The 1,153,433-nt window shown below is 41.2% G+C and overlaps 2 protein-coding genes across 2 annotated transcripts; both read left to right on the top strand.

Annotated features, from left to right (window-relative positions):
* The first annotated feature begins 436,232 nt into the window (after positions 1–436,232).
* On the top strand, positions 436,233–927,888 carry LOC124594011 (guanylate cyclase 32E-like). The gene is made up of 22 exons (XM_047132363.1): positions 436,233–436,265; positions 436,326–436,508; positions 490,499–490,628; positions 505,609–505,758; positions 515,778–515,895; positions 525,582–525,666; positions 530,282–530,434; positions 531,980–532,135; positions 568,351–568,529; positions 602,531–602,642; positions 655,387–655,569; positions 688,220–688,396; positions 695,497–695,617; positions 698,624–698,815; positions 708,747–708,924; positions 720,288–720,428; positions 720,512–720,635; positions 749,911–750,154; positions 784,922–785,112; positions 830,020–830,131; positions 873,122–873,315; positions 926,768–927,888. The coding sequence occupies exons 1-22, from the start codon at positions 436,233–436,235 to the stop codon at positions 926,906–926,908; spliced, it is 3,297 nt and encodes a 1,098-aa protein (XP_046988319.1). The 3' UTR covers positions 926,909–927,888.
* Positions 927,889–934,877: 6,989 nt separating this feature from the next.
* On the top strand, positions 934,878–1,059,964 carry LOC124594010. The gene is made up of 5 exons (XM_047132362.1): positions 934,878–935,014; positions 962,992–963,049; positions 1,021,064–1,021,123; positions 1,021,684–1,021,833; positions 1,059,770–1,059,964. Exons 1-5 carry the CDS (start codon positions 934,878–934,880, stop codon positions 1,059,962–1,059,964), a joined length of 600 nt encoding a protein of 199 aa, XP_046988318.1.
* The last annotated feature ends 93,469 nt before the right edge of the window (positions 1,059,965–1,153,433 follow it).

Here is a 1,153,433-nt window from a genome sequence, read left to right as displayed (position 1 = left end):
TGTTCAGTTTCGATTTGAAAGCGCGTGGATTACTGTTCAGATTTTTGAATACGAGTGGTAGCTTGTTGAAAACGGATGCAGCAGGTTGCTGCACACCTTTCTGCACAAGAAGTAAGTAAGTCCGATCCAAATGTAGGCTTGATTTCTGCCGAGTATTAACTGAGTGAAAGCTGCTTATTCGTCGGAATAAACTAATACTGTTAACAAGAAATGACAGTAAGGAATATATATATATTGAGAGGCCAATGTCAAAATACCCAGACTCGTGAATAGAGGTCCACAAGAGTTTCGGGAACTTACACCACTTATTTGCCGAACCGCCCGTTTCTGAACCAAAAATATCTTTTTAGAATGGGAAGAGTTACCCCAAAACCCCAAAATATAATGCCATACGACATAAGCGAATGGAAATAAGCAAAATAGGCTAATTTTTGTGTCGAACAATCATTTATTTCAGATACCGTTCGAATAGTAAAAATGGCAACATTAAGTCTTTGAACAAGATCCTGTACGTGGGCTTTCCAAGACAGCTTACTATCAATCTGAACACCTAGAAATTTGAACTGTTCAGTTTCACTAATCATATGCCCATTCTGTGAAATTAAAACGTCAGGGTTTGTTGATTTGTGCGTTACAAACAGCAAAAATTGAGTCTTACTGTGATTTAGCGTTAGTTTATTTTCTAGAAGCCATGAACTTAGGTCATGAACTGCACTATTTGAAACCGAGCCAATGTTGCACTCAACATCCTTTACTACCAAGCTAGTGTCATCAGCAAACAGAAATACTTTAGAGTTACTCGTAATGCTAGAGGGCACATCATAAGGAACAGGAGCGGCCCCAACACTGATTACTGGGGCACGTCCTCCCCCCCCCCCCCTCACCACCTCCACTTGACTGTATCCCACTCAGACCCCACATCACAGCCATTCTCAACATTGTGAATAATAACCTTTTGATGTCTGTTGCTAAGGAAAGAGGTGAACAAATTGTGAGCTACTCCCCGTATTCCGTAATGGTCCAACTTCTGGAACAATATTTTGTGATCAAAATATATCTAAATGTTAGAAGGAAGATTTGACCTATCTTTTCCAGTATGTGGCTGTGTGCATCTTGGAGCAATTTCAATTACAACAACAATTAGAAATTTAGTTTCACTAAATTCAACTGCCCCTGCACGAGATTCAAATATCTGTTCAGTCCAGTGTCGTGATACGTCTACGAACTCAAATGGAATACTGTTTTTTACATACATAGCCACTCCCCCGACCCCCAAGGAACTCCTTGAAAAACAGGCAGCTAATCCGAATCCTGGTAAAGGAAGCCTCTGAATTGCCAAATTATTTAAGTGGTGCTCCGACGTACTAGTAATTTCAGAGTCAACATCTATTAGCAGTTCACTAATTTTGTGTCTAATACCTCTTATAGTTTGATGAAATATACTAACTCCTTCTCTACTTGGAAACGTGACGTCCTCTGAAGCTGAGCCCTTAGTCAGAGGGACTTCCTTTAAACAGGTATACTTATCAGCTGACTTCAGTCTAAAAAAGGTGTAGCTCTAGCACCAACTACTACAGGAATTTTTCCATGAGTGATCCCACCACCATGCACTACACTGTCACCTATAAGCTTCGCCAGCCTCCCCTTCCCATACCTATTGGGGTGCAGACGCAACTGGCACCACTGAACCATGTCCTCTGCGACCAGCGCCCTCCCCAGCCCCATGTTAACGCGCCTAACAGCAGCATTAAGATCATGACCGCGGCCAAATGCCTTAGTTAAATCAAAGAAGACGCCTATTGCTCGTAACCTTTTGTTTAATCCGTCCAGTGCCTCAAAGAGAAAAGAGCATATAGCATTTTGAGTTATTAAATCAGTTCCATAACCTAACTGTGCATTTGACAGAAAATTACGTGAACTGAAATGAACATTTACTCTTATACAGTTTGCCTCGAAAGGTACGCTACAAATTTAATGTGTTATAGTATCCAAACTAATTACGATATTCACACCATATGTAGCTTATATGACACACTATGTCACAACGTTTTTATGCCATTCAATCACACATGTGTGACTTGAAGTCACTCATCAAAACCTATAGAGTACTTCGCTTTGATCTAGGATCATGTTAACTGGTAAGAAGCGCATTTCGCTGTACAAATAAATGAGAAAGTCCGAAAATTGTTAATCTGCAGTTATATTACACGAAACAAAATATTTCTTTCGCCATTTGTTATCCTTCTGTCTATCTGCCCGTGGGTCTGTTAAGACTCCTGCGTCTCAGGAACCGGTGTAGGTATCACTCTGAAATTTATGTCAGGTACTTAAGTGCAACGTTCTTTGGCGGTGTAAAAAATTTAAACTTCTGAGTCAATGCAATTAAACGATATGACCATTTACATCACATATTTTGATAATATCAAATTCGCTCATCGAAAACTGTAGAATACTTCCCGTTGACCTAGAATCATGGAATTTGGGAAGATGCAACGTTTCACAGAACAAGTAAAGGAAAATAATCCGAAATTTGTTAATCTGTTCTTGTATCAAGATAAAAATTATTTTTTACTCATTTTTTGTTATCCAGCTGTCAGCCTGTCCGTCTGTTAAATCACTTTTCCTCAGTAACTACAAGAGCAACTGCGAAATTACCCAAAAATTCAAACTTAAAATTAAAACATTCTAGAAAGTCTTGGAATTACTGGGACCGATATCTTGCCAGTATCGATATTGGTGACAGACAAAAATCGTCAACGTTCTCGGTTGCCGGGTTGGATGAACTACGTGTATACACAATTAAATTTGTGTGCAACGTTTAGAGCGCAAGTCCAGCTCGCACTTAGCCATCTTTTTTTTATAAAGTGTTTCACTATTGGTTGCTTTAATCATTCACGAAACTGACCATTCCTGAGCACCGAACTACAGCTTCTACAGCTACGAGGAAAATCGAAAAGTGCCAGTACGTAAGTAAGATCCGTACATAAAGACTGGAAAATTGCTCAAGTCACACCAATACCAAAAAAGAGAAGTAGGAGTAATCCGCTGACAGGCCTATATCACTAACGTCGATTTGCAGTAGGGTTTTGGAATATATACTGTATTCGAACATTATGAAGTACCTCGAAGAAAACGATTCATTGTCACATAGCACGGATTCAGAAAATATCGTTCTTGTGAAACACAGCTAGCTCTTTATGGTCATGAAGTAATAAGTGCTATCTACAAGGGATGTCAAATTGATCCCATATTTTTAGACTTCCAGAAGGTTTTTGACACCGTTCCTTCTTCTAATCAAACTGCGTGCCTACGGAGTATCGCCTCAGTTGTGCGACTGGATTCGTGTTTTCCTGTCAGAAAGGTCACAGTTCGTAGTAATAGTCGGAAAGTCATCGAGTAAAACAGAAGTAATATCCGGCGTTCCCCATGGAAGTGGTATAAGCTTTGTATTGTTCCTGATCTATATTAACGACATAGGAGACAATCTAAGCAGCCTTCTTACATTGTTTGCAGATGATACTGTCATTTACCGTCTTGTAAAGTCATCAAATGATCAAAACGACTTGCAGAATGATTTAGATAAGATATCTGTGTTGTGCGAAAAGTGGCAATTGACTCTGAGTAAGGAAACGTGTGAAGTTATTCACATGAGTACTAAAAGAAATCAGCTAAATTTCGATTACGCAATAAGTCACACAAATCTGCAGGCTGTAAATTCAACTAAATACTTAGGGATTACAATTGCAAATAATCTAAATTGGAACGATCACATAGATAATATTGTGGTTAGAGCAAACCAAAGACTGCGATTCATTGGCAGAACACTTAGAAGGTGCAAGGGGTCTACTAAAGAGACTGCTTACACCACGCTTGTGCGCCCTATTCTGGAGTATTGCAGTGTGGTGTGGGATCCGCATCAGGTGGGACTGACGGATGGCATCGAAAAAGTACAAAGAAGGGCAGCTCGTTTTGTATTATCGCGAAATAGGGGAGATAGTGTCACAGACATGATAGGTAGATTGCAGTTGCAATCATTAAAACAAAGGCGTTTTTCCTTGCGACGGGATCTTCTCATGAAATTTCAATCACCAGTTTTCTCCTCCGATTAGGAGAGTGGAACGGTTGAGAGACAGCTTGAAGGTGGTTCATTGAATCCTCTGCGGGGCACTTTATTGTGAATAGCAGAGTAATCACGTAGATGTAGATGTAAGTTCTCCTGGTCGATGTAGTTAAGGATGGTTGGTTGATTTGGGGGAGGGGACCAAACTGCGAGGTCATTGGTCCCATCGGATCAGGAAAGGATGGGGAAGAAAGTCGCATCCCGGCATTTGCCTGAAGTGATTTAGGGAAATCACGGAAAACCTAAGTATTGGGATGGCCGGAAGCGGATCTGAGCCGTCGACCTCCCGAATGTGAGTCCAGTATGCTAACCACTGCGCCATCTCGCTCGATGTAGCTGAGGTAGAGTGTAAATCGAGGAGAAGCTGTCGCCTATTCCCACCAGCGACTCGGTTGTCCGCGAGGTGGGCTGCCGTGTGACGGTGCGCGTGGTGTCCAGCAGGGGGCGGCCGCGGGCGGCGAGGCGCTGCTGGTGTCCTCGGCGTCGCTGCCGGAGGAGTGCCCGCCGCTGAACGAGTCGTCGCCGCTGCCGCCGGCGCACCTGTTCGGCGGGCCGACGCTGGGCGTGGGCTACAGCCGGCTGTACGACTACCCGCCGCAGCGGCCGCCGCCGCCGCCGCCGCCCGCCGCCGCCGCCGCCGTCACGCTGGGCTTCCTGGGCGCCTACGGGCACACGCCGGTCGACCTGGGCGCGCTGCCGCTCGCCGTCGAGCACGTCAACCGCGACCCGCTGCTGCTGCCCGGCCGCGCGCTCACCTACCTCGCCGCCGACATCGGCACCACCTTCAGCCGACAGCGCTCCAAGGTAACCACTCCCACACCACTCTCCAAAGTCACCTGCTAGTTATTAGGTAAATAAAAGTAAATAATATTTATCGAGCTTTTTAATGTTTGTAGCTGTTTAGTTAACCAGGGCATACTCAGTCACCTGGTTCCGTTCGTTCCAGACACTTTATTTTCATTATTTTCTGTTTGCTTGCGTCTACAGTCCTGCAGTATTTAAAAATGACCACATTTTAACTGTGGAAAGTTATTGAATGAAGAGTGGGAACGTCAACGCTCTGTGTGAGTTTTTTTAACGAAACGCATTTTCAGAACTACTGTCTTCTCAGTACTCTGTTGCATGTCCCTATGCTGGTTCCAAATCAAGAAGAAAAGGGTACAAACATTCATTACTAGATGGTGCATGGTCTTTGTGCCCTCTATTTCTATTTTTATCGCTTGAGCCTTTTCCCGCAGTTACACAGGGTCAGCCATCGTTAATCGTATTAGGCATGTTAATGGTTAAGGGGTGGCTGGATGCCCTTCCTGCCGCCACCCCTTACCCCCGGGACGGAATTAGTGTACCCCAACTGTCTGCGTTGAGTGTAATCCATGGAATAGTGCGAATGCGTTTAGGTGTCTGCGCGCCGTGAAACTGAGACGGAACATGCGGACCAGCCCAGTATTCACCTAGCGTGATGTTGAAAACCGCCTAAAAACCACATCCAGGCTGGCCGGCACATCAGTCCTCGTCATGAATCCACCGGGCGGATTCGATCCGTGGCCGGCACGCTTACCCGAGGCCAGGAAGCAGCGCGTTAGCGCCCTCAGCTTCCCTGGCGGGTGTTCTTTGTGCCATCTCTGGAGTGCTAAGTGCCATGCATCATTGTCTCTTCCATCTATGTGGTGCACAGTTTATATGGTAAGCAGAGTGCTTCTAAGCTTTTGTTTGTATCAGTAAAACATGTTATGGAAGGAGATTATTTTGGTTTCAAAAACAGTAAAAAAGTTAGAGAAGTTAACAGACAAAACAACGAGTGTCTGGAAATTCTAATGAAAAGAGAAAGACAAGAGGCAGACAACCTGATAAACGGGCACCAAACAATGATGTTACTAAGCCAGCTGAAACAAATGCAGACCTGTAAGACATCCAGGTGCAGTATGATCAAAGTGAAGAGTGCAGTTGCATTTAGTGGAGTGAGTTGTGGTGGTGACAGGCCAGAGGCTCCAGTGGAAACGCTGCTGACATAAAAATAATGCTTTATTCACCTTTGTCACATGCTTTGTTGTGACTGACAAAGGCAAAAGACGCCTCACACTGTTGAACATGGCTGGCACTGACTTACAGACAGCGGCTTTCACCCTGGTGAGGCGATGCTGCGTAGGCATGCCCTTGGACGGCACGCTACTTCTCCATCAGTGATGGCACCTGGAGCGACCCCTGGCCTCAGCACGTGTTCAGTATGGTGACCTGTGGAGACTGCTGTGCACGGGATTGGGCCCACTGCCCTCTGTTCGGAGTCAGACGGAATGTGGCGTTGTGGCAATAAGTCTCGTTGGAAACTCAGTTGGTACATTCCAGTCTCGAACTCATGGCTGCTGCTGGAGACGGCCAGTAGTCTCGCTGTCTGGCATAACCCTGGCAAAGTGGTAGAGTTGCTGGATTCCGACGAAAGGAAGCGTCTCTGTTTCAAAATTCAGACATATTTAGTTCCAAGCCACTCCGGCCGGCGTCACCCGTTTCAAGAGACTTTGCCCTGGTGTGGTGATATCGATACGCCTACTACAGTTATTACTGCTGCACACAGCAGTTTTCCGCTGAATACGCCTATCCTCGTTTCGCAATCCTCTTACGTACATGTCATTCTGACGCACATGTCGCCATATTTCCGCCGTAGACCGCTGCTGCTAATGCAATACTTTGCGGCGGTTTTCTCACAGCTTCTAATTGCCTTTGCTAAAGGACACTACGTTGCTAAAAGACTGGGTAGCGACACTACGAAACTGTCTAAACCTCATCCATCTCAAATAACTATTAAAATTCTTACTCTGAAACAGAAGAATGGAGAAAGTCTATATATTCAAAACAGGAAAGACTATGGTTGATGTATGACATGCCGTTGTTCATCTGAAAGACTACCCATGTTTATCAGCTGGCAGAAAAACCTTTTGACGATGTTGTTATTTCTTTCTCAACAACGCATGGGATTTTGCAGTAAACTTTGCAACACCTGATCCCAGGGAATGAGTCGTGTAAGAAACAGATGTCAGTACTGAGATTCTTTTCATGAATTTAATTTCGTTATTCTCTTGAAAAGATGTAAAAGAAATTAGAAATGGTTTTCTTGATTACCGTTCTACAAGTCAAAATTTCTTTCTTTCGTTCTTTGGACCTTGTCCCGCTTCAACGCAGGGTCGCCCTTGTTATTAAGTAATATACCCCAGCTGTCTGCTTCCAGAGTAAGCCATGAAAGAGTACGGGTTCAAATGACTCTGAACACTATGGGACTTAACATCTTAGGTCACGTCACCCAAATGGCTCTGAGCACTATGGGACTTAACTTCTGAGGGCATCAATCCCGTAGAGCTTAGAACTACTTAAAGCTAACTAACCTAAGGACATCACACACATCCATGCCCGAGGCAGGATTCGAACCTGCGACCTTAGCGGTCGCGCGGTTCCAGACTGAAGCGCCTAGAACCGCTCGGCCACACCGGCGGGCGAAAGAGTGCGAACGTGTTCAAATGTCTGTGAGTCGTGTAACTGAGGGGGAACGTGGGGACAGCCCGGAATTAACCTATCGGGATGTGGAAAACCGCCTAAAAACCACATCCAGGTTGGCCAGCATAGCGGCCCTCGCCGGTAATCCGCCAGGCGGATTCGATACGGGGCCGGCGCTCCTACTCGAATCCAGGAAGGGGCGCCTTAGCGCTCTCGGCTACCCTGGCGGGTTTTCTACAAGTCAAAATATTTCTACTGTATTTCCGTACTCTTTTCACAGATAAAGTGTAGCACCTATGTATTAATGTGACTTGGAACAAAAATTTTCTTATTGGTATCTAGAACCAGTCAGTTTCCTACTACGGTATTTAGAAAGCTCTTAATAAGTTGCATAGTTTAATTGCTGTCTTTTGCAACTTTATTAAAGGTCTTACTAAGCCCAGAAGAGTTTCATTTTGTTCTAAAGCATCTTCAGTGTTCAGTTTTTTTCCTGCATTCTTCTTCGCCTTCCACGTGTGTGTGTTGCGTTTTTGCACACATTAACTTCACTGCAGTTAATAAATACACATTTCTGTGTTGGGAAATATCACTGTTCTCTCGCCATTTCGTGTGTTTTATTTTGCTATGAAAATGTAGGGCTTCTCCAGCACTGAATTGTAAATTCCATGGATTTCTCCTTATAACAAAAACTTTTTCGTCTTGCGTCCTCATGGTTAGAATACATTTTATTTTATATGATAATAATAATGATAAACAACATATGTGCGTGTTTACAAGAGTTTGAAACTGTTGCAAAAATTTTAAAACAGTTGACAATAACTGTAGGTTTTCCGAACTCACAACAGTTGCGAGTTTGCCATGCAGTTGTCTGTTTTCGTTTGTTGGAGTTGATTTTCAGAGTGGAGGTACCTTTAACATGTAATTGATGTCAATTGTGCGATGAGTATTGGGCGCGTTTCCACGAGCTCTGATCATAAGCCGTACATGTGTTTTAAGAATTTTAACGTGAACAACTAAGGGTGTAGTGACTGCGGCTAGCAGATTTTCCATTTCGAGCGGAGTTTGCAAATTGGTTCCTACAGCAGCTGCAAAAGATCCTACTTTTTTTGGTTTCATGTTGTTTACATCCGATACCATGTTCACAAGAAGTGTTTTGTGTTGTACGTTTTAGTGATTACCTACGACAGACTTTTCAATGCTGTGATAGCATTTCCACAGAACAAAGGTAATTGAAGTAATAATCAAAATAAATCATAACTGCATTTCTACTTAGTAGCAAACAAGCGGGGATAACGGTTCCATTATACCAAAATATTGAGAAAATATCCCTGAATAACTCCGGAAATTTTGTCTATGGAATTCGAATTCATCGCTGTATTGGGCATATTCGGAAAGTAAGATCTGATCGGGCGCGAAATGAAAACTGCAGTGAAAATCCTATGAAATTTTGCACAGATGTATTGGGCAATGTCTCTAGTATCGCGGCACGTCGCTCTTTTCAGTTATGAGGGCACAGTGAGTACGTAAAGATGCCTGGAATTATAATGTCTCCCTTCAAGTATGAGGGAGTGGAGAGAGATTTGGGCTGATTTCACGCAGTCCCACATAACGTAACTGTCATGAGTTTCCTTCTTCACGACAATTACCGAGCGAGGTGGCGCGGTGGTTAGCACACTGGACTCGCATTCGGGAGGACGACGGTTCAATCCCGTCTCCGGCCATCCTGATTTAGGTTTTCCGTGATTTCCCTAAATCGTTTCAGGCAAATGCCGGGATGCTTCCTTTGACATGGCACGGCCGATTTCCTTCCCAATCCTTCCCTAACCCGAGCTTGCGCTCCGTCTCTAATGACCTCGTTGTCGACGGGACGTTAAACACTAACCACCACCACCACCACCACGACAATTCTCGGCCGCACACTGCAGGTTCGTTCAAATGGCTCTGAACACTATGGGACTTAACATATGAGGTCATCAGTCCCCTAGAACTTAGAACTATTTAAACCTAACTAACCTAAGGACATCACACACATCCATGCCTGAGGCAGGATTCGAACCTGCGACCATAGCGGTCGCGCGGTTCCAAACTGAATCGCCTAGAACCGCTCGGCCACACTGCAAGGGCAATGAGAATGTTACTTTAGTGTTTCCGATGGGAAGTGTTTGATCACCGACCATACAGCCCGTAACTGCCCCCCCCCCCCCCCCCTGAGTTTCATCTCTGCTCACATGAACCGCTGGCTATGTAGAGAACATTTTGACACAGACAACGAGCAGCAGACCAGCGAAGAGAAATGGCGGAAAGCACACGCGGCTGACTTCTACGAGGGTATTGGAAAGTTGGTACAACGCTACAACAAATGTCTCAGTGGGAGCGGCGACTACGTAGAGAAGCAGCCGGAAGGTGTAGCTAACCGTTGCAAATAAAACATTTTTGATTTTCACAGTGGTTTCCATTTAACGACCGACCGGACCTTACTTTTCGAACAGCCCTTGTATAAGGTTCATATTGGTCACAGGTTTACTTCACGGTGTTGCAGTTTCACAATTGTTGGTGCGGAAGACTGTAGAACGGCAGGATATTTGGTGTGATCTGGTCAAAACTGCGCGTAATTTGGAAAGAGGATGGCGAGAGCTAGACGAGGAAGCTGGTGCACTGAGCACAACAGCAGGTGCAACCTGATTCGCGGTCTTCCTGCGGCACGAATCACGCTTTCACTGCAGTCGAAGCACGCCGGATAAAGAGAGGGCTATAGCGTCTCTACCGATGTTTTTAGCTGTTAGATCATGAATGGACTTTTAGTTCACCTTTAAATATCAGTACTAAATCGCGAAAGCGCTATAAGTAGGAAACGGAAAATTGTTCTTCCCTTTTGACGCGGTTTCTCTGAATTTAATTTAATTACCTTCCCTCATTAATTTTGGGCAACGAGTATCTTGATGAGCGAAAATTTCTATCGTGGATTTTTCTTTCGTTAATTCAGTAAAGGCCAAAGACTGATGCGAATATGAGCATTTATAAGGAGAAAAAATCACCTCAAATTGCTTTACAAATTTTCAGAAATATAATGGAAATTGGAATTACTGCTATTCTTTCACAGGAAGTGAGCCCTTGTTTTTATATGTAAGGAAATTTGAACTGGTCGCGCAGTTGCGGCGTATCGTTGCTCTGAATGCACGACACCAGCGATGCTAGTATTAGCAGCTGCTAGTATGCCGAATATCTGGAAGACTTACATATTTGACATGGAGGAGGCTGCTAATATCACATAAATGAATACAAGGTGAGCATTTAACACATATATTCGAAGTATTTTGTAAATTTCAGATATTGACACGGCAGTTCATATACACTGCCACTAGCTTCGATCACAGATAGGACAAGAAACTAGAATAAGCTCTGTACATTCTTATGGGAAAGAAGACAATAGATCATACATTAAAACTATTCCTCCACAGGGGCCAACTTAAAAAGTGTCTGACGGAATTGTTACATCTACATCTACATCTACTTGGATACTCTGCAAATCACATTTAAATGCCTGGCAGAGAGTTCATCGAACCACCTTCACAATTCTCTAGTATTCCAGTCTCGTATAGCGCGCGAAAAGAACGAACACCTGTATCTTTCCGTACGAGCTCTGATTTCCCTTATTTTATCGTGGTGATCATTTCCCCCAATGTAGGTCGTGTCAACAAAATATTTTCGCATTCGGAGTAGAAAGATGGTGATTAGAATTTTGTGAAAAGTTTCCGTCGCAACAAAAAACGCCTTTCTTGTAATGATGTCCAGCCCAAACCCTGCATCATTTCAGTGACACTGTCTCCCATATTTCACAGTAATACAAAACGTGCTGCCCTTCCTTGAACTTTTACGATGTACTCCGCCAGTCATATCTGGTAAGGATCCCACACTGGGCAGCAGTATTCTAAAAGAGGACGGGCAAGCGTAGTGTAGGCAGTCTCCTTAATAGATCTGTTACATTTTCTAAGTGTCCAGCCAATAAAACGCACTCTTTGGTTAGCCTTCCCCACAATATTTTCTATGTGTTCCTTCCAATTTAAGTTGTTCCTAATTGTAATTCCTAGGCATTTAATTGAATTTACGGCCTTTAGATTAGACTGATTTATCGTGTAAGCAAAGTTTGACGAATTCTTTTTAGCACTCATGTGGGTGACCTCACACTTTTCGTTATTTAGGATCAACTGCCAGTTTTCGCACCATTCAGATATAATTTCTACATCGTTTTGCAGCTTGCTTTGATCTTCTGATGACTTTATTAGTCGATAAACGACAATGCCATCTGCAAACAACCTAAGACGGCCGCTCAGATTGTCTCCCAGATCGTTTATATAGACAAGAAAAAGCAAAGGGCCTATAACACTAACTTGGGGAACGCCAGAAATCACTTCTGTTTTACTCGATGATTTTCCGTCAATTACCACGAACTGTGACCTCTCTGACAGGAAATCACATATCCAGTCACATAACTGAGACGTTATTCCATAAGCACGCAACTTCACTACAAGCCGCTTGTATGGTACAGTGTCAAAAGCCTTCCGGCAATCCAGAAATACGGAATCGATCTGAAATCCATTGTCAATATCACTCAACACTTCATGCGATCCGTTACTGCTGCTACAATGTCAGGTTATCAAGATTTAAGTGAGTTTGAACGTGGTGCTATAGTCAGTGCACGGGCGATGGGACACAGCGTCTCCTAGGCAGCGATGAAGTGGGGATTTTTCCGTATGACCATTTCACGAGTGTACCATGAATATCAGGTATCCGATAAAACGTCAAATCTCCGACACCGGTGTGGCGGGAAAAAGATATCCTGCAAAACGGGACCAACGACAACTGAAGAGAATCGTTGAGACCGACAGAAATGCAACGCTACCGCAAATTGCTGCAGATTTCAATGCTGGGAAACCAACAAGAGTGAGCGTCCCAACCATTCAACGAAACATCAACGATCAGGGCTTTCGGATCCGGAGGCAAATTCGTGTACCCTTGATGGCTGCACGACACAAAGCTTTATGCCTCGCCTGTGCCCGTCAACATCGACAATGGACTGTTGATGATTGCTAACATATTGCCTGGTCGGACGAGTCTCGTTTCAAACTGTACCGAGCGGATGGACGCGCGCGGGTATGAGGACAATCTCAGTAATCCATGGATCCTGCATGTCAGCAGGGGACTGTTCAAGCTGTTGAAGGCTCTGTAATTGTGCGGGGCGTGTGCAGTTGGAGTGATATGGGACTCCTGATACGTCTAGATACGATTTTGACAGGTTACACATACGTAAGCATCCTGTCTACTCACCTGCATCCATTCACGTCCATTGTGCATTCCAACGGACTTGGGCAATTCTGGCAGGACAATGCGACACCCCACACGTCTAGAATTGGTACAGAGTGGTCCCAAGAACATTCTTCTAAGTTTAAACACTTCCGCTGGTCACCAAACTCCTCAGACATGAACATTATTCAGCATATCTGGGATGCCTTGCAATGTGCTATTCAGGAGAGATCTCCAGCCCGTCGTACTCTTACGGATTCGTGGGCAGCGCTGCAGGATTCTTGGTGTCAATTCCCTCCAGCACTACTTCAGACATTAGTCGAGTCCACGTCGCGTCGTGCTGTGGCACTTCTGCGAGCTCGTGGGGTCCCTACAGGATATTATGCAAGTGTACCAGTTTCTTTGACTCTTTAGCGTATTTTAGCTCTCCAGACGGAACAGAAATGTGCGACAACAGCGTACTGCCGTCATTGATTATTCCCTACTGGTTCTGATGGTACATAAAATATTGTGTCATTCAGTAGTCAGTCGGTCCCCTATCTATCTCATTCCATTTGTACTTAATATATACACAAAGTTTGCATTAGGCCACAGTTAACTAAATTACAAGAGCAGTTATTAAAACTTCCTTTTACCGTAAACAGGGAAACATCTTTCAGTACTTGAAGTGAAGATGTTTATTCTTGTCGTAATATTCAAGTATACGGGGACAGAAGTCTTCTCTACTTTAAATACCTTTATTCATGTTTCAGATATAGGTACTCTTTTCATCTAAATCCGTGATAGTAAGAGGCACCAGAAAAATGATCAAATTCTATTCGTAGCTTCATTAACACAAGGACAGCAAATTGTATGAGCAAATCACTTCTACCAGCCATATTGGTGACTGGATAGCAGGCTACTGGTGGCAACACATGAACGATCAAATTTGCTAGGCTAAGATCAGGTTATGTGTGTGACAGCTGGCTAACAGGGACTGGTGCACATTTAAAGAAACAAATGCATTATTAATTTGTATTTTATGTTCAGCAACAAGCGTACACCTGTGATCAGAATATCCCAGATCTCTAGGCCAATGTGTGAAATTAATGGTACCCAAATTCGTTGTTCCAATGTAATAAAATTGTAAACACTTCCATGATGTACCGCAACTAATAATTATGTATTCACAAACAAGTTTTCGGCTTCTTAGGCAGTCATCAAGTGACAAAAGATTGGAACTCTTTAATTGACGTGTGGGTTCACACCAGACTGGAAGCACCCCAAGTTTCTTCTTTGGTTTTCCTTTGCAGCAGGCCCCGACAATGGATATGCAGTCTTTGTAAAGCAGATGAGGTGCGCAATTCTTCTTTTACTCGCTCACATGCAAGCAAATATAGTTATTGTAAGCACGACAGAAATTGCTGCACCTGAGGAAAATACTGTAGTCGGTGTAGCGTTTGCAGGCACGAGACCTAAGCGAACAAAAGAAAGACGGAATGTTTAACCTTGTAGTTTTTTAAAAACTAGCGACCCAGGCAATGCTTGGCAATTGCTAAATGTGTATCGTCTTGGGAATTGTGGTAGGACGTAAATTTCGGTTTCTCGCTGTAGCTGCGCCCATGGTATGGAAATCGAAATTATTGTAAATCATACAGAATATGAATAAAAATCTCCATCAGTATCTTTTTTGTTTTTATTGTTTTTAAGGTTTCTCTTTTTAATTTTTTGTGCACAATACAACTGCAAAACATCAGGTTATAGAATATTCTTGGTTTCTTTGGTTACTATGTGGTAAGAGCGAACTGGTTTTCCGAACTACCAGTTTGTGAAACGGCAACATACAACTGACCATACTAAAAGTTTTCACCAAATAAAAATTGCCAGACAGCCCGGTGCTTTCGGAAGTTATGTTATTTAGACGACGAGTTTTGGCATCTCATTAATGCCATCTTCAGGTCCCTATGCACTCCATATGTAGATACTCAGATACATCGATACTTGCATAATTGGAACCATGAGAGACTGCGGTCTACTATACGTCGTACCACGCAGCCTCAGTTACAGTATGCATGGTTTTCTCCTTGAGGGTGGTACTGTTTCTCGTACTTCATTCCCTAGCGCCCTCTCTTGCCAAAGTAATTGGTAATGTTTTGTCCGATTCACTTCTCTTGTTGACTCACCTTATCGTAGATGTGATACAGCATTGCACAGATGGTTCGGTATTCGAATCGAGAGCTTGCCGACATGGTGTTTACTTACGGAAAGGCAAACGGCAACGGGTGGCGGGCAGTGAGATTGTGTCGGGAGACCTATACCCGCAGACAACCACCACAGCATCCAAAGTTTGCAACAGTGTTTCGCGGTTCATCTGAGACAGGGTCGTTTTAGGAAGCAGGAAATCATGAAGGACGTACCCGAAATGTTCGGGCACCAGATCTGGAGGAAAATACGATTAACACTGTGGAAGGCGACCGCCATTCAGCATCAGGCAATTGGTCTGCCGCTACAGGATAACCCAAACGATCGTGTGGAACATTCTCCATGACAATTTGCAACGGGGCGGGTTGCTCTCTCATAATCTTTAAACAATCTTTCTACCGGCCTTGATAGGCTCCTGGTTGTCTGTCGCTACACTCTGCGATGGTAGATACTGGTTTCGACAGTCTGTTAGAAGTTCTCCTAGAATAAATCTCAGACTTTTCCACTCGTCGCTTATAGGGTGCCTAAAAGATGCTGCGCTCTCTGAATGCTATACAACAATACAAACATATAACATTAGTAGTTTTATTTCCATAAAGCAATTGATGATATTTAACTTTGAAGATACATCGGGGTCGCAAATAACATGCAAACAGTAATAATCATTGCTATAGGTTGAGCCGTGCGTGGCTCGTGTTCCCGCCATAATGTATTTTACATCCTGTTTTCAACTTACTTCCACCTCACTACGTTAATTTAAATTACTACTACCACTGAGTTGCTGCTTTGCCTGAATGTGAGCGCGTATCGATACATCCCCTTTCGTTGTATCTTTGCTCGACTGCAATTATTTCCCGGTCGTTGTCTGTCGTAAGCAGGTCGGGTCGCGAGTTCGGGCTGCGAGTCGGTTGGAACGCGTCTGGAGCGCAGTCCGGACCTGCCAGTCAGGGAGTTGCGATGCAGCACTAGCGCAGTCGGGTTGGAGCAGTGAGGTCTGCGTCGACATGGCTCGCCCGACCATTGCCGCCACGCATCACTTGAGCCGGGCCACGGTCTTGGTGGATCGTCGGTCGGTCGTCCTACCGGACGACGCGTTTTGTCTCGCCGATCGTTCATGAGTCGGCTGTGTGTGTGTGTGCATCGACTCCCGATTTGTCTTTGTGCGTGCTTAGTTACTGTTTGGCATCGTTCAGGTCTTCATGCAAGTGTTTGTCAGGTTGTGTGTGTAGTTCGCGTTATTTCCACTGACGACTATTTTAGATGTTGTAGGCATTCTGAGGGGAGTCGGTCGGTTGCTGCGGACCAGGGAAGTTATCTCGGCTGGGTCTACTGGAGGTCCCTGCACTGTGTCGGAGCGTGTGTGGAGCTGTCCGATCGCTACGAGCTTCGTGGTTCACCGACCCAGGACGTCAAAGTTGAATAGTGGTTTCAACTACCCAAGACACGTCCATTCATGTTGTGTGGTTTGTTTCGGTGGTTCGCTGTTTGGGAGATTTTCCTGTGAGCAACACTGAGTGTTTCTATTGCTGAAATTTAGCCGCCATGCGGTGCAATTAACTGTATTGGTTGACTACAATTGGAGTGCATCAGCGGAATTTTCTACCTTGTGGCCGTTAGTGTTCTGGTTACCCGCCCTGGCCACTGACGTAAATCCAGGCAGTGTTCCTTTTGCGTGAAGTTAACTGTATTGCTGTGTTTCAAATTCAAGAGTACCAGCGGAATTTTCTGCCCTGTGGCCGTTAGTGTTCATTTTACCTGTCCAGGGACACTAACGTAATCTCAGGCAGCGTCCTTTCCTCACCTGTTGTCGCTGTCCAGCTTGGTGTGTAGTTTTGACAGCTAATACATACTTCATTGTGGATTATCACGTTCGTAACTTTTTTTGTTTGAGTTCTCATGTCCTGGTTGGTGGCAAGCAAGTCGTTGCGTCGGTCGGTCTGTGGCTGTCCCCTGGTTGGGTTCCGATGGATCAAGTGTATTGGGGCTCACAACCTGTCGCACCTAAGTGAACGAGGGCAGACTGACCTCTCTGGAGGCTCCTGAGTACCGTTTTCTTTATTGTCCTGCTCACCAGTGTTTAATTTTCTGTTTATAATCTATCATAGCCAATCATTTAAAAATTCTTGTTTTTACTGAACTTTATGCATTTTTGAATTTTGGTAAATCAATTGTGGGCCTTAAGCAGCTTCAAACGTTATTCCTGAAGTTACCCTTTAAACAAAAATATTGTGGTTTTCTGCCTTAAAAGATTATGGTAATATATTTTAAAATTTAATTGTGGCCCTCAGCCGCTTATGTTGCACCTTGCATATGTTTGTTCTATCTACTTTGCCTTGATGCTTTCCAGCCTAGCTGTGATGCCATGCAGATTTTAATTTAATTTTTTTTTTTTTTTTGTTGTTGAATTTTGAGAGTTGTTGTTTGGAGGCCCTCAGCTGTGAAATAATTGCCTTTTGAAACTCGTAGTTCTAAAGGTTCGGCTATGTGCCGTTTTGGTTTAAAGGTGTTAATAAATTACAATAAATTACAATTTGGAGTGAACCTGACCGACACCTTATTTGGCCCTGTCCACAATCGTAATCACCTGTTCTGCCCTGCGGGTTCAGCGGGCGTTTCATAGGGAAAGTTCAGACAAGTTCAAAATGGTTCGAATGGCTCTAAGCAATATGGGACTTAACATCTGAAGTCATAATTCCCCTAGACTTAGAGCTACTTAAACCAAAGTAACCTAAGTACATCACACACATCCATACCTGAGGCAGGATTCGAACCTGCGACCGTAGCAGCAGCGTGGTTCCAGACTGAAGCGCCTAGGACCGCTCCAGACAAGTAACTGATAAGGATCACAACTAGTTGTTCTTATAGCACGCTCCGCAAATACGCTCCACTACTGTCAGTACACTGAGGCGATTTGAGCGCCCGAGGCTAGCAGGAGCGGCGCTTATGTTCACTTCTTCCAGCCGTTGATCTTGGCGCGGTCCCATTCCGCGCACCATTGGCCGACGTTCCCTTACCGCCTTCTCTGGTCCTGCTTCCGCATCTTCGTTCCGGAGCTTGAGGTTACGCCAGAACTTTACTCAATACTGTAGCCGCTTTTCATTAACTACACGAGAACCAATCAAACGTGCGGATTTGTTCATTTTGGTACAAATTTGATCAGCGCGATTTGACATAGGTGTTCACTCGAAGACGACTCCCGAGCGACTATCTCGTCTCATGGATGTTAGGCACAAAGCCCTACTCGAACACTCAGTAGATGGTGAATTACTGTTGGCTCTTATGTTAAACAGCCAATCAGATCATCTCGAGCACTTCCATATTTGCGGTATTTCTAATGTCAACGAATCAGATTACCACACACAATATTTGGACTAGAAATCTTGTAATTCCAAAACTAGATAAATATAATGAAAACTAAATACGATTCCTTTCCACAAAATAAATTACTAATAAATTTAATACTCAGTGCCCTTTCTGGCTGCGTTTACAAAATCAAGCTCACTCGGACAAACGTCACAAATTCTCCTATTACACAACTTTCTCAGGTTTACATTTACATAGTTTTAATAAGATGTCACATTCTCACTCTACGTATGTCCTCCATTCACTCTCTGTCTCTGCAAAATACACAAACAAAACACAATGAAACAATAATTTTCCAATGTACTGTTAATTACGTCAGAAATCTGTGGCAATGAAACTATCGAAAATTTCAAAAAATTAGGCTATGTGAACCTGCCTTCCTTTTTGTAGGCGGCGCGGTATAGTCTCGCGGTCTCAGGAGTCTTGTCACGGTACGCGAAGCTCTCCCCGTCGGAGGTTCGAGTCCTCCCTCGGGCATGGGTGTGTGTGTGTTGTCCTTAGCGTAAGTTCGTTTAAGTTAGATTAAGTAGCGTGTAAGCTTAGAAACCGATGACCTCAGCAGTTTGGTCCCGTAAGCCATTACCACAAATTTCCAAATTTCTAGTTTGTAGCTTCAGTTGATACTATGGATGAATACATTACAGTCCCTAACTCGGTTTCGCAATGCCAGCACAGTTATTATGTGTTTTAAGTAAAAATTTAGATCTCCGAAAATATTGAAGTTATTGATTTGAAATTTTAGCAGTATTGTTCTGTTATTCATAGTATTTGGTATACGCAGTATGAAAAAGATCGATTAATATTTAATAGTACTTCTTTAGATTCATAGAGAGTATGTTTAACTTACTGCACACAGTGTTAGGCCAGCACACGGCTCGCCCGGCCAACGTCGTCTGTGCAAGCGTGAGGACCAACATCCTCCTCTCCTCCCGGCTCCACGGCAAGCTACGTTTTCAGTGCAAGGTGACAACTCGTAATACGTTACACACCCCATATGAACCGAAAATTACTTTCAAATGCATTTGACTTTCATATAACAGAAAAATTATTGCTAGACGTAATTTTAACAAAACAAACGAAAACTAATTACTCACGGATTCTTTACATAATTTTTGAATCTACATCTACATCATCTACATGGTCACTCTGCAATTCACACTGAAGTGCCTGGCAGAGGGTTCATCGAACCATTCTCATACTACTTCCTTACCATTCCAGTCTCGAATGACGCGTGGGAAAGAGGAACACTAAATCTTTCCGTTCGAGCTCTGATTTCTCTTATTTTATTACGATGATCATCTCTCCCTACGTAAGTGGATGTCAAAAAAATATTTTCGCATTCGGAAGAGAAAGTTGGTGATTAAAATTTCGTAAATAGATCTCGCCGTAAAGAAAACCGCCTTTGTTTCAGTGACTGCCACTCCAACTAGCGTATCATATCAGTGACACTCTCACCCCTACTGCGCGATAACACGAAACGGACTGCCCTTCTTTGCACTTTTTCAATGTCCTCCGTCAATCCTACCTGGCAAGGATCCCACACCGCGCAGCAATACTTCAGCAGAGTACGGACAAGTGTAATGTAGGCTGTCTCTTTAATGGGATTGTAGCATCTTCTAAGTGTTCTCCCAACAAAGCATAGTCTTTGTTTCGCCTTCTCTACAATATTCTTTATGTGGTCTTCCCAATTTGAGTTGCTCGTAATTGTAATTCCTAGGTATTTATTCGAATTGACAGCCCTTAGATTTGTGCGATTTATCGTATACCCAAAATTTATCGGATTTCTTTTAGTACCCATGCGGATGACCTCGCACTTTTCTTTGTTTAGTGCCAAATGCCACTTTGCACGCCATACAGAAAGTCTCTCTAGATCACTTTGTAATTGGAATTGATCGTCTGATGATTTTACTAGACGGTAAATTACATTATCATCTGCAAACAATCTAAGGGGGCTGCTCAGATTATCACCTAGATCATTTATGTAAATCAGGAACAGCAGAGGGTCTATGACACTGCCTTGCGGAACGGCAGATATCACTTCTGTTCTACTCCATGATTTACCGTCTGTCACTACGAACTGTGACCTCTCTGAGAGGAAATCACGAATCCAGTCACACAACTGAGACCATATTCCATATGCACGCAATTTGATTAATAATCGCTTGTGAGGAACGGTATCAAAAGCCTTCTGGAAATCTAGAAATATGGAACCGATCTGAGATCCCTTGTCGACAGCACTCATTACTTCATGGGTATAAAGAGCTTGTTGTGTTGCACAAGACTGATATTTTCTGAATCCGTGTTGGTTATGTATCAATAAGTCATTTTCTTCAAGGTGATTCATAATGTTAGAGTACAGTATACGCTCCTAAATCCTACTGCAAATTGAGGTCAGTGATATGGGTCTGTAATTCAATGGGTTACTCCTATTTCCTTTCTTGAATATTGGTGTGACCTGTGCTACTTTCCAGTCATTATGAACAGACCTTTCGTTAAGTGAGCGTTTTTATATGATTGCTAAGAAAGGCGCTATTGTGTCTGCAGACTCTGAAAGGAACCCGATTGATATACCATCTGGACCGGAAGACTTACCTTTCTTCAGTGATTTGACTTGTTTCGCAACACCTAAAATATCTACTTTTATGTAACTTATGCTAACAGTTGTTCTGGTTTCGAATTCTGGAATATTTACTTCGTCTTCTTTCGTGAAGGAATTACGGAAAACAGTATTTAGTAACTCCGCTTTAGTGGCACCATCATCGGTAACATTTCCATCGCTATCGCGCAGTGACGGTATTGACTGTTTTTTGCCACTGGTGTACTTTACATACGACCAGAATCTCTTTGGGTTTTCTACCATATTTTGAGACAATGTTTCATTGTGGAAACTATTAGAAGCATCTCGCATTGAGGTCCGCACTAAATTCCGAACTTCCGTGAAACTTAGCCAGTCTTGGGGTTTTTGTGTTCTTCTGAATTTGGCATGCTTTTTTCGTTGCTTCTGCAACAGTGTTCTGACCTGTTTTGTGTGCCGTTGTGGATCAGTCCCGACTCTTAACTTACGCGGTCTTGTCTTGTGACAGCCAGAGCGAGAGCACCAGCAGCAGCGAGTACTGTTTGTATAAAGCGTTTATTTTGCATTTTGTTTACGACCTTCCACTAAGGAAGGGATTCTATTTGTGTTTATCTGCTCTGCATAGTAACTAACAGTTCTTGATAAAACTTTACGTAGTTTTCGTGTTAGATTTCTTAGTGTTTTCTTGATCGTTTAGAACAGAAAGCGCCCTAAAACCGTCTTTTGTTTGTTTCGCGGCCGTTAGCCACTAGTCACTTGAATCAGCAGTTGTCTTGTGACAGCCAGAGCGAGAGCACCACCAGCAGCGAGTACTGTTTGTATAAAGCGTTTTTGTACTTATTTGCTGCGCTTAGCTTTTAAATAGTTTTTCTGGGAAAACCTAGCGTAGTTTTCGCGTCTCGTATTTCAGTGAGTGTTTCTTGATTATCAGAGTAGCTCAACAGAAGATTATCTTGGGAATTTGTCACCGTATAGAGTAGGGTAAACATAGTCATGTGTAGGGACTGTGGTTGTTGTGAGCGGACGCAAGGAGAATTGGCCACTCTTCGGGGGCAGGTGGAGGCTTTGCCTGTTAGGCTCATCGAGCTCGAGGCGCAGGTGTCGGCTCGTAGTGGCGTTGGGGCAACTGTGGTGAGACCTATGCCTACTTCGGTGGCCTTGGAATCACATGGAACCCCTGATGTCGCTGCGTCTTCCGGCAGTGAGCATCTTACCGGTCAGCCATCACTCCAGGGTGAATGGCGGACAGTGGTGGGCTCGCGCGTGCCTGGCCGAAAGGCGAAGGTGGGATCTGGCCGCGTGGCAGCTGCCTTACCCCTTTCCAACAGGTACGGGGTGCTTCCTAGTGGTGATGACATCGTTTCCGAGCCACCACAGGATGCCTCGCCTGTTGGGCCAGTGGCCGATTCTCCGGCAAGGTCCCGACAGTCACAGAGGGCGGGCCTATTAGTTATAGGGAGCTCCAACGTTAGGCGGGTTATGGAGCCCCTTAGGAAAATAGCGGGTAGGTCGGGGAAGAATGCCAGTGTGCACTCGGTGTGCTTGCCGGGGGGTCTCGTCCGTAATGTGGAGGAGGCCCTTCCGGCAGCTATAGAACGCACTGGGTGTGACCGGCTGCAGATAGTAGCACATGTCGGAACGAATGACGCCTGCCGCTTGGGTTCTGAGGCCATCCTTGGTTCCTTCCGGCGGCTGGCTGATTTGGTGAAGACAACCAGCATCGCATGCGGAGTGCAAGCTGAGCTTAATATCTGCAGCATAGTGCCCAGAGTCGATCGCGGTCCTCTGGTTTGGAGCCGTGTGGAGGGTCTAAACCAGAGGCTCAGACGACTCTGCGACTATAATGGTTGCAAATTCATCGACCTCCGTTATTGGGTGGAGAACTGTAGGGCCACCCTAGACAGGTCAGGCGTGCACTACACACCGGAAGCAGCTACTAGGGTAGCAGAGTACGTGTGCCGTGCACACGGGGGTTTTTTAGGTTAGAGGGACCCCCCCTTGGGCGAAACGATAAAATACCTGACGGCTTACCAGAGAGGACATTATCATCGTTGATAAAGAACGTCCGTCCTCAGAGACCAAAAACAGGAAAAGTTAACGTAATATTGGTAAACTGCAGGAGTATCCAGGGCAAGGTTCCTGAATTAGTATCTCTTATTGAAGGAAATAGTGCGCATATAGTATTAGGAACGGAAAGTTGGTTAAAACCGGAAGTGAACAGTAACGAAATCCTAGACACAGAATGGAATATATACCGCAAGGATAGGATAAACGCCAATGGTGGAGGAGTATTTATAGCAGTAAAGAATTCACTAATATCCAGTGAAGTTATTAGCGAATGCGAATGTGAAATAATCTGGGTTAAGTTAAGTATCAAAGGTGGGTCAGATATGATAGTCGGATGCTTCTATAGACCACCTGCATCAGCAACCGTAGTAGTTGAGCGCCTCAGAGAGAACCTGCAGAACGTCGTGAAGAAGTTTCGTGATCATACTATTGTAATAGGGGGAGACTTCAATCTACCAGGTATAGCATGGGATAGTCACACAATCAAAACTGGAGCCAGGGACAGAGACTCTTGTGACATTATCCTGACTGCCTTGTCCGAGAATTACTTCGAGCAGATAGTTAGAGAACCAACTCGTGAAGCTAACGTTTTAGACCTCATAGCAACAAATAGACCGGAACTTTTCGACTCCGTGAATGTAGAAGAGGGTATCAGTGATCATAAGTCAGTGGTTGCATCAATGACTACAAGTGTAATAAGAAATGCCAAGAAAGGAAGGAAAATATATTTGCTTAACAAGAGTGATAGGGCACAAATCGCAGAATATCTGAGTGACCACCATCAAACGTTCATTTCTGAGGAAGAGGATGTGGAACAAAAATGGAAAAAATTCAGGAACATCGTCCAGTACGCCTTAGATAAGTTCGTACCGACTAAGGTCCAAAGCGAGGGGAAAGATCCACCGTGGTATAACAATCATGTACGAAAGGTACTACGGAAACAAAGAAAGCTTCATCATAGGTTTAAGAGTAGTCGAATCATAGCTGATAAGGAAAAGCTGAACGAAGCGAAAAAGAGCGTAAAGAGAGCAATGAGAGAAGCATTCAACGAATTCGAACATAAAACATTGGCAAACAATCTAAACAAGAACCCTAAAAAGTTTTGGTCATATGTAAAATCGGTAAGCGGATCTAAATCCCCTATTCAGTCACTCGTTGACCACGATGGCACCGAAACAGAGGACGACCGAAGAAAGGCAGAAATACTGAATTCAGTGTTCCGAAACTGTTTCACTGCGGAAAATCGTAACACGGTCCCTGACTTCAGCCGTCGCACGGACGCCAAAATGGAAAATATTGAAATAAACGATATCGGAATTGAAAAACAACTGCTATCACTTAGTAGCGGAAAAGCATCCGGACCAGACGAGATACCCTTAAGATTCTACAGTGATTGTGCTAAAGAACTTGCCCCCTTTCTATCAGCAATTTATCGTAGATCGCTGGAAGAACGTAAAGTACCTAGCGACTGGAAGAAAGCGCAGGTCGTTCCCATTTTCAAGAAGGGTCATAAATCAGATGCGAATAATTATAGGCCTATTTCGCTTACGTCAATCTGTTGTAGAATAATGGAACATGTTTTGTGTTCTCGTATTATGACGTTCTTAGATAATACAAATCTCCTTCGTCATAACCAACATGGATTCCGCAAACAGAGATCATGTGAAACTCAGCTCGCCCTATTTGCCCAAGAAATTCACAGTGCCGTAGACACTGGCGAGCAGATTGATGCCGTATTCCTGGACTTCAGGAAGGCATTTGATACGGTTCCGCACTTACGTTTAGTGAAAAAAATACGAGCTTACGGAATATCGGACCAGGTTTGTGATTGGATTCAGGATTTCCTAGAAGAAAGAACACAACATGTCATTCTTAACGGTTCAAAATCTGCAGATGTAGAGGTAATTTCGGGAGTACCGCAGGGAAGCGTGATAGGACCTTTATTGTTTACAATATACATAAATGACTTAGTTGACAACATCGGTAGCTCCGTGAGGCTATTTGCAGATGACACGGTTGTCTACAAGAAAGTAGCAACATCAGAAGACTCGTACGTACTCCAGGAGGACCTGCAGAGGATTAATACATGGTGCGACAGCTGGCAGCTTTCCCTAAACGTAGATAAATGTAATATAATGCGCATACATAGGGGCAGAAATCCATTCCAGTACGATTATGCCATAGGTGGTAAATCATTGGAAGCGGTAACGACCGTAAAATACTTAGGAGTTGGCGAAGAGTTCTCGGGCTTCCAGCCGGGTGGCGGTGTCTTCAAACAGCCAGAAGATGATGAGTATGTCACTCGTCGAAACGTCGCTGTTTGAAGACACCGCCACCCGGCTGGAAGCCCGAGAACTCTTCGCCAGCTGTATACGCCGGGAAAGCATACATTCACATTTACTTAGGAGTTACTATCCGGAGCGATCTGAAGTGGAATGATCACATAAAACAAATAGTGGGAAAAGCAGGCGCCAGGTTGAGATTCATAGGAAGAATTCTAAGAAAATGTGACTCATCGACGAAAGAAGTAGCTTACAAAACGCTTGTTCGTCCGATTCTTGAGTATTGCTCATCAGTATGGGACCCTTACCAGGTTGGATTAATAGAAGAGATAGACATGATCCAGCGAAAAGCAGCGCGATTCGTCATGGGGACATTTAGTCAGCGCGAGAGCGTTACGGAGATGCTGAACAAGCTCCAGTGGCGGACACTTCAAGAAAGGCGTTACACAATACGGAGAGGTTTATTATCGAAATTACGAGAGAGCACATTCCGGGAAGAGATGGGCAACATATTACTACCGCCCACATATATCTCGCGTAATGATCACAACGAAAAGATCCGAGAAATTAGAGCAAATACGGAGACTTACAAGCAGTCGTTCTTCCCACGCACAATTCGTGAATGGAACAGGGAAGGGGGGATCAGATAGTGGTACAATAAGTACCCTCCGCCACACACCGTAAGGTGGCTCGCGGAGTATAGATGTAGATGTAGATGTAGATGTATGAATCTATTGCTGTCGATACTGTATCTTTGAATTTGAGCCATATCTGGTCTACACTTACACAATTAGTTTGTAAGGAATGGAGACTCTCTCTTAGGAAAGCGTCAAATGAATTTTTATCTGCTGTTTTAAATAGTTATACACTACTGACCATTAAAATTGCTACGCCAAGAAGAAATGCAGATGATAAACGAGTATTCATTGGACAAATATATTATACTAGAACAGACAAGTGATTACATTTTCACGCAATTTGGGTGCATAGATCCTGAGAAATCAGTACACATAACAACCACCTCTGACGTAATTACGGCCTTGATATGCCTGGGCATTGAGTGAAACAGAGCTTGGATGGCGTGTACAGGTACAGTTACCCATGCAGCTTCAACACGATACCACAGTTCATCAAGAGTAGTGACTGGCGTATTGTGACGAGCCAGTTGCTCGGCCATCATTGACCAGACGTTTTCAATTGGTGAAAGATCTGGAGAATGTGCTGGCCAAGGCAGCAGTCGAACATTTTCTGTATCCAGAAATGCCCGTACAGGACCTGCAACATGCGGTCGTGCATTATCCTTCTGAAATGTAGGGTTTCGCAGGAGTCGAATGAAGGGTAGAGCTACGGGTCGTAACACTTCTGAAATGAAACGTCCACTATTCAAAGTGCCCTCAATGCGAACAAGAGGTCACCGAGACGTGTAACACAATGGCACCCCATACTATCACGCCGGGTGATACGCCAGTACGGCGATGACGAATACACGCTTCCAATGTGCGTTCACCGCGATGTCGCCAAACACGGATGCGACCATCATGATGCTGTAAACAGAACCTGGATTCATCCGAAAAAATGACGTTCTGCCATTCGTGCACCCAGGTTCGTCGTTGAGTACACCATCTCAGGCGCTCCTGTCTGTGATGCAGCGTCAAGGATAACCGCAGCCATGGTCTCCGAGCTGATAGTCCATGCTGCTGCAAACGTCGTCGAACTGTTCGTGCAGATGGTTGTTGTCTTGCAAACGTCCCCATCTATTGACTCAGGGATCGAGACGTGGCTGCAGGATGCGTTACAGCCATGCAGATAAGATGCCTGTCATCTCTACTGCTAGTGATACGAGACCGTTGGGATCCAGCACGGCGTTCCGTATTACCCTCCTGAACCCACCGATTCCATATTCTGCTAACAGTCATTGGATCTCGACCAACGCCAGGAGCAATGTTGCGATACGATAAACCGCAATCGTGATAGGCTACAATCTGACCTTTATCAAAGACGGAAACCTGATGGTGCGCATTTCTCCTCCTTACACGAGGCATCACAACAACGTTTCACCAGGCAACGCCGGTCAACTGCTGTTTGTGTGTGAGAAATCGGTTGGAAACTTTCCTCATGTCAGCACGTTGTAGGAGTCGTCACCGGCGCCAACCTTGTGTGAATGCTCTGAAAAGGTAATCATTTGCATATCACAGCATCATCTTCCTGTCGGTTAAATTTCCTGTCTGTAGCACTTCATCTTTGTGGTGTAGCAATTTTAATGGCCAGTAGTGTATTTTGCGTTTAGTTTTAGTGGTTGTGGTTGATATTGGTTTGAGCCTCGCAACAATGACCTTGTGTTCACTAATTCCTGTATTCGTCATGACACTCTCTATTAGATCAGGAATATTTGTGGCTAAGAGGTCAAGTGTGTTTTCGCAACCATTTACAATTCGTGTGGGCTCATGAACTAATTGTTCAAAGTAATTTTCAGAGAAAGCATTTAGTACAATTTCTGAAGATTTCTGTCTGCCACCGGCTTTGAACATGTATTTTCGCCAACAAATCGGGGGTAGATTGATGTCTCCACCAATTATAACTGTATGAGTGGGGTACTTATTTGTAATGAGATTAAAGTTTTCTTTGAACCGTTCGGCTATTATATCATCTGGGTTGGGGGGGTTTGTAGAAGGAGCCAATTATTATTTTGGTACGGCTGTTGAGTATAACCTCCACCCATAGTAATTCGCAGGATCTATCTTTATCAACATCACTACAAGGTAAACTACTACCAACAGACACAAACTCACTACCTACACACCTACTTTATTTAATCTATTCTTTCTGAACACGGTTTGCGCCTCTGTAAAAATGTCGGCAGAAGTTACCTCCTGCTTTAGCCAGCTTTCTGTTCCTATAACGATTTCAGCTTCAGTGCTTTCTATCAGCGCTTTAAGCTCAGGTACTTTTCCAACACAGCTACGACAGTTTACTACTACAATACCGACTGTTGCTTGGTCGAATCTTGTTGTTTCTTTGCACTGTACCCTTTGAGACTGGAGCCCTTTTTGATCTTTCCCGAGACTGTCTAACCTAAAAAACCGCCCAGTCCACGCCACACAGCCCCTGCTACCCGTCTCCTGTGCGTTGTGGACACCTGACCTACTTAGCGGAACCCGAAACCCGTCCACCCTAAGGCGCAGGTCTAGAAATCTGCAGCCTACACGGTCGCAGAACCGTCTGAGCCTCTGATTCAGACCCTCCACTCGGCTCTGTACCAGAGGTCCGCAATCGGTCCTGTCGACGATGCTGAAGATGGTGAGCTCTGCCTACATCTCGCTAGCAAGATTGGCAGTCTTCACCAACTCAGATATCCGCCGGAAACCAGAGATAATCTCTTCCGATCCATAGCGAAACACGTCATTGGTGCCGACATGAGCCACCACCTGCAGTTGGCTGCACCCTTTACCCTTCATGGACCCTTTCCACATCTTCGATGATTCTCACCGGTATGCACACGGAATGCACATTGGGTTTCTTCCCGTAAATGCCAAAAAGCTTATTGGAAAATGAAAATTTATTAAACATTTGACTCTATTACAATAATACATTACATTTTGATGTCTTGGATTTGATAGCAATACATTAAAATTAATTACAAAAATTGCCACAAAAATGTTTCCTACGAAATTCAGATTTTGAATTCTTTTCAACAAAACAAATGTCCATTTGACTAAAATTACTGCAATCGATTTTTTTTCAGTCTCCCTTTGCATTAAGACTTTACTTTCCCATTTTCTATTGTAAAAAGAAATTTTCGTAGTGAAAAAACCTACTAAATTACTTTACTGTAACCAACAGAAAACTTTTAGAACATTACGTAATCTACACTATGTGGAGGTGCTATGGGGGGCGTCTCTCTTTTAATTAAGTACACTTTTTCACAAACTTCTCACAAAAAGCGCTGTTGTTTGCGTCGTTGTCCTGCTTGACAGTAGTATGAAGGGGGAATCATTTCCTGTTCTTCACAATTTTTTTCCACTAAGGTGAACGTCTGTAAAGGATTATATATTTTCAGCACCTACTTTTCGAAGAAACAGCATGGGAACTTTTTTTAGTATGTATTCTTACCTGGATGCTTTATAAACATCAACGTCCACTCATCTGTCAGATATAAGTGAGTTTCATACCAGGTTTCCACACCGGACGTACCTGCAAAACACAGTAAGTCTAAGCCAAACAGTTTTTCCTCTGCTTCCTACAAAGAAGAATGTTATGCATGTTTATTCCAGTTATGTACACTATTTGTTTCTTGTCATTTACAAACACAATTTTCTGCATTTCCTTGAATTTACATATCGAGTAATAACATTACGCCATTACCACACTGCAGTTCCTTCTCTAAATCCTCACACAAACGAAAAAATGGCTGACATCGAAATAAGTGTCCAAGGAATAGAAAAGCAACTGAAATCACTCAACAGAGGAAAGTCCACTGGATCTGACGGATTACCAATTCGATTCTACACAGAGTACGCGAAAGAACTTGCCCCCCTTCTAACAGCCGTGTACCGCAAGTCTATAGAGGAACGGAAGGTTCCAAATGATTGGAAAAGAGCGCAGGTAGTCCCAGTCTTCAAGAAGGGTCGACAAGCAGATGTGCAAAACTATAGACCTATATCTCTGACGTCGATCTGTTGTAGAATTTTAGAACATGTTTTTTGCTCGCGTATCATGTCGTTTCTGGAAACCCAGAATCTACTCTGTAGGAATCAGCATGGATTCCGGAAACAGCGATCGCGTGAGAACCAACTCGCATTATTTGTTCATGAGACCCAGAAAATATTAGATACAGGCTCCCAGGTAGATGCCATTTTCCTTGACCTCCGGAAGGCCTTCGATACAGTTCCGCACTGTCGCCTGATAAACAAAGTAAGAGCCTACGGAATATCAGACCAGCTGTGTGGCTGGATTGAAGAGTTTTTAGCAAACAGAACACAGCATGTTGATCTTAATGGAGAGACGTCTACAGACGTTAACGTAATATCTGGCGTGCCACAGGGGAGTGTTATGGGACCATTGCTTTTCACAATATATAGAAATGACCTAGTAGATAGTGTCGGAAATTCCATGCGGTTTTTCGCGGATGATGCTATAGTATACAGAGAAGTTGCAGCATTAGAAAGTTGCAGCGAAATGCAGGAAGATCTGCAGCGAATAGGCACTTGGTGCAGGGAGTGGCAACTGACCCTTAACATAGACAAATGTAATGTATTGCGAATACATAGAAAGAAGGATCCTTTATTGTATGATTATATGATAGCGGAACAAACACTGGTAGCAGTTACTTCTGTAAAATATCTGGGAGTGTGCGTGCGGAACGATATGAAGTGGAATGATCATATAAAATTAATTGTTGGTAAGGTGGGTACCAGGTTGAGATTCATTGGGAGAGTCCTTAGAAAATGTAGTCCATCAACAAAGGAGGTGGCTTACAAAACACTCGTTCGACCTGTACTTGAGTATTGCTCATCAGTATGGGATCCGTACCAGGTCGGGTTGACGGAGGAGATAGAGAAGATCCAAAGAAGAGCGGCGCGTTTCGTCACAGGGTTATTTGGTAAGCGTGATAGCGTTACGGAGATGTTTAGCAAACTGAAGTGGCAGACTCTGCAAGAGAGGAGCTCTGCATTGCGGCGTAGCTTGCTGTCCAGTTTTCGAGTGGGTGCGTTTCTGGATGAGGTATCAAATATATTGCTTCCCCCTACTTATACCTCTCGAGGAGATCACGAATGTAAAATTAGAGAGATTCGAGCGCGCACGGAGGCATTCCAGCAGTCGTTCTTCCCGCGAACCATACGCGACTGGAACAGGAAAGGGAGGTAATGACAGTGGCACGTAAAGTGCCCTCCGCCACACACCGTTGGGTGGCTTGCGGAGTATAAATGTAGACGTAGCTGTAGTATTGTTCTGCATAACTTCTTCAGAAAAAAATTTTTTCAGTAAAAAGTGAACTAACCTTTATGAACCAGAAGTAAGTGGTACTCTAACTGTCCATACCCTTACCCACCTCAAATTCCAAAATAGCAATTTTTAAAAGGCACATCAGACTCAAATTCAATCAAGCAAGTAATTGCTGAGAAACATTCTCTCTTTACAATGCGAATTCTTAGCTTCTGAAAATAAATTTTTCAGACCTTACTCTCAAATACTACTAAACACATTTCACAACTTTTAGGAAATCCATTACATATAAACGCTAACACCTACTGTTTCGTAAGTTTTTACATAATGTATTCAAATACACAATGAATGAAAAAATACTGAATATTTACAATAACTGCTTCAGTTCGCAGTTGTCATGAAATACACAACCTGTTCACCATCATCTTTGTATGAAATATCTTGGCTTCTTATTTCCTACAGAACACTATGTACACTATATACACAAGATAGTGGAGAAAGAACAGATGATAGCAAAAGTTCCGAATGAATGAGTAACTTGACAATACGAAAAGGAAATAATATTGCCAACAACTTGGGATGCCTGGTGTTCGTCAAACACATGACATCACGAATAATGTGCGTCCCCTGAGGCCAATTAGTTACTACTGTCCCCGTAATTTTTTGTATGTACGTTTCCTTCCTTTCTCCATATTCATTGTACTTTCCTGCAGCAAGGTATAGGTACATCACATTGCTCACCTGCTGGATATCACTTTCTTCCTGCAAACAACATTGTCAGGCACTATTCATCTATGTTAATGACAGCTTCATTATTACAAAAATCGACCTACCCTTTGTATTTTTGCAAAAGATCTTGCAGAAAAAATTTTTTGCAAAACATTTCCACACTGCACCTGAAAATCATCAGGAAATTCTGTTAAAGCTGCTTGCCCTGAATCTTTACGGGTAACATGACCTCGTGAGTCATTGCTTTCTTTCTTTTACCTGTGGCTACTACAATGTTTATTTCTTTCCGATTGGGAATAGCATCTGCAAAATTTCTTGACACTGCACATACGTCTGAACCATTATCAAGTAAGTAATGAACTTTTTTACCAAAAACTATAAGCTCTATTATCGGTTGTCCTGATGATACTTCAACAGTTTCAGGATCTGGTTCTTCCAATAAATCGAGCACTATCTCCCATCTGTCGGATCCTATACCTTCTGCAGAAATAACACACATATTTATAGGGCTTTTCACTCTTTAATTGTAACAGCTTTAATTATTCTGTCTATTAGCGACAAGTCAAAACACTTTTCAAAAAATTCAGCTTCTCTAATCCTCTCAGACTCTGCAACGCTTCCTTCTATGTCGTCAGAATTTTCAAAATAACTTCCAGCTTCATTTACTTCTGTAGCTGCATCACTATCCAATGAGCTTTCTTCCACGCTACTTACACCTTCTATGACATTTGAACTGGTCCATCATTGTCAGACAGAACCTCCTACTTTACATAAAACACCCTCTTCCGGTATATTTTCCTCGTCTGATACATTTCCCCCCCATATACAGCACTTTCTTCAACTTCCCCTGTGGGATCCTCCTTGGTATTGCAGTGCTGAGTTGGACTAAGATCCTGCTCCACAATCTCATCAGATAACTCCTGTTCCTTGCTAAGCTGTTTTCTAAATTGGCGATTTTCATCTAATCGCTCGCAAAATTCTGCCACATTTCCCTCTAAAGTCAATATTTTCACTTCCTCTCTTTCTCTGGTGGATTTATAGTACCTGTAGCACTGATGTGTTATTGTGTTGGTTGCTGGCTAGCTTACAAAGGGCTCTGCTAGCGGATTTAACCCACGTTTTGACAGTCTGAAAACTCTAGCACTTTTACAGACTGCTACTAGTTTTCCTCATCGCCTATTATGCCATTAGCCGTAGCATTCCGTTCCTTCGGCTGTCTGGAATGCTGTTCTGCTCTCCCAGCTGATTGCTGATTTTGATAACTGTCATTCCTGTTCCTGTTGTATTTTCTATATCCAGTAAAGCCCCCTGGACTTCCTTCTGTGATAGTTTTGAGGACACTTAACCCGTTTACTTGCACTTCGTTTTGCCTAGTAGGAGCCCTATAATCTCTATCATTATTTTCCTGTTCTTTCAAAAGATGCTCTACCCGTTCCAAGTAAACAATGAAGTTGTTTATTTCTATGGGTGTAGAAATTATTTTGTTTTGTCAGTACAAAGGCAACTTGTTTTCTAATCCCATTATAATTTGTTCTGTTTCTACCTTGGTAGTCATGTAAAACAAAATACACTCCTGGAAATGGAAAAAAGAACACATTGACATCGGTGTGTCAGACCCACCATACTTGCTCCGGACACTGCGAGAGGGTTGTACAAGCAATGATCACACGCACGGCACAGCGGACACACCAGGAACCGCGGTGTTGGCCGTCGAATGGCGCTAGCTGCGCAGCATTTGTGCACCGCCGCCGTCAGTGTCAGCCAGTTTGCCGTGGCATACGGAGCTCCATCGCAGTCTTTAACACTGGTAGCATGCCGCGACAGCGTGGACGTGAACCGTATGTGCAGTTGACGGACTTTGCGCGAGGGCGTATAGTAGGCATGCGGGAGGCCGGGTGGACGTACCGCCGAATTGCTCAACACGTGGGGCGTGAGGTCTCCACAGTACATCGATGTTGTCGCCAGTGGTCGGCGGAAGGTGCACGTGCCCGTCGACCTGGGACCGGACCGCAGCGACGCACGGATGCACGCCAAGACCGTAGGATCCTACGCAGTGCCGTAGGGGACCGCACCGCCACTTCCCAGCAAATTAGGGACACTGTTGCTCCTGGGGTATCGGCGAGGACCATTCGCAACCGTCTCCATGAAGCTGGGCTACGGTCCCGCACACCGTTAGGCCGTCTTCCGCTCACGCCCCAACATCGTGCAGCCCGCCTCCAGTGGTGTCGCGACAGGCGTGAATGGAGGGACGAATGGAGACGTGTCGTCTTCAGCGATGAGAGTCGCTTCTGCCTTGGTGCCAATGATGGTCGTATGCGTGTTTGACGCCGTGCAGGTGAGCGCCACAATCAGGACTGCATACGACCGAGGCACACAGGGCCAACACCCGGCATCATGGTGTGGGGAGCGATCTCCTACACTGGCCGTACACCACTGGTGATCGTCGAGGGGACACTGAATAGTGCACGGTACATCCAAACCGTCATCGAACCCATCGTTCTACCATTCCTAGACCGGCAAGGGAACTTGCTGTTCCAACAGGACAATGCACGTCCGCATGTATCCCGTGCCACCCAACGTGCTCTAGAAGGTGTAAGTCAACTACCCTGGCCAGCAAGCTCTCCGGATCTGTCCCCCATTGAGCATGTTTGGGACTGGATGAAGCGTCGTCTCACGCGGTCTGCACGTCCAGCACGAACGCTGGTCCAACTGAGGCGCCAGGTGGAAATGGCATGGCAAGCCGTTCCACAGGACTACATCCAGCATCTCTACGATCGTCTCCATGGGAGAATAGCAGCCTGCATTGCTGCGAAAGGTGGATATACACTGTACTAGTGCCGACATTGTGCATGCTCTGTTGCCTGTGTCTATGTGCCTGTGGTTCTGTCAGTGTGATCATGTGATGTATCTGACCCCAGGAATGTGTCAATAAAGTTTCCCCTTCCTGGGACAATGAATTCACGGTGTTCTTATTTCAATTTCCAGGAGTGTATTTGTTATTACATGACCACTACTGTTAATAATTCTCTGTTCTACATTTCTTATTTTCATGTCATGCTCTTGTAAGTGTACCATTCCCTGCTGTACTAAATTCTAACAAGTAAGTTTCTAAATCAGTCATTCTTGCTCTCCAAACAGTTTACATTTGTCACTTTCCTCCTTATTTTATTAGCCAGAATTTTATGATCCTCACTACACTGTTTTTCAACACGATCTACTTGGGCCTGTACTTAAATCAACACATAACTGTTTACTTAGCCGCTTACTACCATCAGCAACTTGCTTTATGGTCAAATATGTGTGAAATATTATGGGACTTAACTTCTAAGGTCATCAGTCCCTAAGCTTACACACTACGTAACCTAAATTATCCTAAGGACAAACACACACACACCCATCCCCGAGGGAGGACTCGAACCTCCGCTGGGACTAGCCGCACAGCCCATGACCAACTTGCTTTGTATGCGTAGTTAGTTCACATTTTACTGATTCAATATCATTGTTGCATTCTTGTATCTCATGGCAAATTTGCCCTTTCCCGCTTTGGTTAAGCTGACATCACATTTTTTACAGAATCAGTTAAGCCTGAAATTCTGTGATCCATTTCCTTCTGAATTTTCTCTTTAAAATATTTCAATTTATTACCAAACTGTTCTGAGTGTTTTATAAACCCCTGATTAATCTTCTCAAATTGGGAATAGGAATAAACAAAACAAATAAAAGAAAAGGAAGAAGGAAAAAAAAGAGAACCCTAAAGGAGCTATGACCATCTTAGTATGTCGCGAAGTTACGAAACAGATCCTTACCCGCACTCGTCAGAATCAAGAGAGAAATAACGCATCAGCATTGTAGGCGTGCCTCGTCGTACAGGTCTAAGAAATAAATTTTTAAATTTTTTCCCCAGTAGAGCTTGGACAAAAGAATAATTTTATAACGTAATATGTATCTGTGAATTTAGCAGTCCACAAAGATAGTGACTACAAGAAAAGCCGTTTTTAGAGACTCTCCTTCGCATATCAGTACTGACACGCCATCGAAGCCGTTAACAAAAGCTCGCTGTAGCTGTAATTTATGTTGACCTTATGTGTGTGGTGATGTCTCCAAAATAAAGTATCGTGAGAGGTCTAACAAGATGTGGTCGCGTTGGTATAGATTCCTCAGTCAACGCTAAATGAAGTAAACCATACCAAAGTGTGTGTGTGTGTGTGTGTGTGTGTGTGTGTGTGTGTGTGTGTTCGTGTGCGTATGAGTGAGCGCGCGACATACAACAGAAGATGGAGAGAGAGTGAGAGGGACAGAGAGAGTTAGCGCGAGCAGAGAGGAAGTGAAGTAATTAGGGATCTAGACACCACAAAGCGGTAGACTCCTGACCCAGCGTGCCCGGTGCCGTTCTGTCCTCGTAGTGTGGTCGCGCCCCGCCGTGTTGAGCTGCTGGCTGCTCGGTCGTGCGTCCTCTGCGCACATGTGGGCGCGCTGAAGCGTGCCAGGGACCTGCAGCGCGGCGTGTGACGAAATTGCTGATTACGCGACCGTATCGCAATCGCTAGGCCCAGGGGCAGGCGTGATACCGAAGAGGCAGGCTGCAATCACGAACGAATTTGTCGTCGGTCCACTGCTTTGTTTCCACTGTCTCTTCTGGATCGATGTTCGCAGTGTGTCTAGGTAAATCTTTTTTATAAATGTTTTTATTCTCATTGTTGTTAAGCTGTCGAGAAAAAGTATTCATTAAAGTACATGACACAAAACAGTGGAAGAAGGACTGGCACAGAGCTAGCCGTACAATTTGTATATAACACTGTGTGCCACTGCCATACAGTCAGTCGTTTATCACACTACCCAACAAACGCAACAGACCAGAGCAGCCCGCTAGACACGCGTCCACGCAGAGACCCTCTCTCAAGCATGCTACTGTACTATACATGCAGCACGGTGGCGCGTGCCAATAAAGAAACAGAAACAAAGAACAATGCACTCATATATTCTCACAACAATATATAACACGGAGAACTGATCGAAAACCCGAACACACAAGTATGTAAACTTCCTGGCAGATTAAACTGTGTACCGGTCCGAGACTCGAACACGGGACCTTTGCCTTTCGTGGGCAAGTGCAGAAATAAAGCTGTGAGGACGGGGCGTGAGTCGTGCTTGGGTAGCTCAGTTGGTAGAGCACTTGCCCGCGAAAGGCAAAGGTCCCGAGTTCGAGTCTCGGTCTGGCACACAGTTTTAATCTGCCAGGAAGTTTCATATCAACGCACACTCCGCTGCAGAGTGAAAATCTCATTCTGGACACAAGTATGTAAGTCAATAAATCAGATTAGATTAGTTTTTCGTTCCATAGATCCGTGCTGAGGAGATCCTTCTTAATGTGGAACATGTCTTTCATACTAATAGTATGAATATATACAAAACATCATTTGTTTGTATTAAAAAATTCGTCAATGGAGTAGGAGTTGGCCACTAGTAAGTCTTTCAGGCTCCTTTTAAACTGATCTTTATTTGTAACTAAATTTTCATGTTTGCTGGCAAACTGATAGAAAACTGGAAAACCTGAGGAACACAAATACAGGGTGGTCAGAACAGCCTGGAAAGCTTGTAAGGACGTTACAGGGTGGACTGTACTGAGCAAGTTCTGTAAACTTATCGTTTCCCCCACAGCTACGGTACTTAATTTAGTAGCCAACTTTGTACTGCTGTAGAGAAGAACCATCATTTAGTGACTGCACCAATACGAACCCTGCTGTATTTGCATAGTATTACGAACCCTGCTGTATTTGCATAGGATTATTAGTGGCGAGAGTAGCTTCAGATCTTTAAAAGCACAAAAATATTTTGTATTTCTACTTCACTGTAACATATACACTCAATCACTAAAGCAAAAAATTATTATGACAATGAAATAAAAAGTACCTTTACAATAATTGAGTTACACAGGAATAAGAATCTCAGCACGACCGCTCTACCAGCTACAATATATTTTGTTTCCGTACGTCACTTCAAATGTACTGTGTTACTCTAATATAACTGTTTAGAAGGAATTGCGAAATGATAGAATGAGATTCCTATTGCACAGTTTATGAACTTGTTCCAATGCACAAAGTATTTATTTACTTAAACCATTGTTTTCGCTTGACGCTAACTTTTCTTGTAAACAAACTATTCAAGGTCTCTGCTGCCGAACAAACCCGAGCAGAATGAGAGCACACCCGTGTAACGGGAGTTGATATAGCCCGTAGGCGATGGCGGGGAAAGCAACATCGTGCAGGAAAGTTAAATGGCGTCTAATTTTCGTAACGCACGCTTCGGTTGACACGACAGTGTGCAGATAGTGATCTCACAAGTAAATTGACTTAACGCGAGTGGTGATGGCGAAATGCAAGTGTAAGTAACTCATGCCTGTGGAAACCTGTCTTTAGCCAACGCTTGACTGAAACAGGGGAAAGAAATTCAATATAAGACGAATGTGTATGTTGAACTAATACCGGCCGGTGTGGCAGTGCGGTTCTATGCGCTTCAGTCTGGAACCGCGTGACCGCTACGGTCGCAGGTTCGAATCCTGCCTCGGGCATGGATGTGTGTGATGTCCTTAGGTTGGTTACGTTTAAGTAGTTCTAAGTTCTAGGGGACTGATCACCACAGATGTTAAGTCCCATACTGCTCAGAGCCATTTGAACCATTTTTTGATGAACTAATGGAGACCGCGCACGATCAAGAAAACAAAAAAAGGACCAATAGAAATCCTTGAATGTCGCGTGAGATATTAATTTTAATTGACGAAAGGAGAAAACAAAAATATGTACCAAATGAATAGGCCAGAAGGGAATACAGTTGTCTAAAAAATGAGACTGCTACGATGTGCAACAAGGCAAAGAGATAACGACTAGAGGAGAAATGCGAAGCTGTATAAGCGTGATGTCAAAAAACGAAACACAGATGTTCTCCACAGAAAAATTGAAGAGTATTTCGGAGAAAAAGAAGATGATGTGTGAATATTTGGAAATTTGTGGTAAGGCCTTATGGGTTCAAATGGTTCAAATGGCTCTGAGCACTATGGGACTCAACTGCTGAGGTCATTAGTCCCCTAGAACTTAGAACTAGTTAAACCTAACTAACCTAAGGACATCACAAACATCCATGCCCGAGGCAGGATTCGAACCTGCGACCGTAGAGGTCTTGCGGTTCCAGACTGAAGCGCCTTTAACCGCACGGCCACTTGGGCCGGCTAAGGCCTTATGGGACCAAACTTATGAGGTCATCGGTCGCTAAGCCTATGCACTACTTAATCTAATTTAAATTATCTTGCGCTGAGGACAACACACACACACCCATGTCTGAGGGAGGCCTCGAACCTACGACAAGGCGCCTGAGACCACGCGGTTACCCCGAGCGGCGATTTATGAATATCAAACGCTCAGACAGAAAAGACAGTAAAGAAGCAAAGTGGGGAAAGGAATATATAGAAGGGCTATACAATGAAATTAAACTTCAAAATAATATGACAGAAACAGAAAGGGAGAGAGAGATGGGATACATGATACTGCGAGAAGACTTTTACAGATCACTGAAAGTCCAAGGTTAAAATAAAGTCTCTACAATAGATGTCATTCCCTCAGTTTTATTGGGACATTCGGAAGAGGCAGCCATGATAAAGTTATTCCACCTAGTACGCAAGACTTACAGGGCGAGTTACGTAAGATGTAACACTTCTTCCATTTCTTGAAATGTTACACATATCGAAGCGCGGTTTTCGGCAAATGTTAGAGCGTCTAGGGACACGTATTATTTTGTTTGGGTAATGTTTTTATCGCTAGTATCATAGGACATAATGAAGCAAGCAATTTTATAACTGCATTCGATATTTCTTGAGAAGACAATTACAGCGACATAGCGGTTGTTAATGCTGATGTTGAAACTTGCCGTAAAAAAATCTAGAAATGTCCTAGAATTTGGGAGCACGATGGCTGGAATCGGCATTAGTGGTGCACACACCGCCAAGCAGAGCTCACACGCTTCGCTGCGTCACAATGTTAACGCATCTGCCTGTTTACTTGTCTGCCACTGCAGGCCGCTCATTTCTGCTTCAACATTTGTTGCGTGCACACATGTGCACCAATGAGGGCAAGTTGGATGTACTGCTCTTATATGGTGAATGTAAGAGACATGCCGCAAAAACAGCGCAGCAGTGTAGGGATATCTATGCGGACCGCGATGGCCGCAATTGCTCGAATTATCTATGTCGGCGATTGCTGCGCAAACAAGTTCTCCACGTACGCTTACACCGCCTTTACTCTAACATGCAAACATAGGGGTCGTCTGGGGTGAGATATTCCCTGGGAGGGGGGGGGGGGGGGATCCTCCGGGGGTCGAACCGCACAGTAACCCTGAAAGAGTGGTTCTCGCTGTGGGGCAGCGCGGAGGGGTGAAGTGGACTACGATAGTCGTCGTCGTGGGGTTGTGGACCGCTGCAGCTGCGGCGGGGACGGAGCCTCTCCGTCGTTTCTAGGCCCCCGGTTAACATACAATACTGCTGCATCCATTTTCAATAAGCTACCACTCGAATTCAAAAGTCTCAGCAGTAATCCACGCGCTTTCAAATCGAAACTAAAGAGTCTCCTCATGGGTTACTCCTTCTACTCTGTCGATTAGTTACTTGAAAGGTTAAGCTAATTCCTATGTTATATTGTTGACTGCGTTTTACTTAAACTTATGACTTGACTTTTTTGGGTTCATAAACATTTTATTTTTATCTCTTATTACTATGACCTTGGAGATTTGCTCCTCAATTTTGTCCTACGGAACTAGACGTGTAAATAAATACAAAAATAAAAAATTATGACGCTTGTGCGGACAAGCTGCTTGAGCATTAAAAAGAGGACGGTTCCTCTCTACGTCAATCATCATCAGCTATTTTGCTGCCCGCCGGCCGGGGTGGCCGAGCGGTTCTAGGCGCTACGGTCGCAGGTTCGAATCCTGCCTCGGGCATATATGTGTGTGATGTCCTTAGGTTATTTAGGTTTAAGTAGTCCTAAGTTCTAGGGGACTGATGACCTCAGAAGTTAAGTCCCGTAGTGCTCAGAGCCATTTGAACCATTTTTATTTTGCTGCCCAAATAGCAAAACTCATCTACTACTTTAAATATCTCGTTTTCTAATCTAATTTCCTCAGTATCACCTTATTTAATTATATTCCATTATCCTTGTCTTGCTATTGTTGAGGTTCATCTTATGTCCTCTTTTCAAGACACTGTCCATTCTGTTTAACAGCTCTTCCAAGTCCTTTGCTGCCTCTGTCAGGATTACAATGTCATCAACAAAGCTCAAAGTTTTTATTTCTTCTCCCTCAACTTTAATTCTTATTTCAAAATTTTCTTTGGTTTCCTTTACTGCTTGCGCAATGTACTGATTGAATAACATCGGGGATAGGCGACAACCCTGTCTCGTTTCCTTGTCAACCACTGCTTTTCATCTTTCAAGGCCTTCTACCGTTATAATTGCTATTTCGTTCCTGTACAGATTGCAAATAGCCTTTCGCTCTAATTCTACAAATGTTGTAAATGTTTTGTTTGCCTTTCCTTGACCTATCTTCTGTGAGAAGTCGTAGGGCCAGCATTGATTCGCGTGTTCCTACATTTCTCCGAAAGCCGAACTGATCCTCCCCGAGGTCGGTTTCTACCAGTTTTCCATTCTTCTCTAAAGATGTAAGGAGTGTGTCAAACTCTCAATTGCATTGATTAAATATTACATTGAGTATCGAAAACAATATAGCTAACTTAAGACTATTCTTGGCATTGTGTAAAATTCTGCGATCCTCTATGGGAATAAATAAGCACTCTTATATCGATAGTAACAATCTGAGGGCGAAACATGGGAGCGCGATTCTAATCATTGTTGTGAGTCGAGGTCTGTCTGCGAGACTAAAACTTCAATAGTGTTGGTCGAGAGCTCGGAGACAAAAGACGTGTCACGCTGCCCTCACGTCGGTGATGACAGGCCTTACCCCACTCAAGGCCTGATTTCATTTATATGGCCAAGAGACATTTAGATGGCTAAACTCCTCTTGAAGATGGAATTAAAGGTAAAGTTCGCAAGTATAGCGTAAAGCGCAATTGCAGGTTTAGGCTCGTGATTGTTAGTCCCAGTTTGCAATAATCCCATGTTTTGGTTGTCACCTGAAGAAGCCTCTTTATCCTCCAAATAATAATTAATCTCCACATCTAATTCATAAATTTGCTTGGTTATTAAATGTTAATGTAACTTTGAGAGCCGGCCGAAGTGGCCGTGCGGTTAAAGGCGCTGCAGTCTGGAACCGCAAGACCGCTACGGTCGCAGGTTCGAATCCTGCCTCGGGCATGGATGTTTGTGATGTCCTTAGGTTAGTTAGGTTTAACTAGTGCTAAGTTCTAGGGGACTAATGACCTCAGCAGTTGAGTCCCATAGTGCTCAGAGCCATTTTAACTTTGAGACTGAAATAATCTGGCACTCAGTCATTAATGATCCTTATAAATTCATTGTCACGCATTTTGCCATTATTAATACTTGTCAAACTATTATTGGTCATGATGATTTCTGAAGTTTTTAAATAGACTTAAATTATGAAATCCCTTCTTACAATTTATTTAGTCGTTAACAGGACCAAAGCAAACTCCTTTTTATTACATTCATTCTTATTAACAATAAGCTTTAGCTGCTACTGCTGCATGATGCTGCGAATTGCTGTAAACCATTTGGAAAATGGCTAAAGAGGTGAGTGCAAGACTTAAGGCCAAAACAGAGGCACTGACACATCACAACGTGTGATGTACTCTAATCCAGTACATTCCGTTGCTCAAGCCAGATTCTGTATCACTTGTAAATTCTTATTCAATTACACAGTCAGATAGCTTGGTTGGTTGGTTGGTTTGGGGAAGGAGACCAGACAGCGTGGTCATCGGTCTCATCGGATTAGGGAAGGATTGGGAAGGAAGTCGGCCGTGCCCTTTCAGAGGAACCATCCCGGCATTTGCCTGGAGTGATTTAGGGAAATCACGGAAAACCTAAATCAGGATGGCCGGACGCGGGATTGAACCGTCGTCCTCCCGAATGCGAGTCCAGTGTCTAACCACTGCGCCACCCCGCTCGGTTCAGATAGCTTATCCAAATGTTAGTTTTAAGTTTTTCATGTATCGATCTGCTGAGGGCTTAAATGATAGTGAAGTTGACACTCATACGACACAAACACAGTGCTATGCAGGCAAGACTCCGATTACTGATAGCTCAGAATGCTTATCGAGTCCATTTTCACAGACGAACATAGACTTTGTTTGTTGTAGGTACGCTACAAAGAGTCCTTGTTGGTATTTTGCAACTGTGCCTTATTCAACTAATAGTTCGGTAATTTTCACACCTGTCTACACTTGCGTTCTTTAGAATTTCAATTATTACATTCGTGTTAAAGTCTCGGGGCGTTTCCCCCGTCTGATACGCATTGCACTTGTCATGGCTGGCTGTCCCAAGGTCATCAGTAGTTCTGACAGAATGTCAAGTACTTCCGGAGCCTTGTTTCTACTTAGGTATTTCAGTTCCTCTCAAATTCTTCTCGCGGTATCATATCTTTGTTCTTATCCTCATCTACGTGCTCTTCCCTTTATATACAATATTGGCCATTAAAATTGCTATACCACAAAGATGAAGTGCTACAGACACGAAATTTAACCGACAGGAAGATGATGCTGTGATATGCAAATGATTAGCTTTTCAGAGCATTCACACAAGGTTGGCGCCGGTGACGACTCCTACAACGTGCTGACATGAGGAAAGTTTCCAACCGATTTCTCACACACAAACAGCAGTTGACCGGCGTTGTCTGGTGAAACGCTGTTGTGATGCCTCGTGTAAGGAGGAGAAATGCGCACCATCACGTTTCCGTCTTTGATAAAGGTCAGATTGTAGCCTATCACGATTGCGGTTTATCGTATCGCAACATTGCTCCTAGCGTTGGTCGAGATCCAATGACTGTTAGCAGAATATGGAATCGATGGGTTCAGGAAGGTAATACGGAACGCCGTGCTGGATCCCAACGGCCTCGTATCACTAGCAGTAGAGATGACAGGCATCTTATCTGCATGGCTGTAACGGATCCTGCAGCCACGTCTCGATCCCTGAGTCAACAGATGGGGACGTTTGCAAGACAACAACCATCTGCACCAACAGTTCGACGACTTTTGCAGCAGCATGGACTATCAGCTTGGAGACCATGGCTGCGGTTACCCTTGACGCTGCATCTCAGACAGGAGCGCCTGCCATGGTGTACTCAACGACGAACCTGGATGCACGAATGGCAAAACGTAATTTTTTCGGATGAATCCAGGTTCTGTTTACAGCATCATGATGGTCGCATCCGTGTTTGGCGACATCGCGGTGAACGCACATTGGAAGCGTGTATTCGTCATCGCCGTATTGGCGTATCACCCGGCGTGATGGTATGAGGAGCCATTGGTTACCCGTCTCGGTCATCTCTTGTTCGCATTGAGGGCACTATGAACAGTGGACGTTACATTTCAGATGTGTTAAGACCCGTGGCTCCACCCTTCATTCGATCCCTGCGAAACCCTACATTTCAGCAGGATAATGCACGACCTCATGTTGCAGATCCTGTACGGGCCTTTCTGGATACAGGAAATGTTTGACTGCTGCCCTGGCCAGCACATTCTCCAGATCTCTCACCAATTGAAAACGTCTGGTCAATGGTGGCCGAGCATCTGCCTCGTCACAATACACCACTCTTTATGAACTATGGTATCGTGTTGAAGCTGCATGGGCAAATGCACTTGTACACGCCATCCAAGCTCTGTTTGACTCAAAACTCAGGCGTATCAAGGCCATTATTACGGCCAGAGGTGTTTGTTCTGGGTACTGGTTTCTCAGGATCTATGCACCCAAATTGCGTGAAAATGTAATCACATGTCAGTTCTAGTATAATATATTTGTCCAATGAATACCCGTTTATCATCTGGATTTCTTCTTGGTATAGCAATTTTAATGGGCAGTAGTGTAATATTGCCTTCAAGTTGGACCCCCTTGTATAGACCCTCTCTATACTCCAACCTTTCAGCCTTCCCTTCTTAAGTTAGGAATTTTTTTCTTCTGTGCTCTTAATATTCACGCAATTGCTTCTCTTTCCTCCAAAGGCCTCTTTAATTTTCCTGTAGGCGGTACCTATCTTTCTGCTAGTGTAACAAGCTTTAGCCAGTCCTTCATAGCCATTTTGAACTTTCTGTTAGTCTCATTTTTTAGACGCTTTTATTCCCTTCCACGTACTTCTTCTGCTGTATTGTTAAATCTTCTTCTTTAATCAATTGAATTCGATATCTCTTTTGGTATCCAAGGATTTCTATTAGTGCTTGTCTTTTTACCTATTTGATCATCTGCTGCCGTCACTATTTCATCTCTTAAAGCTACCCATTCCTCTTTTACTGTGTACCTTTCCCCTGTTCTAGCTATCCGTTGCCTAATGCTCTCTATGAAACTTTCAACAACCTCTCGTTCTTTCAAATTATACAGGTTCCATATCCTTAATTTCCTATATTTTTGCAATTTCCTCAGCTTTAATCTACAGTTCATAAGCAATAAATTGTGGTCAGAGTCCACATCTGCCCCTGGAAATGTTTTACAATTTAAAATCTGGTTCCGAAATCTCTATCTTACTATTGTATAATCTTAGAGCTTCCTGTGATTCTAGGCCTATTCCAAGTATACAGCCTTCTTTCCTGATTCTTAAACCAAGTGTCTGCGATGGTTAAATTGTACTTTGTGCAAAATTCTACCAGACGGCTCCTTCTTTCTTTCATTCCTTTCCCCCAGTCAATAGTCGCCTAGTATTTTTCCTTCTCGTCCTTTGCCTATTATCGAATTCCAGTTGCCCATTACGTGTAAATTTTCGTCTCTTTTAACTAACTGAATAATTTTTTGTATCTCCTCTACGGTTATTCAATCTCTTCATAATTTGCACAGCTAGTTGGCATATAAACTTGTTACTGTGGTGTGTGTGGGCTTCGTGTCTATCTTGGCTACAAAAATGGGTTCGCTATGCTGTTCATAGTAGCTTAACCGCACTCCTGTTGCCTTATTCATTATTAAACCTACTCCCATATCACCCCTGCATAGTTTTGTATTTATAATCCTGTACTAACCTCATCAAAAGTCTATTACCTCCTGCCACCGAACTTCACTAATTCCCCTATACCTACTTCAACTTATCCATTTCCCGTTTTGAATTTTCTAAAGTATCTGTGCAATTAAGGGATTTAACATTCCTTGCTTCGATCCGTAAAATGCTGGTATTGTTTCTCTTGATGACACCCTCCTGGGTAGTCCCCGCCTGAAGATCCGAATGGGGACTATTTCACGTCCAGAGTATTTTACCCAAGAGGATACCATCATCATTTATCCATACAGTAGAGCTGTAGGCCCTTAGAAAAATTTCGGCTGTAGGTTCCTCTGCTTTCAAACACTTGCAGTACTAGCAAAGCAAGGCCGTTTTGGTTGATGATACAAGACCAGATCAGTGAATTATCCAGATTGATGCCCCTGCAACTACTGGAAAGAGTGTCACCTTTCTTCAAGAACCTCACGTTTGTCTGGTCTCTGAACAGATACCTCTCCATTTTGGTTGGACTTACGGTACGGCTATCTGTTTCGCTGAGGCACACAAGCCACCCCACCGATGGTAAGATCAATGGTTGATTGGGGAGGAAGTAAAACCTACGTTTGTACATTTTCTAGATATAGACAAATCTTTTGACAACGTTGACTGAAATAGAACCTGTGAAAATCATGAGTTTGGAGGGATAAAATACAGGGAGCAGAAAGTTATCTAGAACTTGTACACAAACGACACTGAATTTATAAGAGTCGAAGGACATGACAGGGTATGGAGGGAGTCAAGCTAAGTCGTAGCCTATACTCGATGTTATTCGGTCTGCGCTTTGAGTAAGGAGTGAACGAAATGAAGGAGACATTTAGAAATGGAATTAAAGTTCAGGGAGAAGAAATAAAAAATTTAGAGTTTTGCGATGGCATTATAAATTCTCTCAGAAGCAGCAAGAGAGTTGGAAGATCAACTCACAGGGAAAGACAATACCGAAAAGCATTCATAAGATTGCAGAATGTGTGTCTGGAGCAGAGCGTCCGCTGTTTTAAAACTTTCTGATAGAAAGTGTTAATTCTGAAAATTCATTCTGAACACTATTCCCCTGGCTGTGGCTAACACATGTCTCAGTAATATCTGTTGCGGGAGTGCTAGACCCGCAAGGTCGAAGGAAAAATTCTATAAGCACGGAATGTAGGAGATGAGGTAAAGTCGAAAGTACTGCTGCGAGGGCGAGTCGTGAGTCGTTATTGGGTAGTTCAGACGGCAGAGCATTTTCCTGCAAAATGCTAAGGTCCCGGGTACAAGTCCCGGTCCGACCCAGAGTTTTAATCCTCCACGTCGCTTCTGGTTACATCACCCATAGCACGATAAGTGTAATGCAGTGTAGTAAAATGAAGATAGGAGATGCCGACAGTATTAGATTACGAAATGAGACAGTAAAATTACTACAGGAATTTTGCTATTTGTGCTGCAAGGTAACTGAAAATGGCCGAAGTAGAGAGGGTATAAATGTGGACTGGTAATAGCAAGGAAAAAGTTTTTGAAAAAGACAAATACTTTATCTAAGACAAATTTAAATGTTAGGAAATATTTCTGTGGAGCATAGCTACTGGATGATAAGCAAACAGACCGAAAGAGAACAGAAGTATTTAAAAGTTTGATAGTTACACAAGAATTCTGAAGAGTAGGAGCGTGGTTCGAGTATTGAGGAAGAGTTGTTGAATCGAACTGTGTAGAAAAGTGTGTGTGAGTTATGTGTCAAATGACAAAGAATGGATCGGTTGATAGGACACATCCAGAGACATCTAGGATACATTAGTTTTGTTGTGGAAGGAAGTGTGAGGAATAAAAAGGGGGGGGGGGGGACCGAAGTTGGACTACAGTCAGCAGGCACAGTTGACTGTAGTCTGCAAATATGAAATGTTTCGGACTGGATAGACTAGCACAACCACTGTTCATAATGAACACCATAACAACAAAAACAAACATAACACAGAAATGGACCTTAGACGAGGAGCACAATGCAACTAGAACTGTTTTGGTCGGCCATATATTAACTCTGGTCAGTCACAAAGCAGTGACTTTGCAACACCAATTGAACTCTGTTACAAATTAAAGATGTGAAATAAATCCGCCTCAGCCTTAATTCATTGCTACCTAACCATAATGAGGCTCATCATTGGAAGAGTGGTTCGGTCACATACCTTTGCTTCAAACACTTATAAGTAGTTGGACAGGGTGAGTATGAGCTCAGATAATGATCTTATTTAAGGCCACTGATAAGATACGACTTTTGGGGTACCATGTCACATCTGAAGCAATTGGGCTTGTTATCTCCAAGGTCACCTCGCACCCTCATTACCTTACCTCCAACTATCCCCTTATTACTAGAGCAACAGTGTGGGCTACATAATTCTTTTTCTGTTCTCTGTAGTGATAGGACTACCAGCAGTAGCAGCACAGTCGCCATACTTAAAAAAGGATCATACTTAAAAATGGGGACAAATATTACCACAATTTATGAGGTAAGACCCCTTCACATTACCATGCATGGCTGGATCGCTATAATTTCATGTCATGGAATATTCTGCAACATGGTGGAAAAATTTTGAAACACTTGTCCAGTAATGTGAAAGACTCCAACATATTCATTATAAATCATGACATTGTTTCTTGTGAGCTATGAAATATGTCTACATTTCAATTCTACAAAATGGTATAAAGTGTGCATGGGGGCTTAATTAAATATATATAATTGAAAATGATTTTAATAGCTGTATGTCCGATTACGCAGTGTCTCGTAAACGGTTGGCCCTGACTAGTATTATTACGCTATCTGACTGCAAAGAACAATGTACGAAAATTTTCGTAAACACAGTTAATTAATTAAGACCCCAGCAACTATAAAAATCTACGAAGCCAACAAGCACAAGAGTAACTGTTCTGTATGTGGGAGTGTGACTCAACGTCCACATCTGGCACGGTTCTTTTCCAACAAGACAAGAATTTTCTTTTTAAATACCAACTATGTTGACGTGACAAATGAAAATTTAGAAAAACTATAATTACGCAAGAAAACCAGAATTCCACTCTAATCCAAGAACACAAGCCAGATGCTTTGTTGACTGAACCTGTAGTGACACATTATTTCAGATAGACAATTAATAAAAAAACATTATAAATTTTACCTTCATATATATTGACGAAATGCACTCATTACAATAACATCTGCTATCTCTCCCATCAAATAACTGCATAGGACATGGAACTACACTCTTTACTACAACATCTTGCTCCAACTTCACAACAACCACGAGCTCTGCCCACGCACACACTGTCTCTATGAGTTCTTAACACACACTGTCCTCTCCGATCTCTTAACAACCACTGACTGCCACGAACTCTAAACACGCACTGTGGAGGCGGCTTAATAGTACTCTTTGGCGCACTCTCTGGCGCAGTGGCACAGTGTAGCCACCTTTCATATGCCCCTCCTCCACAGGCCAGAATTTGATGGTATTTTTGCCAGCATTGGTGGTGAAAATACCACCAAATTCGTCCAGAAAAATACAGACAAAAATAAAAGATAATATTATTACCTAAACATCACATAATTAATTAAAAATTTTGGCTTTGCACTGACATTTCACTAACCTAACATATGAAATACAGTAAGCAATACAACTTCTTTTCATACATGTGGCTTGACATAATAGTTTACACAATATACAAAAAATCTGTTTATACAAATGTTCACATAAAATGCTTTCAATGATTGGTTTATACAAAAAAAAGACACTAACAGGTTACATGTTTTCCGTAGAAGCAGTCCATCAGTGGCACCCAGTAAAGTTCAGCAGGTACACCCAGCAACAAGTCACATTAATTCAGTAGAAGCAGTTCATCAGATGCACCCAGTAAAGTTTAGCAGGTACACCCAGCAACAAGTCACATTAATTCAGTAGAAGCAGTTCCATCTGTGGCACCAGTAAAGTTCAAGAGGTACACACAGCAACAAGTCACATTAGTTCAGTAGAAGCAGTCCATCAGAGGCACCCAGCAATGTTGAGAGCATGTGCAGACACCAACAAGTGACTTCATTTCAGTAGAAGCAGTCCTATCTGTGGCACCCAGTAAAGTTCAGGTGCACACAGCAACAGGGGACATTTTTTCAGTAGAAGCAGTCCATTAGTGGCACCCAGCAATGTTGAGAGCAGGTGCAGACAGCAACAAGTGACTTCATTTCAGTAAAAACAGTTCATCAGTTGCACCCAGTAATGTTGAGTAGGTGCAGACAGCAAGAAGTAACATCATTTCAGTAGAAACAGTTCTAACAGTGGCACCCAGCAATGTTGAGTAGGTGCAGACAGCAACAAGTGACTTCATTTCAGTAAAAACAGTTCATCAGTTGCACCCAGCAATGTTGATCAGGTGCACACAGCAACAGGGGACATCTTTTCAGTAGAAACAGTTCATTAGTTGCACCCAGCAATGTTGAGTGCAGGTGCAGACACCAACAAGTGACACCATTTCAGCAGAAGCAGTCCATCAGTTGCACCCAGCAATGTTAAGTAGGTGCAGACAGCAACAGGGGACATCTTTTCAGTAGAAGCAGTCCATCAGTGGCACCCAGCAATATTGAGTAGGTGCCGACAGCAAAAAATCACATCTCTCAGCAGAAGCAGTTCGATAAAATTCACTAGCACTAATCACACAGTTCATCAGCAGAAATTAAACACGACCAAATATCACACATCATATTGAAAAGTGCAGGTAACAGTTCAGAATATTTATCTTCACTAATCAGACAGTTCAGGCATGAACAATAGTTTGAATACACATACAAATGCTTTTACACTAAACATACAAATCATAACAAACACATAAATGATATCAGATAATTATCCTATTAACTATTACAATACACAAATACCAGTAAACCTATAATATTCATGGGTGTCAGTGCAAGCCACTACAAACAAATAAAATAATATTCAGGAGATAGGTGGTTAGGATTAGTAAAGGAAAACACACAAAACACACTCACTCATCCTTCATCCACATTAAGTACTACTGTGTAATTGAATAGTGTTAACTGTGTAAATGTAATTCTGTCAAAATCTGATGTTCATCATGTGTATCAAGTAGTACTGGCAGCAATGTATAACAGTCACTAATAGTTAAGTCAACGTCATAGTCATCATGTCAAGACCAATGTTTGCCAAGCCAGATCAAAATGTACTGTTGTTGAACAACTGTCAGTGAGCCAAGATATGCAATTACTTCCTCTCTCCAAAAAAAAAGTATATACTGCTTAGTGATTTAACAAAGTGTGTGTATAGACTGTCTTCTTTCTACTTTAGTGTTTTAGTCTGCTCTCTTCATCCTCTTTGTTCCATAAGACCAACAAAAAAAATATGCTCCTCACTTACTTTACCTCTTATACACCAAAACTCCAATAATCATACCTCAATAATACGTCGATAAATATAAACCTCAGCACCAATATCATTTCACTTCCATAACAACTCAACTTCATATAATCTCTATACCTCAATAATACGTCGATAAATATAAACCTCAGCACCAATATCATCTCACTTCCATCACAACTCTTTCCTCTAGTCAGTCTCCTCGAACAAGTACAGATAAAATCCTAATGCAACTTCAAGTCAGCATCCCATACAATCCGAAGACACATTGTCAACACACAACCTCTGTGTAATCCATCTGACCCAAATTTTCTACTCATTATAAATTATAAGATACATTTTGGTTCCTTGTCCATCATTAAATAAAAGAAATGCATACCTGACCTCTAACAGACTTAGTTCGAATAACTCTCAGTAATTAAGTACGATTACGGAGTGTGAATGATCATAATATTTCACAGTGTGTACACCACTTCAAGAATTATGGCAGACAGAAGCAAACATGTGGAGTATTTTTGTGTCAAGTGTCACTTCCTATTTCTATTGCTCACAAAAAATGCAGTCCAATAATTGTTAATGGTCTAAACCTAGTTTTGGTCTGTCATGTCGTTAGCTTCCTTCCTATTAGCATAAATTTATACAGCTTCCATAAAACTTTAGCTCATGTGACTTCAATGACTTTCTTGTACTAATGTCGTTCGTCGAATTATAGCAGTTAATTTTCTTATCTTAAAAATATAAGGCACTGAGCGTAAGCAAAACATGCAATAGCGAGTAAATATACCAGTAGAGAACAGAATGTCAACAAGTGGATGCAGCACAATCCTTACAACGAGGCTCTGCCAAGCGAACAATCTATAATTAATACCATAGTGTGACCTAAACTCTATGTTTGTACACCTTATATCAGCATTTCTATGTACCAAATTAAAGAGCAGTTATGGCAACAAAACAGAAATGTGTAAATATGTAATCCATACAAAAAGCAGCAAACATATATCTTACGTAATAAACAGGTCATTATCATCATATCAGCATACGCAAATAAATATTCATATGTAATCTTAATAAGTAAACATGAAGGCGCAAGCAGATAAATCACAAAGTATAACCTACATACATAAACACATCAGCACAATAAATCAGGTTACAATTATAATTTAAATAAATAAGCACAGCAGGCACATAATTAAAAAATATGACATCAGTGAAAAAGCAGCGCAGCCAAGCGATGCATAATATACACAAGTTACAACCCAGTTCATTAATAATCATTGTCAAAATCAGTTAACGTACGCAAGCACGTCGCTTCACAAGTAAATTCATAGAACCTGAAATTAGCACAAAGTATGAATCACGTAATCGCGAGCAGCAAATTACGTCTAAAGTACGTACCTAAGTGGAAACATGTTACCTGAAAAATAAACTCAATTAATAGTTACCCTTTTTAGTTTATTAGTTTCTTCTTCAAAATTACATTCTTCCTGAAAATTTCTCGATAGCAGGTCGTCTTAACGTCGGACACGCACAGAATTTACCTGAAGTTCTTAAATACTTTATACAACCGTATCCTGCAAAACACTGAATGTTAATAACACAATTCAACAAGTCCTTATAGCTTTATACAGAATTTAGTCGGAGAAATTAGACTGTGTGTTTGTTTACGGCTGTCAGTGCATTCGCACTGAGCGCTCGATCAGCTGTAGGCGCGTGACGTCGGAAGCTATTGTTCGCGGTCAACGACTGGCTTGTGCGGCGCGCAGACTTGACTGTTGCTTTGAGTATGTGCCGCCGCCAAAACACAGCGCGGTACTCTTGCATTCTCCGTGTTTACATGTGGCTGTTAGTTCTCCAAAGTATGTCATTCCACAAAAATTTTTACGTTTGATATATGATGTATTCCTTTAGAGCGTCGAGATTTAAGAGTTTCTACTTCAACAGTGTTATCATGTATAATTTTGCGAATTCTGTATGGACCGTTATAAAGCAGAAAAAATTTGCGACATAAGCCTTTTCCTTTATGAGACAAATGGTGGGACTTAATTAATACCTTTTGACCAACTGACAAGATTTTTAAACGACCAGGACGCTTAGATGATTTCTCTCTTTTAGCAGCCGCAGATACAATATTTCGTAGAGCCAGGTTGACAACTTCAGAATGCCGCAGTTTCCGTGAAGGTGGAAAAGGAACGATTTCAGAAATGCGATTTGTTGGCACTTTATTTTTTAATGTCAATATAGGCGGTAAAGAAGTTGAGTCATTAGGAAGTTCATTCAGAATGTTTTGAAAAATATGAAGATACTGATCCCAAGTTCTGTGATTCTGATGACAATAAAGACGGCACAATTTATTGATTTCCTTCATCCATCTCTCTGAAGCGTTAGATTGAGGGTGAAAAAGTGAAATGAAGATTGGTTTAATTTTACGACGGTGTAGAGTACGAAGCCAAATTTTAGAACGAAACTGTGATCCATTATCTGATATAACCTTATCAACATGACCAACTTCTTTAAGAAAATGTTTGATAAAAGCGTTAGATACTGAACGAGCTGTTGCTTTGCGTAAAGGTGTAAAACACACATATTTTGATGTCAGTTCCACTGCTACGAAAATGTACGCAAAACCATTAGTAGATCGAACCACTGGACCAAACAAATCGACTGCAGCCATCTCCTTTAATTTCGCTGGAATGACGGGAAACAACGGTGCTCTGTGAGAAATCGTTGGAGGCTTAGCCATTTGACATAATTTACATTTGGCAAGAACAGATCGAATACGTTTTTCCATATTACTGAAGTAACAATTTTCTCGTAATTTATGAAAGCATTTTCTGGAACCAAAGTGTGCATAACTGAAATGCGTATACCAAATCAGCTTATTAACCCACTCATCAGGAATACAAACTAACCAAACGAAGCTGTCGACCGATTTCCGTTTAAAAAGAATGTCATTGCGAACTAGATAATGCTGTCTAATCGCCACGCTTTCCTTTCTCCTCCACTTCTCCTTAATGTCCTTCCAGATTGGATCCTTATTTTGCTCCTTAGCGATGTCCTGGAGCGAAGACGAAATAAAGTTCTCAAACGCAACACCTTGAATATACATCAAACAAAAATTGTTTTCCTTGGATTCCTCTTCAGCACTTTGTTTCAAACCCATAGGTGCACGTGATAAAGCATCGGCAACAATATTAGAAGAACCCTGTATGTAAACAATACTAAAGTCAAATTCCTGTAGGTACAACGCCCATCGTGACAATCTGCCATGAGTTAATTTTGTTGACATAAGAAATTCCAGAGCTCGATGATCGGTATAAACCTTAGTATGTCTGCCAAACAAAAATGTGCGAAATTTTGTGAAAGCCCAAACAACAGCCAAAGCTTCAAGTTCCGTAATCGAATAATTCTTTTCTGATTTAGAAAGAACACGACTTCCAAATGCAATAGTCTTCTGTACTACAACGCCGTTTTCTTCTATTTCTTGAAATAAATGTGCACCTAGGCCCTTGTATGATGAGTCCGTTGCCAAACAAAATTCTTTAGATAAATCCGGATGTGAAAGAAGTGGAGCAGCAACTATAGCATCACGAAGCTGTTCAAATTCTGACTGAGCTTCTTCATCCCAACACCAATTAGATTTCTTTCCGGATAGTTCACATAAACGAGGTGTGGCCAAATCGTCCAATTTAACAAAGCGTCTAAGAAAATTACAGACACCAAGGAAACTACGAACATCACGTTTTGTAGTAGGAACAGCATAATTACGAATAGCATCTAATTTTTCTGGATCAGGAAGAATACCTTCTGTAGAAATAATGTGACCGAGAAATTTCACCTGAGAACGACCAAATTCTGATTTTTCCAAGTTTACTGTAATGCCAACTTTTGCAAAGACACGTAACAATGAATCCAAAATTTTGTTGTGCTCACTCCAAGAACGTTTAGCAATAAGAATGTCGTCAACATATGAAGTAATATTGTTACGAAGATAAACAGGTAAAATTTCATTTAAGCTACGAATGAATGCTGCTGAAGATACAGTAAGTCCAAACGGTAATTTCCGAAATTGGTAACAGTTACCAAAAGCTAAAAAAGCAGTGTATTTTCTACAATCAGGGTGGAGTTCTATTTGCCAAAAACTTGCGCGCATATCAATCGTGGATAAAACTTTAATTCCATGGAAATGTTGAAGAAGTTCATCTAAATTTTGTGGACGGTCAGTTTCAGGAATAATGATATTATTTATCTGTCTGGAATCCAGAACCAAACGAATTGATCCATCCTTTTTAAGAACAACGTGTAATGGGCTAGTATAAGGACTGACTGCAGGCTCAACAATGCCCTGATCTAACATGTACTGAAGTTCATTCTTAACCTTGTCTCTGTAAGCCAAAGGAATAGCGTACGTTTTCCCGCGAAATGGTGTGTGTTCTTTTACTTTAAATAGATATTGTAAGCCTTGTATAGTTCCTGTGTGATGACTAAACACTGTAGCATGTGAAGTCAAAATGTGGTGCAGCTCTTCTCTTGCAACGTCATCTGGCACTTCAGCTTTCTTAACCTTTTCGTTAATTAATTCTTCGCTATTAATTATATCATCCATCGCGTCTCTGTATCTGTTGTCATTATCATGAATAAACACATTGTCGTCATAATGCTCAACGAAAACATCAGAAGTAAGAAACCTTAAACATTTTGTATCTGACTCAGATCTTGTTAAACACTCGAAAAATTTTAAACATTTCGGCATTCCAGCAACAGTCAAATTTACACTTCCTTCTTTAAAGTTCAAAATGGCCTTATGTGCATTAAGAAACTCCATACCTAATATAACTTGTGTACTGAGTGATGGAACAATAATAAAATTAGCAGAAAATTCGTATCCTTGACAAATGAAATTTAAATTGGTCTGTTGTTTGACCTCCACACTTTTTCCAGAAATAGCACCTTGAATTGTAGTTTTAGAAATAGGTAACACAGGACAGGCAATAGTTCTTTCACATATACGAAAAACTGATTCACTAATGACATTCAATGGGCTCCCAGAATCTAAAACTGCAGTGAACTTATTCTTACCCACACATACTTCAATAACAGGATGTAAAAATGCGTCTACATTATTTTCCTTTTCATCTAACAAAATGTCTCTCATGTCTTCCAGGCGTACGTAGTGTAAAGTCGTAGTGTCATTACTTTCTGAACCGTCTATATTGCTGCCAGAAGCCGAAGCTGCAAGTCATTGTCGATTGTTTGCGTCACGTCTTTGAGTATTCACGTCATTTCGCGGATCAATTTCTACTATTTGCACTTGTCTTTCTGAATTTCTGTCACGTGGAGGATGCCAATTAGGTCCCTCCTGTCTGTTAGATGCAAATTCTTGGTTGTGTCTGTTATTAAAATTTCTGTTTTCCGGTCTGTCTGCATAACTACTTCTTGTATAATTTCGACTGTCACTTCTGAAATTATTGTTGTATCTACTACCCTGATTATTTCTGTAGTAAGAATTTCTATTACTGTATGAATAATTTCTGTCCTGATGATACCGATGACTGTTTCCGTATGATTGATCATTCCGGTACGAATTACCGCTATTGTCTGTGTAATTTCTGTTAGAACGTCTGTTATTATCATAAGGCTGGTATCTGTTGTCCTGTCTGTTACGTCTGTCATTCTCAAAATTACCGCTATAACGTCCGTTCCGACCACTATCACTTTTCTCTGAAAATCTATTGTAATTACTGTTACTGAAAAAGTTACTAGAGGTCCCGTCGTCGTTGTCATACTCAAGTTCTTGCAACAAAGTCTTAAAAGTCTCAATGTCGTCTTTACATCTTCCGGCCAAAGCAATTTGTCTTATGGATTGTGGCAGCTTAGTTAAACAAATGCGAATTAATTCAGTCGGGCTATAAGGGTTGGACAGGAACTGATTTTTTCGAATCATGTCTTCAAAGTACTCTGCCGGCGTGCGGAACTCAGACTGTTTGAAATTACGCTGCATAATAAGACTGTGTTTGACTCTGTCTTGCGTGTTTTCGGACCAATATGCCGATAGAAATGCATGATAAAAATCATTTAGATTATTACAATCTCTAATGAGTGCACGCATCCGCGTCGCCGGTTCGTTTTCTAAATATCCACACATAAATTCCAGTTTGTGACTTAGTGGCCAATTTGGTGGAAGTGCGTACATAAATTGATCTAACCATGCACATGGATGTATGTCATTCTTAGAATTGCGGAAGATCTTAAATTTCCGGACAGTCAAAAAGTGTTTATAGTCAAAGTTTTCGCCTCGTGGCGACAAAGACCTACCGCGTCTGTCCCAGTCCGAATGTCGATTATTGTAAAGTTCGCGCGCCTGGCGCTCTCTTGTTGCATCCCGTAAATGAAACAAATTATTTTCTTCAAACCCCTCTGCTACCTGTGATTCTAAATTTTTTCTGCTATCTTTTCCTACAATTTCGCCTTCGATCTGCTTGACTTGCTTTCGTAATGCCTCAAATTCCCTTTTCACGCGTTCATTAAATTTTCCCTGATTTTCAACATGCTTATTAATGTTCTGGTATTCTTCGGTTTCTGCAAATGGCAATGGTGCTGTATCATCCGAATCTCTGTCCCCATGTAAACTAAGATTTGTCAGTTTATCTGAAATTTCCTCAACTCTTTCCGATAAGTCACCTAATTGTTCTTTCTGTTTATTTATGTCTTCCATAAGTGTCGCGACTCGGGTTTCAGTATTGTCACATTTGGTAGCTAGCTGTTCATATTGTTGTGTTAGGTTATTTAATCTGTCATTTGGTACGGATCTTTCGATTCTCTCAAATATTTCTTCCTTATCCTTTGCACGTTGTAAATTTAACTCTGAAAAATTCTGTACTATCACGCGATCTCTTTCTTCCTGTTCTCTATCCTGTTCCCTTTGTCTGATTTCTACTGCAATTAATCTATTATTGTGAGAATTCAGAATCGGTTGTACTTCCTCTCTGATTTCCTTCTTTAATTCATCTTTCATATTTTTGAAACATGTCCCTATTCTTGAATCTAACCGTGTTTCCAAAGTTCCCATCTCTGTTTTAATTGTTCCAATCTCTGTTTTTAATTCAGATCCAAACCGTGTTTCCATTGTTCCCATATCAGTTTTTAATTCAGATCGTAAAGTTCCTATCTCTGTTTTTAATTCCGATCTAAACCGTGTTTCCATTGTTCCCATCTGTGTTTTTAATTCAGATCCCAAATTTAATATTACACCCATCAACTGCTCCATATCAGCCGGTTCGAAATTCTTTTCGCCCCTAACATTTCCCGCAAAACCATTTTCCTTCGTCATAGCTGTAAAGCTATCAGTGTTCGATACTATTCCAGAATCTTCTATCGTTAATCTCGGATTATGTGGATTTTCTGATTGAGAAAAATTTTGAAATGGTTCCGGACTATTTTCCCGACTCATTACATTGTTTTCAACTCCATTATTCATCGCACTGTTTTCCTGTGTTGGCGAGTTCGCCATGTCAACAATTTCGTCATTCTCACTATCCATCATTTTTGCCTTTTTCATAGATCGCGTAATCATTTGCAAAACATACAAAGAATTCGTCACTGTACGAAAATTACACACGGTGACTCTTTATCTCAATAATACCATTCAAATGCAATGACTCCCTCAAACACGATCAATCGAACAATTGAAATAATTGCACAAAATTGTCAAACGCGTATACAAGGCAATAAAAATTAAATTTTGAAAAATACCATTAGAAGAATGCCAATTACCAAATCTACACATGCAAAATAGACTCCAATTACTAAACTACAAATTACTACAACAATACTACTGTCAACTACTTTTACAGTCAGAACAATTCCAAGGGACGATCCGAAGCAGCGGTCGCCACGTGCATGGGGGCTTAATTAAATATATATAATTGAAAATGATTTTAATAGCTGTATGTCCGATTACGCAGTGTCTCGTAAACGGTTGGCCCTGACTAGTATTATTACGCTATCTGACTGCAAAGAACAATGTACGAAAATTTTCGTAAACACAGTTAATTAATTAAGACCCCAGCAACTATAAAAATCTACGAAGCCAACAAGCACAAGAGTAACTGTTCTGTATGTGGGAGTGTGACTCAACGTCCACATCTGGCACGGTTCTTTTCCAACAAGACAAGAATTTTCTTTTTAAATACCAACTATGTTGACGTGACAAATGAAAATTTAGAAAAACTATAATTACGCAAGAAAACCAGAATTCCACTCTAATCCAAGAACACAAGCCAGATGCTTTGTTGACTGAACCTGTAGTGACACATTATTTCAGATAGACAATTAATAAAAAAACATTATAAATTTTACCTTCATATATATTGACGAAATGCACTCATTACAATAACATCTGCTATCTCTCCCATCAAATAACTGCATAGGACATGGAACTACACTCTTTACTACAACATCTTGCTCCAACTTCACAACAACCACGAGCTCTGCCCACGCACACACTGTCTCTATGAGTTCTTAACACACACTGTCCTCTCCGATCTCTTAACAACCACTGACTGCCACGAACTCTAAACACGCACTGTGGAGGCGGCTTAATAGTACTCTTTGGCGCACTCTCTGGCGCAGTGGCACAGTGTAGCCACCTTTCAAGTGTTAACTTTCCACTCTTCCAGGCGAACTGTGTGTGACCCTGTGTTATCCTACTTGAAAATGGTAAGCAATATTAATACAATTAAATATGCAAAATGGCAGCCTTCCACTTCCATATCTTAATTTACAGAATTAGCAGCATATTAGTGCCCATTTTCTGTAAAAACTCCATCCACTACAGACATTTACAGTCTTAGTAGATTTTTCCATAAATATGAGACTAAGCAATCATCACAATGCCACAAATAAACCTTCCCTACAAGGAAACATGTCCCTTGAATTCTTTGGGGCAGCTTCATACCACCTCCATCCATCCTTCTGTGTCCATCATCTTGCTAAGCTTAGTCTGGGGGGAAATACCCAGCTGTTTCCTTCAAACATGGCAGAAGTGGTGGAATATAAGCAGTACACTTGAAACAATGTTTTCCAGGGACAGATGTAGGACCAGCTACCATTCACATTGTGCCTTCAACACAGACATGCAATATTAGTCTGCGACTACCAAGAGCTGTGGTGCTACGTTGCAGAGCCATGGAGAACCTTCTTCTGCTTTTTGCAAGCATAGTGACAAATGATCAAGTCCATTCATTAGTATTTATGCAGACCCACAACACATAGCCAAATCTGCACTGTTAGAAATTTCCTCACTGGAATAGGATAGGAATAGAGTAGCTGAGCATTTGACTAAAAAAGAAAAGAAAATTGCAATGTGTGTGCAATTTTTTCTGGCGAGATGTATCTGGTAAGTGACTGAGAGAAATTGCTGCAAGCTCAAACAGTCCTCTGGGTGCCTCCCACCCGCACAGGACTCTGGCCGTGGTGAAACGCAAAAGACGCCACACAGGCATGGCCAAAGCTCCAAAAATGAGATTGGTAGCAGTCAGGCATCTGCCTCCTCCAGATAACATTCTTATCATTTCTTAAGACACCTTCCTGCCAGGAACACCTATGCAAATCAGATTAGGCTTGTGTGTATGTATCAGAAGCAGACAGCAAATATAAAAGGCAGGTGGCCTTAAAGAGATGTAAAAAAAATTTTAAAACATCATGAAGTATCATATCTTACTGATATTGTCAGAGCCGGCACCTGGATGAAGATTCCCCACGAGCAGTGCTTTGAACACAGCCACCAAATGGATGCCCTGACCAATGAAGAACCTCCAGGCCGCATACCAATGAAGATTGCGACGACGGTGTTATAAGTTGCGGACACCTGGGCCCCTTCCTCTAGCTCGAGATTAGTTCCATGTTGCTAGTTGATACTGAATGTTACACTGAGCTGTTGATAGCTGGCTCTGCTGGCAAAAATTCAGCCTGCTATAACACACTGCTTAGGAATTGATGGCTGATTTTATCGAAGGGTTTATTTTAACTTCACCTCTTATTTCCTTCACAACTCTAATGTTAAAACAGTCCACAATTACCTTCATGTACGTTGTGTCATGATAGCAGTCTGATCCCCATGTTGGGATCATTAAATAAGCGTTTTCTTTATGCATTCAGTGGTAAACTACGATCGTTGTGTCACATATTATTCTCCAGGATGTGTTCAAATGTTGATTCCTACAATGTATTGTCCAATTATGTTACCTATGAAGGAAAATGAAGACCAAAATAAGTAATAAAATGTTATGGCCACCCCATTAGAACAAAATGAATGTAGGAGTAGTTTTATATAGCCATTCGGTACAGTGTTCCCAGAACTAGTGTAGTTCGATATTCATTTAATAAATATATATCAACATGTATCTTAAAAGAACACAAACAACCAACACCCCCAGCATAGCAAACTGCTAGTATACATAAAAGTAAGCTTCCCAGTTCGACCCTCCTTATACAGCCCCCCCACCCTTACTTATACATATTTCCTCATTTATAACCATAACATTATTTTTCTTAATGTAAAATCTTACAATGCACCATCTTAGTATCTAGACACATACCACTTGATATTAATATTAGATTGTATTCCAGTCGAAATATCAACTGTACTTAAAAAACAGAAAAAAATCGTTAGTCACAAGGATGGGACGTGTGAAGGGTTAGTGAGCGTTTGTCTGTTTGTTAGCTAGTCACGTAGCTCCATTTTGTTAAAAATCTCAATAATATATTGCATTACAAAGCTAATCAGCTCTACTTTACATGACTTAGCCATAGGTTTTTCATATTACTTGTAAATGATTTCCAACATTTCCCTACTAATTTTTTTTTCTATATGCCTATTGCTGATGCCTCTGTGTAGGGTGATACACCAGTTTCATCTAGACATCATGTTTCTAGAATGTCCCGTCTTTCTGCTAATAAAGTATATATATGATGTAGTGTCATCCTTCTCATATATGAAGTGTTCGCATTAGAGGCATCTAGCTTGCACTACAGTAACTGTTATGGGTAGTGAATAACATTAATGATTCCGTGCTAGCCTTCCTCTGGCACACACAGAAGCCGTGGTTTGATATTAGTAGGTGACACATTTCCATTCTGTTGAAAAACCCTGCTAAATCTTGCGTTGTATACCCATGAAGCTCCAGCCAATAGATCCTTTAGAACATAAATTTTATCTTTGGCCTCTGACAGGCATACTTGTCCCCGCTACATGATACAAATATACTTTTTAGGAACTTGAAAAGCATTTTAAATACAACAGCTTTCTTAAGCGATCCCAGTGTCTGTACCGAGTAACAAGATCTGTAACACACAAACACCATCTTGCATTACGTGGTGCAGAGTATATTTGAGATTTGATCCGCAGTCATGCTTCATTCACACGGCAAGGATGATTGTCAGTAAAGGGAACACCATGTATTAACTCTAATTTGTCATTATGGTCATTTCGTGAGGTGCATATACGAGGAGATAATATGTAACCTGCAGCATACTCCCTCAAATTTTTGCAGCAGTCAGCTTCCTTGTGAGACACAACTCCTCTAATGTAACGGCCATTAGTAGGAAAGTTAGATGCATTAAAGTGACACTTTATCGTATCTTGACATATTTATTAAATCCTAGCGCAGGAGAGACATGCTGCAAAACGTAAATGTGTCTGTACATTTTTCAACGAGTGTGATACTACACACAAGAACTACTGACTCACTGGTGAAGTTTCCCCATGCCAGCCACGTAATCCAGGCTCTGCCAAAAGTAGCTCCAGCTAGTTTTATCAGTAAACCCATACGTTACCACTAATTTCCCGGATTTGACAATTGTGAGATATATACATACCCTTTCCTTCTGGCTACAGTCCATACTTTGGCTATTTATCACAGCTACATTAGCAACTAACAAATTCTTACTCTATAAACACCAAAATTATCCACACTAACAGGGTATCAATGTCTGTATCCTGTACATCCACGAATAAAACATCGTCATGCATTGTTATCCACCAGTGACTCTGTATTATAATGTGAGTCAGGCCTTAGTGATTTTTTTCTAGAGAGTAATGATGAACGATCCTTGAATGTATAATTGATAGCATTATGGAGCAGAATGTCTTGGATTGAGAAAAATATGTTTCTTCAGCTCGTATCGCTGTCTGTAGTAGTGCCTCTAGACACGAACAAATGTTCCATTAGAAAAACTGCAGACCCCAGACATCAAAAAATGTTCCATTAGAAAAACTGCAGTCTTCTGTTCAGATGGCTCTGAGCACTATGGGACTTAACATCTGAGGTCATCAGTCCCCTAGAACTTAGATCCACTTAAACCTAGGACATTACACACATCCATGCCCGAGGCAGGATTCGAACATGCGACCATAGCAGTCGCGCGGTTCCGGACTGAAGCACCTAGAACCGCTCGGTCACAGCGGCCGGCTGCAGTCTTCTGTGTCATATTCCATACTAAATTTGAAACGTAATTTGCTTACGGTGAATAGACAGTCACCCAGCAGAGCAATAGCATCTGATGTTTGTAACATAGATTTTCCACATCGATTGCAGTAGGGTCTGTCAGCACCATTAAAACTAGTCTTCTGTGGTATAAAGACAACTCTTCTGGTTTTGAGAAGTAATTTGGTTAAGAAGAATAACCTGTCATCTAGCAGAACAATTGAATATGATATGTGTAACATAGATTTTCCAGATAGTTTACAATACGACGGTCAGTCGCATATATTTTATGTACAGTACTGCTATGTGTGGTATTCCTAACTATCATTCACAGACATTCCTTTAAAAAACAAGTGTGTCCTATGGTATATTTGTTACGGCGTAAAGTCAGCGCCGGTATGCCAGTCGGGAACGACAGAAAAGAGAAAGCTGTGAAAGAGATCAGCCAATCGCACGCTGACCAATCTCCCTCCAAGACGACAACGCGACAGCAGTGGTCCCTAGGTGAAGACGACACAAGCGCCGCGCCCGACTGGTGACACCCACTTTGATAGCAGCTTCAACGTTGGCAGCTTCGTTAGCCGACACATCGTAGCCTCTTCATTAGCAATCTCTACGTAGCACAGTTAGAGATCAGCAGTCACTGCAGTTCAGTTGACAGACTTTTGTTAGTAGCGGTCGCTAGGACCAGTAGTATTACTTGTGTTTGTCTAGAAGAAGACTGATTATTTTGTGTCGCCCTTTGCATGTGACACATCTGTGCGATTGCTCTTGTGAATGATCATGCATAAAGGACTCCAAGAATTCTCAGATCAAAGTTAAGTATTTGTACTTGTTTTGTAAATAAAATCACCTTTTGCTGCTGCCACTTAATTTATTTATTCCATACGCGTTTCACATTTTTCTTGTTCCAAGGCATCATCAGTGTGATCTATAACAACACAGGTTTGTTAGTATTAGGTTATTAAACAGTTCACGTCGCGATTTATTATGTAGGACAGTAATTACTTACGAATTGATGATCTGCGTTTCCTCTCATCTGGTCTGGAGGTCGCACTACCATGTTTCTCCATCTTTTTTGCGTGTACTATTGTTCTTTTGACACTCGAAATAACTATTTCGTCGGACAATGTTTTTACAACGTAAAAATTGCAAATCCATTACATGTTTCCTCCTCTTTGGCATGTTTACCTACTTGCTGCCAATCTAACAAAGTATACGTTCAAGACAAACTTCTATTCATGATGTTCAAATCGTGTGTGTGTATGAGAGAGAGAGAGAGAGAGAGAGAGAGAGAGAGAGAGAGAGAGAGCGCTAAAGAGTTTTTTTTTTTGGGGGGGGGGGGGAGGTTTGTGGTTTGAATTGTATGGCGTTGTACTAGTTATTACCGAGTCGTTGAAATCACATCGTTGTCACCTCTAAATGACAATACCTCGTCTGTGAAGCTGATAGTCAAAAGTTAATAAACATTTTGTGATCACCGTATCAACGAAAACAACGTGGTGTGAACTGCATAAAGAAATAATAAAAACTGAGCTGCTACTCCCAAAATTTTAAAGTACACTGAAATGTTTGAGTTCTATGATTACCCGAAGATTGCAGTGCAAATTTAAAGTAATTTGGAGCATCCTGTTTTCGCTGAACTCACGATTTTTTGCAACCACGAAGAAAGCAAGCACTGAGGATTCTTATAACGGGATCTTCCTTTATCTCTTTACGTTGTTTTTATTGGCCTTTTGTTACACCCATACAAGCAGCGCAAAGATAAAGCATTTTAGAAATCAAAACAAATTTGAATAACATGGGGAGTAACACTGAAACAAATACATTCGTCTCCTAGGCTAACAACATATTGGTATCTTAAGTGAACTGTCAATTTTCTAACAAGTCGAAATAAATACCTATACGAAGTTAGAAACTCAATGTCTATTCTTAAAACGAATGCCACAAGTAATTTATAAATACCTATTTTCTTTGTAAAAAAAGAGGATTAACACGAGAGAACGAAGTGCTTGAAGCATGCGGACCAGCTCCATAATCGGCCAATCTGATCTATATGACCGCCTTCCGTACCAAGGGCAACCAAAGTAGATGTGAGTGATGCCCGGGAACCAAAGTAGATGTGAGTGATGCCCTGGATCTTCCCACAGTCGCAATATGGCGATGGTGTTGTCGAAAGCAGCCGCGGTTGAATTTCATCCTGGCAATGAGCCTCACAAACTGTCTCTCGTTCCCTGCACCACTTGAGGGGCAGTTCAGAACCCAGTTTCCAACACACCGTTGGGCTTTCGGTGAAAGCGGGAGGATTTGTTTGTATCAGGTGCCCTTGTGCAGATCTTCGGTTTCCTACGCCTTCTTCCATTCGCCTTTGGGCATATCTCTAGCCACTCCTTTTACTTCGGGACACATCCTGGTCATTGCTTATCAATACAACTTTGGGTCATCGTTACATATTAGGACTCTCGGCCAAAGCCAATATGAAATATCTCTAAGTTTGAAACAGAATACTAAAATTTTTTTAGCTTCGCAGTGAAACTGTAAATGAATTGCGTTCACAAGATAAGAATAATTATATGTTAAAAATGTTCGGTGGAATGTTTTACATCTTTCTAATGTCGTATTCGGCATGTGGTGCAAATACTGAAGTTCACATGGAATCTCCTTTTAACCGAAGAATGACGATAATCAATAGTTGTAGCTCGCGATGAAATTATTTTACATTTTCGTCACAGAGAATTCCTCATGCATCACCAGCTTTCAAGAGGTTCGTGTAAGCAGTTACCTAGCAAAAGGCTCCCCGGTTTCGCCATTGTGCGATGGAGCTTTCCACTGTGCGAAATTGCAGTGTTGCTGCTCACCAGTTCAGGCGGCCATTTAGAGCGCACGTGAGAGCAATACGCGTGTCCTGTGTGCCGAGTCGACAAAGAGCGTCGTAATTTGGCCAGCTCTCAGTGTGAGAGGCGCGGTGGCGACGCAACAGGGCAGCAGCGGGTCATCGGTCGCGAGTGCCGGGCTTTTAGGTCCACTTGTGCGCGCGCTCTCGGTGTGTTCGCAACACTTCTTTTCTTTTCCCGTCACCTGTTGTATTTCAAACGCGTTTCCAGGCTGCAGAGTAGAAGAATACCAGAGCGCAATTCTGAATTGCCAAATACGAGGGTCGTTCAATAAGTAATACCCGACATTTAAAAAAAAAAATAGACATTAATATACATACACAAACGTTATTGTTGGGGCTTCACATTTGATGTTTGTTCTGTGCGCCAGTGAAGTTTCGAACCGTTCTGGCAGATGGCAGAGCCGTAGAACACAGTCAACATGGCGTCTACATATGACTTTCGTTACAAGCAGCGTGCTGTTATTGAAAATTCTTGTGTGCGAAAGAGAAACCGTGGTGAACATCTATAAACGTTTGTGTGCAGTGTATGGCGATGCTGCAGTTTGATAGGAGAACATTTGGGCGATGGGTGAAGAAAGTTACAGCCTCAGCAAATGCAGAAACAGAGCTCCATGATCAGCCACGCTCGAGAGATCCTGTCACAACCGCTGCTCCTGACAAGGTGAATGGTGCGGATCTCATTATTCGTGCCGACCGGCGCATTACAACTCGACAATTGGCTCTACAGTTGTCGGTCAGCATGGAAGTGCGTCTGCAATGATTGACAATCTCGGATATTCAATGAGGTGCACACGATGGGTTCAACGATTGCTCACAGCGGATCACGAGATTCAAACGCAGGCCATTTCATCTGAATTGCTGGAGCGTTTTGAGCCCGACGGAGAGGCCTTTCTGTCACGGAGCAGGGTGAACACACTTCGAAGATGACGAGAGTGTCATCCATGCAGTGAAAACATGGGTACGCCTACAGGACAAGAGCTTTTACCTGCAGGGAATACGTGCTCTTCCACAACGTTGTCGTACGGCCATAGAACTTGATGGGGACTACGTAGAAAAACAGGACATGAACAAGACTCGTCGACGTATATTGTCACCAAATTTTGACGCTTAATAATAAATATGTTCTGAGAAAAAAATGTGGGGCATCACTTATTGAACGACTCCCGTATATACAGCCTATGTTACCTGGCACGTTAACTTGAGTAAAAATTACAAAGTAATGAATCAGTTCATTAAAGGTTGTGAATAATACGAACGATGGCAGCACAAATATTTGCGGTGCAAAAGGTCTTGCCTAGTTCCGTTCTGATTAATAGATAAGCGAATGAGATAAACGTTAAGACGATTTCTAGGGAGGTCAGTAAAACTAAACAGGGGATAAAACACTCATATTGATAAACAATTCACGTCAATCCTTGGTGATTTTTGTTACATTGGCGTTACGCTGTGATCTAAGTTAAGTTTCTGTTTCTGACGTTTCATCTCCTAACGCTGGAGACGCAATCAGAGGCTATAAAGACACAGTGTTTTTAATGCGTTAATGGCTTTTGAACATCATATTTGGGACATCATCTTTTGGAAGTCACTCATACAGCCAGCCATAGAAAGATTTCTTAACACTTAAATGCGTAACAATCTGAAACCGTTACAAAGACAGTAACTATCAATTACATTAACCAGCAATTAAGTCCATGATTTAAGAAAATTAAAATGTATTCATTAACATGAAAGGAGGGTTGACAACAAAGTCCAATTTATTTATTTACTGTATTATAATATAAAAAAGAAAGAAATTGCTTCTCCTATATTCTTTTTTCAACTCCTGCTACTAAACCGTATAGGTGTTCATATACTGTTACGTCTTCTGTTGGTAACAGAGCTTTACAATTCGCCGGTAATACATTGCCAGAAGACATCAGACGCCGCATTGGTATCGTGGTTTATTGATATTTTCTGAAAAAGCCAAAGCAAATCTGGTTAAGATTTTCCTCACTGCCTCATATGAAGAAGACAATATTTTGTTGAGACGATAGAGATGATGTGGGAATCTGCCGTGCTTAAATCGAAATCGAGCCATTGGCACTATAAAGGTTTTGCTGTAACTGCAATTTTGGTAGCAAGGACGTGAGGAGAGGTTTGGGACTACTGCGGCGTAGTGTCTCTTTTTAATTTTCCGAGACCGGTGCACGTTTTGGTTTTATCTGGCTCTGTTTGCTATTTTCTAGTTCAAAGAAGCTCAGCAACCAGAAATGTTTACACATAACCCCGCAACAGTAGGATCGTGACGTCATCAGAGCGCAGCCTATGATCCCGGAGTCGCCTTGACGTATTTTATGCCAATGTGTACTGCAGAAGAGTTGGCGCTGTTTGCTTTATATAACACCAAGTCCCATCACTTGTCCAATTTCTACCCTTCTTGTTTTAAGTTAAAGCGGATTTTGTTATTATGAGAGGTTGCGTATGGTCAATTTAGTTTGCTGAGCTTGTGTAAATCTGCGAATACCACGTCCGTTTGTGCTCCACCTCCGCAGCTGAATAGTCAGCATAGGTGGCTGCCATATATTAAAAGTTGTGATTGAAGTTTCTTTTGACAGTGACATAGTTTTTTTTAATACCTTCGGGTCTCCACTAACAAGAAAGAAATGAAAGTGGTCCCTGGTCAGAAATGTTTGGGAACCACTGGTATAATCAATGCATGTTAAATCATGCACAGAGTGCAAGAGGGGTCCCTACAGCAGATCTCGGTTCCTGCTAGTTTATTCTTGGCGCCCCTCTACTCCCACCCTCACGATGGTTGGTCATTGTTAAGCTTCAGTTGACGGTGGTCTGTAATGCCATCAGGACCCTCGAATGTGAAGCGTGTTAATACACTGACGGAAAAAGAGTTTCAACACCAAAAAATAATTAATGTAGAGTAATAAAATTTCGGGAAAACATTTGTCTAGGTACTATATTTAAGTCATTAACATTGCAAGATCGTAAGTTAATGTAAGCTCGAGATAAGCAGCTGTGAAATGTTGGTACGTTAATGACCGGTGTAAGGGCCAGAATATAGAACGCAAGCAAGCAAACGCGCGTGCATTGTGCTGTACAGGTGCCTGTTGTCAGTTTGTGAGATGGCGTTCCATGCCTGTTGCACTTGACCGGCCAATACAGGGACGGTTAATAATGTCTCTAGATGACGCTGGAGTTACCGCCCGATGATGTACTATATGTGCTCGTTTGGAGACAGCTCTGGTGATCGAGCAGCCCAAGGCAACATGTCGACACTCTGCAGAGCATGTTGGTTTGCAACAGCGGTATGTGGGCGAGCGTTATACAGTTGGAAAACAGACCCTGTAATGCTGTTCATGAATTGCAGGACAACAGGCCGAATCACCAGATATATGTACAAATTTACAATTATGATGCATTGAATAACCACGAGGATGCTCCCGCTGTCATAAGAGGTAGCACCCCAGACCATAACTCCAGATGCAGGTCCAGTGTGTCTAGCACTTGCCGACACGGTAACTCAGCTGCCCTCTGTAACAAAAAAACTGAGTTAATCGATCAACAATGAACTTATAAGGGTGTCTTACGACGTCCGCCCCGAGCAGATGCGACGAACAAAAGCGAACAAAATGAGATTAAAATAAAAAAATAAAAAAGCGGAGAGGATGGTTGCGGGCCCTCAACTGGCCTCCTTCTTATCAACAAACGGCAATCACTGGCACAAAGACAGTACCAGCTTTCAACAGAAAACGCAATAGATCGCCAACCTGCACTCCAAGGAGTTCTATGACGGTGGTTTGGGTTGAATGAAATGCACGCTACAGGGCGTATGGCTCGCAGCTGTCCTTGAAATAACCGATATGTAGCAGTTCGTTGTGTCACTGTGGTGCCAACTGCTGCTCAGATTGCTGCTGCAGATGCTCTACGATGCGCCAAAGCCACACGCCGAACTCGATGGCCTTCCCTCTCGGTAGTGCCAGTCGCCGGCTGGAGTCCTGCCTTCTTGGGGCGTAGATTCTCGTGACCACTGGTGCCACCAATCATGTACAGTGGCTACATTCCTGCCAAGTCTTTCTACAGTATCGCGGAAGGAACATCCTGTTTCTCACAGCCATATTACACGACCTTGTTGATAATAGCGTCATTGCTACTAGAGTCTCTCTTATGCTACTAGTGCGGGATTTGAATGTACATCTTCCTTCAGATGTAGAAACATGCCTACCTACTTTCGTTTACGTCGAGCAACTACATTCACGCGGCAGGGCACTAAAGGATGTTTTGAGATTCTGAAAAGAAAGCTGGAAGTCTCGCTCAGCTGGAAACATTTCATAAAGTGTGTGCCATTTCAGATTTTACAGCACTCAACTGACACCCCCAGCGACCGAGGCGGTGAAGTAGTTGAGATACTGGTTTCGCGTTCTGTGGGAGACACACAGATGCGTTTTATCCATGTGGCACACGATAAGGGCACCGCACTATTAGGGACCCCGCAATTTTAGCAGATTTGAATTGTAAACAACAACGCTCTATAGGAATCTGTGCGCATGATCGCGTATATGGATTGGACAACATCATTTATGAGCCATAGCATAGAGTACCTTAGAGACAACGGTCATCCATTGCTTGTTGTTCCTTCTTAATCAAATGGCTCTGAGCACTATAGGACTTATCTTCTGAGATCACCAATCCCCTGCCAACCTAAGGACATCACACACATCCATGCCCGAGGCAGGATTCGAACCTGCAACCGTAGTGGTCACGCGGTTCCAGACTGTAGCGCCTAGAACCGTTCGGCCACCCCGGCCGGCCCTTCTTAATCCTTTAGAGTTCTATTTTATAGGAAACTATGAGAGTATGAAACATCTTATATTATAATTATTAGCTATTGTTATTTTTGATTTCATCTACATGTCACATTTGTTAACTAGTTTTGACGCTGTATCCATGTAGTTTATTACGTCTGCTTCGCCACATTCATTTCCAGATAAGTCTGAATTACATAGAAGCGTCTTAACTACATTTCCTGTCTGCTCGCTAATAAGAACATGAACCTACGCAGCATATTGTAAACAAAGACATGCCCAACCAAAGCACCAAGGTCAGATCAATTTAAGTTTCTCTCAGCTGTGATGGGGGAAAGAACAATTTCGAAGCATACGCGCATCAAAACTGCTGATTTCTCTAAGTCAGCAGCGGTTTTGATGTCTCCGACCTTGACGAACACGAAAACGTTTTTCAGAATCAGTTATTCCGTAGGTTCCTATAGATGTGTCCTTTACCTCAGGCTCCAGGAATTCAAAAACCGTTCTGAAGCGATAGGAGGCAGCAGAGTCAGCATTCGCCTACTCGAGGACGTCGCTGAAATAATATGAATAATGAGATGGCATGTTTTTAGAGGAAAGTGTCCGATACTGGCCCCCATTTTGTTACGTAGAAAAACTGTTAATAGCACAAAATTGTGTTTTCATAGCATGTAATACTCATTTTTAACAGTACGCGTCATTTACATTTTTCTTTTAGAAAATTAATTAGAAACTAATATAAAATATTATTTCCTATAACCTTACGACTGATGAGTTTTAAAAGTAGTTGCCGTGTAAAAATACTCAAATAACACTAAACAAAATTTCAAAATTATGTTAAATCAGAGAAAGAATAATCTTGTTTCGAAGTATAAGTAGGCTACAATACATCAGTTACCGCTTTCAGTTTTTTTTTCCGAAGATACAGAGTGTATTCAAAAATATACAGAAAATGTGTAGCATAATTAATTCATTTAACGACAAAAATCCTAGATGTATACGCCCTTCTCGGCTCCAGCACAACACACATGGGCCCACAGCAAGCATATAACGGACATGACCAAAGTTCGCTTTTATAATTCTACGAAAATTTACTGTCGCAAAACATACACATATCTTTTTCTCAAAACTTTGTGGTCTTTCGCTTTTCTTGAAGGCTCTACTGTTGAACCACGTCCCCGACCACGATTGCTTTTGCATTCTTGCATTGTCGAACATAACTCTGTGCCTAGTGTTCCAATTCCTTGGCTTCTTTAGCTTTTATACCTCCACCAGTTTGCATTTATAACATAAATGTGATGACCGTAGAACTGTAGGCGTTTCGTCCATTATTCGAGATCCACCTTTTGATTTTTGTGACAGGAATGATGTCAACTCAGCTTGTCTTAGAAACCCAGAGGATGGCCAGGTATAGCAGGTGACAGAGTAATACTCAAACCCGCGGAAGAGGCTGATTAAATATCGTCAAATTTTACACATCACATTGTCTGGAGATCTCTGATTTTCAACTGTTTGTTTAACGGAGATCTGTGGAAAGAGAAATCAAGTTTTTTGTTTGCCTCTTTAGCAACTGAGAACACACTGTTACTTGGGTGTTCGCCAGTTATACGGCCATTCTTCGCAAGTCATTAGGAATAAGACCAAAAAATAAGTTTCCATTGCAAACAATAATAGCTCCAAATTAACTCTTCTTCAAGATATTTAACCAAAATTGTAGGTCAGTCTCTCTTGGTCTTTGCTGTTTCCTCAGGTGTACCGTACCTCATGTTACATAACATCTTAAGTATCCTTTTCGGAAAATTAAACTTTTTACAGGTCCTCTTTCAGTCCCTCTTCTTTTTCAGAACAACGTCAATAGCTTCAGTCACCTTAGACAGACTCCACTTTCTTCGATTGGTTTTCTCCATTATGCTCTTGGTATCTGCAACGGAATTCGAAGAGAATAAGAGTATGTATAGACAGACTTTAAACATGAAAATCATGAAAAAGTAAGGGATCCGGTTTAGGCAACTGAAGGTGGTTTGATTTACGCAGCTATACATTGCATTTTCTTAACTGGATAAATTGTAAACAACTAATCTAAAAGAAAAACTTTAAAATCAACATTAACCTTAAACCTCACAGTTAAGAATATATGTAGGTCGAGAAGCTTGCCTTCCAGTATGTAAGAGAAATATCGAAAACTCAGATACAGTGAGAAACATTTTCCCACTCTTGGAAAATGTATTGGTGGACTGAATGCAACAAGTGAATCGGGTTCGAATTTTGATGGGTTTGGGGAAGGGGTGAGCGAGGGAGCCAGTTTAATGCACTTTATTTAGCGAAATACACTGTATATGATGCGATGAACGATTTTTACAAATTACAACCGAGTGCTGGACCGGCTCTCGAACCCGCATGACGCCCTTCATGAGTAGTGCGTTACTATTTGCGCGATCCGACTACACATCAGTTCTAGTTCTGAAACGGTAGAAGTTGGAAATACACAGACGAATGCTGTGGTGGATTAGGCCATTTCTGATTCTCATGCGCGTCCATGGGAACACCCCAATGGGCTCAGTATTGACAGGGTCTTCAAAATCTGACCATGTTCATATTGACTTTTTTTCGTTTTGCTTCTCATAAATTTCTGCAAAACTTTCGTATTACCAATATCATTGCTTTTACTGTTTTGCTTTGTCGTCGCCAGTGTAACCTGACACTGCTTTATCACCGCCATTATAATTGCTATTATTATTACCTGTGCTGCGACTGTTTTCTGTTATCCTTTGTGTGTACGACTAAAACTGCAGTCACGACATTTTATAACATAGTGGTAACAGAGCGATGAAATAAAAGAATGTACATGCCGTTGTCGGTCGTTGTCCTCTGTATCGCTGCGCAAAAGCGGCGATGCTTTGCGTGTCTCTGTGAAACCGATATTGTTAACGGCCACATTAAGGCCTGCACGAACTTAAGAAGAGATCTTTAACAAGGAATGCTGATAAGGTGCCAATCTCTCGCCTGCTTAGATCAAATAGGCGTTGTTATTCGAAGTGCCCCTCTTTCATGTCAATGCCTTATGTTCAACAACTTCAAAAGGCAGATTCTGTACCTCAAGCCCAATAGTGAAATTCTGCACAATGGTCAGCTACGGAAGCCACTAACGGTTCGTTTGGCTCAAAACTTCCAGCACACTCATATCTCTTTAGAGGTGTGAATTAGGTGAAAGTCTGAGAGTTCCAAATGTTGTGAATACGACGGACGTTCCAACAAGGTGCAGTTCTTTCTCACGTAAGTATTAACCCAGGAACTTTGCCTAGTAATCGACAATCACTGTTTCATCACAAGTAATGTAACCGATGAGAAGAATCCCTTTCGCTTCGCAGAAAATACTGCCTGTAAATTTTGTGCCATAAATCGTTTCTCGGCACTTCGTGCAGAGCCTCCGACGTTAGCCGCCACTTTGATTGTTGCTGTCTCATCAAGAGGAACAAAAAAAAGTGTCTGAAGACCCTGACGTTACTGACCGACCACCGTGTCATCCTGAGTCTATAGGCATTACTTGATGTGGATATGGCGGCGCATGTGGTCAGCACGCCACTCTCCCGGCCAATGTCAGTTTCGAGACCGGAGCCGCTACTTCTCAGTCAAGTAGCTCCTAAATTTGCCCCACAGGAGCTGACTGCACCCCGCTTGGCAACAGCGCTCTGCAGGCCGGACGGTCAGCCATCCAAGTGCTAGCCAAGCCCCACAGCGCTTAACTTCGGTGATCTGACGGGAATTGGTGTTACCACTGCGGCAAGGCCGTTGACAGAGGAACAAATGGTTGCACAAAATCAGTTGAATTCTAATCAAGACCACTCACTCATTAGCATATGATCGAAATTCAACAAGGGGCAGCATATACATTGCTCAGTGTTTAAGTTTTACATGAAAAATTACCTACTATTATAATTAAAGTAATATTTTCTTACGTGCCAACAGCCTTGGCTATTTTATACACATTTAGTCACTAATACCGCGATGTGTATTTTCTGAATGTTTATATTTGCAATTGCATTTGGAAACTTGCACCACGTGGATCACATTGAAGAGCTGAAATCTACGACTGTTGAAAATGACTTCTTATAAATATTCACAAATTTTCGATGAATATCTCTTGGTAATAAACCATTTCAAAATCATTATAACAGCATCAGATTGCTTTTATTCATTCCAACAAAAGACGCACGAGACGACTACACAGTGGAGTAGTAGACCCGCAACCCTGGCCAAAATACGAAAACTTGATATTTTCCCTACAATTCGAACAACTATATTTTTTGTTAGCTGAGTAAATGATGGGCTAAAAACCACATTTTCAGGGGCCTAAAACGTTTCTGGAAGGTCCTAGCTTCAGTTGTAGTAGAGTTTTTTCTGGCGGGTGTCGATGTTTATCCATTACGTTATTAGCTTGAATCTAATTTTTTGGTGACCATGCTAAACGATTTATTGAAACTGAAATATTGCTAAATGTTAAATAATTGTATTTAAAATATAGGTTACTCCAGTAACTTAAATTTATTTTCTAATGTCAACAATTAAAGTTTTACTAAACTATTTTTTACTTTGTCTGTTATTTTCTATAGCAATTTTGGACGTGTGCCCACCACTGCACAGGCAATTCTGAAGTGTAGTTGTGATTGGTACAATCTTGAGAGACAGATGCAAAAATAAAAAATTCCCCAAATTTCCCTTCGAATTTATATGATTTTTTTTAGATGATACACTGTTTATGATTCTCGAGAAATTCAAGATATTTATATGTTTTACGAAATGAAACGCCATTACAACTAAATATGTAACTTTAATGGCTCAGTTTAGCCTGCAAAACATCAATGATATGCATTTAATAAACCTTTTAATTGCTAATTATCAGTTATTTAAGGTAATAAATAGAAAATGAAGTTCCACACAACCATAAAACAATCAACGTGAAAGAAATTACGAAAACTCAAAGATATAATAAAACTTCTGGTGTACAAAATTGAAGTCCCCATAGTTATAGTCCTCAGTGCTGCCATCTGGAGGACGCAAGCCGAAACGTTTCATTCTCAGCAGCCATTACGTGACTATCGTCTGCGCTGTTGAAACTGTTACAGACTGGCAGTTTTGTTGTGAATGTTTTATCTGTTATTTATGAGTGTGAACTTCGGTAAGTTGTTGTTTCATTATTGTTATTATCACATTTATGTTTTATCACGTTGTTTCTATTCTTTTCGTACTGTGGAACGACAGTTATGTTTTATTTCCGATAATATGGCTTCGGGTTTCGCTTCACAGCTGCTTATTTTAGTTATGGGATACAATAGGATAAAAATGTGTTTCAAGACTGTTCTCTAACAGGAAAACCTAATAGTAACTCCCTTCGTTTTGATATTTACAGTGCTGTTATTCAAATGTGTTAAGTTTTAGACACTACATACGTTAGATAAGATATGTAAATTTACTGCCTAACTGCAGGTCACTTTCATTTTAAATTTCAGCCACATATAAAAAAAATTCCTAGAGGACCTTTCTATGAAATGATTAAGGTATCGTCTGCCAGATCAATCGATGAGAAGTTGAAGAAAATGGAAGATACAGTCGTTGAAGTAACAAGATGCCAAATTCTGAGAGAAGCCCGTTAAAACGTTCGCTGAGTCATTTCAAATCTGAATTTAAACGAAGATGATCTTAGCAAAGAGCGAAGAGAACAGGTTCTTATAAAAATCACGATTGGTTAGCAGTGAGCGTGAAGGCATGGACATATTTTTTTCACATCCTCAGGAAGCCCACAAAAAGATTTCAGCAAGTCGAGTGAAAGGAGCAAGTGGAGGAAAATTGAGGATCTAAGGCAATTGCCTTGTCATGAAGAGTTGACATTTGCTGCCACTAAGAGTCAGAGAGCTGCTGGAAACCCTGACGTGGCTCACATGATTAAAAAAATTACAGAGACTCCAAAAAGAGAGACAAAACTTAAGAAAAAGATTTCAATGTGTGAAGAAAAGAAGATAACCAAACTTACCCCAGAAGAAGCACTTGCCATTTTTATTAATGCAGAACTACCCAGGAAGCATTATGAAATAATACAGAGTGCAAACAAAGCTACATACGCTTGCCACTCGTTGGTCAAAAACGCGAAAAGGCGATGTTATCCAACAGAAGACTCAGTTAACGTCACTGAAGCTTTAGCTGAAATGAAATTGCAAGGGTTATTAGGTCATCATGTATTAAGGTTGTTGAAGAATTTAGAAGAAGTCGTACAAGGCTTAGATTTAGAAGCAAATGGCAGCTTCGAATTACTGTCGAAATGGGGTTGCGATGGCTCTCAGCAGCACAATTTAAGCAAAAATTTCAGAACATCAGTGACTGTGATGCAAAGATTTTTCAGAGTTCATGTGTAGCTTTCAAACTAGTTGCTATCATTAATGAAACTAAGAGAACCATATGGCAAAACTCAACCACATCCTCCACAAGATTCTGTCGGCAAACACACATCCGTTTCATACATGAAACATCTGACGCTGCAAAGGAGGAGATTCAGTACATTAAGGAGCAAATCGACCTGTTGAACGAGACAGAAGTGCCAACTGCTGGAGAAGTTTTAACAATTAAACACACAATGTTGATGATAATGGTTGATGGAAAAATGTGCAATGTTACTACAAGCACAGCATCAACAATAAGATGTTATATCGGTGGTCTTTCATCAGAAGATTTCAATAAATTAAAATAGTAGCATTCCTAAAAACCTTGACACACTGAGGTTTGGTCTATCAGTTATGCACACACGTATTCGTATCTTTGTGTCAGTACTACACCTATCATCAAAATCCCAATCGGAGATGACAGGCAAGGGGTGAAAAAGAGAAACGAATTGTAATTGACACAAAGAAAAAAATTCAAAGAATGTTCAGGGAAGAAATAGGACTACTTGTTGACTTTCAAAAGCCGGGATTTGGAAATACGAATGATGGGAACAAGGCCAGACGCATTTTCTGATACTGAAACTGCTTCAGAAATAACTGGAGTTGATACAAGATTCATTAAACGGTTGAAAGTTGTATAGAAAGCAGTTAGCAGTGGGCATCATATTGATGTAGAAAAGTTTCAAGCATATACTTATGAAACATCAGGACTGAATGTGGAACTTTACGGTTAGCACCCCACGACTACAATAATGCACAAAGTTTTGATACAAGGGAAGGCTGTAATTAAATGAGCTATTGTACCAATTGATCAATTGTCAAAAGAAGCAGCTGAGACCAGAAACAAAACTATATCGCAGAAATCTCTCCGGAAAGGCCAACAGAGAGATTTGCAACAGCAATCTCTTGAGCAGGCTTCTTCTTAGCAGCGACCCTTATATCAGCAGTTCAAGGAACAGAAAAATGAAAAGCAGTAAGCCTCATAGCAGTTATGCACTGGAACTTCTTATTCCAGAGATGTCAGATATTGGTTCTTTTGAAAAAATGCAAGAAGAAAGTAGCCAGGAATGTGAATTTTAAGATTTGTGCGACGATCTGATTCGTGAAGAATCAGACTGAAACTAATGACATGAAATCTAAATGCACTGAAACGTTTACTGATTTCCACAATTGAATAAAGTATTATCTATTTATATGGTTTTTTAAAATTTTTAAGCCTTTTGAAAGAAACAACCAATATTTTCTTTCTGCATTTGAAACAGTAACTAGTAAAATAGTTTTGTACTTTTAAATTTTTTATAGGAAATTAGTTCATAAAAAAATCCAAGAAGAAAGTAGCCAGGAATGTGAATTTTAAGATTAGTGCGACGATCTGATTCGTGAAGAATCAGACTGAAACTAATGACATGAAATCTAAATGCACTGAAACGTTTACTGATTTCCACAATTGAATAAAGTTTTATCTATTTATATGGTTTTTTAAAATTTTTAAGCCTTTTGAAAGAAACAACCAATATTTTCTTTCTGCATTTGAAACAGTAACTAGTAAAATAATTTTGTACTTTTAAATTTTTTATAGGAAATTAGTTCATAATATCCTTCTCATACTTACTAATCTACAAACCAGGAGCCACAAGCAAAGTACCTTATGGGTACTATGCAGTTACTTAGATACCTAGAAGTAATCTTTATACGCTCTCTTCTACAATATCACGACCTTATTTCTAAACAGGATCAGGAACAGATCTAGAAACAACTTTGCCAGATGCCCATACACGCACTAATATATTATGCTCAATAAATGTTTGCGCAGAAACCAAATAAATTACCCTTATAGACAATATTATTAGTTTGAAAGAATTTTTTAAAATTTACTCCGAGAAACTATGGCGAATCAACAACTTATAGAATATTCATGAACATAACGTGGCATTGTGCTGCTCTAATTGTTATATTCGTGTCGTCGTATCGACGCCTAAAGCTGCACAGTAAATTAACGGTATCTCATAAGCCTAGGTTGAAATTATTTCACTAGAAGAACAGTAATTGTGGATTTTAGCGCGCTCACAAATGTACACCGAGTTTTCCCAGGAGCCTCAATGAGGTTGGAAATGAAGTAATTTAGGGTTATTTGTTGTTATAATTAGCTTAAAAATGAATGTGAGTGATTTAAACGATTAAAACTGTGAAACATAATTTTGGCCAGGATTTCAGCACAAATACTCCACTGTGCGACTGTTGTAAAAGACGGTATCAACGAAAACTTTTCGCAGATTAAGACTTATGCTATTTTGCAACTTACCAACGGAAGAAAAACAAAATCGGCATAGATATGACAGGCTCAGAAAATTACATACTTGGCCTAGTAACTCAGTTCATTAACCACAAGGTGAATAGGTGAGTGTGAGTACAAGTCAATCTCATGCAAAATATTTTTGGTTCATCGTACCGAGGTGGGGGAGCGCACCCACCCAGGCCGAGAAACACCACACTGTGGTAACAAAAATTATGGGATACCTCCTAAAATCGTGTCGGATCTCCTTTTGCCTGGCGTAGTGCACCATCTCAAGCTGGCATGGACTCAACAAGTCGTTGAAAGTTCCCTGCGGAAATACTGAGCCATATTGCCTCTATAGCCGTACATATTTGCGAAAGTATTTCCGGCACAGGGTTTTGTGTGCTAACCGCCCTCTCGGTTGTGCCCCATAGATGTTCTATGGGTGGCCAAACATTTGCTCCAGAATGTACTTCAAATTAATCACGAACAATTGTGGCCTGGTAACATGGCGTATTGTCATCCATAAAAATTCTATCGTTGTTTGGGAACAAATGGCTGCAAATGGTCTCCAAGTAACCAGTCATTGGTCGCTTCAGTTGGACCAGAGACCCAGTCCATTCCATACAAACACAGGTCATACCGTTACGGAGGCACTAACAGCTTGCAGAGTCCCTTGTTGACAACTTGGGCCCATTGCTTCGTGAGGCCTGCACTACACTCGAACCCTGTCATCAGCTCTTACCATCTGAAACCGGGTCTCATCTGACCAAGCCATGGATTTTCAGTCATCAAGGGTCCAACCGATGTGGTCCCGAGCCCAGGAGAGGTGCTACAATAGATATCGTGATGTTAGCAAAGGCACCCGCGTTGGCCCTCTGCTGCCATAGCCCATTAACTCCCAAGTTTAGCCCCACTGCCCCAACTGGAAAATTAGTCTTACGTCTCAGATTGATTTCCGCGGTTATTTCACCCAGTGCTGTTTGTCTGTTAGCACTGACAACTCTAAGCAAACGCTCTAGGTCGTTAAGTGAAAGCCGTCGGCCACCGCGTTGTGTGTGGTGAGAGATAATGCCTGAACTGTGGTATTCTCGGCACACTCTTGACACTGTGGATATGGGAGTACTGAATTCCCCAACGATTTCTGGAATGGAATGTCTCGTGCGTCTAGCTCCAACAACCATTCCATGTTCAGAGTCTGTTAACCCACGTCGTACTGCCATAATCACGTAGGAAACCTTTTCACATGAATTACTTGAGTACAGAAGACAGCTCCGCCAATGCCCTGTCGTGTTATACCTCGTATACGTGATACTACCATTATCAGTATATGTGCACATAGTGTATTCCAGCATCTGTCTGAGGGTAGCCACAACATGTAAAGGGGGTTGACTAGTAGCAAGTCTACCCGGCGATAACTAATTGGACAAAAAGACTCCATAACAAAATATGAGTTACCACTTCCTTGCTCAGATCTTGGGTACGCTGTTGTCTAACACTACGTGGTATTTATGCTGAATAAATAAGAATCTTAGGCTTATAAAAAGAAATATATTAGCCACCCCCTTAAAAGAGCATATAATCGCATTGTAAGACATTAGTTGGTGTAGATCTGATACCAGGCGGTCATCTGAACATCCGTCGTTGACGTACGGTGATGCAGTGCGAATGTGCTAGTACATTGTATGGAGTCAGAGGTGGTCGACGTGAGAGTGTAACAGATCGTGTCTTAAGGCGAACAAGACCACGCTGTGAATGAAGTTGCCCGATTTTTTGGTGTATAAGGTCTGAAAGGAATGAAGTCAGAGCAGTGGTCGTAAAAAGATACTAACTGACGAGGACCGGGAGCGAGTGCCACTTCTTGTCAGCGACTGTCGCTTGTAAACCTGAAGAGAATTTATGTTATTATTGAATTACGATGCATTTCAATTGCGTACCCAGTAAGCATTATGAAGAGAACTTGATGCAGTGGACTTTTGGAGCCGATTACGTCAGGAAAGGCCATACACAGCGTAAAACATAACTCTCCACTTGTTCAGTGGGCCAAACGAAACAGAAACTAGACAGTAGCTGACTGGAAGTTTGTAGTGTGGTCTGAAAAGTAGCTATTTTGCGTCTTTTCGAATGATGTGTGGTGTCGAGTGTACCGAAGGTTCAAATAGGCGTTTAGCCTACAATATACAGAGGAAGGAGATCAGGCCACAGGTCGTTCTGAGAAGTTCTGAGATATTTTTTGGCTGGGGGGTGGGGGGTGGAGGTGTGGGGGAGGGTCAATGGGGGGGAGAAGGGTCGGTATCATCCTTTGGTCCAATTAATCAGGTTTCCGTGAACATGAACGTGGTTCTTTATGGCAACCATATCGGTAACCTAGTGTTCCCCAAACTTCTACATTACAATGAAAAATTTGTGGTGAACATTCCTTTGTTCCTAAGTGACTACAAACGCGTTCACAGGCCACCACACATGCGCTCCTGATTTGAACTCTCGGTCCCCTTGTCGCACCTCGATTTACCTGCTGAATCACCCAGTATTAGTGTCCGCAACAACTGGTGAAAGGTAGCACTCAACATCCTCTGACTCTGTTAGCTCTAAGGCATCTAATCACCAATGAGTGGCTTCATTTGAATATTGAATACCGGAAGAAGCTTGTGGACTCTCTTCCTCGCCGAATTGCGGCTTTTAGAAAGACTAGAGAAAGTGACAATTTTGTTTTGACTGGTGTGCTTATTAACCAGTTTAATTCATTGTTGGTGTGATTTGTATTGTAATCAGCGTTTAAATCGACTCGTTAGAAATCCCTGAAGGTCCTCCGTCATGATAATATTCGTTATTGTTGTTGTTGTCTTCAATCCAGAGACTGGTTTGATGCAGCTCTCCAAGCTACTCTATCGTGTGCAAGCTTCTTCAACTCCAAGTACCTACTGCAACCGACATCCTTCTGAATCTGCTTAGTGTATTCATCTTTTGGTCTCCCGCTACGATTTTTACCCTCCACGCTGACCTCCAACACTAAATTGGTGATCCCTTGATGTCTCAGAACATGTCCTATCAACCGATCCCTTCTTCTAGTCAAGTTGTGCCACAAATTCCTCTTCTCCCCAATTCTATTCAGTACCTCCTTATTAGTTACGTGATCCACCCATCTAATATTCAACACTGTTTTGCACCACCACATTTCCAAAGCTTCTATTCTCTTCTTGTCTAAACTATTTATCGTCCATGTTTCATTTCCATACATGGCTACACTCCATACAAATACTTTCAGAAAAGACTTCCTGACACATAAATCTATACTCGATGTTAACAAATTTCTCTTCTTCAGAAACGCTTTCCTTGCCATTGCCAGTCTACATTTTATATCCTTTCTACTTCGACCATCATCAGTTATTTTGCTCTCCAGATAGCAAAACTCATCTACTACATTAAATGTCTCATTTCCTAATCTACTTAAATCAGCATCACCTGATTTAAATCAACTACATTCGATTATCCTCGTTTTGCTTTTGTTGATGTTCATCTTATATCCTCCTTTCAAGACGCTGTCCATTCCGTTCAACTGCTCTTCCAGGTCCTTTACTGTCTCTGACATAATTACAATGTTATCAGCGAACCTCAAAGTTTTAATTTCTTCTCCATGGATTTTAATTCCTACTTCAAATTTTTTCTTTTGTTTCCTTTACTTCTTGCTCAATATATAGATTGAATAACATCGGGGAGAGGCTACAACCCTGTCTCACTCGATTCCCAACCACTGTTTCCGTTTCATGCCCCTCGACTCTTATAACCGCCATCTGGTTTCTGTACAAATTATAAATAGCCTTTCGCTCCTTGTATTTGACCCCTGCCACCTTCAGAATTTGAAAGAGAGTATTCCAGTCAACATTGTCAGAAGCTTTCTCTAAGTCTACGAATGCCAGAAATGTAGGTTTGCCTTTCCTTAATCTAAGATACGTCGTAGGGTCAGTATTGCCTCATGTGTTTTTACATTTCTAAAGAATCCGAACTGATCTTCCCCAAGGTCGACTTCTACCAGTTTTCCATTCGTTTGTAAGGAATTCGCGTTAGCATTTTGCAACTGTGACTTATTAAACTGATAGTTCCGTTATTTTCAGATCTGTTAACACCAGATTTTTTTCGGATTGGAAAAATTTAATTCTTCTTGAAGTCTGAGGGTATTTCGCCTGTCTCATATATCTTGCTCACCAGATGGTAGAGTTATGTCATGGCTGGCTCTTCCAAGGCTATCAGTAGCTCAAATGGCATGTTGTCTTCCCCTGGGGCCTTGTTTCGACTTAGGTCTTGCAGTGCTCTGTCAAACTCTCCACGCAGATAATCTTTATAGACCACGATAAATAAATGTGTGCCGCTGCAGAACGTTGTTTCAAATGCTTCATATCTTTGTCTTTATTATGTATTTCCTGATCCATATTGACTACAATTATTTTTGGAAGAGTCTAGAAATACTGAACAAGTACGCAGTACTGATACTCTATCTGACCACAAGTAGATGGACGTCCTGTGTAATGCGAAGCTGACCACTACATGCGACTAGAGACAGACGCGCCAGCGTAGAAGGAGGTGGGGAGCATTGTGTCGTTAGTAGAGAAGCAGTAACAGTAGGATACATCAGCTAGGAGAGCTGTCACTTCGAACGACGGCTAGACACTTGACGTTGAAAGTATCTTAGCTAAAATTGTATCCATTTTTAGTTGTGAAAGTATCAATGATAATATCGTTCCAAATTAATTATTCAGCAAACCTGCATCTGACTGCGTCTGTGAACTTGTTTCTTGCACTCCTCGATTTTGCCAGAAATGCAACATGTCTTTGTCTCAGCAATGAAGTTTAAGAGGATAATGCCCTTTGTGCAATGGCATTAAGATGGTACTGAAAAATTAACTTTTGGCCCTGATTACTTAATGAAATTATATCTTGACTTGAATAATGCCAGTTGTGCAATGGCATAAAATTAGTTATTTGAAATAACATTTTCTATACGTTCTCTCATTGATATGTAACTTTACTACTCATTTTCATATTCAGTACAAGCAAAGGATGTCGTTTATGATTCAGGCAGTTAGATTTAAACACTATGTTGATCTCAATATATACATTGTTAAAATTTTAAGTCATACACAAAACCTACCATTTCCAACAATTTTGTAGCACGAATAACTCTCAAAAAATTTTACAAAATGCTTACCGTGTCGAACCTTGGACATACAAATCCTAACTCTGAACATTATCTAACAATAATCAATTTGAAATCATTATATATGTTCTCTCATTTACATGCTAAAGTTTGGTCAGGGGCAGTGAGCGCGGCTTACCTTAAAGCTGCCACCACGCGTCTCCTTCCTCTGGGCATCTAGCTGTGACTCCTACCTTAAAGCTGTCTGCACACGTCTGCTTCCTCCGGGCACCTACCTGCGACTCGCCGGTTTTTTACTGCGTGCGCCCGGCTCTCTTAACCATCAAAGATCCTCCTGCTCAAAGACATTATACTCGTTTCACCTTGCGGTTGGTAACTGCCGACTTTATTTTCTGGATCTACCCTGATCAGATCTTACCACATACCTTTCAACGTCACGTGAGTAACAGACACATGAGGGACATTTCAACCCTTGTAAAGCGTCCAAATCGACTATCGCTGATGTGATCGTGAACCGGAGACGTGAAAGAATAACCACAGCTAAACCGAGACCAGGCAGAACTCCTGTGCTGGCGGACAGGGACAGGGACTTACGAGCATTGCGGATGGTGGTTGTAAAAAATCGCATTAAATTAGCGGAAGGAATCATTCGTTAATTCCAAAGTGCTACCAACAGTCCAGCTAGCACAGTGACTGTGTGTAGGGAGTTAAGAAGAATGTTGTACAATGGTTGATCCTTATAAGCTACGCAGTTCTGTATTCAATGCTAAGCTACGCTTGAGCTGATGTAAACAGTGATGTCAGTGGACAGTGGATAAATGGAAACGAATGATTTGGTATGATGAATCCCGTATAACCTGCGGCTACCCGATGGAAGGGTTTGGATTTAGCGAATGTCTGGAGAACGCCATCTGCCGTCATGTGTAGTGGCAACAGTGAAGTAGCAGAAGGTGCTACGATATTACGATATGGGGGTGTTTTTCCTGGTTAGGGTATGGTATCCTTATTGCGGCTACGAAAATACTAAATACGGAAGGATATGAACTTATTTTACAACGCTGTATTACAATAGAGGAACAGTTCGGAAAGGATGGTTGTTTGTATCAGCATGACAATGTGAGGTAATTGTTTGTGTACGTTCCAGAAATGGATTGGACTGTCAGAGTGCCTACTTGAACCCAATGGATCAGCTTTTGGGTGAGTTAGAACGTCGACGTCGTTCCAGAACCCAACTCCCAACATCACTGCCTTCTCTGGTTTAGGATCTTGTGAAAGAATGGTCTGGAGTTCACCGACATTCGGGCACGTAATCGGCAGTGTCTCCCAGCAGAGTCACTAACAGGTGTCTGGACACTTTTGATCGGATGCATATACGTTTCTTTCATTATCCAAAATGGTAGATATCGAAATAGATGACAGAGGTATAGAAAAAAAATTAAAATCGCTCAAAAGAGTAAATGCCGCTGGACCTGATGGGATACCAGTTCGATTTTACACAGAGTACGCGAAGGAACTTGCCCCCTTTCCTGCGGCGATGTGCCGTACGTCTCTAGAAGAGCGTAGAGTTACAAAAGATTGGAAAAGGGCACAGGTCATCCCCGTTTTCAAGAAGGGACGAATTGACGCATGGTGCAGGGAATGGCAATTGAATCTCAATGTAGACAAGTGTAATGTGCTGCGAATACATAGAAAGAAAGATCCTTTATCATTTAGCTACAATATAGCAGGTCAGCAACTGGAAGCAGTTAATTCCATAAATTATCGAGTAGGCATTAGAAGTGATCTAAAATGGAATGACCATATAAAATTATTCGTCGGTAAAGCAGATGCCACACTGAGATTCATTGGGAGAATCCTAAGGAAATGCAGCCCGAAAACAAAGGAAATAGGTTGCAGTACACTTGTTCGCCCACTGCTTGAATACTGCTCACCGGTGTGGGATATGTACCAGATAGGGTTGATAGAAGAGATAGAGAAGATCCAATGGAGAGCAGCGCGCTTCGTTACAGGATCATTTAGTAATCGCGAAAGCGTTACAGAGATGATAGATAGACTCCAGTGGAAGACTGTGCAAGAGAGACGCTCAGTAGCTCGGTGCGAGCGTTTGTTGAAGTTTCGAGAACATACCTTCACCGAGAAGTCAAGCAGTATATTGCTCCCTCCTACGTATATCTCGCGAAGAGACCATGAGAATAAAATCAGAGAGATTAGAGGCCACACAGAGGCATACCGACAATCTTTCTTTCCACGAACAATTTTTTTTTTTTTTTTTGTCATCAGTCTACTGACTGGTTTGATGCGGCCCGCCTCGAATTCCTTTCCTGTGCTAACCTCTTCATCTCAGAGTAGCACTTGCAACCTACGTCCTCAATTATTTGCTTGACGTATTCCAATCTCTGTCTTCCTCTACAGTTTTTGCCCTCTACAGCTCCCTCTAGTACCATGGAAGTCATTCCCTCATGTCTTAGCAGATGTCCTATCATCCTGTCCCTTCTCCTTATCAGTGTTTTCCACATATTCCTTTCCTCTCCGATTCTGCGTAGAACCTCCTCATTCCTTACCTTATCAGTCCACCTAATTTTCAACATTCGTCTATAGCACCACATCTCAAATGCATCGATTCTCTTCTGTTCCGGTTTTCCCACAGTCCATGTTTCACTACCACACAATGCTGTACTCCAGACGTACATCCTCAGAAATTTCTTCCTCAAATTAAGGCCGGTATTTGATATTAGTAGACTTCTCTTGGCCAGAAATGCCTATTTGCCATAGCGAGACTGCTTTTGATGTCCTCCTTGCTCCATCCGTCATTGGTTATTTTACTGCCTAGGTAGCAGAATTCCTTAACTTCATTGACTTCGTGACCATCAATCCTGATGTTAAGTTTCTCGCTGTTCTCATTTCTACTACTTCTCATTACCTTTCTTCTATCTCCGATTTACTCTCAAACCATACTGTGTACTCATTAGATTGTTCATTCCGTTCAGCAGATCATTTAATTCTTCTTCACTTTCACTCAGGACAGCAATGTCATCAGCGAATCGTATCATTGATATCCTTTCACCTTGTACTTTAATCCCACTCCTGAACCTTTCTTTTATTTCCATCATTGCTTCCTCGATGTACAGATTGAAGAGTAGAGGCGAAAGGCTACAGCCTTCTCTTACACCCTTCTTAATACGAGCACTTCGTTGTTGATCGTCCACTCTTATTATTCCCTCTTGGTTGTTGTACATATTGTATATGACCCGTCTCTCCCTATAGCTTACCCCTACTTTTTTCAGAATCTCGAACAGCTTGCACCATTTTATATTGTCGAACGCTTTTTCCAGGTCGACAAATCCTATGAAAGTGTCTTGATTTTTCTTTAGCCTTGCTTCCATTATTAGCCGTAACGTCAGAATTGCCTCTCTCGTCCCTTTACTTTCCCTAAAGCACACTGATGGTCACCTAGCGCATTCTCAATTTTCTTTTCCATTCTTCTGTATATTATCCTTGTAAGCAGCTTCGGTGCATGAGCTGTTAAGCTGATTGTGCGATAATTCTCGCACTTGTCAGCTCTTGCCGTCTTCGGAATTGTGTGGATGATGCTTTTCCGAAAATCAGATGGTATGTCGCCAGACTCATATATTCTACACACCAACGTGAATAGTCGTTTTGTTGCCACTTCCCCCAATGATTTTAGAAATTCTGATGGGATGTTATCTATCCCTTCTGCCTTATTTGACCGTAAGTCCTCCAAAGCTCTTTTAAATTCCGATTCTAATACTGGATCCCCTTTCTCTTCTAAATCGACTCCTGTTTCTTCTTCTATCACATCAGACAAATCTTCACCCTCATAGAGGCTTTCAATGTATTCTTTCCACCTATCTGCTCTCTCCTCTGCATTTAACAGTGGAATTCCCGTTGCACTCTCAATGTTACCACCGTTGCTTTTAATGTCACCAAAGGTTGTTTAGACTTTCCTGCATGCTGAGTCTGTCCTTCCGACAATCATATCTTTTTGGATGTCTTCACATTTTTCCTGCAGCCATTTCGTCTTAGCTTCCCCGCACTTCCTATTTATTTCATTCCCCAGCGACTTGTATTTCTGTATTCCTGATTTTCCCGGAACATGTTTGTACTTCCTCCTTTCATCAATGAACTGAAGTATTTCTTCTGTTACCCATGGTTTCTTCGCAGCTACCTTCTTTGTACCTATGTTTTCTTTCCCAACTTCTGTGATGGCCCTTTTTAGAGACGTCCATTCCCCTTCAACTGTACTGCCTACTGCGCTGTTCCTTATTGCTGTATCTATAGCGTTAGAGAACTTCAAACGTATCTCGTCATTCCTTAGTACTTCCGTATCCCACTTCTTTGCGTATTGATTCTTCCTGACTAATGTCTTGAACTTCAGCCTACTCTTCATCACTACTACACTCCTGGAAATGGAAAAAAGAACACATTGACACCGGTGTGTCAGACCCACCATACTTGCTCCGGACACTGCGAGAGGGCTGTACAAGCAATGATCACACGCACGGCACAGCGGACACACCAGGAACCGCGGTGTTAGCCGTCGAATGGCGCTAGCTGCGCAGCATTTGTGCACCGCCGCCGTCAGTGTCAGCCAGTTTGCCGTGGCATACGGAGCTCCATCGCAGTCTTTAACTGCGTATGTGCCGTTGAACCGTATGTGCAGTTGACGGACTTTGAGCGAGGGCGTATAGTGGGCATGCGGGAGGCCGGGTGGACGTACCGCCGAATTGCTCAACACGTGGGGCGTGAGGTCTCCACAGTACATCGATGTTGTCGCCAGTGGTCGGCGGAAGGTGCGCGTGCCCGTCGACCTGGGACCGGACCGCAGCGACGCACGGATGCACGCCAAGACCGTAGGATCCTACGCAGTGCCGTAGGGGACCGCACCGCCACTTCCCAGCAAATTAGGGACACTGTTGCTCCTGGGGTATCGGCGAGGACCATTCGCAACCGTCTCCATGAAGCTGGGCTACGGTCCCGCACACCGTTAGGCCGTCTTCCGCTCACGCCCCAACATCGTGCAGCCCGCCTCCAGTGGTGTCGCGACAGGCGTGAATGGAGGGACGAATGGAGACGTGTCGTCTTCAGCGATGAGAGTCGCTTCTGCCTTGGTGCCAATGATGTTCGTATGCGTGTTTGGCGCCGTGCAGGTGAGCGCCACAATCAGGACTGCATACGACCGAGGCACACAGGGCCAACACCCGGCATCATGGTGTGGGGAGCGATCTCCTACACTGGCCGTACACCACTGGTGATCGTCGAGGGGACACTGAATAGTGCACGGTACATCCAAACCGTCATCGAACCCATCGTTCTACCATTCCTAGATCGGCAAGGGAACTTGCTGTTCCAACAGGACAATGCACGTCCGCAAGTATCCCGTGCCACCCGACGTGCTCTAGAAGGTGTAAGTCAACTACCCTGGCCAGCAAGATCTCCGGATCTGTCCCCCATTGAGCATGTTTGGGACTGGATGAAGCGTCGTCTCACGTGGTCTGCACGTCCAGCACGAACGCTGGTCCAACTGAGGCGCCAGGTGGAAATGGCATGGCAAGCCGTTCCACAGGACTACATCCAGCATCTCTACGATCGTCTCCATGGGAGAATAGGAGCCTGCATTGCTGCGAAAGGTGGATATACACTGTACTAGTGCCGACATTGTGCATGCTCTGTTGCCTGTGTCTATGTGCCTGTGGTTCTGTCAGTGTGATCATGTGATGTATCTGACCCCAGGAATATGTCAATAAAGTTTCCTCTTCCTGGGACAATGAATTCACGGTGTTCTTATTTCAATTTCCAGGAGTGTATATTGTGATGTGAGTCTATATCGTCTCCTGGGTACGCCTTACAATCCAGTATCTGATTTCGGAATCTCTGTCTGACCATGATGTAATCTAATTGAAATCTTCCCGTATCTCCCGGTCTTTTCCAAGTATACCTCCTCCTCTTGTGATTCTTGAACAGGGTATTCGCTATTACCAGCTGAAACTTGTTACAGAACTCAATTAGTCTTTCTCCTCTTTCATTCCTTGTCCCAAGCTCATATTCTCCTGTAACCTTTTCTTCTACTCCTTCCCCTACAACTGCATTCCAGTCGCCCATCACTCTTAGATTTTCGTCCCCCTTTACATACTGCATTACCCTTTCAATATCCTCATACACTTTCTCTATCTGTTCATCTTCAGCTTGCGACGTCGGCATGTATACCTGAACTATCGTTGTCGGTGTTGGTCTGCTGTCGATTCTGATTAGAACAACCCGGTCACTGAACTGTTCACAGTAACACACCCTCTGCCCTACCTTCTTATTCATAACGAATCCTACACCTGTTATACCATTTTCTGCTGCTGTTGATATTACCCGATACTCATCTGACCAGAAATCCTTGTCTTCCTTCCACTTCACTTCACTGACCCCTACTATATCTAGATTGAGCCTTTGAATTTCCCTTTTCAGATTTTCTAGTTTCCCTACCACGTTCAATCTTCTGACATTCCACGCCCCGACTCGTAGAACGTTATCCTTTCGTTGATTATTCAATCTTTTTCTCATGGTAACCTCCCCCTTGGCAGTCCCCTCCCGGAAATCCGAATGGGGGACTATTCCGGAATCTTTTGCCAATGGAGAGATCATCATGATACTTCTTCAATTACAGGCCACATGTCCTGTGGATACACGTTACATGTCTTTAATGCAGTGGTTTCCATTGCCTTCTGCATCCTCATGTCGTTGATCATTGCTGATTCTTCCGCCTTTAGGGGCAATTTCCCACCCCTAGGACAAGAGAGTGCCCTGAACCTCTATCCGCTCCTCCGCTCTCTTTGACAAGGCCGTTGGCAGAATGAGGCTGACTTCTTACGCCGGAAATCTTCGGCCGCCACGAACAATACGAGACTGGAATAGAAGGGATAAGCAATGGAGGTACTCAAAGTACCCTCCGCCACACACCGTCAGGTGGCTTGCGGAGTATAGATGTAGATGTAGATTCAACTTACTGAAGTATATTTTGCATATGAGAAAACGAAATGGTATATTCTCTTACTCAACTTTAAAAATAGTTTTTCACAATATATGCGAGCCGGCCGGAGTGGCCGAGCGGTTCTAGGCGCTTCAGTTTAGAACCTCGCGACCGATGCGGTCGCAGGTTCGAATCCTGCCTCGGGCATAGATGAGTGTGATGTCCTTAGGTTAGTTAGGTTTAAATAGTTCTAAGTTCTAGGGGACTGATGACCTCAGAAGTTAGGTCCCATAGTGCTGAGAGCCATAATATACGAGGTGTATTCGGAAAGTAAGGCCCTATTAGTCGCGAAATGGAAACCACCATGAAAATCTGATGTAACGTTGCACAGACGTGTTGGGCAGGGTCTTTAGTGGGCCTGTCAATCGCTTCACGTCACTCTTTTCAGTTCAGAGCGCATGTGATCAAGTAGAAATGCCTAAGACAATAGTGTCTCCAGCCAAGTATGTGGATCTGGTGAGAGATTTCGTCTGAAGCTATGCAGTCCACATAATATAAATGTGACGCGTTTGTTTCTTGAAGACAATTTTCAGCCGCATTCTGCCCGGGCAGTGAAAACGCTCCTGCAGGGTTTCCGATGGGAAGCTCCCTCCGTTACTCATCTGTGCTGGCATGAACCGCTGGCTATGAAGACAACATTTTGGCACAAACAACGCAAGGCAGATCAGTGTAGAGAATTGGCGGAAAGCACAGACAGCTGCTTTCTGTGACGAGAGTGCTGGAAAGTTTGTACAACGCCATGACAAATGTTTAAGTCAAAGCAGCGACTATTTAGAGAGGTAGCTAGAAGGTGCAGCTAGCTGTGTGAATAAAAAATTTTTGGTTTCCACTGTGGTTTTCATTTCGTGACCGGTCTGACTTTCCTTCCTGAACGGACCTCGTACATGCATACAGCTGTTGCAGTGTTGTGGCTTAGCTGGCGGCTAAATGAGGCAACTAGACGCCTGTAGCACAGAGCCGGCGAGATGCAACAAGCATTGGGGTGGCGGCTGGCGTGTTGCAGGTGGGCGCGCTGGCGATCCGCGTGATGACGGAGATGCGCGACCGCGGCACCGTCGCCTTCATAGGGCCGGACGACACGTGCGCCGCCGAGGCGCTGGTGGCCGCCGCCTGGAACCTGCCCATGATCTCCTATGTGAGTAGCCTGCAGCCTGCCCACCATCACATGTGTGAGTAGCCTGCGACCTGCCCAGCGGCCGGCGCGCCCAGCTGTGTGGTCTCAGCAGGAAATTCCCGAGCAGTGACAGCAGTCTTTCTTATTGTTTGTAAAACTAAGGACCTATTGATGGTTTGTCGATTTTATTCATTTATCGATTTCTAAAAGAAACCACTCGGTTCCTCTAATTTTAAAAATGGAAATCCTGAAAAAAAAAGTTCCTGTCCTCGTTTTCTATCAGTTACGAAAAAAAATCGTTTATAGTAACTAACGAGTCACAGACCAAGCCAGCTGTTTTTCATCTGGCCATTGCCCTGGAGGTCATACAGCTATTGTCTTATCTTAAGAACATTCAGACATTCGCCTCAGGTGTTTTCGTGACAGATGGATGATATAAAACAGCATGTGCATTTGAAGATATGGATCTCCTCCCTTCTGAATACCGATAAAGTATAGTATCCACTGTAACTTCCCATTTGGAGTCGCTTCGTAAGTGTACAGATGACACATATTAGATATCCTCCATATTTTCTTTTCGTCATATTTAGGAATTTTCATAACGAACAAGAAGGAGAAATTACAAGTGGCTTGAAACAAGAATATATTATTTCTCCTCGTATATTCAATGCTTGCGTTTCTCAGTGTTTTTTACAAAATAAGGTTACATTTACTTAAAAATTTCGTAATTATTTTTAACTTTAATATATTATTTTGATGAAGAAGTGCTTCTGTGAAAGGCATTCATTTTGACACGTCTGAGCAGAGTGGCGCTAAGTTGCTTAAGGGGAGCTGGAACGATGAAAATGGCAAAATTAACGTTTTTTGGGCTTTTTCATTATAAAATTATTTGGAGTTTACTAATTAAAACAAATCAAGTTTCACTCTTGTAAGTGAATTCTAAGTGTGTCTTTTATCATTTCAAAGTTGATGTGCCGCGCCGCGTAAATGGCCGTAGCGGGTTGGTGTGTTATCTCTGACGGCTCCGCTCGCTGTCTCTATGCAGCGTTTCCTGGCGGAATTCGCCAGTGTTTTGCTTTCCAACGTTGCAGGCCTTCTTCTCTGTGACAAGTGAATGTTCATATCCGCAAACATAAACGCCACACCGTGTTTGTCGACTTGTGAAGTTTGCTATGTGTTTGGCTCAGCAACATTGATGTGAATATATTAACTTCATTACTCTTCTGGAATAAATCTTCGATTGAACACTAAATGAAATAACTTTAGTGCTACTTTTGTTACTGTCCTGCTGTCTATGGATTTTATTGAACTAGTCCTACACCTTATTTACATTCACTTACATAAATGAAAATATATTCAGGTATATCACACAGATGTACATTATGTTGTTTTCGGTAATGTGACGGTACTGTAAGCCAACACTTTTCGCGTCCATTCTACGTTTTCTGAATGCTGCCCTTGTTAGTGTATCAAGCAACAGAAATTAAATATTCTTGTAAATGTTTCCCATTTCTCCCGTACCGGTCACTAACTTCTATTTTCATCGAATGCAGAGTGGAATAAAAGCTGTCTTTTCTCACTCTAGGTGCACAGACAAACATACAGAAACTAAATAGAAACTTGCAGCGTAGCGCTTTCCCGTTCCCTCCTAGCCGCCTGCTTCACGCGGCAGCGAGCGCACTCTGAGCGGCGCCATGTTTCCCCACTCGAGGAGAGGAGGACAAAGCATCGCTGCGACATCGGTCCGGGCAATTTCCTGCAGTTATGAGAAGCCGTGAAACTATTAATCGTAGACATTACAGAGAACTGGATTCAAAATTTAAGTCCGCCCTGCTCTACCTAGGTTGCAGCTTCTTAGCAGTGGATGAGGTTTACAATGAAACATCCTATTAACGTCGAAGTAATTAGATACAAACGTAAACCTCATTTGGCGAGGAATAGTATGGGAATAGGCAGTTGTCTTATCTTAAGAACATTCTGACATTCGCCTCAGGTGTTTTCGTGACAGATGGATGATATAAAACAGGGTGTTCATTTGAAGATATGGATCTCCTCCCTTCTGAATACCGATAACGTATAGTACCCACTGTAACTTCCCATTTGGAGTCGCTTCGTAAGTGTACAGACGACACATATCAGATCTCCTCCATATTTTCCTTTCGGCATATTTAGGAATTTTCATAAGGAGCAAGAAGGAGCAATTACAAGTGGATTGAAACAAGAATATATTATTTCTCCTCATATATTCAATGCTTGCATCCAGCAAGCCACTGAATAAGTTCGCAAAACAACTGAAGTGTGACTCAAAATTAATGGACAGAAGATAGATGTGATGTCATCTTCCAGTATTTCCTAGTCTTTTCCAAGTACATCTCCTTTTCTTGTGATTCTTGTACATAATATTCGCTATTACTAGTTAAAATTTATTGCAAAACTCAGTCTTTTCCTCCCTCATTCTACTAAGCCCATATTCTCTCGTAACTCTTTCTTTTACTGCTTCCTCTGCATCAGCATTCCAATCCCCATGACTATTGTTCATTTCCCTTTACGTACAGTATTACCCTTTCGACATCCCCGTATACTTTCTCTATCTCTTCATCATCTGCTTGCGACGTCGGCATGTATACCTAAACTATTTTTGTCGGTGTTGGTTTACTGTCGGTTCTGACCAGAAGAACCCTCTCACTGAACTGTTCACAGTAACTGACTCTCTGCCGTACCTTCGTATTCGCAATGCACCCTACCCCCATTATATCATTTTCTGCTGCTGTTGATATTACTCTATACTCATCTGACCAGAAATTCTTATCTTCTTTCTAATTCACTTCATTGAAGTCTACTATATACAGGGTGTTACAAAAAGGTACGGCCAAACTTTCAGGAAACATTCCTCACACACAAATAAAGAGAAGATGTATGTGGACATGTGTCTGGAAACGCTTAATTTCCATGTTAGAGCTCATTTTAGTTTCGTTAGTATGTACTGTACTTCCTCGATTCACCGCCAGTTGGCCCAATTGAAGGAAGGTAATGTTGTCATCGGTGCTTGTGTTGACATGCGACTCATTGCTCTACAGTACTAGCATCAAGCACATCAGTTCGTAGCATCAACAGGTTAGTGTTCATCACGAACGTGGTTTTGCAGTCAGTGCAATGTTTGCAAATGCGGAGTTGGCAGATGCCCATTTGATGTATGGATTAGCACGTGGCAATAGCCGTGGCGCGGTACGCTTGTATCGAGACAGATTTCCGGAACGAAGGTGTCCCGACAGGAAGACGTTCGAAGCAATTGATCGGCGTCTTGGGGAGCACGGAACATTCCAGCCTGTGACTCGGTACTGGGAAAGACCTAGAACGACGAGGACACTTGCAATGGACGAGGCAATTCTTTGTGCAGTTGACGATAACCCTAATGTCAGCGTCAGAGAAGTTGCTGCTGTACAAGGTAACGTTGACCACGTCGTTGTATGGAGAGTGCTACGGGAGAACCAGTTGTTTCCGTACCATGTACAGCGTGTGCAGGCACTATCAGCAGCTGATTGGCCTCCACGGGTACACTTCTGCGAATGGTTCATCCAACAATGTGTCAATCCTCATTTCAGTGCAAATGTTCTCTTTACGGATGAGACTACATTCCAACGTGATCAAATTGTAAATTTTCACAATCAACGTGTGTGGGCTGACGAGAATCCGCACGCAATTGTGCAATCACGTCATCAACACAGATTTTCTGTGAACGTTTGGGCAGGCATTGTTGGTGATGTCTTGATTGGGCCCCATGTTCTTCCACCTACGCTCAATGGAGCACGTTATCATGATTTCATACGGGATACTCTACCTGTGCTGCTAGAACATGTGCCTTTACAAGTACGACACAACATGTGGTTCATGCACGATGAAGCTCCTGCACATTTCAGTCGAAGTGTTCGTACGCTTCTCAACAACAGATTCGGTGACCGATGGATTGGTAGAGGCGGACCAATTCCATGGCCTCCACGCTCTCCTGACTTCAACCCTCTTGACTTTCATTTATGGTGGCATTTGAAATCTCTTGTCTACGCAACCCCGGTACCAAATGTAGAGAATCTTCGTGCTCGTATTGTGGACGGCTGTGATACAATACGCCATTCTCAGGGCTGCATCAGCACATCAGGGATTCCATGCGACGGAGGGTGGATGCATGTATTCTCGCTAACGGAGGACATTTTGAACATTTCCTGTAACAAAGTGTTTGAAGTCACGCTGGTACGTTCTGTTGCTGTATGTTTCCTTTCCATGATTTATGTGATTTGAAGAGAAGTAATGAAATGAGCTCTAACATGGAAAGTAAGCATTTCCGGACACATATCCACATAACATATTTTCTTTCTTTGTGTGTGAGGAATGTTTCCTGAAAGTTTGGCCGTAGCTTTTTGTAACACCCTGTTATAGATTGAGCCTTAGCATTTTCCTTTTCAGATTTTCTAGCCTCTCTTCTAAGGTCAAGCTTCTGAAATTGTACGTCACGTCCCGTAGAATGTTACCCTTTCGTTGGTTATTCAATCGCTTTCTCATGGTCACCTCCCCCTTGGTAGTCTCCTCCTGGAAATCCGACTATGGGACTAGTCCGGAATCATTAGCCAGAGTTCGTCATGGCACTTTTTCAATTACAGGGTGTATATCCTATGGATACACGTTATGTAACTCTACTGCAGTAGTTTCCACTGCCTTCTGCATCCTCAAGCTTTTGATCATTGCCGATTCTTCCACCTTTTAGGGACAGCTTCTCCACTCCAAGGACAAGAGAGTGCCCTGAAACTTTGTCCGCTCCTCCGACCTCTTTGACGAGGGCGTTGGATAACTTCTTATGTCAGAAGTCTTCGGCCGCCATTGCCGATTATTTTTATTCAAATTTTAAGCAGTGATGAGGTACGAACCAGAGATCGAAGACGTTTTGATTACTAGACCACGGGTATGTTTTCGCCATATCCCTACTAAAAATTCCCATTTATTACATGTTAGCGGTTTACCACAAGCTGTATTGCGTGTTGGACGCTTGGCTTAAATTTTTACTTAATATCGAACAATGAAATAAAAATTAATACCATTTTTTATGTCGAATGTAGTTTCTTACGCTGTATTAGTTCGGCTGAAACTATGTCTTGATACTAACTCTAATGTTGGAGCACAAAGCACGAGCAGAATAATAAGAGCAAGACTTACTGAGGATGTCGCGTTAGGAGGTAAACCAACATGTGCTAAAAATGTATACAGGGTTATCCCTAAGTAACTGCAGGGTTTCAGAAGTTGACTGCGCGAAAAACTAAAGTCAGGAAAATACACTATGTGATCAAAAGTATCCGGACACCCCCAAAAACATTCGTTTTCATGTGGATTGTGCTGACACCTACTGCCAGGTGCTCCATATCACCGACCTCAGCAGTCATCAGACATCGTGAGAGAGCAGAATGGGGCGCTCCGCGGAACTCACGGACTTCGAACGTGGTCAGGTGATTGGTTGTCACTTGTGTTATACGTCTGAGTGCGAGATTTACACATTCCTTAACATCCCTAGGTCCACTTTTTCCGATGCGATAGTGAAGTGGAAACGCGAAGGAACACGTTCAGCACAAAAGCGTACAGGCCGACCTCGTCTGTTGACTGAAAGAGACCGCCGACAGTTGAATAGAGTCGTAATGTGTAATAGGCAAACATCTATCCAGACCATCACTCAGGAATTGCAAACTGCATCAGGATCCACTGAAAGTACTATGTCAGTTGGGCGGGCGGTGAGAAAAATTGGATTTCATGGTCGAGCGGCTGCTCATAAGCCACACATCACGCCAATGCCAAACGACGCCTCGCTTGGTGTAAGGAGTGCCTACATTGGGCGATTGAACAGTGGAAAAAGTTGTGTTGAGTGACGAATCACGGTACACAGTGTTGCGATCCGATAGCAGGGTGTGGGTATGGTGAATGCCCGGTGAACGTCATCTGACAGCGTGTGTTGTGCCAACAGTAAATTTCGGAGGCGGTGGTGTATGGTGTGGTCGTGGTTTTCATGGATGGGCCTGCACCACTTGTTGTTTAGCGTGGCACTATCACAGCACAGACCTACATTGATGTTTTAAGCACCTTCCTGCCTTCGCTGTTGAAGAGCAATTCGGGTATGGCGATTGCATCTTTCAACACGATCGAGCACCTGCTCATAATGCACGGCCTGTGGCGGAGTGGTTACACGACAATAACAGCTCTGTAATGGACTGGCCTGTACAGTCCTATAGAACATCGTTGGGATGTTTTGGAACGCCGACTTCGTGCCAGGCCTCACCGACCGATATCGATACCTCTCCTGAGTGCAGCACTCCGTGAAGAATGGGCTGCCATTCCCCAAGAAATCTTACAGCACCTGATTGAACGTATGCCTGCGAGAGTGGAAGCTGTCATCAAGGCTAAGGGTGGGCGAACACCATATTGAATTCCAGCATTACCGGTGGAGGGCGCCACGAACTTGAAAGTCATTTTTTGCCAGGTGTCCGGATACTTTTGATCGCGTAGTGTACACATCTGTGGATACAACTTTTCTACAAGTTTTTATCTCGCATCACAGGTGTTAATGTGGGCACCGTTCGTGACGTGGCAAATGTCAATGCATGTGTGTGCTTGTTTGAAATTACTGACACGAATTGCCTAGGAAGTGCGACAGGATTTCCATTTGGAAATGTGTTCATTTGGTTGCCTGTCTTCAGGCGTAAGCTAATTCGACGCGACAATACGGAGCACGTGATTTGTCCACATGTTCTGACGCATCTGCCCCGTAGTGGAGCTACATTAGGGCACGCACTGGGAATTTAAAGTTGAAGAGATGCTCGGTCCACTGATGTGTGTCATTTTCTGTGACGATTTTAGCGCCACCCTTCATCCAGTCACTAAACGACGCACGTAACTTGAGGATTCTTGCGCAAAGTCGTTCTTACTACATTCCGCAAGAATCAACAGGCTACACATTCCAGAACAAATTTTGCTCTCTTCAGCGGAATATGCACTCTTTTGAAGCTTACTGACAGATTAAAACTGTGTGCTGTATCGGAACTCAAATTCCCTAGGCTGTGGTTAACACATTTCTTAGCGATATCCTATGTTTCGTGAGTACTAGTCTTGCAAGCTATGCACGGTATGCCTGTGAAAATCAAGATTCAAAGTTCTAGTACTGGTCTGGCATACAGTTTTAAGGTTCAAAGTTCGAGTACTGGTCTGGCACACCGTTTTAATCTATGAGGAACTTTCATGCTACACGTTTTTGGGCTATATCAAAGGCGATGGGGCTATCTTTTTTTTTCATAAGGAGACAACGTATAGTTTCTGTGCTCAATGTTGTTCTTCTGAGAAACAATGTCAATCATAAACCCAAGAATTTCTTAGTGAATGTTAAATTAATAACTTCGCCCACAACATCGAGTATCATTAATAGACAAATATTTTCTAACAAAGCACAGATATAGTCATGTTCCAGATGTTTTACTAGAGAACAACATTTCAGATCCGTCCAGTAAATGAGGCACACCAATTTCCTTTAATCGAGACTAGTAAATCTGCTCCTGCGCTTGCCTATCAGTAGTTTTGTCATCTTGAATGATAGTAAGTAAGCTATTGTACGTGCAGCCTTCACCTGTCTGTCTTGTTCGGGGAAGCATAGCTCGTGAAGTGCTTCTTGCTCCGCCCCCCCCCCCCCACACACACACACACGCACCCTCCAAACTGTCCCAACGTATGGTGTGTCGGCATGCGCAGTGTTACTGCCGAGCAGTGTGTACGGAGGGGCATGTCCAGGAGTTCGTATCTCAGGATAGTGTTATTGGAGTACCTGTACATAATACAACGCGTTCATTATGCAACAAATAGTGTGGAAGCGTGGATTAAACTTATTCAAGTTTATATAAGCAATGTATTCATTACTTTGAATCGAATCGCATATCACATAATAAAAACATTTACACGAATATGATAAAGATCAAAAAGTTAGAGAGTGAACTGATTTATCAAAGAGCTAATATTTCCCTTAACTCCAGTAATATTCTTCACATCAGTTCAGTATTGTACTACACATTTTCCAAGGTAGCCTATGTTCTTCCTCGGTGTTCAAACTATTCTCATACCAATTTCATCGGAATCGGGTTAGCGGGTTAGTCCTGAAGACGTAACAGACTTAATTTCGCATGTATAGTATTAGAACGTATAAAAATTTCAATGACAATATTTGGTCTGTGATCCGATTTTGATGAAATAAAGCCTACACGGTACCTACGAAAACCGCATAAAAGAGATTAGCGTGTTCAAATAGAAAAAACAGACAAATATGAAAACTTTAAATCACGATATTCTGATACTATTTTGATGAAATAAAGCCAATATGGTGCCCGTGCACCGTTAAGTTCAAGTTACCTGCGAAAATTCCATGAAAATTCATCTAGTAGTTCTGAAGATTTGAATGTTCGGAGAATGTATTGCGAATACATAGAAAGAAGGATCCTTTATTGTATGATAGCGGAACAAACACTGGCAGCAGTTACTTCTGTAAAATATCTGGGAGTATTCGTGCGGAACAATTTGAAGTGGAATGATCATATAAAATTAATTGTTGGTAAGGCGGGTACCAGGTTGAAATTCATTGGGAGAATCCTTAGAAAATGTAGTCCATCAACAAAGGAGGTGGCTTACAAAACACTCGTTCGACCTGTACTTGAGTATAGCTCATCAGTGTGGTATCCGTACCAGGTCAGGTTCACGGAGGAGATAGAGAAGATCCAAAGAAGAGCGGCGCGTTTCGTCACAGGGTTATTTGGTAAGCGTGATAGCGTTACGGAGATGTTTAGCAAACTCAAGTGGCGACTCTACAAGAGAGGCGCTCTGCATCGCGGTTTAACTTGCTGTCCAGGTTTCGAGAGGGTGCGTTTCTGAATGAGGTATCGAATATATTGCTTCCCCCTACTTATACCTCCCGAGGAGACCACGAATGTAAAATTAGAGAGATTCGAGTGCGCACGGAGGCTTTCCGGCAGTCGTTCTTCCCGCGAACCATACGCGACTGGAACAGGAAAGGAGGTAATGACAGTGGCACGTAAAGTGCCCTCCGCCACACGCCGTTGGGTGGCTTGCGGAGTGTAAATGTAGATGTAGATGTAGAAACAGACCGTTACTATGGTTTTATATACAACTTTAAATCCGATGCCTTTTTTACTATCCGATTCTAATGAAATAAAGACTGTATGGTGCTCCAAACTATATTCAAGTACCAAACACACTCTACAGCAACCTCGATCTGAACCACTATTTAGAAGCACATTGTTACTGTTGCACTTCCCTCCGTAACTGAATGTTCTATGAACTCTCGGCCTGCAGCCGCTCATCTGGACTTTTGAACTACTACAGTTTCAGCCACCAAGAAGATGAGGTGGTGACAGACAGATGTATTCTCTTTGTCTTCAGTTACTCCGCGAAAGCAAGGCTGATAATGCACGCTTCATGGACGGTTCAACAGGCGTTTTACGTGTAGCCCTTTACTGCTGCAGCCGTCTTGTTAAGCGGCTTGCTCAGATTCCGGGGTGCTAAACTGAATGCTGCTGGGATGCAAACAGAGATAGTTACTTGGCTCGCTCCGTATTTTGCGCAGTGCGTAAATTTCTTCTCGTTTTTTACCTGATTTTTGTATTGGCGCCCGGAAATTCAAAATTATGTATAATTCTCGTATTTTTATTTTATTGTTTCCTTCTGTAGTCCTTCTTACAGATTTCAGCTATAAGGTTATAAAAAAAGAATGAGACATGTCCATGAAGTTATATTTTATTCAGAGAAAGTTGTAAGCCATTCTAAGGACATCGCACGTGTTCTAACAATGTACACTTTTTATTTACTTGTTTGCAAATATTGAACATGGCTACCATTATGAGATGAGAATTTTCCCCGAAGACACGACAGCATATTACAATTCACTGCGTTAATTATTGTTGTTATTCAGTTTCTAAGGCCTTCGTGGTGAACGATGTCACAAGAAATAATCCGCACGTTGCTCAGAGCCTACTTGTGGATAATTCATGGGTTCCACTAAATTGTCTATTTATTTGTTCGGTCGTTTGCCATGCAAACTGAAACTCGTCTAGCACTTTTACTTTATAATGACCCTGTGCGAACCGACGTCGAATCTTTTCGCGAAAGGACATGCACACTTTGTAAAAGCTTTTGCGAAGAGCACGCTACTAAAGGTGTCGGTTTTCGTGAACATCTTTCTCTTAAGCTTCACCATCATTTTTCGTGTATTAAATTTCATGGTAGATTGCTACTCATAATAGCGATTTCCGTGTCTTGCTTTCTTAACAGAGTTTAAGGGTAGTTCCTATTTCGTTTACGATGCCCACTTACGTATTGGCTTTCAGATACCAAGAAAGTTTCAGTAATCACATAAGGAAACTTTTTGAGACGCATTTAAACGAGATTAATTGCAGGAAACCCCCGGATAACAAGCTCATCCTTGGCACCAGTGATACGTGTTAACATGCTCATAGCGCCCTGTCAACGGCGAGCAAAGGAAGACGAGTAGGTGCCCTATGACAGGACTACAGCGCCCTACAGAAGGTGCGACGCCACGTGTCAACACATCACGTCTATAGTGACGGGGGGGGGGGGGGGGCGGTAACGATGCATGTTTCAACATAGCACCGCTGCGACGGGAAGTTAGTTACTTGGGGAAGGGTTCTAGGAGTCAAGCAGTTTGCCAATCCAACTGGGGGCAGGTGTCGTTTTACTAAATGACGAAATTCGAAGTGATAACACAAATAACTGGATTCTGAAGTACTTTTGGCGTTAAGTGGTCAAGGTAAAATGGAAATGAGATCAGCGGATGACATGGGTAATAAGGTCTCAGCTCGTGCCCCATCAAAAACCTACGATTGAAAACAACTGACAGTCGGAAGTAGATCTTGATTCCTTTTTTATTTATTTATGCATTTGTTTCATTTGCCAAGATTAGGACATTCATCCTCATTCCTACATCTAACGAGACATCCTTAGAGAAGCAAGGAAGCGATATTTGGGCCTAACGTCCCGTCGACCGTGAGGTCATTAGAGACGGGCTACATGCTAGAAGCGGGTAGGAAAAAGAAGCACGGCTCTGGATGGTCGGACAGGAAGCTTAAATGCTGTCCTCCTGAATGCGGGGCCGGTGTCTAACCACTGCGCTAGAGAGACAATCTGGAGGCAGTGTGGAAAAATAATACCTGTATAACTTTTAACATGGCTTCCACATATTACTCAAATACGACAGTTTGAAAAGAGTTTTCTTGCGGCATAGGTTAATCTTCCTTTACCATTTAATATTTTTCCATCACTGAGGTTTTGTCCTTCCATTGCTATTTCCAGCTCTCTTCGTCTAGTTCCAATGCGCTCTACACATCCTAACTTCTACATGTGAACATAATCTCCGTGTGGTTTACTTTCTAAAAACTGTTTGAAAATGTTTGAATTATCAGCCCGTAAAACACATAAATAAAGTTAATTATGTCACTGAGGTGAGTAATTAAGTTTTTTCTTTATTCCAGCAACCATCTTACTACAACTGCTACCAGAGTAATTATTTGCTGTGCACGTGTCATTATGTTCATTGCTTAATGTAGTTTATTAACACAGTGACATTGTTTAACGTGACAGTGATATCAATCACCTACCTTCTCAGTTACTCTGATCACATAAACTATTATTGTGAAAGTAGATTGTCATGCATTTAGTTCATCCCATCAACATATTGTCAACATGTCACACAGACTGTAATTCAATCATAAAACTGTTCACATACAAGTGTTACGATCACAGTGATCCTTGCTGTAGTGTAAGAAATGATTCAAGAAAGGGTTCATGGAAGCTTTGTAGCGCTGTAAATAGCTATACACTGTATTGACTGAAATGATAGTATTCTATAAATTACGACAAACGAACTTTATAATCAATCAAAGGCTGCTATTAAGAGTACAGTGCTTTACTAGCCATTGTCGTATTGAATGCAGTATGCCCTTACCAACCGCCGACCTTTCAATTGACTTCCCTGCCTATTGTGGCAGAAACTAGATTTTCATCCTGATTCCAAAATAATAAGCGATAACGGGCACAAAAAAATCCTAAGACTGCCCGAGGTTCGAGCTCTGAACTTCCTAATTAGACTCAAACCGATTTCTGGCAACATTTCTTTAGATGAGAGTATAAGTGGAAGACAGAGAGCGTAAAATCCGATGATTAGAGTGGGTATTCGAACAGCTCATATTTTAAATTTCACAGACTTTCGTTGCCAGAGAGTCATTGTTAGTCCTGATTAACGATGGTTTCTTCTGTCGCTATCCATGACTCTTTATATGTATTTTTTATTGAGTTGTTTCATTTTTAATATCCGCAGGCAGTTTATTGTCTTATCCTTTACAAGGTAATCAGTAAGGAGACTCACGTTTGCTTCACAGAACCCACAGTGCAACTAAACCAGCGGACGAAATCAACCGCTCTATTTTTAGTGCAAGCCCCCCCACCCCAACCCAATCCCCAGTCCCGCCACTATTCTCACCATCACCCGACACTGTTCTACTTGCTGTTCCATTTCTGGAGTTAAGAACTGGGCACACGTGTCATTCACAATAATAAACTGGTGAATTATATCAGAAGGATCTTTTTCAGAACTGTCCAAACATAGCCAACATTTTCATTTTCGCGATTGTTTCTAGGCAGTATTCAAGAAGTGTGCACTCATGTGGAGGAAAGTTCAAATGGCTCAAATGGCTCTGAGCACTATGGGACTTAACATATGAGATCATCAGTCCCCTAGAACTTAGAACTACTTAAACCAAACTAACCTAAGAACATCACACACATCCATGCCCGAGGCAGGATTCGAACCTGCGACCGTAGTAGTCGCGAGGATCCGGACTGAAGCGCCTAGAACCGCTCTTCCACCGCGGCCGGCGGCGGAAAGTTTTCTTATAATTAATTCTGAGTTTAAAACTTACGGTGCTCCCTCTGATAAGCGTACTTCGGCAACTATTTTACACCCTTTCAACGGCCGATCTTCTAATAGCACATCGCTCCTTCTTCCGATGTATTCACCTATGACTGCAGCATCGGAAAGACCCTCACATTGATGAAATTCAAGAGAAGGGCAAACAAGTTTGAATTCATGTACCCATAAAGAATTTTATGATGGCACGGGCTACAGATTTTTTGAATACCATCAAAACGCAGGCAACAAAAGTGCCTTGAAAAAAAGTTGCATTAATAAACGTACATTCTAGAATTAACTGAAATTGGACCTACGTTACTGCGCAACAAAGTTTGTCCAGCTGAGTAACCGAAGGACATCAACTTTTATGTTTTTCTTTGACACAATTTCGATGCTATCATGAAACCCATAAATAGAATGAACTATGTAAATTTATAAGTGAGGTTTCTAATAGACTTCTGCATAAGTAAAGAAAGAGTTATAAAAGTAAATACATGAAACTAACACGAACTACAAACGTAAGCTGAAGTAGCTCTAAATCATTGCGAATAAGAAAAATTCCCAGACCTAGACTTCTCAACCACAGACAAGAGTAGTTACTTTCCGGGCATATTACCCAACAAGGAGTTTTTGAGATTACAGTCTTCAATGGCCACCTACAATGGACTCAGAAAAAAACACGTATCTGCACTGTATAAAGTAGGTCATCTGCTCTCCGCTTGTTGTCGACGTGTTTTCGTCACTACAACTTCTTCGCCTGGCAATAAAACTTTAAAGTCACGCTCTTCCTACTTAAAGTATCAGATCGTCGGAACAACTTCATTTCTTCCACTAGGGCCAAGCACACAATCTTCTCACAATAACCCGAGCTTTGCCCCCTCACTTTAATTACCCTACCGTTGATTGGGAAAATTACAACTTCATTAGTGGCTTACGAAAGAAAAATTCGTGTGTGACAGTTATTAAAGCTTTTTCTATTATCTAGAACAGGTGGTTCGAAATCCTAACCATAATGGAAGTACATTACATTTATCGGCAATTCATGAACTCGATCTCTTGGAGGATGTCCATACATAGCGACAGGGGTCAGAGATCACGATGCAACTGTAATGGGCACCAAGATACAAAGACATAGAAAAGTAAGCCGATAAGAGTAAATGTTTAATAATAAAAGGGTTATCTCATTTCTCAGACAGGAGTTAGAATCATATTATTCATTCAGTGGATCAGTGGACATTGGTGCAACTGAGCGCGTCAGGTTATAAGGACGTTAATATATATATATATATATATATATATATATATATATATATATATATATATATACTTTGTCTACTGCACAATACGTATAAACGAAAACATAATTCCGCTGGTAGTCAGAAGAAGCTCGATTACAAGAAGGTCAATGTGTAAAGGTTTTAACAAAGGTTTTAACAAATACATAGTAATATATTATCATAGGATTTATTTCAAAACCTCAAGAACTATTGGTCTTATGTTAAGGTTCTCCATGGCACAAAAAACAGATACCTGACGAGACAGGAACTGTAATAGGGAGCAGCAAGACATAAGTCGAAATGTTGAAAGCTGTATTTGATCATACAATAGTTGTACCACTGTTACAATGAATGAAAGCTGTCAATTCTAGTTGCGTTGGAAAGCACTTGAATTCGTTGAAACACAAAAAGACATACATAATTTGCGAATGAGTCAGTTCCAGTCTTTACCATAAATTACCGTAAATCTCATGTGCAGAGATCCGTTTTCGGCAACTGGAAAAGAGCACATGTCTCACCCATCTACAAAAAAGTCATACAACTGATCAACAGCCGGCCGGAGTGGCCGAGCGGTTCTAGGCGCTACAGTCAGGAACCGCGCGACCGCTACGGTCGCAGGTTAGAATCCTGCCTCGGGCATGGATGTGTGTGATGTCCTTAGGTTAGTTAGGTTTAAGTAGTTTGAAGTTCTAGGGGACTGATGACCTCAGATGTTAAGTCCCATAGTGCTTAAAGCCATTTGAACCATTTTTGATCAACATATCGACAGCCTTATACTAGGGTCAATCATAAAGTTTTAATTGTCTACATGAGTAGCAGACAAGCCAGTTAATGGTGTGTGGCAGGGGAATTCTTTTGATATCACTAACATATCCACCCTCCCCTGTTCGTGAATGGCGCGTAGGTTGAACGATTTTCGGTAAACGTTCTGGAATTTTCTTCTCGTAGCTATTCCGCGAGACGTATGTGGTAGGAAATAATATATTGTCCGACTCTTCCCTCGGAATTTCAAAAGCAAATTCCTCCGCGATGCACGATGTCTCTTTTCTAGCGTCTACGACTGGAGTTCGTTGAGCATATCTGTAACGCTCTCGCGCTGACTAAACAGTCCCGTGACGAAACGACCGCTCTTAGTTTGATCATTTCTATCTTTTCTATCAATCCAACCTCGTAAGGGTCACAGGCTCACGAGGAGTAATCAAGAATCAGTCGAACAAGCGCCTTGTAATCCACTTCTCTCGTGGATGAGTTACATATACTTAACTTTCTTTTTAAGAATCCCAGCGTGCCATCCGCTTTTCGCATAACTGTGTTAGTGTGGTCATTCCATTTAAAGTCTCTCCGGACACATATTTCTGGATATCTTACGGAGGTTACTGTTTCCAGCATTTTCTCATCAATAGTGTATTTCTACAGTAGTGGACTCATCCTACACATGTGCAATATGTCACACTTATTTACGTCCAGGGGCAACTGCCAGTCTCTGCACCATTCATTAATCCTATGCAGGTCCTTCTGTAAATCGCTACAGTCTTCTGGCGTTGTTACTTTCTTCTAATAAAAATAAAAAAATTAAAAATATTGAGAGTCATGTAATAATTTGTCTAATGCAATATCTTGTATAGACACCTTTTATTAACCTGACACGTTCCACATCATTACGAAGTGTCGTATTCATGATTTATGGAACAAGTACTAATCTAATCTAGACAACCACATCATCTGCGAACATCCTTAAAGAGCTTCTGGCGTTTTCTACTAGACCATTTATCATATTGTAAACAGAAACGGTCCTATCACACCTCCCTGAGATACCCTTGAAATTACCTTTACATCTGACGAATTTGTTCCACTAAGGGCGACGTGTTTAGTTATGTATTGATGGAACTCTCGAATCCAGTCACAAATCTCATCTCACACTCAGTAAACCAGCATTTCTTTTTAGCTAAATGCCAGTGTGGGACTGTGTCAGATGCCTTTCTGAAGTCCAGGAACACGCATCAACATGAGCTTCAATGCTTACAGTGCTGGGGATCTCATGGAGGAACACAGCGAGTTGCGTTTCCAGAGATCTGTTTTTGCGGAATCGATGTTGATTTTTATAGAGGAGATATTCGTCCACCAAAAACGTAATAATAGGTGAGCATAAAACATGTTCCATAATCCTATAATAGATTTACGTCATCGATATAGGCTTACAATTATGTGCGTCTGTCCTCCGACCCTTCTTCAAAAAGGGGGATGACATTCACTTCTCTTCAGTCGGTAGGTACACTTCGTTTCTCCAGCGACTTACGACAAACTGCTCCTAGAATGAGAGAAAGTTTCTTTCTCACAGTCTCTGTTGAATTTTACAGATATCTCATCTGGTTGAGAGGCGTTTCCACTACAATGTGATTGTTCTTGTTTTTCTATTTCGCGATAACTTATCTCAATAACTGCCACTTGATTGCACGGAGGGAGCATATTAGGAAGTTCTACGGTGAAACAACTACGGAAGATCGAAATCAGTCTTTCAGCCTTGTCTGTAATTTTTTATTTCGCTGCCAGTAAGGTCACTGAGTGAATAGATTATTTCGAACCGCTTACTGATTTTATGTAACACAAAACCTGTTAGGGTGTTTAGTCACATCAGTTGTCAAAGTTGTACTTTCAAAGTCATTCAGCGCTTCTCACACTGATCTCCTTACACTCATTTTCGCTTCGTTCATCTTTTGTTTGTCAGCCACCGTTTAAATTCCCTTAAATCAGTGATTAATTTCTCGTTGTTTACATAGCAATTTTGTAACAAGTCTTCCCCACCCCTTAAAACCTTGCTCGGAACATACTTTTGTAAGGCATATTGAACGATGCTTTTGAATGTTTTTCATTTGTGCTCCAGGTCTTCGACCTGAACACTGAGTATTTGATGTTGATTACTCAGATACTCAGAAATTTGTATCCTGTCAGTCTTGCTACAAATATATTTTCCTGCCTTCCTGAACAGTACATATAACATAAGGTATATAACAGGCATTGATATAGTCACAACTTTACCATCACTGACACCCTCTTTTGCGTTACCTGATTCGACAAATTCAGGTCTGTTTGTTGCCAGGATGTCTAAGACGTTACCTTCGCGACTTGGTTCTCTAAATCTCTCCTCGCAGTAATTTTCTGACAAGGCAATGAGCGTAATGTCACTTGAATCGCTGTCCCTGGGACCGTTTTTGATCATATGTCTCTCCCATTCTGTACCTAGCAACTTGAAGACTTCCCCTCTTACAACAGTATGATTAGGAAACTTCGTCATTAAATTCTGCAACCAAAATTTGATAGCCCAAGAGAGCAGTATGTGTGTCTGTGTGTAGTGCAGAAAGAGCTAGAGCGTTACTGTGGAGCAAAAACATCACCTTGTATAGCTCCCTACGACGTTTCGTAATGACAGTTTCCGTAACCTTATCAGACTTCTGACATATGCCCATGTCACAGTGTACCTCTTACGAGCGTAATATGTTAGCGGTACGACCTTTAAGTCCCACAACACACTCAGAACCACCTGGCCAGGTGGCCCTTTTCGGCGGTGGTGAATCCTCATGTCTGCACTGCTTGATTTGCTTCTTTGCCTTGGGTTCCTCGCGGTACACTCAGTTGTCGTCCATGATTATTTGATCGGTAGCGAAGTCGTAATTACTGGTCTGACACATGAACATCTTGCTAAAAAGATCACTTACGTACCTCGAAATTGATGTTCCTGCCACACGTTCTAAGAGAGAAAGGAAGGAGTTGCAAGCGATACTTGACAACTGGAGCTTATCCTTATCAAATCGGTGATCTCCATATTGTCCTGTAGTCCAGAAACTGTCATCACCAGCAATTGACATAGAAACTTTGAGCTTTATTCTCAACGACTACCTCTGGTTTTCATTGAAATGTCTCATAATTAGAGATAAGAAGGAGAGATCTGTAACTACCGCGAAGAAAATTTGACAGAAAGAATCGCAATCAGTACTATTTATTCCTGAAGACCGGTTTCAACACATAAGATATTCGTCTTCGATCTGTAAAGTGATGCACTTACATCGAGTTCATGTACAATCATTATTTATTCTTTCCAATAGAGAGTGCTGAATGCAATCTTGGCTATTAAGCGTTCTTTAAACCTTTGTTTTTTCTTGGGTAGAGAGATCTGAAATATGATCTACCAAGACTCATCACGCCGGTTGAGAATCTGTGTGAATAAAAAAGCAGCCAAACTTCATCGTAAGCAGCACAAGAGATGAGAAATACAAGGCTTGCGATAGACTGCGAGCCCCATGGCATTTATTGACTTGGTGGTAATTCTAAGAAGGGCAGGCGCCTGATTTGTAGGCTGCCCTGCGAAGCGCGCTGCGGCCGGCCTGTAACGCAGCAAGTTACCACGAAATAACATTCGATGCAGTAAGGCACGCAGCCGTGTAGCACTGTGGCTACAGGATAGCTACGTTGTTTCTTCACTCTGACTCACAGCGCAGCTGTCGCTACCAACCATGAGAACGGTCTCGAGTAACATTCAGGCAGTACACAAATCCATACCCCGCCCCCCCCCCCTCCCCACCTACGAATCTAAATAAACCATAGTAATTATCTTCCGAGCCGGCCGAAGTGGCCGTGCGGTTCTAGGCGCTGCAGTCTGGAACCGCGAGACCGCTACGGTCGCAGGCTCGAATCCTGCCTCGGGCATGGATGTATGTGATGTCCTTAGGTCAGTTAGGTTTAAGTAGTTCTACGTTCTAGGGGACTAATGACCTCAGAAGTTGAGTCCCATAGTGCTCAGAGCCATTTGAACCATTTTTTCTTCCGATTTTGTTCAAATTTGGTACGCAGTCTTTTGTTATTAAGGAAGAGATCCTGTTAAAATTTCAGATTTTTATCTATTATAGTTACGGAGATTGAGAAAATTACTTAAATGTCCTAAAACCGACGCTTATGTTTCAAAACTCAGTTAAGAACAATAACCAAAGGTCTTTTATTATCATGTGAAGTCATAAAAAAGCTCACAGTATATAAAATCACTTATTTGGAATTTGCTCTTAAAAACTTTTATTGCTCTACATTACGTAGTCTAAAATCATTCAGAATTATTATTTGCTTATTATTTTGTTGTGTGAATATATGGGAATGAATGAGACAGTATATGTGGGACATACATAAAAACTTAATTTCATTTTGTGTAAAACCTTATAAAATTGGACAGTGGGCAAATTGTGTTGCAACCACGATGCTGATGTATGTCGATGTCTACTTGCTTTTGTAAGAGAGCAGCTAGAATAAAAGTAGGAAGCGGAATAAGTTCCTATATTAATTTAAAGAATATTTAGCATTTCATTCTATTTTATTAAACAATATATTAGAAATTGAAATGGTAATGACATAAATGACTATCTGATTAGTGGTTGGCTAAGGCAAGTTTTGCCGTGAGAATGATCTGGAAAGATCATTCTGATTGGTCATTCAGATCAATAGCCAATCAGAATTAAGCGGTTCCCGCGTGTAGATAGATAGGCAGAGGGGAGAGGAGCATCGAGAGAGTCGCTTGCTAACCTGTTTCCGGGTAACACCATGGTAGATGACTGTGTGAAAATAGTATATAAAATGAAGTACTAGAGAGTTCATTGTGTTTAGAATGTATCGTGACTAAAACGGCTCAAGTTACGAGCATTTTGATGAAAGTGTGATATTTCTGAATTAATTAATTGAAGTTTTATGAGCGTGTGAAATTTTCGATCGTAGTGACAATTCCGCGTAGCATATTCCGTGTTCTTTATGGAATACTTTGGCGAGCACTTCTGACATAGAAGACCACTGAAATGACCGAATGTTCAACTCGCTGATAGTGGTGGTTTAGTGACTGTTAGATCGCAAAATTAATCGGGACGGACTTGAAGAAATTCTGGCTGCTTTTACGTGTGAAAAATGTTGGATAGACAGTGAAATTTGAATGCTAGAGTATTACCATAGTCAATACGGACTTGATAGCCATTTCATGTGCTTCATTATGGATAAAAAGACGTTAACAAAATTTTCAAATGCTTACTGCAGTTAAACTGCATTCTCCTACCGCCAGAAATTTGTGAAAATGAACTTACAGGAACTGATTTGCAGCTTGAGTTACGCGGCCTTTGTGAGGTAGGTATTAGGTAGGGGTTTCATCATCGCTGCTTTACACTGCCTAGCGTGTATCTACTACTGCAGAGTAAAGGGACATCGGAAAGAAGAAATATAGAGATAGGTGAACGGAACGACCCGGCCCCGCCGCAGGCCTACACTCCGAAAATGATTTCCTGTAATGGGCGAGAGACTGGGTGCTGACGACTGTGACTTACAAAGATTGCAAGAAAAACATATGAAGCACAAACGCCTTCGTACCACAAAAAATATGTGTAAATGCCTCTAGGACGAAAATCTCAGTTTCTCTGAAGTATCCCTCTTCGTGTTGTTATGTCTTTCTACACAAAAGAGACCAGTAGGTAACCCAAGTAATTGTTTGTTGTTCGGAATTCACCGTACAGGTCATTGTTAAGAGGGCCGATGTTAAAAGAGAAATTCGTTACTACTCGTTCCCTTTTCACATGACATACACTTGCTGGTCCACTTACGCTGAGTCATGGGATACCTCTTTATATCGTGTTTTGCCTCCTTTTACCCAACGTAGTGCAGCAGTCGACGTCGCATGAACTCAACAAGTCTCCTGTAGAAATAATTAGCCACGCTTTTTATATAGCCATCCATAATTGCCAAGGTGTTGCTGACGCAGGATTTTGTGCACAAACTGACATTTCGAATATATCCTGTAAATGTTCGATGGGATTTATGTCGGGCGATCTGGGTGGTTAAATCATTCGCTTTAATTGGTCAGAATGTTCTTCAAACCAATCGCGAACGATTGTGGCCTGGTGACATAGCGCATTGGCATCCATAAAAATTCCATCGGTGTTTGGGAACATGAAGTCCATGTATGGCTGCAAGTAGTGTCCAAGTAGCCGAACACAACCATATTCAGTCAAGGATAGGCTCCGTTGGACCAGAGGACCCTGTCCATTCCATGCAAACACAGCCATTATGGAGCCATCATCATCTCGCACAGTGACTTGTTGACCACTTGGGTCCATGGCTTCGTGGGGTCTGCGCCGTATTCAAACCCTACCATCAGCTCTTACCAATTGAAATCGGGATTTATCGAGAAGGGTCCAACCTATGTGGTTACGAGCCCAGAACAGGCGCTTCAGGCGATGTTGTGCTGTTAGCAAAGGCAATCGCGTTGGTTTCTGCTGCCATAGCTCATTAATGCCCAACTTCGCCGCAATGTCCTAATGGATACGTTTGTCGTACATTCCAAAATGATTTCTGCTGTTATTTCACGTAGTGTTGCTTGTCTGTTAGCACTAAGAACCCCATGCTAACGCCGTTCCGTTGCCGTCGGCGACTGCGTTGTCCATGGTGAGAAGTAATCCCAGAAATCTGGTATTCTCGGCACACTCCTGACAGCCGTATATCTCGGAATATTGTATTCACCAACGATTTCCAAAATGGAATGTCCCACGTGTCTAGCACCAACTACCATTCCATGTTCAAAGTCTCTTAATTCATATCATGCGATCACGTCGGAAGTCCTTTCACATGGTTCATCTGAGTAAAAATGACAGCTCCGCCAGTGCTAGCCATTACTTTTTGTATACGATACTACCGTCATCTCTGTATGTCCGTACTGCTATTCCATGGCTTTTGTCACCTCAGTGTGTGATTTCATTAAAATTTCAAGAAGATACATGGGATTAGATACACTACTGGCCATTAAAATTGCTACACCACGAAGATGACGTGCTACAGACGCGAAATTTAACCGACAGGAAGAAGATGCTGTCATATGGAAATGATTAGCTTCTCAGAGCATTCTCACAAGGTTGGCGCCGGTGGCGACACCTACAACGTGCTGACATGAGGAAGGTTTCCAATCGCTTTCTCATACACAAACAGCAACTGACCGGCGTTGCCTGGTGAAACGTTGTTGTGATGCCTCGTGTAAGGAGGTGAAATGCGTACCATCACATTTCCGACTTTGATAAAGGTCGGATTGTAGCCTATCGCGATTGCGGTTTATCGTACCGCGACATTGCTGCTCGCGTTGGTCGAGATCCAATGACTGTTAGCAGAATGCGGAATCGGTGAGTTCAGGACGGCAATACGGAACGCCGTGCTGGATCCCAACGGCCTCGTATCACTAGCAGTCGAGATGACAGGCATCTTATCCGCATGGCTGTAACGGAACGTGCAGCCACGTCTCGATGCCTGAGTTAACAGATGGGGAAGTTTGCAAGACAACAACCATCTGCACGAACAGTTCGACGAAGTTTGCAGCAGTATGGACTATCAGCTCGGAGACCGTGGCTGCGGTTACCCTTGACGCTGCATCACAGACAGGAGCACCTGCGATGGTGAACTCAACGACGAACCTGGGTGCACGAATGGCAAAATGTCTTTTTTTCGGATGAATCCAGGTTCTGTTTACAGCATTATGATGGTCGCATCCGTGTTTAGCGACATCGCGGTGAACGCACATTGGAAGCGTGTATTCGTCATCGCCATACTGGCGTATCACCCAGCGTGATGGTATGGGGTGCCATTGGATACACGTCTCGGTCACCTCTTGTTCGCATTGACGGCACTTTGAACAGTGGACGTTACATTTCAGATGTGTTACGACCCGTGGCCCTACCCTTCATTCGATCCCTGCGAAAAGCTGCATTTCAGCAGGATAATGCACGACCTCATGTTGCAGGTCCTTTAGGGCCTTTCTGGATACAGAAAATGCTCGGCTGCTGCCCTGGCAGCACGTTCTCCAGATCTCTCACCAATTGAAAACGTCGGGTCAATGGTGGCCGAGCAATTGGCTCGTCACAATACGCCAGTCACTACTCTTGATGAACTGTGATGTCGTGTTGAAGCTGCATGGGCAGCTGTACCAGTACACGCCATCCAAGCTCTGTTTGACTCAATGCCCAGGCGTATCAAGGCCGTTATTACGGCCAGAGGTGGTTGTTCTGGGTACTGATTTCTCAGGATCTATGCACCCAAATTGCATGAAATAGTAATCACATGTCAGTTCCAGTATAATATATTTGTCCAATGAATACCAGTTTATCATCAGCATTTCTTCTTGGTATAGCAATTTTAATGGCCAGTAATGTAGCAGAGAGTGAAACACATCTTCCTTGCTTGTCAGATGAAAATAATGTTATTTACTTAAAATCCAGATCAAGATAAGATGTTGTTGTACTCGTTTCAAAGATAGAATTGTTGCAGCTGATCCAATAATCTATTTTGTCCAAGGCTTCAAATCTGCTTCACAGACGAACACGCACCCTGCCCCATCACACAGACAATATTATGAAGGGAAGTTCCTGCCACGACAGAGAACTGCGTCAACGGAGATAACACAATAAGCTGTTCCACGTGTAAAGTTACATGTGGAGGGCTACGACGGATGAACTATAAGAGTAAATCTTAAGGGGCTTACCTCGTTTCGTTTCTTCTATACATACTCTGGTGTCCCAGTGGTTACCTTCTACATAGGTAGCAGATCGTTAGTTTACAAATGAACATGGAAATCTGGGATATTAATAAGGACCGCTAATGTTTTCTTGAATGATGAACCCCAATTCTTTTGTTTTGAAGAAGGGATGCCATCTCAGTTTTATTCTTGTAATGAGAAAACATTTTGCACACTTCAAGAAACTGGCAATCGAGAACCTATAAAGTCAAGAACGTGACGTCTGTTCACAGCTTCAAGCACCGTTGCTATTTTTCTCGTATCAAATCTTTCTGTACCACTACAATCAATGTCGGAGACAGTTTTAACGCTAAAATGTATACTGCACTGAACAAATTACAGGCAATATACACTACTGCCGGCCGTCTGTGACTTTTGGATATCACAGACTTCTCTTGACCTATTGACTTAAGACGACCGCAGACTCCTTCAGACTGGAGTCTATAGCAAAACCCTTTGCACGCCGTAACTATAGCTCGTCAGCCCTCAGATATTATCGCCGATGTTCAACATATTTCTATTATTTGTCTACACCTACATCTACATCTATATGATTACTCAGCAATGCACAATTAAGTGGTTGGCGGAAGGTTCATCGAATCACCTTAGAAGCTATTTCTCCACCTTTCCACTCTGCGACGGCGTGCGGGAAAAACGAGCAATTAAATCTTTTCGAGCGAGTTCTGATTTCTTTTATTTCATTATGATGATCATTCCTTCCTATGTAGATGGGTGCCAACAATATATTTTCACCCTCTGATGAGACAGTTGTTGATTGAAATTTCATGATAATATCCTGCCGCAACGAAAAATGCCTTTTTTTAAAATGATTGCGACCCCAACTCGCGTATCACATCCGTGGCGCTCTCTTCCCAGTTTCGCGACTGTACAAAACAAGCTGCCCTTTTCCGATGTTCTCCTTCAGTCCAATCTGATGTGGATCCCACACTGCACAGCAATACTCCAAAACAGGGTGGATAAGCATGGTGTAGGTAGACTCTTTTGTGGACCTGTTGTATTTTCTAAGTGCTCCGCAAATAAATCGCAGTCTTTGGTTTGCTTTCCCCCAAAACATTATCAATGAGATCTCTCCAGTTTATGTTATTCGTGAGTGTAATCCTTAATTATTTATTTGAATTTACAGCCTTTAAACTTGTGTGATTTATCGTTTAACAGTAATTTTGCGGGTTTCTTTTAGTACTCGTGTACATGACTTCATACGTTTCGTCATTTAGAGTCAATTTACCACTTTTCGTGCTATACAGATATCTGATGACTTTAAAAGACGGTGAATGACAGCATCATCTGCAAACAAGCTAAAAGCGCAAGTCAGGCTGTCTTCTATGTCGTTTATATAGACCAGGAGCACAGAGGGACTATAACACATCCGTTTTACTCGATGACAGTCCGTCAGTTACTACGAACTGTGGCCTTTCTGATAGAAAATCACGAATCCAGTCGCAAAACTGAGGCGATACTCCATAGGCAAGCAATTTTATTATCGATAACTACGTTCTTAATATGATTATTTTATCAAAATTATTAGAAATATGAAATGCTGGTATGACTATACCTTCCGGCAACGTGTTATACAGGGTGTCCCAGCTATCTTGTCCACCCAAAATATCTCTGGAACAATAACAGCTATTGGAAAACGACTTTCACCGGTATCAATGTAGGGCTGGGGCCCATGAATGTACATATTTGGAAACATTCTAAAACGAAAGCATATGTGTTTTTTAACACAAACTTATGTTTTTTTTAAATGGACCTCCTATATTTTTTCTTCAGCAATCCATAGCATGACAAAGCACATACACAATGGCGTTGATTGCATCGCAATATTCCCATTACATCCCGAGGTATTAAGACGCGAAGTTGACGCTTGAAACACCCGACATGCGCTGCTAGCGCACGTCCTGAGACTCAGGCGTGAACCCCATGCTGCCCGTAATCGCGATGTGATTGACATGCGTAATCACACTTCCATACTTATCAAGAGGTCCGAAACGAATAATACGATCTGCTGCCATCCTGCATTAACGGCGTACATTCCAGCAGGTATTTATCCCATAGGCTAGGGGTGATGCGCTTCTGTAACATATCTGTGTACCGCATTGTTAGTCACAAACTTAACTTCGCTTATCGTTAATCCGTTACTAAAAAGGTAATGCCGTTCAACGTTAAAACTTTACTTTACTGTAGATCTAGCGCAAGTGGCAGTTAATCATTCACTCGTAATAGTAAAATTCATGTTGATCGTTTTAGTGAAACGAGCAAGTGGACTAAAAGTTAATAAAACAGAACAAGGAAGTGGTATTAATTCTGATCCTAACACGCCATTTCTTGGATTTTTTCGTATTCATTCAATTGCTTCCGGTATTCTGGCATAACTCTATGCAGGCGATTTCACCGGAATTCAGAAACATTTGCAAACAAAATTAAAAATCCAGGTTAGTTAAGTAACTGAAAATGACAAAGATTTATAGTTAAAATTGAACAAATTTTATATCATTAAACAAAATTAAATTCACTTGCAAGTGGCGGTCTCAGAATAAAGGAAATTAAAAAAAAAGTCTTGACACGTACAATTCGTCAGCTTGTAGTAAAGAACACAACGAACTTCTGTATGTGTGCGCTCAATTTCGAAATCGTAAAGCGCCTTAACTTCATAAAAATCGGGAATTAAAGCTCATTAAATGATTCTATAGTCGTTGAAAAGCAGCAATAATCCTGTCTAATAATGTCTACCTAGTTTCTCATTAGTGCTACTAGTTCGCGAGTAATTAAATTAAACAAGCTTCAGTCAGTCCAGTACATCTCGTCACAGTACTAAATGTAACGTTTCATCTCGCTTCATTGTCTTACACCAGTTCTCGCTGTCTGCGAATATCTGTGTTACGCGAATGATGAATTAAAAGAGAATTCAACACGTCACGTAAAATCTAAAGTCTTTCACACTCGGCGCGGCCGATATAATGCACAAAAATCTCACTTCACTGCTGCCAATTGGCGAATTCAACTCCGAGAAGGCGGTCGCGACTGAGACACAAAAGGTCTAGGGGCAGTGGCGCGTCTCGCTTATGAGAAGTCACTGACCTCATACTGCCCTGTTTATTACAATGACAATTAATTTTATAACTACCATTCAAATTTTGCAAATAATACAATAAAACTATACATCCATATAGATAGCCCTCCTTCTTGCCATTATTTGGCACCTATAAATTATAGTTTAAGTCTATCGGTCCCCTTGTTACTGAGAACACAGATATTGAAAACTTTTTGCCACACTGGTTTACAGAAAGATGTTTATATATTAAGAGGCTAGTTATTCCGAATACGTGCACCATACTCATATGGCAAACGCCTTTATTAATGTCCAATGTAAATAAATTTAACATTACTATTAAAACACTGAATACTATAAAATCAGTACGACAGGAAACAGATAGTGGACGTTCCTACACTACGCTGACTTTATAATACATTTTACTGAGAACTGTTGAGTAGTCCAGCTTAATTCGTTCAACTGCAAAATTGTTTGTTGCTTTAAAAGTTAAAACTTTTAAGCGTATTACTGCACGGTGCTGCGAATATTTCACATGTCACCTCATTTGAGTTCATAGCACCTCAGGTTCTCACACAATTAATTGTTAAGGAAATTAGCGTAATGAGCAGTTATTAATAGTGCTGTAACTTTCGCAGTTTTTTGGCGTATAAAACATTCTAAGCAGCGGTGAACTTGTCTCATCTACGTGCTGAGTTTGGTAGCTTTGGCATTAATATTCGCAGTACCAAGGGAGGCGGGGTACTTTAAGCCCCCATTTTGAAACGATTATAGTTTTGTCAGTTATTTTATATTTTAAAATTAAAAAAAAATGTTTATAGTTTTTCATGACTTCATCTATCAGATTCCATAAATGTTTGAAATTTTTCAGTTAAACGTAACCCAAAAATTTAAGTCTTAGTAGTGGTGTCACTTTCCACAATGAATGTCATATTCGGTATTTTCAGGTTCATGACCTTACTTACTCACCAAAATCTCTTTAATTAGTATGTTGTAAGCAAAAGACAACAACAATTAACGAAACTTGCGCTTTTAAATTTTTTTGCAGCGGCCATGAAGTACACTTAGCTTGGTGGTATACGTTATTGAAAGTGCGACAATTTTCTAAAAAGTGTTCTAAGAGAGATTTTGAGGTATTGGACCCTACTTGCACATCAGTACCTCTTTAAAAATTATGTGGTTAATGTAAGCAAACAACAATTGTTGTTGTTGTTGTGGTCTTCAGTCCTGAGACTGGTTTGATGCAGCTCTTCATGCTACTCAATCCTGTGCAAGCTTCTTCATCTCCCAGTACTTACTGCAACCTACATCCTTCTGAATCTGCTTAATGTATTAATCTCTTGGTCTCCCTATACGATTTTTACCCTCCACGCTGCCCTCCAATGCTAAATTTGTGATCCCTTGATGGCTCAGAACATGCCCTACGAACCGGTCCCTTCTTCTTGTCAAGTTGTACCACAAACTCCTCTTCTCCCCAATTCTATTCAATACCTCCTCATTAGTTACGTGATCTACCCATCTAATCTTCAGCATTCTTCTGTAGCACCACATTTCGAAAGCTTCTATTCTCTTCCTGTCCAAACTATTTATCGTCCAACAATTAACGAATCGTTTTTTAGAAGTTTTTTTGGGTTGGCTTAATGCACTTCCTCCCCCACTCTTTGTAATGTACGATGTGGCGAATATGTTGGTATTGCTAGGGTTAACGTAGCATTACTAGGTCGTGTTTCAATAAGTATCTTAGAGTTTTACGTAGGCATATTTTATTTCAGTGACGGTTCTCATCATGAAACGTCTTTCATTCTAAGGGAGCGGATGGGACTTGTCTTGGGGACATGTAAATCCATCGCGTTTTCAGTGTCTAAGGCACTTTGTCGTTTAGCTTGTACCGAGGAGCCGTGTTTATGCTCCACTACTTAGGCTGGCCTATCACCAGCCATTCTGACAGGCTCACGAGTTTAAAATGAGCGCTCCTGTATGTGTAAATAATTAGCGTCCGTTACGTCACACGTGCATTCTGTCGACATTTACATCTACATCTACATCGAGGCTCTGCAAGCCACCGTAAGGTGTGTGGCAGAGGGTACCCTGTACCAGTCCTTGTCACTTCCCCTCCTGTTCCACTAGCAAATAGAGAGAGGGAAAAATAAGTGACTGTATACCTCCGTATGAGCCCTAATTTCTCGTATCTTATCTTCGTGGTCCTTAAGCACAATGTATGATGGAGGCCCTCCCCCCATGAACCATGGACCTAGCCGTTGGTGGGGAGGCTTGCGTGCCTCGGCGATACAGATAGCCGTACCGTAGGTGCAACCATAACGGAGGGGTATCTGTTGAGAGGCCAGACAAACGTGTGGTTCCTGAAGGGGGGCAGCAGCCTTTTCAGTAGTTGCAGGGGCAACAGTCTGGATGATTGACTGATCTGGCCTTGTAACTATAACCAAAACGGCCTTGCTGTGCTGGTACTGCGAACGGCTGAAAGCAAGGGGAAACTACGGCCGTAATTTTTCCCTAGGGCATGCAGCTTTACTGTATGATTAAATGATGATGGCGTCCTCTTGGGTAAAATATTCCGGAGGTAAAATAGTCCCCCATTCGGATCTCCGGGCGGGGACTACTCAAGAGAACGTCGTTATCAGGAGAAAGAAAACTGGCGTTCTACGGATCGGAGCGTGGAATGTCAGATCCCTTAACCGGTCAGGTAGGTTAGAAAATTTAAAAAAGGAAATGGATACGTTAAAGTTAGATTAGTGGAAACTAGTGAAGTTCGGTGGAAGGAGGAACAAGACTTTGGGTCAGGTGAATACAGCGTTATAAACACAAAATCAAAACGGGGGAATGCAGGAGTAGGTTTAATAATGAATAGGAAAATAGGAATGCGGGTAAGCTACTACAAACAGCACAGTGAACGCATTATTGTGGCCAAGATAGATACGAAGCCCACACCTACTACAGTAGTACAAGTTTATATGCCAACTAGCTCTGCAGATGACGAAGAAATTGAAGAAATGTATGATGAAATAAAAGAAATTATTCAGATAGTGAGGGGTGACGAAAATTTAATAGTCATGGGTGACTGGAATTCGAGAGTAGGAAAAGGGAGAGAAGGAAACGTAGTGGGTGAATATGGATTGGGGGAGAGAAATGAAAGAGGAAGCCGTCTGGTAGAATTTTGCACAGAGCATAACTTAATCATAGCTAGCACTTCATGAAAGAAGGTTGTATACATGGAAGAACCCTGGAGATACTAAAAGGTATCAGATAGATTATATAATGGTAAGACAAAGATTTAGGAACCAGGTTTTAAATTGTAAGACATTTCCAGGGGCAGATGTGGACTCTGACCACAATCTATTGGTTATGACCTGTAGATTAAAACTGAAGAAACTGCAAAAAGGTGGGAGCTTAAGGAGATGGGACCTGGATAAACTGAAAGAACCAGAGGTTGTACAGAGTTTCAGGGAGAGCATAAGGGAACAATTGACAGGAATGGGGGAAAGAAATACAGTAGAAGAAGAGTGGGTAGCTTTTAGGGATGAAGTAGTGAAGGCAGCAGAGGATCAAGTAGATAAAAAGACGAGGGCTAGTAGAAATCCTTGGGTAACAGAAGAAATATTGAATTTAATTGATGAAAGGAGAAAATATAAAAATGCAGTAAATGAAGCAGGCAAAAAGGAATACAAACGTCTCAAAAATGAGATCGACAGGAAGTGCAAAATGGCTAAGAAGGGATGGCTAGAGGACAAATGTAAGGATGTAGAGGCTTATCTCACTAGGGGTAAGATAGATACTGACTACATAAAAATTAAAGAGACCTTTGGAGATAAAAGAACCACTTGTATGAACATCAAGAGCTCAGATGGAAACCCAGTTCTAAGCAAAGAAGGGAAAGCAGAAAGGTGGAAGGGGTATATAGAGGGTTTATACAAGGGCGATGTACTTGAGAACAATATTATGGAAATGGAAGACGATGTAGATGAAGATGAAATGGGAGATATGATACTGCGTGAAGAGTTTGACAGAGCACTGAGAGACCTGAGTCGAAACAAGGCCCCGGGAGTAGACAACATTCCATTAGAACTACTGACGGCCGTGGGAGAGCCAGTCCTGACAAAACTCTACCATCTGATGAGCAAGATATATGAAACAGGCGAAATACCCTCAGACTTCAAGAAGAATATAATAATTCCAATCCCTAAGAAAGCAGGTGGTGAAATATGTGAAAATTACCGAACAGTCAGTTTAATAAGCCACAGCTGCAAAATACTTACACGAATTCTTTACAGACGAATGGAAAAACTAGTAGAAGCCGACCTCGGGGAAGATCAGTTTGGATTCCATAGAAATACTGGAACACGTGAGGCAATACTGACATTACGACTTATCTTAGAAGAAAGATTGAGGAAAGGCAAACCTACGTTTCTAGCATTTGTAGACTTAGAGAAAGCTTTTGACAATGTTGACTGGAATACTCTCTTTCAAATTCTGAAGGTGTCAGAGGTAAAATACAGGGAGCGAAAGGCTATTTACAATTTGCACAGAAACCAGATGGCAGTTATAAGAGTCGAGGGACATGAAAGGGAAGCAGTTGTTGGGAAGGGAGTAAGACAGGGTTGTAGCCTCTCGCCGATGTTATTCAATCTGTATATTGAGCAAGCAGTAAAGGAAACAAAAGAAAAATTCGGAGTAGATATTAAAATCCACGGAGAAGAAATAAAAACTTTGAGGTTCGCCGACGACATTGTAATTCTCTCAGAGACAGCAAAGGACTTGGAAGAGCAGTTGAACGGAATGGATAGTATCTTGAAAGGAGGATATAAGATGAACATCAACAAAAGCAAAACGAGGATAATGGAATGTAGTCGAATTAAGTCGGGTGATGCTGAGGGAATTAGATTAGAAAATGAGACACTTAAAGTAGTAAAGGAGTTTTGCTATTAGGGGAGCAAAATAACTGTTGATGGTCGAAGTAGAGAGGATATAAAATGTAGACTGGCAATGGGAAGGAAAGCGTTTCTGAAGAAAAGAAATTTGTTAACATCGAGTATAGGTTTAAGTGGCAGGAAGTCATTTCTGAAAGTATTTGTATGGAGTGTAGCCATGTATGGAAGTGAAACATGGACGATAAATAGTTTGGACAAGAAGAGAATAGAAGCTTTCGAAATGTGGTGCTACAGAAGAATGCTGAAGATTAGATGGGTAGATCACATAACTAATGAGGAGGTATTGAATAGGATTGGGGAGAAGAGAAGTTTGTGGCACAACTTGACCAGAAGAAGGGATCGGTTGGTAGAACATGTTCTGAGACATCAAGGGATCAGCAGTTTAGTATTGGAGGGCAGCGTGGAGGGTAAAAATCGTAGAGGGAGACCAAGAGATGAATACACTAAGCAGATTCAGAAGGATGTAGGTTGCAGCAGGTACTGGGAGATGAAGAAGCTTGCACAGGATAGAGTAGCATGGAGAGCTGCATCAAACCAGTCTCAGGACTGAAGACCACAACAACAACAGTTTTGTAGTAGTTACGAATAATTCTAGTAGTTGCGTTTTTCTTGCAGAATTAATTTTTTTAACAATGTCTCGTACCTTTAAATGACAACGCTTTTATAAGTCGTAAGCTCTTTCAGGTTTTATCACAAAGTACTTCTGTGGACAGATAAAAGCTTTCCAAGCTTCTTTGCCACAAAGTATAGTTGTAAGCTTCTGCTTTCTTGTTAAAGGCTTCCTTTGCTTTTTGCTCGTCAAACGCTGCCTACATTCGGAGGCTTTCCTTTGGAGTTCCAGTTTGCGCTGGAGGCTGGAAGATCATTGCCTTCTCGCAGAGGCACGTGCAGACCCCGAGGCTTCGATCTCACACTGCAAGAGCGGGCGACGAGGAGCTGCCGTGTATTTCTGTGACTTGGTGCAATATAAACTCCTGCTCCGAGTAAAAGCCAGACAAACAAGAGTCGGGAAACAAGGCCGTCCGTAGGCGGGCGCGCCCGCTTGTTTATCAGCTGGCCGACTCGTCCCCAGGGGTTCCAGTACCGGGGAAGCCAAGTCGGCGACACGTGGGGAGGCGGGCGAGCTGCTGCGGAAGGCGCGGAATTATTCCGCATTCGCGACGCTACGAGCAGAAGCCTCCAGATTTCCGGGCAGGCACGGCGCTCCTTATTGGCAGCAATCCCTTCCATTAAGGGCTGCTGCTGCCGAGCCGACAGACGCCCGGTGGAAAAGAAGTCTGCGCAGATCGTCTGCTTTGTGGCGAGCTGGCTGCTGCACGGACGCGATACAATGTTTCGTGACGTGAGCGCTGTGCCAATTACTCGCCGATAATCAAATATTTGCGCTTGGTTCCAAGCAAAGTGAGCTGTCACCTGATAAACAAAGTAATATCAGACCACCTGTGTGTCTGGATTGAAGAGTTTTTAGCAAACAAAAACAGGATGTTGTTCTCAATGGAGAGACGTCTACAGACGTTAAAGTAGCCTCTGGCGTGCCACAGGGGAGTGTTATGGGACCATTGCTTTTCACAATATATATAAATGACCTAGTAGATAGTGTCGGAAGTTCCATGCAGCTTTTCACAGATGATACTGTAGTACACAGAAAAGTTTCAGCATTAGAAAATTGCAGCGAAATGCAAGAAGATCTGCAGTGGATAGGCACTTGGTGCAGGGACATAGACAAATGTAATGTATTGCGAATACATGGAAAACAGGATCCGTTATTGTATGATTATATGATAGCGGAACAAACACTGGTAGCAGTTACTTCTGTAAAATATCTGGGAGTATGCGTACGGAACGATTTGAAGTGGAATGATCATGTAAAATTAATTGTTGGTAAGGCGGGTGCCAGGTTGAGGTTCATTGGGAGAGTCCTTAGAAAATGTAGTCCATCAACAAAGGAGGTGGCTTATAAAACACTCGTTCGACCTATACTTGAGTATTGCTCATCAGTGTGGGATCCGTACCAGGTCGGGTTGACAGAGGAGATAGAGAAGTCCAAAGAAGAGCGGCGCGTTTCGTCACAGAGTTATTTGGTAAGCGTGATAGCGTTATGGAGATGTTTAGCAAACTCGAGTGGCAGACTCTGCAAGAGAGGGGCTCTGCATCGCGGTGTAGCTTGCTATCCACGTTTCGAGAGGATGCGTTTCTGGATGAGGTATCGAATAAATTGCTTCCCCCTACTTATACCTCCCGAGGAGATCACGCATGTAAAATTAGGGAGATTCGAGCGCGCGCGGAGGCTTTCCGGCAGTCGTTCTTCCCGCGAACCATACGCGACTGGAACAGGAAATGATAGTGACACTTAAAGTGCCCTCCATCACACACCGTTGGTTGGCTTGCGGAGTATAAATGTAGATGTAGACGTGGAATAGCTAATGAAGTATTACACTAAGTCACTGGGTCACATAATAATCTGTTAAAGTAATAACTACAGTAATTACTCACAGCCGCGCGGGATTAGCCGAGCGGTCTTGGGCGCTGTAGTCATGGATTGTGCGGCTGATCCCGGCAGAGGTTCGAGTCCTCCCTTGGGCATGGGTGTGTGTGTTTGTCCTTAGGATAATTTAGGTTAAGTAGTGTGTAAGCTTAGGGACTGATGGCCTTAGCAGTTAAGTCCTATAAGATTTCACACAATTACTCATAGCATCATGCGCGCAGTTTAAAACTTTATTCGTGAACTAATCCACATAAATACTCGTACAGATAACATAGTGCACTTACTAAACTGAATAATATACTGTAATGGCGGAAAGAGTACGTGCATAACAAAAATTTTAATGGTACAGTAATTTGTAATGAAGGGTTCTGAATGTATTTAATAAATGAACTCATTTGTTTACACTGTATTTAATTCTTTAGTTTCAGTATGTGTGCGCAGACTGGTAGTGAGAAACTGAAATTTACAAATACTTTCGCTGGACTGTTGTTGTGACGTCGCTGTTAAGTTACACAGCCTTCCTCGTTCCTTGTACTGTCACATTACGTTAATTATTACATAATGGCAAATCTGTTCTTGTAGTATGTTAGGATCACGCTATAAATAATCCTACACACGTATTTCATCGATCGTCATAGATTGTTTACAGTTACACACAGAGGACGCCCCACTCCCACCCGAAACGATTTCCACAAACTGCTACACTCAATGTTGTTACGATGAAGAAAGGCTGCCTAATTACTGCAGTTTCTCGTGCCAGAAAAGTTACTTATAACACATATTCTGATTTCCAGTTAGTTTAACTTTTGAAATAATTGATTACGCAAATAGTAAAGTGTTCACAATCAGACAGAAATGATGATATTTATGCAAACAGTTCCTCAAGCTAATAACTGACGGCGTTACTGGTTACGCTTACAGAACAGTGGCGCATAGTTTGGAATGTCCCAGATCAGCTTATGAACTAAAATTCATAAACTCACAAATACAAATTATTCTGTGCTTTTATATTTCGCTAGTGGGTGACTTTGAGCCTGTGTTACTATGTTCACATAACTGTGTCGATACAACGTGCCCATAACTTCATCGTAAATGAAGTTTCCCAGTTCACTGGCGTATCAGCGTGGCTTCTCCAACGTGTGTACTGGGCAGCTGTGTATCTAGGCGTAACAGCAGTGGTCATAAACAGGTCATAAGCGTCAGTGACAGGAGACGAGCGTCACGCCTTTTCAATGACATTCGATTTCATCCCGACAGGAATGCTGCTGCCCATCAATATAGGTACATCTCGACAGTTTCCAGGTGAACAGTAAGAGTGGAAGCGTATGCAATGTACATTTGGAATCGTGTAACTCGCAGAAAGACATTGTTGAAAGCAGCATTTAAGCACGCCTTCTGTGGACCAAGGAACTGAAACTGGAAAATAGCTGGCTGGAGGCGTATAGAGTGGTTCTACGAGTCGCGATTTTCAAATGATGCAAGGCGTCGAGTGCTAAAATGAGGTGTTTAACCCGCAGTCTGTGGGGGCTGCAGTTCAGGTGAGAGGTGGCACTATGTTTTGGAGAAATTTTTCGTACCATTAGTTTGGCGCATCCATCCAGCTTACCGTGATCATGAAGAAAGACGTTTATTTCAACATTCTGTGTGACCAAAGGTTGCCTTTCCTTCCCCATCCCCTTGAAGAACATGCTGCAGATTCTTCCATCATCCTAGATGACAGCACCAATATACGTATGTTCCTTGTTTGACGAACACACAGGCACCAGATGTCGCCTCGATCGGCCCACTAAACCACCTGCCCTAACCCCATGTAAATGTTTATGGTAATCTGAAATAGCGGGAGAAACGTAACAATCAGCATATTCGCAGTTCGATAGCTCCACGGAATCTAATCACCAATAAGTAGTTAAATCTGGAGACGGCGTACGTGAAACCTATGGATTCTCTTCCTTACCGAACTGAGGTCATTATCGAAACTGCAAGTGGAGGTACAAAGTATAAGCGTTATGGTTCCTTCGACGACTAATTTTTTGACAGTTTTTTTGTATCAGCATACCGAGAAAATTGTCTGTGCTAACAATGTAAGGAGTAACTTCACTAAAATTTTAGCTGCACTACGTTTTAATACGCACTACCTAGTCACATTAGTGCGACCACCTGCCAGAAGTCTGAATAAACAGCTTTTGCAGCGTAGACCGCTGCGAGATGTGCAGTCAGACAGTCAGTGAGGTTCTGGAAGATACCGACAGGAATGTGGATCCATGCCGGCTCCAGTGCCGTGGCCAGCTGCTCCAGGTTTCTCGGTTCAGTATCCATCGTGCGAAGATCCCGATCGAGGTGGTCCTACAGATTCTCGATTGGGTTTAAATTCAGAGAGTTTGGTGGACGTGGAAGTACGGTAAACTCATCCTGGTGCCCCACACGTACACTGCGAACTGTGTGAAATGTTGGATTGCCCCGCTGGTACATGCCATCTGTGCCGAGGAAAAACAAACAGCATGTAGGGGTTGACTTTGGTCCCCAAGGACAGATGTTTATTTGGGTTGATCCATTTTGTTTTTCAGAATGACAAGATCCCCAAGGGTACGCCACATAAATATTCCCCAGACCATAACGCTTTCTCCTCTCGCCTGAACCCTGCTGGCGATTATTGCATTGTGTTTTGCTCTCAAACGCTTCACGTGAATGGAGCATAGAACGAAGGTCACCTGTTGCCTATTGTGGACGTCCAACTGCGGTATTGGCATGAAAATTCCACCTTTCCAGGCCGACGTCATGGATGCATCAGCCAGACGCCTACTGCGGAGCACCGTATGCAGCAACGTTCGCTAAACGTTCGCTGAGGAGACACTTGATAGCCCCTGGTTCATCTGGGCGATCACTTGCTCAACAACTGCATGTCTATTCACCTGTGTACATTTCAGCAGCCGTCGTTCACCCCTGGCATCCATAACAACATTTGCCACATTAGCCACATTACCCACATTTGCCTCGGCGCCAGTTTTTGATAGCGCTATTAGAGATTAGATCATATTAGATTCCGTTTTCGTTCCACAGGCCAAACATGAGATGATGTTCGTGGGTGCGGTAACACGTCAGGAAGTATAACAAAAAAACCATAGTACATTTGAATATAATACTCACTTCCCTCATCGTCCGCCCCCGGTAGCTGAGTGGTCAGCGCGACAGAATGTCAATCCTAAGGGCCCGGGTTCGATTCCCGGCTGGGTCGGAGATTTTCTCCGCTCAGGGACTGGGTGTTATGTTGTCTCCTCATCATCATTTCATCCTCATCGACGCGCAAGTCGCCGAAGTGGCGTCAAATTGAAAGACTTGCACCAGGCGAACGATCTGCCCAAAATTTCAGTAAGGAACAAATACCTGTATACTGAGAAGCAGTGGTTAGTATACCCAGTACATGATTTTTTGAATTTATAGCACAATTGACCCCTATTACACGCTTTTGCAGTCTAAAAATTTGTGTCGGTTTGACGACTTAGCCCAAAATACAATCCCATATGACATAATAGAATGAAGCTAAGCAAACTATGCATGTTTTTTTAATATTTATAAACCCTGCATCGGACATCATTCGCATTGCAAATACAGACTCGTTTAGGCACTTCAGCAATTCTGTGCTATACCCTTCCCATCCGAATTTATTACCGAGTTGTAATTCCAGAAATTTAACACTGCCAACCCCTGTTATCTGCATGTCTTCATATACTATACACATGCTGGAAGGAAATCTCTTAAGGTTGTGAACTGCATGTAGAAAGTCTTTTCAGAGTTTAATGACAGTGAGTTAGTTTTAAACCATTTATTAATGTCAATGAAAATTTGATTACACGCCATTTCTAAATCTGTATTTGACTTGCTGTTTACTGCAATGTTTGTATCATCTGCAAACAGAACAAACGTAGCATCTTGCAGTATAGCAAACAAAAGGTCATTAATGGTTCAAAATGGTTCAAATGGCTCTGAGCACTATGGGACTTAACTTCTGAGGTCATCAGTCCCCTAGAACTTAGAACTACTTAAACCTAACTAACCTAAGGACATCACACACATCCATGCCCGAGGCAGGATTCGAACCTGCGACCGTAGCGGTCGCGCGGTTCCAGACTGAAGCGGCTAGAACCGCTAGGCCAATCCGGCCGGCAATCATTAATGTACACAAGAAAAAGCACCGGACCCCAGATGGAACCTTGAGGAACACGACATGTAATTAATTCCCAATTCTATGAAGATTGATTGCTTACTCCACAAATATTTCGCAACGACACCCTTTACTTCCTGTTATTTAGATAAACCCAAACTATTTTGCAGCATTCCCAGTGACACCATAATATTCTAACGCACTTAAGAGAACGATGTGATTCACTCAGTCAAAGGCTTTTGAGAGTTCACAGAAAATGCCAGTAGCGTCTAACTCGTGAAATTTAAAATTTTACCGACGAATTAAATGTTCAAAGGGATTTCGGGAATGTAACAGTCGTCGTAAACTTCACGCCACGATATTTCAACTGGACACCTGCAACACAAACGCCTTTACGGACAGGAGATGGTCTCACATTTAAGAAGTTTCGACAAGCTACTTGGTAAGAGAACAAAACTTTTAAGTTCCTTAAGTTTTTTTAATGTGATGTCGGGACCGTAGCATAATACCAAAATTTGCAGAAGTGACACATTTTATTAAGACTGCCACTCCAATGAAAATAACGGAGAAGGCCAGTCATGCTATTCTTAAGGAGAGAATTTTTTATGCGAGACGAAGGTTGATGCCTTTTCAGAAGAACTGTTCCATCAACATCTGAAGATTGCAGCCCTTCCTCCTCCTGTATCAAGGGACTGGATTGGAGTGACTTGAGCCAAATTTGATTGGATATACAAGGATGTAACTTCTCAGCAGATGTCAAAATATGATCATTTGATGCCACAACAGCCGTCGCCAAAGGGAATAACTGCGTGACGTGACGTAATTATCTTCACCGAGAAAAATTTGAAAGATACAACGCTGTCTGTTTTGGATAAAGGACTTAATTTTGCACCTATATCAGGTGAACTACCTCTGACAAGTTTTGTAAGTGATTTTGAAGAAGCTGTGCGACGCCTTTTTATGGATGCTGCCGAAAAAATAAAAATGGAAACTTGCCGTGCTCTTTTGAAAGCTCCTCCTCAACGAAGTAATATAACCACCAAATAAAGGGCTGCAATAAGAAACATGCAAGAGGATCCGGACGTAGTGGTGCTGGAGGCTGATGAAAGTAACTCAAGTGTTTTGTTATCTCGTGGTTTGTATCTGGAGAAGTTATATGGCGTGCTTAGTGATACTATGCACAGGAAGACTGATCACGAACCTACAGCTTGTGTGCAACGCAAGACGTGTACATTCCTGAGTTCTTTTTCGTTACCTCCAGAGACCATCAAGCAGTGAAGACCACATGGCGGCGTACCACCGAGACTGTATGGCCTTCCTAAAGTGCAGATAGAAGATCTTCCTTTACGGCCTATAGTGAGTAATATTGACGCCCCTGCAAATGATTTATCCAAACATCTTGCTTTCTTGCTGAGACCATTGGTTGGCAAATGTTCGCATCATATACAGAACTCAGCCGATTTTATCAACAGACTGGGTACTTTCCACCTAAGTAGTTCGGATCTTTTAATGAGTTTTGATGTAGAATCTCTTTTTACAAGGATACTTCTTGCCAATTCCTTGGTACTGATTGGTAAACAGTTTCAGTCGGGCATCACTGCTTTGTTTCGGCACGCATTTCCTCAACCTGTGATACGTTTAACAAAGAAATTTTGAACGGACTGACGGCGTTGCCATGGGCAGTCCCTCGTCTCCCCTGGTGGCTAACCTTTTTATGGATGGTTTTGAGTAAAGAGCACTTGAATCAACTGTGCATGGACCAACTGTTTTTGGATATACGTGGATGAGACTTTCGTAGTGCGGCTCCACAGAGAAAATATGTCAATGAAGTTTTTACATCTGAACTCCATTCATGAGAACATTCGATTAACTATGGAATTAGAGAAAGATGATTGTCTTCCTTTCCTGGATGTTTTGGTTAGATGGAAGAGTAACGCCTCTCTGAGACGTTCTGTTTATCGCAGCCCACTCGCACTGATTTGTACTTGCTCCCTTCAAGTTGCCATCACCCATTCCAAATCATGAGCGTACTTAAAACCCTTGTACACAGGGTCGATACAGTGTCGGATGCAGATTTACCTTAAGAGCTTGCGCATTTCAGAGACACTGGATAATCGACCCGGCAAATTAACAGGGCATTCTCAACTAAAACCAAGAACAGGGAAGTGGATAAAGAGGAGAACGCGCCAGCAAAGTCCCTAGGTTTGCTTTCCTGCGTTAGAAATATTTCCTTCAAAGCAGCAAGGATTCTTAGTAATTTTCAGGTGAAAATGATTTTCCGGCCACTATCTAAGGTTACGGACCTTACGGGATCGGTGAAGGATGACTTGTTATTGCGGAAGGCGGAAATTTAAAAAATAACTTACAAGTGTGGTATGGCCCATGTAGGACAAACAACAAGCGCAGTGGAAGAATGTTGCACAGAACATAAACTTTGCACTCGCCTTCTGAAACACAGAAAGTGTGCAGTTGCGGAACATTGTATCTCCAGCGGACATTCAGTGGAGTGTGACAAAACATTCATTTTGGCCACAGCTACATCTTTTTGTGACTCCACTATAAAAGAAGCCGCTGAAATACGCATCGCGGAAAATCTGATGAATCGTGACAGCGGCTACCAAGTGGATAGTGCGTGGAATCCCATCAACTCGAAGACGCCAGAATACTGCGATTACTGCGGCGGGTGGCTACGGCGAAGACAGCTGATCCTTGTGGTTCCCCCAGTGAGGGCGCTGCCCCCGAGTGGTGTATCCATCTGTCGCCATGACTCTGTCGCATGCGCGGCTATACTATAAGGCGGAGTGGAGAACGTCTTCGTTAGTCTTCGATGGCTCACCTGAAGATGACTGACAGGTGTCCATTTTAAATATCATAGAGTGAAGTTTACGAAGACCGACTGCTATCCAGAGTTTGTGAAGTTAACGTTATCATGGATGTTGTTGATGTGTTGGGACAGCATAATAAAAGAAGCGATCGAAATAAAACTTGTGACAACACGCTCAATAAAGACGGCGGTCTGCAGTTCAGCACAGCGTGGGACCCGGCCATCGGAAGGTTGAAGCGGGCGCGGCGGCCGCACAACGCAAACATTACCATATATGGTGTCGGAGCGGGTACCAGTGACGTCACGAAAGGCAGTGCGGCTATATAAGGACGCAGCAGCAACCAGAAGACAGTCACCACTTGACAATGGCCGAGGAGTATTCGGCCGAAAGCTCGTGGGTTTAAAACCACTTGACGCGGCTGGAAGCCCGAGACACATTTATTAGTACAACTTGCGCAGTGTTTAGGTTTACACATAAACCTGTAAGCCCTATCCGTAAACTCCTAAGTGAGCCACATCTTGAGTCGTAAAAGAGCGACAGCACACCACCTCGACTAGTAGTTGGGCAGTGACAGCTTTATTTATTCGTTTTATACACTGAAGCACCAAAGAAACTGGTACAGGCATGCGTATTCAAATACAGAGATATATGAACAGGCAGTACACGGCGTTGCGATCGGCAACGCCCATATGAGACAACAAGCAGATGGCGCAGTTGTTAGATCGGTTCCTGCTGCTAAAATGCCAGGTTGTCAAGATTTAAGTGTGTTTGAACGTGGTACCTTAGTCCGCGCACGACCGATGGGACACAACGTCTCCGAGGAAGCGATGAAGTGGGGATGCCTCCGTACGACTATTTCAAGAGTGCACCGTGAATATCAGGAATCCGGTAAAACATCAAATGTCCGACATCGCTGCGTCCGGAAAAAGATCTTGCAAGAAAGGGACCAACGACGACTGAAGAGAATTGTTAAACGTCACAGAAGTGCAACCCTTCCGCAAATTGCTGCAGATTTCAATGCTGGGCCATCAACAGGTGTCAGCGTGCGAACCATTCAACGGAACATCGTCGATATGGGCTTTCGTACTCGAAGGCCCGCTCATGTACTCTTGATGACTGCACGACACAAAGCTTTACCCCTTGCCTGGGACCGTCAACACCGATATTGGGCTGTTGATGACTGGAAACGTATTGCCTGGTGGGACGAGTCTCGTTTCAAATTTTATCTAGGGGATGGACGTGTACGGATATGGAGACAACCTCATGAATTTATGGACGCAACATGTCAGCAGGGGACTGTTCAAGCTGGTGGAGGTTCTGTAATATAATGGTGTGGGGCGTGTGCAGTTAGAGTGATATGGGACCACTGATACATCTAGGTGCGACACGTACTTAAGCATCCTGTCTAATCACCTGCATCCATTCATGTCCATTGTGAATTCCGACGGACTTGGGCAATTCCAGAAGGACAATGCGACACCCCACATGTCCAGAAATGCTGCAGAGTGGCTCCAGGAACACTCTTCTGAGTTTAAACACTTCCGCTGGCCACCAAACTCTCCGGACATGTACATTATTGAGCATATCTGGGATGCCTTGCAACATGCTGTTCAGAAGAGACCCCCACTCCCTCTTACTCTTACGGACTTATGGACAGCCCTGTAGGATTCATGGTATCAATCCCCTCCAGCACTATTTCAGACATTAGTCGAGTCCATGACACGTCGTGCTGCGGCACTTCTGCATGCTCGGTCGGCGGGGGTGGGAGAAGGCCCTACACGACATGAGACAGGTGTACCAGTTTATTTGGCTCTTCAGTGTTTTTGAAACCTTTGTGTTCATAGTAGGAAATTTGAACGCAAGGACAACAAATAACAAACAATTTTAAATAAAGCTAATGCATTTTACGACTTTTTGTACATGAGTACCATAAAATAAGTTTTCATATGCTAAATATCTACCAGTAAACTGTTAAACATTTATATGGTAATAACATCAGTGACTCTCATGATCCGTACCTGAAATTTACTATGGTGGCAGCAGAATGGCAGCACACTCTTCTTCGAACAGGGTACCTCCCAAATCACTCAATAAAGCTTCACGGGAACTCCCTCAAAGCCCTTCATACTATTCCTGTTTAAGTTCCCTGAGTATTTGTGCTACACTTCTGTATAAGCCATACAGGCCTGCTACGGTTCTAGCAACATCCTTCTAAATGCTTTCGATGTCTGTTGTCAAGGTTTCATTATAAAGACTGCATTATCGTTGCGTCCTCTCAATACATCTGAGTCTTCCATTAGTCTTCCCTTACTCTGATCTTACGTGTTCATCCTACTTCATATTGCTCCTTAGTATTACCTCTATATATTATAACTATGCGATGCCTCACAGATGTTTGCCATTAGTTTTGTAAACAGACACTGTCGTGTTCTTTTCTCTTTGTTGTAGGACTTGTATAGTAGTTACCCACATTTCCAGAAAACTTTCATTCATTAAAAGAAGTGGAATGGTAAGTATTGCAGAGAAAGAGTGCAATGAGCCACAAATAGTTTCAAGAAGCTTTATTTTACTGACATGGCTGATTACGGACCATTATCTCCATCTTCAGATAGCTAAACATGTTCTAGTAGACAATGAGAACTATCAGTTGGACAAAAACATGGAAACACCACAAACACAACACGATACCATGCCTAATACGGTATAGGAAAGCCGTTGGCATTCAAAACAGTTTCCAGTCGTCTCAGAGTGTCTAAACACAGGTCCTGTTGGTTTTCAAGACAATTTTGACCCTTCTTCCTGCAAAATTGTTCCAAGTTCAGACGACGATAATGTTGGTGGACAGCGCTCACGTACTTTTGCCTCCAAAGTAGGCCACAAAGTCTCAATAACAGTGAAATATGGTGACTGTGGTGGCTAGTGGAGATGCGACAATTCATCTTCATGCTCACAAAACCAATGCTGAACGATGTGAGATGTGTTAACAGGGCACTGTTATCTTGGACCGCGGCATCACTATTGGAGAACAAGTATTGTACCATTGGATGGACCTGATTAGCCAAAATGGTCACATAATTCTTTGCAGAAATGGGACCTTGCAGAGTAACTATGTGGCCCATCGAATACCACGATATGGCTGTCCAAATCACGACTGACTCCCCGCCACGTTTCATTTTTGGGACGTAAACTCGGCCAGAAGTTGGAAACACTGTGAAACAACTCATCCAATCAAATGACTTTCTTCCATTCGTCCATTGTCCAGGTTTTATGGCTTCGGAACTACTGTCTTCTGTTACGGGCATTTGCGTAACTGATGAATGATTTTGGAATTCCAGCTCTCCCAGTAATTCCCTGCATGTGGAGCTTCCTTCGTGTTGTTTTGCTGCTGACAAGATTCCCGAGTGCGACATTCAGTGCTGCAGTGTGCTTAGCAGCTATGGACCTCTTATTTTTCGTCACAGTCCTTTTTAATGACCGTCTGTCACGATCACTCAACACGTACTTTCGTCCGCGTTGTGACTTAGCAGATGATGTTTTTCCGCTCTCCCTCTATGAGATATAAATCTTCGATATAGCGTCACTTGCAACACCAGACTCTTTGATTATCTTGGTTACGGGAGTGCCCAACACACAATCACGAACAATTGTTCAAGTTTGCTTAGCTCCGACACGATGCATTCACAACTGCACAGAACTCTGTTCTGACCACGTCTGACATTTGCAGTGCACTGAGAACATCACACAGGAGCTGTTCGCGCTCAAATACCACAGTGCAGTCTGCTGACTTTGATAGCACCTGCACTTATGTTCAAGCACGCATTTCTCGCGCTGTTTTCATGTTTTTGGCCACCCCCTGTATTTCCGGTACATAGTAGCTTCATCAACGAATTTGATGGTACTGCTGACCTTATCTGATAAATCATTCATGTGCGCTAAGAACATTCTCTGATCCTATTATGTCCTTTTACGATCAGTTGGGGCACGCGCAATATTACTATCGTATCTCTTGATCATTCACCGTCCAGTATAACGAACTCGAAGCCATAAGTAAAAAAATTCAACAGACTAATCATATACCTGCTTAGATATTCCACATGGTTATCTTGTAATTAGTTGACCATGGGGTATAATATGGAAATGTTTTCGGAAAATGAGAAAGAGGGGACCTGTATGTTTACTTATATCTGCAGTTTGCAAGATATGTACAAATTAAACAAAAAATTTTAACACCGGCGCTGATAACTGTGTTCCTTGATGTGGGGCGGCGCGCGTATTCCTGCTTCACGTTTACACTAAATTAATCACAAATTACGTGATATCTCATTTGTTTAGAAAGCTCTCTCGCTAAAGTTGACGAAAAACTGCATTCACAACTGTTCGTTGCCCATGGGTGATAGCGTGTATTGGTGGTAGCATAATTGGGATAGTGAAGCGTGAGCCACTTGTGGTACGTGCCGTCCGAAGGGGTAGTCGTGCATGAACCACCGATAGTCCGAGCTGCCCGATGCAATAGTCGAGTGTGTATAACTGGTGGTAGTCGCTGGCATGAACGTGTTAATGGGAGACTGCGCTATATGCTCCTGAAGTAGACGAACTTCATTGGTACCTAATTCTGGGCATTTGTTCGTTTCCCCTTTTTGCAAGAGCGGTTGCACAATATATAACGTGATAGTATAAAAAATGTCACCCGTTTTCCTATCAGGACGTTCGGACTACTTATATATGTAAAAGACAGTCCAGTCCTGTGCAATTGGAAAGTTTAGTTTAGAAAGCGCAAGCATTGCCTGCGTGGGGAGCGACTGCTAAAACCAAGCTTCTGGAAAGAGCCACAAGTCGCACTCTGTATTTTTTATTTACCGGTTTCGCTCTTCAACTGAACAACAGTATCATCGGAATACGCAGTTAAAAGTTGGCTGACAGCACTGAATATTGCGTTTTAAGTTGGTTAACAAATCTAAAGATTAAATTGGCTGTACTGTAGTACTTAAAGTTACGTTTTAAACGCAGTCTTCAATTCTGTCAGTCAACTTTAAATTGTATTCTCTGATTATGCTCCCGTTCATTTGAAGAGCGAAACCGGTAAATAAAAAATACAAAGTGTGACTTGTTGCTGTTTTCAAAAACTGGCGAAGTGTACTGTATCCTATGCGGATGTGTCAACATCTATATTGTCGAGACGGTACTTACAATTACAGCACGCAGCAACGGACATAAACGGCACACAGAATTCTGCCAACCCACTAACTCCACCGTTGAGAGCAAAGCTTAGACTATAGTCACCTGATGAATTACAAAGATGCGATAGTACTATTACAATCTTCACCATCTTGGTACTCTGTACGTAAGGAAGCAGCTGAAATCCGGCTTTACAGGAACTTATTAACCACAGTCAGAAGATTTAATTTCAGCATCCACACGACGTACTGATCACGCAGTGTGAACGGGATGTGAACCCAGTGTCTGAGTGGCTATAGCACTACCACTACTAATGGGTTACATTAAAAATATAAAATAAAAATAGCACTAGTAGAGACATACGACAGCGACTGCGTAGAACTTGTATGACGGACTGCAGCAGTGCTACTTACAAATCGTTTGATTTCGGGTTCAGAAGACTGAGTGCTGTGCATATTGTTTTTTGTATTGTAGCATAGTAGGGGAAAATCCGCCATAATGGGACAAATTAATTTTTATTAAGACGATAGTTACAAAATTCCCTATCGTCGAGTAGTAGCACGGATATTACAATTAGTTCTTTGGGTTGTTGGAAAACCTTATAGCCAGCATATCTGGAGATCAAAGATCTGTCCTGCCTCCAACACTTAAGAATGCATGCACTGTTTGAAAAACAGGCAATTTATATTCGGTAACGTATTGATTCCAGTTCCTGTTAAAACTTACCTCTCTCAAAATACTTGGTTTATTTAGGTCTCCCTTATGAAACATATTCGCATACTCTTTCTCCCTTTCCTAGAGTTTTTCCCTTTGCAGGGGGTCCGCTGTTCTCACGAACTGGCACTTACTTATTGTATTTTAATTTTCTGACCTCAAGTCTTCCTGTTACCACGGTCGTCATGTAAAGTAAGAGAGGAAAGTTACGTGCCTCTGTCAATCGTGTAAACTTGATTTGCTTGTTATCGTTTATTAAATGTTTTGCCTATCGTATTTTCTGAGACTGAGGTTTGGGATCAACCCAGTATTTGAATAAACAAGCACGGAAAAGTGCAAAGAAACCAGAGTAAGGCTGGCCGATGTACCACAACAACGGCCGCTAAAGGATTCGATAGGGTCTGAATCACCTCGCTGTTTCGTTTATAAAGTCCTCTACATCGGCTAATATATAATGTTAAATCCAGCTTGAATGATATTTCCATTCCGCAGCGGAGTGTGAGCTGATATGAAACTTCCTGGCAGATTAAAACTGTGTGCCACAGCGAGACTCGAACTTGGGACATTTGCTTTTCGTGGGTAAGTGCTCTACAACCTGAGCTACCCAAGCACGACTCACGTCCAGTCCACAAAGCTTTACTTCTGCCAGTACCTCGTCTCCTACCTTCCAAACTTCAGAGAAGCTCTCCTGCGAACCTTGCAGAACTAGCACCTGAATGAAAGGATATTGTGGAGACGTACATTAGCCACACCCTGGGGGATGTTTCCAGAATGAGATATTCACTCTGCAGCGGAGTGTGCGCTGATATGAAACTTCCTGGCAGATTCCATGTCTCCGCAATATCCTTTCTTTGAGGAGTGCTAGTTCTGCAACGTTCGCAGGAGAGCTTCTGTAAAGTTTGGTAGGTAGGAGCCGAGGTACTGGCAGAACTAAAACTGTGAGGACGGGGCTTGAGTCGTGCTTGGGTACCTCAGTTGGTAAAACAAAACAAAAAAAGAAAACAAAGTTGGTAGAGCACTTAAAGGCAAAGGTCCCGAGTTCGAGTCTCGGTCCGGCACTCAGTTTTAATCTGCCAGGAAGTTTCATATCAGCGCACACTCCGCTGCAGAGTGAAAATCTCATTCTGGAAACATCCCCCAGGCTGTGGCTAAGCCATGTCTCCGCAATATCCTTTCTTTCAGGAGTGCTAGTTCTGCAGGGTTCGCAGGAGAGCTTCTGTGAAGTTTGGAAGGTAGGAGACGAGGTACTGGTGGAATTAAAGCTGTGAGGACGGGGCGTGAGTCGCGCTTAGGTAGCTCAGTTGGTAGAGCACTTGCCCGCGAAAGCCAAAGGTCCCGAGTTCGAGTCTCGGTTCGGCACACAGTTTTAATCTGCCAGGAAGTTTCAAATCCAGCCTATTCGTGAAATATGGGGTGTCTAGGAAACCTGCTTTCTCGTATCGCTAGACAACATTCAAGCAAATTTTCTTAATGTGTTTTATTACAAATGTTAAAGATTACAATACTTAACATTGTTCATTACACAAATGTGTCACAAGCAAAGGGCGACCTGCGAAATAAACAAGCTTCTTCAGTATACACGATTCCTAAGTCGCTAATATACAAGTCACTAGTCTTGTTGCTGCTGTATAACTGACGTGGCCAGTCGGGTCCTCTTCACCTAGGGGCCGCTGCTGTTGCGTTGTCGTCCTGGAGAGGGGGTCAGTCAGCGTGCGATTGGCGGACCTCTTCCCACAGCCATCTCTTCTCTATCGTTCCCGACTGGCGTGCAGACGCTTGAGTTTACGCCGTAACATGCACTATTTGATCAAAAGTATCCTGACACTTTTTAGTGGACGTAAATATGGGGCATGCCCACCCTTCGCCTTTATGAGGCCTTGAACTGTGCCGGGAACACTTCCGATGAGGTATCCAAACGTTGTGGAGTAATGGCAGCCTATGCTTCCTCAGCAGCCGAAACCAGAGAAAGTTGTGATGTTGGATGCTGGGGTATGAAGTAGAGTCGACATCCTAAGCCATCCTAAAGTTTCTCTGTTGGGTTCTGGACTCTAGGTTGGCCAGTCCATTCAGGAATGTTGTTACCCACAAATCCTTGCCTCGTAGATGTTGCATTAGGACAGAGTTAATTATCATGCTAACACAAACAGTCGTCGTCTCTGACTCTCCCACCACTGTCCACAGAATACAAGAGTTCAGCTTCTTCTTAAGGGCAATGAGGAGACGATACGTTAACCACGAGAAACACCCTCTGTACTTCTCTGCTCCCACTGTAGATGAAAGTAGGTAACGTTCCCCAGGCATTCGCCAAACTCAAACCCTTCCGTCAGGTTTACACAGGGCATAGCGTGATTGATCACTCTAAATCACTCGTTTACAGTCATCTACTGTCCAATGGCGTCGATCTTTACACCACCTCAATCATCGCTTAGGACTGACAGCAAAAATCTGGCTGATGACCAACTGCTCAACCATTGTACCTCATTTGGTGTAACTCCCTATGCACAGTAGTTGTGCTGCCTGTACTGCTTGTAGCGCGACGCAACTAACAATTGGACCCTTCCACGGATTTCACTCGACTTTTTACATCCGTCCTTCGCAATGCTCGACGGTCCTTGTCCATCAGTACATGAGTTTTGTCTGGCTTTGGTTTAGCTGCGGTCGTTCCTTCGTGTTTCCACTTCACAATTACGTCACCAACAGTCGACTTGGATAGATTTAGCCGGGTTTAAATGTCTCTAATGGATTTGTTACTCAGCTGACATACAATGGTTATTTCGAATTCGAAGTTACTTAGCTTTAGTGTCAGACACAGTCTGCTGTTACGCCTTCTCTACTGACAACTGAACCGCCCTCTCATCCTTCTATGCTCACGGGTCTGCCTCTTTTTACGTCTAGTGCTCAATTCAGTTGCATGTAGTGGTCAGTTCCGCACTACAAGGGCGTCAGAATACTTCAGATACTGTATCAGTATTCTGTACTCATTCAGTATTTGTAGACCGTTCCAAAAATAATTGTACTCAATATGGGTCAGGAAATACATAATAAGAGCAAAGATATGAAGCATTTAAAACTATTAATAAACATTCTGCAGGGCATATTCATTTATTTGTCGTGGTCTATAAACACTATCATTGTGGAGGACCTTTAGACATTTGTAATGAGTCCATGTAAACACTGATTACGATATAAATCTCACCAACAATGAATTGCATTGGTAAATAAGCACTCCAGACAAAAAAAAAAAAGAATTCACCAGCTCTAGTCTGTGTAAAAGCGGCAGTTGTGGCGAGGAAGAGTGCCCACAAGCTTCTCCAGGTATTCGAAATTCAGACGAAGCCACTCATTGGTCATTGGACGCCTTAGAGCAACAGACTGGGGGGAAGTTGAGTGCTACCTTTCCAGATAGTCCCAGACCGTTTCTGTGGGATTACTACCGGGTGATTCAACAAGTAAATCAATGTGTGATAAGGGGCTTGAGACTTACAAGGGGAGGCCACGACGTTTGGAACGCAGATTTACTGTAAACTTCGTACACTTGTAGTACTCCATGAGGACAACAAAATGTGTAAGCAGTAGAGCGTACTTCTCAAGCGTTACTGAGAAAATCGCAAGATAATTTCGGTCGTCGAATATATATCTGTGCGTGGCCATTTTAACCATGAAGCGACTGTAGCCGAGTGGCGACGGCACGGTAGCTCAGCGTGTTCGGTCAGAGGGTAACGTGCCCTCTGTAATAAAAATACTGAGCTAATCGATCATCAACGAACTTAAACGGATGTCTTACGACGTCCGCCCCGAGCAGACGCAACGAACAAAAGCGAACAAAATGAGATTTAAAAAAAAAAGCGTGTTCGGTCAGAGCGTTAGCTTCCCTTTCTAATAAAAAAACTGTGCGAACAGATGAACTAACAAACCGAACCGGTGTCATCGGAAGTCCGCCCTGAACAAATTCAGCGAACAATGTAAAACAAAGTGTTTTTTTAAGACGCTATTAAAATAAACTCGATACTGCATAACCAATTATCAGCTCCGATTTTTAAGGAAATACTGCGTTACGCATGGTTTGCTTCCAAACTATCGTCTGAAAGAGAGGTTTTTGAAAATGTTAACAAGGTTTATTTTTCCACAGAAAACGTCAAAAGACCTTGCGTATGCGGAAACAGCATTTATTCAACGCAGCTGGTGCCGTTTAACTTTATGTTTTCCATGTTTTTACGAAAAATACCATCCTGCAACTTGTACTCGTAATGTCGAAAGCGACGATTAATTGTATATCTTTCGAAAGCCGTTTGTGCCGATCAAAATTTGGAGGTAACAAGTCGTTTCTGGGTCCTTCCAGGTATAAGGGATTTCTCAAATCACGGAGAAGCATACATTTTTAGTATGACTTTATGCATTTGGTCGTTTACTAGTCGATAGTTATGAATATTACATTATTTGTGATAATAAAAATTAGTAGACTGCCAAATATAATATTTAATAAAATTTCATCCGATTACACGTACTTTCCCCATTACATCAGTAGCTGTTGTTGTTGTGGTCTTCAGTCCTGAGACTGGTTAGATGCAGCTCTCCATGCGACCCTATCCTGTGCAAGCTGCTTCATCTCCCAGTAACTACTGCAACCTAAATCCTTCTGAATCTGCTTAGTGTATTCATCTCTTGGTCTCCGATTTTTACCCTCCACGCTGCCCTCCAATACTAAATTGGTGGTCCCTTGATGCCTCAGAACATGTCCTACCAACCGATCCCTTCTACTAGTCAAGTTGTGCCACAAATTTCTCTTCTCCCCAATCCTATTCAATACCTCCTCATTAGTTATGTGATCTACCCATCTAATCTTCAGCATTCTTCTGTAGCACCACATTTCAAAAGTTTCTATTCTCTTCTTGACCAAACTATTTATAGTCCATGTTTCACTTCCATACATGGCTGCACTCCATACAAATACTTTCAGAAATGACTTCCTGCCACTTAAATCTATACTCGATGTTAACAAACTTCTCTTCTTCAGAAACGCTTTCCTTGCCATTGCCAGTCTACATTTTATATCCTCTCTACTTCGATCATCATCAGTTATTTTGCTCCCCAAATAGCAAAACTCCTTTACTACTTTAAGTGTCTCATTTCCTAATCTAATTCCCTCAGCATCACCCGAATTAATTCGACTACATTCCATTACCCTCATTTTACTTTTGCTGACGTTCATCTTATATCCTCCTTTCAAGACACTGTCCATTCCGTTCAACTGCTGTTCCAAGTCCTTTGCTGTCTCTGACAGAATTACAATGTCATCGGCGAACCTCAAAGTTTTTATTTCTTCTCCATGGATTTTAATACCTACTCCGAATTTTTCTTTTGTTTGCTTCACTGCTTGCTCAATATACAGATTGAATAACATCGGGGAAAGGCTACAACCTTGTCTCACTTCCTTCCCAGTCACTGCTTCCCTTTCATGTCCCTCGACTCTTATAACTGCCATCTGGTTTCTGTACAAGTTGTAAATAGCCTTTCGCTCCCTGTATTTTACCCCTGCCACTTTCAGAATTTGAAAGAGAGTATTCCAATCAACATTGTCACAAGCTTTCTCTAAGTCCACAAATGCTAGAAACGTAGGTTTGCCTTTCCTTAATGTAGCTTCTAAGATAAGTGGTAGGGTCAATATTGCCTCACGTGTTCCTATATTTCTACGGAACCCAAACTGAACTTCCCCGAGGTCGGCTTCTACTAGTTTTTCCGTTAGTCTGTAAAGAATTCGTGTTAGTATTTTGCAGCCGTGACTTATTAAACTGATAGTTCGGTAATTTTCACATCTGTCAACACCTGCTTTCTTTGGGATTGGAATTATTATATTCTTCTTGAAGTCTGAGGGTATTCCGCCTTTCTCATATATCTTGCTCAGCAGATGGTAGAGTTTTGTCAGGACTGGCTCTCCCAAGGCTGTCAGTAGTTCTAATGGAATGTTGTCTACTCCCGGGGCCTTGTTTCGACTCAGGTCTCTCAGTGCTCTGTCAAACTCTTCACGCAGTATCATATCTCCCATTTCATCTTCATCTACATCCTCTTCCATTTCCATAATATTGTCCTCAAGTACATCGCCCTTGTATAGACCCTCCATATACTCCTTCCACCTTTCCGCTTTCCCTTCTTTGCTTAGAACTGGGTTTCCATCTGAGCTCTTGATATTCATACAAGTGGTTCTCTTTTCTCCAAAGGTCTCTTTAATTTTCCTGTAGGCAGTATCATCTTACCCCTGGTGAGACAAGCCTCTACATCCTTACATTTGTCCTCTAGCCATCCCTGCTTAGCCATTTTGCACTTCCTGTCGATCTCGTTTTTGAGACGTTTGTATTCCTATGTGCCTGCTTCATTTACTGCATTTTTATATTTTCTCCTTTCATCAATTAAGTTCAATATTTCTTCTGTTACCTAAGGATTTCTACTAACCCTCGCCTTTTTACCTACTTGATCCTCTGCTGCCTTCACTACTTCATCCCTCAAAGCTACCCATTCTTCTTCTACTGTATTCTGTATTTCTTTCCCCCATTCCTGTCAATTGTTCCCTTATGCTCTCCTTGAAACTCTGTACAACCTCTGGTTGTTTCATTTTATCCAGGTCCCATCTCCTTAAATTCCCACCTTTTTGCAGTTTCTTCAGTTTTAATCTACTGTTCATAACCAATAGATTGTGGTCAGAGTCCACATCTGCCCCTGGAAACGTCTTACAATTTAAAACCTGGTTCCTAAATATGTGTCTTATCATTATATAATATATCTGAAACCTGTCAGTATCTCCAGGCTTCTTCTATGTATACAACCTTCTTTTATGATTCTTGAACCAAGTGTTAGCTATCATTAAGTTGTGCTCTGTGCAAAATTCTACCAGACGGCTTCCTCTTTCATTTCTTCCCCCCAATCCATATTCACCTACTACGTTTCCTTCTCTTCCTTTTCCTACTACCGAATTCCAGTCACCCATGATTATTAAATTTTCGTCTCCCTTCACTATCTGAATAATTTCTTTTATTTCATCATACATTTCTTCAATTTTTTCGTCATCTGCAGAGCTAGTTGGCATATAAACTTGTACTACTGTGGTAGGCGTGGGCTTCGTGTCTATCTTGGCCACAATAATGCGTTCACTATGTTGTTTGTAGTAGCTTACCCGCACTCCTATTTTTTTATTCATTATTATACCTACTCCTGCTTTCCCCCTATTTGATTTTGTGTTTATAACCCTGTATTCGCCTAACCAAAAGTCTTGTTCCTCCTGCCACCGAACTTCACTAATTCCCACTATATCTAACTTTAACCTATCCATTTCCCTTTTTAAATTTTCTAACCTACCTGCCCGATTAAGGGATCTGACATTCCACGCTCCAATCCGTAGAACGCCAGTTTTCTTTCTCCTGATAACGACGTCCTCCTGAGTAGTCCCCGCCCGGAGATCCGAATGGGGGACTATTTTACCTCCGGAATATTTTACCCAAGAGGACGCCATCATCATTTAACCATACAGCAAAGCTGCATGCCCTCGGGAAAAATTACGGCTGTAGTTTCCCCTTGCTTTCTGCCGTTCGCAGTACCAGCACAGCAAGGCCGTTTTGGTTAGTGTTACAAGGCCAGATCAGTCAATCATCCAGACTGTTACCCCTGCAACTACTGAAAAGGCTGCTGCCCCTCTTCAGGAACCACACATTTGTCTGGCCTCTCAACAGATACCCCTCCGTTGTGGTTGCACCTACGGTACGGCTATCTGTATCGCTGAGGTACGCAAGCCTCCCCACCAACGACACAGTCCATGGTTGATGGGGGGGGGGGGGGGGATATCAGTAGTAATATAAATAATAAAGAAAATGACTGTGTTGAAAATAAAAAAAAACTGACGAACGCAACTCTATCCAGCTATCCCGTGGCTTGAACGCCAAACACTTTTTTTTTTTTTAAAAAAAAAAGACGTTTTGTTCTATATTGTTCGTTGAATTTGTTCAGGGCGGACATCCAATGACACCCATTCACTTTGTCATTGATCGGTTCGCTCGTTTTTTTTTATTATTAAGCGTAGCTAACGCTCTGATCGAGCCATCGTGCCGGCACCACTGGGCTGTAGCCGCTTCTTGGTTAAAATGGCCACTCACAAATATATATTCTACGACCGAAATTATCTTGCGATTTTCTCATTAACGCTTGAGAAGTACGCGCTACTGCTTACACATTTTGTTGTCCTCATGGAGTATTACGATTGTACGAAGTTTGCAGTAAATCCGCGTTCCAAACCTCGTGGCTTCCACTTGTTCGTCAAATGAGGAGCGTATGCATGCCGCTCTGTGAACACGGTTGTAGTCATTTAGGAAGTCGGAGATGTTCACCACAAAATGTTTATTTGTAATGTGGAAGAGTGAGGAACATAAGGTGACCGAGATTGTTGAAATAAACAACCACGTTTATGTTCACGGAAATCTGATTGGACTCAAGTCATGATACGAATGACTTATGACCTGCTGCACCTAAGAAATAAAAAAGGTCACAGATCTACCTGCAGCCTGACCTACCGGGTGTTTATAACTACAGTCGTTACTGTGGAACCGATTTACGCTGGGAAAAAATTAGTTCCAATTTTGGCCACCAGGTGCAAAACTGGCTCTGTACACTGTCTGTATGACGGAATGACACCCATACTGTCATTTGACAAGTCATAACGCGTGTGAACAGTATGGCTATCGAGAAAAGAGGCCGTGTGCTGTTAGTGAAACTGTAATATGCGAACGGCAGCAGTTACAATATTTCATTGAGAGAGAACCACCGACTGAAAGATCTGAGAGGATACTGAATGTCATTAACTGGTTTAAAGAAGATGATGATGCAATTCGGAAACACTGGTGGGATCGGTGTAGCACCTGCTAGAGGAAGGCGTTCTGTCCTGGTGGAAGTTCATGACGAGGTCTCTGTCACTGTAACTGACCATGCAGCGCGTGTCCCGGGTAATACCTGCCCGTGCAGTGTCTGTCCCACGGTCAGCAGTATGGGAAGTTTTATTGGTCTATATTACACTGCTACTCGTACAAGATCCCGACGGTGCAGCAACTGAAACTTCATGGTCCGCAGCAACGTTCTGAACGCACTTCGGTTTCTGGTGGGGGTCGAAGTTGATGACATGTGGCCTGGCAATATTCTGTGGAGTGACGAGGCACATTTTATATTGCAGGGTGCAGTTAAAACACAAAATCCTTAATTTGGGTTACTGTTTAACCGTGGGCTGGGCACGAAAAGCCATTGCACTCGCCGTACGTGACTGTGTGGTGCAGATTCACAAGCACCTTCTTTGAAGAAAATAGCCAATGAGGTCTGTCATGTATAGCACGACGTCTGCACGGTATCAAAACCTCCTTGTACAGCATGTGTTTCCGGCTTCGGAAGAACAGAACTGTGTGGAAACCGCTGTCTTCATGCAAGATGGTACAACATCTCATGTCACTCGCCCAGTGATAGAGCTGCTCAGTACAACCTTCCATGAACGTGTTATCTTCAGAGGCGTTCCAGATGCATGATCTACGAGATCACCCGCTCTGAATCCATGTGACTTTTGGCTCTGGGGATATCTATAATGCGTTTACCAGGGACACATTCGGTCTTTTCCACGATCTGAAGGCCAGTACACAACAATACGTTACTGTGTTTCCACGGGAACTGCTGAGAGCAACTGCTGATCACATCGTTTTACGGATGCAGTGTCCCGTCGACGTCTCTGGTGCTCATATTGAACAAACTGAGTAAGCGGTGGTTAATAATAAAACCAAAATTGCGCCTTTCTCACTTGTTTGGACTTTTCTGTCCACATCTCGTTCCTAGCCCACTATGTATGGAAACATAAGTCTTTTCTGCATTCACATCACCAGATTTGCACCTGATGGCCAAAATTGTAATTAATTTTCTTACATCATAAATCGGCTCCGCACTAACTCATTAGTATATGTACCAAGATTCGCTACCGGACGGTAATTACAGCCGACAGTGGACCTCCGTGAGTGGATGTACTTTAATTATAACCACCTGGTACTTGCTCCATACGCTGTGGACAAAATGCCTCTTAGAAGGTCCACACCTTGCATCGTCCGAAAAGACGCAATATCTCTGTTCTTCTGCCCACGCTACGTACTTCCAGTCAGGTAATGTCCAGTTTCTGTGCCGTCTGGCCCATCGAAGAAGTGCAGAGCTATGTATTCTCATGTCAAGACCGCCCAAGCACTTACATTTGATCGTAATCGAACAAGGCTCAATGAATCTATTATAGTTAATTTTTCAGGTGAAATTTAATCTACGTTTCTTCTAACATACCAGTGGCGTTAGCTATTTCGTTCACCTTTAGCTCTTCCATCGAATGCCTACAGAGTACAGCATGACGCATCATTCCAAATCACTCGTTTCCTGGCATCCACTTGGCTACTCGAGTATTGCGCCCCATTCTTCTTGGTTCCTATGGCTGATTTTATATGATTTTGTACAACTACTCTCCGTAATGCTCGATGGTCCCTATCCGGCAGCACATGAGATCTGTCTGGTTTTGGTTTAACTCTGGTTCTTCTTTTGTGTTTCCACTACACAATCATATCCCCAGCTGTTCACTCGAGAAACTTTATAAGGGTTTAAGTGTCCCTGGTCGATGTGTTACTCGGGTGACATCCAATGATTAGTTCACGTCCGAAGGCATCGAGCTTTCCTGAGCGACCCATCCTGGTGTTACTGAGTCTCTACTCGCAACACAGATCTCCCACTCATTTTATACGCGTGGGTCCGCGATTCGTGACATTAAGTGGTCAGTTCCGCATTACATCGGAGTGTCCGGGTACTTTTGACCAGATAGTGTATTTCTTCGTTTACAACGCCATATCGTCTAATGTTATATTCGAACCGAAACTTTGGACTTGTAAAACAACGTTCAGTGTCAGTTTCAATAAAACCTTCACTGATGAGCCAAAACAGCGTGACCATTGCCTACCGCAAGAGTGTATGACGCTTGATACCGTTGCAGTCACATGAGGCTGTAAGAAAAGTAAACAGGGTTATCAGAAACAATCTGAAACGCTCATAATGGTGTTGAAGGGTATGTTGTGCTGAGAAATAGTTGTTAAGAAAAAAATCGATATGTTGCGCCATCCCCGAGTTAGTTAGCATTGAAGTTAGTCAATCAGATCGTTGTGCCCGCAGATTCACGCTGCCCGACAGATGCAGTTAGTGTCAGTTATTCTCAAAGCATAGATGACAGCAAACGAGACTGCTCGGCCTTTGGCTCGGGTTCGACCCTGGTACCGTGCCATGTCCTTAGGAAACTAACGAAGGACACGTTGGCGACACCTTCTACAGCGGGCCGCTTACGCAGCAAAGGCCTGATCAGCTAACTTCAATGCTAGTAACTCGGAAACGGCGCAACCCGTAATTTTTTTTCGGAACCGTTATTTCCCACCACAGCCTACTCTGCAACACCCTTACGAGCTTTTCAGATTGTTTCTGACCACCCTGCCTAAACGGAGTAGAGACGAATGGAGAATTATTCCACTGATATAAGTTTCTTCGACAAAGGTCAGGTTATTAATGTCCGGCGCCTGGAAACGACGGTGATCCTGGTCGGTTGCGGTGCTACTGTCGTGAACGTTTATGGAAAGTGGTTTGAATGGCGGTGAAAATACGAGTAAGCGACAAAGTATTTGACATCCGCGCCTCAGCACAGTACGTGGAGGTCGGAAGCCCGTCCGCTCTGTAAAGCAGTGTAGGTAGCAGTCTGACAGATCTAACATCAGAGTACAATGGTGGCACTTCGTTCTGCTAGTGTTTCGAAGCACACCATGGCCGCACATTGCTGGACATGGAGCTCTGCAGCAGTAGATCCCTGCATGTCATCATACTGACTCAAAATCATCATCAAGCACTATCTAAATGAGATGATCGAGATTGGATCTTGGATCAGTGTAAACGCGACCTCTTGTCGGATGAATCACGTTTCTTGTTGCACCAGGTGGACGATCGTGTCCGAATGCGCGTATAGGTACTCGAGACACTCACCGCGGCACAGATGTAGGCCATGGGGGATGCGGGGGAGAGAGGGTGGGTGATGTGTGGGAGACATTCAGCTGAACTTCCAAGGGACTTATAGTAGTAATCGAAGCCATTATGCCAGCTGTACGCCACATGAACATTATTGCAGATCTCCTCATAGATGAAGTCGATGTGACAGTGATGGCACCTTCCAGCAGGACAACTGGCCTTGTCATAAGTCCATAACTGTGATAGTGAACTAAGAATGATGTCTTGGCAACCAAATTCTCCAGATATGAACCCAGTGGAAGAATATCGGACGCTACTGGGGCCATGTCGGAGTCAAGAAACGTACTATCCCTAAGTCATTGGATTTTCATGACCTGGTAGACATCTCGTGCTACATACCTATGGTAACATACCAAGGACTTTCTGCCTCTGTGTGACGCAGAACCGCTGCTGTATTACGTTCCATAAGCAGGTGGTCATAATGTTTTCTCTCATCAATGTGAACCCTGCTTAAGTATAAGTATTACTGAAACAGACACTGCCCGTTGTTATAAGTTTTGATCTGATGATGGCACTAGCTGAAACAACATTATAAATAAAGAAATGTTTTAAGCGATCTAGGCAACTTTATTCACAAAACGTATACCGGGTGCCTATAATTAATCTGACCGTGTTCTGCGTATTGCAGTGCGGTCTGTGTACATTACAGGACGCTGAATCGTCATAGATACGTTCGACAGTTGGTGAGCTCGCCCGAGTATGCTGAAAAAAATAGAAGTTCTACTTTCTGCAGCCAGCTAAAAACATGGCGCTGTAAGCAGTCAGAAGGTGATGTGGGTGCAGGCAAAGGGAAGGAAGATCAAACACATGATAACGTTTTTCTGGCACGTTTATTAGGATACGATAACAGGTTACAACATGTGATCAATAAGGTCTTCGGTGAAATTAGAGCGATATGTTGTTGTACGCTATACTTTAGATCAAGAAGAGTCTGGATATATACCTGATAGACAAGGTCTTTCAGATACCCCACAATCAGACTTCACATGGATTTAGGTCGGCAGATCTGGAAAACCTCACATCTTGAAATTGCCTGCAAATGATTCGGTCGTTAATCTATCACCTGGAAAGCGATATATAGTGGAGCCCCATCTTGCATGAAAATAGTGGGGTGGACACAGTTGCGTTCTTACAAAGTTGGAATCACGTGTTGCACAATGAGGTCCTTATAACGTGCAAATGTACTGTCCACCTAAAACGCCCGCGACGTGTCATCTCCTCGAAGAAAAACGGACCGAGAATGATGCAGCTTGTGAAACCACACCACACAGTCACATGAGCTGAGTGCAGTGGATGTTCTTGCACGACATGTGGCGGAGTAGAGCCCCATAAGCCACAGTCCTGTGCATTCCAGGCAACGTGCAGAGTAAAATGTGCCTCGAGTGTCCAAAGAATATTACCCGGCCACATCTTCTCCATTAACATGAGAGCAAAAAAACGAAGAGCAAAGTCACGGCGTTGTAGTCTATCTTGGGGCTTGATCTGGTGCACATATTGAATCATGTATGGATACTATCGTAAAATGAGCCACAAAATCTTTTGAACTGTGGACCAGAGAAGAGGCAGTTCCCGTGACGCACTCTGAACGTTGGCTGAAGAATTTGGGGCGTGTGCTGGATGATCGGCTGTAGCTACAACAACTTCGTAAACAGCTTTCACAAGCTGCGACATTCTCGCGAATAAAATAGTACGCGTATATACAAAAGTTTCCTTTAATTTACGTCTATGGTCACAAACTTTTTGTTAACAGATTACTGGTTTCGGTCTATAATGACCATTATCAGATCTGTTTTGTAAAAACAAAGTTCTATGGCTGCAGTACATTAGGACTTTGTTTTTATAAAACAGATCTGATGATGGTCATAATAGATCGAAACCGGTTATTTATTAACAAAAAGTTCGTGATCACAGACGTAAATTAAAGGAAACTTCCGTAAACAGCTGCTTTGGGAACGGAACACCTCCCTCTCCCTGCTGCACCACCAATTTTTCCTGTTTTTTCAAATTTCTTGATGATATTCGTTAGCCCATTTACTGACATGGATCCTCTTCACAGCTGTTCCTGTCGGCGATGTCTCCGCAATGCATCGCTGCTACTGCTGCCGTTCTGATAAAACAACGTCACCAGCAGTGCACGGTCTTTCGTCTCAGTACCCATTGTGTTTCGTATGAAAAATGTCAACCTTCTTAAACATTTACATCAATAATCACTTTACAAGAAATCAACACGTGTCGCCGACCGACAAACAGCATACTGACGTCAAAAAAGGAAACATTTCACATTCTGATTGCTTACAGTGCCTTGTTTTCAGCTGGCGGCAGAAAGTGGAACTATTGTTTTTTCACCATACTCCATGAGCACGCTGATTAATGAACATACCTACGATCTTCCAACGTCCTGCGATTCATACAGTCCACACTGCAGGACTTCGGAACACTGTCAGTTTGATTACGGCCACTTGGTGTCGGCAATGATCGCAGACTCCGTCAGGAAACTGATTTACTCAGTAATCATCTCCACGCCTCAAAAGGTACCTGGCTAAGTAATGAGCTCTACGAGCAGATCCATTTCTATTCGAAAATAGAAAATCGTATATTCTGAGAAGCTACCCATGTAGTTTTTCTCCCTGAGGCAAACAGAGAATTCACAAGAAGTTATTTGCTTAGAGTCCCACCACGCAGAGGCTTTGAAATCCGGTTTTATGATCTCTGTGACTGTATTGTCTTTTGCTAGCGAATTTGTGCGAAGCTACCATTGTAAACACTGAGAACTACTGCTGAGTCCGCAGTTGAAAGCTACGGAATTAACATACGGCAAACGATTGAACTCCGAATTCCACGAAGCTCCCCTCAATTAGAGCCATTGTTTTGCTAGCGCTTGATAGCTTTCCAAGTATCAGCACACGGCGGTTGCAGCCTGCAACGGCGCCTAGTCGGCTTGCAACCTGCTGCGCGAGTCTGGCCGCCCACACTAACAGCAGACACTGAGGCTGAACTTAACATCGCGGCCGCAGTGTTGTCCCAGCGTCTGGCTCGCTGATTAATTAGCCCCGCCTGTGCACAGAGGGACGCTGAAAATGTCCACATACCTGCACCCTCGCTGCAAAGTTCGTTGTTTATAGGGTGCAGGTATGAAGCCCTTTGTCCTCCTGTCTTAATACAACAAACCGTGGTATGTGCTTTCACAAGCGTTACTGCACAAAATCCTTTAGTGAACAATTTAGTCGGAAAAACGTTGCAGTACCCTGAATAGTGTCCTTTTTCGTACCAGTCTGGAATCCTTAACATTAGACTTCCGATACCTGTGTGTGTGTGTGTGTGTGTGTGTGTGTGTGTGCAGCTCGTTCAGCTGCATGGTTATCACCCCACTAGCAAAAATGATTAGAGACGACCGATGTTAAAAATATAAAGTCGAAAATCTGAAACAAAAAAAGAAAAATTGAATCTCAGTCAAACATCAGTGTCTTTCACTCTCACTCATGTCCATCTATACATTCACAGTATCGCCCAAACTGTAAACGCTGCCACATCAGTCATTATTATAAAAGGGGTTGAAAAATGGATAAAATAAGAATAAAGCTAAAGTAAGGACATATTATTGTACTCCTAGCTGGTCACTGACCACAGAAATAACATAGCAAAAACTCCTCTCTAATATTGTAGGCAGTTATAGACAATTCACAGTATCTCAAAATCTGTACCACATTCCTCTTACTGTCAGATGAAGTAAAGGGCAGATGTACAGGTAAATCAACCTCTGGCCTCTTGTGTGAATATAAAATACGGCGAATAAAAATGGGGTGCTTTGTTACCTATACACAAACATTCGAGTGTCCTTTCGCTGAGGCAAGAAGCTTTGGGTCATAACACTGTGTCCTACGTACAGACGAATGAGAAATACCTCAACTACACTGTGTGACTGGAGTTGTTGACTTTACTAGTCACAGGTTTTATCCGTCGCTTCCATCCATCTTTCTTTCCATCCATGCAAGACTTTATACCTCAACAGCGAGGTGAAAGCGTACAGGGAGAGAATAGTGATTATCGCCACACGGCTTCTTCGCCGCCCCAACTCCTGATTCGTTAGTCTGGATTCTCATTTTTCCTTGTATCCCACGAGGACGAAATCTGCTTTCCCAAGTAGAGAAGTGTGTCCTAAATACCCTAGACTACTTATCTACGGGTAAAAGTGTTATGGGGATTCAGGGACACTCGGGGAATCAGAAGAGGTAAGGAATTTTCCGTCCTAAATACCTCTCACATTTCCCTGTACCATCAAGACTGGGAGTGATACTATACGAGGTGCATTCAAGTTCTAAGGCCTCCGATTTTTTTTCTAATTAACTACTCACCCGAAATCGATGAAACTGGCGTTACTTCTCGACGTAATCGCCCTGCAGACGTACACATTTTTCACAACGCTGACGCCAAGATTCCATGGCAGCGGCGAAGGCTTCTTTAGGAGTCTGTTTTGACCACTGGAAAATCGCGGAGGCAATAGCAGCACGGCTGGTGAATGTGCGGCCACGGAGAGTGTCTTTCATTGTTGGAAAAAGCCAAAAGTCACTAGGAGCCAGGTCAGGTGAGTAGGGAGCATGAGGAATCACTTCAAAGTTGTTATCACGAAGAAACTGTTGCGTAACGTTAGCTCGATGTGCGGGTGCGTTGTCTTGGTGAAACAGCACACGCGCAGCCCTTCACGGACGTTTTTGTTGCAGTGCAGGAAGGAATTTGTTCTTCAAAACATTTTCGTAGGATGCACCTGTTACCGTAGTGCCCTTTGGAACGCAATGGGTAAGGATTACGCCCTCGCTGTCTCAGAACATGGACACCATCATTTTTTCAGCACTGGCGGTTACCCGAAATTTTTTTGGTGGCGGTGAATCTGTGTGCTTCCATTGAGCTGACTGGCGCTTCGTTTCTGGATTGAAAAATGCCATCCACATCTCATCCATTGTCACAACCGACGAAAAGAAAGTCCCATTCATGCTGTCGTTGCGCGCCAACATTGCTTGGCAACATGCCACACGGGCAGCCATGTGGTCGTCCGTCAGCATTCGTGGCACCCACCTGGATGACACTTTTCGCATTTTCAGGTCGTCATGCAGGATTGTGTGCACAGAACCCACAGAAATGCCAACTCTGGAGGCGATCTGTTCAACAGTCATTCGGCGATCCCCCAAAACAATTCTCTCCACTTTCTCGATCATGTCGTCAGACCGGCTTGTGCGAGCCTGAGGTTGTATCGGTTTGTTGTCACATGATGTTCCGCCTTCATTAAACTGTTGCACGCACGAACGCACTTTCAACACATCCATAACTCCATCACCACATATCTCCTTCAACTGTCGATGAATTTCAATTGGTTTCACACCACGCAAATTCAGAAAACGAATGATTGCACGCTGTTCAAGTAAGGAAAATGTCGCTATTTTAAGTATTTAAAACAGTTCTCATTCTCCCCGCTGGCGGTAAAATGCCATCTGCCGTACGGTGCTGCCATCTCTGGGACGTATTGACAATGAACGCGGCCTCAATTTAAAGCAACGCGCATGTTTCTATCTCTTTCCAGTCCAGAGAAAAAAAATCAGAGGCCTTAGAACTTGAATGCACCTCGTATAACATACAATACATTACTTTGGTAAACGGTTATTGGGGACACTCTACGAGGAAATCTTCGATCTGCCTAGACAGTTCTCCTGCTTCGACCCATCTGTGAATACAACCATATAGTTGCAGTGCTCATTAATAGACTGATGTTTATTGATACTGCGACAGCAAGAAGGTCGTATACAACAACCGTCAAATTTTCAGGAAGTATAAGACATACCTCCATGAGCAAATCATTAGCATTTCAGCGCTACCACACAAAGTAGGTATGAATAATGCCATCTACATTCTCTCGTAAATTTAAACGTTTGTGAGAAGATTGTGTTAAACCAGCGACAGAATTGCGAATCATCGAAACTGCAGTTCATCATTCTGCCATATTGGACTCGCAACTGTCGTGACCCAATGACTGTTCAGCGGATATGGAATCGCAGGACCTCAGTAGTCCAACTTCTCTAGCACCTGAGACAACAGATTTATTGTTCACCTAGCCGTGCGAGAACGTACAGCGATAGGATGTGAGTACTATGGGCCCTAACTTCTGAGTCATCAATCCCCTAGAACTTAGAAGTACTTAAACCTAACTAACATAAGGACATCACACACACCCATGCCCGAGGCAGGATTCGAACCTGCGACCGTAGCGGTCACGTGGTTCCAGACTGAAGCGCCTAGAACCGCTCGGCCACCTCGGCCGGCTACGTTACCGTAATGAGTATCTTCTCAGCAGGAGAAATAGCAGATCGAAAATGTGTGTTCTGCTTTGTCTAAGTAGCTGATACTAGTTGTTCCAAAAAGTGGGAACTGTCTGGACTCATTCTGTAGAACTCGCGGAATTTTTCGTGCTGAGAGACCCTACGAGAAATCAAACTGTATTTGATATTTATAGCATTGTATGCGTGTACCCTCTACTTCCAGTACTTTTTCAGCCACAATAACTTCCTCTTCAGAAGAGCTCATCACTACAACTGAAACCGAAACAGAAGCGCGATTCGTGCTTTCTCGTTTCTAGCCGTATGACGAGTCGCATCTGGCATCGTATCGCACATCGCACCATCTCAATGGGAACACGAGTGTCGCGCCGATAAAGCGTCACGCCGCGCAAACTTTCATTGCAACTTATCGTATAGCATATCGTATCGTGCCAGTGTGAACAGCAACTAATGTACTGAACTGTCGGACAGAGGTCCAATTCACCCCGCTCCACGACCAAACGACTATGGTGTGATGCCATATCCACGCAAGCAATGGCGGTGGTCTTGAAAAATGCATCGCGAGTGTCTCGGCGACGTATCCACGTGTTACTCTCGGGCTTTCCTGGCGGATTTGTTCGACATATGACTCCTGCGCCTGCCGCAAGGTCACGTTCAGTAATTCCCACATTGTTTCTTCGAGACTACTGCTCGATATGGTCAGGTGATGTCTTCCGGTTACTGCTGGCAAGTTAAATTTGTGAAACACGATCCATCGGCAGACCTGAGAGCCATATACTATTTAGGTGTTGTTTGCAGACATGTCTCCGTAGGTACAGCTACTGTAGGGGGGAGGGGGGGGGGACTGCTTTTCCGGAAATCCTTCTGTAGGCTTCTTGTATTTGTGTTGAGCCAGCGGAACGATTGGTTTGGTCCAGGACCTCTTTTTGCTACTCTTAATAGTCCATCAAATCTTTGTTGTTGCGACCTGAAAAGCTGCCTAATTATCGTCACTTGAACCTTTTTCGTCCAGCACGCGTACTGCTGATAGCTGAACAGCACTCCTCGAAGACTGTGCATTTGCTGCTTCAGCAGCGTGGTGAATCATATCATAATGTGATCCACCCACTCCTGGCTGTTGTAGAGGCTTTCAAATACAGGCTATACAACGTCTAATTTGACTTACTGATAACAAATTTTTTCAACTTTATTTCGTGCTCTGTTCGACTACCTAAGTGTATTCAGATCAGAAAGGGTTACATGAGTGCAAGTTGTTGACGACTGAGTTTTGTAAGCTGTGGGTGGAAAGCTGAGAAATCTACGGGGGAAAATGACCTGGGGAACAAAATTTAAATCAATTGATGTCCACGTCTTTTACAAAACGCTGACCATTTTCAGAATGGTGTCAAATGTTTGGTTCATTAACACTTGCTTCACGTCAATCTTTCTCAAATAGTCGCCATGTAGAGCCGTCGTTGTTCCGACCTTCGACTCCTCTTTGAAAAGCTCGGGTACACACCCATGACAAGCAGTGAGGTTCGTTGAACATTTACTAAACAGATCCTCCTCGATGAATTCGCTTCAACAACAGTGAATCGTCAAGATAGGATCTGCTATGCTGATGGTAGCAATGAATTATTCCATATTTCTGGATGTTAACCTCTTTATTCACATACATTTCGTGAATTCATGGCACAGTCGATTCCTGCAAGAAATTATCGCACGTTCGGGAAGAAGGCAAAACTAGAGCCGACGCTGCCATTGAAGTGGAGGTTATTAGCGACTGAGATACAATGTTGCCAAAGAGAAGCTCGGCTGTCGTGCACGATATCGTATTCTCAATTAATGTTTCGTAGTAATATGCGGGTTCTGAAGCATTTACTAGAAGCGGTTTGTGGAGTAAGTGTGCCATTTCACTTAAATGGGGCCTCATAGTTCGAGAAAATTTTATAGCGTAACACAGGGAATCAAGTATGTTCTTCTGTCTATTATTGACAGAATTCAGCTTTACGTTCTGGATTACCTTCAATGACGGCACGCTTGAAACTTTTCCAATGGAAAATTCTTATCTCAAGATCGGCTTGCCGTATACATTTTTCGAGAACATCAAGAGGTCAGTTAAAAAAGTTTCGAGACTGTATCAATAAAAAAAAGAAGAGAAAAGTTAAGATGGTGGCCTTAATGCTTCAAGTGCTCCACATAGAATGATGAAAACCAAACACGATTTCCCGTTTTCACGATAGCATGAAGGAGTGGATCCAAATACTGATACGAGAAACACCCCGAAAACATCAAAGCTCCCTCCACTCGCTACAACTTAAACGCATGTTTGGGCCACCGTGCACTCGACACTTTGCATCATTTGAAAATGGACAGACCAGCGAGTCTCTGGACCACACTTCACGCCTCCATTCAGATACTTTTCAGTTGGCCCGTTGAAGACGTACAGCTTTATGTGGCGCTGCGAGCAACGGCCGTTTGCGAGGTATCCGACTCGAAACACCGACTGTATGCAGTTCCCTTCGCAATGTTCACTCGAAAACATGTCGCTGTGGACCTTCATACAAAGACAGCAACAACTGTTGTAGAGTTTGAAACCAGACGTCATTGACAAGGTATTACAATCTTCTACGTCTCTCACTTAGCCTTGTTAACGGACTTCCAGTAACGGCGAAATTGTGTGTAGTTTAAGTACTAATAGTTATCCCACAAAAAACTTATCAGAAATGTTGCAACACTTTGATGACTGTCATTACGGTTAGAGTTCCTCAGTTGTTTCCATTAAGTATGCAGCATTATCTTGCTGGACAGTTAGACGAGTCACTGGGGTTGCGGACGTCAGAGGATACGTTAGCGCCATTCGGTGACTGATGTATGACGGGACGTCGCCTTTGGTTCCTGGCAGTATGGATATTTATACTATCACAGTTCTCTCGCCATCTTTGAGGGCTGCGAGTGGTACACCATTCCTTGAAGGCGTGTTGGGCAGTTCACTTTGATACACCAAAAAATGGGGGATCTCCACGCACGGTGTGCTCACGCACGCTTACAAACACAACAGCTGTCGCCTCTCCATGTCGACCCATCTTTCTTGGTTGATTTCATAGAACCGACTAGCACAGGCACGCCACCACTGCAATATTTTACGTCATAGATGGAGGGTCACATGACCGCTTGGGACCAGTTCTGCACCATCTACATCGGTCCAAAGCCATCAGTAAGTCCATTAAGTGGAGTGATTTATATTTTGTTAGGTGATCGTATACAAACAACACAAGACTTAGTGAGGTAAGAACAATAAGGGAGACAGTGCGTATTCTTTCTGTGGAAAAGAATTACGCTTTTATTTTTATTTCAGTACCACTATGAGTTTCGATGGTCATTCCATCTCATCAAGAGGTGGCTTAAGGAACTTCCGACACACACATAAATTGTCTATTTGGCATACAGAGATGTGGTAGGGAGATTATGTGTCATCTAACGTTATAGAAGAAGCGTATGGGTTATTTACGAGAGAAGATCGGAAAGTAAGGAACAATAACTTTGTTACCAAAAAGTTTAATGGCTAACAAAAGAAAACAAATAGTCACAAATGAACTTACACCTTTTCGCTGCATTTCTACATAATCATCAACGTTATCAACACATTTCTCCCATCGCGGTACCAGTTTCAATATGTCCTGCTCGTAGAAGTCCGTTTGGTCAGTGTAGCCATCTTCGGACTGCTGATTTCACTTCCGCATCCGTCGCAAAGCGTTAGCCGGTAGGAATTTCCTCATGGAACCAAACAGATGAAAGTCGATGGTACAAGGTCTTGACTGTATGATGGATGCTAAAGCACCTCCCACTCAAATTAGGTGTAATTTCTCACGAACAGCAGCAGAAACACGGGGGCGAGCATTCTCATGAAGAACTTTGATACCGTCAGCATTAATTTTGTGGCGTTTGTCACGAAGGACGCGACGCAACTTAGCCAAAGTTTTAATGTAGTCTCCAGCAGTCACTGTGGTCTCGTGTTTAGCAGTCTACCAATAATATACCACGCATATCCCAGACCACTGTCACAAGCACTTTCCTACCTGAGTGAGTCTCAATGAATTATTTGCGTACTGGGGAATCAGCATGTTTGCACTCCATAGACGCCTGCTTTGTTTCGGGCGTGTAGTGGTTCGCCAACGACTCATCACCAGTGACGATTCCTTTCAGAAAGTCATGCCCTTCTGCTGCTTAACGCGTTAAGTGTTGGAAGCTTTTCATCATTCGCTGTCGCTTGTGATTGTCAGTCAGGTTCCTTGGCACCCAGCGAGCACTAATTCCACGAAATTTCAACGTGTCATGAACAATACCGTACGCCATAACACACGAAATGTTAAACTGCTGCGATAAGGTTCGCAGATTCACACGCCGGCTGTTCAAAATTGCTGCCTCAGTGGCTCCGAGATTCTGCCGTTACCGGGCGCCAGGAACGTGGCGAATTACTAAGGTTCACACGGCCCTCTTGGAAGAATGCACACCAACTAGAGACATTGCTACAGTCCATAAACTCGATCCCATACCCGCCACGCACAATTCTGTGAATTTCACTCGGTTTATGGCCTCTGGCTCACAAATACACTTCGCTGATCTTCACAAGCTGACGAAAGGAACATGCGCGCCATGTTTGTTTCGTAGTTCAGGCTTCTCTCGCTAGAGCCGCACTTGGAAGCAACATACCCTGCATAGCCCAAACTTCAAACTGTGTCGTCGTATAATTTCAGGATTCCAGCAGCAATACCAAGGGAGAAAAGAGTTATTATGTGTCACTTTCCAATACACCCTCGTACGTCACTGAAAAGATTTACACACTTTCTACACGTTTGTAGGAGTTATACTTACTTCATATCTGGATGAGACAGACAACACACATGTATGTCACAAAGAAATTCAACAATGTAAACGTACCTCAACCGACCTAGTGATGATGACTATGACATGAGAATCAAAACGCGCAATAAAAATAAAAGTGACTGAAGCAGTGTGACAGTGATCGTTTGCGTCTAATCAGTCGTTGTCCTTAACAAGCAGTCCATTATCGAAGACGCATTTGAGTGTAGGCTCTGTATTGGATTTAGGTCGAAAGCCTTTAATATGTCTCACTGTGGATGCATCTCTTCAAGTTATGTAGATGTTGCCTGGTAACAAAGAATGTTATTAAGGAAGTGACTTTCGTATTAGGTGTCACTACAATATAATATATCTCAATGAAACTTGCACCATACGTAGAAAGAACTGCTACACTATAATACAGTATAGTATGGTACAGTATAGTATAATATAGTATAGAAGGTAGCTGAAAGAAATACACAATCAGATGAACAGAAATGACTTTTTTATTCAAAGACAATAATTACACTGAAGTCATCATGTTTCAATACGGTCTCCTGAACATTACAAAAGAAGGAACATAGTTCTTAATACTTTGTGTGATCATCACAGACAGCATTACATGCTCTCCAACGTGCTCCCATGCTAGCCACAATGTTGTTAAGGATTTCTTGTGGTAGGGCGTTTCGTTCCTCCACCAGAGAGGCTGACAACTGTTGGATGGGCGTTGAGGCATGTGGAAGTGCAGAAATACTTCTCCTTAACGCATCCGACACATGCTCAATGGGATTTAACTCGGGGATACGGACGAGCCAGTCCATTCGCGGAATATCATCTCGTTCCAAGAGTTCCTCCACCTTCGCAGTTCGATGGAGCCGTACATTTTCATCCATAAAAACGAAGTCAGGGCCGAACGTGTCCCTGGAAAGGCACACACAAAAACTTGTACAGTGTTACAATAGCATTAACCGCTAAGTGTACCGTGTTCCAAGTTTTAGAGATCTGTACGCCCATGCAGCATTATGCCTCCCCACACTATTACAGATGAACCACCAAAACGATTACGTTCGACAACACTGGATGTGCCCTCGTACAACGGGAGGTGAGAAAACGTAATGCACGCAGGAACAGTGTCGAACTTTATCGTTTTGGTGATCTGTGTGTAATGGTGTGACGAGACATAATGTTGCATGGGCGTACTGGGCTCCAAGTCTTTGAATACGTTACACTCACCAGTCAATATTATTGTAACAGTGTACTCCTTTCCCAAGGCGTTTTTTTGGGGGTGCTCTCGGCGCTGACGAATGGCAATGTGCGACCGCTTCCTACAGCACAGATGGAGAAGCTTTTGGAACGAGAGGATATTCGGTGAATGGAATGGTCTGCCCGATCTGCAGCCTTAAATCCCATCGATCACGTGTGGGATGCGTTGCAGAGACGTATTGCAGCACGCCCACATACACCAGAGACCACCCAGCAGGTGTTAACCGCGCTGGTGGAGCAATGGAACGGCCTGCCACCAGAACTCCTTACCAACTCTGTGGCCAGAATGCGAGCACACTGCACAGCATGCACTGACGTCCACAGTGATCAAATACCTCACTAATAACCACGCCTGGCGTTTTTAATGTTCAGTGGACCATCATGGTTCAAAAATGGTTCAAATGGCTCTAATCACTATAGGACTTAAACATCTGAGGTCATCAGTCCCCTAAGAACTAATTAAACCTAACCAACCTAAGGACACCACACACATCCATGCCCGAGGCAGGATTCGAACCTGCGACCTTAGCAGCAGCGCGGTTCCGGACTGAAGCGCCTAGAACCGCATGGCCACACCGGCCGGCGGACCATCATGAATAACGATGACTTCAGTGTAATTAATGTCTTTGAATAAAAGTGCCATTTCTACCGTCTCATTTCGGATTCATTTCAGTTGTCTTCTGACTATTCTGTAGCAGTTATTTGTATGTACGGTCCACGTATGATCGAGCAATGTTACTTATCAGTGAGAGATCATGCGAATGTTACTTTCGTACATTAAATACAATTTTCCTGTGTTTCTCTTTGTCTATAATATTTGCACGTTAGCTATCTGGCAGTACCGAATTAGCTTTGTGAGGGGTTTTCGAAACAATATTTCAAACACGTAGCTAACTAGAAGACACTACAAACAACAAACTGCTGTTTCACGATACTTCAAAAACCGCGAATTTTCCATTAAAATTAGGAAGAGGTGTCAGTGAAGTGTATTCGTCTAATTTATTCGATTGCTAATGTTTCTTTAATAACGATTTTACTATTTATTCATTGATGAAAAATGGTTTTCATCTTTAATAAAGATAACTGAATCGCTATTAAGTAAATATATTGCATCTTTATTCGCCGAGTGTTAAACGTCTATACATCCAAAGACTGCAACACTTGGCTAAATTTGCGGATTTCTGTTAACTATTAAATATTTCATAGCGAGAAAAATCATATACTGCCATTGTCCCTAAAACTACAGTTCTAAATCATAAAATAAAATATCGGAACGCAGATTTCCGCATCAGAATATCTATATTTACTTTCCCTGAGATAATTCAGACAGCAGTTTCTCCCATCACTGTTAATATTTTCACGCTTGCCTTAGCTCACAGTCTGGGCAGTTCAGTTAAATTCAGTATAATTTTCTATTTACCAATATTGTTTCTCCATGAGCAAACCTTATAGTGCATAACTGAGTTAACAACTTTCTCGGTAGCGTCCCTTCGAGTTATTTAAGAGGAGTGTACTGGTTAGCACAAGATAAAAGCTATGTCTCAGATACCGAAATGTGATGGGTGGGCCTACTTCAGGCCTGCACTGTGGCCTACTGAATGAAATACGAGCGTGCAGGATATCAGATCAGCTTTGTGATTGTACTGATTAGTTCCCAGCAAATAGAACACAGTATACTGACGTGAGAAAAGAAGTTGCATAGCGAAATTTACATACACAGATGGCGGTAGTATCGCGTACACAAAGTATAAAATAGCAGTTCATTGGCGGACCTGTCACTTGTACTCAGGTGATTCACGTGAAGAGGTGTCCGACGTGATTATCGCTGCACGACGGACTTTGAAGGCGGAATGGTAGTTGGAGCTAGACGTATGGGGCATTCCATTTTGGAAATCGTTACGGAATTCAGTATTCCGAGATCCACAGCGTCAAGAGTGTGCCGAGAACATCACATTTCAGGCATTACCTTTCACCATGGATAACGCAGGGGCCGACTTCACTTACCGACCGAGAGCAGCAGTACTAACAGGCAAGCAACTCTAGTGAAATAACCTCAGATATCTATGTGAGATGTATGACAAGTGTTCGAGTTAGGAGAGTGTGGCTAAACTTGGAATTAATGGGCTACGGCAGCAGACGACCAACGCGAGTGCCTTTGCTAACAGCACGAAATAGCCTGCAGAGCCTCTTCTGGGCTCATGACCGTATTGGTTTGACCCTAGGCGGCTGCAAATCTTTGGTCTGATCAAATGAATCTGGATTTCAGTTGGTAATAGCTGAGTGTGGCGAAGGCCACACGAAGCCATAGACCCAAGTTGTCAGCAAGGCACTGTGTAAGATGGTGGTGGCTTCGTAATGGTATGGGCTGTGTTTACGTGGAATGAACTGGGTCCTCTGGTTCAACTGAACCGATCATTGACCGGAAATGGTTGTGTTCGGCAACTTGGAGACAATTTGTAGCTATTTGTAACGCCGGAAATGCATATCCCCCTATTTCCATCTATTGTACTATTTTTTTTTTTCCTTGTTTTGTTACCTCGAGATATGACATTTCTGTCTCTTCGTATATTGTAATTGTTTTACTATTTGTATATATATATATATATATATTTATGCATTTATGTCGATGTATAATTGGTTTGCTGTGTAAAGATTATTTGTATTTTTACGCTGGGTCTTGCCTAGGGAAAACTGCTATCGAACGATTACATCGATGGGTCGTGTGAAGAATCAAAGTGTGTAGGATCTTTGGTAGTGTGAACTCTGCCGCGTGGAGCGCGGGCAGAGAGGGAGTCTGGCTGGGGTGGTGCAGTGGAGCAGGTGTGTGGTGTGAAGCTCCCGCGAGTTGCCGCGCTTTCGGGGTTTGGCAGCATGTAACTGCGCTCGACTTGCGATGATAGTTTCTGACATGGTGTCGCGGACGGGAAGCATTAGCTGGCGCACGTCAAGAGCCCGTTTCGTCTGGTGACCGTGTCGAGAAGAAGGCGCGCCAACATCCAGCTTCTGCAACAGCGACGGCCGACAATGAGTGACTGTCGCCACATCCTCGATCGACGGCTTCAAACCTTTAATCAACCAACAAGGAAGACTGGAAGCACGTAAAGTTTTAGAACTGTATGGCAGACCTCAGCTTTTCAAACTTTTAAAACTGTTCAAATCACAAAATTACAGCAACGTAGCATGAACCTTTGTTGCTCATTGTCCCAATTGCATTGCCAAGCAGGGTCCCTTTCTTTTCCGAAATGAACCCGAGTGTCGTTGAAATTCAAACGCCAGCATAATTCCATTTCACTGCTTTAATTTCAAAGTTCACTTTAAGTATTCATAGCTGGCTACAATACTTAGATTACACAAGCACAAATTAAGAGTGCTAGTTTTGTTACCATATTTTAGCTTACCTGTGACTGCAGCTCAGCTTGGTACGTACTAAATTTTACTATTGTTAATTGTTCAGAATCATTTAATTCAAGTTCAAAGTTAAATCTCTTATTTCTAAATTGCGTAGATTCAAGTAGCTTTTTAAATGATTGTTGAGGTAGTCCAAGACTAACCGTATTTTACTGAATTTCGATGTGCTTCAGAAAGAAAGCTCACTATTAACTTCAGTCACTAAATTAAATTTCGATTTTCCGGTTTTGTTAATTCTTTTGCTAAATTAAGTCAGAGTGTAGCGAAATTTATTACTTCTGACAAACTTTCAGTTTTCACACTACACGTGTCAACCTCCAGTTGCCACGCTTCTAGTGCTAATTATATGTGTAATAACCTTTCTTTTTCAGTTACTATAGTAACTGTCCTTAGGACTGGCGACCGTAATTTCCCCCAAATCTCAAATATCTAATTACCGCTAGTTAATTGTTAACGTAATGGCCGCACATTTAATTTCTTTATTAACTTTACCCCTTTTCAAAATTAATTTCCACCAATTTCATTTGCTTTTTTCCTTTCATTTAGATGTAACCCTTTCCTCCCTCTTTACCGACAGATTAACTTCAGTGACGATTGCTTTTCCCAAATTTCCATTAGGTACACGCGGTTTAATTTTTCACTGTCATTGAGGTCGATAAGTGAGGGGGAGGTTACACGTGGCGACCTGGTGACAGGACAATCTTCAGTTTTGAGGTTGTTCTGGACACGAATTTTGTATGGTGCAAATCTCGTAACAAAGTACTGGTTACGTACGGGCCGTTACATCAGCGAGAATAAGTAGTGGGAGCAATCCTAATTATATTTGAGATTTGGCATTTATATTGAAAATTATTAAAATGAGCGAAGGCAACAATTGCCAAAATTTGGTAGACTTGGATACGGAACAATCGGTCGAACAGTGGGAAACGCGCACCGCGGTACCCATTGTTCAGGGGCAGGCGGCTAGCATGAAAGACGCGACCGCCGAAAAGCAACAAAGAGCAGAAATGGAATTCCAAACTTTAGAAAATGTTTCGGAATCGGAAGTGAAAATCAAATCTGAATCCCTTGATGACGAATACGGGGGGACAATTAAAGAGGAAGCCGCTACGGAAGTAAAACCGGTAGTTTCCGGGAATTTAACTGATTTATTGAATGTTTTGATTAACGAAAACAAGAGTCAATCAGCCAAGCAAGAAGATCAGGCTGCCAAGCAAGAAGCTCAGGCTGCCAAACAAGAAGCTCAGGCTGCCAAGCAAGAAGCTTGGGCTGCCAAGCAAGAAGCTCAGTCTGAAAAATTTGAACGGATGCTAGACAATCAGAACAAAGCTATTAACGTTGTTATCAACAATGTGGGAGTTGTTAACACAAAAGTTGATAAAATCAAAGAAGATATTGTTGTAATTAATACCGAAATCGGTAATCTTAAACAGGAAATGATAGGCGTTCAGGCGGAAATTGCGAGCATAAATACTCGTTTTAATTCCGAAATTAGCAGAATCGAGAAAAGTGTAGGAGAATCAGTTGCTCCGATCATCGAGAATAAGGTGACGGAACAAATTCAATTAGTGAAAAAAGAGGATCAAAAGAAGGTGGAAACTTTAAAGGCTTTAGTATCCGAAGTAGATACCAAAGTGACGAAGCAGGCTAATACCTGCGAAGAGAAAAAAAGGGAAGTGGAAACGCTTGCGACAACCACTTGCCAAGTAATTACGAGAGTGTCGGAATTAGAAAAGAAACTTGACGAAAAACAGAGCTATGTGCCAATCTATGCACATACTTCGGAATTGTTGACGAAAGAGGAGCGGTTCGACCCCTTGAAAAAAGGCGGTATACACGCGACGGATTTCATTAAGAATTGTGAAAGAGTTTTACCCAGATCATGGACTGATGAGAGAAAAATTAATGCGATTATTGATGTGTTGGCTGGTGATGCCAAGCGTTGGGGCTTAAACCTCAACATTACGAACCTAACTTTTGACGAATTTAAAAATTTGTTTCTGGCTAAATACTGGTCAGAGCAAAAACAGCAAAGTGTCTGGCGCGAATTTGTCGTATCGAGGCCTTTCGATGCGAATTCGCGCGGCTCGATGATGGAGTCATGTGAGGGCTGGATCCGCAAGTTGGAATATTTGCGTGATCGCCGCTCGGAATCCGAAATAGTCTGGGAACTCTACAAGAAGCTTCCAGATGATACAAAACGATACGTAGGAAGCAATTACAGGACAATCAATGATTTCCTGGAAAGAGTGGAGGACGAGGACAATTGGCGCAATAATCGCGACAGTGGCAGAGGCCGTGGTAACAACAACGGGTACCACAGCAACCACAACAACGATAACCATGGGAATAATGCATACCGCAACCATGGCAGCAATACCAATAATGGTTCGGACAGTAATAACAATCGGTACAATGCAAATAATAACAGGAATGACGGAAACCAGTATCATACTAACGTGATACGGGCTTCACAGAATAGTAATAACGCCAGAGGGTGTGATCAGCCGCCTCAGCAGCATCCGAGGAGCGTATCTGCTGGGACGAGACAGGGAAACCATTAGCCGCGCCGGTGAGGGGCCGACCGGGCGTGGAGAAATTTTGGCGGCCCAATAACAGGAGAAAACCCAGGTGTCGTCGTTATGAAAATTCCGTGTGGAATAATCAACGGCGGGAGAGCGTGCCAGTGTTAGGAGAAAGGAGTGCGCCCTCAAGTAGTAGATCAGCTGGATACACGGCAGTAGAAAATACATTCACTGTCAGTGAGAACAATTTAAGTAGTGTTCCGGAAATCGATTATAAAGTGGCAGCTGTAATACCCACAGCGGAACTGGAGATTGAGTTTAAGAATGATTCGCAAGTGTTGAGAGAAGATCAGATGTCGGATAAAACGTCCGTCATCGAGCGAGGGGATGCAGAGAGGGATGAGGTCTGGTTAAGGCAGTTCGGTCGCTTATACGACGAACTAAGAGATTATAGGGGCCTCTATGGGAGAAGTGTTTATGGGGAGCGCGTGCAGGATTTTCCGCGTCTTGTCCCGCAGGAAGATAGCGTTTGTGAAATGATAGAAAGCTCTGGCCCTAACCGGCAGACTTTACTAGAAATAGTTGATGTTAATGGGGAGCACGAGCAAGATTCGCCGTGTCTCGTCCCGCAAGAGTTGGATGTTGAAGTAGTACGGAAAGTTCTGGCCCTAACCGGCAGACTTTACCGAAAGTTATAGTGGTAGAAGTAGCCGACCCATCCGACGCAAACCTCCAGTTTAAACATTGCGAGAGTATTAAGGAGAAAGATTACGAAAATTTTAGTGATAGCCGGACACAATTGGTAGAAAAGCACATAGATTACAGCGTGTATGAGGTTAGAGCTGACATTATACGGTCAGACGATAGCAATGTGGGTTGCGCAGATCTAGAGGAAGTAATTGCAGATACTACTGGGCATATTTCTCCAGGTAGATTGGCAGATGAGATCAATCTGACTAAAGAGGAATCAACGAAGGTGACAATTAGCGAATTGATAGCAAAGCAACACTCACTAGTTGACGAGTTACAGGAAAAGGTTTCGGTATTGGAGGCGAAGCTACAGACTAAGCCTCAGGACAGACGTGTTGAAATTAAAACTGTATGTGAACAGAGGCTGAAAAAGCCGCCAGATAAACCGGATTTAGGATCAAAGCCGGATGGTTTTTTCTGGAATGACCTGGATATAGACGAGGATTTACTGTGGGAAAATAAAGAAACAGTCGAGGACAAGTGTAGACAAATAGTAGTGTCTGTTAATATGCACGGCCTACAACTAAACGTGTTGATTGACACTGGCGCAGAATTGAGTGCTGTATCTGGGAAAATATTTGAGTTACTGAAAGACAGACCTGGCATCGTAGTTATGCCAGTAACAGGTGTGAAAATTATCGGTGCTACTGGGAAGGCCAGTAAACGGGTCACAAAACAGATTTTTGTCAACTTCGAGATATGTGGGGCACGATTTGAACAAGAGTTTGTCGTCGTGCCAGACTTAACTACGGAAGTAATTATCGGGTTAGATTGGCTATTAAAGTACCGTGCAGTGATTAATTGCGAAAGCAAAACTTTGACATGTACGTCACAAGATAAAGCAATAGTAGTTAGTTTTAACGAGGCAGGAGACGGTGTGCATAGGCAATACCAGCCTATACACATTGTTAACTGACCGGATGACATTGACGTAGGAATGAATTTGAACTGCCGTAACGTGAGGAATCTCGGCATTGGCAAAAGTGTAGAAAGTGAATTGGAAGAGATAATCAAATTCCCTCCACGGATTAACATTAGTATTGGTGTGAAAAAATATCGTTTGCGAGAAGTAATGAAGCTAAAAGCCGATGCTCGGATACGTCGTCATGACGCTAAAGCGCGTTTTGCTAAGTTTGCAATCGGAGACTTAGTACTTGTAAAAGCTCATGAGAAATCGAGCGAGATAGACCATGAAATCTCTAAATTTAAGTTTGTTTATAATGGACCATATAAAGTCATTGGTATACCTCACACAAATGCTTATTGCTTAGAGTATCCAAGCTCTGCAAAGCTATTAGGTATACGGAACATTGTAGACCTGAAATTGTACCAACCAAGGATTGATTAATACCACAGAAAGGGTAATTTGTACAGTATGTAAATATAGAGTGTAAGATTTAAGGATGTGCCATGTTGCGATGCTTTTGCCTGACCTAGAGGTCATTAAAGAAGTTGTAATTAATAAGTAATTAATGTTGATTAAATGATTTAAGAGTTACTGAATATTAATCAATTTTAAAACCAAGCTGCTAGTTTAAGTTTTCAGCTGAGTCACAGTAGATTAAGGAATGTAAATATGATTTTGTAACTTGTTGTAAGATTTAATGAATGTGTGTTTTATTAGTCATTGCCGATGTACTTAGACGCTGTTTTAAGTTTCAGGCTAGTACATGCGTGTGATGATGGACAGGGTTGAGTTATCCACTGTGATAGTATTAAGGGACTCCTTGAGATTACTCGGGAGTGAGTTTTTCCTAAAGAATTCAGTGAAACGGACGTTCTGGAAATGCCGTTACACAGGCGAGTGAGATCAAGCGTGCCGCACAGGCGGGCGCAACAATACTTGCGAGGCGAAGCCGCTGTCGGCTCTTGTGCCGCTGTCGGCTCTTGTGCCGCTGTCGGCATTCTTTGTACTTGCGAGTACGGAAGGTGGAGTTGCTTTTTTTTTTTCGGACAGCTGATGTGAAAGAATTCTGCTGTTAATATTTATGTTTTTGTCGATCTGCTGTACATTATTTTTTTGTTTAGCGTTAAATAGATTCTCGTGACGAGAATATTAATTATGAAAAGGTTATACAAAATGTGTAGTCTATTTAATTATTTATTTGCGTATTTTGATCTACCTGTTTTTATGACCATGTACTCTGATTAATTTTGTAAATAGTATTCCATTTCTTGATAGTGTTACGGATTTTGACGATTTTGGAATAGCTAAACCATTTTCTATATCTTCTATGAATTTTAATATGTTGTCAACCTGTTTTATTTTGTGCAAGATGACAGAGTGGAATAAGATTAGGAGTGTCTCCACTCAATTATTATTGTCTAAAAATTGGTTTATGGTTGATTAGACGAATGCTAAATTTTGTTGATGTTTTGAGCATATGCATTTCCGCTGTTTCTTTTTTGGGACATTTTCTGAGTCTGTTTATGTTACACGAACATCCTCAGACAATGTGGGGCACGTGTAACGCCGGAAATGCATATCCTCCTATTTCCATCTATTGTACTATTATTTTTTTTCCTTGTTTTGTTACCTCGAGATATGACATTTCTGTGTCTTCGTATATTGTAATTGTTTTACTATTTGTATATATATATATATATTTATGCATTTATGTCGATGTATAATTGGTTTGTTGTGTAAAGATTATTTGTATTTTTACGCTGGGTCTTGCCTAGGGAAAACTGCTATCGAACGATTACATCGATGGGTCGTGTGAAGAATCAAAGTGTGTAGGATCTTTGGTAGTGTGAACTCTGCCGCGTGGAGCGCGGGCAGAGAGGGAGTCTGGCTGGGGTGGTGCAGTGGAGCAGGTGTGTGGTGTGAAGCTCCAGCGAGTTGCCGCGCTTTCGGGGTTTGGCAGCATGTAACTGCGCTCGACTTGCGATGATAGTTTCTGACATGGTGTCGCGGACGGGAAGCATTAGCTGGCGCACGTCAAGAGCCCGTTTCGTCTGGTGACCGTGTCGAGAAGAAGGCGCGCCAACATCCAGCTTCTGCAACAGCGACGGCCGACAATGAGTGACTGTCGCCACATCCTCGATCGACGGCTTCAAACCTTTAATCAACCAACAAGGAAGACTGGAAGCACGTAAAGTTTTAGAACTGTATGGCAGACCTCAGCTTTTCAAACTTTTAAAACTGTTCAAATCACAAAATTACAGCAACGTAGCATGAACCTTTGTTGCTCATTGTCCCAATTGCATTGCCAAGCAGGGTCCCTTTCTTTTCCGAAATGAACCCGAGTGTCGTTGAAATTCAAACGCCAGCATAATTCCATTTCACTGCTTTAATTTCAAAGTTCACTTTAAGTATTCATAGCTGGCTACAATACTTAGATTACACAAGCACAAATTAAGAGTGCTAGTTTTGTTACCATATTTTAGCTTACCTGTGACTGCAGCTCAGCTTGGTACGTACTAAATTTTACTATTGTTAATTGTTCAGAATCATTTAATTCAAGTTCAAAGTTAAATCTCTTATTTCTAAATTGCGTAGATTCAAGTAGCTTTTTAAATGATTGTTGAGGTAGTCCAAGACTAACCGTATTTTACTGAATTTCGATGTGCTTCAGAAAGAAAGCTCACTATTAACTTCAGTCACTAAATTAAATTTCGATTTTCCGGTTTTGTTAATTCTTTTGCTAAATTAAGTCAGAGTGTAGCGAAATTTATTACTTCTGACAAACTTTCAGTTTTCACACTACACGTGTCAACCTCCAGTTGCCACGATTCTAGTGCTAATTATATGTGTAATAACCTTTCTTTTTCAGTTACTATAGTAATTGTCCTTAGGACTGGCGACCGTAATTTCCCCCAAATCTCAAATATCTAATTACTGCTAGTTAATTGTTAACGTAACGGCCGCACATTTACTTTCTTTATTAACTTTACCCCTTTTCAAAATTAATTTCCACCAATTTCATTTGCTTTTTTCCTTTCATTTAGATGTAACCCTTTCCTCCCTCTTTACCGACAGATTAACTTCGGTGACGATTGCTTTTCCCAAATTTCCATTAGGTACACGCGGTTTAATTTTTCACTGCCATTAAGGTCGATAAGTGAGGGGGAGGTTACACATTCACGGACTTCATGTCCCCAGAGAACGAGGAATCTTTATGAATGACAATGCGCTATGTCACCGGAACGCAACTGTTTGAAGAAAATTTTGAACCGTTCGATCGAATGATTTGGCATCCAGATCGCCCGACGTGAATCCCATCAAACAGGGATGTAATCGCGAGGTCAGTTCGTACAGAAAATCCTGCACCAGCAACGCTTTTGCAATTATGGACGGTTATGCAGGCAGTGTGACTCAATATTTCTGTAGGGTACACCAACGACTTGTTGAGCCCATGCCGCGTCGGATTGCTGCACTACAACGGGCAAAAGGAGGCCCGACACGACATTGTGCGGGGGGGGGGGGGGGGGGGGGCGGCGATGGGGGCGACGTATTTGACGATTTTGGCACTTCATAGTATGTCATTCTTAACACAGAGAAATCTAGAAATCTTTAAACGCAAAATTAGCTTCGGGTGTACACCAACGATGTGTTATAGGACGTACGCATAAAACTACATCCGAAATTGTCCTAAACGCATTCTCTGAAAATTGTTTTGAGGAGTAAGTTCAGGAGCCCACGCGAATAGTAAACGGTTGTGAAAACACACTTGACTTCTTAGCAACAAATAATACTAAGTTAATAACGAGCATCAAATCGGGTACAGGGTTGTCGTAGCGAGACTGAATATTGTAACCCCCAAATACTCCAAAAATAAACGAGAAATATACCAGTTAAAAAACAGATAAAAATTCACTTGACGCCTTCTGAGAGACAATCTCCACTCCTCTCAAATTAACAATATAAGTGTAGCTCAGGTGTGGCTTCAATTCAAAGAAACAGTATCTGCACAAATTGAGAGATTTATGCCAATAAATTAACAAATGACGGAATTGATCCTCCTTGGTACACAAAACAGGTCAGAACACTATTGCAGTAACAACGAAACAAACATGCCGATTTTAAACAGACGCAAAATCCCCAAGATTGGCCGCCATCTTTTACAGAAGCTCGAAATTAAGCGCGTACTTCAGAGCGAGACGCTTATAACAATTTCCACAACATAACTTTGTCACGAAACCTGGCAGAAAGACCAGAGAGATTCTGGTCGTATGAAAAGTTTACTAGCGGCAAGACACAATCAATGTCTTCTCTGCGCGAAGGCAACTGTCATAAACATAATGCATCACCTCGGTTCCGAGATTTCCGGAACCTGTACAGAAAATTGGAATAGAGATCAACATAAACATCATTTCTGCCCTTTTTATTGCTCATGAAAATCGCACATTGCGTGTTGTACCACCATACAGCGAGACCTTTATAGGTGGTGGTCCAGATTTCTGTACACAACGGTACCTCTAAAACCCAGTAGTACGTCCTCTTAAATTCACGCATGCCTGTATTCGTCGTGGCATACTATCCACAAGTTCATCAAGGCACTCTTGGTCCAGATTGTCTCACTCCTCAACGGCGATTCGGTGGAGATCTCTCAGAGTGGTTGGTGGGTCACGTCGTCCGTCAACAGCCCTTTCCAGTCTATCCCAGGCATGTTCGACAGGGTTCATGCTCCGGAGAACATGCTGGCCACACTAGTCGAGCGATGTTGTTATCCTAAAGGAAGTCATTCACAAGATGTACACGATGGGGGCGCGAATTGTCGTCTATGAAGACGAATGCCTCGCCAATATCCTGCCGATATGGTTGCACTATAAGTCGGAGAATGGCATTCAAGTATCGTACAGCCGTTACGGTGCCTTCCATGACCACCAGCGGCGTACATCGGCCCCACACAATGTCACCCCAAAACATCAGAGAACCTCCACCTTGCTGCAATCGCTGGACAGTGTGAATAAGGTGTTCAGCCTGATCGGGTTGCCCCCAAACACCTCTCCGACGATTGTCTGGTTGAAGGCATATGCGACACTCATGGGTGAAGAGAACGTGATGCCAATCCTGAGCGGTTCATTCGGCGTGTTATTGGGCCCATCTATACCGCGCTGCATGGTGTCGTGGTCGCAAAAATGGACCCCGCCAACGACGTCGGGAGTGAAGTTGCGCATCATGCATCCTATTACGCACAGTTTAAGTTGTAACACGACGTCCTGTGGCTGCACGGGAAGCATTATTCAACATGATGCCGTTGCTGTAAGGGTTCCTCCGAGCCATAATCCGTAGGTACAGTCATCCACTACAGTAGTAGTCCTTGGGTGGCCTTTGCGAGGCATGTCATTGACAGTTCCTGTCTCTCTGTATCTCCTCTATGTCCGAAGAACGTCGCTTTGGTTCACTCCGAGACACCTGGACACTTCCCTTGTTGAGCGCCTATCCTGGCACAAAGTAATAATCAGGTCGCGATCGAACCACGGTATTAACCGTCTAGGCATGACTGAACTACAGACAACATGAGCCGTGTTCCTGCTTCCTGGTGGAATGACCCCCTCCATCTAATAGGCGCTGCTCATGCATGGTTGGTTACATCTTTGGGCGGATTTAGTGACATCTCTGAATAGTCAAAGGGACTGTGTCTGTGATACAATATCCACAGTCAACGTCTATCTTCAGGTGTCCTGGGAACCAGGGTGATGCAAAGCTTTTTTGTTGTGTGTACTATCAAAGACAATGCCGTCAAAGCAGAGTTACTAAACAGAGCCTTCCGAAATGCCTTCACAAAAGAAGACGAAGTAAATATAGTAGTGAAGCAAGTTAAGCCGGCCGGTGTGGCCGAGCGGTTCTAGGCTCTTCAGTTTAGAAGCGCGCGACCGCTACGATCGCAGGTTCGAATCCTGCCTTGGGCATGAATGTGTGTGATGTCCTTAGGTTAGTTAGGTTTAAGTAGTTCTAAGTTCTAGGGGACTGATGACCTCAGATGTTAAGTCCCATAGTGCTCAGAGCCATTTGAACCATTTGAAGCAAGTTAAATCGCTAAATAAAAGGAAGTCTTCTGGTCCGGACCGTATACCAATTACCAATTAGGTTCCTTTCAGAATATGCTGATGCAATAGCACCATACTTAACAATCATATACAACCGTTCGCTCGACGACAGTTCCGTACCCAAAGACTGGAAATTTGTACAGGTCATACCAATATTCAAGAAAGTTAGTAGGAGTACCCCACTAAATTGCAGGTCCATATCATTAACGTCGATATGAGGCCGCATTTCGGAACATATATTGTGTTCCAACATTATGAATTACCTCGAAGAAAACGGTCTATTAACACACAGTCAACGTGGGTTTATAAAACATCCTACTTGTGAAACACAACTAGCTCTTAATTCGCATGAAGTGTTGAGTGCTATTGAGAAGGGGTTTCAGATGGATTCCGTATTCCTAGATTTCCGGAAGGGTTTTGGCACTGTACCACACAAGCGGCTTGTAGTGAAATTGCGTGCCTATGGAATATCGTCTGGACTCATGATTTCCTGTCAGACAGGTCACAGTTCGTGGTAATTGACGGGAAGTAATCGAGTAAAACAGAAGTGATTTCTGATGTTCCCCAAGGTAGTGTCATAGGCCCTTTGCAGTTCCTTATCTGTATAAACGATTTGGGAGACAATCTTAGCAACCGCCTTAGGTTGCTTGCAGATGACGCTGTAGTTTATCGACTAATAAGGTCATCAGAAGATCAAAACAAATTGCAAAAGATATCTGTATGATGTGAAAATTGCCATTGACTCTAAATAACGAAAAATGTGAGGCCATTCACGTGCGTGCTAAAAGGAATCCGTTAACCTTCGGTTACACGGTAAATCAGTCAATTGTAAAGGCCGTAAATTCAACTAAATACCTAGGAATTACAATAACGAACAACTTATATTGAAAGGAACACAAAGAAAATGTTGAGGGGAAGGCTAAACAAGGACAGCGTTTTATTGGCGGGACACTTAGAAAAGTAACAGATCTACAAAGGAGACTGCTTACACTACGCTTGTCCGTCCTCTTTTAGTATACTGCTGTGCGGTGCGGGATCCTCACCAGATAGAAGTCACGGAGTACATCGAAAAAGTTCAAAGTAGGCCAACACGTTTTGTATTATCGCGAAATAGGGGAGAGCGTGTCACTGAAATGATACAGGATTTGAGGTGAACATCGTTAAAACAAACGCGTGTTTAGTTGCGGCGGTATGGTTCAAATGGCTCTGAGCACTATGGGACTCAACTGCTGAGGTCATTAGTCCCCTAGAACTTAGAACTAGTTAAACCTAACTAACCTAAGGACATCACAAACATCCATGCCCGAGGTAGGATTCGAACCTGCGACCGTAGGGGTCTTGCGGTTCCAGACTGCAGCGCCTTTAACCGCACGGCCACTTCGGCCGGCTGCGGCGGTATCTTCCCGCGAAATTCCAATCGGTATCTTTCTTCTGCGAATGCGAAAATATTTTGTTGACAGTGACCTACATAGGGAGAAACGATCACCTTGATAAAATAGAGGGAAATCAGAGCTCTTACGGAAAGATAGAGGTGTTCTTGCGATTGCAGTCTTTTTCGGCGTATTCCACTGATGAATTCTTCTCGGGTTATTAGTCGAGTGGTGGCGTCGTCTTGTCGCAACGTTTCAATGAGTTTCGTACCCACCATCTTCTGGCGATATCTATCTCTATGGACGAACGGCCACTTCAAAAAAATGGCTCTGAGCACTATGGGACTTAACATCTGAGGTCATCAGTCCCCTAGAACTTAGAACTACTTAAACCTAACTAACCTAAGGACATCACACACGTCCATGCCCGAGGCAGGATTCGAACTTGCGAACGTAGCAGTCGCGCGGTTCCGGACTGAAGCGCCTAGAACCGCTCGGCCATCATGGCCGGCGAACGGCCAGTATATCTGCCTGCCACAACTAGGATTCTTCGGGACCGATGAGAAATTTTTTGTCATCTTTGCGACAAGATGACGCTACCATTCGGCTGATAACCCGAGAAGAATTCATTATAAGTGTTCTTCTTTCCGCGCGCTACACGAGATTGGAATAATAGACAATTGTGAACTTGGTTCGATGAACCCTCTGCCAGGCACTTAAATGTGATTTGCAGAGTGCCCATGTAGATGTAGATGTAGATGTTGATGTAGATCACTGCTGTTAACAATACATGTAAGTGTCCTGGGGGAGAACGTTAAGAGGCTCCACGAAGATGTTCGAAGGCAATACTGTCGTGTGTAGTGAAATCCCAATGCTAGACAATTGTAGCGTAGTGTAGGAAGATCTGGATCTGACTGACTAGTATTTGACGCAAAACGTAAACAAATGTAGCGTATTGGACACAAATAAGTGGATATATTCGTTAAAGTTTGATTACACGTTATTCGAATAATCATTAGAAAGTGTCACACTCATTAAATATATGGAAGTGATTTAAATGATACTACAACATTAAACTTATAATACGAATGGTAAATGCCAGACTGAAGTTCATTGAAAAGTCCCTCAGGAAGTGTAGTCCACCCGCCAAGATGGTAGCTTACAAAGTCTCGTCCGACTGATACTTTACCATGGCTCCCCAATCTGGGACTTTTGCCAGATAGAAATGATGGATGAAACTGGGAAGTTAGAAAGGAGGACAGCGTTCTTCTCCATGACTTTGTGTGATAAGTGCGAAAACGTCAGACATGGTGAGCCCACTCCAGTGTCAGATGCTACAAAAGAGACATTGAATGTTACGGAGTGGTTTACTGTTAAAATTTCGAGCGTATAGTTTGCAGAGTCGGGTAATGTATAACTTCCTTCAAAATAACTCTCGCGAATGACGACGACGAGGAACTAAGAGAAATTGGAACACATACGAAGATTACCAACAGTCGTTATTCGTACTGAGCATTCGCCAATTGAACAGTATATAGGGGAAATGCTGGCTGTACAAGAAGTACCCACAGCCACACAACATAATATGTAAACGCAGATGCCTAAATTAAGCGTGTTGAATATTGTCATTTTTATTACACTTCAGTGTTACAGAAGTACTAGTGTACGAGAATAAAACTGGTACTCGCCGTTCTATGATATATCCCACAGGTAATTATTAAGACATAAAATTTGTATGTGAAATCGTTCCGATTACCAAAATATGCAGCGAGGAGAGTAAGAGCTTTTGACAAGAGAAAGAACCATCGGTTGTGACGGAATGGCCGAGCCATAATGTTTATTACAACAACTACATGAGAAACCTGTCTACATGGACGAACGGCCAGTATATCTGCCTGCCACAAGTGGGTTTCTTTGGGACCGATGAGAAGTTTTTTGTCATGGGAGGACTGGAACGGGGCTCGCAGGGTCTCGTGAGGCCTGGAGACGCGCTTCCCTTAATCTGGAGAGGACATTCATTGAGTTACCGGAAGAAGCAGCGGCTCCGTTTACGAAGTTCGACAGTAATGGCTGGCGCAGCGAGATGCCACCCATGAGGCCCTCCAGTATTGGTGTATAGTGACACTTAGGCACAGGACGCAGCACTCGCCGGGCGGCAGAACGACATCCTACAGGACAGTAACACCATCGAGTTTGAATGATCAGTAACCTTCAAGTGTACCGGAAATAGTATTTAAACTTTTACTGCCATCTGTAAAATATCAAACTGCCCCCATGGAACATGGTGATCGTTGCTCCTTGTCTAGGTCTGTATCCGTCCACGTTTTTGCCTAGAGATGGATGACTTGCTGGAGACCTTGATTGTGGAATTCTACGTTTTGGGTGTTCAAGAAATGTTGCACCTCGTCGTCGTTCCGAAAACGACTGCAATACAATGTTTTCTTCATCTTACGTAGAAAGAAGAAGCCACTGGTGCCAGATCAGAAGAATGAGGGGTGAAGAAAAATCGGTTAGCCCAAACCATCAGTATGTGTGTGTGTGTGTGTGTGTGTGTGTGTGTGTGTGTGTATCTTAAGCATACTTAGTTGGAGCTTGCTACGTCTTCCTGCGACATTTCGTCTTGACAGTCCCCGTTGCCTCGTCGCAAGCTTTCGGTAGTTTGCTCTGTGACGGTTTTCTCCTTACAAGCAAACCCTATTAGTACCACCTCAATGCAGTCGCAAAAAGCAGTCAATATCACCAGAGACAAAATACAGTCACGGAGGTCCCAGGGCAAGTACAAAACGCAAGGCTCCTTCTCTCTCCTACAGACCAGCCCTCCCCTCCCCTCTCCCCCCCCCCCCCCACCCTTCATCTGAAAACAGCGTCGCCCTCACATCGTTTTTCACAGCAAGCCCAACGTCTCCCATCACATACACACTACATCACATCATTCCTTCGCTATTATTCTCCCATTTGAGTTAAATAGTGAAATAAGCGACATAAGCTTAAAGATCAGCCTATTTTATTTTAAATACTTTATTAAAGCGAAATGTAATATTATAACTTCTCCATGATCTAACCATACATAAAACAGCTATTCGTCCCTCCACCATTGCAAGTAACAAATTGTGCATGTTGCATAAGATATATTTTAATTGCACGTAGAAACAAATTATTTCTTTTGAGAAACAGTTATTTAACTAGTGAGACAATATTTTGACATTCAGAATAAAAAAATATTTCAAATGATTTAATTGCGACACTGAATAAAATCACAAAGTGAAATAGTATCGTATACTGTACCGATACGCAAAAATGGAACGAATGGATAATCTCAGAGAAGTACGTAAGTTTGTACATCCAAGTAAAAATGTGAGCTGTATATGCTCTGGTATCTCATATTCTTGTCTTACTTAAATGTTCATAAAGTGCAGACTTCCACTGCCGGTAAGTGTGTAGTTGGTAACTTTAGTTTTATGGGCATTAGAATGTGCTCCAGAAATTGTTTATATGCATAACCTTTCTCTTTATTAATACTGGAGATGCCATCAGAGGCTACAGAGACTTAGCAGCAGTTTCAAACTTAAATAAACTCCCCAAGTTAAACTATTTATACGTTCTGGTGAAGTTGGCAACCGATTTTCGAGAAATATACATATTTTTCAGAGTTATTTTAGATATGCTATAGTTGTAGCGTTCTCTCTACAAAATTTGAATAGTTATGCAGAATTTCTCGAAAAGAAATTATGATCACAGTCTTGAATAGCTGAATATCTGTGGGGATGCCACTTGAATTTCGAGAAATACACATTTTTTTCACAGCTTTTGACGCATATTCTGTAGTTCTAAAATTCTCTGTACTGAATTTGAATAGTTCTGCAGAATTTGGAAAAAATACAGAAAATCCACATAATAGTTTGGGATAGTTGCAATAATGAGGGACTCATTTTCACAGCGTAAAAAGCAAGTTTGTACAACAGTTCTGATCACAGTTCTACATAACACCCCAAAAGTTCTACGGAAGTGGTTAGTTAAGCCCTTACTCGAGGTCGATAAACTTTGTCCTCAGGTAGCATGGAGGTCCAGCCTCCAACTGGTTAGTCATCTGCGCAGGGTTACGTATTGTTTCTTTGTGTAACTTAAGTTAGCTATTTACAGTAAAATTGTGGGAGAGGTAGATTTGGCAGCATTTTTAATGTTCGTGGTAACGTACGTTTAATTTGCGATGCGAAGCGTTCTACAATCTGAAGCACTATGCAGGTGCTATGGTAAGAACTCGCGCTGCTCTTTTAATTTATTTGCTGGAAGCAGCAGCTACTTATTTTCAAGCTTGGAACACGATGATTTCCACACACCATCTCGAGAATATTTATTACACTGGAGACTATCATGTAATTCTGTTAATGGTAAGATGAAGATTTGAATGACATTTCTTTGAAGCTTATTCGTAAACAAGTAACGTTTTGCTGATAACTTTATTACTTTCTACTTCTGGAGATACTAAAAGGTATCAGATAGATTATATAATGGTAAGACAGAGATTTGGAAACCAGGTTTTAAATTGTAAGACATTTCCAGGGGCAGATGTGGACTCTGACCACAATCCATTGGTTATGAACTGTAGATTAAAACTGAAGAAACTGCAAAAAGGTGGGAATTTAAGGAGATGGGACCTTGATAAACTGACTAAACCAGAAGTTGCACAGAGTTTCAGGGAGAGCATAAGGGAACAATTGACAGGAATGGGGGGAAAGAAATACAGTAGAAGAAGAATGGGTAGCTCTGAGGGACGAAGTAGTGAAGGCAGCAGACAATCAAGTAGGTAAAAAGACGAGGGCTGATAGAAATCCTTGGGAAACAGAAGAAATATTGAATTTAATTGATGAAAGGAGAAAATATTAAAATGTAGTAAGTGAAGCAGGCAAAAAGGAAATCAAACGTCTCAAAAATAAGATCGACAGGAAGTGCAAAATGGCTAAGCATGGATGGCTAGAGGACAAATGTAAGGATGTAGAGGCTTATATCTCTAGGGGTAAGATAGATACTGCCCACAGGAAAATTAAAGAGATCTTTGGAGAAAAGAGAACCACTTGTATGAATATCAAGAGCCCAGATGAAATCCCAGTTCTAAGCAAAGAAGGGAAAGCAGAAAGGTGGAAGGAGTATATAGAGGGTCTATATAAGGGCGATGTTCTTGAGGATAATATTATGGAAATGGAAGAGGATGTAGATGAAGATGAAACGGGAGATATGATACTGCGTGAAGAGTTTGACAGAGAACTGAAAGACCTGAGTCGAAACAAGGCCCCGGGAGTAGACAACATTCCATTAGAACTACTGACGGCCTTGGGAGAGCCAGTCATGACAGAACTCTACCATCTGCTGAGCAAGATGTATGAGACAGGCGAAATACCCTTAGACTTCAAGAACAACATAATAATTCCAATCCCAAAGAAAGCAGGTGTTGACAGATGTGAAAAGTACCGAACTATCAGTTTAATAAGTCACAACTGCAAAATACTAACGCGAATTCTTTACAGACGAATGGAAAAACTGGTAGAAGTCGACCTCGGGGAAGATCAGTTTGGATTCCGTAGAAATGTTGGAACACGTGAGGCAATACTGACCTTACGCCTTATCTTAGAAGAAAGATTAAGGAAAGGCGAACCTACGTTTCTAGCATTTGTAGACTTAGAGAAAGCTTTTGACAACGTTGACTGGAATTCCCTCTTTCAAATTCTGAAGGTGGCAGGGGTAAAATACAGGGAGTGAAAGGCTATTTACAATTTGTGCAGAAACCAGATGGCAGTTATAAGAGTCGAGTGGCATGAAAGGGAAGCAGTGGTTGGGAAGGGAGTGAGACAGGGTTGTAGCCTCTCCCCGATGTTATTCAATCTGTATATTGAGGAAGCAGTAAAGGAAACAAAAGAAAAATTCGGAGTAGGTATTAAAATCCACGGAGAAGAAATAAAAACTTTGAGGTTCGCCGAAGACATTGTAATTCTGTCAGAGACAGCAAAGGACTTGGAAGAGCAGTTGAACGGAATGGACAGTGTCTGGAAAGGAGGATATAAGATGAACATCAGTAAAAGCAAAACGAGGATAATGGAATGTAGTCGAATTAAGTCGGGTGATGCTGAGGGAATCAGATTAGGAAATGAGACACTTAAAGTAGTAAAGCAGTTTTGCTATTTGGGGAGCAAAATAACTGATGATGATCGAAGTAGAGAGGATATAAAATGTAGACTGGCAATGGCAAGGAAAGCGTTTCTGAAGAAGAGGAATTTTTTTAACATCGAGTATAGATTTAAGTGTCAGGAAGTCGCTTTTGAAAGTATGTGTATGGAGTGTAGCCATGTATGGAAATGAAACATGGACGATAAATAGTTTGGACAAGAAGAGAATAAAAGCTTTCGAAATGTGGTGCTACAGAAGAATTCTGAAGATTAGATGGGTAGATCACGTAACTAATGAGGAGGTATTGAATAGAATAGGGGAGAAGAGGAGTTTGTGGCACAACTTGACAAGAATAAGGGACCGATTGGTACAGCATGTTCTGAGGCATCAAGGGATCACAAATTTAGCATTGGAGGGTAGCGCGGAGGGTAAAAATCGTAGAGGGAGACCAAGCGATGAATACACTAAGCAGATTCAGAAGGATGTAGGCTGCAGTAGGTACTGGGAGATAAAGAAGCTTGCACAGCATAGAGTAGCTCGGAGAGCTGCATCAAACGAGTCTCACGACTGAAGACCACAACAACAATAACAACAAGAACAACAACAACAACTTAATTATTAATACTGTATTTCTGCGTTAACTTTAATAATACATCCTATGAAGTTACTGTTTACTAAGACAAATATGACCAGAAAATCACATTTTCTTTTAAACACACTTTTTTTGTCCTGGAATCTACAGGCAACTCAGACGCAATCTGTTCCCTTTTTTTGTAAGTTGTTTATTACAGAGGTACATGAACTTGACACTTGTCTCGGATAATTTACAACGTTTAGTTTAGTAATTATGTATAGAGCGTTGGGATCTTCATTTACAGGCCACTGTGAAGAATCTGTCGTAAAGAACTTGTCACTCAGTTCAAATTGGTTGAATATACTATCATTTTATTAGAAACGAGCAATTCATCGAATTAGTCTTAATTTTTGGTATTTTATCGATTCCTAGTTGAATCCTTACGTATTTCCGTGTGTTGCTTCTGCTTAACGATCCAGAAGAATAAGGCGACTGAACAGGGGATTCGAACCATAAACGATATTTCAGTTTTTCAAAAGTCTCACACGGGGTATCACCATCGACAATATGGTACATACATATTAAGTTTTGAAAGAATTCTGAAATCCAGATACAGAACTTTGGCCTCCGAAATGGTACAGGATCATACAAAGGAATATACGGACAGCGCAAATTAGGCTGTTCTTAGGGGCGTGATTCAGCTTCGTCAAGGAACATAAACCTTTTCAAAACACAAATAGTTTTCGACATTCACGTTCCATGATGTATTCCTTTGCAGCACGGAAAGATACACCACGAGAAATTTCTTCGAGGAAAAAATTCGCAGTTAATTCGAAAACTATTAATACAATCGTATCATATGTCTTACGCCTGTAAGGTAAATACAAGAGACCTTTGTCCAAAATGTTTCTGTCAAACACGCTGACCTCTAAGAGTGTTCACATTTTACGCCTTTGTGACAGAAACCAATGATTTAACCGAAAACCATTCAGCGTCAGTTTCATGGACAAATTTTTCTCCCCCTTTTCCGTATTAAATTGAAGGACCGAAATATTAACTCATCAGCATTGACCTATTTGGATTTATCTTTTGTTTTATTTTTCAACACATTTTTGAGTAAAATTTATCTTTTGGGTACGTTAATACACAATTTACTGATTTGTTGATTTTCATATTCGTTTCACTCTCGTTCGTTAATAGCTGCCTGTGCCCGCTTATAAGTTATCTTTCTCAAATGACTGATTATTGATTTCATGCGTGTTACTTCGAGCGCTTTTCAGTTGCTGGCTGATCAAAAGCTGGTTATAATCTTCTTTTGTAAAGATCTTCAAAGCAATGATGCGTGCTATGTCGTCATTGTTTTGAAAAAAGAAATCTTCCTTTCAGTTGTTGAGTTTCGACAATGTGCCAGCATATTTATGTAGTTTTTGCCGTTGCTGATACAAACCTTGTAATGCTAGTATGCTGTTCGGTTCTTGAGTCGGAAGTCGCTAATTTTCCAAATAAATTTTCAGTTCTCACACAGCATGACACTTTGATGCATAATTAATTTATACCCATAGATAGTAAAAATAAACTATTAATGTTGGAATGACAGATGAAAGTTTACTTCCAGTTATTTCACGATAGTAATGCCCACAGTAATTTATATAATTTTCTGTAAACAAATTGCAAACCAAGACCTTGTACTTTCTTCGATTAGAGCTTCCCTCGAAAGTGAATGACAACTTAGGATGTCCACTCTTGATCGTGAACAGTTTCCGTGTTCCTTACTTCCGTTCAGATTGGTCTGGGCTTTCTCTGCCTCGCTTTCGGTTACTGGACTATCACATCAACCCCAGCTAATGTGACGCTTTCTGAGGACACATGAAGCCAAGGAAATCGAGGAATCAACGTATGTTAGGTAATCAGGCATGGATAATATTTGTCCGCACTTCATATTTTTTTCTGGAGATTTATCTAAAATCTATATGGCCCACACCTAGTTAAAAACAAATTAATGAGTAAAAATGAACAGTTCTAAAATAGGAACGATCATCAGTGAAATAGTTCCCTTAGATTAATGAGTTTGCCCACCTCTATTCCGGTTTTCAGAATTGTGATCGTATTTTTTTTTAATTCTATAGAACTACTCAAATTTTCTTCATAGAATTCTACAACTATAGCACATTTACCAAGAAATCTCAAAAAGTGTATACTTCTCCAAAGTCGGATGGCAAGTTCACAAGTAGTGAAAGTGAGTTCCTCATTATTGCAATTATCTCATAAGCTATTACTGGCAGACAAAAACGTCATTAGGGTTTTCTGTAGAAGTCCTGAGGAGATATTCAGTGCGGTGACCATTACTTTTTTCGCAAGTTTTGTAATTTTTTTTACAAGAACAAAATTTTCTCAAGTACAATTTTTTTCCGCAGAATTCAGAAGAACTAATCAATTTTGTACAGTGAACTCTAGAGCTATAGCATATGTAACAAAAACTCTGAAAGAATTCATATTTCTCGAAAGTCGGGCGCTGCTTCATGTGACATGTTTATACCAGGCCTGGTGAAAAAGCACTCCGGCCGCGCCTCCGCCTAGCGCTGGGAGCGCAGCGGCGAGTGCGGCCGCCGGTGAGCGGTGAGGAGGAAAGACTGCAGCCGAGCACTCGCGCTGTGGCACACCAAGCAATTTGACAGCAACACTACCTCTGTTAAATTAGCTTAGCAATACTATGGCGTCTACGCACTTGTACAGAAAAAGAAATAGTGGAGAGGCAACATCAGTCAATGCGAAACGGAAATTGCTTTACTTTTTGAACTGTTACGAACCGCAGAAACACTCACTGGAATGCCATTACAAAACCAGCAACCAAGACGATATGGTGCATATTTTCTGACGTGGGGGAGTGAATACGAGCTGATAAATTTGAATTAAGAGTAAACAAAGTAGTAAAAAACTCTTTTATTCTTGTCATAATCAATTATTTGAATTCATTGAGTCTGTTAATGCAAGGAGAGAATCGTTTATAATACATATAATTTAAAAAGCTGAAGCCCTCAAACAAAAACTTATGCAATGGAAAAATTATCTTCACGTTCATGTCATGGAACATTTCTCGGGCGCAGTCATTTGAGGACTAGATATGACTGACTACGTTTCAGTATTTGAAACATTTCACTGTGACCAGAATGAGATTTTCACTCTGCAGCGGAGTGTGCGCACTTGAGAAAGGTTCGCAGGAGAGCTTCTGTAAAGTTTGGAAGGTAGGAGACGAGGTACTGGCAGAAGTAAAGCTGTGGGGACGGGGCGTGAGTCATGCTTGGGTAACTCAGATGGTGGAGCACTTTCCCGCGCAAGGCAAAGGTCCCGAGTTCGAGTCTCGGTCCTCCACACAGTTTTAATCTGCCAGTAAGTTTCATTTCACTGTGAGTTCTCAAACAGATTCCTATACTTTACACAACTGGAGACCGATTTCGATCTAACTGTCAGTTAGTTCTCGCTTTTGGCTGCTGATGTTCCTCATTAGTTCCAACTTGAGTTGCAACATGTTCAGTGTAGTGCCCGGCACAGCGACCTGTTAATCGAATCCAGGAATTTACAAGACAGTTATAAGACGTTGGCCAACGACCTTGCCACTTTGGTGACACCGGTTCCCGCCAGATCACCGAAGATTAGCGCTGTCGGCCTTGGTTAGCACGTGGATGGGTCACCGTCCGGGTTTTCCGAGCGCTGTTGGCAAGCCGGGTGCACTCAGCCCTTGTGAAGTCAATTAAGGAGCCACTTGATTTAGAAATAGCGGCCCTTGTCATGAAAATTGACAGCGGCCCGCAGAGCGGTGTCCTGACTACTTGCGCCTCCATATCCGCATATAGTGACGCCTATCGGCTGAGGATGACACGGCAGCCGGTCGATATTGTTGAGCCCTCCGAGGCCTGTTCGGACGGAACTTTCATAAAATGTTACCCCAAGAGCAATATCTTCGGTTACAGATATAAGTCGCTGAAGTTAATTCAATGCTTGGTACAACATATATTTTTTTTGGTCAGTTGTGAAACTGACGAAGTTCCTCCAATGTTCGGGTCTAACGATTTTAATCTCCATAGCTCCATGTGTTTCACAGTATCACAAATCATAGTTCTGTATATATTTCATATTTTAAAATTAAAATGTGTATAAATTTACACACAAGTCGGTCTAATGTTAAATGACAGCACAGAAAGTGTTTTGCAGCTCTGCTCATCATATTAGCGCTATTTAATATACGTACATACTTAAGTTCGTAATTGATAGAGTCATTGCTTTGGAAGAAAAATAGAAAGTTGAAAATAAACACTATCCGAAAATCCTGCCTAAGGACATTGCTGCAATACTCGTGTGTTAGAAGTAGTCCCACTGTGTTGTAAACGCGTCTTCCTTATTTGACCACGTATACAGCCTTCCCCACAGAGCCGCTTCATTCATAGCTCTGGTCGTAACAGCGCAGTGACGGGGGAGTCCGGTGCGGTGGGCAGACTTAGGTGCACTCGCGGAGCGTGAGTCTTTGTGATATCATCCTTTGATATTACCTATTTCTGACAGCAACCAAATGATGTGTCGCAGAGATAAGACATATTACTCATATGTGGAATGATGTCGATTCAAATCCCCATATGCCCATCCAAACTGAGGTTTTCAGTATTTCCCTTGAAGTAAATGCCAAGTTGTTACCGTTGAAAGGGATTCAGCCGATCTCGTTACCCGTCCTTCCCATGCCAGAATTTTTTACATCTTTATTTCTGACAGTGTCGTTCTTGAGTCATATGGCGCTACAACGTCGACAGTCTCAGTACGCAAGACCTTAGGTGACGTACTAATTAATTCTAGTGGTTTATACTGAATCTGAAAAGGATAATTACGATAATTATGTTTGTCACAGGCTTAAGAAAGTCCTTTTAAGTATACTGACAGTTTCTTATCTCCCGGCCCAACGCGTTGCTTTTGGTGGCATCAGCGTTACCTTGGAAGTATTAACGTGACAAGTTTTTAAGTCATGCCACCGCTGCATGCTTTGATCAAAAATTCATAGATGCACTCAGCTGTTTCGAAATATAGGGTTGTTTCTTGATTAGATTCTTAGTCTCTGAAACGACTTTAGGGAGTAAATTTACACGATTGCTTGATTCTTTTATGCACACCATTGTATTCACCACTAATGACGGATGCTCTGCCGTAGTGTAGATCGAAAAATCGGCTTCTATACATTCATTTAAATGATGCTTAAAGCATAATGCAGATCAATCTTTGACTTGGTGAATGATGTACATGATTCGCATATCTTAATATCAGAATGACTTTCAAAATAATGTCTCGTTATTTTGACGTAGTGTAATTTTTCCAGTTTTCCTTCCCATTTTAATTTTTGCTCATTTTTTTCCCTTTTTATTCTTTCCAGAGGTATCTTATGTTCGCAGGCATTGCCCTTATAGTGGCAGTTTAATTCTGACCTTGCTGTTATCGGTAGTCTCTTTCCTTAATTATGCGGTGATACTTTTCCGAGCCTCCTCTTAAGAGTGAACAACATGTCGTGAAGCGCCGCAGTCTTCAACAATAAAAGGAGTCACTGCAAACGCCCAGGCCGTTGCTTATCAACAGTTTCATACGAGACGACTGGCGAGCAACATGAATGTTTCACCTCCATAAAGCAAAACCTTAAGAAACTCTTTGAAATGTAGTACAAGCGCGGAGCAACGATAGCAGACACAAGGTACGCCATCAACAAATATCGAACTTTGCCAATCTGTGCCACCCAAAACACAGTGCACCTTTCTTCGGACGCGTGACATAGATTCTCACAGGTACGTATGTTTAATGCACATGGAGGTTTTCGACGGTGGAACTATATTCACAGTTATTTGATATTGCAAACCAGTGATCCAGATTGTTTACCAGAGTTTATCTGAGGCAGTTTGAGTCAAGTGGTCTCGGAATTCCTTCCCCCGTTTTCTGTGCGCATATCACTAGAAATAATACATTTTCATAAGACTTTCTAGTGCATTGTGGATGAATTTCAAGAATTCGGCTGTGTGTTCGTCAGAAAATTATTTAGTGTTTTACTTTATATACTAATCTGACACAACAAGAATCCATCGTTTAAGCACATTGTCGAAGCAATAAGTCGGAAGGCGGTCCATGATTTCGGACTGATATTCACTTGTTTCCGTCGCTACCAACTATAGCTATCAATGTTGTATGCAAAGAGTCTTTTCATTGAATGTACCAATAAACTTAAGTCATTTTGTATTCAATTTCATATAACAGTGCTGTGAGCCTTAACTCCACGTCTTACGTCTGAGTTCGTTTACGAGTACAAAGACACAATGAACGTAGCATTGTAGGCTACCTAAAGTAGACTAAACGATTATAATTTCTTTCCTTCAGAATGATTTTCAATACCAACCTTGATTTCAATTAAAACCTTCACTTAACTGATGGATTTAACTATGTTCTCCAGTGTCGACCTGCCGAATTCATGTGTCTGCATTGCTTGTTTCGCTCCTTGTCTCAGGTCATAGTGATTCAGCACTCGTCCATTGTAATCAGGCTTAGCCTGGCAAGCTGACACGTTTCCGATGCTGCCTCTGTGCAGAGAGTTTTTGAACGGACGGGAGCAGTCGCCGAAAGCAGCGGGCAGCGAATTTTGCCATGTTTAAAACGTCGTGCGAGATGGTGAAAACCGCTCCACAACTAATTTTTATTTTTCCCAACATCACCTCGGTTGGGATAAAATGATAATTAAATCAAGACCCTAAACTGTCGACAGGCGTTGGTATACATCAACGGGGACAGTTGAAAATGTGTGCCCCGACCGGGACTCGAACCCGTGATCTTTTTTTCCCGGTATTGTTCGTTGCATTTGGTCTGGGCGGACGAGAGGGCGAGCAGCCCTCTGACCGAACACACTGAGCTACCGTGCCGGCATCTGAGCCACCTAGGGCACAGAGTATAGTACGATTGCCGGCCGGTGTAGCCGAGCGGTTCTAGGCGCTTCCGTTTGGAACCGCTCGACCGCTACGGTCGCAGGTTCGAATCCTGCCTCGGGCATGGATGTGTGTGATGTCCTTAGGTTAGTTAGGTTTAAGTAGTTCTAAGTTCTAGGGGACTGATGACCTCAGATGTTAAGTCCCATAGTGCTCAGAGCCATTTGAACCATTTTTTGATAGTGCAACTGCAGGGATTTATCCCTTGCACGCTCCTCGTGTGACCCACATTCCCAACTTAATGTCCACACACTACATTCGCAGTGCCCCTGCCTATTACACTCATTACTCGCGGCAGACAATCTTACCGAGTCCCGTAAGAGTTCGGGGAATGCGTGTGCATCCAGGATAGAAGAAGAAGGTCAATGGCCGGTTAGCCTTAACTATATGAAGATCGGACATGTCCGAAAGAACAGATACCATTTTCATATTAGGTTGGGATAAGTCGGTCTTCGAGCACTAGGCTCTCCTCCTCTCTTGCCCTTCCCCGTTCTTTACAGAAGGATGGTCTGCCATATCTTTCTTCGTCATTCAGACTTTTTTATCCATATTGGAAGCGTCTGAGCTAGGTAAACATATTGTCATACGATTGTGCGTCGTTGCCGTACACTTGACCAACTCAGCGTGAGTTGCTAAATCAGTGTTCCCTCTGCAAATGCAAAAACCGATTACTTCATTTTATCTATGGGCTGAGGCATTTTATTTTGGCTGATCCAGAGGCATGCTACGGTACTGTGGCACAGGGATTTAAGTGCGGAACTGAACTGCAGACGTCTTCTTATAACAAATAATAATCACAAGATCACTTTTTTGAGATGATAATTAAAACTTTATGACTATCCTTCGTAAATGGAGGTGCTTGAGTAAAAGGAATGGCTTGTTGCAGAACAAACGATTTGGTAGCAGCGCTAAAACTACGTTAATGCTAGAATCAGTGTTAAAATTCATTTAAATATTTCAAATTTAATCACTGTACATGATTAGAGAAGGGTTTTCACCAACTATATGCAGTCGAATAGGTTGGAAGTTAGTTTACTACAAGCTGATGACCAACATCAGTAGTGGACGGACTGCGAAAACCTTGTGGAGAGGCAAGATGCCGTCCGCCAGAGCAGGACTCGTGGGTGAGAGTTCCTGAGGCAGCCTGTCGCTCGCAGCCAGCTCTCGATTGCGGCTCTGTTGTTGTCCCGAGTGCCTGCGGAGAGGAGTTAGCGACTCCCGGCCGGTCTGGAGTGGCTACTGCCGCGCTGAACTGGCAGCATTCTGCGTAGAACAGGCGCCTGCCGTGAGGAGGCGTGCTCACGAAGCCTTGATGACGAATGAGAAAGAGCAGGGTCACGTGGGTGAAAGAGACTGAACACGTTGTACACTTTCTTGTCAAGTCCCCGACGTGTGGCGTAGCTGTTCACTATGACAATTGGTGTCCATTAACACAGTGGTGCTATGAGGACAATGAAAGTATGCTGGCAGAAATTCCACTTACTAGGAAGCGGTTTATCCAAGATGCAAAAACTTTCGATTGCCTAATGTCTGCCTAATAGCGGCAGTGTTTGAAACCGTGGATGTCGTTCCTGTGAGAGAGTTCTCTGGTGGTACTAAGGTGAATGAACGCCACAGAAACTTCAGAGCTCCTCGTGGCATTGAAATGTGAGGTGGACGTCGACTGTGTACGCCTATTCAAGTGAGTCACTATCGGCACAGCGAGACAGCTCAATGTCAAAATAAAGCCAGCGGGAAACTGTTCTTCACTGCTCGACAGTAAATCTGCACACCCGGAAGGCGGGATGCTACATGCCGCGCGAACCGTGGCAAGGCGCCCTAGACACGGCGGGATGTTCGATTGATGGCCTGGTTTGCACGTTTTCCCTATCTCATACCTATTGAAAACATCATGAATTGGGGATTGGTGAGAGACTAGGAAGTTAGGATCTGCCAGCCATTACGACTTATGTTTCTGGAACAGAGCAGAAACAAAAGAGTCTGTCATCCAAGCTCTGTTTAAAATATGTTCAGCATGATAAAGCTACTTCTGCTGCAAAGGTGTCAGCTCTGTGTAGTAAATTTCGCACTCAAATAACCTACAAATTTATTCTTATATACTTCCTGCTACATTGTACACCCACAATAATTTCTTACCCCACCTGGTGTTTCGCCTTTAGTGCCCAGCGGTGTTCTTTGACATGTGATCATTTCTCCTTATTAACAAAGCCTAAAACCGCATTTTCTTGCTGCAATGTATTTTATTTCTAGCAGACGCCTTTCGCCTTTCACGTTAAGGAATCTTCAGTGAAATCTAGAAGAATACATGTAGATTAAAAACGGACGTGAACTGTCTTATAATCTACAAATCTCGCATATCATTCTAGACACCATTGAAGATGGCTTAAAGTAAAAGGCAAAACGCGTTTCGAAGAAATGAAATTCATTGCAGAAAGAAAATACGGTTTTTATTTACAAGACGTATATTTCTGTGCTTGCTGCGGATAATGGCTACGCAAGCAAACAATGGCTACTGTTCGAGAATGCATAGGATAGGAGGGGGGAAAGCCCCGCGTGGGTCAAATACTCGCATAGGGTTCTTCAATTGACTGCCATAGATTCAGATGACCACCATTTGGCAGGTTTGACTTATTGTAACTTATTGCGCCATGAAAGCTCGTCCCGGCAGGTCGTTCCAGACGTGGCAAAATGAGATTAACCCTTTTTGTCCTACTTACGTGTAACTTTTCTAATGTTTTACTTGAACGTAATTTAATGTAAGGTTTGAAAAGAAGAACAAACATATTACTCGTTGACATTACTGCATTTAAGCTTCACTGTCGCGTCGAAATAGTTGTTCTAGTTGCTTTCCAAAACCAACAGTGGCGCATTTGTTTGGCGAAATGGAGCAAATCCTCGCAGATCAATGTGAAGGCAATTCTTCAATAATAACGACGACAAAAGATGACATTCAACACACACTGTCCCTGAGATTTTCTCACATGAAGATATAATTCCGCGGTCAAAATTAAAATTTAGGAAAAGTTTCTGCTAAAATATCAAAATCTGTGCTTCTAACGTCCACACCTAATAAAGAATGAATGAAAGAAGCATAACTGGGAAAAGAAGAACTTGCTACTGAGGAAGAAGGACGTCTCTAAGACTGAAATGAGCGTGCTATAGAAACCAAACGCTATAAGCTAGATTTCATTATATCAATAAAAAAAGAAAGAAAAAACGTTAAATAGCCAGTTGATTATTCTTCAGAGTCAGATTGAGACTTCTCACAATGTGACAGTAGCTTAGATATAGGTATGGACTTCGTATATGGCGTAAAAGTAATCGAAGAAGGAGAAGAAGAAAGATAAACGTGGAACTTCAAAGAAGAATCAGAGGACCTAATGGAGTACACTGTTTGCTAGGTACATAGACAGCTTACACTGAGTTCTCCCAGGTTACCATACGAACCCTTCTTTCGTGAAGAAGAAAGTATTATTTTTGAACAAGTGTTTTTAAGCATTATGTTCAAATGTACGAAACATTTCAGTTGAATGTTGTTTTAGGTAACTTGGCTACAATACAACAACACTACAAAGAGTTACTTCAAATGTTTTTATCATTCAGTTACAAATTTTTATCCATGTTTATCTCAAATCGGGCAAAGACACGCACTGCGCGCCTTTACCCCACTTCGTGGGGCAAAACACCGCAATTTTTAACTCAATTGTAAATTTCTATGTAATTAATAATCAGACAGTGCTGGAATTTGGATGGATTATAGGTAACAATCCAAGCTGTGGCTTCAATTTGAAATCGTCATAAAACCTACCCCTCACCTACCACAACATTACAATAACTGAAAATTGCGGGGCTTTCAAAAATGGTTCAAATGGCTCTGAGCACTATGGGACTTAACATCTGTGGTCATCAGTCCCACAGAACTTAGAACTACTTAAACCTAACTAACCTATGGACATCACACACATCCGAGGTAGGATTCGAACCTGCGACCGTAGCGGTCACGCGGTTCCAGACTAAAGCGCCTAGAACCGCACGGCCACACCGGCCGGCTGCGGGGCTTTACTCCACCTACCGTAGTAGTGTTGTCTCCATGGGTTGCACGTTTACACTTGTTACTCTTAACTGATATTTATTTTATTTATTATTTTTTATTCATTTGATGCCATTTACAAATGACCTGCCACCTTCTTACTAAGACAGATCGTACTTTCACAACAAGAAACTGTACGTGTACAGAATGTGAAATTTATTTGTAACTTCTTATTTTTAATAAGGATTGGTAATATTGCAGCTTTAAATACTTACAGACCTAAAAGTAATTAAGAAATGAAAATCTTAAAAATTAACGATCAAAGAACATAAGATACAAATTAGGAAGACAGAGAAGAGCTTATTACATGTCATAACTTTAAGAAATAAAATAAATTCCGAAAAATTTTCAAAAATGAACAAGATTCTTGCATTTAAGCAGGAAAAATAAAAGTTAATAATCATTGGTGAAATTAACAAAATTTCGGAAAATCAAATATGAATCATAACTATATTTTTAGGAAAAATAAAAACAGAAGTTAGGGCAGATGACAGTGGAAGAATGTCGCTTCACCAACAGTGTATGACGATGAGTGTCTTGGAATTCTCCACCAAGCCGCCGACCGCCAATAACAGCTCTTCATCTACATGTAACATCCACTCTAGATTTACTAACAACAAAAACTTAACCTCTATGTTGTCAGTATGCTGTTTTTTCTGCTTTTTTTTAGCTATTGTGTTGTCTGTTTAGGATATTTCTTCATTTCCATTTACGGTCGTGTCGGGATCAGTATGATCACCTGAATCCATGTCTGAATTAATGCTGTTTTTCACCCTGTGGATTCTACATCTTCATCTACATCCATACTCCGCAAGCCACCTGACGGTGTGTGGCGGAGGGTACCTTGAGTACCCTTATCGGTTCTCCCTGCTATTCCAGTCTCGTATTGTTCGTGGAAAGAAAGATTATCGGAATGCCTCTGTGTGGGCTCTAATCTCTCCGATTTTATCCTCATGATCTCTTCGCGAGATATACGTAGGAGGGAGTAATATACTGCTTGACTCCTCGGTGAAGGTACGTTCTCGAAACTTCAACAAAAGCCCGTACCGAGCTACTGAGCGTCGCTCCTGCAGAGTCTTCCACTGGAGTTTACCTATCATCTCCGTAACGCTTTCGCGATTACTAAACGATCCTGTAACGAAGTGAGCTGCTCTCCGTTGGGTCTTCTCTATGTCTTCTATCAACCGTATCTGGTACGGATCCCACACTGGTGAGCAATATTCAAGTAGTGGGAAAACAAGTGTGCTGTAACCTATTTCCTTTGTTTTCGGAGTGCATCTCCTTAGGATTCTTCCAATGAATCTGTCTGGCATCTGCTTTACCGACGATCAACTCTATATGATCATTCCATTTTAAATCACTCCTAATGCGTACTCCCAGATAATTTATGGAATCAACTGCTTCCAGTTGCTGACCTGCTATATTGTAGCTTAATGATGAAGGATCTTTCTTTCTATGTATTCGTAGCACATTACACTTGTCTACATTGCGATTCAATTGCCATTCCCTGCACAATGCGTCAACTCGTTGCAGATCCTCCTGCATGTCAGTCAATGTTCCACTGTTAGAACCTCTCGATATACTACAGCATCATCCGCAAAAAGTCTCAGTGAACTTCCGATGTTATCCACGACGTCATTTATATATATTGTGAATAGCAACGGTGCTACGATGCTCCCCTGCGGCACACCTGATATCACTCTTACTTCGGAAGACTTCTCTCCATTGAGAATGACATGCTGCGTTCTGTTATCTAGGAACTCTTCAATCCAATCACACAATTGGTCTGATAATCCATATGCTCTTACTTTGTTCATGAAACGACTGTGGGGAACTGTATCGAACGCCATGCGGACGTCAAAAAACACGGCATCTACATGGGGTGTCTATGGCCCTCCGAGTCTCGTGGACGAATAGCGTGAGCTGGGTTTCACACGATCGTCTTTTTCGAAACCCTTGCTGAATCCTACAGAGTAGATTTCTAGTCTCCAGAAAAGTCATTATATTCGAACAAAATACGTGTTCCAAAATTCTACAACTGATCGACGTTAAAGATATAGATCTATAGTTCTGCACATCTGTTCGGCGTCCCTTCTTGAAAACGGGGATGATCTGTGCCCTTTTCCAATCCTTTGGAACGCTACGCTCCTCTAGAGACCTACCGACATCGCTGCAAGAAGGGGGGCAAGTTCCTTTGCGTACTCTGTGTAAAATGGAACTGGTATCCCATCAGGTCCAGCGGCCTTCCCTCTTTTGAGCGATTTTAATTGTTTTTCTATCCCTCTGTCATCTATTTCGATATCTACCATTTTGTCATCTGTGCGACAATCTAGAGAAGGAACTACAGTGCAGTCTTCCTCTGTGAAACAGCTTTGGAAAAAGACATTAATATTTCGGCCTTTAGTCTGTCATCCTCTGTTTCAGTACCATTTTGGTCACAGAGTGTCTGGACATTTTGTTTTGATCCACCTACCGCTTTGTCATAAGACCAAAATTTCTTAGGATTTTCTGCCAAGTCAGTACATAGAACTTTACTTTGGAATTCATTGAAAGCCTCTCGCATAGCCCTCCTCACACTACATTTCGCTTCGCGTAATTTTTGTTTGTCTGCAAGGCTTTGGCTAAGTTTATGTTTATTGTGAAGTTCCCTTTGCTTCCGCAGCAGTTTTCTAACTCGGTTGTTGTACCACGGTTGTTTCCATCTTATCTTTGCATATAGGCTCGTTGTCTGACTCGGACATACTCTCTATAGGTCACTTTGGATATTTCGTCTGTGAGTATTATTAACATGGTCCACTGGTGTTCGCCCCTGAGAACTGTGTGTTTGGTAACTTGAATATTTTTGTGGTTTAAGTGTAATGTGCGGCTAATGTTGGTATAATGTCAGCACAAAAAGATGATGGGTTATGGAGAGCCTTTTTTCCCCAGGTGCATGCTTGTATCTGCCTCAGACTCACGGGGTGTGCGTGGGATAAGGGCAGTGTTCTGCTAAGAAGTGGACCATACTGCTTCTGGGCTCAAAGTGTTTGAGTTTTAGTCTCTCCCATACATTGGGAAAGAACTTTCGTAGTCTGCAGCCTTTATCACTTGTCTCCCATTCGCCTTCCCAGGCATCTACCCTTCAATCTTTTAATTGGCCTCTCGTGTCAATTGGTACTACAGTGATCTTTCGGACCTGGTCGTGCCTTCCCTCTTTAAGCCAGTATACAGGCGCTCTACATCTTATTGTAATGTCTACTGGGTAGATTCCGAGCACCACACATAGTGATTCCACTGACGTGTGCCGAAAGCTCGCGATAGTCTAATAAGCCGCTTCTGTGTCTTCGTCTGACGAAGGTCCGGTTTGTTGATAGGTTCAACCCGTGAGCCCATGTGATGGCGGCGAAGTTACGTATCGACTCGAAGAGAGTAGAAAGATAACTGACAACCGCGTTAAAATTGTTCTGAATTTAGTCTTGCCAGTTGTGTAGCATTTTTTCTGCTTTGTTTTTGACAATGCGCATGTCTTCACGGAAATTTTGTTTTCGCCTATGTGTACCACAAGACAGCGTGTGGTGACTGACCGTTTAATGTTTGCGTCCCCTGTTTCAACACTGGGATTTCTCTGGAGAGACCATTTCCGGAAAATTCATATTGTTTTGCTATCGGCTATCTTGAGCTTGTTGTTGTGACACCATGGTGTTATTGTTTTGAGTGTTCCATTTGCTCTTTCTTCTAGCTGGGACCTATTGTTAGCAGACACTACGAGTAAAAGGTCGTCTGCGTATGCGGCAACCCCATCTCTCGTTATTTTTCCCTGCAATAATTGCAGGAGGGTTTCAGTAGTGATGTTGCAGATGATGGGGCCACAGATCGACAATTGGTGGCAGCCTTTCGTAATCAGTTTGATTATTTTTTGGCCGTCCATCTGTCATTCAACCACACTATTCTTACAGTAGTCTGGTTGACTGTTGTATATTGTTTCGGGTACCTCCAGTTGTCTGAGTCTCTTGAACACTGCGGGACACCAGAGAATATCGAAGAAACCCGCAATGTCGATCATTTTCCCTTGTATTGTTGGAAAATTGTAACTCATGGTTGATGGCATAATCAATCGACTTTTCCTCTTTGAAGCCGAACTGGTTATTGTCTTAGGCTATGGAGAGCTCTGTGCGCCTGTAAACGCACTCAAGAATTTTTCCTGGACCTTGGGAAGTGTGTGTATAAGAGTTATAGGCCTATATGACTTGGAATATGATGGAACCCACGTCAGCTGCCTTCTTTATTACGACTGCCTTGGAGACCTTCTAAACTGTTGGCACTAGATACAGTCGTAGAGCGTCGTTTAACAGACTTGTAAGGAATGGGGTGCGATGGACACCTCTTCGTGAGCGAAAGGACAGGTGACTGTGGAAGGACAGGTGACTGCGGCAGTGTTGTGCGGTGCGTTCAGTTCATCTCGCAGTGTTGCTGGTTACTGTATCTCAGTGTTGACTATGCCAGTAGATAGGAGTTTGTGCAGCAGGAATTGTGCTGTTTATCTCCATCCCTTTGTCATCGCGCCGTCATTCTGTCTTAGCGTTCCAAGAACCAGTGGGTTCTTTATTTTTTCAATAGTTATTTTGTATGATTCCCCCCATATGTTTGTCTGTATTTGAGGTGCCACATGTTTGCCACAGTGTTGCTTACGTGTTTTGAACAATTCGTTTTTGTGTTGGTCTTTCAGGAGCCTATATGCTTCCAGTCTTCTTTGTCTATCTTTGTCTGCTATAGACTGTTAGTATAGTCGTCTCGCTCTTCGGATTTCTTATTTTAGTCTAGTCAGTTTATTTTTCCATGGTATTTGTGTGCGTTTTGTGTTCTCCGTTTTTGGTATGGATGTATTCTATGCTTTTGTGATGAGATCGGCAATCATGTGTGCCTTGAAGTCAATGCTTTCGTCGATGGTTTCAAGGATTCGATCTTGTATTATTCCTCTTAGTCTCTCCCTATCAGCTTTGTGAAATAGTAAGTGTCGGGTGTGTACTGTGTTGGTTGTGTCGTTTTGTCTTGTTAGTCTGAAAGTGATCGCGTTGTGTTCACTGACAGTAGTGTGGTTGTGTACTTTCCAGTCCGTTATGCGTTCTCTGGCAGCGTTATTTATGAGCGTGGTGTCCACATTACTTTTCGATACGTCATGTCCGCTGTGCGTCGGGATGTTCCCTTCTACGTCATCGACGTGTAGTGGCATTTCCTGTCTGACGTCGTTTATTATTACTCTGTCGTCTGTTGTGTTGGAATTTCGCAGGGTGGACCTGGCGTTTATGTCCAAACGTATGAGTACCTTCTTACCTTGTGCGTATTCGACTAATAGCTTTATATAATTTGTGTAGGCGATATGGAATGACTGTATTCGGTATACAGAGAAGCAGTTATTCATGAATCTCCTAGTTATGAAAGTTTAGTTGTTACCATGTTCATTAGATAAGTCAGTTACTGCTGCCATGCTGTCCTGAGCACCTGTTATGGTCATCACATTGGCAGAAAGCATGTCAGTTGACCTTGGTTGGTGTACGGCTCTTGTAAACACAGTATATCTACGTTTAGGTATTTAACTGTTTTGGGCAGTTGAGGATCAACTTGCTTGCTCCTCGTTGAATGTTCATAAGTGATTCTATGGGTGTGTAACGTGAACGTAGTATTGGTTGCCAGTTTGAGCACGGTCGAAGTACGGCCGTCCGTGTGTCCTGACGTGGTCGGCGTAAATCTTATCCATGTCAAATGGTTCTACTCTTCGTATGCATACATGCATCATTAAGTCCAACAACTGGTCAATGTCGGTTGGTATGGTTTCCGTCTTAAGGATGATTCTGTCTGTTGGCTCCGTAGCTGGAAAACAGACGGAGTCACCCTTTGGATGCAGGTGTCCAAGCAGCACTCTTCGAGCTGTCTGTAAAATTTCCTTACTTTCTAATCTACTTAACTTAATGTTAAGTTCTAAGTCACTATAATTAAAGACATTTTTCGCAGTGATGGGAATTGCTTTTGTGGTACAAAATTCCATCGGGCTGGTGCCGGGTGAAGGCATCTCTGGACAGAGATGGTTGTTTTTGCAATGGCGCCGCTGGTGGCTGGTGCGTTGGATCTCGTGGAGGCACCCTGGGACGTAGGTGTGGCATCGGGTGATGTGCTGAGGTTGGCGTTTTGTGGCGTGTGATTTCCGTCTTGGTTTTACTGGTGTTACGGTACCAGTTCTTACACTGGGAGTAGGTTTCTTCTGATTCGGTTTGTTGTAGTACGATTGTTTTTTTTTTTTCCTTTATCTTATGGGACTAAACTGCGTAGGTCATCGGTCCCTGGGCTTACACACTACTTAATCTAACTTAAACTAACTTACGCTAAGGACGACACACTCACCCATGCCCGAGGGAGGACTTGAACCTCCTACGGGGGAAGCCACGCATACTGTGACAAGGCGCCCGAGACCGCGCGGCTACCCCGCGCGGCATTGTACGGTTAAGAACTGAATGTTAGTGAGGGTTTATTGCTTTCCTCTTTGCTGGCATTGGCGGATTGTGTAGTGGCTGATTGTCCTGCGGGGGAGTACCGATTATTGTTGCGATGTTTCCACCTGTTGGTGTGTTTTGTTTATGTATGTTACATTGTGTCTATTAGACACCTGTAATCATCATTTTCGTTTTCATCGACACTTCGTTGTCATAATGTATTATCTTTTTTATGCTCGTAGTCTCTGTTTGTGATTTTGGTAACGGTAGCGTTTCATGCCTGTGTGTTTTTATGTCTATGTCTCCCTTGTCTACCGTCCCTTGCTCGCCAGTTTTGTTGTTGTTGCATTCTATAACAAGTCGTTTGGTCAAAATGCTTCGTATTGTTATCCCCAGGTTCAATAGTACGCCTGATACAAAGGCACAGGCTTGATGTAGCGCTCACACTTGATTGTATCGTATTTACTTCCCTTGTCAAAAATGGATCTGAGCACTAAGGGACTTAACATCAGAGGTCATCAGTCCGCTAGAACTTAGAACTACTTAAACCTAACTAACCTAAGGGCATCACACATATCCATGCCCGAGGCAGGATTCGATACTGCGACCGTAGCGGTCGCGCGGTACCAGACTGAAGCGTCCAGAACCGCTCGGCCTCACCGGCCGGCTTACTTCCCTTGTCACTAGATGTTTCTAGTTGTGTGTCGTTTTCGATACTTGTGTATTCTGTGCTTTGTCTTGTGATGGGTCTAGTGTTTGGATTGTCTATTCTCGAGGTTGTTGTTGATACGGTGATATAGTTTTCGCCGGTATTTGAGTGTTCTGGGTCATTTATTAACTCGTCCTCGAATTCCTCTCTTCTTGGGATTAACGAGGTCTGAAAGTTAATCCAGTAGAACATATGTTCTTTATTGGTTTTGCTGCCTCGTTATGTACCGATCCATTTAAGATCATATTGTCATATACTCTACTGTATTTTGGAAATTGGAAATTTGTGGTAAGATCTTACGGTACCTAACTGCTGAGGTCATGGGTCCCTAAGCTTAACCACTACTTAATCTAACTTAAACTAACTTACGCTAAGGACAACACACACACCCATGCCCGAGGGAGGACTCAAACCTCCGACGGGGTAAGCCACGCGAACCGTGACAAGACGCCCTAAACCGCACGTCCATTGTATTCGGGTAACTGTGCGCTAGTGTAATAGTGCGGGGATATCATCATAAATGTATGTCCTGTCCAGTAGTAGGTCCAGCTAACGGTGCCATGAGATGGCAAGCTGGAAGTTTCTGCTTATGGTTCTGGTGGAGGGATGTTTGTGCTTTCTTGTAGTAGTGTCGGGTACATTATTATTCGTAATGTTGTTTACTCTGTACTGATTAATTACCATAACCAGTAATGTCTATGATCCTGTGTCGTAACCGTCTGTATGTCTGGCACTCTCCTCCTTTTGACTTATTACACTGTCTTTTCCTGTTTCTACATGTCCTGCACTAGGACTTTTTATTGTCGGCTCGGCTACATTTAGCGCATAGAGCCTCTTGGTTTCTACATGTTTTGGCCGAATGACCACAGCCGCAACACTTATAACATCGACTCACAACGGTGAAGTCTTTGACATTAAGTGACTCGAAGTCAAGTTATACCACTTATTTTTAGGCGAGGTATCAATAATGTTTTGGTGTCACGCCTCAAGAACCTGATGGTTCAGATATAGGGTTTAAATATATACATGAAAATAAATTATAGAAATGGAGGCATGGAAATCAAATATTTAGAAGACAAAGGGGAATCTGTACCACGAACTGACCCTGTCTCTTTCCTCTGACAATATCATTGGGGGTGTTGCTAAATTGGCTATGGAGTTTATTGCTTAATCAACGAGTATTGTGATACTTCAAGGGAAACGTAAAAAGAAACGTGTGCCTGTTTGCTTTCCGGGTAAAGCCTGCGTTCTACACTCCTGGAATTGAAATAAGAACACCGTGAATTCATTGTCCCAGGAAGGGGAAACTTTATTGACACATTCCTGGGGTCAGATACATCACATGATCACACTGACAGAACCACAGGCACATAGACACAGGCAACAGAGCATGCACAATGTCGGCGCTAGTACAGTGTATATCCACCTTTCGCAGCAATGCAGGCTGCTATTCTCCCATGGAGACGATCGTAAAGATGCTGGATGTAGTCCTGTGGAACGGCTTGCCATGCCATTTCCACCTGGCGCCTCAGTTGGACCAGCGTTCGTGCTGGACGTGCAGACCGCGTGAGACGACGCTTCATCCAGTCCCAAACATGCTCAATGGGGGGACAGATCCGGAGATCTTGCTGGCCAGGGTAGTTGACTTACACCTTCTAGAGCACGTTGGGTGGCACGGGATACATGCGGACGTGCATTGTCCTGATGGAACAGCAAGTTCCCCTGCCGGTCTAGGAATGGTAGAACGATGGGTTCGATGACGGTTTGGATGTACCGTGCACTATTCAGTGTCCCCTCGACGATCACCAGTGGTGTACGGCCAGTGTAGGAGATCGCTCCCCACACCATGATGCCGGGTGTTGGCCCTGTGTGCCTCGGTCGTATGCAGTCCTGATTGTGGTGCTCACCTGCACGGCGCCAAACACACATACGACCATCATTGGCACCAAGGCAGAAGCGACTCTCATCGCTGAAGACGACACGTCTCCATTCGTCCCTCCATTCACGCCTGTCGCGACACCACTGGAGGCGGGCTGCACGATGTTGGGGCGTGAGCGGAAGACGGCCTAACGGTGTGCGGGACCGTAGCCCAGCTTCATGGAGACGGTTGCGAATGGTCCTCGCCGATACCCCAGGAGCAACAGTGTCCCTAATTTGCTGGGAAGTGGCGGTGCGGTCCCCTACGGCACTGCGTAGGATCCTACGGTCTTGGCGTGCATCCGTGCGTCGCTGCGGTCCGGTCCCAGGTCGACGGGCACGTGCACCTTCCGCCGACCACTGGCGACAACATCGATGTACTGTGGAGACCTCACGCCCCACGTGTTGAGCAATTCGGCGGTACGTCCACCCGGCCTCCCGCATGCCCACTATACGCCCTCGCTCAAAGTCCGTCAACTGCACATACGGTTCACGTCCACGCTGTCGCGGCATGCTACCAGTGTTAAAGACTGCGATGGAGCTCCGTATGCCACGGCAAACTGGGTGACACTGACGGCGGCGGTGCACAAATGCTGCGCAGCTAGCGCCATTCGACGGCCAACACCGCGGTTCCTGGTGTGTCCGCTGTGCCGTGTGTGTGATCATTGCTTGTACAGCCCTCTCGCAGTGTCAGGAGCAAGTATGGTGGGTCTGACACACCGGTGTCAATGTGTTCTTTTTTCCATTTCCAGGAGTGTATTTGGTGACTGATGCCGGTACCTTCCACCGACGCCCACTATAACCGCACAGCAGCTTCCCTTTTTGTGGCGAGCTTTGGAGAATTCTTTTCTCAGATATAGCATTTACGCAGGTTGCGCTGGAGGGAAGACCTACTACATTTCTGTGAATGCGGGTATTTCTTTCTACGTTTAATTTGAGCATTTCTTTCTGTTTCCGCGTACCCTATAACAATAGCTGGTTTACTTTCCAAGATCTCCGTTTCAAATCATGCAGATATTTTTGTCACACCTCAGACATAGCAGTCGTGAATTTTTGTGCTGTTGTCTTACGTTTACTTATTGGTCTGTAGCAGCGACATGTGAATATGAACTCTGGCAACTGGTGCTGTTATTGTTTCCAAACTTTTTAAATACTTACGAAGTGCGTATTAGAAACTCACAAAATAATAATTGTCCTCTTCGGGGCAATAATACTCTCATTGCAAAAAAGTTTTTTTTTTAAAAAAACAGAAAATTGCACCTGCCAAGTTAGGATTCTAGATCCTAACTGAGTTGGCTATCTATACATAGCTTCCAACGTTTCTGGAGGTCTTGCAAACAAGCAGGGACATTTGTCACAGCCCGTTGGATGTCTGCGGTATCTTGCTGAAGCTTTCCTTTCAGCCGCCTTTTCACTCGCGGAAAAAAGAAAAAATTGCAAGACGAGAGGTCGAGTGAATACGTAGGATGGCAATAACAGAATGTCTGGCTAGATACCCGGTAACAGATAATGCAGTATGGGGTCTTGCATTGTCACGCACTAAGAAGCACTCCTGAGAATGGCACAAATCAGGGTAATGACGTCGAATTGGTTGTCGCAAATGTTTCAAGACTTCGATGTAAAGAGTTTAGTTCACTGATTGACCTGAGAACAAACTCGTGTGAACTAATGCTTTACTATAAGAGAATGTAATCAACGATATCTTTGCTTTCGAAGGTAGACGTTTGACTTTTTTTGAGGCTGGTGATGCGGCACGCCGGACGGGGTGGCCGAGCGGTTCTAGGCGCTACAGTCTGGAACCGCGTGACCGCTACGGTCGCAGGATCGAATCCTGCCTCGGGAATGGATGTGTGTGCTGTCCTTAGGTTAGTTAGGTTTAAGTAGTTCTAAGTCCTAGGGGACTGATGACCTCAGACGTTAAGTCCCAAAGTGCTCAGAGCCATCTGATCCATTTTTTGATGTGGCACTCCGCCACTCAGAACTTTGAGCTTCGTGTGAGGGTCATACTGTCATACTGGTAGCACCAGTTTTCATCCTCAGCAATAATCTTATTAGAAATGTGAGACTGCGTCTGGTTCCATGCACTAGTTCAGCAAAAATTCTTCTTTCTTCCACTTTCTTTTCACCTGTTAGTGTGTGAGGGGCGAGTTTTGGATTAAGATTCCGTTTCCCTATGTCTTCGCGTAAAATATTATGACGCACATCACGATTTAAATTAAGATTTTGTGATACGTCATGCACAGTTAAATGATGATCTTCTTGCAATAACTGCTTTACACTCTTCACGTTTGCATCGGTATGTAGACTGGGACCAACTCTTGAATCGTCTTGTACTGAATCTCTGTCTTCACGAAACCTTTTGTGCCACTCGAAAACACAGATCACTGGAAGCGCCTCACCTGCATATCCTCGTCCGCATTTCACTATGGGTTTCCTCAGCTTAAGGCAGAACTTAATGCTCAGTCTTTGCCCACAATCAGCGTCCATCGTTTCACTGTAACTAATGCGCCCTGAATCCAAACAGTATGTTGCTAAGCAAAGCACTGCCATGAGTTTGTGCAGAAACATGGTCAACATCATTTCAAGGACTCATACATACTAGGTAACATAAAAACAACATTTTTTATTTTTAATATTACAAACTCAGAAATTAAAAAAAACTTTTCCTGGAACTTTTCTGACAAAGGGAGTATATCACAAAATTAGAACACTGCCTGACAAGAAAGATGAAGCTCCCAGAAGACACAGTCGGAGGTCAATAAACAAATATGTAAATGATTACAGCTGTAATTCTCTGTAACCAGCAGAACGGCCACCAGAATGCATTAATGCCTTTTCTGTTTAGTGTTGTTACCAGGCCTGGTAAGGTATATAAGAGTGTGAATAGTGTCAGATGTTGAGGATCGCTATGAAGGACAAGGAGGTGTCTCGTACTCGTGTGAGACAGTGTCATGAGCACCTGACAGCCTTTGAAAGGGGCGTCATTATGGATATCCATCTGGCCAGCTGATCAAATCGTGCATTATTCATATTTGTGGTACATTCAGATGTGACAGCAGTTCGATGATGTACAGATGAGAATGTGGGGGCAGGTTTACTCATCGTCAAGGTTCCGGTTGACCATGTTTGACCACCACAAGGGAGGTTCACCGTATTGTGCACCGAGCACAATGTAAACCCTCCACATCCGTACCTCTATCCGAGAACAAGTAATGGACTTGCTACAACATTTTGTGTCATCTATTGGTCGGAGACTAGCTTCAACTGGATAGCGGTTTGCCGTCCCATGAATGGGCTGATGTTAGCACCGCAACGTAAACGGTTGCGTCTGAAGTGTTGCCGTGACCAGGAAGTATGGACTGCTAATGAATGGCGTCACACTGTGTTCAACGATGAATCACGGTTCAGCACTACGCCGGGTCGCCATTGACAGTGTGTGTGGCGGCGACGTAGGTAGAGGTCACCTTATTTCAATGCTTTGGAAAGGCACTGCGCTGTTACTCCCAGCTTAATAGTATGAAGGGCCGTTGGGTATGGCTTGACGTCACGACGGTGCACCACTTCTGTTTTTACTGGCTGTGTATATTTAACATTGTTACAGTCAATGATCACCAATAAGATAATATTTGAGTAAACTCTGCAGTTATATTTGAAGTATAAAATTGAGGGGATTATGACGGCACAGTGGTTCTTCACGGACATCCTGCATTCTCATGTATTACATTCTACGCGGTGATATCGTGGTATGATTATTCAACAGTACAGTGGTCATCCAGAGATCACACGTATCTCCAAGAACTGTCTCGTGATGGTGAGGTACTTCCGTGGCCAGCAAGTCCACAGATCTGCCTCCAACAGGACATGTGTGGACCAGCTTGGACGTTAGCTCCTTCCCAGTGACAGTATCCATGATATCAAGAAGCAGTAATAACATCTATGGCTTCCCAACCGAATCGGTGCATGCATCCAGGCCAGAGGGGGTGGAACGTCACACTGATATGTGGGCACGCACTGTCAAGTTCTGTGTAAATGTAATTCGATTTTGTAATCACTGGAATGACATCACATAGCCTCTCAACTTGTGAGGTTTCATTTTATTTTCCCTTCCCCTTCTCTTCTCGGTGCACCACTTCTGTTTTTACTGGATGTGTATATTTAACATTGTTATAGTCAATGATCACCAATAAGATAATATTTGAGTAAACTCTGCAGTTATATTTGAAGTATAAAATGCTATGAGACAGTTATAAGGTGGCAGTATTTTGCCAATACACTTTAATGTTTGTAATTTTTTTAGATTTATATTTATATTAGATCACTGTTTACGATGAACAATCGGATTATTAGTCATTTCATTGGCTGATATTGGCTAGCATCACATACTAACAATTTCTGTAGTACTGCATGTCTGCCAGTTGATTAGAGTTGAGCATTGACAGAAAGGGAGACGTTGACTAGCGGTTGAAGAGGGATTGGGAAGAGAGCTAGCCGGCCGCTGTGGCCGAGTGGTTCTAGGCGCTTCAGTCCATAACCGCGTCGCTGCTACGGTCGCAGGTTCGAATCCTGCCTCGGGCACGGATGTGTGTGATGGTTCAAATTAATGGTTCAAATGGCTCTAAGCACTATGCGACTTAACTTCTGAGGTCATCAGTCGCCTAGAACTTAGAACTAATTAAACCTAACTAACCTAAGGACAGCATACACATCCATGCCCGAGGCAGGATTCGAACCTGCGACCGTAGCAGTCCCGCGGTTCCGGACTGAGCGCCTAGAACCGCTAGACCACCGCGGCCGGCTGATGTGTGTGATGTCCTTAGGTTAGTAAGGTTTAAGTAGTTCTAAGTCTAGGGGACTGATGACCTCAGATGTTAAGCCCCATAGTGGTCAGAGCCATTTGAACCATTTTTGGAAGAGAGCTGTTGTATTCTGGAGTGATGGGCATTTACTGCCCAGAGAGAGAGCAAAGCGAGGAGGCGGCAGTTTACAACACTGGAGGACCCAGAACACACATAGCGTAGACAGTGTGGGCGGTATATTGCTCTCTGGTGAGACGAAAAGAAATATTTCAGAATAGCGTACTTGGGAAAAGAGGGTCGGTGGCAGAACAAGGAGAAAAGACATCCTTCAAGTGTGAAGCAATTCGCGGGCTGTCAAACGACGGTCGCCAGCTGATGACTGTGGAATCTTCTCACGAGAAGTGCCAGAGTACCCTTTCTACCGAAAGGTAGAGACATATATTTGATTGGTGGAGTGCTAAGGATGTAGGAAGAGAAACAGAAAATTCCAGGAAATCTTCTGAAAAGGAGTGTGAGCTTCAAGTGATTGGCTGGCAGATTCATGACCCATATAGTGAGAGGTAAAGTATTTATAGTGGCCACTGGGATTAGTCACCTAGTGTCAGAAGTTCCATGCGGCTTTTCGCGGATGATGCTGTAGTATACAGAGAAGTTGAAGCATTAGAAAATTGTAGCGAAATGCAGGAAGATCTGCAGCGGATAGGCACTTGGTGCAGGGAGTGGCAACTGACCCTTAACATAGACAAATGTAATGTATTGCGAATACATAGAAAGAAGGATCCTTTATTGTATGATTATATGATAGCGGAACAAACACTGGTAGCAGTTACTTCTGTAAAATATCTGGGTTTATGTGTACGGAACGATCTGAAGTGGAATCATCATATAAAATTAATTGTTGGTAATGCGGGTGCCAGGTTAAGATTCATCTGGAGAGTCCTTAGAAAATGTAGTCCATCAACAAAGGAGGTGGCTTACAAAACACTTGTTCTACCTATACTTGAGTATTGATCATCAGTGTGGGATCCGTACCAGGTCGGAGTGACGGAGGAGATAGAGAAGATCGAAAGAGGAACGCCGCGTTTGGTCACAGGGTTATTTGGTAAGCGTGATAGCGTTATAGAGATGTTTAGCAAACTCAAGTGGCAGACTCTACAAGAGAGGCGCTCTGCATAGCGGTGTAGCTTGCTGTCCAGGTTTCGAGAGGGTGCGTTTCTGGATGAGGTATCGAATATATTGCTTCCCCCTACTCATACCTCCCGAGGAGATCACGAATGTAAAATTAGAGAGATTCGAGCGCACACGGAGGCTTTCCGGCAGTCGTTCTTCCCGCGAACCATACGCGACTGGAACAGGAAAGGGAGGTAATGACAGTGGCACGTAAAGTGCCCTCCGCCACACACCGTTGGGTGGCTTGCGGAGTATAAATGTAGATGTAGATGTAGATGAAGCGCAAACGTAGACGCCAAGTGTCCAGGAGGGAGCGGGCATATGACCTGGAGAAGCACTTCCCTGTGGAGATCGAATGAATATTCTTCCATTTGTGGATCCACGTAGAACATTCGGTGGCCAGAGCCACACTGGAGAGTGTGGCGGTCAGATTTTGAGAAGTATAACTTTGGCCATAAGGAGAACACTTGGATCAGATTTCTGTTCCTGCCTAGGGATCAAACAGAAATCTTGACTCGTGTTCTGTCGTGTACTGAGGTAATTTCAGCCATACGCGAAAGCGACGGCATACTGCGTCCATTCGTAGGCAGAGAATTGTAGGTACGCCACGTACATCATTTGCACAGCAGCCAACGTCCCAATGAGCAGCAGTGCCAGTGCTGTGCGTACTTCAGAAGGTGACATACGCACTCCGGTTCGGCATACAGGGAAACACAGTAAATGTGTTGAGTTCCATTTGCTTGTGAACAGACATTTTTCTGAAAGTGCCAGTCATGAAGTAAGTCTTCAGTTTCTCACTGCCAATCAGCATCAGTCAACTTTGTGTCCGCATAATAAAGGGAGGTGCCATCTAAAGAAAATCAAAGATATGTTCTGCCCGTCTCGAAATTACATTTAGTGTAGAATCCGACAGTATGTATTTCTACAGTTTTTCTGGACTTTACATGTTTTTTGAGAATAAATTATTTACGATATCCAAATTGTGATTCATTCTAGCAACAGTCCGATATGAATAAGTGGTTTGATCCGCTAAACTGAAGCGAAGAAAAACCACGACACGATACTTTGTTTTATGAAAATCCCTGGCTGTGGTTGTCAACGACAGGATCGTTTTAACCATTTGTAGGCGTGAGAGTTGCAGTGTGAAGACAACATTAGGAAACCATACATACACATGCTATAAATTACGATCACCATGGGGCTTACACAGTTGATAGAATTAAGTGTAGAGTTCATAAATCTACAAATTGTTGGTATAAGTTCAGCTAATTGGGAATAGTGAAAAACAGCGTCACACTAAATTTATTTAATTTTTTTTTTAAATTTGTTGTCCCCATTTCGTCTGACTTGAGAAGATATGGAGACGTATGCAAGCACAATATTTTAGTAAAACTAATTTACATGACACTTTAGTGAATCAATTTTTGGCACAGAAAGAAGTCATATACTCGTGTGCGGTGTGAATAGGAAGTCCAGAAATGGTTTATGGATACACTCTTGATTATAAGAGACCGACGGTGTCTGGCGGCTCATTACAGAGTAATGTTTTATTCGGTCGTATCAGCAGGATTGTCACACATCGCGTGTAACAGAGTCTCGTCTATATCGGGCGCTCTAGCATATCTCGCATAGCCGCTATCTTCCATTCTTACTCGGAAGGATCCAGTTTCTCGTAGGCTCTTATGTACAGAGTGAAGAGCACTGTGATGCGGTTGCCGTCGGTACAGCAACAGCTCAGAACAGCGTCGTTGGACCGCTCTTCCAACGCATTCAGTGACGTGCATATCGGCCAACACTTCATCAGTAAACCTATCCATAGTACTGCTGCGTATCACTGTTAACGCACTAAGACTACCGGAGAAACAACCCTAGACAGAACCGTACAGTACATACTGTAAACTTGAGGGTAAGGAGATACGGAGGGCAGTACTGTTATCAACAGCACGTACCGTGAGCGAATGGAAACAAGACACAAATCGCATACTATCGACATTTGAACGGTTGTACAATATTTTTAGTACAATACAGAAACAAAGCTAATGGGGACAGGAAAGCAAACGAAATGCAGTAGCTCTGTAACAAGCCGCCGGATACTGTGGGGCCCTTATAGCAAAGTAATGAGGGTATCCCTGAATAACCTCTGAAAGTTCGTCGGTGAAGTTCTGGTTAAACCTATACAAAACTTCTGAAATTTTTTGGTTATCTATATGATAAAGCATGACTGAAGTAGCAACTGAGGAAAAATGGCTACAGTTATTAACAATATCTTAGAAAACTGAAAATATTTCCGGTAAAATGAAGGGACTAATTGAGAGCTTTCAAATGCAGATCAGAGCTCTCGCTCCTTGTCATCTCTTTCCACACGATAGAGGGGTTCGTGAATAAAACTAAGCCGTGAATTACAAACCTGTACATACTCTGCCAGAAGCCAGAAAATAAATATTTTTAGCAGAAAATGTATCCCGGTTTTCAATTAAAGCTTCCGAAACATCATGTTAGTCCTCAATATCATACACATAAAACGTACTGTGTGGATGGAACCTTGCATAGCATTTGTTGAATTTGCCTTCCTTTCTAAAACGTATTTTCTTATATTTAATAACAAATATTAAATCTGTTCCTAGTAGAGACGATCATTCAGTGCCCAAGAAATACTTCGATTTCCAGGACGATCATCTGGCTATAAAAACAAATCTTACCTCTATGATGTGACAGAGACTAGCCTTGTCCTACGCATGATGTGTGTTGGAAGAGATATTATGCAGTATCAAGACACAATGAGATGACTGACATTATCCCACTATCAGCTAATGTCAGTCATCTCTTTTTGTCTTATTCCATAATGGTTGCAGGATCAAAATGTGTGTTCTTTCGGGTATGTCCGAAAGAACAAAAATGGTTCAAATGTCTCTGAGCACTATGGGCTTAACATCTGAGGTCATCAGTCCCCTAGACTTAGAACTATTTAAACCTAACTAACCTAAGGACATCACATATACCCATGCTCGAGGCAGAATTCGAACCTGCGATCGTAGCAGCAGCGCGGTTCCGGACTGAAGCGCCTAGAACCGTTCGGCCACTAGGGGCCGGCACGAAAGAACAGACACCACATATTATACAGTATCTTTCATTCTAGTTTGTATCCCTCCTCCTGGATAGACCTGCGTTCGAGAGAACGACTGTTTAAATACTCATTCGGCCATCAAGATTTATATTTTCCTTTGCCGGCCGCGGTGGCCAAGCGGTTCTAGGCGCTTCAGTCCGGAACAGCGCGACTGCTACGGTCGCAGGCTCGAATCCTGCCTCGCCATGGATGTGTGTGATGTCCTTAGGTTAGTTAGGTTTAAGTAGTTCTAAGTTATAGGAGATTGATGACCTCAGATGTTGAGTCCCATAGTGCTCAGAGCCATTTGTACCATTTGAACCCATCCTTTCGTAACCAGAGCTTGTACTGCATCTCTAATGACCTCGCTGTCGACGGGACGTCAAACTCAGATTTTCGTTTTCCCTCCTCATGGGGACTGAAGGAAAAGTTTCCAGGAAGTTAAACTTGCTTTCTAATCGCCGACTTGGCCCTTTGGCGATTCAAATGCCCTGCTATAATGTACAGCAGAAGGTGGTCAGTAAACACACACACGGACAGCGTCCACCTTTGCGTGCTAGAAAAGTTCTCTTGCGGTGGACGCCAACTAAAATTTACATTAAGTCTCATATTTTAATAATCTGTATACCCGTTCCAAGTATTAAATGTTTATTCTGTACGCACCTACCAAACATGCTGCATGCAAAACGTCGCGCATAAAAACTGAGTTTTTCCAGGGTTCATACCCCAGGTTCTATTGGTGATAGAAAGGTAGAATCAATTGTTTTGAATATCCCTTGAGCTATGGATCATTTGTATACCAAACAGAGGGATCGTCTTACAGTAACTACCTGGTTCCTTTTGCATTGTATGCGGTAGTGCACCTTAAGGGGATTATGGATGCACCATTTAGTTTATGGGCGGTTCCTGAGGAAACGCGAGAAATACGGGTTTTGGGTATCAAAACCGAGCCGCGGTTCCAAGATGGCTGTGCACAACAAATGTCTGAATTTCTTACGATACAGCTGCATTCGTAAGATCCCGATCTCGAATAACCTTGAGAATTTTCTTGATATCTTTCTCCGTTTCCGGAATATAGAGGTTCAATTTTCTCTTACTTATTCACATAATATACGCAAGTAAAATCCGACGTGAGCCAAAAACTCAGTAATAAACAACCGCAGCAAATAGCTCAAATTTTAACAGTATATTCCCTAGGCATTTATTTAGAATCGACATCTTCCAGTATTCAAAAAATTTTATTGGTTATCGAGAATTATCCCAAAAGCATGGTTTTTGGGTACCTAAGCCGTGCCGCAGATTCCAAGACGGCTACGCACAGAAAATACCTGTAATTTTTAAGATATATTCCTAAGATCCAGATTTGGAATAAACTTTAAAATTTTCATGATATCTTTATCCGTTTCTGAGATTCATAGGTTCAAAGTTATACTATTTTTAGGCGTAAAATATGCTCATAATATCCGCAGTGAGGTGAAAACGAATTATACGAAGTGAGGTAGCAGAGAAAAATATGCCTTAAATTGCCCCCGTTATGGTCAGGAGGGTTGTGGGAACCTCATGTTGTAGTACCGAGGCACATGCAAAAATTTTTTGCGTGTAAACTCTGGTTTTGCGTAAGTAAACTATCAAAATTTTATTGCCCCATAAACTTCTTCTTGTATGAGTGACATGCCCTGCTGTAGCAGGGAAAAGAAGAGAGAGAATCAAAAAAATGCTTCTACCTGAGCACAAACAAGGGTAATATGCTCGTGTTTTAAACAACTCTGACTGAAAAGTGAGGTACCAACTGCCTCATTACGCCTTCCTCAGTGTCTTTGATAATGTTCCCAACAATTTTGTCATCCGAACATACCTACGTTTTCTATGATGAGAGAAAAGAAGACGGCGGCAGTGGGGAAGAGACGGAGTAGTAATAAATACTGGAAGATAGTAGACAGTGGAGCGAAGGAGACAATGGTAGTGTCAGAGAAAGAGAGGAAAATAATGGCAGTGGAACATGGTTTACAGTGAGAGGACACTGCTAGGAAGAGTGAAGGAGACAGTGTCAATGGGAGAAGAATAGAGAAGGAGAGGGCAGAATTGTGATCATGAGAGACAGAGTCCATGGCAATAACAACGAGGAAAAGAGATTGTAGCAGTGAGAAGAGGCAGCAGCAATTGAAAGGAATGAATGAGATTGTAGCAGTAAGGGAGAGTAAGAGGGAGACAGTGACAGCGAGAGAGTTGTAGCAGGACAGAACGAAGGAGACTGGCTGTGAGACGGGACACAGTGAAGGTTAGAGAGACACAAAGAGATGGCACTGAGTTTGCCTGAATGAGTGAGCGAGAATGGGCAAGCGGAGTGGATGGGTGTGAATGAGTTATATAGGTGGCCTAGGATGTGAACGAGTTACAGTTTGGGGTGCTTGTGGGAATGAGATGTGAGTTTCCATGTTAAAAACAGCGCACATGTACAACTTTTTGAGAAATTTTTTATAAAAGTCGAAGAAGGCATAATGAGGCACCTGACACCTCACTTTTAAGTCAGGGTCTTTTAAAATAAAAATAAACATATTAACCTTTTTTGTGTTCCAGTTAGAGCAGTTTTCCGCTGGCTGAACATGTGACTGTTAAATTACAGATTAATGTGAAAAGGCATATAGCTTTAACAGACTTTGTACTGAGGGAGGCAGCAGCCCAGGTATGAGCTCTTGGAGTACACAACCTCCTCATCCTCATGGCTGCAAGCACATTTAGCTCCAAGCTTTGTGGGCTTGCGAGTCATCCATCACTGTAGAATACCTTCTGTTCACGCAGAAAATTTAAGTGGATGGAGTGGTGAATATTCCAGAAGGAAATAGAAATGGACATTTGGAGTTCAAAATGGTTCAAATGGCTCTGAGCACTATGGGACTCAACTGCTGAGGTCATTAGTCCCCTAGAACTTAGAACTAGTTAAACCTAACTAACCTAAGGACATCACAAACATCCATGCCCGAGGCAGGATTCGAACCTGCGACCGTAGCGGTCTTGCGGTTCCAGACTGCAGCGCCTTTAACCGCACGGCCACTTCGGCCGGCGACATTTGGAGTAACATCGTCCGTATAGACATATGCCCTATTCTGAATAGTTTCCGTGGCAGAACAAATTTCATGTACAATGATTTGTTTGTTTGATAGTTTCGTGGCAGAACAAATTTCATTGGTTTATTCGTTAGAGACATCCAGTTTTGCGTCTTTGCTATGAACTCTAAATTTTTACTCTCATCAAACTGCACCGCAGAAGTCGAAGTTGACTGTTATATGTTGCGAGTGACTTCGAATTCATCACTAGCACCTGTGCATGGAAGACTGATAAAAACTCCATACGTTTTATCTAAATCGAGATGAAAAGAAATAGAAACAGTCACCGACAAACGAATCTCTTGTCTCTCTTGCTGGTGTGCTGGCTGTATCACTCCCATAAGCGGGAAGGAAGAAATTCATCATTCGTGACATCGATTTGACTGTGCCCTCTATCGAGATGTGTTATGGCGGTTACGAGGTTATCCGCACAGTTACCTGGTTTATCACAAAGGGGCCTCACGATGGTGCGTTGTAGCGCCGAAATCGATAGAAAATAAAACAAGATCTTTAAATGCACGCTAAGAAATCATTCGTACTCACAAAAAGGAAAAACATAGCAGCAGCCGGCGCCGCCCTGCCCATCTAAAGATCGCCATACGAAGATCGCGTTATCATGTTAGTATAATTTGGTACACTCGGGCCTGGTGTGCGTGGTCTAGTAGTAAAGTGCGAAACCGAGAGATCGCGGTGTGGAATCTCGTTCCGACCACGGAAATTTTCAGTATGCATTTAATCCAGCCTTCACCCCTCAACGGTGTGAGATGTCTCCAGGAACGACATGTGCTTCGGATTCCACGTCACATTGTAGGTCCCTTTTCCCCGGTTTGATAACTGGGGTTGATTAAGTATACGCATATCGCCGAAGTGGTTCCAGTTCAACGATTTGTTCGTGGCCATTGAGCCACAAGGATTTGGTATATACTATATTATTTTGAACAGCAACCCATTGAAAGCTGAAGATTGAAACCATGGTTCCGCCAGTGTTTTAAACGCATTGTTAGAACTGAAATGTTATTCACAACCTCTACAGGCCTGGTTCCGCTTTTAAGCCTTTGTCAAATGATGCATAAAACATCAGAAGCAGACGTCGAATGTATTCATGTGCAAAATTACATGTAAATTGAAACGCCATAACCATCAATTACGTTTTATATTCGAATACACTCGATGTTTTTGTACCAACTGACGAAGGCGTAAAACCCGAAGCAGGTGTTATACCAATAAACTCCTCTCATGTCTAACAGTTGATTTAATGTAATGGATTTTTTAACATTTGCAACAATCAAATAATCACAAAATGATATTTGCCATTAGTTTCACTACGTCCTTTGAGTCTGAGCAGCAGGCAGATTAAACTCGTGGTAGGTCTAATGACTGACCATGGGTACTTCAGGAAACATCTGCAGACGGTGCGTATAGAGGAAGAAGCCTCTCTAAGTGGAAACTATGTGGTTCTGGGGACGAAACTTCACCAAATTTAATCTTCTAATGTGAAACACTGGAGGCCGAAAGACAAAGAACATTGGGATCATTAAGTCTTGAATAAATTGTGGATAGCGAAAATCTAGTAAAGGAACTCACAATGCTCTTTAAGGCTACTGGTTAGCAGTTCAGAACAACAGGGAAAGATACTGTGAAATTAATTTAATTTCGGTATGGGCAACAACGGTGTAGATCACTGTTTTTTTCTCTCCCTGGTTAAATCAAATTAAACAAAAATCAAAATGTCTTCCAAAACTCCTGTGATTCAAACACGAATATTCGATATAACGTGATTTAACAGAGAGTTTTATCATGACATTTGATTGCGTAGTCTATTCCATTGTCAAAAATTCACAGATATTATACTGAGTTATTAAACATGTTCTTTACATTAGATCCCACACCTGCCAAGAATTTGTTTCACCGGTGCTTTAAACGTGTTCTCAAAATGAAAATTCATTACCTTTGTACAGAAGTATGTAATTAAAAATCAATTAATATTTCTTATATCGTTCATTCGACGACGTGGAAAACTATTCAGGTAAAATGAACAGAACGGAAATTATTTTGTGGTTAATATCTTGTAAGTAACAGCCATAAAGTGAACAATTCGCGTTAACTATTGGGAGCAGACTTCGCCACCCCGTCTTAACGTTTCCGGTCAGGCAATACATACACACACACACACACACACACACACACACACACACACACACACACACACATAGAGTGAGAGAGCGAGGGAGAGAGAGAGAGCGTGAGCGAGAGAGAGGAGAAAGAGAGAGCCCCTCAGTACTCATTCGCAGGGGGCAATTAGGTCTGCTGCGACACTCACAGGACACTCTCTAATCTTAAGCACGCACGGTCTTCGTCGGAGGCCTTTTTTCCACTGAAGCTGCTTCTTCTCGACTTGGAATTCTGAAATTCTGGAGGGACCCTCGGCTTAACGAACTCATTATTTCGCTTTTGAAAAAAGCTGGGGATTTAATTCCACGGTCACTCTCAACAACACTTCTTCCGTGGTTTTCCCGCGTAGTGTGCCGGATGTTCTCTTGTTTTCAAGACGGGCATTTACTTTACGTTAATCATTCCTTCTTACAAAGAGACCTTCATCATTTACAGCATTGGACAGACAGAATAACCACAGCTTCAGTCGGTATAGTATTAAGAAAACATAAAAATTTTCTTTGTGGTCCTTGAATCAAATAAAATTTATACAGTGACGGAACTTCACATTGTTGCCTGAGTAATAGCATCAGGAAAACGTTTTTATAAGCTTTCACTGAAGACGATGAGTAAGAAACGTAAATGTTTCACCACGGTGAACATGGTATTTCGCTCATACGTGGAGACAGTTTTGTTATTAGGCTACACGCACACGAACTACAACTCGTAGCATGTCCGGGAAGTTACAGAGGTTTGGATTATTGGTAATAGGGAGCTCCAACGTTAGGTGCGTTATAGTTGCTAATGACCGGAAGAAAGCCAGTGTGCACTCATCTGCATACCGGGTGGAGTCATTCCAGACGTGGAACGGGTCCTTCCACATATAATGAAGAGAATAGGATACAGCCAGCTGCAGGTAGTGGCTCACGTCGGTACCAGTGATGGGTGCTGCTTTGGATAGGAAGTGATTCTCTCTGGCTTCGAGTGGCTATGAGAAGTGGTAAAGGCTGCCAGTCTTCCTTGTGAGGTGAAAGCAGAGCTCATCATTTGCAGCATAGTCGCCAGGACCGATTCGGATCTTTGGTACAGAGCAGAGTGGAGGGTCTAAATCAGTGAGCCGGCCGCCGTGGCCGTGCTGTTCTAGGCGCTTCAGTCCGGAACCGCGCTTGTGCTACGGTCGCAGGCTCGAAACCCGCCTCGGACATTGATGTGTGTGATGTCCTTAGGCTAGTTAGATTTAAATAGTTCTAAGTCTAATGGACTGATGACCTCAGATGTTAAGTCCCATAGTGCTTAGAGCCATTTGAACTATTTTTGAAATCAGTGACTCAGACAATTCTGTCACCGTGCAGGCTGCACAATCCTCGACTTGCGCCATAGGATGGTGGAGTTTCGGGTTCCGCTAAATATATCAGGAGTCCACTACACCTAGGAGTCGGCTACACGGGTAGCAGGGGCTGTGTGGTGTGGCCTGGACGATTTTTTAGGTTAGAGGGTGTCGGAGAAACACAAAAAAGGATTGAGTCACAAAGGGTGCAGGTTGAACACAAGAAGGACATAGATCCAGAAACCACCCGCGTGACAGTTGTAAATTGTCGTAGCTATGTTGGGAAAGTACCATAGCTCCAAGCGCTAGTAGAAAGCACTGGCGCTCAAATCGTTATAGGTACCGAAAGCTGCTACAACCGGAAATAAGTTCAGCCGAAATTTTCGCGAAGGACCTGACGCCTTTCTGAAAGGATAGGCTAAATACGGTTGAGGTGGCGTGTTTTTTGCTGTTAGAAGTAGTTTACCTTGTAGCGAGCCTGAAGGTAGGTAGTCCCTGTGAGTTAGTGTGGGTAGAGGTCATTCTTGGCAACCAGAATAAAAAAATAATTGGATCCTTTTACCGACCTCCCAAATCAAATGATAGAATTGCTGAAAGGTTGAAAGAAAACTTGAGTCTAATATCAAACAAGGACCCGACTCTTACAACTACAGTTGGTAGTGACTTCAATTTACCCTTGATACGTTGGCGAAAATACATGTTTAAATCCGGACATACACATAAAACATCATCTGAAATTCTGCTGAACGCAGTCTCTGAATATTAGCGCGAGCAATTATTTCATAAGCTTAAGCGAATAGCAAACGGTTGTGAAAACACGCTTGACCTCTTAGCGGCAAATAATCCTGAGCTAATAACGAACGTCGAACCGGATACAGTGCTTATTGAACACAGTGTTGTAGTTGCGAGACTGAATACCATAACACCCAAATCATCCAAAAATAAACGAAAAATATATCTATTCAAAGAAGCAGATAAAAAATCCCTTGGCGCCTTCCTAAGAGACAATCTCCACTCCTTCCACATGAACGATGTAAGTGTAGACCACATATCGCTTGAATTCAAAAGAATAGCATCGACAGCATTTGAGAGATTTATAGTAAATAAATTAATTAATTGGTACACAAAATAAGTCAGAACACTGTTGCAGTAACAACGAAAGAAGCATGCTAATTTAAGCAAAAGCAAAATCTCGAAGATTGGTGATCTTTTACAGAGGCTAGAAATTTAGCGCGGATTTCAATGCGAAATGTTTATAACAGTTTCCACAACGAAACCTTGTCTCGAAACCTAGCAGAAAATTCAGAGAGATTCAGTTCGTACGTAAAGCATGCCAACGCCGAGACACAATCAATGCCTGTTCTGCGCGGTAACAACATAAGTACTGTCGATGACAGTACTGTTAAAGCAGAATTACTAAACACAGCCTTCCGAAATTCCTTCACCCAAGAAGACGAAGTAAATATTCCACAATTCGAATCACGAACAGCTGCCAACATGACTGACTTAGAAGTAGATATCCTCGGAGTAGTGTAACAACTTAAATCACTAAATAAAAGCAAGTCTTCCGGTCCAGACACTGTACCAACTGGGTTCCTTTCAGAGTATGCTGACACAATAGCTCTATACTTAACAGTTATAAACTGTCGCTTGATCGAAAAAAGACCTGTACCCATACACTGAAAAGCTGCACAGGTCACGCCAATATTCAAAAAGGCAGTAGTAGTAACCCACTAAATTACAGGCCCATTCATCAACGTCATATGCAGCAGGATTTTGGAGCGTATATTGCGTTCGAATATTATGATTTATCTCGAAGAGAACATCTATTGACACACAATCAACACAGATTCGGATTACATGTTCTTATGAAACACGAGAAATGTCGAGTGCATCGACAAGAGGTTTCAAATTTATTCCGTATTTTTAGATTTCCAGAAGACTTTCGACACTGTAGCTCACAATCGGCTTGTCATCAGATTACGTCCTTATGGAATATCGTCTCAGTTATTTGACTGGACACGTGATTTCTTCTCAGAGAGATTACAGTTCGTTGTAACTGACGCGAAGTCATCAAGTAAACAGAAATGATTTCGGTCGTTCTACAAGATAGTGTTATAGGCCCTCTGCTGTTCCTTATCTATATAAACGATTTAGGAGACAGTCTGTGCAGCAGTGTTAGGTTGTTTGCAATTGACGCTGTCGTTTACGATCTAGAAGATCAAAACAAATTGCACAAAGATACAGAAAAGATATCTGTGTGGCATGAAAATTGGCAGTTGACACCAAATAATAAAAATGTGAGGTAATCCACACGGGTGCTAAAGAAATATGGTAAATTTCGGTTACACAATAAATCAATTAAATCTGAAGGCCATAAACTCGTCTAAATACTTAGGAATTACAATTATGGACAATTTAAATTGGAAAGGACACACAAAAAATGTTGTGGGGAAGTCGAACCAAAGAGTGCGTTTTATTAATAAAACACTTAGAAGACGCAGATCTACTAAAGAGACTGCCTACACTACGCTTGTCCATCCTATTTTGAAGTACTGCTGCGCGGTGTGGGATCTTTGGCAGATGGGATTAACGCAGAACATCGAGAACGTTCAAAGAGGGGCAGTACGAGAAATAGAGGAGAGAGTGTCACGGATATTATACAGGATTCGTGATGGACATCATTAAAACAATGGCGTTTTTCGTTACTGCAAGATCTTCTCACGCAATTTCAATCACCAACTTCGTACTCAAGAGTGTGAAGACATTTTGATGGCGCGCACCTACATATGGAGGAATGGTTTTCATAATAAAATAAGATAAAGCAGAGCTCGCAGAGAGATATTTAAGTGGTCTTTTTTTCACCGAGCTTTTAGAGAGTGGAACGGCAGAGAAACAGCTTGAAGGTGGTTCAATGAACGCTCTGCCAGTCACTTAAGTGTGATTTACATAGTATCTTTGAAGCTAACAAACAAACAGATCTCTGACTTTTTAAATAAGGACTGCAGCAAAAACAAATAGACTGGAATATTATCTGGAGAAATTTGAAAACCAACGTTCTGTCAATCAGTATTAAACCCATATGGTAGTCGATCATCAACGAAGAATAGAAACCAACGAAAAATTATACAACATTGACCTCAGCACAGCTTTCACATGGGAAACATGCGGTCGCGTTGATATGTTGACTTGTAGGTTCACCTACGGTACTGTATCAGAGATCTGGTGTTACATCCGAAGAAAACTTGCGATCATAGACCAGACAGTCCCAAGAACTTAACAGGATTATAAAGCCGCAAAAACTATGATACACACAATCCTAAGGTATCGCAGTAATATGGATGATCGGACACACGGTTACTCACGTAATTCACAATCGATCTGCCATTTTCAAAGACCTTTTCTTACAGATTCCGTTAGAACATCAACCAATAAGATTCCACTATTACTTCATTATTACTTGGCAATTGGCAAAACACGGTGAAGAAACCACACAACTAAGAAGAAGACGACGATTAGGAAGAATGGCACAAAAGGAAGGAGAAGAAAAAAAAACAATGGTCATTTAAGACTGACATGTTTCCACGTGTCGAGTTTTCATTCACATGATGGCAGAAACCTCAAATGCATCTCAAAGTAAAATTTGTATTATATTTCTAGGTGTTAATTTTTTGTTGCAGTATCAGCATGCATAATAATTAGTAAAGTTATTAATAAATTCCGTTACAAAAGGCTTATACATTTAGGAGTACATTGACTGAGCTGTATTATAGTAAATTTCACCTGATGGGGATTAGTTCCCACAAAACTTAGAAAACTAGTAAGATAGTGGTGTATGTTCAAAAAATCATACTGCCATTAATCCTTGCTTTGAGATGTGAATGTGACTGAAACTATTAAAACCAACAGGTGTATTTGCTAAATTTCTCGTATCCCACAGAACCCTTATTAAATTCTTTATGCTGGCGTCTTGATTTGACTTACAGTTCCTAGCCGCAAAAACATAATGTCGACCTTCAATAGGGCTACAGGTTATGCCGCTTGTACTTCTGGAAGTCTCATTTGTTAGGGAATACTTTTGTTTACGCCCAAGTCCCAGGTAACAATCCAGTAATACCTGCCTTCCTTTACAAAAAGAAAATATTCTACTTACACAGTAGCGGCTATTTTCACCATTGGATACACAAAATATCTGTTTGGAAAGCAACGAAGGACAGTATCGAAAAATTTTAAAAGTACCCGCAGGTGGATATAGTGCAGTGACTTTGTCTCATTAGACAAAAAGTGTGTTGGTATTAGAGGTATTAAAGTATATGGTCATTTCAATAATTTCAAACTAAGGCTGTGTTGGTTTGTACAGCGCAGTGTTTAATTAAGCGTGGTCCGGTTGGAAGTGAAACATCTTTGAAATGACTTATGCAGGCAGTTTTAGATCGACTGACGGATTCGCTTGCTCTCCGATACAATATGCAACTTTCTATTTTTCACATACACAAATAGTTTTCTGAAGTGAAAGAAGCGCCAATTGAAGGAAAAAATTCTAGAACCGAATGAGGATTGAACCACAACCCTTTACGTTTTCAGTTTCGCTCTTACCAAAAATTCAGCCATCAAGCCACGCATCATTTAGATAGATACATTAAGTAAACTACTTGTATATCATCAGCTGCTCTATCAAGCAAGGATACCACAAAGATACTCTAATGTTTTCACACCATCTTGATGGTCTCCTTTTCGTGCTAATATTTTCTGAGGTTTCTGAACTGTTGAAACAGTAGTTTCATCCACGTTGAGTATTCAACTAGCATTCAGTTTGGTTTCGTCAATAATGGTTTGTATTATGTTAAAAAAAGCCTTCAGCTTTCTCCTTACAGATTCTGTCTCTGGCCATAGAGGTTGCCTCAGGCTGCCGTACTTATATTTCAGGGTGACAAGGGAGTAAGTCGTAGCAGTATTTGAAGCCAGCCAAGAAAAATGTAATTGTACTGAGTGCAGTCTCATGGGTAACAGAGGTGAATGCTTAAAGCTTTAGAAAGGAAAAATAGAGACAGTCAGAGGCAAATGATACAAGCTGTCTGTCTGTAAGCAGAGACAATTTACAAGAGAGACAGAGGCAGACAGCCAAAGCTGTGATGACTGTAGTAGTAGATGCTAAACGCAAGAGGCCGAATTTCACAGTGTCTGCCTGCAGACACAGGAGGCAGTCCCATGGCCGCTCTCCCACGCCTCCTGATTATTTAGTGGAAGAATACGAGACTCGGCTATGTCTTAGAACGGTCTCTGTACTGCCCTCGGACTTTGGTCCAACGATTCAGCACTCACATTGCAGCACGTGTACCTGAATAGTGCAATATGGTATGGAAAGTAAAATCTTAAAGAGAAACTAAAAGACAATACAAATTATTAATTTGTAGGGGTCACCATCCAGACTGACAACTGGGTCTTGTATGTGTGCACTGTATACATCACTTTCACTAAGGCTTTTGCCAGCCGCTGTGGCCGAGCGGTCCTAGGAGCTTCAGTCTGGAACCGCGCGACCGCTACGGTCGCAGGTTCGAATCCTGCCTCGGGCAAGGATGTGTGTGATATCCTTGGTTAGGTTTAAGTAGTTCTAAGTTCTAGGGGACTGATGACCTCAGATTTTAAGTCCCATAGTGCTCAGAGCCATTTGAACTAAGCCTTTTCCATCATCTGATCCTTCCTGCTACTGTATCTATCACATTTGAGCTACAGAAACAAGAAAGGTAATAATTATTTAGGCTTCATTGCGTACGGAATGTAATCTGTAATTTCAATACTAAGGGGAACAATTAGTTCAAATTTTGTACAGAATCGTGCCAAGTTTAATTATTTCCATAAACTGGGCCACTTCAAATAAAATATCCATTGTATGCAAATGCACCTTTTTTATTTTTACTAAGGACGCACCGATAATAAAGATTATACTGAAACTACTAAATACCCTGTTGTTTTCACTTTTGAATACTGTTTACTAATGTAACTAGTACAGCTTGAAGAATACTCCATCTCTTGACTTACATTTGAAGACCACAAATAATAGACTGTAACTACATAAAATAAAACGACACGTAACACCTCAGAACACGCTCGTAGCGTTGATAAGCTTCCTCTCCGTAGCGAAAAGACTGCGAGCTTCGTTTCAAAATCGCTGAAGTGCTGCACAATACTTCCTTCCCAATTTTTCCCGCTTGTTTCAATTTAGATAGTGATTCAATAAAAGTGGTGTTATCCTACATTGAATCGTAGATCTAAATGACGGCTCAGAAGCCTTCCCCTTGCGAAATATTTTGAAAAATGGTTACAAAGAATAAGGTACGTAAAAGAGTAGGACGTGGTTCAGTAAACTACAGCTGTCTGGTTACTAGAACCTTTCAGCGTAGCCAAGGTGAAGAGATGTCCACACGGAAGCAACTGCCTCCCACTCTGCAACAGCTGCTTTGTGCCTTCCAACTCTGAACTTAACGAGGTAAGCAGCTTAGAAGAGTCGATGGCCGCAGTCTGCTTCCGTGTCAATGCATTTCGATGTGTAAACTACAAATAAAGAGAATCACGGCTACATAAAACATACTGTTTTGACACATTCAGAATCTGTCACAATTCATACTCGTAGATATTCTTCGTCTTGTGATTTTACTACTGCTATATTCTGTACGTCATTGACGGTCACCTTTCTATCAAAATTCGAAGGGCCAATATGCCAATTAGAAATCGAAGTGTTACTATTGTAAGAAACCGGAAATTGCACACCTTTTGTGCCTCTTCAGTTCTTCAACCATAAACGAATTTCCCCCATTCTCTCATCCCTAATTTGAAATAGTACCACCTTTAGTTTCCAAGGGGTCTGTGTGTGTTGTTAAACAAAAAAATAAGTAAAATAAAGTATATACATACACAGATAAGAAACATTTAAAAGGACAATACAACTGCGTTATTAGAAATGTTCTGTGTTTGTACGAATTTTTAGGCTTACGGACTTCTTCTCTTACATTTCAATTGCAGATGCAGGCAGCGGACTTCAAGTACATCAGTGCGTGTCGTAAATAAGAAAATCCTCCTTACTTGGTATCACTTCACTTGAATAAAAAATACTGGTATCAATTTTTTTTCTTGTGATTCTTCAGTTTCTCCCGGCGTATTTGTTACTCGAACAGTACACGGGTATACTGTCGGTTCATAGTGTCTAACGGGCATAATATTTCGGCAATCAGACATGTCGCCATCGTCAGGTGCGCTGACGAACTGAGCTACTGACGGCGGGCGGCCGCGTTATAAGGGAGGCTATCGAAATTCGCACTAGGAAAGATCTTATCAACCGAGATTGCGGCTACAATTTCAGCAAGGCTTGGGACCCGGCATTGAATGTAATTAAGAAGACTGTCTGCAAGAAGTACGAACTGGCGACCAGGGCGGACGTAGCAAGCACATCGACGCTACGCCAGATTCCGACGCCCACGTCTTCGCGACCGCCGGCGCGCGGACGCGGACGGCGAAGAGAGCGGCCTGCGGGGGGAGGGGAGTTAAATCGGCCGCCCGCCCTCAGGAGCTCAGTTCAACGCACGCACGGAACAGTCGTTGAGATGTGCAGCCGCGAGAAGGACGCACCTGCGCTTGCTAGCGACGCGAAGGGTGTGGCAGATCGCCGTTCGGCCGCGCTTGCGCCATCGGCGGCCCCATCTGGCCCCCCACTTACGACGACCAGTGCTATGGCTATGGATTTGATGGACACAGCTACGGAAACCTTGAAGACAGCGCTGTCTGCTCCGCTCCCCGAGTCTGAAGATGTGAGCTCCACCGCGCCTCAGCCACGCGGACGAAGCGGGAAAAATAAGAGGAGCGCAAAAGCCACGACGTCCGCTGTTCGCAGCTCGCCGATCGAGAAGAGGGCCAAGCAAGATTTCGCCCCTGACGCCGACGGTTTTGTCCCGGCCCGGCGGACTGCCAGGCGCATGCAGTCATCGACGACGCTTCCAACTGCCGTCGCCGACTCATTCGACGCGCTCGCTGACGGACCGGAACAGCTGCCGCGCGATCCTGTACCGAAGAAAGACTCCCATCTTCCGCCGGTGGTCCTCCAGTTTCGGCCACCATATGGGGAACTGCAGAAGTTGTTGCGCAGCTGGACAACGGCCGTGTACACCGTGAAGCCTGCCGGGCGTGACCTGTACTGGGTCACACTCCGCACTGCTGACGATTATCGCCGGGTCACTCAGGAGGCGTCTGAGCGTGGTATTCCGTTCTATACCCACTCTTCCGCACCTGACAAGATCTTGAAGACTGTAATACGCGACCTCCCGTTCAACATGGAAGTCGATCACCTGCATCGTGAACTCACTGACCTGGGCTTCTACATTCGGGCAGTCGTGAAGGTGAAGTCGCCTAAATCTCGCGATGATATGCCGCTCTTCCTGGTCGTCTGCTCCGACACCGTGGATAACCACAAGCTCTACCAATTGACGCGGGTCGCCGACGTCCCGGTTCCGACCGAAGATCTTCGCTCCAGGAGAGGCCCAGTGCAGTGCTTTCGCTGCCAGGGGATAAATCACGTCGCGCGCCACTGCTCTATGCCGGACAGATGTGTTAAATGCGCCGGCGCCCACGCAGGACGTGTGTGCCCTCGTCCGCCCGCTGAGAAGCCGACATGTGCACTTTGTGGCGGTGCACACGTGGCCAGTTATCGTGGGTGTGAGGTGTGGAAGCGTGCCATCGCTCGCCACCGTGGCCAAACACCCGCGCCACGTCCGAAGAAGCCAGCAACGAGACGGCCCGGCGTCTCTTTCGCAGCTGCGGCATCGGGGGCGCCCTCCACCGTCCCGACTGCGTCGGCCGCTCCTGCTCCCGCCGCATCCGAGGCCGTGCCGACACCTGAGGCTCCTGCGCGTCCACCACAGCTGCTAGTGGCGGAACTGGGAGCTGCCTCTCCCGAGACGTCGGCCGGACCGCGCCCCGCCAACCACCGGCGTGGGGGTCGACGACCCGTGGGTACCCAGTGCTCAGCAACGTCAGTCGAGCAGCCCCAGGTGGACTCTCGCAGCGCAGCAGCCGCCCCTCCCCCTTCCAGCGACGGGGCCGCGCTTGCTGCCTCCACCGCTGACCTGACCAACCTCGTCGCACAACTCACTGCCCTAGTGACCAGTGCCACGAAGTTGATCGAAGTCCTGTCGCAGCAACTCACTGCTGCAGTGCTGATGGCCGCTCCGGCCCCGCCCGCTGTCAACACCCACCAGCTGCACCGTGGGCAGCGTTAGAGGGCTCACGGTCGTCGCGTGGAATGCCAACGGCGTGCGCAGTCTAGCCGGCGAACTTCGCCAATTTCTTCGAGACGAAGCCGTCGACGTCTGTCTTATCAATGAAACCCACCTGAAGCCTGGGGTCGACGTCAGGGCGGCGAACTACTCCAGCTATCGCACCGATAGACTGACGGCGGGTGGTGGGACAGCCGTTTACGTCCGCAATGGTATTCGTCATCACGTGATACAACTTCCACCACTGGCAACGCTGGAGGCCACTGGTGTCGTCGTTCATACCTCGGCGCGCGCCATCACGTTCGTCGCTGCCTATAGACAGCCGTCCCGTCCACTTGACCCTGCTGACATCGATGCTCTGTTCTCCTTGCGGGGTCAGGTGTTCGTCGCCGGGGACTTTAATAGCAAACATGCCACTGGAACTCCAGGATCACTAATGCCGCTGGACGCTGCCTGCTCAGGGTCGCAGAACGTCACCACGCGCTTGTGGTGGGGCCGTACGAGCCGACTATCTTCCCTGCCCGTGGCCGCCCGGTTATAATCGACATCGTGGTCGTCAAGGGCATCCCTCATCAGATAACTGCCACGACGAGGAAGGCACTGTCTTCGGATCATGTCCCAGTGGTTTTTGATATCGACCTGGACACCCTACAACAGCCCAGGAGAAACATCTCGCTTGCTGGCATCGACTGGGACCGGTTTCAAGCAGCCGTGACGGACTCCCTCGCCGCCGCGCCGCCCCCTGTGGACGCTGGATCGGACGCAGCACTTCTGCACTTTGCGGCAACCACGAGCGACGCCGCCAAAACAGCAACGCCGCCCTGACCACGCACCGCCTGACTACTCCCGACAGCTGCCGCCGGACATCCTTGCGGCCATCACTGAGAAGAACCGGGTCTACCGGGAGTGGCAGAGAACAAGAAATGCCGACACCAAGCGCCTCCTCAACAGGATGCGTCGGGACATCCGGGCCGCCATTGACAACCTGGCGGACGACGAAGAGTTTCCTACGCCGCACGAAACGTATCCCCCCGCTGCTGCTCTACGGTCAGGCTGTCTGCGAACCAGCTGCGAATGCTGATGCCCTCGCAGACGTCTTTAAGGCTGCGTTTAAGCCGACAGAAGACCCGACCGACGCTGTCCACGACGACCTGGTCGCTGACCGGCTCCCGCGCTACTTGGAGGCACGCGACGACGATGACGTCATTGAAGAGACTACGGCGGAAGAGGTGTCGGCCATCCTGTGTGCCCTGAATCCCCGGAAAGCTGCGGGCCCTGACGAAGTTTCCACCGCCCTTCGCAAGAAGTTACCGCCGGTGGCTGTTACTCATCTCGCCCACGTCTTTAATAAATCCTCCGGTCCTGCAGTTTTCCTCAGTCCTGGAAGCATGCAGAGATCGTGGCGATTCCGAAGATGGGGAAGGATCTGCGCCAGCCCGCGAACTACAGGCCTATTAGTTTACTGCCGGCCATCTCCGAGGTCTTTGAAAGGGTGTACATCAGGCGACTGCAGCGCCACGTTGACGAGGAAGGCCTCCTGCCCGAAGAGCAGTTCGGCTTTCGCAGGGGCCACTCGGCAGTTCACCAACTCCTTCGGCTAGTGGGAGATGCGTTCGTCGCCCTCGAGCAGCGCGAGTTCTTCGGCTCGGTGTTCCTGGACGTGTCGCGTGCTTTCGACAGTGTGTGGCACCGCAGCCTCTTATTCAAACTTTTTGAACTTGGGGTACCGGCGTCGCACGTCCGTCTCATCCGTTCCTATAAAGAGGATCGGACTTTCCATGTGCGGGCCGCGCATGGCTTGTCCTCCGTCCGCCGCATCAACGCCGGTGTGCCACAGGGCTCGGTATTGGGGCCACTCCTGTACTCGCTGTACACTTCTGATGCGCCGAAGATCGACCGTGTGCAGCTTGCCCTGTACGAGGATGACACGGCTTTATATACGAGGAGCCTCAATGCCGCCGTCATGCGCCGCCGTCTGCAGCTCGCCGTTGACACCCTGGCAGCCTGGGCAGTCAAGTGGCGTCTACAATTCAATGGGGCCAAGACGCAGTTCCTGATCGTCACCAGGCGACTCGTTCCTCCAGGTCTGCAACCGCTCACCGTCGGTGGAAGCCCTGTCCCGTGGCGTCCAACGGCGCATTACCTCGGCGTCACCATCGACCGCCGACTCACGTGGGGTCCGCACATACGCGAAGTGAAGAACAAAGCGCGGAACAGGCTCCGCATCCTGTACCCGGTGCTGAACCCCGGCTCCCAACTACCACCGCGGCTGGGCATCACCCTGTACAAGGCGCTGCTCCGCCCTGTAATCCAATACGCCGCCGTCGTCTGGGGGAACGCCGCCGACACGAACCTGAAGAAGCTGGAGACACTGTAGAATCGCATCCTTCGGCTGGCCTTACACCTGCCTCACGATTTCCCCACTGATCATCTTCACGACGTCCCTCTGTTCCGTGACCACTTCCAGACGACCGCCCGCACCTTTTACGAACGTGCTGGCCGGTCACACAACGCACAAATCCGGACGCTGGGCCGCAAACTGCCGCGCAGCGTCACCACCCGATGACCACACCTGCTCGCTGCCTCACTAGCACTGCAGAACTGTGCTGAGGAGACACCCCCGAATGACAATCTACAAGTGAGGACGCATTACATCGGCATGCATAGGAGGCAAAGCAATAACTGCTGCGAACTACATCACACATTGGAGGACAAATTATCTCCGTGAAGATCCACGTGAGGAGCTCAGTTCGTCAGCGCACTTGCCGATGGCGACATGTCTGATCGCCGAAATATTGTGCCCGTTGGACACTATGAACCGGCAGTATACCCGTGGACTGTTCGAGAAATGTTTTTCTTATTTCGAAACACATAGATACAAAACACTCGTAGCCCTCATCCTCCGAACGGCACTTCTTAACAGAACTTCTACAAACAAGAGAGTGAATAACAAAATAATGTACAAAAAAGTGAATGATGATTTTTCATTTGTCTGCGCCTTACCGCGCATTCATAATGAACGTCTTCGCCATCACTTATGGTCGATCGGTGTTTCATTTTTTGTTTTTTAAAAAATTTAACTTTACGATATCCTGGGGACCTTTCATCATGTACCTACACATGTGTCGAATCTACATATCTCAACAATTGTATATCCCAACGAAGATCACGTGACTGTTAAATCCTTTCCAAAAGAAATGTACTTCGTTTTCAAAAAAAAAAATAAATGAAGAGGTGTTAATGTTCCATTTCTAACACCTGTTTTTACATTCTGAATCTTTCTTTTTTTTTCTTGTATGGCTGCTATTAGCCGGTAAAGACGAAAATATGCAGTAACATATAAAAAAAGTTGAAATGGTAGTTACAGCAACGTAGTTGTGAAATTAATTTCTACGTCTAACAGCAAGAACTTTTGAGAATGAAGCAGTAACAAATACTGTAACATATAATACACATATCACTTAAGACACGGTGCGATGGAAAACTCATACAATTTTTGGTTGCTAAGACGCCCAGTTACAGTTAACGAGTATTAAATTTGTCAGAAATCTTTTTCCCGCAGTCTTCATAATGAAACGTAATACGCAAATTCTGTTTGCTGAGAGCCACTTTGTTCTATGACTAAATTCGTCCACGTGTGTACTTGTACTTATCTCCTCTCTTCTCCTTAGTGCCCTTTACTTATTCTAAGGTTAACAATTTTGATGTCATCCTTTGTTCTTGTCTTTCGCCGCACTGAACGGGAAAATTTTTGCAGGAACATTTTAGTTATAACTCAAAGAAAGATAATCATACAAGAAATAAGCGAATGTACAGCAATTCTGAGTAAGAAAAGAGTTAAGGCTAACGTAGCACTAATACTGATACTTCTGATTTAGAAAAAAAACGAATGGTAAATCCTGGACCTATGAACAATGTTAAGGAACTCATGATGATGTGCCCATAATTTCGTTAATCGTCAGAGTTACTGTGATATTTACATGAAGTAAGACACTGCGAGAATTTCGAAAAAGTTTGCAGTGGAAAACGAGGTCACTATGATTTTGCTTTTGGTGCATATCACATAACATGTTAGTGCGTATGAAATTTGGCTAAGATACTGTATTTTTCATTAGACTTGGGTGGAAGCCCAGTATCTGTCACCATTGTGAGAAAATTGATCTATCTACATCTACATCTACATCCATACTCCGCAAGCCACCTGCGGTGTGTGGCGGAGGGTACCCTGAGTACCTCTATCGGTTCTCCCTTCTATTCCAGTCTCGTATTGTTCGTGGAAACAAGGATTGTCGGTATGCTTCTGTGTTGGCTCTAATCTCTCTGATTTTATCCTCATGGTCTCTTCGCGAGATATACGTAGGAGGGAGCAATATACTGCTTCACTCTTCGGTGAAGGTATGTTCTCGAAACTTTAACAAAAGCCCGTACCGAGCTACTTAGCGTCCCTCCTGCAGAGTCTTCCACTGGAGTTTACCTATCATCTCCGTAACGCTTTCGCGATTACTAAACGATCCTGTAACGAAGCGCGCTGCTCTCCGTTGGATCTTCTCTATGTCTTCTATCAACCGTATCTGGTACGGATCCCACACTGGTGAGCAATATTCAAGTAGTGGGAAAACAAGTGTGCTGTAACCTATTTCCTTTGTTTTCGGAGTGCATCTCCTTAGGATTCTTCCAATGAATCTGTCTGGCATCTGCTTTACCGACGATCAACTCTATATGATCATTCCATTTTAAATCACTCCTAATGCGTACTCCCAGATAATTTTTGGAATCAACTGCTTCCAGTTGCTGACCTGCTATATTGTAGCTAAATGATGAAGGATCTTTCTTTCTATGTATTCGTAGCACATTACACTTGTCTACATTGCGATTCAATTGCCATTCCCTGCACAATGCGTCAATTCGTTGCAGATCCTCCTGCATGTCAGTCAATGTTCCATTGTTAGAACCTCTCGATATACTACAGCATCATCCGCAAAAAGTCTCAGTGAACTTCCGATGTTATCCACGACGTCATTTATATATATTGTGAATAGCAACGGTGCTACGATGCTCCCCTGCGGCACACCTGATATCACTCTTACTTCGGAAGACTTCTCTCCATTGAGAATGACATGCTGCGTTCTGTTATCTAGGAACTCTTCAATCCAATCACACAATTGGTCTGATAGTCCATATGCTCTTACTTTGTTCATTAAACGACTGTGGGGAACTGTATCGTACGCCTTGTGGAAGTCAAGAAACACGGCATCTACCTGTGAACCCGTGTCTATGGCCCTCTGAGTCTCGTGGACGAATAGCGCGAGCTAGGTTTCACACGACCGTCTTTTTCGAAACCCATGCTGATTCCTACAGAGTAGATTTCGAGTCTCCAGACAAGTCATTATACTCGAACATAATACGCGTTTCAAAATTCTACAACTGATCGACGTTAGAGATATAGGTCTATAGTTCTGCACATCTATTCGACGTCCCTTCTTGAAAACGGGGATGACCTGTGCCCTTTTCCAATCCTTTGGAACGCTACGCTCCTCTAGAGACCTATGGTACACCACTGCAAGAGGGGGGGGGGGGGCAAGTTCCTTCGTGTACTCTGTGTAAAATCGAACTGGTATCCCATCAGGTCCAGCGGCCTTTCCCCTTTTGAGCGATTTTAATTGTTTCTCTCTCCCTTTGTCGTCTATTTCGATATCTACCATTTTGTCATCTGTGCGACAATCTAGAGAGGGAACTACAGTGCAGTCTTCCTCTGTGAAACAGCTTTGGAAAAAGACATTTAGTATTTCGGCCTTTAGTCTGTCATCCTCTGTTTCAGTACCATTTTGGTCACAGAGTGTCTGGACATTTTGTTTTGATCCACCTACCGCTTTGACATACGACCAAAATTTCTTAGGATTTTCTTCCAAGTCAGTACATAGAACTTTACTTTCGAATTCATTGAACGCCTCTCGCATAGCCCTCCTCACACTACATTTCGCTTCGCGTAATTTTTGTTTGTCTGCAAGGCTTTGGCTACGTTAATGTTTGCTGTGAAATTCCCTTTGCTTCCGCAGCAGTTTTCTAACTCGGTTGTTGTACCACGGTGGCTCTTTTCCATCTCTTACGATCTTGTTTGGCACGTACTCATTTAACCCGTATTGTACGATGGTTTTGAACTTTGTCCACTGATCCTCAACACTATCTGTACTTAAGACAAAACTTTTGTGTTGAGCCGTCAGGTACTCTGTACTCTCATGCAGCACACTCATTTGCAGTCGCGCGTTGCTAGTGATAAAGTCAGAGCGAAATATCTGACGCATTCCTCGTATTTCATAAACGATATGAGATATCGAAATGAGATTTTGGCAAATGATAGCACTTAAAGAGTAGAGTATTTTGTCATATGGTTTTTATGCAAAACGTCGTTATCTACTGTGTTATTACACTAACTACAGACCTTGTCGATGAAAGAATATAACTTTTAGGTGCCATATACAGTTGGTGAAACGAGGAATGCTATGGGTTCTGGAAAAACACGAGTGAAGATTTTACACGTTTATTTCGTATAGAGGATGTGCATCTTCATATGCGGCTAATCATGCTTTTCCTTAATTCCTCACTTAATCAACTTAATAAACCATTTTTTCGGAATTCTCTAGCAACTGCATCTGCACAACATGTTAGTGAGATGACACTGTGTAAACTCTGCTGCGTTTTAGCAAAAGAAGCAAATCTTAACATGGCAACAAGAGAAATGTGTAGGCTTTACTCAAAATTCGCCACCCGTGGCGCTTCTCTGAAAGTTACAAATGATTAACAAGCAAGTGAAAATAAACCATTGCATTTTCAGCGCAATTCTTTCTAGATACTAACCGAAGCAGCGGTGACAGTAGATCTTTCTGAGTTGTCACCATACAAGTGTGGGCGTTGAGAGGCTCCAATTAGTATTTACAAAAATTGTGAGCGTAGGCTCCAGTTTAACGTGACACTTCCCCTACAGTGTCTGCCTAGAACCCCCTCCACTGCTACTGTCCCCGGGATTAGCGGAGCGGTCTAAGGCGATGCAGTCATGGACTGTGCAGTTGGTCCCGGCGGAGGTTCGAGTCCTCCCTCGGGCATGGGTGTGTGTGTTTGTCCTTAGGATAATTTAGATTAAGTACTGTGTAAGCTTAGGGACTGATGACCTTAGCAGTTAAGTCCCATAAGATTTCACACAGACTTGAACATTTTTGAACTACTGTCCCCCCCACGTACCCCCGAGGACTGTGCATCTACCGGCTACGGTATTCTGCACGAACTCTATAAAAGGACAGTGTATTGGTGGAGCTGTCATTTGTACTCAGGTGATTCATGTGAAAAGGTTTCCGACGTGATTACGGCTGGACGACGGGAATTAGCAGACTTTGATTGCAGAATGATAGTTGAAGCTAGGTATATGGGAGACTCCATTTCGGAAACCGTCAGGGAACTCAGTATTCTCCTATTCATAGGGTCCAAAGTGTGCTGAGGATCCCGTATTTCAGGCATTATCACTCACCACCGACAATGTGGTGGCCAACGGCCTTCACTTAACGACCAAGAGCAGCGACGTTTGCCTAGCGTTGTCAGTGCTAACAGACAAGGAACACTGCGTGAAATAACCGCAGGAAGCGATATGGGAGTGCGACGAACGTATTCGTTAGGACAGTGCGGCGAAATTTGGTGTTAATCGGCTATGGCAGCAGAGGACCGACGCAAATGCGTTTGCTAACTGTAATTTTTCCTCTCCTATCTTTTCTACGTAATTCTGTAGCTCTCAACTCGTTCGAGCAATCAATCATTCATGATAGGAAAAACAGTCATAGCTCACTCAAATGATTCTGAAATTTTACTTGTTAGAATGAAATCAGGCGATGATTCTTCTTCTCAGTAGGCTCGTGCTTTGCGGCAGTCTGCTAATCTGTACAAATAAAATGCCTCGTAATTTTGGGAGCGTTGTATAATCAGTCGGGAAACTTCAAATCAAGCGGATTTTTGGCTTTGATGAAGTTTAACCTTCCGAAGAAGTAATGGAGCTCTTGGATTATTAAATGCAGGTTCGTATCCAGTCTTTCGGAAGTTCCCTTCTGATTAACAACTACGCAATATATCGATAAATATCATTAATTCTCAAATTTCCAATACACACCTTTTATTTGAAGGAGCAATCTATATATATTTCCTTTTTAATCGTACAGTTTCGTCTCAGTTATCTTCTGTCATAAATCTCAATAATCAGATTACAGTTCTTCCAAACCAAGCTCAGGCTAATCGGCACGAAGACAATCTCCGAAGCTCCATTTCTTTTTTTTTTGAACAGTCCCCAGAGAGAGTACTACATAGAATACTTATGCGCTCATGGCATAGCTATTGTATGAACTACTTTTCGCATGGATTCTGCGAGTATGAAGATAGAAAATTAGTAAACGTCATTCAAGGGTAGAATTGTATCTGAATAATTCATCGAATATAAAGAGATATTACAATTGCCCCTCGCAGCGAGCAAAGTTAATGATGATACACTTTGCGAGCTAACAGAAAAAATTTGTTGGGTTGTTTATTCAAAAGAGGAATATTTTGAATTAGTAGAATTTTACTATAGAGAGTATGGGTAACATGTTATGACAATAAGTTACGAGAATACCTAAGCTGTAGCTTTTACATGTACCGGGGTATACCCGCATCCCGAGTACATAACCAGGGAAGATGTAGATTGGTGTAATTACGAAAAAGGTCTACCCATTTGGGAACTGGCCTTCACAGGGAAACCCTGGAAAACCTGGAAGAATAGACCCCAGCTCAGGTATTAAAGGAGATAGGAAAGCCTAAATCCAGTAATTTTGAAATATATAGAAGCTCTATAGATTAGATCGAAGGAAAAGTGCCTCATAGCCAAAAAAAAATTTTACAATATTGCTCAAAAAAAAATTTTTCAAAATTCTTCTTTCGACGATGTAGCCGGCGATCTCGTTGTGAAGTTGATGGAACAGGAACACTGGGTACGGACACCGGGTAGGCGACGTACAGCGTTTGGTGGACGCGGCACGGAGGACAGGCGATGGCTTATGGTACAGGATAGAAGCTCGTAACGTGCCGTAGAAACAGGAAGATGATCTCAGGAACAGATGGTCAGGGACGTGAACATGAAACAGGTTTAAAGTGGAATAAGAAAAGGTTCTGACTGAATAAATCCCTGGAAGAGAGTGGATTAAGGTAACGAAGTCCATATTTCATCGATGAACTCAAAATCGGAGTGGATTCTTATATTCTTCCATCTGTACTAGACTGGAATATCCATCAGTCCTGACAATCACGAATTTTTTTGTAGTCCTCAATACCAAAGTTGTTTTGCATTACAACTGCTGATTGTCCAAAACATTGCCAAATAGACTGTGGGCAATTAAATTTTGTTGTAGCTCATATCGAATGTATTCCTCTCAAAAAAAAATTTTAATCTAATCTTCGTTTTGTTATAGTGCAGGTGGAAGTAGAGCATTGAATCTGTCCGAGGTTTACTTTCAATTACGAAATTATGGATAAAATTTAAGTTTACACCTGATGAAAAATTTTAAACATAGGCATATGACACTGACTCCACAAAAGGAATAATTTGAAAAATTTTCATTATTCTTATAATTAATTGATTTATAGATCCACTTGCAAATAAATATCATTAATGATGACGTACGTTCATTTAACAAATCATCCACTCGCAGAATCTTCTTCATCCTCTCATGAACATTTATGGAAATATATTTCAACAATTATGTCCATAATATGAAACACACAAACTGCTGTTCTTAAAATGTTAATTAAAATTCTTAAATTAATTCTACTGGTAAAGAAGGCATAATGAAAATCTAAAAATTATAATAATTTTCTCTCGCGCAACCAGAGAGTTTCTTCAATTGTTTGCAACAGTGTTGCTTCATTTCACAGTTCATTTGTTTTCTTGCGCGAACAGCGCACATCATACACACAGCGTATTTACCTATATATCCCACACTGTTCAAGTTTCACACGCAATTCTCACGTAAGTGCCGTGTCTTGAGAAAATGTAGATGCACTTTCATTGTATATCACTGTGGCTTCTGCTCACAGTCCACACTTACAAACGCTAGTAATCAACAAATTCTTCTACCTATCTTAAAATTTTTGTGCTAAACTATCACAGGAGTAATCTCACTGTCTCTTAACCTATCACAAGAGTAATCTCACTGTCTCTTAACCTATCACAGGAGTAATCTCACTGTCTCTTAACCTATCACAGGAGTAATCTCACTGTCTCTTAACCTATCACAGGAGCAATCTCACTGTCTCTTAACCTATCACAAGAGCAATCTCACTGTCTCTTAACCTATCACAGGAGCAATCTCACTGTCTCTTAACTTATCACAGGAGCAATCTCACTGTCTCTTAACCTATCACAGGAGTAATCTCACTGTCTCTTAACCTCTAGACAACATAAACTTCTTGATATTTATATACACATTCGACTCATAGTCAAATTCCACACTAAATTCTTCTCCATATTTGGTATCACAGATCTACGATCCTTCACTAAATTTCTTAATATCATTATGCGGGAATAATCTCTTTATCCTTTTCGATTCGGGATATGCCAACAAGTATGATCCAGGATTTGGTATATTTACAATAACATAGGGTCCGGTATAAATAAGATTGCATTTCTTTATGTTCTTCATCAGTTTCGAGGAATGGATGTGTCGCCTCAATAAAACCTTTTCTCCAAGATGAAACGTCTGAATCCGGTGAATCCGTTTATCATATGTCAATTTCCGTTGTATTGCCTTTTTAGTTAAATTGACAAGTGCGAGTCGAATCTTTTCCTCCAATTTTAAATTCTGGTCTTCATATTACAGGTACTATTATTTTATTAATCTCTCTCGCATCCAGAACTAATCTTACGTTGCCTCCAGGTTTTGGAACGACTAAGAGCAGAGAACAATATGGACTAGTTGATGGCTCAATCAAGTGCCATTCTAACATTCTATTTATCTCCCTTTGAACAGATTGTTTTAAACGCCAGGGGATCGGATAGTGCGTGTAACAGTAAGTCTGATGTGGCTTCACTTGTAGGTGACAAATATACCCTTTAATAATTCCTGGTTTCTCATCAAATCTCTTCATATGCCTCTAACAAATAATGAAGCTGCTGCCTTTGTTCTCTGGTAAGCTGATTTGATTCACTAGCTTTTATCATTGTTGTTTGGTTAAAGTCCTCCTGTTGTATCAAATCTTTGAAAGCTCCTTCCAACGACCGTTTGTAGTGTCAATTAATTGAATTATGGCACCGCGACAATATTTCTCATGCACCGTTTCCTTTCTATTTAAATCCAGTGCTATCTCTTCTCCATTTAATCTAAATTTAACTATTCCTTCCAAAAAATCTATCTGACAATCGTACTCCTGCATACTCCCAATACCAAGAATACAGTCCACTAATAACTTCTCCACTACAAGGAACGTGCATTTTATTGCTACATTTCCCATTTTCATCTCTAATTGTGTTTGTATTTTGACATTGGGAGAGCGTGCTCCAACTGCTCCGATGATTTTGCAGTTCTGTACTGGCAAAATTGGTACCTTCTTCTTCCTAATAATTCTCCGAAAAAGAGCGCCTGAGATGACATTGGCGGAAGCGGCGGCGTCCAATATCACATTCGTTGGAACTTCCTCTATTTCAACACATACTTCCGATACCGGAACACTCGATCTGTCATTATGACACGTTATTAAATCCTTTGTTAACTCTTCAGTCAACAGCTCACCATCATTATATCTTGACAATTGTAATTTTACTTTTTCGCCCCTAACAGATCCCCTGACCGCTCCTCTGGGGCACGATGCGGTCATGTTTAGTTCGACTGATTATTGGTCCGATTGGTATTTATCTCTTCAGCTATTTCAGTGATTATCGGTTGTCGTGGTGAATTCGGTCTATATTGTCTTGCTTGATTTGTGTAATTATTGTTGTTGTTCTGCTGGTGTTGGTAGAACTGTCCTGTGTTGCCATACATTGGATCATATCGATTAAAATTCCTACTGTTCCTAAAATAGCCCCTCGCTGCACCATTACTAAAGTTTCCATTATGGTAATAATTATTGTTTGCATTTTGTCCATTTCTAAGTCTCCTCGGAGAGTGTAGTTGGTTATGATTATTGTTACTGCTACCATTACTGCCATTCCCATTCGAGTTGCAGCTCGGATTCGCTTCTGTTGCTCTTCTTTGACATGACATTTCTCTTGCCCTTTTATTGTCCTCCTCAATTATATCAATACGATCAAGCGTAGTCATAAATGAGTCTATATCCTTATCATTTATATATAACAGCTGCTTCCTTATACTGGTGGGTAGTCTGGACTTGAGTAGTCTAAGTATATCCGGCAAAGGAATCGGTACATCCCAATACAAAGATTTATTAATGTATTTCTCAAAATATCTCTTTAGAGATCCTCTAGAAAATGAGAAAGGCTCAGGATATAATACTTCCTGCCTAAGTCTTTCTTGTACTCCAGCAGACCAATATTTTGCTAGAAAAGCCTGCTCAAATTCTTTGCAACATTTACAAGAAGATGTTTGTTCGGATGCCCACAATGCTCCTGTTCCTTGTATATATCCAGATACAAAACTAATCTTTTGCCATTCTGTCCAAGATCGTGGAAATAGACCTCTGAAACTTCGAATAAAGACTACAGGATGAACATTCTTTTTGTCAGGGTTAAAGATTTGAAATTGTCTCTGTTTAATCATCTTCTCCTCAACGCTACTACGATTCCAAAAATCATCCTGTTCGTACTTTTCCCTGTGGCTATCCGTTATATCGAATCTAACTTGTGACGTTCCAGTTCTGTCTACATCGGATCTTGACGTGGACGGAATGTCACGCGCAGATTGAGGATGTTGTTTCCTACTTCTCGCTGTTTCTAAATCCTCCTGCGAGAGATTTAGTGATCTTTCGATATTTTCTTTCCAACGCGAGAATTCTTCGCCAAGTTGTTCTCGAACTTCCTTTAACCCTTTGTTGAAAAAATTCTCCTCGGAACTCTCTGAAATTGACTGTAAAGCTACTTTCACAGTTTCTTCTATGGTTTCCGAAGGAAAATTTTGCCGCTCTAATGTCATTTCTGAAAATTTTCCCGCAAGTACATTCATTCTATGTTCCACTGTCTCCTGTTCTTCCTTCACGTCGTCAAATTGCTTCTTTAGATTATCTTGGGATTCTATAATTTCTGGTATCATAGATACGGAACACTGTATGTCCTCTTGAGCTTGTATTACTTGAGGAAACAGTTCTACTTGTTTTTGTATCGTTTCAATTTTGACGGATACATATTCGGTTAGTTCCGCTTTTAATTTACTATTGTTTTCTTGGCATTGTTGGCGGACCTGCTCAATTCCAGCAATAAGATTCTGTTCGGTCCTTTCTGCCTGTTCCTTTATTTCCTGTGTCTGGGTATTTAATCTTTGATCTAATTCGGTAAAGGTTGCTCTTAACTGATTTTGTAATTCTGTTTGATTTTCGGCTAATTGATTTTGGAGTTCATTTTGTATAACGGATAAGTCTCGTTTTACCTCCGCTTGGCCTTCGGCTAATAGAGACAACTGTTGCATAATAACAACTAATGTGTCAACAACCCTCCGATCAGCTGTTGTATGAATGTTTTCTGAACCAGCGGGATTATTTATATTGCTACCGCTAGCCACAACAGTCTCAGAATTGCTATCCGTGGCCTCTGCTCCTGCGCAAACAGATGAAGGCTGTCTCGTTGCTGATTCAATGACATTTTAAATGCCGCTCTAGTCAATACCATTAAATAACTGTCAATATCAGGTTCAAATCACTAAATACAGTTTCAAATTTACTGTCGTAGACACACTTAACTTTCAAATTACTTCACAGATGGTGTGAAGTTCGATGTCCAGATACGAAAATCACACAATATACAGTTCTACAATCTAACTACTATCTGGAAAAAAGTTATTTCTAAATTGATTTCAAACTATTTTAACTACAGGACAAAAAACTTAGATTTCTCTGGCCTTGTTCTGTAGTCTCGGTGTTGTCCAATAGTTGAAATCGTTTCTTGGTATCAGCAATCTTTTACTATGGGCACCGAATCTCTCTTCAGATTAGTTACTTCTCGTTCTCGTTGGTTTTCATGAAACAAAAAAATACATATATAACAATCCAAGAGAGTCCTGTCACACTGGCGCCACTGTAATTTTTCCTCTCCTATCTTTTCTACGTAATTCTGTAGCTCTCAACTCGTTCGAGCAATCAATCATTCATGATAGGAAAAACAGTCATAGCTCACTCAAAATGATTCTGAAATTTTACTTGTTAGAATGAAATCAGGCGATGATTCTTCTTCTCAGTAGGCTCGTGCTTTGCGGCAGTCTGCTAATCTGTACAAATAAAATGCCTCGTAATTTTGGGAGCGTTGTATAATCAGTCGGGAAACTTCAAATCAAGCGGATTTTTGGCTTTGATGAAGTTTAACCTTCCGAAGAAGTAATGGAGCTCTTGGATTATTAAATGCAGGTTCGTATCCAGTCTTTCGGAAGTTCCCTTCTGATTAACAACTACGCAATATATCGATAAATATCATTAATTCTCAAATTTCCAATACACACCTTTTATTTGAAGGAGCAATCTATATATATTTCCTTTTTAATCGTACAGTTTCGTCTCAGTTATCTTCTGTCATAAATCTCAATAATCAGATTACAGTTCTTCCAAACCAAGCTCAGGCTAATCGGCACGAAGACAATCTCCGAAGCTCCATTTCTTTTTTTTTTGAACAGTCCCCAGAGAGAGTACTACATAGAATACTTATGCGCTCATGGCATAGCTATTGTATGAACTACTTTTCGCATGGATTCTGCGAGTATGAAGATAGAAAATTAGTAAACGTCATTCAAGGGTAGAATTGTATCTGAATAATTCATCGAATATAAAGAGATATTACAATTGCCCCTCGCAGCGAGCAAAGTTAATGATGATACACTTTGCGAGCTAACAGAAAAAATTTGTTGGGTTGTTTATTCAAAAGAGGAATATTTTGAATTAGTAGAATTTTACTATAGAGAGTATGGGTAACATGTTATGACAATAAGTTACGAGAATACCTAAGCTGTAGCTTTTACATGTACCGGGGTATACCCGCATCCCGAGTACATAACCAGGGAAGATGTAGATTGGTGTAATTACGAAAAAGGTCTACCCATTTGGGAACTGGCCTTCACAGGGAAACCCTGGAAAACCTGGAAGAATAGACCCCAGCTCAGGTATTAAAGGAGATAGGAAAGCCTAAATCCAGTAATTTTGAAATATATAGAAGCTCTATAGATTAGATCGAAGGAAAAGTGCCTCATAGCCAAAAAAAAATTTTACAATATTGCTCAAAAAAAAATTTTTCAAAATTCTTCTTTCGACGATGTAGCCGGCGATCTCGTTGTGAAGTTGATGGAACAGGAACACTGGGTACGGACACCGGGTAGGCGACGTACAGCGTTTGGTGGACGCGGCACGGAGGACAGGCGATGGCTTATGGTACAGGATAGAAGCTCGTAACGTGCCGTAGAAACAGGAAGATGATCTCAGGAACAGATGGTCAGGGACGTGAACATGAAACAGGTTTAAAGTGGAATAAGAAAAGGTTCTGACTGAATAAATCCCTGGAAGAGAGTGGATTAAGGTAACGAAGTCCATATTTCATCGATGAACTCAAAATCGGAGTGGATTCTTATATTCTTCCATCTGTACTAGACTGGAATATCCATCAGTCCTGACAATCACGAATTTTTTTGTAGTCCTCAATACCAAAGTTGTTTTGCATTACAACTGCTGATTGTCCAAAACATTGCCAAATAGACTGTGGGCAATTAAATTTTGTTGTAGCTCATATCGAATGTATTCCTCTCAAAAAAAAATTTTAATCTAATCTTCGTTTTGTTATAGTGCAGGTGGAAGTAGAGCATTGAATCTGTCCGAGGTTTACTTTCAATTACGAAATTATGGATAAAATTTAAGTTTACACCTGATGAAAAATTTTAAACATAGGCATATGACACTGACTCCACAAAAGGAATAATTTGAAAAATTTTCATTATTCTTATAATTAATTGATTTATAGATCCACTTGCAAATAAATATCATTAATGATGACGTACGTTCATTTAACAAATCATCCACTCGCAGAATCTTCTTCATCCTCTCATGAACATTTATGGAAATATATTTCAACAATTATGTCCATAATATGAAACACACAAACTGCTGTTCTTAAAATGTTAATTAAAATTCTTAAATTAATTCTACTGGTAAAGAAGGCATAATGAAAATCTAAAAATTATAATAATTTTCTCTCGCGCAACCAGAGAGTTTCTTCAATTGTTTGCAACAGTGTTGCTTCATTTCACAGTTCATTTGTTTTCTTGCGCGAACAGCGCACATCATACACACAGCGTATTTACCTATATATCCCACACTGTTCAAGTTTCACACGCAATTCTCACGTAAGTGCCGTGTCTTGAGAAAATGTAGATGCACTTTCATTGTATATCACTGTGGCTTCTGCTCACAGTCCACACTTACAAACGCTAGTAATCAACAAATTCTTCTACCTATCTTAAAATTTTTGTGCTAAACTATCACAGGAGTAATCTCACTGTCTCTTAACCTATCACAAGAGTAATCTCACTGTCTCTTAACCTATCACAGGAGTAATCTCACTGTCTCTTAACCTATCACAGGAGTAATCTCACTGTCTCTTAACCTATCACAGGAGCAATCTCACTGTCTCTTAACCTATCACAAGAGCAATCTCACTGTCTCTTAACCTATCACAGGAGCAATCTCACTGTCTCTTAACTTATCACAGGAGCAATCTCACTGTCTCTTAACCTATCACAGGAGTAATCTCACTGTCTCTTAACCTCTAGACAACATAAACTTCTTGATATTTATATACACATTCGACTCATAGTCAAATTCCACACTAAATTCTTCTCCATATTTGGTATCACAGATCTACGATCCTTCACTAAATTTCTTAATATCATTATGCGGGAATAATCTCTTTATCCTTTTCGATTCGGGATATGCCAACAAGTATGATCCAGGATTTGGTATATTTACAATAACATAGGGTCCGGTATAAATAAGATTGCATTTCTTTATGTTCTTCATCAGTTTCGAGGAATGGATGTGTCGCCTCAATAAAACCTTTTCTCCAAGATGAAACGTCTGAATCCGGTGAATCCGTTTATCATATGTCAATTTCCGTTGTATTGCCTTTTTAGTTAAATTGACAAGTGCGAGTCGAATCTTTTCCTCCAATTTTAAATTCTGGTCTTCATATTACAGGTACTATTATTTTATTAATCTCTCTCGCATCCAGAACTAATCTTACGTTGCCTCCAGGTTTTGGAACGACTAAGAGCAGAGAACAATATGGACTAGTTGATGGCTCAATCAAGTGCCATTCTAACATTCTATTTATCTCCCTTTGAACAGATTGTTTTAAACGCCAGGGGATCGGATAGTGCGTGTAACAGTAAGTCTGATGTGGCTTCACTTGTAGGTGACAAATATACCCTTTAATAATTCCTGGTTTCTCATCAAATCTCTTCATATGCCTCTAACAAATAATGAAGCTGCTGCCTTTGTTCTCTGGTAAGCTGATTTGATTCACTAGCTTTTATCATTGTTGTTTGGTTAAAGTCCTCCTGTTGTATCAAATCTTTGAAAGCTCCTTCCAACGACCGTTTGTAGTGTCAATTAATTGAATTATGGCACCGCGACAATATTTCTCATGCACCGTTTCCTTTCTATTTAAATCCAGTGCTATCTCTTCTCCATTTAATCTAAATTTAACTATTCCTTCCAAAAAATCTATCTGACAATCGTACTCCTGCATACTCCCAATACCAAGAATACAGTCCACTAATAACTTCTCCACTACAAGGAACGTGCATTTTATTGCTACATTTCCCATTTTCATCTCTAATTGTGTTTGTATTTTGACATTGGGAGAGCGTGCTCCAACTGCTCCGATGATTTTGCAGTTCTGTACTGGCAAAATTGGTACCTTCTTCTTCCTAATAATTCTCCGAAAAAGAGCGCCTGAGATGACATTGGCGGAAGCGGCGGCGTCCAATATCACATTCGTTGGAACTTCCTCTATTTCAACACATACTTCCGATACCGGAACACTCGATCTGTCATTATGACACGTTATTAAATCCTTTGTTAACTCTTCAGTCAACAGCTCACCATCATTATATCTTGACAATTGTAATTTTACTTTTTCGCCCCTAACAGATCCCCTGACCGCTCCTCTGGGGCACGATGCGGTCATGTTTAGTTCGACTGATTATTGGTCCGATTGGTATTTATCTCTTCAGCTATTTCAGTGATTATCGGTTGTCGTGGTGAATTCGGTCTATATTGTCTTGCTTGATTTGTGTAATTATTGTTGTTGTTCTGCTGGTGTTGGTAGAACTGTCCTGTGTTGCCATACATTGGATCATATCGATTAAAATTCCTACTGTTCCTAAAATAGCCCCTCGCTGCACCATTACTAAAGTTTCCATTATGGTAATAATTATTGTTTGCATTTTGTCCATTTCTAAGTCTCCTCGGAGAGTGTAGTTGGTTATGATTATTGTTACTGCTACCATTACTGCCATTCCCATTCGAGTTGCAGCTCGGATTCGCTTCTGTTGCTCTTCTTTGACATGACATTTCTCTTGCCCTTTTATTGTCCTCCTCAATTATATCAATACGATCAAGCGTAGTCATAAATGAGTCTATATCCTTATCATTTATATATAACAGCTGCTTCCTTATACTGGTGGGTAGTCTGGACTTGAGTAGTCTAAGTATATCCGGCAAAGGAATCGGTACATCCCAATACAAAGATTTATTAATGTATTTCTCAAAATATCTCTTTAGAGATCCTCTAGAAAATGAGAAAGGCTCAGGATATAATACTTCCTGCCTAAGTCTTTCTTGTACTCCAGCAGACCAATATTTTGCTAGAAAAGCCTGCTCAAATTCTTTGCAACATTTACAAGAAGATGTTTGTTCGGATGCCCACAATGCTCCTGTTCCTTGTATATATCCAGATACAAAACTAATCTTTTGCCATTCTGTCCAAGATCGTGGAAATAGACCTCTGAAACTTCGAATAAAGACTACAGGATGAACATTCTTTTTGTCAGGGTTAAAGATTTGAAATTGTCTCTGTTTAATCATCTTCTCCTCAACGCTACTACGATTCCAAAAATCATCCTGTTCGTACTTTTCCCTGTGGCTATCCGTTATATCGAATCTAACTTGTGACGTTCCAGTTCTGTCTACATCGGATCTTGACGTGGACGGAATGTCACGCGCAGATTGAGGATGTTGTTTCCTACTTCTCGCTGTTTCTAAATCCTCCTGCGAGAGATTTAGTGATCTTTCGATATTTTCTTTCCAACGCGAGAATTCTTCGCCAAGTTGTTCTCGAACTTCCTTTAACCCTTTGTTGAAAAAATTCTCCTCGGAACTCTCTGAAATTGACTGTAAAGCTACTTTCACAGTTTCTTCTATGGTTTCCGAAGGAAAATTTTGCCGCTCTAATGTCATTTCTGAAAATTTTCCCGCAAGTACATTCATTCTATGTTCCACTGTCTCCTGTTCTTCCTTCACGTCGTCAAATTGCTTCTTTAGATTATCTTGGGATTCTATAATTTCTGGTATCATAGATACGGAACACTGTATGTCCTCTTGAGCTTGTATTACTTGAGGAAACAGTTCTACTTGTTTTTGTATCGTTTCAATTTTGACGGATACATATTCGGTTAGTTCCGCTTTTAATTTACTATTGTTTTCTTGGCATTGTTGGCGGACCTGCTCAATTCCAGCAATAAGATTCTGTTCGGTCCTTTCTGCCTGTTCCTTTATTTCCTGTGTCTGGGTATTTAATCTTTGATCTAATTCGGTAAAGGTTGCTCTTAACTGATTTTGTAATTCTGTTTGATTTTCGGCTAATTGATTTTGGAGTTCATTTTGTATAACGGATAAGTCTCGTTTTACCTCCGCTTGGCCTTCGGCTAATAGAGACAACTGTTGCATAATAACAACTAATGTGTCAACAACCCTCCGATCAGCTGTTGTATGAATGTTTTCTGAACCAGCGGGATTATTTATATTGCTACCGCTAGCCACAACAGTCTCAGAATTGCTATCCGTGGCCTCTGCTCCTGCGCAAACAGATGAAGGCTGTCTCGTTGCTGATTCAATGACATTTTAAATGCCGCTCTAGTCAATACCATTAAATAACTGTCAATATCAGGTTCAAATCACTAAATACAGTTTCAAATTTACTGTCGTAGACACACTTAACTTTCAAATTACTTCACAGATGGTGTGAAGTTCGATGTCCAGATACGAAAATCACACAATATACAGTTCTACAATCTAACTACTATCTGGAAAAAAGTTATTTCTAAATTGATTTCAAACTATTTTAACTACAGGACAAAAAACTTAGATTTCTCTGGCCTTGTTCTGTAGTCTCGGTGTTGTCCAATAGTTGAAATCGTTTCTTGGTATCAGCAATCTTTTACTATGGGCACCGAATCTCTCTTCAGATTAGTTACTTCTCGTTCTCGTTGGTTTTCATGAAACAAAAAAATACATATATAACAATCCAAGAGAGTCCTGTCACACTGGCGCCACTGTAATTTTTCCTCTCCTATCTTTTCTACGTAATTCTGTAGCTCTCAACTCGTTCGAGCAATCAATCATTCATGATAGGAAAAACAGTCATAGCTCACTCAAAATGATTCTGAAATTTTACTTGTTAGAATGAAATCAGGCGAGGATTCTTCTTCTCAGTAGGCTCGTGCTTTGCGACAGTCTGCTAATCTGTACAAATAAAATGCCTCGTAATTTTGGGAGCGTTGTATAATCAGTCGGGAAACCTCAAATCAAGCGGATTTTTGGCTTTGATGAAGTTTAACCTTCCGAAGAAGTAATGGAGCTCTTGGATTATTAAATGCAGGTTCGTATCCAGTCTTTCGGAAGTTCCCTTCTGATTAACAACTACGCAATATATCGATAAATATCATTAACTCTCAAATTTCCAATACACACCTTTTATTTGAAGGAGCAATCTATATATATTTCCTTTTTAATCGTACAGTTTCGTCTCAGTTATCTTCTGTCATAAATCTCAATAATCAGATTACAGTTCTTCCAAACCAAGCTCAGGCTAATCGGCACGAAGACAATCTCCGAAGCTCCCTTTCTTTTTTTTTTGAACAGTCCCCAGAGAGAGTACTACATAGAATACTTATGCGCTCATGGCATAGCTATTGTATGAACTACTTTTCGCATGGATTCTGCGAGTATGAAGATAGAAAATTAGTAAACGTCATTCAAGGGTAGAATTGTATCTGAATAATTCATCGAATATAAAGAGATATTACATAACAATACGATATCGCCTGTAGCACCTCTCCTGGGCTCGTGACCATATCTGTTGGATCCCAGACGTTTGGAAACTGTGGCCTTGTCAGATGAGTCCCAGTTTCAGTTGGTAAGAGTTCATGGTGGGGTTGGAGCGTGGTGCAGTCTTCACGAACCCATTGACCCAACTTGCCAACAAAGTACTGTGCAAGCTGACGGTGGCTCCATAATGGTGTGGGGTGTATTCACATGTAATGGACAAGGTCGTCTGGATGGTCGGCTACATGGAAACCATATGAAGACATTTATGGACATCATGTTCCAAAACAACGATGTAATTAACCCATTCTATCAAACACAAGAGGATTGTTTCACAAATTCCAGTGTTTTTAAAATTACGTGTAATGACTGCCGTAATTACTACATAGGACAGACAGGGAGACCGTTCAATGTAAGATATAAAGAGTACACTTTGTGATCAAAAGTATCCGGACACCCCCAAAAACATACTTTTTTCATATTAGGTACATTGTGCTGCCACCTACTGACAGGTACTCCATATCAGCGACCTCAGTGGTCATTAGACATCGTGAGAGAGCAGAATGGGGCTCTCCGCGGAACTCACGACCTTCCAACGTGGTCTGGGGATTTGGTGTCACTTGTGTCATAGATCTGTACGTAAGACTTCCACACTCCTAAACATCCCTAGGTCCATTGTTTCCCATGTGATAGTGAAGTGTAAACGTGAAGGGACACGCACAGCACAAAAACGTAGAGGCCACCTCGTCTGTTGACTGACAGAGACCGACTACAGTTGAAGAGGGTCGTAATGTGTAATAGGACAGACCGTTACACAGAAAATCTAGATTGCATCAGTATCCACTGCAAGTACCATGACAGTTAGGTGGGAGGTGAGAAAACTTGGATTTCATGGTTGAGCGGCTGCTCATAAGCCACGCACATCACGCCGGTAAATGCCAAACGCCGCCTCGCTTGTTGTAAGGAGCGTAAAAATTGGACGATTGAACAGTGGAAAAATGTTGTGTGGAGTGTCGAATCTCGGTACACAATGCAGCAATCCGATGGTAGTGTGTGGGTATGGCGAATGCCCATTGAACGTAGTGCCAACAGTAAAATTCGGAGGCGGTGATGTAATGGTGTGGTCGTGTTTTTCATGGAGGGGGCTTGCACCCCTTGTTGTTTCGCATGGCTCTATCACAGCACAGGCCTAAATTGATGTTTTAAGCACCTTCTTGCTTCCCACTGTTGAATCACAGCACAGGCCTTAATGTTTTAAGCACCTTCTTGCTTCCCACTGTTGAAGAGCAATTCGGGGATTTCGATTGCATCTTTCAACACGATCGAGCACCTGTTCATAATGCACGGCTTTTGGCGGAGTGGTTACACGACAGTAACATCTCTGTAACGACTGGCCTGTACAGAGTCCTGACCTGAATCCTATACAACACCTTTGGGATGTTTCGGAACGCCGACGTCGTGTCAGGCCTCACCAACCGACATCAATAGCTCTCCTCAGTTGAACGCTGCCATTCCCCAAGAAACCTTCCGGCACGTAACGGGTTACGTGTGCCTGCGAGAGTGGACGCTGTCATGGAGCCATCTCAAAAGTATTGTGTATACAGAACTCATTTCGGGAGACACTGGAGCAGCGTATTCATGCTGCCTTTGATACTGTTCTGATGCAGCCTGGCCAATGTCAACGTGTGAGACGGAACATACTACGGTGCGTACACGCATGCGCTGAGGCACTTGGAAACCATTTTCAACACATACTGTAACTGTGGGTGCATGGTGCAGCGCGTATTGAACTGCAGTCTCTGTAACAAAGTCTGACTGAATAAATGGTCCCTCGCATGGAAACCATGCATTTCCGGATATAAGTTCATTTGACCTTATCTGTTCCGTATCCTCTCATCGATCAATCCCTGGAGTTTGTACATGGTGGAAAAACATCACCAGGTAGAATTGTTGCAGATGACAATACTTCAGCCCTGAATATTAGCAGTGTTACCATGCCCTACTGTGAGAAACTGCAGAAGTACCTTTACTTTTTGACTTCCCCTCGTAATACTGAGCATCATGACATATGCAAGGATTACCGACCAGAAGGTCACTGTAGCGAGACCGACTACCGCAGTATCGAAATCCACGTAAAGCAAATACAAAATATACCCATTTAAGAAGGCAGATAAAAATTCGCTTGGCACCCTCCTAAGAGACCGTCTCCATTTCTTCCAAATTAACTACGTAAGTGTGTAGGCTACGTGTGGCTTAAATTCGGAGAAATAGTATCTACGGCAATTGAAAGATTTATACCCAATAAATTAATAATACATGTTACTGATCCGTCATGATACACAAAAAGGGTCAGAGCAGTGATGTAAAATCAATGAAAAAAGCATGCAAAATAAAAAAACTCAAAATCTCTAAAATTGGCGATGTTTGACTGAAGCTCGAAACTTAGTGCGGACTTCAATGCGAGATGCTTTTAGTAGCTTCCACAACGATAATCTCCCGAAATGTGATGTAAAATCCAAAGAGATTCTGGTCGTATGTGAAGTACACCAGCAGCAAGACACAATCATACTTGCTCTGTGCAACACCAATGGTAATATTATACTGCGACCATAGCGGTCGCGCGGTTCCAGACTGAAGCGCCTAAAACCGCTCAGCCACACCGGCTGGCTAATACTATAGATGACAGTGCCACTAATGCGGAGTTATTAAACATTTTTCCGAAATTTCTTCATGAAAGAAGACGAATTAAGTATCTCAGAATTCGAATCGAGGACTATTACCACCGTGAGTGACTTAGAAGGAGACATTGTCGTGTAACAAAGCATCTCAAATCACTTAAGAAGGGCAAGTCTTCCAATCCGGATTATACAGAGTGATTCAAAAAGAATACCACCACTTTAGGAATTTAAAACGCTGCAACGACAAAAGGCAGAGCTAAGCACTATCTGTCGGCGAATTAAGGGAGCTATAAAGTTTCATTTAGTTGTACATTTGTTCGCTTGAGGCGCTGTTGACTAGGCGTCAGCGTCAGTTGATGCTAAGATGGCGACCGCTCAACAGAAAGCTTTTTGTGTTATTGAGTACGGCAGAAGTGAATCGACGACAGTTGTTCAGCGTGCATTTCGAACGAAGTATGGTGTTAAACATCCTGATAAGTGGTGTATTAAACGTTGTTATAAACAGTTTACAGAGAATGGGTGTTTGTGCAAAGGGAAAAGTTCTGGACGGCCGAGAACGAGTGATGAAAATGTAGCACGCATCCAGAGAGCATTTGTTCGCAGCCCAGGAAAATCGACTCGCAGAGCTAGCAGAGACCTGCAAATTCCACAATCAACTGTATGGAGAGTCCTACGAAAAAGGTTAGTTATGAAACCTTATCGTCTGAAATTGGTTCAAGCACTGTCTGCAGCTGATAAGATTAAAAGAATCGATTTCTGTGATTTTATACTTGCTCAAATGGAAACAGATGAATCTTTCGTTTCAAAGATTGTGTTTAGTGATGAAGCGACTTTCCACACTAACGGGAAAGTCAACCGTCACAATGTCTGTATATGGGGCACTGAGAATCCGCGGGAAACAACTCAGTATGAACGTGACTCGCCTAAGGTGAACGTCTTCTGTGCCATTTCAGCCAATAAAGTTTTTGGTCCCTTTTTCTTCGAAGGTGCTACTGTAACTGGACTACAGTATCTGGAGAATTGGCTGTTCACTCAGCTCGAATAAGAAGCACAACAATTCATATTTCAGCGGGATGGAGCGCCACCACATTGGCACTTATCTGTCCGTAACTACCTGAACGTCAACTACCCGAGGCGATGGATCGGCCGCCAGGCAGCCCGTGACAGAGCACTTCATCACTGGCCTCCAAGAAGCCCTGATCTTACCACCTGCGATTTTTTCTTATGGGGGTATGTTAAGGATATGGTGTTTCGGCCACCTCTCCCAGCCACCTTTGATGATTTGAAACGAGAAATAACAGCAGCTATCCAAACTGTTACGCCTGATATGCTACAGAAAGTGTGGAACGAGTTGGAGTATCGGGTTGATATTGCTCGCGTGTCTGGAGGGGGCCATATTGAACATCTCTGAACTTGTTTTTGAGTGAAAAAAAACCTTTTTAAATACTCTTTTTAATGATGTATAACAGAAGGTTATATTGTGTTTCTTTCAATAAATACACATTTTTAAAGTTGTGGTATTCTTTTTGAATCACCCTGTATATCAATTAGATTCCTTTCAGATCATGCTGATATTACACCTCCGTACTGAACAATAATATACAACAGCTCGTTCGGTGAGAGATCCGTAGCTAAAGACTGGAAAGTTGCGCAAGTCACACCACTACTCAAGAAAGGAAGTAAGAGTAATCCAGTAAATTATAGACTCATATAATTGATGTCGATTCGCAGTCGGATTTTCGGTGAGAGATCCGTAGCTAAAGACTGGAAAGTTGCGCAAGTCACACCACTACTCAAGAAAGTAAGTAGGAGTATTCCAGTAAATTACAGACCCATATAATTGATGTCGATTCGCAGTTGGATTTTGGAACACATACTTGTGCGAACATTATGTATTACCTAGAGGAAAACGCCCTCTTGACACAGTCAGCACAGATTCAGAAAATATCGTCCTTGTGAAATACAACTAGCTCTTTATTTTCGTGAAGTAATGAGTGCCATCGAAAGGGGATCTCAAACTGATTCCATATTTCCAGATTTCCAAAAAGCTTTTGTTACCGTTCTTCACAATCGGCTTCTAATCAAGTTGCATGCCTACAGAATATCGTCTCAGTCGTTCGATTGGATTCGTGAGTTACCGTCGGAAAGATCACAGCTCGTAGTAAATGACGGCAAGTCATCGAGTATAACAGAAGTGATGTCTGGGGTTTCCCAAGGAAGTATTTTTAGGTCCTCTTCTTTCCGTAATGCGTATAAACAATTTAAGAGACAATCTCAGCAGCCATCTTATATTGTTCTCAGATGGTGCTGTCATTTACCGTCTAGTAAAGTCATCAGACGATCGAAACCAACTGTAAAATAATTTAGACAAGGCTATATTGACAGTAAACAATGAAACTTATGATGTTATTCACGTGAGTACTAATAGGAATCCGTCGAATTTCGGTTATGTGAGCCGGCCGCTGTGGCCGAGCGCTTCTAGGCACTTCAGTCTGGAACCGCGCGACCGCTACGGTCCTAGGCTCGAATCCTACCTCGGGCATGGATGTGTGTGATGTCCTTAGGTTAGGTAGGTTTAAGTAGTTCTAATTTCAAGGGGACTGATGACCTCAGATGTTGAGTCCGATAGTGCTCAGAGCTATTTGAACCATTTTTTTTCGGTTACGTGTTAAATCATACAAATCTAAAGGCTATCAGTTCAACTAAATACGTAGGAATTACAATTACAAACAGTTTAAATTGCTATGATTACACAGATAATGTTCTGGGGAAAACAAACGAAAGACTGCTTTTTACTGTCAGAACACCTAGAAGATGCAACAGGTCTACTGAAGAGATTGCCTACACAACGCTCGTCCGTCCTCTGCTAGAGTACTGTATTGCCGTGTAGTTGGAGAACCTTACCAGATAGGACTGATGAACGACATCGAGAAAGTTCAGAGAAGAGCAACTCTTTTTATGTTATCGCGAAATAGGGGAGAGAGTGTCACGGACATAATAAGCAAGTTGGGGTGGCACACATTAAAATAAAAGCGTGTTTTTAGTTGCGATGAGATATTTTCACGAAATTTCAGTCTCCAGCGTTCTCCTCCTAATGCGAAAATGTTCGACTGACACCCACCTACATAGGGAGAAATTATTCTAATAAAACACGAGAAAGCAGCGGTTGCACAGAAAGATTTAAGTGTTCGTTTTCCCCGCGCACTGTTAGAGAGTGGAACGATAGAGAAATAGTGTGAAAGTATTTCGATGAACCCACTTTAAGGCACATAGAATTGAACTCCACAGTAGTCAGTAGATGTCATGTGGAGGAAAGGATTTGGAATTCAGATCCCGGGTCATTCAAACATTCTGTTCATTTATAATCATTCGGTTACAATTTGTCATTCTGAAAGTGATATGTCGCGTCAAGGTTAGTGGTCCATTAGGATATGTAACTTTTCAGAAACATCCTGAGTTAGTTGGCACACAAGTGACAAAGGGCAGTGCCTGAAAACCTCCATGTTATTCCGTGCTGTATTCCAGGAAATAAATCTTACACTTGTTTTAAAAGAAAACTGATACCTGAGCTGTTAATTTCACATGTCAGTTTCAAGTAATACTGTGCACAAATTTTTCACGACAGGCGCAGCAGTTTAGATAGTTAAGCCAACTAACAGGATTTATTTATTACAGGGTTTACATGAGCGCTCAGGAAAAGGGCGAAGGTGGAAGGAATTAGTATTCGATTATGCAAAGGGTCTTTTGCAACGCTCCTTCCCTGATCGACATTATGGCCCTAATAAATGTCAGAAGGATGGGTATTTTGATGGATCTCCAATATATTTCTGCCTCACGTCGCTAGTACCTGGATTTAATGTTCGCTATTTACAACTAAAAGTCCACAAAACAGTGTACTAAAAATAGCCTGCCTTATTAATTTTTTTCCGTACCGCGTAGGGAAGAATAATATCGCTTCATTGCCTTGGAAAACGGAGCTTTCCTATGATACCACGAGAAATTATAGTGACAGCGGCCGCAATCGACGGTTCACTGCACGAGCTCAACTACATAAACTCCCTAAAGCGTCCATCTTGTCTCTCTCTCCGCAAATTGCATAAATAACTACATCTTGTTGTGCCCATTACTATATCAATATTTAAGTGACTGTTTTTAAACATTTCCCGTTAATTACTACAGACAATCCAAACCTAATATTGTACAAGTTACGTCGCTGATGTTACGCTACCGCGTTTGACATTTTCAATCTTGTCTTTTTTGTGTATTCATAGGAGCGGGTCGCACATTTCGTGGGCTCCCACTCTCGCACATACAGGGTGTGACGGTTATAAGTGTGGACATCCGGTGAACGAGCAGGCCATGTAACTGGACCCCCCCGTCCGATCCATCGACCAGGGAAAATACGACCTAGATGCGTCGAGACGTGATAAAGGTAGTAACAGTTGTCATGGAGAATGTTCTACACGGTTGTCTGACTTACCATGTACTGGGGGGCCAACCGCCTTCCACTGGGTTAATCACATTTTCCTTCAAGTGCAGTGCCCGAAGATTTCGGGTACATCCTTCATGATTTCCATCTTCCTGAACGACCCTATCCCAGACAAACGGCGAAACACTGTTGCAAACATTGAATGCTGTGGTTGTTCAAAATGGTTCAAATGCTTCTAAGCACTATGGGACTTGACATCTGAGGTTATCAGTCCCCTAGACTTATAACTACTTAAACCTAACTAACCTAAGGACAACACACACAGCTGTGCCCGAGGCAGGATTCGAACCTGCGACCGTAGCAGCAGCGCGATTCCGGACTGAAGCGCCTAGAACCGCTCGGCTACAACGGCCGGCGCTGTGGTAGTCGGCGGGGATAGGTCTCCTGACACAACGTTGCTGCCCGCCGCCAGTTGCCATTTGCCTTTCCGTAAGCAAACACCACGTCGGCAAGCTCTTCATACGAATACGAACCATTGTGTACAACACCGTATCACATCCACTAGAAGGTAAGTCAGCAAGAGAAGTGAATCGGACACAACATTACCAATTACTATAGTAGGATAGGGCGCTGGGCATGACGTATTAGGAACAGTACCACCTTCTAGGAGGAAACCATGCATACTGTAACTGTGGCTGCATGGTAAGGGCGTATTAGACCGCATTCAGTATCATTGAATAAATGGTCTCAGGCATGGAAACCATGCAAACCATGCATTTACGGACATAAGTTGATTAGACCTTTTTTGTTCCGTTTCCTCTCATCGATCAATCCCTAACGTTTATATAAGTGGGAAAAAATAACACTGTATACAACATGTCACTCTTATTCCCACGTTAGTCGTAGTATTGTTGCAGAATGTGAAACATGACAGCTCGAGCCCGCATCTCGTGGTCGTGCGGTAGCGTTCTCGCTTCCCACGCCCGGGTTCCCGGGTTCGATTCCCGGCGGGGTCAGGGATTTTCTCTGCCTCGTGATGGCTGGGTGTTGTGTGCTGTCCTTAGGTTAGTTAGGTTTAAGTAGTTCTAAGTTCTAGGGGACTTATGACCACAGCAGTTGAGTCCCATAGTGCTCAGAGCCATTTGAACCATTTGACAGCTCGATGCGCACCGAGGAGGATATGAGGGCTTTTATTTGTTCACTGAGTGATGATGAAAGATTGGGCAGGCCATCGACGTCAACAAACGAGGACAATTTGGAAGCCATTGAGGATATTGTGATAGAAAACAGAAGAATACAATGGACAAAGTCACCAGTACCTTACAAAGCAATCACGATTCAGCGTATTCCATCTTACATGACAGGCTATATTTTCATCGCAACATAATGTGCAAAGAATGGACATTTCTTGTGAACATTTGGCCCGTTATCATCGAGAGGGAGATGGATTTTTACAGCAAATAGTTACTGTAGACGAAGCGTAGGTGCAACATCACGGACCGGAAAGTAAGTCTGCGAGCATAGTTTGGGACCACCCCTAATCAACAGAAGTTAAGAAATTTAAACGTTAACCATCATCTGGTAAGATTATGCTAACACTATTCTGGGGTACGGAAAGTGTGGTTGCCGTTCATTTCACTCCAGGAGGCAAAACTGAGGACAGTGAGAATTGTTATCATGTGTTGGGAACTAAACTGAAACCTGCAATCAGATTCAAACATCGCGGAAACTGCGAAAAAGTCGTCATTCTGCAGCACACATTCTGCCAAACGGATGGCCGAAACATTAAAGGAGTTGGGGTTCGAATCGCTGGAACACCCGCCATACAATCCAGACCTGGCTCCAAGCGATTTCTATATGTTTGGACCACTGAAGGAAGCGCTCAGGGGAAGAAGATTTGCAACCGCTGCAGATGTCATTTATGCGGTGCAAAACTGTTACAGGTGCAACCAAAAATCTTTTTTCCTGTGTAATCAAAAGACTTGTGAAACGTTGGACAAAGTGCGTTGAAGTGCAGAGAGGTAATGTAGAAAAATAATGAATGTTTCAGTTTTCTATCACTATAATAAATATTCCTTTTCTCAAAAGTCCCTTTAGTTTTTTAGAATTCGGTTGTATTTCTTGCTAAGAAGTCAAATATGTTTTCGCAATTATTTAAACTTCAAGTGGACCCCAGAACAAATTGCTCAAAACAATTATCAGAGAAAGTATGTAGCACAATTTCAACCGATGTTTTATACCAACCACGCGCGACTGCTACGGTCGCAGGTTCGAATCCTGCCTCGGGCATGGATGTGTGTGATGTCCTTAGGTTGGTTAGGTTTAAGTAGTTCTAAGTTCTAGGGGACTGATGACCAAAGCTGTTAAGTCCCATAGTGCTCAGAGCCATTTGAATCATTTTATACCAACCACCAGCTTTGAAGGTGTTCAAATGGCTCTGAGCACTATGGGACTTAACATCTGTGGTCATCAGTCCCCTAGAACTTAAAACTACTTAAACCTAACTAACCTAAGGACATCACACATACCCACGCCCGAAGCAGGATTCGAACCTGCTCACAGTTCCAGACTGAAGCGCCTAGAACCGCACGGCCACACCGGTCGGCTTTGAACGTGTATTTTCGTCAATATATTGAGAGTGGACTGAAGTCACAACAATATATAATTGTATGTGTAGGGTCTCTATTTGTGGTGATACTCAAGTTTTCTTTCAAGTGTTTGACAACCTATTCATATGACTGGGGGCAGGGGTTTGGGATCAGTAAAACGAACCAATTATTAATTTATTCCGGTTGCCGAATGTAACCTCTAGTCGTACCAACTCAAAGGAATTATCTACTTCAATTTCGCTACAAGCTAGACTACTACTAACAGCAACAAACACGCCACTACAAACTGTATTTAATCTACCCTTTCTGAACACCGTCAGGTCCTTTGTAAAAATTTCAGCTGAACTTATCTCCGTTTTTAGCCAGCTTTCAGTAGCTATAACGATTTCTCCTTCAGTTCTTATGTTTAGCTTCTGCAGCTCTGGTTCTTTCCCAGTACATCTACTACAATTTACTACTGTAATATCTATGGTTCCAACGTCAGCCCCCGTCCTGTGTCTGATCTGCATCCGTTGGGACCGAAACCCTTTGTGTCCACTCCACACAGCCCTCGCTACCGTGTCGCCGCTTCCCATGTATACTTGACAGCTGACCTATTAAGTGGGTCTCTAATACCCCACAACACAATGGCTCAAGTCGAGGGCAGTTTGCAAAGTCGCAGAACCTTCTGAGGCTCTAATGCAGACCCTCCACTCCGGCTCTGTAACAAAGGTTCGCAATCGGTACTGTCGACGGTGCTACAGGTGGTGAGCTCTGCCTTCATCTGGCAAACAAGACTCGCAGTCTTTACAAACTCAGCTAGCCTCCCGAAACCAGACAGAATCTCTTCTGATCCAAAGTGGCACACATCATTAGTACCGACACGAGTCACCAACTGCACTTGGCTGCACCTTGTGCCCTTCATGGTATCTGGAATAACTCATTCCACAATTTGGATAACTCCCCACGGTATCCGCACACTGGATTTCTTTCCCTCCTTGGCAGCCATGTCATATGGCTTAGAATCTTTATCAGCCACAGACGGCACCTGAAACCTGTTTGCCAGACGAACTGGCGAGGCCTTTCGATCGGCCCCAACGTAATGGTTTTCGCTATCTGCCACACCTCGGAACGACCTCCGGTAAGGGATCAACCACTGGCCCCCACAGGGATTTCCGTTAGCAACAGCTGAGTGACCGAAGCACGCACAGCTAGTAGCTGTGAGCGAAGCGTTACCAATTCAACCTGCATCCGAGCACAACAGTCATAGACGGCTAAACTTTACACTACACAGATATTAAAACGCCAGACTGTGTCTAGCTAGCACATAGAAACGCAATAATTTAAGAATAAAATACGTCGCTCTTGTTTGGAACTCGTAATAATAATTCACAAACAAACGCTGTACTCGCCTGTTCTGCAGCAGGAACGGAAGAAACTGCCTCACTAACCATCTAACCGACACTGAACTCAGTCTCACCAGAACTCTAGACATACGAATTTTACCCTCGTGCAACTCTTACTGTTATTCTGAAACAACTATCACACGAATTAAGGATGGTGAAATGAGTTCCTAATAACACTAGCAGCTTTCTGTTGTTTGGTAATCACATTTCTGTGCCTCTACAGAAAGCCAGTAGGCGAAGCGGAACGAAAGTAGTCAGCGTGAACGTAGCGGCGCCCGTATCTGCAGAAAATAGCCGTATGTCTGATAGCGCTGCCAGTGGGAGTAAGCAGCTTACTGTCTGGCTAGAGTCTACAGCTTCCACGGGACAGTGGCTGCTAACGACGGCTAACGCGACGCTCCAATGCAACGAAGAGTCTGCTTATCTCCGCCGGTGGAGCTTTGCTTCTCGTTTACAACACGGTGCCGCAAGAATGCGGGACTTTCGAGCATTAGCCCTGCCTTCATTACTTCGTGCTGCTCATAGCGCTTCTAGCGATATTGTACTGGAACGGGAACTCCTACGATCTTTTTGTTTGTACGATAAGAATCGAGACCTTTTCTCCATGTTAAAGTGTAGAACAGTTCCCCACATTTAAAACATATTCTCATGGAGATCACAAAAATTTGTGCAAACTGCAATACCAGTTATACGAACCCATCCTCAGGAAGTTATTGCGCGATTGCAGAGAGAAGGTGAATACGTACAGTAGGTCCAGGAATGTCTTCCACTGTGTGACTAAAATAGAGCCGAGCTCAGGCAATAAAGAGAGTCGAAAAAAAGTGGGTTCAGACGTTCTGACGAGCCTGGATGAATATTCATTAGGAAACAAGATTTACCTCACAGTGAAAGGGTCACTGTGTTCTCGGAGTAGCGTCTTCGATTACTAACGAGAAGATTTTGGTCACGGAATCAATCCCAGAACGTGCTTAAATTCTGAATGAAAAATCATCAACCAATTCGGTTAAGACTTCCGTCATAAGGAGTCATCCTATCAGCGGCCTGGTCAGGAGAGGATGAAGTCTCAGGGCCTTTCTTGCCCGTTTCGGGGGAAATTGGCCTTAAAGTCGGAGGAATCAGCAAAGATCATCAATAGGCAGTGAAAACTACTGTATTAAAGCCTCTTACATTCACAGGAAATGTGGGCGCTATTGATGCAAGTCTCATGATGACCTTTCCGTTGAGAATAGATACCGAAATAGTTCCATATTCGCATCTCCGGGAGAAGACTGGCAAGTGTAAAATGACCATGAGAAATAGACTGAAAAACCAACGAACACATAACATTCAACGACTAAGAGCGTGGAATGCTATAAATCTGAATATGGTGGGGAAGCTGGAAAATCTGCAAAGGAAAACGCAATGTCTGAATATAGATGTAAGAATGCATGGGCATCCGTATTGGGCAACATACGGCACTTGCCAGTTTTGATATAACTGATTCACCAAGTTGAAAAGTGTCGTGCTCCAAGAACTAAATTTAGCTATAAGCGTCCAAACCTTGTTATTTCTCAAAAGATTGAGAGTCACCTACTTAATATTCGTAGGTAGATAAGTTTGGTACCTAAACGGTAAGCACATTTCAGCAACATATGCAAAGTTCATCTTTTTATGGCATTATACTAAGATGGATGCCATGATCCGAAATTAGATCCCCATGTGATTAAATCCACAGTATCCAACGAGTTATGAAATAAACCTAGAAAGTGCTCACAAAAATAATATTGGTGTGAAACTGAATATTTAAAACATTAAATATGAAAAAAGTCATAAAGGTTGAAAAAACCCTGCTAGATATCACCAAAAATACCACATTTATGTGCCTCGAACGGGATAAACAGGGAAAAAACCGAAAAAGAGACAATTCAATTTTGATGCCATCTACAAGGTGGTTATAATTGAACTTTCGCTATCTGAGAGGGCAGCCATGAAAACGAATGATTATAAGACGACATAACTTTGCGGAAACATTTGTAAGGACACGCGGAAGGAAAATAAGGAATAAACCATTGAAAGAAATACGTCACAATTTGTACTGAATGTATGTGATCGTTCGACTTCATATCCCCCAAATCGTTATTTTGATGTGTTTGTATGATTGCATGAGTCGACTAATCCCAGTTGTGATTCATTTATTTTAATCAATCGCTTATTAAATTAAGTTGACCAGATTAGGACCTTCAGGTCCTGTCTCACAGTGGACCAGAACTGCACGATTTTCGTTTCTAAACATATAATGTAAGTTGCAAAACTTTGCTTTTGAATCTTCTGACGATCTCATTGGATATTAATGCAGCATTTTTCAGATGGCACTTCATTATAGACAAATGCGTCATATGTTAAATGTCTGAGGCTCTGAGGTTACATGCCAGATCATTGGTATACAACTCGTGGAGGAAGGGTCCCAACACACTTCCCTGGAGCACAACTGATGATATTTCTACCTCTGTGGATGACTCCCGATCGGAGGTAACACACTCTGTCCTTTCCAAGAAGAAACAGTGTGCTTCATTACAGACTTGTAGTTGAAGGAACAGAAAACCTCCATTTCTTGCAACACGTGGCATTACCGCTCAGTACTCTACATCAGCACTTATACTCCGTACGTGCTCTTGCGCCGTCTGGCGGAAGATACTTCAAATACCACTATAATTTTGCCTATTCCGTGTTGCATTCCCGAATGGTGTGTTGGAACGACGACTGCAGATAGGTCTCGGTATGAACTCTAGTGTCCCTGATTTTTCCTTTGTGGTCAATTAACGAGGCGCATGTCGGAGAACTGTACAGTGGGTGCTCAGAAAGTCTGGAAAGCTTGTAAGGGTGTTGCAGGGTAGGTTGTGCTGAGAAATAATTGTTAAGACAAAAATTCGATACACTGCACTGCCCGCCAGAGGCGTTGTCGCCGAACATGTTCTTCATTTGATTTCCTAAAACCGAACAAGAGAGCGATACAAAAATTGGACGTCGGACGTTAGTAAGGATCGAACCCGAGCCAAAGCCTGAGTAGTATCCTGCTCAAAGACGTTCAGGGAAATTCAGAAATACGGAAACACAAGTCTTTGAAGAATGAAATAAACAAGAAGTGCAGGGAAGGTAAGGCGAAATGGATGCATGAAAAAGAGAAGAAATCGAAAAAGAAATGACTTTCGGATGATTGTCTGATGTGATAGAAGAAGAAACAGGAGTCGATATGCAAGAGATTGGGGATACAATATTAGAATCATGGAAGATTTAAGATCAAATAAGGAAGAAGGGGTAGATAACATACCATCAGAATTTCTAAAACCGTCGGGTCAAGTGGCAACAAAACGACCATTCACGATGGTTTGTTTAATGTATGAATCTGGTGACATACCATCTGATTTTCGGAAAAGTATCATCCACACAATTCCAAAGACTACAAGAGCTGACAAGTGCGAAAAATATCACACAATCTGTTTAACGGTTCCTGTATCTACGTTGGTGACAGAATAATATACAGAAGAATGGAAAAGAAAATTGAGGATGTGTTAGGTGACGATCAGTTTGGCTATAGGGAAGATAAAGGCACCAGAGAGGCAATTCTGACGTTGCGGTTGATAATGGAGGCAACTAGAGAACGCAAGACAGTTTCGTAGGATTTGTCCACCTGGAAAAAGCTTTCGGCAATGTCAAATGGTGCAAGATGCTCATAATTCTGAGGAAAATAGGGGTAAGCTGTAAGTAGAGACGAGAAATACACAACACGTACAAGAGCGAAGAGGGGATAATAAGAGTGGAAGACGAAGAAAGAAGTGCTCGGATTGAAAAGGATGTAAGACGGGGATGTAGTATTTCGCCCCTACTGTAAATATCTACATCGAAGAAGCAATGAAGGAAATGAAATAAAGATTCAAGAGTGAAAGGAAAGGATATCAGTGATAAGATTCGCTGATGACGTGGTTGTCTTCAGTGAAAGTTTAGAAGAATTACATGATCACCTGAATGGAATGAACAGTCTAATGATTACGGAATATGGATTGAGAGTAAATCGAAGGAACGAAAGACATGAGAAGTAGCAGAAATGAAAACAGCGAGAAACTTAACAACAGAATTGATGGTCACGAAGTAGATGAAGTTAAGGAATTCTGTTACCTAGGAAGGAAAAATAACCAGTGACGAACGGACCAAGGAGGACATAGAAATCAGACTCTACCTGGCCAAGAAAAATCTACTAGTTTGAAACATAGGCCTCAATTTGAGGAAGAAATTTCTGAGAATCTACGTTTGAAGCGCGGCAGTGTATGGTAGTGAAACATGGACTGTGTAAAAGCCGGAACAGAAGAGAATCGAAGCATTTGAGATGTGGTGCCACGGAAGAATGTTGAAAATTATGTGGACTGATAAGGTAAGGAATGAAGAGGTTATGGGCAGAATGGGAGAGGAAAGGAATATGTGGAAAACACTGACAGGGAGAAGGGACAGGATTATAGGACATCTGTTAAGACATCACAGAATAATTTCCTTAGTACCAGAGTGAGCTGTATAGGGTAAAAACTGTAGAGGACGACAGAGATTGGAATACATACATCAGATAATTGAGGACGTAGGTTGCAAGTGCCACTCTGCGATGAAGAGGTTGGCACAGGAGAGGAATCCGTCGCAGTCAGAACACTGATGACTGAAAAAGAACTGAGGCAAAATAATCACCCTACAAGCTGAGTAACGATTTTAGATTTCATTTATGAAGGGAACGCATTCTATTGTGTAGTGTAAGAAGCAAATAATAATCTTCTGTTACATGCTTTGTGTCTTTCAGTTGTGTAGTTAGAATCTCGGATTTGAACTTTACAGGTGAAAGACTCTTTCCGGAAACAGCTCAAAGGCTTTGGTAAGTTATTCCGCACTATATATTTTCTTCTTGAAATGCTAAGTTGTGCAGAACAGCTTGGGAGGATCCTGGAGAGTAGGGGAGAAATACGTGTGAAGCTGTGTCGTCGACCACTGAAGCGCGTCTGGATTGTTTTGCCGGTACGAGCATTGAGAGCGAAGGTCACACCTCCAGGTCTGGATCCCTGTCTGACGTATTTCAATATGCCAGGCAACTTTTATCTCTCAGATCGTCGCCACGTTAAGCCGGTGCCTTTTTCTCTGTCTCCAATGACGTCGCTGACGTCGAGACTTTAAAATTGTCTTCCCTCTTTCTCTCTTTCCTTCTTTAACCAGGATCGGGAAACAGTTAGTTTGACATCATGCTGTCTGCTGCAGGAACTTTACGACTTGCAAACTCTTACTGTGGCGTGAGATTATCTGGAGTGGAACTAGAGAAGCGACCGACTATTTACAGCATGAACCGAGAAAAAATTATGGACGACTCGTCGCTATGTGAATAACTTTGCCATTTCCAGAAGAAGGGCTCCGATTTGAGGGTAGTGTATGGTTTCAGATATGAGACAAAGCTCCTATATTACCGCTACTGCCGAGTGCCAGACACAAAAGTAATACTTTTTACATTCCGCGTAGTATAACAATTAAGACAATTTGTTAGCGTAATGGCTTTTAATGTTTTCTGTGGTACCTGTAGCAGCTCATGGTCGTTCTCACGAGTACCAATATCCTTCTTAAAGCGAGAGCAAGTATATTCATGCCATGGATATTTTCATTTTGTCGAATCTTGTATACTGTTCTTCTCCTCTAAGTCAGCCGCTGAACTTGTAAAGAACACAGTGCGTGTCTCGTTCCTTTCAGTCCTAATAGCTCCTTTCTGCTGAAATGCATATCGCTAAACAACGGTAGCACACGAAACTAATTTATTTATGGCTACCAAACTCGACCATTCCCGAACACAGAACCCTTCTTCAACGCTATTTTATTGCCTATAAACAGCATTGCTCTCACATAGAAATTTTGGTGGATTCCTCAAACACTAAATTTAACGAAAAATGCATAAATAAATGTAGAGATCCATTAATGCTCGGTTATGCTATTCGGATAAATCACAGGAAAGGATAACAACAGTAAAACACCTAGGAGTATTTCTCCAGAGCTACCGAAAGTGGAATGACCACATAAGACAAACTGTATGGAAATTAGATGGCGGATTGATAGTCACTGGATGAATCGTAAGGAAATTTGATTCGTCGTCGAAAGAAGGGGCTATTGAAAGAGATGCTCGACTGATGCTTCAATACTGTCAATCAAGACATACCTCGGAAGACTCATTAGCAGCTAGCAACCAAAGTGTCATCATCAGGCTACCGGGGTCATCGGGTGCGGATACGGAAGGGGTCAGTACAAAGCTGTCTCGGCCACTGGCAATTTTCGTAACCAGGAGCAGCTGTTACCAACACCACCTAAAGAGGTGCCGGCCGGTGTGGCCGAGCGGTTCTAGGAGCTTCAGTCTGGAACCGCGCGACCGCTACGGTCGTAGGTTCGAACCCTGCCTCGGGCATGGATGTGTGTGATGTCCTTAAGTTAGTTAGGTTTAATTAGTTCTACGTTCTAGGGGACTGATGACCACAGATGTTGAGTCCCATAGCGCTAAGAGCCATTTGAACCATTTTGAACCTAAAGAGGTGGTGGTGTGATTGCTCTGTCACTCAACTCCTCAACTAGCATCATGAGGCTCAGTGCAGACAGCTGGGGCAATAGCGCATGGATGGTAGAATGGTCACTCATTCAAGTGACAGCCACGCCCGACATTGCTTAACTTCTGTGATGTGACGGTAATCTTTGTATCCACCGCAGCACGGCTGGTGACATGATTGATAATAGGGCTTCTCAATATCTCTGAGGTTTGAGGTTTCAGAAGGCGAACACATGAAAACTACAAGAAATATACACTACTGGCCATTAAAATTGCTACACCACGAAGATGACGTGCTACAGACGCGAAATTTAACCGACAGGAAGAAAACGCTGTTATGTGCAAATGATTACTTTTCCAGAGCATTCACACAAGGTTAGCACCGGTGGCGACACCTACAACGTGCTGACATGAGGAAAGTTTAGAACCGATTTCTCATACACAAACAGCAGTTGACCGGCGTTGCCTGGTGAAACGTTGTTGTGATGCCTCCTGCAAGGAGGAGAAATGCGTACCATCACGTTTCCGACTTTGATAAAGGTCGGATTGTAGCCTATCGCGATTGCGGTTTATCGTATCGCGACATTGCTGCTTGCGATGGTCGGGATCCAATGACTGTTAGCAGAATATGGAATCGGTGGGTTCAGGAGGGTATTGCGGAACGCCGTGCTGGATCCCAACGGCCTCGTATCACTAGCAGTCGAGATGACAGGCATCTTATCCGCATGGCTGTAACGGCTCGTGCAGCTCCGTCTCGATCCCTGGGTTAACAGATGGGGACGTTTGCAAGACAACAACCATCTGCACGAACAGTTCGACGACGTTTGCAGCATATGGACTATCAGCTCGGAGACCATGGCTGCGGTTACCCTTGACGCTGCATCACAGACAGGAGCGCCTGCGATGGTGTACTCAACGACGAACTTAGGTGCACGAATGGCAAAACGTCATTTTTTCGGATGAATCCAGGTTCTGTTTATAGCATCATGATGGTCGCATTCGCGTTTGGCGACATCGCGGTGAACGCACATTGGGAGCGTCTATTCGTCATCGCCATACTGGCGTATCACCCGGTGTGATGGTATGGGGTGCCATTGGTTACACGTCTCGGTTACCTCTTGTTCGCATTGACGGCACTTTGAACAGTGGACGTTACATTTCAGATCCGTTACGACCCGTGGCTCTACCCTTCATTCGATCCCTGCGAAACCCTATATTTCAGAAGGATAATGCACGACCGCATGTTGCAGGTCCTCTACGGGCCTTTCTAGATACAGAAAATGTTCGACTGCTGCCCTTTCGGATGAATCATGTTTTATGCTCCATTGGCATTAGCCTGAAAGTGAACGTTCTGCAACAGTTGTCGGAAAGGTCCAGACCGGAGAAGGGAGCGTTGTGGTCCGAGGAATACTTTCGCGATAATCCATGAATGATCTCGTCATTCTCGAGAGCACAATGGATCAATCGAATTGTGTATCTATCTTTGGGAACCATGCGAACCCCTATAGGCTGTTTATTTTTCCTCAGCACGACGGGATCTTCCAACAGGACAATGCAACGTGTCACAAAGCTCGCAGTGTACGTGCGTGGTTTCAAGAGCACCAGGTTGAGTTTACCGTACTCCTTTGCCACCAAACTCCCCAAATTTTAGCCCAATCAAGAATCTGTGGGTCACCTCGATCAAGCCATTCGCATCATAGATCCTCAATCGAGAAACTTATAGTCGAGTCGTTGTAAGAAGATCTCTGACAGTTGCATTGGGTTGGTCGCAGCAGTTTCTGCGTGCCTCGTGCAACCAATCACGCTACGCGGTTGTGTAAACGTCTTTACGGCAACGCCTAAGTGTTGCTGGAGATCTGTAGACGGCTATTCTTTTCACCTTTATCCGTTTGCACTACGTAGCTGGAAGCTGGCAACTAAAACGCAGCTGAACACTTCACTGGAGTCGGTATGGCTCCACAGCCCTGTTGGCATCTCCCAGAACCTCACTGACCCTCTCCCTGCATATCTCGCAGCAGTTTGCGCTGAAAAAGGTGTTTATTCAGGTTTTTGACAGGTGGTCACGTTAACATGTCTGGACAGTGTAACTGAGATATACAAAACATAGAAATACTGTACGCTCCTTTTGTGGTCCTGAGCATACGCAATGAGAGTAATGTTCCTGATATAAGCAAATAGTCTTGAATGCTGATACAATCAGGTAAGACACTGGAACTAATACTGCTTAGCAGCACCATGTTGTGTCGATGTACTTCTGTCGCTGCAGCGACTGATAATCAGTCCGAAGGTGCACTGAATCTGAGGTAAAGCTATGAGTGCAGCTGCTTAAAATGGAGCGCCGGCCAATGAGAGTAGCAGGCAGTGACACCAGAGGAGTATTGCAGAACAGGACTACAAGCGTGGTGTAGGCAGTCTCTTTGCTAGATCTGTAGCATTTTCTCAGTTTCGTGCCAATGAATCGTAGTTTTTGTTCGCTTTACCCACTATATTATCTCTGTGATCGTTCCAACGTAAGTCTTTCGTAATTGTAATCCCTAAGTATTATGTTAAATTTACGGCCTTTAGATTTGTGTAATTTACCGTGTAACCGTAATTTAGCAGATTCCTTTTGGTAGTCATGTGGGTGACTTCAACCTTTAATTATTTATAGTCGACTGCCATTTTTCGCACAATACAGATATCTTCTCTAAATCCTACGTACAGAATTTCGTTGTGAAGTCACTGTCGGAAACAGAGTGTCGAGGGTCGCGGCGACGACTACGTAAGAGTCCTGCTGGCGAAGCGCAGTGAGCAGGCATGGTGCGATTATGCACTCAGAAGCAACAACAAAGCATCGATCTTCTGAAAGAGTCAAATAATCTTAAATGCTGATACAATCAGATAAGTCACTGGTAACTAGTAGTGCTTGGTAGCGTTGTGTTCCATTAATGTAATTTCCTTGCTGCAGTCTTCCGTCCTAAAGTTGATGAGAGGCCGAAGATTCACTGCGTATGGCTGCTTCAAAAGGACGCGCCGGCCAATCACAGTCGCAGACAGTGAGGTTCGTTCTGTATTGACGTGAATACTGAGCTCGCTGAAGGGAATGCCGGTGGGAGATTTAATTATGCCATCGCCCGCGGAGCTGTGCGCAGTGCGTGGCGCACCGGGTGTCGTCCACGAAGACGCTGTCGATAACGCATCTACCTTCTTACCCATTTCCTTGCAGTTCGTCACTGCAGTTCATGAGTTAGCTTGACATTCATAGTGATAAGACAACATTTAAAGAATTTTTACAATTTTTACTAACCTCAAGCTCGACAGGGTTCCTACGTTTTACCAACATTTTTACTTTTATGTAACGGTAGCACAATAGTGGTGTGTGATGAGCACTCAAGAATTTTTAGTTTTTAATGTTTCAAGGATAGAAAATGCAATTTTATAAATTGCAATATAAGGTAAGATGTTTATCTCATTCTGTGGTGTAAGTGTGAGTAGTGCTTCACTAGAGAAAGGCAAAATTCACTTCCAGACGCATAGAGATATAGATTTCGAAAACGTTGCACGGTAACAAAAACAGGCCCATTAAGAAATTCAAGAGAGAAAATGTTAATTTCTGGTGTTGTAAGTGTGATAACGATCTGTTTGAACATACTGTGTTGTGCTTCGCGACATTTTTTGCGTGGAATCCGTGTTGATTTTTACGGAAGAGATTTCCAATAACATCATAATGCATAAAACATCTTCCATAATTCTGCTAGACATTGAATTCTGTGATACAAGGCCTATGATTAAGTGGATCTGTCCGACGACTCTTCTTGATAACAGAAATGACCAGCTTTCCTCCAATCACGAGGTACCTTTCGTTACCCCTACGGTCTTCATTAATGCAATGATCAGATGAAACTAGAATCGTCCGGCCATAACTGTGAGTTCTTTGATTGCTCTGGAACATGTGTCTTATGAACTACAACGCGTGAAGTATCAGCTCACTTTATTAAATAAATGATGAAGAGATCTACTTAATTTCATACAAACCTCCTCCAAAGAAGTGCTTGATAATTTACGACTGCTTCACTTGTTGCACTAGTTAAACTCTTGTCTTGAAGTACAATGTTCAAAATTCACAAAAGCACATTTTCATCTGAGACTTGAATAACTTTTTAATCCTACTTGATGATGTCTGCTTCAGCCGAGGTCACGAACTGGGCACTGTACTTCCATGCTCGTTTCTATATTGACCTTCAAGTAAGGCCACTGCTGTGCTGAGAGAGAGGGAGTATCTTCTTTAGCCTCTCCCATTCGTCACTGCGGATTGCAGCGAGACATCACTAATGTCTGTGATATCGACACGCTTTGCTGTCTGTGATATGACACTGCAATCTTCGGACGACACCACAGTTAAAATGTGCTGCAACGGGAGCTACCTTTTTCGCACAATCTCTGTGGAGTCTTACTTGTATGTCATCCGGTCAGCCTTTCCACTGTTCAGCGCTTTTACTTTAGTTTCTGTTCTGCGATCACTTATCTCAACATCTGCCATTTCGGCGCTCGAACCATTACTAAAAGCGGAAACTGAAGGTGAAACTCAGCTGAGTATCGACGTTTCCTGAGCCCCTTGCCTGCACTGTGGGTATGCAGCCTGGTGCTACAGTCGGGGGCGCCTCGTGATGCAAGCAGCAGAGGCGACAGCAGCGAAGTTGGACGTCCGCCAAGGACAGACCTCAGAACGTTTTTTCACACAAGCGACATTTCATTTGGCCTTCCTCTCCCTCATTCAGACATGAGCTGTCTTTCCTTGAGCTCTTGGTCATCATCATAAACTGTAGGCTATGCCTTGTCGACTTAGCCACGTCCCTCTCTCCATTGTCATCCTCTTCAGTTCTTCTTACGATTTTATCCGCATGTCTTCTTTGATGTTATTAAAATACGTTGCTCTTGGCCTGCCTCTTGGGTTTTTCTCTAAAACTTTTCCTTCAAATGCATTCTTTAGGAACTGGTTGTGTCTCATTATGTGCCTAATCATTTTTTATTTTCTTCTTCCTATATAATTTATCGGCGTTCTGTTTTCTTTCACTTCTCTTAAGACCTGTTCACTACTTTTTCTATCTACCCAGCTTGTTTTTGTCATTCTTTTCCATATCCACATTTCCATTGCTTCCAGTCTCTTTTCCTCTACCTTTCCCAGAGTCCACGCTTCACATCCATATGTTAAGACACTCCAGACAAAAGTTTTGGCAAACTTTTTCCTACTTTCTAGGCTTATATGATTGTTAGTAAATTCCTTTTATTTTGGTAAGCTTGCTTTGCCAAGGCTATTCTTCTCTTTATATCTGTGATTCATTTATTGTCGTCAGTGATTGTGCTCTCCAAATAACAGAAGTTCTCAACCTGCTCTGGAACATCATCTTCTAGTTTAATATTAACTTTACCATTTTCTTTTGTCTTCCCTAGTACCATAGTTTTTGTTTTCTTCTTATTTACTTTTAGATTCAATTCTCTTAGAATTTTAGCAACATAAACTCCATTTCCTTTACTGAGTCAGCAAGTACTACTACTACTACTACTACTACTACTACTACTACTACATCATCTGCAAAACCGATACAGTGTATTCGTTCCCCATTAATTTTAATTCCTTTGGTTATTATTTTCAGTTCTTTAATGGTTTTTCGATAAATAAGTTGAACAAATATGGTGATAATGGGCTTCCTGGCCTTACTCCCCTCCTTATTTTTACTTTCTTCTTGGTAAGACCTTTAAAAAAACTCTGAATCTAGTGATCTTGGAAATGGCTTGTTGCTCCTTTCAGTAAGCATTACATAGACAGTGTTTTATAGCAGAAACAAAATTCTGTATCATATTCCGGATCTAAATATTAAAAGAAGAGACAACGTATTTCTATATAAGATAATTTTTGAGAAGCTTTTGGTGAAAGCAATAAGATCTAAACCAATTGTATGTATCGTATTGTTCTAGCTTCAATAAAAATATTGTGTCCGTTAGAGAGAAACTAATAGTCCACACAATACTTATTGAAAAAATGTTGACCTAGGGTTGTCTTCATCAATTTCATCAACAGCACTGTTTACGTCTACAAAAACTCTTTGGGGAGCTTTGCTGACCTGGTTTATCTTAAACATGTTTTCGTACAAAAGGACTACATAACAAAGAAATCTGAGTTCTTGTGGCTTTCGTGCAATAGCAGTGGTACTTTTTCTTCCAAGACATCCCCTTTACAGTTTTCACTAGCTTCGTCAACAATCATAGATTTGTTTGTAGATATGCGTAAGAAGCTCCAAGGCATTTATTCAGCTGTCTCAGTGGACACTGTTGAGAGATTTTACATTCATATTACATGTACTTCACTAAGTCCCCGCCCCGCACCTCGATATGCAGATGCATAAATAATTGGCAACACACTACAGTGGCGATTACAATATTGCCTCCAGATGCGAGTACGAAATGTGGAACACCTCCTTTAACAGGTACAACGAGAGGCAGAAATGTTGGCCAGCCCGAATAATTTAGAGTCCGGGAACAGAGAATTGCACATTCCCAAATTCAGAAATGCCAGTATTCACAACTCTAGCGGTTTGTGGAGCTTCAGCTTTGTGTTTACATCGTCAAACAGAAACAATGTAACAGTTAGGATAAAATACGGGATGGTGCTTCATCGACAAATGTAGAAGTATCTGCTGGTGCACCCAGTGAATTGTGTGTTGGGCTGCTTGCTGTTCATGCTATATATTGCTGACCTGGCAGACAAAATTAATAGTAACCACAGACTTTCGCAGATAATGTAGTTATCTACAAGAGCTTATTGTATGGAAAAAGTACACATCGAGATTCATTGCACTCTAACTCATCGTATAATCTTCTGAAAATCATTATTCATGCAGATAGAAACGGTTGAAGTATAAGAACTCCACGTCAGTAGAATTACTACAACGTTGAGTGTTTCGCATGTCATTTAATGGGTAAGTGAATAGGCTGCCGTTTTACGAACATAAAGGACGAGCGTTCGAACCTAACAGGAGTCGAGTGTCTTCTTTTTTTTATTTAGACCTGTGCAGATAATGTTTTAAACCCCAATTCAATACAAATTGTGCAGTTATAGGCTTTTCTATGTTCCACAGTGTTTCAGAAGATTCCATTTTATAATAGTCTAATCTTTAAACAAACAGAAAAATATCCACAGTAAAAAATATTGAAAATGGATATATTTATTTGTAATTACTTCGATTTCTTTCAGTTAAGACAAGCGTATCAGCTGATTTGTATATTTTTCTAAGTCCTTATGCGTGGTATACAAGAGCAAATTGATGTGCCTTCCAGTACTTTTTGTTTCCAGTTTAACATCCGTTCTCCAACTATGGTAGGCCTATTTGATAGTTACGTTAAAAAGAAGAGATCGGTAGCTCCTTGGTAGCTGTAGTATGTGTCGGATCGAATCTCACAGCAGCCTTCTTTTTTTAATAGCGTCGCAAATGCTTCGTGCTTCATTTACCTTTTCTTATTAAATTACATTTAATTTTTTTTATTTTCTTCGATATTCTCTTCAGTAAATAACTAATAATAGTTTGTGAATTCGATTTCTAAACATAATCTTCCTTGGAAGGTAATATTTATCTGACCTCCCATAAGAACAAAAATAATCATCTTTGTAGCGTGATATTCATCTGACCTCCCATAAAAATACAAATAACATAGTAGCAAGTACATTTGTATTTTGAAATTAATATTGTTGGCCTAATAACTATGTAGGCCTTTTATAGAAAAATGAAATAAAATAAAGAATAGGCAACGTATAGCTTCAGTATTTTGTCCATATGCCATTGGTATCAAGAATAGCTTGGATCCTTCGAGTCATAGAATTGACAAGTCTATCGAGAGAGTCCTCATCCATGACAATTCTCTCCCATGAAGAGTGAACCAAATCCCATAGGGCATACACAGTTCCGAGAGGAGGGTCCGGCAAATTGTCCCGCAGAGTCTTCTTAAGCTGAGCCCAAACGTGCCCTTTGAGATTGACTTCAGATGACGTTGAAGGCCACGGAAGGCACTGAATAATATTTTCCCTCCTTTGAAACCAGCTCTGAAACATAATGCTAGTGTGTGATGAATGATTATCATGATGGTAAGGTGAGACGTCCTTTGGGGTACCAAAGTCGAGTTCCAGCGATGGTAACATTTTCAAGAAAATGTTCATAGCATGCTGAATTGAACTTGTCTTTGATACGTTCTGAAGTTCCTGCACCCAAGTAAGACAACCAGACCCAACATTTCATACTTATGTGTCCGCCTCTAGCGCGTGTGACCACGAAGCGCGCGTCATATCGTTGCCCATCTGTGCGGTAAATAACAGAAGGATCTCTGCTCGTGGCCTCAGTTGTGCACTCGTCAGAGAAAGTGACTTTTCTCCAATCGACATCTTGCCAGGAACACACAATTACTAGTCTATCCACGGCTTGTTCGTCAAACAACGGTTCTATGATAAGAGCACGACGGGTCCTGATTCCACGGTTCTCTAATCTTCTGAGAGCTGCTCTCGACGAGCCCGGAAAATGTGAAGCTCTCCTTAGTTATGGATAATTAACAAAGGAACATTCCGGGCCATGTCATCTTGTCTCCGTCTAGAGACTCGTGGTCTTCTAGCTATGGGACGTCTCCCTACCTCACCATTATCTCTAAATTGTGTAATCCATCTCCTTGCTGTGGAAGCACCAACACCATAACGACATCCTGTCTCAGATGCACTAACAACGTTTTCAAAGAGAGCAGTTATTCGCTCGCGTACATTCACATCGGCCATCTTGAAGCGAACCTATGAGTTATGCCAATCAGGCGATACGTTTCTCTTAGCTGAAAACTGTGGAAACACCAGGTGGCGGTCGAAGTAATTACAAATAAATATATTCATTTTCAATATTTTTACTATGACCAATCAGTCTTTTTATTTCAAGTTTAGACTATTATAAAAGAGAATCTTTTGAAAGAATGTTGAACACAGAAAATCCTACAACTACACAGTTTGCAGTGAATCAAAGTTTAAAATATTACCTGCACAGATCTAAATAAAAAAAATGATAACTGACTTCAGTTAGATACGAAAACTCGTCCTTTACGTTCATAAACCGTCAGCCTATCAACTGAGCAGTTGAAACAGATGCGGAACACTCGTCGTTGTAGTAATTTTACCGACGTGGAGTTCTAACATATTAACCGTTTCTACGTGCTCGAATAACGATTTTCAAAAGAAATGATATTATGAGTTAAACTGCCATGAATCTTGACATGTACTTTATCCTGACTATTATATTGCTTCAATCTGACGATGTGAACACAAAGCTGGAGCTCCGCAGACCGCTACAGTTGTAAACAGTGGCACTTCTGAACCTGGGCATGTGTAATTCTCTGTTCTTGGACTCTAAATTATTCGGCCCAGGCAACCTTCTTGCCACTCAACTGTACAAATGTGTAGCTCATTGCAATATGTAACGCTGCTGAAATAGTATTGTATTTCTTGTTAAGGTAAACCCAAGGTGAAATTCTAGCACACTTACTGTAGATAGAGGACTTAAATGAAAAATTTACACTTCATATACATTTATATCAACTAGGACATCGACTGATACCGAGATCAGTGGCGGCTCGCTGCCAGACATTAGCAGTTATCTCATAAACAGCTGATTTGGAGGCTCATGTTTAATGGCACGAATTTGCTTCTATTATCATCTACTTTCACTCGTATCATTTTCCACTGTTAATTATGATATGCATACACGGTCCGGTCACATTACAGTGACCACAGCATCTTTTCGACGTCATAGTGCAATAACCACTCACAGGCGGCAGGTGACAGCAGTAGCAGTGGAGGGTACGTACAATGTGTCAGGGGACTCGGGGAAAAGCTGCAAACGTTGTCGTAAAGCGGGGCAATTTATCTGACGTTCAAAAGACGCGATCATTGTCTTCCGGGGCAAAGGTGGAAGCATTTCCGAAATGTCAGCTTACAAACTGTTCGTGAACCGTTGTGGTTAAAGTAATCCATGCATGACAAAATGGCGCTATCCAAAAGCGACTCTTGGCAACCGTAGTGTATCATGGGCCCCAGATTACAGGGGCGAACGACGGCTGTAGAGACGGGTACGGGCGAATAGACTTGCAACTGTTGACCAACTGACCACCCAGATAAAACATGTAGTAGCCAACAGCTTCTCCTCAAAGCTCATTCAGCAAACGTTGCTGCATTTGAGTCTACGTAGCAGTTGCCTGATTGATGTACCTGTGCTGACTGCTGTTCGTCGGCGAAGAAGGCCAAGACCGCAACGGTACGTCTAATGAGTGGTGACAAGCAGCCTTCACTGATGAATCAGGACGGATGGTTGTTGGCTGAAAGCAAACACCCTGCAACAATTATCGGAAGTTTTCAGGCCGGAGTAGGGAGCGTTATGGTCTGGGGAATGTTTTCGTTGTTTCCCCTGGTGATTTCGTCATTCTGGAAGACACTATGGAACAATAGAACTATGTATCTATTCTTCGGGACCATGTCCACCGCTACATGCAGTTTGTTTTTCCTCGACACTATGATATCTACAGACAGGAAATGCAACGTGTCATATACCTCGCAGCGTACACGCGTAGTTCGAACAGCACCAGGATGAGTTTCCGTACTCCACTACTCACCAAATTCGCAGGATTTAAATCCAAGCGAGGAACTGTTCGAGCCTGAATCCACAAACGAGAAACGTAGCGCAACTGGCCGCGGCACTGGAGTCGGCATGGTTCCAAATGTTCAAACAAATTTCGGGCTTGCAGCCGGTCGTCGTTCAATACCCTGTACGATATTTCAACGGGGCACCTGTCAGTCATCCTCAGGTGAGCCGTCGTTGAATTGCGAAAACGTCCTCCGTTCCGCAATATATAGCGCGCTGTAATTATGCTGCGCATTCGTCGAAAACTTGATAGATGGACCAGACTGCCCGCCGGCAGCGCCCTCGCTGGCGGAATTGCGGACCTTGTGGGATCAGTAAAGGACAATCTGTTACTACGAAACGTCGGAATTTACAAGATACCGTACCAATGTGGTATGGCTTACATAGGTCAAACCACACGCACCGTGAAAGAACGCTGCGCTGAACATCAATTTTTTTTTTCTTTATTGTTAATTTCACACCTGATACAGGTAGGCCAGCAGCGGCATACCACGCCACTCTTCGTCCACAGATAAGGAATGATACAAAGGAGACAATCGCAGGACAGACATGGTGGATATACAAACGTAGACACACAAAATTAAAAAAGACGGGCACAGTGTCCAAAATAAAAATGTTCAGAAACGTGGACACACACAGAGATGACAGAGATGACACACGCGGACGTTGGAGCACAAACGATGAAACACTAGAACACTGGAAGACGAACACGACAGCACACACAAACATTAAGCGACGATCTCTGGCGCGCGAAAGTTCACTATACGTGTACGAGTCTGGGGACCTGCCAAAAAGGGGAAAGGTGGGGGAGGGGGCAGAGGGGAGGGTGTAGATGCCAGTGGCAGGAGAGACGGGAGGGGGAGGAAAGGAGGTGAGGGGGTTAGGGGAGGCCTGGGGGAGAGGAGGGAGGGAGGGAGGGAGGAAGGGAGGAGGGAGAGAAGGAAGAGAGGGTGCCTGTGGGAAAAACACAAGGGGTGGATGGGGAGGATCAAACTTGGTAGGAGGGGTAGGTGGAGAGGATGAGGGCATCATCAGGGAGGGGGAGTTGGTGGAAGCCACCTTGGGCGAGGGTATGGAGAGTGGAGAGATGGAGAGCAGGTGGGATGTGGAAATGGAGGCGCGGCAGCGGACTGGGGTGGGAGAGGATTGGAGAGACAAGCAGGTGGGGGGGGGGGATCAAGTTTGGGGGAGGTGTAGAGGATCCGTATTCGTTCGAGGAAAAGAACTAGGTGCAGGAACGGGATGAGGTCGTAGAGGATCCGCGAGGGAGATGGGAGGCGGATGCAATAGGCGAGGTGGAGGGCATGGCGTTCTAGGATTTGAAGGGATTTGTAAAAGGTAGGAGGGGCGGCGATCCATGCAGGGTGGGCGTAGCAGAGGATAGGGTGGATGAGTTATTTATAGGTGTGGAGGATGGTGGAGGGGTCCAGACACCTGAACATCAACGTTAAACCCGCCTTTTGCAGCCAAGCAAGTCCGCTATTACCGAACATTGTATTTCCACTGAACATTCAGTGTAGTATGACAAAACAATGATTTAGTTCACAGTAACATCTATCTGGGACTCCATTATTAAGGAATCCGTAGAAATACGCCTGGCGGAAAATCTGTTGAATCGTGACAGCGACTACCAGCTGGACAGTGCATGGAATCCCATCATCTCCACGATTTGCTCCAATCGAAGGCGGCAGAGTACGCCGACGGCCGCGGCAAACAGCAACGCAGAGGGCCTTTGAGTTACGCTATTCTACCAGCGAGGGCGCTGCCGGCGGGCAGTGTGGTCCATCTATCAAGCATTCGACGCATGCGTAGAATAGTTACAGCGCGCTATATATTGCGGAACGGAGGACGTTTTCGCTAATCTGCGACGGCTCACCTGAAGATGACTGGCAGGTGCCCGGTTGAAATATCGTGCGAGGTATTGAACGACGACCGCCTGCAAGCCAGAAATTTGTTTGAACTGTCAATTCGCCGGGAAACTTTTAAAATTCACATGCTTCCACATCCCTGTCGGTATCTCCGAGAACTTCACTCTCTCTTCTTGCACGTCTCACAGCACTCCGCCTCTCAAAAGGTAAATCTCAGGCTTTTTGCAGGGCAGTGTATTTTACACTTGGCGCCTCTGTAGCCTCTCTCAGATCGACATGCTCAGCGACTACTTGGGTCAATTGTGCTCTGCATCCATTGCAACAGAATCACATGCCTGGAACCTATTCGGCACGAACGTAAGTAATGGAGCAGCGTACATGACCGCAAGCGCCTTACGATATGGCAGTTACGTGCAAAGGACCATAAGGAAGATAAAGACAACCAGTTCGAACTAAAACCCCACATATCATACTTCGAAAACAAAAGGTCAACAGAAAGAAATGATTAGGGGCTTGACAGGATAACAGAACACACGCAGATCGTCGGTGATAACGTTTTGCTGATAGAAGTTTGGAAGAATTTCTCCAGTTTCTTGCATACGTCTTTTTAAAGTAGTGATTTTGTGTGTTCGTCTTTCCAAAAAAAAAATTGTTTATGAGAATTTATCACCAACTGAAATTCATTCTAAAGTGTCTGAAGTGACAGTTAAGAAACCTATCTAGACTCATGAAGGTGATTGGGAAAGTTCCAAAATTACAGCCACACACAAAATATCAAGAAAGTGGATAGTATAGCAATGAGAGACGTATTATTAAATATATAAGAAATAAATGAACTCACAGGCATATAACAAGGAACTATGGGCCATGATGTACATGAAGACTTAGCTATGAGAGCACTTTTTGCAAGATGTGTGACGAATTTTTTGAGTATTAACCAAAAACAAGCAACAAAATTCGAAAATTATTTAGCAATATTTACAAGGAATCAAGATGGATCCAGGAAATTTTGTGCGCCGATTGCTTGCCATGGCTGAGACATTGGTACGCCTCGTAATGCTGGAAACAAAATTACAGTCTAAGCAGTGGCTGAACGCCGATGGCTCAGCAGAAAAAAGGTGAGTTCCGTTTTTTCTGCGATGCGTCAATGGTTGTTCTCAATGGAACAACTTTAAACAGCAACTGGGGAAAATTTGTCATATCTCCCTAGACTGCCGGGATCATAAAGTTGTTACGATGAACAGAAAGATGATTTTGCTCTGAGAATACGAATTACTGGAACATCTAACCTGATCACCATCTTTGGTACCCAGTGAATTTTATGTTATTACATATAAAGGCATTTGTGGGTGGAGTGTAATGAAGTCTTAATGGAACAAATAGGTATTTTGTAGGTGCTTCATAACTGTAACTTAGGAAAATCGCTCCAAAAAATGCATTAACTTTAAAAGGTCTACATGAGGAAGGATACAGATTTTTTGATAAGCCGAGAAATACCGTTAAAATCCCTAGGGGTGTACAGCAGTGTCGTCTTATAAAATGCTTAAAATGCTACTAGTAAAGTAACACACCTTTCAGCAGCGTTGCAGGGGCTGTGTGCAGGACATAGAGCAACGTCTGTTATTTTAGTGCTTTAAGAGTTTTATTTTTCACCACAGTCGGAAGATTTTGAACGAGATTGAAGCAGGGCACGGAAACCTATGTATTTATACCCTGTCCCCGTGGCGGCAACTAGGTGTGAACCAATTATTAGAATTATTAAAGTCGAGAATATGCTGGCAATTTGCTGTAGCTAGTGCTGGTTCTTCATTGGTTTCAGAAATGTGTAATGAGAATATAGTATTGTGGTGACGGTCGCCAACTTCCCGAGCATTCTGTGGGTTGGACGAGTCACGAGAGCGTTGCACCTGCCTCCGCGGCTAAAATCGGAGGACACGTTAGTCGGACGCTGAGCCGCGTAGTTGCGGGGAAACGGAAAGCGTTCTCTCCTCGGCGCCGATTCTCTCTTACCCGCAACAGATGTGTCTGACACTGATACAAATCGATCACCGCGTCATATTTATCTGGAAACTTTTTCAATACAGGAAGCTACCACTTCTTTCCCAGCGATTTTCTCATGTTCCGCATGAATTCGTTGAGGCTTTGCTTCTCAGTACTAAACGTCTTGTACAGCTGCATATACCAATGTAATGTTATACACTGATGATGTTAAGGGGAAAATTGGTTAGCAACCAAGAGAAGTTAACGCAACTGCACAAGACAGGAAACTACGCCTGAGATGTTAAATATGCCACTGGCCCCACTGGCCATTAAACTGAAACACCAATGAAGACTGCAACATGAATGTCAAATTTGCATGAAATGTGCTACATACCTGCCTGGATATGCAAGTGATTAGCATTTCAGTCCAACCGCACGTATCGGAATTTAACAGTGGCAAGATCGTGACCTGTTAAGACTGCTTTATTGTTCCGCGATACCGCTGCTCGCTTTGCGGCTGTTCTGCTATTTATGCTAAAAGTTTGGGTTTGACTAATTCCAACCATCGTTTCGAGAGAGCTAAAATTCAGTAATAAATTTAATTCTGATGCACTTGCTCAGGTGAGCGGAACGCATTAGAGGCCTAACATAAAAATCTTCGTTTATTGTAACTTTTCCAGTACGAAAGACACATTGAGGCTGTAAAATATGCGATCTCACTGCGACTGAATGTCCAACTTCCTGTGACAGTAAAGTTTCGCTGCTAAGAATGAGTTATAAGACAAAGAGTACTCTTCGTTAATTCTAAGAGTAAACAACTTTCGCAATTTTATGTGTCAGAGATTAAATTAAAAAAATGCATTACACTCTAATTCATTGAAACTAACACTCAGATCCTCTCATTTTGTAAATGAAAAACAGTGAATTTCTGATCACGATGTTCTGAGTATATACCGTAAAAACATTTACATTAACTGCGTCTTGTAATAACTGAATATCCTTTACAGAAATTCATTTAATATTAGTAACTATTATTTTGGTTTGGCGCGTAAAAGATTAGGTCAATCAGTAGCGAGCTCAAAGCAACTAATTGTTCAAAGCACTTCATCAAACCCTCTTTGGGCACGGAAGTAGCTTCTGTGGACTCAGTGCTGTCTTGCTCACTGTTTTCTCGCCTGCACCGCTCACGCACCCTCTGTCCAAGTATGCTGCCCCCGGGGGCTCGTGTGCACTTAGTAATCGAGAATAAATAACAAATTTTCCAAAAACAATTACTAACAGGATTTCACCACACTTGCAGTTCTTATTCCATGAATCTGCACAAAATTCCAATGCATCATTCTAGAACCACATTTTGAGCAAACACTTTATTGAGAAACGAAAAATGGAATGTACAGCGAATATATATACAAGGGAGATGAAGGCATTATTATAGAAAGGGAAGTGGGGGAGGGGGGGTAGACGACATTCTATCAGAACTACTGATAGAGTTTGGAGAACCAACCTTGACAAAACTCTTCCATCTGGTGTGCAAGATGTATGAGTCAGGCAAAATACCCTCAGACTTCAAGAGTGATGTAGTAATTCCTATTCCAAAGAAACCAGGTGCTGAAAGGTGTGAAAATCACCGAACCATCAATTTTATGAGTCATAGCCTGCAAAATACTAACACGAGTACTTTACAGAAGAATGAAAAAACTGGTTGAAGCAGACGTCGGGGAACATCAGTTTTGATTTTGAAGAAATGTAGGAACATGTGAGGCAATACTGACCCTAGATAGATTAAGGAAAGACAAACTTACGTTTTTAACATTAGTAGAGTTACAGAAAGCTTTTGACCATGTTGACTGGAATACTCCCTTTGAAATTCTAAAGGCATCATGGGTAAAATACAAGGAGCGATAGCTATATATAAACTTGTACAGAAATCAAACGACAGTTACAAGAGACAAAGGGTATGAAAGGAAAGCAGTGGTTGAGAAGGGAGTGAGATACCGTTGCAGCCTATCCCCGATGTTATTCAATCCGTACATTGTAAAGGAAATCTAAGAAAAATTTGGAGTAGGAATTAAAGTTCAGGGAAAAGAAATAAAAACTTTAAGGTTTGACGATGACATCTTAATTCCGTCAGAGGCAGCAAACGACTTTGGAGACCAGTTGAACGGAATGGGCAATGCCTTACAAGGAAAATGTAAGATAAACATTTAAAAAAGCGAAACAAGGATAATGGGATGTAGTCAAATTAAATCAGATGATGCTAAGGGAATCAGATTAGGAAGCAAGACACTTAAAGCAGTAGTTTTGCTATTTGGGCAGCTAAATAACTGATGATGGACGAAGTAGAGAGGATATAAAATTTAGACTGGAAATGGCAAGAAAAGCATTTCTGAAGAAGAAAAATTTAACATCAAATACAGATTCAAGTACTAGAAAGTCCTTTCTGAAGGTATTTGTACATTGAGTGTTGCCATGTACGGAAGTGAAATGTGGGCGATAAACAATTTAGACATTAAGGGGTCACCAATTTTGTGTTCCAGGGAAGTGTAGGGGGGGGGGGGGGCGAGGGGGAGGGGTAAAGATCGTAGAGGAAGACCAAGAGATGAATACAGCTAGCAGATTCGAAAGATGTAAGTTGTACTAGTTTTTCCTATATGAAGAGGCTCGTGCAGGATAGAGTAGCATGGAGAGCTGCATGAAACCAGTCTTCGGACTGAAGACCACAGGTTCGAATCCTGCCTCGGGCATGGATGTTTGTGGTGTCCTTAGGTTAGTTAGGTTTAAGTAGCTCTAAGTTCTAGGGGACTGATGACCTCAGAAGTTAAGTCCCATAGTGCTCAGAGCCATTTTTTTTTAAAGACCACAACAAAACAACAGCGAACGTAACCGGACCGTTACGGCATTGATCAGTACCCCATCGCTGTCATGCAAATATTGCATTGCAGTGTTGAATTCCGGAGGGTCATAGTCCACGCCATGCAGAACATCAAACTTACAGCGTGGCTAGAGAGGACAGACGTACTGTTGGCTCGGAAGTGCAATATCTAACAGCCACTTCATGCACCTTGAGCCAGGAAATGGGCTTGTTTGGAGGAAGGCAAGTATCCAAACAAACAATACGACTTCGTCTGAAGCACCACGGTGACCATTGTTGTGGCTTCCCTTGACGCGGGAATAGAGAGTGGCACCCGACAATGGCCGGTCCGACCACAACACCGGACGCATAAGTGGCACTGCGTCGTCTCTTCTGACGAGTCCCGGTCCAACTATTTGTCAACAATGCCTGTATCCGTGTGTGCAAGCTACGAGAAGAACGAATATTGGCAAATTATATTCGTTATTGTGCTATGGGCCTAGCACATGGAGTATTGGTATGGTGTGCTTTTGAATAAACAAGTTCACCTGCGGTTCGCATATCCGGTAATTTAAACAGCATGCGTTACACTTTGGTGTGTTTAGTTCGGCGGTTGTTCGCTACCAGCTGGGTCTTCTTTGTCTTTCTAGAAAACAACTCAAAACCGCACGTTTCCCATGCTCTGTTGCTATCTCGATATCGACAGTTGCCCTGGCCAGCCCGTTCCTCAACTCTCTTATTCTTTGAAAATATCTGGTCATTGGTCGCTCAGTTACTGGCTCTCCACCACTCGTCAGCCTCTGCGATTGATGAACTCTGGCATACAGCTGAAGCAACATGGAATGACGTATCCGTATCTGTAATTCATGTTCAGATCGACTTCTAGTGCTGTTGCTAAGACTGATGGAAGAAATCTTGTGGCTGAGATCCGTCAGTAATGTCTACTTCTCCTCCTAAAGACAATACAGGTACATTAATTCTAGTAATGCACTCCACACCCACGTTTCGTAACACCCAGTGATTTATTATTAAATATGGTACAAAGACACGAGTGCGCCTCTCTTTGCTATCGCATTATTCCACAACTACCAGGAGAAGACAAATTAGATCAACCATTCGTTATTTATTTCCAGACAAGTGAAAAATGAGACGGCGTCAGAGATAAAATTGATCAAATGAGCACCTAATCAGTAATAAGGAGTACTTTACACGAAAAAATGCGATGAAAACCATCATTAAAAACACAAAGCTGAACAGAAAGAGTTATGTAGTAGCCAATGGAGATCTACATCTACATCTACATACATACTCCGCAATCCACCATACGGTGCGTGGCGGAGGGTACCTCGTACCACAACTAGCATCATCTCTCCCTGTTCCACTCCCAAACAGAACGAGGGAAAAATGATTGCCTATATGCCTCTGTACGAGCTCTAATCTCTCTTATCTTATCTTTGTGGTCTTTCCGCGAAATGTAAGTTGGCGGCAGTAAAATTGTGCTGCAGTCAGCCTCAAATGCTGGTTCTCTAAATTTCCTCAATATCGATTCACGAAAAGAACGCCTCCTTTCCTCCAGAGACTCCCACTCGATTTCCTGAAGCATTTCCGTAACGCTAGCGTGATGAAACCTACCAGTAACAATCTAGCAGCCCGCATCTGAATTGCTTCTATGTCCTCCCTCAATCCGACCTGATAGGGATCCCAAACGCTCGAGCAGTACTCAAGAATAGGTCGTATTAGTGTTTTATAAGCGGTCTCCTTTACAGATGAACCACATTTTCCCAAAATTCTACCAATGAACCGAAGACGAATATCCGCCTTCCCCACAACTGCCAATTACACGCTTGTCCCACTTCATATCGCTCTGCGATGTTACACCCAAATATTTGATCGACGTGACTGTGTCTAACGCTACACTGCTAATGGAGTATTCAAACATTACAGGATTCTTTTTCCTATTCATCTGCATTAATTTACATTTATCTATATTTAGAGTTAGTTGCCATTCTTTACACAAATCCTGTCACAATGTTCAGACGGATTAGAGCCATTGTTGCCGCCAGAGGTGGCAGCTTTGTCTGTCAAATATCACCCTGTATACCACCAATTCACCTACGAAATTAATCACGTACTGTTCATATTGTACTGTGCGGGATGGATCATTTAAAACTTGCACCGCACCTATTGAGGAAATTGAAAGGGCTGTTGATGTGCCGTTTTCACAGAACGGATTGGTAGTCAGGGACTTGCATTATTAGCCAATCAACAGATTGTAATAATACTTAGAAGAGGTATTTTTTGTGCAAACATACATTTTTAAATGGAACAACGCCTATCGGGATTAAGAAACTAAAAATAGGGTAAATAAGAATGAGAGTGGTGCTTGTTGCAGCAGTCTCGTGCGAGTCGTTTACGACATACTGTACTTTGAAAAGTATCCACACTGACATTTGCTTGTACTGTTCAACATGCGGAGTTGCTAGGTTCGATGTTTTTATGTTTGCTTACAGTGTGCTTGTGTGTTTCCTGAGTACATTGCGACTTGCTAGTCAGCTATTGTGTGACAGTCCAAGCTGTAGGTCGTAAGTGGACGATGGAATTTATCAATGCAGAAAAAGCCGATGTGCTCATGGTGTATGGAGAGTGTAGGAAGAATGCAGTTCGTTCTTGTCGGTATATCCCCATAGACGTCAACTATCTCGGTAATTATTTATCAACTTCTTCAACCAGTTACGTGAAAGTGGTAGTGTAACACATAGACAACGTAACAGATAGAAATAAGTGACGACATAAGAGGGGGAAATTAACGTTCATGCTGCTGTTGCAGTTGATCCGCACGTTAGCTACCGCGCAATCAGCAAAATGTCCTATGCTTACCCCATTGACATAGGTTTCATCCCTATAGCATCTCTCTGCATCAAGAGCTGCACTGAAACGGTTTTGACAATAGTGGTAACATCTGCACTTCCACGCATGGTCATTAAGACAGGACAAGCCAGATGTATCATTTATCTTGTTTTGCGATGAAACAACATTTACCGATCACGGCCAGGTAAACCGCCGGATCATGCGCTACTGGTCTCTTGACAATCTCCGTTGGCATCGTCAGATGGAACGTCAGCGACTATGGAGCGTAAACGTGTGGTAAGGGATAGTGAATCATGAGCTCGTGGCCCACTTTGTCACAGACGTAACACTGAACACACACAAGTATCGCGGCGTCCGAACGTATATCTTCTCCGCATGTTGGAAGAGGTTCCTCGGCAGATTAGGAGGAATCTGCGGTACCAACATGATGGCTGTCCAGCCCACATTGCACGAAGTACTACAACATGTTTCCAACATTTATCTTGGCTATCTCGTTTTCGGCTCAAATGGCTCTGAGCACTATTGGACTTAACAACTGAGGTCATCAGTCCCCTAGACTGAGAACTACTTAAACCTAAGTAACCTACGGACATCACACACATTCATGCCCGAGGCAGGATTCGAAGCTGCGACCATAGCAGCAGCGCAGTTCCGAACTGAAGCACCTAGAACCGCTCGACCACAGCGGCCGGCCTCATTTTCGGGATTTGACGCCTGTAGACTTCTTTCTTTGGGGAAAGCAGAAAGACGAGCTTGCTCAGACATCTCCGCTGAAATGCTAGCACGTGTGCAGCAGTCATTCCATACCGGGCTAAAAGCATGTACTGCCTCTGCCGGTGGTCATTTTGAGCACAACCTGTGATCGCCAATTGTCTCGTTACTGGTCAGAATCCACATAACTAGTGTATGCACTTGGGTTGTTCTTTAGTGTGTGTTACGCCGCAGGTATTGTACAAGTGTCGAAGTGAGGACATTTAAAAATATGATGCCTCGTAAGCGATCCGCACTAGAATCCTCCAACTAACGCCTATGTCATTCTAATTTACCCTTCTTTCAGTACATTAACGTCAATAGGCATTGTCCCAATCAGAAATTGTATGTATACACAAAAAATAAACTTTCTAAGTATTATTACAATCTATATATTGGCTAACAAAACGAGTCCATTCTGCGAAAACCACACATCAATGGCACTTTCCATTTCTGCAGTTTTGCGGTGCAAGTTTTATGTAATACACTCTGTATACGCACAATATGGAATTTTTTATTCACTTTCCTGCCTGGTACTGTAATTGTAATGTCCAGCTGCGTATCTCAGGTAATCCCACCATAGCAACAAATTCCAAGTTCTTCGGTTACGTGTAAGACAGTCGTTAGGGATTGTAGTGTTTCCAATGCGTGATTTTTGATTTCATCGCGCATGTATTTTCGTGTAGGAGTGCGTAGTCGAATGGAGGCAGGCAAAATTCTGAGGAACGGGATTACATGGAATAATAATGGATATAAGATGTGAGATAAATTAAGCGCTGAACACAGCAGGGGACATATGATGAGAGGGAGAATATTGATTAGAGATAATATTTATTAAACAGTACGAAATACTGCAATCAGCCACAAGTTGTCCTGAAATGATTTTATGATACCATTACTAGTTTCTGGCTCAAGCCCATCGTCAGATAGTAGTGTTTACTTCTTTTACATTTCTGTCAACGTGAAAAGCTCTCCTTTACATACTACGGGACAGCAAGGATGGATAAAATAATGTCGTTACCACCCCGAAAGGCATATAGAATTGTGCGTGACTTAAGAAAGTGCAAGTTTCAACTAATGACAATAATACTTCCTATAGCATTTAACAAAATGTGTCTAGCTGAAGAAGTGACCTTTGTCCTATAATAAGTAAAGGTTTTTTTTTTTAGAGTAACACAAATGTAAAAGAAGTCAACACTGCCATCTGACGATGAGGTCAGGCCTGAAACTAGTAGCAGTATAATAAAATCATTTCAAGAAAACTTGTGGCTGGTGCAGTATTTCCTACAGTGCGATTTACGAAAACAGCTGAAGTGTTCTCCACCCGAAATGTGTAAAATACAGAGAATATTCATTAGCGATTGATTTGAAGAAATGTGATAAATTTCTTAAACAAGTAGAGTTCTGATTAACATTGGCTCAGGCCATTAGAGCTAACAATAACGAGTGAATAATAAGAAATGATAATTGTCATATGCGGTGTTTTAACTACACTTTCGTGGCTTTCAAGATGAAAAATCGATATGATATTAACCATGATCAAAATGATATTGTAGCAATAGTCACGAGTGGGAGTATCAACTGGAATTGTTACAACTGGAATGTTTGCAAAACAAATAGTTATTATATTCACGTTTCTGCTCGTTTTCAGATATCGAATATAAATCATTCATATGTTACTGACTATTTGCATTAAAATGTATAACAATAAAGCTACATTTACATCAAAGGAGGGTCGCGTCATAGCTACTACGTGCGCCGTCACAGTTCTTAAGCTTCCCGCGTTTACTTGTGTGTGAACTCTATTTTCCAACCGCAAACCAATTAGTTTAATTTTGGTCCGACAATGTCCATGAGGTATAGATCAGAGTAGGGGTATATCCTTACCTTGTGTTATGTAAAAAACTGATTGCCTTGTGTAGAGCAAAGGTTAAAGTGAATTGTTGTCATTAGAATTTATTTTTCATTCATATTTTGTTAGGAACAGGCATGTTGCCCGAGTTTTTAATGTTCAGTCTTCGGAATTAAACTTTCACATCTTCCTTACAGTATTCACATTTTCCTAATCAGTCTGATGGGTATCTTCGAACCTACCATTAAGTTGTAATAATATGCTGTGAGCATGCCACTAGAAATAAAATTGGGGATTAACATCATGTCCATGACGACGTTATTAGTTACTGAAGACAATCTTAAAATGTGTAAGGACGTCGCTACTTTTCTTTTCAAGGAAACAATATTTGCATTTCCGTTAAGTGTTGTAGGGACATATTTCACTATATAATCATACAAACTGTCAACAGATGTCCGTACGATCGTGCTCTTCATGAAAGATGACATTCTGGTCAACGGAAAACCACACCAACGATGACGTCAGTGCACATATCAGACGGGGCAATGTTTCCTGGGTAGTCCCACATCCACAGTCACTATTTACACAGTCACACATGGTACAGCGTGTTATAGAGAATTCGCCTGCCAGACTTCCTGCGATGGATGGCTATAGGAAGAATGAAAGCATGACTGCAGCAAACTGATTTGCCCTGATGGCTTAATATGAATAGTTTTGTTGTTTCTCGGGTGTAGTGACAGTTTATAGAGACTGTATCCGAAAGACCAACGCAGGGCCAGTGAAATAGCACGAAACTGAGCTAACGTGGAAGCCTGAGCTTGATAAGGGCGTTAAAATTACACGGAAATTAATGGGATAGAAAATCTCACCGGGACGGTAGAGGTACTCACTAGCCACAGAATTAATGAAATCGTAAAACATATTGAATCTTTTTGCGGTCAGTAATGTAGCTGACGTTAAACGTCGTTCAGCGAAGATCTGAGGATACAAGATTACCTACCGGTTGGCCAAGCAGCAGGTCACCTGTTGGACATCTACCGAAGGTAGAGAAAGAAGTTAGTCTTTACGTCTTTTCCGCAAGACTGAAAATGAAAATCGCACTGTAGCATAGTCCTCAGTGTTATGTATTAAAAAGAAAATTTCTAATAATTGCCAATAATTATGGTTCCTTAAGCAAATGGTAAGTTGTCTGAAAGGATAACAATCTCGAAAATCTAGTATAAAGTTTTACAGGAATAAAAATTGTTGTTAAGACCTATGTAAATAACGAATCATTGGTAACAATTAAAAGGGCGGAGGGGTTCATGACTACGCCACAAGAGGATTGTGTACGTCGTTGCGGAAGCCGGTGTCTAGGGGGGATAGCGCCGGCTTCAGGAAGTCTGCAGTGCGATCTGAACAGCAACACGCTGACCAGATATTTCAGTCGTTTATACTCCTCCTCCAGTTTCTTCTCTGAAGAAAACCGACCTGCTCTTTGTGTGTATTTCGGAATCCCTTGTGGCGGTACAACAATGTAATACGTATGTTCCAGGCTCCCAGCGGCTGCTCCACATGGCTATGCAGTACGTGGTACAAGGAAGAGAAGCATTTATGCGGCTTCTCTCCTCAACTGGGAGGCACTCCATAGCTTGTTAACTTTCAATGTTCGTCGTAACGGTATCCTTGCTGAAGGTAGCTAACGAAGCTATTTTGTGCCAGCTGCGTCTTCCTGCAGCCAGCTAACAGCACCGTGACCTCAGGTATCGACTTACTTGCGCACCTTTTGTCATCCAGTTGTCCCGTCTTCCACGAAGTCGGCAGACTGAGAGACGCTCTTAACCTCTGCTAAGCGACCAGCGAACTGACGAACTAACTACAACTGTTAGATCTAGTCTGCTGCTCGTATTTGCAGTTTTGCTACACGGGAGAACCTGGTAGCTTTTCTGTGTCACAAAACTGAATAACAATACTACCAGTACTGTTGCACGAGGCAGCTCGTCTGCCAAATGAGACGGACTGTCTCTATATAAACAGTATCGTAGTATCTGATTAATCTCTGAATATATCACTATGCTGTCGTGGGAAATTAGCTTACCAACTGAAATATTGGAATATATTCAAATCTGAATCGTAAAGGAAAATTTATATCTAATATTTGAGTCTGCACTCCAGTTCAACAAAAAGGAGTATCATCATACACAGTATAAAATGATAGCTGCACAAACTATGGTAACATTTTCTTCTAGCAGGCAGAAGTCCGTTATCCTCACATTTTGAGATACTACGAAGTGGCCTAGGATTCGGGAGCAGTGGAGTTCCTACATGCATCCAGCCATTCAGGCTTAGGTTTTTAAAGGTCTCCATAAATGACTCAAATGGATGGCGTTTTTAGTGAGGCCACTACAAATTTCCCACTCTCTCCTTTTGTAATGTCGGTGAGAGGAAATTTAATGTGTGTTTCTAAGAGGGTTCGAACTTTAATAGTGGCAACTATTTATTTACAGCTCGTACAAAATAGATACGTATTTCAAAGTTTTACTGACCTTCAAAGTAGGCACCAGCATTGTGTATAACCCGTTGCCAGCGATGTGGAAGTCGTAGGATATTTTCAGCAGTGCCAGTTGTGTTGACAGTTCGAGCGGCGCGGTCTGCTGACCGACGAATTCGTAGCAGTTCTGAAGCGAATGCTGTGAAGTGTTTCCTTCAGTTTAGAAATCGAGTTGACCTCTCGAGGGCTTAAGTTACGGGAGTGCAGTAGGTGGTATAGCACTTAGCAACCCCAACAGTCAAACAAATCAGTAACAGCTTGCACTGTACGTGCTTGAGCATTGTTCTGCAAAATGATCGTCAGGTCCTGCAGAAAGTATCATCACTTCTGTCTCTAAGCTGGTCGTAGGTTGTGTTCCAAAAATAAACATCATAGAGACACAAGTGATGACACTTTCAGCAGGACCTGACCATAATTTTGCAGGACAGTGCTCAAGCACGTACAGTGCAGGCTGTTACTGATTTGTTTGACTGATGGGGCTGCTAGGTGCTGTACCACCTACTGCACTCCGCTGACTTAAGCCCTGGCAAGTTAAACTCGATTTCTAAACTGAAGGAAACACTTCACGGCATTCGCTTCAGAACTGCTACGAATTCGTCAGTCAGTAGACCGCGCCGCACGAACTGTCAACACAACTGGCACTGCTGATAATATCCTACGACTTCCATATCGCTGGCAGCGGGTTATACACAATCCTGGTGACTAGTTTGAAGGTCGGTAAAACTTTGAAACACGTATCTATTTTGTACGAGCTGTAAATAAATTTTTGCCACTATTAACGTTCCAACCCTAGCAATTTTTCATAGACATTACACATACCATAACCTAGTATTTGATGGTTCAATAAAAAGACTACAATAAAAGAAAATATTGTGTAATACCAAGATACTGCATCAGTCATCACATGAACGTCACTGGCAATAAGTGGACAGCCTAACTGGTGGTCACAGGTTCATACATTATTCTTTCATCAAAATCTAAATCTATTTGATTTGTTGTTGACAGTGTCATCTGTAGGAGAGTCATCAGCGACATATTTTATGTTCCAGTGTTACCATAATTAATACTAATTAAAAGGTTGCGAACAATAGACGCTTTCTTATGAGTATCTTGGTCACCCATCTAAGTTTTCGCACCCTTTCGGTGAAATGGCGCAGTTTCTCAAAATACTTGCAATTGACTTCAGCGTAGCTCGCGTTTTTTTCCTAGTCGCGCTTCCTAATTTATCTCACTTCTTTAACTTTCGCTGCTTCTTTTATTCACTTTTTCGTTGGCCTGCAGTGCTTGGTTTTATTTCAAAGGATAATGAAGCGTATCACGCACCCGCAAATTTTATCTCCTCGATTTTGCTGGAGCTTCTATAGCCTGCAAAGAAGTTCCTTAAATATGGCATTCCTCGTCCTATTTACAGGGTTTGTGCTGCTCCTGAAACGGAATCTTCCAGATATATTCGAGTAAAAATAGTAAATGTGAGTAAAACGTCAGGCAGATTCAGCAAATTATTTTCGTAAGCAGTAACAAATATTCCAAATACTGTAATACAATACTCACACCGTTGTATGTCAGTATTATCCGTTGGGACTACCAATTCTAGTCGTACAACATACCATTCCCTAGTATTTGGAGGTACAATAAAAAGACCGCAGTAAAGGGAAATATCATGTAATACCAAGAAATTGTATCAGTCATCACTTGAACGACAATCACATTAAGTGGACAGCCTGACTGGTGGTCTCGGGTTCATACATTATTCTTTCACCAAAATCTGAATCTACGTGACATGTTGTTGACAGCTTAATCTATAGGAGAGTTGGTTAAAATGGCTCTGATCATTATGGGACTTAAGATCTAAGGTCATCAGTCCCCTATAACTTAGAACTACTTAAACCTAACTAACCTAAGGACATCACACACATCCATGCCCGAGGCAGGATTCGAACCTGCGACCGTAGCAGTCGCGCGGTTTCGGACTGAAGCACCTAGAACCCCTCGACCAACGCGGCCGGCTATAGGAGAGTCATCAGCGTCAAATTTAATGTTCCAGTGCTACCATAGCGTCTAGAAGAGGTATAGAAAACTTAGTTAAAGAATATATTTTAATTATCGTGAAAGTAGTTACACAAAAATAATATCAGAGAATTTATAATTACGAAATAATAAAACATCTTACAACACACTTTCATTCAAAAATGTCCTGATCACACTTTGTAGATGTATACTGTCTGATCAAAAGCATCTGGGGACCCCTGTATAATACGGGATTAACCACTAGATGTCACAAGAGGAGGGCCTGCCTCTATAAAAGGAGGCCACGAATATTGTATTGCAAGTAGAAAAGCAGTGACGGTAGAACTAGTCGGTCAGCAGACCTCGGTCGCCTCGAACCTGGACTTTTCGCAGGATGTGACCTAAGTAACAGATCCATCAGGGACATTTCAACCTTACTAAAGCTAACCAAGAATACTGTTGGTGATGTGATTCTGAATTTGAGTTGCGAAGGAATAGCCACAACTAAAACGAAATCAGGTAGACCTCAAGTACTGACGGATAGGGACCATCAAGCATTGCAGAGGATGGTTGCGAAAGTAGAATGGGCAGAAAGAATCACTCGCGAGTTTCAAAGTGCTTCCGGCAGTCTATCTAGCACAATGACTGTGCGTAGGGAGTTCAAAATAATGGGGTACAAAGGTTGAGCAGTTCCTCATAAGTGGCACATTTCCGTAGTCCGTGCTAAGCGACGCTTGAGCGACGCCACTGAACAGTGGGTGAATGGAACGAGTGATTTGGAATGATGAATCAAGCTATAACCTGTGGTGATGTGACAGAATGGTTTGGGTTTGGCGAATGCCTGGAGAACGCTACCTGCCATGATATGAAGTGCCAATAATCAAGTACGGAGGAGGTGATGTACTGTATGGGGGTATTCTTCATGGTTAGAGCGTGTTCCCCTCATTGCGATTGAGAAAACACTAAATAAGGAAGGTTGTTAATTACATGTTTCATAGATCATTTAAACGTTTCTTTTATCGAAATGATGGGTAACGAGTCAGTTGCGAACGCTTTTTACAGCATTGTGTACTGCGTACCATAGAGGAACAATTCGGAGACGATGATCGAAGGTATCGGCATGATAACCCATCTTGTCATAAGGCATGATCTGTTAGGCAATGATTTGTGAACAATAACATTCCTCAAGTGAACTGGTCTGCCCAGTGTCCCAGCGTGAATCCAGTGAAAGGCATTTGGAATGAGTTAGAAAGTCTACTTCGTGCCTGACCCCAGCCTCCAAATCACTACCTTCTCAAGTTGCTACTATTGAGGAAGAATGCGTTCCCGTTCCTCCAGACATTTAGACACCTCACTGAAACTGTCCTCACAGAATTCAAGCTGTCGTGCAGACGAAGGGTGGACACACCCATACTTGTATCCACTAATAGGTGCCCGGATATATTTGATGAGCTAATGTATGACAGTTGACCGGTTTCGACTCTAATAATCGTCATCAGAACTAAAATTCTAGAGATGACAAAAACACAGAATTATCATTAAACACAAACTTTTATAAAAACATTAAACATCGCAAACTAAAGAGAATAATAAAAAAAATATACCCAGTTGTTACCAAAACAACAGTTTAAGTCGCCATCAAGTGCTCATTGTCGTCTCTTAAAATCATCTTCAATACCTGCACATGCATGGTACTTTGAAACTATACAGTAATGTTCGTAGACAGAGCTTACATGTACGAGATATACAATTAAGAAAAACATTTCGTCTGAAAAACTAAAACACAATCTGTATTTATCATTTTTCAAAAATATAATCAGTCGGAATTTAAGTTATGAAAGAAACGTAGACAGACAAGGACGACACGTCTGATAAAACGAAAGAAACGTATCATGTCTTTACAGTAATTAGGGAGCATACAAAATTTAAAACAAGCAAAGGAACAAAGAAAAAATAAAAACGTAATTGATCTTTTGTTAGGTGGTCATCTATATCTTTTAAACAATTTTGAAAAATCGTATTTATGCCATCAGCTGTACAAATTTATGTTTATTCTCTACCAGTTTCCATTCTTACAATCATATTCAAAGAGAAAAAAATTATACATCAATGGATGAACTATACATGTATAGTTGATCCATTGATGTACAATGTTCTTCTCCTTGAAGATGATTGTAACAGTCGAAACTGGTACACAATAAACATAAAACTGTACGATTGACGGCACAAATGTGCTTTTTCCAAAAGCATAGTTGTTAAATTATGTCTTTGTCTTTTCTAGATTTTTATGTCTGATGACGCTCAATGGAGTCAGAACAGGTTAAGTGTAATATATACACCAAATGCCATCACATTTGCGTGTAAAAAAAATGTATTTCAAACAGATCGCGTGCTTCAATTCGACAATGTCAAATTTCATTGAATCTTATAATATACACTCCTGGAAATGGAAAAAAGAACACATTGACACCGGTGTGTCAGACCCACCATACTTGCTCAGGACACTGCGAGAGGGCTGTACAAGCAATGATCACACGCACGGCACAGCGGACACACCAGGAACCGCGGTGTTGGCCGTCGAATGGCGCTAGCTGCGCAGCATTTGTGCACCGCCGCCGTCAGTGTCAGCCAGTTTGCCGTGGCATACGGAGCTCCATCGCAGTCTTTAACACTGGTAGCATGCCGCGACAGCGTGGACGTGAACCGTGTGTGCAGTTGACGGACTTTGAGCGAGGGCGTATAGTGGGCATGCGGTAGGCCGGGTGGACGTACCGCCGAATTGCTCAACACGTGGGGCGTGAGGTCTCCACAGTACATCGATGTTGTCGCCAGTGGTCGGCGGAAGGTGCACGTGCCCGTCGACCTAGGACCGGACCGCAGCGACGCACGGATGCACGCCAAGACCGTAGGATCCTACGCAGTGCCGTACGGGACCGCACCGCCACTTCCCAGCAAATTAGGGACACTGTTGCTCCTGGGGTATCGGCGAGGACCATTCGCGACCGTCTCCATGAAGCTGGGCTACGGTCCCGCACACCGTTAGGCCGTCTTCCGCTCACGCCCCAACATCGTGCAGCCCGCCTCCAGTGGTGTCGCGACAGGCGTGAATGGAGGGACGAATGGAGACGTGTCGTCTTCAGCGATGAGAGTCGCTTCTGCCTTGGTGCCAATGATGGTCGTATGCGTGTTTGGCGCCGTGCATGTGAGCGCCACAATCAGGACTGCATACGACCGAGGCACACAGGGCCAACACCCGGCATCATGGTGTGGGGAGCGAACTCCTACACTGGCCGTACACCATTGGTGATCGTCGAGGGGACACTGAATAGTGCACGGTACATCCAAACCGTCATCGAACCCATCGTTCTACCATTCCTAGACCGGCAAGGGAACTTGCTGTTCCAACAGGACAATGCACGTCCGCATGTATCCCGTGCCACCCAACGTGCTCTAGAAGGTGTAAGTCAACTACCCTGGCCAGCAAGATCTCCGGATCTGTCCCCCATTGAGCATGTTTGGGACTGGATGAAGCGTCGTCTCACGCTGTCTGCACGTCCAGCACGAACGCTGGTCCAGCTGAGGCGCCAGGTGGAAATGGCATGGCAAGCCGTTCCACAGGACTACATCCAGCATCTCTACGATCGTCTCCATGGGAGAATAGCAGCCTGCATTGCTGCGAAAGGTGGATATACACTGTACTAGTGCCGACATTGTGCATGCTCTGTTGCCTGTGTCTATGTGCCTGTGGTTCTGTCAGTGTGATCATGTGATGTATCTGACCCCAGGAATGTGTCAATAAAGTTTCCCCTTCCTGGGACAATGAATTCACGGTGTTCTTATTTCAATTTCCAGGAGTGTATTTGAGTTTTAATGGTCCTGTAGATTAATTCAGACTTTTTTTAAGTATTACGCGTGACTGAAGTAAATTTAACTGTCGTATATCGTTGGTAGTTTACCTTAGGATTCCACAGACTAAGGAGGATTTTCATTAGCTTGCGCGAACGTAGTGAACGTTGTAGTAGATCACACGATGGCTTAAAAAAGAAGCGATAAACAAAAGCTATTGTAGGGCCGGGTGCAATTAAGCCTTGGAAGCTGTGAGGCGGCGTGAAGCCCCGTGTAATCTACAGGTAGGAGAAGGGGCAGGGAGGGGAGGGGGGGGGGGACACGGGCCGACGTGATAACGCGTAGGCGGCAGGTGAGCAAGCAAGGGGCGCCGCACCACGGCAGTGGGCGCAGCAGGCGGCAGTTTTCCTAGCGTCCAATACACGATACGCCAAGGCACGGCAGTCATAAAGTCTTGATTATCACCTGGAAAAAAATAACATTCCCTAATTAATTTTTGGTTTACTTGCTGGTACATGTCCTTAATCCTAGTAAACATTGAAATCCTCTCGCCGCAGTAGCGTAGTACACAGACTCGGGGCCACAACAAAATAGCGCAGTTCTTTCACAAAATGGAGTACCGTATTGTCAGTCGTTTTGTGAATCTTCAGGCGAACAACGCTGCACCAACCCATGATGCGTTGTTGGAAGTGTACGGCAACAAGGCACCATAATAGGACACAGTGTTTAGGTCTTGCAGAAGCTTCTACTGTTGTCAAAGACGGCAGAATGACAAAGAACTGGAAAATGCAAGACAAGTGGACGTCTTAGTACTAGAACTCCGGCACAATTCAGGTAATAGTGTGTTAAATAAATGTCATTTATGAATTGGTTTGCAGCGTCTTGCACGATATTTTGTATGCCACAGGCAAAAGGTCATGCCTGCGTGGTTCCGTGAATAATCACACCTCTATAATCTCACCAAAACCCAATTTTGCAGCTTTCACGGGTCCGTTCCAGTGACTACTTTTGTCGCCTAATGATGATGCTGGGATATCACCATGACTCGAGACATGGGTGCAAAACAACGCTGGGAACTTGTTCATTCAGCACCGCCTCAAAAGGCAAAGACCCTATCATCACCGGAACAAATAATGCTGGATGTCTTATATCATGGTGTGATGCTAACAGTCTATGCTCATAATGTTGTGTCTGCCTGGTTTGGCGGACAAGAAATTTTCAAGTACATTTGGCAGAGCAAAGTTTGGTTAACGAGAGAGAATACATCTTCTCCGATGTGTGTTTTAATACAATGTAAAAGTTAACCTCCTGACAAAGACAATTATTTTCTAATAAGGAATAAACAGTATTCAAAAGAAAATTTCTTCTCTATTAAAATAATGGTAATATTAATAGGGAGGCCAAAGGCCTGAACTAAAATAGTCTCTTATTGCAAGAATGGATTAACATAAATATTGACCGAAGACTTAAAGTCCTTTAGGAAGAAAATATTCACTGCTAGAAGATCATGAACTAGAAAATACTCAAAGCAGTACTCTAGCTTATGTTTTGTTCCTGACGGGGACAGTCCATAGTCAACGTTTTGAACACCTAGACACAGTACGAGTGTAAGTCGCAGAAGAACAGTTCAGTATCACAGTTACAGTATATTAAACACAATCAAGTCCATGGCAGAAACAAAGACAAATCTTAGAAGCCCATTAGCTGATCACTAGAACGAAATACGGCGTCGTCGTTGCGGTGTCTCTGAAGTGAGTTCCTGACATGAAATGCGACTGCATTCGGCGCTCACTAGGAGTGAACTGCTCTTTGTGTTTTTTCCTTCTTTATTGCTATTTCAATAGCACACAATGGGGTCTCGATGGATCTTCAACCAAAGGGTACATAAACTGCATTAAAATATGTTTTAAATGTATAAAAGGTGACAATAACATATGATATTGTAAAACACTTCGATGGACGATATTGACCATTTTTAAGTATAACAAGTAACAATAGACGAGGATTTTGTAAAATACGCATAGCTGCAAAATACGAATGGTTTTCTAAGCTCGTCTGACAATTTTATATTACAGTTAAAATATAGAACGTGATGAACGTGAATGACACCATGGTGTAATGGTGATGCCAAGTGACACACGAAAAAATTGTCAAGATGAAGGTGCTACGATGATTATGAGTAGGGAGCCCTTTAGAACCGCAGGTAGCGCCTAGAAGTCAGCAAGCAGGATGAAGGGAGAAGGAGAAAATTGGAGGATGGTGTGAGGCGAAGCGTTGTGATTAGCGTTGGAAAGAGGAATATATCTCGAGGCGGATTTCATCGCTGGGGAGTGAGACTTGGTTAAAATTCCGGCAGGAGAGGATGCATAAGGCACAGAGATCCATGTAAAGTGGAATATGGGTGCAGTGGAGTAGCAAGGTACCTGGATTGGTTATTAGTTGGCGAAAAATTTGGTGCTGGGTCTGGGTTTTGCGATTAACATATCAGATACGAAGGTGCTCTAGGGAGAGATGAAGGCGTGGGAAGTGAACGAGTTGGTACAGGTACAAAGAAACGTAGCAGAGGAAATGAAATGCAGTACTAACATGAGTATAGCAGTTGTTGGAAGTGACCAGTATCCATCTCTTGGCACTTAGACCCTGGTCAGCAAGTTACTGAGGCGGATTGAAGCTGGACCGCTGGAAATGCTGCAGTCTCATCCGGAACGTCCTGCTGCACGTCTTGAAGACTATGAGGGTTGTTGCGAGAGACCTTAGACTTGAGGGCTCCGCACACAAAGTAATTGCACCCTGGAATGAGATTTTCACTCTGCAGCGGAGTGTGTGCTGATATGAAACTTCCTGGCAGATTAAAACTGTGTGCCCGACCGAGACTCGAACTCGGGACCTTTGCCTTTCGCGGGCAAGTGCTCTACCATCTGAGCTACCGAATCACGACTCACGCCCGGTACTCACAGCTTTACTTCTGCCAAACTTTACAGAAGCTCCATTCTGGAAACATCCCCCAGGCTGTGGCTAAGCCATGTCTCCGCAATATCCTTTCTTTCAGGAGTGCTAGTTCTGCAAGGTCGCAGGAGAGCTTCTGTAAAGCTTGGAAGGTAGGAGACGAGGTAGTGGCAGAAGTAAAGCTGTGAGTACCGGGCGTGAGCCGTGCTTCGGTAGCTCAGATGGTAGAGCACTTGCTCGCGAAAGGCAAAGGTCCCGAGTTCGAGTCTCGGTCGGGCACACAGTTTTAATCTGCCAGGAAGTTTAATTGCACCCTGATAGATCAGGTGACCTGGCTGGCCAACTAGGGCCGCGACCAGACTGACCTCTGCTAACAACACTGCAAGGCGTGAGAACTGTGTAAATGTGTTCCGAGGTTCAGTCGTCTGTACGGGCAGTTGCTCCACACTGTTGGAAGTAGCTGTAGGTCTTTTCCTCCTCCGTTAATGGTGCCACAAATGGTTTCAATATGTTGGGAATGTAACTCGCCGAAGTCAGCGTTTGATGAAAGAAGATGGGACCAGTAATGCGGCATGCAGACACTGACCACCTAACCCCAACCTTCTGCTCAAGAAATGGTGTTTGGTAGAAGTTATGCAGATTCTCCGCTGCGCATAGCCTGTTATTCTGTGAGTTGGTATAGCCACTCATTTGAAACCAGGCTTCGTCTGACATAAAGAACAGATCCATGTCCAAGCCATTCCTTGTTATCTCAGCGAACAGCCACTCACAAAGCTGCAGGCACTGTGGAGCATCTTCTGGTAAGGATGCATGTGCAGGTCCAGGTGGAGTATTCAACCGCATGATCGACATGATACGCCAGTCCCTTACGGCAAGCGTCGGATCGATTTGGCAGGACTCTGAAGCATTTTCTAGCGAGCTGCAGCCACATTTTCTGGAGTGCGGGCACGTTTCGGAATGTTTTTTGACTTGTTCGAAACAGATCCTGTCTGACGCCATTTTAGGATTAAGCGTTGCATGACACGCTTTGGTGGCACTTTGACACCATTAAACTTATCAAACAACTGACCATTCCGTTTCCGCCACTTTCTTGTCACCAAACTTTTCACAATGAACGTCGGCTGCTATATTTACCATCGTCCCTCTGTACTGCTCCACTCACACTGACACAGCCCGCACCACGTTCTGAACCGGTGTGCACCACGTGGAGGGCGTACGCGTGGTGTGCGCGTCACGGGGTGTGATTTTATGCGTACATTCACGTCCAACTGTACCCATTCGTCCGGGTAGCTTTTAGTTGCCGCACCCTTTAGAATTTATGCGAGGCTCAGTTGTGGGTCGGGCGCCGGCTTAAATACAGCCCAGGCGCCAGTATACCGTACCCACTAATTTCAGTCACGTGGCTCGTAGAGAAGAGTAGTCCATGGCGCTAGCGACCTTTATCGGCGTCTGGGATGCCGTCAGGTAGCCTGGGGGATCGTGGCCCAGTTGCGTCTGTCTGTAGGGAGGCTGGCCCCTACGAGTTATGTGTCCGCATCCCTCTAACGCATTGTTGGTTGCTCGCTAAACAGGCGCGAATCCTGTACGCAGCACACAACTGCCAAACCGTCATACGAGCATTCTACCAAAATCTGCAGTCGAGGTGTCAGGAGGCTGTTGGTTGATTTGGGGGGAGGGACAGAACAGCGAAGTCATCGGTCCCATCGGATTAGCGAAAGATGGGGAAGGATGTCGGCCGTGCCCTTTCAAAGGAGCCATCCCAGAAGCGATTTAGGGAAATCTCGGAAAACCTAAGTCAGGATCGCCGGATGCGAGGTCGAACCGGCGTCCTCCCGAATGCGAGTCCAATGTTTTAACCACTGCTATTCCAACGCCCCATTTCATTCATTCTGCACAGCATACTGTCACACCTGCTGCTTCTTTGGGTTATCAAATTTTGCCCCACCCCCTGTTCTGTTCCGATATGGCTCTTCCCTCAGATGAGGGAACCATTGCGTGGTAACATTTGCAGAATGACAATGATGTACTTTTCGGGATGGAACATTCTCTGAATAACCAAAACGCAAATTTCTATAACCAAGGTCTCCGCCAAGTCATCCACTGTTTGGAAAAATGTATCGACTTGAGGGGTGCTTCAGTCTGGAACCGCGCGACAGCTACGGTCACAGGTTCGAATCCTGCCTCGGGCATGGGTGTGCAATGTCCTTAGGTTAGTTAGGTTTAAGTAGTTCCAAGTTCTAGAGGACTGATAATTTCAGATGTTAAATCCCATAGTGCTCAGAGGCATTTGAACCATTTTTCTCCTGTGAGTTAGAACATGTAGTCAGTGATATAATAATTAGGCCAAGGAGCCAGTGATGTAATAGTTAGGCCAAGTGGCTACTGCGTTAGTAGTTAGGCCACGAGGCCATTGATTTAGTAGATGACAGAACAAGTGGCTACAACTGCCCTTGTCCCCGTGCCAGGCATCGCGTGATGTGCATTTTATACTGATAGGAACAAGGACCAAGGTGGCTCGTGTCTCCTGATAGTAGAAGCCCATATATAGTAAGATGGAATCATAGGAGAAGGACTGTTGATTGATTGGTTGATTTGGGGGAAGGGACCAAACAGCGATGTCAGATTAGGGAAGGAGGAGAAAGAAGTCATACGTGTTCTGTCGAAGGAAACATCCTGGCATTTGCCTGAAGCGATTTAGGGAAATCACGGGAAACCTAAATCAGCGTTTGAGCCGTCATTCTCGCGAATATGAGCCCAGTGTGCTAACCACTGCGCCACCTCACTCGGTAGGAGTCTCGACAGTAGAAAGTTGGTACTTGGTTTAACTCGTGTACTTATGTTAGTCACTTCGCATATAGATATGCGTAATGATAAACAAACGAGTTCATATCATGTTGCTCCTTTGAAAGATCTGCATTCCTGTCAAAGATCCTTCTCTGGTACCCAGCACCAACACTAAAACAAAAACAAAAAAGGAGATTCTACTCTTTCGACTCCGTTACAAAAGTTAATTAGGAGAAAACACAACGAAAAATATTGTCGTCAACGTGTGTATTGCATCACGCGGGACACGCCAAACCTGTAATGGTGGCTTGGAATTGCGCAGAGATGCGACAGCCCAGTCCTCGTAGAAATCACTTCGTTCGTCTCGAATCGGACTACTGTTCAGAGACTGTGCATTCAGTAACTCAACGACTTGTATAATCTGGCTTGACGGAAGTTTCTGTACTTGGAGTCACAGTGAAGTTCCTATACGCTGCACCAAAAAACTTTTATAATATTATATATACCTGCAACTCTTGAGATCATCTTGTACGCGTCACAAAATAAAATGCATACTAATGAGGTGCGAGCCAGTACAGTTATGATGTACCTTACTTGGTGCCCGTGGTGACCGATACCACTCAGTGCGAGACATGCTTTGTACCCCTATGTTTATTGTTGATACCAGCTTGTTACGATTAAAAACGACACAGCCACAAATGATTTGTGTCAGTGATTGAGTTCCCACTCCTGTCCTCCAATCAAAAATTTAGTTCAGTTACAGTCTTGACAAACTGACTCTACGAGCACGATGAAATTTCACTACCTAAGGTTTGAAAACGGCGCTGGCCCAGCTGTACACACAAAACCACGATGGATACAACTCGCAACAGAAGCCAAAGCCTGACTTGCGACGTAAGGTAGATGACAGCCACTTGTTGCCTGGAGGCAGACCTATGTCGAAACCTGCAGCGTGTGGGAGGTAACGAACCAGTAGCTTTCGAGAAGGAACTTCAGTGGTTTTCCCACTTTAGTAAATATCAACCTCAAAATCTTAAACAAGACTGCCAAACAGCAATTGCGTAAATCTGAAAAGGTTAAAAAATCAGCCAACCAGTTGTAAATAAAGGTTTATTAGCCCTAGATCTAGGTTTCGATATTTGTAAAAATATCTTCTTTTGAAGTTGTGGGCCTTGTTACTTGATGGTATCATCATGTGATGTAACAAGGCCCACTACTTCTGAAGAAAATATTTTTACAAATATCGAAACCCAGGTCAGGGGCTAATAAACCTTTATTTGCAACTGGTTGGCTGATTTGCAACCTCTTCAAATAACAACTTGTCACTCGGGCGACTCCCATCGGTTGTCTGAACAAAGCATCATATAGTATAAGACAATGTGGAGAAATGATAACCTTTAAACTTAATGAGCTACAAGACTTTCAAACACACCAAAACGAGAGTCTCACCGAGACTATTATAATGAACTTCTGCCTCAGTTTCAAAGACAAAAATTCAAGGAGCCACACAGGTGTTAAAGATGTACTTTCTTATAGAACATCATTGTTTATTGCTACTCCTGAACATATCGTGATAAAAGTTGGTGTTATACACCAAGAAAACTCAACAACGTATCAATTCTTTGTGCTTACCAATACTCTGCAACTTTTTGTTTGCGGATAATATCAGATCTTTAAAATGAAAACGTTTTTCCTGTTTATATTCACTGAAGTCTGATAACATATTCTGGAGTAATATGACACTGAGGAAAAAAGTGCTTGTTGCACCGAAGCGTGTAGTAGGGACAATGAGTGGTGGCCATCCTGCTGTCTCTTGTAGACACATTTTTAAACGGTTGGCCATACTGACGACAGATTCACAGCTCATTTACTCCTTGGAGAAGATTTTCCCAACAAACAATCACAGCTCAAAAACAACGTAAATAAACTACTAGAATGAAAAATGACTTACCTCAGTCATTATTCAGCATTAGTGTGGCACAGAAAGGATTGAGGTGTACTGCCATAAAAATCCTTCACCACCTGCCCAGTGAAATAAAATGATAATAAAATTAACTTCAAACACAACTGAAATCATACCGACTTGACAACGCTTTTTACGACATACAAGAATTTCTGAATGTGTGGTGAGATGATGTGCTCGTGTGTGGGTGTGCGCAACTGTTTGTGAGAGAGAGATAGAGAGAGAGAGAGAGAGAGAGAGAGAGAGAGACAGAGACAGAGACAGAGACATGGGGGAGGGGGAAAGAAACTGAACATAATTAAGTATCGATCGCAGAGTGAAAAGGGAGTGGGTTGTGTCACCATATTTTTCACTGGAAAAGTACTCTATATTTGTAAAACTCACACGATCCACAGCCTTTAGATGTTTATTATAGTAAAATTAGACTTACATGAAAAGTTATTTAATAAAATTGTTTGTAATTTGAGATTGGTGAGTGTGTGTATAAAGCTTAAAGTAGGAACTGAGAGACCGTGAAAAGCAACATGACATGACACAACATCTCGTGTTCATGTGAATGATGAGTATTTAGACAGATTTGTATTGTTTAAAACACTTCGTGCGATGTCGTGAATTCAGTCTTTCATAATTCTAATTTGTTGTATTAAAATGGTGAGTGTGATAATACTGTACGCATCTATACTTGTGTTTTGCATCCATTATTATCATTGTAATATTTGTATGACTGGCCAAGTTTCACTTCAAAGAAAAAGCAACTGCCATTGTGAGGTAGACGGGCTGTGGCCGTCGAATATACCGGTATATACTGGACACAGAACAGTGATGTTATTGGAATCCTTATAGACGAAATATGTGTTGACTTACAGAACATGCTGGACTTACCTCCTTCACGAGCAAACGGCTGCACGTTCTCCGACTTGGTAGAATTGATGTGTGGATTGTAGACCTCCCAACGCTTATTTTTTCTGGAACTCTAACGCACAAGCATATGATGCCAAATGAGTGGATTTCAGGCGCACTGGTGACACGATCAGATGTTGCGAAATTTTAGGCAACATCTAAGCTACATCTGCATCTACATCTACATCCATACTCCGCAAGCCACCTGACGGTGTTTGGCGGAGGGTACTTTGAGTACCTCTATCGGTTCTCCCTTCTATTCCAGTCTAATTTTTATGTTGACGAATGTGCTGAACTTTGATTTTTAGCGATCCAATGCAATTAAGGTATTAAGAGAAATTTGTAAGAGGAATAATTAGTTTATTTTTAAGGAAGAGAATTGATGACTGCATCATAATTAATTCGAAGACTATTTTCTTGGAGTCGGCTACAATTACTTGATACCTTGAGTGCCAGACATTTTACTGGTTTATATTCGTTCAGTGGAACTTTATTTATTGTTCGTGTGTGCTTAGGTTGCGTCTACCGAGGTAATAGGGTTAACTGTAAGGATGTGTGAGCGCCTTAGACAAGCGAACAGAGCCACAATTACATTCGGGATAGCGCACTTGTCCCCCGCCCTCAGATTCTTCTAATTACAGCTTCAATATAACTAGGTTCAATTGCATTGTGAAAGTTGGCGTTGCTTGAAATACTATGTAGTAATTATTTCTTCACGTACGGTTCCACAGACTCAATGTATCGTCTAGATGAGGAAATCATTTTAACCACTGTACGCTCTCAGTTTTATTCCTTTAATGCACAACGCATGTATATTACATTACTAGCCAGTTTCAGCCCTAGGCCATTAACAAATGTATGATGTTGGTAATGTGTACATCACATTTAAAACACTAAACAAACATTTTTGAATGTTACACACAGAACACCAACGTCATATGTTTGATAATAGCCTAAGGCCAAAACTGGCCAGTAATGCGATTTATATGAATGGTGCATTAAAGGAACAAAACTGACAGTCCACGGTGATTGAAAAGTCTCCATCATTTAGACATTACGCAGTAAGTGATAAGCGTTTTGTAATTAGTTATTTTCTGTTTCATTCTGTGCTGTAACAGTTTTTAAGGTTTTATGGGTGGTTTACGCAACATCATGTGCTAATTTTTCTCCTTGAGATTCTCTGAGCTAGTATTGGACAGACAGTTATTTAAAAGCGTATCTAGTGTGCTCAACAGAAGTTTGCAACACAGACGCAGTAGCAGTGACGATAGTCAGCTTTGCTGCGGATACGCTAAACAGAAATTGTATTGTAATTTCACTTGCAGGCCGAGTTAGGCATAAGCATCCTACAAATAGGGAGGAGAGCCGTCGCGTAACAAACTCTACCCACTCGTCAAAGCAGTTTGCAAAAAAATATTGTAATCTATCCGCTAAAATCTAGTACGTCTTAAACTATCTGTATACTAGTGGTGTGCTTCCGCGTGTTCAGCCGAGTTGCTGTTTCCATTTTATGCACAGTTTTCCGACGGTCGACCCAGCTGTCTTCGTCAAGCACTGCGAGGTTTCCCGTTGTGTGTTGTCGCTGAGTGGACTCCAACCAGGCAACAAGAGCACGTAACAGGAAAACTCGCAGTACGGGACGAAGACAGCTGAGTAGGACGTCGGGAAATTGTGCATAAAATGGAAACAATAACTCGGCTGAACACTCTGAAGTACGGCATTAGTCAATCACGCCGAGAAAACCTGAGAGATCACATGGATACACTCGTCTTCCACGCAAAATTTCTTTTCATTAGGAAGCATAGTTATTGGTTCAGTTGTTTCTTACTGTAAGATTGCAGGAGAGCGGAAGATATCCATATCTATTCAGGATGGACCTCATAATGAAACTGGTCAGTCCACCTATTTTCGTCTCGCATTCGAGAAAAAATAGGTCACAACATGATACAGTGAGATAGAAGTTGTAATTCTGCATTTACTAATGATTGTTATATTTTCGATGTATTTCAGTCATATTCATATTTGAAGCCATAAATATTTAATATTCGAATTATGTTCATAATTGCTGTTTCTATAAATATTACAAAAGACAAATTAATAGGTACATTAATAAAATGGAACCTTTTGGTTGTATCGATTCTATCGACTGTATACTCATATCTTTGTACTAAAGTTGTTATATCTCCGTTCTTGTCAACAAGCGGTGTGTGCAGTGTGTAACGTTGTTGAGGCGAGGAAGTTGTAGCGGAGCTGCACTCGGGAATCTGTTGTCAGTTGTAGTAGTGATACGGAAGGACTGTGTTATACTGAAAGTCCACTATGGCAATAAACGTGTTTTGTAAAGAACGTACAATTCTGCAGCGACATATTATAAATGTGTGGACTTAGAAAAACTGGAGACTTACTTTGTAGCCATTGCAGAAAGGAACCACCAGCTAAGACTATTGTTCCATAAACAAGAATAAGAAGAATCTACAATTATCGTCGAGAAAAAGCTACGTTGACTAATTTTTACTAAATTTATTGACGACAATCATCTGTCCTGCTCACTGTCAGGCTCATGTTTATCGTAGCTGAAATCTTGTGATTCCAACATAAATGCAGTTATTGCACAGTTTGGAAAAATTGTCATTAATAATAATCTGCGAACATTATTTATAATAGTTCAATAAGGGCGACGCCCCAGAATCTTCACTGTACAATAACGAATTAATTATATATTCAGCTATGTGAAACGTAGCTAATTTACAATAATTTAAGGGTGAATGAAAGTAGTTATTCTGCAACAGCAGGGTGTACAGTTTGTGTGAAAATTAGAACAAGTGTATATAGGCCATGCAATTGCACGAGATATCATGTTCAAAAATTCTAATAACGCAACTACCTAAAGTATAAATGACTTTTACTCTCCTCTATCTTCCTTCCCCACTATATTAAGACCACTCCCTCTTATTTTTCCGTCTCTTATATCCGTTTATGGATTAGTATTTTTTTCAATTATTGCTTAATTATGCACTTTACAGCACTGACAGGAAGAAAAATCCAACATTATAGGCATATTGAAATTGTTTTAAGTTCAAATGGAGCAAAAGCCTTTCACAAGAGGGCTTTTGAATGATAAATCCTGAATTTAAATCTCGGTGGGAGCACTTGAGGTAAATTATAATATTACATTCGTATTTCTCTATTACAGCGCTTGCTTAAATTCCTCGTTAGTTCTATCTTTTGGGTTTCTTAAGCCGCCCATTTGATTCCCCGTGCCATAAATTCTACGCATATTTAGCTATTTTTCTTTTTCCTTTTTTGTCATTTATATTAAATTCACAAGAATCTTATTACCTTTACCTAGCGGTATTCCGTCTCGCGCTCCCTTGCTTATCCATGTGCTGCAGCTCTAATGATCTCGACGTCGTTAGGAAGGCTAAACACTTTTTTCTTTACTAGGCAGCGTATTAGATGACGTCACATGATAATGCAACTTAAGTATCCTTACGATATGTCGAAGTCTGAAAAATTTGCTTTTATTAAGAACGTACAGGGAGAGTCCTTAATTACAGTTTAGATGAGAATTTATGGAACCAACCGTGGTAGATCTCAACGTTCAGTCGAGATGTAATGGCCATGCAGTTATTAGTATCAAGAATGTAGAAACCTTAATATATAGCTTTATGAGGAACAAATATGGATATGCTCCCCAGCATTCCGAGTGCAAACAGCATGATGATTCGTGGGCGTGGGGCTCAGCCCTCACGACTAACGGTGTTACGGGAACAATAAATAGTAGGACAAAGGGATCCTAAGATGAGCTTGTAGAGCCGTGAGAGGAGTTACAACAAGGTCAAGTGGGACATAGCAAGGTTATTAAAAGTGCGATGAAAAAATGAAAACCAAATAGAATTAAAATGAAGCCATACAAATGTAACCACAGAGGAAGGAAACAAGGAGGGAATTCATGTGTAGAATTGATAATAAACAAGAAAACTGAAATAAATATTGCAAATATTGAAGTAATCTCAGAAACATTAAAAAAGAGACTTTAGATGGAAATCATTCAAGTATATGCACCAACGTGATCACATTCTAATGACGAGGTAGAGCACTTGTACAAAAAGTTAAATTAAATGATATCGGACAGCAAATATCATTACAGGATTATAACGGGCATCTGGATGCAAAAATAGGTCGAAAAGTAAACGATGATCCTTCAGCTGGAAAATTGGGTACGATATCAGAAGTGACAGAGATTAAGAATTAGTAGAATTTGAAATCGAATATATGTTATCAAACAATGAAGGAAATTATGCAGGATGTGAACGTCTTAATCGTATTCAAAATACAGAAAGAACTTGAAAAATCGTTTACAGAATGTCTGCGGTCATAAACAATTACCCAACACTTGAACAACGCTAAAATTATTATGGTGCACAAAAAAGAAGATAAAAATACATAAAAACTATTGACATATTAGTATCCTCTCCATAATGCACCAGACATTCACTAAAAGTAACCCTAGCTGCAGAGAAAAAAACTTTTAATTTTAACCAGACAAAGGGGCAAACTGACTGCGGAAGAGGATTTAGTACAATTAACCAAGTTCCCGAATAATAAGTAGAGTTGTAGAGCGGTGCAATGAACGTGAGTTACCAATTTTGCTAGGATTCATTTATTTAGAAAATGATTGTGACTCAGTTTCAACAAAATCTGTTTTAATAGTTCTTGAAAAACAAGACATTGATTCAACATACCATGTTATTACGCACAAGAATACAAACGTCTGTTTGATCTCATCAGGACAGTGATAAATTATGATTAGAGAGAATCAGGCAAGGGTATTTCTTATCATAAAAATTATTCACAATATTCGTAGAAGAAGTTTTCAGGTCATTGAAATGAGATGAAATGAGATGAAATAAATCGTCCTAATGAGAAGTATCTGATCACTGATCTTTTTACTGATGGCATTGTATGTTCTAGTACAGATAAACAACAACGAATGTAGGACTTAATAGAACAAAATTGATCATAGTAGCTTGACAGTCAATTCTTAACAGATTAAAACAATCTACAAGAAGCGTATCGAGAAGGAGATAGTAGCGAAGAATGTTGTACCTCGGAACACTTTTCAGACTTTTGCCTCTAGCCAGCCACTTTAATCTATTTTCATATTCCATTTTTAAGTGATAGCATTCACTTTTTCATTATTGCAGTTATTTTCTGAAAATAAAAAAAATCTCTTCAAAAAAGTACAATTTTTGCAAAGTTGAAAAATGTTTCTGGATACAATGTGATTGTACATAAGAAAAAGTATTGTATATAAAATTATAAGCGTTGAAGTCGATAAAATCTAATTAGTACTGTATTTAATTGCCCATCCGTTACATTATTACTCAACAAAACACCCATAGTCGTAAGTTAAGTCAAATTAGGTAGAAATATTATCAAATACCAATTCCATGATAAATGCAATTTAAAACAGAAGCTATTGGTAATTAACACAAATTTCCATTTTCAATACAGGTGAAATTTTTATGACGTAATAGAAACTCAGTTGATTTGCAAATATCACGTTATTCATGGGAGAAGACCTTCTTTCGTCTCAAGTTACAAGACGGTCGACGACCGACGAAATATAGCTTAACCGTCCACACATCATATATTTAGTTGAAAAAATTATAGAATTTTACTCACCATAAAACTCTGCAAGTAAGAATTAACATAATCTTACAAATAGCTTTTATATATCGTCAGCAATTGAATATATAGAACTCAAAATAGGCTATTTACAAGTGATGCACAAGATACAACCTCATACTCACAGCAACAAAAACAGTAGACAAAGCCAGAAGCTACATATGGCTGTCTCCAGAGGGCACTGCTTGAAGTGGTTCCAGAACTGATCGCAAGACTGAAACACCGATCAGGAAACATCATGTGTTCCCTACGTTCACAACCCTCAAGATATAACACTCTCCAATACAAACTAACAATGCAGTCATAAACTGGCAGATTGGGTTTCGTATTTATGGGATATAAAGACAATGACTGAATAGACAGCAAAAGAAATAAACAGAAGAATGACCTCGAATGCTGTTGGTAAACTAAATGGTGATTACACAGTTAAGCTTCGGAAATGACCGCCGCCCCGTCTCACATATCCTCCCCCCCCCCCCCCCACCCCTAGCACCTCGGATCCCCCACCCCTTTCTTCCCTCCGCCCTCGTATTCGTACCCCTGGTAGATCCTCCCAGTTTGTTCTTCATCGTCAGTGTGCTACGTCAGTGTTGTGTTCGGTGAGGTTCTACAGTGATGTCAAGTGCTGTGATTTTAATCGTGTGCTGGACTTGTACATAGTGTTGCTGTCCGTGATTGTCCTGTGATACGCCACCCATCGCAATTTTTATGCTCCGGCCGTACTTCGCCTTGTGTTCCTTTAATCGTCACAGTGTGTGGTTTTTTTGTGTACAATGCTTTTTTTAGATTTTTATCCCTATTTTTACAGTCACACCCTTTTGTATGCTGTCTTCCATTATGTTCTCTCCTTTTTTTATATCTCTGTTTCGCCATATTTTCTCCTTTATGTTGTTTTAAATGTCTCCCTGTTACGTACTTACTGTCTCTGGGCTAAAGAGCGGCGCCTGTGCACTGCCAGCCAGACCCAATGGGGAACTGAAATTAAATAAAAGACAAACAAAACGAAATGTCTTAAGAAGAAACTAGACTTAACAATGTGCAATATCAGTTATAACTTATGGAAGACATATATGAAATTTAATTGTGAAAAGTATTGAAAACTTAAGGTTGCAGCGGATATATATTTACCGGTAATTACTAAGAAAGACAGAAAAAACAAACAGGTCGACCAGGGAACCGCCTGGAGAGGTGTACATAATTATGACGTATGTAAATGAAATGGAGATGGACAGAACTTGTTACGAGGTAAATAAATGGTAGATCGATCAGGGAAGTTATTTGCTGGATTCAAAGAGATACGAAAAGACAAAGACGATCAACTGTCGCCAGACGATATTACAAGAAGCGAAGGAGAAGGTAGCTGCTCGCAGCTGAAGGGCATAATTCTTGTAAAACTAGAGTTCTGTAATGACTGATGGTGATGATACGTCGCTGATTTTGCGTTCAGTTTAAAATTATTGAAGTGGTGTAAAATTTGGGTGAAGACCTGAGTTCTCAGAGTGTGGTTTAGGATTTATACTGTCTGCCATTATGTATCTCTATGGCTCCTATGGTTCATCGCAATATTATCATCAGATTTGATGGTAAATTACGAATTAATCAGACACAACACGTCAATCAGTAACACACACACACACACACACACATACACACAAGGGTGAGTGTCGTAAGACGTAACACCCCTTTTATTTCGTGAACAGTTACACATATCGAAACACGCTTTTAGACAAATGTTAGAGAGTGGAGGGGGACACATCTTTTTTTTGTCTGGATAATGACTTTAGCGCTGATATCAACGAAGACAGATATTGAAGCAAGTACGTTTTTTTATGGGACCATATACTCTTTATAACGCATTCGATAGCTCTTGAGAAGTTAGTTACAGCGATATAGCGTTTGTAAATGTTGACGTTGAAACCTGTCGAAAACAAAAAATTCGAGAAATGTCTTAGAATGTGAGAGCACGGTGGCCGGACACGGCGTTTGTGTGCGAACATTGCCATGCAGGCTTCTCGGACCAAGCTGCGTAATTGTACACCGTAAGAAAGGCATGCGCTATGAGAATAAAGCTTTATTTCCCCTTGAACCAACTTACGACCTACATGCAGGTTCACCTACGAATGTTGCACATGAAAATACAAGCCCTGGAAATGGAAATAAGCCCTGTATGATGTCTAGCGCATCACTAAGGGCTTATGGGAATGTCGCATATGGAAATACGACATAGGCTAGAGTCTAGCGTATCACAAATGGCGTATCAAAACTATTTCACATTTGTGTATCCTCCCAGATTTACGTGAGTTGAAACAGAGATATCAACTGTTCGTTCCTCAAAAATAGAGGGGTCTTAGCCACTGCAAAAAGGGACTACTGTATTAAACACCTAAATGATAGAACGAAGATTTAACCTACCTTTTCCAGTACGCGACTGTGTGCTTCTTGGAGGTAAAATACATGCTGTCGGACAACTGTATCTACACTGCTCCAAATTACATCATATGGGATACATTCTTTGAAATAACATTTCATTAAAAGTGCTTTGGTAACCACTTGTACGTCGCAAAGCACGTATTCTTTTTAACGAAACGTCGTTTCATGCTGAACGTAAGCGCTTAATGGCAGTGTTACCAGCTACCTGCAAGACACACTGCCGACTTACTTGATACTGCAATGCAATTTCGTGCACACGTAATGAAATAAACAACTTACTAACAATAGTTTTGTAGCCACCCAAACCACATAAATTTTGTCTTCCAAAATAATAACTTTATCCTTTATTTAAGCATATTTTCAAAATGTTGACCATGGACTGAAAGGCACATTTGTAATCGCCATTCGAAAGAAAGATGAACAGTTGGCGTAGTTGGGGTTTCGTCATAGTCTGCATTTTTGAGTGCTCCCAAAAGAAAGAAATCAAGAGGAGTCAAATCGCGGGACCTCGCACGCTGCTTGACAATAGAATTTGGTCCTATCCAAGGTCCAGTATTTGCGCTGAACACCGGACGAGTAAGTTCGACAACGCCCGCCCGGTTAGCCGTTCGGTCTAAAGCACCCCTTTCCGGGCGGGAAGGCGTGCCGGTCCCCAGCACGAATCCGTCCAGCGGATTAGTGTCGAGGTCCGGTGTGCTGGCCAGTCTGTGGATGGTTTTTAAAACTGTTTTTCATCTGCCTCGGCGAATGCGGGCTGGTTCCCCTTATTCAGCCTCAGTAAGACTAAGTCGGTGATTACTGCGCAAACACTTTCTCCACGTAGGCGTACACCATAATTACTCTACCACACAAACACTGGGGTTACACTCACTCGTCTGGTGTGAGACGTTCCCCGGGGGAGGGGGGGGTGGGGGGCGAACCGCATAATAACTGGTTTCGGTGTGGGGCGGCAGAGGGGTGAGTGGACTGCTGTAGCCTGTTGTGGAGTTGTGTACCACTGAGGCTACGGCGGGGACGAAGCCTATCCGTCGTTTTTAGGTCCCCGGTTCAATACAATACAACACAAGTTGGACAAACGTCGTGTTGCAGCCACAAACGCTGTCGAATGACCGGTGGTGCCTCTTCTAGAGGAACCTGAAGAATGTTCGTCAGAAAGAGTGCGTAAGAATGACCAGTTAGAAGGCCTGGGATGAAGTAATGTCCCCAGTGTAATTTCGTATGATGCCGTACCATGCGCTTACGCTCCACGACCGTTGATGTTGCACCAGACGAAGCCAGTGTGGATTCTCGGCTGCTCAGTAATGCATGTTATGCAAATTTACATTAGCGTGTCTAGTAAACGTTGTTTCATCGGTAAAGAGCACACGCTGCAAAAACGTAGGGTCGTCTCTCAGTTGCTGAACGACAACCCGACAGAATTCTGTACGACGTTCGAAATCATGGTAGTTGAGTGCCTGAAGTAGTAACAGATGATAGGAATGGATATTCTGTCAATGCAGGATGCGAATGACGCTCGTCCTGCTGATTCCACATTCCTTGACAATATGTCTCGTATCACAGTGCGGATTCATTAGCGTCGTAGCCAGAACAGCTTCTTCGTATTCTGTCAGCTGAAATCTTCTTTCTTGTCCTCTTTTTGACGTTCTAGCTACCTGTCCGCACTAGTGTCTTCATAATTCGTGCAATTTCCTAGCGCGTCGTGCATTGGTGTCTAAGAAATAGGAGCCCAATACCATTGTAGAGCCCTATACGGCTGTACTGCCTGCTTGGCTGGATGCTAACGCGCTCGTCTTCCCATGCAAGCGAGCCCGTGTTTGATTTCCGGCCTGGTTGGAGATTTTTTCCGCTCGAGGAATGGGTGTTATGTTGTTCTCATCATCATTTCATCCTCTTCACCAGCGAGCAAGTCGCCCAATGCGGCGTCGACTGAAATGAGACTCGCACTTGGCAGCCGAACTTCCCGGATGGGGTCACCCGGCCAACGATGTCATACGCTCATTTCCTTTCTTTATAGCTGTACTGTTTTTTACGGCATTTCCTTTAGATTCACCACTTAAAAGTAGTATATCCAACTTCTTGGCGATCCGGATAGATAGCCCTACACCGATGTACTGGTTTTACGACATTTCTTTTGCGTTCACCATAAAAACTAGTATATCCAATACATGTCTGCATGCAACGAGTTCTGAAGCAGAAATGAGCGGCCTGCAATGCAGACAAGTAAAGAGGCAAATGTGTTGACAGTCTGATTAAGCGTAGCACGAGAGCTCTGCTTGGCAGTGTTTGCACAGCTAATGCCGATTCCGACCACCGTGCTCTCAAATTCTAAGACATTTCTCGAACTTTTTAATGACAGTTTTCAACATCAACATTAACAAACGCTATACCACTGCCTTCTCAAGAGCTATCGAATGCAGTTGCAGAAAGTACAGAGTTCCATTTTAAAAACGTACTTGCTCCAATATCTCCATTGATACCAGTGCTAAAAACACTCATCATCATCATCATCATCATCATTTAAGACTGATTATGCCTTTCAGCGTTCAGTCTGGAGCATAGTCCCCTTTATAAAATTCCTCCATGATCCCCTATTCCGTACTAACATTGGTGTCTCTTCTGATGTTAAGCCTATTACTTCAAAATCATTCTTAACCGAATCCAGGTACCTTCTCCTTGGTCTGCCCCGACTCCTCCTACCCTCTACTGCTGAACCCATGAGTCTCTTGGGTAACCTTGCTTCTCCCATGCGTGTAACATGACCCCACCATCTAAGCCTGTTCGCCCTGACTGCTACATCTATAGAGTTCACTCCCAGTTTTTCTTTGATTTCCTCATTGTGGACACCCTCCTGCCATTGTGCCCATCTACTAGTACCTGCAATCATCCTAGCTACTTTCATATCCGTAACCTCAACCTTGTTGATAAGGTAACCTGAATCCACCCAGCTTTCGCTCCCATACAACAAAGTTGGTCGAAAGACTGAACGGTGCACAGATAACTTAGTCTTGGTACTGACTTCCTTCTTGCAGAAGAGAGTAGATCGTAGCTGAGCACTCACTGCATTAGCTTTGCTACACCTCGCTTCCAGTTCTTTCACTATGTTGCCATCCTGTGAGAATATGCATCCTAAGTACTTGAAACTGTCCACCTGTTCTAACTTTGTTTCTCCTATTTGGCACTCAATCCGTTTATATCTCTTTCCCACTGTCATTACTTTCGTTTTGGAGATGCTAATCTTCATACCATAGTCCTTACATTTCTGATATAGCCCTGAAATATTATTTTGGAGACGCTAATCTTCATACCATAGTCCTTACATTTCTGATATAGCCCTGAAATATTATTTTGTAAACTTTCAATCGAATCTGCCATCACAACTAAGTCGTCTGCATATGCAAGACTGCTGATTTTGTGTTGACACATCTTAATCTCACCCAGCCAGTCTATTGTTTTCAACATATGATCCATATATAATATGAACAACAGTGGAGACAGGTTGCAGCCTTGTCTTACCCCTGAAACTACTCTGAACCATGAACTCAATATACCGTCAACTCTAACTGCTGCCTGACTATCCAAGTAAAGACCTTTAATTGCTTGCAAAAGTTTGCCTCCTATTCCATAATCTCGTAGAACAGACGATAACTTCCTCCTAGGAACCCGGTCATATGCCTTTTCTAGATCTATAAAGCATAGATACAATTCCCTGTTCCATTCATAACACTTCTCCATTATTTGCCGTAAGCTAAAGATCTGGTCCTGACAACCTCTAAGAGGCCTAAACCCACACTGATTCTCATCCAATTGGTCCTCAACTAATACTCGCACTTTCCTTTCAACAATACCTGAGAAGATTTTACCCACAACGCTGATTAAAGAGATACCTCTGTAGTTAATGTTAAAAACATTAAACAAATAAAAAAATACGTGCCCCTCGACGCGCTAACAATTGCCGAAAAACGCGTTTTCACCTGTTTCACCGTTCACGAAATAAGTATAGTGGTACGTCTTAAGCGACTCACTGTATACTTAGCACATACACAATATTTCAAGTTTTGTCTCGGACAACATCCTCTATGAAGGATGATGTCCCAGAAATAAAGGTTTTTGGGGGTTTCCCTTGGTTGTAAGGCATATTCCGGAACTGGTAAGCCCCTCCCATTTACTCTCAGTTGTGACCTGCCATTGGCCCCATTATCAGTTCCGCTGATAATTGGCTGAACATAGCCGCGGCTGTTAATGGGCCGGGTCTCGAGCAGCCCGCTCCACTCCTAGCAATGGAGAATGAAAAAAGTATTAATTCAACTCAGCACCGCTGTATTGCAGAACAATGAACTACGTTACAACCAAAGTAGTTAGCATAAGGTTTTCAAGAAAACTTCGGAGAATAAGTCTTCCTAAGAAGTCATCAAATACTGTGTCTGTGAGAGGTAATCATAATTTTTGAATTGTGACCTCGAAAAAATCAATCCGCGACCATGATACTTAAAGTGCTGTAGTCCTTCTCTACACATTCAGCTTTCAACGTGATACATTTTCCCAACAAACAATGGATATCTTACCGCAGATGTTAGTTTTAGATGTCTGTGTTTCCACTGCTCACCAAACAATCCACCTAAAAAATTACCTCGTAATCATAATAGAGATGCCTGCCATATAATGTTACTTTATCCGACGAAAGATTAACAAGAAACTGGGTTCCATGCCAGAAGAATACGGGGGCTCGATAGCCCAAAGAAGCCGCATGTGTAACAGTGTGCTGTGCAGAATGAGCTGGAGCTTTCCCGTGGAGCAACAACACCCCTTTGAGCAGCTTCCCACGACGCTTCGTCTCCATAACCATCTACATGCACTCTAAGAGAAAAAAGAGGACGCACCAAGAAAGAATTATTTGAAAGGGTCGGAAATAGGTAGACGTGACATACATGTACAGAGAAACAAATTGAGCAAATCAATAACGCGCTGGTGGTTAAAACTGGACATAATCCGGTTATGTAAAATCTTATATCAATATAAAACAGTACATCAAAGTGCCACACATTACGAAAAAAATAGTATAGCAAATCATATCTAATAGGGCAACGTAACTCCTTAAGAAGAAAATACAATTTGAATATACTAGCGTATTATTGATATATTTTTCTAACCAAAACATTTAAAGAACTATTCAATTGCAAATAGATGTTATGTAGAAAGGTGTAATTAGGACAAATTACACGGGAAGAAATGGAAAAAGCTGTGAAGAAGATGAATGGGGGGAAAGCCCCAGGACCTGATGAAGTATCAGTGGACATGATAAGAGCAGCAGGTCCAGTGGGAATGCAGTGGCTGTATAGAGTACTATCAAATGTGTGGAGAAATAGTAAAATACCTGACGACTGGAGAGCAGGAGACATTGTTCCCATCTTCAAGAAAGGCAATAAAAGACTTTGTAAAAACTACAGAGGAATAACCCTCATGAGCCATACAGCCAAGATTTTTGAAAGAATTTTACTAAATCGAATAAGTGAAAAGATAGAAAAGGAGCTGAGTGAAGGACAGCATGGGTTTAGGAAAGGAAGGAGCACGATCGACCTGATATTTTCTATCCGTCAACTGATGGAAAAAAGTTGGGAGTATAACAAGAGGGTGATAATGGTTTTTATAGACATAGAAAAGGCATATGACTCAGTTAATAGGGAAAGACTCTGGGACGAACTGAAGAAGATAGATATAGAAGATGGATACATTAATGTTATAAAGACAATGTACAGAGGCCACAATTGTAGAATTAGAACATCATTGGGGAACTCTGAATACTTCAAAATAAGACAAGGACTTAAGCAAGGAAGTATTCTATCTCCTGCGCTTTTTAATGTTGTGATGGAGGGAATGAATAGGGCAGTTAAAGATATAGTAAAAGAAAAAGACAAAAAGATGATTTTTGCAGATGATATGGTAATATGGGGTGATAAAGAGGCAGATGTACAGTTACAGCTTGATGCGTGGAAGGAAATAATGAAAAGGTATGGATTAAAAATAAATAAAGATAAGAGTGAAGTAATGGTATTTGGAAGGGAGAAAGGAATCAACGGAAATTTTACCTTGAATGGAGAACCCCTCAAAGTGGTAGAAAGTTTCATTTATTTAGGGAGTGAAATATCTAGGGATGGAAGAATAACTAACGAAATTAATAGGAGGTTACAGGAGGGAGGCAATTTCTACCAAACAATAAACATCTGATTTGGAATAATGAAGTTTCAGAAAGAGCAAAACTCCTTATGTATAAGAATTAATACATCCCTATTGTCACCTATGGTGGAGAAACATGGACAATGACAGAAAGGGACTGGAGCAGACTGCAAGCAGGGGAAATGAAATTTCTCAGAGCAGTTAAGGGAAAAACAAGAATGGACAGAGTAAGGAATGTAGAGATTAGAAAGGACCTCAAACAAAAAAGTATGAGAGAAGAAATTGAAAGAAAGAGATTAAGATGGTATGGGCATGTTAAGAGGATGCATGGGCAGAGACTCCCCAAAATTATGGAAGAACTAAAGATGGATGGGAAAAGACCTAGAGGGCGCCCAAGAACACGGTGGAAAATGGGAGTGAGAATATCTGTTGAAAGGAGAGGTGTGACCTGGCAGCAAGTGGAGGAAGAAAAGTGGTGGGAGGACCGAGCCAAATGGAGAGGACTCGTCAGCACCCAGACCCGGCAGTAGCTGGAGCGGGATTCGGATATAGACAGATAGATAGATAGTAGAATGGTGTAAATGAATGACTTCACAGCTGTAAATCTGATATTACGGCTATACATCAAGAGAAACTGTCAAAATTTAAAAGTAGGACACGGGTTAGTAGTAGCATTACTATTACTGCATGTACTTGTACAAAGCATCATTTTTTTCAATATGGTATTGAATAAGACTGAAATTCAGAATGAAACTTTCACTCTGCAGCGGAGTGTGCGCTGATGTGAAACTTCCTAGCAGTTTAAAACTGTGTGCCGCGAAAGGCAAAAGTCCCGAGTTCGAGTCTCCGTCGGGCACACAGTTTCAATCTGCCAGGAACTTTCATATCAGGGCACACTCTGCTGCAGAGTGAAAGTTTAATTCTGGAAACATCCCCAGGCTGTGGCTAAGCCATGTCTCCGCAATACCTTCCCTGAAGCTTGGAAGGTAGGAGACGATGTATTGTGGAATTAAAGCTGTGAGGAGGGATTCTGAGTTGTGCTTGGGCAGCTCGGTTGGTAGAGCACTTCCCCGCGAAAGGCAAAGGTCCCAAGTTCGACTCTCGGTCGGGCACACAGTTTTAATCGGCCAGGAAGTTTCAAGACTGAAATTGTTTACACTAAAGAGGAAAATGCAATTTTACATAAAGGTTTTAAGTACACTCTCCCACCCCCCCTCTCCCCCTCCCCCCCTTCCCCCCCACCCCCCCCCCCCTCCCCAGCCAAGCTCAATGACTCGTCTGTTATGAACAGTTTTATAACTGATCTCAAAATAGGTGTACACCCTCAGATTAGAGAAAGTAAAACAGGCCAAGATCGCATGCGATTTTAATAATATTATACAAAAGGAAATTGAGTTAAAAACTAATTTTTGTAGGAAGGAGCCAAAACTGATTGATACGTGGTACTTACCGGAATTAAGGAAAACGTGGAAGGGAGGATCCACCAATCCACCAATTTAACCTTATTTTCGCACAACCCGTTTATTTAACAATACGTAAACTGTGTCTTACAGTTAATCGAACCATTTAACCGTACAATTTTCTTTAACAAAATGAACAAATTTGCAAACTTCTTTTTACCTGAAACCTTAAGTTGAATAAGCTTTCAATCTTTGCAAAAGAAATTTGAAGTTCTGTATAGCAAAACAGCAAGCAGTATTACAATAATTACAAGACGGCTGGTCCTGCAGCCCGCCCGTTATCACATGAAACAGCAGTGTTAACTACCACGCTGGACAGAGTCTGTCTTATTAAATTCCCTTCTGCTACACATGGAACTATAAAAGCACTATTGTTGACGAGACTGTTTCAATTACTCAAAACTGATGACTTAACTTTTAATTTGAAAGCTGTATGTCGAAAGGTTCGGGGTTAAGACGCGCATCTGTGCTTAAAGTTTAAACAGATTAGCAAACAATATGACAAGCTTCAAAGCAACCAATCTCTTAATTCCAATCGGCAACCAAGGTGCGACTGGATCCCAACCCGCCCCCTCTAACAATTTTATTTTTACTAAAGCCTTCGTGACAGCTGTTAATATTTTCAGAGTTAAACTGATTGTCAGTTATTAAGACCGCTCTGAAGGAACGCCTTAAAACATTACTTGTGAACACTTATTACAAGAGAACGCACTCGGCGGACCACAAGATCCAGCTAAAATACACCAATAATGACTAGTTCTTTCAAACACAGAAACGAACAGATTAGTAGAACAGGTAGTTCAGATTATAACCAATGACTGATAAAAGCAATTACAATCAAAGAATTGAAGCGGTTAACAGCAAAATCTAACCACAAGGTCCCTCTTTTGCTTAACGGCAACCTGTGCCTTAGTACAATTCTTCCGGCTGTATTTACGACCAAGAGCTGATTAATTAGAACGTTAATGATCTGGTACAAACGAGAAAGGAAAGGCAACATAATAGCGCGACAAATTTTCAAACGACAACTAGTGTCTTAGTACAATACTAGTGCCTACATTTACGACCAAAGATCCGACCGAGTAAAACTCTGAGGGTCGGAAACAAACCAGAAAATAATAAGGAGGGCAGGTAGACAATGAAGAAATCACCACGAGGATTACAAAATGTTACTCCTGTTTGTCATCAAGCAGTTCCATGGATCCACAGCGCGTAGCAGCGGTTACTGAATGGTGCCGATGTAAGCCAGGAAGAAGAGGGCAGCCAGGCCACGAATGGTCGTCCGACACGAATGTTGCCAACCAGCCGATGGGATGTCAGCCTGCTGGTTGTAGTCGACGCTGACCCCGGTGAAGTACTCCGGTATCCTTCTTGGGAAGCTCGTGGCTTCGGCCACTCGGACCTCGTGACCACCTCTTGTCGAGACGCTACCGCCGATCCGCAAACTCCCTCCCGGGCCAGCGAACCCCGTATATACACTACTCGCCATTAAAATTGCTACACCATGAAGATGCCGTGCTACAGACGCGACATTTAATCGACAGGAAGAAGATGCCGTGATATGCAAATGATTAGCTTTTCAGAGCATTCACATAAGATTGGCGCCGGTGGCGACACCTACAACGTGCTGACATGAGGAACGTTTCCAACTGATTTCTCATACACAAACAGCAGTTGACAGGCGTTGCCTGGTGAAACGTTGTTGTGATGCCTCGTGTAAGGAGGAGAAATGCGTATCATCACGTTTCCGACTTTGATAAAGGTCGGATTGTAGCCTATCGCGATTGCGGTTTATCGTATAGCAACATTGCTGCTCGCGTTGGTCGAGATCCAATGACTGTTAGCAGAATATGGAATCGGTGAGTTCAGGAGGGTAATACGGAACGCCGTGCTTGATCTCAACGGCCTCGTGTCACTAGCAGTCGAGATGACAGGCATCTTATCCGCATGGCTGTAACGGATCGTGCAGCCACGTCTCGATCCCTGAGTCAACAGACGGGGACGTTTGCAAGACAACCATCTGCACGAACAGTTCGACGACGTTTGCAGCAGCATGGACTATCAGCTCGGAGACCACGGCTGCGGTTACTCTTGACGCTGCACCACAGACAGGAGCGCCTGCGATGGTGTACTCGACGACGAACCTGGGTGCACGAATGGCAAAACGTCATTTTTACGGATGAATCCAGGTTCTGTCACATCCGTGTTTGGCGACATCGCGGTGAACGCACATTGGAAGCGTGTATTCGTCATTGCCATACTGGCATATCACCCGGCGTGATGGTATGGGGTGCCATTGGTTACACGTCTCGGTCACATATTGTTCGCATTGACGGCACTTTGAACAGTGGACGTTACATTTCAGATGAGTTACGACCCGTGGCTCTACCTTTCATTCGATCCCTGCGAAACCCTGCATTTCAGCAAGATGATGCACGACCACATGTTGCAGGTCCTGTACGGTCCGTTCTGGATACAGAAAATGTTCGACTGCTGCCCTGGCCAGCACATTCTCCAGATCTCTCACCAATTGAAAACGTCTGGTCAATGGTGGCCGAGCAACTGATTCGTCACAATACGCAAGTCACTACTCTTGATGAACTATGGTATCGTGTTGAAGCTGCATGGACAGCTGTACCTGTTCACGCCATCCAAGTTCTGTTTGACTCAATGTCCAGGCGTATCGAGGCCGTTATTACGGCCAGAGGTGGTTGTTCTGGGTACTGATTTCTTAGGATCTATGCACCCAAATTGCGTGAAAATGTAATCCCATGTCAATTCTAGTATAATATATTTGTCCAATGAATACCCGTTTATCATCTGCATTTCTTCTTGGTGTAGCAATTTTAATGGCCAGTAGTGTATATCGGCAGGCAAAGACCTTCTACGGACACAGCCCACAGATACCAACTCTTCCTCATAGATATTGGCAATGGGGCCGCGAGAGGGATATTCGATACTACCCCTGACCCAGTGGCGCCAGGCAGAACAGTCTACTAACTCAATGGCGCCACGGTTCGCTGACTAATAGTATTAATCGCAAATTGAAAGAAAAAGTTACTCTAGTAAATAACTCTGACAAAGGTAACTCCATTTTTATTGCCTACGTAAAAGAATATGTAGATGAAACTAAAGTTTTTTGACGGGTACGATATCGTTGAGGTCACCACTGATCCTCCCCATAACCAGATAATACTGCCAGCTTGTTTTAAAAGCTTCAAAATAAATTGGCTTGTCAATATAAACCTTAAGCCTCCATGTCTTAGAAGCTGCATATGAAAAATCACCCGATCCGTTCTTTAGTCAACGGCAAAGCGAATGCACACCGTAGCTTAACTACGTGGCTTCATTACACAACGATTCATTCGTTTTCGAACGCAAATTTTCAGTTAAAAATAGTGCTGAGTTATTCAACAAAATAAAGACAGTACAATGTTCACCAGGAACTAGGTTGGTCTCATTTGACATAGTAAGACTTTACACTAATGTACCTACTGATTTGAATCTCAACATTATAGAGAAGAATTTATTACAGTACAAAAACCTGAAGTAAAAATCGCCGAGGTAATTAATTTCTTACAGTTGTTACTTAAATATTTCACATTCAACGGTAAATTTTACGTACCCCTAGTGGTGGGTAACCTTCTTGCCGAAATCCTAGCTGACATCTTCATTAATTCTCTGTAAAATGCTTTCTTTAATTCTAACTCAGAATTATAAAGAAAAATACTCTTTTATGCTCGATATGTACGCGATATAGCAATTGCCTTTGATGTCAATGACCAGGAACTAGAACAGTTTTTCAGCATCTTCAGTAATTTTCACGAGAAAATATACTTTACAAAAGAAATCCGTAATGAAAACGCGGAGCTCAGCTTCCTCGAGCTTCAAATATCTATAGCAATAACAGCATCAGCTTCAATGTTTTCGTAAGCCAGCTTATTCGGATAATATAATTCCAGATGGTTCTGATTATCAATTAGCAGACAAATTTACATTTTTTCATGCCGCTATCAATGATGCCACAAGTCCCTTTCCCCTAATAACAAACAAAATGAAATTAATGTAATAAAATCCTTTGCTACCAACAACGGATATAATTGCTTATGTAGTAGATTGTATACTCAGTAACAAAAGTACCAAAACATTTTCAAACCTACAAGGTAACAGATAGGCACACAGTAAAGACGACAATAATAAGTTTATTTCAATCCCGTTTTTAGGAATGTGTGCTACAGGATTAAGCTCCTCTTTTTCTACCAATAATAACAACCTAAAGAAATACTTCGTGCTTAAAATTTCTTCCACCTCATTATGCCGGCTGCCACCGCAACCATATGTAGAATATTTGCTTTTAAGACGGTCTTGATTGCAACCACGTGTTGTTCATAAAAGAGCAAGCTGCAACGAGGACTGTTTTTAATTCAAATAATCTTGGCAATGCTGTCAAAAATGCTGAGGATCCGTTTTCACATTCAGACATTTACAAAATAATCTGCAGTAATTGTCCCAGTTGCTATACTGGATAAACTGGTGGAAAAATCAAGGCGAGATTCGATTAATATCTATTGGAAAAAAAAGTAGTAATGTACACATTCTACCTTTGAAGATCATTTATTTATTGCAGGTCATAATCCAGAGGGTTTAGAGGATAACATAATCTTACGCAAGGAAGTATAAGGGCGTAGATTATATTTATGGGAAGAGCTCTAATTTTTCAAACACTTAGGCAAAAGCGATGACTACAGTTTGAATGATCAGCTTCAACTTTCAAGTGCACATTTCCAGGAAGGCTATAAGCCTCTACCTGTAGTCAGGCTTACCGCTTGATGTTTGTCCTTTGCGCAGTTTTTATTTCCCTCAAAATTCCATGTTTCTAAGATTAAGTATTTTATTTTGTTATTTTACTTTGCAATGTACACCTCGTCATCCACTGTCCGCAGTTCGTGTTCTCGCGTTCTCACTTCTCGAGCACGGGGTCCCGGGTTCGATTCCCGGCGCGGTCATGGATTTTCACCTGCCTCGAGATTACTGGGTGTTTGTGTTGTCCTCATTTCATCATTCATGAAAAGTGGCGAGATTGGGCTGAGAAAAGGATGGCAATTTTTGTACGATCGCTAATAACCGCGCAGTTGAGCGCCCCACAAACCAAACATCATCATCATCGTCATCCACAGTTAAGTGGATTTTTTATTTTAGTGCGTTTTATTTTGCCTATAACATTGTGATTTCTAGGCAAATATTCACTGCTCAGTGTGCCTTTGTTTATTCGTTATTTTACTGGGTACTTTATGGTCTCCCCTGTTCTGGTATATTTGTTCATACAGCATGCTTTATTAGTACGACCACTTACTTTAGATTCATGCATTAGAAGTGATGATCTTCTCGTCAACTTAATACCTCAAGTATTGGGTCTCTTATACACTGATAATATTTCCCTGAAGTGGTTTTGCTTTGACGCTTATGCTTGTTACAGTTCCGAATTCACGCACAAGTGTTTCTCGTGCTGTTTTGCACATATTGTAAAGGGTTTGCTCTGTTTACCTTAGCCTGTGGTCTCTTAAAAAGCCAGTTGAGTTTAATGGCATATTATTTTACCCCCTCCCGTCTCTCTCTTTTCAACTTTTTAGTTAATGTGTTGATTCTAGTAATGAATGTGTACTTGGAAAATCACACACGCTGCTCATTGCACGCATACACGACGTGCATAACAGCAGCGTACCAGAGGCGACCTGAGCCTAGTGCCCCCACTCTTCAGCCAGTCAGCGCATGTCACTAGGTCTGTAGGTGACGTACTTACGCTCTGTAGGATGCCACATTTTATATTTTAATGTCACACATATATAAAACTTTCAAGTGGCACGCTACACATTTGGGTCTAATGTCAAATGTGTAGGAAGTTAAGAAATTTTGAGCCATAGCTCTATACTAGAGAGCTACTACTTTTGTATCTTTTTTTAATGATGATTAAGTGGAAGAAACTCAGATGTATTAGGCAGAGTAGCGCCTCCCACACTGGTTATAGATAACTTGAGATTTTACGTGAGTATGTTTCACTAAAATTATTTATAAATATTTCTTGTAATTTTGTTTATTACAATGATACCATATCTGTTCTACAAACAATGCCGTAATATTTGTTAATAAGTACAAAACCTTCTGAATAAGACTTTTTTTAAACTGTCGAAATCATGGTCAAAGTTTAATAAACCTGTATTTCACAGCTGGTTGCTGTTATGTACAATCGATTGAAGCCACCTCTGACCACTGTGCAAGCAGTTATTGGGCTTAGCATTGATTAATAGAGTTCTTGGATGTTCTCCTGAAGGTTATCATGCCAAATTCTGTCCAATTGGCGCGTTAGATAATCGGAATCCCGAAATGGTTGGAGGGCCCTGCCAATAATGGGCCAAATGTTCTCAGCTAGGGAGACGTCCGGCGACCTTTCTGGTAAAGGTAGGGTTTGGCAAGCACGAAAAAAAGCAGAAGAAGCTCTCTCCAACAGCGGGTGGCCATTATCTTGCTGAAATGTAAGCCCAGGATGACTTGCCACGGGCAACAAAACGGAGCTTAGAATATCGTCGACGTACCGCTGTGGTGTAAAGGTGTCGTGGATGACAACCAAAGCGGTCCTGCTATGAAATGAAATGGCACACCAGACCATCACTCCAGGCTGTCGAGCCGTAAGGCGAGCGACACTCTGGTTGGTACACCACCTCCATCCAGGGCATCTCCAAACACGACTTTGCTGGTCATAGTGGTTTAGTTCGAAGAGGGACTCATAACTGAAGATATTTCTACTTCTGTTAATGAGATTCAAGGCACCGATGGGCAGTAAAGATGTGCTTGCAGACGTCCTGGACAGCGCTGGGTCACCGACCTGACTTGTCACCCGCCATACGGCCCGATAACCAGGATCCATGGTCTGGAGTAACATTTCATTTCATAGCTGGACACCTTTGGTTGTCATCCGTGGCAGCACAGTAGTATCTTGACGACATTCTATGTCTCGTTCTGTGGAACTTGATGTCAAGCCTTCCTGGGCTTACATTTCAGCAAATTTATGCCCGCCCGCACAAGAAGAGAGTTTCTGCAGCTTGTGTCCGTTATTGCCAAATTCTACCTTGGTCAGCAAGGTCGCCGGATCTCTACCCTGTTGAGAACGTTTGAAGTATTATGGACAGGGTCCTTTACCCAGCTCTGGATTTTGGCGATCTAACACGCCAATTGTACAGAATTTGACAATATATCCCTTATGAGGACAAAAATAACTCTATCAATCATGTCAAGCCAAATAACTGCTTGCATAAGGGTCAGAGATGGACCAAACCGTTGTTGATCTTCTCTATTTGTGAAGCTGCTTCTCTTGAATAAATCGTCCAATTTTTTAAAATTGTAATCTGTCGATTTCCGGATCATTCGGATAGTTCTTTCGTGGTGTTCGGTTTCTTTCTTTTTTTCGGTAGTATGCAGCTGTAAATGTTTGTCACTTACGGGCAGATTCTATTAGTACCACACCGGGGTGGTAAAAATAAATAAAGAGAAATTATCGATGTGCCTTCACCATATCAACTGCATACTTTTCTGCTGCCTCGGGCTCATAGTGATAAATCCAAAAGTCGGCCATATTGATTAGGCAGCAAAATAAGTCATCTAGATTGACCTACTACACCTTCTCTTACTTCTTCGGTTTTCGGCGGGATACTTGAGTGAGTGTTAGCAGTCGGGGAACCAAATGAAGGAAAGTGAGAAGACGACCCGTCGACAAGGATGTCGTCAGAGATGATGCACAAGCTCGGATTGTTTCAAGGATGGGGAGGAAAATCGGCCCTGCTGTTTCAAGGTAACCATCCCAACATTTGCCTGGAGCGATTTATGGAAATCACGGAAAAGCTAAATCAGGATAGTCGCACGCGAACTGGAATAGTCGTCCTCCCGTATGCCAGTCCAGTGTGCTAACCACTGCCAATCTCCCACGAACGAAACCCAGAGTACAGTGTTCTTTGTAATGTCCAAAATGTTGTGAAATATGTTGGAAACTCGCCTATGACTCATGTTTACTTTTTCCACTATCATCTCGATTGTGATAGCTGGTGTTCGAGAACCAATGCATCCACTTCTTTTCTGACGCCCGGTACTTCAGAGAGAGATGGTCTGCCACATCGTTATTTGTTATTCCAATTTGTTTGGCCACACTAGATGCGTCTGCACCACGTAACCACTGTGTCATACGAGATTGCAGTGTTTCACTTCATCTACTCTGCATGACTTCTTGCAGCGTTGCTCCTCTTCAAACACAGAAAACGAATTTCCGCACAATACTACACTTTGCCTGTGCGCTGCGCCAGCTTGATTCGGTATCTGGCGGCGCGCTGCGGTACCCTTCTGCAGAAATGCCTAATGTATCTGCAAACAAACAACAATTTAATTACGTAATGTAATTTTTTTGGCGATTTTCAAAAATTTATACCTACCTCTCGTATTTAGAAACTGGCACACTATAGCTCCATACTCGAATTTGTCGTGAGAAAACTAAACACTCAAATATTTCCGTGCAAGCTCTGATTTCTTTAACACGATGATCATTTCACCCAATGTGGAGCGGTTGTGCAGGAACACAGAAACACCTTGAGAAATGCGTGCTGAACATAAATGCAGATTGCGCTGTTGTACACTCCTGGAAATTGAAATAAGAACACCGTGAATTCATTGTCCCAGGAAGGGGAAACTTTATTGACACATTCCTGGGGTCAGATACATCACATGATCACACTGACAGAACCACAGGCACATAGACACAGGCAACAGAGCATGCACAATGTCGGCACTAGTACAGTGTATATCCACCTTTCGCAGCAATGCAGGCTGCTATTCTCCCATGGAGACGATCGTAGAGATGCTGGATGTAGTCCTGTGGAACGGCTTGCCATGCCATTTCCACCTGGCGCCTCAGTTGGACCAGCGTTCGTGCTGTACGTGCAGACCGCGTGAGACGACGCTTCATCCAGTCCCAAACATGCTCAATGGGGGACAGATCCGGAGATCTTGCTGGCCAGGGTAGTTGACTTACACCTTCTAGAGCACGTTGGGTGGCACGGGATACATGCGGACATGCATTGTCCTGTTGGAACAGCAAGTTCCCTTGCCGGTCTAGGAATGGTAGAACGATGGGTTCGATGACGGTTTGGATGTACCGTGCACTATTCAGTGTCCCCTCGACGATCACCAGTGATGTACGGCCAGTGTAGGAGATCGCTCCCCACACCATGATGCCGGGTGTTGGCCCTGTGTGCCTCGGTCGTATGCAGTCCTGATTGTGGCGCTCACCTGCACGGCGCCAAACACGCATACGACCATCATTGGCACCAAGGCAGAAGCGACTCTCATCGCTGAAGACGACACGTCTCCATTCGTCCCTCCATTCACGCCCGTCGCGACACCACTGGAGGCGGGCTGCACGATGTTGGGGCGTGAGCGGAAGACGGCCTAACGGTGTGCGGGACCGTAGCCCAGCTTCATGGAGACGGTTGCGAATGGTCCTCGCCGATACCCCAGGAACAACAGTGTCCCTAATTTGCTGGGAAGTGGCGGTGCGGTCCCCTACGGCACTGCGTAGGATCCTACGGTCTTGGCGTGCATCCGTGCGTCGCTGCGGTCCGGTCCCAGGTCGACGGGCACGTGCACCTTCCGCCGACCACTGGCGACAACATCGATGTACTGTGGAGACCTCACGCCCCACGTGTTTAGCAATTCGGCAGTACGTCCACCCGGCCTCCCGCATGCCCACTATACGCCCTCGCTCAAAGTTCGTCAACTGCACATACGGTTCACGTCCACGCTGTCGCGGCATGCTACCAGTGTTAAAGACTGCGATGGAGCTCCGTATGCCACGGCAAACTGGCTGACACTGACGGCGGCGGTGCACAAATGCTGCGCAGCTAGCGCCATTCGACGGCCAACACCGCGGTTCCTGGTGTGTCCGCTGTGCCGTGCGTGTGATCATTGCTTGTACAGCCCTCTCGCAGTGTCCGGAGCAAGTATGGTGGGTCTGACACACCGGTGTCAATGTGTTCTTTTTTCCATTTCCAGGAGTGTATATGACCACAAACGACACCTGTGCAACGTTCTCAATACAAGCGTCAGTCGTACTCAGAACAGAGTTCTATGTAGTTGTGTTGGCGTTATGTCGCAGCTAAGTGAATCAGAGCGTGAGCGAATTGTTGGTGCTCGTGTGGTAGGTGTTTGCGTTACCAATATAGCTGATGTGTTTGGCGTTCGAAGAGGAACCGTAGCGAAGATTTATACCGCTTACAGGGAAAGCGGAAAAACATCATCCACAACGCAGACGAAAGTGTGTGTTGATGGATGTAGCCGACGGCCATTCGATTGAAGAGGACTCTGGCGAAAAATATCTACATCTACATCTACATATATACTCCGCTAGCCACCAAGCGGTGTGTGGCGGAGGGCACAATTCGCGCCAAAGTTATATATCCCCCTCCCCCCCCCCCCCTCTGTTCTACTCCCAGATCGTGCGAGGGAAAAACGATTGTCTGAACGCCGCAGTACGAGCTCTTATTTCCCTTATCTTTGAATGATGATCATTGCGCGATTTGAAAGTTGGTGGTAATGATGTATGCTCTACATCCTCGGTGAAGATTGGATTTCGGAATTTAGAGAGCAGCCCCTTCTGTTTAGCGCGTCGTCTATCTGCAAGTGTGTCCCACTTCAAACTTTCTATGAGATTTGTAACGCTCACGCGATGGCTAAATGTATCAGTCCCGAATCTTGCCGCTCTTCTTTCGACCTTCTGAATCTCTTGAATCAGACCCAACTGGTAAGGGTCCCACGCAGACGAACAACTCTAAGACTGTACGAACTAACGTATTGTAAGCTATTTCCTTTGTTGAAGGACTGCATCGCTTCAGGATTCTACCAATAAACCGCAATCTAGAGTTCGCCTTATCCGTTACTTGTGTAATCTGATCGTTCCATTTGAGACCATTTCGAATAGTCACACCCAGTACTTGACTGGTGTTACCGATTCCAAATACTGATCATTTATTTTGTACTCATACATTAATGGGGATTTTCGCCTTGTTATACGCAGTACATTACACTTACTAATATTGAGAGATAATTGCCAGTCATTACACCACGCTCGCTTCCCACGCCTTGGTTCCCGGGTTCGATTCCCGGCGGGGTCAGGGATTTTCTCTGCCTCGTGATGACTGGGTGTTGTGTGCTGTCCTTAGGTTGGTTAGGTTTAAGTAGTTCTAAGTTCTAGGGGACTGATGACCATAGATGTTAAGTCCCATAGTGCTCAGAGCCATTTGAACCATTACACCACGCATTTATTTTCTGCAAATCCTCAATGAATTGTTCACAACTTTTGTGTGATACTACTTTCCTGGAGACTACAGCATCATCGGCAAACAGTCTAATGTCGCTGTCAATACCATCAACCAGATCGTTTATGTAAATAGTAAAAAGCAGAGGACCTATTACGCTGCCCTGGGGCACACCTGAAGTTACTCTTGTTTCTGATGAAGTGACCCCGTTCAGGACGACATACTGCTCCCTGTCTGTTAGAAAACTTTCTATCCAACCGCATATGTCATTGGATAGACCGTAAGCGCGGCCTTTTTGTAACAAGCAACAGTGCGGAACTGAGTCGAACGCCTTTCGAAGGTCAAGAAATATGGCATCAACCTGGGAGCCGGTATCTAGAGCCTGTTGTATATCATGAACAGAGAGGGCCAGCTGTGTCTCGCATGACCGCTGTTTCCTAAAACCGCGCTGGTTTCTCCAGATGAGCTTCTCAGAGTCTAGAAAGTTCATTATGTCTGAACACAAAATATGTTCCATGATTCTACAACAAATCGATGTCAGTGAAATTGGCCGGTAATTATGTGATCCGATTTTCTATCCTTTTTATAGATTGCTATGACCTGGGCCTTCTTCCAGTCCCGTGGAACTTTCCGCCGTTCCGATGATCTCTGATAGATGACGGATAAGAAAGGTGCTATATTTGTAGCATGTTGTTGTTGTTGTGGTCTTCAGTCCTGAGACTGGTTTGATGCAGCTCTCCATGCTACTCTATCCTGTGCAAGCTTCTTCATCTCCCAGTACCTACTGCAACCTACATCCTTCTGAATCTCTTGGTCTCCCTCTACGATTTTTACCCTCCACGCTGCCCTCCAGTGCTAAATTTGTGATCCCTTGATGCCTCAAAACATGTCCTACCAACCGATCCCTTCTTCTAGTCAAGTTGTGGCACAAACTTCTCCCCAATCCTATTCAATACCTCCTCATTAGTTACGTGATCTACCCACCTTATCTTCAGCATTCTTCTGTAGCACCACATTTCGAAAGCTTCTATTCTCTTCTTGTCCAAACTGGCTATCGTCCATGTTTCACTTCCATACATGGTTACACTCCATACAAATGCTTTCAGAAACGACTTCCTGACACTTAAATCTATACTCGATGTTAACAAATTTCTCTTGTTCAGAAACGATTTCCTTGCCATTGCCAGTCTACATTTTATATCCACTCTACTTCGACCATCACCAGTTATTTTACTCCCTATATAGCAAAACTCCTTTACTACTTTAAGAGTCTCATTTCCTAATCTAATCCCCTCAGCATCACCCGATTTAATTTGACTACATTCCATTATCCTCGTTTTGCTTTTGTTGATGTTCATCTTATATCCTCCTCCAAGACACTGTCCATTCCGTTCAACTGCTCTTCCAAGTCCTTTGCTGTCTCTGACAGAATTACAATGTCATCGGCGAACCTCAAAGTTTTTACTTCTTCTCCATGAATTTTAATACCTACTCCGAAATTTTCTTTTGTTTCCTTTACTGCTTGCTCAATATACAGATTGAATAACATCGGGGAGAGGCTACAACCCTGTCTCACTCCTTTCCCAACCACTGCTTCCCTTTCATGCCCCTCGACTCTTATAACTGCCATCTGGTTTCTGTACAAATTGTAAATAGCCTTTCGCTCCCTGTATTTTACCCCTGCCACCTTCAGAATTTGAAAGAGAGTATTCCAAATGGCTCAAATGGCTCTGAGCACTATGCGACTTAACTTCTGAGGTCATCAGTCGCCTAGAACTTAGAACTAATTAAACCTAACTAACCTAAGGACATCACACACGTCCATGCCCGAGGCAGGATTCGAACCTGCGACCGTAGCGGTCGCTCGGTTCCAGACTGTAGCGCCCAGAACCGCACGGCCACTCCGGCCGGCGAGAGTATTCCAGTTAACGTTGTCAAAAGCTTTCTCTAAGTCTACAAATGCTAGAAACGTAGGTTTGCCTTTCCTTAATCTTTCTTCTAAGATAAGTCGTAAGGTTAGTATTGCCTCACGTGTTCCAACATTTCTACGGAATCCAAACTGATCTTCCCCGAGGTCCGCTTCTACCAGTTTTTCCATTCGTCTGTAAAGAATTCGCGTTAGTACTTTGCAGCTGTGAGTTATTAAACTGATAGTTCGGTAATTTTCACATCTGTCAGCATAGTCAACAGAAAATCTTACGGAGATACCGTCGGGCCAGATGCCTTTCTAGCGTCTAAGGATCTTAACTGTTTTACAATCCCAGATACACTAAACACTATGTCAGCCATCCTTTCGTTTCTTCGATAATTGAAAGGGGGAATGGCGCTGCAGTCCTCTATCGTAAACGAGTTTTTGAAAGCTAGGTTTAGAATTTCGCCCTTCTGTTATCATCATCAGTTACATTACCCGTACTGTCAGCAAGAGAAGGTATTAAATTGTTTGTAGCGTTCATAGATTAGATTTTACGTACGACCAAAATTTTCTGGGGCTATTTTTAGAAATAACAGGACGATAGCTGCAAAAGGCACTGCATAACTGAAAGTTATGTCAGCACCAAACCAACACGGAGGTGAGCCCCGTAAGTGGGGAAATTCTCGGGCGATCTGGAATTGCAAAACCATTCATCATTGATGTAAATGCCCGTAACACAAAAACATGGTCCCAAAGCAGTAAAACTGGACTATGCAGCAAAGAAAAAGTGTCATTTGGTCCGATGAGTTTTGTTTCACAGTGTTTTCAACTTCTGGCTGAGTGAAAGATGATTTGGTGATGATTTGGACAGACTGGCGTGGGATTTTATGGGCGTCATGGTTATTATGCAAGGTCGCATTATTGGCGAGAGTTGTGAGATCATTTCGGCTGATCAGGTGCACCTCCTGGTACGCAGTTTCTTCCTCAGTGATGGTGCTGTGTTGCAAGAAGGTATGGCATACCCCTCGCACTGCCGGGTCTGGTTTTGTGTGCCCGGGGAAGAATTTTCACATCTCTCCTGGCCACAATAGCCACTAATGTCAATCTTATTGAGTATTTGTGGTCCATTTAAACCGCTATCGACTTCCATAATCGTTACCTGAGCTTGCCACTATTTTGCAGGATGCGATTCCCTTGAATACCATGCAGGATATGTGCACTACTGGCCATTAAAATTGCTACACCAAGAAGAAATGCAGATGATAAACGGGTATTCATTGGACAAATATATTATACTAGAACTGACATGTGATTACATTTTCACGCAATTTGGGTGAATAGATCCTGGGAAATCAGTACCCAGAACAATCACCTTTGGCCACAATAACGGCCTTGACACCACTGGGCATTGAGTCAAACAGAGCTTGGATGGCGTGTACAGGTACAGCTGTCCATGCAGCTTCAACACCATACCACAGTTCATCAAGAGTAGTGACTGGCGTATTGTGACGAGCCAGTTGCTCGGCCACCATTGACCAGACGTTTTCAATTGGTGAGAGATCTGGAGAATGTGCTGGCCAGCGCAGCAGTCGAATATCCCGTACAGGACCTGCAACATGCGGTCGTGCATTATCCTGCTGAAATGTAGGGTTTCGCATGGATCGAATGAAAGGTGGAGCCACGGGTCGTAACACATCTGAAATGTAACGTCCACTGTTCAAAGTGCCTTCAATGCGAACAATATGTGACCGAGACGTGTAACCAATGGCACCGCATACCATCACGCCGGGTGATACGCCAGTATGTCGATGACGAATACACACTTCCAATGTGCGTTCATCGCGATGTCCCGGAACACGGATGTGACCATCATGGTGCTGTAAACAGAACCTGAAATCATCCAACAAAATGACGTTTTGCCATTCGTGCACCCAGGTTCGTCGTTGAGTACACCATCGCAGGCGCTCCTGTCTGTGATGCAGCGTCAAGGGTAACCGCAGTCATGGTCTCCCAGCTGATAGTCCATGCTGCTGCAAACGTCTTCGCACTGTTCGTGCAGATGGTTGTTGTCTTGCAAACGTCCCCATCTGTTGACTCAGAGATCGAGACGTGGCTGCACGATCCGTTACAGCCATGCATATAAGATGCCTGTCATCTCGACTGCTAGTGACACGAGGCCGTTGAGATCGAGCACGGCGTTCCGTATTACCCTCCTGAACCCACCTATTCCATATTCTGCTAAGAGTCATTGGATCTCGACCAACGCGAGCAGCAATGTCGCGATAGGCTACAATCCGATCTTTATAAAAGTCGGAACCGTGATGGTACGCATTTCTCCTCCTTGCACGAGGCATCACAACAAAGTTTCACCAGGCAACGCTGGTCAATTGCAGTTTGTGTATGAAAAATCGGTTGGAAACTTTCCTCATGTCAGCACGTTGTAGGTGTCGCTACCGGCGCCAATCTCATGTGAATGCTCTGAAAAGCTAATCATTTGCATATCACAGCATCTTCTTCCTTTCGGTTAAATTTCGCGTCTGTAGCACGTCATATTCGTGGTGTAGCAATTTTAATGGGCAGTAGTGTATGTATCGATTCAGAAATGACTATAACCTGTTTAGAATGCCAACGTTTGTGGTGTTTCCATATCTTGACCCACACTCTGTGTATCACAGTCTGCAAAATATTTCTGCATTCGAGGAGAATGTCGGTGATTGGAACTTCATGATAATGAAAAATGCCGTTGTTGTAATGATTGCCACCCTAGTTCACTTATCATATCCGTGACACTCTCTCCCCTGTTTCGTGATATTACGTAACGAGCTTCTGCGCTTTGAACTTTTGCTATGTCCTCCGTCAGTCCCATACGGTAAGCATCCCATATCACGCAGCAACATTCCAGCAGAGCTTAATGCAGGGTACTCCTTCCTCTGACAGTCCGCACAGTGGGTGAGCGAGACCTGCGGCGAAGCGTGCAGAGCGCGGGCGGCAGCACGTGGGCGGCCGGCGGCGGTCATTCGCTCCCGGGTGCCGCCGCCGCCTCTCATTGAATTACAGTTTGCGCCACGAGGCGCTCTCAGTGATCAATCACGGAGCGCGCTCGGCCCGGGCTCCCCACGCCGTGCTTCTGCCTAAACTGCTTGCCGATCAGTTAAGCCGTGTCTCCGATATGGCAAATGGCCGACTCGTTTCCAACTTCATCGTATACCTCCACGGTAATTTACGGCACCGCGCAGAAAATGAACTTATTATAAAGTTGCGCGACTGGTACTCGCATGTAGGAACAGTTTCTGGAGTGAGTTCATAATATTCTTTGCGACCATACGTATATTTTTGGACTTTAGAAAATCGTATACACACCTAAAACTTGCACTCCTTTATTTCACGAACCGTTCAAAGTACATAAACTTGGTACGCAGAGTTACACATAATTTTGTTGTATAGTTATCCCGTTTTCCCCTGGAATCAACTAAGATATTAAAGCAATTATTATTCTCTCAATGGAACGTTTAACTTTTTTATAGGGACTAGTGACCCACTCGGACCTCGCACGGTTAGTATTAATTATTTACGGCCGGACGAAAAGTCTGACTCAAAGGTAATTTTCCTTATGGCTAGTGAGTATATTATAATTCAGAAACAACGTTACGTAATTGAATGTAACATATCGCAACCAACCTAACAATCAGAGCCGGGCATCAAAGGCAGGGCGGTTGTGACCCGCTACGTGCACTACATTGAGGTGGGATAGCGATTCGTATACACAGAGGGCGGTAGTATCGCGTACACGAGATATAAAAGGGCAGTGCGTTGTCGGAGCTGTCATTTTTATTCGTGTGATTCATGTGGAAAGGTTTCCGTCGTGATTATGGCCGCAACGACGGGCAAAACAGTAAAGGCAGCTGCACCTGATGGGATACCAATTCGATTTTACACGGAGTACGCGAAGGAACTTGTCCCCCCTCTTGCCGCGTTGTACCGTAGCTCTCTAGAAGAGTGTAGCGTTCCAAAAGATTGGAAAAGGGCACAGTTCATCCCCGTTTTCAAGAAAGGACGTCGAACAGATGTGCAGAACTATAGATCTATATCTCTAACGTCCATCAGTTGTAGAGTATAATGACTTTTCTGGAGACTAGAAATCTACTCTGTAGGAATCAGCATGGGTTTCGAAAAAGACGATCGTATGAAACTCACCTCGCGCTATTCGTCCACGAGGGCCATAGACACGGGTCCCCATGTAGATGCCGTGTTTCTTGACTTCCGGAAGGCGTTCGATACAGTTCCCCATAGTCGTTTAATGAACAAAATAAGAGCATATGGACTATCAGACCAGTTGTGTTATTGGATTGAAGAGTTCCTAGATAACAGAACGCAGCATGTCATTCTCAATGGAGAGAAGTCTTCCGAAGTAAGAGTGATATCAGGTGTGCCGCAGGGGAGCATCGTAGCACCGTTGCTATTCACAATATATACAAATGACGTCGTGGATAACATCGGAAGTTCACTGAGACTTTTTGCGGATGATGCTGTAGTATATCGAGAGGTTTTAACAATGGAAAATTGTACTGAAATGCAGGAGGATCTGCAACGAATTGACGCATGGTGCAGGGAATGGCAATTGAATCTCAATGTAGACAATTGTAATGTGCTGCGAATACGTAGAAAGAAAGATCCCTTATCATTTAGCTACAATATAGTAGGTCAGCAACTGGAAGCAGTTAATTCCATAAATTATCTGGGAATAGGCATTAGGAGCGATTTAAAATGGAATTACCATATAAAATTAATCGTCGGTAAAGCAGATGCCAGACTGAGATTCATTGGAAGAAGGCCCAAACAATCTAGCGCCTGACAAGCAAGAAATTTAATTTTAAAACGGCTGAAGGCCCATGACTCAAAACGCAACTAAAATAATTTTGAGTATGCAGAAGGCCTAAGGCTTTATCTATAAACAATATTTTAATCAAGCTGAAGGCCCAAACAATTTAACACTTGACAAGCAAGGAATTTTAATTTTAAAGCAGCTGAAGGCCCATGACTTAAAACACCACTAAAAACAATTCAAATTTAATTCAAAGGCATCAGCTAAGAGCCAAACAAATACACACAACAGAAAATAAAAAAAGGCAGTGCAGCTATCGGCGCTCAGAAGTTTTGGGGGTCGGCCAGCACTTGAAATACTAACGATCAGTGAGACAGGCAGTCGGCCCAACCTTTCTCGATCCGACGAGAATCCAACCAACAGACAGTCAATGGACCCACCGACAAGGTAACTTGCACTCCACTCGACCAGCTCACAACCGGGAGTTCAATGCAAAACGTAGAAGGCATGGACGCCCACAACCAAGCATACATTAAGCTGTCAAACTACACACCGTGCCGGACAGCAACAGCACGGTGAGGAAAGGACACTGTCTGAATTTACGTCAATGGTCAGGGCAGGTAACCGAAACGTTAACATACACAAGACAGAAAAATCCGTTGGTGCACTTCAAATTGCAAGTAACCAAATACAGTTAGACTCCACCAAACGGTGGCTAAACCTTTGCCAACTCAAACACACACGTTGTTGCTCGCGGGAATGTCCCAACAGCCAACAACGAGAACCAGACGGCACAATGTGAACAGTCTTGACTTGCTGATAAATTAAATCCAAGCTCAACTTTCGAGTCCAGAGTCGGTGAGTCAAGGAGCTCGTAGCAATGGGAACAGCCCCACACACTCTGACACTGTGTAGAGACCGCCAGCGGGTCTGGCCAAACTACACCCCACGGAGATTCCTTCGCTGCTCTACGCCAACCGACCGACTGCTCGCACACAACGCAGCCGGAAACTAGAAGCACCAGACTAAAGATAGTACATGGTGCGAATATCGGTACACACCGCTGCTTCCTCTCAGGGAGAGGGCGAACAACAGCATAATCGCAATAACCGCGGGAAACCGAACACAGAATAGGAACCAAGGTTTAAACCAACGCATAAAATGAGCCCAACACGGCTCAGGAGGTCCGACACGATATTAGGGGTTATCCTATGACTCATCACCTCAGTATACACTGGCTACAGAGCCACTCATTAGGTGGCAGCCAACGCTACTAGTGGCACAATAGCCTGCAGCCTCCATCATTGCCCGAAATGTCACGTCAAACGCTAATTACATGTGGAACAGATAAAATTGGTACCTCTTGAGAAGTTTAAGACTCCATCGACGACTCGCTGCGAGTATTAAAGTTCCTGCAGCAATGCCTGAGATTAGCCTTCACATATAGACAGAAAAAGAGAGCGGGGACTTTATAATGTGTATGGTAGGAAACTGTACATATAATTGTATATATTCTGGTATTAATAATTTCTTGTGGATCAATGTCCTTGCAAGTCTTTCAATTGTACGTCACTTCGTAGACATGAGTCTCATTAAGCGTTTATCCACCTGGCCTAAAGGGGACCTATAGCTTAACATGGAATCCGAAGCACGTTTCGTTTTTGGCGAATCTCTACATCTCCATGCAATCGTGTTCACACCGCCAGAGGACCTAAATTCATCATGATTACCCAATTTCCACGAAATATTAATAAAGCGGAAAACAAAAATTTTCCTCATGAATCAGTCTATCTATTAATCAAAACTGGATCAAAGTCCTTACAGTAGTTTCTGAGATTAACCCGAACACACAGACATAAAGCGTGACATGGGATTTTGATTTGCACAGATTGTCCAAAAAAAAAAAAGACAAACTTTAGGAACAGGTTCCTTACACCAAAATAAGAAAAAATGTCAGTAAACAAGGGCTCTAAAATGCATACCTTAAGAGCTATGATCATTTACTCGGAAGAAGAGACATGTTTCACACTAACGCAAATGGAGAAGTACTCGTAGCTTTTAAAGTATGCATCTTAGATGCCATTTTAAGTAGACTTTTTTGTTTTGGTCAATGCTTCCTTGTCCCAAAATATGGAAAGCAAAGACCTTGCAGTAGAAGAGATCTGTGTCACCGTATTGAAGATGAAGCTCATATCTCTTAAGATATGCATTTTAGAGCCCCTGTTTACTAGACATTTTTATTTATTTATGTATAAGGAGCTTGTCCCTGCACTTTTTTTTGTAACCATATATATGTACTTGCAACCCACCCGGCTTTGCGTAAGTGTAAAGGTAATTTTATTTATGCACAACTGTGTGGAGCTATAATTAATGTTCAGGGAAAAAGGTCACCTTCCTGAATAACATCAGTTTCATGGAAGAACTGAATGTTAGTTAATGTATATGTAAATTACGTTCGGAATGGTATCTCATGGCAGTTATGGGAGATGCACAGTACTATGCCCCCTGGTGTGTCCTGTATATCTGTCAGTGAAAATAGTATGAGAATCCCTGGACTAGTTCTTGAAATTAGTCTTCACATACAGACAGATTTTTTTTTCTTTATTGAATTTCAATTCCCCAAATGGGGCGGGCTGGCAGCAGCATAGGCGCCGCTCTTCAGCTGAGAGACAGTAAGTACAGAACAGGGAGACATTTAAAACAAGACAAAGGAGAAAATATGGCGAATTAGAGGTATAAAAAAGGGGGAACATAATGGAAGATAACATATAAAAGGATGTGACTGTAAAAATGGAGTTAAAAATCTAAAAACGTAGTGTACACAAAAAACACACTGTGATGAGCAAAAGAACACAAGGCAAAGTATGGCAAGAGCATAAAAGTTCGGACAGGAGCCGTATCACAGAACAATCACGGACAGCAACACTATGTACAAGTCCAGCACACAATAAAAATCACAGCACTTGACATCACTGTAGAACATCACCAAACACAATGCTGATTTGGCACACTGACGTGTAAGAACAACCTGGGAGGATCTGCCAGGGGTAGATATACGAGGGAGAAGGGGAGAAAAAGAGGAGAATGGGCAGTGCTAGAGGGAAGGAGAGATGGGGCGGGGGGCGCCCCAAAGAGGACCCGGGAGGGAAGGATGGGAGAGAGAAAACAGCTGAGGAGGGGGTGCAGAGACTCAGGGGGGAAGGCGGAAAAACCGCTCTGGAGGGAGAAGTGCAGAGGAAAAGGGGACCTTGGGAAAGGGGGGGGGGGGGGGGGGGAACAAGGCCGGGATAAAGATTGTAGGAAGGGTAGACATTACAGCATTATTTGGGAGGGGGAGGTGCTGGAAATTGCCCTGATGAAGGAGATGGAGGATATGGAGTTTCAAGAAAGAGTTCTATCTGCATAAAGACGGCCTACCAATGGGCTCACGCATCAGTGGTCAACTTGCAAACATATTTCTAAACCACATTGAAAACAAAATATTCAATGAAATCATACACCCAAAACAGTACAAGATTATATACTGATGCTGACAGGTAGATGACACCATTTGCCTGATTGATAAAACAGATACCCAAATGAAACAATTACACAGTGGCATAAATAAAGTTCACCAAAAAATAAAATTCACCATTGAGAAGCTTAATTTCTTAGACATTACCATACACAGAATCAACAACAAACATAATTTTGGAATTTTCAGGAAGCCTACATCCACAAGTACCACCATTCACATCAACTCCAACTACAACCAAGCACATAAACTCTCAAGTTTCAGATACATGCTACACAGGCTCAACAGAACTCCACTGGACAAACTCAACTACACACAGGAACTAAATACAATACACCAAATTACAAGAGAGAATGGGTACAACGCACAAATGATAATCAAACTGAACAACAAATTAAAAAACAAATTAAAAGAGAACAAATCCTCATCAAATCATCAGCTACAACAGAGAACCAAGAACACAAGTTCTAGACAAACACAGGATACCAGGAACACCCTACAAAGAGTACAGCATGGTACACTCTAACATACAGTAACAAAAACGTACACAGGGTGGGAAACATACTGAACAAACAAACAAAGAACACAGTACAGAAGAATCTAAGACCTAAGAACACCTCTGCAGACAAATTCTCGAAATCTGGAATATATCAGTTAATCTGCAGTTCATGCCAGTCGGTCTACATGCAGAAACTTCAAAAGGAGGTACTCTGAACACCTCAGAGCCCTAAGAAGTGATAGTACACACTCCACTTTTGCAGACCATCAAATACAAGAAAACCACCACCCAAAAAACGTGGAGACGGATCTGAAGATCCTCAGAGAAAGCAACTATCTCTATCAAAAACTCACAATAGAGGAGAACTACCACATACAAAAAGCCATAATACAGGGAAAGAGAGCCCTGAATGAAAATACAACACTGTAAAACAAAACACTGTTTGTAACACTCAATGAACTATACAAAATGACTCCCCACAAGAAACATTAAAAAAAGACTTTTGTTTTTGTTTCTTGGTTCTCAACCCGCCTCTCTTTCCATCTGACTCTCTCTGTCTCTCTCTCTCTCTCTCTCTCTCTCTCACACACACACACACACACACACACACACACACACACACACCCACACACACATTCAAAATCAGCGTCATAAAAAGCACAAGACGAACGATGAACAAGCGAACAACGACAATAACATGACACCTCTCATTCAGTGCGTTGTCAGAAGTGTCTGTGCAGATCACATTTCACCACATCTTGTGAATGTGAGGTGAAATAGTGAGCAGAAATTTGTGATAAACTGAGTGAAAGCAACGCACTAAACAGCACCTGGTTGAGACACCAACCAGGGACACGAAACAGGTCGGAAAACGTAGGTACAGAAACGTAAAGAACGCAGCATGTCATTCTCAATGGAGAGAAGACTTCCGAAGTAAGAGTGATTTCACGTGTGACGCAGGGGAGTGTCGTAGGACCGTTGCTATTCACAATATATATAAATGACCTTGTGGATGACATCGGAAGTTCACTGAGGCTTTTTGCGGATGATGCTGTGGTACATCGATAGGTTGTAACAATGGAAAATTGTACTGAAATGCAGGAGGATCTGCAACGAATTGACGCATGCTGCAGGGAATGGCAATTGAATCTCAATGTAGACAAGTGTAATGTGCTGGGAATACATAGAAAGAATGATCCCTTATCATTTAGCTACAATATAGCAGGTCAGCAACTGGAAGCAGTTAATTCCATAAATTATCTGGGAGTACGCATTAGGAGTGATTTAAAATGGAATGATCATATAAAGTTGATCGTCGTTAAAGCAGATGCCAGACTGAGATTCATTGGAAGAATCCTAAGGAAATGCAATCCGAAAACAAAGGAAGTAGGTTACAGTACGCTTGTTCGCCCATTGCTTGAATACTGCTCAGCAGTGTGGGATCCGTACCAGATAGGGTTGATAGAAGAGATAGAGAAGATCCAATGGAGAGCAGCGCGCTTCGTTACAGGATCATTTAGTAATCGCGAAAGCGTTACAGTGATGATAGATAGGATAGATAGACTCCAGTGGAAGACTCTGCAAGAGAGACGCTCAGTAGCTCGGTACGGGCTTTTGTTGAAGTTTCGAGAACATACCTTCACTGAGGAGTCAAGCAGTGTATTGCTCCCTCCTACGTATATCTCGCGAAGAGACCATGAGGATAAAATCAGAGAGATTAGAGCCCACACAGAGGCATATCGAAAATCCTTCTTTCCACGAACAATACGAGACTGGAACAGAAGGGAGAACCGATAGAGGTACTCAAGGTACCCTCCACCACACACTGTCAGGTGGCTTGCGGAGTATGGATGTAGATGTAGATGTAGATACCTAACCTCTACGCTCGAAATAGCTCTCCACAAATACGCAATAATTTTCTTCATGGCTAAATTGCAGATGACATGCTGCACAAAAATCGACGAAAACGATCACTAAAATCGATATATAATAATACAGTTAAGTTAGCGATGCAATTTTAAGGTGAGTGTCGAAACAAAACGAAGCAAATTGCAAATATTGTATTTCTTAGGCCTACAGAAGTTAAATTACTACAAATGTGATATTGTACTTTTCAGGAATAAAAATTTGACCCACACAAGATGACACATTGGTGTCGAAACATGTCTGGGTAAATATAAAAATAAATTAATTGTGTTTGCATAAGGCTGATTTCCACAACCACACAGTTTTTAAATCGCAAACGCAGAAGAAAGAAATGATGAGCTTCAAACATTAGTAAAATGAGTATCATTTTATTCGTAAAACTGCAAATTTTATAATGAGATAAAATTCCTAAAATGTGAAAAAATATTTTTTTTCCGTTCTAACTCCCCTTAACTCATTTTGCTTAGCATTACACAGAGCGCAATGTTTTTGTTCTACATGAAAACATAACTTTATAACATTGACGGTGAAAAAATAATTTTAATAACATGGTAATAAATGGGCAAACACACTTCGGATAAATGTAAAATAATTTGAAAAATTACAGCTACATGACGGGGATAGATAAAAAGTTGCAATGTAATAAACTTATCCAGTGTACAAAGAAAATCAAAGATAGGAAAGCAGAAAAAAGAAGAGGAAAAATACATCGTGCTATAGTGGTAGTTCCATAATCCCCACTGGGAAATTTTGAACTGTTGATTAAACATATGAATTCTCTACTGTGCCATCTGTCAGACAACAAGCAGTTAATGCCTTGTGATGATTTCAATTTAGATTTTCTAAAGAATATACATTTATGTCTCCTTCTATGAGACTTGTTTTTCACAAACATCTAATTTTTTGAGAAATATTATTGCACACATTTTGTTTCTCGATTAAAAATTGGAACAATTATATGTCCCTAATGTTTTTTCGGGGCACCAGGACGTTTATCTGAAAACCGAGATAATCCGAGCAAAACTGGGATGGCTGGTCGGCCTAGGAACGCCCAGTAACAAATACTCTAACCATGATGCACAATTACCTAAGATAAATATGATAATGCCCTAAGCATAGATTCCCTAGGTATAAATCAGCTAGAATAGTTAATAATTCCAGAACAAACACATTTAAGTATACTTTACAGTAGATGATGTGGGATGAAATTTATTATGAACCAAATGCTAATATAAAATTTAATCTGTTCCATGATAAATTCATATGATTATTAGAGAACATTTTTCCTCATAAACTAATTATAAAGGACATCAAACAGCCTTGTAAAAGCTTTTGGATCACCAGAGGGAGTGGAATATTTTGTAAAAGGGATAGGGAAATGTGTATGTTGGCAAGAATAAGTAAAGGTGCTGCAGTAGTTGCACTCTACCGAAACTGTTCAAAGTTACTAAGAAAACTTAAATTATTAAAATGTCAAGGAACATTCACTTTGTGTCAGAAATGAGTAATTTAAAGAACATTTCAGCAACAATAATGTCTTAGTAATCATGATCTGGATTAAAGAGTATCTGCTCAACAGAAAATGCCAATTATACGTTCATGTCTCAAATAACAAAGTGGTAACAGTTGTTATTTTCTGCCAATTTTAACCAAAATAATGTAGAAAGTTGTATTTAATAATTCAACCAGTGTAAGCAAAGGCCGCTAATGGCCTTCCTGTTTAGTGCTCTTAACCACAAAATCATCATCATCATCGTCGTCGTCATCAGTAGGCAGGGGATATTCTCCTGACCGGGGAGAACTCACACATCAGGTTACGCAAGGCTTAGGCTTAGATCCACTTTTGTTTCACATGTATGTAAACGATATATAACAAGCAGGATTAGTTCTTTTTTCAGACGACACTAGGGTAGTCATCAATCCTACGATGTATACAGAAACATAAAAATAGTAACTAATATTCCAAAAAGAATTATTGAGTGCTCTTCTGGAAATAGTGTCATTCTCAGTATCAAAACACATAAGATATTCAGTTCTGAACATGTAATGTACTAAATCAGTGACGAATGTTACACATGATTAGGAAACAATAACTAGAGTAGAAGCTTCAAAAATTGTGGGTGTAGCTACTAGTGACAATTTAAACAGGAAAAACACATTTTTTAGCTACTAAAACAACTCATTGCAGCCTTACTTGCACATCGAACCATTGAAGAGTTTGAAAAGAGGCAAATCAGTAAACCAATACATTTTGTTTATTTTAATTCGGTAATTCCATATGGGATCATATTCTGAGGTGACTCAACATTAAGAAAGAGTCCTCATTGCTCAAAAACGTGCTGTAAGAATAATATGTGGTGCTCATCCACGATCAGCTTGTAGGCATATGTTTGACTACTGATTCACAGTCTATTTTGCGATGAAATGTATTGTAAACATGCCATTACAAAGAAACAGTCATGTACATAATGTCAATATCAACATAAAAATGTCATTGATTAATTTACATTAAGATTGCCTTTAGCACAAAAAGTGTTGCACAATGCAGTCACAAATATTTTTGAACACTTGCTAAAGCTTATTAATTGGCTGTCAGAAAATGTACTAGTGAATAATCAGACTGGACAATTGTCGGTTGAGAATGGCGCCGGCTAGAGAGCCTTGTGGCCAGATAGCTTTGTAAAGATAATAGATATGCAGATTCCACCATACTGATTCTCTGCGGGTGTCCACACTAACTTGCAACATAAAGTGTCAAAATTTTGACTTTTAGGTGTTAGTAGGTATTAGTACCACCTTGAATTAATAAAACATTCATAGGAACCGAAAACAAATTTTGTAGAAGTATACCAAAAAGAGCCATGCGAACAATGTAATGCACATTTTATCCAGAAGAAAAGCACTTAGCCTACACGCGATACGTCTGACTGTAACCCAATAAAATTATTGGGTGTTGCACCACGACATGCAGTTCTATAAAAAGAAGAATAGAAAAAAACGAAGGACATTGGTGCTAATAGACATCTCCCGACGCTGATGGTCGTATTTTCGAGTAAAATCTGCAGCGTTGTGGTTTCGACATTGAACTACTACTAAACTGAAATGTAGTCATGATCGCGTCAATTAAGTGACATGACCAGCACTACGGCTTCAGTGACGCTTTTACAGGCCTTTCTCGCTACCCTTCATTTTAAGCAAGGTTTCAATTTTGGCACGCAATTCATTAATATCTCACAGGCCATCTCATCCGTCAGAGCTGAGAGGGTGCGATTCACGGAATAACAGTGTGGACTCTGAAAAACAAATGAGCAACAAATGCGCATTAAAGGGTATGCAATTCTTCACTGTCTGGCTGCAGTCCAGGCAGAGAGTACACATAATAAGAGCATCCGAGGAAGACGAGTGGGTCGGTTGTCGAAATATCGTGCAAGGAAAATAAATCCACAGCTCGCCTGAACATCCAAAATCACACAGTTATTTTTAACCATGACGAGTAATCCCTATAGATCACATAAACAAGAACATCAAGGTACACTTCCGAAAAAAATAATAGACCTGGAAAGGTACAGTAGATTTTCATCCGATGATGGTATATGCCACCTGGGGCATAGTAGATGTACTGATAATGGTTTCAATGTCGTCTACCAACAGATAGCGCCCTGTGTGTCTGCCTTTTAATAAGAAATTCTCACAGCCAGAAGGCTCAATGTGGTGCAAACGTGTGACGCAAACAGGCAACCATGCCATGGAGACGCACTTGGGCTTCCTGCAGCCAAATGAGCGAGTTGGAAAGGGGTGAAATTGTGGCCTTCTGAGGAGGGCGGGGTGGGGTGGGGAGGGGGGGGGGGCAGTCCTTTGAGAACTGCTACACAAGTTGGACGTACTGCATCAGTTGTGCAACGATCCTGGTATTAGTTGTCACATGAACTTTCTGTAGTCGAAGTTCTGGAAGTCCACGCAACGCAAACGCCCGCCAAGATCGTCGTGTAGTAAAGGTTCCAGTGGCAGATCGTACAGCAACCACAGCACATATAAGCCGGCTTGTGAGCCCAGACGTGTCAACACGAACTGTTGTGAAATGGTTATTAGCAGTGGGACTACGGGCACGCACACATGTAGCCCGTCTTCCACTCACGCCACGACATCGACGTGCACAGCTCGGCTGGTGCCATCAGATAATCGTTTGGAAGACGGAATGGCGCGCCGTGGTCTTGTGTGAAGAACCCAGATTCTGCCTGCACGCAAGTGATGGTCGTTTGCGCTTATGTAGTAGACCTGGTGAGCGCTCTCTCTTGCACTCATCCAAAACACACAGACCCCACCCCAGGGCTTATGGTCTGGGCTGCAATAAGATACAACTGTCGTTCACTTTTGGTGTTTTGGGAGTGGCGCTAAGCTGCCTTCAGTGCGTACAGAATTTTGTTAGACCCCTTCTTTTGCCGTTCTCGCACCAGGAAGTTGGTTTGTTGTTTCAACGGGATAATTGCCCACAGACTGCCCGTGAAACTCAACGTGCTCTGCAAAACGTTCAGCAACTGACCAGCACTATATCGAGACCTGTCACCAGTCAAACGCGTTTGGGATATGATGGAATGAGAGGCAATTTGTGTCATTAGTCAACCAAAGTTCTTACAGAACTATGTGAACACGTCGAGCAGGCGTGGTATAATGTATCCCAGGACAGTAGTATTCACCATTTGTACAATCGACTGCATGCCAGAGTCAACGCCTGCATGTACTAATATTGGGGTTTCAGCACGGGTCGATACCCGGTATCTCAGAATCGCTTATGCTGTTGATCTGTAAATGTAATCATTTCATGTGCTCCTTATACACTGTTGCAAAAATAAATTGAGCGGGTTTGAGACCTCTAAAAGGGTGTACTAATATTTTTCAGGCAGTACATTTACACTACTGCCCATTAAAATTGCTACACCACGAAGATGACGTGCTACAGACGCGACATTTAACCGACGGGGAGAAGATGCTGTGATACGCAAATGATTAGCTTTTCAGAGCATTCACACAAGGTCGGTGCCGGTGGCGACACCTACAACGTGCTGATATGAGGAAAGTTTCCAACCGATTTCTCATACACGAACAGCAGTTAATCGGCGTTGCCTGGTGAAACGTTGTTGTGACGCCTCCTGCGAGGAGGAGAAATGCGTACTACTCGTTTCCGACTTTGATAAAGGTCGGATTGTAGCCTATCGCGATTGCGGTTTATCGTATAGCGACATTGCTGCTCGCGTTGGTCGAGATCCAATGACTGTTAGCAGAATATGGAATCGGTGGGTTCAGGAGGGTAATACGGAACGCCGTGCTGGATCCCAACGGTCTCGTATCACTAGCAGTCGAGATGACAGGCATCTTATCCGCATGGCTGTAACGGATCGTGCAGCCACGTCTCGATCCCTGAGTCAACAGATGGGGATGTTTGCAAGACAACAACCATCTGCACGAACAGTTCGACGTCGTTGGCAGCAGCATGGACTATCAGCTCGGAGACCATGGCTGTGGTTACCCTTGACGCTGCATCACAGACAGGAGCGCCTGCGATGGTGTACTCAACAACAAACCTGGGTGCACGAATGGCAAAACGTCATATTTTCGGATGAATCCAGGTTCTGTTTACAGCATCACGATGGTCACATCCGTGTTTGGCGACATCGCAGTGAACGCACATTGGAAGCGTGTATTCGTCATCGCCATACTGGTGTATCACCCGTCGTGATGGTATGGAGTGCCATTGGTTACACGTCTCGGTCACCTCTTGTTCGCATTGACGCACTTTGAACAGTGGACGTTACATTCACATGTGTTACGACCCGTGGCTCTACCCTTAATTCGATACCTGCTAAACCCTACATTCCAGCAGGATAATGCACGACCGCATGTTTCAGGTCCTGTACGGGCCTTTCTGGATACAGAAAATGTTCGACTGCTGCCCTAGCCAGCACATTCTCCAAATCTCTCACCAATTGTAAACGTCTGATCAATGGTGGCCGAGCAACTGGCTCGTCACAATACGCCAGTCACTACTCATGATGAACTGTGGTATCGTGTTGAAGTTGTATGGGCAGCTGTACCTGTACACGCCATCCAAGCTCTTTTTGACTCAATGCCCAGGCGTGTCAAGGCTATTATTACGGCCACAGGTGGTTGTTCTGGGTACTGATTTCTCAGGATCTATGCACCCAAATTGCGTGAAAATGTAATAACATGTCAGTTCTAGTATAATATATTTGTCCAATGAATACCCGTTTATCATCTGCATTTCTTCTCGGTGTAGCAATTTTAATGGCCAGTAGTGGAAGTGCAGCGAGTGAAGGATTCAAGATGAGCTGCGAACTTCTGATTCTGAATTACAGTTTTGTGTGAGGAAGCACCGAGCCAGTGTTAATGGCTTTTCCTTCTTCTTTCATTGGTCACACGTCATAGATCATAGAAGTAAAAACATGTATTTATGTTTATTTTGCTACTGCCCCTATAGTTTGCACTTTTGCGACCACCTGTAAATGAGCAAGCGTTAAAGAAGATCAGATTCCCGGGACACAGAGACCCACGCCACTGGTGTTGACAGCCGGTCAGCACTGCGAGCGTGCATCAGACGGCGAGGACAGAAGGCGACAGGCGGCAGCTCGCAAATTGGCTTGACGCGCGCCGCCATCAGCGCAGATTGAGTTAGGGTCTGGCCGCGTGCAGTGGAGCACCGCAGCCCAGCCCAGCCCAGCCCAGTGCAGGGCAGCCACTTAACGGCCTTCATTCAGCTGACCGCGCCTCGCCGCCAGCTGTCACGTGCCATGCCACAAGTCCGCATTCCCACCCTTCATCCACTTACCAACGTGCAGGCTGTTCGGCAATGAAATGACCAAAAACAAGGATTCGCATCTCTGTCCTTATTGCAAGAGGGCATACATAGATGAAGTAATCGTCGTCCAATTTCCTTACAGACATTTTTTTTTTTTCAAAATATTCGAAAAAGTAATGTACTCAAGAGTAATCTCACATTTAAGTGGAAACAATTTTCTTAGTATATCACAGTTTGGATTCCAGCACAGTTACTCGACTGAGAATGCTATTTATACATTCACCCACCAAATATCAAAAGCCTTAAATAGCCTAACAAAATGTCACCAGTTCGTATTTTTTTTATCTATCCAAATCGTTTGATAGTGTAGATCATGTTACACTCTTACAAAAACGTAAGTTTTATGGCATTGGCGGCTTTACATGTAACTGCTTTGTATCATAGTTAACTAACATAATGCAAAAAGTCGTGCTGAATAACGCATACAATGTTAGAAAGATAAAAATATTTAGCGATTGAGGAGAAATCACAACGAGAGTACTGCAGGGTTCAATTTTGGGTCCACTCCCATTGCTTGTACAGTGCGATTTTTTTTCCCACCATGTACAAACTCTAGGGATTGGTCGATTATAGGATACAGAACAAAAAAGGTCTAATGAACTTGCGTCCAGAAATGCATGGTTTCATGCTAGAGAGCACTTATTCAATCATACTTTGTTACAGGGACTGCAGTCTAATAAGCGCTGTACCATACAGCCATAGTTACAGTATACATGATTTCCTCCTAGAGAGTGGTACTCATCATACTTCATGCCCTAGCGCCCTCTCCTGCCGCAGTAACTGGTAATGTTGTGTCCGATTCACATCTCTCGCTGATTCTCCTAGTAGTGACTGTGATACAGCGTTGTGCACAATGGTTCCGTATTCGAATAGAGAGCTTGCCGAATTTATGTTTACTTACGGAAAGGCAAAAAGCAACGGGAGGTGGGCAGCAAGGTTGTATCAGGAGACCTATTCCTGCCAACAAAAACCAAAGCATTTAACGTTTGCAACAGTGGTTCGCCGTTTGTCTGAGGCAGCGTCGTTTCAGGAAGCAGAAAGTCATGAAGACGTACCCGAAATGTTTGTACACCAAGGAAAATGTGATTAACATGGTGGAAGGCGACAGCCGTGTCAGTACCAGGGAGTTGACTCGCCAATACAGGGTAATATCATTTACAGCGTGTGCAGGGCCTACTAGCGACAGACTTGCCGCTTCGGGAGCAGTTTTGTCAGTGGTTTCTTCACCATGCGATCACAATTCCGGGATTTGTGTCACCCATCCTATTCCCAGATGAGGCCACCTTTATCTTCAACTTTCATAACAGTCATCTATGGGATAGCACGCAGAACCCTCATAGTATGGTGACAGCGAATCATCAGCATCGGTGCAGCCGGAATTTACACCTAGATCTACATCTATATATATACTCCGCTAGCTACGAAGCGGTGTGTGGCGGAGGGCACTATTCACGCCAAAGTCATATCCCCGCCCCCCCCCCCCTCGCCCCAGTGTTCCACTCGCGGATTGTGCGAGGGAAAAACTATTGTCTAAACGCCTCAGTACGAACTCTAATTTCCCTTACCTTTGAATGATGACACTGCGCGATTTGAAAGTTGGTGGTAATAATATATGCTCTACATCCTCGGCAAAGATCGGATTTTGGAATTTAGTGAGCAGCCCCTTCCGTTTAGCGCATCGTCTATCTGCAAGTGTGTCCCACTTCAAACTTTCTATGAAATTTATAACGCTCTCGGGATGGCTAAATGTACCAGTCACGAATCTTGCCGCTCTTCTCTGAACCTTCTCAATCTTTTGAATCAGATCCAACTGGTAAGGGTCCCATACAGACGAACACTACTCTAAGACTGAACGAACTAAAGTATTCTAAGCAATTTCCTTTGTTGAAGGGCTGCATCGCTTCAGAATTCTATCAATAAACCGCAATCTAGAGTTCGCCTTACCCGTTACTTGTGTAATCTGATCGTTCCGTTTGGGATCATTTCGAATAGTCACACCCGGATACTCGACGGATTTTACCGCTTCCAAAGACTTGGCATTTATTTTGTACTCGTACATTAATGGGGATTTTCGCTTTGTTATACGCCGTAGGTCGCACTTACTAATATTGGGATAACTGCCAGTTATCACACCATGCATTTATTTTCTGCAAATCCTCATTGATTTGTTCACAACTTTCGTGTGATACAACTTTCGTGTGATACTACTTTCCTGTAGACTATAGCATCATCAGCAAACAGTCTAATGCCGCTGTCGACTAGATCGTTTATGTAAATCGTAAAAAGCAGGGGACCTTTTACGCTTCCCTAGGACACACTTGATGTTACGCTTGTTTCTGTTGAAGTCTCCCCGTTCAGGACTACAAACTGCTCTCTATCTGTTATAAAATTTTCTTTCCAACGGCATATGTCATCAGATAGACCGTAAGTGCGCATTTTTTGGAGCAAGTGACAGTGCGGAACTGAGTCGAACCCCTTTCGAAAGACGAGGAATATGGCATCAACTTGGGAGCCGTTATCTAGAGGCTATTGTATGTCATGCACAAAGAGGGCCAGCTGTGTCTCTTATGATATGAATGTGTGGGCCGGGATAATTAGCGACTGTATTTTAAGACCAGTCGTCTTTCCAAGTCGCCTAAAAGGCTGGAACTACCGGCGTTTCTTGTGGGTGACTTTGCCTCCCCTGCTGGAAGAAGTGCCATTGATGATTCGAAGGGTCATGTGGCTGCTACTTGATGGTGCTCCAGCCCACTTCGCCGTTAACGGCCACGCGGGATTAGCCGAGCGATCTAAGGCGCTGCAGTCATGGACTGTGCAGCTGGTCCTGGCGGAGGTTCGAGTCCTCCCTCGGGCATGGGTGTGTGTGTTTGTCCTTAGGATAATTTAGGTTAAGTAGTGTGTAAGCTTAGGGGCTGATGACCTTAGCAGTTAAGTCCCATAAGATTTCACCCACATGTGAACGCCGTTAAAGTGCGGACGCTTCTCAATCGTGTCTTTCCTGGTCGATGGTTCGGACCTGCTCGTTCATGGCCTGCTCCTTCACCGTATCTCAGCCTGTGCGATTTCTGGTTATGGGGCTATCACAAAAGTATCTCTTATGTAGAGGCCATTCCAGATATGGAGACACTGGAGCAGCCTATTCATGCTGCCTTGGACACTGTTCGGATGCAACCTGTGGGACAGAACATGCTATGGCGCGTACACACATGCGTTGAGGCACGTGGAAACCACTTTCAATATATACTGCAATTGTGACTGCATGGTACAGAGTGTATTAGACCGCAGTCTCTGTGACAACGTATGATTGAATAAATGGTTTCTAGCATGGAAACCACCCATCTCCGGACTTAAGTTCATTAGACCTTTTTTCTTCCGTATCCTACAATCAGTCAATCCCAAGAGTTTGTACACGGTGGAAAAAATTACCTTGTATATGTGAATGACTTTCCATTTAACATTCAACAAGCAGAATTTGTACTTTTTGCAGACAGTACTGGTGTTACAACAAATCCCAATAGAGAGAAAGCCACAGAAGTGATTATTAAATTATGTTTTTCAGATCATTATTAAGTGTTTCTCTGAAAAAGGACTTTCCCCTAATTTTGATAAAACTTAAGAATTCAATTCCGTACAATAAATAGAGTCATACCAACAGCTGATGGAGCACATGTACGGGAGTCAGTAAATAGGGCAGAATGCTCCGTATTTTTGGTGTACATATTGATGTACCTGAAGTGCGCATGGCCACCTGCAACGCCCACTTGAAATGTCATCATTTTTTCGGCAGTAATAACGAGTGGAGTTACTGTAATTTTATTTTCCTAAAAGCACATCTATGTACTATTTTCTATGCAGCTGTCTGTTGTCTCTAGTGAAACTGATGTCTTGGTACAGTCTACCAACACCAATTGTTCTGGTTTCCACGCTGTCATGCTCTATGAAAATGTACTCGCAAATAGATATTGTGATACTGTTTACAAAAAAGTACAACGTGAAGATGGGATATTGCACTTGGCAGAGAAGAAAACTCCAGAAGTATCACAACGTTACATCATACACTTCGCAGTTTCTTGTTCTGACTATTTGCAGTGTGTCCTCGATGGATGTTTTGGAAGGCGTACACTCCTCCCATCTTCTAGCGGAGCGACCTCTTTTTTCTTTGTCCACCATTTCATTCCCTCCCAAATTGGGTAAGGTTGACAGCAGCCATTTTGCTACTCATCTTTCATGTGACTTTAAAAATACACAGTTAAAAATATTAAAATTGTATGAATGAAATGCACTAAAAATATTTATTTTGCTGATTCACTACACACAGACGGCTATGGTGTGTCTGGTGGTAAGACCTCGTTGACGATGGTGTTATCTGGCGAGTCCTTTTAGGTCAGCTGCCAGTTCACTTCCGTGAGGAGAGGAAATGAGGATGGGGCATGAGAAGCAACACAAATGGATTGATCGCAACGTCCAGATAAGCAGAAAGGAAGGGTGAAGAGATGATTTAGGGTGGGAAACGTCACTGATAAGTGGAGACTGAAACAAGATGGAACAGTGTGGGTTTAGGATGGTCAGGATCTGGAATGGGAATCAGAGGCACGGTTTAAGAAAAAAAATACTGGGTTTAGCGCTATAACTGGTGGGAAGCCTAAATTTCACGATGGATTTCTGAATTCAGGAGAAGAAGTCTGTTGAAGATGTACTGGGGTACGACGTTGGGGCTGTGAAGGTGCAGGGAGGTGCAACACCGTATGTTGATACAGGCACGGTGGAAGCTTGATATTGGAGACGATTTGCGAAAAAATGGGGTTTTGATCTTCTACTTTACGGGATTTGTAGGATTCGTGAAGATGTTCGAGGAATTTGAGGAGGAGAGAGATCATTTTATCGACTGATAGAGGATATGTGCAGCGGAGGGGAGATGGATGCGAGAGATGAAATGGAGTGGATGATGCTTTAAGGCATGTACGAAATATTCAAGCAGCATTAGTAAGCGTGAGGATGGGTCGAAAAAGGTTTAGAGGATGATGGAAGGATGTAATCTTCATGTATATCCTGTTAGTAGTTTTATCAAGTTACGTCTGTTATGAGCTTTCTTGCCGACTTGTTAGTAGACAGGGGCATCAGGTTGGTTTGCAGCCAATGGTTATTCCAAGACATTTTAGTGTGTTAGAAAGGTAGGTAGGATAGTTATGACTAGTGATGGAGATGGAAGTGGCAGGAGGTGTGTCTTATGATTATTGTCTGGATTTTGACAGGATTTTGAGGTACCAGAGATTACATCAGCGGGCAAAGTTATTGAGGTGGATCTACAGGGACCGTTGAGAAGCTTGAAATGTTGATCGAGAGCAAGAAAACGGTGTCGTCGGCATACAGTAGCAGATGGATAGGGGCAGGTGGTTGGCGCACATTACCTGAGTAGCACTGATAGCGTAGAGAGCATAGGACTGTCCTTTGGGTATGGCTGATAGTGACAAATGAGGGGCGGTGTATCACGAAGTAAGTAACAGGGCGCATGTAATTGATTGGAAATATGTATCTTTGTAGTTTTTTGAAACAGGTTGGAATGCCACATTCGTTCAGAGACTTTTAGAATGCTCAACGGGGACAAAAGTTCAGTTGTACGGATAGGAGTTAGATTAAATTGCTGTCTATCCCGTATGTGGAACGGACGTCACATTGGGTGTAGAAACGTGCAAGCGATGTTCTAAATGTTGGTGAATGTGTTGATAAGGATGGCTTTAGGTACCTTGTTGAACATGGAAGAAAGTTTGAGGAGTCGATAGTGTGGAGATATAGGGGAGAGTTTTACTCTCATTTATATTATACGTGTTCAAGAGAAACTTTTTCCATCCATCCAAGATACTTGCTGTAGACAATAGTAAAACACACTTTGTTCTTCATCATGTAGCTTGTATTCAGTACTGCTCCGCTGTGTTCAGTCTCGGCTTTGTTTTTTCGGCAATGTTAGTTGTGCGTTAACAGCGATATGCTGAAGGGTGAATACTTTTACAGGTGAAGAGTTGGCCGATATGCACCTCTTGTGTGAGTTCACTAAACACAATTGAAACGCGGCACAACGACAAAAATTAACAAATTGAAAGTATAAGGGCTAATCCAGCCGTAACGAAATCAACACTGCGAGTGAATTATAAGCTGGAAATCATTATTGCATGAAGATAAGATTTCTTTGCTACTGCATTGTGTCCGCAGTACTATGCGTACCTAAAATTTCCAACGCTTAGCCGTGCAACGTGACACGCAAGAGTCAACGAATTTATAGAGGATGCAGCTAAGAATCCTATAAAGAAAGAACTGAGTCCATCAGTTAGCGTCACTATTATCGTGGTCATCCTAGGCGGAATGCAGATGGCCCACTTCCAGCGTAAGAAACAAAACGCAAGTAAGTTGCGAATTAAACGAATATGTAGAAGCAAAATGCAGGCTCATACAATCGGAACGCTTTTCAGAGTATTAACTCTGTTATAAAAACAAACAAAAAGATAATCAAACTTCAGAGTGGATTTTATGACACAAAGACACATCTTATGTAATCACTGACATTGGCAAATGAAACTGCGCTTGTTTAGGAAAACTATCACAATCTCCTACGATTTGACATCATCAGAAAAAATACAAAAGTTTCGCGTTATCTCATTGTTTCTTAACAAGCAAACTTACTAAACAGTCTATTCCCATCAGTTCTCTGGCACAGGATCTGTTTAAAACATATTTCGCAGACGGTAACCATATATACCACTTGATGTTTCTGCAAAATTATATCACTGTACAGCACAAGGTTCAGGAAATAAGATGTCATAAACATTGAGCTGGGTGAAACTGAACCTGCAGGGCGAAATTCGCTGAAGATACACGTGAAATAGCTGTATAATACGTTTGAAATACGTAACACATACGTGAAATATATTTGACAAGTGCACACGTGGGCAAGGCCAGGAGGAAAAGAAAGCTCATCTTAAGCCCTTTGATCGGTTTCATCCAAACTTGGTACACATGTTACTTACTATCTGGCAATAAATAATGCAGGGGTAAGATCCACCATCCTCCTAAAGGAGTGATCTTGATAACGTGGAGAGAAAAGGGGTGAGGGAGAGATGTACAGCGAGGTGGCAAGAGGAAAAGGACTCATAAGGGGAGGAGAAGATGGACATAAATGGGGGGAGGAGGTCATGGAGAGAGAGAGAGAGAGGGGGGGGGCGAACTGAACAGAGAGAGAGCAGGGGGGGGGGGAGGTGGCCGGAGAAAGGAAAAAGGGGGAGACGGTCACTGACGGGGGGCAAGATATAGTCAGGAAGACGGGAGAGGTGGAGACAAACAGAGAGGAGAAGGAGGAAATAGAAAGAGAAAGGGGAGACGAGGAAATGGAATGAGCGAAAGGGGAAAAGGGGGAAGGAGATGCACAGAGAGTGGAGGGAGAGGAGGAGGAGGTGGACAAAGGGGGGGAGAAGAAGAAGATGGACAAAGAGAGGGCGGAGGGGGAGATGGACTAATAGAATTTTTGGACAACATGGTTGTAGAGAGAAGCAGCGATTAGTATGATTACTCAATAATTCAAAAACAGTCTTAATCGCATTTATTATTATTATTATTATGCCGCCAACCGTAGGGGTCATCTTCTGGGCGTTTACACCATTGGTCGACTGCTGGTGGTGTCGCTCCTGTCTACATAACGGCAGGAAACTAGTTATTGAGGGCAGTGATGAACACGCTACAATTCATTTCATCCTTCGCCAGTTACGGGTCACCTCACATCAACAGAAGTTGAAAAGGGTAAATATATACTGAAAACGAGTTTACTGTGTAACTTGAACGGATTCAGAAACAATGTGGAGGGAACTAAAGTTCCTGAGACATGGAAGACCCTTTTGTATTAATTTTCACAAAACACTACGAAAAGGCGGTGAACTCCATGAGACAGGACGCTGCAGCCTCCACAGAAGGGTCGGCCTCCGGTACGAGAGTACTCCTTCTGATTTCCAGCAGGAGGCTAAGCACAATAATCTTTCCGATAAATTATTCTTCGCCTGAAAAATTATAATGTAGGTAATACACTTCTACTTGTTGAGCGATCCACTCGTTGAGAGTTTCCTCCAGAGGTTTCATTTCCCAATACTGGTCTTATGACACATTGCTTCGATGCCGTTCGTTGCTCTTCCTCGCTCGTAAGGCTGTTTCCTGGGAAGTGAAGCTGCCTTTCATTCGACTGATCGTTTGTTTTCATTTAACTAACAGAAGTAGGAGCACCCCAGGATGTGTGCTAGGAAATCGGTGTTATGGGGGTAAGTCACAAAGTTTTAATTATCACCCAGAAAAACTCAAGCTGCGACCGTGGAGGTTCTCTACATGTTGACCTTTCAGTGCGACACATTTATCCCAACAGTGCATCACCTTGATTGTATAAATCTGTATTTCAGCAGTTCAGCAAACGTTCGACCTTTAAAAGCACCCTATAGCCCTTCTGTAAATGTGTCTGACGCAATGGTTACTTTATCTGGGGAAGAGCAAGAAGTCATGGGTGTCATTTCAGGAGAGGCAAAATCTGATAACCCAAGGAAGCAGCACGTATCACTGTGTCCTGTGCACAATGAACTAGAATGTTTTCGTGGAGCAAAAAAGAACCCCTTTAACAGCTGCCCGCGCCGCTTCTCCTTGATCCAGTAATCTCGTAACGATATTTTGCTAGTGTGTTTCTGTGACTGTTTAGCTCTTGTGAGTATAACCTTTTATCATGACATCACGGCATTAGAAAAAACTCTCAGCATCACCATGTCCTAGGACGATTGAGTCTTTATGATTTTCGGCGCTTATGTATCCACATTTTCCCGCAGATTACTTTGATTCTTTGTCTTGGGGATCATGGTAGCACACCCAACAGTCGTCATGGTGATTAGTTGGTTAAAGAAGTCATTTGTATCTGTTAGGATACTTTCAGTTAAGTATCAGTAGCACTTGCCCCTGAAATTCTTGTATCGCTGCTATCAAATGGTTCCAATGGCTCTGAGCACTGTGGGACTTAACATCTGAGGTCATCAGTCCCCTATAACTTAGAACTACTTAAACCTAACTAACCTAAGGACATCACACACATACATGCTCGAGGTAGGATTCGAACCTGCGACCGTAGCGGTCGCGCAGTTCCAGACTGAAGCGCCTAGAACCGCTCGGACACACCGGCCAGCTCGCTGCTATCGCTAGATGCTAGGCACAACCATAAAACACAAGGGGAACTGCGGTCTAGAAACAGAGAAGCTCCTTATTTGTTTCTATTACAGGGCAAGACGATATCATTCAGTTCTTGATGATCTGATCCTGCTACAGGTGTCTACAGAAAACTTATCTTAGCATTTTAAGAACCCGTACATAATAAAGCGCACCATATTTCTCAAGAGGTTTCTCCGAATTAATAAGATAATGTGTTATAGTATAGTTTAAACATAAGGAAAATAAATCGGTCTCTATTTCCAGTACTGCACTTTTGTTTATCGTCCTATACAATTACTTCTTCGATCTGAAAATCTTGGATATGACCGTACTTATTTACATGACTAAGTAGTATTACATACAATGTTTTATACATTTTTAAAAGTTCTGACATTTAAATCGCGATGAAGTTCAGTGTACGCATGTTAATTCAACACACGTCATAGATAATTAAACTCCAGTGGCCTATGATAAGTCTTTGATGCCATCTAGCTTTCAAAGAACCTTATTATTGGAAATGGTTTACTATTAGCTTAGAACACTTTGTGCTTGGTGAGTGAATCATGGAATAGTATTTACTCAAAGTGCCTAAAAATGTGTAATTATTCATTTTTAAGTAAAATGTTTAAAAACACTATGAATTTCGTATTTTTCTAAGGTGCTTCAACATGACCGCATCAGACATCGTCTCCGTAAGTATGTTTACAAAAGTTGCAGGAATGAGCCTTCTTCATCATTGCCCAGACCAAACATCTGTTCTTTCGTTTAATAAAATGCACGGTTCATAAACTGGCGAAAGACTTTCAGTTTTGAGGAATTTTCTTAGATTGCATCTCATGGGCACTGTTTATCAATACAGCGTCTCGTCCAACCTCAAGAGATTCTATATTTTACCATACCTAAATCTTCTCGAACAGGTACCGGAAAACGAATCTTGGACGAACAAATCATGGGCTGCGACGACAGAAATAATAATTATGGTTATGGTAATACAATGAAGTATTTAAGTCTTTTTCTTGTAAATTGCAGTTTAACAACAAAGGTAAGTGTCCCAAGAGTCAATTTTGCATACAAAATGTCGAGAACCGAAACACCAATTACTCGGATTGAGTAAAAAGTCTGCCTCAGGCAGTAGACTGTATCGGGATCCTCTTGGAATTCTCATAACAGCTTCTGGAGGCTTGGAAACCACCTCCCGTCCAGATTCCATCATTTGATACCAGAGACACGGCGTGGCGCTGTTTTCCAGTACTGTCACGCTCTCCTGCTGCAGTTCGACTGCAAAGGGATCCCCCACGACAGCTCTTGGAAATGAGTCTTTTGACCATTTTGTGGATAAGATTATCCATGATAAACTAAAATTCACATTTCATTTTACATAAAAAATAAAAATAAATTGTCAGCTTATTTCCATGAAGTTTCATGTCAGCTTCCATCTCTTTTCATATAGTTTGAAATAGCTACGTTAAGTATCCAGACTTCGTTATTCATCCTAATCACTCTGTAATCGAGTCGTTTCAGACACAAGTACTGAGCTATTATCCTCTTTCTGTTAATCTGTTTACACTCAAGATTAGTTGCTAGACGCACTATGGGACACATAACTACGTCCGTCGTTGAGGATTCATGCCGGGAATTGTGCCACCACGTTGACACACACAACAGCAGCTCAGTACATAACAAACATTCAGTTCAGCACGTAGACTGAATATCTGTCAACCGTCCCGACCGCTATACTAATATCAGCGCCCACACCGACAGGTACACGCACACACACACGCACGCACACACACACACACGCACATACACACACACACACACACACACACACACACACACACACACACACACAGCTATAGAATTGTCAGACATGCCACAACTGACGCAATAACAACCTGTGTTCCTACGGCCAATAGCTGTCTTCTTTTCTATTCCATGATGTATTGTCTCGTACCATTCATATAAACTAAAGACAATTTTCGAGACGAAATTGATCAATTGCAGCTGTCGTTACAGAAGTGTGATGATTAATAATCCCGTACAGTAGAACAGGAAACTTATCATAATTCTCTGCTGCATACCTCCTGCATTATCCTCCACTATTGTTCACAAGTGACGTACATTTCAGTACATATGAAGAAATGTCCATGTATGTTGCTTGATACTGAAAAGCCCAACATTACAGAATTACATGGGAGACTTCACAGTGACTGTGTAACAGTAAAGCCGTTATACAGCTATAGAATATAAAAGGAATGTTCAAATCTAATTCTTCGTTATATGTATGTTTTACATTGGGTACCGTACAGCTGTAGGAGCTACACAGGTTGCAAAAGAGTGATGCTAAAATTCTAGATGCCTAAATTCACACCTTCTCATTGGGTGTTAATGAAAGAGTTCAGTTTCCGCAAATAGCATCCAACAAGTGACGAAGATTTAGTTTTTTCAATAATGAAATTAATAAAAGGTACACTTTCATCTAACTCTTGGTTTTGGGTGACCGAAGACAAGTGACCAAGTTCAGCCATGTAAGTTTTACTTTAGATCCTCACTCACCTATCTCTGTTTGTGATGCCCTTCCCATTTTATCAGTTCCAGCCAATATAACTTTTTTTAGCAGCTACACGTTCAGTATCACATATGTCCGTTGTTCAGTTCTGCATTGTTCTTTATTTGTTGAAACCCCTCCCCTCCCACCGAAATCAAATGCTGGCTATACTTTGTTGCAGTCGTAGGTTTCACATACAAATATTCATGAAATTAGGAATGTACTACACAAGGCCACAACGTCTGAAATGTGTTTTGTGTCACTTAATTGTTTTTTGTACTGTTGCTTGGCATAAATTTCCCTTCATTTGTCACTACCCAAATATTTGTAATTCGGTACCAATAACTATTACGAAACGTGGTATTATCGATGCAATGTACACGTACCCAGTGTGGTTTGGGAATATTGTTACAACAATAATGATAAAAAGTCTTAATTAAACTAAAGTTTTCACAAATAACTACTACAAATCTTATTCACAGATTTTCTAATGAACTAACTCAAAATGTATAGTCCTCGTGTCATTCGTGTTTATGATACAGAGAAAATTCTTTTGTCAATAGCGTATTGAGGAAAACCCAGTCTGATATACTCTGCGCATAACGTTATACGGTGATTCTAAAAGCACTTTACAAGTTTACTCACACATAAAATTCTATCTAGAAGGCTTATACAGATAGTAGAAGTGTCATATTGTAGCAAAATACTGCAAGTTTCATCCCGTCCATTCACTTCAACTTTAAATTTCGCTTTCGCTGTATGACAGTCGTTGCGATACACCAAACGTCCCTTCTGAAGTCAGTTTCTCGCCACTCTGTGTGTTGGATATCTGGCGTCACTTCTGCAGTTCTGTATGGCTTCATGTGCAGTCTTTTTCGTAACACTCTCCAGATAATTGACTGAGGAACCCCAAACTCTCGCGACGCACGACGCGCTGATTTCCCGTGATTGTGAACAAAGCTCTCTCTCCCTCTCATTCGACGACAGCCTCAAAAACTCGTGGGCAACCAGGGAATTCGTTAAGGTGAATGCTACAACCATTTTGAACGAAATTCTGATGCCAGGAGAAAGTTGTAAGACAAATATGAGGTTCCTTAATTCCTCTGTTGCTCACTTTGTTCTTCCACGCAAAACACGTAGTGCACACGCTCGGGTCCGGTGAAGTCTGTATTTTCATTTTCGACTTTCTGTCGTTTCTAGTGGCGGAATTCGGTAACATAACAATAAATGAATTAAACTTTTGCTAGAAAGTGGCACCTTAACCACGTGATTTGCAGTTTACTGTCATCCCTAGTGGTGAAATTCGGTACTACAACAATAAGTGAATGAAACTAGAAGTTTCCAGAATGAGATTTTCACTCTGCAGCGGAGTGTGCGCTGATATGAAACTTCCTGGCAGATTAAAACTGGCAGAAGTAAAGCTGTGAGTACCGGGTGTGAGTCGTGCTTCGGTAGCTCAGATGGTAGAGCAAATGCCCGCGAAAGGCAAAGGTCCCGAGTTCGAGTCTCGGTCGGGCACACAGTTTTAATCTGCCAGGCAGTTTCGAAACTAGAAGTATTTTGCTACAAGACGGCACCTTAACCACATATATCTTAATAAAATTCTTTATGTAACTGAAGTTGTAAAGTCCTTTTAGAATCACCCTATGAATACATATCCACCCAGTAAGAAGTCGGATTTACACTAACTTTATAACATTATATTACCAAGTATGTTATATGGATCAAAATCAACGTTTTACCACAGATTGGGTATAATAAAATCTGAGAATCTGTTATAGTGGAAGCCATCAAATTCTTCAATTAGAAACTCTAAACAGCGTCACATGGAATCAAAGGGGGTCTAGATATGTTGTTAGTGGATCTCCCTCCACGCAATCTGTATCTGAGAACATAAAACATCAACAGTGGTTTTTGAATGACCATAACGAACAAGCTTTCAGCCAGGTTTGATAGACCATACGTCAAACGAACGCTCGGTAAAAGTATCTTTGGTATCCGTTTTTGCAGGAGAATACTTCTATAATACTTGTCATTTGGGATAGAACACACTTTTTCTGAGATGTCACGTGTAGATTCGCCAGTAAGAAGAACAGTTCCTCGAGGCTGAAAAGGTGCCTGATGCCGATGTTGCGGTTCAGAGCGGCTTCAGCAGATCACACGTTTCATGTAATAAAGCCCTGCTGGCAGTCGTGGCCGAGCGGTTCTAGGCACTTCAGTCCGGAACTGCGCTGCTGCTACGGTCGCGGGTTCGAATCCAGCCTCGGGCATGGATGTGTGTGATGACCTTAGTTAGGTTTAAGAAGTTCTAAGTCTAGGGGACTGATGACCTCAGATGTTAAGTCCCATAGTGCTCAGAGCCATTTGAGCCATCTGAAGCCCCATACGATCACACTTGGCTCTTGTGCGCCATGGCAGTCATCTCGTCTTGTGGTCACGTTGCTTAATTCAGCACCCGCTTGCCTCTGCGTTTCATCTTCGTCTGTCCACTTGTTGCACACGTGCATAACTGTCGCAAAAGAATGTATAGGTCTAAGTCTCACTGAATGACCAACGCATTTCCTGAAGACTAATCATTCTGCTCAGTGAAAAATCGCTCGCATGTTGATATTACGCTTTTTCACGTCAATAAGGCATACTGCTACTTCTTATCACGTTTCCATTTCGTCTGAAGCTCTTCTCAAGCTTCGAATATCACAGATCCTTCCCGTCACATAAGAGAGTACGCTGGCTTGTGTACATCATATGTCTGGAATATTAATACCTTTTTGCTGGCACACTATTCCACACATCCTCCGAGTTTTTCGTTCATTAGGACCATTCCCTGTGGGTTTCGAAATTAGTGTAATTCACACATTTGTATTTAATTTTGTATCCCCTTCCTCACTTGTATTTTACAAATTAAACTCCGTTGTAGTTCCATGTCATCAATTACGGTGGTACTAATGTATTTCCACAAATGAAAATTGTAATGTAGTTGTATTGTTTGTCGTGTGCTATGTTGGCTACTCAGAGCCATCCTCAGGCACGTATCTGCTGTGCATAATATTGGGTAATGAGTAATACGGTCAACATCAGTGTCCTGAGAGTGGACTTATTCTGTTTCTATTACTTTTTACGTGGTTCGCTAACAGTATAAGATCTCTTGTTATAGCATTTCTAGAGTACAAATTTCCTTTGATGCATCTCTGCACTCTGTCGTCAATGAAGGCTTTAGCCACATGTTAGGTAAGATCCTGGAAGCACGCGCATATGTAAAGAAAAAGATATATAACAGTCACATCGTTAGTTTTCCGCTCTTCGTGCCCTTAGTTCTGTATTTTACATACGTAGGATACATTTTAACATAATTCCACACAACTTCATTTCACCTGGAGGTCCTTAAGCTCTTCTCATGTCAAGCTATCCCAACATTCACATTCAGTTTCTAAGAACTGTCTGATAAGCATTGCTAATAAATTTCAGATCGACGCCTTGTACTTAAGAAGGAAGCTCTACATGTATAAGAAAGATTACAGTTTAACGTCCTGTCGACGGCGAGATCATACAAAGACCCAGCATATAATCAGATTGTTGAATGGAGTTAGCCGTGTCGTAATCAAAGGAAGCATGTCGGCATCTGCCTTAACTAATTCAGTGAAACCACGGGGAACTGAAAATAATCTGGTTTCTCATATTAGGTTGTGAGGCCCAGTTCTCTTAAATATGACTTCATCGATCATACCACCGCACCTCCTAACTTAGTGTTTTATTTGCCGTATAAATAGCATAAAATTTATCGAATCTTAGTGTCAGTGAATTAAACAAACAACTGGGTACGATACTGTCTCTCACTCAAGCATTATGTTGCCTCAGATCGAAATACATATCAGAAATAGAGTCCTAAGCTTTTAGAAATAGTGAAGGAACAAGCCAAGAAACAGTGAAAGCAGACACTAAAATTTACTATTAAGTAATTATTCACTTTGTAATTATTATGCAAAAGAATATTGCTCACAGTACATAGTAATAACATGAGCAGAGCATGATAAAATATACTAGGTGACATTGGAATAAATATAAATTTTCCGTTAGCAATTTATGGAATTTCAGTCCTGTATCAGTTTCATTAGTGTAGGATACGATGAAGAATAAAAATAATTGTACTGAAATGTAGAGTACATAGTAATTTATATTCGTCCTTAATTTTAGCCAGTATGTGTCTGAAGCACATTTCAGTTTTAACTGATCTTAAAAAAAGTATATTTTAGTTTATCATCGTACTTTTTTTAACAGCAACGATCTTCGAATCCTCATTTTAGCACTCAATATGCACAATTACATTAGAGCAGCCCTTACGTAAAATTAAATTCTACTTTACAATATTCCCAAACCACAATAAGTAGGTGCACATTGCAACGATAATGCCACACTTCGTAATCTTTATTGGTTTATTGGAGTTACAATTGTTTGGTGAGTGACTAATGAAAGGAAATTCATGCCAAACAATGGTACAAATAACATTTAAGTGACACAATACACATTTCAGACTTTCTGGCCCTGTGCAGTACGTTCCTAAGGTTATGATTCTTTGTATGTGAAACTTAAGACTGCATCAAAGGCATAGCGCCGCGCGGGATTAGCCGAGCGGTCACGGCCGCTGCAGTCATGGACTGTGCGGCTGGTCCCGGCGGAGGTTCGAGTCCTCCCTCGAGCATGGGTGTGTGTGTTTGTCCTTAGGATAATTTAGGTTAAGAAGTGTGTAATGACCTTAGCAGTTAAGTCCCATAAGATTTCACACACATTTGAACATTTGAAAGACATAGCCAGCATTTGATTTCGGTGGCGGGGAGGGGTTTCAACATATGGAAATCTTAATAAAGTAGACTTGCAATAGAATACGAAACGGGTCTAATATATTACAACGTTCGTCATCAAGCAGAAATTAGTCAGTAAAATTCTTTTGTCAATGGTATCTTCTAGAAGACGCGTTTTTGTAAGGCAGTAAACGTTATTTGTAGATGGCAATGAACATCTGTGCACAAACGTCTGCAATCCACGTCTTCCAACAAGCAATATAATTTCAAATAATAACGAGTTAGTGACTGTCGCTGTGAGAGGAGAATTACATGGAAAATTGTTTCCAGCTTGATGCCTCGTCGACAACTGAGGTATTTAGGGACAGAGCTTTGTTCAGATTTTGTATTATTTGAGAGGACGGAAACGGCCGTGGTCTTTTTAAGGAACCAAGGCAGTGTCCTTTTATGGGACCATCCCAGCATTCGCCTAGAGTCAATTTGGAAACGGTAGAAAACCCATACCCGTATGGTCAGCTCTGAGGTTGAACCCCTGTCTCCGCAATTCGAGTCTAGCTCAGTGCTATTGCACAAACATCAGTCTAAAATTAAGAGGTTTCGTGAAAGCACAGACCAGGATCGTCTATGTTAAAATGTGATACTTATTAAGAACAATTAATATGAAATTAAATTAAGCATGTCGTAACACTGTTAGATCGTTAAGATTGGCAATGACCGGCTACTGCACGAAGCATAATGACTTTTGCTGACAGACAGGCCTAATTGTTTCATCTGTAGCTCGTAAAAGTTTTCTTAGCAGGTTCGCCCTCTTCTTCTGATCGCTACTTGTCGGTAGATGTGGAAAGTCGCCCTGGCTGGCTATGGGCCCCGCGTTGGTCTCAGAGGGTCGAACCAACGATCCACCGTGAACTGGGGCGCTGTTGCCCCACCTGTTGCTGCGTGTAGCCTGGCGGAGAGACACACCCCGCCATCCAGGAGAGCTGCCACGCTCGAACGAATCTCGTTAGAAAACAACACCTATTTATACTCGGCTTAATCCTTCCTCCACCGTTTCCCCACTCCCTGGCTACGCTCATGGATTTCAGTGTCTAAAATCATTGGTGCTTCGTATCACAGCTTTTAAGACTTAGCAGACTCTTGGCAACAGTTCTACGGGCTTACAACAATATTCGTGATAGATTTACTCCTACCCAAGTGCTCTATGCAGACTCCCATTTGGAAGCATCCCATAGCCACGCTGCATATACGCTGGAGACACTCAATCAGCCAACCCTGTTCTCTCTCCCAGACAGACTGCCTAGACATAAGACGGCTTTCTGCAGTCTGAAGATGTCACTGTTGATCCTCGAGCAATCTACGACAGTTTTTTATATATCACTAGCAATTTAATTTAATGCACATTTTAAGCCTTGAGGGGGGGGGGGGGGGGGGGGGAGTGCTGGTGCGTTAGATGAGAGGAAAGGTAGGTTGCTCTGAAATGCCATTGAAATGATTTAAAGAATTTAATCAATCAGATTCGTTCATAGCAAGGGTCGCCACTGGGATAATCCCAGAACGAGAGCATCGTCTGCTAAACACACATTTTTGAGATGTACATTAAACAAAATTTTACTTGACAAAAACAGTCACATCTCTGCAGCAATCACGCTCTTAAACTGAAATCACTTTGTACTGTGAACATCGTATAGTGACTTACTGAAAACACGGGCCAACATGACGAACAATTAGCTCTGGCTGTCAGAAATGGCTATGTCACTACCTATACGTTACGCCTTGTCGTCAGTTTGAAGTAAGTCGTTCTTCATCCAGATTCACAAACCAAGTGACAGTTACTGCCATCTGAAACGGTCCTCCTGCGTCTCCCAAGAAAGGCAGTGTAAAAAGACCAATCGTGCGGCATCTTTACCCCCTACAAGATATCTACCGCATCTTTCTTAATCATTGGTATTTTGGTTATCCATTGAGAAACCTGAGCCGGCCAAAGTGGCCGTGCGGTTAAAGGCGCTGCAGTCTGGAACCGCAAGACCGCTGCGGTCGCAGGTTCGAATCCTGCCTCGGGCATGGATGTTTGTGATGTCCTTAGGTTAGTTAGGTTTAACTAGTTCTAAGTTCTAGGGGACTAATGACCTCAGCAGTTGAGTCCCATAGTGCTCAGAGCCATTTGAACCATTTGAGAAACCTGAAATAACTTCCAAGTTCAGCATATGAGACCCACGCTGCATCCTTCCTGCATCATCGTTTCTTTTTAATAATGATTCGATTACACGCTTGCTCATAGTCTGATACCTAAGCCACGCTGTAGAGGTCAATAGCAGCTCTCGTGTTTCACCCTAGCTGACCCCGCTAGAGAGCTGGCAGACTCACTGTCGCTGCAGCACCGTTACAAACACGAAAACGGTCGTCGTTCTCATTTCACCTCCTGTGACATTTGCTTCCAGTATAGAGATCACAGCCTCAGGCTCACTCTGATAGAACGCAATGTCCAGTACTGTGAACAGTTACGTGGGACGTCACAACATAAAATGTAAGTTGAAATCAAACCGTTTAATATTCAACATCATAGATTTTATGACAGAAAATCGCGGAGTGGGCGTATAAATACTTTTTAATTCTGTCTTATTAACAGGAACGAGTCACCCGTCTCCGTAGCCAAGTGCACTTAAGAACATTTGTTCAGGGCATTCGACTCGAATTCTAGTGGTAGTTAAAGATATTTCCATCGCCAGTATTAGTCCAACAAAATGGAGATAAAGAGGTGGCGTCGAACTTATGGTCACCATATTACGCGCCACAATTCTTGCACAAATAGGAATAATGCAGTCTCTCTTGGAGATAAATCGGTGACGATGCACTAACACTCATGACACTAGTCCACAAGATGACAGAAACATAGTGGACACTGTCTATCAGATCCAAAGAAAGTAATAGGATATCACGTCTACTACGACATTGCCCTGGATGTGCTAACACTTTTGATGACGATGATGATATGTTGACGTGGATACACGACAGCATGGTCTTTAGCGCCCATACTAAACTGTTAAAAGACGAGTGTGGCTAGAGAGTGCAAAATGATTAAAACTGTAACTACATGTGGAAAGAAGTAAAAGAGTACAGCAGCTAGCTGTTACGTACCTCTCCATACGCAGACCATCTACACTAATGCTGATAAATTAAGGATAATGATGATACATGGTGCAACAACGCTCTGGTGGGCTGTTTGCGGGTTCAAATCACCTCGGGGTATGACCATGCGGTGCATCTGACCAGAGGTCGTCGCACAGTGGTGCTGGCAGCAGTCCACATACGCAGAGGTGTATTGGTGCATGTCTGAGTAGGGTGCAGCGAGTAAGTGTGCAGACGTCTTCAGACGTGCGAATGATGACTGTTTGTTGAAAAGGGCTCAAAGAACACATTGATGACGTTATGAGGGGTAGAATACGAGGGCGACTGTAGGCTGGTCAAACACAGCAGGTCGTAGCATGGGCCCTCCGTATGCCATAAAGTACGATCTCAAGATTATGGCAACGATTCCAGCAGACAGGAAACGTGTCCATGCGCTACAGTACGGGACGTCCACAGTACACAACACCACAAGAAGACCGATATCTCACCATCAGTGCCCGCAGACGGCCACGGAGTACTGCAGGTAGCCTTGCTCGGGACCTTACCGCAGCCACTGGAACAGTTGTCTCCAGACACACAGTCTACAGACGACTGAACAGACATGGTTTATTCGCCCGGAGACCTGCAAGGTGCATTCCACTGACTCCTGGTCACAGGAGAGCCCATAAAGCCTGGTGTCAAGAACATAGTACATGGTCTTTGGAACAGTGGTCCCAGGTTATATTCGCGGACGAGTCCAGGTATAGTCTGAACAGTGATTCTCGCCGGGTTTTCATCTGGCGTGAACCAGGAACCAGATTCCAACCCCTTTATGTCCTTGAAAGGGACCTGTATGTGAGTCGTGGTTTGATTGTGTGGGGTGGGATTATGATTGGAGCACCTAAACTCCTGCATGTCTTTGACAGAGGAACTGTAACAGCTCAGGGGTGTCAGGACGTCACATGCACCAGCATGTCCGCCTTTTCAGGGGTGCAGTGGGTCCCACCTTCCTCCTGATGGATGATAACACACGGCCCCACCGAGCTGCCATCGTGGAGGAGTACCTTGAAACAGAAGATACAGGCGAATGGAGTGGCTTGCTTGTTCTCCAGACCTAAACCCCATCGGCCACGTCTGGGATGCTCTCGGTCGACGTATCGCTGCACGTCTTCAAACCCCTACGACACTTCAAGAGCTCCGACAGGCACTGGTGCAAGAATGGGAGGCTATACCTCAGCATCTGCTCAACCACCTGATCCAGAGTATGCCAACCCGTTGTGCGGCCTGTGTACGTGTGCATGGTGATCATATCCCATATTGATGTCGGTGTACATGCGCAGGAAACAGGGGCGTTTTGTAGCACATGTGTTTCTGGACGGTTTTCTCAACTTATCACCAATACCGTGGACTTACAGATCTGTGTCGTGTGTGTTCCCTATGTGCTTATGCTATTAGCGTCAGTTTTGTGTAGTGCCACGTTGTGTGGCACCACATTCTGCAGTTATACTTATGAGCATGAGTGTACTTCCGGCACAACGCCCGCGACCAGCGCGTAGTCTGAGTCAGTACCGCGTTGCTTAATACCTCTTTAGAGTAAATCATATTCGTTAACATGTGTCAAACGTTAAAATTAAGCTTCTTAACAGTACTAAACAGCGGTATCTGAATCGGTTACCAGACGCATTATGTCACATTTCGCTGCTGAAAGGGAAAACCTGAATGACAAAAAAGAAAGTCCCAGAAGGAAAGGAGAAACGAAATGAAACCTGTCGCGGTGAGAGGTTATGTTATTTTATTTCAGTGATTACAAAATCAGCTGAAACGGGCAACGAAGTTAGCAGTACGAGAAAATTACTTATGTCAGTTTATGTTGCGATACGTGGGACCTGAACTGATGCAGGGCCAGTTTAGGTCAGATATGTACAGAACTGGAAGCAACGGCACTATTAAATGCTGCAATCCGTAAACATTTCTTGCACGCGAAATTACTTTTATAGTATAGTTTATGGAGACCAATAAGTCAGCTTCGAATTTTCTCGCGAGAAAGAGTACTATAAGCATTCGTTACTAACTCAGGTTACTGAAACTGGTATTCTACAGGGTTAGCATTTCTCGCTGACGACTAAGTGTAAGGTCGTTAAATCGTTTGTGAAGGCTCTAACTGCGCGACATATTTCTACATATTGGAAGTGGATGCTAAATTTAAACGAATTCAGTGAAAACCTAAACTTGGACCACATAGAGTGTTAAAATTTGAGATTATTGCAACGAAAGCAGGAGATATTTCGCAATACTTTGTTCTTTATACTGCTTGAAATAAGCGACGTCGACCAGGTTTACCAATGTATCTGCACATAATGACCGTTAAATTTAACGTAAGACATTAACATCCTCTGGTTTTTGGAGTGACATTTACTGTTAGTTTTAGCGCTTTATCAGCGTCGCTGCTGCACACTATTAAATCAAGTAATGCAACGCAATTTCAGTTTTGAAGTAACATATTCATCAATTAACTTAGTTCCAATTTAACCAATAAATAATCGGAGATGGCCAATATTAACTTGAAAAATGTTCTCAAGGTATGGAAGGAACTAAATGATTTAATATTTTGGGACAACTGCATCCAAAAACGACCAAAAACCATTAAAAGGTTCCTTGAGCCATACCTGTAGCAGCAGTTGAATGAAGAAAAAATACAGTAATTACAGTAATGATCGAATTATTTGGTAACTTGCATTTCTTGAAGTAAACAGTTTGTTGAAATAGTTAAAATTTCCGAAAGGCTTCGAGTCGGGGCTATGATAGCAAGAAGCATCTTTACATCTCGTTGATAAGAGACTCGCATAATTTCCGTCAGAAGCTTGGTGATATTTAACCAGTCAACAGAGAGTCGTTTTTTCTTCATTCTGTATGATTTGTAAACTCTTTTTAATATTAGTGTCACAAATTAACCGTTACTGATTTGCAATAAATACCTCATATAAACTTACTTCAGTATATAACTGAATTGTGGAACTTGTGGAGGTGTTGGGCATATCAAAAATACGCACTGCGTAATCGAGACTACTGGTGAATGCCGATGCGGTCGAACAAAATTACAACAGAGCCAGAAAATGAACGTATTGAACAGGCTGGAATTCCCTTCCAGGGAGTAAGAGAGTTAGAATTCCCTCACAGTGTCACGCATTTTTCACTGCAAAACAGTCTTGAGCCTGTCAAATGTGTGTGACAGTAGTCTGATGGATTGATCCTAGAGTGGAATGTGCAAGTTATTGGGTAGATTCCCACTTCAGCCGCCCAATTTTTAATATACACGAACAGATCTCTTTCACCTATGTCAGCACAAAGTGAAGGACGTTGCACTATAATTCGGAATCGACTTTAAACACGATATCCCTTTACTGCCGACAGGGGCAGGGCCAGTTTAGGTTGGGCCATGAAAGAGGCGCAAGTCGCTGCAACCAGAAACTCTGACCAGTAAGATTTCTTAGACTAGCAATGATACAGTGGTCGGTAAGGTCAAAGGGTTGTTTTTTTTTATTTGAACTTGATATGTTGGAAATTTGGGGCTATATCAGGATTTGTATTCGAATCTCCCCTTTCGCGCGGTTTGACCCTCCCAGATTCACACAGTTTTGTCACTTTCCACAAGAATGCAGACTCCTGTAGGTCCTCACGAAAGACGCCTTTCTAGGCTCGAATCCCAGTCCAACACAAAAACTTCCATCATATCATTTCAAGCTGTAGCATATGCACGCCGAATTACAAGTGAACAAACACTTTCATTTTTAACGATTCTTCGTGTGTTCTCAACAACAACGATAGGTGCACGTTTAAACTCCCAGTCAGACAATGATCTTTTTATCACATCATTTCAAGTTCAAACACTCCACTCCTAACTACTGGTGACAAGGAATTCGATAGTTAACGTGTCTACGTGACCATGTGTACGGTGTTTTTCTCCCATTCAGCACAGAACTTTCCGTCACGTTGTTTCTAGTCAAAAATGCACACATCTCGCTACCAGTACAGTAGGTATTAACATCTACTTGTGACCAAAAAACAACGGCGGTGGCTGACAGGTTCGAATCCCCCTGAGCCGAAAATAAAGTACCGTCATTTTAAAGGATCATGCCACTGATGAAGAAATTCTATATCTAACATCTAATATTACTTAACAATCCGATCAAGTAGTCGATTCGAATCGCCGTCACAAAAGTTTACGTCATGAAATTTCAATTTTAAACACGAACACTCTCTGTTGATTGTAAATGAAATTGTATTAAACGTCTTCTACAGCTACATCATACTCCACAAGACACCCAACGGTTTGTGGCGCAGGCTACTTCTGGTACCACTAACTGAACCCCCGTTCCCTATTCCCCCTGTGAATGGCGCGCGGGAAGAATGATTGTCGGTAACCATCTGTATTGGCTCTAATATCTCGTATTTTCTCATCGTGATAAATTAGCGAGTTGTCCGACCTTTCCCGGAAAGCGTTCTCTCGAAATCAAATGGTTCAAATGGCTCTGGGCACTATGGGACTTAACTTCTGAGGTCATTGGTCATTGGTCCCCTAGAACTTAGAACTACTTAAACTTAACTAATCTAAGGACATCACACACATCCATGCCCGAGGCAGGATTCGAACCTGCGACCGTGGCGGTCGCGCGGTTCCAGACTGTAGCACCTAGGACCGCTCGTCCACTCCGGCCGGCTCGTTCTCTCGAAATTTCTATAGTAAACCTCACCGTGATACACTAGGCCACTCTTGTAACGTCTGCCACATGAGTTCGTTGAGCGCCTCCGTAACGCTCTCGCATCGACTAAACGATCCCGTGATGGACCGCATCTCTCTTCGTTGGAACTTCTCTATCCGTTCCATCAGTCCTGCCTGGCAAGTATCTGAGATTGATGAACAATACTCAAGACTTGGTCGAACAGGAGCCTTGTAAGCCACTTCTTTCGTGGACGAGTTACATTTCCTTAAAATTCTTCCTTTGAATCTCAGTCTAGCGTCTGCTTTTTCATTTGTTTTATGTGGTCATTCCACTTGAGGTCATTCTGGATAGTTACTCCTAGGTGTTTTAGGAGCATACTGTTTCCAGCAATTTTTTATCAATAGTATAGTCATAGAGTACTGGAATTTTTTTATATTTATGCGAACTATGTTACATTTATTTATGTTCATGGCCAACTGCCAGAGTCTGCAATATTCTGTAGGTCATTCTGCAAATCGAAATTGTTTTCTGGCATCATCTGAGAACAGTCTTAAAGAGCTTCCGACACTTTCTACTACATCATTTACGTACACTGTATGCAGTAACGAACCTATCACGCTTCCTTGGGGTACTCGAAAATTACCTTTACATCGGTCGATTTTGCTCCTTTAAGCGCGACGTGTTGAGATCTGTCGGCAAGGAAGTCTTGATTGCTGTTGCAAATCTGGTCCGATGCTCGACAAGCTGGTATTTTTTGACTAAACGGCAGTGCGGAACAGTGTCAGATGCCTTCCTGAAATTGAGGAACACAGTATCAACCTGAGCGTCGTTGTCTACGGCGTTATGAATGTCATGGAAGAATAGGATGACCTGAGCTCCTCGGGATATCTGTTTGTGGAATCCACGTTCATTTTAATAAAGCAGGTTTTCGTTCTCCAAAAACGTCTAAATTCTTGATCATAAAATCTTCCTTAATTCTAAAACAGAACGACGTCAACGATAGACGCCTATGATTATGTGCATCTGTCCTATGGCCCTTCTTGAAAACAGGAATGACCTGCACTTGTTTTCCAGTCGCTAGGTAACCTTCGTTGCTCCAGCGATCTAAGATAATCTACTGGTAAAAGAGGAGCAACGTCTTTCGCCTAACCTTTGTAGACTCTTATAGGTATCTCATACGATCCTGACGCATTTCCACTACTAAGCGATTGTAGTTGCTTTTCTATTCCGCTAGCGGATAACTCAGTATCTTCCGTTTCGACGTTCGAACGGTGATTGCAAGGAGGGACTATGATACGGTCTTCCGCAGTGTAACGATTTCGAAACAACGAATTCAGTTTCGGCCTTCTCTCTGTTATCTTTCGTTTTTGTGCCAGTATGCTCACTGAGTGACTGAATAGTGGATTTCGAAACGCTTATCTCTTGGGGCTTTTAGACAGATGTGTTGACAAAATTTTACTTTCAAAGCCACTGAACGCTTTTCTCGTTGCTCTACTTACGCTCATTTTCGCTTCTTTCGGCTTTTGTTTGTCAGCTAGGTTGACTACTCAGGATGACTACTCAGATGCTCTGCAATTGTATTTTGTCACTCTTACTAAGCAAAAGTATGTTCCTACCTTTCTTAACATTCGTTGTAATACCCGTAGTCATAGGCGCTATCAGAGTTTTATGATCAATGCTACCCTCCTCCACGTTAACTGATTCGAAAAGTTCAGATCTGTTTGTTGCTAGGAGATCTAAGACATTACCTTCACGAGTTGTTTGTCTGACTATCTGCTCGAAGTAATTTTCGGACGAAACAGCCACAATAATGTCACACGAACCCCTGTCTCTGTGCCATACCTGCCTATGTCTCTAGCGCCTATATATACCTGCCAAGCTGAAGACAATCCCCTCCCTCCCCCCTACCCCCACCCCCCGCACCCCCCTCCCGCCCGCAATTACAACAGCATGATCAGGAGAATTATCGACTACATCTTCTTTCTGAAGCGCTATACCAGTATTGCTCCCGATCCAGACGATGTATAAAATCATCCGATTACCACTTTGAGCGACCTTTGATGTTCATCCAGGTCAATAAACATTCGGAATCCGTGATAATCTCGTTAGATATTATCGAGTTCTTTATTGACAAAATACTCCGCCACCTTTGGCGACTAATCTGTCCTTAAGATAAATATTCCAATTGTAACTTAGGATTTCGTTGCTGTTCACTTCCAGTTTCAACCAGCTTTCTGTTCTTAATACTATCTGGGCATTGTAACCTTCAATAAGCTATACTAATTCTGGGACTTTTCCCCGGATGCTCCTGCTGTTTATTGACACCACATGAACATCTTCTTTCCCGATCTGCGACGACGAGAACATTGTGGCTATTGTAACTTCGATTTTGCCATGTATTTCATCTCTAATCCCACACGTAGTCCGCTACCATAGTGGTCGCTTCCTGGGGATAGTGCATTACCGAGCGATTAAGGGAAGCCCTATTATTCTGCACCCGATGGCGGAGGTCGAGAAATTCGCATCCGATACCGTCGCAGAGTCGTCTGAGCCTCTGGTTCAGACTGCTCCAAACCAGAGGACCACAATCGACCCTGGGTGCAATGCTACAAATATTCGGCTTAGCCTGCACGCCGTATGCGGTGCTAGTTGCTTTCACTAAGTCGCCGAAAGAAACCGAGGATATCGTCAGAACCCAGTCGGCAGCCGTGGTTAGTGTCGAAATCTGCCACGATTTGCAGCTGGTTGCGCTCAGTGCGCTCCATAGCCACTGGCATAACCCCCTCCACGTCACGGACGAGATCTCCCCCTCGCGAACATACCGAGTGCAACTGGGATTCTTTCCCACCCTGCATGCTATTTCCTTGAGAGGCTCCATCACCTGCCTAACGTTGGATTACCCAATGACTAGCATACCCGGCCTCTGCACTGGGCAGACTGTGCAGGAAAACCAGCCGCTGGCCCAACAGGAGAGGCATCCCGTGCTGGCTCAATTTTACAACACTGGCTAGAACCTCATACTTGTTACTAAGGCGTAAGGAGCCACCCGTGAGGCCCGTTTCCGCTTTCTCCTTCCGCCCAGTGGCACGCCAACCCACCACTGTCTGCCCTCATTCTCGATTGAGGACAGATTGATCTGATGATGCGTATCGGAAGACACTGCGACAACCAGGCCACCATGAGATAACGCAATCAGAGGAGTCGCAAGTCTCGTCACCGTTGTGGTTGTTTAATAGAGAGGTAAGTGTTTTGATAGGATTCCCGGTTCGGTACAAAGGTTATTAATGTACTTTCGAGGTCAACCTTGCTAACCAATACTGACAAAAAGTCGATAATCCACATCTCCTTATCCCTAGTTAGCAATAGCAAGACGACAGGTGACTTTATAACTGCACATGGATCCTCCTGCCATCATGAATACAGTGAAATTACCAGTGATACGCTGTCATTGTTGAGATATCCATAAAACTCTTGTCACTGTCAATCGCATTTCCTTTTTTTTATTTTTAAATTGTTAATTCTATAACCAGCTTATGTAAAATAAAATGCCGCGGGAACGACGGCTAGTAGGTCGTTGTGAAACCTTTTTAGAGAGCAAAAATACTTCAAACTTCTTGTTTCCCATGAAGAACAGTGTTCCTAGTTGTCTCTTGTGGTAAAGATTTCGTATAGTCAAATGACTGTACCGAAAAGAGGTCAGAGAACATAAAAAGAGCTACGTTATGTGGCCAGCATGCAAATCAGGCGGGACGCAGTTCAGGTCGTTCTGGTAATTTTGAGCATGATAGCACCCTTAGGACTCACTACAGATGATTATCTCAGATGATCGATAGTACCTCAGACTGACAAGTCTTGAACTACTCGAATGAGCTAATCAATATTCCTCCCTCGGGAAATGTATGAGACAGCTAGGCTCACACCACCACGAACGTGATCTGTCCTGGAGTTTGATATGCGACAGCTGCAGTTAGGACTTACAGTCAGTTCAGAATATAACTGTAGACTTTTTATTGTTTTTAATCCCCCCCCACCCCCACCCCAACCTTCCTAAATGGCGTTGGATATCCAAAAGTTACAACCATTCTTCATCCAACGGAAGTATGTAAAATGGAAAAGGCTGCCTTATTAAATATTGTGAAGTTTTAATATAAATAATACTTATGTTTGTTGTTTAAATAGAAAGTGACCTTGTGGTTTAACGTTATATTTAAAAGGCAGTAATTTACTTGGACTTTGTGGTGTAGTTGTCCGGTTATTTTAATGTAATGAGCCTCCAATGTCTTTATAGAAAGGAAAGCTGAAAAACTGCGTAATATTTTGTAAATGTGGAGTTAGTAGTGACGAAGATTTTGGTGATTGGAGAAAGGATATGACGGTGTTGTGTGGGCCACTAATTGTGGTAGCTGAGAATAGGACTGCCAACCGAGCTCCTGCAAAAGAAAGGTGAAAAGGTGAAAAGATAATAGGAAAGTAACCCTAAAATGGACAGGAAGCGTATCGTTCTGTTCAACTGAGGGGATTAGACGAATAACAGGAATAACAGGACGGACGTAACGCACAAGTGATGGAAGAGGCTGAAATTTAGCGAGATGATGCTGGCTACACAACTAAGATCTGATTAGGGCAATAATGGACGGTAAATGTTATGTGAATAAAGAAAGTTACTTGAATAAGAATAAAATATTTACGAAAATGATGGAACTTTATCTTATCCCCAGGCGAATAATTTGTAAGCTATGACAACCATATAGCTAATATGTGTATAAGAAAGAACAAGTTTGTCACTCAGTTGTTGTAAACCAGAAATATATCCAAAACAGACCGTGGAATTTCTCTGCAGAAAACTAACCGTGGCAACAAACCAACTTGTTGTTGTGGTTGTTGTGGTCTTCAGTCCTGAGACTGGTTTGATGCAGCTCTCCATGCTACTCTATCCTGTGCAAGCTTCTTCATCTCCCAGTACCTACTGCAACCTACATCCTTCTGAATCTGCTTAGTGTATTCATCTCTTGGTCTCCCTCTACGATTTTTACCCTCTACGCTGCCCTCTAATACTAAATTGGTGATCCCTTGATGCCTCAGAACATGTCCTACCAACCGATCCCTTCTTCTGGTCAAGTTGTGCCACAAACTTCTCTTCTCCCCAATCCTATTCAATACTTCCTCATTACTTATGTGATCTACCCATCTAATCTTCAGCATTCCTCTGTAGCACCACATTTCAAAAGCTTCTATGCTCTTCTTGTCCAAACTATTTGTCGTCCATGTTTCACATCCATACATGGCTACACTCCATACAAATACTATCAGAAATGACTTCCTGACACTTAAACCTATACTCGATGTTAACAAATTTCTCTTCTTCAGAAACGCTTTCCTTCCCATTGCCAGTCTACATTTTATATCATCTCTACTTCGACCATCATCAGTTATTTTGCTCCCTAAATAGCAAAACTCCTTTACTACTTTAAGTGTCTCATTTCCTAATCTAATTCCCTCAGCATCACCCGACTTAATTCGACTACATTCCATTATCCTCGTTTTGCTGTTGTTGATGTTCATCTTATATCCTCTTTTCAAGACACTGTCCATTCCATTCAACTGCTCTTCCAAGTCCTTTGCTGTCTCTGACAGAATTACAATGTCATCGGCGAACCTCAAAGTTTTTATTTCTTCTCCATGGATTTTAATACCTACTCCGAATTTTTCTTTTGTTTCCTTTACTGCTTGCTCAATATACAGATTGAATAACATCGGGGAGAGGCTACAACCCTGTCTTACTCCCTTCCCAACCACTGCTTCTCTTTCATGTCCCTCGACTCTTATAACTGCCATCTGGTTTCTGTACAAATTGTAAATAGCCTTTCCCTCCCTGTATTTTACCCCTGACACCCTTAGAATTTAAAAGAGAGTATTCCAGTCAACATTGTCAAAAGCTTTCTCTAAGTCTACAAATGATAGAAACGTAGGTTTGCCTTTCCTTAATCTTTCTTCTAAGATAAGTCGTAAGGTCAGTATTGCCTCACGCGTTCCAGTATTTCTACGGAATCCAAACTGATCTTCCCTGAGGTCGGCTTCTACTAGTTTTTCCATTCGTCTGTAAAGAATTCGTGTTAGTATTTTGCAGCTGTGGCTTATTAAACTGATTGTTCGGTAATTTTCACATCTGTCAACACCTGCTTTCTTTGGGATTGGAATTATTATATTCTTCTTGAAGTCTGAGGGTATTTCGCCTGTTTCATACATCTTGCTGACCAGATGGTAGAGTTTTTTTACGACTGGCTCTCCCAAGGCCGTCAGTAGTTCCAATGGAATGTTGTCTACTCCGGGGGCCTTGTTTCGACTCAGGTCTTTCAGTGCTCTGTCAAACTCTTCACGCAGTATCGTATCTCCCATTTCATCTTCATCTACATCCTCTTCCATTTCCATAATATTGTCCTCAAGTACATCGCCCTTGTATAGACGCTCTAAATACTCCTTCCACCTTTCTGCTTTCCCTTCTTTGCTTAGAACTGGGTTTCCATCTGAACTCTTGATGTTCATGCAAGTGGTTCTCTTATCTCCAAAGGTCTCTTTAATTTTCCTGTAGGCAGTATCTGTCTTACCCCTAGTGAGATAAGCCTCTACATCCTTACATTTGTCCTCTAGCCATCCCTGCTTAGCCATTTTGCACTTCCTGTCGATCTCATTTTTGGGACGTTTGTATTCCTTTTTGCCTGCTTCATTTACTGCATTTTTATATTTTCTCCTTTCATCAGTTAAATTCAATATTTCTTCTATTACCCAAGGATTTCTACTAGCCCTCGTCTTTTTACCTACTTGATCCTCTGCTGCCTTCACTACTTCATCCCTCAAAGCTACCCATTCTTCTTCTACTGTATTTCTTTCCCCCATTCCTGTCAATTGTTCCCTTATGCTCTCCCTGAAACTCTGTACAACCTCTTGTTCTTTCAGTTTATCCAGGTCCCATCTCCTTAAATTCCCATCTTTTTGCAGTTTTTTCAGTTTTAATCTACAGGTCATAACCAATAGATTGTGGTCAGAGTCCACATCTGCCCCTGGAAATGTCTTACAATTTAAAACCTGGTTCCTAAATCTCTGTCTTACCATTATATAATCTATCTGATACCTTTTAGTATCTCCAGGGTTCTTCCAGGTATACAACCTTCTTTCATGGTTCTTAAACCAAGTGTTAGCTATGATTAAATTGTACTCTGTGCAAAATTCTACCAAGCGGCTTCCTCTTTCATTTCTTAGCCCCAATCCATATTCACCTACTACGTTTCCTTCTCTCCCTTTTCCTACTACCGAATTCCAGTTACCCATGACTATTAAATTTTCATCGCCCTTCACTATCTGAATAATTTCTTTTATTTCATCATACATTTCTTCAATTTCTTCGTCATCTGCAGAGCTAGTTGGCATATAAACTTGTACTACTGTAGTAGGTGTGGGCTTCGTATCTATCTTGGCCACAATAATGCGTTCACTATGCTGTTTGTAGTAGCTTACCCGCATTCCTATTTTCCTATTCATTATTAAACCTACTCCTGCATTCCCCTTTTTTGATTTTGTGTTTATAACCCTGTAGTCACCTGACCAGAAGTCTTGTTCCTCCTGCCACCGAACTTCACTAATTCACACTATATCTAATTTTAACCTATCCATTTCCCTTTTTACATTTTCTAACCTACCTGCCCAATTAAGTGATTTGACATTCCACGCTCCGATCCGTAGAACGCCAGTTTTCTTTCTCCTGATAACGACGTCCACTTGAGTAGTCCCCGCCCGGAGATCCGAATGGGGGACTATTTTACCTCCGGAATATTTTACCCAAGAGGACGCCATCATCATTTAAACATACAGTAAAGTTGTATGCCCTCGGGAAAAATTACGGCCGTAGTTTCCCCTTGCTTTCAGCCGTTCGCAGTACCAGCACAGCAAGGCCGTTTTGGTTATTGTTACAAGGCCAGATCAGTCAATCATCCAGACTGTTGCCCTTGCAACTACTGAAAAGGCTGCTGCCCCTCTTCAGGAACCACACGTTTGTCTGGCCTCTCAACAGATACCCCTCCGTTGTGGTTGCACCTACGGTACGGCTGTCTGTATCGCTGAGACACGCAAGCCTCCCCACCAACGGCAAGGTCCATGATTCATGGGGGGGGGGGGGGGGACAAACCAACTTACTATACTGATACGTACTGTAAAATTTGATGAGTGATCAAGAATGTGTGCAAAGGCTGTCAATCACACATCTCAAGGACACTCCAGGAAATTCCATTCAGCCATTATTTGAATAGATACCCGGGCGAAAAGGATGTATTGTCGAGCAAACAGTGACAACATTTCTTGTCCGCTTACAAGACTTAAGTATAGCGATATTTCTAACAAGGTTTTGGTGTGAAGTGAATCGCGTTGAAATGGGTTACTTATTTGGCTTTGCTCCTTCGTAGTGTTAACATTCTAACAATATAGTTACGCCTTTGTATGCGCTCTTCAATGTGTAAAACGTTTACTGACAGTTCCCCAAACTCATTTCGTGGAACGCTCGCCGTTAACAGGCTGATGTATTGGGATAACTAATTGTTCGCAGAAACATATATTCACTTTCCACTCATGTGCTGAGTAGAGGGTTAGTTTCACAGGCCTACATATTGTGCTAGTTTCTTGGAAACAGGAACGGGTAATCCCGCTCAAATGTGTTTGCACCTATGCATCGCTGGCATGTTATTGTTTCTGAAATTTGCAGCAAGAGGCACGGACAGAATCAGGGCAAAATAATTGCTCCGTCCCCTTTTCATTGGACGAAACTGTAATTTAACACACTTTCAGAAATCTGATAACATGTAAAGCAATGGCAGATGAAACAACGAACAGATACGCTCCATGCACTTTTGTTATGAATTTTTGCATGTGAAAATACAGGCAAATTATTTGCAGGGAATGATAGTTTGCTGCCCACGGGCAAGGTAAACAGTCCATACAAGAAGAGGTTCAAATGGTTCAAATGGCTCTGAGCACTATGGGACTCAACTGCTGAGGTCATTAGTCCCCTAGAACTTAGAACTAGTTAAACCTAACTAACCTAAGGACATCACAAACATCCATGCCCGAGGCAGGATTCGAACCTGCGACCGTAGCGGTCTTGCGGTTCCAGACTGCAGCGCCTTTAACCGCACGGCCACTTCGGCCGGCCATACAAGAAGAGTATGGATGGTGCTTGAAATGTGGTGCTATAGAAGACTGCTGAAGATTAGAAGGGTAGAACGAATAGCAGATGAGGAGATACTGAATCGAATTGGAGGAAAAAGTAATTTATGATATTACTTGACTAGAAGAAGGGATCGGTTCATAGGACACTTCCTAAGGCACCTAGGAATTGTTGATTTTGTAATTAAAAGAAGCGTGAAGGGCAAAAACTTTGGAGGGGGATCAAGGCTTGAATATGGTAAACAGGATCAAATGGATGTAGTTTACATTAGTTAGACAGAGATCAAGAGGCTAGCACAGAATAGACTAATATGGAGAGCCGTATCAAACCAACACTCTGAAGACCCCAGCAACAATGACAATAGAATTTAATTGATGAATACTGGAATATGTAAAGTACTGGAATATTTAAAGTTATTTCCACTAGACTGATGTAAATTAAACCGGTCCTTAAGAACGTGTTTATAGAAGCCGATTTTCCTGTCACTGTATTTCCATTAAACAGGATTTTTTGTACCTCACTTTGAAAGTTAAAAGATACCATGTAAAATTAATACTTCACTATCAAAATATTTGGCTCTTAAACTCAATAGTGACAACGTAAATCGTGCATGAGCTGATCGTAAAGCATATTTTTTCATCGGAATGCTTCAACAGCAGCCGCTCACTATCACTGAACACGTTTAGTGAAAGTGCAGCTGTTGTATCTTAACAATATTGTCGTTAAGTTTTCCCCCTTTCATCGGCGACGGAAATCGAATTTCAGAGAACATTTCAACGTACAGGACACAGAAGTAGAGTGTTTAAAGATACGTCCTATGTCTTAATAATTTATTCATTTTTAAGTTATTACAACGCCATAGCTGTCAAATTAACAATTTACAAGAAATTTGCAACATTTGTTCTCGAGTTACTGGCAGGTTCTTTACCCCACAACTTTTATCTCCAGAATGAATCTTTCAGTCTGCAGTGGGGCATTCGCTGTTTCGGAACTTCCTGCAAATTAAGACTGTTTTCCCACCCGGAACCTTCCTTTTCGCATAAAGGTCTTTTACCGACTGAGCTAGCACCTTCACCTTCGCCAGTACCTGTCCTCCACTTTCTAAACCTAGCAGACGCTCTTCTACATTCCCTACTGGAGTAGCACTCCTGGAAGAAAGGCTGTCGCTGTAGAATGGTTCAAATGGCTATGAGCACTATGGGACTTAACATCTGAGGTCATCAGTCCCCTAGACTTAGAATTACTTAAACCAAACTAACCTAAGGACATCACACAACACCCAGTCATCACGAGGCAGAGAAAATCCCTGACATCGCCGGGAATATGAGTGTATCAGACGTACGAGTTCGACGGGGAAACCAGCATAGTTTAGTTTGCGTATGAGGCCGTTGTCAGAGAAGGTCGAAAGCTTTTCCGATATGCAGGAACACAGCCCCTGTGTTTTGTTCGTGCTGTAACCATGTTAGTACGTTCAGCTACGCGGAGGAGTTGTTGTGTTGTTGAGTGGTGATTACTCAAGCCGAACTGCTCCGGCCTTAGGGTGTCTTTGGCGATGCAGTGCCTAGTGGTACGTTTTAGTATTACCCTCCCGACAATCTTGGCCGTCTCCCAAAAGTCAGGGAAGTGTTAATTTTGTAAAATGGCATTCGTTATGTGTGTAACATATTCTGCGGCTCTATCCGTAACTCCTGGAGGAGACGCTTTTGAATGCCATCAGGACCTGGGGATTTCCTAGCACTGGAATGCTTGATAGGGCAAGTGATTTCGTTTGTGCTACTACTTCTGATATCGTTGCGCGTGGGCTGAGCTGCAAGTCGTGTAATTTGCTGGTCCGTTTCAAGTGTGAGTATTGGGTCTGAAGGAGCCAGATTCAACATGAAGGACGCTGCAAGTGTTGTTTCTATAAGCGTTGCCTTGTCCGTCGCGGAATATACGGGGCCGTCTGGGCTTTTTAGGGTAGGAATGTAATTTTTCTCCCTTGTAAAATTTCTGGCTAGCTTCCACACGCCAGTACGTGTGGCATCTATACCTGCGAGTTTCTGTCCTCATGGTTAGTTTCTAAATGTGTTTTCTCCCGTATTAGTCCCTGGAATCTGTTAACGTGCAGTTTATAGAACGGACGCCTGGTGTGCTGCCATTATCTCCTGAGCAGTTCCTCATTGAGATAAGACCCAGGATTTCCTGGACTAGGGCCGTGGAGTGTTGTTATGGTGTTATATGTGGAATGGCGTCGAAATTTCCTGGCAGACTGGACCTTTTAATCGGAACGGGACAGCCGAGGGGGAAAATGGGGTCTACAAACATCTGTCTTTCGGTACGGGCTGTGCAGCAGTTGTCAGAAAGAGCTAGACTTTCTTGAGAGCTCAGAAACATTGGGAAACAAATTATTCCGTTATAAACAGTGAAAAAAGTGGTCTATTTGATACAATAGTCGGAATCCTATTATCAAACAATGGTACTGTGCAACATTCCGTTGCTGTAATTCTGCTTGTACATTCTTCGCGTATTTTTCCTAGTAAAAAATCTAGTACTCACCGTTAGCCTTCCTCAAGAAAATCCGAAAGTACTTACTTCCAATATCAAAAATGACTTCGGGGAGGGGGTCTTTTCTTTAAGGTCTTAAAATTTTGTTTCATCCTCTTGCTGTCATAACTTTAGATCCAAAGAGTTCTAACATACACGGTGCCCAAAAGCACGGCTGTCATTTCAATAGATCATATCCTGTAAACTTTTAAAGACAGAGTATTTTGTCAGGTTATAATGCAGGCTTTTCGGTTAGCCGGCCGGTGTGGCCGAGCGGTTCTAGGCGCTTCAGCCTGGAACCGTGAGACCGCTACGGCCGCAGGTTCGAATCCTGCCTCGGGAATTGATGTGTGTGATGTCCTTAGGTTAGTTAGGTTTAAGTGGTTCCAAGTTCTAGGGAACTTATGACCTCAGATGTTAAGTCCCATAGTGCTCGGAGCCATCGGAACCTTTTCTTTTCGGTTATGCCAGATTTTCAGTGTGTGTCCCACTTGTCGTTCACAGGACATCGAGGTGATATTATTGTTTAGCTCATGTACAGGTTTGTTAGCCGCTGCAAGCGGGTGATGCGCTTTGTTGGTGCTCCAGAATTTTCGAAATTGTGTCTGTCTTAAACTGACACTGCAGTCTTCATCTTTGGCACGCTAATGTAGAATGTATCACAAATTCAGTGAAGTAAAGTAAAAAATCCATGCAATTCGCACATTCATTTACGTATATCAGCAGAAAAATGCTCCTGTCGAAGCATAAAAAAACGACAATGTTGATCTTTAACACAATTTGACGTAAAAGTGGGGCACCATCTGCCTCTATCCTCATTTGTGGTATTCGTGCTCTTTCAACACAGAACATTTTAAATCCCTTTACCTAGTCTCTCCTCGTTGTTAAGCCTTCATAATCAGCATCTCCATCTCACTGTTACTACCTATGTATGTCTCTTTCCCATTATCTCCTTTTTCTCCTATTGATTTACAGTATACCCATTGCAACTCTTTTCTCTCTTATACTGTGTCCTCCTGTTTTTCTTTCCCACTACCACTGTTTTCACTACACCTCGGCAGCTCAAAAGTTCCAAGTGGTTCACAGACCCCCCCCTCCCCACCCCTGTAAAGCCAACGAATGGTTTTCTCTCATCTGCATTTGTAATTTCCACTTTCTCCTCTTCATTTTGTTATGTTTCTATCTCTAGCTACCTCTATTTTTCTTTTGCTGCCACTGTCTCTCAATGACCGTCAATGACTTCTCTCTCCTTGGTTCCTACTGCTGAGGTCTTCATCCATCTCTCTTTCTCTTTCACTGTCATTTTCTCTCTCCCACCATCACTGCCTCTGCTGTGTCGTCCGAAAAAGACAAAGCCAGGGCAAAAGTATCACACACACAAAGACGTGAGCTGGTGCCAGTGCTATAGAGACTCACTACTTCCGTGAGTTCCACCAGCGCCACGCGATGCGCTTAGGATGAAGGTATCGACTTCGCCTCGACCAATTTCCGGCCGAGTACAATCCGCCAATGAGCGGACGACAACGGGCAGAAGGCTACTTGGAAGACAGAAGACCAGCTCTCGCCCACTTAGTTGTAGATCGGCGTTCAGGGCTGACATAAAAAGGGAACGTCGTTTAGTGAACTCTTAGAAGTACATTCCATTTGCTATGTACCGTGAAGTTTACTTACAAATATTTGCACTTAACCATTGAGGGCCTTTTTTGCGTTATATTTCATGCAGTGTTGCAGACTTCATTATTCAGCAAGTCAGCTGTCAAGGTAAGTAAACCTTTTGAACTCATTGTGTGACTTTGTTACTAATCTGTTGGAGCGTTGCAGAACCCTCGTTTTGCTATCCTGTTGCCTGACCCTGGGGCATAGCTGTGTAATAGTGGCAGGAAGAAATTGCGTTAGTTGTGTACTGCACCAGAAGCCGTTTCACGAACTCGCAAACTCGGCCTACCGTAGCAACAGTGGTAACTCTGCCTCGCAGCAGTAGCGACGAGGCCTTTACAAAGCTGGCGACGAGGCTTTACAAAAGTCTCCTCCGTCTTTCTCTCCCACTGGAACTGTCTCCTCTCTTTTCCACCATCACTGCCTCTCTGCTACTCTCTTTCAGCACGAAAAAGCGTGAATTTCTTCGCATGCCAAAATTTTTGCGAGTAAGGCGGAATGGATTGGAGCACCTGGTTTTCACTTTCGTACTAGTCTTATAAAGAGGTACATTTTTGCCTTTTTTGTGCACTGACAGGAGTATTTTTTCGCTGGTTCCCTTCTTTCCCCCTCTACAAGAGGGTGTGCTGTTTATACAAAACAAATTCTATAGCTCGTTAAAGTTTTTACAGTTTTTTTACATACTTCGACACATTTAAATACTCTGATACATACAAACAATAAAGACGCAAGCTTAATATAAGGTTAAAACAAAATAGTTTGTCTTAAATTTCTTCTAAATACTTGCTCATCGAAACCCACTTCATCGACAACGCCCGACTTATTATTTGTCTCTTAAAAGAAAAAAATATATATATTGTTAGAAATATCTTACTGAAAGTGCATTCTTTACACTTTTACATAATTTAGCCTGTTATTTTAAGTTCTTTTCAGCTCGTTTTTAGTCACTGAAGTACGACTTCTGACATATTTGTGTAGGTGGGAAGTGCCAATTATGCAGAGACAACTCTTTATAAAGTTTTATTGATGAAAAAATGCTGACAAAGAACATATGGATTTATGGACAGCCCTGTAGGATTCATGATGTCATTTCCCTCCAGCACTATTTCAGACACTAGTCGTGTCCATGCCATGTCGTGTTGCGGCACTTCTCCGTGCTCGCGAGGGCTCTAAACGGTATTAGGCAGGTGTACCAGTTTCTTTGGCTCTTTAGTGTAGTTTCATGACCTTAAAAGCCTAGTGATTACCCTATAATCCGTGCCATATGTTCACCATTTCAGTTAAAACTGCGTCTCAGACCGGATATTGTGTGCATATTTTAAGAGTAACGCACTTTAACTTTGAACCTTTGGATTTATATAACGGATAATGATGTCGTAAACAGTTTCAAGCTTCCCCGGGAGCATCATCTTACGGATATATGGTAACAGTTTCAACGATTTGCCGTGAATATTACTTACAGAAGTGGCCATCCCCACAACTGGCACTTTGTGTACCTAAAAATCGTGGTTCTTCGGGTTTTTCTAAGGACGCGCCCACGAATAAATAATGCTTTTATAAGCCGCCTAAGGCTCACCCTAGACCACACCTAATGGAAAACACCAACCAATTTGTTCAATTTCTTGGACTTGAGGAAGTATGCAATGTTTAAATATTGACTATATTGTAGGATAGGTATAGTATACCTGTTTCCCCGACTGGTATACAAACGGCCGCATGGCCAAGGGCTATCCAAAACATTTGGGCTCTTATCTCCGTGACCATTAGAACCCTGAAAAATCTCATTTTCGGGAGTGGCCTTTTGGAGCATATTGGTACCGTGGAAGACATCTTCCGAATTCTCCTTTCAGTGAGACCAAGTGTGCTACATAGCTCCAGTTCGAAAATCTAAACACCAGAATTCTATTGTTAATGTCGTTTACGAGACAGACACCAAGAAGAAGTCAGGATGTTGCACCCATTCCCCTAACCAAGAGGTTCCAGGTGCTGTCTTCCATTGACCGAAACTGAGCCAATAAGACTCACTTCACCTGTTGGAAAATCTGCTGAATACCGTGTCAAGGGGAGGTAAATAGAAAAGGGTGGAGGTTTATTAAACGTTGGCAGTTCAAACACAAGGCGAATGATGGTATCCCTTTGGGAAATGGCAGCAAGGAGTAGGAAGGAACACCATATGCACCCATTGTATATGCCTTGGGCCTCTTTCAACATGTTGAAGAGGCTATCCCAGCAACCTTTCATGGAACAGTAGTAAACTGCAGATTGTGGTGCTGGTTGAGACAAATGGTGCTTATCGTCTGCAATTCGATTTCATACTTGGATCTTCCAACGACTTGCAAAGAAAGCTGAGAATAACAGCCCTGCGTATGAAGTTTCAAAGCAGCTCACAATCTACAACACTGTCCTCCGAACAGATCGTGGACACCTGGTTCGGAGTTGAGTTGAAGACCTGCACTAGAGGCTGTGTAGATTCTATGACAAGCTAGACAATGACTTCCTGGACTTGCACTATTGGGCTGAGACCTGTAGGGTCCCCTAAATGCGTCAGTTGTGCGCTACCCACCAGAGGCTGCTACCCAGGCAGCTGACTGTGCGTGTGAGGGAGATGCGCACAAGGGTTGTTTAGATTAGACGACTCTCCATCCAGTCCAGATAATGATGACTGTAGATCCAGACGTATTATTTTAAGATCCAAAGAAACGCCCCCTACAAAAATGAGTATTAAATTCTAGTGGTTAAATGCCAAAGCATTCACAAAAAAGTGCCAGGGTTTGAAGCGTTCGTAAAAAGCAATAACATTCACATAATACAGCCATAGACACCTGGTTAAAACACAAAGATGACAGTAGTGATATTTTTGTAGAAAATTAAAGCACGTCGAAAGGATAGCCTAATGAGAAATGGTTGTGGTTTATTTGTCGCAGTAGACAACAAATTCAAATCTACCGAGGTAGAAATTGAAGCTGCATGCATGATTGTTTGGACAAGACTCAGCAGCAAGGGTGGGCATAAAATTATAATTGGATAATTCTGTCCATCACCAGAGTCTCCTCCTGATGTAACCGATATTTTGGAGAGTATGAGTAAGTTCCTCAAACATACCATTATCATCGGAGGAGACTTCAATCATCCAACAATTAATTGCGATAATTACATTTTTGTTAGTGGTGGGCGTAACAAGAAATTCTGTGAAACATTGATAAATGCCTTCTCTGAAAAATACCTAGATGGCTCGGAACCCCACCCATGATGAAGTACATTAGACCTAATGGCAGCAAATCAGCTTGATGTTTTTGTAGATGCCCACTTGGAAACTGGTATCCGTTGATACCAGTTTCCATGTGAACGTCTACAAAAACATCAAATTGATGAGGCACTTATAGCAAAAATGATTACCAAAGTATAAAGGGCAATTAAAACAAGTAAAATGATTTATATGTGGAGTACACTAGATAAAGAAGCAGCAGTGTCGTATCTCAATGAGGAACTTGAAACTTTTATTTCAGGACAGGAGCATATACAGGCACTGTGGTTCAAGTTTAAAAGAATAGTTGACCATGCACTGAGTAGTTACGTACTCAGTAGAACAGTTCGTGATAGGAGGGACCCTCCATGGTACACAATCACTGTAAAGAAACTTCTAAAGAAAGAAAGACCTCTGCATAAGAGGTACCCGTAAATAAAGCAGAGAGTTGAACATAGATGATGTTCTATCAAACGCATTTGGCTGTGAAGTGAGCAACGTGTGAACCCTTCAGTTACTAACGTAGCAGAATATGGTCGAAAGATTTATCCTAAAAACCAAAGAAATTCTGGTCGTGTATAAAGGGTGTTATAGCCACCAAAGCTAGTGTCCAGTCACTTATGGACGAGGCAGGAACTGAAACTGAGCGTAGCAAAGCAAAAAACAGAAATGCTTCACTCCGTTTTCAAATGTTACTTCACAAAGGAAAACCCAGGAATATTGCTCCAGTTTAATACTCCAAACTCTGAAAGCGTGAGTGAAATATATGTTAGTGGCGTTGAGAAGCTGCTGAAATCATTAAAGCTGGACAAAGCTCCGAAGCCTGAAAGAATCCCTATTAGATTCTATACTTAATTTGCGGCTGAGTTGGCCCCTTTTTTAAATGTAACCCGCCAACAGCTAGAAAAGCGCAAGTCACATCCATCTAAAAGTAAGGTAGCAGATACGATACACAAAACTACCCTCCAATATCCCTCCTGTCGATTTATTGTAGAATCTTAGAATATATTCTCGAACTAAATGAGGTATCTCGAACAGAATACCTCCTACATGGCAACCAACATGGATTACAAAAAGATAGATAATGTGAAAAGCAACTTGCGCATTTCTCATATGGCATACTGAAAGCCATGCATGAGGCACTCGGGTGGATTCGCAAAAGCGTTTGACTCAGTGCTACATATCCATACGATCTTACGGGGGATCAAGAGAAAATTGTTAATGGATTGAGGATTTTTTGGTAGGGAGGATACAAGAAGCTATCTCGGATGGAAAGTCATCGAGGGATGCAGAATTATCTTCGGGTGTTCCCCAGGAAAGGGTGTTGTATATTAATGGCCGTGCTGACAATATTAATAGTAACCTCACACTTTTCGCAGACGATGCAGTTATTTATAATGAAGTATTGTCAGAAAGAAGCACCACAGATATTCGGTCAGATATCGATAAAATTTCAAAATAGTGCAGAGACCTGTAATTTGCTTTAAATGTTCAGAAATATAAAGTTGTGCATTTCAAAAAACGAGAAAAACGTAGTGTCCTACGACTATAACACGAGTATCAGTGAATCACATCTGGAATTGGTCAACTCATAAAACTACCTGGTGGTAACAAGTTGCAGGGACATGAAACAGATATGAAATGGGATATGAAATAGTCTAGTTGTAGATAAATTAAGTGGCAGACAGCAGATCATTGGTAGAAAACTAAGGAAATGCAATCAGTTTACAACGAAGACTCCATCTTGCACATCCTTGAATAATGCTCAAATGAATGGCGTCCATACTAACTAGCATTAACAGGGGATAATGAACGGATCAAAGAACGACCATTCGAATGCTCGCAGGTTTATTCGACCCAAGCGAGAGTATCACGAAAATGCTGAAAGAGCTGACACTTGATGACAGACGCAAAGTATCCCGTGGAAACCAACTCAGAAAGTCTCTAGAACCAACTTTACGCTACGAATGTAGGAATGTATTATAAGCCGTTACATATCGCTCCAATAGAGATTGCAAAGACAAGATTAGACGAATTACAACACTCCCAGAGGCATTTAAACACTCATTCTTCTTGTGATCCATACGTGAAGGGATGGGAGAAAAATCCAACAAATGATGCAATATGATGTGCCCATTGCTGTGTACATCAAAGTGGTTTGCAAGGTATAGATGTTGATGTAGATGTACAGGTCAGCATTGCAGCGTCAAAAGTTCTGTTTGTTTCATTTATTCGTGCACGAAGGGTATCAATATCATTGGCTAGTGTTCTGTACACGCGGTCCTTGAAGTAACTTGACAAAATGAAGTCTAGCGGCGTGACATCGGGAGAGTGCGGGTTCTCCCATAACCATCAACCTTTCAGGAAATGTGTCATTCAGTACGTCCTGTACCTGAAAACTTCAATTTGAAAAACATGTGCTGAAAGATGACAGAGGGCTGCAGCTCTTCGATCTGCCGTAATGAGAACTATTTGAGCATGTCCATCTCAACATTTCCCGTTATGATTTCCCCCGGAAAGAAAAATGGGGTTGTCACTCTATCATACATAAGACAGCACCATTTAAGCACTCCACTGGCTGGTAATAAGTGAGTACTTTGTTTTCATTGTGTGCATAACGCAGTTTAAGCCCACCCTGTAAGGAAACTTGCTATTACTCACCAAGGGTTTAGACTTCGAAGAGTAGCTGCCATCAATATTCCTAAAATATTTCAATGAGTTAGGATAGGGACCTCTATCTGAGAATAGACAACAACTATTCCCTGTAATTGTATTTACTGGAATCACTTTTGACATGTTGGGTCATTGCAATGTACTATCATGCGCAAAAGTATCCAAACGGCCTGAATTATCATCCGCCTGATTTGCATGCAACCAACATAACGTAGCTGTCTAGCCGCTCCTCTAATCGCTTTGCGGTACAGTCTTTCGACTATACAAAATGGATACCACGAGAGACCACTAGACAACACTGTTCTTTAAGGCAATCAGTGCGATGTAGCATCACACCATGATACTGAAAAAACTAGAAAAACACGTAATAAGAGATAAGTTAGCCCCTAACGCTTGGACAGGTTACAATGATTTTCAAAAGCGTTACCATCTCATTACTATCTGAAACAACTAACTATGGCACATAAACTATGTAGTAATACTTAAACAAAGTAAATGTTTGCATGAACAAGATATTCTGAGAATATGTCTGGACTAAGAGAGGTCTATGAAAGTCGGCTCTCAGCCGTGGCAGCGTGCGGACGGCCCCGCGCGCCGGCCAGTGCTCCGCTGCAGGCGTTGTTTACTTCCGCGTCGTAGCTTTCAGGCTTGCGTCCGTCCACTGTGAACAACATGTCGAGCGCTTACCGCCGTGCGACCCTTAAAGTTTCCTTCCCAGCTGAACATGCGCGACCTCGTGCACATGAAGTTGAAACGTTCATACGTGAAGAAGTTCGTTTAGATCCTAACCACGTTATCGGAATCCATTTTTCGATCACGAGTAGTGTCGTTCATATTAAAATGACAAACACCGAGGTGTGTGAAGATGTTATTCGCCGCCATGCCAATGGACTTAAGTTCAAATACTCTGATGGTCACGTCGGAGCTGTAACACTTGAACTCGCAGAGTACGGTCAACGCACGATTAGGGTGTTTGAACTACCTTTTGAAGTGCCGAAGGACGAAGTTGTCTCTGCGTTACAACCATACGGTAACGTCATCGGTTACGTAGAGGAAAAATGGCAAACCTTCACGACCTACCATGTCCTTAATGGTGTGCGTCAGGTCAAAATTGAACTGAAAAAACATATTCCATCATACCTGACCATTGGCGGGGTGCGAGCCATTGTCATGTACGACGGCCAACCCCGAACATGTGCGGGTTGTGGACAAGAAGGCCACGTCAGATCCGCCTGCATGCGACGCCGCCTGATCCAGACGCCGGTCGGCGAGGAAGCGTCCCCAGCGGTGATGACTCAGATCCCTGTCACATACGCCAAGGTTGCCCAGGAAGGTAGCACGTCTACACAGAGTCTTCCTGCTCCGTTGACGTCGTCTGATCAGGTAGATACACCCGCTCCTGAGATTCCTTCTGAGGTGCCCCAGACGCCAGATCCTAACCTGCCGAATCATCGCAGCACTGTGACTGAAAATGCTACTGAGATGGACGTTGATCCGGGTGTGGTACCTACTTCTGCTTTCCTTCAGACTGGTCCGGAGTCAGAGGAAAGCCACCCGCCATCGGACTCTGAACGACTTGTTCGAAAACAAGGGTCGACACGAAAGAGAAAGAAACGTAGCCGTACACCCCCTGATGAATCCATTCTACGGATGGATACCGGGGATGCAGACCCGAAGATGGACGACAAACCGATCTTTGATGACCGAAAGGCTGATGCGACAGACCCGCCACAGGCGACCACTGGCAACGAACACCCCTCATTACTGACGCCGTCGCCCCCACAGGTCGACGTTGAAGAGAGCCTATCCGATGAGACGAAAACTACGTCTCCTCTCCACGTGGATGACGTGCACAGCCGATGCCCTACCGCAGCATCAGTCTCCTGGGCAGACGACGTGGAGATCGAAGGGACTGGGGTGGACGCTGCTGATGATGGGGCACCTCCATCGGTTGCGCCCGCGCCCGCAAACTCTCCACAATAGCAGCCTCTTCAGCGGACCGGCTAGATCGACGACCTCTCGCTCCTGAAGAAGAAGCCCCGCCTGTGCCTGTGGGACTCCAACACCAGCATTATCGTGTCGCAACGATTAACCTCGCGACCATTCGTGCGCCCCACAAACTAGCGCTGCTCCGCGATATGGTTTATGATGCGGACATAGATATTGCGCTTTTTCAGGAAGTGCATGTCGCCGATTTTTCACCACCACATGGCTTCACGGTGCATCTTTCTCCCGCTTCGGACACCGGTAGTGGTGTTGCCATCATCTTACGCGAAGGTCTTTCTGCCGAAGATGTCCTATACCTCCCCAGCGGCAGAGGTATGGCCCTTACTCTCTTTGGTGTACGCATCATCAATATTTATGCGCCGTCGGGCTCCAGCTACCGTCGTGAACGTAATGCCTTCTTCGCGAATGAAGTCACACCCCTTTTTATGGGACCACACGATGACTGGATCATGGGTGGAGACTTCAACTGCACCCAGCGACCTCAGGATCAATTGCCGCGTCACTCACCATGCGCCGCTCTGGAAACAGTCGTCACGCGGCTACAATTTGTCGACACGTGGAGACATGTTCACGGTGATCTTTTGGGTTTTACGTACCACACTGCGCACTCCTCTAGCCGACTGGATCGCATCTACATCTCGCGATCCCTAATTCAACACACTCGACAGGCTGAAATCTGGCCTGTTGCTTTCTCAGACCATGAGGCTTACTTCTGTGATGTTGTTCTCACAAGACAGGCAGTATGGCACGGACGTGGTTTATGGAAACTGAACACGGCACTTCTTAATTCACCTGACTGTCGACTTCTAATAGAAGACACTTGGATCACATGTAATAGACGCCGACCCACGTATCCGTCTACCATATCCTGGTGGATCCAGTGTGCAAAACCTGCTCTTCGAAAAACTTTAATCCGGTATGGCAAAGATGTTGTCGCCTGGAGGAAGAGCACTATGGACTTTTACTACAGGATCCTACGAGAATGCTCCACGATGCCAGCCTCCCCTGAGCGCCATACAAGGATGAACCAAGCTAAGGCCCAAATCTCCAATCTCATGCGACGGCATTTGGAAGGGGCGATAGTACGATCTCGTACTGCTGATCGCATGCCTCATGAACATCCGTCGATGTACCATATCGTCCAAGAACGACAAAATCGACGCCGAAAATTGATTCACGTCCTAACGGATCAAGACGGGCGTCGCTACGTAACTCAATCTGCCATAGGGAATGTGCTTCACGCCCACTACCGGCAGCTCTACGCCGCGGTTCCACATTCCCCAGAGTTGATCGAGGAAGTCTCACAGCTCAACTTCGGTGGTATCCCAGGAGATGCGGCGATTGAATTAATGTCGGAGGTGACTGATGAGGAAGTCCGCGATGCGATCCGGGCAGGAACCATCAATCGCTCCCCGGGCCCCGACGGTCTTCCCCTCGAATTTTATCGCACCTTCCGTGATTTGTTAGAGTCCACCTTCACCTCCATCTGTCGGGAACTGATGTCTCCGGAAGTACCTGTGCCGGACGCTTTCATGGAAGGAATTATTATTCCTGTACATAAACCGCACGGTGGCAACAATATCAGTGATTATCGGCCCCTCACCCTCCTTAACAGTGATATGAAAATCTTCACTCGCCTTTTGGCAGCACGACTTAAAAACGTTGCCCGATATGTTGTGTCGCCAGACCAAGCATCTTTGGGAGGCGACAACAATATTCGCACGGCTTTATGCCGCTACAGGGATATGATCGCCGTTACCCAGGCACAACGCCTCTCTGGGGCACTTGCGTCTTTGGACTTCAGTCAAGCTTTCGATAGGGTTGACCATTCGTTCCTTACGGCCGTTCTCCACCATATGGGTTTCCCGGTCGCCGTTATCACGGTAGTGACGCGCCTTCTGCGGGGTGCCTCATCCAGGATTATGTACAATGGCAGACTCACTCCACCGATAATAATAGGTCGATCCGTACGTCAAGGTTGCCCTCTATCAGCAATCTTGTACGCCTTTTCCTTGGAATCCTTGCTATGTGGACTAAGACAACGTTAGGTAGGGTTGTCCATAGATCGCTACCGATTCTGTTGCACGGCCTATGCTGACGATGTCGTCATCTGTTTACGTAATGCCGACGAAGTTCGAGCTGTTTTGACGTGGGTAGCGACTTATGGTGAGGCGTCGGGTAGCTCTTTAAACGTACGTAAGTCACAAGTTATGTTCATTGGCACGGGACTTCCCGTGGAGTGCGTTACACCTCTCACCACCGTTGATACCATTCGTTGTTTGGGAATAGATTTTTCATCTGATCTCCGGCGTTCAGCCACCATCAACTGCCGACGCCTCCTTTTAATGATCAGAGCAGGTCTTATGGACCATCGCCTTCGATCCCTAGATATTCTCCAACGAGCTCGATATGTCAATACATATATCGCATCCCGAGTTCCCCATATAGCGCAAGTTCTGCCTTTCCCGCTTACTGTGGCACGTCGCATGTTGGCAGCGATGGCATCTTTCGTCAGCTCTGGGATGTTGTTCAAAGTTAACTATGCGACCCTTACTCTTCCCCGTGAACGAGGTGGGATAGGTCTGTTTCACGTGCCGGATAGAGCTCGCGCCCTATTTGTCAGCTCCCAGATGACGGTATGGACACGTTGCCCAACGAGCCTCACTGGTCTCCTCCTGTCGGCATACTCGCCGGTCTCACTGTCAGCCCCAGTGATGATCGCGGATGTTCCGGCCCAGTTCCATTATATACGGTACTTCTTTCTGGAACTCAGTTATCTACGCCTCACCTTACCAAGACAGCTTTTACTCAAGACAAAGGCAGTATACAATGTCCTCCAATTAGGTCGTCCTCCTAACCCGATTGAACTAAAGTTCCCACAGGTTGACTGGCGTCATGTATGGCGCACGGTGTTCGCCTGTTACCTTGACACGAATGTTCAATCTGTCTGGTACATAACTGTCAATGGTAAGCAAATCAACCAATTTCGCCTTCATCGTATCCACCTCGCCCAATCACCTCTATGCTCCACGTGTGGAGTGCCAGACAATGATGAACATCGGTTTGTTTGCGGACCGGCGGCGGAGGTTTGGCACTTGGTTCGACGTATTGTGGCTTTTCTAACGCGGGACATTCCGGATCGGATTACTCCCCTTTCATTATTATTTCCGGAACGTGACTATTTTCCTCGGACAAAGACCAATGCTGTGAATTGGATTCGCGGACATGCCATTCACTACTTATTTGGACAAACTGTAAACTCTGTACTCGATTTTTGGACATACCTCAATGACCGTCATTATGTCGTTGTCCGTCACCCAAAATACAGACAATTTTTCTCGAACTTCCTTGGGAGTGCTTTCCACGAGCCGCCTCGCAGCTGGAATGTGTTAAGCCAAGAGAGGAGAAGGTTTCCTGCTTGAACCAATGAACATTTCTGAACAATTGAACGGAACACATCAATTTCGAGAAGACGTGACTCAACATATTACCAGCGGGGCGCAGAAGGCCTCTGATCAATTACACAAAAAATAAATAAATAAAATAAAATAAAATAAAATAAATAAATATAAAACAAAAAAAAATTAAAATAAAATTCAGAAAAAGGAAGATTTTGTTTTGTTTGTAAGGATAGCCCTAACCTTGATTTCCCATATTTCCCCTGGTATATAGGCAGCTCTCTGGGGTAGGTTTAGTCAGGAGCCAACGCCTGAAGTGGCCCAGATTTTTTTTTTTTTTTTTTTTTTTTTTGTTATAGGATGAAAAGTGGCGGTGGCACTTGTTTTTTTAGTTCCATTTTATTTTAAAAAAAGGGGTAGAAAAAAAATGGGAAAAAAAAAGAAAAAAAATAGCTCAGCTGTTTATAAAATAAAAAAAAAAAAAAAAAAAAAAAAAGTGGCCGTGCGGTTAAAGGCGCTGCAGTCTGGAACCGCAAGACCGCTACGGTCGCAGGTTCGAATCCTGCCTCGGGCATGGGTGTTTGTGATGTCCTTAGGTTAGTTAGGTTTAACTAGTTCTAAGTTCTAGGGGACTAATGACCTCAGCAGTTGAGTCCCATAGTGCTCAGAGCCATTTGAACCATTTTTTTGTTTTTCCAAGGTATAAGGTTTCCACACCTGCTAAATGTCCCAGTGACGATTGGTTTTTGCATAAACTGGTCGTGAAAGCAACTAGTTAGAGAAAACGCGATAAGCAGCGGTAAACGCTCTATAGAAACCGCAATATTAATGGAGTATAATCAGTAATATCACTGTACTAATTATTCATGAAGAATTATTTGCCCATATGTTTGAATTATAAACGACATAGCCCGGGACTTGATCAAGGCAACGATCATCAGTGCTGACTAGCCGCAAAGAGACGTGAAACATAAAGGTTTTCACCAGTATTAGTTAACACACCTGAACTTGAAACGAAATGACGAAATTATTTCTACTATATCAAAACCATTATAGCCCTGTTAACTAATCACAAAAGACGTTTAATATACTCTCCTTCACAAGTAACCGAGTATGCATGTGCTGAAAATTGGAATGCTATGATTTAAAATGTTGTGACGGGATTTTATATCCAGCACGTTATCGGATTGTTAACTAAGTAAAATCAGATGTCAGAAATAGAATTTATTTACCAGCAGGGAGCTGTATCAATATGAAATGAGGGTAAAATTTGTTTTGCTTACCCGGGAATCGAACCCGGCGCGTTCTGACGCAGTCTCCCATCCATAAATAGACGTTAAGTATCAACTGCTTGATCGCCAGTAGTGAGATGCTCACATGTTTCACTGGAAATAACGGTACCTATCGTTATTGTTGACTATTCATGAACAGACATTAAATATGCAAATTATTTTTCGGTGGTACGTCAGTGTGCACATGCTAGGATGTAAAATGAAATTATGAATATGTTTGTGATGAACCAGGATTTCAACCCAGATACGTTCCATTCCCAGATATCCGAATTCGAATTCCAGTTGAGGACCAAAAATTGCAACGTCTCAACTACAAGTTAAATATGAACGCTGTGAACGAAAGAACCATTCCTAAATTAAATGAAATAAACTTTTAGTTCTAGTTTACTGGCGACAGAGTTTGTGCCTTCGGCAGCTACCGCCTTTGTTATGCCGCCATTTAAACAGGCTCTGACTCTGTTGGTAGCGAAGGGATATTGTGTTTCAAATGGTTCAAATGGCTCTGAGAACTATAGGATTTAACATCTGAGGTCATCAGTTCCCTAGAACTCAGAACTGCTTATACCTGACTAGCCTAACCACAACATGCCCGAGGCAGGATTCCAACCTGCGACCGTAGCAGACGCGCGGTTCAAGACTGAAGCGCCTAGAACCGCTCGGCCACCTAGGCCGGCCGATATTGTGTTTGATGCGGATTCTGAACCACTGTGCGACCTAACATTATGAACTTGACGTTACCTTAGGTGAATCAGATCTTTCTGTGAATGTTAAAAATGGACGCCATGAGTGAGAAACGAACCTATACCCCGCCATTATCAAACTACGATCAATCGAGCAGACCACTGCAACTCACAGTTGGCAATGTCCTGATTGTGTTGTTCTGTCCGACGATGCGCGTAGAAGCTGTGAAAAAATCATGTTCTCTCGATTAACTGGTTAATTACCTACTAGTTTCTAATGCAGGTATTATTCTAATCTCATGACTGCGAGATATAAGGACCTTTCTAGTCTTCATAGCTCAGATTTGATGGCAATATGAAATTTTTTCTATGGCAACTAATGTTTTAGTTCGCGAAATACAACTGCAATGTGTGAGTTACCAGATAATTCGATGATTACTGTCATGATTGCTATTATTATCTTCATTATGCTGCTACTACACATATGATTGAAGGAAAGGTATATGCTCTTTGATCGTTTTTAGAACTATCTGCCAAAATATAGTAATTATAGAGTTCCATCCATGTATAGGGAATACTTTTCGGTTTAATGTCGGAAATCTCCAATTCTTCGTTAATCGCATTAAAATTAAATTAATTGCTGAAGCCTTTATTTGAGAGCAGAAATCGTGTTGCTTTTCTTTATTTATTAGCGCTTAACAACGTTGCTTGTAAAATGCGAAATCTGGAGGTAAAACACTATTCAAAATGCAGGGATATTAATGTCTGCCGTTAAATGTCAAGTGTATGTTTTACAGATGACTTGGTCACACTGTTGTGAATCATAAGGGAGTTACATTGCTGCTGATTAATATCTCCCTCATTTTTTGTGTCGTGTTTAATAAACTACTGAAAAACCATATGCAGTATGTAATATAGTAAAAAAATTGATTACAACTTATGATAACGGTACAAAAAAGTCTGCCTTCTTAAGGCAAAATACCCCAAATCAATATGAATTAGCAAGAGAAAGTTCAAAAATCATTCAGTGCAACACTGAAGTCAATGTTATTTACAGAAGCAGAAAAAAAAGGATTAACATGTATGCAATTCTGAAAATGTTGTGTCTATACATCCACGGACTAGAGAATAGATGTCGCGATATAATGGCAGAGATGTTTTCATTCGATGTCTTTACTGATTGTTGATCTGCCTTCGAGATTCTATTTTACAGATAAGGAAGAAGTATTGTCGCCACCAGTATTTGAACCGACAGCAAGCTCACTTTGCAATTTCATGTCCAAACACTTTACCCCTACGCTAGCAGCCATCTGCAACAAATCTTGCCTCCTTGTCGCCTGAATCGTAGATTCGTCAGCTAAACAGCGACGTAAATAGCGAAACCAGCTGGAGTTTCTGTTGAAACGAGCTTCCTGGAATCAAAATTATTCATTTCATACCTTCTATATCAGGATTTTTAATGAGAATGATAAGATATTAGTTAGTGAATTTAGAAGGAAACTTTTGCACCAGTCCAGGAAGTAATTCGAAGGCCACATTGCTGCTGAATGTATGCTGCAATGTTGCCTATTCTCCATTGGACCGGTGACAGGCAGAAGACGCCTGCTAACGCGAAAAGTCTCTTCAGCTTGTAACCATAGGACGATCTAGCGCAACACAGACGTGGTAGGGCCAGCGTTAGCCCTAGCATCGATTGCTATCACTTTGACGGGGATCTGAATTAACAAACGTAAAGGCCAATTAGCTAACGACTGCAACTTGAACATCAGGTATAAATATCTGGGGAATTATTTACGGGCCCCTCCTTTCAAGTAGCTGTCGTTGGAATTTTTGTTATTATATCTTATAAGAAATGCAAACTAGAAAAAAATTGTTCTCCAGGAGCGATTAGGTTCTGTAGTATCACCTTACTCTGTTAACAGAATGAGAAAATAATATTCTTTTTGCTATTAAATGCGTGCAAATAATTTTTATTACGTAGGATTTCTTTGGCACTACTGCTGACACATAATAACACAGATGAAACCACAACATGACACTGATTACGAAAAGCGAACATCAACAAAGACATTTCATAAACTGCGAAGAACACATTGTTTCACAAGCCGTGTTACGGTGTGTAATAGAGGGCACTTTCTACATCACTATCACTTCTCCAATTGTTTGCTCCAGGCACAAATGTTTCGTGGGAAGGACGATTGCTGGTAGGCATCTATGTGCATTCTGATCTCTCTAATTTTATCTTCACGATCTTTCTGCGGGATTTAAGTAGGAAGAAGCAATTTATTGCCCGACTGTTCAAGTTACCTACGATCTAGGCATTAAACAGTAGACCATACCGCAGTAGAAGCTGCCTCCTTTGCAGCGTCTTCATCTGGAATTGAATGAGCAACTCTCCGACGCTTTCGTGCTTACTAAATAATCCAGTAAGTAAAGGATTACTTGGATCTTCTCTATTTGGCTATCCTTTTTAGTACGGATCTCAGAATGATGAGCAGTATTTAAGTATTGGTCAAACGATTGTCAAGTTTGTAAGAAGTCAAGGAACATGACATCTACCTGGTCACCTGTGTCTACTGTTTTCTGGAATCTCGTGGGTGAACAGAACGTTCTGAGTTGCACACGATCCTTGTTTACGGAAATCATGTTGATTCTTACAGAGTAGATTTTGAAATTCCGTAACTTGTTTAATGTGCTAGCATGAAACATATTGCGAAGTTCTACAACAGACCACCGTCAGAAAAGTAGACCTATAGTTTTGTGCATCTTTTCGACTATCCTTCCTGAAAATGAGAATAACCTGTGCTTTTTTCCAATCATTAGGATGGCTCGTCAGGACATCTACGGTAAAATGATGTTAGGAAAAGAGCAAGTTCTTTTGCATACTTTGCGTATAAACCAGTTGGTATACTTGCAAGTGCAGTGCCCATTCATCTCATGAATGATTTCTGTATCTTTACTATTCCGTGGTCACGTAGTTCTATGTCTATTTTGTCGTTCATGCGACGATTTATAGGGTGGACGATGTTACAGAAGTAACTAAAGTCTAAATTTTGTATGCACTATACTCAGAAAAATGAAATACAACGTATCGCGATAGAGGTACAAAAAACGTCTGTCTGACTAATTCAAAGTACCCCAAGTCGTGAAGGATTATCAATAGATTATGTAAATTCGGCTGCGAAACGCTCTTTGTCTACGTTCAGTCCACAGTCACACAGGAGCGTCACAGAACTACCACAAAAGTTTGGAATTTAGCAGTGTGTGCATATACATAAAGTAATGAAGTAAAAGTAAAGGAATAAATCATAAAATTGTTGATTTGTAATGATATGGCATGGAAAAATAAAATTTCTTTACCATTTGTTATCCATTTGCCTGTCTTTCCGTCTGCTAAGACCTCTTGTTCTCAAGACATGTGAAGATATGAAGTACACTCGACAGCAAAAAAAGTGGGTCACACCTGAATTCCAACATGTAGGCTGCACCTGAATGTATGCAACCAACATAGCATATCTGTGTTGCACATCGTCGCGACCCTCCACAATATAGTCATTGTAAGATACACAATGGGTACCGCTAGAGACTACTAGAGAACACCGGTCTTCATGACAGTCGGTCCAGATGTAAAGTAACACCACGATCGTACAGAAGAGATCAGACAGTCCTTAACGTTTGTAAACTAAACTTAAGTTACAATAGGTGACATTTCAATCGTTATGGGACAACTAATTTTGTCACATAAATCGTTCCATAATACTTAGGCACAATTAAATATTTGAGACAGTATATGGATTTATAAAGTTGTATGGCAATTGGAGCCAAGTTCTTTGCTGTGTGAAAGGTTTACCCAACACATGCTGAACGTCGTTCAACGTTCAATGTGGAGTGGTTTTGCATCAACTTTATGTAAGCAGTTAAAAGAAAACGTGATTAATGGCGGCTAGCACTCTACGGAAATCCCAACATTAACAGCGAATCACAAGTAATATCATTGTTCACATTACTCATCAACAGTTACTTATACACAAAGTTGTGTTTTAAATGACATGACCAACGTCTTCGTTCTGGATCCGGATGCAAACCCAGAACGTAAAGCCATTGTTAACCAAGCAAAGCTTTGTGCCTTATCGAAACTCGATCACTAGGCAGAAAAAGACGTCATTGACGTTTGCATCAGTATCAGTTATCAATTCTCAACTTGAACGTAAATGACGATAATGTTTGTACGAAACCAGGAACCCTAACATGACAATTACCTTCTTGGTAATTAACCTCGAAAGACATTGTATATTGTTGCATTGTCAAGGAACAAAGGATGCACATGTTTAAAATCGAAATGCCATCATGTAATGCTGGTGGCAAGGATGCGAACCCAGCACCTAATCGGATTGTTGAATAAGTACGTAAAATCAGAATGTAGAGATCACAGTTTGTCGCCAGTAGTGAGGTTGGAACCTTAAATGACGACTGAAGTTGTATTGTCTCTCCGGGATTCGAACCCGGCGCCTACCGCCGTCGTTGTCTAACCAGGAACAGACGAGAAATGTCCAATGTTGGTCCACCATTAGCGAGATGTGCGCACGTTTAACTAGAAATAAGGCGACGAAAACGTCTATGCTGACTGAGAGTAGAACGCCGCACACATGATTATGAAGACACGTTAACAATCAAATTCTTATTCAGTAGTAGCTAGGAGTAGCATGTTTAGTTGCAGACCTTAAGGCCTTTCTCATCCCTAGTAACGTGTTGTCTAATATCTGCGATATCATGGTGTTAATTTACAAGTTGATTGACTACCTTAAAGAGCAATGTTCTCTAGTAGTCGTGTATCATTGAGATGTAAATGAAGTGCCTCAGCAGAAAGTAATTTCCGTCGTGCAGCACGTATCGTTTCAGAGACACTGAGTACATGTTATAAGAGCACAAAATGTGTATTATATACTACGTATATACTATTATTTGGAGAAGCTGCCGCCAAACCTGTTTACTTTCACATTCCGCTTAGTTGTCGTGGTTGAATACACGTTTTCTTAAGGCTACATCTAATGCAGAGCGCTTACAAGAAAGAATAGTTTCCTGCGTCATGCTATTGCTAGCTAGGTGAAATATTTTGTGGTAGCTATGTTCAAAATGATTGTATTTTTGAACTTATTGTTCGTCAAATATTTGAATGAATCGTCAACTGTAGGTGTGCCTGCACATGTTGTAGCATAATAGCTGTAGCTGCGTTAGTTTATACTACAGACTTGGGTAGGTTAGGTGTAACTTTTGGTCCTTCAAGGGGTGATCGTGGCCATGCGGCCCGGGTCTGTACTAGCCGCGACTCGCGAGCTACGGGCCAGCCAGGCTGGCCGAGGCGAGACGGAAGTGAGCGAGCTGGCGGTGGCATTTGTGGGCCAACAGCCCGGGACGAGCCAGCATGGCTGCGCCGCATGCCTCTGCCTCTGCCGCTCCGTTTGACGTAAATATGTTTACCTCCTCTCCTGGCATCAGTATAAGAGCGGCAAGCAGAAATACACATCAGGCTGTCTGAAGTAATGGCTCACTGGGAGAGGTCTATTCGGGATATCGTCGCTCTCATTGAAGAAGGAGGATGTTCCATCAGAGAAGCTGGCAGACGGTATGGCGTACCCCATACCACTGCAACGAGATGGTGGAGGATCTGCCTTGAAAGAGGCACCACCAACAGGGCTCCTGGCTCAGGCAGGAAGATAGTGAGCTCACAGCGGAAAGACAGGGACCTAGTGTCTAGGAGCAGAGAAAATCCCTTTCTGAACGCGAAGCAGTTACGGCGCGAGACCAACTTTCCCGGCTCCGGTGACACGATTTGCCGAAGGCTGAGGGACGCTGGACTGCATGCACGACGATCCGCCGTGAAACAAGAGCTCAGCGAAGACAACGTTTTATACCGGCTAGCATTTGCGGAGCTCCATCTGAGGACGTCGTGGGACAACGTCATTTTCACTGATGAGAAGGTGTTTTCCACCAGTAAAGACGGTCCACAAATCGTTTACAGGCCGCAAGGGACTCGCCATCGACGCGAATATGTAACGACGACGAGAAGAAGTGGCCGGCTATCTGTTACCTGCTGGGGGTTGGATTTCTGCGGGAGGGGCGGGAATACTTCAAGGGATAGAAGGAACTCTGGACAGCGTGCAGTATGCCCACATATTGGAAAATGTGATGCTTCCGTCAGTGCGAATACGGCACGCAGAAGGGGGCGTCACATTGCAAGAGAACCATTCTCCCATTCACAAGTCTGCATTTGTTCAGCAGCGGCTCTCCACGATTGGGGTCAACGTCATGGACTGGCCGCCACAGCCGGCTGATACGAACCCCATGGAAAACATGTGGGCTGAGGTCGCCAGAACATTAACAGAGAACTGTCCACGAAATCAACCAACTACTGCGGACGCTCTTTGGGACTGCGTCCTGGAAGCTTGGCGAGAAGTTGCTTCTTCAGGCTGTTACGTCCGAGGGCTTGTACAATCTATGCCAAGACGCATGATAGAAATACAAAATAATGAAGAATTCTGGATAAATTATTAGAGTCCTTAAAATGTTTTGTTATGTCTTCTTTTTCGTCATTTTCCTCATTGGGAGCTAGTGGAAGATCGCGTGGCAACAGAAAAGATACAACATGTGTTAGTTTTCCTTTGAGTTGCCTTTTTAATTCAAGTGGGTTTCTTTTGAATATACAGTTTGTTAAATATTCTATTTTGATTTCATTTATACCCTGTCTAGATACTTACTAACTAATCAGCGTGGATGGACTCTGTCACAGTAGTTTTTGGTATTTCAAATACAACTCTCTCTTCACCTCCATCCATGAATACACCCTCCATCCTCCACACAATACGAAAACGATTTCATATTATGTTTACTCGTTGTTAATATCTCCTCTGTTCTCTCTCACACACTCTCTCTCTGACACTATCTCCGCACGTGCCCTCTATTCCATTCCCCCAAAACTTTATAAACAAATCTAGCGGTTTCCATTGACGCTACATTTTCTCTTTTAATTGCTACTGTCTTTACTCTCTATCATTCCTCTCAACACCTATGAAACCGTATTCTTTGATCTCCCCTTCTCTATAACCCATTCTTCGTGCTGAAAACAGTCCTTCCTTAACTCTCGGTCCTAAGATAAAACGAACTGTGGCATTCTTCTAAGTAAGCAATACTTTGCAAGCATTCCACGCTTATATTTTTCACTTCTGCACTTTTATCCATTCCCAGATCCCGCCCTCCTTCCTGTTACCCGTCCCTTGACATCTGCATCTACATCTAAATGAATACTCTGCAATTCATAATTATGTGCTTGGCAGGGGGTTCTGTGGTCTGGTGGATTAATCTTGTATTGATGTGTAAAACGTGTAGGTTCACATCTCACGTCAGGCGTAGATTTATAACACACACAAGTAACTCTCCTTCACCCGTAGTAACGCCAAATGCAGAACGTCAGTAACCATAGTTCAATATCTGCAGTAAAGATAACATCCCTTCGCTGCCGACCAGGGCAGAGCGGCATTCGTTTGAGCTGTGACAGATGGAGAAATCTCGGAAGGTAGATACTCTGTCACCAGCAAGCCGTCGTAAACTAGAAAACGTATTTCATTTAATGAACCAAGGCTCTTACTTTATTTGAAACTGAGACGTTGAAAATTGTGGTGCTGGACTGGGATTCGAATTCGATTTCACTGTGTTCCCCAAGATTGCAAACTCTTCTAGGCCTCCTCGAAAGGCACCTATCTGGTTTCGAATCCTGATCAGCTCAAAATATTCATTATGTCATTTCAAGCCCTAGCATGTGCACTCCAAACTACTATTAAATGCCAGTCGGAGTGGCAGAGCGGTTGTAGGCGCTACAGTCTGGAACCGCGCGACCGCTGCGGTCGCAGGTTAAAATCCTACCTCGGGCATGGATGTGTGTTACGTCCTTAGGTTAGTTGGGTTTAAGTAGTTCTAAGTTTAGGGGACTAATGACCTCAGAAGTTAAGTCCTATAGTGCTCAGAGCCGTTTGAACCATTCTTTTACTAGTGAAAAATAGTTGCATTTTCAAGGTCTCTTCGTGCGTTGTCAGCTTTAACGTGTTCGTTTCAGCTCACAGCCGCATGATGAACTTCTTATCACAACACAACAAGATCAAACGTTTCCTTACATCTTATCAAGTTCAAACATTCCATCCTACTGGCGAAAACGGATTTCGGTTTGACGTTGTATTCGTTGTGATCACCAACGACGATATGTTGTGGATTCAACTTCTAGCCAGCAGAGTATTTTCCATCACATCATTGAAAGTACAAACATGCCACTCCTAGCTATTATTGGAAAAGAATTTGATAGTTAAAGTGTCTTCATGACCAAGTGTGCGGGGTTTGGATTCCATTCAGCACAGAACTTTTCGTTGCCTGATGTCTAGCTAAACATGCGCACATCTCGCAACTGGTGAACCAACAATAGCTATTTATCGTCTGTTCCTGACTAGAAAACGACGGCGCTAGATGCTGGGTACGAATCCCAGTCAGGCAAAAACAATTCTATCGTCATTTAACGTTCCAACGTCTCGCCATTGGTGAAAACATTTGATAGTTAACTTCTGATTTTACGTACTTCGTTAACAATCCGATTAGGTGCTGGGTTCGCATCCCTGTCACAAGCTTGACATGATGGCATTTCAATTTTAAACATGAGTATACCTTGTTCCTTGTGAATGACACCATATTAAACGTCGTTGGGGGTAGTTCCCAGGAAGGTAACTGTTATGACAGGATTCCCGGTTCAGCACAAACATTTTCGTCATTTATTTTCAGGATCTGAATTGATAGCTGATATTGGTGCAAACGTCTATACTTCATTTCTCTTTATGCCTAGTGATAGGGTCTCAATAAGGCACAGACAAAGCTTAGATTAGTTACAATGGCTGTAGGGGCTGGGTTTGAATCCAGGTCCAGAACGACGACGTTGGTCATGTCATTTAAAGCTCAAATTTGTGTATACGTAGCTGTTGATGTGTTACGAGAACAATGATATTACTGGTGATTCGCTGTTAATGTCAAGATTTCCGTAGAGCTCTTGTTGCCGTTGATAGCGTTTTTTTACTGGTTCGTCGAATATCCAGTTTCCAGAGCCACTCGCCGTTGAGCGACTTTCAGCACGTGGATGTAAAACCTTTTCGAGAGCGAAAAACATTTTTCCAATTGCCGTACAGCTTTCTAATTCCATATATTGTCTCAAGTATTTAATTTTGATTAAGGATTATTGTACGATATATGTAAAATAATCCGTTTTATCAGAACTTTTGGGGTGTCACTTGTAATTAAGGCTATTTTATGAGTGTTATGGGGTGTCTCATCCTAAGAACGTGTTTTCTAATATGTTTTGTATGACGATATTAGCTGACGCTTAGATTGACTGCCATAAAGACCTTTGGTCTGTAGTAGTCTCTTGCGGTACCCATTGTGTGTAGTCAAACGACTGTACCTCACGGGGTTTTGGTGTTTAGAGGACCTGCAACACAGCTACGTTATGTTGGTTGCATTCGGCAGTGATCCACTTTTTTTGTTGTCAAGTGTACAAATTTCTGCCACTTGCTAAGGTCTGGCCGACTGGAGTGGCCGTACGGTTCTAGGCGCTACAGTCTGGAGCCGAGCGACCGCTACGGTCGCAGGTTCGAATCCTGCTTCGAGCATGGATGTGTGTGATGTCCTTAGGTTAGTTAGGTTTAATTAGTTCTAAGTTGTAGGCGGCTGATGACCTCAGAAGTTAAGTCGCATAGTGCTCAGAGCCATTTTGCTAAGGTCTACGATCCCATGGCTGTCTAAATAAATTTAAGCTCCTAAGTTACTTCTCTCGGAAAATACAGTATGGTGTGTCAAGCGTTCCGATACTCGCAAACGTAATTCATAAAAGCTACAGACGAATATTGGTCGGAAGTATTGGACCTGCTGGTTTAGCGCAAAAGTGCGAAGTTGCAATTAGAAAAAGGTCAGGATCGAATCTCGTTTATACTATGGATTTTTCAGGCTTCTTTTTAACCTAGTGTTCACCTTTCAATGATGTAACGATTGGCCAGAAGCATCACGTGTTTCGATTTACCCATTTAACTGTACTTGGGTTCTCCCTGCTTGGATGACTGGTGTAGTTTAGGGACACACAAGTTCAAAAATGGTTCAAATGGCTCTGAGCACTATGGGACTTAACATCTGACGTCATCAGTCCCCTAGAACATAGAACTACTTAAACCTAACTAACCTGAATACATCACACACATCCATGCCCGAGGGAGGATTCGATCCTGCGACCGTAGCAGTCGCGCGGTTCCGAACTGAAGTGCCTAGAACCGCTTGGCCACCGCGGTCGGCGACACACAAGTCACCGAAGTGGTACAATACAATACAATACAAAAACTTGCAGCAGGGCATTAAGCAAAAGGAATTACTGTTATTTAAGTAAGTAATTGTATTTGTACAGAACTCACATAGTGTCATACTTGCACTTTTCGGATTATTCGCTTTCGGTATTGTGTTCAGTATTAAATAAAAATAATCTCTCTTTTATGCTCCCGTCGGTACTGGAGTCCTGCCTGCACAAATAACTCAAAGTAATATGCCTTCTCATTGACGTCAAACAAAATTATTTCTTTCACTTTGATGGCCTCATCGGATTTGACGTCATTTGCCATGTGAAAAATATATTGTTCCCATAGTCGTCTTGATCTTCTTGATCAATGACCACAAAATAATTTAAAATGAATAGTACTTTAAATGGCTGAAAAAAAGTGAAATAGAATAATTGAGTTATGTGTATATTATGGTCTTCTTTCAATTAAATGTCTTAGCTGGTGATGATCAGTCGTTTTCGATTTAGTTATATTACACCTTCATTTGAAAAAAAGTTTAAGGCAAACACATTTTCCTTTTGTTCATAGTAACGTAAATCCTCAATAAGAGAAATCGAACGGTAGACAAAACGTTCTTTTATCATAAAGTTTCCTCCTTAATGACACAATGGATTCAGTATCTTGTCCAGTTTCCATCCTCGTCTACAACAGCATTTAGCCGCCGGGAAACAGAGGCAACAAGTTTCCTGATGAATCTGTTATTCTGTGACAGCTCTTCGCATGAATTATGAACTGCTTCGGACAGTGATGCCTTGGATGTTGGTGTAGGTCTTCTACATCTGATAATTTTCTCCCTCTCTGCCCACACGTGTTCTACAGGTTTGAGGTCGCAACCTTTGGAGGCCAGTCCAGGAGATCGATGTCTCCATTCATTTGAAACCATTGTTTTACACAATTCGCTGTATGGACTGGGAAACGGTCATGTTGGAATATTATGCTGCCTCCCGAAAACATCTGACGAACAGAAGGAAGCATTATGTTCTCCGGTATTTGGCAGTAGTAATGACTAGCAAGCGAACGGTCCAGTTCCCACAAAACGCGACAACCATCTGCTGATATCCATCCTCAAACTGTGACAGACGTTCGGCCACACCTTTGCCTCTGATGTACATAGTTTCTGTCAAATCTCGCTCCACATGGACGATATACAAGGACAGAACTATTTGGCGCAGTAGAAAACACCTTCTCGTCCGTAAATATAACTTGCTCCCAATATGAAAGTGACTTATTCCTGTACTCCAGAGCGAAGTTTAACCTAGCAGCCCTATGTTGCTCTTTCAACATTTCCATAACCGCGGATTTTCGTCCATACTTTTCCTTCTCGTTGAGACGTCATCGTGTGGTCGACCGGCTCACATTTAGCTGAAGGATGTTCCTTATTTATGTGCTTGTCCTGAGTGGGTCGTCATCACTGCATTGGAGTATACTATTGTCTTGATACTCCGTGGACGCCTAGGGCGACGGTGGCGGTTGACGTGGCCTTCATCTGCCATCCTCTTTAACAAGAGATGAAGCGTATATTTGCTGTATCCTATTAATACGGGAAGTGGCGCTGATACAGTATCCATCTTCATAAAGCGCAAGAATGCGACCTTTATCGAATTCCTTGAGCTGAGATATTGCAGGTAAGAACCTAATGACAAGGAAAGAGGAAACGAAGTGCCATACAAGCGGGACAGCACTTTCTTCGCCTCAGAAGTCACATTCATTCCCGTCTACATGCTACGAAATATATTTCATAAATAAGTTCCTCTTAAGTATTATTTTGAGTATTGTGGCAATTATTTTGTCTCTAATCTTCTTACATAATAATAATGAAATCATTTTCAGATATTTAAAGCATGTAGTGATTCAGGTCATGGTGCTCTCGCTAAAACACGCCACACACGTCTGTAACAACACATTCAGCCAGTGGCGAGTTAGCGTAGTGGCTAAAGCGCTCGGTTTGAAATCTGTTAGAATGAGGTACGAATCCTGCCATTACAATTATTATTTAATTTGATGTAAAGAACGAGTTATTAGTTTAGATGGACTATGCTACTTTTATCGTTTACATCATTTTCAGTATTGTGTGTATACGCCTTCGAATGCTCTGTGGTGGAAATCAAGAACATTTAATCTCCAGTGGCTTCCGTATTATAAATACGCCTCAGTTTAAAGATGAACTCAGCTTTCAGTATATAATACTTCTATATTTCTAGCAGTACCATACCTACAAGTGCTAAACTCTGCTTCAACTAATGATTTCTACAGCTATACGAACAGAACTTGTGATGCATCTTAGGATAAGTACTTACACAGTGCCGTCAGACGAAGAGATATACCTGCACCAGACTTTGGGGACTTCGATTTAAAACTCATCCTACCTCGGCCGGCCGGTGTGGCCGTGCGGTTCTAGGCGCTTCAGTTTGGAACCGCATGACCGCTACGGTCGCAGGTTCGAATCCTGCCTCGAGCATGGATGTGTGTGATGTCCTTAGGTTAGTTAGGTTTAAGTAGTTCTAAGTTCTAGAGCCAGAGCCATTTGAACCATTTGATTTTCTTCCTACCTCGACAACGAGCATTTCGTTTTTGGGAAATCGGAGAACGTTGTTGCTTAAGACGTTTTAAGAGGAAACTAAAGTCCTTCACCTACAACAACATTAAAATAGCGGGTTGTGGATCTATTACAGGCCACATTTTGTCACATTTCGCTGGTAGGAAGGCAAAGAGCTGATCAATAAGGAAACAAATCTCCCAGCAGGAATGGAGGAACGAAATTAAACCTCTCGTGTTGGGAGGTTATGGGATTTGATTTCAGTGATTACAGAATAGGAGGCAAACTTTTGCAAGCAATTAAAGATCTTGACATGGATAGTCAGGCAGCAGTTAGAGTTGACGGTAAATTGAGTTCATGGTTCAGAGTAGTTTCAGGGGTAAGACAAGGCTGCAACCTGTCTCCACTGTTGTTCATATTATTTATGGATCATATGTTGAAAACAATCGACTGGCTGGGTGAGATTAAGAAATGTGAACACAAAATAAGCAGTCTTGCATATGCGGATGACTTAGTTGTGATGGCAGATTCGATTGAAAGTTTGCAAAGTAATATTTCAGAGCTAGATCAGAAATGTAAGGACTATGGTATGAAGATTAGCATCTCCAAAACGAAAGTAATGCCAGTGGGAAAGGAATATAAACGGATTGAGTGCCAAATAGGAGGATCAAAGTTAGAACAGGTGGACGGTTTCAAGTACTTAGGATGCATATTCTCACAGGATGGCAACATAGTGAAAGAACTGGAAGCGAGGTGTAGCAAAGCTAATGCAGTGAGCGCTCAGCTACGATCTACTATCTTCTGCAAGGAGGAAGTCAGTACCAAGACTAAGTTATCTGTGCACCGTTCAATCTTTCGACCAACTTTGTTGTATGGGAGCGAAACTTGGGTGGATTCAGGTTACCTTATCAACAAGGTTGAGGTTACGGGTATGAAAGTAGCTAGGATGATTGCAGGTACTAGTAGATGGGAACAATGGCAGGAGGGTGTCCACAATGAGGAAATCAAAGAAAAACTGGGAATGAACTCTATAGATGTAGCAGTCGGGGCGAACAGGCTTAGATGGTGGGGTCATGTTACACGCATGGGAGAAGCAAGGTTACCCAAGAGACTCATGGGTTCAGCAATAGAGGGAAGGAGGAGTCGGGGCAGACCAAGGAGAAGGTACCTGGATTCGGTTAAGAATGATTTTGATGTAATAGGTTCAACATCAGAGGCACCAATGTTAGCACTGAATAGGGGATCATGGAGGAATTTTATAAGGGGGACTATGCTCCAGACTGAACGCTGAAAGGCATAATCAGTCTTAAATGATGATGATGATGATGATGATTACATAATCAAGTGAAAACAACAATGCAGTTGGCATCACGAGCATACTACTGGTGTATGAGGTTGCACTACCTCAACCGGAATTGATGCAGAGCCTTAAATTCTGCAATTGGTACGTATCCATTGCACATGAAATTACTGTTACGGTATAGTTGCGGATACTAATTCGATAATTTCGTGGTGTGGGTTCGATTCTCACGTAGGTCGTTCATTTTTAACACTCACTAACGGATCTAGTGCATCTCTGTTAACGTCAAGTGAAGAATATTATGTCACACCATAACTCAGAATCCGCATAAACACCATATCCCTTCGCCAGCAACAGGGACAGAACCTCTTTAAATTGCGCCACAAGAAAGGCGGTAGTTGCAGAAGACAGAAATTCTGTTCAGGTAAACACACACTAAATTTTTTTTCATTTAATAACCCAATGGGCATTACGTTCACAGGGCTCATATTTAATGTAAATTTGAGACGTAGAAAATTTTGGTGCTGGAGTGGAGTTAGAATTTGGTTCTCTATGAATGGAACGAATCTGGGTTGGAATCCTAGTCCAGTACAAAAATATTTATAATTTCCTTGTAAGCCATAGTGTGTGCACACCGAAGTATCAGCGAAAAATAATTTTCATTTTTAACGTCCCTTCACGAATTGTCAACAATAACGATGTTGTTGTTGTTGTTGTTGTTGTTGTGGTCTTCAGTCCTGAGACTGGTTTGATGCAGCTCTCCATGCTACTCTATCCTGTGCAAGCTTCTTCATCTCCCAGTACGTACTGCAGCCTACATCCTTCTGAACCTGCTTAGTGTATTCATCTCTTGGTCTCCCTCTACGATTTTTACCCTCCACGCTTCCCTCCAATACTAAATTTGTGATCCTTTCATGCCTCAGAACATGTCCTACCAACCGATCCCTTCTTCTAGTCAAGATGTGCCACAAACTCCTTCTCTCCCCAATTCTATTCAATACCTCCTCATTAGTTACATTATCTACCCATCTAATCTTCAGCATTCTTCTGTAGCACCACATTTCGAAAGCTTCTATTCTCTTCTTGTCCAAACTAGTTATCGCCCATGTTTCACTTCCATACATGGCTACGGTCCTTACAAATACTTTCAGAAACGACTTCCTGACACTTAAACCTATACTCGCTGTTAACAATAACGATAGCTACCATTACTTCTAGTCAAATATGTGAGCATCTTACTACTGGTGAGCAAACAGTTAATAGTTTATATCTGTTCATGGATGGATAAGGGCTACAATGGGTTCGTTTCCTGGGCAGAAAATGAGTGTATCTTCATTACATATTGATAAATCTCGCTGCTCGTGAATTCGATATTTAACATTTGATTTTACTTATTTTCCCATCCGATAACGTGCTGGGTACAAAACCCTGTCACAAAATTTTACATCACACCTTTGCAATTTGCAACACGTGCTCACGTGGTTACTTGTGAAGGAAAGTATATTAAAAGACGTCTTTCGTAGTTAGTTAACAGGGAGATAAGGGTCTTGATTCAGCACAAAAAATTTCGTCATTTAGTTTCAAGTTCATGTGTGCTAACTGATACCTTACAAATCAATCATGTGACAAATACTTGAAAGCTACTCTTCATTCTAAAAGCCAATCAAGAGCAACACCGTTAGTTACACGGTTATTTAGTAAGCACGAAAGCTTCAGAGAGATGCTTAGTAACTTTTAGTTGTAGACGCTGAAACAGAGGGATCCCACATGACGGTATGCACAGTTGTATAATACCGAGAGCTTACGACACATGAATAGTCAGCTAATATATGGATTCTTCCTACTTACATCACGCGGAAAGACCATGGGGATAAAATTAGAGATGCTCGCGCACACTGAGGTTTACTAGCAATCGTTCTTCCTACGAAAAATTCGCGCCTAGTGTAATCAAATGGGGAAATGATAGTGGTATGTATAAGGCCCTGTATCATACACCTTAGTGAGGCTTGTGAAATATAGATATAGATGAAATAATGTGTTATTCGCAGTTTATGAAATGTCTTTGTTGATGTTTGCGTTTTGTAATCAGTGATATGCTGTGGTTTCATCTGTGTTGTTATGTGTCTGCAGTAGTGCCAAAGAAATCCTACGTAATAAAAATTATTTAATATCAAAAAGAATACTATTTTTCTCATTCTGTTAACAGAGTCAGGTGATACTACAGAACCTAATCCCTCCTGGAAAATAATTTTTTTCTAGTTTGCAGTTCTTATAAGATGTAGTAACACAAATTCCAACGACAGCTACTTGAAAGGAGGGGCCTGTAAATAATTCCCCCGATATTTATACCTGATGTTCAAGTTGCCGTCGTTAGCTAATTGGCCTTTACGTTTGTTAATTCAGGTCCCCGTCAAAGTGGTAGCAATCGGCGCTAGAGCTAACGCTGGCCCTACCACGTCTGTGTTGCGCTAGATCGTCCTATGTTTACAAGCTGAAGAGATTTCTCGCGTTAGCAGGCGTCTCTGCCCGTCACCAGTCTCATGGAGAATTGGAAATGTTGCAGCATACATTCAGCAGCAATGTGGCCTTCGAATTACTTCCTGGACTGGTGCAAAAGTTTCCCTCTAAATTCACTCACTAATATCTTATCATTCTCATTAAAAATCCTGATATAGAAGGTATGAACTGAATAATTTTGATTCCAGGAAGCTCGTTTCAACAGAAACTCCAGCTGGTTTCGCTATTTACGTCGCTGTTTAGATGACGAATCTACGATTGAGGCGACAAGGAGGCAAGATTTGTCGCAGATGGCTGCTAGCGTAGGGGTAAAGTGTTTGGACATGAAATTGCAAACTGAGCTTGCTGTCGGTTCAAATACTTGTGGCGACAATACTTCATCCTTATTTGTAGAATAGAAGCTCGAAGTCAGATCAACAATCAGTAAAGACGTCGAATGAAAACATCTCTGCCATTATATCGCTACCTCTATTCTCTAGTCCGTGGATGTATAGACACAACATTTGCAGAATTGCATACATGTTAATCCTTTTTTTTCTGCTTCTGTAAATAATATTGACTTAACTGTTGCACTGAATGATTTTTGAACTTTCTCTTGCTAATTCATATTGACTTGGGGTATTTTGCCTTAAGAAGGCAGACTTTTTTGTACCGTTATCATAAGTTGTAATCAATTTTTTTACTATATTACATACTGCATATGGTTTTTCAGTAGTTTATTAAACACGACATAAAAAATGAGGGAGATATTAATCAGCAGTAATGTAACTCCCTTATGATTCACAACAGTCTGACCAAGTCATCTGTAATGCATACACTTGACATTTAACGGCAGACATTAACATCCCTGCATTTTTAATAGTGTTTTACCTCCAGATTTCGCATTTTACAAGCATTGCTGCTACGCGCAAATAAATAAATAAATAAAAGCAACACGATTTCTGCTCTCAAATAAAGTCTTCAGCAATTAATTTAATTGTAATGTGATGAACGAAGAACTGGAGATTTCCGACATTAAATCGAAACGTATTCCCTATACATGGAAGGAACTCCAGAATTACTATATTTTGGCAGATGGTTCTAAAAACGATCAAAGAGCATATACCTTTCCTTCAATCACATGTGTAGTAGCAGCATAATGAAATAATAATAGCAATCATGACAGTAATCATCGAATTATCTGGTAACCTCACAAACTGCAGTTGTATTTCGCGAACTAAAACATTAGTTGCCATAGAAAAAATTTCATATTGGCATCAAATCGGAGCTATGAAGACTAGAAAGGTCCTTATATCACGCAGTCATGAGATTAGAATAATACCTGTATTAGAAACTAGAAGGTAATTAACCAGTTAATCGAGAGAACAGGATTTTTTCACAGCTTCTAGGCGCATCGTCGGACAGAACAACACAATCAGGACTTTGCCAACTGTGAGTTGCAGTGGTCTGCTCGGTTGATCGTAGTTTGCTAATGGCGGGGTATAGGTTCGATTCTCACTCATGGCGTCCATTTTTAACTTTCACGAAAAGATCTAATTCACCTATGGTAACGTCAAGTTCAGAATGTCAGGTCGTACAGTGGTTCAGAATCCGCATTAAACACAATATCCCTTCACTACCAACAGCGTCAGAGCCTGTTCAAATGGCACCATAACAAAGACGGCAGCCCCCGAAGGCACAAACTCTGTCGCCAGTAAACTAGCACTAAAAAGTGTATTTCATTTAATTTAGAAATGGCTCTTTCGTTCACAGTGTTCATATTTAATTTGAAGTTGAGACGTTGCAATTTTTGGTCCTCCACTGGAATTCTAATTCGGATCTCTAGGAGTGGAACGTATCTGGGTTGAAATCCTGGTTCATCACAAACATATTCATAATTTCATTTTACGCCCTAGCATGTGCACACTGACCTACAACCGAAAAATAATTTGCATATTTAATATCTGTTCATGAATAGTCAACAATAACGATAGGTACCGTTATTTCTAGTGAAACATGCGAGCATCTCACTACTGGCGATCAAGGAGTTGATACTTAACGTCTATTTATGGATGGGAAACTGCGTCAGAACGCGCCGGGTTCGATTCCCGGGCAAGCAAAATAAATTTTACCGTCATTTCATATTGATACAGCTCGCTGCTGGTAAATAAATTCTATTTCTGACATCTGATTTTACTTAGTTAACAATCCGATAACGTGCTGGGTAGAAATTCCCATCACAACATTTTAAATCATAGCATTCCAATTCTCAGCACATGCATACACGGTTACTCGTGAAGGAGAATATATTAAACGTCTTTTGTGGTTAGTTAACAGGGCGATAATAGTCCTGATGTAGTAGAAATAATTTCGTCATTCCGTTTCAAGTTCAGATGTGTTAACTGATACTGGTGAAAACCTTTATATTTCACCTCTCTTGATGATCGTTGCCTTGATCAAGTCCCGGGCAGGTGCGAAAGCGTATTTTAGTTAGTAGTGGCTACGTCTGCTGGGTTTCTGTCCAGATCCTGAACAAAAACTTTCGTCATGTCATTTATAGTTCAAACATGTGGGCAAATAATACTTCATGGGCCGGCCGAAGTGGCCGTGCGGTTAAAGGCGCTGCAGCCTGGAACCGCGAGACCGCTACGGTCGCAGGTTCGAATCCTGCCTCGGGCATGGATGTTTGTGATGTCCTTAGGTTAGTTAGGTTTAACTAGTTCTAAGTTCTAGGGGACTAATGACCTCTGCAGTTGAGTCCCTTAGAGCTCAGAGCCATTTTGAGCCAATTCTCCATGAGTAATTAGTACAGTGACGTTACTGATTATACTCCATTAATATTGGCGTTTCTATAGAGCGTTTACCGCTGTTCATCGCGTTTTCTCAAACTAGTTCCTTTCACGACCAGTTTATGCATAAACCAATCGTCACTGGGACATTTAGCAGGTGTGGGAAAACCTTATACAGAGGAAAAACACTTCGAACTGTCATAAACCTCTCTTAGTCCAGACATTGTCTCAGAATATCTTGTTCATGCAAACATTTACTTTGTTTAAGGATTGCTACATAGTTTATGTGCCATAGTTAGTTGTTTCAGATAGTAATGAGATGGTAACGCTTTTGAAAATCATTGTAACCTGTCCAAGCGTTAGGGACTAACTCATCTCTAATTACGTATTTTTTCTAGTTTTTACATTTATCATGGTGTGATGTTACATCGCACTGATTGCTTTAAAGACCAGTGTTGTCTAGTGGTCTCTTGTGGTATCCATTTTGTATAGTCGAAAGACTGTACCGCAAAGCGATTAGAGGAGCGGCTAGACAGCTACGTTATTTTGGTTGCATGCAAATCAGGCGGATCATAATTCAGGTCGTTTGGATACTTTTGCCCATGATAGTACAGAAGCAATCTCAGGTGTCGCCTGCTCTGACAGGGGGATCCCGGTATTAAATTTCTCAAATAACATAAAATAAAAAAGATCAATAATAGCACAAAATTAAGGATAGTTAATTATTTTAAGTGAGAGATATACTCTGGTGGAAACTTTCTTAGTGTCGAGCTGGACAACGTTACTGGCTGTAACAAATTTTATTCTTTCTCCACAAATGTTAACCAAACGTGGCCATCGAGCGCACGAAGAAAAATACGTTAATTTCGGGAAATACTACAAGGAGGACAGGTCTTCCTTCTTTGAGCTTCATATCACTGGAGTAAAAACTGGCTTACATTTAATGGCGTGTTACGTTCTGTATCTTGTGTTTCACAGCGTCGTCGGCTTGGCTGCTGCTGTGTGTCGTCGGGTCTGTAAATCTATGAAAATCCTATACTAAACCTGGCTGATTCTATACCAGAAAACTTGCCCTACGTTTTCGTGAAGCGAAAAACGTTAACTTCAACCTAGTCTGCTTTTAATGGCTAGGCACAAGCGCAAGGCTGGCTTTCCGTGTGTTACTCTGCCCTCGCACTTCTCACAAGAATTTTGCTGTATTGACTCTCTTCGTTTGCAGTTCAGGAGATTTAAGAAAAGAACAGAGCCAGAACTGAATTTTGGAGCCGGTTGAAGAAAGTGTTCACACCAATATATCTCTTTTCCCTGTCATCACGTCAGAGAGAAATGGGAAAGAGAGAAAAGGGAAAGTGCCTGTTGCTTTGGGCAGTTGCACATATCCTCAGCCTAGTTTCCCTTCCCTCTACAACGGGGTTTGACACTGAATGGAACAGCCAATGGCAGTTTCTCTTTCATTTCTAGTAGCCATGGCTGGCCAATCAGCAAATGGCTTAATAAGTACAGTGTCAAATAATTGGTTGGTTTTCAAGTGAACAGCCAGGTCTGTTACCCTCCTTACTAACACTCCATCATCCACCAGAGTGGTAAGTTGCGTCCTCACAGGCAGCTCACGTGATATACTGTTCTTCCCCCAGTTGTCTGCCGTGCCCATCACCTGCACTTGACACTGACTAGGCTGCGACTCTGCAGACCATTGTGTCACAGCGTGGCTAACTAAAACTGCCTTTTCCTCCCGTGATGCTTCCACCCTGTTTCTACCTGACTAAAACATGCAAATTTACGTAAGGGTGTTATTCTCGTCACTTTCGATGCCACGAACATTAAATCTCAAACAAGCGAAACATACACACAAAAACCCATCCCAAGTTGCAAAACCAGTGTCTTGCAACTCTATAAACGATACGTAAAACGGAGGCACCCGACATGTAAGGTGTCCAAAATCCCAACGCCTTATAATCAAAACAATAAGTTTCGAGTTATCACGGATCTCTTCACATGTGTTGTGTGGTCTTCCGGAGCCCCAAATTCTAATGTGCCAATCAGAAGTCCAGATATACGGAACGTTGGTTCATCTGGATACACACTCTTTTCAAGTAATCATTGTTCGCAGCTATAGAGACCAAAACGGATCACGCGAATGCATGCCACAGAGGACTATCGCTTCGATGCAATACTTGGACCATTTGGACTTTGTATGAAAAAAAGCCGTAACCGTTTATGTAACGCTCTACGGACAGCTGGTCGCGCTTCCTGCAATTCACATAGTGAATGATGACGTAACTTTTAAGGGCTGCACTGAAATGCTGCATGCATTCTACCAACACGTGCTTGAGACACAGAAAACGTCCGTTTAGAGGAAGGTCTTTGACACTGCCTGCATCTTTAAAGTTTTTGAACCACCTCATTATGCTTGTTTTAGCCGGTGATGTGCTCCCATACTGGTGTCGATAGTTCCCCAGTACCGTTGCCGCAGATTTCGATTCTGTATACCAGATGTCACATTGCGTCTTCTCCTAATCTGCCGCCATTTCATTCTGTCAACGTGAAATCTTCAATAAATAACCGTCAAATTACGATATTTTGAAATCTGACGGGACGCCATGGACACCCTGTGTTAGAAAAACGTGTGGTAATTACTAAGTGACAGGTACTTTGGCAGGTTATGGAACTTAAACTCTCTGCCTCGTGATGACTGGGTGTTGAGTGATGTCCTTAGGTTAGTTAGGTTCAAGTAGTTCTAAGTTCTAGGGGACTGATGACCATAGAAGTTAAGTCCCATAGTGCTCAGAGCCATTTGAACCTTTTTTTTAAATTTAAACTACCGTGATTTCAGACGACACGTACACAAAAGAAGAAACATTAGTATCTTTCGTGTCCGAATATGCACAGAAGACGTAGTCACGGTCACACCTGTGGAAAATACCGAACTCACTCTCTAAATTAATTGGCATGGATGATAGCAGCCAATTGTTGTGCGCAGCAGAGATATAATGGTAAATCTTGTACGTTTTCTTGTAGCAACATGGTAGTCCCCTGAGTGATCATTTGTAACAATACTGAAGATTTTTGGGTCCCTCTTTCTCGAACGTAAACCAAATGACGTTGCCGCTCTATCTCTGACTACACAGTACCTTGGGTAACGCGACGAAAGGAAAATTAGAGACACCATTCAGATCTGAGAACGCCCAACCACCAAGCTCCACCAAGGCTGCTGTAATCTCTCACCGTCCCCGTAGTCAACAATTACCAGCTAACTGTTCCAATGGGCGCGCTGGCTGCTATAGTAAATGTTGTGGACTGGCAAGAGCGCCAATCCACTGTGACGGGTAGCCGAAAGGCACGCGTTTAAGCTCACGCAGGCTGGCGTGAGGTCTGGGACAGGACACGGAAATGAACTAGCAAAAACAGGACGTAGCTGTGGAATACTTAACTTTAATCCATAATTGGTGAACATCGGTCTGACTGTACATGCATCACAAGATAAATAGCAACTGATAATGGCGCCTTGCTAGGTCGTAGGAAATGACGTAGCTGAAGGCTATGCTAACTATCGTCTCGGCAAATGAGAGCGTAATTTGTCAGTGAACCATCGCTAGCAAAGTCTGCTGTACAACTGGGGCGAGTGCTAGGAAGTCTCTCTAGACCTGCCGTGTGGCGGCGCTCGGTCTGCAATCACTGACAGTGGCGACAGGCGGGTCCGACGTATACTAACGGACCGCGGCCGATTTAAAGGCTACCACCTAGCAAGTGTGGTGTCTGGCGGTGACACCACAGTAAACACGTCACTGGAGGGAAGAGGCAGCACTGGCCGAATCTAGGGGCGACCGGGATCAATAGTACTTCGCGGCAGCAGCGTGTAATACATTGCAAACAGAAAATATGGTACTTCAACTTCTTACGCCATTACTCTGTCACTAATTCGACACACGAGGTACCGAAGCGTCTCTTTCACATAATAAATGGTTGAATGGTGGCGTAATGGAATATCATTTTGAATTGCCATAGACAGTCTGGTGGAGGCTTCCGGAGACATCAGCTGAAACGATGTTTTCCATTCAACACCATGATATAAATCACACAGTACAAATAATGGTTATACCAGAGAGAACGGATCGTCTGTTATGGAAAATACGGAGCGCTCTAATCACATACAATGAAAATGTTTTCGTGGCACTGAAACTAGCTCAATAAAATATCCAGAAGGTAGTTTGGAGTGATACTGACCTCTGAAGTAATATACAGGACGTTCAAAAACTGTCACAAATTCCCATGGCAGGTAGTATCGAACAAAACTAGACGAAAAGTTTCTAGACTGCTGAGTCGAAACATTATGACCACCTGCTTAACAGCTTGTTTGTTCTCCTTTGGAACGACGTACATCACTGATTCTGCGTATCAGGGATCCGACAGTTTGTTGGTAGGTTTGTGGAGATATGTGGCATTTTATGTCTACGCACAGGTCATGTAATTCGCATAAATAACGGGCAGCTGATTTGCGTGCATGGTGATGGCGCCCTATAACGTCCCAGGATTTACATCAGGTGAATTTGGTTGCCGATACATCAACGTGAGTTCACTATAATGCTCCCCAAACCACTGTAGCATGGTTCTGGCTCAGAGACAGGACAATTATTCTGCTGAAAGACATCAAGCATGAAGGGATTCAGGTGGTTCGCTGCTGTCAGCGTGTCTTTGATTACTACCAAAGGTTCCATGCAAGCACAGGAGAATGTCTCCCATAGCATAATTCTGTTCCCAACAGCCTGCGCCCTTGGCGCGCTGTACGTTTCGAGTCGCCGTTCACCTCGATGATGGCGTCTGTGGAGACGGCCAGTGAGCTAGTGTAGCACGTTTCCATTCATCGACGGTCGAATCCCGATGGTCCCGTCTCCACTGCACGATGAACCATCTACCAAACACTTAAGTGTAAGTTGCAGAGTAGTCACATAGATGTAGACGTAACAACAACACCAATCAAGAGCCACATTCAGTTCATGACTATCTTTACATCAGAATAACGGAAGGCTTCGTGACGTCAAGTACATAATTATTAACAGTTGCAACATATATCACTTACACAGGGTGTAAACAATAACTGTTTACAATGCACCATAGTGATGTGGGGGAAGTCGAGACGAACGTGTGATACAGGACACTTGAGGTCTATCAGTCCGAGAGACAGCCTCGAATAGGCCTACAAAAGCCACCTAAGCTACAGCGTACGTACGCTGCGCGAGATTTCAACATCCTCTCACTCTCTTACACCGACGGCTTAGTCGGCTATTTCGTTAACATTATTAATGTAAGCTTCCCTGAGAGGATAATGAAAGTAAAGGGACTTTTGTAAACTTTAGACAAAAACGAATCATATTTACAATTCGATCTGCATTTAACCCTTACAAGCAGAGTCGTTTCATAGTAAGAAGACCAGATAAACAAGATGATCTAATCGTTAATTTTATGCTGTCGTTTCGTGGTAAGAAGACCAGACAAACAACATGATTTAATCGTTAATTTTATACTGTTACAACTCACAATATTTTGAGGTAAAATTGGCACAAATGGAAATTTTACATTTTGTAAGTGCAAGACAAATGGGTGATTAATACTGAAGTGCAATTTTGCTAAAACCTCGCGCGGCGTGCATGCGCTGTAGCTTAGGTGGCTTTTGTAGGCAAAATTGGAGGCTTTTCCCGGCTTCACAGATTGCAAGTGTCCTGTACCGATTTGTTCGTCTCGACTTCCCAGATACTTCTGTGGTACGTTGTAAACTGCTATCGTTTACACCATGTACTTGCTCCAATTGGTCGTAATTATTTACTGCATGCCAAGGAACCTTTCGTTAAACTGATGTAATGGTATCTGTGGCTTGAAGATGGTGGCTTGACCGCAGCTGGTTCTCAATAAATAAATGTGTATTGCAATAGCTCTTGGCGGTCTCATAATGCTGTACCTTTCACTTATCACCTCAAAAAGTCAGCTACCATCCAAATTTCTACATATTAGCCCTTCAGAAGGACACTTTCTTCCTTAACAATGGATGACTTGGTGGAGATTTTGGTCATAAAGTCTGTATTTTGGGTGTTCAGGAAACGTTCCACCTTGAAAGTCACCAAGTGATCATTCTGGAAATGCGTATCGCTTAATTTCTTCATCTGGGGAAAGAAATAAGTCACTAGAATGTCTGGAAAACGCGGAGGGGGGAGGGGGATGAGTAGGTCGGTTAAGGCAAAATCTGGCAGCCCGAAGAAGCAGCAAGTGTTACTGTCATCAGCACAAAAAGAGGTGAGGCTTTGTTGTGAAACAAAAGCACCGCTTTGGGTAGCTTTCCGAGATGCCTCGCTCCTGGGACGGTTAGCACCATGCCATTGTAGTCACAAGAAACATTCTGCGTCACCTTGCCCAATAATGATTGAGCCTTCGTCTTTTTCTGCGATGGTAAAAAAATGGAAATGTCGTGTGGCTAGGGCCTCCCGTCGGGTAGACCGTTCGCCTGGTGCAGGTCTTTCGATTTGACGCCACTTCGGCGACCTGCGTGTCGATGGGGATGAAATGATGATGATTAGGACAACACAACACCCAGTCCCTGAGCGGAGAAAATTTCCGACCCAGCCGGGAATCGAACCCGGGCCCTTAGGATTGACAGTCTGTCACGCTGACCACTCAGCTACCGGGGCGGACTCTGCGATGGTGAAACCATATATTTCCATTCCTTACTTTCTTCCTTTGTCAGGGGCTCCTACTGAGTCGTCCATGGTGACTAGGTAGCTGGACTGGCCTGACACAGCTTCTGTCCCGGTTCGGAAGGTTTTTCAAATGGACGTTAAAAATCACGGAACCCAGCGGGAGGCTGCTTCGGTCACATTCAAAGTGTTGTCCAAGATGTTGAAAACTTATCCATGACTGATTTTGACATTTTCCACTATCGGCTCCCTTGTTATCACACACTCTTCGAACACCAGGGCCTCCGCTTCCCTTGCGACTTCCAATTCTTCACAAACAGATGCTGTTCTATTTCTTTCTTCATCATTCAGACTTGTTTGCCATATGGACGCATCTGCACCCCCTAACCACTGCCGTTTGATGATGAATTCTTGCCACATACTTCTAGCAAGCCAGCAAAAATTGTTCCTGTGTTGTTTCTCTTCAAACGCAATAAACGATTACTGCAAAATACTCCACTTTATCCAAGGGCTACGCCATTTTGTTATGGCTTGCCCAACGGCGAGGTATCATGACTTTGGGGTTTCGGCGCGTTCCAGGAACGCAGATATGTACCTTCAAACAAACAAAAATTAATTATGTAAACATATTTTTTCGAGTTAATATACAAAACATTGTGACTTCACCTCGTATTACCACCTAGAGACAAGCACGCAGCATTCTTGCATCTGTTGCTATTTAGTTGGCACCAGATGTCATCACATTTACGTACATGTATACATACTCCTGTTATGGTTGGATTACATATCCATGCTTGCCTAAATTAAGAGTAGAGATGAGTGGTTAGTGCCCTTAACAACAACCAGAGTAATATGACCACTATTGGTTCTAGTGCGTGTCAACTTGTACACTACCATAAGTGTTGCAGGCGGTGACGAACGAGTGGCACGCGCTGTGTGTTGCAGAAGTGCGCGGACACGCTGGTGTCGGACAAGCGCGTGTACTTCACGTTCGCCCGCACGCTGCCGCCCTCCAGCAAGATCTCCAAGTCGGTGGTGGCGCTGCTGCGCGCCTTCTCCTGGGGGAAGTTCGTCGTCGTCGCCGGCCGCCGCGTCGCCTGGGCCGAGCAGGTGCGCGACGCCATCAAGGTACGCCACACCTCACCAGCCGCGCGCCATCCTGCCGCTGCCAGAGTCCCTCTCTGTGCGTTTCATTTTTCTGATTCCTTCTGACCACTATCCGTAACCTAGCTATCTACACTACTGGCCGTTAAAATTGTTACATCAAGAAGAAATGCAGATGATAAACAAGTATTCATTGGACAAATATATTATACTAGAACTGACATGCGATTACATTTTCACGCAATTTGGGTGCATAGATCCTGAGAAATCAGTACCCAGAACAACCACCTCTGGCCGTAATAACGGCCTTGATACGCCTGGGCATTGCGTCAAACAGAGCTTGGATGGCGTGTACAGGTACAGTTGTCCATGCAGCTTCAACACGTTACCACAGTTCATCAAGAGTAGTGACTGGCCTATTGTGACGAGCCAGTTGCTCGGCCACCATTGACCAGACGTTTTCAATTGGTGAGAGATCTGGAGAATGTGCTGGCCAGGGCAGCAGTCGAACATTTTCTGTATCCAGAAAGGCCCGTATCGGACCTGCAACATGCGGTCGTGCATTATCCTGCTGAAATGTAGGCTTTCGCAGGGATCGAATGAAGGGTAGAGCCACGGGTCGTAATACATCTGAAATGTAACGTCCACTGTTCAAAGTGCCGTGACTGCGAACAAGAGGTGACCGAGACGCGTAACCAATGGTATCCCATAGCATCACGCAGGGTGATACGCCAGTATGGCAATGACGAATACACGCTTCCAATGTGCGTTCACCGCGATGTCGCCAAACACGGATGTGACAGAACCTGGATTCATCCGCAAAAATGACGTTTTGCCATTCGTGCACCCAAGTTCGTCGTCGAGAACACCATCGCAGGCGCTCCTGTCTGTGATGCAGCGTCAAGAGTAACCGCAGCCGTGGTCTCGGAGCTGATAGTCCATGCTGCTGCAAACGTCGTCGAACTGTTCGTGCAGATGGCAGTTGTCTTGCAAACGTCCCCATCTGTTGACTCAGGGATCAAGACGTGGTTGCTATGCGAATAAGATGCCTGTCATCTCGACTACTAGTGATACGAGGCCGTTGGGATCCAGAGCGGCGTTCCGTATTACCCTCCTGAACCCATCGATTCCATATTCTGCTAACAGTCATTGAATCTCTACCAAAGCGAGCAGCAATGTCGCGATACGATAAACCGCAATCGCGATAGGCTACAATCCTACCTTTATCAAAGTCGGAAACGTGATGGTACGCATTTCTCCTCCTTACACGAGGCATCACAACAACGTTTCACCAGGCAACGCCGGTCAACTGCTGTTTGTGTATGAGAAATCATTTGGAAACTTTCCTCATGTCAGCACGTTGTAGGTGTCGCCACCGGTACCGACCTCGTGTGAATGCTCTGAAAAGCTAATCATTTGCATATCACAGCTTCTTCTTCCTGTCGGTTAAATTTTGCGTCTGTAGCACGTCATCTTCGTGGTGTAGCAATTTCAATGGCCAGTAGTATAAACGCCACCGTCGCAACCAATCGCTGACACATTATTTCTGTTCTGCAAGATAGAAAGACCCGCTGCCCGTTAAACGCGCCGAACGGTGCTCGGGTTCCAGCCCGTAACAACTAAACGCCGACCGCTTAGCTGGCTTATGGCTCTGAGCACTATGGGACTTAACAGATGTGGTCATCAGTCCCCTAGAACTTAGAACTACTTAAACCTAACTAACCTAAGGACATCACACACATCCGTGCCCGAGGCAGGATTCGAACCTGCGACCGTAGCAGTCGCGTGGTTCCGGACTGCGCGCCTAGAACCGCGAGACCACCGCGGCCGGCGCTAAGCTGGAGAACATAAATGTTACGTTCTGAGTTTGACCTGTCCGGAGACAGGGATCGAGCAATTTCACAGGAGAAGTTGCGAGTCAACCGTTCCGTAAACACACCCAAGTCCGTCAACAGTAGAGAACAATTCAACCAGAGTAACCCAATACAAAATCAAACACTAGGCTAGTGCGGCAGCTTAATATAACGAAGTGATCTTCTCTTGCGCATTTTTAATTAAATATTTTTCATTCTCTAGGTAAATCAAGTTGCTTGAGTAATGACACATATAGAGTCATGGATGTTTCAGCCACATACCAGGCAAGCTGAATGAGGCAAAGAGGGAGTCCCAAATGAGAATATCTAGGAGGTTGCCACTAATTCTGACAATTACTTACAACCGCAGGCAAACTCCTGAAAACCACGGTCAGAACTACGAGGGTAATCCCAAAACTAAGGTCTCCTAAATTGTTTATAAGTACATAGACCTGTTTATTTCTACAACGGTTTACATCAATTTACAGCTTGAACATTTAGCTTTTTTCGACATAATCACCATTTCTGTCGATGAATTTTTGTAGACGCTGTAGCAGTTTTTGTATACCCATGTCATACCAGCTCGTCGCCATGCTGTTCAGAAAGTCATGAACCTCTTCTTTCACCTCGTCGTCTGAGCCGAATTGCTTTTCGGCCAAATGTTCTTTTAACTTAGGGAACAGGTGATAGTCACTGGGCTCCACGTCAGGACTATAGGGTGGGTGGATGATTATGTTCCACCGAAACTGTTGCAGGAGAGCAGCGGTTTGTTCAAAAAATGTTCAAATGTGTGTGAAATCTTGTGGGAGTTAACTGCTAAGGTCATCAGTCCCTAAGCTTACACACTACTTAACCTAAATTATCCTAAGGACAAACACATACACCCATGCCTGAGGGAGGACTCGAACCTCCGCCGGGACCAGCCGTACAGTCCATCACCGCAGCGCCCAAGACCGCTCGGCTAATCCCGCGCGGCGCAAACGGTTTCCCGAGCATGTGTGGGCGAGCGTTGTCATGCAGAATGTGTACGTCCTTGCTCAACATTCCTCTTCTCCGGTTCTGAATAGCCCGTTTGAGTTTTTTCAGAGTCTCACAGTACCTGTCAGCGTTAATTGTGGTCCCAGTGAGCGTAAAGTCGACCAACAATACCCCTTTCCGATCCCAAAGAACGGTTGTCATGACTTTACCGGCAGACTGCGTTTGTTTGAATTTCCGCGTATTTGGCGAACTTGCTCAACATTCCTCTTCTCCGGTTCTGAATAGCCCGTTTGAGTTTTTTCAGAGTCTCACAGTACCTGTCAGCGTTAATTGTGGTCCCAGTGAGCGTAAAGTCGACCAACAATACCCCTTTCCGATCCCAAAGAACGGTTGTCATGACTTTACGGGCAGACTGCGTTTGTTTGAATTTCCGCGTATTTGGCGAAGAAAGATGCCGCCACTGGCGTGATTGTTGCTTGATCTCAGGTGTAAAGTGGTATGCCCAAGTTTCGTCACCCGTGAAAATTGAGTCCAGAAAGTTGTCCTGTTCGACTGCAAGGCGGTGAAGAAATGAACGGGAAGCATCAACTCGTTGCCGCATGTGGGCCTCAGTCAACATGCCTGGCACCCATTTTGCGCACACCTTGCGGTAGTTCAATGTTTCCGTTAAAATTCTGTGAGCGGTGCTTCGGGAAACCTCAGGAACCAACGTGCAGAGATCATCCAGGGTGATCCGCCGACCTTCACGCATGCTTTGCTCAACCTTCAACGCTGTCTCCTCAGAAACTGACGGTCTCCCGCTCCTTTGTTCGTCGTGAATTTCGGTCCTACCAGCTGCAAACTCTCTACACCACTTACGAACATTTTTGACATCCATGCACGACTCACCATACTCTTCCGTCTATTGGCGATGGATTTCAATCGGCGCAGTGCCCTTTGCGTTCAAAAACCGGGTAACTGCGCGCAATTCGCACTTGGCGGTAACATCCAACGGGAGCTCCAATCTCAACGGCTGCCAAGCCAAGACTGAGCATCTCAGCGCGGCGTGCGTATGTTTAGACACAACACGTGAAGCACTCTTTATAACAGTGTGACCAACTCCCACACAGAGTTCTGTACTTATAAAAAAATAGGAGACCTTACTTTTGAGATTGCGCAAAAGAATGAAAGATTCACTTTTCTAAAATCCCGTCATTTTCCCCCTTGCGCTGAAAAAGTTTGAAATTTGGCTCAAAGGTACTAACAACCTCGAACTCAGACGGCAAGGTGTCTACACATGAGAAAAAATACCAGAGTTCAGAAGTAAATGTGAGCTGTAAGGTGGGTTAATGATGTCACATTAGCACCAGATTTCACTACAATTCTTCCCAACGCTACCGTGTACGGGTCACACGATGGTCATACCTTCCTTTATCTACATCGCACTCCTTCTCTTGATGCCTCTGCGACAGAGGTCATAACCGCGGTGCCCATCGTTTAAAACACGTGGTTTTTTCAAGGGTGGCCGAGCAAAACATTTCAAACTCAACGCTGCTGAGTATCAACACGAAAAGGCGTCAGCAAGTGGCATAAAGGGCGTGAATGAAACCATTCGTTCCTTTGAGCCTCTCATTTACACACTTGCTGTTCTTCTAACAAGTACACAAAACCGAGCATAGACGTTAAAAAGCAAATAAAATCTCCAAATTAACCAAATTTAATAATCTCTTGTTACCAAATATTGCTGCACAGTTGTACCGTGTTGTACCGTACTATTCAATTCTTAGAAAAAAAACCTCGACCTACTGCCAACACAAGTAAATTCTCTTTCGAGTTTTACGTAGAACGCCAGTTAATAAAAATTACATAAAATAAAAATGTCATATACTGTTAACTGTCTTACTAGGCCTTTGTACATCACACTGAGCTTTGAACAACTACTGTCTAAACACGCTAGTTTTGCAATAAGGCATAAATTCATGAAGCTATTCTTGTCGTTAGGAAGCTTAAACACCCATATAAATCCTATAAAATATACCGTCAACATTTAAGTTAAACTCCAGAATTAAAAGCAATTTACTTCTTAACCATATTCACACCTTTGACTGGTATGTTTCTAAAAACTTCAGAAAAAGTTACTCTTTTGCTCTGACAAGTAAACAAGACAGCAAAATTGAACGTTCTTTATCAAATTACCAGTCGTCAGTTACAGTAGGGCAAGATTCTTACTTCCATGACAATCAAATTCTACCTGTATTAGATAGGACAGTATAGCACTTTCACTACGCTCGCGAGCATAAACCTGTGACAAAAACGTTGCTTCACTGGTTATTAAATCTGCCGAATTGCCAGATGCATGTACTGTCTGTCTTAGTACGTAGTCGAACATAAGTTGCACGTGCCTCTGTTCTCGCCGATTCCTTGCCAATCCACGCACCGTGATACAGGATAGTTTTGCTTACTTGCCTTCCGATTTCCGAACGGAGAGCAATATCCCTCGCGACCTGGAGCATTTTCTCAGCACACAATGTCCGCCGTACGCTCATATCTATAAGGACGGTTCTAAATCTGAGGCGGGTGTGGGATACGCCTTCTTTTGCCCTTATAGTGGCGGCTACCAAACGTTTGCGCTTCCACCTGAATTTTCTGTCTACACAGCGGAACTACTGCCATCAGGAAAGCTATTCATTATGGTACCCGGACATTCAAGTTCGTCCTGATGCTTAAGGACTCTCAACGTGTGCTGTAGAAATTGCAACAGCCCCCGTTTGATAAACAGACCAAACATGTATGTTCTAGACGTCTTGGCGGCCGTAAGAGACTAGCAGACCTTACTGCCGAGTCCACCGGTCTGCTCGCTGCGTGTGTCAAGTGCCCAGCGGTGCCGTACTGCTCGGCTCTGTGCGCCCTCTCTTGGTGACCGCAGTTACTTGCAGACAGCCGCGCCACGCTCGTGATCGCCTCTCTGTCCGCGACTGCGCTCTCCAACTCAGCTACCTCTGCTCACCCTCTACAGTAGTCAAATATCGATTATATAGAGCAGTCGTTTAGCTTGTGTCTCTGAAAAACAGCCGAAGAACTACGCTCGACATCGATGTAGCAAGGTCGATACTTCGACATGGCTCAATGTCTACGAAACATTCTGGAAAACCATCTGAAGATGAACCTGAAAAGGTTGGAAAACCGGCTCATGAAATAATTAATAACAATTCGAAAAAGTGACTCGTTGCAGTTTTATGTATTTACGTACTTCTTTTAACTCGAGACATGCTTCTCTCTTTAATAGGTATCCTTAACTTTCCTTTTTTATTTGTTAAACCAGCTCGCTCATTGTGCTAATTACCTGAAGTTTAAGGACTTGCAATTTCGCGCCACGGTTCGGTAACACAGTCACGCTGTCCTTTTCAATACCTCCCTTATCTCGAGGGGCAGTGGGTGGAAGAAATTGCCTGGCCGTCCATCAGCGGCTATTTCGAGAAAAACACCCTCTGGAATGAACTTTCCCGGTGTCGGGTGGAAATTGTTCCCAACAGACTGGGATTATAGCATGCTGTCTATGTCCCCATGCACATCCCACGATCTCGTTCACGTAGAATCGACTGCTAAAACTGTGACTGCCAATGGAAATCTAATTCTGTTTTGCTGCAAGTGGACCCACCACATCCTTAAAATATACAGACAGTGTTATTTCAGTCATGGATACAGCACTTAATACCAACTCCATTGTGCTGCGGCTCAGGATATATGAACGGAGCTTTCGCAAAGACTTACCTGAAGCTGTGTAAAATGCGAAAAAAAAAATCATCAAAATGTCTACAGGTATCCGTGTCTTCGTCAACAGGGGTAAGCCTACTGATTGCCGCGATTGGTAAGATAGTCTCCTTTCATTGCAGAAACACCAGAGTCTAGAAATTCCAGACATGGACCAAAATTGTGAGCGAGAGAAGTGGCGCAGTGGCTAGCACACTGGACTCGTATTCGGAAAGTTGGCTGTTCAACCGTCCACATTTAAGGGTTCCATTTGAAAAGGACATGGCTGATGAATTTCAAAATCCTAGCTTGTCACTATCACTAATGACCTCTCCGTAGATTGTATGTTAAGGCGTTGCCATCTTTGTCATCACCCTTTTATACTATGAGCAGAGGGACAGTGCTGTGATCTGCAGAGGAAACATTGATCAGTTAGCATCGACCACACAGGCACGCTATATCATGTTCCCGAATTTAAAATTCTCCCTGGCTGAAATACACTTGTGAGTCAAAACATGACCAGTGCCCTCCGCGAACTGAATGCGGGCTGGTGGCGTTGCTGCCACGTGACGCAGGAACGGAAGTATTTAACCCGAGCAGAGTCGAGTGGTAAACATTTCAGCGACGATACGTGCCGCAAATGAGAAAATCCACTGACCAAAGTAACTTGGACAGAAAGCGGATCAGAGTAAATAACATTCTATGGCACTGTAGACTAATTTCACTGACAAAAGTTTAGATACTTTATCTCGTTTATTTTTGCCCCATATAGCTTTTTAGGCAACATAATGTATCAATTTGGACTCAATGATTTGAAAACGCCTCAAATGAATGTAATTTCGTCTAATCTCTCAGAAACGTTTATAAATCTAGGCTCGATTGTGGCGGCCTTATTGTAGCTCACATCACCGTCCGTACGTCACACACCGTGATACATGTCTAACTCTCCGGCAACACTCTCGCTATACGCTGAGGAGACAAAAGTCATGAGATACCTCCTACAATCGTGTCCGTACACCCTGTGCCAGCCATATTGGTGCAGCTCGACGTCGTATGCACTCAAAAAGTCGTTGGAATTCCCCTGCAGAAATATTGAGTCATGCTGCCTCTACAAGCGCCCATAATTGCAAAGGCGGTACCGGCGCAGAAATTTTTGTGCACGAACAGACCTCTCGATTTCGTCCTATAAACAGTAGATGGGATTCATGTCGGGCGATATGGGTGGCCAAACCATTTGCTTGAACTATCCAGAATATTCTTCAGTCCAGTCGAGAACAATTGTGGCCTGGTGGCATGGCGCATTGTCATCCATAAAAATTCCATTGTTGTTTGTGAATATAAAGGTCTCCAAGTAGCCAAACATAACCATTTCCATTCAATGATCGGTTCAGCTGGACCAGAGGATAAGTCCATTGCATGTAAACACAACCCATACCATTGTGGAGCCACCATCAGCTAACACAGTACGCCGGCCGAAGTGGCCGAGTGGTTCTAAAACCGCGCGACCGCTACGGTCGCAGATTCGAATCCTGCCTCGGGCATGGATGTGTGTGATGTCCTTAGGTTAGTTAGGTTTAAGCAGTTCTAAGTTCTAGGCGACTGATGACCTCAGCAGTTAAGTCCCACAGTGCTCAAAGCCATTTGACCCATAACACAATGCCTTGTTGACAAATTGTGTCCATAGCTTCGGGAAGTCTGCACCACATTTGAGCCCTACGATTTGGTCTTACCAACTGAAATGGGGACTCACCTTACCAGGCCACGGTTTTCCAGTCGTCTAGGGCCCAACTGATATGGTCACGAGACCACGAGAGGACCTGCAGGTGATGTTGTGCTGTTAGCAAAGGTACTCGCGTCAGTATTCTGCTGCCATATCCCATTAACTTCAGTTTTCACCGCACTGCCCTAACGGATACGTTCGTCTTGCGTTCCACATTTATTTCTGCGGTTCTTTCACGCAGTGTTGCTTGTCTGTTAGCACTGACAACTCCACGTAAACACTGCAGCTCTCGGTCGTTAAGAGAAGGCCATCGGCCACGGCGTTGTCCGTGGGGAGAGGCAATGCCTGAAATTTGGTATTCTCGGCACACCCTTGACACTGTGGATCTCGGAATGTTGAATCCCCTAACGATTTAAGAAATGGAATGTTCCATGCCTGTAGCTCCAACTGCAATTTCGCTTTCAAATTGTGTTACTTCCCGGCGGGCGTCTATAATCATGTCTGTTTTGTTTGAGGGTACAGAAACATCTAAAGTCATAAGAGCCCAAGTCAGAACTGTAGAACACTAAGACGAAAAACGAGTTAAGAGCAACTACACGTTAAGCCCAGTCGATGGAAGGAAAGGCAGCTAAAAACAAGGACTTTCTCTTGGGAAAAGATCCATAAAATACGCCATAGAGGAAAGGGAGGTCTTGGACTAAAGATTAAATATTCTTCGCCATATTGCTACGACGGATAAAAAGTAAAACACGGTCGACAGCCGGCGCGTCGTTCGCTAAAACGGCAAACATAAGTCAGAATGGAAGTGGTTAAAAAAAGGGACTTTCGTCCAGGAAATGGCTAACCGTCTAAGGTTGATGACAATGGACCCAAACTGGTGGAGTATCACCACTCAACAAATGGCGATGGCTAAAACGACAGTGCCCAATACGCAACCTAGCTAAAGTGATCGCAGCGAGAGGGCCGAGAGGAGGTCGGCCAAGCAGCTGGGAGAGGTTTCATTCCCCGGAGCTTGTGTACGCGATGCTACCGGCATCTATGTATGTGCGTATCGCTGTTCCATGACTTAACTCACGTCAGTATGATGCGTTTCTCCACCGCTTCATACGCTAATGTCCCACCTAACTGCATATCAGTATGTTATGCGATAAAAGTAACCTTGAAACAACATTATAGCATCACCTCTGGAGGCTTGAATGTACTGATGCTGAGACAGAAGGAAGCCATTCCCTCAATAGCGTTCAATCACCTCTATAATGTTGTAAAATGATTGTGTAGATTGTTATCACTTTACGAAGATTCACATATACGTAATACTTTGCATGAATAGAATATCCAAAGTACACGCATTGTAAGGGGGGGGGGGCTTTCTTCATATCACAAGAAATCACAAGAATCGCCTTTAAGAGAAATTCGAAGCCATACATTGAAATCCGCCGATCGGTTTGTAATTGGCCACTTTCGCGTCATATTTGTTGCCCCGTATCGAGTCTTCCACGCTAAATTTTTATCTTGACAAAACGGCACGAAAACCTCTGCGGAAAAGATGGACCAAGCTAGGTGCTATATTTTAATTATTCATATGGACGCTAGTTTAATTTTCTTCGTTCTGTATACTATGAGTAATTGTCTCTGAATAATTGTAGGGGTATTTGAAAACTAATGTAGCGTGGAGACAGAGAAGCGAATGGGGCATAACAGCCACAAGGCAAGAGAGTTGATTGGGCTTTTCAGGCCTAACGAATGTCTTCCCCACTACTTTTTAAACATACGTTCTGTTTCTCTAGTCGAAGTCGTTTTAGTCACAGCAGTTAAAGGAACAGGGCTTGAGAAGAATAGAAAAACGCGAATCCTGAAGAGAGGGAGTGGTGGATTATTTCAAATCCAGCGAATCTCTCACCTCTACTTTTTGAAAAGCGGAACCATTCTCTAGGTAGCGCAGGGACGGACACGACAGAAAAGGAGACAGATTTGAACAAGGATGAAAAGGTTACGATGGCGGGAGAGACTTCGGTTGGTCACGTCAGACGTAACGAATCTCCCCCGTCCCACTCTTAAGGGCTGAGGAAGCGTTTCGCTAGCGGAGGAGTTTTCGAATCACTTCTGGCTGAACCGGATACGTGTGAGTACGTGCTCGTCAGAGCACTTCTGCCTGGTCTTGGGAGAAAGATATTGGACAACGTTCATTTTGTGAGTTCTTCGTTTTCGACTACAGTGCTACTTCCCTACTCTGTCACTAGTGTTTTACAGTAGTGAACGGCAATTAATAGAATGGCATGTTTTCCATATGTACATGGGGCAATGCGAGAGGGTAATATTTTTTTCCTTTACCACCTACAATTACCTCCGTCCTCCCCAAATGAGTGCATTTGCCATTTTTTAATTGAATCTTCAACTATTGACTGTCAGAGGACCACTCGTTGTTGTTGTTGTTGTTGTTGTTGTTGTTGTAATGTTCTGATTGTGATTTAATGTGTGTATTCAGCCAGTTAATTTTGTCTTGATAAATAAAATATTGCCTTCCTACATTATGGAAGCCTGTCACCGTCTATGCGAAAAGATCCCGAGCGTCCCTGCACCACAACTCGAACAACGAGGAAGAGTAGCAAAATTCTGAAATTCTGAAATTACTGAATCATGTCAAAATTAAATTACGTGTAATGTATCAGAATGCTATATGCGCTCCCCGAAGTCACTTTCCGATACCTGTTTGTTGACACGTCGTTATTTCGTTCCGCGACATTACATTGTTGTTTACTGGGGTCGTGATTCGGTTGTTTCAATCCAGTCACTAAATCAACATGCAAGGAAGTTGACGTGAGGGAGTAAAGCAAAAGTAAAGAGATTTTTCCAAGTTAATAACAGTTAGCTTTCAATATGTATTTAATTTTTGAATCCTCTTCACAAGGATATAGCTGTCCACTTACGACTTCATCTGCAGTTTCGATTTACACTTGTCTGGCTGACTCGTGAGAGCTGGCATTTCCATCCCGCCACGATTACGTCGCCTTGGTGTCCATGCGGACCTATCAAACTCTGCAGGGCCGTATAGTCTTCTCTGACGAAGTCCCACAGCGCCGCGCCCGTTCTCTCCTATCTGGCTATACTGGCGAGTAATGTATGGTAATGTATTGTACTATGCCGTGGCGTCCGCACATTCAGCTGAATCGGATATTAAGTTCCCTACTGGCACTCTGTAACGCATGTTAGTAGAGCTTTTGCAAGTACAGTTTGCTTAATATGAACGTATTGTACATCGATACAGTTGACATATTTTTCTTCGTATCTCAGTACAATATAAATAGCGGAACACTAATTAAAACATTAGAGATCAAAACTGTCGAATAAAAAAGATTTTTACTAAGACTGCAGATTACGGAGTGTCACAAACGTCAGTTTCTAGAAACGCAGTAAGAGGGACTTGAGCTTACCCAACTTTTTGAACATTGAGATATTAAACAACAGTTTCGATGGGGCAGGGCAGCACCTCCAGTGCACCAATAAGAAAGAATAAATAATACGTCTGAATGCCGTATACCTCGTCATAAGGTAAAAAACTATATTGGAGAAACCAACGTTTCGGCCACGGTTACAGTGATCTTCTTGTGGGGATACTGATGTGCTTTAGCTTTGTAGAGTCGCTTATATTTTGTCACTGCTGCTCACTGAACATGACGCTACGTCATATTTTTAAAAGGCCGACGTTATAATTGGTCGCTTGAGGCGGAAGGAGCGGGATATTCATTATAATAGGTTGCAGCTGGTGAGCGAGTAGGGATCTGCTGTTGTCTGTTGCTTCTTGCACTGTTATGATTAGTGGTGATCGGTGAATGAGCCGTGGACTCCTTTTTTCCTGCTAGACGCCGGTAGCGCTCGCGTCACGTGTTATTGTTGCGGCCTGTTGGACTCTTGAGGACTGGCAGCCAGTATGGGGCAAGCCTGCAGTCAACCTCTTTGTTCATGTTGTTAGGATGTTTTATTGTTTTTATGGTCTCTCTGATCTTGCTGCAGCTTGTCTACTACAAGGTGGAATGCCAGGAGGAAAACAGGAAACCCAACCTCATTCGCCGATGAGCACCAATCATAACAAACAATGCAAGAAGCAATAGACAACAATAGATCCCCACTCCCTCCATCATTGCAAGCTATTATAATAAAGTTTCCGCTCCTTTCGCCTCAAGTGAACAATAATAACGGTTCTCGGCGCTCAGTCTGGAACCGCGCTGCTGATACGGTCGCAGATTCGAATCCTGCCTCGGGCATGGATGTGTGTGATGTCCTTAGGTTAGTTAGGTTTAAGTAGTTCTAAGTTCTAGGGGACTGATGACCACAGATGTTAAGTCCCATAGTGCTCAGAGACATTTGAACCATTTGAACAATAATAACCACGACCCTTTAGAATTATGACGCAACGTCATGCTCAGTGAACTGCAATGACAAAATATAAGCCACTCCACTCAGCTAAAGCACATCAGTCGACCAAGAAGGAGGCTACTGTAACCGTGGCCGTAAAGTTCGTTTCTCCTGTATAGTTTTCTACATTACGACGCTTTACGACACTAAGAAAACTTTTATGACCACTGACAATGGCCGTGCAAACCTACGCAATTATAAAATAAAAATCACAGTCGATATTTTTCTCCTCCTCCAGGAATTCTTCAAAGATCAAATTTAAATGCGAAATATATTTAATTGAAAGCCACTTTTTGTCCTCAGGTACCCCATCAGGTGCAAAATAATCACTATCATTTTATACCTTCAAAGGTTTAAATAAAGTAGTGTTCGTATTTACCTTACTTTGTTATTAATTCGAGTAGTTACAGTTTTTCAGGTCTGTGTTGCGTATACTATGACACTGAGTGATTATACCCGCATGCTATTAAAGATACGAGTCAAAAAGAATTCTCTGGCAATATTTTTCTTTTTTTTTTTTACATTGTTTTACAGTTTTCTTGAAGCTGACTTTTCGTATACCCAAGCTATACTTTTGTGTCATTACGGCAAGCTCAACAAAAACGCTGTTGTGGTGGGATTAATGCCTACGCTCCGTAAGTGCCGAAGTTATATTAGAGAACTTGATGCGTAGGAGTAAGGTAATTTTCTTCCCCAAGTCAGCGGCCTGTTTCGCAGCGGATAACGACTGAAATCAAGAAGCAGAGACCCGTCACAAGCAGCTGCCGCTAACCAACGACTATTTTCTCTGTCTACACATACCTCTCACGCAATACGTTGACGTCACCAATAACCATTGATAAACTGCAGCCACTTATAAAACACATTCCGCTAACATAAAAGTTCTCCAAACTTGTGGGATAACTTGCTAACGCTGTGGGCATTATTGCCTTAGTTGCTGTTGTCACAACTTATTTATACCGAGGTCACCGTTTGTTTTTTCTTTGTTTTGTTTTCATAGTCGCCGTGTGCGTGACGAGTAAAGGTATTATCAAACCATGCTCGTAATTTGAATGCAAAATGTGGTGGTATTCTACTGTGCCTGAGTTACTGTCCAATACTGCAGATGCATAGAGCCTCCTAGGTACGCACAACGGCGTGAGACACGTGCACATAAGCACGTGTACACTGCCACATATGAAAAGTTTGACAGACATTATTAAACTGCGTGAAATGCAGCATCTCGATTTCAGACAAGGGCCACTTCTTTTAATCACAAGACGTGTTTTGTTGGATTCTTACTCTTTTTTTCTTTGCCACATACTTCACTGACGAACTATTACGTAAATATTTTTCGATCAAATAATTCTTACCAAAATTAGTGACCACTTTACTTTTTTCTAACCAAAACTATACTCACTTTATCCTTTCATCCGTAATAGACGTGTAATTCCCCGTGACCATATTACTCATAATTTTCTAGATAATATCACGGATCACTGAACAGGTTTTGCATTCAAAATATCCCCAAACATTAATTTGCATAATATTCTGGAATTATTCCCATCGTCTCACTTGATACCATTTCACATCTTCTCTCTTCAGAATCTGACAACAGAGACTAACTTCCTGCTTTATTATTTAAGTTATTGGTTCAAATGGCTCTGAGCACTATGAGACAAAACATCAGAGGTCATCAGTCCCCTAGAACTTAGAACTACTTAAACCTAACCAACCTAAGGACATCACACACATCCATGCCCGAGTCAGGATTCGAACCTGTGACCGTAGTGGTTGCACGGTTCCAGACTGAAGCGCCTAGAACCGCTCGGCCACTCCGGCCGGCTATTTAAGTTATTGTTATCAGTTTCAACTAAATAGTCTTGCGACTTGAATGTTATCGCTAGTTGTTTAGTTTGCACAGCTTATAAGCGATCAGGCAGAAACTGAGATATATGCGACTACACTCTATGATGATGCTTATTAATAGTGACCAGTGCTTGTAACGTTCACGTGTCTGATCTAGCGTGACCCACTCGGTCACGTGCTCTTGTTCCGCCAACATGCTGAACATTGGCAGGACTCGGGAAAGAACAAACTGTGAAATCACTCACACTAAGCACTGATAAAACTGTGCGCCAGTTGAAACCCGAAACAATATACACTACTAGCCATTACAATTGTTACACCAACAAGAAATGCAGATGATAAACGGGTACTCATTGGACAAATATAGTATACTAGAACTGACATGTGATTACATTTTCATGCAATTTGGGTGCATAGATCCTGAGAAACAACCACCTCTGGCCGTAATAACGGCCTCGATACGCCTGGGCATTGCGTCAAACAGAGCTTGGATGCCGTGTACAGGCAGGTACAGCTGCCCATGCAGCTTCAACACGATACCACAGTTCATCAAGAGTAGTGACTGGCCTATTGTGACGAGCAAGTTGCTCGGCCACCATTGACCAGACGTTTTCAATTGGTGAGAGATCTGGAGAATGTGCTGGCCAAAGCAGCAGTCGAACATTTTCTGTATGCAGAAAGGCCCGTACAGGACCTGCAACATGCGGTCGTGCATTATGCTGCTGAAATTTAGGGTTTCGCAGGGATCGAATAAAGGGTAGAGCCACGAGTCGTAACACATCTGAAATGTAACGTCCACTGTTCAAAGTGCCGTCAATGCGAACAAGAGGTGACCGAGACGTGTAACCAATGGCACCCCATACCATCATGCCGGGTGATACGCCAGTATGGCGATGACGAATACACGCTTCTAATGTGCGTTCACCGCGATGTCGCCAAACACGGATGCGACCATCATGATGCTGTAAACAGAACCTGGATTCATCCTTAAAATGGCGTTTTGCCATTCGTGCACCCAGGTTCGTCGTTGAGTACACCATCGCAGGCGCTCCTGCCTGTGATGCAGCGTCAAGGGTAACCGCAGTCATCGTCTCTGAGCTGATAGTCCATGCTGCTGCAAACGTCGTCGAACTTTCAGTGCACATGGTTGTTGTCTTCCAAACGTTCCCATCTGTTGACTCAGGGCTCGAGACGTGGTTGCTCGATCCGTTACAGCCATGCGTATAAGATGCCTGTCATCTCGACTGCTAGTGATACGAGGCCGAAGGGATCCAGCACGGCGTTCCGTATTACCCTCCTGAACCCACCGATTCCATATTCTGCTAACAGTCATTGGATTTCGACCAACGCGAGCAGCAATGTCGCGATACGATAAACCGCAATCGTGATAGGCTACAATCCGACCTTTATCATAGTCGGAGACGTGATGGTACGCATTTCTCCTCCTTACACGAGGCATCACAACAACGTTTCACCAGGCAACGCCGGTCAACTGCTGTTTGTGTATGAGAAATAGGTTGGAAACTTTCCTCATGTCAGCACGTTGTAGGTGTCGCCCCCGGCGCCAACATTGTGTGAATGCTGCACTGTTAACAGTCTAATGTTATCCGTCCTTCAGTTTTAATTGACGATACACAAACTTTTTAATAAATACGTATTTTTGCTCTTGACATGCACCATGCACAAACACTGCGTGTCGCTCTGTCTTCGTAAAACGCTCCTGACGCACGTGATTCGTAGTCTCCACTACACGACACATGCATTCGAAACCCAATAATAACACACGCCAACGACAACGTTTTTTTGATAAACTTTTTTTTACTTTTATTACTGATCTTTATAGATTTGTATGAGCTGAATCCAAATCTAGCCTTAGTTTTTTGTATCACCTATAGTTTTCGAGTAATATGCTTTTTATTGTACAGTATAAAAATCCTATGCTTTACGTTAAACGACGAAATTAATGAAACGCTTTGTCACAACATAAGCATGGTTTGTATTTCCTTTCTCGATTTTCTTTGTAGCTTCTTGTCTAGCTTTTTCTACGATGAATCACTTGCTGAACTTCTTGGTGACGTGGCCAACAGCAGTCCCCCATCATGATTGTGTTCCAGTGGCCTTGGTAGCGTTTTTCCATTACTTTACTGTCCAGGTGAAAACGCTCTCCTTATTCGTCACTAACGTCTCCCATATTGTCCGGGAAGTAATCAAGGTGACTGTTCAAACGCTTTTAGGCTCATTAAACATCCTTAAGTTTTAAACTTCTTTAACATTGTAGCTATAATAGAAACATATTCTGGGTCTTTTTCATGTTCTAAGAACTTTGTAACGACTTGCTTGAATGATACCCATGCTTATTTCTCATTTAAGGTCATTGTGGAATCAAAGTTAACATCAAACATCAATTCTCTAACGTCAGGTCCGACAAAGAAGCCTTCTTTTAGTTTAGCTTCTGAAAGGTGTGGAAACTTTTGGCAGAGATACTTAAAACATGGTTCATGTTTAGGTAAAGCCTTAACAAACTGTTTCATTAGGCCAAACTTTATATGTAGAGGTGGTAGGAGTACGTTTTTTGGATCTACAAGGCTTTTGCGTAGAATGTTCTTCTCGCCAGGTCTTAAAGACTCCCTCACATGCCAGTTCTTTCTGCACCAGTGTTGACCCCTAGCCCTACTGTCCCATTCACACAAGAAACATGGAAATCTAGTAAAGCCACCTTGCTGACCAAAGAGCATGTATGTTACCTTTGCATCGCCACATATCATCCAACCATAAGCAGAATAGCCTATTTCATTTAATGTAAAAAATATATCGGCTCAACCACTTGTTTATGGTGTAAAACACTAAGATTGACACGTTTCGGAAGTCAAGCTTCCATCATCAGAATAATAAAAAGTAAACGAACCTGTTAAAACTCGCTAAAATGGAACATGCACCAGGCACAATAAAACTGATAATAAAATTAGCCACGATGTTTTAATTTTATCATCTATTTTATTGTGCCTGGTGCATGTTCCATTTTAGCGAGTTTTAACAGGTTCTTTTACTTTTTATGATTCTGATGATGGAAGCTTGACTTCCGAAACGCGTCAATCTTAGTGTTTTACGCTATAAACAAGTGGTTGAGCCGATATATTTTTTAACATTGACATTCACAACCACGACCTCTCATCCAGTATGGATAAAATCAAAACTATTTTATTTAGCAGTATTTCTAGGTTTTCAAGGCTTTCATTTATATGTACAGAATGTCCAACAGGTATAGATGCATACACATCACCATTGTATAATAAAACAGTCTTTAAACTAGTTTTGGATGAATCAATAAACAGCCTCCAGTCTTCCTTTTTGTATTCAATACCAAACTCATTCATCAGACTGGGAATGTCTGAGCAGTGCACTAAATCACCTTCTTGTTGAAAAAACTTGGAAAATTGCTGCTCTCTCTTTCTATACATGTATATGCTGGTTCCAACTGCCAATAAGCTCTTTTCTTTTAATCTAGAGCCAAGCAATTCAGCTTTTTCTTTCGTTAAGCCTAGATCCCTAACCAAATCGTTAAGCTCGGTCTGAGTAAACAATTTGGGCTCTAGAATTTATGTATTACAATGGAATTCATCATTATCTGGTTCATCTAAATAGCACTGTACATCAGAAAATACTTCTTTAGAAATAGGTTTAAATCTTCTGGTGGTTCAGGAACCGGCAAATCTACATCATATCGGATGGCGGACAGAAGGTTAAAGTAGCTTATTACCTTCTTGTTTTTAGAATTATGACCAGTAATATGAACACTGCAAAAGTAGCAATCATGTGAATGATTTCTTGTCTCCTTCCATATCATAGGAACAGCAAATCTAAAGGCTTTTTTCTCCTCTTTGGACCATTTTCTCAGATCTTCAACACACACATAACAAGATTTATCTTGATCACCAAGTTTAGATCAAAGGTATGATAGATAAACCTTCTTCACAAATGTTTCTTTGGTGTTTTTTAATCACAAATTCACCACAAATATAACAAAAACTGTCAGCAGAGTTTTTTACGACCACAGTTAGACATTGTACTGAGCACATGTACAGGGAATGGGAAAGTTAGGTTAGGCTGACAGTAAACAAGACACCATCTGTTAACACAAAAATAGAATCGACCTTTTTTGCCAGCAAATGTTTTTGAACAGTGGTACCAACGTCATCTACATTCATTAACCTCCTTTTTAAATTATTTTAACTATATAAAAGCCGTTAAATTCTTAATAAATCGCTTAATTTAATAAATTTAGCTGTAGAATGTGAAGAAATGACGGGTGATATAGTTTTTTAAGTATCATATTTGGATTACCCACCCTAAAAAACGTAAGAATAAGATATTTTCAGAAAAAAGGTTTTTCCATCGTTGGCCTGTGTAATCATATGGGGTGCAAAGAATGAAACTGGCCCATAAATTATTTACAATATGAGTGACAAGGGCCGGCCGCGATGGCCGAACGGTTCTAGGCGCTTCAGTCCGGAATCGCGCAACTGCTTCGGTCGCAGGTTCGAATCCTGCCTCGGGCATGGATGTGTGTGATGTCCTTAGGTTAGTTATGTTTAAGTAGTTCTAAGTTCTAGGGGACTGATGACCTCAGATGTCAAGTCCCTTAGTGCTCAGAGCCGTTTGAACCATTTGACTGACACGGGACTGAACCTTGTTAGTGGACACTACTTAAGATGCTGGAAAAGAACACCATTGACGTCGATGCAGCGCCATGCTCGATTTATCATACTCTGATATACGCTTCGCAGCTGTGCCTGAGGGATACCAGCAGTAGCGTTTTCAGTGTTCCGCAGTAGCTCTTCCAGTGGACGAGGATTGTTTGAGTACACCTGAAGGTTAAGTTTGTCCCACAGGGAGAGATATCAAGGGATCGAGGTGGCAAAGAAATCGCAAAACAAAAAACAAATAATATCTCTGAGCAAATTAGACCTATGTCATATCTTTGTGTCAAAATATTTGTAACAAGTAACAGTTGTATTGCACATGCTGGATACCGGCAAAGTTTCGTTATCACAGTGTATATGAATACATATTGTGTAAAAGTGTGCGACGTGGTACCAAGTGGCCATCACAGTGGAAGCAGATATGTGGATACTAACAACAAAATCCGCCCCTACTGTCGCAGTAAGTATAAACCCAAATTTTGGATCCGAATCGATTGATAAACAATACTCATGGTGATGCACTAAAGCATGTTCCAACTTCTTGTCACAGAGCCAGTACCCAGCATTATGTTTGAAATAACTATGTAACTTCTGGAAAACCATCTGAAGATGAAAGGTTCGAAAATCAGTTCATGGAATGAATAAATAACTCCAGAATGAGATTTTCACTCTGCAGCGGAGTGTGCGCTGATATGAAACTTCCTAGCAGATTAAAACTGTGTGCCGGACCGAGACTCGAACTCGGGACCTTTGCCTTTCGCGGGCAAGCTCTCTACCATCTGAGCTACCCAAGCACAACTCACGCTCCGTCCTCACAGCTTTACTTCCGGCAGTACCTCGTCTCCTACCTTCCAAACTTTACAGAAGCTCTCCTGCGAACCTTGCAGGACTAGCACTCCTGAAAGAAGGTAGGAGACGAGGTACTGGCGGAAGTAAAGCTGTGAGGACGAGGCGTGAGTCGTGCTTGGGTAGCTCAGATGGTAGCCGGCACGTTAGCTCAGCGTGTTCGGTCAGAAGGTTAGCTGCCCTCTGTAATAAAAAAACTGAGTTAATCGATCAACAACGAACTTAAACTGATGTCTTACGACGTCCGCCCCGAGCAGATGCAACGAACAAAAGCGAACAGAACTGCCGGCACGGTAGCTCAGCGTGTTCGGTCAGAGGGTTAGCTGCCCTCTGTAACAAAAAAACTGAGTGAATGGATCAATAACGAACTTCAACGGGCGTCAGGTGACATCCGCCACGAACAATTGAAGCGACCAATAACGAACAAAATGAGATAATTAAAAAAAAAAGGATGGTAGAGCTCTTGCCCGCGAAAGGCAAAGGTCCCGAGATCGAGTCTCGGTCCGGCAGACAGTTTTAATCTGCCAGGACGTTTGAATAAATAACTATTTCAAAAAAGTGACTGGTTGCAGTTTCTTGTTTTTACATTGAATAAACAGTCACGAGCTCTAAAACATCCTTAATGGATAAGCTTAATCAATTGCAATGCCTCTGCTGATTGCCCTCTCCTCACCGAACACCTCATACAATTGTGTCAAGGTGTGCTGTTTCTCCGTCTTACTGAAAATATCCATACAGTCTTTCATCTTCTGTGAGTTGATCCACATATGGATCAAACAGTTTCTGGCCATGCCTCTGCTGGTTGGCCTCTTCTCATCGAACACCACGTATACTGGAGACAAGGTGTGCGCTGATGTTCCGCCTTGCTTAAAATATCCATAGAGTCGTTTTGAGCTGATCCATATATTGATTAAACAGTTTCTGGTCATACCGGTTACCATTAACAGTTTAGTGAAAGAATCGTGTAACGATGAGGATACCAGACGTAGCAACATTTCTGCCATTTTGTATAAAATTTTAACATTTTTCTCTTGCCTATATGCCATGCAAGAAAATTTTCGTCGTTTTGTGAAAAAAAAAATTACTTAGATGCTAAGTAAGAAATACTTTTAGTCATTGGATAAATTGTAACATTTTTTCTCTTTGCCTAATTTTTTCTTCGTTTTGTAAAAAATTTTACTGTTTGTTCCTTGCCAATATGTTAGGCAAGAATCACCCCGTAAAATTTTCAAAAATGAGGTTGGGGTTATGAGAGTTGGCAATACTCTCTTGGGATTTAAAGGTTGGCTACAGCGTGCATGCATAACCTCTGGAATCTAAGATATTGTTGTCGTGCTTCACAGCGCACGGATTAATTTGTGACAGTTTGGAAGCCACTGTATGAGCCCGCCTGCTGTGGTGCGCACGTATGCGTCGCCGAGCTGCTGTACTGCCATGTCCGCCAACAGCGACACAGGATTTGGTATTGAGTTGATATTTTTTTATAATTTGCAGCGCGCTTATTAATTTAAAGAAAAGGGTTTGTGTATGTGCGTAGCAGCAGACGGTAGTTTTGATAATGATAGGAGTTGAATTCTTAAGGGGAAACCATTGTTAGATTAAGTATTGATTTTTGTCATTGATTTCTTTTGTAATTGTCAGGGAATTGTTTCACTATGTATTCAATTGAGAAGTATTTCAGTCTATCTCAAGAATTTGATTAATTTGTAATGCCACTGAAGGCAGATTTACATACGAAGCGATTGTTCAAAGAACTTCTAGCGTTTTGTTAATTGAATGAGAAAGAATCGCTTTCAGAATATAGTTTTAAAAAAAAGGAATTACTTGTTTGGGTTATCATTTATCGAGTTTAGATTTGACCAAACCCTTTCTCTTGAATTATATGTAGTTGTAGTAAGCAGCAGCAACAGCAGGAGCCCCCATACAGAACATGCATTACACTCAGCATGAATAATAGGTTTTTTTATGCTTTTGTTAAGTAATGGAATGCAGCAGATCAAGCAGTGGCAGCAAAAAGACCAAGTAAGTTATTTGTTGCGCACAGGACCAATTAAAAAAAATAAGTTTAGGCGATCTCTGTAATAGTAAAGTTAACAAGAGTACAAGCACGAGATTTTCAGTAGAAAACACGAGATAAGAAGATAGCGCTCGCGACTTTCACCAAGTCGCGAGCTCTGTCCTCTTATCTCGTGTTTTCTACTGAAAATCTCGTGCTTGTACTCTTGTTAACTTCGTATGTAAATCTGCCTCCAGTGACATTACAAATTAAACAAACTCTTGAGACAGACTGAAATACTTCTCAATTAAATACATAGTGAAACAATTCCCTGACAATTACAGAAGAAATCAATGAGAAAAATCAATACATAATCTATTCGCCTTACAATGGTTGCCCTTAAGAATTCAACTCCTATCATTATCAAAATTACCGTCTGAAGCTACGCACATACACAAACCCTTTTCTTTAAATTAATAAGCGCGCTGCAAATTATAAAAAATATCAACTCAATACCAAATCCTGTGTCGCTGTTGGCGGACATGGCAGTACAGCAACTCGGCGACGACCCCTCGCCCATCGCCCAACACACGTGCGCACCACAGCAGGCGGGCTCCTACATTGGCTTCCAAACTGCCACAAATTAATCCGTGCGCTGCGAAGCGCGACAACAGTATCTTAGATTCCAGAGCTTATGTATGCACGCTGTAGTCAGCCTTCAAATCCTAAGAGAGTATTGCCAACTCTCAGCACATCAAACAACAATCTTGAGATCATGCATCAGCTCTTCAGCAAGCTAATGGGGATTTCCTGATGCATAATGTAGTTCTATGAGGTCACCATGCGTGACAGGTTGAACCAGGTCTCACGTGAAGAAATAAAGAACTAAGGATAAAAGTCCTGATTCCTCATCACTCAGATATCAATGGCAGAAGAGAACATGCAAAAGTTCGTCCAGACTCTTTGAACCACTCTCAACAGTAAATTTGTAAGGATACATATGGATGTTCTTTTTGATAATGTTTCGACAAGATCATCTCTTAATTCCGACTTGCACAGATATTCCACTGACATTTCGTCGGACTTTGTTCCAGACTTCCCTTCACTCGAGGAGTGTTTTCTAGTGTTCGAATTCTTTTCGGATACTTGGCTTTTTATCCGCTACAGAGCTCTTTTCGTGCCATTTTTCCACCTCCCTGGATGTTATGCCAAAACATTGCCAGTCTTCAACTCTTGTACAAACAGTGCCGAACACATTTTTCAACAAAGTGCGCTTCGCGTAACTCTCAACAATGAAGTCGTTCTGATTTATCGTGGGCACCATTCTGTGTTGCTTTCAACTTGTCACTAATACACGTCTGATAGACTCACTCACTCTAAAGTAATAACGCAGCGTAGTACTCAGGTATGGGCATGTGGGAGATGCGCATATGCAGACAAATGGCTCTGAGCACTATGGGACTTAACTTCTGAGGTCATCAGTCCCCTAGAACTTAGAACTACTTAAACCTAACTAACCTAAGGACATCACAACACATCCATGCCCGAGGCAGGATTCGAACCTGCGACCGTAGCAGTCGCGCGGTTCCAGACTGTAGCGCCTAGAACCGCTCGGCCACCCCGCCCGGTTATGTGCAGACATGTAACAGCAACCGACTGATGCATAAAAAATCCCGATTTCCAGCATTTTCTGTGTTGGGCAACTCTTTTCATTGAAAAGGATCAGTTCCGCGTTAGGCTTACGAATACACGGCTTAACGGTTATAAGTCTGGATATTTTTATTACTGACTGAGAACAGAGAACACTCTGTCAGTATTTATTTCACGTGCAGATTAACAATATTTATAACTGTTAGGAGTAGTATGTCTTTAGGTTGGTTAGTATCTTCAAGTACATGGGTTAAGGCCAAGTCATCAACGCTTATTTTCCACTGAACAGCAGTTAAGGAGTTGAAATGTCGATATGCGGACACAAAAAGGTTAGTCTTTTGACAGCGTAGTCTACTTTGTGGCGCAGTTACGAACTTGCAGAAAACATCAGGTAGTAAATTAGGTAACGTGCTTGCAGGAAGACTTTTCGATGCCAAGAAAAACCAGCTACACACTGAAATGGGTACATATTAAGGTACCACATATAAAATATCTGCACTTATGCTCGTTACACCACGTATTTTCTGGGGCAGTTTTATTTTGTCACCCAATATAATCGTTCATATAATTTGTTCCAGACGGAGAAGATACATCTGATATCTCGGTACGGCGGCTTTCAGGATGACAGCGACCGTTTGCAAACTATTGTTCATGACCTACATCCCGTTAATACCCTGTCTGATGTAAACAGTGGAGAGCCCAGAAGACTCAGTCGAATATCAATGCAAATTAACCGAAGTACCCACTACCGGTGGGTATGTAAATGAGCAGATTTGCTTTTCTCTTTGACAGATTCAAGGGCAACAGGTGGCATTAGTGTTTAATGTTGTTACGAAGCCTGGAAGAGTACATAACGTGCGTGTACATTGTCTGATGTTGAGTGATCATCGTGAAAGTCTCAGACACGGCGCGTACTCGTATGAGACAACGTTATCAGCACTTGACAGCTTTGAGGACTCAATGTGCGTCACCATTTGGCCAGCTGGTCGAATCGTGCAATATCTACATTTGTGATAGTGGCCCGATGTTCGACTGCATGGGAAAGGGAAAGAGAGGGCATCCGTAGTCGTCATCGAGGTAAGAGTCACCCTGTCTGACCACCACAATGGACGATCGCCGTATTGTGCGCCAAGTGCATCGTAGCCGTTCACATCTGTGCTTGCCAGCCTACAACAAGTTCCTGCAACGTTCTGTGAGGTCCTGCACCGTTGGTAGGAGAGCAGAAGCAGCCGAACTAGGGAATTACCGTCACATGCGTAGACTGCCGTTAACACACAACACAAACGGCTGCATCAGGTTTGATGCTGTGATCAGGAAGCATGGACTGCTGGTGAATGATGTCGCACTGTGTTCAGCGATGAACATGGTTCTGCACTATCCCTGATAGCCATCGTCGGCGACCTGGGGAGAGCTCCCTATTTCCAGTGTTTTGGAGAGGCACGGCGGTGTTAGACTGTCACACGTCACTGACGTCCTGCGTCCTTATGTATTACCTCTCTTATATCGAAGTCATGGTGCCATTTTTCAACAGGACAATGTTTGTCCACACGTCAGTCCTTCTACGGGGCACCAAACTCTGAGAGGGGTGTCAGAGAGGTCACAGTTCTAACATTTCTATACAGTATGTCCCACAATTGGGAGCGGCCGCTCAGTTTTGGGCGCCAAGCTGAGAGGAGCAAAGTGTATTCACAGAGCATGTCACAACTAGCAGCGAAAATTGGTATGGTTCAAAGTATACAAGGTAGAAGAGGTGGAGGTATGTCAAATGAAAAGTTGCTTATGTGGAAAAATGTCCTCGAACCCGGCCTTTTTCTGCTAAGTAGATCTCTTTCCCCCACTCTCGTGTCTTTACTACAGAACAATAATTCTGAAAGTAACAACTGTCTTCCGCAGAGTTGTATGCCTCTTATCTTATCTTTGAACTCTCTCTCTCTCACTCTCTCGGGTTGGATCGACGAGGAGCCCCTGCAACGTCATACATACATTCTTCTGTTCCGGACCTATTCATTTATTTTAAAACCGTAAACATAAATCAGCCGTCGTTTTTGGAGTACAGACATGATCTCGCTAACGTCAGCTTATAGTGGCACGCATCGTTTACAAAGATGTTACTGTAGGCCCCGTAACATGGACGGATGTGGAATATACACGAGGTGCCCGAATGTGTGATTGTAGCGTGCTCTTGAAGACTCCCTGCGTTTCTGAATTGTACCATCAGAGACTGGTAGTTCTTATGACTTGGTGCCATTTGATTTAATGGCGGTTTCATACAGGAGATGCTCAACATGCTATTGGTGCAAGGCGAACCATCTCAGCCGATCCTTAGTTCACGAATGTGGGTATCAGAAGTGCGGTGGCGAATCAGTATATTGCAAGTAATAGCCTCGTCTACCATCCAAACACATTTCCTCCAGCAGTTCTGTTACCACACCAGGAGGAAATACAACAGTACATCGTCCGTTCACAGTCCTTCCAACTAAATCATGTTATTAAACGGGTCCGTTGTCTTAACTGATTGGTGTCAAGAACGTATGCTCCAGATCGAAACATGTTCGTCCGGTGTCCTTTACATTCGGTATCGATTTCGTGCAATAGTAATGGAACTCCCACAAGAAATCGACTACTGATGAACTGAAATATATTTTTTCTGTTGAACGTCAGTTTCGTGCAAATTACAGGAACGATACTATGTACAGAGTAGCTAGAGATCTATACTAATACTCCTGAGAGGTATATATCAATTCGTGCTGTGTGTTAATCCCCTATTCATAAGATTAAAATCCTATCTTCTGCTGCGAAATATGTTGTGGACCCAAGGGATTTCTAAGTTCCGTACATAGCTTGAATTCCGCTTTGAAATGCATTGCGGCAATATTGCATTCTTCTCTCTCTGAGAAAGAATCCAGGACGGCTGTTACGTGCATGAATAGCTTTGGCTATTCAGAGTCGGAAGACTTTTTTACTTACAGTTTGAGATAAACACGGCAAGATTGTAAGTCTGGCTTTCAGAGATACAGTCATACAGCAATCTTGCGACGCCACCCATTACAATCTCCTGAAAGAACTTACTCTTTTGATGAATCGATGAGATCGCCGCTAAATTATGTCGAGTACATTAACAGTAGCATAAAAATATGTGGTAGTTTCGGGTTACTCTTTTTCTATAAACCATAAAAGAAGCTGTGAATGTCTCATCACAACCTGTTTACAGTATGAAGTGTCTTTCGGCTTTACCAGGCCATCGTCAGATAATAACTTAGGTTTTCACCATCAGATGTGTCTTTGATTCATATGATTATCCATTATATTACTTTGGGAGCAAAATTTCTTAACATTTTCTCCATTAACGGTCTAGCTACAGTTGCGTAAACGGGGTCAGTAAAATAGCTTGCTTCCTCTTGTCATCCAACAAAATAAAGAAAGATGCTGGAGAGTATCAATATTATACAAAAGAAAAAGTTTGGCAATAATGAAGTATTTGGTAGGCACATGGTCAAAAACGGGAGCAATCGGTAATTTCTTGTTTCGACGGATGACATACAGATAATTTGTCAGCCTGTTGTGATCTATGAGGTTTTTCCGGTGAACTGAGTAACAGAAGACATATTACAAATGCAGTGAGATGAAATTAACTTTTTTTACTGATAAGCCTGCTCCATACCTTCCAGCCACCATCATCGTCTAGTCTACAGTTATGCACAGACACGGACATTTTATGTTCACAGTCGGGTTAATATTTGATTTTTCTTCCTCTCTCTCAGATCTGTCTTAATCAGTATGCGGGGTGGGCCCTAAAACAGTGAAGCGAATACAGGAATACAGACACCTACACTAACCACCCCTCCCCCCCCCCCCCCCCCGTCCCCCCTCAGCAACGGTACCGTCCTTCTTTCTAACACCGGCGAGGAATTTCGAGTCCGAAGGAGAATTGAGACCGTCCTCGAAGCCACCAATTCCCTATGAAACCAAGTTATTATCTTTAGTTCGTAGCGAACGTTCCGCTTCCAGCACACAGCCTCAGGTTCCATCAAGATTACAGCAGCCATATGTGTTAAATTTGCTGGTGCAGACTTAAGAGGCGCACATCGATCACCGTTGTCAGCCAGGTCCTCACGATGAAGATGGTGAACATCTTTGAAAATTCAAGTTTCAGCTCTAACATGACACTGCTTGCACACATAAATTTTATTAGGACCAGTCAAATGAAAATAAGGCACATGGAAAAAAATTAAAACCTGTTCATTACTTCAAAGATAATCGTCATATCTGTCAATACATTTATGCCACTGCGAGACAAGACGGCCGTCGATTTCATGGAAAAATGTTTGCGGTTGCCTACGGTACCATGATTGTACACGGGCGTGCACCCCTTCGTCCGAAGCAAGTGGACGGCTAAGAATGTCTTTCTCTAAGCCTCCAAAAATATGGAAATAGCAAGGGAGGAGATCGGGACTGTGTGGAGGGCCCGCCTACGTGTTGCCAAGATGGTTTCGACTACGCTGCAGATGTTCCGCTGGGAAGCACTCACACATCCTCCATATACTATTTCCGATCTCTTCCCATACGACTTCCATATTTTCGCCGCCCTGAAGGGAGACATTCGTGGCCGTCGATTTGCTTCGAACGGAGATGTGCTCGCCAGGCAACAATCACGGTTCCGGAGATAACTGCAAACATGTTTCCATGAAGGTATTGGCCATCTTGTCTCACAGTCGAATAAATGTATTAACCATTACGTCAATCACTTTTGAAGTAATAAACAGTTTGCTTACATTTTTTCCTCTGTCTCGTTTACATTTGACTGCCTCTTACATGTGTGGATGCTGATGCGAAAAATTTCGAGGAGAAGAGTAAAAATTTTTAATTAGAAGTCGGAAGATGCACTGCTTAAGGTTCTTGCAATAACTCCCATGTAACGATGACCTTGATGCGATATGCATTCAGTAAAAGTCGCCATAAGTCCAGATCCCGTAATTCTGACTTGTTCTTTTATTGCAGCTTCCAAGTAACGTTGGCAACGCCCATTAGATATCAAAGAAGCAGAAAATCACTCCTCCAGAATTCTTGCTACAAGAAGTCGTGCTAACTATCTCTTTCCTGCACACGGCATGAACAACAGTATCTAAAGTAATAATAATAAGAATAATCATGTAAGAGTAGGACATGGATAGCAGTACGACTGAGTTAGTAACAAATAACGGTACCCAACGTATCAGCCACTACTCACCGTGAAGTTGCTTGTGGAACACAGCTGAAAAAGCGTAAATTGGTTCTAATTCTGCAAGAGTGAGTATTCACATAATGAGTAAAAATGTCATCCAGTTCCTAAATGGAATTTCGTAAAAACTGAACAATTTATGTATTAGTTTATCTGCAATGTACTGCAAGATTACGATTTTTCTAACAGCGCAGAAGTGTTTCTTCGAGGGAAACGACCATGGTGATGTAGAAAATGGAGACGACAAATTTGCTGACCCACAAACAGTGAAGATAAAACACTTCCAGGAAGGACAGTTCTTTAATTTACTAAGTATTCCAGAGAAGGAACACTATTGTTGAGACTTTGTCATCAATTCCTTTCAGAAATCGCCTTAGAAACTGTAAGAACCCGAAGAATTACTAATAAAATAAATACAATGATGAGTTAATAGGCGAAACGATAACGTCAAGTAAAAATTTCCTGGCCCTTAACGTTTGAATCCACAAAGAAAGACAAAGAATAAGTGTGACTGCACCTTACTTGACAGATGAAATTACGGTGACAGTGGCGATACGTTCACATTTACTACTTCCCATCCTCTCAGGACAATAGAAGGAGTAGAGTGCGGCAGATAGTACTAAGAAATGTACTCTTAAGCACAATCAACTGAATGAGGTGATGCCAAGTTTAAGGCTCTTGTCATTTCTTTATCCGTTTTTACTACTATAGATTGTTAAAGGTGACCAGCCTGGACAGCCGAAGCGTTAGCACGCCACTTCTGGGATTCGAGAAGACACATCGTCCCTGAACAAAGGAAGATTAGTGTTTAACGTTCCGCCGACAGCACGGTCATTAGGAAAGGGTGGTGAAGGAAATCGGTCATGCCCTTTGCACCATCCCGGTATTTGCCTGAAGCAATTTAGGGAAAGTGCGGAAAACGTAACTCCGTATGACTGGATGGGGATATGAACCATCGTTCTCCCGAATGTGTACAGCATTTGACATAAACATTTGTGAAGCATAAAATCGATCATTTATGAGTGAATGAGTGGGAGGGGGGGGGAGGGGTAGGTAGATTTGCATTTAATTTGAGGGTCCGTTGTGCCTTATACCTAGTGTGATATAGTAATCGACATAAGTTCAATGACAACTATTACTTAACCTATAAGTTACACCACTAGGACCAAATTATACTAGTATTGTCAATATCTTTCGGTATGTTTGATAAATAATCGGACGATTTTGAAGGTGGTGCAAAATTCAGGTCGTTTGGACACTTCTGAACATGCCAAAGTGGCATCTCTGGGGCTATATTGTGATTGGCTGTTTCGTTTTAATGGCTGCTGAAGTAAAGGGATAAGATTGGTCGTTAAATTTTAATGGTCAGTAAAATTCGTAGAAATGAGGTGCACGGCTTGAGATGTCAAAGATAATGGGGCAGTGCTTGTGTTGTCATGCCTATGACGACATCATGGATATGGCACTGCCCTGCACAAGTGACACGGATGCAAAGTGTGCCAGGTTGCCAATGGTCATATTACCGATATATGTTACAGTTCTGCATGTCTTGTAGTTTTCGCGCAGTCGTCTTCTGAAACAACGGAGGCACTTTTTCTCGCAGTGGGGCGTGCGTGGAAACAGCTTTGGAAATCGGAGAAAATTAAGATAGGTAGTGGCAGACTGAAGCTTGACCTGGTCCGTGCATCAGATGCTTGGAGGTCTTGGTTGGTAACTGCCCGTCGAAAGGATAGATGCTTTTATTAATAATGTAAGTCAGGAGTGTTACGTATGGCACTTTCTTCTCTTAAAAGTCTTGTTATAGAATGAATCTGGACTCACGTTGATCCTGACGAAAGCCAAAATAACATTGCATTACCTCTGTCAATACTGCTGTGGAGACGGTAGAACACAATGAACGATATAATTACGTGGGAACAATAATGCAGACTAGTAAGAACATTTAATTTAAAGGCAAATTGTCTCAAAGCAACAGAGCTATGTGCAAGTGAAGAAGATGGTCAATAGCTCGGCAAAGTAGTTTCAAAGGAAATGAACTGCATTCAAACTACCACGGTGTTCTCAAGCTTCGTAACATTTTAAGTGTGTATTTGTAAGATTATAACTTAGCCTTGCTCCGTACGAAAACAGCAACAAAATATGTATTGAGCTTTTGGCACATTTCCATACAAGCGGACTCGTAATTGTCTATAATAAAGCGACATACTGCACTAATGTGATTTACCACTGTACTAAATGTATAAAATATTAAACAGGAGTTACCTTTCCTACAGACGACTACGTACAACACTTTTGCACCAAACAGACCTCTCCATTCCTGGGAAAAGATGCAACACTGCGTAATATTCTCAATGTATTCAAATAGTTATCATGAATTTAGACAAGTACATTATGTGATTAATGTGATGAGTAATGCATGAAATATAGAACGTTTGTATAGTAATTAAGTTATGGACTAATGAATTGTGTATAATCTTATATACTGAACACTCATCTAAAGTATAAAATTTTTTCCTTCGTTCACGTAATCAAATCAGTATCCTTACACTTATTGGTACAAAAATAAATATCATTGTAAACTTTCAACAGGATATTACCAAGCCAGTAGTATAGCTCTGAAATTAATCCTGACAATAACGTGTAAAATATCCTACTACAAATAATTATGTTTTTCTAATTGAAAATTTGAATAAAATACTAAAGTCAACTATGTGATAATTTTAAAGTCAAGTTTTGACTCTTCTGGGGATAACGTAAGTGAATTTCGCAGCTTCTAGTAAAAAGTCCAGAGTGCCCCGGCGATGGTTATTCAAAGAAAATAACATATTCAGTCATACCATAGTTGCTGTTACGGATAGTGCTCCAAGGAAGATTATTCAGATGTTGGCTTAACATTCCCTAAGTATAAGTTGTAGCGGCTATTTTCTATTCATCCACTGAATAGAACTCAAAACATTACATCCAATTTTTCCGTACTGAATTAATGGTACTGTGTCAGTTAATTACAGAAATTTGCTTAAAAATATCTGTAGTAAATCTTCATACACCGGTACAGTTTTACAATACAAATAGTTACTAAAGATTAGAGTGGGCCTTTAAATGGCGTATATCTTAGTTGGGTATGTCTGGTATTACGTGGTGTTTGCAATCTCCCACATCGAACGTCTCTAAGTTTTTATTGCTGTATATTGCATCACTAAGGACATATATACCACAACAGTCACCATGTTAAGCAATTTGAGCTTATGACCATAAACATTTAGTCTCAGTGTACAGATAACACCTTTCTTCGGACATTTGGAAAGAACATCGCTCCTAGGCGCACCACACCATATAACAACAAGGGATGCCGCCCACAGATGCCAGTAGATAATCAATGAGGCAATTCAGTTCGAGAACGGTATTTATGCCACCCAAGGGTACAATACGTTTCCATGGGCAGACGCAGAAGCGCGGTCTTGTTATACCTTTGACTTATTTTCATTGTCTCCTGAATCGAGTAGTTATATCTTAAGAACCGGTACACTCTGGTTTCCAATGTGACCCTCTAGAAGTTTTTGTTGTTAGAATCCTCGATCCCCTATGTACTTCACGAAATTACAAATTATCTAATGATCCGAACGACTAAAATAACGTAGTTACTTTATATATATAGTTAATAAAATACTTGGTAAATTATTACGTTGTGAAGTGAGAAAAATTAATACTTAGTGATTGTGCAACGTACCAATTACGATACTAGCTGCTATAACAAGACCATTCAAACAAGTTATTATTTCAGTGACTTAACAAATAAAAAGATGCAAACGGTTCCTGTATTTATCCCTTCCTCTTATGCTACGTTTTAGGAACATCCAGACAGTAAAATTTATTTCTGAGAAATATATTTCCTATATTGATTTCAGTAGCTGACAACACTGACAAAGTTTTTACTTCTCATTTCTTAATCGTCTGGTGTCCGCATCTCAGAATTGTGCGAAGGGTAGTCGTCAGATTTCAATTATCAACAGGCAAAAATCAAGTTACGACCGTGGATCTTGGTGGCGTCATGTCGTGACCACCCTTAAATCCAAATCAGAAAGCAAGATAATCAATGAAAAACAACACCTAGCATTAAAAGCACTTTTATTACGTAACAAAAGAAAACATGGTCCGTAGTAGGATGTAATGTAAACGATCAGATCATGTTTTCTTTTATTAAGTATTTAGAGGCTGCGGATCCACACAGAAACAAAATTATAAAAACTTTTATTACGAGCAGCATCGTACAGCCAGAATAGAACAGAATTGAACTCCTGAATGCCATTTATACAGACATTGAATGTTCTAGAATTCTGTAATTTGTACACCCATGGAATATTGTAGACTATACAGGCATTAAAAACATAGGGTGTTTCAAGAACCTTCCACAAACGACAAATACTAAATAACAAATAATAGCTGTGAGACGGGTTTAAACAGGCCACACACAGCACGGCAACCACAACGCTGACAATCACGCCACACTGCTAGCGCCGCATCTTACGTCTTTGCTGCCTCTCTTGAAGAAACAGCTATCTGCTGTTACAGAAGTTGACATTGCAGTCGACTACAGCACCTTGGATCTAATCATTTTCAGTGTTCCTCTATATGACAGCGGTGGTAGATCCTCCTCTTCTGGCTGTGTTGTCGCTGCCTCTCCACAGTGATGAGCGTCGGAAATAGCCTTCACATCGCGATCATCAGGTGGCTCTTCAGTTTCCTTGAGCCCCCCATCGTCGATCTGCAGCTCAGGACTGCAGTAGGCCTTCATACGGAGTATACGGACGATGCCTCTGCCCTTTTGTCTTCTTGATGAAGGCTCATAAACCTCGACATCTTATGTACATCCGCCAAGCAACGAAGCACTTAATAAGGTCGAAAGTAGCGCTTTAATAAATTTTCTAATAGTCCCACTTTTCGCACAGGTATAAAAGTCTATAAGAACTTTCCTGGGCTATACCTCACTGCCCCGTACTTCGCGTTACAGCGCTCTCGTCTTTCTCCTGGGCGTCCAGGGTCCGCACGTGTTTCCTTGCTTCTTTGGCCCTAGTGATGAGGTGTTTCACGTAGTCAACCTGAATACCGTCCGGTTGAAACGGGAACAATGCAGCCATTGTCGTTTTGGCCTCGTGACCTAGAAGCAGAAAAATGGGGTGAGGACTGTAGTGTCTTGCTTTCTTATAATCTACGCGAATTTCATGCGTATAACGGCTCACATAGTGTCTAATGGAACGGTAGAGACCTGGCCACTATACCTGCATCTGATTCTGTCTATAAGCTTGACGAATCCCTGGTTACCTGTTGTCGTTGCGTCTTACAATCAATACAAGGTAGCCGGCCATAGCTAGGGTGCCGAGCAAACATTTCCGCCTGTTATGTTTTTCAGCAGTGCTTATTCTTCTCTCTGTTCAGTAGCAAAGTCGTTAAATTCAGCGGTGACTGAGATTTCATACATGCTGCGGTATTCCACCAAAGCATTCCTGGAAATGCAGTTGGGTCATTTTGTTTGCGTCTGCTATTGTGTACCACAATGACGTCGCACTCCTGAAGACTCAGTGCCCATCTCACCAGTCGACCTGACGAAGGCTAGTCGGCCAGCATAGAGATCGATGTTGTGTCAGAATGGGAACGGTTTGCCAAATAAATACGGCCGGAACTTGTAGGCGGCCCAAATACCTGCAGGGCGGTCAGTTGCAGAGCAATTCACATCAGACAGGAAACATAATCTGTGTTGTGTTGGCAGAAGAGCCAGCACCGTGTTACTAGTGGAGGCCGAAATAGACGCGTTTTACCTCACGCAGGCTGGAGTGAGGAGGAAAGAACTATACTGACGTGAGGTCTGGAACATGACAAGGAATTAGAATTCAGAAAGCGGACGTAATTAGTTTGATACTTAACTTTAATCCATTAATGATGAACGTCGCTCTTGACGGTACATGAGTCACAATATTATCTGTTCAGAAGACATTCGTAGTAACTGAATATGGCGACTTGCTAGGTCGTAGCAAATGACGTAGCTGAATGCTATGCTAAACTGTCATCTCTGAAAATGAGAGCGTATGTAGTCAGTGAACCATCGCTAGCAAAGTCGGCTGTACAACTGGTGCGAGTGCTAGGGAGTCTCTCTAGACTAGACCTGCCGTGTGGCGGCGCTCGGTCTGCTATCACTGATAGTGGCGACACGCGGGTCCGACGTATACTAACGGACCGCGGCCGATTTAAAGGCTACCACCTAGCAAGTGTGGTGTCTGGCGGTGACATCACAATCTGCAAACATAAGCTATACCTTTTCAGCACCTTTCTGAATTTGCAATAGAACTGCACCAATACCAGAAACACTACTGCCGAGGTGAAGTTCTGTCTCAACATTCTCATCATACAACACCAGAGATGTTAACGCTTCCTTAAGGACAAGAAAACAACTTTCCTGATCCTCGTTCCTGGAAAATTTAGTTTAACGCGCAGTGTTTATTGCAAGGGACCTGCCTTGGTACAGAGTGTGAGTACAAATCGAGAAAATTTGTCACATCACGGATGTAGAATCTATTAAGAAAATCTGTGACCTTACTTTGGATCAGGTCGGACGCCATCGCCATTAACAAGGTGCCCCAAAAATTTTATTTCTTTGGCAAGAAATAGGCACTATTTCGGATTCAAATGTCTTCGAAAACGACAATGTCGGACATATCGCAAGGACACGTCGTCCATTTAAGATGTCGAAGCAACTTGCCCATCATAGGTCTGAAAGTGGCTGGAGTGTTACACAGTCCAAACAACACACCTTTTAACTCATAGAGACTATCAGTAATATGAATGCAGCCCCGATAAACCTCGATTTCCCAGTAGCACGTCTGCATGTACATAGTCTAGAAATATTTTACTCCTTTCAAGCAGTCGAGAGTGCCATCAGTGTGAAGCAATGTATAGACATCTTTCTTTGTGATTTTTTTCAGTCATCGGTACTCGAAGCAGAATAGGCCTGTACAGTCCTCCATCTTCACAAGGACCACAGGAGAGGACCAAGGACTCCTGAAGGTGCAAGAATGCGATCGTAGTATCTTCTCCAATTTCTCCTGGGTTATCCACCATTTAGCCAGCAATACTCTATATGAGCGCTGGCTAACTGATGGACGATCCCGAGTATTGACATGACATTTTACTTTGACCACTAGCCTGTCTTTCATCTTCTTCAAATTTGACAGCATCCGAAAATTGACGCTGAATGGCTATCCTTCGTCGGTACTCTTTCTTGGTCAGGCCAAATCCTATTGGTAGTTGGTTAGTACTCTTCTCCCTTGTGTTGTCCGTAGTGGTAGCGGAGCATTATTCTTTGTCGACGACACTAAGCTGCTCTTCCTGGGCTGCTTCAGTTCCCCCTTAGTACACACCTATAAGGATTAGTTGTGGCTGCTCGTAACAGTTAATGATCCAGAATTCTCCTTGACCGCCTACATGCTTAACGATCGTCTTTGGCACGAAGATTTCCTTTGTGAGCCTCAATAGCTTCTTGCAATAGAAAAAAGCTTCCTACGTAGATTGGAACTCAAATAGTGGCAACACTGCTGTGGAGACGCTATGCAATGGAATCTACTATTGTCGCTGACAGCACATGTCGTTGACATACCTACTTTACCTCCGATTAAATGGACTCAGCCGTCCCACATCACCTGCTTGCGCACAATCGAGGGAAAAACAGTAACTTGTGAGCGAGCGGTCTAACGTAACGGCGTCACTATGTTTTCTAAACTGAAACAACGGAGTTGGATCAAGACTGAATGTGCCAGAGGTCGTACAGCTCGACAGTGTCATCAAGGTCTTCAAGAGGCGCGCGGGGAATCGACATTGCCGTACAGAACGGTGGCACGTTGGGTAAAAGCCTTCAACGAAGGTCGGCAAACTGTGGCAGGCATGCATCGGGCAGGTCGTCCTAGCGTCTCTGAAGAAGATGTGCATGCTGTTGCCGAGTTAGTGGACAGTGATCGACGCCATACAATTCGTGAGCTCGTCCACGAAACCGGATTAGCGCACACGACTGTGCTTCGCATCCTGAAGGAACGCCTGGGCATGCGAAAAAACTGCATCACGATGGGTTCCGCATGACTTGACGAAAATGCAGAAATGGATGCGTTACGACGCTGCTCAGACGCACTTGGAGCGCTATGAGCGAGAAGGAGAGGCTTTCTTACGCCGTATCGTAACACTGGATGAGACGTGGGCCCCAGTATGGTGAAAGTCATGGTGATTCTCGCGTACGACTGTGATGGTGTTATCCTAACGCATTACGTTCCTCCACAGCAGACCGTCAATGCACAGTATTACTGTTCGTTTTTGGAGCATCACCTGCGACCAGCGAAAGAAGCGGCACTTTCTGCGCAACCCACCCATCATTTTGCACCATAATGCGCGGGAGCATACAGCGCAAGCTGTGGCTGATCTGTTCGGTCGGCGGGCGCATACAGCGCAAGCTGTGGCTGCTCTGTTCGGTCGATGGGCCTGGGAAGTACTGTACCATCCACCATACTCACCGGACATAAGTCCTTGTGACTTTGATTTGACTCCAAAGATGAAGGAACCACTTCGTGGCATTCGCTTCAGAACTGTTCCAGAGGTTCTACGGGCAGTAGACCGCTCCATCAACAGAACAGGCTCTGCTAACGGTATACTGCGCCTTCCACGTCGCTGGCAACGGGTTCTACACAACGCTGGTGACTGCTTTGAAGGACAGTAACAGGTGCAAACATGTAACTCTTTCGTGAATAAATAGTTGCCACTATTTAAGTTCCAATTCTTGTAGTTAATCTGAGCATCCCGATTGACAACTGTAACTCATATTACTGATGATGGCAGGATAACCAAGTCTTCAATGGAAAACAGCCGCCTGCAGCAATATTTGTTATGTGTGCTTGTTGGAATAGCTTGTCAGTCCTGGGCTGTGCTCTTCCACAGTCCCATCCGAGAATACCATTATGAGTACTTTCGGTTAAAGCGACAAATTCGAAGGGCTGTGTTTTGTCCCTGGTAGTTATTCTTAAAACAAATGTTCCTGTCGGCTGAGCATATTTCCAATTTGTGACTATCATCAGAATCACAGCACATAGCCATCTTGATCTGACGACGACAAGTATCTGACTTTACAGGAGAGGAAGCCGCTGTGTCGACTAGCGCCCGGACAGGCTGATCGTCAATGATGACCTCAGTGAGATTTCCTTATGTCTTGGTGATTGCTGTCCATGGAGGACTTGCATCTGTGGCGGCCTCATTTCAATAGACGCACGCCTGGGTTACGCGAGTGGCTGGTACCTCTACAGAGATGACATACACCGGCTACAGCGTGCTGGGAAGCGACCTCGTCTGGACCACGGACTTCGTCCGATAGGTTGACTATAATCTTCTGCAGTTGACTGGCGTAAATGGAACTATTGTGATGGTTGACATCTCATGGCGTAGTAGGCATCGAAAATTCGCCTTCTTTCTCTGCAGCAGGATACAACATGTGCACAGTGGAAACAAACCGGCGTGTTGTCCTCTGTCCTCCAAAGTCTGTTGTTGTACGGGCTTCCTACTTGGCGTAGGAGTTGGTTGCACCTAGGTTGGCTGTTTGCTGGCGTGTTGTTTGGCAGTATAAGATCAAGTTGGCAGAGTCCATTGTTCCTGATATATTTGGATGGTGATGGAGATTAGTGCTGAAGACTGACACTCCTTCAGCATCCTCTATTACTTCCTGATGTGTGGGGTCGACATTCATGGCTGTCATTTTTCATGTACTTAGCCCGACAGTTCTGGGTGCCATAAAATGCTGCACCTGTTCTCTCACAGCCTGTCGTATGAGAGAGGCGAGGTCGTGGTAGTCTTCCACAATTGCCACAGGGACCACATTTGGAAGCCGGTCATAATCATTTCGCACGATTATTTTCTATTGCACTTTCCCTATTCACTGGCATCACTTGATAAATTCTTCTCCTTTTGTGACATCCTTTAGCAAAAGAACTTGTTTACATGTCTTCTGCAGCTCCTTTAATTAAGTGTGAATTTTTGTCACCTTCTGTCCAATATGGATTCACATGTAGCACAGCGCCAAAACATCCTAGATGTACGACTACGTCGTACACCCATGACATTGGTCCCTTTCTTCAACTATTCTTCCTCTAAGTGGACTTTGCTACTGACAGTCGTCTAACGTTTTCTTTAGTTCGACCTGTAATTTGTCCCAGCTATTGAGATTCTCTTAATTGTTATCCAACAATTGATGGACTGTGTTGTCTAAGTAAAAACATACATTTGCCACACACATCATGTGTCTTCCCAGCTGTTGAATTTGGCAGTTCAGTTGAATCCTTTCAGCCATTTCGTGGGGTCCTGACCAGCGCTTCAGAAAGCGCTAATGAATTACTAATGTGCAGCTAACTTACTGCTGTTTTCGATTCCATAGGTTTCTTGAATATACGGATCTTGTGATCGAAGTATTGCTTTTATTCTCGTTCCTGACGATGTAGGAGATGGCTTTGATGTTGTCTAATTGATACCAAAGTATATAGATGTTTGGAAGTACTCGGCGTCTCCACCGAACAATGTCACGTCGGAAGCACACTCAAATCTAAATCTGGAAGCAGGGTCGTCAATGAAATAAAACACCGATCACTGAAAGCACTTACAGCCGGAACAGAACTGAACTCCTGGACCTTCGTCATTATGGAAATCCCTGCCACGCAATAGTTTCTTTACCCGTCGAAAGAGGAAGAAGTCTGTGGGTGCTATGTCAGGACAATATTGGGGGTGGGGGGAAGGGAGGGGGGGGGGGGGGTCGAGCGAAACTTTTATAGTCCTGTGTGTGAGGCTTCACATATACAAATCGCTAGTAACGCATAAGCCATTTTCAGAAGTATAATACCATTTTGTAGCGCATAACTGGTCAACATTATCTGAATTTATGGTGAAAGTCACAAAATTGTGTCATGAGCAGCAGAAATGTATCCAGAGCGGTTCCAGGTAAACAATGTCTAACTCATCCCATATTGTTTAATACCATCAAAAGACTTCGCAATACCCATATGGCCACCAGCTGATTTTTATGATTTTGGTGTAAAACATTTTTGAACCTTCTCCATTGCACGCAAATATCGCACGATGATGGAGTGATCAAAGTTCCTCACATTTGCCGGTTCTTGAATGCACTGACGTGCATCATTGTGGATTAATGCGTTTAAACGACCTTCATCAAATTACTGAGCGTGGAGAGTCACTAATGTCGAAATGTTCCTCTTTAAAACGAAAAAAACGTTTATTGCCACGCTATGTGCAATGGCAGGATGCCCTTACACAGCGAAAATGTTTCTGGCTGTCTCCACTGCTTTCACCCCTCTATTGACCTCGAACTGAAGAATACGTCGGAAATGTTCCGATTTCTCCATTTCATTTTCTAGCGTCCAAAGCTACACACACTATTTCCAAATGACAAAATGACAATATGTAAACTCAAGTAGCAACAGTGAACTACAAATAAAAAATGACATCATCATCATCATCATCATCATTTAAGACTGATTATGCCCTTATAAAATTCCTCCATGATCCCCTATTCAGTGCTAACATTGGTGCCTCTTCTGATGTTAAACCTGTTACTTCAAAATCATTCTTAACCGAATCCAGGTACCTTCTCCTTGGTCTGTCCCGACTCCTCCTACCTTCTACTGCTGAGCCCATGAGTCTCTTGGGTAACCTTGCTTCTCCCATGCGTGTAACATGACCCCACCATCTAAGCCTGTTCGCCCTGACTGCTACATCTATAGAATTCATTCCCAGTTTTTCTTTGATTTCCTCATTGTGGACACCCTCCTGCCATTGTGCCCATCTACTAGTACCTGCAATCATCCTAGCTACTTTCATATCCGTAACCTCAACCTTGTTGATAAGGTAACCTGAATCCACCCAGCTTTCGCTCCCATACAACAAAGTTGGTCGAAAGACTGAACGGTGCACAGATAGCTTAGTCTTGGTACTGACTTCCTTCTTGCAGAAGAGAGTAGATCGTAGCTGAGCGCTCACTGCATTAGCTTTGCTACACCTCGCTTCCAGTTCTTTCACTATGTTGCCATCCTGTGAGAATATGCATCGTAAGTACTTGAAACCGTCCACTTGTTCTAACTTCGTTCCTCCTATTTGGCACTCAATCCGTTTATATTTCTTTCCCACCGACATTACTTTCGTTTTGGAGATGCTAATCTTCATACCATAGTCCTTACATTTCTGATCTAGCTCTGAAATATTACTTTGCAAACTTTCAATCGAATCTGCCATCACAACTAAGTCATCCGCATATGCAAGACTGCTTATTTTGTGTTCACATATCTTAATCTCACCCAGCCAGTCTATTGTTTTCAACATATGATCCATAAATAATATGAACAACAGTGGAGACAGGTTGCAGCCTTGTCTTACCCCTGAAATTACTCTGAACCATGAACTCAATTTACCGTCAACTCTAACTGCTGCCTGACTATCCATGTAAAGACCTTTAATTGCTTGCAAAAAATTGCCTCCTATTCCATAATCTCGTAGAACAGACAATAACTTCCTCCTAGGAACCCGGTCATACGCCTTTTCTAGATCTATAAAGCATAGATACAATTCCCTGTTCCACTCATAACACTTCTCCATTATTTGGCGCAAGCTAAAGATCTGGTCCTGACAACCTCTAAGAGGCCTAAACCCACACTGATTTTCATCCAATTGGTCCTCAACTAATACTCGCACTTTCCTTTCAACAATACCTGAGAAGATTTTACCCACAACGCAGATTAAAGAGATACCTCTGTAGTTGTTACAATCTTTTCTGTTTCCATGTTTAAAGATTGGTGTGATTACTGCTTTTGTCCAGTCTGATGGAACCTGTCCCGACTCCCAGGCCATTTCAGTTATCCTGTGCAGCCATTTAAGACCTGACATTCCACTGTATTTGATGAGTTCCGACTTAATTTCATCCACCCCAGCTGCTTTATTGCACTGCAATCTATTGACCATTTTCTCCACTTCCTCAAATGTGATCCTATTTCCATCATCATTCCTATCCCACTCTACCTCGAAATCTGAAACATTACTGATCGTATTTTCGCCTACATTGAGCAACTCTTCAAAATATTCCCTCCATCTGCCCAAGGCATCCACAGGATTCACCAGCAGTTTTCCTGACCTGTCCAAAATACTTGTCATTTCCTTCTTACCTCCCTTTCAAAGACTGCTAATTACACTCCAGAATGGTTTTCCAGTAGCTTGACCCATAGTCTCCAACCTGTTTCCAAAGTCTTCCCAAGATTTCTTCTTGGATGCTGCAATTATCTGTTTGGCTTTGTTTCTTTCTTCAACATAACTTTCTCTGTCTACCTGAGTTCTAGTATGTAGCCATTTTATATATGCCTTCTCTTTCCTTTTACAGACTGCCTTGACTGTGTCATTCCACCAAGCTGTTTGCTTCATCCTACTTTTACACACTACTGTTCCAAGACATTCTTTAGCCACTTCTAGTACTGTGTCCCTGTACCTTGTCCATTCCTTTTCCAATGACTGTAATTGACTACATTCAACTAACTGGTACCTTTCTGAGATCGCTGTTATGTACTTGTGCCTGATTTCCTTATTCTGAAGTTTCTCCACTCTTATCCTCCTACATATGGACCTGACCTCCTGCACTTTCGGCCTCACAATCCCAATTTCACTGCAGATTAAATAATGATCAGTGTCATCAAAGAATCCCCTGAATACACGTGTGTCCCTCACAGCCTTCCTGAATTCCTGATCTGTTATTATATAGTCAATGATAGATCTGGGTCCCCTGCCTTCCCAAGTATACCGGTGAATGTTCTTACGTTTAAAAAAGGAGTTTGTGATTACTAAGCCCATACTGGCACAGAAATCCAAGAGTTGTTTCCCGTTCCTGTTGACCTCCATATCCTCTCCAAATTTACCCATAACCTTTTCATACCCTTCTGTTCGATTTCCAATCCTGGCATTAAAATCACCCATGAGCATAACACTGTCCTTGTCCTTTACTCTAACAACTACATCACTGAGTGCCTCATAAAAACTATCCATCTTATCTTGATGTGTCCCTTCACAATGCGAATATACTGACATAATCCTAATTTTCTTGCTAGACACTGTCAAATCTATCCACATCAGTAGTTCGTTTACATACCTTATTGCAACTACGCTGGGTTCCATTTCTTTCCTGATGTAAAGCCCTACACCCCATTGTGCTATTCCTGCTTTGACTCCTGACACGTAGACCTTGTATTCTCCCACTTCCTCTTCTTTCTCACCCCTTACCCGAATGTCACTAACAGCTAAAACGTCCAGCCCCATCTTACTTGCAGCCTCTGCCAGCTCTACCTTCTTCCCACAGTAGCCCCCATTGATATTAATAGCTCCCCATCACATTACCATTTGTTTGCAAAGTCGTATCTTAGGAGTCCCTGGTTTGTCAGTTAGAGGTGGGACTCCGTCACCTCCAAAGGCCCGAGGCATTTTGCTCTGATTGTTGCCAGCATCATATTTAAAGTACCAGGGAAGCAGGTTGCTATCCTTACTTGCCCCGAGTCCCATTGAGTTTTACCCGTAACGGTTGAGGGACTAACCGGTGAATTTGGTAGTCTTTGCCGTATGAGCACAAAGGTGACCACGACTCAGAATATGTCCGAGATGCCCAGCCTTATTCCAAAGTAACTGGTATCCCGACTGTCGGGACCACTTGGCCTCTCATACGTTGCCCGTGGTTCATGAACTAGGACATGACTACAGGAACCCACACCATGAACCACTTATAAAAAATGACAATCGATAAAAACTCAAAGCAACCGGAATACCAACATGCAAAACAAAGACGTTACGAACATACACTCCTGGAAATGGAAAAAGAACACATTGACACCGGTGTGTCAGACCCACCATACTTGCTCCGGACACTGCGAGAGGGCTGTACAAGCAATGATCACACGCACGGCACAGCGGACACACCAGGAACCGCGGTGTTGGCCGTCGAATGGCGCTAGCTGCGCAGCATTTGTGCACCGCCGCCGTCAGTGTCAGCCAGTTTGCCGTGGCATACGGAGCTCCATCGCAGTCTTTAACACTGGTAGCATGCCGAGACAGCGTGGACGTGAACCGTATGTGCAGTTGACGGACTTTGAGCGAGGGCGTATAGTGGGCATGCGGGAGGCCGGGTGGACGTACCGCCGAATTGCTCAACACGTGGGGTGTGAGGTCTCCACAGTACATCGATGTTGTCGCCAGTGGTCGGCGGAAGGTGCACGTGCCCGTCGACCTGGGACCGGACCGCAGCGATGCACGGATGCACGCCAAGACCGTAGGATCCTACGCAGTGCCGTAGGGGACCGCACCGCCACTTCCCAGCAAATTAGGGACACTGTTGCTCCTGGGGTATCGGCGAGGACCATTCGCAACCGTCTCCATGAAGCTGGGCTACGGTCCCGCACACCGTTAGGCCGTCTTCCGCTCACGCCCCAACATCGTGCAGCCCGCCTCCAGTGGTGTCGCGACAGGCGTGAATGGAGGGACGAATGGAGACGTGTCGTCTTCAGCGATGAGAGTCGCTTCTGCCTTGGTGCCAATGATGGTCGTATGCGTGTTTGGCGCCGTGCAGGTGAGCGCCACAATCAGGACTGCATACGACCGAGGCACACAGGGCCAACACCCGGCATCATGGTGTGGGGAGCGATCTCCTACACTGGCCGTACACCACTGGTGATCGTCGAGGGGACACTGAATAGTGCACGGTACATCCAAACCGTCATCGAACCCATCGTTCTACCATTCCTAGACCGACAAGGGAACTTGCTGTTCCAACAGGACAATGCACGTCCGCATGTATCCCGTGCCACCTAACGTGCTCTAGAAGGTGTAAGTCAACTACCCTGGCCAGCAAGGTCTCCGGATCTGTCCCCCATTGAGCATGTTTGGGACTGGATGAAGCGTCGTCTCACGCGGTCTGCACGTCCAGCACGAACGCTGGTCCAACTGAGGCGCCAGGTGGAAATGGCATGGCAAGCCGTTCCACAGGACTACATCCAGCATCTCTACGATCGTCTCCATGGGAGAATAGCAGCCTGCATTGCTGCGAAGGGTGGATATACACTGTACTAGTGCCGACATTGTGCATGCTCTGTTGCCTGTGTCTATGTGCCTGTGGTTCTGTCAGTGTGATCATGTGATGTATCTGACCCCAGGAATGTGTCAATAAAGTTTCCCCTTCCTGGGACAATGAATTCACGGTGTTCTTATTTCAATTTCCAGGAGTGTATTAGGCCTCAACCTAACACATAGCTTCTGTTTATCTGGTTGGAAGACAGCCGTTGATTACAAAGATTTTCATTTTTTTGTTGTGTTGGAGCTGTTATTGTAGGCCTAACGATGACCGCTTAATGTGGTTTTATTAATGCTCAAGTGCAATGAACTTGCGTTGAATAAAGCGAGGCGGTTTGGCTGCGTGTCTGTCATGTCAGGACTGAGACTGCAGAATGGCAAAAAAATGGCAAGCGACAGATGTTTGAAAACTGTGGAGGCATAGTGAGAATACACGAATAGCTTTTAATACAGGTAACTCCGGCAGCAAGCAGGGAAGGAGTATATTATCCCAGTCACATGGCCCATTACTTTCTCGGTTGTAGTGTGCAGCAAATTAAGGCCAAAGTAGCTTAAATCCTGTAGGATAGGAGGATACACATGACTGTGATGTTGGAACTGATATATGGCAGTAATAAAAGTATAAATGATACAATGATATCGTTGCTGGTGATGATAAATTGTGTCTTTACCCTGCGTGAAGTGATGCTACCCCACGATAATGGCCGTCCGCATTCTACTAGACAGATAACATTATACAGGCGTTGGGTTGGGTAGCCATTCCGCACCCACCGTATTATCCTGATTTTGCGCCCTCAGACATTCACCTTTTCCGCTCTAGCGAATAACGTCAAGGAAATTCCTTTCCGGAAGAAGATACGCTCCGAACATGGCTCGACGACTTCTTCGCCTCAAACTCACGTGATTTCTACAGTCGCGTAATCGGAAGTTACCCCAGCGTTGGCAGACCACTGAAGGAGAACATGTTACTCATGACTAAATCATCTGTTATGTGTATCTGTTATGAAACTCCCTGGCAGATTAAAACTGTGTGCCGGACAGAGACTCGAACTCAGGACCTTTGCCTTTTGCAGCCAAGTGCTCTACCATCTCAGCTATCCAAGCGCTTCTCATGACCTGTCCTTACAGATTTACTTCCGCCAGTACCTCGTCTTCTACCTTCCAAACTTCACAGAAGCTCTGCTGCGAATCAAGCTTCTGTGAAGTTTGGAAGGTAGGAGACGAGGTACTGGCGGAAGTATACATGTAAGGATGGGTCGTGAGTCGTTCTTGCGTAGCTCAGCTGGTAGGGCACTTTCCCACAAAAGTCCTGAGTTCAAGTCTCGGTCCGGCACATAGTTTTAATTTGCCAGGAAGTTTCATATCAGCGCAACTCCGCTACAGAGCGAAAATTTCATTCTGCAATTGTTATGATTACTGAAATTATGAAAAAAAGCTAAAAACAGGTGCACTGTGGCATGTCGACCATATTCGTTCAAAACGTACGCCAGAGCAGAAGTGAGTTGCAACAGAGCCAGCGGCAGGAGGCAATAGTGTTGTGCATTGCGAAGCAAAACACGGCCGACAGGCATTGCAAAGCAGAGGCAGCTTGTCACGGTACAGCAAAAAGACGCTGAAATAAGCTAGCAGAAGGACAGAAGCATTTCACACTAACCACCACAGAGATGTTAGAGTACAGGCCTTAAGTCGTGAACAAACATAGTCTGGAGTGTTTAAGTCCTCAGCCATTCGTGTACTAAAATATTCTCTTCTCAGTATCACAGCCTACACCACAAGCCTGTGACATCCGGAGTGGCATCCCAGTACGCACTACAGGATCTGCTCTTCGACCATAGGACAGGCAGCCCGCCCTGAGCCACGAGAGCAACAGGCATAGGAGCAGAGAGCTGCCCGCTCGCTGAAGAGAGGTCACGGCACCTCTGCAGTTCAAATGGCTCTGAGCACTATGGGACTTAACATCTGAGGTCATCAGTCCCCTAGAACTTAGAACTTAAACCTAACTGACGTAAGGACATCACACACATCCATGCCCGAGGCAGAATTCGAACCTGCGACCGTAGCAGCAGTGCGGTTCCGGACTGAAGCGCTTAAAACAGCTCGGCCACAACGGCCGGCTATCTCTGCAGTATCACCTACTGTACTGCCGCATTGTCATCACGGTCCAATTGGAGAAGTTGCTGACAGTGGCATTCGAGTGACGCTATGCTCGGCCTCACTTTTTGTGCTGTCAGCGGTACTGGGTGTCTACTGTTTCACATGAGAGGCAACTGGATGAGTCCACCAAGCTGTTCCTGATGTACTACTGCCAAGGGCTGGAATAAAGAAGTTAATTAAACACATCTACTGTCATCCTGATGTCTCATTTTACTCTCCACGGGTAACAATCCATGGTTCATTTAACAGCACCAACTTGATACATCATGCACTAAGCATAAGAAAATAAAGTTCATAATAAACATTAGTCACAAAATGTGACATTGTTGTCTGTATTACTAGATGGTCACCTAGTCGTCCAGTCTTAATTGCGGGTTGCCTGTCTAACAGCTTCCAGGGTAACAAAAACTTTATTTTCAGTTCTTATAATTATTGAGCGATTTTAAGAATTAGTCTACCATCAGGAGATGCACTCTTATGTTAAAGGCTTAACACAGTAAGCTAAGTATTGGAAGTTAGAAACTGTGTACTTGAGATAGTATGCAAATTACCCAGACCACATTAATCCAATTTTTGACTCTGGGAGCATTTAGCGACTTTCAACAAACTTTACACATAATTTCAAAAGTTTTCTGAAACTCTTCCTTGCTGATTGAACCGTGAATTTAATTTCAAATTTTTTTCTTATAGAATTTACTTTATTTACTAGCGACTCATCAAGAACATTAACACATTTAATCACACTAGGTGAGCGTGGAAGTAGTTGCCAGGAAGTAAGTGATGGAAAATGAGATTACTTTTAACAAACGTGAATTTTATTCCTAAAAGCTTTTCAAAAACAGATTTAAAATTAAAAGCGGAAAAGCACCCTCGAAATATCAAGTAACAATTTTATTTGGAGGCAGAAAAAACAATATTAACAGTAGCAGCCTTCGGGCTGAGAAGCTTGCCTGCTCCCTTTCAACACGGCAGTAGTCATGACTGCTCACAACAACCTCTGAAAGAGTATACCGGTGCAAATCTGCAACACACCAGATTACTTTAAACTAAAAATTTTTTAACAACTCACACAAACACGTAAACTATGCACCCGTAAGGGGGATGGCAATGGTACAACACTAAAATTATTTGCCACCGAAAGTGCAATTTTTTTAAGGCCTCTTGCGGTGGAAGGGTAGCAACCTTATAACCTAAAATTACTATTTAAATAAAACCCATAAAATGCAGACTTACATAAAATGAACAACATACTCTACATTACACATATACCACCTCGCAAGATGATAGGCAATATAAAAACATATTTCCAGAATTCGGCCTTTAAGCAATAAACTCGTTAAAGTCGAATACGAGCAACATGACAGAGGCAGCTATTAACGTATGGCAGATTGACAGGGGGGGGGGGGGGGGTGTTACTAAACAATCCTAACCGCAGATTGCTCTAAGCCTCCCCCATTCCACAAGGGAAAAACGGACCACCCAATTCACAAATAAACACCTTCCTGCGGGTGGCAAACGGAGAAGAATGGTGGGACGACCCCAAAACAAAGCGGCTGGTGACCTCACCAAGAAAACAAATAGATTTTAACAAGTAAATGAAACAACATATCTCCAATCACTTAACTTCTAATAAACTGCGATTTCTGGCGAAGACCTGGCGCAGCACCCCTAACGCTCTCCCGAACCGTCCGCTGCCAGTCGCTTCAACGGATGCAGGAAGGCGCGCCAATCTCCCGTCTCACGGCGTCGCAGCTCGTCCCGGCAGCCGGATGTCGTGGTTTCGCTCCTGTTGCTCTCGTGTGATCCGCGAAGCCACTATCCCTTTCTATACGGCGCTGCCCACTGGACTCACGTGGGGACCTCACGTGCGCCGACGCTCAAGGCGGACAAATCATCTCGTGTCTCAGTGCGCGACCGACCAACCGACCGATCCAACCGCCAATGACCGTTGCCAGAGCAACTCGAGCAGACTGGTGGCCTAACGAGCAGACTCAGATGCAGGAACTCAGCCCCGACTTTGTGTCCACTAGCTGAGTTCTGCTACTGGCGGAGTGGCAAGACTCTCATTTTCTGGCTTTAAAGTTTGATCCAAACGACAGACATACTAGCACTCCGACCACCGACAGACACTAACTGCCGCACAAATGCAAACGAGAGACAGACCACCAACTAGTGACGCGAGACTGACCTGGCCTCACTCCGACTGACCCCTGTGCCGAGTTTTTTTTTTTTTCTTTATTGTGATTTTAAAACCCGTAGAAAAGGTAGGCTGGCAGCAGCACAATACGCCGCTCTTCAGCCAAAGATAGTACAATGATAAAACAGAGAAGACACATGAGTTGGAACAAAACGGCGGGGAAAAAACAGTAGACAAATGAACATAAAAAAAACATGAAGCCGTTCACACTCGATGACAATCCACACAACAAACTGTTGACACGAAGCACAAACACTGAAGATGTCGATGGCACTGGTGAACGATGGAGTGTGACGGTGAACACTGAACACTAAACACGACGGCACACACGAGACATTGATGGCGATGATCTCTGGCGCGCGAATGTCCACTTAGCGTGTGCAGGTCCGGGGACCTGCCAAGAGGGGAATAAGGGTGAGGTGGGAGAGAGGGGAGAACAAGGATGCCAATGGCTGAGGAGATGGGGGGAGGAGGAGAGGGACAGGGGAGGGGAAGCCCAGGGGAGGAGTGGGGAGAAATGGAGGAGGGAGGGAAGAGGGAGAGAAGGGAGGGAGGGTGCCCAAAGGAGCAAACACAGGAAGAGGGTGGGAGGATCAAAGTTGGTAGGAGGGGTAGATGGAGGGGAGGAGGGCATCATCAGGGAGAGGGAGCTGGCGGAAGCCACCTTGGGAGAGGGTAAGGAGGGTGGAGAGATGGAGACCGGGTGGGACGTGGGGATACAGGCGCGTCAGCGGGCGGGGGTGGGAGAGGATGGGCGAGATGAGCGGGAGAGGAGGATTGAGCTTGCGGGAGGTGTACAGGATCCGTATCCTAGCCCATGCCGAGCTGATAGCGCCCCTTTAATGCACGTGAACAGGCAACCTTTCCGCTTTCCCACCAGAGGGAGGCACCAAAGTTGCGATTACCACAGCGGCGCCACCGTCAGAAACGGAGGGCGACTGCTTCACACAACGCACTGCGGCGTGCTCTTCGAAACAGCAATTATTTACCACGGCTCTCTGACACCCCCGAAAACATAATGAAAGAAAAAAGTTTATTGCTTACTACATTTTCGTTGTTCATGCAGTAAAGCTTCAGCATTAGGTATAACGATTTGATTTGTTACTTAATTACCACTAACTCCACTCACAACTTATTTTTCAGACAGTATCCACATATATTGTTGCGAGTACCCGCAAAATTATATCATTGTATGGTACAAAAGTCAGGAGATATTATGTGATAAACACTGATATGCGTGAAATGGATGTTGTACATGAGAGTAAGTGTGGTGTCACCACCAGACACCACACTTTCTAGGTGGTAGCCTTTAAATCGGCCGCGGTCCGTTAGTATACGTCGGACCCGCGTGTCGCCACTATCAGTGATTGCAGACCGAGCGCCGCCACACGGCAGGTCTAGAGAGACTTCCTAGGACTCGCCCCAGTTGTACAACCGACTTTGCTAGCGATGGTTCACTGACAAAATACGCACTCATTTGCCAAGACGATAGTTTAGCATAGCCTTCAGCTATGTCATTTGCTACGACCTAGCAAGGCGCCATATTCAGTTACTATTGATATTGTGAGTCATGTACCGTCAAGAGCGACGTTCATCATTAATGGATTAATGTTAAGTATTCCACCAGTTACGTCCGTTTTTCTAAATTCTAATTTCCTTGTCCTGTTCCAGACCTCACACCAGCCTGCATGAGCTAAAACGCGTGCATTTCGGCCTCCTCTAGTAACATGGTGTTAGCTCTCCTGCCAACCACAACAGTTAGATTCTTTAAAGAAGCGGTAGTGGGGGGCTACCGATACAACACTAATCAGCACCCAGAAGTAGTTAAGAAAAGTTAGTCCAAGCAACAGAATTAAAAATCACCAAGCAACCATATGTTCCAAAAATGAAAACTACACAGACCTACATCATTTTTAGTCTGTCTATCCACTGATACATGAACAAATTTCAGAACATGGAAATACTACAGAAAAACTCAAAAGTTCTGTATCAGGTCGTACATATGCTGTTGTATACATTCCATAATAATTTCAAGGATTTCAAAAACAGACAAGGGGAGATATTTGCTGAGAAAATAAACAGGTATTTGTAAAATGACGTATCAGAGAAGTTACGTGTCCTAATATTCTGACTGACAAAACACGAGGAGCCATAACATATCAAACCATAAAGTTGGGGTCTGTTTGATTTATTTGACCAATCTAAATTACGAAGACATTACTTTGAAATACGACAAAAAAACACTGAATAATTTAGTATTCATAAAAGTTCATAAGAATTTATTTGAATACACGCCAAAAAGCGCAAATCTCAGGGAGTCACAATTATAAGGAAAAACTATAATAAAGAAAACGATATAACTTCATTAATAGTCAAAAATTATATGTAGATTTACTCGTGATAACTGAAACAAGCAGCATAGGTAGCGAATAATGCAGCTCAATACCAGTTCAGTCGCTCTTATAAAGCGGCTAAAATCGGTATATTTAAACCAGTGAAAATACCTTCCAATCAAAAGTGATACTGAGTAAAATCTGTTGGGTGACACTGACGGTACCATTAAAATCCCAGAATTTTCCTGCAAAGACTTCCTAGTTTCTCTCTGTAAACAGCAACAGCAAAATTCAACTCCTATACCATTAACGTCGTGTTACTGGGTCTGTTGATGGTGGGACGACCCCAAAACAAAGCGGCTGGTGACCTCAACAAGAAAACAAACAGATTTTAACAAGTAACCAACTTTGATCCTCCCACCCTCTTCCTGTGTTTGCTCCTTTGGGCACCCTCCCTCCCTTCTCTCCCTCTTCCCTCCCTCCTCCATTTGTCCCCACTCCTCCCCCAGGCTTCCCCTCCCCTGTCCCTCTCCTCCTCCCCCCATCTCCTCAGCCATTGGCATCCTTGTTCTCCCCTCCGACCTCCGCACTTTTCTGGTGCAACTGTTCTTCGTTAATACCTTTAACATTTTCTTCAAGTCAGATTACAAAACAAATTTCTTTTCTCCCCATTTCTATTTAGTTCTTCCTCATTAGATACATAATCTACCCAACTAATCTTCTGCATTCTTCTGTTGCACCATAGCACCACATTACACTGTTCGTCATGCATGTTTCACTACCATATGGCTACACTCCATACAAATACTTTCAGAAAAGATTTCCTAACTATTAAACCCGAATTCGATGTCAACAAATTTCTCTTCTTTAGAAATGCTGTTCTTGCCATTGCCGGTCTACATTCTATATCCTCCCTACTTCAGTCATTATCAGTTATTTTGATGCCCAAATAGCAAAATTCATCTACTACTTTAAGTGTCTCGTTTCCTAATCTAATTCGCTCAGCATACCTGATTTAATTCGACTACATTCCGTTATCCTTGTTTTGCTTCTGTTGATATTCATTTTAAATCCTCCTCTCAAGACACAGTCCATTCCGTTCAACTGCTCATCCATGTCCTTTGCTGTCTCTGACAGAATTACAACGCCCTCGGAACCTCGAAGTTTTTATTTAAAAAAAAAATTGTTCAAATGGCTCTGAGCACTATGGGACTTAACATCTGAGGTCATCAGTGCCCTAGAACTTAGAACTACTTAAACCTAAGTAACCTAAGGACATCACACACATCCATGCCCGAGGCAGGATTCGAACCTGCGACCGTAGCGGTCGCGCGGTTCCAGACTGAAACGCCTATAACCGCTCGGCCACACTGGCCGGCTTTTTATTTCTTCTCCCTGAACTTTAATTCCTACTCCAATTTTCTTTAGTTTCCTTTACTACATGCTCAATATGCAGATTGAATAACATCAGGGATAGGCTACATACCTGTCTCATTTCCTTCTCAACCACTGCTTCCCTATCATGCCCCCTCGACTCTTATAACTGTCGTCTGGTTCCGTGCAAGTTGTAGACAACCTTTCGCTCCCTGTATTTTACCCCTGCTATCCCCAGAATTTCAAAGAGAGAACGCCACTCAACTTTGTCAGAGGCTTTTATAAGTATACAAACGCTGTCAATATAGTTTTGCCTTTCCTTAATCTATCTTTTAAGAGAATTCGTGAGGTCGGTATTCCGACGAGCGCGACGCACAGTGTCAGCGCAACTGGCAGTAGCTAGATGTCCAGCTTAGTCCAGCCAGCAGGACAACACTATGACAATGTTCTTCTGCGAATAACTCTGGAAAAAACTGTATGCGCGCGGAGGAAGCCATTTTTGTTAGATCCCCGGCGTTGTGTCACTGCGGTGGACGCTGCACGGACATGAGTGCACTTAACTGATGGCGACACTACTCATTTTGAGTGCATATGAGATGTAGTCAAAACAGATATGTATCCTGCGTACATACCTTCGACCAATTTCCGTCAGTTTTGCACGACACTGAAATATCATTCCTCTCTATCAGAAGAATAAGCGACAGAACTTTTAGTTTCCACATATTCCTACGCTTTTTCGCTGTTTCATGCTGAAATCTTCTGTTTTCTGTTAATGCAACATCGCCTGCATGCGTGCACTGTACAACGACGTAACGTGGGCGTCTGGTTGCAGGAGCTGGCCGCAGTCCACGGGCTCCAGCTGACTGACACGTGCCTCTTCTCAGAGAGGGACTACGTCTCCATGAAGCCTTCAATACAGGAGATGGACCGCATCGTGGCTGACACCTTCCAGAGGACTAGAGGTACAGGCGGTTCGCTACTGTAGTCCCGTAATCCCTATATGTGCTCTACAAGGTATCAATCTTTGTGGGCGTAGTGCAGCTGTACTAATAATGGTAATAGCCATATAACAGGGTCCTCACTATGGCCGTATGTGCATTCTCGCCTTTTCTTAAGTGTAATATTCTAGTGGAAGAGTCCTAGGACCACGTGTAGCATAGTTAGCCAATTCATACATCCACAACACCGACTTCCTGCGTTAATAAAACAAATAAGCGTGATATTTGAAATAAATGTACATTTTTGTGGGTTGGTCACATGGACTCGTCGGTGCTGAAGGAAAAGTCCAAACTCGTCTATTGCACGTCAATATATAAGGCAAACACACGTTCCAGTGAGATTAATTTGACCGCCACCTATTTTCGACATCGACAGCAGGTGGCAGCACTAACAGCAGAGGGTATATACTCGTAAAGCGTACGGTGGGAAGCGTGGGAGGGAGGGGGGAGGGGAGGAGCAGGAAACAGTGCAGTCCTTGTCATAATGCGGAAACGGAGCGATATATCTGACGTCCAACAGAGCATGATCATTGACTTCTGTCCAAGAGGGGAAGCATTTCCGAAACGGATAAGTTTGTAAACTGTTCACGAGCCTCCATAGTTAAAGTGTGCGGTACAAATAAAATGGCGCTACACAGAACCGGCGCCGAACCAACTGTCGTGCACCAAGGTCCGTAGACAACAGTGGTGAACGAAAGCTGCGGAAATGTGTACGGGCAAATAGACGTGTAACTGTTGCGCAACTGATTGCCAGGATGACCGAAGGGGCTACCAACAACGTCTCCCAACGACCGTACCGCGAATGATAATTAATTGAAGCCCTCAGCTGCCGACGGGTGCTGTTGATATACCTCGATGGGGACAGCTGAAAATGTGTTCCCGACCGGAACTCGGACCCAGGATCTCCTGCTTACATGGCAGACCCTCTATCCATCTGAGCCACCGAGGATATAGATGAATAGCGCGACTGCAGGGAATTATCCCTTGCACGCCTCCCGTGAGACCCACATTCCCAAATGTCCACAATCTACATTCGTAATGTACCTAATAGATATTTGCCCATCCACTCATTACTCGCGCACACTAAGGTGACGATTCCCGTAAGAGTTCGGGCACCCTGTGCGCATTCGCACAGACGAAGGTCAGTGGGTGGGTAGCCTTTAACTGTATATAAGAAGAGAGTAACTGTTCTCGAAAGAACAGATACCATTTATGACCGTGCAGCTTCTCTAGTCACCTTAGTGTGCGCGAGTAATGAGTGGATGGGCAAATATCTATTAGGTACATTACGTTTGTAGATTGTGGACAGTTAGGAATGTGGGTCTCACGGGAAGCGTGCAAGGGATAAGTCCCTGCAGTCGCGCTATTCATCTATGTCCTCGGTGGCTCAGATGGATAGAGGGTCTGCCATGTAAGCAGGAGATTCCGGGTTCGAGTCCCAGTCGTGGCACAAATTTTCAGCTGTCCCCATCGAGATCTATCAGCAGCACCTCTCGGCAGCTGAGGGTTTCAATTACGAGGTGCATTCAAGTTCTAAGGCCTCCGATTTTTTTCCTAATTAACTACTCACCCGAAATCGATGAAACTGGCGTTACTTCTCGACGTAATCGCCCTGCAGACGTACACATTTTTCACATCGCTGACGCCATGATTCCATGGCAGCGGCGAAGGCTTCTTTAGGAGTCTGTTTTGAGCACTGGAAAATCGCTGAGACAACAGCGGCACGGCTGGTGAATGTGCGGCTACGGAGAGTGTATTTCGTTGTTGGAAAAAGCCAAAAGTCACTAGGAGCCAGGTCAGGTGAGTAGGGAGCATGAGGAATCACTTCAAAGTTGTTATCACGAAGAAACTGTTGCGTAACGTTAGCTCGATGTGCGGGTGCGTTGTCTTGGTGAAACAGCACACGCGCAGCCCTTCCTGGACGTTTTTGTTGCAGTGCAGGAAGGAATTGGTTCTTCAAAACATTTTCGTAGGATGCACCTGTTACCGTAGTGCCCTTTGGAACGCAATGGGTAAGGATTACGCCCTCGCTGTCCCAGAACATGGACACCATCATTTTTTCAACACTGGCGGTTACCCGGAATTTTTTTGGTGGCGGTGAATCTGTGTGCTTCCATTGAGCTGACTGGCGCTTTGTTTCTGGATTGAAAAATGGCATCCACGTCTCATCCATTGTCACAACCGACGAAAAGAAAGTCCCATTCATGCTGTCGTTGCGCGTCAACATTGCTTGGCAACATACCACACGGGCAGCCATGTAGTCGTCCGTCAGCATTCGTGGCACCCACTTGGATGACACTTTTCGCATTTTCAGGTCGTCATGCAGGATTGTGTGCACAGAACCCACAGAAATGCCAACTCTGGAGGCGATCTGTTCAACAGTCATTCGGCGATCCCCCAAAACAATTCTCTCCACTTTCTCGATCATGTCGTCAGACCGGCTTGTGCGAGCCCGAGGTTGTTTCGGTTTGTTGTCACACTATGTTCTGCCTTCATTAAACCGTCGCACCCACGAACACACTTTTGACACATCCATAACTCCATCACCACATGTCTCCTTCAATTGTCGATGAACTTCAATTGGTTTCACACCACGCAAATTCAGAAAACGAATGATTGCACGCTGTTCAAGTAAGGAAAACGTCGCCATTTTAAGCATTTAAAACAGCTCTCATTCTGGCGGTAAAATTCCATCTGTCGTACGGTGCTGTCATCTCTGGGACGTATTGACAATGAACGCGGCCTCATTTTAAAACAATGCGCATGTTTCTACCTCTTTCCAGTCCGGAGAAAAAAAATCGGAGGCCTTAGAACTTGAATGCACCTCGTAATTATCATTTATTATAGAGAGGCTGCGCGGTCATCAATGGTATATGTTCTTTCGAGAACAGTTACTATCTTCATACGTACAGTGAATGTTGCTGTGCATGGGCCTTCACAGCAGGCACCTGCTTCATGGACCCACGCTGACTGATTTTCATCAGCGACGGAGGCTGGAATTTGCACGCCAGTACCGCAACTGGAAGTCCACTGAGTGACGGCAGGTGACCTTTTCCAGATGAATCTCGTTTTATACTCCATCGGAGTCTTTGGCGTGTGTGGTTTGAAATGTCGGAAAGCAAACAAGGAGATAGCGTTATGGTCTGGGGAATGTTTTCTGGCAGTCCCTAGGTGATCTTGTCATTCTGGAAGGCACAGTAGATCAACACAAGTGTGGAACAACCCTTAGAGAGCAATTTCATCTCTTAATGTGTTATACAGCTCGCAGTGTATGTGCGTTTTCGAAGGCACTAGGATGAGATTACCACACTCCCACGGCCACCAGACTCCCCAGATATAAACCCAGTCGAGACTCTGTGGGACCACCTGGATCGGGCTGTTTGCATCATGAATCTTAAATCGAGAATCCTCGCGTAGCTAGTTACGGCACTGGAGGCGGGTCAGTTTCTATTCCTGTAGGAACCTCCCAGAACCTCTTTGATTCTCTTCCTACAAGTTTCGTAGAGGTCGGCACTGTAAAATGGGGGTATTCAGGCTTTCTACAGATGGTTATATTAATTTGACTGGGCAATGTATAAGTTTTCTTGGTGTAGACTCGCATTATGATGTAAAAGAATGTAAGACCAACCTTTAAACCACGGTTGTAGAAGCTTTGTTCTGGGCCGCCTCGTGTACTGCGATGTCCGGGGTTCACTTGTACTTCACAAGGCCCCTCGTAACAGACTTGACATTATGCCAGTTGTCGTATGACAGGTGTCCTGCGCTGGAAGTAGGCGGGGCCGGCTGTCATGTGTTGCCCGATACAGTACGACCGATGACTGGCAGTCATCGGCGAATCGCGTGTAGATTCCTGTTTTCCTCTTGTGGGCCGCGCTGCACATTTTCTTTCTGGTGACGCTCCCGTCTCAAATTTCTTGTACTGCCTTGGCTCTGGTGGCTGGCAGTCAGGATAGTGCGAGTCTATAGCGGCTCTTCACCACAGTCTATAGCGATTCTCTCTGTTCTTGTTACAAGCGTGTTGCGATGAATCGATGTCGTCTCTCATCTTGCTTTTCACTATCCAATCTACATTTACATATATACTCCGCAAGCCACCGTCTGGAGTATGGCGCAAAGTACCATGTACCGCTGCTAGTCGTTTCCTTTCCTATTCCACTCGCAAATAGAGTAAGGGAAAAACAACTGTCTATATGCCTTCGGACAAGCGCTAATTTCTCTTTTCTTGTATTTGCGGTCTTTACTCAAAATGTACTTTGCCGGCAGTAGAATCGTTTTGTGGTCAGCCGCAAATGTTGGTTCTCTAAATGTTCTCAATAGTGTTTCGAGAAAAGAATCGCTTCAGGGATTTCCATTGGAGTTCGCGGAACATCTCCGTAACACTCGCGTATTGAGCTAACCTACAAAGTAACGTATCTACCAGCACGTCTCTGAATTGCTACGACATCTACCTTTAATCCCACTGGGTGGGCATCCCAAACACTCGAGCAGTACTCAAGACTGGGTGGCACTATTATTCTATACGCTGTCTCTTTTATAGATGACTTACACTTTCCTAAAACTTGTAATATTATGTGAGCTTCACCGCCTTTTTAAAATTAATTTGTGCCTGATTTTATTGTGAGAAGCTGAGTAATGTATGTAAATACTGTAAACGTAAATTTGATTCAAAAAGTACGTGAAGTGAAGTGAAGCGCAGCCTGACAGCAAGAAACTCTTTAGCACGCAATCCCCGCAACGATAGTAGCTGTGAATCTTTGAGTATGGACTAAAAAAAAAGCAATCGATTCATTAAAAAAAAGGGGGACTGTTAATCTGTATCTTGTGGAAAGAGGACGTGTTGTTAGGCCGTCGCTCAGAACGTATTGTTACATTAAATGAAAATTGATATTTTAGTGATAAAACTGAGTAAAGTATGTGTAAGAGTTGCCAAACATTTATGTATACAAATTTTCTGGAAGTAAAGAATAGAAATATCTTGTCTTTGGAAACGGAGGTGAACTTCTTTGACGTCGCCATCTATCAATGGACAGAATTGTAAGTGTACAAAGTTCACTAAAATACAGGAAAAGAAATGCATTCTCTATAATTTTCATTCAATAAGTAACAACCTCTCATAATTTCTTAACGACAGTAATTGGATTATGATCTTGTATAATACTATGATGCTGAACTCCACTGACCAATTTTGATGTAGCAGGACGTGTAGTTTGAAGGAAGTTTGTGTGCCAAGCAATCTCCTTTTCTTAAGAAAAGCAGATCGCTGTTTGATCGTATTTACTTACAACAGTGGTCCCTTAGGTATGATAATCTACGAAAACTTGGGCTCAAAGCTATCCGCAATACAGCCAAGTAACCAATAGAGTCGTACTTTAAATCTTAAAGAACAATAACTTCCTCCAAATTATAATACATCACCAACTGGTGCAGAAGCTGATCATTCAAGGAGACAGCAACCAAAATTTAGGTACCAGTTACGACTTAAAGTAAAGTCTCAATCAAAATCAATCTCTCTCTCTCTCCAAACACATATATAAATCATACAATGTAAACTTTACCTCCGAGGATCTCTCCCACAGTCGGAGACGAAACGTCAGGAGAGAGTTTTATACTTCGACCACGGCCTATCAGCCCGGAAGTTTTAAGTGAAGACATATATAAATATTCATATTATTAAGATAAGAGTCATTTTATAAACTCTCCCAATAAACTGAAGCCGACCATTCGTCTTCCCTATTACCATCCTTACGAGTTCGTTCCATTTCATATCGCTTTGCAACAATACACCTACATATTTAATCGATGTGACTGTGACAAGCAGCACAACACTAATACTGTATTCGAACGTTACAAGATTGTTTTTGCTACTCATCTGCTTTAACCTATTTTTTTCTACACTTGGAACAAGCTGCCATTCATCACATTAAGTAGAAATCCTGCCTAAGTCATCCTGTATCCTTCCAAAGTCACTCAGCGATGATACTTTCCCGTATACTACAGTGTCACCAGCAAGCAGCTGCAGACTGCTGCTCAACCTACCCGTCAGATAATTAATGTACGTACACTGAGAACAACAGCGGTCCTACCACGTTTCCCTGGAGAACTCATGACGATACGCTTTCCTCTGATGAACATTCGCCGTCGAGGACAACCTACTAAATGTATAAGGACACTTCGGTCCATATATTCATGCCGCACTGACCCTATACACCCAAATTTCATTTTGCTAAACACTAAATTGATTGTTTCGGACACTTCTTACCTCATTATGTACCCCTACTCTGCATGCTATAGGCCTACTCGTACTATTTTCCTTTTTTGTAACTTAGAATCCAATCGACAGGTACGTAATCAGAAACAGAGCACTACCTCAGTTTTCAGGAAAACTGCGAAGGAAATGAAGACTTCTTCAATAAAAAACAGCCACAGTTTGCCTCAAGTAATTAGGATATTTATTGATTTAATGCGGAATGTTAAATTGAAAGTTGAATCTGGTTGTTCCCGATAACCAATTCTTTACCTCTCAAGATGATCTGTGTACACTTGGCAGAAAGTTTTTCTTCTTACCTAATAGGCTATTTTCGAGGAGAATAGTCCTGTTACTACTGACCAGTCTCTTACTGCTCTGTCCGTCGCACAGACAACGGAGTCAACTATAATCCTGAGCAATAAACGCAAACTGAATAACATCAAGCACAGTGTTGGAGTAATTAATTGTATTTTTAAAATAGTAGTTTTGGGAGTGCGGGGCAGAATAAGGAGCATGAAAAAAAGTTTTCTGCTGAAGGTAACAATTTTTATTAACTTAATGTATCTCACGGAAGACACGTTAGGGTACGTAATCTTCTTTCCGAAGTGCATTTTTATGCGTTATCGTCTCTTAAATTAACGCTTATCTTATGTGAGCTTTTGCATCGTTAAAGTAAATTCATTATAGTGTGAACATGGGTACACTGTTACGTGTTCCATGTCCTCCGGAAAAAGAAGAAGGAAAAAACAGCATTCTTGAGTTCTCTGCTGCGCAGAGTGCTGATGATCTCTCCTGCAATTCTATCTGTACACTTCCGCACAAAAAATAAGAGTTCTAAAGAGACAAAGACTGTGAAGTCATACATTCTCAACAGCGCCACCAATATTTTTTTTGTAGAGAAATAAAAATTATTTGTAGAAACACAGTTAATAGACAACCTTTTCATTTAGGTTGTTTTTCATGCAATGAGGGGTTTCAGGGTTTGACCTGTCCTCACTTTGAGTAACACATTTAGCTCTTCATCAGTATAATGTTCTCATCGACTCCATTTTGAATGCTGCAGCTACCTTGTAGAAAATAACAGTTCATTCAAACCACGTTTCCCAGGTTGTCTACTAAGGTTTAATTGAGAGTTAGATGCACTTGATTTTGATCTGTAATTTGTGGCTCCTTTTGCCATCTTTGCATCAATAGCGAAAACACTTTAAAGCTCACTGAAGCACTGGTGCGGTGCAAAATTACCCGTCTGGATGACTACTGTGTTTGTTTGTATTGAAAGTTACATATGCAGTCAAGATTTCTTACACATTCAAAAATTACGTCTGAACTCTGTTATGTTTATAGATTTAATTTTACTGCCCTTGAAACTAGAAAATATCGTCATATAATTGAAGAAGTTAGTCAATACACACTGTATGTACTCTAATCAGGCACATTAGGTTTTTTTAAGATGTAAAAATACTATATTAGCAATTGACATTAATTGTTACCTATCTAGTGGAGTACTGACTGGCCAGTATTGACAGAATGATATCTAAGTTATATTAAATGTTACTGAATTAATATGGCATTTTCTTCCTTAAACGCACTAGCATCATATATTTTACACACACTTGATAGATTGGCACATTAGGCTAACATTTTAGCATTCATAAAACAAGAAATAAATAATTTACATACAGTTAGTAAAGTACCATACTGCGAAGGACAACAGAATATTATGGTCTTGTAACAGATAAAAATAAAGAACGGTATTGATCGGCAGTGTGAAAATACCGCAACGTTTCGGAGAATGTCATGCTCATCATCTTCTGGCAAAGCAACGGTATTTGCTAACATAACTCACTGTTTCAATGTCTTAATTTCTTGAATCACGTTTATTAAAACCTACTGTTCTACGCCGTGTTCCATATTATAGATTCTCTGGCCAGTTACTAATGCCATTTATCGTACACCAATAAACGGAAAATACCATTACGATCTACATGTCAAATCAAAATGTTCAAACGTGTGTGAATTCCTAAGGGCCCAAACTGCTGAGGTCCGGGCACTCCGCGCGGCTCTACATGTCAAAAAACACATAGCATACTAATATAAGTTTTGCATAATCCATTTTATTAGCGATTTGGCTTACAAGTGTGTTCTGAATTTATAGAAACACCTGTTAGTGAACAGGCACAGTGTCTGTAGATTATCCCAGCTATGCTTTCCAGATATTGTATAGCATTTTTGCAGTCTGACTAATGCATAGCGTCCGACGTTATCATGACAGAAGATAAAGCGACTGACGAACAAAGCTCGCATAGATAGCAACTGTCCGATTGTTGGCAGTACCCGTCGTTTGCTTGCAAATAACTACTTCCCCGAGGATTGTATCTATTACATTTCACCGTAAAAATATGAATATCTGTTCGAGAAAGGAGGCTCAGCAATGCGTAATAAAATCTTCTAACGCTTTATACCGTATTACAGAAGCTACTTCTCGTCGCCGTTACAAGCAAAACAGATTCACGTGTTGTGAAGTAAACGTGACACATTTATTGTCAATAGGCAAGCAACCAAAACTCCGTGTGCTAATGGAGACAGCACTGTATGTGTTGCAGTTTCAAGAGAAACAGTTGGAGCTACTCCTGTAATATTAAGAAATAAATGATGGAACACGGAATACAATCTTGCTGTTCATTTATTGCCGGGCGGGGTGGCCGAACGGTTCTAGGAGCTACAGTCTGGAACCGCGCGACCGCTACGGTCGCAGGTTCGAATCCTGCCTCGGGCATGGATGAGTGCGATGTCCTTAGGTTAGTTAGGTTTAAGTAGTTCTAAGTTCTAGGGGACTGATGATCACAGGAGTTAAGTCCCATAGTACTCAGAGCCATTTTAACCATTTTTTGTTCATGTTATTCTTTTTTCCCCAAAAAAGATACTAAAGACTAAGGAACAAATACGTCCTTCTGATATTTCACATGTTTCCTAGAAACGTCACTATGTGTTCTTTTTGTAATACCCGAGCGAAAATACATTACTGAACTCTTCAGTCAGTTGCTTGTGTCTATCAAGAGATCAGACAACGTTGGACAGCCTTGCAAGTTTTGCTGATCAGTGACGTAGACCAATTAAGTCACATCTTACTGCTATTACTATTTATTATGCTATATGTTTTAATTAAGTGACGAGTACACTGTTTCAGTTTTTGAACTGTTTTTAAAGTACTCACCGAAACGAACGCCGTCCCTTAAATCAATTCAATGTAAACACCGTACAAATGGCCGTTGAAGCATACAGCAGACAAAACGGTTTATATTTTTCTGTTTAATAGAAAGAAATTGTCCAAAAATGTGAGGATTCTTCCTCGATTAACATGTCAGAGATTCTATCAACTTCTGTGCGTTGGACTATTCATACTTTCAGACATGGAGGCAGGTAGGATGATTGGGTGTTTTACCAGTTAATAGGTTTCCAGTACCCTACGTCAATGGCTGGGTTATAATCATTAATTTACATGCTTTGTTTTTAAACATCTTTAATAAACTTCTCTTTACAGTGAAAAGAAGGAAACTTTTGCCAACGAACAAATGAGTCAGAAGTGAGGTACGCCCATTGGACAACGTTTAGCATCATCCATCACTACATACTATGATGTTACCTTTGTAGATAGCTGTATCATGTAAAATGTATTAAAACAAGCGGGTTTCTATACGTAATATGTAGACGGAACTTGTGTTCATTCACGGTAACACTGTATGGTGTACAGGAATAATTTCATAGTTCAATAGGGGCAGCCAGTAGTGAAAGATGAAATAGGATACGTAAATGATCGCGCATGTAAAACATGGTGTTTCATACAAATCAAGTACTTACGCTCGACAGAACTGGAGATGAACTCTTGCGAGCGATGCACATGTGACATTAGTTTTTTTTCGATCATATCATTCCTGCCTATAAACAATTATGATAGCCACGTGCAGATAATGGTAGAGAACGTCATACCTTACGTCTGCTTTACCGTCTGCCCAGTCATTGCTCTCGCTCCCCCCGCCCCCCCCCCCTCCCCCTTCTTTCCGGACAGCATAGGATCAATACACAACAAAGAAAAATCGTATCTATACTGTTACATAAAACAGCCAGCTTCTAAAAAACATTTTCTGGACAGGAAACCGATTTTTGGAACTATCTTCCTCAAAATCACATGAAAAAGACACTTCTGTAACAATAACTGTCTCTTCCGTATACTTGTCCGAACTTGACTCACTAGTTGCACCCACCCCGCTCACCTTTCCCTTCCTCTTCGACAGTCGATCATTACACTCTTTCTGAAGAGTCACTGTCACTTCAGTCATCTTCTCTGTGATTATTCTTTCTGTTTCTGAAGATATTAAACAGGCCTTCAAGAGCGCTAAACTAGTTAATATTGTAGTTACTCTCAATGTCTTCTGTTATTAGTATTATTTGTTCTTGTTATTATTCATTGTTATTACTGATGTTGGTAATTATAATTATCGTCATGATTGCACCTCAGATGTATCTAACTGAAGTACAAGTGCGCATAGATATTGATAATGATTTGATACAAGTAGTTCTTTTGCCTATGTAAGAAAGAGCCTAACTGCTAGATTGCGAAACAAAATAATAAATAAATAAAGAACAAGGCGACAAGTTGTTTGAACAGGGCCACACTAAAAGCTACAGGCGCGAAACAGCACACCTGTGTCGGCAGCATTTCCTCACAGACAGCGCCTCCCGTAGACTAGGTACTTGCAGCAGTGCGTTAATGCATTTGTGAAACTACTTGTGCACTAGAATGAGACTTTCACTGTGCACCGGAGTGTGAGCTGATATGAAACTTCCTGGCAGATTAAAACTGTGTGCCGGACCGAGACTCGAACTCGGGACCTTTGCCTTTCGCAGGAGAGCTTCTGTGAAGTTTGGAAAGTAGGAGACGAGGTACTGGCGAAAGTAGAGTTGTGAGGACGAGGTGTGAGTTGTACTTGAGTAGCTCAGATGGTAGACCACTTGCCCGCGAAAGGCAAAGGTCCCGAGTTCGAGTCTCGGTCCGGCACACTGTTTTAATCTGCCAGGAAGTTTCATAACTATGCAGTAGTTGTCCTAGTTTACGGTGGTAGAGCCTGCCCAGAACGAAAGTGTGGCATTGTGAAGTGTGTTACAAAGCGTGGACAACCATTCTAGTACGGGCATACGACAAGTGAGGCACAAAATCCATATAACTGACTTGTTATACCAATACCTCCAGCAGAGGGAACAGAATTAATGGAGGCACATTTTCGACAGACTGTCGCAGTTCTGTCGCTAAATCCTTCAGAGGGGCAACATCATTCGTGTCATCCTTTTCGTTCAGCGACGAGGCCACTGCTGTGCGGGATGACATCATAAACTTGGGCAGGTTCTGCTCCCCGTGGTACGATTGTCGATAAACGTAACGCCGACTGTGTGGTGTGGTGTGGTGTGGTGCTATCCAAATCATCTTATCACCCCTTACAAGTTTCTCGGTGACCGAAAGGACCAGCTTCCTTGACTTGGTGGGCGCTCCGGGTGTGCTGCTGGAAGACGTACCCCTTCCAATTCGCGTCACTATGTGGTTCACACATTAAGGGATCATAGCGCACATCTCTTGAAATGTACGACAGTTTTTAGACAATGGAACTGGATGCAGAGTTCCAGCGCAATGGTGAAATCCACTGGATCTTTGGCTGTGTGGGCACATGAAAAGTCTGGTGTAACGCTCTAAGGTCAACTACATAAACGGTCTATTACTCTCCATACACGTTACTCGTGTTCAGCTGATGTACAGAACCCTGAAATCACCGAAGAGTTACACCGGTCAACGTTGATGCATGTATTGTTGCTCAAAGCGGACACTGTGAGCATCTGCTGTGACGTAGCAAGCATTCGTCCGATAACACTGTATCATGTAATTCAGTAGCACTGCTTTGTGCTTTTTCCGACATATTTCATACGTACATTTAGTGTCATTTGGAACGGAGGAATCACGGATCGAAGATAATTCCTAATGTGCCAAAATCTATAGCATACACAGCCGCAAAGGTTCATATATCAACTCGATTGCCTCCCAATTCGTGAGATATGTCTTTGATATACCAAAATAGTCATCATTCCCATAGCAATATTTCTTATAAATATAAAATCTTAGTCATATGTCCTTTCAAACGTGCAGAATACTCGATGTTTCAATCCAAATGCTGGATCTTCTTCAGGAGTATTCTGGTGTCCCCAGGAGACTGATCACTATCTAAAAAGAGTGTTGCGTTCAGTTGTAAAACGCTTTTATACGTGGACACAACAATGTTTTTAGACAGTGATCAGTCTCCTGGGGACACCAGAAGAATCCTGAAGAAGATCGCAGCATAGAGCTAGAAACGTCAAGCATTATACAAGTCTGAAGAGGAATTTGACATAGCCTAACTACATAGAAGATTTTACTGTCAATGACAGCGGTCGCGGAGCGTAGGAACTAGTACACTGCCTAGCAAAACAAGTGAAGCACCCAGATGCGAAAGAGGAAGCGAAATAAAACTTCACGGGTTCAGAGGTCATGCGTTGTTACTTCAGCGATTTCGAAATCTAGTCACATTTACAAAGAACTTGGCAGGACGAATGCAGTTATCAGTATGAAGTTGCATCCCGTCTGACAGTTGCTTGCACTGATTCGGTGGGGAAGTGTGTCATAAGTCTTATCCCACGCTGAGGCAATATGGTCCACAACTGCTGTAATTGGTCCTTGATATGCTGGACACTGATGTCTGAGCTGCTTCCACACCTTATCAGGGACATATGAGGGGATATTGCTGGCAACGAGAGTCCCTCAACATAACACTGACAGTTTATATAGATACGTGTGATGTGTGGACGAGCATTATGGTGCTGAAAAAATGCACCACGATACTTACGCGTGAGAGGTAACACATGAGGTCGCAGGATGTCCGTGATGTACCATTGTGCCACCGGAGTTCCCTCAGTCCCAACCAGCCGTGACCCAAAATCCTACCCGATGGCTCCCCACATCATGGCGCCTGAAGTAATCCCGCTGTGTGTCTCCAAAACACTGGAAGAACGTGACTCCCCCCCAGGTCGCCGTCATACTCTCCGACGATGGTCATCCGAGGTAGTGAAAAACCGCGATTCATCGGTGAACACAGTGCGATGCTGTTCCCAAGCAGTCCAGTGTTCTTGGTCGAGGCACTACTCCAAACGCAGTCGTTTGTTCAGAAATGTTCAAATATGTGTGAAATCTTACGGGACTTAACTGCTAAGGTCATCAGTCCCTAAGCTTACACACTATTTCACCTAAATTATCCTAAGGACGAACACACACACACCCATGCCCGAGGGAGGACTCGAACCTCCGCCGGGACCAGCCGCACAGTCCATGATTGCAGCGCCTGAGACCGCTCGGCTAATCCCAGGAGGCGCAGCCGTTTGTCTTGTGCTGTTAGCGGTAGGTCTTACATGGACAGTAATTCTGTAGTTCAGCTGCTAATTTCCGCCAATGCTACGGAATGGCACAGAACGTTGCACGAAGTCCATTACTTGTTCTCGGACGGTCGAGCAGATGTAAATGGATTACGATACGTTTGGTGCGCAATACGGCGGTCCTCCATTGTGGTGGACAGACAGGATCGACTGTAACCTTGACGGTGGGTATTCCTATCTTTACGTTTCCATGCAGTCAAATATGGCGCTAGTGTCACATCCAAATGCCCAACAAATGTGAGTACTGCACAATTCGAGCAATCTGAGATATGGAGACCCACAATGAGGTCCCTTTCTAAAGCTGTCTCACACGAGTACTTGGCATCCTCATGCCCTTCACAATGATCACCGAAGGACCGACTCTGTTCACGGCCCTTATGAATCCTACCAAAGCTGAAACAGCACTAAACACAAACAACACTAATTCATTCTGGTGACCGTCCTACCTGCTACTGAGAATTGAAACTTTAGTCATTTACATAACCACCGACGTTTACCAAGTCATACAGACATCCGACGCCCGCCCGGTTAGCCGACCGGTCTAACGCACGGCTTTCCGCGGTGGGAAGGATCGCCTGGTCCCCGGCACGAATCCGCCCAGAGAACTTATATCGAGGTCCGGTGAGCCGGCCAGTCTGTGGATTGTCTTTAGGAGGTTTTCCATCTAGCTCGGCGAATGCGGGCTGGTTCCCCTTATTCCGCCTCAGCTACACTATGTTGGTGATTGCTGCGCAAACAAGTTCTCCACGTTCGCGTACACCACCATTACTCTACCACACAAACATAGAGGTTACACGCGTCTGGTATGAGACATTCCCTGGGGGGATCCACCGGAGGCCGAACCGCACAATAACCCTGGGTTCGGTGTGATGAAGTGGACCGCGGTAGTCATCGTGGGGTTGTGGAACACTGCGGCTGCGGCGGGGACGGAGCCTCTCCGTCGTTTCAAGGTCCCCGGTTAACATACAATACAATAGACATCTGACAGTGTCTTCAAGCTGAATCACTGTTTTATCAGGCAGTGTATTTCTTAATTTCTCTTTGTTTCTAGTGTGACATATCAGCGAAAGCTTCAGGGACGAAATGTGTGAATCTCTGAACATTACTGTAGATGAGCAGACCTCTTTATTAGGCTAGTGCGTAAATAGTGAGTCAGCTTGAAGTGTACAGTGCCTCGTCTTATGTTGACAGTGTACGTCTTCGTTGGAAAGCACATGGCGCTAATGGACTTCGTCAAATGCCTGCAGCGTCGTCATCTTCTCGACTCTGGTGACTACATCGTCATCTCTGTGGACGATGAGATATATGACCCTAGCAAGAAGCTTAACGTGTTGCACAGAGGTAAGTAATGATACGTTTGCAAAGCATACGCTGAGGCCTGCCACATCTCATGTCCTCAGTTTCTCAATTACACTCTGTGCATCAGCAATGGAACGGGAAGCATATACATGGACTGGACAAAAATACGGAAAACGGCGAGAAATACTTGCTTGACTATAAATGCAGATGCTAGCCAAGCCTATAGGTTGCGCTGTTGTATTTGACCACGAACGGTACCTATGCTATGTCCTCAGTATGTTGCAAGCGTCATTAACGGTCAGAACAGTGTTGTGAGTGCATTATGTCGGAGCTAAGTGACTTCTAATGTGGGCAAGTTGTTGGTGATTGTATAGTTGGTGCGTCTGTGACCAAGGAAAGCGAAGTGTTTGATGTTTCAAGAGGCACTGTATCGCATATTTATACCGCATACAAAGAAAGTGGAAAAACAACATCCGCCACATCAAAACGCGTAAAAAGTGTGTTTTGAGATATCGTGACGATTGGTCATTGAAAAGGATTGGGACGAAAAGTAAAACGACTGCAACTGGAAAATTCTTTGCAGAACTGAATGTCGCAGTCGCGATCCTTGTCAGCATCAAACAAGACGAAGGAACTGTCAGAAGCAGGGAATTGCAGGGTGAGCTAGAATTGCAAACCACTCAGATGCCCGTAGCAGGAAAGCGCGATGCCGAAGCCATAAAGCCTGAACTTTGAAGCAATGGAAGAAAGTCGTTTGTCGGATTAGTGTTGGTGCACGCTGTTTCCAACTTCTTGCACAAGCTGTGTTCCAGTAGTGAAACATAAAAGGGCTGGAGAGGGGGAGAAGGGGGGGTGGGGGTTGGGTGATGATTTGGGTAGCCATATCGAGATATTCCACAGGCCCCATTCGTGCTCTACATGGTTGCATTACAGTCAAGGATTATATGGCGCCGGCCGAAGTGGCCGTGCGGTTAAAGGCGCTGCAGTCTGGAACCGCAAGACCGCTACGGTCGCAGGTTCGAATCCTGCCTCGGGCATGGATGTTTGTGATGTCCTTAGGTTAGTTAGGTTTAACTAGTTCTAAGTTCTAGGGGACTAATGACCTCAGCAGTTGAGTCCCATAGTGCTCAGAGCCATTTGAACCATTTTTGATTATATGGCCATTTTGGCTGATTTGGTTCATCACATGGAACAAGGTTTGTTCCGCAGTGGTGATGATGTGCTCCAAGACGACAGGGCCGCTGTTCACACAGTCTGCATCATCCAGGCCTGGTTAAGTGAGCACGAGGATTAATTGTTGCATCTCCCCTGGCCACCTGAGCCACCAGATCTCAGTGCTTTTGAGCCTTTGTGGTCTAGTTTGTAGAGAAGGGTAAGTGATAGCTATCCACCTCTATCATTGTTACCTGAACTTGCCACTACTTTACAAGAAGAATGGCATAAGATTCCCTTGAAAACCGTACACGACCTGTAGTTATCCATTCCGAGATGCCCGAAAGCTGTATCGAAGCCAAAGTGTTTCCCGCACCGTTTTGGGCATGGTAATGTGTTGTGTTTTTGGTGTTTCCGTATTTTTTTCCAATCCCTGTAAACATTACCAAAGAAACGAAGCCGAACCACGAAGTTCATCGTCGTATTACCGAAAACTTGCTGTAAATGAGCCTGCTTTCTGACATTTAAATGCAAGGAAAGATAATTAAAAGTCTGAACGAAGCCTCATTCCATTATTGTGGTACCTATAAAGCTTGGAGTGACCTTTTCATCCTACAGACGAAAATTTAAAGCAAAGTGTATAAGTTCAGAATTTTGAGAATGCACATAAACTTGTAGTAGCAGTAAAGATAGTAGTAGTAGTAATAGTAGTAGTAGTAGTAGTAGTAGTTGTTGTTGTTGTTGTTGTTGGTGGTGGTGGTGGTGGTGGTAGTGGTGAAGTTTATTCATCCACAAATTACTTTTAAAACCATTCATAGTTGGGAAAAGTGTCTCGCACTGCAGGATTAATTTTGTAGAGAAGGATCAACGCCGCCAACGAAGCTTCACGATCGCAGTTTGATTTTTTCGAGGTGATAAATAAACTTTTATAACCACGGCGGTAAGTGAATGATTCACTATTTTATGTGACTGTAACGGCTACTACTGCTGTGACATCAGAAACTGAATGAAATTAAATTTTGTAAGACAGATTGACAAATTAAAAAAAAAACTTAATCTCTTTTGCTGCTGTCTGTTGTCTCGGTACTCGCACGCGTCTACTTGAAGCAGTAATGACTATGTTCGCATGTCAAGACACAGCATAAGCATTGTGTACTTTGTGCATATAGCTCACAGAGCATCCCCAGCCACTTTTGGGGAACATTTTGCATAGTTGAGTGGTATAGTACCTTTCAAATCTCTTTCTCCTTCGTTAATTAGTTTTTAACATCACCAAATAACTTCAATAACGTTGAATTCGCAGTAAGATACGCGCATTGTCCATTATGGGCAATACATTCTCCAAAAGCAATGCTTGTAACCTGAATGGTGTCCCACATGGTGCATTATACTTGATCTTGAAAAAAATGTAACGAAATGTGTGTATGGCCTTTTTGACTGGCAGTCCCCTTGTGAGGAGTTCAGTCACCTGGATGCAAGTCTTTTTATTCGACGCCACTTCGGTGGCTTGCGCGGCGACGAGCTCATGATGACAGACAACGCACAAAACCAGTCCCGAATGGAGAAAATCTCGAGCTGTGTCTGGAATCGAAGCCAGCGATCCATGATCGAGAGAGTCAGCAATGTTAGCCACAAGTCCACGAGCTGCTGACGCTGGCATGGTAAATTTGGCATAAGAGTAGGCATTATATGGGGTCTCCATACCACTGAACACCAACCATAGAATAATGTATTTCATAGACAAATTTATAATTGTGTGATACAGGGCTAGATCTATTACAATCGTACCTCTATAAGGAAAATTTTTAATAAAATGACGAAACGATGCTTTGCAGGATTTTGCGTTCGCTTTTACCCTATAGAAGACAAACCAGTATTTCGCACAAACCATTTTTCTTCGCAAAGTGGCATGTCATAACTGTCTTCCCATGATGTCTTGTTTCTGTCGTTTCCGGCCCACTCGTCGAATATAGAGTGCCAGAAAGCTGTTTTCTCGGATAACGAGACAGCAATTCAAGCAAATCGTATTAATGGAGTTTATTACAGTAAATTGAATTGACAATATTTAACTTAGCGGAGTTACATTGAGGTGTCGCATGCAAATGGCACATGCAAATAATGTCCTTCGACATATACTATTTCCATGCAAGCAAATGATACTGTTCACAAGTCACGGCTCGTCTTCTAGTGCGGCCGCGGCTAACGCGGAACGCCGCTTATATTCTCTTCGTATAGGGGCCGCTCCTGTCGTGATGCGGTCCTAGTCAGCGTAGTACTGGCTGACGTGCCGGCACTTGATGTTACGTCGGAACAGTTTCAATTCCACCATTCTAGTCATTTCACCCGTGCACACTTCCTATATGACAATTAGATCCACTTGTTGATGGTAGAAGCATCTTTTATCCCTGACATTCAAATTTTCTGGAATAATTAGCACCGTGGCAGCATTAGCAACGTTTAATAAATAGTCCATGTAATACCTTACTTCCTGGAAGAGCTCATCCCTTGTTCTACTGTTCTATTTTCTTCAGTCAGTAATAGTATTGACAATCATCGTAATAATAATGCGTCAAAGGAGTGTTTCACTCGCGTCGAGAAAAATTTTGCTAGTTTTTCCGTATTATGACTCCCCCGCAAGAATTCATTCAATACATACTTAAGTCACCTACCAGAACTCCTTTTTTGGTGATTAGAGGGGAATCTACGGGCTATCGTAGCGCTGACAGGTACACATATTTTATAAAGGGGACTATATAATTATTTCATTTACGTGTGCTCTTCATCAGCAAATACGATCTACCTCAATTAAGAGGGTAGTTTGATAAGTCTGATAAATTTCCACGAAAGCAATATGAACAGTTTCGTTGCGCCTTCGTTGTTGGTAAGCGTGATTATTCGAAGGATTGTCTAAGAAATTTCATCAATCTGCAGCATACAGTTCATTGCTGCCTGTCGCCTGAATTGGTCAGTGTGGAGAAAATCCAGTCGTGCAGGTATTAAACATTTTCATTTGAAGATTTGGACTGCCACACAAATCAAAACAGAATCGGATGTAGTTCACGCGGACTCTCCACCATCATTGAAGACCATTTACGTTTAGACCAATGAATTTAAATGCGGTCGGACAAGCACCGAAGAGACTGTTCCAGCCGTCCCATTGAGGTCACCACAAAGGAAACCATTGACAAAATCCGTGATATGGTAATGCAAGATTGCCGAATAAAACTTCGTGAGATTTCTGAAACTGTAGACAGCTCAAAGGAATGAGTGCATAATCTCCTGCACTGAGAATTGTCTATGTAGAAGCTGTGTGGAAGGTGGGTGCCGCATTGCTAACTGCAGACCAAAAGTGCATCCAGCAATGTTCAGTCGCAATGTCCGGCGATGTTTAGTCGCGGTCTGCAAGACTTTTTGTGCCGATTTATGATTGTTGATGAAATGTGGATCCATCATTACAAACCAGAGTCAAAACGGCAGTCTAAATAATGGACAACGGTGGTGAAAATGCACTGATGACGTTAAAGAACTTTTCTCAGCTGGTAAAGTGATGGCCACTGTTGTTTCGGATTTCCAAGGAATAATCCCCACGGATTGCTTGAAAATAGACAGAATCATAACTTAACCCTATTATGCTTCATTTCTGTATAGTTTGAACCTTGCGTTGGCTGAAAAGAGACGAAAGTCGGCATGCGAAAAATGCTGCATCAGCAGGATAATTAACCATCCCGCTCATCAGCAGTAACGATGGCAAATGTGCACGAAATGGGCTTTAAATTGGTTCCCCATCCACCCTATTCACCAGACGTAGCCCCAAGTACCTTCGCCTTGTTTCCTGACATGAAACTATGGCTTTCTGGGAAGAAATTTTCATCAAATGAGGGATTAATAGTTGCGTTCAACAAGCTTTTTGCAGTTTGACAGAACCTATTTTTCCGATGGGATGAAAAAGCTGAAGGAACACTGGTCAATTGTATTTACCTCAAAGGAGACTATGTTGAGAAGTAAGGTCAGTTGTTTACGAAACAAACATTGTTCTTTTTTTTTACCAAACTTGTGAAACTATCCTCATAGATACCGAAGTTAACACTTCCATTTATTTATTGCACAAGAACCAAACATTGGACTGATATTATACATATGTCATTTTGAAGAGAAATACTGGAAGTTTTTTTCATGTATACCGCCACAAGGTAGTTTGTTAATTTGCCCATAGTCAGCACTAGTCACGAACATGTAGAGTTCTGGCGCGGAGCGAGCTTTCTGTGTGTTGGAGTTCGACAAAAACAAGTGTGCTACAGCTGTTCAACGAAAGTTTAGAAACAAGTGCGGTAAGAAGCCACCAACAAGGAAGTCCATTTAACACTGGCACAACAAATTCATTAAGACAGGTAGCCTGTGCCCGGTAAAGTGAAGCGGACGTCCCAGTGTGAGTGAAGTGAATGTGGAGCGCATACAAGAGACATTCATAAGAAGTCCAAAGAAATCGGTGCGTCGTGCATCTTGTGAACTCGAAATGGCTCCAATGACAGGGTGGAAAGTCCTGCGACAGAAGCTGTCTATTAAATCATTCAAATTGGAGCTAGTGCAGAAGCTCAGTGACGACGACAAAAACAAGCGTTTTGAGTTTTGTTTGCAGTCCCAAAAGTTGAATGAGGATGGGGATGGCATTGTTGATTGCTTAATTTTTAGCAACGAAGCCACTTTTCACACTAATGGGAAAGTAAACAAGTATAATTGTCGAATTGGGGGTACAAAAGATCCACACGAATGCGCTGAATCTGAGCATAATTCCCCGAAGGTAAATGTTTTTTGTGCCTTGTCACGTCGAAAACTGTGCGGGTCATTCTTCTTCGCCGAGAGCACTGTCACTAGATATTCCTATTTGGACATGTTGCAGCAATGGCTGATGCCTGAAATGCAATCGGACCCTCCGCCCATCTTTCCACAGGATGGGGCTCCACTCCATTTTTATCGTGAAGTTCGTGGGTACCTGAACACGGAGCTGCTGCTTCGATGGATCGGCCGTGCTACAGAAGGGGACGGCTGTTTCATGATATGGCCTCCCCGATCACCAGATCTCACTCCGTATGACTTTTTCTGTGGGGACACATTAAACATCTCGTGTATGTACCGTTTCTACCACGTGATGAAGCAGAGCTCTGGGAGAGAATACGGAAAGCGACTGCCACAGTCGGCGATCCCATGCTGGGACAGATATGGCAAGAATTCGATTACCGTATTGACGTCTGCCAGGTCACTCATGGTTTACATACCGAATGTTTGTAAAAAAATTTTAGAGTTTCTCTTCAAATTGCAATATGTATGATATCTGTACAATGGCGTAAACGCATACACTTGGAAGTATACACAATACCGGGAGCAAAAAAGTCTCAGTAAACATAGGGTCGAAAATGCATACCTTAAGAGCTACGAGCGATTTTTCATCTATGACACTGTGCAACAAATCTCTTCTACTGCAAGTTCTTTGCTTTCCATATTTTGGAAAGTGGTAGTACGGATCAAAATAAGAAAAAATGTCCGGCAAACATGTGCTCTAAAACGCATACCGTAAACGTCACGAGAATATGATCATTAGAAGAGTTGTGTTTCAAAGTAGCAAAGATGAACAAGTGCTTAAGGAATGCATTTTAGAGCACTTGTTTACTGGACCTTTTTTCTTGTTTTAGTCCATACTATCAGCTCCCAAATAAGGAAAGCAAAGAACTTGCAGCATAAGAGGTTTTTTTCACAATATCGAAGATGAAAAATTGCTCGTAGCTCTTAAGGTATGCATTTTCGACAGTATGTTTGAGGTGAAAATCGTAGAGGGAGACCAAGAGATGAATACAGTAAACAGACTCCGAAGGCTGTAGGCTGCAGTAGTTACTCGGAGATGAGACTTGCACAGGATAGAGTAGCATGGAGAGCTGCATCAAACCAGTCTTTTACTCACATTAGTATGTTACAACACTGCCGCATATCTACTCCGATGTTAGATGAGAGGCTGCAAGCCCCGTTTGAAAGGGAACAAAACACAGATTGTGTGTCCTGTACTCGAATATTTCTCGATTGTGAGAGTTTGTTATAACATAGGTCTATAAGCAACTAAAGACTTGTTTACCAACTCACAACAGGTGTTTTCCAAAACTGGACCCGCAGGGCGAGTTTTGTTTCCTTTGAGAGGCAGCCTGCTGTCTCTAACGTAGACAGGCACATAATTTAGGGAAGGTCATTGAAAAGCGCACAACGTAGGAGGTGTGGGTTACCACTTGTGACGAAAAACTTCTGCCAGGCAACTGAACTGCATGAACTGTCACGTAGAGATCTTGGTGATAAGTAAATAAGATGCACAAATATAAACATTAAAGTAATACTACTACACGTTATTGGAAAATAGAAGCAAATAAGGCAAATAGTTGTCTTTGTGTCATTTTAATAAATGTGTAACATGTCGATGCCTCGAGATTACGTTTCATTCTTTGATCAGGATTCGCTTTATACTTTCTGAACACAGTGCATAAACATTCTCGAGTCTCCTCCAATTAAATGTCTATGAGCGTACAGGAAAGCATGTGGCACTGTTGATGATCTGTCCGTGGGAAGGGGACGTCAAGATGGGTCCCCTTGCTGATATCCGAGGAGGAGGATACGTCACAACACCAGTTTCACCCTCTCCCATGCGTCATCATCGTCCGGCACAAACATGACACCACACTACACACACCCTTGCAGTTACCCACACTTACCAGATACACTTAAACACACAATTCTCACACTTCGTGAAGGAAAGTCGCGGTAATGCGCGAAGGACCGAGAAACCTTCCCAGTTATGGAGCTGAAACTGTCCTTCGTGTTCTTCCAGTCAACAGTGACACACGAATTTACTTTTCTTAGAGTCCTTCCCTAGCTACGCTTGTATAGGACCGCAATCTTACAGCTGCACCTAGTCGGCGGTATAATGCGGCCGTCGGAATTTACTGTAGAAGATATTAATTCATTGAAAATATGACCGTGAAGACATCGGACTACCCGATACCTAATTATAACCAAAATTCAGTACATTCGGTATTACTATTCCACTTTTATGTTTACGTACTGAGACTTGGTAATTACCACAAATCAAAACAGCTATGACACATGGAAGGTTGACATGAGGAGATAATAACGTGTTACATAGAATCATAGGATCAGATAATTGTCTGGTAACGTATAACTACAGGAATGGGGATCATTCACATCATCATGCACGTACATTAAAATTCTATCCATGGACTAATCACTATAGCTACTCGTATACATACTGTATAAATAATACAGTGCAGTTCCTAAACTGAATAATTTACTGCAGTTGCGGAAACAGCATGCCCTAATGAAACTTTTTAAGTACTGAAATAACTTTAATGAAGGGTGTTGATGGAGGATCACAGATGGCCTTGGAAGCTCCTGGATTTCACACCTACAGGAAAGATACCGCCAAGGAGACTCAAGAAGCGTTGGAGGGATGGACTCCCTGAAGATTTAAACCAAGTGTCAATAGATATGGGCGAATGGCGGATAGCAGCAATGGACAGAATACAGTGGAAGAGGAAACTTGTAGATGCGTGCGGTCCACTGGGCCTGATCACGTAGTAGTAGTAGTAGTAGTTGAAAAAAAGTTTACACTGTATTTACTCCTTTAGTTTCAGAATGTGAACTTAAACCGTTAGTGAGAAACTTCACTTTAAAGTAAACATCACCTACTTCGACAGACGCTGTGACGTCGCCCCTCAGTGACAGGTAAATAATTTACATATCCTTCCTCGGTTTTTTTTTTCTTCTTTATTGTATTTCAATTCCCCATCGGGGTGGGCTGGCAGCAGCATATGCGCTGCTCTTCAGCCGAAAGACATAGAACATACAATAGAAGACATTTAAAAATAACATAAAGGAGAAAATATGGTGGACATAGATATAAAAAACGGGGGCAACATTATGGAAGACAATAGACAAAAAGGGGCGACTGTAAAATGGAGATAAAAACCGTAAAAAAGCAGCGCACACAAGAAACCACACACTGGGACAATTAAAAGAACACAAGGCGAAGTATAACCGGAGCATAAAAGCATCGACGGACGGCGTAGCACATAATCCTCCGTATGTATTCCGCTGATAATCACAGATCGCTCACACTAACAAACACAGGCTAATACTGTCAAAGTTATTACGATAAAGGAAGTCTCTGCTTAGCTAATGCAGTTTATCGTACAAGGACAATAAATGTTTTACACACTTTGTTTCTTTTTAATACACTTTCTACCTTTCAGTACAGTTTAAAGTAATTGATTACACAAACAATAAATATTGACTGCAAACACTAAAGTACACAGACAGAAATGACGATATTTATGCAAACAGATCCTTAGGCTACTAACAGATGGCGATGCTGATGACAGTCTCAGAACAGTGATACATACTTTGAAATATTTCGTATCGTTTTATGACTGAAATTAAAGAAACCTAGAAATGAAAATAATGCTTTGAAAATTATGTTCCGCAAGTGAGTGCCTTTAAGTGCATGTTACTGTCTTGAAATAACTGTGTCGTTACAAAGGGATGAGATTTTCCGAAAATTATGGTTACTTATGGACAGTGTGTAACTGGAAACTGTAGATACCTGCAAAAGATATGCTGCTGTATTGCTCATCTGTTCTGTGCCGTTTAACTGCTATCTTATTTGTACTGTTTTCCGCGGTATGGTTGGGTTAGTTCCAAATCTATTATTTTCAACAATTCATTTTCTTCCTCAGTGTTCTAGAGTGCAGAGTATCAGTAACAGTTCCATTACTAGAGTCTACTTGCTCTGTTGCTTAGAACTTTTGCGTTGTGTCATGAGATTGGAGTAACTCAGCTGCCGCTCTGTAATGTTCCAGTCTACTTAGACCCGTACCTGGAGGGCGACGCCGACAACGCTTTCGACGTGACGGACGTCCCCGCTCTACGCTCGGTGCTGAAGCTGTCTCCCTACTACCCCAAAAGCAGTCGCTACGAGTGAGTAACCCCTTCCGCTGACGCCTCTCTCCTGTAACCGAATGGCACAACAAATGGCATTACTTAACACATGCGTGTTGTGAAGCCGGGCACTCTGAGCAACACATAACGTCGTCAAAGCGTTAGCTTGCTGAACGGTAGAAAAGGGGCGCTATTATATAACGATACACTGTAACTAAACCAAACTAAACTCCTTCCGAACAGGCCCGCGAAGGCCCAACTGTACTGACCGACTGTCGTGTCATCTTCAGTCAATAGACGTCACTGGATGCGGATCTGAAGGGGCACGTGGTCCGCACACCGCTCTCACGGCCGTTGTCAGGCTTCGTGACCGGAGACTCTACTTCTCAGTCAAGTAGCTCCTCACTTGGCCTCACAGGGGCTGAGTGCACCCCAACAGCCCTCGGCAGCCCGTACGGTCACCTAACCAAGTGCTAGTCAAGCCCGGCATCGCTTAACGTCGGTGATCTGACAGGAGCCGGTGTTACCACTGCAGCAAGGCCGTTGGCATATAGCCATACACTATCTGATGAAAAGTACCCGGACATTACTGTATAATGCGGAATTGATCGCTAGATGTCACGAGAAGTGGAAGTATCAATTTAAAACGAGGTGGGGACTAAGGTGTTGCCAGCAAAGAAATAGGAGAGCTCAGAGGCTTCGAACGTCGACTAGTCATTCGGTCTCAACTGTGTAACAAATCCATGAAGGATTTTTCAGTCCTTATAAAGCTGCCCAAGTCGACTATCAGTAAAGTGATTGTGAAAAGGAAACGGACAGGGGTCCAAGTCGACTGTTAGTGATGTGATTGTGAAATGGAAACTGACAGGGACCGTCGAACATTGCAAAGGGTGGTTGTAAAAAATCACATGAAATAAGTGGAAGAAATCGGTCGTGAGTTTCATAGTGCTACAGTCAGTCTAGCTAGCACAATGATTGAACGTGCAGAGTTAAAAAGAACCGGGTACAATGGACGAGCAACTACACATTTCTGTACTCAATGTTAAGCTACGCTTGAGGTGGCGTAAAAAGCAACTGCACTGGACAGTGGATGATTGGAGACGAGTGGTGACTCGCGCTATACTCCGTGGTAATCTGATGGAAAGAGCTGATTTGGCGAATGCCTGGAGAACGTCACCTGCCATCATGCGTAGAGACAAAGTACTGAGGAGGTAGTATTACTGTGTGGGTTTTCTTCGTGGTTACAGTTAGTATTCTTATTGCACTTAAGAAAACGCTGAATGCGGAAGGATCTGAACACATTTGCCAGCTTTGTGTACTGTGTACAGTAGAGAAACAGTTCAGAGACGAAGAGTGTACCAGCATCTCAGTGCACCTTGTCATAAATCAGCAACTGAGAGGCAGTGGTTTGTGGATGTTAACATTTCTGTTATGAATTGGCCTGTCCAGTGTCCCGACCTGAACCAAATGGAAGACTTTTGGGAAGACTTAGAACTTCGACTTCGCTCCAGGTCCCAGCACCTAACATCACTAGCTTCTCTGGTTTCCGCTAGTGAAGAAGAATGGGCTGCCATTGCTCCACAGACTTCAGACAGCTTACTAAAAGTGTATCCAACAGAGTTCAACCTGTCGTAAAGGAGATGGGGAGACACACTCTATATTAATGTCCACTAATTGATGTCCGGATACTATTGATCAGATAGTATATTTACTCTGGAGTGAACGTACCTGGGCTCAGAATTTTGTGCGACTTTTGCATGTTAATCATATCAGATCTTCTTGTGGTGTAAATGGATGAACTCTTAACACCTTGCAGAGCAAATAAGTGTTATCTCTTACGATCTAACACGTTGTCCGAACTCAGTGACAAGCCTGCAGATGTTGATGTGGATTAACTGCACTGAGTGTGTTTATACGAGAAACACTTGGTTCTCAATGACTCGTTACAGAGTGATATTTTAATCTGAATTTTAAAATCTTCCCTGCGAATTAAATGTTCGAACAAATTTCGAGCTTGCAGCCGGTCGTCGTTTAATTCATCAGACGATATTTCGAATGGGCACCTGCCAGACGTCTTTAAATGAGCCATCGAAGACCGACGAAGATCTACTCTTTTCCGCCCCATATAGCTCGTTGTGAGAATTCTGCGCATGAGTCACATTCACGGTGAGAGGCGGACCACACTTCCCGGCGGCAGTACCCTCGCTGCGGGAACCGCGGAACTCAGCTGTTCTTTGCGTATCGCTCGCCGCGGCCGTTAGCGCACTCTGCCGCCTTCGATTACAACAAATCGTGCAGATGATGGTGTTCCAAGCACTGTCTAACTGGTAGCCGCTATCACGGTTTATCAGATTTTCTGCCAGGCGTATTTCCACGGATACTTTAATAACGGAGTCCCAGAAAGATATTGTCCAGCGGAAAAGTGTTCGGCAGTAGCAGACTTGCTTCGCTGCAAAAGGCGAGTGTAACGTTGATGTTCAGTGCAGCGTTCTTTTACAATGTGTGTGGTCTGTCCTATGTACGCCGTACCACACTGACACCGATCCCAAGAGGTTTGAAATCTTAGATGGTGGACAAAAAATCACTTGCACCAGAAATTTACAGAGGTTTCTTGCTATTTTATACGAAATGTGGCAAACCATTTTATGGAGGATTTCCAGAAGAGAGCGCTTGGATCAGGTGCTCTTAAACCAACAGTACTTTTGGAGGTATGTGGACGATACTTTCATAGTGTGGCCTCATAGAGAAGATAAATTGATGGAGTTGCTTCACCACCTTAACTCCATTGATAACAACATTCGGTTCTCTATGGAAACAGAGAGAGATGGTTGTCTGCCTTTCTTGGATGTCTTGGTTAGACGAAAGAGTGATGGCTCTCTGGGTATTCAGTTTATCGTAAGCCCACTCACACTGATTTGTATTTTCAAGCATCAAGTTGACATCACCCTTCGCAAACTATGAGCGTTCTTAAAACTCTCGTACACAGAGCTCATACTGTCTCAGATCTAGATAGCTTGCCTAAAGAGCTCGCCCACCTAAAGACAGTTTTCAGAAAAAATGTGCATCCCGCCCAGCAGATTTATAGGGCACCTTTATACACTCGTGTTCAAAAACACATAACAACTTGAACGATTAGAATAGTAAGTTCATAGCCACAGGACATGTACATTAGTATGCCCTGCAGAAATGATTAGGATTTCAGTCACGTCTCTTCAGCATGTGTCCTGTTGCCTAGTAGGGGCAGCGCCCACCATGGGCACTAATAACTTGTTCCATGCGTGATGACATCGATGCGTATAAGACGCGAATGGCGTCCTTGATATAGCCACCCATGCTGCATTCACCTGATTCCAAAGTTCATCTGTGGTGGTGGACATTGGGTCACAGCGCTGCACTCGTCTTTTCACCACACCCCACATATTTTCGATTGACGACAAGTCTGGTGATCTGACGGGGCAGACCAAAAGGCTGACATCCTGTGACACCAAGTAGGGACGCGTTCGTGCAGCAACATGTGGCGTTGTGCAGAAAGGGCACGGCTATGGACCGTAGGATGCCATTCATGAAGGTCACACTGGTCGCAGCGCCCTGGACTCGCATCAGCTGTTATTTGTGGTTGTACCCAATAGCACCCCACACCATAACGCCTTGAGTTAGCGCTGCATGTCTTGTGCGAATGCACTCACTGTGACGCCGCACCCTGCCTGCGTCGAACCAAAATGCGGCCATCACTTTCAAACAAACAGAACCTGAATTTGTCCAAAAACATTATCTAATGCCCTTCCTGCCCCAGTGACATCATTCCATATACCGTTGCCGTCTAACATGTTTCTGCACATTCGTCAAAGGCAGGCGGAGAAGTGGACGACGTGCGCGTAACGCATGCCGTAATAAACCGCGATGGATTGTCACCCCCGATAGTGTACGATGTGTTACATTGTTCCACTCTTGCGCCAGAGCCGAGCACGCAGATCTATCTTGCAATGCCATTCGGATGAAATGCCCATCTTCTCGTGGGGTAGTCTGAGTGGTGCGACTTGACCTATCTCGTCACATCCTACGGCCTTCCGTGAACCATTCGGCACACACACGTTGCACTGCCGAATATCTCCGTCCAACACGAGCAGCAATTTACCACGTGGATGCATATCAGCCTCTTACGGCAGCAACGCGCCATCTTTCAAACACACTGATCTGACGGTACGGTTCTCTCATACGTCTGCGAGACATTCTGAACGTCTTCTCAAGTCACACTGATCCATTACCTTCGGCTTACAACGTCAACGAGAGCCGCAGTCACATTTTAGCGGTAGGTGGTGTTGCGCCACAATATCGATGTTGATCTTGAACCTGCAGGGCCGACATGGTTCAATGCTAATGTACATGTCCTATGAATATCAACGTCCTATCTCTAGTCGTTCAAGGTGTTCTGTGTTTTCTGAACATGAGTTCTGTCCGAATGTTTATTAGAGAATCGTTTAAAAATCTGAAGTAAATCGGTCAAGTACTTTTCAAGATTTTTGATAACGTTAAATAACGACTTGTCTTTGTATAGTAGTTGCATACCGATTACAGGCCACTGATGATATTTTATATCAATAAATGAAATGCATATGGTGATATAAACACGTACATTCTTGTGGTAGCACAAATGGATTTCAAAACGCCTACTGACACTGTGACATCACAAATGAAGAACTTCCCAACTTCTTTGCCACACGCTTGGCGTCATGTGCTGCGCACTATATTGCAGAAGCGTAGGTGGCTCCTCCTGGCTTAATCCGATTTGCTTCATTACGGCTCTGCACTCACAGCAAAAAGCTACAGTGAAAAGCTGGGCTCATGGGTGGTTGTTCTTCAGCGCAAAGTTAGAACACCTTGATAAATTACTTTTTTCCTAAACAGCGTTTCTTCTACATTGCCGTACCTAGTGTGGCACAGTAATTTTCTGCTCCACAAAAATCACCCGTTGCGTTTCTTTTTTCTAGGGTGAGTTTCTCATCGATAGCCTCACATACATAAAAGAGGAAGATGGTGACATAGGCCCAGGGGAATGAGAGTTAAGTTAGACCGAGCAGGGTGGTGGGTTTATAAATTTTCCCAATTCCGGAAACTAACATCCACCCACGATATCAGAAAATTACCTGCTAGGAAACAGCTTTTTCTAAATGATAAGTGGAACGGACAACAAAGTTCGATGTACCAGATTTCTCCTAGCTGTCCAATTAATTCACGCGACCTGTAATAAATGGGTTGTCTTTCTTAAAGATGTAAACACGGGCCATCTTGTCAAGAGTCAGTCCAAGAGAAAATGTCGTTTTCAAAAATTTAAAAAAAAATAATAGTTTTATTTTATCTGTTTTTGAAAGGTCTTCAGTTTTCGTTCTTTAATTTGCTACATACTTGCTGCCTTACGTAAAAGAGGCAAAGGGAAAATATGTCAAATTGTTGATGAATGCCCTTAACGGAGGTCCGTTGCGGGATTTTTGAGCATATTCAAGAGAGAAAAGTTCCTGTCCACAATGACAGAGGTAGAAGTAACTGCTTGTTTGAAACACAGTTCGTCGCTCTTCTTACAGACGATATCCAGCTAACCGTGGATGCAGGCCAATTGATAACTTCTCTGTTCCAATATGTCCAGAAAGAACTCAGTACTGTACCGCACTATAGTCAGAAAAGAAAGGTCTGACAGTACGGAATATGTTTGTGAGTAGTGCGAAGACTTTCTGACTAATAGTTCACAGTATGTCGTCCTGGAGGGCAAGTGTTCTTCGGAGTCTTCAGGGAAGTTTGGTGGGAACATTCCCACTTCCCGCGCATATAAACGATCTTTCGGACGTCTTGCTGTTTGATGATGAATTGTTGTGTACGAGAATTGAGTATCGTTGTGTGACCGCAGGGGGATTCAGGATGACTTAGACATCACTTCTGTATGGTGCCATGGATGGCAACTTGCTTTAATCTGGACAGGTTGTAGTTAATATGAATGGATAGAGGAAACCTAATTTTTATATATAAAAATACAGCCTGCGTATGTTTCTGCTCGCAAAACTCGGAAAGTATTCGTTCGATTGAGCTGAAATTTGCACACAACATTGCATTCGAAAACGTGTGTGTTTCTATACTCCCATAATTTCAGTATATATAATACATGAATAAATATGTCAAATTGTTGATGAATGCCCTTAACGGAGGTCCGTTGCGGGATTTTTGAGCATATTCAAGAGAGAAAAGTTCCTGTCCACAATGACAGAGGTAGAAGTAACTGCTTGTTTGAAACACAGTTAGACGCATGCAGGCTATACACTGATCAGCCAGAACACTATGACCACCGACCTACTATCGATATATTCATGGAAGCCTTTGAAGCAACGGCCCTCGGTTCAGCTCCTTTACGCCCACGTTGCTGGTTCAGATACGTGGACGACACGTTCGCTATATGGCCCCATGGTGAAACGGAGCTACACAAGTTTCACGAATATTTGAACAATATGCACGGGAAGATACAGCTCACGCTGGAGCTAGAAAAGAATGGTACTATCCTATTTCTAGACGTCGAAGTGTACAGGAGAACGGAGGGCACACTGGGGCACACAGTATATCGCAAGCATACACATACAGACAGGTATCTTCACGCCCAATCCTACCACCATCCAGCGCAGAAGAACTCTGTCATCCGCTCTTTGGCAATCCGTGCCCAGCGCCTAAGTGATGCTCAAAACATCACTCCTGATCTTAAAAGGTTACGCACAACGTTTCTAACCAATGGCTACAGCCATAAGTCGATAAGCACAGCCTTGTCGACGAACACAAGCAAGAAAGATAAGCAAGAAATAGACAAACTGCAGCCAACAGTGGGCTTACCTTATCTGAAAAACGTTACTGACCGAATAGGCAAACATCTTCGCCGCGTTGGGGTGCAGCCTGTCTTATATAGTGGTCGTAGGATCCAGGACGTGCTAGGCTCCACTAAGGACAAGGTGAAGGTGGATGAATTACACACTGCAGGCGTTTGCTAGGTGGAATGCGAATGTGGAGAGGCATACATCGGCGAGACTGGTAGGCCAATAGCAATGCGCATTCCGGAACACGAGCGTTATATTCGTCTTGGGCAACACAACAAATCCGCAGTGGCAGAACACCACCAAGACTGCGGAAAAGAAATAAAATTCAGCGAAGCCTGTGTGTTGGCCAAGCAGCCAATTGTGTGTTGGCCAAGCAGCCAATTACGACGAAACGCAAAGTCAGAGAGGCCATCGAAATACAGGGTGATTCAAAAAGAATACCACAACTTTAGGAATTTAAAACTCTGCAACGACAAAAGGCAGAGCTAAGCTCTATCTGTCGGCGAATTAAGGGAGCTATAAAGTTTCATTTAGTTGTACATTTATTCGCCATTTCAGCCAATAAAGTTTTTGGTCCCTTTTTCTTCGAAGGTGCTACTGTAACTGGACTACAGTATCTGGAGATGTTAGAGAATTGGCTGTTCCCTCAGCTCGAACAAGAAGCACAACAATTCATATTTCAGCAGGATGGAGCGCCACCACATTGGCACTTATCTGTCCGTAACTACCTGAACGTCAACTACCCGAGGCGATGGATCGGCCGCCAGGCAGCCCGTGACAGAGCACTTCATCACTGGCCTCCAAGAAGCCCTGATCTTACCCCCTGCGATTTTTTCTTATGGGGGTATGTTAAGGATATGGTGTTTCGGCCACCTCTCCCAGCCACCATTGATGATTTGAAACGAGAAATAACAGCAGCTATCCAAACTGTTACGCCTGATATGCTACAGAGAGTGTGGAACGAGTTGGAGTATCGGGTTGATATTGCTCGTGTGTCTGGAGGGGGCCATATTGAACATCTCTGAACTTGTTTTTGAGTGAAAAAAAAAAACCTTTTTAAATACTCTTTGTAATGATGTATAACAGAAGGTTATATTATGTTTCTTTCATTAAATACACATTTTTAAAGTTGTGGTATTCTTTTTGAATCACCCTGTACTTAGACACCCTAACAACATGAACAGGGAGGATGGACTCAGGCTTGCCCCATCTTGGCTGCCAGCAATCAGTGGCCAACACACCGCACTGTCAACACGAGACACGAGCACTACCGGCGAGTAACCGCCGCCGCGCGGCCGACGTCCAGCAGTTGGTAAACAGCAGCTAACTTCTCATTCGACGGTGACCACCAATCATGGTACATAACACAAGAGCCAATAGACAACAGAGGTCACGTTCTCCCTCCACCGCAATAACCTATTAAAAATAAAGTTCCCTCGCCTTCTTCCTTGAGTGCCCAATGAAACTAATTACCTTTTTAAAATTATGACATAATGGCATGCGCAGTGAACACTAACAACAAAATATAAAGGACACTGCATAGCTAGAACGCACCATTAGACCCAGAAGGAGACCACTGCAATCGTGGCCGAAACGTTGGTTTTTCTCTAGCAGCGGTAGTTTTTACATTATGAAGCGGTACCAAAACCAGAAAACTTTTATGTCGACTCGTCACGTACTCTAACGGCTATAACCAGCGAGTATATAGGGAGCAGATTCTTTGTCAAAAGTTGAGTGGAACAAACAACCTCTACTGAAGCGACACGTGTCGCAATGAAGCCTAGTTGCAAAATACAGGAGATGATTTTTAGAAACAAATTAAGAATGATAATTTCGTTGGCTGGGCGACCTATACAGCTTTACGACACTAGCTATTGTGGGAAATACACAGCGCGTGTCTGAGCATAATTCCATATTAAGTATTACAGTACTTCAGTGGTCTGTAAGACCTTCCACTGTTGTGACTATAAATCAGGTGTCGCATCTCTTGCTACTGGTTAAATGCCCTTAATACATATTGTGTTCCAAACACTGAACAGCTTAATGTTGAAAATCGTAACAAATTGTACCAATTTTGCAAATGTTATGTTAGTATTCTTGTAGGTGTATTTAATTTCATTTTCTTTCTATAGGATCATTGCAACCAGTCCCATCACTCTTAAAGCTGTTCTCACAAGTTCAGAAGATACACAATTTTTTGATAAATGCTTTCAGGTTCTGAAGGAGGTCATGATTATATATACTTTCAACGAGAGTTCCCCTTATGTCCTCAATCCTAGGAGTACCGTGCAACCATTTTGAAGGATAGAATGTCGATGCTAACAGAATGTGTGGAATTAACTTACCCTAACAGCAGTGAGTCAGTTACTGATTTTGTACAAGGCACTTTTTTATGATCATTTGCTACTCTGAGCCTCTAATAATTACACTTCTGTTATGAAAATATAACAAAACTTTCGAGCTCTTAGTAACTTCTGTGGTAAGTACATCAGTTAAAGAAGTGGTTGCAATACTGAACCCTGTGAAACGCTGCATATTCAAATGCCTCGCTCACATTTAAGCTTCTTTCCTGTTATATGGTAGTTTAAATCTACTTATAAGTTTGTCGGGTGGCATTTGCTGCAGTAATTATATTAATATTCATTTATAAACTAGTAAACTAAATGTCTCTTCCCGATGTCACAGCAAAAAAGATATTTAGTGTATGAACTAATATTTAAATCGACTCCTTGCTTCAGACACACAAATAACATTTTCATTGCTTCTTGTGCGTACAGCTGCGTCACGTTATACGAACAGTTTCTAGTATTGCCGATTAAAACTGTTAATACAGTCTTGCAATGAATGTTATTGACTTTCGTTCGTTAATTTCTGTTTCAGGGAGGTTTGTGAACAGATCAGAAACTTCTCAACAAAGCCACCCTTCTGTGTACCATACCACCACTCCGTGTTCAGAAGTATATCGGTGAGTACTTTGAAAATCATTTACGAATGCAGAAACAAAAATGCACCAACAGCAACAGTAGCTTATCTCTTAGACCTTAAAATTATTAATTCATCAGAGAATACATTCCGTGTTAGTCAGTGACATAGCCGAGTTGATAGATTCTTACCACCAGAAAGTGTGAATGATCGTTTTCTCATGCGGATCAGATGCATCGAATATTCTGAAACGTATTCCAACAAGAGGACATTTTAAAAATAGTTTGCTAACCATGTCAGAAACCAACAGTAATTGGTAACACAATACAATGACAAATATCGGCTACGTGAAGAAAACTGCGTTACTAATTTGGAAAACCTAATTTTAAGCACCAGGAAATAAAAGATTTGGACACATCAAGTTCTTAAAAGATACGCGTAAGCTGTGAACCCATTGCGCGGCAGTTGCTGGGAACGAAATTCAAAGCATAATAATGCAAATGATTAAATATCAATATTAGATAGTCAACCAAAAAGTAACGAAGTAAGTGAAATTTAGTACTTCGCTTGTCACAGCTTTTCCGAAAACGCAAATCCGCTGGGCATGAAGTAGTCTGAGTGGCAAATCGGTATTGCTGGAGAAGGAACGAAGTTGTAGACTCACAGAGAAAACGGTGAAGCCGTGACGTTACGTACACAGAGCTTACTGTACGTTTTTAGCTTTGCGAGACCGGAGTCGGTTTCAGGAAAATTCTCCTGGGTGGCATGCACAGTCACCCTGATTACCGCAGTAAGAAGTACATTCGAAACGTTGAAATATTTAACACAATGACGTGTCAACACATCCGCAAGAATGTTACTGACAGCTGCACATCGCTTTCATTCACTGCAGTGAACTACATATGTTTTTACAGTAATGTGAAAAATGCATTACCTCACTTCAATAATCTTACAATACACTTTTCTGGCTCTAGTATTCATGGTGTTGTGCTTAGTACAAAGATTAGTAGATTCTTGCTCATTATTAGTACTTAATATCCTTTCTTAACTCACCGACAGATAATTCAGAATAAATTAATTAGAAGAATAGAAAACACAAGTATTATTTTATTGTCCGTGAATTCTCTCCTTAGAATACTTGTATATTAATGTTTTGTCGCTGGGAAACCAGTGAATGTCCAGGTCATACTGATCGACTGCCAGCTGTCTTCCACTTTTTCCACAAAGGCTCACGGGATCATTATGTTGCTGAACGTAACACTTACGTGGTTTTTTCTGGATACTTATAACTTGTCGCCATAAGGTTGATGAAACACGACTGTGTCTGGAAGCAGCTACGTGAACAGGTTGAAAGTCGCGCTGAACCGAAAAGACTGACCCAGTACGGTTATCGAGATTTAAATTTTTCAGTGTTTACATCTCATAAGCGAAAGGCTCCATCTCTAAGGACCTTGTCGTCGACAGGATGTTAAACCCTGATCTTCCCTTCTTCCAGCCTCTCTCCCTTCTTTTTCTAACATACTTGTTAGAAGCCGAGTAATCCTTGTCAGTAAATGCATTCTTCCTACACAGTGGCTCATATAACCGACTGTGTGCTCTGTACCGACACACTGTGTAACAAAAAAAAAGTGAAGCACCCGGATGGGGAGAAGGAAACGAAATGACACTTCACCGGTTGAGAGGTACATGTTGTTATTTCAGTGATTAAAGTGCTGAGTCAGATTTACAGCAGAACTGGCAGTATGTGCCCATTGATCATTATGACATTGCAGCCCCTCTGGTCGGGATAGATACATTGATTCAGTTGGAAAGGGCGTCATAAAGCCGTTGTATCCTCTCCTGGCGTAAGCTGGCCCCTAATGATTGCAAATGGTGCTTCATATCCTGAATACTGGCACTGTCCGAGTTAGTCCACACATCTATCAGGGAAAGGCGTGGTGAATTTGCTGATCATGGGAGGACCTCAGCATCACACCAGCAGTTCATAAAGACACATACCATTTGTGAACGAGCATTATCTTGATGAAAGATGCCACCACGATGCTGTCGCATGAACAGGAACACATGATGGCCCAGGATGTCCGTGATGTACCGCTGTGCCAAGATAATTCCCTCATTCACTATCGGCCGTGACCTGAAGTCATACGAGATGGCTTTCCCCACCATGACGCCAGGTATAGCATCACTGTGCCTCTTCAAAACACTGGAACAAAGGGCCCTCTCCCCCATATCGCCTCCATACTAGCCGGCGATGGTCATCTAGTGCAGAATCGCGGATCATCGATGAACACAATCTGCGACATGTATGTTTTTGGACAGGGTCCGCCTTTAGCAAAACACATTTTTTGTTTTTTAACTCAAACATGTTTCACTGCAGTTGCAGCATCTTCAGTGGGCTTTTATTTTCCATCTGTTAAAGATAAAGAGTGTTCTTTGCTATTTGTATACATGTAGCTATTAGTTTTTAAATCCTGATTTCAGATATTTGAACAAACACATAAGTTACGAATTCCTACCTTTTTACCACATGGTGTAGTTTTTCTCATGTGTTGTGTTTCTACAGTGACCGTTTTTTTGCACAGTTTGTCATCTGCAACCACTTATACCTTAAAGTAGACAAATTGTTTGAGCCTAAATTACGATCTGAAAACTTGTTATTTCTAAGTCTGAAATTATTTAATTCTATGTGTGTGTCTATTTACATAATGTTTCACTTACATTTTCCTTTTAATCGTCTTCATCACTGTCAAACACTATATATTGAGTTGTCACTGTCACTGACACTTTAACTGTTTCACTGCTTCACCAGCTGCAAAAACAAACATGGCGGGCAGTGCAACAATTGAAGGTGTAAAAACAAGATGGCTGACAGTGGAACAGTTGAAGGTGGTGTTCATGGTGGTTGTTCTGAATCTTTCAGAGGTGTTTGTGATTTTTTTTTCTCTTTGTGTGTGTGTGTGTGTGTGTGTGTGTGTGTGTGTGTGTGTGTGTGTGTGTGTGTGTGTTTGTGAAAAGGGAGAGAGAGAGAGAGAGAGAGTGAGGGTGACAGTAGGTTTAGGGACTTTTTTTGTTTTTCCTGTTTTTGGATTGTGTGTGTGTGTGTGTGTGTGTGTGTGTGTGTGTGTGTGTGTGTGTGTGTGTGCGTGTGAAAAGGGGGAGAGAGAGAGAGAGAGAGAGAGAGAGAGAGAGAGAGAGAGAGAGACAGGGTGACAGTAGGTTTAGGGACTTTTTTTGTTTTCCTGTTTTTGGATTCTGTGTGTGTGTCTGTCTGTGTGTGTGTGTGTGTGTGTGTGTGTGTGTGTGTGTGTGCGTGTGTGTGTTTGTTGTTTGTTTGTTTGTTTTTGCAGCTGGTGAAGCAGTGAAACAGTTAAAGTGTCAGTGACAGTGACAACTCAATATATAGTGTTTGACAGTGATGAAGACGATTAAAAGGAAAATGTAAGTGAAACATTATGTCAATAGACACACACATAGAATTAAATAATTTCAGACATAGAAATAACAAGTTTTCAAATCGTAATTTTGGCTCAAACAATTTGTCTACTTTAAGGTATAAGTGGTTTCAGATTACAAACTGTGCAAAAAACGGTCACTGTAGAAACACAACACATCAGAAAAACCACACCATGTGGTAAAAAGGTATGAATTCGTAATTTATGTGTTTTTTCATATATCTGTAATCACGATTTAAAAACTAACAGCTACATGTATACAAATATCAAAGAACACTCTTTATCTTTAACAGATGGAAAATAAAAGCCCACTGAAGATGCTGCAACTGCAGTGAAACATGTTTGGGTTAAAAAACAAAAAATGTGTTTTCTAAAGGCGGACCCAGTCCAAAAATATACATATTGTTGAGGAAAACACGGAAGGAAAGAGCTTCAACCCCAAGATGATTACAATCTGCGACATTCAGCAGCAGTCTACGCTTCTCGGTAACGTCACCTCCAAACGCAGCTGTTTGTATTGTAGTGTTAAAAGCCACCTACACATGGTGCTGTGATAGCCTAGGCTGCCTGCTACCATTCTCCGATGAGACAGTGTTGCAGTAAGTCCATTACTCGTTCTCGGACGGCAAGCGCAACAGTGTAGGGGTTACGATTTGCTTGGTTCACAATATGGCGAACCTCCTGTGTGGTGATCAAGCATGGTCGACTGGAACCTTGAAGACGAGTACGCCTGTTTTCACTTTCACATGTGCAGTCCAACAATGGGCCACTGTCACATTTGAATACCCCACAAATCTGGAGATTGCACGATTCGACCAGCCGGCCATATGGAGACCCACAATAAGGCCGCTTTCAAATTCTGCCAGATGCTGATAACGCTGTCTCACAGGAGTACCCGGCATCTCTGTGTCTTACACAGTAATCACTCGACATCTGATACTATTGACGTCCTTTACATAGCCTACCAGGCTTCATAACAATGCTACACACAAACAACACCAATGCACTCTGGTGCCTTTCTACCTGTCACAGAGAGCTGCGACTCTAATCATTCACATACCCGCCTATAGTGTGTACGTGCACGAAGTTAGACTGACATCCGATCATGCCTTCTGGGTGCTTCACTTTCTTTGTCAGGCAGTGTACATTAGATCTACATCCCCCTGTTGAAATTAAAGCAATGTAGTCAGTATTTTTAATTCGCAGGTACCAATCGAAGCGGCGCATCTGTATGATGCTGTTATGATATACGCAAGAGCACTGACGGAAGTTTTTGCTGACGGTGAAAATCCAACGAACGGGACAGCTGTAATTGAAAGAATACGGGACAGATCATATCACTCTGTCAAAGGACATGATGTGAGTTTATCAAAGTATGTAACTATTTAAATCCTGACGCAGTGCACCATTAAGTCCATTTCAAGAAATAATTTTGACGAGCTGAAAACTAATCAGGCAAGGGAACATCAAATTCCTTTCCCTCTCCCTTTAGCGGGACGAGTTGACGTTAAATTTAAATAAATGTTCTTGAGCAACCGCACTTGAATTTATAGTTTTTCACTGTATTTACTTTTACAGTGTTGAATGATAGGTCTACCCTAAACAAAAAAAAATTATTTCATCACTGTTATGTCATCATAATCGTTTTTTACATTTTTTAAAACTGTTACGTTATCCGGTTTCATACTCTTATATATGGGTCGCTCTAAAGCTCTAAAATTCCCATTACAAACATGCAGGACTTGTAGAGGTGCCTGAGTACATAACGTTTTGAATAGGAGCCCATGTACGGAAACGTACCGTTTTCGTGCTATAACCATTTGAAAACATGTTGGTAATGCGATCACTTTTACAATCAATTTATTAGGCATGATCACTTGTCCTACAAATCCACTCATTAATAACCGAAGAAATAAAAAGGAAATTTAATTTTCACAAACACTGTTGTTTACAGTTAAACTGCTCTCATTGGAGCACCACAGTCAGGCCTGCTGACGTGCGTCTTTCTCAAAGCCGTTGCCAAAAGGGTACGCGACGGAGCCGGACGTTGTGGATAACGATCTTGATAAAGGCGACGAGCAAGTCTTCCTTTGCAATAAGCTTCCCTGTACAGAAGGATCAGGTCAGTGTATCCTGCAAACGTGAACCCCTCCATGTTGCTCTATCACTCAGAGACACGTGAATGGGGCTCGAACGAGGTCAGAGAGGTAGGATAGTCGTCAAATGTCATCAACCGATCCGACGTAAGCAGCCCCCACCATGACTACCCTGTTGCGTGCCTACCTAGCAAACACGTTTTCAAAGAGCAGTAGCATGGAAACAGTAAGTTTCTGTACGTGGTTTCCCATTCAAAATATTGTCTCCACGGTGCCCTCTATAAGTCCTGGATATATATATAAGGGAAGTTTTAGAGCACCCTGTAGAAGCTACTTCAGTGAAAAACGATAAACCTAGAAATCACTCATCACACCTCTCAATGTTGTAACTGGTAACATGAATACAGTATAAGAACGCGCAAATACAGGTACAAATAATGCAGTGGATTTGACAAACGTTAACAAATCTAGAATAAATAGTAACAGTTAACATTCCGAATAAGATTCAACATTAATTCTTTCAAGAACAAAATTCATTGTACAATGACACTCCACCGTATCCACTGGCATATTTCGTAAAAGTCATCATGAACAAAAAGTAACAGATTATTTACTAGTCACTGCACAATCATTTTATTGTTAAATTTTCATTGATCAAGACAAAGTTTAACATTTGACATGGAAAAATTTTAATGTAACAATTCATTTAAGCACCAAATTAATTTGCTACGAAATTCTAATCTAGACATTACAAAATTTGAAATTTATCTAAATGATGTCATGGCCAATGCCTCCACATTGTTTGCAGGTATACATAGACGTAAATGGAGACGCCGAGGGCAACTACACAGTGATGGCTCTGATGGAGGATGAATTGATGAATGGCACGTTAAGCGTCAGTATGCAGCCAGTTGGGTTCTTCCAGTACGCTCATGACAACGGTAACAGCATTACCGACTTGCCGGTGAGCCCGATGATTTTCAATTATTGTATCTTTTCTTGTTCACGTCAATATATCTGCATCCGAAGAAAGGTCGTTGTAGCACTCGGAAGGCGTTGGGCTAAAATCCCAGTACAGACATCCATAATTAGGTTTCCTGGATCACTTAAGTCACTTAACGCAAATACGGGACACTTCCTTTGAAAATAGCACGTCTGGTTTCCTTTCGCATCATTATAAAACCGCACCTGCGCACAATTCACAATGGACTCATCGTCGTTGGGATACAAAACTATGGACTGACTTCAGCAGGTCTGTCGTAAAACATTCAAAGAAATATACTAAAAATATAATTGCACTGGTCTATCGAAATTTTTAATATCGAAATTCACAGGAATGTAATGAATCTCCTTCTCTGAAATATTTTATTTCCTCCGTCTAAGACATACAGGTAAGACAAAATATATTTGACACTGTCTGCAGTTATAGTTCAATTCTTTTATCTTGGCGGTTCGCGCATGCCCGCCCAGACGCGGGACATTGTTGCGTTGCCAGTTGCACGCTCCAAGAGAAGCAGTGCCATAGTATAGTTCGCAAACTTACCTTTAGAGGGGGAGCGCGCAGTTTATGAAGTAAAGCCACCACGACCGCATTAACCCTTTCGCTGCTACAGAGGCGTGCTCCCCGCATTCCGCAATGTGCGTGATTTTGTCATCATTGCACTGCCCGCCTGTGCAGACACATGGTGTTTCGACTGCTTTGACACACTTTATCATTCGATTTCACAAAAACTATTTGGCCCAAAAATTTGATTTTTACTCATCTTCTTGACTGATACCTTCCCCCATAAATGACTTAATTTTGCTTCGGTGTTCAACGCAGTTATTGTGCAGCATTAGATGTAGTTAACCATTGCACGAAATTTTGAAGAGTTTGCAGAGGTAAAAGTCCATAGTGTATACTTTTCGTAGGGTTGATTTTAGTTGCCACTAGAAATTTCAAAAAATTACATTCAAACGAATAAAATTCATGAAGTAAGACACTTCGATATTGTTTTTAAATAACGAAAATAATAAGCACCGATCAAGGATTGAAACCTTTCGCTTAGCAGCCATACACTTTAACCATTACGCTAATCCAACTCGTCATTCAATATATCTCCCGGAGGACTTTAAAATATCATGCAAAATACCGACAAACACTGTTGGTATGATTATGAATTACTCACGTTTCGTCGAAGTACAATAGGAAATAAACAATTACCGCTGTTCTTTATTGCGAAAAAGCGGTTAGTGAGAATGATACAAACACCTTTCCTTGCTATCGCCTGAATTAGGAGGCTTATTGCTTGTTTGGTTTAATTAATTAATAGAATATGAAGCAATTGGTATAAAGAAAGCTTTTCCCAAACTTTCTATAAAAGAAAGTCTGCTATCAAGACATTGCTTTTGTTCAATTACTTTATTTATGACTGAACATTTCTAAAACTGAAGACTATCGCCTGAATTAGGAGGCTTATTGCTTGTTTAGTTTAATTAATTAATAGAATATGAAGCAATTGGTATAAAGAAAGCTTTTTCCAAACTTTCTATAAAAGAAAGTCTGCTATCAAGACATTGCTTTTGTTCAATTACTTTATTTATGACTGAACGTTTCTAAAACTGAAGACACTTGTCTGTGCTCTGCACTGCACTTGAGCTCTGGCAACGTCGTTCTCTGTTCATTGGCTGACTGTTTTGTGACGTCAGATGCGCAGAACGAACCTAAACTCGGCCGCCGTCATAAAGGACGCACACTTTAGTACGTATTGTTCGCAGATTAACAAAGAACTCCAATAGAAGAGTAAACACTGTTACATTTTTGCAGAATTTACATGTACAAAAATTAAGTGCGTTGTGTAGAAGAAATATGTACCGTAGCAAAAATCTCGGAGCACTGAAACTCTTAGTAGAAGAAAATGTTCTTAACTCCTTTTCGACATAAAACAGCGACGTAAAGAAGTGCCAAAATTAGTCAACAGACATATGTTGAAATCTTAATAACATATGAAACTGTAATAAAAAGAAAGTTGAAAGAGACAACAGTACCAGAAATGGACGCCATCCGTGTAATCGGATTAATTAGTATATATTTCGGAAACGATGTGTGCTCTTGTACCGTACAACAACAACGTATTTCGACTTTATAAATAAAGTTAAAATATCAAATAAAATGTGTAGGAAATCTAAAGAGCTTGTACTACAAGGTTAAGTACAGATGTCAACATTATAGTCCACCCGCACATAATATGGTCAAATATCCAAAAAGACTCGGTGTAACATGAACATCGTTTCGATCAAAGTAATTATTCTTGATTTTTGTAGATAAATAAGATGAGAACAACATTAATATTAACAGTTTACTGTCTCGTTCCCTATACGAAGCAGATATTGAGTTCTGACAAATCAAGTAATGAATTTTTAATTCTATATATATACAAAGTATGTGCGTTTTTAAAATTTAATTGTAATGGGTGTATTGTTTTCCGCAAAAACCTATAAATTTAATTAAAAAAGAGAATGGAAGCGTTGCTGGAAGTATTAATAATAAGGTTAGGGTGTCTAAGGTCCCTGCTCTTATCAACGAACTTACCTCAGAAACGGTGTTGCATTTGTTCAGCCAAGTCAGTTTTCTGAAGTAAGTACAATCTATCCTCCAAGCTACAAATTTATGTTTTTAAATAATCAAAAATTATCAAAAAAGTTTCAACTGCGTGTTAAAATTTACTCTGGTTTATTTGTGGCTACACAGTCAAGATGTCCACAATTTCAAGTTGGGAAACCCAGATCGGAATCAGGAATAAACAGTTTAAATAAAAGTACATGAGATCAATTATTATTATAATAAAAAAAACTGATTCCACACCGCTTTGATGTTTTCGCAGATTGTTCCACGATAGTATTTACATAGTGTTGAATCCAATTAAAATTGGAAATGCTTTAACAAGAAAACATTTTCAATTCAACATTTAGAAAAGTATTGCCTCACCATTCTTCTAAAAGGGAAATATGTGCCCATTCGCCAGATGAATTCTTCATTGTGCTCACAAAAGGCGGAAGCCAATTATAAATCAACAACCAGTCCACAACCTTCTTCTTACTGCATAGATATTTTAAACTAAACTGAATACAATCGCGTACATTAAGACGAAAAATAAGTAACGCGAGTTTTATTTGCAGCTGTACAAATGTATCATGCTGTGGCACCAAAAGTGTTCAAATGGTTCAAATGGCTCTGAGCACTATGGGACTCAACTTCTGAGGTCATCAGTCCCCTAGAACTTAGAACTACTTAAACGTAACTAACCTAAGGACATCACACACATCCATGCCCGAGGCAGGGTTCGAACCTGCGACCGTAGCGGTATCGCGGTTCCAGACTGTAGCGCCTAGAACCGCTCGGCCACTTCGGTCGGCGCTTGTTACTAAGCGCGCGAAGAAAACCAAGAAATTTCCATCGCGAGGTGGCGAGAGAGACATACACTATGGTGACAAAAGCAATGGGGTAGCGATATGCGAATATACAGGTGACGGTAATTTTACCTCAGGTGAATCATGTGAAAATGTTTCCGTAGTGATTATCGCCACACGACGGGAATTAACAGACTTTGAACGCGGAATGGTAGTTGGAGCTAGAAGCATGGGACATTCCAATTCGAAAATCGTTGGGGAATTCAATATTCCGAGATCCACAGTCTCAAGACTGTGCCGAGATTACCAGATTTCAGGCATTACCTCTCATGCAGAAAACGCCGTGGCCTACAGTCTTCACTTAACGACTGAGAACAGAGGTGTCTGCCTACAGTTCTCAGTGTTCACAGAAAAGCAGCAGTGCGTGAGATAGCCGCAGAAAACAATGTGGCACGTACGACGAACGTATCTATTAGGACAGTGCGGCGAAATTTGGGGTTAGTGGGCTATGGCAGGAAAATGGCGTTAGTGGGCTATGGCAGCAGACGATCGACTCGAATGCGCTAACCGCACGACATAGCCGGCAGCGCCTCTCCTGGGCTCGTAACCATATCGGTTGGACCCTAGACGACTGGAAAACCCTGGCTACCTCAGATGAGTCTCGATTTCAGTTGATAAGAGCTGATATTAGGGTTAGAGTATGGCCCAGACTCCACGAAACCCTGGACCCAAGTTGTCAAAAAGACACTGTGCAAGCTGGTGGTGACTCCATAATGGTTCGGGCTGTGTTTACATGGAACAGACTTGTGTCCTCTAGTCCAACTGAACAAGTCATTGACTGTAAATGGTTATGTTCAACTACTTGGACACCATTTCCAGCCATTCAGTCATTCAACGATGGAATTTTTGTAGATGAAAGTGCGCCATGTCGCCGGACCACAATTGTTCACGATTGGTTCGAAGACCATCCCGGACAGTTCGAGCAAATGATTTGGCCCGACATGAATCCTATCGAATATTTATGGAACATAATCGAGAGAGCAGTTCGAGCAGAAAATTCTCCACCAGCAACACCTTCTCAATTATGAAGGGCAGTAGAGGCAACATGGCTCAGAATTTCTATAGGTGTCTTCCAACGACTTGTTAAGCCCACACCACGAAGAGTTGCTGCGCTACACGCTTAACGACAGGATATTAGGAGGTATCCCATGACGATTGTCATCTCAATGTAGAACACTGTTGAGCACACACTGTTGACGCACACAATTAAAGAAACAATATGAAAACCTTAAAATGGAGTTAGATGCCTTTCGGATTGGTGGCAGAGACCTCCACTTCACTGAGCTTAGGGAACAAGCCTAAAGAGAATGCTTGCTTATCACTACATCGTGGAGTGGGCAATGAAACTAAGCGACGTGGGAAAACTAATGACATATTGTGAATGACTCTAAGAGTTAGTTGTCGATAAAGATGATTTATTACGATAAACCTTACGTTCGAAAGTGTCGTGTCTACAAATAGAAGGTATAGTGGTCGGACTTTAGTAAATCCGTTTTCATCAACAGAATAGAGGCCATAAATGAGGACCAGCAATCAGCTGGACGCTTGTGAACAAACATTATGTTACTTCCACCACGCAATAGATAGCATGTTTTCTCCAGGATTTGATTGTGTGAGTAGAGTTACTGTCTACTCGCTCGACAAATCTGTCGGCAACAACGTTGTTTGTGTGAGGTGTTCTGCATGGATTCTTGTGTTTGGTGAAATCTGACTCGATGAGCTCAAGTGAAATATTTGAGGATACGTTCTTTACATAATACAGAAAGCCGCGTTTTCTACTGACAGAATCAGGTAACCGTTTTGAATAATGCAGGTAATGAATCACTGAATACATGTCTTGAAGTATGTAATGTCGATTGTTTACTTCGATAATTCCATCTTTGAAAGAATTATCTACGTCTCATATTACAAGAGGATAATTCTGCAATTGTAAATTTATTACCAAGCGCAATTATCGTTACCGCCGCTTCTCATTACTAACACTTTCGCTTGCATTACTTGCCCTTGTGAGTCTGGGTCCCTTGTACGAGTATCAATATAAGTCGAGATCTGTCACATTTCCATAGTGCTTTGTCACATTGTTGGAAGTTAAATGTTTCAGCCATCGCCAACGGTCAAGTTTGTCAATTCCTGTACCTGACTTTGAAGGCCAAACCCGAAATCGGAACCAGATATTTTCCAGGTAATAATGCTCAGGATATGCCACTTTATCCAGCATGCTAAAAGAAGTAAAATATGATCCAATTGCAACTAGTGAAAAATTTAAACTTCAAACTGAGTGAAGAGAATTAGAGGTTAAGAAACTGCACCACTGCATTTTTTCCCCGACTCAAGTCATCGGAGCTGGGCTTCATACAGATTCGATTATTTCCAGTCAAATCCCAGCGAGCTAGGAGTGGGGCAAATGTGTTCCCAGCCACGAACTGATATTCACTCTGACCCTAATCTTTTAAATATTTAAGGATTCCTTAAATTATCCCACGAAATTTGTGATGATCCTACCACAAAGTCAAAACCTGTTACTTCCTCTATACTTGTACAGCTGAAAAAATAATTCAACTCTAATTTCAGTAAGTTCTCTGTATCTTACAGTATCCTTTTTCCCTCCTTTTCTTTTATTTACTAGTTTTATTGAATATTTATTTCCTTCAGTTGAATGTCTTTGGATTTAGCCCCATGCAAAAGTTGTTCTTGATGATTAATAACCTTATCGCCTACTTTATGGGACAATGAATATTAAAAATATTTAATTTTTACGTCGGTCTTCTGTAGATGGGATGCTGGTAACATAAAGAGCCTTTGAGATTAATAGAGGTCAAAAGAAACGAAGTATACGGGCGGCGTTCAGTAAGTAATGTAACACATTTTTTTTCTGTAAGCAGTTTGGCTTTATCAAGATTCCTACACACCATATTATTCTCCACTCTTTTGGCTGCTACAAAACCCTATTTTTCGACATAATCTCCAATTCAATGCGACGGTCCAATGGTACCGTATTGGGGGGGGGGGGGGTTGGCTGTGTGCCCGCACCCGCACGGTACCATTCCGCTGGTCGACGTCGGAGCCGACGTCTTGCTGCACCAATAGCCTCCTCGTCTCCAAGTACTACTTTTCTCTGAATACATCCTTAATCAAACTAATCGTATGGAACTCGGCAGGTGCGAGATCCGGGCTGTACGGTGGACGAGGAAGAACCGTCCAATGGGCTTCTCTCGGGTGCACAGACTTTTGTGAGTCCAGTTGTGCAACGAGATCGGTCATCTCGAAAGGTAATGTCCACACGTTCGAACATTGGTGAGTCACAGCTGGGTGCGCCCGACCGGCACACGGTAGATCGGGCAGGTTTGCGCGACGTTGTTGCGATGATGTCAGACGCCTCGCCCAACGACTCTTTGTGGTTTTGTTCACTGCTAGGTCTCCGTAGACGAGCTGCAAACGGTTATGAATATCTGTGATGTTCTGGTGTTCCAGCAAAAGAAACTCTCGGCTTGGTACCATAGAGTATGTATATCTGTGGAGTGAGAATAGTTTACTGCGCATGTTCTCAACACTAAACCGGGTTTGTCACGTGATTGTAGGACGACCCTGCTTGTTTACAGTTAGCGGTAACAGCGAAACTTAAATATTACACGTATTCGCCTAGTTTTATATATGATTCTGCACTTTGAGCTTTAGTAGCAGCTATAGTGCAGTATTGTCATTGTTATGGATGTAAAGAGGTGTTTGTGAAAAGAGTGACAGTTACTGTGTACAACAAATGTATAATTGCATATCGACATGAGGCACTTTATTCACTAACGGGGAAAAACCGCAACATCAAAAAATAATTAATGTAGAGTAAAGAAATTTTGGGAATACATTTGTCTAGGTAACATATTTAAGTGATTAACAGTGCAAGATCACAGGTTCATGTAAGCGCGAGATAAGCCATTGCAGATGTGAAATGATAGTACATTAATAACCGGTGTAACCCCAGAATGTTGAACGGAAGCATGCAAACGTGGATGCATTGTGTTGTACACGTGCCGGGTGTCGGTTTGTCAGTTGGATTTACATGTATGTTGCACTTGGTCTGCCAATACAGGGACAGTTAATGCTGTTTGTAGATGACGGAGTTGTTGTTTGATGATATCCCATATGTGCTCGATTGGATACAGCTCTGATGATCGAGCAGGCCGAGACAAAATGTCGCACTCCTTGACGGATACTGGGTGACAGCAGTGGGCGAGCGTTATCCTATTGGAAAACACCCCCTGGAATATTCTTCATGAATGGCAGCACAACAGGTCGAATCATCAGACTGACGTACAGATTTGCAGTCAGGTTACGTGGGATAACGACGAGAGTGCTCCTGCTGTCATATGATATCGCATCCCAGGCCAGAGCTCCAAGTGTAGGTCCAGTGTGTCTAGCATTCAGACAGGTTGGTCGCAGCCCCTCAACTGACATCCTTCTAACGGTCTTCACCGGATCAGCTTTCATCAGAAAACACAATACATCTGCACCCTGCACACCAATGAGCTCTCGATTGACACCACTCAAGTCGCATGTAGCAATGGTTTTGGGTCAGTGGAATGTATGCCACACGGCGTCTGGCTCGAAGCTACCCTCGAAATGACCGATTTGTGAGAATTCGTTGTGTCACTGTGGTGCCAACTGCTGCTCAAATTACTGCTGCAGACGCAGTAGGATGCGCTAGAGCCATACGCCGTACACAATGATCTACACTCTCGGTTGTGCCACGTGGCCGTCCGGAGCCCAGTCTTCTTGCGACCGTACATTCTCATGAGCACCGTTGCCAGCAATCATGTTTCGTGGCTACATTCCTTCCGTATTACACGACCTCGCTCAAATTTGTCTATTTAAAGCAAATCTGCCTTGCACGCTCATAGAGGCGCTACTTGAGTCACGAGTGACGCGAAATTTGAATGGACATCATCTTTCAGAAGTGGAAACACGCCTGCGAAGTTTCGTTTATTTCACACAGCTCCTTTTACACATGTGCCAGATAAATTCGCAAGTGTGTTTGAGTAAACTGCCCGTCAGAGTATACATGTTGCTGCTATGTTCATATACATATAAAATTTATATATGACAGTCTGATTAATTTCATCCAGTTTATGTAGGTCCTCAAACCCTTGTGTGTATCTAAGCATTCTTTCATGAGACAGTTTCCTATACAGAGTCACTGTAACGAAATTAATGAGAACAAAGATTCGATAATTTGAATAAGTGCGATCGAAAGCGCAAGTAAATATTGTTGCCGAAAAACCACAAATAAAGTGGAATCTGAGGTATGGTACTGTGGCGAAAACGCACGATACCATTGCTCTTCACATCTCACATGCTTCAGTTCTTGGTGTGAAATTGTTAAGATGTCTGTAAAACGCGTATACTAAGTTTCACGACACCTCTGAAGGTGATCATCTGTAGCAATGAAGTAATAACGTTCAGAACACGCTAAGCGCTGTACGAGCTAACATAAACCGTTCGAAAATCACGTTACTTGAGCTGCAGGAAATGTTGAAAACAGAAGTCTCCTTCTGCCCATCCGAATGCTCACTCTATAGGTAATTGTACTACATGCTTGGAACGCACCTGCGTTACAGACACCATTTTCAAGGCAACGTATAGCGCCACCAACCACCCGAACTTCATGAAACCAAAGAAACTGAAGCGCAAATATTCCACGATGTTCCACAACAACTTCCGCATTTTTTAACCGAAATTGAAGGGGAATAAGAATGTTGCATTACTTGTTGAACGCCCCACGTATGTTTAATTGACCTATTTTCTGGCGATTTAATTTATGTTGAACATTCATAACGTTTCGAGTATGTACTCTTATACATCTTTTTATGTATATTATAGGTTAGTTACGTGCTAATTACGCCGTGTGTAATGACGGAGCCGGCCGGAGTAGCCGAGCGGTTCTAGGCGCTGCAGTCTGGAACCGCGCGGCCGCTACGGTCGCAGGTTTGAATCCTGCCTCGGACATGGATGTTTGTGATGTCCTTAGGTTAGTTAGGTTTAAGTAGTTCTAAGTTCTCGGGGACTGTTGACCTCAGAAGTTAAGTCCCATAGTGCTCAGAGCCATTTGAACCATTTTTTTGTAATGACGGTTGTCAGTAAGCGGCGGAGCTAGTTACAAAGGAGCACCTGTCCGTCCGAAGCCCAGTGCTAATAAACTGGCAATGAACTTGTCTTCTCTGGTGTCGTCTTCGTCTTCGAAAAAAGGAAGAGGAAAGAACAAGCGGAGAGTACAATAAATCTTTGGCCTACATCATCGTATGTGATAGTGTCTATTTAATATTAAGTATCGATATAACCTTGCTACGTTGAAGGCGTAAAATAAAAGTGTGACACTACAGTCTCAATATCTACCGTATTTTTAACTTCTATACCACTAAAGAAAGCATTCAGAAAAAAAGCTTAATTAAAATCTTTCCTCTACACAATGTTCAAAGAATGTTATTGCACGACGTTCTTCTCTCAAAACAAATCATACGTAGAACTAACATCTGTCGCTCAGTTTCAACATAAATACCAGTGGTATCTTCTTTAAAACACTTTAGAAAAGGGAACTAATGCTGGACGACAATCAGAACCACTGTCTGTTGCAGGCTGCCGCACTTGCTTCTGCTAAAGCAAGCATTCGGATTCGCCATCGCTGTTGCACATGCACATCCAAGTAGCAATGCAACTAGCAATCAGTTAAGTCTCCGGTTCCTAATTGTCTGTGGCATTCGATAGTCGCAAGGTTGCGTTCTCTGGCTTGATGGGCACAGGCTTGCGCCAGAGAGGTGCTAGTAATGGGTAGAAGTCCGGAACTTCCCAAGAGTCCTCCCTAGCACAGTGCACGACTAAAGACAACGAAACAAGGCTGTAAGCGTGGAGGTACAAAATCAGGGGAGATGGCACAACAAACTTAAGCTGTTCATTGCTTTGAAGCCGACGCCGCCATGTTAGATGCCCCCAAAATATAATCAGACTATAATCTACGTGTAGAATGATTGCTTGCTTTTTGTTCGTAATTTCTGTTGTGCACGCGATAATTGTTCTAAATAGTAAATATTACAGTGCTGTAGTATCAGGAACGCATTTTCAAACATTGTATGGTCATCAATGCGTATTTGATCAAGCAATACGACGCATTTGCCCTCATAAATTATAAACGACGCAAGCTGCCATGTTTGATCAGACAACTTTCACCACTCGAAGCAGTCAAAACCTCTGAAGGAAAGGTTTGGGGCAATGGAGATGTCGAACGTTAGCTTCAAGTTTTTGACGATAAGACAACTCCTCTTAATTTTACTTCCATGCTGCAGGGTGTTTATAAATGAATATCGGGGTTTTAACGCTTTGTAATATTTATTATATTAAACTTACAGTTATAAATGACATGTCAAATGAAAGAGCAACTCGCAGTTTCACCAAGAACCTTATAAATGTTCAATGTGAGCACCATTTGTCACACGGCACACATCAAGTCTATAGCCGAGTTCTTCCCAAACGTTGATAAGTGTGTCTTCAGTGATTGTAGCAACAGCTGCTTCAGTCCGGTTTCTTAATTGAGGGAGGTCTGCTGGTAGCGGAGGCACGTACACACGATTCTTGATGAAGCCCCAAAGGAAAAAATCGTATGGCGTTAGGTCGAGTGAACGTGGAGGCCATGCAAAGCAAGCCCTGCCATTGGGCCCCTTGCGACCTATCCAGAGCTTGGGTACAGTGAAGTTTAACCAGTCGCGTACTTCGCTATGCCAGTGCTCACATTGAACATTTATAAGGTTCTTGGGAAAACTTTTTGAGTTGCTCTTTCATTGGACATATCACTTATAACTGTAATTTAATAAATATTATAAAGCGTTAAAACCCCGATACTCATTAATAAAAACCCCATATAAATGCTAAATAAGGGCCGCAGCGGCGTCTCTGACACGGTTCAACGATATGACACGTTACAGAAGTTCGAACATGTGGCCGGTGTGAAGAAAATACGATGTTTTTATCGACGTCCATTCTTTCCACACGAACCATACACTGATGAGCCGAAACATTACTACCACGTGCTTAATAGCTTGTCTGCCTCCCTTTGGAACGAAATACAACACTGATTCTGCGTATCAGAGATCCGACAGTTTCCTAGTAGCTTTGTGGTGGTATGTGGCTTTAGATGTCTACGCACACGTCTTGTAATTCGCGTATATAATGGGCCGCTGAGTTGCGTACGCGGTGATGGCGCCAGATAGCAACCCAGATGGGTTCCATAGGATTTACATCAGGCGAATTTGGTCATCGGTGCATCAACGTTAGTTCACAATAATTGTCCTCAAACCACTGTAGCACGGTTCTGGCTCCGGGACACGGAAAGCTATACTGCTGAAAGGTGACATCGCCGTCGGGGAAGACATCAAGCATGAAGGCATGCAGGTGGTTCGCAGCTGTCAGCATGTCTCCGATTGTTACCACAGCCTCATGCAAGCGCAGGAGAATATCTCCCACAGCATAATAATGTTCACACCAGCCTGCGTCCGTTGCGCGCTGCACGTTTCGACCCGCTGTTTACCTAGGAGACGACCACCGATCTAGCGTAGCAAAAGTGTGACTCAGGCGAAGAACCGACACGTTTCCATTGATCGACGATCGAATCACGATGGTCCTGTGCCCCCTGCAATCGTAATTGACGATGTCGCTGGATCAACATAACACATAAGGATAGTCTGCTGCGGAGCTCCATGTTCAACAATGTGCGATGAACAGCGTGCTCCGAAACACTTGTGCGTGACGAGCACTGTGCTCTTTCGGCGGAGATGCCACAAATCACCATCTACCCTACTTTACAGACAAGCCTCCGAAACCCAGGTTCTGTGAAGAGTTGTGGTCGCCCAACCACTAAGCGCCTATGGTAGTTTCACTGCCTTTCTACTTCTTTCCGTAGATACAATAGTAGCACGTGAACATTCAACCATCTTCGCCGTTTTCGAGATATTCGTTCTCAGGCTCTGCGCAATAATAATCTGCCCCTTGTCAAGGTCGCCTTTCTCAATGGATTTCGTCATTTGCACCCATATCTTCGGTAGGGTGATCCCCCGTCCATGTCTGCTCCTCTTACATACTTTTGTTACTGCGTCAAGTGTTCGCAACGCCACCAGGCGGCATCCAACGTCGTAATGTTGTGGCTTATCGGTGTATAATACCTGGTAGAATAGCTATGAGGAATTCTCATATCCAGTTGTCTGTGACATAGCACAGAATAATAAAAACACCTCTAATCGTTCTACAGAAGAGCTGTCTGCAGCCCAATGTCTCCACACAGCACATTCAAGGATTGTAGCGCAACGTTGTAGAGTCATGTTCTTTTTTAATAAATAAAAAAAAAGCTGACGTGGGTAACATTATTGGCACGCTGGGATAGAATACATCTCGGTTACCCGAATATCGGGGTTAGAGTGTAGCGGGAGGGGGGTTAAGGCTTTCCGTTCACAAATCTCGTATTAATATTTTTGATCCTAAAGCGGTCTGTTTTAACTAGAGAAAACCAAGTATACCGAAAGCGACGCATCGTACGTAAAGAGTGTTGTAAGTGCAAAGTTAAGGGGAGGTTTACTATCCTTAGCCCGAAAAAAGCATGTTCTTTGAGAATTTTTTTCTCGGGATGTGTTATAGATATCAATGTCAAATTTGGTCAAAATGTTTATTGATATTTCCTCTACAAACTGGAATTTTTTCGACAGGAAATGTCGAAGAGCAAAGGCGGAAGTTCCCTCAGAACGAAATAAAATTTCGATGTAGACCTCCACGCGCGGTATGTCACAGGTCAGCCGGCCCGTCTGAAATCAAAATTGAGTTGTTAGCGAAGTATATAAAATTCTTTAGGAGTTGTACCTCGCTTAAGTTATTTGGACCTTAGGAAACAAAATGGTGGCCATTTGAGAAAAATAGGGTTTTTTTTTCATCCAATTTTCGACGTCGTCGGGCAAGTAAAAATATTTGTAGTTGATGGATCGGAATAAAAGTGATACAACTCCTAGACAATTTAGTTAGCTTCGTCGGAAACAATGAATCATGTCAATCGGTTCAGTAGATTTGAAGTTACCATACCGCGCGATAAAAAAAGACATTTCGAGAAAAACGCGTTTAAAGTTTTGACTACATATAAATGCAAATTAAGCAGCTCAAGTTCAATCTGCTGTTCCGGGTCCGTAAACTAGTCCTTCCTCTACCTCATAGAGGGCGTTCTGCTCGATCTGGGCCATCCTGCGCTGCTCCAGAGCCGCTTGTACAGCCGGTGGTCGTCCGAATGCTTGGCGAACTGCTTCGAATAGAGTTCCATGGTGAAGTCCATCGTTGTCATCGTCTTCAGAATTGCTGAATACCCTTCGCTGAAGCTGATCACTGCCAGGAAAGTCGCAATCTCCACAGTCTTCGCACCAGAATGCAAATGCTTGGGGGCTAACTTCCAAACACACGCGTTCAAACTTTCATTTGAATTTTGCGTGTTTCCTCGATTTTTTGAACCAAACGATGGTAAACCTCCCCTTAATGTTAGTAAAGGGGACATCTGTCTGTGTTACACTGCTCCTGTACGAGTGGGGTCAGCTTCGTATTTTCAAATGGGAACCCCCATTTTATTGCACATTCGGTTTCTACGCCAAAACATATGTGCAGTTTACTCAAACCGCTGTTTTCCATCCGTGGCAGGTGGTGCTGTAATCGATGAATATCAAGTGTGCCTGCCTTTCTAATTAAGAGCCGGCGCATTTAATTTTACATTTCATTGACGATGTGAATGGAAACCTTTGTGGTGTAACAGTTGATATAGATTTTCAGATGTTACTGCGTTGCAAATGTGATTGTAGAGTACAAATAATATGGCTAGACATTGACATTTCTGGCAAATAAGCTACTTGTATGGAAACACACTTTTCTGTTCCCTTGATTGTGATGAGAACCCAGACTGTCGGAATGCTTTATTTCGGTGGCCGCCCTCGGATCCCGCAATGAGGGTGACTGATTTCGATGTTGTTTCCATTCAGCCACCGTAACACTCGCGCTGGCCGCTACGTGGCAACCGGTAAACAGTCCAAGGACACTGTAATAAGGTGAAATGTCCAGGAAGTGAGAGTGACAGGCACACCTGCTATGGATACGCTCATATTGTGTAAACGCTCACACACTCGCCCCATCACTCAGCACCTCACGTGGCACTCCCCGCCGCAGCGCCAGGGCCTTTATAAGCGTGATATTGATGTTGATAGTTAAAATATCAAACTGTAAGTATAGTCCGTGAGACGAGTGATTGGTACTGACAGTTCCGGCGCGCAGACGGCGCTGTTGCCGAACGTGGCTCACAGCACGCGGCGCCCTGTCTGCTACACGCATTCTCTAGCATCAGAAATAAAAGCGAGACAAAATACAAGTCGTATTGGTACGCGTGAATTTATTTAAAGTTGATGCTTGAAATATATTAACTCGAAAACTGATAAGAGCTATTTAGTACAAGTATTTAAGATGCTGAAACATAATAAAGTTATTTGTTAAACTTCACAACTGAAATGAAAACTATTTTCGCAAGTTGTTGAACATTAGCAGTTTTGGTTTCCATTGTTAAGTATTAGCATTATTAATTTGTTCTACTACAAGCTACAGAATAATTGGTCAGTGTATTAAGAGTTATAATCTGAAGAAAGTACTCACAATATGATGATCTGGTTGTAGATCGATAGCAAACTCCCTCCTTACATTCCTGAATACGTTGTAGTTACTGTAATGGAAAAACACCACTCACATCACTGTCAGAATCTGATTTAACATTGTCTTCCTCAGCACTACTCGAACTATCACTGCTCTCTCCCAGATGTATAATTAAATTTTAGATGCATTCTTCCACAACCCCTTCGGTTTTGGCCGCCTCTGATGGCACTTGCAGTGCTGTTTACAATTTTAGCCCACGTCTCGCTTGTCACTTTATTGATAGCTGCTGGAAGGAGAGTTTCCACTTCAGAGATCGTGAATTTTTTATTGTTTGCAGCAATGTAATTTTTTATCTGCGCCCACACTCCTTCAATTGCATTGAAGTGACAGTGGTATGGAGGAAGCCGAACGATTTCATGCCCGTGCCTTTTAGCAATCTCGTCAATTACATATGTTGGAAATTGGGGTTTCTTTTGTGCCACAATTTCGAGCAGTTCCACCTTCCTTAAATCTTCTCTGAAATCTACTTTTCGCCGTTTCAACCACTGAATGATATCGTCTTTTTTTGTTGCCAAGGTTGGTGCCTTATCGTGAACAACGTAATGATAAGGCGCATCGTCCATAACAATCACTGATGGACTTGTCAGATTCGTCATAAGCGATGTCTCGAACCATTCTTGAAATACTACACTGTTCATTTCTTCATGGTAATCTCCCGTCTTTTTTGACCGAAACATTTTCAAGCAGTTTGGCACAAAACCTTTCGATGTTCCTGCATGTAAGACAATAATACGACCTCCTTTGCCAACAGGCACTGCCATTGTCCCCTCGGGCGTTCCATCATTCCAGCCTCTACGTAAAGAATGGCTGGCATTGGCCCAAGTTTCATCTAACCACACTATACTTTCGAATTCCACACCCATGATCCTGCGCAGAAATCTGCACCGCCATGCAACTACATCTGTCCTTTCCATTAATATTTTGCGTCCGTTAAACAGTGAATAGTTGAAGCCTATGTCTTTCAATACTGTACGCAATGAAAATTTGCTCCCTTTAAAAAGATCGTCTTTCTGAAGCGACACCAGTAATTTAGATAGAGTGGGATGTTCCCTTCTCTTATAATAGCTGTATATATGACGACGAATAGCGTCTTTCTGAAAATCGTCCAAAGCTGTCACCTGCTTATTTCTCGGTCGCTTCTTTCCTGGTGTGTGCAGCTTTGTTGTGCCACTCTCGTCACAATCTACACTATACTGTTCTTTCCCTATCTTTACAACAGTGTTCTTACTTATTTTCAATGCTGCTGCAGTTCTCTTCACAACCTGAACAACAGGAATTAAGGGCCCACCTTTGTCCTTTTCTTTCTCAAAGTAATCCCTCACAGAGCACACGAATTCACGGACCTGGGTGTGTAGCACACTTTTCTTCCTCCGTTTCACTTCTTGTGTTGGGCTGGTACTACCCGCCGCACTAGACATTGTTGACAACGAAACATAAACAAAGAAACACTAAAAACAACAAAAACGAAATAAACTGCGAATTCAACTTCAGACAAACGACGAACGACCGCACCGCCTGCACGCGAGACACTGGTAAGTTTCATAAGCGCGCGCGACTGGGTTTCAGAGCGGCAACGTGGCCCTTGCTACCCGCTCAAAGTCAGGCCGTCATTGGCTGCCTGCCTGCGCTCGCTAGGCAACGGAAAGACGCTACCGAGCTGTCAATACCAAAGACTCGTCTCCCAGACTATAGGCTGTTTAGGTTTTTATGTTGGTAACGCCACGTAGCGCTCTGTATGAAAATCACTGACTGTGCTGTGTGCAGTTTGTGGCTGGTTGGCATTGTTGGAATATTCGCTTGTGTAGTGTTGGGCAGTTGGATGTGAACAGCACGTAGCGTTGGGCAGTTGGAGGTGAGCCGCCATCAGTGGTGGATGTGGAGAGAGAGATGCCAGAGTTTTGAGAGGTTGCTATAAGCGGACGATCTGGACGTGTGTCCGCCAGCAAAAGGAAATTTGTAAAGATGGATTTTATGAATTAAGGTAAACACATTGTTTGTTCTCTATCAAAATCTTTCATTTGCTAATTATGCCTATCAGCAGTTAGTGCCTTCAGTAGTTAGAATCATTTATTTAGCTGGGAGTATTGGTGCTCACTGTATTGCAGTAGTAACGAAGATTTTTGTGGGGCAAGTGATTCATGAAAGGTATAGGCTATTTTTAGTCAGGGCCATTCTTTTGTAGGGATTATTGAAACTCAGATTGCGTTGCGCTAAAAAAAAAAATATTGTGTGTCAGTTTATTGATGGTCAGAATAAGCAAAGAGAGAAATGGCTGAGTACGTTCACTTTTGCTCAGCTGTTTGAAAATCAAATAACGTAGAAGTTTACCAGCACAGTCGTTACACACAACAACCCTGAAAAAGTGGTTCGGTGTCGGTCGGCGGAGGGGTGATGTGGACTGCGGTAGTCGTCGTGGCGTTGTGGACAGCTGCAGCTGCGGTGGGGACGGAACCTCTCCGTCGTTTCTAGGCCCCCGGTTAATATTCAATGGGGAGGGGGGGTGGATGGGCGGTTGGGTGTCAGTGAACATTTGTCATACATGTCGGCAATCCACGTCTTTCCAGCAAGTGCTGCAGTTTCAGACAATGGTGAGTTAATAATGTGTGACTTTTTTCTTTTACGAAAGTCTTTTAATGCCTGGATCGCATTTACATGAGGAAATCGAAATATGATGACTAGCTAGTTTCGGTTGTAAGTAACAACCGCCTTCAGATCATAATCATATTAAGTACAGGCTGAACACAAACTATATGTACCAGTAATAAACATCATCCAGTGACATACATTTGTGTAGAAAACTACATGAATAAAAGATTTGGTGCTAACAGTAATAACAAAATTGTGCTTGGCTGTACAACATACTGTTTGAGACTCAGGTTGAACAAATAGGTTGTACATTGCGAATCACGTCAATCATTAATTTGCAGTTGAAGGACGCTTTTTCACTGAACAAGCGTTTCATAAAATATGATTTGTAATTATACAACCAATTTGTTCAGCCTGAGCGTACAGCCCAGGCTGAGTTTTGTTGTTATTTTCAGCAGCAAATTTATTATTCATGTCGTTTTCTACACAAATGCGTGTCACTGCATGATGATTATTATTACATCCAGTTTTTGTTCAGTCAGCATTTAATATAATCACGATCTGAAGATGGTTGCTGTTTACAGCTGAAACTAGCTACTGACAATATTTTAATTTCCTTATGTAAACACGATCCAGCCATATTTTTTTTTTTTTTTAAATTTCAAGAATTAATCAGTTAGCGAGCAGGGTAAGCAGTACAATGATCAAGAAGAGAGGACAAGTACATGAAAAAGAATTTCCATCTTCCACAAATCTGACAACACGTGCACGGTTTCCACTTCGTAGGCCCAGCGAGCAAGTGTTTAACCCATCTTCGGCAGCTAATGTCATTAGAGACGACGGTTTGCTCGGATTTTTTGTTACTGGAGGTGAAGAATCCTGCGTGGTCTTTTCAAGGAATCATCTTGACCTTTGCCTAGAGCAGGGGTCTCCAAACTACGGCCCGCGGGCCGAAACCGGCCCGCGTTAGCTGGCCGGACATCCCCGGTATCCGGCCCGCCAAATGTTTGAGGTGGTACCTATACTGCCAACAATTGAGTTTCGAGGCCTATCGCGACCAATATACAGCGACATTGTCGGAGCTCTACTTTACAAAGCGGAAGGTCATGGTTAAACTAGTGGCTATCCACAATAAACACAGACCATTCTCCGTGCGGTAGCGAAAAAAAAAGATAAGACTAGTTTGGCGAAAACATTTTAAGTAAAAAAATTATTTCCATTTTATTCACGTAAGGAATTTAACATCTTAGTGATAATTAGTGACTTTTATGTAGCTGTAACTTTCCTTTCATAATTACCTCCAGTTGTGGATCAAGTTTACTGGTAGAGATAATCATCAGCGACTTCAAATGCTCATCACTTAATTTTGATCTGTAAATACTTTTTACATGTTTCATTTTGGAGAAAGTTTTTTCACACAAATAAGTAGTGCCAAAAGTGGAAAAACAAGCCACGGGCAAATTTATGTAAATTTGGAAACTGTGTGGATGGAAGACACTTATAAAATTCCAGTAATGTTGACTTTGAACGTTTTTCTTTAAAAAAGTCGCTACATTGCAAATCAATAATTTCAAACTGAAGTTCTGCGGGTAACGCTTCTATATCGACGTCAAAGGGATTTTGAAATATCTTGATATCGTTCGAATTTGCATCGATATTTGAAAAACGTGATTCAAAATTAATTTTTAACGCTCCCAAAGCTTCAAATGCGAAAGTTACAGGAATCTCAGTTTGCTGACTGAATGTTTGGCATGTATTAAAATGCGTGAAGCATACTTTGTTCAACTGAGATTGAAACAAAGCAATCTTTTGTCGAAAGGACTTAACATGCGTTTATAAATCAGGCAGAAGCTGGTTTTCACCTCGCAATTTTAAATTAAGGTCATTCATATGTTTAGTTAAGTCTGTATAAAATGCTAGCTTCCATAACCACTCACCGTTCCGTAACTCAGCCATAGGGCGATTCCTTTCGTTCAAAAAAATTTCAGTTACTATTCGGAGTTCAAAAAAACGGGTCAGAACTTTACCGCAGCTAAGCCAGCGCACTGCAGTATAATATGGCAAGTCGCTTTCCTCAATATCTTCTGAGACACTCGCGGAACTGACGATGACTGGGTGCATGGGATCTGATATAATTAACATTTGAAATAACTGGCTTTAAAACTTCTGACATATCGAAATGTTTTCCACACAAAGACTGTTGGTGAATAATACAATGCACTACTAATGGTTTTGAGCCACCGTCATTTTCTATATTTGTACAGAACTTCACAAAAGATTGTAAGCTGAAAATAAAATTGTGCTATTTAATACTAATAAAACTGGGGAGTAGTCTGCCTCAACAAAATGCAATGAATTTATTTTTAAGGTACTTTAATTACTAAATTAAATACTAACAATTACTCTGTAGTTCCACTAAAAACTACAGTTAAAAAATACTCAAGTCGAGCTATACGTATTTCGATTTTCCTTGTCTCTTCGAATTCAAACTTTGAGTTGTACCACACTTCATCGTCTCACCTACTAGTACAGCGCATAAAACACTAAAAAACTCGTAAGACACTCGCAACATAGACACAATCACGCAACAGAACTATCAAATGTATGCTCTGGTTCTGCTACTCGCTACAAGACTACATAACTAAACTTATTGTTGCGCCGCTTGAAATAACAATGCGTTGACATACTCTACCTCTGCTACGTCTTGCAGTAATAGTGTTGCTAACAATGATTTTGAGATTTCGTTAACTTTGCAGGGCGCTTTCGTAAAGAATGTGCAGTGACATACTTTTTTGTTGGTGAAGTTCGCCAGAATGAAATACGCCATAATTTCGGTCAGGTACGTCTCGATTGCTTTGGACGAGTCGACCGACATTTTGGACACAGCACAACTAGTGATTTATGTTCATGGAGTCGACATGAATTTGCACGTGACGGAAGAACTGTTAGTGACAAAGAATACCGCCCATTTCCCTACGCTCTCTTAAGTCAGAGAAAACGCAACTTCTTACGAATTCGTTTCGATCGACATACGTGTGCGAAAGGTTTTTTTCGATTATGATACCAAATAAGTCACAATTACGCGGCAATCTGAGTGACGAAAATACAAGAAACTGTCTACGTTTATCCGTGTGCCGTCAGTTTGTGCCGGATGGTGCAACCTCAACGGAGCGGTATCTGTTGAGAGGCCAGACAAACGTGTGGTTCCTGAAGAGGAGCAGCAGCCTTTTCAGTAGTTGCAGGGGCAACAGTCTAGATGATTGACTGATCTGGCCTTCTAACACTAACCAAAACGGCCTTCCTGTGCTGGTACTGTGAACGGTTGAAAGCAAGGGGAAACTACAGCCGTAATTTTTCCCGAGGGCATGCAGCTTTACTGTATGATTAAATGATGATGGCGTCCTCTTGGGTAAAATATTCCGGAGGTAAAACAGTCCCCCATTCGGATCTCCGGGCGGGGACTACTCAAGAGCATGTCGTTATCAGGAGAAATAAAACTGACGTTCTGCGGTTCGGAGAGTGGAATGTCAAATCTCTTTAATTGGGCAGGTAGGTTAGAAAATTTAAAACGGGAAATGGATAGGTTAAAGTTATATATAGGCCTAGTGGGAATTAGTGAAGTTCGGTGGCAGGAGGAACAAGACTTTTGGTCAGGCGAATACAGGGTTATAAATACAAAGTCAAATAGGGGTAATGCAGGAGTAGGTTTAATAATGAATAAAAAATAGGAATGCGGGTAAGCTACTACAAACAGCATAGCGAACGCATTATTGTGGCCAAGATAGACACAAAGCCCACGCCTACTACAGCAGTACAAGTTTATATGCCAACTAGCTCTGCAGATGACGAAGAAATTGAAGAAATGTATGATGAAATAAAAGAAATTATTAAGATTGTGAAGGGAGACGAAAATTTAATAGTCATGGGTGGCTGGAATTCAGTAGTAGGAAAAGCGAGAGAAGGAAACGTAGTAGGTGAATATGGATTGGGGCAAAGAAATGAAAGAGGAAGCCGCCTGGTAGAATTTTGCACAGAGCACAACTTAATCATAGTTAACACTTGGTTCAAGAATCATAAAAGAAGGTTGTATACATGGAAGAACCCTGGAGATACTAAAAGGTTTCAGATAGATTATATAATGGTAAGACAGAGATTTAGGAACCAGATTTTAAATTGTAAGACATTTCCAGGGGCAGATGTGGACTCTGACCACAATCTATTGGTTATGACCTGTATATTAAAACTGAAGAAACTGCAAAAAGGTGGGAATTTAAGGAGATGGGATCTGGAAAAACTGAAAGAACCAGAGGTTGTACAGAGTTTCAGGGAGAGCATAAGCGAACAATTGACAGGAATGGGGGAAACAAATACAGTAGAAGAAGAACGGGTAGCTTTGAGGGATGAAGTAGTGAAGGCAGCAGAGGATCAAGTAGGTAAGAAGACGAGGGCTAGTAGACATCCTTGGGTAACAGAAGAAATATTGAATTTAATAAATGAAAGGAGAAAATTTAAAAATGCTGTAAATGAACCAGGCAAACAGGAATACAAACGTCTCAAAAATGAGATCAGCAGGAAGTGCAAAATGGCTAAGCAGGGATGGCTAGAGGACAAATGTAAGGATGTAGAGGCTCATCTCACTAGGGGTAAGATAGATACTGCCTGCAGGAAAAATAAAGAAATCTTTGGAGAAAAGAGAACCACTTGCATGAATATCAAGAGCTCAGATGGAAACCCATTTCTAAGCAAAGAAGGGAAAGCAGAAAGGTGGAAGGACTATATAGAGGGTCTATACAAGGGCGATGTACTTGAGGACAATATTACGGAAATGGAAGAGGATGTAGATGAAGATGAAATGGGAGATGCGATACTGCGTGAAGAGTTTGACAGAGCACTGAAAGACCTGAGTCGAAACAAGGCCCCCGGAGTAGACAACATTCCATTGGAACTACTGACGGCCTTGGGAGAGCCAGTCCTGACAAAACTCTACCATCTGGTGAGCAAGATGTATGAAACAGGCGAAATACCCTCAGACTTCAAGAAGAATATAGTAATTCCAATCCCAAAGAAAGCAGGTGTTGACAGATGTGAAAATTACCGAACAATCAGTTTAATAAGCCACAGCTGCAAAATACTAACACGAATTCTTTACAGGCGAATGGAAAAACTAGTAGAAGCCGACCTCAGGGAAGATCAGTTTGGATTCCGTAGAAACACTGGAACACGTGAGGCAATACTGACCCTACGACTTATCTTAGAAGAAAGATTAAGGAAAGGCAAACCTATGTTTCTAGCATTTGTAGACTTAGAGAAAGCTTTTGACAATGTTGACTGGAATACTCTCTTTCAAATTCTAAAGGTGGCAGGGGTAAAATACAGGAAGCGAAAGGCTATTTACAATTTGTACAGAAACCAGATGGCAGTTATAAGAGTCGAGGGACATGAAAGGGAAGCAGTGGTTGGGAGGGGAGTGAGACAGGGTTGTAGCCTATCCAAGATGACATTGTAACTCTGTCAGAGACAGCAAAGGACTTGGAAGAGCAGTTGAACGGAATGGACAGTGTCTTGAAAGGAGGATATAAGATAAACATCAACAAAAGCAAAACGAGGATAATGGAATGTAGTCGAATTAAGTCGGGTGATGCTGAGGGTATTAGATTAGGAAATGAGACACTTAAACTAGTAAAGGAGTTTTGCTATTTGGGGAGCAAAATAACTGATGATGGTCGAAGTAGAGAGGATATAAAATGTAGACTGGCAATGACAAGCAAAGCATTTCTGAAGAAGAGAAATTTGTTAACATCGAGTATAGATTTAAGTGTCAGGAAGTCGCTTCTGAAAGTTTTTGTATGGAGTGTAGCCATGTATGGAAGTGAAACATGGACGATAAATAGTTTGGACAAGAAGAGAATAGAAGCTTTCGAAATGTGATGCTACAGAAGAATGCTGAAGATTAGATGGGTAGATCACGTAACTAATGAGGAGGTTTTGAATAGGATTGGGGAGAAGAGGAGTTCGTGGCACAACTTGACTGGAAGAAGGGATCGATTGGTAGGACATATTCTGAGGCATCAAGGGATCACCAATTTAGTATTGGAGGGCAGTGTGGAGGGTAAAAATCGTAGAGGGAGACCAAGAGATGAATACACCAAGCAGATTCAGAAGGATGTAGGTTGCAGTAGGTACTGGGAGATGAAGAAGCTTGCACAGGATAGAGTAGCATGGAGAGCTGCATCAAACCAGTCTCAGGACTGAAGACCACAACAACAACAGCACGTCCACCAATCAAAATTATGTAATTAATTAAAAATCGTAGTTCATTTCAGTGCTAGCTATTCCAATAATCTTAGATTTTTGCGATTCCCTCTTTCCTTTAGCCTTACATTACGGTGATCATGGAGTGCTAGTGTGCTTTAATCCCACTAGGAATATGTTGGCCCTTATGACTTCGTGAGGAGTCAGTGTGGCCCGCGGACTAAAAAGTCTGGAGGCCCCTGGCCTAGAGTGAACAGGGGTATACGGAAAATCCAAATCTGGATGACACTATGTATCTGAACTCGGGTCACCATAATGCTAGTTTAGTGCATTAGGCACTGCGCCACCTCTCTCAGTGCTGTTGTAGAAATAACAGACGAAACTTCTAAGGTTTCGTGAAAGCACAGAATAGAAACGTTTGTGTTTAAACGTGGTGACTATTAATTGTAACTGATAGGAAATTAAATTAACTATGTTGTAACAATGATAGATCTCTAAGACTGGCAATAGCCGGCTACTGCACGAAGTTTACCGTCTTTTATCGACACATAGGCCGACTGATTTCAACTACAGCTTTCTTGTCAGTTTCACCTCCTTTTTCTGATTAGTACTTGTCGACAGAAGTCGGATGTCGTCGAGCCCTTTGCGTTCTGCTTGAGGTCTCTACCAACCTCAGCAGTCTACTCAAATATTGCATTAGAATAGGATTAATTTAATTTCATCCTTATCACTATAAATAAGCACCACACATGACTGTGAACGTATGTATAAATCGCTTTCGCGAAACTTTGTTACTTCTACGTCTTCCGCATTACATCAGAAAACGCTAGTTTTTCACCTTTCGATAAACACTCGTTTCGTCGCCATAAAACGTGCAATATCTGAGAATTCGCCAATTTGACGAAACAAATCTAGAACAAAAGTAGTGAAGCATTCAGACGCCTTTTTAGTAAGTCAAAGAAAGTGTCGAAAAGCACAGTTGGTTAGTAAATGTACCCACTTATCAGTTTTATGAAAATCGTGTGGCTAATGACACTCGATTTTTACACTTTACGTTCATGGTTGTTTCCAGTAATTAATATTGTTCTTTCATTTATGTACCACTGAAAACATTCTCTGGATTTTGTTGCTCCGCTTTCGAAAACGTGTACGTTCTGCCGAGTCTTTTAATGTCCACTGCTAAAAAAATTTGGCTGTAGAGTAGGCACCAGTCGTCAACTGACCATTATTTAGTTACGTTCGTCAGTGTCAGTCAGCATGACGTCTGAATTTTTTATTTGTGGTGAGGGAAAAATGCATACAAACGTTTCTTGAGAGGATTAAGACCAGAAAGGAGGTTAACATGTTGTTTTGGTGAACTGTACTGTTGTTGGTTTTCATGACAAGTGCAAAAAATTCTATTAGAAGAATCATTATGCTAGAATGTGTGCAGTGGAAAATGAATCCCACATTCATCGATTGTCAGTTAAAAACTTTTGTCTCACAACAAAATGATTATTTTGTGGGGAAAACGCATCAGAGGCTTGTGTGAAAAACATGGAGAAGAAACCAATTTTTTAAATGTTGTTCGTGACATTGCTAAGGCGTTTTCAAAATCGATAATGGAAATAGCGACAAAACGGAATAATGACTGGGGCACTCAAGTAAAATTTCTAGAAGGGCACATCCAAGATGATCTTTTTGTTGAAGGTAGATACCATGTTAATTGCGCAAAAATGTTTCTGAAATCTGATGTTGCAATCCAAAGTAGCGTTGGGAGATAAAAAGATAATGAGATATTTCGTTTGTGCCGATTCGGAAGCAAATGACGATGAATGAGAACTTGCACTCGTAATACATTAAGAACCATTACAATGGATACTTCCCGAACATCGTGAGAAAACAAAATCTGGTGTTCTAATAGTTCTGTCAAGGTTTGTCATTCGTTGGAAAAATAAATCAGCACAAGAAAACCGTGATACGCTTTTGAAACACAGGCTGTTCCATCTTATTTGATACGTTGTAAGAGAACAGAATCAAGTACCAACAAGTCTGGAGCACACTGGATCATGAGTTTATGAAGTGGTGATATATCTTCTTCCAGGCAATACGTTCTTGGATAAAGCTGAAAGTGACTTCCAGATCCACTGAAATTACTCCTTGTCCGTCCTCTTTTAGAATACTGCTGCGCGGTGTGGTGGGATCCTTACCAAATAGGATTGACGGAGTACATTGAGAAACTTCAAGGAAGGGCAGCACATTTTGTACTATCGTGAAATAGGGGAGAGAATGTCACTGAAATGATACAGGATTTGTGGTGGACATCATCAAAACAAAAGCGTTTTTCGTTGCAGAAGGATCTTCTCACGAAATTACAATCACCAAGATTCTCCTCCGAATGCGAAAATACTTTGTTGACACCTGCCTACATAGGGAGAAACGATCACCATGATAAAATAAGGGAAGTCAGAGATCGTACGGAAAGATATAGGTGTTCGTTCTTTCCGCACGCTATACGAGATTGGAATAACAGAGAATTGTGAAGGTGGTTCGATGAACCCTCTGCCAGGCACTTAAATGCGATTTGCAGAGTATCCATGTAGATGTAGATGGACCGATTGTCCCAAAAAGAAAAGCTGTTCAAAGCAAAAGACGACAATCAACTGTCTTTCACATTCTGCTATTTCAGCTGCAAGACCGAGTTCCGTTGTTGCTAACACACAACTAAGTAATGAGAAAATGGTATATAAAAATCTGAGTCAAGAGATCTTATAGATGTGCTATCGGCTTTTGAATTAACACTGTGATGATATCAGACAGTTTGAAGTGGGCAGTGTGAAAAAAGCAGTAGAAACTCTCAAGACATTTCTTTTATCTAGTTTGTGTTTAACAATGTGAACGTCCATATTGACAGAATTAATAATAAGCATAACCAGTACCCATGTAAACAAAAAACCTTTTGATTCATTGTTTCCTAAACTATTATCCTGATGTATGGCCGGCCGAGGTGGCCGTGCGGTTCTACGCGCTTCAGTCCGGAACCGCATGACTGCTATGGTCGCAGATTCGAATCCTGCCTCGGGCATGGATGTGTGTGATGTGCTTAGGTTAGTTAGGTTTAAGTAGTTCTAAGTTCTAGGGGACTGGTGACCTAAGATGTTAAGTCCCATAGTGCTCAGAGCCATTTGAACCATTTTGAACATGACGTATGCGATTTCTATAAAATTGATAAATGGCGATAATTATTTACCAGATAGGCTTTTCGCCACTTTCTTAGACTTTTTGAAAACCCACTTTGTTGCTCTACAACTTCTTTGTTATACAATTTTGCCACAAACTGGTCAGTTGTTTGATATTGTATGTATTATGTAAAACTAGAAAAGCAAACGGTAAAAAACAGAGAGATTTTCTTGTTGCACACAGTAGCCGTTCCTCTCTCCTACATAACATTACCTAAAACAACATTTTTAGAAATTTTATCACACTAATAACAACAGTGTCCAGGAAGCGCGATGGCGACGGTAGTTCTAAGCTGCTGCCGTGCGAACAAAACTTCTCTCGCGGACAGTGCTACCTGGACTTTCTATGACTCCAGACAAATCGCATTTCTTTGAGACTTAGTCCACGTATTGGTGTCAATATTGTCGCCAGTGCTGACTCCTCGCTGCCGTATTCCCCTCGCACAGTACGCCACGCCGGTAATAGCCGTAGTTTGAAAACACGTAATTACGTTGCAATCGATTTTGAGATCACTTCTTCTTTTTAGGATTGCCAACATTTCGGGTGGGTCTTGAACCTTCAGACGTGCTCCTCCAACCGCCTTCTGTATACGCCCATGATATCAACCGACTTGTTATCGCACTGACTTCAAAGGAACACAGTACATTAAATGTGACATTTCACAGAATGTTATTTACGAGGGTGGTTTGAAAAGTATTCGGAATCACCACGAGAGGACAGGGCTTGAGCAACGAGTTGTTCACGTAATATTCATTGGACTGTTGCCTAAAACACGTGCCACGTCAGTGCTCTTGGAAGAGAGCTGAGGCGGTGACGTGGCTCTGTTGTTCCCGCGTAGTGATTTGCGAAGATGGAAAAAATCGAGATTCGAGCAGCGATTAAGTACTTCGTAAAGAAAGGTATGTAAGAAAAGGACATGCAAGCCGATTTCCAGAATATACTGGAGGACTCTGCTCCTTCATATTCAACTGTTGCCAAGTGGACAAATGAATTTAAATTTGGACGGGAGAGCTTAGATAATCATCCGCGCAGTGATTGTCACTACTCCAGAAATCATTGCAAAAGTGTGCAAAATGGTCATGGAGGATCGCCCGTTGAAAGTGCGTGAAAGTGCTCACACTTGCCAGATGTTATCTGAAAGGGAATATCACATTTTAACTGAAGATTTAGAAATGAAAAAATTATCTGCAAGATGGTTGCCACGATTCTTGACGCTGGATCAAAAGCTCATGAGAATGGACTTATCGGAAAGATGCTTATTCGTCGCCAGAAAAGAAAGCAAAGACAATTCCTTTGGCGGGAAAGGTCGTGGCATCAGTGTTCTGGCGTGCGAAGGGGATTCTGTTTGTAGATTATCTCCCCACTGGGCAAACAATTACTGGAGAATACTATGCTAACTTCCTGGACAAATTGTAACAAAAGGTATGCGAAAAAGGTCAGGTTTAGCAAGGAAGAAAGTCATCCTCCAACAAGACAATGCGCGCCCGCACACACGTGTCGTCGCCATAGCAAAATTACGCGAAGAAAGGTATTAATTGTTGCCACACCCACCTTATTCACCTGATATGGCTCCGTCAGACTTCCATCTCTTCCCAAAACTGATTTTTTTTCTTTTTTCCATTCCGTTCCGAGAACTTTTCAAAACGCCCTCACAGTAAGGTGTGTGGTTCACAATTAGATGCGCGACAAGTCGACAGTTTTTCTCCTGACAGTGTGTGTCTGTTGGGTATTCTGCATAAACTGAGGATGAATTTTGCCTTGTTACAAGTTCAGTATGAATTTCAGTAAGCCTTTTTCATATTACATGTCAATATTTCTTGTACAGCTCCGCCAGCGTGCCATTCATGCTCGTGAATTGTAGACCGGTGCTGACATGAATATTTTGAATTCTGTGATGGTGAATGGTACAAATAAGTTTCAGTTTTTTTCTGTGGCGCTATTGTGTGTCGCCTCTCTTCTGTCTTCAGCCATTCATTTATTTTATCCGTGGGGTGAGTCCATACTGAACACATATGGATTGAAAGTGACTGGAGATCACTCGACGAATTTCTGTCTCCATCACGTAAGCTTTTTGTTGCTCATTCTGAAATCATTTTATAATTAGTTTTCGCGCTCTTGTATTCCCTTATTACGTGAAGGATATAGACTGGAGATTGAAATTTTGCCTTTGACTCCCATGTTCTCCGTGCGACAGCGGTATTTCTCAGCTGAGTGGCAATTAGTGTCATAATGTTTACTTTGTATCTTCCAGTACTTTGAATTTCTTGGGTTACGCACCCTGGTAAACTTATCTCCCATAATGAGATGTAATGTACCTGCAAAATAATAAAAAAAATTGATTAAGTAACCTGTTTTTTTCGTGTCGATAGTTAAATTTTTGATTACCCCCCTCCTCCCATGATATCTTCAGGATGGTTAAAAATAGTCTGAAAAGCTTATAAGGGTATTGCAACGTAGGTTGTGCTGAAAAACTATTAACTTCAGAAAAAAAATCGATAAGTTGCGCAATGAAGTTAGCCAATCAGCCCGTTACGCGCAAATTCAAGCTGACTTCCAGAGTCGGTGTCGCCAAACGTGTTCTTCATTTGGCTGCCCAAAACCAAATAAAGGAGCGATATAAAAATTGGACATGAGGCTGTAGTAAGAATCGAATGCTAGCCAAAGGCTGAGCAGTCTCGTGTGCTAACATCTACGTTATGAGAACAACTGACATTAATCTGGCGGACTACTTGAATTTGCACACGCGACGGCCCGATTGGCTCGCTTCAATGCCAATTATCTCGGAAACGGTGCAACGTATCAATTTTTTCTGATTAGTCAATTATTTCTTAGCACATCCTACCTTTCAACGCCCTTACAAGCTTTTCAAACTGTTTGCGACCATTCAGTATATTCCTCTATTAGCAACAGTACGTTCTTTTGACTACTGCATCGGTCACACAGTTCACGTTCAATAACAAAAGTAGATCACACACAACGAAAAGCAGACTGCGAAAACGAACGCTCTCACTGCTGTTGACACCAAAGTAGTACCGAATCGGAGACACGCGAACTTCGTTTGATGATTCACCAGAGGGACAAGAGCGAGCACCTGTAAATGCGAACTGTACAAGACCAAATGCCTTTGGCTATCGCTCGCCTATCTTTTACACAGGAGAGAATGTTCGTTCGCTTGAGCACACTGCGATGTACACCAAAAATCAGCATTAGCTGAGGCTTAGAAGTTTGTTTGGGTGACACGAAGGCGGCGGCTGAAGAAGTGACCATAAATGCGTGTGTCAACTGGCAAGTAGCTTCCGGAGCAAGACCTGCAAGCACTTGCTGAGGTGTTAAAATTAGAACAAAAATTTTCCCAAGTTTACTTCTACAAGTCGCTTCGACAAGTTGATTTCAGGAACTTGCTGCAAGTATCTGGTGGTTACAATTAGGCAAAGGGGGATAATTCCTAATATCGCGTCGGATCTCCTTTTGCTTGGCATAAGATAGCAAGTCAACGTGGTACGGAGTCAACAAGTCGTTGGAAGTCCACTGCAGAAATACTGAGCCTTGCTGGCTCTAGAGCGAAAGTGTTGCCAGTGCGAGATTTTGAGCACGAATTGACTTCTCGATTGCGCCCATAAATGTTCGATGGGACTCACATCGGGCTATCGGGGTGCCAAATCATGTACGCAGATTGTCCAGAATGGTCTTCAAACCAATCGCGAACAATTTTGATCCGGTGACATGGCGCATGCCACGCATAAGAATTCCATCATTGTTTTGGAACGCGAACTCCATGAATAACTGCAGAAGGTCTCGAAGTAACCGAACAAAGCCATTTTCAGTCAGCTATCAGTTCAGTTGGACCAGAGACTCAGTCCATTCCATGTAGACACAGCCCACACAATTATGGAGCCACCACCAGCCTGCACAGTGTCTTGTTGACAACTTGAATCCATGGCTTCTTGGGGCCTGCGCCATACTCGAGCCCTATCATCAACATTTACCAACTGAAATTGGGACTCATCCAACAAGGCCAAGGTTTTCCAATCGTCGAGAGTCCAACCGATATTGTCACGGGCTCAGGAGAGACGCCGCAGGCGATGTCGTGCTGTTGGTAAAGGCACTCGCGTCGGTCGCGTGCTGCTACAGCCAGTGAACTCAAATTCTGCCGCACAGTCCTAACGGACACGTTCGTCGTACATCCCACATTGATTTCTGCGGTTACTTTTCGCAAACTTGTTTGTCTGTTAACACTGGCAGCTCTACGCAAATGCCACTGCTCTCGGTCGGTAAATAATGGCATTCGGCCACTGCACTGCCCTGTGTTCAAAGTCTGTTAATTCACGTCGTGCGGCCATAATCACGTCGGAAACCTTTTCACATGAAAAACCTGAGTAAAAATGACATCTCTGCCAATGCACTGCCCTTTTATACATTGTGTACGCAATACTACCGTCATCTGCATATGTGCAGATCGCTGCCCCGTAACTTTTGACACCTCATTGCAAAGTGCATCTATTCAAGGAGGTCCAGTGTGGACTGTAACTATCGTATGAGAGTGAAACTTTGTAGACGTGTTAATACGTTAATGCGGAAACGATATGCGCTGAAAACAGTTAGTTCCAGTTTTAACCACCAGGTGCAAATCTGACACTGTAAAGCATATCGTCGATGACTCTGATGCTCATACTGAACAAACTGTGTAAGCTGTAGTTGATATAAAATCAACATTACGGTTTTCTCACTTTTTTGACGTTGTCTGTCCGCATTCCGTTCCTAATCCATTACATTTTGAAACATTTTATACATCTTCCTTGCATACACAGCGGCAGACTTGCACCTGGTGGCCAAAACTGTAACTAATTGTTTTACAGCGTAAATCGGCTTCCCATGAACATATTAGAATATCTACCACGTTTCTCTGCCATACGATTATTACAGCCCACACTGGACTTCTGGGAGAAACTGCACTTTAATTATAACAAGAGGGTACTGGCAGAGATAGGCAAGTGGAAATACATGGGGTCGTAATTAAAAACAGAGCAACTGTCACTATTGTTGCATTAATGTTATTAATTTTTATTATTGAAGAAAAACCGTTACGAAAAACAAAATTAAGAAAAAATTGAAATATTCGAGTACAGAAATGTTAAGTTACCAAGAAAGTTGAATGAAATAAAATCAGAGGAATTCGCCCATCTTAAAAACTTACTTAAATTATTATATGCTAGTTCTGAAACATCTTGTCTATCGTACAATGAAGTATTCGAAAACAGGATACAAAAATGCGGCAAGCTGTATCACCAAGGGACAGATTTTTAATTACGGCAAATTCTATTTTTCCAAACCGTATTTATTACTTTTATTGCAAATATAATGGGTTTGTGTTTATGTTAACGGAAAAAATCTGCAAAAATTTAAAGACATCTCTACTGCCATTCTAATCTTCCTTGCGGTGAAAAAAAAATCAGTAAATTAATTTCGCACTTCCTTAGCTATGGTGGCCGTCTCATATATTTAGGGTTGCAATGGTACACTGGTTTTGGCGCATCTCACTTTGTCCCACTCTCCTGTCCGGCGCTGCATTTTCGTACCTATATTAAATGCACAATACTTCTGCGAGATTTAGAAAAACTTCCAGCGACTGGAAACTTCGACAAGTAGTTGCAGCAAGACGCAAGAAACTTGCAAAAGCTACTTCTGTTGATGAAACTTGCGGAAGGCGACTTGCTGGGAGTGTTCCCACGTCAACTTGAAACTTCTGCAAGCGACTCGCTGAAGTTTCCGTGTTTGTGGACACACGCCTTTAGATTGTGGCAAAGGCGGTTTACTCATTGATATACACTGAAGAGCCGAAGAAACTGGAACACCTGTCTAATATAGTGTAGGGCCCCTGCGAGGACGCAGAAGTACCGCAACACGAAGCGACATGGACTCGACTAAGGTCTGAAGTAGTGCTGGAGGGAACTGACACCATGAATCCTGTAGGGCTGTCCATAAACCCGCAAAAGTACGAGGGGATGGAGACCTCTTCTGAACAGCACGTTGAAAGGCATCCCAGATATGCTCAACAATGTTCATGTCTGGGGAGTTTGGTGACCACCAGAAGTGTTTAAACTCTGAAGAATGTTCCTGGACCCTCTCTGTAGCATTTCTGGGCGTGTGGAGTGTCGCATTGTCCTGCTGGGTTTGCCCAGGTCCGTCAGAATTCACAGTGGACATGAATGAATGCAATTCATCAGACAGGATACTTACGTGACGTTCCACCTGTCAGAGTCGTATCTAGACGTATCAGGGGTTCCATATCACTCCAACAGTCCCCTGCCGACATGCAGGGTCCATGGATTCATGAGGTTGTCTCCATAACCGTACACGTCCATCCGCTCGATACAATTTGAAGCGAGACTGGTCCGACCAGACAACATGCTTCCAGTCATCAACAGTCCAATGTCCGTATCGACGGGCCAAGACGAGGCTTAAAGCTTTGTGTCATGCAGTCAGCAAGGGTACACGAGTGGGTCTTCGGCTCCGAAAGTCGATATCGATGATGTTTCGTTGAATGGTTCGACCGCTGACACCTGTCGATGGCCCAGCGTTGAAATCTGCAGCAATTTGCTGAAAGGTTGTACTTCCGTCACGTTGAATCTTCAGTCGTCATTAGTCCCGTTCTTGCAGGATCTTTCTCCAGCCACAGCGATGTCGGAGATTTAATGTTTTACCGGTTCCTGATATTCACGGTACACTCGCGAAATGGTCGTACGGAAAAATCCCCGCTTCATCCCTACCTCGGAGATGCTGTGTCCCATCGCTCATGCGCCCACTGTAACTCCACGTTCAAACTCACTGAAATCTCGATAACCTGCCATTGTGGCAGCAGTAGCCGATCTAACAACTGCGCTGTGTTTTTTTTTTTTTTTTTTTTTTGTCGTTTTGATACCTTACAAACAAGGTAGACCGACGGCGGCCTATTTATGCCGCTCTTCGACCATAGAAAAGACATACGGTAAAACAGGAATACAGAAAAACAAACATACATGGAGAGCGAAAACGGGAGACAAACATAAGAAAACAAACGAAGATGTTCACTGACGCACTGCTCTGATAAAAAAAGAAAAAAACGTTCAACACTGCACACAACGGAGAAGACAGAATGCCACACGTAAACGGAAGAGCTCGGACGAAAGAGACACTGATGCACTGACGGCACAATTAACACGAGCACTGCGGGGACGATCTCCAGTGCACGAAGACACACTGTTCACGCACAAAGTTGGGGACCTGCCAAAGGGAAGACATGTGGGTAGGAGGGAGAGGGGGAGGGTGTTGATGCTAGTGGGAGAGGAGAAGGGAGGGGGGGAGAGGGGAGGGGGTGTGTGGAGCCTGGGGTAGGGGGGAGGGGAGGGAAGGAAGAAGAGAGGTGGGAGAGAAGGGAAAAGGGGGTGCCCTGGGGGAAAAACACGGGGGGAGAAAGGGGAGCATCAAAGTTGGTAGGAGGGGTAGATGGAGGGGTTGAGGGCATCTTCAGGCAGGGGGAGTTGGCGGAAGCCACCTTGGGCAAGGGTATGGAGTGTGGAGAGATGGAGAGCGGGTGGGATATGGGAGTGCAGGAGCGGCAGCGGATGGCGGTGGGAAAGGATGGGACAGAAAAGCGGGTGAAGGGGAGTAAGTTTTCTGGAGGTGTAAAGGATCCGTTCGAGGAAAAGGAGGAGGTGTGGGAACGGAATTAGATCGTAGAGGATCCGCATGTGGGAAGGGAGGAGGATGCGATAGGCGAGGCGGAGCGCAAGCATTCCAGGATTTGAAGGGATTTGTAAAAGATAGGAGGGGCGGCGTCCCGGTAGGATGGGCATAGCAGAGGATAGGGCGGATAAGGGATTTATAGGTGTGGAGGACAGTGCAAGGGTCCAGACCCCATGTACGGCCGCCGGCCGGAGTGGCCGAGCGGTTCTAGGTGCTACAGCCTGGAGCCGCGCGATCGCTACGGTCGCAGGTTCGAATCCTGCCTCGGGCATGGATGTGTGTGATGTCCTTAGGTTAGTTAGGTTTAAGTAGTTCTAAGTTCTAGGGGACTGATGACCTCAGAAGTTAAGTCCCATAGTGCTCAGAGCCATTTGAGTCCATGTGCGGCCAAAAAGGAGCTTGAGGAGGCGGAGTCGGGAGTGTGCCTTGGCTTGGATTATCCAGAGATGGGGGGGTCCAGGAGAGGCGACGGTCAAGGGTGACGCCAAGGTACTTGAGGATGGGGGTGAAGTTGATAGGACGTCCGTAGATAGTGAGATAGAAATCGAGGAGACGAAAGGAAGGGGTGGTTTTGCCTACAATGACCGCCTGGGTTTTGGAGGGATTGACCTTGAACAGCCACTGCTTACACCAAGTGGTGAACCGGTCAACGCAACTGCGCTAGACACTTGTTGTCTTATATAGGCGATGCCGACTGTAGCTCCGTATTCTGGTTGTTTACGTATCTCTGTTCAAAATGGTTCAAATGGCTCTGAGAACTATGGGACTTAACATCTGTGGTCATCAGTCCCCTAGAACTTAGAACTACTTAAACCTAACTAACCTAAGGACATCACACACATCCATGCCCGAGGTAGGATTCGAACCTGCGACCGTAGCGGTCACGCGGTTCCAGACTGAAGCGCCTAGAACTGCACGGCCACATCGGCCGGCGTATCTCTGTATTTGAATACAAATGCCCATACTAATTTCTCCGGCGCTTCAATGTAGCTCATGCTACGGTCTGTGCAGGAGTTCTGCAAGCCGCACTGCCCAGCTTCTCGAGGGAAAATAAACTATTATCAGTTTTTAACTGAAAATCGTAATACTCTGTACGGTTATGTTCACATGTTTGTACAGCATCGGAAGTAACAAATCTTTGATGTGCAATTGTTTTTTTTGCGAGCATTTACAGGCCAGATTGGGCGGCTGTTGCAGGAGTTCCGGTACTTGGACGAGAGCCGGCCCATCCGGTGGGTGGGCGGGCGGCAGCCGCGCGCCGAGCCGGCCTGCGGCTTCCGCGGGGAGCGCTGCGCGCCGCGCGCCCACTGGCGGCTGCTGCTGGCCCTGGCCGCGCTCGCTGCGCTCGTCGCCATCGCCGGCGTCTTCGCCTTCAGGTAGCCAGTCGCCTTGCCTGCCTCTCCCTCCGCTTCTGCCTGTGTGCCCTCCTCACTCGCTCTTGCCAACCGTAGCTGAGAAATACACGAAATGTATTCGCAGTTGCGAATGGGAACGACCGTCAGCTGTATAAGGAAATGACGACAGTGAAAATCTGTGCCATACTGGGACTCGAACCCGGTTTTCCGCTTTGTGCGATCTGTCACCTTAACAGCTTTGGCTTTCCGTGCACGACTCACGGCCAGACCCAACCTTCCATACCTCACCATTCCTGCATCACACTCTGTACTTCTACACAAATTATACATGGTACGCCACATTAAAGAAAGTGTATTGATACTGCTAAGAATATGCTAAAAGACATTTTCAAGTTCCTACTTACACATCAGTATCTCTTCAGAATTTTAATTGAAAGTTGCTGCTGGCATCAGCAGATAAATATTGCAGTGCCTGTGTTGTTAAGAAGAACGATGCCATGTTCCCTCGGACACGCATGCATGTGTGTGCACGAGTACAGGTGGTGTTGCAGGAATGATATCATATGGGAGTTTGAAAATAATGGTTCAAATGGCTCTGAGCACTATGGGACTTAACATCCATGGTCATCAGTCCCCTAGAACTTAGAACTACTTAAACCTCACTAACCTAAGCACAGCACACAACACCCAGTCATCACGAGGCAGAGAAAATCCCTGACCCCGCCGGGAATCGAACCCGGGAAGCCGGGCGTGGGAAGCGAGAACGCTACCGCACGACCACGAGCTGCGGACTGGGAGTTTGAGTCTGGTCCTGTGTCATCCGTGTATATATGTAGTTAAGACGACAACTCACGTAAAGTGGCGAATTCAGGTTCCAGTCCCAGTCTAGCAAATATTGTCCTCATTCTCTTATACAGGTGATGTTTTTTTGTATTCGCAACTGTGAATACATTTCATGTATTTCATAACACCTGTAGCCACTACAGTGCCTATTCCGTTGGATATGTATGCATGCATGTCGGAAGGAACATTGCCTCGTTCTTAACAATATAGGCACTGCAGCATCGTATGTAGCTGAGAAAATTTAAACAAGCCAGTTTCAAAAACTAATGTTTATAGATTACAAAGTAGAACTTCCTCTCTTTTTAGGAATATTTACGTATTTATGCATTCATTTTACCTACCAAGATTATGACCTTCAGGTAGTCTCTTACATCTAACCAGACATCCCTAGTGATTCAATATTAACACTATTACAATATGTATACAACAGTGGAATCTCGTTTATCTGGCCCATGTAACGGTACAGTACACTAACATGTAATTATTATTCTATAATCTTCCATTTTTCTGTATACTGTGAGGGCCAAGATTATTTTACAGGGTATCAATGCAACATAGCCTTCATTGTGAACCAGAACTCCACTGACAAACTTTTAGAGGTGCTAGTATGACCCAAAACATTAAGAAAACACTAAAAGGGGCTCTACATGCGTACCTTAAGAGCTAACAGCATCTGACCTTCAATGCTGTGAAAAACATCTCATATACTGCGAGGTCTTTCCCTTCCCTGTCTTGGGAGACACTAGTATGAACCAAAACAAGAACGAAATGTCCAGCAAATATGGGCTCTATAACGCATACCTTAAAAGCTATGAGCTGTTCAGTACAACAGGTGTGTTTTACGGATGTGAAGATGAAGAAACGCTCATAACTCTCCATACTTGCTACACCAAGGGAGGGGAGGGGGGGGGGGGTATGCCCGCGTCTTGAAAATATTATAATCTGGTCAGTTACTTTCGAAATGAATATTCATTGTTTTTAATGAATTCTTCTACTACACGCCAAACATGTTCTAAATTGCTCATTTAAACTTAACCCAAAAATTCAACTCTTAGTACTAAAAATCACTTCCCTCAGTGAATGTCATATTCAATATATTCAGTTTCAGGACTTTCCTCAAACATCAATATCTCTTTAAAAAACCATCTTGTGTGTAAAAGTCAACAAAGATTAACGAAATCCGCACTTTTTGATTTTTTTGTGGTGGTCATAACGTAACCTCTACCCCTCCCCCATGGTACTCCACATCAAAGAAAGTGTATTGATACAGCTAATAGTGTGCTAAAAGACATTTTCATAATAGTTCAAATGGCTCTAAGCACTATGGGATTTAACATCCGAGGTCATCACTCCCCTAGGCTTAGAACTACTTAAACCTAACTAACGTAAGGACATCCCACACATCCATGCCTGAGGCAGGATTCGGACTTGCGACCGTAGCAGCAGCGCGGTTCCGGACTGAAGCGCCTAGAACCGCTCGGCACAGTGGCCAGCGACATTTTCAGGTATCTACTTACACATCATTATCTCTTCAGAAAATATGTTTGTTAATATAAGTCAACAATAATTGTTTTAGAGTCCATGTTTATTGGACTTTTTTTCTTGTTTTGGTCCATTACTACCACCCCTCAAAATATGGAAAACAAAAAGCTTTCAGTTAGGGTCGCCATACATCCCGATGTATCGAGATCGTCACCATTATGGACCTTCTTGTCCCGACATCCTGACAAGACCTAATTTTGTCCCGATTTTGTAAAATACTCTTACAACCTTGGCTCAAGTACTGAAGTAACGCCATCTGTCATAGAGCACGCAAAATGCTTTGGCGGCTGGACGCGCTGTCAGCTGGTGAAGCGTGGTGAGAGCGGCAGTGTTGGGGGGTCGCTCAGAGCGCTGTAGGGGAAATGCCAAGTGCTGCAGGGGAAGTACCGTTCTAAACTGCACGTTTTTGGTAAATATTAAACGGGGCCTCTTCACGCCCACACTTGCATGGTGACCGTGGTTAGTACTGAAAAATTAATTCCGCCGAAAATGCGGCGATTTATTTTCGTCTGGTTTGTTAACCACTCGTAACTTTCAGAGAAGAGTCATGAATGGGGAATTTTGAGTAAAACCTCGACATTTCTCTTGTTGATATGTTAATATTTTCTGCTTTTGCCAAAACTCAGCAAAATTTACACACCCTCACCTCACTAACATGTTGGACAGACGAGGTTGCGAGAGACTTCTGAAATTGTGGTTTACTAAGTGAGGAATTGACGAAAAGTAAGGTTACATTAACATCTTATGAAAAAGCACATACTTGGTAAAAAAAAAAGAATGACTTCACTTGTGTTGTTCCAAAACCCATAACATTTCTTATTTCACCAGCTATCGACGACCCTTCAAAATTCCATTCTTTCATCAGAAGAGTGTGTAGTTAGTGGAATAACACGGCAGATAATGAAGTTTTGCAAAATAACTGTATGGACAAATACTCTCCTCCTTGTGTGCTATCATTTGCCAAAATCTCATTTCGATATCTCAAACCGTTTATGAAATGTGAGGAATTGTGTTGCTTTATCAAAAATGGTTCAGATGGCTCTGAGCACTATGGGACTCAACTGCTGTGGTCATAAGTCCCCTAGAACTTAGTACTACTTAAACCTAACTAACCTAAGGACATCGCACACATCCATGCCCGAGGCAGGATTCGAACCTGCGACCGCAGCGGTCGTGCGGTTCCAGACTGTAGCGCCTTTAACCGCTCGGCCACTCCGGCCGGCTGTTGCTTTATCGCTGGCGCAGTGCGATCGCAAATGAGTGCGTTACATCAGATCAATTTTCTCAAGATTGATAGCAGATAGAGACTTCCAACCAAGCCTAAAGAAAAATTCAGTATGTTAGCTAAATTTCATATGCAGCAAAATCATACCGACTCCTATTTTTCATTGCAAACTTTTTCGAATTTCGCGCAGTGTCTCGCTTCCACGTAAATATCTCAATAACTATGATCATTAACGAAATGATGGACGCATCATAATGGATGTGACATCTAAAGCTACAAGTAAAGCAAAAAAGGTTTTTTTTTAACCAACAGGTTCTGTAAAATCGTTTGCAGGGCGTGCACGTCGATTCCGACATCGCCGTCGAGCCGAAAGGTGGAAAAAGCTTGTCGGCCTCCCCTTCTGAACAGACGAATGAACTCGCCCAACTCTTTGTACGAAAACTCGTCACTGTTCATCGACCGCCGTATCCTGCGCGACTAATGGCGCAACATGTAAATGTAGTCTCGGTTGGTTCCATTTATATCAAAATGTTTATCTTGACAAGGTCGTCTCACAAATGGCGTTGCATGTTGCGTATAGTGTATGTACCATGCAAGCACCTTCTATATCTAGCGCCATCATTCAAGAAAATACCAGACTCCAGTAGTATGGGGCCGGAACTGCTTCCTAGCGCCTCGCGGAAGAACCGGGCATTTCGAATTTGAATAGCGATCTGATAAACGATTCTTTCTCAACGTAATACGAACGCAAGTTCGTGATGTTTGAAGTTTTTACTGCGGGTATATGGCGTCAAATGCATAGTGACGTGTACGTCGAGGTCGAAAGTGGTGTTGTCGACTGTCTATCGTCTAATAAGCTTATCTTATCATAGCTTACAAAAATACCTAAGGATGGAAAGAGAAATTGTCACTTGTCGGATGATTACACAAAAGTCTGGTCATTTGTCAACAAAGTACGTACTGATCAGGAAGCGTTGGATGAGATTTGTAGCAGTTTCATCTCAGTAACTCACAGAGGTAAGGCAGATGTGAGGCATCGCATTTCTACGAAGTATCATACAAATAGACCTGCGGTAGCATCGACATTAAAGCCTGTTTCTACATTCATGATTAAAGAAGATACCCAGGAAGAACTCCTCGTTGCTGGTGCAGAACAAAAACAGCTCATAAAGTTGTCAAGCATCATCAATTCTTCAGCTCTCTTTACTGTATCGTAAAACTGAATGCCGCAATATATCCTCACTGCGAAGTCGCCGCAAAGCTGTCCACAACCAAGACCAGTGCTACAGCGATTGTTAAAAATATTCTGGCACCACATTCCGTGTCCGAATGCGTAAAACAGCTGCAATTAGTTTCTTTATTGTGCAACCTGCAGCAAATGTAAAAAAACCTTTATAAATTGCATATTACGTCGATTATAAATGAATGCAATACAAAAAGTTTCATTTTACGGCATGGGCACCGACGCATCGATCCAAAGGACTGAAAAGATGTTTCCTTTAACTGTTCATTACTTTGCTGAAACTGGCGGAATCCAAGAGAAGCTGTTGAAGACTGTTTTGCTGAATAACGAAACATGGAGACAACTGCAAAGTTTTGTCAAGAACTTTAAGACAACTGCAAGTTCAATTACATAAATTAATCGTTTTTTGTGCAGATAATAGCAATAGCAACTTTGGAGGACTTCATCGACGTAGCGAGCAGAATGTGTTTCACCAATTAAAGAAGAATTGGGAAAAAATGGTGAAGGAATTGGATGCCCTGCCCATATTCTCTACAATACTATAGTATTGAAATAATCCTCATGAAAATATTTAATTATTTACGCGGTAAGGACAGAGAAGCTGAAAGAGTTCTGCTTATACATTGATGTCAATCATCAGACCATTTTATCTCACTCAAAAACAATATGGCTGTCGTTAATACTCGCAGTTGCGAGAATTCTTAAGCTTTGGATATCATTAAAACAAATTTTTGACACCGAAGACAGGCCACCTAAAATAATTTCAGACTTTTTCAGTAGTCTGATCAATGAAATTCACTTCACGTTTCTGCAGTCAAACTTAGCTCTGAATGAAAAAAATGTATTAGAAGCGTGGAGAAGAATGAAGTCTCGATAATTGAAATAAGAATTATATCAAACGACACTCAAAGCTGTTTGAATGAAATGAAGACTGCCAATTTTATTGACATGCAAACCAAGATTAATTTGAACAAATTAAAGAATGAGAACCCTAACCAAGAAATTATTAATTTGATTTCGGAGTTTGAGGAAGAGACAATGGCTTTCTATACCATAGCATTTGATAAAGAAATTGGCTATTTCTTTTAATAAATATCAAGTATTTGATTAGACGACGCTATGTGAAATCCCAGGTGGGATGATTATTAACACTATTATTCATCTGACAAAAAATGGTGTGAAGATTTCAGGCGACAATTGATTTCAGGGATACATGTATCTGAAGAGATATTTAGAAATTAAGCGTGACTCGAAAGAATGGAAGTCTGAACACTCTGTGGAAGAAAGGTGTATTTGTACCGTACTGTATCGTACGGAACTGGGGACCTAGGAACGAAGGGGAGGCTTCGCCCCCGCCGTAGCCCGCAGTGGTACACAACGCCACAATCGGCTACAGCAGTCCACTCACCCCACCGCCGCCCCACACCGAACCCAGGGTTATTGTGGAGTTCGGCCCCCAGTGGACCCCTCCCTCCCTGCGGGAACGTCTCGCACCAGACGAGTGTAACCCCTATGTTTGCGTGGTAGAGTAATTATGGTGTACGCGTACGTGGAGAAAGTGTTTAGGAACCAGCTCGCATTCGCCGAGGCAAATGGAAAACGGCCTTAAAAACCATCCACAGACTGGCCGGCACACCGGACCTCGACAATAATCTGCCGTGCGCATTCGTGCTGGGGACCGGCACGCCTTCCCGCCGGGAAAGCAGTGCGTTGGACGGCATGGTTAACTGGGCGGGCTAAGGTGTATTTGCTTTCATAAGGAAACCGAAAATCCTGAACGTTTTCTATACCCGCACAAAACACCACTGTGGAAAGGGTATTTTTGCTCATGTCGGCCCAGTGCTGCCATGGATTGTGGTATCAGCCTTACAGTGCCATTTCAGGTATAAGCTGACTTGCATGAAGTTTATAAATACGTAAAAGAGGAAAAAGACTTGCTGAAAAAGATGATATCTTCCGAAAAATATGGTGTACCAACTACTTCTACCGCAACAAGTTCCATATAATTATATTCTAAATACAAAGTGATTATATTAAACAAATTTTTTTCTTCGTTTCTATACCCCCATCTCAGAGTGTCCTGACAGGGTCCCAGCTTCATGGCAACCTTTGCTTTTAGTAGAAGAGATGTGTCTCCCAGTAACGAAGGTGAATAAGTGCTCATAGCTCTTAAGGTATGAATTTTAGAGCCCATTTTCACTACACGTTTTCCCCCACTTTGGCCCATACTACCACCAGTGAAAATTTGTCGGTGGAGTTCACCCAGTACACGCGAATAGCGCCAGTGAGTCCATGAAGTAATATAAAGTTTATCGCTGAAACCAACTATGCCTTTCAGTAAGCATAGCCAACATAGTCCAAACGCTCCACTTTTGTGTGAGCCACGATCTAGTGAATAGGGATGTAGAAATGGAAACAATTAATAATTGTTGCATAATGGGAAAAATTGATTGGAAAGAATACTTGAAAAAAATTGAAGGTAATTTATGAACCTGCGCACAATCTTGGGTGAACTTGAACTGATACCAATATCAACAGACCTTTAATATCATTACATTCAAGGTCAATAAACATAATTTGCATTACGCATTGCTGCTTCCAGTAGAGTGCGGCACCGAATCATCATCGCAACCATTGAAATTGTCGATCAGTCGCACGAAGTACAATATTTTTATTATAATTAAACCAAGTTCAATAGGTGTCTTATCAAGTCTGAGTCGTTATCTTCACATTAATTCCATTGTGTTTAGTCTTGATTGCACAGGTGATTCTAGAAGTCGGTCAAGGGGGGGAAGGCTAATGGCGGGAGAGTTGGGATCCCCCACCACAAATTGGTAAAATTTGATGCTACTTAACGTAATGTTTGGTAACTCTTTTGGGTTCCGGGTAAAAAATGTGTGATTATTGTAAGTGGTACTCGTATATTAATATACATCCAATGTATATTAATAAATAATAAGACGCCCATTTTAAATTAAATGATATTTATTGCTTTAGATAGTAAGCTATTTGCCGCTCTTATTCTTTTGTTAAAATGTGTTTGAAATACTTTGCAACCTATATTACTACACAATTATTAAAAAAATGATTGAATCTGTTGAAGTAATATATTCGCTGATTCCTTAAGTCATTTTATCCAATGTAGTACGATACTCCATTGGGGGGGGGGGGGGGGGGGCTATAGCCCTCATTGTCGTAGTCGTCGTCCCCCCCCCCCCTTCTTGCCACCTCCCCTGCTTGATTGTGACTGTGTCGATGCAGGAGCGATCCACCAGATAACGAGTAAATTATTCTTGTCTGCACCGAACCTCTTGATGCAGAATCTCGGCGGCGATTAAAATGATGAACAGATAGGAGTTGATCTTATAGCCGTGCGAATAAATATTCCTTTTCTAATAATAAACGGTTAAAATACACATTTTTAACAATGCTAGTACGACAGATCCAAGAACACGTCCGTACGGTACCACTTCCCGAAACAATAGGCCGAAGATATATGAATTAATAAATTGAAGAGCGTATTTCTTACTTTTGTTTCATACAGATATTTACTGATGAATCAAAACATTATCCTTGCCACAAAACAACTCGTAACTTTAACATTGGTGGTGTCTACAACTCATGCAGTTTACATACATCTTATATATAAGAAAAGAAAAGAACGAAAAAAGTAATATGATTCAGTACACTAGTCACGACGTAAATGAAGCTCGTATTTTCTATAATAATTCCAAAGTTTAATTATGACTCAAGGTAATAGCCACGTTGTGTTTTTACATAATTGTGTGATGTCTAAATGTGGAGATGCGCTCTTCATTTTTAAATAGCGTTTCATCTGAAACTGTGCTTCAGCAATTCGACCCAGTCATTATCCTATCCAAAGCAGCTCATCAAATCAATTATAGTCATCACAGGAGGCGTAAGTCTAAGAGTACCTCCTAGTTCCTCCTGTAATTTTTCTATATAGATTTAGCAAATTTTATAATTTGGGAAGTAGGGCCTATGTTTCACAAAAATAGGGAATTATTAAAAAATATTATTCAAAAGAACTATATTGATGACACAACAAATTAAATGTATCGTTGTAGCAAAGACGTTACAAATTGTGTAAACTTTCTAAAGAAACTAAAATTAAAACAAAATTCGTATCTTATTGTCTACAGCAACTTCTGGAGGCCTACATTGTTTGTAGTGCGATGTATAATAAGTTATGTTTGTTCCCCATAAACTAATAACAGCTATTGAGTAAATTAAAAGGGCTATAGTTTTACTTCAAATTTCCTTCATTCGTGTGAGGCAAACTAATTCGATTATGTCATTTAGGTCAATTTCAGCAGCTGTGGGTGTTCTGTTGACAGTATAGATAAAGTGAGTGACTGCTTTCACATTAAATAGTTTTTCATCATCTGAAACTGTGCTTAAGTATTATCATTACTTGGATACGAGTTTTTAACAGTGGCGGCTTGTGTCGCTTGCGCTCTAAGCGGGCCGTGGATGTATCGGTGCTATTTACCGGTATCTTAAGAGTTCATCCACCCCCTACTTCTATTATCGAGCCAGCCGGTGTGGTCGTGCGGTTCTAAGCGCTTCAGTTTGGAACCGCGTGACCGTTACGGTCGCAGGTTCGAATACTGCCTCGGGCATGGATGTGTGTGATGTCCTTAGGTTATTTAGGTTTAAGTAGTTCTAAGTTCTATGGGACCGATGACCTCAGAGGTTAAGTCCCATAGTGCTCAGAGCCATTTGAACTATTATCGAGACATAATAGAAATAAAAACGTTATCTTTCACTTCCATCTTACAGATAGCGTTGCGTAGATGATTGTTAAGCCAGCGGCGTTTATTGTTGTTCTATTTTGTGGTGGCATCTGTGATTTGCTTGCGTAGACTTCGGCAGAAGTCGGTCAGCTTCGGCCCACTAATGTTTTGGTGAATTGCTACTGCCGACAATCGATCTAACAATACATGGTTTGTGTGTGTGTGTGTGTGTGTGTGGCGGAGCAGCTACAAAATGATTGCCCTGCCGTGCCAACCGTTACGCGGTGTGTAGTACCCCGTACCAGCCGTACGTGACGAGAGAGCAGTTTGCTCATTTCCAGTCGACGAATGTATACAGACAGTACCGCGAACGAAGTGGATGCCCGTCGTCAAGAGAGATAAAGTTTCTCCGATGGCTGTGATTCTACGGTAAACATTCAGTCTGGAACCTCGCGACCGCTACGGTCGCAGGTTCGAGTCCTGCCTCGGGCATGGATGTGTGTGATGTCCTTAGGTTAGTCAGGTTTAAGTAGTTCTACGTTCTAGAGGACGGATGACCTCAAATGTTAAGTCTCATAGTGCTCAGAGCCATTTTTACGGTAAACAGTTCCTTTCTGAAATTCTAAAATTTGTTTATCTCAGTAGGTAGACGAAAGTATGTGGTCGTGTACAAGTTTAAGCAATGGGAACTCAGCGGGGGGTTGGGTGGGGGGGGGTGGGGGGGGGGGATATGTCTCTACATTTCATTGAAAGAACTGAAGTGGCAAATGCTTGAAGGTAGACGCTTATTAATAAGTTTCAAGAACCAGCTATGTGATGGATCAAGGAATATACTACAACCCCCTATGTATCACTCAGTAGGGATAGAGATGACAAGATAGACAATTCCAGCTTATTTTTCTGGCACTTATGCAGTTTAGCAGGTACGGAAAAAATTTTTCATTCCAAATGTATCTGGCTTGGAGAGCTTTGTGGGTGAATATGTAAAGTTTGTTGGTGATTGTACTTTGTATTTTCATAAATAAAGTGATCTGTAGCGTAGCCCACTTGAGGTTAGGTTGGGAATTTTTTTTTTTTTTGGAATGCGGCCGCGGCAGCGGCCGCCTATGATTTGAAAATACTGATTAGTTAGTGTATTACGCAATGTTGCGTCATCGGCAGCGCCGCGCTTATCGGGCAGAAGATATCGCCGACGGTCAAGGGAAAATGAAAATGGATGTTATATTCGAAATCAGCGCATCAGAATTCACTATATCGACAAAATATTGAAAAATAAAAAAAATTTTAAAAAATTTAAAACAATTTTTTTGATGTAAATAATTGACTGGGGCGAAAATAAATATCGTATTCGTAATAAGCGTATCAAATTTGACTATAATCGATCAAATTTTGAAAAAAATTGATAAATTTTTTCCGTACCTGCTACACTGCATAAGTGCCATTTTTCTTAGTGAGGGGTATGTTGTTCCCGACTTTGATTATTTGCATGTATATTGGCTCTATATAACAAAATGAACAGACCAGTCCTAACCTATGGGCAGAAGGGAATACTTTAAAGGGGCAGAACTAGAGAATTACAAGTATCAGTGTTTGGAAACAAAGTTAATCAGAAGACTTTGGTCCATACTGCGATAATGAATCGGAAAGCTGGAATACTTCTTTTTTTTTTGTCATCAATACCTATTGAGTATTATATATATATATATATATATATATATATATATATATATATATATATATATATATATATGTGTGTGTGTGTGTGTGTGTGTGTGTGTGTGTGTGTGTGTGTATGAGGCTTTTATATAAAATTCAAATCAGATATTTCTGTACTATCTGCCATGTTGCTGCTATTTGCTGTTAGTGTATTCTTGTTAGGAATCTGTAGTTTTTCAAGATGCCATTCAAGAACTGTATAGTCTAATTTGCAGATACAATATTTGCCCTCAGCAGCAGCTGTTAGTAGTGGTAGGCTACTTTGTCGGTAATGATTCTTACATTAGTTTATAAGTTGAATAGTAGTGTCCACCATTCTGTAATTATGTAAGTCTAGTGTGGGGTGAGAAGTAGGTGAAGTAGATTTTGGGAGCTATTTTCAAGGTAGCTAAATTTAATATGAGAAGGGTAGTAGCATTCTGGATGTATCCTGACCTTAGGATTTTGTTGTATCTGTCATTTACCATTTTATTTTGTTCTTATTTTATTTAGTTAAGTAGTATTTCTACACTTATTTATTTGAAAATTTTGATTTCATTTTCTTCATTATGCCACTAGACTGTACGTGGATTTTTATTCAGTTAAATGCTATTTTTAGCCACAGAAACTTCAAATTTTGCTGTGTAGGACTAATGAACATTATGTAGTTAACATTTGAGATCTTTTTTCCACAGAATCTTACCAGAAAAAAAAGTTAATTTTAAATTGTGTTGAGAATTAGTGTTTCCACACGTGCAGCGTTGAGTACTGCTATGTCAGAAAGGGAAACGAGTGAAGTAAAGTAGCTCCATTCATGATATTTACATGTTTATGAGGTTGCTACTTCTTAATGTTTCCAAATGTGTGAGAGAGGAATAATTATTTAGCTCTAGGTTCCATTGCCACTGGCTTATGGGAGACTGAATTTTTACCTCCTATAAAATGTTAGGTAGGGCTGTGCTGCCTGATTCTCTAACTTGTCTACTCATCTGTGAGACCTTATCTGGCTTATCTCTGCTATATTCCACATGCCACCATATATTGCACTTTGTAAGGTACTTGTGGTGCTGTTATCTTTTCCCTCGCCCGTTTCCCTCCAGTCCATGCCAAGAACAATTGCATCTGAGATTATCTACTGCTTGGACTTTCTTTTTACCCCATAGATGTGAAAGAAGGCACAACAGTTGCGAAAACGGTAATCAAAGCATTGAGAATAATTCAGTGTGTAATGTAACACACCAGGAGCTAATGAAACATTTAGATATAGTGTTCCACCACATCCGAATTAGAACTCTTCATATCTGAAATAGGAAAACTTGTCCACTTGCCTAAAGTCAGTAACTTATCTCATAATGGCTTCATTTTGTCATATGAAGGAGCAAATGGTGTATTTAAAAATGCAACCTCAAAAGTCACTGACAAATTTAAAAAATGTTTAGGACACTTGACTCATAAAAATATACTGTTAATGACTGGTCTACATCAATATGACCTACCTCCTTGGTCATATGTAGCCAAAGAGATAAGTCCTGCAAGCATACTGCTCTCGAAAATATACACACAACACAAAAATGTAGAAGCTATTGATCTCAGTTGTAGAGGATGTAGATTCTGCACTACACATGGACTACACTTAAATGGGCTAGGGAAGCAGCTTGTGGTTGAAAAAATATGCAGATGTGTCATCAAGAAATCAGAGATAAGACATTCTTATGCACAAGTGGTCCACAGCTCATTGGAAGAAAAGATTCGGATTTCAACAACTCAGGAAAAGACTCCAGGCTCCTATACAGATGATTTTTTATGGACAAATCCTTACCAAGCTAGAAGCAGGTTAGTGATGTAATAAAATGCCCTTAGAGAACTCTAATGTTAATGTAAAAATCAGTAGTGGTAATCAAATTAATTACAGCAACAAAATTCTTTCTGTCTGCCATCAAAATATTCAATCAATAACAAACAAAATTTTAGATGAGAGATTTTAATAAATACAGATTCCACTGTATCAGTGTTCTCTGCATTACACAGCAGTGGTGAAATATTGATCAAATTGTCTCTTTCCCTTTACCGTGGTATATACTAGCAAATTATTTCTCTAGAAACAGCTATAAAAATGGAATTACCATAATTTTCATCAAGCAAGGTCTAAAATAGAAATCCATTAATAAGTTTTGGCATCTCAGTGCAGACAGGACTTTGACTTGCCACTTACTGAAGTGGAAATTTTTAGTCATTTCTAAATAAGCTTAAATATGTACTATACAGGCTCTATCTAGACAAGAAATCGATAGTGCTGTGTGGGGACTTCAACCATGATTTTCTTGGAACCAGCAAAAGAAAAGACACTTTCGACTTAAAACAGAACAATAATTTTCTCGGAACCATCAAAAGAAAAGAGATACTGCTCAACCTCAAAGACACCTTCAACTTAAAACAGACACAACAACCCCAACATGAATTACAGCAACTACTGCCACTGGCCTGGATCAGATATTTGTGAATACACACTGTACTGCAAAATGTATCAGTACATGCCTTAGTGATCATGAAGCCCAAGTTGTCACCCTCCAAAGTTGCTTGCTGCCCACCCAGAACTACAAAAGAACTGTAACAGCAAGAAGTTTCAGTAAACATAATATAGAAACATTCCGTTCCCTATTATAAGGAGAAAGGTGGAAGGAAGTTTTCCAAGTAGATAACATCTACGAGAAGTTAGAAAAATTCTCCAACATCTTCAGTGATTGGTTTGAAATTGCATTCCCTTCCAAAACACAAGTAATAAGAGGCAAGAGGTACAACCGTAAAAGCAAAGAATTGAATAACAACAGGTATCAAAACTCAAGTATGAGGAAAAGAGAATTACTCAGATACAGGAGAAACAATAACATACCCTCACTTCTGAACAGCTACTTTCAGAAATACCTTCACATCTACAAAAGGTGATACACCAGGCAAAAAGAATGGCCAATGATAGGTTCATAACAGAGTCAGCAAATAAAAGCCAAGTGGTATGGAAAGTAATAAAGAAGAAAGCAAGTAATGTGTCCCCTAAAATGGAAAATATCACTCTAAACCCATGAGAACAAGAGTGTAACTGATCCCCAACACATTGAAAGTCTTTTCAGGTGTTACTATGCAGATATCACAAATAATTTGATAGTCAATAACAAAATGGATAGTAGAAAGAAACAGAAAAACAAAGTGCAGTCAAGTTCCTCGTCAGTCTATATTTATGGAACAACTCCAGATGAAATCACCCATGTTGTATCAACTCTAAAGAAAATGTTATCAGGAATTTATGGTATTCCTGATTGCATCATAAAGCAATATATTACTAACATTTCAGTGCCTCTTGTAGGTATAATCAATTCATCTTTTCAGACAGGTACATTACCAGACTGCTTACAAATTGCTAAAGTGGTCCGTATTCGTAAGAAAGGAGACAAATCAAACACAGGAAAGCTATAGACCAAATGCTTTATTATCGGGCTTTAGTAAAATCATAGAAAAAATAATGTATATTAGGCAACTGAAATTTTTAGAGAAAAAATTCTCACTGATACTCAGTGTGGATTTAGGAAAAATAAATGAATGACTAGTGCCATCTATGATTTCACACCCAATGTGCTGTAAACAAAGGACAAAAAACAAAGTTCCACTGGAACTTTTTCAGACTTAGATACAGCCTTTGACATATTGGAACACAACATACTGTTGGACAAGCTCCAGGTATATGGCTAAATGGTTCACATCGTACTTGACAAACAGGAAACAGAAAATACAAATAAAACATTAACTAAAGGAAAATGCCAGGATACGTTTCTCAGATGCAGAAATTTTGAAAAAAAAGGAGTCCCTCAGGGATCCATTCTTGGGCCAATCCTCTTTCTCCTCTACATAAAAGATTTTGGCCTAAACAGTGATTCACAAACAAATACTTATTTGGCAGGTGACACAAATATCCTTATTACAGGAAACACCCACAGTCAGCTAAAAGCAGCTTTAATTAAAACTACAGCACAGCTAAATAGATGGTTTGAAGGGAATAAACTACTAATAGACAAGAAAAAAAAACAATTTTCCTTTATTTATGTATAAAAGGTAATGCATGCAACATCATTATGACAATAAACTCCAACAAAACAATAATCCATCTTCTGTGTAAACAAAGTTTTTAGGCATATGGCTTCAAAATAACTTCAAATAGCATACACATGTAACAAAATAAATGGAAGACGTTTACTCTCTGTTAAAGCAAGTTTTAGCACTCTCTGAGTTACCTACTTTGCTCAATTCCAAAGTATCCTGCTGTATGGAATTATATTCTGGGGTAACACGCCATCTAGTTCACTCATTTTCCTAACCCAAAAAAGAACTGTTAAGAGCAACCTGATTTTTGTAAACTCCTCTTTCAAATGTCGTCAGTCCTTCTACTTCCCTGTATGTGCATACTAGAGATCTATAAGTGTGTCAGAAAGAACTTAAAAGACATAAAGGAAAATTTTAAAGGAAAAACTTTATGTTCAGTCAGTAAGGGCATCAACCTACCACAATAAGCAGTGGTATACAAATTTACAATGGTCTCCCACATAAGTTAAAAATCATATCATCATACACACTCTCTTGTAAAACCTTAAGGACATTCATATTAGATCATTGCTTCTATTCAGTTGCAGAATTTTTAGAACATTTGCGAGACTTGAAAAAAGACAGTGCACCTACTGTAAGTAGTGCAAGCTCTTTTGTGGATGGAGCTAAAATTTATGTATCTAGTAAAATAATACTGAATTTTTACTGTGTTGTGTTGCTGTTTTGTTTTGTGTTTATTTGGTGTCCCACAGTCTGGAAATTTTTTTTGGATGAATAAATAAATAAATTACAGGGAGGGAGAGAGTGCATGTCTCAAGAAAAAGCAAATAATGTATAAATCATCAAAAATCAGATTTGTTACCCATGATAGTAGTATAACTGAAGGCCTCAACACCTTCTATTTATTATATACATAGAAGATCTACCCTCATATTTGTTTTGTAAATAAAAACTGCCTTTTCGTCCTGCACTTTAATCTACCCTTAGTACCATCTTGTAGTCACAACATAATCTACAGTAGCAATAGAGTAGTAGTGGTTAGATGAACTACAGTTTTCAGGCAAATGTGTAGCAAATAAATAAAATTAAATCAAAAGTCCTTATATTTAATTTAAATGCTTCCAGTCAGTGATGGTTCTTGAGTGTCATATTGATGAAAGACCTGTCCAGTATATGCACCAGACTCTTGTGCAGTTTCTCTGTTGCTTTAGTTGACAGATTTTATAGTGAAATTCTTGTGCTTCATGCCTATTTCGTTTTCTTCATTTCATGTCTGGTTATGCGCTTTTAGTATAAGAAAACTTCAGTGCTAGAAACTGTGTTTCAGTGCCAAAAAAAGGCTAACAGATGCACTGTGGGACATGGACCACAAGAATCAATTAAATTAAATGTTATGACAGTAGAGCTAAATATTATGATAGTATACTGGCTAGCTTGGGTTAAAAAAAAGCTTAATAACTTTGATCTTAGGATGTTACTGGTGTATTACCAGTACAACATAAGAAATAACCACATGTTTGCAATAGTATAGCAAAGGTTCACAGTAATTATAATTATCTTAGTCTTCTGTATTTTATCAAACTGTGTAATAGGGCTCATTTAATTACTTTGAAGAAGATTTGAAGTAAGCTGTCAGAATAGGTGAGAAGTTGTAGAGTACAAGACTCTGTAATAAATAATCAAAAGTTCCAATTTTGAACTATGAACAATTGTAATAACATACAGATTTCTTTTATGTTGATGCAAGTGCTGTATCATATCATATTGTATTTGTATATAAAGGAGAGGTGGTATCATTATGTAGCATTGTATAAAACGTTTTCAGAATTCTTGCTGCATCCGTCCACGGTAAATCTTTCATCACTTACCTCCATAGTCTTTGTCAAAAGTAACTGACTGTTATAACTGCTGCTTCAGTGGCCTTATATTGGCTATAAACGGCTTCTGATTGGTTGGTAATTACATAGTGTTGTCAACACCTGCAGCGATGATGCCACCTCTCTTGTAGTAGCATAAACATTTTGACAAATATCTCTGTGCCTCCTCTGCATCGAGAGCTCTCTCCCATGCAACACCAAGATTATATCCACTGCCATTGTCGAAGTTCTTCTGACACATTCTTATTTCTATAGTATCTTTAATTACAGAATCCCAGTATGTAGGAACCTAGGACAAAACTTTTGTTTCTTATTTCTCTACCTTGACAGTGAACTGAATGTGTGGATCCATTTTTAGATATTTTGGTGCAATGAAAGTCGGATGGACATCTCAGCCAATCAGTGTACTGCAAGCCAATCCATACAGATTTATATCTTAGTGCGCAGAGTTCTCATCATCGAGCCCAGAAGAGGGCAGTATTAAATGCATTGGTGCACAGAGCAGAAACTGGTTCTGACACGGACCACTTGGATTCCAAAATTAATCATCTGAAGTACAGTTCACTTGATACGATGTGAATGTTCTCCAGGAAAAGGAAATATGAAAATGTTAAACAGGCACATGATGAGAGACCGATTGCATTCCTTTCTTCCTTTGTGCTACATCCAGCAAAATAGGCAGAGTCCTGGAAAAATGATATATAAAACCTATTTTTTAACCTAAGAAGATAAAGGAGATGCTATGCCCTGCTGAGGACAGCCTAGGCCTTAGGATCCCTGGGATTTATAACACTGATCAGTCCATCCACACAATTTCCAAACACTGTGCAAAGCATCAGCGGCGTATTAAAGATCCAGAACTTGAGAAATCTGTAGTTGCTGAAAACAGCCTCCCAAACAAACACTGTGTGACATAATAAAAGTTTTGTCCAAGGCCCCTACATACTGGGATTCTGCAATTAAAGAGGCTGTAGAAATAAGTATGTGCAAGAAGAACTTCAACTGTGGCAACAGATGTCATCTTAATGATGCATGGAAGTGAGCCCCTAATGCAGAAAAGAGGCAGAGATATTCATCACAATATTTATGCTACTATGAGAGTGGTGGTGCCACCAGTACAGACATTACCTCCTTCAGCAGCAGCATTACATAAGTACCGACCAATCAGAAGCCATCTGTGTGCTATACAAGGCCATCACAGCAGCAGTTATGAGATTTAGTTGCCCCTGAAGAAGACGATGGTGGTAAAAATTGCAAGCTCAGGGATTTACACTGAGTGGTCACAGTGAGAAGTCCAAAAATTTTAGTGTTAGTTTCACGAGGAACTAGGGTATATGAGGTCTATTCAAAAAATTCCTGAACTTTATCACAAAATTTTTCTACTTTTACTTATTGCGCTTAGTCTCCTTTGAAATACTCTCCTCTACAGTTGATACATGCTTCCAATTCCATGTCTGCTTCCAGAACCAGACTTGGTACAGCTCTTGCAGAATTGCATGAAGAGCTGTCTGCAAATTTTATTTTATCTCATCTGTCATTGCAAATCTGCATCCTTTCAACAGGATTTTCAACTTTGGAAATAAAAATAGTCTGCAAGGGCCAGCTCTGCAAAGTACAGAGAATGGGGCAGTACAGGGATTTCGTTTTTTGTGCAATAGTCATGCACTAACAGGGATGAATGTGTGGTTGTACTATCATGATGCCAGAGCCATCAATTGTCTCACCACATTTCAGTTTGTTTCGTACTCACATTTTCTATTAGCCATCGCAGTTTGTCTTGACAGTACCATTGACTAACAGTTTGGCTCAGTGGCATGAATTCATGATGAACTAATCCTTCATAATCAAAGAAAACTATCAGCATGGCTATGACATTTGACCTGACAAGCTTTTTTTGGTCTTGGAGAATGTTTCTCAACCCATTGTGAAGACTGAACCTTGCTCAACATAATAACTGTAGACCCACATCTCATCAGCAGTTATGATTCTCTTATGTAACATCTCAATCTCATTTGTGTGATCCAAAAGCTTTTTACAGATTGGAAGGCAAAGCTCTTTCTGGTTTTAACTCATGAGCTGTCAGATGAACTTGGTGGCAGCACGGTGCATTCCAAGATGCTTTCAGGATTTCATGGCTTGATCCAACTGTCTTCCATCTGGCCATTTATAAACCATGTGAACTATTCATAACACTGAGTTCAGCTTGAGCACTCATCACAGTAGGCTTTATGCATCATTTGGTGTGTCACTGTAAAGATTTTCTTGAGCTTCACACAAAATTTAATGCAGACGCATTGCTCCTCTTAACTCTGCCATCTTGAAATTTTCAAACCTTGCAACACAATGTTCTACTCAATATAGCACTGAACAATCACTAACAGACATACAACAGTGAAACTTCTGGCAGTTATACATTTAACACAGGCGTGTGTAGGGATGACAACCACGTTTCGCTCCAACACACCATTGTATAACACACATTGTATAATGTTCCTTTGCAAAGGAAAAGCTAGGAGAACTGCCCCAATTTAATCGTTGTACCACAGAAAAGATGAATGAAATAAATATTAGTGTCAGTGGTATTGAGAAATAGAATGAGTACTAGTGTCAGTGGTGTTGAGAAAAAGCTGAAATCATTACAACTGAACAAAGCTCCTGGCCCCAATGGAGTCCCTATCAGATTCTATACTGAATTTGCAGCTGAGGTAGCTCCTTTTCTCACTATAATCTATTGCAGATCCTTTGAACAAAAAACTGTGCCCAGTTCTTGGAAAAAGGCACAGGTCATACTCATCTACAAGAAGGTAGTTAAAGTGATCCACAAAAATACTGTCCAGTATCCTTGACATCAGTTTGTTGTAGAATCTTAGAACATATACTGAGGTCAAAGATAATGAGGTATCTTGAACAGAGTAACCTTCTCTGTACCATCCAGCATGGTTTTTGAAAACATGGATCATACGAAACCCAACCCACACTTTTCTCACATGATGTACTGAAAGCTTTGGATCAAGGCAGTCAGGTAGGTGCAGTGTTTCTTGATTTCCAAAAAGCTTATTGACAAAAGTATGATCATACAGGGTATCAAGTGAAATTGGTTACTGGATTGAGGACTTTTTAATAGGGAGGACACAGTATTTTATCTTGGATGGACAGTCATCATCAGATGAAGATGTAACTTCAGTTGTGCCCCAGGGAAGTGTGGTGGCATCCTTGCTGGTTCATGTTGTAGACAATATTAATAGTAATTCAGGCATTTTGCAGATGATGCAGTTATCTATAATGAAGTAGTGGCTGAGAGAAGCTACATAAATAATCAGTCAGATCTTGATAAGATTTCAAAGTGGTGCAGAGATTGTCAACTTGCTCTAAATGTTCAGAAATGTAATATTGTGCACTTCACAATACGAAAAAACGTAGTATCCTATGACTATAATATCAGTGAGTCACTGCTGGAATCGGCCAACTCTTACAAATACCTGGTTGTAACACTTGGTAGGAATATGAAATAGAATTATCGCATAGGTTCAGTCAAGGGTAGAGCAGGTGGTAGCCTTAAGTTTATGGATAGACTACTGGGGAACTACAGTCAGCCTACAAAAGAGATTGGTTACAAATCACTCATGCCACCCATCCTAGAATATTGCTGAAGTGTGTGGGACCTGTACCAGATAGTACTTACAGGAAATATTGAACATATTCAGAGAAGGGCAGCACAAATGGTCTCAGGTTTGTTTAATCCATGGGAGAGTGTAACAGACATACTGAAGGAACTGAAATGGTAGACTCTTGAAGACAGGCATAAATTATTCTGAGGAAGTCTGTTAACAAAGTTTCAAGAACTGGCTTTAAAGATTGCTCTAGGGATGTACCAAAACCCCCTATGTGTCACTCACATAGGGATTGCAAGGATATGTTTAGAATAATTCCTGCATGCACAGAGGCATTCAAACAATCATTCTTCCCCCCCATATGTGAATGGAATAGGGAAAACCCTGCTAACTGGTACAATGGGTCGTACCCTCTGCCACGTACCTCAAAATTGTGTGCAGAGTATAGATGTAGATATAGACTGGTGTGAAATTACGAATGTTCTGGAATTTTTTGAACAGACCTCGTATGTCATCAACATTCACAAGACATTTTGGGGAAAGGAGGGCCCCAAAGTGGCTACCATGAATGCTTGCACAACAGAGTACTGCTGTTCATGATCAGGATATGGGATGTGAAAACTGAAGCAATAGCACTGATATCATTTATCAGAAGGAACTACTAACATCAGTGCAGTGTCTTTTTTTCACTAATAGCTGTTTGAACTGTAATTATATTTACTTTGCACCTCTCTCCTCAGTAAAAGAATGGCTTAGTGGAAATATTTTGCTCACAAGGATTGGATGAATATTACTTTAAACTGCCTGGTGAGGACTGTCAATCATTTGCACAAAATAGTTTCTTGCCACAAACATTCTAATGTTGACTACCTCATATGTACGAGGGTTGGAACTTTAATAGTAGTAACTATTTATTTGCAGCTCGTACAAAAGAGATCCATGTTTCAAAGTTTTACTGACCTTCAAAGTAGTCAACAGCATTGTGTATAACCCATTGCCAGCAATGTGGAATTTGTAGGATACTCTTAGCAGTGCCAGTTGTGTTGACAGTTTGAATGGCGCGGTCTATTGCCCGTTGAATTTGTAACAGTTCTGAAGTGAATGCCATGAAGTGTTTCCTTCAGTTTAGAAATTGAGTTGAACTTATGAGGACTTAAGTCAGGGGAGTGCAGTAGGTGGTATAACGCTTAGCTGCCCCATCAGTCCAAAAAATCAGTAACAGCTTGCACTGTATGTGCTTGAGGATTGTCCTGCAAAATGATGGTCAGGTCCTGCAGAAAGTGTCATCACTTCTGTCTCTGTGCTGTTCATTTTTGGAACACAGCCTACGACCAGCTTAGAGACAGAAGTGATGACACTTTCTGTAGGACCTGACCATCATTTTATTGGACAATGCTCAAGCACGTACAGTGCAAGCTGTTACTGATTTGTTTGACTGATGGGGCTGCTAAGTGCTATACCACCCACTGCACTCCCTGACTCGTGAGTTCAACCCAATTTCTAAACTGAAGGAAACATTTCATGGCATTCACTTCAGAACTGCTACAAATTCATCAGGCAATAGACCATGCTGCTCAAACTGTCAACACAACTGGCACTGCTAAGAGTATCCTACAACTTCCACATCACTGGCAATGGGGTATACACAATGCTGTTGACTACTTTGAAGGTCAGTAAAACTCGCAAAACACCTATCTATTTTGTACAAGCTGTAAATAAATAGTCGCCACTATTAAAGTTCCAACCCTCATATGTGAGGATGATACAACAAACTCTGCCATTTGTAAATACTCACCTGTATTATTAAACTGTCACTAAATGCTCTCTCCCCCCTATCCCTTCAACCCTGGCTCTCCCCACAGTTGTCACCCACCCCTCTCTCCCCTTCCTCTCTCTTCTTCCTCCCCCCTCTCTCTCTCTCTCTCTCCTTTCCCCCCTCTCTCACCTTTATCCCTAACTATATAACCCTTTTTCCATCTTCCATTCTCTTTCCCTCCCCACCTCTGTTCGTCATCTCTCTTCACCACAGCCACTCTCTCTTTCCCACTACCACTATCCTCGTCTCTTTCCCACCGTCACCAATCTCCCCTGCCTCATCTCCCTCTCCCTTGCCTCCACCCTCTTTTCTCCATCTCTTTCACCCACCCTCTCGAAACACACATACACGTGCCTGCAGACACACACACACACACACACACACACACACACACACACACACACACACACGCACACAGCAACTAGACTGGACAGAGATTGTTACTGCCACATGGCAACTGGGATAGATTGGCATGTCATGTAACTGGGATGTCAACAAACATACCAACTATTAGCTTCTCCATGTATCAAGTGTGCTGTTATCCTGCAGTTGTATATTAAGTTAATGGAAGGCAAACGGTGAGGAATTTTAAAACACTATAGATGGAACACACAGAATTAAAGAGAGAAAGCATGGGAAGGAAGACCACCTTCACAGTTCACCTCATATAAGATAGTCACAAAGTGTACAGTGTCGAAAAGAATCTCATAATTTTATACACCGTGAAGTTATATTTTATAGACACATACACAGTCCGATCAGAAATATTGGGAACCAATATGTAATGTGCAAAAGACTACTGATTGTCACAAGATATGGACCCACCAATATAAGAGAAGGTGGTGAGTATTCTGTTGTGGAGAGAAGCAGTAACAGCAGAATGAGTCCATCAGAAGAGTGCAGTGACTTTGATTGTTGGCTAATCATTGGATATCACATGAGTAACAGATCCATTAGGGACAGTTCAACCCTTCTAAAGAAGTTCAGATTGAATGTTGATGTGATTGTGAAGTGGAAATTTGTAGGAACAACCACAGTAAGACCAGGCAGACCTCGTGAACTGACAGTGACCATTGGGCATTACAAAGAGTGGCTGTAAAAATTTGTATGAAATCAGTGGAAGAAATCACTCATGAGTACCACAGTGCTACCAGCAATCCAGATACTGCAGTGACTGTGTGTAGTAAGTTAAAAAGAATGGGCTAGAATGGTTGAGCAGCTCCTCAAAAGCCACACATTTCCGTAGCCAATGCTAAGTATCACTTGAGGTAACCTAAAGAGTGACACCTATGGACAGTGGATGACTGGAAATTAGTGATTTGGAGTGATGAATTACATTATACTCTGTGGCAGCCCAATGAAAGGGTGTGGGTTTGCAAATGCCAAGAGAATGTTTGGAATTATGTGTAGAACCAACAGTGAAATACAGAGGAGATGGTATTATGGTATTGGATTGTTTTTCGTGAGTAGGGCATAGTCCACTTATTGGACTTAATAAAATGCTACAATATTATGAAAAGGAAAGCTGCTACTCACCATATAGTGGAGATGCTGAGTCGCAGATAGGCACAACAGAAAGACTGTCGTAGTATAAATTTTTGGCCAACAAGGCCTTTGTCGAAAATAGACGACACACACACATACATAAACACACGCTAATGCAACTCATTCACACATGACTGCAACCTCTGTCAGCTGAAGTCGTACTGCCAGTGTGGCATTGCGGCTTCAGCTGCCAGAGTCCGCAATCATGGATGTGTGTTTGTGTGTGTGTGTGTGTGTGTGTGTGTGTGTGTGTGTGTGTGTGTGTGAGAGTGTGTGTTTGTGTGCATGCGTGTGTGTCTGCCTGTTGTCTGTTTTTAACGAAGGCCTTGTTGGCCGAAAGCTTATGTTGTGAAAGTCTTTTTGTTGTGCCTATCTGTGACTCAGCATCTCCGCTATATGGTGATTAGCAACTTTCCTTTTCATAATTTTGCTACATTTCATCCTGGATTTTCCATTGTTTAATAAAATGCTAAGTATGGAAGATACAAACATGTTTTACAGTGGTTGTACACAATAAAGGCCCAGTTCAGAGGTAATGATTGTCTGTATGGAGTGACAGTGTACTTGGTTGCGAGACAATGGTTTGTGAACAATAACATTCTTGAAATGGGCTGGCCTGTCTAGAGTCCTCACTTGAACCCAATGGAACTCTTTTGGGATGAGTTAGAAAATTGACTTCACTCCAGACTCTAGCATCCCACATCACCGCCTTCTCTTGTTTTGCCTCTTGAGGCATAATGGGCTGCCATTCCTCCACAGATATTCAGGCAGCTCATTTAAAGTGTCTCCTGAGTTCAAGCCATCATAAAGGTGAAAGTGGACTTGCCCCATGTAAGTATCCATTAAGAAATGCCCAGATACTTTTGATTAGATAGTGCATGAAGAATATATGAATGAATAGAAGAACAAAACAAACTGTTCCAAAAATCTACATCCACAATCTGCAAACCACTGTGAGGTGCATGGCAGAGGGTACATCCCATTGTACCAGTTATCTGGGTTTCTTGCTGTTCCATTCACATACGGAGCACGGGAAGAATGATTGTTTGAATGCCTCTTTGCCTGCAATAATTATTCTAATCTTATCCTGACGATCCCTATGTGAGCGATACATAGAGGGTTGTAGTATATCTCTAGAGTACTCATTAAAAGTCGGTTCTTGAAACTTCATTAATAGACTTTCTCAGGATATTTCCAGAATAAGATTTTCACTCTGCAGCAGAGGCAAAGATCCAGAGTTTGAGTCTCAGTCTGGTATTTAGTTTTAATCTGCCAGGAAGTTTGTATCTCAGGATAGTCTACATCTGTCTTCAAGAGTGTGCCAGTTCAGATCCTTCAGTATCTCTGTGACACTCTCCCACAGATTAAACAAATCTGTGGCCATTCATGCTGCCATTCCCTGTATATGTTCAATATCCCCTGTAAGTCCTATGGGGCCCATACTCTTCAGCAATACTCTAGGATGGGTCACACAAATCTACCACCTGCTTTGCCCGGATGTCTGAACCTATAGGATAATTCCATTTCATATTCCTGCAAAGTGTTACACCCTGGTATTTATATAAATTGGCCAATTACAACTGTGACTCATTGATATTTTGTCATAGGATACTACACTTTTTGGTGAAATGCACGATTTTACATTTCTGAACATTTAGAGCAAGTTGCCAATCTCTGAAATCTTATCAAGATCTGATTTATGCAGCTTGTCTCAGATAGTACTTAATTATAGATAACTGCACCATCTGCAAAAAGACAGATTTTAATATTAATTTTGTCTGCAAGGTCATTAATATACAACACATAATGGAGACTGAAGTACCTGGAGTAAAAAGCAAGTTCAGAGTGAAGGTTCTGCAAGAGTTATTACCAGTGCCAGAAGTACGGAAGTGGTGAGATATAAATGTTGGTGCTATTGGGAAAGTAGTTGAAGAGATACTTGGAAAAACATTGGGTAAAGGAAGGAAGAAAGATGAAGGTTCAGTGGGCTCTCAGCATCAAGGTCATTAGAGACTGAGCATAAATTTGGACTGTTTCAAGGATGGGGAAGGAAATAGGCCATGCCCTTTCAAAGGAACGATCCCAATAGTAGCTAGTAGTGTATTACAGAAATCAATAAAAACCAAAATCTGGATGCCTGGCTGCAGATTTGAACTGTCAGCCTCCCAAATGGAAGTCCACTATGCTAATTACTGTGCCACCCTGCTCGGTTTGGTAAAAGAACCCCTGTATACAGAGAGACATGCTGGTGGAGCAATGAGGCACAATAGAGAAATAAGGCAGAAAGGTCTACATCTACATCCATACTCCACAAGCCACCTGACGGTGTGTGGCGGAGGGTACCTTGAGTACCTCTATCTCCCTTCTATTTTTATTTATTTATATATTTATATATTTATTCATCCATGGAACAATAAATATTGTATGGATGTCGTCAGATTACAACACATGAGCACACATTTACATTTACAATTAAACGGTTTCTCATATTTTTAAACAGGTTTCTCATATTTTGTGTAGTTTTTATAACTAGTCATACACATATTTATAATTACATAATATTTTGGTGATAATGTCATACGTTGCTAATAATCTACATCTATGTTAAATATTCTTTTACAGTATAACAACTTTTACTTACTAAAAAGGTTTTAAGCTTTTGTCTGAAAGTGAGGGGCTCATTTATTTCTTTAATTTCTTGTGGTAATTTGTTGTACAGTTTTATACCATTGTAAAATATACTTTTTTGCGTCTTTGCCTTGTTCTTTCTATCTAGATGGAGGTGGTTACAAGCTCTTATTTCATGGTCATGTATTAAGCTGTTTGTGTTGTACACGTTGAGATTTTTCTTAATGAACATTATGTTCTGAAAGATATACTCACAAGAAACAGTTAGAATTCCTAGCTTTCTAAATAATTCTAGACAGTGGGCCCTGTTGTTGCTATTTGTTATTATCCTTATGGCTCTTTTTTGTACTTTGAACACAGTTTGTATGTTACTGGCACTTGTTCCCCAAAACATGATCCCATAGCTGAGGACCGAGTGTAGATATCCGTAATATGTTATTTTAAGACAGGTATTATTGCATACCGGTGCAAGGATTCTAAGAGCATAGCATGCTGTGGATAATTTCTTTGCCAAAATGTTGACATGGTTCGTCCATTTCAGTTGGCTGTCTACATTCATCCCTAAGAATTTGGTACTTGTTACACATTCTAATTCATTATTATTAACTTTTATTCTAGTGGCATTGTGTTTTTTGTTCAATTGGAAGTTAATATAGTTAGTTTTCTTTACATTTAGGGTTACTTTATTTTTTAATGACCAGTTATGGACATCATTTAGAGCCTCGTTTGCTCTTTCTGACAGTTGTGTTGGATTTTCACCTGTTATTACTATGTTGCTGTCATCAGCAAAAAGTATTTTTTCGCCATGTCTGATACTTTGTGGGAAGTCGTTAATGTATATAAGAAACAATATTGGGCCTAATACACTTCCCTGTGGGACGCCTATATTCACATTTTCTGGGTCAGACAGGTGTTTTATAAGGGAATTGTTTGAAACTTGTGATATCTCAACTCGTTGAACTCTGTTTTCCAAGTATGATTTGAACCACTTCTTTGTCACACCTCTTATTCCTATTTGCCCTAATTTATGAAGTAAGATTTTGTGGTCAACTGTATCAAAGGCCTTGGACAAGTCTAAAAAGATACCACTTACATTTTCTCCTTTGTCCAGTGCTTCTAAAATTACTTTAGTGAACTGTGCTATAGCATATTGTGTGCCTTTTCCGGGCCTAAAACCAAATTGGTCATTGGAAAGAAGATTATATTTATTCAGATAATTTAGCAGTCTCTTTTTGACTAGTATTTCTATTATTTTAGAAATGATAGACAGTATAGAGATCGGCCTGTAGTTCTCTACATTTTCCACATCTCCGTTTTTAAGGATAGGTATAACTTTTGCTTGTTTTAGGTACTCCGGAAAGTATCCAGATTCGAAAGATTCATTAATTATGTCTGTTAATGGGCCCTTTATGGAGTCTATACAACCTTTAATTACGCAGACTGGGATTTCATCAAGTCCTACTGAAGTTATATTTTTTAGTTGGTGTACTACTAGTGCCACTTCCCTTTCTGTAGTTGGCAAGAGCACCATTGAGTTTGTTGGCCGGTTCTGAGTAGGTAAATCATACGTATCTGGAAATTTCTGCTGTAATTTTTTTGCAATACTACTGAAATATGAGTTTACAAAATCAGCTAATTTTTTAGGGTTTGTTTTTAATATGTGAATTGAGGTCCTTTTTAGCAGAGTTAGATGTTTCCTGTTTGACGATGTTCCAGGCTGCTTTGCTCTTGTTTTCAGCTTCAAGTAATATTTTGTTGTTTGAAAGTTTTTTTGCGGCTAGCAACACCTTTCTGTAAATTTTCCTGTACTTTTTGTAGGATTGCAGAACTTCTGGGTTAGATTGATTATTTTTTATGGAGTTGAGATATCTAAGAGTTTCTGAGGATTTTTTGATACCTGTAGTCACCCACTGATTTCTCTTTGAAGTTTTAATTTGATAAAGAGTTTTGGGAAACATCTCTTCAAATCTGAGTTTAAAAATTGACATGAACTTGATAAATTTCTGATTTGCGTTGGTTTCTGCATAGACTGCCCTCCAATCTTCATATTCTAGCTGGGATTTAAACTGATGCAGGGCTGATTTGGAAAACATTCTTTTGTATGTACAAAGTTTAGGAGGAGTTTCTACATGAATGTTAGTTTTTAAGATCTGGCAGAGGTGGTCTGCTAGGCCCAGGTTTTGGACAACAATATGACATTTTTTACTATCAATATCTGTAGCTACATGATCTATAGATGAGGAGGATTCTTTCGTTATTCTAGGTGGACAATTAACAAGGGAGGATATTCCATAACAGCTTAGAATATTCACATATATGTTGCTAGCCTTATCAGGCTTCATCATATTAATGTTTAAGTCACCACAGATAATTACATTTGCTTTTGGTCCAGAAACCTTGTCTAAGCTTTGATTCAGTTTTGAGAAGAATATATCAATGTCTCCACTAGGAGAGCGGTACACACAAAATATGACTAATTTTTTTGCTATGCCAGGTCCTATTATTTCAACAGCGGAAAGTTCGAAATGTTTGTCCTCACCTAGATCTAAAAGATCATATCTTACTTTAAATGACATACCTTTTTTTACATAGATACATGAACCTCCACCATTCATTGAGATTCTGATATAGTAACATGCAAGGTCGAATGAGGCTAATGCAATGTGTTCAATTTGCTTCCCTTTGCACCAGTGTTCAGTGATACACAAAATTTGGCTATCAAGTTTTTCCAATTCTACTTCTAGCTGTTGTTTTTTGTTCTTTATGGCTTGAATGTTTTGGTGAAACACTGTTAGGCATTTGTTTTCACTTATCTTGGTGGCGCCTTTCCCTTTAGACCTGATGCTAAAAAATCCTTCAGATGAGCTGGTGGCATGGTTATTCTTCTGTTGATGACAGTGGAGGTGAGTCTGTTGCCGGTTTGACTTGGAAGTTGGTGTATCTGAAGGTATCTGCCTTATGTTAGTCTTGTAACTGAGGCCGGGTACCAAAAATCCTGCAGAGTTGAAAGTTTCCTGGTTCTTGTGCTTCTTCTGTTTGCTTCTGTTACTGCTGATGATGGTGAAGCTGGTGAAAAGTCTTTCACTGTTGAAGACTGAGGAGTGGCCAATAGTGATGAAACGTCATTGGCTGTTGGCACATCAGGCGTATTTTTTCTTGTTAATGATGCAGTTGCGTAGTATGTAGCTGCTTCTGCTGAAGCTGCTTTGGAAACTTCTGTCCTAGTTGAATCATTTATCTCAGCTGTTTTTGACGAAAGTGGAGATTCTAGTGCTGGACCTGTTGTCAGTGATTCAGTTTCATTTTCTTGTTGGAAATTTTCAGTTGCTGTGTTTGGTGGTGGAAGTGGTATGGTCGTGCTATTCTTGTCCTTAACTGCCTTCACTGCATTAAGGATTTCTCGACTAATGAATGATTTTCCGAGTTTATTTCTGTGAAGCCCATGCCTTGTAAAATGACTTCTCTCTGCGGATGGTACGTCCACATATGTGGCATTTGGGAGGCTTCGGCAGATTTTCTCAAATTTCCTATTAGTAACTGTGATTTCTTTGTTGACACAGGATTCTTCTATAAGATCATGTCTTTGTGGGATACTGGCAATGAAGAAGTTAAAATCTGTAATTTTCTGTAATGTACTTCTTAGAGCTCTTGTGGCGAGTTTGCCCTCGTTCCTATAAACATCATTAGCACCACCTATTATTAGACAGTTGCTTCCAAGCTTCAAAGAATGTTCACAGTCTTTTAAAACTTCGCGCAAAGGGGCACCCGGTTTCGTTATTCCACTAACCTTGAATATAGTTTGCATGTTACACAAAATGTCGGCTAAGCCCTTTCCATGACTGTATGAAAGTATGAAAATATCTTCTTTTTTCTTCTTACCTGTATTGGTAGATATCTTGTTTGCACGATAAGTATGTTCCATGTATTTTCTGGTATTTCCTTTCTTGTTATTACAGGACTTCGTAGGCCTACTGAAATGATTTGTGGTCGCTGCATTTGATGAAAGTACTTCCTTCTTTGGCTCTTTTCACATATTTCATATTCATCACACGTTAAAAATTCAAACTTATTTGCTTGTGGGAGACGAAAGTTGTGTTCGTTACGATTAACATGACAAAACTTTTTAGGCCTAATAAAGTTACCATTTTGTTCGTTTACAACCGTTTCACTACCCTTTGAATGGTCTATCACTTCTTCCAGCTTCTGTACACTATCTATCACTGATTCAAGCTTCTCTACATATAGTTTAGCTAACATAAGATCATATTTTAATGAAGAAGTCGTGCATTCTTCTTCGCATTCCGTTTGTAAACACACGATATGACGATAGCTACAGTGCACATTTCCACAGTCACAGGTCATGTTTTTTTCCTCTACGACATTTAAACATTGACGATGGATCCATTTCTGTGACCACGAACATAATTTAGCACCATATTTCACCTTCTTACTGCATTTTACACACATAGGATTTAATAACTTGTAATTTTCCGCGGATCGGTTTATTAGTACGTCTACACGCGCCGCCATCTTACAACCCATGTAGTCTTCCAGTCTTGTATTGTTCATGGAAAGAAGGATTGTCGGTATGACTCTGTGTGGGCTCTAATCTCTCTGATTTTATCCTCATGGTCTCTTTGTGAGATATACGTAGGAGGGAGCAATATACTGCTTAACTCCTCGGTGAAGGTATGTTCTTGAAACTTCAACAAAAGCCTGTACTGAGCTACTGAGCGTCTCTCCTGCAGAGTCTTCCACTGGAGTTTATCTATCATCTCAGTAATGCTTTCGCGATTACTAAATGATCCTGTAATGTAGCGTGCTGCTCTCCGTTGGATCTTCTCGATCTCTTCTATCAATCCTATCTGGTACGGATCCCACACTGCTGAGCAGAATTCAAGCAGTGGGTTAACAAGCGTACTGTAACCTACTTCCTTTGTTTTCAGACTGCATTTCCTTAGGATTCTTCCAGTGAATCTGTCTGGCATCTGCTTTACCACCGATTAACTTTATATGATCATTCCATTTTAAATCACTCCTAATGTGTACTCCCAGATAACTTATGGAATTAACTGCTTCCAGTTGCTGACCTGCTATATTGTAGCCAAAAAGCTCAGAAAAGTTAGAGATAGTTACAGATAGGCAAATAAAACTGCTAAAAGGGGTGAGTCAAAAGCAAAGGTAACTCCATGGAATAGGTTTTCTGGGGTACTAGAGACAAAGAAAGTGGGTGCCTAGATTTTTAGGATAGACAGAGCACAAGACAAGACAATAGAAGATTTCACACATATTAGACAAACAAAGAATGAGGAGGCAATGATACTCCAAGAGAACAGCAGTAGTAAGAAAAGATGGGAGAAATTCTTTGAACATCTGCTCAATGAGGAAAATCCACGGTCAGTCTCTGATAATGCCTTCCAGAACATGATTGTAGGTATAACCAGAGAAGAACCTTAGCAGATTTTAAAAACGTGAAAAGTGGAAAAGTCCCGGGTCCTGATGAAATCTCTGTTGTAGTTTGAGTGTCTAAGTGAAGAAGGGTTGGACATACTGTGGGATTTTAAGCAACAGATCTTTCAGGAAGAAAGAATTCCAGATGACTGGAGAGGCACCTGCATGTGTCAGATGCTAAGGGCAGCAATTGATGACAGTGATCACCATTGACTGTTGTAAATTGTTATGTCAGGTACGTAGGACTCAGTGCTGCATACCTCTTGCCAATTAAATGCTAGATGACAACACCTGGGAGTAGCCATACCATCCAGGACCACCTCTTCACTTTGTTGTACAGAAGCCACTGTCACATGTGTATGCCTGGTCATCAGGTGATCCAGAGATAAGCACAGTATACAATATATGCCATTGTTTCTCATTAGCAAACTGTACAGGAACTTGTAGTCTTATCATGTGCATCTTTCTGTTCATCTCATAATGTAAATGTGCAATTTGCTCCAACCAATTCTTTGAGGTACACTCCACAAACATGAGAGTGTTTGTGTGGCTTCTCCAGGCCACCTGACCTCCTTTTGTGGCACACATATTGCACCAATGATTGAGGTATGTGCATGTAGGTCATAGCTCCCATCAATCTCCCTGTCCTATGGATGAGGATATAGTGCCCATAGGTTAGGATGGCTCCCCAGTGTTTTTAAAGAGTAACAGTGGAAGGAGAAAATCATACATGATTACAAGTCAAATACACTTCACACTCTGATTCATCATTTTATGTCTCACTTGTACATTCCACAATCTCCCATGAATATTTATAAAATAAGGGAAACCCAACCACTCACCTATAGTGAAATGGTGCATGAGGCACAGAAACAAACAACAGAAAACAGCATCACAGTACCTTTTTTGCTCTTGCTACCTTTGTAGCAAAAGTACACATTCACACATCGAACCACAAGTACATCCAAATGCACACTCTTGTGGCCTTGGCAAGACTTATGGGAGAGTGGTTACCTTTCCCTTATTTTAACTATTACTCCATTCAGGAATTGCCTCATGCTTATTTCTTTGCTCTATGTTATGTATAACTTCCAGTATAGCAGTGTTATATCCACAAGACTTAATATTCACTGCCATTGTCTGTATTGTGTACCTATTACTTTTATCCCTTCCATGGCTGTTATGATAACTGGTAAGTTGGGGTTGTTTGCATATGTGTATATTGTATGTAAGTTGCTCATATTTTGGAGGTCTTGAATTCAAATCACTATCCAGTCATTCTGATTTAAGTTTTCACAGTTTCCCTATATCACTTCAGGTAAATATCAAGATTATTTCTTGATAGTAGCTGCACCCAGTTCCCTGCTCCAGCTGAGCAAAATTAAGCATATTCATCATGTCTAATGAATTTAGTGCTAATGGAACACACAATAATGACCTATTTTCTGTGTTTGTAGTGTAAACATGAAAATTGTTTCTGTTGCATTTTCAATATCTTGAACAAAAATAAGTCAAGTTTAAAAGGGAAATAATTTTATAATGTCAGTACTGAAATAGTATCAATTTTGTTTCATGGTGTAATATGTGTTAGTGTAATTAAGGTTACTAATGTGTTTGTAAAAATAATTACTGTAATATATAGTTATATGTACAGTCCGATATTACTAACTCTTGAATACTATGAAAACTTATTGTTGCAGGCACTACAGATATGAACACAAGCTTGCATGCTTGCTGTGGAAGATAGACATGAAAGATGTCACTATAATACCCACGGAGTCTGCAGAATCATCAGGTGGAAACAGAAGTATGGTGTGTCATAATGTTATACATTCCCTGATCAGGTGTTCATTAAATTTAAACCAGTTACTAAATTACATAAACTAACCTATGGCTCCCTGCTTGAGAACACTGTCTCATGTTTAATATATACTGTTTATCTCTATGAAAATACTAGATACACTATGTGATCAAAAGCATCCGGACACCTTGCTGAAAGTGACTTACAAGTTCACGGCATCCTCCATCAGTAATGCTGGAATTCAATATGGTGTTGGCCCACCATTAGCCTCGATGATGGCTTCCACTCTTGCAGGCATATGTTCAATCAGGTGCTGGAAGGTTTCTTGGAGAATGGCAGCCCATTCTTCACGGAGTGCTGCACTGAGGAGAGGTATCGATGTCGGTCGGTAATGCCTGGCATGAAGTAGGTGTTCCAAAACACCCCAGAGGTGTTCTATAGGATTTAGGTCAGGACTCTGTGCAGGCCAGTCCAGTGTTATTGTCGTGTAACCACTCTGCCACTGGCCGTGCATTATGAACAGGTGCTCAGTTGTGTTGAAAGATGCAGTCGCCATCCCCAAATTGCTCTTCAGTAGTGGGAAGCAAGAAGGTGCTTAAAACATCAATGTAGGCCTGTGCTGTGATAGTGCCATGCAAAACGACAATGGGTGCAAGCCCCCTCCTTGAAAAACATGACCACATCATAACACCACCGAATTCTATTGTTGGCACTACACATGCTGGCACATGATATTCACCGGGCATTCACCACACCCACACCCTGCCATTGGACTGCCTCATTGTGTACCATGATTCATCACTCCACACAATGTTTTTCCATTGTTCAATTGTCCAATGTTTACGCTCCTTACACCAAGCAAGGTGTTGTTTGGCATTTACTAGCATGATGTGTGACTTATGAGCAGCCACTCAACCATGAAATCCAAATTTTCTCACCTCCCGCCTAGCTGTTGTAGTACTTGCAGTTGCAGATTGGGATTCCTGTGTGGTGGTCGGGATTAGATGTCTGCCTATTACACATTATGACCCTCTTCAACTGTCGGCGGTCTGTCAGTCAACAGACGGGGTCAGCCAGTATGCTTTTGTTCTGTATGTGTCCCTTCATGTTTCCACTTCATTATCACATTGGAAACAGTGGACCTAGGGATGTTTAGGAGAGTGGAAATCTTGCATGCAGATGTATGACAAGTGACTTCCAATCACCTGACCACGTTCAAAGTCCGTGAGTTCCATGGAGTGCCCCATTCTGCTTTCTCATGATGTCTAATGACTACTGAGGTTGTTGATATGGAGTACCTGGCAGTAGTGGCAGCACAATGCACCTAATTTGAAAAACGTACGTTTTTGGGGTGTCCAGATACTTTTGATCACAAAGTGTATATCTAAATAAATAGCCTTACAAGATCTATTAAAAGTTCACTTCTACTTAAATGGTAAGAAAAGTGAGTCAATTTTTGTCTGACATACTTTTGAAGAAAACATAATCAACAGCTTTACCGATACGCAGTTCCCTATACATGAAAGTGGAATATAAAATCAGTTACCAAGAGTATTTATAATATTAAATAGGAAAAATAGGCAGATACATCTACAGATTATCAAGATCCATAAAAGATTCTGAAACCTGCAAAAAACAAACTAGGCCCCTACAGCTGCCCACAGAATTGTTTGAGAGTCAATCATAAATATTCCATCAGTGTTAGAATACTGCACTCAGAACAAATAGGACAGTTACATTCAAGGGCCATCCACTCTGTAGTGCTACAGTATGCAACTCACACAAAAAAATTCTGTCCTTAAGTTCTGTAGAATTGCTGAAGAACACTTGACTCTTTGCTGTGTACTAAATAATACCCCATTTTCATAATGGCATATTGACAAACATATGTTATATTTTTAATCTGTAATCTGATATAGATACTATGCTATCAAAGTTTTACTTTCTTAGTTTTACACATTCAGGTCTTTGTGTACTCTGAACTACCAGTGTTGTGATTATTGATTCGTAGTTTTATAATAACCCACAAGGCAAAAATATCATCTTTGAAAGAATTACAGCAGAAAATAGGCTATGAACTGAAAAAAATTAAGTTATATGAAGAAAGTTGTGAAACACAGGAAAAAGTTTGTTTTTCTTTTTGGCTAAAGATAAAACGTGGTGTGGAAAACTTTCTAGCAGTAAGCACTTTGATATTCATAAGTCAACTGAATATTAATATGGTAAGGAAAGTTCCAGTAAATGTTTAAGAACAAATGTCATTTGTACTGTGTATGAACAGCAAGACTTATTCCAAAACATTACTTTGGAAAACTGTAATATTTTGTGCTTTTGAGCATATTCTAATACATGTGACAACATTACTGTATTGTTCACTTGAAATTAGTAAGAGAATATCATAAGTTATCTATCATTGATGTTAAAGTAAAACAGAATCTAGAGGACAGCGTTGTGACCCCAAAGGTATCTGGAACAGAATAGAACAGATCTATTCAAGTAAGTATTAGTTAGAGAAGTCCGCCCCCGGTAGCTGAGTGGTCAGCGCGACAGACTGTCAATCCTAAGGACCCGGGTTCGATTCCCGGCTGGGTCGGAGATTTTCTCCACTCAGAGAGTGGGTGTTGTGTTGTCCTAATCATCATCATTTCATCTCCATCGACGCACAGGTCGCCGAAGTGGCGTCAAATCGAAAGACTTGCACCAGGTGGGCGGTCTGCCCGATGGGAGGCCCTCGTCACATGCATTGTACATAGTAAGAGAAGCTTTGTTTCCTAATTAGCAAAGATAATGAAATGGGAAATGAAATTTAAACTAAAAAATTGAAAAGAAAATAGCGATGGATAACCATTGAAAACTTGTAACAGTGCACTAAATAGCAGAGGGGTAGAGTAGCCAATAAGCACTTTAACAAGAATTGAAACTTTGCTAGCTTCCGGAGCAATCCATTTTTGAGCTACAGCATGCATCCCCCCCCCCCCCCCCCTCCTTACACACACACACACACACACACACACACACACACACACACCTGTGCAGTTACATTGTGCTAACTAGATTCACAATCATGGAACTGCATATTTACTGGGTGAGGAGTTGTGTCAGATGGAGTGAAAAGAGAAGCAGGAGGAAGAGTTACAGAAGGGTGGCTGATGGCTTAGAGGAAGGCCTCACTTACACAATATACAAATGTAGGACGGAGAGGCAGCAGATGCATGCAATAGGAATGCAGCTGACAATAATGAGTTCATGCAGTGCATGATGATAGTGAAAATGCCATACAGGAGTGAATTGGGTGATTATGACAGAACAGAAGAAGAGGAGACTATGGGAAGAAGAGTTTATGCACAGGATAAATGAAGTTAGGGTTTTGAGACAGGGTGGCGGTGGGTGTGAAAAATGAGGTCCAGAGGTTTATATGCGCAAAGGAAGTGTTTCAAGGACTACTTCCATCTATATAATTTAGAGAAGATTGAAATAGAGCATGTTGCAGCACTGTATACTGCCACCGGGTGTTCAACTCTGCTCTTGGCCACAGTTTGAAAGTGGCTATTCACTTGGCTGAGCAACCGGTTGACAGTCATATCCACATTCAATAAAGTGTACAAATTGCAACAAAGCTGGTAATTACGTGACTTATTTTCACAGGAGGCCCTGACTGTGATGAGATAAGATTAAATTGTGAAGGGACCTGAGTAGGATGTACTGGATGGCTGTATTGGACAAATCTTGCTTTGAGGTCTCCCACAAGGATATAACTTGTGTGACAATGGGTGGGAGTGGGTGTGGCATAAGGATGGATCAAAATATTGGTTAGATTGGATGGACTGTGGAATGCCACATTAAGAGGGATGGGAAGGATACTGGGTACAGTATTCCTCATTCCAGGGTATGATGGTAAACTGTCAAAGGCCTTATAAGTGATATGGTTCATTTGTTCCCTTTGGGGATAGTACTGGGTGATGGGAGGAGTAGTCCTTTGTAGCTGGGTCATTCCATGCTAAGTGGTCCCACATGATCATCATGGATTTTGATGAAATTTTGTATGTGCAGTCACACATGTTCCCAATGAACATCCTAAGTTTCATGATTATTAATTCAATATGCCAGAGATGCAGTAATTTGTTTCACCTCATAGTGCACCTGTTAACGTGCACCCATGAGTTTTCAGTATCTTTGTAACATAATATCTCCAGTAATATTTTCTTGAAAGAAACAAAACTAGCCCAACTTGCACAACTTTTTGCATTCTCTTAATCAAAGTAATAATAAAAAAAGGTTGTCTTGAGTGATTTTCATATGGATAATTGGAAGTAATGTTGGCCGAAAGAATAGATGCTTAGAAAAAATGTGAAGTTAGCTTTTCATATTGGTGGAAGTAATTGTGGGATGTACCTGAAAATTTTGCATGTGCTAACATACCAACACAAAGTCTCAGAATATAAAATTGCATCCTCCTAATGCTTTCCAGTAACTTAGTTTAAAAATTGAGGACTAAGTTGACGACATTTTTAGAAAAGAAATAGCTCTTTTTGGCCCACTCTTGCAAAAAAGAATCTTCTGCAAACTTTTTTAAACCATTTTCATTAGAAAGACCATGTTCTAAACCACATAAAAACTATATTTAATTTTTCACTGTGAGCATATAATGCACTAAAAAACAGTGATGGGGTGAAGCAAAGTCAGCCGAAAAAATAGACATATGAAAAAATTTGCAGTTAAGCATTTTATGAAATTCACCATTTCATATCTCTGGAAGTAATTATGAGATATACCTGGAACTTTGCACATGTAAACTTACCAACAGAAGGTCAGAATATAAAATTTCATTCTCCTGATGCTTTCCTATAGTTTACAAATTATCACACTTTTACAAAAAAAAAAAAAAAAAAAAAAGTGCTCACTGCAAACTCTTTAAAACCCATTTTCCATTGTGACCAAATAAGCCCTCCAAAACACAATGACAAGCTGGAGGTGCATTGAAAATGAGCCCTGGTACTGATATTAAATCTGGCATCTTTCATTATGTTCTACAATTGATTAGTACATTTCGGGGAAGGCAGTATCAAAAGTCTTGATGACTGGTAAGTGAGATAAAGTCCAAATAACTTGAAAAACTTCAAAAAATGGGTGTATTTTGTCACAACTCATTGTGTCTGTTTTGCTGCTATAACTACAAAATAAAACTGGTTACAACCTTTATTATTTAACTGTGCATTACAAAGGCAGCAGAGATCATGGCAGTAAAGTAGTTGCATAACAACTGCAGCACTACTGTCACATTGTGTAAATTTTGGTGAAGTTCACAGTTGTCTCCATGACATTTTTTGATATGGATTCATGTTTTAGAGCATTATTAGTATGTATTTTTATTCTGTAATGCTATTGATGTGCTACTTTAATTCTGGTTAAAGTTATAGCATAGTTTGTTGTTAATGTGGAATATTAGCGTACACATGAATTAGAAGACCAACATCCCCATAACCATAGGGGCCATGCTCAGTAACTGTACAACAGGAGCCACAGGTGAGTTTCTGTACCACAGATTCCTAAAAGTCTGATTTTTTTTTTTTAATTTTTTTTTTTACACAGGATCCCAAGCCAATACATTTCTATAAGTGTCAGAGGCCATAGCTAGAGGAGGTCTCTTTTAGGATTCTTAAATTGTGTTTACTTCAAGCTACTTGAATTTTTAAAACAGTGCTCATTAGTTTGCTGTAGAATACAGTGAGCAAAACTACACTGCTGGTCACGAGAGTCACTGATGGGATTGTTTGAAAAGAAATTTTAATAACACAGAACCCAAAAAATTACTTTTTTAAACTGTGATTACCTCAGATTATTATAGCCACAAAAGAGAAAACTATTCAGTATTTCATTTCATTTTTTACAAAAAGAATGTTGTGCTGATTCTGTAGAGATGTCCAAAAAAACAAAAAAGCTTACTTACTTGCAGTTTTTCTGACTTAAGCTCATTTCATAGGCATCAGGACTTTTGATATCTTCTTCCACAGAAAGTACGAAATAGTTGTAGGACATAATAAAAAATGGCAGATTTAACTTGAGTACCAGTGGAATATGGGCCCATTTTCAATGGACCTCCACCGTATCATTAGTTTTTAGGGCTTTATAGGCTTGCATTGCAAAACCATATACAGGGTGTTACAAAAAGGTACGGCCAAACTTTCAGGAAACATTCCTCACACACAAAGAAAGAAAATATGTTATGTGGACATGTGTCCGGAAACGCTTACTTTCCATGTTAGAGCTCATTTTATTACTTCTCTTCAAATCACACTAATCATGGAATGGAAACACACAGCAACAGAACATACCAGCGTGACTTCAAACACTTTGTTACAGGAAATGTTCAAAATGTCCTCCGTTAGCGAGGATACATGCATCCACCCTCCATCGCATGGAATCCCTGATGCGCTGATGGAGCCCTGGAGAATGGCGTATTGTATCACAGCCGTCCACAATACGAGCACGAAGTGTCTCTACATTTGGTACTGGGGTTGCGTAGACAAGAGTTTTCAAATACCACTATAAATGAAAGTCAAGAGGGTTGAGGTCAGGAGAGCTTGGAGGCCATGGAATTGGTCCGCCTCTACCAATCCATCGGTCACCGAATCTGTTGTTGAGAAGCGTACAAACACTTCAACTGAAATGTGCAGGAGCTCCATCGTGCATGAACCACATGTTGTGTCGTACTTGTAAAGGCAAATGTTCTAGCAACACAGGTAGAGTATCCCGTATGAAATCGTGATAACGTGCTCCATAGAGCGTAGGTGGACGAAACTAAAATGAGCTCTAACATGGAAATTAAGCATTTCCGGACACATGTCCGCATAACATCTTTCCTTTATTTGTGTGTGAGGAATGTTTCCTGAAAGTTTGGCCGTACCTTTTTGTATCACCCTGTATATTTTTAAGCAGTTTAGAACATGGTCTTTATAATGAAAACAGTTTAAAAGAGTTGGCAGAAGTGGACCAAATAATAGCCTTTTAGGTGTTTTTAGAAAAATTGTCACTTTTCCCTTCAGTTTGTAAACTATTGGAAAGCAATACGAGAATAAAATTTTATATTCTAAGATTTTTTATTGGTAAGTTAGCACATGGGAAGTTTTAGGTACATCCCACAATTACTTCTGGATATATAAAAAGCTGATGTCTGTTTTTTGGCCAGCTTTGCTTCAAATTATCCAAATCCAAAAACATCAGAAATTTTTTATTATCATTTTGATTGAGAGGGCACAAAATGTTGTACAAGGTGTCCTAGTTTTGTTTCTTTCAAAAAAATATTGCGAGAGATATTATGTCCAAGTTGCTGAAACCTCACAGGTGCACTGTTGATAGCTGCACTGTGGGGTAAAACAAATGACTATACCTATGGAAGAATCAAACTATGGAAAATCCAGGATGGAATGTAACAATATTAAAAAATGGTTCAAATGACTCTGAGCACTATGGACCTTAACATCTGAGGTCATCAGTCCTCTAGAACTTAGAACTACTTAAACCTAACTAACCTAAGGACATCACACACATCCATACCCGAGGCAGGATTCGAACCTGCGACCGTAATGGTCGCGCGGTTCCATACTGAAGCACCTAGAACCACTCAGCCACTCTGGCCGGCTAACAATATTAGAGAAGGTAAGCTGGCACTCACCATATAGTGGAGATGCTGAGTCTCAATAGGCACAACAAAAAGATTCACACAATTATAGCTTTTGGCCATTAAGGAGTTTGTCAGCAACAGGCACACATACACACATGCGCGCACACACACACTCATGCAAACACAACTTGCACATGTACCTGCAGTCTCAGAATTTTTTAAAAATATTATTTTGATTAAGAGGGCACAAAATGTTGTACAAGGTGGCCATTAAGGCTCTTGTCAGCAATAGACACACACGCACACAGACACTCATACAAATGCAACTTTCACACACGTCTGCAGTCTGAGACAACTTGTCGGAGACTGCAGACATGTTTGTAAGTTGCATTTGCCTGAGTGTGTGTGTGCATGTCTGTATGTGTGTCTATTGCTGACAAAGGCCTTAATGGCCGAAAGCTATAATTGTGTGAATCTTTTTGTTGTGCCTATCGCGACTCATCGTCTCCGCTATATGGTGAGTGGCAACTTTCCATCTCTAATATTGTTATATACCTATGGAAGTATTGAATTAATCAGCATCCAACTTTTCCAATGTTCATTGGGAACATGTGCAAATGTTCACACAATATTTCATCAAAATCCACGATGGTCTTGCGGGAACTATTTAGACCACTTAGCATGGAATGGCCCAGCTGGTTCTTGGAGGTGGTGGGAGGATTAGAGGCAGGTGAGGGAATGGCACAACAAATATGTCTGCATTTTAGTGATGGGGGATAGTGTCAGTCTATGATCTTTAGTTTTAGTGAGATCCTCAGCATATGGGAGTTCTCATCACCGCAAATTCACCCTCCATGGTGGCCAGATTATATGGGAGTGTGGAAGGGATGATAGCTGTCAAACTGCAGGTATTGTTGATGGTTACTGGACTTGATATGGACAGATATGTAAATGGAACCATCACAGTGGTGGAGGTCAATGTCCAGGAAGATGGCATGTTGTGCCAATGCGGAGGTGTTGAAGTTGTGGAGGAATGAGGGTAAGCTGTCTCGATCTTGGGTCAAAATCTTGAAGAGATGGTCCGTAAATAGGTTGGTTTGGGAGGGTACCATTTGGTGCCCATGACTGTATGCTGGTTGTTTCTATGTTTTCTCCTCAGAGGAGAAACAGTTATGTTTGAGAATATAATTAGCCATGAAATGGTGGGTTTGGGATTGGAAGAAGATTGTGAAAGAGAATGTTCAATAGCTACATGGGCATGGGAAGTATTAGTTGACAGGCCAGTGGCATCAACAGTATTGAATAGGGATCAAGGCGGTAATGGGATGGAGATTTGTGAGAGTCAGTGAAGAAAGTGGTTTGCATCTTTAGTATGGGAAATTAGGCTACAGACAGTTGTTTGGAGGTGCTGCTCAACAAGAGTGGAGATTCTTTCAACAGGTACATAGTAACCAACTAGTACAGGGTATCCAGGATTGTTGGGTTTATGGGTTTTGAAAAGCCATGTACAAGGTTCAGCTCATTGTGAAAGAAGGCTAACCCTAGAATCCCCCACCCCCCCACCCCCCGCCCCAAAAAAAAGTCTAACTGTAAAATGTCCCTCTCTTTCGACAATGATCTCCAAATTTTCAGATTCTGCCAATCCCTGTCTCTTGCTAAGTTCATACGTAGAAACAAGTCTCCATGATACAGTTGTTACTGAATCACCTCCACTCAGTGCAGTTTTACAATACAAACTACATACATCATTCAATAAATTTTTTCTGGGTTTGTGACCACATTGTCAATCTGTATATAACTACCAACGTTTCGGTCCGTGTTGCAAGCAAGCTTCTTCAGGGTGTTTTTGTTTACTGCTGAACTTTGTTTTTTATATACCTGCAGACATGGCTGTTGTCTAATTCTGATAGGCTGTTTAGGATGAAGGGGAGGTATGTTAGAAGTCTTTATTGGTGTTTTTATTATTTCTTTTCATTGATGGAAACCTGACATTTTGATTGGTGTTTGAAACCTGACATTTTGATTGGTGTTTGCATTACTGCTTGTCATTGGAGGAAATCAGCAAATGGAAAACCAGGCAGCAGCTGTGACATAGCATTGTTCTCCTGCTTTCTAGCCCTGGCTGAGGTGCGCCAATACTCTATGGATCTGTGGCTGCTGCGGTCTCCTATGCACCTGTATTTATTGCTTCACGTGAGCTATTGTCCTGTAGCACTGTTATTGCTGGCAGCCAAGACGTCGGAAGTCAGTACCTGTCTTCTCTGTTCATGTTGCCCGGTTGCTTGGCTATTTCTATTGCCTCTCTAATCTTCCTCCTGAAAGTAAGAGGCTGTTTTGCCAGTACGCGTACTTGACCAAAATCAATATGTTTACCGCACTCATCCTGGAGTTCTGCCACCACTGACTTGGTGTCCTGTCTTAATCGGATATATTTTTCGTGTTCAGATATCTGTGTGCTAATTGGTTGCCCCGTCTCGCCTACATACACTAATCCACATTTGCACTTGATTTCTAAAACTCCAACAACATGTAGTTTGTGAACTGTATCTTTTATTGTGAAAAGAATATCTTTTATTCTGTTGCTGCTTCAGAAAATCGGCTTGATGCCTGCTTGGTGGAGAATTTTGCCTGTCTGTTCAGTGACACCTTGAACATATGGTAAGAGCGATGTTTTGTGCTTCCTTTTGCTCTCCTCTGATGCCTTCATTCTTTGTCACCATAGTTTTGTCTATTTCTTTCATTCCATAAACATTGTCTCAAAAATGGATTTAAGGTTTTGTAGTTCACCCTTTAGCTGTTCCTTATCGCTGATCTTGTGAGCCCTCTTGGTTAAAGTGTGCAGGGCGGATTTCTTCTGCGTAGGGTTATGATGGGAGGAGGCAGGCAGGTACCTGTCAGTACTGGTTGGCTTCTTATATACTCTATGGCCTTGTTTACCATCAGGCTTTCTGTAAACTTCCTCATCGAGGAAGGGCAGCACCCCATTCTTTTCTATCTCCATATTGAATTGGATTCTGCTGTGCTGCTGGTTGAGGTGTTGGTGGAAATTTCGTAGACCTTCCCTCCATGTGGTCTGATAACAAAAGTATCATCAACATATCAGAGCCAACATTCTGAGCATAATGGTGAGGACTGGAGTGCTGTTTCTTCAAATGCTTCCATAAAGATGTCTCCTGCATAGGTGAGAGAGGAGAGCCCATAGCTATGCCATCTGTCTGTTCATAAAATTCCCCTTTCCACCTGAAATAGGTGGTCGTTAAACAGTGGCGCACGAGATCACAGATATCGAGTGCCATGCGTTCGTCTAAGATGTTCGTGTGTCTTGTACTGGTATATACAGTATATATGTTGAAAATGCGATCACAAGCATAGAAAAATTTTATTGAATGTGTCAGTGGTTGTGGAAGCCTGCGTTTATATGCATACATCATATCCCCCAAATTGAAATCCTTCCCCTCAAACACCTGGTGTGGCAATTATGACAGGAAAATGGCTGATGAAAAATGTCGTGGAAATGAACTGGTGATGAAGAGATTAAGGGGTGACAAGGATGCCATTTTAATAGAAATATGTGAGCCAACAAGTCAACAGATTGATGAGGAAGTAGAGAAATATTATGAAAAGACTGAAGAAATTATAGATAAAGAAAAATATCGTTACTGAGAGTAGGTACAAAAGCTGCCTGAGGAATGCCAGTCATATTCTGAAGTAGACATAGATTTCGACCACAACTTGGTGGCAGTGGACTTGCAAATAACATTGAAGAGAGTGAGAAGAGGAAAACCAAGAGACATAGAAACACTAAAGGACAAAGGTACTGATGCTGAGTTGAAACACACATTTATGTCAAAATAGGATAGAGTTTCCAGTGAGTAGAGTGGAAATGAGAAATGGAAGGGGATCAGACAAAACCTTAAGGAATCTGCAGAAGAAGTTATAGAGGTTAGGAAGTTTGAAAGAATAAGGAAAGAGTGGGTAACAAAGGCAATGTTATGTAAGATGGAAGAAAGAAGGAAATGGAAGACAATAGGAACTGAGGAAGGGGAAAGAATGTTAAGAAAGCTGAGTAATGAATTAAGGAGAGAAAGAGGAGAGGCAAGAAAGATGTCGATGAAGAAGAGATGTAAGGAAATATAGAAACTAGAAAATAAAGGAAAGTACGAAATGATGTATAGACTACCTGCGGACCAAGTCTTTGAAGCAAACAAAGCAGGACAAGTATGGTACTGTAATAGAAAGAAGTGATGGTACTATAGTTCATAAACTGGAGAAGGTGTTGGAATGGAAAGACTGTAGAATTCCTGTATGAGTCTGATCAAAAACTAAACAATATTGAATTAGAAGAGATGAGAGTTATAGAAGAGGACAAAGGATGCTGCATCTTGGAAGGAGAAGTAAAAAAGGCTTTAAGAGAGACAAAGAATCATGAAGCAAGTGAAGGATTATCAGCAGATTTGTTTAAGTCCCTTGGGAGTAGTGGTGTGAGAGAATTAACTTATCTACGTAATAGGACGTATGAAAGAGGTGAACAGTCAGATGACTTCTTGCTGCAGTAATGATACTGATTGAGAAGAAAAACAGTGCCAATAAAAGTGAGGCTTTTAGTACCAAAAGTTTGATTTCTCATGCAGTGAAAGTTCTGCTAAGAGTGATAAATAGAAGTCTTCATGTAAAAATGGGAAAGAGCATTGCAGAGGAACATTATGAATTTAGAAGAGGGCAAAAGTACAAGAGCTGCAACTGGACTGCTGAGAATTAGATGTAAAAGATACACTGCAAGAGCAAGAGAAGTTTATGCTGTTGTCATTGATTTGGAGAAATCCCTTGAGAGGATACAGTGGAATAAATTACTGGACATTCTAAAAAATAATGGTGTTGACTAGAGATATAAAAGGCTGATTAAGAACCTACACCTACAACAGAAAACATGAGTACAGATTGGGAATGAGATGACAGAGGAAAGCACATTTGGAAGGGGAGTGAGACAAGGCTGCTGTCTCTCACCAGTACTGCTTAACATATATTTGGAGAATATTATTAAAAATGTTTGAAACGAAAAAGAGGAGTGTCCATTGGTGGTAGCAGGATACAAGGTATTTGATTTGTAGGTGATCCAGTGTTACTGCAGAGAAGAAAATAGCTACTATTAGAATGTTTAATTAAATAAGACCTGTGAGGAATCCAGAATGAGAATTAACAACAAAAAGACAAAATGTATGGCGAATAGTGCAAGAAATATAAGACCAACAATAAAGTTAGGACAGGAAGTTGTAGAACAAATTAGTGCTTTCAGATATATGGGAAGCATAATTATGGATGGCATGAGCTTTAATAAGGATGTGAAAACACCTATAGCAATTTACAAGGAGGCATTTTATTGGAGGTGGCTTCTACACTATTGATGCTGATACATGGACTCTGAGGAAAGAGGAAGAAGTAAGAACAGAAGCATTTGAGATGATTTGGAGGAAAATGAAAGGTCTAAAATAGGTAGACAAAGTGCGAAATGAGAAAGTTTTGAAAAGAGTGGGGGAAGAGAGAGAAATTTTAAAGGTAATGAAGAAATACAATTGGTGTGGGCAGTGGGTGAGAAGAGATAGTTTACTGATGGATGCTAAGGAAGGAATGGTGAATGGAAGAAGAATAATAAGAAGAGGAAGATGCAGAAGATATCAGATGGTGGATAGTATGAGGATAGGAAACAATTATGAGAAAATGAAGAGGATAGTAAATGACAGGATTGCATAGAGAGCTGCTCTAGTGCAGAATACTGATGATGATGATGAAACACATGGAAGAGAACTATGGGCATGACCCCGAACTTTTATCAAATTTACTGACATCCTATTCCTGCCTTGGAGCACTACTACCCATCAATACCTGTACTACCACCAGTGACCCTCCTTCTCAACCTCTCATAGCACCTGGACCCTATCATACTGATCTTTACCATCTGTCATACCCCACAAAACTCCCTCTCATCATCCCAGAAGCCTAGAACTTAAATCCAAAATGCTGTTGTCAACCTGTCCACCTAAAATCTCAGTTTTATATTTGTTTCAGTCCTATCCAAAGGCCTCATTTTCAGCCACATACACAGTTTCAGTCGAGCTGAACTTTCCAAAGACTTACTCTCTTCTCAATCCCCACAAATGAAACACTTTTTTGCTACCCTCCAATCAAAGCCAACCAATCCCAACACTGAAGCTTGCCTCTCCAAGTTTATACTGCCATCCAACTATGAACTTCCCCTGCCTTGACCTAACCACTCCCTTGTTACCTTCCAGGAATTCTGTACCTGCTACTTGTCCCTTGTCCCTTTGCCAGAACAGAAACCTCTCAGTTCACAACCCTAAGACATATATTTAATCATCCTCCTTGCAGACAAAGGTTCCCCTGCTGTCATGATGAACTGCAATGTTACCTGTAAGATGGCCTCTGCCAGCTATCTGACTCTTCCAGTTTCGAGCCCTGCAGTAGTGACCCCATCCTAGAAGTCCAATTGAATCTCCAGTCCCTAGTTAAATCCTTAAGCCCATCCTAGAATCTCTCCCTCACCTCCTCCTTGAATCCATTTTCCTCCTCATCCCAATGACCCAACACAGCTGAAATACCCACAAGTGGACAGTAGGGACCATCTTGACTACCAGTATTCTATGGGATGCCCAGCAGTCCATAAACCCAACAATACTGGATGTTCTATATGATGCCCAACAAACTGTAAACCCAATAATAGTGGATGCTCCATTGTAGCTTGTTATTGTCTCCCATTGAAAGAATCTCTGCTCTTGTCAAAGAACACCTCCTATCCATTCCCTGTAGCATATCCATCCATACTAAAGATATGAATCATTTTCTTCATTTACTCGCAATCATCTCCATCCCCATTACCTATTGGATCCCTGTTTGTCACTGTTGATGCCACCACCCTATACTTCAACATCCCCCATGTTCATGGCCTTGTTACTATCAAACACTATCTCTTCCAAATCCAGTCCCACACCTCATTCCTTATTCATCTAACTAATTACAATGTCACACATAACTGTTTCTCCTTTTAGGAGAAAATACACAAACAAAGCCATGATAAGGCCATGGTCATCCACATAACACCCTCATGTGCCAACCCCTTGTCTGGTTCACATTAATTGATGGTACCTTCATGATCTGGACTCAGGGGCAAGACAGCTTATCCTCTTCCACTACAGCCTCAATGCCTTCTCTCCCATGTCAACAGGACCTCTTCAGCCCAAATGCCAACTTCCTGGATGTGACCTTCTCCACTGTGAAGGTTCTATCCATACTTGTGTCCATATCAAGTTCTCTTACCATCAACAATACCTGCAGTTTTACAGCTCTCATTCCTTTAGGCACTGTCTCCCATACCGAAACCTAGACATGTATTCTGAGCCATATCATCACACGCCCATAATCCTCTCATCACCCCAAGAACCAGCTGCAAAGGCACACTCCCCCTCATTAGTACACTCTCAGAATGGAACAACTGAACCATGTCCTTTGCCATGGCTTCATGCCTGGAAATGAGGAATGTGCTACCCATAATCTTTCCCACCATTCTGAAAGTGGTATTCGACAACCCACTCAATCTAAGCAATATTCTTGTCCATTCATATGCCACACCCATCTCATCCCTTGTCACATGGGTCTTGTTCCTGAGAGAGAATGTTCTAGAGCAAGACCTGCCCAATATAGTCATCTAGCACATCCTACTACAGTCCCATCACAGATTTATTCTGTGCCATCAGAGTCAGGATCATCTGTGAAAGCAACCATGTTGCAAACATGCTAAGCTGGAATTTCTTCACAGCATTTTACGTGGGCATGACTCCAAGCAGTGGTCCACCTTACTGAATGGCTGCAACAAAACTGTAGTCAAGAGTGGAGTTGACACTCCCCCCTCCCAAATCCATCCCCTAAATTGCACCCACCCAGAGGTAGAGCATACTGCTGAACAAAACGTACTTAATTTCAGTGTCTCCTTCACAAACCACCCCATCTGGATCCTTCCCCCCAACACCAGCTTTTCTGAAATGTGTACATGAGAGTTGCCCTTTGCTTCCATAATCCTCCTGGGCTTAATCTTTGATAGCCCCCTTCCCTAAACCCATCACTACCCTCCCCAAGAGCCCTAACTTCACTTATCCTGAATCCACACACTTTTCTCTGTCTCTCCTTCCTCTGTTCTGCCACCCCCACCCAATTCACCCCTCTATGCCATTTTCATTGAGCACTGCACAAACTCATCAATGTCAGTCCATGTCACATTCCTATACCATGCGTCTGCTGCCTCTCCCTCCTGTATTCATATCCTGTGTATCTGCTACCTCCCTCTGAGCCTTCCCTTGCACAATTCTCCTCCCCCCCCCCCCTTCTGCGACCTTCCCTCCTGCTACCCACCTCTTTCTTTCCCTCTCCCGCTCCCTCTAACAGAACCCCTCACCTCAGTCAACCTACAGATTTGCAGTCCCAGTAGTGTGCATTTAGTTGACACAATGTATCTACACAGGAGTTTAAATGTTAAATTTGTGTGTGTGTGTTTAATACTTAGAAAAAGGACAGGTCCAATTGCTAAAAAAGTTTTCATTCTTGTTTACATGCATTCCGATGACTCAGTTCTTCTATTGTTTGTTGACTTGTTACTTCTCCTCTTACTCTATTTACATTTACCAAAACTGCCAATGAATGACATCAAAGTCCTGCAGTATTACTGGCTTCGTCGAAAATATTTCACCTCTCAGCCACTGGGTGATGGAAATTAAGAGGAAAGGAAAGTGAAGACAAGAACTGGCAGGGAACTCATGTTCCAGTGAAGCAGTGATAAGGCAAGATGGCAATTCTTCAGCAGCACAAACTATTAGAGATTACTTTATTACATTTAACAATAACAAAAGGGCAATGTCCAATCTGTACACAGTTTAAGTGTGGCTTGCACAGTGACAGTTCTGAGTTTATCATTGCTGCTACACGAATGAACACATGCTTAAAGTGCGTAGGTGGGAGCCTTCTCCAACAATTACATGAAGTTCAAAAGCTCAGTGCGGATACAAAAAGTTTGCCTTTAGCCAAGGTCACAGGTAGTCATGAATGAAAGTAAGGGAAAAAACCAGCTGTGTGCCATCGCATTGAAAGGAAATACAAAACTGCATCACATGGGTGCTGGGCACCAGAACAAAGCAGTTCAATGTACAGAGCATTTATGTGTGCTGCTGCATGTGGAATTTATGGCCTCCAGAAACTGGTAGGCAACTCTCAAAAACATCTTGAGAAAACTGAAGGGAAAACAGCATGCAAGTCATAAACTGCTCTATTGTGTCTGGTGCTGCTTTGTAACCTGTGGCACTTGCCAGCTATCTGCCCAAAGTAATATACAAAATTGACTCACCTAATTTGTTCATGAATAGTTGTGTGGCAGTCCACAAGTCCTTGTTGGAGTACTGGTTCAAAATGAAAGTACTGTTGTAGTCTTGGCTAAAGGCAAACTTTTTGTATCCGCACTGAGCTTTTGAACTTTGTGTAATTTTTGGAGACGGCTCCCACCTACGAACTTCAAGCATGTTTTCATTCCTGTAGCAGCAACTGGACAAATCATGGGACTCAGGAAATTTATGAATGAGGGGACACCACACAGTTCCTCCCCCTCCCCCATTAGGGTAACAAAGCCAAATGCAGCTCCAATTCATCAAATGTTGCTGTGGCAGTATTGTGGTGTGGCAATGGCCGAGGTCCACTGTGCCTCATAGCCACTATGATAACAGTTGTCATGTTGACAGCCGGGCATGGCATGCAGTGGGGGAACACAGCTGGTTGCAGCTTAGGTGATGCAGTGCAGCAATTGCAGCACACTGTGTGTCAAGGCGTGGCAGTCCAGAACATGCGATGGGCAACTAACAGATTGGTGTGCTGGACCACACGGCTGAAGATTCACCTGGTGACTTGTGATGTGGTTCGGGCTGCAACTCGGGAAATAAGGTGCTGCGTGTTAGAGCAGTTTGCTCAGAGGGCATGTCAGGCAGCACGGGGGGCTGTGACACTGTGCAGTCTCACTTAGCATGAGAAGGAGGGTGAGTACTTGGGCAGGTGGTGCATGTACAGCTACGCATTGTGTGACCAGTGTGTGGGACGTAGCGCACGCTGGAGTGTGCATATGCTGGCAAGTGCTGCTGGTGCCACTGCTGTCTGCCACACATCCTAGTGAGGTGCTGGGATGTGGTGTTTACCATGAGGTGCTGGAGGGGCATTGCCTGTGACTCCATCTGGTGTTGGTGGCAAGGTGTCGGGCGCTGTGTACTCAGTATTGGGTCTCAAGTGCTGAGAATTGAGAGAGGCGGAGGGCGAGTGAACAGGAGTGAGGTAGCTGTGTCTGGGTCCCAGGTGCCAGCCGGTAGTTTGGCAGCACTGGCCAGGGTGCTGGTGGTGGTGGTATCAATGATGGTGGTGGTGTTGATGTTGACATCAGTGGTGGAATCAGTAGTGTCACTGGAGGCAGGGAGACCACAACTGTCAGTAGTGTATGGTCATCATGGAGGGTGAGCACGTAAGCTGGCTTTAACCTGTTGATGGACACAGCTGACAAAGCGCCATGTAGATGCAGAGTGAATATTTTGTCGTAAAATGAGGCAAGGACGGAGTATTGTGAGTGGAGTAGAGGCCGGCTGACGTCGATGAGTAGCATCATCTGAGTGCATAATGCAGTCATGATGCACAAAAGTCATGCGCTCAGCATGGGATCTTGGAAGTGTTGGTCAGAGTCAGACGATACATTCTTGAAGCTGCTGGATGTAAGCTGGGAAACAGGTAGTAGTGGGGAAAGGCTGCAGCTCAATAAAGTCACCTGGCAGGGCTAGGGGCTGCCAGTGTACCAGGTTGGTGGCAAGCCTTGTGGGCCACCCACAAACTTAACAGGACCAAAGGCCATAGCAATGGACCATTTTGTGTTGAAGAAGGTAAGTTCAGATTTTAAAGTACGATGGAAACATGCCACAATGCTGTTGGCTGCTGGGTGGTAGCTCATAGTGAAATGAACAAGGGTGCCACAAGTCTCAGACATGGTTTTGAATAAATGGGAAGTGAATTGGCACCAGTGGTCTGATGTTACGTGGTTGGGCAACCAAAATGCGAAACCCAGCCATTCATGAAAGCTGTGGTAATTGTTTGCCCAAAATGTGAGGATGAGGATGACTCCTGGCTAGCTTGTGAACCAGTCTATCATCATGAGAAGAGAGCAGCAGCCATCTAAGGATGGAAGTGGGTCAACAATGTCAGTGTGTATGTGGGAAATCTGGTACTCAACTGGGGGTAAAGTGGGCAACAGGCTTGTGAACATGACAGCACATTTTAGTGTCCTGGCATGGGACACAGACATGGGGCCAAGTGCGGCAGTCCTGCTGGGCCACAAGAAACATTCCTAGGTGAGGACAGTGAATCTACTGATATTGGGGTTTGCCAGGCTGTGTAGGCATTCAAAAGCTGGTTTGTGGAAGTGAGGGTGGAGGTAGGGGTAGATGCAATCTTTGGAACCATCAGTGTGCATGGGATCAGAAAGGATGTCACACCAAACGTGAAAGTCTGTGCCAGAGTCCAGGTGGAACTGGAGGACGAGGTCCGAACTCAGGTCCTGATGTAATTAAGCTAGTGTGAGGACAATGGACTGGGCTTTTGTAAGGGCCTCATAATCTAGCAGAGTGTCCAGAAGCAGCTGAGGCAGTGGCAACGATGTTATTGACCCTGACCGCATGGGGTATATCGATAAAAAACTGATCAACATACTTTTACTGACAGAACTGTCGGGGCAAAATTTGGTTGGCATCTTTCTGACAAAACCTTGTCATAAGAGGGCAGTGGTCAATAAAAATGGTGTAACGTCTCCCCTCAGCCAAATGGTGGAAGTACTTCACTACCTCATAGATGGAGAGCAGTTTCCAATTACACATGACCAATTTGCACTGGGGCTCAGATAGCTTACCTGAAAAGAAAGTTAGTGGCTGCTGAGTGTCCCCAGTGCACTGTTGAAGGACGATTGTGGATTGGCTCACATCACTGACAACATGGAGGGGGCAGATGGGTGGGGGTGTGCCAGAAGGGCTGCATTGATAGATCTTGCTTAGTGCTCTCAAAACTGACTGTCGTAGGTGGGGTCCATGGAATAGGTTTCTACTTCACATTCGGTCATCCTGTGGTGTACCAATGAGAGGTTCCTGAACAGAGGCCACATTTTTAAGGAAGGGATGAAAAAAATTCCCATGCTTAGTAATCTTGGAAGCTCTTTACACATCTTGGGACATGAAAATTCGGAGAAAGCATGGACTTTCTCGGGCGGGGTCATGAGCTGGAACTGGAAACGGTGTGCCTTGAGAATTGAATCTCAGCTACCCTGAAAGCACATTTTGCTATGTTGGGAATGACCCCTTCTCTTTCTGTGTGGGTGAAAATCTCTCTGAGGTGCTTAAGGTGTTCAGTCATGTCGTAGGAGTAGATAAGAATATTGTTGAGGTAGGCAAAACAGCATGGTGTGTTACGAAGGATATTGTCTAAAAAACATTGCCAGGTTTACACTGCATTATGGAGGCCAAAGGTCATGAAGGGGCTTTCAAGGAGGTCACAAAGTGTGATGATGGTCATCTTATTGATATCCTTCCATGTGATCAGTATCTGTGTGAAAGCTTTCGCACAGTAATTACTAATAATGGTGATCTGGAAACATTGTCGCCATAGCTGCATAAGGGCGGGATAGAATAATGGTTGGGAATGGTTCTTGCAACACCTCTAGGGCGACAGGTCCTGTCCTTCTTAGGTGCTAAATGAAGTGCAGAGTAGCAAGGGCTTTTGCTTAGGTGGAGAATTCTGGCGGCAATGGAAGTCTGGATTTCTGCCTGCTCAAGCCATGGCGGTCACGGCAGGAGAGCATGAGAAGGGCAATGAACCAGTGGGCCCAGAGTAGTCATGATATAGTGTTGTGGTGCACATCGCAGGTGACACTGGTGAATGAGGGTTGGGGGTGGGGGAGATGTCAGGTGAGTAGTGGGAATTGCGAAAGAAGACTAGCAAAAGGGCGGGTGTAAGAAAGTTGTTTAATGGCAAGATGGTGGAGTGACCCAACGTGCCTTCAACTAGACAACACAGTGAAAGACCTAAGAAGCTTCATGGAGGCCGAGATCAACATGACAGGTGTAGGAACTGTAGGTGGTGATGACGGAACCATTTGGGGTGGTGAGGAGGAAGGGGATGGAGACTGGACAAAGGCAAGAGTTTCCATGGGAAGATGGACAGGTCTGAGTCACTGTCAATGAGGTAGGGCATTGGTGAGGTGGTGTTATGGTGGTTAAGTGTGGACAAGAGCTGGGAAATTGCTGAGAAACCATGTGTGCCTACTGCTGGTTGCTGATTGTGTTTAGGCACTATGAGCATGGTGGCCAGCATTTGACGGTGTCACTGCCAAACCACTCGTGATGCCAGCTGACGGGCTCAGTATCATATGGGTCCTTGGTCTAACCAGGTGTGTATAGGTTAACGTGCCTGCACAATTGTGCCTGCTGGCAGTCAGCATGGAGGGGGAAGGAACAGTCACATGAGCCATTTTCATAGAGACATTTGGCCGTGAGGGATGGTGGTGGGTTGGGGGGCATGGAAGTGGGTGGTACGAGCTAGTGAGGGCAGCCATTAAGTTTGTCACCTCTCCGCTCAGACTAGGCACGCTTGGCACTCTGTCTGACTGTGCATCCTGAGGTGCAGGCTTTGGGGGCATAACTGTCAGTTATGCTTCAGGGTGGCTGGGGGACTTGTTACCATAGTGGAAGGTGGGAGCTGGAGCAGGGGATGGGACATAAGGGCAAGGAAACTGTGCAGCAGGGGGGTTAAGGGATTTAAACACACAGTCTGTATGACAGTGGCAGTAGAGACATTTGTGCAGCCTGTAAGCACCATGTGGATCACGGCAGGCAAATGAGAATTCCAGTTATGGAATAAAATCTTGTCTGGCAAGACATGGGGTTCAGATAAAGGCATGGAGGTGCTGTAGGGGCTGGATAGGCTTCACGACGGAACACTTTGCTGAAGAAAATAGTGCCAGGAGCGCTGTATTTCGGATAACACCAATCACATGATGTACTCATTTAATTTACAGTAGCTGTTCGACTGCAGAGGGATGGTGATGATGCTGTGAGCCTCCACCACACTGTGGTCACGAGCTTAGCAGTAATAAGGGCAAACTCTGTAGTGTTGCTCATAATTTACAGATCCAGCAAAGAAAACAGTAGGTGCAAGGAGGTGGGCAGAAGCTCTGTCTGACTGATGGGTCAGCGATGTGACCTGTGCCTGAGGCGTAGCCATGCTCAAGAGTTGTTCAAGCTGTGTGAGACACTGATTTAAACCAGCTGCTTGAGCCAACTGTTCAGACAGATTAGCTGTAGGGATCTGATGAACAAAACACTCTCTGACGTCGGTGATATTTCAGGGTTCTGCTTGGCAGGACATCTCCCCAACATAAGCTATGTCTCGGGCATGATTGTGATGTGGGTACATCCAGAAGGGAGAGAAAACAAATTTTGTATGCTGGGTGCTCATTAGACTGCAGGCCCAAACTGAAAACAATAACTAAACAATGAGCAGAGCTTGTGGAGCAACACAGAGGTGCGTGGAAGAGATCCTAACGGGGGAAGCAAGCTGCGATGGGCGTATGAGGAATGAGGGCGGTAGAAGAGGGGTGCTTGAAACCCAGGTCACCATTGTGGTAACACTGGCTACGCCAAAAATATTTCACTGTGCAATGTACATCACGGCCTTTGGGCAATGAAAATTAAGGGGAAAGGAAGGAGAAGGCAGGAAACAGTGTGGAATGTGTGCTCGAGCAAAGCAACAAAAAAGCAAGGAGGCAGTTTTTCAGCAGTAGAAACTATTTATGAAGGTAGAGATTACTACATTACATTTAACAATAACAAAAGGGGAATATGTGATCTGAACATCCGTACATATTTCAGGTGTGACTTACACAGTTCTCAGTTTATCACTGGTAGTGGAGGATTGAATAGCCCCTAAAGTTCGTAGGCAGGAGCCTTCTCTAACAATTAAACAGATTTCGAAAGCTCAACATGGACACAAAATATTCATCTCTAGTAGAGTCTATCAGTAGTGGCAAATAAAAGTAAGGAGGAAACTTTGGCAATGTGCCGTCACACATGAAAGGAAATATAGAAGTGAGTGATAATTTAACTGGATGGTTCATGTGGGTGCTCGGCACCAGAGCACCAGATCCAAGCAGACAAAGCAGCCCAACATACAGCTCACTAGATTTGTTCTCAAATAATTATCATGTGGCAGTCTTCATGTCTTCATTGAGAGTGCTGGTCCAACACAAAAGTGCTGTTTCACAGATTGAAGCACTAGTTCACAAATGGTAGGGGTGGTTCTCATTGAAAGGCAGAGCTTTCACATGGATGCTGCATCAACAGTTTGTCACTCACACATACCAAAGAATGCCTCATTCACACACAGATGGTTATTCTGGGCGGAAGTCACAACAGGGAAAAGACATTCCAGTCAGCAGGTGCCCGCTACGGCACAGTTGCTTTGGAGAGCATCTAGGTGCAACTGTGAGGGGAAAGCCAACTGCTAGTGCAAACTGTGGGGTCATGAAATTTATAAATGAGAGAGGTGCCAAAGTGCAATAACATTTACTTAAAATTTGTATCAGAAGAAAACATACCTTAGAAACAGCAGGATATACATCAGTGGTAAACAGATTATAATCTGTTGAAGTAGAAATAGTACTAACAAGGTAACTGAAGATACTCGTATCTGCATTACAATATTGACAGTGATCTCTTGCTTTCCATGTTGATAGTAATATTGTATTTTCAAAACACCACAAACTAAATAGTGCATAGACAGATTCAAATGTAATCTCACATGTAGACCATTCAGAACTGAGATGGACAAAATAAGCCATGAGACTAATAACAAGGGCATAATAAGAAAAAGTTACTGAAATAATTCTGTGTGTACATCACAGAAAGACATTCAAACAAGGAAAAACCTGTGTGTACACCTACAGTCTACAAGCCACTGTTTGGTTTGTGGTGGAGGGAATTTCTTGTACCACTACCATTCCCTTATTCCCTGCCGTATTTAACAATCTAACATGCAAAGAGTGACTGTCACTAAGACAACACATGAGCACATATCTCTCTGCTTTTATTGTTATGGTCCTTTTGTGAGACTTGTGTTAGAGGAAATAATACGCTGCTGACCTCTTCTTTGAACGTATGCTCTTGGAATTTGATCAGTGAACCTCTCTGTGTTGTGAATGGCTCTTTTATAATGTATGTCCCTAAAGTTTGTTGAGTATATCCATAAAGCTCTTTTGCTCATTAAATGAGCCTGTGACAAGCACACCGCTCTTTGTTGTTTCTTCTCTGTGTCTTCTATTAATACAAACTGGTAAGGATCTCAGATTGATGAGCAACACTCAAGAACTGGTCAAAAGAGTGTTCCATAACCCACTTATTTCATGGATGAATTACAGTTGATTAAGGTTTTCCCAGTTAATTTCAGCCTGACATCTGTTTTTCATACAACTAATTTTATGTCGTCATTCAACCATAGAATGCTTCAGGCAATTACTCTGAAGTGTTTTGCAGTTGTAAACGTTTCCATTGATTTGTCACCATTATCGTAACCAAACAGTAATGAATCTATTGGATATATTTTTTAAGTTTTAACATTGTAGGAAAAGACATATTGCTACTTGCAGTAAAGAAAACACATCAAGTTTTTTTAATTGTGCCTATCTGCAACTTGACATGTCTTTTTTACAGTAAGTAGCAATCTGTCTTTTCCTGCATGATTGCTATTCCTACATTGAGTGTTCATTGTTTTATTTTTTGAATTTAATTCGTACTTAAGTAAAGATGTAAAGTCAAATGTCAAGTAATGTTGGTGTAGAAATAATGATCATATGAGGCATACAAGAAGTGAATGTCTTGGTTACTAACACAAATAAACTGTATTCAAATCAGAAAGCACTATAATTCAAGAATCAGGCTGTTAGCAGCATAGTAAAAGATAAAAAATTAGGAAAGATTCTCTTTTGATGTCGAGAATGTAAAAAAGTAACAGAAAGAATATATTGAAGAACTGTATATACAGGCGGATTTAAAAACGCTGTGGAACGCAACAGGAAGTAAATTCATAGGGACACCAATCAATCAACATACTGGAATTCCACTTTTTCTTAAAATGACACCATCAAGAACAAAGTGTCAGAAACAGACAGTAGCGACTTAAACAGAAATACCAATAAAATTTAAGGATCCCAGTATTAGCATAATATACATTAGAAAGTCTGCTACATTGTAAGGAACTCTTCCTAACTTTCTAATATACTAATAATTATGGTTACGCTGTGGGACTTGAGGCTTAATGCCACTGTTCTTTCTTATTTAGTAGCTTTAAATTTTTTATCCATAACTTACCCTGTTCAATTTCATAACCTTGTTGATCTTTGAACTTATCAGGGAGCTTTGATGTGACATTAATTTAGTTGCTAGCTATTTGCTTCACTGCTTGTCCCATTGGTGCCAGATGTTAGTCTGAGGAACAAATTTTCATTGTATAGCAACCCATCTTAACTTTACAGCTGATGGCCATTGTTCCACTGTACATCATCCTGTAAATATGCATTATTTCAGAAATTCTACCAGATAACCCATCTCTGCTTGATACATTTGCCTTATGTTGAAACACTAAAATGAATTCAGGTCAGGGAAAGGAATCGGTAAGCCTAAAAGCAAGAACAGAACCAAATTTTGTTGTCGACAATGTATTATGGAGACACAATAGCTTGACATATGATATTAACACATTGATGCAGTCTGTGAATGGTGCCTCTGTCTTTGATGAGCTTTGAAAACTTAGAGACAAAAAAAGATGAACACTCATTTTTATGGCACAACAGTTCACAACCGTTGATGCAACATTTTTATCTCAAGTGTGAGATGTCCAGGGTACAGCACCAGGAGGGAGTGCCCACTGAAGTTGGCTGCACGCATTTTTACAGCCACAGGACTGATTGAAAACGCCAAAGAAGTGATGTTAATAGCTAGCTGTTCACTGCATTGGACAAGTGCACCACAGGATTAAATTAATTAGCAGACTTATTTTGTTATTACATGGGACAGGTGGCAAACCTAATTCAGCTGTTACTGTACAGAAATTTTAAAAACACAAGAAGACTATTACCATGCAATGCTGTTGAAAACTACTTAAATTAAAATGCTTTAAAGTTTAGGGCATAACAAAAGGAATTGTTTTCAGCATATATTAGATTCAGCTTGAAGCATAGCAACCCAGTTATTTCATTCTATTAATGTTGAATTACATGCTATAGTAATGGTTATAACCTCTATTTGAAAGATACTTCACAGCTACAAATGATGTACAGAATAAGTTGTTGGACTTTTATGAAAGTTCCAATGAAACTGCAAGTTCAGATCAGGAGAGTGTCATTAAAGTAGTTAATGAAAATGGCCTGCCTTTAGACAAGATTACTGCCTATACTGCAGACAACATTAATGTCAGTTACAGTAAGCACAATTCTGTTTTTAAGCTGCTTCAAAATGCGCATTTCCCCACCATCATGTCGGATACCATTTCAGATGTTTATACCCATTTTTCGAATGTCAGCCTGCCATGAGAGACTATCACTGTTTTTATTTTGATTTAAATAAATGGGGAAACAATCATTAACTGCAATGCTCTTCCTCCCCCCCCCCCCCCATCCCCACTGAAATCAGATAGATGAGTCCACTGCCAAGCCTTTCCCTGAGACTGTCCCCACCCTATCCACCTCGCTCTTGGGCTACCTACAAACTTCGTCTTTCAAAATGCACATTGCAGAATTGTGAAGTCAATCTGCTCAGATCATATTGCACATAATACAATGAAACATGCATCATTTACTTGGCTGAGGTGTGTCTTTGCACCTTTACTGCATCTTTTAAACATCAGTAGACAAGAAATCCACCTCCCCAGAAGGTTTTAGAACATTCTTGAAGTTCTTATAGCTCTCCCATGTAGCTTCCTCCTGGTCACACCCTTACAGTAACTCTCTCCCTCCTCCAAGAGTACACCTCTTACGTTAGTCATACTCTGTGTTATTTCGCCCTGCTTAAGATGAATACAAAATTGGTATGCCATGGTCATCCTTGCATATTGGCGTCTTGAAAATTTAGATTAACCCTGTGCTATACATGCCCACTGTAGTGGACAGCTGTTAATGGTTGCTACTTTGGCATTTCCAGTCAGTCCTGAGGTTGGAGAGGCACAGGGCACAGCACCAGGAGGGAGTGCCCACTAAAGTGGGCTGCATGCATTTATAGCCACAGGACTGATTGAAAACACCAAAGAAGTGATATTAATAGCTAGTTGTTCACTACATTGGACAAGTGCACCACAGGATTAAATTAATTAGCAGACTTATTTTGTTATTACATATAGAATGGTGCATCAAATGCTTCATACAGCTGTGACCTTTCATCGGGAAGCATTTGAGAGGTCATAATGCAAAACTGTCATAGAAACCATAAATCAGAATACTTCTCTTTGAATATTTAGCATGAAGTTATGAAACCAACGGAAGTCTCAAACAGCACGAAAAATTATGTTAGAAACAGGAAGGGAAGACCTATGGAAGTGTGTGACAGGAGACAAGGTAAATAACCCAGCACGTTCAGCTTTACTATAGCAAATGGTGAGACATCAAAATGATTTCCTTCTTCCAAGCCTTTGAAGAGAAGAAAAAGTAATAGAGCTACTTTGAATTTCAATGGTGCTCAAATCAAATGTGGATGAATATTAAGAGACTGGGCATAATAGCATTGTCTAACAACAGGTTTCACCCATGTGTATGATGATTCCCAGCTATTGTCATTTGACATTACTCATTCACTTGTTTACCTTTCTTTGTAAGAGTTGTATTGACTGAATTTTCATCAGAATCTGTTATCTTAACAATTGTGAAGTTCCATCTGTGCATGTGAATTGTCTCTATTATATGGCAGTGAGTCAGACCTTAAGCAAAATGCTAGAACTGAAACCCATGAAGGAAATTCAAGATCACAAAATACAATAAAAAATCATTATTCTATTTTTCTAATCAAGTGACTTCTCAAACCCAGCAAGATAAAGCAACTGCAACAGAACTAGCTAGTGTTTCACACCATAAAACATAACCACAGTTATGCGAGCACGGATTGTTCATATAAACTGATATCCCATATTTTTGGAGATTCTGGTGTTGCTGGAGATTCTGGTGTTGCTAACAGTGTTTCATGTGGAAGAACAAATGGAGAAAGTTTGGTGCGAGATATATTGGCTCCAAAGCCTCTAAAAGATATTGTGACCTAACTTCTTCCTAAGAACTGTTTGTTTTCATTTGCAACAGGTGCCAGCAATCAAGGTAATCGTAAAATTTTTCCTCTATGTGAAAGATACTTCACAGCTACAAATGATGTACAGAATAAGTTGCTGGACTTTTATGAAAGTTCCAATGAAACTGCAAGTTCAGGTCAGGAGAGTGTCATTAAAGTAGTTAATGAAAATGGCCTGCCTTTAGACAAGATTACTGCCTATACTGCAGACAACATTAATATCAGTTACAGTAAGCACAATTCTGTTTTTAAGCTGCTTCAAAATGCACATTGCAGAATTGTGAAGTCAATTTGCTCAGATCGTATTGCACATAATACAATGAAACACGCAATTGATGGCCTTGATACAGACATAGAAAATGTTATTTTGAAAATACATAGTCATTTTCCTATGTATGCGAAGTGCTGCAAAGACCTGAAGAAATATTTTGAGTTTGTAGATGTTGAATGGATGGAGATATTGAGGCACATTACAACTCACTGGCTTTCTTTAGAATGTGCACTAGAAAGATTAATCCACTACTGGCCTGCCATCAAAAGCTACATCAAAGCACTGGGAGAGAGCTGTTCCATAGTTCTGAAGAAGTATTTTGATACAGAAGATGAACTTAATGATATACTGCTAGAAATCCATGTACTGTTCCTCAGCAATGTAGCTAAAATTTTTGTTCAGTACATCAAGATCTTAAAAAGAGACATTATTTTTGTGGGTGAAGCTTATGACAAAATGTGCTTACTGAAGCAAAAACTGGAACAAAGGAAAGTTCTTTGAAACTGCAATTAAGAATACGATGGAAGCTGTATCTTCTTCAGAAAGAACCAAACTGGAGAGACATTTTATGCAATTCTAACAAGAAGCCTAAACCACATACTATAATCATACTATTTGTTACAGCAAAGCATTTAAACAGAAGCATAGATTTTTGTATGCTGGAAGCTACAGTGAAATCCCTCCAGTTAAATGAAATGATTGTTACGGAGGAACTGAATGGTGAGTTTTGTCTTGTTGGGAACATTCCTGCCAGTATTTTGGACAGTACAGAAGATGCCTCGAACAGGGGGATGTCAATGTTTACTGGACATAAAGGACAATAGAAATTAATAGAGTCAGAAAAACTTGTAACTTTTGTGATGAGTGTTCCTCGGTCAGATGCATTTGTTGAACACATTTTCTCTTAAGTTGAACACATTTTCCCTTAATGTCTAACAAGTGGTCAGGCACTAGAAACAGGTGGTGCAATAGATGTGGTTAAAAGTGAACCTACTAATTACTATAAACATGAACATGTCTTTTAGGGAGTTCCAGTGTGCTATAAAGTGAGGCAGTGAAATTTTAAAGTCAACTAGGTCAAATGTGAAGTACAGATGGGAAAATAAGGTAGTTCTATTAATGAAAAAATTTCTGCATGTTTTATCATACCTCTTATGCATTGTACTGAATGTACTGTTAGAGTGTGTAATTTGGTTTTGTTTACAAATTTCAGTAATTATCTCATTATGTTAACAAAACGCAACTGAAATGGGTACCTAATGTTTTTTCCCAAGTATTTGTGGACTGTCACTTATTTTTGTGAAAAATTCCATGTTTTTAGGTAAATGTTCTTTATTTCATCCACCAGAAAGTGGCAACCCTAAGTTGAATGCTCTACATAATTATTATAGTTTCAGTGTGCACTTACAAGACTCATCTATAAAAGTGTAACAGTAACAATTGGGAACATCAGTACTTTATCAGAGAGGGCTTCCTCCTGTCTATTGCCATCAACTGCTGTCGACAAGCAGACATATTTTTAATTTCTACTTGTCACCTCTCACTAGCACATACTTATCATCTCTCACCAATGCATACTTATCCCCTCTCACCAGCACAGTAGATTTAATATCTCATAGCAAGTGTGTGTGTGTGTGTGTGTGTGTGTGTGTGTGTGTGTGTGTGTCTCTATATATATATATATATATATATATATATATATATATATATATATATATATATATATATATATATATATATATATATATATATATATATAACGAGAAAGATTCTCCATATGAGACAATATATCCAGAGCTCCTTAGTGAAATATGTGATTCTGCTCAGCAATCCTAATAAAAATCATTTTTCAGAACCAGTTTTGGTAAACACTTAGCTGCTAATAATAGGGTTGCTAGGCTTCAAGATGAATCTGATATATGCTGAAGCAGCTTCTTTTCTGATATACTTTAAAACATTTTAATTTAAACAATTTTCAAATTTAAAAAAAAAAGTCATTTCCCATTTAAAAGTCATGAGAAAGAAACTTTGTTCCCTTAAAGCCACACTAGAACTTTTGGTGGACAACCATCATCTTGTACCACATGATTTTGGTTTTAGAAAGTAATAATAAGGTAAACTGCAACAAAGCTTTGGTATTACCTTAGAGAGAAGCATCAACAGAAATAGGAAAAGACATGCAACATTCGTTGATCTACAAAATACTTGTCATATACTAGGTACAGGATAATCTTTCAAAAGATTAGCTGAACTAGCCTAGATTGGAGATACAAAACAGTAGTTCTAAATTTATGAAAAATAATAATGGGACACTGAAATGGATATGAAAGGCATTGAGAAACAAATGTAATTAAGAAAAGCCACTAAACAAGACTGTTAAAAGTCTCTTAATTTTTTGAACTTGCTTTTTGTAATGCTATGGTAATCAATGAAGACACAAAAAAGATAATTCTAAGAAACATTAAGAAAAAGGAAAACAAATCAAAAATCTTGAAAATGAAGAGAGATATGAGGACACACATTAAAACCAAAAATACACCCCTAAATCAAAGGATGCATTCTGTTATTTGAGTACTATGATGACTGGAACTAACAAAAGTATATTGTATATGAGTAGCAATCATCAAATGAGTAGCAGTAGCCAAACAAGTACAGGGTGTTTCAAAGTGAATACACAGGTTTTAAGGCTTTGTAGCATTTATTACATTCTACAATTATAAATAATACAGCAAATGAAAGAACAACTCAAAATAGTTTTGTTTGTGTAGAAATGTGTGCAAAGGGAAGAGTTTGGAATGACAAGGGTGTCTGAAGAATGTGTTGAACAAGTGCGAGTCTTTCAGGTGTAGCCCCAAGAAATCAGTGTGGGAGGCTAGACCTGAATTAAAAATTTCAATGACATCCATTTGCAAATTTTTAAAGAGATGCTTACAACTACATCCTTATCATTTGTAGCTGTTACAAACTCTAAGGCCTACAGACTATGGTTTACAGGTCAACTTTGCAAATGAAATGTTACTGCATGATGGCGATAATGTGTATGTGCTCTGCTACCATCTCATCTACCCAACTTCACAAATAGCATTTTTGCAATGGTTACTCCAGACACCTGATCAAGGTTTTTCAAGAAATCACCTACAAATGGTAGTCACATTGAACACTTGTAAGAAAAACTCTTTGAGTTGCGATTTGATGTGATGTATTGCTTATAATTGTAAATTGACTGTAATATGAGGGTAGCTTGATAACTTTAGTAAATTTCCATGAGAGAAGGGAACATTTTTGTTGTGCTTTCATAGTTGGTAAACTTGATTGTGCCAAGGATTGTACAAAGAATTTCAACAATGTACAACATACAGTTCCATTGTTCACCACTGTCTGAATTGATCAGTGTGTCGACTGTGAATGAAAATGGAGGAAACTGAGTTTTGTGCTGTTATTGAACATTTTTGTTTGAAGGGTTGGATTGCAGCGCAAACCAAAATAGTGTTGGAAGAAGTTTACGCAGACTCTGCACCATCATTGAAGCAGTGAAGGCTAAGCACACACTGGCTGTTGAATTGGGGTCACCACAAAAGAATCCATTGAAAAAATCCATGATATGGTAGCGCAAGACATCCAAATAAAAATTCATGACATTGCTGAGACTTTAGGCATCTCAAATGAGCAAGTGCGCAATATCCTGCATGGCGAATTTGCTGTGAAAAATTTGTGTGCAAGGTGGGTGCTGCAGTTGCTTACAGTCAACCAAAGGACCATCCAGCACAACATTTCAGCATATTGTCTCATTTCAGCATATTGTCTGATGATGTTTGATCGCAATCTGCAAGACACTTTGTACCGATTTGTGTCTGTTGATGAAACCCGTACACACAAGTTAAAACAATGGACAAAGACTGGTTAAAGTGCACTGAAGAAGGTAAATGCCATTTTGTCAACTGGTAAGGTGATCGCAATATTTTTTGGGATTCTTAAGGATTACTCCTCATAGATTACTTGGAAAAAAAGTATAACCATAACTGGACCCTATTTTGCTTCATTGTTGGATCATTTTATCTTACATTGGCTGAAAAAAGACCAAGTTTAGGACGCAAAAAGTGCTCTTTCACCAGGATAATGCACTATTCCACAAATCAGTGATAATAATGGTGAAAGTGCATGAATTGGGCTTCGAATTGGTTCCTCATCCACCATATTCAGCAGATGTAGCCCCAAGTGACTTCATCCTATTCACTAACTTGAAACTTGTGCTTGCTGGAAAGACATTTTCATTGAATGAGGAATTGATAGTTTCAGTCAATGAGTATTTTCAGAGTTTGACAGAACGTATTTTTCCAATGGGGTGAAAAAGCTGAAGGATCACTGGACCAAGTGTATATCCCTCAAAGAAGACTACGTCGAGAGGTAGGGTAAGTTGTTTATGGAACAAACATTGTTTCTTGCATTTTTACCAGACTTATCAAATGAGCCTCATAAATGCTACAAAGCCTTAATATCCATATATTCATTTTTAAACACCCTATATTTAAGAATAAAATACATGTCTTTAATCTCTCTGACATTTGAATCTGTTTACCCAGCAAATTTAAGGGGGGCTCCAGTTTAATTTGGACTCCAAACTGTGATGTAACTTGGCTTTTTTTTTCAATTAATTATTTCAGGACTGACAGAATCAAAAAGTGAGCGGCAAAAATCCTATGAATAAATGAGTGTAAATTTAATTAATTTGTAGCCTTTATTTCATGGCTTTAATCTTCATTAACAGATTGTATTGCATAATCTGCGTCACGAAAGAGAGTTTTCAGGGATAGGGAATGGGTCAAATTATACATTAACAGCAAGAAGCAGCCACTGTAGGCTACTTCTATATTACAGACTAATAACAAATGATGACTACTACAATGCTAATATACTCACACTGGTAAATGTGAAGATTACTTTACAGAGAGGGAAGCAGCTACTTTGAACAAAGCTCCTGCCATTCATATAACACTTCTCAGCTGACATTTCTGCTTCATACCAATCATTTCTGTAGCTTAACAGATTTCAGGGAACACTTCCAGCTGTGTATATGCTTGAAAATCCAGAAACATGTATAACATATAACTATTAATCTCAACTGGATTTTATGTTATTGAGCATAAACATTCGTTAAACTCTAAGAGGAGTGATTGATAAGGCACTCCTTTATTTTGTTTTTGAATATCTGGGGATTTCCTGCTTTATTTCTGCTAAATCAGTTTAAGACTTAAGAATATATATCTCCATTCTGAATCGTAGGTAGGGATTCATAGTCCTTATTGCAATTACTTTTACTTCTTAAACTGTGATTGTGGATTTCACAGTTCATTCTAAATTGACTCTTATTATAAACCAAAAATATCAGTGTGGAGTAAGTGTAATGTCATGTGAGTGGAAGAACCGTAATGTTCCTGAAGAGATTACCACAAAATCTTCAGTTTTCAACTTTGCATAATATTCTTACTTCATAACTCTTTTGAATAAATACTTCCTTGTTTTATTGCATTGCCTCACAATATAATACTAAATGGAAGTGTGCTAGCAGTCCCATCTGCAGATCAACATAATGAAAGAGATTTCTTAGTGCAAAGCAGCTAGATTCAAGCATTTACATCTACATCTACATCCATACTCCGCAAGCCACCTGACGGTGTGTGGCGGAGGGTACCTTGAGTACCTCTATTGGTTCTCCCTTCCATTCCAGTCTCGTATTGCTCATGGAAAGAAGGATTGTTGGTATGCTTCTGTGTGGGCTCTAATCTCTCTGATTTTATCGTCATGGTCTCTTCGCGAGATATACGTAGGAGGGAGCAATAGACTGCTTGACTCTTCGGTGAAGGTATGTTCTCGAAACTTTAACAAAAGCCCGTACTGAGCTACTGAGCGTCTCTCCTGCAGAGTCTTCCACTGGAGTTTATCTATCATCTCCATAACGCTTTCGCGATTACTAAATGATCCTGTAACGAAGCGCGCTGCTCTCCGTTGGATCTTCTCTATCTCTTCTATCAACCCTATCTGGTATGGATCCCACACTGCTGAGCAGTATTCAAGCAGTGGGCAATCAAGTGTACTGTAACCTTCTTCCTTTGTTTTCGGATTGCATTTCCTTAGGATTCTTCCAATGAATCTCAGTCTGGCATCTGCTGTACCAACGATCAACTTTATATGATCATTCGATTTTAAATCACTCCTAATGCGTACTACCAGATAATTTATGGAATTAACTGCTTCCAGTTGCTGACCTGCTATTTTGTAGCTAAATGATAAGGGATCTATCTTTCTATGTATTCGCAGCACATTACACTTGTCTACATTGAAATTTGATTGCCATTCCCTGGACCATGCATCAATTCGCTGCAGATCCTCCTGCATTTCAGTACAATTTTCCATTGTTACAACCTCTCGATACACCACAGCATCATCTGCAAAAAGCCTCAGTGAACTTCCAATGTCATCCACAAGGTCATTTATGTATATTGTGAATAGCAATGGTCCTATGACACTCCCCTGCGGCACAGCTGAAATCACTCTTACTTCGGAAGACTTCTCTCCATTGAGAATGACATGCTGCGTTCTGTTATCTAGGAACTCTTCAATCCAATCACACAATTTGTCTGATAGTCCATATGCTCTTACTTTGTTCATTAAATGACTGTGGGGAACTGTATCGAACGCCTTGCAGAAGTCAAGAAACACGGCCTCTACCTGTGAACCCGTGTCTATGGTCCGCTGAGTCTCATGGATGAATAGTGCGAGCTGGGTTTCACACGACCGTCTTTTTCTAAACCCATGCTGATTCCTACAGAGTAGATTTCTAGTCTCCAGGAAAGTCATTATACTCGAACATAATAGGTGTTCCAAGATTCTACAACTGATCGATGTTAGAGATATAGGTCTATAGTTCTGCACATCTGTTCGATGTCCCTTCTTGAAAACGGGGATGACCTGTGCTCTTTTCCAATCCTTTGGAACGCTACGCTCTTCTAGAGACCTACGGTACACCGCTGCAAGAAGGGGGGCAAGTTCCTTCGCGTACTCTGTGTAAAATTGAACTGGTATCCCATGAGGTCCAGTGCCCTTTCCTCTTTTGAGCAATTTTAATTGTTTCTCTATCCCTCTGTCGTCTATTTTGATATCTACCATTTTGTCATCTGTGCAACAATCTAGAGAAGGAACTACAGTACAGTCTTCCTCTGTGAAACAGCTTTGGAAAAAGACATTTAGTATTTCGGCCTTTAGTCTGTCATCATCTGTTTCAGTACCATTTTGGTCACAGAGTGTCTGGACATTTCATTTTGATCCACCTACCGCTTTGACATAAGACCAAAATTTCTTAGGATTTTCTGCCAAGTCAGTACATACAACTTTACTTTCAAATTCATTGAATGCCTCTCGCATAGCCCTCCTCACACCACATTTTGCTTCGTGTAATATTTGTTTGTCTGCAAGGCTTTGGCTATGTTTATGTTTGCTGTGAAGTTCCCTTTGCTTCCGCAGCAGTTTTCTAACGCGTTTATTGTACCATGGTGGCTCTTTTCCATCTCTTGCTTGGCACATACTCATCTAACGCATATTGTACAATGGTTTTGAACTTTGTCCACTGATCCTCAATACTACTTGAGACAAAACTTTTGTGTTGAGCCGTCAGATACTCTGTAATCTGCTTTTTGTCACTTTTGCTAAACAGAAAAATCCTCCTACCTTTTTTAATATTTCTATTTACGGCTGAAATCATCGATGCAGTAACCACTTTATGAGCACTGATTCCCTGTTCTCCGTTAACTGTTTCTAATAGTTCGGGTCTGTTTGTCACCAGTAGGTCTAATATGTTATTGCCACGAGTCAGTTCTGTGTTTAACTGCTCAAGGTAGTTTTCAGATAAAACACTTAAAAAAGTTTCACTGGATTCTTTGTCCCTGCCACCTGTTATGAACGTTTGAGTCTCCCAGTCTATATCCGGCAAATTAAAATCTCCACCCAGAACTATAACATGGTGGGTAAATCTACATGAAATATTTTCCAAATTTAGTCAATCCTGGTGCCACCTCAATGTGTTATCCATCTGTTTGTCTATGTATTTTATACATGTAGCTTCATTTTGTGTGTGACAATTAATATCTAACACCGGTATCTGTAAGACGTTATTGTTTCTTTGGAACTGTAGATTTTTCTTCTTTTTCTTCTTCATTTTTCTTTTTTCTTCTCTTCTTCCCCCCTAGTTTACACCTTTTATTGATGCACCTGTATCATCAGCAAACATCACTGTTTGTGATGAGTCTGCAGCAACTGCTGTGGCTGTCACAGCAGTAAAATTGTTTGTATGCCTGGCACCAGAGGTGCTGTTGTTCAGTACCGGTGGTGGATTGGCTCTCAGTGTTCCATGCAATGTTCCGTGAAAGTGACACTTTGTGAGACAGTTCTTGACTAGCACTAGCCTAATGCTGAAAACTAGTTTCAAGCGCTTACTGAATATCTTCTTGTGTGTTTTGTTTGCGTTAATAAAGGTTTATTATCCCTGAAACACTAATGTTCATATTTTGTTGGTTATTTTGGTTGAGTTGCTTGAACATGAAAACATAATTAGTTTGGACAGTCAACACTTACTCGCTCTGACATTGGTTATACTGATGTGATTTTACCCAACATGAACAGAGTTTGAAGACCAGAAGAAGCAGTACAAATTCGTAAGATTGATCAAAGAATTTTTTCACGAGAATGCAAGACTCTGCACCTACTGAAGGACTATCTGTTTTGGTACTTGACATGAGATTGCCTCTATTCTGGCTTCACAAGCCAGTGCTCTTGTTTGCACAGGTGATGCAGGCTTCCATTATGTAGGTATAAATACTGATTCAACCAAATTTGATCTCTAGGTCAGTCAATTCGACCACCATTATGCAGCCGAAGTCAAAGATGTAATTACTGCTTCTCCTATGCAAGATTCCTATCACAAACTCAAGACAGAGTTGATTTGCAGAGTTTTTGCATCACAAGAAGAGCATAGGTGCTTCAGACTCTAGCGCAGGAAAATGTTGAAGGCAGGGAACCTTCACACTTATATAGCAAGTTCGACACAAGAATCGTACCTGACATCTTGCTACGTATGCTTCGGAGTCGTCATTCTCTGGTCCATGTGAAAACTATAATAGCATCTGAGACGAAAATGTCAGTAGATGCAATCACATATTTGGGTGGCAGAATTCAAGGCGCAATAATGGTGCCATCAGTCAGTGCAGTAGTGGTGCCAAGCAAAAGTACTTCATTGTCCAAATTATGATTGCCTGTCAGATAATGTTGATGCTCTGCTAGACAGTTAAGAGAATTTCTGTTGTTTCTGTCCCATCACAACTCTAACAATGATAGAGGATGTTATTGCAGAAGAATGTGTAGTCATCCCGAGATGAGTCCTGAGTGCCACAGAGCAGCCATCTAGTGTATGCTGGTATCACCAGACATTTTGAGATCAGGAGCGCCTATCCAAATGCCAGTGGTAGTCAGATTTAGTAACATCCAATTGCCGGTTGAAGTATCAGTATCTCTTTTTTAGCGATCAGAGTGCAGGATGAAAATTTCTTGTGGACACTGGGTCACACTTGTTCATTTATCTACAATTGGCCACCAACTTCATTTCATTTTTCTGCCCCAAACAGTTCATTTCCAGTGATTTATAGTACACAATGTATTGAGCTGGACTTGAGACAGCACCATGCCTTCACCTGAAATTTCACTGCCCTACATTGTGAACCTTCATAATCAGAGCCAACTTCCTGGTGCATTATCATCTACTGCTGGATGTGGTGAATGTGAGACTCATCGACAGCATCACTAGACTTTCGACTGCTGGCTTCTGATGCAGTGCAGCAACACACAGTACCAAATTCATGCAGGCAGCAGAAAGTAAATATGCAGAGTAACTGTAACATCACAATCAGGCACCCTGAGAGAGCTACATCACAGAGTTGTATCAAAATGCCAATGACCCACTAGTTTCATGTTGTCTGAGGCATTTAGCTCCTCATTGTCTCACTACTACAAAAGCAGAATTTGACTTGATGCTCAGGTAAAGTATTATTCACCCTTCTAACAGTCTGTGGTCATCACTTCTCCATCTAGTATCCAAGAAGTGTGGCGTGTTGCCCACATACAGGGATTAACATTCACTTATTGCAAGGACAATTCTGGACAGCTGCCCAGTACCCCTATTAAGAGATTACATCTATGCTCTTTGTGGTGCAACTATGTTTAGTATCCTGGACTGCAAAATAGCTTTTACACAGATGAAGATATTACTAAAACAGCCATAATCTTGCCATTTGGCGTGTTCGAGAGTCTGTTCATGACACTTGATTTATACAACACTGCCCAGTCTTGGCAGAGGTTCATTGACTCCATGTTGCAAGGGTCATAGTACTGTTTTGCATCCATAGATGACATTCTTATCTTTTCAGCAACTGCAAAACAGCACCAGCAACACTTGAAGAAGTTTTCAAATGCTTAGAACAGCATGGTGTGGTGTTAAATACTATCAAGTGTGTTTTCTGGTAAACCTTCTTAAGTCGTCTTATTTTGTCAGTGGGATAATTGCCGCAATTGTGAAAGTGAAGGCCTTTGTGAAGATCCCATGGCCACCATCAAAGAATTATGGCATTTCTTGGGAACGCTGAATCTCTTCTGGCGTCTTCTGCCTCATTCAGCTGAGTGCAAAAAGTGTTGCCTGCAGCACTTTCTGGGCCTAAAAGTAAGAGTAATCACTGATACAGTGGATACATGTGATGAGTTCTGGTTTTGAGACAGTGAAGCCAATTGTAGTAAATACTATGCTTCTGGCACATCCCGAACTGGATCCACAACTTGTGCTGGTGGTTGATGCTGGCGAGACTGCTGTCAGTTCCGCAATGCAGCAGCAAGTCAATGGTGCTTGGCAACATCTTGCCTTCTTCTCACACAAGCTCAACTCTGTACAGCAAAATTGGAGCACTTACGACTGCGAACTGCTTGCTATCTATGAATAAATAAAGTACTTTCACCCTCAGTTAGAAGACAGAGGGTTTATAACATTTATGGATAGCCAGCCAATTGCCTACACCTTCAGACAGAACAACAAGTGTTTAGCATGACAGCATAACCATCTGGATTTCATTACCCAGTTCAATACCGACATCTGTCATATATCTGTTATTGACAAAATGTTCACCAACTGTTTCGAGTTAGCAGTGTATCAAATGTTACTGATTTTGCCTAACTTGCAAAAGCACAAGAATCTGGTCAGGTATTCCAGAAACTATTGAGTTGTGCAAAAGGATACAGCCTTGAGTTACAATTGGTGAAGTTCCTGGTTCAGATATGAAGCTATATTGCAACTTTTCAAGTGGGAGGTCTTGCCCTTTTCTGCCACCCTCGTTCAGCAGAAATGCTTATGACAGCTTTCACAGCCTATACCACCTTAGCATCAGATCGTCAACTTGTCTGTTTTCAAAACATTTTGTCTGGCCTGTTGTGCAAAAGGGTTGTCAAGAGCTGTGTGTGCCTTCAGTATCAGTGCAATTAGATATCCCATCATGTGCTTGCACCAGTTAGAGTTTTACCAGATATTCACATTGATGAAGTATGTCCAATTCTATCATCAAATGATTAGTACTATTTATTAATTGCAATTGATCATTTCACTTGTTGGTCAGAATCTACAGTAGTCAACAACATATCAGCAGAAACCTTAGCCTTTGCCTTTCTTTGTTTGTCCACTGCACATCACCACAGACTGTGGCCAGCAATTTGAGTGGGAGTTATTTGCTAATTTAGTAAAGTCTGCGGCACTCTCCATTGTACAATATCCAGTTACCACCAAGACAGAGCAACAATATGATTGAACATTGGCACAATTCTTTAAAGGTTGTACCGATGTGTCATGACACTAGTTGGACAACCGCTTTACCATGGCCTTGCTTGGTGTTCGCACCATATACAAACTGGACTTGAGTTGTCTTTCATTTATGATGAAGCACTTTGACAGCCTCGTGAGATCATTGATCCAAGTTCCATACAGCTACTTGACCAGGCGAGTCAGACTTCATCGATCGTCTGGTTCTTTGTGACTTGCAGACATGCATTCTTGTCATGTTAAGAACAGACAGTGTCAAACTAGTATTACAATCCTCATACTCAGGCCCATAAAGAGAGTGGCATGAACTCTGGACATACTATTAAATGGTAAGGGCACTATGATCTCACTTAACACAAACCTGTACATACAAGTTTCCAGAAGTGCCACCAACACTTGTGCAGAAAACCAGCCTTTGCCTCAGGCACATGTGCAACCATCCAAAGCAGACTCACTATCTGAATGAAGAACATGCTCTGGATGTCAAGTTCCCTTTCTTACAAGATTTTTGGACAACACTCCACTTCAACCAAGGGGTCTAATGTAGTAGTCAAGACAAGGTTACTGTGTTTATCAAAACTCTCAAAGAGTTCATTTGCCAGCCACCTGAGGCTCTGTTGTTCAGCATGAGTGGTTGATTTGTTCTTAGTGTTCCTTGTGAGATTTCGTGAAAGTGACAGTTTGTGAGAATTTCCTTTAGAGACAGACCTTGACTAGCACCAGTCTAATGCAGAAAACTAGTCTCAAGTGTTTACTGATTGTTTTCTTCTATGTTCTACGAGGGTTGGAACTTAAATAGTGGCAACTATTTATTCACAACCAATACAAAAGAGTTACGTGTTTGCACCTGTTACTGTCCTTCAAAGTAGTCACCAGCATTATGTAGATCCCATTGCCCGCAATGTGGAAGGCATAGTATACTGTTAGCAGAGCCTGTTCTGTTGATGGTGCGAATGGAGCAGTCTAAAGTTATGGTGATTCTAGTGTATGACTGTGATGGTGTTATCCTAATGCATTATGTTTCTCCATAGCAGACTGTCAATGCACAGTATTACTATTCATTTTTGGAGCATCACCTGTGACCAGCTTTGCAAAAGAAGCAGCGACCCTTTCTGCGCAACCCACTCATCATTTTGCGTGACAATGCATGGCTGCATACGACACAAGCTGTGGCTGCTCTGTTCTGTCGATGGGACTGGGAAGTACTGTACCATCCACCATACTCTGAGGACTTAAGTCCTTGTGACTTTGATTTGATTCCAAAGATGAAGGAACCACTTCATGGCATTCGCTTCAGAACTGTTCCAGAGATTTGACAGGCAGTAGACCACTTCATTCACACTATCAACAGATTACGCTGTGCTATCGGTATACTATGCCTTCCACATTGCTGGTGACAGGCTCTACACAATGCTGGTAACTCCTTTGAAGGACAGTAACAGGTGCAAACATGTAACTCTTTTGTATTGGTTGTGAATAAATAGTTGCCACTATTTAAGTTCCAACCCTCGTATTTACATTAGTAAAGTTTTAATATTCTTGGTACACAAATGTTCATATTTCATGTACTATTCTGGTTGAATTGCTCGAACATGAAAACAATTATTTTGGAGAGTTAACAGTTTGCCGTTCCAGCATGTCCTCCAGTTTCTTTGGTAAAGTGCTCAGAAAACTTAACAGAACACCATGTTTGATGTTTCTCCACTCTAAATTTGGTTACATTCCTGTCATTTTGTTTGTTAAGGTGGCCCTGAGTTTTCTATTGTTAAGTATGACTCCATCAGTACAAGTAGAATGTCTCTAACACCTTAATATTTTAATTTCCATCATATGATTTTATAATCTTCACTGTTAATGCATTCAAAAGTGTATACATAATGTCAATAGTGTAGTTATTCTTGTTTAGTTCTATCAAAATGGTATTTATGAGATGTGTCATATTGTTCTCTCTGAGGAGGAGCTTTCAGTGAAACCTAATTGAGTACTTATTAAAAGGTGATTTTCAGATAAATGGTTCAGTATTTTTTAATAAGTTTCCTTCTTAGAAAAATGAGTACACAGGAAGGAGAGACTACATATTTTATTCTTTCAAGAAACACACTCTGACTCATCAACCAGTTACAAAGAGAACGTGAAGAGTGCACAATAAAGTCACAAAATGATTTCAGTACTTTGAGTTAATTAACATCACAGCCAAAATAATTACTTCCTGTCAGTGACCTAAAGATTTTTATGACCTCTTTTACAGTTTATTTGGCAAATCTGACATCTGATAGTGTGGTATACAATGTATATCTAACTAAATGTAACAATATTATGAAAAGCAAACAATGGAAAATCCAGGATGGAATGTAACAACTGTTACATTGTGATATTATGAAAAGGATAGTTGCTACTCACCATATAGTGGAGATGCTGAGTCACAGATAGGCGCAACAAAAAGACTGTCACAAAATAGCTTTCTGCCCAGAAGACCTTTGTCAAAAATACACTCCTGGAAATGGAAAAAAGAACACATTGACACCGGTGTGTCAGACCCACCATACTTGCTCCGGACACTGCGAGAGGGCTGTACAAGCAATGATCACACGCACGGCACAGCGGACACACCAGGAACCGCGGTGTTGGCCGTCGAATGGCGCTAGCTGTGCAGCATTTGTGCACCGCCTCCGTCAGTGTCAGCCAGTTTGCCGTGGCATACGGAGCTCCATCGCAGTCTTTAACACTGGTAGCATGCCGCGACAGCATGGACGTGAACCGTATGTGCAGTTGACGGACTTTGAGCGAGGGCGTATAGTGGGCATGCGGGAGGCCGGGTGGACGTACCGCCGAATTGCTCAACACGTGGGGCGTGAGGTCTCCACAGTACATTGATGTTGTCGCCAGTGGTTGGTGGAAGGTGCACGTGCCCGTCGACCTGGGACCGGACCGCAGCAACGCACGGATGCACGCCAAGACCGTAGGATCCTACGCAGTGCCGTAGGGGACCGCACCGCCACTTCCCAGCAAATTAGGGACACTGTTGCTCCTGGGGTATCGGTGAGGACCATTCGCAACCGTCTCCATGAAGCTGGGCTACGGTCCCGCACACCATTAGGCCGTCTTCCGCTCACGCCCCAACATCGTGCAGCCCGCCTCCAGTGGTGTCGCGACAGGCGTGAATGGAGGGACGAATGGAGACGTGTCGTCTTCAGGGATGAGAGTCGCTTCTGCCTTGGTGCCAATGATGGTCGTATGCGTGTTTGGCGTCGTGCAGGTGAGCGCCACAATCAGGACTGCATACGACCGAGGCACACTGGGCCAACACCCGGCATCATGGTGTGGGGAGCGATCTCCTACACTGGCCGTACACCACTGGTGATCGTCGAGGGGACACTGAATAGTGCACGGTACATCCAAACCGTCATCGAACCCATCGTTCTACCATTCCTAGACCGGCAAGGGAACTTGCTGTTCCAACAGGACAATGCACGTCCGCATGTATCCCGTGCCACCCAACGTGCTCTAGAAGGTGTAAGTCAACTACCCTGGCCAGCAAGATCTCCGGATCTGTCCCCCATTGAGCATGTTTGGGACTGGATGAAGCGTCGTCTCACGCGGTCTGCACGTCCAGCACGAACGCTGGTCCAACTGAGGCGCCAGGTGGAAATGGCATGGCAAGCCGTTCCACAGGACTACATCCAGCATCTCTACGATCGTCTCCATGGGAGAATAGCAGCCTGCATTGCTGCGTAAGGTGGATATACACTGTACTAGTGCCGACATTGTGCATGCTCTGTTGCCTGTGTCTATGTGCCTGTGGTTCTGTCAGTGTGATCATGTGATGTATCTGACCCCAGGAATGTGTCAATAAAGTTTCCCCTTCCTGGGACAATGAATTCACGGTGTTCTTATTTCAATTTCCAGGAGTGTAGATGACAGGCACACTCACAAACACACACTCATGAAAATGCATCTTACACACACGTGACTTCACTCTCTGGCAGCTGAAGCCACACTATGAGCAGCAGCAGCAGTGCATGATGGGAGAGACAACTGGTTGGGGTAAAAAGGAGGCTGGTGCAGGGAGGAGGAGGGATAGGGGGGTAGGGATGGGGCCTGTGAAGCGTTGCTGGGGAGTTTGCAGGGATGAGGTGGAGAGAGAGGGTAGGGCAGCTACGTGCAGTTGGGAGGTTAGATAGAGGACAAGGGAGTGGTTGGGGGGGGGGGGCCGTTAGCAGAAAAGGAGAGAAGTAAAAAGACTGGGTGCACTGGTTGAATAAGAAGCTGTCTAGTGCTGGAATGGGAACAGGGAAGGGGCTAGATGGGTGAGGAAAATGACTAACGAAGGTTGAGGCCATGGAACCGCGCAACCACTACGGTCGCAGGTTCGAATCCTGCCTCGGGCATGGATGTGTGTGGTGTCCTTAGGTTAGTTAGGTTTAAGTAGTTCTAAGTTCTAGGGAACTGATGACCACAGCAGTCCCATAGTGCTCAGAGCCATTTGAACCATTTTTGAGGCGATGAGGGTTATGGGAACGTAAGATATATTGCAGGGAGAGTTCAAACCAGTGCAGTTCAGGAAAGCTGGTATTTGTGGGAAGAATCCAAATGGCACAGGCAGTGAAGCAGTCATTGAAATGAAGAATGTCATGTTTGGCATCATGTTCAGCAACAGGGTGGTCCAGTTGTTTCTTGGCCACAGTTTGTCAGTGGCCGTTCATGCGGACAGACAGTTTGTTGGTTGTCTTGCCCTCATAGAATGAAGCACAGGGCTTGCAGCTTAACTTGTAGATCTTATGACTGGTTTCACAGGTAGCTGTGCCTTTGATGGAATAGGTGATGTTTGTGACTGGACAGGAATTGATGGTTGTTGATGGATGTTTGTGACAGATCTTGCATTTAGGTCTATTATAGGCAGGTGAACCATGAGGTAAAGGGTTGGGAGGAGGGGTTGTGTAGGGATGATTGAGTATATTGTATAGCAGTGTTTTTCAACCTGTGGGTTGCGACTCCCTAGGGGGTCGCAACACCTTGCTCAGGGGGTAGCGGTCGCAGGACAAATCAATTGAAAGATAACTGTCTTCATAAAGACTTTTTTATTTTTATTTTTTTTATTTTTTTAAATTCGCTACCGCCACTGCCACTTGTACTAGACATGGAGGGCTGCACAGATCTTTTAAGAAACTTGTCCATTTTATGCTTGCTCAGAGTGAAGTGTGAAGACAATAATCATATCCGTACTTGCTGCTGTACTCGGACAACTGATTATAGTGACCAAAAACGTGTGACTATGGCCCTGCTGACCCCTTCTCACCCCCACACCTCTACCATTGGTAAAGAATATAATTGTATGTCTGCCAGCAGAGCACTGTGACCTCTTTTAACATTTCACTTCATTTCTCGATCAGTATAGCATCAATAGAAAGAAAATTAAATACATTGCCTTTGAAATCACTGACATACTAATATTATGGTTCTGGGGGTCGCCAGAATATTTTTTACTTGCAAAGGGGTCACATACTCAAAAAGGTTGAAAAACACTGCTGTATAGGTTTGGTGGATGGTGGAATACCACTGTGGGAGGGTTGGGAAGGATAGTGGGTAGGACAGTCATAAACTCTGTCAGAGAATGTAATTCAGTTGCTCCAGTCTGTTCAACCTTGTACAAAAACAGATCTCCTGTGTCTTATCTTGCCATTCACCCACCACCATCAAAATCTCACTGTCTGGCCACAGAGAAGCATTGCCTTCATAACTCAATACCACCCAGGACTGGAGGAACTGAATTACATTCTGTGCCAGGGCTTTTGACTACCTCTCATCATGCCCTGAGATGAGAAATGTCCTGTGTACTATCCTTCCCACCCCTCCCACAGTGATATTCCACCTATACAATATATTTGTTCATCCCTACACTATCCCTCCTTCCAACCTCTTACCTCATGCCTCACATCCCTCTGTAGTAGACCTAAATGCAAGACCTGTCCTACACACTGTTCAACCACCATCGACTCCAGTCCGGTTTCAAACACCATCTATTCCATCAAAGGCAGGGCTGCCTGTGAAACCAGCCATATAATCTACAAGGTAAGCTGCAACCACTTTGCTTCATTCTATGTGGGCAGGGCAACCAACAAGCTGTCTGTCTGCATGAACACCCACTGACAAACTGTGGCCAAGAAACAACTTGCCCACACTGTTGCTGAACATGCCACCAAACATGACATTCTTGAATTCAATGACTGCTTCACAGCCTGTGCCATTTGTATTCTTCCAACAAACAGCAGCTTTTTTGAACTGTGCAAGCGGGAACTCTCCCTGCAGTGTAGCCTATGAGGGTAGCTTGAAAAGTTCTCAAAACAGAATAGAAAAAAGTACATACATCAGTGAAACTTTTTTTATTTTTCAATGTAGTCTCCTTGTAGATTAATGCACTTGTCCAACAATGTTCCAGTGCCTTGATCCCATCTCGAAAATGAGTTTCCTCCAGACCTGCAAAATAGTTGTCAACTCCCGCTATCAATTCTTTGTTTGAAGTGAATCTTTGTCCACCAAGAAAAATTTTCAGTTTTGGGAAGAGAAGGAAGTCTGACAAAGCCATATCAGGGGGATAAGGTGGGTATGGCAACAATTCATACCTTAGGTCATGTGAATTTGCCATGGCGATGGCACATGTGTGCGGGCGCACATTCTCTTGATGGAAAATGACTTTCTTCCTTGCTAAACCTGGGCTTTTTCACATATCTTTTGTTGCAATTTGCCCAGAAGGTTAGCATGATATTCTCCAGTAAGTATTTGCCCAGTGGGGTGCTAATCTACAAACAAAATCCCCTTTGCATCCCAGAACACTGATGCCATGACCTTTCCCACCTAAGGAATTGTCTTTGCTTTCTTTGGTGGCAGAGAATCAGCATGTTTCCACTACTTTGACTGTTGTTTTGTCTCTGGGGTACAGTAGTGCATCCAAGTTTCATCTGTGGCCACAAACCGGCACAAAAAATCTTGTTTCTTTCTCCTAAAATGGGCCAAATATTGTTCCGATATGTCCATTCTCATGCTTTTTTGATCCAGCATCAAGAGTCACGGTACCCATCCTGCAGGTAATTTTATTGTTTCTAATTCTTCAGTCAAAATGTGATATACCCTTTCAGATGACATCTGGCAAGCATGAACAATTTCATGCAGTTCAGTCAGTGATCCTCCCTGACCATTTTGTGCATGTTTGCAATGATTTCTGGAGTAGTAACACATCTTGGCCAATCACTGCGTGGATCGTCATCTAAGCTCTCCCGACCAAATTTAAATTCATTTGTCCATTTGGCAACAGTTGAATATGAAGGAGCAGAGTCCCCCAGTGTATTCTGGTAATCAGCATGGAAGTCCTTTGCTTTCATACCTTTCTTTACGAAGTACTTAATCACTGCTAGAATCTCGATTTTTTCCATCTTTGCAAATCACTACGCAGGAACAACAACATAATCACATCAGTGCCACAGCTCTTGTCCAAGAGCACTGATGTGGCACATGTTTACAGGCAACAGTCCAATGAATATCACATGAACAACTTGTTGCACTAGGGCTGACCTCTCGTGGTGATTCCGAGAACTTTTCAAACCACCCTCGTACGTTCCCGTAACCCACTTGGCCTCAGCCTTCGTTAGTCATGGTCCTTGCCCATCTGGCCCCTTCACTGTTCCCATTCCAGTACTACACAGCCATCTATTCCACAAGCGCACCCAGACTTTTTACTTCTCTCCTTTTCTGCTAACCCTTCCCCCCTCACACCCCACCACTCCCCAGCCCTCCACCTCCCGACTGCAGCTAGCTGCCCTACCCTCTCTCTCAACCTCATCCCTACATACTCCCCAGTAGCACTTCACCGTCCCCCACCCTCTATCCTCCTATTCCTCCCCCTCCCCCCCCCCCATCCCCAGCCACCTCCTTACCCCCATCTACTTGTCTCTCCCATCATGCACTGCTGTTGCTGCTGCTCATAGTGTGGCTTTAACTAACAGAGGCTGTGGTGATGTGAGTGTGAGTTGCATTTGCTTGAGTGTGTATGTGTCTGTCATCTATTTTTGACAAAGGCCTTGTTGGCTGAAAGCTTATTTTGGAACGTCTTTTTGTTGTGCCTATCTGCGACTCAGCATCTCTGCTAATGGTGATTAGCAACTATCCTTTTCATAATATCGTTATATTCCATCCTGAATTTCTCATTATGTGTTAATTAAATGTAAATGATTTGCTCCCAATCATTGTTTTTTCCTCCCTGTGTTTTCATCTACACTTAAAAATTGTTGAATTTAGTGGGCCACGATGGGAATTAAAATTAGATGTCCCATTGCTAGTGTCATCAGGAAGTTGAATATGATCTGCCTTGTTGAGTCTTTTTATTTCTTGCATAATAAAGCTTCACATTTCCTTTGCTCTGTTCTTGGAATATTGAATCATTTTTGTATAGAACATAATTTTTAAGAATTTTTAGCATCAAGAAGGAACTTCAGTGATTGTACTTTATGTAAAAATAAATATTAATAATCTACTTTACTATTTGGGTCATTACTTTTCATTTGTATGCTCAGTTTTTGCGTTTTGGATGGCACTGTGAGAATTTTGCAATATTGCTGTTTGTGCATGTTTCAATATTAATTATAATTAATCCTCTGCTTCAAATAAAGGTCTCTCTTTTTGATGTAACAAACATTGATGTTGGAATTGGTCACCCATTCTCTCAACATCCATTGTGTTTGTCTGTGGCCTATAGTAAATAAAAACTGTATTCACAGCATTCTAAGAAAATTTTTCAAGGAAGAATAATGTTTCACAACTACTGTGCGTCCTTGGTGAATTTCTACTCATTGTTCACTCAGCAGATTGTCTCTGAATTGTTGGACTGAGTCAGCTTCTGTCGTTCTGTAAAACTCTACTTCGTACTTCTTAGCTAAACATGATTGATAGAGAGGTTTTATTGGTGCCATTTGACTATGATGATTAGAGTAATTGTGTATTGTGGACCTCAAATTTATTTTATTAAAGATAGATTTGAAATAAATTTTTGATTGCAGTTGTGCTGTATCATTGTGTTTGTGATAATAATGTATTGTGGGTATCAAGTCAGTCAGGCATCAGTAGACATGTCCAAGATGAAATCAGTGTATGGATAATCACATACAATTATCCCCTTTTATTTCTACTGTCTCATTAAGTACTTTCTCCAATTTTTCGAGGATTAGGAATAAAACAAATTTAGTACATAATGAGAAACCTCCTTGTAACACAAGAAAGAAAAGATTCAACAATGACAGCATTATGAAAATGATAGATTGCTAAGTACCATATAGAGGAGACGTTGAGTCAAGGACAGGCACGACAAAAAACCTGCTATACATTTGAGCTGTCAGCCAAAAAGGTCTTCTTCTAATGTAGAAAACACACACACACACACACACACACACACACACACACACACACACACACACACACGTTCATACAAGCACAACTCACATACACCTGACCACTGTCTCTGTCCACTGAGGCCAGACTGCTTACAGCACCCGTAGCTAGTGGAAGGAGCAATCTGTGGGTGACGGGGATAAGAAGGAGGCTATAGCATTAAGGGGAATTGATGGCAGCATAGGAACAGCATGTGACTCTTGGTGACTCTTGTGAGAGCATGGGGGGATGTGCTGGGAACAGGGTAGAGCAGATAGATGTATTCAGGAGGTTGGGTGGTAGGGGGGGGGGGGGGGGGGGGAGCAGAAAAGGAGAGAAGTAGCTGGGTGGTTCAGCTGTCTCTTGGCCACAGAGTTTGTCAGTGGCCATTCATGTAGACAGATAGCTCATTGGTTGTCATAGCCTTGTAGAAATCAGCATAGTGGTTGCAGATAATTTGGTAGATCACATGGCTCATGATGGGATACTTGATGCCTGTGGTCAGACTGGAGGAGGGATGGTGGGATGATGTGTGGGACAGGACTTACATCTAGGTCTATTGCAGGAAGGTGACCCAAGAGGCAGGGAGTTGAAAGCATTGGTGCAAAGGGGGTAAACAAAGATACTACATAGATTCGGTAGGCAGTGGAATACCACTGTGGGAGGGGTGGGAAGGTTCATGGGTAGGATATTTTTCATTTCAGGGCATGGCAACAGGTATTGTTGTGCCTGTCTGCGACTCAGTGTCTCCTCTATGTGATGAGTAGCAATCTATCGCTTTCATAATATTGTCGGTATTCCATCCTGGATTTTCTATTGTTTAAAGAAAAAAATTAAGGAAGACATGGGTTTGGTCACTTTAAGTTGTGAGTGAAAATTATGGACACTTATGAAACAATAATAATAAAAAAAAGACTGATCAGACATACAATTTGTCGTAACAGTTTTGTACAAAATATATTTGAGGGACATTCCCAGCCAGAAAGGAAAGAAGTAGGTCCACAATATCAACACTCAACAATATGATACACGCAATGAAGTGCTAACTATTGTGACATAGTGCAGATGACAGGAAGAGTGGTTCAAGAAAACTCCACTGTCAGCTTAAAATTCTTACTTTATTCATTAAAGAAACTGTTACAAGATACCGTATATACTCGAATAATCTGCACATGTTTTTTCCCAAATTTTAGGACTAAAAACTGGGGTGCACGGGTTATTCGAAACATTGTTGGTACTGCTCTGACTCCAACAATACATCCCATTATACTATTGCATTGTTGTGGCCTCCATCTGTGACGCATCAGTAGCACATTAGGAGTGAAGTATTAACGTCTTCAAACTTGTTAATTATGTCTACAAGTTCTCGTTATCGCTCGTACACTGCTAAAGACAAAGTGATAAATTATTGAAGAAGCCAAGAATATTGGAAACCGTGCAGCAGGAAGAAAGTACGACGTGAGTGAGAGTTGTATTCGCGACTGGCAAAAAAATAAAATGCAGCTTCAAGAATCTAATAGTAATTGCCGGGCATTTCACGGACAAAAAGCGAAGCATCCGGATCTCAAGAAAAGGCTCTGCGATCATGTAGATGAGAAGCAACAATACAGATGCGTGGTGACAAGTGAAATGTGCCAGCTTAAAGCATTGTCTTTAGCCAAAGAACCAGGCATTACCAGTTTCAAAGCTAGCCAGGGTTGGCTGTTAAGATTTTTCAACCGAAATGGTTTAGGATTCCGGAGGAAAACTACTATTGCTCAGCAGCTTCCAGGTGATTACGAGGAAAAAAATAGTGAATTTTCATAGTTATGTGATAAATCTGCTCCTTAAACAGTCCTATATATTATCACAAATTGGTAATGCGGATCAAACACCAGTCTATTTTGAGATGCCGCTCAACAACACAGTGAACAGGAAAGGAGAATCCAGCATCATGATATGAACTGGCGGAAGTGAGAAACAAAGATGTGCAGTGATGTTGTGTGTAACTGGAGATGGACGAAAGCTACCACCTTACATGATATTTAAAAGGAAAACTATTCCGAAAATATCAGTAAAAGGCATACAGGTATTAGTAAGAGCAAATCCGAAAAGGTGGATGGACAATGAACTTATAATTGACTGGGTGACACATGTTTGGCAACATCGTCCAGATGCATTACTGAATTTATGCAACATGTTGGTCCTGGACAGCTTCCGCAGACATACAACTAAGGAAGTACAAGACAAATTACAAAAATGGAAAACTGACTTGGTCATTATCCCTGGAGGCCTAACATCCATCCTATAACCACTAGATGTGTGTATAAATTGGCCATTCAAAGCTGCATTTAAACAGCAATATACGCAATGGATGGCTGATGAAAACCATAAGTTCACACCTAGTGGAAAAATCAAACGGCCGGATTTGTCCCAGATTTGTGAATGGGTGAAAAGTGCATGGGACTCCATTCCAAAACCACTGGTTCAAATTCACAGGATGGAACAGAGGACAATGCTCTATGGGAAGATAGTGAAGACGACAATGATTCTCCCACTAGTGATGATGATGAAAGTGATGAATAGGGTGGTAAGAGAGGAAACGTACCGGTACTGACTAAAATATTTTATTGCACATACCGTATTAAAAAATCTTAAACAAGATAATTCACATTTCTTTTTTTGCTATTGTACTACGCGTAGAGTCCCGGCTGGCGGTGATAATGTTCCCCGGCTGCCCGCCCGTCTAACAGGCCAACCGGCCAGCTGCACGCCGCTGGCCACCCGCCCGACAGCTGGCCAACTGCGCGCCGCTGAATCGGTTGCGTTTTAATGATGTATCAACCTGTTCAGCAGCGTTGCTTCAAACCAGTAGTTATTATACATACTTTTGAACACATCATAACGTTGGAACAATTTTTTGTGAATAAAACAAATTAAAGAAAAAATAATTTTTTTTTTTTTCCTCTTCCTCAAAATTGGAGTGTGCGGATTTTTCGAGTATATACAGTATTATGTTATTTGTATGTTACTGGAGAACAATTTGAGCATCTGCTGTGTTTGTTACTTTAACATAACTGAAAAATAAAAGTTAATGTCTTATTATTCGTTTCACATCATCTTGTTACAGATACGAGTTTGCCACAATAGTGTCTTCCATGATCCAGAATCATTAATGGGAGAGCAAACAGAAGCCAGCCCTAAACGTGCTTACACAAAAATAGGACTCTACAAAGGAAATATTGTTGCCATCAAGCCAGTTTATAAACGCAGTATTGACATTACTCGCAGTATTCGAAAAGAACTAAAACAGGTCAGTTTATCTTTTATATAAGAAAAAGAGTGCCAAAATATTTTTATGGACTTTTGAAAATGTCCGTGTTGTTCAGGTTCACAGGAGTTGTCTTATTATTCACTCTTCTAAATTTATTTGTCACTCATAAACAGTATAAACAAACATTGGGAGGTAAATTTCCCTGCAATACATCCTACATTCCCATAACCCTCCTGGCCTCAACCTTCGTTAGTCACTATCCTTGACCATCCAGTCCCCTCCCTGTTCCCATTCCAGCACTACACAGCCGTCATTTCACCGCCACACCCAGTCTTTTAATTTCTTTTATTTTTATTTTTATTTCTCTCCTTTCTGCTACTTACCCTCTCCCCCTTCCGCACCTTCTCTCTTACCCTACGTCTAAACTGCAACACTTCACTCTCCACCACTCCCACCATACTACTCCTACCCCTCCCCACCCCAGCCTCCTCCTTACCCCCACCCAGTCGCCACTCCCATCATGCACTGGTGCTGCTGCTGCTCGCAGTGTAGTTTCAGCTCTCTGAGACTGCAGATGTGTGTGTAAGTTGCACTTTCATGACTGTGTGTGTGCGTGTGTGTATGTGTGTCTACTGCTGACAAAGGCCTTAATGGCCGAAAGCTATGATTGTGTGAATCTTTTTATTGTGCCTATCATGGCTCAGCATCTTCGCTATATGGTGAGTAGCAACTTTCCTTTTCTCGTATTGCAACAGTCATATTACAAATAAAAGCCATATAAAGAAGCTACTTACGAATAATGAAGACAACAAAATTGACAGAATTAAATAATACTTAATGCAGAAAAAATACATATAATTACAATTTAGCCTGCTCATTATGTTGGTTCAGCCACAGTAATTCATTGACACACAACCTTCAGCATCAAATTGCCTTCATGCCACAACCGTTCCTTTTAAGTTTCAGTGTACATGAGAATTTAATTAAGGATTTTTGAAAGAAAAAAAGAATACTCTTTGTGTCTGAGTACTTGTAACACTTCTAAAATGATGAGTGATTTAAGTTTAATTTCATTTAATATAATGTTTCAAATGTAAAAGAAATTCTACAGCTTCTAAAGTCATGGTACATGTTCCTGTTAACACAATTATTCATCTTCTAAACAAGTTGCAAAACTGAATTATCTATGTGTTCTAATACATTTTACATGTAATGTATATGAAGATAGAACAGAGAAAGTAATTACTCAAGGCTACTACAAAGAAAAATGGGATAAGTTGTTTGATGTTCATAATCAACTGGAAATTGTCCTGACTACTTTCAACAAACTAGTGGCAGCTGCTGTTATAGCAGTACCAGAAGAACCTCAGGTACCATTCTCGCCTGTGGATCCTGTTTCCTCTGCAGGAAGTACTGAACCTATCATTACCAGTCCACTTGACCGTTAGTGGTATGTCAATGGTAGATCTAGGCATCCTGTACAGGATGAACAGGGATCAGGGAAGACTCTGGGTGTTGCACTGACCCCTCTAACCAACAAGTTGGAGGTACTGTCTTTGACTGAAACTGAAATTGAGCCAGTGGAACTGGCTTCACCTGTTTTGGGAAATCTGTTTTGTCTGGTGTCAGGAGAATGCAACTGCAAAAGGGTGGGGGTCTATTGACTGTCGGCAGTTCAAACGTATGGTGAATGATGATATCCCTTAGGGAAATGTCACCAAGGGACAGGAAATGACACCAGGTGCACTCTGTGTATGCACGGGGGCTTCATTCAACATGTTGAAGAGGCTATTCCGGCAGCTAATGAGGATACAAGGTGCAAGCAGCTGCAGATTGTGGCACATGTTGGGACAAATTATGCCCGTCGTCTGGTCTGCGAGGTGATTCTTGGGTCATTCCAGTAACTTGCAGCGAAGGTTGAGAAGTCCAGCCTTGCAGATGGAGTTTCAATGAAGCTAAAAATTTGCATCATTGTCGCCAAAGCAGAGTGAAAATCTCATCCTGGAAACATCCCCCAGGCTGTGGCTAAGCCATGTCTCCGCAATATCCTTTCTTTCATGAGTGCTAGTTCTGCAAGTTCCGCAGGAGAGCTTCTGTAAAGTTTGGAAGGTAGGAGATGAGGTACTGGCAGAAGTAAAGCTGTGAGGATGTGGCATGAGTCATGCTTGGGTAGCTCACTTGGTAGAGCACTTGCCCGCGAAAGGCAAAGGTCCCGAGTTCGAGTCTCGGTCCGTCACACAGTTTTAATCTGCCAGGAAGTTTCATATCAGCACACACTCTGCTGCAGAGTGAAAATCTCATTCTGGAGAACACAGCACGTTGTTCTCAATGGAGAGACATCTACAGATGTTAAAGTAACCTCTGGCGTGCCACAGGGGAGTGTTATGGGACCATTGCTTTTCACAATATATATAAATGACCTAGTAGATAGTGTCGGAAATTCCATGCGGCTTTTCGTAGATGATGCTGTAGTATACAGAGAAATTGCAGCATTAGAAAATTGCAGCAAAATGCAGGAAGATCTGCAGCGGATAGGCACTTGTTGCAGGGAGTGGCAACTGACCCTTAACATAGACAAATGTAATGTATTGTGAATACATAGAAAGAAGGGTCCCTTAATTGTATGATTATATTATAGCAGAACAAACACTGGTAGCAGTTACTTCTGTAAAATATCTGGGAGTATGCGTATGGAATGATTTGAAGTGGAATTATCATATAAAATTAATTGTTGGTAAGGCAGGTGCCAGGTGGAGATTCATTGGGAGAGTCCTTAGGAAATGTGTTGTCCATCAACAAAGGAGGTGGCTTTCAAAACACTCGTTCGACCTATACTTGAGTATTGCTCATCAGTGTGGGGGTCCATACCAGGTCGGGTATGATCCAAAGAAGAGCGGCACGTTTCATCACAGGGTTATTTGGTAAGCGTGATAACGTTACGGATATGCTTAGCAAACTCAAGTGGCAGACTCTGCAGGAGAGGTGCTCTGCATCACAGTGTAGCTTGCTGTCCATGTTTCGAGAGGGTGCATTTCTGGATGAGGTATCGAATATATTGCTTCCCCCTACTTATACCTCCCGAGGAGATCACAAATGTAAAATTAGAGAGATTCGAGCATGCATGGAGGCTTTCTGGGAGTCGTTCTTCCCATGAACCATGTGCGACTGGAACAGGAAAGGGAGGTAATGACAGTGGCACGTAAAGTGCCCTCCACCACACACCGTTGGGTGGCTTGCAGAGTATAAATGTAGATGTAGATGTAGATACTGGTTATAGAAAGTTGGTTGAAACCTGAAATTGATAGCAGTGAGATTTTTGAGGAAAATTTCAGCGTATATCTGAAGGATAGTCGAATAGGAAATGGAGAATGTACATTTGCCACAGTAAACATGTAACTCAAATCCACCAAAACAGAAGCAGAAGCTACATGTGAGATTGTTTGGGCAAGCCTCAGTATCAGGGGTGGGCGTAAAATGATAACTGGATTCCTCTATTGCCCACCAGACTCATCTCCTGATATAATCAAAAACTTTAGAGGAAACTTCAGTTGACTTGTGTGTAAGTTTCCCAATCATACTGTAATCATTTGTGGAGACTTTAATCATCCAAAAATTAAATGGGAAAATTACAGTTTTGTTAGTGGAGGGTGTGATATGACATCCTGCAAAATTTTACTAAACGCCTTCTCTAGTTTGGAACCCCACTCATGATGGAAATACAAGTATATTGGATCTAGTGGCAACAAATAGACCTGACCTCTTTGAGGATGTCCACATCGAAACTGTATCAGTGACCATGATGTGGTTGTTCCAACAATGATTACCAAAGTACAAAGGGCAACTAAAACAAGCAGAAAGATATATGTGTTCAGAAACTAAATAAAAAATCAGTAGGGTCATATCTCATTGATGAACCTGAAACTTTCAGCACAGGTCAGGAGCAAGTAAGGAACTCTGTAGCTCAAGTTTAAAAGAATAGTTGACCACACACTGGATAGATATGTATCCATTAGAACAGTTCATAGTGGGAGGGAGCATCCATGGTACAAAGGTACTGTAAAGAAACTATTAAAGAAACAGAGATTACAGCATAATATATGTAAAACAAAGTGTACAGCTATAGATAGAGAGATGCTGAATGAAACGCATTTGCCTGTCAAGGGAGGAATGCCTGTGCCTTCAATGACCATAGCAGAATATTATCAAATGACATTTCACAAAATCCAAATAAATTATGGTTCTATGTAAAAGCTGTTAGTGGCACCAAAGTTTGTGTCCAGTCCCTGGTGAAAGAGGCAGGAACTGAAATTGAGGGTAACAAAGCAAGTACTGAAATGCTTAAACCCATTTTCAAATGTTCCTTTACCAAGCAAAACACATGAGAATTGCCATTATTTAATCCTTGTATCACTGAAAAGATGAATAAAATAAGTATTAGTGTCAGTGGTGTTCAAAAACAGCTGAAATCGTTAAAACTGAACAAAGCTCCAGGGCCCAATGGAATACCTATCAGATTCTATACTGAATTTGTGGAAAAAGGCACAGGTCACATCCATTGCAAGAAAGGTATTATAAGTGATCCACAAAACTACCATCCAATATCCTTGACATTGATTTGTTGTAGAATCTTAGAACATATTCTGAGCTCAAACATAATGAGGTATCTTGAACAGAATGACCTCCTCAATGCCAACCAGCATGGATTTCGGAAACATCGATCGTGAGAAACCCGAACCCAACTCCCATCTTTCCTACATGACAAACTAAAAGCTTTGCATCAAGGCACCCAGGTAGATGCAATGTTTCTTGATTTCTGGAAAGCATTTGACTCAATAACACACCTATGTTTATTGTCAAAAGTGCAATCGTATGGGATATCAAATGAAATTTGTGGCTAGATTGAGGACTTTTTGGTAGGGAGGACACTGTATGTTATCTTGGATGGAGAGTCATTGTCAGATGTAGAAGTAACTTTGGGTTTGTCCCAGGGAAGTGTGTTGGGACCCTTGTTGTTCATGATGTATATTAATGACCTTTCAGACTGTATTAATAGTAACATTAGTCATTTTGCAGATGATGCATCTATGTGTAATGAAGTACTTTCTGAGAGAAGCTGCATAAATATTCAGTCAGATCTTGATAAGATTTCAAAGTAGTGCAGAGATTGGCAACTTGCTCTAAATTTTTAGCAATGTAAAATTGTACACTTCAAAAAATGTAGAATCCTATGACTCTAATATCAATGAGTTGCTATTGGAATCAGCTAATTCATACAAATACCTCTGTGTAATACTTTGTAGGGATTTGAAATGGAATGGTCTCATAGGTTCAGTAATTAGTAAAGCAGATGAAATACTTATTGGTAGAATACAGGGAAGTGCAGTAAATCTATAAAGGAGATCACTTGTGCGACCCACCCTAGAATATTGCTGAACTGTGCGGAACCCATACCAGATAGGATTAATGGGTGATATTTAACGTACACAGAAGACGCCAATATGAATAGTCTTAAGGTCATTTAATACATGGGAGAGTGTCACAGAGATACTGAAGGAACTGAACTGACAGGCTCTTGAAGACAGATGTAAACTATCCTGAGAAAATCTGTTAACAAAGTTTCAAGAACTGGCTTTTAATTATTATTATTGTAGGGATATACAACAACCCCTATGTATCACTCAGATAGGGATTGTGAGGATACAATCAGAATAATTACTGTGTACATAGAGGTATTCAACACAGTTATTCTTCCCTCACTCCACATGTGAATGGAATGGGAAAAAACCCTAATAACTGGTACAGTGGGATGTACCCTCTGCCATGCACCTCACAGTGGTTTTCAGAGTACAGATCTAGATTTAGATGCTGTTTACTGTGAATTGAAGGCCACATGTCATTTATGATGCCCTACTGGAACATTCTGCAGCTCATCTTATCCTGTTATTGCCCTCAGACTCTTGAGTGCTGCAGAATTGTGATGTCAGAAGCATGCTTACTTTCTTGAGAGGCTCATAAGGCATACTGTATGAAAAACACGTTGAGAGATTCTCAAGTTTTTTGAGGCACACACTCTCATTTCTTATCCTTAAATCGATATGGATGCAGATTTATTCACCCGGCTTCTAATTAACATAAAACAAGAAATCAGGGAAAATTGAAAACTTAATTCATTAAACCACTCCTACAAGGTATCCAGTTAATAAAATTCAAGAGTTGAAAGCTCCTGTTAGCTACATGGCAAGCAGCAGTGTTCAGTACAAAACTGACTGACAAGTAATAACACATACTTACACAACAGAAAACAAGGGATAATTATCACTTCAGATGCAGTGAATTATTATTCTAAATAGAATACAGAATCACAAGGTGCCTCAAGGCTCCATTTTGGGGGCACCCTGTTCCTATTGTACGTAAATGACTCACACATAAATATAAATTCCCCATCAGTTCTGTTTTCAGATGGTAGTTCTGTTTTAATTGAAGATGATGATGCAGAAAAAATTCCAAGCTCCATTGTAAGCACAATCGATACCGTAGATGACTGGTTCCAATTAAATGGGTTGAAACTGACCATTGCAAAAACCCATATGCTACATTTCAAAACCAACATAACTCCAACATAACTATCAGCTTATGGAAGAATTTGACACAGTCAAATTCCTAGGACAAAATGTGGACAAGAACTTAAGCTGGAATACACATATTGACTTCCTATCAAATAAACTATGCAGTTTTGCATTTGCAGTGCAAATACTAGCAAATTCCACTGACTTGAGTACATGAAAAATCGCTTATCATAGTTATTTTGAATTTGTTATTTGATATGGTATAATTTCCTGGGGAAGTTTAAGTAGTGTATCTTGAATACTGAAAATGCAAAAGAAAATTGTCAGATACATGTGTAGTGCACAACAAAGAGAGCCTTGTAGCCCATTATTTTGGAAACTACAAATCTGAACTGTTCCATCAATATGCATTTATAAAATTATAATCTTCCTACACAGCAAACAAAAATTATTTGAGGAGAATCATTTTAACAATAATTTTATGCTATCTATATACCACGTGAAATTATATGCATTGCTTCCACAGTTGCGTCTGACTCAAATGATTCAGATTATGAGACTAAACCACAATTCACAATCATAATTTGAGTTTGAAAATAAAACATTACCCTTTTTTGTATAGAACATATGGGAAACTTGATGTTATTTGACTTTAACATTATCAATATCAGTTATACAGGATGCCTCAATCAGTAGAGGTCAGTATTATAAAAATTATTGGGATCCTAAATGGAGTATTTTGACATAAATATTTAATCATTGTTAATGAATATCTGTATGATGGCTTGATAGGCAATGTGTGTGAGGTAGAATTTTGTAAACTGTGTATTTTTCATAACAAACAATTGCCCACCTTAACAGCAATATGGAAATGATAGATTGCTGCTCACCACATAGAGAACATGTTGATTTGCAGTCAGGCAAAATGAAAAGACTGTAAATGTTTAAGCTTTTACTTAAAGTCCGTCTTCCAAAGTATCTGTCTTCCTGGTGCAACTGAACTCGGGCTCGTTTACTACCTAATTTTCACGTGGCTCATCTGTAAAGGGAGTTGGTAGTAAACAGTTGCATTTGCGCCATTATTATTGAGTCTGATATTGGCTGGCTTTTGAAGAGCAGTGAATTGAACTATACACGTTCAGATTGAAACTTATTTATCCAAAAGAAACACTTTAACATTGTGGCCATGCATTTTTAAGTTCACAAATAATAATAGGTGCAATTCGTACACTGTTTGTCTCACACCCACACACTTTCACTTTGTTCCTTCACATACCCTGGCGTCCATGCTTGCACTCGCGGCACTTTGCCGCTCCAAACTCACCACCACAACGGCCAACGACAAAAGACCACGATTTTCCCGCTCATATCCATGGTCCTGAGTCGGGTCACATGACACCACAGTAGTCAAAATAATCGATAAACATGGCCACAATTCGTTTACAATATTTTATAATATTTAAATACTTAAATCTAAATACATTATATAATTTTACAAATTATCACCACACTTATATAATTCGTTGCAATTAAAAGAAAACCAAAACACTATCCAACGGAACTACAACGTCCATCAAAACACAAAACAAGTATTTTCCGGTCTATTTTGCCCAGCATATTATCTCTGCTGCTGTGCTTTAAATTTTAAATTACTTGAAAGAGTGCCATATTATCCCCTGTTACCTTACATACTTGAAAGAGTTACCTTACATACCCCCACTTCATGGAGACATTACCTTAGTAACGGCAACATGAAGTAGCACCAAATGCAGTGAACCCATATTACTTTATATATTAAACATTTTAATTATAACTATAATGGCACCAAAACATGTAGAACAGTGTTATAGTGGTGAGTTAATCAGTGTAAGTACTGTCATTAGAAAACATACATACATAATCCAACAATGTATCCAACTCAAATATACAATTAGATAGTCTCCTATTAAGTCTGATGTTAGTCTATATGTAGGTTGCACACTCACTGCACATTAACACTTCCACTTTTTATACAGTTGTTTCTGTAAGTTGAACAAAGTTGTTGTAACCAGATCCTTGTGGTCACAGGTTTATGCATTGGAATACAGTCTTTCCAAACTTGTCAGCCAGCAGCACTGTGCTTCCTCTCATTAGCCAAGCCATCCTATCAAAATTTAACCAAATCCTCATGAATCTTGCCTAGACATGCAGACCCAGATTTCCCAGGAATCAGGCTATCCAAATCCTCCCCAGAACATCCTGTTTTCACTGATCAGTTCTTATTGAGGTTTGTACACATGACGAACATGCACAAAAATCAAACACAAACATGGCATAGTTAAATATATTCTATTTCACCCTTCAAATGTTCCCAGATCAGGAGCTCCGAAACTTCTACCCCCCTGCACCAAGAGAATTTATTCCCAGATGCAGATTCTTATTTTTTTAAAGCATCCATACAGCTATATCACTGTACATAAATACACTCTCTCTTTTTTTTTTTTTTTTAATTCCTATATAAATTTTTACATAATATTTGGCAATATCTTGAAACCCATTCTTTTATGACATTTCCGTGGCTACCTAGATTCAATCATAAATGGCAAACAAACTCACCAAGGTCATAAACTTTTACTAGCATCCACTTAGCCATTAGTGTTCTTTCCCTCACTTTCCTCATGAACATCTTATAATAAGCAAGTTAATTATTTCCCATATGCCTCTACAATTTGCATATTTAGTGATTGCCCTACATGACTGTCCCAGCAACAATCCTACCCCCATGCACCAGTATCAACTCCAGGTGCCACAGATACATTAGAAATTTTAATAAAATCTCAACTATTTTTCTTTAACAAACTATTTGCAGATTTCCTCCCTCCTATATTCTCCACACATTTATACAGAAGTAGACTATATGTACAGCAGGTTTCAGTTCCCGTATGACTCAACAAGGCTTCTATCCTTTGTAAATGAGTAATTGTCTCACCGTTTAATTCCCCTTTAAATTTTATTCTTCGTCTATTTCCACCAGCATCAAATTCTACCACTCTGTCCTTTTACAAAAATGCTACAGTCATACTTGTACAAGAAGTCCATACCCAAAATTACATTCAATGCCAAACCCTTCACCACAAAGCAACTAATATCAAAACAATACTCATTACTATTAAATTCCAGTAATACTTCCCTGCTGGTGGGCTTGCTACATGTCCCAGTTGCTGTGTTAATTTTGACTCCTGTAACTGGTAATTCTATTAATCCTAAACCTTTAATTTGCTGCCAGAAAGATTCAGAGATTGCAGATAAACTTGAGCCAGAGTCTAATAATGCTATATCTGTAACTCCTCCCACACTGATATCAATTATTGGCTGTATCACCTCTATTTCTACTCTGTTCAGCCCTGATTCCTGTAATAAATCTCTTTCTACTTCACTCCTGCTTTCCTCTTGCATAATACAAATATCTTTCGGTCTTTCTCCAAAACATACATCAGTATCCCCCTCAAACAGATCCTTAATAGCAAACTCAACATTCTCTTCTTCACTTAATTCTTCCATTTTTCTGGCAATTTTAAATTTTATTTTACCCCATTCTTCAGGCATCAAAGCTTTATGTAATTTTGCATAGGACACCCAATCACTCAAATCATAATCAGCCTCCTCCTTTCCTAACCATCCACAATTAACATCTTTGAGGCTTGCATCATCAGTTAAGAAAACATAGGTTTCAATTTTATCTTCTGGGCAACCTACAGCAACATTCTCCATATCATTACGCATTTCCATACCCACAGTGAAGTCATTATCACTACCACAGTTAACACCTGCACCCACAAGCACAGTAACCTTATCAGCAGGTAATTTACCAGCATTTTCCACATTGTCAAATACACCACTCATATTAGCCTTTACATCACACTGAATAACCCTCTCCTCACCTTTTCCACAATTCTCCATACTATTTCCAATAGACATCTCTACGCATTCATCACACCCATTATTACTGTGAACATTGCCCCTTAATTCCATATCCACTTCTGTTTCCCCTTTTGATGAAACTACCTCTGTCTCTGATCTTTCAATGAATTTTGCTGCACACAAACTAATATTGTCCTCCTCTGCTTGTAATTTCTCTTCCCTTTTAAACATGTCATCAATGTAAAACTCACACTGTTCATTGCTGATATTAGCCTTGTTCCCTTTTTTCCTCTTATACCTTTTATCTGTATTTCTATAATTGTTAACCCCCCCCCCATAGATTTTCATTTCCTAAGACAGCATCCATATGACATATCCCAATATCCCTATTTTCCTTGCTGACTTTATTATTCATCCCATCATGTCCTTGTCTGGCCCTGTTCACATAATTACCAGCCCCCTGCAGACCTTAAGTGAGGCATCAATTAGTTTTTTGATTGCCTACCCTGTCCATTTGCATCCGGCATTCCTACTCTCATACCTTCTCTATCACTCCTCATCTGATCAAAATTGTCTCTTCTCCCTCCAAAATTTCTGTTATACCTTTGTGGCTTGCTTCTCCAATCTCTATCCTGATTATTCTGATCACTTCTATCTTCTCTCCACCTGTTGTAGTTATTACTGTATTCATAATTAATACTGTTTCCCCTTTCATGATACCTTCCACTCTCCCTATGTTCCATGTATTTAGGTCTGTAACACAATGCCCTGTCCATATTATCCACAAAATTAAGAAATTCTTCCACTGAATCTGTTGCACTGTGAATCAAATCCCATTGCAAATGCTCTGGTAATCTTCTCTTAAGTATAGATATTTCTGTTAATACGCCCAGTGGCCTATCCAGATGATTTAATTTATTCAGTTCTCTAACACAGAACTCTCTCATACTTTCCTTTCCACTCTTGTAACTGGATCCATTCAAAAAATCGTTTTGCAATCTTAATTGTTTTGCTTGGCCCCAGTATTTGTTCAAGAACAGGTTTTCGAAGGTTTTAAAATCACAAAATTTATCATCATTTTGGTTTGCCCATGTTTGAGCTCCCCCTTCCAACTGCCTCTTAACATATTTAATTTTTGCCTGCTCACTCATCCCTGTCACAAAATTATCCTTACACGCAGCTAGAAAGTCAACTGCATGGTATTTATTCTCCCCATTAAAAGGTTTTGACTGAAATCCATGCCCCAGAGGATATCCCAACAATAAATTTCCATTCCCTGCTTCCACAGTATTAACTGTTTCCCTCAAGACATTTGTTTCCCCTTCTAATTCCTTCTTATTGTCAGTAATTCCTTTATGGCAATCCAGCACTCCTATTTTAATGGATTCAATGTCTGCCTCTGTTTGTCTGTGAAATAATGTGCATTTCTGTTCCTGTACCTGAATCTGCCCCACAAGATTACTTTGCACGGTGTCCACCTTGGCTACTAGGCCTCTTTCGACCTCATCAACTCTCTCGATAATTCCCTCAACAATTTTAACTGTGTTTTCAACTTAATCTGTAATTTGAGTGAATTTGAGATCTAGCTGATCAAATTTTTCACTCACTGTCTTTATTTTATCACTAAGCCTTAATTCCATATCCCCTATTTTCGAATCCATTTCTTCAACTATTGCAGTTTTTATATTCCCTATTTTCGAGTCTATTTCTCCTAATTTACTAGTAAGTTTTACAAAAAATGTGCTGAGGTCACTTCCTGGTATCCAGCCTATTTCTTTTGGCATGCTAGGGCTACTACAGGTACTCCTAACATCCACTGATTCGCCTTCACTTTGAGATTCACGCATCTCATCGGCCATGGCTAATGAAAGGACACAATTTTGCAATGTAGCTGCTGGCTGTACTTATCTTTTATATCCTTGTGTGACGCGACGTCTGCAGTGAGGTCCGCAGCACAGCTATGCAATGAATCGTAATCGGCGGCGTGGGCACACAGCAAACTCAACCAGGAGCGAGAACACATTGCGTAGGCCCCTGGCAGCATGTAGTCGTGTTGGTCGGTGGCACGGACGATGGCGTTGATCGTCGGCAGCACGTGGATACAGCTTCGACTACTTTACCCGTAGCAACACATGGACGTGGCACGGATGACGGTTTCTTCTCGCGGCAGCACGTATCGCGGCACGGACGACTGTTTTACCCGCGGCAACACATGGACACGGCAAGCATGGCGGTTTTACCCGCGGCAACATGTGGTCGACTCATCAGACTGTGTAACTGACTGCTTCACAATCGTGGTGGCCTTACATCGGCGTAACCACGGGGCAGCGCGTACCTTGTCCAGCACAAACACTCCGGTACTGCTAATGCACCGATTTAGCTCAGAGCCCCCACACTGACTGTTCGAAAGCCTAGCATCAGATGGACATTCGATTCCGAAATACTATGGAATATGGAAGAAAGTCCTATCCTGGACAAGCCCCCAATTGCAACTGAACTCGGACTCGTTTACTACCTATTTTTCACGTGGCTCATCTGTAAAGGGGGTTGGTAGTAAACGGTTGCATTTGCGCCATTATTATTGAGTCTGATATTGGCTGGCTTTTGAAGAGCAGTGAATTGAACTATACACGTTCAGATTGAAACTTATTTATCCAAAAGAAACACTTTAACGTTGTGGCCATGCATTTTTAAGTTCACAAATAATAATCGGTGCAATTCGTACACTGTTTGTCTCACACCCACACACTTTCACTTTGTTTCTTCGCATACCATGGCGTCCATGCTTGCACTCGCGGCACTTTGCCGCTCCAAACTCACCACCACAACGGCCAATGACAAAAGACCACAATTTTCCCGCTCATATCCACAGTCCTGAGTCGGGTCACAAAACACCACAATAGTCAAAATAATCGATAAACATGGCCACAATTCGTTTACAATATTTTATAATACACTCCTGGAAATTGAAATAAGAACACCGTGAATTCATTGTCCCAGGAAGGGGAAACTTTATTGACACATTCCTGGGGTCAGATACATCACATGATCACACTGACAGAACCACAGGCACATAGACACAGAGCATGCACAATGTCGGCACTACTACAGTGTATATCCACCTTTCGCAGCAATGCAGGCTGCTATTCTCCCATGGAGACGATCGTAGAGATGCTGGATGTAGTCCTGTGGAACGGCTTGCCATGCCATTTCCACCTGGCGCCTCAGTTGGACCAGCGTTCGTGCTGCACGTGCAGTCCGCGTGAGACGACGCTACATCCAGTCCCAAACATGCTCAATGGGGGACAGATCCGGAGATCTTGCTGGCCAGGGTAGTTGACTTACACCTTCTAGAGCACGTTGGGTGGCACGGGATACATGCGGACGTGCATTGTCCTGTTGGAACAGCAAGTTCCCTTGCCGGTCTAGGAATGGTAGAACGATGGGTTCGATGACGGTTTGGATGTACCGTGCACTATTCAGTGTCCCCTCGACGATCACCAGTGGTGTACGGCCAGTGTAGGAGATCGCTCCCCACACCATGATGCCGGGTGTTGGCCCTGTGTGCCTCGGTCGTATGCAGTCCTGATTGTGGCGCTCACCTGCACGGCGCCAAACACGCATACAACCATCATTGGCACCAAGGCAGAAGCGACTCTCATCGCTGAAGACGACACGTCTCCATTCGTCCCTCCATTCACGCCTGTCGCGACACCACTGGAGGCGGGCTGCACGATGTTGGGGCGTGAGCGGAAGACGGCCTAACGGTGTGCGGGACCGTAGCCCAGCTTCATGGAGACGGTTGCGAATGGTCCTCGCCGATACCCCAGGAGCAACAGTGTCCCTAATTTGCTGGGAAGTGGCGGTGCGGTCCCCTACGGCACTGCGTAGGATCCTACGGTCTTGGCATGCATCCGTGCGTCTCTGCGGTCCGGTCCCAGGTCGACGGGCACGTGCACCTTCCGCCGACCACTGGCGACAACATCGATGTACTGTGGAGACCTCATGCCCCATGTGTTGAGCAATTCGGCGGTACGTCCACCCGGCCTCCCGCATGCCCACTATACGCCCTCGCTCAAAGTCCGTCAACTGCACATACGGTTCACGTCCACGCTGTCGCGGCATGCTACCGGTGTTAAAGACTGCGATGGAGCTCCGTATGCCACGGCAAACTGTCTGACACTGACGGCGGCGGTGCACAAATGCTGCGCAGCTAGCGCCATTCGACGGCCAACACCGCGGTTCCTGGTGTGTCCGCTGTGCCATGCGTGTGATCATTGCTTGTACAGCCCTCTCGCAGTGTCCGGAGCAAGTATGGTGGGTCTGACACACCGGTGTCAATGTGTTCTTTTTTCCATTTCCAGGAGTGTATTTAAATACTTAAATCTAAATACATTATATAATTTTACAAATTATCACCACACTTATATAATTCGTTGCAATTAAAAGAAAACCAAAACACTATCCAACGTCCATCAAAACACAAAGCAAGTATTTTCCGGTCTATTTTGCCCAGCATATTATCTCTGCTGCTGTGCTTTAAATTTTAAATTACTTGAAAGAGTGCCATATTATCCCCTGTTACCTTACATACTTGAAAGAGTTCCATATTATCCCCTGTTACCTTACACTGGTGCCCTGTTCATTACTGTTGATGCCACCTTCCTCCATGCTAACATCACTAATGCTCATGGCTTTGCTGCTATTGAACACTACCTTTCCCAATACCCAACTGACTTCAGATGAACACCCTACTTCCTGGTCACCGTGACCAACTATATAGCCCCCCCCCCCCCCCCCCCCCCAATTTCTTCTCGTTTGAAGCCATCACCTATGAACTAATGCATGGTACTGGTTTGGGCTCTTATGACGCTATCCTATGCCAACCTACTCATGGGCTGTCTAGAGATGTCCTTCACAACCACCCAAAATCCCAAACCCTTCACCTGGTTCAGATTCATTTGTGACATCTTCATAATCTGGACTGACTATGTGGTACCCTATCCATATTCCACCAGAACCTCAAAGTCTTCTCCTCCATTCGCTTCACCTGGGCCTCCAAAACTCAACAGGCAACCTTCCTTGATGTTAACCTCCACCAAAAGGACGGCTACATCTTCTATTCAACAGCCGCCACCAATTCCATAAAAAGAAATCCCTTCAATACAATCTAGCCAACGGCTGTTTTCATAAGTGCAGTCCCTCTGAGAATATGCCAAGGGTCTCACTGAGGCCTTCAGAGACTGAAATTGCTCTTCCAACCTTGTCCAGAAACAGATCTTTGATTCCTGGTCTCCTCTGTCATCCACCACCTTGTACATGGCCAGTATCTGGCCACAGAGGCCTTTTGTGACTCAGTACCACCCAGAACTGGAGCAACTAAATCAGATTCTCTGTGTGAATCACATTCTCTGCCAGGGTTTTGACTCCCACTTGTCCTGCCCTGAAATGAGGAATATCCTCCCCACTACCTTCCGCACCCTTTCCCACTGCGGTATTCTGCCACCTATTGAACCTACACAGTGTCCTTGTCCATGCCGACTCCACCCCTGCTCCCAAACCTTTGCCTCAAAACTCATATCCCTGCAGTAGACCAATATATAAGAATTCCTATCACAATCTTCCTCTCCCCCCGCTATCACCTATTCAAGTCCTGTTACAGACATTTATACCCTGTCGATGGCAGGGCCGTCTGTGAAATCATGCAGTTAAGCTGCAACCATTGTGCTGCTTTCTGTGTGGGCATGAAAACTAATAAGCCGTCAGTCCACATAAATAGCCACTGCCAAACTGTGGCTAAGGGACATCTGGACCACCCAGTTGCTGAGTGTAACACCCAATACAATGTGCTTCCCTTTAATGACTGTTTCACAGTCTGTGCCATATAAATTCTTCATACTGAGATCAGAACTTCTGTACTGGGGGCTGGGGGGGGGGGGGGGGATATCCTTCACACCCATAACGCCCATGGCCTCAACCCAAGCTAGTCCCTATCTGCTGGCTAACCAACCCCTTTCCTGCTCCCACTCTAGCACTACACATACCTTCTATCTCACCAGTGCACCTACTAGTCTTTTCCCCTTCTCTGCTTCTCTCCTCACACCTCTCCCTGCCCTCTTCATCCCTCCCCCCTCTCCCCAACAGTACAGTCTTCAGACACCATACCTCACAGCCCTACCCTGTCCCGTGCCTCCCACTCTGCAGGCAGCACGTCATCTTCCCTTACCACACACCCAAGCTGATTGCTGTTCATGACAAACAGTCACTGCCAGGCCTCAGTGCCCAGAGACAGTGGCTTTATGTTTGTGAGTTGTGATTTTGTGAATATGTGTGTGTTTTCTATTTTGGAAGAAAATTTTGTCTGAAAGCTTAAACATATTAGAAGTCATTTTCATTGTACGTATCTGCATATCATCTTGTCCTCTTTGTGGTGAGTAGTTATTATCTTTGCCGTATTATTGTTATTCCATCCTGGACTTCCCAATACTTGAGTTGCCCACCTTATTGACATTTGTGGTCCTATCTTGAAAAACGGTGCACAATCCTCAGCAACACATCATTGCTGCCATTTACCTTTGTTTAAAGTGAAAAGAAGATAAGAAATTGAAGCTGGAGCACTACTCATTCACTATTCCAAGTGGTCCTCATCAAGGTACATAATTTTATGTGATTTAAAAGCTTATGAAAGTAGACTTAACAGATGGCCTTCAAACACCACCATGGCAAAAGTAAGACTTAAACAGATTGAAAGAGTTTGTAAAACACAGCAAATCTTAATTTCCTGATGAAAAATGAAGCACACAGAAGCAAAGGAGGAAATGAAATAAGGATGGCAATTCTTCCGGAAAACTTGGAATTCTCAGGGAACTACATTGACCTGGGAAAATCTTGGGAATCTCATGGAATTCCACAAAACCTCAGGAAATTTTGTGTTTTTAACTGAACATTGCAATTTAATATTATTGAGCTCTATAAATCACAAATTTTAAAATACATAGTTGTACAAAATCAATATGAATATTGCTTGAAATAAATTAGTGAGGTGTAAGGCCCAACAATGTTGGTCCAGCATGTGGATTGATGAAATAGCATTGGAACCAACATTGGTCACAATTTTTGTATGACTTTGTTGCTTGTCAGTATTTCGATCAAACATCAAAGGGCATTGGTCAGTATCGATATGGTGAACAGCAAAAATGTAGGAAGTGATAAACTTTTTTCATTTCATTATTTTATGGCAGTTGTAAGTGAGAAAAGTTCTGTAAAGGTTAGAAATTATGTGTAAAGTTTGTCGCAAGTCACTAAGTGCTCTTGTTCTCACATATTGAATAGCACACGTAGCAGCTACTAAAAGAGAAGGAGGGTGATGGAGGAGTGGCTGGATGACGGGAATTATGTGCAGAGAAGGGATCATTTTCTCAATATCACAATGGAGGCAAAGTGAAGCTGGAGAACACAGAAGAGATGTGATTACATAGGCTTTCCTGGTGTAATAAGTCTTGAAAGTCTCTTCGGGTTTGCTGCTGGATCCTAAAATCAACTTGACTCGATATTTCGGCAATCACACAGATTGGTATCTGCACCCTAAGAGTTGTCATCCACCACATATGCCATTTCCGACGTAGACAGCTTAACCCAAGAACTTGAGCATTTGATGACTGTTTTTAAGGAAAATGGATACACCGAGAAACAGATTCGTTGGGCTATGGTATTTGGACCATCTCCGGAGGTGTACGAAGAGGAACAGAGATCTGTGGCCTTTCTTCCTTATGCTGGAGGCTTATCGTTTAAGGTTGGACGAATTTTAAGGAATTTTAACATTAAGAGTGCGTTCTGTCCACTTTCTAAGATTAGGGCTCTGCTCGGCTCTGTGAAGGATGATTTGGGACTTAGGAAACCAGGGATGTACAAAATCCCGTGTAAATGTGGGAAAGCTTATGTTGGCCGTTCAATTCGCACTGTGCATGACAGGTGTGTGGAACATCGCTGTCACACGAGGCTACAACAGCTGGAAAAATCGGCCGTAGCAGAACACTGCCTAAATGAGGGACGCAAAATAAAATTTGAGGAAACTGTTGTGATTGCCAAAATTTCCAGTTTTTGGAATAGTGTCTATAAAGAGGCGATTGAAATTAGGTTGGCTGATAATTTAATCAACAGAGACAATGGGTTTCCTCTTAGCAAAATGTGGAATTCTGTATTATCTCGCATCAAAACTGAACGTTCTTTGGTGTGGCCTTGATTGCGATATATCGTTGCCAACAGTGTTTCACTAAGGGCGGCGCCACCTCCCTGTTTTGGAAGCCAGAAACTGTGATGGGCGGCGCATGCGCCGTGTACTGAACGGTGGCCTATATAGGATGTCGAAATGCAATCTTGCATCAGTTCTCAGCAGGACTCATCAGCAGAAGCAGCATTTCCTGAAGATGGTGAACAGTTGGATCGCCGAAATATCGAGTCAAGTTGATTTTAGGATCTGGCAGCAAACCCAAAGAGACTTTCAAGAACACAGAAGAGAATATATTTAACCAGTTTATTAGAACAACTTGAAGCAGAGAGCCACAACAAGAATTTGAGACAATTTTTCCAATGTATTAAAAATCACAAACGTAGATTTTAGAGCCCATCCTGTTTCATTAGAGATGAGAACAGAAATTTGATAAACGACAACAAAAGAATTGTAGAAAGATGCAGAAAATACTTCCCAGAACTTGTGAATCATCCAGACCCAGATAAGTTGCTACCTGCAGACACCATGGAGGAAAGGGAAGATGAAGAAGAATGGGAGGTGATGGAAAAAGATGTAAAGATTCCAATAAAAAAACTTGGAAACTGCAAGTCCCCAGGGGAGGACAGAATAATAGGAGAATTAATCAAAGAGAGAGGTGAGAGCTTGACTTAGAACTATATAAACTGATCCAGCTGATATGAAAAAAAAATGAGACATTGTCAGAAGAATGGAAATTGGCTATAATATGCCCAACATACAAGAAGGGAAGCAAACTGGAATGTTGTAACTACAGAGGTAACAGCTTGCTGAAAGTAACCTTCAATGTACTGTCCATCATTATCCTCAGAAAATTACAACCATTCATAGAGAACAACATTCAGGAATACCAAGCCTAAGACAATTGTTTCAAAAGCAGTGGGAATGTGATAAAAATATCCATATTCTGTTTGCTGGTTTTCAGTGAGCTTATGACAGCATCCACAGCAGTAGCCTTTACAGTGCACTATATGACTTCAGAATTCCTGAAAAGCTAGTGAAAAGGGTGGAAATTTGTATGGATGAATTGCTGTTAGCATGAGTGACATAAAAGTAGATATCTTAGGTGTTGCGAAAAAACTCAAATCACTTAAGAAAGGCAAGTCTTCCAGTCCAGATGGTATACCAATCAGATTCCTTTCAGAGTATGAAGACACAATAGCACCTTTCTTAATGATCATATATAACCGCTCACCTGATGAAAGGTCTGTTCCGAAAGACTGGAAAGTAGCACAGGTCACACCAATATTCAAGAAAGGAAATAGGAGTAACCCATTGAATTACAGACCCATATCACTAACCTCAATTTGAAATAGGATTTTGGAGCATATACTGTACTTGAACATTATGAATCACTTTCAAGAAAATGACTTATTGGTATGTAACTAACACGGATTCAGAAAATATTGTTCTTGTGCAACTCTATTCCCATGAAGTAATGAGTGCTGTCGACAAGGGATCTCAGATCGATTCCATATTCCTAGATTTCCAGAAGGCTTTTGATACCGTTCCTCACAAGTGACTATTAATAAAATTGTGTGCATATGCAGCAGTATTGTCTCAGTTGTGCGACTGGATTCATGATTTCCTCTCAGAGAGGTCACAGTTCGTAGTGATAGATGGTAAATCATCGAGTAGAACAGAAGTGACATCTGGCATTCCGCAAGGTAGTGTCATAGGCCCTCTGCTGTTCTTGATTTATATCAGTGATCTAGGTGATAATCTGAGCAGCCCCCTTAGATTGTTTGCAGATGATGCTGTAATTTACCATCTAGTAAAATCATCAGATAATCAATTCCAATTACAAAATGATCTAGAGATAATTTCTGTATGGTGCGAAAAGTGGCAATTAGCACTAAACAAAGAAAAATGCAATGTCATCCACATGGGTACTAAAAGAAATCCGATAAATTTTGGGTATACGATAAACCACACAAATGTAAGGGCTGTCAATTCGACTAAATACCTAGGAATTACAATTACGAGCAACTTAAATTGGAAAGCCCTCGTAGATAGTGTTGTGGGGAAGGTGAAACAAAGACTGCGCTTTGTTAGCAGAACACTTAGAAGATGTGACAAACCCACTAAAGAGACACTTGTGCATTCTCTGCTGGAATATTGCTGCACAGTGTGGGATCCTTAACAGGTAGGATTGATGGAGGACATCGAAAAAGTGCAGAGAAGGGCAGCTCGTTTTGTGTTATTGTGCAATAGGGTTGAGAGTGTCACTGATATGATACGCGAGTTGGGGTGGCAGTCATTGAAACAAAGGCAGTTTTCTTTGCGGTGAGATCTATTTATGAAATTTCAATCACCAACTTTCTCTTCCAAATGTGTATATATTTTGTTGATACCCACCTACATAGGGAGAAATGATCATCATAATAAATTAAGATAAATCAGAGCTCGAGTGGAAAGATTTAGATGTTCTTTTTTTCCCACATGCCATTCGAGAGTGAAATGGTAGAGAAGTAGTATGAAAATCGTTTGATGAAACCTCTGCCAGGCACTTAAGTGTGAATTGCAGAGTAACCATGTAGATGTAGATGTAGATGAGGGCAGCAGTGCATTTCAGAAGGGCACATCAGAATGGTTCGAGACTGAGACAGGTCTCAGACAAGAGAATGCTCTCTCTCATGTTTTTTGTTCAGTGTCATCTTAGAGAAAGTAATAAGGGAGCGGAGGCAACAGGAATGGGCCAGAGTACAGTTGGATGGTAATTTAAATTGTCTCGCATAAACACATGATATAGTACTTCTAAGTGAATCAGTCTGTGAATTGAAATAAATGTACCAGAAAATGGATAACTATGAACTGAAAGTTGGGATAAAGGTAAATCGAGACAAAACAGAGTTCATGCAATTGGGAAGAAGACAAGAGCAGCAAGAAGTTCTTGAGATACATGGCATGACATTCAAGAAAGTCGACCGGTTCAAATATTTGAGATCTTGGTTTACCAGCAACAACAGCATAGAAATGGACATCAAAGAAAGAACAGCAACCCTCAGGGAGACAATCAACTCAAAGTTAATATCAGCAGATACTAAGATGAAAATCTATAATGCAGTGATATGCCCAGAAGTCATGCATGGTTCAGATACCTGGAGCATCACAAAATGCAAAAAGAAAAAACTATTAATATTTGAAAGAAGAGTAATGAGGAAGATATGGAAGACAATCTTAGGTAAAGGGTAATAGAGCAGGAGGAGGGATGAGGAAATTTACTTCTTGATGCAACTAACAATGCTATAGAAGCTGAAGAGCAGTAGAGTCCAGTGGGCAGGCCATGTAGCCACATGTCAGAAGAAAGACGGGTGAAGAAAGCACTTGAGGGGAAACCATACACAAGATGCCCCATAGTATGACCAAGGCAATGATGGAGGAATGATCTGGCGAAAGACCTGGCAACCCTGAAGGTGGAAGATAACGGGAAAAACCAAGCACAAAACAGAAAGAAGTGGAGGCAGTTTGTGGAAGCAGTGCATCGTATGCAAGGCCTGTGACTACCGAATATGTATGTATGTAATAGCTATTGTTATACATTATGAAATGGTTACATTACACAACAGATAGTTTGGAAGTGTGGATTAAATGCATTGAAGATTATATAAGCATTGTTTCATTACTTTGAATTATATCACATAGCACACATCAACCAATAAAAGCATTTGGACAAATATAATAAAGTTCAAAATGCAAAGTGTAAATAGCTTTTTCAAAGTGTAGATATTTTTCTGTAATTCACATAATATTCATCAAATCAGTAAGTACTTTGCACTACACGCCTTCTAAAGTAGGCTGTGTTGTTCCTCAGGGTACATGCTATCTCGTTACCAAATGTCATCGAAATCAGTTCATGGTGTTAGTAATAATAAATTTAAATGTAATGCAATATGTGGCAGTTTATCACACATCTCAGTGTTCATTATGTCATATATTCTAAACTGTATGACATAAAATGATATAATTGTGCATAAACATTCAGTGTTATATGTGAACACTGCCTGGAAATTATGACACAGATACAGTTAGTAGTAAAGAGGTAATAAATTAAAACATCACACCTGATTTGAAAATGTAGTACCAGTATGCGATAAACTTTTTTCTTTTCATCATATTTTGCGTGATGTCAGTGAGAAAAGTTACATATTGGTTTGAAATTATGTTTAAAGTTTGTTGCAAGTCACTAAGCACTTTCATCTGCAAATACTGGATGAATAAAATATGGGTATTCACATGTCTTGGCCTATACTCCTTTTTTGCTCCCACCCCTACCACTTTGATAGGCAGGTGGTTCTTAGTCCCACAACAGTTCCTTCCAGACAGTGAGTAATATGCATACCAAGTTTGGTTGAAATCGATCCAGCAGTTTTGGAGGAGACATGGAACATACATACATGTTTATAATATATAAGGATATCTTTTTTCCATTATCTGATTTTGATTAAATAAAGCCTATGCATTGCCCCAAGCTATGCTGAAGTTACCAGTGAAAACCCTATAGAAATTGGCCCAGTACTTTTGAGAATTAGTATATTAAAAGACAAACAGATAGACGAGGTGGTTTTACAGTTTTATTATTAGGGCAGACTTACTGATTTAAAAATGTGTGAAGTGTTACAGCCAACCAACTTCTTTTATGTATTTTCCTCTTCTTGATATGCAGTAACAAAATATAATTATTCACACTCAAAACTGCAAAGAGCTGGCCGCAGTCTGTGTGTCGTACATGTTTACATTGACTCTATATGAATTCAAATGAAAATTGGCTCTTATGTGTGTTGTAACACAAATATTGGCTAGTATTGGCACCAGTGTATGGATGGAGGGTGTTGGAGACATATAAACAATATTATTTAAGGTGTATTAAGTGTATCGTGAAATAATGGTTTTCCTAACAGTGATTAATTTTGTTTTCACATTTGGCTTATAATAATAAAGGTAAGGTAAAAGTATCATTTTTAGTATAACAGTTACTATGTGTTTACAAGGCATCTCGTGTCCCTCCCTCCCTCTCTCTCTCTCTCTCTCTCTCTCTCTCTCTCCTCTCTCTCTCTGCGTGTGTGTGTTCCATAACACAGAAATGACTGTCTTTAGCAATTACAATACAGATCAAAGGAAGCAATGTTTCAGGTTAGCTACCACATGTCCCTGCTCCATGGCACCAGCACATGTTTATGTGGCATGTTGATCTGCTGTTTGTTGATTTGTGCTGTAATTTCATATTCTGTATTGAGTTTTTCCCCAAAAATAAAATAAAATAGACAAGGCTCCTGACTGTTGAGTTGTTTTCCCTGTCCCAGGCTGACAATTGCTTGCGTAATGTGTGAAGCAAGCATTACAGGAACTGCCCAAAAAATAAGTGGGCGGATGCTCTGCAGAGAATTGCTGCTACATTTGATACTAGCATTGACTATGTTGGAAAGAAAATAAGGTTGCATGTTGTCCAATATCGACAGGAAAAGACGAAGTTAGTAAACATCGGGCAGTGGTGTGGACACTGTTGCACAACCTGATGTGGCTTGGCTACCCTCTCCTGCAGTTTGGCGATGATGTTCATGAGTTAAAGGAAACTAGCTGCTGTGGACAAAGAGGTACAAAAAGTAGTGTCCTGTGCCATGTCACATTCATAACAACCCAGAAACTGACGACACTGTTGAAGTTATTTTTTTGATGATTTTTGCATAATCATACAAACTGAATAAAAATTCAAGAATATGCATATTTAACAGTGTTTTTCATTTAGTTACTATTAGATAAACCTTCAGGGCTACCATCAGTATTTCACAAACTTCAGGTACTCTTTGTAATACAAGGGTTGTTCAATAAGTAATGGCCCACATTTTTTTTCTCAGAACATATTTATTGTTAAGAGTCAGAATTTGGTGACAATACATGTCAACATGTATTGTCCATGTCCTGTTTTTCTACGTAGTCTCCATTACATTCTGTGGCCACACACCAACGTTGTGGAAGAGCATGTAGTCTCTGCTGGTAAAAGCGTTTGTCCTGTAGGCATAGCCATGTTTTCATTGCATGACGGACATTCTTGTCTTCTTCAAAGTGTGTACCCCAAAGAGAATCTTTAAGTGGCTCAAAGTTATGGAAATCCAAGGGTGCCAGGTCTGGACTGTAGGTTGGATGAGGCAATGATGTCCAACCCAATTTGGCGATGTGTTCCCAGGTTCTCAGACTTGTGTGTGGGCATGCATTATCATGTTGGAGCAAGATTTCTGCTGGATTCTTGTCCGATCAGACACACCAGGTACGGTTCTTGAGTTTATTCAGAGTCTTCACGTATGCCTCTAGATTTATGGTTGACTCTCCTGGCATCACATCCATGAGAATGATACCATCACAATCCCAGAAGACTGTCACCATGACATTTCTGGCAGAGGGGGTTGTCTTGAATTTTTTCTCTTGTGGTCAATGGGGATGATGCCATTACATGGGCTGCCTTTTCATTTCCAGCACAAAGTGTTGCACCCAGCTTTCATCCCCCATGACAGAAAGGCCTCTCCATTGGTCTCAAAATGCTCCAACAATTCAGATGAAATGGCTTTCCTTTGAATCTTGTGGTCCGCTGTGAGCATTTGTGGAACCCATCGTGAGCACCTCTTTGAATATCCGAGAGTGTTGATCATTGCAGACGCACTTCCAATGCTGACTAACAGTTGTAGAGCCAATTGTTGAGTTGTAATGCACTGGTTGGCACAAATAATGGCATCAACATGATTCAGCATGTCTGGAGCATTGGCTGTGACAGGATGTCCTGAGTGTGGCTGATCATCAGAACAAACATCAAATGTGAAGCGCCAACAAGGATGTTTGTCTACGTATATTAATGACTTTAAAAAAAAAAAAAAAAAAAAAAATGTGGGGCACGACTTATTGAATGACCCTCGTATAACTTGATTCAAAATTTGAAATAAATATTCAAGATTCTGAAATGAAATCTCCCACAGCCAAAAAACAAAGAATAACAGGAAGTCTTTGGTTGGTCATAATTGTTTTTCAAACAAATGGTGCTGCCATATTTGACCAAAGTTCAAAATCAGTCAATGACATCTGAGTGAAGTTACTAAAACCAGAGCTGTCTTCTGTATTCACCTCCTGCAACAAGTTTTTACCACCAGTTCTTCTGCAGCATGCTTTCATCCACCAACAATGACAAGGCCTCTCATTAATTTGTGAAAACATTCTTCAGGTATTAATAGCACACCTCCACTAATCATTACAGTTTCCTCATCACTAAATATAGCATAGCAGACTATATGAAAACTATATGACAAATAACATTACAGACAATGTGAATACACAGCGGAAAATGTTTGCCACCAGTGTGGACAGTCAGAGACCAGAATCAGAGTTGGAAACATGTTATGAAACACCACATTTCAAGAATTTTATCCAGATATTTGGAAGAGTCACTCAAATGTAAAGGACTGGATTGAAAGTCTGCCTTGTGAACCTGCTGTAGCCACATGAACAGGAAAAAAGGGGCACACAATGTGCTTTAAGTAAGAGAACATCATGTCAACTTGAAGGGTTTTTTAGCCAAAAAAGTTAACTACTACCCTCTCACCTACTGCTTCTGAGCCAAACACCTCAGTATCATCTTTTTCAGAATATTTATTACCTTCAACAGCAAATCATTCATTGGAACTTGAAAGCTCTGTATTAAAACACAGCAGAAATTCTCTGAATTTGTGTTAAAAGACAATGTAATGACAGAAGAAATTCTCTAGTGTGTTGAAATGACACACAAGTTACTTTGGCAGGCTGAAAAGGATGTTGTTGTAATCTGAAGAATATGTACAGACAGTGCTGCAGCTAACACGATGGAACTTGAATGAGAGACAACTGCATATTTTCTTATGTTTGGAATTGCACCTTATTTTAATCAACAGTTGCTTGGATGGCTGATGAAAGCCAGTTATATTATTCTTGGTTTTGATGAATCACTAAACAAAGTCATGGGACACACACAAATGGATGTAAATACAAGATTTTGGAATGAGGACAAAAACGAGGTAACAACGAAATACTTTAATTCCTCTTTTCTTGGTCACTCAAGAGCTACTGGCCTTTTCTCTTCATTGATTGATGTGACAAAAGACATATCAAAGAGTAAGATGTTGCAGATTTCTATGGACAGGCCAAATGTGAATTGGTTGTTTATGAAAAAAATGTAAAGGGCATTCAGCAGACCTGAAACTGCCAGGTATTGGTAGCAAGGAAACACATTGGTACATTGTATTATTGCTGGAAGCCTGGTATAATTTGTTCGAGAATGACCCAACCGGGAGAGAATTATATACTAATATTCAGGTTCCACTATGTTTCCGAAAATATTTGTTGTATCAGGTGGCTCAAGAATTCCTCAGTTACTCAAAAAGCAATTGATAAAACACCAAACATGAAGAAATTCCTTGAGGGTGTGAAGAAAGATGAGAATAAACCAGAGAGTGAAAGTTTCGTGTTGCTGAGTTAATTTTATTAATGATCCATTGCTGTGTTTGAAACTTGCTTTCTTCAAGTTGTTATCCTGTGATATCGAAACATTCCAAACAAAGTGCCAGAAAGGTGTTCGGTTAACTCCATTTCTCCACACAGCTTCGGTATCTACAGTACAAACAGCAGCAAAACATTTTATGAAGCGTGAGATATTAGAGAAATGTACATCACTCGAGTTAACTGTTGCCAAATAAGAAAAAACAAAAATCTGTCACCTGCAAAATACATAATTCTAGGTTTTGATGCCTATAAAGAATTAATGAAACTGTTTCAGATGTAAGAACCTTTAATATTCCTAAGTTTCAACAAGATTGTAGAACAAGTCTTCAAACATTTATAATCAAACTTAATAACAGGTCTACATCCACATTTATATTCTACAAATTACCGTAAGATGCATGGAAAAGGGTACATCCCATTGTACCAGTTATTATGGTTTCTTCCCATTCCATTCATGTATGGGAGCATGGGAAGAATTATTGTTTGAATGCATCTGTGTGTGCTATAACTCTTCTAATCTTGTCCTTATATTCCCTATGTGAATGATACATAGGGGTTGTATTATATTCCTAGAGACTTCATTTGAAGACAGTCCTTGAAATTTTAGTAGTAGACTTTCTCAGGATAGTTTACATCTGTCTTCAAGAGCCTACCAGTTTGGTTTCATTAACACTCTCCCATGGAACAAACAAACTTGTGACCATTTTTGCTGCCCTTCTCTGTGTACATTCAATATACCCAGATAGTCCTATTTGACACACTTGAGCAGTATTCTAGAATGTGTTGCATGAGTGACTTATAAGCAGTCTCCTTTGTAGACTGGTTACAGTTCCCCAGTATTCTACCAATAAACCTCTAATTCTGTACTCTGCAAACTATTGTGAAGTGCATGACAGAGGGTATGTCCCATTGTACCTGTTACTAGGGTTTCTTCCCGTTACATTCATGTATGGAGTGCGGAAAGGAACATCTCTGTGTGTGTGGTGATTATTCCAATCTTATCCTTAAGAACCCTATGTGAGGAATACATAGGGGCTTGTAGTATATTCCTAGAGTCAGTTCTTGGAACTTTGTTAATAGACTCTCGCTGGATAATTTATATCTTATCTCCAGTATCTCTGAGGTATGGATCTAGCAAACCTGTGACCATTCATGCTGCCCTTCTCTGTATACATTCAATATCCCCTGTTAGACCTATTCGGTAGAAGTCCCACACACTTGAGCAGTGATCTAGAACTGGTCACCCAAGTTATTTGTAAGCACTCTCCTTTGTAGATTGATTGCACTTCCCTGTATTCTACCAATAAACTGAAGTCTACCACCTCCTTTACCCATGACTGAGCCAATGTGGTCATTCAATTTCATATCACTACAGAGCGTTACACCCATGTACTTGTATTAGTTGGCTGATTCCATTAGTAACTCATTGATATTATAGTCAGAGCATACTATGTTTTTTTCACTTTGTGAATTCCATAATTTTACATTTCTGAACATGTAAAGCAAGTTGCCAATCTTTGCACCACTTTTGTAACCTTATAAAGATCTATCTGAATATTTATGCAGCTTTTTTCAGACAGTACGTCATTGTAGATAACTGCTTCATCTGTAAAAAGTCTGATGTTACTATTAATATTGTCTGCAAAGTCATTAATATACAACATGAATAGCAAGGGTTCTAACACACTTCCCTGGGGCACACCTGAAGCTACAGATGTAGATCTGATGATGATGCTCCATTCAAGATAACATGCTGCCTCCTCCCTGCCAAAAAGTCCTAAGTCCAGTAACAAATTTCACACAATACCCTACATGATCATACTTTTCACAATAAGCATACGTGTGGTACTGAATCAAATGCTTCTCAGAAATCTAGAAATACTGCATCTATCTGTCTGCTTTGATCCAAAGTGTTCAGCATGTCAGATAACCACGAGATTGCTCCTGCTCTCATACTAAGTCACACCTCAGACCATAACTCCAGGTGTAGCTCCAGGGTGACTAGCACACAGACAGGATGGTTGTAACCCCTAAACTGGTATCCTTCTAACCAGCACATGTCCATCACCAGCACCGAGGCAGAACCAGCCTTCATCAGAAATCACAACTGTTTTCCACCCTTCCCTCCAATGAGCTTTTGCTTGACACCATTTAAATTGCTAGTGGTGGTGGTTTGGGGTCAGTGGAATGCACACTACAGGTTGTCTAGCTCAGAGCTGTCCTTGAAGTAACCAGTTTGCAACAGATTGTTGTGTCACTGTGGTGCAAACTGTTGCTCAAATTGCAGATGCAGATGCAATGCAATGCACCAGAGCAATATGTCAAACATGATCGACTTCCCTCTTGGAAGTGCCACATGGCTGTTCAGAGCCATGTCTTCTTGAGATTGTACATCCTCATGATCACCACTGCCAGCAGTCATGTAATGTGGCTACACTCCTGCCAAGTCTTTCTGCACTATCACAGACAGAACACCCATCTTCTTCTAGCCCTATTTTACGGCTTCATTGAAACTCAGTGAGATGTTGACAATGGCGTCTTTGTCACTTTAAAGATGTCTTGACTAACATCAGCTCACCATGTCCAATCTCAAAGATAACTAATATCCATGACCGTTACAGCATGTATTTAAAGCAAACCTGATTTACATCCTCATAGTGGCACTATAGTGCCACTCTTATATGATTGGTGTGAAATTTGAATATACATAATCTTTCAGATGTGGAAACATGCCTACCAAACTTTGTTTATGTACTACAACTCCTTCCTGGTTTTTCACGTTCTTGCCATCACCATCCTTCCTCTTCTGTGTCCACTCAACAGGCAACTTGGTGTTCATGCTGTGATTGTCATGTGGTACATAATAGGCATGAGTGCCTTGATGTAGATTTCACATGTGGGATATGCTGAAGAGTAGACGATTTGGCATCAGTTTGTGACAGTCTGCAAGTTGTAGACTTGCCATTGGAGGCCCCAGTGTTGTCCTTGGACTCAGAGGCTGCCTCTGACATACTGTATGGTGTTCTGAAGCTCTGCTTCCCTTTTGATTGATCCACATGTCTAATTCTGTTACCTGTTCTGGTGTTCAGCTTCCTGGATTTCTTTCTGACCACCAGTCATCTAGTATAGTTGCACTGTGCCAACATTAATCTTTTCACAGTATTTTCATGCTCTGTGCAGGTTCAAAAGAAAAGGTGCTCAAAGAGTTGCTTTTATTTGTCTGAATAGTACAGTATGAATAAATGGTGGATGGAAAAAAAGGAGGAGATAACCAAACTTTTGATAGAGTATAATCTAAATAGAAATGGTTGTTATGCAGTGTTTATTTTACTTTATTGCTGAATAGTCAAGGAAGGAAAGTGTGAAATTGTTTTTGGATAATTCTTGCCTTGAGAAAACACATTTTTTTTTCTTTTTACACAGATATTTTTTGTTGAAGTTACAGCATCTTCAGTGGAATCTTGTCTTCTTTCTATCAGAAACAGGAAAGTCACTTTTTACTGTCTGTACACACAGAAATTCAGTTTTTAGCTAAAATAATCACAAATTTGAAACAGATTTTTTTAAACACATACTGTGGTTTTTGGAACATTCTGTACTGTGTCATGTAGCTGTTATTCTTTTATAGCTTGTCATCTGCAACCATAGAGAACTTGATATAAGAAACTTATCAGTAAAAATTACACCTGGAGTGTTAAAACTGTTGCAGTTTACATTATTTTACTCTATATGAAAGAATGTGTGTGTGTGTGTGTGTGTGTGTGTGTGTGTGTGTGTGTGTGTGTGCCTCCCATTGCTTTTTTTCTGAAGGTACTTTTACATATGTTGGTGACGCTCCGTTCAAGGTAATATGCTGTTTCCTCCCTACCAAGAACTCAGTCCAGTCATAAATCTAATTTAAGACCACAATTGATTATAGTATTGCAAATGAGAATTGATGTGGTACTGAGCCAAAAGTTTTTCAGGAGTCAGGAAATACTGCATCCACCATGACTTTCAAGTTGTCATGCTCGAGAAATGGAAGTTGATGTTTTCTAAATCCATGCTGGTTGGCATCAAGGAGGTACTTGTGTTTGGTGCACCTCATTGGATTTAACTACAAATTTTACAACTGATGGATGTCTCTGATATTATATGGTAATTTTGTAGATCACTTCTGCCACAATTTTTGTGTACAGGTTTGACCTGTGCTATATGAAAAGATTAACAACCTGCAAAATGAAATTCTTGAGATGAACAGGGGTTACACCAAATGAGATCAGAAAACAAATGAAAATTTTTCAAAGGAAGTTAAAATGGAACCCTTCACACTATTCAGAACTATCAGAACAACTGGACAAAACATCTGCAGCAAATGAGATGAAAGAGGCCCCTAAAATCCATGCTACATTGCCACCAAAATGGTGTAAGTTTGCTTGGCTGACCACTGAAAAGATGGCACGAGAATTTCTCGGTGATACTATAAGGAAGGTGATGGTGATGATAATGATGATGCAAAAGAATTTTTCCATTACAATTTAACAAAAAATTAAATGTGACAATTACAAGGTTGCAGATATTGCAGTCCAAATAGCTGTCTGATCAGCTAGGTTTAGGCTTTCCATGTTTTTCCTAAATGGCTCAAAGCAAATTCCAGGATTGTTCCTTTAAAATGGACTCTGTAGATTACCTTTTCCAACCTTCCTCAATTTGAACTTGTGCTCCACCTCTATGACCTCATCATTGATAGGAAGTTAAATTCTAATCTCCCTTCCTTCTTTCTTTTGTACTGTGTTTGATGTGTGCACTACCATTGCATAAAATAAGTAAAGGACAAGTAAATATAATAGAATAGAAATAAAATGACAATGAAAACAGGCATATTATTTGGGAAATTCTAGGAAATACTTCAACAAACAGAAGAAATAACAACAAGAAAATATTAGAGACAGAATATGTTACGTAATTCTGTACGTAGATATCAACACCTGATATTTTTGTAGGTTTCTTAAATAAATCATAAAACAGTATAAACAACAAATTGCAGTCAGTTAACAAATTTAGTTCCTGAATCTAAACAAAAATAACATTTTATTGTACAACTGTAACACATTTTTGCTTTTCATTTTGCCCTTTTCTCAGACATAGAAGATAAAGCAATTGGTACACAATATTTTATCCTAAACTTGTGAAGTGGGGAAAATGATATATGCCACTCATTTATGAATGACTTATTTTCAGTTTATTGGAGGCTGAGGTGAAATGTTCATCCAATATTTGCATTAACAGGTGTGGGAAACTGTTTAAGAAACCATGCTCAGATAGCATCCAGCGTACAGATTCTGTTGCATTCTACTTTGCTTCCTAATTTAACATTAGGCTTAATATATGGATCATATGGTGAAATAAAATCTATTTATAAAGCAACATATACAGCTCTTTTGTGTTCATTACGTTTCAGATACGGGAGGTACGACATGACAATATCATACCATTTATTGGTGCCTCTGTTGATCATGGAAACTTGTGTGTATTAACAGCGTATTGTGCTCGTGGAAGCTTGGAAGATGTTCTAGCAAATGAAGACTTACATCTGGACAACATGTTTGTATCTTCTCTTGTGTCTGATATTGTAAAGGTGAGGTTTTCTTTTTAATTGATGTAGATTTCCAAATAACTTTATAAAGCAACTGTAGCAGTTTTATGATTATTCCAAATAATATAAAAGATGGCATTTGGCAAATAGGTTGATAGTAGCATGTAGCACTACTTATCACGAATTGTTCATGCACCACGTTTATGTACACATTCTGTTGTGCGCTTGAAAATTCCCGTGTTTCTACAGTAATAACGATTAATAATGGAGGACACGCTTCCTCATTTTTCAGTAATTGATATATCTGGAAGATAATCAACATATGTCATGTATATTATTTGGTCTGAATCCTGTTGAGGGATGAAATTTTCACTTCCATTATTTGGTCAGCAAGGTGTAGAGAGGTGGCGGCATAGAGTTCCTGATCACCAGTCCTAGATTAAATTCCAAACTCCTTTTCAGTGCCTCATAAAGTGATAGTACATGACACTGTTGATGGTGATCCATCCACCAGATGGCCCCTTGGGTGCTATTCAAGAGAAGTAGATTATGTGGTGGTACCAGGTTTCATCTACTTCCTTCTCTCATCATCATCTTCCAACACAAACATAACTATACATCCATCCATTGCACTCACCTTCACCAAAAAAATAAAAGTACAACACTGCTTGCACATATCCACAAGTATAGGGGTCAATAAGCAAGAAGAACGACCACAGTTTCCAATCAGCAGCTGAACCTACTCCTTGTGATATCCAAGCCAGAAACAGCACATGAGATTTACATTTATCAAAAACTTCTATCATTTTTACTCATTTCTAAATGTCATAATGTTAATACATTAAATTTCATTGAAGCGTTCTTTCTTCTTTGGCAGTAAGCATTATGAAGCACAAAAGTTCTTATGCACAAAATTCTTTTTATCCATCAACTCATATGGCTCAATCTTCTTTTGAAACATTACTGTCTCAGACTAAGTGTTTAAGGCTTCTCTCCCCAAAACATTCCACTCTAATTGGCCTTATTAGGAACAAATTGCCCACTGGCTTATTACAGTTTAAAACATTATTCCACATTCTGCATATTTTTAATATCAGCCGATGAATCTGGAAAAGTTTTTGAGTCCTGTTTTACAGCAATAGCACTGCAACTGTGTTCAAAATTTCTCTGGACCAAACTGGTTAATCTTCTTCGTACAAGGTGTAATTGGGTAGGAGTCCCACATAGAACTGCAGGATTCCAGGATGAGCCTCACTGAAGAACATTAGCCCTCTTGCTTCAAAATCCTCATTATTAGGAAGATAACCCTGCAAGCACTGCAGACTACACCTCTCACATGGAGACCATAGTAGACTTTGCCATTAAGTGTCAACCCAAAATACTTAAAAGTAGGTAACTTGGAAAGTCTCTCTCCCTCTAAATTAAACTCTGATGTTGTCTTGAACCTCCTGGAGAATTAGCTAAACCACTGGCTCTTGCTTGCATTTGTGGTCTTGTTTACTGCTTCTCTGCCAAAGCAAGAACATCTTAAAGAGTTTCTCAGTCTCCTGATTGCCTTATTCTGTGATAATCCATTAGATCATCTGCAAATGTCCTGATGTTGTAATGGATACAGATCCTCTGTTGTTTATTATAAATAATAATGGCACTACTCTGTGGCATCTCTGAAAATATGTCTCCTTTCTGTGAGATTTCTTTTTCTACCCTTATACTTAGAGTTCCACCTCTATTTACCTAAGCAACCACTCTATCTTCAAGTCCAGCAGCTTATAATTTTTGCTGTAAGAGCCCAATGCCTTTCAAAGGACCATAGTGATGGAATCTAGTTCCCCTCCCCACCCGTCATCAAATGTGTCCACCACATCCTGAGCACAGCCAAGAGGCCACTCTAGACATCCTTAAGCCATTGTGCTCAGTTGCATATCATCTAGATGGATTTGGCTTGTAGCTTTGACGCTATTTTCTTATCAGACTTGTTAGACTGACATAATTTCCAACAGAAATCACAGAGACTGATTACCAGTCTTCCAGCACCTCATTTCTCACTTAAGCTTAGCCAGAACAATTTTTCTGCGTGGAAAAGATTTGCAGAGTCAGCTGGATCAACAGATGCAGTGTCAGGTTCACATGTCTTCATTATCCTGTTGCTCATAAGCATGTCTGTTGTTTCTTTAATTTGTATCTGGCAATTGCTGGATGTGGTTTCTGCTATATGTTTACTTATTTCCTCCACCATTGTCAGGTTTATGCATCAGGAGTGTACCCACACCCACAGTCTTCCAAAGTAGGTGGCTCAAGAAGCCCTTTTTTATGGTCAGATGTTACTGCTTTGCCTTCTCCTGCCTAGAGATGGAATGGTTTTACTCCCTGTTTGTCTATACTACTATATGACTTGATCTTTTTTAGAAGGGAATAAGTCAAGAAACATAAATTGATGTGAGACTGAAGCAGACTATCTGAAAGTATATGATTATGAATGTAACTGTTAGTTTTAATGAAGATTTATCTGCTTTTACAGGAACTTCTTAGTATACATAGTACCTAATAGTAGTTGTTAGAGTTTCAAAAATGGAAAAATCCAGCCTTTTAAAAAAGATTGGCTTAAGGACATGGAGAAACATAATGGAAGACAGATAATTAACAGTATTACAACATTCTATTACACTGTAAGTCATTCAGAACCACACACAAAGAAGAAAATTTTAATTAAAGTGCAAAATATTGCAGTAGCTTACAAAGAACACACAGTTAAATTGAAGTTGATTATTTTTCAATCACTGTTTGCAGCATTGATATCTGTTCCCTAGTTAAAACATTCCTCATAGAATGCCCTATGTTCATGTGGAATATACTACTTTATCTTCTTCTTCAAGTCTTGCATTTTTTTTTTTTTCACTGCAATTGGAACTGTTCTTGAAGGATATGCCAGTGCCAATGGTGGAGAAACAGATGCTTTCTCAGATGCCATGAAGAATGTTTGGTTTATTAATCCATTTATGTTACTAGCTTCTTTGATACATCCATATCTACTGTGCGAGTAAGCAAGGTGGAACAGAGTGCTGATCACAAAATTAATTCTCTCACTTCTAAGCTTGATCCTTGTTTCTTCAGAAAATATGGTTTTCTTCTAGTGTTTTGGCCAACAGTTCTTGAAGTCTAGAATTTGAGATGCTTGATTTTCTGTTGCTAAGAACTTGCGTACTTTGTCAGTACTTTGAATAATGTATTCTATAATGTTATGGATAGTGAAAATTCTGTCATATTGATGAAGCCGTTTTGAGATAATCCCAAAATTATCAGTCTTTCATTATGTTTCTCCATTTCCTTAAGCCAATTAATTTATAAAGGGCAGATTTTCCCAATTTTAAAACTCTGACAACTACTCTTAGGTATTATATATAGTAAGAAGTTACCATAGAAACCTTCACTAAAACTAACAATGATAATGTTCATAATTATATACTTTCAGACAATCTCCTTCTAAAATAGATTTCTTCAATCTCTGACATATTTACGTTTCTTGACTTGTAAGATTCTTTAAGTCATAGTAAGAATCTGCATAGAGACTTGTTTTTGTTCTGCTGGCACAATTTTCACAGAATGACCTAAGCTTTGTGATGCTTTTTGGTGCAGACTTTAGAAAGTAAGGCTGAAAGGAGCAGACTTCACAATGGCACTTTTTACAATTTCCTTCATGATAAACATAATATGAGCTACATCCTCTTTTTATATCATGAATGCAAAAAACATTCACTGAAAGTTTCCTTAAATAAAATAGTTCCCGTACTAGCACTTCCAGTAGACTGATGTTTTGCATATAATCAGATGATAAATCTCCTTCTTTGTTTCCACTGATGCTTCATATGTGAAAGCTGAATAAAATTTTATGCTTGTATGCTAATGTATCATCAATTTGGCAACTGCTGTTCATTTTTCTACATCATTGAGATATGGAGATCTAAGTTTTAATTTCACCTCTTCACAGATACAGCATGTATCCACCTCTGGTTTTCCAAATCGATAACTGAAATCGTTTCTGTAGAAGCTCCAATAAAAGATGTAAGTTACTGTACTCTCCAGATTCTTCTTTAGGAACAATGTCCACATCATTTTGACATTAATGTCTACACTAAGATAGTACATCTATTCAGCAGTGTAATGACTTTCTCATAAGGGGAACTACTGGATACGTTCATATATTGCCTCATGAACAGAAGATTCGAGGCTATGTATAACTCTCCTACCTCTCCTGTCTTCTGGGGTTTTCCTAGAGAGCTTAATCCATCTTATTCTTTGTACTTGTTCCTCACTAATGTCACGAACTGGGAGGATAGCTTTCATGCATATCTCTTGATGCGATGCACCAACGAATATGTATACAAAAAACTAGCAAAATGCATCACTACAGGGTTATCATTTTTTCATGATTGTCTCTGCTTGACCTCTTGAGAATCTGATAATCCTTGAAGAAATAGGTCTTGCTCATTCTTATTAGGAATACTGTAAAAGTTTGTAAAAATATCTAAGCAGTTTTCGTCTCCAGTTGATACCAAATATTTCTTCATACATGTGAAGAAAATAAATAAAATAAATTTCAGAATTATGAAAAGGATATTAATCACAGCTCAAATATCATCAGTAACACTTTTGTTACTGATGATATTTGAGGCTATGTTCATGATAACCAAACAGAATAAATTACGCTATTTATTTTCTTTTAACTTTCATGGCAACAATTTCAGTATAATAGATTGTGCTAAATAAAATGAAAGATAATGTTACTTGCAAGAGAGCTCTTTTTTTTTTTTTTTTTTTTTTAATATAGCTTAAATAGGGTTCCCTCTTTTATTACTGTAGGCTTCACGCTTCAGTCAAGCTGCATTTATTTTGTTACTTTTGCAACTAGAAAAATTTCTCCCTCTTTTTCTTTTTCTACTAACATCTCCAGTATCACTTACAATACTGCCATCATCTGGCATTTTCCAGCTAATAAGGCTATAAATAAACCAGAAATAATTAGAGTTCCTCCACAAATTAATGAACAATTGCTGTTAACTCATCAGCTGTTTCCATGGCCAGCTGTTCATTTTTAAAATGGCATACATCAGTGACAACCGCCCATTTAAAAATAAGTTTGAACTTTGTTTCCCTGTTACTATCCAAGCAATAGCATTACTGGCGCCCTTTTAAACACAAATGGTAGACCTACCTCTGTTACGATACAAAAACTTGGAGATGGTAAAAATGGAGACTTACACCTTTTTAAAAGAGTTGATTCATATAAAGACAAGTCATTGTTTAATGTTATTAGCAAAAATTTCTAAAAGTGCTTGACCACTTTACTTCATAGTTTTATGCTGTACTGTAATAAATGTTCAGACAGACACAGACTACTCATTTTTAATATATATGGTATGTAAATATATATTTACTATATAAATGGGAAACACTGTATCAAAATGCTCAACAAGTCCTGGATCGACTGAGTCAGATTTTTGCACGATACTCTAATACAATTCTTTTTAGTATATGTCATATACAAGTATATATTTAAAACTATACTACTATACAAAAACAAGTCGATGTTTAATGTTGCTGCAAAAATTTTGGTTTACTTCAGATTTTTGCCCTGTACTCTAATAAACGTTCAGACAGGCATAGGCTACAACACTTCAAGAAACATTCTTAGAAAAAAATCTCAAAAAGTTTTGGATCGGTTTATTTCTAATTTTTACATGATATTCAGGTAAACATTTGGACAGAAATATGATATTTTTTCTTTAGTCTGTATAATGTATAAATACATATACATATTATGTAATAGGAAAAAGCTTTTAGCAAAAATATCGAGAAGTGCTTGACCAAATCCCTTCAAATTTTTAAACGGTGTGTGAATAAGCATTTAAACAGACCTAGGCTACTTTTTTTGTATGAAAGTGTACAGGTTTTCTGTTAAAACTGGCTGTGAGAAAGAAAATGCTGTGTTATGAAAATGTGCTGTTTTGTTTTTTTGTCACAGTTAGTTTTAACTACAATAGCAGGGCATTTAAACCATTAGACAAATTGTTTCTCCTATATATATTCTTTCACCTTGTTGTATACACAACCATGTGCTGTTATGATTTCTTAATCACAACAGAAAATATGAAAGTTCTATGCATGGCTTATCTCTATATCATCAGAATACTGCTACAGAATCTGTATCATGCAAAACTTTGTAATCCCACCCATTTGCAGATCAAAACTGTGCAAAATACTGTCATTGAAGCTACTGTCCTCACAGATTCAGCAGCAGGAGAGATCTCTCAATCCCCGTACACCAATGGTCCCAATTGATTTACCCATTTATTTTAAGCAACTTCAATTCACAATGATGTTTCTGTTGGGTGTAACGATAAACAAGGCTCCAGGTCAGTAGGGGGGGGGGGGGGGGGGAAGACAGATGGCCAGAGTGGGAGGGAGGGGGGGAGGTGATGGTCAAAGAGAGAGGGAAGGAGGAAATTACAGAGAGAGGAGGGAGGAGAAGATGGAGAGAGATGGAGGAGGAAATGGACAAGGGGGGGGGGGGGGGCAGGGGGGGAGTGAGAGTGAGAAGGAGATAAGAACATATATCCAATTCACATACATACTCAGCAATTGTGAAGCATTGCCGGTTTTGCTATTATCACTATAAAAACATCTTACATTTTTCCATGTGCTACTATTCCTCGTACCGTTGTAGTTGCATTACAGCCAAAGACCTTTTCCATATTTATCTTTTGTAGTCTTTGTTTTCAGCCCAGTTTTGACTTTATTGTGTTTTCTTCCTCATTATCTTTTACAGTCTTTCGACATTTTGTTATAGTACATTGTTTTAGTCCAACTCTTACTTTTCTATTTCATACCAACTTCCCTTTTCCTCTTTTGATAAGTTCCCTAAATTTTCTCCAGTTATTGTCTTCTGTTACACCAGTTTGTACTGACATACCACAAATGTTATATGAGACCGTTTCCATTTATAATGATAAACTCTATTTTTAAAACACTATTCTTTTGTTGGAGAAAATGTCTCTACTCTGTTACTTTCTTTTGCAAATTTAAATTTTCGTACATCACTTTCTCAGACATCTAAATTTATAAATGTTTCTTGTTTTTACATGCAGGGATTGACCTACCTGCATGACAGTGAAATACTATCACATGGAAATTTAAAGTCAAGTAATTGCTTGGTTGATAGTCGATGGGTTCTTCAGATATCTGATTTTGGTCTACATGAATTTAAAGGCAAGTTTCTCTTTCATTTCTTTAGTGTTCCTTAAACAGAAATTGTAATCTGTCAGATTGTTCCTCGGATAGAAATAGATTACATTTCTTGATTGTTATAGTATTATTATGTTAGAATTTTACAGTAATTCTGCAATGTGTGAATTACTTTGAGTGTTCCAGTGTGTGGTACAAAACATAACCATACAGTGGTACAATCTGTTAATGATATTCATTATTTACTTGCTAACTTGTGGGAATTATGAAATACTTAACAACTACTCTTTTCATAAAAAATATTTTACTGCAGAATCATTCTTTCCGCATTAGGAAATACAATAAAATTGGCTGAAGATTATACACCACCTGATAAAAAAAGTGAAGCACTTAGAAGAGGAGGAGGAAACATATTGAAACTTTGGAAGTTGAGAGAGTGTGGTGTTTTCAGTGCTTCAGTATTATTTTAGCATTACAAAATCAAGTCTGTTTCACTGTCAATGTAGATCACAAATCGTATTTATTTATTCTACTAATCAGCTTCAGTCATACATGACCACCTTCAGACTACTATCTCCTTGGTGACTATGGAGCTGGTAAATGGAGCCACTGTAAATATCAAAAGGTACCTGTCTAATAGGTGGCAGTTATTGAATGGTACCTTTCAGTACATATAGAAGCTCCGTGTACTGGCTCCACATGTCACCAAAGAGTTAGCAGTCTGAAGATGGTCGTGTTTGACTGAAACTGGTTACCAGAATAAGTAAATATTAGTTGCGATCTAGATTGGTGGTATTTATTATACTGCTGAAGAACATCACTGTCATCCCAATATGGTTAAAAAATAATTTTATAAAGAATTCGGCAAAGTGAGCCCATTTATCGGCAAGTATGCAATAATTCAATTGCGAAGGGCATCATACAGCTATTGTATCATCTCCTGAGGCAAGCTGGCCCACAGCTGTTCTAATTGGTCCTTGATATTCTGGCTTCTGACACTGGAACAGAATTGATTTTAGAGTTGGCCCTACACATGTTCTATCAGGGACTGATCTGTGGTTCTTGCTGGCAACATCACACTGACGATACAAAGATACATGTGACATGTGTGGATGGATGAGAATTGTCCTTTTGAAAAATGACACCTCAATACTGTTGCATGAGAGGTAACACATGATGATGCAGGGTGTACGTGACATAACTTTCTGCCATCAGAATGCTCCCAGTCACTGCCAGCTGTGACCAGAAGTCAAACCAAATGGCTTCCCACACCTTGACACCAGGAGTGACACTGCTGTGTCTCTCCAAAATGTCAGGAGAATGGAAATTCCCACCAGTTCACTGCCATACTCATGACAATGGTCACCTGTGGTAGTACAGTACCACGATTCATCTCTGAACACAATGCGATTTCATTCACCATCAGTCCATGCTTCCCAGTCACAACACCACTCCAGACACAGCTGTTTGTGTTGTGGTGTTAATGACAGTCTACATATGGGATGGAAATCCCTAGTCCTGCTGTTACTAGTTTTAAGCTAATGGTATGGGATGACAGTAATGCTGCAGGGTATCCATTACTTGTTATCAGGTGGCAGACGCAGTTGTAAAGGGATTACAATGTGGTTGGTGCACAGTTCGGTGATCCTCCCTTTTCATGGGCAGACGTGGTGCACCAAAACTTTGACCATGAGTGTGCCTGTCTTCATGTTCCCTCGCAGTACAACATTGGGCCATTGTCACATCTGAATGCCCCACAAATCTGACACTGCACAATTCAAACAGCTGACAAAATGAACATCCACATTGAGACCCCTTGCAAACTCAGTCAGGTACAGATAACACTGTATAACATGAGTACATTGTATATCTGTGTCCACACAGTGATCATTCAACATCTGGCACTGTTCATATCCCTTATACAACTAACCAGGTGTGGCAACAACAATAAACACTAACAGCACTAATAACTCTGGTGACTTCTACTTGTTTACTTTGACATCTAACCATTTTTGGTAAGCAGTGTCTTCCCAGTTGCTTAATGAATGATATGACGTGGCATGAAGTTAGAATTGTGTAATACTAATACCATACACAACTGACATACTGAAACGAAGTAAATAAATATGTTAAATTAAAGAAAACTGTAATAATGCACAAATTTTAAGTCTTGCTTAATAAACATTTAACATTAGCCTAGTGACTGAAAGAAAGGGATTTCATAACACTAGAAATTTTATTATAAAATAAAAATTTATTTCCATATTCTAGATGTAATCAAAAAACTGTCTGCTGCCTGCTGGTACCTTTTACAAAGGAATGGGAATTCATATAATGGGTGTAATGGTTGGCCTTTATTTGCTTGTGTATCTACCTTACAGTAGGACCCAAATTAATGCTACCACATTCTCATGCATTTCTTTATGCAGGAAAATAGTTGGTACTTCTGTGGTGCACTGCCAAATTTGTGCTGATGTTTCATTATTAGTCATTTTACCTGATTAATAAAACGTAAAATACTTACGTGTACCCCAGGGGAAATACTGCAGCCATCATCCCGTGTAATAACTTTATGTAATTATGAAGCCAAAGTCTGTGACCCAGCATTCAGTGTAATAACCTTATGTATTAAGGCAGCCAGAGTCTGTGACTACAATTTTCAACTTACTGAAGTAACATGAAACTGACACATACACAGCCATGCACTTAAATTTCGATTATTAATTTTTTTCCTAATGAACTAAATCTTATATTTGGAATTTAGTCTCTCAGCAATTATAGCATACCAGTAATATGTCTGTTGGTTTCTAACTATAAATAAACCAGCACTTACTCACACAAGATATGAAAAACACAAGAAAGTAATATTTGCCATTAAAAGTTGAAACCATCATAACTTATTGCATATACTTATGTTTTGAGGACAACACAATGCTTGTCACTTTGTTACTGCTGCTGCTGCCACTACTATTACTACTCCTACTATTACTACTAACACTATTGAGCCATTGTCTCTTGTTCATTATGTAGCTGGCCAAGATGAACCAGACTTTGAGGCCAAGGAGCTGCGACGTAGCCTCTGGAGGGCACCTGAGCTGCTGCGTTGTGAACATTTTCCTCCAAGAGGGACACAGAAGGGTGATATCTATTCATTTGGCATTGTTCTATATGAAATTGTAGGCCGGTCTGGACCATGGGGCCACACAACTCTGACAAATGCAGGTTGGTTCAAATTAGTGACAAATATCCTCTGGTTTCAAGCAAAATTTAAAAGTATAAATGAAGAAATGAAACTATTGGGCAATGATAGGAGCTGCTCTTATCTATGGCAGGATGTCCCAAAAACACTGAAAAGCTTTAGGTACATGTTTCTTACTACAAAACAAGAAAAAAGTATAGTAGAAATGGGCTGTAAAATGTGAATCTTAGGAACTATGAGCACTTACTTATTTTTGATGTTATAAACAGATCTCTTCTACTGCAAGGACTTCGCTTTCCATGTTCTTGGAGGAGGTGGTATGGGCCAAATGAAAGAAAAAATGCCTGCTAATCGTGGAGTTCACATTGCATACTTCAAGAGTTATGAAAACTTGTTTATCTTTGCTAATGCAAAATACATCTCTTCTATTGGACAAGTGCTCTTAGCTCTTGCTGTATGCATTTTAGAGCTCATGTCTGCAAGACATTTTTTCCTTCTTTTGATCCATTCTACCTCCTCCCAAAATAGAAAAGTAGACAGCTTGAAGTAGAAGAGATGTGTTTCATAGTATTGAAGATGAACAAGTGTTCATAGTTCCTAAGATATGCATTTTAGAGTCCATGTTTACTAGACATTTCTTCCTTGTTTTTGGTGTAAAAAACCTGAAACCTGTCCCTAAAGCAAGTGAGTGTGTGTATATATATATATATATATATATATATATATATATATATATATATATATATATATATATATATATATATAATTCTGCTGTATGGGTCCACAGATCCAAAGAGAAATTACTCTCATGAATGTAGAATTACCGTATTTACTCGAATCCAAGCCGCACTTTTTTTCCGGTTTTTGTAATCCAAAAAACCGCCTGCTGCTTAGAATCGAGTGCAAAGCAAGCGGGAGTTCTGAAAAATGTTGGTGGGTGCCGCCACAACCAACTTCTGTCGTCGAATATATGTAGCGCCACACAGGCATGCTTTTTAGGCACAAAGATAAATACTGGCAGCAAAATCTCTGCGTCAGTAAATAAATTAAAAAAAAAATTGGTAGACGAGCCTTTTTCCTCCGCCCAGAGTTTCGACCACTGCATTTTGGTACATTAACCAACGAAGTAAATAAAGATTAATACGAATATAAACATTTTGCCATGTATTGTTTCGTGTTTGCTACTATCTCATTTAAATCCTGTGTGCCTAATAAACTACGAAACTAAAGTGAGACAACAGCAAATGCGGAAGAATATACATATCATGTCATGTTTATATTCGTATTATTCTTATGCCTGATAGTGATACAGTCAGAAATGAAGCACGGCAACTGATTAGATTTTTAAATCTAAGATGACTCTAATTTCTGTGCAGAATGTAATGAACTAAAGAGGCGCCTGCAAAGATTTTGGAACGCAGAAAAATTTTCGCTAAAATTTCGTTCAGAACATCATCTATCATACGCAGTCTGTTATTTGGTTCTTGTTGATCATTATCAAAGAAAGCAGTAGTGTAAGTAACAACAAGTGTTTCGCTAATGAGACGACTCCTCTCTATTTTTTATTTGTAAGCGGCGGTAGCGCGCACAAAAGCAAGCCACGCCGCGAGCGGCGACCGGCCGTAAACACGCACTATCAGAATGCGAAAAACAATGCATGACACAGTGCAGTAATGCATTTTCAGCTTGGAGTGACGTAAACACCTATAACAAAGAGAACGGCACTTATCAGATGAAAGAAAAATAAGCAATCAATTCAAACCAGACGAAGCACGTGAAAAAGGAAGGATATCCGTATAAATACGGACGGAGCGCGTGACGCGTAGCAATGGCTACCTGGTAAACCGTAACTGCTAAGCTTACGACTCGAACCAAACTACTGCAGCTGTATCGTCATTCATTCGACCTAAATTGTGTCTCATATTACAACTAGACGAACTTTGTTTCGATTTGGAGGTGCGACCTAAAGCTTTTCTCTCCCCTTGAATTTCGAGTCTCAAATTTCAGGTGCGGCTTAGATTCGGGAAAAATTTTTTTCCTTGATTTCGAGTCTCATTTTTCAGGTGCGGCTTAGATTCGAGTGCGGCTTAGACTCGAGTAAATACGGTAGTCAAAAAATAATTTTAAACATTTAAAAGTTAAATTTTCAGTACACTGAGGTGCATATAATAATTCTAAGGATATATGTAGTCATGCATCATCAGAGAGAAATACACGGGTGTATTATGAGGAACTGTAGCTCATATCTATAATAATAATTTACCAAGTTTTGAAAATATAATGTAACTGTAGTGAGAGAAGGAAACGTAGTAGGTGAATATGGATTGGGGGGAAGAAATGAAAGAGGAAGCCGCTTGGTAGAATTTTGCACAGAGCACAACTTAATCATAGCTAACACTTGGTTCAAGAATCATGAAAGAAGGTTGTATACATGGAAGAACCCTGGAGATACTGACAGGTTTCAGATAGATTATATAATGGTAAGACAGATATTTAGGAACCAGGTTTTAAATTGTAAGACATTTCCAGGGGCAGACGTGGACTCTGACCACAATCTATTGGTTATGAACTATAGATTAAAACTGAAGGAACTGCAAAAAGGTGGGAATTTAAGGAGATGGGACCTGGATAAACTGACTAAACCAGAGGCTATACAGAGTTTCAGGGAGAGCATAAGGGAACAATTGACAGGAATGGGGGAAAGAAATACAGTAGAAGAAGAATGGGTAGCTTTGAGGGATGAAGTAGTGAAGGCAACAGAGGATCAAGTAGGCAAAAAGACAAGGGCTAGTAGAACTCCTTGGGTAACAGAAGAAATATTGAATTTAACTGATGAAAGGAGAAAATATAAAAATGCAGTAAATGAAGCAGGCAAAAAGGAATACAAAAGTCTCAAAAATGAGATCGACAGGAAGTGCAAAATGGCTAAGCAGGCATGGCTAGAGGACAAATGTAAGGATGTAGAGGCTTATCTCACTAGGGGGTAAGATAGATACTGCCTACAGGAAAATTAAAGAGACCTTTGGAGAAAAGAGAACCACTTGTATGAATATCAAGAGCTCAGATGGAAACCCAGTTCTAAGCAAAGAAGGGAAAGCAGAAAGGTGGAAGGAGTATATAGAGGGACTATACAGGGGCGATGTACTTGAGGACAATGTTATAGAAAGGGAAGATTATGTAGATGAAGATGAAATGGGAGATATGATACTGCGTGAAGAGTTTGACAGAGCACTGAAAGACCTGAGTCGAAACAAGGCCCCATGAGTAGACAACATTCCATTAGAACTACTGACGGCCTTGGGAGAGTCAGTCCTGAAGAAACTCTACCATCTGGTGAGCAAAATGTATGAGACAGGCGATATACCCTCAGACTTCAAGAAGAATATAATAATTCCAATCCCAAAGAAAGCAGGCGTTGACAGATGTGAAAATTACCAAACTATCAGTTTAATAAGTCACGGGTGCAAAATACTAACACGAATTCTTTACAGACAATTGGAAAAACTGGTAGAAGCCAACCTCGGGGAAGATCAGTTTGGATTCCGTAGAAACATGGGAACACGTGAGGCAATACTGACCCTATGACTTATCTTAGAAGCTAGATTAACAAAAGGCAAACCTACGTTTCTAGCATTTGTAGACTTGGAGAAAGCTTTTGACAGTGTTGACTGGAACACTCTCTTTCAAATTCTAAAGCTGGCAGGGGTAAAATACAGGGAGCGAATGGCTATTTACAATTTGTACAGAAACCAGATGGCAGTTATAAGAGCCGAGGGACATGAAAGGGAAGCAGTGGTTGGGAAGGGAGTGAGACAGGGTTATAGCCTCTCCCCGATGCTATTCAATCTGTATATTAAGCAAGCAGTAAGGGAAACAAAAGAAAAATTCAGAGTAGGTATTAAAATTCATGGAGAAGAAATAAAAACTTTGAGGTTCGCTGATGACATTGTAATTCTGTCAGAGACAGCAAAGGACTTGGAAGAGCAGTTGAACGGAATGGACAGTGTCTCGAAGGGAGGATATAAGATGAACATAAACAAAAGTAAAACGAGGATAATGGAATGTAGTCAAATTAAGTCGGGTGATGCTGAGGGAATTAGATTAGGAAATGAGACACTTAAAAATAGTAAAGGAGTTTTGCTGTTTGGGGAGCAAAATAACTGATGATGGTCGAAGTAGAGAGGATATAAAATGTAGACTGTCAATGGCAAGGAAAGTGTTTCTGAAGAAGAGAAATTTGTTAACACCGAGTATAGATTTAAGTGTCAGGAAGTCGTTTCTGAAAGTATTCGTATGGAGTGTAGCCATGTAGGGAAGTGAAACATGGACGATAAACAGTGTGGACAAGAAGAGAATAGAAGCTTTCGAAATGTGGTGCTACAGAAGAATGCTGAAGATTAGATGGGTAGATCACATAACTAATGAGGAGGTATTGAATAATATTGGGGAGAAGAGGAGTTTGTGGCACAACTTGACTAGAAGAAGGGATTGGTTGGTAGGACATGTTCTGAAGCATCAAGGGATCACCAATTTAGTACTGGAGGGCAGCGTGGAGGGTAAAAATTGCAAAGGGAGACCAAGAGATGAATACATTAAGCAGAGTCAGAAGGATGTAGGCTGCAGTACGTACTTGGAGATGAAGAAGCTTGCACAGGATAGAGTAGCATGGAGAGCTGCATCAAACCAGTCTCAGAACTGAAGACCACAACAACAACAATCTAATTGTGTGGAAAAAAATCTACTGCCACCACTTGATGAGTATTTTTTATCTGTCCAGTGGTATTATATTACCAAGCATTAGGTAGATATGTACCTAGCGAAACAGTTTATGATGGGAAGAGCCCTCCATGGTACACAGTGTGATATTCCTTATCTTTTCTCTGGTTCGAAGCTGTTGTTTTCCTACACCTATAAATTTCTGCTTCTGAAACACATTTTTGTTTCAAACTTGGCAGTGCTGATCTATTGGACCTTATTTTGTTGCTATCTTGAGTAGTTCTGGAATCAAGATTCTTCACCATAATATGGAACTTTCATAAATTAACACAAAAAGTTTTTTCTATAAAAATCTCCATATATTGTTCTGTAAACATACAATAACTTCCTCTATCAAGATTTTACAACATGGGAACATCACATATACCATCTTCTCCAGTTTTCACATAAGAGTGACATGAATGAATATTGCACAAGCTTCTTCTACTTCTGTATGGATCTCTCACAGTATTGTTGCACTATAAGTATTTACTCAGGACTTGTTGCTCTACTCCACTCTGAGACAATGATACACAGAGTGTGCACAAGTACCCATGCACGTATTTTCATATTGTGAAATTGCTCCAGTCATCATGCCATCCTGAAGACACACAACATCCTTCAGCACACTCTTTACTGGCAGCAGTACATAGCAAAACCATGAACTGTTGGTGCTCTCATAAATATTAAATTGCTATATCTCTTTATAGTTCATGAACGTTGTTTGTCAGCAAGGTATATGTAAGGTTACACACTGCTCTGTCAGGGTGATATATGATAACACAGCAGTCAATGTAAATAAACATTTAAATAAATAGAGACTGCAGCAGAATAGATGTAAAAGATAGCACAGGGCTGTAGGTGGAGAAATTACGAATGAAATGTGTTTGGCTTTTAAGAAGGCAAGGCATGAAGCATTGAAGGGCTACCATAACAGAATGTGATTGAAAAAAATCTCACAGGAACCAAAGAAACTCTGGTCTTGTGGAAAGTTTGTCAGTGGCAGTAAAGTTAGTACCCAGACACTCATTGATGATACAGGATCTGAAATTTAGTGTAGCAAAGCAAGTGGAGAAATGCTGCACTCCATTTTCAAATGTACCTTTACATAGAGAAATGCAGGAGCACTGCCCCAATTTTATTTTTATACCATTGCATACTACTATAGCATTTTCAAAATAGCTGAAATGTTTATAATTGAATGCTTCCAGGTCATGATGCAATGCCTGTCTGATTCTTTTCAGAATTTGTGTCTGCATTATCCACTCTCTTAACTGTAATAACTTATCCATAAAAAACCCATGCACAGTAGTTAGAAGAAAGCACAGGTTGTACCCATCTGCAAGAAGGACAGCAGAATTGATTCACGAGCTATCATTATATCAATCTGTTGTAGAATCTTAGAATATGTTTTGAACTAAAATGTAATGAGATGCTTTGAATTGAATATGCTCTACCATTCCAAGCACCAAATATTCTGAAAACATAAGTCATATGAAAATCATCTAGTGCTATTCTCTGATACATCCCTAAAGCTGTGGATCCAGGCAGGCAGGTAGATACAGTATTTCTTAGGTTCAGAAAGAATTTTGACTCAATAGTACACCTACATTTATTACCAAAAGTACAATTATATGGAATATCAAATTGAAATTGTGATTGACTTAATGCTTTCTTGTAGGAAGATGACCTGCAGAGTGTAAGTATAGAAAGACATAGTGTATAGGTATAGAAGGATGCAGCATGTGATGTTGGATAGAGAGTCATTGACAGTTGTAGAAGCGACTTCTGGTGTGGCCCAGGGAAATTTGCTGTGATCCTAGTAGTTCAAGATGTATGTTAATGATATGGTAGACAATATTAATAGCAATTTCATATTTTTGCAGATGATAAAGTTATGTATAGTTTAGCATTGTCTGAAACCTTGAAAGATTTTGATGTGGTCCAGAAATTGGCAACTTGCTTTAGGACTTGAAAAATATGAAATTGTGCACGTGACATACATGGAGAAACATGATATCCTATGACTATCCTGTCAATTAACCCAACTGGAATCAGTCATATCACAAAAATAAAGATAGGGTAAGGAAAGTCAAATCTATGTTTGTAGCATTTACAGACTTTGTAGGGACGTAAATTAGAATGATCGTATAGCCTCAATCATAAGAAAAGCAGGTGAAGGACTTTGGTTCATTGGCAAATTACTGGGAAAATGAAAGCATTCTGCAAAGTAAATTGCTTACAAAATGCTTGTATGATCCCGTCCTATAATACTGCTGTGTATGCAGGACCCATATCAAATTGGACTGATAGAGGAGATTGAATGTATATAAAGAAGGGCAGCACAAACAACTCAGTTTTGTTTGCCCCATGGGAGATCACACAGAGATGGTGAAAAACCTGAACTGCCAGAAATTTCATAGTAAAATGCCAGCTACCTCACAGAAGTCAGTTTACATGTTTCCAGAGCCAGCTTTAACTGGTGGATCTAGGAATGTCTTCAGCCACATTGATGTCATTCCTGTAGTGACTGTAAGGAAAGTTAAGGCTATTTATAGCAAAAAAAAGGTGTTTAAGCAGTAATTCTACCTGCTGATGAGAAGTAAAAGTTGATAGACGTTATGGCTACTCTCTATTTGAATAAGATGTATATAAGACAGGATAGGGATAAGAAAGAGTAGGATGAATGCAGATCTGCAGGCATTAACTATGAATGTGTCATCAATAAAGTATAAGAAATAAGTTCCCAAGTAATACCACAATGAAATAGTTGGTTGAAGCATAATGCAGCTAGAGGGACACAATGTGATCACAACAAATAACTTTCAGAAAAACAGAAAAGAGGATAGTGGAAAGAACAACTCATAGATATAAACCAAGAAATTGACCCAAGACCCAGAGATCAAGATACAGTCAGAAAGGAGATTGAAATGAGCAGCTACTTTTGAAGATTGTTTTCTATACAGTGACAGTTAAATAAATGTACTGGTAATAAAAAAGTTCCAGTTACCTTACAACAGTAGCTTGTACACCAACTAATCTATAATTTTAGAGAAAATGTGACTCTGTTTCTAATGTTTTCAATTTTAGGTCTTCTGCTATTTGTTAAGTAGAAGTTTTTTGCTGCCTTTATTTGAGTATTGATGATTTTGCTTTTTGATTTCTACGAGAAAAGTATAATATAGTACAGTTTTCTGAAAGTTCAAATAAGCATTTGGGTATTATAGAATATACATTTTGTAATATTAAAACTCACTTATGACTAACTCTTGTATAACTATTAGAAACTGCGCATCAGAAGAAATATCCACAGAATTTATTTTAATGCTGGCGTGTAATTGATGAATGTTGATTTTCAAATATATCAAGAGCTCAGATGGAAACTCAGTCCTAAGAAAAGAAGGGAAAGCTGAAAAGGTGGAAGGAGTATATAGAGGGTCTATACAACGGAAATGAACTTGCAGGCATTATTACAGAAATGGAAGAGTATTTAAATGAGGATGACATGGAAGATATGATACTGTGAGAAGAATTGGACAGAACACTGAAAGTCCTAAGTCAAAAGAAGGCTCCAGGAGTAGATGACTTTCTGTCAAAACTACTGATAGTCTTGGGAATGCCATCTATGACAAAACTCTTCCATTTTGTGTGCAAAATGTATAAAATGGATGAAATATCCTCAGACTTCGAGATGAATATAGTAATTCCAATTCCAAAGAGAGCAGGTCCTGATATTCTTTACAGAAGAATGGAAAATCTGGTAGGAGCTCAGCTTGGGAAAGATCAGTTTAGATTCTGGAAAAAGATAGGAGCATGAGGCAATATTGACCCTATGACATATTTTACAAGATACGTTTAAAAAAAGTCAAACCTATGTTTGTAGAATTTATTGACTTAGAGAAAGCTTTTGATAATGTTCACTGTAACACTCTATTTAAATTTCTAAATGCAGCAGGGATAAAATACAGGGAGTGAAAGGCTGTTTATAGCTTGTACAGAAACAGATGACAGTTATGAAGAGTCGAGGGACATGAAAGGGAAACTGTAGTTGGGAAGGGAGTAAGACAGGGTTGTAGCCTATCTGCAATGTTATTCAATCTGTGCAGTGAGCAAGCAGTAAAGGAAATCTAAGAAAAATTTGGAGCAGGAATTAAAGTTCAGGGAGAAGAAATGAAAACTATGACATTTTAATTTTGTCTGAAACAGCAAAAGAATTGGAAGAGCAGTTGAATGGAATGGATAGTACCTTGTAAGGAAGACATAAGATGAATGAAAAAAAAAGGTAAACCTGGGTAATGGAATGTAGTCAAATTAAATCTGAACATGGTGAGGGAATTTGATTGGTAAACAAGACACTTACAGTAATAGATGAATTTTTCTGTTTGGGCAGGGAAATAAGTAATGGTGGCTGAAGCAGGGAAGATATAAAATGTAGACTAGCAATGGCAAGAAAAACATTTCTGAGGAAGAGAAATTTGTTAGCACTGAATACAGCCTTAAGTATTAGGCAGTCTTTTCTGAAAGCATTTGTATGAAATTTAGCCATGTATGAAAGTGAAACATGGATGATAAATGGCTTAGACAAAGAGAGAATAGAAGCTTCTGAAATGTAATACTACAGAAGAATGCTGAAGATCAGATGGGTATAGCACATAACTAATAAGAAGGTGCTGAATATAACTGGGGAGACAAGAAATTTGTGGCATAACTTGAGTAAAAGGAATGATTGGTTGATAGGACACATTCTGAGACATCAAGGGATCACAAAATTAGTGTTCGAGGGAATAGTGGTGGGGGGATGGGGTGGGGTGGGGGGTAAAAATTGTAGAGGGAGACCAGAGATGAATACAGTAAGCAGATTCAGAAGTATATAGTTATTTGGAGATGGAGGCTTGCACAGGATAGAGTAGCATGGAGAGGTGCATTGAACTAGTCTTCAGACTGAAGACCACAATGACAATTTTCAAACACCAGTACTTTGACTTGAGAAGTTCCATCAGTGTCTGATAAACTGATCTAGTAAGGATTTCCGTGACTTTTATGTATCATTGGTGAAATTACTTTCATCATGAAACAAGGGTTTTTTGCCTTGAAGTTGTTGACCAGTATAATTTAATATATATCAGAACACATCTGATGTAATTCCACGTATAAATGTATATGTTCTTACTTTTCATTATTTTGTATATTCTTGGACAGAAATTATCGAAAGGGTGCGGAATCCATCTTCAGGCAGGTATTTTCGGCCACCTACTGATGGTCTCATGGCTGCTGAATACGTGGTGCGTTGCATGCAGAGTTGTTGGGATGAAGAGCCAGACCAACGCCCTGACATTCGCTTTGTAAGGGTCAAGCTAAAGGAAATGCAAGCTGGTCTGTAAGTTTAACACAGCCTATATGATTTTTCTCATTCCATGCAGTTGTCTTCATGGTAACACTAAATTAAGTTTTTTATTTTATTTTACCCCTGTTAGCCTTGCGTTCAGTAATAAAATTCAGGCACAAAATAAATAAATTTTGCCAACGTATTGGCCTAAATCAGTGCATGAGACCAACTCATTCACACTAAATTTAAAAAAAAGAAAAGAGAAAAAAGCAGATCACAAGCTCCATCAATTGCCAGGTATTTGAATTTGGTCTTCAGATCTACCAAATCAGTATGCTTTGTCTGTTTCTTAATCAGTCAAACAGTGCTCTCCTGTATATTTAGTTTTCATTTCTTATATATCAGAATGATAATCATCACTAAGGCAAGATGTCAGCTAATGTGGGTTGATACCTTTGTTCAATGTTTATGCTAGATGCACAGATTCAAATGTATTCTACAATAAGGTGAAATAGCTCTACTTTTTAAAGTATATTATTATAATAATACTAATACTAAGGAATGGAAAATATGTAATAGTATAAATATTATACTATTACATATTTTCCATTCTTTAGTATTAGTATTTATTATATTAATGGTAATTAATGCTAATATATTATGCATCTCAACTGAAAATCAAAAGGTACTGTCTTTAGTACATATTCAATCATTGATGTTTTGTAGAAAAGTTTCTAGGGTAACAGGAACAGAGAATCATCTCATGGAATGATATTTAGCACTCACCTTTGATGAAATTAAAATATTTAATGAAGGATTTAGGCATTTTGACTAAAGCTTTACAGTCTTTCATAACATTTGTTCTAGGTAATCCACTGTACCTCAGAGGGCATTATAATGTCAATAGTTATAATTCTGTTAGAAAATATTATTTTCATTAGCTTTTGGTAAAGATGATTTTCATTCATAAAGGATTGCATTTTGCTAATACGATTTTTTGTTCTTCATTCCACATGTCTAATGACATGTTACTCCTAATTGATCACAATAGTTACTCTTAAAACAAGAAATATTTTTAATTTTTTTTTTTAATTTCACATAAGAACAGTTATTGTTAAATTTCAGCACGTGTTTGCAAACAATATTACATTTCGTAGCATACATTGTTGAAAAGGATGCTACATTTATTTTTGTTATTGAACTTAAATATTGCGTGTACTCAAATTTAAATTAATAACTTGGAGTTAACCATTTCATGACCTGTGGGACATATGTGTCCCAATTCACTTTTGTGTGCTTCACGACCAAGGGGACAATAGAAACCCACATCTATAGTGTGCTGCCATCTACTGGAAGCCATTGCTACTACTTGAAACCATTACAGACTTCTTCCTGCAAAACAGCTGCATTCTGCCGGAAGTTGTTCGATGCACTGCACTTGTTTGATCGCTTCTGTGAAAGTTTTTGCATATTTTTCGACTTTTCTTTTGTAAATAAGCAAGGTAACCATAATAATCGTATTTATTGTGTTTCTTATGATTTATTTGTAAATATTACAGGGATTTCAGTGTAAAATGTATTTCAGTGACTTGGTGAAAATTTTTTAGTTTTTGGCTGCATGAAATATCAATCACATCGCCAGTGGGACATATTTGTCCCCCAAATTATTTATAATTTCGTTATACATTTGACATTTTGGCTTTATTTCTTTCTCTGCACAATGTTACATCACTTGACTCGGTAAAGTATTCATACAATAATAATAAAAATAACAACAATAACAATAATAATAATTTGTTGCACAATACAGTGTGCTAGCCCAATTGCAGACCTTATTTCCGTTTTTTTTTTTTTTTTTTTTTAAATATATATATATATATATATATATATATATATATATATATATATATATATATATATATATATATATATATATATATATAAAAACAAAGATGATGTGACTTACCAAATGAAGGTGCTGGCAGGTCGACAGACACACAAACAAACACAAACATACACACAAAATTCAAGCTTTCGCAACAAACTGTTGCCTCATCAGGAAAGAGGGAAGGAGAGGGAAAGACGAAAGGAAGTGGGTTTTAAGGGAGAGGGTAAGGAGTCATTCCAATCCCGGGAGCGGAAAGACTTACCTTAGGGGGAAAAAAGGACGGGTATACACTCGCACACACACACATATCCATCCACACATATACAGACACAAGCAGACATATTTATAATATATAATATATATATTGGTCTTTAAATATGTCTGCTTGTGTCTGTATATGTGTGGATGGATATGTGTGTGTGTGCGAGTGTATACCCGTCCTTTTTTCCCCCTAAGGTAAGTCTTTCCGCTCCCGGGATTGGAATGACTCCTTACCCTCTCCCTTAAAACCCACTTCCTTTCGTCTTTCCCTCTCCTTCCCTCTTTCCTGATGAGGCAACAGTTTGTTGCGAAAGCTTGAATTTTGTGTGTATGTTTGTGTTTGTTTGTGTGTCTGTCGACCTGCCAGCACCTTCATTTGGTAAGTCACATCATCTTTGTTTTTAGATATATATTTCCTACGTGGAATGTTTCCCTCTATTATATATATATATATATATATATATATATATATATATATATATATATATATATATATATATATATATATATATATATGTCACGTCTGAAAGATGAAGAACTTCTTGAGTATTACTGTTCGCATCCTGATAATGTAGAATTTTCGGAGGAAGAAGGTGATTGAAGCTGCAGATGAACTCACCTGTCTTGATGCATCCAATAGTACATCTACTGATACCACACTATCTAGTACATTCACTGAGCCACCTAGCTAAGGTCGTCACAATGGAGGTGGCAGAAAATGATGGTATTGCATGTGCAGTAAAAGAAAATGTCACTGAAATTACCAATGACACTGCAAATGAAGTTATTGTGTGAGCTGAACAAGAGAATGGAGCCGAACATGCCATTGAAACTGAAACAGAGTGGACTGATGACGTAACATTTTGTGAAAACTTATCAGCATCTCTTGATGGAAGTGCAGATGTAAAGTTCAATTTTGGACAAAATGATAAAGAAATATATTATTTCTTTTACAATTTTTACTGATGATTGTTTGAGGAAGATCAAAGATGAGACTAACCTCTATGCAACTCAAATACGTGACAACATTGCTAGAGGTAAAAGGGTAAGACAGGCCAGTTGCAACCAGAAAGACAATGACGTTGAAGAAATAAAATATTTTATTGCCATTTACATTCTAATGTGAATACATAGGCTGCCTGAGCTGAGTCATCGTTGGTCCACCGACCCACTTTTAGGTGTAAGTGCAATTTCTCAACTAATGAGTGAAACCAGGTTCAAAAAACTGACTGAAAACATTCATTGCAATGACAAAGCTACATTAATACCAAGTGGTGAAGCTGGCTATGATCAACTACACAAATCACGCCCAATAATTGACGCTATCAATACAATTTGAAAGAAGTGTGCACTCCATCAAGTATCATGGCTGTTGATGAAACTATGGTCCCATTCAAAGGATGTTCTTCTATAAAGCAGTACCTTCCAATGAAGCCTGTAAAATGAGGTTACAAAATTTGGTATCTTGCTGATTCAAAAACAGGTTTCATAACCCAGTTTGAGGTGTATACTGGTTAGAACGTCACCCAAGACTCATTGTTCAGTTTGGGAGAAAATATTCTGCTCCATCTTACTGAGTCATACATGCAGTCTCACCGACTAATTGTGTTTGATAACTTCTTCACGTTGTACAATCTAATGAAGTCACTAAATGAAAGAGGACTTTTTGGAGTTGGAAGTATTGTATTTTGTTGAGAAAAAAACTTATCTATCCTCAATAAAGATCAGGTGCTGACAAAAAGCGGTGAGTTTGGTTTTCAAATACTTAGATTTATTTCTGAACCTGGGGGCACTGTTTACACAAGAAGTCACTAGATAAACAAAATATTATGCCCATATATGATGTTGATTAATAATTTAACACAAAACCTCTTTTTAAATACCTTAATAAAAAGGACTTACTTTAACACTTTCCCTTGTTAAATAGAAATCAACGAACAGATAAACCCACAAAACAAAACTGAGTTTTACAACATTCTCATTTGATTACACTATATCTTCATACATGTCTTCAGTAGAGCTTTGGTCATGATGTCCACTACCTGCTCTTCAGATGGGATTTGATGAACTCTAATTCTTCCTTCATAAAGTTTTGCACGAGTAAAGACATGCTTGATGGTTATATGTTTGGTTTGGTGATGAAATTCTGGATTCTCTGACAACTTCACTATTGCTGAATTGTCGGTTTGGAGAACTGGAATTTCAGATAGTCTTGTTGTTTCTCCGAGTAGATGAGTTAACCAAAGAACCTCCTTGACAGCTTCATTTGTGGCAACTAGTTTAGCTTCAGTTGTAGATGTTCCTACCATGGTTTGTTGCTGACAGCCATGATATCGCCCATCTTGTGTAGTTGATGACTACTCCAGATTTTGATCTGCCTGTTTTTGAGCAGCCTCCAAAATCTGCATCACTGTAGCATTCCAGAGTTGTGCTCTTTCCTTTTGATTTGTATGTGATTCGATATTCAGTCGTTCCTGATACATAATGAAAAACCATTTTTACTCTTAATATGTCTTCTTTGATGGGATTCTCGAGAGATCTTGACAGAACACTTACACTGAAGGCTAGGTCTGGTCTTCTGCCAAGCATCATATACATTAATGATCCAATTGCTTCTCTATATGGAAACGACTGTTTTACTGTGCCATCTTTCCCTGACTGTGAAACATCTGTAACTTTCAACATTGGGGTAAAAACTGGTTTACACTCTGAAAAGTTGAAACATTTTAAAATTCATTGTGCATAAGCTTTCTGGTGAATCTTGATACAGCCATTCTTGCAGACCTAAATAATAGGTTGCAGGTGCTGTTGTGATCTTGAACTCCTTTTGCAATTGTTGAAAGAAAATGCTCAAATCATTTGAATCAGTGGCAGCTACCAACCCGTCATCAACACACAAAATTACCAGAACTTCTTTGCGATTTTTATTTTGAATGTACAAGCATGGATCTGCTTGGCTTACTCTGAAATCTAGACTGACCAAAAATTCTCTGCATAGCTTGTTCCAGCATCTTGGTGCTTGTTTTAAACCATACAGGCTTTTCTTCAACCTGCAAACTCAGTTGGTGCCGTCTTCATAACCTGTTGGTTGTGTCATGTAAATGGTTTCCTCACGTTTTCCATTCAAGAAGGCCGTTGACACATCAAACTGTCTGAGATACATTCTTTTAGTTGCAGCAACACTCAGAATAGACCAAATCATTGTCATTTTTGTAACCTTCTCGCTGTGTGAAGCCCGTGGCAACCAGTCAAGCCTTAAATTTTTCGATCTGACCCTCTTCATTTGTTTTCAGTTGAAACACCCTCTTACATTGCATTACCTTGACACCCTTTGGTAAGTCTTCAAGCTCCCAGGTTTCATTTTCGATCAGAGAATCCATTTCTCTGTCCATCGCTTCCTTCCATTTGATGCTGTCTTCATGTCTAAGTGCATCCTGATAGGTTTCAGGAACCTCAGTTGTGACAAAGAAATCTTCTGTTACCATTGCATAGTCATTGAGGTATTTAGGTCTCTTTAATGATGAACTCCTATTTCCTCTTTGCAAGTTTCCAGAATGTCATCATCAGATTCTGTGTCTGAACTAGTTTAATGCTCCAAACTATGTTCTGAGAGTGTATTTCCCTCACTCTCTGATTGATTTTTAATATAACCTGGACGTGCAATGGGCTTTTCAACATCTTGAAATGGTAGTGTAACTTGTTCAATACAGCATCTTGGTTTTTCTTCGAACTACACATCTCGGGACAGCACAGCTGAATTACTTTCTTTTATCCAAATCCTGAAGTGTTCATCAACATCATAACCAATAAGATGTCCTTTCACAGCTTTCTTGTCCATTTTCCTTCATTTTTCACTTGGAATGTGTGCAGAACATGTTGAGCCAATAATCCTAAGATATTTAGTTTGAGGCTTTTTCCGTTCCCGCAATTCATAAGGACTGACACCTTCTACAGATGACTTCCCTGTCCTATTCAAGATGTAAATTGCTGTGTTAAGCAGTTCAGCCCATATCTGTTCTGGACAAGTGACATCTGAATTTCAATGCTTAAGATTCCTTGCCATCTCAACAACTGTCCTGTTATCCCACTCACAAATACCGTTTTGTTCAGGAGTATAGGGAGCAGTCAATCACTGTGCTATACCATTTGAACCTAAGATAGATCTAACCTCTTTGTTATCAAACTCCTTGCCATTGTCACTCAGCATCTCTTTAACGGAGTACCCAAAAGCCTTTCTATGTTAGGGAAAATCTTTGAGAATTTTACTCAACTTTTATTTTTCTGCAGCAAAATAACCATAGTGAAACTTGGTGTAATTGTTTTTGAACAAAACGAGGTAATGTTTCTTCTGGAATGACTCATGAAAAGGTCCACACAGATCTGCTGATATCAACTCAGTAGGCCTTGTTGACTTTTCTAGTTTCAAATGGTAGACGATGCGCTTTCCCAGATTTCCATGGTTCACAAATCTCTGCCCCTTCCTTAACATCAATGTTAAATTTCTTTTTAAGTTTTGTTTTAACATGACGCTTGTCTTGATGACCCCATCTCTCATGATACAGTTGAAGTACATCAAATCTGTCTTCCACTGAAAGATTCACCCTTCTCTGGTACTAAGGGCTTAGTTTCTGCTTTGTATAAAGTGCCACCAACTTTATGATTTCCACACAGTGCCGCTCTACCACCAATTGTCAAAGAGCAATATGTAGTACTTGACTGAAATACACTATTTTTGTTACAATCTTGGGCGGCTAAAACAGAAATAAGGTTTTTGGAAATTTTTGGTACATACAAGACATCAGTCAGGGTCAACTCTTCACATCTGCTGCCAACTTTTGACAGAATCTGAATTGATCCTCTTCCTGTTGCTTCTAGAGAATCCTGTCCAGTGGCCTTTATACAGCAGGGATTGTTGAATACTTCAAAGCTGACAAAGTAATCAGGACTATTTGTCATATGTTTCATTGCACCATTGTCAATCCACCATTTGTATACATCCTCTTCTAATGAACAAGCCTCACCACAAATAGTAAACAATGCTACATTCGTTACTACAGTTTTGTCGATGTTTTTCTGAACAATTGTATTTTTAGCTGGTCTTCCATCAGCAATCCACTTCTTACAGTATTTGATCCAGTAGCCCAGTTCTTTACAATAGTTACATTTTCTTACAGTATTTGATCCAGTGGCCCAGTTCTTTACAATAGCTACATTTTCCTTTAACTTTGAATTTATTTTTATTTTATTTTATTTTATTTTATTTACACCTGATTTGACTACAAATGCCTCTTGTTCAATTTTGTCACTACTCTTTGTGAAATTTCTCTCAAACATGTACAATTGTTCCTTTAATTTATCAAGCATTTTCTTATCATCTTTCATTAATAACATCCAACTCAATTTCAAGGAATATGTAAAACTTTACATACCAATATCAGATCATGTAGCACAGTTTCTCCCTTTGCTTTAAGCCCGTTGTTCAGTTCATTCCTCAGACTTGTTAACTTTGCTGTGTATGTGGAGATGTCTTCTCCCTGAGACCAATTAAATGTGAAAAAATCTGAACAAATCTTGAACAGCTGGTCCTTTGATGATGCTTCGTAATTCTGCTTCAGTGCCTCCCATGCTTCATGTGCCGTTTCTTTGTCCATGATCTTCTGATAGACAGTGTCTGTAACTGCACTTGTAATCATTTACGATAAAAATCTGGCTTGACTTTATGATCCCTTATTGCTGGATCATTAGCACCTTCACACAGTGGCTCAGGTTTTACTGACTTGTCATCAGTTATGTCTAAAGCTCCTTTATGATAGTCAATTACCGTATTTACTTGAGTCCAAGCCGCACTCGAATCTAAGCCGTACCTGAAATTTGAGACTCGAAATTCAAGGGGAGAGAAAAGTTTATGGCCGCTTCTCTAAATCGAAACAAAGTTGGTCCATTGTAATATGAGACACAATTCAGGTCGAATGAATGAGGATACAGCTACAGTAGTTTCGTTCGAGTCATAAGCTTAGCAGTTAAGCTTTACCAGGTAGCCATTGCTATGCGTTAGGCGCTCCGTCCGTATTTATATGGGTACCTTTCCTTCTTCATGTGCTTCGTCTCGCTTGAATTCATTGCTTGTTTTTCTTTGATCTGATAAGTGCCGTTCTCTTTGTTACAGGTGTTTACTTCACTGTAAGCTGAAAATGCCGTATTGTGCTGTGTCATTCATTGTTTGTCGCATTCTGATGAATGTTTATGACCTGTCGCCGATCGCGGCATGGCTTGCTTTAGTGCGCGCTGCCGCTGCTTAACAATTAAAACAAGAGAGAGGAATTGTCTCATTAGCAAAACAATGGAAAGAGACTGCTATTTGTTGTTACTTACACTGATGCTTTCTTTAATAATGATCAACAAGAACCAAATAATAGACTGCGTATGATAGAAGATGTTCTGAACGAGAGTTTAGCGAAAATTTTTCTCCGTTTGAAAATCTTTGCAGGCGCCTCTTTAGAACATTACATTCAGCACAGAAATTAGTCATCTTAGATTTAAAATTCTAGTAAGTTGCCCTGCTTCATTTCTGACTATATCACTATTAGGCATAAGAATAACACGAATATAAACATGACACGATACGTATATTCTTCCGCGTTTGCTGTTGTGTCACTCTAGTTTCGTAGTTTATTAAGCAGACAGAATTTAAATGAGATAGCAGCAAACACGAAACAATACATGGCAAAATGTTTATATTCGTGTTATTCTTATGGTGAAGAGAATACTGCATGTGATTCACAATTCATAAAAGTTCCTATTAGCAACCATCTCTTCTCACAAGTAGGAAAAAATTCAGAACATAGAGTTGGCCATATTGACAAACATCCCAAACAGTCTTGCCAGTGGATTTTCGTAGTACATTGAAATGCTGCTACATTAGAAGATGAACAATACGGTATTTGTATTTACTTCGTTGGATAATGTATGAAAATACAATGGTCGAAACACGGGGCGGAGAAAAAAAGCTCGTCTTCCACCTTTTTGAAATTTATTTACTGGCGCAGAGGTTTTGGCGCCAGAATTTATCTTAGTGCCTGCAAAGCATGCCTGTGTAGCACTACATGTATTCGACGGCAGAAGTTCGTTGTGGCGGCACCTACCAACATTTTTCAGAACTTCCGCTTGCTTTGCACTCGATTCTAAGCCGCAGGCGGTTTTTTGGATTACAAAAACCGGAAAAAAAGTGCAGCTTAGATTCAAGTAAATACGGTAGATCTCATATTTTTCTCTTCCACATTGGCCAAACAGTTTCACTATTCAGTGGCTTTATATGTTTTGCCAGATCCATTTCAACTCTAAAATAAAGAGCACACTCTCAAATATGAGTTAAAAGAAAACTGTATCTGTCACTTTTTGCACATATTTTTACACTCGTAACTGGGACCCATAACCTGTTGTATTTTGTGAGGAAAAAAAAAATTATTTATTCTCAATAAAGATCAGGTGCTGACAAAAAGTGGTGAGTTTGGTTTTCAAATACCTAGATTTATTTCTGAATCTGGAGGTACTGTTTACACACGAAGTCACTTGACCAAGGAGCTTCTAAAGAAAATACACCTAAGAGTAAAAGTGTGAGTGTTGTGACTCAAAAAAAGAAACAGAGATAAACAAAACATAATGCTCATATATGATGGTGATTAATAATTTAACACAAAAAGTATTTTTAAATATGTTAATAAAAAGAATTTACTGTAACAGGAACAGTGAGGACAGACAGGAAGGGACTACCAGGTATGATGAAGAAACAAGACAAATTACAATTGGGGCAGTTTATGTTCAAAACAAAGGGACGTGTATCTGCAGTAAAATGGCAAAACAACAAGATTGTGATAATACTAAGTACTTATCATAGCCCAAAAGATGTAACCTTTGTCAATAGGAAAAACAAAGATGGTACTTCATCAGAGGTCTTCTGTCCTAAAGCAGTTATGGGAGGTGTGGATCGCTTTGATCAGATGCATGAGAGGTGTGCAATTGGAAGGCGATCTTTAAAGTGGTGGTATCGTCTGTTCTTTTTCATAACTGACCTGGCAATTGTTAACAGTTTCATAATGTGGAACTGTATGCATGGAAGAGGACATGACCAGTTATCCTTTCTTCTTCACTTATGAGACAACTAAGAGCAGGTCATGAAATCAAAAGAAGAGGAAGACCAAATTTTCTAAGAAGAAACAGGCCGGGTGTCAAGAGTGTACCAGATGAAGTTTGCCTTCAAACTGGAAAACATTTCCCAGTAAAAGACAGAAGGAAATGCTGCAGGTTCTGGAGCACAAAGTAGAAGGAAGCACAAACCAACATGATGTGCATTAACTGCAAAGTTCCTCTATGTGCACATACCTGCTTCGAAAAATTTCACAGAAAATAAATGTTCCTGATATAGGCATTGGTAAAATCAACATCATACATTATTTGCAATATAACTCTTGTATTTGTATAAACTGGTCACAAAAATTAATTATTTTTTGTAAAAGTTGCAGCTGAAATTAAATGTTTTCTCTTATCCTCTGTTTTTATTCAAACCTATGCAATACTCCCACCTAATGACCAATGGGACATATAAGTCCCACTTAAAATATTAAAAAAACTGGTCATAGCAGTCATACACTTTTTATACATTTCACTTTAGAAGCTATTCTTTAAGCAAAATACAGAACAAAAATTTAAAAAACTGGGCAAAAAATAATTCGGTCATGAAAGGGTTATGGATAAAAAATGAATTATCTTGCATAGCTTACAAATCAGTCTCCCCAAAATGATGTAGTGTTACATTCAAATGCTCTAAAAACATATACTAATTGACAAGTTAGCTCATTTTATTTGTGCTTATAAGATATTTGTGCCGCAGTTGAGCCAATGTTATTGATATCTTTTTATGCATTACAGGAAAATTTGTTAAAAACGTTTTTTTAGTGTCTGTAACTCCAATCCATACTTTTTTTTTAAATTTACATGGGGTGGGTAGGGGGGAGAGGGGGAGGAAGAGAATGAGCTTATGAAATAAGACAAACTTGTAGTGAGAGAGGAAAATAGTATTTGGATTTAAGTTATCCCATAGTATGCTATGATATCAATTCTACTTAGCTGCGCCAAACATTGTAGAAATGTTATATAGAAACTTTGCTGACTGACATAGTCAGTGTGTGAATTTATGTTAAATGTATTTGTCTATTATATTTATTTTATTAAAATGAAAATTACTTATAATTTTTAATTGCTTTTTCAGAAAACCAAATATTTTTGACAATATGTTGGCTATTATGGAAAAGTATGCTTACAATTTGGAAGAATTAGTGCAAGAGCGAACAAATCAACTTACAGAGGAAAAAAAGAAAACTGATGCTCTTTTGCATCGAATGTTGCCCAAGTATTGCCATACTCTTATAAACTGATACAAGTTTATCTATGAACTTGTTAAAATAGATTCTAATTTTATGGCTTTATTTACAGAACTGTGGCAGAGGCATTAAAAAGAGGTGATCCCGTTGAAGCAGAGAGTTTTGACTGTGTTACAATATACTTCAGTGACATTGTTGGATTTACTGAGTTATCTGCTGTCAGCACTCCATTACAGGTCTGCTCTTGTACTGTATTTTTATTGACCCGAGAAATCATATTATTGTACAATTGCTACCACAGAGTAGGCATATCTCTGGGATGAGCACAGTGTACTGTTCATATCCTCAACATTAGACTTGGATAGTTGCATGACTTCAGCATAACACTGTTTATTTGAATTTTAAACTAATGTTACACATACTTGCACTGTTTTTACACATTTGTTTATTATTAACACCAATTGTGAATGATTGTTGATGGTGCAGATGCAAATAAAACCCCTTGAAAGAAGAAACCTTGTTTTCCAATGATAAAAGCCTACCTGTAAGTATCACACCACTATGTGCAGCTTTATGTGCTTAAAAATATTTAGGTACAATGTAATAAACTCACAGCATTAATTTATGTGATTGTATGGCCATATATTTATGAGACAAGTGCTAGATAAATATGTAGTGTGTGTGTGTTCAGCCAGTCACTCCATTCCACATACATAAATTTTGAGAAGTGTTAGTCTGCAGATAATGTTTATATAATATATAGGTCTGGGTCATTTCTTCTTTGTTATAGAGATTTCCAAACCATTCTGCTTGCTTGAAAGTAGTCACAGAAAAAAGTTTTAGTACTGGAACCAGTGACATGGACTATGATTATGTGAGCTAATGTTTTGTTCTCCTAAGATGAGCAAAGAATAAAAATATGATACCAAAAGTAAATAGGGAAGAATTTCATTCCATAAATATTTCAGAGTGTGCTCAGAAGACGCCTAACAGATGCAAACTTTTTCAAAGGGAGAAGTGCATAAACGTGTGTGTGTGTGTGTGTGTGTGTGTGTGTGTGTGTGTGTGTGTGTACGTGCCTGCATGTGTGTGTGTGTACAGAGCAGAAAATGCAAATTTTTAATGTTAGTTTTGTTGTACATTTACTCAGTTTTCAAATAAATTTCTTAATAATTCATTTATAATGTAATGAGAAATTGCAATGTACATGAAATATACCAAATAAATGCATTCAAATGTTCAGTACTATTGCAGGCTTGTTGATTGTAAAGAAAAAAATTGATAAATAAATTTGAGGGGAGGTTTGGAATCGATGAACATGTAGTGTAACACTAATTTTCTGTGTGACAAAGTACCAAATTTGAATTTTTTTTCTTTTTTTTGAAGCAGTTTCATTAGCATTGTCATACAATGAAGTTGTTTTACAGTGCCCCTACTGCACAGTTTATGAAAAGAGAGACTCAGAAATATGATGAAATGTGGTACATGGCTATTCTGTCAATTCCCTTGTGCATGTGCAATGTTGAATGTCATACATTGTGTATGCAGTAATATAAACAAAGAAGACATTTGCATACATACTGCACAAAGTTACACACATCAAGCACTTCATAGGCAGTAGATACATAGCTGATAACTATTTATAACATAAATCATCATCCATATAAAAAAGTCATTTAGGTTATGAGTGCTTTACTGTGATTGAATTCACTAAAGATTGTGAATTATTCATAAAAATATCCAGCTGATTACTTGAGAAAGATACAATTTTATCCATTGTATCGTGGATGTAGCAGCTGTGATACAGAATATTCACATAACACCACAACTGTGTGTAGCCTTACAAGCCACTTGCTCCGCAGTGTACTTAAGACTGAATAAGATTTATATTCATGTCATAATCATTATTCAAATTTTATTGGTGGCACCAAGTCAGTGTGCCAGATCATGATAGTATTGGAAGTATTTCCATTTGGTATCAAAAGCAATGAACTATAAAGTGAAGTACCCTGCAAGGGAGATGAAGCTTCATGGATTGAGAGGGTGTGTCACGTTGATTCAGTCAATATCACGTCAAATTTACAAAGAACTTGACAGTATGAGCCCTCTTATCAGTACTGCATATCTGGGGTCATGCTGGCCATGAGGGTACCTCAACATCAGCGGACTGTTTACAGAGATATGCCATGCACATACCATATTGGAGACCGTCCACTTAACAACAATATTGGGCCTTGGAAATCAGCCATTTTTGCCATTATTTAAAGCGTTACTTGCACATATGTAATTGATGGATCATCCAGAGTAATATGTACTAAGGAGGAGCCAAGCTTCAAGATTTATTTGTTGTGTTTACTTTAGTGTTTTGGTATATTACAATTTTAAAATAATAATGACAGAACATATACTTATCTTCACAACAAAAAAGTGTGAGGTTTCTTGAACATCCAAAATTTCTTGCTCACTCAACAAATATGACATATTTGTAACACAATTACAGCAAACAGCGAAAGCTAATGAGTACATGCATGAAATTACGTCAATGCGATCCTACTGACTCAGCCGTTCTAGAGAGCAGCTGTTACATTCGCTGATGTTTCTTTCAAAATTATTCAAAGAACTGACAAAAGAAGGCAGCAGGCAGCACCAGTCAAGTGGCAGGTCACAAGCCATTCATACACTGTTATCATATGAAATGAGTCCGGTTTTTGAGTGATACGTGGCTCATGTGCCGAGAAAACCGTGACTCGACCTGTACTCAGGCACGGTCTTTTACATGCGAAGTTGCAGCCCGACCTATGCTTGGGTGTGGTCTCTAAAGTGGTACAAGCATTGTCCTTTTGAAAAATGCCTCAACAATACTATCGTATGAGAGGTAATACATGAGGGAACAGCATGTCCATGAGGTATCGCTGGGCCACCAGAATTCTGTTACAGGTGCTGGAATAAAAAGGATGAGCTAGCCATTCTGCAACACACTGAAATTTCAATCAAAAAACTTAGTCTGGAATCTAGACACTGAAAAACTTCAATCCGTTAACAGATTCATCTCATCATCAGCTAGAGCGTAGATGCCCGCTGAAATTTGCTTCTGCCCTCTCATCGTGATGTGAAATGCACTCAGTGAAAATGTGATGTACAGTGATTTGCATGTCACAGGCATCATGAAAGGGTTATGATGGACTTAGTACACAATATAGTGATCTTCCATTCTGATGATTAGACATGGTCAATCAGAATCTTGATGACAGGTATGCCTGCCCTGACATTCCCAAGCAGTCCAACTTTGGACAACTGTTACATCTGAATGCCCCATAAACCTGGATGCTGGGCAATTTGAACAGCTAGCCAAATGGAGGCCCAAAATATGTGCCCTTCAAACTCTGTCAGGTGTTGGTAATGCAGTCTCACATGATTATACAGCGTCTCTATGTCCTTCACAGGGATCAGTCAACATCTCACACTGCCCTCCGTGCTTATTTACCCTACCAGACCTGGTAACAACACTAAAGACAAACAACACTAATGCACTCTAGTTGTACCTGTCACTGAGAGTCACTAATAATTTACAACTTTGAGTATGGTACACACATGTGTGACATTACTTTGATATCCAGCGATAACTTCTGGGTGTATCACTAGTTTTGTTGGGCAGTGTATCTTGTTGCTATATCCAATTAAAATTACTTCATAGTTGACACGTGTCACTTGCTGCTACAGCATTGGCGTATCAGATCCCACTTGGTTAAATGCAAAATACAAAAATGGCAGTTAACTTCACAAGTGCTGCGTGCTGTTCATGGAATGCGGAGCAGTGTTGGTAGTGGCTGCTGTCAGGTATGGTGTCAATGCCAGATGCTCTGTCCAAGATTGATTTTAAGTGACCAATCACTGATCTGTGGCAGACAATGCATCTTGTAGCCATCAATTTCCATTCATCTCCTAACCTACAACCTTGTGTTGAGCAATGTATCCAAGAAAATAGGTGTAAGTAACCAGTGACAGAGGTATTAATCACACTCACTTTGTTCAAGGCAATTAAACCTGACATTTATGAGCAAGCTCAAGACAGAAAAACTTCAGTTTTTCCACTAAAAGCAAAATGTAAACTTGAAACTATCCTGACACGGGCTACACAAGCTGATGTGATACCAACTGATGAGCAGTCATGGTTGGTACTTGATAACAGGTTAGAAGTGACACAGGCAGATGCGAGACAAAAAAGAATGAGAGGAAGACAAAATAAGATCAATTAAAAAAGTCAGTATGATGATGAAAATGAAGCAATAAAAGATGGGAAAAAAATTACATTTAAACAAATTAATCAAGGAGAAAAGCCAGACATCAAAACTGAAGTGAACTGACCATTACTTGTGGCAGTTTTGCAGTGGCAAACAGTGCAGGCTTGACATTGAGCACTATTTGCACTTGCCAATAATGTCATGGCAATGGAGAATGCAGAACCAACAACATTGGCAGCTAGCAAACTGGGTGTGATGGCCGTCAACAGTGGGCACCCATGATATATGTACTAGAGAGAGCCTTTGGTTACTGAGGTGCCAAATAAAGGAGCCACTGGCTCAGTTATCTGATACTAGCTTAACGACTTGAAGTGCTGATATTCGATCACTTAGATATTTGCATGTTTAGGAGAATCTCTTCTTGTTTGATCTCTTGATTATGTGTACCGTTACCATTCTTGCTTGTGTTCTGGACCCAAATGGTGTTTGTTCTTCAAAAATTATAATTTCTCCTGTTGATGACATGGCATGGCTAGGATAAAGTACTGACGAGTCTAACTCACATCTGTATTGGTTGTTTTGCACCACCAAGAATAACTGCTTTATGGATATATGATGGAAATATGGTAGCAGCAACAGCAGCAGCACCTACAGCAATAACATGCTGAGCTTCTGTAGATGTTGACATCTTGAGAGCAACCATAGTAACAAGTGCTGCTGGATCTACAAGCCCCCCCCCCCCTCCCCCATTTTCAACCTTTTGATGTAAGTATACAGAGGTGTGACAGCTAGGCATGGCCTGCACCTCAATAGGTATGGGAAGGGGAGGCTGGCAAAGCTTGTAGGTGACAGTGTAGTGGATTGTGGGGGTGGTGGGATCACTCCTGGAAAAATTCCTGTAGTAGTTGGTGTTATAGCTGCACCTTTTTTAGATTGAAGTCAGCTGATAGATACACCTGCTTAAAGGAAGTCTCTTGAACTAAGAGCTCACCTTCAGAGGATTTAATGTTTCCAAGTAGAGAAGGAATTGGCATATTTTATCGAAGTATAAGAGGTATTAGAGATAAAGTTAGTGAACTGCTTATAGATGGTAACTGAATTATTGATATATTAGAGCACCACTTAAATAATTTGACAATTTGGAGGCTTCTTTACCAGGATACAGATTAGCTGGCTGTTTTTCAAGGAGTTCCTTGTGTGATGGGAGAGTGGCTGTGCACATAAAAAACGGTATTCCATTTGAGTCCATAGACGTATCACAGCACTGCACTGAACAGATATTTGAATGTTGTGCAGGGGCAGTTGAATTTAGTGAAACTAAACTTCTAATTGTTGTTGTTTATAGGTCCCATAACTCTGACTTCAGAGCATTTCTGTTCAAGCTAGAGAGGGTTCTTGAATCACTTTGTAGGAAGTACCAGAATTTAATTACATGTGGTTTCTTCAATATAAATTTTGTATATGATGATGCAAGAAAAAGGTTTTTAGTAGATCTCATAAATTCATATGATCTGATGCAGACTGTTTTTTCCAACTAGGGTGCAGGGTAACAGTAGCACAGCCATAGACAATATTTTTATTCCTGCTTCATTACTAGATGGGCATTTTGTTAGCAAAAGAGTGAATGGCCTTTCAGACAATGGTGCACAAATTTTACCACTAAAAGGCTGCAGTACTCAAACAAATGTCACATTTAATTACAAACAATGTAGGAAGGTTAATCCAACAGCAATAGAGAGTTTTTTAAACCTTGTCAAGGAACAAGAGTGGTGGGATGTTTATAGTGCCGATAATGTAGATAAAAAATATAATGCTTTCCTTAACACATTAGTCATGCTCTTTGAGAGTTGCTTTCCATTAGAACATTCTAACCGGGTACTTGTAGTAATAGGCAGCTCGGGTGGCTGACTAGTGGGATAAGGATGTCATGTAGAACAAAGCAGGAAGTATATCAAAATGTTAGAAGTAGTCAGAATCAAGCTACAGTAGCCCATTACAAACAGTATTGTATCAGTGCACACTCCTCCGTGGAATGAAAATTTCATTCTAGTATTGTAAGGTGCTTAAAAATCTTGTTAGGAAGGCAAACAATATGTGGTATGCAAATAGAATACCTAATTCACAGGATAAAATTAATACTAAATGATCAGTTGTCAAGGAAGTGTCTGGTCTGCAGCACAAGGTCGACGATATAAAGTCAGTTTGCAGTAAAAATATTTCTGTTACTGATAAATCAGATATATGTACAGTATTTAAAAATCATTTTCTGAACATTGCTGGTGAATTAAATAAAAAATTTAGTTTCTACAGGGAATCATATAACTTTCTTGACAAATGCCTTTTTGAGATTGATGTCTGAAATACGCATCTGTGACACAGACAAGAGGGAGACAGAGTTAATAATTAAATTATTGAAGACTAAGGACTCTCATGGTTATGATGGAGTGCCAAGCAGAACATTAAAGTACTGTGCTGCACATGTTAGCCCTGTATTTAGCCATATTTGTAATTTTTCCTTCAGGAATGGTCAGTTTCCTGAGTGATTAAAGTACTCAGTGGTAAAGCAACTTTATAAAAACAGAGAAATGGATAATGTAGATAATTTTAGACCTACTTTTATGTCATCAGTGTTTGCTAAAGTTATTGAAAAGGCTGTGTATGAAAGGATACTTGATCATTTTATATTACATGATTTGCTATCAAGTGTACAATTCGGCTTTAGAAGTAGTTTAACAACTGAAAATGCTATATTCTGTTTTCTCTATGAGGTACTAGATGGGTTAAACAAAAGGTTTTGAATGCTAGACATATAGGCATATTTTTTGATTCAACTAAGGCATTTGATTGTGTTGATCACAAAATATTGCTCCAGAAGTTGAACCATTACGGAATACGGGGAGTAGCTCACAATTGGTTCACCTCTTACGTTAGCAACAGACAGCAAAAGATCGTAATTCACAATGTTGAGAATGGCTGTCATATGGGATCTGAGTGGGGTACGGTCAAGTGGGAGGTGCCCCAGGGAGCAGTGTTAGGGCCACTCCTGTTCCTTATTTATATAAATGATATGCCCTCTAGTATTATGGGTAACTCTAAGATATTTCTGTTTGCTGATGACAATAGCTTGCTAGGAAAGGATGTTGTGTGCAACATTGGCTCAGTTTCAAATAGTGCCGTTCATGACCTAAATTCATGGCTTGTAGAAAATAAACTAACGCTAAATCACAGTAAGACTCATTTTTCACTGTTTCTAACACACAATTCAACAAAACCTGACATTTTGATTTCACAGAATTGGTGTATGATTAGTGAAACTGAACAGTTCAAATTTCTAGGTGTTCAGAGAGATAGTAAGCTGTCATGGAAAGCCCACATTCAGTATCTTGTTCAAAGACTTAATGCTGCCATTTTTACTATTGAACGGTATCTGAAGTGAGCGATTGTTCAACACAAAAATTAGTCTACTTTGTTTATTTTCATTCACTTATGTCATATGGTATTATATTTTGGGGTAACTCTTCCCATTCTGAAGAGATATTTTTGGCTCAGAAACGGGCGGTTCGGGCAATAAGTGGTTTAAGTTCACGAACCTTTTGTCAACCACTATTCATGAGCCTGGGTATTTTGACATTGACCTCTCAATATATCTATTCCTTACTGTCATTTCTTGTTAACAATATTAGGTTATTCCCAAGAATAAGCAGATTTCACTCAGTTAATACTCAACAGAAATCAAACCTGCATTTGGATCAGACTTCCTTAACTCTTGTACAGAAAGGTGTGCAGTATACTGCTGCATCCATTTTCATTAAGCTACCACTCAAATTCAAAAATTTTAGCGGTGATCCACACACTTTCAAATTTAAATTGAAGAGTTTCCTCATGGGTCACTCCTTCTATTCTGCCAAGGAGTTCCTTGAAAAATTAAGCTGATTTTTGCTGTATTGTTGATTGTGTTGACTTAAACCTATGGATTGACTTTTTTTGGGTTCATAAGCATTTATTTTTATCTGTTATTACTGTTATGTTGTAATTTCATGTACTGACACGTTCCATGACCTTGGAGATTTGCTGCTCAATTTGGTCCTACTGAACTTGACGTTTAAATAAATAAAATAAAAACTACCTAAGACATTTGTTGCTCTACTGCAAGTTAAGAAAGATGATTGACCCTGTAAAAATGAGGGCACTCCTTCTCTCTTTGAGTTATTTTCTTTATAATTCAGTACAAATGATTTGTCTCCACATGGACTCCTCTTGTGGAAATTTGATGAGCTGTGTACAGCACTGAGTGCACCATTTTATCATAAATGCCCTAAGCTAATTAGCAATGAATGTGGATTAATGAGTCATATACAGAATGGATAATGGAATTTCAGGGTTTGCCTCAACATTGTAAACTTGATTGCAATAAGTGTAGCTTATCTTACACAGATTCCATTACCTGTTATGTAGTTATTCACTTGGCTCCTGGTAAGTAATTCCAAGCAAAGGTCTTAGTCATCTGATTCTCCTCTAGCTGTTGTGGCACAGTTAGCATAGTCATATAAGCTGTCTGGGACAGCTCAGGAAGCTTTTGTCGATGAGTGCCATGTAGTGGAAGTGGATTGTAGTTCTTCCCATAGTAACTCATCAGTTGACACAGCAGGATCTTGTTTCCTGGAGTCTGAGATGACTGTATTACCTTTAGTTGTTAAGAAGTGATCTTGCCATCAGTCTGTTAAACACCTTAATATGATGGATGCCAGGAATCAGTTTTCCTTGCCATCGGATCGACTTTATCGCAAACAGCACAGTGATACCAGAATGAGATTTTCACTCTGCAGCGGAGTGTGCGCTGATATGAAACTTCCTGGCAGATTAAAACTGTGTGCCCGACCGAGACTCGAACTCGGGACCTTTGCCTTTCGCGGGCAAGTGCTCTACCAACTGAGCTACCGAAGCACGACTCACGCCCGGTACTCACAGCTTTACTTCTGCCAGTACCTCGTCTCCTACCTTCCAAACTTTACAGAAGCTCTCCTGCGAACCATGCAGAACTAGCACTCCTGAAAGAAAGGATATTGCGGAGACATGGCTTAGCCACAGCCTGGGGGATGTTTCCAGAATGAGATTTTCACTCTGCAGCGGAGTGTGCGCTGATATGAAACTTCCTGGCAGATTAAAACTGTGTGCCCGACCGAGACTCGAACTCGGGACCTTTGCCTTTCGCGGGCAAGTGCTCTACCAACTGAGCTACCGAAGCACGACTCACGCCCGGTACTCACAGCTTTACTTCTGCCAGTACCTCGTCTCCTACCTTCCAAACTTTACAGAAGCTCTCCTGCGAACCATGCAGAACTAGCACTCCTGAAAGAAAGGATATTGCGGAGACATGGCTTAGCCACAGCCTGGGGGATGTTTCCAGAATGAGATTTTCACTCTGCAGCGGAGTGTGCGCTGATATGAAACTTCCTGGCAGATTAAAACTGTGTGCCCGACCGAGACTCGAACTCGGGACCTTTGCCTTTCGCGGGCAAGTGCTCTACCAACTGAGCTACCGAAGCACGACTCACGCCCGGTACTCACAGCTTTACTTCTGCCAGTACCTCGTCTCCTACCTTCCAAACTTTACAGAAGCTCTCCTGCGAACCATGCAGAACTAGCACTCCTGTGGAAATCCGGGAAAAACACGGCAATTTTTTCATCTGGGAGAAAATTGGGAAAAACCCGGAAATTTTTTAGAATTCCAGGAATTTTTAATTGCTTTGTTTTCAGTTAAATTTTCGTAATTTTGACTGGTAAGAACTGATACTCCAACAAAGGATATTACTGTATCCTGCTACTGCAGAATAATACTTCAGCAATAAAACATGAACGAGAGAAAAAACTTAAACTGCAAAGGAAATGCGCCATATTCAACAACAAAACACAGTGCTCATACAAGCGTCTGCCAACAGGGAAATATGTCAAAGGCTTTAGGAAACTATGCAATGCTTTGTAACAATGAATTGCCTCCGATGAGCGTGACGTCACAACTGTTTACATTAGATTCGTTTCACCAGTAACAAGTGGGACCATGCACATGTGCAGTTGAGTAGTACCTTCTCCCGCTTCTGGCTACAGAAATGTGGCTGTTGGCAGCGCACGTTAATAATAATAATAATAATAATAATAATAATAATAATAGCTTTATTCAGCATCGAATGGTACACTGCACATGTACAAAGAAACAGTAATGATTAAAGTTATTTGTACAATACACAAGACACATTCTTCTGAATATGTCATTAATTTACAACAAAATTACAATAAGGTGTTTACTTATTTCTGTTCACATAATTTCACAAAGCATTTGTTGTTCTTCACATAAGTATGGTACTCTTCTAATGTGTAGAAAGGGTGTTTTACTAAAAATTTCATAAGCTGATGTTTCAGTTTAACTGTAGGAAGAGCCATGACTGCTCTAGGCAGTGCATTAGCTAATTTTATACCTGCATACTGAGGTCCCTTTTCGTAAAGTGCTGTTCTGTGGCTGCCAATGTAAAATCTTTCTTTATTTCTAGTATTGTACTGGTGGAAATCTGAATAAGTGTTTGGGTGCAGTCTTTTCACAAGCAACATGGCTTTTAGAATGTATGTGTTTATAACAGTTAACACCTCTGTTTTTGGGAACAAGTTGCGACAAGATTCCCTATATTTTGCTCCACAGATTATTCTCACACCCCTTTTTTGAAGAATGAGTAGCTTATCTAGATTAGCTTTGGTTGTTGCCCCCCAAATTTCAATACCATAGATCAAGTGAGAGGAGAAAAGAGCATGGTATGCAGTCTTTAGGACTACGGTGTCTCTACAGAACTTGCTAATAGTACTGATTGCAAATATACTTTTTGACAACTTAGTTGCTAGAGAGTCAATATGTGTGTCCCATTTCAGGTTGCTTTGGATTGTTACGCCAAGGAATTTTACACTAGACTCTCTTTACCAATTCGTTGCCCATGTATCATTTAATTTCATTATTCAAACTACTTTTGTTAAACTCCATCAGACATGTTTTACTGGTGCTTACATTTAAGTGGCTTTCATTAAAAAATTGAACAATTTCTTTTGTCACTTTATTACACTCGGCCTCTAGTTCATTACATGATTCCTTTTTACATACAATGGACGTGTCATCGGCATACAGAACAATTTTGGAATTTATAGTACAGTATTTAATATCATTTACATAGATCAAGAACAGAAGGGGGCCCAATACCGAGCCCTGGGGCACCCCACATTTTATGCAAGTGATCTCTGATTTGTAGACACCACTTTCCGTTTTAAGTAGAACAAACTGCTTTCTATTGCTCATATAACACTTTATTAGGTCATAAGCAGCACCTCTAATGTCCATGTTCCATAGCTTGTCTAATAGGATGTCAACGTTCACACAATCAAAGGCTTTTTCCAGGTCTAGGTATACACCTGCCACATGTTCCTTGCTTTCGATACCCCCTAACACCTCTTCAATTAGTTGAGCAGCTGCAGTGCTAGTTGATTTACCTTTTACGAATCCATTTTGATTTTCGAACATCAGGTTGTGTTTGTTAAGAAAGTTTATAATCCTGTTGTATATAACTTTCTCAACTATTTTAGAAAAGACAGGAAGGATTGAGACTGGTCTGTAGTTTTCTATTTTGTTGTTGTCACCTTTCTTAAAAATGGGTGTTACCTGTGCTATTTTGAGTCTGTCTGGAAATGTGCCTGATTCTATTATATTGTTGACTGCTGCAGACAGAGGTACAGAGACATTTTGGCTACAGGCTTTTAAAACATTAGTATTTAGGCCATCATGCCCAGCTGAATTAGAGGGTTTTAGAGAGCTAATGATGCCCATTATTTCTGCAGTTTGTGGGGGCTAGATATATACTATGGTCACATGTATTACCTTTAAAACTGTAGTTCATGTTTTTATGTTTGTCATTTATGGCTTACGGAAGAAAAATATTCATTAAAAATATTTGCAATTTCCAGTTGGTGTTTTATGAGCATGCCATTGTGGTTAATAGTAAAGTCCATACAGGATTTGTCATTGCCGGTTCTAAAACTGTTTATGACTGCCCAGATGCCAGTAGTTATGTTGTGTGAGTTTTGAAGCTTATTTGCAACATAGTTGCTCCTGGTCTGAGTAAGTAAGTCCTTATAGTGTGCTTGATATATATTGAAGGCTTCCTTTAGCTCAGGAATCTCTCTATTATTCAGCATTGCACTGTGGAGTAGTTTTAATTTTTCCCTCGCTTCAGTGACATTACTATTTACCCAAATATTTTTGTTTATATTTTTTGTTTGTTTCATATTTGTGATTACAACTGGGCATGTGGTATCAAAGCAGTAATAGAAGTCAGCAGCAAAGTTATCATATGAAAAGCTATTATTTTCAAACCATTTTATTTGTGCTAGCATCCAATTTAGTCTATTTATGTTGTCATTATACATTATTCTTTTAGTTACAAACTGTTGCTTTGTGGTGACAGTGGGGGCCTCATGGCGTTCCAATTTAAGCTGTACTGCATGGTGATCTGAGATGGCTAGTTTTAAAACCGATGCACTGTGGGATAGGTGGGTCATGTTTGTTATTATGTTGTCAAGACATGTTTTACTATCGCCAATTTCTGTAGTGGGTTCCCGAATGAGTGGGGTCAGGTTAAATTCATCACACAGACGATGTAACTTTTTGGTGCTGACATCATTTGTTAATAAATCTATATTTATATCCCCTGTAACTATAATATTTACATGACCATTTGGCCCAGAAAATGTTGTGTCTATATATACAAGCAAGTCAGAAAGATTTACAAAAAAGGTATCTGTATTTGCTGCAGGTGGCCTGTAAACACCGATAACTGTTATGTTATCTCTACCCCATTTCAGGTTTATTGCAGCAAATTCTGAGACTCCTTCCAAGCAGAAGGCACTCACATCAATAACATTAAAATTACTTTCATTTACAGTGAAAATTGCTACACCTCCCCCAGTCTTGTCTTTTCTACTGAAGGCTGTGCAGAATTTCATACACAGTGATTGACTAATGCTAATCAGAGCTTCATTATACCAATGTTCAGTTACAACTAATTTATCGGGTTTGTCAATCTGTGAAATTACATCTAGATCATTATGCTTATTTCTAAGACTACCAAGATTCTGGTGTATGATTTTAAGGCTGAGTTTTACCTGCTGGACCTTAGAGGATAATTTTGGACTAGCAATGAGGCTAGCAGGCTTCACAAGTTTCCCTGGCTTGTCAGCAGTGGCTGGTATTGTGGCAAATTTTGTTGAGATGGGTTGTTCCACCCCATGGCAATGGACTTCTTTTCATCACTTTGTGAACAATGTCGCCTGACTTCCTCAATAATTTTGCTACTAATGATCTTTTTGCCTCTTTTGTTCATGTGCAGACCATGAGATGTGTGCAGCTCCCTTTCTAGATAGGTGACATCTACTAGAGACACATTCTGAAATTTACTACATACATCTTTAATCCTGTCATTTGTTTTATGAACTTCCCGGGTCTAGTGTAGCAGGGGATACAACCCGTCGGCTTTGAACAATGACGTCATTCCTTAGTCGTAGATAGTAATGTCTTCACTTTGAGGCATAGATAATAAAGCAGTTCTGTGTTCTAATAAGCGCTATCATTAAAATAATTGAATGTGAATCTAAAAGTGATCGTTTATCTATATTTCACTATTTTACCATATTTCACTTTCTTATTCCACCAATATGCTTCAGTAGCTGATAAGTGTTTTTTGGCTTATTAAAAAAAAAATCTCACGAGATAGAATAAACTGATCCTAAGATACAGATGCTTCAGTAGCTGAGAAGTGTTTTTTGGCTTTAAAAAAAAAATCTCACGAGATAGAATAAACTGATCCTACTTCATTAAGCAATCAATAAAAAAACTAAACTAAAACATAACAGCTTTTGCTACTTCATTAAGCAATCAATAAAAAAACTAAACTAAAACATAACAGCTTTTGCCCACAGACTCAATGCTACAGGCAAAATAACCCTGAAGTCCTTCAGCTTTTGCTGTTATGTTTTAGTTTAGTTTTTTTATTGATTGCTTAGTGAAGTAGGATCAGTTTATTCTATCTTGTGAGATTTCTTTTTAAAAAGCCAAAAAACACTTATCAGCTACTGAAGGGAGCTACAACACTAAGAAGAATCGCTTCTCGGCTTTTGACAAGATCAATGTTTATCTCTCTCGCATTCCTTTGTTTCTCAACATTCTCCTCAGCTCTTTCATCTTTGTAATACATGCTCTCTGGCGACTTGTGACGTCATTGTTCAAAGCCGATGGGTTGTATCCCCTGCTACACTAGACCCAACTTCCCGGTTCACAATAGACTGTTTCATAAGATCATACCTCTGTGGAATGTTGACAACAACTGTTTTAGTGTGATTTAACTTACCCAGTACCATTTTCATATGTCTAATTGCATCATTTGCTTGATTTCTTGCTACATCAAATGAACCTCCCATAATAACGACACAGTCATTGGATGAGAAGGAGTCGCGCTCCTGCATGCACGGCTTCACCACAGCAGAAAGAGGGGCTCCAGGCTGGATGTGGCCTACAGCTGCAAAGTTGTCTTGCATATTTGCGATGTTTTGCGCTATTTCACGTCCATGGCTGTCTCCATATAATAGAGTCCTGCCCTGCTTGTGTTTCTGATTGTCGTCGTTTCTTCTGTTTTTCTCTAGGGACGATTTCTTGCATGTAATTTCACAGATTGCACTTCCTTGGACGGTTTGTTTACGTTCAGTTTCACGTTTTGCACACGAGTTTGGGACTTCGTGTTTTCTGAACTTATCACTGACAGTTTTTTTGCTGCTTGAAGGATTACCTCTAGTTCGCATGGACTGAACTTGTTCTTGTTCCACTATTTCTTCGAGAATTTGAAACCTGTTGTGAGTATTGACGGCAGGAAAGCTTTCCTTGATTTTTAGTTTAGGCCTGCAGTCGTTCATCAGGCGCTGTTGTTCAAATTCACTCACCTTCTTATTTAAGAGAGTAACTTCAGCCTTTAGGCTCTGGATTTCACTTACCATATCGCTGACTAGAACAGATAATTCACACCTACAGTCACAAATTTTTGCTTTATGATAATTATCTGAGTTCTGAACGCAGCACTGACTACAGTTCCAGCATGTTATAAATTCATTATTTTCTTTCACAGATGAGTCCACTTTTGCACATCGAAAATGATACGAGTTATTACATTCCTTGCACGTTGTTCCGGTTTTCAGTACTTTTCCGCATTTTTTACACTTTTCCACGTCAAAACACGAGTTTTTACGTAAGCTAATAACTTTACCATTACTATTTACTGCCATCTTGGGTGTCATTATGTTAGTCTATCGATTATTCATATGAGTTTGAAATGCATCCCTGATGGTTTTTGAACATTTTAGAACACATTCTAAGTTGATTTCTTAATTAATCATAAGTTGATTTGTGAATGCGTGCATAGTGTTCATGATGTCTCTGTCAGGAACAAACTTTCCTACAGACAAAAGGGGTTATATGAGCTGAGCGGAGTAAGGCCGAACGGATGAATGCCAACCACTGTCTGATTGTGTGGTTGATTGGGTTTGCCAATGATGAGCATCGTTATAATTACTAGCGAAATCCATAGATACAGACTACCAGAGTGGAAATAAACGAATAACAGGTAAGAAAGATTACATACTAAAGTGGCTCTGAGCACTATGGAACTTAACCTAAGAACATCACACACATCCATGCCCAAGGCAGGATTCGAACCTGCGACCGTAGCAGTCGCGCGGTTCCAGACTGAACTGCCTAGAACCATTCGGCCACTGCAGTCAGCGATTACGTATTACCTTCTCGGTGTATCCAAGAAAATGAAAATTTGACAGAAAATTTTTGGCCAGATCGCTATACTAGTAAGGGCCAGTTGTACAGTCCCTGGCTAGCAGCTGCTTTGAGTTCTATTCTGGAAGTAGCACGGAACACGCGTTGTACGAAGACGTAACAACACCTAACCGGAGAATAATCGCTGGATAACTAAACTGGTGATTCTGGCAGAGGTAGTGAAGTTAACCAGCGAATAAGCTTTGACATTGACAGGAATAGTTACAGAATTAGTGATAACAAGACTCTTTGTTAGAATAAGGAAGTACAAGAAACGGGGACATCACAGAAACTATGGAACAATATGACGATTCCAAGTTTCTATAAAAATTTCGTACTACTACTTATCGATCTCATGCTTGAGAAACTGGAGCATATGAATGAAGTGTGAAACTATTTCCTAAAGTAAAGCTTTTGCTTACAGTAGGCCTAATAGGCATTTGATACTGGTACTTTGTGAATTATATTCTGTCGTTAAAAATGACCGTTTGTGGCAAAACAGTCTCGTTTATTTGGTGTATGTTACAATTTTTGCAGTATCAGAAAGGCCTATTTTGTTTTATCTAGCAGAGAGTGACAAAATAGATGTAATCAGATCGCAAAACAATGCCAGTCTGGTGCCCTATTTGTATTAACAGCTTTTTCAGTATTAGACAACAACATCTCAATTTTTCATGTAGCAAAACGTTTGATGAACTTTGATGAGGTAACACATTCTTTCGCAGAAAGGAAAGCACGCCATGTAAAGCTGTAGAAAGATTAGAGAGAAAATGTTCTTGGAGCTAAGGATTGAAGAAATATATATTGTCTTGCTTGTCTCATGTCTTTACTGGTTTTATGTATCCTGTATTTAATGTCACACAAAGCAGCAAGTTGTTAGCTGATAGGGAATAAAGAGTGCAAATTTTCTGAAGAGTTCTTTTTTTTTATTTTTTAAATAGAGGGGCAGGATGTCAAACCGGCTGACTGTAAGCATGAGAGGCACCACAGGACATTTTAATTTCCACTATCCTGAATATGGTTTAATGGCATCCATTACAAAATATACACATGAAGAGGTGGGCCACTGCGCTTTGGCACACTTACGACCAAATAACATGTCTTACATTTCCTAGAACAGATATGTTTTATGCATTAGACTATTCAGAAAGTTTTGCACTACAAAATGAATATATTTTTGGAAATTCGATTTTTTTCTAATTGACGTCCTGTCTGAAACGCTCGAGGGATTGGCGGGGTATTGCCCTGGTTCGGAAGTATCGTAGATCCAGGGCTGATGCGCACAGCAGTCTGAGTTATATTGGGGAAGTGGGTAGTCCCCATGTGAGTCGTGTTTACATTTAGTGATTTTGTTGTTTCCTCTTCGTTTACTGCTCTCACGTGAAATGAAAACAAAACAGATTTCTGTGGCCAGGGGCTATCAAGTGAATTAAAATACATTCACATAATTACGGAAGGCTAAAATGTGTTGTTAGTTGCAGATTTTATCTGCATTTCAAGTGCACGTTTTCAACTTCTAGCATGTATTGCATTATGCCATAATAAAGAACCAAACGTGAGATAACATAGTACTGGTACTCCAAGAAAATGTACATCCCAAAAACTATATTTAAAAGCTTAATATCAGGTCATGGCCTACTTCACTGGGAATTTGGACATACGAATGTGCACTTTAAATATGGACTTTAAATGTACACATTTTTGTATGGGTCATGAAATGCCGATTCTCTTGGAATATTCTCTGATATCTTGTTTCTTTTATGACATAATGTAAGATCTTCTAATGTCTTACACGCACGAACATACGGGTTCCTGCAGAAACGAACCAATTTCTAACAGGTCGCGGGAAAATATTCTGAATGGTGGTTTGAAAAGCTTTGCTATCAAAGTAAATTTCCTTTTACGCAAGTTCAACTATGTGCGAGAATGTACAATGAATTTCTTAAATCACATAGTGTTTGACTCTCATTTAAAAATCAACTCTTTGATGACGAGCCATTTAGATGAATTTTGAGCCCAGAAGATCAGACATTTATATCGTTATTAAAAATTTTACTGACACATTTGTGTGATATATCTTAGATTGTAATACGCGCAGAAAAGACCAACATTATATGTGAAAGCTTAGCCTCTGTTACAGCAATCTTATAGACCAATATTATATGTGAAAACATTGCTTTTCGTGTAGCAACTCTATGTTTATTAATTTAAACCATTAGCTTTTTCTGTTTGTGTGTTCACGCTTCTTAACAGTGATGTTGCTATCAGCTGTCTACATCACGTGTCCTCAGCTCTGAATACCTGCTGTCATTGGCTGGCGAGGTCACGTGACATGAGCTATGCCTGGCTTACAAAAGATCATCGCAATCTCGATTTCAATGCTTCGGAAAGTAACATGCGGTGTTTGGTGGAATTCGAATTTATACTTTAGTAATACGAAAATATGCAGCTTACATGTTGCTACTCATCAAAGATATTTCCAAAACGTGTTTTTTTCCCCTGTGTTTCATTTTCTAAAGCACCGGAAAATTCTACACCCATGTATAAACCCATAACCAGTCAAAGGACTGATAAGTTATACAGTCCCGAGAGTTAACAGGGAAAAGCATGTTTTCACCTGGGAGAAAGCATATTTGTAACCGGGAAATCTGGGAGAAATCCGGGATTTTTTTTTCGTTGTCCACGTATACACCCTTTCAGACAGTTTGTTGCCCAAATTCAGCTTAAGCCATCGGTAACCCCATGTTTGATCTGTGCCATTTGCTGTGAGAGATGTCAGTGAAGCTGAATTAGACAGACTGAAGGACTTCAGGGTTATTTTGCCTGTAGCATTGAGTCTGTGGGCAATGCCATTAGTTGTGGGTAAAAACCCCTGTTGGGCGATTTGGCTGTGTGACAATTCTAAATCCACAATTAATGTCCAGAGTGTGATGCAGGTTTATCTAATCCCTCATACCAAGGAGTTATTGGTGGTATTTGCTGGTGGACACTCTTTTTCGAAGACTGATTTATGAGATGCCTATCTGCATTTGCCTCTCGATGATGAGTCACAGAAGTTGCCCGTTATTAATATGCAATTTGGCTCTATAATTTTACTGGGTTGCCTTTTGATGTTGAATCAGCCCCAGGAATTTCTTAATGTTTTATTGAGCAGAAAGTTCACCATGTCTCAAAGTGTGCAACTTATCTGTATGATTTGTCATGGGTGCCACCAGGAAAGAAAATTTGCTAAACTTACGGGCAGTGTTTCAGGCACTGGAGGAGAGTGGTCTGCATTGTAAGTTGGGAAAGTGTACATTTTTTGCACCAAATGTCAGGTATTTAGGGCATGCCGTAAGTAGGTAGGGCATTAAACCACTCGACGACCATGTTGAGGCAATTAATAAATTACTTGCACCTTGGAAACTGAAGGCACTGTAGTCATTCCTTGGCAAGGTAAATGACTATAACAAATTCATACCAAATGCAGCAGAGGTCTCCCAACCCACCAATTAGCTTGATAAGAAAGGTGTAAAATTTGTTTGGTTTAATACTTGTCAGTGATCTGTGTGTGTGAAATCTTATGGGACTTAACTGCTAAGGTCATCAGTCCCTAAGCTTACACACTACTTAACCTACATTATCCTAAGGACAAACACACACACCCATGCCCAAGGGAGGACTCGAACCTCTTCCGGGACCAGCCGCACAGTCCATGACTGCAGCGCCCTAGACCGCTCAGCTAATCCCCCGCGGCTGTCAGTGATCTTTCTTGTGGCTAAAACATTGTTTACTCACTGCTCCTTGCCTTGCTACTTGTTATCCCAAGGAAAGCCTAATACTGACTGCTGATGCATTGCAGTATGGGATTGGTGCTGTACTGTTCCACAGAAGTCTGGACAGGTCAGAACAGATGACTGCTTTCACTTCTAAGCCCCTCTCATCTAACCAAAAGAATTACTCGCAAATAAAGAAGGATGTGCTAGCCATAATATGTGGTGATAAAAAGTTTTGGGTTTCCTGTACCACACCAAATTTCACATGGTCATGGGTCATAAATGATTGGTATCATAGTTCAGCCTGCAGGCTGAGTGACAAGACAGCATAGAGACTGCACATTGGGTGCTATTTCTTGGCAGTTATTTTTATGATATCCATTTTTGGTCCCACCATATAGTATGCGAATGTTGATGCATCGTCCAGGTTGCCCATGGGTCCCAATGCAGAGTCTGATAGGGAAGAAACAGTTTTTTTGTGCTTCATGATGTGTTAGACATGATGCTCCAAGATTTTCCTATCATCACGGAGGAAGTAGCGTTAGCCACAACTCATGGCCCACCGTTGTGCAGCATTGTGGCACCAGTTCAATCTGAATGGCCTGTGCACCTTCCTAAGGATGCCCATCCCAATTTTCGATCTTATATAAGTATGAAAGAGTGGCCTCGATGTACATCATGGAGTGTCATTGCTTACAACGGAGGATGATGAGTGCTGTGTTGTAGTTCCTACCTCACTCCTTCCACGCACCCTTCAGTTGCTGTGTTCTTCTCACTGGAGGATGCTCACATGTAAGCATTAGCTCGGTGGCATGTATATTGGGCTGCAATAAGCACTCATATTGAAAGTGCAATGAGGCAGTGTCATGCCTGTTTGCTGGACCAAGCAACCCCTCCCCAAAAGTTTTTGTCGTGTCCTCAACTAACTCAGCTGTGGGGTAGAGTAAATGTGGATTTCGCTAATCCCTTTCTTGGGGAGATATGGTTGATACTGGTGGATGTAGTGCCAAACTTCCCCTATATAGCACAATGTGCACCATTACTGAAGGCTACACCATCAGGGCACTCAGAACTATTTTTGCCGTAGAGGATGCACCAGTCATGCTATAATTGCAGCCAGTTTACAGCATTGGAATTTCAGACATTCTGTTGTTGCAGTGGTATCTACCACTTGATCACTGCTTCTTTCCATCCAGCATCCATCTCAGAAATGGAGTGGATGATCCATATTTTCAATATCCAAATGAGGAAGGCAGAGAAAACAATTTTAGTGGAGGAGGCTATTTTGCATTTCTTAGCCATGTATCATACCATCTCAGTGAATGGGCTTAGTCCAGTGGAGCTTCTGTGTAGATGGTGGCCCTGTACGTTGATGGATCTGTTTTGTGCCCTACCCCCACCCCTAGAGTCCCATTTTACACCCTGTTTCAGGAAGAGCGTGTTGGTTTGGGTCCGCATGTTTGGGTGTCACCCAGGATGGACAGAAGACGTGATAGTCCAGCACAAGGGTCGCCAACTTTTTGAGGTCGCTATCAGAGATGAAAGGTGCATGAGAAACAGAAACCAATCACAACCAGAAAGAAGTATAGTCAGCTGTCACATCAGGAGTCATGTCTGGGTCGTCATCCTGTATGTTGTTGTTGTTGTTGTGGTCTTCAGTCCTGAGACTGGTTTGATGCAGTTCTCCATGCTACTCTATCCTGTGCAAGCTTCTTCATCTCCCAGTACCTACTGCAACCTACATCCTTTTGAATCTGCTTAGTGTATTCATCTCTTGGTCTCCCTCTACGATTTTTACCCTCCACACTGCCCTCCAGTACTAAATTGGTGATCCCTTGATGCTTCAGAACATGTCCTACCAACCGATCCCTTCTTCTAGTCAAGTTGTGCTACAAACTTCTCTTCTCTCCAATCCTATTCAGTACCTTCTCATTAGTTATGTGATCTACCCATCTAATCTTCAGCATTCTCCTGTAGCACCACATTTCTAAAGCTTCTATTCTCTTCTTGTCCAGCCGGCCGCGGTGGTCTCGCGGTTAAGGCGCTAAGTCCGGAACCGCGCGACTGCTACGGTCGCAGGTTCGAATCCTGCCTCGGGCATGGATGTGTGTGATGTCCTTAGGTTAGTTAGGTTTAAGTAGTTCTAAGTTCTAGGCGACTGATGACCACAGAAGTTAAGTCCCATAGTGCTCAGAGCCATTTGAACCATTTTTTTCTTCTTGTCCAAACTATTTATCGTCCATGTTTCACTTCCATACATGGCCACACTCCATACAAATACATTCAGAATTGGATTCCTGACACTTAAATCTATATTAGATATTAACAAATTTCTCTTCTTCAGAAATGCTTTCCTTGCCATTGCCAGTCTACATTTTATGTCCTCTCGACTTCAACCATCATCAGTTATTTTGCTCCCCAAATAGCAAAACTCCTTTACTACTTTAAGTGTCTCATTTCCTATTCTAATTCCCTCAGCATCACCCAACTTAATTCGACTACATTCCATTATCCACGTTTTGCTTCTGTTGTTCATCTTATATCCCCCTTTCAAAACACTATCCATTCCATTCAACTGCTATTCCAAGTCCTTTGCTGTCTCTGACAGAATTACAATGTCATCGACAAACCTCAAAGTTTTTATTACTTCTCCATGGATTTTAATACCTACTCTGAATTTTTCTTTTGTTTCCTTCACTGCTTGCTCAATATAAAGATTGAATAACATCGGGGATAGCTACAGCCCTGTCTCACTCTCTTCCCAACAACTGCTTCCCTTTCATGTCCCTCGACTCTTCTAACTGCCATCTGGTTTCTGTACAAATTGTAAATAGCCTTTCGCTCCCTGTATATTACCCCTGCCACCTTCAGAATTTGAAACAGAGTATTCCAGTCAAAATTGTCAAAAGCTTTCTCTAAGTCTACAAATGCTAGAAATGTAGGTTTGCCTTTTCTTAATCTAGCTTCTAAGATAAGTCGTAGGGTCAGTATTGCCTCACATGTTCCAATATTTCTATGGAATCCAAACTGATCTTCCCCGAGGTCGGCTTCTACTAGTTTTTCCATTCGTCTGTAAAGAATTCGTGGTAGTATTTTGCAGCTGTGGCTTATTAAACTGATTGTTCGGTAATTTTTACATCTGTCAAATGGTTCAAATGGCTCTGAGCACTATGGGACTCAACGTCTTAGGTCATAAGTCCCCTAGAACTTAGAACTACTTAAACCTAACTAACCTAAGGACATCACACACACCCATGCCCGAGGCAGGATTCGAACCTGCGACCGTAGCAGTCCCGCGGTTCCGGACTGCAGCGCCAGAACCGCACGGCCACCGCGGCCGGCTTTACATCTGTCAACACTTGCTTTCTTTGGGGTTGTAATTATTATATTCTTCTTGAAGTCTGAGGGTATTTCGCCTGTCTCATACATTTTGCTCACCAGATGGTAGAGTTTCATCAGGAATGACTCTCCCAAGGCGTCAGTAGTTCTAATGGAAAGTTGTCTACTCCCGGGGCCTTGTTTCGACTCAGGTCTTTCAGTGCTTTGTCAGACTCTTCACGCAGTATTATATCTCCCATTTCATCTTCATCTACATCCTATTCCATTTCCATAATATTGTCCTCAAGTGCATCGCCCTTGTATAGACCCTCTATATACTCCTTCCACCTTTCTGCTTTCCATTCTTTGCTTACTACTGGGTTTCCATCTGAGCTCTTGATATGCATACAAGTGGTTCTCTTTTCTCCAAAGGTCTCTTTAATTTTCCTGTAGGCAGTATCTATCTTACCCCTAGTGAGATAAGCCTCTACATCCTTACATTTGTCCTCTAGCCATCCCTGCTTAGCCATTTTGCACTTCCTGTCAAACTCATTTTTGAGACTTTTGTATTCCTTTTTGCCTGCTTCATTTACTGCATTTTTATATTTTCTCGTTTCATCAATTAAATTCAATATTTCTTCTGTTACCCAAGGAGTTCTACTAGCCCTTGTCTTTTTGCCTACTTGATCCTCTGTTGCCTTCACTACTTCATCCCTCAAAGCTACCCATTCTTCTTCTACTGCATTTCTTTCCCCCATTCCTGTCAATTGTTCCCTTATGCTCTCCCTGAAACTCTGTATAACCTCTGGTTTAGTCAGTTTATCCAGGTCCCATCTCCTTAAATTCCCACCTTTTTGCAGTTTCTTCAGTTTTAATCTACAGTTCATAACCAATAGATTGTGGTCAGAGTCCACATCTGCCCCTGGAAATGTCTTACAATTTAAAACCTGGTTCCTAAATATCTGTCTTATCATTATATAATCTATCTGAAACCTGTCAGTGTCTCCAGGGTTCTTCCATGTATACAACCTTCTTTCATGATTCTTGAACCAAGTGTTAGCTATGATTAAGTTGTGCTCTGTGCAAAATTCTACCAGGCGGCTTACTCTTTAATTTCTTAACCCCAATCCATATTCACCTACTATGTTTCCTTCTCTCCCTTTTCCTACTACCGAATTCCAGTCACCCATGACTATTAAATTTTCGTCTCCCTTCACTATCTGAATAATTTCTTTGATTTCATCGTACATTTCTTCAATTTCTTCGTCATATGCAGAGCTAGTTGGCATATGAACTTGTACTACTGTAGTAGGCATGGCCTTCGTGTCTATCTTGGCCACAATAATGCGTTCACTATGCTGTTTGCAGTAGCTTACCCGCACTCCTATTTTCCTATTCATTATTAAAGCTACCCCTGCATTACCCCTATTTGATTTTGTATTTATAATCCTGTAATCGCCTGACCAAAAGTCTTGTTCCTCCTGCCACTGAACTTCACTAATTCCCACTATATCTAACTTTAACCTATCCATTTCCCTTTTTAAATTTTCTAACCTACCTGCCCGATTAAGGGATCTGACATTCCACGCTCCGATCCGTAGAACGCCAGTTTTCTTTCTCCTGATAACGACGTCCTCTTGAGTAGTCCCCACCCGGAGATCCAAATGGGGGACTATTTTACCTCCAGAATATTTTACCCAAGAGGACGCCATCATCATTTAACCATACAGCAAAGCTGCATGTCCTCGGGAAAAATTGCGGCTGTAGTTTCCCCTTGCTTTTAGCCATTCGCAGTACCATCACAGCAAGGTCGTTTTGGTTAGTGTTACAAGGCCAGATCAGTCAATCATCCAGACTGTTGTCCCTGCAACTACTGAAAAGGCTGCTGCCCCTCTTCAGGAACCGCACATTTGTCTGGCCTCTCAACAGATACCCCTCCGTTGTGGTTGCACCTATGGTACGGCTATCTGTATAGCTGAGGCACACAAGCCTCCCCACCAACGGCAAGGTCCATGGTTTACAGGGGGAGGATCCTGTATGGGTGACATCAATTCCCCCCCACACAGGCATATGAGGCAATGAAATTTGCCCAGTACATCCTGATTATGACACGAGATCACACGGTATTCCTCATCCACCGTGTGGCAGGAACAGCCACTGAAAGTTGAGCCACTCCCTCCAATGCTTCCTTCGCAGCATGTTGAACATGGCTGAAGTAACCGTGGCAAATTGGCGCAATCCCAGTTTATCTCAAGTTAATACCCTGTATTTGTGGGTGTAACAGTTAGTGGGAAATAATCATCTTTGTTTTCTTGGTGAACTCCAGTGACTAAAATAATTGAGACTATCTGCTTCACCAAATTTGCTGCAGCTTTCAATGATCTTCACAGCACAGCTAATGAATGGGTATGCCAAGAGATATTTTAAATAATTAGATTGACATGAAGTTTCACTTTTGCAATCACATATTTAGCACTTCAACTGGCACAGGTTTCATGCACAAAAACTGTTAAAAACTCACTTACACATGGCTATTTCATTACTACTTACATATCATTTCAGTAACTACTGTTGACGTCATCCATTATTGCAGACAGAAAATTTGAGGATTCTGATCAAAATCATGTTGGCATTCACAAACTGATGGCAAAGTATTAAGCAGTAATTTGTTCTTTTTATGTCGGAATAAAAAGTATTGCTTGGTTCATTGATTTTTAGTAGTGAAATTTACAAAATAAGTTAAACAATACATTTTACAAAATCATTTATACCATGAAAGTTATGGGATGGAAAATGTTCCCAGTGTGTACTTCAGTTTTTTTTTTTTTTTTTTTTTTTTTTTTTTTTACCTGAATGCAAATTAAAACTAATTTCAGTTCTTGTGAAAAGTATTCTAGAATTTCAAAATGAGAAATGTGTATAATTTACGTGTAAATATCAATCAGTACCAGAGATGTTTTTACACTTTATAAATTGAAATGACATTAATGACAAAGTATGAAGTAATATAATAAATTTAGTTTTAAAGTGACCAGAAACATGAAATAAGAATGTTACAAAATTGATGTAAGTCTGTAAATATGGCAGCCTGACTCCTGAGATCTACACTTCATGTCATACTAATCTTAATAATCACATTTAGTACCTTTCATGTTGAAGTACAGTTGTCATATTTTGAACTTCTGGCCATGCTTCCAGTTTCTCCCTCTCCTCCCCACAGACAATTAAGACATAAACCTGGGTTCTTTTGTCCTTACTGCCCATTAAAGGTGGATGCATTTCATATCTGCACCTGCTGATAATGCCTTGGCAGTGGAAGATGCGGAACCAATGATGCTGGCAGCCAGCAAACTAGGTATGACGGCCTTCAACGGGGCATCCACACCATGTGTACTGAAGAGAGGCTTTGGTTTTCCAAGGCACCAAGTTAAGGTGGCAACTGTCTGAAGTCATTTTTGTGTTTACTAGCTTAGCAACATGATATGCAGATACTCAGTCACCTAGACATTTGAGCATTTAGGGGAATGTCTTCTTATCTGATCTCTTGACTACAAGTGCAGTTTACATTCTGGCTTGTGTTCAATCTTATGGTTTTTGCTCTTTGGATGTTATAATTTCCACTGTTGATAACTGGATGTGGTTAGGGTATAGTACAAATAATTTTAGTCAGACTATAGTTCACTTGCCTCATGTTACAATGAATTTTGAAAACTGTGAATGAGAGAGAAGAGGATCTATCATTCTAGTGTTGCTGCTTTAGTTTAAATTACCAGTAATACTCCCCCCTCCCAATCGTTCAAAGAATTGAACTTAAATGTTTAAAACAACTCTCATTATCAAACAGTGAATGAGTAGTTTGGTAACCTGTGCTCTATTTTAATAAAAAGTACATTTTCCGACATGTTTTTGATGTCATATCTCCTGAATTGTGTAGGATACAATGATACAATTTTGCAGGTAAATTCAGTGGTACATGTAGATATTGTCTGCAAACAGGGTTAGTAGTAAACCAGTAATAAATTAAAATATCATACCCAATGCTGATGTTTTACTCCATGAACAGTTAAATTGTAATGAGTAAGAATCATTTTTTTTTTCATTATTTTGTGGGCCACGTCAGTAAAAAAAGTTTTGAAAGTGTTTGAAATTATGTGTAAAGTTTATTGGAAGTCACCAAGTGCTCTCATTCTGAAATACTGGATGAATATAGTCTGGGTAATTGGTGCCTCAAGAAGTATCCACTGTTTTTAACTTGAGTACTTGACTTATCATGTTAAACCTTTTACATAAGGTTATACCTCTGAAGAGTAGATAATGACAGCATTTTAAAGTTGTAACTTCTTCTGATAACTGTATGATATACTAAAAATCAAATTTTTGTTGCCCCTGGAACCGATTGGACAGACAACCTGCAACAGGGACCAAGTCCCCATTTTAGCAATTGAATAATGTAGATTGTGGTGACAGTACATTGTCTTAGCTTTCAATTTTACCATTTTAATAGTAATTTTTTTAATGTTAAAGGCCATTCATTTTAGTGGATTAGTTGCACAATTTGCTGTACTTGGAAGAAACTTTCAAAACCAATATTTCACCAACAGGAGCTGGATTGCTAGTAGGATAAATTTCACAATCAGGAGGTTTTGCAACAATATCCTGTGTAAACCCCAATCTATCTGCAGCTGTTAATGGAGTAAAGACCTGTAACACTACTGATGCTACATGATTGGATGGGTTTGTTGAGCCTGGCTCTATTTAGAAGTAATGGACTATGTGCAGCAGCAAGTTTTATTGTAAAAAATTCTATGATGGAGATAACAATAGGATATAGTTTTTTAGTTTGAAATTAGAGTTGATCTTCATTGGATAATGGAAAGAGAGGCTTTTCTGTCATGGCTTTATGGCGTTGTTAATATTTATTTCTAACATGACTATTCTGTTGATGTAAACCTGGAGAACCTAGAAAATACTTTTGCAAATAAACGTGAAATAAATGATGTCCTAGTTTAGTTATACTCTGGGGAATATATCATTTTATTTATTTTTTTTATTTATTTATTTCGAGTTCTGTAGATCCATATGAGAATATACCTCTGGATATAGAACGACTCAAATTTTTACAAATTATTGTTTAGTGCACGAGTACATTGTTCTTATCATACAAATAACAGGAATAGATTAGCTAACATATAACTTTATGTATGATGTATCATACTTGACTTCTGAATGAATATACAGTTAAACATACAGATATACATACATTTCAATTTTTAAATTACACTGTAGATAGACAAAGAATGATGATTAAGACCATAAAGGCCATAAAAATAGATTTAAGCATACTCAGGAGGTATTATGCATTTTGGCTTAGAAATTCATCTATACTATTACATTACATTTATCATTTTCCATGGATCCCTTGGAGAGGAGTCTCTGGGATTTTTTTTTTTTTTTTCTCAGATTCAGGGATATTTTACAATTCTAATGCAGACGGAGTTATGAGCTATAATCCTTGTGAAGCTGTTCATCGATGGTGTAGAAAGGTGTTGCCCAACAGGAAATGCTTTAATTCACTCTGAAACTGATTTTTATCGGTTACAACACCTTTGACATGCTGTGGTAATTTATTGAATATATGAGTGCCCATGTATTTGACTCCTTTTTATACTAATATCAAGCTTTTATTGCACTTATACAGATTGTTTTTGGTTCTGGTATTATAATCATGTTTTGCACAATTTTGTGTAAAAAGAGACATGTTGGAAACAACAAAGGACATCAATGAGAAATAGTAGTTAAAATACCAAGTTTCTTAAAGAGAAACAGTTATATTTTTCATTTATCCCAGATTAATTGTATACAACTTTCCAGCCTGTATTCCTCAAACAGTTTTTTATAACTGCAATTCCTGTTTCATTTATTATTCGTATAGTTTCCCACTTCCTGTTATTAGTTGGATCAGACCCCACTGTATTAAATGTAAGCAACTGGGCATCATGATCTGAAAGGCCATTAAATACTGGATTTATACTATGATTTGCTAGTGTGGTAGTATCTATTAAAATGTTATCAATAGTAGTGCTGCTGGTACCCCTAACCCTGGTTGGAAACTGTACTAAGGGAATGAGATCATAAGGAGTGGTAAGAGACTCTAGTATGGATCTTGAGTGACTCTCCTCCAGAAAATGTAAATTAAAATTTCCCCTTAGTATGAGTTCATTATTTTAAGAAGTTAAGAAATTTAATACTGCAGCAAGCTGTTTAGTGAATAGCTTTTAAAACTGTTTATTATTTTCAGGTTGTTGACTTGCTGAATGATCTGTACACTTGCTTTGATTCAATTATCTCCAATTATGATGTCTATAAAGTTGAGACTATTGGTGATGCATACATGGTAGTAAGTGGTCTACCTGTGCGTAATGGTGACCGACATGCGGGTGAGATAGCTTCAATGGCACTGCACCTACTCACAAGAATAAAATCTTTCAAAATTCCTCATAGAGCTGGTGAAACTCTGAAACTACGTATTGGCATACATTCAGGTATTTTAAAATCAAAATTTTAGTTCATGAAATTATTATTCTGTGGGCTAAGTGGTGCTACTATCAATGATTTCATTGTTTGAAAAACATATATTTTGCTTCTGAGATCAAAGTAGTAAAGAACCTATCAATGTCAGAAAAATTCAATCAAGTAAAATAGGAGAAGTGAATGTGTGTGTGTTTTCAGGAAGCTTAATAACAAGCCTACATAGGTACCAAATGTAATTTAGGAGGAGGACAATGTTAGTTAAAAAAATTAATAGTAGTAAAAGGAGTGGCAAGCAATACTAATTTGATCATAAACATTATCTTTTCTTTCCATTATTGTTCCAGTTGTTTTCCTTTATGAATTTTATTTGGTACCTGTGGTGATTTTCTTGCAATAACAGGAATTTCATCATGGGAACAATAAACCAAATGTAAGGACTAAAACAACTCACTTGCAGATGAATAGACATTTTAAAGCACAGAAAATCATACTGGGCTTTTAAGCTTTTATAATCAGTAAACTATAAAGTAAAAATGTGTTCTGAAGTGTTCCTAAATGATAAAGCGTACATTCTCACAGTGCTTCACAAAATGTTTGTAAATAAACGTTGCAGGAGCATCAGACAAAGTTGATTCTTTGTCCTTTTGGTTTTGGTAGATCACTGTCCTGTGCTCTGCTGCCTCACAGACACTGTGCAGTCTACCACCAGTTTAATCTCTCAATCTGCTGCCCATGTAATCAATTTACATTCTGGATGTGAACTATTGTTATGAATTTCACTACATTATTTGCTCATGCAGATAAATCATGTTTTTTAATTACCATCATGTAGGATGATGTTCATCATAAAAGAGGATGTTCAAGGATGTAGAATGATTCAACAAAGGATGTAGAATGATTCAACAAACACTACAGTAAAGAGAAGCTAAAAAGAAGCTACTATCGCATAGTCTCTGTCTAGTACATTGACAAATAACAACAATTAACCGTTAAATAAAAATTCCCATGTTATCTCATGTGTATTTGGAAAACTAAAACCTTGTATATATCCCTGCAGGGCTGACAGCTGAGTGTTGAACCACTAGAGAACATTCAGTCTGGTATTTGTAGCCCGCCAATAAGGTTTTGGTTGAGATTGTCACTATATATTGCCTTAACTGTGTGCTCAACAAGAGTGTGCTCTCAGCTTCTGTTTCATATTGTTTAGTCAGTGCATTCAAAAATGGATTACAGTAAAGATCCTCAGTTTGATCCTGACTTTAGGAACTCAGAAATTGATCAAGAATGTGGCAGTATTCCATTGGAGACTGCAAGTGATGACAGTTTATTAGATGGCTGTTTGCCAAGTGTTTGCTAGTGGTCTGAAACAAATATGTCTGCTTGAATCAGCCAGTCCCTCCAAAATATTTGTTCACAGTAAGCCTATAGTTCATTTTGTGAACAAATGTGTAGATAACGTCATGCCATATGTCAATCAGCTCATTGACAGTGACTTGGTGCACATTATTTGACATGATACCACAGTGCAGACTGTTGAAAAAGGTATAGACATATGCAACAGGTTCCCAGATATGTGAGTGGCTCGAAGACTTCTTAAGTAGTAGCACCTAGTATGTTGTCCCTCAATGGCGAATGTTTGTTTGAAACGTGCGTGTCATCAGAAGTACCCCAGGGAAGTGTGATAGGACTGCAATTATTTTCAGTATGCAGAAATAGTCTGGCAGACAGGGTGGACAGCAATCTGCAACTGTTTGCTGACGATACTTGGGTGTGTGGAAAAGTGTTGAAGATGTGTGAGTGTAGGATAATATAAGATGACTTAGACAAAATTTTTAGATGTTATGATGAATGACACATGGCTCTAAGTGTAGAAAGTGTAAGTAGGGAGTAGGGAAAACAAACCCACAGTGTTTGAATTCAGCATTAGTAGCATAAGACTTGACATAGTCAAGTCATTTAGATATCTGGGTGTAATGTTGGAAACCACTGTGAAATGGATCAAGCATGTAGGGAAGGTGAATGGTCGACTTTGGTTTATTGGGAGAATTTTAGGAAAGTGTGGTTCATCTGTAAAGGTAACCACACAAAGGACACTACTACCACCTATTATTGAGTACTGCTTGAGTGTTTGGGATCTACCCCAGGTTGGATTAAAGGAAGACACTGTAGCAATTCAGAGGTGGGCTGCTAGATGTGTTACCTGTACGTTCGAACAACACTGAAGTGTTAAAATGGTTCAAATGGCTCTGAGCAATATGCGACTTAACATCTGAGGTCATCAGTCCCCTAGAACTTAGAACTACTTAAACCTAACTAACCTAAGGACATCACACATATTCCTACTGACCCCACTTTAGCCCTCTTCCTGACATGCTTCAACGTTTTATTTTCCACACATGCCCTACCACATGAACTTGGATCTTCAACGTAATCCATCCCCCCCCCCTCCCTCCCACCCCTCTCCCCCCCTCTCTACTCTTATTGCAAAACTCACATACTCCCATACCTCATCTGTTCCACTTTCCCATGTTTCTGTACATTTTCAATGTATTTGTGCATATTTTTACAGAGTTTAATGCAGTTTTATTCATTTCTGCATATTTTTACAAATTTGTGCATATTTTTACACATCTGTGGGTATTTTTTGGTATATGTGAGAGTTTTTTCGTGTCTTTTTACATATTTTTATGCATCTTTTCTTTTATTCAGCTCCTCTCAGAACCATCAAGACATATTTTTCTGTTTCTGCACCATTCTCATTTCTTTTACACCATTCCTGCCACAATGGACCCTGCTCCACCTTTCTGCACCAGTTCAGGAAAGTATCCTTTCCCTTGTTAAAACTCAGTCATGCATCCGATTTCTTAAATGCTGCCCAAAGCATGTCACAAACATGGTAGTGCAAAAATGTTCTCCATGGCACAGGCATCCCAGAACCTCCTCTGCCACCTCTGCAAAATGTTGCTACTGTGTAATCCCTGCTTCATACATCACATCTCTGAAATGGAATGCCTTGCTCTCCAGCACTTGGGGGAGCATTCCAGACACCACCTCCATAAGTTATCCAAACTTCAGACATCCTACTGCTGCCTCGAGGCACCAATTTCCAACCCGTACCACACCAACAGTGTTCCTCCTTGTCCACTCCTCATAGCACCTAAAACCCTGCCTACCTAACCTTTTCAATTTGCCACATCCCCCAAGTCTCCCTAACAACACCCCACCAAATCCAGAGCCAAAAGATGCCCATAACACTGTTGTTAACCTTTCCATCAAAATCCTTCGATCCACAGAAGTTTTATCCTATCCAAAGGCCTCACCTGTAGCCCCACACCCAAATTTAACCATGCTGCACTTGAAAAAGACCTACTCTCTTCCTTCTGATCCATGTAATGGAAACACTTCTTTGCTGCCAATCCCTCTGACCAAAGCCAACTAATTCCAACACTGAACCCTCCTCTTACAGTTCGTAACACCACCCAACTATGATCCTCCCTTGCTACCACCTAACCACCTACTGGTCAACTTCCAGTAATTCCTTACCTCCAGCTTAGCCTCACCATCCTCCGCCAGATCCTTCCTCAGAACATCAATGTTTTAGCAGAAAATAGAATAGCCATACATGACCTCAAAAATAATCCTGACCTAATGATCCTGCCTGCAGCAAAAGGTTCCATCACTGTTGTTATGAATTCCAATTACTACCTGGCAGAAGGCCTCTGCTAATTATCTGACTCCTCCACCTATAAAGTCTGCCAGAGTCATCCCATCCCAGAAGTCCAACACAACCTCAAATCCCTGCTTAAATCCTATGGCCCTTCACAGGACCTCTCCCCTGAATCCATTTCCCGCCTCGCCGCTATGATGCCCCGCAAACCCATCTTCTACACGCTCCCCTGCAAACACAGCCATCCCGAACGCCCCATTATGTCTGGTTATTGTGCTCCCACTGAAAGACTTTTGGCCCTCATTAACCAACACTTCCAACCAATCACCCATAACCTAGCACCGGCTGCTGTGGCCGAGCGGTTCTAGGCGCCTCAGTCTGGAACCGCACTGCTGCTTCAGTTGCAGGTTGGAATCCTGCCTCGGGCATGGATGTGTGTGATGTCCTTAGGTTAGTTAGGTTTAAGTAGTTCTAAGTGTAGGGGACTGATGACCTCAAATGTTAAGTCCCTTAGTGGTTAGAGCCATTTGAACCATAATCTAGCCTCCCACTTCAAAGCTACCAACTACTTCCTTCATGCCTTCTATACACCAACACATCTCATGCCCATAGTCTTACCACTATTGAACACTACCTTTCCCAATGTTTTTCAGACTTCAAACCCACTACCTCATTCCTCATACATCTTACTAACTTCATCCTAACCTACAACTATGTCTCCTTTGAAGGGAAGGTATACAAACAAATCCACAGCATGGCCTTGGGCACCCACGTGGCACCCGTGTATGCCACTGTATTTATGGGCCATCTAAAGCAGACCTTCCTAGTCTCCCAAAACACCAAACCTCTTGCCTGGTGCAGATTCACTAACGATATCTTTGTGATCTGTTCTCAGGGCCAAAACACCTTATCTTCATTCCTTCACAATCTCAACATGTTCTCTCCCATCTGCTTCATCAGGTCCTCCTCAACCCATTATGCCACCCTCCTAGACGTTGACCTCCTCCTCTCTGATGGCTCTATCCACACCTCTGTCCACACCAACCACCAGCATTACCTGCATTTTGACAGCTGTCATCCCTTTCACATAAAAATATTCCTCCCATACAGCCTGGCCACCCAGGGCCAGCATATGTGCAGTGACAAGAACTCCTTTGGCCAGTATGCTGAGGGTCTCACTGAAGCCTTCACAGACAGGCACTATCCCCCAGACCCAGGCCACAAAAACATCTCTCATGCCATTTCCCCTAACACCTCAGTCCTCCCACCTGCTCCAAGAAGCAGCCACAAAGGAGTGCCCCCTTAATCACTCAATACCACATCAGACTGGAACAAGTGAACCACATCCTTTTCCAGGGCTTTGGTTAGCTATCATCATTCACTGAAATGAGGGACAGCCTACCCGAGATCCTTCCCCTTGCCACAAGGATCATATCCCTGTGGAAGTCCCAGATGCAAGGCCTGCCCAATCCACCCAACCAGCACTTCCTATTCTAGTCCTGCCTCAGGTTTATCCTACCTCATCAGAAGCCGGGCCACCTGTGGAAGCAGCCATTACATTTACCAACTCTGCTGCAATTATTGCACAGCTTTTTGTATTGGTGTGACTATCAACCAGCTGTCCACCAGGAAGAATGGCCACCTCCAGACTGTGGAAAAGAGCAAAGTAGACCACCCTGTGGCACAACAGGCAGCTGAACATAACGTGCTTAATTTCAGTTACTGCTTCACTATCCAAGCCATTTGGATCGTCCCCTCCACCATCAGCTTTTCTGAACTGCCCAGATGGGAGTTATCCTTACAACACATTCTCTGCTCCCATAATTATTCCGGCTCAACCTATGCTAACATACTGGTCTCACACCCTCTACCCAACAGTTTCCACCCCCTCCCCATTCTCATCTCCTACATTCTTTGTTTGCCACGCTCTGCCAATGCACCCACCCTGATTTCCCCACTCCTCACATTTTTCTCTCCATTTTCCCCATCTCCCAGCCCCACAATCTTTTGACACTGTGGCTGTTGGCATTCTAATCCCTGCACAGTCCACCAGGCAGTGCTTCTCTCTTTCCCCATCCATAAACTGCTATCCCTTCCCCTTCCCCACTCCCTCCAGGTTGCTGCTCTCATCCCATGTGATAGTTGTATTCTGGCTGAGCTGCCAGACTTGGATGTCATGTGTGGATGAGGAGTGCTTGATTGTGTGATGCTTGCTTGTGTGAATGAATGGTAGATGTTTCTGTGACAAAGACTGTGGCCAAAAGCTTATGCAAGGGTATTTTTTAGTTGTGCCTGTCTGCAACATAGCATGTTACCTTTATGGTAAGTAGCAGTTTATCCTTTCCTACACTGTTGTAAGTACAGGGTGGCGCAGGGAAACGGGAAATTTCGAAAGAATGTCATTTCCATGAATAAATTAATAAAACTAGTAATTTATTAACGAAAGTGAATGTATTCAGTATGCCATTATTCAGTATGTCTTTACAATCAAAATGTCCAAAATGTCTCTTTACTTTTTAAAGATGACATCGGAAAGATGTGCTCCCATTTGGCGTTCACACTCTAACAGCCTGTTATGAAAACTCTGGAATGTGCGGTGTAGAAAATCTTGGGGAATGGCAGTGATTTCATTTTCAATGTTCTCCTTCAGTTCATGGATTGTTGCAGGACGTGTACGGTACACCTTGCCTTTAAGATATCCCCACAGGAAGAAGTCACACACACTAAGAACAGGGGATCTCGCAGACCATGCAATGTCACGGTTACGTGAAATAATGCGTCTTCCAAACAATTGACGAACTGCTGCCATCGATTGTCGAGCAGTGTGTGACGTGGCTCTGTCCTGCTGAAACCAAATGGTTTCAACGTTAAGATTAAGCTCGTACAGTCTCGGTGTAAAGAATGTTTGAAGCATTTCAACATATTGAGCGGATGTTACTGTCACTGCACTACCATCCTCACATTCAAAAAAATAAGGGCCGATAACACCATGACATGATACAGTACACCATATTGTGACTTTGGCGCTATGTAGTGGTCGCTGGTGAAACTCACAAGGATTGTCCTGTGCCCAATAACGAAAATTCTGTTTGTTCACAAATCCGTTCAGGTGGAAATGGGCTTCGTCTGATAACCATAAGTTACCAAGGAAATTCACGTCCTCATTGATTTTAGCCAATATCTGGCTACTAAACTCCATACATGATGCTGGGTCTCGTTCATGTAAGTGTTGCACAATCTGCAACTTATAGGGATGGAAGTTTAATTCATGCAGTATTCTTTGCAAGCTTTGTCGTTTAATCCCTAGTGAAGATGCATGCTGTCGAACGGAGCAGCGAGGACTTCTCTCGATTGCAGCTGCAATGTTCTCTGGGGTACGTACCGTGGGAATGCCACCTGGAGGTTTCTTTTTCAAGGCAGATCCTGTTTCTTCAAAATTACGCACCCACATTGTAATCGCATGCGCAGATGGGACACGTCCATGACGTCCAAGCTGGTAATGCTGTCGAAATGTTCTCTGCGTGGCAGTCGCACTATCACCATTTTTGTAAAATGCTCTCACAGCTACTGCACGTTCCACACCAGTCCAATTCTCTATGATTACTAAATGGCAATGCGTTCACATCAATTGTGCAAAATTTTGAACATCTTCCGGCGCTACAGTGCTGCCAACTGTAATGTTCAAAATTTCCCGTTCCCCTGCGCCACCCTGTATTTATCACTATTGTATTGCTTTTAAGTAGTTTGATGAAGTCCAACTACCAGATATATTGGACAAAACAACTGATGCTCACTACTCTGATATTCCAACAAGTGCTGAGTTTTTCTCAATTTCAGATCCTGAAAATAAGGCTCCTTTATTCCAAAAATTCTATACGCCATTCCTGGAATCATCCACAGCCAAAGCTAAACAGAATTTGGCATTTACTGGAACACCTTGTTAACAAATAGAAAATTTTTGGATACCTACAGTATCCATCACTGTAAATGCCGAGGGTAGGAATCAAGAAGTTCATGCTATGTGAATTCCAAAGTAGGTGTGTATGGTCCCTCATACACAGAAAAAGAAATTAAATTCAGTGATATATAAAGGCATGCCATGATCACCTCAGATCATCACGACACTGATAAAATAGCTTTTGAATAAGGTGCAATCAATAATTAGAAAATATTAGATACAGGCTCCCAGGTAGATGCTATTTTTCTTGACTTCCGGAAGGCGTTCGATACAGTTCCGCACTGTCGCCTGATAAACAAAGTAAGAGCCTACGGAATATCAGACCAGCTGTGTGGCTGGATTGAAGAGTTTTTAGCAAACAGAACACAGCATGTTGTTATCAATGGAGAGACGTCTACAGACGTTAAAGTAACCTCTGGCGTGCCACAGGGGAGTGTTATGGGACCATTGCTTTTCACAATATATATAAATGACTTAGTAGATAGTGTCGGAAGTTCCATGCGGCTTTTCGCGGATGATGCTGTAGTATACAGAGAAGTTGCTGCATTAGAAAATTGTAGCGAAATACAGGAAGATCTGCAGCGGATAGGCACTTGGTGCAGGGAGTGGCAACTGACCCTTAACATAGACAAATGTAATGTATTGCGAATACATAGAAAGAAGGATCCTTTATTGTATGATTATATGATAGCGGAACAAACACTGGTAGCAGTTACTTCTGTAAAATATCTGGGAGTATGCGTACGGAACGATTTGAAGTGGAATGATCATATAAAACTAATTGTTGGTAAGGCGGGTACCAGGTTGAGATTCATTGGGAGAGTGCTTAGAAAATGTAGTCCATCAACAAAGGAGGTGGCTTACAAAACACTCGTTCGACCTATACTTGAGTATTGCTCATCAGTGTGGGATCCGTACCAGGTCGGGTTGACGGAGGAGATAGAGAAGATCCAAAGAAGAGCGGCGCGTTTCGTCACTGGGTTATTTGGTAACCGTGATAGCGTTACGGAGATGTTTAATAAACTCAAGTGGCAGACTCTGCAAGAGAGGCGCTCTGCATCGCGGTGTAGCTTGCTCGCCAGGTTTCGAGAGGGTGCGTTTCTGGATGAGGTATCGAATATATTGCTTTCCCCTACTTATACTTCCTGAGGAGATCACGAATGTAAAATTAGAGAGATTAGAGCGCGCACAGAGGCTTTCAGACAGTCGTTCTTCCCACGAACCATACGCGACTGGAACAGGAAAGGGAGGTAATGACAGTGGCACGTAAAGTGCCCTCCGCCACACACCGTTGGGTGGCTTGCGGAGTATCAATGTAGATGTAGATGTAGATACTTGTTGCTCAGAGAACTAATTTATAGAACTGTGTGGCCATCCAGAAGAGAGACACTCCCACCATTTTGTCATTAGAAACTAAGAAAAGAAGGGGGAAATTGTTTCTTGTTAGAGAGGTCATCAAAATATTGTGCAGAAAAGTGGAATCACCTGAAAGTAGTTCATTAATCATGCACATGCATGTATTTAATGTTAAATTCATAGTGAAGGACATAGGCTGCACAATACTTACCAACAGATGGAGAAGTTATCAGTACTGACAATAGAAATATAAGAAATAGGTAGGATTCTTGTTTGCTTGGTGAGCTATGACTCTACAGTGAATGATTTGAGATTAGTTTGAACATCACACATTTATTGCACTTTCAATTTATACTTTACAACACATGACACAAACGGAGTTTCATGTTTAGCACATCAAGACAAAGAGCTTAAAAACTAAAGATTTCACACACTGAATCAAATTTTCATTGCTCACATCTGATGTGTCAAATGCTGAGGTCGCTACACTAGCACCCTCCTCCCCATTATTTTGAAACTGGGAGCACCAGCAATGTAAGGGAACTGGTGTTTTATGATTCTGTCAACTCATGTGACCACCAGTAGTCACCAGTGGTGACAGTGTCTACAGCCACCACCAATTTGGTGGAGTCGTCAAAGCTTCTTCCTGTTCTTCTGGGGGGAGAGTGATAGTGTATTCTCCATGCTGGTGGGCATTGACACTATGATTGTGTGTGGCTGGATCGTATTTGACACTTCTTCGTGTCCTGGTTTCACATTCATTTCACACCGTCTCTTCTTTCCCATTCCTTTCTATTTTGTAGGTGTGTGTGCGTGCCTCTCTGGAGAACATTGTAGGGTCCAGTGTACAGTGACCTTAAGGAAGGCTGTACACTGTTGTCTCTCTGTTACATTTGCAGTGTTGTCTGAAGTTACTCGTGTTTGAAGAACATTTTGTCTCTGTGATTCTGCAGTGCCATGGGACATACCTTGCCACCCATCTTTACAGCTGATGATTCAACTCTGTTGTGGCCTCTGTAGTTGAAAGCTCCTATGGATAGTTGGAAGCTCCTATGGATTAGTAGAGATGAGCTCCACAGGAAATTGTAATAGTTTCCAGTACACCAGTTGTGCTGTGGACTGTGGAGCAGTGTATGTCATCATTAACTGCTGTTCTTAGCTCTAACAGCAGTGGCAGTAATGATTCCGTCCACAGTCTGTTGCTGCGCATTAGAGCTACTTTTAATGTCCTGTGTAACCTTTCTTCCATCCTGTTTCTCAGTGGTCTTTAGGTGGTGGTTTTTATATGGTTGCCACCATATTGATGTAGGAGTTCATGGAACAACTGAGACTTGAATTGCCTTCCATAATCACTTGCTATAGTTTGGGACACCCCAAATCTCACAATCCAGTTAATTGTTAGCGTTCTGGCCACACATCTGTTGCCACATATGCGATGGGAATAGCCTCTGACAAGTGCATGGATCAGTCTTTCAAGGTTAGTAAGTAACTGATGGCTGGGGCTCAGTTGGAATCCTATCAGGTCCAAATGCACATGCATAAAATGTGCCATTGGTTTTTAGATGGTACCTAACAGTATCAAGACATTCCTACCAATCTTGCTCCACTCTTGTGCTGCAGACTGTGGAGCAGTGTAGGTCATCATTAACTGCTGTTCTTAGCCTTAACAGCAGTGGCAGTAATGGTTTTGTCCACTGGCTGTTGCTGTACATTAGAGCTGCTTTTAAGGTCCTGTGGAACATTTCTACCACCCTGTTTCTTAGTGGTTTTTATATGGGTGCTACCATATTGATGTAGGAGTTCATGGAACAACTGAGACTTGAATTGCCTTCCACAATCACTTGCTATAGATTGGGACTTAGCGTTCTGGCCAACATTTCTATTGCCACATATGTGATGGGAATAGCCTCTGACAAGTACGTGGATCAGTTTATGAAGGTTAGTAAGTAACTGATGGCTGCAGCTCAGTTGGAATCCTACCAGGTCCACATGCACATGCATAAAATGTGCCATTGGTGTTTAGATGGTACCTAACAGTATCAAGACATTTCTACCAATCTTGCTCCGCTGACATCTCTCACAGGATTGCACCCATTAACAGCAGTCCTTGATGCCCGGACAAATCTTGATGACTAATCTGACTGTCACCTTCACACCAGGATGTACTGTTACGGAAGGCCTCAAATATCTCACATTGAAACTCTTGTGGAATACATGGACACTGCGAGTTGTGGGCTGTGTTGCACCACAATGTAGCTTACAATTCGGGTATATAAACTTGTGTTAGGTTGAGTGCAGAATCTTGCAGCTCAAGGAGTTGTTGCAGGCTGCTGTCTGCCTGTTGGCACTCTGTTATTTGTTTCCATGGAACAGGTTGCATGCTAGCACTGCAGGGTGGGAAGAAGTCCACCACTACATTGTGTTTGACATTCATGTGTCTCACACAGTGGTATTGTCACTGTTTTGGCAAGCCATGATTCATTCCTATCAATTCATTCCTACCAATCTTGCTCCACTGACAGCTCTCACAGGGCTGCACTTTTGTAAAAAAAAAAAAAAAAAAAAAAAAATGCTGTTAATGATGCATAATTGGTGTAGACTGTGAAATGCATTCCTTCTACTGAACTTATGAAGTGTTTTATTTCTGTGTAGATCACATACAATTCCCTATCTATCACCCTCCATTTTTTGCTGTTCCTGAGTGAGGATTAGGGACAAAATTGCCAATGGCTGCCATGTTTCTTTGACCTGTTACTGCAATGATGCTCCAATGGCATTCTGGCTTATGTATAAGAAGCACAGCTCGAACTGCATATTCCTTGAGTTTATGGAGTGTATCTAATTGGTCATGCATCTACCTCACCTTTCATCTTAAGACATATATTTACCTTTTAAGTTATCTGTCAGTGGTGCTTCTAGTTTTGCAGCTTTGGACCTGTGCTGACAGTAGTAGTTTAGCATTCAAGAAACGTTCCTTGTTGGTCTGTGGAACTGACGTATTTTGAATGCTTGACACTGCGGCAGTGTGGTGAGATGTTTGCTACTGAAACTCTTAAAAGAGGAAAGTCCCTTCCTCTCTGCCTAAACAGCATTTGTCTCTGTTTATGACTGCTCCATATTGTCTTAGTCATTGTAAGAGCTGTCTGAGGTGAATATGTGCTGTTCCAGTGATGTGGAGAACACTACTTCGTCATCCATATAGTGGAACATAATGTCCAAGCCTCTAATAACTTGGCAGATGAATCATTACCATGTTTGTCCACATTCATCAAACCGCAAGGCATGCATTGGTACTTGAACAGGATTAACTGGGTAATGATATCTGCTGTAGAAACCGGTATTTGTAAGTAGCTTTATCACAGTCAATGACAGGTGTTTGTAGTTGTGTTATTGATGTCTTATGTGTGTGGAATTGGGTACCTGTACTCGTAATGAGTGCTCTGCAAATGCAGCACAAGCATGTACTCTTTTTCTTTAAAACCATATGGAGCATCAAGGCCCACTGACTGTCTGAGGCTGCCATTATGTCAGCCTGTATTTGACTATTTACATATTCTTGTACTGGCAAAAACCTCTCAGGCATGAGCTGGTGAGAGTTTGCTGTTACTGATGGGCTGAATGAGATCCTAATATGATGCATAGTGCCATGTTTGCATGTCCTGGCTGCCTTTGTTGAATATATGATCTCCAGGAATTCTTGTAAAATGTTGTGAAATGAAAACTTTACTAGCATTGGTGTGGTCTCTGCTAATGACAGAAGCCTCATAGTACTGAGACCAGAACAAGGTGAAAGTTGTGGAGGAAATCAGCCCCAGTAATTGGCTACATGAGGCCTGTTACTATGAAGCACCATCGAACAATCTTGTGCATATTGGGATCCAGCACCATGCATTTCCTTCTCTATGTACGATTGGATGAGTTGTTAGCTGCTGTTGACACTAGTGTAGTAGTTTTATTTTCCATATCGAAACTGTGTCAAGGTAGCATACTTAGAGCTAATCCTATATCCATCAGAAAGATGTTTCCTGATATGTTGTCTGTCACAGACACCCAGCATGAGCCATGTGTGTGAAACCGGTTCTCTGTCAGATGTCTGCTGATTGCAGTTTTGTGGCTGATGTAGCAACCATGTCTAAATAATGCAATTCTTCCAAGCTTTATTTTCTCATACCCCTTCACAAAAATGATGACAACAGTGCCTCGAGTTTACAATTTGGGTTATTATACTTTCATCAAGGTACTAGAACCAGTGACAGGAGTAAACTTTACCATGGTAGTGCCAGTATTTGTAGTCGAACTGCAAAACTGTGGACTGAAGAGGGTGTTTCCAGTCAGTGCAGGCTGTGAAAAGAGACTGTGCTGTGACTGTCCAAATAACCCTTCCTGTGTAGTGACTGTTGATGTTCCAGAGCCACCAAATGCAGATGATAGTGTAACACCTGTGTCTTCTTTCATGATGACTTGAGAAAAGGGGAGGGATTCGTGAATATCTCCATGCAAGATGCAACCGGTTGCACTCTGCAGGCACAGGCATTAATGAGCATATTCTTTAAAACCAGTATGATAGACAAGATTGGTGGGAAGGAGGGGACAGGGAGGGGCATCCGTCTTGGTGTTTGTGACAGCCATTAGTACCCATTACTGGCTGTCTGTGGGGTTTGAGTGCCAGCAAGGTGCTACACATTTGTGTGCCTTCCATCCAAATTATTGTTGATGCTAGCTCTGGTTATGCCATCTTCCTATTCCTTGTCATCCTGCTCTTGAGAGAAATGTTTGTTGCGCCACTTGTGGGGCAGGCTTTTTTCTGCTATTATTTGCGAGTGTTTTGTTGTCAGTGCTAAGTTGCACTCAGCTTGTGCATGCTGGCTACCAGCTGATATTGTGTTGACTTGTGTTCTGTGATGGTTGTGCATGGTCGGGGGTGATGGTGATCGGCCACGCCTCTGTCATGCACGTTCTGGGTCCATCTGCCATGTTGTCATTCACCTCCATGTTAGGAACACTGTTCTGCAAATTGTCTGCAATGGCTTCAGCTTTATCTGCAAGAACACTGAAAGACATATTTTGCCCACCAAAATTGTCCAAATGTTGAGTGGTAGCTGTTTAAGCTTCAATGGGCACATGGAATTCTCAGGCAGCTAATCTGTTCCCACCAGTGTTTTAAGGTCCTTCAAACAGATGTAGCTCACGCATCAGTGTGATTTTTTTGGATTAGACAATCTTTTAATGCTACATCTTCAGTGTGCATAGTTTCGTTTAAGTCAGCTACTATGCAATGCAATTTGTCCTCATTATCTCTGATGCTGTGCTTTTTGGTTTGCATGAACCACAATTGCAGTCTTGTCGGTCAGAATGGGGACAATTTTTTGTGGCTGAGTGTCCTACTTTGCACTGCTGTGTGGAGTTGCAAAAGCTGCTCTGATTGATCATATGCCAAACATTCCATGGTTTGCTGTGTGTTTGGCATGCTGGACAGAGGTTGCTCCTGCTAGCAGTTATTGTTTGCAGCAGAAGTTGTCAATGTCATTGGTGTGACACTGCTGAAAGTTCCAAGTTAATGTTGTGCTCACTTCACAGGGTCACCACTATGGGATTTTTGTTTGCTTGACAAGCTAAGATTCTACACTGAATGATTTGAGAGTAGTTTGAGCATCATACATTTATCACACTTTTAACTGATGCTTTGCAGCGTGTGACACAAACAGAATTCCGCACTTTGCACAACAAGACTAAGAACTAAAAAACTAAAGATGTCACACACCACATCAAATTTCACTGTTCACAATTGATGAGTCAACTACCAACATTGCCACAACTTCATTTGATGACTGCTACATAACCAGAATAATTTCTTCCATCACATATGGTAAAAGTATACAATCTCTCTTTTGCTATTCATCTTTTGAATCTGCAGTTGTCATCCTTTTTTCCGCATTTGCAATTAAATTATAGGATATGGGTTCCTCCTTTTTGCAAACACACTGCTTTTTCATTTTACGCAACTGTGTTTCAGCAAAATGTGTGAAATCTTTAGGGACTTAAGTGCTAAGGTCATCAGTCCCTAAGCTTACACACTACTTAACCTAAATTATCCTAAGGACAAACACACACACCCATGCCCGAGGGAGGACTCGAACCTCTGGTTTGACCAGCCGCACAGTCCATGACTGCAGCGCCCTAGACCACTCGGCTAATCCCACATGGCATGTTTCAGCACCTCTGTGCCATCATCAGTAGGTTTTTTGTTTATGAAAAACGTGGTTTTACATTATGTGATTTTGCAGGACCAACTCTATAGTGTCCTGCAATAATAGCTTGTCATATTTTGTTGTGACTGATCCTTCTTCTTTTGGATCTGCAATAATAGCTTGTCATATTTTGTTGTGACTGATCCTTCTTCTTTTGGATTCTGAGGACACTGCACACATATATTAATGTAATTTATTTTTATACAAACACCTTTTTACTTCACAAGATGTGGTGAGCACTATGACAACATGGTGCTCACCACATCTTGCGAAGGTACAAAAGAATGTGAAGTAGTTGCACCTAAGGGTAGAATCAATCACTGCTGCTCCTCCACCTGCAAGTAAGGTAGTATCATTACTTTTGGGTCGTCCTTATATCTTCTTCGCTGTAGATTATAGCCTTGTTAAACTTGTAACACAGTTTCTTGGTGACTGACATGACAGAATAACTGAATAAAAATCTTCCACCATAAACGTAAATCAAATTATTCGACTTATTAGGAATAAAAGCTTCTGATGTAAATAACTGACTTTGTTGTGTCATTGAATATTAACAGGAATCTCATATATGTATGTGGCATTTAAGAGCAAATGATATTATCTTGAAATTAATTAACACTATTCACTGCCAGAAGGATTCAAATCTTACTGAGTAATATTGAGTCATCAAATCCTCATTGTAAATTTGTGTGGAAGAGATATGTCATTCTCAATCTTATTGATGAAATTTACAGCTACTCATATGGGGTCTTGCCTATATCATTATTTGTAGGAGACCTGCTTCTTAAGTACCATAAATACTGTTTTTAAATATGGTCATTGCAGCTCTGTGGTCAAGAATCTACCTGTGCACATGGAGTACCTGCCTCATTGACTATATACAGACACTCTAAAGGACACTCTATCTGCCAGTGGTTCCTTTGAAAGGGAGCAGCTACTTTCCTTCGCCATCCTTCCCTAATGTGAGCTTGTGCTCCTTATCAACAGGATGTTAACAACTAATCTTCTCCTCTTTGTCCCATGGAGCAGCCACTGAAATTGACCGTGTTGTGCTCAGCTGCATGTTGTGCCACTGAGAGGTCAACTTTATTTTTGGCAACAGTGTTGTGGTGGACATTCATCCTGATGGACAGTTAGTTGGTAGTCATACTGACATAAAAAGCTGTACAGTGTTTGCAGCAGAGTTGGTACATGACATGGCTGCTTTCACAGGTGGCCTGGCCTGTGATGGGGTAGAATAAACTTGTGACAGAACTGGAGTAGAAAATGCTTGGTGGGTGAATTGGGCAGATCTTGCACCTTGGCCTACCACAGGGATAGTAATTCTGTGGCAAGCGGTTGGGAATGGGAGTGACGTAGGAGAGACCTAGGATGTTGCGTAAGTTGGGTGGGTGATGGAACCCCACTTTAGGAATAGTGAGAAGAATCTTGCTTACGATGACCCACATTTGAGGTCATGGAGAGGAAAAACGAAAGCCGTGATGTAAGATAATGCTCAGTTGTTCCAGTCCAGGGTGATATTTGGTGACGAGAGGGTTGCTCCTTTGTAGCTGATTCGTGGGGGTGGTGGGAGGATTAGGGATGTGGGAGAGGGATAGTGCCTGACTGTGAAGGTATTGATGAGACCTTCAGCACACTGGGTAATGGGGTTCTTGTCACTGCAGATACATCGTCTAAAGGTGACAAGGCTGTAGTAGAGAGATTTTTCGATGTGGAATGCATGGCAGCTGTCAAAATGCAGATACTGTTGGTGGTTAATGGATTTAGTGTGTATAGAGGTGTGGATGGAGCCATCAGAGAGGTTGAGGTCAATGTCCAAGGTGTTTAAGTTATGAAAGAGTGAGATAGGATGCCTTGGCTGTGAGTCCATTTCACAAAGATATCATCAATGAACCTGAACCAGACTAGGGGTTGGGAGTTTTGCATAGCTAGGGAGGTTTCCACTAGATAGTCCATAAATAGGTTGGCATAGGAGGCTGCCCTGCAGGTATCCATGGCTGCACTGTGGATTTATTCGTATACCTTCTCTTCAAAGAAAACATCGTTGTAAGTCTGGATACAGAAAGTAAGGTGTATAAGGAATGAGATGGCGGGTTTAGAGTTTGAAGGACATTGGGAGTGGTGGTGTTCTAAAGTGGGAAGGCTATGAGCATGAGGGTTATTGATATATAGGGAGGTGATATCAACAGTTTTGAGTAGGATTCCAGGAGTTAAAGGGTGGGTTTGGCAGACAGTCATTGAAGGAAGTGGGTAATGTCTCTGATGTGGGAGGCTAGGTTTCAAATAAGTGGTTGGAGGTGTTGGTCAACATTAATGGAAATTCTTTCAGTGGGAGCACAATAATCAACTACAATGGGTTGTCAAGGACTGTTGCATGTATAGATTTTGGGGATCATGTAGAAGGTTTATGTTTGATGTGTCATTAGGGAGATGAGCAAGATGGGCTCTGCAGAGAAGTTTTGGGGAGGGCCTGTGGATTTCAGTTGGAAGTGGAGAATATGTTGTACTTCTGGGACAGGATCACATTGACAAAGCTTGTAGATTGAGTAGTCAGAAATTTGGCAAGGGCCTTCTGTGTGGTGGTCACAGTGACTACCCAGCATTTCCTACTTGAATCCTGTCATAGGCTTATCACGCCCCATCTGAGGCCAGGCCACTTGTGAAAGCAGCCATGTCATATACCAACTCTGCTGCAAACACTGCACAGCTTTTTATGTCGGTATGACTACCAACCAGTTGTCCACCGGAATGAATGGGCACTGCCAAACTGCTTACCTAGCACAAAGTTTACCCTTTGGTGGCACAACATTGCAGCTGAGCAGAACCATTTTAATGGCTGCTTCACAACCCAGGCCATCTGTGTCCTTCCCTCCACCACCTGATTGTCTGAATTAATGGGAGCTATCCTTGCAATATATTCTTGGGTCTCATAATCATCCTGGTCTCAATCTCCAGTAACCTACTGTCCCCACACCCTCCACTCTATGACTTCCCCATCCTTTGTTCTGTCACTCCCTCCCAATTCACATCCCGACATCATCTCCAGTGTACTACACTCCCCACCAGCTATGACAACCATGCATCAGATTCATAGCCTGTGTACCTGCCACCCCTCCCTCCTGTATTCCTAGCCGGGTATGAATTACTTCCTTACAACAAATCTAAGTGCACGACATTAACTTCTACCATATCAGACATGCACTATCACCTAATCAAATCAAAACATTCAGCTTAGTTTTAGTTCAACACACCAAAGTTGAATGTGTAGCTAACTGTGTCAAGATGGTGACTATGATTCTGGTCACAGTGCTTAATAAGATCAGATTACTGTAGGTGGTGAGTACCTGCCATACTGCCATACTGGTAGTTACTGCCTTGTTGTTAGGGACCCAATGAACACAATTGTCACTCTTTGTGACATGTTGGCCACCAATCTTCCACCTTGTTGACTTGATAATCTTCCTCATCATATTTTTGCCAATAACTTTGATTGTTATTTACTGACAAAATGATTTCTTCTTAAATGTTAATTTTCTGTGACTGTATTTGTGTATGCATTTCTTCTTAGTGTTCTGTTGTTTACTCAGTTGTCCATTATAATGTCTCGATAAATCTTCAATTACGATTTTTATTTCTTCTTAATTTCTTCCCACCTTTCATTTATTGTTGATCTTTTTTTCTGTTTGATTGATTTCCAGCAGGAATTTTTCTGGGTCCAGTCACTGCAGCACCAGAATGTTATGTTCCCTATCCTTGGAATCTGTTAATTTCATGTAGTTTTAATTCTTGCACCTGAAATATAATTATATCTGTGATAGTGCATGTTTATTGGACTTTTCTCGGCTGTAGTTTTGAGTAATGCTGGAATTAAGAGTCTTCAACATAATGTTGACCCCTCTTAAACAAATATGAAGAGTTTCGTCAACAACAATGTCCATATATTGTTCTGTAACATATAATAACTTCTTCTGTACAAGACGTGTCAACATAGGAAACATCACATGAGGCAACTTTTCCACATCTTACCTAAGAGTGCCATGAATGTCGTTTTTATGGGCCACTTTACTAATATAATTCATGGTACCTTTTCCATTACAATTCCAGCCCCAACACAATTCTGTTTTTACATTTTTTTAAACACTATCTCTTTGAATTCCACATTTTTATCAAAACCTGTTAATTTTTCAACAGCAACAAACCTAATTCTGCCTTTATTAGATGGTCTTCCTCTTAATACAAATGTTAAGTCTTGATTACAAATTTCTCTCTTAGACTCAAACAATTTAACCAAGTCAATATAAATAACTACATGACAACAAAAATCATTCCAGTTAATTTTAAACTGTCTACAAAATTTCTATATATATTCCCCCGACCAGTCAAGCTGTAATTGTGCACCAAATTTAAATAGGATCTCCCAAACATATTGCTTACATACAATAGAAATAGCTTTCTTTTCTTAATGTTGAAAATTCTGCCTCTTTTTTCTAGAGAGCAGCTAACAAATGATGTGTACAAATGGATAGTCATTGTAATGAAATCATTTACACATTCTTCTAACATTGTGAAACTGGAATCTGAGGTATCTACTTCATCTGAATTGTTCTAAAACATTATGTCTTACACTAATGTATGAAATTTGCTTATGTACCGTACTCCAGCAGATTCCTGTTCAGTAAGCTTTGTAATTTGTTTTGCATATTTATTTCCTTCTTTAAATTGTTTAGTTAAGTCCTTTTCAGCTAAATCAGAATGTAATTCACCTTTTAAATTCAGTTTAGTTGTTTTTAAGTTTAATTTCTTTTGATTTAATGAGCCCTATCCTGGTGTGTGACTCAGCAGCATGTTCCTGTAACTTATTGTTTTATTGGTCTAGTTTACCATCAGTTGTATCGAAGTTAGCATTTAGTTCATTAGTTGTCTCAGCAAGATCATTCTCAGACTTGACGCTTATGCATTTACACTAGTATTTAAGTCAGCAAGAGCCCTTAAAATTTTCTGTTTTTCAGATTAAAAATTAAGATACGGTTTCAATAATAATACTTGAATGCCACTTCCCTAATTCACAACAGTTCTGAAGACTTGGTTGGGAAATTGATACAGAAAATTGTTATTCAGTCCTTCTACACAAAGTATTGGGTAAGACAGAAAAAATAATTATCAAATAAAATTGTTCTTGAGCAAACACAGCTTACCCTGCTCTGCTGTGCAACATACAGCAACATAATGTGGACTGCACTATTCTGTCACAACTCAATGATTCAGCGATGTGATTGTGCAGTTGTCTCTCACACTGGAAACCATTGCATAGCTGTCAGTCACCCACTCAATTAGTCGCCATCTACCATAGCAGTCAGCATTCAGTCTTCCATTTTTTTGTCATAAAAAGTCTTTTTGGTTGAATACAATGCTGTGACGATTAACTGCATGGTATCAACTGCAAATTTCTTTGTAATAATAGCCTTTTAGTAGATGTATTGACAAATACCCTCTCTTCCTCCAGTAGTTATTTACCTGCATGCCAGGGGCAGCAACGCAATATCGCAATAATTCTCCATATAAAATAGGTTTTTTTTCTTCAGTAATCTTATTTATTACATTTTGTCTAATATTTCTTGCTTTTAACACTATTTATGGTATCCATTAGTCTCTTACAAAGTTTGGGTTTTCGCTACATTTCCAGAAATAACTTGATTCACATCTTGCAGTTGGGCACTGCAAGTGTAGCATTACATGCAGTATTAATTTAGTACAATTGCCCAGTCTTAAATGTTGTGCACAATGTAACATGAATTTTTAAACTTCTCACAGAGTATTTTTTCTTTAATATAGTCACCACAAATGTGGTGTTAATGTCCTGCTCACTTTTTATATTCTTGGTAATGTTAATTTGTAAGGGCCTACTTGGACTCATCCTCGGAATGCATTTCTATTGCTGTTAAGTGTCCATTTGTATAAGTAACCAATATGTTGACTTTACACATGTATGTCATCAAACAAATCAAATAATGAGCTTCTATTAATGTTAATATTCAACTATTGATTCCAAGCATGGAGTGAATATTAAAAGAACTTATGACACCAACCCCTGCCCCCCCCCCCCTTCCACACACAAACACACACACACACACACACACACACACACACACACACACACACACACACACACACCGAAGCAGTCATGGTCAAATCTCTATATATCATCTTAGGAGTTCTGTGTCACTTCAAAGCAGTCTGGCATTCCTGAAACATATATTTACACTTCAAGCACGTATTTTCTCTTGTGAATTTGCTGCAATCATTCTTCCATCTTGAAGATGCATATCATCTCTCGGCATGACGTGTGACATGCAAATCCTGCCCAATATGTGCAATTTTACCTATGATTTCTCATTTCATAGTTTTCACTTGCAAGTATAATTTTTTTGGTAAGAATTCAATTCAATTCAATTCAATTCAATTTTTATTATCACATAACATGCCTTATACAATCAAAGATTGTGACATAGGTGACTTGTCAGTTTTTACACTATATATAACAATACTAAAAATAGACAATAAACTAATAATATACATGGTGTAACATCTTCAAAGAGGTATTTTAATTACAATTATAATGCATTGTTACCATTCATGAAATCTTCTACACTATAGTAACATTTATCTTTCAGATATTTTTCCAGGTCTCTTTTGGTGCCTTTTATATTTGGGTCATCCATATCTTTCCATATTTTATTTACAAATTTCATGCCCATATAGTATGGGGTTTTTTCATATGATTTTAAACGATGGGTAGGTAACATGTAGCTCATTTTATGTCTTGTATCATATTGATGCAAGAAGAAGTTGCCCTCAAAAAGTTGTGGGTTTCTTTTCGTGAAAGTGAGAGTTTCATAGATGTATATGCTTGGAATGCTCATTAGATCCAGTTTTACAAATAAAGGTTTGCAGTGTTGCTTTGGTTTTGCTCCCACCATTGCTCGGATGATTCTTTTTTGTAGTCTAAAAGCTCTAAGTAAATTTGTTTTTTCAGACCCCCAGAAAATTATACTATACCTAATGACTGAAACAAAATATGCATTATATACAGTTTTTCTTACAGCTAAATCAGTAATACTATACAAGATATTCATAATATATACAAGGCTATTCAGTCGACCCAGTATGTTATCCACATGGCGACTCCATAACAGGTTTTTATTGACTAACACGCCAAGGAATTTGACACAGTCTGCAGTCTCTAATTTTTTGTCCATATACCTTATTTCACTTATAGACTGTGCAGATTGTTTTGTGGTAAAATGAACAATTTCTGTTTTCGTAAAATTTAATGTCAAGTTATTGTTTTTGACCCATGCCTCCACTTCCCCAAGTGTTTGTTCAATATGACGAATTAGGTCTACCTCATTTTTACAACAGACTACAGCTGTTGAGTCATCTGCATAGAGGATAGTATCAGACTGGACCTGACATGGCATATCATTAATATAATATAGAAAAAGCAGTGGCCCTAATATTGAGCCTTGTGGAACACCTAATTGAGTGTTTTTCCAGCCAGAGAGAAATTTCTTGCCGTTGATGTTAATAAGTACTCTTTGTTTTCTGTTTGCCAAGTATGATGACATCCAGCTAAGAGATTTGCCTTGAAAACCATAGCGTGCCAATTTTTGGAGAAGCAGGTCATGATTTACTGTGTCGAAGGCTTTGGACAGGTCACAAAAGATGCCTGACACACACATTCTATCATCAAGACATCTGCTGACTTTTGTGACTAATTCATTTATTGCATGGATTGTGCTGCGGCCTTTTCTGAAACCATATTGATTGCCTAAGATAATGCTGTTAGATGAATTGTGATTTTCAATCTGATCACATGCAGCTCTTTCAAATATTTTTGAGAAAATTGGTAACAGTGAGATTGGCCTATAGTTGCCCAATTCATCTTGTTTGCCTTTTTTGTGTATGGGCCGAACTTCTGCATATTTTAATCGATCTGGGAAACATCCCTCATCAAATGATTGGTTGATTATGAAAGAGAGTGGATATGCAATACTGTGACGGACTATTTTTATTATTTCAGTGGGGACCTCATCCCACCCCACAGATTTTGAATTTTTTAGGGACATTATGATTTTGATGACATCTGAGATGGAAACATGAGAAAACTTAAAACATGTGCAATTGCTATCTGTCATATTGGGCTTTGTATTTGGTGGTGAACAGTCACCAAATTTGTTACAATTTATGAAAAAGTCATTGAATGATTCACAAATGGCACTGGGTTCTGTAACAGCTCTAAAATTAATCACTATTTTAGAAGGGCATTTTCTCTCTGCCTCACTGCCAACTTCACTTCTTATAACAGACCAAACAGCTTTTGATTTGTTTTTTGCATTTGAAATGAAGTCATTATTTGCAGTACGTTTTGCTAGTTTAACTATTTTGTCAAATGTTTTTTTGTATGTGCTTACATACTTAAGAAATTGAGGGCTTCGATTTACTTTTGCCTCCATATGCAGTTTCCTCTTAGTAGCACTAGACACTCTAATTTCTTTTGTTACCCAGGATCTACTTTTTTGGGACCTGGTCCTCACTGTTACAAAAGGGAAGCATTCATTGAATACACCCAAGAATTCAGTTAAAAAGTTATTGTAATTGTCACTTGTGGAAGTGTGTTTGCTGACTGTCCACTTGGTTTGGCTTAGTTTTTTGCAAAATACTTCCACATTTTCTTGACTGAAATTCCTACATCTTTTTGTTGTGCAGACTGAATTTTGCTTCGGTAGTGATACAAATAGTGCTTTATGGTCTGATACTCCTAAATCTAGAAGAAATTTTTCTTTTACATAATAATTATAACTACTTACAATATTGTCAATACATGTTGCAGAGCTTGCTGTAATTCTTGTATACTGATCGAAATTGAGATTTAGCCCATTTGTGGCTACCAGGTTCTTTAAGTGTGAAGAAAATTTGTCATCAGTCCTTACATCTATGTTGAAGTCAGCACATATAACCACTTTCTTGTACAGTTTCTCACATTTTAATTTATGTAGCAATGTATCAAACTTATCTAAGAATACAGAGCTTATATGGTACCCAGGGGTGCGATATATGCTGATAATTAGTGTGTTATACTCTTTAAGTTCTATACAACAACTTTCAAATGTGCCTTCTTCATTCAGATGGCTAAAATTCTGTCTGATATCATAGTCTACCGTGGAATGAACTAATATGCAAGAGCCTCCATACCCATTGGTCCTACAAAAGCTGGTAGCCAGTTTATAACCTGTAAGTTTATTTAGGAGACTGATATTTTCAGATTTTAGCCAATGTTCATTAAGGCATATTACTTTCACAGATTGTTTCACACTTTCTAGCAAAATTTCTATATCATAAAGCTTCCTGATCATTCCTTCAGACAGACCTCTTATGTTCAAGTGCATAACGAAATTACTACTGCATATATTATTAGGTAGAGGGTCTTTAAAACTAATTTGACTATAAAGTAACGGAACGTCCACCTGAGTGTTGACTACTTGTTCTGGATTCGTTGTATTGGGCCAAATTCGGATAGAACTGGCCCCCTTAGAAGAGTTAGTAATTCACATCACTCTTCTGGAGTAGTATGTATCACCACAGTCTCTATTTAAGTCATATGTTAGAACTGATGCTGCACCAGCCAATAGTTTTTTTCGCGTACTCAGTTAACACATTTAGGAGTAACATAGTTTCATGCTCCTCTAACTGCATCACCCTATGTGTTATTGGTAAACTTAAGTCTTAATATTAAACAGCTGTTAGAATGTCTTTATGGTAAACTTGTCATTCAAGTTAAATTTTTCACTGAGCTTAGAAAAGTTTGATACAAGTTGTAAGACTGAAATTGGGAGTGGCACCTTGGTGCTTGGTGTGCTGTATGGAAGTGCTGGGAAGCATAAATGTAAATTTGACATTTTTGTTCAACCCTGTAGTAGAATGTGAGGAACTTGGAATACTATCGACAAAGAGAACAATCTTAAAACAAATTTGTTTGTTTATCACAACACACCTTTATCTTTGGCAAAATGATCATTAAAAATTGTAGGTAACATCCAGCTACTTTTACTTTATCTCTAATGAACATGCAAGCCACTCCAAGGAAATTTCTTCAATGCCCTCAGATTTTGTTAATGTTGGATCAAAGAGTTTTTTATTTATAAAATCCTAACACATTTCTCTGAAATTAAGAGTATACCAATCCTCAGCAAACATAAAAAAAGCAAACAGTTTCATGAACATCAATGAAAGTATGGCTATACAATCAATTATGGAAAGGTTAGATTGCTATCTCACCAAAAAGGTACTACCCTGGACAAGCACAACAAAAAGACTGTTACACATTAAGCTTTTTGCAAAAGCCTTCGTCAGAAAATAAAAACACAGGCATTCACACAGGCAAGCACATCTCACACACACATGACTGCTATCTCTACTCAGGACAGACTGAACATGAAATGTGTTGAGTGGGAGCAACAATCCATAGAGGAGCAAGGCAGTGGGAGGGAGAGCAGGGTACAGATGGGGGAAGAGGAAATATTACTGTCTGGTGGAGTGTGCAGGGACTAGAGGGGCAGAAAAGGCTAACTGTTGCAGATTCTGGAGACTGTAAGGAAGGGAGGGCAGGGAGAGGTGGGGGAGGGGGGGGGGAGAAGAAGGAGCAGACAGGAGAGTAAATGAACGATCGGTGGCTGCATTGGCAGAGAACAGTACACAGAGTGAGGGGATGTGAGTTGGAAAAAGGTGATAGGACACATGGGGTGGAAACTGTTGAGTAGAAGATGTGGGGACAGTAGATTACCGTAGGTTGAGGCCTGGATGAATTTGAGAGCGGAGAATCTGTTTTAAGGATAACTCCCATCTCTGCAGTTCACAAAAGGTGGTGGTGCAGGGGAGGATCCAGATGGCCCCTCCCCTCCGTTGCCCAACCCCCGCAGCTCATGTCTCTGCACCAGTCTTGTCTGCCACATCTAGTCCCTGCATACTCCACCAGGCACCATTGTTTCCTCTTCTCCCACCTATACCCTGCTTTACCCTCACCCCCCCCCCCCTCCCCCCACTTTCCCTGACTATGAATTGTTGTTCCCTTTCAATGTATTTCAGTTACAGTCAGGTCCGAGCATGATACTGGTGACGTGTGTGAGGTGTACTTGCTTGTGCGAATGTGTGTGTGTGTTTTTCTTTCCTGATGAAGTCTTTGACTGAAAGCTTAATGTGTAACAGTCTTTTCATTGTATCTGTCTGCAAATCAATACCTGAATGTGTAACCTTTGACAATCATAATTGGCTTTGATCTTACTGTAAATTATTTTATAATAATTTTATACCAAGTATACCTGCACCGGCAGCTTGCCCAGGAGGGGTTATATTAAGGAAGCCAAACCAAAGTTTGTAACAATTGGATCAGCCTAAACAGGCACTCCTCCTTAGTGAGATCTACAAACAAAGTGTTAGATTTATCTTGAATCATAGCTTCAGAAAGTGCCAAGTGCTAATTGTTGTTGTTGTGAAATCTGATAGCTCAACACCTTATTTCCAGTCTTCCCAAAGCATCTGAGTGAGATTCAGTCCCTCACATCACATTGAGATTAATTAACCAATGAGACATTATTTATGTTTGCTACATTGTCATGACTCGTTCTCATAATTACAATATGAGGAAAAGATAGATTGCTACTCAACATAAACATGGCACATTGAATTGCAGACAGGCTTATTGGAAAGATGCTTACACATTAGAATTTGGCCATAGCCTTTTTCAGAAAAGGAAACACACACGTCCATTCACACAAGCAGGCACACTTCATGCATGCATGACCACCACCTCCGGCAGCGTGGACCAGAGTGCAAATGTAATGTAGAATGGAAGCAGCAATTTGGAAGGTGCGGGTAAGGGGACGGAGATGGATAGCAGGGTAAGGATAGGGGGAAGAAAAGAGCCCTGTCTGCCAGAGCATGAAGAGAATAGACTGCCAACAGGCATAGCATCGGGAAGCTGTGGGGCAGGGAAAGTGGGGAGTGGGGGGGGGGGGGGGGGGGGGGGGAGACCGAGAGCAAAGCAGAGCGGTGGGGAAGTGGCATGTTGGCAGAGGGTGGCAAACAAAATGTGTAAGGGGCAAGAATAGGGAGAATTTTCATAGGAAAAATGGGTTGGAAGCTGTTGGGTGGAGGATGTGGGGAGGTATGTTACCATAGGCTGAGGCTGGGATGATTTCGTGAGCAGAGAATGTGTTGTAAGGATAACATATTACTGCACAGATCAGAATATCTGGTTGTGGAGGGGAGGCTCCAGATGGCTTCGGTAGTGAAGCAGCTATTGAAATCAAGCATGCTGTGCCACAGGGTGGCCTACTTTGTTCTTTGCCACAGTTTGGCAGCAGCCATTCATCCTAGTGGACAGCTGGTTCGTAGTCATACCAACATAAAAAACTGTGCAACAACTGCCACAGAGCCAGTAGATGAGATGATAAGGGTGCCTTCACAGGTGGCTTGGCCTCTGATGGGGTTGCATAAGCCTGTGACAGGACTGGAATTGAAAGTGCTGGGTGGGTGGATTTGGCAGGTCTTGTATCTGGACCTTCCACATGGATATGATCACAGTTGCAAGGAGTTGGGTTTGGGAGCAGCATAGGGATGGACTAGGATTTTGTGGGGGGTTTTCGACAACTGTTCATCCCTTCCACACCAAAAATCCCTCCCATATGGCCTGGTCACCCAGAGATGGCATGTCTGCAGTGACAAGAAGTTCCTTGCACAGCATGCTGAGGGTCTCACCAAGGTCTGCAGAGACAGACTCTATCCTCCAGACCTAGTCTTCAAACGTGTCTCCCGTGCCATTTCCCCACACACCCCATATCCTCCCACCTCTCCCAAGAACCAGGTACAGAGGAGTGCTCCCTTTGTCACCTAATACTACTCTGAACCAGAACAACTGAACCACATTCTTCATCATTCCCTAAATGAGAGATGTCCTACCCAAGGTCTTTCCCACCTTCCTACAGTCATGTTCTGTCACCCACCCTACCTCTACAACTTCCTAGTCCATCCCTGTGCCACTGACAATCCCAACTCTTTGCCACTGGGATCATACCCCTGTGGAAGACCCAGGAGCAGGAGCCTGCTCAATCCACCCACCCAGCACTTCCTATTCCAGTCCTGTCACAGGCTTATCCTACCCCATCGGGCCAGGCCACCTGTGAAAGCAACCATGTCACATACCAGCTTTGCTGCAATCATTGCACAGCTCTTTATATCAGTATGACTACTAATCAGCTGTCCAGTAGGATGAATGGCCACTGCCAAACTGTGACCAAGAGCAAAGTACGTCCAACCTGTGGCATGGCATGCAACTGAACATAACATGCATGGTTTAAATGGCTGCTTCACTCCCCTTTCCATTGGACCCTCGTTGCTCCCAAAATTATCCTGTCCTCGCCTACAGTAACCTACTGTCCCAACACCCTCCACCCAACAGTTTTGACTTCCTTTGTCCTATCACCTCCTCCCTACTGTCACTCCTTCACCCTCTTTGTGTGCCACCCTCTGCCATGCATGTGCCTGTCTTACCCCTTTCTTGCCCCTCTCCTTTTTTGTTCCCTGTACCCCCTCCACTCCCCTTCCCACTTCCTGCCCCCAGCCTCCAGTTGCTGTACCTGTAGGCAGTCTAGTCCCTTCATGGTCTGCCAGAAAATTCTATTCTCTTCCTCATCTCCTTCCCTGCCCTCTCCAAATTGCTGCTTCCATTGTATGTGACAGTTGTATTCTAGTCTGAGCTGCTGGAATTGGTGGTCCTGTGTGCATGAATTGTGCTTGATTGTGTGACTGAATGTGTGTGTTTTTCCTTTTCTGAAGAAGGCTTTGGCCAAAAGCTAATATGTAAGTGTCTTTTCATTGAGCCTGTCTGCACCTCAATGAGTCATCTTTATGGCGAGTAGCCAACTATATTTTACTTATAGTGTTGATATTCTAATCTAGAGTTTCCATTGTTTGCTTTAGATCTCATAATTGATTTACTAAATCTCATAACATCCAGGATGTCAATAGTGTGCTCATTTTTAACATATCAATGTAAAACTTCTATCTTCATTCCTAGTTAATTTTTTTTTCATACAAGCTTCTTCAGCACCTGCTTTCCTTCTCCCTGCTATTATAGTAGAAAAACTCTCTCTGTCTTCTTCCCTCTCCCTCCCACCCCCCCCCCCCTCTCCTTCCCCTCTCTCCTCCTTTTGTCACCGCTCTCCCTTTGTCTCTTCCCTCCCTGTCTCCCTTCTTATCTCCACTTCCTCTATTTTCCTGTCCTACTCTAGTCTCTCTTTCTCTCTCTCTCTCTCTCTCTACCTTTTATGTGCTCTACCCTCTGAACTCCTTTTATCTTGTTGCGCAACAACTGAGTCATCTGCCAGAAGACCTATTCTACCACCCCTCCTCACCTCATGCATCTTTACCTACTCCCTTCCCATCTCTATCTGCCCAGGTCTATCAATAATCAACAGTCAGTCTCAGCACTGATACAGGTTTGTACATTTGGGTATCCATGTGGTTGTGTTTGTGAATGTGTGTACTTCTACTAGAGAAGAAAGAAGAGCTCAAAACCTAGTGTAGACACTGTGTTTTTGCATGTTTGTAAGTGCCACACATTAGTCAGCTATATGTGATTAATTGCATTTTCTTTATTTTATGTGTTATCCCATCCAGGAATTTCTGTTGTTTTTATAATATTAAATTCCTAGTAATCAGTTGCTGAAACATTCATAACCAAGTGCCAGAGTTTACAGCAATCCTAAAAAGTGGTGGAGCTCACATTTACTAGGTATAGAAGGCTGGCTAAAAGCCTAAATTGATAGCAGTGAGATTTTCAGAGTAAATCTAAGTGTACATCAAAATGATGGGCAGATGGGGAAAAGAGGTAGCGTATTTTGCTTTTATAAAATGAAAAAGATGCTGAAATGTAGCCCTTAAACTTCAAAATAAATGAGGTTCACTGTGCTTCAGAATATGACTCATTTCATTATTAATGAATTTTTCAACTGATAATGAAGCCAAAACATTTAAGTGATATTCCAGTTTTAAATGCTAGTTAATTTAACACTTCAATTACGTGTTTTCCTGTAACTCAGAAAATAATGCAGATATCCAGAACTGCCCCTTGAGTTGATGTTTGTGCGTTAAATTTTAAGTTTATAAATCTGAGATTTATAGCTGTTGTTCACAATGGCTCAAAAATATATGAAATAAAATAAAATATCTTGGAAAATATGAAATTAAGCCAAATTTAATGTTATTTGATTTCACAAAGCTCTACAGTGGATGATATAAAAACTTATTATGTCATATTCTCCCAAGCAAGCAACATGCCATGTTTAGCATGGGCTACTACACATTGTCCTGGGAAGTCCCATTCACATGTGCATAAGGGTAATTAACGTCTCTGTAGTACATGGGAGAATGCACTTGCTTCCCTAGAAGTTATTCAGCTGACCAAAAACAATGACTAGTAGAGGCACCTAATAAGGAAGTCTGCCAGTACTGGCCCTCCATCCTGAAGAAAGTAATTATATTTATTTTTGTGCCTCCCTCATATATTTAATCAAGATAGACACTGTTAATCGAATTAAATATAGATGAGTATGAACTATCCAACTATGTGTGAACTATATGCTATAATGTCAACTTGTGCCAAGTTCAACTGTGTGCCAGACTGGGAGCCATACACAGATCCCAACAGTGTTGTATTTTAAAATTTCTAGCACATTCCCTGGCACACAGTTTTAGTCTCTCACAAACAGTCTTATTTTATGTAGTTGCTATAAGTTTATGCAGCTTATTTAACACCATATATATTAACAGTCACAGGAATTAATATTAACAGGTACATTTCAGTCATTAAATTTTGTCAAGTTCTGTCACAAATCCCACAGATCCTTTAATGTTTTGAAACAGCATGTTTTGCTGTGAATTTTTAGCCTGGATATATCCAACATACAAAATTTGTTGCAAGAGTGTTCACTGGAGGGGAAAAATGTGATTGTAGCAAAGGACTTGGAAAAGCAGTTGAACGGAATGGACAGTGTCTTGAAAGGAGGATATAAGATGAACATCAACAAAAGCAAAACGAGGATAATGGAATGTAGTCGAATTCAGTCATGTGATGCTGAGGGAATTAGATTACGAAATGAGACACTTAAAGTAGTAAAGTTGTTTTGCTATTTGGGGAGAAAAATAACTGGTGATGGTCGAAGTAGAGAGGATATAAAATGTAGACTGGCAATGGCAAGGAAAGCGTTTCTCAAGAAGAGAAATTTGTTAACATCGAGTATAGACTTAAGTGTCAGGAAGTCGTTTCTGAAAGTATTTGTATGGAGTGTAGCCATGTATGGAAGTGAAACATGGATGATAAAAAGTTTGGACAAGAAGAGAATAGAGGCATTCAAAATGTGGTGCTACAGAAGAATGCTGAAGATTAGGTGGGTAGATCACATAACTAATGTGGAGGTATTGAATAGGATTGGGGAGAAGAGGAGTTTGTGGCACAACTTGACTAGAAGAAGGGATTGGTTGGTAGGACATGTTCTGAAGCATCAAGGGATCACCAATTTAGTACTGGAGGGCAGCGTGGAGGGTAAAAATTGCAAAGGGAGACCAAGAGATGAATACATTAAGCAGAGTCAGAAGGATGTAGGCTGCAGTACGTACTTGGAGATGAAGAAGCTTGCACAGGATAGAGTAGCATGGAGAGCTGCATAAAACCAGTCTTAGGACTGAAGACCACAACAACAAAAACAACAACAACAACAACAACAACATGACTTTCAAACAATGGCAAATCCAGGATATTGTTTGTTATGACTTTTGTCATGTCTGAAATGTGATACATTGAAACTTAAATTAACATTAATAGTGTCATACACCTGAACAACAATCACTCATAGCTAACTGATGTATGGCACATAGAAATGTGCAACAGAAAATGTGGTATCCCACCTAATGGGCTTACAATTAAAATTGCTGTCTTTGGGCTGTCACCAGAGCCTCTGTCCTAATGCAAGAATCTTCACCTTTTCCAGATTCATCAGTTCCTCACCTGCAACAACCTGGTCCTTCATAATCATACAATCCAAGCACAAACCATACTTGAAAGTCTCTACTCTTTTCATAAAATCCTTTTATTCTTTGACCACAACTTCCTGAATGATATCACTGCAATGGGAACTCTTGCCCTTCAGTGGTTGAAACACCATTCCCAGCACCATTTGAGGAAATTGACCAAGCTAGTGCTGTCCTGTGCATGCATGGATTTACCTATAGACCAGATAATGTGTACCACTCTTCTCTGACACCTACGTTAACCTGTCGTGGTTTCCCTGACCATGCCTTGCTCACTTATTACACTTTTCACATATCCAAAAACTTCCTCCAAACTCCATGAAATACACTGCTCCAGAATGCCCATCCCATACTGTCATCAACCTTTCTGCTAAATCTCTGACTCCTGCAGAAGTCTCAGCAGTTACTAAAGGTACAAAAGGTCTCACATTTAGCCCACAACCTAAGTTCAACCATGCTGAGCTTGTAAAGAACCTTGTTTCCTTTACTTGTTCTCTACAGCGGAAACACTTCTTTGCCACATATGCTATTGACAACAGCCAACCAAAACCCCCACATAGAACCTTTTCTAAAACAGTTCCAAGCTCTCTGCAACCATTATCATCCTACCCATTCACCCAGTCATCTCCTGACTATGTTTCTGGAATTCCTCATTGCTGATCTGGCCATGAAATGCTTCCTTTCCCAAAGTCCTCCTGATACCAGAACCAGAGCCTCTTTTTTAACAATCATAACTAACCACATCCTGACCCACAATTATTTCACTTTCGAAGGCTAGATTTATAAAATAATCTATGGTAGTGCCATGGGTACTCACAGGGCATCATCCAGTTCCAACATTTTTAGGAGCCATCTGGTGAAACTCTTCCTATCCAGTCAACCACGTAAAACTCCTCATCTGTTTCAGATTCATTGATGACATTTTCATGATTTGGACTCAGACAACCTTTGCTCTTTCTTCATAACCTCAACACCCACTCCCAAATCTCCTTCATCTGATCTTTCTCAACTCAACAAGCCACCTTCCTAGATGTTGCTTTCCACCTCTCAGATGGCTCCAAATACATTTCTTCATACTGAGTGCATCAACTACCAACAGCACCTCAAATTTGACAGCTGTCACCCATTCCATGCCAAGAATGTCTCTTCCTACAGCCTCGCCACCCATGGATGTTGCATCTACAGTGCAAAGTAGAAATTGTCGAAATATGCTGATGCCCTTACCAAAGCCTTTATTGGCAGATGGTATCCTATCCAATTAATCCATAAACAGATCTCCTGAGCTACCTTCCTTCTCTGACACCAGTAAACCTGTTGACCAGTCACTGACCAGTACTCCTCTGATGACCCAGTATCATGCTGGCTTGAAAAGCTCAGTCAAATCCATCACCAGGCCTTTGAGTATTTTTTGTAACGCCCTGAGACATCCTACCTAAAATCATACCCACATCACTCAGAGTAGCATTCTGCCACCCAAACAACCTGCAGAATATCCTTCTCTGTCCCTCTTCCAATCATCCTCCTATACCTGCACCCCATGGGTCATTCCCTTGTTGTCAACTTAGTTGCAAGACCTGTCCCATACACCCACCCACCACCTCCTCCCACAGTCCAGTCACAGGCATTGTCTACTCTATAAAAGGCAGGACATGTGTGAAAGATAGTTACTTGTAATGCCCACATAGAATGCTGAGCAGTAATTGCAGCATAGCTTAATATGACATGCTACACTATGCTGCAGTTATTATGAAGCATTTGACATGGGCATTAAAATAACCAATTGTGTGAGTGGCCAAACTGTGGCAAACCCCACACTTGACCATTCGGTTATTGAACACGCTGCGCACCACATCACAAATGACTTCAACAGCTGCTTTATTATGTGAGTCATCCTGTTACTCCCTTCCAGCACAAGTTTCTCGGAACTATGCAGGTGGGAATTGTCTCTCCAGCATATCCTGCACTCTTACAATTTCTGTAGCCTAAGCCTCCACTAACCTGTTTGCCATTGCCTCACCTTACTACCTTTTCCCTTTCTTCTCATGTCCATGCTGCTCTTTCTCCATCCAGATCATGTACTACCTACCCCTCCTCATGTCTGTGTGGTCAGGCAACTGCTCTTACTAATCAATAATCAACAGTCAGTCTCGCTGCTGCTTCCGCATGTGCCTTTGGAGGTCTATGTGGTTTTGTGAATGTGTGTACTTTTACTAGTGAAAGAGCAAGAGCTTGAAAGCTGGTGTAAATACTGTTCACTGTTGTGTGTTTCTATGCACCACACATCAGTCGTCTATAGGTGAGTGGTTACCTTTCCTTTATTTTACACATTATTCAGTTGAGAAATTTTCATTGTTGTTGAACAACAATCATTTGCACATACAGTAAGATAACATAATAATTCCTACAGGGCATTGTGTAGCAGGAGTTGTTGGTTTAAAAATGCCTCGGTACTGTCTGTTTGGAGACACAGTAAATACAGCTTCTCGAATGGAGTCAACAGGAGAAGCTTTCAGAATACATATCTCAGAAGCCACAAAGTGTCTTCTGGATATATTGGGAGGTTATCACAGTGAAGAACGTGGTATGACACACATAAAGGTAAGCCGACAATTTATTTGCTTCACATTCTTGAAATAGCTCGTGTTAATGGACTTTCTAGGAAGCAGTACTTAAATTATTTGTGGGTGTGGAAGGGCATATGGCAAGCATGAAATCAGTCTTTTGTAGTATAAATTAATCAAACAAATTGTATGCAAAATTTTCTATATGTCTAAGAACATAAGAAACCTGCATGTGTGTGTGAAATTTAATTTATTGCTATCTACCATGTGTTGGAAATAGTAAATGATCACTGGAAAAGTTCTGAACAGATTTTCAATAGTTTCCAAAAAACTTATGCAAAACATTTACAAGGGCAGGTGAAGACTGGGTATATGGAGGACAAATCAGCATTCACATTGAAGATGACATTTTGAATGAACAGTTCCATAAAAAATGAGATATCTTACTAAGTTAGATTATTTACTTTTATTCAGGGTGATATCCATTAACTGTGCTGTATATTATTCAACTGTTTAATATGTAGTGCATGTACTGGATAGAATTTTTACTGATAGCAAAAATATCCATTAATATTCATACTGGTTAAATCCTCATGCAGCATTAGGGCTTGAGGATTGTAACTTGCTGATCATAGGCATTAATATTTCAATTCAACTCCACATTGGGGATGAAGGAAATGTGAAGAGTTTGAATTTTCTAGTGACATGATGCTCAAAAGTGTGCTCTGTGGCTCTGCAAGGCTTCTGTGAAGGCTCTACCACAATAATATCATCCTAAAGAACAAAGCACACCACGTTTTGCCACACACTGGAAAAACAGTTCATAAATATCATATCATTGTCAGTTTTGTAAAAGTTATTTTTTCTCTCAGTGCATAATAGTTAAAAATGAGACAACAAGCAGCATAATAAATATACAACAATGCTGTGATCAGAAACTGCAAATAAAAGAATTTAACTATAAGTAGGCACGTGGCGACACAATACTTGTCACTCTCTCTCTCTCTCTCTCTCTCTCTCTGACACACACACACACACACACACACACACACACACACACACACACACTCTGCCTCATCTACACACACCACGAACATCCCACAATACTTTCTCCACCTCTCTCTCATCCACATACAGTTGGAACCTGGAACCACATTGAAGGCATTTTCGTTTCGCTATCTAGAAGTAAAAATCTGTGAAGTATGCAATCCAAACAGTTAATGAAAAAACTGTGGAGGCATTCAGTCAACTACTGCGCTTCACAAGCCAATGAAATACACACTCTCACTGAGAAATGAATAAAACCATGTGGGATAGACATAAAACAATATATGTTCATAGAAAAGTCTGTAAAGCATCTTTCTATAGTGCTGCTTTCAAATCACACTTTCGCATTGAATTAACGATCTTGTGGACAATATCAGGCAAAAACTAGTTGGTCACCTTCAACACAACAGATTCGTCTTGTAAATGGATGGGCCGACTGATGTTGCTGGACTGGCCATTTTTCTAATAATTGTACAATATGTACAGGAACATTCACTAAAAAAGACTTGCTTTTGTGTGAATTAATAATAATGTATGCACGTCACTCTCAACTAACACTACCAGAAAATAAATTTTTAACATGATTAACATTTTTTTTTAGAACTAGAAAATTTTTTAACACTGAATGTGTTTGCTAGTGAGACAACAGAATTACCAAACAAAATATTTGAAGAATTGGTCCAATATTTCAATGATATGTGTGCACCTTTTGAGACGTAGTTTTCTTAAGAGTGGAAGACAAAACTGAAAATGAATTCATGGGTTCAGAATTCTTATGTACCAAATTTGTAGAAGCTAGAAAATGTGTGAGTTGTTCAAAAGAAAAAGTATGAAACAACACTGTGGGTATAATTGAAATCTTTATTCAAAAGTAATCACCAGAGACAAGCACAGCTATCTCCCTGTTTCACAAGCCGTACGATTCCCTTTTCCTCGAATTCCTGTGGCTGTGACAGGAACCAGTCCTCCACTGTCTCCTTCAGTTCATTTTCTGAGTTGAACTGTTTTCCTTTGAGATGTCTTTTTAGAGGACCAAACATATAGAAATCACTGGGTGACATGGCCAGGCTGTAGGGCAGATGCTCAAGCTGTTTCCATTAGAACTTGGCCATTACACTTTGTGTGACCATGGAGATGTGTGGATGCATGTTGTCATGGAGCAGAATTACTCCCTCCGTGAGCAGTCCAGGCAGTTTGCTCTTGATGCATTTGTGTAGGGCACAGAGTGTCTCATACTACATGTCACTGATAATGGTTTTTCTGTGCTCAAGGACTTCAATTAATACTGGGCCTTTGATGTCAGAAAGATGGTAAGCATCACCTTGCCTGCTGAGGGCACAGCTTTGAATTCTTTAGGGGGAGGTGATGATGCATGCTTCCATTGCATGCTCTCTCACTTTGTCTCAAACAACACGTATTTCTGTGTTCACCCCATATGCTATTCCTTTTGTGGCTCACTAAGCTTCTTCGAAACCCACTGCATGCGCACTTGGTAACTCAAACTATCATGTACAATTGTTTACAATTGCCCCATTATTACTGCCAACATTTGCATTGTGACAAGCAAATGAGATTGGCTATGATTATTTTGTCTGCCTGGCATGGTCTCAGGTTATCACTGAAAACACCCCTGCCTTTACGAAAATGGGCACTGCACTTTCTCCTCCAAAAAACAACTACCATCCAGTGAGGAATGTTGGCCAGTTTAACCACTACTGCCATCAGAAATCTGAAAACACCTTGCTACTCCTCAATCATTGAAATTTTGCAGTGTGAACACATCACTGCTGTGTCAAATGTATGGAACACACAACCGCCAACTTCTCTCATGCATAATGTGTCCATGCATGCACACGACCACTTCTTACACTACATTTGTGTTTCTAGATGTGTCAACACATCATCCCAAACCAGCATGTGGAAATTTCAACCAATTAGATCATTATGACACATTGTACCTTTTCATTTGAACCCTCCTTATATATCAGAAAAAACCTATGAATTGTTATTAGAAATGATATCATATCAAGCATAGAACCATCCTTCAAAACAATGTCACTTGATAATTTTTGGTGTATGGTTTTTGATGAATATTCCCAACTTGCTACACTGGACCTGACTGTTTTTATCCCATTCCTGACATCATACTTGTGTGATAATGGACTCTTAGCATATGCAGCTACAAAGACAAAATAGCACAACAGACTGGATGCTGAACCTGACAGGTACCTTCGACTCTATTCTTATGACCCTGTTCCATATTTATATATTTTGATCATTTGTTCTACAGAACAGAATTCTGTAACCAAGAATAAAGTGTTTGTTCAAATAGTACATAACTAAAACAAAAAGCCATTAGCTCTTACATACTGATGACAGGACTATTGGGTGTAATATGCTGATGCGATTCTGTCTGCTAGTTATTTTTGTATGTTAACACCTTTTCAAATGCCAATCGACATTCATTTGCAGACTTTTGTATTGGTTATACAACCTGTGCTGTATTGAATATGCAGAAAGGAAGATTAGAATGAGTGTAAGTAATTTCAGGGTTTAATGTCCTGTTGCTAATAAATTCGTTAGACAGAAATATTAGGAAAGGGATAAATTGTTACTCACCCACTGAGTTGCAGACAGGCACAATGAAAAGACTGTTACACACTATAGCTTTTGGCCAAAGCCATCTTCAGCAAAGGAAACAGACACACATTCACACAAGCAAGCAAACCTCATGCACACATGCATGTGTGTGAGTGAGGTGTGCTTGTGTGCAGTCTTTTTATTATGCCTGCCTGCAACTCAGTGGGTCACCTTTATACTGAGTAGCATTCTATCCTTTTCTTAATATTGTTGATATTCCAACCTGGAGTTTCGAATGTTTGAATTCATTAAACAGATCACTAATAGTGAGGGAAGAATACAGGAGGAAATCTTTCCTTCTCGAAGAAACCATTTGGCATTTGACTTAAATGATGGGAAAGTTAAAGCAAAACCTCTCATCACTAGAAAGGCCATTAGAGATTGAGTATATATATAATGTTTAGTAAGTTTTGTAACCATTAATTTAGCATGAGTTGACCTTGTAGTGTTATATCACATTGCCATAATTGGCATTTTAATTTTCTGACAATTGTAAATAGTAAACAGCTAATAATGATCCAGTCATAGATCAGAGAGGTGTACACCCACTAAGATGTAGTCAGGAATGAAAAGAGCTGTGGGCCTGCAATTAATATACAGTAGTCATGTTCAGAAAAAGAAATGATATCAGTTTCTTTGCTCAGAGAGAGAGAGGGGGGGGACACCAGATGGTGAGGATTGCCAGGGGGATGAGAAAAGATAACTCCGGTAGCCCCAGACCCAGCTTGTAGGAGAAGGGAAATGCAAAGGTAAAGAAGACTAAGACATTTAGCTTCTGCTCTGATAATGACTCAGAACAGAAGAAAGACATCTATCGCAGCAATGGTTCTGAAAACCCTCAGTCTCAGGAGTTAGCATAATTTGATTGACGAGGCAGCTTTCCTGATGGTGATTCTGCCTGTTCTGGTGTGAACTGGTCAATAGATGGAAAAGTGACCTCTTTATAAAGTCAAATAACAAAAATTTCTCACTTCTGGAGCCTGGGGGCCTTGTATACCTCCTCTCCTCTCTCATGGGTGAATCTGACAACCTCAGTGGGACCTTAAGTCTAGGGGTAACAATATTTTATTTTTGCTTTACAATCCAAAAGGTGAGTACAACTGTTACAGCACTGTTTGCTGACTACAGTTAGCACCTCAGTACTGAAATGGTGGTGGCATTGCAGAAGTTGCTAAATGAAACTGGTTTCAGAGAAAATTGTAAGGAGTAAAAGCAGCTGAAATACTTGGTTGACAAGGTTTAGAGCATAACATGTAAATAATCAATGCATGTTTACAGGACGTTTTTTTAAGATTAAAGGAGAATGTGAATGATTGAGCATTATTGGAGGAGATGATGGATCTGGTGTGATTTGTAGTAGAATAAGGGCTATGTGTTGTTGAAAGACCACCTCATCATTTATAGATGACATAGGTACGCAGTGTCCAACGTCCTTATGAAATGACTGAAATCACAGACCAGAATTTTGAAACACATGTGTTTGTTTTAACTGTGATCAGGGAGGAGTGAATCATTGTAAGTAAAATTTATTTTGATTTTGTTAGCACCCCCTACTATGTCCTTTAAGCACAAATTAACTATTTAACTGACCAAAGAAAATTTGCAAAACTGAAAACATATTAATGTGCAGAAGGTATCATGCCATCTACTTCTTTAAATCCTTGAGGACATCAACCCTAATGATACATGAAATTAAATTTCAAACAGCTCTCCTGCCTCAGGCAGAGTTTTAAGAGGAATATTAGGTCTTTGTCCTCATGCTCTCTTAATGCAAGTGAGATAATTTTGAATGAAGTCTTCTACATCTTTCATTGTGGCTGCCAATAATGGTGTGCAACATGCATGGCCTTTTTCCCATTTGACATACCCACATGTTATTATGATATTGTTGCAGTATGCACTTGCAGATAGCCTATGGAACTACTAACTGTTCTCCAAGAAGGGTTTTGTTATATAAAACGTCATCTGTTGTAATAAAATGTGGCAAGGTAGCCTGTTTCTAACATTTGTTATCAGATTTCTGTGCCTTTTTAATTCATCAGTAAGCATGTCTTTGGCTTGCAGGATCTTAATTTTCTGCTCAAGGCATCCGCATTGTGATTTAACCTGCCAGGCTTCTGTTTGACTGTGTTGTCATATGCACTGAATTTTTAAGGCCAACCTAACAAGTCTGCTGCTGGCATCTTTTAAACTCAGTAACCATTGTAGAGCCACATCGTTGTTAGTTATTGTGAACTGTTATCCATATAGATAACACTACAAATAAAGAGTGTTAAAAACAAGTGTCAGAAGTTCCTTTTCTGTGATGCTATAGTTTTGCTCACATTGACTCAGCAGACGTTGTGTGTAATCAATTGGTTTTTTCTTGTTTTCTTGTATATGACTCAAAATGCAGGTGACAGCAATGTTGCTAGCACCACATGACAAGATAAAAGGTAGTGCAAAAACCATATCATGCAAGACAGGTGAACTTGTAATAATTGTTTTCAGTTTTAACATGGCACTCACAGTCTGCTGTCTAGACAAAAGGAGTTCCCTTCTTGACTAATTTTGTGACAGCTTTCATGGTGGCTGCATAGTTCTCCATGACATAACAATGGTAATTTGTTAATCTGAGAAATGATTGTGATCCTTCAACAGTCCTTGATGTTAGAAAATGATCCACTATGTCCATTAACCCCAGATCTGGACCTACACTAACTGCCAAAATTACATGGCCCCGATAGTGCACTTTTGATTTTGCAAAACTGCACTTTTCTAATTTCAAATTTAAAATAGCATCACCATCATAAATTATCATGTTTCTCAATCATTCTGCATGCTGCCTTATAATAATTGAAAAGACATTTGTGTCAGGGAGGAGTGTAAACTGTAAAAGTAAATCACCAAAATATTGAAATGTGGCAGAGGTGTGAGGGCACAACACAGGCTGTCTTTTCCCGACTTTTTGGTATTTAATGGCAGCTGGATCATATATCTAAAGTGGTGAAGAATTTGCATTTGCTAAGGCTTTGCAGCAGCTCTCAGTGACATCTCTGTTGTGGTGCCTTCTACCGAAAAAGAGAAGCTTGTGACATAAGATTTAACGACTGATGAATGATGTGGCAACATCTGGCAGCAAGCAGATGGCAGTGCCTGGCAACATGGTGGCAAGAGGTCACCGTACTTAGACTTGGTGCTGTGCAAATGTGGGAGGTGACATCAGATGGTCTCACACAGTTGAAGCAGGGCTGGGCAGATTGTGGTGTGGAGCCTGATCCACAGCACAGAGGCAGACAGCTCCATACAATGGTTTCATGCATCTGCTCATGGATTAGTAATTTTCACACAGCCTCACAATGCTGAAAACATGGCAAATCCAGCATCCTGATTCTGATGCCAGTTGTACACCTTGTTGGTGGTAGAGTCAGGACTGTAAAGTAATGTGGATTTATCATTAATATACAGTACTCATTTTCATAAAAAGAAACTGTGCCTGTTTATTTGCTCAAGGTAATTACATGGTGAGGATTGCCAGGGGTTGGGAGAAATTAGCTCCAATAGTCCCAGCTAGAGAAATTAGCTCCAATAGCCCCAGCTCGATCTCAGAGGAGAAGCGAAATGCAAAGCTAAAGAAGAGTAAGCCATTTACCAGATAATCTGGCAGTAACCCAGAACAGAAACAGAATCATTTTGCAGCCATGGCACAGAAAGCCCTCAGATTGACAAGTCAGGTGATCCTGTGAGGTGATTTGATTGGCAAAGTGACTTTGCTGATGGTGATTTGGCCTGCTGTGCATGAACTGATCAGTTGTTTTTACGTCATAGAGAAATAACAGATAAAACATGTGGCCTCTTTGTAAAATTCAAATGATGAAAATTTCTCCCATGGGCCTGGTGGCACTTTGTATAGAAAAACCTCCAGCAGCAGCATATGTCATTTAGTTTAGTATTTTTTCTTGCTATCTTCTGAGAAGAAGTGAAAAGTAACTTTTATTTTTCTGTTATTGGTAGTGTTATTAATTTTGACTTCAGAGTTTGCATATTTTTTGATCATTTATGTTGCATGAAGTGACTTTTTACTGTAGATTTTAGTTTCGGTTTTTATTTTTCTTGTTTGTATTTTATATTTCTCTTAATGTTGGTAGCATAGGCTGAGTCAGCCTATCCTACAGCACCACAGTTGGGTAATTTGGACACTAGTTACAGTATGCGTATCCTAGTATTTGACTGCTTTGGTTATAATGTTTTTTTCTTAGTGATTTTATATTGTTATACATAGTAGGAAATGGATAAAGTGTGTAAGCTTGTTGTATGCAGACATAAAGTGAACTGTCACTCTTGTGAAACAGTCAGAAGTTACGTTGGGCATCATCAACATGCTTCAGTCTTGCTGCTTGAAGCTGCAACAAAACTGGGGTTCCTGTGGTGAAAGCTGTTATTATCATGGTATCTCTGGAATCTCCTGGAAACTCTGTTGTTGTTGTGTCTTCCAGGGTAGAACAACTGATTGATTTGTTATCGCTAGAGGGTGAGTAATAGACAGCAGTAGGTTTGCATATCTCTAGATGGAAGGTGAATGTGGGAACTTGCTAGGCAGTTCATTTTGTATACCTTGGTAACATGAGTGAGGTGCTGTCCATTGTTGATAACAGATGAGAGCCAGTATGTGACATCTTGTCTGTTGGACCAGTGGCTGATTTTCCTGTCAAATCCAGACAACCATAGAGAAAGTGTATGTTGGTCGTTGGGAGCTCCAACATAAGGCAGGTAATGGAGCCACTCAGGAAAACAACAATTTGATCAAGAAATGAGATGAAAGTGCATTTGGTATAGTTGTCAAAAGGTCTTGCCTAAGATGTAGAGGGTATTCTTCTGGTAGTGATTGAACACAGTATGTGCAACTTGCTGAAAAGCTGTAGCTCATGCCAGAATAAATTACCGTTGGCCCCTGGGTTCTGGTGCCATCCAAGATTCTTTTAAATGATTGACGTAATTAGTGAAGGAAGCTAGCCTTATCCATTCAATGGAAGCATGGTTCACTATTTGCAGCAATATATGCAGAATTTATCACAGTCCTCTGGCTTGGAGCCAGGAGGAAAATCTGAACTATAGGATAAGTTGATTCTATGTTGAATGTGAATGCAAATCTCTCGACCTTTATTATTGGTTTCAGAAATGTAGAGCTTCTCTCAATAGATCAGGTGTGCACTACACAAAGATAACAACTACTCAGTTAACAGAGGATGTGAGGCATGCACATTTTTTTAAATTTAGAGCCTCTCCAAAGAATTTATTTTTAGTTTTTTTCTCTAATGAGAGGAAGATAAGGTAAATTAGTCTGAGAGAATAATTTTCATTGCTGCAGATCACAAACAGAAAATATTAATGTGTTATTAGTAAACCGCAGGAACATTCATGTTAAGGTTCTGTCCCACTCACTGCTGATATTAATATTTGTTAGTATTATATGTAGTCATCTATACAAACAAATCAGTCATGTTAAGTGTCCTGCAAACAGATACATTTATGCAACTAAAACATGTTGTGATCCATGAATATGTAATTAATACTGGTAACTAATGATATTAAAGCAGATTAATATTAAGATCATTTAATGACTGCACAGTGAATAAAAAATACATCAAAATATTTCCTGTAGTTGCTAACTCTTGACTATAAAGAACTGTAGCAGAAGAATACTCAAAAACTTATGTAGTTGAACACAGCATCATAAGCACAAAACTGACTGCTGCCTGCTCACATCACCCTAGTACTATTACATTAAGTGTAGAATAGAGTACAAGTGTAGAATAAATAGAATAGCAGGCCATCTAGTACATCTTGTCTTAGCCTATGACACACTCTGTCGTACCATTTTTTTCACTCTTCTTTTGTTCCTGTGATTGGCAGCTTGTTTTAGGAGTTTTGCTTATGCTTGTTGCTTCCTCTAGTTGCGCGTTGTCTGTTAGCATTTCAGTTAGTTTTATATTGTCTGATTTTGCTTCTCCTTTCTCGATGTCTATTGCTCTCGAAAGTGTTTGTTCCTCCTTTTCTTGTGCTTTCTATCATTCTCCTTGGATACATATTTCCAGAGGGATATGTTTCTGAAGTTTTCTGTGGTTTGCAGTCCAGAGAGATGTTATATTGCCTCTGGTTGGTCCCTTATGAGTGTGATGTCTATTGTGCTTTTGCTGTCATTGGAAATATACACTGATCAGCCAGAACATTATGACCACCTACCTAATTGCCGGTATGTTCGATTTTGGTACGGATAACAGCAGAGATGTATCTTGATGTGGAAGCAATGATGCCTTGGTAGGCCACTGGATGGAGTTGGCACCACATCTGCACAAACATGTCACCAAACTCCTATAAATTCCAGGGAGGGGCAATGATCTCTGATGCCATGTTCAGTCACATCCCAGATGTGTTTGATGAATTGATTGGCTTCAGATCTGGTGAGTTGGGGGGCCAGCACATCAACTGAAACTCACCACTAGGTTCCTCAAATCTCTCAGTCACATTCCTGACCTTATGGTATGGTGAATTATCTTGTTGAGAAATGCCGCTGCCATTGGGAAACATGATCATCATGAAGGTGTCTACATGGTCTGCAACCATTGTACGATATTCCCTCACCATTATGGTGCCTTGCATGAGCTCCACTGGAACCCATGGATGCCCATATGAATATTCTCCAGAGCATAATGAAGCCACAGCCAGCTTGTGTCTGTCCTGCAGTACAGCTGTTCTCCTGGAAGATGACAGATCCATGCCCTCCCACCGACATGATGAAGAAGGTATCAGGATTCATCAAACTATGCAACACTCTGTAACTGCACTAACTTCCAGTTCTGATGGTCATGTGCCAATTTCAGTCATAATTGCTGATGTTGTGGTGTTGACATTGGCACATGCATGAATCATCGGTTGCGGAGGCCCATCATAAGGGATGTACGGTGCACTGTGTGTTTAGGCACACATGTTCTCTGCTCAGCATTAGAGTCTGATGTTGGTTCCACCACAGTTTGCCACCTGTCCTGTTTTACCAATCTACCCAGCCTATGATGTCCAACATGTGTAATGAGGGGTGGCTGCTCACCCCACATCGTCTGGACATTTGTTTCGCCTTAGTTTTGCCACGTGTTGAAGACATTCACCACAGCATTCCTCAGACATCCAACAAGATGTGCAGTTTCTGAAATTTCCATGCTGACCCTCCAGGCCATTACAATCTGCCCTTTGTCAAACTCAGATAGATTGTGACTTCCCCATTCTACACATTGATAGCATGCTAGGTAATACTACATGTACCACGTGTGTGTCTGACTAGCACTAATTCCTCACCAAGTGACACTGCTATCGCCCGGGCAGGTTTATATCGATAGTAGGTCAATGGTCATAATGTTTTGGCTTATCAATGTATGTAGGTATGTTGGGATTGTTTAATAGGGTAGAATCTTCTTCCTGCAACTTTTCCTTTATTGTTTTGCCTTATACACTGAAGAGCCAGAGAAACTGGTACACCTGCCAAATATCATGTAGGGCCCCTGCGAGCATGCAGAAGTGCAGCAATAGAATGTGGCATCAACTCAGCTAATGTCTGAAGCAGTGTTTGAAGGCATTGATACAATGTATCCTGCAGGGTTGTCCATAAATCCATAAGAGTACGAGGGAGTGGAGCTATCTTTGGATTAGCACATTGAAAGGCATCTCAGATATGCTCAATAATGTTCTTGTCTGGGGAGTTTGATGGCCAGCGGAAGTGTTTAAGATCAGAAGAGTGTTCCTGGGGCCACTCTGTAGCAATTCTGGATGTGTGGGGTGTCGCATTGTCGTGATGGAGTTGCCCAAGTCTGTCAGAATGCACAATGGACATGAATGGATGCAGGTGATCAGACAGGATGCTTATGTATGTGTCACCTGTCAGAGTCATATCTAGACATATCAGGGGTTCCATATCACTCAAAATGCAGCTGCCCCTGTCCATTACAGAGCTACCATCAGCTTGAACAGTCCCCTGCTGGGGGGTAGTAACACAATGCCAAAAGTAAAAAGTTGAACAGTAAATAGTTGTAAATAAGGTAAACAGCAAAACTTCAAACAGCAAACGTACATAACAGTTTATATTAATAAACAAATCCAATAAAATGAAACAAAATTAGTACTTGAGTAGGCTACTTCAAAAAGTATAAAACATTGAGAATGATGCACAAACCAGTTAAAAGGAGAAAGAATTATCAGTGTAACTACAAAATATATAAGGAACTTAAACAATAACAGTAAGATAAACAGATAAACAGAAATGAATAAATATAGGAAAATGGAGGAGTGTGAGGGAACATACAGTAAATGCCATCTTTGAGAGTGTTGTGGTACTGTATTTTAAAAAGTAAAAAGTTGAACAGTGTACAAATATAAAAGGAGCAGACAGGAAAAATATCAACACTATACTCAAAACTGTACCTATGTAACAATTTGCATTAAATAAATGAACCAAATAAAGTAAAAAATAGCACTTGATGAGACAACTACAAGAGGTATTAAACATATAAGGCAATACAATGAGTACCAGTTCAAAGAATTACTTAACAGTTGTAAGTAAAATCTATTTGGATTACATAGATAATTTCAATAAAATAAAAGAACTCAATAAATACAGGAAAATGGGAGAATATGTAGGGACAGACAGTGTGGCAAGTAATGAAAAACAGAGAGGATTTTGTGAAGTTTAGGAGAGGGGAAGAGTTAAGCTGTGTCTGGTCATTTAAGAGTAGATCTGGACTGTGAGCTAGATGTTTGTTAAATTGCAGGACCTCCTGCAGGTTAAGTCTTTGGCCTTTGTTTGCTAAGGGAAGGTCATGGGACTCTGACTAGTAGTTGTGGCTCTCACTCAGTACATCCTCAACAAAAGTGGAGTTAGAATTCTGCAACCCCTATCTGCATACATGTTCAGCCAGCGTAGAAGCTATGCCTCTGCCTGACTGACCAATTTACTTCTACCTTACCCTGTGGCAGTCAAATACTATGTGTGCCTACCATGTAACCAAGAAACTGCAACTCCCTTGCTTCAAAAGTACGCTTTGAAGGGTTAATTACCAAGCTTTGTGCCTGTAAGCAATCAAATACATATGCCAAATGCATTAATTATTCTTCTTCCAATACATGAATATGTTGTCTATGTAGACATACTAGAAGTCCAAGTCCCTAGTAGTCTCATCCATGAAACAATGGAACATCGGTGCTGCATTACATGAACCAAAGGGCATCCTAGTGAACTCAAATATGCCAAAGGGTTTTGTCACCGGTGTTTGGGAATATCGTCCATAGAGAAAGGGATCTGATAGTACACCCGGACTAAATCAGTGATGGAAAATATAGTCTTATCATGAACATTGGAAGAAAAGTCTTCTATGTGTGGCACTGGGCACCGATCTAGGATGGTCGTCACATTGAGCTGACAGTAATTGCCACATAGATGCCGCTTGTTCTTCTTCTTAGGTACCACATGGATTGGGGCTGCCCAGCTGCTACTCAAAACTCTGCAAATGCCCTGTGACAACATGCTACAGAATTCGTGCTACACAAATGTTAACTTCTCTGGTATCAGACATCTAGGTCTGGCATGAGTTAGTGCTTAAAAAATGATGCATCATTGCGTGTTTAACTGGTGGGAGACTAGACAACTGCTCTGTGGAAGTCTTATAGTAGTCATATCTACAGTGTATTTGCTGTTACTATATGTACCATCATCGGGGTGATGCAACACGCCTTCCCTGGTGTATTCAGGTTTGTAGTTGAATAAATCAGCTGCTGGCATTAGACTTCAGGTATTAAATCATAAAGGAGAAGAAATCAGCTCCTATGGAAAATGCGATATATCAGCTACTGTGGACTGCCACTCGAATGTACAGTACAGTCAGAGGTTAAACAACAATGTGATTCAGTCATATGTTTTAATCTTAGAGACACTAGTGGCAAACAGATAACAGCTGTCACAGCTCCGGCATGGTAGATGAGTTGCCAGGTTCACTGATACTTCTGCCCCTGTGTCCAATGGGTACTGTAACTTCATGTTGCAGTCTGTGGCAAAAAGTTGACAAGTACTATTGGTAAAGTAGCTGTTACTGCTGTGATTTCCACTTCATCTATCCAATTTCACAGTGGTTTGCATTTTTTCTTGTCATTCCCAAACTTCTTGTGATACCAGTAGATACTTGATGCCAATGGTGAGTGGTTGCAACTTTGTGACATTCATTAGTGCAATCATTGACGGGTGTGCATCATTTTTACTGTGACTACTTACATGGTAAGTCCCAGTAATTGTGTCAGTAGCAATATTAGTGTCACTGCAGGCATATTTTCTTATCGCAGTGTCAGTGTTGATACGTTTGTTGTGGGATACAGCTCAACGATCCTTTCTGCTGTCTGCGCTCGTGCATTTAAATTAGCTCCACACACTGTTGGAATTTTTTGAGTGTCTGAGGATCTTTGGGATAACCAAATATTGTACAGCATCTCGTCACTCACTTTGTTGTTTGCCATTGTGCACAAACAGCGTACAAGTTGTGACAGGCTGCAATCACCAAGCTTCTCAGTCGTCAAAGGCTCCTCTAGTCATTTTGCCTCTGATTGTATCAGGCATGTCACACACACGTTCTTGGTTGACACATATCATTTGGTGTCCAATGGTGCACCTAAAATATCCTGTACTTCTGTGACTAGGTCCTCTGTAAGTGCTGAAACCTTATAACTATAATTTGTCTTGTCTGCTGATATATGCACTGGCACGAACTGGCTTTCAAGCTGCTTGAACCGTAATACAGGATTGTGTTTCCAGAAAGGCGGTGGTTTGATAGTAACCCTGTTAACTGCATTGCTCACAGCTAGTTCTGTAGAGATGGGAGATTTTTCCATTTTTGTGTGAGAATGAGTGTGGCATGATTAGTGTGAAAGCGACAGGTGTTCACTTCATGATGTGGCATGGGATGCAGAAAGCAGCATGGTCATGCTGTGGTGCTATTACTTCGGGGTCACTAATTATGTGAGCATCAGACAGAAAAAAACATTTATTTTCACATATAACTTGTACAGAACAGTTTACAAGTGTGAGAACATAAGATTCGTGATGATAAGAAGCATGGTATAATCTAGAGTTCTCAAGTCAAAGGGTAACTAGGATAATTCATCAGAATTGCAGTTACATGGAATGTTTATGTACCACTGTACACTTGCACTTGCGCGGACAGAATGAGACACTACAGATACTTCAGTAGCACTATGTGTAAGTGCATGCTCCTATCCATGCTCCTCTGTATGCATTGCTTGGCACTAATGGTGCGCATACCAATGCATCGTGCTCTGGGACAGCTTGACAGAGGGGGGATGAGGGTGCACCATGAGCTATGCTTACCCGAACAGGCAGGCACATGAGGGCAGCTGATGATATTACATGTACAGTAGTTTACTTATTCACATCACTCATCATAACAAAACTACTGATCTGTGAGCACAGTCACGGACAGCAATACTAGTCAATAGTCCTTATGAAACCCAGAGACCCATTTCCTAATCTCCTGCAAATGTCTCTCTGCTCCTTCCAACCTTCCAAACAATGCTACTTCTTCCAGCCCATGACCTTCCCCACAGTGTGTATACATTAGTACACTCCAATTCTCTGCACCTGATCTTCAATTTTTCTAGCTCTTTGTGGTCTTCTTCTACTCGATTAACTATTGCTTGTCATTCTGAACTTTGGGTTTTTGATTTTCTATGATACATTACCATATTTCTTAAATAAATTTTAAGAATTCCTTACGGATAAATTTAGTTTGGTCAACAATTTCTTGTCCAACAGTAAAATTATTCTTCTTGATTTTATCTTCCATATACATTTTCATGTCCCCTATCTGTTCTCTCAACTTTAGTATATTATATTCCATTCAAAATTTTTCCTCCCTAACTTCCTATTTGGGAAATGTGTATTCACAATCTGAGTACTTAGCCTAGTAATCTGTTGATTCACTTCAGCTAATTCACTACACTGAAATTGTTGATTTCCTCATGAAATTCATTTGTTATACTTTTTATTTCTTGCTTGAACTTATTAGTTGTTTAAGTTTTTATATTGTCCTGTTTTTGCATCATTAGTCATGCAAGCTCACAAAAGCATGTCTTCCTCCCCACAAAATTCCTCACGTGATAATTAAGTATGGTTTTTAAAAATAGTTCTAAAACTTTTTGAGCACTCTCTCAGCATTTCACTATATCACTTTAAGCACACTATGCAAAATTTCCATTGCCAAAGGGAACCGAATGCCCTTGGGAGCTCAATTGCATGAAATGTGGTGTAGACTGCCACTTACAGGCGCTAACTGTACCCAGCTGCCACTCCGCCAGGATGCATTACCTCATAGTTGTCTATGCCCAGCTGCTACCTATGGGAGGAGAAGTCTCATAGTTTGTCTGTATCCACTTGCCACTTCCTGGACACAATGTCTTGTCATCAACTGCACCTGACAACCACTACCTAAACACCTAGTCTTGTCATTGACAGTGCCCAGCTGCCATCACCGAACCATAGACTCTCATTGTCGACTGCCACCTGCTGTTACCACAAGGACACAGTGTCTTGTAGTTGTCTTCAGAGTCACTTGTGGGTGCAGGGTACTCCTCCACACCTTCTCTCTATTGGCTTGGTTGAGTGTCAACCAGTGGTTATTTCAATCTTCCTTCGTCTCTTTGGCATCCTGTATGTGCAGCATTATGCTCACAGGTCCATGTATTTATCACCAAGTGCAGTTTATACCCCTAGCTCTGACCTACACTGAAGTGCCAAAGGAACTGGTATAGGCATGCATATCCAAATACAGAGATATATAAACAGGCAGAATACGGCGTGGCGGTCAGCAATGCCTGTATAAGACAACAAGTGTCTGGTGCAGTTGTTAGATTGGTTACTGCTGTTACAATAGCAGATTATCAATATTTGAGTAACTTTGAATGTGATGTTATAGTCGGCACATGAGCAATGGGGCACAGGATCTCTGAAGTAGCAATGAAGTGTGGATTTTTCCCGTACAACCATTTCACAAGTGTACCATGAATATCAGGAATCCGGTAAAACATCAAATCTCCAATAACGCCGTGGCTGGAAAAAGATCCTTCACAAATGGGACCAACAACAACTGGAGAGCACTGTTCAACATGACAGAAGTGCAACCCTTCTGCAAATTGCTGCAGATATAAGTGATGGGCCATCAACAACCATCAGCATGCAAACCATTCAACGAAACGTCAATGATATGGGCCTTCACAGATGAAGGCCCACTCGTGTACCCTTGACGTCTGCATGACACAAAGCTCTACAGCTCTCCTGGGCCCATCAACACTGACATTGGGCTGTTGATGACTGGAAACATGTTGCCTCATCAAACAAGTCTCATTTCAAATTGTATTGAGCAGATGGACATGTACGGGTATGGAGACAACCTCATGAATCCATGGACCCTGTATGTTAGAAAAGATCTGTTCAAGGTGGTGGAGGCTCTGTAATGGTTTGGGGCATGAGCTGCTGGTACATCTAGATAAGACCCTGAGAGGTGACATGTACGTAGGCATCCTATCTGATCACCTGCATCCATTCATGTCTGTTGTGCATTCTGGTGGACTTCGGCAATTTCAGCAGGACACGTCCAGAATTGCTTGCAGGGGTTCTACACAATATTAGGTAGTTTCTTTGGCTCTTTGGTGTATAATGTTTAGTGTAAGTAAGTTTTTCAGTTAATCTGCTTGAGTGTGCTTCGATTTCTTACCACCAGGGATTCATCTGTTGAGAGAGAGAGGCCAAATTGGAGAAAAATTATTTTCTTTCATCCTCATAAAATTGCTGATTTTGCTGATAAAAGTCAAAGATTCAGTTTATAGCTGGTGCTTGCTTCAATTTAAGCAAACAAATTGGAGAAATATTACTTTATTTCATCCTCATAAAACTGCTGATTTTTCTTATGAAAGTCAAAGATTATGTTTATCCCTGGTGCTTGCTTTAGTTTAAACAATCTCAGGTCCAGATCTCAGTCTGTGCTTGTAAAATAATTTTATTCTCTAGTTGAAAATTTCATATTACTCAATAGGTTAACTGCTCTAAAAAGACTCATTAAATAATCTCTTTATACTTCTTGATTTAAAAGGGAGATAAATAATTTCATTTTTCAGTACTTTTATTATTGTTGTATAGTGTTATCTGATAGATATTTCACTGTTTCGCATCAAAATACAGAAAGATTTATAATATCATTACATGTACATTTGGATTATATTTCATCATCCCTTTTTCCTTTAACTACAATTACTATATTAATTTCATGATGAGACTCAGAGGGATAACTGGCAGTACTTCTTCTCACCACTGGCTGTCGCTGTGGTTGCAGTAGTGGTCAGCACCTGACCTCTGGCAGCAGCTCTTGTTCTTGTCATGTAACATAATAAAGCAAACACTTCTGTACAACACAATTGCAATAAAATAACAAGAATACAAACAAACATTAAATTCATCAATTTAGCATGACCTCCCCCCACCCACAGTCCCACAATGAAGGAAAGGGGGGGGGGGGGGCATTGGCAAGCCTCTGGCTGATTAAGTATTTAGTAGCCTTGCATGATGTGCAAATGTAAGCTATGGACTCTGGACTTACGAATATGAGTAATGCCCCCAATATCTGATGAAAGTGCTTCCAGTGAGAGCACTAGCAGTATTGCCGCATTCTCATGTCAGCTTCCATAATGGACAAATACAATGTCACACAGTGGTGGTCTCTTCTGCAGTTGCTAGTTGCTATTATTAGAGTCATGTCTACATGTAGCCCCTGCCCACCATGGAACTTTGATTACTAAATACATGCTTATTGGCTAAATAGTGCTTGGACTTATACATCTTGATCAGGAGTTGCTTTATATTAATTACTATTGTGACTAAGACGAATATTCCACCAAGAATTGTTATGGCTTGTTTGACAGATTAATAAGCAAGTTTAATTTGTTGTTACCAAAGTTGATTGTGTTCAATAAATATTGTTGCCTCTAGGTACAGGTTAAATGAGATCTAGCTTAGTCACATGGAAAATTTTGAAACAAGTGAAAGGTGTCAGAAAAATTATTCACATGTGTCAATAACTGTTTGTAATTGGTGAAATATAACACCCAGAAACCTATGGTAATGTAAGAGCCAGGAGCTAGTAATAATTAATAACTAGATTATAGATAAAATAAAAAAAATTATGCACCTGAAATTAGAGTTAAGTCAAATTATAAGAAACGGTTAGTTAACTGTCAGCACCTTTTACAAAAGTGTGTACCAGTATTTTTGATCTGCTATGGTGGTGATCAATAGTATTCTTTCTGCAGATCAATGACCATCTAATCTCCAAGGTGTAGTACCAGCCCCATCTACCATGACTGTTCCTTGTGTAAGGAAACGGTGCATAAACAGCATTGGCTGTCACAAATGATTGAGAGTCTAGGACAGAATTCACTAGATAAATTATAAACTTATTGGAGCAAAGTTTTTTCAGAAACACTAACCAAGAATCAGTAGCAACTCATTCACTAAAGAAAAATGAAAACACTGTTCACATACTTCTTGTAGTAATCTGTAAGATAACAGTCCCCCCCTCCCCCGCTTTCTCAAGAAAGAAGAAAACGGCCATTAGCCTAAAAGGGTCCAGGTCAGTCACAGGACGAGAGCTGACATAGGAACCTCAAGTATTACAGTAGTAAATTATTGTAACTGTGTTGGAGAAGGATCTGAGCTCCAGGCACTAATCAAGAGCTCTGAAGCACAAATCATTACAGGTGCTAAAAGCTGGCTAAAGCCGAGGATAAGTTCAGCCAAAATTTTTACAAAGGACCTTACGGTGTTCAGAAAGCATTTATTAAATACAGTTGGTGGTGGCATGTTTGTTACTGTTAGCACTTTGAGGGCCGTCAGCTTATACACACTCTTGGTCCAGTGGACTGGCCATTTTTAGCATTTTTTGAAATGTCACTGGCATGTTTCTATTCAAGATATCTTGAAACAGAAAACATATTATGAAAGAACAATCTTTAAGCTTTATTTTAAACATTTATTTTAATTACATTGGTTGATGACAAAATTAATAACAACAAACATAAAATGTATGATTTTGGTTTCACAAAAAAATTTTTTTGTGTAAATTCACAGGTAATTAGCTTCAGTGTGGAAGATTTTGAAGCATTCTGGCATGCAGAATGGTGCATTGCAGTCTGGACACCACCACATGGTTTCCTTCCTACCTGCTTTGCCACTAGATTTTTTTGTTTTCTCAGAGCAAACTTCACAAACTCTAATTGGACGCTCCTTCTTCTCAGTGGGTGGAATTTTTTCTGCAAAGTGTTGTCCTAGTAGTCTGTTGCAGTGTGTTTCACTAGGAACAGTGTCTAGTGCCAAATTTGTAACTTTGTGAATCAGTCCTTCACCAATTTTTTGTAGGAAAGTGGAAAAATGGCAGCTCATTCTTTGAGCAGGAGTCCTTGTTTCCCAGTATAAGATAAATGCATTTGTTGCAGCCATTATAAGCATGTGGAAGAACATTTTCTTCCACCACTTCATCTGTTTCCTCCTAAATGCATACCAAGAAATCATTTGATCACTCCTATCAACCCCTATTTTGTAAATATTATAGGCAAGAATGACATCTGGTTTTGATTTTACTTTTATGTCTTCCTTTGTATGAACAGATGTGTCAGAGCTGGTCATTTTGTGCACAGTGGACAGGCATAGTACATCTCTTGCGTCTTTCCACTTCAAACAAAGCAGATGATTCCTCCTCATTGCCACAGACTCATGCCTTTTTCAGTTTTTTGGAAACAATTTTGTTTGGTAGTTCTTTCTGGTTAGTCATGCATGTACATAATGGTTTTGTTTTATGTTGCCACAGAAAATCGAATACTGCTGGTGAACTATAAAATTTATCCATGTAAACAGTGTGGCATTTTCCCAGGTAATCTGCTAGCAACGTCTCAAATAATAGTATTATGGAGGTGTCTTGTGTTTCTTTCCCATCATATACCTCCAGTCTAAGAACATAACCAATTTTAGAGTTGGACACAATAAACATCTTGATTCCATACTTGTCAGGTTTATTTTTTTATGTAAACCCGAAATACAACTCTTTCACAAAAACCACACATGCCTTCATCAATACTGCGGTTTTCTGATGGGTAAAATGATTTTTGTGATTCTAATAAGAAATGATCCAGGATTGGCCTCATTTTATGCATGGGGTCATGTTGAGGTTAACTTTTCAGAATGTAAGTTGCATTGTCATTCAAATGCAGGTTTGATAATATTTCCTTGAATCTGTTCCTGGCCATAACAGAACCAGGGAAAGGGGTTGAAATAAAATTGTTTCTTGACCAGTAATCTGTCAGTTTTGGTTCTTTCACAAGACACAGGTATATAAATATGCCAAAAAAACAAATACGTTTCATGCAGCTTTGCTCCCACCCTCGAATTACAAAAACTGTGAGGCTTTACCCTGGAAGCTGCTTTGAGTTTGTCTTAAACAGACTTTGCATATCTGTTTGTTTCAGATTTTATGTGTTTCATTATGGAATTGGGGAAAAAGATCGAAAACACAGCTGCCATTACTCCTCTTTTCTCTACAAATTGTGGCACAGTAGGCTGATTGTCAGAAAATTTCCAGCCTAATTCGGCATCAGTGGGTTTTTAACGTGAAATTTGTTGCCTCTTTGTTGGAGGTACAGACAGCTGTGTTGCAGCTGACACCTGTGTTGCAGAGGAAGTACTTTGTTCAGTAAACACCAGCTGCTCTTCAGATTCCTCTGCAAGATAGACGAGACAAATAGAAATAAATTTTCTGATAACTGAAGCAACTCGAGCAATATACGTCATAATAATAACACTGAAGAAAAACTGCACTAGATAGCTCCTTATCTTGTATCTGAATCCTCTTCATTCTATTCACATTCAGACATTTTCCAATGAGAACCAGAATCGTCCAATTTTGCTTCCAAGGCTTCTAAAATTTCTTTCTCACTCAAAAAATACTTGAGAGAAAAATTAACAAGAAATGGCAAAAAGTGATGAGAGCGTTTGAAACTCATGGCTACATCAATATACAATGGCACAGCATGTCTCAGAAGCGGCTATGTGCGTCTTGCCATTTCTTTTGATGTGGATCTTAAACCAGAACACAGAGGGGAGCAGCAGTCAAGGGACATATAGGCAGGTGATCCACACAGCACTACCACAGTAGTCGGCCTGCTCCCAGACGGCTAATAGGCTGTGAGCTTCATGCAACAGCCGCCTGACCTACACTCAGGTGCGGTCATTTTGAAGGAGTTTTGTGACCCAACCTACGCCCAGGCTCAGTCGCCAAAGTGTTAGAAGAAGTCCATCTTGTAGGTTAAATTGAAGTAGATAGTTCCTGCAGGTTAGTATGAGCAGAGGTTATACTTGACAGCCAGAATGAGTTAATAATTGGTTCTTTTTACTGACCTCATGGTTCAGATGATAATGTTGCTGAACAGTTCAAAGAAGACTCGAATCTCATTTCATATAGGTACATCACTCATACAATTGATGGTGACTTCATCTACCTTCAATATGTTGGCAAAGATACATGTTTAAATTTGTTGGTAGGTGTAAAACACTGTCCAAAATCATACTAAATGCCTTCTCTCAAAGATATTTTGAACAATTAATTCACAAACCCACTTGAATTGTATAATGCTTTCGACAACAAGAAGCGATGTGGAGCTGGTTTGTCAACTTCACACCTCTCTCACATCAGTTGACATACTTGGTATGCACAGCCAATCTCCTTCTCTGGATAGTCAGCCACATCGATCTCCAAAAACTTCTTCTCCGAAAAATAAAGCTGGTTAAGGGAATTCGTCAGACTCTCTCTCTCTCTCTCTCTCTCTCTCTCTCTCTCTCTCTCTCTCTCTCTCTCTACTCATGAAATAAGTGGATACTCACAGAGTACTTTTAGTTTAGTCTTGGTATATTTCAACTTCCACAAAGAAAAAATTCACCATTTCTCCCATAAATATTAGAAAGTGTGCAAGTCAGCCAATTCATCTTGCATTAGACTCAATTAAATACATTTACAATAGCGTTGGTTTAAGAACCATATAGTTTATGAACATGTCTTGCTTCTAGCAAGTCCAACACATGAATTACTTAATAGTCTATCTCATTTCTTCATTTCTCTTTAACAATCATCAAAGTCACTAAAAGCCCAGAATAATACATACACACTCCTTGTTCTTCTCTACACATACACTGAAACTCTGTGGGTCATACAGCAGGTACTTGTCAGCCGCCGCTCGGCTGCCGCATCCACATTTTGCTCATGACCATTTTTAGACCTGCACATACAAACATGTAATGCGCCATAGGTTGGATTCATCTCTCTCACACTTTTATTTAAAATATCGTGTGTTCGAGATGGAGGAAGGCCAAGTGGGTCTAGAATTTATGCAGAAATTCTCAAAGCACTACGTATTCCCCCCCTCAGATTGAACACGCGATATTTTATATATAATCATTATGTACATTTATATCACATATAGTAACAGTTCATATTTCAACAGTATACCTTGTTCCTTTCATAACTGTGAATACCCTTTTTTTATTATTTAGCTATTACTTATTTTTTTCATTTTACTTTAATTCTAAACTTGAACATTTCAATCAATGTTGAAGTTCTTTTTCTTATATCTAGGAATTGTGTGGACTAAACCTTTAGTTTCCAATCGTAAGCTCCAGGTGTTCATGACACTTGAGTACTTCATTATTTATTCTAATTCCTTGTACTATTTTTTCCTTAGTATGTACTAGTATCATTATTTATAATAGTTTGTAGTCTGGAGGAACTCTGGGCAACTGAAAGTGTTCATTTTGACACTTGTAAATTCATATGAAACATAATAATGCTAGTGATATATAGAATTCAAACTTACCAGAATAATTCCTATTTTCTGACTTCTGTCACGATACTGATCTTTTCTCCTAGGATCAGTAGCTATGCCTTGCATGTGGTTTGACCCTATGAGTTCACTTCCTCCTTCTGTTCTGGTAGGTGCGCCCCTTTATAAAACATCCCTATTCATCGGGCCACAGGTCATCCTATCTCTATGTAGGTACGCCTGCCCTATATCCTTAGCAAATGCCGGGTAGCTCCAACGTCAGGCGCGTAATGGGGCCCCTCAGGGAAATGGCAGCAAGAGAGGGGAAGAAAACCAATGTGCACTCCGTGTGCATACCGGGGGGAGTCATTCCAGATGTGGAAAGGGTCCTTCCGGATGCCATGAAGGGTACAGGGTGCACCCATCTGCAGGTGGTCGCTCATGTCGGCACCAATGATGTGTGTCGCTATGGATCGGAGGAAATCCTCTCTGGCTTCCGGCGGCTATCTGATTTGGTGAAGACTGCCAGTCTCGCTAGCGGGATGAAAGCAGAGCTCACCATCTGCAGCATCGTCGACAGGACTGACTGCGGACCTTTGGTACAGAGCCGAGTGGAGGGTCTGAATCAGAGGCTGAGACGGTTCTGCGACCGTGTGGGCTGCAGATTCCTCGACTTGCGCCATAGGGTGGTGGGGTTTCGGGTTCCGCTGGATAGGTCAGGAGTCCACTACACGCAACATGCGGCTACACGGGTAGCAGGGGTTGTGTGGCGTGGGCTGGGCGGTTTTTTAGGTTAGATGGCCTTGGGCAAGTACAGAAAGGGCATCAGCCTCAACGGGTGCGGGGCAAAGTCAGGACATGCGGGGACCAAGCAGCAATCGGTATTGTAATTGTCAACTGTCGAAGCTGCGTTGGTAAAGTACCGGAACTTCAAGTGCTGATAGAAAGCACCGAAGCTGAAATCGTTATAGGTACAGAAAGCTGGCTTAAGCCAGAGATAAATTCTGCCGAAATTTTTACAAAGGTACAGATGGTGTTTAGAAAGGATAGATTGCATGCAACCGGTGGTGGAGTGTTCGTCGCTGTTAGTAGTAGTTTATCCTGTAGTGAAGTAGAAGTGGATAGTTCCTGTGAATTATTATGGGTGGAGGTTACACTAAACAACCGAACTAGGTTAATAATTGGCTCCTTTTACCGACCTCCCGACTCAGCAGCATTAGTGGCAGAACAACTGAGAGAAAATTTGGAATACATTTCACATAAATTTTCTCAGCATGTTATAGTCTTAGGTGGAGATTTCAATTTACCAGATATAGACTGGGACACTCAGATGTTTAGGACGGGTGGTAGGGACAGAGCATCGAGTGACATTATACTGAGTGCACTATCCGAAAATTATCTCGAGCAATTAAACAGAGAACCGACTCATGGAGATAACATCTTGGACCTACTGATAACAAACAGACCCGAACTTTTCGACTCTATATGTACAGAACAGGGAATCAGTGATCATAAGGCCGTTGCAGCATCCCCGAATATGGAAGTTAATAGGAATATAAAAAAAGGGAGGAAGGTTTATCTGTTTAGCAAGAGTAATAGAAGGCAGATTTCAGACTACCTAACAGATCAAAACGAAAATTTCTGTTCCGACACTGACAATGTTGAGTGTTTATGGAAAAAGTTCAAGGCAATCGTAAAATGCGTTTTAGACAGGTACGTGCCGAGTAAAACTGTGAGGGACGGGAAAAACCCACCGTGGTACAACAACAAAGTTAGGAAACTACTGCGAAAGGAAAGAGAGCTCCACTCCAAGTTTAAACGCAGCCAAAACCTCTCAGACAAACAGAAGCTAAACGATGTCAAAGTTAGCGTAAGGAGGGCTATGCGTGAAGCGTTCAGTGAATTCGAAAGTAAAATTCTATGTACCGACTTGACAGAAAATCCTAGGAAGTTCTGGTCTTACGTTAAATCAGTAAGTGGCTCGAAACAGCATATCCAGACACTACGGGATGATGATGGCATTGAAACAGAGGATGACACGCATAAAGCTGAAATACTAAACACCTTTTTCCAAAGCTGTTTCACAGAGGAAGACCGCACTGCAGTTCCTTCTCTAAATCCTCGCACAAACGAAAAAATGGCTGACATCGAAATAAGTGTCCAAGGAATAGAAAAGCAACTGGAATCACTCAATAGAGGAAAGTCCACTGGACCTGACGGGATACCAATTCGATTCTACACAGAGTACGCGAAAGAACTTGCCCCCCTTCTAACAGCCATGTACCGCAAGTCTCTAGAGGAACGGAGGGTTCCAAATGATTGGAAAAGAGCACAGATAGTCCCAGTCTTCAAGAAGGGTCGTCGAGCAGATGCGCAAAACTATAGACCTATATCTCTTACGTCGATCTGTTGTAGAATTTTAGAACATGTTTTTTGCCCGAGTATCATGTCATTTCTGGAAACCCAGAATCTACTATGTAGGAATCAACGTGGATTCCGGAAACAGCGATCGTGTGAGACCCAACTCGCCTTATTTGTTCATGAGACCCAGAAAATATTAGATACAGGCTCCCAGGTAGATGTTATTTTTCTTGACTTCCGGAAGGCGTTCGATACAGTTCCGCACTGTCGCCTGATAAACAAAGTAAGAGCCTACGGAATATCAGACCAGCTGTGTGGCTGGATTGAAGAGTTTTTAGCAAACAGAACACAGCATGTTGTTATCAATGGAGAGACGTCTACAGACGTTAAAGTAACCTCTGGCGTGCCACAGGGGAGTGTTATGGGACCATTGCTTTTCACAATATATATAAATGACTTAGTAGATAGTGTCGGAAGTTCCATGCGGCTTTTCGCGGATGATGCTGTAGTATACAGAGAAGTTGCAGCATTAGAAAATTGTAGCGAAATGCAGGAAGATTTGCAGCGAATAGGCACTTGGTGCAGGGAGTGGCAACTGACCCTTAACATAGACAAATGTAATGTATTGCGAATACATAGAAAGAAGGATCTTTTATTGTATAATTATATGATAGCGGAACAAACACTGGTAGCAGTTACTTCTGTAAAATATGTGGGAGTATGCGTGCAGAACGATTTGAAGTGGAATGATCATATAAAATTAATTGTTGGTAAGGCGGGTACCAGGTTGAGATTCATTGGGAGAGTGCTTAGAAAATGTAGTCCATCAACAAAGGAGGTGGCTTACAAAACACTCGTTCGACCTATACTTGAGTATTGCTCATCAGTGTGGGATCCGTACCAGATCGGTCTGGCGGAGGAGATAGAGAAGATCCAAAGAAGAGCGGCGCGTTTCGTCACAGGGTTATTTGGTAACCATGATAGCGTTACAGAGGTGTTTAATAAACTCAAGTGGCAGACTCTGCATGAGAGGCGCTCTGCATCGCGGTGTAGCTTGCTCGCCAGGTTTCGAGAGGGTGCGTTTCTGGATGAGGTATCGAATATATTGCTTCCCCCTACTTACACCTCCCGAGCAGATCACGAATGTAAAATTAGAGAGATTAGAGCGCGCACAGAGGCTTTCAGACAGTCGTTCTTCCCGCGAACCATACGCGACTGGAACAGGAAAGGGAGGTAATGACAGTGGCACGTAAAGTGCCCTCCGCCACACACCGTTGGGTGGCTTGCGGAGTATCAATGTAGATGTAGATGTAGATGTACTCCCCCCTTATCCTTTATTAGTAGGACTCATGGTTCATTGCCCTAGTACACATCTTTATGCTCACTATAATTAAATATTTCCTGGTAAAATAAAAATCTATTTTACACTTCACTCTCACTTCTTAGTACCTCATTTAAAACCCTAGAGTCCTCCTCTACTTTTCAACTTCTATAATCTTAGCAGATACTATGTCTACACATATTATTCAACTCATGGTAGATACTATGCCTCCCTATTTTGTTCAAGCCCCATTATCCTACTATTCATCAATTTATCCAAGTAATCACTACACGGACTTTTCTTAAATAAGAATCACAATTAACTCCAATATGGCTTGCATTCTTCTTCATTACTCGTTGTGAGATCATCATAGTTTCTCTCTCTCTCTCTCTCTCTCTCTCTCTCCTTATATATATATACAATGGCTTTTCATGTAAATAGGCGATGAGGCGATGTAGAACCATCAAAATAAGAACAATGTGTGCATCTTTCTAGATGTACATATATCCTCTCCCCTACAACCCTTGGCAGTTCTTACATCCTTCTTATCTGTAACTTCATTGTTTGTGTATTCATATTTCTTTGTGTGTATGCGTAAGTGTGTTTCTGTGTTCTGATTCTTCAGCCTTCTTATGTGACAATAAGTTGTAGGTTATTGGAAACCATGGAGACTATTAAGGAGTATATGAATGTGGAAAGAGGGAAAAGGTCCTCAAAAGAGAAGTAGGAAAGGAAAAAACAGAAATTGTTGCTAAGATCAAAGAAGAGAAAGAAGACAGCTCAAAAGTCAGGGAACCCTCCCCACCCCCCCTTCCCCAGGATCCCTACCTCACCGGTACTTGAGTGAGAAGCCGGAGGAGATGTGGAGTTAAATCGGTTCCTACAGAATGGACATTCCCACCTTCACCCTTGAGGTCCCAGAAGGAAATCTTGGCAATCCTATGGAAATGGCAAATGGGGAAGAACCTGTCACACTTGTTTCCGAGGGGTGTTTGAAAGGTGTGATGTGTGTTCTGTGTTAGGCATGATGTATCTGTTGATATAAATCATGCTCTTATTTACACTACCCACTCCTTTCAAAATCTATACAAACCCTCTCATTTACATCACATCTCATAAAAGGTATAAAATATTCTATAAAAAAACAGAAAATCCATACACTACAGTATAACGGTTGTTCAATTAGTTAAATGATATAACCTTTTTCCACAAATATAATATTCTATTCTGTTCATTTTGTTTAGAGATCACTGTTTATCCGTGATTCTCTTAATTTTTTTCTTTTTTTTTCCAGTTTTCTCGGTACTAAAATTATAGGATAGTTTAAGAACTCAAGAATAGATTACAGAATAGTTTAAGATTTGAAGGGAATTTTGTGCAGGCAACTATTTTAGAAGAAACACCAAAAACAACTCAGGATCCGATGGTCATCGCTTCGCCACTTAACACAGAACGTTAATGTCCCTGTGGGATACATTATACTTTCCTTTTTCTGATCCAGTTATAGGATACGCTAAAATTAATGTCTTGGGATGGATTATCATTTGTATTCGGTAAGGTCCTTCATATTTTTGGAAGAATTTGTCTGTCTCTTTTTTCAGGGCAGAGGTCTGAAGATGCTGTTTTACAAGAACTAGGTCGTCGACCTTGTACTGTGGTTCTACAGCTTTTTCGTTATGCTTGCTCACTCTTTGTTGTGCCTTTTCAACCAAATTTTTGGAAACTATTTCCTGATTAAGTTCATAATCGACAATAGGTTGTTCAGGCCAATTAAAACATTTAATAAGAGGGTTAATCTAGTTGATAAAAGTGGTAATCCATTGAAAGTAAGTTCAAAGTCTTTAATTTTTGTTGCCCATGAAGTATGTCTTTCATGGCAGTAGGTGCGGCATAATTTCCCAATTTCTTTCATAACTCTTTCACATGGTTCTAGGATGGATTATAATTGTATATTAATACTTGACAAATATCTTTCCAAGCTAGAAATTCCTTAAATTCATTACTGACAAATTGTGGTCCATTATCTGTGAGAAATTGTTTTGGTTTTCCTACCTCAAGAAAGTACTGTTGCAAGCAGTGTATAACCATCTGTGTATTTGCTCTTTTGATAGGATATAACTTAACATATTTTGACCTGCGCTCTATGATGATCAAAATGTATGACACTCCTCCCTTTCCTTTCAGTACTGGTCCAAAAAAATCTGCTGCTGCAAGATCATGTAACGACTTAGGAAGAATTGGATATATTTTGTATTTAACATGAGTATTACTCTCTTTCACGTTGTGACAGATTTCACAGGTCCTAATTAAAGATGCTACTTTATGTCCTAGCTTCTTAAAATAATAGAAGTTATTCATATGAGCTATACACTTTTTATTCCAAAGTGTCCATATCCTGTATGAACATACCACACAATTTCGTCTTCCATTAACTTCGGAATGCATATGCACCAACGTTGTGACGTTATACTGCCTCTCCAAAACAAATTGTACTCTATAATTTTCCTCTTCCCTGCTTGATTAGGAGGTAAGGAATTCCTGATACACTAGCAAACATTTCTGTAAAATAGGGATAATGATGGATGTTTTCCGTTATTCTTTGAACCATCTCTTGTATCCTGGTATGTGGATATTCTACTGTCAAAAGATTAATTGCAAAAATTACGCCAGGTCTTTCCATACATTTTAACTCTTCCATGCCTACTGGTAAACTAGACAAAGTGTCCGGTACAATATTCTCAGAACCTTTTACATACTGTATCTTAATGTCATATTCCTGTAGGGACAACATCCATCGCATTAATCTACAATGTAATAACCGACTGTTCATTAAAAAAGATAGAGCTTGATGATCTGTATAGACATGGATTTCTGCCCCCCATACTAGTGTTTGAAATTTCAGGATACTCCATACAACTGCTAACAGTTCCTTTTCAGTAGCTGTGTAGTTTAATTCATGTTTATTAAGACTATGGCTAGCAAAAGCTATGGATGTGTGATTTACATTATCTAGGCCCCACTCTCCTTGGAAAAGTTCTGTTGCGATACTGTAATCAGATGCATCGGTTGAAATTTTAAATGGTTTGCCCCTACTCGGATGATGTAATATGTGTGATTCTACCAGTGCTCTTTTTACATTTTCGAACGCATAATTTGCCTCTTGATCCCAAACCCACAGTATTCCCTTTCTTAACAAACGTAAAATTCTTGGGTCATTCAGTTCTTGACCTCGTATATACTGTCTACAGTATCCAGCCATTCCTATAAATCCCTTCAGTTGTCTTATGTTTCTAGGGGTGGACATTCCTTAATAGTTTTTATGCACTCCAGATCTGGTCTAATCCCCTGTGCCCCTACAATATTCCCTAAAAACTTAAGCTCTTGTCGCGCAAAAGTGCGGTTCAGTCAATTTCACTGTAATACCTTTTTCTTTAAATTTTTTCAGGGTCTTACTCAAGATTAGACCATGTCCTTCCCAGGTAGCTGAGATTATGAGGATATCATCTACATATATTATTAAATACTTCAATAAATTTCTTCCTAATGCCTTATCCAGAGCACGTATAAATACGGATACTGAGATATTTAGTCCAAACGGTAACACATTGAAATGATACAATTTACCATCAAACAGAAACGCTATATTCTTCTTTGATTCAGAATGTAACCTGATTTGCCAATATCCATCATGCTGAAAAACCTTGCCTTTTCAAATCTGGATAATAATTCATCAATGTTAATTGGTCTGTCTCGCTCTGTCTCTATATGCTTATTCAGTGTTAGCGTATCTAGCACTAATCGCACACCACCTGTAATCTTTTTTACCAGCACTAAAGGGTTATTCATGACATTAGAACTATGTTCTATTATACTGTTGCCAATCATTTTGTCAATTTCCTCCTTAACTGCATCTTTCAACCTTACCGGTATTAGATATGGCTTACAGAAAAATAAACTTACATATGTAATCGCTGATATTACCAAGACAATCAGAAAATACTACTTCATATTCCATGAGAATTTTATGTAAATCTAGTTTTTGTTCACAGGTTAATATTAGAGATTCGTTTACTTTGTTTTCCATGTCAGCTTGATGTGATATGTGATTTACATTATCAATCTCTAGTGACAATTGTGCTGTAGCAGTTAATCATAAACATTAACATTCAGTTGTTTATCTTGCAATGTAATTATTGGTTACAAACATATGGGAGGTGGTGTGTTCATTGCAGTTAAAAACTGTTTAAATGCAGTTGAGATCGATACTGGGTCGGACTGTGAAATAGTCTGGATAAAACTGTCAATCAGACAAGGATTGACCATTGTATTAGGATGTTTTTATAGACCACCAACACCTGCAACAAACATCACAGAACGTTTCAGGGAAAGTCTTGAGTACATAGGAAATAAATATCCAAATTATCCGTTAGTTATAGGTGGAGACTTTAATCTGGCAATTACACGTTTATCACAGGGGACAGAAGCAAAGACTCGTGTGAAGTTATTCTAGGAGTGCTCTCAACATACAACCTTGAGCAATTGGTTAGAAAACCAACTCAAGAAACCAGCTTGAGATGGGAACATATTAGATACCTTGGCATTAGGAAGTTGCTGAGAAAGCAGAGAATTTTGCACAGTCATTTTAAACGTAGTCACTGCCCCGCTGGCAAACAGAAATTATGCGAAATGAAAGCAGGTGTCAAAAGGTCCATGAGAGATTCTTTTAATGAATTTGAAAGTAATATTTTATCTGCAGGTTCTAAAAATAACCCCAAAAAATTTTCGTCGTACGTAAAATCAGTGAACGCAACAAATAGTTCATTACCTTCTCTTGCTGACAGTACGGGTAATGTAATGGATGATGATAAACAGAAGGCTGAAATTCTAAACCTAGCTTTCAAAAAGTCGTTTACAATAGAAGACTGCAGCACCACTCCCCCTTTCAGTTATTGAACAAATGCAAGGATGGCTAACATAGTGTTTAGTGTATCTGGGATTGTAAAACAGTTAAGATCCTTAGACGCCAGGAAGGCATCTGGCCCAGACCGTATCCCCGTAAGATTATATGTTGACTATGCTACAAATATAGCACCATTCTTAACTATCATCACATATCATTGGAACAGCAGGAAGCTCCATGGGACTGGAAGAAGGCCCAGGTCATAGTAATCTATAAAAAGGGTAGAAAATCGGATGCAAATAATGACTGGCCAATTTCACTGAGATCGATTTGTTGTAGAATCTTGGAACATATTTTGTGTTCAGACATAATGACCTTTCTACACTCTGAAAAGCTCATCTGCAGAAACCAGCACGGTTTTAGGAAACAGCAGTCGTGCGAGACACAGCTGGCCCTCTTTGTGCATGATATACAACAGGCTCTAGATACCAGCTCCCAGGTTGTAGCCATATTTCTCGACTTTTGAAAGGTGTTCGACTCAGTTCCACACTGTCGCTTGCTCCAAAAAGTGCTCGCTTATGGTCTGTCCGATACATATGCGGTTGGATAGAAAGTTTTCTAACAGACAGAGAGCAGTATGTCGTCCTGAACGGGGTGACTTCAACAGAAACAAGTGTGACTTCAGGCGTGCCCCAGGTCAGCGCAATAGATCCATTTATGGTATTGACAGTGGCATTAGACTGTTTGCCAATGATGCTGTAGTCTACAGGAAAGTAGTATCACACAAAAGTTGTGAACAAATCAATGAGGATTTGCAGAAAATAAATGTGTTGTGTAATGACTGGCAGCTATCTCTCAATATTAGTAAGTGTAACCTACCGCATATAACAAGACAAAAATCCCCATTAATGTAGGTGTACAATATAAATGCCCAGTCTTTGGAAGCGGTAACATCCGTCAACTATCTGGGTGTGACTATTCGAAATGATCTCAAATGGAATGATCAGATTACAAAAGTAACGGGCAAGGCGAACTATATATTGCGGTTTATTGGTAGAATCCTGAAGAGATGCAGTCCTTCAACAAAGGAAATTGCTTACAATATGTTAGTTCATCCAGTATTAGAGTATTGTTTGTCTGTATGGGACCCTTACCAGTTGGGTCTGATTCAAGAGATTGAGAAGGTCCAAAGAAGAGTGGCTAGATTTGTGACTGGTACATTTAACCATTGTGAGAGTATTACAAATCTCATAGAAAGTTTGGAGTGGGACACACTTGCAGATAGACGATGCGCTAAATAGAAGGGGCTGCTCACTACATTCTGAAATCCGATCTTCGCCGAGGACGTAGAGCATATATTATTACCACCAACTTTCAAATTGCGCAATGATCACCATTCAAAGATAAGGGAAATTAGAGCTCATACTGAAGCATTCAGTCAATCGTTTTTCCCTTGCGCAATCCGCAAGTGGAACAGAGGAGGGGATATATGACTTTGGCACTAACTGTGCCCTCTGCCGCACACCGCTTGGTGGCTAGTGGAGTATACAGGGTGAGTCACCTAACGTTAGCGCTGGATATATTTCGTGAACCACATCAAATACTGACGAACCGATTCCATAGACAGAACATGAGGAGAGGGGCTAGTGTAATTGTTTAATACAAACCATACAAAAATGCACGGAAGTATGTTTTTTAACACAACCCTACGTTTTTTTAAATGGAACCACGTTAGTTTTGTTAGCACATCTGAACACATAAAGAAATACGTAATCAGTGCCGTTTGTTGCATTGTACAATGTTAATTACATCCAGAGATATTGTAACCTAAAGTTGACGCTTGAAACCTCCGACATTCAGTTGCGTGTTGTAACAAACACGGGCCACAGTCGGTGAGCAGCATCTGCAGGGACATGTTTACGATGACGACCGTGTTTACGAGTGTGGCTGTAGTGCACTGTTGTGGTTTGGTCTAGCTGTCGCAGTGTCTGCATGTAGCGCTTGCTGCAATTGTTATTCTGCATTCGTCTCTGCACGCAGACCAATTGTAGTACACCGTGTTACCAGATGTCTGTGATAGTGTAGTGTTGTAGGAACTGTGACCATGGTGTATTCGAACTCTGAAAAGGTGGAGATGATACTCATCTACGGCGAGTGTCGACGAAATGCAGCTGAAGCCTGCAGGGTGTATGCAGAACGGTACCTGGACAGAGAGCATCCAACGTGCCGCACATTGCAAAACATTTACCGCCAACTGTATGCAACAGGTATGGTCGTAGCATGCAAACAGGTCCGTAACAGGCCCATCACAGGAGAAGCGGGTGCAGTTGGTGTGTTAGCTGCTGTTGCCTTGAACCCACACATGAGTACATGGGACATTGCGAGAGACGGTGGACTGAGTCAAAGTAGTGTCATGCACATACTGCATCGTCACCGCTTTCACCCGTTTCATGTGTCACTACATCAGCAATTACATGGTGATGACTTTAATCATCGAGTGCAATTCTGTCAATGGGCATTAACAGAGAATGCGTTGCAGTTCTACCTGTTTACCGATGAAGTGGGTTTCACAAACCACGGGGCAGTGAATCTACAGAACATGCATTACTGGTCCGTGGACAATCCTCGCTGACTCAGACAGGTAGAGCGACAGCGACTGTGGACTGTAAATGTATGGTGCGGAATCATTGGCGACCACCTCATTGGTCCTCACTTCATTGCAGGGGCCCAAACAGCTGCAACATACATCGCGTTTCTACAGAATGATCTGCCAACGTTGCTTGAAAATGTCCCACTGGAAACGCGTCGACGTGTGTGGTATCAGCATGATGGTGCACCTGCACATTCCGCAATTAACACTAGGCTGACCCTTGACAGGATGTTCGACGGGGGTTTCATAGGACGTAGAGGACACATAAATTGGCCAGCCCGTTCTCCTGATCTTACACCTCTGGACTTCTTTCTGTGGGGAACGTTAAAGGAGAATGTGTAACGTGATGTGCCTACAACCCCAGAGGATATGAAACAACGTATTGTGGCAACCTGTGGCGACATTACACCAGATGTACTGCGGCGTGTACGACATTCATTACGCCAGAGATTGCAATTGTGTGCAGCAAATGATGGCCACCACATTGAACATCTATTGGCCTGACATGTCGGGACACACTCTATTCCACTCCGTAATTGAAAACGGAAACCACATGTGCGTCAGTGCAAAAGACCAATAAAAAGGTGTTAGCATATGGACGTAATGTGGTGTTCCAGTCTCTTCTGTACCTAAGGTCCATCACCGTTCCCTTTGGATCCCTACGTAATTCGGTGCTCTCTGATACACACGATCGAACAGCGGAGGAGTGGTACTCAAGCGTCAACTTTAGGTTACAATATCTCCGGATGTAATTAACATTTTACAATGCAACAAACGGCACTGATTACGTATTTGTTTATATGTTCAGATGTGCTAACAAAACTAACGGGGTTCCATTTAAAAAACGTAGGTTTGTGTTAAAAAAACATACTTCCGTGCATTTTTTATGGTTTGTATTAAACAATTACACTAGCCCCTCTCCTCACGTTTGGTCTGTGGAATAAATTTGTCAGTATTTGATATGATTTATGAAATATATCCAGTGGTAATGTTAGGTGACTCACCCTGTATATGTAGATTTAGATGTAGACAACATCTATTGTCATCTTTACCAAAGCAAAGATTTTCCCCTAAATTAAATATGACATTAAATTCTAATAACCAATCTATGCCAATGAAACATCCCTATTAATATTTTCTACTATTAAAAGCGTTTGATGAAATCTGATATTTATGATGTGGCAGTTCACCTGGGTTTCATGTTTCACAACCTTACTTTTCGTTCTGGTTATACCAACTATGTAAACTCCAGTTACTGGTAACAGTGGTAAGTAATGTTTAGTCTGTAATGTGTTAAAGAACACACTAGAAATGAGTGACATCTCACTCCCTGAGTCTATAAATATGTTAACTTCAGAAGTCCCCACAGTTCCCGCAATTACTGGTTGTGTATTATCAGTAGTCTTACTTGGTTCTTCCAGTAACAGCCATTCTTTTGTAGGTATTATGTGTGTGAACTTAACATATTTGTTATGAACCAGGCATTTGTTATGAATCAGGCCTCCTAGTGTATCTCTACGACCTGGGCCCTGGCCCTGGATACAGATCACACTGCGTTTTCCTCATTATTAGTAATCACTGGTTGGTTAACAAATCAAGGTACTACGTTACCACTATGTGCTCTATTATTACTTGGCACAAATTCCTGCAAAGTTACTGGACCTAAATTCAAAGGTGGATGCTTCTTCTGATAATTATCATTGTCATCATTTCTGTTGCACTGGTGTACTCTGGCTAAGTTGGCCTCATGTCTTTTAAAATTATTATTACTATTCCTTTTGTAATTCTGATTTTCACTTTGGTGTACGCTCTCATTGTGGTTTTTATTTAAGGCATCAAGTGGGTCCACAAAGGACCAAAATTCTTCTATTGTTTTCCATCCACTACATAATATATCTTTCAGTGTGTAAATGGGTAATCGTCTTATTAAAATTCTCACTAACCCCTCTTCTTCTGTTGGCTTATCTAAGTACTTCGCCCGTGTGAAATGCCAGTGGAAATACTTTCCCATTGTTCCCCACGTATTAGTGCAATACTTCGGGTCCCACAAACCTCATAGTTTTTCCTGCGCAGTAGCGGACCAGTATTTTTCCTTAAATTTCTTCTGGAAGCCTCCCCAAGAAGAAAAGTTCTCGATATTTACAGTACCCCACTGTGAGGCTTCCCCTAAGAGCTACACAACAGCAAATTCAATCTTCTTTGAATCTTCCCAGTTCTTTGGCAAAGCTTGGGTCAATCTTTTCAGAAAGTGAGTAGGATGTACTTCCCCATTAGGCTTAAACTTAGGGAATTGATAGGTAACCCTGAATTGGCTCCCCATTGTAAATCTGCCATTACCTCAGTAGTCAATACCACATTAGGAGAAGTCACCCTATTATCTACTTTATCTTGGATAAGTTTGAATTCTTTCCATAGTTCATCCATACCTCTCTTGGTATTACTAAGTTCCAAATAAAAAATGGGAGATATGTTGTCGGAGGTTACTATCGCAGCAACGTTTTGGTCTATCATCTTTTCTACCTGTTGCTCCAGACTACTTATATTTATTATGTCCGAGGTTGCTACTTTCTCCTTTAGTTTCCTTCTACATTATCTACTCGAGTGTTAATGCCTGCAATTTGCGATTGGGCTATTGGTATTAACTTATCCTGCTTTTCAACAGTTTCTTTCAAAGTATGCAATCTCTGCCTTACAGCATCAAGATTCTACATTATTACATTTATCTTCAATATCAAATTCTAACTTCTATGTCAAATCCTGAAGTTGATCATTCTGTCTCTGATTAAAGTCAGTGAACAGTTGATTTATGTGACTGCTTAAAGAACTAGTTAGTTCACCTTTCAAATCTGCTTTGAGATTTTCTACTTTGACAGTTAAAGCATCAAATTCAGTCTTCAAATTTCCCTTACCTTCACATAAATTACTAAAGTCATTACTTTGTGAATCTACCTTAGCACTTCCTAAAGTTTCATTCTGAACATCCAATTTATTAATTAATTGAGTATTCACTGAATCTAACTTAAGACTTTGAGCATTTAAAGCTGCATTTAGTTCCCGTCGTAAAGCCCCAAATCTGCACTTTGGGCTTTGATTAAATTTACTAATTCAGACCAGTCTGGCACTTCCTTACTCACTTTCATAGCCATGGTTGGTTCTGAAGTTTCCCCAATTCTCTGTGTATTATTCATATTCCTATTACTTTTAGATCTAATAAACATTTAAAGAATTAACTCTAAGTATAATAACTACACCAATAAAAGTCACTCTACTGTTTGTATCCCTTCTTGCTAAGCTACTAAAGTTCTATTTTGCGCTCATCCGGTGTAGACTTCTTGCAATGTAGGTAATCGGATGTGACAGCAAGTCAGCACCGGTGAACAGCAAGCCAGCGGCGTCAGACGTTGGTGTTGACATCAGTGTCGGTAGGCAGCGGAGAAATCAGGTCAGCACCGGAGAACCGCAACTGGCGCTGATGGCGTCAGATGTTGTTTCCGTGTTGGCGTTGCCGCGATGTGTGTGAGAGTTGTATACTCACTGCACTGGATCTGCTTAGTTGAATTATTCTCATCGTATCTCTTCTTAGTCTAATATGTTGAGGTCTTCTTTCCATTCTTTTAATGTTATTACTTCCTTACGTCTTCCCTTTTGTTGCATTCACAAATTTTTCCATTTGATTTTTGGACTTAATCCAATTACTTGAAACAGTTCTCTTGTCTTGTTATACCTCTTTGCTATGGCAACACATCATATCTTCTTCTTCGATTTCTTCTCAAAATCCTTGTTTTTTCTCTATTGCTTTAGATGATAGAATGTGAGGAGTAAATATACAAACTTTATGTTTTCACCAATTAACAATGTATTGGATTGTGCAGAATAGCATTCTCACATTTCACATGTAAATATCTCTGTCGTCTCATATTTCACTCGTATTTTGAGCTTCAGAAATGCATTAAACTAACATTCATTAGTGAGTTGGTTTAAGAACCACTCGTAATTTATGAACATGTCTTGCTTCTAGCAAGTCCAACACATGAATTACTTAAAAGTCTAATCTCATTTCTTCATTTGTCCTTAACAATCATCATGGTCACTAAAAGCAAGAATAATACATAAACACTCCTTGTTCTTCGCTACACATACACTGAAGCTCTATGTATTGTACAGCAGGTACTTGTCAGCCTCCGCATCCACATTTTGCTTGTGACCATTTTTAGACCTACATACACAGACATGCAGTACGCAATAGGTCGGATTCATCTCTCTCCCACTTCTGTTTAAAATATCATGTGTTCAAGGCGGAGAAAGGCCAAGTGGTTCTAGAATTTATGCAGAAATTCTTGAAGCACTACAATTGTAAATGATTGCAAAGACATACTCAATCTCTTAGCAACAAATAATCTTGAGCAGGTGGTAACTATTGTGATGGGTACAGGGATTAATGACCACAAGGTTGTTGTAGCAAGGATGAATACTATAACTCTGGTATCCCAGTTCTACAATTTGGACAGCCTCCCAAAAGACATGGATGTAGATGACAGCTGCTAGGCAACACTGTCACAATCTGTGAGTGCTGCTACCTCCACCACAGCACTATGAGGGAGCCACACACATCGCGGCAGCCTATCGGCACTCACGGTGGCCCAATAAAGCCAGCAGCACAGGGGCTGAGACTGCAGTTATGTTCTGACAACTTCAGTGATCATTGTCATCTCATTGTTGTTTTGGTCACTGATATTTGCTACATCTTGGTATCTGATTTGGCTTTTCTCTCTGGACTTGGTATTTTGTCATGTGGTCTGTGCTGTCAGTCACCCCTGTTGTGTGTTTCTTTGTTGTACCTGCAATTCCCTGTTGATGCCATCAGCCCATCAGCCTGTGTGCTCTTCTCTCGCTTGATTCAGGTTACTAGAATAATACCCAAATGCACAAAAAATAAATGCAAAGTACATCTGTTTATTCACTTGATGCCTTCCGAAGAGACAGCCTCCATTCCTTCTGAACTAGCTGTGCAAACACAGACCAGATGCAACTTAATTTCAAAGAAACAGTATCAACAGGAATGGATAGATTCTGTAAAGTACATGTGCTTTGCTGTGAGATGATCGGTATGTTTGAAAATGAACACACTTCTTACACCGTGATCATAGTTTGGGCACTGTTATTGTTCCAAGAAGATCAGTTTCAGCAGTCTTATGCTGCCATCATCTGATGTTATGGAACTTGTTATAAAATTGCCACGTTACATTACACGAAGTCAAAGCATAAAAGGCATCCACATTGATAAAAATCCAGTTCATAAAATGCAAAAAGTTGATAAAATATACACAGATGATAAAATGCATACAGTTGTTAAAATGCTTGTATTGTCCATGCATGTTGATCATGAACATAATTGTCACAAGCTTGCTGTAATTTCAGAAAGTACATAATCATTTGAAAATTGCTGTGTTTGATTTTGGTGCTTGGTGGTTTTTTTACATTAAATTTGTTTATGAAATATATGATGATCTAGGAAATTAGAGAAGTTGATGAAACTATTACATACGCCGACACTGTGAAATCATATTTATAAGTTCATATTTATAAGTACAAATGCCATATTGAAAATTATGATAAATTATGCAAAACTCAATTAATGGCTTAATTACTTGACATGTTCCATGTTGCACATAAAAATTAGGTTAACAGAAGTATAATGGCAACTGTTGAAGCCTAAAAAGCACAAAGGCAAAATGTGACTATTTCTGAACTTAAAAACTATTTAAGTTACTTACCTTTACAGAATTTTAGCTTTGTTACTGAAAATACAAAATGCCAATCCTTATAATGAGTGGTGTCTTCATTATCAACTCTATATATTAACTCAAAATGTTTTCAGCTTTATCTACCGTAACAGAAATTTTAATTAGGCATGTTTTAAAACAAAACTAATTATATTTTTGCAATCAGGTAATCTGAGAATGAAATCTAATCTAAATAAGAAATAGATAGATTTATGCCAGCATCACATATGCATGTTACATAAAATCAGAACTAAATATCACTTAGAGACAGAAGATAGAAGAAAAAAATAGTAAGGGGTGGTAACTAGAGAAGATGGGAGATTCCAGCTTTCTCTGCATCAAGCAGGATACATGCTGCATTTGCGGAGCCTGGTGTTCATAGACTGAGAAGTTAAGATTTTTTCAGAGGGAGGGTTGTGACCACAGAGTTTATAACTGTTGGTACTTGTGAAGTTTCCTGAAAAACTATTAGTTTTAATTTGTGAATTGCCACGTTCTGTGAAGATAAAGAAGGAATATGTGTTAATGGAACATAGTCTGGTTGCAGTCTAACCAAACTTTACATGTAACAAGTGACTCATAGTATCTGAAGAAGTTGACAAGATCAGTTGTTGTAATATTTTGCATATCTCAAAGCCACACCATTAACAAAACCCTTGAGAGGTTACACCTTTGTTTTGCTGATGGCATTGCACTGTTTACCTGCAAATACACTTCAGCCCTCAGCAATGAATGGAAGAACCTAAAAGAGCAAGTTTAAAATCAGACCTGAAAAACTGTTATAACCATGTACAATGGCCAAATGAAATAGGAAACAGTACAAATTGACAATTAATTGATATAATAAATTCAAGAGTTTTTGTATTTGGACAATTGTAGCTTACTGGATGGATGGGAGAAGAAATAAATGCAAAATACAAATGGCTTGGAGAACTTTTAGTAAACCAAATAGATGTGAGAAAAGGAAGTTTGCAATCCATTTATTTTACCAGATGAGTGAGACATGTAATTTTAATGTAGCAGCCTTGTTCAGTGAACAGTGGAGAATTGCCTGTTGAAAATTACTAGGAGATACAGAAAAAAAACTATTTGCCTTGAGTGCAGATATGCTTCAATCTTCTGCAGTGAATTGCAGAACTCAAGAGAAAATGTTTGAAATTAGTCCTGAAAACAATTACAACCATGTACAATTAACAAATAAAAAATTAAACACAGTTTCCAGAAATTTACATCAAAACTCTTCACCCTGCAGTATAGTTGTATATTATAAAATGAAGACACTCCGTGTCAAAATTTTGTACAGTCCTCTATTTTGAAGAAAAGAACTGATAAAGCATGCAAATGACTACTACACCTTGGTGGAGAGTATGATTCGCTTTTATCTTGGTTGTCACAAATGCTCTCAGCAACTCACCGTTGTAGCTGATTGGTAACATTGTAGTAGCAGCTTTCGAATTGTTTGAGTTCAATCCATTTCAGTTTGAATACAAATTTTTAAAATGTTTTTAATTGTGAGATTTGGCAGTAATACATAAGAAAGATTTATCTGTGGTAATTTAGCTAGCAGTACATCACATTTTATTTGTTATGTTCAGTTACAGAGTACAATACAGATAGAAGCACAACACTCAACATAGCTCATTATGAATTTAAAAGAAAGAAAAAGAAAGGAAAAGAAAAGAAAAACATGATATATTTGCGTTAATTTACAACCAGTGTTTAAAACTGTTTTCCTTGGTGACATTACATGTTTCTGGCTGCTGAATCATATGAGTGTGAACATTTTGCAACATTTCAGCATAAACAGAAGCCATAACTGCATGAAGGAGAACTGTCAGTTCACACATGATGAATGGTTGTTTCAAGTTTTTAGGTTACCTCATAGAAGGAAACACATGGGATTGAAATCAGAAGACTTTGCCAGCCACAAAGTGGAAGTATCACATCTAACCCACTGATTTGGTCACTCCTGATTTGAATAACATTTCACAATAGGCAAATGGTTTGTTAGTGAACTGTCAATTTGCATCCACATATGTCAACATGATTGTAGAGACCCATATTTTAACAGAGTATAAAGGTTATCTGTGCAGAAAACATAGTACTAATACTTTACCATTTGACTTCCTTGGAAGTGGTTTTTGTTATAAACTTAAATTGTGCTGCCCATCTTTCAATGTAGCCATGTTAAATACTTTCTCAGAAGTCTTGTTGCTAATGGCAAGTGGAGAAACATTTTGACAGTAAGATATGATTTGCACTACTGCAGTACCAAAATATAATGGATCATTTTTAAATTAATGTTTGTTTTTGTTTTGTTTCAAAATTCAGAGATGAGTCACATAGAGAGGTACTTGGACCAATATTCTTGACATCCTGCATAGAATATATGTGAAACTGTCATCCATAAATACCAGAAGTAAAGCAAGATAAGGCTTCTATATAAGCTTTTTGTATATGTTAAAACATACAAGCAAAAATATAACATTCAATTATGTTTATATTCTTAATAACCACTTCAGACTAGAAGAGAATAGATGCTTTCAAGATGTGGTGCTACAGAAGAATGCTGACGATTAGATGGGTAGATAGAGCAACTAATGAGGAGGTTCTAAATCAAATTGGGTAAAAGCAAATTTACACCACAATTTGACTAACAGAAAGGAATGGCTGGTAGAATGCATCCCAAAGCATGAAGGAATTTTGGTAGTGGATGGAAATGTGTGTGTATGGGGGGGGGGGGGGGGGGGGGGGGGGGGGGCAATTGTAGAGGGAGAGCAAGGGGTGAATACTTCAAATGGATATAGGTTGCAGTAGTTAGTCAGAGATGAAGAGGCTGACATATGATATAATAGTGCAGAGAGCTCCATCAAATCATTCTCCTGAGTCTAACACCACACTAATATAATGGAGAAGTGTAGAACTGGAATTAAAATTTTAAAATACACAAATTCATCTCACATAAATTGGATTTAAACTATTTTATTGGAGACAAACTACTACGCAAAACAGAAAAGTTCAAACAATGGAAAATCCAGGATGGAATGTAACAATACCAGAGAAGGAAAGTTGCTACTCACCATATAGCGGAGATTCTGAGTCGCAATAGGCACAATAAAATGATTCCCCCCCCCCCCCCCCCCCCCCCCCCCCCCCCCACACACACACAATGAAGCTTTCGGCTATTAAGGCCTTTGTCAGCAGTAGACACACATGCACACACATACACTCACATAAACACAACTTGCACACACATCTGCAGTCTCAGAAAGCTGAGACCACACTGCAGTGTGTTGCTGCTCATGCTGTCATTAAGTCTAACAAATCATTGCACAATCAACATTCACCTGTTGAAATGTCATGTCTTTGCTGGTTATTGAACTGCTCCAAGATTATTTTTGCAACAGATTATTTGCACATGAGACAATTGTGCAGTTCTAGTTGACTTACTGCTGGGCTTGATTTTTTTCTTTTTTTAAAAATATTGGTCCATATTTAATTAAGATAGTAGAGGGTATGTGAATTCCTTATATTATGAAGTAGTATAAGAAATAAAATTAATCTTCAGCGATTTTTGTTCAAGGATATGGAATCATTGGAAGGCAGTTACGCCTGGTGGTCTAGCAGTAAAGTGCTTGTCTGGAAACCAAGAGGTCACATGATTGAATTCCAGTCAGACCAAGGATTTTTCAGTTTTTGTTTTAACCTAGCCTCCACCCCTCAAGAATGTGAGGAGTTGCCAGGAATTACACATGGTTCAGAGTCCACAGTAAACTGTAGGTCCTCTGTCCTGGTTAGGTAACTGGCATATCGTAGGGCCATGCAAGTCACCAAAGTGGCATCCAATTGTAAGACTTGTACCAAACCACTGATACACACTAAGTTATTACTGTATTGGAAGGGTAATTTTATTTATTAAATTACTTAATAATAATGGAAAAATCTTCACTAATCTTCTAACTGTTGATAATAACCTGTAGTTTTAAGAAAAATAACCAAAAAAGTAATCAAGCCAATTGGCACTACCCAGATTGAATGTATATAGCTGCAGCTGTGGTATATGCTTATAAGCTGTACTCATTGTATAAGTCCATTCATGAAACAACTCTTAAGTGTTGGCATATTTTGTATCACTCCTTCTTTATCACAATGTTTATTCACAGTGTAAGAGCAGTTTGTGCCTGTAAACTGTACTTATAAAAGTCCATTCTTGAAACTATTCCTAAGGGCTGGCATTTTTTTAATATCATTCAGTCATTATCATAATGCTTATTTGCACTTTAAAATGAGTTTCTGCTTGTTTCAAGGGAAAAGGAGAGATGAGGACATACTGGTTGCTTGGCAAGGAACCTGCATGGCAAATGTCACATATACTTGATGAAACACATGGTTCCTCATACAGCAGCATCAGTTCAGACAGTAAGTTGTTAAGCTATTCAGCAAATAGGTAACTAAAATATTAAAAGCTTGTAGTAGTATCTTGGGCTCCGAATGTCAGTACCAGTTACATCTGTGTGTCTGGTAATAAATGGCAGGATTCAAAAATACATATGTAAGTTCTAGTTATTCTTTCCCAAGTAATTTTATGCTCCCTCAGCATGTTGTGAAAATATTGGAAAGATAAGGTCAGAAGAGACAAACATCAAGTGTAACTTCAACTAGTAAATATAAAAAGGCAATAATAACATTCTGCATAAAACAATAAACAGCAAATGCAATAGGCATGTAAGAGTAAAGCTATTCGGCAAATATGTAACTAAAATACTAAAAGCTGATAATTCCTTAGGCTCTGAACATCAGTACAAGTTGCATCTGTGTGTCTGGTAATAAATATTACCAATTTATGGAACCATTCAAAGTTTGCTGATTATTTTAACTGTGTATATGATCATAATTATTTGCGTGACAAATTGAGCTGAATGTTGGAGAGCTTTTAACTTTCACTTCTCAAATATTTTGAAATTTACAAGATGTAAATCAGCTTTCTTGAGTTTAGCATCAGTACAGTGTTAGGTAGTAGCCATGGAAGAGGTGTGGGTCAGATCTTGCAGGAAAAATTAGGTGACAGATACCAGATCACAAGTATTTTCAAGCTCAGTGCATGTCTTAGCCAAGTGATAGAGGATGTAGGATCATTGTGCAAGGGTTTCACAAAACAGGATCATATTGTGGTAGTGGCTGGAGCAGGAAACAGTATTGATAGGTATCAGAGCTACAATATTGAGTGTGACTTGGTAAAAATAGCATATGCAACAAACCATACAAATGTTGGCTTGGTTCCTGCTTTCATGCAGTATGACCGGCCCCAACTGAACACATCTGTCAGGAGGGTCAATAGGGAGCTTCAGGTGGCTACTCTGTCAGGCATAGGTTTGGTTCCTGTTGGTGGTATTGGTAGGTGGGACTTCACAAGACGTGGCCTGCATCTCAACAGGAAATGGAAGGGTAAACTTTTTGGGATGATAGCAAAATCTTTAAGGGGGCACTGAAACTCATGGGAATACTTTTTTAGGCTAAGATCAGTGTCCAGTCATCCTACATTGATTGAAATTAAGCTTAATGAGAAGTTCAGACAGGCAGGTACTAGAGCTGTGAAGATATTACAAGATTCTCATAACAGTACAGTGAAAAATAATGTTAGTATGTCACAAGATTCACATAAAAGCACAGTGAGAAATAATGTTAATATATTGCATCAGAATATCAGGGGACTAAAAAACAAAGAAGATGAGCTTCTCATTTGTTTAGAAGATTTAGAAACTGAGGGTGGAACAGATGGTACTATGCCTGTCTGAACATCATATAGTCACAGGTATGGAAATGGTAAATGTAGGTGGATATGAGCTTTCAGCACATGTAAGTAGAGACACTATGGAGGGAGGAGGAGTTGCCATATATGTTAAAAATCAGTCATAGTGTGAAAAATTTGGAAACTAAAAAATTTTGTGTAGAACAATGTATAGAAGCATTTGCACATGAGCATAAACTAAATAATGGCACTGGAGCCTTGTATAGGTCACCACTGGAAATTTTTAGCTATTTTTGAAAAACTTGGATTCTTTGTTGTGCTACCTGTCAGACAAAGGAAAGCAAATTATTGTTTGTGGGGATTTCAACATAGATTTTCTGAAAGAGTCTGATAGAAAGCTTGCCCTTGAAGTATCACTTTTTTTTTCTCCAAATTGACATCAGTTATTGATTTTCCTACTTGGGTGGTACAGAAAAGCAGCACACTGATAGATAACATTTTCATAGACACAGATAAATTTAATCAAATAAAAACTTTTCCTGTTAAGAATGGTTTGTCTGATCATGATGCACAGCTAGTTACAGTATATGATATAGCTCCATAAAGTAATGCAAAACAGTCCTCCAAAATAGTGTGTCCCATTAATGATTTAACTATTCAAAATTTTAGGGAAAGCTTGCAACAGTTAGACTGGGATGAGCTGTACAGTGAACATGATGCTAATATAAAATTTAACCTATTTCATGACACCTTTGTGAGTATATTTGAAAACAGTTTCCCTAAGAAAACAGTGAAATATAATTGCAAGAAACCATCTAAAAAGCCATGGCTTACTAAAAGGATAAAAATATCTTGTAAACAGAAATGGAAAATGTATCTTATAGCTAGGAAGAGTAATGATCCCAAAACAGTGAAACATTATAAAAACTACTGCACTATATTAAAAAAAGTTATTAAAAAGTCGAGAAGTAAGTGCATTATGTCTGAGATTAGCACATCTGACAATAAAATTAAAACATTTTGGAATAATTTGAAAAGGGAAACAGGGCAACTGAGAACACAGGAAATCTTTATTTCTGTCAAACACAACGAAAAGTTTGTTAACAAGAAGTCAGAAGTAGAAAACATTTTTTAATAACCATTTTTAAGTGTTGTAGAGAAAATAGGATCCAGTTATTCATTAGAAAATGCAAGGCAGTATGTGGAAGAGGTAGTACCTACGCAATTTGATAAAATTGAAATTCAACCCACCTCTCCTACTGAAATTAGGAAAATAATAAATTCACTCAAAAGTAAAAGCTCACATGGAATTGATGGCACTTCCCACAGAGTACTAAAAGCTTGTTCCCAACAAATAAGTAGGATTCTCAGCCACAAATGTAGTAGCTCATTGAAACAGGGCATTTTTCCAGATAAACTCAAATATGATATTGTTAGACCATTGTATAAAAAGGGGATGGATCTAACTTCTGACAGAATTATCCAAAATTCTTGAAAAAGTAATCTATTCAAGAGTAGCATCACATGTTTGTAAAAATGAAGTACTAACAAAAAGTCAATTTGGTTTTCAGAAAGGCTTTGCAACAGATAATGCTGTATATGCTTTCACTGATCAAATATGAAATGCATTAAATAACTGAACATCACCCAGTGGGATATTTTGTGATCTCTCAAAGGCTTTTGATTGTGAGAATCATGAAAGTCTTATAGATAAGCGTAAGTATTGTGGTATGAGTGGGACAGTGCACAAATGGTGTAATTCATACTTAACTGGAAGAATGCAGAAGGGTGAAATGAACAGTCCAGATAGTCTGCAAAAACCAAAAGAGTCCTCTAATTGGGGAGGTATCAAGAATGGTGTCCCACAGGGTTCAGTCTTGAGTCCCTTATTGTTCTTAATTTATATTAACGACTTGCCACTCTATATTTATGAAGATGCAAAGCTAGTTCTCTTTGCTTGTGATACGAGTATAGTAATTACATCCAAGAAGCAAGAATCAGCTGAGGAAATTGTAAACAATGCCTTTCAGAAAATTATTAAGTGGTTCTCTGCAAATGGACTATCACTAATTTTGACAAAACATTGTTTATACAGTTCTGTACTGTAAATGGCATAACACCATTGATAAATATAGACCATGAACGGAAGTCTGTTGCTAAGGCAGAATACTCAACATTTCTGGGTGTGTGCATTGATGAGATATTGAATTGGAAGAAACACATTGATGATCTGCTGAAACGGTTATGTTCAGCTACTTATGCTATTAGGGTTATTGAAAATTTTGGTGATAAAAATATCAGTAAATTAGCCTACTATGCCTATTTTCATTCACTGCTTTCATATGGCATCATATTTTGGGGCAATTCGTCATTAAGAGAGAAAGTATTCATTGCACAAAGTGTGTAATCAGAATAATAGCTGGAGCCCACCCAAGATCACCTTGCAGACATTTATTTAAGGAACTCTGGATATTCACAGTACTTCACAGTACTTATATTCACTTATGAAATTTGTCATTAATAACCCATCCCAAATCAAAAATTACAGTAAATTGTATAGCTAAAACACTAGAAGAAAGGATGACATTCACTATTCTGGATTAAATCACACTTTGGTACAGAAAGGGATGAGTTATGCTGCCACAAAAATCTTTGGTCGTTTGCCAAATAGTATAAAAAGTCTGACAGATAGCCATCCAACATTTAAAAGCAAATTAAAAGAATTTCTGAATGACAACTCCTTCTACTCAATAGATGAATTCTTAGGTATGAAGTAGTAACTGTAAAAAAAAAAAAATTACTGTTTTGTGTAAAGACAACTTGTGTTAAAGTGACATGTTCCACATCATTACGAAATGGCATATTCACTATCTATGGAACAAGGATTAATGTGTGTATGTATGTACAGGAAACATGATAAAGTCTGGAAGGCATTGTGAGAATGTATTTCATTTGTGTGACTGATAAGATGATTGTAGCTGTATTTTATTATTCCATAAATAATGTGCAGACAAGAGGTACAGTACAACATAGGACAAGTCAACATTGTGATATTATGGATAATACAAAATGATGTGGTGATGAATGTGATGTGGATTACTGTGGTGACATGGCATGATATGATCAGATAAAGAGGGAAAGCAAACACTGCATTTATTAGCAACATATGAAGTTCTCTTACAGTTCAACAGTGCATTTCATACATTTCACACATTAACATCACACAGTAATTTCATATTTATGTTATATTAACAAGATATTTTTCTGTTTTTATTTTGTTTTAAAATATTCTATTTCTGTTTAAGCTTAAGTCATGTAAAATTTAAATTTTACCTTCATGTTGCAAGTAATTCTTATACTATATAGAAACATTTCAGCAGAGTAATTTTTTACAGATGTTTTATATTATTCTGTATCTCTTTTTGTAACTCTAAATGAAACAACCTTTTTCTATTTTCCAGAGATACATTTTGTCTCAGTATTAGGTGTGTGTGATGAATGAACATATCCTGCTTTTTCCTTGTATTGAAGGAAACAAAATTTTTCTTTGATGGTGTGCTTCTGGGTATAGCTGAGCTATTGATTCCATTTGGGTGCTATATGTGGGTGTGTGGGTGTGTATGTGTGTGTACTCAGTTTGAAAAAGGAGTCATTGAAAAGCTAGCAAAGTTTCCTGTCTTATTCGTCTGCCTTTCATTGAAATAAAGAATTTTTAATTTACTAAAAATAGGTTAGCAAGAGATTTGTGACATTACAGATTCCATGATTCTTACAATTTACTGGTGCTTGAGTGTCCCCAGAAGATAATACTATATTGCAGCAATGACTCTTCTTGAGTAAAGCATGCTTTTTTTACAATTTTTTTTTTGTTTTTTTGTTTTTTGGCTTGCACACTGTAACAGCAAATGAAATTTGATTTACTTATTTGTTGTGCATGTTTGTTGCATCTTAGATCATCTTGAATCCATATTCAAAGATATTTTGTGAGTTGTGCATTTTAAAGTGTTTTACTAAATAGTTGGTGCTACTGTGTGGATGTTCTGTATTTAGCAAGAGACTGAAAGAGTTTTTGTCTATTTAGTATAAGGTCATTTGCAAAAAAGCATTTTTCAGTGTGTGAGCTGCACTTCTGAATTTCACCCTGGAAATCTTCAGTAGGCTACATCTATATTTGATATATTTGATCAGTACATTGCTGCCATATGTAAATTTAATATATTTATGATAGGAGCTGACTGGGTATAAATAATTTATAAAAAGTAGGAAGAATTTCTAAAGTGGAGCTTTGTGGGACACTATGTTTTAGATTTTATTCTTCAAAATAACTGGGAGCTATACTACTCAGTTACCTGTTTTCTGGTCTACAGAAACAAGGTTCTTTCACTGATAGGTGGTCGCCTAACTCCCAAATGTTCCTGTTTACTCAACAGAGTGGTGTGATCTATAACACCAAATGATTTTTAATGGCGAAGTACTTTTCAGATTATATTTGGGCTACTTCTATTAGGGCTACAAAGGGAAAAGGAGCAGTTTGTGTCGATTTATTTTCTTTGAAGCCATGTTGGTGCATGAAAATATATTTTTTCCCCTATGTAGTTCACAAGGCTTTGTTGCCAAGACCAGCATGCAGTATGGGAACATCCAGGCTTTGCTTCTCTTTACATGATTTAGTACTAATCATTAATGTATTTGATGGATAGCTCTTACATTCATAATAAAATTACAACTCTTCTGAAGAGATTCATCATGTTACAACAACTGGTTTGCATTATATTCAATTAGTCATCTCTTGAGTTCTTCTCTTGATTGATTGTCAGCTGTCAGAAAAAATGGAAGAAAAACAAACAATAATTAGTAGTTAATACAACTTATTGAACCATCTTGCAAGATAATGGAAAAAAATACCTGACTGTTTTTGCAACATGTTAACCTTTGAAAAAGTGATAATGCAGTTAGTCTGACTGATGAAAATCTAAATAAAACTTGTACTTATCTCTACACCCTATTATTTTATCAGTGTCTTATGTTGTATGAACTATAACATATTGTACATTATGTAACTAATTACTGCATTACTAGAAAGTTTAAATGTAATTACAAGCAGACACATACAATGATTATAACAATATTCAGAATGTTGTTTCATAGACCTGCTCTCTTCCCCTGCTGGCAATGTGATTAAGCTGAAGGATTTCACATAAGTAAGTGATGCACAAGAAGTAAATGGTTTACACGATACACAAGAAAAAAGATGCCACCCCACTAATAGATGCTCTCTATATTAGTATTCAGCACACTGAACTCACTTGTAATATTTGAAAGCAGATCTACAATTAAATCCTGTCATTTCATTTTGTTCCATGCAGATTCATCCTGTCCATTGTCTGCCACAATTCATGTGTTTGTTAATGTCCATATATTTGCTGTGTTTTCATAGGGAAATCTGTTTTCCTGTTACATGTAGGTTATGAAAGCATGGAGCAGTCACTGAAAACGGAGTGGGCAATTAATACCTTCATAGTGTTAAATGAAATTTCGGATGTAAACAGAGCACATAGAGCCATAGTGTTTTGCAAAAGTTTCCCACTAAAATTGTTGGGGTTAAAACTTCTCATGATAAGTTGTGAATTAGTCATATTGCAAGCACTGAATTCTTGCCACACAAAAATATCTGCTTTGCCACAGTGGCTGGTAACTAATGATGAACATACATAATGCAATTTGAATTTTATATCATGGTTTACAAACTCTGCTTGCTCTATTACAGCATCAGTTACATACCATGGACATATAAATAACTCAAAATAGATGTTTGAGATGATATGAAGTAGGATGGCCATATATTAATTTTAGGGAAAGTGTATGGCAGATACTGATTCATTGGAAGAATTTTGGGTAAGTGTAGTTAACCTGTTAAAGCAATTTCTTTGTAAATGCTTGTACAATCCATTTCTGAGTAGCATTTGAGAATTTAGGGTCTCTGTCTGATTGGGTAACTTCAAACAATGTCCACCTCCATAGCTGAATAGTCAGCATGTCTGAGTGCCATACAGGGGGGGCCCAAGTTGTTGAATCCCCGGGCAAAGGGGGGGGGGGGGGGGGGTTGGAGATGTAATCTGTTTGGGGACTGGATGTTGTGTTGTTCTCTTCATCATTGATGCACAAGTCACCGAAGCAGCATCAACCCAAAAGACTTGCATCATGTCCCTGAATACCCCAGATGGGGGTATCCTGGCCAAACATGCAATGCTAACATTTCATTTCATTTCACTTCAGACAATATAGCAGAGTCAAAGACAATGCTGAATTCATGATGGACATTATAGGTGGCAGTAGATGAATCAGCTGAAGAGGCTCTATTAGAAAGACAACTATCCTCACATAAACTTACTGATAAAACTTTAAGTCTGTTATTTACTAGTGTTTCTGCAGTTATTTTCTTTCCTTCTTCAGCCTAAGAAAACTACTGATAAAAGTTAAAATACTGAGAGTATGTAAGTAGACACCGAGGAACTGTTATTTTTCTTGCGGTTTTTTAAAATGATAATAGAAAACAAATTGAATATAGGAGGTAAAAATGCTTTAAATGCAGATTGAATACTGTTTTAACGAGAACAGAAAACAAGTTGAATACAACTGGTAAAAACATTTTAACTGCAGATTGAACACCAGATATGTACATATAGGTGGAAATGTAGATTAGCAATTGATTAGCACTTTACAATTAAAACAGCAAATTCACTGTTTCCAAAGCAGTTAGTTTGGCAATTTCAGATGATTTGAAGCTAGCACTTTAACTTATTATTTTTTTAATCATCTTGTCCATTGCCATACAGAGAACCTGATGTAGAACCTAATAAACAGAATTTACTACATAAGAGACTAGTGACACTCACACATTCAAACAAAGTATCTCATGTTTGAGTGACTATGCTGATACAACACATAGATTACAAAGGTTAAAGAACATGTGAGACAGAAATGAATTGTCTATTTATCAACCAGTAGAACAGAAAAAGTGAAAAAGAGTAGCAACTGCCAAGCGAAGAACAGGTTTTTGAATATTGGAACATTTCCCTGTACAGAAGGAATGGAAAGACAAGAATGTGTAAAAAATAAAGAAAAAGAAAGAAAAATTAAAAAAAGGAAAGGTACAAGTAAGGTATAGTAGTCCCAGGGAGTTGGAGGAGTTCTTCCACAGCCAAGATCAGGAGAAACATATGGTCAAGGAAGAAAGTATGAGAGTAATGTACTGGCAGATGAGACTAAAATTTCAAAGTGTAGTAATGAGGTGTATAAAACTGGCAAGTTAAAGATGAGAATATGATTGAGCAAAATGTGGTCAAAAGATGAGACTTAAAAGTCAAAACAAATTAAAGGAAAAAACTACAAAAAATAGAGGCACTGGGAGATGGCAATGGGATACAAGGTAATTTTGGGATAAAGCATAAATAATGGATTTTTTTTGGTGAAAGAACACAAATACTGTCAGTAATGTCTAAAGATGATGCACAACATTAATAGAAAACAAGAGGGATGAAGACTGTAGTGAGTAGTGAAAGAACAATGAAGAAATAAATTAATGTAAATTAAGATCAGCTAAACAGCAGCACTACCTACCTGTTCTGATCGGTGAGCTTTTGAAACATTGGCACTGGGAGAAGATGCAAAGGATTCAAGTGGTAAATCAAGTACCCAGACTTTTAATATGGGGTGCTCAAAAAGTCTCTCCTCAGTGCCGTATGATTGTTAGCTACTCATGCCATATGCCGTATGCCGCATGCCGTATGCCATATACCGAAATGAAACTCAGTGAAATACAAGTTATTAATTTATTTAATATTCATTTTTACTTACAAATTTTCACATTAAATTCTGAAAGTGTCCCCCTTGTTGTTGAATATACAATTCAGTTCATCTAATCATGTTTCCAAACACAAGCTTTAACATTTCTTCTATAATAGAAGCAGTGAAAGTGGATATTGCAGTTTTCAGTTCATTGATGGATTTTGGAGGTTTTTTATAGACCGTTGCTTTTGCTGTACCCCAAAAGAAAAAGTCAAGTGGTGTTAGGTCAGGTTATCATGGAGGCCAAAGCCCCTTTGAAATTATGTGATCACCAAAAATATCAGCAAGCAGTGACACTGAAATGTGAGCTGTATGCACGGTTGCATCATCTTGTTGAAAATAGCCGTTCAGTATTTCACTTAACACAAGTTCTCCTATGAATGGGTACAGAATATCACTGCAGTATCGTTGTGCGTAACCCAGGCAGGTGAACAATCATACAGCACACGTGACTAACAATCATACTGCATTGCGGAGAGACTTTTTGAACACCTCATATTATGTATCATATCCTGCAACTGAGTATTTGGTGTTTCTGGTATAGTGTTCCCCACGCGGAGAGCCGCATAGAAATATAATTTTACAGCTCACACTCAGCAAACAAAGGATATGATGTTATGAGTTTCCCATGATTCATTCTGATTTACAGTTTAGCCATTCTCACCCAGTTAATCACCCAAAATAACAGATATTTGCTAACATATAGATGCTAGAAGAAGCAGTCATATCAGGAATGTGTGACATGATCATATATTTCAACTTTATTTTAGCTGTAGTCAGAGCTGCTCCTCCCTTTATAGCTGACTCCTCATCCAACCACTCACCCCTTGTGGTCTAGCCAGCATTCATTCAACAAACTCTCTCATGACTGGACGTCTTGCCTGTACATAAACCTTCTGCTTTGTATGGTCATGCTCCATGAAATTTTTCCGGTTCTTATGTTTTGTTCAAGGCTGTGCTGGACATCCTCAGAGTTGGCAAGACTCAATGAAACCACGAGCACCTCTGACGATGTCCAGTGCAACTCTGAACGTAAAGATAGGAATTGAGAATTTTCATGGACCATGACCGTACAACCCAGAAGGTTTACCAGCATTTTTTTGTTCCATTCATGCCCAAGTCTGTGTGCATGTCCAAGTCCTTGTCAGCAACTGTGATCACTTGTGGTCAGATTAATGGTGTCTAATGTCTTTTCCACCAATGGAGTGGGTGCCAAAGAAACGTTACCTTCATTTTTGTGGTCATGAACCTGTTCACTGAGTGCAGGTTCCATTGCTCCTACAGTGATTTGAGCATGATATCCCGTGACTTGCTGACTTTGTTGCCAGCATTCCTACTGATCAGGTTTTTCCCAGTTTGATTTCAGTCATATCCTTAATGATTCTGTCCCAAAATCTGGGAGTCTGCACAAGGATTTTTCTCTCATCATACTTTATGGAAAGCGTATATTCCAGAGGGGCCTCAGCTACTGCAGATGTACTGGGATGTCTCAGCCTAGTGTGGAGTTGGTGTTCTATACATGAACATGTACTGTTCTGGTTTTTTCACCAATGTATGTTGTGCTACACTCACAAGGGATGTTGTATGTACCTGGCTTTTATAAGCCTAAATTGTCCTTTGCACTGCTAAGCAGGCTACTTGTTTTGGTGACTGGGAATGCCACTATTTAACACTAAATTTCTTTATATTTCTGCTGATCTTTGCAGAGACAGTCCCTGCTTAGCCAATGTTGCTAATGCCTTACGTTTGTCCTCTTCTATTTCTTACTTTTACTTGGAAACTGATTGCCGTAGTGTTCAGTTTGGGCCGTGGAGTAGCCATTTCTGTGGAAAACCTCTCATAGATGATGAAGTTCAAAGGACAAGCTCTCTTTGTCAGTGGGTACATGCCATATGATCACGGTCTTCAAGACACCACTGTTCTGAGCAAGATGGTGGCACCCCAAGTGACCCATCTACCTTCCACCTCACCATAACATCCAAGAATTGCATCAGACTTTCTTTCTCCAGTTTCATGTGGGGATTTGATGTTAGGGTGGTGTGAGGTCAAATGATGAAGAAACTCACTGAGCTTCTCCATTCTATGAGACCATATTACAAATATGTCATCCACATCCTGGTAGAAATAGTTTGCTTTCGAAGTGGTTGGGTTCACAGCTGTTTCCTCAAAGTATTTCATAAACAGATTCACCACCACTGGGAATAATGGACTTACCCATGGGGTTTTGGCTATAATGTGTAATGGGGTACCTTTATTATGCACTTTTGGTAACCTGTACAACTTAGATGGTACTGCAGCCTATAGCCATAAGTTCTTGGTGGTCATCTCTGGAAATCTTGATGCTTTGAAGTAGCACTGTTGTCCTTGTTGGTGGGGGGGTCGCTGTCACCACAAGATATCATTACAATGAAATCAACATACCAATCAGCTTACGAGTGGAATTCGTCTGGTAGCAGCTTACTGAATAAACATTAATTTTTTTTTTTTACTGTAGTGTTTTGGTAAAGTTTTTTTTATCACAATGGTGATTTCTCATGCGTTATGTGGTCACACCAACAAACATGAAAGGCTGCACAAGTAAAATGGTAAAGGTCATAAAATTGAAAAATTTTATGCAGATTTTTTTTGGTTAGTATCATTATTGAACCAGTATGAGTGATCCATATTTGAGGTAGTACATTTGTGTATAAATTTTATGAATTTAATGATAACCATCATTATTTATCTGTCTTGTAAAAATATGTGTGAAGATGTATGAAATATTAATTGCACATTTTTTCATTTCTTCTTTTGATGATACAAATTTTTTAACTTGTGTTTACATAATCTGAATAGTGGTAACTGTGAATAAATATTTCAAACCCATATCTGACAATCCAGATTTACCTTTTTCACGATTTGCCTGAATCGCTCCAGGCAAATGCCGGATGGTTCCTTTGAAACAGCATAGCCAATTTACTTTCCTGTCCTTCAAACAGTTCAAGCTTGTGCTCCATCTCTGATGACCTCATTGTCAATGTGACATTAAATCCTAAACTTCCTTTCTTCCTAAAGGAAGAATTTTAAGGCAAATGATCACATAAAGTCAGGCTACAAACTTTTAAGTTGGAGTGTTTTACCACGTGAGTTACCAACTAAGGGGGGCATTAAGTGAGTAATGGAACAGCTTTTTTTCTCTGCCAATTACGGTTGAAAAAATGTAGAATTTGTTGTGGGACAGTGTGGAGTATGCCTGCTTTAGCCCATAGAATTTCATGAAGTTCTGATACGTGGCAGCACTATAGGTAGCCTTCAAATGTTGTCTGTAATGAGGTGCATTCCAACAGAGAGCCGTCATTGAGATTCTTTTGGGGGAGAACCCAAATGTCACAGATATTCGTAGGTACTTGGCAGAATGTTTGCAGAGACCTGGAAGTGAACAAAAGCACGGAGAGTAATCGGGTGAGGCGTCTATTGTCATAGCAACGAGGTTGCCCGATCTCCCGTGTGCTGGCCGGCCACACACAGCTGTGACCCTTGTAGTGTTGGTTGGAATGTGCGGACACTCTCATTTGAAGTGATCAGTGGGTTGCAATCAAACACCTTGCTAGAAGTGTCTGTTGGTAGTGCTGGCACACTCATCCACCAGTAGTGCTTATGCGCTTGTTCACTAGTTGGGGTACTCAGAGATGTGCGTCCTCTGGGTTCCTCACCGCCTAACAGAAGACCGTAAAGAGCAATAAAGGACCATCTGTACAGAATTGCTTGTACATGATGAGGCTGATAGTGACATTTTTTTTGTTGATCATTGTCAGAAGTGATGAAACGGGGGTTCATCTGCTCGAACAGGAAACAACACTGGATGCAATTGACTCAGAGAGAGAAAGCAATATATTTGTGTAGTGAGGGGGGCGGAGAGAGCTTTGAAAACAAGAAGGATATGATTTTCCAGTTTGCTTATGGTGTCAAATTGACCCCAGTGGTACTAGGGAGGTTAAGAGGTTCAGTGTCACATTTTTTTAACTGTAACTGTAAATTCAGAAAGTCTGAGCAGCTAGCTGCATATTTCATTAAGGCAACAGCATCCATTAGTGGCATGTCAGGAGGGCAGCAAGTTGCTATCTAGGTTTCTGTCTGTTTTTATAGTTTACTTCTTCAGTTAGTCTTGCTAGGATGAGTAGGATGCATGCATGCTGTGGGCAGATGCAGATGGAGCTGGTGTACCCAACGCCGTGGATCTGCCTGGCAGGGTCAGTGGCAGGTGGTGAAGCACTTGTGTTGCTCGAGGCGGAGGGCCGACCGGTATGGAGGCTGGCCATCTGGCTTCACCTACTCATCCTGTGAGAAAAAGTAGCTGTTCCTTCAGTGAGGTCTTCACAGGTGTACATGGGTACAGGTTTGCTAGTTATTGTGCACTCTAATGTTAGGCTTGTTGTGGAGCCCCTTAGTGAGGTAGCATTCGGGGCTGGAAAGAAAGCCGAGGTGGCCTTGGTATTTCTCATTCTAGATGTGGGGGAGGCTTTGCCTATGGCTGTTGAGCATGCAAAGTGCAGTCATCTGCAAGTTGTGGCTGACGTTGGCACCAATGATGCATGTCACGTGGGTTCCGAGGCCACCTTAATTCGTACAAGTGAGTGGTGGGAGTAGTGAAGGCTGCAGGTCTCAAACTAGGGGTGCAAGCACAGTTTACAATTGTTCAGGGGAAATGTAGGAATCTCCTTGATAGGTCACGGGTGAACTACACAAATCAAGCAGATACTCAGGTAGCAGAGTACTTGTGGAGTGCAAATGGGATTTCCTAGCATAGGTGGTATGAACCGTGAATTTACTTTCAAAACCTTTTCTTAAGAATTTGCTTTATCTTTTTTTTAGAAACAGATTTGAAATTATAGTCAGAAAGCACCCTCTAACTATCAAGTTACAATTTATTCAGAGGTAGAAAGAACAAATTTTTTGACAGTATGAGCTTTCGGGCTGCCTGAACAAACTCGAGCAGACTGCCTGCCTAACACATACTAGCACTCCAGATGACAGACAGACACTGACCCGGCTGACCAACTGACCAGACTCACCACCTAGTGAGCTAATAGCGCCCCTTAAATGCATGTAACAGACTATCTTTCCCCTTTCCCACCAGAGGGAGACACAAAAGCTGTGATTGCCACTGCGGTGCCACCGCCAGAAATGGAGGGCGACTGCTTCACACAACGCGCTGTGGCATGCTCTTCAAAACAGAAATTTTTACCATGGCTCATGGTAGTTCAAGATACTCCAATGAACACTTGCCAAGATGATATGCAGATGGAAAAATCAGACTGTGTTCAAAGTAAAGACACTTCAACTGACAAAATTTTATCAGTAAATTGTTGAAGTATTCATAATAAAGTTCCCAAATGTAATGCCCTCTGGGAAAGTTCTTGCATTCAAATTATTCTTGAGCTCAAGAGCTGCCTGAAACTCAAAAGTAGAAAGCTCTGAGATACTTAGCAAGTCATGGAACAATATCATAAATACAGATTAGATGCTGTAGGACGGGACGTGTTCATTGCAGTTGACAAAAATATTGCCTCTATTTAGGTTGAAATTGAGTGTGACAGTGAAGTTATCTGGTCACATATAAAAGGTCTAGATGAAATCAAGTTAATTGTTGGATGCTTTTACTGACCATGCAATTCTGCTGTGACAGTTTTAGTCATTCAAACAAAGTCTACAGTGAATAGTGCATAAATATCCAGATCATACAATACTACGTGCAGGTGACTTTAACCTATCAAGTTCAGATTGGGACATCTATGTATTCATTGCAGGGGCTACAGATGGACAGTCTTGTGAAGTACTTCTGAAAATGTTTTCAGAAAACTGTCTCGAGTACGTAGTTTGACAGCCCTCATGCAGTGCATATGTTTTACACCTTCTAGCTACAAACAGGCATGACCTTATTGACAGTGTTAGCATAGAGATGGGAATTAGTGACCATGATGTCATCAAAGTGACTATGGTTGTTACTTAAGTTGATAAATTGGTCAAAAGGATGGGAGAGTGATTCTGCTAGAAAGAGTAGATAAGCAATTGTTAGTATCTCACTTAGACACTGAATTGACATCACTGAGTTCCAGTAAGATGGACATAGAGGAATTATGAGAAAAGATTAAATAGATTGTAAATCATATGGAGAAGAATGTGCCTAGTAAGTGGGTTAAGGATGGAAAAGATCCACCATTATTTAACAACAAAATTCAGAAAGTGCTGAGGAAGCAAAGGCTGTTGCCCTCTTGGTTAAAAAGAGAATGTGCAAATGACAACAGGCAAATGTTAGTAGAGCTTCATGTTTCTATAAAAAGATCTATGCACGAAACATACAACAGCTATCACCATTGTACCTTAGCAAAATATCTGGCCAAAAACCCAAGAAAATTCTGGTTCTATATAAAATTGCTAAGCAGGTCTATGTCATCTACACAGTTTGGTGCGTCAGTAGAAGACAGCAAAAGGAAAGCTGAAGTTTTAAATTTCATGTTTAAGATATCATTTATGTAGGAGAAGTGTACAAACATACAGTTGTTTGACCATTGCACAGATTACTTTATGGATGACATAGTATTAGGCATCACTTACATAGAGGAACAACTGAAAGAGTTGAAAACAAATGAGCCACCAGATCTAGATGGAATCCCAGTTTGGCTTTTGCAGAGAGTGCTCTATGAAGTTGTCCCCTTACTTAGTCTACATTTATCATAAATCTCTCACCCAGCACAAAGTCCCAAGCAATGGGAAAAAGTGCAGATGATTCCTGCATATAAGATGGGTAAAAGAACAGATCCATAAAATTACAGATCAGTATCCTCAACATCAGTTTGGTGCCGAATTCTTGAACATATTCTAAGGTGTACATATATGGGTAGATTGCATACCTAACGAGGAGGTACTGAATAGAATTGGGGAGAAGAGGAATTTGTGGCACAACTTGACTAGAAGAATGGATTGATTGGTAGGACACGTTCTGAGGCATCAAGGGATCGACAATTTAGTATTGGAGGGAAACATGGAGGGTGAACATCGTAGAGGGAGACCAAGAGATGGACACACTAAGCAGATTTAGAAGGATGTAGGTTGCAGTAGTTATTCAGAGATGAAGAGGCTTGCACAGGACAGAGTAGCATGGAGAGCTGCATCAAATCAGTCTCTGGACTGAAGACCACAACAACAACATTCTAAGTTCAAATATAATAAATTTCGTTGGTATGGGAAAGCTGCTTCCACAAATCAGTATGGTTTTAGAAAGCAACAGTCGTGCAAAACTTAGTTTGCTATTTTCTCACACGATATAATGTGAACCATGGATGAATGACAGCAGGCAGATTCCATATCTCTTGATTTCTGAAAAACATTTGACACAGTGCCTCACTGAAGATTGTTAACAGAGATATAATCATATTGAATAGATTCCCAGATATGTGAGTGGCCTTCCACAAATCAGTATGGTTTTAGAAAGCAACAGTCGTGCAAAACTTAGTTTGCCCTTTTCTCACACGATATAATGTGAACCATGGATGAATGACAGCAGGCAGATTCCATATCTCTTGATTTCTGAAAAACATTTGACACAGTGCCTCACTGAAGATTGTTAACAGAGATATAATCATATTGAATAGATTCCCAGATATGTGAGTGGCCTTCCACAAATCAGTATGGTTTTAGAAAGCAACAGTCGTGCAAAACTTAGTTTGCCCTTTTCTCACACGATATAATGTGAACCATAGATGAATGACAGCAGGCAGATTCCATATCTCTTGATTTCTGAAAAACATTTGACACAGTGCCTCACTGAAGATTGTTAACAGAGATATAATGATATTGAATAGATTCCCAGATATGTGAGTGCCCTGAAGACTTCTTAATTAATAAAATCCAGTGCGTATATCTTGATGACAACTGTTCATCAGAGACAAGTGTTTCATCAGGAGTGCTCCAGGGAAGTGTGATAGGACCACTTCATTTTCTTTATACATAAGTGATCTGGGAGACAGGGTGTGCAGCAATCAGCTGTTGTTTGCTGAGTTTTCTGAGGTGTATGGAAAGTTGTCATCGTTGAGTGACTGTAGGAGGAGACAAGATAACTTAAATAAAGTTTCTAGTTTGTGTGATGAATGGCTGCCAGCTCTAAAAGTACAAAAATGTAAGTTAATGCAGATGAGCAGAAAAAATAAACTCATAGTTTTCAAATACAGTATTAGTAGTGTGCTGCTTAACATAGTCATGTCATTTAAATATCTGGGCATAATGTTGCAGATTAGAGATTAGAGTACATTAGATTAGTTTTTCATTCCATAGATCCATGGTGTGGAGATCCTCGTGGATGTGGAACATGTCAATATGTATGAATATATACAATACATCATTTGTTTCTATTAAAAAATTCGGCAATGGAGTAGAAGGAGTTGGCCACTAGTAAGTCTTTCAGGCCCCTTTTAAAATGATCTTTATTTGTAACTAAATTTTTTACGTTTGCTGGCAAATTATTGAAGATGAGTGTTCCTGAGTAGTGAACCCCTTTTTGAACTAAAGTAAGTGCTTTTAAGTCCTTGTGCAGACCATTTTTGTACCTGGTATTGTATGTATGAACTGAGCTGTTTGTTGGAAAAAGAGATATATTATTTAGGACAAATTTCATTAAGGAGTGTCGGCCGCGGTGGCCGTGCGGTTCTAGGCACTGCAGTCCGGAACCTACGGTCGCAGGTTCGAATCCTGCCTCAGGCATGGATGTGTGTGATGTCCTTAGGTTAGTAAGGTTTAAGTAGTTCTAAGTTCTAGGGGACAGATGACCTAAGATGTTAAGTCCCATAGTGCTCAGAGCCATTTGAACCATTTCATTAAGGAGTAAGTATACTGAGAGGCAGTAGTTAGTATACCCAGTTCTTTGAAGAGGTTTCTACAGATCGTCCGTGAATTTACTCCACAAATAATACATATTACATGCTTTTGGACTCTGAAAACTTTTGTTTGACTTGAAGAGTTACCCCAAAATATTATACCATATGACATTACGGAATGAAAGTAGGCAAAGTATGCAAGGTTTTTCATTTTTATGTCGCCTATGTCAGCTAACACTCGAATTGCAAATACAGATTTGTTAAGGCGTTTCTGCCATTCTGTGGTGTGCTCCTCCCAACTGAATTTATTATCAAGCTGTAATCCCAGGAATTTAAGACTGTCAATCTCTTCTATCTGCTCTTCTTCATACTTTATGCATATGCTGGGTGGAAACCTCTTACAGGTTCTGAATTGCATGTAGTGAGTCTTTTCAAAGTTTAATGTCAGTGAGTTGGCTTTAAACCATTTATTAATATCCATGAAAATATCATTAGCAGATCTTTCTAGAACTACACTCGACATACTATTTTTTGCAATACTTGTATCATCTGCAAACAAAACGAACTCTGCTTCTGGCAGTGTAACTGATGAGAGATCATTAATGTACACTAGAAAAAGCAATGGATCCTTGTGGGACACCACATGTAATTTCTTCCCATTCTGATGATGACTGATGACTTAATTCACTAGTCCCCTGCACTGACACCCTTTGTTTCCTGTTAGCGAGGTATGACTTGAACCATTTTGCAGCACCGCCTGTGACACCATAGAATTCTAATTTATTTAAAAGGATGTTGTGGTTCAGACAGTCAAATGCCTTTGACAAATCACAGAAAATACCTACTGCTTGTAATTTGTTATTTAATGAATTAAGTGCATTTTCACTGTAGGTGTAAATAGCCTTCTCAATATCAGAACCCTTCAGAAATCCAAACTGTGTTCTTGATAATATGTTATTTGTGGTCAGATGGTTGAGAAGCTGCCTGTACATTACTTTTTCTAAAATTTTTGAGAATGCTGGCAAAAGTGAAATCAAACTGTAGTTTGATGGTATCTCTTTATCCTCTTTCTTGAATAGAGGCTTAACATCTGCATATTTTAGCCAGTCAGGAAATGTCTCAGTTATAACTGACTGGTTACACAAGTAACTTAGAATTGTACTAAGCTCACAAGTACATGCCTTAATTAACTTTGTTGATATTTCATCATAACCACTAGAATGCTTTGTTTTTAAAGATTTTATTGTGGAAGTTATTTCTTTTGGTGAAGTATTCTATCAGTAATGGATATAAAGTACTTGTTAAAAGGATTTACCACACTATGCCCATCAGTTACTAATGTGTCATCTACGCTTAATGCATATGAAATGTAATGAGCATGTGAGGATTGTTTATGGATGGTATATGGATGATTTTGGTTTATTGGGAGAATTTTGGGAAAGTGTGGGTCATCTGTAGAGGAAACTGCATATAGGATGCATGTGTCACCTATTCTCGAGTACTCCTCAAGAGTTTGGGATCTGCACCAGGTCAGATTGCAGAAGACATTGAAGTAATTCTGAGGGAGGTGGCTGGATTTTTTCCAACAGATTTGAACACCATGCTAGTAATACAGAAATATTTATTGAACTCAAGTGGAAATCCCTGGAGGGAAGGCGAAATTTTTTTCAAGGAACACTATTCACGAAATTTACAGGACCAGCATTTGAGGCTGACTGCAGTGCGATTGTATAGCTGCCAACATACATTTCATGTAAGGACTGCAAAGATAAATATGAGGAACTATGGTTCATACAGAGGCATATAGAAAGTCATTTTTCATTTGCTCATTTTGTGAGTAGAACAGGAAACAAAATGAGTAGTAATTGTACAGGGTACCCTCTGCCACAGTGCCTTGTGGAGTACATATGTAGACATAGATACCTACTCGTGTTGGATGAGGACGTGTGTGTGAGGTTTGCCAAATAAAAGCTCCCTATATTCTGACAGGGTAGATATGGATCAATAAGGCTGGAATGTGAGGCCGTCTGCCAGAGTAGGCAATTGTAATGGATCAAGGAACAGAAAGGTAGAGGAAAAAATTTTTCGTCTGAATTATCTGGTGGCCAGTCAAGAACAGAGGCAAAGACAGATGGCATAATCCATCCACTCAGTATGAAGGCTGAAACATAAGGGAGGGAGCATCCTGGGCACTGAACTCCAAGGAGCATGTAGAACCGCTATGTGACACTTCTTCCCTGCTTCCTATTGGCTAGCCATGGTGGTGAGTGTGGCTGGTTTTGTCATCAAAATACCAGAAAGAACAGTGTCTGCTGATGCCAGAGTTCTACCAGGTACTTGAGGGAACTTATGCTGGATGCATAGTCAAAAAACATGACAAAAAAATCACTCTAAAGTATTATACAGAATATTCCCCATCTCGCCATCCTGTACATTGACACATTTACCTCTGGACCAGAGGATGCAGAAGAAGTATGGTCGAAGTTTATAAGAATAATTGAATATGCGCTGGGTAGATATGTACCTAGCAGGACAGTTTGAGATGGGAAGGCCGTCTATGGTATACAGTCACTATAAAGAAACTTCTAAAGAAACAGAAAGTACAACATAGTAGATGTAAAACAAATTGTAGCATGATAGAGAGGTGCTCAGTGAAGAACATTAAACAATGCTTGAATCCTCCAACAACTACCACAGCAGAATATTGAATGATCTTTCACAAAACCCAAAGAAATATGTTTCTTTCTAAATCAAACAATGGAAAATCCAGGATGGAATGTAACAATATTATGAAAAGGAAAGTTGCTACTCACCATGTAACAGACATGCTGAGCCGTAGATAGGCACAACAAAAAGACTCCCACAATTAAAGGTTTTGGCCATAAAGGCCTTCATCGACAATAGATGCCCCCCCCCCCCCCCCCCCCCACACACACACACACACATACACATGACTGCAGTCTTAGGTAACTGAAACCACACTGCAAGCATCAGCACCAGTGGATGATGGGAGTGGTGACTGGATGGGGGTAAGGAGGAGGCTGGGGCAGGGAGGGGGAGGGATAGTGGTGGGGCTCGCGGACAGCGAAGAGCTGCAGGTTAGCCGGAGGGGGGGGGGGGAGGGAGTAGTGGAAAAGGAGAGAAATACAAAGACTGGGAGTGAAGGGGCTGGATGCTATCCCTTCCCCTCCCTGCTCCAGCCTCCTCCTTACCCCCTCCCAGTCACCACCCCCATCATGCACTGGTTCTGCTGCTCGCAGTGTGATTTCAGTTGTCTGAGACTACAGTCATGTGTGTGAGTTGTGTTTGCGTGAGTGAGTGTGTGTGTGTGTGTGTGTGTGTGTGTGTGTCGCCTATTGTTGACGAAGGCCTTAAAGGCCAAAAGCTTTAATTGTGAGAGTCATTCTGTCATGCCTATCTGCGACTCAGCATCTCTGCTATATGATGAGTAGCACCTTTCCTTTCCATAATATTGTTTCTTTGTAAATGCAGTTAGTGGCATCAAAGTTAGTGTTCAGACCTCATGGACAAGTCAGGAAATGAAAATAAGGGTAGCAAAGCAAAAGCAGAAATACTGAAGAAAGGATGCAAGGTTATTGTTTAATATTCATCAACAATGAGGTCATTAGAGACATGGCAAGCCTGGATCAGGGAAGGCTGGTGAAGGAAATTGGCCTTGCCCTTTCTATGAAACCATCCTGACATTCGCCTTGAGCTATTTAGGGAAATCACAGAAAACCTAATCTGGATGGCCAGACAAGGATTTGACCTGTAGTCCTCTTGAATGCAAGTCCGGTGTGCCACCTCAATCTGTCATAAATATTAAACACCATTTTCAAACAGTAATGCTACCCTTAATTCTCACACCTTTGCAAAGATGAGTGGAATAGATGATACTATCAGTAGTGTTAAGAAGTAATTGTAATCATCAAAATTGAATAAAGCTTGAAGGCCCAGTGGAATCCCTGTCAGATTCTACACTGAATTTTTGGGAAAATCAGCCACATTTTTAACCATAATATACCAAAGATCCCTCAAATTAGAAAACTGCGTCCACTGGTTGAAATAAAGGACAGGTGACAAGCCATTTGCAAGAAGGGCAATAGAAGGGATCCACAAAACTACTGTCAAACATATATGAATTCCATTTCTTGTAGAAGCTTAGAACATTCTAAAACTCAAACTTCCTGGCAGATTAAAACTGTGTGCCCGACCGAGACTCGAACTCGGGACCTTTGCCTTTCGCAGGCAAGTGCTCTACCATCTGAGCTACCGAAGCACGACTCACGCCCGGTCCTCACAGCTTTACTTCTGCCAGTATCTCATCTCCTACCTTCCAAACTTTACAGAAGCTCTCCTGGGAACTTTGCAGAACTAGCACTCCTGAAAGAAAGGATACTGCGGAGACATGGCTTAGCCACAGCCTGGGGGAGTGCAGAGTGAAAATCTCATTCTTGATTCTAAAACTCAGATAGAAGGGAATATCTCAAATGTAATGACATCCTCCATGCCAACTAATATGCATCCTAAGAACATTGATCATGTGAAACCCAACTTGCATTTTTGTCATATGACACCCTGAAGACCATAAATTAAGGCTATCAGATAGATAGGTATCTCTTACTTTGGAAAAGCTTTTGACTCAGTACCAGAACTATATTTTTTTATTAAAACTGCAATCACATAGGGGATTAAACAATATTTGTGACTGGATTGTCGTTTTCTTGGTAGGGAGGGCACAGGCTATTATCTTGGGAATGAGAGTCATCGACAACTGTGAAGTGATTTCAGGTGTGTCCCAGGGAAGTGTGTTGGAATTTTTGCCGTTCAAGTTGTATATTAATGATATGACAGAAAATGTTAATGCTGCGGTACAGTGTCTCAGATACTGTTAATGATCAACAGTCTTGTTCACTTAAGAGTGAACTCACAAATTTTGATTATGTTTCCATATCAGCCATAGAACATTTCAGAATGCTTCCAGGAGTGATCCAAATCTCCATTTGTCCTGGCGGCTACTCTCCCTTGTGCTCACACCATATTATCATGATTCCCATGCAGGGTGAGACACATGTTTTCTCTCATCATCGCCTTGCTATGCTGTGAAATAGCTGCAGTGCTTGGATAGCCAAATTAGTTAAGGTGAACACTCATAAAATGTGGGAACTCTGGATCTGAGTCTCAGTCCAGCCCAAATTTTCATTTGTTCTGAAATATTCTACTGTTGATGTAGAACCATAATCACATTTTGTTAGTTCATTCTTAAATGAATGCAGTTCTTGATTCTCAGTGCAATGTCTCAGACAATGAACTTCAGTATTTCATACCATAGCAAGGCAATATGAGCAGACACAGCAGACACCACCACATTGGAGATATTTTGGGTGCTCCTGGAAGTGTGCTCAGATATCCAGAGTGATTAAGATGACTACTCATGACACACTGGAAATCCGTGTTTGAGTCCTGGTCCAGCACAAATTTTCATTTGTTCTGAAATATGCTACAGCTGATGCAAAATCATAAGCACAATTTGCAAGCTCGTTCTTAATTAAAATATAAATAGTAAATTAAGACATTTTGCAGGTGATGCATTTATATGTAATGAAGTACTGTTGGAAAAATATCTGCACAAATATTCAGTCTGATGTTGATAAGATTGCAAAGTGGTGGAAAAATTGTCAACTTTCTTTAAATGTTTAGAAATATATAATTATGCACTTCACAAAATGAAATATATATCTTCTTATCTGAGGTGACAAAAGTCAAAGGATAGCTCTTAATATCATATCAGACTTCCTATTGCCCAGCATAGTGCAGCAACTCAATGTGGCATGAACTCAGAAAGTCATTGGATGTCACCTGCAGAAATACTGAGCCAATCTGCCTCTATAGCTGTTCTCAACTGAAAAGTGTTGCCGGTGCAGGATTTTGCACACAAACTGACCGCTCAATTATGTCATGCAAATGTTTGATGGAATTCATGTCAGGTGATCTAGATGGCCAAATCATTTGCTCAAATTGTCGAGAATGTTCTTCAAACCAATTGTGAACAGTTGTGCCTCAGTGACATAGCGCATTGTCATGCATAAAAATTCTGTCTTTGTTTGGGAACATGAAGTCTATGAATGGCTGCAAATGGTCTCCAAGTAGCCAAACATAATATTTCCAGTAAGTGATCAGTACAGTTGTACCACAGGACCCAGTCCATTACATGTAAACACAGACCACACCATTCTGGAGCCATCAATAGTTTGCCCAGTACCTTGTTGACAACTTGGGTGCATGGCTTCAAGGGGTTTGCACCACCAGTTCTTACCAACAAAATTCAGGACTCATCTGACCAGGCCACAGTTTTCCAGTCGTCTGAGATTCAACCAATATGGTGAAAACCCCAGAGAGGTGCTGCAGGCCATGTCATACTGTTAGCAAAGGCACTCGCATCAGTCATCTGGTGCAGGCCGTTAACACCAAATTTCACTGCACTGTCCTAATGGGTACATTTGTTGTGTGCCCGTATTGATTTCTGTATTTATTTTGTGTAGTGTCTCATGTCTGTTAGCACTGACAACTCTATGCAAACGTCACTGCTCTTGCTCATTAAGTGTGGGCCTTCAGCCATTGGATTGTTCGTGGTGAGTGGTAATTCTTGGAATTTGGTATTCTCAGCACACTCTTGACACTGTAGATCTTGGAATACTGAATTCCCTATCAATTATGAAAATCGAATGTCCCATGTATCCAGCTCCAACTACAATTTTGTGTTCAGAATCTTTTACTTCCCATCGTGTGGCTATAATCATGTCAGATACCCTTTCACATGAATCACATGACTACAAATGACAGATCCACTAATGCACTGCCCTTTTATACCTTGTGTATGTGACACTACAATCATCTGTATATGTGCATATTGCTATTCCATAACTTTTGTCACCTTACAATATCAGTTAGTCACAGTTGGATTTGGGCAACTCATACAAGTACCTAGGGATAACAAATTTATATGGATATGAAATGAAATGATCACATAGGCTCAGTTGTAGGCAAAGCAGATGGCAGACTTTGATTCATTGGTAGAAGACTAGGGAAATGCACTCAGTCTACAAAGATCATTGCTTACAAAACACCTGTTCGACCAACCATAGATTATTGCTCAAGTGTGTCCCCCAAAGGTGTATAATGGAGGAAATTGAATATGCATGGTCGGTCACAGGTTTGTATGATCCATGGAGTAGTGTCACAGAGATGTTGAAAAAACTGAAGTAGCAAATGCTTGAAGATAGACACAAACTGTCCCATGAAAGTGTATGTATAAAGTTAAAATATAACACAACACATATGGCTTCCGTAGAGACTATGAAGACAAGATCAGTCTTATTACATGTGCATATCATTCTTCACATGTTTCTTACTTGAATAGAATGTGAAGCCCTAATAACCGGTGAAAGCACCGTTTTCCAACCACTTCACAATTGTTTCCAGATAGATCAGGTATCCATTTTTTCTCCTTGTGATTTCAGCTGCTGTTAGGAAGAATTTATTGAATTCATTGGACAATGATTTGAAAATAACATCATCTACCTTTCTGTTACTGTCGTCAGTGAACTAGATATCATTTACCTTTTTCAGTTTATTCATTTCATGTCTAATTACGCTCCAAAATGCTTTTACTTTGTTCTCAGAATTTTCCATTTTTGTGGGTACTGCATGATTTTTATTTTCTTGATTGTACAGGGAAGAATTTTGTAATTTAGCTTTTAGTGCATTTCAAAGCCCTCATTAGTGATATTCATTGACCTGCTATAAAAGATAACTGGATATACAGTATTATAAGGATATGTTTTTGGACGGAATTAAATTTCTTATATACTGTATGTCCTTGACAATTTTCTTCCCATGATTAGTACGATAACTTCTCTCTGAATAGTGTGACTAAGTCATCTTTTTGATTATGTGAAATTGCACTTTTCCTTTCTTAGCAAAGCTAATTGATGGGGGTGCTTTATTGCTATCATTAGACTATTGTGGTAAGAGATATGGATCATGTGAAATATGGATGAGAAAAAACAGGAATAATTTGAAATGCATTGCCATAAAATAATGAAAAATTTAAGTCAACAGGTGAATAACAAAAAGGAAAAGCTGCTAGAAAAAATATCGTAAGTGTACTAACCTATTTGTAGATTAAAGTTCCTCAGTGAGGCATGCAGAAATGAAATCTCATTACATTAAATTACTTTGTTTTTATCCATACAGTTAAATTACAAACACATCATGCCTGAGTTGAATTTTTCACTATTTCGTATTTTTGGCAAATCAGATCTTTTTATTTTTTATTTCTCTTTTTTTTCTGCATATCATATTCTTCAGACAGTAGTCTATTATGCACAGTTCTCATACTGAACCATTGAAAACATTCCATATGGCAAACATAAAAACTCAAATCTTAATTGCAGACTGGGTGACACTTTGCATGTGCATAATAACAAACGAAGCTTATAAAGATATTTGCCGAATAGATATTGGTGGCTGACTAGATTCTTGGGTTGGGGGAGATTTTATATATAAAGACTGGTATAGTAAAATTTTGTTTTCTTAATAATTACATTATAGTTCATAGAACTGCAGGATGAAAATTTACCACTGGAGATGATTTATAAGTTCCAATAATGTTTTGGTTTAGCTAAAAGATGGTTTGTTGGAAAAATACAAAAGTTTTCAGTACTATTTTATTAGTACACTGGATGGCTACAGGATGAATAATCTACTTCCAAGTAAAGCTGCCATGTTTGAAAGTTTGCTATTTTATGAAAATTTTTAAACAAGGGCATCACTCAATAATAAGAGCATTATCTAGTTCAGAAAAATTAAGCCAACAAAAGTATAAGGTTAAATACTGGATTGGAACGAGTATATAGTCTTACTTGGCAAAAGTAAATTTGGATGTGACTGACCTTTAATTATAAGTATCTTTTAAGTTAGTCTTAGGAAAACTGAAACAGGTCACTCAAAGGTTTCTGATGACTGATGTTACTCTCACAACTCACTTGGATTTCACCATTACATTTTGTTGTAACTATTTCTGTTATTCATTTCCTTTAATTAATAAAGTTTTCAATGAAACTAAATATACAAGCATCATCAGCAGCTGGTAAATTTTCACATCTACATCTACATTTATACTCCGCAAGCCACCCAACGGTGTGTGGTGGAGGGCACTTTACGTGCCACTGTCATTACCTCCATTTCCTGTTCCAGTCGCGTATGGTTCGCGGTAAGAACGACTGTCTGAAAGCCTCCGTGTGCACTCTAATCTCTCTAATTTTACATTCGTGATCTCCTCGGGAGGTATAAGTAGGGGGAAGCAATATATTCGGTACCTCATCCAGAAACGCGCCCTCTTGAAACCTGGCGAGCAAGCTACACCGCGATGCAGAGTGCCTCACTTGCAGAGTCTGCCACTTGAGTTTGTTAAACATCTCCGTAACGCTATCACGGTTACCAAATAACCCTGTGATGAAACGCGCCGCTCTTCTTTGGATCTTCTCTATCACCTCCGTCAACCCGATCTGGTACGAATCCCACACTGATGAGCAATACTCAAGTATAGGTCGAACGAGGGTTTTGTAAGCCACCTCCTTTGTTGATGGACTACATTTTCTGATGACTCTCCCAATGAATGTCAGCCTGGTATCCGCCTTACCAACAATTAATTTTATATGATCATTCCACTTCAAATCGTTCCGCATGCATACTCCCAGATATTTTACAGAAGTAACTGCTACCAGTGTTTGTTCCGCTATCATATAATCATACAATAAAGGATCCTTCTTTCTATGTATTCGCAATACATTACATTTGTCTATGCTAAGAGTCAGTTGCCACTCCCTCCACCAAGTGCCTATCCGCTGCAGATCTTCCTGCATTTCGCTACAATTTTCTAATGCAGCAACTTCTCCGTATACTACAGCATCATCTGCGAAAAGCCGCATGGAACTTCCGACACTATCTACTAAGTCATTTATATATATTGTGAAAAGCAATGGTCCCATAACACTCCCCTGTGGCACGCCAGAGGTTACTTTAATGTCTGTAGACATCTCTCCATTGATAACAACATGCTGTGCTCTGTTTGCTAAAAACTCTTCAATCCAGCCACACAGCTGGTCTGATATTCCGTAGGCTCTTACTTGTTTATCAGGCGAAAGTGCGGAACTGTATCGAATGCCTTCTGGAAGTCAAGAAAAATAGCATCTACCTGGGAGCCTGTATCTAATATTTTCTGGGTCTCATGAACAAATAAAGCGAGTTGGGTCTCACACGATCGCTGTTTCCAGAATCCATGGTGATTCCTACATAGTAGATTCTGGGTTTCCAAAAACGACATGATACTCGAGCAAAAAACATGTTCTAAAATTCTACAACAGATCTACGTAAGAGATATAGGTCTATAGTTTTGCGCATCTGCTTGACGACCCTTCTTGAAGACTGGGACTACCTGTGCTCTTTTCCAATCATTTGGAACCTTCCGTTCCTCTAGAGACTTGCGGTACACGGATGTTAGAAGGGGGGCAAGTTCTTTTGCATACTTTGTGTAGAATCGAATTGGTATCCCATCAGGTCCAGTGGACTTTCCTCTGTTGAGTGATTCCAGTTGCTTTTCTATTCCTTGGACACTTATTTCGATGTCAGCCATTTTTTCGTTTGCACGAGGATTTAGAGAAGGAACTGCAGTGCGGTCTTCCTCTGTGAAACAGCTTTGGAAAAAGGTGTTTAGTATTTCAGCTTTACGCGTGTCATCCTCTGTTTCAATGCCATCATCATCCCGGAGTGTCTGGATATGCTGTTTCGAGCCACTTACTGATTTAACGTAAGACCACAACTTCCTAGGATTTTCTGTCAAGTCGGTACATAGAATTTTACTTTCGAATTCACTGAACGCTTCACGCTTAGCCCTCCTTATGCTAACTTTGACATCGTTTAGCTTCTGTTTGTCTGAGAGGTTTTGGCTGCATTTAAACTTGGAGTGAAGCTCTCTTTGCTTTTGCAGTAGTTTCCTAACTTTGTTGTTGTACCACGGTGGGTTTTTCCCATCCCTCACAGTTTTACTGAGCACGTACCTGTCTAAAATGCATTTTACGATTGCCTTGAACTTTTTCCATAAACACTCAACATTGTCAGTGTCGGAACAGAAATTTTCGTTTCGATTTGTTAGGTAGTCTGAAATCTGCCTTCTATTACTCTTGCTAAACAGATAAACCTTCCTCCCTTTTTTTATATTCCTATTAACTTCCATATTCAGGGATGCTGCAACAGCCTTATGATCACTGATTCGCTGTTCTGCACATACAGAGTCGAAAAGTTCGGGTCTGTTTGTTATCAGTAGGTCCAAGATGTTATCTCCACGAGTCGGTTCTCTGTTTAATTGCTCGAGGTAATTTTCGGATAGTGCACTCAGTATAATGTCACTCGATGCTCTGTCCCTACCACCCGTCCTAAACATCTGAGTGTCCCAGTCTATATCTGGTAAATTGAAATCTCCACCTAAGACTATAACATGCTGAGAAAATTTATGTGAAATGTATTCCAAATTTTCTCTCAGTTGTTCTGCCACTAATGCTGCTGAGTCGGGAGGTCGGTAAAAGGAGCCAATTATTAACCTAGTTCGGTTGTTTAGTGTAACCTCCACCCATAATAATTCACAGGAACTATCCATTTCTACTTCACTACAGGATAAACTACTGCTAACAGCGACGAACACTCCACCACCGGTTGCATGCAATCTATCCTTTCTAAACACCATCTGTACCTTTGTAAAAATTTCGGCAGAATTTATCTCTGGCTTCAGCCAGCTTTCTGTACTTATAACGATTTCAGCTTCGGTGCTTTCTATCAGCACTTGAAGTTCCGGTACTTTACCAATGCAGGTGCGACAGTTTACAATTACAATACCGATTGCTGCTTGGTCCCCGCATGTCCTGACTTTGCCCCGCACCTGTTGAGGCTGTTGCCTGTTCTGTACTTGCCCAAGGCCATCTAACCTAAAAAACCGCCCAGCCCACACCACACAACCCCTGCTACCCGTGTAGCCGCTTGTTGCGTGTAGTGGACTCCTGACCTATCCAGCGGAACCCGAAACCCCACCACCCTACGGCGCAAGTTGAGGAATCTGCAGCCCACACGGTCGCAAAACCGTCTCAGCCTCTGATTCAGACCCTCCACTCGGCTCTGTACCAAAGGTCCGCAGTCAGTCCTGTCGACGATGCTGCAGATGGTGAGCTCTGCTTTCATCCCGCTAGCAAGACTGGCTGTCTTCACCAAATCAGATAGCCGCCGGAAGCCAGAGAGGATTTCCTCCGATCCATAGCGACACACATCATTGGTGCCGACATGAGCGACCACCTGCAGATGGGTGCACCCTGTACCCTTCATGGCATCCGGAAGGACCCTTTCCACATCTGGAATGACTCCCCCTGGTATGCACACGGAGTGCACATTGGATTTCTTCCCCTCTCTTGCTGCCATATCCCTAAGGGACCCCATTACGCGCCTGATGTTGGAGCTCCCAACTATCAGTAAGCCCATCCTCTGCGACCGCCCATATCTTGCAGACTGAGGGGCAACCTCTGGAACAGGACAAGCAGCCATGTCAGGCCGATGATCAGTATCAGCCTGAGACAGAGCCTGAAACCGGTTTGTCAGACAAAGGGGAGAGGCCTTCCATTCAGCCCTCCGGAATGTCTTTCGCCCCCTGCCACACCTCGAGACGACCTACCACTCTACCACAGGTGAGGGATCAGCCTCAATGCGGGCAGTATCCCGGGCAACCACAGTCATAGTCCGATTGGGGGATGCGTGGGACGAGCTGGCTGTCCCCGACAAACCCCCATCCAGACCCCCATAGTGATGCCCATTGGCAACAGCCACAAGCTGTGTGACCGAAGCCAACACTGCCTGAAGCTGGGAGCGAAGGGATGCCAACTCAGCCTGCATCTGAACACAGCAGTTGCAGTCCCTATCCATGCTAAAAACTGTTGTGCAGAGAACGTCTGAACTAATCTACAGATAGCGCAAACAAATCAACACAAAATTTAAACGGTTATTAAAAATACAAGATTGCCTAGTAAATGCAGTAATGCTGCTACTTGCGCACTGCTGACACACTGCTCGGCGGCGGAAGGAGACTATGCGATTTTACGCTGTTCAGGTACTAAAACGCGATGCTACAACCCTCGAATACTATAATACGCCCGAAATTAATGAATTTGTTTAGTACCAAAAACACGCAAAGAAATTAAGAATTAAACTATGTAACAAATGAGTGAGCTAGGAGTATACGACTTGCTGCTGCAGCTGCTTATCCAATGGTGGCAGAGAGCACACTGACTGTGACCAACCGACACTGGCCGTTCAAAACAAAAACAGAAGACAGACACCCATTATGAAATTACACCCATCATGAAATTACATGAAATATTATGTAATTAGGAAGAAAATCATTTCAAGTATTACATTGTATGTGTTATACTTACATAAGTACAGTTAGTGGAAAGACAACAAAATTGTTATTAAAAGGAGTAGAACAATATTGAGTGGAATTTTTTTATTTGTTGAGTTTCAGTATATGAGGAAAGGAGCCCATGAAAGTTATCAGACAGGTTGGGTCAAATTAATGAGACAGCTGCTGCAGCACACAGGATATACCAACTTTACAACAGAAACAGACATAAAAGAGAAAAATTTTAGGGCAAATAATTTTAGGGAAAATACAAGACTGAAATGTGTAAAACAGTTTATGAAAAATGTTTTGTGCAATATATACAAAAGACTGGAAGCTGTAAGGGACACCTTCAGATCATTCAAAAATGTCTGATGAGTAATCTCTTTAAAAATTAGAATATTGCTGGCATACATTAGAAAATACATATAAAAAGCATTGCTAAATATGTTCAATTAATCGTGTTTTCCTGAAGAGGTCATATCTGAGCTCATGCACATTGACTTTCATTCCTTCCATCAACCAAAATATTTTCATGTGTTGCCTTGCTATTGGTTTGTACGAATTAAATTGGTGAAGTATGTGTACAACCTTCCCACTTCTTTTACACGAGTTGACTTACTCGTGAATGTGCAGCCGATCTTCTTCGCTGATGAGATGGCTACTGTAATCTCTAAAAACTTCTCCAAAGGATGATGCTAGTTAAAGGAACATATAAGACTCTCTCTCTCTCTCTCTCTCTCTCTCTCTCTCTCTCTCTCTCTCTCTCTCTACTCGTGAAATAAATAGGTACTAGAAGAAATAATTTTAGTTCACTCTCGGTATATTTCAACTTCCATAAAGAACAACTTGTCATCTCTCACATATATATTTGACTTCTTGTAAGTTGCTCATGTCAACTCCCATTAGACACCATTAAGTTACATTTACAGTGGGGTTGGCTTAACGATCACGTCTCTATAACCCAGTAATCAGAAACATGTCTTGCCTCTAGCAAGTCCAAGTTAAGAGTCTCTACTATTCTTTTCTCACTGACAATAGTCAGCATTAGAAAACAGCACAGAATAACAAAGAAGTTCCATGGTTCTTCAGTGTGCTTTCACTACGACTTCCATGGATTGGCCGACAAGTACTTGTCAGTGCCATTCGACCACCATGTGTACAGTCTTCTCACGACAAACTTCAGACCTGCACACAGAGACAGGTGACGTGCAGTAGATAGGGTTCCTTTTTCCCACTCACATCTATGGTGGAAGGCTGTGTGGTTCTAGAATGTACACAGAAATTTTCGAATCACTACATATCACCCTCCCCTTCAGATCGAACATGCGATATTTTATACATAATTATTATGTACATTAATATCACTTATAATAACAATTCACATTTTAACAGTATACATTTCTTTTCTTTCAATAACTGTGAATAACCTTTTGCTTACTATTTAGCTATTCTTTTCTCGTTTTAGTTTGGTAATAAAAAGTGAGCATTTCACTCAAGATTTTAGTCAACTCTTTTAATATATAGGAATCGTGTGGGCTATATTGTCCTTTTCTTTTTTTTCTGCTATCTTTCCAATCATAAACTCCAGGTTTTCATGACACATGAGTAATCTACTTTCTGTTCTCACCTTTTGTACTAGCTTTCCTAAGTACATACTCATTTATTATCTGTTGTAGTTTGGAGGAACTCTGGGCAACATGAAAGTGTTCTTTTTGACACTCATAAACTTACATAAAATGTAATAATGCTTGTTGTGCTCGTATAATTCATACTTTCCAGAATAATTCCTATAAAATGTGTGACTTCTGTCATGATATTGTCCCCTTCTGCTAGGTTCAGTACCTGTACCTTGCCTGTGGGTTGACCATATGAGTGCACTTCCTCTTTCCATTCTGGTAGGTATGCCCCTTTATGAAACATTCCTATTTTTTAGGCCACAGGTCGTTGTATCTCCATATAGGTACGCCTGCCCTATATACTTAGCAAATGCCGGGTACATCCCCCTTGTCCCCTTATCCTTTCTGAGTAGGCCTCATGGTTCATTACCCCAGTATATGTTCCTATGTATACTATAATTAAGTATTTTTTAGTAAGGCTACAAATCTACTCTACACTTTGCATATACTTCTTAATACTTCATTTGATCCCTAGAGTCCTCCTCTACTTCTCAACTTCTATACTCTTAGTAGATACTATGTCTACATATAATTCAAGTCATATATATATATATATATATATATATATATATATATATATATATATATATATATATATATATATATATATATATATATATATATAGGTGATGTAGAACTGTCATAGTTTTCATATCCATGTATATATATGTATGTGTATGATTCCCTGTGCACTCTTATTCTTTCCGCTACAACACCAGACGGTTCTCACATCGCGACAGGTTTCTAGTCAATAATCTTGTTGTTTGTGTTTAAATGTAATTTTCTGTGTGTGATCTTGTAGTCTGATTCTTCGGCCTTCTTATCTGAAGATAAGATTTAGGTCATTAGAAACCACAGTAACTAGGAAGAACTTCTGCGATAGAAGTATGTGCATATGGAAAGAGAGAAAAATAGATAGATCCTCAAATGAGAAGTAAGAAAGGAAATAAATAGAAATGGTTGCTAAGATCAAAGAAGAGAAACAAAGATAGCCCCAAAGACAGGAAACCCTTCCCATCCCCCATCCCCAGGATCCCTACCTCATAGGTACTTGAGTGACACCTCACAGGTACTTGAGTGAAACACCGGAGGAGGTTTGGTGTTAAATCATCTCCTACAGAACAGACATTCCCACCTTCACCCTCGAGGTCCCCAAAGGAAATCTTAGCAACCACATGGAAATGGCAAATGGTGAAGAATCAGGCACACTTGTTTGCGAGGATTGTTTCAAAGGTGTGGTGTGTGTTTTGTGTTAGTCATGATTTATGTGTTCTCATTAACCATGCTTCTATCCACAATACCCACCCCTTTCAAAACTGATACAAACCCTCGCATCTAGATCACATCTCATAAAAGGTATAAAATATTCTGTAGAAAGTAGAAAATCTATGTAGTGTATTATCACAGTTGTTTAATTAGTCAGCCAATATTATATTTTCTGCTAACTTAATATTTCCTTCAGTTCACTAAGAAAAATATGCGCCAAGAAGTATAAATTGAAACTTTGGCCCAATTATATTACATTCAGTATGAGAATAGTATTCTCATGAATTCAGAAATTATTTTGAAAGTTATGCGCCAGGACACGGTTTTCCATATTTACAAAGAAATATGTGACAAATAAAGGGATTACCAGGCAGCTTTCCAGAAAACCATTGTTGGAGTCATCACAATGACACCTTTTATCAGTAGGACATACAAAATTGATGACCTTGATTTCACCAAGACCTCTACACTCAGGTTTGCAAAGAAACTGGTGAAGAGATTACATACAGAGACCATTTCGAGCAAAAACATGACCTAAATACACTTGGAGACTATGCCAGTCGAAACCGAGGGAGAGAAGAGCTGACCCGGCGAACATAATATAACTTGTTCCCACAGCTATGCCAAAGGATGGGAACCAGAGACAGCTTGTGTGCAAATTTCCACCTCGTGCTACAGCTGAGCAAAGTCGGGACTGAAGGGCCTGGGGACGGGTAGGTGTGAATGCACTGTGCAAATCTCTACCTCATGTGTGCTCTTGCAGGGCACATAAATAATAGTACCAGCAGCATGTATCCAGAAGCTTCTTTAGTTCCACAAGAGATTATATAGGGAGCCAGAGGTTGTTAGTTGTCTAACTGAATGGAACAAGGAAACCCCCACCAGGGACCATTGTGGATGACATAATCACAAAAACTAGCAGGTACAATTTTTTTTTTCATAGTATCTCTGAGTTTGGGGTGATGGAATAGTTTTAAGATTTGAAGGGAATTCAGTGCAGGAAAACTGTTATAGAAGAAACACCAAAAACAACTCAGGATTCGACGGTTGTCACTCTGCCCATTAACTTAGAATGTTAACGTCCCTGGGGGATAAATAACAGAATACTTTTATAGGAATTCAGTGCAGAAAAACTATTATGGAAGAAACACCAAAAAGAACTCGGGGTCCGACGGTCGTCACTCCGCCCGTTAACTTAGAACGTTAACGTGCTTGGGGGATATGTACAACTTTACATCTTTTACATTGTACTTCCCCTTCACTGTTCCAGTTGTAGGGTCTACTAAAAATAATGTCTTAGGATGGATTATCGTTTGCACCCGGTATGGTCCTTCAGGTTTTTGGAAAAATTTGTGTGTCTCTTTCTTCAGGGCAGAGCTTTGAAGATGTCATTTTACTAGAACTAGGTCATCGACCTTGTACTGAGGTTCAACAGCTTTTTCATTATGTTTACTTACTGTTAGTTCTGCTTTTTCAATTAAATTCTTAGAAACTATTTCCTGATTCAGTCCAGAATCGACAGTAGGTTGTTCAGGGCAATTAAAACATTTAATCAGCAGTTCTTATACAAAGGGTTTGCCTGTTACTTCTAAAGGTGTCATTCCAATTGACAAATGTGGTAATTCATTCAGAATAAATTCAAAGCCTTTAATTTTCTTTGCTCATAAAGTATATTTTTCATGGCAGTAGGTACCACATAGTTTTCCAATTTCTTTCATTACTCGTTCACATGGATTTGAGGATGGGTTATAGTTGAATATTAACACTTGACAAATACCTTCCCATGCTAGAAATTCTTTAAATTCGTTACTCATGAATTGTGGGCCATTATTCGTAGAAACCATTTTGGTTTATCTACTTCCAGAAAGTATTGTTATAAACAGTGTATAACTGTCTGCGTATTGGCTCTTTTGATTTGATATAGTTTAACATATTTTGACCAACACTCTTTGATGACTAAAATGTATGTCACTCCTCCCTTTCCTTTTGGAACTGGTCCAAAAAAATCTGCTGCTGCGAGATCATGTAACGACTTAGGAATAATCGGATACATTTTGTATTTCACAGGAGTATCATTCTCTTTCACCTTCTGACAGATTTCACAAGTTTTAATCAAAGATGCTATCTTATACCCTAACTTCTTAAAATAATAGAACTTATTAATATGGGCTATACACTTTTTTATTCCGAAGTGTCCATATCTTGTATGAACATACCACACTAGTGCATCTTCCACTACCTTCAGAATGCACAAGCGCCAACATTGCGGTGTCACGCTATCTCTCCAAAACAAATTATGACCTATAATTTTCCATTTTTCGTCTTGATTAGGAGTTAAGGAATTTGGGATACATGCAGAAAACATTTCTGTAAAATAGGGCTCATGATGAATATTTTATGCTATTATTTGAGCCATCTCTTGTACCCTGATGTTCGGATATTCTACTGAGATCAAATTGAGTGCAAAAATAATGCTGGGTCCTTCTGTACATTTTAATTCTTTCATTCCTGTGGGTAACCTAGACAAAGCATCCCGTACAATATTCTTGGAACCTTTTACATATTATATCCTAATATCATATTCCTGTAGGAAAAGCATCCATCACATTAATCTACTGTGCAACAATGAAGTACTTATTAGAAAGGATAGAGCATGATGATCTGTATAAACATGGATTTCTGACCCCTATACTGGTGTCCGAAATTTTTGGATACCCATACAATTGCCAACAGTTCTTTTTCAGTAGCCATGTAATTTAATTCTTACTTATTTAGACTACAGCTGGCAAAAGCTATGGTTTAGTGTTCTCCGTTATTTAGATCCCACTCTCCGTGGGAAAGTTCTGCAGCAATACTGTAATATGATGCATCTGTTGAAATTTTAAATGGTTCGCCCATAATCAGATGATGTAATATGGGTGATTGAACAAGTGCACTTTTGACATTTTCAAATGCATCATTTGCCTCTTGATCCCAAATCCACAGTACTCCCTTCCTTAATAAACATAAAATTCTTGGGTCATTCAGTTATTGACCTTGTATGTACTGTCAATAGTATCCGGCCATTCCTATAAATCCCTTCACCTGTCTTACATTTCTAGGGTGTGGACATTCTTTAATAGCTTGGATGCACTCAGGGTCTGGTCTAATTCCCTGCACCCCTACAATATAACCTAAAAACTTAAGCTCTTGGCGTGCAAAATACGATTTTGATAGATTCACTGTAATACCTTTCTCTTTAATTTTTTTCAGAGTTCTGCATACGGTGATACAATGTTCTTCCCAAGTAGCTGATATTGTTAGGATATCGTCTACATATATTATCAAATCCCTTAATAAATCTCTCCCTAATGCCTCATCCAGTGCATGTAAAAATATGGATACATAAATGTTAAGTCTGAACGGCAGTACATTGAAATGATATAATTTACCATCAAACAGAAACGCTGTATACTTTTTGGATTCTGGGTGTAATTTTATTTGCCAATATCCTGCAGTCAGGTCTATCATGCTAAAAAACCTTGCTTTTTCAAATTTAGATGACAATTCATCAATATTAATTGGTCTGTCTCTTTCTGACTCTATATGCTTATTCAATGTGCGAGTGTGCAACACTAATCATACTCCACCTGTAGCTTTTTTCACCATGAACCCAAGGGTTATTCACGATGCTGGAACTACATTCTATTATACTGTTATCAATGATTTTGTTAATTTCCTCCGTAACTGCTTCTTTCAAACTTACAGGTATTGGATATGGCTTACAGAAGAATGGAGTGTCATCTTTGATTTTGAATTTACATATATAGTCATTGATGTTACACGGACAATCAGAGAATGCTACTTCATACTCCATTAAAATTATATGTAAATCTCACTTTTGTTGATTGGTTAATATTAGAGATTCGTTAACTTTGTCCTGTATGTCAATTCGAGGTGTTACTTGATCTTCGTTATCCATCTTTGGTGACAGTTGTGCTGTAGCTGTTAATTGCAGACATTGACACTCAGTTGTTTGTTTTCCCATATAGCTACCTGTCACAAATGGTGTCCAATATCTACAGTCCCCTTTAACAAAACATAGAAGATTTTCGTCAAAGTTCAAGACAACTTTAAACTCTAATAGCCAATATAAACGAAACAATACATCTCTATTGATATTCTCTACTATTAACAGTGTTTGATGAAATAATATATTTCCAATGCCGCAGTTCACTTGAGTCTCATACTTTACAATCTTACTTTTTGTTCCTGTTATTCCAAGTATGTAAACTCCGGTCACTGTAATAATGATAAGTGTTGTTTAGTCTGTAGTGAAGTAAAGAATGTGTTGGAGACCTCACTCCCTGAATGTATAGGTATGTTAACCTTAGAATTCTCCATGGTCCCTGCTATTATAGGTTGTGGATTATTGGTAGTCAAGCTTGGTTCTTCCAGTAGCAACCATTCCTTTGTAGGTAAAGTTAACATACTTGTATGGACTAAAGCCTCCTAGTGTATTTCCATGACCTAGGCCCTGGCCCTGGACCCAGACCGCACTACGTTTTCCTCATTATTAGTATTCAAAGGTAGTTACCATATCAAGATACTATGTTATGTTACCACTTTGTATCCTGTTATTACTTGGTACATATTCCTGTGAAGTTTTTGGACCTAAATTCGAAGGTGGATGCTTCTTCTGATAATTGCCATTACCACTTTTTATGTTGCACTGATGTACTCTAGTAGGTTAGCCTCATGCTTTTTTTTTATTTAGTTATTACCACTGTAAATTTTGTAGTTCAGACTACCACTTTGGTGTAAGTTTTCATTGCAGTCCTTATTTAATGCATCAAGTGCATCCACAAAGGACAACAATTCTTCTACTGTTTTCCAACCACTACATAATATATCTTTCCTTGCATAAATGGATAATACCGTATTAAAATTCTCACTAGCCCTTCTTCTTCCATTGGCTTATTTAAGTACTTCACCCATGTTAGATGCCAGTCTAAATACTTTTTCATAGCACCTCATGTATTATTTTAATATTTTGGGTCCCACAAATCTGATATTAATTTCTCTTGTGCACTAGCAGACCATTATTTCTCTTTAAATTTCTTCTGGAAGTCTCCCCAAGGAGAAAACTTCTCAATATTTACAGTACCCCATTCTGAGGCTTCCCCTACAATGTACCTCACAGAATATTCAATATTTTTAGAATCCTCCCAGTTCTTTGGCAAAGCCTGGTTGAATCTTTTCAAAAAATGAGTCAGATGTACATCCCCATCTGGTGTAAACTCAGGGAATTGCCCGGATAATCCTGAATCGGCCTCTCATTGTATATCAGTCACCATTTCACTAGTCAATACCATGTTAGGAGAAGTCACCCTCTTGTCTACTTTATCCCGGATAAGTTTAAATTCTTTCCACAAATCATCTATATCTTTTTGGGTATCTGAAAGTTCAGAAGAAACAATAGGCGATACATTTCCAGAGGTTACTCTCGTGGCAACTTTTCGTTTTTTCATTTTCTCTACCTTTTCCTCCAAACTTCTTACATTTATGATGTCTGAGTGGACTAGTTTCTCTTTGAAGTTTCTTTCTGCATTATCTACTCATGTATTAACACCTGCAATTTGTGACTGGATTATTGGCATTAACTTATCTTGCCTTACAACACTCTCTTTCAAAGTATGCAATCCCTGCTTTACAGCATCAAACTTAACATTTCATACATTTTCAAATTATCCTAACTTTTCATTGGTTTCGCTTTCTACTGTATTACATTTTTCCTCAATATCAAATTCTAACTTTTTTATCAAATCCCAAAAATTATCATTCTGTTTTTGCTTGAATTCAGTAAACATTTGATTTACATGAATGTTCAAAGAATTAGGTAGTTCATTCTTTAAATGTAATTTTAAATTTTCAACTTTACTATTCAGGGTATCAAATTCAGTCTTTAAAGCATCCATGCCTTCGCATAGATTACTAAATTCTCTACTCTGTGCATCAACCTTGGCATTTAATAAACCTATATTTGTTGCTTGACTATTCAAGGTTTCGCTTTGGTTATTGAGAACTTTAGTCTTAGCATTTAAAGTTGTACTCTGATCATCTAATTTATCGTTTAATTGAGTATTTATTGAGTCTAATTTAAGACTTTGATCTTGTAATCAATAATTCATTGAGCCTAAATGGTATACTCTGAGCTTTAATCAGATTTAGTAACTCAGATCAGTCAGGCCCTTCTTTGGTAATTTTCATAGCCATGGCTGGTTCTGAAATTTCTCCAACTTGCTGAATGTTATCCATGATTTTACAAGCTTTAGACCTTCTGAGCATTTAAAAATTAACTATAAGTATAATAACTACACTAATAAAGTTCACTCAGTAGTTTGTGTCACTACTTACTAAGGTACTAAAGTTTTGTTTTGCACTCACCCGGTGTAGACTTCTTGCAGCGTAGGTGAGTGGACGTGACGGTAGGTCAGTACCAGTGAACAGCAGCTGGTGCCGGCAATGTTTGATGTAGGCTGGTTTCCATGTCTGCGTCCTTACAATGCGTGTGAGAGCTGTATACTCCCTACACCAGATCTTCGTAGTCGTATCGTTCTAGACGTATCTCTTCTCAGTGTAATACATCGAGATCTTCTCTCCAGTTTTTCAAGTTGTGACTTTCTCACGTCTTCTCCCTTATTTGCATTTACAAATTTTCTCCTTCGTATACTCCAGTTTCTCTTATTGGTTCTCTTGTCTTGTTATGCTCGGTTGCTATGGCAACACTTGATATCTTTTTCTCTCATTTTCATCTCAAAATTCATTTTTTTCCTTCAGTCCTTACACACTGGTCGTCATGTTCTAATGGTTTGGACGACTTAAAATGGTGAAGTATGTGTCCAACTTTCTCACTTCTTTTACACGCGTCAACTTACTCGTGAATGCGCAGCTGATCTTCCTCTCTGGTTAGACTGCTACTGGAATCTCTAAAAACTTCATCTCCAAAGAATGATGCTAGTTAAAGAAACATATAAGACTCTCTCTTTCTCTCTACTCGTGAAATAAGTAGGTACTCGAAGAAATACTTTTAGTTCACTCTCAGTATATTTCAACTTCCATAAAGAACAACTTGTCATTTCTCACATAAATATTTGACTTCTTGTAAGTCGCCTGTGTTGTCTCCCCTTAGACACCATTAAGTAACATTTACAACAGGGTTACATGTCTTGCCTCTAGCAAGTCCAAGTTAAGAGTCTCTAAAAATCTTCTCAACTCAACTGTTCTTTTGTCACTAACAATAGTCACCATTACAAAACAGTAAGAATAACACAGAAGTTCCTTGGTTCTTCATTGTGCTTTCTACAACTTCCATTGATCGACCGACAAGTACTTGTCGGTGCCATTCGACCGCTGTGTACAGTCTTCTCATGACTAACTTCAGACCTGCTCACACAGACAGGTGACGCGCAGTAGGAAGGGTTCCTTTTTCCCACTCACATCTAAAATATTGTGTGTTCGAGATGGTGGAAGGCAGAGTGGTTCTAGAATTTACGCAGAAATACTCAAATCACTGCATCTTATGTGAGACTGTGCAGCAACTCATCTGTCCTAGCCTTCCTGTGCAGTACAAGACCACATTGTAGTAAACTACTTGTTGATTGCCATTGTGTTCACTGATTTTGAGGAAACATGTCACATTGCACGCCCAAGTTTAAGATAAAAAAATAGCAGGATGGAAGGTTCGTCCTGAGAATTATCCCCTACACTGTGACTCAACCATTTCTCAACAAAATCCTTTCTTGCAGGATGGCTAGTGGCACATGGCGTACAGGAGAAGTTCTGTGAACTTAGAAAGAAGTAGAGAAGTATTAGCAGACGTAAAGCTGTTGGGAGCAAGTTGTGAGTCATACCTAGATAGTTCATTTGATAGGATGATTGCCCACAAAAGGAAAAGTTCTGGTTTGAGTCCTGATCTGGTATGCTGTTTTAATGTGCCAGCAAGTTTAAAAATAGTGCACAATGTGGTGCGGAGTGAAAGATTCTTTCTGGAATTTTTATAACCTTTATCTACATCTAATGCAGACAAATATCTGTACTGTTGGTCCAATAAAGAGCATTTTCTTTTGTTTGTAAATACTTAAAATATTTGCAAATAAAAATACTGATTTGAAAATACACTGTTTCGAAGCAAGATGATAATGGTGAAAATATCTGTCATTGCTGAACACACCCAAAGAAACATTGCTAATGCAATAATATCAGACAAGTGTTTTTTTCCTGATAAAATAGGAAATTAATGCTCTTATGGAAACACTAACTAATTTTATTGTCAACACGTCAAGAGCAAACTCTTGATAAGTTGAATGTATTACAGAAACCTGTGGAATCTTTCATTTTTCAAATAGTGATTGCTCTAAAGTAAGATGGAACTAATATCTAACACAAAATAAACTCCCTGTCTTTTCCAGGTGGACAGCAATTAGCCTAAAAAACTATGATCTGTTGTAACAGATGCAATAAATAGTGCATGTACTACAGGGTTGGAGACACCAGATCTGTTACGACGACCATCAGGGGGGCAGCCATTGCCAGGAGGCTGCACATTGCCTGGAGTGTCATGGCCAGATCCAGGGTTTAAACCATGGCCGGTGCATGTCATAGGGCCTTGGATAACAAGTCAACCACCTGACCGCTGCATGCTGCGAGCCAGGGCTGCTCTTGCACATGCCCAGGTAAGCTAATCTACTCTCTTTATATAAAATTTTGAAATTTGTGTTTCTAAAATGTTAATATCTAATAATCAGATGAATGAGTGCTTGTCATATTTGTAATACATACACACAGATAATCATAAAACATTATTTCCACTTGTCCTGTGTTTTTATGAACATATTATCTAGTGTAGACTTATGGAAGAGTCTAAGAGGCTGTATCACTGCTCAGGAATATTATACAGGGTGGTCCATTGATCGTGACCGGGTCAAATATCTCACGAAATAAGCAACAAACAAAAAAACTGCAAAGAACAGAACTTATCTAGCTTGAAGGGGGAAACCAGATGGCACTATGGTTGCCCCACTAGATGGCGCTGCCATAGGTCAAATGGATATCAACTGCGTTTTTTAAAATAAGAACCCCCATTTTTTATTACATATTCGTGTAGTATGTAAAGAAATATGAATGTTTTAGTTGGACCACTGTTTTTGCTTTGTGATAGATGGTGCTGTAATAGTCACAAACATATGGCTCACAATTTTAGATGAACAGTTGGTAACAGGTAGGTTTTTTAAATTAAAATACAGAACGTAGGTACATTTGAACATTTTATTTCGGTTGTCCCATTGGGATACATGTACCTTTGTGAACTTATCATTTGTGAGAATGCATGCTGTTACAGCATGATTACCTGTAAATACCACATTAATGCAATAAATGCTCAAAATTATGTCCGTCAACCTCAATGCATTTGGCAATACGTGTAACGACATTCCTCTCAACAGCGAGTAGTTCGCCTTCTGTAATGTTCGCGCATGCACTGACAATGCGCTGATGCATGTTGTCAGGCATTATCAGTGGATCATGATAGCAAATATCCTTCAACTTTCCCCACAGAAAGAAATTCAGGGATGTCAGATCCGGTGAACGTGCAGGCCATGGTATGGTGCTTCGACGACCAATCCACCTGTCATGAAATATGCTATTCAATATTGATTAAACCGCACGCGAGCTATGTGCTGGACATCCATCATGTTGGAAGTACATTGCCATTCTGTCATGCAGTGAAACATCTTGTAGTAACATCTGTGGAACTTTACGTAGGAAATCAGCATACATTGCATCATTTAGATTGCCATCGATAAAATGGGGGCCAATCGTCCTTCCTCCCATAACGTCGCACCATACATTAACCCGCCAAGGTCGCTGATGTTCCACTTATCGCAGCCATTGTGGATTTTCCATTGCCCAATAGTGCATATTATGCCAGTTTATGTTACTGCTGTTGGTGAATGACGCTTTGTCACTAAATAGAACGCGTGCAAAAAGTCTGTCATCATCCTTTTATTTCTCTTGTACCCAGTGGAAGAACTGTACATGACTTTCAGAGTTGTCACCATGCAATTCCTGGTGCATAGAAATATGGTACGGGTGCAATCGATGTTGGTGTAGCATTCTCAACATTGACGTTTTTGAGATTCCCGATTCTCGCGCAGTTTGTCTGCTGCTGATGTGCGGATTAGCCGCGACAGAAGCTAAAACACCTACTTGGGCATCATCATTTGTTGCAGGTCGTGGTTGACGTTTCACATGTGGCTGAACACTTCCTGTTTCCTTAAATAACATAACTATCCATCAAACGGTCCGTACACTTGGATGATGTCATCCAGGATACCAAGCAGCATATATAGCACACACCCATTGGGCATTTTGATCACAATAGCCATACATCAACTCAATATTGACCTTTTCTGAAATTGGTAAATGGTCCATTTTAACACGAGTAATGTATCACAAAGCAAATACCGTCCACACTGGCGGAATGTTATGTGATACCACGTACTTATATGTTTGTGACTATTACAGCGCCAGCTATCACAAAGCAAAAAAAGTAGTCTGACTAAAACATTCATATTTCTTTATGTATGTAATAAAAAATGGGGGTTCCTACTTAAAAAAACGCAGTTGATATCAGTTTGATGTATGGCAGCGCCATCTAGTGGGCCAACCATAGCACCATCTGGTTTCCCCCTTCAAGTTAGACGAGTTTCATTCTTTGTAGTTTTTTTGTTTGACGCTTATTTCATGAGATATTTGGCCCGCTCATTATTAATGGACCACCCTGTATATGTAGTATCTGTGAATGTCTTTGCATTTTATAATATTAAAATATGAATATTTTTGTTTTTTATGATAGTTTATGGTATTAATGTTATCCTATAATGAATATGTTTTGAATCATATAAGAATAGTTTATTACCTTATAATTTGACTAAAAATACATGACTTTCCTATCACTGCATAATGAAATAAATACTCTTTTCAGATATCAAAAATTTTGCAAATAGCTGATCTTCATCTATATGATCAGAAACTGACAACTAGAACTCAGAAATCCAGTTTTATCATAAAAATTTAAGTTGTTGTGTCTATCAGTGTAGCATAATGTAAAGGGAAACAATATTGCATTTGGTAGTGTTAATGGACTTTTAATTGGGAAACTCATGAAGCAAATGTAGATCTGTTAATAGTAATCTGTATTTTCAGTATTTTCCCTAAAACATTTAACATGAGTACAAAGATAGTTTCAAACCAAATACTGTCATCGCAGAATTTCTGAAATAACTAAATCTCTGCTCTCAGTCTACACAGGAGTATACATTATAATGAATCACCTGAGCATCCATCATAATGGATGGTTGAAATACAGCCAAATATGATTAGCAGTTATGAACAAAATAGCCTCTGGCTTTAGGATGGCTTTGTAACATTTTTAAAAATTCCGCATGTCAGTGCATATACAACATAACAGCATTTCTCATAAAGTACTGGGTGGTCCATAAAGAAAGAATGATTTAAATCATTTATTAGAAACTATAAAAGATAGAAAGGCATTGAGCATGTCTCTGGATAAAGGAAGGTTCAAGCTGCACTGCTGCTTGTAGCAACATGGTGACTACACCACTAGAGAAATCATTTTGTGTGTTAGAATTTGCACGAAGTCAATCCAATATTCAAGTGCACTGTGCATTCCATCATCGATTCAGCAAGAAACCATCACTGCAAATGCATATTTATGATAGGCTACAAAATCCATGGAAGTTAATTGTGTATGAAAAGCGAAGAACACTGGTCAGCCATGCTTGTCTAATGAAAATGTCGACCATATCTGAGACGCGTTCACATGGAGCCCTAGGAAGCCCACTAGATGGGCAGCCAGGAATTTCAACTGCTTCAAACAACAGTCTTGATGTGTTTTGAAATGATGCCTACATATGAAGCCTTACAAGTTGCAGTTACTGCAGCAGTTACATACTGGCAACCATAACAGAAGGTCTGAATTTTGCATTTCGTTTCTCCAGGATATGGCAGAGTACACTTTTTCTGAATGACTTGTCTTTTCAGATGAATCAACATTCCATACATCACATAAAGTAAACTGCCATAATTTGGAGGTTATAAAATCATGGCATCATCATCAGACATGAAAGAGACTCTCCAAAACTGAATGTGTTTTGTGGTGCTTCTGTTCACAAAGTTCATGAACCTTGCAACTTTCTAGCAAACCTTTCTTTCCTGCAGAGGAAACTGTGACACAAATATCATATCTGAACATGCTGCAAAATTGGTTACATACCAAACTTCATAAAGATACCAATGATTTCATTTTTATTCACCACTTTCACCTTGAGTTGTGGCATTATCATAATAACACCATCCCACAATGTTTGATTGGAAGAGTTGGACAACAAGGTCTTGTTCATTGCTTTTGGCAGCCCAGGTCACCAGACCTCACACCTTGCGATTTTTTTTCTGTGGGGGCACATAAAAGACGTTATTATTTTTCCCACCTATTGCAGCTACTTTTCAAAAGCTGAGAAATCAGATTGTTGATGCTGTCTATTCAATGAATGAGGACATGTTGATTCATGTTTAGATTGGAATGGATTTCCGTTGTGATGTTTCTCGAACAATGCATTATGCACAAATTGAGTGTGTAGTATAGTATCTGTGCGAACATAAAATTTAAACCTTCCTCTATCCAGTGATATGTGCAATGGGTTTCTGTCTTTCATAGTTTATCTTTAATCATCATCATCATCATCATCATCTCAGCCTTTTCCCCCATCATGTGGGGTCAGCATTGCTTTGCTGGATCCTTCTCTTCCATAAATGTCTATCTAGTGCTTCTTCTCTGAGCCATCCTTTCTTCCATAGGTCCCCTGCTACCTTGTCCTTCCATCTCAGTTTTGGTCTTCCTCTTCTCCTTGGTCCTTCGATTTTTAGGTCTTCAATTCTTCTCCCCACCTAGTACTCTCCTCTTCTCTGCACATGTCCATACCATCTTAGCCTACTTTCTTGGATCTTCTTCCCTATGGACCCCACTTCCACTGTTCCCCTGATGTACCCATCCTTAGTTTATCCTTTAGTGTAACCCCACTCATCCACCTTATCATTCTCATTTCTGCCACTTCCATCTTTTTCTCTTGGGCTTTTGTAATTGGCCAAGTTTCTATGCTATACAGTATCATGGGCCTCAACACAGATTTGTAAAGCTTTCCTTTCATTCTGCAGCTAATAAACAACTGAAATCTGTTCTTTCTTTTTGAATCACACTCTATATGTTACAAGCTGTCATGCTTACTGGTTATAAGATTAGGTTAAGATTCTCATGCGTAAGTCAAAACGTACATGTAATTACGATTACTCAGAGCCCAGACCAAATATTAAGCGAATAACAAATTCTGTCTCTGGAATGTTACTGTCATTACATATTGTTGGTAACTGATTTATAGGTGAATTAAAACCAGTTATAGTGGGTGCATGGAAACATCCTCTACAATCAATAAAATTTTATAGCATTTCTATACTGAGCCAAATGAATATTAATATGAAAACGCTCTGAGATATAATGAAAAACTATCTTATGCCCTATGAGGTTCATATCCAAAGCATGAAATTAGTTGAATGTTCATCTGTACAAATGACAACAAAATAAAATTTACTAAAAGCAAGAGAATTACCTTGTTTGACTCATTGTGTAATAGTGCATAGTCATAGAAGAAAATATTAATACAAAAGTAATTTCTGCCTAAGGTGTTGACCATCATCAGGCAATTTTGGAAGCTAACATTTCATTTAAAATTAAGGGACATTTACAGTGGTAACATCATTTCTAAAAACGTAAACCATTTCTATAATTTAAAACTATTATGATAAAACTGAGTGAATATTATTGCGGAAGGGCACTGAGACAGTCATATACTATTCTGTGCCCCCCTCCCCCTTGGCTTTAGAGTCATATGCTAAAAAGTATGTACACTCCTGGAAATTGAAATAAGAACACCGTGAATTCATTGTCCCAGGAAGGGGAAACTTTATTGACACATTACTGGGGTCAGATACATCACATGATCACACTGACAGAACCACAGGCACATAGACACAGGCAACAGAGCATGCACAATGTCGGCACTAGTACAGTGTATATCCACCTTTCGCAGCAATGCGGGCTGCTATTCTCCCATGGAGACGATCGTAGAGATGCTGGATGTAGTCCTGTGGAACGGCTTGCCATGCCATTTCCACCTGGCGCCTCAGTTGGACCAGCGTTCGTGCTGGACGTGCAGACCGCGTGAGACGACGGTTCATCCAGTCCCAAACATGCTCAATGGGGGACAGATCCGGAGATCTTGCTGGCCAGGGTAGTTGACTTACACCTTCTAGAGCATGTTAGGTGGCACGGGATACATGCGTATGTGCATTGTCCTGTTGGAACAGCAAGTTCCCTTGCCGGTCTAGGAATGGTAGAACAATGGGTTCGATGACGGTTTGGATGTACCGTGCACTATTCAGTGTTCCCTCGACGATCACCAGTGGTGTACGGCCAGTGTAGGAGATCGCTCCCCACACCATGATGCCGTGTGTTGGCCCTGTGTGCCTCGGTCGTATGCAGTCCTGATTGTGGCGCTCACCTGCACGGCGCCAAACACGCATACGACCATCATTGGCACCAAGGCAGAAGCGACTCTCATCGCTGAAGACGACACGTCTCCATTCGTCCCTCCATTCACGCCTGTCGCGACACCACTGGAGGCGGGCTCCACGATGTTGGGGCGTGAGCGGAAGATGGCCTACCTGTGTGCGGGACCGTAGCCCAGCTTCATGGAGACGGTTGCGAATGGTCCTCGCCGATACCCCAGGAGCAACAGTGTCCCTAATTTGCTGGGAAGTGGCAGTGCGGTCCCCTACGGCACTGCGTAGGATCCTACGGTCTTGGCGTGCATCCGTGCGTCGCTGCGGTCCGGTCCCAGGTCGACGGGCACATGCACCTTCCGCCGACCACTGGCGACAACATCGATGTACTGTGGATACCTCACGCCCCACGTGTTGAGCAATTCGGCGGTACGTCCACCCGGTCTCCCGCATGCCCACTATACGCTCTCGCTCAAAGTCCGTCAACTGCACATACGGTTCACGTCCACTCTGTCGCGGCATGCTACCAGTGTTAAAGACTGCGATGGAGCTCCGTATGCCACGGCAAATTGGCTGACACTGACGGTGGCGGTGCACAAATGCTGCGCAGCTAGCGCCATTCGGCGGCCAACACCGCGGTTCCTGGTGTGTCCGCTGTGCCGTGCGTGTGATCATTGCTTGTACAGCCCTCTCGCAGTGTCCGGAGCAAGTATGGTGGGTCTGACACACCGGTGTCAATGTGTTCTTTTTTCCATTTCAAGGAGTGTATTTGTGAGAACATCAAAGGTAGAATGATAGATACTAGACTAATTCAAGTACAACAACCCACCATTTCTTGAAAAGTAAATGTCACAAGTTGTCAAGCCTACTGGTCATAACGTTAGGTTGAAGTTCTTGTGCTTAAGTCAGAATCTTCATTAAATTACAAGTGCTCCTAGCCAGGACCAAATGCTTAGTCAATACAGTCTTTGGAATGTTACCGCCATCACATATTCTTGATAACCAATTTACAGTTGAACTATAATCATTTATAGTGGAAGTATGTAACCAGGTTGTTGGGCTGTCTGACTGTTAAAGTTGCACAAGTCGAGGGCTAGCCTGGCTGGTGTACAAAATAGTATAAAATCTCATACAGAGATGAACAATTCTTTTATTGCTCCACAGGAAGAAAACTTTTTATGAGGTAACAGCTTCAGAGAAGTTTTATATAAGGAGACTCTTTCCTCGAGAAAATATGAAACACTCTGTTTATCTCATTGCCAAAAAGCTACCATGAAATACTCTCCAAAAACAATAGTTAACCCTTCTAAGAACAACCACATTCCTAAAGAATAAAACAGCAACTCTGGTGGCTGGAGCAAGAAATGTTTTGTCAGCTGTGATGTAAATAAACAGCAACACATGCGACACAATACACAATATGACACATCACTGTACAGGGAGGTCGCCAAATCAGATCCCTTGAGGGAAGCAGAGTGCTTCCAGGAAGTGTTTACTGGAAAATGCATGCATGCACAATGTTGTACATTTTGGAAGAGGGTCTGTGGTGGGTGCTGTAGATGCTGATGCTGGTGGCCGTGCTAGTGTTAACAAATGAGGTTGTAGCTGTGGCACATCAGTCAGTTGTACTTTCTGGAAAACATAAGCAGGATTGACACAGCCGTTAGGGGACTTGCCATTTACTAATATGTCCAAAGTGCTTGCTCCTCAGTTAAGACTCTGCGTGGACCTGTGTATGATGATTGAAGTGAATATTTGATGCCATCTGTACGAAGCATAATGTGTGTACATATTTCCAGGTCTTGCTGTACATAGTTGGGAGATGTGCCATGTTGCGAAACTTGGCAAGGGTGAATCCATGAAATATGTTCCCTCAATTGACAAACAAAATTGCTATAACTGTGGTCAATAAGCTGTAAGAACTGCGCACCTATAAGCTCCCTGAGTAAAACCAATGATAGAGCTGTGGTCCAGTTTGTTTCATGACACATGAGTGCAGCCTCTAGAGAATGGTGCCAGCATTCTATTGTAATGTTACTTACTGGATGGCAGCTTGTGGTCTTGTGGTGATTAGTGCTGCGGAATTTGTTGAGCTGAGCAAACAGGTCTGATTCAAATTGGCAGCTGTGATCTGTTATCATGCGTAGTTGGAAGTGAATTGAGAAATCCATCTTGGAAAGAAAGTGTAGGCTATGGTTACTCTGGAGATGTTATCAACTGACACAGCTTCTGGCCAGTGTGTAATATGATTAATCATAGTTAGAATTTAACGTGGTCTATTTGATGGAGGTAATGTGCCTAAAACATTGATATGAACATGTGCAAATCATGTAGTTGTGTCAGGAAAGTCCCCCACTGGTGCATGCATGTGGTGGGGAACTTTTCTTTGTTTGCACTTTACAAATGTACGAGTCCATTCTTAGCAGTCTTCCAGGCTAAACAAATTGTTGTGAGACTAGGAGGAATGTTGGTCTGATCCAGGATGACACAGATTACGCAAGGCATCAAATTTGCATCTCCAGACTGTATGAGGCAAGAATGGATAAAGTTTTCTAGTTGAGACGTCACAGTACAGTTTGACATCTGCACCAGAAGCACAGTCTAATCACAATTCCAAGGTTGATGATGTATCTTTGCGGAGGTTCTGGAGTTTCTGGTCAGTCTCTTGTGCCTTAGCAAGTCAAGCAAAATCAGTAGTGCTTGAGATGTTGGTGACTTGGGAAAGACTATCAGCTACTACATTGGTGATTCTCAAAATGTATCTGATATCCATGCTGAACCAATCAATCAATACCAGATGGTTATGCTGGTGAGGTGAGCTATTGTTACTGTTTGGCATAATGCATAAGTGAGTGGTTTGTGATCTGTGAAAATAGTAAAATCTCTAGCTTCCGGTTGTGGGTGAAAGTACTTGACAGCCTCATTGGGCGTGGGAAGTTCTCTATTGTATTTCCTCCACTTTTGCTGTGGTGGAAAGAGATGGTGTGAGTAAAGGACCAGTGGCTGCCATCCACCATGGTGGGACTGCTGTAATGCTGCACAAGCAGGTATTTGGCTCACAACCACAACTAGTGCAAGGGGTCCATCCAGTTCAGAGTGAACGAGAAGTGTTGCATCTGCTGTGCTCGTTTTGCCGCTTTGAAGGCAGAGCTCAGGGCGTCCATCCCCTGAATCACTGAGTTGCCCTCATATTTCAAATCAGAGAGTGACAAGCTCAACAGTACTTGTAGCTTGGGCGAGTGTGGCAGATGTTGATGGTAGAAGTTTAGCATGCCAAGGAATTGACATAATTATCTGACAGTATTTGGTTCAGCAGTTTGTAAAATGGCTTTCACTTTTTCATGTAATGGTAGTTACCCTATGGATGAAATCAGGTGCCTAGGAAGTTAATTTGTGAGTGGCCAAATATACACTTAGCAATGTTTAGAACCACGCCATACTGTCCCAACCACTTGAAGACTTCAGTTAGGTGCTGTTTGTGTTGCTGCGCTGTGGACAAAAAGACAAGACTGTCATCCAAATAGGGGAAACAGAAAGAAAGACCTTGCAGTACCAAAATGCTGAATCTTTGCCATTCAGGACTGGAGCAGATTCGTTTGCCACGAATACCTAAGCTATGGCAAATGAATCTGCTCCAGTCCTGAATCCCTGAACCATTAAACCAATAACCTGAAAACAGCTTTTGCATCCTGCAACCACCCTCCCGACCTGGTACAGAAGCAAATAGCTAGACCCACTTCCTCATCCCCTCAAACTCAGAACCTCCCACAGAAGAACCCCAAAAGTGCCCCACTTGTGACAGGATACTTTCCGGGACTGGATCAGACTCTGAATGTGGCTCTCCAGCAGGGATATGACTTCTCAAATCCTGCCCTGAAATGAGATCCCTCCTTCATGAAATCCTCCCCACTCCAACAATAGTGTCTTTCCACCATCCACCTAACCTTCATAACCTCTTGGTTCATCCCTATGAAATCCCCAAACCACCTTCCCTACCCTCTGGCTCCTACCCTTGTAACTGCCCCCGGTTTAAAACCTGTCCCATGTGCCCTCTCACCACCACCTACTCCAGTCCTGTAACCCGGAAGGTGTACACGATCAAAGGCAGAGCCAGATGTGAAAGCACCCGCATGATTTATCGACTGACATGCCTGCACTGTGAAGCTTTCTATGTGGGAATGACTAGCAACAAACTGCCCATTCGCATGAATGGACACAGGCAGACAGTGTTTGTTGGTAATGAGGATCACCCTGTGGCTACAGTGGCTAAACATGCCTTGGTGCACGGCCAGCACACCTTGTCACAGTGTTACACCATCTGGGTTATCTGGATACTTCCCACTGACACCAACCTATCAGAACTCCGGAGATGGGAACTTGCCCTTCAGTATATTCTCTCTTCCCGTTACCCACCAGGCCTCAACCTCTTGCTAATTTCAAGTTGCCGCCCCTCGTACCTCACCTGTCATTCAACAACATCTTTGCCTCTGTACTTCCGCCTCGACTGACATCTCTGCCCAACCTCTTTGCATTTACATATGTCTGCCTGTGTCTGTATATGTGCGGATGGATATGTGTGTGTGTGTGTGTGCGAGTGTATTCCTGTCCTTTTTTCCCCTTAAGGTAAGTCTTTCCGCTCCCGGGATTGGAATGACTCCTTACCCTCTCCTTTAAAACCCACATCCTTTTGTCTTTCCCTCTCCTTCCCTCTTTCCTGATTAAGCAACTTTGGGTTGCGAAAGCTTGAATATTTGTGTGTGTGTTTGTGTGTTTTTTATTGTGTCTATCAACATACCAGCACTTTCTCGTTTGGTAAGTTACAGCATATTTGTTTTTTATGTATTTTTTCCCACGTGGAATGTTACAGCAAGCAATGAGTTCAAAATGCAAATGGCGCCCATTGGCAATACTGCAGAATGCTCCACTTCGACTACTCAGCATAAGTGTCGAGTAGGTTTAACACTACTTTTTTCAATCATGACATCAGTAGTGGGCTTACAACTGTTGATTTTTGCTAGCACATATGAATGACCCCAGTGTAAACATTGTGCATTTCAATTATTCATTTCCTATGTAGTGTGTGTGCCGCAGTATGCCATTTCAAAGTAGCGGCGCATTGAAAATGTATCACAAACATATCACCCTTATCATTAAATGTCAGTTAATATAGAATCAAAGATATAAGGCCTCAAGAGATATTATCATAACAGAGGAAATTGTCAAAATTTAGACTATTAATCTGTAGCATAATGAATAATATCATGGTTTCTTGAGTTAGAGGTGGTAAGTTGTCATTCCTGCTACATGATAACATATTTTTCCACCTTAGCATTGTTAACATAATCTGACACTTTTTTATGAATGAAATACAAGTATGTTCTGCAATATTTGGTCTTATTTAACGTTTCTGTTTGATCAGAGATCAAAGGATGAAATAAATATTTGGCTGTCTATTTCCGAATATGTGATGATTTCTGAGTGTGTGGTTAGGCAGGAATCTAAGAGGGCAGCTTTAATTGCTGGGACTGAAACGAGTAGCAATAAAATTCTTATTCTTCCTTCTCACAAATAGTTGCCTCTTTGTTTCCAAATACGTGACAATTTCTGAGTGTGTGGTTTGGCAGGAATCTAAGAAGACCTGCTTAAATTGCTGCAAGTGAAACAATGAGCAATAACGTACATATTCTCCCTTGTCACAAATATTTTGCACATTTTGCGAACACAAACACATTCCCATAAAGAGTTTTTCATTACTATTGAGGTTCTCTTGTCACTAACACATCCATAAACATCAACTCAGCACAATAGTGATCAACAAATCCATAGCCTCATTTCTGGTCGCCTTCACAGTGCCACCATGTCACACATCATTTCCTGCAAAAAGTAGTGTGAAACATACTCTATCAGTCAGTCCAATGAACAAGGAAAAGTTTACAAGCAATACACTACAGGTCACTGTGCTCACTGCACCAGAGTATGCTGGATGAGACTGTAGCTGCACTGCCATTGGCTACTGAAGGAAAACACACAGCCCCATTGTTAGATTACGACGCCTTTTACCGAACTTCACAGTTTTCAGTTCAATTCACCATGTTCATCAATTTTTGCTTTCTTCGGGTGGGTTCAAAGGGATGAGCTCACAAAACACATGTTTTGACATCTAATTTGTGGTCGTAGCATGCAGGAAAATTGCTCAGTTACCTTGTATCCAGATACCAGTTTCAATTTTTTGATGAGGTTTTACTTGCTGTTACAAAAATCTGTAATTTTTAAAAAAAATTATGAAATTTATTACTACAGATTATTGTTTAAACGTTATATTGTAAATTTTAATTTCCTTCACCTATACAGAATTGATACAATATGTAGAAAGGATTATGATTTTTAATTATATATGCCAATTACATACATTTCTGCTCATATTTTGAGGTTTTAACGTTTTCCTTAATTTTGCATTTTTTTAAGTCTGGACCACTCAAAAACATAAAACAGGGGTTTCAATTTACTAGAATCACAGGAAACCATTTTTTTATTCACAGTATAATTGTCTTATACCATGTATTCTGTCTACTCTATCATAGATAGCAATGGTGCTTTTCTCACTCATAGTTATCTAAGTGCAAATCCATCTATTGAATGAGGGTTCTATCAACAATATATATTACTAACTTGTTGGGCAAAGAACTGGGTAGACCATCTATATTACCATACAGAGACAAATTGTAGTTTTATGTTAGTACTGAAAATCTCAAAAATTTCTTGACTGATTTACTTCAAATTTTTAAACAATACTCTAAAAGAAACATGAGGACAGACATAGGCTACACAATTTTTATGTATGACATATAAATATATATGTGCTACATAGTAGTAAAAGGTTTTTAGAAAAAATCTCAGAAAGTTCTTGACCTATTTACTTCAAATTTTTACACAGTTAATAAATGTTTAGAGAGACATAGACTACATATTTTTAATGTATGTGATATATAAATATATGTACAAAATCTATACTTCTACTTGAGACAAGTCATAGTTTAATGTTATTACCAAAAATCTCAAAAAAGACCAATTTACTTAACATTTTCACACAATGCTATAACAAACATTCAGATGGACAAAGGTCATACATTTTACATGTACTTACAGTATAAAGACAAGTCATCGATTAAGGATGTTACCAAAACTCACAAAAAGTACGTGGCTGATTTACCTCAAATTTTTGTCAATACTCTAATAAATGCCCAGACAGACAAAAGCTGCCAATTTTTTTTTATTATGTGTCATATACAAATGTTAATGTAATACATAAAAGTGATACGTTGTAAGCAAAAATCTCAAAAAGTTCTTGACTTATTTAGTTCAGATTTTTACACGTGCTCCAACAAACTTCCTGGCTGTCAAAGGCTACATATTTTTCAGTATATGTTGTTGTTGTGGTCTTCAGTCCTGAGACTGGTTTGATGCAGCTCTCCATGCTACTCTATCCTGTGCAAGCTTCTTCATCTCCCAGAACCTACTGCAGCCTACATCCGTCTGAATCTGCTTAATGTATTCATCTCTTGGTCTCCCTCTACGATTTTTACCCTCCACGCTGCCCTCCAATACTAAATTGCTGATCCCTTGATGCCTCAGAACATGTCCTACCAACCGATCCCTTCTTTTAGTCAAGTTGTGCCACAAATTCCTCTTCTCCCCAATACTATTCAGTACCTCCTCATTTGTTATGTGATCTACCCATCTAATCTTCAGCATTCTTCTGTAGCACCACATTTTGAAAGCTTCTATTCTCTTCTTGTCCAAACTATTTATCGTCCATGTTTCACTTCCATACATGGCTACACTCCATATAAATACTTTCAGAAACAACTTCCTGACACTTAAATCTTTACTCGATGTTAACAAATTTCTCTTCTTCAGAAACGCTTTCCTTGCCATTGCCAGTCTACATTTTATATCCTCTCTACTTCGACCATCATCAGTTATTTTGCTCCCCAAATAGCAAAACTCCTTTACTACTTTAAATGTCTCATTTCCTAATCTAATTTCCTCAGCATCACCCAACTTAATTCGACTACATTCTATTACCCTCATTTTGCTTTTGTTGATGTTCATCTTATATCCTCCTTTCGAGACACTATCCATTCCATTCAACTGCTCTTCCAAGTCCTTTTCTGTCTCTGACAGAATTACAATGTCATCGCCGAACCTCAAAGTTTTTATTTCTTCTCCATGGATTTTAATACCTACTCTGAATTTTTCTTTTGTTTCCTTCACTGCTTGCTCAATAGACAGATTGAATAACATCGGGGAGAGGCTACAACCCTGTCTCACTCCCTTCCCAACCACTGCTTCCCTTTCATACCTCTCGATTCGTATAATTGCCATCTGGTTTCTGTACAAATTATAAATAGCCTTTCGCTCCCTGTATTTTACCCCTGCCACCTTCAGAAGCTTTCTCTAAGTCAACAAATGCTTGAAATGTAGGTTTGCCTTTCCTTAATCTAGCTTCTAAGATAAGTCGTAGGGTCAGTATTGCCTCACATGTTCCAATATTTCTACGGAATCCGAATTGGTCTTCCCTGAGGTCGGCTTCTACCAGTTTTTCCATTCGTCTGTAAAGAATTCGCGTTAGTATTTTGCAGCCGTGACTTATTAAACTGATAGTTCAATAATTTTCACATCTGTCAACACCTGCTTTCTTTGGGACTGGAATTATTATATTCTTCTTGAAGTCTGAGGGTATTTCGCCTGTCTCATATATCTTGCTCACCAGATGGTAGAGTTTTGTCAGAACTGGCTCTCCCAAGGCCGTCAGTAGTTCTAACGGAATGTTGTCTACTCCCAGGGCCTTGATTCAACTCAGGTCTTTCAGTTCTCTGTCACACTCTTCACACAGTATCATATCTCCCACTTCATCTTCATCTACATCCTCTTCCATTTCCATAATACTGTCCTCTAGTACATCGCCCTTGTATAGACCCTCTATATACTCCTTCCACCTTTCTGCTTTTCCTTCTTTGCTTAGATCTGGGTTTCCATCTGAGCTCTTGATATTCACAAAAGTGCTTCTCTTTTCTCCAAAGATCTCTTTAATTTTCCTGTAGGCAGTATCTATCTTACCCCTAGTGAGATAAGCCTCTACATCCTTATATTTGTTCTCTAGCCATCCCTGCTTAGCCATTTTGCATTTCCTGTCGATCTCATTTTTGTGACGTTTGTATTCCTTTTTGCCTGCTTCATTTACTGCATTTTTATATTTTCTCCTTTCATCAATTAAATTCAATATTTCTTCTGTTACCCAAGGATTTCTACTAGCCTTCGTCTTTTCACCTACTTGATCCTCTGCTGCCTTCACTACTTCATCCCTCAAAGCTACCCATTCTTCTTCTACTGTATTTCTTTCCCATATTCCTGTCAATTGTTCCCTTATGATCTCCCTGAAACTCTGTACGACCTCTGGTTTAGTCAGTTTATCCAGGTCCCATCTCCTTAAATTCCCACCTTTCAGTGTATAAGGTATTTAAATATATATAATACATAAAGTGTAAATGTTGCTATCAAAAATGTCAAGATGTTCTTGACTGATTTACTTCAAACTTGTACATGATAGTCTAATAAATGTTTGGATAGACATAGGCTTGCTTATAAAAAGAATTCGTCATGAACTTTTTGAGATCTTTGCCAAAAAAAAATTGTCCCTTCCCTTTATGTATTACATATATATTTATAGACCTTAATCAAAACTTAGAGGTTTGCCGACAGCATTGTAATTCTGCAGAGACAGCAAAGGACCTGGAAGAGCAGTTGAATGGAATGGACAGTCTGTTGAAAGGATGATATAAGATGAACATCAGCAAAAGCAAAACCAGGATAATGGAATGTAGTCAAATGAAATCAGGTGATGCTGAGGGAATTAGATTAGGAAATGAGACACTTAAAGTAGTAAAGGAGTTTTGCTATTTGGGGAGCAAAATAACTGATGATGGTCGAAGTAGAGAGGATATAAAATTAAGAGTGGCAGTAGCAAGGAAAGTGTTTCTGAAGAAGAGAAATTTGTCAACATCAAGTGTAGATTTAAGTGTCCAGAAGTCTTTTCTGAAAGTATTTGTATGGAAGTGAAACATGGGCGATAAATGGTTTGGACAAGAAGAGAATAGACACTTTCAAAATGTGGAGCTACAGAAGAATGCTGAGGATTGGATGGGCAGATCACGTAACTAATGAGGAGGTACTGAATATAATTGTGGAGAAGAGGAATTTGTGGCACAACTTGACTAGAAGAAAGGATTGGTTGGTAGAACACATTCTAAGGCATCAAGGGATCATCAATTTATTATTGGAGGGAAGTGCGGAGGGTAAAAATTGTAGAGGGAGACCAAGGCATGAATATACTAAACACATTCAGAAGAATGTAGGTTGCAGTAGTTACTCCAAGATGAAGAAGCTTGCACAGGATAGAGTGCATCGTGAAAAGTTCTTGATGCCTTTAATTAAGATGTTTATATGATATTCTATTATAAATTTGGCAGAACATAGGCTACATATTTTTCTAATATATGTAGTACATAAATATGCATGAAATATATAAAGGGGAAACTTTATTAAAAATCTGGAAAAGCTTTTGATCAATTTATATCCTTTTTTTACTCAATACTCAAAAAGTTTTTGCGCTCATTATTACAAACTTCTACACACTGCTCTAAACATTCAGATAGACATTGACTATATGGTTTTTAAATACATGTAATATATAAATATATATTTAAAATACAGGGTGTCCCAGAAACATTGCAACAGACTTTGAGGGGTTGCAGAGGGTGTCTTGAGGAAGAAATTGAGGTTAGAAACCTGTGCCTGGAAACATCATCCAATGATGCTTTAGAGCATCAATGTTATAGTTCCCAGCACTCGCTTTTGGCAGCAAATGTGACTTTGTACACCGACTGGCCTTAGGTAAAATGTCTCGCCATGTTGTTTGTTATTTAGTGATTATGACAGATTGCCACAACAATTGCCAGTGGAGAAGATGGAGCTAGCTGGAGCATAAAAAGGTCTTGTATCCTGTGAATGCAATGCTCTGTTGCCTTGGTACATGTTGGTTTTGAATAGGAGTTTCCATTCACAGTTTATTTTTACCATGACACTGTCTAAAATCTTCATTGCTTTTTTGGAATACAGGAGAAAAATAAACTGCCGATGGAAACCACTGTAAAAAAACTGTCAACCACCTAGGCAACAGAGCACCGCATTCATAGGAAACAAGGCTTATCTACACAGTGGCTAGCTCCATCTTCTCTATTGGTGACTGTGACAGTCATTCATGATTGCTGAATAACAAAAAACATCGTGAGACATTCTGTCTACGGCCCATCGGTGTACAAAATCATGTTTTCTGCCGAAAGAGTGGCCTTGTGGCAGACATTGATACCTGTAACTTCAATGATCTGTAGCATCATTGGGAAACATTTCTGTACGCTTGTTCCTATCCTCGATTTGTTCCTCAAGACACCATCTAGATCCCTTCAAAATTTGTAGCAACATTTCTGGGACACCCTGTATGAAGGGGGAATGTTGTTTGCAAAAATCGTGAATAGTTCGTAACCGTTCTGCTTCAAATTGTTACACAATACTCTACTGATATTCAGATGATATAGACTATATACATTTTTAAACAAAAATTTTCAGTTTTTCTGTTAAAATTGACTGCAAGAAAGAAAGTGCTTTTATGTGAAAATGTGCAGTTTTGTTTTCTTTCTCACAGACAATTTTATCTTACATATTAGGGCATTTACACCACTGGATAAATTTCTCCATAGAAATGCATAGGGTGTTTGCTCTTCAATTATCTCCTTATACATAATTTAAACAAAAATTGTATACACAGCAGTATGTGGTTTTATTTTCTTGTTCCAGACAGTTTTAAGAGGAAAGAGGACTGTTACATTTATGTCTTATTGGCATGTGATCAGAATTCTACTATGTGATCTGAATCATCCAAAACTTGCAATCCTACCCACTGAGAGGTTAAAACTATGAGAAATACTGTCATTGACACTGCTGTCCTCTCAGATCCAGCAGCTGGAGAAGTCTCTCCTGTACCCTTTATGTTAATGATCCCAACCTATTTACTCATTAATTTTAAGTGATTTACTTTTCCAGTCAAGCTTTCGTTCACAGTAACAATAAACAAAGTTGAATGTCAGACAGAGAGGGGAAGAACTGAGGAACAGAGAGGGGGAGGGGAACAAAATGGACAGAGAGATGGTGAAGGAGGAGATACACAGGGTGAAGGTTGAGGAGAGGAGGAGATGGGGAGAGACTGGGGGGAGGGGGGGGGGGAGGAGGTGGACAGAGAGAGGGGGAAAGGAGATTAGGATGTGTATACAATTCCCACCCATAAATAATTAGCAGTCACAAAGCATTGCTGGGTTGCTAGTTCCTTTATTTAGATAAAGGAAAGGGACCTGGACAGAACCTTGTGGTACTCCTTAGTAACATGTAGGGAATTTGCTCTACAATTATTTACAGTGATAACATGTTTCCAATCTAACAGATCTGATTAATGATAGTTTATTATTGCTGAGAACATATTTTTCAAATTCAGATTTTATGACACCATGTAGTACACTGTCAAATGCTTTGCTCAAATCAAGGAGCAGAGCACAGACAAAAGAATGGCTTTCTAAACATTTCAGAATATCTGTAATTAGCTTCAGTGGTGGTTAGATTAGACTTAAAGCCATTCAGCAAAGAAGAGATTGGGTTATTATTCTCAAAGTAGCTGCATAATTACTGTTTCATGCAGTGTTCTATGACCTTAGATGTTATGGGAATGTGGGATATTGGCATGTAACTGTCAGAACTGTTTTTGTCTGCCTTATTATAAAATGGCCCAATAGTTGCAGATTTGAAGACAGCAGGAAATTCTCCAGGTTGAAACATGCAGTTTATAATGTAAGTCACAAGAGGCACTATAACATCAGTGATATGTTTTAGAATTTCATTTGAGAAACCATAGATATCTTTCCTATGAGAGATACCTGGTTTAGATACAATTTGGTGTACAGTCTGGAAACTAATATGAGTCCACTTGAAAGTAATATGTCTAAAATGAGGTAGGCCTCTGTAGTCCCCAGTACCTTCAGAATTATTTTCATCTATTTCTGAGGTAGCAGATTTGCCACGATTTGTACAGCTTATAAAGAAGTTCCTTAGCACCTAAGTCGAGACTGAAGTTACTTGCTTGGTTCTGTATTTCCTTGCTGTAGAGTTTACTATCTTGCAGGCTGCTTGGCATTTGTTGTGAAACTTTTAATGAAGATGTCACTGACATTTCTGTTATATATCTCTGTCCTATACATCTGCTTGATAACAAGATCATCAGCTTTTGTCATGATGTACAAGCAAAAAGTACACCTTTGACTTATTTCAGGTACCAGCATAATTTATTCTGTTTCCTTGGTACATAATTAGTTTTGACCCTTTTTGTTATACAAGGGCAACATTTATTGAGTAAGTTATGAAGAGTATCAATAAAAATATCAAAGGTGCTGTCAGTGTTGTCTCAGTTACTCATACTTTCACACTCACACAGAAGTGTGCAAGGTGATCACTTATTAACAGTCTGAATTTCTTAACATAAGAGTGTTGCTGTACATTGTAAATTACATTTTCAGTAGCCACCCATAAGCCTGGACAATCTGATGACATCTGATCTATCACACCACAACCTTGTTCATTTTTTATCTAGTTTGGCAATTATATTGCCCTAGTATGCACCTTATCTTGTTGGATGTTCATTAATGCAATACAAATTGATAGCTCATAAACAGTTCAAAAATCAGGCCATAGTTTGAGTTTCACATCTAATTTCAAGATAAATGTTACCAGTAAACACAAACTTGAAGTTGCCATATTTTGTCTCAAGGTATTTAGTGTGTTTCTCAACATGTTCAAAAAATACAGCCAGTTCGATTGAGTTCCGTGTATTTAGGATACTTGTATCTCTGCTATGCTGAGTATATTGAAGTAAATATATTTAGTGTATTCTAATACCCCCCTCTTCCCTAAACCCCCCCACATGAACTATGGACCTTGCCATTGGTGGGGAGGCTTGCGTGCCTCATCATACAGATAGCTATACCATAGGTGCAACCACAATGGAGGGGTATCTGTTGAGAGGCCAGACAAGTGTGTGGTTCCTGAAGAGGGGCAGTAGCCTTTTCAGTAGTTGCAGGGGCAACAATCTGAATGATTGACTGATCTGGCCTTGTAACATTAACCAAAAAGACCTTGCTGTGCTGGTGCTGCGAACAGCTGAAAGCAAGGAGAAACTATAGCCACAATTTTTCCAGAGGGCATGGAGCTTTACTGTGTGGTTAAATGATAATGGCCTCCTCTTGGCTAAAATATTCTGGAGGTAAAACAGCCCCCATTCAGATCTCCATGGCAGGACTACTCAGGAGATCGTCGTTATCAGGAGAAACAAAATTGGCATTCTATGGACTGGAGCATGGAGTGTCAAATCAGTTAATTGGCCAGGTAGGTTAGAAAATTAAAAAAGGAAAGTGAATATGTTAAAATTAGTGGGAATTAGTGAAGTTCGGTGACAGGAGGAACAAGAGATCTAGTCAGGTGAATACAGGGTTATAAATACAAAATCAAGTAACAGTAATGCAAGAGTGGGCATAATAATGAATAAAAAAAATAGAAATGCAGATAAGCTACTATGTACAGCATAAGGAATGCATTATTGTAGCCGAAAGAAGACCATGTCTACCATAGTGGTACAAGTTTATATGCCAACTAGCTCTACAGATGATGACAAGATTGAAGGAGATAAAAGAAATTATTCAGATAGTGAGGGGAGACAAAAATTTAATAGTCATAGGGGACCGGTATATGATAATAGGAAAAGGAAGAGAAGGAAAAGTAGCAGGTGAATGTGTGTGGAATGGGGGCAAGGAATGAATGAGGAAGTCACCTGGTAGAATTTTGCACAGAGCAAAACTTAATTATAGCTAACACATGGTTTAAGAAACATGAAAGAAGGTTGTATACATGGAAGAGGCTTGGAGACTCTGAAAGGTTTCAGATAGATTATATAATAGTAAGATACAGATTTAGAAACCATATTTTAAATTGTAAGACATTTCCAGGGGCAGATGTGGACCCTGACCACAATCTATTGGTTATGAACTGTAGGTTAAAACTGAAGAAACTGAAAAAAGTTGGGAATTTAAGGAGATGGGACCTGGATAAACTGAAAGAACCAGAGGTTGTAGGGAGTTTCAGAGAGAGCATCATGGAATGATGGACAAGAACGGGGGAAAGAAACACAGTAGAAGAAGAATGGGTGGCTTTAAGAGATGAAATAGTGAAGGCAGCAGACGATAAAGTAGGTAAAAAGATGAGGGCTAGTGGAATTCATTAGGTAACAAAAGAGATATTAAATGTAATTGATGAAATGAGAAAATATAAAAATGCAGTAAATGAAGCAGGCAAATAGGAATACAAACGCCTCAAAAATGAGATCAACAGGAAGTACAAAATGGCTAAACAGGGATGACTAGAGGACAGGTGTAAAGATGTAGAGGCATATATCACTAGTCATAAGATGGATACTGCCTACAGGAAAATTAAAGAGACCTCTGGAGAAAAGGGAACCACTTGTATGAATATCAAGAGCTCAGATGGAAACCAAGTTCTAAGCAAAGAAGGGAAAGCAGAATGGTGGAAGGCATATACAGAGGGTCAGTACAAGGGTGACGTACTTGAGAACAATACTATGGAAATGGAAGAGCATGTAGATGAAGATCAAATGGGATATATGATACTGCGTGAAGAGTTTGACAGAGCACTGAAAGATCTAGGTCGAAACAAGGCCGCAGGAGTAGATAACATTCCATTAGAACCACTGACAGCCTTGGGAGAGGCAGCCCTGACAAAACTCTGTCAGCTGGTGAGCAAGATGTCTGAGACAAGCAAAATACCCTCAGACTTCAAGAAGAATATAATAATTCCAGTCCCAAAGAATGCAGGTGTTGACAGGTGTGAAAATTACTAAGCTATCAGTTTAATAAGTCACGGCTGCAAAATACTAACACGAATTCTTTACACACAATTTGAAACATTGTTAGAAGCTGACCTTGAGGAAGATCAGTTTGGATTCCATAGAAATGTAGGAACATGTAAGGCAATATTAACCCTACAACTTACCTTAGAAGTTAGATTAAGGAAAGGCAAACCAACGTTTTTGCATTTGTAGACTTAGAGAACGCTTCTGACAATGTTCACTGAACTACTCTCTTTCAAATTCTGAAGGACTCAGGGATAAAATACAGGGAGCAAATGCTATATACAATTTGTAAAGAAATCAGATGGCAGTTATAAGAGTCGAGAAGCATGAAAGGGAAGCAGTGGTTGGGAAGAGAGTGAGACAGGGTTGTAGCCTATCCCCAATGTTATTTAATCTGTATATTGAGTAAGCAGTAAAGAAAACAAAAGAAAAATTTGTAGTAGGAATCAAAATCAATGGAGAAAAATAAAAACTTAGAGGTTCGCCGATGACATTGTAATTCTGTCAGAGACAGCGAAGGACTTGGAAGAGCAGTTGAATGGAATGGATAGTGTCTCGAAAGGAGGATATAAGATGAACATCAACAAAAGCAAAATGAGGGTAATGGAATGTAGTCGAATTAAGTCGGGTGATGCTGAGGAAATTAGATTAGGAAATGAGACACTTAAAGTAGTAAAGGAGTTTTGCTATCTGGGGAGCAAAATAACTGATGATGGTCGAAGTAGAGAGGATATAAAATGTAAACTGGCAGTAGCAAGGAAAGTGTTTCTGAAGAAGGGAAATTTGTTAACATCAAGTGTAGATTTAAGTGTCCGGAAGTCTTTTCTGAAAGTATTTGTATGGAAGTGAAACATGGGCGATAAATGGTTTGGACAAGAAGAGAATAGAGGCTTTCAAAATGTGGTGCTACAGAAGAATGCTGAAGATTGGATGGGCAGATCATGTAACTAATGAGGAGGTACTGAATATAATTGTAGAGAACAGGAATTTGCGGCACAACTTGACCAGAAGACGGGGTTCGTTGGTAGGACACATTATGAGGCATCAAGGGATCACCAATTTGGTATTGGAGGGCAGTGTGGAGGGTAAAAATCATAGAGGGAGACCAAGAGAAGAATATACTATGCAGGTTCAGAAGTATGTAGGTTGCAGTAGTTACTTGGAGATGAAGAAGCATGCACAGGATAGAGTAGCATGGAAAGCTGCATCAAACCAATCACTGGACTGAAGGCAACAATGACAACAACAACAACTCGTATCTCATCACATAAAATGATAAATGATTTGTCATACATTATATGTTATACACAATACATAGTCCAATCGCATCGATGTGACCACTCCCTATGTTTGACATCAACATGCAATAACCACTCAGAGTCAGCACTAGCAGTGTAGTGTATGTACAGTATTTTGGAGGATGCAGAACACAGTGCAGTCATTGTCGTAATGCAGAAACGGAATGATTTATCTGATGTCTAAAAGGTCATGATTACTGGCTTTCAAGACAAGGGTGGAACCATTTCTGAATTGGCTAAATTTGTAAGTTGTTCATGTGCTGCTGTGGTTTAAGTATACCATGCATGGCAAAGTGGTGTATCCAAAATGGGTGCTGAGGCAACTGGTTGCACCGCGGGCCATAGGTGACAGGGGTGAATGATGGCTGCAGAGATGTGTATGGGCAAACAGACATGCAACTGGTGAGCAAATTATCACCCAAATTCTGCATCTACATCTACATCTACCTCCATACTCCGCAAGCCACCTGACAGCGCGTGGCGGAGGGTACCTTGAGTACCTCTATCGGTTCTCCCTTCTATTCCAGTCTCGTATTGTTCGTGGAAAGAAAGATTGTTGGTATGCCTCTGTGTGGGCTCTAATCTCTCTGATTTTATCCTCATGGTCTCTTCGCAAGATATACGTAGGAGGAAGCAATGTACTGCTTGACTCCTCGGTGAGGGTATGTTCTCGAAACTTCAACAAAAGCCTGTACCGAGCTACTGAGCGTCTCTCTGCAGTGTCTTCCACTGGAGTTTATCTATCATCTCCGTAACGCTTTCACGATTACTAAATGATCCTGTAACGAAGCGCACTGCTCTCCGTTGGATCTTCTCTATCTCTTCTATCAACCCTATCTGGTACGGATCTCACACTGCTGAGCAGTATTCAAGCAGTGGGCAAACAAGCGTACTGTAACCTACTTCCTTTGTTTTTGGATTGCATTTCCTTAGAATTCTTCCAATGAATCTAAGTCTGGCATCTGCTTTACCGACGATCAACTTTATATGCTCATTCCATTTTAAATCACTCCTAATGCGTGTGTGTGTGTTGTGGTGGTCTTCAGTCCTGAGACTGGTTTGATGCAGCTCTCCATGCTACTCTATCCTGTGCGAGCTTTTTCATCTCCCAGTACCTACTGCAACCTACATCCTTCTGAATCTGCTTAGTGTATTCATCTCTTGGTCTCCCTCTACGATTTTTACCCTCTCCTAATGCGTACTCCCAGATAATTTATGGAATTAACTGCTTCCAGTTGCTGACCTGCTATATTGTAGCTAAATGATAAGGGATTTTTCTTTCTATGTATTCACAGCACATTACACTTGTCTACATTGAGATTCAGTTGCCATTCTCTGCACCATGCATCAACTCACTGCAGATCCTCCTGCAGGAGCTGCAACATTGTCTCATTAACAACCATTCAGCAAACGTTATTGCATGTGAGCCTCTGCAGTAGGTGCCTGGTTCATGCCTCCTTGCTGACTGCCATTCATCGGTGACAAAGGCCGGGATCTTCACACCATTACCACAGCTGGGTGTCCTCTGAGTGATGACTGGTGGCCTTTTCAGATGAATCACATTTTATACTGCAACAGACAGATGGTCATTGGCATCTATGGTGTGAAATGCATGCAAACAAACACCCAACAACAATTGTCAGAAGGGCCCAGGACGGAGGGCATTCTTGTGGTAATCTTGTACTTCTACAAGACACAGTGGATCAACACAAGTATTCATCTATCCATGGGGACCATCTCTGCCCATATATACAGTTTGATTTTTTCAGCATGATGACATCTACCAGCAAGGCAAAGTGATGTGTTGGGCAGTTCATAGCATATCTGCAGGGTTTGAAGAGCACCAGGATGAGCTTATGGTGCTCCCCATGGCCACACAAACTCTATGGACTTGAACCAATCGAGACTCTGTGGGACTTCCTCAATCAGGCTGTTCATGCCATGGGTTCTCAACTGAGAAACCTTGCACAGGAAGGGGAAAAATTGACTGGTTAATACTGATACTAGTATTCCAATTCTGAATAATGAGTATTTTCGGTATTTGTTTGGTCCTGGTTATAATTTCTGTTTTTCATTTTTTACTAATAACCATGTAAAAATCAAAATATCATACAGCCATAGCAGGAGTGCTATCATTTTTGCTTTTTATATAAGCATTTTGAGAATAATGAGTCATTTTTATTCATAAAATTTCCATTCTTTTGGAATGTTGTGGCATTATAGAAAATGGGGAGAAAGATCAGCGCTACACTCCTGGAAATTGAAATAAGAACACCGTGAATTCATTGTCCCAGGAAGGGGAAACTTTATTGACACATTCCTGGGGTCAGATACATCACATGATCACACTGACAGAACCACAGGCACATAGACACAGGCAACAGAGCATGCACAATGTCGGCACTAGTACAGTGTATATCCACCTTTCGCAGCAATGCGGGCTGCTATTCTCCCATGGAGACGATCGTAGAGATGCTGGATGTAGTCCTGTGGAACGGCTTGCCATGCCATTTCCACCTGGCGCCTCAGTTGGACCAGCGTTCGTGCTGGACGTGCAGACCGCGTGAGACGACGGTTCATCCAGTCCCAAACATGCTCAATGGGGGACAGATCCGGAGATCTTGCTGGCCAGGGTAGTTGACTTACACCTTCTAGAGCACGTTAGGTGGCACGGGATACATGCGTATGTGCATTGTCCTGTTGGAACAGCAAGTTCCCTTGCCGGTCTAGGAATGGTAGAACGATGGGTTCGATGATGGTTTGGATGTGCCGTGCACTATTCAGTGTCCCCTCGACGATCACCAGTGGTGTACAGCCAGTGTAGGAGATCGCTCCCCACACCATGATGCCGGGTGTTGGCCCTGTGTGCCTCGGTCGTATGCAGTCCTGATTGTGGCGCTCACCTGCACGGTGCCAAACACGCATACGACCATCATTGACACCAAGGCAGAAGCGACTCTCATCGCTGAAGACGACACGTCTCCATTCGTGCCTCCATTCACGCCTGTCGCGACACCACTGGAGGCGGGCTGCACGATGTTGGGGAGTGAGCAGAAGACGGCCTAACGGTGTGCGGGACTGTAGCCCAGCTTCATGGAGACGGTTGCGAATGGTCCTCGCCGATACCCCAGGAGCAACAGTGTCCCTAATTTGCTGGGAAGTGGCGGTGCGGTCCCCTACGGCACTGCATAGGATCCTACGGTCTTGGCGTGCATCCGTGCGTCGCTGCGGTCCGGTCCCAGGTCGGCGGGCACGTGCACCTTCCGCCGACCACTGCCGACAACATCGATGTACTGTGGAGACCTCACGCCCCACGTGTTGAGCAATTCGGCGGTATGCCCACCCAGCCTCCCGCATGCCCACTATACGCCCTCGCTCAAAGTCCGTCAACTGCACATACGGTTCACGTCCACGCTGTCGCGGCATGCTACCAGTGTTAAAGACTGCGATGGAGCTCCGTATGCCACGGCAAACTGGCTGACACTGACGGCGGCGGTGCACAAATGCTGCGCAGCTAGCGCCATTCGACGGCCAACACCGCGGTTCCTGGTGTGTCCGCTGTGCCGTGCATGTGATCATTGCTTGTACAGCCCTCTCGCAGTGTCCGGAGCAAGTATGGTGGGTCTGACACACCGGTGTCAATGTGTTCTTTTTTCCATTTCCAGGAGTGTATATCAAGAACAATACTGACAGAAAGGAGCAACAGACATGTGGCATAAAAATTGGTACAGCATTGCTGAAACAATAATGTACTTGTTACCATGTGGCATGGCCTATTGGATGGTACATGTAGCATGTGTACATGCAGTGTGCAAGACTTGCCCCGTCTGGTCTATGTGGTAGTTTCTCGCTGTTGTCATCAGACATTAGTTGTATTATAGAATGGCACCATCCCTAGTCTGAAAATATTTTATGAAATGTGGTATCAGTGAAGTATAATGCAGCATTTGCTTCGAAAGACTAAGAATAGAAGGTGCCACAACAAATGTGTGACATCATATAAGGAGAAAACTAAATTTAATAATTCATTTATTTTTACAATAAAAATAGGAAGTAACTGATATGTTGCCAGTGTCTGTATATTTATTTATGTATTTAGTTTTGGTTGTGTGACATCTTGTACAGATATAGGACAGGTCAATTAATGATACAGAAAGTTAAAAATTACACAATGCCTTCAGCTTATTTTTTTTTAACAAGCTGTCTTGCTTTACCAACTTGATCTTGTTAGGAAGGTGGTTATACAATTGTGTGCCTCTATGAGGGACACACTTGTGGTAGGCTGATGTTCTGGCATATGAGACATGAATGTTATTGCCATTTCTTATTGTGTAATTGTGCACAGAGCTGTTCAGCTGGTAGGCATTGGAGGTTCTTAAATATTCTCTTACAAAGACTATTGTTTCAAATATATATAGGCATGGAAGGTTCAGTATCTTTAGAGTAGGAAAAAGAGAGCAACATGAACCTTGCCTCTTTATGTTGCAGATGATTCTGATAGCTCGTTTCTGGGTTTTGAAAACAGATTGACTACATGATGCATTCCCCCAAAATATTAATGCATATCGGATTGCTGACTGGAAAAGTGTGTGATATGCCTGAATTACTATTTCTCTGTTACAGCTTGTGCTTAGTATCCGTAGCATGTAACAGATTGATGATTGCTTGGTTGTAAGAGCCTTAATGTGTGTATTCCACTTGAGATCACTCTGGAGATATATTCCTAGGAACTTAACATCATCAGCTAATTTTACAATTATGTTGTTTATTTTCAATGCATTTTCATTTTGTTGTTTATAGTGGGATATATGAAAGTTCATGGCCACCATTTTCCCAGCGTTAATTATAAGTTTATTTTTTTGAAACCAGTGTGTTAGCTCCAGCAATGATGCATCTGTAGTTAATTGATCTCTTTTTGGTCTGAACCTGTAATCAAAATACTGGTATCATCTGCAAATAAAGCTTTCTGTTTGGTGTGGACAGTGTCATTCAGGTCATCAATATACAAAAGAAAGAAAATAGGACCTAATGTTGATCCTTGTGGCACACCATGTTTGATGGTAGTTTTTTCTGATGTGTATGTTGTTCTTCTTGAAATGTTTTCAATTATTGTGTGTTGTTTGAGAACAACGTTTTGGTGCCAGCTAGTAAGATATGATCTAATTCATTCATTTGGAATACCTCTAATTCCCTTTCTTTCCAACTTACGTAGTAGGATACCATGGTCTAAAATGTCAAATGCTTTGGATAGGTCCAAGAATATTCCAGTAGCCATTTCCTTTTCATGTACAGCTTTTAGAATGGAGTGCAAATATTCATAGACTGTTGTGGTTGCGGATCTAGATTGCCTGAAGCCATGCTGATGGTTTGACAGCAATGAGTTTTTGTTAACTAACTCCAGCAACCTATTATAAAAGAGCTTTTCAAAGACCTTTGAGAAGTCACTAAGCTGTGCTACAGGTCTGTAATTGTTAACATTGTCTGTGGCTCCCTTTTTGTGCAAGGGGGTTACTTTTGCAATCTGTAGAATATTTGGAAAGGTACCTGTGGAAAAGGAGTGATTAACAATGTGTTTCAGAGGTTCTACAATATGATATCTTGTTTGGTTTATAATACAATCTGGAATCTCATCAAAACCACAAGAAAGTTTCTTTAATGAGCTCATTGCCAGTATGAGCTCACTCTGTGTGACCTGCTTGAGAAACATAGACCCCATGGGAGGCTTACAGTTCTCAATGTAGTGCATATTAGTATTCTGAAAGTTGCTTTGGATAAGATGATTTACAGTTTTGCCAAAGTACTCATTGAAGATTTTAGTTACAGAAGTAGCATCAGATACCTGTTTGTTTTCCAGCTTTAAGTTAATATTTTTTGCCACTGGTTTTGTGTGTGTTTCATATCTTATGATGGTCCATGGGGCCGGTGTTTTGTTTTTTGATCTGCGGATATATTCATCATTTCCACTTTTCTTTGCTTCTTTAATGACTTGTGGTAGATTTTACTGTGTTCTTTGATATACTTTTGCATTTCTAATTATGTTTTATTTTGTTTTGTATGCAAATGTAGAAATCTTTTCCTTCCACTGGAGATTTTTATGCTCTTGGTAATCCAACTTTTGTTTCTGGTTGGCTTTAATTTACCTTGCTTTAGTGCGAAGACTGTGTCAAAATAGTACTTATATGATCCATGAAAGTTATCAAAGATTCTATTTACATCTGTTTCATTGAACACTTCATCCCATGTTTTTCAGCTTAATATGTTGCAAAACTTTGCTATATTGCCATCACTGAAATCCCTGCACTCAGTTATTTTAATGGGAGATATTTTCTTTGAAAATAATTCCAGTGATAACAACACGGCCTCATGATCACTGTATCCCATCTTAACTGCTTCACTACTGTATGGAGAAAAGGTTTCTTGAATAAAAATTTGGTCTGGCGCAGTTTTACTATGCCTAGTGATTTTTGTTGGTGTATTTACTGTGGGGATTAAGTTGAAACTCTTTGTTATATATAGTAATTCATCTTTGTAGTTTGAGGGTTTCAAAAAGTCTATGTTGAAGTCTCCACAAAAGATTTTCTTGTTCTTTGGTTCTAAAATATTTAACATCATTTGAAATTTACTCAGGAATTCTTCTATGTCACCATCAGGGGATCTGTATATAGTTATAACAACTAGTTGTTGTCAGCAAGTTCAATAGCCACCATTTCAAAGACTTTTTCTTTATTCAGTTCAGGATATGTTTGGATTGCTTTATACCTTAAATTCTGCTTTGCAAAGATAGCTATCCCTCCATGTTTATAATAAGACCTGCAAAATCAACTGACTAGGGAAAAACCAGGGATCTTTAGTGTTTCTATTTGTGGTTCTTGTAGCCAATGTTCTGTTATGCAGATAATATCAACATTTAGGTCAGAACACAGTATTATTTCTAGTTCTTGCAATTTGTTAGTCAGAGACTGAACATTATGATACATTATATGAAATGGCAGGAGGTTGGATTTAATTTGCTTACTGCATCTACTGCTTTTAGTCATTTCTGATGAACCACTCACGTCAAATAAAGTCCTGACCCTGTTTATCTTGTGTTGTTCTTCTTTGCTCTGTTTTCTACTAAAAATCATTCAGGTGGGAAGGCAGTACTCTTTTTCTTCTGCCCTGCTCAATGGACACTGCTGTTGGTGTTGTTTCTTCTATATTTATAACAGAAGCTGGGACTGCTGCATCTGTATTCATGATGCTAGCATAACTTTTCCTTGGGTATCTTCCTTGACAGGTATCTGGTGTTAACACTGATTGTGTAGGCCTACTGTCAGTGTGGGAGCAATCTTCTGATGCTGTTCCTGTGATTTGGGACACCTCACTGCACTTTGATTCACTATGATTAGCGTTCTGTGAAACTGTTAGTACTGTCTGAGATAGAGGAATGGTTGTTAAATCAGGTGTCCAATGAGCACTTCTCAAAATTTCCACAATTTTTCTTTTACTGAGAAATGATTTTCTCCTCCTATTGAAGTGCATGCCATGTCTGGTAAAGAATTCACAGTCCATGTCCCCTGTAGGGAGAAATAATGTGTTCTGAAAGTCTTGGCAGATTTTGTAATACAATCTGTTGGTTTTCTGGATCTCTTTGTTCACACAGGAGAAATCTGGAAGGTCATGCCTGTGTGGAATTCCAACAACAATCGTTGTTTGCTTGTCCCGTGATCTCAGTGTTTTTATTAATCATCTAGTGGCTTCTTTGAATTCATTTTTGTACATGTCGTTTGCACCTGCTATTACTACCGTGCACCATTCTTTATTGGAGCAATTCTTAATGACTTCACATAAAGGTGCTTCTGGTTTGATGACACTGGTGGCGCTTACACTGTGATCATTTCGTAAAATGTTTGTGATTCCTCTGCCATGACTGTCGGAATATATACTGATTTCATGTTTATTCCTCGGCTCTTTACATAGTGTTGCCTTGTCATTCTTTCTGTTCTTTATAAGCTTTGAATTAGTTATACTAGACGTCGAAATTTTGTCACTTTTACGTGTCGGTACATGAAAGTTCATCAGTTTAAGCATAAGGCGGAAATTTGAATTGCACACAGTGTCTTGAGATGGTTCATTACTTCTCAATTTCACAGAGTTTTGCGTAATATAGATTAATGAATCTTCAAGCATCTTGACGTAATTTCTGGCATCTTTTAATTCACTGAGCAGTGATTCTGACACAGAAAGTTCCACTTCCTCAATGCACATTTGAATTGCCGATTCATGACCGTTACACTTTGTAACACAGTCACATGTTATTTACTTATTATCAGCTCATGTGCAACATTCAAAGTGGACCATTTCTGAAATGTTGAGCATATTCGGAGTCCTTTTATCACTTTTTCACTACACAAAAGACACTTGGTGCAGATAAAATTATTGTTAAATGTGGAGCATTTTGACAAAGCCTGTGTACCTTCCGCCATGTCTTTATCTGATTGTAGCCCTTGACTAGGGACAAACTAACATGAAAAATAGAGTTCTGAAACCTTAGTTTTTAACCTTTAGCATCAACTATTTATAATGTCCACACAATGTTATGATCCTCAATTACAACAGGGTTTTTTAGCATACTTTAAAAAAATTAGTATCAGTAGGAGAATACTGGCGATTTTTTTGTAGTATTCAACCACTTATCACTTCTCATGAAAAGCAGAGAATGGTGGATGGACTAAGTTTTTCATTTGCTTATTTTATTTAATATTTTGATTCTGTTTATCTTGAAACTGAGAGAGCCAAAATTTTTCAATTGTAGCCAATTTCTATGTTTATTAATGTTTTCTATGTTATAATGTGCATAAGATGGTTATTCAGACTTTTGACAGGTGGTCACATTAATGTTTTGTTATCGTTAAGCCAATAGTCAACTTCATTCATAGCTTTAACAAACAGACTTGTATCATCAGCGAACAGTGTCATATCAGCTGCTTGACTTGTCATTTGTAAATATTTAGAATAGCAATGGTCCAAGTACAGAGACCTATGGCATCCCAAAGTAAACTGCATTCACATAGTGTCTCTACCCTTTGATAGGGTTTGAACAAATCATGTGCTGTTCTTTGAATTCCATAGAAAAATAGTTTTCTGAACAATAAATTATGGTCTGCGACATTAAATAGTTTAGATAGATCCAAAAACAGGTCTCAATTTAATTCATTATAATCTATGGAATTTATGATCAACTTTAAAAAGTTATAGATGCCTGTGTCAGTTGACCTAACCAGCAGGTAGCCGGCGTGGTAGCTCAGCGTGTTCAGCCAGAGGGTTAGCTGCCCTCTGTAATAAAAAAAAACTGAGTTAATGGATCAACAACGAACTTTAATGGATGTCTCAACAGTTAGACTGGGATGAGGTGAACAAGGAACCCAATGCTAATTTAAAATATAACTTATTTCATGATACACTTGTAAGAGAATTTGAAAACTGTTTCCCCAAGAAAGTAATTAAATCTAATTGTAAGAAACCATGCTTACTAAAGGAATAAAAATATCTTGCAACCACAAAAGGGAACTGTATCTAACAACAAGAAAGAGTAATGACCCAGGAACAGCCAAATATTACAAAAACTACTCTGCTACATTAAGAAAGGTTAATAAAAAGTCCAGAAGCAAGTGCATAATGTCTGAGATTAATACCTCTGATAAAAAAATCAAAACAATTTGGAATATTATTACAAGGGAGACAGGGCAACCAAGAGTACAGGATGACAGCATCACCATCAAAGCAAATGGAAACTTGATAAACAACAAGCCGGAAGTCGAAAACATTTTGAATAATCATTTTTTTAAATGTTGTAGAGAAAATGGGATCTAAATGTTCATTAGAAGAAGCAAGGCAGTTAATGGAAGAGGCCTTACCCACACCATTTGATACAGTTGAAATTCCACCCACCTCTCCTTCTGAAATTAGGAAGATAATTAACACTCTCAAGAATAAAAGCTCATATGGAATTGATGGCATTTTCAGCAGGATAATAAAAGCTTGTTCCCAAGAAATAAGTGGGATTCTTAGCTACATATGCAATAGCTCTCTGAAGCAGGGTATTTTCTCAGATAGACTGAAGTATGCCATTGTTAAACCACTGCATATAAAAGGGGATACGTCTGATGTCAACAACTACTGCCCAATCTCTCTCCTGACTGCCTTATCCAAAATTCTTGAAAAGGTAATGTATTGTAGAGTAGCTTCACACCTTTGTAAAAATAAAGTTTTAACTAAATGTCAGTTTGGTTTCCAGAAGGGTTTTTCAACGGAAAGTGCTATATATACTTTCACTAATGAAATATTAAATACTCTGAGTAACTGGAAGTCACCCATTGGGATTTTTTGTGATCTGTCAAAGGCTTTTTATTGTGTAAATCATGGAATACTTCTAGATAAGCTCAAGTACTGTGGTATGAATGGGACAGTGCTCAAATGGTTTAAATCATACCTAACTGGAAGAGTGCAGAAAGGTGAAATAAACAGTTCACGTAATATGCAAAAAACTGGTGATTTCGCAAACTGGGGAACAATCGAGAATGGGGTGCCCCAAGGTTCGGTCTTGGGTCCTCTGCTGTTCTTAATATATATTAATGACTTGCCATTATACACTCCTGGAAATGGAAAAAAGAACACATTGACACCGGTGTGTCAGACCCACCATACTTGCTCCGGACACTGCGAGAGGGCTGTACAAGCAATGATCACACGCACGGCACAGCGGACACACCAGGAACCGCGGTGTTGGCCGTCGAATGGCGCTAGCTGCGCAGCATTTGTGCACCGCCGCCGTCAGTGTCAGCCAGTTTGCCGTGGCATACGGAGCTCCATCGCAGTCTTTAACACTGGTAGCATGCCGCGACAGCGTGGACGTGAACCGTATGTGCAGTTGACGGACTTTGAGCGAGGGCGTATAGTGGGCATGCGGGAGGCCGGGTGGACGTACCGCCGAATTGCTCAACACGTGGGGCGTGAGGTCTCCACAGTACATCGATGTTGTCGCCAGCGGTCGGCGGAAGGTGCACGTGCCCGTCGACCTGGGACCGGACCGCAGCGACGCACGGATGCACGCCAAGACCGTAGGATCCTACGCAGTGCCGTAGGGGACCGCACCGCCACTTCCCAGCAAATTAGGGACACTGTTGCTCCTGGGGTATCGGCGAGGACCATTCGCAACCGTCTCCATGAAGCTGGGCTACGGTCCCACACACCGTTAGGCCGTCTTCCGCTCACACCCCAACATCGTGCAGCCCGCCTCCAGTGGTGTCGCGACAGGCGTGAATGGAGGCACGAATGGAGACGTGTCATCTTCAGCGATGAGAGTCGCTTCTGCCTTGGTGCCAATGATGGTCGTATGCGTGTTTGGCGCCATGCAGGTGAGCGCCACAATCAGGACTGCATACGACGGAGGCACACAGGGCCAACACCCGGCATCATGGTGTGAGGAGCGATCTCCTACACTGGCCGTACACCACTGGTGATCATCGAGGGGACACTGAATAGTGCACGGTACATCCAAACCGTCATCGAACCCATCGTTCTACTATTCCTAGACCGGCAAGGGAACTTGCTGTTCCAACAGGACAATGCACGTCCGCATGTATCCCGTGCCACCCAACGTTCTCTAGAAGGTGTAAGTCAACTACCATGGCCAGCAAGATCTCCGGATCTGTCCCCCATTGAGCATGTTTGGGTCTGGATGAAGCGTCTTCTCACGCGGTCTGCACGTCCAGCACGAACGCTGGTCCAACTGAGGCGCCAGGTGGAAATGGCATGGCAAGCCGTTCCACAGGACTACATCCAGCATCTCTACGATCGTCTCCATGGGAGAATAGCAGCCTGCATTGCTGCGAAAGGTGGATATACACTGTACTAGTGCCGACATTGTGCATGCTCTGTTGCCTGTGTCTATGTGCCTGTGGTTCTGTCAGTGTGATCATGTGATGTATCTGACCCCAGGAATGTGTCAATAAAGTTTCCCCTTCATTGGACAATGAATTCACGGTGTTCTTATTTCAATTTCCAGGAGTGTATATTCATGAAGATGCAAATCTAGTACTTTTTGCTGATGATACAAGTATAGCTATCAACCCAACAGACAAGAATTAACTGGTGAAATTGTAAACGATGTTTTTCAGAAAATCGTTAAGTGGTTCTCTGCAAATGGGCTCTCATTAAACTTTGACAAAACACAGTATATACAGTTCCACATAGTAAATGGAATGACACCATTAATAGATATAGATTTCGATCAGAAATCGGTAACTAAGGTAGAATATTCAAAATTTCTAAGTGTATGCATTGATGAGGTGTTGAACTGGAAAAAACACACTAAGGATCTGCTGAAACGTTTGAGTTCAGCTCCTTATGCTATTAGGGTCATTGCAAATTTTGGAGATACACATCTGAGTAAATTAGCTTACCACGCCTATTTTCATTCTCTGCTTTCGTATGGCATCATATTCTGGGGTAACTCATCATTGAGTAAAAGTGAGTTCATTGCACAAAAGTGTGTAATCAGAATAATTACTGGAGCTCACCCAAGATCATCCTGCAGACACTTATTTAAAGAGCTAGAGATCTTCACTGTAGCCTCACAACATATATATATAGTAGAGGGAAACATTCCACATGGGAAAAAATATATATAAAAACAAAGATGAGGTGACTTACCGAACGAAAGCGCTGGCAGGTCGATAGACACACAAACAAACACAAACATACACACAAAATTCAAGCTTTCGCAACAAACAGTTGCCTCATCAGGAAAGAGGGAAGGAGAGGGAAAGACGAAAGGGTGTGGGTTTTAAGGGAGAGGGTAAGGAGTCATTCCAATCCCGGGAGCGGAAAGACTCACCTTAGGGGGAAAAAAGGACAGGTGTGTGCTAGCGTATATCTGGCATTAGATGAATTTTTGAATATAGTAAGTGGGTAATTTCTCAACCCTGACAAAAAAAAAAAAGAAACAGAAAAAAACAAAAATTAAAAATATTGAGTGTCATGTAATATTTTGTGTAATGTAATATCTTGTATAGACACCTTTTATTAACCTGAAACATTCCACATCATTACAAAGTGTCGTATTCATGATCTATGGAACAAGAACTAATCTAATCTAATTTACTTTGAATTTGCTTTGTTTCTGTAATGTTTATTGAATGTGTTGGCTATCTGCAGTGGATCCCAAACACATTACCTACACCTTTAATAATAAAATTTTTGCGTTTTTAAATTTTTCGTCTATTTATATTTGTGTTTATTACCTCCCAGATTGATTTTATTTTGTTGCTACCTCTCCTGATATATGAGTCATTATCAGGCATATAAGCTGCTATTGTAACATTCTTCTATACTTTCTTGTAAACCCTGACATAAGGTTTTGAGGTGGTAGTATTACTGGCAGATTTGATAACTTTCTGAAGGTGTGTGCTGATTTATTTATTCTTTGAGTTGCCAATGTGCTTGCTTTAATTTTAACTTTGACTTGCTTAATAGGACATGGAACATTATAACAAATGCTATAACTTTCAAGAAATGACAAATTTTTATTGACATCACAGGTTGATTCCATGTCCCAAGTTATATTTTATTAACATGTGATTAAAAATCTCTATCTTGTCTTCATTAATAAATCTCCTCCCTGTAACTGAAAAAATATAATTGGCTGTGTAATCTCAATATGACTGACTCGTGATCTTTTACTTCAGTGATATGTTCACAGTCGTTCTTGTTGAAAAATACTTGGTCAGTTGTTTCCAGAATGAGATTTTCACTCTGCAGCAGTGTGTGCACTGATATGAAACTTCCTGGCAGATTAAAACTGTGTGCCAGACCGAGACTCGAACTTGGGACATTTGTCTTTCACAGGCAAGTGCTCTACCATCTGAGCTACCCAAGCATGACTCATGCTCCATCCTCACAGCTTCACTTCTGCCAGTACCTTGTCTCCTGCCTTCCAAATATCACAAGCTGGGATTTCGGGCCACAGATGCGTAATAAGATTCCAATCCATGCCTTGCTATCATTACGCTGACATCCCTAGGTTGGGTCATGTTAGAATACTGGGCACACTATCAGTTGAGCAACTCAATCTATCAGAAAGTTCTGCAACCAGCCAGTAATTGGGTAACTTAACTATGTTGATTAGAGTGAAAAACTTTGACTAAATATCCAATGCCAAATGTCTTGTGTGAAAATCCGTGCTTTGATATCAGATGTGTGACATCTATATATACTGTTCCTGTTGCCTCGAAATTGTTAATGTTTGATTACTGGACAGGATAAGTAATTTGTACAGTAAGTTATACTCTCTGTAGCATTAAGTGCATCTTTCAGTCACTGTATATTTTGACGCTGTGAAGTTTTACGAATACAGTGTTACCAATTAATAGCTGAATTAGTTCTCTTCTGGATAAGTTTATGAAGGAAGAGATGTGTAAACTGTGATCTGTAAAACTGGTGCTGGCCATCAACAATGCTGTAGTGTTAATAAAGTGGGAGAAACCACTTTTAAAATTCACCTGCCGTGTGATCTATCTGATTTGTCAGGATCCCTCGTAGTATCAGTTTCCAGAATATCTTTTCAGTATATCAAGAACTGTGACTCAAGGATATGTAAAACAGAAAGCAACATCAAGATATGTAAAACCGAGTGCAACATCAACAACAGGTAAGAGGTACGTTGCACATGGAGTTTGTTCCTGCAGGAAAAGTGACGTTAAGTGTACCACAGTTTGCAAACTATGAGAAGGCAAGTCCTGCACCAGTGTTCAAACTGACACTCCTATTACTGACATTGATGACTGTGACATAGATCATGACATCTTGGAAGAAGGAAGAAGAGATCCGATTGCAGATATGAATATGGAAGAAATGGAAGAATTAGAATTAATCGAACTATCCCTCATAGTATCAGTTTTCAGAATATCTTTTCAGTGCATCAAGAACTGAGGCTTCAAGTATGTAAAACCAAGTGCAACATCAGCAACAGGTGAGGGTGCGTTTAAGTGTACCAGTGTTTGCAAACTATGAGGAGATGAATCCTGCACCAATGTTCCAACAGATATTCCTATTATTCAAATTGATGACTGTGACATAGATAATGACATTTTGGAAGAAGGGAGAAGAGATTCCATTGAGGACATGAATATGGAAAAAAAAGTAAGAATTAGAGTTTAGTTTAGTTATGTCATGTTCCATAGATCATTTTCCCGATTATTTTATCAATGTGATGTGGAACACGTCAGATTACAAGATGTATGTATACACACATGAGTAATGCTAATATTAATATTACTGAAATTTTTAGTTCTACACATGCAACTACATTTAGAGGTACTTTTTTTACCATTTCTGAAACAGAAACTTGTCCATGGAGTAGAAGGAGTTGTCCAAAAGATATGATTTTGAGGTAGATTTAAAACTTGATCTGCTACTGCCATACACTTTATATTGTTGGGCAAATGGTCAGAGATTTTTGTTGCTGAATAATGTACTCCTTTTTGAGCAACTGACAGCTTCAATAACGGATAGTAAAGGCCATTTTTCCCTCTAATGTTGTACGTATGAACATCACTGTTCTTCCCGAATTGAGATGGATTATATGCAATTGATTTCATTAGTGAATATGTGTACTCTGATGGTGCAGTTAAAATACCTATCTCCTTGAAAAGGTGCGTATATGACGTCGTTGGGTGAACACCACTAATTATTCTCACTGCTCTCATTTTGCAGTCTAAGTGGTGAGTAACCCCAGAAAACTATTCCATAAGACATTATTGAATGGAAATATGCGAAGTACATTAGCAGGCTGATCTGTTTATTACCAAGACTAGCGATTATATGAAGAGTGAAAGAATCTGAACTTAGTTGTTTGAGAAGGTCAGTAATATGCTTCTTCCAGTTCAAGTTGTCATCAATGTGAACACCCAAACATTTGGAGAAATCTACCCTGTTAACTGTGCCCTGTTCATATGCTACATCAGTTGTCGGTATGACTCTATTCCGTGTACAGAACAGGATGTAGTGAGTATTTTCAAAATTAAGTTAGAGTCCATTTTCTGAGACCCACTTAATAATTGTTTGAACGACATCCTTAAAAATATTTCCAGCTACTTTTTCTGGAATGGGATTTATTATAACACTCGTGTCAAGTGCAAAAAGTACTAGTTCCACTTGCTGAACATTAAGTGGGAGGTCATTCACATGAATAAGAAACAGCTGGTCGTGCGGTAGCGTTCTCGCTTCCCGCGCCCGGGTTCCCGGGTTCGATTCCCAGGGGAGTCAGGGATTTTCTCTGCCTCGTGATGACTGGGTGTTGTGTGACGTCCTTAGGTTAGTTAGGTTTAAGTAGTTCTAAGTTCTAGGGGACTCATGACCATAGATGTTCAGTCCCATAGTGCTCAGAGCCATTTGAACCATTTAAGAAACAGCAGAGGACCTAAAATTGAGCCCTGTGGGACTCCCTTTGTGATAACTCCCCATTCACTAGAATTTACTACCCTCCCAACATTATTTGTGCTATTCAGCACAACTCTTTGCTTTCTGTTCATTAAGTATGATTGAAACCAGCTGTGTGTATAGCCTTCAATTCCATGTTATGTGAGTCCTCAACCTCCCAAGTGTGTAAAGAAGTGATACTGTAAAATTAATAAAAACAGGTTGTACATATTACAGTTTATTGTATTACTTTAATTCAGTTTTATACAATCATATGTAACTCAGTTTATATTGTCAATTGAATTAAGTTTCTTTATTGTTATAAAACAGTACTAAACCTAATGTATTTCTTTTCACTAATAATCTGGGAAACATTCACTGGTTGGTAACTAGGAAGCTGATATTGGTTATTAACCATGTGCTTTGCGTATAACTGAATAATGATGATATTTACTTACCACATAGATTTTTTGTCACTCTCTTTTTTTCTATTTTTTAAAAACACAGTTTGATACTCCATACTCTCCTATAAAATTTTGTGTCAAACTGGCCATTTCTTAGATGCTGCACATTTTATAGTGACAAAATGAGCATTTTTCAAAAAGTGTGTAAAATTACCATATTTTGACATAGCTTTTCTGTAGAAAATTTTAGTGAAATAGCAATATTTTGATACTCAGTTGATGCAGAATTGAGTGCTCTACATTTTACCTAACTTTGGTTTTCGTTTGATCAAACACTTAGTTTCACCATAATTTGAAAAAAACTATTTTGCTGGTTTGCTTTTCATCATGGCTGAAGATCCACTCAGAACTCAGGGAAAACTCAGATTATTCATATCAGAGCACTACTTGAATGAATGAAACAATTTCCAGAATTCCATTAATTTTTTGAAGGCAGAACTCTTATTTTCATGGCCTACATGAGCAGTATGAAATTGTCTCCCTATACAGCTGATGATAAATGTAATATTTTCAAAATGCATCCATTATATTACTAACTGTCCATGAAATAATTCATGTTTCCTTCAGGTTGTAATGCTGCCTTGTCCTGACCGGTGTGGGTTTTTTAAATGTTTTAGAATCTGTAGTTCAAAAAGCAAGGTCACATCAGGTTGATGACAGCAAGAGAATACACAATCATGAAAATGTAGGCATCATAATTAATGAATTGAAGTAAAGTTGTCCTCTTTTGTCTAATATTTTGAATTGATTAAATACCCATTATCTGCATGAAAATGAATCATCAGGCACAGAAGTCATGATTGGAAAGTGGAAAAGTTTGCAAAACTGTGTTTTAAGTGAGTTTTCAGTGCAAAGGATGATTTGCATGATAATAGTAATAATGATCAGACTTCTTTCACATTATAAACTGCAGACTCAATTGATGTGGTAGAGACACACAGTATATTACAAAGGCACCTAGATATAAAGCTATATTGCTTACAACAGCATCAAAGTGTAGTAAAAAAATGGAAATGTCGTGTGGCTAGGGCCTCCCGTTTGATAAAACTATGGTGCAAATCACAGCCTGGTTTGTCACAGAATCTTCATTGTATGTCACTGAAGCCTCCCACTGACTCAGAATCAGAGGGATCCAATCAGTTCTGGGGGCAATACTGCTAATTGTGAGCTTCATTGGAATTCCATACGTAAGGCTGACCTTCTCAACCTTCTCTCCCATTCACTGGAATGATCCAAGTATGGCCTCAAAGACCAGGTGACAAGTACCATTTTTTTCAATATGTGCCATTATCTTCATTTGGCTGTTGCAATCTGTTCCTTCAGTGTTGAATGAGGCTTTCAGCAATAGACATTGCCATTACACACTGTATGTTCAAACTGCTGACTGTTACCAGACTCTTGCCCATTTGTGCTTGCGGCCCCCTTACATGGGGCTCAGTAGGCTTAAAAACAGTTCAAGTCTGTCCATTGGCTCAGGTTCAAGTTCATTGGAATGTGGGACCTCAAAGTTGTTGGTTAGGGAGATTGGTGTAATACCCTCTGTTCTCCATGATCTGTGTGTCCCATGTACAATGTCCCTAGGCCTACCATTGACACACCACTCACAGTTATGTGGACCAGTAGTGATAAATCCTGCAATTCTGCGGATGTGAATTAAGAATTAATTAAGAATTTTATTTACCATAGATCATTTTACAATGATATTGGCTTTGTCATACTGGATGTACTAGCACATACAGAATAATAAAACAAACAACTGTCAGTACATTATAGAATACATTTCAAGCATGGCACTGTACCAAATTACACCAGGATAACTTCTAAAAGTTAATATACTATAATGTAATATACAGTACTATTGTATTATTTATTGTATACACTATGTAATTACACACGATTAACTACAGCACACAATAATATGTTTAACTACAGACAACTTTTAAATGCTAATATCCTCCTCAGGCATCTCAAAGAATTCTTTAATGTCATAGAATGGATGATCTGACAGTCAGCTGTACCACTTAATTTTATATATATATATGTCTGCTTGTGTCTGTATGTGTGGATGGATATGTGCGTGTGTGCGAGTGTATACCTGTCCTTTTTTCCCCCTAAGGTAAGTCTTTCCGCTCCCGGGATTGGAATGACTCCTTACCCTCTCCCTTAAAACCCACTTCCTTTCGTCTTCCCCTCTCCTTCCCTCTTTCCTGATGAGGCAACAGTTTGTTGCGAAAGCTTGAATTTTGTGTGTATGTTTGTGTTTGTTTGTGTGTCTATCGACCTGCCAGCGCTTTTGTTCGGTAAGTCACCTCATCTTTGTTTTTATATATAATTTTTCCCACGTGGAATGTTTCCTTCCATTATATATATATATATATATATATAAAAAAAGATGATTTGACTTACCAAATGAAAGTGCTGGCAGGTCGACAGACACACAAACAACCACAAACATACACACAAAATTCAAGCTTTCGCAACAAACTGTTGCCTCATCAGGAAAGAGGGAAGGAGAGGGAAAGACGAAAGGAAGTGGGTTTTAAGGGAGAGGGTAAGGAGTCATTCCAATCCCGGGAGCGGAAAGACTTACCTTAGGGGGAAAAAAGGACGGGTATACACTCACACACACACACACACACATATCCATCCACACATATACAGACACAAGCAGACATATTGGTCTTTAAATATGTCTGCTTGTGTCTGTATATGTGTGGATGGATATGTGTGTGTGTGTGCGAGTGTATACCCGTCCTTTTTTCCCCCTAAGGTAAGTCTTTCCGCTCCCGGGATTGGAATGACTCCTTACCCTCTCCCTTAAAACCCACTTCCTTTCGTCTTTCCCTCTCCTTCCCTCTTTCCTGATGAGGCAACAGTTTGTTGCGAAAGCTTGAATTTTGTGTGTATGTTTGTGGTTGTTTGTGTGTCTGTCGACCTGCCAGCACTTTCATTTGGTAAGTCAAATCATCTTTGTTTTTAGATATTTATTTCCTACATGGAATGTTTCCCTCTCTCTCTCTCTCTCTCTCTCTCTCTCTCTCTCTATATATATATATATATATATATATATATATATATATATATATATATATATATATATATATATATATATATAATAGAGGGAAACATTCCACACTGGCACGTCGATAGACACACAAACAAACACAAACATACACACAAAATTCTAGCTTTCGCAACCAACGGTTGCCTCATCAGGAAAGAGGGAAGGAGGCAACCGTTGGTTGCGAAAGCTAGAATTTTGTGTGTATGTTTGTATTTGTTTGTGTGGCTATCGATGTGCCAGCGCTTTCGTTTGGTAAGTCACATCATCTTTGTTTTTTAGATATATTTTTTCCCACATGGAATGTTTCCTTCTATTACATACTCTAAGCTCACTACCTCCCTTAGTTTCAAGATAAGGTATGCCACACGAGATATTTTTACACATATGTGATTGACATGTTCCTCCCAATAGAGTTTAGAGTCAATGTGAATACCTAAGAGTTTTACCGACTTATTGCCAACTTCATTTGATGTTCCCATTAAAAGTTATTTGGTTTTATCACGATTGCACAGGAGCTTATTGGCTGCAAACCAGTCCAGAGCCTTATCAAGTGTTTCTTTTGTTAGTTTGTTCAGATCTGAAATGTTCTGATGTGTGGTAAGTAGTGTTGTATCATTAGCATAACACATGACAGGGTGGGTTATTGGGTTATGTTTTTAGGTAAATCTTAATACCTACAATGAAGAAGAAGGGTCCACGGATAGACCCTTGTGGTGCACCTGTGCTGATTTCCATTGCACAAGAATTTACATTTGTCAGTGAAACGAATTGTTTTCGATTACCTAAATAAGAATTTATCACAGCTAAAGTGCTCCCTCTCACCCCATAAAACTCTAGTTCCTCCAGTTCAACAGGAATGCAATCAAAAGCTTTGATTAGGTCACATAATACATGTGATACCATGTTATTGTTTTCAAAAGCTTTTAAGGTTTCGCCAATGCTTTCCAAAATGGCCCCAGTTGTGTTTTTCCCTTTGCGAAAACCAAACTGATTGCTACATAGGATATTGTTTTTTTTTTTTTTTTCAAAGATGCTGCTTATTTGTGTGTGTATCAGTGCCTCAAATATCTTTGAGAATATTGGAACAATGGAGACTGGTCTTTAGCTTTGGGGAAGATGTTTATCCCCTTTTTTAAAAACTGGCACAGCTTTTGATACCTTAAGTGCATCTGGAAAAACTCCAAATTCTACACATTTATTAAAAATAAAAGCTAATGGTTTCGCAATCGAGTGTATTATGTTTTTAATTATGTTATTTGATAACCAATAACAGTCCATACTTTTAGAACCTGAAAATTTGGATACAGCTTTTATGACATCAGAAGGTGTGACAGCCCTCCATTGAAATACTAGGTTAACAAGCAGTGGTGTTCCAACAAGGTCCATTGCAGATGAATTTGTTGCTTTAATACTGTTACTTATTTCTTTAACTGAGTTTAAAAAGTATTGATTTAATTCCTCAAGTTCAAGTAGAGCTGTTTCTGTACATTTTGGTGTATTCTCTTGTTTTATTATTTGCCTTGCTGCCTTGCATTTGTTGGGAGCCCTTTCTGTATGGTTCTCCACTGCTCGCTTTTTTTGCCAGTAGACGTTTAGCTTTGTAGTATTTTTTGCATTTCAGATATGACCTATGAATGTTTATGCTCTGTTCTGCTCCTTGGTTAGCGGCTTGCTTATGCATCTGGTACAGCATATGCATGTTTCCTCTAATTTGTGCTAGCTCTTCTGTAAACCAGTTCAGACTTTTCTTTTTCATTTCACTTGGAAATATAATTTTTTTTTTTTTTTTTTTACGGTTGAACAATAATACCATAAATCTGTGTACTTTTTAAAGAAGTTATCAAAGGTAATTTCAGCTTCCCTTTTTCCAGATTGACAATTATATATAAAGTCCCAATCTGCAGTTCCTAATCTATCAACAAACATACTTACGTATTCTTCCTTTTCCCCTCATACCATTACTACTTTCGGTTCTTCGTTTTGACTGGCTGCCTCTTACAAAGTGTAAGTAGTGGCTCATGATCTGCCAGTCCACTTCCTGCAAGTCTGACTGTAAAATCTTCCTTATGGAAATTCACAACAATATTGTCTATGCAGGCATTCTTACGTGTGGCACAGTTATTTGTACAATAGAGATCTAATGATCTTAGCATATTCAAAAATGTCATAGCAACTGGCCTCTGTGTGTTACTATTTCTATGTTGAAATCACCACATATAGCAATTCTTGTTGTACTCTTCAATATCTTTTTAACTATTAATTCACATTTTTTAATAAACAAATTTACATCACCATCTGGCGACCTATATAGACTAACTACCACTATATTTTCATTCATTAGTTTTACGCAACTAAATTCCCCATCTAGTTCTGAGGAGTACATAGATACATCAGTTCTGGAAAACTTTATTCCTTCTTTGACAAAAATTCCAGCGCCACCATTCTTTCTCTGTTTTCTGCATGTCATGTCTCCCACAACATACCCTTGGGGAACAAACATATTTACTTGTTCTTGGGTTAACCAGTGCTCAGATACACACATAAAATCTACATGCTCAGTGTTACATAAATGTTCTAATTCTACAATCTTATTTCTAATACAACGGATGTTAACTTGTAGAAAAGTAAGTAACTTGCCTCTGTCTGTATTTATACTTGAAGGTGTAGGTTCAGTTAATGTCTTTAATCTTGATGCACTGTGATCATCTGTGTTATGATAGTCACATTACTGTTCATCCACTTGATGACTCACTTTGTTAACTGCTTTCTACTGTGAAACCACTGCTGATCTCACCAAAATCCTGGTCCCTTGGTTGTGGTTTCTTTCTTTGGGTTGAATATCGTATTCCACCAGTTGGTATTCTCATTCCTTGAGCCTGGCTTGCTACTGTTCTTTTTGCAAGAAGTTCTCTCTTCTTATATGATGTCTTCTTTCCTGACACATCATTTGCTGCTTTTTCTAGCTTTTGCACTGATCTCTTGGGTATATTTATTTCTTGAGTAATTGTCATCTCCACACATACAGAACTCACTTTTAAGGATTCTGCTTATTTGTGCTGGAGTTGTGTCAGTAAAAATTCTCACTGATTCTTTATCTGAGACTGCAGTATCCTTCCATTTAAGTTCTATTGCTGTTTTGTACACTTCCCTGTTTGTTTCCACTGATTCCTAAACCCTTGTTGCAATTAGTTCTTTACCAGTTCTATTTAGGTGCTGTCCATGTGCTGTATGTAGCTCCTTGTTCTAGGTGTATTAACAAAACAAGTGTTATGGAAACCTTTCACTATCTTTTTTAGTTTTCTGTTTGCGGATTGAATTTCTTGGTTCACACAAGACCATTCAGGCAGGTCATGCCTGTGTGGTACACCAGCTACAATCACATTTATTAACCAAAACGGCCTTGCTGTGCTGGTACTCGAACGGCTGAAAGCAAGGGGAAACTACAGCCGTAATTTTTCCCGAGGACATGCAGCTTTACTGTATGATTAAATGATGATGGCGTCCTCTTGGGTAAAATATTCCGGAGATAAAATAGTCCCCCATTCGGATCTCCGGGCGGGGACTACTCAAGAGGACGTCGTTATTAGGAGAAAGAAAACTGGCATTCTACGGATCGGAGCGTGGAATGTCAGATCCCTTAATCGGGCAGGTAGGTTAGAAAATTTAAAAAGGGAAATGGATAGGTTAAAGTTAGATATAGTGGGAACAAGAAGAGAATAGAAGCTTTTGAAATGTGGAGCTACAGAAGAATGCTGAAGATAAGGTGGGTAGATCACATAACTAATGAGGAGGTATTGAATAGGATTGGGGAGAAGAGAAGTTTGTGGCACAACTTGACTAGAAGAAGGGATCGGTTGGTAGGACATGTTTTGAGGCATCAAGGGATCACAAATTTAGCACTGGAGGGCAGCGTGGAGGGTAAAAATCGTAGAGGGAGACCAAGAGATCAATACACTAAGCAGATTCAGAAGGATGTAGGTTGCAGTGGGTACTGGGAGATGAAGAAGCTTGCACAGGATAGAGTAGCATGGAGAGCTGCATCGAACCAGTCTCAGGACTGAAGACCACAACAACAACAACAATTCTGAAAAGGCTATATCTAGTGAATGAATTGCCAAGTTGGCTTTATTCTTTGCTATGTCATTAGCCCCTGCCCAAATAACTGCAAAATCTTCATTTGTCAGCTTATGCAGGTCATTGCATTTTTTTTTTTAATATTACACTAGTGGGGGGACATGGTAACATCTTCCCTTCAACATCATATTTATTTGAAGCTAAGTTTAAAATGTTTCTTGCACAGTCTCTACCATGACTACCAGAGGCAATGAATATTTTGGGTCTCATACTCACTGACTCACTCTCAGGAGCAAAGGTTTGCATTTTCATTGCTGCACCCTTAGATTGCTTTCCTTTTTGAACTGAGTTCTATCTTGTGATATGCATGCTGTGTTGTGAATCATGTTTTATGTTGAATGCCTCAAATCTGTAGTTTTTACACATTTCTTTCTTGGCTGTAGTTTGTTTGTTAGTACACGTATAATTGTTTTCGAATACTTAAGTTCCTTTCTTACTGTTGTGAGTTCATTCTGTAACTTTTCGCACAGACAGATTTTTAACAGGTCTGTTCTGATTTCATCCCTATCGCCACATTCAGTACGAAAACAATCACTACATTTCCAGCTTTTCACTCTATTTGTTGCATTTACACACGAGTAATGGAATTTCCTCTTACACTTTGCACAACTCACACCTTTTCTTGTTGTTTTGTTACAGGAACACAGATTATTCCATGCTTCCTCGTTTATTTTGTCAATAGTATTCAGATTTTCCAAACTGATCGCGGCCATTGTGCACGAGTTAGTAACAAAACACAATATGTCACTGTTCTTTCAATAGATTGCCATATTTTTAGTTACTCACAGAGAACAATTACTAATCCACATGCATACACTATAATATGTTTAGCTTAAGCTCATTAAACTATCAAAGTAACTTATTTTATGTACAACATTATCAGTTCACAGCCATTCCAAAGCGCCGCTGGACACAAGGTCCACAAGAGATAAAAATACTTGAGGTACGTTTGGTGCCTCTGGTAGATGTATCACAGTTGCCCTCCCAAAACACCCATTAACAACAGCTGCTAATCATGTAACAGCAAACAGGATGATTTCTAGGTGCTTATGACCAGCAATTAACTCATACCATGTATGAGAGTGACATTCAAAGTAGGAGTTCATTGTAATTTGTGCTATATTTTTCAAAACAGTAAGCAAGTAATTTTAAACTAAGCTTGCTGATTTTATTTTAATTTGGCTGGGTGTGTTATTCTAAAAGAATAATAACTCAATTTTATGGACTGACACAGTTAACTCTTCTCAAAGAGATTTCTGTAATGATGAGAAAAAGTTTGGGTAAGATTAACTGATTCCCAAAAGCTGCTTGGAACTTTATGTTTTCAAAATCATGACAACTAAAAAACTCCAAAAATAGCTGAGTTATATGATAAATGCAGACAGGTAATATACATTACCGTTGGAAAACTAAACATAACATGACATTATTATGAATAGGGTATATTCTAGTCGTCATATAGCAGAGATGCTGAGTCGCAGATAGGCACAACAAAAAGACTGTCAAACAAGTAAGCTTTCAACCAAAAAGTCCATCATCGGAATTAGGCATATTACTTTTTCCTTCAGTAGTATCTTGAAACTAAATGAGCTTCACATATTCCAAATACAACCTACAATGTTAGGCTAAATGATAAAATAATAAATAATTATGACTGTTAAGACCTTACAATGCAAAACCTTAAATATTAATATCAGTTGATTTTATATTTATAAATTCAGTTATGTCATAAAAAGGATAAATAAGTAATAAGTTTAATAGCTTGTTTCTGAAGCTAGTTATAACATGCACAAAACCTGATTTATTGTACTGATATTTGACGTGAAAGTATGAAATACATGTTTTGCAGCACAGGACATTCAAAAGTACACAATATATCATGATACATACACAAATTTAATATAGTTGATATTATACAATGTTTAAATTTTATATAAAATTTTATAATCTAGAAGTTATCTGACACACAAAGGAAACATCAGAAGTCAATTTAAATATGTGAATAAATCCATGGATTTCCCAACTTGCTTGTTTGATGACACCTTCTGCTCTAGCATGCCAAGGATATAGACTATAGTGTAAGCTTATACGGGGTGTTCAAAAAGTCTCTCCGCAGTGCCATATGATCGTTTGCCGCGCTTGCCATATGCCACAGTGAATATACCGAAATGAAACTCAGTGAAGTACCAGTTATCAATTTATTGAATACTCATTTTTACTTACAAATTTTCACATTAAATGATGAAAGTGTCCCCCATGTTGTTGAATATACAATTCAATTCATCTAATCATATGGGACGCGCGGCTAACAATCATACGGCACTGTGGCGAGACATTTTGAACACCTCGTACTACTAAAAAGAGCAAAAATCGTGGAACACAATGAAGCACAATGCTGTTTTTCTCTTATGAAACTAAACTGATTCTTGCATGGTTGTTATATTTAATAATTTATCTTCCTGATTAAAGGAGATGAATGAACACTGCAGTTGCAGAAGAGATACTCAATAATCCAACTCTAATTTTACTAGAAATTAATGAGTGTTTGTATACAGGATGTCTCTTTTTAAGAATCTTGAGGTCGATTTTCCCTCACTCTCTCCCTTCCTGCCCCCTCTCCCTCCCACACATCCCCTTTCCTCCCCCCCCCCCCTCTCTCTCTCTCTCTCTCTCTCTCTGTGTGTGTGTGTGTGTGTGTGTGTGTGTGTGTGTGTGTGTGTGTGTGTGTGTGTGTCTGTCTGTCTGTCTGTCTGGTGCCACCCTCCTCCCTCCCATTGTGTACATGGAGTCAGTCCAGCAGTCCAGAGAAATACTGCTCATCATCTTTTAGCCAATGTCAACAAAAATCATCTGCCTGTTTCTTGTTACAAACAAAATGTTGTTGAAAGAGGAATTTTATGTAAATAATTGATTGAACATTTCTAAATTATTCTACTATAATATTTAGATTGATATGGAGAGAAAAGGGTTTACAAATAACGAACACTCCAGCAGTGCCAAGTATTGCTGCTCAGTATGTGGTACAGGCAGGCAGGAGGTGGAGGAAGTCAGGCTAGTGTTTTGTTGTACATATCATTAACAATACAGTATATATGTGATTTACTGCACACTATAAGTAAAAAGAAAGTGCAGCTATCTCCTTTTACCTCTGGTACTCTTTATAAAGGTAAACATTTGTTAGCCACATCTTAGCCCAACTTGTCCCATTTCAAGTGCTGGACTGTGCTATCTGTCTCCTGTCACCAAGCAAGAGTAGTACTCAATTGCTGCTGGAGCACTTCATATTCACTGTCACTGATAACGCATATCATTAAATCATACTTTACACTAGCCTTATTTGGGGCATCACAGGTTCATGTATTCTGGCTTTTAGTGGATATTGGCTTTGGCTTTAATTTAGTCATCCATATTAACTCTGCAACTGGATTTTGACCTCTTTATTTGATTTCAACCCAAAGTCATGCTTCTTACATTAGCCAATCAGGCACTTAAATAATTCTTTTGCTGCTTGGAATAAACTCCACTTATGCAATCTAAATGTATGAGAAATAACACTCTGCAGCATAGGCGAACATTAGTTTGTCAACAGTTCTGTCAGCTCAAATGTACTCATAAACTATTGAGAACATACTGATAATATCACTTCATTAACTACATTATATTTTTGAAGTTTTCATTCATGGAATACAGTGTTGCAAAGCAATGTTACTTGAGGGCTTTCTGGAGACAAATCAACAGCAGCCCAAAGCCATGGTGCATTGCCTGTGCTTGGTGAACCTATTAGCCACCCCATTGGTTGTGTGCCATCAGTCATTCTCTGGATCCAGTAGACTCTAAAATACGTACAGCGCAACAAGAAGTAGCATTCACCTACAAAGCTAATGACATTTTAAAATTATATCATTCTTCATCAATACATAAATATTAAAGAAACTCCATCAAGCTACCATCAATTATATTCAAATATGACATCACAGGTGACAGTTCTCATGAGGCGTCCATAATTCCTGGTTTTGTACCATCACAGTCAGTCTATCAAATGAGCACATAAAATTCATTTTAAAAACATTTTGATTGTAACAAGAAACAAATTTATATTTTCCATTTCCAGTGGGTGTCAAAATGCTGAGGAGAATATTTCTTTGGGCTGACTCTCTCTCTCTCTCTCTCTCTCTCTCTCTCTCTCTCTCTCTCTATATATATATATATATATATATATATATATATATGACAGAACACCAGAGGAAATGCACATAGCAACTCTTAGAAAAGACATCCAGTATTCTGTTGTAAAAGTGAAAGGTATGTATTGTTTCTACTTCATTTTCCTGTGGTGTTTCTTCAAGAAGTGGATCCTTTGTTTTAGTACTTTGACCAGTCAGTTTATAACACCAAAAATGGAATAATAAGTGTTTTTAAAAAGCAGTATAAAATGTTTTATCACAATATTAATAAAAAAAATCTGCTGTCTTGAGCACAGCCTCCAATTCAGTGTCCATAATAGATAAGGTGTTTGGTTTTCATTAAAATTTTGTACTTTGTCACAAGTGCTTCACTGTCATATTTTATTTCTGAGTAAGGCAGTACATTAATTGGTAAATGAGACATTAGGCTTAGTCTCGAAGACTGTAGTTAAATCTCCATTCAGTTACACTGATTCTTCTTCTTCATTTGTGTGTGTGTGTGTGTGTGTGTGTGTGTTTGATTCATTTCTGGTTAGCTTTGGCACAGCTTGTTTCCTACCCCATCCTTGTCCACTGCAAACTTGTGCTCCATACCTATTGACATCAACATCAGTGAATTCCTGAACAGCCCTTACTTTTTATCTTCTCCTTGAATTTTTAATAATTCTGTGTTCAGTTGACATAATCACAGTCATTTAAAATGATCATTGATGATAAAGGATTTCAATTGATACATTTTTTCCCCAAATGCATTATAATAAAAAAATCATCAGAACTTAAGTAACTAATAAAACAAACAACTCAAGAAAAATATCAATAATATCATCTGACAAAGAGTCATGTAGTACTCAACATAAAATCATGACTTTCAAACAAAATATATAAATGTCTAAAAATAGGTATAAAAAATGTGATATAATTTCTTATTCACCACTCAAATCAAACAAAAATTCTTGCACATTTATAACAGATTACTCATTTGACCCATGTATCATGAACATTGAGTGAAATGGAATTAAAACAGTTGTGTGATTATAATTAGTTAAACATACTCTTAACCTAATCTACTAGGCTTCCATAAAAACATTCATACTGTTCACAGTGACACACACATTTGATTACTAAAGTTGTAGTATAGATCAGAATCTTGACAAGAAATATAACATATTTATAAAAACTCAGAACATGACTTCTTCATATCATAAAGCTTTCAGTCAACAAAGAATTTTTGTGAATGCTAGAGATAAATTAATTATGAATGGTTTGCAAAATTTGAAGCCTTTTGACGTCAAAGGAAGACAGATTTTAAGTGGACTTGACTATTCAAATAATAGAAGACAAATTATATTTTTGTGAGACAGTATCTCATTTCAAAGGTAAAGAAAGAAGACAATCTCAATATGTTTCAGTGCACATATCTTCCTTTGGCTCAGTCTAAATAAATGACATTTAGTCTCCTGATTCTAGCATACAAAATTTCTTTAAACTGCTTATTATTTTTCCATTTGCAAAAACTTAAAGGAACTGTATCTCACAGAATCCTGTTATATAAAAGCCCAGGTAACATATGGATGAATTTCTTGTAATGGTAAATTTCAGTCATATACTGGTTTAAGTCCTTTTGTTGATGTGTAGTGTGTAGATCACTTTCCATACTTATCAAGCAAAACTAAGTCTTATTTGCATTACCATATTTATAACAATCACACTTACACAGTATGTTTATAAAACGGAACATAAATCTTACCTTGTTTAACCAGTTAACAATGAGTTCAGTTTTCTGACTCAGATAATGTGAAATGTATATTTACAGGGTTTCCTCACTGGGACTGGAAGCTGCTCAAATGTCGTGCATACACCAGTTCATGTTTTCAAGAGTGGAAGACATAATTGTGGACGCTCACATCAGTCAGAGCCAAATGTCATTTTTCGTGACTGCAGTCCTCATGTATGACTATTGTACTAATGGCTGCAGTCTGATACAAGTCACTGCTCCAGTGGCACTGCTATCTCTATACCTGTGCTATGTTACCAGAAGTGGAGAAATCCCTCTGTTTTCATCTCCTATGAATTTACAACTTGTACCACATTGTTGTTTCATTTAGATCTTGTAAATGTAAGCACAGCTAACCCATAGCTTTAGGAACAGGTTTTTTCCAGATCATATTTGAGAAATAAGTATTTTCAGATTTCCTTTCTATCTTGTGTGTGCATGATTTTTATGTATTCTCTTATAAATCATAGGACAAGGTACTGGCAATGTAAGGAAAGGTGATTATGGTATATGGCAACACATGCTTTAGTCAAATTTATTGATGTCTGATGACAGTCTGAAACATTTGTCTAAAATGTTACATAGCATATTTGGGTGAGGTAATCCCTTGCTGGCCTGCTGGCTTCCATCATGTACTAATCACATATTTATTTGGCGCATATAAATGATACGTCTATTTTTGATAAGTAAAAAGATTTGGAAAGGCAGCAAATCTAATGTATCATACAAAGAAAGAAACAAGGCCACATGTAATTAAAAACAGGGCTAGAAATATATTATACACTATTTAAAAAAGTACATACAAATGATGTGATGATAATAGAAACTACAAGGTTACATATTTTATATATAAAATAATAATTTAGAAAGGTATTAAAGAGATATAGGATTGGAGGAAATAGTATGATGATCACATATTCCTGCAGTGGTGTCATGTTGATGTCTTGTGGAATGAGACTAGTATCAGTGCCAATGGCAGCAGCATTATAAAGGGAAAGAAAAGCTGTCCTCCACAAATTTGGGTGAAAGGATACATTATAATATATTAGATCTCCAGATTCTTTGTTCTCTCTGACTTTCACTTCCTTTTGTTATAATCATTGATGTTTTTATAACAAATGGTCTCATTGCAGTTATATCATTCTTCAGTGTTAACCAACTTTGTATATGAAAAATATGTACTTCTTGTTAATAGATAATAATAGCTACAGGTTGTTGATATTTTTTTAATATTTTATTTTATTTTTTACATACTGCTTCTCGTATAATCACTCCTGTCACTAATACTAGCATAACACTTGTGTCAATGTTTCTGTTTAATATTTTTTGCAAAGGTTAATCAGTATCTTAAGTGGAATGTATAAAAGTTCATTTACATATTTCAATTGAACTGAAGCTCTTGTTTTTTAGTTGATACTATGACAATATTTCAGTAAAAACCAATAAGAAAATGTGAACAGTAAATATGTGATAGCATCTAAAAATAATATGAACAGTGTTGATAAAATTAGTGTAATCTGTGCTCTAAATACACTGCTGGCCACCGTAAATGCAACACCAAGAAAGACAAGAGGTAGCACAACAAAATTTATTTTGTAGATAACATGTTGACCAAGTATCAAATGATTATGTTTACAGACGTCTGTGACATGTGGTTCCTGCCAGAATCAGTAGCCAGAGTAGCCGCCATTGTTGGAGATCACCGCTGCCACACGTCTCGGCATTGAGTCAAAGAGACGTTGGATGTGTTCCTGGGGTACAGCAGCCCAAGCAGCTTCCACACGTTGCCAAAGATCATCTAGTGTGGCAGCTGGGCATGTAATCTGGGTCACTCGTTGAGCAACCATGGACCACATGTTTTCTATCGGCGAAAGATTCGGAGAGCGAGCCGGCCAGGGAAGCAATTCAATCTGTTTATTGACGAAGAACCTTTGGACAATGCGTGCCACGTGTGGTCGCGCATTATCCAGTTGAAATATGGCTGTGGCCGAGCCCTGAAGGTAAGGAAGGACAACTGGCTCCAGCACCTCGGATATGTAGCGCCGGCTGTTTAAAGTACCGGCAATGCGTACTAGAGGCGTGCGAGAGTAATATCCAATACCGCCCCATACCATAATACCCGGTGCAAGACCAGTGTGGCGGTGCATAATGCAGCTGTCCAGCATCCTCTCTCCACGGTGTCTCCACACTCGAATCCCACCATCGTGGTGCTGCAAACAGAAGCGTGCCTCGTCAGTAAAGATAACGTCATTCCATTTTGCCATCCACATCCGTCTGTCATCAAACCATTGGCAACGGAGACATCTGTGGTTCTGCGTCAATGGTAGATGAAGCAATGGACGTCTTGCGGACAGACCACTCTGCTGTAAACGGCGTCGAATGGTACGCGCAGACACTGGATGATGCGTTACAGACGCAATGTGCTGTGCTATGGTTCGGGATGTCACTGAGCGATCTGTCACTGCCATGCGCACAATTTGCCTATCAGCACGTGCAGTGGTGCACCGAGGTGAATGCGATCGACCACGTCGGTCCGTCGTACCCTCCTGCATCCAACGGTCACATATCCGCATTACAGTTGTTTGGTTTCGTCTGACACGACTAGCGATTTCTCTGTATGATAATCCACAATCTCGGTAAGCCACTATCCTTCCTCTGTCGAACTCGGATACTTGATCAAAAGATGTTCGCTGTTGTCTACGAGGCATAACTGATCGTCTTGTGAAACAACCACAAGGTCAACACACGTGCCGAACGTACACTCGTTGAAATCGCCAAGCCTTAAATGGCGCTATGAGGTGGCGCAACAGGCGCGCATGATGTGCGTCTGCGCTGAAATTCTAATCAGTTGCATATCTTATCACTGCAAACCCATGGTGTAAATTTCACTTGATTCGGATGCTCCCTTCAGGGTGTTGCATTTACGGTGGCCAGCAGTGTATAAAAGGATTTGTCCCATCATTCCCACTGACCTAATCCCAACTGCATCTCCCTCCACCTCTCTCTGTCTCTCTCTCTCTCTCTCTCTCTCTCTCTCTCTCTCTCTCTCTTGCTCTTTCCTTCTGAGTTTAACAAGGTACATCTGTCTCATTAACGTACATGATATACTCATATCTTTTCTTCTAAAAAAGGTACTTAATGTCTGACAACATTTTAACTGTTTATGATGTAAAACAGAAGACATTACTAAGAATAGTTACAGCAAATACTTTACTCACATTTTACACAAAATTATGACTTCAGGAAGTCTCTTTGTGTAATACCAGTACTGTTTGTCTAATACTATCCATACTGACTTCTGCAAGAAAATTAACCATAATGTGTTGCAACTGTGGAAATATTTATGAAATTTTATGTATCTGTGCTACTTGTCACACTCCATAAATTTCATGTCAAAGGTAAAGACTGTCATTTAACAAGAGAAAATAATGCTATTTTGTAAAATGTTATAAGTATGAAGCAAATTCCTTTATATTTTCTGAAATAAGATACAGAAATTTGATATATTAAATAACTGTTTCCAAATAAGACATTATTCAGATTTAGAATTAGTTCCTTCTTTGTACACCATACAGCACTACATATGTAACTGGAATGTATATGTTCTGCAGAAGGTAAAATTTGAATGACTGAAAGAAAAGTGTGATTCTCCTTTTGGTGCTATATCTTACATGCATATGAAATTTGCTTAAAAACATATCTTAATGTGTTTCAAACTTTGGATGATCTTAGAGAACAGGCATTAATTAGTAATAAGCAGACAAATACACAAATAATACCAATGTATAAAAGTAGCAATTTTTTTTTAAATACTAGAGACGTAACTGTCAGACTATAAATTAAACATGGAAAAGCATTTATGTTTATGTATATACTTATATATTTGTAAATAAAAAGGAAGTGTTTATATCTAAAATCTTAATTCTTCTATATATATTTATGAAACAAAGAGGAAATAATACTGCTGGAGATAAGACCACCCCCTTGTTCCATACTGAAGTTCCAAATAGGTTCGACAACACGAATAAACTTGATGCTTAACAAATACTTATTCAAGATTCCAAATTAATAACTAATTAGTGTACCAGTAATAAATAATTAATCTTACTCAGATATCATAATGTTATCTACATTTAAGACCTTTTTATTTTGACTCCATTCCTTTTAGTTTGGGAATCATTGCCATGCATTCATAAAACCTCTTAATAATTCTCAATCTGAAAAATAGTTGGCAGCAGTTCTTCTTCTCCACTCCCCTCTGTTCCTAGTTACTCTCTTCATTTCCTCATATGAACCTGTTACTGCATCATCTCTTATATGTGTAGAGTATTGGAGTGTAGGTGTTCATCTTCATTTCTTACTTGAATCATCCCTTCCATTAAATTAGCTAGAAAATTTATCCATAAAATAATGTCTTGAAATTACATTTAATGCTGTGGTACAAAAATGTTCTTTAAATATCTTAAGTTCCCAATACCTTATACATAAAGAATGTTGCACAAATTATGGGACAAAATTATTTATTTATTTATTTATATACAACATCAACATCCATACTCTATAAACCATCAGGGATATTGCACTCGCCTTACATATCTGCTGTGCCCACAACAGAATTATGTGTCAGTCTGGTAGCTACACAGCCCTGCCAAGGAAGGGGAAGAGAGGTGCTGGAATCTGACCCACAGGATCCATTGGCATGTCTACAATATGAGCAACCAGTTCAGGCAGGGTTACTGGCACAGTAGGTGAGGCACTGGCCAGTTGTATGCCTCTGGGATGTGTTTGGGCCTGTCTACAGGAAAATGGGTGCCAATAGTGGTTTGGATGGTAGCAGAAGTTCCACCTCCATGGGGACTTCACTATTTTAATCTCTGAACTCCACTGCATGTCTTCAGTTGGAGAGGGGATTTGTGGTGGGAGCCAGAAATGGCTTGGGGTGATGGCAGTTCCACCTCCATTGGCTCCCATTGTTGCTTACTGTCAGCACTCTGTTGCCGAGGTTATGGCAGTGTGTTCATTAAGATGGAGGTGGGCAGGCTTGGAGGTGGACTCGTCATGATTGTGATTGTGTCTCTGGGACAAAGTCAGCTGTGAGGTGTAAGCTTAAACCCCTTTTGTCAAATTGTCAGTTGCTGGTTAACATGAATTTAGACAGGTTAGTGCCCATTAAGCTGTGGACATGGGCGTGTAGTGAACTGAACGATATGGGAGTTTGTGAAGAAGTGCCAAGTTATAACAGATTAACTCAGACAGGGTCTCAAAAAGTCCAACCAGTTGGAGAGAGGTGGGGTTAGTTCCAGGCCACCATGTTGGGACCTCCTGCTGCCATGTGTGAAATGCAGAATATTGGCTATAATAATTTCAAAAGCTTCTATTCTCTTCTTGTCTAAACTATTTGTAGTCCATGTTTCACTTCCATACATGGCCACACTCCATACAAATACTTTCAGAAACGACTTCCTGATATTTAAATCTGTACTCGATGTTAACAAATTTTTCTTCTTCAGAAACGCTTTCCTTGCCATTATATCCTCTCTACTTTGACCATCATCGGTTATATTGCTCCCCAAAAAGCAAAACTCCTTTGCTACTTTAAGTGTCTCATTTCCTAATCTAATTCCCTCAGTATCACCCGACTTAATTCGACTACATTCCATTATCCTCATTTTGCTTTTGTTGATGTTCATCTTATACCCTCCTTTCAAGACACTGTCCATTCCGTTCAACTGCTCTTCCAAGTCCTTTGCTGTCTCTGACAGAATTACAATGTCATCGGCGAACCTCAAAGTTTTTATTTCTTCTCCATGGATTTTAATACCTACTCCGAACTCTTCTTTTGTTTCCTTTATTGCTTGCTCAATATACAGATTGAATAACATCAGGGATACCAGAATGAGATTTTCACTCTGCAGCGGAGTGTGCGCTGATATGAAACTTCCTGGCAGATTAAAACTGTGTGCCCGACCGAGACTCGAACTCGGGACCTTTGCCTTTCGCGGGCAAGTGCTCTACCATCTGAGCTACCGAAGCACGACTCACGCCCGGTACTCACAGCTTTACTTCTGCCAGTATCTCGTCTCCTACCTTCCAAACTTTACAGAAGCTCTTCTGCGAACCAGGTTCGCAGAAGAGCTTCTGTAAAGTTTGGAAGGTAGGAGACGAGATACTGGCAGAAGTAAAGCTGTGAGTACCGGGCGTGAGTCGTGCTTCGGTAGCTCAGATGGTAGAGCACTTGCCCGCGAAAGGCAAAGGTCCCGAGTTCGAGTCTCGGTCGGGCACACAGTTTTAATCTGCCAGGAAGTTTAACATCAGGGATAGGCTACAACCCTGCCTCACTCCCTTCCCAACCACTGCTTCCCTTCCATACCCCTCAACTCTAATAACTGCCATCTGCTTTCTGTACAAATTGTAAATAGCCTTTCGCTCCCTGTATTTTACCTTGCTACAGATGAATGCTGAAGATTAGATGGGTAGATCACATAACTAATGAGGAGGTATTGAATAGAATTGGGAAGAAGAGGAGCTTGTGGCACAACTTGACTAGAAGAAGGGATCAGTTGGTAGGAAATGTTCTGAGACATCAACGGATCACCAATTTAGTATTGAAGGGCAGCGTGGAAGGTAAAAATCATAGAGGGAGACCAAGAGATGAATACACTAAGCTGATTCAGAAGGATGTAGGCTGCAGTAGGTACTGGGAGATGAAGAAGCTTGCACAGGATAGAGTAGCATGGAGAGCTGCATCAAACCAGTCTCAGGACTGAAGACCACAACAACAACAACAACAACAATTTACATGTTCCTATTGATTTACATTAGTATCAATTGCAGCAAATTCTTTGTGTTGACCAGACTAATTCATTGCATCTTTGAATTTGTTCCTACAACCAATATTGTGAAAACTAGATTATCTTTATGATTCTTGAAATCATGCAGAAACACTTAAAGCATTAGTGTGCAGAACTTATGAACAAGATATTGTTAAATTTAATAATTTTTAAATTAACTTGTAGTCTGAAGATTAACTGTTTGACAGTTAACTTTTATGCTCAATCATTCATTATTCTAAAAACAGTTGAACACAACACATGAAGATGCTTCTCTTAGCCATCACTGCTACCAACCTTGCTTGATACTTAATTAAATTCAAATACATTTATAACCGTAACACATTCCCTTATTTAATTAGGGAGGGAGAGAGAGAGAAAGAGAGAGAGAACCAGCATCTCGACATGAAGGACCCATCACGTAACATAAAACTGAAAATCGCAGTTGTGCCAGGGGCTTCATCAATATATCTACTAACCGATATTCATCTAAAATATGGTGCATGCATAACTGTCTATTTACCACTTTTTTTCAAAGGGGAAAAAAGGCTTTACATTGTTACATTTTGTGTGATGATGGCATTCAGGATTCTGTGTGCGTCTCACTGTTGCTATATTATCAATGGTGAAGACTGGGGCTTATGCCAGATTCCTCATTCCTCTAAAAAATCTACATAAATAAATTATTTCCTTGACAGCTTTTGTTCTAGTTACAAACTCTGCTTCAGTTGTAGATATGGAAGTCATTGCCTGTCTTTGGCTGAACCAGGAGATAGCCCCAACTGCTTGTATAATAAGGACACCAGATGTTGACTGACCAGTCTTTTTGCATCTTTAAAAGCCCTTATCTATGTAGAAATCTGGTATACCATTGAAGGGGCCAATACCGATATAGCAGGACAATAGTGATTATTTCGTCTGTAGCTTGAAAATGAGCTCTCCCGAAAAACTGCGGCAATTATAGAACCGACATGTTATGTAATAACAAAAGTAACATTATTGTTTACTAGGATGAATGCAAAGAATTCACTCAGTTGTTACCTACAATCAGCCAGTAAATGTTGTGAGAAACAGAATGTTGCATGTAAAAAAAAGTTAACCATGAAAACTTCAGTTGAAGAGCTTCACAGGCTGTACACATAGAGTAAATTACTATTGTTAACTACTGTTTAGTTAGTTGGGTATCATATTAATATTTACATAAATTTTGTTGCAATACTACTGTGAATTTACAGGGTCTGATATGGAAAGTTGTCTTGTTATAGGGTAATAATGATCATGGTGAAAACTTATGTCAAGAAGCTTGAGTCCAGTGGAAGATGGAAATGCAACTCCAATTTCCTAGAAAATGCAGCAAAGGCCATACATCAGGGGAAAATGAGCGTCAGCATCAGAAGAGTTTGCTGTACCATACACAATCCTTAACAATAGGGTATGGAATAACTATAAACACAAGGTGGGTGCTCCATCATCTTTTAAGAGGAAAGGGGAGAAAATGCTTGTTGAGGATTTATCAATATGTACCTAGTAGGGTTTTTCACTGAGAAACATAGATGTACACCATATCGTACCAGGGTTACCTTAACCATGCAGAGAAAATGGAAAAGAGATTTAAAGACAGTTGGCCAGGATTGGAGTGGGTTCATGCATTTCTGAGAAGAAATTCCAAACTTATGGTGAGAACCAGAGAAAGTGATAGAGTTGGAGCAGCTGTTTTGAGGAGATCATAAGAGAATATTAGAATAATATTAGGGAAACACTAGATGGAATTTGTGACTCTAATAAAATTAACTATGATGAAATTAAGTTTTCTAACAAGAGGGGACAGGTGAAGGTGCTTGTCAAAAGAGATGTGAAGCATCCTGAGAGGATTTTAGACACATCTAAAACTAGTATCAGAATTATCATGGCAGCAGCTGCAGATGGAACATTGGTAACCCCTTTTACTGTTCACAAAATTAAGCAACTGTATGATACTTGGGCTTAGCAATGTGCCGATGGGGCTGGTTACAATAGGAATATGAGTGTGTGGTTTATCTTAACATTTTTGAATATGGTTCATGAAAATTTTGCTGTCCTATGCCAAGAAAGTGCAAAAACCCAAGATTATAATTGGGGATAACTTATCCAGTCACCTCGTGATAAGTGTCATCAAGCTTTGTGAGGAATATGACATTAGATTTGTCCTCCTGCCACCAAATGTGACCAATCTTTGCCAGCCTCTTGACATGGCATTCTTTCACCCCTTAAAGCTATCGTGGTGTTTCATGTTAGATGAGTGGAAGAAATTCCACAGAGGACCCCCACAGAGGACCAATGCAGAAGTCAGTATTTCCTGAACTGTTGAAGAAACTTTGATGAAAGTAGGTCTGAATTCTGTAACTAACATAATATCAGGGTTTAAAAAAACTGGTATTGTGCCTTTCTTGTTCTGAAGAAGTGTTGCATCTGATTCTACAAAATTAAAATGATGTTAGCAGTGATAAATCCTCCTGGACTGCGTCCTTTGAAGAACATTCTCCAGGAAGCCTGGGTGGATGACCCAAATGCAAGCACACCTGTCTATAATGCAAAGCTCCTGACTGTACTTCCCGGGAAGGGCATTGTGGTTAAGGATTTGATCACTGGTGATACAGAAGATAGTGTGGAGTTGCAAGAAGATGAAAATATGCTGGAAGCAACTAACTCAGGCTCTGAATTGTTAGAATCGTGTCACTTCTCCCTGAGAGATACTATTTCAACTTCAGTCAAAACAGAAAAGGAACAGTAGCTATTGAATGGTGCTATTGTTCTTGTCAACTTACCAGTAAAGAAAGGCATTTGACATTTACTTCAACAGATAATAAAAATGACAAGTGGGGACTCTTACCAAGTTTGTTTCATGCAAAAATGATACATTGGAGCCACAACCTGTTTTGTATTCCCAGATGTTGCAGACACAATGGACACAAGAAAGAACAAATTGTCAAAGAGATGTAGCTGATATCTAACAAATGAAGGGCATTTATTTTCTCTGACACTGATGTTAGTGCTGTGGTTAGGACTGACTGTAATGAAACAAGTGTTTAAATCTGAGTGTTTTCTTGCTCATATGTTTAAATGTATAGGCCAATTTTTTTTTAACTACAGTAGTGTTTGTACTCTTTAAAAAAAATGTAAAATTTTGATCATTGCAGCCTATGGAAAAGTATAACACCAGTAAACAAGCAAAATAAACCCCTGATTGGAATTACCCCACACTGTGGGATAACACCGATAAGCGATTTCTTTCCCATGCTCGTGACATATTCACTTGGTTTTTATTTTTCTATTATCATCAAATGGACAAGAAAGAGTCAAACATTTTAAATATAAAGTTATGTAAATATGGTTTTAATGGCATGGAAAATACCAGTAAAAAAGACCAACAATGATCAGTATTACCTCGTTTTACAGAACCACTGCACAAATCTAGATGATAGAAGATACATAGATTACATGTACCTGATAAATATCAGAACTCTTATTTTAGTCTCACATTTTATATCAATACAGACTCTAGTGTTCAAGAAAGGAAGCTCACACTGTAAGCCAAATCAAGTTTCGTTCCGAACATCACAAACATCAGTGCTCCAACCACTTGTTGGTAGGGTAAGTTATACTTCAATGCATTCTTCATTTTTTCTTGTGATACATCTAGTTCCAATAAGTTGAAACATGTTTGAACTCTTGAAAATGCTGAAATGCTTCAGAATCTGTCTTGCATAAACTGATTGACCTATCTTGACTACAGCATCATCAAAGCATTTAATATCAAGTCTGGTGATATTCTGTTCAGTTTTCAACTCTTTAAATGATCTGTATCATTTACTTTGAAACCTTCTGATGAGAGAAATGCTCCAAACCATTTATTCAAACATCCTTGATTTGCAAACAGTCTCTGTATCATTACTTTACCCTTCGGGTTATTGTATATATTACATCTTCTAATTCTCCACCAGATGTATCTTCTCAGCAGTAGCAACACTTAACATTTAACAAACTGTCCTCAGATTTTCTACTGAACTAAAACACCCACTGTAGTCCACACCATAGCATTGATTAAATCTCTTGATGACAAGTCTTGCTTTATTTTTTTCAAAAAGTCAAACTGATTAATCTGTACACAAAGAAACCACTTATATGGTACGGTTCTCTCTTCTTTTGTAGCACAGTTAACTCTCTTGTAGCGACTTCATTTCATTTTCCATAGCTTACTTCCAGTGAACAATTTGTGTACTATTGACATCTTCTTTGTGTGACTCTAGATTTCCTTTTGTTCAATTAATCATTTTCCAGTAAATATTGCTAAGTCATTTAGCCATGAAGGCCCCATTAACATTGAACAGTGTTGTAGTTTTTGATGAGATGTCCTTTTTAATCTTTGTTTGAAACTCTTCTATAACTTTCTGAGCTGCTGGTTATTTTGCTTACCCTCATACAATAATAAGAATAAGAATCTTTATTAGCCGCTCAGTATTTTCTTATACAATGGGCTTCATCAATAAGTTCAATTACAATATAAAGACGGTTATATTCTCATAACAATGTCTATATAACTTGTTCTTCACAACTTCCAGGTCTCTCATGGGAGATAATATCTCTGCTGTGAATTACTTTGTTTTCTTCTTTCAACCAAATTCTGTAATGCTCATTTGAAACATATCCCATGAAAAATTCTTCGACAGCTTTCATATGAATTTTCTGTCTTCTTGGAACTGGGATGTGGGCATAGCACATAGAGCAACTTCACATAAATGTTTTGTTGTAGACTTCTTGCCTATTCTCAATTCACAAGACCTTATTCTGTTCATAGATGATTTTGCAATTCGATTTAGATTGCACACTGATGCTCCAATCAATTCTCCCCTCATGGTTGCAGAAAATCAGCTCCTTCTCTCCAATGTAGCCTACTAAAGCTTAATAATATTGAAATCTGGTGAATGTTGTGGTTAGGGGACGTGCAATGATTCGTCCTTGTGCTCATAAAACCAGTTATGGACAATGTGAGCTTTCTGAACAGGGGCTCTGTCATCTTGGAACACAGCATCACTATTGGCCAACAATTATTGTACTATGGGATAGACCTAAGCAGCCAAAATTGTCCCATAATCCTTGGTATTGATGCAACTTTACAGAGTAACCATGGGGCCATGGAATACCACAATATGGATACTGAAATCATCATTGATTTCCTGCTATTTTTCTCTCTGGGAGGGAAGCAGTTTGCATTATAGGTTTGGGACAGTGCATGCTGGACGTACATTCAGCCAGTTGTTGGAAAGAGTGTGAAACAATACTCCTCTTATCAAATAACTTTCTTCTGTTGGTCCATAGTGGAGATGCTATGGATTTGGCAGCACATTTTCTATTATGGGTATTTGCATCACAGATGTTTTGGAAATCCAGCTCACCCCACACTTCCCCTTATGAAGCACCCTTTGTGTTGTTTTGGTGCTGACAGAGTTTGGAGTGCCACATCTGACAGCAATATCATAGTGTGCTCCTTACTCAATAGTGCCTTCTGTAATCCAAAGTGGGACAACAAATCACAGAAAGAATGCAAAGCCCCACGGGTACCACTACTTGCAACCTTGAGGATCTACGGCACTCATCTTTGTCAGGTCACATTCAAAAACAAATTACAAAAATGACCAAACTATTTTCTATTCTCAATTGTTCAACCAATAGATGCTTTCAACTACTGTGACTATTGTTCATCATCTAGGTTGATGTAGGGGTACAAATCACTTTACAAGAGTGATATATACTGAAGAGCCAAAGAAACTAGTACACATGCCTATTATCGTGTAGGGCCCCAATGAGCACACAGAAGTGCCACACCATGACATGGCAAAGACTTGACTGATGTCTGAAGTCATGCTGAAGGGAATTGACACCATAACTCCTGCAGGGCTGTTCATAAATCTGAAAAAGTACGAGGGGGTGGAAATCTCTTCTGAACAGCATGTTGCAAGGCATCCCAGATATGTTCAATAGTGTTCATGTCTGGGGAGTTTAGTGGCCAGTGGAAGTGTTTAAACTCAGAAAAGTGTTCCTGAAGCCACTCTGTTGCAATTCTGGATGTGTTGGGTGTCACATTATCCTGTGGGAATTCCCCAAGTTTGTCAGAATGCACGATAGACACATGAATGGATGTAGGTGATCAGACAGGATGCTTATGTATGTGTCACCTGTCAGAGTCATATCTAGATGTATCAGGGGTCCCATATCACTCCAACTGCACATGCCCCATACCATTACAGAGTCTCCACCTACTTGAACAGTCCCCTGCTGACATGGTTCTTGAGGTTGTCTCCGTAACCGTACACATCCATCTGCTCAATTCAATTTGAAACGAGACTCGTCCAACCAGGTATGTGTTAATTTCGAAGGGAGAAAGCTGTGTGTCATGCAGTCATTAAGGGTACATGATTGGGCCTTAGTCTCTGAAAGCCCAGATCGGTGATGTTTCAATGAACATTTCACATGCTGATGGCCCAGCATTGAAATCTGCAGCAATTTGCAGAAGGGTTGCAGTTCTGTCACATTGAATGATTCTCTTCAGTCATTATTTATTCCATCTTGCAGGATCTTTTTCTGGCCACAGTGAGATCGGAGATTTGATGTTTTACTGGATTTCTGATATTCATGGTACACTTGTGAAATAGTCAAAGGGAAAAATCACCACTTCATTGCTGCCTCCAAGATGCTGTGTCCTATCACTCATCGGCAATTATAACACCACATTCAAACTCACTTAAATCTTGATAATCTGCCATTGTAGCAGCAGTAACCAATCTAATAACTGCACCAGACACTTGTTGTCTTATACAGGCATTGCCTACTGCAGTGCCGTATTCTGCCTGTTTACATCTCTCTGTATTTGAATATGCATGCCTACACCAGTTTCTTTGGTACTTCAGTGTATTATGCCACAGGTGTGTAGAGTGCTGCTAGCCTCTGAGTAATGCCCGCTGCATGCAGTATGTCCTGAACTTCCTTTCTATTGAATATATGGCGTGTGTTATACTTATAACACAGAAAACACCATTTACTTTCACTACGTAATATTTTATTGGCACACGATAAATCAGAACACAAAGAAATAGATTTCAACAATCACGGTAACAGTAATGACGAATGTCTCACACCAACTAGTCAACAACCAAAGTAAGTAAAAACGAAGTACAAAAAAGCAAAGATATTGATTTTTTCTGGCAGTTCTGCCACAGAGCTCCCCCCCCCCCCCCCCTCCCCCCTCCCGAGGAGCGTGGAGCGCATAGGAGGAGTGATGAGGAGTAAGTGATAAAGGGAAGGTAAACATTTAAGGCATGACGTAATCTTGAAGTCTGAGAGGTGGCCGTACGGAGCGGCCAGCACGGGTGATGGCAATAGGGGTAGGAGGATTCGGGGAAGATGAAGGAGAAGGGGGGGGGGGGGTTACTCTTATAAATAAAACATTATTGGAGTCTACATAGGCTGAAATGTCATTTTGTGAAGTACCAGGAGCCACATTGAAGCACTGCAATAGCTTAATGTCTTTCTGGTCAGATGGCACAGGATTGTTTTGAATTTCAAATAAAAAAAGAAAAGTGTCCACAAGTTGTATTTTTATAGAGTCCACATCATAGTCACTCAAGTTCACTTGAAACACTAGTTCATTACTGCTGGCACTCGGAGGCGTGAAGTACAGAAGAGGGGGGCCTTGACTTGCAGAGAGTGTTTGATTAGCTTGTGGAGAAGGGTCAGGACAGGCCTCTGAAGTTTCTTGCAAAACAGATTCATTATCGTGTATGTCGGTGTCGTTAAGGATCCATGCTGGTTTCAATCACTCAATGGACACGACAGATGGTTTGTTCTTAAAGAGGATCGTATAAGTATTTTCAGAGCATGACAGGACCTGGTACGGGCCAATGTAGGGTGGAGCAAGGGGTGGACGCATGGCGTCTTCTCTAAGCATCACATAGTTACAAGAACTGAGGTGTGGGTGAATGAAAACCGGAGGGGTAGCATGCGATCGAGGTTGCGGAAAACATAACTTGGTGATATGCTGTTGAAGCTGTCGTACCAACTTGGGAAGTTGATCCTCAGGAAGTAGAGGAGGATCATCAAGAAAATCCGTCAGAAGTGTGAGGTTTTCTCCGTATACCATCTCAGCAACTGACACTTTAAGGTCTTCTTTGAAAACTGTCCTCAACCCTAAAAGGACCCAGGGGAGTGCCTCAGTCCAAGAGGAAGAATGACACATGAGAGCGACCTTCAGGGGATGGTGCCATCGTTCTATTAGGCCATTAGATTGTGGGTGATAGGCTGTAGTTCTGAATTTGTTGATACCACACAGTTGACAGAGGCGATCAAACAGATTAGATTCAAATCGTCTCCCCTGGTCTGTGGTAAGTGAAGTAGGGCAACCAAAATGAGAAAGCCAATGGTGGACAAAAGCGTTAGCTACAGTGTCGGCCATAATGTCCATGATGGGGATAGCCTCGGCCCAACGTGTGGTATGATCTATCATGGTCAGTAAGTAACGGAAATTGTTAGATAGCGGTAACAGACTGACAATGTCCAAGTGGACATGACGGAATCTACCTGAGGGCACAGTAAATTTCCCTAATGGGGGCTTAGTATGTTTGTGTATTTTGGCTCTCTGGCAAGGTATGCATGCTCTCGCCCACCGAGTACAATCTCTTTTTACATTAGGCCAAACGTATCTCTCTGTAATGAGGCGCATAGTCGTGTGAATGTTCGGGTCAGCGAGATTGTGGATTGTGTGGAAAATGTCTTTCCTAAGAGCTTTAGGGACTATAGGACAAGGATGACCTGTTTTAATGTCACAATACAAAAAGCAATCATCATTAGGAAAGGGAAGTAGAGCAATTTGTAAGGAAGTATCAGAATCCGAGAGAAGGTGCTGTATCTCTGGGTCGGATAGCTGGAGCTCGTGTAAGCGGTGAGGATCAATAGCTGTCTTCAGGGAGGACAGGCGTGACAGGTAGTCTGCTGCAACATTGTCATTACCCCTGATATATTGAAAGTCTGAAACATATTGTAATACTAAATACATATGGCGGAACCTTCTGGGTAGTACATCTAATGCTGGTTTGTGGAGAGCCTCGACAAGGGGCTTGTGATCTGTGTAAACTGTCACAAGTCGGGCTTCTATATATGTACGAAAGTACTTTACGGCCTCATAAATGGCGTAAAGTTCACGATCAAATGTGGACCACTTTCTTTGCGTTTCGGTGAGCTTTTTTGAAAAGAAACACAGGGGTGTAGTACCTGTTGGTAGGGTCTGTTGCAAAACTGCGCCAATGGCATTATCACTAGCGTCTGTGGTTATTGTCAGGGAGGCATCAGGGTGAGGGTGAGACAGAGTAACAGCGTTCACTAAGGCGTACTTAAGCGAGTCGAAGGCTCGCTGCATGGTCTGATCCCATTCTATGTGTCTGTCGCCTGTGGTATTATTTCCCTTTAAGGCCTCAGTGAGAGGGGCTTGAAGATATGCCGCATGTGAAATGTAGAGTCTAAAAAAATTTACCATTCCGAGGTATCTACGTAACTCTTTATAGGTTTGAGGGAGGGGAAGGTCAAGTATTTGTTGTACTCTGTGTAAAGTGGGACGAATGCCCTCATTATTGACCAAATGTCCCAGGAAAATAACCACTGGCTTCTCCAGTTGGGATTTGTCATGATTAATCTCAACTCCGTGTCGTGCCAATCTATCAAAAACCTGTTAGAGGTGTTGTCTGTGTTCCTCTGCAGTTGTGGAGAAAATAATAATGTCGTCTAGGTAGGCAACGCAAAAATTAAGGCCACGTAGAATGGTGTCAATGATAATAATGTCGTCTAGGTAGGCAACGCAAAAATTAAGGCCACGTAGAATGGTGTCAATGAATCTTTGCCAGGTCTGAGCGGCATTCTTCAATCCATAAGGCATAAACAAATATTCGTATAGTCCAAATGGGGTGATGATAGCGGTTTTGGGGGTATCTTCTGGGTGCATCGGAATCTGATGTTATGCCTTTTTGCAGTCTAACACAGAGAAAAAGTTGGCACTGAACATGGATTGTGAAAAGTCGTGGAGGTGTGGGACAGGGTAGTTATCCAGTATTGTTCTGGCATTCAAACGCCTATAGTCTCCACAGAGTTGAAAGGAAATGTCCTTTTTGGGAACAACATGTATTGGGGAAGACCACGCACTGTCCGAGGGGCTGACTATACCCAAGCGTAAAAGTTCATTAATACATTCTTTGGCAGCGGTAAGTTTTTTTGCATTGAGGCGACAGGGCCGAGAATGGACAGGCGGTCCCTCAGTTGTGTTAAGCCGGTGACATTATCGTCGGTGCGCGGTAAGTATGAAAGGTAACTAACCCGAAACACGTTATCATTGAACGGTAGACCAGTGAAAGCTGCAGTGATATCCGCGGAGCTGCACTGTGCGACAGCCAGCGGGGTTCCATTGACTATGGTGTCACTGCACGAAGGAATCGTTGCGCGCGCATGCGCGGCATCACCTGTAACAGCTGTCGCCTCTGTGTTTTGATGAGAGGCAGACGGTGAAGCACAGGGTGGGGGGTTGCTGGGCGGGTTGCCGTCTTTGCTGTCCGGGTCGTGGCAGGCGCTGCTGTGGCTGCATATAAACAGCAGTGCGGTATGCAGGTCCCGTGTAGTTTTGTGCGTGTTATTACTTTTAATCTTGATCTCCTCTCTAAACCCGCGCAATTCATCAGTCATGGCATCACAACGTTGAAGTAGCCTTGCATTGTCTTCAGACAGTTGGTCAGTTTCAAGGCATTGCGTAACTAAGACCACTATGGCAGCTTTGACCTCCTCAGATAGAATAGAAACTGTCTCTTTGTCTTGTTGACAGGACCTATTTGAGCTGCATTCTGTCAGCGTGGTTGGGGAAAATCTCGCCGAAAATTTTTGTTTAAAATCCACTGAGCAGAGGGCAGGTGTATTTAAGTCCAAAGAAAAGTTATGAGCAGTTAAGAAGTCCAATCCTACTACTGGCTTGTCGATTTCTACTATGGAAAATGTCCTTTCATAATTATGTGTATCATTGAATTAAATGCGAAGTTGCGTTACACCATAAACCTTTAATGAGGAATTGTTGGCTGCTCTGATTTGGTGAGGCGAATGCTTGATTGTAGAAGTGACCGTTGAACGTGGAATGACGCTCACATCGGCACCAGTGTCCACTAAAAACCATTTCTGAGAAGCTACATCCTGGATATACAAACGTCCGAGAGAATAATTCGGTACTAGCCTGTGATCTGTTAGGCGACTTGACATCACAGTGCGGACCGGTGCGCCTATAGCGGCCCGCCGTGCATGTTTGGGTGCATTGCACAAGGTCAGCGGCAATTCCTGGCTGTATTACCGTAAACAGAGTGATACCAGCAGAGAGGATAAACTTGCTGATCCTGTGTTGTTACTGGGTGAAGGATGTCACTTGAAGCTGTGGTATGGGATGGTGCTCAGCCAGTGTACTCTGTCTGTTGTTTTGGAAAGATCGGCCTCTGCCACGTGGGGGAGGTGTAATATTGAGAGGGGCACACGTAGATAACTTTCTTCTGTTGATTATCTTATCTGCGGCATTGGCCAGCAATAATTTTGCTTGTAGAGAGAGGTTCCTGGTCGTGTGATAGGAGCTGCAGTTGGATAGCTTGCAGCAGCTTTGCAACCCAGAAAGAAAGTAAAGCTTCATCTCTCATGGTTTTGCTATCAAAGACTGCTCTGATACGTCGCCACAGTTGTGAAGGAGTCGAGTGTTTGAGATGTACATCTCGCAGTATGTATAAAACAGACTCTTGCGTGGTCTTAGCTAGACGTTCGCAGATCTGTTGTTTTGCCAGTGCATAACGATTTGTGGGGGCCGCTGACAGTACTAAGTCCTGTACCCACTCAGCGTGGTCCTCTAGGGCATAAATATGCGCAATAAATTTAGCACTGTCTGAATCAATGTTTAGGGCGGTGAATATAGTCTCTGCCAAAATAAACCACGTATGCGGAGTGTCCATCATGGACCTTGGTAATTTAGGAATTTTGTCACTCTTGTGTTGTGGATGTAACAGATTTAATAGCACAGCGGACAGGAGTGGCGGAGTGTTTATGAAGCTGTCACTCGCGGCGGCTGGTTTATACACAGCTGGCGCGGCAGGCGCAGCCGGGGCTGCGGAAACAATCGGGGCAGGACGACTGTCAAACCAGTAATTGTTGTCACTGAAATTTGTACCCATCTGTTTTTCTAGTGAGAATGTGTCCAAAACCGATTTATCAGCAATATTTGGGGCGCTCCAAGTGATCTGTGGGCTCGAAAAGTCTGTGAGGTTCATAGTGTTGGGGCACTGTTGCACACTACATGTCACAGGAGGTTGTAAATACGACGCACTGTGAGTCACAAATTTAGGCACAGCATTCATGGTTGGTTTGTTATAGATGAACGTAGAAAAAGATTTCATAGCAGGTGACATCACTGACGATATTGAACGAGTCCACAACGGCATTGTTGATGACGGAGAAAACTCCACTGCATTGTACTTATCTTCCAATTTTATCCCAGTTGTTGGTGGCGTTGTGCGTAGGAAACCATGGAAAGGCAGTGTAGAGGCACCATTAGTATCATGTTGTAGTCCGAAAGGAGCGGAAGGTGAGTGATGTGGAGATGTCGAAGTAAACGGCCACATTGTCAAATCGGACATATGTTGCGCGTCGGAGGTCACCAGTATGGCGTGTGTTATACTTATAACACAGAAAACACCATGTACTTTCACTACATAATATTTTATTGGCACATGATAAATCAAAACACAAAGAAATAGGTTTCGACAATCACAGTAACAGTCATGACAATTGTCTCACACCAACTAGTCAACAATCAAAGTAAGTAAAAACGAAGTACAAAAAGCAAAGATATTAATATTTTCTGGCAGTTCTGCCACAAATACTACACCATTGTCACTTAGTAGCTCTTTGACTGGTTGACCCATTGTCTTCCAGTGTTAATCATATTTCATCACATCCGTAACTATAGATTTTTGTCTTATGAAATAGCAATACTGAAATTTCATGTAGCTGTATCTGAACATGGCTATATACTTCTCTCTTCAAAAGATTTCTTATGAGTTCCACAGTAATCTGCTGACATCAGTTCACTTGGCTCCATTGTGTTCTTTCTCAAACAAATGGCTAATGATGTGGTTTGCCATAAATACCTGTCTCACAGAATCCCTTTTTCATGTAAACATTTATGCCTGTGTAATGACATGTCAGGCAATCTGAAACAGATCAGTCGAATTGCTAGAAAATTTTTTTATGCTTACTTATGAAAGCCATAACTGACTACGGAATTTGAAATTGAAAGTATATCATGTCAAAGCAAAGAAGGGCGCGTGTATGAACTCCTTCATGCTACATGCAATGTAATAGATAATACAACAAACAAAGCCATGGTAATCATAAACACAAATTCTCTAAGAAGAAATTACCAAAAGGTGAAAAAAGAAAATGGAAAGCAGTTGTAAATCAGGGGCTGCTGCAGATCAGATATGTAAACAATTGCTATGGACCTTCTATTTGTTTAGTTCTTTTAATGAATGGGTGACACCCAGAAACTCTGCAAATAATTTAGAAGTAACAGAGGTAAGTGAGATATGCTATCAGTAACATCTCGTGACAGTGACACTGTTGTAGTTCAAATATTTGCCTTTATTGGTTTATACAGTACTTCCATACATACAGTTTTCTTTTACTTATTTCCACTCTTTGTCCACAAGGAACTTGTCTAACATGTTTAGTGTCAAGTAAAGTATTTCCAGCAATAGACCTTAGCAGTGGTGACGTATTGGAATTCTTGCCTATTATGCCAGCATAAATTATCCCATGTTCTATGTCCTCACAATTGAGAGAATCACATGGAGAATAGATTTTACCACATTGATCATTAAATAATTATGTAAAATAAAAGTTGCTTTTATTACCTTATCAGAATGGCCTATTTCCAAATTTGTAGTGGTGTAAAACATCATAAAGCGGTTGCCAAAATTCTGAAAACATTCTCAATAGTGTACCAAGCTCTGCATAATCAGTACCTGTAGATTTTTTTCCCCAGGTCATTCAAATCATTCTGTTGGAATAGATTTAGCATATCAGTCATCAAAGGAAAAGCATAGCTGTGGGATTTTTCCTTAACTATTTGCAGCTTTTGCCTCTCCTGGAACATTTAGTGAGTTGCTTTTTAGTCTCCTGAACAATTTTGTATTCTGAAAACCACCTGTATCTGATATTTTGCCTTTAGTGCCAAAATCAAACAGAATATATGTACAGGGCTATTACAAATGATTGAAACGATTTCATAAATTCACTGTAGCTCCATTCATTGATATATGGTCACAACACACTACAGATATGTAGAAAAACTCATAAAGTTTTGTTCGGCTGATGCCGCACTTCAGGTTTCTGCCGCCAGAGCTCTCGAGAGCGCAGTGAGACAAAATGGCGACAGGAGCCGAGAAAGCGTATGTCATGCTTGAAATGCACTCACATCAGTCAGTCATAACAGTGCAACGACACTTCAGGATGAAGTTCAACAAAGATCCACCAACTGCTAACTCCATTCGGCGATGGTATGCGCAGTTTAAAGCTTCTGGATGCCTCTGTAAGGGGAAATCAATGGGTCGGCCTGCAGTGAGCGAAGAAACGGTTGAATGCGTGCGGGCAAGTTTCACGCGTAGCCCGCGGAAGTCGACGAATAAAGCAAGCAGGGAGCTAAACGTACCACAGCCGACGGTTTGGAAAATCTTACGGAAAAGGCTAAAGCAGAAGCCTTACCATTTACAATTGCTACAAGCCCTGACACCCGATGACAAAGTCAAACGCTTTGAATTTTCGGCGCGGTTGCAACAGCTCATGGAAGAGGATGCGTTCAGTGCAAAACTTGTTTTCAGTGATGAAGCAACATTTTTTCTTAATGGTAAAGTGAACAGACACAATGTGCAAATCTGGGCGGTAGAGAATCCTCACGCATTCATGCAGCAAATTCTCAATTCACCAAAAGTTAACGTGTTTTGTGCAATCTCACGGTTTAAAGTTTACGGCCCCTTTTTCTTCTGCGAAAAAAACGTTACAGGACACGTGTATCTGGAGATGCTGTAAAATTAGCTCATGCCGCAACTGGAGACCGACAGCGCTGACTTCATCTTTCAACAGGATGGTGCTCCACCACACTTCCATCATGGTGTTCGGCATTACTTAAGCAGGAGATTGGAAAACCGATGGATCGGTCGTGGTGGAGATCATGATCAGCAATTCATGTCATGGCCTCCATGCTCTCCCGACTTAACCCCATGCGATTTCTTTCTGTGGGGTTATGTGAAAGATTCAGTGTTTAAACCTCCTCTACCAAGAAACGTGCCAGTACTGTGAGCTCGCATCAACGATGCTTTCAAACTCATTGATGGGGACATGCTGCGCCGAGTTTGGGAGGAAGTTGATTATCGGCTTGATGTCTGCCGAATCACTAAAGGGGCACATATCGAACATTTGTGAATGCCTAAAAAAACTTTTTGAGTTTTTATATGTGTGTGCAAAGCATTGTGAAAATATTTCAAATAATAAAGTTATTGTAGAGCTGTGAAATCGCTTCAATCATTTGTAATAACCCTGTATAATTTTCATCAGTTATGGCAAATAGGACCACACTGTGAGTATATTTTAAATTCAAATAAAATGAACCCTCTCCATATGGAGGAATTTGCATTAGGAACCTGGAATATGAATAATTTATTTATCTATTTATTTATTTATTTATTCTCCATGGACAAATACAAGGATTTGTTTTGGATAGTTTACATATTGATCATTTCCCCTTATAACATTGTGGAAAAGAATTATATACAATAGGTCTAACAGATAAAAAGTGTTGTGTGGTTTTTTTTTTTTTGTGTACGTGTAAATACTATTTATACAAATGAAAGTATTCTACTCCTCTGAGAGGAATTCCTTAATACTATAAAAACATTTATTGCTGAGGAACTCCTTCAAGGCAATTTCTCCTGACATTAAAAATATTACCTAAAATTACATATGAACATTATAATAAAAATTATATTATCATTACAGATTACTATTATTAAATCTCATTTTTAGAATAAAGCTGCAGAAATGTCAATAACACAGCCTGTAAAAGAGTTGGAAGCAGGCGTACAGACTGATGACCCCTCACAGGCACACAAAGTTCTTAGTACTGGAAAGTCTACCGACCTAATTACAAAAAGATCAAAAGACAGATATTCTACAAGGAAATTTTATTTATACATTTATTTAGCCATACATTCATATTTCAAAATATACGGATGTTGTCAGTTTGTGAACTTTCACACATTTACACAGTTTTTTGTTACATGTTAAACATTGTGAGACAAAAATTATTTGCAATCATTTTTGCTAAGGAATTAACTTGTGCTGTAAAACCAGTATTCGTGCAAATACAGTTTAAGATTTCTCGTAAAGTAGTACACGTGTATGTTTCTTTTATTTTCTGTGGCAGTTTATTATACAGTTTTACACCATACAAGAAGCTATTTTGAGTCTTATGTTTATTTTTCCTGTCTAGGTGAAGACGGTGACTTGTTCTTTCACTATAGTCATGGAAACTGCTATTTGTACTATAATTTTCTATATTTCTCCTGATGTACATTGTGATTTGGAATATTAGTTCACAAGGAACAATCAGAATTTCTAACATTTTGAAAAGTTCTTTGCACTAGGCCCACTTACTGCTTCTCATTTTCATTCTTACTGCTCTCTTTTGCATTTTAAATATTGCTTGTAAATTCTGAGCACTGTTTCCCCAGAAAATTATACCATAACTGATTATCGAATGAACATAACTAAAGTATACAGTTCTTAGACATTCATCACTGCATGTGGATGTAAGGAGTCTAAGTGCATAACATGTTGTGGATATCGTTTTTGAGAGTTTCATGGCATGTTCATTCCACTTCATTTGGCTGTTGACGTGCAACCCTAGGAATTTTTTGTAGGTAAATCATCTATGGAGATGTTATCTAGTTTTAAATTTAAGGGACTCTGTTTCCTATTCATTCTAAAGCTTCTGTATTTGTTTTCTTTATGTTGAGGGTTACTTTGTTTTCCTGTGACCATTTGTAGACACCCCTCAGCACTGCAGTAGAATTTTCCAGCATTTATGCTAGTATCTTACTGGTGATTAATATGTTGCTGTCATCAGCAAACAATATCTTCTCTCCATGGCTTACATGTGGTGGGAAATCATTTATATGTATCAGGAACTATACAGGGCCCAGTACACTTCCTTGACGGACCCCAGTATTGATGTATTGTGGATCAGATATATGTTTCTCATTGTATTTTGATCTACTGGAGACATGTGTGATCTCTACTGACTGCACTCTGTTTTCTAGATATGAATGAAACCATCTGTTGACCACTTCCGTTACTCCTAGTGTCTCTAATTTATGCAACAGTTTCTGGAGGTCAGCTGTATCAAATGCCTGAGACAGATCAAGCAAAAGGCCAGTTACACAGCTGTTTTCATCTAATACTCCTAAAAATGTTTTTGTGAATTGTGCTATTACAGATTCTGTGCTTCCAGTTCAACTGGAACTGTTGTAAGTGCCCCAGATTTTGATGATGAAATAATGACATTCTTGTATTTTGTCACTTACTTATCTACTGTTTTTTTGAATCTTATGTCCAAAAGAGTTAGTACCATATTGCAGGTATAAGTAGACTAGCTGTCAACAATTTTCCAGAAAGGGTTATAGCATATTGCACTATCTACAAGTTGGGTACTTTGTTCATATCCTTTCATTTCACGAGAATTATTTTTGCCCCTCGATGGTCCAGGGCACTGTTAGAAGTTGACAATTACTGGCAACCTGGAGAGAGAACATATGAATGTAAATATTAGACAGTGATTTTAAAAAGAGTATTGCAATTGCAGACAACATGTGAGAATTCTTGACTTACCTGTTTGATCAGTGTCATAAATGGAGATAAGAGTTCAAGTATGGACTTGAAATGTCTCTGTCACACCAAGGGTCTGCTTAATAGTGCCTATCTCTCTTCAGGATAAAAATTTCTTAATTTTTGTCTGTCAAATCTTATGTGTCTGTCAAATCTTATGTGTTTGTTTCATCTTTCTGGCCCACATTTTCAAGGCATTGAATTCCAAATCTGGAAACTGACTCACAGCAGCTAGTGCCCATTGGTGCAGTTTTCTTGTGGAGACTTACTGGTTACAAGTCCATGCTTCTATGAAGTAGTTAAATTTCCAGGTATCAATTGTGTTACATGTATCCTTCGTGATTTCACCATTTTTAATTTGTTCTTCCCAAAAATCTGCTCTCCATGTCCATGTCTTTGTTGCTTCAATTTTTTTCTCTTCCTTTTCCCCAGAGTCCATTGTTCACAATCATAATTTGAAATGCTCCAAATAAATGTCTTCTTTCCTGTTTCTGTAATAAGGTGGTTGCATGTTACTAAATTACTCTTAGTTTTGAAGGCTTGTTTTGTCATTTCAATCTTTCTAAATACCCATTGTACTTCTGTTGTCATCTGATAATGTATCCCAAGTAACAAATTTCATTTACTTGCTTTATTATTGAATTTCTTTTCTTAATGTTTGCCCCTACATGTATATTAGATTTATCTGTTACCACTATTTTAATTTTGTTTGCATTTTAATCAATTTTTGGTTTTACAAGGATTAGAGGTCTTTAAATATGTCTGCTTGTGTCTGTATGTGTGGATGGATATGTGCGTGTGTGCGTGTGTGCGAGTGTATACCTGTCCTTTTTTCCCCCTAAGGTAAGTCTTTCCGCTCCCGGGATTGGAATGACTCCTTACCCTCTCCCTTAAAACCCACTTCCTTTCGTCTTCCCCTCTCCTTCCCTCTTTCCTGATGAGGCAACAGTTTGTTGCGAAAGCTTGAATTTTGTGTGTGTGTTTGTGTTTGTTTGTGTGTCTATCGACCTGCCAGCGCTTTTGTTCGGTAAGTCACCTCATCTTTGTTTTTATATATAATTTTTCCCACGTGGAATGTTTCCTTCCATTATATTGATATCATATATATATATATATATATATACATATATATTAAAAAAAACAAAGATGAGGTGACTTACCGAACGAAAGCGCTGGCAGGTCGATAGACACACAAGCAAACACAAACATACACACAAAATTCTAGCTTTCGCAACCAACGGTTGCCTCATCAGGAAAGAGGGAAGGAGAGGGAAAGATGAAAGGATGTGGGTTTTAAGGGAGAGGGTAAGGAGTCATTCCAATCCCGGGAGCGGAAAGACTTACCTTAGTGGGAAAAAAGGACAGGTATACACTCGCACACACACACATATCCATCCACACATACAGACACAAGCAGATATATATATAGATGATGTGACTTACCATACGAAAGCGCTGGCAGGTCGATAGAAACACAAACAGACACATACATACACTCAAAATTCAAGCTTTCGCAACAAACTGTTGCCTCATCAGGAAAGAGGGAAGGAGAGGGAAAGACGAAAGGAAGTGGGTTTTAAGGGAGAGGGCAAGGAGTCATTCCTATTCCGGGAGTGGAAAGACTTACCTTAGGGGGAAAAAAGGACGGGTATACACTCGCACACACACACATATCCATCCACACATATACAGACACAAGCAGACATATTTAAAGACAAAGAGTTTGGGCAGAGATGTCAGTCGAGGCGGAAGTGCAGAGGCAAAGATGATGTTGAATGACTGGTGAGGTATGAGTGGCGGCAACTTGAAATTTGTGGAGACTGAGGCCTGGTGGATAACGGGAAGAGAAGATGTATTGAAGAGCAAGTTCCCATCTCCGGAGTTCAATTAGGTTGGTGTTAGTGGAAAGTATCCATATAACCCGGACGGTATAACACTGTGCCAAGATGTGGTGGCCGTGCACCAAGGCATGTTTAGCCACAGGGTGATCCTCATTACCAACAAACACTGTCTGCCTGTGTCCATTCATGTGAATGGACAGTTTGTTGCTGGTCATTCCCACATAGAATGCATCACAGTGTAGGCAGGTCAGTTGGTAAATCACGTGGGTGCTTTCACATGTGGCTCTGCCTTTGATCGTGTACACCTTCCGGGTTACAGGACTGGAGTAGGTGGTGGTGGGAGGTTGCATGGGACAGGTTTTACACCGGGGGCGGTTACAAGGATAGGAGCCAGAGGGTAGGGAAGGTGGTTTGGGGATTCCATAGGGATGAACTAACAGGTTATGAAGGTTAGGTGGACGGCGGAAAGACACTCTTGGTGGAGTGGGGAGGATTTCATGAAGGATGGATCTCATTTCAGGGCAGGATTTGAGGAAGTCGTATCCCTGCTGGAGAGCCACATTCAGAGTCTGGTATAGTCCCGGAAAGTATCCTGTCACAAGTGGGGCACTTTTGTGGTTCTTCTGTGGGGGATTCTGGGTTTGAGGGGATGAGGAAGTGGCTCTGGTTATTTGCTTCTGTACCAGGTTGGGAGGGTAGTTGCGGGATGCAAAAGCTGTTGTCAGGTTGTTGGTGTAATGGTTCAGGGATTCCGGACTGGAGTAGATTCATTTGCCACGAAGACCTAGGCTGTAGGGAAGGGACCGTTTGATGTGGAATGGGTGGCAGCTGTCATAATAGAGGTACTGTTGCTTGTTGGTGGGTTTGATGTGGACGGACGTGTGAAGCTGGCCATTGGACAGGTGGAGGTCAACGTCAAGGAAAGTGGCATGGGATTTGGAGTAGGACCAGGTGAATCTGATGGAACCAAAGGAGTTGAGGTTGGAGAGGAAATTCTGGAGTTCTTCTTCACTGTGAGTCCAGATCATGAAGATGTCATCAATAAATCTGTACCAAACTTTGGGTTGGCAGGCCTGGGTAACCAAGAAGGCTTCCTCTAAGCATCCCATGAATAGGTTGGCGTACGAGGGGGCCAACCTGGTACCCATAGCTGTTCCCTTTAATTGTTGGTATGTCTGGCCTTCAAAAGTGAAGAAGTTGTGGGTCAGGATGAAGCTGGCTAAGGTGATGAGGAAAGAGGTTTTAGGTAGGGTGGCAGGTGATATATATATAATAGAAAGAAACATTCCACAATATTTTAAAAAAGATGCTGCGACTTACCAAATGAGAAAGCGCTGGTAGATAGACACAATAAAATACTTGAAATTAGCGGAGGTTGAGGCCTGGTGGGTAAGGGGGAGAGAGGATATATCCTCTCTTATGGTGTTCAGTCTCACTGCAACAAACTTAGAGGATATAGAGGATAGAGGATATATCCTCTATTCCCATTACCCACCAGGCCTCAACCTCTGCTAATTTCAAGTTGCCGCCCCTCGTACATCACTTGTCACTCAACAACATCTTTGCCTCTGTACTTCTGCATTGACTGACATCTCTCCCCAAAGTCTTTGCCTTTACATATGTCTGCTTGTGCCTGTGTATGTGCGGATGGATATGTGTGTGTGTGCAAGTGTATACATGTCCCTTTTCCCCCCTAAGGTAAGTCTCAAAATGGCTCTGAGTACTACAGGACTTAACATCTGAGGTCATCAGTCCACTAGAACTTAGAACTACTTAAACCTAACTAACCTAAGGACATCACACACATCCATGCCCAAGGCAGGACTCTAACCTGCGACCGTAGCGGTCACGCGGTTCCAAACTGAAGCGCCTATAACTGCTCGGCCACTTCGGCCGGCTAAGGTAAGTCTTTCCGCTCCCAGGATTGTAATGACTCCTTACCCTCTCCCGTAAAACCCATATCCTTTCGTCTTTCCCTGTCCTTCCCTCTTTCCTGATGAAGCAACCGTGGGTTGTGAAAGCTTGAAGTTTGTGTGTGTATTTGTGTGTTTTTTATTGTGCCTATCTACCAGCGCTTTCTCGTTTGGTAAGTCGCAGCATCTTTTTTAATTAATATACACATATATATATAGACACACATATTCTGGCAGATATGGAATTATCTTTAGGTGCACATCAGGCTAAATATGCTAGGGTCTAAGCTTGCAAATCCTAAGAAAATGGATAGCATCATGACAGATACAGGGTTTAGAGACTAAAAGTTAATTGAAGTGGGACTGAACACCATAACAAGCAAATATACCAAAACTGAAAGAAAAATATATCTATTTAAATAAGAACACAGAAATTCACTTGACAGTTTTCTATGAACCAATCTGCATTCCTTCCTAGATAACAACATAAGTGTAGACCAGGCATGGCTTAATTTTGAAGAAAATGTATTGACAGCAGTTGACAGACTCATAACAAGTATATTAGTAAGAGACAGAACAGATCCTCCATGGGGGCAAAACAAGTTAAGGGTTTTGCAGAAGCTCTAAATTTAATGCAGACTCCAGTGCAGCATGTTTTTAATAGTTTTCACAAATAAACTCTGTTCTGAAAGCTAGCACAAAATCCAAAGAGACTCTGGTCATATTTAAAGTACTGGTAACATTATCAGTGGCAGCATCACTGAAATAAAATTACCAGAAATGGTTTTCCAAAATTCCTTTACCAAAGAACATGCAGTACATATTGCTAAATTCAAATCAGGAGCAGCTGTCGACATGTGTAACTTAGAAGTAGATATCCTCAGTGTAACAAAACAACTAACTCACTTAATAAAGGGGAGTCTTCCAGTCCAGAATGTACACCAGTTATGTTCATTTCAGAATATACTTATGAAATAGCTCCATGTTTAATAATGATGTACAATCACTTACTTGGCAAAAGAGCATACTTAAGAACTAGAAAGTTGGACAGGTCACACCACTGACTACATGAGAGGGAAATAGAAGCTATCCACTGCATTCTAAACCCATATCACTGACATCAGCTTGCAGTAATATTTTATAATATATACTATGTTCAAACATTATGAAATACCTCAAAGAAAAGATCTAGTGACACACAGCCGGCAGGGATTCACAAAATATAATTCTTGTGAAGCACAACTGGTACTTCATTCACATGAAGTTTGAGTGCTAGTGACAGGGAATTTCAGGTTGGTTCCATATTTCTAGATTTCCAGAGGACTTATGACACCATCTGTCACAAGCAGCTTCTAATGAAATTGCATTCCCCTAGATTATTGTCTCAATTGTTTGGCTGTATTTGTGATCTCTTGTTAGGAAGGAAACAGTTCATAGTACCTGACAGTCATAAAGTGAAACAGAAGCGATATCTGGCATTCCCCAAGGATATGTTATAGGCCCTCCCCAGTTTCTAATCTATATAAATGATTTGGGAGACAATGTGAACAGCTCTCTTATACTACTAGCAGATACTGTTCACCTTCTAGGAAAGTCATCATAAGAGCAATATGAACCAAAACTGACAATTGACCTTGAACAATAAAAAAATTGAGGCCCTACACATGAATACTAAAAAGAATCCATTAAATTTCAGTTACATGGTAAAAAATATTGATTTATTGGCTGTAAAATCAACTAAATACCTAGGGATTACCATTACAAAAAACTTAAATTGGCACAACCATGTAGAAAATGTTTTGGGGAAGGTGAATGGAAGAGCATTCAACGCATATATTTTTTGTCAGTGGAGTGTGACATTTATTTAATCTCACTCATAATGGTAAAAATGCTAAAATCAGAGGATAGCATTTATAAATTAATATGTTCAAATATTAAAAGTGTTTCACACACAGAATCTAAATTGTTCCAGCATGTACTCTCATGTTTCTTAGGCTTGAATCCCTGTTTTCACAATGGAATTTACAAAAACTGAGTGCATACAATGGTGAAAATATCTAAAACTGAAAAACAACTGTCAGAGCAATATATTGGAAGTAGTAAGATTTGAAATCTTGTATAATATCCTTGAAGACTAAATGATAATGAGAATATTTCTCAAGATACAGTAAAGAAAATATAAATGCACAGTGACATCTGCTTCTACCCATGTTAAAATTTTGTATTTGTTTGGAATAAAAAAAATAATACGATTGGTTAATCATTTGATTTGCAAGTAACATCAAAAATATGTGTTTGCAGAGAAAGTTCAGCTCAGTATTTTTTTTTTTTTTTTTTTTTTTTTTCATTTCTACCTAAATGGTGTGTAAAGAGTGACTGGAAGTATCTTATCATCCTCTGTGTATCACGTACACCACATCTCATGTGTATGGAAGATTCCATGTATTTAACAGTCGAACAAACCTGTTTTCTCAGAGCAATTAATAATGTGTGTTCTTTGCCTGAGAGGCAGGCAATTGTTTTCGGGTAACTTCTTGAATTAGGTTTAGTTTTTAATAAAATCAAAAAGATGTTGTGGTAAGTATTAATTGCTCATTGATTACATAACAGACACAGTAAGGTGTATTATAAATAGAGCATATATCAAAGTACCCTTTTTGAAGCAGAAGTAATAAAATATAGGAAATAATATTTTTAACACTATCCAGAATGTAGCATACAGATGCAGCTTATGTTTATTAATTTGTATCAGCTTTTAAAGATTCTAGTTATACCATTTGCTAATCAATATATTACTGGCAGTCTTCTGGCCTGTTAAGCAAGCTTATTGTCTTAAAAGTGTATGTTATTCCATAAGTCTTGATAATGTTGAGGAAGAACTCTGCATCTTTCCTGACCATTAAGGAGTAGCTTACAACTATAATTTACACCTACACATCACCAGGTTATTCACCATTTAAGTCTAGAAGCATCTGGTGTATAGGCTAATAGTGCCAGTCCCAAAATACCATCTGGTGCAAGTGATAGAGTCAGTTATAGTTTTAATGTCCTAATCTTCATACAATTTTATGCAATATATTTAAGAAAAATATGAGGTACTATAGCTTCACTCCTTTTCAGTAATCACGTATCAGTTGCTAAGTTTTTGTTTGAAAATAGGTGTTCTTCAATCAAAAAGAATCTGATTTAATTTTTCACTTAGATATATCAAATGAGATTTAAATAATTTTTAATCTTTAACAGAGCATTTAATTTTTTAAGTTGATTTTTTCCAAGAATCTCCAAGGTGTTTTGGAGAACATGTTATGGAATTGCCCTCACAGAAGTAATATTTTGTATGATGCTATATCATCATAGTTAAAAAATCATTCTTCTATACAATTTACTAAATAGCAATGTAAGCTCTTTAAAAATTTCTTCTGTTACTAACTCAGATTAACTATAAAATTAAAAACATTACAAAATTTTATAATGGCAATTAGTTAAAAAATTTGTTCTCTAAATTTTCTACAAGCATTTCAGTAACACCATCTACAAATACATTATGGATAACGTAAAAGAGAGCAATCATCAGATTTGAGTGTTATGAGGATGTTAGATTATAAAAGACATTACACTGATCAAATATTAGTTTCTATGAGCAGAGTTTCCATCAGTAACCAATCAGCAGGTATAAATAGTAGTAATACTTTCTAAAGGAAATGTTTAACTTCCAAGCAATCTTATTTCTCATAGACAAAAGGATCATAGGAGTGATCATAATACAACATTAAAATTGATATTGTTAATATTTGAAATACTGCAAAAATCAAATAAATAAATTGTTTATAAACTGATGTTACAGCAGCTTAGTTACTAGTTTTGCACAAATATATTCACTCTATCATTACCGGTATTAAAGCTTACATGTAATTCAACTGTGTGCTCTAATTATGTGTTTTAATGTTTTCTTCTCAATAAAAACATAAACTAGCCTGTATTCAGTATGTGCTGCAGTAATTAAATGGCATAAAGGTTAGTTTTCATGAAAGAATTTAAATTGGATCTGAAATATGTTTTAAACTTTGTAATATTTTATACTTTATTAAAAAATATCCTCATCTGAAAGATCCCTGCAGAACAAAGAAACACCAAAGAATCAAATGAACAACTTTTTTATCAGCTGATTAAAATGAAGTGAAATTTTCTAGCAACATCCATACTGTGCAAATCTCTCAGAAATGCATATAAAAAGGTACTTCCCACTATACTGTGTACTATACCCTAATCGAATTCCATCTGTGAATAGTGGGTGGGAAGAAATGCTGAAATGTGTCTGTGCATTCTGTAGTGAGTCTATGATTGTTTTCATTACCCTTATGGGAGCGATACATAGACAGTGGTTGCATTATTTTACATTTCTCACTTAATACTGATTCTTTAAACTTTGTAAGAAGGCTTTTGGGGATACTTGGCATCTGCTGTTGAGCACCTGCTAGTTCAAGTTTTTCAGAACTTTATTTACACTCTGTCATGGGTCAAACAAAAAAATTGTCATTCATTTTGCTCTCATTTGTAAGCATTCAACATCACTAGTTATTATTCATGTTTGGTGTGGGTCCCATACACTTGAGTAATATTTTAGGATGGGTCATACGAAAGTTTTACAAGTGATTTTCTTTATAGACTTAATACTGTATTTTCTCAGAAACCTACCCATGAACTGAAGTCTACCTCATGTTTTACTTATGACTGACTCCATGTAATCATTCCATGTCATATCCTCGCAAGATTTGACATCCAGGTATTTTTAATAGTTGAGTGATCCAGGTATTTGTAATGGTTGAGTGATTCCAATTGTGACTTACTGGTGGAGTTGTCTAAATACTATGTTTCTGTATTTTAAGCAGTTCACAATTTTACATTTCTGAACTTTAATGAAAGTTGCCAGTTCTTGCATTACATTACAATCTTCTGAAGATTGACTTCAAAATTTTTGTAACCTTTGTGATACAGTTCTTTATTACAGAAAACTGGATCATCTGCAAAAAGTCTGAGGTTATTGTTAATATTATCTGCATTTTCCTCAGCATGCCTGAAGCTACCCCATCTATCAATACCTCTTCATCGAAGAAACTAGGCTGTATCCTCCATACCCATAAATGCTCAATCCAGTCAAAAATTTGTTTAATTGGCATCTACCCCATATGGTACAAACTTTCATTAGCAGACTGAATCAAATGTTTTTCAGTAGTCAAGAAATGCAGTGTCTAACTTGCCTGCCATGATCTGTTGCTTTGAGAATGTTATCTGAGAAAAGTGCGAATTGTATTTTCCATGGCAAATGTGTTCAGAATCCACACTGGTTGGCACAGATGATGTCATTTTGTTTGAGTTCCCCCATTATCTTTGAGCTCACAATATGTTCTAAAATTCTGTAACAAATGGATGCCTGTTATCAGATTAAGCAATTAGAATGGACAAGTGTTGATAGTGTCATGGTGACATGACATACAGATTTTAGTGTGAGCACTATTTACAACTTTTTCCATGTAGGAAATGCTGTGGATAGTATTTGCCATTGTCGTAACTGTAACTTTTGCTACATGTTGTTGTGGCCTTGAATTTGAAGACTGTTTTGAGGCAGCTCTCCACACTAGCCTATCCTGTGCAAGAGTCTTTACATCTGCATTACTACTCAAGCATACATCCATTTGGACAAGTGCCTCATTTGCTAATCTAATTTCAGCAGCATTATGTGATTTATTTGGCTACATTTCATTGTCCTTGTTTTACTTTTGTTGATGTTCATCTTATAATCTCGTTTCAAGACACTATACATTCCATGCAACTACTTTTCCAAGTCCTTTGGCATCTCTAACAGAATTATAATGTCAATGGCAAACCTCAAAACTTTTACTTCTTCTTCCTGAACTTAAATTCCTTTTCCAAAGTTTTCTCAATGTATGTACACTGGTGAAAAACAACATGACAATCATGCCTCAGCCACCATATTCACCAGATTTGACCCCATGCAACTTTTTCCTGTTCACAAAACTGAAGAGACCTATGAAAGGATGAAGATTTTCAATGATTGAGGAAATAAAAACTGCATTGTTGGAAGTACTCAAGGCCGTACCAACAAGTGCTTATCAGAAGTGTTTCGAGGATTGGAAGAAGCATTGGCACAAGTATATTGCATTTGAGGGGGATTGCTTTGAAGGGGACAACATGAATATTGATGAATAAATAAATATTTTTTCATAAAAATATACAGTCATTTTACTTGAACACACCTTATACATGTTTTCCTGATTCACATATCACCACACTGTGACTACCAGACCAATTCTGCTACTGCAGTATTCCACTGCAGCTTTTTACTATTTCTTATTAATTTCACTAAAACTGAGTAGCTGTACTGCAGTGTCCTGGAATATGGGCTAATTCCCATGAAAACCATTGAGGGAGGGGGGGGGGGGGGGGGGGGGGAGCGGGGGTTGTAGTTAGCTGCTTCAACATTTTCCTCAACTGTGCCCCCAGAAGACATCTGACAAATGAACATATACTGTTTGATGTCGAACATCATGCAATTTACAGGGCACAGGAGTGGACAAATCATCATTCACTAAGTTCTTTACAAGCCATTCAGAAGCTGAGCCCAGTGGTAACATAAGTGATAAACATCCAGGACACACCCTTTTTTTTGCAAGCACTGAGGAAGATGGCGCCATTTTAGTGAATACCTGCTCACAAAGGCATCAGGGGAAATGAACTGGGACATGCAGCAGCTAGACAGACATGTGGTTCAAATATCATATCTCCCTGTGCCCTCACACCTACATACTATAGTACTGCAGTTTAGGAGATGTGGCTGTGGGAAACTGAGTCACTGTAAGTGACCAGTGACAAGTTGTTAGCTGGCCAGTGTGGCCAAGGGGTTCTAGGCGCTTCAGTCTGGAACCGTGCGACTGCTACGGTCGCAGGTTCGAATCCTGCCTCGGGCATGGCTGTGTGTGATGTCCTCAGGTTAGTTAGTTTTAAATAGTTCTAAGTTCTAGGGGCTGATGACCTCAGATGTTAAGTCCCATAGTCCTCAGAGCCATTTGAACCATTTGACAAGCTGTTATCTGCCAGGTCAACAACACAGCCATAGGTTGATTGGAGGGTGGTGGAAAGAAGTGTTACCCTATGAGAGTGTAATAATTGGTATGTTTTGATTAAATACAAAATGAAGAACATAAAAATAATTATCTAAAGATTGAAGAGACCTATTTTATCTCAAGACTGTAATTGTTTTAATATATTTGAAAGAAAGCTCTTATATGCTTTGAATCACTGGTCCACAAGAAATTTTTGTGGGTGCCAACAATCTCAAAGTTGAGCACACGAAAATCAACCAACCAAACACTTGTGTTACTGTTGTAAAAACTTTAATTTTTCAGTGCACTTGAACATTGCAGTGTCTATTACAAACTGCAGTACCTTAGTCAACTGATAAGACAGTATATATTCCTGCATACTGCTTGCCTGCAATTATAACTAGTCATTTTAAACTGATCCACAATGTAAAATGTGCAGCCAACTTTATAATACAACTTGTACTGTTTCTAAATGGTGTTTTGATAGTAATGTAACTATATAAAAGATAATGGTGTGATTATTTTCAGCTGCCCCGTGGGACCAAATTGCCCATGTATCAAACGGGCCTGTCCTCCAAACCAACTGGTATGTCTCAGTACTTCATTCATCAGTACTATACTTCATTTTATAATTATAATCTGTGGACACTTTTAAATCAGTTTTATTTATTTTATTTGGTCTCGTATATCGTTTTAGTACATTGAATGTTCATGTAATATATAGTGCAGGGCAGGGGTAACATAAGTAATATATAATTACAAAAGTTATTGAGTGAGACTACATAAACAACACCATCAAAGTACACAATAACTGTTTGTACATGGCAAGTCAGGTGTTAACACATTTATAATTACAGTAGTTATTAAGTGAAACTACATGGTCAGCACAATCAAGGTCCATTATAACATAAAGTGACATATTGCATTGTTTGTACATATGATATAGGGTAATTCAGGAGTAACAAAAATTTTTTATAATTAAAATAGTTATTAAGTGAGACAACATGATCAACACACTCAATGTAAATAGAAATTTATTTATTTATCCAACTGTAGACAATCAGGATTGTATGGATGTTGTCAACATAAGTATATATTATAGGTACACAAATTTATAATTATCACAATCAGAATTCATGAATATTGTAACATAAAGATACATTGTTAAACCACTTAATAATTCAGTTGATAATTTTTATGTATAACTATATATTTACATCATTCCAAGTAATCCTTGACAGTATAAAAACACTTTTCCAAGAGATATTTTTAATAGCGATTTCCTGAAGTTATCTATTTTGCTTATGTCTTTGATCCGTTGTGGAAGATTGTTGTACAATTTAATACCATTATATAACATGGTATTTTGAGTTTTTGATTTGTTTTTCCTATAGGTGTGTAAGTGTTGTTTGTGTCTGGTTTCATGTGCATGTATAGAACTGTTTATTGGGAACTGGCCAATGTGTTTTTTTATGTATATTACTGTCTTCAAAATGTATTCACATGGAACTGTCAATATACCCCCAAGACTTGAAGAATAGCTCCATGCAATGGGATCTATTGCTACTTTTCGTTATGATTCGTACGGCCCTTTTTCGAAACTTAAATATTGTTTGTCTGTTCTGCTCTGTTGATCCTCAGAAGGATATGCTATAACAAATTACAGAGTGGACATAAACCAAATATGCAATTCTAGTACACAAGCTACTACACACTGAATTTATTATCCTAAGTGCTGAAGCTGTTCGCTTTCCAAGTACCACAGTGTGCTCTGTCCAATTTAGCTGAGAGTCGACAAGCATGCCTAAAAATTTTGTTGATGGTACACATTCTATGTGCTCGTCATTAACTTGTAGCTTTGTACCATTCAGTTTTCTAGTTAAGTGGTAACTAATACAGTTTTTTTACATTTAGGGTTAATTTATTAACCTCTATCCACTGGCATACATGCGTAAGTGTTTCCTCAGCTTTTCCATTGAGTACACTTGGTGACTCAGCTTTGATTAAGATGTTACTGTCATCAGAAAACAGTACTGATTCACCATGTTTGACACTTTAGGTCTGAAAAGGTATGATTGGAGATAGTTTGACTGATCTCCACCTGTTGGACCCTGTTTTGCAGGTATGAATGAAACCACATGTTTGTTACTCCTCTTACTCCTAGTGCATTTAGTTTGTTTAGCAAAAATGTGTCATCTACTGTGTCAACCGCCTTGGTCAAATCAAGGAAGATCCCTGTTATGTGGTCTCCTTTGTCTAGTGCTTCGAGGATAACATTTGAGAAACCAGCTACAGCTGAATTTGTGCTTTTGCCAGACCAGAAACCAAATTGCTCTTTACTCAGAAGATAAAACTTTAAGTAGTCCAGAAGCCTGTTTTTCATTAAGATCTCTGTAACTTTTGAAAAGGATGACAGTAATGAGATTGGTCTGTAATTTTCTATGATTTCTGGGTTACCTTTTTTATATATAGGTAGGATTTTTGCATGTTTTATTATGTCTGGGAGCAACCTGTGGAGAAGGGTCCATTGATGATGTGCACTAAAAGGTCTTTGATGTTGTCTATGCAGTCCTTCAGTAAGCAAAGGTACTTCATCTATACCTGCTGAATTTTTATATTTTAGGTTACTCACAACATTGCATACTTCTTCTGCAGTGATTGATTGTGGCATCATTGTGTTTGGTATTTTGTTCAGCATTTGTAAATGCTTTGTTATGTTGAACTTCTGTTGTAGTTTGATTGTTATGTTGCTGAAATACTGATTGGCAAAGTTTGCTAGTTTTCTGGGGTCATTTATTTTGGTAACATTCTGTTGAAACTGCATGTTTATCGGCTTTAATTTTTTCTTATTAGTTTCCAGTTTTGTGATTTTCCATGCTGCTTTGATTTTATTATTAGCTTTTTCTATAAATTTGTCATTTTGGTACCTTTAAGCCGCTAACAATACTTTTCTATAGATCTTTCTGTATGTATGATAATAGTTATGAAATACTGAATCGTTGCGGTAGTTTCTCATTGAGCTAAGGTGCTTGAGGGTTTCAGAGGATTTCCTTATCCCATTGGTTACCCAGCTATTATTGTTGCATGTTTTAGTGATTCTTAGAACTTTAGGAAACACTTCTTCAAATCTGACTTTAAATATTGACATTAACTTTGAAAACTTCTCCTTTATAGTAGTTTCTCTGTACACTTCCTCCCATGTTTCACTGTTAATTAGTGAGGCAAACAGAGCTCTTTTTATGTTAGAGAAAACTCTACTGTATTTGTGTATTTTAGTGTTATTATCTAATTCTATGTTTAATTTTAATAACTGACTGGAATGGTCAGAGATGCCAAGGTCATCTATGACAATGTCACACCTATATTTCTCTTTGTCTGTTAGCATATGGTCAATACTTGATGCTGAATATCTGGTTATCCTAGTGGCAGTGTTAATTAATGTTGATATACCAGAGGTGTACATAATGTTCAGAAAACTGTTGCACAACATATCTGAGTTCATCATATTAATGTTTAGATCTCCACAAATGATGATTTTGTCTTTGGGGTGGGAGACCATATATACTGCTTGGGTTAACTTTGTAGTGAATGTGACCATGTCACCACTGGGAGCATGATAAATATATAACACTTGTTAGTCTTTGGAATACATCTAGGTTTTTTATCTCTAAAGCTGATATTTCTAAGTGTTTATACTCACTTAATGCCATAATGTCATTTCTAATTTTATACGTAATCTCCTCCTTAACGTTTATGCATAATTCACCACATTTCATAGTGTTTCTACTGTAATGACAGGCTAGATGTAAGAGAGAATTATGTAATTGTCAATATTTGGTAAACAGATTTACTTATTATAATGTTCCAGAAATTCAGAGACAGAATAGAAGCAGTGGTCAGGCAAGAAGTGTTTCAACTTTTCTTTAAATGTATTTAATGTGGTCGTGGTATAGGGCTAGTGTCTTTGATTAGTAATCAAAACATCCTTGGTCACTGGTTAAAAACCCACCACTGCTTAAATTTTGATTAATAATCAGCATTGGCAGCCAAAGACTTCCGGCATAAAAAATCACTCTTATTCTGTCAAAGGTTTTGTCAAAGAGGACAGAGGAACAGGTGGAGGGCACTCTCTTGTCCTTGGGGTGGAAAACTGCCCCCAAAGGCGGAAGAATCAGCAATGATTAATGGTGTGAGAATGCAGAAGGCAATGGAAACCACTGCATTAAAGGCATATATACATTTACAGGACATGTGCCCTGTAATTGGAAAAGTGTCATGATGATCTCTCCATTGGCAAAAGATTCCAAACTTGAATATGGTAGGCAAGCTAGAAAATCTGGAAAGGGAAATGCAAAGGCACAGTCTAGATATAGTAGGGTCAGTGAAGTGAAATGGAAAGAAGACAAGGATTTCTGGTCAGATGAGCATAGGGTAATATCAACAGCAACAAAGAACAGTATAACAGGAGTAGGATTCATTATGAATGGGAAGGTAGGGCAGAGTGTGTGTTATTGTTAACAGTTCAGTGATAGGGTTGTTCTTATCAGAACCGACAGCAAACCAGCACTGACAACAATAGTTCAGGCACACATGCTGACATCACAAGCTGAAGATGAAGAGATAGAGGAAGTATATGAGGATATTGAAAGGGTAATACAGTATGTACAGGGAGATGAAAATTTAATCATCATGGGGGACTGGAATGCAGTTACAGGGGAAGGAGTAGAAGAGAAGGTTACAGGAGAATATGGACTTGGGACAAGGAGTAAGAGAGGAGAAAGACTAATTGAGTTCTGTAACAAATTTCAGTTACTAATAGTGAATACTCTGTTGAAGAATCAAAAGAGGAGGAGTTATACTTGGAAAAGGGCAGGTGATATGGGAAGATTGTAAGGCATACCCAGGAGCAGATATACTCAGTTCACAATGTGGTAGTAATGAAGAGTAGGCTGACATTTAATACATTAGTCAGGAAGGATCAATATGCAAAGAAGTGGGATATGGAAGTACTAAGGAATGATGAGTTATGTGTTGTGACTCGCCAATCATTCAAAGCGCCGCCGCGCAATTACGCGCGTCCTCTACGTGCGGCGCTGTCTGCCAGCCATGCAGCAGCTGCGCCACCTAAGCAGCCAGCCGAGCAGCGGCCGCTAGACTGGGAATCAGTGCTCATTCAAATGCTAACGTTTACACATGTCTTGCTTGTTAACTTACTCTGTGACTTATATGTGTTGTGTCGTTCTGAAATATATGTGTTAAACTTGACATTATAACCATACGCTTGAAGTTCTCTAAGCCTATAGATACAGCAATAAGGAATAGTTTAGTAGGCAGTACAGTTGAAGAGGAATGGACATCTCTAAAGAGGCCCTTCACAGAAGTTGGAAAGAAAAACATAGGTACAAAGAAGATAACTGTGAAGAAATCATTGGTAACAGATACTTAAGTTGATCGATGAAGGAAGTACAAAAATATTCAGAGAAATTCAGGAATACAGAAATACAAGTCGCTGAGGAATGAAATAAATAGGAACTGCAGGGAAGCTAAGATGAAATGGCTGCATGAAAAATGTGAAGAAATCTAAAAAGAAATGAATGTCGGAAGAATTGATTCAGCATATACTAAAGTCAAAACAACATTTGGTGAAATTAAAAGCAAGGGTGGTAACATTTAGAGTGCAATGGGAATTCCACTGTTAGATGCAGTGGAGAGAGCAGATAGGTGGAAAGAGTACAATGAAGGCCACTATGCGAGGGAAGATTTGGCTGATGTCACAGAAGGAGAAACAGGAGTAGATTTAGAAGAGATAGGGGATCCAGTATTAGAATCAGAATTTAAGAGACCTTTGGAGGACTTAAGATCAATTATTGCAGAAGGGATAGATAACATTCCATCAGAATTTCTGTTTCATGTTGGTGTGTAGAACATATGGATCCGGTGACATACCATCTGACTTTTGGAAAAATATCACCCACACTATTCCAAAGACCGCAAAAGACGACAAGTGCAAGAATTATTGCACAATCAGCTTAACAGCTCATTCATCCAAGTTTCTGACAAGAATACAGAAGAACAGAAAAGAAAATTGAGGCTGTGTTAGATGACAATCAGTTTGACTTTAAAATAGGTAAAGGCACCATAGAGGCAACTCGGACTTAGAGGTTGATAATGGTAGCAAGACTTAATAAAAATGAAGACAAGTTCATAGGATTTGTCAACCTGGAAGAAGTGTTTGACTAAGTAAAATGGTGCAAAATGTTCATTCCGAGAAAAATAGGGGTAAGCTATAGGGAGAGATGGGTGACATGCACAAGAGCCAAGAGTGGAGGATCAAGAATGAAGTGCTCATATTAAAAATGGTGTAAGACAGGGATGTAGTCTTTCACCCCTATTGTTCAATCTGTACATCAAAGAAGCAATGATGGAAATAAAACAAAGGTTCAGGAGTGGAATTAAAATTCAAAATGAACGAATATCAATGATACAATTTGCTCATGACATTGCTATCCTGAGTGAAGGTGAAGGAGTATTACATGATCTGCTTAATATGGAATGGACAGTCTAATGAGTACAGAATATAGATTGAGAGTAAATCAAAGAAAGACAAGAGTAGTGAGAAGTAGCAGAAATGAGAATGCGAGATACATAACATCAGGGTTGATGGTTACACAGTAGATGAAGTTAATGAATTCTGCTTTCTAGGCAGCAAAATAATCCATGTCAAAGCATGGAGTCTACTAGCATCAAAATTTGAGAAAGAAATTTCTGAGAATGTATGTTTGGAGCACAGCATTGTATGGTAGTGAAACATGGACTGTGGGAAAACTGGAACAGAAGAGAATCCAAGGATCTGAGATGAAATGTTGAAAATTAGATGGACTGATGAGGTAACAAATGAGGCAAATCTGCACAGAATCGAAGAGGAAAGGAATATGTGGAAAACAGTGACAAGGAGATGAGACTGGATGATAGGACATCTATTAAGATATCAGGGAATGACTTCCATGATACTATACTCCATTCAACATCAGAATAAATCTGATGTAAACAAACACAAATGTGATGAGTGGTCAGCAGCTGTAGCTGTGGAACACTGATGTTGTTCCGCTCTTGGAAGTAGGTCCAACTTCTATATTAGATATTTTATTACTATGTCACTGTGAATGAAACTTTAAGACATTCTGATGTATTAAGGGCCATCAATGATTTTCTTAATCATACTTTAGCTACATAATTTTTATTTCAAAAATCTTGTATTGTCACACTTTCAATAAGTGCTATTTGTACTCCAATTGTCTCACGGTTCATATGAACCGCAAAAATGGATGACACTGCTTCATAGTTAAACACATGTGTGGAAAACTGTTAATGGCTAGAAACAAATTGTTCTTCATGTTTTTCACAACATTGCACAGAAAAATGAGCTTTGACATTTATTGAGAGACATGCTGTAATAAATATAAGAGATGCAGGTGTAATGGTAAACTTGGCATAATCAGTAGCAGCATTGTTTGATAATGGGGCAGGTTAGTGGATGGTGGTTCGTAAGCCATTGAGATCAACAATTTTTTTTTGCTCCATTTGACTATCTAAATCATTTAAATATGAAATTTATCACTATGTGGTAATTAACTCATACTTAACCAGCATTTTTTTAAAAGAAAAATGCACATCTTCTGGATTCTAATTATATACCACACGCAGAATTCTGGTTTTCATTGCAAATCCACATTCTTAATTACTGATCTATTATAAAAGATTGTTGCTGATTTTGAAGTTAAGAAAACATTACAAAATTAATTTTTTTGGAGAAACATGAAAAATCAAATACTCTTTGTTTGAATATGCCCACTGTTTATAGGACAAATGTGGTCTCACATGAGCCGCAGTGATAAGTGTCATAGAAACACGGAAAACAATTTTCAAGCCAACAAGCACATTGTACAAATGCTGCATTTTTACAATTGTCACCATACCACTGCTATCTGAACCCAATAGAATTGACCTGGAGCCAAGTTAAGGGATTTGTTGTGAGAAATAACAAGACATTTAAGCTGCCACGCTTACTGGAACTAAAGCACGAAGCTTTATGACACCTCACTGCCGAACGATGGTGAAATGAAGAACAGCACATCATAAATGAGGAGGAGGAGGATGACGACGACGAAATGTGGACTTTTTGGTGGCTTGGGATTCTGTTGTTGATCACCTCAATATCAGTGTAGCAGTGCTGAAATGTACCATTTCCCTTGGAGTCTGATATGGAAGAAGTTCAGAGATTATCAGATGGCTGACTAATACCTCCAGTGGCTTCAATATTGAACTACATGGTGAAATACTAATAGTGGGTGTTTATGCAGCACATAGCTCTTGCAGAAAAATTACTCTTGTTAATGAAAGGAATTTTCATCACTCTCATTTTTAATTACGGTACTATGTTAGCTAAGATTGAGAGCATGTTTTCCTTCAGATCACCTAAGAAGCGTATCACCTGAGTTTTACCATTATTTCCTTCTGTTCAATAATTAAATGACATTCAAGACTATATTATTCTCTGCTCATCTCTTTTTACACCTCTACTACAACAGTTCACGCCACTGCAGGTTAGTTGGACCAGGTGGCTAGCCAGTACTTTCCAAGTTAAATGCCCTGGTAAAGCTGTTGTCCCATACTATTGCTGAGTTAATGTAAACATAATGCACAGCATCCTCATTACCATACTTGGCTGTACTTGAGACAGATTGGCTTCTGCTTCATGTGCAACAAAATCCAATGAGGTTCCAGCAAACGCACAAGAATACATAGTGTAATGCTTACAAGAGGTTTATTCTTATTATGAACAGAGTACAGAGGGAGCTGTAGAGAGCAAAAACTGTAGATAATGACAGAGACTGGAATACACGCAGAAAATAATTGAGGACTTAGATTGTAAGTGCTACTCTGAAAAAAAAAAAAAAAGGTTACCCCACATATTGCTTACTTTATCACTTTGGTAATATTTTTCTGTATTCTGATTTTTTTAAATTGTATAATTCCCCCAAAAAGTGATTCCGTACACCAGTAGCAACTCTATACTGCGTAGGTGTATTCGGTTTTGTATTTATATTGTTAATGTGGACCCCTCATGTTTGCTTCAAAAATTTGAATTGAGATTTTTTTTTTCCTTAAGTGGTGAAACAGAGGTTGCAGGATGGAAACTTTGTGTGGTATGAAAGTTAACTGTCACAGTTTTTTAAGAATTTATGATGAGCCTGTTGCTCCTTAACCACTCTGTTAAACTTTTCATAAGTGATGGTGCAGATTCTTCTCACTGCCTGAGCTAAGTAGTACATTAGTATGCTCTGCAAAGAGTACTGTGGTTCCCTTATGTATTTTACAAGCCAACTCATTTACATGGAGCAGAAATTTTTATGTTTTTTACTGCTGACTATATAAAACATTTTCTGGGATATGTTTTATTGATCCATAATGCATCTCATAGAAAATATGTAAAATAAAATCAAAGTTTATGGGAATTCTGCATCCACTTGTAATACACATGACTATGATAGTAATCAACACTGTATTGCACTTATTCACTATACATATAATACTCATCCAGTGCACACAATAGAAATCTCAACACCACTGTAATTACAAAACAACATAAAAACATAACTTATATTGCCTAATGCAAAGATAAATTTAGTTTTTATATCACAGCTATTCATGAATCAACAGTTGCACTCACTCCATATTGAATGTCCATTTTAGTCCACCACATCATCCCCACCTCTTTTGGGGGAGTTATAGCTTGGCAATTCATGTGTGTGGCATATTTACTCACATGGTCTGTCAGACCCTCAACTGGATTGAACTTGAAAACCTAGGACCCCCTGACAATGGAGTGTTGACAGAGTACTCGTCTGCCCAACCATGTAAACACTGGCTTTTTGGTCTGTTCAGAGAGATGAATGTCTCTATCCTTGTCTCACAAGTCATCAGGGAATATAAAACTAGGACTCTTTCATTTTGTAGTTCATCCAGATATGTTTCAGATTACGCTGTCTTATGGTGGTCAAACAACACTGTTGTTTTTGCCATCTATTTTGACTACAAATGTTGTCACCCCTGTCAGTGACCATACAGGGTCCCATATATGGAAGGTAAAGAAGTGCTCTAGCAGTGTCATCATTTATTCATATAAACTTGTTATAACCTTTAATCACTAATAAATTGCGTGGATATACAAAAGTAGAAACACTAGCGGGTTACATGCTACTAACTCCGTATCTGTCATTCGACTGCCGTGCCGTGACATGCGGCCGGCGCCGTTCATATCCAGGTGGCACTCCCGCACTCGGCCGAGCTGCGGAGCGCCTCTATCGCCGTGTTCGCGTACTAACGTAGCGGCACTTTTGAATGTCGTGGCACTGTCACAACACTTTTCCCCCCTTGAAAAAAAAAACACTCACTTCCTTGGAGACACGGACAGTGCGGAGACATCCATGGCCTCTTGGGAGGCCCCGAGAAGATCCCACGGAGAAACACGAGAGTATGGTCGAAAATGTCCAGGACGGAAGCTTGCGCGTGGAACGTGCCTCCTGGACGACATGATGGGTGAAAACTCCGGAGCAGCATCCATAGGTGTCGTGGATCTGGGGGTGTGCTCCAGCGAGATGGGTCCCGGAGAAGGCGGCGTCGCGACTGGGGTCGGTTCCGGCGTACTCGGAAGCGGGTAGCGACGGCGGCGGCAGCAGCAACACGCCCGGAAGATCGGCAGCAGCGACAGGACTGGCTTCTCGGGCTGGTGGAGACGAAAGAAGGGGCGGTGGTACCGGCGTGGCCACCACTCATGGGCGCATCTGGTCATAATGGCGAACAACCATGCCGTCGTCCGTACGTATTTCACAAAGCCGGCGGCCGCGAAGAGCCTGGACCACCCCTGGAATCCATTTAGGGCGAGATCCATACCCCCGTGCCCACACATCGGCGCCCACCGGGTATTTTCCCGCACTAGGGGACACAGTACAAGGCCTGACAGGGTGAAGTAGGTGCAGTAGAGTGCGCGGTTGGCGGCCATGCAAGAGTTCAGCAGGGCTGCGATCACCCAGAGGCGTGAATCAACAGTAGCCAATAAGTGCCGAGGAAGGGGCCGGCAAAGTCAGCATGCACCCGTTCCCACGGCTGCGCCGGATCGGGCCACGGAGAGGGCATTGTACGGGGTGCAGCCAGTTGTTGAACACACTGATCACACGCAGCGACCATGTGGGCGATGTCCGCATCAATACCGGGCCAATAAACGTGCCTGCGGGCCAGGGACTTAGTCCGAGAAACTCCCCAATGGCCCTCATGCAATAGTCTGAGAACATCTTTGCGAAGAGAGGCGGGCACCACAACCCGTGGAGATGCGCCATCCGTGGCCAGAAGAACAACACCCTCACGAACAGACAGACGAAGGCGCAAGGCATGGTAGTTGCAAAGGGGATCCGATGCCCGGCCCTTGGTCCTGTCTGGCCAACCCCGCTGAACAAAACCGATCACCTGACGCAGGACCGGGTCCCGCGCAGTAGCCGACGCGACCTGCGAACCTGTAAGTGGAAAACCCTCGACCGCACGATGTTCTTCCTCATCAATGTGGAAACAGAGTAGTTCATCTCGATCGAAAACCGGGTCGGGGCCCATCGGCAAACGCGACAATGCGTCAGCGTTGGCGTGCTGGGCCGTGGGGCGATAGTGAATTTCATAGTGAAAACGAGACAAGTATAAGGCCCAACGTTGCAGGCGGTGAGCTGCCTTATCCGGAAGCGACACCGAGGGGCTGAACAGAGAGACCAGTGGCTTGTGGTCGGTGATGAGGTGAAACTTAGAACCATACAAAAAACGCTGAACTTTTTTAGAGCATAAATGATAGCGAGCGCCTCCTTTTCTATTTGAGAGTAACGCCGTTGGGCATCGTTGAGGGTCTTGGAACCGTAGGCGATGGGTCGTTCCGACCCATCCTCATACCGATGGGCGAGAACAGCCCCTAGGCCATACTGTGATGCGTCAGTCGCCAGAACCAAGTGCTGACCCGGACGGAATGTGGCAAGACAAGGCGCCGACTGCAAATGAGCCTTCAGGCGGACAAAAGCCTGCTCACACTCGGCGGACCAACAGAAAGGAACGTTTTTGCGTAACAGCTGATGCAGAGGATGAGCCACCGCCGCCGCGGAGGGAATGAATTTGTGATAATAAGCAACCTTGCCTAGAAACGCCTGAAGTTCTTTGACCGTAGACGGCCGGGGTAGAGCGGTAATGGCCGCAACGTGCTGTCGTAGAGGACGTATACCCTCACGGGACAAGTGGAAACCAAGATACACAATGGAGGGTTGGAAGAACTGAGACTTGTCCAGATTGCACTTCAACCCTGCTGAATGCAGAACCCGAAACAGTGAACGCAAATTGCGAAGGTGCTCCTCAGTGGAGGCCCCCGTGACAACAATGTCATCCAGGTAGTTGATGCAGCCGGGAACAGAAGCCGTGAGCTGTTCCAAAAACCGCTGAAAAATGGCCGGCGCGCTAGCGACGCCAAATGGTAACCGCTGGTACTGATACAACCCACAAGGAGTGTTGATGATGAGAAATTCCTTGGAAGATGCATCCAACGGCAACTGATGGTACGCCTCCGATAAGTCAAGTTTGGAAAAGAACTGGCCCCCAGCGAGCTTGGTAAATAACTCCTCAGGACGGGGAAGAGGATAAGTGTCAATGAGGCTCTGAGCGTTGACAGTGGCTTTAAAATCACCACACAATCGCAGACTCCCGTTTGGTTTAGAAACCACCACGATGGGTGATGCTCATTCGCTGGAGGTAACAGGAAGGAGAATCCCCGAAGCTGTTAACCTGTCTATCTCAGCTTTGACAGGTGCACGCAACGCCATCGGAATAGGGCATGCCCGGAAAAACTTAGGGCGAGCCGTAGGTTTAAGAGTAATGTGGGCTTCAAAATCCTTGGCACGACCCAGACCAGCAGAGAACACAGACGAGAATTCAGAACACAAGCCATCCAGCTGTTGATACGGAATGTCCTCAGATATGAGGTGCACATCATCATCAATGGAGAACCCGAACAACTGGAAAGCATCATAACCGAACAGGTTTTCAGTGCCCGCATGATCCACCACATAAAACGTGAGGAGCCTAACAACAGACTTGTAGGCAGTGGAAGCATCAAACTGGCCAACGATAGGAATTTTCTGCTTATTATAAGTTCGTAGATTTCGCGTAACTGGAGACAAGGGAGGGGAGCCCAACTCCAAATACGTGCGAGAATTAATGAGAGTTACTGCAGAGCCAGTGTCCACTTGCATGTGAATGTCTTTATCCAGAACACGAACAGTAACAAACAACTTATTCGTTTGAGAAAGCACACAGTTAACATCCATGTCCGATGCCTCGTCCTCGTCGACAGGAACTTTAGGGGACTGACACACAGAAGCAATGTGGCCTTTTTTCCTACATGAATTACACGTGGCCCCACGTTTTGGACACGCGGCTTTGTCATGCTGTACGAAACAACGTGGACAAGAAGAAAGGGCGGAACGAACCTGCTTCTGTGGTTGCTGTTTTTGCTGCGAGCGTGGCAGCCGAACGCAACGTTGTTGACGTGAGTGCACCGCCACCACATCGTCGTTTCCCTGTGAAACAGGCAAATTGGCCACGTCGAAAGTGGTTTGCACAGCGCCTACATCACACCACGCGTCTATTTGCGCACCAGCAGTGTGAGACACTTCAAACGATTGAGCGATGCTGAGAACTTCCGACAACGACGGGTTTGGCAATTGTAAGGCACGTTGCCGAACTTCTTTATCAGGAGCAAGCCGTAAAATAGCGTCCCTAACCATTGAATCAGCGTAAGACTCATGATGAGTGTCCGTGATAAACTGACATTTCCGACTCAGACCGTGTAGTTCCGCCGCCCAAGCCCGGTAAGATTGATGGGGCTGTTTACGACACCGGTAGAACGCCACGGGGGTGGCAATGACATGGGTGTTTTTGCGGTAATAGTTAGACAATAAGTCACACATTTCTTGGAAAGACAGAGAGGCAGGTTCCCGCAGAGGGGCTAACTGAGACAGCAGCTGATAGATCCGTGGGGAAATCCAAGAGAGAAATAACGACTTACACATAGGAGCGTCGACAACGCCGAAAGCCAAGAAGTGTTGCCGCAAACGCTTCTCATAATCCTCCCAGTCTTCAGCGGCCTCGTCATAAGGAGGGAACGGAGGCGGAGAAGAGGAAGACAGACGATGAGTAAGCGATGTCGACAACGCCTGAATAGCAGCCGTCAGCTGTGTTTGTTCTTCAACAAGCGCTTGCATAAGCTGTGCCATGTCTGTCCCGACACGAACACACAATTCCACAACGCAGGAAAAAAAAAATCTGACCTCGTCACCAAAAAGTGTTATAACCTTTAATCACTAATAAATTGCGTGGATATACAAAAGTAGAAACACTAGCGGGTTACATGCTACTAACTCCGTATCTGTCATTCGACTGCCGTGCTGTGACATGCGGCCGGCGCCATTCATATCCAGGTGGCGCTCCCGCGCTCGGCTGAGCTGCGGAGCGCCTCTATCGCCGTGTTCGCGTACTAACGTAGCGGCACTTTTGAATGTCGTGGCACTGTCACAACAAACTCACATTTGAACAAATCTTTCAGGAAGAAAATTTGTTGGTCTCCATGTCATGATGGATTGGTATGTTTGAGGAGTTGCATGTGAGTTTGCAGTGTGTGTGAAAAAGTGGCATTTTCCCAGCAGATATGTTGGAAGGGGGAGAGGGCAAGAAAAATTCGCCTAGCACTTTCAATTGCTCTCCATAGACTAACTAAGCAGAGGAACACCCTAAATCTTTAAGTACTGCGCAGAGGCCTAGAAGCACTAATGGTAGTGATATCCTGAATTCACCACCAGTAGGCCAAGGCAACCTTCGGGGTGTGCTGCATATGCTGTGTCATTTCACTCCTGGTGGGATGGTAGCTTGTACTTTGTATGTGTTTGTGTCCATGTAATGTCAAGAGCTCTTTGAACAGTTGGGATTCAGACTGCCTTATCTTATCAATAGTGATAATTTAAGGAATGCCAAACATTGAGAACCAAGTAGAGGTCAATGCTCGTGAAATGGACTCTGCTGAAATATCCAGTACAGGAACTGCCTCAGACGACCTAGTAAATCTGTCTAGCATGGTAACTAGAGAAAGGAGGGAGACAGGGGAGGGGGGGGGGGGGGGGGGGGGGACATCCACTGGAGCAAAGATGTTGTGAGAGATTTTACAACTATGTCATAGCATACAAAATAAAGCCCATTGACAGAAATTTTTCTGTATTCCTGGCCAAACAACTCTGTCTGATACTAACTTAGCAGCAGCTCTTAGTCCTGGTGTACTAGGTTGGGAAAGGTGTTGAGTACTGGGCATTACCACTTTTCTGGGATAAATAACATAACTTGTTTCCTGAAATGTTACACCAAATCCCTTGTCTTGTGTCGTGCAGTGGCTTAAGCCCTTTGATGCAGGACCAGCTGTGGACCTCATGGAGGAACAGGGCAAGCAGAGTTTCACAGGATCTCTGTTTGCAAAATCCATGTTGATTTTTATGGAGGAGATGTTCATTTTCCAAAAATGTCATAATTCTTGAGCATAAAACATGTTCTATAATTCTATGACAGATTGACATCAACAATATAGGTCTATAATTTTGTGGATCAATCTTACGGCCTATCTTAAAAATGGAAATGACCTGCACTTTTTTCCAGTCGTTAGGTACCTTTCGTTGCTCAAGTGATTTATGAGAAATTATGGCTATAAGGGGAGCAAGTTCTTCGCATAATCTTTATAGAATCTTATAGATATCTCATCTGGTCCGAAAGCCTTTCAACTACTAAGCGATTGTAGCTGCTTTTCAGTTCTGCAATCAGCTATCTCAATATCTACCATTTCAGTGTTCGTATGATGATTGAAAGGAGGGTCAGTGTTACAATCTTCCATGGTGAAACAAATTCGAAAGACCAAACTCACTATTTCAGCCTTCTCTCTTCTCTCTGTTACCTTCTGTTTCAGTGACAGTGTGGTCACTGAGAGAATGAATAATGATTTTGTCCCACTTACTGATTTTACATACGACCAAAATCTCTTAGGGTTTTTATTCAGGTCAGTTGACAATGTCTTACTTTCAAAATCATTGCACGCTTCTCTCATTGCTCTCCTTACATTTATTTTCACTTGGTTCAGCATTTGTTTGTCAGCTAGGTTTTTACTTCACTTGAATCTGAGATGATGTTCTCTTTGTTTACATAGCGCTTTTCTAACATGGCTATTAAACCGTGGTGGATCTTTCCCACCCTTAAAACCTTACTTGGAACATACTTGTCTAGGGCATACTGAATGATGCCTTTGAGTTTTTTCCATTTGTTCTCCACATTTTTGTCCTCATCGCCAAATATTTGATGCTGACTGCTGAGATATTCTGAAATTTGTATCCTGTCACCCTTACTGAGCAAATATATCTTCCTACCTTTCTTAACATTACTTGTAGGACCCATCTTCATAGATGGTGTCACAGCCTTATGATCACTGATACCTTCCTCTATGTTAACTGGTTTGATAAGTTCAAGTCTCTTTGTTACCAGGAGGTCTAAGACGTTACCCTCATAAGTTGGTTCTCTAACTATCCGCTCGAGGTAATTTTTGGACAAGACATCCAGAATAATGCCACACAATTCCCTGTCTCTGGCACTAGTTTTGGTGGCATAACACTCCCAATGTATACCTGGCAAGTTGAAGTCATCCCCTATTACAACGGCATGATCAGGAAAATTACTAATGATATTCTGCAAGTTCTGTCTGAAGAGTGCTCTACAACTACAGATACTGACCCAGGTGGTCTATAAAAGCATGTGATCACCATTTTTGACCGTTCTTTGATAATTAATTTCACCCAGATTAATTCACATTCAGAATCCATGATAACCTCACTAGATTTTATCAAAATTTTTACTGCAATAAACACGCTGTTACCATTGGCGACTAACCCACCCTTACGATAAACATCCCAGTCTGAACTTAGGATTTCATTATCACTCACATTTGGTTTCAACCAGCTTTTTGTTCCCAATACTATCTGTGCATTATAACCTTCAGTAAGTGATACTAATTCAGGGACCTTTCCTTGGATGGTCCTGCAGTTTACTAAAATCAAAGTAATCTTTCCTATCTCTGATCTGTGAGGACCAAGATTCTCTGAGGTCACTGTGGCTGATTTAACAAGCAAATTGTCTTATATATATACTACAATTACTTCGCTACCCTAATAGCCACTTCCTGTGTGTAGTGCACTCCTGACCTATTAAGGGGAACCCTACAATTCTGTACCTGTAGTGGAGGTCGAGAAATTTGCATCCAATACTGTCAGAGAGACATCTGAGCCTCTGGTTTAGACCTTCCACTCTGCTACAAACCAGAGGACCACGATCAAATTTACTCTTTTCGCAGATGATACATCCCTTGTAATTGAAAAAGCGCCCAAAAATTATATTGCATCATCTGTCAACTTGGAGTTCCATGACCTCCATAAGTGGTTCAGATGCAACGGCCTGACTTTAAATCTAAAAAAAAAAAGGTATACATCAAGTTTATTCAACAAAATTTTTAGGCCTCCATATTGGCAATAAATTAAATTGGTCTTGTCATACTTTGGACTTCAGAAAAAGACTTAGTTCAGCAACTTATGCTCTACGCATTATAGCAACTACTGCTAATAGTGATGCTGTTAAGGCTGCTTATTTTGGCTATTTCCATTCATTGTTATCCTATGGCTTAATATTCTGGAGTAACCTACCAATGGCAAATTAAGTATTTGTAACTCAGAAAAGAGCAATTTGAATTATAGGTGGAGTTATCAGAAATCATTCATGCAGAAATATTTTTAAAACACACAAAATATTAACAATGACCTCACAGTATATCCTATCGCTTATGTGCTTTTCAGCTAAGAACCTACACATGTACAAAGCTAATACTTCTTATCATGACTATGACACGAGAACAAAACATGACTTTCATGTTGACAGAAGAAACTTCAGTCTGATACAAAAGGGAGTATACTACTCAAGCATAAAGGTTTTTAATGCACTCCCGTCTGACAAAAAATCTTACCAGTGAAATGCCAAAATTTAATAGTAAATTCAAGGAACATCTTCTGGAAAAAGCATTTTACTCTCTTAATCAATTCTTTAATGTAACTTAGATGTAATACTTTTAGTTGTAACATTTGCTATTGCCACATTGTAACTTAATACATCTTACACCAGTATGGGAATTCGTGTTCAGGCAATTGGCACTATCAAATTCCTGCTAATGTAGGTTTATAATATGGAAAATTGTAATTTATTATTTTATCATTTTATACCTCTGTTTACAATAGAAAATGCTTAAGCCTGTAGCTATTAACATACTTTGTTTCTTATACACCAATTGCACCCCCTTTGTTAGCGTACACAAGTAGGCTACTGTGTTAATTTATATTGTGACTGGTTCCATATCCATGCAATTCTTTTGTCTACCAGATCTATGGAACACGAATAAATAAATTAAAAAAAAAACAAAAAAAAAAAAAAAACGATCAACCCTGGGTACGATGCTACAAATAGACAGCTTAGCTTGCACCCCGCATGTATTGCTAGTTGCCTTCAACAAATCAGCCAACTGCTGAAAGGAGCTGAGAATGGCCCCAGAACCCAAGTGGCAGTTGTCATTCATGCTGACATGTGCCATTACATGCGGCCGGTTGCACCCAGTGTGCTCGATAGCCACTGGCAGGGCCTCCTCCACATCATGGATGAGACCTCCTGGCAAACATACAGAATGCACACTGATATTCTTTCCCACCTTCCCTGCTAGCTTCCTGAGGGCTCCATCATCCATCTAACATTGGAGCTCCCAATGACTAGCATACCCACCCTCTGTACTTGTCCGGACTGTGTAGGAAAATCAACCGCTGGCCCAACAGGAGAGGCATCCAGTGCTGGCTCAGAGTTACCATCAAGACTGGTAGCACCTCGTACTTGTTGCTAAGACGTAGGGAGCCAGCTGCATGGCTTGCTCCCTCTTTCACCTTACACCCAGTGACATGCAAACCCATCATTGTCTTCCACCCACTCTGGAGCGAGGACAGACCGGTCAGCTGTTGCGTATCAGAAGCCGCAGTGACGTCCATGTCACCAGGGTATTCCAGTGGCACCAAGGGAGCCACAGCCCTAACCATATCATACTGTGTATATAATAGATATAAGGTCTCAAATGGCGCTACTGAGTTTGAAAATATACCAAAGGAGAATAAAGTAACACTAAAGGTTGCTGTGTGTATTTCTCACGGTACTCTGATATTAAACAGAAATAAATTTCTCTGCTGAAGTTGATGTATTTACAGATACTTGTTACTAGAAATACTGTTTTCCAAAAAGTTACTGCATCAGATAAATATTCAAACTAGAATGCACTGATCTAAACTGTGTGCTGCCTACTAGCACAAAATTAAAATTTAATGCTGTGATGGAGTTTCTGGCGACCACAAAATTTACACCAGGAAGCCGTCCTACACAAGGATATTCACAAGATTTATGCAACAACCACTAGTCTACACAGTAAAAGACACATGTACAGTTCACGTCTTTGCAGAAGCATGTGAACAAAAAACAAAGACTAAATTAATGTACACTTTATCAGTGCTGCTGCTGCATGTCCTCTTGGCTCGGTGGCTGCCACTACATATTTGTCATTATTAATCCTAACACCATAGCAAACTAGTCTTTTGAACAAAGTACACAGATGCTCAGTGTGTTCCTCTTTAGTTTCTGAGAACACTAACACATCATGCATGTAGCAGATCACAAATGGAAGGCCGTGCAGTACCTCATGCATGAAACATAGTCAAGTTTTTGTAGTATTTTGCAGGTTCAAAAGGCATCGTATTGTGCTCAAAAAGACCAAAGGGTGCAGCCACAGCTGACTCTTACTTTTTTTTTTTTTTTTTAAGTCAGCTATTTAAGGCACTGGGTACCGGTCTGGAATAGTGCAGGCATTTAAACCCCTGTAGCCTCTACAGATTCTCCATGATCTGTTTTTCTTCTTTACCATTTGCAATAGGGATGCCCATGCACTGTTTGATCTTGATATGCCTCCATCAGGAGGCAAGTGCCAAGTTCTAAAAGCCATCTCTAACCCAGTGTTGTCCTAATAAAAGATTGAATGGAATGACTTCTATTGCTCGTGGCCAACACCGGATCCATCAGCACAGCAAGCTCACACAGCATCTGTTGGCCAATGTCATCATCTGATACACAGATGGCCTTGGAGAAGCAAGAGGGAGGAGAAGCTTGGCCACTCTCTGGCACTGTAGCAGCCAGCAGAGGCACTGTAGTTGTTCACATCAGCCACCCAATTCTTTTTACAATATGGAAATTTTCTTTCACTGTTTAGAAATTAGCACTTAATTCATGAGCAGTCAATCTTTCTGCAGAAAACAGTCCTTGTATTTCAGAAATTTGTGCTTCAAGTACCTTTGAAGTCTCTCTCAACTACAAATGATCATTGATTTTGTGCAAATAGGTGTACGGTGTCTTCTCACATAACACACATGTGTGCACTCTGTATTGATAAGGTAGCAATCTTGACTGGTGTATAACCAATGTGGAAGATGTGAGTAGCCCAGAAATTTTCATGTGACTGAAAGCTGGAAGTGGCAGAGCTGTGCAGTATACATTCCGATGTGGTAATGAGTTCGAGAGAGAAAGAGAGAGAGAGAGAGAGAGAGAGAGAGAGAGAGAGAGAGAGAGGTATTTGCACTAAGCATTGATGCACTAAATCTGACACAACTGAAAAATGTCAAAGAAAATCAGCTCCCAAACTTGGCCCAGTCACTTCAGTGATGCCAAATTCCATGTAGGGTCGAAGTTGTCATCTAGTTTTAGCACTGTGTTTTCTTCCCACATGCTCAGACTGTGGACTTGTTGGCAGTTGTGAGAAACTCAACACCTTCATTTTTGGTGGTTATCATTCGGCATTTTTGGATAAACACTGATTTCTGAACCAGTGTCAACTAGAAAAGTGCACCAGACTTTGTCTTTGATAAATAATTGAGTGGATTCTGTAACAACTGATACCATTACATTCTTTCTGCCTCTCAGGTGCTGTGAAAAATACTGATGAGTGCACGTGCCTATTGACACCCATCACCCCCATTTGGGTACATGAAGGGACTTGTGCACTGCCTCACTGTATCAGCAAAACGCTTGTGGTACCAACACCAGTTTCTGAGTCACTGGTTGTTCTTACTTTGAACCTCATCATCATTGGCATGTCTCTTTAGGCTAGCATTTAGTCTGGCTAGTTCATTCATCAACTGCTTCATAGGTGACTCTGACTGTGGGCTATGCATCTGTGGACCTCGCACCTGTGCTACCACAATGCATATGTCAGGGCTCCCTGTTGTAGCTGTGGTCACAATGCCGTAGCCTTGGACCTCCTGCCATTCACAGCGGCAGTTTGTTATCCATGCATGCAATCACAACTACATCACTTCGCATGCCAATTCATCAAGGGAGAGATCCATAAAAGCAAAAAGAATGACCCCCACATGCTGTGGCATTCTTTGAAGCCAGAAAATTTTTAATGACTTATGATAGCACTTCATTATCTGTCACTGCACATTATAAGTGAAGCACTTGCGACTGGGAATCACTGGCACACACTTCACTCTCAATATTTTTTATAACCTCATTCTGGCTGTAGCACAAAACACTGGAGTACAGCTTCTTTAAACACAGCGTAAGACTGAAACTTCCTGGCAGATTAAAACTGTGTGCCGGACTGAGACTCAAACTCGGGACCTTTGCCTTTCGCGAGCAAGTGCTCTACCATCTGAGCTACCCAAGCACGACTCACGCCCTGTCCTCACAGCTTTACTTCTGCCAGTACCTCATCTCCTACCATCCAAACTTTACAGAAGCTCTTGTGCGAACCTTACTGTGAGGACAGGGCATGAGTCGTGCTTGGGTAGCTCAGATGGTAGAGCACTTGCCCGTGAAAGGCAAAGATACCGAGTTCAAGTCTCGGTCTGGCACACAGTTTTAATCTGCCAGGAAGTTTCATATCAGTCCACACTCTGCTGCAAAGTGAAAATCTCATTCTGACAGCATAAGACTGTTTGAGTAAAACATCATCTAACTGTTTGCCCCCATGCTGGTCCAGGGGTTAGAATAGGCCCAAGATATTCCTGCCTGTTGTAAGAGGTGACTGAAAGGAGTCTCAAACATTTCAGCTTTTCTGTGATGATTCGCTATAGGGTTTTGCCTCCATTATTAAACAAATTTCCGAAGAGGGAGTCAATTGGGGAAGGGTGCCTTATGAGGTGAATTGTGTCCATTGCGCACTGAGACCTTTAGCAACCTTTACTGTCGTGGATCTGCAATTCCACTCATTCTACAGCCATTGTGTGAGGAGACCTTCCCGGATATATTTCCTCCATTCACTGTGCGGTGTCATTTTCTGCGCTGATGAATATAATGGACTTGTTTGCACCTGATATTCAGCACGGTAGCCAGTCTGTTGTGGTGGGGTTGACAGATACCCTCTTGGTAGTAGCCCCCTGACTTCACAGGGATCATTCTGCTGATGCCTGCACCATTAATGCTGCTTGTATGCCAAGAAGTAGATGCCCACCTACCAGTGGCATTGGGACTCCCAGCAGTGGCCATCCTGCCAGGTGGCTTTTGCTGAGGCTGGGTGGTGCCTGTAGGGAGGGCCCCTGGTTGGGGTGGGTGCCATCAGGGCGGATGACATGCGATGAAGTGTAGTACATCATCTCTTGTTGGTGGTCAAACACCAGCAGTCTCTACCTGTTCAAGGTCTCAATCCATTGCAAGGAATTACGAACCCATATTGTTCCCCTCCCTAGCCGTATCATGAGAGGAACACCAGGCTAGAGACGGAAGAGAACCTTATTCACTCCAGTACCTAGTATGTACGAGAGCCTGTCCAAAATGTGATCTGGGTCTGTCATGAAAGAAACAGCATCCCCTGCCCAGTCCCAGGCATTACTCACCTGTGACATGCTGGGGAATGTTTCTGTTTCCATCATGCACCATAAATACGGTCCAGGGTATTATATTCCACAGGAACCTTCTTATGCAGTCTGATGACAAGTTGCGGGCCAACTTAGGATATGAGGTGTTCATTTTGTCTGGCACATCAACAGGGATCTGAAGGATAATCAGGTTACCACCAGTGCCTTCATCTTGGCCTTTGAGGATGACTCATTACTTGAGAAGGTCAAGGTGATGGTCTACTGATGTGATGTAAAACCATATATCCCTCCCCAGATGCAGTGCTTTAAGTGCTGAAAGTTTGGGTGTATGTCTTCCAGCTGTACTTCCAGCATCACATGTTGAGATTGTGGATGTCCATCACATCGCAATACTCAGTGTGCCCCACCTCACATTTGTGTCAGTTGTGGAGAGCACCATTCCCCTTGCTTGCCAGACGGCAGGATTCTCCAGAAAGAAAGGAAAATCATGGAATACAAGACCCTGGACTGACTGACCTACACAGATGCTAAGACAAAATTTGAAAGGCTAAACCCTGTGTGCATGACATTGTGTTATGCCACATATACAACAATGGTTACAGTCCCATCAGTTCTGCCACTTATAGTTGGCCCTCAGGGCCGCAAGACTACACCTGCCCCCTTAGTAGTGGGCCGCACAACTATTCCTGTTGCACCTGCAACACCTACTTCAGGAGCAATGACCCCCTCACCCCCTTACAGCCATCGGGGACATCAGTCCCCACTTCTCAGACAGTGAAGCATCAGTCTTCTTCAGCTCTTCTAGCTACGAAGGGGCCCCTTGGGTCACTCCCTTCCAAGGCTCCTACCAGTTGGAAAGAGGATGTCTGCCAGTCCCTTCACGTCTTCCCAGCCTCCAGACATCATCATCCCCCAGTGGAATTGTGGCAGCTGTTCCACTACTTGGCTGAGCTACAATAACTGTACACCTGCTTTCTGCATTTCCCTCCAGGAAACCTGGTTCCCCGCAATGCAGACACCTGCCCTTCACGGCTATTAGGGATATTATAAAAACTGTTGCGAATATAATAGTGTGTCAGGTGGAGTATGAGTCTATGTTCTGAACTCGGTATGTAGTGAACCTATGCCCCATCAAACTCCCCTTCAGGCTGTGTCTGTCAGGGTAAGGACAATGTAGGAAAGAACTGTCTGCAATGTATATCTTCCTCCAGATAGTGAAGTACCCCTGAACATATTTACTGCACTGATTCATCAGCTCTACTAACCTTTCCTACTATCGGGAGATTTTAATGCCCCCTTGTGGGGGTGGCACCATGCTTACTGGCTGAGGTAGAGATGTTGAGAATTTGCTGTCTCAACTCGACCACTGGGACACCCACACATTTCAATGTGGCTCATGGTACTTATTCAGCCATTGATTTATCACTTTACAGCCCAGGACTTCTCCCATCTGTCCACTTGAGACCCCACAATGACTTGTGTGGTGGTGACCACTTCCCCATCTTCCTGTCTCTCCCCAGCATCATTCCGTGGACGTCTACCCAGATGGGCTTTAATAAAGGCAGACTGGAAAGTTTTCATCTCTACCATCACCATTGAATCTCTCCCACATGGTAACATTGATGTGGTAGTCGAGAGAGTAACCACAACAACTGTTTATGCTGCAGAAAACGCGATCCCTCATTCTTCAGGGTGCCCCAGGTCAAAGACAGTACCGTGATGGTCGCTGGAAATTGTTGAGGCCATTAAAGAGCATAGGTGGGATCTACAGTGACATAAGCAGCACCCATCACTGGAGCACCTAATAGCTTTTAAGTGGCTCTGTGCACATGTTTGCCAGCTCATAGAAAGATGGAAAGAGGAGTGCTGGGAGAGGTACATCTCAACCATTGGGTCACATATGTCACCTTCACAAGTCAGGATGAAGTACAGATGTGTCTTTGGGTACCAGACCCCAACTGGTGTTCCTGGCATATCCATCAGTGGAGTGTTATCTACCAATGCAAATGCAATTACTGAGCACTTTGCAGAGAACTATGCTCAGGCCTCTGTGGCAGAGAATTATGCCCCTGCGTTTCATACCCTCAAATAGCAGATGGAAGGGAAACTCTTCTCTACACTACATGCCACAGTAAAACATACAATGCTCCATTTACTGAGTGTGAGCTCCTCCGTGCCCCTGCACATGCTCCAACACAGCTTCTGGGCCAGATCGCATCCACAATCAGATGATTAAACACCTCTTGTCAGACTACCAGTGACATCTCCTCATCATCTTCAACCACATCTGGAGTAATGGTGTATTCCCGTTGCAGTGGGGGCAGAGCACCATCATTCCAGTGCTCAAACCTGGTAAAAACCTGCTTAATGTGGATAGCTATTGGCCCATCAGCCTAACCAATGTTCTTTGCAAGCCGCTAGAATGTACGGTGAGTCAGTGGTTGTGTTGGCTCCTGGAGTCACGGTACCTACTGACTCCATACAAAGGCAGTTTCTGCCAGTGTTTCTCTACTACTGATATCCTATGTCCCTCAAGTCTGCCATTCAAGCAGCCTTTCCAGACACCGACACCTGGTAGCTGTCTTTTTTTTTATTTAAGAAAAGCCTACGACATGATCTGGCGACATATCCTTGCCACATTACACGAGTTAGGTCTCTGAGGCCGGCTCCCGATTTTTATCCAAAACTTCCTGTCACTATGTACTTTCCATGTCCAAGGTCCAAGTTGGTGCCTCTCATAGACACCCCCCCCCACAATCCCTCCCTGCCGCCCCATATCCAGGAGAATGGGGTCCCGCAGGGCTTAGTATTGAATGTCTCTTTATTTTTAGTGGCCATTAACAGTCTAGCAGCAGATGTGGAGCCGTCTGTCTCACCTTGTCTGAATGCAGAAGACTTTTGCGTTTCTTCTGCTCCTCCAGTATAGGTGTTGCTGAGCAGCTCCTATTGGGAGCCATCCACAACACGCAGTCATGGGCTCTGACCCATGGCTTCCAGCTTTCAGCTGCAAAATTGTGTATCATGCGCTTTTGTCAGCATGGTACCATTCATCTCGAACCAGATCTTTACTCTGATGATGATCCAGCTCGCTGTAGTGGAGACATATCGATTCTTAGGACTGGTTTTTGATGCCTGATTGATGTGGCTTACTCATTTTCACCGGCTTAGGCGGTAGTGCCTTAATGCCCTCTGCCACATGAGCAACACCAATTGGAGTGCAGATTGCGCTACAATGCTGTTGCTCTACAAAGCCCTTGTTCAGTCCCACCTTGACCATGGGAGTTGGGTTTATTGTTCGGTGGCACCCTCAGTGTTGCAATTACTAGACCCAGTGCAATACTGTGGGTTCGACTAGTGACGGAAGCTTTTAGGATGAGTCTGGTGATCAGCCTACTGGTGGAGGCTGGGGTCCTCCCATTGCAGATCAACTCACATACTCAGTTCTGTGCAGAGAAAATCCCCAACCTGGTTGGGAATCGAACCCAGGGCCTTGTGATCTAGAATCAGCAACGCTAACCACAAGACCACAAGCTGCTGACACAGGAACTTTTGAATAACCCTGTATATATATTCGAAGAAAAGAGATACTACTCAGAAAATATGTCCCAAAGGAGATATGAGGTTCAGAAAAGCATACATACACATATACGATTTCTGGTTTATCCACAAAATCTGAAAAGTTGTCACTTAACTCCGTCTGACTATGGATTAAGTCCCAAAGCAGAGATTCTGGTAGCCATCACTGTAGAGTGGATATCACACTAAGTCTGTTCAATGATCTGCTTAAATGAATGGACTTTTGCACACACTGCAGTAGTGTGACCTATAAAAGAACTCCCATCTACAAGCACACCTGTTTGCACGATCCACAGTATTTCTTAATATTAGTTATAAAAACCTGGGAAAGTTACTGAATGATCCAGCATTCTGCTTCACCCATGTTTGTGCTGCACCCTTGAGCTGCTGCTTCACAAAGTTCACTTGTGCTTTTTCTATCATGACCTCTACAAAACTTCTTTACATGAGAGTAGAACATTCACATTTTCACAAACATCAAAAATTATTAAAAATGTAGTATTCGATGACTATAATATCAATGTGTCACACTTGGTATCTGTAATCTAATACACATATTTTGGTGTAACACTTCATAGTTATATGAAATGGAGTGTTAATATGGGCTCAGTGATGGGTAAAACAGATGGCAGACTTCATTTTATTGATAGAATTCTTGGAAAATGCAGTCAGTATGCAAAAGAGATTGCTTACAAATCACTTGTGTGACCCATCCTAGAATATTGGCTCTGAGCACTATGGGACTTAACATCTTAGGTCATCAGTCCCCTAGAACTTAGAACTACTTAAACCTAACTAACCTAAGGACATCACACACATCCATGCCTGAGGCAGGATTCGAACCTGCGACCGTAGCAGTCCCGCGGTTCCGGACTGCAGCGCCTAGAACCGCACGGCCACCGCGGCCGGCCATCCTAGAATATTGCTCAAGTGTGTGGTAATAACAGTGGAGAAGGGCAGTGTAAATGGTCATAGATTTGTCTGACTCATTGTAGAGTGCCACAAATATGCTGAAGGAACTGAACTGGCAGCCTCTTGAAAATAAATGTGAACCATCCTGAGAAAACCTACTTAGAAAGTTTCAAGAACTAGCTTTAAATGATGAGTCTATCAATGTACTGCAACCCCCTGTGTATCACTCCCATAGCAACTGTGAGGATAAGATTAGACTAATTACAGCACACATGGAGGCATATAAACCACCATTCTCCCCATGCTCCATACATGACTGGAATGTGGAAAAAACTGTAATAACTGATGCAATGGGGTGTATCCTCTGCCACACACATCACAGTGGTTTGCAGAGGGTAGATGTAGATGTAGATTCACCACATAATATTTATTTTCCTCAGAAAAGAACCATAAATTAGGCACCTGCATTAGCTGCAGACCGGATGTTCCTGTTTATCCCATTATTATACTACTTAATCTACAAGGTTATTACAAATGATTGAAGTGATTTCACAGCTCTACAATAACTTTATTATTTGAGATATTTTCACAATGCTTTGCACACACATATAAAAACTCAAAAAGTTTTTTAGGCATTCACAAATGTTCGATACGTGCCCCTTTATTGATTCGGCAGACATCAAGCCGATAATCAAGTTCCTCCCACACTCGGCGCAGCATGTCCCCATCAATGAGTTTGAAAGCATCGTTGATGTGAGCTTGCAGTTCTGGCACGTTTCTTGGTAGAGGAGGTTTAAACACTGAATCTTTCACATAACCCCACAGAAAGAAATCACATGGGGTTAAGTCGGGAGAGCGTGGAGGCCATGACATGAATTGCTGATCATGACCTCCACCACGACCGATCCATCGGTTTTCAAATCTCCTGTTTAAGTAATGCCGAACATCATGATGGAAGTGCGGTGGAGCACCATCCTGTTGAAAGATGAAGTCGGCGCTGTCAGTCTCCAGTTGCGGCATGAGCCAATTTTCCAGCATGTCCAGATACACGTGTCCTGTAACGTTTTTTTCGCAGAAGAAAAAGGGGCCGTAAACTTTAAACCGTGAGATTGCACAAAACACGTTAACTTTTGGTGAATTGCGAATTTGCTGCATGAATTCGTGAGGATTCTCTACCGCCCAGATTCGCACATTGTGTCTGTTCACTTCACCATTAAGAAAAAATGTTGCTTCATCACTGAAAACAAGTTTTGCACTGAACGCATCTGTTGTGACTTAACAAGACAGCCAAGTCACAACTAGAGGAAGCCAAAAGGCACGCGTTAAGCTCACGCAGATTGGCGTGAGGTCTGGAACAGTTAAAAGGAAATGAGAACTTAGAAAATGGACGCAGTTGCTGTAATACTTAACTTTAATCCACATTTGTAGAACATCGCTCTTGATGATACATGCTTCACAATATTAATTATCAAAGCTATGGCGCCTTGCTAGGTCGTAGCCAATGACTTAGCTGAAGGCTATGCTAACTATCGTCTCAGCAAATGAGAGCATATTTGTCAGTGTGGCTTCGCTAGCAAAGTCTGCTGTACAACTGCGGCGAGTGCTAGGAAGGCTCTCTAGACCTGCCGTGTGGTGGCGCTCGGTCTGCTATCACTGACAGTGGCTACATGCGGGTCCGGCATATAGTAATGGACCACGGCTGATTTAAAGGCTACCACCTAGCAAGTGTGGTGTCTGGTGGTGACACCACATTCCTCCCCCGCAAATCGGTGTACGGTTGTGTTATAAGGCTTCTGCCCGCCGTGGGGAGGACCCCATTTTCACGTATGCGATGAGGTGGGAAGCCTAACAGGCGAGGCTGTGCCACCCGCACCCGGTCATTCAGTCCGAGGGGAGCTAGGAAAGGCCTGAAAACCTAGTCCAGGGTGCACGTCAACATGCGGTGTATGCGCCCGTAGAGAGACAGGAGGGGCCGAAGGGTCGACCTCCATCGCGTCGGGGTACCCGACAGGCGTAGATGGCATGTGGTCCGGAGCGGGCAAGAGTTCCATGTCGGAGGACAGCTGGTCACAGGAAGCGATCGGCAGCGCGTGACCCAGGGAGGCGCCTGGCAGTTGCAGCGAAGCGTCCACCTGCGGGCGTCGCCGGCAGAAGAACAGGCGGCGGTGGCGGCGCGTCGCCATGTGGCAAAATGGAAGGCAGCGTCAGTAACACCTGGGGATGAGGCGAGCCAGTAGATGGGTCCCCAGGGCGCTGACCGGACGGCTCCGTCGCTGAAAGCAGACGGGGAGCGGCAGAACCCGTGCGACGACAGAGGCGCAGCTGATTGAAATGCCGACGCACCTGACCAGAGGCCCCCAAAACCAAATACATAGCACGGCCGAGGCAGCGAAGAATGCGTCCTGCGAGCCAATGCTGTAAACCTTGATAGTTGCGATAGTATACAACGTCGCCTGGAGCAAAAGCAGGTGGCTGCCGCTGCACAGGAACCTGATGCGGCAGATGCAGCAAAGACATCAAGGTTCGATGAGGACGACCATGCAACAACTCAGCCGGCGAGCGACCATCTCGGGGCTGAGAGTGATACGAGGACAAAAAGAGCAATAACGCGTCCTCCCGAGAATGCTACTCTTTGAACTTCAACAGCTGTGACTTGACAGTCCGGACCGATCGTTCAGCAGCACCATTTGACTGAGGCGAAAACGGCATGGATGTCAGTTGTTGAATACCATTGGCCTTGCAGAATGACTGAAATTCTGCGGACATGAATTGTGGGCCATTGTCGGAAACAATAGTCTGTGGAAGACCTTCAATGCAAAAGATAGCGGATAATGCTTGGATGGTGGCAGAGGACGTCGTGGAAGACACCCTGACAACAAAAGGAAAATTACTGAAGGAATCGACAACAACCAACCATCGAGCATTCCAGAATGGACCAGCAAAATCAATGTGTAAGCGTTGCCAAGGGGAAGTGGCTTTCGGCCATGCAAAGAATTTCCGCGGTGGTGCGGATTGTTGTTCGGCACACGCCATGCAAGAAGAACACATATTCATAATCGCAGCATCGATTCCGAACCAAGTACAGTGCTGACGAGCAAGTTGTTTCGTGCGCACTATACCCCAATGTCCTTGGTGGAGAAGCCGTAAGACAGAGGACTGTAATGAATGTGGGACCACGACCCTGGACTGATCATTATCAGAACGCAACAGCAAAACACCACGTCGAACAAAAAGTCTCTCCTTGTGAGCAAAAAATCGGCGAACCAGCGGATCCTGGATCCCTGACTTTGACAAGGGCCATTGTGTAGCAACAAAACGCAAAACGGTAGCAAGGACAGGGTCAGCAGCTGTGGCTGTAGCTACACGACGAAAATCAATCGGAAACGATTCGACCACATCATCAGTTTCCGAATCAATGAACAGGCAAGCAAGTTTGGAGGAATCGAATGCTCTATCCTCAGCAACAGGCAAACGGGACAACGCATCGGCGTTTCCGTGCTGAGCAGTGGACTGATACAAGATATCGTAGCGATACTGCAAGAGGAAAATAGACCAGCGAATGAATTTCTGCACTGTACATGGGGGTACAGGCTTTTTCGGATGAAAAAGTGATGTCAAAGGTTTGTGGTCTGTGATGATGGTAAAGTGACGACCATACAAGAAATCATGAAACTTTGTAACACCAAATACGAGAGCCAAGGCTTCTTTCTCTATCTGTGAATAATTTCTTTGCGCAGACGAGAGCAGTTTGGACTCAAAGGCAATAGGGCGATCATACGATCCATCTGTGTGTGCAAGCACAGCACCGATCCCGAAATCCGATGCATCTACCATCAACAAAAGGGGTTTCTGGGGATCGAATGGCGTAAGGCAAGTATTTGAAAGCAATGCCGATTTCAACTGGCGAAAGGCGCGTTCGCATTCCGTCGTCCAGAGAAATGGAACACCTTTACGGCGTAAGCGATGAAGCGAAGCTGAAATGGAAGAGGCAAGGGGAACATTGCGATGATATAGTTAATTTTGCCCAGCACACTCTGTAGCTGCTTCAAATTCTGCGGCGAAGGCAAGTCTTGTATGGCACGGTGGTGCTCTGGACTAGCATGTATGCCTTGGGCATTGATTACATGTCCCAAATATGGTAAGTCACGAGCAAAAAACACACATTTGTCCTTCCACAAGCGAAGACCATTTTGGCGCAAGACCTGAAATAATGTCCTGAGATTGGCTAAATGTTCTTCTTCCGTCTTTTCGGAGATCACAATATCGTCCAGATAGTTCGCAGCAGTAGGGACCGACGCACAAACAGTTTGTAAATATTGCTGAAACAATGCAGGGGCGGATGCACACCCGAATGGCAGTCTTTTGAATTGGTGCAAACCAAGATGCGTGTTAACCACCAAAACGCGCTGGGATTCTTCATCCACTGGTATTTGCAAGTACGCATCTGCTAGGTGCAACTTCGAAAAATATGTACCCGGGCACAGTTTGTCAAAAAGATCTTCCGGGCGGGGTAAGGGAAAAGTTGCAATCACGAGTTGTGGATTCACCGTCGCCTTGAAGTCCACACAAAGTTTCAATTTTCCGGAAGGTTTTGGCAAAATGACTAAGGGTGATGGCCAGAGAGAAGCCTGCACACGTTCAATCACACCTTGTGATTCCAAATCATGTAACGTTCTTGCGACCTCATCACGCAATGCGTGGGGAACATTGCGCGCTCTGAAAAATTTCGGTTGTGCGTTTACTTTCAGTTCCAAATGTGCTTCATAGTTCTTAGCGCAACCAAGGCCCGGTGCAAAAATGTCTGCAAATTCTTCACATAGACGAGAAACACTGGCTGAAGGCACAGTCTGATTCACTGATAGGACCTGACTTACTATAGACAAGTTAAACAACTGAAATAAATCTAAACCAAACAAGTTCACTGCAGAAGAAGAACGAAGAACGTAAAAAGACACAAGTTTTGTTTGTCCCTTGTATGTTGCAAGAAGGCTGCACTGTCCTAACACAGGGATATTCTGACCTGAATATGTATTTAACTTAACATTTTCGGCACGCAACGGAGGGGTGCCCAGTTGTTTGTACGTGTCTTTATTGATCAATGAAACTGCAGCTCCGGTATCGAGCTGGAAAGGTATCACGGCGCCATGAATGTCCAAATCGACAAAAAGTTTATTCTCCTGCTGATGACAAGAGCGACTGTATCGTGCAACATGTACAGACACTGGTACAGAAGCATGTGCTACTTGACGGGATTTCCGTCTATGTCGACGCACACTATTTGTGGGACTAACACAGTCACTGTTACAGCGAGTGGCACTGGGCGGAGTGGAATGAACTACATGAATGTCCATGGGCGAAGGTTCACGAGCCTGAGTATTCTTGGTTCGATTCCGATTCCGGCGCGAACCAAAGGGCCTGGAATGGTTGTTAGTGTCCGATCTGAGCTTTTTCTGGCAAACACTCTGAACATGTCCTTTTTTATTACAGAAAAAGCAAATAGCTTGGCGGGACGGGCAATTTTCATGCGAATGTCTAGTAGCACACCAGGGGCATGATTTTAGCACTGCATTTGCTTGCTGCCGCGGGACACGTGGTTGAGAGCTTGGCGGCAGCTGCGCGGATGAGCGCGAGGGCTGTTTACTGTTCCGTGCAGCTCGCCAGGTGGGCCGGTTAATGTGACACACGGCTGGCGAAGTTTCAAATGATTCCTGAGCAGAGTCAAGTGTGTCTTGCCTATCCAATATGTCTATCACTTGTTGAAGGGAGGGATTGACTAGTTTCAAAATTTGCTCCCGTATACGAACATCAGAAACGTTCTGTACAATTGCATCACGTACCATAGTATCTGAATAAGGGAGGCCACATTCACACTCAAAAGCACAATCCCTAGTAAGGCCTTGCAAAGTTGCAACCCACTCCCTATTAGTTTGACCGGCCGTACATTTGGTACGAAACAACTTATACCTTTTTGCAACTACATTGACCGATTCCTTGAAATATGCATCTAATGCAGACAAAATTTCTTCGTAGGACAGAGTTGCTACGTCGCATCGGGGAAACAATTTCGCTATCACTCTGTACGTCTGGACGCCGACACACGCTAATAAGTGAGGCTGCCACTCATTACCTTGAATTCTGTAGGCGGCGAGATGCAATCCAAATTGGCGTGACCACTCCGTCCAGCTTTCCAGTGCCGCATCAAAATGACGAAACGTTGGTGCAACTGCGTGTTGTGGCTGTGGTAGCGGTGGAGCGGCGGCTGCCGCATCATTTTGCAGTGCACGTTGACCCTGGATGAGCTGTCCAAGGGCATCCAATAAGGCCTGCGTCTGCTGATTCTGCAAGCGATAAAATTCGGACAGTACATCTGGAGATTGTGGCGAAGCCATGACACAAGTAATTTAGGCAAGATCAATTGGTACAAACGCGATTTTACTCGTTGCCAAATATGTTGTGACTTAGCAAGACAGCCAAGTCACAACGAGAGGAAGCCGAAAGGCACGCGTTAAGCTCACGCAGATTGGCGTGAGGTCTGGAACAGTTAAAAGGAAATGAGAACTTAGAAAATGAACGCAGTTGCTGTAATACTTAACTTTAATCCACATTTGTAGAACATCGCTCTTGATGATACATGCTTCACAATATTAATTATCAAAGCTATGGCGCCTTACTAGGTCATAGCCAATGACTTAGCTGAAGGCTATGCTAACTATCATCTCGGCAAATGAGAGCGTATTTGTCAGTGTGGCTTCGCTAGCAAAGTCTGCTGTACAACTGGGGCGAGTGCTAGGAAGGCTCTCTAGACCTGCTGTGTGGTGGCGCTCGGTCTGCTATCACTGACAGTGGCGACACGCGGGTCCGGCGTATACTAATGGACCGCGGCCGATTTAAAGGCTACCACCTAGCAAGTGTGGTGTCTGGCGGTGACACCACAGCATCCTCTTCCATGAGCTGTTGCAACCGTGCCGAAAATTTCAAGCGTTTGACTTTGTCATCGGGTGTCAGGGCATGTAGCAATTGTAAATGGTAAGGCTTCTGCTTTAGCCTTTTCCGTAAGATTTTCCAAACTGTCGGCTGTGGTACGTTTAGCTCCCTGCTTGCTTTATTCGTCGACTTCCGCGGGCTACGCGTGAAACTTGCCCGCACGCGTTCAACCATTTCTTCGCTCACTGCAGGCCGACCCGTTGATTTCCCCTTACAGAGGCATCCAGAAGCTTTAAACTGCGCATACCATCGCTGAATGGAGTTGGTGGATCTTTGTTGAACTTCGTCCTGAAGTGTCGTTGCACTGTTATGACTGACTGATGTGAGTGCATTTCATGCACGACATACGCTTTCTCGGCTCCTGTCGCCATTTTGTCTCACTGTGCTCTCGAGCGCTATGGCAGCAGAAACCTGAAGTGCGGCTTCAGCCGAACAAAACTTGATGAGTTTTTCTACGTATCTGTAGTGTGTCGTGACCATATGTCAATGAATGGAGCTACAGTGAATTTATGAAATCGCTTCAATCATTTGTAATAGCCCTGTATTTTTAATTACTATTTTTACTAAAACTTTCCTTGTTAATAGCAGCATTCAATTTCTCTGACTGCTTTGACTGCTTCCAACCCTATTTTAAAACATGCTTGACACAGTACAACTATGTTTACTTTTTTGACACGTTCACTAAGTGGAGATTCAACTCTCCATGTTTTCTCTTCAAAATTCTTTCACAGTGCATCAGTGCTAGAGCCGAGTTCCATCTCTGACTATTTCTCTTCCATGTCATGAAACTTTATCATTAATAGAACAATTTCTGAGTGTCAGCAAATTCAGGAGTAAAATTTTCTTACACCCCTCATTTTGCTGCTTAATTCCATTATTTAGATGCTGTAGATCACTGAAATTATTGTTCATTCTGTCTTTTAGATGCTTAGCTCACTTAACATAGTGTTAAACTGCCTCATTATAGTGATGTAGCTCACTGAAATTATTGTTCATTCCTCACTGTGACCTTTAGTTCTGCAAAAGACTATGATGAAATTTCCCATGGAGCTTCAACAGCCTCATCCCCAAAAAAACCTACTAGAGTTAATGATATCACCACATAACAGCACTCAGTTAGTGACTGTTTAATAATCTTGGCCATGACTAATATACTGAATAGAATGACCCAAACAATTGCAAAAGTTGCTTGCACTTCACGTAATTTTGGCACTGAGTGTTACTGTTGTGATGCCAACAGCTGCTTACTATCACTGTGTAGAAGGTAGCTGTTGCTGTGATTGTCTTCCCTTGATCACACCCATGCTCACCAATGAAATGTGTGATCAAAAATGAAAGTAACTTTCACTCACCTAATTTCACTTCTGCACCAATCCTATACTTCAGGTCTAATTATTCTATGAACTGTATCACAGAGATGATTGCATGATTATGGATTATTTTGGCCAAGTGTGATTCCATCAGAACACATGTGCACAGCGATTGTTGTATATTCCAAAACAGGAGAAGGAATTCAGCAGTCAGTCGCAAATCCAATCTGTATTTTATTGCAGATCTAGATTTCCTATATTGAGTAGCTGTTTTCAGTGTGTTTAAACTGTGTCATATAGAACTGTCAAGATTGTGACAGCACATGTCATCATGTGACTTAGATGTATATATAACCAGATTATAAGTGGCTATTGAGTAACATGTGTTGTCAAAAGCTCAATGGTCTATATGACTCAGTTTAAATGCACTCAAAATAGCTATTCAGTCGCTGAAATATTATCTGCAATAAAATACACATTGGATTTGTGACTGGTTGCTGAATTCCTTTTCCTTTTCCAAGTTATTTTAGGTTCTGGCTATTTCAAAAAGCAACGGTTATAATCAGTCAAATGAAAAATGTTTATAAATTTAAAATTATATGAAGAGAAAGTTATTTCTATGATTGAACTCTAAATGTACCCACACTACTAGAGGAGGAGGAAGGGGTTGTTGACAGTTCAAGTCACATATAAGCTGTACCTAGACAGTTATTAAGTACACAATATAACATTAGGTTAGTGATGGGCAAGCCACTACAACTGTGCTATCATCATTGCCTAGACACACTATGGTGCCTGCCACCGCACAGCCGCAGGTCAAATGTCACACAGCCCCCAGTCAACTATTCCACACTCATGCACAGTGCCATCCAGCTGGACATTGCAAGCACAACCCATGCACACAGCTGCCTCTGTGATATCTTAGCAAAGCCCAACCAGTGTATCTACATCAATAGCAGCAGCATGTTACTACACTAATCATGCAGTGCTACATCACCATAGAATCATCAACGGCAGGCATATTCCTATGCTGCAAAGTTTTTATAAGTGCACACGGCACCTCACACTGTAGTCTTCACTTGGACTTCACTACTGTTGATACCTTGATGCCACACCATTCAATTCACCCTTAGCCGGATATTGATTAGGCTTGTAACTGTAATATTCAGGAGTTTCTACTACTCAGCACTCCAGCAGACACCAGATTTATCCATGGACCTAGTGAACTGCCGTCCCAGTTGGAGCATCAGCCTTGTCAATGAAGTGTTCTAAAGGAATAAACCTTGATGATTACTCATGCCTTCTGTTGTTTGTTGTTCCACCATCCATATATACAACAAATTAATGGCAATAGAGCCACATAATGATGGCAAATTGCAGTGCTGTCATCAGTGCTATGTCTGTCATGACAGAGATACTTATCATTTCCACTGAGCCAAATATTTGTTTTGTAGAAAGATTGGGCACATCCAAGACAATTGATTGAAGAAGTTACAGAGCCCTTTTGTTAACATGGCTGCCAAAGGTTCTGAGGCAATGAATGTCCATCAGGTCAGTGTCGATGATACTGCCCTCCTGAACTCTTCAGTTTCTGACAAGTCATTCCTGTTTCAAACCAGCTACATTATTTCCACTATGCATAAATTGTCACAGGTTGTCAGTCACCCCCAGCATCCCTCTGTGCTTGTACATGAGCCAAAGAAACTTTTCATTCAGTTGTATATTCAGAACCAGGATGCACAATTCCAGCTGGATAATGGGGCTTCCATTACATTGATCAGTAGGTGCACGTTTGGAAAGCTCAGCTTCTCATGGCTGTACCCTCAGCAAATACAATGGGGATCACTTCACCATCCCTGGCACTTGTCTTCTACAGATGCAGTACAGATCTACATCTAAGGCAATTCCAGTCACGGTACTTCACTCTTACAACAGTCCTAACATTTTTAGCCTCAGCACCTCCGACATCTTTGGCCTCCATATCTAGAATAGTGTGGCATCAATCAACGCCCATGTTCATCATGACAGCATCGCAAAGATCTGTGGCAAATATCATCAACTTTTGAGGACTATCTGGGTATGGTGAAAAAGCTTTCTGCCCACATTATTTTAAAAGATACTGCCCAGCCACAATTCACCAAAGCACGAGAGGTCCATCCATGTCATTCAGGAGAATGTTTCGGTAAAGTTGAGACATTTTCAGAATGTGGGAGTAATCATACCCCACACCTCGTTCACAGCTCAAACCTTCTGTTATATGTTTTTCCACCATTCACCGATCAACAAATTACAGATCATATGTAAACTGAAGTGGGAGGGAGGAGAAAGGAGTGGAAAGGGAAGGAATAATATCAGCTGTATCAGGACTTTGTGGAGATGGTGGGTGATGGAGTCCCTTAGGGACCTCCACTATTTGGTGGAGAAATGTAGGGTGCCCCTGAACAGGTCAGGTGTGCACTACATGCAGGAAGCAGCTAGAAGGGTAACGGAGTATGTGTGGAGTGCACATGTGGAGTTTTTAGGTTGGATAATTCCGTCCCTAGGCCCGACTAGATGCCTCCTGATACGTGACAAGGTAGCAGTAGGCAAAACACAACAGGGAATGACAATATTAATGTGGTAATAGCAAACTGCAGGAGTGTCTATAGAAAGGTCCCAGAGCTGCTCTCATTAATAAATGGTCACAATGCCCACATAGAACTAGAGACGGAAAGTTGTCTGAAACCAGATGTAAATAATAATGAAATTCTAAACTCAGATTGGAATGTATATTGCAGAGACAGGCTGGACAGTAAAGGGGGAGGTGTGTTTATAGTGATAAAAAGTGCAATAGTATCGTAGGAAATTGACGGAGATCCAAAATGTGAAATAATTTGGGTGAAGGTCACGGCTAAAGCAGGCTCAAACATGGTAGTTGGATGTCTGTAAAGGCCCTCTGGCTCAGCAGCTGTTGTGGCAGAACAACTGAAGGAAAATTTGCAAAATACTGGCCATGCTATAGTTTTGGGTGGAGATTTTAATTTACCAGATATAGACTGGGAGACTCAAACGTTTATAACAGGTGGCAGGGACAAAGAATCCAGTGAAATTTTTTTAAGTGCCTTATCTGAAAACTACCTTGAGCAGTTAAACAGAGAACCAACTCATGGTGATAACATATTAGACCTTCTGATGACAAACAGACCCGAACTGTTTGAAACAGTTAATGCAGAACAGGGAATCAGCAATCATGAAGTGGTTACAGCATCAGTGATTTCAGCCGTAAACAGAAATATTAAAAAAGGTAGGAAGATTTCTCTGTTTATCAAAAGTGACAAAAAGCAGATTTCAGAGTACATGATGGCTCAACACAAAAGTTTTATCTCAGATACAGATAGTGTTGAGGACCAGTGGAAAAAGTTCAAAACCATCGTACAATATACATTAGATGAGTATGTGCCAAGCAAGATCGTAAGAAATGAAAAAGAGCCACAGTGGTACAACAACCGAGTTCGAAATCTGCTACGGAAGGAAAGGGAACTTCACAGCCTTGCAGACAAACAAAAATTACTAGAAGCGAAATGTAGTGTGAGGAGGGCTATGCGAGAGGTGTTCAACAAATTCAAAAGTAAAGTTCTGTGTACTGACTTGGCAGAAAATCCTAAGAAATTTTGGTCTTATGTCAAAGCAGTAGGTGGATCAAGACAAAATGTCCAGACACTCTGTGACCAAAATGGTACTGAAACACAGGATGACAGACTAAAGGCCAAAATACTAAATGTCTTTTTCCAAAGCTGTTTCATAGAGGAAGACTGCACTGTAGTTCCTTCTCTAGATTGTCGCACAGATGACAAAATGGTAGATATCGAAATAGATGACAGAGGGATAGAAAAACAATTAAAATCTCTCAAAAGAGGAATGACACTGGACCTGATGGGATACCAGTTCGATTTTACATAGAGTATGCGAAGGAACTTGGCCCCCCTTCTTGCAGCGGTGTACTGTAGGCCTCTAGAAGAGCGTAGAATTCCAAAAGATTGGAAAAGGGCACAGGTCATCCCCATTTTCAAGAAGGGACTTCGAACAGATGTGCAGAACTATAGACCTATGTCTCTAATGTCCATCAGTTGTAGAATTTTGGAACATGTATTATGTTCGAGTATAGTGACTTTTCTGGAGATTAGAAATCCACTCATCTACCAGACTCAGAGGGCCATAGACACGGGTTCCCAGGTAGATGCCGTGTTTCTTGACTTCTGCAAGGTGTTTGATACAGTTCCCCACAGTCGTTTAATGAACAAAGTAAAAGCATACGGACTATCAGACCAATTGTGTGATTGGATTGAAGAGTTCCTAGATAACAGAATGCAGCATGCCATTCTCAGTGGAGAGAAGTCTTCCGAAATAAGAGTGATTTCAGGTGTGCCACAGGAGAGTGTCGTAGGACCATTGCTATTCACAATATATATAAATGACCTTGTGGATAACATCGGAAGTTCACTGAGGCTTTTTGCAGATGATGCTGTAGTAAATCGAGAGGTTGTAACAATGGAAAATTGTACTGAAATGCAGGAAGATCTGCAACGAATTGGCGCATGGTGCAGGGAATGGCAATTGAATCTCAGTGTAGACAAGTGTAATGTGCTGCGAATACATAGAAAGAAAGATCCTTTATCATTTAGCTACAATATAGCAGGTCAGCAACTGGAAGCAGTTAATTCCATAAATTATCTGGTAGTGATTTAAAATGGAATGACCGTATAAAATTAATCATCGGTAAAGTAGATGCCAGACTGAGATTCAATGGAAGAATCTTAAGGAAATGCAGTCCGAAAACAAAGGAATTAGAGTACAGTACACTTGTTCGCCCACTGCTTGAATACTGCTCAGCAGTGTGGGATCCGTACCAGATAGGGTTGATAGAAGAGATAGAGGAGATCCAATGGAGAGCAGTGCACTTTGTTACAGGATCATTTAGTAGTCACAAAAGCATTACAGAGATGACAGATAAACTCCAGTGGAAGACTCTGCAAGAGAGACGCTCAGTAGCTCGGAACGGGCTTTTGTTGAAGTTTCAAGAACATACCTTCACCTAGGAGTCAAGCAGTATATTGCTCCCTCCTATGTATATCTCACGAAGAAACCATCAGTATAAAATCAGAGAGATCAGAGCCCACACAAAGACATACCAACAATCTTTCTTTGCATAAACAATACGAGACTGGAATAGAAGGGAGAACCGGTAGAGGTACTCAAGGTACCCTCCGCCACACACCGTCAGGTGGCTTGCGGAGTATGGATGTAGATGTAGATGTAGAATCAGTGGAAACAAGTGGAAATGCATGCTGGACTGGGACCCAAATCCAGAATCTCCTGCTCACTAGGCTGTTACACTAACCACTGCACCACCTGGACACAGTGTTTATTGCAAATGTGTGGACTATCTTGGCGTGCTCACTGGTCCACTCACAGTTCTGTCTCTTGCCACCTGCAGTCCCCATCCAAGTCCTCTATGCTCACTAATTTTAGATTCCTGCAGGAGGCCAAACATAAATGTTCATCTGCGCTGAAGGTTGTCGATTCATTGCCCATATTCACCTTGATGGGCCAAGACAGTCAGCACATTTGCAATAAACACTGAGTCTGGGTGGTGTAGGGATTAATGTAACTGCCTAGTAATCATCACTGCTGATTTCACAAAAAAGCCCTGATGCACCTGATATCATTAGTACTTTCCTATGTCTCCCCCCCCCCCCCCCCCCCTGTCCCTTCAATTCACATAATATGTAAAAAGAACAGACACCAAGCATTCATATAAATTATAGGTCACTATAGCTGAGAAGAAATTAAGAAATTGTTGTGTTAATATCACTGAATCTCTGAAAGCAAAAAACATATGTAAGTCGTGAGAGTGACTAATTCATGAAAAATTACAATGTTTGAACAGCATGAAAAATAGTACAAACTTGAAAAATAGTAAAAATTCTCAAAATCACACTAAAAAAGTATCAAAATTTTGAAAACCCATGAAAATTTTTCAGAGTCTGAACTGTGGATCAAAACTAAGAAATTTACACACAAATGTAAAACTCTTTGTTCAACTTGAAACACAATCACACTGACAAAGATGCTGCATCATTCCTAGAACCAACCTTGATATACATTTTCAGCCTCTGGCTGGCCGTATACAGCTAGAAGCTCAATTTTTCCTAATGACTGGTTATGAAGCTCAAACTATAAACCAGTATAAATTAGACTACATGTGTAAATGAATATCTTTGAGCTTATTAACATGAGCTGCTGCAGAAGGTTGTACAGTAAACAGTTTGCTTATAATTAACAAAAAAACTCATCACTGTTATTGCACTCTTTCATTAAATAATTAACAGTGTCTAAAATTCATAAATTACAACCAGTGTGCACACCACTCTTTCTACTGGTGCAGTCTGTTTTGTATGATACATTCGATACAATCTGAATTGTGGCTGATTTTGATGTTGAACACAGTAATCAGTTGGAGTTAACTTAATAAATAACAAAAAATATATTTTATAAATACTGTGAGTGGTGCAAATAAAAGCCTATTTTCACATGTTGAATCCCTAAGATGTGTAACTGTCTTATATTTCAAATTAACTCAGTTGTAGAATGAAGCTTCATATAATCATTTCATTATGAATTATTTAATTGTTAACAAAGCTCTGTGTGTCTTCAGGCATGTCTTTCCTTAAGCTGACAGTTTGATGACCTCAGTACTTATTAAAATATGCATCCGTTGTATTTGTGTATCATATCTTTATTCAGTTTATTATATCTTTAGTAATTTATAAGTGACATTTACAAATGTGGTGCTGAATTTATCACTGTATCATGCTCTTTAATACCATCACTGTTACTTTACTGACATCCACAGTATGTGTATATATTACAATTACAGTAGCTCAGTTGTCATCTTCCTTGGCAGGAGCTCCCCAAGTGCATGAGGCCCAACTTCTGGAGCTAAGCAAGTTTGACAGACCCACATGCGCTGGTAGTCTCACACTCACTGTCTGACAGATAACAGACTACTCCCTTGTCAGACATGAGCAGTCCATATATAATACACATTGTAAGTGTCCCCAGTCAGTCCACTACAGTGGCCACCCAGGTTAATGCCCACACTGACGTTGACTCCTCAACCATTGTTAAGTGGGAGGTCGATCCCAGGTGTATCAGGCAATGAAAGACTTTTTTAGTGGAGGGAGATCAAAAGGCACCCTCTCCCCAAAATTTGTCTGACAGAAGGGTTTCAGGTATTATCTGTGGTTGATAAATGTCCTGAGCCAGAAGCAACTTGCTCTGTTTTAGAGGAAGACCCTCAGCCTGCAGTATCTGGACATTCACAGAGGGTGGAATTACTGGTTGTTGGGAGCATCAATGATAGGTGCTTAATGTTACCCCTTAGGGATATGATTACAAAGGAGTGGAAGAACTCCATTGTGCAGTCTGTGTACATATTGGATGGAAGCAGTCATCCCAAACATGGAATGGATCCTTCTCAATGCCATGAAGAACAAAGGGTGCACACAACTGCAGGGGGTGGCTCATGTCACCACTACTTATTTGTGTCACTTTCAAGCAGAGTAGATTCTCTCTGGTTTTGGTCAGCTAGCTAACATTGCAAGATGAAGGCAGAGCTCATCATCTGTACCGTCATTGACAGGACAGATTGTGAACATTTGGTACAGAGCTGGGTGCAGGGTCTTAATTAGATTCTCAGAAGTTTCTGCAACTGTTTATGCTGCAGGTTCCTTGACTTGTGCAATAGAATGATGGGGTATCAGGTTCAACTTAATAATTCATGGGTCCATTACACACAGAAAGTGGCTGCATGGGTAGCAGACGCTGTGTGGAGTGGACTGGGCAGTTCTTTTATGTTAGATGGTTTTGGGAAAGAACAAAAAGGACTTCAATCTCAAAGTGTACTGGCCAATCACAGGCAAGGGTGGACCTAGGAACCATAGGTATTATAGTAGTAAATTATCACTGCGGAGTTGGGAAAGAACCAAAGATACAAGTGCTAACAGGAAGCACTGAAGCTGAAATTGTTATAGGTACAGAAAACTTGCTAAAGCCAGAGATAAGTTAACCATGTTCAGATAGGATATATTAGATAGAACTGGTGATGTGTTTGTTACTGTTAGAAATAATTTACCTTAGAGCAACACAGAAGTAAATAGTCCCTGTGAGTTAGTAGAGATGGAGGCTATACTTCTCAACTGGGGTAAATTAAGAATTAGTCCAATATTATGAAAAGGGAAGTTGCTAGCTGTCTCTGGCAACTGGGCCACACTGTGAGCTGCAGCACCAGTGCCTGATGCGAGTGGTGACTGGGTGTGAGTTCAAATGTGAGTGAATTCCTAAGGGACCAAACTGCTTAGGTCATCAGTCCCTAGACTTACACACTACTTAAACTAACTTATGCTGAGAACAACACACACACTCATGCCCGAGGGAGGACTCGAACCTCCAACGGGAGGAGTCACACAGCACATGACATAATGCTTCAAACCGCACGGCCACTCCGTGCGGTGGTGGGAGTAAGGAGGAGGCTGGGGCGGGGAGGGACTGGGATAGTAATGTAGGGGTGGGGGACAGTGAAGTACTGCTGGGGAGAATTAAGAATTGGTTCCTGTTACTGAGTGGTCAACTCAGGTCATACAGTTGCTATAAGGTTCAAGGAAACCTTGAACATCATCTGAAATAGGTCCCCACTCATATAGTTAAAGTTGGCAGTGACACCAATCTACCCTTGATATGTTGATGGCAATACATGTTCACAGCCTGTGATAGGTATAAAATGTAATCAGAACTAAATGCTTCCTCTGAAAATTCATTTGAGAAATTAGTTTAGGGGTTCACTCAAAGTTATGGTTGTGAAAATGTACTTGACCTATTAACAACAAATACAGTACTGGCCACTAAAATTGCTACACCAAGAAGAAATGCAGATGATAAATGGGTATTCATTGTACAAATATATTATACTAGCACTGACATGTGATTACATTTTCACGCAATTTGGGTGCACAGATCCTGAGAAATCAGTACCCAGAACAACCACTTCTGGCCGTAATAAGGGCCTTGATATGCCTGGGCATTGAGTCAAACAGAGCTTGGATAGCGTGTACAGGTACAGCTGCCCATACAGCTTCAACACGATACCGTAGTTCATCAAGAGTAGTGACTGGCGTATTGCGATGAGCCAGTTGCTTGGCCACCATGGACTAGACATTTTCAGTTGGTGAGAGATCTGGAGAATGTGCTGGCCAGGGCAGCAATCAAACATTTTCTGTATCCAGAAAGGCACGTACAGGACCTGCAACATGCGGTTGTGCATTATCCTACTAAAATGTAGGGTTTCGCAGGGATCGAATGAAGGGTAGAGCCAAGGGTCATAATACATCTGAAACGTAATGTCCACTGTTCAAAGAGTTGTCAATGCAAACAAGAGATGACCGAGAAGTGTAACCAATGGCATCCTATACCATCACGCCTGGTGATACGTCAGTATGGCGATGACGAATACACGCTTCCAATGTGCATTCACTGCGATGTCACCAAACATGGATGTGACCATCAACATGCTGTAATCAGAACCTGGATTCATCCAAAAAAATGACATTTTGCCATTCGTGCACCCAGGTTTGTCATCGAGTACACCAGCGCAGGCGCTCCTGTCTGTGATGCAGCGTCAGGGGTAACCGCAGCCATGGTCTCCGAGCTGATAGCCCATGCTGCTGCAAACGTCGTCGAACTGTTCGTGCAGATGGTTGTTGTCTTGCAAACGTCCGCATCTGTTGACTCAGGGATCAAGACGTGGCTGCACAATCCGTTACAGCCATGCGGATAAGATGCCTGTCATCTTGCCTGCTAGTGACATGAGGCTGTTGGGATCCAGCACGGCATTCCGTATTACCCTCCTGAACTCACCGATTCCATATTCTGCTAACAGCCATTGGATCACGACCAACGCGAGCAGCAATGTCACGATACGATAACCCGCAATTGCAATAGGCTAGAATCTGACCTTTATCAAAGTCAGAAACATGATGGTACGCATTTCTCCTCCTTACACGAGGCATCACAACAACGTTTCACCAGGCAACGCTGGTCAACTTCTGTTTGTGTATGAGAAATCGGTTGGAAACTTTCCACATGTCAGCACGTTGTAGGTGTCGTCACTGGTGCCAACCTTGTGTGAATGCTCTGAAAACCTAATCATTTTCATATCACAGCATCTTCTTCCGTCAGTTAAGTTTCACGTCTGTAGCACGTCATCTTCATGGTGTAGCAATTTTAATGGCCAGTAGTGTATTCCTCAGCAGGTAGGGAGCATCATGACCAATACAGGGATAAGTGACCAGAAGGTTGTCATAGCAAAACTTGAATACCATAACATCAAAACCTATCAAAAATTAGTGGAAAATATATCTTTTTAAAAAGCAGATAAAAGTTTGCTTGACACCTATGTGAGAGACAATCTACATTCCTTCTGCACTAACTCCACAGGCATATGCCAGATGTGGCTTGGACTCAGACAAATAATATCAACAGCAATTGAGAGATTTCTACCAAATAAATTAATAAGAGGTGTAACTGATCACCCAAGGCACACAAAAAAATGTCAGAAAACTGTTGCAGATTTGACAAAAAAGTATACCAAATTTAAATGATTGTAAAATTCCATGGTTGGTGAAATTCTACAGAAGATCAAAATTTAGCATGGATTTCAAAGTGAGATGCATTTAATAGTATCACAATGAAAACCTTGTCTCAAAGAGGTTCAGGTCATAAGTAAAGTACTCCAGAGGCAAGACACAGTCAATACTTTCTCTGCATGACAGTGATGGTAATATTACCAACGATAATCCCACTAAAGCAGAGTCACTAAATGTGGTCATCCAAAATGCCTTCACTAAAGAAGACAGAGCACATATTCCAGAATTTGAATAAAGAACTACAGTACACATGAGTAGGTTAAAAGTAGATTCCACATTGTGTAGCAATTCAAATCACTTAATAAAGGTAAGTCTTCCAGTCCAGAATCAGAATCAGAATTTTTATTATCCCATAACATACAAAGTCAAATCACAGACCTGATGTACTGGGGACTCATCAACATTACATTCACATTACAATTGCAATTTGTATATACAGTATTACAAAAACAGTATATCAACACACCAGTTTACATGTGTTACAAAGTAATATATAACAACAGTGTTTACATAGTGAACATATTTTTTACAATAATTTATTTGACACAAAACTGCTAAGCTTAATTTACAGACAATGTTTCCTTGCTCAGACTTCCACTTCATCATTCATAAATTCTTCTATGGAGTAATAACATTTCTCCACTAATAACTTGTTCAGCTTTGGTTTCAGTTGCCATAGCACCATGCTGTTTATTTGTTTCTTTTTTGGCATGTTGTAGATTTTCATGCCTATATATTCTATGGTTCATGCGTATAACTTGAACCTGTGAGTGGGAAGCTTGAAGTTTGTCTTATTCCTAGTGCTGTATTGATGTTTAAAATTGTTGTCTGTGAATAACATAGGGTTACTGTATATAAAAATAACCAGTTCACAGATGTACAAATAAGGGGCACTTAATATTTTTAGATTTATTAATAGTGGGCGACAAGATTGTTTTGGTCTTGTGTTACACATATTTCTAACAATTGATTTTTTAAATTTTAATATTCTAATGATTTTGCTTATATTCTAACCCCCAGTTATGATTTTATGACAGACCAGACTGCCTTTGATTTGTTTTCATGAGCCAAGATGTATTTATTATTTACCATTTCTTTTGCAGCTTTCACTGCCCTTTTAAATAAGCCTTTATACTGTTTGACATAATTTATGAAAATAGGGTGTTTGTTGTATTTCAGCTTCTTGTGCAGTTGTTTTTTCTTCAAACTGGATATTTTTATTCCAGTGGTGATCCAATTTAGCTTATTGGACATCTTTGTGTTGAATACTCTAAGTGGAAATATTTCATTAAATACATATAAGAAACTTTCTAGAAACCTATTAAATTGTATGGAGATTGGAGTATCAGCTTCAACTTGCCACTTCACCTCTTCTAAATTAGAGCAGAAGTGTTTAAATTTTCAGCAGTAAAATGTCTTTTGCTATAAGTATTTTTAGTGCTTGGTTCATTTGCATTTGCTATTTCAATGAACAGTCAGAGTGGTCCAGATTGTGTGCCAGTTAGGTTACTTTCAGAGTATGCTGATGTAATAGCTCCATACTTAGCAATCATATACAACCATTCGCTTGACAAAAGATCCATTCCTAAAGACCAGATGTTGCACAGATCATTTCAATACTCAAGAAAGATAATAGGAATTATCTGCTGAGTTACAGATCCATTTCACTGACATTTTGATCTGCAATAGGGTATTGGAACATATACTGTGTGTTGAACATTATTACTTACCTCTAAGGAAACAATCTAGTGACACATAGTCAACACTGGTTCAGAAAATCTCATTCTTGTGAATTGCAACTAGCTCTTTATTCTCATAAAGTAATGAGTGCTATCAACATGGGATCTCAAGTTGATTCACTATTTCTAAATTTCCGGAAGGTTTTTGATATCATTCCTCACAAGCAACTTTAGTTTTCTTGCCTCAGTAACTGTGTGTCACAGGTGTGGAACTGGATCCATGATTATCTGTCAGGAAGGTCACATTTCATAGTAACTGATGGAGGGTCATTGAGAAACACAGAAGTTACCTGGTGTTCCCCAAGGACATATCATAGGGTCTCTGCTTTTCCTAATCTACATGCATGATTTAGGAGGCAATATGAGCAGCCATATTAGATTGTTTGCAGATGATAGTGTCTTTTGCTATTTACTAAAGTCATCAGAAGATCAAACCCAAACTCTGAATAATGAAAAGTAGGAGGTCATCCACATGACTACTGAAAAGAATCTATTATATATCTGTTACATGACAAATCACACAAATCTAAAGGCTGTCAGTTCAGCTAAATACCTGGGGATATCAATAATGAGCAAATTAAGAGATGGTGTCATTTTCAACTTTTGCATATTAATTTTATTTGTTCACAACTATTTTCAACTTTCTGGGATATTCTTAAATGATTTTGTTGTCTATACAAAATAGAATGTGTTATATTACTTCTACAGACAGAGATATAATGATGTGGTGGTAAAAATATTTCAAATACATTTATCTACATAGAACACTGTGCCTTACATATTGAAATGTTAGCGTCTTGAAAGTTGTTTTCTCTATTCATTTTGGTTTACAAATGCTGTCTCATTGGTTTGGCAGCTTCACAATTACACAGGTGGTATATAGATTAAAAAATAAAGCTAAGCATGGAATAAAGGGAATAATAATTTTAAGTGATACAACTGTATATTTGTGTGTGCAGTTGAGAAAAGTTAAAAAGGGAAAAAATAAAATGGTATATAAAAGGAAACAAAATAAAAATAAATATTGTAATATATTATGAGGTGATATTAAATTTTAAATTTCATTTTATTGCATAGATGATTTCCAATTGACCGTTAGCAGAATATGACTCAGGTTATCAAGGAATTTGACTTTTTAAATACTTGGAAGTTTCCATTTCTTTTGCTTCCATTCCTTAGTGTAATGGAACATTTGGATCTTTTAATGTTTTTGGATGCATGTTTGTTTTTTAGAAAATGAAGTGCAAAGACATATTGTTATTAGATTTTGTGTGCTCCTTAAAATGTATCCAAAAATTTCTATGAGTTTGCCTGATATATACTTTGACACAGTTGTCACATTTAGTTTTGTAGATCCCTGACTTATTAAATGGGTCTGTTGTGGTTTTTTAACTTTCTTCAATGACACACACAAATATATAGGCAGTGTATTTGCAATCATTATTCTATTTATTCCATGTTTAGCTTTACTCTTTGGTCCATATAATACCATTGTAAATGTCAAGCTGTATAAACCAACAAGACAGCATTTGTAAATCAAAATGAACAGAACACACAAATTTCAAGATGCTGACATTTTAGTATGTAATGCATAGTTTTCTATTGCAGGTAAATGTATTTAAAATATGTTTACATCAACATCACTGTTTCTATCATTGAGGTACTATAATATGAGGAGTTTGTTCAGGTTGGTTGCACTGATAATTAAACCCCTTTAGCAGTAGTTCATTTATTAACCTTAACACATACAAGGATCACAAAGAACTGAACATGGCGGAACAGCCAAAGATAATGCTTAGAGTCCAAAGATGAATGCATATTGGTGTCGATTTCATCGGCGCCACAAATATATTCTATTTTGTACAGAACAACAAAATCATTTGAGAATAGTCTAGAGGGCTGCTACGAGTTGTGAACAAATAAAATTAATACAGCAAAAGTGGAAAATGACACAGTCTTTTAATAAATGCATCGCTGTGGCACTCACTATGACGAAAATGTACAATATGCTACTATACAAAGGAAAGGGTAATATCCAATGTTATCAACAGATAAAAATTAAGCTGCTGATGACTATTAAAAGCATCTGATTTAACAAACAGTGCCTGAAGCAAAAACTTTGTGAATATGATTATTAAATCTATAACATAAGTTTCTAAGATTGTGAATCAGTGCAGTGAACTTATGTGGATCAAATATGAAATTCATTCTAAATTTAAACACAAGATGTGGCTCAACTGTCGGTTATAACTAGCACATTAAATTTAACGCATAAATCAAGAAAGCCCTTAAAAATTCCAGTTATCTCTTCACAGGTAAAGAAGTAAATGAATGTGTAGTTATGAATTCAGAACCCAAACATTATGAGCAGAACCAAAAATCCATAAAAAGGACATACTTACCTGTCCTATTGTCAGTAGTATTGACAGTGCCTCCTGTTTTTTATGCAGAAAATTTATTTACTCAACAAGTTCTACACAAATGAAAGTAAAAACACAATAAAACAACAATGTAGGAAAAGACTGGTAGATGCATTGGCAGAGGCCTTCAAATAAGCAGGGTAGGAGATGAGAATGGGAAGGAGATGACAGGACAGAAGGGGTGGGAACTGTTGGGTGGAGAGTGTGGGGACAGTATGTTACTGTAAGTTGAAGCCGGGATAATTATGGGAGCGGAGAATGTCACTTTTTCGAACCTAATGGTATTAGATTTTGAGGACCGAGGATGTCTTTCATTTTTCTTTTCTATCTCCAACAAAGAGGGCAGGGAAGGCTGTAGAGGCATGGTGAAGCCACAGGAGTAAACCCTGAAAAGAAATGCTGCCAGCTCAGGGCAAAACAGTGGCAGCCCCACTACTGGGCTAACCTTGCGCAGCACGTGTAATGCGGCCAGGGGACATTTTACCCCCATAAGAAGTCTCATAAATGTGCCTCTGAATAGGATGGAACCCCATAAGTCAAAAATGGCTAGGTACACTGGTTTATGATTTGGCACATGGAATATTAAACGTCTGTATAGACCTGGAGCTGTTAAGACAATAGTATTTGAACTAGGAGAGTATAAAATGGATGTTACTTCATTACAGGAAACAAGATGGCTAGGGGAAAGGATATTGTGTGAGAGGAAATCAGTAATCTTTTATGGACGTTCTGAAGAAATTGATAAGCATGAACATGGAACTGGATTTGTGGTGAGGGAGGGGGTCATAGGGCTAGTGAAGGCCTTCAGTGCAGTCAGCAACAGGATACCGTGTCTAACTATTAGACATAGGTATGGTGATCTCACCCTTGATAATGCATATGCACCAACAAACGTAAGTGATGAAGAGGAGAAGAGTGAATTCTATGAAGAACTGGAAAGAACAGTCGAGAGCATTAGCAACAGAAATCTTAAGATTATTCTGTAAGACTTAAATGTCAAAGTGGGGCCAGAAGAGATGTATAGACCAATAATTAGAAAACAGAGTTTACACACAAAAACAAATGAAAATGGCTTACAGTTAATCAACTTTGCGTTAAGTCAGAATCTTGTTGTGAGCTCAACATACTTTCCCCACAAACAGATCCACAAACGACCTGGATTTCCCCAGATGGTAGCACTGTCAATCAGATAGATCATCTTTTGATAGATGAGAGGTACAAGAAGTGCGTAATGGGTGTGAGATGCTACAGAGGAGCAGATGCAGAGACAGACCATTTCCTAGTCATAGCCAAATTACAGTTAGAGTTGTGCTACAAAATGAAAGAGAACAACATGGGCACAAGACAGTTTGATATTGAGAAGGTTAAGGATCCAGAAATATGCAAGCAGTACAACATTGCATATGTAGTGATGGGAAGAAATAAGGATCTGAATTGTGAATTGTGTTTTATTCATCTCATGACGTACATTTTCAATCCATCTGGTTTGTGTGCAGGAGACATGTCAAAAATTTATAAAACAATTACAATGATTTTACATGAATAAATAATAGCACTATAATAAATAATGACACTATAAGGATAACACATTGTACCCAGCTCATATTTCCAGTTTGTCCTGCATGAATTCATCCACTAAGTAATAACACTTCCGCGTCAGTACCTCATATAACTTTCTTTTAAGTGAACCTAAATTCATCTGCAACTTGCTCCCTTTTAATTTATTAGAAATTTTCATTCCCTGGGCATACAGTCTGAGGTGCTGGGTGGGGAGCATAAAATTTTCTTTGTTTCTGGTATCATGTGAATGGACAAAATGGTTTCCCACAAATAATTCATGTCTGGTGTACAAAACTATAATAATCTCATATATGTATAAGGATGGCAGAGTTAATATTTTAAGTTTTCTAAATAATGATTGACATGGTTCTTTGTGATTTGCAGTGCACATATTTTGTATGATTTTTTTTCTGTATTTTTAATATTTTTTCTGTATTTTTAGTATCCGCACTATGTTTGTCGAGTTACCTCAAAAAACAATACCATACTTAATAAAGGATTCAAAGTAGCTTTTATATGCTACTTTTCATGTGTCCATGTCAGTTGCAGTTGACAATATTTGCATTGCAAATGCAAAGCTGCTCGGTTTGTTTGCCAGGTATTCAATGTGTGCCTGCCAGCTCAAATTTTTATCTACATTTAAACGTAAGAATTTGACTGAGTCAACTTCTTCTATACCTTGGTTGTTGTGTACACTCTTAATCTGCTCACATGTTGACTGTTTGGTTCTGAACTGCATCACGTGAGTCTTAGATTTGTTTAAATTCAACCCATTTAGCTGAAACCAAGTTTCTAAGGTACTGAGGGTACTGATCACAGATTTGGGAATTTTTTGCAAGTTCTGATCTTCAAATAAGACAGAAGTATCATCTGTGAACAGAACTGATGGGGAGCTGATACTTAATGGTAAGTCATTAATGTAAAAGAGAAATATGACTGGGCCTAATATGGAGCCTTGTGGAACACCATGAGATATATATATATATATATATATATATATATTTTTCCAGTCAGAAAAATAATCTGTGCCATTTGAAGAAATGCTAACTCTTTGTTTTCTGTTGGATAAGTAGGATTTAAGCCATTGTAGGGCACTGTTACTGAAGTAGCTGAAGAAATTCTAGGAGGGGAAAAGTTAACAACTAAGAAGAAATGGTTCAAAGAGACATGTGAACAGGCTGTAAAGACCAGGAGGAGAGGAAAGGCAGTGCACATGCTGGACAGGCAATGTGCAGAACAACTGGAAGCACTCAAGACCATTAGAAGAGAAACAAATAGGATTCTGAGAACAGAAAAAAGAAAGTTCATGAACAATATGATTGATGAAATCGAAAAGGCAAATAAAAAATCAGACAGCAGGAAAATGTTTCAGATGTTGAAACATGTGAGGAATGGTCACAGAAATGAAGCTTTAGTTATTAATGATAAGGATGGAATATGCTGACAGACAAGAAAAAAAATTTTGAATAGGTGGAGAGAATATTTTGAAGAGTTATTAAATGCTGACGATCCAGAGAGTGTTTTTCCACATGAGAATAATATAGAGGGTGAAGGAGAAGCCTCAAACATTCAGGTGACCCAACAAGATGTAGAAACAGCAATGAGGAAACTAAAGAATAATAAGGCTCCAGGAGAAGATAGGATAACGGCAGAGGTGTTGAAGGCATGTGGAGAAACACTTCAGAAAGAGCTATGTAATCTCATAAAATAAATATGGGAAAAGGAGGAAATCCCAGAAGAGTGGAAATCAGCCATCATTATCAAACTGCATAAAAAGAACAGTAATAGGAATTGTAACAACTACAGAAGACTTTCTCTCCTAAATGTACCTTATTAAGTTCTATATTTAATAATACTTGAAAAACTTAAGCCATTTGCAAAAGATATTGCAGGAGAGTACCAGGCTGGCTTCCAGGAAGGACAATCGACCATCGATCGAATTTTCACCATGAGGCAAATCTGAGAAAAGTGCTGGGAATTCAACCTTCACTTTCTGGTGACGTTCATAGACTTTTCAAAGGCTTATGACAGTACCCACAGATTAAGTACATACAACGTCCTGAGAGAGCTTGGTATACCAATGTAGTTAATAAATGCAGTCAAGGTGTGCACAGTGGAGACAAAACCCAAAGTCAAATATCAAGGGGAGCTGTCTAAGGAATTCCATATGAGAACAGGTGTGAGACAAGGTGATGTTATCTCACCACTGTTATTTAATCTGGTCCTAGAGAAAGTAATCCGAGAAATGAAAAGGGAAAACAAAGGGGTGATGCTAAATGGTAGGACAGACTTATTGGGTTATGCAGACATCATCACAGTTCCCATTACAGGTAGGGATATGGAAATTTTAAATACCTTGGTACATGGTTCAACAGGCAAAATAATTTAAAACAGGAAATGAACCAACATATTGTGAACGGGTCTAAAACTTATTACATCTCCTAAAGCAGATAATGTCATCCAAGAAATTGTCAATTAAGACCAAACTTAACGTATACAAAGCCATGACAGGGCCAGTATTGTTGTATGGGAAAGAAACCCTAAGCACAACATAGGAGGATGAAGAAAACTTGTTGGTCTCCAAAAGAAAAATTATGAGAAGGATCTTTGGATCTTTGGGCATGTCCAAAAAGGGAGCTCATGGAGACATAGAAAAAAAAAAAACAAGAATAGTATGAGCTGATGAGGCAACTGAACATCATTCGAAAACTGAAAGTGTGGAGAATAAGCTTGGCAGGCCACATTAGTAGGAGACCAGACACCTCTTGGACAAAAGCAGTACTTAAAGGAAGACCTGATGGTACCCATCCAATCAGAAGACCCAGAAAGCGATGGGAGGATGAGCTACAGAAAGACCTTTGCCAGCTAGGAGTCCGAGACAACTGGATCCAAAGCGCACAAGATCGCCATCTATGGAGGAGCATTGTGAAGTTGGCGCATGATCTACAGGGTTCTTGATCACCGATTTTATGATTGATGATGGAGAATGTTTCGTAAGGATAACTCCCATCTGCACAGTTCGAAAAAGCTGGTGGTAGAGGGAAGGATCCATATGGCTCGGGTAGTGACGCAGCAATTGAAATCAAATGTGTTATATTCAGCTGCATCTTGTGCCATAGGTGATCTACTTTGCTCTTTGTCACAGTTTGGTGGTGGCCATTCATCCTTGTGGACAGTTAGTTGGTAGTCATACCAATATAAAAAGCTGTGCAATGATTGCAGCAGAGCTGGTAAATGGCATGGCTTCTTTCACAGGTCACCTGGCCCCTTATTGGGTAATATAAACCTGTGACAGGACTGGAGTAGGAAGTGGTGAGTGGGTGTATTGGGCAGGTTTGCACCTGGGTCTTCCACAGGGATATAATCTTTGTGGCAAGGAGTTGGGATTGGGAGTGGCATAGTGATGGACTAAGAGGTTGTGGAGTTGGGTGGGTAATGGAACACCACTTTAGGAGGGGTGGGAAGTACCTCAGATAGAATGTCCCTCATTTCAGGGCGTGATGATAGGTAATCAAAGCCCTGGCAAAGGATGTTGTTCATTTTTTCCAGTCCAGGATGGTACTGGGTGATGAAGGGGACACTTCTTTCGGCCAGTTCTTGGGGATGATTTGAGGATTTGGGTTGTGGGAGGAAATGGCATGTGAGATGTTATCAGGTTAGGTCTGGGGGATGGTGCCTGTCTGTTAGGGTCTTGGTTAGGCCCTCAGCATAGTGAACAAGGGAGTTTTTGTCACTGGAGATACACCGTCCCTAGGTAGCCAGGCTGTATTGGAGGGATTTTTTGGTGTGAAAGGGGTGACAGCTGTCAAAATGCAGCTACTGTTGGTGGTTGATAGATTTAATGGGGACAGAGGTGCAGATGGAGCCATCAGAGGGGAGGGGTTCAACATTTAGGAAGGTGGCATGCTGGGCTGAGGAGGACCATGTGAAGCAGGTGGGAGGGAAGGTGTTGAGATTGTGATGGAAGATAGGGCGTCTTGGCCCTGAGTCCAGATCAAGACGATCTCATCAGTGAACCTGAACCAGACTAGGAGTTTGGTGTTTTGGGAGGCTGGGAAGGTCTCCTCTAGATTGCCCACGAAAAGGTTGGAATAGGAGGGTGTTATGCAGATACCCATGGCCGTGCCATAGAATAGTTTATATATACCATTCTTTCAAATGAGAGAGTTAGTAAGGTGCACGAGGAATGAGGCAGTGGGTTTGGAGTCTGGAGGATGTCGGGAAAGGTAGTGTTCAATAACGGTAAGACAATGGGCATAAAGGATGTTGGTGTACAGGGAGCTGCTATCAACAGTGACGAGCAGGAATCCAGGAGGTTGAAGGGATGGGGATGGTGGAGAGTCGGTGGAGGAAGTTGTTGGTGTCTCTGATGTGGGAGGGTAGATTACAGGCAATTGGTCGGAGGTTTGTAAAGAACTAGTATGACAGACCCATTAATAAATCAGGTATCACCAAGTATAACAATACAGTGCAAGTGCTTTTGCATTACATCTCCTAAACAACATACTTCCAAAAATATTAACAAAAAGCTCTAAGCACAAGATTTTCCATTTCACTAAGAAATGTAGACAAGTGAATATCTTAGAAGAAATGGAAACTTTCAAGCATTTAAAAACTCAAGCTGATACACTTCTTAATGAGAAAACAGATCTTCAGAACAAAAACTTCCTTGATAACTTCAGTCATATTCTGCTAATGACAAATTAGAAATCATATTAGAAATCATCTATAAAATACAATGAAATTTAAAATTTAATATTACCTCATCATATATTTTAATATTTATTTTTATTTTATTTCATTTCCCTTATCATTTTATTTTTTACTTTTTAAATTTCCTCAATTGCACACACAAAAATACAGTCATAGTATTTGAAATTATTATTCCACGCTTATCTTTACTTTTTCATCAATATAATACCTTTGTAAACATCAAGCTGTCAAACAAACAAGACAGAATTTGTAAACAAAAACCTCTAGAAAACCCAACTCTCAGGAAGTATGTAAGGCACAGTTTTCTATGACAGTAAATGTATTTAAAATATGTTTACATTCACATCATAACAATTCTTTTAGTGGAGGTAATATGTAATATTTTGTACAAAACCATAAAATGATGTGAGAATAGCCTAGAAGGCTGATACTAGTTGTGATAAATAAAATTAATACAGCAAAACTGGAAAATGAACAGTCTTTTAATAACTTCATTGCTGTGATACACACTATGAAGAAAATTATGAATAACTTAAATTGGAATGATCACATAGACAATGTTGTAGGGAAGGGTAACCAAAGACTGCATCTCATTGGTAGAACACTAAGAAGATTCAACAAATCCACTAAAGAGACTGCCTACACTGCTCTGTCGTCCTCCTGCTAGAATGTTGCTGTTTGGTATTTGGTCCTTATCAGATAGGACTGACAGAGGATATAGAAAAATTTCAAGGAGGACAGCTCATTTTGTATTATTATGAAATAGGCAGGAGATTGTCATAGATATGATAAGCAAGTTGGGGTGACAAAAATTAAAATAATGGAATTCTTCATTGCAGTGAGATCTTTTCACAAATGTTCAATCTCCAACTTTCTCCCTCAGGCATGAATTTTTTTTTACTCTCCTATACAGGGAGAAATGATGATAATAATAAGAGAGATCAGAACTTGCATGAAAAGATTTATGTGTTTATTTTTCCTTCACACTTTGCAAGAGTGTAATAGTAGAGAAATAGTGTGAAAGTGGTTTGTTGAACCATCTGCCAGGCACTTAAATGTGAACTGCAGAGTAATCATGTATGTGTAGCTGTAAACTATCAGTCTTCAACACTGGTGGTTAGCAGGAGGAGAATATGGACGGATACAGATTCTGAACAGGTGGATGGATGGCAGAATGTCCTTTCAGATTAGGGTGGGAGGGTTGAGGAGTAGATATTTCTCATTTCAGCATGTGATGAGATGTAGTCAAAGCTCTGGTAGTGGCTATGATTTAGTTGTATAATATCCATAAGATGAATACAACACTCTCAGTTACTGTATTTGAAACCCATTCCACTATTAGCAATTCTAGTAGCCTGTCAAATAAAGGTTTGATATCACATTTGATATTAATTACAGATAAATAATTCTACATTACACTGCTCCAGTTAATCCCCCTCAGCAGATACTACATGTAAGACAGAAAACATTAATGCATGATAAGTAGTAGTTGAGTATTTAAGTTTGCAGTTTTAATAACTATTACACAATTGTTTGCAATTTCAGGAAAAATGTGGAATGCGTTACAGACAGCCCCAAAGACCCAGATCATACAAACCCATAAGGGTAAGTGTTATATTCCACATACTTATTTGTTGTTATATCTGTAATGTGCAACTCAACAATATTATGAAAAGGATACATTCCTACTCATCATAAACATGACATGTTGATTGCAGACAGGTACAATGAAAAAACTGTTATGTATTATTGCTTTCAGCCAATGCCTTATCCAGCAAAGAACATATGCACACATGTACCCAAGCACACACACCTCATGCATACATGACTGCTAGCATCAGCAACTCTGGCTAGCAATCTATCCTTTACCTAATATTGTTGTAATGTGTAACTGATATTTTAAAGAAAACTTCAGGATCTTTTGTTGCCTGCACCTCATGTGAACAATAAATACATCTTTAATTATAGAATAAAGCCACAGCATAATTCACTTGACAGAATCAGCTATGATTAATTGCAAAGGAAACAACCTCACTTCATTTTATAAAAATTTTAACTTCATTGAAAATCAGTACTGATTTTGCCCAGTTGTGTGTTTAACTTCTTGAATCTGATGATATTTTACTGAAATTTTTGAATAATATCACTCAAAATATAATTTACAGACTTACTGTTGTCCACTTCTGCCAATGGATGGTTGCACAGTATATAAAACATCCTATATGAAGCACTGTACTCGGCGAACAGGACCAATTCCTCCAAGAAATGCACTCTGCATACCTCAAGGATTATTTTCCAGGGAAACTACTCAGCAGGTAATTGCTACACATAGTTGTCATCCTCGTACTAATTATGCTTGTGGACTTATTTACTTTGTGAGAAATATATGAAACAAATCGATTACTTATACCAACTTCATTGAGTATTATATTAGAGTACATGTAAATAGTTGTGTGTTAAATGAAGGAATAGCTTTAAATGAATACAAAACATGTATAGCTGTAGCAGAATTAGGCTTGCATTAACAATGGTGTTGTAGTTTGGTATAAGTAAAACAAGCCCAGTAGACTGAATACCACTTTATTCCATGGAAGCCTTCACAACTTCAAGACAGTATTTAAGTAAGATCCAGCAGGAACCAATTATGTACACAAATACTGTCAGCAACGCATAGTGAACTGAGGCCAAACAGACTGGGGCATGAGGTGGGCTCTGATGGTGATTCCTCCCCTCCCCCCCCCCCCCCCCCCCTCTCTCTCTCTCTCTCTCTCTCTCTCTCTCTCTCTCTCTCTCTCTCTCTCTCTCTCTCTCTCTCTCTCTCTCTCTCCCCCCCCCCCCTCCCTCCCCCCCCCCCTCCCCCCTTACACACACACACACACACACACACACACACACACACACACACACACACGTGAAGTGCCCTCTGCAGACAACATAGCACTGCTGTACACACGGCCTTCAGAAGGTATGCGCACGCATCACTGCATTTCTCCTCATGTAGGGAGATCATGAATTCTTGAGACGTCTGTGCTGTCCTCCTCATCTGCTGGCCCCTGACTAAAGTGGCATGGTGCAATGGAAGCATACAGTTGGAAGTGCTTCAGGTGCAGACACATTCTGCACTCATCTTCCAGTGTCAAACCATATGGTAACACCAGCAACACCAGACCTGTTGACCTGAGGCATTGGCCCTGGAAAGTGGAGAACCGGCAGCTGTAGCTGATGTGACGCCCGATGTGAATGGCCTCGGAGGTGATGGAGTGACATCAGGGAGCAACTGGCAGTCCACATGAAAGTGAAGCTAATCATGATACCTCAAGCAGAAGCAGTTCTCCATGTGGACATCGCAGTTATGCTGCCCCCAGCCTCTGATGATGACAGCTTGAATCCATTTAGGGCAATGTCTAAAACCACACACCCAGAAGCCACACCCAGCCAGAAGAAGTGCAGAAGTGCAGTGACTGCACAGGTTGATGTCCAGGAGGAGGACACAGGACGAGTAGCAGTGTCCTCAGCTAGCACCGTGGAGTAGCTCTGCAAGGCTCTTCTCGCTGAACAGCATCAAATGGTACAAGGAGAGAAACCGATCTAAGGCAATGTCAGATGAAGAGTTGGCAACATATTTTCTCGTCTGAGATTTGAACATTTGCACTAGGCATTCCACCTCACTGTTAGATTGTGTATGGAATGGTAGGGTGAGAATGCGATGGATACCACAGGAATCACAAAATAGACACTAACAACATGGACAAGCATTTCAGTTAAAAATTTTGGACAAGGCCATGATGGTGGCAGCTATGTCTGTGGAAACACAATGATTAGCATACAGAAAACAAGAATATGCGTCAACAACCAACAACCAATAAATGTTGAGAAATGATCCTGTGAAATCCTTAGTCCCATGCATGCAATGCCATTGGCCAAGCAGATAATGACATTCAGGGAGCTGATTGGTGCATTGTGCACTGTGAACTGGTGGCGACAAGATGGGTAACATCAGCGTCCATGCCAAGCCAAAACACATGTCAACAGGCCAAATGGTTCAAAGGCTCTGAGCACTATGGGACTTAACTGCTGAGGTCATCCGTCCCCTAGAACTTAGAACTACTTAAACCTAACTAGCCTAAGGACATCACACACATCCATGCCTGAGGCAGGATTCGAACCTGCGACCATAGCGGGTGCATGGTTCCAAACTGTAGTGCCTAGAACCACTCGGCCACTCCGGCCGGCCAACAGGCCAACCCTCTGAATGAAGCACAGAGGGGATCACTATGTGAGGGACCTCATGATCTGTGTCTAAAAGCAGAATACCATCCACAACAGTGAGCTGATGTCAAAATAGGCCACAATTATGGAAGGAGTCGGGTGCATGAGAAGGTGGTGAATCCAGCCAACCGTGTTATACGAATGTTGTGACACTCTGCGAAACAGGATCCAAACGTACACACTTCATGATTCGTAAGCTAGTTACAGAAAAACCATCAATTGTCTACTGTGTGGTGACATCAGTGTGGAAACAAAGCAATTCCTCCTGATCAAATTCTAAGTCTGGACTGGGCGGTAGGCAGGACAAAGCATTGGCATTTTTCTGTTGATTCATAGGGCGGAAATGAATCTCATAGTTGTAACATGAAAGGAAAAGAGCCCAACATTGAATGCAATGTGCTACTTTATCTGGTAATGACACAGAAAGACTGAGTAAGGAAACCAATGGTTTGTGATTGGTGAGCAGGTGGAATTTTGTACTGTACAGAAAAACATGGTATTTCTTCACAGTATATACAATGGCCAAAGCTTCCTTTTCTATTTGGGAATACCAAGTTTGAGCATAAATCAGTGTTTTTGAGGCATAAGATATATGCCACTCAGAGCCATCAGGATATCTATGAGCCAGTACTGTCCCCAAGCAGTATTGTGAAAGGACCAAGTGGAGGCCTGGTTGGTACATTAACTAAACAGGGTGCAGACTGCAACATGGACTTAAGGGTGGAAAATGTGATTTCACGAGCCAGTGACCAATGAAATGGTGTAACATTCTGGATCAGAAAAAAAGTGAAAAGTTTTGTTTTTCTGTGTATAAAAGCAGCCACATACCATCCAGTGAACCCGCTCACATGGTTGCAGATGACATGATGTTCACTAAGTAAAAAGACAGCAACAGAAAAAAAAGAGCTCAGAAAATATGTTGCAAACAGCGCCAATAATTGCTTAAAACATGCTGTAACATGCAATAAATAAGATTAAAAAACCCCACTGATGATGGTGATATTTGCCGCCAAAACTAGTTTGGGATAATAAAGAAATACATGAATAACAAGGTGTTTTGCATCAAGGTGGACTCCATTTCTGATATTACTGTCATCCAAATTGTTTGCACAAACTGGGACAGATGCTCTAAGTTGTTCCAAAAATGTTGAAAAATACTGGGAGCCCTAGCGACTCCAAAAAGCAACCACAAGTATTGGTACAGTCCAAAAGCGGTATTGACATGTAACATACATTGTGACTCTGTATCTAAAGGAAGTTGTAAATAGGCATCTGACCAGTCAATTTTTGAGAGATATTGACCACCTGATAACTTTCCAAAGGGTTCATCCGGGCACAATATCAGGCACTTACCCCTATAGATTGTGCATTCACAGAAACTTTAAAATTGCTGTAGAGGCATAACAAGCCCAATGGTTTCTTTGCTATAACTAGGGTGTAGACCATTCAGTTGATGCAATTGGTGAAACAACACTGGACTCTAAGAGGTGATCTAATTCATCTTTGACCTGTACCCAGAGTGCCACTGGAAACAGATGGGCCTGGAAAAAATGACGCTGAGCTGGAAGATTCATGGTAACGTGCGCTTGAAAATTGTTGGCATGCCCCAATCCAGGAGAGAACAAAGGGCAAAACTCTGAACATAATGCATCTATCTATGTATGCAGCACTTGTTCAACACTAAATTCACTTTATCTGAAATGGTAAACATCAAGCAACTTAAAAGTGCCTAACCCAAAAAGATTCTCCATATGTGCATTATCTACAAAAAGAAATCTAAGTGACCAGACTACTGACTTGTAGATCACTGGGGCAGAGAATTGGCCAAGAATAAGAATACTCCATTTATTGTAATTTACTAAATTCTGTGACACAGGAAGAAGCCCAGGGGAGCCCAAGTCCATACAAATTGTGTGTTATACAAGGTTATCACAACTCCTGTATAACTTGCATGTGCAGAACTTTACGAAAAACCATATCATCATTGAAAAGCTGGTTTGCTGCAACAGAAATAGCTGATATAATGTTTACATCCATATCTGCATCAGGATTGTTGTGCTGAATTTTTGCATTACAAACAGAAGGAATGTGACCTTTCTCGTTATGATGTGTAGCCGAGCATTTTGGACAGTCTGGATGCTCATGGTCAATGAAACAGTAAGAGCAGGATGGGAGCTTGGAATTCATACACTGCTATTTACTAGCCTGTTTACTTAGTTGGAAGTGAGGCTGGCTGCCTCGATGCTCTGATCATGTGCGGACTGCTGCGGCCATGTCTTTCGCATGTGAACAAACTAAAGCTAGGTGTGGAGGAGAGGGTTGGATTGCTGATACCTCACACTATGACTCAATCTGTTTACCTGCCACTTGTGTCACCTCAAACGAATGGGCAATAGCTAAAACCTTGGTGAGGGATGGATTTTCACACTGGAGGACATGCTCTTGCATCTCATGATCTGGAGCCAAACAAACGATAGCATGTCTGACCATCTAATCAACATACAGCTCTTCTTGCACATCAGACACAAAATGATGATGCAATTTAATCCATGGAGTTGAGCTACCCATGCTTCCTGCAGCAGTAAAACTCAACTCAGGATGCTATAACATGAGTGCACTTACAGTACTATTTTGAAAAAAGTTCAGACATTTGGTCAAACATTAAAGATGACACATCCTGCAAAGAGGCAAGGTGATACAGCACTTTCATGTAAAAGGAACAAGGTATGACTTAAAGTAGCATCAGCAATCCCAAAAGCTTGAATGTGTTATCACAGACGTTTCTCATATGCATCCCATTTCTCAGTGGACTCATTGTATGCAGAAAAGGGAGGCGGATGAACCATGGGGGCCACGGAGGGCAAAACAGCAGGCAACACATACTAAGGAGCATGTCAATTAGATGACACAGAAGCCAATGATTGAAGTACCTGAGTTTGAATGTCCAGTGGCTGTGCTCGGTGGTCCAACACCATGGAAAATGATCCTTACTGTTCAACCAAACAACATAAAATGTTCTCCATAACATCATCAGCCATCATGAGAATAAAAAGAGGACCTGCTATAGCAGAAATTTGAATGGAGAACAGGACCTCACTCATCACCAATCATGTTGTACGTGCACACGTCACTGCAATTGGGACTCCCTTTGAGTTTCTCATATTTTCCCTAAGGTATTGTGAAAGTGGAATGCTTCTCATCTTTCACAATCAAAAGAAGTCCTTATGATCAAGTGACCACTAGTTGAAATCAGGAATCAGGGTATGTCTATAACACAGTGTACGTCTTGTAATCAAAATGGAGGAAGGCTCATTTGATAAGATCCTTCTAAATCCTGAAAGCCTTAGAATTGGTGGCTATAAACTAACTTTACTTATTTCCAGGGTTCTGGAAAGCAGAAAATCAGCAACTGTGTGGTTGGTTTACCAATTAATGCAGTAAATATTGAAAAAAAGGAGAGAGATAGACAGAGACAGAGATTGCAGTATTAATTTTCCTTTGCCTAATAAATAAAGTGTTCAGTAACAATCAAGTGGCTGTCATAATGGATGGCATTGCATAGCTTAGTGGGTGATTTGGTAATGAACTTAGGGTTCCTAACTAGTTATCAATAAAGAAAACTAATATTGCAACTTCAGTTGCATAACTTGGTATGAACTAATTCATCAAGAAGGTCCATAATGGGACTTTTGGTATCAATAAATGATAAATCAATACAAAATGGAATAACAGCTTCTGAAATACAAAAATCTATGTTAACTCATTTATGAGTAAACCACAAAATCACATAATTTTAACAAAAGTTTTGCATCATGTTCAAAATCACATAATTTTAACAAAAGTTTTGCATCATGTTCAATAAGTATTGTCACAAATGAACTATGGACAGAATGACATTATAGAGGAATATCAGATGATATGAATATCATTAAACAAGTTGATTATGAGCCTTAACAATATTAATCTTTTCATCCACTTTGCCAGAATTCATTTATACATGGTTACAATGTTAATCTTTCCACCCACTTTGCTGGAGTGCATGAAAACACAGTTCCTCCTGTTGAGAGTGTGATCAAACTTACCCTCCCCTTTGAAATGTTTTAAATGCAAACAGTGCGGCCTCACTACACTTTGATAACAAGATAGGCAGGCAAAGTTTCACAGCAACTAACAAAATAAGAACCACTTGCTTACTCCACCACAGGTTGTGGCTTGCAGTAGCGTCATCGTGAGCTACCTTTCACAAACAACGCCACAAATTCTACGTAGTTGGACAGCTCAATTGAAATCATATGGGCAGGAATGCATGCTATAGTGCAGGTTGTGGCCTTAGCATTCTGACAAGAGTTAAAGACAAGGAAGATGAAACCCAAATGTTGGAGCTGAAAATAGATTTCTCACAGGAATAAATCAGACAAAACAAACACATTTATAACAGAAATAACACTCAGAGATGAAAATACTGTCTCAGTGGCAAACTAACCAACAGTTGGCTTGTAAGGTAGCCAAGATGGCATTTTTTTTTCCATCAGTCTACTGACTGGTTTGATGCGGCCCACCACGAATTCCTTTCCTGTGCTAACCTCTTCATCTCAGAGTAGCACTTGCAACCTACGTCCTCAATTATTTGCTTGACGTATTCCAATCTCTGTCTTCCTCTACAGTTTTTGCCCTCTACAGGTCCCTCTAGTACCATGGAAGTCATTCCCTCATGTCTTAGCAGATGTCCTATCATCCTGTCCCTTCTCCTTATCAGTGTTTTCCACATATTCCTTTCCTCTCCGATTCTGCGTAGAACCTCCTCATTCCTTACCTTATCAGTCCACCTAATTTTCAACATTGGTCAATAGCACCACATCTCAAATGCTTCGATTCTCTTCTGTTCCAGTTTTCCCACAGTCCATGTTTCACTACCATACAATGCTGTACTCCAGATATCAGTTATATACAATTAACTGTTATATACAATAAACTGTCAAAATAGTGTTTACAGTGGTATCCGTTTGTGCTCTTTCACACATCTAGGGATGCATAAATTGTGCCACCAAAAGTTTCAATCCAGAAGCAAACAAATAATATACAGAGCAACTCTAAAGGCGTTAGAAGTGTAGTAAATGGCTTAAAACTTGATTTATGGCCAGAAAGATGAAACAAGTTACTGAGAGAAGAGGCATCAAAATCAAAAATTTGCATTTTCTCTGACTGTCATGGGTGAGATTTGGCCACTATTCTTATGAATAAGCAGTCAGAATTTTTAGTTACAGAACTTTAAAATTCAGGGCTCCCCTTCAGGAACTACTTAAAGACTGCAACCCACACCCAAATGATGCCTCTGTAGTTATTGGTGGAGCTAATGATGTATATAAAAATGGGTCAAAAAATGCAGTTAGATCATTGCCCCAAACATTGGAAATAATTTCACAACAAAAAAGATCGTCATTAGCATTCCATTCAGCCATGACTTAATAAAAAAGTTCATGTGTAAATACTGAGATAAGTTTCACAAACAGAAAGTTTCGTAAAATCTGTAAAGTATTCAAACATGTCAAGTTCTTAGATTCTTAGACAGTAGCTCCAAAGAAAGAAGCTACTTTACTTGCCACAGAATGTACAGAAACCGCTGAGGAAAACATGTACTTGCTAATGCTTTATTAACAAAAACGTTCAAACTATATGAAAACACCACACCACCAATTGCACTAAAAGCACCTGTGCCTAATGAAACTGTACTATTGGAAGAAAAAGAAACAGCTGCATCAAAAAATTCATTTGCACTTAATGAAGAAGCAGATAGGAAAACTTCACCTACAAAAACACAAGGAACTGGGCAAATTATTACACAGTCAACATTTGGATACCGCTATCCAAACAACAGCTCAACAAGAAAAGTCTACAAGATCACAACATACTCCCACTGCATCATATTCATCATTGGAGAGGCATGTTTCTTCTGGGAGTACAGCTTCAAGCAGCAAGATCTCAATTTCTCCGAAAAGATCATCAAGAAAAATAAAAAAACTGTGAGCTTATAACGAAGATTTTTTTATGGTCAAGTCACCTCTTTTGCAAGAGGACATAGCAGACATAAATCTTCCTCACACTGAAGAATGTGACAACCTTAACATACAAAATGTACAAGGATTGAGAAATAAAGTAAATGAACTTGAAATTCTTACAAGTGATACTAATGTTTTGTCAGACAAGCACTTACTGCGTATTAGTGAACACTGGCTAAAAGAGTCATAATTAGCTTATCAGTATATTCAAAACTTCAGATTAGTTCACCACTATTCTAGGAAAAATTACAAAGGTGGTGGAACTTGCACCTACATGAGAAATAGTGTTAGCTGTGAAGCTTTCCATCCCTGTGAAGGTTTTTCCTTAGATAAAGACATTGAAATAGATGGGATAGTATTTGCCACCCCAATATGTATATAATGTGTGTGTATAGATCATCTAGTGGTAACTTTTTTGGTCTTCCCCAGAAACTTTGCACCATTGCCATAAAAAGCATGTCACAATAACTCAGAAAATATAATAATATGTGGTGATCTCAACATTGATTTCCTTGAATAATCTGCTCAAAAGTCACAATTAATGAATTTAATGGTGTAATTCAACTTAAATATGAAAGTGATATGTCCAACAAGATTAAACAGCTTTCTTGATCAGGTTGCTACTCACATTGATTGCACTGTAAAAATTATAGATGTTTGTTTTTCAGATCACAGTGCACTAACAATACATTTTAATCCACCACTCTATGTACTCCCAACAGGAAAAACAGTTATTACGTGTAGAAGTCATTGTGACTTGTATAACTTTGTACTTAGCTTAAAGAAAGAAGACTGGCAAATTGTGTTGACTTCTTCAACTAGAAATGAAAAATATGACAATTTTCTGCAGATATTTTAATATTACTTTAATTACCATTTCCCAGAGAAAACAAAGACTATCACTAACAAAAACAGAATGCTTGGGTCACAAAATGTATTAAAACTTCATCAGAAAAGATGAGGCTGCTGACTTAGCAAACTGGACAGTGGCAAATCCAAAGAGTTCAAGGTATACTATAAAAATTACAAAACCACATACAGGGGAGTTATCAAATGGGCTAAAAATACTCATAATGATAAAACAGTTAGGTGCTCTTTCAACAAATGTAAGACTGTCTGGGGTATAGTAAATGAACAGACAGGTAGAAAGTTAAGGATAGAGGATTATTATTATATTATAAAAAAAAGAGTTACAAAGATTTATTCGGCAGGGTGTGATATGATACCCTGATTCTTAATTCATAAGTGTTCAAATTAAAGAAGTGGAGCCCTGTCAAATATCATAAATACCTCATTTCTAGAGGGAACATTTCCAAACCAGCGATAACTTGCTAAAATTATACCTGTCTACAAGAAGGGAGGGAAAACTGACATAGCAAACTATAGGCCAATTGCTATGCTATCTGCCTTCTCAAAAATATTTGAATACTGTATGTCAATTAGATTCAAAATAGTTTTAAATTCTAACAACATAATCACATCTTCCCAACATAGATTTCAGAAATACAGGTCTAACCACACATGCTTTGTATGCATTTCTAGAAAAGTGCTCAAGTTTTGTTGACCATAAACAACCTGCTGTTGGTATATTTCTTGATCAGTCCAAGGTATTTTACATGGTCAACCACAAGCTGCTTCTTATGAAACTCCAGAAGTATGAGATTAGAGGTGTAGCCCGCTATTGGTTCCATAGCTACCTTAGTGAAAGAAAGCAATATGTAGAAATAAGAAAATCAAAGAGATCCAGGCATCGCAGGTCAGATACACTACATACAACAAATAGCGTCCCTCAGGGATCTGTTCTTGGCCCTGTTCTTTTCATATTGTTTATAAATGATCTCCCAGAACACATACCAAATACCAGCTCATATCTGTATCCCAATGGCGCAAATATCCTGATAACCAGTAGAGGTGACACATTGCAAGATGCAGTCAATGAAACTACTTGTCAATTACAATCTTGGTTTGAAGCAAATAGACTCCTCATAAATACTCAAAAACTGTAGGTATGAACTTCCACGCTAGACAAAATCTTACCCCCTTCAATGCAGTTATAGTTATTGGCAAAGACGACAGTACAAACAGGCAGGACACAAAATTTCTTGGGATTGCCATAAGTAACACTCTAAATTGGAAACCACATATTGAGACACTGTCACAAAAGCTTTATAAAACCTGTTATCTATTAAGATCATTAAAAGACACAGCCAGTGTAGATGCCTTGAAGCTGGTGTAACATGAACTGTTTGAGTCTGTCTTGAGTTATGGCCTAATCTTCTGTGGAAATAGCTCTGATTCTCTCATAATTTTCAAGTTACAAAAACAAGTGGTAAGAAAAATGAAGTGTAAAAAAGAACTGAAAACTGTAAACCACTGTTTCAATAGTTAAAAATCCTGTCACTGCTATGCCTCTATATAATGATTGTTTCACAGAAATGCAGGCCACCACACACGACACCAGAAACAAAACCCAACTACAAATTATAGCTCACAACACAAAATTATATGCAAATGGGGTTAAGTGTATGGGCATTAAAATATACAACCACCTCCCAACAGACATAAAAACAAGCAAAAACCCAAAAATAATGAGAATTAAATTAAAGGAATTACTACTAAAATCACTGTTTCTATTCTGTGCACGAATTTCTTGGAACAAAATTTTAATTACTTGTAATAAGCTGTTTTTTATCACTTGTAAGTATTTCTAGTTAGTAAGATAATTTAATTATTGTATGGTATTCATATCCGGTCTGTATTATCTCTTATGTGTATTCTGGTATCTGTAGTATGTACCACCACTGTCATCTCTCATCACACATCACCTTTTTTATATTTCGTCTTTATATCCTATATGTATGAAAGTTGTGTACCACTACCGCCATCTCTCATCATACACCGTCCTAACATATTTTAAAATTGACTTGTCCTATATCATGATGCACTTTGCTGTACAAATTGTGTGATCTACAGGTCCAATAAATAAATAAATAAATAAATCATGTCTACGTTAATTTATTTCTCATCATACAGCATGGACCTGAGACTATCCTTTGTTTGAGGAACAGCAGTAGATGCAGGATATTAAAGCCATTTAGTGGATGCCTTACACTAAGATCATATCTGTAATGTAACTGTTGCTGCAACTTGAGGGGAAGAACTAAATAGATTATAGCTCCTTTTAGGACCTGTAGAGGTGAGGAGCAGGTGCAGATCACACAAAGCAAAATCTCTGTGATTGCTGAAGTTAGAGTGGCTTTTTTTTTAGATTAAAGTCATATAGAAAGTCAGGCCATCTTGAAAGAAATCAGAACAGGATAAGACTGCAAAATATTTGACAATTTCCAGAGAAATAAAGTTTTTTCCAGCAGAACATTGGGGGATAGGGAAATAAAATAAATGAGCTACTTGTATGACTTTAGGACTTCTGAAAAGATAGATGCTCTGCAACTGAGTGAACACCATACACCACAGGGTTCAAGAAATCAAATATAATTGGTTTTAGGATAGCAGAATTTTCATGTAGAATCAACATGGAAAAAAGAATGTTACAACATACATAAAATTTGCAGACATAGTTAAAAATGTTGAAATATGCAATAATTGTGTAGACTAGAACTTCTAATCACATGCTTTTGAGTAGTCACTGTAGAATACTTCCAATGTTATTGTAACAACCTACAGGCCTTCAAAAGAAAACTTCAGTTTATGAGAACACCGTCGAGTTACCTATCGGACAAAGAGAAACAATGTGCAGTTTATGGAGGTTTCAATGAAAATTTCTTAAAAATAGATATGGAAATATTGTTGGGCTGTTAAAATCTTACTTCAATAATGAATTTTCCAGACATTACTCAGGGTAGTAAAAATAATGTTTACCATATCGCTGACACATGAGGGGTGTCCAATAAGTAATGCAACATTTTTTTCAGCCAGTTTCAATTGAAAGAATGCAGAATTTGTTGGGAGACATCTTGAAATATTATTGCTTCAGCCCCTATAGTTGCAATAAGTTTCGACAGGTGATGGTACTATATGTAATCTTCAAAATGGCATCTGTAACAGAGGTGCATTCCAAGCAGAGGGCTGTCATTAAGTTTCTTTTGCACTAAACCAGAGCATCACAGATGTTCGTAGGCACTTGTGGAATGTCTGTAGAGACCTGGCAGAGAAAAAAAATGCAGTGAGTCTTTGGGCAAGGTGTCTCTCATCATTGCGACAAAGTCGCACAAACCTTTCCATGCTCCCGCTTGCTGGCTGGCCATATACAGCTGTGACTTCTGCAGTGCTGGAATGTGCAGACACTCTCAACCAAGGTGACAGAGATCACAACCAACCACCTCACTGCACTACTGGATGTTTCTTTTGGTAGTGCTGATACATTTGTCCACCAGTAAGGATGCTCAAAGGTGTGTGCCTGCTGGGTTCCTCGCCACAACAGAAGACCATAAAAAGCAGTGAAGTACCATTTGTGCAGAACTACTTGCATGTTATGAGGCTGATCATGACAATTATTTGTCAAACATTGTCACAGGCAATGAAACATGGGTTCATCACTTCAAACCAAAAACAAAACTGCAATCCATGGAATGATATCACACCACCTCTCCTCCGAATAAAAAGTTCAAAGCTGCACCCTCAGCTGGTAAAATGGCAATGGTCTTCTGGGACTCTAATGGGGTTATACTGTTTGATGTCCTCCCTCATGGTGCAGTGATCAACTCTGAAGTGTACTGTGCTACCCTCAGGAAACAAAAGAATCAACTTCAACATGTTTGTCATCAAAAATGCAAACAAACTTCTCCTTCTCCATGACAACACAAGCCAGTGCATGCAAGAGGAGCTCATAAAACTTCATTGGACTGTTCTTCCTCATCCACCCTACAGCCTAGATCTTGCACCTTCTGACTTCCATCTGTAGCGCCCAATGAGGAATGGGGTCCACAGGCAGCAGTACACGGACAATGGAGAGGTTATTGATGCAGCAAGATGTTGGCTCTGACGTCAACCAGAAGAGTGGTACCATACGGGCATACAGCCACTCCCTGCAAGGCGGTGTAAGAACACTGCATTGAACAGAGATTATATTGAAAAATAGAGTCTTTTAGTCAAAAAGAATGAGGAATAACATGGTGTTCTGGAAACCTGAATAAAACCTAACTGCGTTCCGAAAAAAAAATGTGTTTCATTACTTATCGAACATCGCCCATACTATCTGATAATTACACACAGCTAATAAAAATTAACAATGAACCACCATACAGTTCCAGGAAATAGTTTGTGTGAAATATCTGGATGTAGGGGGATTGGCCACTGTTCATAAACAGTTGGAAGCTGTGCCAGCCATGATCAACAGGCTTCAGGTTACTGGCCTAGGCTGCACTGATACTGGGGCACCTGAGGCAGATACTTTGGCACCTCTGATGTTTATACTGTTGCCAGGGATCCTGGATGTTTCAGTTTCTTTCAGTTCACTCATCATGGCTGGTTCACACTTAACTGATAGTAACTGGTGAACAGCGGCAAGGTCACAAATCTCTGGACAGAAGGCAAAAGTAGGTACCGGCTGCATGGGTCTTCCCCTACACTGCAAAACAGGTGAGAGGTACTGCCCACTGCTGAAATTACATCATATGATGCCTTGTCTGTTGGAACTGGGGCCAATCTTCCTAGGAGGTCTGAGCAAGTGCAGGGCATTGGGCTTGGGACTGCTTGTCACTGGAAGCTCCAGCATTAGGTGGGTGATGGAGCACCTTAGGGAAATAGTGGGCAGTGTCCAATCTGTTTGCTTGCCGGGGGTCATGGCTGAGATGTTCAGAAAGATCCTTTGGTAGCAGTTGTGTGCACTGAGTGCACCCAGTTGCAAATCGTGGCTCTTGTCAGCACAAATGATGTTTGTTGCCTGGATTTAGAAGCCATCTTCAATTTCTACAGGCATCTGGCTGCTTTGGAAGACAGCTAGCCTCACTGATATGGTGCTAGTGTTTTGCAGCATTTTTCCCAGAACCAATGACCATCATTTGGGTTGGAGCCACATGGAACGCGTAAACCTGAGGCTCAGATGATTTTGTGATACCTCCCTTAACAGGTCATGTATGAACCACACACAGGAAATGGATACTAGGATAGTGGAGTATGTGTGGCATGCACCTGTATGTTTTCAGTCCCTCTGAAGCTGTATAAAATACATTCTGATCTCAGACAGGAAAGAATACAATTCTCATTGAAAAAGGAGAGTAACATTCCATCTCAGCAGGCGTCGGAAAGAAAATTTTTATGTCTGAATGGAATGTATATCACAGATAGGTTGTATGCCAGTGATGGATGCATGTTTATAGCTGAAAAAGAAGTGTCTATTGAGGTTAGTACAGATTCTGAAAGAAAAATATGTTGGGGGAAGATGAGTGTTAAAGGTGGATCAAACATAACCAGATCCTTCTATAGAACCCCTGCCTCAGGGGCAGTAATGACAGAACATTTGAGATGAAACTTGAGAACATTTCATGTAAATTTCCTGGTGATGTTATAGTGTAAGGTAGAGATTTCTACTCCAAGCTATAATTTGGGACAGGTATCATGTGATATTATTGTAAATGCCATATCAAAAATTACCTTGAGCAGCTAATCAGAGAACTGACTCAGTTGTCACTGACCACCAACAGGCCCAAATTTTTAAACTCTGTAGTCTCCCCCTCCCTCCTTTGGTATTGTCACTACTGTCACTGATGGTAAAGTCTTTTCAAAAATATGAGAGGAGTAAGATTTACAATAAACTTTTCACTTGTCTTCTCTACTCATAGTTTGCTCAAGTTCTTCATGCCTAGCGGTCTGATTCTTAAAGCTGAAATCTTTATATTTTAGGTTCTCATGTTCTAATTGACATAAATAAATTTGATGAATGCCTGTGAAGATTTTTTTTTATGTATTTTTGCTTCACATTTTACTATATCACACCATATTTTGAATTTTCACATTAATAAATCTGAAATTACATTGTTCTAGCAAAATACAAAAACACATCTGATCACATCAGAGGCATGCCCACTGCTACCTCTCACTCTGCAGTAATAACAATATTCCGTAGGGTTTACAAATTTTCTTGACAAATGAATTTCTATTAATTTATAAATGAATCCAGAAATAAACATATCAATTGTAACAAGGAAAATAAAGCAACTCAGTTTCATAGATTTTAGCTTGAAATATAACATATTCTGTAGAAAATTATACGAAATTTTTCAGATAAACAGTTGAGATAATATTGACCTGTCCAAAATTTGAAAATTAGTTCTGATATCGACTACTTCCGTTGAAGAAAAGTAATGCTAGAGGAGGTCATCCCTTTATGATATCTCCCTCACAAAATTTAGAAACAATGTGTTTACAATATTTTGTGACCTACTATAAGGTTTGCCAAACGGTGTACAAAATGATGCCAAAAGATAGAATACAGATGACTAGAAGTAGCTGGTAATAACATGTTACAGACAGCATAAGAAAAATATCTACTATACAAGTCATAATTTATACATATATCAAATTTTCAGATCTGTGGAACAGTCTGTCACAAGACAAACAATACAAACTCAAAACTACAGCATTACAACACTAAACTATAGAAATAAGTGGAGAAGCAATGTAAATTACTAGAATTACATATTGCAAGTTTACATTTATAAAGTCACACCTTCAAAGTCATCAAAAGAGAAGAAAAAATATTTAGAGCCTAAGTGTACAATGAGTGGGCTGACGTGAAAGACTCACAGTGATGGGTTCGGACCAGAAGAATACACTTAATCATGAGAAGGAATAAAACACAAAACCAGTCAGCCACATAAACCAGAGTGTTTAACGACATGTTGAATCATGAAAGGAGAAAATAATGAAAACATATTAGGGTCTAAGCTTACGAAGTGGGGACTGACCCACAAATCCAAACCAGGGACAGACCAACAAAAATGTTTCGACACAACAAAATGAATGAAGTTCACAATCATATATCTATGAGATACAGTATTGCAGTACTCAGGATAAATACAGGTAATCAGATTCATAAATAGCTTTGAATGATGACATAATCGAACAGCATGAGGACCAAAACCAGTTACTGAAATCCGAAATGTATACATCTTGTTATACCGTCTACACTCGTAAATGTCTTCCAAACTATTTGCTAATTGTTCATACAAACTAAAATATGTACATAGAGGCCTAGATGATTCACTTACAATTTGATAAAAAAATACATATTGATTTAAAGTTTCATAAAGTATTGGGAAGTTAATTCCCCCACTTGAAAAAATGTGCATTTATATGGAATAACACTGTCCATGCCAGTGACGATTTTTGTAAACAGTTAGGGAAGGTAACTGTTTGATTGATACAGGTAGCCCAATTTGTGGTATATCTGAAAAATTTGGTGACAAGATCAAGTATAGTCAGAATTTTGAGGAAATATCCCTTGTAGGTGTAAAGATAAGAGGAGCTACAGGTTAGCAAAGCAAATTGGTAAAATCTCAAGTACAGTTAACTTTTAGTATACAAGACAAGACCTTTGAACATGGATGTATCATGATCCCTAGTCTCAAAGAAAATGAACACTACGTTTGCAGATTCATACAACTATATAAACGTGTTTTGTTTGTTAGGAATGTAGTTTGTCAGGAATGTAGTATTTAAGATTGTGTAATTTCTGAAGTTCTGTCTTATCTATTGACTGAGTTTAAATCTATGACATACTATTTTGCAGGTTCATACAGCTATATAACTATGTTTTTAATAGATATGTACTTTAGAATCTGATACATATATGCCATGATACTAAATGAGTAGATCCTTTTACAATTTTGAAATGGGACAGTGCCATTAAATATCTAGTAACAAATTTTCAAATAAATAAGCAGAGCATATGCTGTGTCATGTGAGGGAGATAATTTGGGGGTTCTGTGCTTCTTGTGTTCCCTTGCCCCAAAACTGTGGACCTTCACTGAGGCAAACTGCCATTTCATGAGTAGTTACTTCTATGATTGTTGCTTCTATTAAAATGCCTGTGGTTATCCCAATTATTCCTATCCTGCTAATGTTCAAAATTTCTCTCTCTAATGACACTTTGATCCTGATAGAAGTTACTGTTATCTCTGTTTCTGTTATTACTCCTGTTGTGATTTCTATCATTCCGATTATTACGGTACATATTTCTTTCTACTGCCCTGGCCAGCCTGTCAGCATATCGTGAAAATTGTTCAAGTCAATAGTCAGGTCTGTGTACTAAATCCCACTCCAACCTTTCATCATAATACCCTTTTAGAGCACCAATCGAGGTCATTTCGTCAAACGGTTTGTCACGGTGTGTTAATATTTTAAGTTAATTCTTACAAAACTCTGAGTACCACCCATACTCCTATAATTAGAACCATTCAAAAATTCACTTTTGATTTTCCCGGTTCAACTTCTGACCAAAATTTAATTTAAAAAACGTCACTTGAAACTTTGATATATTTCCCACTGACTTAAATTTAAATTTATCCATGATAGGGCTTCACCTTCAAGACATCTTTTAACAAATATAATTTTTAATAGTCATTCATGCTTGACACAAAACCATTTCTACAGTGGTGAAGAAAGCCCACTGGATGTAAATTGTCTTATGGAAAACTATTGACAGCAGTGTTGGACCACAATACCATTGTTTGCACGCAGATTTTTGTGAACACCATTTTCCTGGACTGCTGAAATTTTGATCCAAAACAGTTACATTAGTTTGCATATCGTTTGCAACATTTAAAATTTTTTGGTTTACACTGGCGATGTTTTGTTCCATGTTTTTTGCTACAGCCTTCTGTTCAACTCTGATGTCATCAACATTCTTCGATTATCTTGCTGACTCAATTATCAACTCATTTTCCAAAACAATAAACTGATTTTCTAAAACATCAACATTTCATTCACACTTTTTAACGCCCCTGAGAACCCATTTTTTAGCTCTGAAACTTGATTACTAAGTTGGTCCATTAGATCTTGTACTTTGTCTAATTTACTATTTTTATCTGTCTTCATTTCCTCAATTTTTGCCAAAATTAACTGCAAAATATCAGTTTTTACTGTTTCTTTGCTGACCACAATTTCACTAGGCTCAGATATGTCTTAACTGGATCCTACAGCTTTCACTTCTGCCTCACTACAGCCCTCATCTCAATTCATTTTGTTAACAGGCACATGAGTCCACAAACAAATTAACTACACAAATAGTTTGTGCTTTTTGATGTTCTGGTAGTAGTTGTAATGTCCTCTTTCATTTGATCCAGTCCATCAATGTTGGTAATACATCGTCACTGTTGATATGAATTGCTTTGCTGGATAGGCCTCGGTCTTCTTTCTTCGTGTCATTGGAAATTCAATCATACATAAATTGTAAATACAATAAAGTACTTTCTTTTCTGCAAGAGACAAAACTTCATTATTAGTCAATTGATCCCAGATGATGCCACTACATGTAATCTCCACCTCCCTCCTTTGGTGTTGTCACTACTATCGTTGGTGGTAAAGTCTTATCAAAAAATACAAGAGGAGTAAGATTTACAATACACTTTTCACTTATCTTATTTTCTCGTAGTTGGCTCCATTTTCTCATGTCTAGGGGTCTTATTCTTGAAGCAGAAATTTTCACATTTTAGGTTCTCATGATCCAATTGACGTAAATAATTTTGATGAGCACCTGTGCAGATTTTTTTATGTTTATTTGCTTCACATTTTACTATGTCACACTGTCATTTGAATTTTCACATTAACAAAGCTGAAATTACATTGTTCTTCCAAAACACAAAAACACATCCGATCAAATCAGAGGTATGCCCACTGCTACCTCCTCACTCCTAGTAAAAACGATATTCCAAAGGGTTTACAAATTTTCTTGACAAATGACTTTCTTTTACTTTATAAATGAATCCAGAAATAAACATAATAAAAAGTACCAGATTGTGTGATTAATAATAGAAATTTTAAGAGTGCCACATATTTCGTAATTTCAAATGTTTCTTAAAAAAATAATTTCAACTGTACATGCAAAGCTAGTACGTACATATCGATTGTAACAATGAAAATAAAGTAATTCAATTTCATAGTTTTAGCTTGAAATGTAGCATACTGTGCATGAAATTATATGAAATTTTTCACATAAACATTTGAGATAATATTGACCAGTCCAAAATTTGAAAATTAGTTCTGGTATCAACTACTTCCACTGAGAAAAAGTAATGCTAGAGGAGCGTATTCCTTTACAACTCGCAATCAGTAAAGAACAGGGAATCAGTGATCATTCACCATTACAGCATTCCTGGATATTGTGGTAAATAAGAATATTAAAAAAAAGTTGGAAGATATTTCTGCTTAGCAAGAATATCATTTTTCAGATTACCTGAGTGGTCAACATGAAAGTTTCAGATCTTGCACTATCAGTGATGAACATCAGTGGAAACAATTTCAGGAGCCTTGCACAAAATACCTTAAACAGGAATGTTCTGAGCAAAGTTGTAAGGGGGAGAAAAGACATGCCATGGTTCAACAGCCACATTAAAAAGCTGCTACAAAAGCAAAGACAGCTTCACTGTAATTTTAAACATTAACTGAATGAAGCCAAAATTAGCAAAAGGAGAATGCTTGAAGCATTCAAAGAATTTGAATGCAAAATTCTATCTACTGATCTAACAGTAAATCCCAAGAAGTTTTGGTCATAAGTTAAACCAGTAAATGGTTCAAAACCACCAGTCCAAACACTCTGTGACCATAATAGCATCAAAATGTAGGATGACAGAGAAAAGGCCAAAATACTAAATGTCTTTTTATAAAACTGTTTCACTGAGGACGATTACATCTACATCTACATGTGCATCCACATGGATACTCTACAAATCACTCTTAAGTGCCTGGCAGAGGGTTCATTGAACCACCTCCACAATAATTCTCTATTATTCCAATCTCGAATAGCTCATGGAAAAGACGAACACCTATATCTTTCCATGAGAGCTGTGATTTCTGTTATTTTATTATGATGATAATTTCTTCCTATGCAGGTTGGCATCAATAAAATATTTTTGCATTTAAAGAAGAAAGTTGGTGATCGAAATTTTGTGAGAAGATTCCAGTGCAAAAAACACCTTTGTTTTAATGATGTCCATCCCAAATCCTGTATCATGTCTGTGACTGTCTCTCCCCTATTTTGGGATAATACAAAATGTGCTGCTCTTCTTTGAACTTTCTTTATGTACTCCATTAATCCCGTCTGGTAAATATCCCACAGCAGAACTCTACAAGAGAACGGACAAGGTTAGTGTAGACAGTCTCTTTAGTACATCTGTTATATTTTCTAAGCATTCTGCTTTGGTTTGCCTTCCACACAACATTTTCTGTGTGTTCTTTCCATTGTTGTTTATAATTGTAATTCCTATGCACTTAACTGAATTTAAGGTCTTTATGTTTGACTGATTTATCATGTAAATGGATTCCTTTCAGCACTCATGTGGATGACCTCACACTGTAAATCTTCCTTTAAATAATTCCCATTTTCAAGAAGGGTCATCAAACAAACTCTCAAAACTATAGGCCTATAACTCTGATGTCAATCTATTGTAGAATTTTGGAACATGTTTTATGCTTGCATATTATGGTATTTGTGGAAACCAAAATTCTCCTCCATAGGAATCAACATGGGTTCTGAAAACAACAGTCATGTGAAACCCAGCTCTTTCTCTTCATCCATGAGACCCAGAAAGCAGTGGACACTGGCATCTGGCTTGATACTGTGTTCTCGACTTCTGAAAGATGTTCAATACAGTTGAACAGTGCCTACTGACAAAAATGAAAAATGTTAGCATACAGGATATCAAACCAGCTTTATGACTGGGCTGAAGAATTTATAGCAAACAGAACACAGCATGTCATTTTCAGAGGAGAGAAGTCTTTGCATGAAAAATAATAATGGGCATACCCCATGGAATGTTAGAAACCATTAACTTTCACAATATACAGTATATAAATGACCTAGTGGATAATAGCAAAAGTTTCATAAGGCTTTTTGTGGATGATGATGTTATATACAGAGAAACAGCAACGCTAGAAAATTGTAGTGAAATGCAGGAAGACCTGCAGAGAATGCTTGCTGCCAGGATTGACAGTTGAAGCTCAACATAAACAAAAGTGACATATTGCCTATAAAAAGGCAGAAAGACCTATTACTGCATGACTGCACAATCACTTCACATCCACAAAATACACTCCTGGAAATGGAAAACAGAACACATTGACACCGGTGTGTCAGACCCACCATACTTGCTCCGGACACTGCGAGAGGGCTGTACAAGCAATGATCACACGCACGGCACAGCGGACACACCAGGAACCGCGGTGTTGGCCGTCGAATGGCGCTAGCTGCGCAACATTTGTCCACCGCCACCGTCAGTGTCAGCCAGTTTGCCGTGGCATACGGAGCTCCATCGCAGTCTTTAACACTGGTAGCATGCCGCGACAGCGTGGACGTGAACCGTATGTGCAGTTGACGGACTTTGAGCGAGGGCGTATAGTGGGCATGCGGGAGGCCGGGTGGACGTACCGCCGAATTGCTCAACACGTGGGGCGTGAGGTCTCCACAGTACATCGATGTTGTCGCCAGTGGCCGGCGGAAGGTGCACGTGCCCGTCGACCTGGGACCGGACCGCAGCGACGCACGGATGCACGCCAAGACCGTAGGATCCTACGCAGTGCCGTAGGGGACCGCACCGCCACTTCCCAGCAAATTAGGGACACTGTTGCTCCTGGGGTATCGGTGAGGACCATTCGCAACCGTCTCCATGAAGCTGGGCTACGGTCCCGCACACCGTTAGGCTGTCTTCCACTCACGCCCCAACATCGTGCAGCCCGCCTCCAGTGGTGTCGCGACAGGCGTGAATGGAGGGACGAATGGAGACGTGTCGTCTTCAGCGATGAGAGTCGCTTCTGCCTTGGTGCCAATGATGGTCGTATGCGTGTTTGGCGCCGTGCAGTTGAGCGCCACAATCAGGACTGCATACGACCGAGGCACACAGGGCCAACACCCGGCATCATGGTGTGGGGAGCGACCTCCTACACTGGCCGTACACCACTGGTGATCGTCGAGGGGACACTGAATAGTGCACGGTACATCCAAACCGTCATCGAACCCATCGTTCTACCATTCCTAGACCGGCAAGGGAACTTGCTGTTCCAACAGGACAATGCATGTCCGCATGTATCCCATGCCACCCAACGTGCTCTAGAAGGTGTAAGTCAACTACCCTGGCCAGCAAGATCTCCGGATCTGTCCCCCATTGAGCATGTTTGGGACTGGATGAAGCGTCGTCTCACGCGGTCTGCACCTCCAGCACGAACGCTGGTCCAACTGAGGCGCCAGGTGGAAATGGCATGGCAAGCCGTTCCACAGGACTACATCCAGCATCTCTACGATCGTCTCCATGGGAGAATAGCAGCCTGCATTGCTGCGAAAGGTGGATATACACTGTACTAGTGCCGACATTGGGCATGCTCTGTTGCCTGTGTCTATGTGCCTGTGGTACTGTCAGTGTGATCATGTGATGTATCTGACCCCAGGAATGTGTCAATAAAGTTTCCTCTTCCTGGGACAATGAATTCACGGTGTTCTTATTTCAATTTCCAGGAGTGTACATAATAATATGGATATGGAGTGTTTTATTGTGGAACAACCACATTAAACTCATTGCAGGTAAAGCATATGGCTGACAGATATTTGTTCGAAGAATCCTCAGGAAGCATAGTCCATCCACAAAGAAGGTACTTTACAAAACCCTCACATAACAAGTACTTGAATACTGCTCAGCTGTCTGGGACCTTTCCAGATGGCATTGATAGAGGAAATGGAGGAGACCCAAAGAAGAGTGGTGAATTTAGTAAGCACGAAGCTGACATGGAGGTGCCCAGCCAGCTCCAGAGGTAGCCATTTCAAGAAAGGCACTCCACACCATTGTGTGGTTTAATGTTAAATTTCCATCAGTGTACATTTCTAGAAGAATGACCAATATACTGCTTCCTCCTACATATATCTCATGAAAAGACAATGAAAGTAAAATTAGAGATATTGGAGCTCAGGCGGAGGCTTACCGAAAGTTGTGAAAGAGATGTGTGTGGAAAAAGATGCTAATTTGAAATTTACTATTTTTTTTAGCATATGTAAGTAGCTTTCCTAAAAAACCTTTCCTAACAGAGCATTAAAAAAAAAGACAGCCACCAATAACCAAATACAATGAAATATCAGATTTAAGGAAAAGAGAATTTTACACAAAGGTCAGAAAAGATAAAGTGTTGTATAACTAGCATGCTACTAAAAGTACTGTATTATCTGGGAGAAAGTTAATAAAAGACTCATAAATGTGAAAGTTACAATATAAAATAATTTGGGTAATAACAAAATTAAAACTATGGCCAGTGGAACAATTATATTGTCACTAATACGAAGGTGGTTTGAAAAGTTCTCGGAATCACCATGAGAGGTCAGCACTAGCACAACAAGTTGTTCACATGATATTTATTGGACTGTTGCCTATAAACACATGCCAAGTCAATGCTCTTGGAAGAGAGCTATGGTGGTGATGTGGCTCTGTTGTTCCTGCGTAGTGATGTATGAAGGTGGAAAAAAAAAATCAAGATTCAAGCAGTGATTAAGTACTTCATAAAGAAAGGTATGAAAACAAAAGCTATTCAGTTCATGCCAATTTTCAGAATACGCTGGGGGACTCTGCTCCTTCATATTCAACTGATGCCAAGTGGACAAATGAATTTAAGTTTGGACGGGAGAGATTAGATGGTGATCTGTGCAGGGGCTGGCCAAGATATGTCACTACTCCAGAAATCATTGCAAAAGTGCACAAAATGCTCATGGAGGAACACCGACTGCAAGTGTGTGAAATTGCTCATGCTTGCCAGATGTCATCTGAAAGGGTATATCACATTTTAACTGAAGAATTAGAAATTAAAAACATGGGTGCCACAACTCTTGACGCTGGATCAAAAACACATGAGAATGGACATATCAGAACAATGTTTGGCCCATTTTAGGAGAAACGAACAAGATTTTTTGTGCCGGATTGTGACCACAGATGAAACTTTGTTGCACTACTATACCCCAGAAACAAAACAACAATCAAAGCAGTGAAAACATGCTGATTCTCAGCCACCAAAGAAAGCAAAGACAATTCCTTCAGTGGGAAAGGTCATGGCATCAGTGTTCCAGGATGCAAATGGGATTCTGTTTGTAGATTATCTCCTCACTGGGCAAACAATTACTGGAGAATACTATATAACCTCCTGTACAAATTGCAACAAAAGATATGTGAAAAAAGGCCAGGTTTAGCAAGGAAGAAAGACATCTTCCATCAAGACAATGTGCGCCCACACATGTGCCATTGCCACGGCAAAATTACAAGAACTAAGGTATGAATTGTTGCCACACCTGCCTTATTCACCTGATACGGCTCTGCCAGACTTCCATCTCTTCCCAAAACTGAAAATTTTTCATGGATTAGATTAGATTAGATTTACTTTCATTCCAATTGATCCGTAGTGAGGAGGTCCTCCAGGATGTGGAACATGTCAGAAAAACAACAATACATGACAAATATTTACAACTAAAACAAATAAGCTAATGTACCATTCCACAGGTCCCAAGTGGAATGATCGTCATTTTTTAATGAACACTAAGAGTCATTTTACAAATACTATTGCACTGAATTTAAAATAAAAAAGTTTTTTATTTATTTATAAGGTAAGAAACATGTAATACAACTACTGTAATACTTATTTACAATGAACACATTACTGCACTGAAATGGTGCAGAAGTTAGATTATACTTACACACTTACACACACACAAGCACACACACACACACACACACACACAAATTTTCAGTGAACACATTACTGCACTGAAATTGTGCAGAAGTTATGTTGTACTTATATACAAATCAGTTGGTTTTCCTCAGAAATTCATCAATGGAGTAGAAGGAGTTGGCCACCAATAAATCCTTTAGGCTTCTCTTAAACTGAATTTCATTGGTTGTTAAGCTTTTTATGGCTGCTGGCAAGTTATTGAAAATGTGTGTTCCTGAATAATGCACACCTTTTTGTACAAGACTAAGTGACTTTAAATCCTTGTGAAGATTATTCTTATTTCTAGTATTGATTCCATGAATTGAGCTGTTGGTTTGAAAAAGTGATATATTTTTAATGACAAATTTCATTAAGGAATAAATATATTGGGAAGCTGTAGTTAGTATCCCTAGTTCCCTAAACAGGCTTCTGCAGGATGTTCTTGAGTTCACACCACATATGATTCTTACTGCACGTTTTTGTGCCCGGAAAACTTTAGCTTGGCTTGATGAATTACCCCAGAAAATAATCCCATATGACATTATGGAATGAAAGTAAGCATAGTATGCCAGCTTTTTCATTTTTATATCCCCTATGTCTGACAAAATTCGCATTGCAAACAGAGATTTGTTAAGACGCTTCAGCAGTTCTGTGGTGTGCTCCTCCCAGTTGAATTTATTATCAAGCTGTAATCCCAAGAATTTAACACCGTCCACTTCTTCTATCTTCTTGTCATCATATGTTAGACATATACTCTTGGGACACCCCTTACAAGTTCTGAACTGCATGTAGTGTGTTTTTTCAAAGTTTAGTGACAAAGAATTGGCTAGGAACCAGTGATTAATGTCCACAAATATTTTATTGGCTGATCTTTCTAAGACTACACTTGATTTGCTATTTATTGCAATGTTTGTATCATCAGCAAACAAAACAAACTTGGCATCTGGTAATGTTACTGATGAAAGGTCATTGATATACACAAGAAAAAGTAAGGGCCCCAAAATGGAACCTTGTGGGACCCCACATGTAATTAGTTCCCAGTTGGATGATGCCTGATAGCTTGATACATGTCTCTTTCCTAATAACACCCTTTGTTTCCTGCCAGAGATATAAGATTTGAACCATTTTGCAGCATTTCCTGTTACACTATAATATTCTAGTTTACTTAAAAGGATATTGTGATTTACACAGTCAAATGCCTTTGACAGATCACAAAATATACCAGTTGCCTGCAATTTTTTGTCTAATGAATTAAGTACATTTTCACTGTAGGTGTAGATAGCCTTCTCAATATCAGAACCTTTTAGAAATCCAAACTGTGACTTTGACAGTATGTTATTTGAGATAAGATGGTTATAAAGACGACTGTACATTACTTTTTCGAAAATTTTTGAGAATGCTGGCAACAGTGAAATTGGACGGAAATTTGATGCTATTTCTTTATCTCCCTTCTTAAACAGTGGCTTAACTTCAGCATATTTCAGCCATTCGGGAAATATTCCACTGATAAACGACTGGTTACACAGATAGCTTAATATGTTACTTAGCTCAGAATCACATTCTTTAATTAACTTTGTTGATATTTCATCATACCCACTAGATGTTTTTGATTTTAAAGATTTTATGATGGACGTTATTTCTGTTGGGGTAGTGAGGGTCAAATTCATATTATGGAAGTTACTTGAAATGTCTGGTCTAAGGTAATCCATAGCAGCATCTACCGAACCTGACAACCCCATCTTTTCAGTAACAGTTATAAAATGTTTGTTAAAAAGTTCTGCAACACTATACACATCTGTCACCAATGCATCATTTACTCTTAATGCTATTTGTTGCTCTTCATGTCTGGTTCTACCGGTCTCCTCCTTCACTATATCCCATATTGTCTTTATTTTGTTATCTAATATGACTATCTTTTCCTTGTAATATATTTGCTTTGACATCCGTATTACAGTCTTTAATATTTTGCAGTATTTCTTATAATGTGCTATAGCATCAACATTGGAAATGTTTCGGATTGACAGATACAGTTTTCTTTTTGTTTTACAAGATACCCCTATTCCTCGAGTAATCCATGGCTTCTTTGTAGACTTTGCTCTAACCTTGGTAAGTTTTGGGGGAAAGCAGTGTTCAAATAAGGTAAGCACTTTATTAGCAAAAATGTTATATTTTTCATTCATGCCATGAGCACTGTAAACATCAGTCCAGTGAATGTCTCTGAGGAGTGTCCTAAAATAATCAATTTTTGGCTTACTGATTACCCTCTTGAGCTCAGATTTAACAGATTTTATATCCTGTTCAGTATTAACATTTAACAGAAGGAACTGCATGTCATGGTCTGAGAGGCCATTGACTATTGGTTTTGTAATATAATTTTGTTCATTTGACTTTTCTATAAAGATATTATCAATGGCTGTTTGTGAGCAAGTGGTTATCCTAGTGGGGAACTTTACTGTGGGAATTAAGTTGAATGATAGTGTTACTAACTCAAATAGGTTCTTGTTGGGAGAGTCTTTAAGGAAATCTACATTGAAATCACCAGCAACCACTATTTCTTTGTTTTTGGTTGTTAAATGGGCCAGTACAGCTTCAAGGTGGTTTACAAACAGATTAAAGTTACCTGCAGGTGCTCGATATACACTTAATATTATGAAAGATTTTTTGTGAAAATCTAATTCTGTTGCACATGCTTCCATATGCTGTTCTAGGCAAAATTTATGAATGTCTATGTTCTTAAATTTATGACAGTTCCTGATGAATGTGGCAACTCCTCCTTTCTCCATTTCTGATCTACAAAAATGAGATGCTAACCTAAACCCTGTAACACTTAAAAGTTCTATACCAGTGGTCACATGATGTTCAGAGAGGCAGATTATGTCAGCTGGGTTTGAAGACTCTAATTCATCTATGCAGATAGTTAATTCATTAATTTTATTTCTCAGTCCTCGAATATTTTGATGCAATAAAGATAGCTGACATTTCACATTGACTGACTTAAAATTGGGTGGACTTAAAATATCTGCTGACAGTTGAAAATTCTTAACCAATGGCTGTTTATGTTGATGTAATAAGCTGGAATTATGTTTTTTGATTTCTTTCTCAAACTGAAGGTTTGTCTCAGTTCTAACCTCTCTTAAAATTTGTTTTCTTTCTGTCCTCCCTACCCTAAAAAAGGGTCTTTTCTGAATCCTATAACCACTGGTATTTTACCACTCATGACAGTGCCTCCCCCCTTTAACTTCCTTGCTATTTCCCCAGCCAATTTACCCTTCCCCTTCCTGTTGAGGTGAAGGCCATGCCTAGTATAATCCCACCTACTGATAGAATCAACATGAACCACACCAATGTGTGACCCCGCACCCGACATGAGCAGCCGTTCCAGCTCCAAATTAACTCTCTTGACAGAAGAGTTCAAATGAGGTCGGTCATGGCGCCCAAGAACAGATACAAACTCAACACTGGTATGCCTCGATGCTGATGCAATCTTCGCCAGGTCACACTCTACGCTGTACCCAGGATCTCTGTCAATACTGTTACCTGCCCCTCCCACTATAACCACGGTGTCTTCCTTAGTGAAATCTTTGCAAAGTGATCCTAAATCCTCTGTCACCTGCTCCAGACCAGCACTAGGTTTAAAAAAATTGGTGACCTGGTATTCTGATCCTAGTTCATCCTGCAAGAGTTGGCCAACACCTCTTCCATGGTGTATGAAGATTCACTTCAAGCAAAGAATTGATAGCCAGAGTTGATAACTGTTTTGCAGGCTTGGAGAAAACTCATTTTCAAGATGGGATCAAGGCATTGGAACATCATTGGACCAGGTTCATTAAACTAAAAGGAGACTACATTGAAAAATAAAAAAAGTTCCATTGATGTAAGAACTTTTTTTTCTATTCCATTCTGATAACTTTCCAAACCACCCCCGTAATTCACAATTTGGAAGTATTTATAATCACGACTTTCTAAATGTGCCAACGAAACTGGTATTAAATAGTTGCAGAAACCATAGAATGTATCAAAAATGTTTTTCCATAAAACTTAAGCACTTAGAATTAGCACTAACATTCTTCATTGACATTAAAAGAATTATAAAAGTTCTCAAAAACTAAAGATCATATGTTGTAGATGTAATTTCAAATAGAATTCCATCCTTAGTGATGAATGTATTGCACCACCAACAAAGAGAATTTTGTTAGTCAGATTAAAATATGCCCTTTTTAAATCACTTTATGTGAAACATTGCATTGCATTAAAGACTTAAATATTGCCAATTTCCCTCACAGGCATCTTTTCCAACATATTTTAGAAAGTAATGCACTCATCAGTAATGCCACACTCAGCCAGAAACAGTTTATGTAATGTAACAAAGTTTTAACTGCAGAAAAGTTGATCAACTATGAACACCATTTGTGCATGTTAAATAAAAGCTTAAAGCACTCCCTCTTCAGGCCACAAGTGGCCTACTGGGACCATCCGACTGCCATGTCATCCCTAGTGGAGGTTGCGGATAGGAGGGGCATGGGGTCAGCACACCGCTCTCCCGGTCGTTATGATGGTATTCTTGACCAAAGCCACTACTATTCGGTTGAGTAGCTCCTCAATTGGCGCCACGAAGCTGAGTGCACCCCGAAACATGGCAACAGCACATGGCGGCCTGGATGGTCACCTATCCAAGTGCCGACCACGCCCGTCAGTGCTTAACTTCGGTGATCTGGTGTACCCACTGTGGCAAGGCCATTGCCAAATAATTGAATTGATGATTATGCAAGCAAGTGGTTTGAATTATATTTATTACAAAGAATACAAAATTTTGTTCTGAAGAATTCAAACAATGCTGAAAGTAGGAAAAAAGTTAGTTGTTGTGAAGATGCACATGAGGAAGAAGTACAGTGTCACAGTAACATTGACCAATGAGTCTACTGTGTTCAATGATATGGACATCACCCATGCAACATTATGGTTCCTCACACCATAATACCTGGACCACCAAAATGATCATGTTCAACGATATTTCTAGGTGCATTATGAGTTCCACCTCTTACCATATGAGGGTACATCCACCATTGTCAAACATGATCATTTTGCTGGTTCAGATGTTATGGTATGGGAAGGCATAATGTTGCATGGGCATACTGACCTCCATGGTCAAAATTACTGTGACACTGTACTCCATCCCCACATGTATTTGGCCTGGACATCATTTTTATACATCATGGTGTGGAAATGCACTGAACTGCATATTGGAACAAAAGGATATTCAGCGAATGGGTTGGCCTGCCCATTTCCCTGACTTAAGTCCAATCAAATATGTCTGAGACGCTTTGAGGAGATGTATTGCAGACTTCCACATACACCAACAACTAACCAGCAGTTGTCATCCATGCTTATGGACAAATGGAATGCCCTACCACAATAATTCCTTACCAACCTTGTGGGGTGCAGAGTAGCATGTTGCAGAGCATGCTTTTCCACCTGTGGTGATTACAAACCCCATTAATGACCATGTCCCACCATTCATAATGGCCAGGGGTCATCAGTGACTTCAGGTAATTACTGTCTTTGAATAAAAGTGTCACTGTTCTTTGTCATTGTGTATTTCTTTCAGTTGGCTTCCATTCTATACTGTAGTGGGTCATTCTATGTGTGGTCCAAGTTTCATTGAGCTATGTTACTTGGCAATGACACGTCATGTGAAAGCTACTTTCATCCTCAAGTTTTGCACACTAGTGTATATGAATGCCCTTCCACTTAATGAACCTCAAGCTAGTTAGTATTTTTGTGGACAACACAAGCACTATAACTGTTAGAGAGAATACACTAGAAAATATTGTTAATGATGTTTAACTGCTGTCTGAAAATGCTATTTAATTATGAAATTATGAAAAAACACTATGTTTTCAGTTGTATGCATCAAATAGAATAACACCAGCAATTAACAATAGCACATGAACAGGAGTTAGCAAATAGGATAGATTGTTCCAAATTTTTAGGTCTACATATTGATGAAAACTTGAAGCGAGTTCCTTGCTGAAAGATGGTTGATGATCCACTGTTGATGAGCTAGGTCTATCACAGCTCCACCAGAACCCCATTAGCTACCACTCTTTGGAGTTCTTACTGGGCTTTACAGCTACTGCATTGGTTTAATGTCCCATCAACAATGAGAACATTAGAGAACTGAATTGGTCCCAGGGCACTTGATGGATGAGGGATGATCTAAAAGAAGAGGTCGAGAGGATAAGCAACAGGATAATTAAGATCAGAATAATGACCAAGGGAAGAAGTATGGAGGTGGTTCAGGTGTATGCCCCTCAAGTGGGCTCTACATCTCAAGAGAAGGAGGGTTTCAAAGAAGAACTACAAAAGCAATTCAATGGACAATGGGTCACAGTCATGGGAGACTTGAACACACATGGAGGGAGTGAAAGACAAGGGTATGAAAATGTAATGGGAGCAGAAGGGGTGGGGAAGTAGAAATGAAGAAGGGAAGAGACTGTTGGAATTCTGCAAGAGAAATGGTTTAGTGATAGGTAACTCACGGTTTCAGAAGTAAAAAAAGTCTCAAACTAATAGAATATGGCAGGAATCTAGTGCAGGAATCTTCTGTGGATTACATGCTCTATGACTGGGAAACCAGAAGGGCTGTAACAGATGTAAATGACCACTGGTTGGTGATAATGAGTCTGAGAATCGCGAAAGAATGGAAGAAGACAGAGAACTAGGAAAGGAGAATTACAGTATGGAAGCAGAAGGAAAGGAAGTAAAGGAAGAATATCAGGAGATTATAAGGGAAATCTTACCAAAAGATGGACCGAAACAGTAGAAGAGGAATGGGGACAATTTACAGCAGGACAAGTGACAGAAAACAGTGGAAGGAGACACCAAGGTGGAATGAAAGAGTCAAGGAGGTAGTGGGAAGGAAGAACAAGGTCTTCAGACTGTGGTTCCAAGAAAGGACCAAAGTAGCAAGAGAAGATTAAAAGAAAAAGAAAGAAGAGGCAAATAAGACAGTGGCTGAGGAGACAAGAAAGTGGTTGGAAGAATGGAGAAACATGACAGAGAGACAGCAGAGGAAGTAAGAATACATTATATGGAATAGTCAAAAGTAAGAGGAAAGGTTTGAGAGAGGATGCAACAATGATAGACAGAAATGAGAATGAGGCTGATAACACAGAGAGACTGGAGATAATTGGAAGGAGTACTTTGAGAATTTGCTAAATCCAAACAGATTTGCATGTCAAGATAATAGACTAAAGGAAGTAGAAGTAAGCTCTGAAGAAAAAAGATCTGACATGGAAAGAAATAGAAAATGCACTGAACAATATGAAAGGAGTAAAGGCACTAGGTATGGACAAAGTAAGTGTCAAATTGATGAGGGCAGCAGGGGAGATTGGGAAATAGTGGCTGTATCATGTGATGAGGGTGGTGTGGAACAAGAAGAATATTCCAGGAGATTAGAAGAGGGCACTAATTATCCTTATATTCAAGAAAGGGAGTAGAAAGGATTGTAGAAACTACAGGTGATTCACAGTGATACCACATAGTGCAAATGTATATGAAAAGATCCTGGGTCAAGAACAAATTCAGAGAGGAACAGCATGGCTTCAGACCTGGGAGGTCAAATGTTGACCTCACATCTGCAGTGAGGCAGCTCCAGGAGCACCACTATGAATATGGGGAAGACCTTGTGATGGCCTTTCTCAATACAGAAAAGATATCTATAGCATCTGCAGAAGAAAGATCTGGGAAGCACTAGAAAAGAAGGGAGTGGAAAAAGAGACAACAAGCAGAGTGGAGGAGACGTACTGTGGAAGTCTGAGTTGTGTGAAAGTGGAGAATGACAGCATAGACTGATTCAGCAACCAATTGATGTGAAACAAGACAGTGCATTGTCACATCTCCTTTTTGTTGTGGTCATGGATGAGATAATGACTAAAGTGGGAGAAAAAAACTGGAGAAGACAAGATGAAAACAATGGTGTTATCAAATGACTTTATGAACTGAGGAAACAGGGAGGACAAGATCCAGGAACAGCTAGGTGCTAGGGAAGCAACTGTGAGACTGTACTGAGCAAAATTTTATGCAAACAAATGTGAGATCCTGGTTACTACTAGAAAGAAATACCAAACAGTGGAATGAGGAATAGAGGTGAACAACTTAAGAAGGTGGAAAGTGTTGAGTAGTTGGGAAGTATGACAGAGGAAAATGGAAGAAATAAGAAAAAAATCAGTGAACATGGCAGAAAAGCAGAAGCATTCCTGTGAATTGTTAGGAGCTTGGTTTGGAGTAAAGATGTCCCACAAAAAGCAAAGAAGTAATATACAGAAGTTGCTACATCCCAGTACTGACCTATGCATCTGAAACATGGATAATGAAGAAAAGAGATGTAAGCAGATTGCAGGCATGGGTGATGAAGTTCCTTGGAAGAAGGACAGATGTATCAAGGAGATATAGGATGAGAAATGAAAGGGTAAGGAAAATGGTGAAAGTTAGCAGAGCGGGATAGAAACATCAATGTTAATATGGTAAGGACACTTAAAGAGAATGGAAAACAAGAGAACTCTCAAGAAGATACATGAAATGGAAATACAAAGGAAATGATGAATAGTAAGATCAAGGGCTAGGTGGCTGAAAGGTGTGGAGGCGACTGTTGGAGAAAGAGGTGGGGACAGGACCAAAGTGAACACAGATAGATGGTGGGAAAACAGGACTAGACAGTGGGCCTCATGTTCCAAACAGACCCAGCAAGGGGATGGAAACTGTTCAAGATGATGATGATGATGATGATGATGATGATGATATTGCTGAAAACTTGAAATAAGCATAGTACTGAGCTGCTCAAACAGCGTAGTTCAGCAGCTTTTGCTGTTGGTATAGTTTTGGCAACAAATTTACCAACATTTAGTGTGTGTATTACCTTTTAGTAATATCTTACAGCACAAATTTCCTGGAGTAATTTATCAACATTTAGTCATATTCTGCATATTACCTTTTAGTAATATCTCACAGCACAAATTTCCTGGAGTAATTTGTCACTTATAATGAAATTATTAATTTCACAGAAGCAAGAAGTGAGAATAATATGTAGTGCTCACTCTCAAACATCTCCTAAAGGAATTGGGCATCTTAAGCAGTCCTTCACAATATGTATGTTTACTAATGAAATTTGAACAACCTAGGAAAAGACAGATGGATACTTACCATAAAGAAGTTGTAGACAGGCACAATTAAAAGACACTCACATAAAGCAAGCACACCTCATGCACACACGACCACCAACTCCAGCATCTTGGGCTGTAACACAACACCATGTGTGATGCAAGCAGCAATCTGGAGGGGGTGGGAAGGGGAAGGGGAAGGGGAAGGGATAGTAGTGTACAAATGGGGAGAGACACAAATGCTATCTGGTGGAGTATCCAGGGACTAGACTGCCAACAAGTGCAGCATCAGGAGGTTGTGGGACAGGGATATAGGAAAAAAGGAGCAAAAAAAGGACAGGAGTGGGCAATGACTGGCACATGCATTGGCAGAGGGCTGCAAATATACAGGGTGGGAGATGAGAATGGGGAAGAGATGATAGGACAGAGGGGGTGGAAAGTGTTGGGTGGAGGGTATAGGGACAGTATGTTGCTGTAGGTTGAAGCTGGGATAATTACAGGAATGGAGAATGTGTTATTTGCATAGTTCAGAAAAGGTGGTGGTGGAGGAGGAAGGATCCAGATCGCTCAGACAGTGAAGAGGCAACTGAATTCAAGTGTGTTATGTTCAGCTGCATGCTGTGCCACAGGGTGGTCTACTTTGCTCTTGGCCACAGTTTGTCAGTGTTCATCCTGGTGGACAGCTGGTTGGTAGTCATACCAATGTAAAAGCTGTGCAGTGATTGCAGCAGAGCTGGTAAAGGACATGGCTGCTTTCACAGGTGGCCTGGCCCCTGATGGGGTAGGGTAAGCCTGTGACAGGACTGAAATAGGAAGTACTGGGTGGGGGTGAATTCGGAAAGTTTTGCACTTGGGTCTTCCACAGGGGTATTACCCTTGTGGCAATGGGATGGGAGAGGCATAAGGATGGACTAGGATGTTGTGGAGGTTGGGTGTGATAGAACACCACTTTATGAGGGGTGGGAAGTATCTCGGGTAGTGTTCCGGCATAACCACAAACACCGGCATGAAGATGAGGAATGCAAGATCAAAGAAGGCTGTGAGACGATGTCAGTCAATAGCCTGCTGACAATGATCACGCTACGACAGGAGTGGCCTCTACAAGAAGAGAATATACACACTGCTCCTGCCAGCCTCAGTGCACAGTACTAGATGGACAGTAAACGCAAAGTACTAGACCGGGCCTAGCACAGAGCACTACTATAGCCATTATTAGTGATCATATGAGTGACTGTGAATACTTACATGGACATAGTATATAGTGAAAGATGTTGACTGTTTGTATGTCGCTCATTGCTTGCGACACCATTGTAAATTCAAAGTTAAGTATTGTCAGACTTTGTTATTGTAATAAAAACTATTAACATGATTTGCTTGAATTGTTGTATAGCTATCCAAGAACACAGCATCTTTTAGGCACCCTATTACAGATGAGTGGGCAGGACCCCACAGGTAGGATGTTCCTCATTTCAGGGCACTATGATAGGTAATCAAATCTTTGATTATCTATCATTGTAGGATGGGGCTAGGATGTCCCTCATTTCAGGGGATGATGATAGGTAATCAAAGCTATAATTTAAATGGCTGTTTTACTACCCGAGCCATCTGGATCCTTCCTCCTCCACCACCACCTTTTCTGAAATGCACAGATGGGAGCTATCCTTACAACACATTCTCCATTCCTGTAATTATTCCGGCCTCAACCTATCATAACATACTGTCCCCACACCCTCCACCCAACAGTTTCCACCCCTTCTGTCCTATCATCTCCTTCCCGTTCTCATCTCCCACTCTGTTTATTTTTGGCCCTTCACCAATGTATCTGCCAGTCTGTTCCAGCTCCTCTCCTTTTTCTTGCTCCTTTTACCCTGTGTTCCTGCCCCATAACCTCTTGATACTGAGCCTATTGGCAGCCTAGTCCCTGCACTCTCCACCAGACAGCATTCGTTTCTCTCCCCACCCGTACACTACCATCCCTTCCCATTCCCCCTCCAGATTGCTGCTTGCAATCCACGTGATGATGTATCCTGGCCCGAGAAGCTGGAGTTGGTGGTCATGTGTGTGTGAGGTGTGCTTGCTTTATTTGAGTGTCTTTTAATTGTGCCTGTTTTCTATATGGTAAGTAGAAATCTGTCTTTTCCTACATTGTTTGCTAATGAAATTTGTCAGAAATAATAACACAATTTGAGAAGAATAAAAATATCTGCAGCTATAGAACTAAAATAAAATAACGTCCTATATTTCTCATTATTAAATCTGTCAGTGCCTCAGAAAGACTTTAGTATGCAGCCAAAAAACTAATTTTTCATTATTTGCTCAAAACATAAATCGGTAGACAAGTAAAAAATAAAATTTTAAATACACCTACAATCATTTCTTCTGAACATCTCCTTCTGTTCCACTGAAGAATATTTATTAAAAACTAGTGGCATCTGTAACAACAACTAAGTTTAAGTGTATCGCCAATACATGAGTAGTGTTGGACTAATTTGTCCATTATTAGTAAATTTAACCCTTTCGGACAATCGTGTTCATCAGGTCTCGAGCTTCATGTCATACATTACGGAGGTTAACACTATGGATCAAGTATACCACTCTTTATTTCACTTTAAAACAGAATAAAGAATAAAAATAATTCCAAATTGCAGTTCTTATTTAAACAACAATGGTCAAAACACTGATTTTAAGGTTTTGTATGAAACTGCAAAAAAAAAAATTGTCCTTTTTTAGACATAAATGAACTTTACATTTTCTGCACTGAATTCTAGGATGCCCTGTACATTTTGGAAATTTGCAGCGACTTGGAGCTCCTACATCATGGTCAATGGTCATGGCCAATGGAATCAAACTGTATCTCTGTTGCTGGTCATAATTCTCCTCTTTTATTTGGTATGACTCTCATGTCTGAAACCAGTCCTTCATCAGAAAGACGCCCCCTCTTCTTTTCAGCCACTTTCTTCTGGCACAGTATCAATCCATCTGCTACCCTGATACGAAAGGAAAGAAGGTCCATTTGCTTCTTCTTTGGGATAGACAGGTTGTCTGCATACGTCTGTGTGCCAACCAACTTTGCACGATGGCAAAGTCAACAGCATGAAAAATCATACGGAAAGGCCATTTTCAAGATCTGATGAAAACTCTGTAGTAGCTTATCAATTGATCAAATAGTTCCACACCATCCATTGCGTAATTATATCTTCTCAATATTTCAGGTCTTTCTACTTTCACATATTTATGGTGTTTTTTCTCCCAACACTCAACTTCATCCACTGAGCCTTTACCAACAAAGTTTGAACAAATACAACTGGACTATAGATTAACCACTTACACATGATAATGTCATCAGCACTAGTGATTTCTTCTCAGCAACGTCTGGTTTGTTTCATTATTGTTTTTTGTTTTATCATCTGAAAAAGGCAAGTTCTTTCCAAATCTGTTTTGGCAGACAGTACCTGCTGCATTGATGCCTTGAGATTTCAGAACTTGAAACAGATGATAAGGTGAAAAGAAGTTGTCAAAGTATAATTTATGACCCTTAGCCTACCTTTTGAGAGTGGAACAGAAAATTCTAAACGAACAGCAGGAACTAATCCAAATCTTTTACAGTATGCGGTATTTAGTTCAGTTGTAGCACCTTGACACAAAAGGAAATCATGCACTGTTCCACTCTTCTCACGTGAAGACTTTGATTCCCCATGGACTTGGTTTCCCCTTGACATACTGCTTTGCAGGAAACTTCCCAGTGAAAGGAATAATTCCTTCACTGTTGCAAACATTCTCTTCTATAGGAAGTTCACTGCAGCGTTTTCGAATGGCTGAGTAAATTGGCCCGAATTTGTAAAATTTATCTTTATTTTCAGGTGGCTTTTCCAGATTGTTCACCAAATGTAAATTTGTTCATAATTCTAAAAATCTGTCTCGTGACATGTTTTCCCAAAACACATTTACCTTCAAGCTTGTATCCCAATACATTCATAATCTGGGAAATTTCTAGGTGCCAGTCAATATATGCAAACCAAATAGCACCTCTAGTGCTTGAGGAGTTGTCTGCTTGAATGAGGATTTGCTTCATTGTAATGCATAAATATAAGTATATGCTGCCATGCTAGTGAACAAATCATCTGGTAGGCTATATATCATTTGAAGCATTGCATTGGAGAACACAAGAGAGATTCTTCAAAATTTGGAGCTTTGTATCTTTCTGCCATGGTACTTAGAGGCTATCGTTTCTATTTTATGGATTCTTTAGGTGTCACTATTATGTTGTCACACAGGTTATTCAATTCTGGGTTGTTTTCATTGCATAAATAGTTCATTTCAGCATCCACCACCTCTCCATCATCTTCATCTTCAGATATGGTGTCTCTAGACACATCATTCACGCCCACTTTATTTGCTCCAACACGTTTTACTATTTGTAAAGCTTGCCTTTCAATAAGTGGTACACTGTCATCCTCATCTCCACTCAAATTAAAATCAGAAACGCCACCATTTTCAATTATTTCCATAATCAAGTCCCAATTTTTCTCCACAGAAAGACATTCCTTATCCATATTTGTAAGTCAGAAGCCAGCAATATAAAATAAAATCATATGTACAGGTCACTTACTCTCCTCCTTGCTGCTGGTACTGAAATTAATGGAAAAATTACCACACACAACTACCATAGCCATGCAAATACAGCTGAGACACATTTTAGGTTATTTTTCCTATTTTACACCATTAAGGACCTGTTGTACACAAATGTGTACATTAATCTTACCTGGTACATAACACAAACATGAACTGAATGAAATAGCTGAAAATTCCAGTGAAAGAATGTCTAATGTTAAAAAAAAAAAAAAAAAAAAGGAAACCACACAAAACTTTCACAAACAAAACCTACAATGTGACTATTATAGCAATAAAATCAACGAGTAATGACTTCCCACAGAGAGACAACACCAGAGAGTATATTTTACTATGTGGTTCACAGACTGCTCACAAGAGAGCAGCAGCTGTTGGAGCATGGCTAAAAGAAACATACACAAATGTGCACAGTGGGTTTGGATGCACCTGACATTTTTTGTCAGCGAAATATTAGAGAACAAACTTTATGTACACAATTGTGACCACCAGGTCTGAAAGGGTTAAGAGAGTGCACTGTTTGTAACCTGTAAATGGCCACCATGTAGCCACACTCACAAAGATATTGTGTATATATAGTCATTTAACTGACTTGTCCCACATCATTCTGATAAATATTAGGCAACCAATTAACTAAATATAATTTACACAAATTGTTACATCTGTCAGATGCACTGATTGCTCTGAGAAGTTGAATAACTGGAAAGAACACACCAACCCATCACCTAACCATTGTTCCTCCACTACAGATGACTTCTTACAGTATGTACCTCAACTTTCTGCACATGTGATCACTACACCACTACCACTCACAAGCACAACAAAGGTTTTAAAAGTAATTTTTAAAACTTTTCTGTCCTATGTAATATTCCATTAGTACCCATGTGTATCAGAGGATTACCACCTCAAAACCAACATCTTCTCAATGATATCTGTGTGTGGGAGATTTAAAAAGTACTGTGAAAAATAGAATCTTCATAAATGTGATTATGACATAATTTTAAAGTTATAAGAGTGTTTTCACTCATCCTCACACCAGTTGGACACCTTTCATAATGGGATCTGAGTAGTTGCTCCTCTTCTACTTTTACATCTATGTAATACATACTCTGCAAGTCATAATACAGTGCATGGGGGAGGGTACCTTGTACTGCTTTAAGTCATTACCTTTCCTATTCCACTCACAAATGGAGCAAAGGAAAAAAACTGTCTGCCTCCATATGAGCTCTATTTCACTTATTTTGTCTTTGCGTTTCTTATATGAGATGTGTTTTGGTGGCAGAAGAGTCCTTCTGCGGGCAGTCACAATTGCCAGTTCTCTAAACTTTCTCAATAGTGTTTCACAAAAAGAATGTCATTTTTCCCTCCATATATTCCCTTTGCACTCGTGGAGCATTTCTACAATACTCACATGTTAATTGAACAACCAGTTATAAATACAGCAATAACCCTCTGAATTGCTTCAATATCTGCCTTTAACGTGATCTGGTGGGTAAACCAAACACTTGAGCAGTGTTCAAGAATGGGTCAAATAAGTGTTCTGCTCACAGTTTCTTTTGTAAATGAGCTACACTTACCTACAATTCTTCTAATAACCCAAATTCAACCACTCATCTTTCATACCACTGACCTTATGTGCCCATCCCACATCATATCTCATTGCAGAGATATGATTAGATATTTAACTGACATCACAGTGTCATGTACCACACCATAAATACCCTATTTGAACATTGCAGGGTTGTTTTTCCTATGCAGCTGCACTAGCTTCCATTTTAGAGCAAGCTATCATTCGTTATACCAAACAGAAACTCTGCCTGAGTCATCCAGTATCCTCCTAGAGCCACTCAGTGATGTCTCTTTCCCGTACATAACAGCATCATCAGCAAACAGCCACAGATTTGTCATCTTTGTTTCCCCTTTATCCAGAATCAGTCCAGGCTGGGACATTTATGGTACTTCTTTACTTTCCCCCAGCTTCGCACCATTCTTCTTCTATAACTGATTTTCTTCCAGACCAGATTACTTCTTTTTAAATAGGTCTTTATTGAATGAGTCCACCTTGATCTAGGTCTCAGTCCTGTAATCTCTTGCCATCAAACTTATCCTCAATCATTTGTTTTGATATTCTGCCATCTTCCATTCTCTTTACATGTCAAAAATACACTGAAGAGCTAAAGAAACTGGTGCACCTGCCTAATATCATGTAGGGCCCCCATGAGCACACAGAAGTGCCAGAACATGATGTGACATGGACTCGACTAATGTCTGGAGTAATGCTGGAGGGAATTGACACCATGAATCCTGCAGGGCTGTCCACAAATCCATAAGAGTACAAGAGGGTAGAGGTCTCTTCTGAACAGCACCTTGCAGGGTATGATATGCTCATATTTGGGGTGTTTGGTGGCCAGTGAAAGTGTTTAAATTCACAAAAGTGTTCCTGAAACCACTCTGTAGCGATTTTGGGTATGTAGAGTGTCACATTATACTGCTGAAATTGTCCAAGTCTGTTGGAATGCACAATGGACATGAATGCATGCAGGTTATCAGACAGGATGCTTACGTACATGCCACCTGTCAGAGTCGTATCTAGATGTATCAAGAGTGCCATATCACTCCAACAGCACATGCCCCACACCATTCTGGAGCCTCCACCAGCTTGAACAGCCCCTGCTGACATAGTGGTTTCCATGAATTCATGAGGTTGTTTCCATACCCGTACATATTCTCCTGCTTGATACAATTTGAATCGAGACTTGTCTGACCAGGCAACAAGTTTTCAGTCATCAACAGCCCAATTTCAGAGTTAATGAGCTGAAGCAAGGCATAAAGCTTTGTGTCACGCAGCATCAAGGGTATATGAGTGGGCCTTTTGCTCCAGAAGCTCATATCGATGATGTTTCATTGAATGGTTCACATGCTGACACTTGTTGATGGTCCAGCATCAAAATCTGCAGCAATTTGCAGAAGGGTTGCACTTCTATCATGTTGAAGGATTCTTTTCAGTCATCATTGGTCCAATTCTTGCAGGATCTTCTTCGGCTGCAGCGATGTCAGAGCTTTGACATTTTACCAGATTCCTGATATTCACAGAACACTCGTGAAATGGTCATATGGGAAAATCCTCATTTCATCGCTACCTCGGAGATGCTGTGTCCCATCGCTTGTGCACCAACTATAACACCACATTCCAATTCACTTAAATCTTGATAACCTGCCATTGTAGCAGCAGTAACTGATCTAACAACTTCAGCAGACACTTGATGTCTTATATAGGCATTGCTGACAGCAGCACTGTTTTCTGCCTGTTTACATACACTATGTGATCAAAAGTATCTGGACACTCCCCAAAACATATGTTTTTCATATTAGGTGCATTGTGATGCCACCTACTGCCAGGCACTCCATATCAGTGACCTCAGTAGTCATTAGACACAGTGAGAGAGGAGAATGGGGCACTCCACGGAACTCACGGGCTTCAAATGTGGTCAGGTGATTGGGTGTCACTTGCATCATAGGTCTTTATGTGATATTTCCACACTCCTTAACATCCTTAGGACCACTATGTCCAATGTGATAGTGAAGTGGAAACGTGAAGGGACACGTACTGCACGAAAGCGTACAGGCCGACTTCATCTGTTGACTGACAGAGACCGCTGGCAGTTGAAGAGGGTTGTAGTGTGTAATAGGCAGACATCTATCCAGACCATCACACAGGAATTCCAAACTGCATCAGAATCCACTGCAAGTACTATGACAGTTAGGCGTGAGTTGAGAAAACTTGGATTTCATGGTCGAGTGACTGCTCATGAGCCACACATCATGCTGGTAAATGCCAAACAATGCCTCACTTGGTGTAAGGAGCATAAACATTGTAACAATTGAACAGTGGAAAAATGTTGTGTGTAGTGACGGATCATGGTACACAATGTTGCAATCCAATGGCAGTGTGTGGGTATGGCGAATGCCTGGTGAACGTCATCTGCCAGTATGTGTAGTGCCAACAGTAAAATTCAGAGGTGGTGGTGTTACGATGTGATCGTGTTTTTCATGGAGGGGGCTTGCACCCCTCGTTGTTTTGCATGGCACTATCACAACACAGGCCAACATTGATGTATTCAGCACATTCCTGCTTCCCACTGTTGAAGAGCAATTTGGGGATGGTGACTGCATCTTTCAACACAATCAAGCACCTGTGTATAATGCACGGCCTGTGGCAGAGTGAGCCAGCCGAGGTGGCCGAGCGGTTCCAGACGCTACAGTCTGGAACCGCGCGACCGCTACGGTCGCAGGTTTGTATCCTGCATTGGGCATGGATGTGTGTGATGTCCTTAGGTTAGTTAGGTTTAAGTAGTTCTAAGTTATAGGGGACTGATGACCTCAGACGTTAAGTCCCATAGTGCTCAGAGCCATTTGAACCTTTTTTTTTTTTTTTTTTTTTTTTTTTTGTGGCAGAGTGATTACACAACAGTAACATCCCTGTAATGGACTGGTCTGCTCAGAGTCCTGATTTGAATCCTATATAACACCTTTGGGACGTTTTGGCATGCCAGCTTTGTACCAGGTCTCACCGAACAACACCAATACCTCTCCTCAGTGCAGCACTCCATGAAGGAAGGTGTGCCGTTCCCCAAGAAACCTGATTGAACGTATGCCTATGAGAGGGGAACCTGTTCAAGGATAAGGGTGGGCCAACACCATATTGAATTCCAGCATTACCAATGGAGGGCATCACGAACTTGTAAGTCATTTTCAGCCAGGTGTCCAGATACTTTTGATCACATAGTGTATCTTTGTATTTGAATATGTGTGCCTGTACCAGCGTCTTTGGTGCTTCGGTGTATTTTAAACTGTTCTTCTCAGTTCTCTCAGTCAGCTTTCTACCCCTTTTAATTCCTAACATCTTCATTTCTTGCTCTGTCTGTCCTCATTTTCCCTAGAATGTTTCTTAGGAATTTGATTTCATTGGCTTGGATTCTGCTCTCTAACAGCCAAAGATTACTGTTCACCTTATCTCATATTATTTTGTGTGCATAGAAACAAGAGGAGCCCCATTACACTTTCCTGGGGCACTCCTGACAAAACCTTTGTTCACCTTATCTCATATTATTTTGTGTGCATAGAAACAAGAGGAGCCCCATTACACTTTCCTGGGGCACTCCTGACAAAACCTTTGTCTCTAATGAACACTCACCATACAGAACAATGCACCAGGATCTATCACTTAAGAGACACTGTCATATCTGAGAACCTGTTCTGTATGCAGTGGAGCACTGTGTCAGACCCTTTCTGGAAGTCTGGGAATATGGAATCTGTCTGTTGCCCTACATCCATTGTTCACAGTATATCGTTCAAGGTATCGACAAGCTGAGTTTTGCATCAGTGATTCTTTCTAAATATGTGCTGATTTGTCTCTCACTGATGGAAAAAAAATTACAGCACCAAGAAGGAGCTGTGCAACATGGACGACAGTTGGTAGGTGTGTTTCTATATCTAAAAGATTATGTCTATTAGAATTTTATGCCAGATGCATAACAGTGATGCTAGTAGCATCACTATGAGGATGCAGATCATGCCTGTGTTAAATACATGCTGTAACTATCGTGAGTGTTAGGTACCTTTGAAAATGGATGTGGTGAGTTGGTGTTAGTCTAGAAAGCCTTTAAAGGTAATAAAACACCATTACCGACATCTCACTGAGTTTGGACAGGGTTGTGTAATAGGATTATCAGAAGCTGGATGTTCCTTCTGCAATTCTGCAGAAAGACTTGACAGAAATGTAGCCACTGTACATGATTGTTGGCAGTGGTGGTCAGGAGAATGTACGGTCCCAAGAAGACCAGGCTCAAGACAGCCACGTAGTGCTATCAAGACGGAAGACCATCGTGTTCAGTATATGGCCCAATCGCATCATGCTGCATTTGCAGCAGCAGTTTGAGCAGCAGTTGGCACCACAATGACACAATAAACTGTTACAAATTAGGTACTTCAAGGACAACTCTGAAGCAGACTTCCTATGACGTGCATTCCACTGACCCCAAACCACCACCATTTGCGACTTCAGTGGTGTCAAACCAGAGTTCATTGGAGGAAAGCTGTTCTGCCTCAGTGCCAGTGGTGGCCATATGTTGGTGAGAAGGATGCCAGTGGAGGGGCTGCGGCAACCTGTCTGGTGCTACACACACTGAACCTACAGCTGGAGTTATGGTCTGCAGTTCGATTTTGTGCGATAGCAAGAGCACTCTCTTGATTATCCCACATATATTGACAGCAAGTTTGTATGTCAGTCTAGTCATTTGACCTATTGTGTTGCCATTCATGAAAAATATTCAACAGGGCAGTTTCCAAAAGGTAACACTCACCCATATACCGCTATTGTTACCCAACATGCTCTGCAGAGTATCAACATGTTGCCTTGGCATGCTCAATAACCAGATGAGACATCATCAGATGATAACTCCAGCATCATCCACAAACAGCACTAAGCATCCCTGTATTCACCGACCAAGGGCAACAGGCGTGGAACTGCAGCCCACAAACTGACATGTGCACTATACAACACAAAGCATGCGCATTTGCATTCAACATTCTGCCAGTTACACCAGTTATTAACAAATCAGCATTTCACATCTACAATGACAACTTCATGCTTCCATTAAACTGTGATCTCACAGTGTTGATCATTTAAATACATTATCTAGAGAAATGTTTTCCCAAAATTTCATTAATTATTTTTTGGAGTTGCAATTTTTTTTCCATCAGTGTATGTTCAAGTATTCTGCAGCAAACATGTTAAGAATATTGGTGTGTAATTTTATGTGCTTCTTCCTTTACCTTTCTTATATGTGAATCACCAGGGCTTTCTTCCAAACACTTTGGCCTTTGCACTGAGCAAGAGATTCACAATAAATGCAAACTAAGTAAGGTGCCAACACCAAAGAATAATCTCGGTAAAAGCAAATTGGAATTCCATCTGGATCTGGTGACTTATTTACTTTCAACTCTTTCAGTTGTTTATCAATGCTACGTATTCCTGTTTCTGTGTCCTATACACAGGAATCTTTGTAACAGTCAAATGATGCAATGTCTGTATGACCCTCCTGAGTGAATGATTTTTAAACACATAATTTGAAACTTCAGCTTTCCTTTGGCTACCTCCTATTGACACACAAGACTGGTCAATGAATGACTGACTAGAAGAAGCCTTTGAGCTGCTTAGAGATTTTACATAGGACCGGAATTTCCCCAGGTTCTCAGCAGATTCTTTTGCTAAATGTATGAAGATAGAAGTAGTTGTAGGCTTTGTGCATTGACCTTTTTATAAATGCATAAATTTTTACTAACTTTTGTCTGTTGAATTTCTGTGTTCTTTTTTTAAAAAAGCCTGCTACAGTCTGTTTCCTTATCATTTTCCAAGTTTTATTATGAAACCATGGTGGGTCTTTCCAGTCCTTATTTCACTTATTTGGCACACATTTCTCCAGAGAATAATTATAAATCAGTTTAAAATCTGCCCATAATTTCTCTACATCAATCATACTGGAGCTAAATTATGTCCATTCATTGTCTAAGTAGGATCTAACAGCTACTTATCTGCTCTTTGCAGCACAAAAACTCACCTAGTCTTCTTGATGAATTTATTAACTCTACCAATCAAAGCAACCAACTTTCCAAAACTTGTCTCTCTTTCCTCTGTGATTAACAAATCTGAAAGGTAGGAAGCAATTTTTTTTCTCCTTTTAATGTGTCTACCAAAGTACTGAAATTTTATTGTGGTGTCACCGCCAGACACCACACTTGCTAGGTGGTAGCTTAAATCGGCCGCGGTCCATTTAGTACATGTCGGACCCGCGTGTCGCCACTGTGTGATCGCAGACCGAGCGCCACCACAAGGCAGGTCTCGAGATACGGAAGAGCACTCGCCCCCAGTTGTACGACGACATTGCTAGCGACTACACTGATGAAGCATTGCTCATTAGCCGAGCAGATAGTAGAATAGCCTTCAGCTAAGTCAATGGCTACGACCTAGCAAGGCGCCATTAACCATTTTAAGATAGAGTCTCACTTGTATCATCAAGGAATGCTGTATTCAAATGAAGGATTAAAAGTTAAGTATTATAGCAGCTACGTACTTTTCTTGCTACCATTCATTACGTATCCTGTTTCAGACCTCTCTTTAGCCAACGTGAGATTACGCGTGCCTTTCAGCTACTTCAGTGTGGCGTAGCTGTCTTGTTACGCCACAACAGTTGGCGACGAGTCAACGGAAAGGGTCTTGTTCTTTCTAATTGCTTACATTTACTTGTGTCATGGCTTCGCCAGATGTACTGTCCGAATTTTATCGCTTGCAGAATCAGCAGACGCAGGCGTTATTGGATGCCCTTGGACAGCTCGTCCAGGGTCAACGTGCACTGCACAATGATGCGGCCGCTACCGCTTCATCACTACCGCAGCCACAACATGCAGTTGCACCGCCGTTTCGCAAGTTTGACCCAACCCAAGAGACATGGACTGAGTGGTCACGCCAATTTGGATTTCATCTCGCCGCCTACGGAATTCAAGGTAATGAGCGGCAGCCTCACTTATTATCCTGTGTCGGTGTGTCCACCTACCATGTGATAGTGAAATTATTTCCCCGACGCGACGTAGCAACTCTGTCCTACGAAGAAATTTTGTCGGCATTAGACGCCTATTTCAAGGAAACAGTTAATGTGGTTGCAAAAAGGTATACTTTCTTTCGTACAAAACGTACGGCCGGTCAAACTAATCGGGTGTGGGTTGCTACATTGCAAGGCCTTACAAGGGATTGTGCTTTTGAGTGTGAATGTGGACTCCCTTATTCAGATACTATGGTACGGGATGCAATAGCACAGAACGTTTCTGATGTTCGCATACGGGAACAGATTTTGAAACTCGTCAATCCCTCCCTTCAACAAGTGATAGACATATTGGATAGGCAAGACACACTTGACTTTGCTCAGGAATCATTTGAAACTTCGCCAGCCGTGTGTAACATTAACCGGCCCGCCGGGCGCGCTAAGCGGCCCGGTAAACTGCCCTCGCGCACGTCCGCACAGCTGCCGCCACGCTCTAGACCAGGTGTGCCGCGCCAGCACACAAATGCAGTGAAATCATGCCCGCGGTGTGCAACTAGACATTCGCGTGAAAATTGCCCGTCACGCCAAGCTATTTGCTTTTTCTGTAATAAGAAAGGACATGTTCAAAGTGTTTGCCAGAAAAAGCTCAGATCAGACACTCTTAATCGATCCAGACCCTTTGCTTCGCACCAGAATTGAACCAAGGACACTCAGGCTCGTGGACCTTCGCCCATGGACATTCATGTAGTTCATTCCACTTCGTCCGGTGCCACTGTCTCTAACAGTGACTGTGTTCGTCCCACAAAAAGTGTGCGTCGACGTCGCCGGGAATCACGTCAATTAGCAAGTGATGCTGTACCTGTATCAGTTCAAATTGCACGAGACAGTCACTCTTGTCGTCAGCAGGACAATAAACTTTTTGTAGATTTGGACTTTAATGGCAAGGTCATACCATTCCAGCTCGATACCGGAGCTGCAGTTGCATTGCTCAATCACGACACGTACAAACAACTGGGCAAACCTCCGTTGCGTGCCGCAACTGTTAAGCTCACTATATATTCAGGACAGCAGATCCCTGTGTTAGGACAGTGCACTCTTCTTGCAACATACAAGGGACAAACAAAACTTGTGTCCTTTTACGTTCTTCGTTCTTCTACTGCAGTGAACTTGTTTGGTTTAGATTTATTTCAATTGTTTAACTTGTCTATTGTAAATCAAGTCCTATCAGTGAATCAGACTGTGCCTTCAGACAGTGTTTCTCGTCTGTGTGAAGAATTTGCAGACATTTTTGCACCGGGCCTTGGTTGCGCTAAGAACTATGAAGCACATTTGGAACTGAAAGTCAACGCGCAACCGAAATTTTTCAGAGCGCGCAATGTTCCACACGCATTGCGTGATGAGGTCGCAAGAACATTACACGATTTAGAATCACAAGGTGTAATTGAACGTGTGCAAGCTTCTCTCTGGGCCTCACCCTTGGTAATTTTGCCAAAACCTTCCAGAAATCTGAGACTTTGTGTGGACTTCAAGGCAACAGTGAATCCACAACTCGTGATTGCAACTTTTCCCTTACCCCGCCCGGAAGATCTTTTTGATAAACTGTGCCCGGGTAAATACTTTTCGAAGTTGGACCTAGCAGATGCGTACTTGCAAATCTCAGTGGACGCCAAATCCCAGTGCGTCTTGGTGGTTAACACGCATCTTGGTTTGTACCGATTCAAAAGACTGCCATTCGGGTATGCATCCGCCCCTGCATTGTTTCAGCAATATTTACAAACTGTTTGTGCGTCGGTCCCTACTGCTGCGAACTATCTGGACGATATTGTGATCTCCGGAAAGACAGCTGACGAGCATTTAGCACACCTACGAACATTATTTCAGGTATTGCGACAAAATGGTCTTCGCTTGCGGAAGGACAAATGTGTGTTTTTTGCTCGTGACTTACCATACCTGGGACATGTCATCAATGCCCAAGGCATACATCCGAGTCCAGAGCACCTCCGTGCCATACAGGATTTGCCTTCGCCACAGAATGTGAAGCAGCTACAGAGTGTGTTGGGTAAAATTAACTATTATCATCGCTTTCTGCGCAATGCCTCTTCCATTTCAGCTCCGCTTCATAGCTTACGCCGTAAGGGTGTTCCGTTCGTCTGGACGACGGAATGCGAACGCGCCTTTCGCCAGTTGAAATCGGCGTTGCTTTCAAATACTTGCCTTATGCCATTCGATCCCCAGAAACCCCTTTTGTTGATGGTAGATGCATCGGATTTCGGGATCGGTGCTGTGCTTGCGCACAAAGATGGGTCGGATGATCGCCCTATTGCCTTTGCGTCCAAATTGCTCTCATCTGCGCAAAGAAATTATTCCCAGATAGAGAAAGAAGCTTTGGCTCTCGTGTTTGGTGTTACTAAGTTCCATGATTTCTTGTATGGTCGTCACTTTACCATCATCACAGACCACAAACCTTTGACATCGCTTTTTCATCCGCACAAGCCTGTACCTCCGCGTCTGGCGCAGAAATTAATTCGCTGGTCTATTTTCCTCTCGCAGTACCGCTACGATATCTTGTATCGGTCCACTGCTAAGCATGGAAACGGCGATGCATTGTCCCGTTTGCCTGTTGCTGAGGATAGAGCATTCGATTCTTCCGAACTTGCTTGCATGTTCATTGATTCGGAAACCGATGAAGTGGTCGAATCGTTTCCGATTGATTTTCGTCATGTAGCTACAGCCACAGCTGCTGACCCTGTCCTTGCTACCGTTTTGCGTTTTGTTGCTACGCAATGGCCTTTGTCACAGTCTCGGATTGAGGATCCGTTGGTTCACCGATTTTTTGCTCACAAGGAGAGATTTTTTGTTCGACGTGGTGTTTTGTTGTTGCGTTCTGATAATGATCAGTCCAGAGTCGCGGTCCCACGTTCGTTACAGTCCTCTGTTTTACGGCTTCTTCACCAAGGACATTGGGGTATAGTGCGAACGAAACAACTTGCTCGTCAGCACTGTACTTGGTTCGGAATCGATGCTGCGATTACGAATATGTGTTGTTCTTGCATGGCGTGTGCCGAACAACAATCCGCACTGCCGCGGAAAGTCTTTGCATGGCCAAAAGCCACTTCCCCTTGGCAACGCTTGCACATCGATTTTGCTGGTCCATTCTGGAATGCTCGATGGTTGGTTCTGGTAGATGCCTTCAGTAATATTCCTTTTGTTGTCCGGATGTCTTCCACGACGTCAACTGCCACCATCCAAGCGTTGTCTGCTATCTTTTGTATGGAAGGTCTTCCACAGACTATTGTTTCTGACAATGGCCCACAATTCATGTCCGCAGAATTTCAGTCATTCTGCAAGGCTAAAGGTATTCAACATCTGACATCCGCGCCGTTTTCGCCTCAGTCAAACAGTGCCGCTGAACGATTCTTCCGGACTTTCAAGTCACAGATGTTGCAGTTGAAAGAGTCGCATTCGCGGGAGGACACGTTGTTGCTCTTTTTGTCATCGTATCGCTCTCAGCCCCGAGATGGTCGCTCGCTGGCTGAGTTGCTCCACTGTCGTCCTCATCGAACCTTGATGTCTTTGCTGCATCTGCCGCATCAGGTTCCTGTGCAGCAGCAGACTCCTGCTTTTGCTCCAGGCGACGTTGTATTCTATCGCAACTTTCGCGGTTCACAGCGTTGGCTCGCAGGGCGCATTCTTCGCTGCCTCGGCCGCACGATGTATTTGGTTTTGGGGGCCTCTTGTGAGGTGTGTCGGCATCTCAATCAGCTGCGTCTCTGTCGTCGCACGGGTTCTGCCGCTCCCCGTCTGCTTTCAGTGACGGTGCCGTCCGGTCGGCGCCCTGGGGACCCATCTACTGGCTCGCCTCAGCCCCAGGTGTTACCGACGCTGCCTTCCATTTTGCCCCATGACGACGCGCCGCCGCAGCCGCCGCCTGTTCTCCCACCGGCGCCGCCCGCATTCGACGCTTCGCTGCAGCCGCCAAGCGCCTCCCTGGGTCACGCGCCACCGAGTGCTTCCCGTGACCAGCTGTCCTCTGCCATGGAACTCTTGCCCGCTCCGGACCACATGGCGTCTTCACGCGTTGGATACCCCGACGCCATGGAGGTCGACCCTTCGGCCCCTCCTGTCTCTTTACGGGCGCATACACTGCATGTTGACGTGCACCCTGGACTAGGTTTTCAGGCGTTTCCTAGCTCCCCTCAGACCGAATGGCCGAGTGCGGGTGGCACAGCCTCGCCTGTTGTTAGGCTCCCTACCTCATCGCATACGTCAACATGTGGTCCTCCCCACAGCTGGCGGAAGCCTTATAACACGACCGTTCGCCGATTTACGGGGGAGGAATGTGGTGTCACCGCCAGACACCACACTTGATAGGTGGTAGCTTAAATCGGCCGCGGTCCATTTAGTACATGTCGGACCTGCGTGTCGCCACTGTGTGATCGCAGACCAAGCGCCACCACAAGGCAGGTCTCGAGATACGGAAGAGCACTCGCCCCCAGTTGTACGACGACATTGCTAGCGACTACACTGACGAAGCATCGCTCATTAGCCGAGCAGATAGTAGAATAGCCTTCAGCTAAGTCAATGGCTACGACCTAGCAAGGCGCCATTAACCATTTTAAGATAGAGTCTCACTTGTATCATCAAGGAATGCTGTATTCAAATGAAGGATTAAAAGTTAAGTATTATAGCAGCTACGTACTTTTCTTGCTACCATTCATTACGTATCCTGTTTCAGACCTCTCTTTAGCCAACGTGAGATTACGCGTGCCTTTCGGCTACTTCAGTGTGGCGTAGCTGTCTTGTTACGCCACAACATTTATCTTCTGGTTTAAGTAGTAGCCAGTCATACTGACTGTCTATAATTTTATGCTTTTCTTAAGTGAACTCACCTTTCAACATGTCTTGGGTTTCTTCTCGATTTTTTCATGCTTATTGCCTTGTCTGTCCATGTTGCTGCTGTAAGCTTTCTAATATTGTCTACTCACTTTCAGTTATGTTGGTCCCTAAAAGGTTTACCCTAGATTACAAAAAGCACTCTATACCATTTCTACACTTCTTTTTATATTACTTTATTTTATTTTCCGTCCTTCCAGTCATTGTCTTCAAGTCCCTGAAATACAAAACTTCATCAACTGATTTTATGAATTCAGTGTCTTTTATACAATTTTCTGATATTTTAGTTGTATATTATTTTAGTCTTAGTACAATTTATTTTATGTCTGCTTTCAAATTTGCTGTATTAATTTCTTTAATTGATTATTAAAGTTTAGCTGTACTAGAGATAAACAGTACAATACCCCCAAAATGAAGGGAATTCAGATAAGTTCCATTTACATGTAGGTGTGTTCTTCATGTTCCCATTTTAAGACTCTGAATACCCTCTCTCTAACTAGTGTTGGTGATACAGAATATCCTCTTTCAATTTCAAATTCCTGTCTATGCTAATGAAGTTTATTGGAAACTGTTGCATTCGCATATGTATTCTTTAGTATAAAGCTATATGACATCACAGATATACATAGGCTTGTTTCAGACCTCTCTGCTCAAGAGCACGTGTGTGTGTGTGTGTGTGTGTGTGTTGACTGTTGAGTGGTTGACTGTGTACCCAGGCTGGTAAGTGTGTGCAGAGGGGAAAGGTGTGTGACAGCTGGTAGAGAGTAAGACATGTGGGACGAGGGGGGAGTAGATGTATGGTGGGAGGGTAAGAGAGATGGACACAAGGTGCTGCTAGCAGCAGTAGCAAACTAAAGATTTACTAAGGTTCTTGCCCTGACATACTACTGCTATATTTACTGCTGTGGGACATTTTCTGCAGATCTTGGCTTATTGAAGATTGATGCAGCTTCTGATATTCAAGGTAATTCCAAGTAAAATGTGTAAGATTAGGCACTTTCTTTCATAACAGGAACGTTTATTTACACCTAAGGGGAAAAAAATCAGACCCAAATATTATATAATTCCACTGTGCAACAACATTAACAACAATCACAAAACGTGTGGGGTTAAACAGGAGAGAGGTGGGGGGGGGGGGGGGGGGGGGGGGGGGAGGGGGGGGGCAGGTAGGTATAACTTCAATCAATGTGAACAACCCTGGTTGTGAACCTATTTGAACTCACCCACCATCTCCTTCTGCAGCTCAGTTGCAGTCACAGCTGTCCGGCAATTACAGTGCTGTGTTCTACGTCGATGTAACAACTAACCAGTGAGCCATGTTGGCTCATCTCAATTTCTTGTTCAGGCAATGGCCTCTGTTTGGTTTCTCCTCTGGTCATCCAATGGCACTGACACTGTGCTGTAGCCAGTGGGCCAAATTTTTGCAGTGTGGGAATCTCATTGGGACAGCACTGGGAGGAAGTTGGGGCTCTGAGCTGAAGTGGTTGGGATGGTGGTTGGCTAATTTTGTGGGCAGTGACCAAAGGCTCCATTCCACGAGAGGCTGATGGCTACTGGCTTTCCATCAAAAGTATGTTGTCACCAGCACCCATTTTGTTGCCATGCATCAAAAACGATCTCTTGGTAACTAGCCTGTCAGTTGGCAATTCACTTGCAGCCATTCCCTTGCCTGTGATTTCATTGGGAATGACTGTTGGTTGGTCAGTCAGTCGTCTTAGCAGATGATGTGTATTGGGACTTCTGGCTGCTTCTGGGTTCTGTATGTCCTGATTACTTGAAATTCGTCCCTGTTGCTGCAAAATGACTGCTTTTTGTATTGTTTGAGTTCCTTATGGTATGGCTTTTTAGTGGATCTGTGAAAAACTGAATAACATTTAAACAAGAAGGTAATATTTAAACACAAGATTAACCAAAGGTAAACACAGCAAGTTGCCTCCACAAATCCAGTACTCAGACAGCAATAAGATTGACTGCTCATTTAGAAATTTCACTAGATACAAATACTGTACCTTATCAATATAGGTCAGTCATCAACAGTCCACAGTGTCCCCAACATGACAGCCATCTCGCTGTGTGGCTAGGGCTGTGGACACCTCACTGAATGACCAATGTAATTCTAGTAGTAGTTTTATTCATCCATAGATCGCTTTTACAAGGATACTGGGCATGTCATGGTGGTATTACAACTTAGAAACAATAAAAATAACATGTTTCACATTACAGGCATTTCGTACTTAAAAGTCTAGTTTGACAAGAATGGAACTGGTAACTGGTCATAGCCTTAAAGCAGGAACCATCCCAGGATTTACCTGAAATAAATTATGGAAACAACAGTAAACCTAAATCAGGATTGTGGGATAAAGATTGGATCCTCCACCCTTCTCAATGCAACCCAGTCTCTTTAAAACAGTGCTGCCTCATTCAGTTCATCCCTACAGTAGAAAACTGTTTTCCAAGAAGTTATTTAATAATGTAAAGGCTATTGCTATACTACACATTTATTTCTCACTCGGATTCACTGCACTCACTATACACACATTATTTCATAATGTAACATTACACACACTATCAGCTGATGTCAGAAACACTGCTATGACATTTCGTTTGAATTTTGTGTACCACAACTACCCACTTGCTAGCCTGAAAAACTAAGTCAGCATCCCTTAGATTAGTTTTTCATTCCATAGATCTGCGCTGAGGAGAGCCTCATTGATGTGGAACATGTCAATATTTTTTTTAAAGCTGAAATAACAATACTAATAGTATGAATATATACAATACATCATCTGTTTCTATTAAAAAATTTGGCAGTGGAGTGGAAGGAGTTAGCCACTAGTAAGTCTTTCAGGCTCCTTTTAAACTGATCTTTACTTGTAACTAAATTTTTTTATGTTTGCTGGCAAATTATTGTAGATGAGTGTTCCTTAGTAGTGGACCCCTTTTTGAACTATAGTAAGTGCTTTTAAGTCCTTGTGCAGATCATTTTTGTTCCTGGTATTGTATGTATGAACTGAGCTGTTTGTTGGAAAAAGAGATATATTATTTAGGACAAATTTCATTAAGGAGTAAATATACTGAGCGGCAGTAGTTAGTATACCCAGTTTCTTGAAGAGGTTTCTACAGGACGTCTGTGAATTTACTCCACAAATAATACGTATTACACGCTTTTGGACTCTGAAAACTTTTGTTTGACTTGAAGAGTTACCCCCAAAATATTATGCCATATGACATTACAGAATGAAAGTAGGCAAAGTATGCAAGCTTTATCATTTTTATGTTGCCTATGTCAGCTAACACTCGAATTGCAAATATAGATTTATTAAGGCGTTTCTGCAGTTCTGTGGAGTGCTCCTCCCAACTGAATTTATTATCAAGTTGTAATCCCAGTAATTTAAGACTTTCAACCTCTTCTATCTGCTCTTCTTCATACTTTATGCAAATGCTGGGTGGAAACCTCTTACAGGTTCTGAATTGCATATAGTGAGTCTTTTCAAAGTTTAATGACAGTGAGTTGGCTATAAACCATTTATTAATATCCATGAAAATATCATTAGCAGATCTTTCTAGAACTACACTCAACATACTATTTATTGCAATACTTGAGTCATCTGCAAACAAAAAGAATTCTGCTTCTGGCAGTGTAACTGTAACTCTACAGTGAGTGAGACATTGAGCTCAGGAAGGGCTAGAGGTGATTTTTATTATTATTATTTATTTGTGTTAACTTTTTTCCCAAACCCCTACACTGGATTATCTGAGAAATCGTTCACTGTGAGAATGTATGGCTTCACAGGTGCTTTTTAATGGTCATTTTAAATAAGTTTGTTTTTGTAATGTCTGTAATTTCCTTGGGAAGTTTATTACACAGTTTATTGCTGTTTTAAGTTTTATGTTTATTCTTTGTTAGTAAATGTAAGTTGTTAGATCTTGTTCCATGATAATGGAGAGAGCTGTTTGTGTTACAATTATCAGTGTTATTTTTAAATAGCACAACTGATCAGCACATGATACAGTACAAATCCCAAATTCGAACGGATCTTTGCAGTGAACTTGACTACTTTTTTTGGTCATTATTTCTGAGCTATGCAGGTGGAAACTGTTCCAGCAGTGTATCCTCCATTATCATTACTGCAGTCTCCCTGGGATAAACTTTCACTAGTCCGCTTCCTTGGTTGCCCTCCTCTATCCTTTTTGCTCCCATTCCTCTCTCATCGAGAACATGCTTGTGTATATATCTCTCTCATGCTTCGCCCCATCAGTTTTGTGATCCTTACTTCATTTATTCTTTATTTTGTAAATTCCACTGAGAGCCACTCCTCCCTCTCATCACCTCCCTAAGCCCATCACACCCCTGCTGCACACCCCCAAAAATCTTACTCCTTCAGTGGAGCTACATTTCCTTATTCCATCACGTCTACCTGCCTGACCAACTGTGTGTGTGTGTGTGTGTGTGTGTGTGTGTGTGTGAGAGAGAGAGAGAGAGAGAGAGAGAGAGAGAGAGAGAGAGAGAGAGAGAGATATTTTCTGTGAAATTGTGCGTGTCTACATGTTATGCTTCAATAACTCTCAGTTTAGTGGCTGCCCTTTTCTCATTCTTATTAAAAGAAATTGCAGGTCAAGTAAAATTTCATAGTGGTATTTTCAGTGTGTTATAAGATCTTTATCTAGAAGTGAGAAGCATATGTTCAATCTTACTAAGTGACTCATAAAAAACAGTAAATACATGACAACATATACATGATTTACAAGGTACATAAGAAAACAAATGGAAAATACCAAGTTTAAATGGAAAAGTTTGACTGAAATTGGGTAGAGTTCTCTAGTACCTACCTAAGATTTTCTTTCTAATGAGCTAAGAGATTAGGCTATAAGGAAATAGGTTCTATAGATCTTCTGAGCCATATTTTTTGTCATAAATACCATTATAGTTTGATTACTACTTTCACTACAAACAAAACACAAAAAACAAAACAAAAAGGAATCTAATAACACATCATGTATTTCAGCATGATTACCGATGCTGGCCCTGTGCTGGTCCTGCCAAACCCATTGTGCCATGTGGTAGGTCACTCCTGGGAGAGGGACCAATGCAGTCCCTGACAACACAGCGACATGATTATGTCTGCAAGTCAGGTCCTCCAGCAATGCCCATCAAACCACCAACAACACTGCGTTGTTCTGGCTGCCCACTTGAAGGTATTTATGTGATCCATGTTAATGTTTTATGATGTTCAGCATCTACTATTGTGTTTCTGCAAATGCTGTGGCTAGAATAACAAGACACTATGAAAGAGGAAAACTGGAGTTTCAAAACTTTAAAATACTGGGAACTGTAATGGTCTTTGTTTCAAATCTGATCTTCTGTTAAGTTTTCAGCATTTCCAAAACAGGGAAAAAAGTTTTACCTTATACAATATTCTTCATAAATTATTTGATAGTGGGGAAACAGGATGGAATAAAAACAGCATGTAAATAATAAGAGTCTACTCAGCACATTGAGGAGGCATGGAGCTGCAGACAGCCACAATGAAAAAGAATGCTAGAAGTATTCGGTTTTCGAACTGAGTCTTTCATCAGAAGTAGAAAAAATGCATACACTTACACAAGCACACCACACACACACACACACCACACACACACACACACACACACACATATAGCCACTGTCAACTGTAGTGTGTTTTTCCTACTTGTGTGCAGGAATCAGTCCAAAAGCTGAACATTTCTAGCATTATTTTTCATTGTACCTGTCTGCAACAAGCTACATTCTCTATGTGATGAGTAGCAATCTACCCTTCACAAATCACTCTCTAAGAACAAAAGTGCACCATGAAAGAATCATCTGAACGGAATGGAAAGTAGTAGATGTGATGAACATGTACAGACAAAAAAATGATTAAAATTTCAGAAAAATTGGATGATTTTTTTTCAGGAAAAAGATCTTTACAAATTGAGCAGGTCATTATTGCATTGGTCAACCTCTGAAAACAGTTATTTGGCTTGGGATTGATTGACAGATTTGTTGGAAGTTCTCCTGAGGGTACCATGCCAAATCTGTCCAATTGATGTGTTATATCATCAAAATCCTGAGCTAGTTGGAGGGGACTGCACATAATGCTCCAAACATTCTGAATTGGGCCACATTTGGCAAACCTTACTGGCCAAGATATGGTTTGGTGAGCATGAAGACAAGCAGTAGAAATTCTCATCGAGTGTGGGGAGGCATTATCTTGGTGAAATGTAAGCCATGGATGGCTTGCCATGAAGAGCAACAAATAATGTGTAGAATAATGTCAACATACTGCTGTGATATTTGGTTTGTGGGGTGCTCAACTGTACAGTCATCAGTGCCCATACACATTACCAATCTGTACACATTTCCAATCTTTACACATTTGCAATCTGTACACAGTCCAATCTAGCCCCATTCATGAATGATGATGACAACACAAACACCCAGCACCTGGGCAGAGAAAATCCCCAAGTCAGCTGGGAATTGAACCAGGGATCCTTTGATCCACAGGTAGCAATGCTAGCCCCTGGACCACGAGCTTCAGACAACATACTGCTGTGCTCTAAGGATGCTGTGACAGCCAAAGGGGTCCTGTTATGAGAAGAATGGCATCCCAGACCATCGCCCCTGGTTGCCAGTCCATATAGTGGACGACAGTCTGGTTAGTATCCATAGCTGTCCAGGAAGTCCCCAGATATGTTTTTTGGCCTGGAATCTCATTTACTTCAGTGAGGAGGCCTGAGTCAAAATGAGCTTTGATGACCAGTTCAAACACACCTGGAGATGCCCCAGACAGCAGTGGGATACTAACCCGACTGTCACCTGCCATAGGGGCCTGACAACCAAGAGTGACAGTCTAGGGTGCCATTTGATTATACCAAGACCTCTCTTGTCATCCCTGCACCATTACAATGCAGCAGTACAATTGACAATATTCTGTGCCCTGTTTTGTTCCCCCTTGATGAAAAACTATCCTTGGCTCACATTTCAACATGATTATGCCCAATCGCACACAGCAAGATTTTCTACTGCTTGTCTTCATGCTTACCAAATCCTACCTTGGCCAGTGAGAGGATGGCCAGATCTCCCCCCAGTTGAGAATGTTTGGAGTATTATGAGCAGGTTCGTCCAACCAGCTCAGGGTATTGATGATCTAACATAACAGATCGACAGAATTTGGCATGATATCCCTCAGGAGGACAGCCAACAGTTGAGAATGTTTGGAGTATTATGAGCAGGTTCGTCCAACCAGCTCAGGGTATTGATGATCTAACATAACAGATCGACAGAATTTGGCATGATATCCCTCAGGAGGACAGCCAATCAATGACAAGCTGAATAACTGCTTGCATAAGGGCCAGAGGTGGACCAATGCATTACTTTTCTTGATTAAATCATCCCATTTTTTGAAACTGTAATCATTTGTTTGTCTGTAGATGTAAATTACATCTATCAATATCTGTCCCTCCCCCCCCCCCCCCCCCCCCCACCTTGGGTGCATATTTTCACAAATAATGTAAAGCTAAACAAGATACTCAGTAATTCAATTAAAGACATCATTTTAATGTAAAATGCAGGGTAACTTTATTGAAACTGAAAGCTACACATTTAGGAACTCTTACTACATAACCCATAGCAGCGATGATGGAATGAGTTCACAAAACATAATGTTAGACTTTGTTATACTGTGAAAATTGCTTCATTTTCAATGACTCTAGGTTACATGAAGAAAAAAGTTTCACACTACAGAGTTATGCCTGGGTCTCTGTCATAGGTGAAGCTGACGCTTCACCTGTGGTGGAGTGGGAAGTCACCTCGGGGCATGGAAAGCTGCAAAAGATTTCCCAGAGGGGCCGAATGAATGGCCTCCCTGGTTAATCTGACAAATCGTTTCCAAGTGAACATATCAATTGTTCTAACGGAAAGTAAGTCTTTACTGTCTGTATACATTAATGAGCAATTCAATTAGAGACTTCTAACTAGCAGCGTGTAGCACCTCCTTTTGCTCTAATGGTGCATCATGGCAAGACCCAGCAAGACATTGAAAGTGTTGTAAAAGAAAGGAAGAAGATAACTTAAAACTGACGAAATTGTGAGGAGCAAACAAGAGGTAAATTACATTGGAGGTTTTTGCTCTGCAGTGGACTTGGATATGCTTTAAATGTAATAATGAGGTACTGGCAACATTAAAGATGTGAGGAAAGGTCATGAGACATGTCTTGCTGTCTCTGTCTGTAAGAGCATTGGCTGCAAAAAGTGACATGCTTTGGTGATGCCCTAATCTTACACAACTTCAATGTGAGGAGTTTCCCCAACAATTCGAGAGATTAGCATAAACTGAAAGTAGTTGTGTTGTGAGAACAAGTTTTGTTATACAGAGAGTCCTAAATTGTGAAACTCTAAATCATTCATGCTGAGAATTACAACATAATGAATTAAGCACCAATATCACAACTACAGTGATGCATTGTGTGTTGTCCAACAGGATATTCTGAGTTTGTCGTGTGTTCTTCCAGGAGCATACTCATGGTGAAGGGCCACTATTGTGCAGGGTTGGACTGCAGTGGTGGATTGTGATGAGCGTGCAGGCTGGTAATACCGCAAATAAACAACATCAAAAATCCAAATTTTATTAAAACTCATGTGAATACATTCATAGCATAGCAATGCTGTGGCCAACACTGCCCCTCAGCACATGGCGAGGACTGCACTAGCTGCACAGCCAGCTGTTGGCCAATACGCCATGATATTTGGTCTCAAGAATGCTAACACCAGGAGCTCAGTCAATGGTGCATCCCAGTTAGAAACTGGATGGCTGCTCACTAGAGGCACCAGTAGCATGGAAGACTGTCAGAAGACTTGCAGGGGATGACAGCCAGTCGATGTATCTCACGCCTGATAGTGGTGGCACATGGGATCAGGTACCCTTACCAGTGCAGAAGGGTGAGTGGTTGTACCACCCCAGTTTCGATCTGCTGCCCTCCAGGACATGAGTCTGGCTGTTACTGTAGTGAGCCTGGAGGCAGCTGACCAGTGGAGAGGCACTACGTCCAGGAAACAAGACTTGGTGCTAGAAGGTGGTGTGGTGGTGGACCCCCAAGCTCTTGGTGGTTGCTTGCTGTCCCATATTGCTTCAGTGCCTGGTGTAGCCCTTCACTGTAGCAGTTGCTCCCAGACTGCTAATATATTTGCTAAAATTGATGATTATTTGTATGGGTTAGAACCAACTTGTTTAACTTCTTGTGCCGATGCACTGATTCTGGGCACAGTCAGGACAAGAAATCAAGTGTAGAAAGTGTCTGGCCCATCCTGCAAGAGTCCTGTTTTACCTCAGTGTTGGCCGATTGCGGTACTTGGCTTCACCTGTGTTACAATGCATAAACAACCCTGCTGCTGCAAAGTAAGATGCTGACACCTTAGTACTTGCTGGCTGCCTATGGCTCCTCCTACTGCTGCAGGTGAGCTGCTAGTTTCCATGGTAATGCCCAAAAAATAGTGGCAGCACTAGAATACTTCCTTCCTCCAAGAGAGCTTGCCCCTGGGTCTCTGTCATAGGTGAAGCTGACGCTTCACCTCTGGTGGAGTGAGAGGTCACCTCAGGGTATGGAAAGCTGCAAAAGATTTCCCAGAGGGGCCAAATGTATGGCCTTCCTGGTTAACCTGACAAACAGTTTTCAGGTGCTGTCTCTGGCTGAGACTGTCCCTCAGCCAGATGCCATCACTTATCTTTTTTCAGAGAAAACCTCTCAGCCTGCAAGATCCTAACAGTCACAGACTGGCAGCCTTTATCATTTCCGACAGCCACTCAAAACTAGAGAGAATCTCTGTGAGTTCAAAGTGACACACGTCACTGATACTGACATGATCCACCACCTGCAGGTGGCTGCATGGCTGCACTCTGTGCTCTTCCTGGCATCCGGAAGGACACCTATTGATTGTTAGTGGTTTGGAACTCCAATGTTAGGTGCATTATGGAGCCCTTTAGGGACACAACTGTGAAGGAGGGGAAGAAAGCTAATGTGCACTCCATATGCTTACTGGGTCTAGTTATTCCAGATGTGGAATAGTCCTTCCGGATGCCATGAAGAGCACAGGGTGCAGCCATGCAGCCACCTGCAGGTGGTGGCTCATGCCAGTATCAATGATGTGTGCCACTTTGAACTTGCAGAGATTCTCTCTGGTTTTGAGTGGCTGCCGGAAATGATTAAGGGTGCCAGTCTTGCTTGTGAGATGAAAGCAGAGCTGACCAACTGCAGCACAGTTGACAGGACCGATTGCGGACCTCTGGTAAAGAGCTGAGTGGAGGGTCTGAATCAGAGGCTCAGATGGTTCTGCGACCATGTAAGATGCGGATTCCTCAACTTGCGCCATAGGGTGGTGGGGTTTTGGGATCTGCTAAATAGGTCAGTAGTCCATTACACGCAGGGTGTGGCTACTCGGGTAGCAGGGGCTGTGTGGCATTACTGGGTGGTTTTTCAGATTAGAGGGTCTCATGGAAACACAAAAAGGGCTTCAGTCTCAAAGGATGCAGGTCAAATGCAGGAAGAACATACATCCAGGAACCATCGGTATTATAGTTGTGCATTGACACAGCTGTGTCGGGAAAGTAACAGAGCTCCAAGTGCTAATAGAAAGCACTGATGCTCAAATCGTTATACACACTGAAAGCTGTGTAAAGCCAGATATAAGTTCAGCTGAAATTTCTGCAAAGGATCTAATGTGGTTCAGAAAGGATAGGCTAAATGCAGTTGGTGGTGATGGTGTATTTGTTGCTGTTTGAAGTAGTTTATCTTGCAGTGAAATTGGAGTACATAATTCCTGTGAGTTACTATGGGTAGAGGTCATTCTCAACAACTAAAATAAAATAATAACTGGATCATTTTACCAATGTCCCAATTCAGATGATACAGTTGCTGAAAGGTTCCAGATGTGGCCTGAATTCAAAGAAACACTATCAACAGTAATTGAGAGATTTATACCAAATAAATTTACAAACAAGAGAGTTGATCCCCCTTGGTACACAAAACAGATCAGAACAGTGTTGCAGAAACAGCAAAAAAAGCAGCATGCCAAATTTAAATGAATGCAAAATCCCCAATATTGGCTATCTTTTACAGAACCTTAAAATTTAGTGTGGATTTCAATGTGAGATGCTATTAACAGTTTCCACAAAGAAACTTTGTCTTGAAACCTGACAAAAAATCCAAAGAAATCTGCTCGTATGTAAAGTACGCCAGCAGCAAGACACAATCAATGCAGTCTCTGCATGTTAGCAATAGAAATACTATTGATGACAGTGCTGCTAAGGCCACGTTACTAAACAGAACCTGTCGAAGCTCCTTCACCAAAGAAGACAAAGTAAATATTCTATAATAATAATCAAGAACAGCTGCCAGCATGAATAACTTAGGAGTAGATATCCTTGGAGTAGTTAACCATCTTAAATCACTTAATAAAAACAAGTCTTCCAGTCCACATTGTATACCAATTAGGTTCCTTTCAGAGTATCTTGATGCAATAAATCCATACTTTACAATCATATACAATTGCTTGCTCCACAAAAGATCTGTACCCAAGCATTGGAAAGTTGCACAGGTCACAAAAATATTCAAGAAAGGCAATAGGAGTAATCCACTAAATTACAGGCCCATATCATTAATGTTGATATACAGCAGGATACTGAAACATATATCGTGTTCGAACATTATAAATTACCTCAAGGAGAACGGTCTGTTGACACACAGTCAACACGGATTTAGAAAATATCAGTCTTGTGAAACACAACAAGCTCTTTACTCACATTAAGTGTTGAATGATATTGATAGGGGATTTCAAACTGATTCCCTATTTTTAGATTTCCAGAAGGCTTTTGACATTGTACCTCACATCTCACTTATGCGACTGCATTCATGATTTCTTGTCAGAGATGTCAAAGTTTGCATTAACTGATGGAAAGGCATCAAGTAAAACAAAAGTGATTTCTGTCATTCCCCAAGGTAGTGTTACAGGCCCTCTGCTGTTCCTTATATATTTAAATGAGGTTGTTTGCAGGTGATGCTCTCATTTATCATGTAGTAAAGTCATCAGAAGATCAGAATCAATTGCAAAAGGATTTAGATACAATATCAGTGCAAAAGTTGACAATTGACCCTAAATAATGAAATGTGTGAGGTCATCCACATGAGTGCTGAAAGGAATCCATTAAACTTCAGTTACAAAATAAATCATTTAAATCTAAAGTTCATAAATTCAACTAAATACATACGAATCAGTTACAAACACCTTAAAATTGACAGAATGCATAGAAAATGATGTAGGAAAGGTGAACTAAAGACTGCAATTGATTTGCAGAACACTTAGGAGATGCAACTGATTTCCTAAAGAGACTGCCTACACGATGATTGTCTGTCCTCTTTTGAAGTACTGCTGGGCAGTGTGGGATTCTTACCAGGTAAGGTAAGCAGAGTACATCAAGAAAGTTCAAAGAAGGGCAACATTTTTTGTATTATTGAGAAATAAGGAGGAGAGTGTCACAGACATGATACACGATTTGAGGTGGACATCATTAAAACAAAGGTAAGATCTTCACACAAAATTTCAATCACCAACTTTCTCCTCCTAATGTGAAAATATTTTGTTGACACCAGCCTACATAGGAGGAAATTATAATCATCATAAAAAAGGGATGTCAGAGTTCACACACAAAGATATAGGTGCTTGTTTTTTCCATGCACGGTTCACGAGTGGAATTATGGTTTGATAAACTTGAGCCACAAGGCTCAAAGACTGCCAATTTACTCTATAGCAGGGGGTGTGCAACATGCTAACATGCTCACAGGTGCCCCTTTGCGTCTGCACTGCTTGCCTGCAGATGCTCTCGCCAGTAGTTCCCCCTACACTTCTCTGCTAACATTGTACATTTTTTACCAGCACTCGAGAGAACTGTTTACTTCATGATGTTAATGCTGTTTGAATTGAAGTCCCTTTGGCTTTTCTTGGTAAGTCAAAATTAGTGAGAGGAACTGGGAACCTCATCTACCCCTACATCTACATGGATACTCTGCAAAGCACGCTTAAGTGCCTCGGGGAGGGTTCATTGAACCACCTCCACAGTAATTCTTTGTTATGCCAATCTCAATTAATGCAAGGAAAAAACGTACACCCATACCTTTCTGTGCAAGCTCTGGTTTCCCTTATTTTATTCTATGTTCATTTTGTCCTATGTAGGCCAGTGTCAACAAAATATTTTCACACTCAGAGGAGAAAGTTTGCGATTAAAGTTTCATCAGATGATTCCGCTGCAATGAAAAATGTCTTTGTTTTAATGGTGTCCACCCCAAATCCTGTATCACGTCTGTGACACTCTCTCCCATATTTCGCAATAATACAAAACATGCTGCTCTTCTTTGAACTTTTTGATGTACTCCATTAATCCTATTTGGTAAGGATTGCAGACCTTGCAGCAGCACTCCAAAAAGAGGACGGAAAAGTGTAGTGTATGCAGTCTCTTTAGTATATCTGTTACATTTTCTAAGTGTTCTGCCAGTAAAATGCAGTCTTTGGTTTGCCTTCCCCACAACATTTTCTACATGGTCTTTTCAATTTAAATAGTTTGTAATTGTATTTCCTAGCTATTTAGTTGAATATATGACCTTTAGATTTGTCTCATTTATCGTGTAACTTAAGTTCAACAGATTCCTTTTAGCATTCATGGGGATGAATTCATACTTTTTATTATTTAGAGCCAACAGCCAATTTTCACACCATTTAAATATCTTTTCTAAATAGTTTTACAATTTGTTTTTATCTTCCGATGAGTTTACTAAATGATGAACTACAGCATCACCTGCAAACCACCTAAGACGTCTGCTCAGATTGTCTCCTAAATCATTTATATAGATAATGAACAGCAGAGGTCCTATAATACTACCTTCGTGAATGCCAGAAATCACTTCTGCTTTACTCAATGACTTTTTGTCAGTTACTACAAACTGTGACCTCTCTGACAGGAAATTATGAATCCAGTCACATAACTGAGACGATATTCCATAAGCACGAAATTTCACTACATGCTGCTTGTGTGGTATAGTGTCAAAAGCCTTTTCGAAATCTAGAAATATAGAATCAATTTGAAATCCCTTTTAAACAGCACTCAACACTTTGTGTGTGTAAAGAGCTAGTTATGTTTCACAAGAACGATGTTTTCTAAATCGGTGTTGACTGTGTGTCAATAGACCATTCTCTTTGAGGTAATTCAGAATGTTTGAACACAATGTATATTCCAAAATCCTGCTGCATATCAGTGTTAATGATATGGGCCTGTAATTTAGTGGATTACTTACTTCTATTGCCTCTCTTGAATATTGGTGTGACCTGTGCAACTTTCCAGTCTTTGGATATGGAACTTTCTTCAAGTGAGCAGTAGTATATGATTGTTAAGTGTGAAGCTATTGCATAAGTATACTCTGAAAGGAACCTAATTGGTATACTGTCAGGACTCGAAGAAGTGTTTTTATTAAGCGATTTAAGTTGCTTCGCTACTCTGAGGATATCTACATCTAAAGTACTCATGTTGGCAGCTGTTCTTGATTCGAATTTTGGAATATTTACTTCATCTTCTTCGGTGAAGGAATTTTGAAAGTAACTCTGCTTTCACAGCACTGTCTATGATAGTATTTCCATATCTATCACACAGAGGAGGCATTGACTGTGTCTTGCCACTAGCATACTTTTTTACATACAATCAGAATCTCTCTGGATTTTTTTCCAGATTGCGAGATAAAGTTGCACTGTGGGAACTGTTACAAGCATCTTGCATTGATGTCCATGCTAAATTTTGAGCTTCTGTAAAAGATCACCAGTCTTGGAGATTTCCTGCTCATTTAAATCTGGCATGCTTTTTCCATTGTTTCTGCAAAGTGCTCTGTCATATGATAATTTATTTGGTAGAAAGCTCTCACAATAAAAATCAATTAAGTCCCTACACTTCAACCCATAACGGAAAGAATATTACTTTTTTTTTTATTGAAACACAAATCAGTCTTGAGTGTGTCTTTTGTAATGGTATTTTATCATCATGGCAGAAGTACAACGTGAAGTGACATTTACGATTCATTGATGAGAAATTCTTGATCACTTTGGATACTGAGGAAAGGAAAGCCAAACTTCTTGAGCTACAGCATAAGAAAGCGAAAGAAGTAAGTTTATGTAGATACGTTTCATTTCTTGAAAATTTTACTATTTCTAAGGCATTATATGGTTTTGCCCTCACTTTTACCTGTTCCTTGTAATGCATTTAAGGAAAGAGACCATGTCACACACAATGATGGTGCAGTAAGAGTAAGCTATCACATAGCTCTTAAAATAGTCAAAGAAGCCCATCCCTTCAATGATGACAAATTTGTCAAAAACTGATTTGTTGCTACTGCAATAACCTTGCATCCAGTGACTTTCTTTTCTTTCTTTCTTTCTCTCCCTCCTCCCCCACACACACAAACAAATCCTCTTTCATGGAGAACAATTTGTGGATGCATCAAAGAAATGCCCTATTTTGCTTTTGATGAAAGCATGGATGTAATGGACATTACTCAGCTTCCTGTATTTGTGAGAGGATACTATCAACATAATGGAGGAACATCTTGATTTATCACTAATGCATGATACAACTATGGCCAGTGAAATATTTCCTTGCTTAGAAAACATTATTGGCAAATATGACATTTGCTGGGGAAAAACTTTTGTCAACTGCAACACTGGGACACCTAAAGATCTCCAAGCATTGGTCAGATTAGCATTGGAGTACAAGGAAATTGAAGTGTCCACAGGTATAAGGAATCAAAGAAACATGTTTGTAATGAATATAAAATGTTTTAATTGTGGTCGTGCAGGGCATGTGCTGAGGCAATGCTATCATCCACAGTGGGGTAAAAGGGATGGTGTGGCCTCCAGATGATGTAATGGAAATGGTGGTGAGGGTGGTATGGATCAACAGCAGGAATATAGGGGTAATGGTGTATGTGATTTGAGTAGTAAGAAGGATTCATTAAACTTAAGAGGGGACCTCAGACCTGCCAGAAAGAGTTATCAATAAAGATAAATGCAATAAAAATGAATGCAGAGACAGAACATGTCATAATAAGTGTGATAGATGGTAGGGGATATAGAGTTTTGTTAGACACAGACATTCATGTATCAGTGGCCTCAAGAGAGTTAGAAGGTTTGAGGCACTGGAATCCATCATGTTACAAGATGTGCAGAGTAGAGGATAATGATATACAACCACTGGAGCCAGTACTGATGAATTTTTTGTTTGAGACAATGAAGTTTAAGCAATGTGTGGAAGTGGTGTCTCATGTTAAGTGAGGGCTGCAGCGTGATCCAAGGGTTAGACTTTCTGCAGCAACATAATGCCATAATTGAGGGAAGACATTGCAGCTAGGGGTAGCTGTTGTCAATGTTCATCTATTGTGAGCAGCATCTAGTGTACAGGACAATCCAGTCAGACCGTGGACAAAGACATTATGGGTTAATTTGCTTGGTTGTGTGTCGAGGGACAGCTGAAAGTTGGTATGGGTGAATGTGGAGCTTTACTTACTGAGTGATATATAGTGGAACCACAGAAAGACAGCGAGGTGTTGGATGCAGCATGTTGTTTCATGAGACTTAGTATTTTACATGTACAAGAGAGGGACAGAGGCAAGACAGTTGCTATCAGTTTGGATGATATTGGCGCTGAGAAGGTTAAGTTGTTGAAAGGAACATGATGGGCTACATTGGAGACTCTGGATGAGGAAGATTGTCACAAAGAGGGTGTAGGCTATAAGAGGGTAAAGAATGCTGCTATGACTTCATTTCACGAGAAAGTGAAGATGACAGAAAGGGCAGAGATGGAGAACCTGTTGCTAAATTTCACGATCTGGTTTTTCTGCAAGTGCTCTTACCTGCTATGCCAGCAACACAACATGAGTCTGACAGGTAACAAATCACCAGTATATTGAAGGCCATACAGAATATCACAATCACTGCAATCAACTTTGGGGGAATTTATAAATCAACAAACCCAGTTATGAGCATCACAGAGACAGTAGGTAATCTAGGGCAAAGCCAGTGCTTCTCAACAATGGACTTGAGAAATGGACACCATCAATTAGATGTGGCTCTGCGGGAATGACCAAAAGTGGTGTTTTCAGCACACTGGGAATGCTATCGGTACAAAAGGATGCCTCTTGGGTTAAAAAATGCACTGGAAATATTTCACCATTTAGTGGATGTGTTGCTGAAAGAATTAAAAATGCTTCAGTGTCTGGTGTATCTCGATGACATAATCATGTTTCCAAGAAATATGTAGAGGCATAGGCAGCAGCTGAGGGAAGTGTTTAGGGATTAAGTATACAGAAATGCTGCTTTGAGCTAGAAGAAGGCAGCTGTTCAGGGCACATGATTAGTAATTATTGCAAGCAGTGCAGGATTTTCTGGTGCCAGGAGCTACCAAGGAGTTACCATCTTTTTTGGGTCGCTCAAATTATTATAGAAAGTTTGTGAAGGGGTTTGCAGATACCACTTCTGCAGTTGCTGAAGAAGGGTGTTAACTTTTTGTGGTTGGTGGAGTGTCAGGGAGCATTGGTCGAACTGAAAAAGGTGTTAACATTGATTCTGGTGTTGGTGTTTACAGGCCTTCATAAGGAGTTTATATTGTCATGTGATGCACCAAATCATGCTCTTGGATGCATTTTGAGCCAAGAGGTCAATGGTCAGGAACACCCTATTGCCTTTGCATCACAAAATTTGAACACAGCAGAGAGGAATTATTCTATCATGGAGAGGGAAATACTTAGCTTGGTGTACAGACTAATGTACTTCCTGTGCTACTTGTATGGAAGTAAGTTCAAGGTAGTGACAGACTGTGCTCTCTTGAAGTGGTTACTAGGATTGAAGGCTCCATCCAGTAGATTGACATGATGGGCATTAAAACTCACTGAATTCAAGTATGAAGTAATCCACAAAATAAAGAAGCAGCATGGAAATGTGGACAGGCTGCATATGAAAATAGGTGGTAATACAAGCACAAAGTCAGGACTTTGGAAAATGGCAAGCAGCACAGAGCACCAATGAAGAGTGTAGTCTGTATGGCAAGCAACAGGAGTGGAAGGGAAGGAAGAATGATGTCAATCAGTATGTCAGAAATTGTGTGGATTGCACTCAGGAGGGTGAATTTATATCAGAAGCAGGTACTGTTTTGAAGATTGCCAGAAGCAACAAAACCATTTAGTTTCATAGGAGTGAACATGTTAGGCCCATTCAGCAAGACACCAGGAGATAATTGTTTTGTGTTGACGATAACAGATGTTTTCTAACGTTACATCGAGATGGTGCTGATGCCAGACCAACAAGTAATTACAGTTGAACAGGAGTTCGTTAATAGGTGGATACTGAAGTTTCATTCGCTGGAGACAATAATTACAGACCAAGGGACAAACTTCATGTCAGACCTGATGAAAGAGTTGTGTCGGTTGTTAAAAGTAAAAAAGTTGAGAACTAGTCTACTTCATCCACAAGCTAATGGATGGATGGAATGAGTTCAGTGGACAATTGTAAAGGTGCGAACCATTTGGACTGGGACAAATAGCTATCCTTCATAGTTAATGTGTGTAGCTCCAAAGTACTCACTAGAACAGGGTTGTCACCAGTTGAGGTGGTGTATGGGAAGAAGATGCCTTTGCCAATTGACATGATTAGCCAGAAAGGAAGCAAGAAGAGAGAGTCAGTCCAAAAATTTGCAAGAACAGTTAAGGAAGTGTTGAGAAAGGTCAAGTAAGAAAATACTGAGGCATAGGAGAAGCAGGGAGAGGCAGTGAAGTAAGTGAGAACATCACCTTAGTATAAAGTAGGTCAGTAGGTGATATCATTGAGCCCATATACTCCAAATGGAAAAATGAACAAGTTTGTAAAACAGTACCAGAGCCTGTAGTGAGTAATTGAAAACACATCACCATTAAATGTAAAGCTGGAGTTGCCAATGAGGTAAATAATTGTGCATACTGGGTGTCTATGACCATTGCAGGGTGCACCAGAGGCCGTTCCATGAGAGGTATGAATGAGAGTGGGGAAAGAGGAAAAGAAGTGGGAGGAGGAGCAACAACAGGAGATGGAAGTCCAGATACATCATGGTCACTATGCATTGGAGCCAAGGAAATAATTGATGTGTATTGTGTTTTTTTGATATCTGAATATTGTTCTTTTGTGTATAGTTTAGGGCATTAATGTTAGTTAGATAAGGTCATATATTTGTGTTAGGGTAGGGTTTAGCATAAGTGTGTTAAGATTTGCTGTATGAGGGCAGCAGGCTTTAGAATGGAGGGAGGTGATATTGATTCTTGCACTTAGATTGACATATGGCAGGGTGACCACAAAAGAATGCTAGTTTTGGCAATATTGTAACTCTTTGTTTAGAAGTGGGAGGCTGAGAGAAGTCTCAAAGGAGCACAGAAAGTTGCTCAAGGCATATGAATGATTAAAGGAACAGATGCAGGAGGTGACTGGAGTGGCACTACATGAGTTCAAGAGAATGAGAAAGGTATGTATTGATGCTGGAAATAGAATACTAATGACAATCTTTATCTTTGGGACAGCAGGTGCAAGCAACAGAAGCAAATTGAGGCCGCAAAGTGGTCAGCAGAGCAAAATAAAGCAAGTGTGGGATGGCATGTTGCACTGATTGTGAACTTGGGAGAATGGTGTGTTAGCAGAGAGAAATAAAGCAAGTATGGAATGGCATGTGGCACTGATTGTGAACTTGGGAGAATGGTGTGTTAAACAATTTATGCAAGCTTCAACAGATTACTAAGGAATACATGGATAATGCCTGGGCCTCATCTAGAGCTTTAAACTGGTATTTATAAGAAGTACAAACACATGGAAGAATAACAATGACAAGACTATTGAAGTTGCTAGGGGATAGCATCCAGGACAAATGAGAGGAGTTAACAAACCTGCAGGAATCCATTCATCAGGCACTACATGCATTCTGAAGTCCAATCTTGCTGTCACCTGAGCAGTATCTGAAGGGGATTCTACATCTACATCTACATTGATACTCCGCAAGCCACCCAACGGTGTGTGGCGGAGGGCACTTTACGTGCCACTGTCATTACCTCCCTTTCCTGTTCCAGTCACGTATGGTTCGCGGGAAGAACGACTGTCTGAAAGCCTCCGTGCGCGCTCTAATCTCTCTAATTTTACATTCGTGATCTCCTTGGGAGGTATAAGTAGGGGGAAGCAATATATTCGATACCTCATCCAGAAACGCACCCTCTCGAAACCTCGACAGCAAGCTACACCGCGATGCAGAGCGCCTCTCTTGCAGAGTCTGCCACTTGAGTTTATTAAACATCTCCGTAACGCTATCACGGTTACCAAATAACCCGGTGACGAAATGCGCCGCTCTTCTTTGGATCTTTTCTATCTCCTCCGTCAACCCGACCTGGTACGGATCCCACACTGATGAGCAATACTCAAGTATAGGTCGAACGAGTGTTTTGTAAGCCACCTCCTTTGTTGATGGACTACATTTTCTAAGCACTCTCCCAATGAATCTCAACCTGGTACCCGCCTTACCAACAATTAATTTTATATGATCATTCCACTTCAAATCGTTCCGTTCGTTAAAGAAGACGGTAGGAGAATTACTGCCAGAAATACAGTAGCAGAGGTGAGCAGCCAGAATTTTCATTCTACTGCCATGATGCTACAGTGGGTGTAACAATAGATAATGCATGGCTGCATGTGTCAGAAAAGGTACTGAGGCAAGAAAGCATGCAATGTTTAAGTGTTATACAGTACACACTTACTCAGAGAAGTTAACAGTAATTGGAAAATTTAAGAGACAGAGGGTGCTACCAGTGGCAGTAGATGAGGAATGACACATGGTGATAACAGAGTGGAGGCTTCAGCAATGTTAGATTGAGTAGTCACCACATGCCCAACCCATGAGATTTCGATAGGTGGGAGCACTTGCATCATACAGTTGTTCAGGGATAAAATAAAGATACACCCTTGCTAAAAAGACTAAATCAAACTAGATGTGTATTATTGGAGAATGTGTGTACAATGGATATACTCAGTATATGATAATGCAGTAGTGGTTGCTAACTGCTATGAGCAAGGAAAACTCTTGGGAGCAAGATGGTTAGAATTGTAAGGTAGTGAACTGTTAATCAACAGGACTATGTGCGATATTATGAGACCAATGTTTCAATATTATGAGACCAAGATTTCATTTACTAGCTACTATGATTCACCTGCTACTATAACAGAAGTTACTCTGTTGAATGTGACACAGCGACAACTATATTGGCCAGACAAACATCTAGAGATGTTAGCTAAATAAAACCTTACCTTTCTTAACAACAGTCTGGACCACTCAATAAGCCAGTTGATAGCAGCACAGGAGGGGCATATCACTGCAGAGAAATTGTTCCAGCATGTGGAACAGTATCAGAATGGTAGTGTGGCATAGAGTGCCATAAAAATCGATATTTGTTCTGTGCGTAAGTGTGCTATCTTTGAGGAGAGGGCTTTGGGAGAGCATGTTGGACGCTAACGGCAGTTAGCCTCCGGACTTGTATCTGTGTAGACGCTAAGTGTGAATAAATCTGTATATGAGAGAATTCTAGTTGTTTACCTACAACTATACCATATTCCCTCACTGGTGACCCCGTTTTTGTGTAATACACGTCCGAGTTACCGCCTGAAGGTTATTTACGCGCCTACCACGTCGGGTTTCTCCGCGATCGCGAGGGCCTTTGTTCAGCTCCAGACAATGGCCTTTCAGCATTCACCGCCGCCCGGATTCCAGCAACATCTCTCCAGCACTCCTGCCATCGTAGTGGACATGCCGCAAGAATCTTCAGAATCCTTCAGCCAGAACATGCAGTGGAATTCATCGAGTGCCGCCAGTTTCTTCCAACCGCCAAAGGTCGTGGACTCTGGCTTTGTTAGCCGGGACCTTCCCACGTGTTCTCCACAGAGTGTTGGTCAGAACATTTCTACTCCTGTGTCGAACACACAATTCAATACAGTTCGTGGCATCGAGCGAGGTTTTGCTACTTTGGAAAATCTAGTAGTAAATTCAAACTCGAATCAGTTCCCGCCACGTGTGTATCCTTCCGCGCCGGCTAGTCAACAGGTGTTCAATGCTCGCCAAACAGCAAATATCACACCGAGTGTGCATCCTAGTGGACGTGTGTGGAATCCTTGTGTTGCTTCTAATCAGGTCAACAATTCTGTGCTGGATAGTAATTACTCCGACATCTACAACCAGCCCCACCACTCACGGTCGAGTGAATACTGTGTGCATAACGGACATTCACCGGCGTACTTAAGCACTTGTGGCTTCTCTCCAAGTTACCACGTCAATGAGAATGCACATTTTGACTACGATCCTCACACCGTTCGAGCTTCCGTCGCTTCTCAGCCGCCCCCCCGGCGTCAAGTGAATTTCGCGATTCCCGTAAAGACTGCAATGCCGAATCTGCCGAAATTACCAGACTTCAAACCCGCTCACCCGGAGTTCTGGTTTAACCTGGTTGAGCAAACATTCAATGTCTGTGCTTTGGACGACGACGCACGCTTCGCCTGCCTCATGAACCATCTTCGCAACCGCGTCGATTTAATTTATGATCTGGTCAAAGCACCCCCCCTAGCAGGGAAGTATGCTGTGGCGAAACAAACGATACTGGAGCGCGTCTCTAAAACCAGGAGAGAAAATGTGTGACAGCTCATCTATGAAGAGCATCTCGGTGACAGGTCTACATCCCAGCTGTGGCGGTGCATCCATCTTCTCGTTGATGGGCAAGTTATGCCTGATGACACGCTCGCAGAAATCTGGACTGAAAAGCTGCCTTTGCCTGTCCAGACTGCAATCTCTGTATATGAAGATAGGCCAGTAAATGAACGTTTACACGCCGCCGACAGAGCATACTCCGCCAGGCAACGTGAGCTCCGTGCACTGCATTCTGCACGTGACCGCACTAAGATGCTTTCTGACGCCACGCCCTTGTTTGGTGCTGCTGTTAACAAGTTTTTTAAACTAGCCGCCCTGCCTGCACCTTCAACTCCTCGCAACGACAGTGCATCGGCCTCTGTGGAAGACTCTGGGGCACATACTCCGTCACCTAGCAACTACCCACAAGGGCACAGGCCCGCCCAAACTTACTGTTTCTTCCACGCGAGATTCGGGGAGCAAGCTCGCAAATGCCAGTCACCATGTTCTAACCCAAACTCCAACCGCAGGTAGGCTACGGTGCCACCTCCTGCGATGTAAACAACGGGCACCATCCCACGTTGCACTCCGTTTCGGACAATAACAGTAAGTGTGGTCGAGTCTATGTTCGTGATTTACGATCAGGTGTATGTTTTCTGGTAGACACTGGCGCAGACGTCTCTTTGCTGCCGGTTCGCCTAGCAACCAATAAAGTGCAACCACACAAAACAGTACTTCATGCAGTGAACTTGTCTACCCTACAGTGTTCGGGTTCCACTTTGTATACAGTGAAACTTTCGCCCGAATGCAAGCTGGAGTGGACGTTTCTAGTGTCAACAATTGAAGAACCTATTCTCGGAATTGATTTCCTCAAGCACTATCAGTTGTCACTAGATTTTGTGGCAAAATACTGTGTTTTACCCCTCCCTTAACAAACATATTCCTTTCGCTTCGCCGAGTGACAGTTCAGCTAACACCAAACATGTGTGCTGTGCTAAAAAGTGTGTAAACCTATCCTTGGAGCTGCAATCTTGTACAAACAAGTGGCTAGTGGAGTGCGCCAAGTCTTCTAAGTTGCAGATGGAATGTATGGAAATGCTGCTGCATCTCCGCGACATACACCACGAGTTGGCCTCCACACAACAATGCCTCGCGGCACTACAAGCTGACGACTCGTCAGCTACAGACAAGGTCAGTCCGTGCCAATCTGGTGTTCCCATGCCCGCACATGTTAACGACAATGTTGTGAACTCTGTAAACTGTGTCAGCACCCCCTTTTGTAATGATAGGGTATGTCCGAGTGCTCATGCTCCTTGCGTCCCAAATGGAAAATTAACTTGCCAAGCTTGTGGCAATGAACTACGGCCATCTGCTGTCCGGCCACACCCACTCGTGCCTACAGCACTCGTAGCGGCACGGCCCGCTACCAAGAACCAGTGTACCAACCTCGCCCATGTTAACACGTGTGCGGCCTTTACGCAGCCTACGAGCGGGTGGCACACCCGTACTTCCGTGCCCTCAGCGCCACAGCTTGGCCCGTCCGCCACTGCCTGCTCTGCTTCACGGACATCTGACTATCGTGCTGCGCCACCTATTCCAGTAGTCACTAACAGCACAGTTCATCGGTTACGTCTAACCGATGGGCCGCCCATATCGCAACGTCCACGCCGCCTCAAGCCGGAATTTATGAAAATTGCAAAAGAACAATTGGACAGTCTGTTACAAAAGGGAGTAATTGAACCTTCTTCCGGTTGCTGGGCTAGTCCTATCCTGTTTGACCAAAAGAAAGACGGTACTTGGCGTATGGTCGGAGACTATAGGCGTTTAAATGCCTGCACCATCATTGATAAATATCCGGTCCCACACATCGCAGACTTCAATCATGCGCTCGCAGGTGCAAAGTACTTCTCTGTTTTGGACTGTAAGCACGCATTTCATCAGATTCCTATGGCTCCGGAGGACATTGAAAAGACTGCCATAACCACTCCCTTCGGGCTGTTCCAATACAAATGTATGCCGTTTGGGTTGAAAAATGCACCCCAAACGTGGCAGCGCTTCATCAATCAAACTTTATCCCATCTAGACTTTTGTTTCGTATATATGGACGACATATTGGTTTTTGCTTCTACTTTAGAACAGAGTGAGGAGCGTGTTCAAGTCGTGACAGATATTTTAGCAGCCGCTGGTATTGAACTGAACAATAAAAAGACTCAATTGCACCAGTCATCCGTCACATTCCTAAGTTATGTTGTGTCATCAGACGGTCTGACACCACCACAGGACAAGATCAAGCCTGTTCTCGAGATGCTACGCCCTCAGACCTACAGGAAATTATGCAGGTTCATCGGAACAGTTAATTATTACCGGAAACATTTGCCAGCCGCTTCTGTGGTGCAGGCTCCTCTCACAGATGCTCTCGCTGGCCCACAAACTTCTGGCACCCGCCAGGTACCATGGACACCAGACATGGACAAGGCATTTAATGAACTCAAATAGCTGTTGGCCTCCGCTGTCACTATTGCTCACCCATGGGCAGACGCCACAATGTTTATCACTACTGACGCTAGTGACAATGCTATCGGCGCAGTACTGAGTCAGACATACAACGATGTTACGACCCCCCTGCAGTTTTTCTCAAAAAAGCTAAACAACGCGCAGAAGAAATACTCAGCATTCGACAGAGAACTACTTGCAGTTTATGAGGCCATAAGACAACAGACTGATGTTGAGGGACGAGATTTCTACGTGCTCACTGATCACAAGCCGTTGGTTCCTGCCATAAAAAATCCTGCGGCTGATCCGCCCCCACGATGCTTTCGTCACATTGATTACATCTTGCAATTTACAAATGACATTCGCTACATCCGAGGAGCGGACAATGTGGTCACTGATTTTCTCTCGCGTGTTGGTGCTGTCACAACCTTAATTGACTTAACGGACCTACCTCGGTTGCAATCGGCACACCCCGATACCATGCAGTTAATTTCAGACCACAGCTCCTCTCTCCAACCGGTACACTCTACTTTCCCTGGCATATCTGACTTAGTGTGGTGTGATGAATTGACTGGTACGTTGCGGCCATTCATTCCTAAGCCCCTTCAACGCCAGGTCTTTGACAAACTACACACATTAGCACACCCCGGTGTCAAAGCCTCCACCCGTCTGGTAGCTGAACGGTTTGTCTGGAGAAACATGCACCGTGACTGTCAGTCTTGGGCAAGGGCATGCATGGTGTGTCAACAGAACAAAGTTTCCAGGCACACTTCTCCAGCCTTTGGCTGTTTTGCCCAACCTCCAGGCCGGTTTCACCATGTTCATGTCAACCTCGTAGGCCCTTTGCCCCCCCTCCGAGGTTTTCCGTTACTTGTTTACAGCTATTGACAGGATGACTCGGTGGGCTGAGGCTGTGCCTATTCTGAACATTACCTCTGAGACAGTAAGTCGAGCATTCTTAGATTCATGGATCTCTAGATTTGGGTCACCTGTTTACCTTACCACTGACCAGGGGCGACAATTCGAGTCTTCCGTTTTCTCTGACTTATGTAAGATGTGTGGTATTGTCAAAATTCATACTTCTGCATACCATCCCCAAAGCAATGGGCTTGTCGAGTGATGGCATCGCACCCTGAAGTCTGCCCTGCATTGCCATGACTCACTATGGACAGAGGCACTGCCCTTCGTGCTTCTTGGCCTTCGTGCGACTTTCAAGGAAGACCTCAAGGGGTCCGTAGCCAAGTTTGTATATGGCCAACCTCTGGTTTTGCCTGGAGAATTAGTCACTCCGACCCCACTTCCATGGCCCTCTGAACTCCCTTCACTTCTCGAGTGGGTGCGCTTGCACTGCAGCAAAATTCAGCTGCCACCTCCGGCTGCTCATACACCTCCACGCGTGTACGTACTGCGCACGCTAGACTCTTGTGAGTACGTGTTTCTCAGAGACGACTCAGTCAAAGCCCCGCTTCAGTCGCCCTACACAGGTCCTTACAAGGTCATCAAATGCTCTGAGAATAACATAGATCTCCTCATAAAAGACTCTGTAACCACGGTCTCACTCAACCGAGTGAAACCAGCTTTCATTGAGCCTCAGGTGAACCTCCCTGATTCTGCCCCTATTTCTCCCACTCCTGCTTCGAGCGGCCATCCATCTTCCCACACCATGCATTTGGGTACTGATTTTCCACAGCGTGTTTCTCTGCCGAGCACTGCTCCTTCTCCGCGTTCATCTAATTCGAGTGGCCAATCTTTTCGGGGCTTCACTCCTCACAGCCCTCGCAGTCGAACTGCCAACCACTCGGATTCTACCATTGTGTTACCATCTTCGTGTGACAGCTCTTTGTCACGCCGTTCAATCCACGCTGGCTCCTCGTTGCCTTCGGTCACGCTCCCTCGTCTGTCACCTGATCGCCCGAGGTTGTCTCCTGCACAGTCTAGTGCACCTGCCACCCCCCTCTTAGCAGATGCTTCCCCCTGCCATGGCTTTCCCACACCTCCCTGCCTCCCTACCATTGCTCGTACACGTGCCATCCAAGAATTCACAGCACATGTGCACCCTGATGACATACATAAATTATCTGTTGTCGTAGATGGCGATACAGTGTGTGTGGTACTCGCGTGTGAGAATATTGAGGGAGGAAGTGCAGAATCTCATGTGGTGCGCCGCTTTAAATTGAGCAGAAGTGCTGCATGTGGCAATTTTCGTGCCTTTGTTAGGCCTTCTGGCAAGGTGATTCTCCGCCTGCCGGCTGACGAAGTGCTACACCTTCACTGCAGGACGGGACGTCGTCTTCAGCCGCCAGCGTCGCTTGCTGACTTCACCGTCGACGTACCGGGCTTCACCCCCCCAGTCTCCTACCAGTCGACCGCTTCCGCCTGACGTAGAAGAACTGTGCGTTACCTTCCTAACTTCTCACCCCCCCCCCCCCCCCATTCACAGGGACGTAATCCATACAGCGCGCGCGAGGGGGGGGGGGGGGGGGGGAGGGGCTATGTGGCATAGAGCGCCATAAAAATCAATATTTGTTCTGTGCGTAAGTGTGCTATGTTTGAGGAGAGGGCTTTGGGAGAGCATGTTGGACGCTAACGGCAGTTAGCCTCCAGACTTGTATCTGTGTAGACGGTAAGTGTGAATAAATCTGTATATGAGAGAATTCTAGTTGTTTACCTACAACTATACCATATTCCCTCAGTAGACATCAGATGATATGATCTTCAGTGTCACAATACTTAGTGCTATAGTGACTCTGATTTCACTCTGACTTGGATTGATGTATTTGAAACGAAGAGTCTTGCAATAATCTGAGCCAGGGGTAATTCAAGTTTCTGTAGACAGGATCCCCCAAGCAAGAGATGAAAGACAGATTTATAAAGTTGCAGATTACTATAGTAATTATGTATTACTTAGGAGTAGCCAAATTATTTGTTTCACAGATTAGTGGCAAAGGTAATTACAATAGAGAACTGGGCTGGAGAAAGACCCAAGGGACAGGGTCTTCTCTGTTGATGGGGCAGTGTAGTGCTGGTACTCAGTCTCAGAGCAATACTTATAACTTTTTAGCAAAAGTAATAAGAAGCATGGAGCAATGTGTTAGCAGCCACACACCAGTAGCTGCCAATGTGGCAACATGTAGTCACAATAACAGACACACAAGTGGATTGCAAAAGCAAGGATAGCTGAACACAACAGAAACTGCACTGCACAGTGGTAACTGCATAGTGAGCGAAGCGATGTCACGTCATTGGGGCAAATATCTTGTTATGGGTGTTATGACTAGGGGCCGGGTTTTAATGAAAGAAATGCACACTTGAGGCACATAAATATGTCTGAATTTTGAGGCAGGGATCATTTCTCTTTGCTAGAGAGAAGCAGTCATTCACAGGGCTTGGTGCCACAGCACTGCTGACTTGCTGCCTGTGCCTGCTGGTGCCAGCACTGAGTTCCTAGTGCGACTTGGCATCTCAGTGCCAGCTGCCATTTGACTCCTCTCAGAAGTCAGAGTGTCGCACCCTCCATATGGTCGTGTCCATGTGTTGCAGCAGTGATGCATGCGGAGAGAAGGGCCACCAGGAATCCATGCTCCCGAGGAAAGTAGCAAACCACTGATGTCAATGACTGTGGCCTCTAAAGACTACTGACCTACCATGAGTCTGCTGTCAGCATCACTGTGTACCAGCTCAGAAACCACGGCAGGAGCCACTACCCAGAGGTCAGCACAGACAGGGATAAAAGAGAGAGAGAGATGTGTTTGCCTTGCTGAACCATGGCATGTCACGTATTGGAATTAGTAAAGCCATACTTTACTGTCAACAGCTGAGAATATTAACTATGGCCCCACAGGACATTTATTCACCTAGGAACCTTGCTACCAACATTATTACATTTACTGGTAAATATGATCTTTGGGTCATGTAACTAACAAACTGACTAACAGCAATTACACCCTTCAGGAGTTATCAATGGGGTCACATCATTTCATTATTTTATAATATTTGTTAAGTTTTCAGCCATGCTGTTAGAGGAGCCATGTCACTAATTGTGCGGCCCCTCCTGCCAAAGGTTCGAGTCTTCCCTTGGGCATGGGTGTGAGTGTTGTCCTTAGCGTTAAGTTATTTTAAGTAGTGTGTAAGTCTAGGGACCAATGACCTCAGCAGTTTGGTCCCTTATGAATTCACACACATTTAAGTTTTCAGTAATTATTATAATCAACAAATGTTTGTGATAGTCAGTGTATTACAGAGAATAAATATTTAGACTAATTTTTGATTAGTTTGTTGTCTACATAAATTTCTCCATTTTAGAAAGTCAGTTAGAGAAAGATAATTAAAATATGATAACTCATAAGTGTTCTGTTTGCCTAGCAGAGATATGATGTTCAGCCATCCCAGAATTTCTGTGTTGTGATGTATTCTGACATACAAAAAAAAAAAAAAAAAAAAAAAAAACACACACACACACACACACACACACACACACACACACACACACACACTTTGTAAGTCTTTACTGAAATACTGATACTCTCAATTAACTGTGATTATGAGTATGTTGTTACATGATCTTTTGCTCAACAGATGTTGATACTTTCAACACAACAGTGATAAAACAAAATGGCTGAACAAGTCCTGAAGTGGTTTATCAAGTTTGATAATGTTGTTAAAAGTGCAATGTCACTGAAGATGGGTATCTGAAATGAAAATCCCAATCCACTGCAAAATTAAATGCATTATTGATAAATTTTAGACACTTTGAACAATTTGTGATATTCACAAAGGAAGATATACAAGGCTGCATATAGCAATAATTCCTGCTTCACTGGCTCTCGTATTGGAAAAGTTTGTTACCTCTCCATAAAAGTGTGCTATGTAATGTGCACATGAAGTGAGAACTAGCAGTACAAGTGTACAATGAATTCTAAAAGCTGCTACGAGGAAAACTTACATTCCACATTTACTGCACATGATTAATGTGATGATGAACCATTGACCTTGCCGTTGGTGGGGAGGCTTGCGTGCCTCAGCAATACAGATAGCCATACCATAGGTGCAGCCACAATGGAGGGGTATCTGTTGAGAGGTGAGACATATGTGTGCTTCCTGAAGAGAGGCAGCACCCTTTTCAATAGTTGTAGGGGTTACAGTCTGGATGATTGACTGATCTGGTATTGTAACATTAACCAAAACAGCCTTGCTGTGCTGATACTGTGAACGGCTGAACCGAGAAACTACGGCCATGGCATGCAGCTTTACTGTATGGTCAAATGATGATGGCGTCCTCTTGGGTAAAATATTCCAGAGGTAAAATAGTCCCTCATTCAGATCTCTGGGCGGGGACTACTCAGGAGGACATCATTATCAGGAGAAAGAAAACTGGCGTTCTATGGATCGGAACATGGAAAGTCAGATTGCTTAATTGGGCAGGTAGGTTAGAAAATTTAAAAAGGGAATTAGTGAAGTTTGGTGGCAGGAGGAACAAGACTCTTCTGGTCAGGTGAATACAGGGTTATAAATACAAAATCAGAGAGGAGTAATGCATGAATAGGTCTAATAATGAATTAAAAAAGTAGGAGTGTAGGCAAGCTACTACAAACAGCATAGTGAATGCATTATTGTAGCCAAGATAGACACAAAGCCCATGCCCACCATAGTAGTACAAGTTTATATGCCAACTAGCTCTACAGATCATGAAGAGATTGAAGAAATGTATGATGTGATAAAACAAATTATTCAGATAGTGAAGGGAGACAAAAATTTAATAGTCATGGGGGACTGGAATTCGATAGTAGGACAAGGAAGAGAATGAAAAGTAGTAGGTGAATAGGGAATGGGGGTAAGGAATAAAAGAGGAAACCACCTGGTAGAATTTTGCATAGAGCATAACTTAATCATAGCTAACACTAGGTTTAAGAATCATGAAGGAAGGCTGTATACATGGAAGAGGCCTGGAAACACTGGAATATTTCAGATAGATTATGTAACAGTAAGACAGAGATTAAGGAACCACATTTTAAATTGTAAGACATTCCAGGGGCAGATATGGACTCTGACCACAATCTATTGGTCATGAACTGTAGATTAAAACTGAAGAAAGTGCAAAAAGTTGGGTAAATTAAGGAGATTGGACATGGATAAACTGAGAGAACCAGACGTTGTAGAGAGTTTCAGAGAGAGCATTAGGGAATGATTGACAAGAACATGGGAAAGAAATACAGAAGAAGAAGAATGGGTAGTCTTGAGAGATGAAATAGTGAAGGCAGCTGAGGATCAAGCAGGTAAAAAGACGGGGGCTAGTAGAAATCCTTGGGTAATAGAAGAGATATTGAATTTAACTGATGAAAGTAGAAAATATAAAAATGTAGTAAATGAAGCAGGCGTAAACGAATACAAATGTCTCAAAAATAAGTCTGACAGGAAGTGCAAAATGGCTAAGCAGGGATGACTAGAGGACAAATGTAATGATGGATAGGCATATATCATTAGGGTAAGATAGATACAGCCTACAGGAAAATTAAAGAGGCCCTTGTAGACAAGAGAACCACCTGTATGAATATCAAGAACTCAGATGGAAAACCAGTTCTAAGCAAAGAAGGGAAAGCAGAAAGGCGGAAGGAGTACATAGAGGGTCTATACAAGCGCAATGCACTTGAGGGCAGTATTACGGAAATGGAAGTGGATGTAGATGAAGATGAAATGGTAGATATGATACTGCATGAAGAATCTGATAGAGCACTGAAAGACCTAAGCTAAAACAAGGCCCTGGGAGTAGACAATATTCCATTAGAACTACTGATAGCCTTGGGAGAGCCAACCATGACAAAACTCTACCCATCTAATCTTCAGCATTCTTCTGTAGCACCACATTTCAAGAGCTTCTATTCTCTTCTTGTCTAAACTATTTATCGTCCATGTTTCACTTCCATACATGGCTACAATCTATACAAATACTTTCAGAAAAGACTTCCTGACACTTAAATGTGTACTCAATGTTAACAGATTTCTCTTCTTCAGAAATGCTTTCCTTACCAATGCCAATCTACATTTTATATCCTCTCTACCTTGGCCTTTCTCAGTTATTTTGCTCCCCAAACAGCAAAACTCATCTACTAATTTAAGTGTCTCATTTCCTCATCTAATTCCCTCAGCCTCACCTGATTTAATTCAACTAAATTCCATTATCCTCGTTTTGCTTTTGTTGATGTTCATTCTTATCTTCCTTTCAAGACACTGCCCATGCCCATTCTGTTCAGCTGCTCTACCAGGTCCTTTGCTGTCTCTAGACAGAGATTTTCACTCTGCAGATTTTCACTCTGCAGTGGAGTGTTTGTAGATTATCTCCCCACTGGGCAAACCATTACTGAAGAATACTATGCTCACCTCCTGGACAAATTGCAACAAAAATACGCCAAAAAAGGCCAGCTTTAGCAAGGAAGAAAGTCATCTATCAAGACAATGAGCAACAGCACAAATGTGCCATCGCCATGGCAAAATTACACGAACTAAGGTATGAATTTTTGCCACACCCACCTTATTCACCTGATGCTCTGCCAGACTTCCATCTCTTCCCAAAACTGAAAATTTTTCTTGGTGGATGAAGATTCACTTCAAACGAATAATTGATAGCTGGAGTTGACAACTATTTTGCAGGCCGGGAGGAAACTCATTTTTGACATGGGATCAAGGTGCTGGAACATCATTGGACCAAGTGCATTAATCTAAAAGGAGACTACATTGAATAATAAAAAATGTTTCAGTGATGTAAGTACTTTTTTTTCCTATTCCCAAACCACCCTTGGGTCACAGTGAAAGTGAGAGTTTCTAAACCTTGTATCCAGATATTGCCATATTAACTTTATCAATTAAATGAAATGGCATTTTGTTAGAAACTGTACTATGGTACAGTCTGAAATATCTGCATCATCTCTAATACAGATACTGAAATTTCCACAAAAATCCATCAATCCGTACTGATTCATTTAAGTTACAAATTGTGTGCATCTGTCCATACAACCTTGCTTCTGACTGATATTCTGCAGCTATTGGTTATCTCCCAACACTGATTTCTGCGAGTTTCATAGGATATACAATGGACCTTATCTCTTTATCTTCACTTACTATTGGCACTCACCATGCCATTTTACTCAATAACAGGTACAGCTTCTCTTGCGGAACTGTCAAAATACTTTTACATTATCATCACAGGAGGACAATAACCACCACATAGATTTCAGAATGCCAGACAATCTACAATAACATTATATCTGCACACAATTCAAGTATTCACTGGCAGTGACTGGTCAGTAATACCACTAATTTTCCTAACACTTCTATGAAAGTGCTCAATAATTTGTAGTTAAGCCATAAAGGGTGCAGAATAAAAACTTGATACTGTCAGAGCAGAGTAGGAGAAATCAAATTGGGCAACATTGGCTACATAACCATTTGTGTGCAGATATGGCCATAAAATTGCAACCTGTCAGATACGAACAAATGAAAGTCTGTTTATTTAATGAAATTTGCTGCAGCTAATATATGTTATACTAAAGAGTGCAGTTATGTGTTAAACTGAATAAATGTGTAAGCTGAACAGTCAAAGCCAAACAAAGTGAAAACACCTGTTCTTGATGGGTTATGGTAAACATGATTTAACATGACTTACTGGGTAAAGCTTGACTGTTACATAAACTATGCTAGAATTACAACAGTGCTATTAATGCATAATAAACTGACATAAAAGAAAGAGATTTGTAGTAGGTCAGCCATTATATGGTATAGTAAGGTATAATGTGTTTTTTTTTTTTTTTTTTTTTTTTAAATAATGAAATCTAAATACAACATATCAGGCATGTCTGGAAAGAAACTGATAAAAACATTTTTTTTTCAAGTCAAAAAATTTTTTTAAAAAAAAGGAGCATTTCTTACAGTATTTTTTTCATAATTGCCACCATTTTTCAGACATTTGTCATAACAGGAAACCAACTTTTCTAAACCTTTTCAAGCCACCAGTGAAGACAGACACTGCTGAATACTGATTTTTGTGCTGTCAAAGTGCCTTCCTTGAAAATCATACTTCAGCTTCATGAACAAGTGGTAGACAGCAGGTGCGAGATGAGGGCCGTATGGTGGATGATGAGACTGCTCCCAACCAAATTGCTGAATAAGTTTTGAGTGACACCAGCAGGATGGGGATGTTCATTTTCATAAAGAAATACAATGCCTTGACTGAGCATTACACACCTTTGGTTTTGAATTGCATGCCGAAGTTCTCTTAGTGTTTTTCAGTATTGTACTGCATTGACAGTTTCACCTCTGGGAAGGAACTCAACAAGCAGACAATGACGCAAGAAACAGTGTTCCACAGTGGCTGTATTCACTGGTGACATCTTTCTATGAAGTGGTCACAGAAAAGTTGGTTTCCTGCTCTGTCAAATCTGAAAATCTCTTTGTTCTAAATATAAATTTCAGTTTGAAAAATTGTTTTATGAGGGTTTTTTTCCAAAATAGTACTTACTTTCTGGACATGCCTCATATTTTGATTTTTGCTAATGTGTGGAAAGCATGAATGAACTTTTATTAAATAGGTAGACCATTTAAAGTAAACTAAGGCACTACTTAAATATAAAACTGGAAATAAATTTTAGATACTCTTGTTTTCCCAAATCAGTTAGAATACATGCCCAAAATTTCTGCATTCAGCACTGGAACAATGCTAACATTTTTCAAAGAAATGATTCACACATTCTCTCAAAAATTCCTACCAGAATGTGATTGGTTGTTGCAGTTTCAAAAATTCTTACAACTGACTTTTCCTAGAGTTTGACTGGTATTTGCTAAATACAAAAGAGGAAGGCTACATACACAACCCCATGTGCCTGAACATTTTAACCAAATTCAGTTGTTACCCTAGTGCAGTATTCAACATAATCTTGGTAATTTCTGCCAAAACACTTATCTAAAATCTTTTGTGGCCTTGAACTTAATGGGGATTGTCATACATCCAATGGTGACAATTGTAGGTATTACATATTCCTAATATTCCTTCCCCAATGAAAATAAACTCATCTACAAAGAGGATAAAGTAGGTAAAATTCACTTTGTCAGGATACTGATTGCTATCTAATTGTCAACAAAAAAAAACTTTTCTTGCCTTGAAATATTTCAAACAAGCTAAAAGTTATTTATAAGTAACCTATTAGTTGTTGCCGGTTCAAGGTGCCATTTCGCTATTTTGAACGACAAGAGTAATTCTTCATCAAATTCCGTGATGCCGCAGATCTTTGACAGCCTACATTGGTCATTTTGGGTGTGAACAATCTCATTTATCTCAGGTCCTGGTCCACAGCCTAATGGTGTTAATTCCTGGTAACATTCTGTTTCAGAAATGTTCTGCATGTAATGTTCTCGAATGTATGCACAACATATGTTCGATCAGCAGTGTGGAGAAAAGAGGATTTGGGGGAACCAGAAGGGAATGCATTGTGAAAATCTCCTGAGAGTTCTTATTTTTGTGTTTTCGTCCATTGGTCTGTACAACATCCAAATCCCACATGGTATCGAAGACAGCATTTTTTAATAGCACCTCAAGAACTAAAGAGGCAGACACTAAAATTTCCACATCCCAGAATCAAATATTAATCATACTGTGGTTCCACCAAAATATAGTTAATCAGAAATTTAATTTTTAAAAAGTCTTCAGTCTCAAATATTTTTGGAAAAGGAAAAAAAGAAAGAAAAGAAAAATATACAAAACTGCTGTGTAAAATGTATGAGATCAAGAAAATAATGCCTACAGATGCAGCTGAAATAGTGTTTGAGGTTAACAACTGCTCTATGAAGAGTACTACTATGTTTTTTTTTTATTCCATCAGTTTTCCAGGGAGGAGAAACAGGGTTTCTTTCAACATGTTTGATGTAACCAAAATTAATACGACAAATGGAAATCAATAAAGGTGACTGTGATGCATGTCTGCAGAGTGAAGTATCATGTTTGTGATGATGATTAAACATAAGAGTGACTGAAACTTGGTGCCACCACAGTCTACTTCTCTCAAAGAGTACCATTGTGGCTGCCAAGCTTAATGTCCCCAGATGGGGGACAGATCACCATCAACAATGTCACAGGTCCATGCAATGCTGCAGAGAGATATTGAATTGAATCCAGGACATTAGCACAAAAATGGGTGAGCAGGAACTTTATTCCTCCATTCTATTTTCTTGCCTGCCAAATGCTGATGGTTAAAATTTCTACCACCACCAGGATATGAACTAGTTATCATCTGAGTTATGCACCACTACACAAACATGCATTGGTGTCCTTGGCTTTGAGGGGAATAAAAAACTAGATTCTATTCATATAATGAAACAAATTCAACTTATAAGGGACTTGTATAACTAATCTTGATTATGTTTTAATTGTTGCACAGAAACTACCATAACTCAGTTGAGTTTCCAACATCCAGATCCATGTAAGATTGATCCAGCTATATCATATCGCCCATTCCGTCATTACAAACAGCCTGAAGTTCCAATGGAGACATCAACCATCCAACGCATGAGCTATCCTGGCTGGACACCTGGATGTAAAGAGTTTTTCCCATGGGCAAGCAAGGGCAAATGGCACTGTCCCACAGTCCCTATGGATAATAATACCACGTACAACAACAGGTATGAAGACAACATTTATGTACAGATATTATTATATTTTTACTACTTTGAGCCATTTATCGATGATTTTGTGTATGCAGTTTAATTTATTACACACATATCAAATGTTAGTACACTATTTTCCCACCTTACACTGCAGTGGGAAAACTTGCATGCCGCAACAGTACAGATAGCTGAACTGTAGTTGCAACCATATAGAAGGGATACCTGCAGAAGAGTCAGACTAATATATGGCTCCCAATTAGGTGTAGTGTAGTTTTCAGTTATCACCTCAACAAACAGAACCTACTGCACAACAGTTACAAAATAAAGCATAATTCTACAGTTGGCAAGATTTTAATTATAATATTCTTTGTCATTGCATACTGCAGATTCCTTAAGCAAATATTTGTACCTTACAATTGGAAAATAACAGATCATACTCAACTTAAAAAACAACCCACAAGTAGAAATTATTCACAAATTTACCATCCCACTTTGCTTACATTATTATTTGTAACAGAATGCTAGAACATGTTCCGAGTTCAAACATTATGACCTACTTGGAACAAAATAAGCTTTTTCATGGAAATTAGTAGAGGTTTCAAAAACATTAATCGTGTGACATGCAACTGAGTAAAGCATTCTAAAGGTCTTGAAGTTTGGTGATTGCCTGGTCTGCTCCCCATGAGGTGCCACTAAGAATGCATAGCATAGTCAGAGAACAGTCACAGCATGCTGCCAGATAAGGTATATGGGAGGACTAACATAGACTTCTCCCACGAAATTTGTTGTTTTGAAGAGAAGTGGGAGATAGATCACAGAATGGTGGATGGAATTTGTTTCACAAACAGACATTCATACATATGGTTGCTTTTGGTGGAAATGTGGAGCTGTTCTCCACAGTCCACAAGTAGTGATAGTTGAGACAGCACTGACTTCACAGCTTGAGCAGGAAGGTCCCTTGAGAGCTGCATTAGACCACAAAATCACTGACAAAGAGACAGACTGAAATGCTTGGTAGGAAACAGTTGATGATGAGCTTGATTGCTATAAAAAATTAGGTTACAATCAGCATATAGCCCTGAGGTACATTGTTCCCATAAACAAAAGTGTCTGCTAGAGCTGATTATACATACCTGCACTTTTAATTGTCGCTTTGGGAATTCCATTGTACAGAGCATTCTCATCCTCCAGTAAAATAAAAAAATGCAGCTACAGTCCGGAATTTGCTCAGAAATTTACCCACAATGTTGATACAACGGTGGGCGACTGCAGAGTTATGCCTATAAATGAGGCACTGGGCATTTGTTGGCAATTTCTGAGACTCAATCCATCACATCAGCCAGACATAGATCTTTCATTCCATCACTTTGCAGACACTATTGGTGAGAGAAAATAGGACTGTAGCTGGGAGGGAGATGCTTGTCTTAACTTAAGGTAGGTGTTGCAGTGGCTTCGCATCAATGTTCAGAAAAATGTGCTGTTCTCGAAACAATTATACATATGGAGCAGCAATTGCTTGCCAACACAAGAAAGGTGCTGCATCATCTGGAAATGAATGTCATCTGTTCCTGGAGCAGAGGGCCATGATGATGAAAGTTCATGTTCTAGCTTCCTCACAGAATAAATGATGTTTTAGAATTCTCTTGTAATCTTAACACTCTATAGATATCACCAAGGAAACTTTCAGCTGTTTATGAGAAATACAGGTTCATTATTGAGCTACCTATCATACAAACAGCTAGTAGTTTGTGAAGATTTCAATGTAGATTTCTTGTAATATTCAGACACAAAAATACACTGGAACCATTACTTGCCTCTTTCATTCTGATTTCAGTGGTTAACTTTCCAATTCACAAGCATCAACATAGCAGGATGCTGATAGATAACATTTTTATACACAGTACTTGGACTGAAACAATTAACATGTACCATCTTTTTTATGGACTATTTGATCATAATGCATAGCTAATGAAATTAAACAATGTAGCACCTTAAAGCTCTGAGCTATTTTCATACAAAACAGTGCAGCTTTTAATGATACCAGAATACAATGTCTTAAGAATAAGTTAAAATAGGTGGTATGGGATGGTGTATATGGGGAAAAAAATGTTGAAGTGAAATTCAATATATTCCTTACTAAATTTTGAAAGCAGCTTTCTTTTAAAAAAATCCAGAAAGACTATTAAAACAAGTATGCCATGGATCATTAAAGGAATTAAAATGTCTTGTAAGAGCAAAAGGGAAATTTCTATATAAAAAAGCCACAACAAGTTGTGATCCAACATTACTTCCATTCCACAAAAAAAATTGAAATATTTCAAGGAAAGTCATTAAAACATTCATAAATATGAATACCATGGCAGAAATTAATAATGCAGGTAATAAAATTAAAACTATATGAGATATGTAGGGAGCGAAAGGCTATTTACAATTTGTACAGAAAGCAGATGTCAGTTTTAAGAGTCGAGGGACATGAAAGGGAAGCAGTGTTGGGAAGGGAGTGACACAGGGTTGTAGCCTCTCCCTGATGCTATTCAATCTGTATATTGAGCAAGCAGTAAAGGAAACAAAAGAAAAATTCGGAGTAGGTATTAAAATCCATGGAGAAGAAATAAAAACTTTAAGGTTCGCCGATGACATTGTAATTCTGTCAGAGACATCAAAGGACTTGGAAGAGCAGCTGAACGGCATGGACAGTGTCTTGAAAGGAGGATATAAGATGAACATCAACAAAAGCAAAACGAGGATAATGGAATGTAGTCAAATTATGTCGGGTGATGCTGCGGGAATTAGATTAGGAAATGAGACACTTAAAGTAGTAAAGGAGTTTTCCTATTTGGGGAGCAAAATAACTGATGCTGGTCGAAGTAGAGAGGATATAAAATGTAGACTGGCAATGGCAAGGAAAGTTTTTCTGAAGAAGAGAAATTTGTTAACATCGAGTATAGATTTAAGTGTCAGGAAGTCGTTTCTGAAAGTATACGTATGGAGTGTAGCCATGTATGGAAGTGAAACATGGACGATAAATAGTTTGGACAAGAAGAGAATAGAAGCTCTTGAAATGTGGTGCTACAGAAGAGTGCTGAAGATTAGATGGATAGATCACATAACTAATGAGGAGGTATTGAATAGAATTGGGGAGAAGAGGAGTTTGTGGCACAACTTGACCAGAAGAAGGGATCGGTTGGTAGGACATGTTCTGAGGCAACAAGGGATCACCAATTTAGTACTGGAGGGCAGCATGGAGAGTAAAAATCGTAGAGGGAGACCAAGAGATGAATACACTAAGCAGATTCAGAAGGATGTAGGCTGCAGTAGGTACTGGGAGATGAAGAGACTTGCACAGGATAGAGTAGCATGGAGAGCTGCATCAAACCAGTTCAAATGGTTCAAATGGCTCTGAGCACTATGGGACTCAACTACTTAGGTCATATGTCCCCTAGAACTTAGAACTACTTAAACCTAACTAACCTAAGGACATCACACACACCCATGCCCGAGGCAGGATTCGAACCTGCGACCGTAGCAGTCCTGAGGTTCCGGACTGCAGCGCCAGAACTGCTAGACCACCGCGGCCAGCCATCAAACCAGTCTCAGGACTGAAGACCACAACAACAACAGCAACATGAGATATCATGAAATGGGAGGCAGGACAACCAGCTACTGCATAAGTTACTATCACAATAGATGAATGCCAATGTTGTTATTCAATTGACAATTTGCAAGTGTTTTTAACAATCACATTCTAAATGTAGTATAAAAAACAGGATTAAATGATTTGCTTGAAGAAGCAAGAGAATACATTAAAAATTTCATTCCACAAAATTTTAACCAAATAGAAGTAGCACCAATATCCTTCACTGAAACTCATAAAATTATAAAATATCTCAAAAACAATAGCTCATATGATGCTGATGGAATTTCAAACAAAATTTGAGTTGTTTTAACTTCATAAGTAATATTCTTAGTTATATAAAGGGTGTTTCAAAATGAATATAAGGCTTTGTAGCATTTATCACATCCAACTTACAATCATAAATAATAAAACATCGAATGAAAGAGCAATTCAAATAACATTTCTTACAAGTGTTCTATGGGAGCACCACTTGTCACACATGATGTCGACAGGCAAGTTCTTCCCTAACAATGTTGCAACAATGTTATTTCTAAAGTCAGGCAGATTCAGCTGGCAGCAGAGGAACATACATATGATTCCTTATGAATCCCCAATGGTAAAAATCACTTGGCATCAAATCGTGGGTGAACATGGAGGCCATGCAAAACAAGCTCTGTCATTTGGCTCCTGCAGCCAATCCAGTCTCAGTTACAGTGTGGTTTAACCAGTCATATACTGAATTATGCCAGTGAGGTGGTGAATCATGCTTGATAACTCAAGCAATTTTACAAGGAGAGAAAATTTTAGAGAATGGGGAGAAATCACAAAGGGAATCCCACAGGTTTTCAACTATCTCTTGTCCATTTTGGGTCCTCACCTATTCCTTATATATGTGAATAACATTCCACTTAACATTCATCAAGAAGAATTGGTACTTTTAACAGATGATACTAGTGTTTTAGTAAATCCTATTAGAAATAAGGCAATAGAAGGAATTGTTAATGATGTTTTAAAAAGAATTATTAAGTAGTTTTCTGAAAATGGAATCTCCATAAATTGTGAGAAAGTACGGTACATTATATTCAAGTCTATACAACAAATATTCATGCCAAAAATTGATATAGCACATGAACTGGAAGAAAAATACTATTGGGCTTCTCAAACAATTAAGTTCACTTACTTATTATCTTCCTGTAACTGCTAGTGTTGGAAACAAATGTATCAACCTACTGACAAAAAAATGGCTCTGAGCACTATGGGACTCAACTGCTGTGGTTATCAGTCCCCTAGAACTTAGAACTACTTAACCCTAACTAACCTAAGGACATCACACACATTCATGCCCGAGGCAGGATTCGAACCTGCGACCGTAGCAGTCGCACGGTTCCGGACTGCGCGCCTAGAATCGCGAGACCACCGCGGCCAGCGCTACTGACAACTTTTGCTTATTTTGATTAATGTTTTATTGAATAAATAGCTGTTACCCACAGCTGTGCTTGTGTATCAGTAGTTTTCTTATGATGAGTGAGGATTGATGAGTAAACTATTGTATGTGCAATAAAGATAGTGTCTGTCTGTCCAGGTAAGCATAGTTATGGTGTATGCCTCCTCCCCCTCCCCCCCCCCCCCTCCCCAACCCAACCCAATGCTTGATGATGGGAATGTGGGTAGTGGTAGGTGGCTGGAGAGACAAGGCTTGAGAGATCTCTTTCTGTACAAGGTTTTCTTCTCTCCAGTCAACTATGACTTCCCATATTTCTGCTAGCCAGCCACAATGGAGTACTCCCCTCATGGCTCAGGACCACCCACTACTGTAGCAATTGAATCACTTTCTCCCTCAGGGTTTCAACTGTCTCTTGTCATACCCTGAAATGAGGAACATCCAACCCACTATCCTTCCCAAAGTGGTATTCTGCCACCCACCAAACATTGCAATATCCTCATCCATTCCTACTCCAAAACTACTCCAATCCTTTGCGCCAAGGCTCATAATCCTACAATAGACCTAAACACAAGACCTACCCTATACATTCTCCTCCTCCCACCACCACCACTACCACCACCACCTACTCCAGTCTGGTCACAAGCATCACCTATCCCATCAAAGGCAGGGCTACTTGTGAAAGTAGTCATGTGATCTACAAATTAAGTTGCAGCCACTGTGATGATTTCTACATGGGCATAACATCTAACAAACTGCTCGTCTGCATGAATGGCCTCTGAGAAGCTGTGACCAAGAGAAAGTGCACCACCCAGTTGCTGAACATGTTGCCCAGCACAATGTGCTTCACTTCAAGGATTTCTTCACAGCCTGCACCATCTGGATCCTTCCCACCAACACACTTACTATATTTGTCTTCCCCATGCTCCATCATGCACCACTAGACCTTCCCCAACCCTTACTCTGCTATCTCTCACCAGCACAGACTCCTCCTTATCCCCACCACCCACAGACTGCTTCTCCCATCAGGCACAGTTGATATATACACTCCAGCTTCAGTGGTCATGTGTGTTTGAGAGTTGTACTTGTGTGAATGTGTGTGTTTTCTACTTTAGAAGAAGGCCTGTTGGCAGAAAGCTCTAATGTATAGCAGCCTTTTTATTGTTGTGCCTGTCTGTAACTCAGTGTCTCCACTATACAGAGTGAAGCAAAATTTGCACACTCAGGCTTCACAGTGTGACTCCTCACATGCCAGCGATAAAAAAATGCCTCTCACAAAATTTCAGCCGGTGAGTACAACCGGATGAAAAAGGACATTAAAGAGTGGCAATCTGGCAACACTGTAGCCACATGTTTGGTAACTACCTCTGTCAGCACATATTAGTTGGGCTGTACAGTTGGTGCAGTTGATATAGTTTTGGGTTAGCATGCTGGAGGTCGAGGGTTTGAACCTGGGTTGGGGTGCATTTTTTTTTTATTTGCTAATTTCATTCTGACAATTTATACTGTAATATACACCATTTCATAGGTCACATGTATCTTAAATTTACAACATTTTGTAACGCTGAATATAACAAATACGTGGTTAGACAAATAAGAAATCGACAGTTGAAACAAATGTCCTGTCATAGGACAGATTGACTACAAAAATAAGTATCAATTTCGAGATGCACAGCACAATAACACATCATCTACGTGCCCTTTATACTATATGTAATAAGAGCACTCAGATGTTGCACATTAGCAACCAGTGACAATAATAATGCCCATATTAATGACCACACGACTTTCACAACAGAATATGTAGTCCTCAGAACAACAGATGCTCAAAGCGATCTCCCTGTACGTTCAAACATTGTGCAACCCGCCAGATCATACTGCTCTGGACTCTTCATAGCAAAGCTGCATCCACAGTAACAAGAGCAGCATGAACACGCGCTACTAATTCTTCCACATTTGTCAGTGGGGTAGAATACACATCTCCTTCAGGTGTCCCCACAGGAAGAAATCCAGAGGACTTAGGTCAGGTTAACCTGGTGGCCATACAACTGGTCCTCCAAGTCCGAGCCATTTCCCTGGAAATGTTCTATCCAAATACTATCGCACATTAATTCCAGAGTGTGGAGGTGCACTGTCATGTTGGAACCATATCCTTTGCCAAACATGTAGTGGAACATCTTCCAGCGCATCAGGCAGATAGTTTGAGAGGAATACATGATACCTTCATGCAATCAATCAGTCAGACAACACACCAAATATCCAAAGCGAATGTGATACCCACAATCACGGTTGACGTGCAGGTTAACCCCACACCAATGGTGGGCATTGTGCATATTGAAGACACCCTCAGGGTGAATGCTGCTTCATCTGACCAAATTACAGTGTTCATGAAGTCATCATTGGCTCCCTGATGTTGTTGGAACCATTCACAGAACTGTATCCACTGATGGCGATCTGCAGGATGCAGGTGTTGTGTAAAAGCGCAATGATAGGGGTGCAGCCCATGCTCGTGTAGCACATTAACAGCCGTGTGTTGAGAGACATGCAGCTGCCTAGCTACGCTATGTGTACTTCACTGAGATTCTTGGTGTATGACCTCCAGAATAGCTTCCTCAGTACCTGGAGTATGGCGAGTCCGTCACGTAACTCCGCTTGCAAGTAGCCCCTGTCTGGTGGACAGCACATACAGTATAAACACGCCGTCAGTCCTGTGCGTTGTTCCACCTAATGCACACTACCCCTCTGACAGATATGATTCATCCCGACACCACTAATTGTGAAATGTTTGGTTTCGAATTACACTGATTCTCTATCAGTAATAGATATGATGTTTAAACAATCCCATTGACAGAATAATAATAATAATAATAATAATAATAATAATATTAATAATAATGGAAATTGGAAATTTGTGGTAAGGTCTTATGGGACCAAACTGCTGAGGTCATCGGTCAATAAGCCAACACACTACTTAAGCTAACTTAAACTAAATTATGCTTTGGACAACACACACACCCATGCCCGAGGGAGGACGTGAACCTCCGATGAGGGCAATAATAATAATAATAATAATAATAATAATAATAATAAACCCCGTGGAGGCCTGGGAAAAGAATAGGCCCCCGGTATGTTCTGCCAGTCGCAAAAGGTGACGAAAAGAACAAACCACTAATAGGGCTAACCCCCCTTTCAGTGTGATTAGTTGGTTCAGGACAGAACTAATGAAGCCTCAGACAAGTGCTGTCATGGTCGGGGACGACGCTTGAACCCTATGCCTGTCCACAATGGTAACGACACTGCTAGCCACATGGAAAATGATTTAAATCCAAATAGAGGTGTTTTCCAGGATATGCTTCCTGCAACCACTCTAGAAGGAAAACAAAGACAGAGGATGAGATGGTCAGATGAAGTTAACTGACACCTCATGTTCTGTTATTACCAAGCAACAAACTTAGGAACCAACACAACTGGATACAGATCACAAGTATTCACAACATTTATTACCAGATACCCAGAATTAAAATTTTTAACAGAACAACGACTAGCTGATCAGATCCGTGTAATAATCAAAGATAACAGGATACCCCAGTCAGAATTAGAAAACATCAAACAACAAGTACAACAAATACTGGAACAAAATAATGTGCATTCAGAAGAAGAAAATACAGTAATGGACTCAAACATCCCAGAGCAAACAAACAAAGAACAACACGCATCAATTAAACAATCAGAGGAAAACAAAATCTTAAGACAGTCACCCGAACAAGCACAAATAGAACATGAAGTGACACACATGTTAGATATAGAAGAAAAATTTCAGCTGACATATATAGAATACAAAGACACAAATATAGACACTAGACCATTCTCGCATAGACCACCAAATAACCCACAAGTTGAAACAACAATAACAACTATCAACACAATCATACACAACAAAATAAATGGAAATACTACTATGGAAGAGTTACAACTACTGGTTTGTATAGGAGCACTCACTACACTAAATATACACACTAGGCAGAGGTCAGAACCAACCAACACACAGAAGAAACCCACAAAACCAGCATGGCAGCACAGGCTACAGATCAGAATAGAAAAACTGAGAAAAGACATCGGACAGCTAACACAATTTATAAGAAATGAAATATCAGACAGAAAACGAAAAAGGTTAGGTAAAATTTCACAACAAGAAGCGATAGAGCAATTAGATGAAAAGAAGCAGAAATTACAAGCATTGGCCAAACGATTTAGAAGATACAAAAAAAGTGAAAATAGAAGGAAACAAAACCATACATTCAACACAAAGCAAAAGAAATTTTACCAGACAATAGATAAGACACACATTAAAATAGACAATCCACCAAACATAACAGACATGGAACACTTCTGGAGCAACATATGGTCAAACCCGGTACAACATAACAGGCATGCACGATGGATACAAGTGGAAACAGACACATACAAGATGATACCACAAATGCCTGAAGTGATAATTTTGCAACATGAAGTCACCCGAGCAATTAAGTGTACGCACAATTGGAAAGCCCCTGGAAAAGATAAAATAGCAAATTTCTGGCTAAAGAAGTTCACCACAACACATTCACATCTAACTAAATTATTTAACAGTTACATTGCAGACTCATACACATTCCCTGATGCACTTACACATGGAATAACTTATCTGAGACCTAAAGATCAAGCAGACACAGTAAACCCAGCAAAATACCGCCCCATAATATGCCTACCAACAATATACAAAATATTAACTTCAGTCATTACACAGAAATTAATGACACATACAACACAGAACAAAATTATAAATGAAGAACAAAAAGCCTGTTACAAAGGAGCATGAGGATGTAAAGAGCAACTGATAATAGATGCAGCGGTGACATATCAAGCTAAAACTAAACAAAGGTCGCTACACTACACATACATTGATTACCAAAAAGCTTTTGATAGTGTACCCCACTCATGATTACTAAAAATATTGGAAATATACAAAGTAGATCCTAAATTGATACAGTTCCTAAACATAGTACTGAAAAATTGGAAAACCACACTCAAAATCCAAACAAATTCAAATAATATCACATCACAGCCAATACAGATTAAGTGTTGAATATACCAAGGAGTCTCATTAAGTCCTTTTTGGTTCTGCCTTGCTCTGAACCCACTATCCAACATGCTAAATAATACAAATTATGGATACAATATTACTGGAACATACCAACACAAAATCACACATTTGCTACACATGGATGATCTAAAACTACTGGCAGCAACCAATCAACAACTCAACCAATTACTAAAGATAACAGGAGTATTCAGCAATGATATAAATATGGCTTTTGGAACAGACAAATGTAAGAAAAATAGCATAGTCAAGGGAAAACACACTAAACAAGAAGATTACATATTGGATAACCACAGCGACTGCATAGAAGCAATGGAAAAAACAGATGCCAATAAATATCTAGGATACAGACAAAAAATAGGAATAGATAATACAAATATTAAAGAAGAACTAAAAGAAAAATGTAGACAAAGACTAACAAAAATACTGAAAACAGAATTGACAGCAAGAAACAAGACAAAAGCTATAAATACTTATGCTATACCAATATTGACCTACTCATTTGGAGTAGTGAAATGGAGTAACACAGACCTAGAAGCACTCAATACACTTACACGATCACAATGCCACAAATATAGAATACATCACATACATTCAGCAATAGAAAGATTCACATTAAGCAGAAATGAAGGAGGAAGGGGATTTATCAGCATAAAAATCCTACATTCTGGACAGGTAGACAATTTAAGAAAATTCTCTATATAACAAGCAGAAACTAACAAAATACACAAAGCAATCACTCATATAAATACATCGGCTACACCATTGCAATTTCATAATCACTTCTACAACCCTTTAGATCACATAACATCAACAGATACAAAGAAAGTAAATTGGAAAAAGAAAACACTACATGGCAAGCACCCATTCATCGAACACAGCCACACATCGATCAAGACACATCCAACACATGGCTAAGAAAAGGCAATATATACAGTGAGACAGAAGGAATCATAATTGCAATACAGGATCAAACAATAAACACAAGATATTACAGCAAGCATATTATTAAAGATCCCAATACCACAACAGATAAATGCAGACTTTGCAAACAACAAATAGAAACAGTAGATCATATCACAAGCGGATGTACAATACTAGCAAATACAGAAACCACAGAAGACATGACAATGTAGCAAAAATAATACATCAACAACTTGCCATACAACATAAACTGATAAAACAACATGTTCCCACATACAAGTATGCACCACAAAATGAACTGAAGAATGTAACAGATAAAACAACACCACATAACAAACTTGACATCATACTCACCAATAAAAAGAGGAAATTAACACAACTAATCCAAATATCCATACCCAATACAGCAAATATACAGAACAAAAGAGGTGAAAAAATTGAAAAATACTTCCAACTGGCTGAAGAAGTCAAGGACATGTGGCATCAGGATAAAGTTGACATTATACCAATTACACTATCAACTACATCAACACAATACAGCTACATCCAAACGTATATATACAACTACAGAAATCTGTAATTATTGATACATGTTCAATTACCCGAAAGTTCCTAAATGCAATGTAACATATACCGTACAGTTAAAAGGAAGTCACGCTTGGTCAAGGTCCACATCACTTTCCATTTTTAACCAGACATAACATCTGAGAAAGGAAAGATATAATAATAATAATAATAATAATAATGCATTGAGATATGTCCTAAACAGCAAGTGGTTACCAGACTCAATGCTGAAAGGCATAATTAGTGAGGCCATGGTGATAATACATACAAATAGTTACAGAGTTTGGGCATTATTCACAGAGCACATTGCTAGTCCTACTGGTAACATAAAAGCCCTAATGAAGCGTTATGGATTTGAACGAGGCAAGAATAATATTTGGTACTAATCTATGGGACCACTGGAGGAGGGTACAAAGAAAACAGGTTTCGCATCTGGTAGATGAAGTGGTGTGAATAAATTCACGTCCACAACGTGGAAAGGGCTTCTTTCAAAGCTGACCAATCTTCCATTTCTACGCTGTTGACAATTAAGGTGCCAGATACCATACCACCTGGACTACATTTACCAAATAAAAAACATATGCCTCAACCCAGGATCGAAGCATCGATCTACTGCATGCTAACCCAAAACTCTAGCACTGCACCAACTATACAGCACGACTAATATTTGTTGACAGAGGTAGTTACTGTACTTGTGGTTATAGTGTTGCCAGATTGCCACTCTTTAACATCCTTTTTGTGCCAAACGTAATTGCTGGACGAAATTTTGTGACAGACACTTTCTTATCGCTGGCATGTGAGGAGACGTGCTGCAAAGACCGAGTGCACGAAGTTTGCTTCACCCTGTACGCTGAGTACTCATGTACCCATTTCATAATACTGTCATTATTCCATACTGGGGTTTTCCATTGTTTACCTTCTTTCTGCACCATTGGCAGCTTTAATAATGGGTAATAAAGGGTATTGTTCCCTCTAGTTGTGTGATGGATTATTTATGACTCATTTCATTAGTGTGTGTGTGTGTGTGTGTGTGTGTGTGTGTGTGTGTGTAGTTACCCCAGAAAATTATTTCATAAGACGTTACTGAATGGAAATATGCAAAATATGTCAGAAGGTTAATTTTTTTGGTTTCAAGACTAGCAATTATACGAAGAGTAAAAGAAGCTTAACTTATTTGTTTGAGCAGCTCAGTACTTCTTCTAGTTCCAAGTTTTCATTCATATCAACATGCAAAAATTTGGACCATTCTACTTTACTTATTAACTCCAGTTCAATTTTTTGTTTGATTCTATTTGTTGTACAGAACTGAATACAGTGTGTTTTTTTCAAAATTAATAGTGAGTAAATTTTCAGAGAACTACTTCATAACTCTTCAAAATACATCATTAACAATCTCTTCATATGGTTTTCTCTCTAATGGGATTTATTATAGCACTACTATCATTCACAAAAAGTACCATTCGGTTGTTGAATGTCAAGTGCATGGTCATTTGCATGAGTGGGCCCAAAATTGAAACCTGTGGGATTCCCTTTGTTGCTTCTCCTCAGTCACTCAATTTTTCTACCTTTCCAATATTATTTGAATTACTCGGTGCACTTTTTGCATTCTGTTTGTTAAGTATGATTCAAATCAGGTGTGAGTAAAGCCATCATTTCCATAAAAGTTGAGTTGTTCTAAGAGAATAACAGGATATACACAATCAGATGTCTTGCAAAGATTGTAAAAATATCAACTGCAATATTTTACTATTCAAGACCAGTAAAATTTAATGAGTGAATGTTTGAATAGCATTCTCAGTCAAGTAAACCTTAAAAAAGATGACATGTTACTCCAAGAAGGGAAATATGGACACTTAACAGCTTCAAAAGAATGATCTGGCTCTCTACACCATCTCAGATGAGTGTCATTAGATCACCATAAGCTGGACTTCCCCAATCAGGTTAAATATCATAACACACTGTAGTGAAGTGTAAAAGATCAAAATGGACTTGAGGATGTATTTTTATTCCTTGAGGCATATAACATATGGGGATTGTGAATCTAATAGCAGCTGCAGTTCTGACCTATGCAATCCACTAAAGGATAGCCATATTTAAGGATGGGAAATGTCTTGCGTTAGTGGCCATGACAGCTTTGGAGCAGCTAGTTTCGTACAAATTGGACTACAGAGTTCAGAAGCAGGAGGATCATGCTCCACTATTTCTTTAAAGATAGGGTTCTCATCCCTGGTGCGATCAGCTGTCTATAAGGTAGAGGATTAGTTGGTAGCTCTCACAAGTTAAGGGGAGGTTGGCTGGGTAATGTATTTGCACATTGTTGCCATTGAGGAGCCTCACTCAAATGGGGAAGAGGAAGAATAGTGCTCTGCATTTGTCTTCTTATCTCCTTGTTGTTTGTGAAATGATTATTCTGTATGAATCACAGGAAACCTCCCACGTATGGGTGAAGGTTTTATTGTACAGTAGATTGTGCACGCTCAGTTGTATTATCAAAGATACTACTTTAGCAAGTGAGTATTTTACTACTGTGGCACTAAACAGGCGGTTGCAGGAATTGCCCCCTCCCCCCCTCCCCCTTTTTTGTCATAGTACAGCAAAATCAGTGATGAAACTGACAGAGTTTGGAATGGAATGGTTTTGAGAAACAGTAAGGGAGCTCTTATCACTTACATGGATATATAAAGCTGCACCACTTGCACTGGAGGATGTCTTGTACATCATGAACAAGAGGTGCAAAGACCAGATTCTACAGCGACCTATACATATAAAAGCCATATTTCAGACACAACTGAAGAAATGTGCAGTGTTTTTCAACTTGAATGCTGCTTATGATACAGTGTGTAAATATGGGCTCTCATATAAGCTGATTAAGAGTCTTCCTCTGTCAAACCACATTGAGGCTAATCATAACTTGCTGTCAGAAAGGTAATCTCCAGGGCAATCTCATAAACAAAGAAAGGAAATTACATAATGGACTACCTGAGGAATGAGTATTATCCCTTTTACTTTTTAGCCTCTATGTTTCTGACATACCTGAAAGCAGTGCAAATAAGTTATGATATGTTGACTATCTAGCACTTATGATATAGTATAGAGTGTCAAAAGAGTATCAAACATTCCAACTGACGATTTCAACAAATTACACCAGCATTTCAACATGTGGAGACTAGAACTCAGTCTTTCTAAAACCCTGAAGTCATCAGTTTCCCCTTCGCCAGCAGAGCAGCAGACTATAAACTGGAGGTCTGTATTAATGACACTGTGCTTCCCTACCAGACCCACTCAAATTATTTAGAAATAACTCTTGATAGGACACTATTTCTCAAGAAGCACCTTGAAAAAACATCTTGGAAATCAAGCACAAGACACAACTTTACCAAAAACTCTGCAGTACTAACTGGAGAGCATTAGTACATGCATGCCAAACTTCTATGCTCAATTTAGCCTTATCTATGGCTGAATATTGTGCTCTGGTGTGGTTGAATAGACGTCATGTAAATAAGACAGAACTCAGCTCAATGCAATCATGAGAATCATCTCTGTGTGCAAGAACTACTCTACTACACTGGCCTCCAACACTCAGCCACATAGCACCACCTCTGTTAACAAGACAAGATGTCCTGTTGAAAGAATATTCCAAAATAATGAATAATCTTCAACAAACCATCCATAGAGACATCCCAGAGTCGACAACAAACTGACTTTGTCCCATAAATTCACCCCTGCAACTGACCACAGCTTGCAGATTCACAGCAAATGGTGTGAAACCTCGAATACAAATGCTCCCTTATTGACCCTCTACCAAAATACAGGGTCTCTGAACTCCCATGACATAAGTAGAAGACTATGAATCACACCTGAACACAACAAGGAGTGTGTTCATAGAACCTGCACAAATGGGGTAAGAAGCCCTGCCCAAGCTGTGATTGTGGAGCATCATACAAGAAGTGTAAACTGAGAGCTTACCTGGGTGATCCAAACGACTTTCTGTGGCTATACCAACAAGCCTTGATTGAATAAGGCAACTGAATACAAGCATACAACTACTGTTTTTTTTTTAATGAATCATTTATATTTATGTTTTAATTTATTTACATATTTTTGACTACATTTCATTTCTATGCTAAATCTATATATAATGTTATAATGTAATTCTTCCCGCTTTCAGCATACTTTCTTCAACATGCTAATTACAGAAAACAACAAAAAGTAATATACACATCTTAATCCTTATCACTAATGGTTCACAGGTTTTAATTCAAGAAAAACAAATATTTCAAAGTACGTTGATGACATTCATTTTACAGTCAGTCCATCTCAGTAGCCAGTGGTGAATAATTGGTGGAAGGGGGTGAGGGGAGAGGGGGGGGGGGGGGAGGAACTCTTCAAGCCTTTGGTCCTGGGGAGCCCCCAGATCTGGTGGGCCTTGAGATTTAGAGCCCCCCCCCCCCCCCCCCCACACTCCAGTATCACACCATTTTTAATCAAATCTTAAACAAGGCCAAAATGTACTCAGTAAATAAGAGGCAGTTTGGATCTTGAGGCCCTATAAGTATGAAAATATAAACATACGTACCTACCTATTATCAGGCCATGCTGTTATCAATGAGTGTGTTTCGAATTTTTGTAAAATATTGCATGAAACTCAAAAACTGTTGAATAATATCAGTTGTCTCATAGATGCAATCATTTTACATGAAACACTTTTTTGAGACCACCAGTTACACAGATTAACTGTAAGTGCAGTTTTAAAATATTACATTTTCGTCTCTCATAACACACTGAATAATTTCTTTCACATACTGTTTTTCAACCTCTTACCATTTTCATAATTAGTAAGCACATTTGTTCACTATGCTGTTGATAGTAGTTCAGCTGTACACTTATTTTCTTAATTGCTATTAGCCTGTGCTTGCATGAGTGTAGCCTTACTGAGAATGGGTTTAGTATAGTGCAGAAGAAATGATGTTGCATTGATAGATGAAGAGGTTTTTCTTCAAGATTTTAGAAAACAGTGCAGCAGTATTAGGAAGAATAAGGTACATTATAAGACAAAAAAATGATTAAGAAATTTTCTGAATGGGACAGAAATTGGTAGATGTGATGTACATGCACAGAAAAACAAATGATTACAAGTTCAGGAAAATTGAATGATTTCTTCAAGAGAGAGAGAGCTTCACAAATTGAGGACATCAATAGTTCATTGGTCCACTCCTGGGCCTTATGAAAGCAGTTATTCAGCTTGACATGGATTGATTGCATTATTGGATGTCCTCTTGAGGGATATCATGCCTAATTCTGGCCAACTGGTGCATCAGACCATCAAAATCCAGAGTTGAGTGGAGGGCCTTGCCCATAATGCTCCAAACATTCTCAATTGGGGCAACCTTGCTGGCCAATGTAGGATTTGGCAAGCATGAAGACAAGCAGTAAAAACTCCTGCTGTGTACGAGCAGACATAATCTTGCTGAAATGTAAGTCCAGAATGGCTTGGCATGAAGAATGTATCACTGTGCTGTAAGGGTGTCACAGATGGCAAATAAAGTGGTCCTGCTACAAAATGAAATGGCACCCTAGACCATAACTCCTGGTTGTCGGCCCATATGGCAGGTGACAGTCAGGTTAATAGCTCACTGCTGTCTGGGGGCATCTCCAGACATGTCTTAACTGGTTATCAGGGCTCAACTCAACAACTGTAGGAAAATAGCCCTTTTATAAATGAAAGTGACACTTTGTCTTTAAAAGGAAAATTGCTACTCACCATATAGCGGAGATGCTGACTCACAGATAGGTGCAACAAAAAGACTGTCACAAATAAGGCCTTTGTCCCATGAGGCCTTCATCATAAATGGGTGACAGACACACTCACACAACTCACACACACATGACTGCAGTCTCCAGCAACTGTGGCCACAATGTGAGCAGCAGCACCAGTGCATGATGGGAGGGGCAACTGTGTGGGAGTAAGGAGGAGACTAGGGCAGGCAGGGGCATGGATTGTAGAGTAGCAGTGGCGGATGGTGTGGTGCTGCTGGGGAGCACCCAGGAACAAGGTGGAGAGAGGACAGGGCAGCTATGTGCAGTCGGGAAATTAGACAAAGGGTAGGGGAGAGGTGGGAGGGGCGTGGTGGAAAAGAAGAGAAGTAAAAAGACTGGATGTGATGGTGGAATGAAGGCTGTATAGTGCTGGAATGGAAACAGGGAGGTCAGATGTGTCAGGACAATGACCAACGTTGGTTGAGGCTAGGAGGGTTACAGGAAGGTAGGGCATATTGCAGGGAAAGTTCCCACCTGCGCAATTCAGAAAAGCTTGTGTTGGTGGGAATAATCCATATGATGCAGACTGTGAAGCAGTCACTGAAATGAAGGATGTCAGGTTTGGCAGCATGTTCAGCAACCAGGTGGTCCACTTGTTTCTTGGCCACAGTTTGTCGGTGGTCACTCATGCGTACAGACAACTCTTTGGTTGTCAATGCCCACACAGAATGCAGCACAGTGGTTGCACCTTAGCATGTAGATCAGATGACTGGTTTCACAAGTAGCCCTGCCTTTGATGGGATAGGTGATGTTTGTGATCAGACTAGAGTAGGTGGTGGTGGGAGGATGTATGGGACAGGTCTTGCATCTAGGTATATTACAGGGGTATGAGCCATGAGGTATGGGGTTGGGAGTAGAAGTTGTGTAGGGATGGACGAATATATTGTGTAGGTTCAGTGGATGGTGGAATACTGTGGGAGGAGTGGGAATGATAGTGGGCAGGACATTTCTCATTTCAGGGCACGACGAGAGGTAGTCAAAACCCTGGCCGAGAATGTATTTCAGTTGCTCCAGTCCTGGGTGGTACTGAGTTACGAGGTGAATGCTCCTCTGTGGTCAGACAGTGGGAATTTAGGAGGTGGTGGGAAATTGGAAAGATAAGACACAGGAGGTTTGTTTTTGTACAAGGTTGGGAAGATAATTACGGTCTGTGAAGGTTTCAGAGAGACAGTCAGTATATTTTGAGAGGGACTGCTTGTCACTGCAGTTGTGGCACCATGGGTGGCTAGGCTGTATGGAAGGGACATCTTGGTATGGCATGGGTGGTAGCTGTCAAAGTGGAGGTATTGCTGGTGGTTAATAGGTTTGATATGGACAGAGAAACTGATGTAGCCATCTTTTAGGTGGAGGACAACATCTCGGAAGGTGGCTTGTTGGGTTGAGTAAGAACAGGTGAAACAAATGAGGGAGAAGTTGTTGAAGTTCTGGAGGAACAACTTCTCCTCCATTTGTTTCACCTGGTCCTACTCAACCCAACAAGCCACCTTGCGAGATGTTGACCTCCACCTCAAAGATGGATACATCAGTACCTTCGTCCATATCAAACCTACTAACCACCACCAATACATCCACTTCGACAGCTGCTACCCATTCCATGCCAAGAAGTCCCTTCCGTACAGCCTACCACCCATGGTGTCACAACTGCAGTGACAAGCAGTCCCCCTCAAAATATACTGAGTGTCTCTCTGAAACCTTCACAGACCGTAATTATCTTCCCAACCTTGTACAAAAACAAACCTCCTGTGTCTTATCTTTCCAATCTCCCACCACCTCCTAAATTCCCACTGTCTGGCCACAGAGGAGCATTCACCTCGTAACTCAGTACCACCCAGGACTGGAGCAACTGAATTACATTCTCGGCCAGGGTTTTGACTACCTCTCGTCGTGCCCTGAAATGAGAAACGTCCTGCCCACTATCATTCCCATCCCTTCTACAGTGGTATTCCACCATCCACCAAACCTACACAATATATTCGTCCATCCCTACAAAACCCCTACTACCAATCCCTTACCTCATGGCTCATACCCCTATAATAGACCTAGATGCAATACCTGTCCCATACATCCTCCCACCACCACCTACTCTAGTCTGATCACAAACATCACCTATCCCATCAAAGGCAGGGCTACTTGTGATACCAGTCATCTGATGTACATGCTAAGGTGCAACCACTATGCTGCATTCTGTGTGGGAATGACAACCAACAAGCTGTCTGTCCACATGAATGGCCACCGACAAACTGTGGTCAAGAAACAAGTGGACTGCCCTGTTGCTGAGCACCCTGCCAAACATGACATCCTTCATTTCAGTGACTGCTTCCACATAGATTATTCCCACTAACACAAGCTCTTCTGAATTGCACAGATGGGAACTTTCCCTGCAATATGTCCTACATTCCTGTAATCCTCCTGGCCTCAACCTTCGTTAGTCATTGTCCTGACCCATCTGGCTTCCCTGTTACCATTCCAGTACTATACGGCCGTCATTCCACCATTGCATCCATTCCTCTTACTTCTCTTCTTCTCCGCCGCCATCCCCCCCCCCCCCCCCCCCCCACCTTCGCCACCAACTCTCTTCTGCCCCGTCTAACCTCCCGACTGCACAACATAGCTGCCATATCTTCTTTCCACCTTGTCCCTGAGGCCTATCCAGCAGCACTACACTGTCCGCCACCCCTATCCAACTATCCATCCCTCCCTCCATGCCCCAGCCTCCTCCTTACCCCCACCCACTCACCACACCCATCATACACCGGTGCTGCTGCTCACAATGTGGCTGCAGTTGCCTGAGACTGCAGTCACGTGTAAGTGAGTTCCTAGAGTGTGTATGTGTGTGTCTGTCGTCTATTATTGATGAAGGATTTACAGCTGAAACCTTTATTTGTGACAGTCTTCTTGTTGTGCCTATCTGCGAGTCAGAATCTCCACTATATGGTGAGTAGCAACTTTCCTTTTCATAATATTGTTACATTCCATCCTGGATTTTCCATTGTTTGATTTTTGACACTTTCTCTTGAGTGTGTTTAGCCATCCTAGGAAACCAAGGAAATCTTGAAGAAGATCCCAGTAGGAGGATCAAAATGTCATGCACTGAATAAGTTTGAGGAGGAATACAATGTGACCTAATGACTTACCATCAAGGACAATAGTCACTTATATAATCACTTATATAATGACAAAATTTTTTCATCCAATATGCAAGATATATAGGACACATGTAATAGCCTCAGATTTTATGGTAAATAGAATAATTCTTACATAGAATTTGTTAGTGCAAAGAACTACATCAAACCAGTCTTTGAACTCAAACAGCAACAACAACAACAACAAAAACAAAAATAAAGACAAAAAGTTCACTATATAGATCATGTTTAACTCTATGGAACACTACTTACAGTCAATGATTTATTTCTGTTTTATCTAAATTTACATTAAACAAATGATAATAGACAATTGCTAACAGCCTGAGTGATGAAGTCATTGTGCTAACCATAGCAAATATGTACATTCTAAAACCCATATTTATTCTAATTTGCATCAGTACAAAACCAGAAACAAAGAAAAACTTTACATCAGCAGACACACTATGAAAATGGTCCACAATTACCAGGATTAAAATTAGATAATGTACAGCCCTGTGTAATTATGACTCTTCCCAAGATGAAGCCCAAGTTTCAGCAATATCATACTTACATGCGGAATACAAAGTGCTTTGGAAAAACTATGTAAACAGTGTTCATCAACCATTTATCTGTAATGTTACCATATTTTAATCCATGACATATTCAGAAGAATGTATTCTTGTGTTGTGTTGTTGTTGTGGTCTTCAGTCCTGAGACTGATTTGATGCAGCTCTCCACGCTACTCTATCCTGTGCAAGTCTCTTCATCTTCCAGTACCTACTGCAGCCTACATCCCTCTGAATATGCTTAGTGTATTCATCTCTTGGTCTCCCTCTACGATTTTTACCCTCCATGCTGCCCTCCAATACTAAATTGGTGATCCCTTGGTGCCTCAGAACATGTCCTACCAACCAATCCCTTCTTCTAGTCAAGTTGTGCCACAAACTCCTCTTCTCCCCAATCCTATTCAGTACCTCCTCATTAGTTATGTGATCTATCCATCTAATCTTCAGCACTCTTCTGTAGCACCACATTTCAAGAGCTTCTATTCTCTTCTTGTCCAAACTATTTATCGTCCATGTTTCACTTCCATACATGGCTACACTCCATACGTATACTTTCAGAAACGACTTCCTGACACTTAAATCTATACTCGATGTTAACAAATTTCTCTTCTTCAGAAACACTTTCCTTGCCATTGCCAGTCTACATTTTATATCCTCTCTACTTCGACCATCATCAGTTATTTTGCTCCCCAAACAGCAAAACTCCTTTACTACTTTAAGTGTCTCATTTCCTAATCTAATTCCCGCAGCATCACCCGACATAATTTGACTACATTCCATTATCCTCGTTTTGCTTTTGTTGATGTTCATCTTATATCCTCCTTTCAAGACACTGTCCATGCCGTTCAGCTGCTCTTCCAAGTCCTTTGATGTCTCTGACAGAATTACAATGTCATCGGCGAACCTTAAAGTTTTTATTTCTTCTCCATGGATTTTAATACCTACTCCGAATTTTTCTTTTGTTTCCTTTACTGCTTGCTCAATATACAGATTGAACAACATCGGGGAGAGGCTACAACCCTGCTTCACTCCCTTCCCAACCACTGCTTCCCTTTCATGTCTCTCGACTCATATGACTGCCATCTGGTTTCTGTACAAGTTGTAAATAGCCTTTCGCTCCCTGTATTTTACCCCTGCCACCTTCAGAATTTGAAAGAGAGTATTCCAGTCAACATTGTCAAAAGCTTTCTCTAAGTCTACAAATGCTAGAAACGTAGGTTTGCCTTTCCTTAATCTTTCTTCTAAGGTAAGTCGTAAGGTCAGTATTGCCTCACGTGTTCCAGTATTTCTACGGAATCCAAACTGATCTTCCCCGAGGTCGGCTTCTACTAGTTTTTCCATTCGTCTGTAAAGAATTCATGTTAGTATTTTGCAGCCATGACTTATTAAACTGATAGTTCAGTAATTTTCACATCTGTCAACACCTGCTTTCTTTGGGATTGGAATTATTATATTCTTCTTGAAGTCTGAGGGTATTTTGCCTGTCTCATACATTTTGCTCACCAGATGGTAGAGTTTTGTCAGGACTGGCTCTCCCAAGGCTGTCAGTAGTTATAATGGAATGTTGTCTACTCCCGGGGCCTTGTTTCGACTTAGGTCTTTCAGTGCTCTATCAAACTCTTCACGCAGTATCATATCTCCCATTTCATCTTCATCTAAACCCTCTTCCATTTCTATAACTTTCCCCTAAGTACATCTCCCTTGTATAGACCCTCTAAATACTCCTTCCACCTTTCTGCTTTCCCTTCTTTGCTTAGAACTGGGTTTCCATCTGAGCTCTTGATATTCATGCAACTGGTTCTCTTTTCTCCAAAGGTCTCTTTAATTTTCCTGCAGGCAGTATCTATCTTGCCCCTAGTGAGATAAGCCTCTACATCCTTACATTTGTCCTCTAGCCATCCCTGCTTAGCCATTTTGCACTTCCTGTCGATCTCATTTTTGCGACGTTTGTATTCCTTCTTGCCTGCTTCATTTACTGAATTTTTATATTTTCTCCTTTCGTCAATAAAGTTCAATATTTCTTCTGTCACCCAAGGATTTCTACTATCCCTCGTCTTTTTACCTACTTGATCCTCTGCTGCCTTCACTACTTCATCCCTGTAAGCTACCCATTCTTCTTCTACTGTATTTCTTTCCTCCATTCTTGTCAATTGTTCCCTTATGCTCCCCCTGAAACTCTGTACAACTTCTGGTTTAGTCAGTTTATCCAGGTCCCATCTCCTTAAATTCCCACCTTTTGCAGTTGCTTCAGTTTTAATGTACAGTTCATAACCAATAGATTGTGGTCAGAGTCCACATCTGCCCCTGGAAATGTCTTACAATTTAAAACCTGGTTCCTAAATCTCTGTCTTACCATTATATAATCTATCTGAAACCTGTCAGTATCTACAGGCTTCTTCCATGTATACAACCTTCTTTTATGATTCTTGATCCAAGTGTTTGCTATGATTAACTTGTGCTCTGTGCAAAATTCCACCAGGCGGCTTCCTCTTTCATTTCTTATCCCCAGTCCATATTCACCTACTACATTTCCTTCTCTCCCTTTTCCTACTACTGAATTCGAGTCACCCATGACTATTAAATTTTCGTCTCCCTTCACTATCTGAATAATTTCTTTTATTTCATCATACATTTCTTCAATTTCTTCATCATCTGCAGAGCTAGTTGGCATATAGACTTGTACTACTGTCGTAGGCATCGGCTTCATGTCTATCTTGGCCACAATAATGCGTTCGCTGTGCTGTTTGTAGTAGCTTACCCGCATTCCTATTGTTTTATTCATTATTAAACCTACTCCTGCATTACCCCTATTTGATTTTGTATTTATAACCCTGTATTCACCTGACCAAAAGTCTTGTTCCTCCTGCCACCGAACTCCACTAATTCCCACTATATCCAACTTTAACCTATCCATTTCCCTTTTTAAATTTTCTAACCAACCTGCCCGATTAAGTGTTCTGACATTCCACGCTCCGATCCGTAGAACGCCAGTTTTCTTTCTCCTGATAACGAAGTCCTCCTAAGTAGTCCCCGCCCGGAGATCCAAATGGGGGACTATTTTACCTCCGAAATATTTTACCCAAGAGGACGCCATCATCATTTATCCATACAGTAAAGCTGCATGCCCTCGGGAAAAATTACGGCCATAGTTTCCCCTTGCTTTCAGCCGTTCGCAGTACCAGCACATCAAGGCCGTTTTGGTTAGTGTTACAAGGCCAGATCAGTCAATCATCCAGACTGTTGCCCCTGCAACTACTGAAAAGGCTGCTGCCCCTCTTCAGGAACCACACATTTGTCTGGCCTCTCAACTGATACCCCTCCATTGTGGTTGCACCTACGGTACGGCTATCTGTATCGCTGAGGCACGCAAGCCTCCCCACCAACAGCAATGGCTATGGTTCGTGGGGGGGATTCTTGTGTTATGTATCAAGAATTATAACCCTTGCAGTTTTTGAACACATGCAATGAATCATTCAGTGTTGAATAAAATGTCGTTATTAATATTTTCTACATAAACAGGACATCACAGAGAATCTAATGATTACAGCGGCTACAGATCATGCTTTGAAGCCTTCGTATGTAATTCTTCCCTTGCTTGGATGTGGATAAAAGTAGATACCCAAATCTATGGCAAACCAAGCACACATGAATTATAATGTTTCGATCATGATGTCTTTTTACTACTTTCAATTGCATTTTGGTTAGTCAGTTCTGTTTAACATGAATTACCATAACCTATGAGAAACAATCAACAAATGAAATGAAAAATACTGAAAATTACAACTACCAAAGAGGCAGAAATTCTTGCCAGTAACCTGTTGAAATGAAATATCAAAGCTAATGAGTGAAGAAGGTGAACAGGTGCTGAACATCAGGTAGTGAAGTTTTATGTAAGTTATCTGCTATCTGTGGTCAGTTGGGTGAATAGTGAACAAAATTTTTTAAACATGTAACGGTGAGCTTTTGGTTGAACAGCCAACTTGTTAATTCCATTTTATAAAATGGAATCAACAATCAAAAAAAGTGTAACAAAGAAAATACACACATATAATTTCAAATAGGTTAATGTCTAAATTAGTGTGGAAATAAAGAAACTCTGTCAGCATAACATAAAAATAACATGTTGGGATGAAACAAAGTCACAGTGGAATGATTGTACATAACATAATGTCATAAAAATAACATGTTGGAATGAAACAAAGTCGTAGTGGAATGATTGTACAGAACATAATGTCACCTGATGGTCAGCTCTGAGTAATTTATCAGTATCTATCACAAAGCCCATACATTAACACATCATTTGCGAAATGTTTGCTAACATCATACACAAAAAGTCTAGAGATCAACATATCATAATTCATGTGTGCATAACCAAATCGATCATTTACCTCTGTCAAGATTGGTTGTCTAATATTGTTACAAAGATACAACAAGTGAGACTCTCAAGCAAGGCAAGTAATAATGAATGAAAACAGCAAAAGGAAAACAAGTGTCATAGCCGAGTGTTAATATGACCAACAAAATCAAATGGAAAAGCTCCTCACTATAAATACTTGCACAATGAGCATATGCACTCAGCACACAGAGTAAAAAGTATAATATGACCAACTGACATATGAAAATAATTGGCCTTAAATTTCTGAATATAATTATAACTAATTTCATTTGTGTATGATGGAAGGCACATGATACCATAGAGAAAAGTGAATACTTTCCAGCAGAAATACTTCTGCACTTGCTTTTGGTGTACAATTAAAATGACTTGGGTAATAAGATAAGGAAGTATGGCTCTGCAGGTGAGTTGAAGAATTAGTTACGATACAGCATACTGTATGTGCCCTTTTAGGCTGTCTACCTACAGCTATACACCCATATCAGGACAAACAACGGATGCCACATTTATCTGAATGAACATGTAACATAGACACATGTGTGATTACTCTTTGTTAAGTATATATCACCAGTAATGCTACTGGAACAGTTAGTGCAACAAAAGTCTTGAAGGGACTAAATATCAACGAATTGGAAGAGTTATGAGTAGTGGACGATGTCACACTGGGAGATGACATATGAGAACAATAAAGTTGTAGGAATAATTTGTTTAATTATGTAAAATCTGAATAGGAATAAGTAAAAAATGGAACACTCTTACATCATTTACATGGGACTAGTTTTAAAGGGTTACTTAATAAGCTTTTTGGAGAAATTTATCACCATTTGTACACTCTGTACACACGCTTGTCTTCATAACAAGTCTTTCTGCCTTGGAGAACTTGACTGCAGTGAAGGTTTTACATTTACTGAAGCACTGTTAGTGTAACAAACCAGCTTTGTTGTTTGAGGATCTGTGAAACGCTTCCTTCAGAATAAAACTTTGAGCTCCCAATAAGACAGAAATTCTTAGCAGTAGGCAACATAAACTTACAGAATACTAAGTGTATACTATCAGTATGCTATTGTGCAATGAAAATCTTCAGTGGTATACACAACAGGAAGTTAAACAAAACCTCTTATGGTTATCACATTATATGTGATATATATGATTATATGTATCGGCCGTGTTTTAATACCATTTATCCTCTTTCATAGCTACTTGCTGCCGGGAGACTTTGAGCCAGCATGCACCCTGCCATGCTGTGGTAAGTGTTCTATTTCACATGATACATCATCTCAATTAATTATTTTTATTTAGCAATATATATTAGGTGAATTTTAGACATTACTGGTCAGCAGTCTGCTGCAGGTGAGTGTGTAATATTATACTTCATTCTTCATTTTGACCAGTTCCCAACAGAGAAGGTTCATTCTGCTGAAATTTGTCTGTTAGTATCTCCCTGAAGTGCAAAATTAATTAACACTGCCAAAGCAGTGAATCTCACATAACACTAGGTGCAGAAAGCTCAATAATAAGGAATCTCCATACTTCAGGGAGGTGGAACTTATCTCTATACAGAGTCAGTCTTCTCTATAAATATTGTATTGGTCAGCAGTATCAACTGTACAAGCAACAAATGGCAGAAACAGAAAACTGCTATATGATGTCAAATGCAGAAGTAATACACCGACAGATAGGACATTATATGAAGGCATGATACCCACTATGCTCTCTTATTTATTTACTACTGGTTTCAATCGTGAACTAACTTCACAGTGGAAAAATATCTACTGTGTCAACTTCACATAGCATACATGCTATTTAACAAGAAAAGTGTACACCATTGCTGACTTGAAAATGTAAGAAAATGATACTTAATGCTGTAATACAGGCTTAACCATGCATAAAACAACACTGAAAACATGAAAACCTGTATTATGCTGTTAGGTATCATCTTCCTACTTTTTCAGGTCAGCAATGGTGTATATTTTTCTGGTTAAATAGCATGTATGGTTTGTGAAGTTGTCATAATATACATTTTTCCACTGTGAAGTTGGTCCACGATCAAAACCAGTGGTCAATAAATATATTTTAAGACAGCACAGTGCGCATCATGCATTTCTCCAAGTATATCGATGCTGGAGGAAAAAAAAACTGCATTAAATCAAGACTATTTCTTAAACTCTCCTCTGCTGTTCTACTCTCTCTCAACCCCATGTCTCCTCTACATCCCTCATCTCATGATCCACCCATGATCATTATTTATTTAAATTAATCTAGATAGCTGTGTGTGTATGTGTTTGAGGGTTGAGGGTGGGAGAGGGAAGGGGTGGTCTTTGGAGAAATGTTTTGTCTGAGAGCTCAGCAGCTAATTGTCTTTTGTTTGTGCATGTCTGCACTCAACACAGCACCTATTTTTGTCTGCACTCAACACAATATTTATTTTGTAAATATTGATTTATTCTGCTACGTATCTTAACATATATAAATGCTAGGTCAACCCTCTGGCAGTCTAAGAGAGTGAACACCAGAGGACAAATAACAATTGACATTACAAATGAATGTAATCTTCACATTTTAAACAAAACAGGACAACTGCCAGCTTACTGTGGAAATAGTGGAGTATGCAGCAAGATAGACATTTCTCTGGCAAATAGCGCATCGTTAATACAAGAGGTGAACTGGCTGGCGCTCAGCAGAAGAATACTAAGTGATCATAATGCAACAATTATATACACTTAAACAAACACAGATGCATCACAATACACAAGGCTGCAGCTACATGAAGCAAACTGGCAAAAACTAAGGCATGTGATTGAGAAGTTTCCTCTGTGTGTCACCCAAGGAAGTGTAGATTACAGAACTCAACGTTCTTAGAGATGTCTTAACAAGAGCGCATGCTACAGCAATACCTGCAGTACATTATACAACCAAAAAAAAGGGACAACATGGTCAGCACTATTAACAAGACTGTGGAAAGACACTCATGATAAATGATAGTATTACCAGAACTTAAAGACAGCACAGGAAAGAGAAATTAGACTTCAACATCATTGCACAATACTACGCAAGACGAGGAAAGACCACTGGGACACATACTTTAGGAAGAACTTACAGAACAACAACTGAGGGGAGCCTTTTAAACTGCAGATTGAACATATAAAGACCTCGACAGTATTTTCAGCCCTGACAAAATCAGATGGTACTACCACTAGAGGCTGGAAATGCACAGCACAGTATCTCCTCAACAAACTACTTCATGATGATGGCCACACTCAAGCCAACCTACGTCAAACCACCCATTGCAGACTTCCTACTTGATGACAAATACGAAAAAGATGGTATCACCTTGGCCCAGATGGCATCCACCAGGAACCCATCAAGCAAGCTGCTCCACTTATCATGCTGTACCTGACAGACTTACTGAATGGTGCTCTACTAGAAGGACAAATACTAAATATGTGGAAGATTGCAAATACAGTTATAATCCAGAAAACAGAGGACAAAGACCTGACTGACCCCAAGACATATCAACCAATATGTCTCATTTAACATCCTAGCAAAGGTATGGAGAGACTGCGGTGCAACAGACTTCAGTCACACTGTCAGCTCTTCAGCTTTAGCCCACATCAGTTCCATTTTCAACCACATAAATCCATCCACGTTGCAGTAAACAGGACCATAGAAATGAAACAGACAATACACGACAAGTACATGGTAGCAGTCCTAAGTGACGTATCTGGTGCTTTTGACACCTTTTGGTGGCAGGTGTTGTTTGCAAGTCTTAGAGATATGAATGCAACAGCCTTAGAGATTACTGTAAAAACACTATAATGGAATAGAAGACTAAGGGGTTGTCTGCAATGATCCACATGCGGATTGATTTCCTGGGACATAGCCTTAGAACCACAACTGAACGTACTATAAGATGACAACATGGCCGAACAGCGTGGTTGCTTATTCTAATGTCCTTACAGTCATGGTGCCTCCAAAATCCAGGGTCCAGTTAGCGAGTAAAGCCATGTACCCCCTTGTATTCATTGGTGAATGGTGCACGAACAACAAACTCACAATAGCAACTAAGAAAACTGTTTACCTACATCTAAGAGGCACACTGAAAACAAACTCAATTATGAAGTTAAACAACATATCTATAAAAAGGAAGGATATGACGAGATACCTCAGCATTTATATTGAACATTTACACTTTAATGAATATGTCAGTCTAACAGTTAACAAAGTGATGAAACTCGCGCATAAACCTGCAAGACTGAACCCTATACGAGACAGACTACCCCTACAGACAATGAGGACATACTACACAGCACTCTTTGCTTCAGTAACTTGCTTTATGGCTAGTGCTTGGGCACACTGATTAGGTTTAGGTCTGCATAAAACCATTGTGAAGCGCAGCCAGAGGAGTGTTCTACTCAGATTCTCGTGGGCTTTCGACACGACCTCGATTTAGGCACTGTGTGTGGTACCTGGAGTTTTCCTACACATATTACAATTCATCACAGAGCAGTGACGGGCTCAAGAGGAGAAGATGCAATAAAATAAGAGAAATAACCGGACAAGACATAACCAACAAATGGAAATTAAATGAGTGGAGAATTGCTACATGGCAGATAGAATGAGACACAAATGATAAGCAAAGATGGGTCTACTCTTTCTTCTCCAGTATCTGAGAGCGGATGAATCTGAAGTACATAAACCCAACATATGATATGGTGCACTTTATCATGGGCCATAGACTGTATCCTGTGCATCCACAGGTTTGGCCTAAAACAAACTCACACTTGTGCCTGTGGTGAGAATGTTACAACTCACCACATAGTGCTCATCTGCGATGCTCTTGGACATATAAGACCGAGATTAGGGAACCAAGACATATGACAGTTAATACGAAGACAAGATGACTGGAACTCTATAAACAATATTGCAGATGAAGTATTGCAAGCACTACATGGGGCACAGAGGAGAGACCATATGCTAGAATCAGAGGGGCTCCACATCTAACAGATCAGCATTACATAAACACAGATACAAACACAGACACTGACTCGGATGCTATATCTCACACACAGGTAGTCAAGACAAGATATACATACAGACACAGCAAAGGTAAGCTAAGGCTCACCAACACTACATCAAAACAATGTGAAAATGTAACTCTCAATGTAGTTGGTTGTTATATCATTTCATAGCACGTAACACTATCTGAAATGTGATGTTTCTTCTTCTTTCGCTGCATCAGGTGCGACTGGTTCAAAGTTTTAATGAGCCATCACACCTGATGCAGCTGTCTACGGCAAATCAACTCCCAATCTCCACTGTTACCTTAAGTTCAGAAACACATTGTAACCTAATTAATCAATACATTATTAAGTATTACCACAATCAAGGCAACATATGTAACAATACACATGGGAGATACATAGGGAAGAACTGTCACATCATACATAAGTCAAATTGTCATCTCTCATTTCTCCCATTAAATATACTTTTAATTTTAACTTAAAATACATCCACAAACAATTATTCATCTTATTTGTTATTATGTAAGTTAGCAACAAGTTTAAACAAAAATTTGTATATACATTTGTACTTTTTTAAACTTTTTTATTTTATCCTTTTGTAAAATTCTCAAAAAAAGGTGCTAGTAATAAAACTGAATTTGTATGTCTGCTTGTTTCTGTATATGTGCGGATGGACATGTGTGTGTGTGTGTGTGTGTGTGTGTGTGTGTGTGTGTGTGTGTGTGTGCGCGCGCGAGTGTATACCTGTCCCTTTTTCCCCCTAAGGTAAGTCTTTCCGCTCCCGGGATTGGAATGACTCCTTATCCTCTCCCTTAAAACCCACATCCTTTCGTCGTTCCCTCTTCAAATGGTTCAAATGGCTCTGAGCACTATGGGACTCAACTGCTGTGATCATAAGTCCCCTAGAACTTAGAACTACTTAAACCTAACTAACCTACGGACAGCACACAACACCCAGCCATCACGAGGCAGAGAAAATCCCTGACCCCGCCGGGAATCGAACCCGGGAACCCGGGCGTGGGAAGCGAGAACGCTACCGCACGACCACGAGATGCGGGCGTTCCCTCTCCTTCCCCCTTTCCTGATGAAGCAACTGTGGGTTGCGAAAGCTTGATATTTGTGAGTGTGTTTGTGTGTTTTTTATTGTGTCTATCTACCAGCACTTCCCCATTTGGTAAGTCACAGCATCTATTTTTAATGAATTTGTATGATGTAACACGTAAGATCATAAAATGTATAACCTGCTATATAACAGGCAGCAGGTCTTTACTGGAGAAATAAATAAAATTACAACACTGTCATCACTGAAGTATTAAATGTTGAGGAAGCGGGGGAGAGGGACATTGAACCAATAAAAGATTAACGTTTTATTACACATAGTAGTAAGGCTCATAAGACTAGTTCTGTTTTAAAAGGAATGCAAAGTGTATAAAGGAATTCAAAGAAATGTTTTAAATAGAACTTTTAAACTAAATTAACTCTATGCACTAATTAAGCAGTAAAAAAAGGAGAGACAAGGCAAATCAGTGTACTTATAATAGGTTCTGTAGGAAGTGACAAGTATTATAAAAAACAATTTCAATACAAACCTGCAGGCAGAATTAAGAATAAAAATTGGGGAATTAGAATCTGAAGAATGAAATGTCAGAGGTAGATGTCTAGCGACTTTTAAGAGGACAAAACTAGTCAGTTGATTTATACATACCACTAATAAGAGTTGGACATAATACAAATGAAATTTTGCTCCTTGATGTAGTATTCACAAATCAATAATAATACAGACGTGGCTAGAATGACACCTGAACTGTTCAAACATACTGTATACTAGTATTCCTTTAACAACAGTTATTACACATTAAAAAAAATACAGATAGAGAGTGTACCCTGCTAAATGCAGTACACTAGGTAACTATGAAGCACAAAAAATCTGACATGAGTAAGTTTATCTGCTCAGAGGTGAAATAGAGAATACATAACTATAACCATGAACTACTGGAGCATAATTGCCAAGGGACATTAAGTGGTGCAGAACATTCAACACACATACTATGTGACCCACAAAAATGCTAACCTCCAAAAAGGCTTACACATCTTGACTTACCAGGCACTGGCACACAATAGCACTGATGATTGTGTCTCCTAGGATATAAAGCCTGCCAAATAAGATGGTACAATGACAGAAGAAATGTTGCAGTAGTTGATATGCTATGAGAAAACACTTTTATTTGACATGACTGATATTTCCAAAAAGTAAAGTTATTACGATGTCCTTTAGCCATTTAAGTATGGTACCTTAGCAGAGACCATCAAAATGAATTGAGTGCTGTCAAGTACCATTACTAAGGTAGCTGAAGAGAGACCTCACATCACTGTGGTCTGAAAGTGAGAACACTTATGACTTTATCAAAGTATTCTCTCACTGAATTTCTGCCAAGTGGATTTAGTTGCAAGAACCAAATTTTAGCCAAAGTGCATTCACTTATTCATGCAATTCAGGCTCCTTTGTACTAGCCACCTGGATATCAATCAACAATGAAAAGCATAATACGTATGGAAAATGGCCACATGACCAGTTTCTCAACCGTTAGTAACAAAGTAAGCAATTATAAAAGCATCTAGTTGTGATGTGTGTTTGCTCTATATGTAATGGGAGGCATGGGCACCAGCAGTGACACTGGAGATGGAAATTGTGAAATATGTGATTATTTCTATCCATTGACTGTTTCATTCTCCATTGTGTAGGGTGAAAGTTTATACAGCCTCCTTGACAATTTGTAACATTGACTTTCCTTTCTGCTTTCTAACATGTAACAATGTGTCCAAAATCCACTTATTGTGGGATGCAATCTTTTATGGCCTAAGCAATATTTTTTTTCCCATGATGATCAAACCATAATAAAAGACACAGGCATCACTATTACAGGACACAAGATGGTTCTTTCCTTTCCTGGGTTTGGCCTGGAAGAGAAACTATGCAACATCTGTTTCTCAGGCTTGTAATCCACCATCTGCTTGCTTTAGAAAAGGCTCCACACTTTCAATGTGCCTTCAACTCCCATCCTTGTTCTTTGTTCACATGACTTGCCTTGCCGTATTGGACAATAAAAATTAGTCAATACACACACACACACACACACACACACACACACACACACACACAAAAACTACAGATTTCCTATTTTTAATAGTCTATTTGGAAGCTAACTGTAGCAATAATTTCATTAAATATATTGCTGTTAAATTACAGATTAATGGGACAAATCCATCATGGATGGGAACAATGCACTTGTTTAATAAGATGTGAGTGGGACTTCTTGTTCATGGGAAATATCTTAAACAGAAAGATCACAATATCACAAAAATTTAACACATAATATATAAAACCTGAATGAAATGAAGAATCAACATTAAGCTGTTTTCTCGAAGAATGATGAAACATATTTTAAGTAGTTGTGAACAGTACTGGATCTTGGAAGAGGTACCAGAGACTTTGAAATAGGAACTTTTTAGCCATTTATTCTTTTGTTGAACCCTGTTCCCTGTCTGTTTATTCCTCCATTTTGTTCTATGGCCTCAGTCCCCTATCATACTGATTTTCTACCCTCTTACCCTCCCTCTCCTCCCCCTCTCCCATTTGCTAAGACTGCTTTATCAATTTATTTGGTATTTATTACTTTTTAATTTGTATATTTTACTAATAACAGCACACTGACTGCATTATTGTAGCCAGGACAGGCAATGAAACTAACACCAACCACAGTAGTACAAGTTTATATGCCTACTAGCTCTGCAGTTGATGAAGAGACTGGAACAATGTAGGATGAGATAAAATTAATTATTGAGACAGATAAAGATGGTGGAAAATTAATTGTGATGGGAGACTGAATGCAATTGTAGGAAAATGACAAGAGGGAAAAATAGCGTGAGAATGTGGGCAGGGGAAAGGAATGAAAGGGGAAGTTGCCTGAAAGAATTAAGTGCAGAAAAAAATGTAATTGTTGCTGATAGTTTAAAGAAACAGGAAAGGGGGCTAAATTTGTAGGCACTCGGAGGTTTCAGTTATATAATAACTGTAAGACAGAAATTTCAGAATCAGATTTTAATCTGCAAAGCGTATCCAGTGACAGATGTGAACCCTGATCATAACTTATCGATTATGAGTTACAGATTAAAACAAAGAAACTGCAGGAAGGAAACAAATTAAGGAGACGAGACCTGGATAAATTGAAAGAATCAGGAGGTGTTGGGAGATTCAAAGGGAGCAGTAGGCAATAATTGACTGAAACAAGTGAAAGGAATACAATTCAAGAAAAATGGGTAGTTTTGAGACATGAAATAGTGGACATACCAGAGGATCCAGATGGCAAAAAAATAAGGCCCAGTAGAAATCCTCGAATAACAAACAAGATTCTGAATTTAATTGACCAAAGGAGGAAAGGCAATAAGGCAGTAAATCAAGCAAGCAAAAGGGAAGACAGGCATTTAAAAAATGATATTAACAGATTGTGAAAGATGATTGAACAGGAATGATTCACAGACAAAAGCACGGCTGTAGAAATGGACATGACTAAGCCACCTACAGCAAAATTACAGAAACTTTTGGAAAAAAGAAAAGTGGCTGTATAAATAGCAAGAGCTCAGATGACAAATCAGTACTGAGTAATAAGAGAAAGCTGAAAGACTGAAGGAATAAAACGTCTATACTGCGGGACAATCTTGAAGACAATATTACAGAAAGGGAAGAGGAAGTAGGATGGGAAATACAATAATGCAAGAAGAATTTGACAGAACACTGAAGGGCCTAAATCAAAATGAGAACCATGGACTACACATCCCCTCAGAATTATTTCCGAGAGTCAGCCATGGCAAAACTATTCTGCCTCGTGTGTAAGATACACGAAGCAGTCGAAATACCCTCAGGCTTCAAGAAGAATATGAAAATTCTTCTAATTTTCAAATAAGGCAGGTCCTGACAGCTGTGACTATTACTGAACCATCAGTTTAATAAGTCATAGTTGCAAAATACAGACACAAATTATATACAGAAAAATGATAGATGTTGATATCAGCGAATATCAGTTCTGGTTCTGGAGTAATGTAAGAACACGCAAGACAGTATTGACCCTATAACTTACCTTAAAAGGTAGGTTAAAGAAAGGCAAACCTACATTTACAGCATTTCTAGATTTAAATAAAGCTTTTGACAATGTGGATAAGAATGAATTCTTTGAAATTCTAAGGGATGAATGGATAAAATACAGGTTATTAACAATTTGTACAGAAATCAGCCAACAGAGCCAAAGGACGTGAAAGGGAACTAGAAATTGAGAAGGACATGAGATATGATTGTAGCCTATCCTCAGTGTTATTCAATCTCTACATTGAGCATGCTCCACAGGAAACCAAGGAAAATTTTTGAAGAGAATTAAAGTTCAGGGTGATGAAATAAATACTTTGAAGTTTGCCAATGAAACTGTAATTCTGTCTGAGACAACAAAAAATTTGGAAGAGCAGTGGAATGCAATGCATACTTCTTGAGAAGAGGTTGTAATATGAACATCTACAAAAATAAAACATGGGTAATGGAATGTAGTAAAATTAAATCAGATGATGTTTAGATAATAAGAGGAAATGAAAAACTAAAAGTGGAAGATAAATTTTGCTTTTCAGGAAACAAAATAAATGAGATGGCTGAATCAAAGAGGATATAAAATACTGACTGGTAATAGCAAGAAACACATTTCTCAAAAGAATTAATTTAATGTCAAATGTAAATTTAAGTTTTAAGAAGCATTTTTTCAGAAGGTATTTCTGTAGAATATGGTCTTGCATGGGAGTGAAACTTGAACAGTAAACAATTCAGAAATGAAGAGAATAGGAGCTTTAGAAAGTGATACCACCGACAAATTCTGAAGATTAGGTGGATAGATAAAATAATTGGTGAGGAAGTATTGCAGTAAGTGAGCAGCTGACTTTAGGCTGGGTATCCTACTGCCTATGTGGAAAGCAATGGGAAACTACCACATTACATTCCCAAGCAGTACGTGGTATGTCTCTCCATTCCGGAGTTAAAACGTCCCCTCATTCGGATCTCCAGGAGGGGAACACACTGAGAGTAGGCATATTTGAAAGGAAGAAAGGGACAGTGAAGGGAGGAAAGATATGGATTCAAACATGGAATGTGAGGATACTTCTGCAAGCAGGAAAGCTAGAGAATGCAAAACAGGAGATGAAAAGGAACAGATTGGATGCCCTCGGTTTGTGTGAAATGAAATGGGGAGAGAATGGGGAGATAGAAAGTGGAAATCAAGAGTGGTGAAAACAGAGTAGGAATATTAATAGGGCAAAAGTTGAAAAATAAGGTAATGAAGGTACAGTATATTGATGGAAGACTGATGATGATACGACTGAAGGGTAGTTCAAAAGATTTGGTATTAATACAGGTATATATGCCAACCAGCCAGCACAGAGATAAGAAAGTGGAAGAATATTATGAGAAAATACAAGAACTCATCAAGAAAGAAACAGAAATGCCTACATTATCATCATGGGGGACTGGAATGCAGTGGTGGGTGAAGGAAGAAATGAAGATACAGTAGGAAAATTTGGGTTAGGAATAAGAAATCAGAGAGGTGAACGACTAATTAGTTTCTGTAAAGAAAATTCATTAGCAGTGGGTAACACATTATTTGAACACCACAAAAGGAGACGTTACACATGGATATCAAATTTGAATAGGGAAAGATATCAGCTGGACTACATCCTGATGCAAAAAAGGTTTAGGAACTGTTTGAAGAATGCTAAAGCTTACCCAGGAGTGGATATAAATTCAGACCACAACCTAGTGATGGGAGAAATACAAGTGAAGTTGAAAAAAGTCTGGAGAGGTAAAGCAAAGGAAAGACTAAACATAGAAAGACTCAAAGAGGTAGGAAAGGCATCAGATTTGGACAACAGATTTATGGAAAAATGGCAAAGAGGTAGTGTTGAAAGTGTTAATGACAAGTGGATAAAAATGTGGGAAGGACTCATGGACTCTGCCAAAGAAGTACTAGGAATTAGAGTATCCCACAGCACCAGGAAAGAATGGATAACAGATAACATGTTGAAAAAGATGGAAGAGAGCAGAAAGTGGAAAAGGGTAGAAACTGAAGAAGGCAAAAGGAGGTACGGGAAACTGAATAATGAATTAAGAAGAGAAACTGAAGAAGCAGGAGAAAAATGGATGAAACAGAAATGTGACGAAACAGAGAAAATGGAGAGAGAGGGAAAGTACAAAATGATGTATAGACTGGCTAGTGAGATAGTTTTTGAATGTAAAAGAAAGAGGAATAACATGGAAATAGAAAGAACAGATGGTACTCTAGCAGAAGAAGCACAGGAGGTTTTGAACAGATGGCAAGAATATATTGAATGTCTGTATAAGGGGGATGAAACGCAAAGCGAAATTAAGGTTGAAGAGGAGCAATATGTGCCGGAAGATGGAAAGGGATTTACCATCATGGAAGCAGAAGTAGAAAAGGCACTGAAGGAGATGAAGAATAGGAAGGCATGTGGAATAGATGATTTGCCAGCAGAACTGTTGAAGAGTCTGGGAAACAATGCAAGAAAAGAAATTGTCTACCTCTGTAACGATATATATGACAAAGGGGAATGGCCTGAGGACTTTGCTGCAACAGTTATGATACCAATAGAGAAAAAGAGAAATACTAAACAATGTGAAGAGCACCAGACAATCAGTCTAATTTCTCATGCAGCTAAAGTCTTGCTGAGAGTGTTGAATAGAAGGTTATGTGGCAAGCTGGATAGAGGGATTGCAGAGGAACAGTTCAGATTTAGAAGAGGAAAAGGAACAAGAGATGCTATTGGCCTGCTAAGAACTATAGGGGAAAGATATATGGAAAAGGGTAGAGAAATCTTTGCTGTTTTTATAGATTTACAAAAGGCTTTTGACAGAGTTCAGTGGAACAAGCTCATGGATATCTTGAAGAGGAAAGCAGTAGATTGAAAAGAGAGATGACTGATACAGAATCTATATTTACACCAGAAAGTAAGGATAAGGATTGGAAATGAAATGTCAGAAGGAAGCAGCATTGGACGAGATGTTAGACAAGGTTGTTGCCTTTCCCCACTGTTGTTTAACGTATACCTTGCAGAAATTATTGCAAAAAGTTTAGATGGGAAAAGAGGAATATGTATTGGTGGAAAGAGAATAGAATGTATAAGATTTGCTGATGACATGGTATTAGTGGCAGAAAGTGAGTGGACAGTAAATAACATGCTCAAAGATCTGAATGAAGCTTGTGTGGAATATGGGATGCAAATAAACACAGCAAAAACAAAGAGTATGGTCATCAGTACAAGACGCAGACTGTCCAATATTAAAATAGGACAATCTAACATTAGCCAAGTAAGTGAATTTAAATATTTCGGAAGCACAATAACTGAAGACTTGAGGTGTCACCAGGAGGTGAAAACTCGAACTGCCATAGCAAAGGAGGCATTCAACAGAAAGAGGAGACTCTTATGTGGCAAATTAGATAAAGGACTAAGGAAAAGGCTTGGCAAATGTTTTGTCTGGGGTGTGGCACTATATGGGGCAGAAACATGGACACTGAGACGAGAGGATGAAAAAAGGTTAGAAGCATTTGAGATGTGGATGTGGAGGAGAATTGAGAGAATAAGCTGGATGGAAAGAGTGAGTAATGAAAGAGTATTGGAAAAGGTTGGAGAGAGAAGATGTCTGCTGAAGGTTGCATGAGAAAGGAAATAGAACTGGTTGGGACATTCATTGAGAAGGGAGTGCTTGCTAGTAGATGCTTTGGAAGGATTGGTTTGTGGGAGAAGACTAAGAGGAAGAAGGAGATACAAGGTGATAGACGACATAAAGGGAAGAGGAAATTATGCAGACCTGAAGAGGATGGCAGAAGACCGGACAGCCTGGAGAACTACCATGTGAAAACCTGCCTTTTGGCAGAACACTGATGATGATGAAGTATTGCATTGAATTTAGGAAAAATTAAATTTATGGCACAATCTGAAGAAAAGAGGGGGTGCATTGATAGGACGCATTCTGAGGTATCAGAGAATAGTCAGTTTGGTAATGGAAGTAAACGTGAAGTGTAAATGAAGACCAAGGCTTTAATACAGTATGCAGGCTCAAATGAATGTTGTTGGAGGAGTTACACAGGGGTTAAAAGTCTTACTCACAATAGACCAGTATGGGAGCTGCATTAAACCAGTCTTTATATTGAATTGAACATCATTTTTTACTTTAGTCCACCCTCTTTTTACTGTTCTCTCTACATTTACATGTACACTCTACAAACCACTGTGAAGTGTATGACAGAGGGTACATCCACCTCTACCAGCTATTATGGTTTCTTTTCATATATGTAGTGCAGGAAGAATGATTGTTTAAATTCCTCCATGTGTGCTGTAATTAATCTAATCTTATCCACTTGTGCTGCCCTTCTTTATATATGTTCAATATCCCTGTTAGTTCTATTTGGTATGGGACCCACACACTCGAGCATTATTCTAGGATGGGTTGCATGAGTGATTTGTAAGTAATCTCTTTTGCAAATTGATGAGTTTCTCCAGTATTTCATTAATGAAACTGAAGCCTGCCTCCCACTTTACCCACTACTTAGCCTATGTAATCCTCCCTACAAAGTATTACAACCAGGTATTTGTAGCAGCTGGCCAATTCCAGCTGTAACTCATTACTATTATAGTCAGAGGACACTAGGTTTTTTTGTTTTGTGACCAGCACAATTTTACATTTATGAACATTTAAAGCAAATTTCTAATATTTGGATCACTTAAAAATCTTATCAATATCTGACTGAATATTTATGTAGCTTTTTTCAGACAGTATTTCACCATACATGATTTTGTCATCTGGGAAAAGTAGAAATTACTACTAATATTGTCTGCAAGATCATTAATATTCAACATAAACAATAAGGGCCCCAACAAACTGCACTGGGACACATCAGAAGTTATTTCAACTTATTTTGAGGATTCTCTATCCAAAATAACTTGCTAATCCTCCCTACCAAAAATATCCTAAATCGCAAATTTCACTTTATACCCCAATAAGATTGTATTTTCGATTATAAGCATAACTGTGGTACTGAATCAAAAGCTTTCCAGAATAAAGAAATACTGTCTCTACTAGACTGCCTTTATCCAAAGCTTTCAGGATGTCACTTGAGAAAAGTGAGAGTTGGGTTTCACATGATCTATGTTTTAGACTTCTGTGTGAATGGCATGGAGGAGGTAATTCTGTTTGACATACTTCATTATGTTTGAGCTCAGAATACATTCTAAGATTCTAAAACAAATAGATGCTACCCTCCTTGTACATGGGTGTGACTTGTGCTTTCTTCCAACTACTGCACATAGTTCTTTTTTGAGGGTTCTCTGACAGATTATAGTTAGCAGAGGGGCTGATTCAGTCACAAATTCAGTATAGCATTTGACACAGATTCCACCAGGCCCTGGAGCTATAGATATTAATGTCAGCTGTTTGTCAATGCCTCTGACAAGAATATCTATTTTACTCATCTTTTTAGTGGTACAAGAGTTAATTTAAGGCAAGACTTCTGTGTTTTCCTTTGCAAACAAACATTTGAAAACAGAGTTAAGCATTTTAACTTTTGCTCTGCTACCCTCACAATTGCACTTCCTGTCTCATCTACAAGGTCGAATGCTAACCTTGGTGCCACTGACAGCTTTTGCAAGTGACCAGAATTTCTTTGGGATTTGAGCACTTCCTGTCTCCTCGTTTTATTTTCCTCCCATCTATACTTTCTTACTTCTCATCCAAATACCATCATACATATACATGATCATGCCTTCACTGATTCCTATTGCCATTGTCACCTGAACCACCCAATTTTCCTTCTACATGCTTCCCTTTCCTCCTATCTTACTTGTCACTGCAACATCAGCGTCACAGTGTATTTTTGTATATTAGCACCCTTTACTTAACATTATTTTCAGTTCGATAGTTCAGCAAGCGCCTACCTCAACAATTTGTGCATGCATTTTCCACTCAATATTTTACCTTAAACGGTAGTAACTGTCATAACTACGGAATGGATTTTTATGAGCTGAAAAAACTTTAAAATATTTCATTTTTTATGTAGGAAAAATATAACAAATATGCATAAAAATTCAAAAATATTTTTTTCACTATTACAAAACTGTAAATACTTATGTTAAACAAACGCCCACACAGTGTGGACTGAAACAACTCGTTGTTGTGAACTAAGAAAACTGTCTCCAAGTTCTCCGTCACAAACCGATGTCCGTTGTCTCAACACAAGATACCGGGAGAAGGACTGTTCAACATCACGTGATGATAGTCTTGCATATTTCATCACAGATATGTCATTTCAATTTCACAATCTCCTTCCCTTGGTAGTTTTACACACAGTATGAAATCCACCATGTTTTTTGAATACACTTTTAAATTTCTGTTTAATAGCTTCCACTTTTTAATCTTTGAGTGAATTAATTTTTTTTCTCAATGTCATGCACTTCATTAACTGTCTCAGTTGATTTTTCTAATTTTTTAATAGAGTGAAACAAAAAAGGCATATTTGCAGCTAGGTATGATAATTCGTTTTTTAATGTACTGTAACTGAGTAAGTTCTGAAGAGTTTCAATTGAAGCAGCATCAACCTTAATTAGTTCTTCAATATGTAATACATTTATGAATGAAGTTCATTCAAATTGCATTCTCATAATATGACAATACACAAGATTTTTATTTAAATTTAAAAACTGTAACAAAGAACAGTGAGAAATTGTGTGTTTTATTTTAAATAATATTGCGATAATAAATATTTTATCGGAAATAAAATTTTGTACACAATATTTC

Source organism: Schistocerca americana, chromosome 2 (genome assembly GCF_021461395.2).
Source record: "Schistocerca americana isolate TAMUIC-IGC-003095 chromosome 2, iqSchAmer2.1, whole genome shotgun sequence".
NCBI classification, from domain to species: Eukaryota; Metazoa; Arthropoda; class Insecta; order Orthoptera; family Acrididae; genus Schistocerca; species Schistocerca americana.
Note: the sequence above shows the minus strand (reverse complement) of the source record. Positions and strands in the feature narration are given on the sequence as shown.

What these genes read in the sequence shown, in the direction of transcription:
- LOC124594010 (XM_047132362.1), top strand. Translation starts at nt 934,878, where the DNA reads ATGGAAATGCAACTCCAATTTCCTAGAAAATGCAGCAAAGGCCATACA. An exon ending in CCTGTCCTCCAAACCAACTG is followed by an intron (nt 963,050 to 1,021,063) that starts GTATGTCTCAGT and finishes TTGCAATTTCAG; the next exon opens with GAAAAATGTGGAATGCGTTA. An exon ending in CCAGGGAAACTACTCAGCAG is followed by an intron (nt 1,021,834 to 1,059,769) that starts GTAATTGCTACA and finishes CTTTATTTTCAG; the next exon opens with GTGGCTTTTCCAGATTGTTC.
- LOC124594011 (XM_047132363.1), top strand. Translation starts at nt 436,233, where the DNA reads ATGACCACTATTGGTTCTAGTGCGTGTCAACTT. An exon ending in ACAGCATTACCGACTTGCCG is followed by an intron (nt 532,136 to 568,350) that starts GTGAGCCCGATG and finishes CGGCTGTTGCAG; the next exon opens with GAGTTCCGGTACTTGGACGA. An exon ending in CAGGTGGAAACAGAAGTATG is followed by an intron (nt 602,643 to 655,386) that starts GTGTGTCATAAT and finishes ATCTTGTTACAG; the next exon opens with ATACGAGTTTGCCACAATAG.